This window comes from Dama dama, chromosome X (genome assembly GCF_033118175.1).
Source record: "Dama dama isolate Ldn47 chromosome X, ASM3311817v1, whole genome shotgun sequence".
Lineage (NCBI taxonomy): Eukaryota > Metazoa > Chordata > Mammalia > Artiodactyla > Cervidae > Dama > Dama dama.
In genome coordinates, this window is record NC_083714.1 from 137,483,222 (window position 1) to 138,636,654 (window position 1,153,433).

The 1,153,433-nt window shown below is 40.4% G+C and overlaps 13 protein-coding genes, 3 long non-coding RNA genes, 2 other non-coding genes and 4 pseudogenes across 38 annotated transcripts; 13 read left to right on the top strand and 9 right to left on the bottom strand.

Moving 5' to 3' along the window:
• Positions 1–179,968: 179,968 nt before the first annotated feature.
• LOC133051911 (TAF5-like RNA polymerase II p300/CBP-associated factor-associated factor 65 kDa subunit 5L) lies at positions 179,969–181,762 on the top strand. Its single transcript, XM_061136592.1, has one exon. The coding sequence runs from the start codon at positions 179,969–179,971 to the stop codon at positions 181,760–181,762; it is 1,794 nt and encodes a 597-aa protein (XP_060992575.1).
• A 26,570-nt stretch (positions 181,763–208,332) lies between these two features.
• On the bottom strand, positions 208,333–249,474 carry GRPR (gastrin releasing peptide receptor). Its single transcript, XM_061136449.1, has 3 exons — positions 248,701–249,474; positions 211,049–211,400; positions 208,333–209,481 (listed from the first exon to the last, which is right to left on the bottom strand). The coding sequence occupies exons 1-3, from the start codon at positions 249,102–249,104 to the stop codon at positions 209,092–209,094; spliced, it is 1,146 nt and encodes a 381-aa protein (XP_060992432.1). The 5' UTR covers positions 249,105–249,474; the 3' UTR covers positions 208,333–209,091.
• Positions 239,723–239,826, top strand: LOC133053264 (U6 spliceosomal RNA). Its single transcript, XR_009692195.1, has one exon. It is a non-coding gene; the product is annotated as a U6 spliceosomal RNA (small nuclear RNA).
• Positions 249,475–251,407: 1,933 nt separating the features above from the next.
• LOC133051872 (carbonic anhydrase 5B, mitochondrial) lies at positions 251,408–641,158 on the bottom strand. Of its 5 annotated transcripts, none has more exons than XM_061136544.1 (9): positions 641,092–641,158; positions 632,274–632,468; positions 621,092–621,289; positions 618,301–618,419; positions 617,154–617,249; positions 616,562–616,624; positions 615,343–615,498; positions 612,389–612,583; positions 251,408–251,419 (listed from the first exon to the last, which is right to left on the bottom strand). In XM_061136544.1, exons 2-8 carry the CDS (start codon positions 632,413–632,415, stop codon positions 612,404–612,406), a joined length of 954 nt encoding a protein of 317 aa, XP_060992527.1. In that variant the 5' UTR covers positions 632,416–632,468; positions 641,092–641,158; the 3' UTR covers positions 251,408–251,419; positions 612,389–612,403. The 5 variants fall into 5 exon arrangements, with proteins under 5 accessions (XP_060992527.1, XP_060992526.1, XP_060992525.1 ...); XM_061136543.1 differs by lacking the exon at positions 251,408–251,419 and adding an exon at positions 610,268–610,505; XM_061136542.1 differs by lacking the exon at positions 251,408–251,419 and adding an exon at positions 610,268–610,700.
• Positions 345,250–345,356, top strand: LOC133053189 (U6 spliceosomal RNA). Its single transcript, XR_009692124.1, has one exon. It is a non-coding gene; the product is annotated as a U6 spliceosomal RNA (small nuclear RNA).
• Positions 431,600–553,316, bottom strand: LOC133053001 (uncharacterized). Its single transcript, XR_009692081.1, has 4 exons — positions 552,752–553,316; positions 550,911–551,110; positions 448,888–449,009; positions 431,600–431,623 (listed from the first exon to the last, which is right to left on the bottom strand). It is a non-coding gene; the product is annotated as an uncharacterized LOC133053001 (long non-coding RNA).
• Positions 553,689–580,448, top strand: AP1S2 (adaptor related protein complex 1 subunit sigma 2). 3 transcript variants are annotated; one of them, XM_061137762.1, is made up of 5 exons: positions 553,689–553,785; positions 555,915–556,093; positions 561,961–562,069; positions 562,695–562,832; positions 574,630–576,046. In XM_061137762.1, exons 2-5 carry the CDS (start codon positions 555,915–555,917, stop codon positions 574,663–574,665), a joined length of 462 nt encoding a protein of 153 aa, XP_060993745.1. In that variant the 5' UTR covers positions 553,689–553,785; the 3' UTR covers positions 574,666–576,046. The 3 variants fall into 3 exon arrangements, with proteins under 3 accessions (XP_060993745.1, XP_060993746.1, XP_060993744.1); XM_061137763.1 differs by lacking the exon at positions 574,630–576,046 and adding an exon at positions 568,469–568,621 and having other exon boundaries at positions 553,690–553,785; XM_061137761.1 differs by lacking the exon at positions 574,630–576,046 and adding an exon at positions 578,881–580,448 and having other exon boundaries at positions 553,691–553,785.
• ZRSR2 (zinc finger CCCH-type, RNA binding motif and serine/arginine rich 2) lies at positions 582,409–605,517 on the bottom strand. Of its 2 annotated transcripts, XM_061136537.1 has the most exons (11): positions 605,423–605,517; positions 604,952–605,031; positions 601,304–601,394; positions 596,038–596,146; positions 595,601–595,687; positions 592,481–592,519; positions 591,768–591,886; positions 586,947–587,160; positions 585,958–586,013; positions 584,920–585,029; positions 582,409–582,907 (listed from the first exon to the last, which is right to left on the bottom strand). In XM_061136537.1, exons 1-11 carry the CDS (start codon positions 605,461–605,463, stop codon positions 582,426–582,428), a joined length of 1,428 nt encoding a protein of 475 aa, XP_060992520.1. In that variant the 5' UTR covers positions 605,464–605,517; the 3' UTR covers positions 582,409–582,425. The 2 variants fall into 2 exon arrangements, with proteins under 2 accessions (XP_060992520.1, XP_060992521.1); XM_061136538.1 differs by lacking the exons at positions 601,304–601,394; positions 604,952–605,031; positions 605,423–605,517 and adding an exon at positions 599,810–600,431.
• Positions 605,544–687,904, top strand: LOC133051875 (uncharacterized). Its single transcript, XR_009691935.1, has 4 exons — positions 605,544–605,607; positions 608,946–609,003; positions 683,097–683,210; positions 687,709–687,904. It is a non-coding gene; the product is annotated as an uncharacterized LOC133051875 (long non-coding RNA).
• On the bottom strand, positions 684,196–697,453 carry LOC133051876 (uncharacterized). The gene is made up of 3 exons (XR_009691936.1): positions 695,211–697,453; positions 684,708–684,840; positions 684,196–684,306 (listed from the first exon to the last, which is right to left on the bottom strand). It is a non-coding gene; the product is annotated as an uncharacterized LOC133051876 (long non-coding RNA).
• Positions 697,454–701,250: 3,797 nt separating this feature from the next.
• On the bottom strand, positions 701,251–714,522 carry LOC133051874 (carbonic anhydrase 5B, mitochondrial-like; annotated as a pseudogene).
• Positions 710,036–711,028, top strand: LOC133052319 (translation machinery-associated protein 7-like; annotated as a pseudogene).
• Positions 714,523–725,028: 10,506 nt separating the features above from the next.
• CLTRN (collectrin, amino acid transport regulator) lies at positions 725,029–765,111 on the top strand. The gene is made up of 6 exons (XM_061136545.1): positions 725,029–725,212; positions 725,815–725,873; positions 729,473–729,558; positions 748,114–748,227; positions 752,728–752,922; positions 764,269–765,111. Exons 1-6 carry the CDS (start codon positions 725,155–725,157, stop codon positions 764,423–764,425), a joined length of 669 nt encoding a protein of 222 aa, XP_060992528.1. The 5' UTR covers positions 725,029–725,154; the 3' UTR covers positions 764,426–765,111.
• A 23,259-nt stretch (positions 765,112–788,370) lies between these two features.
• Positions 788,371–833,050, top strand: ACE2 (angiotensin converting enzyme 2). Of its 2 annotated transcripts, XM_061137317.1 has the most exons (18): positions 788,371–788,610; positions 799,828–799,986; positions 801,526–801,616; positions 803,310–803,453; positions 804,804–804,916; positions 805,726–805,831; positions 808,771–808,868; positions 811,084–811,253; positions 812,967–813,193; positions 817,581–817,725; positions 819,548–819,646; positions 820,324–820,446; positions 820,881–821,053; positions 822,280–822,338; positions 826,123–826,223; positions 827,982–828,098; positions 829,930–830,124; positions 832,100–833,050. In XM_061137317.1, the coding sequence occupies exons 1-18, from the start codon at positions 788,425–788,427 to the stop codon at positions 832,206–832,208; spliced, it is 2,415 nt and encodes an 804-aa protein (XP_060993300.1). In that variant the 5' UTR covers positions 788,371–788,424; the 3' UTR covers positions 832,209–833,050. The 2 variants fall into 2 exon arrangements, with proteins under 2 accessions (XP_060993300.1, XP_060993301.1); XM_061137318.1 differs by lacking the exons at positions 826,123–826,223; positions 827,982–828,098; positions 829,930–830,124; positions 832,100–833,050 and adding an exon at positions 825,328–825,399.
• Positions 833,051–835,556: 2,506 nt separating this feature from the next.
• Positions 835,557–880,081, bottom strand: BMX (BMX non-receptor tyrosine kinase). Of its 4 annotated transcripts, none has more exons than XM_061136000.1 (19): positions 879,951–880,081; positions 872,982–873,128; positions 871,928–872,032; positions 869,984–870,065; positions 865,735–865,854; positions 863,486–863,550; positions 859,194–859,369; positions 857,630–857,698; positions 856,889–856,942; positions 854,472–854,526; positions 852,921–853,000; positions 850,023–850,150; positions 847,508–847,582; positions 846,491–846,662; positions 844,908–845,124; positions 843,894–843,958; positions 842,086–842,204; positions 838,280–838,437; positions 835,557–836,753 (listed from the first exon to the last, which is right to left on the bottom strand). In XM_061136000.1, the coding sequence occupies exons 1-19, from the start codon at positions 879,951–879,953 to the stop codon at positions 836,679–836,681; spliced, it is 1,965 nt and encodes a 654-aa protein (XP_060991983.1). In that variant the 5' UTR covers positions 879,954–880,081; the 3' UTR covers positions 835,557–836,678. The 4 variants fall into 4 exon arrangements, with proteins under 4 accessions (XP_060991983.1, XP_060991984.1, XP_060991982.1 ...); XM_061136001.1 differs by lacking the exon at positions 879,951–880,081 and adding an exon at positions 874,198–874,365 and having other exon boundaries at positions 835,567–836,753; positions 857,630–857,701; XM_061135999.1 differs by having other exon boundaries at positions 835,568–836,753; positions 857,630–857,701.
• Positions 880,082–889,918: 9,837 nt separating this feature from the next.
• PIR (pirin) lies at positions 889,919–985,320 on the top strand. Of its 2 annotated transcripts, XM_061137450.1 has the most exons (10): positions 889,920–890,141; positions 891,469–891,599; positions 900,559–900,651; positions 924,633–924,716; positions 927,189–927,395; positions 949,890–949,974; positions 959,522–959,566; positions 969,308–969,390; positions 979,311–979,377; positions 984,983–985,320. In XM_061137450.1, exons 2-10 carry the CDS (start codon positions 891,507–891,509, stop codon positions 985,093–985,095), a joined length of 870 nt encoding a protein of 289 aa, XP_060993433.1. In that variant the 5' UTR covers positions 889,920–890,141; positions 891,469–891,506; the 3' UTR covers positions 985,096–985,320. The 2 variants fall into 2 exon arrangements, with proteins under 2 accessions (XP_060993434.1, XP_060993433.1); XM_061137451.1 differs by lacking the exon at positions 959,522–959,566 and having other exon boundaries at positions 889,919–890,141.
• Positions 902,449–906,012, bottom strand: LOC133052129 (transcription factor E2F6-like; annotated as a pseudogene).
• On the bottom strand, positions 902,449–918,068 carry LOC133052514 (transcription factor E2F6-like; annotated as a pseudogene).
• Positions 985,321–985,981: 661 nt separating the features above from the next.
• VEGFD (vascular endothelial growth factor D) lies at positions 985,982–1,027,901 on the top strand. Its single transcript, XM_061136625.1, has 7 exons — positions 985,982–986,244; positions 1,009,878–1,010,088; positions 1,014,061–1,014,251; positions 1,017,421–1,017,569; positions 1,018,789–1,018,889; positions 1,025,955–1,026,150; positions 1,027,275–1,027,901. The coding sequence occupies exons 1-7, from the start codon at positions 986,155–986,157 to the stop codon at positions 1,027,399–1,027,401; spliced, it is 1,065 nt and encodes a 354-aa protein (XP_060992608.1). The 5' UTR covers positions 985,982–986,154; the 3' UTR covers positions 1,027,402–1,027,901.
• Positions 1,027,902–1,035,479: 7,578 nt separating this feature from the next.
• PIGA (phosphatidylinositol glycan anchor biosynthesis class A) lies at positions 1,035,480–1,049,747 on the top strand. 2 transcript variants are annotated; one of them, XM_061136180.1, is made up of 6 exons: positions 1,035,480–1,035,520; positions 1,037,444–1,038,223; positions 1,042,120–1,042,252; positions 1,042,954–1,043,086; positions 1,043,254–1,043,460; positions 1,046,707–1,049,747. In XM_061136180.1, the coding sequence occupies exons 2-6, from the start codon at positions 1,037,506–1,037,508 to the stop codon at positions 1,046,977–1,046,979; spliced, it is 1,464 nt and encodes a 487-aa protein (XP_060992163.1). In that variant the 5' UTR covers positions 1,035,480–1,035,520; positions 1,037,444–1,037,505; the 3' UTR covers positions 1,046,980–1,049,747. The 2 variants fall into 2 exon arrangements, with proteins under 2 accessions (XP_060992163.1, XP_060992164.1); XM_061136181.1 differs by having other exon boundaries at positions 1,037,444–1,037,524.
• Positions 1,049,748–1,052,116: 2,369 nt separating this feature from the next.
• Positions 1,052,117–1,081,873, top strand: ASB11 (ankyrin repeat and SOCS box containing 11). 2 transcript variants are annotated; one of them, XM_061136804.1, is made up of 7 exons: positions 1,052,117–1,052,297; positions 1,060,804–1,060,883; positions 1,066,123–1,066,230; positions 1,070,423–1,070,573; positions 1,073,713–1,073,847; positions 1,078,267–1,078,458; positions 1,081,345–1,081,873. In XM_061136804.1, the coding sequence occupies exons 1-7, from the start codon at positions 1,052,117–1,052,119 to the stop codon at positions 1,081,467–1,081,469; spliced, it is 972 nt and encodes a 323-aa protein (XP_060992787.1). In that variant the 3' UTR covers positions 1,081,470–1,081,873. The 2 variants fall into 2 exon arrangements, with proteins under 2 accessions (XP_060992787.1, XP_060992788.1); XM_061136805.1 differs by having other exon boundaries at positions 1,066,174–1,066,230.
• Positions 1,081,874–1,091,729: 9,856 nt separating this feature from the next.
• Positions 1,091,730–1,126,910, top strand: ASB9 (ankyrin repeat and SOCS box containing 9). Of its 7 annotated transcripts, XM_061136584.1 has the most exons (9): positions 1,091,730–1,091,810; positions 1,092,134–1,092,329; positions 1,095,566–1,095,758; positions 1,100,244–1,100,323; positions 1,116,095–1,116,202; positions 1,118,883–1,119,033; positions 1,119,749–1,119,883; positions 1,121,325–1,121,513; positions 1,126,265–1,126,910. In XM_061136584.1, the coding sequence occupies exons 3-9, from the start codon at positions 1,095,617–1,095,619 to the stop codon at positions 1,126,387–1,126,389; spliced, it is 930 nt and encodes a 309-aa protein (XP_060992567.1). In that variant the 5' UTR covers positions 1,091,730–1,091,810; positions 1,092,134–1,092,329; positions 1,095,566–1,095,616; the 3' UTR covers positions 1,126,390–1,126,910. The 7 variants fall into 7 exon arrangements, with proteins under 7 accessions (XP_060992567.1, XP_060992569.1, XP_060992570.1 ...); XM_061136586.1 differs by lacking the exons at positions 1,091,730–1,091,810; positions 1,095,566–1,095,758 and adding an exon at positions 1,091,815–1,091,946; XM_061136587.1 differs by lacking the exon at positions 1,091,730–1,091,810 and having other exon boundaries at positions 1,091,953–1,092,329; positions 1,121,325–1,121,581; positions 1,126,265–1,126,394.
• Positions 1,126,911–1,153,433: the final 26,523 nt, after the last annotated feature.

Genomic DNA, 1,153,433 nt, shown 5'->3' on the forward strand with positions numbered 1-1,153,433 from the left:
CCCATCCAATCCTCCTTTTGTTATGTCAATTTGACGCCGAGGGGCATAACTAGGGGAAGACTGGCAGTTTCACCCAAATTCCTCACCATCAGGATAAAAATATCTTCTGAGGTTTGTCGATATTTTCACACAGTGGGCTGAAGCCTTCCCCACCTGATCTGAAAAGATTATCGAAGTCTGTAAGTCCCTTTAAGAGAAATAATTCCTCCTTTTGGACTTCCAAAATCTCTCCAGAGGCTCACAACAGCTGTAGGGATGGACTACAAGCTACACACCTCTTGGCACCCCCAGGGAAGGTAGAGAAAATGAACCATACTTTAAAGAGAACCCTAGCACAGCTCTGCCAAGAAAATCATGAACCGTGAACCAACTTGCTTCCTACTGCACTTCTCAGGGTCTGTGTAGCCCCCAGGATTGGTATGAGGCTTAGCCCATTTGAAACGACCTTTTCTTACTACTGACATTCCACTGGATGAGGAAGTGAACCAGGTCCTGAGACATATTATTGATCTAGGACAAGTTTAGAAGGCAACCGAGGACTATGTCTACAAGGAACTGCCAGCTCCCACCGAAAACACAGAGGAAGGAGCAGTTCATTCACAAATAAATACCAGGTCCCTAGTTCTTAAAACACGGAAAGAGGAGTCCCCCCAAGACCACAACTATTATCAAAATGGAAGGACCCCTATAAAGTAATTTTAACAGCCACTATGGGGAACAGTATGGAGGTTGCTTAAAAAAGTAAAAATAGAACTATCATATGACCCAGCAATCTCACTACTGGGCACATACCCTGAGAAAACCACAATTCAAAAAGATACATGTATCCCAATGTTCACTGCAGCACCATTCACAATAGCCAGGATATAGAAGCAACCTAAATGTCCACTGACAAATGAATGGATAAAGAAGACGTGGTACATATATACAATGGAATATTACTCAGCCACTAAAAGGAATGAAATTGGGTCATTTGTAGTGATGTGGATGAACCTAGAGTCTAGTCAGAAAGAGAAAAACAAATAACGTATATTAATGCATATATACAAAACGTGATCTACTGGAGGACGGAACAGCAAACCATCCCAGTAAACTTGCTGTGAGAATATCATGAACTGTATAAAAAGACATAAAGATATGACACCAAAAGATGAGCCCGCCAGGTCAGAAGTTGTCCAATATGCTACTGGGGAAGAGTGAAGGATAACTACTAATAACCCCAGAGAGAATGAAGCAGCTGGGCCAGAGCGGAAATGTTGCTCAGTTGTGGATGTGTCGGGTGATGAAGGCTTGCCTGGTGGCTCATATGGTAAAGAATCTGACTGCAGTGCAGGAGACTCGGTTTTGATCCCTGGGTTGGGAAGATCCCCCTGGAGAAGGGAATGGCAACCCACTCCAGTATTCTTGCCTGGAAAACCCCATGGACAGAAAAGCCTGGCGGGCTATAGTCCAAGGGGTCACATACACACACGACTGAGCGACTCACACACTTTCTGGTGATGAAAGTAAAATCTGATGCTGCAAAGAATAGTATTGCACAGGAACCTGGAAATTTAGGACCAAACAGGAGATGGCAAGAATAAACATCAACATCTTAGGAATCATTGAACTAAAATGGAAGGGAACGGGCGATTTAGATGACCATTATATCTACTACTGTGGGCAAGAATCCCTTAGAAGAAATGAAGTAGCCCTCATAATCAACAAAACAGTCCAAAATATAGTACTTGGGTGCAACCTCAAAACAACAGAATGATCTCAGTTCATTTCAAAGGCAAGCCATTCAACATCACAGTTAATTCAAGTCTATGCCCCTACCACCAATGCTGAAGAAGCTGAAGTTAATCAGTTCTATGAAGACCTAGAAGACCTCCTAGAACTACCACCAAAAAAAGATGTTCTATTCATCACTGAGGACTGGAATGCAAAAGTAGGAAGTCAAGAGATACCTGGAGTAACAAGCAAGTTTGGCCTTAGAGTACAAAATGAAGCAGGGCAAAGGTTAACTGAATTCTGCCAAGATAATGTACTGGTCATAGCAAACACCCTTTTTCAATAACACAAGAGATGACTTTACACATATACATCACCAAATGGTCAATACCAAAATCAAATTGATTACATTCTTTGCAGCTGAAGATGGAGAAGCCATATACAGTCAGCAAAAATAAGACGGGGAGCTGACTGTGGCTCAGATCATCAGCTTCTCATAGCAAAATTCAGACTTAAACTAGAGAAAGTGGGGAAAACCACTAGGCCAGCCAGATATGACTTAAATCCCCTATCAATAAGCAATGGACGTAATGAATAGATTCAAGGGATTAGATCTAGTAAAGAGTGTACCTGAAGAACTATGGATGGTTCTTTTGTACAAGAGGCAGCAAACAAAACCATCCAAAAGAAAAAGAAAAGCAAGAAGGCAAAGTAGTTATCTGAGGAGGGCTTACAAATAGCTGAAGAAAGAAGAGAAGCAAAAAGCAAGGGAAAAAGGGAAAGGTACATTCAACTAAACACAGAGTTCCAAAGAATAGCAAGGAGAGACAAGAAGGCCTTCTTCAATGAACAGTGGATAAAAATAGATGAAAGCAACAGAGGAGGAAAGACCAGAAATCTCTTCAGGAAAACTGGAAATATCAAGGGGACATTTTGCCCAAAGATGGGCACAATAAAGGACAGAAATGGTAGAGACCTAGTAGACACAGAAAAGATCAAGAAGAGATGGAAAGAAGACATGGAAGAACTGTACAAAAAAGATCTTAGTGAACTGGATTGCTATGGTGGTGTGGTCAGTCACCCAGAGCCAGACATTCTCAAGTGTGAAGTCAAGTGGGCCTTAGGAAGCACTGCTGTTAATAAAGCTAGTGGAGGTGATGGAATTCCAGTAGAGCTATTCAAAACCCTAAAGAATGATGCTGTCAAAGTGTTGCACTCAATATATCTGGAAGACCCAGCAGTGGCCAGAGGACTAGAAAGGGTCAATCCTCATTCCAATTCCCAAGAAGGGTAGTACTAAAGAATGTCCAGCCATCAGACAACTGCACTAATCTCCCATGCTAGTAAGGTTATGCTTAAAATCTTGCATGCTAGGCTTCAGCATTACGCACACCAAGAACTTCCAGATATTCAAGCTGCGTTTAGAAGAGGCAGAGGAACCACAGATCAAACTGCCAAAATTCAGTGGATCATAGAGAAGGCAAGGTAATTCCAGAAAAACACCCACCTCTGTTTCATTGACTATGCTAAAGCCTTTGACTGTGTGGACCATAACAAACTGTGGAAAACTCTTAAAGAGATGGGAGTACCAGACCATCTTACCTGTTTCCTAAGAAGCCTGTGTGAGGGTCAAGAAGCACAGTTAGAACCCTTTATGGAACAACTGGTTGGTTCAGGATTGAGAAAGGAGTATGACTGGGCTGTCTGCTGTCACCCTGTTCATTTAACCTGGATGCTGAGCACATCATGAGAAATGCTGGGCTGGATGAGCTGGAATCAAGATAGGTGGGAGGAACATCAACAACCTCAGATATGCAGATGACGCCATTCTAATGGCAGAAAGCAAAGAGGAACTAAAGAGCCTCTTGATGAGGGTGAAGGAGGAGAGTGAAAGAGCCTGCTTAAAACTACATATTAAAAAAACTAACATCATGGCATGTAGTGCCATTACTTAATGGCAAATAGAAGGGGAAAAGGTGAAAGTAGTGATAGATTTCCTCTTCTTGGGTGCTAAAATCACTGCAGATGGTGACTGCAGCCACAAAATCAGAAGATGATTGCTCCCTGGCAGGAAAGCTATGACAAACCTAGATAGTGTGCTGAAAGGCAGAGACATTAATCTGCTGACAAAGATCCGTATAGTCGGGTTGTGGTCTTCCCCGTGGTCACGTATGGTTGTGAGAGCTGGACCATAAAGAAGGCAGCTGCTGCTGCTGCTAAGTCACTTCAGTCGTGTCCGACTCTGTGCGACCCCAAAGACGGAAGCCCATCAGGCTCCCCCGTCCCTAGGATTCTCCAGGCAAGAGTACTGGAGTGGGGTGTCATTGCCTTCTCCGTAAAGAAGGCAGAGCACCAAAGAACTGAAGCCTTTGAACTGTGGTGCTGGAGAAGACTCCCAAGAGTCCCTTAGACAGCAAGTTGATCAAACCAGTCAATCCTAAAAGAAATCAACCCTGAACATTCATTGAAAGGACTGAAACTGAAGCTCCAGTATTCTGGTCACCTGATGCAAACAGCTGACTCATTGGAAAAGACCCTGATGCTGGGAAAGATTGAGGACAGAAGGAGAAGAGGGCATCAGAGGATCAGAGGGCTGGATGGCATCACCAGTACAATGGACATGAACTTGGGCAAACTTCAGAAGATGGTGAAGGACAGGGAAGCCTGGCATGCTGCCGTCCATGGGGTTGCAAAGAGTCGGACATGACTGGGCAACTGAACAACAACAATGGAATCTAGAAAAATGGCACTGATGAATCTATTCACAGGGCAGAGATAGAGACACAGATGTAGAGAACAGACTTGTGGACAGAAGTGGGGAAAGGCGAGAGTGGAACAAACCGAGAGAGTAGCACTGACTCATCTAGACTACCATGTGTAAACAGCTAGTGAGAGGCTGCTGTAGAGCATGAGGAATTCAGCTCAGCGCTCTGTGAGGACCTAGAGGGGTGGGAGGGAGGCTCCGGAGGGAGACAATATATATACACACATATAGCTGATTCAGTCTGTTGTACAGCAGAAACTAACACTGTAAAGCAATTATACTCCAATTAAAAAAAAAAGAATGGCCATCATCAATATGTGTAATAAATGGCAGAGAGGGTATGGAAAAAAGGAACCCTCCCACACTGTTGGTGGGAATGTTAATTGGTACAACCACTATGAAGAACAGTATGGAGGGTAAAAAACTAAAAACAGAACTACCAAATGATTCAGCAATCACATTCCTGGGCATATGTCTGCAGAAAACTGTAACTTGAAAAGACATGAATCCCAATATTCATAGCAGCACTATTTACAATAGTCAGGACATGGAAGCAACCTAAATATTCATTGACAGATAAAGAAGATGTGGTGTATATATACTTACAGTGGATTATTACTCAGCCACACAAAGAATGAAATGATGCCATTTGCAGCAACACAGATGGATCTAGAATTGTCATACTGAGTAAAGTAAGTCAGACACAGAAAGACAAGTATACCACTTAAATGTGGAATCTAAAATGTGATACAAACGAGCAGATATATAGAACAGAAATAGACCCATAGATTAAGGATTTACTGAGCATGGCCCCACCCATCAGAGCAAGACTCAGTTTGCCCCACAGCCACTACTCCCATCAGGAGGCTTCCACAAGCCTTTTATCCTTATCCATCAGAGGCCAGACAGAATGAAAACCACAATCACAGAAAACTATCCAAACTGATCAAATGGATCACAGCCTGTCTAACTCAATGAAACTGTGAGCCATGCTGTGTAGGGCCACCAAAGATGGATGGGTCATGGTGGAGAGTTCTGACAAAACGTGGTCCGCTGGAGAAGGGAATGGTAAACCACTTCAGCATTCTTACCTTGAAAACCCCATGAACAGTATGACAAGGCAAAAAGATAGGACACTGAAAGATGAACTCCCCAGGTTGGTAGGTGCCTAATATGCTACTGGAGATCAGTGGAGAAATAGCTCCAGAAGGAATGAAGAGGCTGAGCCAAAGTGGAAACAAAGCTCAGTTATGGAGGTGTCTGGTGGTGAAAGTAAACTCCAGTGCTGTAAAGAACAAAATTGCATAGGAACCTGGAATGTTACATCATGAATCAACGTAATTTGGACGTGGTCAAACAGGAGATGGCAAGAGTGAACATTGACATTCTAGGAATCACTGAATGAAAATGGACAGGAATGGGCGAATTTAATTCAGATGACCATTATATCTACTAGTATGGGCAAGAATCCCTTAGAAGAAAGGGAGCAGCCCTCATAGTCAACAAAAGAGTCTGAAATGCAGTACTTGGATGCAGTCTCAAAAATGACAGAATGATCTCTGTTTGTTTCCAAGGCAAACCATTCATTATCACAGTAATCCTAGTCTATGCCCCAACCACTAATGCCGAAGAAGTCAAAGTTGAATGGTTCTATGAAGACCTACAAGATCTTCTACAACTAACACCCAAGGATGTCCTTTTCATCACAGGAGATTGGAATGCAAAAGTAGGAAGTCAAGAGATACCTGGAGTAACAGGCAAGTTTGGCCTTAGAGTACAAAATGAAGCAGGGCAAAGGCTAACTGAGTTTTGCCAAAAGAACGCATGGGTCATAGTAAACACCCTTTTCCAACAACAAAGGAGATGACTCTACACATGGACATCACCACATAGTCAATACCAAAATCACACTGATTATATTCTTTGCAGTCGAATATGGAGAGGCTCTATACAGTCAGCAAAAACAAGACTGGGAGCTGACTGTGGCTCAGATCATGAACTCCTTATTGCCAAATTCAAAATTAAATTGAAGAAAGTAGGGAAAACCTACTGATACAACCATTCTGATATGACCTAAATCAAATCCCTTATGATTATACAGTGGAAGTGACTAATTGATTCAAGGGATTAGATCTGATAGACAGAGTGCCTGAAGAACTATGGTTGGAGGTTCGTGACATTGTACAGAAGGTGGTGATCAAAACCATCCCCAAGAAAAAGAAATGCAAAAAGGCAAAATGGTTGTCTGAGGAGGCCTTATGAATATTGAGAAAAGAAGAAAAGCTATAGGCAAAGGAGAAAAGGAAAGATACATCCATCTGAATGCAGAATTCCAAAGAATAGCAAGGAGAGATAAGAAAGCCTTCCTACATGAATAATGCAAAGATAAAGAGGAAACCAATAGAATAGGAAAGACTAGAGATCTCTTCAAGAAAATGAGAGATACCAAGGGAACATTTCATGAAAAGAAAGGCACCATAAAGGACAGAAATAGTATGAACCTAACAGAAGCAGAAGATATTAAGAAAAGGTGGCAAGAATTGTATAGAAAACTATACGAAAAAGATCTTCATGACCCAGATAACCATGACGGTATGATCACTCACCTAGAGACAGACATCCTGGAATGCAAAGTCAAGTGGGCCTTAGGAAGCATCACTACGAACAAAGCTAGTGGAGGTGATGGAATTCCAGCTGAGCTAGGTAAAATCCTAAAAGATGATGCTGTTAAGGTGCTACACGCAATATGCCAGCAAATTTGGAAAACTCAGCAGTGGCACAAGACTGGAAAAGGTCAATGTTCATTCCAATCCCAAAGAAAGGCAATGCCAAAGAGTGTTCAAACTACCACACAGTTGCACTCATTTAACACCCTAGCAAATTAATGCTCAAAATTCTACAAGCTAGGCTTCAACTGTATGTGAACTGAGAACTTCCAGATGTTCAAGCTAGATTTAGAAAAGGCAGAGGAACCAGAGATCAAATTGCCAACATCCACTGGATCATCGAAAAAGCAAGAGAATTGCAGAAAAACATCTACTTCTGCTTCACTGAATACGCTAAAGCCTTTGACTATGTGGATCACAAAACTGTGGAAAATTCTTAAGGAGATGGGAATACCAGACCATCTTACCTGCTTCCTGAGAAACCTGTATGCAGTTTAAGAAGCAACATTTAGAACTGAACATGGAACAACAGACTGGTTCCAAATCAGGAAAGGAGTACGTCAAGGTTGCATGTTGTCACCCTGCTTGTTTAACTTATATGCAGAGTATATCATGTGACATGCTGGGCTGGATGAAGCACAGACTGGAATTAAGATTGCAGGGGGAAACATCAATAACCTTGAATATGCAGATGACACCACCCTTATGGCAGAAAGCGAAGAGGAACTAAAGAGTCTCTTGATGAAAGCAAAAGAGGTCAGTGAAAAAGCTGGCTTAAAACTTAACATTCAAAAACTGAAGATCATGGCAGCTGGCCCATCACTTCAATGCAAATAGATGGGGAAACAATGGAAACAGTGAGAGACTTTATTTTCTTGGGCTCCCAAATCACTGCAGATTGGTGACTGCAGCCATGAAATTAAAAGATGCTTGCTCCTTGGAAGAAAAGCTATGACAAACCTAGACAGCATATTAAAAAGCAGAGACATTACTTTGCTGACAAAGGTCCATCGAGTCAAAGCTATGGTTTTTCCAGTAGTCATGTATGGATGTGAGAGTTGGACCATAAAGAAAGTTGAGTGGTGAAGAATTGATGCTTTTGAACTGTAGTGTTGGAGAAGACTCTTGAGAGTCCCTTGGACTGCAAGGAGGTCAAACCAGTCAATCCTGAAGGAAATCAATCCTGAATATTCATTGGAAGGACTGATACTGAAGCTGAAGCTCCAATGCCTTGGCCACCTGATGTGAAGAGCTCGCTCATTAGAAAAGACTCTGATACTAGGAAAGATTGAAGGCAGGAGGAGAAGGAGACGACCAAGGGTGAAATGGTTGGATGGCATCACTGAGTCAATGGACATGAGTTTGAGCAAGGTCCAGGAGATGGTGAAGGACAGGGAAGCCTGGCGTGCTGCTGTCCATGAGGTCATAAAGAGTCAGACGCGACTGAGTGACTGAACAACAACAACAGACCCATAGACGTGGAATACAAGCTTATGGTTAGCAAAGAGGATGGGGGTGAGGGATAAATTAGGATTGGAGATTAAGAGATACATATACTATATATAAAGTAGATAATCAACAAGGACCAAGTGTATAGCACAGAGAACTATGCTCAATATTCTGTAATAACTTATAAGGGAAAAATATCTGAATAACAGTAGATATATACTGAATCACTGTGCTGTATACCTGAAACTAATATAACATAAATCAACTATACTTCAAAAGATGAAAATCTTAAATTCATAATGTAACCCTGAATAGTCATTGGAAGGACTGATGCTGAAGCTCCTGTATTTTGGCCAGCTGATGAAAAGAGCTGACTCACTGCAAAAGACTCTGATGCTGGGAAAGATTGTGGGCAGGAGGAGGAAGGGACGACAGATGATGAGATGGTTGGATGGCATCATCAACTCAATGGACGTGAGTTTGAGTTTGGACACTATCTCACAATGGGAGATAGGGAAGGACAGGGCAGCCTGGCATGCTGCAGTCCATGGGGTCACAAAGAGCCAGACACAATTTAGCAATTGAACAACAACTTACTGTTAAAAGAACACTTAGGTAGATGTTTTTTACAGAGGGGATAATTCTTCAATCTAAATGTGCATTGCTTAATTAATTTTTAAAAAATTTCTAGGTATTTATATACCAGGTTTATATGGGATGATTTTTTTTTTTTTTAGTACAGTTTCAATTTCTGGATTTTAAGATCCCATTCAGAATACATCTCAAACCTCTTCTAAAAGTTCCCCCAATATTTGAGGATATCCACTATTTTGTCTCTGTTATGCTTCTCTTCATTATTGTGGACCACTGCCTTCCCACTCAAGTCCAACGAATACTCCTAATAGGACATAATTTAAACTTTGTCCATCATTTTAATTCATCTTCTCTGAATACACTGTGTTGGAAGCATTCAGATTGCCTGATTCAGATAAGTCTACCAGAAAATTAAAGGCAAAAATAGTATTTTTAACCACATTCACTAGCATCCATGGAACACTAAGGTATAATCAAATTTCCATAAGGTACCAGAGGAGCTGTGTCAAAGAAACATGAGTCTGCACTGTGAATTGTGAACTTCCACTGTGAAGGGCAGAAAGACTTCAATCTGACCATTACTGCCTTCATCTTGCATGGCACCCTTGTAGAACTGCATTCATTTCCACATCCTCCCTTCCCCCTCCATACAGTTGTAGCCCACTGAGTTATATTAATCTTCCCATCAACCTAAAACTATCAAGTCTTTTTTCAAACATGGCACTGTTAAGATAGGTTTCCTCTATTCTGTGTTTGTGTGGCCATTAAGTATTTCTTTTAAGAAAAGTTCATTCTGTGACATTTACCCATGCTTCCCTGCTTATATACTAGGCTGTCTCACTCTCACCTTGAACCTTGTGAAGACTAAGAAACTATAACAAGGAGACCCTTCATACAGTGGCTTATATCAATATATCATGTAACAGCTATGAAAAGCAGAGACATTACTTTGCCAACAAAGGTCCTTATAGTCAAAGCTATGGTTTTTCCAGCAGTCGTGTATGGATGTGAGAGTTGGACCATAAAGAAAGCTGAACGCTGAAGAATTGATGCTTTTCAACTGTGGTGTTGGAGAAGACTCTTGAGAGTCCCTTGGACAGCAAGGAGATCAAACCAATCAATCCTAAAGGAAATCAATCCTAAATATTCATTGGAAGGACTGATGCTGAAGCTCCAGTACGTTGGCTACCTGATGTGAAGAGCTGACTCATTATAAAAGACCCTAATGCTGGGAAAGATTGAAGGCAGGAGGAGAAGGATGACAGAGGATGAGATAGTTGGATGGCATCACCAACTAAATGGACATGAGTTTGAGCAAGCTCTGGGAGATGGTGATGGACAGGGAAGCCTGGCATGCTGCAGTCCATGGGGTCATGAAGAGCTGGACATGACTGAGCAACTGAACTGAACTGAACAGCTATGAAGTGAGCAATCCAAGTCATCAGACAACCTTTGCTCAATATGGTCATCCTGGGACTCAGGCACCCTCCACGTTGTAGCTCAGCTGTTGTCTCAGGGCATTGTCTTCAACTGCATTCTTGATGCTGGGCCACTGTCAAGTCTATTCCAGTTTCAGCCAGTGGGTAAAGGTAGGAGAATACATAGGAGATATCTCAACATCTTCAGACAGACCTGGAAGTAGCATTCATCTTGTATGCCAAGATTTAATGAGTGAAAACTCAATTATATGACCAAACCTAACTGCAAGGGAAGCTGGGAAATATAGCCTAGTTGAGTCATCATGTGCCCAGCCACACTACATTTCTGTGTAAGGTAAGAAGGACAAATCTCGGTGGCCAACTAGCAGTTTCCACAACTAACCTCATCTTCTTAGATACTTTCTATTGTTTGTTCATCCATTCATTCATAACACTTTCACTGAGAACTTAGTGGCATGTCAGAGGAATTCAAAAGACAGATACCATATAATGAAACAACTGAAAATCTAGGCTGCTGAAACCTCTTCAGATCTGCATTATGCCACCCAATGTACCAGTTAAAATAGCCAGCTTCTTGTCATTCCCACATATACCAGCAATTTTCTCCTTCAATAAGTGATCAATATGTCAAATGGTCAGAGGTGAGAACAGAGCCTTTTGGTAGTGAAAGAGTCAATTCCTAGGCAGGTTGATAAGAAGTCCGGGGGTCCCGAAGGAGAGAGGGGGTCTGGAATTCTCAAGGAGGAGGAAAGGACAAACATTTTTTTCCCTCTACATTCCTTAGGATTATATAACAATAATGTATCCTGCTTGAGGACAGTTTCTGGAAAAAACCTTCTGGCTAATTCTGTTATTTAAAATGTAAATTATGGGAGAGGGTCTAGTAAGCTCTTTACAACCTCCAGACATTCTTTTGATTCCCTGTAATAACTAATTAAAAGGTATATTTTTAAAGGTATATATTTTAAACTAATTAAAAGGTATATTGCTAACACTAGCGAGGGTCTGCCCCCTTCTGATGTCTATATCAGAAGCCTTCTCTCTTTTATACTTTAATAAAACTTTATTATACAAAAGCTCTGAGCGATCAAGCCTCATCTCTGGCCCCGGATTGAATTCTTCTCCTCCGGAGGCCAAGAATCCCGGTGTCTTTCGTGGTTCAGCAGCAGCCTTTCAGTAGCCATTGAGAACTTTCTCCCTAGGTTGACTTGACCCAGCAATGAGGCACTGGATATCCTTCCCTATGAGCTCAGCTCTCACTCAGTCTGTCCTCAAGGATCTCTTGACAGACTGTCAATGACCTTGCTAGTCTTCACATTCTCTCTGGCTGCCACATTCTCTAGTTTACCATTCAAATGTCCCCATTAAAAGTGAGATTAAAATGACCAGATGTTACTCGTCCTGAGAGACTCTCCCCCCCAACCCATGAGTACCACATCCACCATTCAGTCCTCATAAATAGTCCTTTAAATAAGTTACTCTAAAATTTTGTTCTACCAATTGCTCATTCACCTATAGATAACAGAATTCTTTGTCCTTTAAAAAATTAAGACTACTTGATCTGTTCATACTTTTAATATCTTTCAATACCTTATGATTCTTCAAAGTTATTATATAATAATATTGTAATATATAATATATATTATTTAATAATATAATCTCATATGCAAGTTTTCCCAGAGTTCTGGAATGTAACTGGTTCGAGCCAAAGAACTTAAAACAAAAAGACTTATTACCCTCTTAAAGTCTTCTCATCTTTGTCTCCAATTCACTCTTAATACTGCTTGATTTATACCATCCAGTCCAAAGATCATTCTTCTTAATAGAAATATGGCTTCGGGTTGAGTAGGGTTGCTTTCTCTATCATCTATTACCGTTACATTATCTGTCCCAAGTAACATCTTTTTTCCTTCTTAATTTGTCTTTTTCCTACTAGACATTTAAAAATGGGAGCTCCTGTCATCTCTGTGCTACCTTGGCTAAGCTCACTATATTTGATGCTGCCTCCCTTAGGTTTGGGATCTGCTGGTCCTCCACAGCTTAACTACTCTCCCAAATCAAAGATAACCAACCTCTTACCCTCTCATCTTTATATCTCCACTCAATAATTTATCCTCTTTTTCTCCCATCTTGGAGTGGTCTAATCTCCTGGGTTCAAATTTTTGCCAGTGTCTCCTGGTTTCTTGCCCTCTTCCTTGGCCAGATCTCTGAGAATTAGGGTTAAATCATGTATGGGGTGTGTGTGTAAGAGAGAAAAGTGAGAGAGAGGGTGTGTGTGATGAACTTTTCCCCCTTACTTGCTTAGTTATTTTTCATTTGGCGGCAAAATATCCACGTAGACAAGATGCTACCTTGCTCACCAGTGTAACCCCTGCATCTAGCACAGTGCTTGATATCAACATGCCCATAAAAGGTTACTGAATGAATGACTTCTTCCTCATGCAAAGGCTTTGTAAGCATCATTTCCTTGAATCAACCTCTCACATGCTTTGTGGTCAAACTAAGTAACATATAAGCAACCGAATGACTTGGGCTTCACTGGTGGCTCAGATGGTAAAGAATCTGCCTGCAATGCAGGAGACCTTGGTTCAATACTGGGTTGGGAAGATCCCCTGAAGAAGGGAATGGCAACCCACTCCAGAATTCTTGACTGGAGAATTCCATGGACAGAGGAGTCTTGCGGGCTACAGTCCATGGGGTCGCAGAGAGTCATACATGACTGAGTGACTAGTACTAACTTTACATAACTTACTAAAAAGCTAGTACCCACAGAAGATGGACTCTTTTTCTCCAAGAGAAAGAATAGACAAAACAGTAGACATGAAAGGAAGACAAGGTACATTGGTCCTCAGCAATCCCTGAGCATTTCATTTGTCCTTCAGCCAACAGCATCCCTTCACACCTAGTGACCTTAGGGATTTTTCCTTCTTTTAACTAAAACAGACATGGAGGCAAAAGATTGGTCAAGGGCTTGTATTTGTTAGTCCCTGTGCTAAGACTCACACTTGCATCTCTTCATGTATCCATGACAACATTTTCATGAAATAGGTGGGCTTATTCTCAATTTTCCAGATGAGAAAGTTAGGCATGGAGGTTATTAGTGTCAGTGTCTGGTTCATAGTTAAGTGCTCAATAAGCTGTAGCTATAGTTATTGTTATCATTGTGTGTGTGTGTGTAAGTGTGCTGCAGGAGGTATGGAGAAAGTGCTTTTGTAGAGAATATGGTAATGAACTGCCATGTGCAGTCACTGCCCTAGAGATTACGTGAGACATCTTCATTCTCAGAAGGAAATGAGCAAGGCCTCTTCATTCTCAGAGAATTAATATATCTGTGTGCCTGTTTGAGAAGAAGTAAGACAAAATGTCCTAAAAATTATCATAGAGGCACAAAGAAAGCACAGAGAAGATAACACCAACCCTCTGAAGGAGATAGCATCTGAAATAAATTTGCAAGGAGAGTTAGGATTGCCTATGTGGGCAAAGGCAGAGAGGAAGGAGAGTACAGGGCACAGTCGGGCAATGATGGACTGTCTGGTGGCTATACATTCCTGTTCTTTCCAATCTTTGATCTCCGTTTTAAGCTCTGGTTTCCCCAGCTTTTGGTCTGTTAATATAACACACACCCCAAGTTTCCCAACACATATCATCTAGGGCCCCATCACTTATTTTACAATTGCTCTCTTGGCCCATTTGTCCTAATCCAAACTCTCAGTTCTGTAATCTTGTTTTACAGAACAAATCTTGCCTGTCTCTTTTGGACTTTCTGTTTGTTCTTAGTAATACTGACAACATGGTAGTTGCTGTTTCCCCAGATCTTGGCTCATCCCATTTCTTGGTTCATTATCAACTCCTGCCTTGAATCACCAAGAACCTCTCTCAGATTCCAGTTCTTATTGACTTAACCCCTTCTATCCTCTCTTGGTCCACTTCTTATGCTCTCCACCCCACACATTATTGTTGTTCAGTCGCTCAGTCATGTCCAACTCTTTGTGACCCCAAGGACAGCAGTGTGCCAGGCTTCCCTGTCCTTCACCATCTCCTGGAGTTTGCTCAAACTCATGTCCATTGAGTCGGTGATGCCATCCAACCATCTCATCCTCTGTAGTCTGCTTCTTCTCTTGCCTTCAATCCATCCAACAACATCAAGCCAACTCTTTTCTAATGAGTTGGCTCTTCACATCAGGTGGCCAAGGTATTGGAGCTTCAGCTTCAGCATCAGTCCTTCAAATGTATATTCAGGATTGAGTTCCTTCATGATTGACTGGTTTGATCTCCTTGCAGTCCAAGGGACTCTCAAGAGTCTTCTCCAACACCACAATTCAAAAGCATCAATTCTTCAGTGCTCAGTCTTCTTTATGGTCTAACTCTTACAACCATACATGACTAATGGAAAAACCAGAGCTTTGACTAGATGGACCTTTGTCAGCAAAGTAATGTCTCTGCTTTTTAATATGCTGTCTAGTTTGTCATAGCTTTTCTTCCAAGGAGCAAGCATCTTTTAATTTCATGGCTGCAGTCACCATCTGCAGTGATTTGGGAGCCCAAGAAAATAAAGTCTCTCACTGTTTCCATTGTTTCCCCATCTATTTGCCATGAAGTGATGGACTGGATACCATGATCTTCATTTTTTGAATGTTGAGTTCAACATTCAAAATGTTAAGCCAAATTTTTCACTCTCCTCTTTCACCTTCATTAAGAGGCTCTTTAGTTCCTCTCTGCTTTCTGCCCTAAGAGTGGTGTCATCTGCATCCCTGAGGTTACTGATATTTCTCCCTGCAATCTTGATTCCAGCTTGTGCTTCATCCAGCCCAGCATTTCACATGATGTACTCTGCATATAAGTTAAATAAGCAGGGTGACAATATACAGCCTTGATGTACTCTTTTCCTAAGTTGGATCGAGTCTGTTGTTCCATGTGTGGTTCTAACTGTTGCTTCTTGACCTGCACACAAGTTTCTCAGGAGGCAGGTAAGATGGTCTGGTATTCCCATCGCTTAAAAGAATTTTCCACAGTGTGTTGTGATACACACAGTCAAAGGCTTCAGCATAGTCAATGAAGCAGAAGTAGATGTTTTTCTGGAGCTCTCTTGCTTTTTTGATGATCCAACGGATGTTGGCCTTTTGATCTCTGATTCCTCTGCCTTTTCTAAATCCAGCTTGAACATCTGGAAGTTCTCAGTTCACGCCTAGCTTGGAGAATTTTGAGCATTACTTTGTTGGCATGTGAAATGCGAGCAATTGTGTGGTAGTTTGAACATTCTTTCCACTGCCCTTCTTTGTGATTGGCATGAAAACTGATCTTTTCCAATCTTGTGGCTACTGCTGAGTTTTCCAAATTTGCTGGCATATTGAGTGCAGCACCTTAACAGCATTATCTTTTAGGATTTGAACTAGCTCACCTGGAATTCCATCACCGCTACCTGCTTTGTTCACAGTGATGCTTCTTAAGGCCCACTTGACTTCGCACTCCAAGATGTCTGGCTCTAGGTGAGTCATCACACCATCACAGTTATCTGGGTCATTAAGATCTTTTTGTATAGTTCTTCTGTGTATTCTTGCCACCTCTTCTTACTATCTTCTGCTTCTGTTAGGTCTATACTGTTTCTGTCCTTTAAGGTGCCCATCTTTGCATGATGTGTTCCCTTAGTATCTCTGATTTTCTTGAAGAGCTCTCCAGTCTTTCCCATTCTATTGTTTTCGTCTATTCACTTGCATTGTTCACTTACAAAGGCTTCTTTAAATCTCTCCTTGCTATTCTTTGGAACTCTGAATTCAGATGGGGTATATCTTTCCTTTTCTCTTTTGCCTTTTGCTTCTCTTTTCTCAGCTATTTGAAGGCATCCTCCTCCACCTCACACATATAGTTTATTTTGAAGGACACAAGGGTGTAAAAGTCAATAGACAAACTTGACCTCTATTTTCCTTTTTGAAATAACCTGAAGACAGTTCTCCCACTCCCCCTAATTTCCCAGCCAAAGATCTTCAGTCATCAGTTTCCCCCTTACATGATTTACAGCTACATTATCATCAGCTTTAGTGGCTTCTGGATGACTCTCACTTCTCTTCGCCTTTTACCCTGCCAACCTGATGCTTCCAATTGAGGGGGAGAATTAAAGTCCCCATGTATGAGTTACTAAAATCACTACCAAAAACAAAAACAACCTAAAAATTAATGGAGTTTTGAGAAGGCCAAAATTAGTATTTCAAACAGGGCAGAGATCGTATCCTAACCATCTTTATTTTTGGATGCCTATTTATTAGCATGGTGACTGGAAATTTGTGGGATTGTATTAAAAAAGTTGTATTTCTTAAGTTATGAAATTAATCGATACTTGCTCCTTGGAAGAAAAGCAACGACAAAGCTAGACAGTGTATTAAAAAGCAGACACATTACTTTGCCAACAAAGGTCTGTCTAGTCAGTGCTATGGTTTTTCCAGTAGTCATGTATAGATGTGAGAGTTGGACCATAAAGAAAGCTGAGCACTGAAGAATTGATGCTTTTGAACTGTGGTGTTGGAGAAGACTCTTGAGAGTCCCTTGGACTGCAAGGAGATCCAACCAGTCCATCCTAAAGGAAATCAGTCCTGAATATACATTGGAGGGACTGATGCTGAAGCTCCAATCCTTTCGCCACCTGATGTGAAGAACTGACTCATTGGAAAAGACCCCGATGCTGGGAAACATCGAGGGCAGGAGGAGATGACGACAGAGGATGAGATCATTGGATGGCATCACCAACTCAATGAACATGAATTTGAGCAAGCTCTGGGAGATGGTGAAAGACAGGGAAGCCTGGCATGGTGCAGTCCATGGGGTCACAAAGAGTCGGACAGGACTGAGTGACTGAACAACAACAATTTCTTAGTTAGGAAACCTTTCAGTCATTACCAGGGGATTACGGGATGTATCATGACTATTTAAAGAGTTTAACATACTGCTTTAATGGAAGTCTTTGGTTACTTCATTTGCTTTTCACATTCCGTCTCCTCCGACTTTAGTCACTGAGAATTACTTTCTATAGCAACTAATTTCTAGATCTCAGCACTGCATCAAAAGAGTATGGAGTTTTTTTGTCTTACACTCTCCATCATTTTTCCTTAGAAAGAAACATTTTGCTCCTGCTTTTTCCATATTCTCTTGACATTCACACTCAGGCTCAGTCTTGTTCCAGCAGTGGAGCAGGCAGGAACTACGAGTGAGTTAGTGTGATTAGAATGGCACTCAGGCAGCTACAGACTTCCTCACTTCTTAGTTGGGCAACTCTGAGTCACACTCTGCACTATTTTACAGAATTCAGGGGTTTTGGCCCCAGGTGCCCACAGGAGGTACTTTCTTGATAACATCCTCTGTTTGCTTCCTCCCTTTCTCTCTCTCACTTATCCATTCCACTCCTGTTCTTCTGTGGGCTCATCTCCCAAATGAACTCTTTACACTTGAATCCTTCATTGGGAGTGGGCTCTGGGGGACAACCCAAATTAAGACATTTCATATAGATTTCCTGCATCTCACAAAGGTAGAAAGTTACATGTGGGTTTGTCTCATTTCTTCCTCTGTACTTTACATATATTTAAAATCATAATGGAAATATTATCTATATTAAACTTCTTTTATTAATCTTTAAAAATTAGAAATGAGGAATGTTTACGTGTCCATGAACAAGAACATAGATTCCTATTTCATCTTTTAGGGGGCTCATCTGGGATCCTTCAACACCTACACAAGTGACCTTTAGGTTATTCAGAAGTGTATTGTTAAAAGGAACAAGAGGGCGGAGGAGTAGGTGGACGTGGAGTACATCTTTCTCTATGGATATATCAGGAATACACCTTCAGACACAGAAGTGCTTGCAGAACACCAGCCAAGAGTGGGCAGGAGTACCTGACCACTAGAAAAGAATATATATAACCATGCAGAACTCACCAGAGATCACACTCTGAGCTTTTGGAGTGGGAGCACTGACTCCAAGACCCTAGAATACCAAATAACTCCTAACCCTAAGGAGCATCAAATAGTGAGAACTCCCACGAAGGCAACCACTTGTATACAAGACCCGGCATCACCCAACTGCCAGTAGCACCCTATGCAGGACGCCTCATCCAAACAACAAACAAGACAAAAATACAAACCCAATCATCAGCAGACAGGATTACCACATCACTCAGCTCTGCCCATCAGAGGGAGAAAAATAAAACTTACCTCCTCCCGCAGAAAAGCAGCAGCAGTGACACCTTACATGAAGCTTACACAAACCACTGGACCAACCTTAAGAGGGCAGAAACCAAAAGGAAGAAAGAACTAAACCTTGACGCCTGGGAAAATGAGACCTCAAACATGATAAGTTAAAAAAAAAATAATGAAAAGGCAGAGAAATACTGCACAAATGAAGGAACAAACTAGAAACACAGAAGTCCAAATAAATGAAGAAGAAATAGGCAAACTACCTGAAAAAGAATTCAGAATAATGATAGTAAAGATGATCCAAAACCTTGAAAACAGAATGGAGAAAATGCAAGAATCAGTTAACAAAGACCTATAATAATTGAAGAATAAACATATAGAGACAAACACCACAATTACTGAACTTAAAAATACTCTAGAAGGGATCGATAGCAGAATATGTGAAGCAGAAGAATGGAAGAGACATTTCTCCAAAGAAGACATACAGATGGCTAACAAACACATGAAAAGATGCTCAACATCACTCATTATTAGGAAAATGCAAATCAAAACCATAATGAGATATCACCTCACACCAGTCACAATGGCCATCATCAAAAAGTCTACAAACAGTAAATGCTGAAGAGGGTGTGGAGAAAAGGGCCCTCTTGCACTGTTGATGGGAATGCAAATTTATACAGCCACTATGGAAGATGGTATGCAGATTCCTTTAAAAGTAGGAATAAAACCATCATATGACCCAGCAATCCCACCCCAAGGAAACCAAACTTGAAAAAGACACATGTACCCCAATGTTCATTGCAGCACTATTTACAATAGCTAGAACATGGAAGCAACTCAGATGTCCATTGACAGATGAATGGATAAAGAAGCTGTTGTACATAAACAGAATGGAATATTACTCAGCCATAAAAATGAATGCATTTGAGTCAGTTCTACTGAGGAGGATGAACCTAGAGCCTATCGTACAGAGTGAAGTAAGTCAGAAAGAGAAAGATAAATATCGTATACTCATGACTATATATGGCATCTAGAAAAATGGTACCGATGAATTTATCTGCAGGGCAGCAATGGAGAAACAGACATAGAGAACAGACTTATGGACCTGGTGGTGGGGAGGGGAGGAGAGGGTGAGATGTATGGAGACAGTAATGTGGAAACTTACATTACCATATGTAAAATAGAGAGCCAACGGGAATTTGCTGTCTGGCTCAGGGAACTCAAACAGGGGCTCTGTGACAACCTAGAGGGGTGGGATGGGGAGGGAGATGGGAGGGAGGGTCAAGAGGGAGGGGATATATGTACACCTATGGCTGATTCATGTTGAGGTTTGACAGAAAACAACCAAATTCTGTAAAGCAATTATCCTTCAATGAAAAAATAAAAAATTAGAAATGAATAATGTTATCACCAAATTTCAATTATCAAATATTCAGTTGATGTAACAATAAATTCCCTGAAACTATGGCTTTATGGCATACTCTAAATATGGTGCTTGTCCCTCAAGGTACTTTCAGGCCAACAATATTGGGACATTTGCTGGCAATAAAAGCATTGCTCACAGCACAGTAACTTTACAATCAAGTAAAATATTGGGGAAATGCTTTCCCACTCGACTTTCTGCACCTTTTGAGAGCTTCCACTCTGGCAACTCAATACAGATGTCCCATGTCCCCTCATTATGATCTCAATTTTAAAAACGAATGCATTTTTGACTGAAATAAAGATCAACTGGATTGGAAATAAACTGAAATAAAGATCAGTGTAAAGGAAAAGCTAGTTCATTTTTTGATGAGTTCCCATATTTGATAGAGAAGATCTGGTTAAGCCATCAGAATAGTCAAGATTCTAGAAGATGGTAAAGGAAAGCTTTAGACAATTTAAACTGAACACATGCGGCATTTTGCTTTGAGCAGAAAGTACTCAAACAAGGCTTAGGACTTATAAATGGATAAACAACTTTCATTGTAGGCATGGATCAGCAAGTAACAGTTTGGCAGTAAATTTTTGAGAAACAACTTGGGGATTGACAGCTGCATTATTCAGTATGAAAATAATTTTCACAGAGAGCAAATACTCATCCATTTTCTCACACCTGAAAACTTTCTTCCTTAGTGAAACAGCTCATTTACATTTCCCTAGAGAAAAGCCTCCCATGCAAACTTCAAGTCAGCAGTGAATTGGAAAATTCTTAAAAACATGCCCAAATGATGAAGATTAATTACTGTCATTTAATGAACACTAAGACAATGGCGAGGCCAAGAAGAAAGCTGGAGGGGAACCACAGGAAAATCAAAGGTAGTCAGTACTCATATCACATGCCTTTCTCCAGCTCATTTCATAGTGTTGCCTTTCCCTACTACCTCCTGCTCCCCTAGACATCCCACAATCTTTCCAGCCCAAATACAGATTCATAAGCAGTGGGAATAATACCAAAAACCCAAACCTCACCTTTGGAAATGCAAGATTTTCACTGCCCTGTGCATGTCATGAAAAAAGTAGTTATCAAGAATCCTATACAAATGGTTGAGTCTGGGAGAACTGAGTTCCCTGGGATATCTGGAGGAAAGGATGAAGCTAACCTGTATAGCAAACAAGTATTTGGTATGGATTTCTTTTCTTTCTGGCTATGCTAAGAGGCTTGTGGGATCTTTGTTTTCTGACCAGGGATTGAACCCTGGTCCTCGGCAGTAGAAGCATGGAGTCCTAACAACTGGAAGGGAATTCCCTGGATGGGTTGATGGTCAAAGCTAACAGCAGATAACTAATCGAAGTGCAAAGATGCTCAGGATTGCCAAGCCCAACCCTTATAACAGAAAACCCAAGCAAAGTGGAGGCAGCCATGATCAAAATCTTCAAGACTAATGCCAATGCCACATACCAAAAAAGTTCCTTTAAATTGATCAACCATCTAAATTTAAAAAAAAAAAAAACAGCAGGGACCTGCTCAGTTTCAGGACCACTATACTGTTTCACAGAGAATAAAATCAAGCCCTGAGCCTTTGGAGTGGGAACTCTGACTTCAAGACCCTAGACTAGTAGAGAACTAACTCTAGGGAATATCAAATAGTGAGAACTCACACAAAGGAAACCTCTTGAATACAAGGCCCGGCATCACCCAACCACCAGTAGCACTCTGTGGAGGATGCCTCAATCTAAACGACAAACAAAATAAAAATACAAACCCAATCATCAGCAGACATGATTACCACCTCACTCAGCCTTGACCATCGGAGGAAAAACAAAAACTCAGCACAAATCTCACCCTATACGAAGCTTACACAAACCACTGGACCAACCTTAGGAGGGCAGAAACCAAAAGGAAGAAAGAATTCAACCCTGAAGCCTGGGAAAAAGAGACCTCAAACACAATAAGCTAAAAAAAAAAAATAATAAAAAGGCAGAGAAATACTATACAAATGAAGGAACAAACTAGAAACACAGAAGTCCAAATAAATGAAGAGAAAAGCAAACTACCTGAAAAAGAATTCAGAATAATGATAGTAAAGGTGATAAAAAAATCTTGAAAACAAAATGTAGAAAATGCAAGAATCAATTAACAAAGACCTAGAAGAATTAAAGAATAAACATACAGAGACAAACAATGCAAGTACTGAAATTAAAAATACTCTAGAAGGAATAGATAGCAGAATATTTAAAGCAAGAGAATGAATCAGTGAGCTGGAAGATAAAATGGTGGAAATAACTGCTGAAGAGCAGAATAAGGTAAAAAGAATGAAAAGAACTGAGGATAGTCTCAGAGACCTCTGGGACAATATCAGATGCACCAACATTTGAATTATAGGGGGTCCCAGAAGAAGAGAAAAATAAAGGTATGAGAAAATTTTTGAAGAGATTATAGTTGAAAATTTCCCCAACATGGAAATGGAAATAGTTGATCAAATCCAAGAGGCACAAAGAGTCCCACACAGGATAAACCCAAGGAGAAACATGCTAAGACACATACTAATCAAACTAACAAAGACTAAACACAAAGAAAGAATATTAAAAGCATCAAGGGAGAAGCAACAAGTAACAAACAAACTTTATATGCTTAACAGCTGATGTTTCATCAGAAACTCTGCAGGCCAGAAGGGAATGGCAGGATATATTTAAAGTACTGAAAGGGAAAAATCTACATCCAAGATTACAGTACCTGGCAAGGATCTCATTCAAAATTGATGGAGAAATCAAAAGCTTTTCAGACAAGCAAAAGTTAAGAGAATTCAGTACCACCAAACCAGCTTTACAACAAATGTTAAATGGACTTAAATAGTCAAGAAATACAAGAGAAGAAAAAAGATCTACAAAATCAACCCCAAACAATTAAGAAAATGGCAATAGGAACATATATATCAATAATTTCTTTAAATGTAAGTGGATTAAATGCTCCAACCCAAACACACAGACTGGCTGAATCAATACAAAAACAAGACCCATATATATGTTGTCTACAAGAAACACACTTCAGACCTAAAGACACATATAGACTGAAAGTGAGAGGACAGAAAAATATATTCTATGCAAATGGGAAAGAAAGCTGGAGTAGCAATCCTCATATCAGACAAACTAGACCTTAAAATAAAGATTACAAGAGCTAAGGAAGGACACTACATAATGATCAAGGGATCAATCCAAGAGGAAGACATAACAATTTTAAGTATCTATGCACCCAACATAGGAGCACCTCAATACATAAGACAGACAATAACAGACATAAAAGGAGAAATTGACAGTAACACAATCATAGTAGGAGACTTTAACACCCCACTCACACCAATGGACAGATCATCAAAACAGAAAATTAATAAGGAAACACAAGTCTTAAATGATACATTAGGTGAGATGGATCTCATTGATATCTTCAGGACATTCTATCCAAATGCAGAAAAATACACCTTCTTCTTAAGTCCACATGGAACCTTCTTCAGGATAGACCACATCTTGGGTCACAAATCAAACCTCAGTAAATTTAAGAAAACTGAAATCGTATCAAGCGTCTTCTCTGACCACAATGCTGAGACTAGATATCAATTACCAAAAAAAAAACCCTGTAAGAAACACAAACACATGGAGATTAAACAACACCCTTTTAAATAATCAACAGGTTACTAAAGAAATCAAAAGGGAAATAAAAAAATTTCTGGAAACAAATGACAATGAAAACACAACTCAAAACCTATGGGATGCAGCAAAAGCAGTTCTAAGAGGGAAGTTTATAGCAATACAATCCTACCTCAAGAAACAAGAAAAACATCGAACAGACAGCCTAACTTTACACCTAAAACAAGTGGAAAAACAAGAACCAAAAAAAACCCCAAAATTAGTAGAAGGAAAGAAATCATAAAGATATGACCAGAAATAAATGAAAAATAAATGAAAGAAACAATAGTAAAGATTAATAAAACCAAAAGCTGGTTCTTTGAGAAGATAAACAAAATTGACAAGCCTTTAGCCAGACTCATCAAGAAAAAAGGAAGAATCAAATCAACAAAACTAGAAATGAAAAAGGAGAGGTTACAACAAAGAATGCAGAAATACAAAAGATTATGAGACTATTATGAACAACTGTATGGCAATAAAATGGGTAACCTGGAAGAAATGGATAGATTCTTAGAAAAATTCAATCTTCCAAGACTGAACCAGGAAGAAATAGAAATTATGAATAACCCAATTACAAGCACTGAAATTGAAGCTGTGACCAAAAATCTCCCAAAAAACAAAAGGCCAGGACCAGATGGCTTCACAGGAGAATTCTATCAAATGTTTAGAGAAAAGCTAATGCCTATCCTTCTAAAACTCTTTCAAAAAATTGCAGAGGAAGGAATACTTCCAAACTCATTCTACGAGGCCACTGTCACCCTGATACCAAAACCAGACAAAAACAACACAAAAAAAGGTAACTACAGGCCAATATCACTGATGAACATAGATGCAAAAATCCTCAACAAAATTTTAGCAAACAGAATTCAGCAACACATCAAAAAGCTCATACACCATGATCAAGTTGGGTTTATTACAGGGATGCAAGGATTCTTCAATATACACAAATCAATCAATGTGATATACCATATTAACAAATTGAAAAAAAAAAACCATATGATAATCTCAATAGATGCAGAAAAGGCCTTTGACAAAATTCAGCACCCATTTATGACTAAAACTCTTCAAAAAATGGGCATAGAAGGAATCTACCTCAACATAGTAAAGGCCATATATGATAAGCCTACAGCAAACACTATTCTCAATGGTGAAAAACTGAAAGCATTCCCCCTAAGATCAGGAACAAGACAAGGTGTCCACTTTCACCACTATTATTCAACATAGTTCTGGAAGTCCTAGCTACAGCAGTCAGAGAAGAAAAAGAAATAAAAGGAATCCAGATTGGAAAAGAAGAAGTAAAGCTCTCACTGTCTGCAGATGACATGATATTGTACAGAGAAAACCCTAAAGAGAGTATCTGAAAATTACTAGAGCTAATCAGTGAATTTAGCAAAGTTGCAGGATACAAAATTAATACATAGAAATCACTTGCATTTCTATATACTAACAATGAAAAATCAGAAAGAGAAATTAAGGAATCAATCCATTCACCATCGCAACAACAAGAATTAAATATCTAGGGATAAACTTATGTAAGGAGACAAACACTACACAGAAAATTAGACCCTAAGGAAAAAAATCAAAGACGACATAAACAATTGCAGAGACATTCCATGTTCCTGGGTAGGAACAATCAATACTGTGAAAATGACTATACTACCAAATGCAATCTACAGATTCAATGCGATCCCTATCAAATTACCAATGGCAGTTTTCACAGAACTAGAACAAAAAATTTCACAATTCATATGGAAACACAAAAGACCCCGAATAGCCAAAGCAGTCTTGAGAAAGAAGAATGCAGCTCGAAGAATCAAACTTCCTGACTTCAGATTATACTACAAAGCTACAGGCATCAAGACAGTATGGTACTGACACAAAAACAGAAATATAGACCAATGCAACAAGATAAACAGCCCAGAAATAAACCCATGCACCTATGGGTACCTTATTTTTGACAAAGGAGGCAAGAATATACAATGGGGCAAAGACAGCCTCTTCAATAAATAGTGCTGGGAAAACTGGACAGCTATATGTAAAAGAATGAAATTAGAACACTTCCTAACACCATAAACAAAGATCAATTCAAAATGAATTAAAGACCTAAATGTAAGACCAGAAACTATACAACTCTTAGAGGAAAACATAAGCAGAACACTTGATGACATAAGTCAAAGCAAGATTCTCTATGACCCACCTCCTAGAGAAATGGAAATAAAAACAAAAGCAAACAAGTGGGACCTGATTAAACTTAAAACTTTTTGCACAGCAAAGGAAACTATAACCATGGTGAAAAGACAACCCTCAGAATGGGAGAAAATAATAGCAAATGAACCAACTGACAAAGGATTAATCTCCAAAATATACAAGAAGCTCATACAACTCAATACCAGAAAAACAAACAACCCAATCAATAAGTGGGGAAAAGACCTAAACAGATATTTCTCCAAAGAAGACATACAGATGGCTAACAAACACATGCTCAACATCACTCATTATTACAGATGCTCAATATCACTCATTATTACAGAAATGCAAGTCAAAAGTACAATGAGATATCACCTCACACTGGACAGAATGTCCATCATCAAAAAGTCTACAAAGAATAAATGCTGGAGAGGGCATGGAGAAAAGGAAATGCTCTTGCACTGTTGGTGGGAATTTAAATCGACATAGCCACTATGGAAGACCTTATGGAGATTCCTTAAAAAACTAGGAATAAAATCACCATATGACCCAGCAATCCCATTCCTAGGCATATATCCTGAGGGAACCAGGGTTGAAAAGGACACATGTATCCCATTCTTCACTGCAGCACTATTTACAATAGCTAGAACATGGAAACAACCTAGATGTTCATTGACAGATGAATGGGTAAAGAAGTTGTGGTACATATACACAATGGAATATTACTCAGCCATAAAAAGGAATGCATTTGAGTCAGTTCTGATGAGGTGGATGAACCTAGAACATATTATACAAAGTGAAGTGAGTCAGAAAGAGAAAGATAAATATCATATTCTAATGCATATATACAGAATCTAGAAAACCGGTACTGAAGAATTTATTTATAGGGCAGCAGTGGAGAAACAGACATAGAGAATAGACTTATGGACATGGGGAGAGGGGAGGAGAGAGTGAGATGTATGGAGAGAGTAACGTGGAAACTTACATTACCATATGTGAAATAGATACCCAACAGGAATTTGCTGTATGGCTCAGGAAACTCAAACAGGGCCTCTGTATCAATCTTGAGGGGTGGGATGGGGCAGGAGGTGGGAGGGAGGGAGGTTCAAAAGGGAGGGGATATATGTACGTATACCTATGGCTGATTCATGTTGAGGTTTGACAGAAAATAACAATATTCTGTAAAGCAATTATCCTTCAATTAAAAAAAAAAAAAAAAACAAAGAAAACAAAGGTGAATTCCTTTATAACCTGGGAGTGATGAAAGCCTTTCTAATTATGACAAACCCCAGGAGCCAAAAAAGAATAGATTAGTCATATTAGACTATATTTAAAAAGAAAAAAATTGCCTGGCTAAAAGTACAATAAAAAAAAGCATAAGACAAATGACAATCTGGGAAAAGCTTTTGTAATTTATATCACAAAATTAAGGTTAATATCTTTTCTAAAATCTGTGTGTGTGCTCAGTTGTGTCCAACTCTTTTGTTACCTCATGGACTGTAGCCTGATGCTCCAGTATTCCAGGCAGGAATACTGGAGTGGGTTGCTATTCCCTCCTCCAGGGGATCTTCCTGAGTCAGGGATCAAACCCAAGTCTCCTGTGTCCCCTGCACTGGCAGGTGGATTCTTTACCACTGAACCACCCTGGGAAGCCCAAAATTTATATGAAAATGACCAAAAGCAAAATAGAAAAATAGACAGTATAACAAAAGAGATGTAAATAGGGCTTTACACACCTAAAAAGATGACCAAGCTCACCAATAATAGCAGAAATACAGGTTAAAATACAGAGAGATTATTTCTATTCCAAAGTTTGACAGCACACTCTATAGGCAAGGCTATGGAAAAGAGCACTAAAAATCACTACTGGGGGGAAAGCAAACTATAACTTCTATGAAAGGGAGTTTCACAATGTCTAATGAAATTAAAGATGTATTTATTCTTTGACCCAAGAATCCCTCTTCTAGGCATCTATCTTAAGGATATTCTTGCACATTTACGACATGACAGATGACAAGGTTACTGACTGCAGTATTATCTGAATAGCAAAATATTGTAAATAGCCCAAACATGCATGATATAGGACTAGTGAAAATAAACTATGTCATGTTCATACTGTGGAGTTCCATGTGGCCATAAAAACGGACTGAGAAAGCTACTGGTACAGTGTGGTCTCCAGGCTATCTTGTTCAACGACAAAGCACAAGATGCAGAACTATGTATGCAGTACTCTGTATTTTGTGCAACAAAGGGGTGGGAGATGAGAATACATCTACATATTTGCTTCTATCTGCAGGGAGAAATGCTGGGAAGAATAAATAAACAACTTATTAAAATGGTTGCCTCTAGCATGTGGGAGGTGGGAGGGATGAGAATGGAGGAAGAAAGCAAGACTTAATTAACATTTTTACATAACATGTCAATATTTTACCTATTCAAAAAGTAAAATTATTTCAGAATGTCAACAAATGCCTAACTTGAAAATAAAAGGAAATACACACTCTAAGTCAATATCAAATTGATAATATGGCCATATGGACAGGAAACATGTTTCAAGCAACTTTCAATCAGTTCAGTTGCTCAGTCGTGTCTGATTCTTTGCGATGCCATGGACTGCAGCACGCCAGGCTTCCCTATCCATCACCACCTCCAACAGTTTACTCAAACTCATGTCCATTGAGTCGGTGATGCCATCCAACCAGCTCATCCTGTCCTCCCCTTCTCCTCCCGCCTTCAATCTTTCCCAGCATTGGGGTCGTTTCCAATGAGTCAGTTCTTCGCACCAGGTGGCCAAAGTATTGGAGTTTCACCTTTAGCATCAGTCCTTCCAATGAAAATTCAGGACTGATTTCCTTTAGGATGAACTGGTTGGATCGCCTTGCTGTTCAAGGGACTCTCAAGAGTCTTCTCCAACACCACAGTTCAAAAGTATCAATTCTTCAGCACTCAACTTTCTTTATAGGCCAACTCTCACATCCATATATAACTACTGTGAAAACCATAGCTTTGACTAGATGGACCTTTGTTGGCAAAGAAATGTCTCTGCTTTTAAATAAGCTGTCTAGGTTGGTCACAGCTTTTCTTCCAAGGAGCAAGCGTCTTTTAATTTCATGGCTGCAGTCACCATCTGCAGTGATTTTGGAGCCCCCCCCCCCCACCAAATAGTCTCTCACTGTTTCCTGATCTATTTGCCATGAAGTGATGGGACCAGATGCCATGATCTTAATTTTCTGGATGTTGAGTTTCAAGTCAACTTTTTCACTCTTCTCTTTCACTTTCATCAACAGGCTCTTTAGTTCTTCACTTTCTGCCATAGGGTAGTGTCATCTGCATATCTGTGGTTATCGATATGATATTTCTCCTGGCAATCTTGATTCCAGCTTGTGCTTCCTCCAGTCCAGCATTTCTCATAATGTACTCTGAATACAAGTTAAATAAGCAGGGTGACAATATACAGCCTTGATGTATTCCTTTCCCGATTTGGAACCAGTCTCTTGTTCCATGTCCAGTTCTGTAGCTTCTTGACCTGCACAGAAATTTCTCAGGAGGCAGGTCAGGTGGTCTGGTATTCCCATCTCTTTCAGAATTTTCCACAGTTTGTTGTGATCCACACAGTCAAAAGCTTTGGCATACTCAGTAAAACAGAAATAGTTGTTTTTCCGGAACTTTCTTGCTTTTTCAATGATCCAACGGATGTTGGCAATTTGATCAACTTTAGAGCACAGAATTTGGACTCTGCCTCCTGGTTGTACAGTCCCTGTAATGTCGAAAGGCAAGGAGAGCTGCAAGAAAGTGAACTGTCACTAGCAGAATGAGAATATTTTAAGAGAGACAGGGTCCTAATAATATTTTTGGTGCCTGAGGCAAGAAAACAAAGAATGTCCACACATCTTCATGTCTAAATGGTTAAAAGGTGACAGTCAAGTTAACAAATGTAAGTAAGAAATGTCCTCTGCCTTGACAGATACGCCCTGTTGTGGCTGGCAGGCCAGATTGGAATATAGGCTTCTTGGATTCCAGGCTAAACACATGGTGGCAACATAGAGGATACCCCCTTTCCCCTCCTTCTTTAGGGTCTAGCCCTTACCAGGAGAGGACCCCACGCACGCATGTGGATACCCCAGGCCACACATTAAAGTTCCACCCATCTCTTGCCAACAAGGAAAATCTAGCACAGTACACACTAGCTGGGGGTCTTAGGGAACATGTTTGCTCAGGTCCTAGAAATAGGCTTGAGGCCTTTTGGATGGGGAAATTCCAGGATCTGGGTCTAGAAAGGAGAAGAACAGTGAGCACATCTGCTTGACCCCTCTGAGTCAGCTCACCCAGATTTAAGTTGACATTGAGGAAGAATATGACAAGTTGATTTATTATAGCATGAATTTTTACTTACTCTCTCCTTAGTATCCATTTCTTTTATTTCCAACAAGCCCTAATATTTCCTTGCTTCACAGAATTTTTACAGGCCACAAAATTTCAATTTGGTCACATAAGGGAAGGTGACGGGGCTAGGGAGAAGCAAGTGGTTTTGGGAACAGCAAGAGAGAGGGGGAGAGATTTGTTTCGAACTGGAAAATGGTTGGAAATTATACATACTGGAGGAGTGAGGGTCTTTTAGGAGGAAGAGGAGATAGACATGTGCTCACATCACCATCTTGAATCCTCTGGTGATAATTTCTCAAGACTCTTAGAATGCTAATAGAATATGGTTTTGGATTTAGACCATTTGATAACAGAACACATACTAATAAGCAGCAGCTTGGAGGCTTGGTTCTAAAGAGGAAAACTATACAACTGCCTGTGATAAGGCTTATGCTTTCAATGTGCCAAAATTTTGCTTAATTTAATGTTACCCATCGAATCTGATCATCAACTCACCATACTGGCAGTGCTAATACAACATACCTATGATTTGGTAAATACAAGAGAAGATTCTCTGTTTTTCACTGAACGTTATGCCGGATGACGATAATCTTACCTACTAAACAAATGGCTCTTGTTTTCCCTGACATTATCCAAACCTTCCCAGGTTTTACTTGAGGGATAATGTCTAGTAAAGTAGGCATATAAGTGTACATCTGGTTACTTAATAGCTTAGAGCAGTACTATTCAGAGTGTGGTCTGAAAGCAAGCTGTGGGCTGACGCTGGCCCACAGACAATAAGCTAACACTCCCAGCAAGTAAGTAGAGAAACTGGGAACAAGAGCCTGATGGAGCATTCGAAAAGCTACAACATGAGTGAACTTTGAAAATATGCTAAATGAGATAAGACAGACACAAAAGGACAAATATTGTATCATTTCACTCATGTGAGGTACTTGGAACAGGCAAATTCATACAGACAGAAAGTTAGAAAGGTGCTTACCAGGGACTGACTGAGGGCAGAATGGAGAATTAGTATTATGGGTACAAAGTTTCTACTTGGGAAGATGAAAAAATTCCAGAAATGGATAGTGATGATGGCTGTACAACACTGTGAATGTACTTAATGCCAGGGAAGTGTACACTTAAAAATGGTTAAATGATAAATTTTATGCTATATATTTTTTGTTATATATATTTTACCACAATAAAAAGTATTTTTAGAAACTATTTACAGAGTAATTTTATATTTATTGGGTCTAATAATAGAAAAATCAGGTTTTATATCTTGCATGTCTAGGTTTGCTTCCTATTTCCCTTTATTCTAGGGATTCATTTCTATTGGATTTGTATAAAAAGAATGGTCTAGAAGAGATTAAACTTAAAACCAAAGCAAACAAACAAAACCAACTTGGTGCTTTGGCACATATACTTTTGAGATGCACTGTGCTATGGAATGAATTGTCTTCACCCCAAATTCATATGCTGAAGCCCAAACCCCCAGTGTGGCTATATTTGGGTAAGAATGTCACTAAGGTTAAATCAGGCCATAAGGGTGGAGCCCTGATCCAAAAAGATTAGTGTCCAGAGAGCTGGCTCGCTCTCTCTGTGCCATGTGAGGACAGTGAGACGGTAGCTATCTACAAACCAGAAAGAGGGCTCTCACCAGGAACTGAATTGATTGCCACCTTGATCTTGGACTTTCCAGCCTCTAGAAATGAACTCTCAACAAACAAAAGTCCATGACCAGATGGCTTCACAGGCAAATTCCCTGAAGCATAGAGAGTTAACACCTATCCTTCTGAAACAGAGGGGGAAGGGTAGCATGGCAGCATGGGCAGCACTGGCATCAGCTCCAGGGGCATCAGCTCCAGAAGAACCCAGACCCAATTCAGCTCCTGAATGAGGATGGTGTTGCAGGGTCCACCCCAGTTGCTGACCACAGGGTGGGCCGGGAGCAGAGGGGGCGCATCTCTGAACCTCAGTGCTCTCTGATATTTCCTTCACTTGGCCCACCTATGCTTAGACCACACCTCCAATCAGACAGAAAAGGAGGCTGGGTTAGTACATGGAGCGGTTAATGTCAGACAGGAGAAAATGGAGCAGGGAACTCTTGGTGACTTGAAGATGGGAAACTGCACCAGGAGAAGAAGCTATTTCCTTCTGGTAAAAAATTTTTAGGACATTTGCTTAAACGGCCTCCCATCAGCCCCCACCCCTCCACGCCAAGCAAGTGAGCACTGCCCAGGAAGTCCCAGGATCTGGACTGGCTTATGGCCTCATCTGTCCTCCCACCTATTACTATTCCTGCCACTAACCCCGCTCACTGGGGAGGAGCACCTTCGTGATGGGGGAAGTTGAGCACAGGATAAAGTGGGTGCCTTTTAAAATCATACTGAGGGGAACGGGACCCATTTTGAACGACCCATCTTCAGTGCACAGTAAATAATCAATAGGAGAGGGCTTGATTTGTAAATAAAAGCTGTCCTCGGAGACCGTTGGGATGGTTATAGAGACAGAGCTGGTGTTGCCAGGGAGGTTTAGTCATGGGGGCCCAGGACTCTGTGGCTCATCTGCTGACACCATTGGAGCTGAAGCCCTGGCCACTGCCTTAGACTGCAGATCAGACAGGTTTAGACTGCTGCTGCTCAGTGGCTTCAGAGAGTATTATGCTTAGTGAAATAAATGAAGTAAGTAGGACAGAGAAAGAAAAGTAGTGTATGATATCACTTATATGTGGAATCTAAAAATGAAAACAAGCTACTGAATATACTATAATTTGCATATACATTAAATAAGCAGGGTGACAATATACAGCCTTGACATATTCCTTCCCAATTTAGAACCAGTCTGTTGTTCCATGTCCAGTTCTGTTGCCTCTTGATCTGCATACAGATTTCTCAAAATGGTCTGGTATTCCCATCTCTTGAAGAATTTTTCAGTTTGTTGTGACCCACACAGTCAAAGGCTTTAGTGTAATCAATAAAGCAGAAATAGATGTTTTTCTGGAATTCTCTTGCTTTTTTGATGATCCAAAGGATGCTGGCAATTTGATCTCTGGTTCCTCTGCCTTTTCTAAAACCAGCTTGAACATCTGGAAGTTCATGGTTCACGTACTGCTGAAGCCTGGCTTGGAGAATTTTGAGCATTACTTTGCTAGCATGTGAGATGAGTGCAATTGTGTGGTACTTTGAACTTTCTTTGGCTTTGCTTTTCTTTGGGATTGGAATGAAAACTGACCTTTTCTAGTTCTGTGGCCACTGCTGAGTTTTCCAAATTTGCTGGTATATTGAGTATAGCACTTTCACAGCATCATCTTTTAGGATTTGAAATAGCTCAACAGGAATTCCATCACCTCCACTAGCTGTTCGTAGTGAGGCTTCATAAGGCCCACCTGACTTTGCATTCCAGGATGTCTGGCTCTAGGTGGGTAATCACACCATCATGGTTATCCGGGTCATGAAGATCTCTTTTGTATGGTTCTTCTGTGTATTCTTGCCACCTCTTCTTAATATCTTCTGCTTCTGTTAGGTCCATACCATTAGTGTCCTTGATTGTGCCCATCTTGCATGAAATGTTCCCTTGGCATCTCTAATTTTCTTGAAGAGAGCTCTAGTCTTTCCCATTCTATTGTTTTCCTTGATTTCTTTGCATTGATCACTGAGGAAGGCTTTCTTATTTCTCCTTGCTATTCTTTGGAACTCTGCATTCAAATGGGTATATGTTTCATTTTCTCCTTTGCCTTTCACTTCTCTTCTTTTCTCAGCTATTTGTAAGGCCTCCTCAGACAACCATTTTGCCTTTCTGCATTTCTTTTTCTTGGGGATGGTCTTGATCCCTGTCTCCTGTACAGTGACACAAACCTCCATCCATAGTTCTTCAGGCACTCTGTCTACCAGATCTAATCCCTTCAATCTATTTGTCACTTCCACTGTATAAGTGAAAGGAATTTGATTAAGCTCCTACCTGAAAGGTCTAGTGGTTTTCCCCACTTTCTTCAATTTAAGTTTGAGTTTGGCAACCAGGAGTTCATGATCTGAGCCACAGTCAGCTCCCGGTCTTGTTTTTGCTGACTGTATAGAGCTTCTCCATCTTTGGCTGCAAAAAATATAATCAATCTGATTCCGGTATTGACCACCTGGTGATGTCCATGTGTAGAGTCTTCTCTTGTGTTGTTGGAAGAGAGTGTTTCCTATGACCAATGCATTCTCTTGGCAAAACTGGGTTAGTCTTTGCCCTGCTTCATTTTGTATTCCAAGGCCAAATTTGCTTGGTACTCCAGGTATTTCTTGACTTCCTACTATAACATTCCAGTACCCTATAATGAAAATGATATCTTTTTGGGGTGTTAGTTCTAGAAGGTCCTGTAGGTCTTCATAGAACTGTTCAACTTCAGCTTCTTCAGCATTACTGGTCAGGACATAGACTTGGATTGCTGTAATATATGAATGGCTTGCCTTGGAAACAGAGATCATTCTGTCGTTTTTGAGACTGCATCCACGTACTACGTTTTGGACTCTTTTGTTGACTATGATGGCTACTCCATTTCTCCTAAGGGATTCTTGCCCACAGTAGTAGATATAATGGTCATCTGAGGTAAATTCACCCATTCCAGTCCATTTTAGTTCGCTGATTCCTAAAATGTAGAAGTTCACTCTTGCCATCTCCTGTTTGACCACTTCGATTTGCCTTGATTCATGGACCTAACATTCCAGGTTCCTATGCAATATTGCTCTTTACAGCATCGGACCTTGCTTCTATCACCAGTCACATCCACAACTGGGTGTTGTTTTTGCTTTGGCTCCATCTCTTCATTCTTTCTGGAGTTATTTCTCCACTGATCTCCAGTAGCATATTGGGCACCTACCGACCTGGGGAGTTCATCTTTCAGTGTCCTATCTTTTTGCTTTTTCCTGCTGTTCATGGGGTTCTCAAGGCAAGAATGTTGAAGTTGTTTGCCATTCCCTTCTCCAGTGGACCACATTTTGTCAGAACTCTCCACCACGATCCATCCATCTGGGTGGCCCTACACGGCATGGCTCATAGTTTCATTGAGTCAGACAAGGCTGTGGTCCATGTAATCAGATTGGTTAGTTTCCTGTGATTGTGGTTTTCACTCTTTCTGCCCTCTGATGGAGAAGAGTAAGAGGCTTATGGAAGCTTCCTGATGGGAGAGATTGACTGAGGGGGATATTGGGTCTTGTTCTGATGGGCAGGGCCGTGTTCAGTAAATCTTTAATCCAATCTTCTGTTCATGGGTTGGGCTGTGTTCCCTCCCTGTTATTTACCTGGGGCCAAACTATGGTGATCAAAAAAGTTTAGAAAAATTTCCCATGTATGTCAGTCGGTAAAGCATCTGCCTGCAATGAGGGGGACCTGGGTTTAATTCCAGGGTAGGGAAGTTTCCCTGGAGAAGGAAATGGCGATCCACTCCAGTATTCTTGCCTGGAGAATTCTATGGACATAGGAAACTGGCAGCCTACAGTTCATGGGATCACAATAGTTGGATATGACTTAGCACTATCTTTCTTTCTTTCTAAACTCTGGTGGAGGTCATGAAGATAATGGCGACCTCCTTCAAAAGGTCCCAAGTATGCACTGCTACACTCAGTGCCCCCAGCCCTGCAGCAGGCCACTGCTGACCCACGCCTCCACCAGAGACTCCTGGACACTTACGGGCAAGTCTGGGTCAGTCTCTTGTGGGGTCACTGCTCCTTTCTCCTGGGTCCTGGTGCACACCAGGTTCTGTTTGTGCCCTCCTAGAGTCTGTTTCCCCAGTCGTGTAAGTTCTGGCGGCTCTATGGTGGGTTAATGGCGACCTCCTCCAAGAGAGCTTATGCCACACCCAGTCTGCTACACCCAGAGCCTGTGCCCCTGCAGCAGTCCACGGCTGACCCAAACCTCCTCAGGAGACACTCAAACACAATTCTGTTCAGTCTCTGTGGGGTCTCTGGGTCCTGGTGTGCACAAGGTATGTTTGAGCCCTCTGAGCATCTCTGGCGGGTATGGGGTTTGATTCCAAACCTGATTTCGCCCTTCCTACTGTCTTGCTGGGGCTTCTCCTTCACCCTTGGACGTGGGGGTATCTCCTCAAAGTCGTTCCAGCACCACCCAAGCCGCCTGCTGCTCCAGTGCAGCTAGCCCTAGGTGTTTTACGTGCTCTGCTTCCTTAAATTAAGAAAAATCTACTTGAAGGCATTATCAACATTCTGATTTAATTAAACACCTATCATCAAGGAAGGTACTGTCAACATTCCCATTTTATAGATGAGGAGACTGAGCCACTGAGGCATTAATGAATTTACTAGTAAGTGACAGACATGCTTCTTGGTAAATGTATTTATCTGTACTTAGTAAACTATGGAGGAAACTGCATAGTTCATCTAGATTGTTGGGGAAAACACTCGATTTCAATTCTATCTAATAAAAAAATTGAAAAGTAAGCAATTCATTTACATCTAGTAAGCAATGTCCTGGGTGTTTTACATGCTCTGCTACATTCAATTTTAAAAAAATCTATGAAGAATGTGTTATCAACATTCCCACTTTATAGATCAGGAAACTGAGGCATAGAGGCATTAATTAATTTACTAACAAGTGACAGAGAGGCTTCTTGGTGAGCGTATTTATCTATAATTAATAAACATAGTAGGAAAGAGCATTGTCTATCTAAAATCTAGGGTAAATATACTTGATTTCAAGTCTATATTTAAAAAAATATCAAAATTCAATCTGTTACTTAGATCTATGAAGCAATTTCCTGTGTGGTCTGCACTCTCTGGTTCATTTAATCAAATAAATATCGACAAGGTAGAAGCTATCAACATACCCATTTCATAGATGAGGAAACTGAGGTACAGAGGCATTAATGAAGTTACCAGTAAGTGAAAGAGATGCTTTTTGGTGAGTGCTTTTATCTAAACTTAGTAAAGTTTGTGGGAAAGGGCATTGTGTATCTAGATTTATAGGGGAAAGTTACTCAATTTCAATTCCATATTTAAAAAAAATCAATATTAAGTGCGCTATTTAGATCTACTAAGCAATGTCCTGTGTGTTGTACATGCTCTGGTGCAGGCAATTAAATAAAAATAGACGAGGAAAGTGTTATCAACATTCCCATTTCCTGGATGAGGAAACTGAAGTACAGAGGCATTAATGAAGTTACCAAAGTGAATGAGATGCTTTTTGGTGAGCATACTTATCAAAACTTTGTAAACTTTGTGGGAAAGGGCATTAACTACCTAGACTGTGGGCAATACAAAACGCAGAATTCAATTCTCTCTATGAAAAAAAAAACCCTAAATTAAATATATTACTTAGGTCTACTAAGCAATGTCCTGGGTGTTCTACATACTCTGCTTCCTTTAACTGAAAAATAAAAATAAAAAAACTCTACGATTAAGGTGTTTTCAACATTCCCATTTTAAAGATGAGGAAACTGAGGCACAGAGGCATTAATGAAGTTAACAGTAGATAAAAGACATGGTTTTTGGTGACTGTATTTATCTATAGTTAGAAAACTTCATGGGAAAGGGCATTTTCTATCTAGATTGTTGGGGGGAAAAAAGCCCACTTTCAATTCTTTTTATTTCAGGCCCTAGCTAGCCCTCTGATTTTACCTACTATTTCTTCATTCTTTCAACATGTGCTGGCTTCTTTACTATTCTTCAGACATACCAAGCCACCTTGCTATCTTAAGCTTTGCTGTGCACACAGCCTGTAATTCTTTTTTAAAAAAAAATTTTTAATTGAACAATAATTGCTTTACAGAATTTTGTGTTTTTCTGTTCCAATTTGATAAAAAAAAAAATTAAATATGTTACTTAGATCTACTAAGCAATGCCCTGGGCGTTTTACATGATCTGCTTCATTTAATTAAAAAAATCAACCGGGAAGGTGTTATCAACATTCCCATTTTATAGATGAGGAAACTGAGGCAAAGGGGCATTAATGTCTTTACTAGTAAGTGAAAAAAATGCTATTTGGGAATGCATTTATGGACATTTAGTATAATTTTGACAAAAGGTCATTAACTATCCAGATGTTGGTGAATAAATTAATTGAAATTCTATCTAAAAAAAAAAACAAGCATAAGTATGTTACTTAGATCTACTATGCAATGTTCTTGGTGTTTTACATGACTGGATGCATTTAATTAAGAACAAAATATACGAGGAAGGTGTTATCAACATTCCCATTTTATAGATGATGAAACTGAGGCACAGGGGGTTAAAAAGATAATAATAAATGAAAGAGATTCTTTTTGGTCAGTGAATTTGTGTATACTTAGTAAACTTTGTGGAAAGGGCATTGTCTATCTAGATTGTAGGGGGGAAAAAACTCTATTTCCAATCAATTGATTTGAAAAAACTGGAATTAATGTTACTTAGATCTACGAAGCAATGTCCTGGGTGTTTTCCATGATTTGCTTAATTTAGTTTTAAAGAAACTATGAGGATGGTGTTATCAACATTCCCATTTTATAGATAAGGAAACTGAGGCTCAGATGCATGAATGAAGTTATTAGTAAGTGAAAGAGATATGTTTTGATGAGCATATTCATATATACAAATAAACGTTTTGGGAAGAATTATCTATCTTGATTGTTGGGGGGGGAAATTTACTTCTCTACTCTCTATTAAACAAAACAAATTCAGTATGTTACTTAGTTCTACTAATCAATGTCCTGGGTGTTTTTCCTGCACTGCTTCAGTTAATTAAAAAGAAAATCTAGGAGGAAGGTGTTATCAACATTCCCATTTTCCAGATGAGGAAACTAAGGCACAGAGGCATTAATGAATTTACTAGTAAGTGACAGAGATACTTCTTGGTGAGTGTATTTATCTATACTTTGTAAACTTTGTAGGAGAGGTCATTGTCTATCTAGATTCTTGCATAAATATACATGATTTCAACTCTATATTTAAAAAAAATCAAAATTCAGTATGTCACATAGGTCCATGAAACAATGTCCTGTGTGTTTTACATTCTCTGGTTCTTTGAATTAAATAAATATCGATGAGGGAAGTGCTATCAAACTTCCCATTTCATAGATGAGGAAATTGAGGAACAGAGGCATTAATGAAGTTACCAAACTGAATGAGAAGCTTTAAGGTGAGCATATTTATAGAAACTTTGCAAACTCTGTGGTAAAGGGCTGTAACTATCTAGATTGAGGGTGATATAAAACTCGATTTCAATTCTATTAAAAAAAACAAAATCAAATATGTTACTGAGATCTACTATGCAATGGCCTGGGTGTTTTACGTGCTCTGCTTCATTTCATTAAAAAGGAAGTCTATGAGGAATGTGTTATCAACATTTCATTTTATAGACAGGGAAACTGAGTCTAGAGGCCATAAGGAAATTACTAATAAGTGAAAGAAATGCTTTTTGGTGAGCATATTTATCAATACCTAGTAAAATTCGTGGGAAAGGGCTTTGACTATCTAGACTGTGAGCAAAATAGATCTCAATTTCAAGTCTGTCTTAAAGCAAATTAAGTATGTTAGATCAGCTAAGCAATGTCCTGGGTGTTTTACATGTTCTGCTTCATATAATTGAAAGAAAAATGTACAAATAAGGTGTTATCAACTTTTCCATTTTATAGATGAGGAAACTCAGGCTAGAGGCATTAATGAAGTTACTAGTAAGTGAAGGAGATGCTTTTTGGTGAGTGTATTCATCAACACTTGTTAAAATTCATGAAAAGGGGCATTGACAATCTAGACAGTGAGCAAAATAAGTCTCGATTTGAATTTTCTTTATTAAAAAAAGATTAAGTATGTTAGTCAGATCCACTAAGCAATGCCCTTGGTGTTTTACATGATTTGCTTCATTTAATCGAACAGAAAATAAATGAGGAAGGTGTTATCAACATTCCCATTTTAAAGATGAAGAAACTGAGGCAGAGAGGCATTAATGAAGTTACTAATAATTGAAAGAGATGTGTTTTGGTGAGCGTATTTATCTACAAAAGTAAACGCTGTCAGAAGGGGACTATCTACCTAGATTGTTGGGGGAGAAAATCGACTCCTATTCTATGGGAAAAAAAACAAATCAAAATTAGGTATCTTACTTAGTTATAATAAGGAATGTACTGGGTGATTTACATGCTCTGCTTCATTTAACTGAAAAAAAAAAAACCTCTATGTAAGGTGTTTTCAACATTCCCATTTTAAAGATGAGGAAACTGAGGCACAGAGGCATTAATGAAGTTGATAGTACATGAAAGAGATGCTTTTTTGTGAGTGTATTTATCTATACTTAGAAAACTTTGTAGGAAAGGGCATTTTATCTAGTCTGTTGGGAAAAAAATTCCACTTTCCTTTTTTATATTTTTCTTTTTCTAGGCTCTCACTAACCCTCTGATTTTGCCTACTATTTCTTCATTCCTTCAACATATGCTTGCTTCTTTACTCTTCTTCAGACACACCAAGCCACCTTGACATCTTAGGCCTTGCTCTGCACACTGCCTCTTTTTTTTTTTAGTTTTTTAATTGAAAGATAATTGCTTTACAGAATTTTGTGGTTTTCTGTTTCAATTCTATTAACAAAAATTAAATATGTTACTTAGATCTACTAAGCAATGTTCTGGGTGTTCTACATGCTCTGCCTCATTTAATAATAAAAATATATCAACTAGGAAGGTGTTGTCAACATTCCCATTTCATAGATGAGAAATGAGGCAAAGGGGCATTAATGAATTTACTAGTAAATGAAATAGATGCTATTTGGTGAGCTGATTTATGGCCATATAGTACAATTTTCACAAAACGTCATTGACTGTCTAGATTGTTGGTGAGAAAAACACAATTTCAATTGTATCTAAAAAGAAAAATACATAAGTATGTCACTTAGATCTACTATGCAATGTCGTTGGTGTTTTACATGATTGGGTTCATTTACAAAGAATATCTACGAGGGAGGTGTTGTCAACATCCCATTTCAAAGATGAGGAAACTGAAGCACAGAGGCATTAATGAAATTACTAGTAATTGAAAGAAATTTGTTTTGGTGATAGTATTTTTCTATAAAAGTAAGCTTGTTGGACGGGGATTGTCTACCTAAATTGTTGGGGGAAAAAATTTCTATTCTATTTTTAAAAATTAAGCATGTTGCTTGTTCTAGTAAGCAATGTCCTGGGTGTTTTACATGCTCTGTTTCAATAAATTAAATAGAAAATCTACAAGAAGGTGTTACACACATTCCCAATTTATAGATGAGGCAACTGAAGCACTGAAGCATTAATGTGGGCTTGCTTGACTCATAAAGCAGAAAAAGTGGCTTAGCATCAAAGCCACACCAACTTGCTTAACAATAAAATCAAGCTCATTCACTTAGCAACAAAACCATACAACAGAAGCAAGAGACATGCCCCAAAGCAATAAAGCAATGGTGGCATGAGAACTACATCCTGCTCAGTGAGTTCACGACCATCAAAACATGTTCTCTGGCCCCTAAGACATGTTTTTTGCACAATGCCCCCCAAACAATAAAACAATAGTAGAGAATATGGCCTACAACCTGCCCAATGGTGTCATCAAGTTAATGACCCCTAGGACATGCTTTGTGCACATTAAAAAAGCAATCACTTATGGAAAGGTGACTTTTCAAAATGAAAGACCCACATTGTCCTGAGACCTGAAATAATTTTTCCAAAGTGCTACGACAGTCCTGGCCTGACCATATAGGGACAAGAAAACTCCTCTGCCCAAACTAGGGGAGAAACTGATGATGGAAGTGTGACATCTACTCAAAATAGACAAAGAAGGCCTTCTCCATCGTTCCCCTCTCTTCCTTTGATCATAAAAAATGTAACTCTCTGAGTACTCGAGGCGACTCAACGCTAGTCTACCCATTTGTAACCTTACAAGTGTCTTAGTCTAATGAATCACTTCTTATCTATCACTATACCTCTCGCTGAATTCTTTTCTGTGCTAGACATAGGGGACCAGGAGCTCTTTGAAGTCCCCCTAAACAACACCAAAACGATTTCAAAACTGACACTGTTTGCAGATAACATGATACTGTACATAGAAAATCCTAAAGATGCTACCAGAGCTCCATGAATTCAGTAACGCTGCAGGATGTCAGAATCAATATACCGAAATCTGTTGCACTTCTATACACTAACAACAAAAGATCAGAAAGAGAATTTAAGAAATAATCCCATTTTCAATTGCATCAAAAAGACTAAAATATCTAGGAATAAGCCTTACCTAGGGAAACAAAAGACCTGTACTCTGATAACTATAAAATGCTGATGAAGGAAACTGAATATGACACAAACACTTAGAAAGATATACCATGTTCTTAGATTGGAAAAATCAATATTGTCAAAATGACTAAACTTTGTATGAAGACACATAAGACCCTGACTAACCAAAGCAATTATAAGAAAGAAAAACAGAGCTGGAGGAATCAGGTTCCCTGACCTCAGACTACACTACAAAGCTATAGTAATCAAGACACTATGAATTTGGCACAAAAATAGAAATATAGATCAATAGAACAGGATAGCCCAGAAATAAACCCACGTAGGTATGGTCAATTAATCTTTGACAAAGGAGACAAAACTATACAATTGAGGAAAGGTAGACTCTTCAGTAAATGGTCCTGGGAAAAATGGACAGCTACATGTTAAAAAATGAAATTAGAATATTCTCTAACACCGTACACAAAAAGAAACTCAAAATGTATTACAAACACAAATGTAAAATCAGATACTATACAACTCTTAGAGGAAAACATAGGAAAACAACACAGTCCTACATAAATTGCAGTAGTATCTTCTTTGAGCTGTCTCTTAGAGTAAGGGAAATAAAAACAAAAAGACCCACTGAAATGTTGTGAAGTAATTAGCTTCCAACTAATAAAAAGTTAAAAAAAAAAAAAAGAAATGAGACCTAATTAAACTCAAAAGCTTTTTGCACAGCAAAGGAAACCATAGACAAAATGAAAACACAACCCACAGAATAAGAGAAAATATTTGCAAACAATGCAACTGACAAGGGATTAGTCTCCAAAATTTACAAAGAGCTCATCAGGCTCAATATCAAAAAACAAACCACCCAATCAAAAAATGTGCAGAAGACCTAAATAGACATCTACCCAAAGAAGACATACTGATGGCCAACAGGCACATGAAAAGATGCTCAATATCACTAATTATTAGAGAAATGCAAAACTACAATGAGATATCACCTCATACCAGTTAGAATGACCATCATAAAAAATCTACAAAAAATAAATGCTAGAAAGGGTGTGGAGAAAACAGGAAACATCCTACACTGTTGGTGGGAATGTAAACTGGTACCGCCACAATGGAGAAAAGTATGGAGGTTCCTTTCTAAAAGACTAAAAATAGAGCTATCATATGACTAAGCAATCCTATTCCTGGGCATATACTCGGAGAAAAATTTAGTTTGAGAGGACAGATGCACCCCATTGTTCATTGCAGCATTATTTATAATAGTTAGGACATGGAAGCACCCTAAATGTCCATCAACAGAAAACAGATAAAGAAGTGGCACATAGAGACAATGGGATATAACGCAGCCATTTAAAAGAATGAAACATGTCATCTGCAAATAGTTAAGAGTTTTACTTCTTCCTTTCCAATGTGGATTCCTTTTCATTCTCTTTTCTGATTGCTGTAGCTAGGACTTCCAGAACTGTGTTGAATAATAATAGTGAGAGTGGGCACCCTTGTCTTCTTCCTGATCTTAGAGGGAATGCTTTCAATTTCTCACCATTGAGAATAATGTTTGCTGTGGGTTTGTTGTATATGTCCTTTAATTATGTTACAGTTTATTATGTTAAGTATGTCCTTTTTTATGAAGAGTTTCTATCATAAATGGGTACTGAATTCTGTCAAAAGTTTTTTCTGCATCTATTGATATTATCATACAATTTTTATCTTTCAATCTGTTAATATGGTGTATCACATTGATTGATTTGCATATATTGAAGAATCCTTGCATCCCTGGGATAAACCCGACTTGATCATGGTGTATGATCTTTTTAATGTGTTGTTGAATTCTGTTTCCTGGAATTTTGTTGAGGATTTTTGCATCTATGCTCATCAGTGACACTAGACTGTAATTTTCTTTTTTCGTGGTATCTTTGTCTAGTTTTGGTATTAGGGTGATGGTGGCCTCATAGAATGAGTTTGGAAGTCTTCCTTCCTCCACAATTTTTTGGAAAAGTTTCAGAAGGATAGGCATTAGCTCTTCTCTAAATGTTTGACAGAATTCCCCTGTGAAGCCATCTGGCCCTGGGCTTTGTTTTAGGGGAGATTTTTGATCACAGTTTCAATTTTAGTGTCTGTAACTGGGTTGTTCATAATTTCTATCTCTTCCTGGTTCAGTCTTGGGAGGTTGAACTTTTCTAAGAATCTGTCCATTTCCTCTTATGATAATGATACTGTATGTAGAAAACCCTAAAGATACTATCAGAAAATTGCTGGAACTAATCAGTGAATTTAGTAAAGTCTCAAGATACAAAATCAATACATGGAAATCACTTGCATTCCTATACACTAACAATGAAAAATCAGAAAGAGAAATTAAGGAATCAACCCCATTTACCATTGCAACTAAAAGAATAAAATATCTAGGAATAAACCTACCTAGGGAGACAAAAGAGCTGTATACAAAAAACTATAAGACACTGATGAAAAAATCAAAGATGACATAAACGGATGGAGGGATATCCCATGCTCCTGGGTTGGAAGAATCAATATTGTGAAAATGACTATACTGCTGCTGCTGCTTAGTTGCTTCAGTTGTGTCCAACTCTGTGCGACCCTATGGACTACAGCCTACCAGGCTCTTCTGTCCATGGGATCTTCCAAACCCAGAGATCAAACCCAGGTCTCCTGCTCTTGTATGCAGATTCTTTACCACTGAGCCACCAGGGAAGCCCCTATGACTATACTAGCAAAAGCAATCTACAGATTAAATGCAACTCCTATCAAATTACCAATGGCATTTTTCACAGAACTAGAACAAAAAATTTCGCAATTTGTATGGGAACACAAAAGGCCCCAAATAGCCAAAGCAATCTTGAGAAAAGAAGAATGGAGCTGGAGGAATCAACTTACCTGACTTCAGACTATATTACAAAGGTACAGTCATCAAGACAGTATGGAACTGGCACAAAAACAGAAGCATAAGTATAGATCAGTGAACAGGATATAAAGTCCAGAGATAAACCCACACACATATGGGCACCTTATCTTTGACAAAGGAGGCAAGAATATACAATGGGATAAAGACAGTCTCTTCAATAAGTGGTGCTGGAAGAACTGGACAACTATGTGTGAAAGAATGAAATTAGAACACTTCATAACACCATACACAAAGATAAATTCAAAATGGATTAAAGACCTAAACTTAAGACCAGAAACTATAAAACACTTAGAAGAAAACATAGGCAGAACACTGTATGACATAAATCATAGCAAGATCCTTCATGACCCACCTTTTAGAATAATGGAAATTAAAAACAAAAATAAATAAATGGGATCTAATTAAACTTAAAAGCTTTTGCACAGCAAAGGAAACTATAACCAAAGTGAAAAGACAACCCTCAGAATGGGAGAAAATAATAGCAAATAAAACAACTGACAATTAATTTCCAAAATGTACAAGCAGCTCATACAACTCAAAACCAGAAAAACCAATCCAATCAAAAGGTGGGGAAAAGACCTAAACAGACATTTCTCTAAAGAAGACATACAGGTGGCTAATAAACATGAAAATATGCTTGACATCACTCATTATTAGAGAAATGCAAATCAAAACTACAATGAGTTATCACTTCACCCCAGACAGAACGGTCATAATAAAAAAAATCCACAAACAACAAGTGTTGGAGAGGGTGTGAAGAAACGGGAACCTTCCTACACTGCTGGTGGGAATGTAAATTGATACAGCCACTATGGAAGACAGTATGGAGATTCCTTAAAAAACTAGGAATAAAGCCACCATATGACCCAGCAATACCACTTCTACGCATTTACCCTGAAGAAACCAAAACTGAAAAAGACACATGTACCCCAATGTTCATTGCAGCACTATTTACAATAGCTAGAACACAGAAGCAACCTAGATGCCCATTGACAGATGAATGGATAAAGAAGCTGTGGTGCATACATACAATGGAATAATACTCAGCCATAAAAAGGAATACATTTGAGTCAGTCCTAATGAGGTGGCTGAACTTATTATACAGAGTGAAGTTAAGTCAGAAAGAGAAAAACAAATATTGTATATTAACACATATATGGAATCTAGAAGGATGATAGTGACGAATCTGTTCACAGAGCAGCAATGGAGACGTAGATACAAAGAACAGACTTATGGACAAGGCTGGGAAAGAAGAGGGAGAGGGTGAAATAAATGAAGAGAATAGCATGGATGCATATACACTAACACATGTACATAGATAGCCAATGGGAACTTGCTATATGACTCAGGGAACTCAAACAGGGGCTCTGTAACAACCTAGAGGGTTGGGAATGGGCAGATTAGAGGGAGATTCAAGAGGGAAGGGACATATGTATACCTATGGTTAATATGTATAACAGAAATCAAACCAATATTGCAAACCAATCATCAATCAATTACAAACAAATAAATATTTTTTAAAAAGAACAAAACAGACAACTAGGGCAACTACCAGGCACTGGTGAGGGGCCTTGGACACCTAAAGTGACAGTAGGAATCCCCATGAGATCAGGTAGGATGTGAGGGTGGAAAGTTGCGGAGGGCAAGAGGGACAGGACTGGTGCCCCTGAGGCGCAGTGGGAGAAGAGAAGTTCCCACGCTCAGAGGTGTCCACCCACGAAGCAGAGATTAAAGGGGACAGGGAGAGATCTTTGGGGAACTGGAGGGGAACTCAGCTAGAGTCTCTTCTGCCTGCTTGGGCCCCAGTGAGCCTGCTGGGGTCTCTGGCTTGAATCCCTACCTCTGGGGACCCCTCTGGGCATGAGGGCCCTGAGCATAAGCCCCATCCCCTTCAAGGGCCTTTTATGGTCATTTTTTTTTCCTGTCATTGTTGTTGTTTCACTTTCATTTTTTCTTATTTATTTTTCTAATTTTATTTTTATTTTATTCTTTGTTATTGTTCCTTTCCTTTTTGCTTATTGCCTTTCTTTCTTTATTTCTTTTTTTTTTTTTTTTTTTGCTGAACAGCTTGTGGGATCTTGGTTCCCAGGACAGGGGTCAAACCTGAGCACCTGTGCTGGGAGGGCCAAGTCAAAACCACTGGACTAATAGAGGACCTCAGACCCTAAGGAATATAAATCAGTGTGAGCTCTCCTGGTAGTCCTCATCCTAGCACCAAGACCTGGCTCCACCCAACTGCCTGCGAACTCCAATGCTGGATGCCTCAGACCAAACAACTAGCAAGGCAGGAACACAGTCTCACCTATCAAAAAAAAAAAAAAAAGAGAAAGACGACAAAAAATATGGTACAGATGACGGTGTGTGTGTTAGTTGCTCAGTCGTGTCCAATTCTTTGCAACCCCATAGACTGTAGCCCACCAGGTTCCTCTGTCTATGGGATTCTCCAGGCAAGAATACTGGAGTGGATTGCCATTTCCTTCTCCAGGGGATCACCCCGACCCATGAGTCATCCTGACCCAGGGATCGAATCTGGGTCTCCTGCATTGCAGGCAGATTCTTTACTATCTGAGCCAACAGTGAAGCCCACAAGATAAAAAACTACAAGACTATGAAAAGGAAATAGGCAACCTAAATCACAGAAATAGAATGGAGGCAGGGATCAAGAAAATATAAGACATGTTTAACAAGGACCTAGAAGAACTAAAGAACAAACAGTGAGGAATAGCATCATAACTGAAATGAAAAATACACTAGAAAGAATCAATAGCAGAATAACTGAGGCAGAAGAACAAATAAATGAGCTGGAAAATAGAAAGGTGGGAATAACTGCCAAAAAGAATAAAGAAAAAGGAATGAAAAGAAATAAAAACAGTCTCAGAGACCTCTGCAACAACATTAAATGCACATTTAATCTGGAGACGTCCCAGAAGAATAGAAAGAGAAAGGGTTGGAGAAAATATTTGAAGAGATAGTCAAAAACTTCTCTAGTGTGGGAAAGGAAATAGTCAACCAAGTCCAGGAAGTGCAGAGAGTTTCATACAGGATAAACCCAATGATAAACACACCGGGACATATATTAATCAAACTAACAAAAATTAAATTCAAAGAAAAAATATAAAAAGCAGTGAGGGAAAAGCAACAAATAACATACAAAGGAATCCCCATAATGTGATTAGCTGATTTTTCAGCAGAGACTCTGCAAGCCAGAAAGGAGTGGCAGGATATACGTGAAGGGAAGAACCTACAACCAAGGTTACTCTACCCAACAAGGATCTCACTCATATTCGACAGAGAAATCAAAAGCTTTACTGACAAGCTAAAGCTAAGAGAACTCAGCACTACTAAACCAACTTTACAGCAAACGCTAAATGAACGTCTCTAGTCAGAAAACACTAAAGAAAAAGGCTCACAAAAACAAATCCCAATACAATTAAGAAAATCATAATAGAAACAATCATATCTATAATTACCTAGAATGTAAAGAGATTAAATGCTCCAAACAAAAGACACAGACTGGCTGAATGGATACAAAAACAAGACCCATATATATGCTGCCTACAAGAGACTCACTTCAGATCTAGGGACACACACAGACTGAAAGTGAGGGGATGGAGAAAGATATTCCATGCAAATGGAAATCAAAAGAAAGCTGGAGTAGCAATACTTAGGTAAAATAGACTTTAAAAATAAAGACTGTTACAAGGGATGTCACTACATAATGATCAAGCATTACTGGGTCACAAATCAAACTTGTTAAGTTTAAGAAAACTGAAATCATATCAAGCATCTTTTCCAATCACAATGATATGAGAATAGAAGTCAATTACAGGACAAAAACTATTAAAAATGCAAACACATGGAGGCTAAACAATATGCTACTAAATCACCAAGAGATCAGTGAAGAAATCAAAGAGGAAATTTAAAAATACATAGGAAAAAATGACAATGAAAACATGAGGACCCAAAACCTATGGGACACAACAAAAGCAATTTTAAGAGGGGACTTTATAGCAATTCAATCTCACCTCAAGAAACAAGAAAAATCTCAAATAAAGAATAAACTTACACCTAAAGCAACTAGAGAAAAAACTAAAATCCCAAAGTTAGTAAAAGATATAATAAATATTAGAGCAGAAATAAACTAAATAGAAATGAAGAAAACAGCAAAAAAATCAATAAAACTAAAAGCTAGATCTTTGAGAAGATAAACAGAATTGATAAATCTTTAGCCAGACTCATCAAGAAAAAAAGGAAGAAGATTCAAATCAATAAGAAAAATTACAAATGACACCACAGAAATACTAAGGATCATAAGAGATTACCACAAGCAGCTATATGCCAATAAAAGGAACAACCTGGAAGAAATGGACAAATTCATAGAAAGGTACAACTTCTAAGGCTGAACTGGGAAGAAGTAGAAAATATAAACAGAGCAATCACAAGTAATGAAATTGAATCTGTAATTTAAAATCTTCCAACAAACAAAAGTGCAGGGCCAGATGACTTCACACATGAATTACACCAAACATTCAGAGAAGAGCTAAAATCCCTCTCAAATTCTTCCAAAAAACAGCAGAGGAAGGAAAACTCCCAAAGTCTTTCTGAGGCCACCATCACTCTGATACCAAAACCAGACAAAGCCATCACAAAAAAAGCAAAGTACAGACCAATATCACAGATAAACACAGACACAAGAATCCTCAACAAAGTACTAGCAAACAGAATCCAACAACACATTAAAAGAATCATACAACATGACTAAGTGGGACTTATCCCAGGGATGCAAGGATTCTTCAATACATGCAAATAAATCAATGTGATACACCACTTTAACGAAGAATAAAAAACACTGTTGTTGTTTAGTTGCTAAGTCATGTCCAACACTTTTGCGACCCCATGGATTGTAGCCCACCAGGCTCCTCTGTCCATGGGATTTCCCAGGAAGAATACTGGAGTGGATTGCCATTTCTTCTTCCAGAGTATTTTCCCAACCCAGGGATCAAATTCTTGCCTCCTGCATTGCAGGCTGATTCTTTACCACTGAGCCACCAGGGAAGCACTGAAAACCAGATGATCATCTCAATAAATGCAGAAAAAGCTTTGACAAAATTCAACACCCATTTATAATCAAACTCTCCAGAAAGTGGACACAGAGGTAACCTACTTGAACATAATAAAGGTTACATACAACAAACCCACAGCAAACATCATTCTCAATGGTGAGAAACTGAAAGCATTTCCTCTAAGATCAGAAACCAGGATATGCATTCTCAACACTATTATTCAAAACAGATTTGGAAGTCCTTGACAGGGAAATCATGGCATCTGGTCCCATCACTTCATGGCAAATAGATGGGAAACAGTGGAAACAGTGGCAGACTTTACTTTACTGGGCTCCAAAATCACTGCAGATGGTGGCTGCAGCCATGAAATTAAAACACACTTGCTTCTTGGAAGAAAAGCTATGACCAGCCTAGATAGCATATTAAAAAGCAGAGACACCACTTTGCCAACAAAGGTTCATCTAGTCAAGGCTTTGGTTTTCTCCAGTAGTCATGTATGGATGTGAGAGTTTTCTATAAAGAAAGCTGAGCACCGAACAATTGATGCTTTTGAACTGTGGTGTTGGAGAAGACTCTTGAGAGTCCCTTGGACTGCAAGGAGATCCAACCAGTCCATCCTAAAGGAGATCAGTTCTGAGTGTTCATTGGAAGGACTGATGTTGAAGCGGAAACTCCAATACTTTGGCCACCTGATGCGAAGAACAGACTCATTTGAAAAGACCCTGATGATGGGAAAGATTGAAGGTGGGAAGAGAAGGGAACGACAGAGGATGAGATGGTTGGATGGCATCACTGACTCAATGGACATGAGTTTGAGTAAACGCCAGGGGTTGGTGATGGACAGGGAAGCCTGGTGTGCTGCAGTCCATGGGTCACAAAGAGTCGGACATGACTGAGCAACTGAACTGAACTGACAAGGAAATCAAAAAAGAAAAAGAAGTATAAATTGGAAAAGAAGAAGTAAAACTGTCATTGTGCAGATGACATGATACCATATACATAGAAAATCCTACAGCTGCCACCAGAAAAATACTAGAGCTTAACAGTTCTATGAAGACCTATAAGACCTTCTAGAACTAACACCCAAAAAAGATGTCCTTTTCATTATAGAGGACTGGAATGCAAAACTAGGAAGTTAAACACCTAGAGTAACAGGCAAATTTGGCCTTGGAGTACAGAATGAAGCAGGGCAAAGGCTAATAGAGTTTTGCCAAGAGAACGCACTGGTCATAGCAAACACCCTCTTCTGACAACACAAGAGAAGACTCTACACATGGAAATCACCAGATAGTTGACACCGAAATCAGGTTGATTATATTCTTTGCAGCCAAAGATGGAGAAGCTCTACACAATCAGCAAAAACAGGACCGGGAGCTGACTGTGGCTCAGATCATGAATTCCTTATTGCCAAATTCAGACTGAAACTGAAGAAAGTGGAGAAAACCACTAGACCATTCAGGTATGACCTAAATCAAACCCTTTATGACTATACAGTAGAAGTGAGAAATAGATTTAAGGGACTAGATCTGATAGATAGATTGCCTGATGAACTATGAACAGAGGTTCATGACATTGTACAGGAGACAGGAATCAAGACCATCCCCAAGAAAAAGAAATGCAGAAAGGCAAAATGGCTGTCTGAGGAGGCCTTACAAATAGCTGTGAAAAGAAGGGAAGCAAAAAGCAAAGGAGAAAAGGAAAGATATACCCATTTGAATGCAGAGTTCCAAAGAATAGCAAGGAGAGGTAAGAAAGCTTTCCTCAGCGATCAATGCAAAGAAATAGAGGAAAACAATAGAATGGGAAAGACTAGAGATCTCTTCAAGAAAATTAGAGATACCAAGGAAACATTTCATGCAAAGATGGGCTCAATAAAGGGCAGAAATGGTAGGGACCTAACAGAAACAGAAGATATTAAGAAGAGCTGGCAAGAATACACAGAAGAACTGTACAAAAAAGATCTTCACGACCCAGATAATCACGATGGTGTGATCACTCACCTAGAGCCAGACATCCTGGAATGTGAAGTCAAGCGGGCCTCAGGAAGCATCACTACGAACAAAGCTAGAGGAGGTGATAGAATTCCAGTTGAGCTATTTCAAATCCTAAAAGATGATGCTGTGAAAGTGCTGCACTCAATATGCCAGCAAATTTGGAAAGCTCAGCAGTGGCCACAAGACTGGAAAAGGTCAGTTTTCATTCCAATCCCAAAGAAAGGCAATCACAAAGAATGCTCAAACTACTGCACAATTGCACTCATCTCACATGCTAGTAAAGTAATGCTCAAAATTCTCCAAGCCAGGCTTCAACAGTACGTGAACCATGAACTTCCAGATGTTCAAGCTGGTTTTAGAAAAGGCAGAGGAACCAGAGATCAAATTGCCAACATCCACTGGATCATCGAAAAAGCAAGAGAGTTCCAGAAAAGCATCTATTTCAGCTTTATTGATTACACTAAACCCTTTGACTGTGTGGATCACAATAAACTGTGGAAAATTTTGAAAGAGATGGGAATACCAGACCACCTGACCTGCCTCTTGAGAAACCTGTATGCAGGTCAGGAAGCGACAGTTAAAACTGGATGTGGAACAACAGACTAGTTCCAAATAGGAAAAGGAGTACATCAATGCTGTATATTGTCACCCTGCTTATTTAACTTATATGCAGAGTACATCATGAAAAATGCTGGGCTGGAAGAAGTACAAGCTGGATCAAGATTTCTGGGAGAAATATCAATAACCTCAGATATGCAGATGACACCACCCTTATGGCAGAATGTGAAGAGGAACTAAAGAGCCTCTTGATGAAAGTGAAAGAGGAGAGTGAAACAGTTGGCTTAAACCTTAACATTCAGAAAACTAAGATCATGGCATCCGGTCCCATCACTTCATGGCAAATAGATGGGGAAACAGTGGAAACAGTGGCTCACTTTATTTTTCTGGGCTCCAAAATCACTGCAGATGGTGACTGCAGCCATGAAATTAAAAGACGCTTACTCCTTGGAAGGAAAGTTATGACCAACCTAGACAGCATATTAAAAAGCAGAGACATTACTTTGCCAACAAAGGTCCGTCTAGTCAAAGCTATGGTTTTTCCAGTGGTCATGTATGGATGTGAGAGTTGGACTATAAAGAAAGTTGAGTGCAGAAGAATTGATGCTTTTGAACTGTGGTGTTGGAGAAGACTCTTGAGAGTCCCTTGGACTGCAAGGAGATCCAACCAGTCAATCCTAAAAGAAATCAGTCCTGGGTGTTCTTTGGAAGGACTGATGTTGAAGCTGAAACTCCAATACTTTGGCCACCTGATGCGAAGAGCTGACTCATTTGAAAAGACCCTGATGCTGGGAAAGATTGAGGGCAGGAGGAGAAGGGGACGACAGAGGATGAGATGGTTAGATGGCATCTCCAACTCAATGGACATGGGTTTGGGTGGACTCTGGGAGTTGGTGATGGACAGGGAGGCCTGGTGTGCTGCAGTTCATGGGGTCACAAAGAGTCAGACACGACTGTGCAACTGAACTGAACTGATCAAAGAATTTGGCAAAGCATACAAAATTAATGCACATAAATCTCTTGCATTCCTATACACTAATAATGAAAGATCAGAAAAAGAAATTAAGGAAACAATTTCATATACCACTGTAATAATAAAATACCTCATCCTACCTACCTAAGGAGGCAAAAGACCTATTATCAGGAAAGGATAAAACAATGATGAAAGAAATCAAAGATGACACAACCAGATGGAGAGATATACCATGTTCTTCGTTTGGAAGAATCAACGTTGTGAAAATGACTATATTACTGGAAACAATCTACAGATTCAATGAAATCCCTATCAAGCTACCAATGGCACTTTTCACAGAATTAGAACAAAAAATTTTATAATTTGTATGGAACACAAAAGACCCCAAATAGACAAAGCAATCATTTTTCACAAAGCAAAGTGTTATTTTTTACTCATCTGTGTTGGATTCTCCTTAATGTTTTAAACAGATTAAAGACATTTACTATAATTCATATAATGTAATTCTAACAAACATCTTCTAACAGAATATTTTTGATAAAAGTTATATTTAATTAAACCCAACATTAGAAACTGTCTTCCCAGGTCGCTCAGTGGTAAAGAATCTACCTGCCAATATAGGAAACATGAGCTTGATCCTTGTGTTGGGAAGATCCCCTGGAGGAGGAAAATTGCACTCCACTCCAGTATTCTTGCTGGGAACATGCCATGGACAGATAAGCCTGGCAGACTGAAGTCCAGGAGGTTGCAAAGAGTCAGACATGACTGACTAACTAAGCATGCACACACATCTTACAAACATTAGAAAATAATTTTCCAGTTTATAGATCTTCAACTATAAACATTCTTAGTTAAGATTCACAGTAAAATTTTTTTTCAGCCAAAGCCATCTTGAGAGAGAGAAAAGAAAAACAGAGCTGGAATAATCAGGTGCCCCAACTTCAGACTATACTACAAAGCTACAGTCATCAAGACAGTATGGTACTGGTGGCACAAAGACAGAAATATAGATCAATGGAACAGAATAGAAAGCCCAGAGGTAAACCCATGCACCTATAGTCACCTAATCTATAACAAAGGTGGCAAGAATATATGATGGAGAAAAGACAGTCTCTTCAATAAGTGGTGCTGGGAAAACTGGACAGCAGCATGCAAAAGAATGAACTTAAGAATACTACCTAACACCATGCTGCTGTTGTTTAGTCACTAAGTTGTATCTGACTCTTTTGTGACCCCATGGACTATAGCCTGCCAGGCTTCTCTCTCCATGGGATTTCCCAGGCAGGAAACTGGAATGGGTTGCCATTTCTTCCTCCAGGGGAATCTACCTGACCCAGGGATCAAACCTGTGTCTCCTGCATTGTAGGTGGATTCTTTACTGCTGAGCCACCAGGGAAGCCCACCTTCACAAAAACACTATACACAAAAATAACAAGATGGATTAAAGATCTAAATGTAAGACTGGATACTATCAAACTCTTAGAGGAAAACATGCTTTGACATATATCACAGCAAGATCTTTTTTGATCCACTTCCTAGAGTAATTAAAATAAAAATAAACAAATGAGACCTAATTAAACTCAAAAGCTTTTGCACAGCAAAAGAAACCATAAACAAGATGAAAAGACAACCCTCAGAATAGGAGAAAGTATTTGCAAACAAAGCCTGAGGGATTATTTTTCAAAATATACAAACAGCTCATGCAACTCAGTATCAAAACAACAAGCAACCAAATAAAAAAATGGACAGGGGACTTCCCTGGTGGTCCAGTGGTTAAGAATCTGCCTTGCATTGCAGGGTACATAGGTTTGATCCCTGGTCAGGGAACTAAGATCCCACATGTCATGGAGCAACTAAGTCTGCAAGCCACAACTACTGAACCCCACACTCTGGAGCCCCACATGCTGCAACTACTGAGCCCACGTGCCACAACTAGAGAGTCTGTGAATTTTAACAGAAGATCCCACATGACACAGCAAAGACCCCATGTGCTGCAACTAAGACACAGCACAGCCAAATAAATATATATTTTTTAATGGGTGAAAGGGGACTTCCCTGGTGGTTCAGTGGTTAAGAATCCACCTGTCAATGCAGGGGACGCAGGTTTGATCCCTGGTCAGGGAACAAAGATCCCACATGTTGTGGGAGCAACTAACCCTATGTGATGCATCTACAGAGCCCATGTGCTCCAGAGTCCACATTCTCTGGAGTCCACGCACTGCAACTAGAGTCTGTACCCTCTGGAGCTTGTGTGTCACACTACAGAAACCTGTGCTGCAACGAAGATCCCGTGTGCTTCAACTAAGACTCAACACAGCCAAATAAATAAATACAAAAATAATTTTTTAAAAAATAGGCAGAAGACTTAGACATTCCTCCAAAGAAGATATACAGAAAGGCAACAAACACATGAATGGATGCTCAACATCACTAATTATTAGAGAAACACAAATCAAAACTACAACGAGGTATCATCTCACACTGGTCAGAACTGCCATCATCAAAAAAAATCCACAAACCATACATGCTGGAGAAGGTGTGGAGAAAAGGAAACCTTCTTGCACTGTTGGTGAGAATGTAAATTGATATACCCACTATGGAGAACAGTACGGAGGTTCCTTAAAAACACTAAAAATAGCACTACCATATGACTCAGCAAACTTACTCCTAGGCTTGTACCCTGAGAAAACCCTGATGCAAAAGATACATGTATACCCCAATGTTCATTGCAGCACTATTTACAATAGCCAGGACATGGAAGCAAACTAAATGTCCATCAACAAATGAATGGATAAAGAATATGTGGTACAAATATACAATGGAGTATTACTCAGCCATAAAAAGGAACAAATTTGAGCCAGTTGTAGTGAGGCAGATGAACCTTGAGCCGTTATACAGAATGAAGTAAGTCAGAAAGAGAAAAACAAATATCATATATTAATGCATATATATGGAATCTAGAAAAATAGTACTGATGAAGCTATTTGCAGGAAGGAACAGAGACAGAGATGTAGAGAAAAGACTTGTGGACACAGTGGAGGAAGGAGAGAGTAGGATGAATTGAGAAAGTAGCATGATATATATACATTCGTGCTCATGCTTAGTTGTATCCAATGCATAGTTGTAGCCAACTCTTTGTGACCTCATGGACTGTAGCCCAGCAGGCTCCTCTGTCCATGGGATTCTCCAGGCAAGAATACTGGAGTGGGTTGCCATTTCCTCCTCTGGGGATCTTCCCAACCCAGAGATTGAACTTGTGTCTCCTGTGTCTCCTGCATTGCAGGCAGATTCTTTACCACTGAGCCACCAGGGAAGCCCCATATATACATCATGTGTAAAATAGATAGCTAGTGGGAAGCTTCTGTATAACACAGGGAGCCCAGCCTGGCACTCTCTGACAACCTAGAGAGGTGGGATGGAAGCAGATTCAAGAGGGAGGGGATACATATAAAATTATGACTGATTGACATTGTTGTACAGGAGAAACCAATACAATATTGTAAAGCAATTGTCCTCCAATTAAAAAATAAAATAAAACTGGAAGAAAAAAAAAAGGAACTACCATATGACCTAGCAATCTCACTGCTGGGCATATACCCTGAGAAAACCATAATGCAAAAAGACACATGTACCCCAGTGTTCACTGCAACACTATTTACAATAGCCCGGACATGGAAGCAACCTAAATGTCCATTGAGAGATAAAGAAGATGTGGTTAATATATACAGTGGAATATTACTTAGCCATAAAATGAACAAAATTGGGTCATTTGTAGTGATGTGGATGAACCTAGAATCTGTCATACAGAGTAAAAAAGAAAAAAAAAATCACACATTAATGCATATATGTGGAATCTAGAAAAATGGTACAGATGAACCTATTTGAAAGGCAGGAACAGAGACACAGACATAGAGGATGGACATGTGGACACAGGGTGGGGAGGGGAGGACAGGATGAATTAGGAGATTAGAATTGACATATATAAACTGCCATGTGTAAAACAGACAGCTAGTGAGAACCTGTTGGATAGCATAGGGAGCTCAGTTTGAGGCTCTGTGGTGACTTAGATGGGTGGGATGGGGGATAAGGGAGGTTCAAAAGGGAGGGGATATATGTATACATATAGTTGATTTACTTTGGTGTACAGCAGAAACTAATGCAACATTGTAAAGCAATTATACTCCAATTTAAAAAAAAGAATGAAATAATGCCAGTTGTAGCAACAACATGGATAGACCTGGAGAATATCATACTAAGTGAAGTAAGACAGAGAAGGACAAATATCATATGGCATCACTTATATGTAGAATCTAAAAAAAAAAATTATACAAGCAAACTTTATCTACAAAACATAAATAGAGTCAGAGACTTAGAGAACAAATCTATGGTTTCCAGGGGTAAGGGTATAGGTGAGGATTGGGAGTTTGGGATTGACATGTACACACTGCTATATTTAAAACAGATAACCAACAAGGACCTACTGTATAGTACAGGGAACTCTATTGAATATTCTGTAATAACGGAAGTGGGAAAAGAATAGATACATTTTATATAAAAATAAAAAATTTTAAATTTAAAACAAATAAAATTAAAAATAGAAAATGAAAAAAGTATACATATACAAAGTCTTAAAACTTAATATTAAGAAAACAAACAACCCAAGTAGAAAATGGGCCAAAGACCTGAACAGACACTCATCAAAAATTAGATATACAGATGGCAAATAAGTATATGAAAAGATGTTCAACGTCATGTCATTAGGGGAATCACACATCAAAACAATGTGATATGACAACACATCTGTTGGAATGACTAAAATCCAAAACATTAACACCACCAAATGCTGACATGGATGTGGAGCAACTAGAACTCTCATTCATTGTTGATGGGAATGCACAATGGAACACGCACTTTGGAAATAGTTTGGCACTTTCTTAAAAAATTCAACATACCTCTACCATACAACCCAGCAATTGCACTTCTTTGTATTTACCCAAAGGAGTTGAAACTTATGTCCACACAAAAATATGCATATGGATATTTACAGCAGCTTTATTCATAACTGCCAAAACCTGGATATAACCAAGATGTTTTTCAGTAAATGAATGATAAATAAACTGTGGTACATCCATACAATAGAATACTATTCAGCAGTAAAAAGAAATAAGCTTTCAAGCTATGAAAATACATGGAGAAAAAAAGAAAAGAAAAGAAAATACATGGAGGAACCTTAAACACATATTACTAAATGAAAGAAGCTAGTCTGAAGATATCACAATTGTGTGATTTCAACTTATGACATTCTGGAAAGGGAAAACTAAGGAAACAGTAGTACAAAGATCAGCCAGAGGTTAGGGAGAAAAGGAATAGGTAGAGCACAGAGGATTTTTAGGGCGGTGAAACTACTTTGAGTGCTACTATAACGGTTGATATATATAATTTTACATTTTCCCAAATCCACAGAATGTATATCAAGAGTGAAATCTCAATAAACAATAGATTTTAGGTGGGAAAAAATAGAAATTTCTTTTGGTTAAGCTGCCCAGTTTGTGGTACTGTGTTATGACACCCCAAGCACACTAACACACTGGCATAGAGGATCAGGGTGAGGTCCTTGCTGGCAGCCTGTGCTCTACTTTCAATTCAAGGAGGCCGTGTCGGAGGCTGAGCGTGGGACAATAAAACAGCAGCTCAGTTTTGTGTGACTGAAAAAAAGAAGCATCTCTGAAGTGTTTTAATAACGTTCTGGGTCTTAACTTTAGCTTTCAAGGGGAGAAACATACTAGGATAAATTAAGAACATTTACAATGTTTTAAATAGAGAGAAGGGTGCTGTTAAATAATAATGTCAATGCTAACTAGATGTTAACAAATCCTAGTCTTTTAGAAGGCTTGTGACCCTTATTTGAACCAGTGTTCACAAAGGTTGAAACAGTGAGCTTTTATTTAGGCTGAAAGGAAAGCAAAATTATTATTGAAAAATTGGCTGCAATTCTAGGATAAGATGCAACTATTATCTGTCACAAAGAAAGAAGAACCACTTCTATTTTGATCAAAAGACTGAGGGCACTAAGAAACAATTTAACTCCATACTTTATGCATTTGATATAAAATTGAATGGTAAAGTTTCTTCTTTTGGAGTCATTATGTAGTGACACATTCAAACTCTAGAGAAGAGACCCAGAGAAATAAAAATATGTGCAGTCCTTTTTCCCATCACCTCATGGGAAACAAATGGGGAGACAGTGGAAACAGGGTCAGACTTTATTTTTTGGGGCTCCAAAATCACTGCAGATGGTGACTGCAGCCATGAAATCAAAAGACGCTTACTCCTTGGAAGGAAAGTTATAACCAACCTAGATACCATATTAAAAAGCAGAGACATTACTTTGCCAACAAAGGTCTGTCTAGTCAAGGTTATGGTTTTTCCAGTGGTCATGTATGGATGTGAGAGTTGGACTATAAAGAAAGCTGAACACCGAAAAATTGATGCTTTTGAACTGTGGTGTTGGAGAAGACTCTTGAGAGTCCCTTAGACTGCAAGGAGATCCAACCAGTCCATCCTAAAGGAAATCAGTTCTGAATATTCATTGGAAGGACTGATACTGAAGCTGAAACCCCAATACTTTGGCCACATACGAAGAGTTGACTCATTGGGAAAGACCCTGATGCTGGGAGGGATTGGGGGCAGAAGGAGAAGAGGACGACAGGATGAGATGGCTGGATAGCATCGCTGACTTGATGGACATGGGCTTGAGTAAACTCCGGGAGTTTGTGATGGACAGGGAGACCTGGCGTGCTGTGATTCATAGGGTCGCAAAGAGTCGGACACGACTGAGTGACTGAACTGAACTGAACTTGTCTGTGAGGGTGCCATCACAGTATGCTTCCTGAATTCATCCAAGGTTTGGAGTTCTGTGGGTCAGTTTCTTCTTCCAGTCTGACCCTCCTTGTGGCCTGTCACAGGCATTCGTAAGACACTCTCTAGGATCAGGGTAGAGTCTGCAGACAGGAGATAGAGCATGTGTTGCACTGCTGAATAGCATTCCATTGTATGTGTGTATATATTAAGATTCATGTATCCAATCTACCAATGACTGATATCTAGATTGATTCTTTTATTTACTGTTAATGCAAACATGATTCTATTTAAATGATCATACATGTTTCCTGGGGGCTTCCTTGGTGGCTCAGTGGTAAAGAATCCACCTGTCTGTGCAGGAGACATAGGCTCAATCCCTGGGTCAGGAAGAGCTCCTGGAGAAGGAAATAGCAACCCACTCCAGTATTCTTGCCTGAAGAATTCCATTGACAGAGGAGACTGGCTGGCTACCATGCAGGGGGTCACAAAAAAGTCAGACATGATTTGCAACTAAACAACAACTGAACAACATGTCTCCTAGTATACAGGTACAAGAGTTTTCCATGATATATTTCCAGAAGTAGAATAAACTGGTAATTGTACATTACGTCCATATTTATTTTTGGTAGCATTATCTTCTGAAGTTCCCCTGGAGAAGGGAATGGCAACCCACCCAACAGTCTTGCCTGGAGAATTCCATGGACAGAGGAGCCTGCAGGGCTGTACTCCATGAGGTCGCAAAGAGTCAGAAACAACTAAGTGACTAACATACTATCTTCTAAACTAGATGGTCAAGTGACCACTTTTGAGCTTTGGATTAGTGTTATATGAAGTTTATAGATTAATTTGGTATAAAATTGAGATCTAAACAATACTGAAATTTTCACATGCCATATATCATATATGTTCTACTTGTACTATGATTAAGCTTATGATAAAACAAACTAATCCAGTCCATTTTCCTTCAACTTGTGGCAAAGATGTGCATAATTATGAGTCTATCTGTTTCTGAAAATTCTGTGATATTTCTCCTTGAGGGCCAACAAAGCACCAAGGCTGGACTTTCTCTTCTACTCTCTACCATAAATCATTGTTTTGGAAATTTAAAATTAAGAAAAGATAAGAGTTAAGGATTCATACCTATACTGCATGGTGGATTAGATTTCCTTCCAACAGACTTTGGAGATTCAATTAAAATAACTCTTATAGGAAGCCAGAATAGAAAGAGACACATGTACCCCAATGTTCATTACAGCACTATTTACGATAGCTAGGACATGGAAGCAACCTAGATGTCTATCAGCAGATGAATGGATAAGGAAGTTGTGGTACATATACACAATGGAATATTACTTAGCTATAAAAAGGAATGCATTTGAGTCAGTTCTAATGAGGTGGATGAAAACTGGAGCCTATTATACAGTGTGAAGTAAGTCAGAAAGAGAAATACAAATACAGTATATTAATGCATATATATGGAATGTAGAAAGACAGTTAATGACGATCCTACATGCAGGGCAACAAAAGAGGCTCAGATGAAAACAACAGGCTTTTGGACTCTGTGGAAGAAGGTGAGGGTGGGATGATTTGAGAGAATAGCACTAAAACATGTATATTACCATATGTAAAATAGATGACCAGTACAAGTCCTATGCATAAAGCAGCGCATTCAAAGCTGGGGCTCTGGGACAACCACACCGATGGAGTGGGGAGGAAGGTGGGAGGGGGGTTCAGAATGAGGGGGCACATGTGTACCTGTGGCTGATTCATGTCGATGTATAGCAACAATCATCAAAATATTGTAAAGTAATTATCCTCCAATTAAAATCAACTTTAAAAAACTCTCATAAAGAAGTTCCTTAGCACTAACCTTACCCAGAACTATTTATTATGCCCCCTGATGTAAAATAATGCTATAAAATACCACTGTCAGTGAAGCAGGTGGTAAGAGATGTGCAGTGTCTGTTTGCATATGTTTATTGTATTTTAAGATGCAGAGCACAGGAACTTGGACACAAGACTTGTTTAGATGTTTGATCAATTTCTAAGTCATCTGCCACTCGGAACATACTGACTTATACAGGTTATCTTCAAGCTTTAAGACACCAATTAATTTTTTTTCTTTCCTATGACAAGTGCCTGACTGAAAAATGTTGAAATGTCAATATAAGCACAGCAGAGCAATCATTCACTGATGTAACTGTCTTTATCTCCTCCTCCTGACACTGGCACAACAGCTGCTGATTTACTTTCTGCCCTTGTTCTTTACCTAAATCCAACAAGCCTAACATAAGTCTCTAACTTTGATCCAAGTAGAAATTGTTCAAGGACAGTGACATCAGCAAGATGTCAGAATAGAAGATTTCAGCCACCATCCCTCCACAGAACATCAATTTTGATAACCTCCCATGGAGAAGAGTGGAGAAATAACTCCAGAAAGAATGAAGAGACAGAGCCAAAGCGAAAACACCACCCAGTTGTGGATGTGACTGGTGATGGAAGTGAAGTCCAATGCTGTAAAGAGCAATACTGCATAGGAACCTGGAATGTTAGGTCCATGAATTAAGCTAAATTAGAAGTGGTCAAACAGGAGATGGCAAGAGTGAACATCGACATTTTAGGAATCAGTGAACTAAAATGGACTGCAATGAGCGAATTTAATTCAGAGGACCATTATATCTACTACTGTGGGCAAGAATCCCTTAGAAGAAACGGAGTAGCCCTCATAGTCAACAAGAGTCCAAAATGCAGTACTTGGGTGCAATCTTAAAAACGACAGAATGATCTCGATTCATTTCCAAGGCAAACCATTCAATATCACAGTAATCCAAGTCTATGTCCCAGTCAGTAAAGCTGAAGAAGGTGAAATTGAACGGTTTCATGATAACCTGCAAGACCTTCTAGAACTAACACCCAAAAAAGATGTCCTTTTCATTATAGGGGACTGGAATTCAAAAGTAGGAAGTCAAGAGATACTTAGAGTAACAGGCAAGTTCAGCCTTGGAGTACAAAATGAAGCAGGGCAAAGACTAATAGAGTTTTGCCAAGAGAACACATTGGTCATAGCAAACACCCTCTTCCAACAGCACAAGAGAAGACTCTACACATGGAAATCACCAGATGGTCAATACCGAGATCAGACTGATTATACTCTTTGCAGCCAAAGATGGAGAAGCTCTACAGAGTCAGCAAAAACAGGACCGGGAGCTGACTGTGGCTCAGATCATGAGCTGCTTAATGCCAAATTCAGACTTAAATTGAAGAAAGGAGGGAAAGCCACTAGACCATTCAGGTATGACCTAAATCAAATCCCTTATGATTATACAGTGGAAGTGACAAATAGATTCAAGGGATTAGATCTGATAGACAGAGTGCCTGAAGAACTATGGATGGAGGTTCATGACATGTACAAGAGGCAGGAATCAAGACCATCCCCCCAAAAAATGAAATGCAGAAAGGCAAAATGATTGTCTGAGGAGGCCTTACAAATAGCTGTGAAAAGAAGGGAAGCTAAAGGCAAAGGACAAAAGGAAAGATATACCCATTTGAATGCAGAGTTCCAAAGAATAGCCAGGAGAGATAAGAAAGCCTTCCTCAGCAATCAATGCAAAGAAATAGAGGAAAACATCAGAATGGGAAAGACTAGAGATCTGTTCAAGAAAATTAGAGATACCAAGGGAATACTTCATGAAAAGACGGGCACAATAAATGACAGAAATGGTATGGACCTAACAGAAGCAGAAGATATTAAGAAGAGGTGGCAAGAACACACAGAAGAACTGTACAAAAAAGATCTTCATGACCCAGATAACCACGAAGGTGTGATCACTCACCTAGAGCCAGATATCCTGGAATGTGAAGTCAAGTGGGCCTCAGGAAGCATCGCTATGAAAAAGCTAGTAGAGATGATGGAATTACAGCTGAGCTATTTCAAATTCTAAAAGATGATGCTGTGAAAGTGCTGCACTCAATATACCAGCAAATTTGGAAAACTCAGCAGTGGCCACAGGACTGGAAAAGGTCAGTTTTCATTCCAATCCCAAAGAAAGGCAATCCCAAAGAATGCTCAAACTACCACACGATTGCACTCATCTCACGCACTAGCAAAGTAATGCTAAAAATTATCCAAACCAGGCTTCAACAGTATGTGAACCGTGAACTTCCAGATGTTCAAGCTGGATTTAGAAAAGGCAGAAGAACCAAAGATCAAATTGCCAACACCTGTTGGATCACAGAAAAAGCAAGAGAGTTCCAGAAAAACATCTACTTCCGCTTTATTGACTATGCCAAAGCCTTTGACTGTGTGGATCGCAACAAACTGTGGAAAATTCTTCAAGAGGTGGGAATACCAGACCATCTTGAGAAATCTGTATGCAGGTCAGGAGGCAACAGTTAGAACGGGACATGGAACAACAGACTGGTTCCACATTGGGAAAGGTGTATGTCAAGGCTGCATACTGCCACCCTGCTTATTTAACTTACATGCAGAGTACACCATGCAAAATGCCAGGCTGGATGATGCACAAGCTGCAATCAAGATTGCTGGGAGAAATATCAATAACCTCAGATATGCAGATGACACCACCCTTATGGCAGAAAGTGAAGAGGAACTAAAGAGCCTCTTGATGAAAGTTGAAAGAGGAGAGTGAAAAAGTTGGCTTAAAGCTCAACATTGAGAAAACTAAGATCATGGCGTCCGGTCCAATCTCTTCATGGCAAATAGATGTGGAAACAGCAGAAACAGTGACAGACTTTATTTCTGGGGGCTCCAAAATCACTGCAGATGGTGACTGCAGCCATGAAATTAAAAGACGCTTGCTCCTTGGAAGTAAAGCTATGACCAACCTAGACAGCATATTAAAAAGCAGAGACATTACTTTGCCAACAAAGGTCCGTCTAGTCAAAGCTAAGGTTTTTCCACTAGTTATGTATGGATGTGAGAGTTGGACTATAAAGAAAGCTGAGCACAGAAGAATTGATGCTTTTGAACTGTGGTGTTGGAGAAGACTCTGGAGAGTCCCTTGGACTGCAAGGAGATCCAACCAGTCCATCCTAAAGGAAATCAGTCCTGAATATTCATTGGAAGGACTAATATTGAAGCTGAAACTCCAATACTTTGGCCACCTCATGTGAAGGACTGACTCACTAGAAAAGACCCTGATTCTGGGAAAGACTGAAGGCAGGAGGAGAAGGGGACGACAGAGGATGAGATGGTTGGATGACATCACTGACTGGATGGACATGAATTTGAGTAAACTCTGGGAGTTGGTGATGGACAGGGAAGCCTGGCATGTTGCAGTCCATGGGGTTGCAAAGAGTTAGACCCGACTGAACAACTGAACTGAATGAAAAGACAGAGTGGCTGAATGGATTAAAAAACAAGCCCCAACCATAACTGCCTACAAGACATTCCTTTCAGCTTTAAGGACATACATAGGCTGAAAATAAAGGGATAGATAAAGATATTTGCTACAAATGATATCCAAAAGATGTCAAAGTTAACTACACTTATATAAGACAAAATAGGCTTTAAGTCAATAACTGTAACAAGGGACAAATAAGGGAATTTCCTGGTGGTCAAGTGGTTAAGACTCCATACTTCCACTGCAGGGTCCCGGGTTCAATCCCTGGTTGGGGAACTAAGATCCAGCAAGCTATGAGGTGTGGCCAAAAAGGAAACAAGGAACAAATAAGGAACAAATAAGGTCATTATGTAATGATGAAGGGGTCAATTTATCAGCTATATATAGCAACTCTACATATATATGAATCCAACATTGAAGCACCTAAATACATTAAGCAAATACCAACATAACCGAAGGAACAGAGAGCAATGCAATAATATTAGAGGACTTTACTACTTCATTTTCACAACAGTTAGATCAACCAGACAGAAAACAAGGAAACACTGGACTTGAATTATGCTTTGGAACTACATGAGGTAGTAATCATTTCATAATATACATGGATATTCAATTTTTACTTGTCAATATTCCCTCAATAAAACTAGGGGGTAAAAAAAGAAATTGTTGGACTTTCCTGGTGGTCCAATGGTTAAGAATCCACCTGCCAATGCAGGGGACAGAGGTTCAGTCCTGGTTTGGGAAGATCCGATACGCCGTGGAGCAACCAAGCCCGTGTGCCACAACTCCTGAGCCCACGTACTACAACCACTGAAGCCGTACACTCGGAGTCCGCGCCCTGCAACAGGAGAACTCACCACAGTGAGAAGCCTGTGCGCCCAAATGAAGAGTGGTAGTAGTAGTCCCCTCTCGCTGGTGTGTGGCAACAAAGACCCAGTGCAGCCAAATAAAAAAAATTGTTCAAGTAGCAAAGTTCAAACTATCTTTTATAGTGTGGTGGAGTTTTCTGAAGCTATTTTCTCATAAATAAGAACAAGGCTTCTGTTTAACAGAGAGGAAAGGTGTTATTTGATCGACTGCACTAAAAGTAAAATTACAGGGAAAGCATGAAATGAGTATGCATGAGTGTGCACGCTCAGTCGTGTCCAGTTCTTTGAGACCCCATGAACTGTAGCTCACCAGGCTCCTCTGTCCATTGAATTTTCTAGGCAAGGATACTGGAACAGGTTGTCACTTCCTACTCCAGGGGATCTTTCCAACCCAGGGATCAAGTGGGCATCTCTTGTGCCTCCTGCATTGACAGGTGGATTTTTTACCACTGCACCACCTGGAAAGCCCCTGAAATGAGTAAATGACCAAATATATTTGAGACTCTCTGTGTGTCTGCAATTGTGCTAGGGATCCACTATGAATGAGACAGACATGAACTCATCGTCACAAAGCTTACAGCTCCCAGGAAGATAGACAATGAACAAGTGTGAGGAAGGCTGAAAGGAAATGTGAGGCACTCTACTGCAGACCTCATAGGAAGTCATAGTTTCTTCTAGCTCTGGGAAGCCCAACTGGCACCTAAAGCTCTCCCATTAGTAAACGTTTAACTTTGAGTCCACAGTAATGAACTCATTGGGCTTATCAGAGGCAAGTCACTTAAGTTCTCCCAGTCTCACCCTCTCCTCTCTAAAATAAGGGAAAATGTTTTCTGATCTATGAAACATCTATGCTAATGTTAGATGATCTTACTTCTTCTGTCAGAGGTATACCATTGAGTAAGTTATGGACAATGAAAATGAAAGGATGTATATTTCTCTCAGTCTGAAGTTTTGAAAAGAGAGCTATCGGTTTTGGTGTAGGAAGAAATTCTGAGCCTTTGGATGTATGAATGTAGCTTCAAGTATTTCAGCTCTGGTTTTACTATAAGATCATCAGTGGAGCCTTTAAGAAAAGAAAAAAAGTTCTGATATCCAGGTACAGAACCTATAGAGCTGGGTCCCAGGCAATCATATTTTTCAAAATGTGTCTAAATAATTCCAGCCAGAGTTGAAAAATCCGTGCCATTTGTTAATAGAAGCCTTCATCTGTGATCCAGGGGTTTCATGTTTTCTACCAGCATCCAGGAAACTGTGGCTGGCTAACTTGTCAGTTTGCAGTCATGGTGAAATGTCAGACCCTGGCAGTTCTTGACAAGATGCTAAAGGGAAGACTTTTATTTCTGATGTTTCCTTTCAGTGGCTAGAGCCCTGCCTTTACTGGATACACCTAAATAGGAGGACGGGGCCTGCCCATGGTCCATCTTCATCTGTTTCTCTTTCCTGCCATGTCTTATTTCCCCCATCGTGCCCACAATAGGTGGAGAAATATATCTACTACTTGAGTTCACTTAGCAGGCTCATTTAGCCCCAGCAACAAACCACCTGTTTCACACTGGCTTCTGTCTATAACAAAGGTGAGATTTGGGCTTCTAACTATCCTTTCTATATTACTCACAGCACAGCAAGCAGATTGGCCTCCCAGTCCCACGGGGGCAACACAGAACAACCTAAGTGGATATTGTGTATGCGGTGGATTTGTGTCACAGCTGAAAACCCCCAAGTTTCGAAACCTCCATTTTTAGAATAATGGGCTACAAGCAAACTTGCGTGTCCTTTGCCCCAGAGATATTATCTTCATTATATTAGTTAAGAAACAAATTCACTATCTCCTCCAGAGGTAATACTAATTCTATTTTCCAAGGCTATTGAGTATACAACTGTCCTTGAAAAGAACAGTCTGGCATAAAGGCTGACAGAGTCTCTGCCCACAAGACATGTGGAAATGTGAGAGCACCTTGGAGAATTCTCTCTCAAAACATCCGTGGATGGTTATATTCATTCTGATTTAAACCTAACCCTGCAAGGTAAAGCTTGAGGTAAGTCCATGACCATTATGGTAGCTTTAAAAATTTTACAGTTTGGATCAACTTGATGTTTGGCAGCCTCTAGCCTAAGATACATCTCTTATAACTGTCAAAGGTCGACTTGCCTTGGAAGCAGACTCTAACATGGAGCTTGGGATGCAGGATGCTTTTTAAGGGGTGCCCTTGGGACCTACCACCTATGCAAGGGAAGGGAAGAAACGGGAAGGAAGCAGAAATGCAAAAGCAATCAGAGCCTTGGCTGACCCAACCAGGAGCTCTAGGGCCAAAATGGCCCTTCAGAGCTGTCCCCAGTTGTGTTAAAGTGGCCAGACCTTTCTATTCATCAAGGTTGCATCTTATTTTAGTCTGGGGAAGGGGACTACATGGTGGTCAAGATGCTGGGGGGGAAAGGGAATGTGATCACCCATGTTACCATCTATCCCACTGGCATCTGCTGAGATATGCTTGTGTCCCCTTGGTCTTCAGGGCTTCCCAGGTGGCACAGCGGTAAAGATTCCGCCTGCCAATGCAGAAGACATGGGTTTGATCCCTGGGTTGGGAAGATCTCCCAGAGGAGGAAATGGATACCTACTCCAGTATTCTTGCCTGGGAAATCCCATGGATAGAGTAGTCTGGCAGGCTACAATCCATAGGGTCACACCCACCTTGGTCTTCAGTCATTTGTCCATATAGGCTGCTGCATGCAGGGTGCCTCATCTCCTTCAAATGTCTTTCCAGGGGCCCTAGCTCTCAACACATGTTTCAACTGCTCTTGATTGCAAACAGAACATTCTATTATTCTTGCAGCATCTGCCCGGACATTCCATGTAGCCTTTGAAAAAAAAAAACAAACCCTGGGGTTTTGCCACTTTACATGGTTCTACCTGGGAGAGTAGAGCAAAGACATCTCTGCTCTCAGATGCCTCAAGTCTATCTTGTGGTTTCCATCCTTCCCTTTTGTCAAACTGTCCCTCAGGAAGGTGCAGGCATAGGACTTAGACATCGATGCTTCCTGTTCCAGGGAACACATCCATCATCAGTACTCAAGCTGTATTTTCAGTCACGTCCCGAGGATTCTTTCATTACAAATTTTTTTGTTCAGATACAATTTACATATATTAAAGTGCACAAATCATAAGTATACAGTTTAATAAGATTTGATGAATGTTTATAATTGCGTAACTCACACCTGGGGCTTCCCTGGTGGCTCAGATGGTAAAGAATCTGCCTGCAATGCAGGAGACCCAGTTTCTTTCTTTCTTTTTTTTTTAAAGGCTTGATTGTGAGGATTTTATTGTTATTATAAAGATGCACTTTCTTTTAAAAGTTTAGAGCTTTTTTCCCTCTTTAGTCACAGAGGGTCATGTGATTTTTTTTATTATTAGGATGCATTTTAGTTTTAAGCCTGAAACTTAACCACATGTGCAATGAAGACTCTGGGAAAGTGAGCAGGTCTTCGGGGGAAAGCTCCCGCTCTATTCATCCAGGGGCCATTGAGTTCTATGTCTCCTGGTAATATGTGCAGGTCACAACCCTTCCACTGCAGGTCAATCCCACTGCAGGGGTCCAGGAATACTTTCTCCAAAAGGCAAGGCAATGAGAAAATAACCCTTTGATATCATTTATCTTTCATCATTCCTTTGACTTTTTTTTTATTATGCAGCTAACAATTATGATCAAGTAGATAATATGTATTAAATGTGCTCTAAAAATATAATCTCATTATTTTTATGGGTTTAAAATTTTCCTAACAGACCTTCTGCTTGTGACATTCAAAAGCACCATTATCATCATCCCTATTGTCCCTTAGGGCTTCCCAGGAGGAGACCCAGTTTCAATCCCTGAGTGGGAAAGATCCTCTGGAGGAGGGCATGGCAACCCAGCACAGTATTCTTGCCTGGGAAATCCCATGGACAGAGGAGCCTGGAGGGCTACAGTCCATGGGGTCACAAAGAGTTGCACGACTGAGTACCTAACACTTTCACTTTCAACTCACATCTGTATTGAGATATAGAACATTTCAATCGCCCCCAGAAAATTCCCTCATGCCCCTTCACAATCAATCCCCTAGGGACTTCCCTGATGGCCCAGTGGCTAAGACTCTGTGCTCCCAATGCAGGGGACCCAGGTTCAATCACTGGTTGGAAAACTAGATCCCACATGGCACAACTAAAGATCCCACATGCTGCAACAAAGATCAAAGATCCCGCGTGACACAACGGAGAACTACCACAGCCAAATAAGTAAATAAAAATAAAAATAAAAAATCCATACCCTAATCACTTTTCTGATTTTTAACAGATGAATTAGTCTTAGCCTGATTTGGAATGTCACATCAATGGAATCATATAGCATACACTGTTGTGTCTGGCCTTTTTTTCCCCACTCAACAGCAGGTCTTTAAGATCCCAGGAATATTTTTCATTTCACCCTTAAATCATTATGGTCTACCTACTCCTTGAGGTCCTTGAAAGCTTAGGGCTCTGTAGCCAAAAGCCTGAATTTTTGAAATTCAAAAGCTTTTTCTATGCTCTTTTGCTATATCATATCTTTCCTTTGACAAACATTTATCTATTTAAGCAGGAAAAGGTCAACAAGTACCAGAAAATGTAGAGGGAATCTGCCAATAGCTCCAAGTACTACCCCATCACAGAGTCAAGAGCAGATTAAGGATTTCAATCCAGGGCTCTCTGACCCTGGAACATCCACTCTTAACAAAGGTTAAGGTTTTCATGTAAGATTTAAAGAACTGGTTGCTGAGAAGAAAGAAAATGGAGGGTTATTTTGAAATATGAATTACTATTAATATTTACTAGAGACAAGTGGCAAAAAAAAAAGCATTCCAGACTAAAGCCTTAGGAATATAAACTAGCACTAGTACAATTCAATGAGCACTAAATAAAGAAATTAAGAATCCGCAGTGGACTTCCCTGGTGGTTAAGAATCTGCCTGCCAATGCAGGCAACACATGTATAGACCTCATGCCCCACAAGAGAAGCCACCACAATCAGAAGCCCACAAACCAACTAGAGGAAGTCTGCATGCAGCAAAGAAGACCCAGCACAACCAAAATATAAAATAAAATAAAAAAGAATCAGGATCACCAGCCCAGGTTGGATGCATGAGACAAGTGCTCAGGGCTGGTGCACTGGAAGACCCAGAGGGATGAGATGGAGAGGGAGGCAGGAGGGGGGACTGGGATGGGGAACACATGTAAATCCATGGCTGATTCATGTCAATGTATGGCAAAAACCACTACAATACTGTAAAGTAATGAGCCTCCAACGAATAAAAATAAATGGAAAAAAAAAAAAAAAAGAATCAGTAGTGAAGATTCTCATAGGTGAGATCAAACCTTCTGAAAAGTATCCTTGATTAAAAAGAAACAGCTGAACTGAGAAGAAGCATGGCAGAATAAAATAAGCTCCTTTCCCTCATGGTTTGTAGGATTAGTTGAGTTGGACTCTGCCACTAACTAGTTGTGCAGCTTTGGACAATTCTTATTTTTCTGAGGCTCAGTCACCGCAATGGTAAAATGAGAGGATTACAGTAAATAGTCACTAAGCTTCCTTCTAACTCAAAATCACAATAAATCAAGCATTTGTAGTACTCAGTAAGTGAGCAAAACAGTATTTGTATAATCCAAACTTCCTTGTCAAAGAGGCAGGATGTGCTGCTGAGTCAACCACACAGAGGCTTATAGCTGTGTTTTCTGTTTCCATGAGAAATGACATATTCACTTTGGGTCCACCGCATAAGCATGATACAAAAAGAGACGAAAATGACTTCTACGTGTTTTTATGTGTTTATTAGGTAGCACTAGCGATGAAGTCAAAGAAATAAGAGCTATGACTATCTTGTCTGGAAGTATAAAAATGTGACTTTTAAAATAAATTCAAATTTAGTGACAGGAAAAGAAAACAGTGGTTTGCAGTGTCAGGGAATGGTCCAATTCTTCCAAAGCACATGGATGCAGCCTAGGCTGACTTCTAGGGTATAACCTAGAGGTTATATAAATGAGAATATAATGGCTTTCAGACTGTAATACTAACAAGTCAATTTGTACCCAGAACTTCTCTACTGTATTTTAGAACATTTCACATATACCATATTACAATAAATCTTAAATGGTAAAGCTGGGGGTCTTATTGTCCCCAGTGAAGATAAGTAACTCATCCAAGGTCAGCAAACTAATTAGTTGAAAGTTTCAGCTATTATACATGGGCATTTACCTGGATATCATTTCAGGATTCATTTTTATGTGCCTTACTGCTTCTGAATTTAGTTTACAATTTTTGTCTGTTTTGTTTGTTCAATCATAAGAGTGTTTAACAGAAGTGTTTTTAGTTTTTTAAACTGTCAAAGTTTAAAGATCTTCCATAAGAAGAATTATGGTGAAGGTACAGAAATACTTCTGCTTTAAGGAGTCTCAGGGCAAAAATGACTGGAGGGCTGGGTACAGTGCTTCTGCACACTGGCCTGGTGAGCTGAGGTACTCTGGTTTGAAGTGCTAGAGACAAGGCCCCTGTACCCTACAAGCAAGTACAACTAGACTAAGCACAAAGGAAAAGAAAAAAAAGGAGGGGAACACTTCCCAAGAGTGACTGCAATGGCACAGTAGAGAGACCCTGGGCTCACCTCCTCTCATAAGCACACCAGAACTGCTGTCCCTGAGCTGCTCCAGGTCTTCCCTCGAAAATCAACTCCCACCTTTAGCCAAAGTCCTCGCTCAAAACCTGCCACGCCCCTGCCACCTCCTTTAGCAGAGGACAGGGAGGCCTGGCGTGCTGTGATTCATGGGGCTGCAAAGAGTCGGACACCACTGAGAGACTGAACTGAACTGAACATAAGTCTTCAAGTTAAACAGTCTAGAGATAAGAAAGGAAGCTGCAAGCAAAAAAAGCCAAAAACCAGATGAAACCAGGTGGACCAAGATGGCAAGGAATGTGACCTCCAACAGACCCTGAGTCTCATTATACACTAATTTGATTACACTGGGCTTCCCTGGTGGCTCAGAGGGTAAAGAGTTTGCCCGCAGTGCAGGAGACCTGGGTTCGATCCCTGGGTTGGGAAGATTCCCCAGAGAAGGAAATGGCAACCCACTCCAGTGTTCTTGCCTGGAGAATCCCACGGATGGAGGAGCCTGGCAAACTACAGTCCATGGGGTCGCAAAGAGTCGGACACGACTGAGCAACTTCACTTTGATTACATTAGCACTTTAAATGACATACCCACCAGCAGCCATGACCAGACATTAAGGATCAAAAAAGGATAAAGAGGTGACACCCCACTCCCTTGAAAAAGCCCTGCCCCTCGCCCAGTAAAATAATGCACATGCCTCCCCATTATTAATCTCACACCTCCTCCCTTTGTCTTTACTCTTTAAAATCAAGTCCCTCTCACCAGGTGGGTAAGAAGTTGATCTGTGAACTTAGTTCCCCTCCTCCATTCTCTGGCCACTGAAAAAACTTCTGTGCCGACCTCAGCATTGTGGTTTTTCACCTACTTGAACCCAAACAGAAAAAAGACCCGTCCCCCGCTGAGGCAGAGAGCCTTGGCTGTGCTAGGGCTCAAGCAGGGTCCAGATGACTCAATTTGATAACAAAATCACAACTCTCTGGAGAACAACCATTGATGAAAAAGACTGGAAACTACCAGAAAAGATCTTCTACAACTAAAGATATGAAGAAGGAAGGGCAGACTTGAGATACAATCAAATCCCATTACCACCAGCCCCCCCGAGTGACCCACAAACTGGAGAATAACTGTCCTGCAGAGGTTGTCGCACAGGAGAGATCTGAGCCCCACATCAGGTTCCCCAGCCTGGAAGATGAGCCCTGAAAGAAGCTGGCTTTGAAGGTCAGCGGTGCCTAACAGCAGGAGTCCCACAGGACCAGGGGAAACAGAGACTCCACTTTTAAAGGGTCACACACAATCTCCCATGCTCTGGGACCCAGGGCAAAAGCAGTAATTTGATAGGAGCCTAGGCCACACCTACTTGCCTTCTTCTTCCAGATCTTAAAGAGTCTATCAAAGAGAGGTCTCCAAAACCCAGTGAGGTATGGAGTGGCAGGAACCTTCATCAGAAAGAACTTTACCAGTGCTCTTTGCTGTGACACACCGGCAGCTAGTAGCAGACAAACCTTCACTCCAGGCAGTCTCTTCCCAGCAAATGTCATCTCCAGCTTTCAAAATAAAGGTCAAATTTGGGGCTCCTGACACAATTCCCTCCTCCCTTGACTGTGAGCCCACAGGTGAGACTTCCCTGGATAACATCCAAACCTGAACAGAGCAACTCATCTAAAATGGTTTGCGGTAATAAAACAGCACCCAAAGGAGAGAGAGAAAGAGAAAGAGACAGAGAGTATATGTGTGTGTCTGTGTGCTCAATTGTGTCTGACTCTTTGTGACCTCATGGACTGTAGCCCTCTAGGCTTCTCTGTCCATGGGATTTTCCAGACAAGAACACTGGAGTGGGTTGCCATTTCCTTCTCCAGGGGATCTTCCCAACCCAGGGATCGCACTGAATTCAGAAATTAGTGGGTTGCCATTTCCTACTCCTAAAGAACCATATGGAAACATCTAAAGTTCCAAAACAGACATTATTCTAGGTCTGCAAGGCAAACTTCAGGGAAGACTTCACTAGTTACTGGAATAAGGCAGACCAGCTGGTTCACCTTTGGGAGCACAGGCTTCCTCAAGAGACAGATCAGCAATTCTCATCCAGAAACTTTAAGGCGTTCCAACTTCAGGATTGTTCTCATGATAATTCTCCAACGTGGGGACCAAAGTGTAACTACTTTTCAGGGTCAAACAGAGTTATTGACAAGTCAGTCAATCCAGAAGAGAGAAAAAAATCAGGGATTGACATGGTCAGGGGAGAACGCCTTCCAGTCTACTTCAAAACCAGTATCTAAAGGATTTTATGAGACAGAAAGTTTTCCATAAAATATTATTGAGGGGGCTGTTACATTCTTTGTATAATAGAAAATAAATGCTTTCCCAGCTATGATCTGCCTGGGGAAATAGTGAATGGAGAATGAGAGGGAATTTTCTTTTTCTTCTTTTTTTGCACTGAGTCTTCGTTGCTATGCGAGGGCTTTCTCTAGCTGCAGCGAGCAGGGCCTACTGTGTAGTTGCAGTGTGGGCTGCTCATCGCAGTGGCTCCTCTTGTTGCAGAGCTCAGGCTCTAGGCTCATGGGCTTCAGTAGTTGTGGCGCATGGGCTTAGCAGCTCTGTGGCATGTGGGATCTTCCTAGACCAGGGATCAAACCCGTGTCCCCTGCAGATTCCTATCCACTGTACCACCAGGGAAGTCCAAGAGGGAATGTTGATATTTATTAGCCATTTGGTATCATGGGAAAAGCACTGAATTCAGAAATTAGAAGAGCTGCATTATCACAATAATGAGATAATTCACTTAGCCCAGTGGAGCTCCAACTTTAGTGGGCCCTGGGGGTTCTGATTCACTAGGTCTGGGGTGTGAGTCTGCATCTCTAACAAGTTCCCAGGTGATACTGGTGCTGCTGGTTTGGGGCCACACTTTGAGGAGAAAGGAAGTCTCTGACAAGACTCTCCTTATTTTCGAAAGGAGTCTACTGTGTTGGAGGATTACTCACATCTCTTCTAGCGCCATAAAATTTCTCTGAGATTTGATTTTGTTCGACTTGCCCCGCTCAAAGTGTTGGCAATTTTTCTTTCTAATGGCGATGGCTAATGGTAGGGCATAAATTAAATCACCAAGGGAGCAGCTGTCTTAGGGAAAATTTGTTGCTATAGAGGTATTAGCTATTAGCAACAGGTGCCTACTTAAATATTTTACATTCAATTTTATGTTTCAGTCTCCTAAGTGAAATGAAAAAATTCCTCTGGAAGGCTTGAGTTTGAGTTTTAACTCTGCCACTTGGCAACCCCGTGACTTTAACCTTTCTTAGTTTCCTCATGTGTAAAATGGGGAAACCAACTGCAAGTCCTTCATATATTCACTGATTTATGAGAATAAACCCACTGATATCAGTTGGGGAACTCTGACACTGGACATGTTTCTTGTCCCTGCTTTAAGAAACACCTTGGTAAAGCGACAGGCACCCTTTGTTTTCGGCATTCTCTCACTTCCCTTCTGCGTCCAGTCCTCATGTTCTGCCACTTCTTTTCTTATCCTTCTAATGTCCAGTGTCCTTTGTGCTCTTTTGGTCACTTAAAAAACCCCTTTATTGTGTATGAATAACATACCAAAAATTGTAGATATTTAATATGTACAACTTAATGAGTTTGGAGATATGTATACACCCATGAAACCATCATCATAATCTATGCCATAAACATATCCATAACCTCAAGAAGTTTTCTCCTGCCTTCATTATTATTATTTTTTTGTGATAAGAACATGTAACATGAGATGCACCCTCTTAGTATAGTTTTAAGTATACAATATAGTATTTTTAGCTATGGGCACAGTGCTGTACAGTAGATTTCTAGGATTTATTCACCTTGTGTAAACAAAACTTTGTGCTCTTTCATTAATATCTCCCCTTACCCCCTTCCCCTCAGCCCCTGGCAATCACCATTCTGCTTTCTGCTTCTATGAGTGTGACTAGATTCCTCATAGGAGTGGTATCATGTAGCATTTTTCCTTCTATGTCTAGCTAATTTCACTTAGCATGATGTCCTCCAAGTTGATTCATGTTGCAACATTTCCTTCTCTTTTAAAACTGAATAATATTCCATTGTAGGTATATAGCGTATTTTTTAACTCCTTCATCTATCAATGGACATTTATTACCACATCTTGGCAACTGTGAAAAATTCTACAATGAACATGGGAGTGCAGATATCTCTTTGGGATAGTGACTTTACTTCCTTTAGATATTATACCAGAAGTGGGACTGCTGGATCATATCATAGCTCTATTTTAAATTTTTACAGGAAACTCCATGGTGTTTTTCATAATGACTGTACTAATTTACATTTCCAACAACAGTATACAAGGGTTCCCTTTTCCCCACATCCACACCAAACTTGTTATATGTAATAATATAACATATTTTGATAACAGCCATTCTAAATCTGTGGGAGGTGATATCTCATTGTGGTTTTGATTTACATTTCCCTGATGATTAGTGATACTGAGCACTTTTTCATATCTATGTCTTCTTTAGAGAAATGTATATTCAGTTTTCTTGCTCATTTTAAAATGAATTTTTTATTTAACTTTTTTTGCCATTGTGTTGTAGGCATTCTTAATATATTTTGAAAACTAACCATTCATCAGATATATGGTTTGCAAAAGTTTTCCTCATTCTGTAGGTTGCCTTTTCATTTTGGTGTTGGTTCCCTTGCTGTACAGAAGTTTTTAATTTGATGTGATCTTATTTGTTTTTGTTGCCTGTATTAGTAGGTATTTGTGACATTGTGATGTGGGGCTTCCCAGGTGGCGCAGTGGTAAAGAATCCACCTGCCAATGCAGGAGATGCCAGAGACATGGGTTTGATCCCTGGGTCGGGAAGATCCCCTGGAGGAGGAAATGGCAACCCACTCCAGTATTCTTGCCTGGAAAATCCCATGGACAGAGGAGCTTGGTGGGCTACAATCTATTGGGTAGCAAAGAGTCAGACACAACTGAGCAACTGAGTGATTTAGAAGAAATATAGATTCATTCAGATGGCCAAAATATATCTCCCATATATTTTTGGTCTTCATCCACAGCTCAAAGTTTCCAAAACCCTTGGAATTTCCTAAGTGATGAGAGCAACAAAGGTCTTTTGTTATGTTAGTGAGGTGGGGACTAGTTGCCAGTGGAGCCAACCCGTAACTCTAGGATTCCCAGGTGGTTCAGGTAAAGAATCTGTCCACAACGCTGGAGATCCAGGTTTGATCCCTGGGTCAGGAAGATCCCCTGGAGAAGGTAACAGCAACCGACTGCAATATTCTTGCCTCTCAAATGCCATGGACAGAGGAGCCTGGTGGACTACAGTCCATGGGGTCGCAGAGTCAGACACGACTGAGAAACTAACACTTTCACTTCCCTTGACCCTGGGGGAGGGGAGAAGGATTGGAGGTTGAATCAATCCACAGTGGTTAATGATTTAGTCAATTGTGACAATGTAATGAACCCTTCATTAAAACCCAATAAAGGATGGGGCTCTGAGAGGGTCTATTTTGGTGAACACGTGGAACTGTTGGAAGAGTAGCACCTGGAGAGGAAATTCCACTCATTCCTACATATTTTGTGTGTCCTATGTCAAGGTCACAGGTGTGGAGCCCTGTACGAGGGTCACAGAGCAAAAATCTCTGAAACTGACCAAGCCCCATGGCAACTGTTACCATGAGCCTCCGGATCTAAACTGGCCAGTTTTCTGACCCCACATTAGGTAAAATTCTGACAAAATGTGGTCCACTGGAGAAGGGAATGGCAAATCACTTCAGCATTCTTGCCTTGAGAACTCCATGAACAGTATGAAAAGGCAAAAAGATAAGACACTGAAGGATGAACCCCCAGGTCAGTAGCTGCCAAATATGATACTGGAGAAAAGTGGAGAAATGGCTCCAGAAAGAATGAAGAGGCTGAGCCAAAGCAAAAACAATGCCCAGTTGTGGATATGACTAGTGATGGATGTAAAGTCTGATGCTGTAAACAATATCACATAGGAGCCTGGAATGTTAGGCCCATGAATCAAGGTAAATTGGAAGTGGTGAAACAGGAGATGGCAAGGGTGAACATTGATATCTTAGGAATCAGTCAACTAACATGGACTGGAGTGGGCGAATTTAATTCAGATGACCATTATATCTACTACTGTGGGCAACAATCCCTTAGAAGAAATGGAGTAGCCCTCGTAGTCAACAAGAGAGTCTGAAATACAGTACTTGGGTGCAATCTCAAAATTGACAGAATGATCTCAGTTCAATTCCAAGGTAAACCATTCCACATCACAGTTATCCAAGTCTATGTTCCAACTACTAATGCCCAAGAAGATGAAGTTGTATGGCTCTATGAAGACCTACAAGACCTTCTAAAACTAATACCAAAAAAAGATGTCCTTTTCATCAGAGGGGACTGGAATGCAAAAGTAGGAAGTCAAGAGATACCTGGAGTAACAGGCAAGTCTGGCCTTGGAGTACAAAATGAAGCAGGGCAAAGGCTAATCAAGTTTTGCCAAGAGAATACACTGGTCATAGCAAACACCCTCTTCCAAAAACAAAGGAGATGACTCTACACATGGATGGTCAATACAGAAATCAGAGCATATTCTTTGCAGCCAAAGATGGAGATGCTCTATACAGTCAACAAAAACAAGACTGGGAGCTAACTGTGGCTCAGATCATGAACTCCTTATTGCAAAATTCAGACTTATATTGAAGAAAGTAGGAAAAATCCTAGGCCATTCAGATATGACATAAATCAAAGCCCTTATGATTATACAGAAGTGACAATACATTCAAGGAATTAGATATGATAGAGTGCCTGAAGAACTATGGACAGAGGTTTGTAACACTGTATAAGAGGCGGTAACCAAAACTATGCTAAGGAAAAGAAATGCAACAAGGCAAAATGATTGCCAGAGGAGGCCTTACAAATAGTTGAGAAAAGAAGAGATGTGAAAGGCAAAGGAGAAAAGGAAAGATATATCCATCTGAATGCACAGTTCCAAAGAATAGCAAGGAGAGATAAGAAAGCCTTCTTAAGTGAACAATGCAGAAGAATAGAGGAAAAAAATTGAATGGGAAAGACTAGAGATCTCTTCAAGAAAATTAGAGATACCAAGGGAACATTTCACGCAAAGATAGGCTCAATAAAGGACAGAAATGGCATGGACCTAACAGAAGCACAAGATACTAAGCAGAGATGGCAAGAATACACAGAACTGTACAAAAATATCTTAATGACCCAGATAACCATGATGGTGTGATCACCTAGAGCCAGATATCCTGGAGTGTGAATTCAAGTGGGCCTTAGGAAACATCACTACAAAGCTGGTGGAGGTGATGGAATTCTAGCTGAGTTATTTCAAATCCTAAAAGATGATGCTGTTAAAGTGCTGCACTCAATATGTCAGCAAATCTGGAAAACAGCAGTGGCCACAGGACTAGAAAAAGTCAGTGTTTATTCCAATCCCAAAGAAAGGCAATGCCAACGAATGTTCAAACTACCACACAATTGCACTTATTTCAAAATCTAGCAAGGTAATGCTCCAAATCCTGCAAACTAAGCTTCAATACTACATGAATAGAGAACTTCCAGATGTATAAACTGGATTTAGAAAAAGCAGAGGAACTAGAGATCAAATTGCCAACACCCATTGGATCATAGAAAAAGCAAGGAAATTCCAGAAGAAAACATCTACTTCTGCTTTATTGACTATGCTAAAGCCTTTGTGGATCACAACAAGCTGTGGAAAATGCTTAAAGAGATAGGAATACCAAACCACCTTACCTGTCTCCTGAGAAACCTATATGAAGGTCAAGCAGCAACAGTTAGAACCATAAATGGAACAATGGACTGGCTCAAAATTGGGAAAGGAGTGCATCAAGGCTGTATATTGTCACCATACTTAGTTAACTTACATGCAGAGTACATCATTCAAAGTGCCAGGCTGGATGAAGCTCAAGCTGAAATCAAGATTGCTGGGAGAAATATCAACAACCTCAGATATGCAGATGACACCACCCTTATGGCAGAAAGCAAAGAGGAACTAAAAAGCCTCTTCATGAAAGTGAAAGAGGAAAGTGAAAAAGCTGACTTAAAACTCAACATTCAAAACATAAAGATCATGGCATCCGGTCCCATCACTTCATGGCAAACAGATTGTGGAAAAAATGGAAACAGTGACAGACTATTTTCTTGGGCTCCAAAATCACTGCAGACGGTGAGTGCAGCCATGAAATTAAAAGACGCTTAAAAAAATAAAAACAAAAACACTTGCTCCTTGGACGAGAAGCTATGACAAACCTAGACAGTGTATTAAAAAGCAGAGACATCACTTTCCTGACAATGGTCCATATAGCTGCTGCTGCTAAGTCGCTTCAGTCATGTCTGACTCTGTGTGACCCCAGAGACAGCAGCCCATCAGGCTCCCCCGTCCCTGGGATTCTCCAGGCAAGAACACTGGAGTGGGTTGCCATTTCCTTCCCCAGTCCATATAGTTAAAGGTATCGTTTTTCTAGTAGTCATGTACGGATGTGAGAGTTGGACCTTCAAGAAGGCTGAGCACCAAACAATTGATGCTTTTGAACTGTGGTGCTGGAGAAGACTCTTGAGAGTCCCTTGGACAGCAAGATCAAAGAAGTAAATTCTAAAGAAAATCAGTGCTAAAGCTCCAATACTTTGGCCACCTGATTTGAAGAGCCAACTCACTGGAAAAGACCCTGATGCTGGGAAAGATTGAGGGCAGGAGGAGAAGGGGGTGACAGAGGATGAGATGGTTGGGTGGCATCATTGACTCAAGAGACAGGAGCTTGTGCAAACTCTGGGAGATGGTGATGGACAGAGAAGCCTGGCATGCTGCAGTCCATTGGGTTGCAAAGAGTCAGACACAACTGAGCAAATGAACAACGCCACCACCCACCTACAGCATCCTAACCAATGCCACCATTCCAGTAGGAATTTTCTCTGTCATGAGGCTGTAAAAATTATCTACTAGCCTGAGAAAGGGTTCAGCTCTCTCTTGAGCCAGCCCGCTGTTCTAACAGCTTCTCCCACTCCAATAAACTTTATTCTCCTCTCATTCGGTCTCATTTCTGGAAATTCTTTCCAACCTGTGCAGAGACCGTGACAGCTTGCCACCTCACTGTTCTTGAGTTATATCGTTTTGTAATGAAATGTTGATCTATTAGGTAAAATGTTCCTCTGAGTGCTATGAGTCACTTTAGCAAATCAGTTGAATCAGAGGAGGGGTCATGGGAACCTGTGATTTATGGCCAGTTGGTCAGAAGTGCAACCTGGACTTGCCATTGGCATCCTGAGATGGAGGGGTTCATTGAAACATCCAATCTACAGCCAGTTCATGAGAAGCACAGAAGTCAGTGAATGCAGAAACAAAAAGCAGTCAAGAAAGGAAAGTAATGATACTGTTAGGGGAACCACTGACTGAAACCACACACCCTGGCCAGGCACGACAGCAACCACTGCAGGAGGTCCTGTTGTAAGAACTAATTAGAACTAATTAGCTACCACCAACCAGAAGACTTCGGAAAAGGTCAAATGGAGTGAGGAGACGCCAGTGCATGTGTCCTGCCAACCTCATAGAATCCTTCTTACTGGAATCCATCTTGGCTGAACGATGTGTGTGCCACCAAGAAGGACCCCGAGTCAGAGTGATTGACCGGAAACAACCTGAAAACTCACTCCATCACCATAAAAGCCAAGTGAGCCACGTGGCAGAGCCGTTCCCATGGGTTCCCGTACCCTGTTGCTCTCTGCCCGGGGGCCCCTTCCCAGCAAAGTCTCTTGCTTTGTCAGCACGTGTCTCCTCAGACAATTCATTTCTGAGTGTTAGAAAAGAGCCCTCTCTTGGGCTCTGGAAGGGTCCCCCTTTCCTGCAACCATAGTGTAAACAAATGTTCAGCAGTAAAACAGGGTCCTAGTTCTGCCTCAAAGAATGTACATATACCATTGAGTTGTGCTGCAGAAATGAAGACCTGCCTCCCCAGGTGGCAGATTGTGACCACATGCTAACCACAAGCGTGCAGATCACAAACTAGTTAGAACCAGAAGGTTGTTAACTTCACCACCAACCAATAAGAACAAAGTGTATGAGCTGCAACCTGAACCTCAAATATGTTGCCTTAAAAAACCCTTTCCTAGAGGGGCAAGGTAGGAGTAGGGGATTGAGGGGTATAAACTACTCTATAAAATATATAAGCTACTAGGATATACTGTGCAACACAGGGAATACAGCCAGTATTTTATAACTATAAATGGAGTCAAATTCTTAAAAATTACGAACCATTATGTTGTACACCTGAAACTTATATAATATTGCAAATCAACCATATCAAATAAATAAATAAATACAAACCTTTCCCTGGAAGCCATTGGAGTGTCTGGGTGTTTTGAGCACAGGCTGCCTGTTCTTCACCACAATCTGGTGTCATTAGATTGGCTTTGCTGTGTGATGGACGAGTGGAATCCATCTTGGCTGAATCAGGTCAGTAATACCACCTAGGTGAAGATGGATAAAATTGAAACATTTAGCAGGTTCCTTTTAGTTGCTGAGGAATCAAAGAAATGCTTTTCTTAGAATCAGCCATAATTCAAAATGGAACAATTACATACAGTGTTTTCAAGAAAATGGTGCTATATAGGTGATCTTGTCATTACCAGACTTTATCACTCATATAAACATGGAAAATAAGCAGTGAGCAAAGGGGCAAATGTGACTTTACAGAAAAGTGTTTTTTGCTTTCATACTAGGCCCTCTCCTCCTGAGGGAATTTAATGCAAGTAGATCAGATTGGAAAAAATGCAGACCCACTACTCCTGTCATTCAATCAGTGATGATTCAAAGTAATCCTCGACAACCTGAGTTTTCAAAATAAGTGGTGACCAAAAAACTACTATCCGCAGGCTTTTTCGTGTATTAATATTTCATTTTCTAAGTTTCAAATCAAAGAAGAATCCAGAGACAGTGATTTTTAAGGTTTCAGGAACAACCACGGTTTTTTTTTTTTAAGCCACTCAGTTTTTGAGATTTTATTACATTAGTTCTAGAGAACAAATACACCCTCTGTCTCAGGACTCGGTAAATATGCTGAATTGCTTTGTAAAAACACAAGTCATACATTTTCAGCAAGCAGATTATAATTATAAAGCAATACAAAGAAAAGGCTATGGCATACTTTATTCAAGCAAGGATTTAAAGTAGATGCTAAATGGGCACCAGGAAATGGAATGGGCCAGTTAGGGACTGTTGCAGTTTTTGGTTGCGATTTAAGGGTAAGAACAGATTTGCTAAGAGGGGAAAGCAATACAGCCTGTGAGGGTCAATTAAGTTGAAGTTGGAGAGTAAGCACTTCAAGGTCACGAATATCTTAAACTGAAGAATAGACTCCTCTAACTGGGAATGATGACCCTTTTCACTAAAATTCCTGAAGTCAAGGTGTCCTAAACATAACTATGAGGAGGAAGGAATCTATATAACCTGGCACAGTAACGCAGTGAACCCTGCATTTGGTAACATTACATCTATCACAAGTAGATTATACTAACACATGGGCAAGGAAATGACCTCTAGTAAAAGAGTGGAAGCTCTGCAATTAACAAACAGACTTGAAGGAAAATATAGTCAGGAACAACATCATTAGCTATGTGCTTCATAATCTTGTAAATATTTTTTTTCAATGATATGACTTTATTATTTTAGTATTTACTTGCAATAATTATAAAACTTATAGAAACTTTTTACTTCCTTCCATAGAAAAGGAAGTAAAAGACTAGGGAGTCAGACATTTTTTATTTCTCTTTTTTCCTTTGGAATTGTATCATCTGAAGGTGGTCGACTATACTGAACTCAAATAAAAAAATTAAATATAATCTCTGCCAATTGTGTACAGGATAGAGATGTGGAATTTGGATAAGTTTCACAGATATATAGACAATCTGTCCTCTGGTCTAAGCAGTTTACAATGACTGTTAGATCAGAAATTCATAAAATAGCATACTAAAACAACAATTTTTTCCTTTTGAAAAAAATATGCCTTACTCATTTAATTTTAAAATAGCTTTGTGAAGTAGGGTTATTATTTTTATTTTACAGATGAGAAGCTGAGGCCAAGAGAGGTTAAGGTAGGTAATGGCAGAGGGGGGCTTCATACGAAGGCTATGTCTAAGCCTCTATTGTCTAACCCTCTAACCACTCTGCAGCACCGCCTGTCCAAAAGAGGCAAAATCTAAAACAATGACAATGATGAAAACAACAGACAAAGAAGATAATAACTGAGAAGTAATCAATGTCTTTCCAGGTGGCGCAGTGATAAAGAACCTGCCTGCCAATGCAGGAGATGCAGGAGACATGGGTTTGATCCCTGGGTTGGGAAGATGCCCTGGAGGAAATGGCAACCCACTTCATTATTCTTCCCTGGAGAATCCCATGGACAGAGGAGCCTGGCGGGCTGCAGCACCTGGAGTTGCTAAGCGCACGATGTGTGCGAGCGGGCGCGCGCGCGCGCGCACACACACACACACACACACACACACACACACACTGTCCTGAGATGGGCTGGGAGTCAAAACAAAGACACGCGCACACACACACACACACACACACACACTGTCCTGAGATGGGCTGGGAGTCAAAACAAAGACACACACACACACACACACACACACACACACACACAGTCCTGAGATGGGCTGGGAGTCAAAACAAAGACACACACACACACACACACACACTGGGAATCAAAACAAAGACACACACACACACACACACACACACTGTCCTGAGATGGGCTGGGAGTCAAAACAAAGACACACACACACACACACACACACACACAGTCCTGAGATGGGCTGGGAGTCAAAACAAAGACACACACACACACACACACACACTGGGAATCAAAACAAAGACACACACACACACACACACACACTGTCCTGAGATGGGCTGGGAGTCAAAACAAAGACACACACACTGGGAGTCAAAACAAAGACACACACACACACACACACACACACTGTCAAAACAAAGACACACACACTGGGAGTCAAAACAAAGACACACACACACACACACACACTGTCAAAACAAAGACACACACACTGGGAGTCAAAACAAAGACACACACACACACACACACACACACACACACACTGTCCTGAGATGGGCTGGGAGTCAAAACAAAGACATCTAGTACAGTTCTCTGACTACTGGGTGAGAAGCTTAACTTGAAAGCAAATTTGGAGTATTAACTTCTGCAAGTAAATGGACATGTACAGTGTTAGACTGAGACTGCTTGTATTTCCCGAGAGCAACCTGAAAATTCATGGAGTTCTTTTCACACAGGGGCATATTTAAGGGGTGAAAAACTTCATTCTGCTGAGACCCACTAGGCTAATGGGAGACAAAAATACAATTGCCTCAGGATTATATGCTTTTGTTACACTTGTGAAAATGGCTTATAAAAGTCCTCTCTTCTCTGCCTCCTCGGCTTCTGCTAAGATGCTCGGCTCCTCTAAGACTTTTTATATCTGTTTTTCCCACTCCCAGGCTTCCTGCCAGAGGAGTGCACAGGAACTCAGATTCTCTCCTACCTTAACATGCAGAACAATTCAGCTCTCTCTGCCTCTCAGGAGTACAGAAAGTGAGGGCTGGGTGGGTGTGAAGTGAAAGAGAGAGAGAGATGTGGGGATATGGAATGTGAGGGTTACCTTTAACTCACAGTAACTTATCAAAGTTATCTTCTCCAAACAAAAAGCAGTATCTATCAGAAAGCAATCTTGCCAATTCTCAAGTAGACACCACTGCAAATGTTAGAACTTTTAACTATGAAATTCTCTGTGAAAGGGAGCTAAATTTGTTGTCCCAAAATATGCCACTTTGGCATGAGGATTACTTTGAACTAAAGGCAATAAAAACCCAGCAGATTCAGGAACAGTTCTTTACCTCCCCCCGACCCCCCAGTCCTCGCCACCAAATTACCTGTTAGCTCAGTCGGAAAAAATCTGCCTGCAGTGCACGAGACCTAGGTTCAATCCCTGGGTCAGGAAGATCCTCTGGAGAAGGAAATGACAACCCACTCCAGTATTCGTGCCTGGAAAATCCCACGGACAGAGGAACCTGGTGGGCTACAGTCCATGGGGTCACAAGAGTCAGACACAACTTAGCAACTAAACCACCACAACTGCCCACATTTACAATGGAAAGGGGACCTGGGTCTGAGGATACAAAGGGAAGCAAAGCCATTCACATGCAGGCAGAGAAGTTTGAAAAACAAATGTTGCTCTGTTAAGCAGGCAAATTTCTTCATAAAAAGGTTACTTTAGGGCTTATACCTCCCAAAAGCTCAGGATATTACAGAAGTGTCTACTACCTGACTGCTCTTTGGGTTTCCTAGTTTTATGGAGCTTGCACAGGTACAAAATTTATCTTATTTTTCCTCCCTCCTGTTTATCTGATATCAATTTAATGGTTACATCAACCAAAGAGCCCAGAAGGAAAGAAGGCCACATCCCCCAGCACTCTTTACCCTCCCACTACACAAGGGGATTGTGGACAATGGGAGGGTAAATTTCAAAGCTGAGATCCAATGCTCTGTTTTTAAAGGAGTCGTCTATAAACACTGCATATAATCAATTTAAACATTCACCTCTTATTGATAATGTGTACATCAATCAGACATGAAGGGATGAAAACTTTCCAAAGTACAAATAAATGGATTAAAAGTAGTCAAATAAAATACTAAATATACTATTTTATGCAGATGTACAATGTACAGTTTATGATCCTATCTTGTTTTCTGTCAATAAGAATTTCTTAAGATTTTACAAGTATGTGGCATTAAAAATGACAAAGCATTTTTGAAAAAGGCTTTTTTTAAAAACCATTGTATAGAATTATTGAGAGATGTTGATTATAGCTGCTCTTTTTGTTCAGTTAGAAATTTCTCTGTCGGTAGCATTAAGCATTGTAGGAAAAATATCCTGGGTCATACAGTGGTCTAAAAACCAGGAAAACATCCTATTTCTTAAGCTTCCAATTAAATAATACTAGTCATTTCATCTTACATTTTGATGAGTCACACTTGCTCCTTTAAAATATACTATCCTCTGTATTTTTCACTCTTTAATTCTTTTCATCCTCTAATGTAGAACAAGCTAAAAGAAACTGCTTTCTAATTCCAGGTTGGTATACTATGCTGAACTTTACTTTGACTATCTTTAATAAAAAGACTTTCCATTCTAATCACACAATCTGTCCCTTTTCTTTTAACAGTGGATTTCAACCATTGTAAGAATGCTGTTTCTTTCTTTTTTTTAACCGCCTACCCATTTTAAGGAACTTTTTGGTAGCTGAACTGAATGGTTAGCCATCAGGCAAAAACTTTTTGCTGTGTGCCTATGTAAATATCTATGTGCATGTGTGCCGTTATTTTGAAACTAGTCAACTTCCGTTTTACTTTGCTAGTTTGAAGTGCAAACAGTAGCAGTATAATAATTGGGCTTATACATTCAAAGAAGTCTATTCTGTTCCTTAATCCCCACTCCCAAATTTATCAGATAAAATTAAAAATTTCTACCCATCAAAAAACATCTTAAAGTGTAAAAGATAAAATTGAAATTGGTTAGATAACTGTCACACATATAATGCATAAAGAATTAGTATCTCATATATATGAGGCACTTTTACAGATCAATTTAAAAGACAAATCACCCAGTGGAAAAATTGGTAAATAATGCAAATAGTATTTTGCAGGAAAAGAAACACATATGGTCAACAAACATATAAAGAAATGTTCAACCTCCTTAATAATCAGACACATGAAAATCCAGGCTAGTTTTATTTTAAACTGTATATATCACAAATATACGCAATAAAATGACATAACTACACACACTGATGAAAGAAGAAAAAGATAAACATATTTCAAATTCTATTTGGAGAGGAGGCTGAATTATGGAATTGGGAAAGGATGCACAGTTTGATATAAATTATTTGTAATGTTTCAGGTTTTTTTACTTGTTGTTGGGTTCGTTGTATTCATTATGTTATGTTTTCAAAAAATAGATGACAGCCAGCTAGAGAAGTAGACAGAAAGCTACATTTGGACTGAAAATGTTGACGAATTATAAGCCAAGAATGATTCCAATTCTGTGCAACTGAGGTCCTTAAAATAAGTGACTTAGGGTGGCCAGTAAAATGTTTATTAAAGAAATTTCAAAAGCATGAAGTGGTAGAAGGGTTTCACCTACAGAAATCTGTATTAGTCAGGATGGGGGGCTATGCTACAATAATAAACAAACCCCAGGGACTTCCCTGGTGGTCTGGTGGTTAAGAAACAGCCTGCCAATGAAGGAGACACAGGTTCGATCCCTGGTCAGCAAGATTTCACAGACCACGGGACAATAAGCCCATGCGCCACATCTACTGAGCCTGTGATCTGGAGTCTGAGAGCTGCAACTACCAAGCCCACATGCAGCAATTACTGAAGCCTGTGTGCCCAGAGCCCACAACAAGAGAAGCCACTGCAAGAAGCCCAAACTGCAAAGAGAAAGCCCAAGGAAAGCAACAGAGACACAGCACAGGCATTAATTAATTAATTAATTAAATCTAAAAAGTGTGAGCTTCATTTTGAAGTGTGGAACTCTGTGGAAGGTGAATGAAAAATGTTGCCTGCCGTATCAGTAAACAAAGGATGTTGCGGCCATCAAGCTATCACATTACAGCAGCTCTAACAGTGAGCCCTTAGGGAGCTCAGGACAGAAACAGAATGCCTACCATCAAATCACAGACTCTGCAGCCACCCCCTGACAGTGACCCTAAGGAGACTCAGGATGAGAAAAAAAACAAGATACTGGCCCCAGATGGCTGACGTACATATCAAAGGAATGATTTCAGTGAGCTCAGACTCTTGCATCTTTTCATACATAGAAGTGTGCTAAGTTCCTTAACTTGAGATCCCTGGTTTTCTTTACTTAACAGTAATTTTTTGATGTTCTGAGTACCTGGTCTTTGTTGCAAAAATTCTTATATATCCTGACTCCCCCCCACCTTGCCTCTTCAGAGCAGGGTTTCAGAGTTATCGGAGAAGCTGTGTTCTGGGCTTAAGTCATCAGCTTTGTCCACCAAATAAAACTTAACTCTCAACTTTTAGGTTGTGCATTTTTCTCAGTCAACAGGAGACACTAAAGGGTTCAGTCACTCAGTCGTGTCCAACTCTTTGCAACCCCATGGACTGCAGCACGCCAGGCTTCCCTGTCCATCACCAACTTCCACAGCTTACTCAAACTCATGTCCATCGAGTTAGTGATGCCATCCAACCATCTCATCCTCTGTCATCCCCTTCTCCTCCTGCCTTCAATCTTTCCCAGCATCAGGGTCTTTTCAAATGAGTCAGTTCTTCGCATCAGGTGACCAAAGTAGTGGAGCTTCAGCTTCAGCCCTTCCAATGAATATTCAGGATGGATTTTCTTTAGGATTGACTGGTTGGATCTCCTTGCAGTCCAAGGGACTCTCAAGAGTCTTCTCCAACACCACAGTTCAAAAGCATCAATTGTTCAGTGCTCAGGTTTCTTTATGGTCCATGTCTCACATCCATACATGACTACTGGAAAAACCATAGCTTTGACTAGACAGATCTTTGTCGGCAATGTTTCTGCTTTTTAATATGCTATCTAGGTTAGTCATAGCTTTTCTTCCAAGAAGCAAGTGTCTTTAAATGGGTTATACCCATTATCACTACGCCAAAGCCTTCGACTGTGTGGATCACAATAAACTGTGGAAAATTCTGAAAGAGATGGGAATACCAGACCACCTGACCTGCCTCTTAAGAAACCTGTATGCAGGTCAGGAAGCAACAGTTAGAACTGGACATGGAAAAACAGACTGGTTCCAAATAGGAAAAGGAGTACGTCAAGGCTGTATATTGTCACCCTGCTTATTTAACTTATATGCAGAGTACATCATGAGAAATGCTGGGCTGGAGGAAGCACAAGCTGGAGTCAAGATTTCCGGGAGAAATATCAATAACCTCAGATATGCAGATGACACCATCCTTATGGCAGAAAGTGAAGAGGAACTAAAGAGCCTCTTGATGAAAGTGAAAGAGAAGAGTGAAAAAGTTGGCTTAAAGCTCAACATGCAGAAAAATAAGATCATGGCATCTGGTCCCATCACCTCATGGGAAATAGATGGAAGTGGAAACAGTGTGGAAGTGGAAACAGTGTCAGACTTTATTTTTTGGGGCTCCAAAATCACTGCAGATGGTGACTGCAGCCATGAAATTAAAAGATGCTTACTCCTTGGAAGGAAAGTTATGACCAACCTAGACAGCATATTAAAAAGCAAAGACATTACTTTGCTAACAAAGGTCTGTCTGGTCAAGGCTATGGTTTTTCCAGTGGTCATGTATGGATGTGAGAGTTGGACTGTGAAGAAAGCTGAGCGCCGAAAAATTGATGCTTTTGAACTGTGGTGTTGGAGAAGACTCTTGAGAGTCCCTTGGACTGCAAGGAGATCCAACCAGTCCATCCTGAAGGAGCTAAGTCCTGGGTGTTCATTGGAAGGACTGATGCTAAACCTGAAACTCCAATACTCTGGCCACCTCATGCGAAGATTTGACTCATTGGAAAAGACCCTGCTGCTTGGAGGGATTGGGGGCAGGAGGAGAAGGGGACGACAGAGGATGAGATGGCTGGATGGCATCACCAACTCGATGGGCATGGGTTTGAGTAAACTCCGGGAGTTTGTGATGGACAGGGAGGCCTGGCGTGCTGCGATTCATGGGGTCACAAAGAGTCGGACACGACTGAGCGACTGAAATGAACCTATTATCAATTAGTGATAATATTCAACAGAAAATTCTACTATAATACCTTAAGCAGAAAACAAGTTTATTGGTTTTCTGTAACAAAAAGGCTGGAGGTAGGAAACTTTCCTTTGATATGGCAACAACCATGTTTCCATGATTTGGCCTCTTTCTACTCCCCTGCTCTGAAACCCAGAGTGTCATTTTCAGTGTCTGACGATGACTGTGGTTATACCTCCAGGGTTCGCATCCACATTCATGTTCTTATCTCCACGGCTTCTGGCTGTACCACATTGGCCATGGGATATCTCCGGACCCCCAAGGCTTACCTGCACGCTCTTTCTCTTGTTGCACCATAGCTTTCACCTTGAAGTATAGGCCTTCTGTGGCTGCTCTGTGGAGTCTGGTGAGTCCTTTCAAACATCTGAAGTTGGGGAGTATTTGCACAATCGGAAGTCCTTCTCATTGCTCAGAAAGCCTTCATAATCTGGCCACCTGCAACCTCTCTAACCCCATCTCTTTTTCTACTTCAACTCCCTTTCTCATTCTGCTCTGGTCACCTTAGCACCCTTACTATACTGAAACATACCCAGCATGTCCCACTCATGTCATGGAATTGTCTGTTTCCTCTGTCCCGAACTCTCTGCTTAGGTATTTATGGAGCTTCATTCTATCCTTCTGGAAAATAAAAAGACCTTTCCAGACTGCACCTTCTAAAATGTAACCACATCCTTTTGTTTTTGATTCCTTTGCTTCTGCCCCCCTTCCCCCCCTGAATCTCCCCAGACTAGACTATAAGCAGCACAAGACATTTTGTTTATACAAAGAGCAATGCCTGGCACATAATAGATGCTCAGTAAATGATTGTGAAAGGCTAACCAAATACATCAAGAGGGAGGAGCAGGTTCAGCTGGGGAAGGAAGGGCAAATAGTCCTATTGTTACCTGGGAAAGATTTCAAGAAAAAAGCAGGATGTCAGGAGCTACCAGAGATGGGTGAAAAGGAAATGTGGCAAGAGCCAGGAAGGGGAGGAGATGGTTCAGAACTGTGAGGTACTGAACTCCCTCCACCGCCCAGTAGAAAGCTCAGAGTTAAAAAAAAAATTATGTTGCATTATGTAAACTGAGAAGTTGAATCAACTCATAATTGGGGCTTTCCTGGATTTATTCAAACACCTCAGTGTATTTTTAATTAGTCTGAAAAGTTGTTAATGATGTATATATGTATATGTTCCATTGGTTTTACTTAGATTTAATTATGGACTTGGTCTTTCCTCTAAAATCACCCCTTTTCATGTACCCTGAAAACTGATTTTATAATGGAAGTCTCTGCTGAAAATGTGAATGGAAACTTAAATGAACACAGATTACTGTATCTCCTGTAATTCACAAAGGGGCTCTTTCTCATGTTATGCTAGTAGTGAAGTGTGTGTGCGTACTTAAGTTCATGGTGACAAAAAGCAGAGAGGAGAAATATATTGAGAATGAGGATAATAAAATATATAAAAGCAGATAAAATTTACAACTTTATAAAAAGGAGGTTTTTTTTCTCCACTATAAAAAAACCAGATACATTTCAACAGGACACAATTCATGCAAGATTGTAAGTTTACTTCCACATTCCCAAAGCTCTTAAGGTGACCTGATAAAGTCAGACAGAGAATCAAAGAAGTTTTAATATTTTTTCACCAACCTAATAAGAATTTCCACCAGATGTTAGGCACCTCTTGGGATGTTATGTTCTGTTGATGTTTTGTTCTATTTTGCTTGAGAAGAAATATTTTTGTTCATTTACACCTATTTGTCTTTAAGTTAATAATATATGCACATGACAGAAAATTCAAAATGTACAACAAAACAAACCAGTGCGATGAAATAGCAGACTTCTTATCACAATTCCCCGCCCCCCCCCCACCACACATATAGTTTTCTTTCCTGGAGAAAATGCACTGCTGAACCTTGCTTTTCCACTTAATTTATTTGGAGATAATGCTACATCAGAAAATATAATAGAACTGTCTTTTTTTTTTTTAAGGATTGCATAGTGTGATTCCCTGGGTCTACTGGTTAGGATTCTGCACTCTCACCCCACACCCCGGGTCTGATTACGGGTCAGGGAAGCCTTTTTTGGGCTTCCCTGGTGGCTCAGATGGTAAAGAACCTGCCTGCAATGGGGGAGACACAGGTTCAACCCCTGGGTCAGGAAGATCCCTTGAGGAGGAAATGGCAACCCACTCCAGTATTCTTGCCTGGGAAATCCCATGGACAGAGGAGCCTGGCGGGCTATACAGTCCATGGGGTCACAAAGCCTCATGGGCTATAGTCCACAGGGTCACAGAGTAGGACACAACTGAGCGACTAACACTTTTACTTTCTAGGGTGATTATGAATTTTAATAGGAAAAATTTTTCTTTCCTCACCTCAGAAGAGAGATCAACACTTAGGTTAATGAAGATGGAACCACCAATAGGAGGAATTAAGGTCTCACAGGGAAAGATTTTTATGTCAATCTCTTGGGAGCCTTCCAAACTCCTTCTAGAAATAAGGTTGCCAGATAAAATACAGGACACCCAGTAAAATCTGAATTTCAGATAAACAATGAGTATTTTTTAATACAAGTATTTGCATGCAGTATTTGAGAAATACATAAAAATTTATCTGAAACTCAGTGGGTTATACTTATACTAAGCAATGTTCCATTGTTCATCTGAAATGCAAATTTCACTGGGCATCATATATTTTAATTTGCTAAATCTAGCAACCCTGTCTAGAAAGCACTCATCTATGCATTTGTGAATAGAGCTGATCTTAACTTGAAACTCTACAATGTTGACTTGGTGTCTGTTTAAGCAGAAAAATACTGCTTATTAAATATCAAGTCTATAAAAACAACTTCAAACTTCAGGTTTCAATATTTCTTTTAACTGTATCTTATAACCCACAAACACAATGCCTTCGAGTGTTTGAGATAATGCTTTGAACTAAGACAGTTTAGCCTATTGTTTTCAATATTAAAAAAACTATAATATAGTTAAGGTGTATCCCAAATATTATAAAAATACACTTGAACATTGACATAAATTAAATTTCAGGGGAATTTTACCTATAGTGCTTACATGACATTTTTTTTCCAAATGAAACACTGCTGTCGAAAAAATTAAACCAGAGTGTAATTAAGTCAAGTTAAATATTCTATTGAAAATTAAACATAGACCTTATAAAATTCACATTTTGCTTTCTTATGAAGCCTTTTGGGGAACTAAGAATCAGTGTATTGTGATTCGGAATGGACCATACTTAACTGATTTTCCTTGGACACAAACAGATGCAGAATCTTCCCTAGTGTCACCTGTCCTGGCTTCTTACTTTATTGATGCTGACTAGTTTTCTCTGAAGGTATCATCTATACTAGTCTGTTATCCCTTTTCATCAAAAACCAAAAACACCCCAGTTATTTCTATACAACTTGGAAGCAGTGACTGTTCTGCAGCCTGGAAATGCCTTCTAGAATGAATCTGGAGGTTACAGGTGTAAGCTTGCCCTTGGATTGTGTGCTATGGGGATTTATTTCTCTTCATCTTAATAGATACAAGTTTCCAAGGATCTTGGCAGCTATTCCCTAACCTTGGAAATCACCATATTTGAAAGAAAAGCAGCCTTTAAAATGTATCTACTGTTTTAAACGAAAATGGTGTGCACCACTCAGGCAGTCCTAGTTCACAAAGAAAGGAGCACACTTGTTCTCTCCATGTCAATCTTCCTCTTAACATTAAAACCTGAGGACTGAGTTAATGATGTGTATGCTTAGAAGTATTCAAAATGTAGCGATACCTGTAATTTCCTCTGAAATGAAAGTGAAAGTCGCTCAGTCGTGTCCGACTCTTTGCGACCCCATGGACTACACAGTCCATGGAATTCTCCAGGCCAGAATACTGGAGTGGGTAGCCTATCCCTTCTCCAGTGGATCTTTCCTACCCAGGAATCGAACCAGGGTCTCCTGCATTGCAGGGGGATTCTTAACCAACTGAGCTATTGGAGAAGCCCACTCTGAAATGAAATGAACAAGAAAACAGGATAGATCGATGGATGGATATGTATGTACTAAGGCAAACAGTGTTTAGTCATTCAGTCATGTCCGACTCTTTGTGACCCCGTGGACTGTAGCCTGCCAGACTCCTCTGTCCATAGGGATTCTCCAGGCCAGAATACTGGAGTGGGTAGCTCTTCCCTTCACTAGGGGATCTTTCCAACCCAGGGATCGAACCCAGGTCTCCTGCATTGTAGGTGGATTATTTACCATTTGAGCCACCAGGGAAGCCCAAATAGAGCATAATATTAATTGTAGAATCTAGGTGGTGGGTATACAGTTCTTCACTGTATTACTCTTTGAACTTTTTTGTGTTTCAAATTTTTCATAATAAAATGTTAAGGAAAAAAGGTGAGGAGACAAGTACCCTTAGATGTGTATTTGTTCTGTGTGTCCTTAGTCGCTCAGTCATGTCTGACTCTCTGCAAGCCTGTGGACCACATCCCCCAGGCACCTCTGTCCATGGGATTCTCCAGGCCAGAATCCTGGAGTGGGTTGCCATTTCCTTCTCCAGGGGATCTTCCCAACCCAGGATCGAACGTATGTCTCTTACATCTCCTGCACTGCAGGCAGATTCTTTACCAACTGTAGGGGAGGAAAATCATTTCCCTCTACTCTTCTAGGTTCTTGGCTGAGATCCCTCCCAAATAAAAGATAGATGAATAGGAGAGACAAAAAGAAGTTTAATAACATGGATACCTTCTGTATGCATGAAAAGAGACAGGAAAACTGAGTGACTCCCTGAAATGGCTGAAGCCACCACGTTCCATCCTCTCTCCAGCTAAAGACAAAAGATTAAGGGGATGTGTGTGTTATGAGAGGTGACCAGGAAAAGCACAGTAAACAGGGAACGTTATGCAGATTTAAGCATGCTTTCTCTAGAAGCAAAGTTTCTAGAGTCATCCTCTTCCTGGTACAGAGACGCCCTTAGAAACAGAGATTTCCCTTATAAATGTCAACATATCTTACAAAAAGGGTAACTTCTACTGGGTTTTTAGCACTTATCCTATGACTGTTATTTCTTTTTTAAAAAATTAGCCTAAAATAATCATTATGCCAAAGAGGCATATTTTGGCGTGACAAATTCTGCTCCCCTTTGACACAGAGCCATCTTGGACCAGCTACTCAAACCTCTCTGTATCTTGGTTACTTCATCTGTAAAAGCCTACTGTGTAGGGTCACAGAGTCTATGAGATAATCTGCACAAAATACTTACCAGTTCACAATGTTCAGTAAGTATTAGCTGCGATGATGATGGGAAGGCTGATCTATGAGATGCACTCAGGTGCAAAAGGAAGGTGAAAATGCATCAGAGCAGGCTTTATAAACAAGGTGACGTGACCTTGCTCTCAAAGGACGTGCTAGAAATACATTAATGGAGAGAGGTTCACCATAAGCAGTAAATGGGGAAAAAAGGCAATGAAAATAAAAGAATGAAGGACAGAACACAGAAGCAAGATGTACACAGACTAATGGAGGAGACTGGCCTGGACGGTGTCTTGGAAAGTAGGACTAGACTCTTATTAACTCATTTGAAACCAAAATAGGAAAGTTCCAAAGAATAACAAGGAGAGATAAGAAAGCCTTCCTCAGTGATCAATGTAGAGAAATAGAGGAAAACAATAGAATGGGAAAGACTAGAGATCTCTTCAAGAAAATTAGAGATACTAAGGGAACATTTCACACAAAGATGGGCTCAATAAAGGACAGAAATGGTATGGACCTAATAGAAGCAGAAGATATTGAGAAGAGGTGGCAAGAATACACAGAAGAACTGTATGAAAAAGATCTTCACGACCCAGATAACCACAATGGTGTGATCACTCACCTAGAGCCAGATATCCTGGAATGCGAAGTCAAGTGGGCCTTAGGAAGCATCACTATGAACAAAGCTAGTGGAGGTGATGGAATTCCAGCTGAGCTATTTCAAATCCTGAAAGATGATGCTGTGAAAGTGCTATACTCAATATGCCAGCAAATTTGGAAAACTCAGCAGTGGCCACAGGACCAGAAAAGGTCAGTTTTCATTCCAATCCCAAAGAAAGGCAATCCCAAAGAATGCTCAAACTACCGCACAATTGCACTCATCTCACAGGCTAGTAAAGTAATGCTCAAAATTCTCCAAGCCAGGCTTCAACAGTATGTGAACCATGAACTTCCAGATGTTCAAGCTGGATTTAGAAAAGGCAGAGGAACCAGAGATCAAATTGCCAACATCTGTTGCATCATCGAAAAAGCAAGAGAGTTCCAGAAAACATCTACTTCTGCTTTATTGACTATGCCAAAGCCTTTGACTGTGTGGATCACAACAAACTGTGGAAAATTCTGAAAGAGATGGGAATACCAGACCATCTTGAGAAATCTGTATGCAGGTCAAGAAGCAACAGTTAGAACTGGACATGGAACAACAGACTGGTTCCAAATCAGGAAAGGAGTACGTCAAGGCTGTATATTGTTACCCTGCTTATTTAACTTATATGCAGAGTATATCATGAGAAATGCTGAGCTGGATGAAGCACAAGCTGGAATCAAGATTGCTGGGAGAAATATCAATAACCCCAGATATGCAGATGACACCACCATTATGGCAGAAAGAGAAGAAGAACTGAAGAGTCACTTGATGAAAGTAAAAGAGAAGAGTAAAAAAGTTGGCTTAAAACTCAACACTCAGAAAACTAAGATCATGGCATCTGGTCCCATCACTTCACGGCAAATAGATGGGGAAACAGTGGAAACAGTGAGAGACTTTATTTTGGGGGGCTCCAAAATCACTGCAGATGGTGACTGCAGTCATGAAATTAAAAGACGCTTGCTCTTTGGAAGAAAAGCTATGACCAACATAGACAGCATATTAAAAAACAGAGTCATTACTTTGCCAACAAAGGTCCGTCTAGTCAAAGCTATGGTTTTTCCATTAGTCATGTATGGATGTGAGAGTTGGACTATAAAGAAAGCTGAAAAAAAAAAAAAAAGAAAGAAAGCTGAGCACTGAAGAATTGATGCTTTTGAACTGTGGTGTTGGAGAAGACTCTTGAGAGTCCCTTGGACTGCAAGGAGATCCAACCAGTCCATCCTAAAGGAAATCAGTCCTGAATGTTCATTGGAAAGACTGATGTTGAAGTTGAAACTCCAATACTTTGGCCACCTGATGCGAAGAACTGACTCATTTCAAAAGACTCTGATTCTGGGAAAGATTGAAGGTGGGAGGAGAAGGGGATGACAGAGGATGAGCTGGTTGGATGGCATCACCGACTCAATGGACATGAGTTGGAGTAAACTCCGGGAGTTGGTGATGGACAGGGAAGCCTGGTGTGATGCAGTCCATGGGGTCACAAAGAGTCGGACACGACTGAGCTGAACTGATTCCTTATAATATTAGAGTCAAAGGCTCAAACCAGCTTTAAAAAAAAGTCCCAAATGTAACTGGGAAACTACCTTGTTTTTTAAAAAAATTTATTTTTAATTGAAGGATAACTGCTTTATAATATTGTGTTGGTTTCTGCCAAACATCACCATGAATCAGCCATAGGTATACATACATATGTCCCCTCCCTCTTGAACCTCCCTCCCACCTCCCCCGATCCCACCCCTCATACCTTGGTTTTTGAAGCCAAGATATCGGATTTGAATGAGTTCTTCTTTTGTCACTAGTCCTGATAAGAAGAAAGAGAATAAAAATTAAGATAACATAAGAAGAGACATATATGCTGGGTGGAAATCAGTTTCATGATATACAACCAGTCTGAGTACCCAGACTGCCCCACGTTTTTATAACTTCCCCTTAAAAATTGTTACTTCATTTCTCTGTACCCTGCTCACCAGGATTGCTCTCTTTCCCAACCACTTCCCTGATGGCTCAGATGGTAAGGAATCTGCCTGCAATGCACCCAGGTTCCATCCCTGGGTTGGAAGATACCTTGGAGAAGGTGTCTTATACCCACTGCAGTACTCTTGCCTGAAGAATCCCATGGACAGAGGAGCCTGGTGGGCTACAGTCCATGGGGTCACAAAGAGTGGGACATGACTGAGTGACTAACACTTCTTTTAGCTACTAGGTTCTAAAACAAAGCTCCCCTTCTTGTCTAGGGCAGGAGGCTCTTTCCCTCTGCAGAGAGGAGGGGGTTTTTTTGTTTTCCAAATCTGTGTGCTGTCTTGAAATCATTGGAAGTGGGAAGGGCTGATGAAGATACCCTTGAGTGCATGACTAATTGGTAGAGAAGCCAAGTAATGCCTTGAAGCTCCATCCTCACTTTTCCCCGGAATAGCTGCCAGCTGGGAAAGGCAGGGAATGGCATTGCTGGTAATGCTACATCAACTCCCCCTGTGCTGCCCAATTAACCATTTAAATCACAATAAACAATTTGGAAATTTGATTTCCATTTGAGGCTGAACCTCTAGAATCCAAATGTTGTACAAGATTCTAAGAACAAGATGCCTTTGCTATTAAAAAATATACAAGTTGACTTTCTTAGCTCAGCATACCTGACTGGATTTCTGTATTTGCTGACCTGTTATTACAGTGGGAGATTCATCAGTGTTTCTTCTGTGGCCTCTGTAGCAAGGCGTTTATTTACCTTGTGAATATGGACAGCATAACTCTCCTAGGTCTTTGAATAGTCAGTTTTTCTTTGAAGGTTGGTAAACATAACCTTGGGCTTCTTTCTTACACAATAGGCCTAAGCAAAAAGGGAAGTACAAATAAACTATAAATAAAAAGATGCTTTCTTCCAGTATATTGAAAGGGCCATTCTCTATATATGTACATTTTTTTTTTTTTTTTTTTGGCCTGGATTAACAGTAAGATCTAGGTAGGTCCAGAGAGGGAACAAAGGCTCTTATTGTTCCTGACAATTGAAAAAGAGCTTGGTGCTGTAATCAAAATCCTTTCCAACATTGTACTACTAAACAGAGGATAAATGGTGGGAATTTACTACATTTTTCATGATCATACTGGGACTGAACAGCCTCTAGGGATTCAACTTACTAAGTGGCAGTCTTAGGTTCTAAAATGTAGCAAAATATGCCACCACAAAATATCCCTCTTTGACATAAGGACCAACTCGATCTGGTTATTTTTAAGAAACAGCAGACACAGGAAAAGCTCTGAAACAATTTAAGCTACATTAAGCTATGCTAAGTAGTTCAAAATGGAGTCATAGTGGTCAGTGTAAACTTCCACATTAGTTGTTTTAAAACGTCTGCTGTAGGACGTGAGTGTCTGATAAACTAAGAGTGGCAATTTTAGATGAGAAATTTGTTTGGCAATGTACATCACTGGAACACAGGGAGCAACTGATACAGCCAAGACTCCCTCCCTTGGGGTAAGTGTTATTCTTTAAAAAGAGACATTGAGCCCAGTAACTTGAAGGCTCTTGGCCGGAGGACCTGACCCCACACCCGTGAGAGCTGTTTCAGACGGACACCACCAGAGGCGCAGTCAGAGCAGAGGGTGACTCCCCGCTTTGTTGCCAGACCAGACACCTCCTTCCCAGACTTCTTGGAGAGGTTCGTTACTTTTCTACTTTCCCTACTTTGACTAACCTATGTTGTTTGCAATAAACCGAGCAATTTGTGAATTCAGTACTGGCCATATTTCGTTTATCTTCAATGCTGTGATTCTTCTCTGGTCTTACTGCTGGGCCCTGCAACAAAAAGCTGAGTAGAAATTACCCTGTTGTTATAGATATTTACATTTAGGAGGGAAACCTCCATTTTAACAGTCTCAGCCTCTCTGTACCTGTTGGGCTACACCCCTCAGGCCTATAAGCTCTGCACTTGCTCTGCTTCAAGACTAAAGAAAGAGCCCAGAGTTAGTGACAGAGACATCGTGGTTTAATGGATGGGGGAGCCCTACCTGTCTTCTGAAGCAAGGTCCCGGAGCAACACCCCATCGTGTGCAGTGGACGGCGGGCAGGACATGGCGGCTGGTTTTGCTTCGGGGGAAGGGGAGATTAGCAGTTATGGCGGAATTGATGTCAGGTGGGCTCCTCAGTTACCAGGGAAACCAGCCGAGAGACACACCCCTCATCGCTCCTTCCAAAAGCTGTCAAGTCGAGATGTTTGATCTAAAGGTTAGAACAATCACCAGCTGCAGCTGGGGCAAGTATGTAGGAAGGTTGTCAGTCCTGTGAGTGAGGTGCAGATGAAGCAGGGACTGGCCCAGCAGGGGATGGACAGACAGTGAAACAACAATGCCATCTTGGGGGGCCTGACCATACAGTGTGGGGAACTGAAAGTGAAAGTCGCTCAGTTGTGTCTGACTCTTTGCGACCCCATGGACTGTAGCCTGCCAGGCTCCTCTGTCCATGGGAATTCTCTAGGCAAGAATACTAGAGTGGGTAGCTGTTCCCTTCCCCACAGGATCTTCCCAGCCCAGGGATCGAACCCAGGTCTCCTGTATTGCAGGCAGATTCTTTACCACTGTGCCACCAGGGAAGCCCAAGAATACTGGAGTGGGTAGCCTGTCCCTTCTCCAGGGGATCTTCCTGACCCAGGAATTGAACTGGGGTCTCCAGCACTGCAGGTGGATTCTTTACCAGCTGAGCTACCAGTATGGGGAAAAGGATGACTAAATCTCTAGAAATTCTTATCAATGGAGAAGGTTCTGCTTTATGTGCAACCCAGTTAAGTCACTTGGCAGGGACCTCTGGTGACCTAAACTTTGGGAGCGCTATTTGGGCATTTCTTTCCAAAACATTACATGTCCTTACTAGCTTGTCTTGCTTTGTCCATTTTGGAGTTAACTGGGGTTATGTAATTCGATATATTTTTCTATATTAAAAATAAGGAGAGCTAGTTCAAGCGTAAGATAATCACCAAAAGACAAACTTGAACATATTTTCAGTAAACTCTATAGCTGAGCTGGAAGAAATGAATTAATTCTGGTTTGTACACAGGCATAAAGCCCCTAATTTGCATATACACATGAATACATAATGGCGCACATACTTCATGGCTATGAATTCAAAGGAGAATATGTATCAAAATGCTAGAATACAGTCACTGCAAGCAGGAAATGGATAATAAAGCAGTGTGAAGAACCAGGAACCAGAGAGATAGGTAAATAACAAATGCATTCATATTCATTTTAAAGAGGCTACTCGTGTGAAAGGGGATAATATTTTGAGAGAAGTTTAATTAACTAAGGCTTTGAAGTAGCAGAGATATTTAATGAATGTTTTGGCATACCCAGAATTGATTGAGGAAGTCTTCGCTCATGAAAATTTCTTGGGAAATCACAGTGTATCCTTAACAAATAAATGAAATACTTATGAAAAGAATCCGGCTTTCCAAGTGTCGCTAGTGGTAAAGAACCTGGCTGCCAATGCAGGAGACTTAAGAGATGTGGGTTTGATACCTGGGTGGGGAAGATCCGCTGGAGGCAGGCATGGCAACCCACTCCAGTATTCTTGCCTGGTGAATTCCATGGACAGAGAAGTCTGGCGGGCTGCAGTCCATGGGGTGGCAAAGAGTTGGACATGACTGAAGCAACTTAGCACACACACACCAATGAAAAGAATCATGTAATGATTGAGATTCTCAGAGCAATTTACTAAGGAACACCTACATGGGGGTTCTGCAAGAATATTATCTCTTTCTGACAAAACATATATTTTGTCATTTCCAAAAAACTGAAAATGGGTATTCTTGCCCTCTATCTACTTCAACATTAATGGAAGAAATGAGTAAATAGTCAACCAAAATAATGCAGCAATGGTTATATTTAATTTGAAATTACTTACATAAATTACAAAAGTGTGTTAAAGACAGTAAGTAAGAAAAAAATGGTTAGATGATAGTAAGTTTGAGTAAAATTAGTGGAAAGGTTCCTGGAAAACAAAGCAGATATGACCTATTTTGAATTTCTGTGTGTGTGTGTGTCACTGCAGATGGTGACTGCAACCATGAAATTAAAAGACGCTTGCTCCTTGGAAGAAAAGTTATGTCCAACCTAGACAGCATATTAAAAAGCAGAGACATTACTTTGTCAACAAAGGTCCGTCTAGTCAAAGCTATGGTTTTTCCATTAGTCATGTATGAGAGTTGGACTATAAAGAAAGCTGAGCACCGAAGAATTGATGCTTTTGAACTGTGGTGTTGGAGAAGACTCTTGAGTCTCTTGGACTGCAAGGAGCTCAAACCAGTCCATCCTAAAGGAAATCAGTCCTGAATATTCATTGGAAGGACTGAAGCTGAAGCTGAAACTCAAATACACTGGCCACCTGATGCGAAGAACTGACTCATTTGAAAATTCTCTGAGGCTGGGAAAGATTGAAGGCAGGAGGACAGAGGATGAGATGGTTGGATGGCTCAATGGACATGAGTTTGAGTAAACTCTGGGAGCTGGTGATGGACAGGGAGGCCTGGCGTGCTGTAGTCCATGGGGTCGCAAAGAGTGAGACACGTCTGAGTGACTGAACTGAACTGTGTGTTTGCTTATTTTTTTTTAACTTATTTACTTTTAACTGAAGGATAATTGCTTTACAGTATTGCATTGGTTTCTACAACATCAACATGAAATATTTGAATATTTCTCCCAGTTTGAAATGCGATAGTGGTTCTGTATTACTGTATTCAGGATGCAGTGTGGATATGTGGCAAAGCATATAGTGTCATTGGTGATGGGAGCCTGCCTATCCTTCACCATTTTGTCCTTTAACCCAGCCCACATTAAACATTTAGCGTTCCCTAAGGGCACAATGTCCTCTCACTAGTCTTGGTTTGACATGGGTGGCCCGGCCTGGAATCTTTGTGCCCCTTCTTCTCTTTATGCATTCTTTAACTAATCTTTCCAGAGTCATCTCACCCTTTTGATTTTGATGATTTTGGTTTTGAATTTTCTACTGAACTGTTTCTTTTAATCCATTTTTAAAGATGAATTATTTTTCATTTCCAAGGGGTTCGATGCTTTTGATTCTCTGAACTTACACTTTTGATTTCTGGTTGTCAAACTTACATTCAAATAAAGATGACATTCTTGTGATTATTCTCATTATTTTTTAAAAATATTTGTCTAGTTATTTTATTTATTTGGCTGCTCTGGGTCTTAGTTGTAGCACGCAGGATCTTTGATTTTAGTTGCAGCATGTGGGATCTAGTTCCCTGACCAGGGTTAGAACCAGGCCTGCTGCATTGGGAACGTGGAGTCTTAACCACTGGACTACCAGGGAAGTCCCCCTCATTATTTCTTTTTTAATTTTGAAACTGCTTACATAATAAGAATACTTTAAAAAGAATTGTTATAACTTATGCACTTACTAAAGTTATAATTTGGAGCAATATTCTCAAGCCACAATCCCTTTGGGTCATTCTTGACTCTTTTTTCTTGTACTCTGCATATCTGATGCCTCTGGAATCCTGTTGTTTTAACTTTCAAGATAAATCCAAAATCCACCTCTGCCTATGCCTAAGCCTACATCAGGCCTTACCGAGCTTTGTGGTAGCATCCCAACCAGGCTTTCTGTTCTTGGTTTTGCCCCTACACAGAGTGAGTCTCTTCCGCAAGCAGTATCTGAATTGGATGGTCAGTCATTCCTGGACTGCAGATCTCCCATCTCATTCACCTTCAAAGCCCAAGCCCTTCAAACTCCTCTCAGGCCTTGAGCAGTCTTCCCCCTGTCCAGCCCCCACCTCCCTTCAGTGGCACTCTTTCCCATTCTGTCAGCTCTTGTGGTCTCTGGAAGAGCTGGACTGCTGTCCTATTCTCTTGGCCTGGAATGAGTTCCCCAATATCCTTAAGAATAACTTGTTCACCTCCTTCAGGCCTTTGCTCAAATGCTACCTTCTCACTGAAGACTTTTCTGACTTCTTTTTAGTACAAATGCAGCCCCCCAAACACACATCTAACTGTTGTTTCAGCCGTTTTCTGTCTTATTTTTCTCCAGTTTCCTTATCACTATCTTACATGCAAAATATAGTGCTTATCCATTTGCTTATGTCGCACTTTGGAACATATGTCCCGTCAGGTCACTGCTCTATCTCCTGCCATGAGAACAGTGCCTGGTATGTCACAGGTACTCAAAAATACTTATTGAATAGTGAACTGAAAAACAAACTCCACTATTCAATAGTAAAAGAATAAATATCAATGAATAAATAAATTCAGTGACTTGAAGACACTTTCATAATACAAAGTCAAGTCAAAAACTGGGCTTCAAAATTTTATTTTAAAAAAAAATATTATTTCTAAATTTCCAGTATAAACTCCATTTGTTTACTTCATATGCATTGAAAAAGGCTAGCAGGAAAAAAGTTAATAGTCATTATCTCAAAATGGGACATTCTTTTGTATATTTTCAGAATTTTCTATAATAAGCTTTGTAACTTTACAGTCAAGAAAAAAAGTCAAATCTTATTTTTAAAAATTTGATGACAGTAAAAAGTAGCTCCCAAACAATTTCTTCTTACCTCATGATACTGAATGATGAACTGGGCTGCCTTAACAGCTCTGTCTCATCTCCATTCCTTCTTCCTTCCCTCTATCCAGTAGGTTGGCCAAAAACCTCCAATCATTGGTCATTTTGATACTACAGAGTCCATGCACTAAGGGAGTTATTTCTTAGATTTTGAGAGAATTGGAAATCCTGTTGAAAAACAAGTTTAAATGAATTTTTTTGAAGATCAATTTTATTCTCACTGTATATTATCAATTTATATTAGTTTTTGGGGCTCTGAAACAGTATTAGATGCCTTCTTGGCTCATTCTTAAGAAATCCAGTACAAATTTGGAGGTTGATTCTTAGAATTACAAGATTTTGTAGGAGAGAAAAAATAATTTTCCCTCTACTCTTCTAGGTTCTTGGTTGAGACTCCCTGTAATAAAAGACAGATTAATAGGAGGAAAAACAAAAAGAAGTTTAATAACATATATACCTCTTTTACACGAGGGAGAGACCCAGGAAGACTGACTCCTCGAAACGGTCGAAGTCATCACCTTAAATACCATTTCCAGTTAAAGACAAAAGATGCTTTGGGGGTGGGGACAGTTATGGCAGTTTTCTCAGCTCAGTAAACAAGGATAAAGTTGCATACAAATCTAAGTCCATGCCTTCTCCATTAGTAAGAGTTTCTAGAGATTTAGAATCATTCTTCTCTTCCTGGTACAAAGAGGGAGACACTCTTATAAATGGAAATGTCTCTTATACCTATCAATGTAAATGTCTCTAACAAAAGAGTAACTTCTACTACTTATTTTCCAGAGCTTTTCCTATGTCTGCTGCTTCTTAGAAGAAAAAAAAAAAAAATCGGCTCAAAATAATCTTTATGCCAAAGGGGCATATCTTAGAATGGCAAATTCTTCTCCACTTCAATTACTTTCTTCTGCGTTTATATGCTCCCAATGTGGACTAAATGTACACATGTAAGATATGTGGATATGTTAGGTGCTCAACACAGGATATAACTCTTTTCTCTTTCTACCTGATTCTTTTCCTTTTCCTAAAATAACAGGAAGGAAAACACACACACACACACACACATACACATACACACACACATACCCCCAAACAAAATCAGTAGGCTGGCATTTGGCCTTTTATTAAAAAAAAAAAAATTCCCATAAATTATTTTGATTGGCAGGTTTTTTGTTTTCGTGTGTGCTGTTGATATAGCATACGCTGCCAGTTAGGAAGACCTTTAATTTTAGATCACTGATTCTCAACTATGGATTATTTGGCCCCTAAGGACATTAGGCAATATCTGGAGATACCTTTGATAAGTATGAAGCAGGATTGCTATTGGAATCCAGTGGGTAGAGACATCTAGACATCCTTCAGAGCTCAGGATAGCATCTACAACAAAGAATTATCTGACCCCAAATATCTGTAGTGCCAAGGCTGAAAAACTTTCCAAGGTACAGAATGGAAAAAAGCAAACATCGAAAGGATCGGTCACTCCAAGAACACTGACAAGAGACCTATTCTTAAGTGACTGTCTGAGCCAGCCATCTCATCCTTGCTTTAGCTTGTTTACTTTCTTGCTTAGTGGTTGAAAGTTTTTAATCACCTCCTAGCCAGGTGTTTTAACTTTGGTACAAAGAGGAAATTCTTGGCTCTAACCCCCAGGCTCAGCTCTATCCAGCAAGAGAAGCTAAATAAACACTTTGCTATCCGAGGGGTTCAGTTTGGCTGGTGGAATTACACTGCAATATCATCTCATGCATGGATAACTTGTGAGCGCCTGAACTGTACTGGAGGCTGAGAAAAGTTGCTGATGATCTGAGCAAATATCTACAGAACTCAAGGTCAATCATTACAGATATTTAAACCAGCGCTGCACAGCTTGTCTCTGAGACAAATGGAGATAGGTGTCAAAGGCATTTTAGGAGGTGGCACCTGGGGAGGGGTAACCTAGGTATGTAGGACAGCCCCAGGAGGCAGAGACTGGACCTATCTCGGCCTCACTTTTTTTTTTCCCATTTATTTTTATTAGTTGGAGGCTAATTACTTTTCAATATTGTAGTGGTTTTTGTCATACATTGACAGGAATCAGCCATGGATTTACATGTGTTCCCCATCCCGATCCCCCCTCCCACCTCCCTCTCTACCCGATCCTTCTGGGTCTTCCCAGTGCACCGGGCCCGAGCACTTGTCTCATGCATCCAACCTGGGCTGGTGATCTGTTTCACCATAGATAATATACACGCCAGTCAGGATGGCTGCTATCCAAAAGTCTACATGCCTCACTTTTTTCAATCCATCCAGGGTCTCTCCATTTCTTTTTCTATCTCCATTCCCCCTGTCCCCACCAGCCCCATCCTAGTGTTTTTCAATTTGTGACAATAATGCTATGAGTTTTAAAGAGCTGTTGTGATAGGTGACACTGAAGATTGTTTTTGCCTTTTCCATTCATTTTTTTCAATCACTATGTTTATTTTCATGGCATGTTAGTGGCTTCCCTGCTGGCTCAGCAGTAAAGAATCCACCTGCCAATGCAGGAGACATGGCAGGGACTGTGGGTTTGACCCCAGTATCAGGAAGATCCCCTGGAGAAGGAAATGGCAACCCACTCCAGTATTCTTGCCTGGGAAATCCCATGGACAGAGGAGCCTGGTGGGCTACAGTCCATGGGGTCGCAAAGAGTCAGACACAACTGAGCAACTAAACAACTGCAATAGGGAATAACAGCATTCTAGGTTTATATGCTTACCTTTCAAATAGAAGTTACATTTTTAAAACCTAAATATCCCAGGTCACTCCAGACTCTGCAGTCTGTGGTCGCATTAACTGTAAAACCCCCATTTTTTTTGCTTCTCATAGCCCTTTGTCTTTTTCAAAGGCTCTCCACATGATGTGGGATGAGTTTTGAGGACAGTATTTTACAAAGCTGACCATGATTAGCTCTGGCCGCACCATGGCTATGTGTCCCTTGCAGCCACTCTGGTCCTTATATGCTTTTGTGGCTTCTCAGCTGGGCCTAACCACCACCGCATGATCTCCGTCACCTGCTGCTGAGGGTTCCCAGCGCTGAAGTGAGGTGAATGTCTTCTCCATCTCTCTCCATTGAACTTGGATCAGGAACCGCCTGGTCTTATAAACTCATCACCACAACTCTTTTGGCTTATGTGCCCAATTTCCCTCTCCACTGAGGTTCAAAAGTAGCCTCTCTGGCCAGTGTGTGTTTGGGTAGGAGGGCATGGGAAGAAAGGGATAGGGAAACTTATCTCTATCTCTCCACTGACTCTTCCCCTACTCTTCTAGAGGTTAATGTATCATAAATACCACCTTAAAAAAAAGGAAAAATAAGTACTACCCTCAAAGCTAAAAAGCGATGCTTTGCAGTCCAGCATCAATCGTCTAAATATTCTTGGTAATAGGACAAGCACAGTACAAAACTTCTAGGGTGCAGTTTACACTGCAGTTTATGCAAATGACATCCTAATATTGAATTCTAGGAATATATATCCTAATTGGACTTAGTGACCCCTTAGTTATAATATAACTATAATCCTAACTGACATGTCAAATAGCTCTAGCATATCGTTAATTTTTAATGCTTTATATGTTGACTTATTCTTCCAAGTGTTAAAACTTTGAAGTACAGAATATGTGGTTTTGATATGATCATCTTTATGGACAACTATTAATACATGATCTGCTGACAACCCATAGCCTGATCTCGTCTTCTGAAGCCCCTACCACCAGACTAAATCTGGGGCTTGGCAGTGTAATGTTTGTTCTGCCTACATTTGAGTTAGAATTGACAAATAGAAACTGAAATAATGTGCCAGAAGACTGTTGAAAGGTGTCATATTTCTGGCTGGGTTTTTAATTTAAAGCCTATATAATGACAGAAGTGGGGACTCAGAGGTGGGAAAAGAAGAAATTTGAAATCTCCACACAAATGTCAATCAACTAGATATCTTGACAGGTTGACATGTTATCCTGAATGAAAGCATCACTGATGGATGTGCTAACATTAGATTGAGTTCCCTGACCACAGTCTAATCTCATTTTAGGCCCTAAATGACTTACTGAAATTTGTTGTGTCAAAAAACATTTGTAGTCTGGATCACATTTTATTACTGACTTAAGCATATATACACAAATGTATTTCAGAAAATGTAAGAAGAAAAATCCATAGAGGCATCTTAGCATCTCAACAAAAAATATTTTCCTTTAGCTGGTAGAGGGCCATGTCAATCACTCGAACTTGCAATCCAACACAGTATATGTGTAGTTCTTTAAAAAGTATTCATGTATTCAAAGTTTGCCACACTCTTCACTCCTGTGTTACTTCAAGTTATCCCTCACTTTGAAGTCTCTGCAGTATGTAAAATATCACACTGACCATGTCACTTTTTTCAGGTGTATCAGTTCAGTTTAGTTCAGTTGCTCAGTCATGTCCAACTCTTTTTGATCCCATGGACTGCAGCACACCAGGCTTCCCTGTCCATCACCAACTCCCAGAGCTTACTCAAACTCATATCCATCGAGTCGGTGATGCTGTCCAACCATCTCATCCTCTGTCGTCCCCTTCTTCTCCTGCCTTCCATCTTTCCCAGCATCAGGGTCTTTTCTAATGAGTCAGTTCTTTGCATCAGGTGGCCAAAGTATTGGAGTTTCAGCTTCAACATCAGTCTTTCAAATGAATATTCAGGACTGGTTTCCTTTAGCATTGACTGGTTTGATCTCCTTGCTGTCCAAGGGACTCTCAAGAGTCTTCTCCAACAGCAATAGGCTGAGTCTTTACTTTCAGTTCCCCAATCCTACCCACGCTGTGTCTCATGCTTTTCCCTCCACTTGTAACACTGCTCTACCCCATCCTCACCCATCACCCCACCAGCAAGTGGGTTAATTTTCCCTGAGAAGTCTTCCTTGATTTGTTATCTTCGGGTTGGGAGCCTCTCCTATGGTTCCAAAGTATCCTTGATGAACCCTTTTGGTAGTGCCATTGACACTAATTTGTAATTATTAGGTTAGTACAAAAGTAATTGTGGTTTTAGACTGGGAATTTAAAATCATTATAACTAGGCTCAAACGCATCTTTATTAATCAACATAGGAACTATTACAATCAACACATTTTTGCTTTGGGATTCAACAAATTCTTGGAAAGCAGTTTCTGCCTGATAGCTGTGGAAGTGTTTTCCTTGCAAAAAGTTGTCAAGATGCTTGAAGAAGCAGTTGTCAGTTGGTAAGAAGTCAGGTGAATATAGCAGATGAGGCAAAACTTCGTAGCCCAATTCATTCAACTTCTGAAGCATTGGCTGTGCAACGTACGAACCGGGCATTGTCATCGAGAAAAATTGGGCCCTTTCTATTGGCCAGTGCTGGTTGCAAGCGTTGCAGTTTTTGGTGTATCTCATCAATTTACTGACCATACTTCTCAGGTGTAATGGTTTCGCCAGGATTCAGAAAGCTAAAATGGATCAGACTGCAGCAGACCACCAAGCAGTGACCCTGAGACCTTTTTCTGGAGCAAGTTTGGCTTTGGAAAGTGCTTTGGAGCATCTTCTTGGTCCAACCACTGAGTTGGTTATCACCAGTTGTCGTATAAAAACCACTTTTTGTCTCACGTCACAATCTGATCGAGAACTGGTTTGTTGTTGTTGTGTAGAATAAGAAAAGACGACACTTCAAAAGGAAGATTTTTTTTTTTCTGGTTAGCTCACGAGGCACCACTTATCAAGCTTTTTCATCTTTCCAGTTTGCTTGAAATGCCGAATGGTCTACTTTGAGTTCTTCGGCAACTTCTCATGTAGTTGTAAGAGGATCAGCTTTGATGATGGCTCTTAACTGGTCGTTGTCAACTTCCAATCACTGGCCACTGTGCGCATTGTCGCGGCTCTTGTCTCCTTTGCAAAACTTCTTGAACCACCACTGTACGTTTGTTACCAGTTCTGGGCCAAATGCATTGTTGATGTTGAAAGCTGCCTCTGCTGCTTTAGGACCCATTTTGTACTCGAATAATAAAATTGCTCGAGGGTCTTCCCTGGTGGCTCAGTGGTAAAGAATCCGCCTGCCCATGCAGGAGACATGGGTTCATTCCCTGGTCCAGGAGGGTCCTACATGCCTCGGGGCAACTAAGCCTACAGGCCATAACTATTGAGCCTGTGCTCTGGAGCCCAGGAGCCACAACTACTGAAGTTTGCATGCCCTAGAGCCTGTTTTCCACACAAAAGAAGCCACTGCAACCAGAAGTCTGAGCACTGCAACTAGAGAGTAGCCCTCACTCTCCAAAACTAGAGAAAAGCCTGAGAAGCATTGAAGACCCAGCACAGCTAAAAATAAATAAATAAAATGTAAAAATAAAAAGTGAAAGTTGCTTAGTCGTGTCCGACTCTTTGCAACCCCATGGACTATACAGTCCATGGAATTCTCCAGGCCAGAATACTGGAATGGGTAGCTTTTTCCTTCTCTGGGAGATCTTCCCAACCCAGGGATTGAACTCAGATCTCTCACACTGCAGGCGGATTTTTTACCAGCTAAGCCACAGGGAAGCCCCTTGAGCGATTTTTTTAAAGCATAAAGCAGCAGAGACAGCTTGCAACATCAGAAATTCATTTGGCCCAGAACTGGTAACAAAGGAGATGAGAGTCAATCCTAAAGGAGATCAGTCCTGAATATTCATTGGAAGGACTGATGCTGAAGCTGAAACTCCAATACTTTGGCCACCTGATGCGAAGAACTGACTCATTAGAAAAGACCCTGATGCTGGGAAAGATTGAGGGCAGGAGGAGAAGGGGATGACAGAGGATGAGATGGTTGGATGGCATCACGGACTCAATGGACATGGGTTTGAGCAAGCTCCGGGAGTTGGTGGTGGTCAGGGAAGCCTGGCGTGCTGCAGTCCATGGGGTCTCAAAGAGTTGGACACGACTGAGTGACTGAATTGAACTGAAAAATTAAAAAAATCACTCTAATTTGCTTTTTGTCTAACATCATTTCCCTAGTCTAAATATAACATAAACAGCAAGTATTAAGTCATTAGCAAAAACACATAAAGTGAGAAATGCTCATTAAAATGATGCATAACATAACCACATTTTAAAAGAATGTATTTCAATATCAAATGGCAAAGTTCAACAATGTGAAACCACAATTACTTTTGCACTAACCTAATAGTTTATTTCATTGTGAATCCCCAATAGATTCCAAGCTTCTTGAGAGCAGGGGCATCAGGTGTCATTCATTGCTATCTGCCCAGCCCTACCCTAGTTTTGGAAGCATACAAGTCACTCAATAAATATTTGTTGTTTGATAACTTCTATCATGGATTGGCCAGCTATCTGGACCTACTTTTTTTGCCTAACTTTTTATACCTGAATAGCCAATTGAAAATAGAGCTCCTTACTTCTGTTTTCCTTATCAAGTGGATATTTGAGAAAAGTATCAGATGAACAGGGTGGAGGAAGATGTCTTTTAGTTTGTCTTTTATCAGTAGGACATGGTCTTCAAGCCTGCTTTATTCAAAACAACACATGCTTAAATTGAATCACTCTCTTGATCTTGAACCTACAAATAAATGGCAACTGTGCCCAAGCTATGTGTAGAACAATATGAGCATGTATTTAAATTTTTTGTTAACCCTAGATTTCATATCAAGAGACACTTGAAGTCTCTTGTGAATAGAAAACATGTTAATAAGAGTATACCTATTAAAATTTTCTCTTTTTTTCAAGTATATACCTGAATTATGACAAATTGAATCTCTAGTGGTAAACAAATGAATCATTTTGTCTGTGACAGAGCATTAACAGTTTTACTGTCCTGGCTAATTTTTGGTATTCTGGCTTCTTAACTGTATAATACAATCATTATTGCACTGTGCCTCAACCATTTAAATTGAAAAAAACTAAACCAACATTCTTAGGGTAATGCTATTTAAAAATGAAAGATGGCTTCACATTAATTAAAAGAAAAAAATCTGACTTTAAGGGACTAAGACAAAAAAGGAAATTCTTTTAAAATTCAATTCACTATTCTCAGAAACAAAATAGATTTCAATATGTTGGAATAAAAATGGAGTTCTTTATAAAATTGTGACAAGTTTTATCTATGAGTATAAAATTTTAAATAGAAAGGGTGATAGCAAGAGAGAGGTCTTTATCCAGTAATGTGGAAATAAATGATTTCCTAAGGGTATGGGGACACAGAAAATGAATCATTTTTGAACATGCTTAGGTTTGCAACTCAGGAAGCCTGAGGACAGTGGCTCCCAGAATTTTTGTCATAGAAGCTTATATTTTCATAGTAAAAATTTCATGGATTCTTTTCCATCCTGGATAATAGTTATCTTTCTAATGCTTGTTGCTTAAATAAGCCAAAATAAAAAAAGTTAGGATGATGTCAAAAATTACTTGAAAATTACATGTATTTAATTAAAAATAAAACAGCTTTAATACATTTGGAAAATAGTGGTTTTAAAAATGTTTGAGATATTATTGTATAGGCCCTGTACAATAATTCCTAACTCTTGGGGTCTGTGAATGTAGGCTGGGAACCACAGCTGGGACTTACAAAAAGTTATCTCACTTTGATGAAAATTATTCAATACTTCTACTGTGCTTGACAGGATACACTTATCCTTTAAGTCTTCCTTTCCATTGCACAATATATGAGTTTGTTTAAATCATTTTTTCGCCCCACCCCCTGTTTAAATCATCTTTAACAATTTTCCCCTAGTGTTTTTCAGAAGTTTTAGTTGTTCACTTTTATTGAACTTTAAATGAAGTACATAAATGTCCAGATGAGTGATCCACTGAAGACATATCTTGGCTAGACTGCAGACTCCCTGGCATGAGAGAATCCATAGGCAGGGAAAACTTACCTCAGGTTTTTTTAACTCATCATGGTATACTGTAATTGTTTCTTGACTCATTGAATTTAAGATGCCTTTAATTGTAGGAAATTATTTCATATAACACTATAAAGAAAAAAATGTTGCCAGTTAAACTCTGATGTGATGCTTTCAATGTTATTTAGATTTTAATTTTAAGCTTATTGAAAGAGTTGTTTTATACTTACTTAGGCACGGGGTTTAATCATATATTACTATTGTGTGTTCATAAAATGAAAAATATACATGAAATAAATTGGTTGACATATTCCCCAAACCTTTTCCCAATCAAGGTCTAGATTTTCTAAGTCATTTGCTGTTCAGAAATATTCATGTTCACCTCCCCACATAGTATTGTCCCATCAACAGCACCGTTGCTACACTATCCAAATCAATCTACAGATTTAATTCGATCCCTATCAATTACTCAGGACATTTTTACAGAACTAGAACAGATAATCCTAAAATTTATACGGAACCATAAAAGACCTAAAATTGCCAAAGCAATCCTGAGGAAAAAGAACAAAGCTGGAGGTATAACCCTCCCAGGCTTCAGACAATACTGCAAGGCTACAGTAATCAAAACAGCATACTATTGGCATAAAAATAGAGCTACAGATCAATGGAACAGAATAGAGGGCCCAGAAATAAACCCACACACCTACAGTCAATCTTCAACAAAGGAGGAAAGAATATACAATGGAGAAAAGACAGTCACTTCAGCAAGTGGTGTTGGGAAAGCTGGACAGCTCCATGTAAATAAATGAAGTTAGAACACACCCTCATGTCATACACAAAAATAAACTCAAAATGGCTTAAAGATTTAAATATAAGACATGACACCTAAAACTCCCAGAAGAGAACATAGGCAAAACAGCATTGTTGCTAAAGCATTTCTTTTAAGTGTGTTCTACTAGTATCTCTGAATTTTCTCCCAAGCCCATAATACCAGAGGTGTGGACAAAATATTTTCAGAAAATTAGGATCATCTTCCTTTCTTATATTGCCCTTAAAAATGGTTTGTTGACTGAAATGTCAAGGTATTGCTGAGGCTAGTCATAGCCCTAGGAATAAACTAAGTTCCATAGTTATAGGCAATGAGGCAGACAGCTTCTAAAATGGCTCCCAATGATCGTCACCTTCTGGTATTCATACCCTTGTATAGTCCCCTCCTCTTGAATATGGCCTGGACCTAGTGACTTGCTTCTAATGAACTGAATTCAGCTAAGTGATGGGATAACACTTCGAGATTAGGTTACAAAAGACCAACTTCTTTCTGGTTATCTGACTCTGTCTCTCACTCTTGCTTTCTCACTCTAGTAAAGCCATCTGTCGTATCATGGGCTGCCCTATCCGGAGACAACTAGGCAAGGAACCAAGGGAAATCTCTGGCTAATGGCTCATGAAGAACACCAAGACCTCAGGTGAATAGCCCATGGGAAACTGAATCCAGTCAATATCACCTGAATGAGCTTGAAAGCAGACCTACCCCTACTGAGCCTTAAAACAGTCACAGCCCCAGAAGATACCTCAATTGCAGCTTCTGAGAGCTCTGGAAGAAAAGGACTCAGCTGAGCCATAACTGATCTCCTGATTTACAAAATGTTTCATGTAATAAACACTGTTGTAATCAGTCACTAAGTTTTGGGGTAATTTGTTATGCAGATAACTAAGATGCATATATAGGCTACACATCATGAGTACACAATGGCAACCACATCTTGAATGTTACCTGGCTGATAGACAAAGTGGTTCTTGAGTATTTGCAGATTTGGGGGGTCATGAAGATAATGATAACTGGAATTCCAGATGGGCTGCATGAGGATTACTGACTGCAGACTAAGGTATTTCTTTATTGGTTAATTCGATACAGCATTTAATGGTCACATTTTTAGTGACAGGACAATTACTTCCTTTCAGGAAAAGTTACTTTCTCTTTACATGTCTCATTCAGAAAGCTCTGATTTTTAAAAAAATAGTCATAATGCTTTTGTCAGTTTTGGAAGCTGCCTCAGCATTTTTAGGATATAATTATTAAAACACTTGTCAAAACCAACAGCCTGATTATCTTGAGACAGTAGATATGGCACAAAGCTAGGAAGCTATATTTCTGAGCTTTATCTTGCTCCAATAAAATGCATGGCATATTTCAAATTTTATGAAAACAGACTGGTATATAAAATATTCAGTTATACACACTTAAAACCTTGTTGTTGATTATTTGCCATGTGCAGGAAAAACTGTGTTAGGTACCATGGCGGGGGGGCGGGGGGGGCGTGGGGGCGTGGCAGCAGGGAAGCACAAAGGTAAATGACAAAGAACTCTTTCTTCCCTTTACAAAGAATTCAACATAATCAGTGGAATTGAGACTCCAGTCTAGTTCTGCAAAATGTCATCCAGAGAACCCACACCTTGGACTTGGTTTTTAAGCTTATTGCCCTTCTTGAAATGGTCAGAGAAAGATGTCTCTCAGCTGTCCTATCTTAAAGGGAAAGGTGAGCACGTCTTTAGGTCATCAGGAACATACTGAGTTGTGTAGTGCCTGGCATATAGCCTGCATAGAACACATTTTTGGATGAATGAATGTTGCAAAAACTAAGTGACTTAAAGTGGCTTCTAACTAATTCTGGTTGGAGCAAAAAAGCCAAACATCTGCAAATGTCTTCCTAGTTTTTACATATACTTTGAAGACACAGGAATCAAAGTGTCTGCAGCCCTGCTGGCAAGTTTGCCCCTGGTGTGGACAGGAAATAGTACTACAGTGAGTCCAGGCAGGTGATGCCCCAGCAGCCTCATAGGGAGGTGCCATCTTTGTACCCCAGTGGAGTGATGACGGAGCAAAATAATCCCCATGTCCTCAACAATGAGCCACAAGTAGCAGATCTGCTAACCAGAAAAATCAGTACAAAAGAACTTCAGGATCAGATTTTTCCTATTTTCATTTCCTTGGTGATATTTAAGAATCTTCAGTCTCAGAAAAAGTGTGCTTTGGAGGAAACCCTTGAATTGACTGAGATTAGATTTCTGTCACTCCCACACAATGGGAAGTGGAAAAGAAACCAAATTCCTAGCGACAACGAACAGCTATTCTAGGTAAAATTAAGATAATAGCTTTAATGAGGATATTCTTGAATGGGGACTAGAAATAATATGCATGCCTCTGAATATACCCTCTTAATATCAGCTCTCTTTACTAGAGAGATCAATGCAGACAAAATGAGATATTAACATATTATTGCATACTGCCTGAGGTTGATTAAATCTGGGCTTGAAATCTGCAGAAAATGCAGTTGAAAACAGAAGTGGGTGATGTTGAAGGATCTCTGGAGAGGGATGGTGTTCTTTTCTACTGCTTAGAGTGGGGTGGTGTTTCCTGCTGCTTACATTCAGGGAGTTTTTATGCATTTTACCTTGGCAATCATCAGCAGTGAGTCATTTACATCAAATAAGCATTCTTTTCAAGCAGAGAGAGTGCAGATACTTAATGAGTTAAAGGAAATGGTTTACATTTACCAAAGGAAACCCCAGATGTCCCTATTGGAGTTCAAAATGTTTTCTCTCACAGCTTTAAAACATGCAGTAGAGCCCACTAGCTGTGAGCATCCTCTGTGCCGTGGGCCAGCTAGTCTGACCTGGAGGATCAAGTGAACACACATGCTGGAGAGAAGTCGGGGAAAAAGCATCGCTAACATGCCCATCACTTCTGCTCACACCATTCAGATCGTCTACCTCCAAAGAATCAGTTGTGTTGGTTCCCAAGTTTGTTTATGCCATTTTACTTGTTTTCCTAATTCTTTGATTCAACTAAAATATTACATGAACCAAAGAAGTTAGTGTACAAAGAACACTGTTGTTATGAAAACTTGAATCCCTTTGGAAAAAACTCAATAAATGCAAATTGTTTCAAAAATTGCTGCCAAATTAGACATGGGTGGAAAAAAAGTAAAAGATGGAGTGGGTGGAGCAAAGCAGTTTCACAGGGTGCCTTACTGAGATTGCATCCCTGGAGTCTAAGTTCTCACTGAAGGGAAAAAAAAAAAAAAAAAAAACGCCACTGGAAATAAAAGGCTATGCATTATGGGAGTAGATTATTCAAGTATGGTTTTTTAAGTGAAACTTTCAATTCGTTGGATACAAATGCAAAATAGTTTTCATTTTGGAATAACTGCCACCAACTGCGCTATGGCCAGCCCTTTGGGAGTTTCATTTTTATGGTTAAGCTTCTTAATCACTTTTGGTCCTTAAAACTATCTCACTCCAGTTTTTAAAGCAGTCTTGTTATAACTTCAATCTTTGGAAGCTTTCTTCTTTATTCTCTGTGGTTCTCCAATTTCCCTGTCTTTCTCCCCATTTATCCCTCTGGTGAGAGAGAGGATGGGAAAAAGAGAGAGGAGAAATAGACACAGTCTCTTTCCCCAGCAAGATGTGCTTCTCAGCCCAGTTGGTCATCATTACTGGTGTAACTAAGCCTTTAAAGGCTGAACATGGACAGATGGATGAGGATCTCAACAGATCTTGTCTGAGTACAGTCTCAAACCAAAATACCTCCTTTGGGAACAACCAAAATCCATCTTCCACATTCGCGAGGAGTTCCAAGAGGATAGCCCTTTTTATCAGTCCTTAATGTGCCCCCCCCCGCCCCGCCCCGCCACCTGGGTCTCAGCAGGGCAGGTCAGTAAGCTGAGCAGATGTCCAACCCAGGAATGTCAGGTCAGCCTTCTTTCCAGCAAATGTTCCCCAATTATTCAGGGTATTGCCTCCCCTCACAGGTAGAAAAGGGGATCACCTCTCTTCCTGAGTACTACTCTTCTCCCCAAGTTCACCTCTTTCCTCTTCCCAGTCTTCCATTTGAATGCAGCGAGGCCAAGGCCGAGGGAGAAGTGGATAAAAGCTAGGGAGGAGAGGATAAAAGAGCCAGTATGCTCTTATCCACAGTCTTGGAGGCAAATGGCCAGCTAGAGTCATGGCCACTTCTGTAAATTTAAGATGTGGCCCACTTCATGCCTTTTGCTTTCAGCTAGGGTGCTTAATTTGAAGATTTAGGGAAAAAAAGCTGGAGAAAATCCCACTCAACACCTAACACTGGGAATTCTCTGGGAGTCCAGTGGTTAGGGCTCCACACTTCCAGTATAGGGGACACAGATTCGAATCCTGGATGGGGAACTAAGATCCCTCATGCTGTGTGGCACAGCCAACATATACACCATCTCATCACATAAGCAGGACAACTTCGAATTCCAATCAGACCTGCACTAGAAGGAGAAGGCATGACCCCTACAGCAAAGGACTGGCAAGTGAATGTCAAGCTTATGACATGTACATTTTATGATTCCTAAGATAGAGTTGTTCAGCTTACAGATCTGTTCTGACCACTTTAAATAAGAGGACTTCGACTAAAGCAGCATTCAAATGTGGGGTATCTTCAAAGCTACCTAGTTTCTCCTCAAATATCCTCTCCTCTGTTTCATTATAAACAGTTAATCATCCGCAGTGTCCTGTATGTAAAACAAATAAAAGGCACTCCCCTTTTGTTTCTTGAGGTTCTGAGGTTGCCATTCAGATTGCTACTATCTTTTTAAAAACAACTATTCCTGGGGACTTCCCTGGTGGTCTGGCGGTTGAGACTGCGCTCCCAGTGCAGGGGGCATGGGTTCAAGTCCTGGTCAGGGAACTAGATCCCACATGCCACAACCAAGACCCAGCTCAGCCAAATAAATAAATATTAAAAAAACAAACAACTATTTCTGAACAACCTTCTTAGAGTCTGACTTTATGTAATTTGCCTCAACATAGTGATTTCATTTCTCACTGCTTATCCTCTATACCAATCAATACAAAAACTTTTTCAAACTGTAGAAGATTCCGGAACAGAGATGATAAATGTTTCTCATGCCAATCTTGTCCATTCTTTCAAAATGTTCTAACCTATTGCCTTCACTGTCTTTCTTGTGTCAAATAAATCAGATCCCTTTCAGTGCAAAAGATCTTTTTCAATACAAATCACTGGTCAAGTGGTTTCCAGATTTTTTACCAAGTGCTAACCCTACTCAAAAAATGCACTTACAAGTGCAGGTATGTGATATATTAAGTGAGAAGCTTCAAGTTTGCTTTTGCTTTCAAGACAACTTGTATCACAATGATGCAACAAAATCGATCTGAGAAAAAACAGTCCTTGGATAAATCTTCTACTGTATTTACTCTTTAGCTGGTCCTATGTTTTACCCTCTTTTCACATACACATTTGCCTAAACATTTAAGGACTGTCTTCTTCCTTATTGATCGAGTAACAGTAAATCATATGCTAACTCAGTAATTATGGCAAGAATAGCTATTATAACTGACCTATTGATTCTAGCCTCTCCTAAACGTTATTAATCACTGTTCACCTTGTGTTATCTCACATATTGCAGTAGTTGTGCCTATCACAGCTTCTGATAACTGCAAAGCCATGCTGCATAATTCTGACCTATGCTTTTGAAATCTTAATTTCTATTTTCAAAATTATTCCTAAGCCAAGACATATATTTTTTAAATTAGAAAGTTTTGTTTCCAAAGATTTTGGTGAAAGTCTAAAGGTCAATCTGCCCATCAGCACTCAATAATAAGTGTCTCGTAAATGTGTTCTACAGGCACCTGCAACAGAATCATCTGGAAGGCTTCCTTATAGTCTAGGCTTTTGAACAAAAATCTTGGAGGATGAGGATGTGCATAAATGTTCTTTTAAGCCACCAAGTCGGTGGTAAGTTCTTATAGCAGCTATAGGAAACTAATACAATCTCCATCATGGGATCCAGACTTGGTCTTAAAAATCCTTGAAAGTGAGAATCTGGATCCTGCCAGGGCTCTACCCCCAAAATTTTTTTTTCCAGGCACCTCCCTCCGTCCTCTTATGTGATGTGTCCTCAGTCGCACTCTATAGCTGATGGGATACCTACTACTTTTGTTGCCCTCGTGCCAGTTTTCTCCTAGAAATTTCTAGAAGCTATAGACACCTGATCCTAAAACTGGATCCTCTCAACAACAATTCTGAGCTGTGGCATGGTCTGTTTGTCATCTTGGCATCTAACATGTCTGGTCTGTTTCCATTTGGCACTGTAGATTGGCTATGTGGTATCAGTCAATGCAGCTCAGTCTTGGCTATCCTTTTAGAATATGATTCCCTAGCACCTCTGTCTCCCTTAACCTCATGAGCTGCTAATACCTTGTTTTCATCTGTGTCCCTAAGATTCTTCATTGGGTATCATGATAAGGAAGCACATGGAAATCAAACAGTTCCCTTCCTCTAGACATCTAAACTGCTCATCTAAGAATGACACTTTTATTTTTCACTTTCCTTAAACAATCTTTTCTTTTATTACAATCTCCCTTAATTGCATTTCTGTTATTAATTTTGCCCCTAAAGTGCATCTAACTATTGACTTTCATTTTTTATACATCTTGGACAGATCCTGGGGTGTACTGCTAATTTCCACTTCCACATAGTTCTGGAGATTGTCATTTCCAATTTCATGTGATTTTTCTTATAGCTACAGAACTTTATGTTCCAGGTCTGTAAGATATTTAGGAAATCCGTAAATTTGGCAGCAGAGAAAAGGCAGTCTGTGCTTCTTTGTCAATTAACACTTTAATGTTCTAGTCTTCTGAAAAAGGCTTCAATTATTTAAATAAAAAATTTGAAGAGATTTTTGTGGCTTCAATGATATTGAAAACACAAGGACTTTTTTTTTTTTTTTTTTTTTTTTAGTTGGAGGCCAATCACTTCACAACATTTCAGTGGATTTTGTCATACATTGATAAGAATCAGCCATGGATTTACACGTATTCCCCATCCCGATCCCCGCTCCCACCTCCCTCTCCACCCGATTCCCCCGGGTCCTCCCAGTGCACCAGGCTGGAGCACTTGTCTCATGCATCCCACCTGGGCTGGTGATCTGTTTCACCATAGATAGTATACATGCTGTTCTTTTGAAATATCCCACCCTCACATTCTCCCACAGAGTTCAAAAGTCTGTTCTGTATTGAAAACACAAGGACTTTTAAGTAGCACTGTTTTCATCATTTAATTCTTATTCATTGTCACAGATAAGTAAATAATCAATAGTTTTGATACTTAAATCACGCAAAGAATCCATCATTAAATTGATGGCACTGTTTTAGTTGATTTAACACATGCTGCATGGTTTCTATTGCTATTCGAATTTCTAACTTAGTGGAAAGACTATTTGGCTAGATACACTCTTGAAAAATGGACTCAGAAGCCTGTTTTTTGAGAAGCCACTACTATCTTTTTTCTCACTCTTAGCTAGTTTGCCTTCTAATTCATGGGCAAAATAGAAGGAGCTTAAAGTTCTAGTAAAATAAAGGAGGGAACATGTCCAGTGGATTTGGTAATGAGGAGGTCCCTGGTACTTTATATATTGCAGTTTGGTAGAGACAGAAGCCAGGTTGAGTTGAGACATGAATGGAAAGTGAGGAAGTGGGAAAGATGAGAAGCAGAGGTGAGAGACTGGATGGTAAGTATAAGGGACAAATGTTCAAATAGGGATTTCAGGAAGACAGAGCCTCTAGGATGTCAACTGGCTGGGGAGAAAGAACCAGCAGCAAGATAAAGTCTTTCAAGAGAGGGTATGACTGAGGGAGCAGGACCCTGGGGTAAAGAAGGAGATGGAGGGCATGTGGACGATGGCTAAAGTGGAAGGGCTGGTTGGTTGGTAACATGAGGAGGGGAGCAGCATTTTCTGAGCCTGGAGGACAGAAGCTAAGGAGCATGTCTGAAGATATGCTCATGAGGGAGGCTAAAAGTTGAAGGAAGTCATGCCTGAGGGCCTCAACCACCCTCTACAAAGAAAGAGGCTTTGTCACATGCTGAAAGTGTGGGACTTATGGACTGAACAATGGCTTAAGGAGCGTGATGGTGATTTTTGATGTGAGAGGACTCCGAGAAAGAACAAGAGAAGTGATTGAGGGCTGGTACCGTGGCCCTAAGACTGAATCTGTGAATAGGCAGTAGTGTCTAGCTATGTGGTTGTGTGATTTCTACCAGCAGTGTTCAGCCTCTGGGTGTATAAGCAGAAGACACAAATTGTGGCCTTAACCCAGAGGCTTAAACAAAATCTGTATGCAAGTAATCATAGGATTGGGACATGAGGGAATGTGGAGTATGGTCCAGATTGGATACAGAAGTTAGGCAGGCCTGGAGTGGAATACAGATTGGGAGCTAATGGAAGGACAAAGAACATTCTCATTTGATGCTCACGACAATCCTTCAGATAAGTAATCAGCCTAACTTTGAAGATGAAGAACCCGAGGCTCTGAGATGTGAGGGAACGTGTTTAGTGAGGTACTTAGATAAGTAACCAAGATGAGCCACATCTTTCCTGATCCACAGTCTCTAACCTTTCCAGACTCCAGAGTCCCAGGTCTATTCCTCCTTCTGAACCCCACTGTGAGTAAGGGAATATCTTTGCATATATATATATTTATATTTAACTCAAATAAACCTTGGTCTCATCAATTTCTACCTACACAAATGAAATGACAGCAACCCAAATTGTATTTGCTCATTGCTTCCACCTTTGTAATACAGCACTTCCCTTTCAGGCAAAGCCTCCCTGTCCCAGGTATATTTTAGAATTCCCGGGGGTGTGACCCAAGTCCTTTCTCACTGTGTCCTCTGCTGCACTGCTAGGTGACAACCAAGGTCGGTGCCTGTAAGAGCCCTCATGGGACCAAACAGTGGTCTGTGACTTAGAAGTTTCCTTATAGATAAGAAAAACTGAGACACAAAGACATTAATCACTTATCCATGATAACAGATCTAGACAGTAGCAAACCTGAAATTCAAATTCAGGAACCTAATCATATTACATTCTTAACTTTTTGGTGCTGATGTTACAATTTCTTCATAAAAAACATCTGGAAAATGTTGTGTTTCTAAGCTTTGGATTAGTACAAACATTACTAGAATAGTCTGTTTTTCCAAGGTTTTGTAGAAGGAGATCAAACCAGTCAATCCTAAAAGAAGTCAGTCCTGAATATTCATTGGAAGGACTGATGCTGAAGCTGAAGCTCCAATACTTTGGCCACCTGATGTGAAGAACTGACTCACTGGAAAAGACCCTGATGCCGGGAAAGACTGAAGGCAGGAGGAGAAGGGGACAACAGAGGATGAGACAGTTGGATGGCATCACTGACTCGATGGGCATGAGTTTGAGTAAGCTCCAGGAGTTGGTGATGGACAGGGAAGCCTGGCGTGCTGCAGTCCATGGGGTCGAAGAGTTGGATATGACTGAGCAACTGAACTGAACCTGTGAAGCTAGCTGGACTTTAGAACAAACTGACACTTTTTGCTGGTCTACAAAAATCAATCTATCTAAGTTTCCCCTCTCTTCTGAAGCTGGTGTTTGGAAAATTAAATTTTTGTATATTAGTCCTCTTTTTCCTTTTTGGTTTTCAATTTTATTTGCAAGGTGTTTGGCAAGCCATCTCTTAACCTCTTTCTTTTTCTATAATCCTTTGTCTCTGTGGTTATTTCTAATTTGTCATTTATTATTTTGTGGATTTGTGATTTCGTCTCAACTTTTCTTAATCAGGTTAGTTTGTTATTTATACATTTAATTATATATTTTAACACAAAGATTTTTGGGTGATTCATTTATTAATAATACGGGTTTTATTTTGGTCTGACTGTATTTTCTAATTTTTTCTTTATTAATTCTGTCATTTCTTTAGTTGGATGCTTAAATTTTATTATTTTTAATAAAATTTATGAATTTTTCTCTGCACAGTGATTTAGCTCTAGCCTACAATTTCTGATATGTAGTGTTTTCCTTATTACTTTTTTGTGTAATTCTTTAAAATTTATTTTTAAGAGTGAGTTTTAAAAAAAAATTTCTAAGTGAAAGGCCTTAACTTTTTAAATTAATTTCATTTTATTGCATTATGTCCACAAAATAGTTACTTAAATGCCTGATATAAGGAACTCTATTAGGACATTTTTGTAAGAGAGCACTATTACAATAGTCAGTGAACTGCTGTTGAAATTTATCTGAGACAAAAGCATATTAATTCTTATTTTTCTCTGGCCCAATCCATTTTGGATTGTATTGGGCCAACTAACTAGAAAAGAAAGCTGATATTCAAATACTTCTATAAGGCAATAGGTTATTTTTTTTTAATGGGAAAGACAGTTTGTTTTAGATCCTTCTGCTGTATTTTATAACACATTTAATGGCTATTTATTTTAGGGAAAGTCATTTTAGTGAATGTTATACAGATATGAAATTCACAGTAGTGATGACCTTGACAGATGGGTTTGGAATGATAATCTTTGCATTGGTAGCTTATAGTAGAACTAAACAGCCCTGGGCTATTTAGCCCAAGATCTTCCGAGTCCTCAATCTAGAATTTACTAACTGTAATCTTGGGTGACCACTCCTCTGCATCTATAAAACAGGGACAATATTCCAAGGACCACTGTGAAGACTGATATCAGAATGTGGAAGTCTTTGTAACCTGAAAAACCTAGATGGGATGAGGGCCATATTAGTTACTGATTGCTGTATAACAAGCTATCCTCTCCCTCCTCAAAACAGAGCAGCTTTAAACAACAAATACTTACCTCTGGTTTCTGAGGGTCAGGAATCTGAGAGCAGCTTAGCTGGATGGTGCTGGCTCAGGCTGCAGACAAGACAACAGGGAAGGACTCAGACAGCTCAAGGCTCAGCTGGGGAAATCTGCTTTCAAGCTCACTCACATGACTATCGGCAGGACTCAGACCACTGCTGCCTCTTTTTTTTTTTTTTTTTTTAATTTTTTTTTTTTATTATTATTATTTTTTTTTTCCAGTGGGTTTTGTCATACATTGATATGAATCAGCCATAGATTTACATGTATTCCCAATCCCGATCCCCCCTCCCACCTCCCTCTCCACCCGATTCCTCTGGGTCTTCCCAGTGCACCAGGCCGGAGCACTTGTCTCGTGCATCCCACCTGGGCTGGTGATCTGTTTCACCATAGATAGTATACATGCTGTTCTTTTGAAATATCCCACCCTCACATTCTCCCACAAAGTTCAAAAGTCTGTTCTGTATTTCTGTGTCTCTTTTTCTGTTCTGCATATAGGGTTATCGTTATCACCTTTCTAAATTCCATATACATGTGTCAGTATGCTGTAATGTTCTTTATCTTTCTGGCTTACTTCACTCTGTATAAGGGGCTCCAGCTTCATCCATCTCATTAGGACTGATTCAAATGAATTCTTTTTAATGGCTGAGTAATATTCCATGGTGTATATGTACCACAGCTTCCTTATCCATGCATCTGCTGATGGGCATCTAGGTTGCTTCCATGTCCTGGCTATTATAAACAGTGCTGCGATGAACATTGGGGTGCACGTGTCTCTTTCAGATCTGGTTTCCTCAGTGTGTATGCCCAGAAGTGGGATTGCTGGGTCATATGGCAGTTCTATGTCCAGTTTTTTAAGAAATCTCCACACTGTTTTCCATAGCGGCTGTACTAGTTTGCATTCCCACCAACAGTGTAAGAGGGTTCCCTTTTCTCCACACCCTCTCCAGCATTTATTGCTTGTAGACTTTTGGATAGCAGCCATCCTGACTGGCGTGTAATGGTACCTCATTGTGGTTTTGATTTGCATTTCTCTAATAATGAGTGATGTTGAGCATCTTTTCATGTGTTTGTTAGCCATCTGTATGTCTTCTTTGGAGAAATGTCTGTTTAGTTCTTTGGCCCATTTTTTGATTGGGTCATTTATTTTTCTGGAATTGAGCTTCAGGAGTTGCTTGTATATTTTTGAGATTAATCCTTTGTCTGTTTCTTCATTTGCTATTATTTTCTCCCAATCTGAGGGCTGTCTTTTCACCTTACTTATAGTTTCCTTTGTAGTGCAAAAGCTTTTAAGTTTCATTAGGTCCCATTTGTTTAGTTTTGCTTTTATTTCCAATATTCTGGGAGGTGGGTCATAGAGGATCTTGCTTTGATTTATGTCAGAGAGTGTTTTGCCTATGTTCTCCTCTAGGAGTTTTATAGTTTCTGGTCTTACATTTAGATCTTTAATCCATTTTGAGTTTATTTTTGTGTATGGTGTTAGAAAGTGTTCTATTCTACCCAAAGCAGTCTATAGATTCAATGCAATCCCTATCAAGCTACCAACGGTATTTTTCACAGAACTAGACCAAAGAATTTCACAATTTGTATGGAAATACAAAAAACCTCGAATAGCCAAAGTAATCTTGAGAAAGAAGAATGGAACTGGAGGAATCAACCTGCCTGACTTCAGACTCTACTACAAAGCCACAGTCATCAAGACAGTATGGTACTGGCACAAAGACAGAAATATAGATCAATGGAACAGAATAGAAAGCCCAGAGATAAATCCACGAACCTATGGACACCTTATCTTTGACAAAGGAGGCAAGGATATACAATGGAAAAAAGACAACCTCTTTAACAAGTGGTGCTGGGAAAACTGGTCAACCACTTGTAAAAGAATGAAACTAGAACACTTTCTAACACCATCCACTGCTGCCTCTTAAGACAGAGGCATCTCTTCCTTGCCGTGGAGGCCCCTCCAGAGGGCCGATCAAAACATAGCAACTGCCCTCAGAGCGAGTAAGTGAAAGAGCAAGAGAAGGTACCTAAGATGAGAGTCCAGGCTCCTTGTAAGCTAACCTAATGACATCTTAAAATTATAATAAAATCATTGTTAACCTTGCAGAGCCCCTAAAATCTGTCTTAAAGTATCAGTTTTTTCTAGACTATGAAGGAGCTAATGGAGAACAAAACTTAGAAAGTAAATTTTATTTGCCTGGTTTATAATATCCAAGTCTGAAAAAAAAGTTATAAAATCTTGACAAAATGTACTCAATTTTGATGGTGTTATTTCCTTGGCTTATTGCTTACTGCCTTTACCTACAACGTGAAGGTTTGTTTTTGTTTGGTTTCTTGGGTTGTTTTTTACTTTCTAGGTAGCAGAGATTCTGTGTGTAACCAGAATAATTTCCCACACTCAATGCTGACTTTACTGTATGCTTGACTATTTAAGGAAAAAAGAGAACAAAGGTTTTTTGCTCCTTACTTATGAAAGAACTAAGATTCTTTACAATCATGTTACCTTATTTTTTTATTTTAAAATGTTTACTGCCACTTTTATTAAATACAGAACCAGATGTTGTTTCCCAGGCACCCATAATCCTACCTTGATCAAGTGTCCCAGTCTCCTGTGGCAACTTCTTTGGTTTTTGCCTTCTCGAAATCAGATCCTTAAATATAAAAAAAGATAAATAAACCTTTCACAATATATTTTACACCTAAAACTGTCTTTGTGATTTCTTCGAGGGCTTCTGGAAAATCACAAAGGTTTGTTCTTTTACCTTGCAAAAAGAGAGATGCTGGAAATATTAGGTCTCTTTATTAGTTACCATTGGTGAGTTACATGGGAAGAGCAGTCAAATAAGAAATACTCAGCCTTCCCGAGGTTAAATGTGCTTAAGTAAATGTCATGAATGTAAGTATTTTAGAAACTGTATGCTTTGGGGGATTGCCCTGGCAGTCTAGTGGTTAAGACTCCGCTTCCATTGCAGGGGCCCAGGCCTGATTCTTGGTGGGGAAACTGAGATCCTGCATGCTGTGCAGCACAGCCAAAGATAATAAATAAATAAAATTGCATGCTTTATGGGAAGTTTTTGGAGATTCATGAATGCCATCACTGTCCATTCCTATTTCTCAGAGTCCTGATGGTGCTTTCTTTGATATTAGGCAACAACAGTAGAGTGTTATTGGTCATCATTTCAGCTATTAGTAGAGTGTTCAGGTCAGCTCAGTTCAGTAGCTCAGTCGTGTTTGACTCTTTGCAACCCCATGAACTGCAGCACGCCAGGCCTCCCTGTCCATTACCAGCTCCCGTAATCCACCCAAACCCATGTCCACTGAGTTGGTGATGTCATCCAACCAACTCATCCTCTGTTGTCCCCTTCTCCTCCTGCCCTCAATCTTTCCCAGCATCAGGGTCTTTTCAAATGAGTCAGTTCATTGCATCAGGTGGCCAAAGTATTAGAGTTTCAGCTTCAACATCAGTCCTTCCAATGAACACTCAGGACCCTTCTCACCCTTCTCTCCCACAATTCCATTCTTTCCCACAATCCTCCATTCTCTCTCCCAACTCCCAAAAGAATGGAGTCCATCTTCATTAGGATGGACTGGTTGGATCACCTTGCAGTCCAAGGGACTCTCAAGAGTCTTCTCCATCACACAGTTCAAAAGCATCAATTCTTCAGTGCTCAGCTTTCTTTATAGTCCAACTCTCACATCCATACATGACCACTGGAAAAACCATAGCCTTGACCAGACAGACCTTTGTTGACAATGTAATGTCTCTGCTCTTCAATATGCTGTCTAGGTTGGTCATAACTTTCCTTCCAAGGAGTAAGCGTCTTTTAATTTCATGGCTGCAGTCACCATCCGCAGTGATTTTGGAGCCCAAAAAAATAAAGTCTGACACTGTTTCCACTGTTTCCCCATCTATTTCCCATGAAGTGATGGGACTGGATGCCATGATCTTACTTTTCTGAATGTTGGTTTTTCACTCTCCTCTTTCACTTTCATCAAGAGGCTCTTTAGTTCTTCTTCACTTTCTGCCATAAGGGTGGTGTCATCTGCATATCTGAGGTTATTGATATTTCTCCCGGAAATCTTGATTCCAGCTTGTGCTTCTTCCAGCCCAGCATTTCTCATGATGTACTCTGCATATAAGTTAAATAAGCAGGGTGACAATATACAGCCTTGACGTACTCCTTTTCCTATTTGGAACCAGTCTGTTGTTCCATGTCCAGTTCCAACTGTTGCTTCCTGATCTGCATACAGGTTTCTCAAGAGGCAGGTCAGGTGGTCTGGTATTCCCATCTCTTTCAGAATTTTCCACAGTTTATTGTGATCCACACAGTCGAAGGCTTTGGCGTAGTCAATAAAGCAGAAATAGATGCTTTTCTGGAACTCTCTTGCTTTTTTGATGATCCAGCGGATGTTGGCAATTTGATCTCTGGTTCCTCTGTCTTTTCTATAACCGGCTTGAAGATCTGGAAGTTCATGGTTCACGTATTGCTGAAGCCTGGCTTGGAGAATTTTGAGCATTACTTTACTAGTGTGTGAGATGAGTGCAATTGTGCGGTAGTTTGAGCATTCTTTGGGATTGCCTTTCTTAGGGATTGGAATGAAAACTGACCTTTTCCAGTCTTGTGGCCACTGCTGAGTTTTCCAAATTTGCTGACATATTGAGTGTAGCACTTTCACAGTATCATCTTTCAGGATTTGAAATAGCTCAACTAGAATTCCATCACCTCCACTAACTTTGTTCGTAGTGATGCTTCCTAAGGCCCACTTGACTTCGCATTCCAGGATGTCTGGCTCTACGTGAGTGATCACACCATTGTGGTTATCTGGGTCATGAAGATCTTTTTTGTACAGTTCTTCTGTGTATTCTTGCCACCTCTTCTTAGTATCTTCTGCTTCTGTTAGGTCCATACCATTTCTGTCCTTTTTGAGCCCATCTCCAGTCATCATTTCAGCTATTAAAAATGTTAACTAGTACTTCCCTGGCAGTTTAGTGGTTAAGACTCTGTACTTCCATTGCAGGGAGCAGGAGTTCGATCGGTGGTTGGGGAACTAAGACCCTGCATTCCTCGCAGCCCAGCCAAACCAAAAAAATGTAGGCCACAGCCTTACTTCTTTAGTTTGAATCTAGCATCTTCTAGGCCAGTGGATTTTAACTGGGGATACACATCAGATTTATCCATTGGGTTCTATAAAAACACCGGTGTCAAAAAACTGCTCTGACTCACTGAATCTCTTTAACTTGATATTCTCAGTATATCCTTAGAATGCTGCTGCTGCTGCTGCTAAGTCACTTCAGTCATGTCCGACTCTGTGCGACCTCATAGATGGCAGCCCACCAGGCTCCCCTGTCCCTGGGATTCTCCAGGCAAAAATACTGGAGTGGGTTGCCATTTCCTTCTCCAATGCATGAAAGTGAAAAGTGAAAGTGAAGTTGCTCAGTCATATCTGACACTTAGCGACCCGATGGACTGCAGCCCATCAGGCTCCTCTGTCCATGGGATTTTCCAGGCAAGAGTACTGGAGTGGGGTGCCACTGCCTTCTCCAATACTTAGAATAATCTTGGTATATTATATATATTGTGTCTCAGGATTATTATATCTCAAGATTTTTTCCCTTTGAATAATTACTTTCATCCATTTTTTGGTGTTGATCCATTTGTATACATTAAATGTAACATTCATTACCTATGTTGAAAAAAGGCATAGTCATTATGCCTAAAGACATCTGTATACATTTTTAGAGTGACATTATTATCTTTGCTTTTCATGACCCAGAAATAATCTGTTTGTCAGTTGCATGATGCTTATTATGAATTCTCATCAGACCTTTCACATACAAGAATTTTCAGTAAACATTGGTCTTCAATGAAAATCTCTTTGCTCTGCAGATAGTTTTATTTTACTCTAATTTCTTGCTTGAAAACTCTGCTGTAAGCTAGCTACAGGTCATGTTTGAGTCTATAACCAAAAAAGGACCATCTCAGAGACTTGTGAAAAAGGACTATGACGGGTAATTCAAGTTACTGACATTTTGAAAAGAAATATTCTGGGGTACAGACTTCTGATGGCATCACTTAGACACTTTATGATCATACCAGTGCACTAGGTCGAGAACTAGTATCAGAACTCTTTTTAGTCAAGAAGCAGATGGTTTCATGGCACTATTGACCCAAGAGCCATCAGAACAAGAACTAATTACATAGAACTGAATGAACTGATGAGAAAATTTTTATTGTGGTGACTTGTTTGAAATAAAGTTGATATTTGTAAATATTTTCCCTTTAGATTATGTAAGAAAGACTTTTATATTTCCACTTAAGCTGTCTATAACTTATAACATTCCTGACAGCTTTATTGGGATGTAATTCGCATACCATACAATTCATTCATTTAAAGTGCACAATTCAGTGGTTTTTAGTATATTCACACAGTCAACACTGCTATCACCACAGTCAATTTTAGAATATGTATCATCCTAAAATTAAATACTGCACCCATTAACAGTCACTCACTGCCCATTCTCCCCATCACTCCAGTCTCTGGAAATCACTCATCTGCTTTCTGTCCCTATCAGTTCAGTTCAGTAGCTCAGTTGTGTCCAACTCTTTGCGACCCCATGGACTGCAGCACACCAGGACTCCCTGTCCGTCACCAACTCCCGCAGCTTGCTCAAACTCATGTCCATCGAGTCGGTGATGCCTGTCCCTGTGGATCAGCCTATTCTACATATTTCATACAAATGGAATCATGCATGTGACCTGTCATGTCTGGCTCCTTTCACTTAGCACAGTGCTTTCAAGGTTCATGCATGTGGTAGCATATATCAGCACTTCATTCTTTGGATTGCTAAAAAACATTTCATTGTATAGGCTTACCACATTTTATTCTTTCACCAGTTGATGGACATTTTTGTAACCCATAACATTTAAAATGATATTTTTATTTTACCTTTCCTTTCTCTACTGCCACCACAAATCCCCAAATCGACAACTTTGTTTCCTTATTTCTTATGGCATAGTCATACAATTAGATGACCAATATGTTGTCTGGATTATCATACTTGAGAATTATGCTCACCAAGTCAGGTATGCGTGTGTGTGTGCTCAGTTGCTTCAGTCATGTCCGACTTCGTGCCCCATGGATTGTAGCCCACCAGGCCCCTCTGTGCATGGGATTTCCCAGACAAGAATGCTGGAGTGGATTGCCATGTCCTCCTCCAGGGGATCTTCCCAACCCAGGGATTGAACCCACATCTCTTGCGGCTCCTGCACTGCAGGCAGATTCTTTACCCCTGAGCCACCAGAAAGAAAGAAATTGAAAGTGAAGTTGCTTAGTCGTGTTTGACTCTTTGCAACCTCATGGACGGTAGCCTACCAGGCTTCACTGTCCATGGGATTTTCCAGGCAAGAACACTGGAGTGGGCTGCCACTTCCTTCTCCAGGGGATCTTCCCAACCCAGGGATCGAACCTGGGTCTCCTGCATTGCAGGCAGACGCTTTACTGTCTGAACCACCAGGGAAGCCCCAAATCAGGTATGGCCAGACCCTTTTATGGAACTCACACTGATTTTATTTCTGGAACTAATACCTACAAAACCCTCCCAGGAAAATGCACGTGGTACTTAGAGGGTCCAGCCTTATATGAGATCAAGAATATTACTTCCTGGCAGGCCAGGAACCTTGTTACATTTGGGGGAGCTTGAAAAGAACTGATAGATGGTGCAAGTGAAATCTGACATACAGTGCTTCTTTGGCTTGTTTCCTAACTTCAAGGTAGCAAATAATAGTGGCTTTTAAAAGTCAAATCTGAGTTTCCTTATAAAACTTCCAGCAAAGTTAACTTAGGAAGGGATTCTCTGGTGGCTCAGATGGTAAAGAATCCACCTGCAGTGGGCGAAACCTGGGTTTGATCCCTGGGTTGGGAAGATCCCCTGGAGGAGAGCATGGCAACCCACTCCAGTATTCTTGCCTGGAGAATCCCCATGGACAGAGGAGCCTGGCAGGCTACAATCCATGGGGTCACAAGGAGTCAGACATGACTGAGCAACTAAACACAGACAGTAAATTAACATTTGTGATATCTGCATAAATAGTCAGGCCAAACCTTGTGAAACTGGCCTTATTTTGCGACATGGACAACCATTCTTAGAGATTACTTTGTTCTCTAGGAGACAGGAAGAAAGAAATTATAAGGACAAGTGTAAAGACTTGGGAATGGACAAAAGAAACTGAATATGCTTTCAATGGAATGCTGGACAAGAGGGATGCTCTCATCATGGCAGCGTGTAAACCTTTGCCTTTGCCAAGGCTGCAACTCTGAAGAGACAGAAGTTAACTAGTAGAAAACTGATGACAGTGTAAACAATTCTTGTCCATACAAATACAAATGAGCTGTGTCCAGTGGAATACAGTTCCTTATTGTCCGATGAGTAGATCAGTTTTGCAAATTCATTTCAACGTTCCTTTACTGTGTAGAAATTTGTGGTTGTTTGCCTTCTTTGTAACATCTTTCCAAGTTCTCTGTTAATTAATGAGTTTAATAAAAAAAAATATGTGCCACTTGTTCATTTTACATTTGTATGAGAGTCATGATTTTGCTATTTTTGAACATTATCCTTTAACATCCTCCATAAATCAAAATGATCCCTGTCCTAGCTCTGTAGGTGAGCAGCCTGAACTACAAGGTGGGGCTGGCTGTGCTAAAGGGTGAAGAATGGCTAGGAAACAAGGGATGAGCTGGAGAGGCCCTCAATGCTGGGGGCTTTTGGTTCTCTTTTGATTATTTCTAAGAATGAGACAGAGGGAGGGAGTACATGAAAGGGGTGAAAAAACTCTTTAGTGAAATAGTTTATGGTAGGAGAAGGGAACTAGAAAGTAAATTATAAAAAAAGAAAAGAAAAAAAGAAAGTAAATACAACAGAAAGAATGCCAGAAGACCTGGGTTCAAGACTCAACTCTGCCACCCATTAGCTGTGTGACCTAGGATAATTTTCTTAACCTCTCTAGTTCCCTCAAATTATAATACTATCTCTTACAGTTGTCATGAGGATTAAAATTAAATGAAACTGTCATACAAGGTGATTAGCACAGTGGCCTATATGGAGTACGTACTAAACATGTACTGATTTTCATTATTATTATATCATTATTATTCTCTAGACTTCAGTTTTCTCAACTGTCAGAAGAAGCCTGGCTTAGATCAGGGTTAATCAAACTTCAATGTGCTTGCACTTGGGAAGCTTGCTTAAAAGGCATTCCTAGACCCCTCCTCCAAGTACTCTCCTTTAAGAGTAGTATAGAAAGTGGCCTTTGTAACAGGTACCCAGGTTGAGTCTGATGCAAATGAAATTGAAGATTATGCATTGAGGAGAACTCCACTAGAGGATTTGAAATGTGTCCTCAAGTATGAGCGTCTCTGTTTTCTTTCCAGTTTAAATTCTCTTATAAGGAATATCAGATAAAATACTTCTCCAAGTGGTAATAGAATTTTCATTATTGAGATCCTGAGAGGAAGGGTAGAAAATCTTAGGAAAAGAAAATGGGTGGATCACTTTCTAAAGCCGTATTGAGGGGAATAATTGTACATGGCATTGGATAAAATGCATGTAATTTTAAACAAAGGCCCTGAATCAACGATTTATTGATAGTATCATTTGAAATAGGAAAAAAATATCTGGAAGCAGAGACCCTGATCCCAAAGTATTCAACACCTACAAGCTGACTATATAAAGTGTGGTCCCTGAACCTATAGCAGCAGCACACCTAGGACTCAGACTCTGAGGCCACCCAGACCTGTGAGTCAGAATTGGCATTTTAACATGATAGGTGATGCACGTACACTTAATTTTTTTAAATATACATTTACTTTGCTGTGCTGGCTCTTAGTTACAGCATGCAAACTCTTAGTTGCAGCATGTGGGATCTAGTTCCTGGACCAGGGATCGAACCCAGGCTCCCCTGCATGGGAAGCGTGGAGGCTTAGCCACTGGATGACCAGGAAAGTCCTGCACATACAACTTAAAGGTTTAGAATTCCTGATATAGAACACAGTCCAACATAAATCAGCTGAGCAATCATTATAATTCACATGATGCTTATTAATTAATGGTTCCCAGTTGATGGGTGCTGGGACACATTAAAATTACCTGGAGAACTTCAAAATGCAGACCAACTTCAGAGACTCTGAATTTCATGTGGAGCTCAGAAAAAAATTTTATTTCAGAGACCCTTCCCCAGTAATTATGCTTCACAGCCAGGTTGGGGAGCTACTACAGAGTATAAGAAATGCTGCTGCTGCTAAGTCGCTTTAGTTGTGTCCAACTCTGTGCAACCCCATAGACGGCAGCCCACCAGGCTCCCACATCCCTGGGATTCTCTAGGCAAGAACACTGGAGTGGGTTGCCATTTCCTTCTCCAATGCATGAAAGTGAAAAGTGAAAGTGAAGTTGCTCAGTCGTGCCCTACTCTTAGCGACCCCATGGACTGCAGCCCACCAGGCTCCTCCGTCCATGGGATTTTCCAGGCAAGAGTACTGGAGTGGGGTGCCATTGCCTCCTCCGGTATAAGAAATGGGAGTTCAAGAAAAGGATGGAAAGGAGCAGAGGAGCAGGTCTTGAACTGACCCTTAAAATATGCATTCAATTTTTGCAGAATGGGGAGCAGAAGCATGTGTGCATGCTTTTCTATGTGTGTGTGTGTGTGTGTGTGTGTATGGAAAAAAGACTGTAAGACAGTGTTACAGTAACTTTTTTCTAGAGAGAAAATGGAAAACACAAAGTGAAGGAAATATTGTTCTCTTAGGAATTTTAGCAGGACTTTAAAACAATAACATTTCTCTGTTAGAAACAAGGGTGACATGATGCTGCACATAATACCGTGGGAGCCACTGTCACATTTGATTAACATTTAGAAGCAATTTGAATGGAGAGAATATTATTCTTCTCAGTTCCCACTTGGGGCTAACACGTATATTCTTTTTCTTACATAAAAGACAGTTTTAAAGTCTTGTTCTACATTAAGGAGAAATAGTCTAAGCTTAGATTCATTTCACGAAAATGGAAACTATTTCTACTGGCACAACAGTATGACTTCACTGAGTTCATTAAAAATCAAATGAGTTAGTGGATATGATTATAATTTGATATGTGAGACATGCTATATAAATGTCAGGTCATGGTTTAGATCCCTTCTGCCTCTCCCAGCTCTTCCTCCTATACTCGAACCCGGCACAACCTTGTTATTACTCTGGCTCTTCTTGACCCCCAACCAGATCAGATATCCACCTTCCAAAAGCTTTCTTGATTTCTTTTTTTTTTTTTTTGGTCAACCTTATACCTTGGCTATATGTCCAATGTCGCACTTCATAATGTTAGGTAGTTAAAATAGGGAAAAGGAGTCCAAAATGGTGGTGGCTAAAAGACAAGGAAGGGAAAAGCCTGCGAAAATAGAACAGAGGAAGGTCAAAGGAAGGTCCGAGGACCGGAGTGAGGATTTCAGGTAGAACAGCGCTCCTGCCTAAGCCCAATTTGCATAGGACAGACCCAGGAGGAAGGAAAAAATATATAAAAAGAGGAGCCAAAGGGCTCTCGCTCTCTCTCTTCCATGCGATGGGGTGCTCTTCTCTTTGTGTCTTTGGATCGACTGCCCTCACGCCTCGAAGATGGATTTTCCTGCTATCTTCTAAATAAAATAGAGCTGTAACACTGAGCTGTAACACTGATTTGTCTAAGAGCTACAACACGGTCTGTTGGAGACCTGAGAGCTAAAACACGGTCTGTCCAAGACCCGAGAGCTGTGACCTGCCGAGGGGGCTTTAATGTCCGTCACTCCAAATCTTTGTTGTCACGAGACAAAGAACCAAGGAGCATACACTCACCTGACAATAATCTTGTGTTACAAGTCATTTGTTTATCTGTAGGCTAACTCTATTAGACCTAAGCTCTTTGAGACAAGTGATTTTTAAAAATTCATATTTGAATATCTAGTATTGAAGTCTCATTTCTCATATGTTGGCATAAACTTCTAACAGACCTCATCTCCCATGGATAGCAACCATAAATTCTGGACAAATTACAGAAAACAACTACATGAAAGCTTTGCAAAATAAATCAAAACAGGCAGATTTTGCAAGGACATTCAAATTTGGAAGAAGCGACACATTACAAGTTCCCAGTTTTTGCAGCTGACACAAAGGCAGGCTGTGATCATAGCAAGATGCTGTCTTTACTTGCTTTCTTTCTGACATGGGCAACCAAAGGACAAAATTCAAGGAGGCCCTGGCGCTGGAAAGTCTAGGGAGGTCCAGAAAAAAGAGATCCAGAGCAGGTAAACTTCAAATTCTACATTTGAACCCTACTCACAATCTGACTCTGCATCACATGAATGGTGAAGACCCAAGCTTGCAGCTAAGGCTAAAGAAACTGAACTGAGATTTGAGCTGCTATGATGCTACAGGTTACATTATCCCGCAATGTTCTGTATTCTCCTTTCATAGCTCTCATTTTCCCAGGAATTTCTTAATATCTTTCTTCTGCAATATGCTTCATGAAGCAGGTTCCAAATGGCAGGTTGGATTATTGTTTCCAATCCCTTGGTAACTCCCTGTAATAGAATTACACACCATGCCTGTGGCCACGCAACCTTGCAGTAGCTCCCACTGGACTAAGTGGAGACCATATCCCTGGCTCATTGACTTGTGTTTCGCCATAAGATTTGATTTGACCAGTGAAATATGGACAAAGATGACAAATGTACCAGTTCAGGCTTCCTTCGTGCCTCAGACAGTAAAGAATCTGCCTGCTAATGCAGGAGACCCAGGTTTAATCCCTGGGTTGGGAAGATCCCATGGAGAAGGAAATGACAACCCACTCCAGTATTCTGGCCTGGGGAATCCCATGGACAGAGGAGCCAGGCCTGCTACAGTCCATGGGATCACATGACTGAGCGACTATCACACACAGACACACCAGTTCTGAACTAAAGCATTAAAAAGCACAGCATGTCAATCTGGATCCAATCAGGAAACATAATGATTTGAATAGGGAAAGTTTGTGCTGTTCTTAGTCACTCAGTCATGTCAGACTCTTTGTGACCCAATGGATTGTAGCTAGGCTCCTCTGTCCATGGGATTCTCCAGGCAAGAATACGGGAGTGGGTTGCCATGCCCTCCTTCAGGGGATCTTCCCAACCCCGGGATCGAACCCAGGTCTCCCACATTGCAGGCGGATTCTTTACCGTCTGAGCCACCAGGGAAGCCCATCAGTATTGTAGTGGGGAGCCTATCCCATCTCCAGGGGAACTTCCTGACCCAACAATTGAACCAGGGTCTCCTGCATTGCAGGTGGATTCCTTACCATCTGAGCTACCAGGGAAAGTTTAGTAGAATGAATTATTAAAACACGATAAACACAAATATAAAGGGAACTCTAAATGATGCCCCAGGTATGAGAGAGAGTACTCCAGGAAGGACAAACTTGGAAGAAGGCTGCTTCCCCAGGATAGGCTTCGATCGCATTGGAGAGGGGAATGGCCGCAGCCCTTTGGATAGTGAAGATGAGTGCTGGGTTGCCCTGGTCAGAGATGGTCCACAATCACAGGTATGAGGAAACAACTCTTTGGGGTACAGGTGACCTGAGGCTGACAGACAGGAGCACAGAGTGAATCAGGGTATCTGAAGCCCACTCACTGGCAAGGTGTGATATGTGGTGTCCGTGCTGAGAGGCTGTAGGAAACACCCTCAGGGGTTCAGGTGAGCCAAGGCTCGCAGGTGGCTACGTGGAGAGAGCTGGGGAACCACTGCAGCCTGAGGCCGAGAGTATACCAGTGTCCACATCAGGGGAGTCATGCCTTGGATGTCACTGTGCCAGGCTGTGCACTCAGTGGTGATGGCGCACTCTGAGCACACAACTGGGACAGAGCCTGACTAGATGTTTCTATACACATGCAGTCTGCAAGAAAAAGTAACAGCACACTGGATCCAGGAAAAGAAGCCCTTTCCTCCTGAAAATTTCCCTCCACTGACAAAGCTTACTGTAAAGGACAAACGATAAAAGAGTCTGGCCTACTATTGTAAAGGAAGTCCTGAAGGGCGAAGTTAAAGAGTTGAGAGCAATAAATTGGTAACTGGCTCTTTTGAGCTGCTACCCTCCATGAGAAGAGCGTGGCCCAGAGAGTCACTGTTTCCTCAGACTGAGTCTATAATGTGGAGTTCGGCTTACCTGAGCTGTGATCGTTGAAATGACAGCCAACTTCGAAACCCACGAGAATAAAATAAATGTTCATCATGGTAAACTGTTGAGTCTTTTGAAGTTATTTGTTATATTAAAAAAGTTAACACATCCTGTTTTCCTCATGTCCCTTGTGTCTGTGCCTAAAGTATAAGAGGAACTCAATATGTATTTTTAAATGGACTGTTATTCAAACTTTGGAGCCATTTTCTGATTGCTCTGAAGGTTTAGCCCAGGTGCTATCTAATGTGCTACAGACTTGAGTCATCATTTTAGGTACACAGCAGAATAGGAACCACACCATGAAGAATTTTACTGGATTTTGAATCTAATCTTTATTAAGAAAAAAACCCCTAAACCCAGGACTGCTTTTCTTAGCTTCTGGAATCCATGAAGTTCCTTCAGTGGCCTAGCTTCATCATCTAAATTGGTACCTTTTTGATGTGGCTTTGGGGGAACAAGGTAAAAACTAATCAGAAAAAGACTACCTTGTATGTGAACTGGCTATAGCTCAAAGAGTGAATTTATGAGTGAAAAGAGAAAATAGATAATAAAAACATAGCCTCTATTTGTAGGGCTGTAACTGTCATAAGTTAATTTTACATTCCAAACTTTTTCTCCTATTTGGGGTCAGAGCACACATTACACCCTCATATGTAACTGACTAACAGTGAAGGATTCTGTCCTTTATTGCATTATTATGTTGATATCACTTTCATTACACCACAAAGAACCATTGGCATTAAGACATTCTTTGGTCAACTGAAATTATTATATAGATATCTTTACTATAGAGATATGAATCCTTTTCAAGGATACCTGGTAGAAATGTGGACATGGTATTTTAAACATGATGGTTGGTTTCACCACAGTTGCTGGCCATCACTATCAGAAGACTGAAGAGTTTGGCTGGGCTTCTCATGATGCCCTTAGTAGTAGAGTTGCCCCCTAACTTGTGACTGGCGCTGTGTTAGAAGAGTTTATCATCATTTCTCTGTCTGTCTTGAAATCTCAGCCTCAAAGTTCTGTACCTGGTCTCACTGTAGACTTTGTGCTGCTGCTACTATTTCTTCTTCCAAGTCATCACTACTCTGGGTTTTGAGTTGGTCTTTCATAGTGGGTTTCACCCATTTTTTAAACACAATGTTAACCCTTCATTCGACTAATGGTAATATATAGTCATCTATTTTCCTTCCAAAGATGTTCACTAAAATGCTTTCACAATAAAGTTATACATTCTGTTTGTATTATTTTAGGTCCATAACCACTCTATCTTGTAGACTTTTAGCCTCCCCTTTCTCTACTCTTTAACACTCATCTAAAGAATTTAAAATTGGTTTCCATTTATATTTGTTTACTCTTTTCCCAGCCTCTTTTTTCTGAGCTGGAATAACTTTTGAGATGTAGCTCTGAACAAAGTTTTTCAAAGAATAGGAATGATATGATCACTTATAAATGAAGCCTACAAACAAAATGTACATCTAGAGAGAATTTTGGACAAATTCTCTCCGGCTTTCTCCTTTTGCAGCTGAGGTTTAGAGAAAGTGAAGTGACCTACACTAGGTGACTAAGTGATGGCCAATTTGGGACCAAGACTCAAAAACCTTTCTTCTCTCCAAGTTCACTTTCCACAGAACCAGAAAATGGGAGAGCAGGAAGGCATGTGGGGGATCACTCTATCCAACCATACTATTTTAAAGACAAGAAACCAGTGCCAGGGAAATGTGGACATCTGATCTGACAGTGATATTCTTGGCTTCTGAGAGACATCCCAGAAGGGCCTACTTGCTCCTTGCAATCTCAAAGTAAGAAGTACTTCAGTAAATCTCTAGACCAAGGACTGACCCTGGTGAGACTACTCATTGAGGGCATCTGTAGCTCATACCCTCATGCTTGTTAGGCAGCTGGGCCATCATCATGAGCAGGCAGAAGGACGAATGTGCTAGAAAATCTTTCCCAACAAGAACATCATCCCATAATATCCTTTCTGAGAAATTAATTCTTCTGGGTACTGAAGGCTTCATTCTCACTTTTGGAATTCCCTATTAAAATGAACATAATCCTAAAGAATCATTTTGAGCCATTTCAGATGTTATTAAGTAATATTTCAAGAGTTTTCTCTGCAAGAAAGGCTCCCTTGATGTGCTTTTGAATTAAAGGAAGGAAACCAGGAGAAAAGATTTCTGAAATAAGATGTTTCTCCTCAAATCAAGTTCCCTAAACCACACTTAGGCCTGAGTTGGATTTAAATTCTTGCTGCCTTACAGAGGCAGCAATTCTTAGCAAACACAACCACACTGAACAGTTTCATCAAAATTATCTAGAATGTAGGCAGAATCCCTAGATTTCTCTCTTCAATCTCATTTTGCAATCATTAAAGATCCCACATAGAAGGAAGTGGACACATTGGAGCTGAGGCTTATGTGAAATAATTTAAACACATTCTTGATTTTATTTAAAATCTACATATTTTATCATCAATTCTGATGCACTCCCCCACCACCCTATTTTTTCCAAAGTTGAGGTGTTTCTAGTGGTTGGTTGTATCTTAACAAGTATTGGCAGCCAGATAGGTGGTCATTATCATGTAGTTATTTATGGCACCCCAGCTCCATCATTGTGTTTACACTGTTGTCATTTCAACTGATTTATACACTGTTATTACCACACATGCTGCACTCAATATGCCAGCAAATTTGGAAAACTCAGCAGTGGCCACAGGACTGGAAAAGGTCAGTTTTCATTCCAATCCCTAAGAAAGGCAATCCAAACGTGCTCAAACTACCGCACGATTGCACTCATCTCACACACTAGTAAAGTAATGCTCAAAATTCTCCAAGTCAGGCTTCAGTAATATGTGAACCGAGAACTTCCAGATGTTCAAGCTGGTTTTAGAAAAGCTAGAGGAACCAGAGATCAAATCGCCAATATCCGCTGGATCATCGAAAAAGCAAGAGAGTTCCAGGAAAACATATATTTCTGCTTTATTGACTACGCCAAAGCCTTCGACTGTGTGGATCACAATAAACTGTGGAAAATTCTGAAAGAGATGGGAATACCAGACCACCTGACCTGCCTCTTGAGAAACCTGTATGCAGGTCAGGAAGTAAAGTTAGAACTGGATATGGAACAACAGACTGGTTCCAAATAGGAAAAGGAGTACATCAAGGCTATATATTGTCACCCTGCTTATTTAACTTATATGCAGAGTACATCATGAGAAATGCTGGGCTGGATGAAGCACAAGCTGGAGTCAAGATTTCCGGGAGAAATATCAATAACCTCAGATTTTCAGATGACACCACCCTTATGGCAGAAAGTGAAGAAGAACTAAAGAGCCTCTTGATGAAAGTGAAAGAGGAGAGTGAAAAAGTTTGCTTAAAGCTTAACATTCAGAAAACTAAGATCATGGCATCTGGTCCCATCACTTCATGGGAAATAGATGGGGAGACAGTGGAAACAGTGACAGACTTCATTTTTTTGGCCCCAAAATCACTGCAGATGGTGACTGCAGCCATGAAATTAAAAGACGCTTACTCCTTAGAAGGAAAATTATGACCAACCTAGATAGCATATTAAAAAACAGAGACATTACTTTGCCAACAAAGGTTCATCTGGTCAAGGCTGTGGTTTTTCCAGTGGTCATGTATGGATGTGAAAGTTGGACTGTGAAGAAAGCTGAGCACCGAAAAATTGATGCTTTTGAACTATGGTGTTGGAGAAGACTCTTGAGAGTCCCTTGGACTGCAAGGAGATCCAACCAGTCCATCCTAAAGATCAGTCCTGTGTGTTCATTGGAAGGACTGATCCTGAAGCTGAAACTCCAATACTTTGGCCACCTCATAAGAAGAGTTGACTCGTTGGAAAAGACCCTGATGCTGGGAGGGATTGGGGGCAGGAGGCGAAGGAGACGACAGAGGATGAGATGGTTGGATGGCATCACCGACTCAATGGGCATGAGTTTGAGTAAACTCTGGGAGTTTGTGATCGACAGGGAGGCCTGGCGTGCTGTGATTCATGGGGTCGCAAAGAGTTGGATACGACTGAACAACTGAACTGAACTGAACTGATTACCACACATGTTAAACTTAACTGGCATTTGAAATATCTTCCACAGATTATTCTATGATTTGGTACTCAGACATTAAGATATTGCAAATACAGTTTGGCAGAAAAACAGCATTAGGGTGTAAGTCTGATATTGGAAAAAAAATAGCTGTCATCGAAAGAGTAATGACAATTCCTCTTTTTTTTTCAATGTGATGACCAAGTGCTTTACGGGATCCAGGAAAGAAAGATAATCATAGGTAGATGAAACACTGTTACATTTTATTATTCACATATTTGCAGAAAACTTTACCTACATCTCCCAAGAAAGACTATACCAACATCAGCATTTGGAGAATTTTTTTCCAAACTGGCAGCTTGAAAGAAAATCTTGAGAATAATAGTGAAGTGTCATTTTAAGAAATGCTGTATTACTAAAGCTCTCAATGGAACTAAGACAAGATCATATATATTCTATGGTATAATATAGATACAAAAACAAAATATGGACATAGAAATTCTGTGCTGAAAACTCACTTAAGAGTTCAACAAAAGATACATGCACCCTAATGTTCACAGCAGCACTATTTACAACAGCCAAGACATGGAAGCAACCTAAATGTCCATTGACAGATAGATGGATAAAGAAGATGTGGTACATATATCCTATAGAATACTGCTGCTGCTGCTAAGTCACTTCAGTCGTGTCCGACTCTGTGCGACCCGATAGATGGCAGCCCGCCAGGCTCCCCTGTCCCTGGGATTCTCCAGGCAAGAACACTGGAGTTGGTTGCCATTGCCTTCTCCATATAGAATATTACTCAGCCATAAAAAGGAATGAAATAATGCCACTTGTGGCAAAATGGATGGATCTAGAGATTACCATATTAAGGGAAGTGAGTCAGACAGAAAAAGAAAAATATATGATATTACTTATATGTATGTGGAGTCTAAAAAAAATGATACAAATGAATTTATTTACAAAATAGAAATAGACTCAAAGACACTAAAAACAAACTTATGGTTACCAAAAGGGAAGATGGGGAAAGGAAGAATAAATTAGGAGGCTGGGATTAACGGATATACACTACTACATATAAAACAGATAGACAACAAGGACCTACTGTATAGCACAGGGAACTATATTCAATATCTTACAAAATAAATAATAGAAAAACTACGAAAAAGTATATATATATATGTTGATACATTTACACACACACACACATATATATATAACTGAATCACTTTGTTGTACACCTGAAACTAATACATTATAAATCTATACATCAATAAAAAAAAGTTTGACAATTTGAAAAATCTCTATGAATTAAAAGTTTATTTTGTTCATATGTCCCTTTTGATGTATGCATAAGAACAAAGCATTCTTAAATCTATGTTTAAAATCTAAGTCTAAAAGTTTCTTTTAAAGTTTCAAAGTAATTAGGAAGCACTATGACATAATTTAATTTGAGCCATTTTTTCTTTCTTAGTGTTAAATAAATAACTTATAACTGATGACATCTTGGATTCAGTGGCAAAGCCTGGAAAACTCCAGGTCCCCCAACTGTCAAATACTTTGCATTTTGTCCATTTATAGAATGCACCCAGTGAATAGAAGAGAGTTGATGAACAAAGAAGAGGAGGAACAATAACTGTTACAAAATGTGTCTGGCATAATTTTTAGGTAATAGCAGTATCTATCAGGGAAGGAAGCTGTCCCTTGACTCTATTTTCAAGTTACTTTGACATTTGCAACTCAAAACTGATCACTTTTTACCCAGTGTCTGAACTTCTGCTAAAAAATTATCAGAGGCATGAACTTGAATTATCTTGATTTGCTGGATGGGATAATTATCTATGATGATTTTTTAATCATACCTGTGAAGACTCTACAGGAGGCCAAATACAGTTATGGAGTTAACCTTTTAATAACTTTGGTTGTTGTTAAGCAGCAGGTAATCAGGTAAAGTGTGGAGGGCAAAGTCAAATTCACCTTCTCAGGCACTGCGATCCACATGTGGCCCCCTCCCCCACAGATGGCTGCCAAGTGCTAAAGATTTGGGTCCTCTTATACTACATCCTACAGGTACTGATTGTAGCACTTACGTGATCATAAATGAGGAAGATAATGTGCAGGCTTCTGGCATATAAATGACTGATCAGTTAAGACTTTTCACCATAATGGCCTTTCTTCAGTTACACCACCATTAAGACAATTTCTTTCTTTTCTTTTTCAGAATTATGACTTTTAAAAAAGCAAAACAATAATAAATGCAAGTCCAGTGCTGCTGCTGCTGTTTAGTCATTCAGTCGTGTCCAACTCTTTTTGACCCCATGGATTGTAGCCTCCAGGCTCCACTGTTCATGGGAATTCTCCAAGCCAGAATACTGGAATGGGTTGTCATGCCCTCCTCCAGGGGATCTTCCCAACCCAGGGATCGAACCCAGGTCTCCCGCATTGCGGGCTGATTCTTTACCAACTGAGCCACAAGGGAAGCCCAAGAATACTCGAGTGGATAGCCTATCCCTTCTCCAGGGGATCTTCCTGACTCAGGAATTGAACTGGGGTCTCCTGCATCACAGGTGGATTCTTTACCAACCGAGATATCAGGGAGGCCCCAAAACGTCCATTAGGAGTAAATTTTCAGCATTACAATTTCAGACAAAAATGTGCCCACTAATTTTATTTGGCATTATAGTGCTTATAGTAAGAAAATGTCATTGAGAACAGGTATGAATAAACCTTCATTTTATAACATACAAATTGCATAATTTAAGTTTCAAGTTGTTTTTGTTACCTTTATAAAGTTGTTTCTGTTATGGAATTGATATATATTTCCACCTGTGAAATTGTGTTTGAGTATCTCGATTGGGATGAAAGGCATTATAATTCTCATTAAAAGAATTAAAGATTTTAAATTTTAATAGCTTTTCATTTGGCAGCAGATCTTTTCAGGGAATTAATGAAGGAAGAGACATATTGATACTTAAGAGTCCTGGATTTAAAGAAGAAATAACTGGGCTTCCCTGGTGGCACGGTGGTAAAGAATTTGCCTGCCGATGCAGAAGACAAGGGTTTGTTCCCTGATCCGGGAAGATCCCATATGCTACAGAGAAACTGCGCCCTTATGCCACAACTACTGAGTCCATGTACCACAATTACTGAAATCTGTGCACCCTAGAGCCCATGCAATGAGAAGCCCATAGTGAGAAGTCATGCAATGAGAAGCCTGCAAGAGAAGCCAGGGCAATGAGAAGTCTGTGCACCGCAACTAGAAAGTAGGTCCTGCTCACTACAACTAGAGAAAAGCCTGTGCAGTAATGAAGACCCAGCACAAACCAAAAATAAATTTAAAAAATTATTTTTTAAAAAAGAGCTCAAAAAAAGAAAGAAAGAAAGAAAGAACTTTGCTAATGAGTATATGATACAAAGATATTTCCAGCTTTGAAGTTTCTGGAGATTCCTCAAGACAACCATGAAAGACTAGCCCCAGGCTTGGTCTTGTCTTGAAGCCCACAGACTTAATACCAAAAGGCTCAAGTGGGGAAGGAAGGGTGTGCCAGGTTCACTGGGATGCTCTTCTAGACCATTTTTCTCTTTGGCCATGATTTACACCTAATTCAGTGGTTTGTCTTCTCATCTTTGTATCCCCACTACCTATTTTAGGGTCTTCCACGGAGTCCACACTAAATAAGTGTTCACAGATTTTTTTTAAGGTCAAATTTTCCTTAAGTTTTTAAATTATACTTTTTATGTGTAATTAGTAACTCCCAATTTTTCTGCAGAAGGAAACACTGCCAGCATTTGACATGAGAATTTTAAATCTTCAGCTTTAAACAAATTATGTTCATACTGAAGGGGAGCAGGATAACAATGCTAAATATGCCACTTTTGTTTAAGGATTATCTTGAGCCGGTTGTTTTTAAGAAACTGTGGACACAGGAGAGGCTCTGAAAACCCAGCAAAAGTTATTCTTTTGTAAGAGACATTTACATTCCCCCAGGAAGAGGAAGATGACTAAATCTCTAGAAACTCTTACCAATAGATAAGCCACTGACTTAAATCTGCATAACAACCATAACCTTGTTTACTATGCTTTTCCTGGTAATCTCCCATAAGCATGCTGCACCTCCCCACTCCACACCCCCACTCCCCACCCCCACACCCGCCATCTTTCTTCTGTCTTTAGCTAACAAAAGAAAGGTTTTGAAGGTGGTGGTGGTTTGGGCCATTTCAGGAGTTACTCAGTTTTCCTGGGTCTCTCCCATGTATACAGGAGGTCTACATGTTATAAAACTTCAGTTTGTTTTTGTCCTGTTAATATGTCTTTTATTAAAGGAGGTCTCAGCCAAGAAGCTAGAAGGGGAGAGGTAAAATTATGTTTCCTCCTTGTAATATAAACAAAGGGGAATTTAATTACCTTTATTTGGTAATTTTTGCCTTCCTCCAGTCCCATGCACCCTTCTACCTTGATGTAACTGAGCTTGTACAAAGTCAAGATTGAGAACCTCCAGAATAGAAGTATTCAAAGAAAAGAAAAGTTATCAATGACACAGGCTAAATCAAAACAGAAAGAAAATTAGTATAAAGACTCATGAGCACAAATCTCCATATTTGATCAGTGAATAGTGCATTAACTCATCAGAATATTTCAAAGTTTGCTACCAAAAAATAATTTTTCATAAAGCAAAAGGAGACAGGTAACACATAAGCATTTACAAAGCACATGCATTTACTGTTATTAAGAGTTTCTAGGGCAGTAAACTGAGCAAGCTGAGGTTGACATGAGATATTTTGAGTAGACAGAGGCGTTCAGGTTTGGGATAACATTTTAGAATTTTTACATACCTAAGGTCACAGTCAACTTTAAAACTGTTTAAAGATGTATTTATTCTATAAAATCTGGACCTTCCTATATTAACAATACCACAAAAGAGTAATATTGATATATTTGAAACAAGTGATCTCAAGAGCTGAGTCACTGTTTTTCATTTTTTTTTTTTTTAAATCTATTTTATCAAAGCATAGGTGATTTACAATGTTGTGTACAAAAGTGTGTGTTTTTCTGGTGTATAAAAGAGCTATTTTTTTCTTGGTAAGTTTTATTATGTGAAATGTTCAAATACTTTGGATGTAAGTTGCTTTTTTGTTGGCCCCCAGATTTCTAGTTCAGTGATTCTTAACTTGGGGGGGGGGGTGGTGGTTTTGACCTTCAGGGGACACTTGGCAAGGTGTGAAAAATGTGTGAAGACATTTTGGTTACCTCAACTGTGAGCATGAGGAGAGGGTTGCTACTGGCATCCACTGAAAAGAGATCAGGGGATTTATTTTATTCATTGTTTGATCTCTTGGACCTTTGAACATTGCCTGATAAATTGTTGTTGTTTAGCTGGCTAAGTCTTGATGGACTCTTTTGTGACCCCATGGACTGTAGCCTGCTAGGCTCCTCTGCCCATGGGATTCTCCAAGCAAGGATACTGGAGTGGGTTGTCATTTCCTTCTCCAGGGGATCTTCCTGACCCAGAGACCAAATTTGCATATCCTGCATCCTTTACCACCAGGGAAGCCTTGCTTGATACATAGTAGATGCATAATAAGCTCTTGTTGAAAAAGCAAGGAAGTAACTGAATGAATAAATGGATGAATAAAGAATGATACAGTTATTCTCCCCGAGCAATTTTCATTCACTTAGTTTATACTGTGGTGTTGTCAGCCATCAAAGTCTCTGCAAATGGAATTCGAATCTTAGTTTTGCATAATCCTCTCTACTGCACAAGAAAGATGTGAATATTCCCCATGCACACACACACACACACGCGCACGCGCACGTGTGCCCACAATGACAAACAACATGGATAATTCATTCTATTGGAGGGAAAAATCAGTCAAGAGTGTGTGTTTTCGCTGTGAATATCACCAGGAACAAGATTGTTGCTGTGCATTTACCGATGAAATGTTTGAGGAGCAGCTATAGGTAATCTTGAGTCTGTGCCTTCGGATCACAGAAATCAGCAGTCACTTCAGAAACAGCAACTCGATTTTGTTTCTGTTTGCTTTAATCTCACACCTGAGCTTTACCTGCTGCACTGTCATTTTAAAATTGTTTCCTTGCCAAGGTCAGCAGTGAAATCACTTGGTGCTGGGACCAAAGCTTAATCACAGGCACAGCTCTCATTGGGGTAGAAGCAAGTATGGCTACTGTTGACTCTGCAGGCATCAGCAAAAAGCACTGATCTGGGCATTGGGAGTATATTAACTATCTAGTGCTGCCTAACAAATTACCCCGAAACCAAGCAGCTTCATAAAACAAATATTTGCTACCCATAATCTCTGTGAGTCATGGCTTATGGGCATGGCTTAGCTGGGTCTTCTGGCTCAGAGGGTCTCACAGGGTCAAAAACAAAGTCTGGCTGAGACTGAAGTCCTCTCAAGCCTTGATGGCTTCTATTTTTTCTATTTTTTAAATTTATTTATTTTACTTGGAGGCTAATTACTTTACAGTATTGTAGTGGTTTTTGCCATACACTGACATGAATCAGCCATGGGTGTACATGTGTTCCCCGTCCTGAACCCCCCACCCACCTCCCTCCCCATCCCATCGCTCAGGGTCGTCCCAGTGCACCAGCCCCGAGCACTTGTCTCATGCACCCAACCTGGACTGGCGATCTGTTTCACATATGATAATATACATGTTTCAATGCTATTGATGGCTTCTAAATTCACTCACAGTTGTGGGTAGGACTCAGTTCTCGGTGGACTGTTGGACTAAGGGCCTCAGTTCCTGCGTGGCTGTTGATCAGAGGCAGCCCTCATTTCCTTGTCATGGGGGCCTCTCCACGACAGGGCAGTTTACAACATGGCCACTGGCTTCATCAAAGTCAGGGAGCAAGAAGAGCCAGGGAGAGAGTAAAAACAAGATGGAAGCCATAGTCCCTTACAATCTAATCACTGAGGGTGGCAGTGCATCACTTTGACCATATTCTGCTCATTAGGAGCAAGTCACTAAATCTAGCTGACACTAAAGAAGTCAATCACACAAGGGCATGAATACCAGGAGGTGAGGATCTGAACTATGGCATTCTGACCTGCCCTCTCTCTCCCGACAGGTATACTGAGCAGCGGATTATCTAAATTCCACTCCATGAGAAGGTTTTAATTTATTTCAGTAATGAAAATTTACGTTTGACTTCAAACTTTCCAATTGAGTTTAGCGGAAATGAAACTTTTGCTAAGTCCCTGTTGACTTCCTAGTTTGGAGTGGAAGTCACAGCAGACAATTCAGCTCAATGATAATATGTTTACTCTGGAACGAGAATGGAGAGTGCCTCACACACATACAAGTCTCCTCTCCAATTAGGAAGCAATGCTTCTACATTTCCCTACTTTTTCTAAAAATGTAAGTTCTGGCTTATGATGTAATTTCAATATATTACCCTTATAATTAAATGAAGATTCATTGATCTTTTTTTCATCTTTGCTCATTGATATTTTTCTTTTTAAAACCCTTTCAGGGTTCATTTCATCCAGAAAATCTTTTGCAACTTGATTCCTTAGTTTGAGTGATAATTATATGTTTTTTGGAACCCGGAGAGAATTGAGGAAGATGCTTGCCAATGCAGGAGACACACAACAGATGCGGGTCGGGAAGATCCCCTTGAGGAGAAAATGGTTACCCACTCCAGTATTTTTGCCTGGAGAGTCCCACGGACAGAGGAGACTGGCGGGCTACAGTCCAGGGGGTCACAAAGAATTGGACATGACTTAGAGACAGCACATGCACACAAAATGTATATGTGTAAAGAAGTGATAGTTCATGTACCTTTGAGACTATGGACCGAAGTATATGTCTGCTTCAAACTTAGTGTCACATTCCCATTTGATGAAATATTCCCCTTTAGGCAGCCAGATGGTAAATATGAATTCCCCCACTTGTAAGTTTAACACTGTATTTTTTTTTTTTTGGCTTGTGGGATCTTAGTTCCCTGACCAGGGACTGAACACCTGGGACCATAGCAGTGAGACCACTGAGTGTCCACCACAGGACCACCAGGGAACTCCCAGTCATTCACCATTTGACCTTGTATAACAGGTTTTACGTTACCCCAGTATCCCACAAGGTCTTCAAATGAAACTTTCTTCAAACACCTCTTGAAAATCTATCATCAAAACAGAAAGGCTATGAATTAAAATAACTTTAAAATCTACTAAAAGTAAGCACATTATAAAATCATACTTACTCATTTCATAGTGAGTGGTAATGACCAATCCAGGGAGGAGCCCTCAATTACTTGACAAGTTCCTTTTGTGACGATGAGGGATGTTCTGGGGGTTACTGTGATACAGTGGTTTTTCCTACAAAATTTTCAGCCTTTGGACATTTTTGCAAAAAAATGTTTAGCCCAGTCCTTTAAAGTCAACAGCTGACAAAGTTCATTTTTCTCTCTTGCTGAGCAGTGGCCTTGCTTCTGTGCATTAGATCAGCTATAAGAGGGCTCACTCATTGTGTCCACGGGAGACTGGGGAGAATTGAGACCTCCTGTGTATGACTGGCTATTCCATTTGGAAAGCCTAGGACGTAGATGTGATTCCCATAGAAGACAACTCACTCTTGAATTTATGCCCTCCAGCCAATCATGTGTTCTCCAGTCAGACATCTTAAGGAAAAAAGTGCCACAAGTCAGCTGTCAGAAGTCAAAGCAGAATGCATTTCTCAAATTTGTCCCTAGCTAATGAATATTTCATCATTAGACCTTATATTATTTACACAAATACCTGAGCTTATTGATTATGTATAGAAAATACTTTGCTTAGTATCACATTTACTCCAAAAGAAGGATTTACATGGTAAACTTGAGCAAACACTCTAAGAGCAGAATTAGCTGCCTTAGTGACAAGAAAATTTACATTTAAAAAAACCTATTTTGAAATTTCATTATGCATGAAGAATTTATCTTGCCTTTAGCCTTTCCTCTATGGAAAACTGAAACTTATTCACAGGCTCATGTTGATACTACAGTTGAGTGTCTAAATATGAGTATTATTGCAATTTATAAGTCTTAATCCCTTGTTGGCAGTTTAGTCCCTCTAAAGGGCTTCTTGCTACTCCAATAAGATTTTGTTCCAGACTACTCCTCTGACTGCCCCACCCCCCTACGCAATATGTTTCTTTTGCATTAGTATTAATGTAATGTAAGGGAAAGTGTAGCCAATGACATTGAAGAAACAAGTAAAATATACTTTAAAAAATTTTTGGCTGCATGTTGTGGTATGTGAGACCTTAGTTCCCCAAACAGGGATTGAACCCACACCCACTGCAGTGGAAGGCAGAGTCTTAACCACTGGACCACCAGATAAGTCCCAAGTAAAATTTTAAAGACTCTTTTTGCTCCTATTTGGACTTAAGACAGCAGAAACTATTTTTTGACTTGTGGAACATTGATGATAAAAGGAAAACACACTGCCCTGGGCCAGACTAAGGAAATACACGTACATGTAAATGTGGATGATCATCAAATCATGCTGCTGCAAACCATACTTTCTGGCCAGGATGCCCTGGGTAGGTCACCATTTTCTTGCAGGTCTGCCATCTCAATATTGTGGTTACAATTCATAAGAGTGGTTTATAATGTAATTTTTGCCCATTTATATCAGTGAAACCAAGTGACCAGAAAAACCTGAGTTAATTTGAAGGGCTATAATCCAATATTGGAATACTAATGGCATGTAAGAGCTTCTTATCCTTCCAAATGAGGTCATGATATAACAGAACCAACAGACCATCTTGAAAAGATCCTAAGAACCGGATCTCTAGGCAATGGTTTACAAACTAGACAGCATTCACTCAGGATATTTCCCCCCTCAATTTAGGGAACAAATAAATAATTGTTATTTTGAGGGGCAATGATAACACAAGCATTCTGAGGATTTTTTTTTAAAAGGGACTAATTACTCACTACTTGTTTTTTAGTTTTCAAATATGTCTACTGTAATCTTGGCTGTTTTTTTAAAGATATTGAAGTATAATATACATTCAATAAAGTGCATTAATCATAAGTGTATGGCTGAATGAATTTTTATGATACCAGTCAAGATATAGAACATTTCCAGAAACCCTGGAAGGCTGTCTTATACATGTTCTCAGTCAACACCTCTCCCCAGAGATAACCAGTATTCTGACAGCTATCAGCAGTAATCTTTGCCTATGCATGAAATTCATATGAAAGAATATTAAACAGTATGTACAGTTTTGGGTCTGGCTTCCTTTCACTCATCAGGTCTGTGAGAGCCATCCATATCATTGTGTGCCCTTGTAGTTCATTCTCTTTTTACAGTTGTGTAGTATTCTACCATATGAATATAACACAATTTTTATATCTTTCTCCCACTGATAAGTCATTCGAGTTGTTTGGACTTCTATGAATAAGGATATTATGAATGAAAGTGCACATGTCTTTGGAAGACACATGCATTTATTTCTCTTGGTTCTATATCTAGGAGTTGAATTGCTGGCTAATACAATATAGGCATGTTTAGCTTAAGTAAATACTGCAAGTGTTTCAAAATGACTTTGCCAATTTACACTCCCATTGATAATGTATATGAAAGTTCAGTTGCCCCACATTCTTGCCACCACTTGGTATTATCAATCTTACTAATTTGGGGCATTCTACTTTGTGTTTAGCAATATCTCATTGTGGCTTAAATTTGCCTGAAAAAAAACTGCATGTTTCCATGTACTAATGGACCATTTGAATATTCTCTTTGTAAAATGCCTCTGTAAATCTTTTGCCCAGTTATAAATTTAGTCACATATCTTTTTTGTATTGATCTGCAGGAGTTCTTTATATATTTTGGCTATGAGTCATCTTTTGTATACATAAACTTTCTTCCTAACTTGCCTTTTTATTATTTTAAAGGTGTCTTTTGATAAATAGAAGTTCTTAATTTTACTGAAGTTCAGTTTATCAATCTTTTCTTTTATGGTTGGTATTTTCTGTACTATTTTAAAGCAAAAAGTTGTACCTTCTCTAGTTTCACTCATAAAACATAAAGATTGAAAAATATAAAAATAGAAGCAAAAACAGATAAGAATTGAATCCAACATTCTTATTGATGTGGACAATCAGAAAACTTTAAAGTGTTATAAAACCTACTAGAACAGCTAAAAGTTCAACGACTAACAACATACAATATTGGTGGATGTGAAGCAATCAGAAGTCTCACTGTTGGTTGGAGTATAAAGTAGTAGTCATTCTGGAAATCTTATTTGTCAATTTCTTATAAAGTTAAATAAACATTCACCCAACCTATGACTCAAAATTTCTGCTTCCAGGCAGAAAGAAATGAAATACTTAAGAGAAATGAAAACATGTCCATAAAAAAGTGTTATACAAAAATGTTTATAATAACTTTATCTGTAATAGACTTCAATTAGAAATAACTCAAATACCCATCAACAAACAAGATAAGCAAATTGTGGCATATTCATATAAGAGAATACTACTGAGAAAAAAATTACTACAAGCAATAACCTGGAAGAGTCTTGTAAACATTATAAGTGAAAGAAGACACAAAGAATGCATATTGTATTGCATCATTTTACTTATATAAAGTTGCAGAACTTGCAAATTAATGTGGGGTAACAAATCAGAACAAGCTGACAAGTTTAAGTTCTAGCAAATATTTTTCCTGTAGGGAAAACTCTACAGAGGATATGCACAGTGCCAGGAGAAAAACTGTATTGTCGGAAATACAAACCCAAATTCTACCAGCAAACAGCTTCAGTGTCTGTTTCAGGGTATCAATATGGCAACTATTATTATTAGCAGCCCAGGGAACATAAATCAAGTGTCCAGCACAGAGGGCATCTGGAAGCTTATGGCTCAAAGGGGCTACAGGGGGGATAAAGCTGTGGGCAAGAGGTGACAGTCAAGAGGATAAAAAGACTGAAGAGGAGACAAAGCTCAAGTTAAGAGAAGGAAGAGGGTCCCCTCTACTAGTCAAAGGACAGGCAAGTTATAAAGGGCTTCCAAAGCCAGAATGCAAACTCTGAGAACTGTCCTAAGCAGTCTTCTGCATTTTCCCTGACCACTTAGCTACAATCAGTGCTATGACACTTACTGATTACTCTAAGTGTGTGCCATCGTGTGACCTTTAAACTGTTGCATTTCAGTTTTCATCTTACATTAATCCTTACTTCTAATTCCTTAATCTCTCTTACTTAGACCACAGGCCTTGGTGCATCATCACCTGGTCTGTTCAAGGTATGGCTCCAGATGGAATTATCTCCATGTTATGAGGAAATGAAAAACTAAGGAAAGGAAAACATGGTACCAGTGTTTTCTGTTGCAATGTGGAAAGATCTCTTTTGGAAGACCTAAGGCCCATTGTTAGCATCTTTGAAATACTTTGTCTTTCCCCGAGAGGTCTATGTGCAGGAGAGGTATGCATGGAGATGCATCCAGAACATGAGACTCAGAAATACCAGCTTAAGGATAAGAAAATGGAGAAAGAATAAAGCGCCCCTAATGGCAGAAGTTGACCTAGAACTGTCAGCTAAGCCTGAGTGTTGCTCGGAGCTGGGCCACGGTGCTCTCCTGGTGACCATGAGCCATCTCACAAACACCAACATCACATAAGCCCATTCTGAAACTACAACAGATCAAGATAAAAATGGGACCACCCTGTGATCACATCTGAACAGAGACAAAAGCACAAACAGTGTTCAAATGACAAAAATGATCTCACCCTAGTCTCTCCTCCTTTGTTGTTCAGTCACTAAGATGTATCCCAACTCTTTGCAATCCCATGGACTGCAGCACGCCAGCCTTCCCTGTTCTTCACCATCACCCAGAGTTTGTTCAAATTCATGTCCATTGAGTTGATGATGTCATCCCACCATTTCATCCTCTGTCACCCTCTTCTCCTCCTGCCCTCAACCTTTCCCAGCATCAGGGTCTTTTCCAATGACTCAGTTCTTCACATCAGGTGGCCAAAGTATTGGAGCTTCAGCATCAGTCCTTCCAATGAATATTCAGGGTTGATTTCCTTCAGGATTGACTGGTTTGATCTCCTTGCAGTCCAAGGGACCCTCAAGAGTCTTCTCCAGCACCACAATTTGAGAGCATCAATTCCTTGGCACTCAGCCTTCTTCATGGTCCAACTCTTATATTGATGCATGATTACTGGAAAAACTATAGCTTTGACTACACAGACCTTTGTTGGCAAAGACCCAGGGATCAAACCTGTGTCTCCTGCATCTCTTGCACTGGCAGACAGACTCTTTACTATTGTGCCACCTGGGAAGCCCCTTCCCCTCTTTTAGATAAGATTTATTAAAGTACCCCAGGGGTTCCCTGGTGGCTCAGTAGTAAAGGACCCGTATGCTATTGCAGGAGACAGGGGTTTGATCCTCGGGTCGGGAAGATCCCCTGGAGGAGGAAATGGCTACCCATTCCAGTATTCTTGCCTGGAAAACCCCATGGACAGAGGAACCTGGAGGGCTACAGTCGATGGGGTCGCAAAGAGTGAGGCACAACTTAGTGACTAAACAATAACAAAATTAAAGTACCCAATCATAGAATTACTCCCATTTCCTGACAGCACCTAAACTAGAATAAAGCCCTATTTCCTGAAGTTTGTCCCAAGTCACTACTACAAGGCCAAATACTATAATAAATCCTTTTGAACCCCCTCACTGAGATGCTCTATGATTCCCCAACAGGTACCTTCATTCTCGTTATAATAAATCAATAAAAGCAACTTTGACTCTAGGTGTGTTTCTCATGGTCTTTCGCTGGAGGACATTAAGAGAACTACAAAGAAATCGAGTGGAATTGCTAAGACAACATGACCAAGAAAAGCTGAACCTTGTGTAAAACCTGCATATAGGTCAGTACCAACAGTCAATTATGTACCCCTTAATGAGACGTCTTGCATCTCAATCACTTTTAACCTGAGCTCTTTGCTACTAGAAGCAGAATAAAACCTGTTTACCTCATATATGGCTTCCCAGGTGGCGCTAGAGGTAAAGAACCTGCTTGCAGTGCAGGAGATATAATGAGATGTGAGTTCGATCTGTGGATCAGGAAGATCCCCTGGAGGAGGGCCTGGCAACCCACTCCAGTATTCTTGTTTGAAGAATCCCCATGGACAGAGGAGCCTGGCGGGCTACAGCCCATAGTGTTGCAAAGAGTCAGACAGGACTGAAGCGACTTAGCATGCAGCACGCACTTCATACAGAAACCTTGTACAGACTTGTCTCTGTTCTTGATAAAGATGTCCAGGGGAGAAGTATGAGTTACCTACCAGTCTTTAGTGGGTCTGAGTGCACAGAAATTCTTGCCAGAAGCTGAGGCTCACAGACGCTGGAAAAGTACAGGAAGCCCAAGCCTGGGGTGATCACCTTAACAGAGGAAGTGTAGGAGAAAGGCAGAGTGACACTGAGTCCTGGAATGCCCCCTGGCATTTACACCAAAAGAACTGTTATCTGTGACAGAACATTTGCCCCAGTCCAGACATACAACTGTCAATTTCCTGCAGACTCTTGGTGAACAGCTACATGCCCAAGGCAGTTTTACTAAGACCTTGTCCTTTTGACAGGATATTTATACTTAAAGCTACTATGTGGTAGTTAAAAAATCAGGTTCTGGAGTCAGAAATGCTCGATTTTAAATCACTTACACACCAGCCCAGGTTGGATGCATGAGACAAGTGCTCGGGGCTGGTGCACTGGGAAGACCCAGAGGGATGGGGTGGGGAGGGAGGTGGGAGGGGGATCAGGATGTAAATCCATGGCTGATTCATGTCAATGTATGGCAAAAACCACTACAATATTGTAAAGTAATTAGCCTCCAACTAATAAAAATAAATGGGAAAAAAATTTTTTTAAAAAGGAAAAAAAAAATCACTTACAAATTGATCCTGGGAAAGTTCCTTAACATTTTGTGCTTTAGTTTCTTCATCTGAATAACAGACACAATAGTAAGTGAAGCTAGTTTGTGGGGTTTTGTGGATTTAAGGGGCTTGCATAGTGCTTGCCACATGGTAAGCTTCCGATGAATGGTAGTCATTGTTTATGCTACTAGTCCGTATTCGGGAACACAATGATGTTGACTATTCCTAATACTTGAATTTTTATTTTTGGAGAGTTTTACAGAGATGTCACGTATACTCACATAGTTACATGTGTACGTGTACACTCAAATACATATGTATCTGTACCATTCATGGGCTTTTTTGTGGATATTTGTACTTGAATGGGCAAATACTATCAAATTACAGGGATGTTAGCTCAGGGATGAATATAAACCAGTCAAATGCTAAAAGTGGCTTCGTAAATTTCCAAATCTTAGTGATGATAAATTGTAATTCAATTTTCCCAAATTGTTTCCCTAAGCTTAGGTAGTTTTCTCCCTTAAAGAATTTGACACCCCCTCTTGTCATTTTATACTTTTCACTAGTTTCTGAACCAGAGTTATCATGACCATCAATACCAGCTCTCCCCAAAAGTACTCTGGTTCACAGGGACACCAAAGAGCCGCAGTGAAAAATTATTTAACTATTGCTAATGATCACCTCTCCAACAAGGACCTGTTTTAAAGCAGTCCCAATAAACCATAACTCCAAAGTCCAAATGGTGATAATGTTTTTCATTAAAAACAGTTAAGAATGACTATTCATTAGTTTACTGTGCCTTCTCAAAGGGGAGGATCAGAGAAATCACTTAATGCAAGGGAAGTGTGAGGGAAGATTCCAGAGTGGAAAAAGATAGTGACTTTGACCAACTGTGGTTGAAATAGCTTGCATGTGTGAATTTGACAAAAACATATGATCACAGGAATCATATTACTACTTGTAAATTTATACTACTTGTAAATGAGCTCATGTTATGAAACTTTAGACAGGGGCAGTTTTCTCCCAGGAGCTGAGGAAACCTCTAAGTCTCTGCTAAGGCTCCGGGCAAGTGCTGAAGGAACGTCTCGCATCCCTCGGGCCTTACCACCTAGTCCACTCCAGCTAACTTCCACCTGCCAGTATCAACACTGCCTTAGGTGGAAGGCCACTCGGCTCATACACAGGATAGGCTCATACACAGAATTCTCATACACAGAATTTCCAGGAAAGAATGCCATCCAGGAACAGCCAACCACTGACAACTGTTAGTGTATAAATACCCCAGCTCCCAGGGCCCTTCGGTTAAATAACCCGGGGAATGGGTTTTACACCATTTCTCCAAGTTTTCCTGTAGGATTAAGCTCTCATTGTTCACAGTGGAAGCTAGCTTGATAATGGCTTTATGCTTTGTCAGCTGCCTTCTCTCTCTTTTCACATTTCCCCACTCTCCTCCCAGTGCTATCTGCGCCTCCCATGCTTTGCTCGGATTCTGCTTTTTGGGAAGCCCAAGCAAAGACAGATTTGGATAAATGGAAGCACTCTTGGAGAAAAGCAAATATTTGACTTCACGCTGATAGCTGACCGTGTGGTTTCAAGGGAGGAGGATCAGTCATTGGGATGGGGTTAAACTCTTGTGGTTCATTCTATTAACCCAACTACTAGTTTGCTGATGAGGGCTCACTTTCCCTGCAGTCACTGGTCCTGGAATCAGCCCACCTGCTATGTGGGGAGGAAGGGTGTGTGCGTCAGTCAAGACCTATGCGGCTGCTGCTAAAGCAGAAAATAGTGCAATGTCATCAATCAATGCCTCACACATGCTCTCAGCCGAAGGGCAATTAGTGTTACTGAGGACAAAAACTAATAAAAGGCTGTGGATGAACGTGTTATTGAGAGACTATCAGATCTGCCTGGCTGTAAGAAGTGATCAGAGGCGGTGGGAGTGCTCCTTGCGTGTGCCAGGCAACAGCTAGTGGAGAGCAGCCTTCTGTCTCCAGCTTGGACGGGGTCATACCACTCACTGATGTGAAGATTAGTCATTTTCACTACTTCCACTCTTCTGGATTATCCCCTTAACAGGCTCAGTAAATAGGGCACATCTGCTTCTATGGTTGTGGCCATGTTTTCTTTCCAAAAAGGAAGAAAATGGAATTCCTTCAACGTACTCAGGATATTTTTTGCAAGCTTTTTCCTTTTCTGTCTGGCTTCGGCTCTCTCACATTCTCTGTATTCCTCTCATCCTCTTCCCTCTGGCTCTTTCTCCCTGCAACCCGACCTCATCTCTCTCTCTGTCTCCTTCCTTCCTCTCCTCCTGCCCCTGTCTGTCTACCCTGCTTTTCTTTCTGCTTCCTTCTTTCCATCTTCTGTATTCTTTCTCTCTCTATGCCCCCTTCCTCTGCTCTGGTCCTTCATTTGGTTCTTGGAATATATTTTCATGTTCTGACATTCTTTAAAGTCAATTAATTTACTGAGTCCTTGATATAGCCGTCAAGGAAAAGCAGTTATGCTTAAAATCTTTCTATGTCATGTGTAGTCAAATAACCCAACATAAAACCAGTTAGATTCATTTTTATCCCCTCTTGGGCTTTAAAAATATGACTCCTATAGTTCCCCATCTGGATAAACTGGCTGTCTGCTTCTCTGCCTTTATTGAAGCCCTGCTGTACATGCTAAACATTACTCAGGCAGTGGGGCAGAACAAAGTTCAGCCACCTTTTCAAAACAGGTGCCAAGTGTCTTCTCCTCCTGTTTGCCTAGAGGCAGAGGGGAAAGGTAGTAAAAGGGCGAAGGCAGTCATAAAGACCTGCTGTTCACCGCCACCTAGGGCTATGGTTTACTGCCTGCAGTTCATAGGTGGGCCTGTGAGGGGAGCGAGGGTGCAGGCGGTCTTCACACCAGAATGGAGCCAAGATGTCCACAGGCTAATTCTGGCTGGATTTTGAGATGGACCTGTTATCGCCTGTCACAAGACTGAGACCCCCCCGGAACCTCCAAATAACTCCTGGTTTGGTATCATCCATCAACCCAAAGGCAGAAGTACTAAAAACTTGCTGGAAAGCAGCATGAGGAGAGAATTTCCTCTCCAAGTCTCAAAACGATCTTGGAAACTAAAATTCCAAAGAAAGTGAATAAACCGTATGCTAAGACAGACAGCTGAAAAAACCATTGATCAAAACACAAATGCACTCAGAACAAAAAGCTGAAATAAGAAAGTAGCTTAAAAAGATTTGCACATAAGTATGCCTAAGATGGGGCTTCCAGGGTAGCTCAGCTGGTAAAGAATTAGCCTGCAATGCAGGAGACCCCAGTTCGATTCCTGGGTTGGGAAGTTCCCCTGGAGAACGGAGAGGCTCCCCACGCCAGTATTCATGGGCTTCCCTGGTGGCTCAGACAGTAAAGAATCCGCCTGCAATGGAGGAGACCTGGGTTCTATCCCTGGGTTGGGAAGATCCCCTGGAGGAGGGCATGGCAACCCACTCCAGTATTCTTGCCCAGAGAATCCCCGTGGACAGAGGAGCCTGGCGGACTATGGTCCATGGGGTCTCAAAGATTCGGACACGACTGGGCGACTGAGCATAGCACAGCAAAGCACAGCACATGCCTGAGACAGGATAAAAAATAAATTTTCATAAATTAAATAGGAAACCATAAAACAAAACAGACTTAAAAGAGTAAGAGTCAGGACATACAAAAGAAACCAAAGGAAAACCTTAGAATGAAAAATGTAATTACTGGGATTAAAAATAGGATAGGATAGTTCCTCAAAAGATAAGATAAACTGAAAGCTAGACATATTTGAATAAAGAATTTATTAACTAGAAAATAGTCAGTCTTAAATAATTCATCCAGAATCTAGCACATAGATTTTGATACCAAATATAAAAGATCAATTATAATGTAGAAAGATTGAGGGAAAAAAAGAAGAGGAAATTGAAGAATATTTAAGGAAATACTGATAAAAACTTCCCATAACTGAAGAAAGACTTGAACCTTTAGAACAAAGTTCACATTGAAACTGAGCAGGACAAATAAAATTATAGCTATCTTTAGGCACATTGTAGTGGAAATGAACATCAAGGATAAAGAGAAAATATCATAAAAGCTACCAAATAGAAATGACAGGTATAATAGAACAATTAGAGAGTAGGCTCCTCATTAACAACAATACTTGCAAGGATACAATGGAGCAATATATTCCAGCTAGAAATTTATGTGCATGTAAGTTCATATTCAAGAGTGAGGGAAAAATAAAAGTATTTTCAGATTTACAAAGGCTGAATTTATGAGTCACAGACCCTTCCTGAAAGAAATATTAAAGTATATACTTTGAAAGATGAAAAGTGATCACAGAGGGAATGCTTAAGATGTGTGAAATGACAGTGAACAAGTAAGTTGATAAAACATGTCAGTAATTTAATTAAATGACTTAAAAAATAATCATTTTTTATTAACATGAGTGAAATTAAATCTCAAAACAACAATAAAATGGTGGTGGGTGTTCAAAGCATAGTTAGAGAATGTTATCTTCATCTTAGGAAGGAGAATAACCAAAATTGAGGATTTTTGCTTAGAAAAATTTATACTTAAATATGTTTTTAAAAGTTGATGGGTGACCTCCAAAAAATAAAAAAAAAAGATATGTCCAAATATAAAATAAAAAAAATAAATTTCAATGAGTTAAACCCACCCAATAAAAGATATAGACTATCACACTGGATTAAAATAAAAAACCAACTCTGCTATCCTTAATTTATAAAAGAAACTCTTAAAATCAAACTACACAAAAAGATTTAAAATATATAAGAGAAATTCATCAGATTAATAGTAATCAAATTAAAATTTGGAAAGTGGTAGCAATTTGTGAAGCAGAATTTAATTAAGAGTATTGTTAGAAAGAAAGAGAAATATGTTGTTGTTCAGCTGCTAAGTCCGACTCTGCGACCCCATGGACTGCAGAATGCTAAGCCTCTCTGTCCCTCAATATCTCCTGGAGTTTGCCCAAGTTTGCGTCCACTGAATCAGTGATGCCACCCAATATCTCATCCTCTGATACCCTCTTGTCCTCCTGTGCTCAATCTTTCCCAGGATCAGGGTCTTCTCCAATGAGTCAGTTGTTCGCATCAAGTGGCCAAAGTATTGAGGCTTCAGCTTCAGCCTCAGTCTTTCCAATGAGTATTCAGGGTTGATTTCCTTTAGGATGGACTGGTTAGGTCGTCTTGATGTCCAAGGGACTCTCAAGAGTCTTCTCCAATACCACAGTTCAAAAGCATCAATTCTTTGGCGCTCTGCTTTCTTCATAGTCGAACTCTCACACCTGTACATGACCACTGGAAATATCATACCTTAGACTATATGGACCTTTGTCAGCAAAATGATGTCTTTGCTTTTCAGTACGCTGTCTAGGCTTGTCATAGCTTTTCTTCCAAGAAGCAAGCATCTTCTAATTTCATGGCTGCAGTCACTGGGGTTCTTTTTTCTTCCCCTTTTATTTTTTGTGTTGGATTTCTACTATTATTATAATAAAGGAGTACAATAAGGCTGTATATTGTCACCCTGCTTATTTAACTTCTATGCAGAGTACATCATGCGAAATACCAGGCTGGATGAGTTACAAGCTGGAATCAAGATTGCTGGGAGAAATATTAATAACCTCAGATACAGATGATACCACTCTAATGGCAGAAACCTAAGAGGAACTAAAGAGCCTCTTGATGAAGGTGAAAGAGGAGCATGAAAAAGCTGGCTTAAAACTCAGTATTAAAAAAACTAAGATCATGGCATCTGGTCCCATCACTTCATGGCAAATAGAGGGGGAAGATGTGGAAGCAGTGACAGATTTCCTCTTCTTGTGCTCTAAAATGACTGCAGATGGTGAATGCCACCATGAAATTAGAAGACACCTGCTCCTTGGAAGGAAAGCTATGACAAACCTGGACAGTGTGTTGAAAAGCAAAGATATCACTTTGCCAACAGAGGTCCACATAGTCAAAGTTGTGATCTTTCCAGCAGTCCTGTACAGATGTGAGAGTTTGACCATAAAGAAGGCAGAGCACCAAAGAATTGATGCTTTTGAATTGTGTTGGAGAAGACTCTCGAGAGATCAAACCAGTCAATCCTAGAGGAGATCAACCCTGAATATTCGTTGGAAGGACTGTTGCTGAAGCTCACACCCCAATACTTTGGCCACCTGATGCGAACAGTCGACTTACTGGAGAAGACCCTGATGCTGGGAAAGACTGAGGGCAGAAGAGGGTGACAGAGGATGAGACAGTGGGATGGCATCATCGATTCAATGGACATGAACTTGGGCAAACTCTGGGAGATATTGAAGGACAGAGAGACTTGACGTGCTGCAGTCCATGGGGTCACAAAGAGTTGGATACGACTTAGCAACTGAACAACAACAACAAATCTGATAAATATCTATTAAAAACCTACCAAAATCACATCTACTAATTTTTATTATTGCATAATACAACTCATAAACATTGTACATAAAATTTATATACAAAATATATGTACAAATCAAGTAATAAATTCTTAGAGCTTAACATGATTGTTAAATAGACTTCTGCTCTTTGTCAAAGTCAATATGACCTGGAAATATGGGTATTTTATTCAAAGAACTTTAGAATAGTGTTTGCATCCAGACAAGGTGTTTGATTTTCACAAAAACCAGGTAGTTCAAAACTAGTTTAAGGAAACATTTTTCACTTTGCAATCTCAACATCATACACTTTCCATATGGTTTTCTCCTGGCAAATGGATTTTTCCAATTATTTAAAAAACTAATTATTACCTAGTTGAAAGACGTTATTTGTTTACATCAACACTAAAGATGTTTTTGGAATGAAAGACATCACATGTAAAATTAATACAAGTGGCTTAGTTGGAGATTTTTGCAACATCAAAAACTAGAGTCAAAAGATTAGTATCTATAACATACAGGGAAATAATGTAAATTAACAAAAAAAAAAAGGCAGAAATAAGATAAGAAAATGGATGAATTACAAGAAAAGACAAGTCACAGAAACAGAATTGTTACTGAGTAAACAAGAACAAGAGGAGATGCACAACCTCTCTGGTAATCGAAAAATGCAAAGTAAACCATTTTATTATCATAAAATATGAAGTGTTTGTGAAGAGGTGAGGAAACAGAAAAACTCACGGACTTCCAGCAAGAGTTAAGACTGGTGTAGCTATTGTGGACAAAAATAGTGGTGTTTTAAGTTTTAAGTTTAAGGGAAATTACAGTTATTCCCAAAGAAATGGAATTCCCACTCCCTTGTATAGAATGTAGATATAACTCTCGCATGAATCCATGATGGTAACTGAACAGGCTTGCTCACTGGAGCTTTGTTTGGGAAAACAAGGAGTTGGAGGCAACCTAGCTGTTCATCAATGGTGAAATGGATAAATAAGATACATGCTATTCTGGAATTAAAAGCAATTGCACTGTGGAAAGATTTTAAAAACACATTCTCAAGTGAGAAAAAGAAATAGATGAGATCTGTAAGTCAGTGCTGTGCTGTGCTTAGTCACTGAGTTGTGTCTGACTCTTGCGACCCCAAGGACTGTAGCCCGCCAGGCTCCTCTGTCCATGGGGATTCTCCAGGCAAGAATACTGGTGTGGGTAGCCATGCCCGCCTCCAGGGTATCTTCCCAACCCAGGGATCAAACCCAGGTCTCCCACATTGCAGGCGTATTCTTTACCGTCTGAGCCACCAGGGAAGCCCTTATAAGACAATACCATTGTATAAATTTAAAGATACATGGTTTTTAGCTTGCAAAGATGCACATACATCACAAGAGAGATAACAAATATATTCAAGTGGGCCTGTGAGGGGTGAGAGGGTGCAGCCAGGCTTCACACCAGAATGGAACCAAGAAGTCCACAGGCTAACTCTGACTGGATTTGGGATGTCCCTGGTATCATCCGTCACAAGACTGAGTGGAGATGGAGCCATGGGACTAGTGACTGGTAATGAAGAAAATAAAAATAAAATAAAATAAAACAAGAAAGTGACCACGTACCATCCCAAGGTGATAGCATTCTCTGGTTTGGAGAACGAAAGAACTTAGATTTCTGTGTCTGGAATTAAAAGAAAAGGGATAGTGTTTTGTCTGGTTTAGTTATCACCCTTCGTTATCATTGGATTCTTTTATTAGTACTTTTAATTATACATTGTTTTGTCTTGACTTTTTAAGCAAACATTCATGTTAATTGAGGTTAACTTTAATTTTGTCCACTCTTTTTATGTATAACTTACTTTTCCTGTCTTACTAAAGTGTCTTGCTCTTTCATAATGTTGTATTTTAAAATATTTACATCCTGAGAGAATAAAAATTCTGTGCCAAAGAACTTTCATGCTCAATGTAGTCTATGATCACAGGCTACATAGGGGATGACAGAGTTTTAACTTATAACCTATTATAAGCACATTATAATGACAACAAACAGTTCATATTGCTTGTCTATTAAATGAGTCTCTGGATCCTCACAAACAGAATTGCAGGATATTTGAGTCTGAAGATATTGTTTGATCTAGTTTATTCATTCATTTCACAGAGAAGGAAGCTGAGGTCCAGAGAGGGTAAGTAACCTGCCTGACAACACACAGCTGGAGTTGTAGAGCTAAGACTAGACCTATGCAATGCTCTTTATATTTATCCTCCTTGATCGGGCAGAAGTGCATATACCATGAAGCCAGTGAAGCTTAAGCTTCAGGGTCCCTAACTTGCAGAACCTTTTTCCACATGACTAGCAGTGCTGGGGAAATGTGTTAACAGGGTCACAGGTAAACTTTGCAAAAGCAAGAAGTCTGAAATGTAGTTATCTAAGACCACTGTCTCTTTCCATTCTGACTTCTCCATCACACCTCCCCCTCACGTGAGGGAACACTAGAGTGGCCAAGAACATTGTATATTTGTAAGTTCATATTATTTTTCTTAAAGAGTGCCCCCACAATACCTGGATCCACCCAACTTTCATTTGTTTTTTTTTTTTTTTTCCATTTATTTTTATTAGTTGGAGGCTAATTACTTTACAATACTGTAGTGGATTTTGCCATACATTGACATGAATCAGCCATGGATTTACATGTATTCCCCATCCCGATCCCCCCTCCCACCTCCCTCCCCACCTGATCCCTCTGGGTCTTCCCAGTGCACCAGCCCTGAGCACTTGTCTCATGCATCCAGCCTGGGCTGGTGATCTGTTTCACCCTTGATAATATACATGCTTCGATGCTGTTCTCTCGAAACATCCCACCCTTGCCTTCTCCCACAGGGTCCAAAAGTCTGTTCTGTACATCTGTGTCTCTTTTTCTGTTTTGCATATAGGGTTATCGTTACCATCTTTCTAAATTCCATATATATGCGTTAGTATACTGTATTGGTCTTTATCTTTCTGGCTTACTTCACTCTGTATAATGGGCTCCAGTTTCATCCATCTCATTAGAACTGATTCAAATGAATCCTTTTTAATGGCTGAGTAATATTCCATGGTGTATATGTACCACAGCTTCCTTATCCATGCATCTGCTGATGGGCATCTAGGTTGCTTCCATGTCCTGGCTATTATAAACAGTGCTGTGATGAACATTGGGGTACACATTTCTCTTTCAGTTCTGGTTTCCTTGGTGTGTATGCCCAGAAGTGGGATTGCTGGGTCATATGGAAGTTCTATTTCCAGTTTTTTAAGGAATCTCCACACTGTTCTCCATAGCGGCTGTACTAGTTTGCATTCCCACCAACAGTGTAAGAGGGTTCCCTTTTCTCCACACCCTCTCCAGCATTTATTGCTTGTAGACTTTTGGATAGCAGCCATCCTGACTGGCGTGTAATGGTACCTCGTTGTGGTTTTGATTTGCATTTCTCTGATGATGAGTGATGTTGAGCATCTTTTCATGTGTTTGTTCGCCATCTGTATGTCTTCTTTGGAGAAATGTCTGTTTAGTTCTTTGGCCCATGTTTTTTGATTGGGTCATTTATTTTTCTGGAATTGAGCTGCAGGAGTTGCTTGTATATTTTTGAGATTAAACCTTTGTCTGTTGCTTCGTTTGCTATTATTTTCTCCCAATCTGAGGGCTGTCTTTTCACCTTGCTTATCGTTTCCTTTGTTGTGCAAAAGCTTTTAAGTTTCATTAGGTCCCATTTGTTTAGTTTTGCTTTTATTTCCAATATTCTGGGAGGTGGGTCATAGAGGATCCTGCTGTGATTTATGTCAGAGAGTGTTTTGCCTATGTTCTCCTCTAAGAGTTTTATAGTTTCTGGTCTTACATTTAGATCTTTAATCCATTTTGAGTTTATTTTTGTGTATGGTGTTAGAAAGTGTTCTAGTTTCATTCTTTTACAAGTGGTTGACCAGTTTTCCCAGCACCACTTGTTAAAGAGGTTGTTTTTTTTCCCATTGTATATCCTTGCCTCCTTTGTCGAAGATAAGGTGTCCATAGGTTCATGGATTTATCTCTGGGCTTTCTATTCTGTTCCATCGATCTATATTTCTGTCTTTGTGCCAGTACCATACTGTCTTGATGACTGTGGCTTTGTAGTACAGTCTGAAGTCAGGCAGGTTGATTCCTCCAGTTCCATTCTTCTTTCTCAAGATTACTTTGGCTATTCGAGGTTTTTTGTATTTCCACCAACTTTCATTTCTAATACCATTAATACCTGTTATTGAGTGTTTGTGACCATCCATGAACATCCTACCCAATCCAGGAATTTGGACATCACCAACAACTTAATTCTACCCTGTGTTCTGCTCCTCTCCCATCCTGCCTCTCTCTGATGGAGTCACTGTATTAATTTTGTGTTTATTGTTCCCTTGTCTTTTTCTTTTGTTTCATTTACTTTATTTGCAATGAACTTTGTGACAGGATCTTGTACTTTAGTCTTCATCCAGCATATTGTTGCAAGCAGCTGTGGTTCAATTATTTTCACTTCTGTTTAATGCTCTGTTGTACGAATGTATAAAAATTAGTTTACTCATTCTTTTGTCAATGGCATGTGGGTTGTTTCACATTTTTTGCTGTTTTGAACAGTGCTGCTATAAACATTTTTGTACATATTTGTGGAAAACCACATGCAAGAGATTCCCTGGGGTATACATGTAGGAATAGAAACTCTAGTTCATAGAATTTAAGAATGTTTAAGTTTATGATATAATGTTTTACCATTTTCCAAAGTATTTGGCCAAGATATAATGTATGAGAGATATGTTATACAAGAGATTCATTGTTTTACCTTCTTCTCAACACTTGGTATTGTCAGGCTTCCTACTTTTCACAATCTTATGTGTATAAAATGGAATCTCCTTGCCGTCTTCCCATTTCTTCAGTTCAGTTTAGTTGCTCAGCTGTGTCCGACTCTTTGTGATCCCATGGACTGCAGCACGCCATTCCTTGTCCATCACCAACTCCTGGAGCTTGCTCAAATTCATGTCCATCGAGTTGGTGATGCCATCCAACCATCTCATCCTCTGTCCTCCCCTTCTCCTCCTGCCTTCAATCTTTCCCAGCATCAGGGTCTTTTCTAATGAGTTAGTTCTTCACATCAGGCGGCCAAAGTATTGGAGCTTCAGCTTCTGCATCAGTCCTTCCAATGAATATCCAGGACTGATTTCCTTAAGGATTGACAGGTTTGATCTCCTTGCAGTCCAAGGGACTCTCAAGAGTTCTCCAACATCAAAGTTCAAAAGCATCAATTCTTCGGTGCTCAGCTTTCTTTATAGGCCAACTCTCACATCCATATATGACTACTGGAAAAACTGTAGCTTTGACTAGATGGACCTTTGCTGGCAAAGTAACATCTCTACTTTTTAATATGCTGTCTAGGTTGGCCATAGCTTTTTTTCCAAGGAGCAAGGGTCTTTTAATTTCATGGCTGTAGCCACCATCTGCAGTGATTTTGGAGCCCAAGAAAATAAAGTCTGTCCCATTTCTTGATTACTAGTGAAGCTGTGCATCTCTTCATGTCATTTTCAAATCTTACAACAACCTTGTAAGTTAGGGATTATCATCATGACATCATAGAGAAAACCTGACACGGAGAGGTTATACTTAACCTCTCTTAACCTTATACCCATCCAAGGTCACCCAGCTACTAAGTGGTGGTTCAAGGATTCAAACCCAGGTCTGCCTAATCAAAACCCTCATGCTTATCAATCCTATTGTATTAACCACCCCATTTCTTTTCTACAGATTGTGAGGAGTAAGAATCTTGGAGAAGTTGCTGTTCTAGGTCTCATAAGATTGAGTACCCAACCACTGAAAAGGCTTTCTTTCTCAAAGTCTGAATTAGTAGCCATTGACCCACCAAAGCTAATGTCTGTGCCCTTTCGGTATTAGCATTTATCAGAACAAGTCTTTGTAGGCATGGAATGACCTATTCTATCTAGCCCTTTGGGTTTCTGAGGCAGATACATTATTCTGTTTGCTTGGTGATGAACTTTTAGAATAATACTTAAATCATTCTATAAATACAGAATGAGGGTTAGGAACCAGGAAACCTAGCTGAGAAAAAGTTGGCTTTTAATTTTTGCCATGTAAACTATTACTCTGGCAGGAAAGAGGGGACATTGTATTTTATAGAGTTTCCAGTTACAAAGATGTCCGGAATAAGCAATTAACCTACTACAGTTTTTTTGTTTGTTTGTTTGTTTGTTTTTTTAACCAGGACCTCTTCTGCCCTGAGATCCAGTTACCTCACATAGGCCAAGGAGTGATCTGACCGAGGAGGACGGTGTTGGCTCCAAGTGTTTAATTCCTGGGCTGCTGCCAATGAGCCCAGCTCCTGGCCCTCTATGACATGCCCTGAAAGCGAGCTGTCATGGGACAGCCAATCCTTATCTATGTCCTTGCCTCAGGGACATAGGAGTAGAACAAACACATACTTACAAATGCCTAACCTGGGCACTGATTTTTTTTTTTTTTTTTTTGATGTGGACCATTTAAAAAGTCTTTATTGAATTTGTTACAATATTCTATCTGTTTTATGTTTTGGTTTTTTGGCTGTGAGGCATGTAGGATCTTAGCTCCCAGACCAGGGATCGAACCCATACCCCCTGCATTGGAGGCGAAATCTTAACCACTAGACTGCCAGGAAAGTCCCCAGGCACTGATTTTTGGAGAAGAAAAAACAACCATAGCAACTTTGAAATTTTAGATGCCAAAAAATCATAGCTTTAAGATGTCTAGCATCTCTTTGGTCCACCTAGCTGATTTCACCGGCAAAACAAGGGATAAAGAATGGGTCCCTTTGCAGGAATTTTGAAAATAATGCTATCTATATCTTCACCTTGGAATCTCTAGGTAGAGGTGATCACAGGGTTCTTGTGATCTGGGTCCCTTCTACTTCCATATGAATTTTAGAATCACCCGATCACTTTCTTCAAAAGAGGCAGCTGGAATTTTGATAGGGAATGTGTTGAATCTGTAGATCAATTTAGGGAGTGTTGTCATCTTAACAATATTAAATCTTCTAATTCATGAACATGATTATTTCCTTTCATTTAAGTCTTCTTTAAATTATTCAATGATGTTTTTAGTGTGCAGCAGGTCTTGTATTTCTTTTGTTAAATTTATTCATATTTTTTTGACAGTATTATAAATGAAATTGCTTTCTTAATTTCATTTTTGGATTGTTCATTGCTAGTTATATAAAAATACAACTGATTTTTGTATATTTATCTTCTATTCAGCAACCATGTTAAACTTATTTTTTAGTTCTAATAGTTTTTTGTAGATTCCTTAGGATTTTCAATATACAAAATCATGTCATCTACTAATAGAGATAGTTTTACTTCTTTCGTTCTAATCTTTATGCCTTTTATTTATTTTCCTTGCCTAACTGCCCTGGCTGAGACCTCCAGCACAAGGCAGACTAGAAGTGGGAACAGCAAACCCTAGGATTGTTCCTGATCTTAAGAAGAAATTGTTCAATCTTTCACTATTAAGTATGATATAACTTTCATGTTTTTGTAAATGCCCTTCAATAGCTTGAGGAAACTATCTTCTGCTAGGTTTCTGAGCATTTTTATTATGAGAGTGTTGGATTTTGTCAAATGCTTTATCAGCATCTATTGAGATGATCATGTGGTTACTGTCCTTCATTCTATTGATGTAATCTCTTAAATTGATTTTCACATCTTAAACCAAGCTTTTATCCCTGCAACAGATTACACTTGGTCATGGTATATATAATAATCCTTTTAATATGTTGCTGGAGTTAGTTTGCTAGTATTTTGTGGATATTTTTACATCTACTACATTTGGGCTATTGGCCTGAAGTTTTCTTTTATTCTGATACTATTTGTCCAATACTGGTATCAAAGCTTCATAGAATGAGTTGTGTTAAAACTTCAATTTTGTTAAAAAGTTGGTGAAGGATTGGCTTGAATTTTTCCTAAATGTTTGGCAGTATTCATCAGTGAAAACTGAGCTTGAGATTTTCTTTCTAAAAAGTTTATGACTACTATTTCAATCTCTTGTTAGAAGTCTACTAAAATTTTCCATTGCTTCTGGAGTCAGTTTTGGTCATTTGTATCTTTCTAGAATTTGTCTGTTTTATCTAGACCATCTAATATGTTGGCATATAATATCTCATGTGAAAGTGTTAGTCACTTAGTTGTGTCTAACTCTTTGCGACCCCATGGACTATAGCCCTCCAGGTACCCCCGTCCATGTAATTCTCCAGGCAAGAATACTGAAGTGGGTTGCCAGTTCCTTCTCCAGGGGACCAAAGCTGGGTCTCCTGCATTGCAGGCAGATTCTTTACCATCTGAGCCACCAGGAAAGCCTCAAGAATACTGGCGTGAGTAGCCATTCCCTTCTCCAAGGTATCTTCCCCACCCAGGGATTGAATCTGGGTCTCCCACATTGCAGGCAGATTCTTTACTATCTGAGTCACCAGGAAGCCCTATAATATCTCATAGAATTCCCTTATAACCCTTTTCACTCCTGCAAAGTTGGTAATAAAGTCTCCTCTTTGATTCCTGATTTTAGTTGAGTGTTCTTTTCTAGGTCAGTATAGCCAAAAGTTTGTCAATTTTTGTTGATCTTTGCAAATGATCTACATTTGGTTTCATCAATTTTCTTTACTATTTTTCTATTTTGTTTCATTTATTCCTGCTCTAATTTTCATTATTTCCTTCCTTCTGCTTGCTTTGGATTTAGTTTGCTATTCTTTCGCTAATTTCCTAAGATTGAATATTAGGTCATTGAGATCTTCTTTCCTTTCCTCTTGAGTACGACTTTAGCTACATCTCATACGTTTTGATATGTTGTATTTTCCTTTATTTTCTAATTTCCATTATGATTTTTTTCTTTGACTACTGGTTATTTAGGAGTACACTGTTTAATTTCCACATATTTGTGAGTCTCCTAAATTTTCTTCTGCTATTGATTTCTAATTTTTTTTCCATTGTGGTTGATTAATACACTTGGTATGACTTCCAATTCTTTCACATGCATGGAAATGTGTTTTTGCAGTCCAGTGTATGGCCTATCTTAAAGGCCTATCTTAAACTTTCCATGTGCACTTGACATGAATGTGTATTTTGCTCTCGTTGGGTAGAGTGTTCTATAGATGTATGATAGATCTATTTGGTTTACAGTGTTGTTCAAGAGTGATTTTTCAGAGGTCCTTACGCCACCAACTCTGGAAATAATTTTCCACTATAGTTACTTTAACAGAAAATAGCTTTAGGATGATGCTCTCAAACAAAGAATTTTCTTTAGGTTGACAACATCAGTATTAATAAAACAACTTACTTAGCTTGCATTTGTCAGTCAGAGCTATAATCTTGTCTTTGGTTACTTCGACAAAATGATGTGGTTTGAAAATACTAGTGAAAAAGTTTTTTCTGGGCAAGCTTTCAAACTATACTTAAGTATATATATATATGACTTAAGAAGTCAAATTATTTTCCTGGTAGTACTTACCACCAAAGGCTATGATCGAGTCTTTGAAAAAACCATGAAGATAACAAAGTAATAAGAAAACATGAGAGGCTGAATTTAATTGGGATTTTGTTGTCCAGAGAATATCTGGCAATTTCTGCAGAGATTTTTGTATGTCTTCACTGGATGGCACTACCAGTATCTAGTAGGTCAAGGCTAGGGATGCTGCTAAATATCCTATAATGCACAGGACAGGCCCCACAAGAGAAAAAGATTTGGTCTGGCATGTCAACAGTACTAAGACTGAGAAACCTTGCTCACAGATTAAATCCAATTTGCTGAGATCAAAATGCAAGAATTATTTAAATTATGTTACTATAAACATCATATATTTTTTTCATCATGCATATTTTAAGTGCCTTTTTTGTTTCATGGAGGAAAGGACACCAGAGACATAAGCTAGAATTACAGTTTTTAAAGTTAATAGGTGACAAACTTGAAATTCAGGAGGTATTACTGAAATCAACATAAGAGATTAGCAGATAAATAGCATTAATGGAAATCACCATTTGATAGGAAGTAATTTAGTTATTTCACACAGAGATTAATCATGGAGAGGTAGCATTTCCTTAAGGACTGAAAGGAACTAGAAAGCTACTCTTTCTTTGCAAAGTGGTAAGTACTTAGATTACCTTTAATAAAGTAATTTTGTTTTAGGTTTCATAGACTTGGTAAAGGTATTTAGGATTTTAGATTTTTAAAATATATACATATTATATATATATATATATATATATATTTTCCTGGTAGCTATGTACAGCACGTGGGATCTTAGTTCCCCCACCAAGGATTGAACCCACACTTCTTGCAATGAAAGCCTGGAATCTTAACCACTGGACCACCAGGGAAGTCCCCTAGGATTTTAGATTTTTTTTGTCTAATAGGTAGCTCTCATTTTCTAGAATCCACTGGTATATATGCTCCATGAGGGCAAAGATTGTTTAGTATTGTATCAGGTATTCTGCTTTCTAGTTCTTTCTTGTGATCCAGAATAGGAGTCAGCAAACCTTTTCTATAAATGGTAAGACACAAGATATCTTCACCTTTGCAGAATATATAATTCATATTACAATTGCCCAGGTAGAGTCTTCAGTTGGTCTTGTAATTGGCTATTGTTTTATTTATATGAAAACTACTGCTGTCTATATTTGATTTTACCACCAGAAATGTACTAAAATTCCAGATCATTTGTAACAGTTTTTTAGTTTATGCTGTTGGGTTTTCTAGCAATAATATATATTATTATATATACAATAAATATATAAAATTATACATATAATTTTATCCATAAGAAATAATGTTACCTCATTCTTCCCAATTTTTATGCCTTTTATTTCTCTAGTCTAATTGTTTTGGCTAAAAATTTTAAAATAATAATAACAATGGTAATAAAAACTATCCTTTGTCCTGATTTTAATGAGAAAAGCTTTTACCATTTCCCCATAAATTGTAATAGTGACTTTTTTGTTAAATTCCATCATGGTAAGAAAGTAAATTAATCAATTCCTATTTTATTAATAGTTCATTTAAAATCATGAATATATGTTTCATTTATCAACTGCCTTCTCTGATTCTATTAAAAAAGTATTATGTCATTTTCTTTTGATTTGTTAACCTGCCAATCTCCAGGTTACTTAGTCTTTCAAACATATTTTTACACTTTCACAATTATAAAGTAGTCAAATATCATAATGTCTAAGGACCTAGCTTCCAGCCCTCACTGTTGTCTAGTTCCAATCACAGGTCTAGCTGCCAGCTTAAACAAGATGCCCATGGCCTCTTCCACAAGTTAGAGCCTCGGACAGAGAGTTCCCTGAGAGAGACTCCTAGTGTCCTTTTGTCTTTATTTATCATCCTCTGGAATTACATTCTCTAACATCCACAATCCCAAGGCTATTGCCAGCCTCCCATACTATCATCCACTCATTTCATGGTGGGAAATGCTTATCCAAGAGTATTTACTCCTACTTTGGCAAGCAGGATATTTGTGGTGTGTTTATACTGTTTCCATTATTTCTTTCCCCAGCACTTCCAGGCTGGGGTTGGCCACCAGAGAAAGCCCCATGAGATTTAGAAGTTAGGAAGTTAAGCAGCACAGGGCAGCAAAGGAGACACAGACATAAACAACAGACTTTTGCAATGAAAATTTACAATAGCTAGGACATGGAAGCACCCTAGATGTCCTTCAGCAGAGAAATGGATCAGGAAGTTGTGGTACACGTACACAATGGAACATTACTCAGCTATAAAAACGAACACACTAAAAAAAAATGAACACATTTGAATCAGTTCTAATGAGGTGGATCAAACAGGAGCCTATTGTACAGAGTGAAGTAAGTCAGAAGGAGAAACACAAATATTGTATATTAACACATATATATGGAATTTAGAAAGATGGTAATGACGATCCTATATGCAGGGCAGCAAAAGAGACAGACGGAAAGAACAGACTTTTGGACTCTGTGGGAAAAGGCGAGGGTGGGATGATTTGAGAGAATAGCACTGAAACCTGTATATTACCACATGTAAAAGAGATGATCAGTCCAAGTTCGGTGCATGGAGCAGGGCACTCAGAACTGATGCTCTGGGACAATCCGGAGGAATAGGGTGGGAAGGGAGGAGCGGGGTGGGGTGGCGGTTCAGGATGGCGGGACACATGTGTACCTGTCGCTGATTCATGTCGATGTATGGCACAAACTATCACAATATTGTAAAGCAATTATCCTCCAATTGAAATAAATACATAAATTATATATAAAAACAACAACAGACTTTTGGGCATCAGCGGCCCGGCCCGGCCCGCGACGACTCTGCGCATTAGTCAGTCAGGGGGCGGCTGCCCAGAGCCACCACGTGGGGATGGGGGTGTGGGGGAGGAGAGGGATGGGTAGGGCGTGGCTGCGTGGGGTGGGGGCGGGGCTGCATGGGGTGGGGGCGGGGCAGGGCGGCGTCGGTTGGTTGAGGGGTGGCTGCCTGCCGGGAGAGAGCCAGTGGCAAGCGAGCCTTTCTCAGCGGAGACGGAAGCGGTTGCGGGGAGACCCTGGCGGCACTGGCCGGCACAGGAAGCGGAAGCTGCCTGGGATCTTCAGTCATGGAACCGTTCCGCACCGACCAGATGCAGATGTCCGTGTCCGGCTACCTCAAACGCCGGCAGTACTGGGGCAGCGATGGCCCACCGAAGAAAATCCGGCGACTGTCACAGAACATCCAGGATATGGCTACCAGCCTCGCAGTCCAGTCAGAATCTGGTTGTGCCAACACAGTGTCTGCAGCCCCTGGCCAGGCAGACCCCCAGCAATATGAAGTACAGTTCAGACGGCTGCGGGATTTTCTCATGGACTCTGACTCCCAGCATAGCCACGAAGTGACGCCTCTCCTCTACCCTCTCTTTGTCTACCTCCATCTTGACCTGGTCCAGAACGGTCCAAAGACCACAGCGGAAAGCTTTTACAGCCGCTTCCATGAAATATTTCTCCAGAACGCCAGCCAGAAGGACGTCATCGAGCAGCTCCAGACCACCCAGACCAGCCAAGACATCATGTCTAACTTCCAGCTGCGGGCCTTCCTGGACAGTAAGTACGTGGTTCGTCTGTCAGAAGACAGCTACAACTACCTTCTCCACTACCTCCAGAGTGACAACAACACCGCGCTTTGCAGAGTCCTCACCTGGCACATCCACCTGGACGTGCAGCCTGCCGAGAGGATGGACTCCCAGCTCTACGCCAGCGGCGACCCCTCCAGCGGCGACCCCTCCAGCGCCGGCTCCTCCAGCGGCCAGGGTGGCGGCCTGGAGTCCACCGACCTGCCCAAGTACATCCTGCAGAAGGAGGAGGAGCTGGACATCCTTCAGGAGACCATCAAGTGCGTCCAGGATGGCCCCCCCTCCCTCATCACCATCTACTCCTACGCCTTCTACAACACTGCGCAGCTGCTGAATACGGCAGAGGCCTCCCCGGACAGCAAGCTGCTCGCCGCAGGCTTTGACAACTCCTGTATAAAACTGTGGAGTCTGACTTCCAAGAAGTTTAAACCCAACCCCCATCAAGTAGACGCGTCCCGCATCGACTTGGCTTATGATATCCCCGAGGACGACGATGAGGACAAGGCAGCCAAGGAGCTGAAGGTCCTGCAGGGACACCGCGGCCCGGTGTACGGCACCAGGTTCCTCCCGGACAGCTCCGCTCTGCTCTCCTGCTCTGAAGACACGTCCATCAGGTACTGGGACCTGGAGAGCTTCACGAACACTGTGCTGTACCAGGGCCACACCTACCCCGTGTGGGACCTGGACATCAGCCCGCACAACCTGTTCTTTGCCAGTGCATCCCGTGACCGCACCGCGAAGCTGTGGTCATTTGATCGGACGTACCCACTGCGAATCTACGCCGGGCACCTGGCGGATGTGGACTGTGTTAAGTTCCACCCCAATTCAAACTATTTAGCCACGGGCTCGACAGACAAGACGGTGCGGCTGTGGAGTGCCCAGCAGGGGAACTCGCTGAGACTCTTCACGGGCCACCACGGCCCCGTGCGCTGCTTGGCCTTTTCCCCCAACGGTAAGTACCTGGTGTCGGCGGGCGAGGACCAGCTGCTGAAGCTGTGGGACCTGGCATCTGGGACCCTTTACAAAGAGCTACAGGGCCACACGGATGACATCACCAGCGTCACCTTCAACCCGGACAGCAGCCTGATCGCCTCAGCATCCATGGATAACTCAGTGCGGATCTGGGACATCAACAGCAAGCACAGCAGCACACCCGCCGATGGCTCGTCCAGTGAGCTCCTGGGCGTCTACACCAGCCAGATGAGCACTGTGCTGAATGTGCAGTTCATGACCTGCAACCTCCTGCTGGTGACCGGAATCACAGAAGAAAAGCAGGAACACTGATTTGTACCTTTGAGGTAACGGCCTTGGCAGTGCAAACGCTTCCAGACAGCAAGTCTTAGGACAGACCAATGGGGTCACTGACTGTAAGACTCCCCGTGTTCCCCCTTGCCCCGCAGATGGCCCGAGGCCACCACCCTCCATTCAGCCCCCAGGTGTGGAAGGTCAGGGGGAGGCAGGGTGGTAACGGGGAACAAACGGGGGATCAGAAATCCTGGAGATGCCGCTGTGTCCTCCAGCGGCCCCTTCCTGTCTTTGGTGCCAAGGTGTCCTCGCCTTGCCAGGGCTGCACTTGGCTGGAGGATGTTTGCCAGATGCCCTCGCCAGGAGCAGTGCTGCAGGGGTACTGGGTGGAAGGGACTCCATCCCGGTAGGAATGCAGGGGTGGGATGTAGGAAGCGGGCAGGGTCATCCTGGGAAATGCCTTTCTTTTTCCCTGATTACAGAGAACCAGGGTGGTGTTTTTTTTTTTTTTTTTTATGATTACTGTTATAATTATTCTTGAGAAGAAACCTAGCACTGGCAGAGGGGGCCTTTGCTGCTCTCATCTTTCAGGTTTTACTTCTGGCACTGGCTGTGATACTTGGAATTTAGAGGTGCAGGGAAGTCACAGAACTTGGTCACATAGTGTATTGGGAGAAAGGGAAAATTTCTGGGTGACAGATGGATCACTCTGGATGACATGTTTCAGGAAGGGGGTGGGTGGGTTTGTTTTAGAAAGTCTTGGGCTTTTGCAGCAGGGGTGGGAAAGAAAGATTCTTTTCGTGTCTGCACTTCTATTAACAATTCTGTCTCCTGAAAGGACAGATTGTGGTAAAGAAATGAAAATACTTAGCAGTGGGAAGTCAAAAGATAAAATTAGAAAATGTTGAATTTCCAAATGATTCCGAGGTGTGGCTTTTCCTACATCTTTTCCTCCTGAGATGGTCCCGCCCACTTCTGCTTTGCAATAGCAGTTTAATGAACAGTCTGTGAAACAAATCTTAGGTACAAACTAAGGCAAAAACCATCACAAACATGTATTGAAAACTATGTTCTGGGGATGAAGCGACTTCTAATTTGTGGGAAAAGGATTAAATATTTCTGTTTTCTGAAAATAGTTATTTTGTATTTTGGTTTTTATTAAAATATATTTAGTTTCCAAAAAAGAACAGATTTTTGGACTCTGGGAGAAGGCAAGGGTGGGATGATTTGAGAGAATAGCATTGAAACATGTATATTACCATATGTAAAAGAGATGACCAGTGCAAGTTCGATGCATGAAGCAGGGCACTCAAAGCCAGTGCTCTGGGACAACCCAGAGGGATGGGGTGGGGAGGGAAGTGGGAGGGGGGTTCAGGATGGGGGACACGTGTACCTGTGGCCCATTCATGTCGATGTATGGCAAAAACCATCACAATATTATAAAGCAATTATCCTCCAGTTTAAATAAGTTAATCTTTTTAAAAAAGAAGTTAAGCAGCAGCTATTTTAGCTGCTATATTTACAGCCCTGCTGTAGAGTACCAGGAGAGCTGCCACTGATCTGCTGGCTCACCCTGTCGGCCAGGGGCAGTAGTCAGTGCTCTGGGTAGCCTTCAGAAGCTGGTTTTGCCATGGCACTGCATCTCCTGACAGCTTCCCTCCTTAGCTTCTCTGGGACAAGCACACATGCAGTGCCATGGCAAAACCAGCTTCTCCTGAAGGCTACCCACAGTACTGAGGCTGGAGGTTGAAAGAGACAGATCCAGCTTCTCATTTGTCTTTGGTCTCATCTATGCCCAGCTCACCTCCAATTGCTGGTCTGGCTAAACTGCCAGCTCAACACTAGATGCAGAGAAAACAGCCTTACGTGATCTGCTCCACCATCCCCACAATAAGCCCCATAATAAACCCTTTACATTATGCATGGTGTTTTTACTTCTCTGTTGAACTCCGATTATTCTCCTAGAAGTTATTTCACCCCTTCTCATTAGTGACTTCAGCAAGTCTGCTGGTACAATCTTATTTGGTACAGAATCATTGAAACTTTATATATTTTATGTCCTAAGTTACACATAAATTTTAAAATGTGACTGAATCAACTTGAAGAATATCTCTTTCTCAAGTGCTAGTGAATTACATTTTTCTGAGGGAAAATGGTCTCCTGAATGGAAGCCACTGAAATTGTTCGTGATGTATACTGACTCAGCAATTCTAATAATCAGATTTCAGTCAAATTACTACATGGGTGTCCTGGGAGACCTTTGGTCAATGTGGAAGTTTTAATTTTTCTGGATTGGACAGAGGAGCCGGGCAGGCTGTGGTCCATAGGGTCACAAAGAATCAAGACACTACTGAAGTGACTTAGCACACATGCCCTGACTTAACCATTTAATACACAATTAGTGATTTTTCCACTCTCAGGGGAAACAGATAGGACTGGAAACTGGGACTTTTTTCTTTTCTACTTAAGTAAGTCACACTGTGTCCATGTTCCTAAAGACAGTTTTATGCACTGCAGTGACTAAAACATGTACTGCTTAAATATTTCTGTGAACAATTTCTCTCAGCCCAGAGGTGATGCCAACTTGCTATAATGTAATATTTTTGCATTTGGCTGACAATGTATTTTCTGTCATTGACAATTTGAGGAATTCATCCTCTTATGTGAAAAACCTGGGTTCATCAATTCCCAGCATGTCTCAAGCTCAGCACTATACACATTTGGAGCCAGATAATTCTTTGTTGGGTGGACTGTTTAGTAACATCCCAGACATCTGCCCAGTAGATCCCAGTAGCAGCCCCACCTTGAGTCACCCTAAGTTCTGACAACCAAAACTATCTTCAGACTGTGTTCCATATGCCCTGGCAGGGAGGGGGGAGAAGGAGAATCACCCTGTCTGATTACCACGAGCATTTTGATTCAGACACACCTGGACATGGGTTAGGGAGAGAAGAAATCTCACAAGTGGAAGCTGTAAGTCATGGCAACTACCATATGAATACATTTATCCCTCTGTATTCAAGGGGGATGGGTTCTAGGACCCTTGAAGATACCAAAATCCATGGATGCTCAATCCCTTACATGAATAGTGTAGTATTTGTAGAATTTGGGCTTCTCTGGTGGCTCAGATGGTAAAGCGCCTGTCTGCAATGCGGGAGACCTGGGTTTGATCCCTGGGTTGGGAAGATCCCCTGGAGAAGGAAATGGCAGCCCACTCCAGTACTCTTGCTTGGAAAATCGCATGGACGGAGGAGCCTGATAGGCTACAGTCCATGGGGTCGCAAAGAGTCAGACACAACTGAGAGACTTCATTTCACTTACATCCTCTCATATACTTTTTTTAATTTTAATATTTAATTAGAGGATAATTACTTCACAATACTGTGATGCTTTCTGCCATACATCAACATGAATTGGCCAGCTATATACTTTAAATCATGTCTAGATTACTCATAATATCTAATACTATGTAAATACCATGTAAATAGTTGCTGGTGTGTGGCAAATTCCAGTTTTACTTTTCTGGAATTGGTTCTACTTTTTTTTTTTCCTGAGTATTTTTGATCTGCAGTTAGTTGATTCTGCAAATGCAGGACCCAGGGATCCAGAGGGCTGAGTGTAATGCTTAACACTGTTTGGGGAAGAGAATAAGAGATTCTCTAGGGACCCCTCTGCAAAGTCAAGGGTATGATCTTCATCACTGCCAAATGATGGGCCAGAATGGAGTAGGATACCATCTTGCTTAAGTAGCAGAATATATTAATATATGATTCTCTCTGTGCCTCTGTCTCAGCTTCCCTGGGGAAATAAGTAAATTTGAGCCTGTGCTGTGTTGTGCTTAGTTGTTCAGTTGTATCTGACTCTGCGACCCCATAGACTGTAGCCTGCCAGGCTCCTCTGTCCATGAGATTCTCCAGGCAAGAATACTGGAGTGGGTTGCCATGCCCTCCTCCAACCCATGGATGGAACCCAGGTCTACCTGCATTGCAGGAGGATTCTTTGCCATCTGAGTCACCAGGGAAACCCCAAGTTTGAGTCTGCAGGTTGCTAATTATATTCACTGACTTCATGATCGGTATCACAATAGAAAAGTAGTCAGTTGGTCAATTATGTATAAAAAATGAAACTAGGACACTTTCTAACACCATACACAAAAATAAACTCGAAATGGATTAAAGACCTAAATGTAAGACCAGAAACTATAAAACTCTTAGAGGAAAACATAGGCAGAACACTCTCTGACATAAATCACAGCAAGATCCTCTATGACTCACCTCCCAGAATAAGGGAAATAAAAACAAAAATAAACAAATCAGACCTAATTAAAGTTAAAAGCTTTTGCACAATGAAGGAAACTATAAGCAAGGTGAAAAGACAGCCCTCAGAATGGGAGAAAATAATAGCAAATGAAACAACTGACAAAGAATTAATCTCCAAAATATACAAGCAGCTCATTCAGCTATCAATACCAGAAAAATGAACAATCCAATCAAAAAGTGGGCAAAAGACCTAAACAGACATTTCTCCAAAGAAGACATAATAAACACATTGAAAGATGCTCAACATCACTCATTATTAGAGACATGCAAATCAAAACGACAATGAGGTATCATCTCATACCAGTCAGAATGGCCATCATCAAAAAGTCTATAAACAATAAGTGCTGGAGAGGGTGTAGAGAAAGGGGAACCCTCTCTTACGTTGTTGGTGGGAATGCAAACTGGTACAGCCACTATGGAGAACAGTGTGGAGATTCCTTAAAAAACTGGGAATAGAATTGCCATAAAACCCAGCAATCCAACTGCTGGGCATATACCCTGAGGAAAACAGAATTGAAAGAGACACATGTACCCCAATTCGGCTATAAAAAGGAACACATTTGAGTCAGTTCTAATGAGGTATATGAACAGAGTGAAGTAAATCAGAAAGAGAAAGACAAATACTGTATATTAACAATGATGGCACTGACGATTCAACATGCAGGGCAGCAAAGGAGACACAGAGGTAAAGAACAGACTTTTGGACTCAGTGGAAAAGGAGAGGGTGGGATGATTTGAGAGAACAGCATTGAAACATATACACCACCATATGTAAAATAGATGACCAGTGCGAGATGGATGCATGAAGAACACCCGAAGCTTGTGCTCTGGGACAACTTAGAGGGATGGGGTGAGGAGGGAGGTGGGAAGGGGGTTCAGGATGGGGGGGACACATGTATACCTATGGCCCATTCATGTTGATGTATGGCAGAAACCATCACAATATTGTAATTATCCTCCAATTAAAATAAATTAATTAAAAAAATAACCAGTTATGCAGTAAATAAGCAAAAAATATTACCTCTGGACTTCAGTTTCCAGTAATACAGTAGGCAAAATATTTCAGATTGACCCTCCTACTGAGAAAAATTTAAAATACTGGATTAAAAAAGTTATTAAAAGAGCTGATAGCAGGCAAGAAAGACAGGAAAACATAGGTAATAAGATGGAAACCCAGATACGTAAGTAGTGCACCAAAGCAGTCTTTGACATTGAGAGTAGTGGCCAAACTGCTGTGAACTTGAACTTCAGTGTGACACTTCTCTGGGGCATGAATACAGGAGAAGAAACCAAGGGCCTGCCTAAAATCAGAGTCTACACAAAAGTCTTCATCATAACACTGGGAACCCAAAGGGTTATAGTCTCAAGGAACTGCAATGAAAATTGCTCTCTAAATCTTTCTACTGAGAAGAGAGAGAGGAGATTCCCTCAGGAAGATGTAATAATAAGCTGCCCCTTTGGAGCCTAGACAGCCCAAATTCACATATCTTCTAACACATATGGGTGTTCAACAAAACCTGAAACCAGTAATTTAGTTGTTTTAGACAGGCTTGATAAGTACCCATAGCTGACAGATGAGAGCAAAAGGCAATTCTCTTTACATTAGGAACTCTACCCCAAATCTCCAAGAATTCCAGCAAATAAATTTTTTTTAAGGAATACAAGCAAAAGGTAAAAGAAATCATGAAAAAGAAGGCAGGAAAGTACAGTACCATGAGTGAGAATTTGTAGAAAAAAATAAGAGCAAGGAGAAACAGACCTATAAAGATTTCACATATTAGTCATAGACTATAAAACAGCTTATGATTAATAAAATAAATAATGAATAACTTTAAACATACATGCAGGGAACAAGAAATTGTGAAAAATAGCCATACAGATTTGAAATGGAACTTTTAGGAGTTAAAAATAACTCAAAAGGGGACTTTGGAATATTTATCAGAAGAAATTAATCAGAACGCATGAGAGAGACAAAAAGTAAGGAAAATGTGGATCGAAAGAACATTTGAACGCTGAGCAAACTCCACAAAACAACTTCTGATCGCTAGCAGAGGACATCAGGCACCCAGAAAAGCAGCCCCATTCTCTTCAATAGGAGCTAAGACAAAAGATAAAAGATAAAAAGACAAAAGAGTTAGGGATGGAGACCCGTCCAGGGAAGGGAGTCTTAATAGAGGAAGTTTCCAAACATCAGGAAACCCTCTCACTGGTGGGTCTGGGGGAAGTTTTCGAATCTCAGAAGGCAACCTAACCGGGAGGAAGAATAAATAAAGCCCACAGATTACATGCCTAAAAGCAACTCCCAGCAGAGAAGTACCCCAGACGCTCACATCCGCCACCAGCAAGTGGGGGCGGAACGGAGAGGAGCGGGCGGCATTGCTGAGGGTAAGGACCGGGCCTGAGTGCCCTGAGGGCAATCTGAGGGAGCTAACGAGAGATAGCAACTTTAACTGTGGGATAGCAAGAGAGAGAGAGAAAATTAACCTGCGAAAAGCCCTAACCGAAGACACTGCCGCCCGTTTGCAGAACAAAGGAAGGACTGAGCGATCCCAGAGAAGAGCTAGCCGGCTGTGGACCGGCCCAGCCCTGCCGGAAGCAAGAGGCAGGAGGCAGGGGGGAGGGGAAAGGGGCAAACGCGGCCCCAGAGAGGGCACCCCTACCTAACTGCAAACAGGCTCCCAGTTTCTAACCAAAGACTTCCTGAGATTCTGGGTGGTTGACATCCGCCGGGAGGGTTGTGGCTAGAGAGCAGCTCCCTAGAACAGTCACGAGGCGCACCGGACCGGCGCGCGGAAACTGAGGCTGGGACCTCGGAGGGGAGAAGGCGCACCGCACCTGGGGAGAGTGCGCCCGTCAAACTCCTGGCTGTCTGAGCTGCTCGGGCGGGGAAGTCACAAAACGCAGGCCCAACCGAGTCTGCACTTCTGTGGAGGACCCGAAAACTGGAACCGCACGCAACGCAGGGCCTGCTCCCTATAAAGCAGCCTGGAGCCTGAGCAGTGTAGACGGGAAAGGCACACACCGGTGAGCGGGGGCAAACCCAGTGTGGCCGGAACACTGTGAGTGCTCCCCACACAGGCCAGCGATATCTGTCTGCAGCGCCCCTCCCTCCCCGCAGCAGGACTGAACAAGTGAACCTAAACAAGAGACCACCTCCGCCCGCCTGTATCAGGGCAGAAATTAGACACTGAAGAGACCGGCAAACAGAAGCCAAATAAACAAAGGGAACCGCTTCAGAAGTGACCAGTGCAACAGATTAAAATCCCTGTAGGTAACACCGACTACACCGGAAGGGGCCTGTAGATATCGAGAAGTGTAAGCTGGAAGAAGGAGCTATCTGAAACTGAACCGAACACAAACTGCCTGCAACAGCTCCAGAGAAATTCCTAGATATACTTTTACTATTATTATTTTTTTTAATTAAAAAAATTTTTTAAAATTTTTTTTTATTTTTTTTAAAGTCCTCTATTACTCCTCTGTTACTCCTTAACTTTCATTTTCATAACCCACTATAACCTTGCAAAAAAAAAAACACCCTATTTTTAAAGCAAACTTCATATATTTTTCTTAAATTTTTTGTTTTTGTTTTTAATATTGTATTTTTAAGAGTCTAACCTGTACTCTAGATTTTTAATCTTTGTTTTTCAGTATTTGATATCAACTTTGGACATTTAAGAATCTAATATTCAGTACCCATTTTTACTCAGGAGTGTGATGATTACTCTCTCCCCCTTTTGACTCTTTTTCTCCCCCAGATCACCTCTATTCCTCCCTCCCCCTTCTATTCTCATTCCAATTCTGTGAATCTCTGTGGGTTTTCTGGGCTACAGAGAACACTAGGGAACAGAGTACTGCATAGATCTGTCTCTCTCCTCTTGAGTCCCCCTTTTTCTCCTCCTGCTCATCTCTATCTCCTCCTCCCTCTCCTCTTCTTCATGTAACTCTGTGAACCTCTCTGGGTGTCCCTCACCGTAGAGAATCTTTTCACCATTAACCTAGAAGTTTTATTATCAGTGCTGTATAGCTGGAGAAGTCTTGAGGCTACTGGAAGAATAAGACTGAAATCCAGAGGCAGGAGACTTAAGCCCAAAACCTGAGAACACCAGAGAACTCCTGGCTACAGGGAACAATAATTAATAAGAGATCATCCAAAAGCCTCCATACCTACACTGAAACCAACCACCACCCAAGAGCCAGTAAGTTCCAGAGCAAGACATACCAAACAAATTCTCCAGCAACACAGGAACATAGCCCTGAGCATCAACATATGTGACTTTGGTTGCCCAAAGTCACACCAAACACATAGACCTATCTCAAAACTCACTACTGGACACTACATTGCACTCCAGGGAGAAGAAATTCAGCTCCATGCACCAGAACACCGACGCAAGCTTCCCTAACCAGGAAACCTTGACAAGCCAATTGTCCAACCCCACCCACTGGGAGAAACCTCCACAATAAAAAGGAACCACAGACCACCAGAATACAGAAAGGCCACCCCAAACAAAAGTAAGGAAAATGTGAAAGAGAGGTTAAAAGATACACAGAATAGCATGAGAAAACTAATCAGAATTATAGATAGCAAAGAGAAAGCAAACAGGCACAGGTAATATCTGAACACACAGTATAATAAAATAAAGTCACAGGACATAATTCAGTCAACATGAATTCATAATTCATGTTCACAGGGCATGTTCATTCCAGAATATAAATACAAAATGTCAAATAAGAAACATTGAGTTTAATCCAGAAACATAAGACTGCTCTAGTATTTAGAAATCAAACAATAACAAGAAACATGGAAATATGTCAACTCAGTAAATGCAGAAAAAGCATTTGAAAAAACCCCACACCATTCATAATATATATATAAAAAAAAACTATTCCAAATCTTTAAGAAACATCAGAATAGGAGGGAACTACCTTAACCTGATAAGAGCAACTATTATGTTAAAATATACAAAACTGCTGTTTTTGTAAGTCAGAAATGGTCAAATGCCACCAATTTTTATATTGTTCAATCTAATATGAAAGGTTATAACAAACATCATAGTTAATGAGGACATCCTGAAAGCCCTCTCTCTGATGTTCAGATACAAGGTGAGGGGCTCACTCATCACTTTAATACGCGCTGATGTCTTGGTCAAGGCATTAGGGCATGAAAGAGAAACATAAGGCAAATTGGAATGAAAGAGATCAAGTATCATTATTTACAGGGGATGTGATTTATGTTTCTAAAAAAAAGCCTAAACTATGCACGTATAAACCAAAACCAATAAGAGAGTTTAATAACACTGCATGCTAAGTTACTTCAGTTGTGTCCGACTCTCTGTGATCCTGCCCGGTTCCTTTGTCCATGGGATTCTCCAGGCAAGAATACTGGAGTGGGCTGCCATGCCCTCCTCCAGGGAATCTTCCAACCCAGGGATCAAACCCACGTCTCTTATATCTCCTGCATTGGCATGCAGGTTCTTTACCACTAGTGGCACCTGGGAAGTCCATTAATAAGATTACTAGACTATATCTATATACACATATATCTCACATATTTTTTTATCAATTAAAAAATAGATTGGGATGGGGAACTTCCCTGGTGGTCCAGTGGTTAAGACTTCCCCTTCCAAAGCAGAGGGTGCAGGTTCAATCCCTGGTCAGGAAGCTATGATCCCTCATGCCTCATGGCCAAAAAAACAAAAAAACATAAAACAGAAGCAATACTGTAACAAATTCAATAAAGACTTTAAAAATGATTCACTTCAAAAAATCTTTTAAAAAAAAATTTGGAGGGCATGAGATTCCCATGTATGTGCTTAATCGTTCAGTCATGTTTGACTCTTTGTGACCCCATGGACTGTAGCCCACCAGGCTCCTCTGTCCATGGGGATTCTCTGGGCAAGAATACCAGAGTGGATTGCCATGCCCTTTTGTTCCCATGTATAATACCATCGAAAATATATGTGCCTCTAAATCTAACAACGTGGAATAAATTACAAAGAGTTGCAAAGAGTCAGACACGACTGACTGACTGAACTGAACTGAATGGATTAGAAGCCTCAGTATTGTTGGGGTACAAAGTCTCAAACTGATCTATAGTTAAATTCATAGGAATCAAAACTCTTAATAATTTTGGATATTGACAAGCTGATTCTAAAATTTATGGGGATGGTCCTGCTTAAAGTGACTCAAAACATCACCAGGATGGCATGCTGGCTTGGGATGCCAGTATCTTTTGATACCAATGCCCCCGTGTTGTACTGCAATCTTTTGGTCTGTTTTCTGTTAAAGAAGCAATAGCAGTGGAACATAGAACCTTCAGGAAAATCTTATTAAAGAGATTCCAGACCAAGACTGTGACATATTCAACCAATCTACACCTACATATAGACCAACTTCCTCTTGAAAAAAAAATCTGAAAACTGGCTGAGCAGCTTGGTGGAGGAGAGGAGGAGAGAGTAGGATACACATTGCCATTAACGCCACCTCAGAGAGGCAACTCTCAGAGAGAACTCAAATCCAGAGCTTCTCCCTGAGGAGTGAAGGCTTAGTGCTCCACATGGGGCACCCTCAGCTTTTAAGACCTACACCTGAGACATGAGCCCCCACCCCCCTGCAAAAAAATATCTATGTTTAAAACCAGTGGGGCTCACTTCAGGAGACCCAGAGCCATTCAAGGAACAGTTTTTGAAGGTCTGCACTCAGACTCACCGGCCCAAGGTCCATAGCAGAAGCCACCTCCAGGGACGCCGAGACAGTGTGGTAGAGGCTGTATTTTCCGGGAAGGCCTCTGATTCGACACATTCGGGAGCCTACTGGAGTTCTCTTTGAAGGAGACTGATGGGCACCATAGTACTGTGCCCTCCTTCCAGGGCCAGGATCTCCCAGGAGGGAGTTTGTACCTGTCAAGTACCTGGTTTTACCTTAGGTGCTGGGTTTTCTGTCAGGTGCCCCTGTTCTGACGTCAGGTGCCAGTCTGAGGTAAGTCGCCCGGCTTGACGTCAGGCGCCAGGTTTATCTCACTTGCAGGATTTACTTAAGTCACCCAATTCGAAGTCAGTCGCCTAATTTACATCAGGCACACGGTTTTGAAGTCAGACAATGGGTTTAAGTCAGGCACCTGACTTTGACGTCAGATGCCCAGTTTATGTTAGGTGCTAGGTTTTGATGTCAGGTGCAGCATTTACAGAAGTTGCTCGACTTGACATCAGATGCCCAATTTATTTTTGGTGCCAAGTTTTGATGTCAGATGCCCGCTTTACGTTATGTGCCCAATTTTGATGTCAAACGCCCGGTTTACATTAAGCACCCGATTTTGACGTCAACACTGGATTTACACTAGGCACCTGACTTTGATGTCAGATACCTTGTTTACGTTTCACGCCCGGTTTTGAGGTCAGACGCCTGTCTTATGTTAGACGCCCGGCTTTGATGACGGAGGCCGGGTTTACGTCAGGCGCCAGACTTTGACGTCAGATACCAGGCTTATGTTCCATGCCCAATTTTGACGTCAGACGCCAGATTTACGCTAGGCACCTGACTTTGACATCATACCTTGTTTAAGTTTCGCACCCAGCTTTGACGTCAGATGCCAAGTTTACGTCAGGCGCCTGGCTTTGACATCAGACGCCAGGTTTACGTAAGGCGCCTGACAGTGACGTCAGACGCCGGCTTGACGTCAGGCGCCCGACTGTGACGTTGACACCAGCTTGCCATCAGGCGCCCACCTCTGACGTCAGACGCCTGGTTTTCGTCAGACGCCTGCTTTGATGACAGACGTCGGGTTTACATCAGGCGCCGGGCTTTGACGTCAGACGCTGGATTTACATTAGACACCTGACTTTGTTGTCAGATAAGTGGTTTATGTTCCGCGTGTGATTTAGATGTCAGGCGCCCAGCTCTCACGTAAACCCAGCATGTGAGATCAAAGCCGGGTGCCAGGCTTTGACGTCATGAACTCCTTTTACGTTCCGCACCCGATGTTGACTTCAGACGCCAGGTTTCGTCAGGCGCCCAGCTATGATGTCAGACGTGGGGTTTACAGCAGGCGCCTGTCTTTGACGTCAGACTCCCAGTTTACGTTACGTACCCGGTTTTGATGTTAGACGCCGGGTTTACTGCAGGCTTCTGGCTGTGACGTCATGTGCTGCGTTTGCGTAAGTCCTAGTTCTCTGACTTCCGGTTCTTGGCTTTGATGTCAGGTGCTTGGTTTACATGCCCAGCTTGAGGTCAGATGCCTAGTTTCCATCAGGCTCCCGGCTTTGATGTCAGATGTCAGATTTACTGGAGAAGGCAATGGCAACCCACTTCAGTACTCTTGCCTGGAAAATCCCATGGATGCAGGAGCCTGGTAGGCTGCAGTCCATGGGGTCACTAAGAGTAGGGCACGACTGAGTGACTTCACTTTCACTTTTCACTTTCATGCATTGGAGAAGGAAATGGCAACCCACTCCAGTATTCTTGCCTGGAGAATCCCAGGGACAGGGGAGCCTGGTGGGCTGCCATCTATGGGGCCACACAGAGTCGGACACGACTGAAGCGACTTAGCAGCAGCAGCAGCCGGATTTACATCAGGCACCTAACTTTAATATCAGACGCCCAGTTTACGTTCGGAGCCTGATTTTGACGTCAGATGGTGGCTTTACCTCAGCCTCCCAGTTTTGACTCAGACACTAGGTTTATGTCAGTTGCCTGGCAGCTTGACAGCAGGCGCGTCGTTTATGTCAGGTGACCAGTTTGACAGCAGGTTTCTCAGCTTAGGTCAGGTACCTGGTTTTACGTTAGGCACCAGGTTTACATCAGGTACCTGGTAATAAGTCAGGTGTCAGGGACTTCTCTCCTGTTCAAGTGGTTAAGACACTGGGCTTCCACTGCAGGGAGCACGGATTAAATCCTTGGTCAGGGAACTAAGATTCTGCACACTGCACACCCTGTACCTCCCCCCCCCCCGAAAAAAAAAGTGTCATGGTTTTACATCTGGAACCTGGTTTTAGGTCAGTTGCCCCACTTTTACGTCTGGTGTCCAGAGGGTTTTTGTTTTTGTTTTTTAAGTAAACTTTTATTATTTGCAGTTAATGAGAATATTTAGGTTAAAAAAATAATTAATATTACATACATACATACCTATGGTAAAGTTGAACTTATTAGTCACAGCAAGAGATTAACAGCAATAATAGTAAAAAGAGAACACATAACAATATACTATAATAAAAGCTATGTAAATGTGGTCTCCCTCTATTTTATTATACAAACTTAATACCTTTCCCACCTTTTAACTAGGCACTTATCACAGACCATGGCCATATCTTTTGCAGTTTGAGGTGTAACAGCAAAACTAGCACAAATTTCTTTTTCTTTACTCACAGTTTCATAGACAGAACATTTGTTCTTAACTAGATCTTAGCAACTTCAGCATATGATTTTTTATTTGTTTATTAAGTCAAGAACTTTCACTTTTTCACTTAAAGGAAGAGCTTAATTTTCTCTTTGGCATATCATGATTGCTAGCATCACCACTCTTGCGCTTTGGGGCCATTATTAAGCAAAATAAGGGTTCCTTGAACACAAGCACTGTGATGATGTGTAGGACTTATGGGGCTTTCCTGGGACAGACCCCACCCCCCAGGTCCTCTTCTTTGGTTCCTCTGAAGTACCTACATAACAGTATATGATGCATGTTTCCTGAGTTGTTTTACAGGTGCTGAAACCACCATCAAGTAGAAGTTAACTACTGTATCATGAGCATGTAGCTGGGAGACCTACTGGAGCCTGGGGACTGATAATATTAACCCCTGTGACATGGCCTTCTTACCTCACCATCAACCTCTCAGAGAATTATGCATGAGCTGATCACAAACCCTGGAACCCCCTCCCTCACCTTGCCTTTAAAAATGCCCCCTGAAACCCCTCAGGGAGTTCAGGTGTTTTTGAACCTCAGCAGTCCTGGACTGTCTGGTGCCTTATAATAAACGCTGAGCTTTCCTTCACCAAAATAATTAATTAATTAAAAACAAAATGTATGTAGGACAGTATAAAGGGTCAAGAGGAAAAAGGAAACTTTTGAAGAAGATTGAGTTGGAGGGATTTACCCTCCCAGATAGCAAGGCTATAAAGCTATAATGACTAGAACAATGTAGTGTTGGCTGAAGGATAAAGAAACAAACCAATAGAGCAGCACAGAGATCTCAAATACATGAACGTGTGGACTCTTAGTTCATGACAAGAGGCACAGATCATTGGGGAGAGGATGAATTTTTCAGTATTTGATATTGAATATGGATAAAATTAAAATGTAATACACTTCTCGCAACTTTCCCAAAGATTCATGCCCATTGAATTAAAGAATATGAAAGACAAAAAACAAGGCTTCAGAAGAATAAATGAGAGAATATTTTATCATCTTAAAGTAGGGCAGGATTTCTTAAACATAAAATAAAAACCACAAAATTTTAAGGAAGGCACTGTCAAATTTGAAAGAAATCCTTAAAGACTTCTTTCAAAATCACCATAAAATTGTGAAAAAACAAGTCATTTAGTGTAAGATGATATTTACAAAACATATTAATTGTGTGAGGATTATATCCAGAATATATAAAGAACTCATACAAAAATCAATAAGGAAATAACCTACCTGAAACATAAGTACAGAATTTAAACAGACCTTTCATGAGAGAGAATGTCCAAAAGGGCTATGAACATTGGGAAAGGCCACCAACCTCATTAGTAAACAGAGAAAAGCAAACTAAAACCCCAATGAGACATCACTACACATCAAACGAACAAAAAATAAAAACTGGGAAAATATCAAACACTGGTGAGAAATACATATTCTCTCCTACTGTGGTAAAAATGAATACCACTACTTTGGAAATTAGGGCTAACTAGTAAAGTTAAACTCAAGCATGCCCTATGACCCAGTAATTCCACTACTAGATATGAAACTTAGGAAAACTTGTACAGGTGAACTGGAGGATGTCTACAAAAATATTCACAGCACCACTAAAAAACTCAAATATTAACCAAAACAAAGTGGATAAATACATTGTGGTATATCTAGAGGTGATGACTTTCCAGCTGGATCATAGAGAAAGCAACAGAATTTCAGAAAAACATCTGCTTCGTTGACTACACTACAGCCTATGATTGTGTGGATCACAACAAACTGTGAAAATTCTTAAAAAGATGGAGATACTGGACCACCTTACTTGCCTCCTGAGAAACCTGTATGCAGGAAAAGATGCAACATTGAGAACCGGACATGGAACAAGGACTTGTTCAAAATTGGGAAAGGAGTGTGTCAAGACTGTATACGGTCACCCTGCTTATTTAACTTATATGCAGAGTACATTATGCGAAATGCTGGGCTGGATGAAGCACAAGCTGGAAACAAGATTGCTGGGAGAAATATCAATAACCTCAGATACCCAGATGACACCACCCTTATGGCAGAAAGCAAAGAACGAAAGAGCCTCTTGATGAGGGTGAAAGAGGAGAGTGGAAAAGCTGGCTTAAAACTCAACACTCAAAAAACAAAGATCGTGGGGTTTCCCTGGTGGTCCAGTGGTTGAGACTTAGAGCTCCCAATGCGGGGGGCCTGGGTTCGATCCCTGGTCAGGGAACTAGATCCCACATGCAGCTACTAAAAATCCCATGTGCTGCAACTAAGACGGGGGGCAGCCAAATAAATAAATGAAAATAAGTTTAAAACAAACAAACAAAGATCATGGTATCCAGCCCCATCACTGCATGGCAAATAGATGGGGAAAAAATGGAAACAATACAGACTTTATTTTCTTGGGCTCCAAAAATCACTGAGGACAGTGACTGCAGCCATGAAATTCAAAGATGCTTGCTCCTTGGAAGGAAAGCTATGAGAAACCTAGACAGCATATTAAAAAGCAGAGACATCACTTTGCTGACAAAGGTCTGTGTAGTCAAAGCTATGGTTTTTCCAGCAGTCACGTACGGATGTGAGAGTTGGACCATAAAGAAGGCTGAGCACCGAAGAATTGATGCTTTCAAACTGTGGTGCTGGAGAAGACTCTTGACAGTCCCTTGGACGGCAAGGAGATCAAATCAGTTAATCCTAAAGGAAATCAACCCTGGATATTCATTAGAAGGACTGATGTGAAGAGCACAAGCTAGAATCAAGATTGCCAAGAGAAATAGCAATAACCTCAGATACACATATGACACCACCCTTATGGCAGAAAGAGAAGAAGAACTAAAAAGCCTCTTGATGAAAGTGAAAGAGGAGAGTGAAAAGGTTTGTTTAAAACTCAACATTCAGAAAAGTAAGATCATGGCATCTGGTCCTATCACTGCATGGCAAATAGATGGGGGAACAATGGAAACAGTGACAGACTTTATTTTTCTGGGCTCCAAAATCACTGCAGATGGTGACTGCAGCCATGAAATTAAAAGATGCTTGCTACTTGGAAGAAAAGTTATGACCAACCTAGACAGCATATTAAAAAGCAGAGACATTACTTTGCCAACAAAGGTCCGTCTAGTCAAGGCTATGGTTTTTCCAGTAGTCATGTATGGATGTGAGAGTTGGACTATAAAGAAAGCTGAGTGCCGAAGAATTGATGCTTTTGAACTGTGGTGTTGGAGAAGACTCTTGAGAGTCCCTTGGACTGCAAGGAGATCCAACCAGTCCATCCTAAAGGAAATAAGTCTTGAATATTCATTGGAAGGACTGATGTTGAAGCTGAAGTTCCAATACTTTGGCTACCTGATGGGAAGAACTGACTCACTGGAAAAGACCCTGATTCTGGGTAAGATTGAGGGCAGGAGGAGAAGGGGATGACAGAGGATGAGATGGTTGGATGGCATCACCGAGTTGATGGACATGAGTTTGAGCAAGCTCCAGGAGTTGGTAATGGACAGGGAAACCTGGTGTGCTGCAGTCCATGGGGTTGCAAAGAGTCGGACACGACTGAGCGACTGAACTGAAGAGCCGACTCATTGGAAAAGACCCTGATGCTGGGAAAGATTGAGGGCAGGAGAAGAGGGTGACAGAGGATGAGATGGTTGGATGGCATCACCAATTCAATGGACATGAACTTGAGCAAACTCCAGGAGACAGTGGAGGGCAGAGGAGCCTGGCAAGCCTGGCATGCTACAGTCCACTGGGTGGCAAAGAATCGGACAGGGGTTAGCAAGTTAACAATAACAACAAATATTTAGACACTGCACTGGAAAGTGTAGTGTAAGCCCTGACAGTTGGCTTTTGTTTTTGTAATGCAAGGATCTGTCTAAAGCTTCAACAGCCCACTTAAAAGAGGACCATCATTTTATATTTTTTTAATTGGAGTATAATTGCTTTACAATGTTCTGTTAGTTTCTGCCATACAACAATGTCAAGCAGCTATATGTATTCATATGTCTCCTCCCTCATGAGCCTCCCTCGCACCCACTCTATCCCACCGCTCTAGATCATCACAGAGCACCGGGCTGAGCTTCCAGTGTTACACAGCAGCTTCCCACTAGCTGTCTGTTTTACACATGGTGGTGCATATATGTCAGAGCTACTCTACTCATCCCACCTTCTCCTTCCCTCCATGTGCACTAGCCTGTTCTCTACATCTGTGTCTCTATTTCTGTCCTACAAATAGGTTCATCAGTACCATTTTTAGAGATTCCATATATATATGTGTTATTATGTGGTATTTATTTTTCTCTTTCTGACTTACTTCACTCTGTAATGACAGACCCTAAGTTCATCCACATCACTACAAATGACCCAATTTCATTCCTTTTTATGTTCGAGTAATACTCCATTGTATATATGTACCACAGCTTCTTTATGCATTCATCTGTCGATGGATATCTAGGTTGCTTCCATGTCCTGGATATTGTAAATAGTGCCGCAGTGAACACTGGGGCACACGTAAATTGATACATTCACTATGGAGAACAGTATGGAGGTTCCTTAAAATACTAGGAGTAAAACTACCATATGACCCAGCAATCCCACTACTGGGCATATACCCTGAGAAAACCACAGTTCTAAAATACATGTATGTGTTGTACCCCAAAGAGGTGGCCAAAGTATTGGAGTTTCAGCTTCAGCATCAGTCTTTTTAATAAATATTCAGGACTGATTTCCTTTAGGACAGACTCGTTGGATCTCCTTGCGCCAGTCTGTACGAACAGAGTTTAGGTCCAAATGACTAAGGTGGTGAACACAGGCCACAGAAGGAAAAGGATTCCAAGGCTCTCAACCCAAATGCTTTGGAGAAATGTGTAAACATCATCAGACGGCACAGAAAAAATATAAAGCCCAATATGGGTTTCTTCACAGTAAACAATATCCTCTGCCAGTCACCATGGGCTTCCCAGGTGGCATTAGTGGTAAAGAACCTGCCTGCCAATGTAGGGGACATAAAAGATGCAGGTTCGATCCCTGGGTGGGGAAGATCCCCTGGAGGAGGGCATGGCAACCCAATCCAGTATTCGTGCCTGGAGAATCCCATTGACAGAGGATGGGTGGGCTACAGTCCATTGGGGCACAAAGAGATATGACTGGAGTAACTTAGCCACGAGCGCACACCAATGACCACAAGTTGAATATGCATAGGATTCACCAGGGGTATCCAGTAAAATTCTTGCACAGTAGATGTGAGGCCCAGCATAAGAGTCTGCACTTTCAACTAGCTACCAGTTGAGGGCGCCAGGGCTGGCCCACTGAGCATACTTTAAGTAGCAATATCCTGGACACCACCCCCCAAGAGTGGACACAGCAACAGACTGTTCTAGCAAACAGCACACGGGTGAGTCAGAGCTAGTCTAATCCCTCTGACAGGCTCTGAGGTGGGAGGGACACCCTGAGACACAGTGGGTAGGTGTCAGGGTTGACAAGTGACTTCAGCTCTGGGAAGGGGGCTGCGCTTTTATAAATTCATCTCTATAATACTGAACAGAGTTCAGTCCATATTCAAGAGACATGACTCCTGCTTTTGTGTGTCTTCTTGACAACACATAATCCCATTTCTCTTGTATTGGAACACATTGTTTCTCAATATTGAACCCAGTGAACAGGAAGCTTCTCTGCATCTTGTGTTACAGGATATGCCTGTGAGTCACCTGTCCTCCAGCAGAAGGGCATGATGAACCTCTCCTCATTCACGTCATCTCTGAGATAATTAGTTTTCATTTTCCCAAAGCCTGATGACTGTGTAGGAACACAAGTCATTACACTTTGCTTTAGCTTCCTCATTCATGGGATGTGGGGTTGTGTCTGGGCATTCTCTGGGGTATCTTCCAACTCCAATAATCCATGACTCTAAGAAAATATTAAATTCTCCATACTACAATCTGTGCATGCAATAGAGCTTTCTTTTCTAACATGGTAGGCAGCATGCTTACAAAGACACATTTCAGAGTTTCTAATAGGAAGAAACACCTGGGCTTTGGGTGGAGCTCTGAGCAGTTAACATGGACAGATCTGAAATGTCCCATGTAATCCAGGGAAACTAGAGGCACAGAGTCTACTTCAGGCACAAAAGTGAATCATGACTTTCAGCGATTTAAAGCACTGACACTTTCAGAGAGCACTTACAATTTAACAGGGAGTTGTAAGTGCTATACTTCATGGTGGTTGGGTGCATGGCAAGGGAAATGGTGAGCCTTCCTCCAAGATGCTCCCATGGTTACACATCCCCTGCAGTCTGCAGCCCCCTGGACCTGGGGGTCAATGCGCCTCTCCAGGAACTGGCTGACTATGGTGGGCATGCCTGGTTACCCCTTCTCACCTAGGCTGCAGGGAGCATGGACGGCCCCCACTCACTGCCAGCTGTTTTGTCGTTTCTTTGCTGCTTTCCTGGTCTCTGATGGTTAGGATTATCCCAGAAAACAGAGGCTCTCAAACTTTGGTATTCAAGCCCTAAAGAAAAAAATTTGGAATAACTGTCAAAATTACTAAGGTACATGGTCTCTGGTTCCACGATTCTACATTTAGGATTTTTTTTTCCCCCTGAAGTAACACTTGTCCATACATGAAATTATATATGTTATTCACTGTAACAATATTCATACAGCAAAATAATGGAAACAACTTCAGTGTTCATCAATGGTAGAAGATGATACTCTATAGGTGTAAGGAGGAGGAAGAAGTTTATATAATGATATGGAAAGATTGCCAAGATATGGTGTGAGGTGAAGTAAGCAAGGGACCAAACAATGCCTATAATATGAAAGTGAAGTGAAAGTGAAAGTTGCTCAGTCCTGTCCAACTCTTTGTGATCCCATGGACTATACAGTTCATGGAATTCTCCAGGCCAGAACACTGCAGTGGGTAGCCTTTCCCTTCTCCAGGGGATCTTCCCAACCCAGGGATCAAACCCAGGTCTCCCACACTGCAGGTGATTCTTTACCAGCTGAGCCACGAGGGAAGCCCAAATATAATATGCTATGGTTTCTCTAAAATGTAAAATAGTGGTGGGATGCTGGAAAACACATATTTGTATTTATTATCATATGCATACATAATGTCCTGGAGTATACACATGTAAGAAACTAATAACAATGGCCACCCTTTGGAGGAAGGTGATGATGGATGCTGACCGTGAGGGTAGCGGACTGTGGTAGCCTAGTGTCTTCTCACTGAATACCTTTCTGTGCTTTCAATTTTGAATCATGAGACTAGCTTACTTCTTCAAAAGTTAAACATATATATTTTAGACATTTAATGAAACAAAACTCTCATGTTCTAAGGAATCCCCTAGGGTGTTTTAAAATGCTGATTTTTTTAGGCCACATCCTCAGATGTTCCAGAGTCAATGGAGTTGATTTGGGTGCTTCTGATTTAGATAGTTCTGGAACCAAGGAACTCTGGGGCGTATACCCACAGACTACACTCATGCAACATCTATGTTTTTATTGAACACTGCATACATGCATCTGTCCATTTCATAAATTATGCTTTATTATATTAAGAAATAAAACACATTTCTTATCTTCTGTGACTTGAGTATTCAGCTTACTACATTGGATTTGACTTAATGTTATACAGGCCAGGTACAACGTAATAGAAGCACTGGGAACATTTCTTGAAAAATAAGAGTACAATCAATGAGCACACTTCATAGATAGAATTTTACAAGGTCACACAGTTAAGTTTGCACATTTAAAAGGATCTGAATCATTTATATTATTATTGTGAATTTCTTATAAATAATTCATTACTCTTAGGAGTCTAGGCAAAGCCAAGCCATGACATTATTTATACTTGTTCCAAGTTATTTAATACAGTGCACATTTTTAATGCAATAAATATTTACAGTTAAAAGTAACAAGTACAATTATAATTTACAAAATATGAATCTAATATTTAAAACAAAACAGAAAACGACATTAAATAAGTTTGTGCCAGATATTTTTACAGCTCACTGAACTGACCATTTAAACAAATTTTATTACCAAAACCCTGTTGACTCAGATGCAAAAAAGTCATGTTTGAACTAGTTAAGCCCAAATTACAGGAAAAAAAATTTTCTTTAAGAAAATCAGTTTAACTTTCTTAATGTTGACAATATCAATAGCTAAAATTGAAGTAAAGTGATGAAAAATTTGGATTCATTACAGGCCCAAATTATATAATGCAGTCTGAACTCTGAAATCCTGGATTATACCAAAATTTTCAAGCTTGTCTGAGAATTAATGAAGTGTTGAATGTGTGAGGTTTTACTGTCCATTAAAATGATCCTTTTAAAAGACCATAAAATTATGTGAGTCCTTCCATGGCACTATATGGCTCTGGGAATGAAATTTAAATTTGAGGGGAAAAGGAAAATAATCTTATCTTCTAGAACATGAGCTGAGAGAGAGCAGAGAGGCAGAGGCATCTGGGATTATAACAGGGCCCTTAAGGCCAGGCACCCAGACACCCAGGTCCACACCTGAGCCCATGACGTGGTCCCTTAGTCCAGGAGATAGTTTTCTATTCAAGGCTATTCATGTGGCCAGTGTCTCCAGACTTCAGGAAACCATCCACTGTCATGCTTACTCTTTCTTGGGGGAAGTAAGTGGTTCTACCTCTTCCTGACACCTTTTCCTCAACTAACCCTGATTTGAAGAAGGATGACTGGACTGACTACTCTCACTGGGGTCATCTCTGTGAACATGGCCCTTCGCCAAGGTTTTCTCCTCCTCAGTAAGTCACAGAACCAGGGCCACCAACAGCAACTGAATTGTGTCTCTGGGGGCAACTGAGCTAAAGGACTTCCTTGCCCACTTACTTTGTGCTGCGCTTCAGCCTCTGTCCTTTACTTACATGCTTACAAACATCTCTGATGCCCTTATTGAATATTACTTGACATTGTCACTAGTTCAGGCCTTTAGACAAAATGCAGAGTAGGTCTATGAGGGTCCATGAATGAACTTCTTGTGTGGGCTGGATTTAGGGAGCAACACTGAGCAGTTGAACGGATGAGGACATAAGAGAGAGGCAGGCTCAGGTTAATGCTCTGTCCTTCAGTTGTGCCATGTGGCCTTGGAACCGTGAATCAATCTCCCTGCACCTCGGCTTCATCTTCTGAATGTTCTTCAAGGTGCTGGTGAGGATGAACAGCAATGTGCTCAGCCCTGCATGTGACACATCCTTGGGGCCAGGGGAACTTGGGCCCCTTCCTTCCAGCACTTCTAGAATGGCAGAACTCCATTCAGATGGAGAATGCTGTTCCAAGTAGTATGCCTCTCTTGAGGCAACCAATGATGAAACTACTCACTCCCTTGTGCCAAGTTAAAGAGACTCACTTGGGCAAGAGACTGTCCTGTAAACTGGGTGGCAATGATCAACTCTGTTCTTCAATAGCACAGAATGGGCCGTGAGAATGAATGAGATCACATTACATCGAATCACATGAAATCACCTTTTTGAACATCAGTGTGGTCCAATAGCCAGTTTCATGCTTCAGCCTCATAGTTCCCTAGGCCTTTTAATCGAATAGTGGACGGTCACTAGTCAGTGTCCTTTACAAACTTCCACAGGAAAGGATGTACAGCAGCTCTCTGGCCAGCAGCAAAGGCTGGGATAAGATGAGGCAATGAGTATAAAAGTGCTTTACAGACCATGAACACTAGGTCACTGCAAAGCCTTTTTTGAATTAATTGTGAATATGTAATACTTCAACTGAGGAGTTCTGAAACTTTTTAGAAATTTAGATAAATTCCACCGAATTTATGTCAACTTTCACATGAGAAAAGCTTGTTCTCAGTGTGTGATCTGTTGACTGCTGGAGTTAATGCTTAGCCCTCACCTAAAAATGGGTGTCTTTGAAGGCCAAAATCATGGTAAGAGATTGCTTGATATGACGACTGTGTTTGTGTTGGGCCTGTGGGGCGGGGGGTGGTTGTTGAGGTGGGGGCTGAGAGAAATGACCATCTAGATTCAGAATGAAGTAGAGTTTGTTAGAGCTTGGTTTCATTGACTAGCTCACACAAAGTTTGGTCCCAGGGGAGTGACTAATTCCTTTGTTTTCATCTGTTAATCCATTTTATGAAAATTCAGTCAAATATTAGACAAATGTGCCAAATGTGCTTCATTCTGCCCAATAACTCGGTTAATTCTAAACTACTCTGTGATGACATCTTCTTCCTGGTGTGGGTATGAAGGTCACAAATGGCAAGAAAGTTTGTACCACCCCATCTAATCACAACACAGTTTGTACAATTATACCACTCTAATACAGTCAGGTCACCAGGATCGTTGTTTCTATCTGGCTCCTGGGAAAAATGATTTAGCTACCTTGATTTAGCAGTCCATAGACTGAGAATGTCATTCTTGTAGTCCCCAAACAAAGCTAATCACTATTATCAAAAGCTACCTGGCACTTGAATAGACTCCAAAAGCAATACTGGCTGCCACTTTGGGCACAAATGAAGACTTTTAACTTAAGTGGGCCCTGTGAATAAGTTCATTTATTTCTATTCAACGAATATTTTCATAACAAGGTGAACTTGGTTTGTGTGAAGGAGTCTCTAAACTGTTTATTTATCCAAGGTTTCTCCATCCTTCTAGAGGAAGCCAAACTGTGAGGTAAAGCAGGGAAATCCAGGGCTTGTTAATGAGGCAGAAGATCAGGTTCAGTGCAGGAGTGTGAGGGCAGCTAGAAGAAGAGGATTTGGCCATCCACATTTATGGCGAATCATCATGTCAATGACAAGGCGGGGCCTTGTCTGCACAGGGCAGGGAGGACCATCTCGCTCTGGAAAATCCCTGCCTGCAGCAGCCGTTGGTGGGAAGATTGCCTTGTTTATTGCTTAATCTATCACTGTTGAGCTGCCTGCCTCGGGGAGGCTCAATTTAAGATAGATTGAAAGGTAGTGTCTGTCAATTGAATAAACACAGATGGTTTTCCACAGCCAAAATTGATTTTTTTTTCCCTCCTTACCAAAGACATAGTGCTAAACGTGATTATCTTTGGAAGCCAGGCGTGAAATGTCTTAGCTCCAACCCCTGCCACCATGCTTAACCCTGACACAGACGTGATATCACATGGGGGCTTGGGTGTCTCACACTGTGATTTTAGGTTCTGGAGGTAAAATAAAAATTTGACTTCTCTAGAGAAGGGCCTGGCTAAGTTCATTCCACTGAGAAGGTTGGGGTCAATCAGTTGATTCACAAAATAATGTGACCAGTCCTAAAAGTCACTGGCTGGCAAAGACCTCCTCCAACCTTTTCATTCAAGAGTCTCAAAGAGGTGATAAGATTTGCCTAAGGACACATAGCTAGAGCTAGATATCAATCTTCTGTTTATTCAGAAGCTAGAAAGGAGGCCAAAGTCTATGCCTATGATATTAACTGCAGGCATTAAGATAAGTCCTACTCCCAAAACATCTTTGGATGCAGGTAGATCAGAGATGCTTGAACAAGTCATGCTAGGAAGTCAGACACTTTAGCAACTAACTAGGTATGGAGTCACTTACCCTCAAGAGTTTTGAAGAAAGCTAAGGGTAAAACTGTGAGCGGCAGTTCAAGATAACAGGTGCGTGGAGGGTGAAGAACTGTGAACAGGAAGAGTACTCTTTGCACAATGAGGAGATCGAGTAATGTGTTTTCTACTGTCTCTTTCAGCTCTAATTACAAAATACAACAAGCTAATGGGACATCATTCATACAAATTATTCCAAGCGATGGAATTGTCTATCTCCCTCCACTCCACTAATGTGAACATGAGTGTAGAATGGCAGTTGAAGGATTTCTCAAGAGGAGTTGTTGCAAAGGTGGCAGAGGTGGGACAAATGCGGGGAGGTGGTTATATAAATGCTTTAGAAACAGACCTAGAGATGATGGGACTCAGAGAATCTTAGCAATAGGTGGAACTGTCTTCTCATTCTAGAGATTTTAAAAAATGATACTCATGTCTATATATATACACATACATATATATGACTAGAGACAGAGCTGGGACATCAAGCTAAAAATCTTGGTTCTTTCAGCTACACTACCTGTCTTCTTTTCAAACGGCCCCATGTAATATGGAGTGCCAGGAAAGCAGGTGTGTACACTATATAAGTGCATGTGGCAAACAGAAGTGCAGAGGTTCATTCCAGCTAACACAATTATAAGTACAGATCTTGACAACAGTCTTGGTCCCAACTCCTAAAGCTGAAACAAAAATCTTATGAAATATGCCATGTTGAAAAGAGAGCTGGCTCTTCTATCTTACCTGGATAGAGAAAAACGGAACTAAAACTGCCTTAGTGTGTGAGGGCTACACATGAAGTCACATTTGCAGATTTTGGATTTATCTGAAAGTGGGTTAACACATTTGCAACCTAGCAGAATTGGCCTATCCTTGAGTAAAGAAAAACTTGATTCAGGGTTTCTAAAGTAAGAGAGTCAAATCCTTTTACTCAGTTGGAAAACAAAAGAGATTTAAATCCAGTATTTTCCTGTACATGGGCTGTTTTATAAATACTCTTCATAAGTAGAAACTTAATGTATATATATATCTGTCTTTCAGTCAGTTCTTAAACCTGAGACCCCTACAACTTTCTCACACATACTGAGACTGAAACATATATTACTGACATTGAATTCATTTCCTGCCACAGACTTTACCTAAAGCAGACATTAAATGTAAACATGTTTCTATTTCCACTTCAATATAATCCCTTTCTTCTCACATTCTTCAGCGTAGCAGACAAGAACAGCCAAATAGACGTCAATACAGTTGGCTGAAAACCTATATGCCTAAAATAAATACTTAACTTAATGCATCTTTATAAATTTTTGATGAATAAATAACATAATCAATCCCACCCACCCCCCAGCCAAAGGATTTCTCCAATATGGTAGAATGGCACCATGGATGATTATAACTGGGTAATAGCAAAAAGGACCTGCGCTGAGTTACAACTGTCACTCCACAGGCACATATGCATCTTGATATATGTGTCGGCATGTTTGGTTGTGTTTTTGCCTTAAAATGATGCAGTGCATGTTTTTCCTATGTCCTCAGCTATGTCTTTTAAAAACAATCGAAACTCAGGGATTTGTTTGAAATTGGCTTCCAGTGTTATCAATTTGGGGACTGTCCTTTATATATGGGACTCTCCGAGGGTTGGCTTTTCACATTACAAGTGTAAAAATAAGTTCCTTGGTTTGTGATTATAAATATTCCTGAAAAATGACTCAAATCACATTCATAAAGCACTAGCTTCTGCTTAAAGAAATGACAAGGGGAAGTTTTTCAGAAAGCAGTCAATGTACAATTTCTCTGCTATATAAATCTGGCTGTTCATGTAGTTTCTATGACTTAGTTGAGCACATCTGTATCTCAGGGTTTAATGCTTAAAATAAAGATTTATTTGTTCCCTTTTCTTAAAAAGGGAAAGTTCTACCTCCGAAGCAGTGCCCACAAGTTGAAATAGAAAAATGCAAGCCGTGATAGGCCTTCCAAGTGACCCATTTGGGCCTCTCCCCTACCCACCCAGATCACTCACAAGCCTGCCAAAGGGTCTTCGGAGGGTATAGAAACAACCAGTGATGCGAGGGTTCCTCACCAGCCATAAAGCAAAACCAGGGGGGCAGGGTCAAGGGCGAGTCTAGACGTACCCCTCGTGACAGATGTTTCCATTGATGAGGCTGAAGGTGGCGGCGGAGGGGTTGGTGCTCTTGAAGGAGGTCATGCAGCTGGTACTTCTGCCGGCACTGTGAGACCGGCTCATCAGGCCAGACCGGCAACAGAGGAGCTGGGTGTTGAACTGCTTCCTAAAGCTCTTGCTCAGCAGGTAGAGGGCAAAAGGGTTCACGCAGGAGTTGGTGAAGGCCAGAAGGCGGGCGCAGATGCTGGTGACGAAGTGGAGCATGGAGGTGTCCACCTCGGAGTAGTGGTAGGAGCGGTACAGGTAGATGATATGGTTGGGGAGCCAGCAGAAGGCGAAGAGACCCACGAACACCAGCACTGTCTTGGCCAGGCGCTTCCTGGATTCGATCTGAGGACAGAGTCACACAGAGAGACAGAGGGACCGAGGGACAGGGCGGGGGATGCAGAGACAAAGACGTGGGCAGAGAAAAAGAAGGGGAAAATGAATTAGGGAAATGGATGAGCTCACAAGGCCCAGAAAATGAGTTCCATAGGAGAGAAGATGAGAGAAACAGAGGAGAGAAAACCAATAGAAACAGACAGAAAAAGAAAACAGTCAGACACAGAAAGGAAAATGCCAGGAAGCAGAAATGGATGAGCAGAGAACAGTGAGAGCAACTCTTTAAACAAAGTTGATTACACGCTTGAGTGGACTGCACAATGAAATTCTAGTAAGTGCCCTCTTTTTCCTCGGAAGGGCATTGGTGCAGTTACCAGCCATATGACTTCATGTCTTCCTTGGCTCCACAGTTAATAATTTCTTCTTCCCTCTGATGCTTAAAAAAGGACCCAACTTTGTTCTTCCCCATTGGCCAAACTAAGATAACTGCCTGTTACCATTTTTTTTTTTAATCTCAAGTTATTTCTAGCCTATATAATATAGGAAGAGTCTCAAACAAAAGTGGGCTGAGCATCTCCTTTTGTTCCCAACTCACTTTGCTACGGCAAGAGGAAACATCATTCTCCTTCAAGAATTGGGGATACAATGGATGTTCTCCACTGAGAACTCCTTCAAGCAGGGGGGAGCGTTTCACTGAGGACTGCTGCTTTCCCCCCATAATTGAGTAGGAAAAAGAGAATTTTAGAGGTGAAGCCTCCAACTAAGTCGGCTACACATTTTAAATGAGGGGAGAGTCTTTCTGTCTTTCCATCATAAATACCACTTGATCTACATTTGGACTAGAAGGCAAAAATTGCCACAGAGGAGAAAGCCAGAGTCCCTGGTTTCTACCATTTATACCTCAGGATGAGATTACGGGGGTGATGGGGGGACTGGGGAAGGCAGGCTAACACAGACGGAGGGCATCCTGCATTCTGGACCACCTGGGGGTAGATATGCTCCTCTTGTCATCCTCCAACAGCCTTCTAATATAAGGGTTATTACCCTCCTCATGGGTAAGAAACTCAGAGAGGGTAAATGAGTAGGTCAGGAAGCCTGGATTTGAACTCAAATCAATGTGAACCCATCTTAATCAAACTACTTCTTTTTCTTCAACCAGCCTCATTTTCCAGCCCTTTCTGCCTTATCACATATGGTGACCCTCTTCCTACCCAAAGAATGCGACTGGAGTTTAAAGCAGTTGCATCCCTCTGAGACACCACATTTTATCTTTTAAAAAACACTAACATGTTTTTCAGATTTTTCCCAGAAACAACCCATACTCCAAAGCTTTCAGGTTCTCAGCACCTCACTAAACCTAGCCTTAAATAAAAGAACAAGATCCTAAGGGACATCTGAATGCTGAGTCTTCTGCAGCTAGGAATCTCTGTTTACCATCTGGCCACAGATCACTCACCTCTTCTACTGCAGAATCAGACAGCGGGACTACCTAAATACGGAACTTGTCAGTGGAGTCCTACATATATGCAAGGGATCGAATCCCCAAGGAGGAAATGAATTACTCCTAAGCACCCACCTGCTTCTTGACATGTATATTCCCTTCCACGGGGAGATTGTAGGCACTCTGGATCAGATTTCTGGCGATGAAATAGTAGTACACAGAGATGATCGACAGCGGGATGATGTAGAAGACCAGGAAGGAAGCCATGGAGTGGATTTTGGGGTGCAGCTCATTAGAGTGTGGGTACGGGGCACAGCTAATGAAGGTCTGGTTGGTGCTTTCCTCATGGAAGGGATGTAGGTCAGAAAACACGGCCTCTGGGATGGCCAGCAGCATGGAGACGATCCAGATCAGTGCGGCTTTGAGGCAGATTTTCAGCAGGGCATGGGAGGCCTGGATATCCATCGGCCGCACGATGGCTTTGTACCTGGGGCAGGAAAGAGGGAAGTTGCTTAATATTAAGTTGCCAGGGTCTGGACTAGGGCAAGGCCAGGGGGGCCCCTGAGGTGCAATACTTTAAGAAAGGTCATCCAAGGGCCGACTCTGAACTCATAGTGAGCGCCTCCTTAAATGCTGCCCCAAGCTTGTTGCTCACCTCATCCTAGCCCGGCTCTGAAGGATGTCCCCCTTTCCCCATTCTCTCTTGATTTTAAGAATACTTGTCAGAAAAGCTGAAGCTTCTTTTATTTTCTTAAATCACAGAAATGAATAACAAAGCATGTTTAACAAAGGATACTGGAACAAGAAGGTTGGCTTTTTTTTTGTTGTTGTTGTTTTTTTGGCAAAGCCTTCATTTTGAGTATTCAAATGCAGTTTAGGAAACTTTAGTCACTGAGTATTTACAGATACCTCTTTTCTTTCTCAAAGGCTGAAGAACAAATAGTTCGCTGAAAAAGTTATACACAGACGCATCGCTGTAATTATCAAACTAATCTTTCCCCTGCCCTCCTACTCTCTTTCGGCCTCATCTTCTCTTGCAGTATTCAGGTTGAGCTCTGGGAAGCAGACACTGAGATGAAGTCAGGAGGACAAAGAGTTTATTGTTGATGAACATGTGTGGGGAAAGGGGAGGAGGCAGGACAGGGAAGAGGGAGCTGTCAGACCCTGAGGCAGACCTGACAAGGTGTACACCAGCCAAGGTGACCAACCATCCAAGTTTCCCTGGACATTTCCCAGTTTTAGCACCGGAAGTCCTACATCCTGGGAAATTTCTCAGTCCCAGTAACTGACAGCTGGTCACCCGGCACCAGCCCAATGGGAAGCTCAGGAGCAAAGACTGCCCAGTGGGGGAGTCCTATCTCAGTGGAAATGGCCAAGCCCTTGTAGCACCACCTAGCTTGGTGACTGGCTGGGACCACCCAAAAAGAGGGTGATCTCAATTGCTAGCCAGTCCTGTCACTGGGCAGGAACTGCCCAAGAAGAGCATGACCATAGCTTGAAAGTTGAAGTGGACCTGGAAGGAGCTGACATCTGGAGGTTGCCAGCTACCCATACAACACCTACCACAGTGAGCCACACATCTATTTTGGGCCCACTTGTCTGAGAACCCACTAAAAGATGAGCCTCTGGTGGGCAAAGACTGGGTCTTTATCTATCTTGGTATCCGTCAAGATCTGTACACACTGTACAAACATTTGTTCTACTGCACATGAGCTGCTATAGTGTAGAAGTTGACATGAGTTGGAACCATCTAAATGTGTGTCCAATGCTAAAAAGGCTGTGTTGACACCAGGTTCTGCCTCTGATATTCTTTTGTATCATGGCCTTCAGTGAAGAGGTATAGTTATTTCCACTTGTTTCCAAGTTGACTAAACCTCCACTGAGTTACCATTCTTGGCTGCATCCTGACCCCTCACTCACTTTCTGCCTGTCTCCAGGGAAGTGGGTGTGAGTTTTGAGTGGTGAGTTTGAGAAAAAGAACCTGGCATGTGCACTGGACTCAGAGAGGCCTGTGCTTATCTAGGTGTCCCTGACTAGGTGAATGGCACCTCTAATATAGGCAATCAGAGTGTCTGCAAGTCCATTATTGCTGTGGACCTAGGTCATAGTCTCCAAACAGCTTTATCAGATGTAGAAGCAATTAGTTTTTAATCATCATCTGTCTCATTTTATATCTAGTTCTCTGTTCCCACTTCAGGTAGGGAAGAAAAGGAGACTATTTATCAGATATCCCCAACACTCCAGAACAACACTATTGTCCCGCTTCAGTATACCTGCGTGTGATTTTCCATCCATAATTTGCATTAGCGCACTTAAAACAATTTTAAAAAATTAAACATTTCAAAAGGAGGTTCTATTGTCCTGTGGTGCTTTCTCTAGTCATTAATAATTTCAAACATTTTAATTTCTAGTTTAGAATGAAGGAAAGGAATAGATATTTTTGATGAAAGATATGTGAACATCCTCAGCCAAAGATATATATAATTAAAGATATCTTAGATAAATCAATCAGAGATAAATGGGCAGTCACAAGTAACATTAACTCTCCAAGGGAAGGTGATCTCCTCATGTATGAAGCAGAAGCCAGAGGGAATGGCTTCCCTCCTTCGCTCTTGGGAATCTTGCATTCCTAAGTGCAAAATGCCATGAGATATTGAGCCACGATTTCAAATTCACAACTTTTAAAACATGGAAGATAGTATAAAACATTTCTCTGATTGCTTTGTCAGAAAAATAATTTGAGTATAAATCTAAATTAGCCTCTGGATCTATGTACCAGTTTTCAAGAAATGTGGGGATAGAAGAACCAGCTAGATAATGCAGCCAGTCAAATCCTGAAACAAAAATTTCTCCAGGAATAATGACCCCATTTTTTACAACAAATATATGGTATAAAAAAGCAGAGAGAATGGTTACAGACTGACTGATATCAGTAGCGCAATGTGTAGACCCATTTTGCATTATTTTTCATTTTGATTATTTTTCCGCCACGCTGTGCAGCATTCAGGATCTTAGTTCCCTGACCAGGGATCGAACCCAGGCCCCTGGCAATGAGAATGAGAAGTCCTAACTACTGGACAACCAGGGAAATCCCTTCTTTTGGATTCTGATCCAAAGCAAACAACCATAAAAAGACTTTTTTGAGACTACTGAAGAAAATCAAATACAGATTTAGTACTGGTGATATCAAGGAATTATTTTTAATGTAATGGGTTTAATAGTGGTATTGTGATTCTGTGTTTTAAAAAATACTTTATTAAAAACACATCCTAAAATATTTACCAGTGAAATAATATCTATCTAGGGTTTGCTTTAAAATATTCAGATATATTCATGTATCATTTGTATAATTTAAAAATAAGTAAAAATGCATTGCAAACAATTTTGTTATGGAATATTAATAAGATTTCAAAGAAATTAAGGAAATTCCATCCACTAAGCTCTTGCCTTCTGCCAGGCAGAGACTAGCATCTACGTGATCTCACTTACGTTTTAACAGGTAGGTGCTATTAGCCCCACTCTACAGTGACAAGCTGACTGAAATGCAGGTGGTTTCAGAAGTGGTGAGGTCAGTATTCAGTGTAAACCAAGTCTGTTCAGGATACTACAGCTTTTTCAGAAGAATGCTCTGGGTAAATTCTTTCTAGAGATAAACAGATCAGCCATTTCACAAATGTGTATGGAGCATACCAAATGTTCCCTGGAAGTCTAATGGTTCTGTAGAGCATGGAACATATCAGTCTATATCTTCTGGTTTAGACTGCTCTGCCTGGAGCTCGCAGTGAAGGGAGATCCCCAAGGGGTGGTTCTCCTTTAGGAGTGATGGCCGGTTGGACTAGGGTGGATACTCAATATTGTAAACCAGCCAATAAACTGCCTGGCCAGCTACCAGAGACTCTCTCTTTGTCTTAAGCGTTTAAACTGAAAAATTGAGAGGATGTAATCAGTCAATCATAGATGCTACAAAGAAAAGGTTATGATGTCAAGGAAGCAATCAGGGCAAGATGAATAACCAAAGTAGGTAGAATGAAAGAAAGAGAATGAAGCAGACATAAAAGAAGAAGTTGAGATGATGTGGCCCTAAGTCCTACAGAGGGTCCTTGGTTCCTGGCCCATGAACTACTTTTGAATGTACGAGAGGTGTCCTGTTATAATCTTACAATTCTCCTGTTCCCTTTTCATTTGAGTTGGTTTAAGTGGCCACCATTCACTATCAACAAAAGAGCCTTATCTAGAACAATTAGACATGCTGGTCATTTAAAGCTATCATCAGATTTTATTTCCAGGATCATTTTGCATAAGTTATCCCCTGCTTGCTGTCCTCTGAAAGAATGAGCTGTCAACTTTCGATTGTTCTCAAGACACAGACCAGTTCCTAAATCCACCATTACTTTCTTGCCTCCTCCTTTCTTCATGCTCCATCCCGGAGGCTCCATTCATCTTAAGGTGATCTTTTCAAATTCCAGCTTATAAGTACCATCTTACAGCTTTGCTGACCAATCAAGACATCAATAATTCCCTTTCCTTCTCCCAACCTGTCTGACTTTACTCTTCTCACTTTATGCTTCCTCTGCATTACTTTCAATTGCTTCTAGCTTTCCATGGGCATGTCTTTTCTACATGATTTTCTCATAAGTTCCTGAGGTCAAAAGCTCATATCTTCTCCTCTTCTTGTCTTCTGTATCATTGAAATTGCCCCAGGTCCCCTCTTCTGCATACCACTTATTTCAAAGTAGAGGCTCAGCAAAGACTTGCTAATCAATTAAGATTAATGATAGGTGACTCGCAGATGTGTCTTTTATATTCAACTTCACATAAATAAGTGACAACAGATTCACTTTCACATACCTAGTAAGAATCATTTTTCCACAGACTGACCGATTCACTCCTCTGATAAGAGGGGGCTGAAAACAACTGCTTCCCACTTCTGAAAACATCTGTGCTTCATTTTTCTTATGCAAACACTGGAAAGGTAAAAAATGTCCTCTGTGCCAGATTATTGTGTCAAAGGGGTTCTTGGCAAGTAGAAGTAGCGGGCTCCCACACCCACGGTTGGAAACTTTTGCCCACAGAAAGGTATGTCTTTTATTCAAACACGGGCAGTTTATTTATGTTTAAGGATCCAGCAGTTCAGCCCTTATGTATTCATAATTACCTACCGAGGTCTGTAGGAATTGTTGAACAACAATATTTTAAAACCTCCATTACAATCCTAATGCATGCTACCTGGAGAGGGCTGAGGTGAAGAGAAAACGAAATGAACTAAAAGGTCTCTAGGGTAACTGACACATTGTTGGCATTTAAATTAGAATCCTAATACCTAATAAGATTTGACAAGACTATTAAACTTTGGCTTTATTTTCTCCTGAGAATAACACCAAGAACTTTTCTGAAGAAATGTGAGGCAATTATTAGCTGGTTTGTAAAATGACTATAATCCAGAGCAACGGAGTCTTACCTCCGTTGAACTATTACTCTGCAAATGCAGAGCTTGCTGCTCCTTGGTGCCCATCCACCCGTTATCTTAAGTATGTAACAGATTACAGTCATCCTTTTCTCTTCTCTCTGGACCAAAAAACTCCAGTGCTTCTTTTCACTCGTTTTTAATATACTTCAGTTTCCTCAGGGCTCTACTGTGAATTGGGGAGCAGAGACCTAGTTCCTAATGGTGATTGTAGCCACTAGTTTTATGATCTCAGACAAATCACAGACTCTTGGAACCTCAGTATTCTCATCCCTGGGTTGGGAAGATCCCTTGGAGAAGGAAATGGCAATCCATTCCAGTATTCTTGCCTAGCCAATTCCATGGACAGAGGAGCCTGGTGGTCTATGGTCCATGGGGTCGCAAACAGGCAGACATGACTGAGCGACTATACTTTCACTTTCACTATTCTCATCCCTGAATAGGATATAACTCCTACAACCTTCAACGTAATAACTGATTCAGGCAAAAATGATAAAACCACTGAGGGAGAGGTTTTACAGGGACAAGATACTCACATAGTCTCAAAGAGCTCCCCACATATTACTACTTAATTACAAAGGGAAAATGTACCTTTATGTAGGGGAGGTCTGGGGGTTACTCATCTAATCAAATGGTCAAACCCAGGGTGAACTTCTCCATTAGGTGGAACAGGCATAGGTCTGGGGCCCATGATATTTCTAGAGGCTCAAGAGAATATCTTTATTTCTTTTAAAATCAGAAGAAAAAATTTAATATAATCTATCTTGAATTATGGTTATCTTTGTGACAATACAACTATAAAATAAAATTTTTTATACTTTTTACAGAGAAAGGATCCCATGAAGGTAAGTAAATGTGCAAAGGGCCCAGGAAATTCATAATGTGGCCCTGATCAAACTTATCATCACCAACAGTGGGACAATTTGCTATCCTGTGCCTCCTGACACAATGCAATGGGAAGGACATGGCATTGCTTACAACTGTTCTTGCTTCCAATTTTTAACCTGAATCTACCATGAAGAAACAATCAGACAAATCCAATTCTGGCATATTCTACTAGATAACTAGCTTGGATTCACCAAAACAGTCAACGTTATTGTTTTAGAAGACTGTAGGGGAGCTACTATTCTACCTTAAAGGAGATGAAAGAGCTATAACAAGTAATGTTTTTCCACAATATATAGAATACATATATATAAACTTATACAATTCAATGTATATAATACATATGTGTGTGTGCATGTGCACTCAGTTGCGTTCAACTCTTTCAGACCCCAAGGACTATATCCCTCCAGGCTCCTGTGTCCATGGGATTTCCCAGGCAAGAATACTGGAACAGGTTGCCATTTCCTTCTTCAGGGGATCTTCCCAACTCAATTTTATGTGTCAATTATATCACAGTAAAATAACCTGGAAAAAGGAGATATAATAACCAAATGCAATAAATACACATTGATTTGATCCTGGGTTTAGGGGTTGTTGTTCAGTCGCTAAGTCATGTCTGACTCTTTGCAACCCCATGAACTGCAGCACACCAGGCTTCCTAGTCCTTCGCTGTCTCCCTGAGTTTGCTCAAACTCATGCCCATTGAGTCAGTGATGCCATCCAATCATCTCATCCTCTGTTGCCCCCTTCTCCTCTTGTCCTCAATCTTTCCCAGCATCAGGGTCTTTTCCAATGAGTCAGCTCTTAAGCTATAAAAGACATTTTGGGGACAATGGAGGAAATTTGATTAGGGATTACATATTAGTCAGTATTAAGGAATTATTCTTTGGGATATTACAGTTAAGAAATTATTATATATTATATGCTTATTATAATTAAGGAATTATTCTTCAGGAGTTGGTGATGGACAGGGAAGCCTAGTGTGCTGCCATCCATGGGGTTGCAAAGAGTCGGACACGACTGAGCGACTGAACTGAACTGAAGGAATTATTGTTAATTTCACTGGGTATGATAATAGCACTGAGGTTATGTAGAAGAGTGTCCTTGTTCTTAGGAAATATACAAACAAACTTAGGAGTGAAAGGTCAGAATGTTTGTACCTTACTTTCTAGAGTTCAGCAAAGTAAAACAAAACAAACAAATATATATATATACTAAATATATATATTATTATTATATACTTTACATATATATATGCTGCAAAGAGAACAAGAATGAAATTTAAGAAATGTTCATTGTGGAATGTGGGTGGGTATTATACAGGAGTTCATAAACAGATTGGGGAGAAAACTTACACTAAAATATAGTTTTTAAAAGATGAGCTAAGAGTAAAGTAGCAATCTTAAAATAATGTGTTATATACTTTATTAATAGTCCCTTTGTCATCGGAAAGACTTTATTATAATATTAATGGAATTGAATGTGGCATATCTAATTAGAGTCTCCACCAGGAATGAAGGAAGCGTCTTCTCTGTTATGTTCATATTGTTCTCTTGGACTTGCGGTTTTAGTATCATCTACAATCTATTGGATTTTGTTTTGCTCCGCTTTGTTTTGGCAGTCTTATTTTTAAGCTACATGCTCATTTAGGGAGGTTAATTAAAACTAGGTCATGCACAAGCAGATGTCAGTCTGCAGTTCCTCACCATTATCTGCAAAGTGCCGGGAAGAGTCAAGTTGCTATAGAGACTTGTACACAGTGGGCACCCACTCCTGCTGCCTCAGCTGCACGTGACAAGGGATCCTCTGATGTGAATTCAGTGACAGGGTGAGCTATTAACTTTTAATTCATCCTTATTTTTAAATACAAATAAGAGTAGAAGTGAGCTCCACTGTGGGGTCCAATGTCCCCAAACACACTTTCCAGAAGCTTTAGCTAAGGTTTCAGGAGATTTTCTAAGGTCTTAATAAGCTAAGATTTTCTAAGTCTGCAGTGAAGATTATCTTGTCCCTGGAGGAAGCGAGCTTTAAACTCAGACCAAGACAGAGGATCAAGATCCATGCGACAAAGTGTAATCACAATTTTTCTTTTTCTCATTTTCTTCCAAGAGATCAAGACACAGATCGTGGATCCACGCAGGACCACCTCTGAGTAAAATCCTGAAGTTACTCCTCTGTGAATCAAAATTTCCCCTCCACTGTGTTCACCCACTGTAGAAGGCCACTGTCTGCCTGACATCAAGCCCTGCTTTGAGGAAGGGAGTGTACATCAGTCATTCGCTCTTTAGTATGGGCTGAAGTCTGTGAGATAACCTCCCTGTATGTAGAGTTCTACCTCTGATTATGGAAGGAAAGCTCTGTTTCCCAAAAAAGGTATTTTTGTTCATTCCTCCAGCAGATGGAAGAGATATCTGGGGTGCAAGGGCTGCAGGTAGTTAGACTTCTACATATTCACTTCCTTCAAAGGCTTACTCGGGGCAACTACCACGTGGGGCAACTACCACGTGGGGATTTCTTTTTAGTAACAGACTGCAGAGGAACAAGACCATTTTGTACCTGGTTTTCAGTTAGATCAATTTTGTTAAAAACGATAATAATAGCTAAAATTTATTAGAGATTTCCTATGGATCAGGTAACTATGCTATGAGCTTTGTTTAAAATGTTGCTTTTTATCTTCACAGCAGTTCTATGTGGCAGGTACTAACATTATTGCTCTTTTACAGATGAGAGAACTGACATGAAGTAAGTTTTCCAAGGCTATCAGTGCTAAGCATTGGATACAAGATTGGAGCCCATGCAGCCTGTCCCCTAAGCCTCTACCACCAGGCCCTACTGCTTCCTATAATGATGGTCCTGTGATTAACCACACAACGTGGGTTTTCAAGTGTGGGGAAGGAAAAATCATTTTCCCTCTACCCTTCTAGGTTCTTGACTAAGACCCCCAGTAATAAAAGACAGCTTAACAAGACAAAAACAAAGAAGTTTAACAACATGTATACCTCTTTGGGGGCTTCCCAGGTACTGCAATGGTAAAGAATCTGCCTGCCAATGCAGCAGATGCAAGAGACGTGGGTTCGATCCCTGGGTTGGGAAAATCCCCGGAGGAGGAAATTGCAACCCACTGCAGTATTCTTGCCTGGGAAATCCCATGGACAAAGGAGCCTGGTAGGCTACTGTTCATGAGGTCGTAAAGAGTTGGACATGACTGAGCAACTGAGCATGCGTATCTCTTTGACAACATGGGAGAGACCCAAGAAAACTGAGTAACTCCCTGAAAAGGCCCAAGCAATCACCTTAAATACCATCTCCACCTAAAGACAAAAAGATGTGGATGGGGAGCCAGTTATAGGAGGTTATCAGGCAGAGCACAGTAAATAAGAATAAGCTCATTATACAGATTTAAATCCATACCTTCTACATTGATAAGTTTCTAGAGATTCAGAGTCATCCTTTTCCTGGTACCAAGAGAAAGATCCCTTTAGAATGGAGATTTCCCTCATAAATGTAAATATCTCCTATAACAGGGTAACTTCTACTCAGTTTTTTAGAGCTTCTCCTATATGTGCTATTTCTTTAAAAAAAAAAAAGTCTAAAATTATTTTTATGCCAATGAGGCACATTTTGGGGCAAATTTTGCTCCCCTTCACTGGTACTGGAACTAAGGAAGAAACCCAAAGAAAGGATCAGAGTCTCTGTTCCCTCCCTGCCTGCTGCAGCCATGGGGAAAATAGTGTCTTTCTAGACAGACACAAATTTCTTATTCTTATTCTTCCTCTTCAAATCTGCTATACCTAACTGCCTGCATTTTCACCCTTATATGTGCACCCTGAAGTTCTCCATGGCCTGAGGCCAGAGTGAGGCCTGGACTCTTCATGTATTGAGAGTCCTCATGGCCTAAAGAGGCCATCCTTGTGAGATACTGGCGCAGAGGTGAAAAGGCATCTGGGAAGGACTAAGAACCAAAGGCTGGAAGGAGGCAACAGAAAGAGCCACGGACATGGGGACGGTTTCAGAAGTGCAGGGTTCTGAGGAATGTAGAAGCTGAGGTATAAAACTGGAAGAGAGACACAAGTGACTATTGGACATCTGATGGTGTTTTGGCAGAAAGAGTTGAGCAACTATAGACCTCTGGGCCCCAAAACGAGTTTCAGCGGGATGATCTAATTCCAAAGCTAGGTGCTAATTCTGTAAGGGAGCCCACTGGAAGGGGTATAAACAGGATGAAACATTACAGTTGCCAGTGGGTATGTTTAAAATGACAAAGGAAAGCAGTAACCCAGTTAAGTTTCAGTAGGTTTGCAAACATCCTGGCACAAGTTGTTCGAAGGCCATTCCTCAAAAATGTTATGGAGAGAGGAACATATATTTATAACTTGTAAGACTTTCTTCAGCAATTTATGAGCCAAAAAGTTTGAAGAACGTTTATAAGTCCCATCTGTAAATTATTCTTAGACATGGCCTGCATTTACTCTACTGTGTGGCATAGAAGATACACAGAGAATTCAGAAAAAAATCACAAAGACAGAAAAAAAATCACCCATGCTCTATGGTGGAGGGTATAATAGGCTCTGGGTCATAAATTGTCTGTATAAATTGTCATTGATCCCCAAACAGACCCTGAGACAAGGATTTGGTTCATGTAGTTTACTTGGGAGGGGCTCCCTGGTAGCATGGGGATGGGGTGGGGAAGTGGCACAAGGAGGGGATGAAAGGCAATGAAGGGTACCGCTCAAGTCAACTGAAGCACAGGCCGGCTGGGGACCCCTGAGAGACTATGGTGAGCACATTCCAGAGCTTGCCACCAAGGTGTGAGGAGGTTGGGGTGTTCACCCCTCGACTCCTGTCCATCTTTGGTAGAGAACTGTCCTGCAGTATTAATTTGGGGACACTCTGGCCTGCCCCAAATTTTACCTTGGACAGGATCACCCTCCGTCAGAGAAACACAGGAAGCCCAGATCTGTAAGTGACCTCTAGGGACCACTAACAGCATTCACTATGTTAATTTTTTCCCTGATCCAGTCAAATCAAATATATATACAAAAAATGAAGCAATTTCAGTTTTTAAGTATATTTCAAATTATTGAGAATAAAAATAGAATTTCTAAGTTTCTAAATTATCTCAATAAAATACATTATCATTTTATTTCTTCTTCAAATAAGAAACATTAAAGCTCAAAAATACCATCATGGCATATGAGTCATTGTGTATAATTATAAAAATATGAGTACTATATTTAAATAACCTTTTGTGAGAGGTTTTATACAGGGGGAAATGGTGGCCAACTTTGTAGATTAATCTTTTAATTTTTATTCAACCCAAACTTATTAGCCCTGTGTGCATGGTACACTCCCAACACTTTTCAAGTGACTATCCACTAGAACATCAATCAGTTGCAATTTCAACCACATCCTCTCAGCTCCCTTATGAACATGAACAACAATCATGCTAATGGTACACTCACTTTTTTGACTGGGAATTCTAACATTTCATAAAGAAGTCAACACGTTATTTCATTTCACTCTTATAAAAATTACAAGCCTTATGAAATATGAAAAGTAAATACCCTATCCCCTTTTAACAGATCAGAAAACTGAGGCCTGTAATTTGTCCAAAGTCACACAGTTGACCATTAGGAAAATCAGGGCTCAAATTCAGACATCTCTTCAACCAAATTCAGTGCTTTTGAATTTATCCTTACTATACATTGGGCTTCCCTGATATCTCAGTTGGTAAAGAATCCGCCTGCAATGCAGGAGACCCTGGTTCGATTCCTGGGTTGGGAAAATCTACTGGAGAAGGGATAGGTTACCCATTCCAGTATTCTTGGGCTTCCCTTGTGGCTCAGCTGGTAAAGAATCTGCCTGCAATGTGAAAGACCTGGGTTCGATCCCTGGGTTGGGATGATCCCCTGGAGAAGGGAAAGGCTACCCACTCCAGTATTCTGGCCTAGAGAATTCCATGGACTATACAGTCATGGGGTCACAAAGAATTGGACACGACTGAATGACTTTCACTTTACTATAAATAGTGCTCTATTAAATGTGAACCTCCAAAACATAATAAATGAAAGGAAGGAAGGAAGAGGGAGGGAGGGCAAAAGAGTTTGCAAGTTTGTCACCGTGAAATTTGGGGGGTATCATAAAAATTAATTGGAAATTTGCTTTGACTCGATAAAGATAATGTCAAGGAAGGTGGTCTAGAGGCAGTTAGCTCATTTGAACAACATTTTTCATTTAAAAATTTAATATAAAAGCATTAACATTTCATTGTAGACATTTAGTCAGAGAATTCTTTAAAAAGGGGAAGAAAATCATCCATAAGTCTTACACGTGATGTTTTGATACATTTCTTTCCAATTTTCCTTTGTCTTTTGTACAGAGCATACAATTTTGCATCTTTCATTAGGGTCTAATAGCCTTGAGATGCCCAGGATCCCTCTAGCCAGCAAGTGGCACTTTGCAGATGCCAGCTGGCCTCTTTGGGCACCATGTCTGTTTAGCTTTGAGGAGCCCTGGGCGTCACTAGAGGACAGTGCTCCAGCTTTCACAGATCCCTCCTAGGGCTAGCTCCAGTGGAACACATCCTATCTAAATGAAGCAAAGCATCCTGACTCCTCAAGCACTAGCACTTTTAAGTCAAAAGCGTATCTTAAGCATCTACTTTTGCACAGTCCTGTACTAGGTACAGATGAGGTGAAGAGAAGCACAAGCCCTGGACACTCAGTGACATTTTCTCTCACTCCTGGAAATTAAAAAGGCTCATACATCCTGGATCACAGGACTATGAGCTTTCTAAGGGTTGGGTTTATGTCTTGTTCATTTTATGCCTATTTTATTTATTGAACAAATATATAATTAAAACTTAAAATCTTGAACTGTGCACCCAATTTGTCTGGCCTGTACTGTCTCACTTTCAGATAAGGAAATGGGTTCACGATGCTCAAAATAACCCACTCCTCCACTGCCATGCTCCCAGCCAAATCCTCCTCTAAAGCTCACTTATCCCCAAACCACTCTGGAAACCATCTTATTAGGCTTTTGCCAAGATATCCATTATGACCCAAACACTTCCTATTTTTCTAACCATTTCAAGCCCCCAGAAGAATCCCTGGGGGTACTGAACACAATTTCCCTTTGTAACAATTTTAAGGTGACGTTCTTACATGAGGCAATCATGAGAAGACCTTAGAAGAAGCAGTGCCGAGCATGATGGTGGAGTATTAGGAGGAAGTGGTGAGAAGCACAGTGTATGTTTCTATCTTTACTTTCCCCAAAGGAAGGCTCTGCCCCCATGCCCACCTCCCATGGGAGCTGGAACTGGCTAAGCCTGGATTTAAAACTCTCATTTTCTTCCTTTAAATAACTTTTAGCATCACAGAGGACTCAGGACTTGCTGGAAAAGACACATGGCTTAAAGATGTTGGCTTGATGCTCAATTTTTTGATGATCCAAAAGCTACTGTGTCTGACATGACAGTGCCTCATAAAGTAAAACATCACACAGCTGTATGATCTGTCTGTATGCTATCCCCTAGGAAATCTATCCTGGCTAACCAGACAAGGGTCATGGATTCCCCAAGGTCCTACTCCATTTAAATTGAAAACTCTCTGCTAAATGACTGCTTCAGCAAGCATGTATATGTCTCTGTATCAGGAACAGAAAACTAAGGTCGGCTGGCCAAACCTGGCTTTCTGCCTATTTCATATGGCCAACAAGCTAAGAATGATTTTGACATTTTAAATGGTTAGAGAAAAAAAATCTAAAGAAAAAGAGTACTTCATGACATGTGAAAAATACATGAAATTCCCATTTCAGTGTCCATAAATAAGGTTGTACTGAAATTCAACCATGACCATTTGCTGACATCATGTCTACGGCTGCTTTTGCATCATAAAAGCAGAGGTGAGTGGTTGCAACAGGGCCCTCATGGTCCACAAAGCCGAAAATATCCACTACACAGCCCTTTACAGAAAGCTTCCTGGCCCCTGGCCTGTGTGCATTGCACGTGAGACCAGGGCTCACGTTTCTGTTGCTCTCTGCCTGTCCACATCAGAGCTGTAGGTTCCTTCTTTAGACGGAGGAAAGCCTGTCTTCCATTACACGCAGCACTGCATGTTAAGCTTTATTAATTTGTGATAATGAAGATGACAGGCCACTAACCTCTGCCACTGGTCTTCCAGTGTTAAACACTCACGGCTCAAGATGCTTAGTCAATTTATCAGCACATTTAAATACTAATTTAGTATCTCAGGCTCTCCTTGGCACTATGGATATAAACGTCCCTGGCCACTAATGATTTAAAATTTGCTTGAGGGAGTGAGATATATCCAGGGGAGGCCCTTGTAGAACAAGAGAACGGTACTCACATGTATACTCCCCTTCATGGAACACTCAGAACAGATGATGCTAGGTCAGTATACAAAGTGTTGTCACCATGGTACAGACATAAGAGAACATGTTTGATTATAGTGAAAGTTGCTCAGTCATGTCCGACTCTTTGCGACCCCATGGACTATATCCTGCAGGCTCTTCTGTCCATGGATTTCTCCAGGCAAGAATACTGGAGTGGGTAGCCATTCCCTTCTCCAGGGGATCTTCCCAACACAGGGATCAAACCCAGGTCTTCCGCATTGCAGGTGGATTCTTTACCATCTGAGTCACCAAACCTGCTTTAAATATAACTATGGAATAGAAAGAGTCTGCCTGCAATGCAGGAGACCTGGGTTCGATTCCTGGGTCGGGAAGATCCCCTGGAGAAGGAAATGGCAACCCACTCCAGTATTCTTGCCTGGAGAATCTCATGGACAGAGGAGCCTAGCAGGCTATAGTCTATGGGGTCGCAAGAGTCGGACACGACTGAGTGGCTAAGCACACACACGCACATGGAATGTCAAACTTAGGTGTCCTAAAGTTGCATTTCCTGAACTTAAAGAAGAGGAAACTGGTGCCCACTAGTTTCCACAGCTGGTTAGCTGAGAACCAAGACTAGAACATCCGTCTCTGGATCCCCAAGTCACTTGTATTTGTCTACAGCACTTTGGATTTACAGACTTTTTAAAGCATAAGTGAAGAATGCTTAAAACTAAATATCGACTACATTTATCTTCATCCTGTAGTATATGTATGTATTCCTGAAGCCATCATTTTAACCTTCAATTTCACCTCTGTTGACAATCTAGGAAAGAAAAGATGCCAAATTCTGATTTTTCTGCTCTTCTATGATGTTTCCCAGAGAACGCAATGGCACCCCACTCCAGTACTCTTGCCTGGAAAATCCCATGGACGGCGGAGCCTGGTAGGCGGCAGTCCATGGGGTCGCTAAGAGTCAGATAGGACTGAGTGACTTCACTTTCACTTCTCACTTTCATGCATTGGAGAAGGAAATGGCAACCTACTCCAGTGTTCCTGCCTGGGGAATCCCAGGGATGGGGGAGCCTGGTGGGCTGCCATCCATGGGGTTGCACAGAGTCAGACACGACTGAAGCGACTTAGCAGCAGCAGCATGATGTTTCCAATCATTTAAAGTGAAAATGGAAAAGATAAAAATGAAATCCTTACAAATCTGTTTTGATCACCATTTATTTTAAGATAAATAAGCATTTCCCATATATTCTCACAGAGAAACTACTGTAATTTTGTTTTTCAGTTCAGTTCAGTTCAGTCGCTCAGTCATGTCCGACTCTGTGACCCCATGAATCTCAGCACGCCAGGCCTCCCTGTCCATCACAAACTCCCGGAGTTTACTCAAACTCATTCCCAGCAAGTCGGTGATGCCACCCAGCCATCTCATCCTCTGTCGTCCCCTTCTCCTCCTGCCCCCAATCCCTCCCAGCATCACAGTCTTTTCCAACGAGTCAACTCCGCATGAGGTGGCCAAAGTATTGGAGTTTCAGCTTCAGCATCAGTCCTTCCAATGAACACCCAGGACTTATCTCCTTTAGGATGGACTGGTTGGATCTCCTTGCAGTCCAAGGGACTGTCAAGAGTCTTCTCCAACACCATAGTTCAAAAGCATCAATTTTTTGGCGCTCAGCTTTCTTCACAGTCCAACTCTCACAATTTTGTTTTTAAATAATGTCATATTCTTCTAAAATTATGTTTATAAAGTATTTCTCATAACAGAGGCCTGACCCTGGTATGAAACAGCCTGACAATAAAAACAAACACCACTAAAGAGAAAAAAAAACTTCAAAAAACTTAAAGTTGACCTGTAGTTATTCTATTTAGATGTAGACAGTATAGAAATAAGTGAGTCACATGAATGTATTATCTATTGCCACAGTAAATTCTTCTCACAGTGGAAATAAATTTCTTTATGTGCTGCATTTCACATTTCGCCCCTATTTCTTTACTATGTAACCTTTAGATTTCACCACTGGCCAATCGGTCTGAGTACAATACAAAAAAAAGTAATAAACTTTAAAGAAGTGTATCTTAGCAACACTTTGGTGCTGTCCTTCCCATGAAATTTCAGCTGTTATTAATCACTGCATATATACACGTCGGCTCTAGCTTCTGCTATTGGCGCTAAGAGAACTGGCCTAGTTGAAAGATCCCAGAGGCTTTGATGTTCCTATAATACTTGGCAGTGTCCCCTGCTGAGGGCCTCAGTTGAGATTCCCGACTTATTCACTTTGAGGTTAGCCAGAACTCATTTCTCTGAATCTAAGTTGCTGATATAATATGAGGCTCTGAATGCTGATCCCATAGGTCTGACTTGGTAATTCTGGACTCCTCTTTAGAGGAGCTGGAATGTGGACAGCTTGGTGGGGAGCACATCAGGTCTTTAAGAGAGAGAGTATAGGATTTTCCATTTCTGATAATGGCAACCTAGCTTGTTGCTGATCAACTCTCCAGAAATGAAAAACTAGAAAATCCCTTTGAAAACACCTGAGAAATACCAAGACAGTAAGGATTTGAGGGACCAGAGTCCTGGAGAGAAGGGAAGTACAAAGAGATGAAGTTGTTATTCAGCATCATTTTTCAATTGACCAAATTTCAAACAGCAGCAGAGAAACTGAAAGCTAAGAAGAGCTTGTAGCTGTTTCAGGATGAAGGGGAATAATAAATGGAGTTCAGGGCCCACCAAGGAAGAGAAGTTGAGGTAAATACCCCAGGTTTATAGTTGAGATGTTCAAAGAGGTACATCCTAGTAGTAGGGGTGAATCAGAAATGGACCAGTTCTCACAAAGATCAAAACCCAGCCTCCAATCTGTTCAATCCCTGATTAGGTCAGACACACTGCCACCTTCTACCTGCTCACAAGAAGCAAAAGCTCATCCTTTCTGGAAGATAATACCATCCAGAGTCCCAAATTATCTACACTTCTTCATATACAAAATCAGGTAGTGAAACAAAAATTGCCTCGTATACCAGAAGAGAAAACAAAATGGTCAAAAAACAAGAGGATATATAATAGAGACAGACTTATAGAGGTTCCACAAGTTAGAGTTACCAAAGAGGCATCTTACAATATATTGGGATGAATTCAAGAAATTATGTGATGAGATGGAATAAAATGGAAATTCTACAACTGCAAAATACAGTAACTGAAATTAAGAATTAAATGAAAGCTTCAGAAGCAGACTAGACATAGTTGAAGAGAGAATTTGTGAGCTGAAAATGGCCAGACTGAAGTACAGTGAGAAAAAAGGATGGAAAATACAGAAAGGTAATAGAAATATATAGGTGAAATGGTGAAATGAAATTGTGTTTAAAATAGTTCCCAATAACAGAGGCCTGAGCCAAGTATGAAACTGTTTGCCTCAGTAAAACCAAAAACAACCAAAAGGAGAAAAAAATCATGAAGAAGCTTTAAGTAAACCTGCAGTTATTCTATTTATATGTAGATAGCACACAGAAGGAGAGAAAAGAGAGAACGTGGCAGAAACAATCTTTGAAGTTGTCATAGCTGAGGACTTTTCAAATGTGACTGAAATCATTAAGTCACAGATTAAAGAAAAAAAGCTATGAATCTCAAGAAGGAAGAATACAAAGAAAACCATACCTAAGTGCACCATAGTAATGCTGTTGAAAACCAGAGATAAAGAGAAACATCTTAAAATGAGTCAGAGAGAAAAAAATCAATAATTTTAAGTTATTTTTAAAATGAATGAAACTGACATCTGAATTCACAGTGGAAGTCAGGACAATGAATGGCAATTTCTAAGTGAGAAAGATAAGAATGGCCAGCCTAGAATTTTATGCCCAGTGACAACATCCTCTTCCAATTACATTAAATAAAGACATTTTTGGACAAATGAAACCATAAAATGTATCCCCATTAGACTTACACTAAGTGAAATACTGAAGGATATTCTTTGGGCAGAAGTGAAATAATCTAAGATGATGTCACAGAGATGCAGTGAGGAATGGTGAACCCAGGAATAAGTTTAAAGGTAAACATGTGAGCAAATATAAAAACAATTAACACAATGTCTGTGTGTTTTAAAATATGGAGAGAATCTAAATATAGAATAACAATACTGCCCTCCCCCCACAAAAGCAAAGACAGGAGGGAATTAGAATGAAGTTAAAGTGAAGCAGGAAAGTTCTAACTTATAGTAAATTTAAATAATTCAAGGATACATGTTGTAAACACAAGGGTAACCGCTAAAAGAACACCGAGTTTGTATAATTTACAAATTCATGGCAGGGGTGGGGGAAAGGATAGAATAATTTATATGTTTAATTAATTTAAAAGAAGGAAAGAAGGTAGAGAAAAAGGATTATGAAACAGGTGAAACCAACAAAAACCAAATAATAAAATGGTAGATCTAAACCCAAACATATCAGCAGATCGATGTTATCAGAGTGTCTGACTTTATAGGGCAGAAATCTATAGCCAAGTTACAAATAGCAAAGACATTTCTGTTTAGTCACTCATGTTATGCATACCCACAAAAATCAACATTGATGAAAGTAACTTAACATCCATAATGCAAAGACATCCATGGCAAATAGGTTAATGGCACCATCAAATAAATGAGTATTTAAGATTATGCAAGGCACAAAAAAACTTGAAAAGTTGTGAAATTTTACAGCCCTTATAGGAAAGAAACTTGACAGTGGCTTTCTCTGATAGTCTTAAACATTTGATAATGATCCTGAACACTTATATGACATTACCAGTAAAGAATTATGGAGCTGAAACTTTTCTCAGTTCAATTCAGTCGCTCAGTCATGTCCAACTCTTTGTGACCCCATGAACGCAGCACGCCAGGCCTTCCTGTCTATCACCAGCTCCCAGAGTTTACCCAAACTCATGTCCATCGAGTCGGTAATGCCATCCAGCTATCTCAACCTCTGTCGTCCCCTTCTCCTCCTGCCCCCAAGCCCTCCCAGAATCAGGGGCTTTTCCAATGAGTCAACTCTTTGCATGAGGTGGCCAAAGTATTGGAGTTTCAGCTTCAGCATCAGTCCTTCCAATGAACACCCAGGACTGATATCCTTTAGGATGGACTGGATGGATCTCCTTGCAGTCCAAGGGACTCTCAAGAGTCTTCTCCAACACCACAGTTCAAAAGCATCAATTCTTTGGCACTCAGCTTTCTTCACAGTCCAACTCTCACATCCATACATGACCACTGAAAAAACCATAGCCTTGAATAGACAGACCTTTGTTGGCAAAGTAATGTCTCTGTTTTTTGATATGCTGTCTAGGTTGGTCATAACTTTCCTTCCAAGGAGTAAGCGTCTTTTAATTTCATGGCTGCAGTCACCATCTGCAGTGATTTTGGAGCCCAAAAAATAAAGTCTGTCACTGTTTCCACTGTTTCCCCATCTATTTGCCGTGAAGTGATGGGACCAGATGCCATGATCTTACTTTTCTGAATGTTGAGCTTTAAGCCAACTTTTTCACTCTTCTCTTTCACTTTCATCAAGAGGCTTTTTAGTTCTTCTTCTGCCATAAGTGGAAAGTGAAGGGTGGTATCATCAGCATATCTGAGGTTATTGATATTTCTCCCGGCAATCTTGATTCCAGCTTGTGCTTCATCCAGCCCAGCGTTTCTCATGATGTACTCTGCATATAAGTTAAATGAGCAGGGTGACAATATAGAGCCTTGACATACTCCTTTTCCTATTTGGTACCAGTCTGTTGTTCCATGTCCAGTTCTAACTGTTGCTTCCTGACCTGCATACAGGTTTCTCAAGAGGCAGGTCAGGGGTTCTGGTATTCCCATCACTTTCAGAATTTTCCACAGTTTATTCTGATCCACACAGTCAAAGGCGTTGGCATAGTCAATAAAGCAGAAATAGACGTTTTTCTGGAACTCTCTTGTTTTTTCGATGATCCAGCGGATGTTGGCAATTTGATCTCGGGTTCCTCTGCCTTTTCTCAATCCAGCTTGAACATCTGGAAGTTCACGGTTCATGTATTGCTGAAGCCTGGCTTGGAGAATTTTGAGCATTACTTTACTAGCATGTGAGATGAGTGCAATTGTGCAGTAGTTTGAGCATTCTTTGGCATTGGAATGAAAACTGACCTTTTCCAGTCCTGTGGCCACTGCTGAGTTTTCCAAATTTGCTGGCATATTGACAGCAGCACTTTCACAGCATCATCTTTCAGGATTTGAAATAGCTCAACTGGAATTCCATCACCTCCACTGGCTTTGTTTGTAGAGATGCTTTCTAAGGCCCACTTGACTTCACATTCCAGGATGTCTTGCTCTAGGTGAGTGATCACACCATCGTGATTATCTGGGTTGTGAAGATCTTTGTCGTACAGTTCTTCTGTGTATTCTTGCCATCTCTTCTTAATATCTTCTGCTTCTGTTAGGTCCATACCATTTCTGTCCTTTATCAAACCCATCTTTGTGTGAAATGTTCCCTTGGTATCTCTAATTATTATCTTGAAGAGATCTCTAGTCTTTCCCATTCTGTTGTTTTCCTCTATTTCTTTGCACTGATCACTGAGGAAGGCTTTCTTATCTCTCCTTGCTATTCTTTGGAACTCTGCATTCAAATGGGTATATCTTTCCTTTTCTCCTTTGCATTTCGCTTCTCTTCTTTTCACAGCTATTTGTAAGGCCTCCTCAGACAGGCATTTTGCCTTTTTGCATTTCTTTTCCATGGGGATGGTCTTGATCCCTGTCTCCTGTACAATGTCACAAACCTCCGTCCATAGTTCATCAGGCACTCTATCAGATCTAGTCCCTTCAATCTATTTCTTACTTCCGCTGTATAGCCATAAGGGATTTTATTTAGGTCATATGTGAATGGTCTACTATTGAAGAAGCCTTTCTAGCCTCTCATTAATAAGTCAATTTGAATCAACCATGCTAGAAGACTGAAGTATCTTTCTAATATCTCTATAGAAAAACATATCATCCAACAGGCACATGAAAAGATGTTCAACATTACTAAGCATCAGGTAAATGCAAATCAAAACCACAATGAGATATCACCTCATGCCTGTCAGAGTGACTATCATCAAAAAGAACACAAATAACAAATCTTGGTGAGGATATAGAGGAAAAGGAACCCTCCTACATTGTTGGTGGGAATGTAAATTGATGCAGCCACTGTGAGAACAGTATGAAGGTTTCTCGAAAAGCTAAAAACAGAACTATCATAGGAACCAGCAATTCCATTCCTGGGTATATATCCAAACAAACAAAAAAACAAAAAAACTAATTTTAAAGGACACACGCATCCCAATGTTCATAGCAGTTTTATTTATAATTGCCAAGATATGGCAGTATCCCAAGTGTCCATCAACAGATGGATGAATAAAGAAGATATGTTTTTTCTGAATATATGCCGAGAAGTGGGATTGCAGGGTCATATGGTGGCTCTATTTTCAGTTTTTTAAAGAATCTTCAAACTGTTCTCCACAGTGGCTAAATCAATTTACATTCCCACCAACAGTGTAGGAGAGTTCCCTTCTCTCCACAACCTCTCCAGAAATTGTTGTTTGTGGATTTTTTGATGACAGCCATTCTGACTGGTGTGAGGTGATATTGCACTGTAGTTTTGACTTGCATTTCTCTAATAACTAGCAATGTTGAACAACTTTTCATGTGCCTATTGGGCATCTGCAGTCTTCTTTGAAGAAGAGGTCTTCTGCCCATTTTTTGAGTGAGTTGTTTTTTCTGATTTTGTCAAGTGTAATAAGCTGTTTGTTTCCAAGGCAAACCATTCAACATCACAGTAATCCAAGTTTATGCTCCAACCAGTAATGCTGAAGAAGCTGAAGTTGAACACTTCTATGAAGACCTATAAGACCTTTTAGAACTAACACCCAAAAGAGATGTCCTTTTCATTATAGGGGACTGGAATGCAAAAGTAGGAAGTCAAGAAACACCTGGAGTAACAGGCAAATTTGGCCATGGGACACGGAATGAAGCAGGGCAAAGACTAATAGAGTTTTGCCAAGAGAACGCACTGGTCATAGCAAACACCCTCTTCCAACAACACAAGAGAAGACTCTACACATGGACATCACCAGATGGCCAACACCGAAATCAGATTGATTATATTCTTTGCAGTCAAAGATGGAGAAGCTCTACACAGTCAGCAAAAACAAGACCGGGAACTGACTGTGGCATAGATCATGAACTCCTGATTGCCAAATTCAGACTTAAATTGAAGAAAATAGGGAAAACCGCTAGACCACTCAGGTATGACCTAAATCAAATCCCTTACGATTATACAGTAGAAGTGAGAAATAGATTCAAGGGACTAGATCTGATAGACAGAGTGCCTGATGAACTATGGACACAGGTTCGCGACATTGTACAGGAGGCAGGGATCTAGACTATCCCCAAGGAAAAGAAATGCAAAAAGGCAAAATGGTTGTCTGAGGAGGCCTTACAAATAGCTGTGAATAGAAGAGGAGCGAAAGGCAAAGGAGAAAAGCAAAGATATATACATTTGAATGCAGAGTTCCAAAGGATAGCAAGGAGAGATAATTTTATTTTTATTTTTACTTATTTTTTGGCTGCGCCACAAGCCATGTGGGATCTTAGTTCCCTGACCAGGGATTGAACCTGTGCTCCCAGCAATGGAAGTGAGGATTCCTAACCACTGGACCGCCAGGGAAGTCCCTCAAGGAGAGATAAGAAAGACTTCCTCAGCGATCAATGCAAAGAAATCGAGGAAAACAATAGAATGGGAAAGCCTAGAGATCTCTTCAAGAAAGTTAGAGCTACCAAGGGAACATTTCATGCAAAGATGGGCACAATAAAGGACAGAAATGGTATGGACCTAACAGAAGCAGAAGATATTAAGAAGAGGTAGCAAGAATACACAAAAGAACTGTACAAAAAAGATCTTCACGACCCAGATAATCACAATGCTGTGATCACTCACCTAGAGCAAGACATCCTGGAATGTGAAGTCAAGTGGGCCTTAGAAAGCATCACTACGAACAAAGCCAGTGGAAGTGATGCAATTCCAGCTGAGCTATTTCAAATCCTGAAAGATGATACTGTGAAATGCTGCACTCAATATGCCAGCAAATCTGGAAAACTCAGCAGTGGCCACAGGACTGGAAAAGGTCAGTTTTCATTCCAATCCCAAAGAAAGGCAATCACAACGAATGCTCAAACTACTGCACAATTGCACTCATCTCACACGCTAGTAAAGTAATGCTCAAAATTCTCCAAGCGAGGCTTCAGCAATACGTGAACCGTGAACTTCCAGATGTTCAAGCTGGATTGAGAAAAGGCAGAAGAACCAGAGATCAAAATTGCCAACATCCGTTGGATCACTGAAAAAGCAAGAGAGTTCCAGAAAAACATATGCTTTATTGACTATGCCAAAGCCTTTGACTGTGTGGATCAGAATAAACTGTGGAAAATTCTGAAAGAGATGGGAATATCAGACCACCTGACCTGCCTCTTGAGAAATCTGTATACAGGTCAGGAAGCAAAAGTTAGAACTGGACATGGAACAACAGACTGGTACCAAATTGGGAAAGGAGTACGTCAAGGCTCTATATTGTCACCCTGCTTATTTAACTTACATGCAGAGTACATCATGAGAAACGCTGGGCTGGATGAAGCACAAGCTGGAATCAAGATTGCCAGGAGAAATATCAATAACCTCAGATATGCAGATGACACCACCCTTATGGCAGAAAGTGAAGAAGAACTAAAGAGCCTCTTGATGAAAGTGAAAGAGGAGAGTGAAAAAGTTGGCTTAAAGCTCAACATTCAGAAAAGTAAGATCATGGCATCTGGTCCCATCACTTCATGGAAAATAGATGGGGAAACAGTGGAAACAGTGACAGACTTTATTTTTTCGGGCTCCAAAATCATTTCAGATGGTGACTGCAGCCATAAAATTAAAAGATACTTGCTCTTTGTAAGAAAAGTTATGACCAACCTAGACAGCATATTAAAAAGTAGAGACATTACTTTGACAACAAAGGTCCATCTAGTCAAAGCTATGGTTTTTCCAGTAGTCGTGTATGGATGTGAGAGTTGGACTATAAAGAAAGCTGAGTGCCAAAGAATTGATGCTTTTGAACTGTGGTGTTGGAGAAGACTCTTGAGAGTCCCTTGGACTGCAAGGAGATCCATCCAGTCCATCCTAAAGGAGATTAGTCCTGGATGTTCATTGGAAGGACTGATGTTGAAGCTGAAACTCCAATACTTGGCCACCTAATGGGAAGGACTGATTCATTGGAAAAGACCCTGATCCTGGGAAAGATTGAAGGCGGGAGGAGAAGGGGATGACAGAGGATGAGATGGCTGGATGGCATCACTGACTCAATGAACATGAGTTTGAGTAAACTCCGGGAGTTGGTGATGGACAAGGAGGCCTGGTGTGCTGCAGTGCATGGGGATGCAAGGAGTCAGACAGGACTGATTGACTGAACTGAACTGAAATTTTGGAGAATAATCCCTTATCTGTCACATCATTTGCAAATATTTTCTCCCAATCTGTGTGTTTTTTCATTTTGTTTATTATTTCCTTTGCTTTGCAAAAGCTTTTGAGATTAAGTAGGTCTTATTTATTTTTGTTTTTATTTCCATTATTCTGGGAGATGGATCAAAAAATATGTCGCTGTGATTTATGTCATAGAGTGTTCTGCCTATGTTTTCCTCTAGCAATTTTATAGTGTCTCATCTCACATTTAGGTCTTTAATCCACTTAGAGCTTATTTTTGTGTATGTAGTTAAGGGATGATGTAAACATGATTCAGAGAAAAATATGATCTGAAAGGATACATGCACCCCAATGTTCACTGCAGCACTGGTTACAATAGCCAAGACACAGAAGCAACCTAAATGTCCATCAATAGAGGAATGGATAAAGATGTACATATATACAAGGGAATACTACTCAGCCATTAAAAGGAATGAAATAACGCCATCTGCAGCAACATGGATGGACCTAGAGAGCATAACACTGAATGAAGTAAGTCAGACAGAGAAGGAGAAATATCGTATGACATCCTTTATATGTGGAGTCTAAAAAGAAATGATAAAAATGAAGTTACTTACAAAACAGAAAGACACACAGACTTAGAAAATGAACTTACAGTTGCCAGGAGGAAGGGACAGTTAGGGACTTTGGGAAGGTGACATACACACTGCTATATTTAAACTGGAGAACCAACAAAGACCTACTGTACAGCACAGGGAACTCTGCTCAATATTATGTGGCAGCCTGGTTGGGAGAGTGTTTGAGGGAGAGTAGATACATGTAGACATATGGCAGAGTCCCTTCGCTCTTCACCTGAACCTACCACAGCACTGTTAATCAGTTATACTCCAAAACAAAATAAAAAGCTTAAGTTTTTTTTAAAAAATAAGATATGGTATATGTATATATAATAAAATACTACTTAGACATAAAAATGTGAAAATTTGCCATTTGCAGGAACATGGATAGTAGAACCTACCAGAATTCATTCATTCCTTTGTCCCTTCCTTCATGCATCCATTTATTCAAGTAGTCAGCAAACACTTATCGAGCATCTACTACAGGCTAGAGACTGTCCTAGTGTCAGATAGTATACTAATGAATGCCATAGCCTCCCCGACCCTCTTTTCTTTTGAGCTTATATTCTAGTGATAGGAGACAGAGAGTAAGCAAGTAAACCAATAAATGAACAAAATAATTCTCAAAAAAAAAAAAAATAGTGGATGATATTTACCCAAGAAAAATGAAGATATACATCCATACAAAAACTGTATGTGAATGTTTGTGACGGCTTGATTTATAATCACCTCAAACTGAAAACAAATCTAATACCCATTAACTGAAGAATGAATAAACAAACTGCACTCTAGTCACACGATGGACTACTACTCAGCAACAGAAAGGAAGAGATTACTGATACATGCAACAACATGAATTGAAAGAAGCCAGACTCAAACAGCTTACACACTGTATGATGTCATTCATATGATATTTTGGAAAAGATCAGTGGCTGCCAGGAGCTTTGTTTTCTTTCTTTCCTTTTTCTAGGAGCTTTATTTTCTATAAGAACAACTTAGTGTGTAAGGGAGGTTATAAACTAAACAAAGTTTGGATCTGGGGAAAAAATCCCCTCCTGGGTGGAGGAAGAGTATAGACTACAAAGGGACATAAAAGAATTGGGGGCTGATGGAAATGTTCTATATCTTGATTGTGCTGTGCATGCGTGCAAAGTCACTTCAGTCATGTTCGACTCTGCGACCCTATGGACTGTAGCCCGCCAGGCTCCTCTGTCCATGGGATTCTCCAGGCAAGAATACTGGAGTGGGTTGCCATGCCCTCCTCCAGGTGATCTTCCTGATCCAGGGATTGAACTTGCATTTCTTATATCTTCTGCATTGGCAGGCAGGTTCTTTACCACTAGCACCACCTGGGAAGCAGGTGATTGTGCTGGTGGTGGTTATATGACTGTGTAAGTTTGTCAAAATTCATAGAATGCACACTTAAAATTTTACTGTATATAAGCTACACCTCAATCAACCTGAAAGAAGAAACTGGACGATGGAATAAAGTGTTAGTCATTCCTTTAGACTGAGTGATCGATGAAGACCTCCTACAGAAGGTGACATTTAATATGTAAAATGAATCTGCAATCTCTTACTGGTTCCTAGGCAAATCACTTCATGTCGCAGCAAATACCAGATATTAATATAATACTTAATAATCAGAATTTCAAAGATGATTGTAATAAATAAGATCCCTTGATCTACTACAGGGAAGTAGAAAAAGGAATGGAGAAAAAATTTTTCTTTTATTCTGCAAACCATGTGTTTAATTAAGAGAGAATTTATGCAAACCCCACACACCAGGAGGATTTACAAGTGCAAAAATGCAAATTTAGTCTATTTTCAAAGGGCGTTATTGACAAGCACAGTTCAAAAAACCTCACCAGGGAGCCCTTTCAGTCTATACTCTATGTTTCATGATTAAGTATGCGCCTTTTTTTTTTTTGCCTCCATGCATTTTAAGTTGCCAGAAATGATAATTAATCATATAAAGGTCTACGACTTTAAAAGATAATGTGTGAGAGACAAGGTCAGAGTTCTTTGCTGCCCTTATCTCCACAGCACTCCAACTCAACGAGTCTTGCTGGGAACCACCCCCCTCAACACACACACACTCTTCCCTTGCAGCTGCCCTCTGAGCACTCCCACAGCCAGCAGCTGTGACAGATCCCTCACTGTGCGGAGACACGAACCGAGTTTCCTTCAGGAGAGGCAGCATATGCTTCAGAAAAATCATACTCTATAGAAGTTTTGGACTGGTGACTCATGTAAACTCCTCCAACAGAGACTTTCTAGGAAAGATGCTTACAAGAGATTAAATTGTCCTCCCTTTTGAGAAACGGCCAATCCCCTGGGAACCAGTGACGCTGGGCCTCTAGAACAGTAGAGGAGCTCTGTAATCACTGGGGTGATCCCCTCAGAAGGGGACCAACCTGGAATCACTCAGGACATCTTCCCTCAGAATAGCAGGGTTTGAGATCAGTAACTCCCACTGTCCAGAGAAGGGAAATGGAGTCAGACTTTGTCTTGATAGTTTTTTCAGTTTCCCTGAAGGCACTGGGACCTGGAATGTGGAAAGCAGGGTTCTAGTGTGCTTCTACTTTGAATTTGTTGTGACAAGGCCAAATTCCAGCACCTCTTTCGGTCTCTGTGTCAAACAAGGTAAGATATTGTGATTTATAAGAAATACATATTTGGTCATTCAGACAACCAAAATATATTTCTCATATGCATTTGGTTTTCCTCTAGTCCCTGGCTAACACTCCTAAAACCCTTGGAATTTCCTAAGTGTGTTGAGAGTGATAAAGGCGTCTTTTGTTATGTTAATAAGATGACTTTTGGAAAGCAGCTAAGGATGCGGGCTGGTTTCCAAGTGATTCTAGGCTTGATTAGAAGGCTGGAACTTTCAGTCCCAGCTCTACACCTCTGGAGAGAAGCCGTATGTTGAATCAGCTGTCAATGGTCAATGGTTTAATCAATCATGCCTGTGTAATGAAGCCTGCATAAAAATCCAAAAGGACAGTGCTCACTTAAGCAGCATATATACTAAAATTAGAACAATACAGAGATTAGCATGGCTCCTGCCCAAGGATGATATGTGAATTCATGAAGTGTTCCATATTTTTTGATGAAACCACTATGGAGAACAGTATGGAGATTCCTTAAAAAACTAGAAATAAAAATACCATATGACCTAACAATCCCTCTACTGGGCATATAGCCTAAGAAAACCAGAATTCAAAATGATACATGTATCCCCATGTTCATTGCAGCACTATCTACAATAGCTAGGACATGGAAGCAACCTAGATGTCTGTCGACAGATGAATGGATAAATAAATTTGGTACAAATTTACATACATAAATTTGGTACAATAGAATATTACTCAGTCATAAAAAGGAACGAATTTGAGCCAGTTATAGTGAGGTGGATGAACCTAAAAAGCCTGATATATAGAGTGAAGTAAGTCAGAAAGAGAAAAACAAATATTGTATATTAACACATATATATGAAACCTAGAAAGATGGTAATGATGAACCTATTTGCAGGGCAGGAACAGAGATGCAGACATAGAGAACACACTTGTGGACACAACGAGAGAAGGAGAGAGTGGGACAAATTGAGAGGGTAGCCCTGAAACATGTACATTACCATATGTAAAATAGATAGCTAATGGGAATTTGCTGTGTGATGCAGGGAGCTCAATCTGATATTCTGACAACCTGGAGGTATGGGATGGGGTGGGGGGTGGGGGGGTTCAAGATGGTGAGGACATATGTATACTCACGGCTGATTCACCGTGTTGTATGGCAGAAACCAACACAGTGTTGTAAAGCAATTATCCTCCAATTAAAAATAAATACCTTTTAAAAAAAGGACAGGAACTCTCTGAGTCAGAGAGTTCTTGGGTTAGAGAACACGCGGAGATGCAGGGTTTGTGGTGCCTGGAGAGGGCATGGAAGATCCCTTTCTTCATACCTTGCTCTCTGTATCTCTTCCACCTGGCTGTTCCTGAGGATAAAAGTATGATATCCTTTTACAATAAACTGGTGATTTAGTAAATAACATGTCTTTCCAAGTTCTGTGAGTCATTCTAGCCAATTAATGGAACCTGAGGACAGGGTGTCATGGGGACCTCTGATTTTTAGAAAGTTGGTCAGAAGTACAGGTTTGTGACTGGCATCCAAAATGGGAGTGGCGGGTGGTACAGTCTTATAGGACTGAACCGTCAATGTGTGGAATCCAACGTTGTCTCTGGTTTGATCGTGTCAGAATTGAGTTGAATTCTGGTGGTGTTCTGAGAATTGCTTGTTGGATGTGTGGAAATTCCCCCAGTGTTGGAAACTGAGCCTCAGAACACCATTTATAAGGGTATGAACTTGTAGCTGCTGCACTTTATTGTCGTGTCGCTGCTCAAACATCAACCAAGCTGTAGGTACTGTCCTCTTATTAGATGGAAGGTGGGCCTTGGTGTTGTAGCAGGTATAGCCCCCATGGAACTTCCCATAGGACGAAGGAAGTAAAAAACATATCAAGAGTAACATGGAAACTTACATTACCATATGTAAAACAGATGGACCACAGGAATTTGCCGTATGGCTCAAGAAACTCAAACAGGGGCTCTGTATCCACCTAGAGGGGTGGGATGGGGAGGGAAATGGGAGGGAGGTTCAAAAGGGAGGGGATATATGTATACCTATGGCTGGTTCATGTTGAGGTTTGGCAGAAAACAGCAAATTTCTGTAAAGCAATTATCCTTCAATAAAAAAATAAATTAATAATAATTTAAAAAAGGACCCAGTAATACAAGGTAGGATAAATTCGATATTTAATGAGCAGTACAGGCGAAAGCCTCTTAGGAAGGGGGAAAAACAAAATCAATGAAAGCAAAAGGGGAATGCTTCATAAAAGAGAAGGGCTTGAATTGTGCCTTGAAAGACTGGTAGCATTTGGCTAGATGGAGGGAAGAGCCATTAGAGCCATCAGGGAGGGGGAAGTGAAGTTAAAGAGCAGAGAAGTCAGGTGGCAGGTGTAGGAGGTGATAAGAGTGTAGCTAGAGCAGTGTTTGCTTTGGTGAGTTTTGAGATAAGGTAAAAAGATAGGCTGGTAGATGGAAGAGGACCTGGCAAAAGAGAATGGAAGGATCAGACAGAAGTTCACAGCACATACCAGGGAAGTGAATCCCATAGGTATTCTTCAGAAAGTCTCAAAACCTTATCAGTGGGATGCCTGAATTCCCCAAGCCTGTGACTGGTGATTGTATTGGGTTGCCTGTATTCTTTCCTCTTCATCTTTAAGTATCTTCCAATAGAAGATATTTTATAGACAGGAAGAGCCCATGCAGCTTGGAGGCATTTGATATATGCCTGAGGAATTCCTGATACCCTCAATGAACGAGAGCAGCTAACATGAATCCTGGGAAAGAGATCTGGACCCCAAGGCACACAGCGAATGCTCCTCTGTGTTTTTGTCCAACAGAACTTTCTCCAATGATCAAAATGTTTTGTGTCTGTGCTGTCCAGTAGAATCACATATGGCACTGAGCACTTGACATGTGGCTGGTTTGACTAGGGACTGAATTTTTAGTTTTATTTAAATCAAATCTTGAGAGTTCCCTGATGGCCTAGTGGTTAGGATTCCAGGCTTTCACTGCTGTGGCCCAGGTTCAATCCCTGGTTGGGGAACTGAGATCCCACAAGCCATGTGGCACAGCTAAAAAAACAATAATAAAAAATTAAATCTAAATAACCACATGTGGTTAGTGGCTCCCATGTTGGCTTTGCAGCTCTAGATGGCAAGAAAGGCTGAAAACTACATTATCTACATTAGCTCATAAATTCCTTGCAAAGATTTAAAAGAATCTGCACTTCAAAAAGCTTGCACTTACACATTCCAAATCACAAGGGTGGGAAAAACTTAGAAAAGGTCTTTTGCATGGAATCAAAGAAGGATCACATTACGGTGGAGCACATCAGTCCTTGGGATTTATTCTGTCAGCCCCATTCTAGTGGAAATAAAACTGAGTAACAATACTGAAGCAGAAACAATATAACTTGGGCATATAATATAAATGCTATTAACCTTAAATTCAGCTTTATTCTTTGCACTTATGCTAGAAAAGAAAACACAAACTCTCCTTACCCTTTTCCTGTTAGGTTTAAAAATTCTTTTATATAATACTGAGGCACCTAGTACAGAGATGGACATCTTGTAGGAAAGATCAGTATGTAAAAAATATATCCATCCATCCCAACCATTCACCTATCTCTCCAATCATCTGTCTATCCATCTGCCTATCCACTCATCTGTCCATCCATCTGTCTTTCCATTCATCCATCCATCTACCCATCTACCCACTGTATCCCTTTGTGATTTCCTGATTCACAAAGAATAGATTTTCTCTCATTTGCCCAAATAACGAGAGCTTAATAGAGAGGAATAGAGAAGAAATAGGTGATGGAGTGACATGTTTTTAAGAGTATGCTTTCAGATGATTAATCATACTTAACACTCTTAATAGTATGTTGTTTACAAAGTCAAAGTAATGAATAGATGAGAGACTAAAAAATGACAAATGACTAATGCTTCAAAACAGTAAGATGAAAGGCATCAAGAGATAATTCATGTCTCAGATAATAAGCCTCATGTTTAGAAGAGGGTCAAAAATCTGGGCTAGAACAGTCCAACTTAGGGCTTTAAGATGCAGGCTTGACACAGTCATCAAGACAGTATGGTACTGGCACAAAGACAGAAATATAGATCAATGGAACAGAATAGAAAGCCCAGAGATAAATCCATGAACCTATGGACACCTTATCTTTGACAAAGGAGGCAAGGATATACAATGGAAAAAAGACAACCTCTTTAACAAGTGGTGCTGGGAAAACTGGTCAACCACTTGTAAAAGAATGAAACTAGAACACTTTCTAACACCATACACAAAAATAAACTCAAAATGGATTAAAGATCTAAATGTAAGACCAGAAACTATAAAACTCCTAGAGGAGAACATAGGCAAAACACTCTCCGACATAAATCACAGCAAGATCCTCTATGACCCACCTCCCAGAATATTGGAAATAAAAGCAAAACTAAACAAATGGGACCTAATGAAACTTAAAAGCTTTTGCACTACAAAGGAAACTATAAGTAAGGTGAAAAGACAGCCCTCAGATTGGGAGAAAATAATAGCAAATGAAGAAACAGACAAAGGATTAATCTCAAAAATATACAACCAACTCCTGCAGCTCAATTCCAGAAAAATAAATGACCCAATCAAAAAATGGGCCAAAGAACTAAACAGACATTTCTCCAAAGAAGACTTACAGATGGCTAACAAACACATGAAAAGATGCTCAACATCACTCATTATTAGAGAAATGCAAATCAAAACCACAATGAGGTACCATTACACGCCAGTCAGGATGGCTGCTATCCAAAAGTCTACAAGCAATAAATGCTGGAGAGGGTGTGGAGAAAAGGGAACCCTCTTACACTGTTGGTGGGAATGCAAACTAGTACAGCCGCTATGGAGAACAGTGTGGAGATTCCTTAAAAAACTGGAAATAGAACTTCCATATGACCCAGCAATCCCACTTCTGGGCATACACACTGAGGAAACCAGATCTGAAAGAGACACGTGCACCCCAATGTTCATCGCAGCACTGTTTATAATAGCCAGGACATGGAAGCAACCTAGATGCCCATCAGCAGATGAATGGATAAGGAAGCTGTGGTACATATACACCATGGAATATTACTCAGCCATTAAAAAGAATTCATTTGAATCAGTCCTAATGAGATGGATGAAACTGGAGCCCATTATACAGAGTGAAGTAAGCCAGAAAGATAAAGAACATTACAGCATACTAACACATATATATGGAATTTAGAAAGATGGTAACGATAACCCTATATGCAAAACAGAAAAAGAGACACAGATGTACAGAACAGACTTTTGGACTCTGTGGGAGAAGGCGAGGGTGGGATGTTTCAAAAGAACAGCATGTATACTATCTATGGTGAAACAGATCACCAGCCCAGGTGGGATGCATGAGACAAGTGCTCGGGCCTGGTGCACTGGGAGGACCCAAAGGAATCGGGTGGAGAGGGAGGTGGGAGGCGGGGATCGGGATGGGGAATACGTGTAAATCTATGGCTGATTCATGTCAATGTATGACAAAACCCACTGAAATGTTGTGAAGTAATTAGCCTCCAAGTAATAAAAAATAAATAAATAAATAAATAATTAAAAAAAAAAAAAAACAGATGCAGGCTTGAACCAGAATCCAAGTGATGGGCAAGATGACAGATAAAAATCATGATTAAAATTTGGAAGGACCTTAGAAATAATCTAGCTCAAGCCTATTATACTAGAGATGATCCAACTAAGGTCAGAGAGTTAAGGGACTTGGTCCAATTCCTTTATATGTGTAGTAATGGTAGGAAACGAAAATGTAGGGCTCTTGATGTCTATTCCACTTTCATGCATCACATGAGATGGGGAGAAGGGTCTTCTAATTAGGAAAGGAGAAAGCATTCTGGAGAATGGGAGTGATACAGCATGAGTAAGGAAGCAGAGCCAGGAACCTATCGGTGTAACGACCATGTAAGAGCATGTCAATGTATGTGAGGAGGGGAAGACAGCATGGTGGGGGAGCAGGACCAATAGGGAAGGGGCTTGAATGTAAATCTGCAGTTGGTCAGTGGTGTGAAACACAGAATCCTGGGACTGCCTTAAAGTCTCCCTTTCATGCCCCACTATAAACGTTTCCAGAAAAAATGCTTTGCTTTTCATATAAACAAAGACAAATTCACCTGGGGAGGGAAAGCTGAAGAAGGGAGGCTGGGATGAGTACTTGCATATCTGGTCAACCCAAAGTGGGCTGATAAGCATCCATGCTGAGTCAGGAGATTTATGATGGGAACTAAGAATCTGCATATTTTTAAGCTCCCAGTGACTGCAGTGATTACCCAGTTTGGAGGGTCTTCTGGTTCACCCTTTAACCAACCCATCAGATACAGACTACCACTTTGGAAAACTCTTTGACAATATTTACGAAATATCTGCCCCCTATGATCCAGCAATTCCTCTCTCAGGCATATACTCACTTATATTGCCCAACAGGCATGAATAAGAATACTCAGAGCAGGTTATTATCAACCCCGAACTGAAAACAATCCAATATCCATCAGTATTAAAGTGAATAAATTAATTGAGGTATATTCATACAATGGAACACTACACAACAACTGAAAAGAATAAACCATTGCTATCTGCACCAATGTGGATGACTATTCCTGACATAATGATAAGCATTAAGAAGTATGATTCTATTTACATAAGATTAAAGAACTGGCAAAAATAAAACATGGTAATTGAACTCAGAATAATGATTGCCTGTCTTCGAGGGTGAGGATTAACTGTAAAGGGACATAAGAGAAACTCCTAGGGTGCTGGAATTGTTCTATATCTCTATATGGGTGGTGGTTATATTGTTATATAGAATATATGAAAAATATTGAGCTCCATACTTGTTCAGTTTACTGTATAGATTAACTTTGTTGACAAGAAAAAATATAGATATTGTGTGTGTATGTATATTTCCTTGCCAACCTTAAGAGGTTGTTATAAAACTCAAATAGCTTTTCTTTTTTATTTTTTTATTGGAGTATAATTGCTTTACAATGCTATATTAGTTTCTGCTGTACAATGAAGTGAATCAGCTATATGTATACATATATTCCCTCTTTGTTGGACCTCCCTCCTTCCCCACCCTTCCAGGTTATCACAGAGTACTGAGCTGAGCTTCGTCTGCTTTATAGCAGGTTCCCACTACCTATCTGTTATACACATGGTAGTGCATATATGTCACTCCTATTTTCCCAATTCATCCCACGGTCCCCTTTCCCACCCTGTGTCCACATGTCCGTTCTATGTCTCTGTCTCTATTCCTGCCCTGGAGATAGGTTCATGTGTACCATTTTTCTAGATTCCATATATATATGTTAAAGATGAGATACATAGATAAGTACAGTCATACATTTTAAGTAGCTCAATACTGATTCTTGTTGAAGTTGGTCACAAGCACTACTTGTGATGTAGGTAATCTGTCAGTTTTTGTAAGCCTTAGCAAAACACAAAAAGTTAGTTATATGTAAGCTTACAAGTAATTTCTGAATTTGGAAAAGACATACAGTAACTGTAAACTTAATGGTGCAGCCCAGCTTTTGAGAGAGCCTTTCTGTTGATGGTGAATTTGGTCTGCTTTGAAACTCTGGAGAAGAGTTCCCTGCAGCTGTTATCTTTTGTTGCACGCCCTCACTTTCCTCTCCCCCCATTCCCGATTCCACCCTAGGAAGACAGGAAACACTATCTGTAGCACTGCATTCACCAACCCAGAAACCAAAATCTCATCTCACTTCCCATCATGAAAATGATCGTCATCCTGAGGTACCCTTGGCCACTGGTAACAAGCCACTGACCTGATGCCACTCCACAGTTTGCCTTCCCTGGCCCAACAGTGAGACTGCCTGTGGTCATGAGGCCCTGGTGGGCACATGTTCAGGGTTACAGCAAGCTGAGGATGAGTGGTGGGAAGTGAAAAACCCTGTCCAGTGGGTGCCATGTGTAAACCTCATTCTTGGGCTATTGTTTTTCAGTCTGTGAAAAAGTTGTGTGTACTGAGCAGTGTACTTCAGGCAGCTAAGTATAAACACATGTCTACAAATACTGATAGCACTATCTTTATTTGTCCATTGCTTCACAAAGCCAGATCACCTGGGGACTGTTTGTTCCTCTACAAAGTGAGAATCCAGCAGCATATGTATTAAAATGTGGGACATTTTCTTCAGGGTCTACATTTTCAAGAGCTGCTTCTATGCCTTTCTCGGTACACTCTTACATCGCTATGTATCTTTAACACCACAACATACAGTAGACTTTAAAATAAAAATTGATTATTTCTGGTTCCTTGCACCAGTTTTTCTTAATTTGACCATTTGGTCAACTATGTGTCTGGAGCCTACCCATTACTGTGTCCAAGTTCTAGAGCCCAGAAGTATATAAGATGTGCTCAGCAATTTATGTGAACCTGCAGATATTTCCTGACTGGTTATTTCAAGCAAGGGTTTTTTATGTGACAGACATCTGATAAATGCTTAAAGAATGAATATGAATGTTTAAGAATGGATAAATGTAAATTTTTAAGCACTATGTTCACACAAGAAATGCAGTTCACAAGTATGTATATTTCCCAGAATAAAACATTGTACTGGATTCCCTACCCACTCCCCCGCCAAAAAAAAAGCCCTAAAGGTATTACATATGGAAGTATGTCAATAAATATACTAAAATCTGAAATCAACTTTGAATGGAGCTTTCTCATGAAAAAAAAAAATCCTAATAATGCTTGATTTCACTTAAGAGATATTTAGAAAAACCAGCACACAAACTGTTCAGTTTCAGAGAACCAAATACAACATCAGCTGTGAGAAACATTAAACTGTCTGAAGAGGATGGATTTCAAGGAAATGCTGCTTATTTTCTCCTCTTGGTTATTTCTGAAAGAACATTTAATGAGGAAATGCAGTGGGACTTTTCTGTTCTTTGAAGACTTTGCTTCCAAGAAACATTTGCCTGGGGTTTAAACTCTATTAGGTGTGATTTTTTTTTTTCCTCACCAGTCAATTAATTTTGCAGGGAACAAGAAGTTAGGAAGAGGCAAGGCTAAATCAATTGTCTCCAGAAAATGCACCTCAATCTTATTCACAGAGACTTTTTTCCCCGTTTTCCCCCACCATGCACTGACTTTTCTTTCTTAAACCAATATATCAAACTCAAGAAGTAATCCCTAGCATAGGAACATGCCCGGAAGGGAACTGGAGTTTGAGAAGAACTTCCCTGTGCACAAACAGCCCCATCTCTTCCAATGTGGTAGCTCATCTACTGAGGCATCTACCACCCTCGGAGAGAATGTCACTGTCCTCCAGGACTTACCTGTCTGCCGAGAGAGCCGTGAGTGTGAAGACAGACACCCCTACCGAGGTAAGCTGGATAAAGGGGATCAGTTTGCAGCCAATCCTGCCAAACAGCCATTTGTCAGCCAGGTACCTGCTGGCATCCACGGGCGCACAGGTTACCAGGAGGAGCAGGTCTCCCAAAGCCAGGCTGGAGATGAACAGGTTTGGCACGTTTCGCATGGACTTCACAGTACAGAAGATCTTGATCAGGGTGATGTTGCCAACGAGGCCTATCAGAATGATGACTCCATAAACTGCAGGGATGACATAGAGGACCCCTGGGTGGAACCAGTCGTCATTCACGGGGAGCTCCACACTATTGTTGCAGTGCACGGAACGGTCCACTTCCAAGTTCAGAAGCAAACAGTCACTCAGAGCCATCCTCTGGATTCCTTCCCACCTAAAAAAGTGCCGTGAGATGCTGTTTCTTGACTTTTGACTTTGCAGTTGGGTAAAGATGAGGACAGAATCTATGCTGGGCTCTTTATCTTCTTGAATAAAAATATAGATACTGTGGCATTCAAAACTGTCTGGCACTATTTTGATGCTGGTGCTGCTCTGCTCTTTACATGACCAGTATACTACATCTCTAAATTGAGTAAGTTAACAAAACAAATACAAAAACTCAGCCCTCAAAAGGCTTAGAATCAGACCCACTCTGTACCAACACCTTTTACCTCCAGTCTAGTCCGAGTCTCCCTGGCTGCAGTTTACTAAGAACTTTGGGCCTGCTATTTTCACACGGCATTTGCTGTCTTTCCTGATATTTAGAACCTGAAGGTTTAAAGTGGGTAGAAAAAAACTGCACTGAAAAAGCCTCAAATGCTATAGGCGGGAATGCTTTATACGTCACCAACTTCACCAGCAAACGGCAGCTCTGCTGAGCAGAGGCTCTGAAGAGGAACCAGGGCTACTTACAGACAGACAATGCCAGCCCCCTGCTGGACACTTCAATCACTGCCCAGCTGCCTGCTCTGCCCAGATGAGACTTGCACAGCAGTCTGCGGATCCTAGTCGACAACTTTAGCAGGTAAATTTGGGCTTCTCTTTTCAGACACAGCACCTCTGGTAGGTATTTCCTAAGTGTTGCCGGCACTCTGCAAAATCCTTCTGATACTAGAAAGATTTTCCATATCCAGATTCACAGCCCATTCTCTCATCTTTTCCAATACATTAGAATCTAACATGTTAAGCTTGCTATAAAATAAGGTCTGTCCCTGAATCAAACGGCACACAGATGCGCAGGGCGTCCACATGTGAGTGGTCCTATGCAGTCTTCCTGCTGCCTATTTGAACGGGGATCGTTTCTGAGGGCAAACGCACAGGACTCCTGCCTTAAACCTTCAGCACCTGACATCTGGGAAAAGTAGAAAGCAGGACACACACAGGCTCTGTCCTGTAGATCGGCCAGGACATTCCTGTTCCCTTTACCAGAGAGAAAAAAAATCAAAAGCCAGCTGTTTTTTTAACTCTCACAGATAAGCAGTCTTTTCCAGAAGAATGGGTATTTTCTCATTGGATCTAAAAAATACATGAATTGGCATTCTGATGCAGCTATTTGCAATTTTTAATTAATGTTTGCTACATTTTATAGCAAATTTCCTCATAAGCTCTGAGTGGGAAATGAACTGTGAAGGAGTTACAGATAACATACTCAGGATTGGGGGAGTGGAAAGAGTAACTTAGAGTTAACATGTGCCAGGAAAGGCTTTATTGAGGAGGTACTATTAGATGTCAACTTTGATCTTTAGCAACAATGTATAAATATATTACAAGGGTGAATCTTTAAGACTTATGTGCAGCCAGCTCTTCCAGATACATCACAGGAAGCCAGTTACTAGCAGGCACTGTCACCAAAAGTTTGGTTTTTTAGGATTCATAAGGAATAAAGAAGCTTGCACTCATCACCATGCCAGGGCCCACTAAGAAAGCCTCCAAGTGTGTTGTCATGGAAATTTCCAAAGACAGGTTACAAAACCAAGGTGGCTGCCATGTTTCTTCTATAAACCCAAGGGCTTTTGCTCCTCTCAGCCAGTAGTAGAATCTGATGCTACATGCCCAGAGTGTGGAGAGCTTCTCAGTGGAGATCAATAGCACCAGTAATCAGTCAACAACTATGAGCCTAATGGTATTGATGAGCTTTTGGCAACAGAGGTTAATAATGCTATACATGGACTCTGTGCTTAAGTCCTGGCTCCTTCACTCATTACCTTGGCAAGTTAGACTAGTCACTTGGTGTCTTAAGCGTCTCTTAAGTTTCTCATCTGTAAAGTGGGGATAATTTGTGAAGTTAAATGAAATTATCCTTGTTAAGACTTCATAGAATTTGGCACTTAGTAAGTGCTCAAGTAATATCAGCTGCTATTATTATAACTATTATTATCACTGTGATTGAAAGAGACTGTTTTTGTGATTTTACTTTGGAAAAGCCCAATAAAGTCAGAATAGCAACTGACCTCAAGATCAATAGGCAAAAGGTCCTATCATACATATGAATCAGCTAGTCCTCCATCTACTTGAAAGACATCAAACATTTGTCATTTTCCAGGCATTGTGTAAGAGCTAAGGGATTGAGAAAAATAAGATGAAGATACATGTTATTATAGGTTTCCCAGATGGCTCAGTGGTAAAGAATCCACCTGTAATGCAGGAGACATGGGTAGACTTGGGTTCGATCCCTAGGTCGGGAAGATCCCCTAGAGAAGGGAATGGCTACTCACTCCAGTATTCTTGCCTGGGGAATCCCATGGATGGAGGAGCCTGGCGGGCTGCAGTCCATGGGGTCGCACAGTCAGACATGACTAAGCGACTGAGCACATATGCACATGTTATTGTAAGATCCATCATGATCCCAATTACTCAAGCTTAGACTTAGAGGACCTGGTTTCAAAGAATAACTCAAGAAGGGTTTTCAGTAGATACTGCAAATGCTTCTGTTCATCCTATACCATATTAACAATTCTGCTTCTTGAAATTCCTGTGGTGGTTTTCTTCTCTGATCTTTACCTTTCTTCCTCTCAATGACAATGATTGCTTCTGGCGTTGTTTTTGTTCATTACTAGAAGGACAACCTTGTAGGAACAGCCTTGTAGGAACTATGGCAAAACTCAGAGAAATTCACCACTCTTGGACTAGAAGAATTGGTGAGGCATTGAACTGCCTGGCTCATCCTGAGGATTTCGAAACAAAGGTACCAATAGCCAGACCCTGGCTATATTTTTATATTAAACTTGGGCATCTTTGGGCCTTTTAACTTTCTGAAAGCTGAGTATTGTTTAAATAGAAATAAACTCCGGCTTCTTAAAAAAAAAAATCGCAACATTTAGACCCCATCCCCTCCCTAGAATAAAGCAACTACCTTTTCTCCAGAGAAAGTGACATTTGATCTTAAAGGTTAAGTGTCTGGCAGAATCCTTTGAACAGAGAAAACAGTATGCACCTAGGATGGAGGCTTAAAGGAAAGAACATGGCACTGAGCAGGGGACAACTCCAAGTCCAAAAAGGCCATCCAGATTGGAAGAGGGGGTGGGGAAAGAACAGTGTGAAAAGCACCCTGAGGCAGGTTTGAGTGACATTGTGATGCATCTTGGATTCTTTTTAAGAAGCTTGGTCTGAGAAATCTCCACACTGTTTTCCATAGCGGCTGTACTAGTTTGCATTCCCACCAACAGTGTAAGAGGGTTCCCTTTTCTCCACACCCTCTCCAGCATTTATTGCTTGTAGACTTTTGGATAGCAGCCATCCTGACTGGCGTGTAATGGTACCTCATTGTGGTTTTGATTTGCATTTCTAACTGCCATATGACCCAGCAATCCCACTTCTGGGCATACACACTGAGGAAACCAGATCTGAAAGAGACACGTGCACCCCAATGTTCATCGCAGCACTGTTTATAATAGCCAGGACATGGAAGCAACCTAGATGCCCATCAGCAGATGAATGGATAAGGAAGCTGTGGTACATATACACCATGGAATATTACTCAGCCATTAAAAAGAATTCATTTGAACCAGTTCTAATGAGATGGATGAAACTGGAGCCCATTATACAGAGCGAAGTAAGCCAGAAAGATAAAGAACATTACAGCATACTAACACATATATATGGAATTTAGAAAGATGGTAACGATAACCCTATATGCAAAACAGAAAAAGAGACACAGAAATACAGAACAGAATTTTGAACTTTGTGGGAGAAGGTGAGGGTGGGATGTTTCGAAAGAACAGCATGTATATTATCTATGGTGAAACAGACCACCAGCCCAGGTGGGATGCATGAGACAAGTGCTCGGGCCTGGTGCACTGGGAAGACCCAGAGGAATCGGGTGGAAAGGGAGGTGGGAGGGGGGATTGGGATGGGGAATACGCGTAAATCTATGGCTGATTCATATCAATGTATGACAAAACCCAGTGAAAAAATAAAGAAAGAAAGAAAAAAAAAAAAAAGAAGCTTGGTCTGAAAGGCACATTTTGGTTCACAAAGAAGACTCCTGGATGTTGTTGTCTCCTTTGATTTCTTTAGACATCCCATGTGCTGGGCCAACCTCACCTCTTAAATCCACCTGGGCCCTTAGTGTTTCTTCCCATATAAGCTTATAGTTAGCAGTGACTTCTCAAGGCTGCTGTTGGTGTTGAGTGTTCCACAACACGATAGACTGTTCCGGTAGTATTTCAGAAGTAAAGACATATTAAAGTCCAACACCTAATATTTTCTGGGAGCAAGGTTGTTTTAAAAAGCTCATTAGAAAATTTTGATATCATTTCAACTAATTAGCTATAATGACTCTCCATCCCGACCATTATGTGTCACCTTCTGGCAGATCACCAAACATACTTAAAAATTTGCTTAGTTTTTTATTTAATGGTGAGCATGAGATGCCTATGGCTTATGAAAATGAGACAGAACAAACATAATACAAAGTCCCCATCTTCAGGGACTCCACTTTCTGAATAGGAGTGTGACTCAGCGTCCTTTCTTATGTGTTGGAGCAGGAGTGTCACTTCTATTTCAGGCTAAAGAGTCACATTTTCCATTCTTCCAGAAAACTGTTTTTGTTTTTTTTTTTTTTAAATATGAGGGAGAGGCACAGTTCCTTGGTAGAATTTGGTAGGATGGGTGGATTCAATGGGACCAAAGAGAGTAGAGACAAAGTCTCTTTCCACCAGCTATGTGCACACCACTGCATCTTCCAATAGCTGGTATTCTTGGTAGACTGACAATGAATGTACACAGAAAAGGTAAATTAATTATAGAGTGGGTAGAACTTGTAGGTGGAACCCAAGTAAAGAGAAAGGGATGCTTTGGGTTTGAGAGAGAGTCTGTCTGGAACAAAGCTATGCAGGGGAGTAATAAATGAGAAAAAGGAGATTGGATCTGCTGGGGAAGACTTGACATTTTAGGTTTCTGGTTGGACTTTAGGCTATAAAACACTGGCTCTTTTATTAAAAAAAATTTCATCAAGGTTACCTGGAGTGATTCTTAAAAATGCAGATTCTGAGGCCATACCTCAGACCTATTGAATCAGAGATCCAGGGATGGAACCCAAGAATCACTATTTTTCTTGAGGTCCCAAAGGGACTGCAACTCTCTGCTATCCCAGAGATCATGGCAACATGACAGTCCTTGTGCCTTCCCTCTGTGGAGGGAGAGGCTGAGCAAGGAAGCAGATTTAGGAGATTGTTATTACAGGCCCTTGATACCCAAAGTATGGGCCTTGAGTCAGCAGCCTGGTTATCACCATAGAGCTTATGAGAAATGCAGAAATTCAGGTACTACCCCAGATTTCCTTAATCATAATCTGCATTTAAAACATGTATTTATATATTTGGCTGCACTGGTCTTAGTTTGCACATGGTATCTTTAGTTGCAGCATGCAAACTTCTTAGTTATAGCATGTGGGATCTAGTTCTCTGAGCAGGGATTAAATCCAGGCCTCCTGCGTTGGGAGCTCAGAGTCTTAGCCACTGGACCACCAGGGAAGTCCCCATATTTTGCATTTTAAGAAGTTCCTCAAGGACTCATATGCACGCTAAAGTCTGAAAAGTGTTGATGTAGTGGTTAGGGAGATCTGGCAGAAAAGGTTAAGAAACCAGGGCAGGAAGGGGGAACAGATAGGAAGCTGGAATTTCAAGTTCAGAATGAAACCAGCCAGTGGACCAACTGGAAGCTGGATGAAGAATCCCTGATTTGGGGTTGTTGATATCTCTGATAAGGCTGGGAACTGTCCCAGACTGCAGGACAGGCAAGTTGTTTTTGTCACAAGACAGGGGGCCAGAATCCCATTACAAATATAGGGAATACAGGCAATGGAGAAGCCCAAGATGATGAGTTTTTCAGGCTTGTGACTCAGTTCAGCAAGAACAAGGGGGAAGCCATTGTGGAGGGAAATGCTGAATCCGGTTTCAGGGATACTGAGTTCACTATATGAATAAGGGGAAGGAAGAAAGCCAACGGAAACAACTGCTGAAGTCTGGAAGCAAAGAGGTAAATAATTAAGAGGGCTGTCTGAGAACCAGGATGTCGAATGACAACAGTTTAAATGCATAGAGAAATCGCCAAGAATCAAGTGAAGTTACGCTTTGAGGAAAAAGTCATGTGCTGAAAGTTAGTGGGTACCAAACATGACTGCAATATATATTTGCAGCAGCACCATGGAGAAGCTGCTGAAAAGATTGTAGCAACCCTTGCTTGAGAAGAATCAGAGATGTCAAATTTTAGTGCTGCAGCAGGAACAAAAGAGACAGATGACTATATCCAGATCCTGTAATGCTGGGATCACTTCAAGTTCCCTTCTCTTTTCTTAACAGTCTGTGACTTTTCATGGCGCTTGGCAACTTAGGAGAGATGGGGGCTCTTTTGAAAGAAAGAGTCAAGTTTCATTTTGAGCCACATGAAGCTGCAGGTTGATGCCCAGAGAAGGCCTGGAAGTGGAAGACCAGACTCTCAGTCAGACCCAAGGCTGAGAGAACACCTCACACGGTGTTTTTAACATATTCCACCAGTTCCTGGTACTGTTTGCTTCAAAAGGTGGAGATAAGTTTCCCTCCCCTTGAATGTGAGCTGAACTCAGTGACTGGCTTCTAACAAACAGAGTGAGGCAGCAGTGATAGTGTGTAACTTCCAAGATTAGATGACAAAGGACACTGCAGCTCCCCCTGTGCGCTGTCTCTGAAGGAAGTCAGACACCATGTTGTGAGGAGACTCAGTGGACCACAGGCTGAAAAATGGAGGACTCCCACCCACAGCTCTCTGAGTCTTTTTGGAAATGGTTCCTCCAGCCCCAGTCCAGCCTTCAGATGACTGCAGGCTCAGCCAACTTCTTGACTATGATCTCAAGAGATACTCTAAGCCAGAACCATCCAGTCTCAACACTCTTGAATTCTTGATCCACAGAGACTGTATGTTTTTGGTTTTAATCCACTGCTTTATGGTAGCTTATTACACAGTAGTACATAACACCTGGTAAGTAGAATGGATGAAGGGGCCAGGGCGGCGGTGGGGACCACCAAAATGACAAAAGAAAACAGAACAAGAACATCAGAAAAGGCAAGTACTATAAACTGGTTGAATCTTGAATAGTCAGAGTGTGAAGCAAAGTATGGTCAAATCTAGAAAAGTTAAGGAGACAAATCCACATGTTATTCAGTGCCACCAAATTTTCTTACCTGGATAAAACAGATGTATTTTTTAAAAATTATAAATAAGCTGAACTTTCTTGACTAGCCACCATGTAACTGGAAATTAGATTACTTATATCCCATTTTCCCATCTGCTAAGTGAGCTCGGGTAAGTCAAATCAATTCAGTGAACATTATTTGCCACTGAACTGTTCTGTGCCATAGATTCCTCCTCCATAAAATACAGGGCATTTTCCCCTGGCCTATGCTTCAGAACAACTTGAGGCATCGGTATCACCCAGTGGCACCTAAGGCAATGTAAAGTGGCACCTTCCCCTCTGCCCTCAGCCATTTCTCTTTCTAACTCTTTCTCTCTTGTGGGAGAACCCAATCAGTGAGACTGCAGGCCCTCTGAAACACATCACTAAGTTATGCCTATATCCACGAATAGATGTCTCACAAACCAACATGTTGCTGGGATGAATTCTTTTTTAAACATTTTATTTTGAAGTAACTTTAGGTTTATAGAAAAATTGCCACCATAGTACAGAGTTCCCATAAACCCTTCCCCAAGCTTCCTCTATTGTTAACATCTATAAAACTAAGAAATTGGCATGGGCACAAGACTATTATCTAAACTACAGACTTTATTCAGATTTCACCAGTTTTCCTGCCAGTCATTTTCTGTTCCATGACCCAATCCAAGATACCACACTGCATTTATACACCACGATTCCTTAATTTCCTCTCTTCTGTGACAGTTTCTCAGACAGTACTGTTTTTCCTAACCTTGACACTTCTGAAGAGTACTGATCAGGAATTTTGTAGAATATTCCTCCATTTGGGTTTAAGTTTGAGACTAAGGATATGAATTTGGGGGAGAAAAAGCATAGAAGTGAGGTGCTCTTCTCATCACATCATACCAGGGAGTATGTATTAGTTGCTCCTATAACAAATTACTATGAATTTATTTGCTTAAAACAACAGAAATGTATTCTTTCATAATTCCGAAGGATGAAAGTCTGAAATAAGTTTTACAGGTTTGATTCCTTCTGCAGCCTCTAAAGGCTCCCACCATTCCTTGGCTGGTGGCCATATCACTCCAATCTATGCTTACATCATCACAGTACCTTCCCTTCTTCCATAGGCAAATCTTTTTTGCCTCACTCTTATAGACTCTCGTGATTTCACTGAGCCCACCTAGATAATCCAGAATAATCTCCCCATCTCAACTGAATCTGCAAAGTCCTTTTTGTCAAATAACATAGTCACAGGTTCCAGGGATCAGGACCTGGATATCACTGAGGGCCATGACTCAGCCAATGCTGATATTCCTGTGATATCAGTGGCCCTGTTAATCTTGATCCCTTGGTTAAGGCTGTGTTGGCCAAGATTCTCCACTGTAAAGTGATTCTTTAGGTGGGATAGATTCCTTTCAATTACCAGAAATATGATTGTATTCACACCCAAAGTAAAGATGTTGACATTATGTAACCATGCAAAACTACTTACATTAAGTGCCATTCACTACCAGACCCAGTTCTAGACCTTGGAAATACAAAAATTAACAATGGTCCCTACTCTCAAGGAGACAATTGCCTAACTAGGACAACATTTGCAACTTCTTTAAAGAAAGCAAGTCTATAAACATAAACAAGCTTTCCATTTAAACAATCTGGACACCGTTTTGGTGATGACCTTTAACTGTATAGAGAATTTTGGGTGATGTGAAATGGAAACTAATTTTCTTATAGTTTCTGAAGTTCGCTTGGACTTTCTGTGACCATTTTCCACTTTGATATTCTCCCTTGAATTTTCTCAAAGATGAAGTATAATCTCATGGGCAAAACCAGTAAGAATGCCATCAGACTTCTCATCAGAAAGTCTGGCTTTTATTTTGTATCCAGACAGTTTTATGGGACAAACAAAGCTGAAATGCACCCCTAGACTCTAAGCACTCATGTAACTAAAGTGAATCTCTACACCTCACATTTCACCCTTTTTCTTTGGGCTGTGAAATAATACAGCATGTTCTTTTCTAAGGAAGATGCTAAGAAATAGGATTACCCATAGATTTCTCTCTAGATGCCACTATAGCACTTCAAACTGAGACTGGTTCCATGGGAACTTTCACTCAACATAAAAACTGTTATTTTTACTGTTTGAAACGGACTCACCTCAAATTAACTCCAAGTCATGTCTGAAATATATATCCCATACTAGGTTCTTCAAGTCAAATACTCTCAAAATGGAACAACTGAGAAATACACAGGGCATTTATCATTCACATACCACAGAATTCAAGTTTCCCCTGGCCTTACCGCAATATATCAGAGGCGATATCTCACTCAAATTGTTTATTAGCTGCCTACCTTACATAAAGGCACTTTTAAATTCTCTGCGCTTACAATTTTCTTCATGTATAAAAAGGATTTACATGGCATTAAGGCTTTCCATCTTTATCTCAGAGAGCTATTGTGAGATTCAAATGAGATAACAAATATGAAGACATTTAAAAGGTATAGATTCCTAAACAATTTTAAGTTACTGTGTATATTGTTCATTTCTGAGGAGTGATAATGGTATTATAGATACATTTTTAAAGTCTTTATCTTTTAGAGCAGGGGCAGCCAGCTTTCTCTAAAAAGGCCAAACAGTAAATATTTTAGGCTTTGTGGACCATCAGGTCTCTGGGAAAGCAGTCAATAAAAAACAGGTAAAGGAATGGGGGAGGCTGTGTCACAACAAAATGTATTTGTGAAACAGGAAGTTGATCCATGGGCCAGAGTATGCCAATCTTTGTTTCTGAGAAATTTTTGAAATTGTTATGGGTGAAATGATATGACAGCTAGGACTTCCAAATCATATGGAAAGTGGAGAAGTGAGTAGGGGCAAAAATGAAACAGGATTGGCCAAGTAGATGATTGTTGAAGAAAGGTGAGGGCAGGTGGGGATTCATGTTGTGAGTCTATTTTGTATATGTTTTAAATTCTCCACTACTTTAAATAGTATAAAAAATGTAATTTATTACTGACATGATAAATAATGCCAAACAATTAACTACACATGTATCTCTGAGACCTTGGCTGGATGGCATAGAGGGGAGCTTCCCAGAGGCTGGCAGCATCATTCTGGCCATTCATGCATTTCGTCTCTTTCCACCTAATCTGGAGACCCAAAATTGAAGCAGCATGGAGTACACATGATTTGGGATGGGAATTATTTCAGAGTGGCTATTGGACTGTCAGTCTAGGAAAATGGCTCTTAGATACAGTGGGGAAATGGACCGATTTCCTTTTTTTTTAAACTACCCTCTCCCTCTCTCTCTCACACACACACATTCTTTCTTATTCCTTTCCATGGCCACATTAGTATATTTTAAATTCTGCTTGTGTCCTACAGAAGTAAAAAATGCGAGATCAATTTTTAGTCCAAATTTCTTTTTAAGACAAGGTGTCCTAACCTAGGTTTTTTTAAATCAAGACTATCTCCCTATCTTCCTGTATGAGTTATATCAGCTCAAATGATTGTTTTAGACCCTTATGCTACAATTCTCGAAAGGACCTTCCTATACTTTAATGACAACTAAACACTCTTTCCCCCTGCTTGAAAGCTACTATCAGCATTCACCTTTCTACTTCTCTTAGCAAGTTTTCTCATCCTTTTCTTCTAAATTGCCAGATAGTGAATAGTGCAGGATCTATAGGAAGGGGCAAGGATAGAGGATACAATAATAGAAAGAACCAACACTGACTCCAGATGTTTTATACGTGTTCCCTCATGGAGTCCTTACACCCACCCTATGATATAGCACTATTAATATCCCTTTTACAGATGAGGAAATGAGGTGTAGGGAGGGGGAGCAACTGGCCTAAATTTACACAGTTAATAAGTGTGTTCTGGTAACTGGGTGCTTAACCACTACACCACATGCCTCTTGGGGGACAAAGGGTAGCAGCAGAGAGACAGTCACACCTCGGAGCTCTCATGGGAGGTAAAAGAGACAAATAGGAAAGAGGGAAAACGTGTGCTGAAACACAAGGAAGTAAAAACTAGGGATAATTAGGGAGCTGAACAACTAGTGGAAAAAAACCACGGAGAGGGCAGCAGCTGTACTTTCTATTTCTTCCTCGGCAATGGTGTCCTGTGTTTTTGTTTCTCTGTTTTTTGGGTTTTTGCCTCAGGGAAACAAACAGGATGCTCAGTTCCTGTCTCATGTCTACAGTCACATTTCTTTAATATCAAAGTAATTTAAGATGCAGAATACAGAAAAGAAACTCACTGATTCCCAACGGTGACAGGACCTCAACTGTGCTTCCTCTTTTAGTAAACAAGATGAAACATCCTCACGGAAACATGAAGCAAATTATGCACCATTTTGCTGAAAACAATGATAGGCTTTGGGGTGACTCTTAACAGTGAACATGCCCCCATTTCTGATCTCCTGGCAAAGAGGCTACTTGTGGGCTCAGAGCAAGGCTTGATACATTGTTTTGCACTCCCCTCTCACATACCCAACTCTCCTAATAGTACCAATTCCACTTCCGCATTTCTTTGCCAACAGTGAGGACACCAACTTTGAAAATGAAGTTTCAATTGTACTGCTGGGATGAGAAAGACCTCACTTGAGTCATTAAAAAACATCCACTTCTCTTCCTTCTGCAAATTCTTTTTTTGATGATTATGACTAACAACAGTCTTGTTCTTCGGGTTTGCTACTATTGGAATCAACTCTCCAAGCACATTCTCTTCCTTCAATCAAAGGTCTGAAAGTATGGGAGACCGCCTTTGAGAAGAGATTGAGCAGACCTCCCCCACCACTACCAATCCCCTAGTTGTGAGGCTGACTTAAGGGGGACATCTCATTATGCCTACAGTAAAGACAGCCTGGTTGCCAAGCATCTAAAAAAAAATAAAAGAATAGACAGTTAATAACTGAGCAGTTTAGAACAAACAATGGTGTTTATGGGCTTCTGAAGCATTTTGTTTGAGATGCAGTGACTTTAAATGGTCAGGAGAGCAGAACTCAACAATTTTTTAAAACCCTCCATTTAAAAAATTGTTGAGTTGTAAACAATCATCAGAAAAAGAGTGAGGAGAAGCTTTTGTTACTACACAATCCAGAAGCATCACAAACTGCGCTCTGGAAGAAAACCACTTTCTACACTTTCTCAGAAAGAAGGAGATTAAAAAAAAAAAAAAAAGCAGAGCTAAAGTTTCCCTTAGACTCAGCTGCTGCTGGGCCTAATCTGGACCCATTCACTCCTTAAATTTTCACTCTAGGGTCTGGGTCCTTTCAAGAGTATCTGTATGTGGGAACAAGTATAAACAGGGAGTTCCAACTAGCATTTGCTGAGCATTCATTCACCATGTGCCAGGCACTATTCTAAATGCTCTCTTCTTTTTGGATTTTCAACCCTATTAGGTAGTTACTACTAGGCAGTGGAAACCCACTCCAGTACTCTTGCCTGGAAAATCCCACGGACGGAGGAGCCTGGTGGGCTGCAGTCCATGGGGTCACACAGAGTCAGACATGACTCCAAGGTGACTTAGCAACCGCAGCAGCAGTATTATTCCCATTCTAAAGATGAGGAAAGCAAGGTTCAGAGAGATTTTATAATTCACCCAAGATTACACAACTAAAAGAGGAGAGTGAAAAAAGTTGGCTTAAAACTCAACATTCAAGAATCTAAGATAGTTGCATCTGCTTCTATCACTGTATGGCAAATAGAAGGGGAAAAAGTGAAAACAGTGACAGATTTTATTTTCTTGGGCTCCAAAATCACTGCAGATAGTGACTGCAGCATTGAAATTAAAAGACGCTTGCTCCTTGGAGGGAAAGCTATGACAAAGCTAGACAGCGTGTTAAAAAGCAGAGACATTACTTTGCCGACAAAGGTGCGTAGAGTCAAAGCCATGGTTTTTCCAGTAGTCATGTATGGATGTGAGAGTGGAACCATAAAGAAGGCTGAGTGCCAAAGAATTGATGCTTTTGAATTATGATGTTGGAGAAGACTCTTGAGAGTCCCTTGGACTGCAAGGAGATCACACCAGTCAATCCTAAAGGAAATCAGTCCTGAATATTCATTGGAAGGACTGATGCTGAAGCTGAAGCTCTAATACTTTGGCCATCTGATGCAAAGAGCTGACTCATTGGAAAAGACCCTGGTGCAGGGAGATTGACGGCAAAAGGAGAATGGGGAGGCAGAGGATGAGCTAGTTAGAGAGCATCACTGACTCAATGGACATGAATTTAAGCAAACTCTGGGAGACAGTGGAGGACAGAGAAGCTGGGTATCGTGCTACAGTCCATGGGGTTGCAAAGAGTTGGACACAACTTAGCAACTGAACAACAACAATAACACAACTAAAGCCAGATTTCAAATTCAGGCAATTCATGTTCTTAATACCATGGGATTTCTCCTTCCATGGGATTTCTGTTTAAGAATTCTTGCTATCTAGAATCAAATACATTCTAGATTTCAACCAGAATCTCCTCACCTTCCTAGCTGAGAACTTTAAAACCAGCAATAGTTAAGAGGCTGTGACAGTAAACTAATGTTGAATGGGGGTCAGAAACTAGGTCTTCTGGGAGCTTACTAACTTCTCTTCTTCCACCTTCCATTCACGGTGCTCTGTTAGGAGATACTTCATCAAAGGAACCATGGCATCCATCCACAGAGATGCATTTCTCTGATCTTCCCTGTTCAGCTACCAGAAATAGAGTTAGCGAGAAACTCCAGTTGATAAGTATCTTCAATATCCAACTTAACTTTTGAGCTGAAGCTATGCTCTTCTCAGCAGCCCTCAGCCAAAGACCCAGCACAGTGGGAACACTAAAACCTGTCATTTCTGCCCAATGAAGGACTCTTCTAATGGGCAATCTTTGCCCCAGAACTCCCCACTGGGTTGGTGGAGACTTTGTGGGAGCTTCATCGTGGTCTGGGGCTCTCATAAGTCATTCCCTCTTCCTTCCACTTGTATCTGCACATCTCTTCCTCACCTAATGCTGTTTCATTGTCACCTTCTGGGGAGGACCCACAAGGAACAGGAACCAAGTCAACCTCTTTGATACTTCCAACATTGTAAGTGGAAGAAAACAATCCCATTTAGGAGTCAATGTTCTGAATACTGCCTTTGCTCCTCTCTCTCGTCTTTCTTACATGTATGATCTCCCAATGCTAAGATACAACACTACTTTCAACAGTCTCTTCCATGGTGATTCTTAATGTAACATTCTCCTCTTAAGAAATTCTTAAAACAATTAAGAATGTAATGAATTTAACCATAGAGAAGTGCTTGTTCTTCTCTAGGTAGGCTCTTTTGTTGCCCTATAATTTTTCAAACATGCTACTTGAAATGCCCTGAATCCCCTTCATTCTCTCCTCCAGAATTTCACTCCTATAAAACCTTCCTGGAGTCCCCCAGGCAGAACTGTCCCAGAGCATCATCACCACTACCATGCATCATCACTATTGACACCTATTGAATATTACTCATTGCCAGAACTACATCTGAATATTCTATTTGATCCTTATAACCACACAATGAGGTAGGTAATAATTTTGTACCCATTTTACAGATGAGGAGACAGAGGCACAGAGAGGTTAAAGTCACATATCTGGAAAGGAATGGGGCTAGGATTCAAGCTCCAGATTTTAGAGGACTATTCCATGAAATAGCAGGTCCTATTCTTGTCTTTTGCTAGACATCTCCTCTTAAGAAGTAAATTACTTGAAATTAAGTCTGAGCAATACTTTAGAGGCCTGGCAGGAGAAAGAGTGAGAGGGAAAGACTCTCTGCTTCTGCCGCTGATAATTAATTCTGCAAATTTCTCAGGGCCCTCTTAACTTTTACTCCCTTTATTTTTCTCTCTCCTCAGTCTTCTCCTTTCTACTCCTTGATTCTTTGAATTGTAAAGTGGAAAACAGAAATTACTGTTATAAGGGTCTGCAGATTGGAGAGTGGAGGACAAACCTATGCCACTTTTTCTCTGTTTAAAGCTTTGGTATAGGAACAATGTGATTTCTTCTTAGTTCTTATTGCTGGGTGCCCATGTTTGCATACCACTGTGATGAGGGGGAAAGAGCATGGGTCTGAGCTACAATGAATTACTGCTATGTAGGAGATATGTGAACTTGGGCAAGGTTGAAAACCTCCACATAGTTCTATTTTATCATTTATAGAACAGGAGTAATAATTTCTAGCCAACAAGGTAGTTGTGAGAATTAAATGACACAGCAATGCTCAATAAACACTAGTTCCCTTTCTCAACATTACTGACAAATTTTGTGCTTGAAATTCACAGTCAGCTCCACTATAGTCTCTTGAATCATATTGTATACAATTAACTAATTCCTATATTTTATGGGAAGACTTGATTTTTTATCTATAAACACACTGCCTTTATGTGATTATATAATATAAAGTATGTGTTGTGTGTTAATCGCTTACTCATGTCTGACTCTTTGAGACTCCATGGACTGTAGCCTGCTAGGGTCATCTGTCCATGGAATTCTCCAGGCAAGAATACTGGAGTGGGTTGCCATTTCCTTCTCCAGGAAACATAAAGTATATATATGATAAAATATATCATAATCACTATCATTATTTTTGAACACACAAATCAAATGATTTGATAAGGAAGCTTATGTGTTGACTGTGAAAAGTAAATCTTATTGGTGAGTATGAGAATTTTTTTTCAAATTTTTGATATGATGAGAATGGGTGTTAGAGTACTAATAAGGCATGGAATGGCAAAAGAATTATTAATTGAATGTAACTCCTGGGTAATCTATGACTATGAGGGACTAAAATATTAGGAAAAAATGGGTTTTTTAACTGCTGTAACATTTATTCACGGACTTCGCTGGTGGCTCAGATGGTAAAGTGTCTGTCTACAATGTGGGAGATCCGGGTTCGATCCCTGGGTCGGGAAGATCCCCTGGAGAAGGAAATGGCAGCCCACTCCAGTACTCCTGCCTGGAAAATCCCATGGACAGAGGAGCCTGGTGGGCTATAGTCCATGGGGTCACAAAGAGTCGGACACAACTGAGCGACTTCAACACCACCAACATTTATTCACACATCTACTCACTCATCCATGTACTAATTCATCTACTCATCCATTAATTTATTATTCATCTATCCTCCATCCATGCATCCATCTTTCTATCTATCCATTAATTTATTATCCAGCCACTCATTCACCCATGCATCCATCCTTCTATTCACCCATCCATTCCACTAATCCTTGAACTCAAGGGAGTAACACTGCAGTACATATAAACACATATAAGGAATGGTCCTTGCCATATAAGAAATTTCCATTTAATAGGGGAGAAAAGAAAACAAGAGAAAATATGAGAGAAAGGCTCCTGAGAGTTGTATGTCTACAGATTTGCAAAGCATGAGAACTCATATCTGACAGAAGAGAAAGACAAACCTCTTCAATGAAAGAGACAGAATTTATTAATAGTTTGGATTTTATAGATTCTTAAAGAATTGGCAGGATACCATAAATAGAAGAGAGTGCATTTTCGGGAAAGAGGTTGGTAGAGAGGGCAAATCGAAACTCTGGGAATGGTGAATATTCTGTTTTAGACAGATGATAGTGATAGAAGTATACTAAACATATTATGTGCTAGTGGCTCAGTCGTGTCTGACTCTTTGCAACCCCATGGACTGCAGCCCACCAGGCTCCTCTGTCCATGAGATTTTCCAGGCAAGGATACTGGAGTGGGTTGCCATTAAATACTAAAAAGTATGTTGGTGGTGGAGGGGGAAAGAATCATGAAAGAACACATGAAAGGTCTGCAATAATGGTCTGGGAAATTTGATGTTTTCTTGGTAGGCATGAGAAGACACTGAGATTTTTAAGTAGTAGGCTGATACAAAGTTGTGTGTGCCAAATATTTTCAATCAAGTTCAACTTTCAATTAGGAGAAGGCAATGGCAACCCACTCCAGTACTCTTGCCTGGAAAATCCCATGGTTGGAGGAGCCTGTAGGCTGCAGTCCATGGGGTTGCTAAGAGTTGGACACGACTGAGCGACTTCAATCTCACTTTTCCTTTCATGCATTGGAGAAGGAAATGGCAACCCACTCCAGTGTTGTTGCCTGGAGAATCCCAGGGACAGGGGAGCTCTGGTGGGCTGCTGTCTATGGGGTCGCACAGAGTCGGACACGGCTGAAGTGACTTAGCAGCAGCAGCAGCAGCAACTTTCAATTAGCTATCTAAAAGACAAAATATCTAAACCCAAGGTTTCAAAACTTTCTTAGTTTACAACACTCTGTGTCTATATAATTTTTTCATGGGCTCCCTGGGCAATAAGAAACACCTAACAACTCAGTTCATTAAGTAGTTAGGTTCAAATGACTTCCTGAATATTGGTATCTTAACAACTTAGTAGTCATCTGAAAAAAAACAATGCATGGAAATATATATATATAATATATATATATATATATATATTATATATATATATAATAGAATTTCATTCTTAAATAATCACAATTACTTCCCAGTGGGATGGATGTATCTGCTGGGCACTGTATAGTTTCTCAAACCTTGGAGTCAGATTGGCCACCACCACGCTCATGCTCTGTTCTACACTGATTTTCCCTTAGTATTTGTTTTCTACCACAGCAGCTGCTGAACAGCCAGTTTCACAAAGACATCATGCCATCAAAAGAACTGTCACTAGATCTAATGTTGAAACTGTGCACTACATCAAGAAATTAGTTTGCGTAGTGTCCAAAAGACATTGCATAGCCCTATGTTTCTCTAAAAAATTTAAAATATCCTGCAGATTCCACTCCTGGGTATATCCAAAGGAAAGGAAACCAGTATCTTGAAGAGACAGATGTGCCCCCGTGTTCTGCTGCTGCTGCTGCTGCTAAGTCGCTTTAGTCGTGTCTGACTCTGTGTGACCCCATAGACGGCAGCCTACCAGGCTCCTCTGTCCACAGGATTCTCCAGGCAGGAATACTGGAGTGGGTTGCCATTTCCTTCTCCTGCCCCCATGTTCACTGCAGCATTATTCACGATGGTCAAGCCATGGAAACAATCTTCATGTCCTCTGGTGGATGAATAGATAAAGAAAATGTTGTACATATACACAACACAAACATGTATAATGAAATATTATTTAGCCATAAAACATGGTAATCCTACTATTTGTGACAACATGAATGAGCCTGGGTGGTTTTATGGTAAGTGAAATAAGCCAGACAGAGAAAGATAAATACTGTATAGTATCACTTACATGTGGAATCTGGGGGAAAGAAAACCCAAAAAGCTGATTTCATAGAAACAGAGAGTAACAGAGAATAGAATGGTGGCTATGAGGGGCTGAGTAGAGGGGGAAATGGAGAGATACAGATCAAATAGTACAAACTTTCATTTATGAGATGAATCCATTCTAAGGATCTAATGTACACCATGGTGACTAGAGTTAATAAGATGGTACTGTATATTTAAAAGCTGTGGAGAGTAGATATTAAACATTCTCACCACACACACACATACACAAACACACATTAAAAAGTTAATTATGGGAGATGATAGATGTGTCAGTTATCATGATCTTGGCAATCGTTACACAATGAACATGTATATCAAATCATCACATTGTATACTTTAATCATATACAATTTTATTTGTCAGTTATCCCTCATTAAAATATTCTGCCTCACCCTTGTGAATTTACTGGAGTGCCCAAGGGGTACGTCAGTGTACGACTTGAGAATTTAGTGTTCAACCATTACCATTCGCCAGGTGGTACTGCCCTAGGCACCTTATACATATTGTTTCACTTAATACTCACAATGGGGTAATTACTATTATTATCTCCATTTTTCAGATGGTGAAACTGAGGTCACAGGTCTGGGAAGTGATGAAATTGACCTTAAATTCTATGCAGCACCTCTGTTAATACATATCAAAAGACTGTACTTACATGCTTTGGCCCATGTTTCCCTACTTGACTAAACAACATAAGAGTAGGGACCATATCCTACATATCTGTATATTCCTAGTGGCCAGAGTATCCTACTCAATGCTATTCTCAGGATGTAATGCCTTTGTTGATCTTATGTGACCTGTTTAATTTCCCAGAAGCAGACCCCAAGACATGAATTTTAGTGCAAATAATTCATTTGTGAAATAATTCAGAAAATTCTTGCATGTGAGTAGGGAAATGTGTCAGGGAAGGGAAGGAATGAATAAAAAGTATGTTATCAGCCAGCTTTCCACAGTGGGCAACTGGAACTCAATCACACTTAAGGAATCCAGGAACCGCGTGGAACACACGGCTCAGAACCATCCTACTAGAGGGGCGAGGGAGCTGGGGCATTCACACACCTATTCCCATCTGACACTGGTTAAGGATAGCTCTTGGGAGAGGGGGTATTGATTTCCTGGCATTTTTGGCCTGCAATGTACATATACAGAGAGGGCTTCAGAGGCCAGAGAGAATCCTCAGAAAAAGAGACAAGATTTTTGCAGCTAGAAATCAGATCTGCCCACTAAAATGGTAAGGCCCAACTAGATATGGGTGAGGCATATCTGCTTCACCAGTAGAATCTTCTAGGAAGCATTTATAAAATGATTTGTGGGAGGGCCATGCTTTTTTATGAGGGTGAATCAGAATATCTGGTAGACATGTATAATCTGTAAAACCATACTTAATATAATTTAACATTTAGAAAATAAAAATATTTTTTGTTTTTATCTCTTTGGTGAATATATTAGAGAAGACAGTATTTTTCAAGACAGTCCAGCATAAAAGTACAGCACTGGGACAGATGAGCCTCAGAAGCATCTTAGGCAAAGTAGTACCTAAGGAGGAAAGCATTTGCTACCATAGGCTTTCCGTTTTGTTTTTCTAAACAAAGGAAGTAATGTGCAGATTTCTCAACTGAAAAGGAAAGCTGAAGTTTAAATTCCCATTTCATCTACATCTTTTGGGCCAAGTTGAGAGTTTATCTTAGCAGGAAAAAAGTGATCTTTGGGAATATATACAAGCATTAGCACAAAGACTCAGTTTCTAAATGCATTCTCAGTAAAATTAAATGGGTTTGCCATGTTCCAATTCAATTTAGCTATGCCCCACGAAACTGAGAAGTTTCTTACATGCTACATTTTAGAAACCATTTAAAAAATGTCAAATAGTAATTTCCAAGGGGGAAAAATAAGATAGCTACAAAGCAAGTCACTAAAATCAGCTATTCATCATTCATTTCCCTTTTCTAATGGAAATGACTGACTTTCACCTGTGCTGAATTCCAGTTTGGGCTACAGTATTTTTAATGTTAATCTGAGAGTTCATCTTTTAGTTTAGGCTTTAACTGTGGTTCAGATATGTCTGGTGAATTTATATTTATAAACGGATTACATCCTTAGTTGAAGGAAAAGGAAGTTAGAGTCAGAAATGATCTTTTGAATATAGGTCCCGAGGCTGGCCCTTTGTACTCATGTCTGAACTCTCTGAGGAGATGGGATAATAAGGAAACTTAGGAACTCATTTTTATGAGAAATTCTGAATGTGCAGATCCAAGCCACATTGTACTACAGCCCTACTGAGGACTGTGAATGAAGGCTACAGGGAACACAGTGTCACTTGGGTGACTTGAGGGTTCTTAGTTCTGGGGCACCTGGGATATCAGCACTCTCCTAGAGGGGCTGGTGTAGTGGTGAGCAGTACCAAAAACAGATATTCTTGAGGTGTCAGGGGGAAGAAGACGAGAAGGCCTCTCATGAGCCATCAGAAAGAGATTTTGGAAAACCAGTGACATTTGGACTTTTCTTTTTAATGTGACCAGTTTAACATTCACAGGCTGGGGAAACTTGGGTTGACATTGAATGAAGACAGGGCCATGTTTAACATGCATCAATGTGTCATATGCCTTTGCAGATAATAAGTATAGAAATCTATGAATGGCTTTTAATTATGTGGCTGGAAAAGAGAAAAATCCAGATTAAATAAATAAATAGTTGTGCAGTGTAGTAGAATTATAGTCTCCTAACTGAGACATTACGTAGTTTTTTGACTTTGGGCAAATTTTGCATGGATTATTAAATGATTGGCCCTAATTCTTCATCCCACACTAAATCCATACCCTTGGCAGGGTCTCTTTGTGGACAGAGAGTATTTCCCTGCTCTTTGAGTTTGAGCTTGGCCATGTAACTTACTTTAGGCAAGGGCATTTGGGTAGAAACAAGTGTTTCAGTTCCAAATCCAGACCTTCAAATGCCTTGTGCACATCCACTTGCTCTCTTGTGCTTTCACCAGTCAGTTCAGTTCAGTCACTCAGTCATGTCTGACTCTTTGCAGCCCCTTGGACTGCAGCAGGCCAGGCTTCCCTGTCCATCACCAACTCCTGGAGCTTGCTCAAACTCATGTCCATTATGTCAGTGATGCCATCCAACCATCTCATCCTCTGTCGTCCCCTTCTCCTCCTGCCTTCAATCTTTCCCAGCATCAGGATCTTTTCCAATGAGTCCATTCTTCGCATCAGGTGGCCAAAGTATTGGAGTTTCAGCTTCAATATCAGTCCTTCCAATGAATATTCAGGACTGATTTCCTTTAGGATTGAATGGTTGGATCTCCTTGCAGTCCAAGGGACTCTCCAGAGTCTTCTCCAACACCACAGTTCAAAAGCATCAATTCTTTGGAGCTCAGCTTTCTTTATGGTCCAACTCTCACATCCATACATGACTACTGGAAAAATCATAGCTTTGACTAGATGGACCTTTGTTGTCAAAGTAATGTCTCTGCATTTTAATATGCTGTCTAGGCTGGTCATAGCTTTTCTTCCAAAGGAGCAAGCGTCTTTTAATTTCATGGCTGCAGTCACCATCTGCAGTGATTTTGGAGTCCCCTAAAATAAAGTCTGTCACTGTTTCCACTGTTTCCCCATCTATTTGCCATGAAGTGATAGGACCAGATGTCATGATCTTGGTTTTCTGAATGTTGAGTTCACCATTACCATGAGAAAAACCTACTCCAGTTGGCCCACTGGGACAGTCATTTGGAGCAAACCCAAGGACCTAAATGTGAAAGAGAACTACCCTAAGCACAAAAATCTAGATCAGGGAAACCCCAAATCAGCAAATGCCCAAGGGGGCATTACTTAAATATATGCTTGTTCTAACCTGCTAAGAGTCTGCAGTTGTTTGTTATGCAGCAGTGGCTGACTGATACATCTTGTTACCTTTCTGGGCCTCAGTTCAGTTTCCTTGTCATTAAATGGAATATGTTTACTAAACAACCTCAGATCTGTTCTGGCTTTAACCTTTTTTTCCCCCTAAAATAAACTCCTCCTTCATTTCTATGTAGCTGAATATTGTTCTTTATCTTTTTTATACTTCTAAAGCACACAGATTTCAGAAGTGCTGCTCCTATGGCTGGATATATCAGTTCTACATTTAATAACACTCACTGAGCAATAGAAAGTCTTTCAACTGTAGCTAAAGAGCCACATGAAAAGTGCAGAATTGAGCCTCAGATAAATAGTATACATTTAATTTCTAACTTTCAAAGTTTCAGAATGATCTCCTTGTTTCCTTATTGACTGAAAATAAGTGTGTCTCCTGGACAGACAGGTGTGAGGATAAGAAGGGACAGCATCTTCTAGACTCCTGGGAAGCACTTATATTTTGGCTTACGGAATTCCACCCAAAAGGGATGAATCAAGGCTTACCTTTGGAGACAAGTGATTATTATTAGCTTCTTCCCTGGTAAGATGTCTCTGTACTAATTTTTTTTATAACAACTCCTCAACTATACCATGCAATTTCTTCACATAGCAAAACAACACTATTTAACTTCTTTCAATACAGGACGTTAACTTTATCCTTTGTTTTCTTTCTTTTCTTTGCTGCATTAGAAGTATATACAAAAACCTACTGCACCACCAGCACTGCCGCTACAGGTAGAATGCATACACAGATCTGAGCTTGCCAGGCTAATGAATGCTAAAGATTTGGGTCATCAGCTCTATCAAGAAAGAAAAGGGGAAGAGATAGAGAAAGAGGGTGTGTATGTGTAGATAAATAGGTGGAGGGCTGAACCCTGGAAGGAACAGGAGTGGGAAAAGATATTGGGTGTGGTAGGCTGAAAAATACCACCATCCCAAAATATGTCAGGTCCTAATCTCTGGATCCTTGTAAATATTACCTTATAGGGCAGTAAGATCTTTGCAGATGTGATTAAATTAAGAATCTTGAGCTGAATAGAATATTCAGGATTATCAGGGTGGGCACTAAATGCAATCATATGTAGAGGGAGGTAGAGGGAGATTTGACAGATGAAAGAAGAGGAAGCAATGTGATCACAAAAGTGGTGACAGGAATGATACAGCCACAAACCAAGGAAGCCAGCAGTCTCCAGAAGCTCTAAGAGGTGAGGAATGGACCATCCCTAGAGTCCTGGTCTGCTGACACCTTGATTTCAGCCCAGTGATATTGTCAAGATCCTTAGATCAATCACATCTGCAATCTGTCTCCATACAAGTTAACACTTCTCTCTTCTCCATCCTCACCCCTGCTGCTGAAGCAAATGCCAAACTGGGGAATGAAATAATGGCTTCCCCTCATTGTAGGTTCCCCAATCTCTAAGAATTATTTTATTCTTCCCAATTCTTCACATGGCTTCTAATGTGGAAAAGAAAAAAATCATTACATATGTATATAATCATTATATATATATATAAGAGAGAGTATATGTATTATATATATTATACTTATTTATGAAGTCATATTTTTTAAAACAAGTATAAGAATATAGGCATATTCATCAAGCAGTGGAACTTTCAATGCAAAGATACACGAATATTCTTCCTTTCCTGAAGAACCATTACGCATGTCCTAGTCTAGGGACACTCAGGGGATCTGGTGTAATCTGACACTTTTTTCCATTGTCCCAGTGGCTCTGAACATTGCCCAGAACCTAGTTCAGTTCTTCATGGTTTGTTCAAGGAAGATTATAGAGTTCAGGCTGATCTTCTTATCTCCCTAATTGTTGGTAAGCACAAAGTCCTCAGGCTGTCTCCAGATCTAGCAGTTTGCTTAATAATCACTCTTCCCTGGCTTCTAAGAAAGGAGGAGATCAGTCTCAGACATTACCAGTTACTGTGTTGTGAATTTATTATCCCAGCCCCTTTTAAGCACTCAGTCAAACCTTGGATACAAAGAAGACTTGTCAAGAGTCATAGAAAAAGCTCTATAAGGTATAAGTTGTCAATAAAACTCTATTAAATTCATTTTCTTATTCTTCTTCTGCTTGTCTTTAAAAATCCTCTACTGACTCTCAGAATTCACAGTGTCACTCAGCTAGGGCTGTTTCTAGTTGTTATCAGGGAGTTCTCAATGAAATAGCAATTGTTTGGTGGTGTGTGTGTGTGTGTGTGTGGCAAATTAGCAAGTATATCACACAAAAGGGAAAGCCCTTCCTCGACCCCAGCTTTTCTGGGGAGGTGTGTGTGTGTGCGTGCGTTTTGGCCAAATTCATTTCTCCTGTTCACTCCCTTCTGGTTGTACACCTGCAATTTGATCACACACTACAATAACTTAATTTTGCCTAATCTGATTATACTTGACTGAAATGAAAAGCAGTGTTTATATGATATATTGGAGGATTTGTAAGGGAAAAGTGTTTAATATTTTAACAGACTGTAATAGCTTAAATGCAGGGTTTCTTTGCCTTACCTCCATTGATATTTTGTGTTGAATAATTCTTTGTTATGGGGCAAAGTCCTTTGCATTCATAGGATGTTTAGCTGCACCCCTGGCTTCTACTCACTAGATGCCAGGAGACAAAAAAATGTGCCCAGACATTGCCAAATGTCTCCAAGAAGGGGGACTGATAACCTCTACTTTAAACTGTAAATCTATTTTGAGGAGATGATTGGAGCAGTCTGAGAGAGACTGTGTTAAAAAACATGTATTAGAAACTGTGGTAGCCAGCCTCTAACATGGCTCCCCATGATCCTGCTTTCTGGTATTCCCACCCTTACAGAGTCCTCTCCCATACTTAACAGGTCTGACTGGATAACCAATAGGATACTGTGGAACTGAGACAAAGTGATTTTTAAAATTAGGTCTTAAGAGACATTGCTCTCTGAGATTTCTTGTTTTGGGGAAACTAGTTGCCATGTCATGAGGACACTCAGTAGCCCTACGGTGAGGTCCACATGGCAAGAGCATTATGAGTAAACTATAAGTGGAAATGGATCCTCCTGTGAAGTCATTCCTGGAAGTTCATTCCTGGATGACATCTTGACTGCAACCTCATGAGAGACCCTGAGCCAGAATCACCCAGCAAACCACTCCTGAATCCCTAATGTGCTGAAACAGCTTATTGTTTATTGTTATTTTAATCCTCTAAGTTTTAGGATAATTTGTTACACAGACTCGATGGACATGGGTTTGGGTGGACTCCGGGAGTTGGTGATGGACAGGGAGGCCTGGCGTGCTGCGGTTCATGGGGTCGCAAAGAGTCGGACACGACTGAGCGACTGAACTGAACTGAACTGAATAACAATTAATAGAATTTAAAACAAATATTACTTTCAAGCAAAGAAAACATTTCTCTGTCCAATAGTTTGCTTTTGTTTGCTTTATAAGAGAGGCTTTCTTTCATCTAGTTAAACAAAGATTTAAAGAATAGGTACTATCAATCACAGCAAAGCTAACAGAATAAGGACAAAAGCAGATCAAAAGAATAAAGCTAAAGTTTTGGTGAGGAAGAAACAGAACATACACTCTACCTGACTAAATTCAGGGAGATACCTAGTTCCTGAAGTAATGGGACTAAGCAAATGAATACTTTAATGAATAAAAATATGTCTTTGTAAACACTGGCTTTTAATTTATTAATAAATATGCTTCCACTTACAATGCTGTTGGGCTCAGTGGTAAAGAATCCTCCTGCAAAGCAGGAGCTGCAGAAGACGTGAGTTTGATCCCTGGGTGGGGAAGATCCCCTGGAGGAGGGCATGGCAACCCACTCCAGTATTCTTGCCTGGGAAATCCCATGGACAGAGGAGGCTGTTGGGCCACAGTCCATAGGCTTGCATAGAGTTGGACATGAGTGAGGCAACTTAGCATGCACATAGAATGTTGTTATAGGTCATTATAATACTAATATTTGTTTAAAAAATTAAAATAACTATAGTTTATTTTGTGAGAGTATGCTCTCAGGGTTGTGTATCAGTTAGCTATTACAATACTAATGCTGCATAGCAACCTCCTTCAAAAAGCCAGTGATGTATAGTAACAAACACTTACTTCTTACTCATGCGTCCTGAAGTCAGTAAGAGTTTGGCTGGGCTTGACTCTAGCTCTCTGTTCAGTTCATCTCAGCTCCACATCTCTCTCATCCTCATTAGATCAGCAGCTTACTCCACGTGTGTTCTTCTCATGGTGAAGACAGAGTGCAGGAGTGCAGAGAGAAACACCGGATAGCTTGTAAGGCCTAGACTACAGCTGTCACCTCTGCCCACAACCCGCTGACTGAAGCCAGTCACATGGCCAAGTTTAACATCAATGTGGAAGGGAAATACACTTTTTCCACGGAGTTTTGGGGACACGGAGTGGGAAAGAATGAATATGTGGTGAATAACAGTCTAATCTACAGGCTGTTTTCTTCTTTTTGTCTGTTTCTATGCATTTATCAGTCTTATACTGTTGTGGATACATAGAAATTTGTTTCACAATTTGCAAGCATGACTTGTGCTTCACAATTTACAAAGCTGATTATACATTACAAAGCTTCACTCTCTATTGTTTTTCTGACAGGTACAATATTTTTTTCCTTTGGTTCATCAGGCTATTATATTAAAACATCATGGGGGAAGGTGAGGCTTATCCCCTGGATGGGATGTCGACTTGGAATGCATTCAATAGTAAATAACATGAAACTGAACTTAACGGTTGCTGAAACAAATAGGAGTTCATCTTTCTCATGTGACAAGCATTCAAAGGCAGGCAATGTGAGGCAGACGGTATCATCAAAGTCCCAGCTCTTATCCTTCTCCACTCCATGATTGTTAGTCTCTTCATGGTTGTAAGATGGCTGGCGCAGCTTCATATGTCAAGTCTACATTCTTGGCAGGAAGAAAGGATAGAGGACCATGGCAACTGATGGTCTCCTCTTATGTTCAGAAAGCAAAACTTTCCCAGAACCACCCTAAGTAGATGTCCACTTATATCTCATTAGAAAAGATGGTTTCAAGCTCTATAGCCTCTATAACAAAAGAAGGGAAGGGTGAAAGCTACTGGAAAGGGGTGTTGACACAATCTATATTATCTACCACAGAGTGACACAGGTGATCCCTATGCCCAACCCTCCCTATCTCTAAGTAATCCTTACCTTCAGGAATCTATCTGTAATAAGTACAAAATACTCATCCCCTAGGTACTCCTAACTAAACAATAACCTTGTCCCTGGGCCTCTATTCCACTTGGGAACTTGCCTGTCTGAGCTTTTCTTTAGGCCACATAGAAATTAGTCCTGAATTTTCTATATTGATTTAGAAGTTTCGTATTCTTAAGCAATGTTATAACTTTTGATGATTTGAAAAGTACCAGGCAAAGTTATTATTTTAAGGCAGTGTCCTGGGGCAACTTAGTTAACTACTCTGTGCTTATTGGGGGGAAGAAAACTATCTTGCAGGGTTGCTGTATAGATAATAAAGAATATTTGAAAAGGATTTCACACTTTACCTGGTATTTAGAAGTTGAGTTTTGTTAAGTGCAGTCAATGTATTCTTAAATGGTATACTCATTATGCTTTCAGCCTTGCCATGTATTACAATGTTTCAGTGTAACACTCTGAAGAACCAAAGGGGTAAAAGGTACTTATAAAAAAAGGAATACACAGTGAAGTCTTATACCCTGCAGCTGATATTATTACCATTATTGTTCTAGGATACTTCAACTCATTCTGATTGGACAGTTCATCCTCCTTTAAATATCTGGTAACTTTGCAAACAGTTTCAGAGCATGATAATGCTACCAATAATATGTTTAGAACCTGTACCCAGGATTGCTTTCATCAGGATGCTAAGTCTGCACCATCATTGTGTATCAGGCTTCTAGAATGGTCAAATACTAAGAGGATGAGTAGGTAGGATTTTTTTAAATATGAAGGGGAAATGCAGAGTAATAGACAACTATCTTTCCTGAAACATAATATCTATGCCAGGCAGAAATTGTCTTCCTCCTTTCCTTTCTATCCCCTCGTCACCAAAGCTCCTCTCTGCTTCTCCTTAGAGTGGAGTCGGACACGACTGAGCAACTGAACTGAACTGAACTGAACTGAACTGAACTGAACTGAAAGCAATGGGAGAGAGTAAGACAGTTTCTGCCACTCTTTTCTAGAGAGAAATGCATTTGCTTTTTTCCCTTCCTTCTTATTCCTCAAATTCACTGGTCACAAAACTTCTACATATGTTATTTTCTACTCACTGTTCTAATTGGGATTCAGATCCAACTATTCAGCTTAAAGTTAACTCGATCAAGAACCAATTAGACTATTCAGTCATTAACTGCACATGACATTAACCCAGATGAATAGACACAATACCTACTACAAACTCATTGGTAGGCTAAATGTTCATGTTGAATTTCCCTCAACTCCACACACTAGAAGGAATCATAGGTTCTCTCCCTTTATTATCAAAGATTAACCCCAGTAATTTGGGGGTGAAGAGAAAGCAACCATCAAAATTTTTTAAAGAAAGTATTTCTTCCTATCGTTAATACCTAGTAATCACTCTGAATGTGAGAGGACTTAACTTTATAATAGTCCTCAAGTCAAGATGTCATTTAAAGTTTTTCATTCTGTACATACTTCCATGTTTAGATTAATTTTCATAATCCCAGTAAGTAGAAGGGTGGATACATGTTTGACCCTCTTGCCAACTGATAGGTATGAAGAAAATGGTGATGATGCTGGTGGTGGGGTCTTCTAAGTATCATTAGCATTTAAACAAGAGAGAGGACAATCCTGATACTTCAGCAAGATTTACCCAGAACCTGGATTTGCTTAAATCACCATAAAAGATCAGAATTTGAAGGTGCCTTTACAATCACACCCTCATTTTACAGCTGGCTGTTTGGTGCTTGTGTGTATGTCTGAGAACCACCATGTGCTAAATGTTATCAATGATGTCCACCTAGCCATGAATGAGCTCCCATTAGACACTGGGCATCTCAAGGATAGTGACTAGGGATCACCAATGCATCTCCAGCACTGGAGCAGCCTGTCATGCAACTACTTAGTATATATTGCTTGACTCAATAAACTATTCTTGTTTGAGAAGAGCTAAGTCTTTTTCATTACAGCAAAATTGAATATAGTAATGCCAAGTTGGAAAGAATATAGGAGAAGGAAGTGTTGAAAGCGGGGTGTGTGAAAAGAGTATCAATTTCACAGTTTGGGGCAGCACAGTCTCTTCCAATTTATTTTAAAAAATACTCAGAAATATCACTTTAAAAGTAGGTTCAAAGTATTATAGAATTAATTTTACTATCCTCTCTCTTTTTTGTTTTTCACTTGGGCAACAGGTTAAAATAGCAATTCATATGATGTTTAACCTGCTGTGCAGTTGTTCACCAACACTTCTGATTTAGTACCCTTTGTGTTTCTGTTCACAGAAAATATTAATTTACATGGGAAACAATAATTCCATTTGAGGGCTTTTTGGAAATATATTCCGATTAAAGTATTTGCTTTGAATAGTTTTCTTGAGGCTGTCATATTAAGAGTTCAAAAAAGAGAGAAGCAAATAAATGTATTCTTGATAAATTATATTTTAGCATTTTGTGGCAGCCTGGTAAAGTCTGGCTGACTATTGTCAAGGTCATTGTCTAGGGAAGATGTTCTCAACGAGGGTGATTATGCCTCCCAGGGGACATCTGGCAATGTCTCGAGGTAATTTTAATGTCACAGCTGGGAGAGAAGCTGCTACTGGCCTCAAGTGGGATTCTGCTTACTATGCTTCAACGCACAGAACACAGCCCCTGAAAATGAAGAGCTATCTAGCGCCAAATGTCAATAGTGCCATAGTGGAGAAAAACTGTTCAGAGTCAAGAGACCCCACTCCCTACAGTAGAGGAACCATATCATTTATCATCTAAATCAGGACATTGTTGAATTGAAGGGGGGTACTATTAGTAGGAACTTCCCTGGTGGCTCAGACGGTAAAGCATTTGCCTGCAATGTGGGAGAGCCAGGTTTGATCCCTGGGTTCGGAAGATACCCTAGAGAAGGAAATGGCAACCTACTCTAGTACTCTTGCCTGGAAAATCCCATGAACAAAGGAGCCTGGTAGGCCACAGTCCATGGGGTCCCACAGAGTCAGACATGACTGAGCGACTACATAAGTAAGTACTATTAGTAGGTATGCCAGGATAATAGTCATAAACAGGGACAGTCCCCCACAAAGACCCTGTTTCTACACCTAAAGGTTATGTGAACCTGGGCAAACAGCATCCTCAATTGTAAAGTGAGGATGTAAGATTAGCCTCAGGTCCCTTCTTGCTCCAGCATTTTAGTTCCAAGGAGGTAAGCCTTTAGTGTCTCAAGCACACATTATTCTTTATATGTCACCTCTGTCAGTCCATATTCTCTTCTGGAGCAGGCCTCTATCCAACTCATTTTTCTGTCTCCTTTGCTTCTTCACACAAGCCCCATAGAAACAATGTTTGTTCCAGCAGATTTACAACTTCCCACAGAAGCAAAATGTTAACATGAAAAATTTTAATAACAAACATATTTTGGTCATACTTCTCCATGGGGAATGGATATGGGGCTTGACTTTCCCTTCTTGAGTTACTACCATGGAAGTATAATTTGACTGCTAACTTAGGGCACTTTTGAGAGCAAAAGGGCATGCTGTTAAAATCCACAGCAGGATAATAGGCATGAACTGGGAGGCAGGGTTGCCTGAATCAGGTTAAATGCCATTAGGATTCAAATTGCCACTCAACAGAAGTGTGAGCCTAGCAGACATATTATGCCCGCCCCTTATAACCCCTGACCCCAATTATATGGCCTTTTGAAGACAAAACATAGCTAGTTCCTTTCATCCACCTTGGGTAGTATTTGAATTTTTCGTTCATTCTTGTCCAAAGCTCATTTTTCCCCACATGTATTCCACGTTAAACTTGCTGACCTTTGAAAGCAAAAGGAAAAAGTCCAGGAGCCCGGCTCACATTAATTCCACTGAGTTTTACCCCATACCTTGGCTTACATGTTTGAATAACACATCCTTTAGAGAATGCTGGGACCCTTCTTGATTCACTTGAGCAGTTGAGGAAAGAGAAGGGTCTGAGCCTGTGTTCTCCCACCTTCTGATGAAAACGGTAAAAGCATTTAATCTCTAGGCTGGGAGGTTGTAGAGTGAAAACAGGCTCTACTCCCTTATATGCGTTTACTTACTGATCTGTTTCCCTCTTCTGAAATGTTCTTATGGGTATTATTTATCACTTCATCCGAAGATCTTGCACAAAGCGAGCATTTAATATATGTTTATTAAATGAATGGATGGATGGGTGAATCACAAGGAAATTCCACTTGTCACTGGTATGGATCAAAATCAATGACTCCCTGCTGCACTCACAACAGTCTTGAGTAAAGAATACTTGAGCTGGAAAGTCCTTTTCTCTCCTTCTTGCCCCAGTCCTTACCTCCTTCACCAAGTTATTAACCCTTGCACAAGTCATGTAGCATTGTTCGAGGTGGAGAAATCAGCCTGATGAAAGCCCATAGCCAAGGAGAACCAAAATAAAGGAAATGTAAAAAGAAGTATCAAATGTAAATGGAACTAACCAGTTCCACTTCTGGGTATCTATCTGAAGAAAACCAAAGCACTAACTTGAAAAGATATCTGCACCTCTATGTTCACTGCAACATTATCTAGAATAAACAAGATATAGAAGCAATCTAATTGTTCATTGATAAATGAATGGATAAAGATATGGTCTATAAAGACAATGGAAAACTATTAAGCCATAAAAAAGGGAATCTTGCCATTTGTCACCACAAATGGACCTTGAGGGCATTATGTTAAGAGAAATAGGTCAGACAGGGAATAACAAATACCGTATGATCTCACTTATTCATGGAATCTAAAAAACCAAACCCACAGAGAACAGACTCGTGGTTGCCAAAAGTGGGGGTGGGCAAAATGGATGAAGAGAGTCAATATGTATAAACTTTCAGTTATGATATAAATAAGCCCTGGGGATGTATATTATACAGCATAGTGACCACAGTTAATAATACTCTAGAATATATTTGAAAGTTGTTAGCAGAATAGTTTTTTTTTTTTTTTTATTAGTTGGAGGCTAATTACTTCACAATATTTCAGTGGGTTTTGTCATACATTGATATGAATCAGCCATGGATTTACACGTCTTCCCCATCCCAATCCCCGCTCCCACCTCCCTCTCCACCCGATCCGCTGGGTCTTCCCAGTGCACCAGGCCGGAGCACTTGTCTCATGCATCCCACCTGGGCTGGTGATCTGTTTCACCATAGATAGTATACATGCTGTTATTTTGAAATATCCCACCCTCACCTTCTCCCACAGAGTTCAAAAGTCTGTTCTGTATTTCTGTGTCTCTTTTTCTGTTTTGCATATAGGGTTATCGTTACCATCTTTCTAAATTCCATATATATGTGTTAGTATGCTGTAATGTTCTTTATCTTTCTGGCTTACTTCACTCTGTATAAGGGGCTCCAGCTTCATCCATCTCATTAGGACTGGTTCAAATGAATTCTTTTTAATGGCTGAGTAATATTCCATGGTGTATATGTACCACAGCTTCCTTATCCATTCATCTGCTGATGGGCATCTAGGTTGCTTCCAGAATAGATCTTAAAAATTCTCAGTAGAAGAAAAAAATTCTGTAACTATGAATGGTGATGGATGGTAACTAGACATTGTGGTGACCATTTCACAATATATAAAAGTATCAAATCATTGTATTATACACCTGAAACTAATATAATGTTCTATGTCAAGAAAATAGAAAGGAAAGGCCACACTCCCCATCCGGGATTATAATGAACTGATGTCTATAGAGGGTTTCTCTGCTGTAAGATACCATGATTACAACAACTATCATCGTTAAAATTATTTTAGTCTATTGGCAGAATCAGGTAACCCTTCTAGAATGTTATTTTCTGAACAGAAGAAATGAAGCTGGAAGGATGGAAAGTTCAGTGCACTGGTCCCGATGAAGTCTTCTCTGTGGCCCTGGGCCTTTAGTGCACAGCCTCTCACAGTGCATCACTGGCCTTGCATCTACATTCCCCAGATGGAGATTGAGAACTTTGTATATTCTGGGCACTGCAGTAAGTGCAAGGATTAAAAAGTGACTAAGTAGTCAGGATCCCTCCCGTTCACAAGTCCTAATATTCAAAATTCAACTGCCATGTCACTTAAAAGAGTTTGAAAACCCATGTACATTCCTGACCCATTTTTAAGTTGACATCTCAAGTTTTTCATCACAAATTTAAATATTTACAAAGGTTAGTTACCAAAGCATTATAAATATGGACATTTTCAATTAAAGCAGAGACATCATTTATTTAAATATATCCAACTGAGTCCAAATACCATTTGATACCTAGCACCATTTGCTTTTTTTTAAGGATATAAAAAATGTTTACAGTATTTCCTTTTCTCCTTCATCTCATATTTCCATTCTATTTCTCCCACAGAATTTTATCCTGTTGAAATTTATTTTTATGTTTGAAAGACTCCAGTCATCTTATAACACAGAAACACACACATTTATCCACGTGACCATACAGTTCAACTTTCTCACCAAAGCATAGGTCAACCACAGCACTGCTTGTTAAAAATTGGAGAGCAATTACATAGCTCTACTATGTAAGCTCTACTATGTACAAAAAATGTCTTAATGACCCAAATAACCACGATGGTGTGGTCACTCATCTAAAGTCAGACATTCTGGAGTGTGAACTCAAGTGGGCCTTAAGAAGCACCACTACAAACAAAGCTAGTGGAGGTGATGGAATTCCAGCTGCTGCTGTTGCTAAGTCGCTTCAGTCGTGTCCGACTCTGTGTGACCCCACAGACGGCAGCCCACTAGGCTCCTCTGTCCCTGGGATTCTCCAGGCAAGGATACTGGAGTGGGTCGCTATTTCCTTATCCAATGTATGAAAGTGAAAAGTGAAAGTGAAGTCGCTCGGTCGCGTCTGACTCTTAGCGACCCCATGGACTGCAGCCTACCAGGCTCCGCCGTCCATGGGATTTTCCAGGCAAGAGTACTGGAGTGGGTTGCCATTGAGTTCCAGCTAAGCTATTTCAAATCCTAAAAGATGATGCTATTAAAGTGCTGCACTCAATAGGCCAACAAATTTGGAAAACTCAGCAGTGGCCACAGGATTGGAAAAGGTCAGTTTTCATTCTAACATCAAAGAAAGGCAATACCAAAGAGTGTTCAAACTACCCCACAATTGCACTCACTTCACATGCTAGCAAGTTGATGGTCAAAATCCTCCAAGCTAGGCTTCGACAGTATGTGAATCAAGAATTTCCAGATGTTCAAGCTGGATTTAGAAAAGGCAGAGGAACCAGAGAGCAAACTGCCAACATCCGTTGGATCATAGGGAAAAAAAAAAAGCAAGAAAATTCCAGAAAAACATCTACTTCTCCTTCAATGACTATGCTAGAGCCTTTGACTGTGCAGATCACAGGAAAGTGTGGAAAATTCTTAAAGAGATGGGAATACCAGACCACCTTACCTGCCTCCTGAGAAATCTGAATGCAGGTCAACAAGCAACAGTTAGAACCAAGACATGGAACAACGGATTGGTTCCAAATTGAGAAAGGAGTGTGTCAACGCTATATGTTGTCACCCTGTTTATTTAACTTATATGCGGAGTACATCATGTGAAATGCTGGGCTGGATGAAGCTCAAGCTGGAATCAAGACTGTTGGGATAAATATTAATAACCTCAGATATGCAGATGACACCACCTTACTAGCAGAAAGCAAAGAAGAACTAAAGAGCCTCTTGATGAAGGTGTAAGAGGAGAGTGAAAAAGCTGGCTTAAGACTCGGCATTCAAAAAACTAAGATCATGGCATCTGGTCCCATCACTTCATGACAAATAGATGGGGAAAAAAGGGAAACAGTGAAAGACTTTATTTTCTTGGGCTCCAAAATCACTGTGGACTGTAGCCGTGAAATTAAAAGACACTTGCTCCTTGGAAGAAAAGCTATGACAAAGCTAGACAGTGTATTAAAAAGCAGAAACATCACTTTGCAGACAAAGACGAGTAGAGTCAAAGCTATGGTTTTTCCAGTAGTCATGTACAGATGTGAGAGTTGAGTCATAAAGAAGGCTGAGCACTGAAGAATTGATGTTTTTGAACTGTGGTGTTGGAGAAGACTCTTGAGAGTCCCTTGAACTGCAAAGGAGATCAAACCAGTCAATCCTAAAGGAAATCAGTCCTGAATATTCATTGGAAGGGCTGATGCTGAGCTGAAACTCCAATACTTTGCCGCCTGATGTAAAGAGTTGACTCATTGGAAAAGGCCCTGGTGCTGGGAAAGATTGAAGGAGGGAGGATGGACTGGTTTGATCTCCTTGCAATCCAAGGGACTCTCAAGAGTCTTCTCCAACACCACAGTTCAAAGGCATCAACCCTTTGGTGCTCAGCTTTCTTTATGGTCCAACTTGCACATCCACACATGACTACTGGAAAAATCATAGCTTTGACTAGATGGACCTTTGTCGGCAAAGTAACGTCTCTGTGTTTTAATATGCTGTCTAGGCTGGTCATAGCTTTTCTTCCAAGGAGCAAGCGTCTTTTAATTTCATGGCTGCATTCACCATCTGCACTGATTTTGGAGCCCCCCAAAATAAAGTCTGTCACTATTTCCATTGTTTCCCCATCTATTGGCCATGAAGTAATGGGACCGAATGCCACGGTCTCAGTTTTTTGAATGTTGAGTTTTAAGCCAGCTTTTTCACTCTCCTCTTTCACCTGCATCAAGAGGCTCTTTAGTTCTTCTTCACTTTCTGCCATAAGGGTGGTGTCATCTGCTATCTGAGGTTATTGATATTTCTCCCGGAAATCTTGATTCCAGCTTGTGCTTCATCCAGCCTGGCATTTCTCATGATGTACTCTGCATATAAGTTAAATAAGCAGGGTGACAATATACAGCCTTGACGTACTCCTTTTCCTATTTGGAACCAGTCCGTTGTTCTATGTCTGGTTCTAATTGTTGCTTCCTGACCTGCATACAGATTTCTCAGGAGGCAGATAAGGTGGTCTGGTATTCCCATCTCTTTCAGAATTTTCCAGTGTTTGTTGTGATCCACACAGTCAAAGGCTTTGGCATAGTCAATAAAGCAGAAGTAGGTGTTTTTCTGGAACTCTCTTGCTTTTTGATGAGCCAACAGATGTTGGCAATTTGTTCTCTGGTTCCTCTGCCTTTTCTAAATCCAGCTTGAACATCTGGAAGTTCTAAGTTCATATGTGGTTGAAGCCTCGCTTGGACAATTTTGAGCATTACTAGCAAAGTAATGTGAGTACTCGTGTGAGACGAGTGCAATTGTGCGGTAGTTTGAATATTCTTTGGCATTGCCTTTCTTTGGGGTTAGAATGAACACTGACCTTTTCCAATCCTGTGGCCACTGCTGAGTTTTCCAAATTTGCTGGCATATTGAGAGCAGCACTTCAATAGCATCATCTTTTAGGATTTGAAATAGCTCAACTGGAATTGCATCACCTCCACTAGCTTTGTTCGTAGTGATGCTTCCTAAGGCCCACCTGACTTCGGACTCCAGGATGTCTGGTTCTAGGTGAGTGATCACACCATCGTGGTTATCTGGGTCATTAAGATCTTTTCTGTATAGTTTTTCTGTGTATTCTTGCCACCTCTTCTTAATATCTTAGTAGAAGGAGCATTGTTGTCTACAAGGGGGAAAAATATAAATACATTCCTGGGAAATAATGAAATGTAATCAATCCTCTCCTTAAGAAATATGAAATGTTTAGCCTTTCTGATTTTTGTTTGTTTTCCAATAAAATAGGGCAAAAAATTTTATTGGATACACACTACTGAGTATTAAAATTCTCTTAATTTCTCGCTATGGTGCCACTGGGTAAGAAGGAGAAAGAAGAAATAATTAACAAGAAACCCAAAAGGTGAACCACATACAAATTGGAAAGATTTGCACATTTACATGTTTCTCATCTTCAAAATACTAATAGCTCCCATTATCTGAATGCTTACTATTTGCCAGTCACTATGCCGAGCACCTCAGAAGGATTCTGTTGAGTCCTCTATTATTGTTCCCACTTCACACATGAGGAAACTGAAGCTCAGCAAGGTTAAATAACTGGAGTATATCTAGCGAATAGTAGGGTTGGGATTTGAACCCAGACAGTATACACAGTGAACCTGCACTTTCCACCACCACATTCTACTTGTTCTAGGCCCCAAACTCCAACATATCTCAGTTATGGGGAACACTAATGTTTCTTCCAAACATTTGCAAGGAAAGATATGATCAGAAACTGTCAAATCTCTCAAAGCAAAAGAAAGTCGTATCTCAAAGTAAGTTTTCAACCTTTATGTATGCCCACGGATACATGGCAAACAATGAAAGGAATCCAGGAGTGTTAAAATTACCAGTTATACTAAAAGCAAAATAAAAGAGCTAGAGTATTTTCATCTTAATCTATTTTCCTTAGTTTCTGTTAGGTTAAAATAACTGTCAAGTAATAGTCTATTTTAAATTAAAAACTGACACAGACTTTAAAGTTAAAAGAACCTAAACTAAAGGTTGTGGAGGTGGGGGAGGAAGCATCTGGCTGGCGAATTGCTCAGTTCAGCTCTTTGTCACGTAACATCTCAGTCCTAGTACATCTTTCTGATGTTCACATTTACATCATTCAGAACAGCACTGTTTGGACCTACTGTCTATCATCAGTGACTAGGTGCTCTGGCTATTTACCTCTAATTCTTCCAAATTTGCTAAAGAAGAAAAAGACTCTCATGTTGAGTTTTATTTTAAAAATTATTTCTCAAATGCCTCGGTACTCCTGCATAATATATACTTTAAGCGTTAAAAACGTGACTCTTATATAAAGTGAGCACATATCACAGATTATTTCTCTCAATCAGAAAATAAAGCATGTTCAAAGAATATTGTGTGAGACTGAATATATATATAAGAACAGAAAGAAAGAATGTAGGAATGAGATTATAAAATTTGATACAAAAGTACATCCTCCTACAGAGCAACAAAAATGTAACCATCTATTTTACTGGACAGAATTATTTACTTACATCTCAGTTCAGTTCAGTCACTCAGTCATGTCCGACTCTTTTCGACCCTATGGACTGCAGCATGTCAGGCTTCCCTGTCCATCACCAATTCCTGGAGTTTGATCAAACTCATGTCCATTGAGTTGGTGATGCCATCCAATCATCTCATCCTCTGTCGTCCCCTTCTCCTCTTGCCTTCAGTCTTTCCCAGCATCAGTCTTTTCCAATGAGTCAGTTCTTCGCATTAGGCAAAGTATTGGAGCTTCAGCTTCAGCATCAGTCCTTCCAATGAATATTCAGGACTGATTTCCTTTAGGATTGACTGGTTTGATTTCCTTGCTATCCAAGGAACTCTCAACAGTCTTCTTCAACACCACAGTTTAAAAGCATCAGTTCTTCAGCACTCAGCTTTCTTTATGGTCCAACTCTCACATCCATACATGACTACTGGAGAAACCAGAGATTTGACTAGACGGACCTTTGTCAGTAAGTAATGTCTCTGCTTTTTAATATGCTGTCCAGCTTTGTCATAGCTTTTCTACTAAGAAGCAGGTGTCTTTTAATTTCATGGCTGCAGTCACCACCTGCGGTGATTTTGGAGCCCAAGAAAATAAAGTTTGTCACTATTTCCATTGTTTCCCCATCTATTTGCCATGAAATGATGGGACCAAGAACTTCCAGATGTTCAAGATGGATTTAGAAAAGGCAGAGGAACCAGAGATCAAATTGCCGCTGGATCATAGAAAAAACAAGAGAATTCCAAAAAACATCTACTTTTGTTTCATTGACTATGCCAAAGCTTTTGACTGTGTGGATCGCAACAAACTGTGAAAAGTTCTTCAAGAGATGGGAATACCAGACCACCTTACCCACCTCCTGATAAATCTGTATGCAGGTCAAAAAGCAACAGTTAGAACTGGACATGGAACAACAGACTGTTTTCCAGATTGGGAAAGAGTACATCAAGGCTGTATATTGTCACCATGCTTATTTAACTTATATGCAGAGTACATCATGCAAAATGCTAGACTGGACTGAATGAAGCACAAGCTGGAATCAAGATTGCTGGGAGAAATATCAATAACCTCAGATATGCAGATGACACCACTATTATGGCACAAAGTGAAGAGGAACTAAAAAGCCTCTTGATGAAAGTTAAAGAGGAGAGTGAAAAAGCTGGCTTAAAACTCAACATTCAAAAAACGAAGATCATGGCATTCGGTTCCATCACTTCATTTACATCTGAATCAGACCAAAAAAAATGTGAAGTTATCATATAATCTCTCAGAGGCTAGGCCTCATTCAAGAGCAAATAGTAAATCAAACAAAGGTATATTTCCTTCTAGAATTAAATGATTCTTGGGTGGGCCTGTAGAAAAAGCTCCTGTATGTCACTGAAAGGATACATATTCATCCTTTTGTCTTATTTCCAAGTTTTAGATAATTTTTCTGAACAAATGGGCGGCTGCGACTGTGCACAAGCGTGGCCGAGAGGAGCTACCCCATGTCCAAGGTCAGGGGTGGCGGCCGGGAGGAGCTACCCCACGTCAAAGGTAAGAAGCAGCAGCTGCGCTTTCCTGGAGCAGCTGTGAAGGATACCCCACATCCAAGATAAGAGAAAACCAAGTAAGACGGTAGGCACTGAGAGAGGGCATCAGAGGGCAGACAGACTGAAACCACAATCACAGACAACTAGCCAATCTGATCACACGGACCACAGCCTTGTCTAACTCAATAAAACTAAGCCATGCCGTGTGGGGCCACCCAAGACGGACGGGTCATGGTGGAGAGGTCTGACAGAATGTGGTCCACTGGAGAAGGGAGTGGGAATCACTTCAGTATTCTTGCCTTGAGAACCCCATGAACAGTATGAAAATGTAAAAAGATAGGACAATGAAAGATGAACTCCCCAGGTCGGTAGGTGCCCAATACACTGCTGGAGATCAGTGGAGAAATAACTCCAGAAAGAAGGAAGGGAGGGAGCCAAAACAAAAACAACACCCAGTTGTGGATGGGACTGGTGATATAAGCAAGGTTTGATGCTAGAAAGAGCAATATTGCATAGGAACCTGGAATGTTAGGTCCATGAATCAAGGCAAATTCGAAGTGGTCAAACAGGAGATGACAAGAGTGAACATCGACATTCTAGGAATCAGAGAACTAAGACAGGCTGGAATGGGTGAATTTAACTCAGATGACCATTATATCTACTACTGTGGGCAGGAATCCCTTAGAAGAAATGGAGTAGCCATCATAGTCAATAAAAGAGTCCAAAATGCGGTACTTGGATGCAATCTCAAAAACAACAGATCTCTGTTCGTTCCAAGGCAAACCATCCAAAATCACGGTAATCCAAGTCTATGCCCTGACCAGTAATGCTGAAGAAGCTGAAGTGGAATGGTTCTATGAAGACCTACAAGACCTTCTAGAACTAACACCCCCCAAAAATGTCCTTTTCATTATAGGGGACTGGAATTCAAAAGTAGGAAGTCAAGAAACACCTGGAGTAACAGGCAAATTTGGCCTTGGAGTACAGAATGAAGCAGGGCAAAGGCTAATAGAGTTTTGCCAGGAGAATGCACTGGTCATAGCAAACACCCTCTTCCAACAGCACAAGAGAAGACTCTACACATGGACATCACCAGATGGTCAACACCGAAATCAGACTGATTATATTCTTTACAGCCAAAGATGGAGAAGCTCTATACAGTCAGGAAAAATAAGACCTGGAGCTGACCGTGGCTCAGATCATGAACTCCTTATTGCCAAATTCAGACTGAAATTGAAGAAAGTGGAAAAGACCACTAGACCATTAATGTATGACCTAAATCAAATCCCTTATGACTATACAGTGGAAGTGAGAAATAGATTTAAGGGATTAGATCTGATAGACAGAGTGCCTGATGAACTATGGACGGAGGTTCGTGACATTGTATAGGAGACAGGAATCAAGACGACCTCTAAGAAAAAGAAATGCAAAAAAGCAAAATGGCTGTCTGAGGAGGCTTTACAAATAGCTATGTAAAAAAGGGAAGCGAAAAGCAAAGGAGAAAAGGAAAGATATACCTATTTGAATGCAGAGTTCCAAAGAATAGCAAGGAGAGATAAGAAAGCTTTCCTCAGCAATCAATGCAAAGAAATAGAGGAAAACAATAGAATGGGGAAGACTAGAGATCTCTTCAATAAAATTAGAGATACCAAGGGAACATTTCATGCAAAGATGGGCTCAATAAAGGACAGAAATGGTAGGGACCTAATGGAAGCAGAAGATATTAAGAAGAGGTGGCAAGAATACACAGAAGAACTATACAAAAAAGATCTTCATGACCCAGATAATCATGATGGTGTGATCACTCACCTAGAGCAAGACATCCTGGAGTCCGAAGTCAGGTGGGCCTTAGGAAGCATCACTATGAACAAAGCTAGAGGAGGTGATGCAATTCCAGTTGAGCTATTTCAAATCCTGAAAGATGATGCTGTGAAAGTGCTGCTCTCAATATGCCAGCAAATTTGGAAAACTCAGCAGTGGCCACAGGAATGGAAAAGGTCAGTTTTCATCCCAATCCCAAAGAAAGGCAATGCCAAAGAATGCTAAAACTACCGCACAATTGCACTCATCTCACATGCTAGTAAAGTGATACTTAAAATTCTCCAAGCCAGGCTTCAGCAATACATGAACGGTGAACTTCCAGATGTTCAAGCTGGTTTTAGAAAAGGCAAAGTAACCAGAGATCAAATTGCCAAAATCCACTGGATCATCAAAAAAGCAAGAGGGTTTCAGAAAAACATCTATTTCTGCTTTATTGACTACGCCAAAGCCTTTGACTGTGTGGATCACAATATACTGTGGAAAATTCTGAAAGAGATGGGAATACCAGAACCCCTGACCTGCCTCTTGAGAAACCTGTATGCAGGTCAGGAAGCAACAGTTAGAATTGGACATGGGAAAACAGACTGGTACCAAATAGGAAAAGGAGTACGTCAAGGCTGTATATTGTCACCCTGCTTATTTAACTTATATGCAGAGTACATCATGAGAAACTCTGGGCTGGATGAAGCACAAGCTGGAATCAAGATTGCCGGGAGAAATATCAATAACCTCAGATATGCAGATGACACCACCCTTATGGCAGAAAGTGAAGAAGAACTAAAGAGCTTCTTGATGAAAGTGAACGAGGAGAGTGATAAAGTTGGTTTAAAGCTCAACATTCAGAAAACAAAGATCATGGCGTCTGGTCTGATCACTTCATGGCAAATAGATGGGGAAACAGTGTCAGACTTTATTTTTTTGGGCTCCAAAATCACTGCAGATGGTGATTGCAGCCATGAAATTAAAAGATGCTTATTCCTTGGAAGGAAAGTTATGACCAACCTAAATAGCATATTAAAAAGCAGAGACATTACTTTGCCAACAAAGGGCCGTCTAGTCAAGGCTATGGTTTTTCCAGTAGTCATGTATGGACGTGAGAGTTGGACTATAAAGAAAGCTGAGTGCCAAAGTATTGATTCTTTTGGACTGTGGTGTTGGAGAAGACTCTTGAGAGTCCCTTGGACTGCAAGGAGATCCAACCAGTCCATCTAAAGAAGATCAGTCCTGGGTGTTCATTGTAAGGACTGATGTTGAAGTTGAAACCCCAATACTTTGCCCACCTGATGAGAAGAGCTGACTCATTGGAAAAGACCCTGATGCTGGGAAAGATTGACGGCTTGAGGAGAAGGGGACAACACAGGATGAGATGGTTGGATGGCATCACCAACTCAATGGATTTGGGTGGACTCTGGGAGTTGGTGATGGACAGGGAGGTGTGGCATGCTGTGGTTCATGGGGTTGCAAAGAGTCGGACACGACTGAGCAGCTGAATTGATGGTGACTGATGATGGAATTTCAGTTTCACAGTCTTCAAAATTCCCATGAGCAAGAGTATCCTTTGTAGAGTTTATCATGATTTATGATTCTCATGAAGGTATTAGTCATTTAGTCGTGTTTGACTCTTTGTGACTCCGTGGACTGTAGCCTGCCAGGCTCCTCTGTCTATGGAATTCTCCAGGCAAGAATATTGGGCTGGGTTGCCATTCCCTTCTCCAGGGGATCTTCCTGACCCAGGGATTGAACTTGGGTCTCCTGCATTGCAGGCAGCTTCTTTACCATCTGAGCCACCAGATTCTGCCTGGTGATTCCAGACTTCCAGCTTAATCTCTGGCAATCAATTTATTCCAGGCGGTTTCAGGTAAATGTACTCTCATCCTGGGACTTCATCATCAAATTTGGTAATAGAACCAAATCCCATTCTACTTCTAAGCTCCCTCCCTTCTCTTCCCCAGCACTGATTCTAAAGCCTGAAGGACACTGAGAGACTACTGTCAAGAGGCCTCAGGGGGAGGACACAATCTATTTTTGAGTCACTCTGCCTTAAGTTCCACTGGGTTCACTGTTGAAGTATTTTCATCTGTCTTCTTCAGGAAAGACAACTGAAACTGGGGGCTCTGGAAGGCAGTAAATTGGTTCCTGCTTACACAGTGCCTTCTCTCAATTCACCTTCACCCTTACACAGGCTTGTGTGGCTCAGAAATGCTTCAGAGAGGACCTCATATTTGACCAGGCCCTTGGAGTATGTGTAGGACTTAGAAGCATGGAAAGAAGAGTTGAGGGCATTCTACACAGGAATACTAAGGTGAGCAAAGACATAGAGTGAGAACAAGAATGCAGTCATTGTGGCTTCATTAGAGTCAAGGTTTGGAGATGTGAGAAATAAAGAGTGACAAGTAAGGGTTGTGGGGTATAGGATATAAGTAGAAGGTAACATTTGTTGAGTACCTACTATGTGTCAGGCATTTTTGAGACTCATTTTGCAATGTAAATTTCAAATATTATTCCTTATTCCCCAAGTCAATATGTTAGAGAGAGACCTTTCACAATTAAAATATAGAAGCAGAGTAGTCCTTCTCCTAAGATTACATATATATCTTCCATTTCCCTTATAAGTAAACCACCATCAGATGCCAACTTTTTCTAGAAAAATTTGTCCTGCGTGTGGCCTCAGCTGAAAGCTAAACACAACTTATTCTCTGATGCTTGTGTCTTACATGACAAATCATGCCTGAAATTGACATACCCATCACAATAATCACTATTCTGGCTAATGTTTACCGAGCAATTATTATGTGTCAAGACTGTTCCATGCAATCCCCACAACAAGCCTTCAGGGTAAGCACTACAATCAATTTCCAATTTGTAGAAAAGGAGTCTGTGAAATGAAGACAGAAGCAATAAAGGCAAGGCCCCAGAGTTGATAAGTGATGGTACTAGGATTTGAATCCAGGCCTCTGACTCCACACTGAAGAGAAATCTACAAAAGAAAAGCTGCTGCAATGGCTACATGGTGACTGTGGCTCTTCCCAGCCTTCCAGTTTCAAGTGCACCTGTCTCCCGGCAGTCTCACATCTCACCTCCACCCTTCCAGTCTGCCCAAAAGTCAAGAGCAAACACGCTGACAAAATTGCTCCACCTATAATAATAAAGGCAGAACATCTCAATCAAGCATGGTAGTGAAAGAGAGGAAGTAAAGGAATGAAGAGACAGGTGCAAGGCAGTGGACACAGTGATTACGCTGGTAATCTGGAACTAGACTTTCTGAGTTCAAATCCTGGCTTCATGACTTATTAGTTAGGTGACCTTGAGGAAGTTACTTACCACCTCTGTGCTTTACTTTCCCCATCTGCAAAATTAGGATAATGATACACCCTACCTGTAGGTTCTCATAAGAATTAAACGAGTGAGTATGTGCAAAGCATATAGAACAGTGCCTGAGATGTTTAAAAACAGGATATAAAATAGAGAAACAAAATGCAAGACTAGATTATCAGCTCCTCTTCAGGCAAGGAAATAGGGTTTCAAAAGGCCATCTGTCAAAAACTTTGCTCACAGATCTAAAGCTAAACTACACCAAGGGTAGCAACTGGCATGCAGTGGAGGCAGGCATGATTAATTTGCTTTGGTTCCAACACAGCAGCACTGCTATGTATGATAGCATGTGTCTTTCAAGTTCAAGAACAGAAAAGTTTCTGAGTACAAGTGTTCAGTAAAGAGGGCTGACTATCTCCCTTCAGTAATTCAGTTTTCCTAGTGGGTGATTCATTCATTGTGCTGACTGAAAATGGCCAGTCAGCCACTGTGTGTTGAGTCGCTCAGTTGTGTCCGATTCTTTGTGACCCTATGGACTGTAGCCCAACAGGCTCCTTTGTCCATGGGGATTCTCCAGGCAAGAATACTGGCGTGGGTTGCCATGTCCTCCTCCAGGCGATCTTCTCAACCCAGGGATTGAACCCAGGTCTCCGGCATTGCAGGCGGATTCTTTACCACTGAGCCACCAGGGAAGCCAAAGAATACTGGAGTGGGTAGCCTATTCCTTCTGCAGGGGATCTTCCCAACCCAGGAATCAAACTGGAGTCTCCTCCATTGCAGGGGGATTCTTTACCAGCTGAGTTACCAGGGAAGCCACATGAGATACTATTTGCCAACAATGGGAATTATCTCTATTTGGATAACATCCCATCAAAACCATGTAGTGGAAGTCATAAAATTGCCAAATGGTACATAGCTCATTAAGTAACTGAAGAGGGGCAAGACTGGTGGGCTGAGTCTTGCCACATTAGCCAGATCCTCCTATTTTTACCTCCTGAAGATTTTTGCCTTCCATACCAGCTAGATTTTGTCCTTTCCCTTTTAGGGCCCTTTTTTCTATAAACCTCACCTCATTATGGCATCATTTTATCAAGCAACGGACTTAATGACACATAATGACTTGCAGAGCTGATGCTCCTGTGAGTCCCTTAACTGTGGATCATAAAAGCACAAGTCCTCTGACACCCTGCATAGTGGTTCTGTTGCTCTGCCATTATCTTTTTTTTTTTTTTTCCCCTCAGCAATAATGTTGTCATTTCTTTTATTTATTTTTTTAATTGGATGATAATTGCTTTACAATGTTGTTAGTTTCTGTTGTACAACAATGTGAATCAGTCACATAGTGTACATATATCCCCACTCTTGAGCCTCCCTCCTACCCTCCCATCCCACCCCTCTCAGTCATCACAGAGCACCCTGGGCTACACAGCAGCTTCCCACTAGCTATCTACTTTACCCACGGCAGTGCATACATGGCAATGCTACTCTCTCAGTTAGTCTCAGTCTCCCCTGCTCCCCACTCCCATGTCCACATGTCCATTCTCTATTCCTGCATCTCTATTCCTGCCTGCAATTAGGTTCAACTGAACCATTTTTCTAGATCTCCATATATAGGCCTTAATATAAGATACTTGTTTTTCTTTCTTACTTCACATGGATACTGTTTATCTTTTCTGTTCAGTGGTTGCTTACACTGCTTTTCTTCATCGATTCCTTTCTTCCCAGATCACTGCTAAAAGTCAATGCTTCCACCTCATGTAGTAGAATAGGTTCTAACATGTATAGCTGTTACAAAATATTGAGGAAAGTAGATCGATAGAAAGCAAAATAATTTTTAGTTCCACAGAGTTTGTCTTGATAAAATTTAACATTTTTGTGTCAGACAAGCAAAATATTCTAGCAAAATATGAAGTTTATAGAAATAGTTGCTATATTTTATCATTATCTTTTTTCCTAAAACATAGATTTTGCTGTTAAAACTGTTTTCTACACCTTTCAGTGTGATAATCTTTGTTCCTTGAAAAACTTTTTATTTTGTATTGGGGTATAGCTGACTAACAAACAATGCTGTGATAGCTTCGGGTGAGCAGCAAAGGGACTCAGCCATACACACACACATATCCATTCTCGCCCAAACGCCCCTCCCATGCAGACTGCCACAAAACACTGAGCAGAGTTCCACGTGCTGTACAGCAGGTCCTTGTTGGTTATCCATTCTAAATATAGCAGTGTGGACATGTCCATATCAAACTCCCTAACTATCCCTTCCCCCCATCCTTCCTCCCCACCACCCCACTCCCCCAGCAGCCATAAGTTTGCTCTCTAAGGCTGAGTCTCTAAATGTGATAGTCTTATCTTAGGGGCAAAATCTTCTTCAGATACCTTAATTTTAAAATGTAGCAAACAGCAAATTAAGGCAGATTTATTTTTCAGACTGGTAACCTATTAGAAATGCATTTACTTCTTCCCTGGGTTCTGTTTTTCCCTAGCTTTCTTTCCCCTTTCCCTTTAGAGGTGGGCTACTTGCATAGGAGACCCTCCTTCTTTCCAAGGACCCTCACTTCCCCTCAACACACATAAAACACAAAGGTTCTAAACAGAACATTTAATTTGGTTATAACCAAAGAATCCCAACAGGTAATTATGTATAATTTCATGTTCTACTCATAAACACCAGGTGTTGTTGCTTGTCTTTTGTTAAGGGATTATTTGTACCTCATGTTTTACCAAAATTACCGTTATGTGATGCTGTTTGGTTGCTAAGTCCCTTCTTAATATTATGCCACAAATATCCAAAACAACTAACTATAGCCCTACAGAAGATACAGTTCTTTGTTTTTGACTATCACGCTGCTGATTCATCATCAACGCACTTATTTGTATTGTCCTGTTACTTGGTCCCATTTGTGATAAAGATATACAGATGTTCCTATTAGCTGGCTGACATCAGAGGAACAGGCTGTGTCAATTTGCTGTTTTCCAGGAAAGCCAAATGATCTATAAAACTTCCTAGTAGAACCTTTGCCTTATCTAATAAGCAGACTTAATGATGATTAGTCTCCAGTTTTCGAATCACTGTTTTTCTCCAGCTGACTCAAGATGTGTCATGAAAATGTTCAAGAAATTAGCAAATAAACCGTCAGAATGGGAGAAAATAAAAGCAAATGAAACAATTGACAAAGATTTAATTTCCAAAATATACAAGCAGCTCATTCAGCTCAATACCAGAAAAACAAACAGCCCAATCAAAAAGTGGGAAAAAGACCTAAAAAGACATTTCTTCAAAGAAGACATCCAGATGGCTAACAAAGATGGCTTTTCATCTTTATATGAAAAGATGCTCAACATCACTCATTATTAGAGAAATGCAAATCAAAACTACAATGAGCTAGCACCTCAGACCAGTCAGAATGGTTATCATCAGAAAGTCCACAAACAATAAGTGCTGGAGAGGATGTGGAGAAAAGGGAACCCTCTTGCATTGCTGGTGGGAATGTAAACTGATATAGCCACTATGGAAGACAGTATGGAGATTCCTTAAAAAGCTAGGAATAAAGCGACCATATGACCCAGCAATCCCACTCCTAGGCATATACCCTGAGGAAACCAAAACTGAAAACAACACATGTACCCCAATGTTCACTGCAGCACTATTTACAATAGCAAGAACATGGAAGCAAGCTAGATGTCCATTGTCAGATGAATGAATAAAGAAGCTGTGGTACATATATACAATGAAATACTACTCAGCCATAAAAAGGAACAGATTTGAGTCAGTTCTAATGAGGTGGATGAACCTAGAGCCTATTATACAGAGTGAAGCAAATCAGAAAGATAAATATAAATATGGTAGCTTTTGAGTGTTTGAGTGTCTCCTGCAGAGGCACGAGTCAGCAGTGACCTACTGCAGGGACAGGGGCTCTGGCTGCAGCAGGCCTGGGTCACATAGCATAAGCCTTCTTGGAGGAGGTCGCCATTAGCCCCACCACAGAGTCACCAAGCAGACGATCCACAAACTGCAGAAAAATTATAGCAAAGAAATTCTCACACTGTTAAGAAAGTTCTAGGACCCACAACAGAATTCCCAACCTGGGGATCCTGCAAAGGGGCTGAGAACCCCCAGGGAATTTTACTTTCGAGGCCAGTGGGAGACTGAGCCAGACTTACTGTGAGTGTCCAGGAGTCTCCAGTGGAGGCATGGATCAACAGTTTGGCTTCAGGCAAAACAACAGGGAGGGAACACAGCCCTGCTCATCAACAGAAAACTGGATTAAAGGTCTACTGAGCATGGCATCTACTGACTCAATGGACAAGAGTTTGAGTAAACTCTGGGACTTGGTGATGGACAGGGGGGCATGGCATGCTGCAGTCCATGGGGTAGCAAAGAGTCGGACACGACTGAGCAACTGAACTGAACTGAACAGAGCATGGCAAAATGGCTGTCTGAGGAGGCCTCACAAATAGCTGTGAAAAGAAGAGAAGGGAAACGCAAAAGAGAAAAGGAAAGATATACCCATTTAAATGCAGAGTTCCAAAGAATAGCAAGGAGAAATAAGAAAGCCTTCCTCAGTGATCAATGCAAAGAAATAGAGGAAAACAATAGAATGGGAAACACTAGAGATCTCTTCAAAACAATTAGAGATACCAAGGGAACATTTCACGCAAAGATGGGCACAATAAAGGACAGAAATGGTATGGACCTAACAGAAGCAGAAGATATTAAGAAGAGGTGGCAAGAATATACAGAAGTATGCAAAAAAGATCTTCATGACCCAGGTAACCATAATGATGTGACCACTCACCTAGAACCAGACATCCTGGAATGAGAAGTCAAGTGGGCCTTAGGAAGCATCACTATGAATAAAGATAGTGGAGGTGATGGAATTTCAGTTCAGCTAATTCAAATCCTAAAAGATGATGCTGTAAAAGTGCTGCACTCAATATGCCAACAAATTTGGAGAACTCAGCAGTGGCCACAGGACTGGAAAAGGTCAGTGAAATCCCAGAGAAAGGCAATGCCAAAGAATGTTCAAACTACCACACTATTGCACTCATCTCACATGTTAACAAAGTATTGCTCAAAATTATCCAATAGAGGTTTCAACAGTACACAAACCAAGAACTTCCAGATGTTCAAGCTGGATTTAGAAAAGGCAGAGGAACCAGAGAACAAATTGCCAACATCCATTAGATCACTGAAAAAGCAAAAGAGTTCCAGAAAAACATCTACTTCTGCTTTATTGACTATGCTAAAGCCTTTGTGTGGACCACAACAAACTGAAAAATTCTTAGAGATAAAACCACCTGACTTGCCTCCTGAGAAATCTGCATGCAGGTCAAGAAGCAACAGTTAGAACCGGACATGGAACAACAGACTGGTTCCAAATTGGGAGAGGGGTACATCAAGGCTGTATATTGTCACCCTGTTTATTTAACTTATATGCAGAGTATATCATGTGAAATGTCGGGCTGGATGAAGCACAAGCTGGAATCAAGATCACTGGGAGAAATATCAAACCTCAGATAGCAGATGACACCACCCTTATGGCAGAAAGTGAAGAAGAACTGAAGAGCCTCTTGATGCAAGTGAAAGAGGAGAGTGAAAAAGCTGGCTTAAAACTCAGCATTCAAAAAACTAAGATCATGGCATCTGGTCCCATCACTTCACAGCAAATAGATGGGGAAACAGTGGAGACAGTGACAGACTTTATTCTTTGTGGCTCCAAAATCAGTGCACATGGTGACTGCAGCCTTGAAATTAAAAGACACTTGCTCCTTGGAAGAAAAGTTATGACCAACAGAGACAGCATTTTAAAAAGCAGAGACATTACTTTGCCAACAAAGGTCCGTCTAGTCAAAGCTATGGTTTTTCCAGTAGTCATGTATGGATGTGCGAGTTGGACCATAAAGAAAGCTGAGCACTGAAGAGTTGATGCTTTTGAACTGTGGTGTTGGAGAAGACTCTGGAGAGTCCCTTGGACTTCAAGGAGATCCAACCAGTCCATCCTAAAGGAAATCAGTCCTGAATATTCATTGGAAGGACTGATGCTGAAGCTGAAGCTCCAATACTTTGGCCTCCTGATGTGAAGAACTGACTTATTGGAAAAGACCCTGATGCTGGGAAAGATTGAAGGCAGGAGGAGAAGGGGAGGATGACAGGATGAGATGGTTGGATGGCATCGCCGACTTGATGGACATGAGTTTGAGGAAGATCTAGGAGTTGGTGATGGATAGGGAGGCCTGGAGTGCTGCAGTCCATGGGGTTGCAAAGATTCAAACACCACTGAGTGGCCGAACTGAACTGATACATACATATGGAATCTAAAAAGGTGGTACTGATGAATTTATTTTCAGGGCAACAATGGAGAAACAGACATAGGGAACAGACCCATGGACATAGAGGGAGGGGAGGAGGGAGAGGGAGAGATGTATGGAGAGAGTAACATGGAGGTTTATAACACCGTGTGTAAAATAGATACCCAGTAGGCATTTGCTGTGTGACTCAGGGGACCCAAACAGGGGCTCTGTGACCATCTAGAGGGAGGGATGGGGAGGAGATGGGAGGGAGGTGTGGGAGGGAGGGGACATGGCTGTACCTATGGCTGGTTCTTGTTGATGTATGACAGAAAACCGCAGAAATCTGTAAAGGAATTCTCCTTCAATTAAAAAAATAAATAAATAAAAGAAATTAGCAAATGAAATCAACTTTAGTTCAACCTAAACTTGGTTGGATGTCTTCATTTTGAAGGTAGTACATTTATCAAATTAAATACAAACATGATGAAAAAATTAAAAGGAAAAAATCCTACTTTTCCTCTGCAGTAGATATAGACACTGTTTTACAAAACTTAGTGGATTCTAAAATAAACAAAACAAAAGCAAAAATAATTTAAAAAATTGATATATCTAAAATTAGGTGTTGAAAGTTCTAACTCTATTCTATCCTCTGTGGACTATAATCCCTAAAACTGAGCCATGCTGCTGTAATCACTTTGACTAACTGGAGGAAATGAGCCTATGATGAGACTACAGTTGTCAAAAAATAACTAGGAATAGAAAAATGTTTTTGTAATATTAAATAATATTCCAAATGTTGAATATCAGAACAATAGGCAGGCATCATCTCCCGGTCTCCCAGGTTCTTATGTAACCAGGCTCTTGCCTTAGTTTCAAGTGATCTCTGCTTCACCCAGAGATGTAAAAACACCAAAATTAAACAGTCTCTTTTGTTTTGATTGCATATAATATAAAATACTCCTAAAGCTTACCAACAAACCTAAGGCATATATTGAGATAACTCATAGACGAAGCAGACTTATAGCATCCCATGGTACCCCTGGTTTGCGCTGAATTTTACCTTTTACAGGATTTTATCACACTAATTCTTCAATCAACACTTTTATTTAAACAGTTATTTTCTAGCCTTCTTCCAGTGAATATTTTGGTGTCTGGAAGAGGAAAAAACAATTTTTGCAAGATAAAAACATCGGCATTTTCAACCAAATAAAAGATATTGCCTGTGGGGATTCTGTTGGATTTTATAAGCATAACACCATAGCTGCTGTTACAGGCAGTAAGTTAATGATTGAGGTTAAGTTCAGGAAGCAGCAGGAGGCCAAAGGGGATCCTAGAGCCAGCTGGAGGAAGAGGTTGGTTCGGGAAGGTTTCTAAGAGATCATCAAGCATTGATAGGCAAAAGAGAGAGAGGAGGCTTCACTTCAGAGAACAGATGAAATAAAGACATAAAAGTAAAATTTAGTGCTATGGCGTGTGGAGAAAAATATAAACAATTTGGTGGTGTTGGGGTACAAAATATAAGGCACAGATGACCAATAACGTCCTATGGCATAGCACAGGGAACTATATTCAATATTCTACAATAAACCATAATGGAAAAGGATATGAAAGAGAATATATAGGTATATGTATGGCTGAATCATTTTGCTACACAGTAGAAATTAACATAACATTGTAATTTCTACTTGGCTTCAGTGCTTCTACTGTGTCTGCTGTTAATTGAAGATAACCAGCTGAATATAATCCTTATGCCAAAGAAGCATATTTTGGGGTGGCAAGTTCTGTTTCTCCATCACTGGTTTAATGTTCTGTTGTTGCTGTCTTGAAATTCTTAATAATTTTTGAACAAAGGGCCCTGTAATTTCACAAATTATGTTTAATTTGTGTATAAGAGTATGTATAAGAGTCATGCTCTTATACACCAGGAAGAAAAATAAACTTTCCATTTAACATTTATAATACCTCCAAGCCACCCAAAATGTTTGACAGTAAGAAAACTTAGATGACCTTTATTCCTATGTGTGACCTCATAGAAATGTTTTTATATTTTTTAATCTCTTGAGTCTGGTTTGCCTGAAGAAAATTAAAAGGAGGAAAGCTCTTTAATTTATGTTAGGCTTATGTACCCCTGTGCCCCAAATTGGCAGAAATAAAATAGGAAAGTTACAGATGCTCAACTATAAATATTAAAGGATATTTTTATCTTCTTACTGGTAATATAAAAAGACTTGATCCACAAAGGTAATCGTAATATTTTTTAGTGTTATGATAGTATTGAGAATATAAAATCAAATCATAATTATGTACTATATGCATACCTATAAATAGCTTAGTCATTTTGTGGTCAAAATGCAAATACACACTGTCAAAGGGATAAACTAAACACTTCCTGGTAATTTACCCTGCTCTTCACATAGAAGGCAAAAAAATGTGCTGGTTGAAATGCTTCAGTACTCTCCTGATACTCACTGGCACACAGAGGAGAATCAGTTGATTTTTGTTTGCCCGGAAACCAAGTGTGAACAATGATTGATTCTGTGTTAGAAGAAGAGAGGAAGCTGCTGGTAGGACACAGGCATTGCTCAAGAGCAGCGGCAAGGTCTCAGTGGTCAACCTTTGATTTCCAAACCATGCTGACCAGTTTTCAGCACTCTGCAATTAGGTACTCAGAAGTAAACAGACAGCTGCATTTTTGTTAAGGGACGGGTGCTAATCTTATTCTTTTGCATTTAAAGTAATTTAATGATGGTAGAACCAATCACAGAGGAAAAGAATGCTGAGACTACACTTCTACAGCATCTCTATGTACCTAATCCTCTTAGAATCTATCCTCAAATAAACTTATTATTATCCATGATGAAACATATTTGGGGTGGGGAGGGGAGGTGGGAGAAGGAGCTACTCTTTTTCTATACCATGTGGATAAAATACTTCTCTTTGAAGAAAACATATTTAGATACAATGACCCAACCTACTTTTTGAAAGTAAGCAGCTTACAAGTCAAGGGAAGATAAAACAATGACTTCAACACTGTTTTACTGGCCTGGTGCACTGGGAAGACCCAGAGGAATTGGGTGGAGAGGGAGGTGGGAATACATGTAACTCCATGGCTGATTCATGTCAATGTATGACAAAACCCACTGAAATGTTGTGAAGTAATTAGCCTCCAACTAATAAAAAAAAAAAAAAAAAAGGAAGAAAAAAAGAAAAAGAAAAAAAAAAAACCAGTGTTTTATTCACTATAGAAGTTGTTTAAAGTTACGTTTCTACAGTCAGGTAGGCCAATATTTACTAGTGATGTAGCCCCAGAAATGTTACTCTAAGAGTCATCTCTGGCTATTTATGTCCCAAAGAAAAGTATGCTTTAACTTAATTATAGATATTGTATATATGCATATACATAGGTATAAATGTACATATATATGCATATATATATGCATATATATATACACATAAACATAGTAGCTGTGAATATTTCAATTTCTCCTGACTATGTTACATCAAAAGCATTGCTCAGTCATAGCTATTTCTTTACAATTTTATTCCCACTGATTTCCATATACATATCCAAGTAGCATTTCTAAAGTTTATGTGGGGATTCTTCTTCTTTCTGTTCCAGAACTTTCACCATTTACCTTAAAAATGCTACTCATTTAAAAGATTAAAAGCCTTAAGCTGAAACACAACTAGAGTAGAAATTCCTTTTGTACAACTTGGGATGTGAAAGAAGGACTCCTTGCAAATTGATTCAAATCAGTCAGTTCTAAATATTTAAAGCTATAGAATATATTGGAGCATTTAGGTCTTGAGATGAATTCATCCCATCATTTATTTTAGAAATTCAAGTTTCTCTGTAATCTCATGGCTGGCAAGTTCTAGTCTAGGACTTTTATCTTTCACTAAAGCTAGTAAAACTGAGCAACTTTCATCCTGAGTCTTTGTGGGGAGTCCCTGCTTTCTGAAAAGTCATTTTCATCTGACATTTTCTCATTTAAACTTTCCATTAATAACTATAGTTCATCATACCATTATAGTGTTATGTAGCTTCCGAGTCTTTGAAAAAAATTTGTTTTGTTTTATTGGTTTAACATTTAGTATTTTATTATATTTTGAAAATTACTACTCTGTATATGATATACTGAAATTCTAATAAAGTAGCACACATTTGCTAATTAGGCCAGATAATAAAGAAGTATTCTATTCTAAGAAATTATACAAGTCAAACACTCATTTCCTTCATTTATGCTCAAGGCTAAGGTACATAGGCTATTTTCTTTTAGCCTCTGGCTCAAAGTTAATTTTAGTTAAATGTTGAGATGATCCAGTTCTTTAAAAATCATTTTTTTAAAATTTAAGTAGAGTTGATTAACAATGTTATACTAGTTTCAGGTGCATAACATAGTCATTCAATATTTAAAATCTTTTTTTAACCTATTTGTAGTAGAAAATCTCTATTGAACAAATTTTAAAACTCCACTGCAGAGTACAAAGAATTGGAATCAACCTAAAGATATATCTGTTCAATACAAAGAGTCAATATCTTAAAATACATCAAGTCTCTCTACTTCTATCAGAAAATAAAGCATGATAAATGATTATAACAAAAACAGTTTGATTCAGGCACTTAGCAGAAAGACAGATTAATGTAAAAAAATAGAATATAGAAATAGAGCAAAATAATTCAAGGATTTAGTAAACAACAAGAGTAACATTTTATATCAGTAGTAAGGATATGGATTATTTAATAAATTATATTAGAACAACAAAGTACTTATCTGGGGAAAAAATAAAATGAATTTCTTTTTTACTATCTACAACAAAAATAAATTTAAGATGTATTAAAGATTTTACTTTAACAAAAAATTAAAGGAAACACACAGGGCAGTTCAAGTTGCCTTTTTAGAAACTATCATCTTGATTAGGAATAGTTTTTCTAATTAAGATGCAAAATCCAAAGTCATAAAACATGGATTCTCAATCTTGGCTGCACATTCAGTCAGTTCAGTCTTCAGTCACTCAGCTGTGTCCGACTCTGCGACCCCATGGACTGCAGCACACCAGGCCTACCTGTCTATCACCAACTGCCAGAGTTGACTCAAACTCATGTCCATTGAGTCGGTGATGCCATCCAACCATCTCATCCTCTGTTGTCCCCTTCTCCTCCCGCCTTCCATCTTTCCCAGTACCAGGGTCTTTTCCAATGAGTCAGTTCTTTGCATCAGGTGGCTAAAGTATTGGAGTTGCAGCTGCAGAATCACTCCTTCCAATGAATATTCAGGACTGATTTCCTTTAGGATGGACTGGTTGGATCTCCTTGCAGTCCAAGGGACTCTCAAGAGTCTTCTCCAACACCACAGTTCAAAAGCATCAATTTTTTGGCACTCAGCTTTCTTTATAGTCCAACTCTCACATCCATACATGACCACTGGAAAAACCATAGGCTTGACTAGATGGACCTTTGTTGGAAAAGTAATGTCTCTGCTGTTTAACAAGCTGTTTAGGTGGGTCATAACTTTTCTTCCAAGAAGTAAGCATCTTTTAATTTCATGGCTGCAGTCACCATCTGCACTGATTTTGGAGCCCCCGAAAATAAAGTCTGTCACTGTTTCCACTGTTTCCCCATTTATTTGCCATGAAGTGATGGGACCAGATGCCACGATCAAGTTTTATGAATGCTGAGCTTTAAGCCAACTTTATCACACTCCTCTTTCACTTTCATCAAGAGGCTCTTTAGTTCCTCTTTACTTTCTGCCATAATGGTGGTGTCATCTGCATATCTGAGGTTATGGATATTTCTCCCAGCAATCTTGATTCCAGCTTGTGCTTCATCCAGCCCAGAGTTTCTCATGATGTACTCTGCATATAAGTTAAATAAGCAGGGTGACAATATACAGCCTTGACGTACTCCTTTCCCTATTTGGAACCAGGCTGTTGTTCCATGTCCAGTTCTAACTGTTGCTTCCTGACCTGCATATAGGTTTCTCAAGAGGCAGGTCAGGTGGTCTGGTATTCCCATCTCCTTCAGAATTTTCCACAGTTTATTGTGATCCACACAGTCTAAGGCGTTGGCATAGTCAATAAAGCAGAAATAGATGTTTTTTCTGGAACTCTCTTGCTTTTTCGATGATCCAGCGGATGTTGGCAATTTGATTTCTGGTTCCTCTGCCTTTTCTAAAACCAGCTTGAACATCTGGAAGTTCACGGTTCACGTATTGCTGAAGCCTGGCTTGGAGAATTTTGAGCATTAGTTTACTAGCATGTGAGATGAGTGTAATTGTGCGGTAGCTTGAGCATTCTTTGGGACTGCCTTTCTTAGGGATTGGAATGAAAACTGACCTTTTCCAGTCCTGTGGCCACTGCTGAGTTTTCCAAATTTGCTGACATATTGAGTGCAGCATTTCACAGCATCATCTTTCAGGATTTGAAATAGCTCAACTGGAATTCCATCACCTCCACTAGCTTTGTTCATAGTGATGCTTTCTAAGGCCTACTTGACTTCACATTATAGGATGTCTGGCTCTAGGTGAGTGATCACACCATCATGATTATCTGGGTCATGAAGATCTTTTTTGCATAGTCCTTCTGTGTATTCTTGCCACCTTTTCTTAATATTTTCTGCTTCTGTTAGGCCCATACCATTTCTGTCCTTTATTGAGCCCATCTTTGCATGAAATATTCCCTTGGTATCTCTAATTTCTTGAAGAAATCTCTAGTCTTTCCTATTCTGTTGTTTTACTCTATTTCGTTGCAGTGATCACTGAGGAAGGCTTTCTTATCTCTCCTTGCTATTCTTTGGAACTCTGCATTCAAATGGGTATATCTTTCCTTTTCTCCTTTGCTTTTCACTTCTCTTCTTTTCACAACTATTTGTAAGGACTCCTCAGACAGCCATTTTGCTTTTTTGCATTTCTTTTTCTTGGGGATGGTCTTGATCTCTATCTCCTGTACAATGTCATGAACCTCTGTCCATAGTTCTTCAGGCATTCTGTCTGTCAGATCTAATCCCTTGAATCTATTTGTCACTTCCACTGTATAATCATAAGCGATTTGATTTAGGTCATACCTGAATGGTCTAGTGGTTTTCCCTACTTTCTTCAACTTAAGTTTGAATTTGACAATAAGGATTTCATGATCTGAGCCACAGTCAGCTCCCAGTCTTGCTTTTGCTGACTGTATAGAGCTTCTCCATCTTTGGCTGTAAAGAATATAATCAATCTGTTTTTGGTATTGACCATCCGGTGATGTCCATGTGTAGAGTCTTCTCTTGTGTTGTTGAAAGAGGGTGTTTGCTATGATGAGTGTGTTCTCTTGGCAAAACTATTAGCCTTTGCCCTGCTTCATTCTGTACTCCAAGGCCAAATTTGCCTGTTACCCCAGATGTTTCTTGACTTCCTACTTTTGAATTCCAGTCCCCTATAATGTAAAGGACTTCTTTTTTGGGTGTTAGTTCTAGAAGGTCTTGTAGGTCTTCATAGAACCATTCAACTTCAGCTTCTTCAGCATTACTGGTCGGGGCATAGACTTGGATTACTGTGATATTGGATGGTTTGCCTTGAAAATGAACAGAGATCATTCTGTTGTTTTTGAGATTGCATCCAAGTACTGCATTTTGGACACTTTTGTTGACTATGAGGGCTACTCCATTTCTTCTAAGGGATTCTTGCCCACAGTAGTAGATATAATGGTCATCTGAGTTAAATTCACCCATTCTAGTTCATTTTAGTTTGCTGATTCCTAAAATGTTGATGTTTACTCTTGCCATCTTCTTTTTGACCACTTCCAGTTTGCCTTGATTCATGGAGGTAACATTCCAGGTTCCTATGCAATACTGCTCTTTACAGCATGGGACTTTGCTTCTATACAAGTCATATCCACAAGTGGGTGTTGTTTTTGGTTTGGCTCCGTCTCTTCATTCTTTGTGGAGGTATTTCTCCACTGATCTCCAGTAGCATATTGGGCACCTACTGACCTGGGGAGTTCATCTTTCAGTATCCTATCATTTTGCCTTTTCATACTGTCCATGGGGTTCTCAAGGCAAGAATACTGAAGTGGTTTGCCATTCTCTTCTCCAGTGGACCACAGGCTGCACATTCAAATCACCTAAAGAACTTGTAAAAAGTTTCAGTCCTTAGACTCCACCTTTAGATAAAATGAATCAGAATTTCTGGGGATGGAGTCTAAGTTTCTGTTTTTGCTTTTTTGGGGTTTTTTTTGGATGTTCTCTGGCTGATTTTAATACACAGTTAGGCTTGAGAACAATTGCCATAAAATAAAACTCTCAGATTATCTTGCATATCACTCTAGAAACTATCTCAGATATTCTTTGCCAAGAGAGGCGCAACTGCCATTTTTACTTTGCAGCTGCCACACTGCACCCTTCTCTCTAAGGGGCTTGCTGCTTTCTTGGCCCTCACCCAGAAGCAATAGGACAGATCCTTTCCACTGTCAGAATGCTGAAAATGTTTAAAGGTTCCATCAGTAGGGATGGTGGCAGGAAAGAGGAAGGCATGCTTAAATTGGATAATCTGAGAAGAATTTAATAAACAGATTCTATACAGATGGATTCATTCATATCTTGATTGTGGTGGTGATTACACATAATAAAATTTTATTAGACTACACACAAACAAATGAGTGAATGTGAAAACTGACGAAATCTGAATAAGGTCTACAGTCTAGTCAATAGCATTATCCCAATGTAAATTTCCTTATTTTGATACCCTTATATATGTAAGGTATTATCATCAGGGGAAACTGGATGAAGGTACACAGAACCTCTATGTACTATTTTTGACAAGTTCTTGTAGGTAATGATTTCAAAATAAAAAGTTAAAAAAAGAGACTATATACGAAGATGTCAATAAGGAGCAGGAAAATCACACAAGGGATGCTGTAGCAATCCAGAACTCAACAGCTGGTCCCAATTTCCCCTTCCTAGGCCTGAAGTATTAATAACTAGAGGAGTTATGAGAAGAGAGGAGGGAGCACAAGCACAAACTGAATGGAAAGGGCTCTCTTACAAGTACTATGACCTTGAGACAAGGGATGCCAGGTGGGCCACGACATGGAGTTCACTGAAACTGGGACCTGGCTCATTGTCTGAGATGGAGTAAAATTAGTTTGGAGACCTGAGTGGAACTGTTTGGAGCAGTCACTGGAATGGAATTGAGGAGGTATGAGAAGAGTTTATATGGAGTCAACCAGGGAGAAGAAAATAATTACAAAATACGTTCATTATAACATTTTAAGCTGTAATTAATCCTATAACTATTATATGACATCAAGGATCTCAGAGAAACAGAACCAATAGGAGTTACATATATATATGTATATATATATCTATGTGATTATATGATTTATGGAGGTTGAGAAATCTCAAGATCTACAGTCAGAGAACTGGACACCAGGAGAGCCAAAGTGTAGCTTCAGTATGAGTCCAAAGGCCTGAGGATCAGGAAAGTTGATGATGTAAGTTCCAGTTGGAAAGCTTAGAGGCTCAAGACTCCAAAAGAGCCGATGTTTCAATGCAAGTCTGGAGTCTGGAAAGACCACTCAGTTAAAAATACTCAGGCAGGAAGAATTCCCCCTTGCTTATGGGAAAGTCAGCCTCTTTGTTCTCTCTAGACTTTCAACTGATTGGATGAGGCCCACCCATATTAGGGAATACAATCTGCTTTAGTCAGCCTACCAATTTAAATGTTAATCTCATCCAGAAATACCATCACAAACACATCCAGAATAATGTTTACTCAAATATCTCGGAACCCTGCAGCCCAGTCCAATTGACACATACAGTTAACCATCATAATTATGGACATAGAACTTTTTCTTACTAAGGAGTAACTCATCAGAATAGATAGCTGAATGCTCCATTACTTTGTTTCAGTCATAGTGAGATCCTATGAATAATAAAACCCTTGGCTATTGTCACTGGAAGAGTCAGATGATACTGCAAGATAAAATATTTTTTTTCTTTCACTTATGCTGGCTATCTTTTCCCTAAGAGCTGGGAATTAATTGATTTCAAATATGTTTTGACTTGAGTAATAACTTGGAAATGTACTCACTGGTCTCAGAAGCTCTCTGCTTTGGGTTGGCCTCAGCAGGATTGAACTCATATGTGCACATAAGGTTTCATCACTGATCAACCTGATATGAACCACACAGGGCTTTTAATCTAGGAAATGGTGACTCAGAGAGGTAACATTCTGGGTACTTATACTGTCTATGGTTTTGCAAACCCAATATTACTTATTCTTTTTAGAAGAATGGGTAGCTGACCTTGTGCATGCTACAATCTATAGCCAAGATATAACTTTTAATATTAATGTCATTTTCACACTCAAGAGGCTATTGGTTCCCTCCTGGGTTGTTCATAAGCAGAGAAGCTGGGTTGAAAATATACACTTAGGATATTGCTCTTTGGTATTAAAAAAAAGCTGGGTGTATGCTGTATGCCAGGAAAATACTTCTTTTCATGTATTTGTTCATTGTCAATTCATATTTATTGAGTACCTAATATGTGCCTGGAACCATGGCATTTTAGAGGAGCAAAATTTACCACCCCTAAAAGTTTTTTGGCATGCATATTATTTTGAGCTGAAAACAATCAAGGCCCAAATACTCAGGAAGAACCTTGACTTTCCCCCTAGCTGCTTGAAGAATGTAGATGATGGACCTGTTCCAGGAAGGGACCTGTCACCATATATAACAAAGGTATGAACTAGGCCTGTAGACAGGGAGGAACCTAGCAAAGTCTGCTTGTTAAAATTCCTCTTTGGGTCCCGCTCTCTCTGGCCCAGCAAACATTAGTCTACCGAACATCTGCTATTGCATCTCCATGTCATTTACCTTCCTCCCCTACAATGTCCTCAACCGCTAACACCAACATCCTTTTGTGTCTTCAGTTGAAGATGGTATTTAAAGTGAAGGTTTCAGTCTTTTTGGTGAGTGACTCAGTTTTCCTGGGTCTCTCCCATATATACGTGTTATTACACTTTTGTGTGATTTTCTCCTGTTATCTGTCTCATGTCAAGTTAATTCTTAGACCAGTCAGAAGAACCTGGAAGGGTGGAGAAAACGTCTTCCTCCCTGACAGCATGCTGTTATCTGATGATCAGGAGGCTAGACCGTGTAGGACCTCCCTGTTCCCATGGGTATTCAGAGTGAGATAAGAATTCATATTTGATCATTTAAAAAACAACAACAACAAGCTTTTATTTTAAAAGCAAAATGCAGTGATTAAACTATTTTCAAGATAGATACTTAGAGCAAGTTTTAAATCACCTGAAGAAACTTAACAGTTGTTTATATCGTGTCCGTCTAGTCAAAGCTATGGTTTTTCCAGTAGTCATGTATGGATGTGATGAGAGTTGGACTATAAAGAAAGTTTAGTACCAAAGAATGGATGTTTTTTAACTGTGGTGTTGGAGAAGACTCTTGAGAGTCACTTGGACTACAAGGAGATCCAACCAGTCTATTCTAAAGGAAATCAGTCCTGAATATTCATTGGAAGGACTGATGCTGAAGCTGAAGCTCCAATACTTTGGCCACCTGATGTGAAGAACTGACTCATTGGAAAAGACCCTGATGCTGGGAAAGATTGAAGGCAGGAGGAGAAGGGGACGACCGAGGATGAGCTGGTTGGATGGCATCACCGACTCGATGGACATGAGTTTTAGGAAGCTCTGGCAGTTGGTGATGGACAGGGAAGCCTGGTGTGCTGCAGTCCATGGGATCACAAAGAGTCGGACATGGCTGAGTGATGGAACTGACTGATATCTGTGTCCAATACATCCCAAGGTGACTCCCAATGAATCACACCCTTGTAATAACTGACCACCCACTCCACCCCCGCCACTGAGTGTGAGTGAGAACTGTCACTTGCTTCTAACCAACTGAATATGACAACTGTGCTGGGCTATCACTCTCATGACGACTTCATGTTACATAAGATTCTATCTCAGAGGACTGGAGACAGAGACTCTCCTGCTGGCCCTGAAGAAGCAGTTGTAAACTGCCTATGGAGAGAACCACGGGGCAGGGAACTGTGGTTAGCGTCTAGGAGATGAAGAGCCTCCAGCCAACAGCCAAAAGGAAGCTGAAGGCTTCAGCCCTACAACCACAAAACCCGAATTCTGCCAACAACATGTGAGCTTGGAAGAGGACTCCAAACTCCAGATGAGACTGCAGTGCCAGCTGATGCTTTGATTACAGTCTTGTGAGACTCTTAGCAAAGGACCCAGCTAAGTAAGACCTGGACTACTGACCCAAAGAAATTGTGAGTTAATAAATGTGGGTTACTGTTTATGATAGCCAGGACATGGAAGCAACCTAGATGCCCATCAGCAGATGAATGGATAAGGAAGCTGTGGTACATATACACCATGGAATATTACTCAGCCATTAAAAAGAATTCATTTGAACCAGTCCTAATGAGATGGATGAAACTGGAGCCCATTATACAGAGTGAAGTAAGCCAGAAAGATAAAGAACATTACAGCATACTAACACATATATATGGAATTTAGAAAGATGGTAACGATAACCCTATATGCAAAACAGAAAAAGAGACACAGAAGTACAGAACAGACTTTTGAACTCTGTGGGAGAAGGTGAGGGTGGGATGTTTCGAAAGAAACATGTATATTATCTATGGTGAAACAGATCACCAGCCCAGGTGGGATGCATAAGACAAGTGCTCAGGCCTGGTGCACTGGGAAGACCCAGAGGAATCAGGTGGAGAGGGAGGTGGGAGGGGGCATCGGGATGGGGAATACATGTAACTCTATGGCTGATTCATATCAATATATGACAAAACCCAAAAAAAAAATAAAAAAATAAAAATAAATAAATAAATAAATGTGGGTTAAGTCACTATGTCCGTGGTACTTTGTGATGCAGCAGTATAAAAATCATACAGAACTAACTTTGGGTTTTTTCTTTAGCTTAAGTTAAACCTTTATTTTTCTTTTTTAACTTTCCTAGAGCCAATTCTCTCTTGGGGCTTGTTAATGAACTCATGGACATTGGCCAGTTCAGCATCAAAAACCCTCTTGGCTTCTCATAGGCCCATGTTTCCTGGTGAATATTCCTACTGCCACAGAAATATTGTCGTCAGGGACATTGATGAGGGAAGTGGGAGGCATGATGTCAGTATTATTCTATGAGAAAGTTCTTTTTTTCTTTCCTACCTTCATGGTCTCTGTTTTTATGGCTCTCTTGGTTTTTTTGGAGGAAATAATGTCTGAAATCATCTTTGTTGATGCTAAGTAAATAGGCCTGTGCTATTTATTTTCATAGAAGACTGGAGTTTATCTAACACATTGTTTGACATAGAACAGACACATAATAGCCCTAGTGTGAAGCACAGAGTTTTCTAAGAGGTAAAACCCTGAGATAAATCAGATTGCTCATAAATTGTGTGCTGAAATGACAATCCAGCTGAAGGGAAAAATTGCAGAGTATCAAAATTATAGTAACAGGAGGGAGCATGAGGGGATGTAGTGGTCACTGCTGCTGCCCTGCTCAGATCCTCAGCACTGGCTGGGACATCATCCTCCAGCAGTTGTGATTACCAGCTGCTAAGAGATCACAGCTGCCCCCCTTCTAGACTGGTTTTGGTCAAAAGAATGCTGACTTTTGCAGGAAATCACACACACACACACACACACACACACACACACACAGAGCTGATAGCCAAGGACTGTCTGTTGACTGACAAGGATATTTGAAAAAGCCAACTCCCTTGTTTCCATATAGGACCACACTATGGTACTATTCCTGATGCAGAGCTTGTCACTGGGTCTGGCTGAGGCTGGTCCTCAGCTCAGACCACACTTAGCTTTTTCCTGCTTTCCATAGTCACTTTCTCCTAAGAGCACTCCCTCAGGAAATCACTTGCAGAAGAATCACTATCTCAGGTTCTGTTTCCAGGGAACTTAATGTAAGACAGAGGAGTTTCTTGGATGCCGATAATGTTCTATTTCTTTTTTTCCTCATTTAACGGCTTTATTGAGATGTATTTACTTACACACCATACAATTCACACATAAGTGTATAATTAAGTGTTGTCTGTTTTTTTTTTAAGCATACTCATGGGTTGTGCAACCATCACCACAATTTCACTTAAAGTATTTTTTTCCCCACTAAAAGAGATCTGGTGCCTATTAACTGTCTTTCTTTCTCACAGCACTATGCAAGGCAAAAGATAATTGGTGATAAACTAAACAGACACAGCTTCTGGTGTAGTGATATTAAATGACAAACTGCACATTGAGAGCATTATTTGTAACTATGGTGAAGATTGGGAGGAAAATGTATAGGACAATCTAAGAAAGTGGAACAAACAGTCTGAATTTAGAGTTGGGAGTCAGGGACAGCCTCTGTAAGACTAACATTTAACCTATGTCAAGGAAGAGAGAGTTAGGCCAGCAGAAAGTTGGGGATTTTTCAGAAGGAAGAAAGAGTATGTAAGAAGTCCTTGAGGTAAGAAAAGTCTAGAGTCACCAACCTTTTTGGCCAGAGACAGGTTTTGTGGAAGATAATTTTTCCACGGGCCAGGGGTGGGGAGGGGGAATGGTTTCAGGATGATTCAAGCATATTTACATTTATTATGTACTTTATTTCATTATTATTACCTCAGCTCTATCTCAGATCATCAGGCATTAGATCCTAGAGGTTGAGGACCCCCTGGTCTAGAGCATCAGATGATCCAAAAGATTAATATGTCTAGAACTGCATTGTTCAGTATGATAGCCACTAGTCACATGTGGCTACTAGACACTCAAAATGTGGATACAAGAAAAAAAATTGAAAGAATGCTCTATTGATATTGATAAATTTGAGTTACTTTTTAATTTACACCATACTCCTTTAAATGAAATGCTAATATACTGACTTGATACTAGAGTTAGTGAATTTGCTTGACTAGAACAGATGTAGTTTTGAGACTGATACACTTTTTCTCTGAAGTCAAATTAATTCTCCTAAAACAGATAAACCAGTTTTGTCAATGTGATTGTTGATATTAAAGGGAAATTAATTTTTGTTACTTCATTCAGTTACCAGGAACTTTCAAGTATTCCTAGAACAACACAGATATGTGAAACTTCTTTTTCAACAGTAACTTTTATGAATTATAAATACTGAAGGGATGAATAGCCCAACAAAGTGGTGTGACAATTACTTTAAACTCAAAACCTCTGGGCAATAAGAAGTCACAAAAAATGTTACTTAAACTTAAGCAGAGCCTCCCAAAATATAGCTGACACTAATCGCCCCCACCTCCAAGAGAATTTCCTGATTGGGAAAAGACTGACCCTTAGTACCAGGAAGTGTGAATTCAGCTGTCAGTTAGCATCAAAAAGCCCAACAGCCCATTCCATACTTTCCCACTGAAGCCCGAAACAACCACCCCCTTTAGGTAAATTGATTTACAAATCTTTATCTCTGGCTCTTCACCTTGAATTACTAATTACTGAGCAACCCCCACTCCCAACTAAGCACATGCAACTAAAATTTCTCTCTTCTCCTGTTAATCTGTTTATTTGTGGATCCCCAATCAATGGACCCAAATTAGAAGAGGAAAAACTATTTCTTCCCAACCGTTTTGCCAACTGAAGATGGGCTGGTTGCGAGACTGCAGCTGAGATTCCATGACCGCTGACCAAGCTGGTTAAGGAAAACTTTTTTTTAAAAAAACAAATCAAACTCCCTTGCTGAGGTCTGGTCAAGTGGGTGCAGCAAGGGCCTCTCCTTGTCTTTTCTAGAAGAGATTTTTTTTTCCCCCAAAGTTTACAAAAGAAAATTTGGGTTTTGAACTAATTCTCTGGATATTGTGACTTTTTATGGAGAGCTGCTGTGTCCTATCTTTGGTAAAATCTGTCTGACTTTGGAATTGGAGAAAAGGAAAAATGGGGTAGCAGTGGGCATGCTCTCTTTATGACTCAGGGCATGTGTGGACATAAGTTTGCCTCTGTGAAAAGCACTGTAACTTACCACCGAGGCCTTTGAATCCTCAAACACTTGTTACCACAGTGCACCTCATGGATCTAGTCCAGTTGTATTAAAACTTTTGTTTAATACTAAGCCCCAGTAGAACCGCACTGCTCTGGTTGGGGCTGCAGTAGGAATGCAGAGCACCAACCACTTACCCTACCCCTTCCAGCAGAAGCCTTTGGGAAGGTCTTCAGAGTCCAATTTGGAAACCACTACAGTATACTGAATATTTTACACTTACAATGACCACGATCTATAGCAGTGACCTGTACAAAATTACTGTAGATGACCACAGGTAGGTAAAAGATAAGCTCTAAAATATTTAGAGGGAAAACGCAGGTGAAGAATAGGGATAGTTAAGTAGTAATATCAAGGATGCTAGATCCCAGCTAACCTCCATCCGAGCTGACTCTGCATCTTTAACAGCTTCCACTGAACATATCTAGTACAGCAAAATTTACAAACATCTAAACTGTCTAACAACAGGGATTTTAAAATATCCCTTCTAAATCTGCATATTAACTGTATATTATTTCTAAAATTTACAATAGAAGGTTAAGTGAAAGGTCAGATGTGCAAATTTTATGTGCATTCTGAAGGACTGTGTAAAATATGTCTGTGTAAATAGGAACACAGACAAAAAGAAAATTCACAAAGTGAACTAGATTGTTCTGCTATTACGGTGATTTGTGATCAGTTATTTTTTACTTTTAATAACATTCCCCTTAGTATCAGTTTTTAATTTTAAAAAAGATTCAAAAATTCTTTCCTGAAAGATAAGCTGTAAAAATAAGAAAATAAAAATTTTAAAAAATATGCCAGAAGAGCAAAACTGTTTTCTGAAGTGTCAAGGAGAGGAAAAGGTCCTTTCTCTCAGCATACCATCAGCATCATTAAGATGGAAAATCAAAAATTGTTTCCAGGAACAACTGCTAGAGCAATGGGGATCCCAGTTGGAAATTTCATAACTGCTTTCTCGAGCCATTATACAGAGGAATTATGAGCATAAAAGATGACTTTGGAAGTGATGTGTTCTGCATGTTTCAGAATACCCATAAAGTTAGTTCCTTAATTTACTACGGTTTGTATGAGAATTCTCCATACTCAAATATTCGTGTTATTTTCTAACAGATTTTTTTTTTAAACTTCATGTTGAAATATTCTTAATTGGCTTGCTGATTCTCCATCTCCTTTTAGGATTCTATATATTACTGGGAATCTAGCCAATGTTTAAGAAATTTTAATCTTTTTTTTGGCTAATGTGATAGAGGAAAAATAATTTTCCCTCCACTCCTCAAGGTTCTTGGCTGAGACCTCCCTATGATAAAAAGACAGAATAACAGGAGAAAAACAAACAAGTTTAATAACACGTATACCTACTATAGTGAAGGACAGGGAAGCCTGGCATGCTGCAGTCCATGGGGGTCGCAAAGAGTCAGACACCACAGAGTGACTGAACCACAACAAAATTTCTATTATATATAGGGGAAAGACCCAGGGAAACTAATTCCCAGAAATGTCCCAAGCTGCTACCTTAGGTAACATCTTCAATTAAAGACGAAAGAAGATGTGGGGGGTGGGGAGGCCAGATGTGAGAGAGACCAGGAAAAGCACAGTAAACAGTGGTAAGGTTGTTATGCAGATTTAAGTCCTTGCCTTCTCCATTGTTAAGAGTTTCTAGAGATTTAGAATCGTCTTTCTCTTCCTGGTACTGAGAGGGAGACATCCTTACAAATGGAGATTTCCCTTGTAAATGGCCTTGTCTCTTACAAAAGGATCACTTCTACTCAGTTTTCACAGCTTCTTGACTACTGCTGTTTCCCAAAAATGACCAGCTTAAAATTATCATATGTCAAAGGGGCATTTTGGGGGTGGTACATTTTGCTCCCCTTCACTAATAAGCAATATACTGGAACTTGAGAGGAAGCTTTAGGAAACTAGGTGACTCAGTAGGTTTCCAAAGACTTAATACTCACAATCCCCAGATGGGCATTGTTCTGCTTAACTTAGGAAGAGGTAGTAGGGACACTTGGGGGAGATTTGAAAGATCAAAAGAACTGATGTCAGTTCAGTTCAGTCACTCAGTCATGTCTGACTCTTTGCGACCCCATGGACTGCAGCACACCAGGCCTCCCTGACCATCACCAACTCCAGGAGTTTACTCAAACTCATGTCCATCGAAGTCGGTGATGCCATCCAGCCATCTCATCCTCTGTTGTCCCCTTCTCCTCCTGTCTTCAATCTTTACCAGCATCAGCGTCTTTTCAAATGAGTCAGCTCCTCGCATCAGGTGGCCAAAGTATTGGAGTTTCAGCTTCAGCATCAGTCCTTCCAATGAATATTCAGGACTGCTTTCCTTTAGGATGGACTGGTTGGATCTCCTTGCAGTCCAAGGGACTCTCAAGAGTCTTCTCCAACATCAGAGTTCAAAAGCATCAATTCTTCAGCGCTCAGCTTTCTTTATAGTCCAACTCTCACGTCCATACATGACCACTGGAAAAACCATAGCCTTGACTAGACAGACCTTTGTTGGCAAAGTAATGTCTCTGCTTTTTAATATGCTGTCCAGGTTGGTCATAACATTCCTTCCAAGGAGCAAGCGTCTTTTAATTTTATGGCTGCAGTCACCATCTGCAATGATTTTGGAGCCCGAAAAAATAAAGTCTGTCACTGTTTCCACTGTTTCCCCATCTATTTGCCATGAAGAGATGGGACCAGATGCCATGATCTTAATTTTCTGAATGTTGAGCTTTAAGCCAGCCTTTTCACTCTCTTCTTTCACTTTCATCAAGAGTGACATCAAGAACTAATGTGACAATCTCAAATTACTAACACCCTCTGTTTGAAAATGAAAAGCTATTTTTTTTCTAATCAGTGGATCAATGGATTAACACCTGAACTAATTTGTTGAAGAAAGGAACATTTGCAATCCATCCTGTTCCCACATAGCTCTCTCTGTAGCTAAGTTTTTCTGGTTTTCTTTTTTGTTTTTTACCTCAGAGAAAACTAAAAGACCAGTCTTTCAATCCTGCTGAATGTGTTCGAGATCTTTATTCCATTTTTACAACTCCCCTGAAGAAGCTTCTGAATTGGAAAAAACTTTCACGGTTAATAATCTCTTACTCAAAAGGCTTGATTACTCCATCCCCAAGCAAAAGACACCATGTTTTACACGAAAGCATTTTACAGACAAGCTCACTTTCTATTTTCTTCCTCATTTTTTATCTCTCCATCTATCTGTCCATTTATATTCCCTGAGTCTAGAAATAAGGTCACCATTAGCATGGGTAGAGAGAAGTAGAGGGAGGAAGAGGAACAGAAGCTAGGCTGGGTTCTTGGGCAAAGAGACAAAGGAAGAGAGCAGGTAAGTGAAATGGTCTCATGATATAATTTTAAGGATTACTTAATATTTTCCAGAAAACTGGAGAAAATTCCTGGGTCCTAATAAGAAGTTTTGGATTAGGCTAGTAAAGTCCTGCCTGATAAGATACAATGCCTTCCACTGTCAGATGTCTTCCTCCAGTGTGATGGCTAATGGAAAGGAAGATGTTCCTTAGCTATTATTATGAGGCTAGTAGGTGAGGTAAGTGTCAGTGTCAGGCTAGAGAAACATGTCCACCAAAAGCAAGAGCTCAGGAACCAGGAATGATGAAATTATGAGGAACAGCTCCCATCAGGCAAATGAGAAGAGTCTGGAAGTTCAGAAAGAGAAGTAGAATGCCAGAATGGGTCCCCTTGTTTGGGTAGACTAGCTCCACTTGATGGATATATAGAAAAGCCAGAGAGGAACCTTGAAAGTCTACATAGATAACTGCACATTCTATTTGGGTTCACAAGGTGACATAAAAAAAGCATGGAATTTAAGGTATTAAGGGTATCAACAATATCAACAGACTCATATTCATGAATCATTCTAGGAAAACCCCCTTTCTTGCCCCCAGCCCCCGCAATACCTTTTATTTCCTAGACACAGTGATGAGGTAATTTCATGAACATATGAGTAGCTATGTAACAGTGGCTGAACAAGCTAGGTTCCTGTTTGTGGCTCATAAAAATGTACTTGCTTCAGTTTCAGTTGTCTGAAGACAATATATGCATTCACACTGGGTATCAGACAAGACTCTTTTTGTTACAAAAAACTAAAATCCAACTAAACTATCATAAAGAATGGGATTTCTTAACTCACCTAGCTAAGAAGGTTCTTAGGACAGTTCACAGAACTGAATGAGGAGATACAGAGGGCAGCACCAAAGTGGGTTGTCAAGAGTCAGGGAATGTAAAGTAAGGATTGGGAGTTACAAAGTCAAAGAACCAGGGATGATGAAATGAGAAGGAACGTGTCCCAATAGGCAAATGAGAAGAGTCTGGAGGAAGTCCAGAGTAAGGGACTAGAATAAGGAACTCAATGCCCTTTGGTTTTTCATCCATCTCTCATCTCTGCTGACCTCTGCTTCTACTTGTGTACTGGCCTCATTCTCTCCTACTAGAAGCAATCTTGCTATATATGGTTAATATATATACCTTTCAATAGTTCCTGGCATACATCCCAATACAAAATCCAAGAGAAAGAGTCATCCCCCATGCACATATTTGAATCTAGAAAATTCTAAAGAAAACTCTTAATTGGCCTAGTTTGGGTCACATATCTATCCCATGGACCAATTATTGCGGCTACTGTGTCAAATGCCCATTGCTGTGGCAAGGGGACAAGAACCTGTGATTAAAAAATTATCCCAGTAGAATACATGGACATGGAGTGGGGTGGGGTGGGGGATTCCTCAAAGGGAAAAGAATACTGATCCAGAGGGGAATGTGAAAAGATCATGGGCAGATGAGAACAATAGCCACCTGAATCCTTACACATCTTCCATCTTCCTTATTATCAAAGAATGATTGTTCATGAGGGCAAGCCACATTCAACTATTGTCAACAATGGTTTGAAACCATTTATCTAGTGATGTCATTTATTTACAAACACAACCAAACTTCAATTTTTCAAAAAGGAAAGCTGAGGGTATTAGTAAAAATGTAATAAAACTTAGTATTTTCACATAGTTGTCAGAGCTGCAGTGATGGTGCAGAAGTATAGAACTGCAAATTTTCAACAATGATTGAGACCTCTCTTTCAATCTGTCATATTGTAGGAGAGAAAGCTTGGGCTCTGGGGAGTTCTGTGTCCAGATACTTTCTAAGGCTTATAAGGAAAAAGGCCAGGATCAGAACACAGATCTTCTGTCATCCAGCCTGGCTTTCTTTCCAATGGAGAGAACAGTATCTAAATACAAGTAGTAGTCCATTTTCCACTTTTAAAATGGAAGAATGTAGAATGTTATCTTTTTCCATAAAGAATGTCTGCTTATCCATGAAGGATTTTATTCTCTACCCAACATAACTCCTTCAGCTTGACACTGATTTCACATTCCTTCAAAATTAAGTACACTACTGGAGTTCCTTTCAATCAACAAAATGTGCCTCATTAAAAATAAGAGAACTGAACTAAAAAAAAAATTACTGTCAGAAGACCAAAAAAAAAAAAGTTTTGAAAGAAGGAAGATGGCATGGTAGATAGAACTTTAGGTGATTTTAAATTAGCTTGAATTATAAAATTTTCCCAAAAGCCCAATGCTTTATTTATATTTAAAGTTTCTCATGATTTCTTTCATAAGGCAAATACAATACAAATTTAAATTACACAACCAAGTCTCTACATTGAAAAAGGAAAGTCTAATAAAACGCTGCTTTTCTGTGACAAGGAAGAACAGAATATGGAAAGCAAAATATTTGTTTCACTGAAAACTTGACTGAGTCATCTTAGGTCTATTCATTTTATGTAATTTTTCAGATAGGACAAATTTTAAAAGGGATTTAAATATATTTCAGACATTATTTCTGATATAGTGGAAATAGTTTGAAGCTAATAATGGTCCAATTTATACTCACATCAATCACAAGGCCTTTTTAATAAAACTCAATGCATATTCTTTTGAGTTTCCTCTGTGTGAGTTCTTTTAAAGGATAAAAAGACAAGGGAACCACTCAAGCACCCAGTCAACATATACTGTCCATCTCTGTGCCAGCCAGGGATATAAGAAAAGAGGATGAAAATGTGTATATGTAATCTACACCTGTAGAGGAGGAAAAATTATTTTTCCTACTATCGTCCCAATTTCTCTGGCTGGGTTCTGTAAATCAGACTGAAAAAAGGCAGGTTAACAAAAGAAAAGTGCACAGATTTATTCAATGGAAGTTTTATATGACGTGAGAGCCTTCATAAGGAAATGAAGACCAGAAGGAATCTTTAAACTTAGCTTTAAACTTCATCATACTAGGTTTGATGAAAAGTGGAAAGTTGTGGGAAAATGTGATAGGACAAAAGTATATGAGCTGAAGGTAGTCAAGTGTGGGAAAGTTAGCAAGGCTTCTTCATTCAGATTCCTTTTGGTGTCCTTCCATCTTCACAGATAAGGTTGCCCCTTTCTTTCAGGTAATGGGAAGGCACCTCTCACTTGAGGGTCTTATGACCTGCCTCAGAGTAGAAGGGGAAGGGGAAAGAGGCCTTCTTGCACCTGCCATTTCTCAAATTCCTTTGGCTTATTCAGTATGCCAAGGTGCCATAGGTTGTGGTAGCATGTTCTGAATCCAATTTCTACTTTTGAGGGACTGATAAGTCCAAGAGAACAGGAACTTAACAAAACGCATTTATGAGAACAAGTAGCAGAGATGAGAGACCCTAACTCTGCCTCAGTATGTCAAGGGAAGCTTCCAAAGGTTCGAGACCAGCTGAGTCCCAAACAGGGATTCCTTGAGAAGATATTGTGATAGCCCACCCACACCCATTGGTCATCATCCTATGCAGTTGGTTTCTTTGTGCAAGTACCTGGACTTTCTGCATCAGGGCCTTATCTATCCACAAAAGAAAGCCTGGCTCTCACACCAGATGGGTAGGGGAACTCAAGGGAGTTAGAGCTGTAAGAGGGCTTCCCTGGAGGCTCATAGAGTAAAGAATCCGCCTGCAATGCGGGACACTTGGGTTCGATCCCTGGATTGGGAAGATCCCCTGGAGGAAAGCACGGAAATCTACTCCAGTATTCTTGCCTGGAGAATCCCATGGGCAGAGGAGCCTGGCGGGCTACAGTCCATGGGGTTGCAAAGAGTCAGACACGACTGAGCGACTAAGCACAGCACACACTGTGCCCCCCAACCAGTGGGGAACAGGAGTTGGTGGATTAATACTGCAACTTCTTCACCCTTGGATGGGGTGATGCCTTAGAAGCCCAAGTGATAGAGTCCAGTTGTACACAGAATTAACCTGCTCACTAACACCTCTCATACTAGGTTCCCTCCATTCCTATCTCATTTCCCTATGCCCCTATGGGTGCTTCTTGGGATTCTCCCAAATAAAACACTTATACTCAAGTTCTTGCCTCACAGCCTGCTCCCAGGGAGTCCAAACTCAGAAAATAAACAAAGCAACTAGAAGTCTATTTACAAGCTAAATGGTGGTGGTTTTAAGTAGCTAAGTTTTGGCGGTTTACTGCTTGTGCAGCAAAAGCTAACAGAAGTCAAAAACTGAGAAGAAACTATAACTGAGGTAGGAATAAAATCAAGGAAGCAGTGTTTCTCAAACATTATCTTGGATGAGAATCACCTAGAGAGGTGACTAAAACACAGATTGCTGGGCCCCATCCCCAGAGTTTCTGATCCAGTTGATCTGGATTAAGGTTCAAGAATTTTCATTTCTAACAAGTTCCCAAATGCTGCAGGTCCAGGGACTACATTTTGGGAATCACTGTAGTCAGTTCATAGTAGTCAAAAGAGAAAATACTTCTAGAATAAAGTTTTTGAATATTTTGAAATAAAATATTCAACTCTAAAATGCTACTGAGCAAATGACATGACCGACGAGGGATTAGTCTCCAAAATTTACAAACAGCACATGAGGCTGAATATCATCAAAACAAACAACCCAATCAAAAAATGGTAAGAAGACTTGAATAGACATCTCTCTAAAGAGGACATACAGATGGCCAAGAGGCACGTGAAAAGATTGTTCAACATCACTAATTATTAGAGAAATGCAAATCCAAACTACAATGAGATGTCACCTCACACCAGTCAAAATGGCCTTCATCAAAAAACCTACAAACTTGCTTGAGAGGGTGTTGAGAGAAGGGAACCCTTCTACACTGTTGGTGGGAATGTAAATTGGTACAGCCACTATGGAAAACAGTATGGACCTTCCTTAAAACACCAAAAACGGAGCTACTGTATGATCCTGCAATCCCACTCCTGGACATATAACTGGAGAAAAACATGGTCAAAAAGGATACATGCACCTCAGTGTTAATTGCAGCACTGTTTACAATAGCCAAGACATGAAAGCAACCTAAATATCCATCGACAGAGGAATGGATAAAGAAGATGTGGTACATATACACAATGGAATATTACTCAGCCATAAAAAAATAATGAAATAATGCCATTTCCAGCAACATGGATGGATCCAGAGACTGTCATACTGAGTGAAGTAAGTCAGACAGAAAAGGAGAAATATCTTATGACATCCCTTATATGCAGAATCTAAAAAGAAATTATACAAATAAATTTATGTACAAAACAGAAACAGACTTAGAGAACAAACTAAGGGGGGACCAGGGGGAAGTATGACGGGGAGGGATAGTTAAGGAGTTTGGGATTGACATGCACACACTACTATATTTAAAATGGATAACTAACAAAGGCCTACTGTATATCACCAGGGATCTCTGCTCAGTGTCATATGGCATCCTGGACTGGAGGGGAGTTGGCAGAGAATGGATCCATGGCTGAGTTACTCTACTGTCCACCTGAAACAATCACAACGTTGCTAATAGGCCATACTCCAATATAAAGTTAAAAATGAAAAGAATGCCATTGAGTGATCTAGTCAAATGAAGACCAATGATAAGCAGATTTCACAAACTGCAACCAATGTCGACATTGACAATAGTGTTTCCAGTGAGGTGGTGGTTTTGGAAACCAGTTTGAGAGGTGAGGAGATGAAGAAGCACACAGAGACAACTCTTAACAACAAAAATGCCAAGAGTGAGGAATAAATGGAGATATAATATTGAGGAGGTTTTAATCTGGGGCAAATAGTGGGTACTGGAGTGAGTATGTATACTTAAAGTAGACTCCCCTGGTGGCTCAGACAGTAAAGCATCTGTCTACAATGCGGGAGACCCGGGTTCGATCCCTGAGTGGGGGAAGATTTCCTGGAGAAGGAAATGGCAACCCACTCCAGTATTCTTGCCTGGAAAATCCCACGGATGGAGGAGCCTGGTGGGCTACAGTCCATGGGGTTGCAAAGAGTTGGACACGACTGAGTGACTTCACTTTCACTTTTCACTGGAGAAGGAAAAAGTGATGTAGGATAATGGCAGGAGCAGAGTCCTTGGAGGCAGAGCCAGAGCATCTTTGATAGAAGACAGCATATAACCTACACTGTAGCAGAATGAAAGATGGGAAATATGGAAAAGATGGTGCTCTGTCTACTAACTTCCATTTTTTCAAGTATGAGATGTCATCAGCTGAGGGTAGGGGTGGGGGGAAAGGGGACAGAGGCATTAGGGGAAAAGATATGGGATTGTAATCTCTTGAATAGGAAACAAACCTACTTTCTCCTTGAGGTGAAAGTATCCATTAATATGAGTGTCACTTAGAGATGAAGATACAGAACACTGACATGGGACATTTATTTCATGGAAATAATTTGTACATCTTGTACCCAGACAAAATGGAACTGAGTACATGTCAGTGGATCACAACTCAATAATTTTCCAGTATTGTTTTGCTTTGAAAAGATTCTAGATGTTTTCTAGGAATGCATGAGAATTATTACAACCAATCAAGGCTGGAAATTATATTTACAATGCTATGGCATCACTTCTTGAATATATGAAGGTAAAATTGTAATCTACTGTGCCTGGTGGACTGCACAAGCACCCCAATCGCAATTGCATTATGAATTCTCATTTTAGAAAGAACAGGTTTTGGTTTGGGCTTTAATAGAACTTTAAGATCTAACTCTTAGTGATCCATGAAATATGACTATTATGAACATGGTCTTATAAAAATTATCCATCCAAAACTGTTTGTCTGAGAGCTGCTTAAATGTAATGTCTAGTATATTTTCACTGGTTGATTTTTATGTTTTGCTTTAGTTTTATTTTATTACTTGGAGAACATTGTGTTTTCTGGCTGTCCCTGACTGAGTTTTTTAGATGACTGAAGATTTTAAGAGTGCTAAGTGAGGTAATATACATACATATATATACATATATACATATATATATATATATATATATATATTTTAAGCTACTGATGAGATTAAAGTCAAGTCAGAAATTAATAAATGTGTACTCAGACTGGTAAAAATTCTTGTCATTAGCCTAATCTAAGTGGGCTGATTATTTCTAAAGATGAATGAGACAAAGGTCTGTCCTTTGCACTGGAGATCCCCTATGAAGCCAACTTTTTAAAAAAATGTTTCATTCTATGGATTAGTGCCTTTTTAAATCTTGCCTTCCAAAAGAAATCCAAAGCTTCTTTGAAGTGAAGTGGTACCTAAATCTTGTATGTCGTGCAAGAACTGGGGTTTGTGGAGAAAGAGAACCCAGATGAGCTGAAAGGTCTTTCATTACAATAACCATAGTTTCCACATAGGTTTTTCTGAAGAGGTATGAGAACAATATAGAGTTTTTCATTTGAGAATGAAAAAGTAAAAATGAAAGTTAGGGAATGCTCTCACAACTTCACCTTTGGAGCACTTATCCCAATTGTAATCAGTTAAGTGATTATACAATTATTTGTTTAATGTTTGTCATGCCCCTCTGACAGAAAGTTCTACAATACCAGAATGACATCTGTTTTCCTCACCACTATATTCCTCAGGACCAAGGACAGTACCCAGTATACAGTAGACTTGCAATTATCTTGACAAAAGAATTAGCAATGAAGCTATTCTGATATAAAGAATAGTCAGTACGAAGTACTAACCAAATGAAAAACAAACACTGTGCTTGGAAGGAGAAGGCTAGCAATGTACACAGGACGGAGTATTTGAGCTATTCAAACTCAAATATATAGAGTGGGACTGTTACAATTCTCAAAATTATTATTTTCCCCACCTATAATAATTGTCATTATTTATTTATGGGCATTTCTTCTGTTGTCCAGGATGATTTGGCCTTTGGGTACCTTAGTACTCTTCTTTGGAGGGAGGTCCATTTTCCCTTTTTTCAGAATTCATGCAGTGGAATAAGAAGTCACAGGTTTTTAATGGGAGAATGGCCTGATCAGATTTGGACTGTTAAGAAATCACCCTGGGGGACTTGCTTGGTGGTCCAGTGGCTAAGACTGCATGCTCCCAGTGCTCCCAGGGGGCCTGGGTTTGATCTCTGCTCAGGGAACTAGAGCACACATGCTGCAACTAAGAGTTCATATACCACAATTAAAGATCCTGCATGCCGCAACAAACAGCAAAGATTCCACGGGCTGCAACTAACACTTGGTGCAGTCAAATAAATAAATAACTCAGAAAAAGAAAGAAAGAAAAGAAAGAAATCATCTTTGATGATGGAGGAGGAACTTGGAACCAGAATTCTCACTCTTTTTACCTGGCCCTAGTTTTCATAGTTCTAAGCTTTTGTGCATATAATATTACCTATTCCTAAAGTGCTGGTATTCATTAGTAGATAGGTTTGGCTGCATGTAGTAGCTTACACAATAGGAGTTTCTTTGTGTCTCATGAAATAGTCCAAAGGTAGGAGGATCAGGGACAGTGTGACAGGTCTACTCCATGAGAGTACCCAACAACCAGGGCACTTTCAGCTAACTGCTCTGACACCTTCTGCTGTCCTTATCCTCAAGGTCTAAGACGGTGTGATGCCATATCATGTTCTAATCAATAAGATGAAGGAAGATGGATAGGAGAGTAGATAAGGGCATACCCCTTTTCTTTTATGGATGGGTTTCCTGTTTCTTTCTGGCCATCTCAGTGGCTGGAACTTAATCACATGGCCACATCTAGCAAGCAGAGAGGCTGGGGGAAGTGTAGCCTTTATTCTGAGAGGCCATGTGATTGGTTAAATAGGAGGGACAGATTCTATTCATTTGAAAGGGGAGAATGAATGTTGAGTGACAGACAAATAGCCATCCCTACTGTTCAATCTTCTTTTCCCTCTAAACCATCAAAATCCTTTCTACCCTCCAGAGTCTGGCCTAGGTCAACTTTCACACCCTCCATGAAGCAACAGGGGTAGGGGGTGCATTATCTGTATGTACATACGTGTACATAACACGTATGCATAGATTGCTCCATTTCCCCTCAGACAAGACTGCCACCTAGATTCTAGAGATAAGACTACAAGCACAGGAATAAAGGGTCAGCATTTGCATCCGTTTTGGGGACTAGGCTCAGAGGAGGCAGTTTATCACAGTCCTATCTTTATGTTGAAATCTTCTATTATAACCTCTGATTGCTCATATACAAACTGGGATATTACACCCAACCTCTTTTTCCCTCTGCCATTTCCCTTCTTGGACTCAACTGGACCACCTGTTTGCACCTTATTATGTGATCTGTCTTCCTTCACTTAAGGCCTTATTCTTTTCTATTGCTCTTCCAAAAAAGTTATTATTTTTAAAAATGATTGCATATATGAAATATGTAAGTTTTCTGAGAATGCTGCATTATCATTTTCTATCCAACTTGCATGAAACATGGGGAACATTTTAATTTTTAAAAAATCCTAATTAGGTCACTATTTCACTAAGTGTTATTTTATTCTAATGACTAATAAAGCTTTTTTATATCATTGATTAGTTTTATAGATATTTAATGATATTTCAAATCAGCCTTAAATAAATATACTTAAAGCAATGGATCTTGAGGGTCGCCATGGGATTTGTGTGTCCATCTGAAATTTACAAATATCCAGGAAGCTGCTTGCGTTCCCTAGGGCACTTCTAGAAGACTAGTAAACGGAACATGGGAGCCAGAGGCTAAGAGGGAAGTAATGGTAGTTTCCAATCTTAGCAACAAAAAGAAAACCAACCACAAGTAGGAGAAAATCAGAAGACTCATTTCTAGCTCCAAGCAAGAAGATGAAACAAGTGACATCTAGGGTTGATGGAATTGGATTCTCTGTAAAACTTCTTTGTCTAAACTGCATTTTGCTTAAAACTTGGGCTCTTTATTTATTTATTTATTGGTCATGACTTTGATCTGTGTTTGATCAGAATTCTTTATGGTTTCTCTATTTCATAAATTAAAGCTCATGGGATTTTAGAGCTGGAGGGAACTTTGAGAGTATGAGTTAGGCAAAGCCATACCTTTGTGCTGTCATTTATCACTAGAAGTGGGGAGAGGCATCTCAAAGAATTTAATACTGCACTCATGTTTAAAGAAGTTAAAAATTTATTTGATTTTTATTTCAGTATCCTCAGAATCTTGAGTTTACATCTTGAGGCAGTCCTCCAATGCCTTAAAGTCAGCTTTAGCAAAAACAGGCCTTTTATTCCCTGGCTCTCTACTCCTTCCCTTCTACATCACCACCACCACCACCCACCCCCTACCCTTGTTGCTTCATGGAGGGTGTGAAAGTTGACCTAGGCCAGACTCTGGAGGGTAGAAAGGATTTTGATGGTTTAGAGGGAAAAGAAGATTGAACAGTAGGGATGGCTATTTGTCTGTCACTCAACATTCATTCTCCCCTTTCAAATGAATAGAATCTGTCCCTCCTATTTAACCAATCACATGGCCTCTCAGAATAAAGGCTACACTTCCCCCAGCCTCTCTGCTTGCTAGATGTGGCCATGTGATTAAGTTCCAGCCACTGAGATGGCCAGAAAGAAACAGGAAACCCATCCATAAAAGAAAAGGGGTATGCCCTTATCTACTCTCCTATCCATCTTCCTTCATCTTATTGATTAGAACGTGATATGGCATCACACCGTCTTAGACCTTGAGGATAAGGACAGCAGAAGGTGTCAGAGCAGTTAGCTGAAAGTGCCCTGGTTGTTGGGTACTCTCATGGAGTAGACCTGTCACACTGTCCCTGATCCTCCTACCTTTGGACTATTTCATGAGACACAAAGAAACTCCTATTGTGTAAGCTACTACATGCAGCCAAACCTTTCTACTACATTATCTATTAGATAAAGATTATATCTATTATATCTACAGATTATATATAGATACATATCTAGAGATATTACATATCCATTAGAGATATATAGATATCTATTATGTATCATGTGCATATCTGAGGTCATTGGTATTTCTCCTGGCAATCTTGATTCTAGCTTGGGCTTTATCCAGCCCAGCATTTTGCATGATGTACTCTGCATATAAGTTAAATAAGCAGGGTGATAATATACAGCCTTGATGTACTCCTTTCCAAATTCTGAACCAGATCTATAAGACCTTCTAGAACCAACACCAAAAAAGATGCCCTTTTCCACTATTTACAATAGCCAGAACATGGAAGCAACCTAGATATCCATCAACAAATGAATGGATAAAGAATCTGTGGTACATATGAACAATGGCATATTACTCAGCCATAAAGAGGAACACATTTGAATCAGTTCTAATGAGTTGGATGACCCTAGAGCCTACTATACAGAGTGAAGTAAATCAGAAAGAGAAAGATAAATATCGTGTACTAACACATATACACAACTCCGGGAATTGGTGATAGACAGGGAGGCCTGGCATGCTGCAGTCCATGGGGTCCCAAAGAGTCAGACACAACTGAGTGACTGAACTAACTAACTAACTAATGCATATATAAGGAATCTAGAAAGAATTTATTTGTAGGACAGTAATGGAGAAACAGACATAGAGAACAGACTTATGGACATGGGAAGAGGGGAAGATGTATGGAGAGAGTAACATGGAAACTTACATTACCATATGTAAAACAGACAGCCAACAGGAATCCACTGTGTGTCTCAGGAAACTCAAACAGGGGCTCTGTATCAACCTAGAGGGGTGGGATGGGGAGGGAGATGGGAGGGAGGTTCAAGAGGGAGGGGACATGTGTATACCTATGGTTGATTCATGTTGAGGTTTGACAGAAAACAACAAAATTCTATAAAGCAATTATCCTTCAATTAAAAAACAAATTAAAAAATTTTTTTCTAAAGATGCCCTTTTCATCATAGGGGATTGGAACACAAAAGTAGGAAGTCAAGAGATACTTAGCAACAGGCAAGTTTGGCCTTGGAGTACAAAATGAAGCAGGGTAAAGGCTAACAAAGTTTTGCTAAGAGAATGCACTGGTCATAGTAAACACCCTCTTCCAACAACACAAGAGATGACTCTATACATGGACATCACCAAATGGTCAATAATGAAATCAGCCTGATTATATTCTTTGCAGCCCAAGATGGAGAAGCTCTATACAGTCAGCAAAAACAAGACAGGAAGCTCTGTGGCTCAGATCATGAGCTCTTTATTGCAAAATCCAGGCTTAAACTGAAGTAGGGAAAGCCATTAAGCCATTCATGTATGACCTAAATCAAATCCCTTATCATTATACAGCATAAGTAATGAATAGATTCAAGGGATTAGATCTGGTAGACAGAGTGCCTAAAGAATTATGGCTGGAGGTTTGTAACACTATTTAGGAGGTGGTAACCAAAACCATTCCCAAGAAAAAGAAATGCAAAAAGGCAAAGTGGTTGTCTGAGGAGGCATTATAAATAGCTGAGAAAAGAAGAGAAGTGAAATGCAAAGGAGAAAGGGAAATATATACCCAACTGAATGCAGAGTTCCAGAGAACAGCAAGGAGAGATTATAAGGCCTTCTTAAGTGAACAATGAAAAGAAATAGAGGAAAACAATAGAATGGGAAACACTAGAGCTCTCTTTAAGAAAACTGGAGATATGAAGGGAACATGTCATACAAATATGAGGACAATAAAGGACAGAAATGGCAAGGACCTAACAGAAGCAGAATAGATTAAGAAGAGGTGGCAAGAATACACAGAAGAATTATATAAAAAAGTCTTAAAGACCTGGATAACCATGATGGTATGATCACTCACCTAGAGCTAGACAGTTTGGAGTGTGAACTCAACTGGACCTTAGGAAGCATGACTACGAACAAAGGTAGTGGAGGTGATGGAATTCCAGCTGAGCTATTTCAAATCCTAAAAGATGATGCTGTGAAAGTGCTACACTCAACATGTCAGCAAATTTGGAAAACTCAACAACAGCTACAGGACTGGGGAAGTTCAGTTTTCATTCCAATCTCAAAGAAAGGCAATGCCAAAGAATGTTCAAACTACCGTACAATTGTGCTCATTTCACATGCTAGCAAGGTCACGTTCAAAATCCTTCAAGTTAGGCTTCAGCAGTATGTGAACCAAGAACTTCCAGATGTAAAAGCTAGGTTTAGAAAAGTCAGAGGAAGCAGAGATCAAATTGCCAACATCTGTTGGATCATAGAAAAAGCAAGGGAATTTAAAAAACAGGTCTACTTTGGCTTCATTGACTAAGGTTTTGTTTACTTTGATTCTAATAATTCAACAGGTTGGCCTTTCTTTTGTTTTCAGTAGATGGTGCTATTACACAAGTTTTTTGGCTTATCTTACCTGAGACTCTGCACTTTGCACCCTCCACCACCTTCATTATTGCTGCTTATTCCTCCAGGGTCACTGGTGCCTTACTGCTGCTGGTGTCACTTCTGTCATTGGCACTGCCGCTGGGCGCACTAGGACGTCAGGCACATTCGCCATTTCTGAGGTTGCCTAGTTCATGGGCCCTACCACTGCTGCTGTCCAGTTTCCTGAGGCTGAAGTCACGTGTGTCTCCCTTGGTGCTACCGGGTTCTCCGGAACTCAGGCCTCAGACACTATGGCTGGGGCGGAGGTGGCGGCAGCAGGCTTACAGGCACTGCCTCCTCTGTTCCTTTATCTTTGTCTTATGCATCCAACCTGGACTGGCGATCTGTTTCACACTTGATAATATACATATTTCAATGCTATTCTCTCAGATCATCCCACTCTCGCCTTCTCCCATAGAGTCCAAAAGTCTGTTCTATACATCTGTGTCTCTTTTTCTGTCTTGCATATAGTGTTATCGTTACCATCTTTCTAAAGATGTCTCCTCTATGTATGCCAATTTATCCACCTTCAAAGGTAAAGATGTGTGGGTCTCTCTAGAGTCCTAGTGTTTTATGCCAAGGAACCCATATTGAGTTATGGATGTTTTAGTAGTTGTAGAATGAAGGGGAGAGACAAAGAGAGCATCTCACACTGACATGATGCTGACATCCAAGGCAGACTTTTCTAAACTTTTACACAATTAATAAGCTTCACATTAAAGAATACAGTAATGCTAGAAATTCATGGGAAGAAAACTACCATAAAAGACTGTTCAATATGACAAGATGTGCTGAGTCACAAGGAAGAGAATTATAAATAAAACTACATTATGCTGAATTTAAAAAAAAATCCTCACAGTTTAAACTTGCTTCTTTCTTTCATTTCTGAGGAAAGAAATCTAATATATCCAGGTACATTTTGTTCTATCAGTGTTCTGAAGATGATAAACTTAAGGCTAAAATTATTTTACAAAAGAAAAATTTATACATGCAATTTTAAAGTAATTCAGTTGATTATTGCCATTATATGATAATGAAAACTAAAAGAAAAAGTAGAATTTTTTCAAAAGTAAAATTGATTCAAAAAAAAATTTTTTTTGAGCGGAAGTAAAATTGAATATGTAACCTCAGCAGGCCTGGAGCTATGGACATCTTTTTTAAGGATTATGTGTATATGTATTGAGAAATTTTTAAACTATTAAGTCATTACTTTAAAACAATCTCCAAGAGTTTATCTCTCATACTGAGTTTCAATTATTATTTTAAATAGGCACAATTGAAAATAGTGCTTTTATAAAAAGCAAGGTGATTTAAGTCCAAATTGGTTAAGGAAATATAAGAAGGGGGTTCTACAGTGTAGAGATTCCTTAAAAAACTGGAAATGGAATTGCCATATGACCCAGCAATCCCACTCCTGGGCATACACACTGAGGAAACCAGATCTGAAAGAGACACGTGTACCCCAGTGTTCATCGCAGCACTGTTTATAATAGCCAGGACATGGAAGCAACCTAGATGCCCATCAGCAGACAAATGGATAAGGAAGCTGTGGTACATATACACCATGGAATATTACTCAGCCATTAAAAAGAATCCATTTGAATCAGTTCTAATGAGGTGGATGAAACTGGAGCCCATTATACAGAGTGAAGTAAGCCAGAAAGAAAAACACCAATACAGTATACTAATGCATATATATGGAATTTAGAAAGATGGTAACGATAACACTATATGCAAGACAGAAAAAGAGACACAGATGTATAGAACAGACTTTTGGACTCTGTGGGAGAAGGCGAGAGTGGGATGATCTGAGAGAATAGCATTGAAACATGTATATTATCAATTGTGAAACAGATCGCCAGTCCAGGTTGGATGCATAAGACAAGTGCTCAGGGCTGGTGCACTGGGATGACCCAGAGGGATGGGATGGGGAGGGAGGTGGGAGTGAGGTTCAGGATGGGGGACACATGTAAAACCATGGCTGATTCATATCAATGTATGGCAAAAACGCCTACAATTTTGTAAAGTAATTAGCCTACAACTAATATAAATAAATGAAAAAAAAAAAAGAAGGTATACCAGCCTGTTCTGGTATACACTGACACTGGGACCTAGAATGAGCCTCTGAACCTCTCTCTGGGTCTCCATTACTGCATTTATGATAGAAAAGGTTAAATTAAATTAAAAATTAAAAGAAAGGTCTAAAGACCAAATTATTTTTTAGACACTTTTATTTCAGAAAATAAAAGCCAAGTGGCTTGAGGAAATTTTTACCTTAACTAAAGAATTATGTATAATAGTATTAATATTTAAATTCTTTAATAAATAGTTTCATTTCATTCAGTTGGCTCTCTGACACACATGGGGTGTGTATGTGTGTCTGGATAAATAACCACTTCTAATATCCAGTTGTTCAAATCAAACCCTTGGAGTCATCCATGATAAGCCCCTCTATTTTCCTCATCCCCACAACCAATTCTTCAAGTTATGGCAGTTCTACCTTCAAAGCAGTGCTCATGGCTGACCACTTCTCACTGTTGCCACTGCCAACATCATTGCCCAAGTCCATCAACTCTCCCCAACTCCAGTGCCTCCTAACTGGAGGTTTTGCCACTTTCTCTTCCTATACCCCCTTCTCTGTTCTCCACAGAGCAACCTTTGAGAACTTTGTAAAACCAAATTTAACCATGTTACTCTCTTACTCATAACCCTCCAATGGTTTTCCCTGTTATACTCAGAATAAAATTCAAACTCCTTCCCAAGGTTGAACAGTTTTCTATAATTTGGCCCATGCCTTTCTCTCATTCTGCTCTGGCCACCCTACACCCACCCTGTCTTCATGCTGGTGAAGTGCCAAGCACCATGCCTTCAAAGATGCTATTTCTGACCATCTTACCAAAAACAGCCACCAACCAGCCATCCACTCAGTTTCCATTTCTTCTTGCCCTTTTTTCTTACCATTTGTCACTACCTCACCTTATTTATTTATGGTTGTTTAACTTCTCGTGAATTTCTAATATAACTATATTTTTCTTATTATTTTAACTTTTAAAAAATAATTTATTTTTAATTGAAGTATAATTGCTTTACAACATTTTGTTGTTTTATGTTAAACCTCAATATGAATCAGCCATAGGCATACATATATCCCCTCCCTCTTGAACCTCCCTCCCATCTCCCTCCCCATCCCATCCCTCTAGGTTGATACAGAGCCCCTGTTTGAGTTCCCTGAGTCATAGAGCAAATTCCCGTTGGCTCTCTATTTTACACATGGTAATGTAAGTTTCCGTATTACTCTCTCCATACATCTCACCCTCTCCTCCCCTCTCCCCATGTCCATAAGTCTGTTCTCTATGTCTGTTTCTCCACTGCTGCCCTGCAAATAAATTCTTTGGTACCATCTTTCTAGATTCCGTATATATGCGTTAGTATACGATATTTATCTTTCTCTTTCTGACTTATTTCACTCTGTATAATAGGCTCTAATTTCATCCACCTCATTAGAACTCAAATCTGTTCCCTTTTATGGCTGAGTAATATTCCATTGTGCATATGTACCACAGCTTCTTTATCCATTCATCTGTTGATGGAGATCTAGGTTGCTTCCATGTTCTAGCTATTGTAAACAGTGCTGCAGTGAACATTGGGGTACCTGTGTCTTTTTCAATTTTGGTTTCCTCAGGGTATATGCCTAGGAGTGGTATTGCTGGGTCATATGATGGCTTTATTCCTAGTTTTTAGACGAATCTCCATACTATCTTCCTTAGTGGCTGTATCAATTTACATTCCCATCAACAGTGCAAGAGCATTCCCTTTCTCCACACCCTCTCCAGCATTTATTCTTTGTAGACTTTTTGATGATGGCCATTCTGACTGGATTGAAGTGATACTGCCATATTCTTGATTGTAAAGTTTATTAATTAATGTGACAACTTAGAAAAGTCTACCTATTTACAATATTTTGTATTATGAATAAAAGTGTAACGGTCCCAGTAAGAGTTTAGAGTAGATAATAGGTCTCAGTTTTCTTTTATCTTTAAAACTGCAGTGGTGGTGATGAGGTTGCTTTAAAACTTTCTTTGTTTGTCCTCACTAGAATGTAACTTCCATGAGGACATGAACTTTTCCTGCCTAGTTCACTGCTGTATCTCTCACTGTTAAATATAAAGTGTTCAGCAGGAAGAGAATGCTTAATAAGTATTAGTAGACTTAATAAATGAATATGTATATACTCACTTATACAATGGAGAAGGCAATGGCAACCCACTCCAGTACTCTTGCTTGGAAAATCCCATGGACGGAGGAGCCTGGTAGGCTGCAGTCCATGGGGTTGCTAAGAGTCAGGCATGACTGAGCGACTTCACTTTCAGTTTTCACTTTCATGCATTGGAGAAGGAAATGGCAACCCACTCCAGTATTCTTGCCTGGAGAATCCCAGGGACAGAGGAGCCTGGTGGGCTGCCGTCTATGGGGTCGCACACGACTGAAGTGACTTAGCAGCAGCAGCAGCAGCACTTACGCAATGACCATGGGACAACTAGAAAAGCTGGGTTCACTATTTCTGATCACATACATCCATTTACCTATGTCCATACATTCCATTTCCCAGTTTTATGTAATGTGAAAATGGCCTCCTTCCAGGTAGAGAAACCACTAAAATACAGTGGCAAGGGCCCTGTCATGAGAAGTATGTACTGGGATATATTGGAACTACATGGCAGATACATAACCCAGACTGGCGCCAGTGTGGAAACAAGAAGAGATGGGGTTAAGGAATCTTCTAAGAGGAGGTGGTACCTCAGTGAGTCAGGTAAAGTAAAGTGGGGAAAAAAATTCTATTATTTCAGAGAGAAAGCAGAAAAGCTGACAATCAGGTTGGTCAGTTGGGTAGTAATATGCTTCCCCAAACTGAGAGTACATGAAGAGAAACAGGTTTGAAGCGAAAGATGAAAGAGTTCAATTTCAGTAATTTTCCCTGACTTTGCACAGTGTACCAGCTTAATGATATAACTGATCAGTGCTCTAGCCAGTAACAGGTCTGGAGAATGAAACTCAATAAAAATAAATATTTCTTAGCTCTTCATGTGGTAGGCTCATGAGTCTTGGTAACTTTTGTGGCTTGGCACAATGTCTGCCACATAATAATTGTTTAATTTGTTTAACTGGATTATATTGATTCCTCTGATAAATGTATCTTCATAGGCATTTTGGTATAGTGTTAACTAATTCCAAGTTGATGACTCAGTATCGTTTCTGTTTCCATCCTCTTTAGAGGCCTCTAATAACATTCTGAGCTTCTTTTCCCAATTCTCTTCACATTGAACACATTTTTACTTCCATGTCAACAAGCATCTTCCTAACATAGCATGTGCTCCATAATAGGTATTTTTATACGACTATTTATTCTCTTCTCTTCTTTTCTCTTCTCTTTATTCAAACATGTGCCAAATACAAAGATATGGCTCTATACCAGGAGTCAGTAAATGGTTTTCTGTAAAGGTCCATACAGTCTCTGTGAAACCTACCCAACTCTCATTATAGCAAAAAGCAGCCACAGATCATAAATAAACATAAAAATATATGGCTGTGTTTCAGTACAACTTTATTTAAAAAAACAAGTTCAGTTCAGTCACTCAGTCATGTCCAACCCTTTGCGACCACATGGACTGCAGCATGCCAGGCCTCCCTGTCCATCACCAACTCCCAGAGTTTACCCAAACTCATCTCTGTTGAGTCGGTGATGCCATCCAACCATCTCATCCTCTGTCATCCCCTTCTCCTCCCACCTTCAATCTTTCCCAGCATCAGCGTCTTTTCAAATGAGTCAGCTCTTCGCATCAGGTGGCCAAAGTATTGGAACTTCAGCTTCAATATCAGTCCTTCCAATGAACACCCAGGACTGATCTCCTTTAGGATGGACTGATTAGATATCCTTGCAGTCCAAGGGACTCTCAAGAGTCTTCTCCAACATCAGAGTTCAAAAGCATCAATTCTTTGGCGCTCAGCTTTCTTCATAGTCCAACTCTCACATCCATACATGACTACTGGAAAAACCATAGCCTTGACTAGACAGACCTTTGTTGGTAAAGTAGTGTCTCTGCTTTTTAATATGCTGTCTAGGTTGGTCATAACTTTCCTTCCAAGGAATAAGCATCTTTTAATTTCATGGCTACAGTCACCATCTGCAGTGATTTTGGAATCCCCAAAGATAAAGTTAACCACTGTTTCCCCATCTATTTGCCATGAAGTGATGGGACCGGATGCCATGATCTTAGTTTTCTGAATGTTGGGCTTTAAGCCAACTTTTTCACTCTCCTCTTTCACTTTCATCAAGAGGCTCTTTAGTTCTTCTTCACTTTCTGCCATACACTCAGGCTATATAGTTTGCCAACCTCTGTTATAGTGTCATAGAAATATAAATTTGTACATACATATAAATATATGCATGTAAATAATACACAGATATGTACAAGTTCTAAAACTAATCTTCAACAATTTTGAGGAAGAAAAAAAAAATCATACTCTTACAAGATTGACTGAGATAAAACTTTTTCCAAATTATACTACATTAATTTCTCTTTTATATTTAACATCATATTCAAAGCACACCCCATGAGAAAAGATTGGGGGATCATTTCTGACCTTCCTCACTGCCAACATTCTCTGATGTTACTGACAAGTGTTTTCCTTTCAAAAGGCTGTAGCCCATATAATTCCTTTCATCTTCATTTTTACAGAGAAAGTTAATACCTAATTAAAATGCCAACACTATTAAAGTTGAAAATCTCAAGTCAATATTAATACCATTGAAAAAATATAGCTAGCCACTCAGACTTGAATGATTTTTATAGTTTTAAAAGAAACCAGAATCTAATATTGTTTGAGATATTGTCCACCAACCAGGGAGACAGAACTGAGTCACTAAGATTTGTCTCTGTGCTATAAAAAGGAGCTTAATGTTCTGGTCAGGAACCACTGAAACATAGTATTGATTTTCCGTGCTCAATTTCTCTCCCAAGTCTTAGTCTTTCACTTGAAGATAATTTCATTACTATCAGGAAGCTTGGGCAACACAGAATGAACAGCAGGAAACTAAGTTCTGTAAATGGATTCGACCTCTTCCTTCCATTTGCTAGCTTAGCCAGACTGTTTTCCTCAGAACATGGTGTTTCATCCTCCTCTGGAGCACTATCCTTTTGAACATGTATAAGAACTTAAAGAATTTAAAATTACCTCTCTCATTAAAAAAAAAAAAAACCTCTCATAGCAAATAATTAACTGAACATCCATGGGCAAACTGATGAAATTTCAGATCTTGCTTTCCAGTTTTTTAACAGCCTTCTTTCCATTAAATATTTTACTTGTTGATAACTGAGGCTGTTACCAATTATTGGCAGAAACCAACTGGTTCAATGACAATTAAGTTCCTTGGTTTTTTTGCATGGTAGCAACTCTTGAGCAACCATGCTCTTGGTCACATTTCTCTTATAAGAAGGTTGAAATTTTACTAAAAACAATATTAAATAATATTCCAAAGTCCCAGTGGGAGAGTGGGTTTTAGGAAAGAGACAGTAAAGAATCAGAACAGGAAGCAAAAGTTGCCCACTTGCTCCTGGATTTTCAATGTGACTTTATTATTACTTTTATTATTATTATTATTTTGGTAGTAGAATATGTGAATTCTCATGTCATTAGACAAATCCATATTCAAATAAGAATGCAAAAAATTGAAAGGACTATGAGTGATCATTTATAAAATATATTCCTGATTTCTTAAAAAATATGCAGAGTCAATAAACGTTCTCTTATTACTCTCACATACTGTTGGGACTGAATACTGACATAGTTTTTTTTTTTTTTTGAGGGGTAGTTGGGCAATATGGAGAAGGCAATGGCATCCCACTCCAGTACTCTTGCCTGGAAAATCCCATGGACGGAGGAGCCTGGTAGGCTGCAGTCCATGGAGTCGCTAGGAGTTGGACACGACTGAGCGACTTCACTTTCGCTTTTCACTTTCATGCATTGGAGAAGGAAATGGCAACCCACTCTAGTAATTCTTGCCTGGAGAATCCCAGGGACAGACGCCTGGTGGGCTGCCGTCTATGGGGTCGCACAGAGTCGGACATGACTGAAGCAACTTAGCAGCAGCAGCAGCAGCAGTTGGGCAACAAGAATCAGGAGGCTTAAAATTATTCAGGTCTTTTGAGGTATTAATTAATTCCACTTCTAGAAATTTCCTAAAGGAAATCAATCCTGAATATTCATTGGAAGAACTGATGCTGAAGCTGAAGCTCCAATACTTTGGCCACCTGATTCAAAGAGCTGACTCATTGGAAAAGACCCTGATGCTGGGAAAGATTAAAGGCAGGAGGAAAAGGGGGCCACAGAGGATGAGATGGTTGGATGGCATCACTGACTCAATAGACATGAGTTTGAGCAAACTCCAGGAGATGGTGAAGGAAAGGGAAGTCTAGCAAGCTGCAGTCCATGGGGTCACAAAGAGTTGGACATGACTTAGTGACTGAACAACAACAACAACAACAAAGTAACCCGAAACAAAAAAGAATTTTGTAAAAATATGGTCTCCAAAGGGAAAAAATGAAAACAATGAAAATGCCCAGCTGATGGAAATTGTTAGATAACTTACATAAATTCATATGGAATATTAATTTCTTATTTTTCAACAAATATTTATTAAGCACCTATTATATGTCAACCATTTCTCGATAGTGGGGAAAATAAGAGTGAAGGAGATAAAAAAGATTCTTGCCTTCATGGAACCTCCATTCCAAAAGGAAAAAATACCAAAAGCCAAGTAAATAGGCAAATGAATAAAAATAATTTCACAAAGTGGTAAGTGCTAAGAAGAAAAAAATGTGATGTGCTACAGGCATTAGAATGCAAAGAAATGTCTTTTGATAATTTGTTTAGTGGTAAAAGTTAAAATATAAAACATTACATGGGAGTGGAGGCTGATTCACATTGTTGTATGGCAGAAACCAACACAACATTGTAAAGCAATTATCTTCTCATTAAAAATAAATTTTAAAAAAGAAAACATTATAATTCCAACTATATAAAATCATATACTTAAATTCTGGCTGAAGAAGAGAAGCTAAAACAGCTCTGGCTTGCAATTAGTCAGCTCTAGACAAGAAAGAAGTCAGGGCAGAACCTCCTCCCAGCATGCAGCATAGTTCTGTGCACTTGTTCATGGCAAGTGCTCAATTCATTTTAGTTAAACAGACTCAAAAAATTAAAGCATCACAAGAAACAGACATCAGGCCAAAAATTAAGTGTATCTTTGCTTATTTTAAAGCGGTGGTTTTCAACTGGAAGTGATAAGTGATTTTGAGGAACATTTGACAAGATATGGAGACATTTTTGGTTTTTCCTTGTGAGAGGTTGGCGGTGGCAGGGAGGGTGCTGCTGGCATCCAGTGTGTAGAGGCCAGAAATGCTACTGAATAGCTTACAATGCGCAAGAGAGTGCCCCTGCCCCCCATCACCACACACAACAAAGAATTTTTCTACCCCAAATGTCAATAGTGTGGATGTTAAGAAAGCCTGCTTCAGGTCAGGTCCAGAGCTGTTGTCTGAGGACATCTCTGAGATCCAAAACCACTCCAGAAACTGAAGTTGTTTGCTCATTTGTCCCTCAACAACACAGAATGCATTCAGCCTCCTGGATTCTCACTATATTCCTACTAACTTTCTGCATGGGGTGGGCTGACTTTGCCTTCCTTTCTTCCCTCAGCATTAGGGAGTCTACACACACTGATGTCATAATGCCCGTCCACATGGAAGCCTGATGCTGACGTACAGCATTAGTCATTGAATCTCACAGAAGCTCATCAGCACCTCCAGTCAAATCTTCCTCTTTTCTCTTGATTTAAATAAAGCCTTTCTTGAAGAGCTCTTCTAAAAGCAATCCAATGAGATGCTACAAAGTATGCCAAATCCAATTACTTTCTGCATTCTTGCCTATTATTTGGAAAAAGCAATCCTCCCCAAACCACTAAGGTCATTCAGAAAACATGCCAAGGTGACCACATTAAAGAAAGTGGAATCTTAATGAAGGTCTCAGCACACACAAAGTACTAATGAGAGGGCAGAGTTGGCCTCTTAGTCAAGAGTCTCAAGCGTGCCCAGAATATTAACAGACATTCTTTATCCTGAGGTAAATGGCTCTCTCACAACAACAGGGATGATCCACTAATGCCTGATTCATATGCTTTGTCACAGAATGAATCAGCAGAGCCGTTACTAAGTATTGCAATAGTATACAACACAAACTGTACTGGTTTTCAATATGTCTTCTCTTTTTGTGGAGGCAATTTTCTTCTGACTCAGAAGCAGATATGTGGCCCACTACAGTGATGTTTTCTACCTCTCACTAAGTAAAGTTCACTAACCTGGGTAGGCAAGGCACATTAGGGATGCTATGGAAGCCACAGGTGAGGAGTAGAGGAAGGGTCTTGATGGATGGTGCTCTTTCACTGTGTAGTCCAACTCTCTTACCCAAGACATGGATGATAATGCTGAAGACAAGTGCATTCATTTTACATGATGCATAATAAATTACCACAAACTTAGTGGCTCAGAACAACATACATTATCCTACAGTTTTCATGGGTCCTTAGCTGGGTCCTTTACAATCAAGGTGTTGGTAGGGAACACAGTTTCTTCTAAGAATCAAGGAACTTCTTCCAAACTCACTCATATTGTTGCCAGAATTCAGGTCCTTGCAGCTGGAGGAGCGAGGCTCTCAACTCCTAGAGGCCAACCCTTTTCATAGGTTGTTCACAATATGGTCATTTGCTTCTTCAAGGCTAGCAGGGGGAGTCTCTCCTGCTTCAATTCTCTCCTTTCAGCAAAGATCTGGACCCTCTTCTAGAGGGCTCCCCTGGTTAAGTCAAGCCCACCCTGGATGTTTTCCCTTTTGACAAATTCAAAGACAATTGCTTAGGGACCTTCATTATATCTGCAAAATTCCTTCACCTTTGCCATATCCTATTGGTTAGAAGCAAGTCACAGGTTCTATCCACACTTAAGACAAGAGGATTATCCCAACGTGTAGACTCTAGGAGGTAGAAATTTTGGGAATAATCTTGGAATTCTGCCTGTCACAACAAGCTTGTAATGTTTCAGCTGACAGCACTGACTAGAAAAGAGAGTAAATACATTGGATGTCAGAGTCCATATTCTATCCAACAGGATGGTAGTTTGGAATAATAAGTCAAAAGAAACACAAAAAGAAAAACACTAGAGACCCATACTTAGCTTTTAACATAGGAGTTTGACTTAATAACAATTCCTAGAAAAAAGATGTGGGGATCTTAATTGTTTATAGGCACAAAAAGTAATATTTGTATAACATAATTTTTAAAAAACTCAAAATGCAATTTATAGAGCAATAATACATAGTGTCTAGATCAAGAAAGAAAACATAAACAGTGGGCCTGGTACTGCATGTACCAAATCACATCTGGAAATTTTTTGGCAGTTCTGGGTTAACTTTTTTATATATATAAATTTATTTATTTATTTTTTGGCTGCTGGTTCTTTGTTGCTGCAAGGGCTTTTCTACATTTGCAGCGAGCAGGGGCTACTCTCTAGTTGCAGTTTGCAGGCTTCCCCACTGCAGTGGCTTCTCTTGTTGTAGAGCACAGGCTCAGTAGTTGTGGCATGTGGGATCTTCCCAGATCAGGGATTGAACCCATGGCTCCTGTATTGGCAGGTGGATTCTTTACCACTGAACTACAAGGGAAGTTGCTGGGTTTAACATTTTAATCTGAACACTGCCCAAATGAAATCTTGAAAGCAAAACATATGACAAATGCTTTAAGGAATTATGGATGTTTATAAAAGAAACTGAAGAGGAAAGAGCATTGCAAACATGTAAGACTTGAGAAAGCAGAAATAAGACTCATAGATAAGAGTTATGAGGAGTGCTTGCTTTGGCAGCACATATACTAAAATTGGAACGATACAGAGAAGATTAGCATGGCCCCTGCGCAAGGATAACACGCAAATTCGTGAAGTGTTCCATATTTTTACAGTCATGGTACTGGCACAAAGACAGAAATATAGATCAATGGAACAGAATAGAAAGCCCAGAGATAAATCCACGAACCTATGGACACCTTATCTTCGACAAAGGAGGCAAGGATATACAATGGAAAAAAGACAACCTCTTTAACAAGTGGTGCTGGGAAAACTGGTCAACCACTTGTAAAAGAATGAAACTAGAACACTTTCTAACACCATACACAAAAATAAACTCAAAATGGATTAAAGATCTAAATGTAAGACCAGAAACTATAAAACTCCTAGAGAAGAACATAGGCAAAACACTCTCTGACATAAATCACAGCAGGATCCTCTATGACCCACCTCCCAGAATATTGGAAATAAAAGCAAAAATAAACAAATGGGACCTAATGAAACTTAAAAGCTTTTGCACAACAAAGGAAACGATAAGCAAGGTGAAAAGACAGCCCTCAGACTGGGAGAAAATAATTGCAAATGAAGCAACAGACAAAGGATTAATCTCAAAAATATACAAGCAACTCCTGCAGCTCAATTCCAGAAAAATAAATGACCCAATCAAAAAATGGGCCAAAGAACTAAACAGACATTTCTCCAAAGAAGACATACAGATGGCTAACAAACACATGAAAAGATGCTCAACATCACTCATCATCAGAGAAATGCAAATCAAAACCACAATGAGGTACCATTACACGCCAGTCAGGATGGCTGCTATCCAAAAGTCTACAAGCAATAAATGCTGTAGAGGGTGTGGAGAAAAGGGAACCCTCTTACACTGTTGGTGGGAATGCAAACTAGTACAGCCGCTATGGAGAACAGTGTGGAGATTTCTTTAAAAACTGGAAATAGAACTGCCATATGACCCAGCAATCCCACTTCTGGGCATACACACTGAGGAAACCAGATCTGAAAGAGACACGTGCACCCCAATGTTCACTGCAGCACTGTTTATAATAGCCAGGACATGGAAGCAACCTAGATGCCCATCAGCAGATGAATGGATAAGGAAGCTGTGGTACATATACACCATGGAATATTACTCAGCCATTAAAAAGAATTCATTTGAATCAGTTCTAATGAGATGGATGAAACTGGAGCCCATTATGCAGAGCGAAGTAAGCTAGAAAGATAAAGAACATTATAGCATACTAACACATATATATGGAATTTAGAAAGATGGTAATGATAACCCTATATGCAAAACAGAAAAAGAGACACATACGTACAGAACAGACTTTTGGACTCTGTGGGAGAAGGTGAGGGTGGGATGTTTCGAGAGAACAGCATGTATATTATCTATAGTGAAACAGATCACCAGCCCTGGTGGGATGCATGAGACAAGTGCTCGGGCCTGGTGCACTGGGAAGACCCAGAGGAATCGGGTGGAGAGGGAGGTGGGAGGGGGGATCGGGATGGGGAATACATGTAAATCCATGGCTGATTCATGTCAATGTATGACAAAACCCACTGCAATGTTGTGAAGTAATTAGCCTCCAACTAATAAAAATAAATGAAAAAAAAAAAGAGTTATGAGGAAACATATTTCCCTTCAGTATAAGAAATACAGTTCTAATATTTAGAACTGTACATAAAGGAAATTTCTTATGGGGAAGGGAATTCATATTCAAGGCTACTCCCACCCATGGATACTCTTGATTCCCTTCCCACCTCCATTAATTATGTACTTTCTCATTTTTATGTTTGCACAACTTCATCTTCTCATTGGTGATCATGCATAGTTCTCTTCCATCACATATATATTCATTCCCTGGCCTCACATTCCACCAAGCTGATGATTCTTCCTCACCTCTCCTTTGAAGCCTGACTTTTTGAGAGAGGGGCATGCACTTGTGATCTGCTGTCCACAGCCCTCACTTCTGTATCAGTCCACCTAGTCTGGCTTCTGCCCTCACCAGGCCACCCAAATGGATCTTTGTAATGTCACTGTGGATTAATGCTTTTTGCAAGTTCTCTTACATGACACTGTTGACCACATCCTGCTTTTTGAAATCGTCTCTTTCCTTGGTTTCTCTGACATTACACTTTCTTACCACCTCTCTGACTCCTTTGGCCACTCTTCTAAGCCTTCTTTGTGGTCTCTCTCACATCTGATGAACACCGATACTCACTGATGCTCCCCAAGGCTCTGTCTTGGGTCTACTCTGTTCTCATTCTACACGGTATCTTTTGTTGTATTAGTGACTACCATTGTTCTAACTGCCTAATACATCCTGAGATAGCTCCATTCCAGGATAGCTCTTTCTCTTCTGAAATCTTCCGAAAAATATATCTCCAAAGACCAACTCAATGGCTTTATTGGAAAACCCTGGAGTAACCTGAATCTCAATATAGCCAAACTTGAACTCACAATCCCTCACCTCAACCTACTCCCCTACCAAAACCCTTTCCTACAAGTTCCTCATTTCACAGAATGGTTGGCAGGATGTCCCCCACCCCCCGCCCCGATTCTTACCAGCTCTCCCTAGTCCATCAGTCTGTAAGTTCTGAAGACATTTGCCAGATCCATCTAATATTTTCCATTCCCATTGATACTACCTTGAATCAAACCATCAACTTCTGCTTCAGTTATATCATCAGCATCATTGTTAACTTCACTAACATTTACTAAATGACTACTATTTACAAGGGGCTGTTCTAGTACTATACACACACACACACACACACACACACACACACACACTCATCTATTCTACAAAAGAAACCTATGAGGATAGGTACTCATTTTCCCCATTTTATAGAGGTAGAAATTGGGAAACTAAGGCCCAGAGAGATTAAGAACCCTTCTCAAGTTCACACACTTAGTAAATGAGAAACCAGGATATTAACCTGCAGGCTTAACCAGTTTACTACATGTAGGGGCTGAATAAATTTTCCTTGAATTAATAAACTAAACTAAGTAAGTTCTAGTTGATTAGCTATAGAAGGGATTTTTGCTGTGGGTGAAAGATTAGATTACAGGAGTATTTCTCAACTGTCTTTGATGAAGGACATTTTAAAATTTTATCAACTGTGGTCTCATATTTTTGTGTAGTACAATATCATGTGCTTGACTTTCATAGCAATACTGAATACAACAAAAGTTTCTGAACACTTTCCATTTCTGTACTCAATTGTTATGGTCCAGTAAGAGACTGTGGTCTGGCATCAGTCTGTGACCTACACTTTGATTTCCACTGGACTAAAGGACCCATGGGATCCCTTCCAACACTAAGATTTTGTATTTGGTAGCACTGTAAATAAGACTCAAAGAGGAAAAGTCTTCCCCTTTGAGAATTTACATTAAGCCAGTGGGAATAATCTACTCTCAACATACCAACTAGCAGAGTGGTATATGCTAAGTGCTGTGGTGAGAAAACCACATGCACATCCAAAAAGATGCAGAATCCATGTTCCTCAATCTTAGCATAAATCTAGCAGGCTGGATTTGACTAATACCCCTAAAATGTGGAAGAGAAAGAAGAGTGTAATTCAGAATATGTCCTTTTAGAATGTACAAACAGAAGAACTCATTCAGGTGGTAAATATTAATGGATATTTCAAATACTAAATGCTATTCAATAGTTTTTCTTAAAACTAAGACTTGCTCATACACACTGAAATTGGAATATATCCAAGATATTTTTAAGTGAAAAAAAGCAGCCAAATGATATTTCCAATTATATATCCAATGAGGAACTTGCATTTGGAATATACAAAGAAGCCTTACAACTCATTTATAAAAAGATAAACAACCCAATTTTAAAACTGGCAAAGGATCCAAACAGACATTTCTCCAAAGAAGATACAAAAATGACTGATAAGCACATGAAAATACATTCAGCATCATTAGTCACTAGGAAAATGCAAATCCAAATTACAATGAGATTCCACTTAACACCCGCTGGGACAGTAATAATCAAAAAGACAGACAATAACAAGTGAAGAAATTAGAACTCTCATATGTTACTGGTAGGAATATAAAATGGTGCAGCCACTTTAGAAAACAATATGGTAGTTCCTTGAAAAATTAAACACAGAGTTTACCACGTGACCCAGCAATTTCACTCCTACATATAAATGCAAGAGAAATTAAAAAATACATCCACACAAATGTTCATAGCAGCAATATTACTAACTGCTAAAAAGTAGAAACAACACTTATGTCCGTGAATAGACAAATGATGCATAGATAAACAGATGATGGAATATTGATGGTGTATACATATTATGGAATATTGTTTGGTAATAAAAAGAAATGAAGTACTGATACATGCTACAGAATGGATAAACCTTCCAAGTGTTATGCTAAGTGAAAGAAGCCAGATACAAAAGACCACATAATGTATGATTCCATTTACATAAAATGTCCAGAATAAGCAAATTCATACACACAGAAAATAGATTAGTGGTTGCCAGGGGCTGAGGAGGGGAGGAGGGAATGGGGAGTGACTGCTAACAGGCACTGAGTTTCTTTTTGGGATAATGAAAACGTTCTGATATTAGATTGTGGTGGTGGTTGCATTCTGTGAACATATTAAAAACCATTAAATTTTATATTTTAAATGGGTAAAATGTATACATGTGAATTATATTTCAATAAAGTTGTTAAAAAAAATTGCCACTGCCAGTTCCTTGGAACAATTCAGAGACAGATAAGCAAGAGGGACTATTGATCTCTTAAAATAATTTCTATGTTTTTGGGCATCTCTAAACTTAAAGTCATGACCCACTGCTCACTAACTGAACCAGTATTACAAAAAGTAAAGGATTAAAACTGAGAGCTAGTTTATCTGCATAGGTACAATCTAGTGAAATGTCCCAGGTGAAGAACTGTCCCAGGTTGATGCAAGACATTGTTTTATTAAAAAAACAGCTTGTACCTCGAATAGCCAAAGCAATCTTGAGAAAGAACCTCAAATAGCCAAAGCAATCTTGAGAAAGAAGGGAACTGGAGGAATAAACCTGCCTGACTTCAGACTATACTACAAAGCCACAGTCATCAAGACAGTATGGTACTGGCACAAAGACAGAAATATAGATCAATGGAACAGAATAGAAAGCCCAGAGATAAATTCACGCACCTATGGACACCTTATCTTTGACAAAGGAGGCAAGGATATACAATGGAAAAAAGACAACCTCTTTAACAAGTGGTGCTGGGAAAACTGGTCAACCACTTGTAAAAGAATGAAACTAGAACACTTTCTAACACCATACACAAAAATAAACTCAAAATGGATTAAAGATCTAAATGTAAGACCAGAAACTATAAAACTCCTAGAGGAGAACATAGGCAAAACACTCTCCGACATGAATCACAGCAGGATCCTCTATGATCCACCTCCCAGAATATTGGAAATAAAAGCAAAACTAAACAAATGGGACCTAATGAAACTTAAAAGCTTTTGCACAACAAAGGAAACGATAAGCAAGGTGAAAAGACAGCCCTCAGACTGGGAGAAAATAATTGCAAATGAAGCAACAGACAAAGGATTAATCTCAAAAATATACAAGCAACTCCTGCAGCTCAATTCCAGAAAAATAAATGACCCAATCAAAAAATGGGGCAAAGAACTAAACAGACATTTCTCCAAAGAAGACATACAGATGGCTAACAAACACATGAAAAGATGCTCAACATCACTCATTATCAGAGAAATGCAAATCAAAACCACGATGAGGTACCATTACACGCCAGTCAGGATGGCTGCTATCCAAAAGTCTATAAGCAATAAATGCTGGAGAGGGTGTGGAGAAAAGGGAACCCTCTTACACTGTTGGTGGGAATGCAAACTAGTACAGTCGCTATGGAGAACAGTGTGGAGATTTCTTTAAAAACTGGAAATAGAACTGCCATATGACCCAGCAATCCCACTTCTGGCATACACACTGAGGAAATCAGATCTGAAAGAGACACGTGCACCCCAATGTTCACTGCAGCACTCTTTATAATAGCCAGGACATGGAAGCAACCTAGATGCCCATCAGCAGATGAATGGATAAGGAAGCTGTGGTACATATACACCATGGAATATTACTCAGCCATTAAAAAGAATTCATTTGAATCAGTTCTAATGAGATGGATGAAACTGGAGCCCATCATACAGAGTGAAGTAAGCCAGAAAGAAAAACACCAATACAGTATACTAACACATATATATGGAATTTAGAAAGATGGTAATGATAACCCTATATGCAAAACAGAAAAAGAGACACAGATGTACAGAACAGACTTTTGGACTCTGTGGGAGAAGGCGAGGGTGGGATGTTTTGAGAGAACAGCATCGAAACATGTATATTATCTATGGTGAAACAGATCACTAGCCCTGGCTGGATGCATGAGACAAGTGCTCAGGGCTGGTGCACTGGGAAGACCCAGAGGAATCGGGTGGAGAGGGACGTGGGAGGGGGCATCAGGATGGGGAATACATGTAAATCCATGGCTGAATCAGGTCAATCTATGGCAAAAACCACTACAATATTGTAAAGTAATTAGCCTCCAACTAATAAAAATAAATGGAAAAAAAAACAAACAAACAACAGCTTGTCCTTTAAAATAGAAGTTCTTAAAAAAAAAAGACTAAACTTTAAAATAAAAGACAAATTCCTCTCCTGCCTCTTAAAATAAACAACTATGCAGCTATTTTTATTTCTGAAACTGAAGTGTTTTGGCAGTTCCTAATTGTGCGATAGATTAAATATCTCTGAAAAACTTATTGAAAAAGAACCATTCCCTAATGTCTTACAACCAGAACTCCCTTTAAGCAGGCAAGAGGTTGAACAAGCAACATGACCATCACCTGAGCACCTGACTTACTCACTCCAGGTTTCTGCACACTCTGGAAACCAAGACATATGTTCCAATTTTAGTTTGAAATAATTGAAAATTTAGAAAAAAGTTGCAAAATTAGTAAAAAGAACTTCTAAGTACACATTACTACTTTTAGTGCTCTGTCACATTTGCTTCTCCTCATATTCTGTCTCTCTACACACACACACACACACACACACACACACACACACACAAAAGCAAAACACATACTGTTTTTTTCTAAACCTTTTGCAGATAGCATGCACATTTACCCCTTAATCCTTCAGTTTGGATTTCCTAAATATTCTAACATGCTCTCAACATATAACCATACATAAACATAACACAGTTGTTGAAATTGGGAAATTTAGCACTGATGCAGTATTTTTATCTAATCTATAGTCTGTGTTCCAATTTTATTGATTCTTCCAACAACATACTTAATATCATTTTTTCCTAGTGCAGTATCCAGTCCAGGATTACATGTTGCATTTAGCTGGCATGTATATTTAGTCTCCTTCAATCTGGGACAGTTCCTAAGCCTTTTTTTATTCTTTCATCAATATTTTTATTTCATTCATTATTTTTAAAGAGTATGAGCTAATTGTTTTATAGAATATCCCTTGATACAGGTTTATCTAATGATTTCTCATGATTTGATTTAAGTGACACATATCTGGCTGGAATACAACATGAGTGATGTGTCTTTCTTAGGTATCATATCTGGAAGCACATCATGCCAGTTAAACCTTTGCTCAGTTGCTTAGTTGTGTCTGACACTGTAACCCTGTGGACTGTAGCCCACCAGGCTCTTCTGTCCACAGGATTTTCCAGGCAAGAATACTGGACTTGTTTGCCATTTCCTTCTCCAGGGGATCTTCCTGACCCAGGGAATGAACCTGTATATCCTGCATTTCTTGCACTGGCAGGCAGATTCTTTGTCATTTGGTTAAAGTTTATTGCTTCACTGTACAGATTTTTCTTTTGTAACTTTATAAGCAATCAGTAAGGAGATACTGTGAGACTATGTAAATATCCTACTCCTCATTAAGCTACCTTCCTTCTCAATTTTAAAGAGAATTTAAAATAAGCCTCACAATTAAAAAAAATAGTCTCAAAACTCTTGAGTTTACAGAGAATGTCTTCTAACTACATGTTTGAGGTGAAGCTGTCTTAGATTTTAAATCCAGGAGGCAGGAACTGGTCCATGGACTTTACTTGGTACGGAAACCAACTGTGATATGCGTTCATGATAACAATGAAAAATTCTTAGCAGCAGTAACAGATCAGCTTAGGTTGGATATTTCAAATATGATACATCCATTCTAAGGAATGCTATGCAATAGTGCTGAATCCAAAAATAGTTTTATATATACTCAAATTGAAATATATCCAAGAAATTTTTAAGCGAGAAAACCAGGGTATATAAAAGTATGCACAGTATAATCTCATTTATGTTTTTTAAAACTATATTTGTACTTTTACATATGAATATATGTAAATTTATAGACACTCTCCTGGAAGAATACACACCAAACTGTTAACAGTAATTACCTCTCTGGAGGCAAATGGAAAATTGCCGAGGGGGTGGTGCTTGGTCTGTGGGGAATAAGACATTCACTTTTTAGTCTAGACATCTCTGTTTTCAGAACAGGAATGCACTTATATTTTATTAAAGTTTATATGTATATTTTAAAACATTTATTTGCTAAAAACACTTCCTTTGGCATTATTTTCAAGATTTGCTTTTTGACAGTCTGATTACTATTCATGTGAATAAGAGGCCTTGCAGATAAATAAAGTCTCCTTTGCCTCCTTCTCACTGATATATATGTGACATGTCCATGTTAAATGTATACTGTGATATGTATACGCATGCATATGTGATATGTATGTTGTGCTCCCAGAAAATTACAAACTGAGACATAATTTTCTACCATTTCCCAATAGTCCTAACTTTCACAGTTGGTGGTTATTTAATCTGTTGAGATTTGAGTTAATCATATTCAACTTGTCATGACTCTAGCAAACCAATAATGTAATTAATGTCCAAGAACATATAATGAACAGACCTCAGATATCGACTGAGGGAAATAGAGCTGTAAAACAGTGAGGAGTTAACAGAGTTTCTCTCGGTCTTTCCAACTGTGATTTATGTAGAAAAGCACTTTACTTATAGTAGCTACTATTTTTTTATCTTGCTGTTTATGACAAATTTTCAAAAATTACAAAAGTAGACTGTACCTCAATATAGCCATCACCCAATTTTAATAATTATCAACTCAGTTAATTTAATCTCCCCACCAGCACTACCCTACCATTACTATTGGAGGACTATTCTCCATGGGTCTCCTGTGTATATCTGTATACCTTGTGAGCAGAGGTGCTGACTGCCTTGTTATAAACTATCCTTTCAAGAATGTTTACATAGTGAACAGTCTTGGCTGATAAAGATAGAGTCTGTCTTCAGGGCAGAGGACCAATCTGTTAATTGACCAATATAACAAAGATAATGTCTAGAATGGGAAAGACTAGAGATCTCTTCAAGAAAATTAGAGATACCAAGGGAATATTTCACTCAAAGATAGGCTCAATAAAGGACAGAAATGGTATGGACCTAACAGAAGCAGAAGATATTAAGAAGAGGTGGCAAGAATACACAGAAGAACTGTACAAACAAAATCTTCATGACCCAGATAACCACAATGGTGTGATCACTCACGTAGAGCCAGACATCCTGGAATGTGAAGTCAAGTGGGCCTTAGGAAGCACCACTAAGAACAAAGCTAGTGGAGGTGATGGAATTCCAGTTGAGCTATTTCAAATCCTGAAAGATGATGCTGGGAAAGTGCTGCACTCAATATGTCAGCAAATTTGGAAAACTCAGCAGTGGCCACAGGACTGGAAATGGTTAGTTTTCATTCCAATCCCAAAGAAAGGCAATGCCAAAGAATGCTCAAAGTATGGCACAATTGCACTCATCTCACACACTAGTAAAGTAATGCTCAAAATTCTCCAAGCCAGGCTTCAGCAATACGTGAACCATGAACTTCCAGATGTTCAAGCTAGTTTTAGAAAAGGCAGAGCAACCAGAGATCAAATTGCCAAAATCCACTGGATCATCAAAAAAGCAAGAGAGTTCCAGGAAAATATCTATTTCTGCTTTACTGACTATGCCAAAGCCTTTGACTGTGTGGATCACGATAAACTGTGGAAAAGTCTGAAAGAGATGGGCATACCAGACCACCTGACCTGCCTCTTGAGAAACCTGTATGCAGGTCAGGAAGCAACAGTTAGAACTGGACATGGAACAACAGCCTGGTTCCAAATAGGGAAAGGAGTACATCAAGGCTGTATATTGTCACTCTGCTTATTTAACTTATATGCAGAGTACATCATGTGAAACGCTGGACTGGATGAAGCACAAGCTGGAATCAAGATTGCTGGGAGAAATATCCATAACTTCAGATATGCAGATGACACCACCATTATGGCAGAAAGTGAAGAAGAACTAAAGAGCCTCTTGATGAAAGTGAAAGAAGAGAGTGAAAAAGTTGGCTTAAAGCTCAACATTCAGAAAACTAAGATCATGGCATCTGCTCCAAACACTTCATGGCAAATAGATGGGGAAACAGTGGCTGACTTTATTTTGGGGGGCTCCAAAATCACTGCAGATGGTGAATGCAGCCATGAAATTAAAAGATGCTTACTCCTTGGAAGGAAAGTTATGACTAACCTAGACAGCATACTGAAAAGCAGAGACATTACTTTGCCAATAAAGGTCTGTCTAGTCAAGGCTATGATTTTTCCAGTAGTCATCTATGGATGTGAGAATTGGACTGTAAAGAAAGCTGAGCACTGAAGAATTGATGCTTTTGAACTGTGGTGTTGGAGAAGACTCTTGAGAGTCCCTTGGACTCCAAGGAGATCCAACCAGTCCATCCTAAAGGAGATCAGTCCTGGGTGTTCATTGGAAGGACTGATGTTGAAGCTGAAACTCCCAATACTTTGCCCACCTGATGAGAAGAGCTGACTCATTTGAAAAGACCCTGATGCTGGGAAAGATTGAAGGTAGGAGAAGGGGATGACAGAGCATAAGATGGTTGGATGGCATCACTGACTCGATGGTCATGAATTTCAGCAAGCTCCTAGAGTTGGTGATGGACAGGGAAGCCTGGCGTGCTGCAGTCCATGGGGTCACGAAGAGTCAGACATGAGTGAGTGACTGGACTGAACAGGCCTTTTTAAAAATTAGGGCCAAAATTAAGTTCTTTAGTGTACTGATAAGATTTCAAATAACATGTACTAAATCGACTATATTAGTGATGTGATATTTTATCATGTTTCCTTTTTGTAGGCATTAAGCATTTCTGAGCTCTCTTGATCAAAGTGGAAAATAAATGATAAAATCATTTGAATAACAGATACACAAAAGGTCACATACAAAAATTAAAAGGCAGGATGTTTAACCAAGGATGAATAAAAGAGGGGCCTGGACCGGAACAAATTGTGTCTGGAAGGTTAGGGGTTATTTATAGCTACGCTCAGGCAGCAAGAGGAACAAGACTAGCAGTCTGTACACAAATCATGTTCATGTCAGACAGAGAAAGCACGGGCCTCGGAAGCCTTTTCCTTCTGTTCTCCTGCCAAGGAGAGGGATGTATAGGCTGGTAAACTTGAAGCTGAGTTTAGAACAGATGAGAATGTGCTCCCAGAATATTTACCTGTTCTAAATAATATCAACCTCTTCAGGTTTGATGCACTGCACCTCTAAGTAAGGGGAAGCAATGTCACATTATTTATTGAGTATCCACTACGTATCTGACAATTTGCCAGGCGCTTTTTGTACTGTTATCGTAATAAAGATAAGGGAGGTAAAGTTTCAGGGAGCTTGAACAATCTGACAAATGAATGATTTCATGTGGACAAGCATTTGTTACAATTTGCTAAGTGCCAAGCACTGTTACATGCATTTCAATACACAGATGAAAGACACAGGACTCTAACCTTCAGGGAGTTCCCAATTTAGTAGGAGAGACAGAGATATAAGCTCATAATTATAGTATAATTTCATATGCAGCTGTTGTGGCTCTGAATGTTAAAACCAAATTATATCACTGAGAAAAACTGCATTGCCAAAAACGAGAAAGAATATTTATTTACCAATCAAAAGCTGGGGATAACCCATTCTAGTTTCTAAAAGCATTGAAATTTGAGGCTTTCTTTAAAAAGAAAGTAAGATGCCTTTGGAAAACTGCCTTGTGGTCAACATGGAAGAGGGTCTTTACGACCCTTGAGCAGGCAACGGGATCGCAAATCTTATGTCATGAAAAGGCAAATCGAAAAAGCTACATTGATAGCCATGGGAATGTATAGGATCCGAAAGTCAATATCACTCTCTTTTATCAGTTTTCCTAACTCACCTTACTCATCCGCTCATTCCAAAGACTGACAGCAAGCTAATCAACCTATAGTTTGAACAATCTTCCTCCTTATTGGAAAAGAGAAAGACTATTTGCCCAGGTCTCACTGCCAAGAAGCTTTCTTGACATTGTAGATTTCTCTAAGATTCCAGACAATAGTTTCATCTACTAGATCTTTTGCTTGGCTTGGTAAAAAGAACATAGGTTTGGCATTTGTATGTCAGCTCTGTCACCCTCTCTGAACTACAGTTTCTCCCTAGCATATAGATTTTTCAAAATACAATATAACATTAAAAAAAAAAAATCTACATAGACAATGACTTGGCAGAGTAGAGAACTCATCGGTCATTAAATAATGGCAACCCATAGTCCTTACTTGAAGAGTGTGAAAATTGAATGATGCACAAAACAATTCAACTCAGAAATAAATACATGCTCCTGTTGTAAGAAAGGAGGTACATTTATGAAAATGTAATCAAAGTGACAGCAAAAGCAAGAAAGAAGACAATTAAAAGCAAAAATATGCAATTATAATCTAGAGTCAAGCACATCTCTCTCTCCCCTTATTATGGATAATTTCTGTTGTTGCTTTATTTATTTATTTAGTTGTCTGCTACTACTTTCGACTGTGGCCTTAAAATTGGGAGGTACAAGCTTAGGTGTTTTCTTCCAGTTTGGATGCTGACCTCAAATCTCTTCCTACATTTCCCTCTGGAGGGGAAACATGTTCAGTAGGCTCTGACGGGTGAGAGGAAGAAAATAACTCCAGGAGAACAGGGTAGGGACACTGCACATCAAGGTTTGCCTGATGGAGCTTGAGGTGGCCAACTCACCACGTTCTTGGGGTTTGAAAAATACCACAAAGGAGAAGAGAAGCTCCAATTATGTTCCTAAGGACAAAACATGCACGTTTCAAAGTTTCATCAAGAACTAGTCATGACTTCAGATAAATCCAGCTCAACTAATATCTAAGGAGACAAGGGCAACTTCTATAGATTATCTTTTCTCAGTCATCTCTACTCACTCTGGGAATTGAACCTCCTCGGCTTCTCTTGGCACTGAGATTGACGGGATAATTAAAATAACTTCTCTTCCAACCACTTAACAATTTTTCAAATTCCTGATTTCAGAAATCCTAAATAAACATTTCTTCCTTTACACAAGCTCTTTTTTCTCTCACCCCTCTCTACTTAGGACACTCTTACTCATCACTCACTTTCCTGAACAACTTTCAGCAACTCTCAATTTCCCTGACACCCACTTTACCTCTATATTCCCAAAACACTATTAAAATTACTTGTATTATGAAATTTTACATTTGTTTTTTTCCTGCATTTCACTAATCTTTAAGCCCCTCAGTCATTAATGCAGTTTTTGCTTTCTGGGGTGCTGTGAGTATACTGTGATGCTTGGCACCAAACAAACAGTCAAATGAATGCTTATGGATTAAAGAATTACACATGAAAGGATTTGGGCTTAAACTTTCTTCTCCTTCCTATATGTCCATTCTGTTCATAGTTCAATCACACTAGTATGTCTTATTTTTTTACCTCCTGATATTGCATTACACATTTAGTAACTTTCTTAATTTTTTATTATTTGTGGTAGGCAGCTTCTGATACAGCTCTCAATGATTCCTGCTTCCGGGCATTCATAGTCTTGTGCAATCCCCTCCTCTTGAGTGTAGGTTGGACCTAGTAACCAATAAAATATAGTAATAATGATGAGATTCATTTCCAAGATTAGGTTCCAAAACACCGTGACTGTGTCTTGCTAGCACGCTCTCTCTTGCTGGCAGCCTCTGCTGCCCTCTGGCTTGCTCCCGCGATGAGGCCAATTGCCACGTGCAAGAGGCTCTGTAGATTGGCCCACGTGGCAAGGATCTGAGAGAGGCCTCCTGCCAACAGCTCATGAGGAACTGAGGCCCCAGTCCAACTCACAAGGAACCGAGTCCTGCCAACAACCACATGAGTGTGAGCTTGGAAGAGGATCCTGCCCAGTCTGTCTTTGAGATGACTGCCACCTGTGAGAAGGCCTGAAGCAGAGGACCCTACTAAACCTTGTCCAGATTCCTGAACTACGGAAACTGTGAGGTCATAAATGTGTGTTGTAAGCTAGTAAGTTTGGGATAATTTGTTACATAGCCACAGTTAACTAACACGTTATCAATCAGTGAGGGTTCACAGATGATAAAACCCAACAACATGAACAGTTTGGTTTATTAATATTATTAAGCATAATTATTGGTTTGCAATATGTATTAGCAATTATTCTTGCAGATTCAAAACTGTGTTTTCTATTTATCAAAATGGCTCATATTCCACTTTATCAAGTCAACTGTGCATTGATTCAGGCTTCTGAAAAGCACCAGTTAAAAATCCAGAATATTTGTACACATTCATTCCACAAGCATTTATTGGGTGTATACTGAGCACGTGCGTGCGCGCGCACATGCGTGCGCGCGCACACACACACACACACACACACACACACACACACACACACACACACACACACACCATGTACCCTGAGTTCAGGGCACAATTTCTCCCTAGCATGTATAATTTTCTTTCAGTGTGGGGGTTATATTGTTAAATAAGAATGTTCCTGTCCTCAGAAAACTAGTATCTACTGGGCAAAAGACATCTAAACAGATAATTACTTGCTTTTATTTCAAGTGATAGAAAACATAAAAGAATGTGTGCATTTCAGGCCTATGCCCACTGAAACAAGGCAACCCAACCAATCTGAGGAGTGGAGATGTCCTTCTGGGCTTAGATAAAGTCTTCAAATATACATGAGCATCATACAGGTAAAGAGAAACATGAAGAAGACACCAGACCAAGAGGATGGAATAAACTAAGGGAATTATCTAAATAAATTTCCCAGAACATTACCCTTGGTCAAATAGTACTAAACATACTCTTAATAAGTCAACTATTCTTTACAAGAAATGTGTGACCCATTATTATTATGGAAAAACAAAACCAAATGGGAAAAATTCACACAACTGGATCAAAGCAATTAGAAACTGGACTTCGGGTAATTTCCTTAAGTGGTTGTAGCCAATACCTTGGTTCATAAAACTGGACTTGTCATCTCTCCTTTATTTATGATTTTGAAGTGTATGTTTAACTCCCTGAGTGAGAGGATAATCAGGAACCTCACAAATTAATGGCCATATAATTACATTTCTTAAACACTTAGGCCCCTACTTCTCTCAATTAATTTAATCATTACCACGAAGAACAGCACTGAAGGTGCTTTTAAAACTGAACAAACACCAGTTAACACTAAAGATGAGTAAATAAAACAAGCTTCTAGAGCTGGATGTATAATTAATTTATAATCAGATATTAAAAGGATTAATCAAGTAAGTATATAATATATTTAAACTCTGGTCCCTCAAGGCTCAACTTTCCTAGCAGAATGTCTGGAAAAAAAGCCTCCCCAGCCTTGAAATGAAATACCTTTAGACCAAGGGGTCTTTGCTTGATTCTCAGCATGGTTTTTTTTGGTTGTGTTTTTTTTTACGTTTACAGTAATCACATTTCATAGCCAATTAGTAACAAGCAAGATATCCTCCTGTGCTTGAGATGAACTAAGTTTATAAGTCTGATGTGGGACCTAGAACCTTTGTAACAGTGTGAGAACTTCTTTGGTGTTATTGTTCTCCAGTTTGTGGGCGGCCCACCTGGTGGGTATGGGATTTAATTTTAACGTGATTGTGCCCCTCCTACTGTCTTTTTTGAGGTTTCTCCTTTGTCCTTGGACATGGGGTATCTTTTTTGGTGGGTTCCAGAGCTTTCTGACAATGGCTATTCAACAGCTAGTTGTGATTTTGTTGTTCTTGCAGGAGATTAGCACATGTCCTCCTAATCCACCATCTTGGTATACATCAGACTTCCCAACCTGAGTCTGGCAAAGGGACTGAGAATCCCTAGGGAATCTGACTTTGAAGGCCAATGGGATTTGATTACAGAACTTCCACAGACCTGGGGAAACAGAGACTCTTGGATGGCACAAACAAAACCTTGTGCTAACCAGGACCTAGCAGAAAGGAGCAGTGACCCCACAGGAGACCTGCCTGTGAATGTTTGAGGGTTTCCTGTGGAGCTGTGGGTCAACAGTGGCCTGCCGTGGGGACAGGGGCACTGGCAGCAACAGTCCTGGGAGGTGACTATTGGCTTAAGATCTCTTGGAGGTCACCAATAGCCCTACCATACAGCCTGTAGACTCCAGGAATGGGTTGCCTCAGGACAAACAACTAACAAAGAGGGAGCACAGCCCCAGCCATGAGCAGACAATTGGATTAAACATTTACCGAGCATGGCTCTGCCCACCAGAGCAAAACTCAGTTTTCCCCACAGCCAGTCCCTCCCATCAGGAAGTTTGCACAAGTCTCTTATTCTCATCCATCAGAGGGCAGACAGAAGAAACAAGAACTACAATTCCACAGCCTCCAGAACAAAAACCACAATCACAGAAAGATAACCGAAATGATCACATGGATCACATGGATCACATGCCCTTGTCCTGGCAAAAGGGCTTGCAAAACTGAGTGAAGCTATAACAAAACTGGTCCACCGGAGAAAGAAATGGCACACCACTCCAGTATTCTTGTGTCAGGAACCCCATGAACAGTATGAAAAGGCAAAAACATATGACACCAGAAGATGAGCCCCCAGGTTGGTAGGTGCCCAATATGCTACTGGAGAAGAGTGGAGAAATAGCTCCAGAAAGAGAGTGGGACCAAAGTGGAAATGATGTTCAGTTGTGGTTGTATCTGCTGGTGAAAGTAAAGTCTGATTCTATAAAGAACAATACTGCATAGGAACCTAAAGTGTTAGGTCCATGAATCAAGGTAAATTGGACATGGTTAAGCAGGAGATGGCAAGAGTAAACATCAACATTTTAGGAATCAGTGAATTAAAATGGATGGGAATGGGCAAATTTAATTCAAATGACCATTATATCTACCTCTGTGGGCAAGAATCCCTTAGAAGAAATGGAGTAGCCCTCATAGTCAATAAGAGTCTGAAATGCAGTACTTGGGTGCAATCTCAAAAATGACAGAATGAGCTCTGTTCATTTCCAAGGCAAACCATTCAATACCACAGTAATCCAAGTCTATGTCCCAACCACTAATGCTGAAGAAGCTGAAGTTGAATGGTTCTATGAAGACCTACAGACCTTCTAGAACTAACACTAAAAAAGATGTCCTTTTCATCATAGGATTGGAATACAAAAGTAGGAAGCTAAGAGATACCTGGAATAACAAGCAAGTTTGGCCTTGGACTACAAAATGAAGCAGGGCAAGGCTAACAGAGTTTTGTTAAGAGAACACACTGGTCATCGAAAACACCTTCCAACAACACAAGAGATAACTCTACACATGGACGTCAACAGATAGTCAATACCGAAATCAGAATGATTATACTCTTTGCTGCCAAAGATGGAGAAGTTCTATACAGTCAGCAAAAACAAGACCAGGAGCTGACTGTGTATCCGATCATGAGCTCCTTATTGCAAAATTCAGGCTTAAACTGAAGAAAGTAGGGAAAACCATTAGGCCTTTCAGGTATGACCTAAATCAAATCCCTTATGATTATACAGTAGAGGTGACAAATAGATTCAAGGGATTAGACCTGGTAGACAGAGTGCCTCAATCACTATGGACAGAGGTTTGTAACATTGTACAGGAGGTGGTAACCAAAACCATCCCAAAGAAAAAGAAATGTAGGAAGGCAAAGTGGTTGTCTGAAGAGGCCATACAAATAGCTGAGAAAAGAAGAGAAGTGAAAAGCAAAGGAGAAAGAGAAATATATACCCAGCCAAATGCAGAGTTCAAGAGAATATCAAGGAAAGATAAGAAAACCTTCTTATGTGACCGATACAAAGAAACAGAGGAAAAAATAAAATGGGAAAGACTGGAGATCTCTTCAAGAAAATTGGAGATACCAAGGGAACATTTCATACAAAGATGGGCACAGTAAAGGACAGAAATGGCAAGGACCTAACAGAAGCAGAAGAGATTCAAAAGAGGTAGCAAGAATACACTGCTGCTGCTGCTGCTAAGTTGCTTCAGTCGTGTCCAACTCTGTGCAACCCCATAGACGGCAGCCCACCAGGCTCCCCCGTCCCTGGGATTCTCCAGGCAAGAATACTGGAGTGGGTTGCCATTTCCTTCTCTAGCAAGAATACACAGAATTATTTTTAAAAATGTTTTAATGACCCAGATAACCATGATGATGTGATCACTCACCTAGAGCCAGACATCCTGGAGTGTGAAGTCAAGTGGGTCTTAGGAGGCACGACAATGAACAAAGCTAGTGGAGGTGATGGAATTCCAGCTGAGCTATTTCAAATCCTAAAAGATGATGCTGTTAAAGTTCTGCACTCAATATGTCAGCAAATTTGGAAAACTCCGCAGTGGCAACAGGACTGGAAAAGGTCAGTTTTTTACCAATCACAAAGGACTATGCTAAAGAATATTCAAACTACTGTACAATTGTGTTCATTTCACATGCTAACAACGTAATGCTCAAAATCCTTCAAGCTAGGCTTCAGTAGTATGCAAACTTAGAACTTCCAGATGTACAAGCTGGGCTTAAAAAAGGCAGGGGAACCAAAGATCAAACTGCCAACATCCACTGGATCATAGAGAAAGCAAGGGAATTCCAGAAAAACATCTACTTCTGCTTCATTGACTACGCTAAAGCCTTTGACTGTGTGGATCACAAGAAACTGTGGAAAATTCTTCAAAAGATGGGAATACCAGATAACCTTACCTGTCTCCTGAGAAATCTGTATGCAGGTCAGGAAGCAATAGTTAGCAGTGGACATGGAAAAACAGACTGATTCAAAATTGAGAAATGAGTTTGTCAAGGCTGTATACTATCACCCTGCTTATTTAACTTATATGCAGAGTATATCATGAGAAATGCCAGGATGGATAAATCACAAGCTGGAATCAAGATTGCCAGAAGAATATCAACAATCTCAGAATGCAGATGATACCACTCTCATGGCAGAAAGTGAAGAGGAATTTAAGAGCTTCTTGACAAAGGTGGAAGAGGAGAGTGAAAAACTGACTTAAAACTCAACATTCAAAAAACTAAGATGGTGGCATCTGGGCCCATCACTTCAAGGCAAATAGATGAGGAAAAAGTGGAAACAGTGACAGATTTTATTTTCTTGGGCTCCAAAATCACTGGGGACGGTGACTGCAACCAGGAAATTAAAAGACAGTTGCTCCCTGGAAGGAAAGCTATGACAAACCTAGACAGTATATTGAAAAGCAGAGAGATCACTTTGCTGACAAAGATCTGTATAGTCAAAGCTATGGTTTTTCTAGTAGTATGTTGGAGAAGACTCTTGAGAGTCCCTTGGACTTCAAGGAGATCCAACCAGTCCATCCTAAAGGAGATCAGTCCTGGGTGTTCATTGGAAGGACTGATGCTGAAGCTGAAACACCAATACTTTGGCCACCTCATGTGAAGAGTTGACTCATTGGAAAAGACCCTGATGCTGGGAGGGAATGGGGGTAGGAGGGGAAGGGGACGACAGAGGATGAGGTGGCTGGATGGCATCACCGACTCGATGGACATGAGTTTGAGTAAACTCTGGGAGTTTGTGATGGACAGGGAGGCCTGGCGTGCTGTGATTCATGGGGTCGCAGAGTCGGACACGACTGAGCGACTGAACTGAACTGAACTGACTGAATGTACAGATATGAATGTACGGACCATAAAGAAGGCTGAGCACCAAAGAATTGATACTTCTGAATTGTAGTGCCAGAGAAGACTCTTGAGAGTCTCTTGGACAGCAAGGAGATCAAACCAGTCAATCCTAAAGGAAATCAGCCCTGAATATTCAGTGGAAGGACTGATATTGAAGTTGAAGCTCCAATACTTTGGCCACCTAATGCAAAGAACTGACTCATTGGAAAAGACCCTGATGCTAGGAAAGATTGAGGGCAGGAGGAGAAGGAGCCAACAGAGGATGAGACTGTTGGATGGCATCATTGACACAACGAACATAAGTTTGAGCAAATTCCAGGAGATAGTGAAGTACAGGGAAGCCTGGTGTGCTGCAGTCCATGGGGTCGCAAAGATCCAGATATGACTTAGCGAGTGAACAACAACAACGTTTATAAGCTTTAAAGGCTGAGTTACTTAAGCTTATTTAGAACAAGGTAAAATGCATAGCCTCATCTAAGATATGCCCAATTAATGCCATGCAACTTGGTAGTCAGACATGTTCCCTGAGGAAGGACTGATGGTGATACAGGGTCACACAAAAACCTGAGATTACAAAGAAGAAGCTAGAGGTGAGAGGGACAGGATCTTGTGAGTTCCTCTCTCTTCTCTCTCTAGCCAAGAAGAGCAAGGGGAACCTCTGGGAGATTCTGGGAATCATAATATTGTTTACATGCCCCAACACACACACACACACACACACACACACACACAAGCATACCTTTACACACACCACAGTCTCCAATGCCACAGGCCAGTTTTATATATACTCTACTATAAAAAGAAAGACGTGTTTTACATGCAATCTGCTTGCTTGGAATTCTAAACTCAAAATCCCTTTGTATGAATGTAATATTTACTATTTAGGTTCTCTACTATGTGTCTGGCAGCTTTTCTACGTTATCTCTTGGGACAGCTTCTTAGAGGACCTTCAACCACCATCTGACAAATATGGCTGCCTGTAGGTGTCATTTTGGAGAGACCATATGGAGAGGCTATACAAAGGTGGAGATGCTGGAGATCCCTACCTGTTCTAGCCCCAAGCTCTTTGGATTTCCCCAGCACAGGCACTAGACCTAAGAGTGAAAGAGCCTCTGAGATGGCCCCAACATCAGCTGCTATGAGCGAAACTACTGGATCCCAAGAGAAGCTGTCTGCCTAATCCCAGTCAACATTGGTAAGCAAATAAGCCCTTTTGTGGGGTGTTTTTATATCCAGATATCCAGAACAGTCTTTGAAAAACAAGAACATCTACTTTGGTCTCCCGCTATCACACCACTCTTGAGGTCATCTCAGATATGACTAGTCAGCAGCCACATTCCATCCTCCACCTCCAGCACTCACTGACTAGTCCTACTTTGGCTGCATGTCGAGCCTACCAAGACAAACTTAACAGGTAAAGAAGGACTGTTCTCATGTTAAAGATGAATGTAGCTGCATTCACCTTCCCAAATACATGGGCACCTGTGTTTATCCAATACAGCATCACATGAGCAGTCTAGTCAGCATTTCACTTTGGATTCCAAGACTTTACACCCAGACATGTAGTTGTTACAAAATATTCCTCAATTATAGCTTTTATAGCCCCGTGCCCTTAATGGGAACACTCACTTCCAAGCCTTTTCAACTGTTCATTACAGCGTCCTGAACTATTGCCAAACTTCAATTGGCAATGCAAATTGGAAACACATTCTAAAACTACTACCTCACCTAAAAATGCAGAATATTTTATCTTTTAAGCAAACATCCTAAATTAAAAATTAATCAGTTAGATCAAGGAGGTGTATTTTTCAACTTTAAGAATGTGTTCATATAGCTATGAGAGTTTAAGGTTACAATGTATTCAAGAAGAATTACTTTTGCTTCAGAAAAGAATTTCTGTTATATGCTAGGATATTAAACACATAAGCACATACACACATACAAGAATATACCTGTGGGCAAAATCTAACAAAAAAGAAAATTTACTTTCCTAAAACGTAAACAGAAGCTGTGCGAAACTTCCCTCTAGTAGACCACATAAACGAATAAGACACACAGTAACCAAATTGATAAATGGTGGGTTATCAGAGGAGAAATCAAACTTGATCAGTAAATTTTCCCAGCAGGACCAATGCAATGTGACACAGTAGGAAATCTGCAAGCTCAAGCGAGCACTGCAAAGGCACAAAGCTCGCTGCCGTGAATGGCAGGCTGTTTCCCTCTGCAGATCTCTGTGAGAAGATGGGGAGAACACCTCAGAAAGAAGTACTATAGTTTAAGAGAAAAACCTCATGTTTGTGCTCGGTTCTTTTATTTTTCAAGGCATTTTTGAAATAAATAAGTGTGTCCCATTGAGGTGCAATCCCAGTCTGCTAACATCATGTTTATAAAATCAAGTGGAGAAGAGTGGGCTTTCAAAACATAACAGTCTTCTGCTTCCCTGTTTCTGCTACCCCCTAGCTGTGTGAACCCACATAAACTATATAATCTCTCTGCTCTTTTATTGTTTTCTGGTAAAATGGGGATTATAATGCACATGATTGTGGTAGGGGTTAAGTGAGATCATACTGTAAGTTGCCAGTTCTGTGCCCAGAACACACTAGATATTAAATTACTGATTCATACATTAAGTATTAATATACTTAATTGGTAACACATTTCTTATTAAATATAATTCCATTTTGTAGCATTACCCTTATATTATTATTGATAATATATACTATTTAAAATCATTTTTTAAAACTCTCTGATCAAAGGGTCAAGAGACCTGGTTCTAATCCAAACCCCACTCTCTATAGGACCTGGGAAAGTTGCTTTCTACTTATTTATGAGACTCAGTTTCCCTTTGGTTAAAAACAAGTAAATAAAGAGTTTGGATTTGCTGATACTGCCTCTCCTGACAGAAAAACAGAAACATTGTAGCAATTTAATGACTCGACATTCATCTGAGTCTAATTTGTTTTCTTTTTCCAAGAAGGTCGCCTTGAGCAACAAAAACAAAAATAAACAAGTGGGACTATATCAAACCGAAAAGCTTCTGCATAATAAAGAAAACCATCAACAAAATGAAAAGGCAGCCTACAAAATGGGAGAAAACATTTGCAAACCATATATATGATAAGGGGTTAATATCTAAAATATATAAAAACTCATACATCTTAAAAGCAATAAAACTAACAATCTGATTTTAAAATGGGCAGGGGATCTAAATAGACATTTTTCCAAAGAAGATATACAGATGGCCAACAGATGCATGAAAAGATAGTCAACACTGCTAATTATCAGGCAAATGCAAATCAAAACCACAATGAGATATCACCTCACACCTATTAAGCCGGCAATTATCAAAAAGACAAGAAATAACAAGTGCTGGTGAGGATAAGGAGAAAAGAGAACCGTTATGCACTGTTGGTGGGAATGTAAATCAGTGCAGCCACTATGGAAAATAGTATGGAAGTTCCTTAAAAAATTAAAAAATTGAACTACCATATGCTCTAGGAATTCCACCTCTGGGTTTTCATCCAAAGCAAACAAAAAAAAAGATATATGCTCCTCCATGTTCATTACAACATTATTTACAATAGCCAAGACATGGAAACAATCTAGAAGTCCACTGATGATGAATAGATAAAGAAAATATGGTGTGTATATAAACACAATGGAATATTATTCAGTCATAAAAAGAAGGATATCTTGCCATTTAGAACAACATGGATGGACCTTAAGGACATTATGCTAAGTGAAATAAGTCAGACAAAGAAAGATAAATATCATATGATCTCACTTAATGAGGAATCAGGAGGGGAAAAAAAAAAACCCTGAGCTCATAGATACAGATAACAGATTGGTGGTTGCCAGAGACTAGTGAATGGGGTGGACAAAATGGATGAAGAGGATCAAAAGGTACAAATTTCCAGTTATAAAATACTGAAATGCAAACTTAATCTTATTTTCTTACAATCTAGTCTAATTCTTCACTACTTTAAAACTTTCCCTAATCTCAGACTGTAGAAAAAACAAAAGACTTCTGAAAGGTTCTAAGTCAGAAAATTGGTAAAAAAAAAAAAAAAAATTCATCTTTTCTTCAACTCCTTGATGCCCATAAGCTGGAAATTTGTCAAATCCTCTTTTTCTCTCATCTGAAAAATCAACCATCAACTTAATAATGATGGACTCTGAATACAGTATTCCCATAGTTGCTGAAGTTTAGAGCATCCCAGGATGCAGAACACAGTTGCAAATGAGAACCAAGCACCGGCATGTTTTAGCACCTGATATATCATCTGTTGATTGCCAAAGCACTAAAACCTTGTAATCCACTCTAGGAGAGGCCCTCAGGACATAACTTGCTGCTTATTTTCTCACAAACCTGATGTCTTTGATCATCGGGCTTCTCATACCTCAGAGATTTGAAGTTGAACAAAATTTCAAGAGCCCAGTGTACTAAGAGTAATGACAGCTGATACATGGCAGCCCAGCATGCTGCCTTATACTGTAGTTCCCAATATTCATCTATAGATTTAGAAAAGAAAATTCCTGCTGATTTTCACTCCAGCAAAGCATTTGAGGTTCCTAAATTACTACCCTGAGTCATCATGGAAAGACCATTCTGATCTCACTGTCTGTGTGATGTAAGGAAAATATATGATGCATTTTAGAAACAGTCTCATCAAAAACTTTTTCAAAGTACAACCTTCAATACTTAAAAAATTACCCATATGAAATAATTTATTCCTTGGAGATGTGATATTGCTGTAGCTCTATACTTTAAAGGCATTAACATATAGAATGCCTGCTGAGTACAAGGCATTTGGGGGATAAAGACTCAAGCAATATAGGGGATATTGTTGTTGTTGTGCCCAGGTCACTTCACTCAGTCCAGACATCCAAACCCATGTTGTTGACTGTTAATGGCTTGCAGCTGCCTCCTTCTCTAGAAAACTGTCATTGTCTGCTTGGAAGCTGTGTCACTGGGCAGGTAAGGGAACTTATTTCCACTGACTTTGAGACAAAGATGCACAAAAGCCCCCCATCCCCACACCTGCCTAAAGGAGGAAACAACTTTGCAGAACAATATGTACTCTAGAGTGCCTCAAATGATCAGGTTGAAATAGTCTTCAGCTAAAATCACATCCTTGCTTGATTCCTTCCTTTGTCTAGTCCCTTCCCTCCCAATCTTCTTTTCCTGAGAACATTTCCTCAATAGGGTATTTGCAAAAGAATTGAAATCTCAGATCTACTTCTTTTAAAAAAAAAAAGGTTTCTTCTTATTATTTTATTTACTTTTAGCTGTGTTGGGTCTTCGTTGCTGTGTGGACTTTTCTCTAGCTGCGGAGAGCAGGGGTTACTCTCTAGTGGCGGTGCACAGGCTTCTCATTGCAGTGGCTTTTCTTGTTGCGAAGCACAGGCTCTAAGGCACATGGGCTTAGTAGTTGTGGCTCCCAGGCTCTAGGGCACAGGCTCAGTAGTTTGGAGCAGGGGCCTAGCTGTTCCGTGGCATATAGGATCTTCCCAGACCAGGGATAGAACTTGTGTGTCCCACACTGGCATGCGGACTCTACCACTGAGCCACCAGGGAAGCCCCTCAGGGTGTACTCCTGAAGAATCCAACCTAAGACAGACCTACATGCTTCTCTCATGTAGCTCAACACTAACTGAACATTGACTGCATGTTGAAAATTAGAGATGAAAGAGGATATAGAGATTATGTTCATTCTCAGATAAGATAGAATAGTAGGCACCAGATTTACTTTCTTGCCAAAAGAAAAAATGGACAAAAGGTATGAAAAATGGTTTTCATGGTGTCATCAGGCAACAAGACAATGATCTTAAATAAATGAGACAAACCCCATGATTTCCCCAGCTTACTGCATAGTGAAAGGAACCCAGGACAGTCCTGGCAGACTCCTGAGTTGAGAACACAGAGCTGGGAGGCCAAGGCAGTAAAAGTGATCAGGGCAGAATACCCAAGATGAGAAGGCTACATAGGAAGAGAATTCGGGAAATCTGCAGAAGGTGCCTCTTGAATATTCAACATATGAGTGAGCACATGCACATAAGGAAAGGGACACCAGAGAAGTTTAAAGGCAGAAATTCCTGGAGATCACACAGGGTCAAAACCAGCATTCATTTCTCAGGCTTGTTGGAAAACATAGTTCATAGGACACTGGGTAGATTACTAAAAAGGGTTTTAACCTAAGCTGTGAAGGAAAAATAGCACCAGACTACAGAGCACTCTGATCTCACCTAATGAAAATTAAAAGCAAGACTCAAAAGCATCAAACTGATTTTAAGTAACTTTACTGCATCCCAGAAGAAAGCTCAATAATATTTATATTAATCCAGAAATATATAGCACCCTACAAGATAAAATTCACAATGTTTGATATCTGGTAAAAAATTACCAGGTGTGCAAAGAAGCATGAAAATGACCCCAAATTAGAAAAAAAAAATCAATTAAAACTGGCTCAGAAATGTCACAAACGCAACAATTAAAAACTTATTTAAGGGAATTCCCAGTGGTCCAGTGGTTAGGACTCTGTGCTCTCACTGCTGAGGGTCCGTGTTCAACCCCTGGTTGAGGAACTAAAGTCCTACAAGCTGCCCCATACAGCCAAAATTTTTTTTTAAAAGTTGTTTATAACTATATTCTGTATGTTCAAAATACAGAAGAAAAATTGAACATGTTAAATTGAGACAAGAAAGATTTGAAAAAGATCCAGTTTAAGCTCCTAAAAATTAAAATTATACTCAATGGAATTTGTGGCAGGTTCGATACTGCAAAGAAAATATTGGTATACTTGAATATTTAGCAATAGGAACAATCCAAAATGAAATACCAAAGAAGAGAAATACCTAAGATCAGTGGTCTGCGAAATAACTTCAGATGGAAAAATATATATGTAATTGTCATCTCCACAGAAAGAGGAATGGAGAGGACAGAAAACATATTGAAGAAATAATGGACAAAATTTTTCAAATTGCTGAAGAGTATAGACCCACAGATTCAAGGAGATGAACAAACCACAAGTACAAGAAACATGAACAAAACCACAGTAAGTTACATCATAATCAATTTTTTAAAATCCAGTAATAACAAGAAAATATTAAAAGCAGCCAGAGGGAAAAATACATATTAACTACAGGGGAACAAAGATAATGATGCGGAGATTTCTTGTCATGAACAATGCAAGCCAGAGGACAGTGGAGTAATATCTCTAAGGTACTGAAATAAAAAACTGTCAACTAGAATTCTAGACCCAGCAAAGATATCTTTTAAAAATGGAGGCAAAATAAGGACTTTTTTCAGGCAAATAAAAGATGAAAGAATTTATTATAAGCAGCTCTGTATATAAGAAATATTAAAGAAGGAAAGTTATAATAGATGAAAATTTTGATTTATGCAAACAAAGAGCACTGGAAATGGTAACTATATGGGTAAATTTAAAGAAATTTTCTCATTATGTACATCTCTGAAAAGATAATCAGTCACTTAAAGCCAAAATAATAAAAATGTATTTGGGGGTTTATAACATAGGTAGAGGGCTTCCCTGGTGGCTCAGACATAGAAATAAAATATGTGAAAACAAAAGCACAAGAGTCATGAGGGGAGAAATGGGATAGGTAGTAAGGTCTTTATACTATATAGAAAGCAATATAGTATCACTTGAAAGCAGACTGTGGTAAGTTAAAGATATATATTATAAATTGTAAAGCTACTATTATAATAACACAGAAAAGTTTTAAAAGTCACAAAGGAGATAAAATAGAATCATAAAAATTAATTAATCCAAAAGATGGGAGAAAAGAGGAAAAAGAAGCAAATAACAGATGGGAGAAATAAAAAATAAATAGAAGGATGGTAGCTAAAAACCCAACCATACCTGTAATCACATATGTGGTGGAAAGACTCTAGGATGGTCCCCAATTATCCCTGTCTCCATGTATTCATGCTTCTGTGTAATCCTTCCCTGTGACTTGATTCTAACCAACAGAATATATTGGACTTCCCTGGTGGCTCAGAAGGTAAAGAATCCACCTGCAATGCAAGAGACCCAGGTATGTTCCCTAGATCAGGAAGATTGCCTGGAGAAGGGAATGGCAACCCACTCCAGTATTCCTGCCTAGAGAATTTCACAGACAGAGGAGCCTGGTGGGCTACAGTTCATGGGGTCGCAAAGAGTCGGACACGAGTGAGCAACTAACACAAAACAAATAGAATATAGGATGTCACCTGCATGACTACTACATTAAACAATAATTTCCATCTTGCAAGCAGACTCTCTCTATTGACTATTTCTCTTGCTAGCTTTGATTAAGTAAGCTGTCATGAAGAAGTCCACATGGCAAGGAATTGAAGGTGGCCTTCATTGTGACAACATGCAAGGAACTGAATCAAGCCAATAATTACACTGAAAGTGAAAGTCGCTCAGTTGTGTCTGACTCTTTGCGACCACATGGACTATACAGTCCATGGAATTCTCCAGGCCAGATACTGGAGTGGGTAGCCTTTCCCTTCTCCGGGGGATCTTCCCAACCCAGGGATTGAACCCAGGTCTCCTGCATTGCAGACAGATTCTTTACCAACTGAGTCACAAGGGAAGCCCCCAATACACATTAGCTTAGAAATAGATTCTTCCTCAGTTGAGCCTCAGATGAGACCCCAGCCCTGCCTGACGCTTTGATTGCAACCTTGTGATACCTTGAGGCAGAGGACTCAGCTAGGCTGCACCTGAATTCCTGACCCACAGAAACAGTCAGATAGTAAATGTGTGCAAAATGTGTGTACCTTTTAGCCCCAAAATATTCACTGCTCAGATATGTTCACAAAATTGACTCCTCACAAAATTGATTAGGTTTTGTTTCAAGCTGCTATGTTTGTGGTATTAATATTTTACAGCAGTAAATCACTACTAAAACGTGAAATCTATATGGTTTAAACACCCAATTAAAATGGAAATTGTCAGATTGGATTAAAAAAAATAAGACCCAACTATATACTACTTTTAAGACATATACTTTAAATATAAGGACACAAGTAGGTTAAAACTAAAAGGATAAGAAAAGATACAATATGCTATTCAAATCTAAAATAAAACAGGAGTTACTATTTTAATATAAGACAAAGTAGATTTCAGAGTAAATAAATAATATTAATAAGAATAAAGAGCGTCATTTCAAGTCAAGAGGACATGACAATTCTAAATTTTTATGTACCTAATAACAGAATTATTACATGAATTAAAAGCTGATAGAAGTATAAGGAAAAATAGACAAATATATAATTATACTTAAGAGATTTCCCCTTTTCTCAATAAATGAAAGAACAAATAGAAAACAAGGAGACAGAAGACTTGAACACCACTATCAACCAAATGCCTAATTAACATTCATGCAACACTTCAAAAACTGAAACATACACATTCTTTTCAAGTTTACAAAGACCATTTATCAAAACAGAGTATCCTGGTCCATAAAACAAATCTTTCGCTTCTTTTTCTCCACAGTATTCTTAAATTAGAAGTGCTAAAACCTTAATCTCTACCCTTAACCTCACTGAAATTGTGAATGGGATTTCATGGGGAAGAGGATGAGCAGGGCAAATCTCCAATACAAAGTATGCCAAATGCTATCTTTGAGAAAGGAATACTTTTTGAAGGGACAGAAAAGATGAGGGAGGGAAGATACTAGTTAACTATTTCCAGAGCTCTGAGGGTCAGCTGAGTTAGACTTTGAACATGGTGTGTTCTAAACGGAATCCCATGAGTCTGGACTAGTGCATGCTCATAACAGATGAAATCTTCTGTTATCAAAAGAGGTTGAGGCCCAGCTACTTTTGGCTCAAAGACATTATGTATTTTATTAAAATTTGTTTATATCAGATTGTATTTAGATAATCAGTAATAGAGTAGTAAACAAAAACCTCCATGAAACCCAGTATCTCACTGGGGAAGATATTTCTATGAATATGCTTCATGATAACATTTCTGTGTCCAAGGTGGAAAATAACTTGGCCTGCAAGAGAATTTAAGATGATGCTATATAAGTTAACTTGCTCACCCCATGTGAAATCAATAGTCCAATTCAACACAGCTACAATGTTGAATCAATGATTAACTGTAAAACCTAAGCTATTAATGGGGAAATAATTCACACAGCGTTGCACTGATAGTAAACAAATGAGAAACTCCATTAAAAGGGAAAACAATGTTTCTCTATTGGGTTGCTATAGAAAATTCTCAGGTACATGCAAAGCATAACTGATCGGATGGCAGTTCCTGGAACAGGTTATGATGATCCTAAAAAGCTTCAGGTTATTCCAATTCACTTCAGTGCTCAGTACCATTGGGCAAATTTGTAAAGAAAAGAGAAAGAGCTGGGTAACTAAAGTAAGGATTATGTTATAAAGAGAGAAATATCTTACAAATTGGTAGCAGCATTCTGGAGGACAATATCTATCCAAATGTAAAGTATGTATACCTTTTAGCCCCCAAATATTATTAGGTTGGTGTAAAAGTAATCATGGTTTTGCACTGTTGAACTTTGCTGTTTGATATTGGAATACATTCTTAAATGTGGTTATATTTTACATCATTTTAATGCACATTTCTTGCTTTATGTTTTTTTTTTGCTAATGACAGACTTGCTGTTTATTTTATATTTATTTTAGACTAGGGAAGTGATGTTAGACAAAAAGCAAATTCTAGTGATTTTCTTATACAAGTTCAAAGTGGGTCAAAAAGCAACAGAGACAACTCACACTATCAACAACACATTTGGCCCAGGAACTGCTAACGAATGTACAGTGCAGTGGTGAATCAAGAAGTTTTGCAAAGGAGATGAGAGCCTTAAAGATGAGGAGCACAGTAGCCAGCCACTGGAAATTGACAATGACCAACTGAGAGGATAATTGAAGTTGATCCTCTTACAACTACCTGTGAAGTTGCTGAAGAAGTCAACATCGACCATTCTACGGTCGTTTGGCATTTGAAGCAAATGGGAAAGGTGAAAAAGCTTGCTAAGTGGGTGCCTCATGAGTTGACAGCAAATCAAATTGCTTTGAAGTACTGTCTTATTCTACACAATAACAATGAACCAATGAAATTGTGATGTGTGACAAAAAGTGGATTCATATGACAACTAGCAATTACCAGCTCAGTGGTTGAACTGAGAAGAAGCTCCAAAGCACTTCCCAAAGCCAAACTTGCACCAAAAAAAAGGTCATGGTCACTGTTTGGTGGTCTGATCCACTTCAGCTTTCCGAATCCTGGTGAAACCATTACATCTGAGAAGTATGCTCAGCAAATGGATGAGATGCACCAAAAACTGCGACGCCTGCAGCCAGCACTGGTCAACAGAATGGGCCCAATTCTTCTCCAAGACAACACCTGACCGCACATTGTACAACCAACACTTCAAAAGTTGAATAAATTGGGCTATGAAATTTGCCTCATCAGCCATATTCACCTGACCTCTCGCCAACCTACCACCACTTCTTCAAGCATATTGACAACTTTTTGTAGACAAAATGTTTCCACAACCAGTAGGAGGCAGAAAATGCTTTCCAAGAATCCACCCTAGTGGGGAGGGGTATTTATACCATCACTGGTTGAGTACCTGAGGGACATTCACTCCATCCTGCTAAACAGACAGCAAAAGGGGCTCCAGCAGTAAGAGAAAGTCCTCAGGCAAATAATTCAGTACTGACAGAAGTCAGGGCAGTGTGCATTACAGTGGTAAAGACAAATGAGTATGGGTAGGGAACCAAGAGCATGCACCTAAGATGGACTTCAAGGTTGGGGGATCCAGCAGCTCAACAGTATCATAAGATGCTCTCCTCTCCACTCAGATTTGCAGGGTTAATTTTATCTAACCAATGTTTTTCATAGTGGTTATTACATGATTATCAGTCACAACTAGTGCTACAGATGTTGTAGGATATAGAAAGCACTTTGGTGTCAATGTTCCAAGCAACAATGCTTACGTTTAGCCTAATTAGACTAAATTAAGGCATAGGCACACCTCTGATTTTGCTATATGGCTTGTATCTATCAGAATCAATCCCTGGACATAAAGGTGGGCTGTCTTCCTCAGATAAAAAAGCTGGGTACTGTTGATAAGGGAGAAGTTGGGAGTAGATGTTCGGTAGTTCAAGCACTGGAGAAGGAAAAGGCAACCCACTCCAGAGTTTTTGCCTAGAGAATCCCAGGGACGGGGGAGCGTGGTACGCTTCTGTCTATGGGGTCGCACAGAGTTGGACACGACTGAAGCGACTTAGCAGCACCAGCCCCAGCAGTTCAACCACAAATGTAGAGTGATAAATGTGTCAAGATGTTAACTGCAAACTTCTTTGCAATAGGAAACTTTAGGAGTATCTGAAGTGTGTGTGTCAATAGGGGATTTATATTTATTTATTTTATTCTTTTTTTTTTTCATTTACTTTTATTAGTTGGAGGCTAATCACTTTACAATACCGCGGTGGCTCTTGTCATACATTGACATGAATCAGCCATGGATTTACATGTATTCCCCATCCCGATCCCTCCTCCCACCTCCCTCTCTACCCAATCCCTCTGGGTCATCCAGTGCACCAGGCTCGAGCACTTGTCTCAAACATCCAACCTGGGCTGGTGATCTGTTTCACCCTAGATAATATATATATGTTTTGATGCTGTTCTCTCCAAACATCCCACCCTCACCTTCTCCCACAGAGTCCAAAAGTCTGTTCTATACATCTGTGTCTCTTTTTCTGTTTTGCATATAGGGTTATCATTACCATCTTTCTAAATTCCATATATATGTGTTAGTATGCTGTAATGTTCTTTATCTTTCTGGCTTACTTCACTCTGTATAATGGGCTCCACTTTCATCCATCTCATTAGAACTGATTCAAATGAATTCTTTTTAATGGCTGAGTAATATTCCATGGTGTATATGTACCACAGCTTCCTTATCCATTCGTTTGCTGATGGGCATCTAGGTTGCTTCCATGTCCTGGCTATTATAAACAGTGATGCGATGAACATTGGGGTGCACGTGTCTCTTTCAGATCTGGTTTCCTTGGTGTGTATGCCCAGAAGTGGGATTGCTCGGTCATATAGCAGTTCTTTTTTTTTTTTTTCCTGTGGGTTTTGAAATACATTGACATGAATCAGCAATAGATTTACACGTATTCCCCATCCCGATCCCCCCTCCCACCTCCCTCTCCACCCGATTCCTCTGGGTCATCCCAGTGCACCAGGCTCGAGCACTTGTCTCATGCATCCCACCTGGGCTGGTGATCTGTTTCACCATAGATAATATACATGCTGTTCTTTCGAAACATCCCACCCTCACCTTCTCCCACAAAGTTCAAAAGTCTGTTCTGTACATCTGTGTCTCTTTTTCTGTTTTGCATATAGGGTTGTCGTTACCATCTTTCTAAATTCCATATATATGTGTTAGTATGCTGTAATGTTCTTTATCTTTCTGGCTTACTTCACTCTGTATAATAGTCTCCAGTTTCATCTATCTCATTAGAACTGGTTCAAATGAATTCTTTTTAACGGCTGAGTAATATTCCATGGTGTATATGTACCACAGCTTCCTTATCCATTCGTCTGCTGATGGGCATCTAGGTTGCTTCCATGTCCTGGCTATTATAAACAGTGCTGTGATGAACATTGGGGTGCATGTGTCTCTCTCACATCTGGTTTCCTCACTGTGTATGCCCAGGAGTGGTATTGCTGGGTCATATGGCAGTTCTATTTCCAGTTTTTAAAGAAATCTCCACACTGTTCTCCATAGCGGCTGTACTAGTTTGCATTCCCACCAACAGTGTAAGAGGGTTCCCTTTTCTCCACACCCTCTACAGCATTTATTGCTTGTAGACTTTTGGATAGCAGCCATCCTGACTGGCGTGTAATGGTACCTCATTGTGGTATTGATTTGCATTTCTCTGATGATGAGTGATGTTGAGCATCTTTTCATGTGTTTGTTAGCCATCTGTATGTCTTCTTTGGAGAAATGTCTGTTTAGTTCTTTGGCCCATTTTTTGATTGGGTCATTTATTTTTCTGGAATTGAGCTGCAGGAGTTGCTTGTATATTTTTGAGATTAATCCTTTATCTGTTGCTTCATTTGCAATTATTTTCTCCCAGTCTGAGGGCTGTCTTTTCACCTTGCTTATCGTTTCCTTTGTTGTGCAAAAGCTTTTAAGTTTCATTAGGTCCCATTTGTTTAGTTTTGCTTTTATTTCCAATATTCTGGGAGGTGGGTCATAGAGGATCTTGCTGTGATTTATGTCAGAGAGTGTTTTGCCTATGTTCTCCTCTAGGAGTTTTATAGTTTCTGGTCTTACATTTAGATCTTTAATCCATTTTGAGTTTATTTTTGTGTATGGTGTTAGAAAGTGTTCTAGTTTCATTCTTTTACAAGTGGTTGACCAGTTTTCCCAGCACCACTTGTTAAAGAGGTTGTCTTTTTTCCATTGTATATCCTTGCCTCCTTTGTCAAAGATAAGGTGTCCATAGGTTTGTGGATTTATCTCTGGGCTTTCTATTCTGTTCCATTGATCTATATTTCTGTCTTTGTGCCAGTACCATACTGTCTTGATAACTGTGGCTTTGTAGTATAGTCTGAAGTCAGGCAGGTTGATTCCTCCAGCTCCATTCTTCTTTCTCAAGATTACTTTGGCTATTCGAGGTTTTTTGTATTTCCATACAAATTGTGAAATTCTTTGGTCTAGTTCTGTGAAAAATACCGTTGGTAGCTTGATAGGGATTGCATTGAATCTATAGACTGCTTTGGGTAGAATAGCCATTTTGACAATATTAATTCTTCCAATCCATGAACACGGTATGTTTCTCCATCTGTTTGTGTCCTCTTTGATTTCTTTCATCAGTGTTTTATAGTTTTCTATGTATAGGTCCTTTGTTTCTTTAGGTAGATATACTCCTAAATATTTTATTCTTTTTGTTGCAATGGTGAATGGTATTGTTTCCTTAATTTCTCTGTCTGTTTTTTCATTGTTAGTATATAGGAATGCAAGGGATTTCTGTGTGTTAATTTTATATCCTGCAACTTTACTATATTCGTTGATTAGCTCTAGTAATTTTCTGGTAGAGTCTTTAGGGTTTTCTATGTAGAGGATCATGTCATCTGCAAACAGTGAGAGTTTTACTTCTTCTTTTCCTATCTGGATTCCTTTTACTTCTTTTTCTGCTCTGATTGCTGTGGCCAGAACTTCCAAAACTATGTGGAATAGTAGTGGTGAGAGTGGGCACCCTTGTCTTGTTCCTGATTTCAGGGGAAATGCCTTCAATTTTTCACCATTGAGGGTAATGCTTGCTGTGGGTTTGTCATATATAGCTTTTATTATGTTGAGGTATGTTCCTTCTATTCCTGCTTTTTGGAGAGTTTTAATCATAAATGAGTGTTGAATTTTGTCAAAGGCTTTCTCTGCATCTATTGAGATAATCATATGGTTTTTATCTTTCAATTTGTTAATGTGGTGTATTACATTGATTTGCGGATATTAAAGAATCCTTGCATTCCTGGGATAAAGCCCACTTGGTCATGGTGTATGATTTTTTTAATATGTTGTTGGATTCTGTTTGCTAGAATTTTGTTAAGGATTTTTGCATCTATGTTCATCAGTGATATTGGCCTGTAGTTTTCTTTTTTTTGTGGCATCTTTGTCTGGTTTTGGAATTAGGGTGATGGTGGCCTCATAGAATGAGTTTGGAAGTTTACCTTCTTCTGCAATTTTCTGGAAGAGTTTGAGTAAGATAGATGTTAGCTCTTCTCTAAATTTTTGGTAGAATTCAGCTGTGAAGCCATCTGGTCCTGGGCTTTTGTTTGCTGGAAGATTTCTGATTACAGTTTCGATTTCCTTGCTTGTGATGGGTCTGTTAAGATCTTCTATTTCTTCCTGGTTCAGTTTTGGAAAGTTATACTTTTCTAAGAATTTGTCCATTTCTTCCAAGTTGTCCATTTTATTGGCATAGAGCTGCTGGTTGTAGTCTCTTATGATCCTTTGTATTTCAGTTTTGTCTGTTGTGATCTCTCCATTTTCATTTCTAATTTTGTTAATTTGGTTCTTCTCCCTTTGTTTCTTAATGAGTCTTGCTAATGGTTTGTCAATTTTGTTTATTTTTTTCAAAAAAACAGCTTTTAGCTTTGTTGATTTTTGCTATGGTCTCTTTAGTTTCTTTTGCATTTATTTCTGCCCTAATTTTTTAAGATTTCCTTCCTTCTACTAACCCTGGGGTTCTTCATTTCTTCCTTCTCTAGTTGCTTTAGGTGTAGAGTTAGGTTATTTATTTGACTTTTTTCTTGTTTCTTGAGGTAAGCCTGTAAGGCTATGAACCTTCCCCTTAGCACTGCTTTTACAGTGTCCCATAGGTTTTGGGTTGTTGTGTTTTCATTTTCATTCATTTCTATGCATATTTTGATTTCTTTTTTGATTTCTTCTATGATTTGTTGGTTATTCAGAAGCGTGTTATTTAGCCTCCATATGTTTGAATTTTTAACAATTTTTTTTTCCTGTAATTGAGATCTAATCTTACTGCACTGTGGTCAGAAAAGATGACTGGAATGATTTCAATTTTTTTGCATTTACCAAGACTAGATTTATGGCCCAGGATGTGATCTATTCTGGAGAAGGTTCCGTGTGCACTTGAGAAAAAGGTGAAGTTGATTGTTATGGGGTGAAACGTCCTATAGATATCAATTAGGTCTAGCTGGTCCATTATGTCATTTAAAGTTTGTGTTTCCTTGTTAATTTTCTGTTTAGTTGATCTATCCATAGTTGTGAGTGGGGTATTAAAGTCTCCCACTATTATTGTGTTACTATTAATTTCCTCTTTCATACTCGTTAGCATTTGCCTTACATATTGTGGTGCTCCTATGTTGGGTGCATATATATTTATAATTGTTATATCTTCTTCTTGGATTGATCCTTTGATCATCATGTAGTGTCCTTCTTTGTCTCTTTTCACAGCCTTTATCTGAAAGTCTATTTTATCTGATATGAGTATTGCGATTCCTGCTTTCTTTTGTTCTCCGTTTGCGTGTAATAATTTTTTCTAGCCCTTCACTGTTAGTCTGTATGTGTCTCTTGTTTTGAGATGGGTCTCTTGTAGACAGCATATATAGGGGTCTTGTTTTTGTATCCATTCAGCCAGTCTTTGTCTTTTGGTTGGGCATTCAACCCATTTACATTTAAGGTAATTATTGATAGGTGTGGTCCCGTTGCCATTTACTTTGTTGTTTTGGGTTCATGTTTATACAACCTTTCTGTGTTTCCTGTCTAGAGAAGATCCTTTAGCATTTGTTGAAGAGCTGGTTTGGTGGTGCTGAATTCTCTCAGCTTTTGCTTGTCTGTAAAGCTTTTGAATTCTCCTTCATATCTGAATGAGAGCCTTGCTGGGTACAGAAATCTAGGTTGTAGGTTATTCTCTTTCATTACTTTAAGTATGTTCTGCCATTCCCTTCTGGCCTGAAGGGTTTCTATTGATAGATCAGCTGTTATCCTTATGGGAATCCCTTTGTGTGTTATTTGTTGTTTCTCCCTTGCTGCTTTTAATATTTGTTCTTTGTGTTTGATCTTTGTTAATTTGATTAATATGTGTCTTGGGGTGTTTCGCCTTGGGTTTATCCTGTTTGGGACTCTCTGGGTTTCTTGGACTTGGGTGGCTATTTCCTTCCCCATTTTAGGGAAGTTTTCAGCTATTATCTCGTCGAGTATTTTCTCATGGCCTTTCCTTTTGTCTTCTTCTGGGACTCCTATGATTCGAATGTTGGGGCGTTTCACATTGTCCCAGAGGTCCCTGAGGTTGTCCTCATTTCTTTTGATTCTTTTTTCTTTTCTCCTCTCTGCTTCATTTATTTCCACCATTTTATCTTCTACCTCACTTATCCTATCTTCTGTCTCCGTTATTCTACTCTTGGTTCCCTCCAGAGTGTTTTTGATCTCATTTATTGCATTATTCATTTTTAATTGACTCTTTTTTATTTCTTCTAGGTCTTTATTAAACATTTCTTGCATCTTCTCAATCTTTGTCTCCAGGCTATTTATCTGTAACTCCATTTTGTTTTCAAGATTTTGGATCATTTTTATTATCGTTATTCTGAATTCTTTTTCAGGTAGATTCCCTATCTCCTCCTCTTTTGTTTGACTTGGTGGGCATTTTTCATGTTCCTTTACCTGTTGGGTATTTCTCTGCCTTTTCATCTTATTTAGATTGCTGTGTCTGGAGTGGGCTTTCTGTATTCTGGAGGTCTGTGGTTCCTTTTTATTGTGGAGGTTTCACCCAGTGCGTGGGGTTGGACGATTGGCTTGTCAAGGTTTCCTGGTCAGGGAAGCTTGCGTCGGTGTTCTGGTGCGTGGAACTGGATTTCTTCTCTCTGGAGTGCAACGGAGTGCCTAGTAATGAGTTTTGAGATGGGTCTATGCGTTAGGTGTGATTTTGGGCAGCCTGTAAGTTGACACTCAGGGCTATGTTCCTGTGTTGCTGGAGAATTTGCGTGGTATGTCTTGCTCTGAAACTTACTGGCTCTTGGGTGGTGGCTGGTTTCAGTGTAGGTATGCAGGCTTTTGGACGGTCTCATTACTTAACGTTTTGTGTAGTCAGGAGTTTTCTGGTCTTCTCAGGTTTTGGGCTTAAGTCTCCTGCCTCTGGATTTCAGTTTTATTCTTCCAGTAGTCTCAAGACTTCTCCACCTATACACCACATATAATAAAACTTCTAGGTTAATGGTGAAAAGATTCTCCCCCGTGAGGGACACCCAGAGAGGTTCACAGAGTTACATGAAAAAGAGGAGAGGGAGGAGGGAGATAGAGATGAGCAGGAGGAGAAAAAGGGGGACTCACGAGGAGAGAGACAGATCTACACAGTTGTCTGTTCCCAAAGTGTTCTCCGTAGCCCAGACACCCACAAAGATTCACAGAATTGGATTGGGAAGAGAAGGGGAAAGGAGGAAATAGAGGTGTTCTGAGGTAGAAAACGGAGAGTCAAAAGTTGGAGAGAGTAATCAACACACTCCTGAGTAAAATTGGGAACTGAATATTGGATTCTTAAATGTCCAAAATTTATATCACATACTGAAAAACAAAGATTAAAAATCTAGAGTAGAGGTTAGACTCTTAAAAATACAATATTAAAAATAAAAACACAAAAACTTTTAGAAATATATATGAAGTTCGGTTTAAAAATAGGGCTTCTCTTTTTTTTTGCAAGGTTATAGTGAAATGAAAATGAAAATTAAGGAGTAGTAGAGGAGTAATAGAGGACTTTAAAAGAAAATAAGAGAAAAATAAAAAAAAACAAAAAAAATTTTTTTTTCCTAATTAAAAACATCGTAAAAATATATGAAAATGAAAGTTAAGGAGTAATGGGGGAGTAATAGGGAATTTTAAAAGAAAATAAAAGAGAAAAAATAAAAAAGAAAAGAAAAAAAAAATTTTGTTAATTAAAAAAATTTGGGTAAAAATATATCTAGGAATTTCTTTGGAGCTGTTGCGGTCAGTGTGGGTTCGGTTCAGTTTCAGATAGCTCCTCGTTCCCGCTTACACTTCTCGATATCTATGGGCCCCTTCCGGTGTAGTCAGTGTTATGTACAGGGATTTTAATCTGTTGCACCTGTCCCTTCTGAAGTGGTTCCCTTTGTTTATTTGGCTTCTGTTTGCCGGTCTCTTTAGTGTCTAATTTCCGCCCTGACACAGGCGGGCGGAGGTGGTCTCTTGTTCTGGTTCGCTAGTTCCGTCGCGCTGCTCGGAGGGGGGGCGGGTGGTGGTGGGGGCGCTGTTTTCCCCGTCTACGCTGCTCAGGCTCCCGGCTGCTCTATATGGAGCGTGCCCTGTGTTGCGTGCGGTTCCAGTTTTCGGGTACTCCACCAAAGCGCGGACTCGGTTGCGCCTGGTTTTGTGCCTACCCTGGTCCGAGCAGCTCAGGCAGCCAGGAGCTTGTTGGGCGCTCTCTCCCCAGGTGTGGCGCGCCTTCTCCCCTCCGCGGTCCCAGCCTCAGTTTCAGCCCGCGCCGGTCGGGTGCGTGCGCCCTGTGTTTAGCCGTGACCCTCCCGGCGGATGTCGACCATCCAGAATCTCAGGAGGTCTTTGGTTAGAAACTGGAGGCCTGTTTGCAGTGTGGTAGGGGATGCCGCCTCTGGGGCCGAGTTTGCCCTTTCCCCTCCCCCCTGCCCCCTGCCTCCGGCGGGGCTGGGCCGGTCCACAGCCGGCTAGCTCCTCTGAACTTGCTCAGACCCTTTGTTCTGCGAACGGCCAGCCGTGTGTTTCTGGCCGGTTAATTTTCTCTCTCTCTTTTGCTGTCCCACAGTTTAAGTTGGTTTCTCACAAAAGCTCCCTCCGATTGCCCTCAGGGCACTCAGGCCCGGTCCTTACCCTCAGCAATGCCGCCCGCTCCTCTCCGTTCCGCCCCCACTTGCTGGTGGCGGATGCGGGCGTCTGGGGTACTTTTCTGCTGGGAGTTGCTTTTAGGCACGTAATCTGTGGGTTTTATTTATTTTTCCCCTCCCAGTTAGGTTGCTCTCCGAGATTCGAAAACTTCCCCCAGACCCGCCAGTGTGAGGGTTTCCTGGTGTTTGTAAACTTCCTCTATTAAGACTCACTTCCCGGGACGGATCTCTGTCCCTAGCTCTTTTGTCTCTCTTATTATCTTTTATATTTTGTCCTATCTCCTTTCGAAGACAGTGGGCTGCTTTTCTGGGCGCCTGATGACCTCAGATAGCGATCAGAAGTTGTTTTGTGACGTTGTTTTGCTCTGCGTTCAATTGTTCTTTCGATGAATTTGTAGGGGAGAAAGTGGTCTCCCCGCCCTGTTCCTCTGCCATCTTGGCTCCTCCCTAGATCTTTAATATACTAAATCTACAGTTCATTTTCTCCTTTTGACATATATTCTTATCTTTATAGGGGTATTTTTCCTGGTTCAGTTCAGTTGCTCAGTCATGTCCGACTCTTTGCGACCCTATGGACTGCAGTATGCCAGACCTCCCTGTCCATCACCAACTCCCAGAGTTTACTCAAACTCATGTCCATTGAGTCGGTGATGCCATCCACCCATCTCATTCTCTGTCATCCCCTTCTCCTCCTGCCCTCAATCTTTCCCAGCATCAGGGTCTTTTCCAATGAGTCAGCTCTTTACATCAGGTGGCCAAAGTATTGGAGTTTCAGCTTCAACACCAGTCCTACCAATGAACACCCAGGACTGATCTCCTTTAGGATGGACTGGTTGGATCTCCTTGCAGTCCAAGGGACTCTCAAGAGTCTTCTCCAACACCTCAGTTCAAAAGCATCAATTCTTCGGCGCTCAGCTTTCTTTATGGTCCAAGTCTCACATCCATATGTGAACACTGGAAAAACCATAGCTTTGACTAGATGGACCTTTGTTAGCAAAGTAATGTCTCTGCTTTTAAATATGCTGTCTAGGTTGGTCATAACTTTCCTTCCAAGGAGCAAGCATCTTTTAATTTCATGGCTGCAATCACCATCTGCAGTGATTTTGGAGCCCAGAAAAATAGTCAGCCTCTGTTTCCACTGTTTCCCCATCTACTTGCCATGAAGTGACAGGAATGGATGTGATTCATGGGGTCAGAAAGAGTCGGATACAACGAGCGACTAAACTGAACTGAACTGATGGGAATGGATGCCATGATCTTAGTTTTCTGAATGTTGAGCTTTAAGCCAACTTTTTCACTCTCCTCTTTCACTTTCATCAAGACGCTCTTTAGTTCTTCTTCACTTTCTGCCATAAGGGTGGTGTCATCTGCATATCTGAGGTTATTGATATTTCTCCCGGCAATCTTGATTCCAGCTTGTGCTTCCTCCAGCCCAGCGTTTCTCATGATGCCCTCTGCATATAAGTTAAATAAGCAGGGTGACAATATACAGCCTTGACATACTCCTTTTCCTATTTGGAACCAGGCTGTTGTTCCATGTCCAGTTCTAACTATTGCTTCCTGACCTGCATACAGGTTTCTCAAAAGGCAGGTCAGGTGGTCTGGTATTCCCATCTCTTTCAGAATTTTCCACAGTTTATTGTGATCCACACAGTCAAAGGCATTGGCATAGTCAATAAAGCATAAATAGATGTTTTTCTGGAACATCTTAACAGCAGTTAAGACAGAGGCTGTAGTAATCTGAAGGCTTGACTGGGGCAAGAAGTTCCACTTCCAAAGTCCTGAAATGACTATAGGAAGGAGGCTTCAGTTCCTTGGTGTTATTGGTGGTTATCCGGTTTCTTGCCATGTGGCCCTCTTGATGCATCTGCTTGAATATCTACACAATGCACCATGTTGTGTGCTCTTTCCCTAAAGTGCATGAACAAAGCAAAAGAGCAAGGAGGAAGTCACAATGCCTTTTATATCCTAATCTCATATGTCATAGACAGTGACTTCTACCATTCAATTCATTAGAAGCAAGTCACTAAATACAGCCCACATTTAAGGGGAGAAGAATTAGGTCCTACTCTTTGAAGGAAGGAGAATCAAATGATTTGTGGACATATTTTAATACCACCACAGCCATGTATCTGGATCAAAAGTAGATTGCTCTTCTGCTTTGACTTAGGTTTTCCATTTTAGGTAAAGCAAGGATAAAAATATATCTCTCTTTTCCAGAGAAGACTCAGACACAGTGAATGACAGGCCCACTTTCACAGTTAGAAAATGGTGCTCTGGGATTAGCTGAGGCCTTCTGACTGCAGTAACTCCTTATACTATTTCATGGTAGTTTTCAACCCAATTATGTCAATTAACATTTGAAAATAAATCTTCCTGTTAATAAATCACCCGTGCATGATTGAAAAATGACTGTGCAACAGTACATTGTGTATTTCTTGTACTTATTTGAGCACCATTAAAATAGTTCATTGAGATAATACCCCCATTAAGGAAAGAAGAAACAGATTCCTGTGTAAGGAACCATTTCTATGGAAATGATTTTCAGTTGTTCAGATTCTTCCAAAATATTTGATGTGTTTGTTGAAAACAGTATGTTTAAAAATAAAAGTTTGTTTCCTTTTAATGACTTGAATGTTTTTAAAATTAATTCTACAAAGATTTTTCAATTAACAAGGTTGTGGCTAAGAGTTGGCAGAATTAACTGAAGTAAGTCTTTTTTTGTTTTTGTTTGTTTTTTGTTTTCTTTTGGGAGACGCTGTGGTGAGTCTTCCATTGCTTTGTGCAGGCTTTTCTCTAGTTGTGGCCAAGAGGGCTACTCTTTGTTGTGGTGGGTGGGTTTCTCATTGCTGTGGCTTCCCTTGTTCCAGAGCAACAAGGTGCTCTAGGTGCTTGGGTGAGCTTCAGTAGTTGCAGCACATGTGCTCAGTAGCTGCAGCTTGCGGGCTATCTAGATCACTGGCTCAGTAGTTGTGGTACACAGGCTTAGTTGCTCCATGGCATGTAGGATCTTCCTGGACCAGGGATTGAACCGGTGTCCCTTGCATTGCAATGCGGATTCTTAACTACTGGAATCCTGTGAAGGAACTACCAGGGAAGCCCTGTGAAGTAAGTATTTTTCAACTATTCACAAAATAGTTAAAATTTTATTTCAGAGACTCAATATTATAGTAGATTTTTCTCTTTTTTTGTAAATAATAGTTATCTTGGTCCTAGAAAAGATCATGTGATTTTTTATAAATAATACTGCTTGTATATCACTAGCAACTTTTCTGAATTAGTCTCTTTAAAAATAATGGCCTGGTAGGAATGTCATTAAGTTACTTAGAGCATGCTGCCATGGGAGGCTCTGAATATTTGTCATTGGTTATAATGGCTCAAAAAGGGAGTTATTCTATTTGGTCATACAGTTCGTTCTTTATTCTAGACGTATGACTACAAGCAGCATACTTCTTCTGTAGCAAGTACTCCATATTATAACATTCTCAGCCAGTCTTCTAAAATAAAATATCCCTTGCTAATGGGAGAAGCACTTGGAGGAGGCACTTTATTAAAGTATAAGTGTCTTTATGACTCTTGGTTTCTCCCCCGAATTATCTATCCTATTAGTCAACTCGCATTGTATTATAAAATAAGCATACCTGCTCCTCGACTACATTTCTTTTGACATATTACAAGATGAGTGTTTGTCTCTGACAAGAAGGGAATGCAGCAATAACACATAATTTATCAGCACTGATAGGTGTGTAGTCTTGGGAGAAGGCTGAGTTAGGAGGAGAAGAGAGGAGGATCTTATTGCTGAGGTTTATATCTAGAACTGTGTTCTCTCCCCCCAGTGCAGTACTTGGGCACCTGTGAGGTGATAAGTACATTGTCTGATTGGTCTCACTCCAAATTTGTTACTCTTTGTTAAGGGCAGAACTGATGATATAAAGATTGGGCATAGAAAGAATGACCCAAGAGAGGCAGGAAGCAGCAGCACATGAGAAGGCAAGGAAGATGGGTTGGCAAAGCTTATTTCTGAGCTCTAGGTTTAGACTGTGTTGATAGTCTGGCTGTTGACTTTTGTGGCAGCAAGAAACGTGTCTATTATTATTTTTAAAATAACATTCTTTCTTGACAAAATGTTGTAGTTTAGTTGCTAAGTCGTGTCTGACTCTTGTGACCCCATGGACTATAGTCTGCTACGCTCCTCTGTCCATGGGATTTCCCAGCAAGAATACTGGAGTGGGTTGCCATTCCCTTCTCCAGGGGATCTTTCCGACCCAGGGATCAAACCTGCGTTTCCTGCATTGGCAGGCGGATTCTTTAACACTGATCCACAACGGAAGCCCTCTTGACAAGATATAGATAAATAAAAAGAAGATAGCAACCAACCAAAAAGGGCCATATTCTCACTGCTCAAATAATCCATGTTAACTTGTAAAATGTAACAAAATTAACATATGATCATGTTTAGAAAGGGCTTCCCTGGTGGCTCAGTGGTAAAGAATCTGCCTGCAATGCAGGAGACTCAGAAGACATGGGTTCGATTCCTGGGTCAGAAAGGAGGGCATGAAACCTACTGCAGTATTACCCCTGGAGGAGGGCATGGGACCCACTCCAGTATTCTTGCCTGGAGAATTCCATGGACAGAGGAGCCTGGTGAGCTACAGTCTATAGGGTCGCAAAGAGTTGGACATGACTGAGGCGACTTCGCACGTTTAGAAAATCTGACTAAAACAGAAAGATGCAAATAAATAGTGCGAGCATCTTTTCCTCCTCACTTTTTCAACCCAATCCACTTTTCTAGTGGCGACTACTGTTAACACTTTCTTAGTATTCCTTAAAAAAGAGTAAAAACCTTTTTGGGACTGAAGGAGTGGGCTAGACACAGATAAAATCAGATGCAAAGTTAACAGAAAACTTTCTTTCTCCAATGCTTGTGCAGCAGCTGTAAAATGCTATGTTCCCCTCTGAGTGGCTCCTGCTTTCTTACTGATGACTGCCCCAAAGCTCTACAAGAGACCTAATCTTGCCAAAGTCCCATCATCTCAAGACAGCACTCAATCTCCTTCCTAATGCCTCAGGAAAGCAACCAACCCACAACTGACTGCCACTCCCTTAAACTGTCTTCAGAATCCTTTAGCAAGAACCCAAACCTTCTAAAAGATGTGTCCACCATTCTCCTGGAGAGCCCTTCCTCACTGCTTCAAGAGTATAAATCTGACCTTGTCATAGTACGAGCTTATCCTTGGTGGTCTTTGACTGTTTAGGCTTTAACATAACCAAATTTCTATTCATATACCTGCTTTTTAATATACAAAGTGATTTGCTTTTCACATTGATTTGCATGTGCCTTTATTGTTTAATGATATATCTTGGAGACCCATCTTTATCAGAGTATAAAGATCTACTACTTACAAAGGCACCAAACTAAGAATGTACCATAATTTATTTAAATATAAATCCCCACACAAACCAACTTCTGATCGCTAGCTGAGGACATCAGGTGCCCAGAAAAGCAGCCCACTGTCTTTGAAAGGAGATGGGACAAAATATAAAAGATAATAAGAGAGACAAAAGAGCTAGGGATGGAGAACCATCCCGGGAAGGGAGTCTTAAGAGAGGAAGTTTACAAACACCAGGAAACCCTCACACTGGCGGGTCTGGGGGAAGTTTTCGAATCTCGGAGAGCAACCTAACTGGGAGGGGAAAAATAAATAAAACCCACAGATTACGTGCCTAAAAGCAACTCCCAGCAGAAAAGTACCCCAGACGCCCGCATCCGCCACCAGCAAGTGGGGGCGGAACGGAGAGAAGCGGGCGGCATTGCTGAGGGTAAGGACCGGGCCTGAGTGCCCTGAGGGCAATCGGAGGGAGCTTTTGTGAGAAACCAACTTAAACTGTGGGACAGCAAAAGAGAGAGAGAAAATTAACCGGCCAGAAACACACGGCTGGCCGTTCGCAGAACAAAGGGTCTGAGCAAGTTCAGAGGAGCTAGCCGGCTGTGGACCGGCCCAGCCCCGCCGGAGGCAGGGGGCAGGGGGGAGGGGAAAGGGCAAACTCGGCCCCAGAGGCGGCATCCCCTACCACACTGCAAACAGGCCTCCAGTTTCTAACCAAAGACCTCCTGAGATTCTGGATGGTCGACATCCGCCGGGAGGGTCACGGCTAAACACAGGGCGCACGCACCCGACCGGCGCGGGCTGAAACTGAGGCTGGGACCGCGGAGGGGAGAAGGCGCGCCACACCTGGGGAGAGAGCGCCCAACAAGCTCCTGGCTGCCTGAGCTGCTCGGACCAGGGTAGGCACAAAACCAGGCGCAACCGAGTCCGCGCTTTGGTGGAGTACCCGAAAACTGGAACCGCACGCAACACAGGGCACGCTCCATATAGAGCAGCCGGGAGCCTGAGCAGCGTAGACGGGGAAAACAGCGCCCCCACCACCACCCGCCCCCCCTCCGAGCAGCACGACGGAACTAGCGAACCAGAACAAGAGACCACCTCCGCCCGCCTGTGTCAGGGCGGAAATTAGACACTAAAGAGACCGGCAAACAGAAGCCAAATAAACAAAGGGAACCACTTCAGAAGGGACAGGTGCAACAGATTAAAATCCCTGTACATAACACTGACTACACCGGAAGGGGCCCATAGATATCGAGAAGTGTAAGCGGGAACGAGGAGCTATCTGAAACTGAACCGAACCCACACTGACCGCAACAGCTCCAAAGAAATTCCTAGATATATTTTTACCCAAATTTTTTTAATTAACAAAATTTTTTTTTTCTTTTCTTTTTTATTTTTTCTCTTTTATTTTCTTTTAAAATTCCCTATTACTCCCCCATTACTCCTTAACTTTCATTTTCATATATTTTTACGATGTTTTTAATTAGGAAAAAAAAATTTTTTTTGTTTTTTTTTATTTTTCTCTTATTTTCTTTTAAAGTCCTCTATTACTCCTCTACTACTCCTTAATTTTCATTTTCATTTCACTATAACCTTGCAAAAAAAAAGAGAAGCCCTATTTTTAAACCGAACTTCATATATATTTCTAAAAGTTTTTGTGTTTTTATTTTTAATATTGTATTTTTAAGAGTCTAACCTCTACTCTAGATTTTTAATCTTTGTTTTTCAGTATGTGATATAAATTTTGGACATTTAAGAATCCAATATTCAGTTCCCAATTTTACTCAGGAGTGTGTTGATTACTCTCTCCAACTTTTGACTCTCCGTTTTCTACCTCAGAACACCTCTATTTCCTCCTTTCCCCTTCTCTTCCCAATCCAATTCTGTGAATCTTTGTGGGTGTCTGGGCTACGGAGAACACTTTGGGAACAGACAACTGTGTAGATCTGTCTCTCTCCTCGTGAGTCCCCCTTTTTCTCCTCCTGCTCATCTCTATCTCCCTCCTCCCTCTCCTCTTTTTCATGTAACTCTGTGAACCTCTCTGGGTGTCCCTCACGGGGGAGAATCTTTTCACCATTAACCTAGAAGTTTTATTATATGTGGTGTATAGGTGGAGAAGTCTTGAGACTACTGGAAGAATAAAACTGAAATCCAGAGGCAGGAGACTTAAGCCCAAAACCTGAGAAGACCAGAAAACTCCTGACTACACAAAACGTTAAGTAATGAGACCGTCCAAAAGCCTGCATACCTACACTGAAACCAGCCACCACCCAAGAGCCAGTAAGTTTCAGAGCAAGACATACCACGCAAATTCTCCAGCAACACAGGAACATAGCCCTGAGTGTCAACTTACAGGCTGCCCAAAATCACACCTAACGCATAGACCCATCTCAAAACTCATTACTAGGCACTCCGTTGCACTCCAGAGAGAAGAAATCCAGTTCCACGCACCAGAACACCGACGCAAGCTTCCCTGACCAGGAAACCTTGACAAGCCAATCGTCCAACCCCACGCACTGGGTGAAACCTCCACAATAAAAAGGAACCACAGACCTCCAGAATACAGAAAGCCCACTCCAGACACAGCAATCTAAATAAGATGAAAAGGCAGAGAAATACCCAACAGGTAAAGGAACATGAAAAATGCCCACCAAGTCAAACAAAAGAGGAGGAGATAGGGAATCTACCTGAAAAAGAATTCAGAATAACGATAATAAAAATGATCCAAAATCTTGAAAACAAAATGGAGTTACAGATAAATAGCCTGGAGACAAAGATTGAGAAGATGCAAGAAATGTTTAATAAAGACCTAGAAGAAATAAAAAAGAGTCAATTAAAAATGAATAATGCAATAAATGAGATCAAAAACACTCTGGAGGGAACCAAGAGTAGAATAACGGAGACAGAAGATAGGATAAGTGAGGTAGAAGATAAAATGGTGGAAATAAATGAAGCAGAGAGGAGAAAAGAAAAAAGAATCAAAAGAAATGAGGACAACCTCAGGGACCTCTGGGACAATGTGAAACGCCCCAACATTCGAATCATAGGAGTCCCAGAAGAAGACAAAAGGAAAGGCCATGAGAAAATACTCGACGAGATAATAGCTGAAAACTTCCCTAAAATGGGGAAGGAAATAGCCACCCAAGTCCAAGAAACCCAGAGAGTCCCAAACAGGATAAACCCAAGGCGAAACACCCCAAGACACATATTAATCAAATTAACAAAGATCAAACACAAAGAACAAATATTAAAAGCAGCAAGGGAGAAACAACAAATAACACACAAAGGGATTCCCATAAGGATAACAGCTGATCTATCAATAGAAACCCTTCAGGCCAGAAGGGAATGGCAGAACATACTTAAAGTAATGAAAGAGAATAACCTACAACCTAGATTTCTGTACCCAGCAAGGCTCTCATTCAGATATGAAGGAGAATTCAAAAGCTTTACAGACAAGCAAAAGCTGAGAGAATTCAGCACCACCAAACCAGCTCTTCAACAAATGCTAAAGGATCTTCTCTAGACAGGAAACACAGAAAGGTTGTATAAACATGAACCCAAAACAACAAAGTAAATGGCAACGGGACCACACCTATCAATAATTACCTTAAATGTAAATGGGTTGAATGCCCAACCAAAAGACAAAGACTGGCTGAATGGATACAAAAACAAGACCCCTATATATGCTGTCTACAAGAGACCCATCTCAAAACAAGAGACACATACAGACTAACAGTGAAGGGCTAGAAAAAATTATTACACGCAAACGGAGAACAAAAGAAAGCAGGAATCGCAATACTCATATCAGATAAAATAGACTTTCAGATAAAGGCTGTGAAAAGAGACAAAGAAGGACACTACATGATGATCAAAGGATCAATCCAAGAAGAAGATATAACAATTATAAATATATATGCACCCAACATAGGAGCACCACAATATGTAAGGCAAATGCTAACGAGTATGAAAGAGGAAATTAATAGTAACACAATAATAGTGGGAGACTTTAATACCCCACTCACAACTATGGATAGATCAACTAAACAGAAAATTAACAAGGAAACACAAACTTTAAATGACATAATGGACCAGCTAGACCTAATTGATATCTATAGGACGTTTCACCCCATAACAATCAACTTCACCTTTTTCTCAAGTGCACACGGAACCTTCTCCAGAATAGATCACATCCTGGGCCATAAATCTAGTCTTGGTAAATGCAAAAAAATTGAAATCATTCCAGTCATCTTTTCTGACCACAGTGCAGTAAGATTAGATCTCAATTACAGGAAAAAAAAATTGTTAAAAATTCAAACATATGGAGGCTAAATAACACGCTTCTGAATAACCAACAAATCATAGAAGAAATCAAAAAAGAAATCAAAATATGCATAGAAATGAATGAAAATGAAAACACAACAACCCAAAACCTATGGGACACTGTAAAAGCAGTGCTAAGGGGAAGGTTCATAGCCTTACAGGCTTACCTCAAGAAACAAGAAAAAAGTCAAATAAATAACCTAACTCTACACCTAAAGCAACTAGAGAAGGAAGAAATGAAGAACCCCAGGGTTAGTAGAAGGAAGGAAATCTTAAAAAATTAGGGCAGAAATAAATGCAAAAGAAACTAAAGAGACCATAGCAAAAATCAACAAAGCTAAAAGCTGTTTTTTTGAAAAAAATAAACAAAATTGACAAACCATTAGCAAGACTCATTAAGAAACAAAGGGAGAAGAACCAAATTAACAAAATTAGAAATGAAAATGGAGAGATCACAACAGACAAAACTGAAATACAAAGGATCATAAGAGACTACAACCAGCAGCTCTATGCCAATAAAATGGACAACTTGGAAGAAATGGACAAATTCTTAGAAAAGTATAACTTTCCAAAACTGAACCAGGAAGAAATAGAAGATCTTAACAGACCCATCACAAGCAAGGAAATCGAAACTGTAATCAGAAATCTTCCAGCAAACAAAAGCCCAGGACCAGATGGCTTCACAGCTGAATTCTACCAAAAATTTAGAGAAGAGCTAACATCTATCTTACTCAAACTCTTCCAGAAAATTGCAGAAGAAGGTAAACTTCCAAACTCATTCTATGAGGCCACCATCACCCTAATTCCAAAACCAGACAAAGATGCCACAAAAAAAAGAAAACTACAGGCCAATATCACTGATGAACATAGATGCAAAAATCCTTAACAAAATTCTAGCAAACAGAATCCAACAACATATTAAAAAAATCATACACCATGACCAAGTGGGCTTTATCCCAGGAATGCAAGGATTCTTTAATATCTGCAAATCAATCAATGTAATACACCACATTAACAAATTGAAAGATAAAAACCATATGATTATCTCAATAGATGCAGAGAAAGCCTTTGACAAAATTCAACACCCATTTATGATTAAAACTCTCCAGAAAGCAGGACTAGAAGGAACATACCTCAACATAATAAAAGCTATATATGACAAACCCACAGCAAGCATTACCCTCAATGGTGAAAAATTGAAGGCATTTCCCCTAAAATCAGGAACAAGACAAGGGTGCCCACTCTCACCACTACTATTCCACATAGTTTTGGAAGTTCTGGCCACAGCAATCAGAGCAGAAAAAGAAGTAAAAGGAATCCAGATAGGAGAAGAAGAAGTGAAACTCTCGCTGTTTGCAGATGACATGATCCTCTACATAGAAAACCCTAAAGACTCTACCAGAAAATTACTAGAGCTAATCAACGAATATAGTAAAGTTGCAGGATATAAAATTAACACACAGAAATCCCTTGCATTCCTATACACTAACAATGAGAAAACAGAAAGAGAAATTAAGGAAACAATACCATTCACCACTGCAACAAAAAGAATAAAATACTTAGGAGTATATCTACCTAAAGAAACAAAAGACCTATACATAGAAAACTATAAAACACTGATGAAAGAAATCAAAGAGGACACAAACAGATGGAGAACCATACCGTGTTCATGGACTGGAAGAATCAATATTGTTGTCAAAATGGCTATTCTACCCAAAGCATTCTATAGATTCAATGCAATCCCTATTAAGCTACCAACGGTATTTTTCACAGAACTAGAACAAATAATTTCACAATTTGTATGGAAATACAAAAAACTTCGAATGGCCAAAGTAATCTTGAGAAAGAAGAATGGAACTGGAGGAATCAACCTGCCTGACTTCAGACTATACTACAAGGCCGCAGTCATCAAGACAGTATGGTACTGGCACAAAGACAGAAATATAGATCAATGGAACAGAATAGAAAGCCCAGAGATAAATCCACGAACCTATGGACACCTTATCTTCGACAAAGGAGGCAAGGATATACAATGGAAAAAAGACAACCTCTTTAACAAGTGGTGCTGGGAAAACTGGTCAACCACTTGTAAAAGAATGAAACTAGAACACTTTCTAACACCATACACAAAAATAAACTCAAAATGGATTAAAGATCTAAATGTAAGACCAGAAACTATAAAACTCCTAGAGAAGAACATAGCAAAACACTCTCTGACATAAATCACAGCAAGATCCTCTATGACCCACCTCCCAGAATATTGGAAATAAAAGCAAAACTAAACAAATGGGACCTAATGAAACTTAAAAGCTTTTGCACAACAAAGGAAACGATAAGCAAGGTGAAAAGACAGCCCTCAGACTGGGAGAAAATAATTGCAAATGAAGCAACAGATAAAGGATTAATCTCAAAAATATACAAGCAACTCCTGCAGCTCAATTCCAGAAAAATAAATGACCCAATCAAAAAATGGGCCAAAGAACTAAACAGACATTTCTCCAAAGAAGACATACAGATGGCGAACAAACACATGAAAAGATGCTCAACATCACTCATCATCAGAGAAATGCAAATCAAAACCACAATGAGGTACCATTACACGCCAGTCAGGATGGCTGCTATCCAAAAGTCTACAAGCAATAAATGCTGGAGAGGGTGTGGAGAAAAGGGAACCCTCTTACACTGTTGGTGGGAATGCAAACTAGTACAGCCGCTATGGAGAACAGTGTGGAGATTTCTTTAAAAACTGGAAATAGAACTGCCATATGACCCAGCAATACCACTTCTGGGCATACACACCGAGGAAACCAGATCTGAAAGAGACACGTGCACCCTAATGTTCATCGCAGCACTCTTTATAATAGCCAGGACATGGAAGCAACCTAGATGTCCACCATCAGATGAATGGATAAGGAAGCTGTCGTACATATACACAATGGAATATTACTCAGCCATCAAAAAGAATTCATTTGAATCAGTTCTGATGAGATAGATGAAACTGGAGCCCATCATACAGAGTGAAGTAAGCCAGAAAGATAAAGAACATTACAGCATACTAACACATATATATGGAATTTGGAAAGATGGTAATGATAACCCTATATGCAAAATAGAAAAAGAGACACAGATGTACAGAACAGACTTTTGGACTCTGTGGGAGAAGGCGAGGGTGCGAGGTTTTGATAGAACAGCTTGAATATTATCTATAGTGAAACAGATCACCAGCCCAGGTGGGATGCATGAGACAAGTGCTCGGGCCTGTGCACTGGGAAGACCCAGAGGAATCGGGTGGAGAGGGAGGTAGGAGGGGGGATCGGGATGGGGAATATATGTAACTCCATGGCTGATTCATGTCAATGTATGACAAAACCCTTTGCAATGTTGTGAAGTAATTAGCCTCCAACTAATAAAATTAAATGAAAAAAAAAAAGAACACTGATTAAAACAAATTAAAAAAAAAAAAAGAAAGAACAGCATTGAAACATGTGTATTATCTATAGTGAAACAGATCACCAGCCCAGGTTGGATGCATGAGACAAGTGCTCAAGCCTGGTGCACTGGGAAGACCCAGAGGAATCGGGTGGAGAGGGAGGTGGGAGGGGGATCGGGATGGGGAATACATGTAACTCCATGGCTGATTCATGTCAATGTATGACAAAACCCACTTCAATATTGTAAAGTAATTAGCCTCCAACTAATAAAAATAAATGAAAAAAAATAAAGATTTAAGTATTTCAGAAAAGAAAAAAGAAAAGACAAGAACAATATAATTCTCTTTTGACATGGAAAGTTTCCAAATAAATTTTAAAAGAAATGAGAGCTTTGATTTAGAAGTCTTATAGTCAAATTGTTAAAGCTTCCACGTATTCTGGCTTATAATGCAGTTAGAAGAAACTGCAATGTTCCATTAGTCACAGTGAAAGTTCTGTAGCCCACAGAAGACATTGTGAGGGATGATAAAACATCTCTCCAGGTGGAGACTGGTCACACACATGGGAACACTTCATAAGCACCCTTAAAGCGCAGGTTCTATATTCATCATTTCAGATTTAAAGAAAATCTTAAGCAAGTTTACAGTTACTAAAAATCTCTATTATAGATATCATGTCTCCTTCACTAAATGTATGTTTGCCAAAATGATTTAAGAGAACCAAAGCAGCAAAGAATGGAATTCAAACTACAGCACGAGTCTTCAAACTGGGGTTATACAAAGACTTTGCAAAGGGTACATGGACATAAATAGTCTTGAGGAAAACAATTTCAATTCAACTTCCATATATAACCAATATCTCCCATAAGTGATCTGCCTGCGAGATGCATTATATCTGGTCTTCTTTCCTACCTCTCTTTTCACAAACATCTTTTTCCATGTTTCAAAGGAAGGCATATTTCTTTGAATTCCCAAACTGGATTATTATGCATTATCCCAGAGTGTGAAAACTTCAGGGGCACCAAACAAAGGAACAGTTTAAAATATTGATGTTTGCAAACTCCATCTATTCAAATCACCATAAACTCACAGGAGTACATCTCTCTATCTTGTATATATTCTTATTAAATGAGAAGGATTGTAAGACCCATGTTGAAATGTTCTATATTAAAAAATATTGTAGTATGAGGGAGGGGTTGTGGGACTGATAATAAAAAATTTTCATTTAGGAAGCATACCTCTCAATTCTGTCAACTATTGTAAAATAACACATTGCTCCTGAGGGTAATTCCTGTGAGACTGCTGCCAACAAAGATATGAAACCAGCATCTTATGATATCATTTATTTACAAAAGAACCAGGCTCAGAAAAATATCTGATTTGTTAAATGAGGAAAGCTAAGGGTATTACGGAAAAGGTGGAAAAGGTACTATCATTAAAGCTTGTTTGGGAAACCTTTTACATATTAGTTTTCCTCTCTTGAAAATACTGTGATTTGAACAAAGTTATGAATCTGATAGCACAGTTCATTCTTTACAAAAATATTTATTGAGTAATTTCTATTTACCAGATGTTTTAAATTCTCAGATGCAACACTACATAAAATGAACAAAAATCAAGGCTCACGGGAAAGACAAACAATAAACAAAATATGTAAATGGTATAGTACATTAGAAAGTCATGAGTGTATAGAGAACAAGAAAAGGGGGATGAAGGACAGGGAGAGCCAGGAGGCACTGGGGATTTTAAGTTAGGTGGGCAGAGATAGCTCCCTTTAAAAGGTGACATTTTAAGGGTACATTTTAAGGCACAAACGTCAAATGTTTGAAGCAGATGAGGGAGCAAGACTTTTAGATATTTGAGTGGGGGTGGCTGCTGAGCAGAGCGAGGAAAGCATGTGGAAAGAACTTGGGGCAAAGTATGCTTGACTTGCTCAAGAACAGCAAGAAGGTCAGTGAGGAGAGGAGTAAGTGAAAGGGAGAGTAGAAGAATAAGAAATGATAAGGGTAATGTAGTGCTAGACCATGTAGAAACTTACAGGCTACTGCAAGGATTTGACTTTTACTCGGGATGAGGATTTTGTGGAGTATCATGGTCTGACTTACGTTAAGTGGCACACTAACTGCTATATTGAGAAGAGACTATAGGGAGCAAGGACAGAAGCAAAAGACCCAGCAAGGCCTTTACTGCAGTAATCCAGAAAGAGACCAAGATGGTAGCCAAGGAGGTGATAAAAAGAAGTGAGACTCTGCATATATTCTGAAGGTAAAGTCAACAGAATTTTCTGATAGATTGGCTGTAGGGTGTGAAATAGAATAGCCCTATATCTATTGGAAAAAATAAATTCATAGTTTAAAATTTTCTAGAAAGAAAATTGCAGACACAGATGGTTTCACTTTAAATTCTATTACATGTTTATGGAAGAAATCATACCAATCTTATTAAAACTCTTTCAGAAAATAAAAGATGAGAGATCACTGCTCAACTCTTTTTGTGTGGTCAGCATCATCCTAATTCTAAAACCCGATAAAGGCAGTCCAAAAAAGAAATTTATAGACTAGTACCATGCATGAACACAGATGCAAAAAAGTCCTTAACAAAACATTAGGAAATGGACTCCAACAATATAACAAAAGGATAATACATGATGACCAAGTAGGGTTTATCTCAGGAATGCAAAGTTGTTTAACATTTGGGACTTCCCTGGTGGTCCACTGGCTAGGATTCCACACTTTCAATGCAGGGGGCTGCAGGTTTGATCTTTAAGAACTAAGATCTCACATGCTGTGCGGCACAACAAAAAAAATTGAAAAAAAAATTTAAAGTTGTTTAACATTTAAAGATCAATCAAGGTAATTCACCATATTAATAAAGGAGGAAAACTATATGACAATTTGAATAGATGCAGAAAAAAATTCAGCACCCACTCATCATGTAAACTCAGCAAACTAGAAATAAAAGGGAACTTAAACTGATAAAGGACATCTTCTAAAAACCTGAAGCTAACTTTGTATTTAATAGTGAAAGTCTGAATATTTTTGCTCAGACTGAAAAGGCAAGGTTGCTCACTGTCATCACTTCTATTCAATATTGTAGAGGAGGTCTTAGCCAATTAAATAAAGCAAAATTGTAAAGTTAAAAGAAATAAAAGGCAGAAAGATTGGAAAAAAGTAAAACTGTCTGTATTTGCTGATGACATGACTATACGAAAGCCTTAATGTGAAAGTGTTAGTTGCTCAGTTGTGTCTGACTGTAGCCTACCAGGCTCCACTGTCCATGGAATTTTCCTGGTAAGAATACTAAAGTGGGTTGCCATGCCATTCTCTAGGGGATCTTCCCAACCCAGGAACTGAACCCAGGTCCCCAGTATTGCAGGCAGATGCTTTACTGTATGAGCCACCAGGGAAGCCCATATAAAAGCCTACAGAATCACAAAATAAATACTAGAAGTAATAAGTAAATTTAGCAAGGTCACAGAATACAACGTTAATTTAAAAAATCAAGCAATGTCACAAATAACTGGAGAATTAAATTTTAAAAATGATTCTATCTATAGTATCAAACATTATGGAATAATTCTAACATATACCATGTTACATTATATATAACAATAAATCTAACAAGACTTTTAATATCTCTACATTAAACATACAAAACATTGTTGAGAGTAGTTAAAGAAGATCTAAATAAATGTTAAGATAAATCATTTCATAGATTAGAACATTCAGTTTTATCAAGATGTCAGTTCTCCCAAAATTAATTTATAGATACAATGCAATTCTAATCAAACCCTCAGAAGAATTTTTTTTGCATAAATATCAAAAAGCTAAGTCTGGAATTACATGAAAATCAAGGGGCACAAAGCAGCTAAAACAACTTTGAAAAAAAGAACAAATTCAAGAACTTAAACTACCTAACTTCATGAAATTATCATGACAGTGATAATTATGCTAAAATTATCAAGACTGGCATAATGATTGACAAAAAGATCAACTGAACTGAATATAGCCCAGAAATTGACCTCCAATTATATGGTCCTCTGATTTTTTTATAATGGCACCAAAGGAATCTGAAAAGAATAGTCTTTTCAACAAATGCTGCTGCAATAATTAGATATCTATATTAAAGGGAAAAAAATAATATCAGCCTCCACCTCACACCATATACAAAAAATTAAATGTAAAGCTAACTTAGTCCTAAAGCTTTGAAAACCATGTATCTGACAAAGGACTTATACCCAGAATATATGATGAATCCCTAAAAATTAATAATAAAAAGCTAAAATATTCAATTAAAAAACAAAATATTTTTAAATGGGCAAAATATTTAAATAGGCACTTCATAAAAGAACATGTACTAATGACTAAAACATACATGAAAAAGTACTTGACATCATTAGTCACTAGGGAAATACAAATTAAAAACACAATGAAATATTACATGTCCACCAGTATGGCTAAAATTAAAAAGACTGACAACACCAAATGTTGACAAGGATTTGGGACAAACAGAGCTCTCAATACACTGTTTCTATGACTGTAAAAGTATTCAAGCTATTTGGCAAAAGGTCTGGTAGTTTCGTATAAAACTAAACATAACACTGACTCTACAATCTAGCAATTCCTCACAGGTATTACCTAAGAGAAATGAAAATATATGTCCACAAAAAGACTTGTACACAAATGCTCATGACAATTTTCTTTTAAATAGTCAAAACTAGAAACAGCCCAGGTGTCTATAAATAAGAGAATGGATAAGCAAACTATGACATAGTCAGATAATGGAATACAACTCAGCAACAGAAAGACTGAGCTACCAATACACAGGAAAACATGCATGAATCTCAAAAACATTATGCTGAGTGAAAGAAGCCATCCCCCAAAGGATACATATTGTATGCTTCCATTCATATAAAGTTCTCAGTTCAGTTCAGTCACTCAGTCCTGTCCAACTCTTTGCGACCCCATAAACCGCAGCATGCCAGGCCTCCCTGTCCATCACCAACTCCTGGAGTCCACCCAAACCCATGTCCATTGAGTTGGTGATGCCATCCAACCATCTCATCCTGTGTCGTCCCCTTCTGCTCAAGCCCTCATCTTTCCCAATGTCAGGGTCTTTTCCAATGAGTCAGCTCTTTACATCAGGTGGCCAAAGTATTGGAGTTTCAGCTTCAACACCAGTCCTACCAATGAACACCCAGGACTGATCTCCTTTAGGATGGACTGGTTGGGTCTCCTTGTAGTCAAGGGACTCTCAAGAGTCTTCTCCAACACCTCAGTTCAAAAGCATCAATTCTTCGGCACTCAGCTTTCTTTATGGTCCAAATCTCACATGCATACGTGACCACTGGAAAAACCATAGCCTTGACTAGATGGACCTTTGTTAGCAAAGTAATGTCTCTGCTTTTAAATATGCTGTCTAGGTTGGTCATAACTTTTCTTCCAAGGAGCAAGCGTCTTTTAATTTCATGGCTGCAATCACCATCTGCAGTGATTTTGGAGCCCAGAAAAATAGTCAGCCTCTGTTTCCACTGTTTCCCCATCTACTTGCCATGAAGTGATGGGAACGGATGTGATTCATGGGGTCGCAAAGAGTCGGACACAACTGAGCGACTGAGCTGAACTGAACTGATGGGAACGGATGCCATGATCTTAGTTTTCTGAATGTTGAGCTTTAAGCCAACTTTTTCACTCTCCTCTTTCACTTTCATCAAGAGGCTCTTTAGTTCTTCTTCACTTTCTGCCATAAGGGTGGTGTCATCTGCATATCTGAGGTTATTGATATTTCTCCCGGCAATCTTGATTCCAGCTTGTGCTTCCTCCAGCCCAGCGTTTCTCATGATGCCCTCTGCATATAAGTTAAATAAGCAGGGTGACAATATACAGCCTTGACATACTCCTTTTCCTATTTGGAACCAGGCTGTTGTTCCATGTCCAGTTCTAACTGTTGCCTCCTGATCTGCATACAGGTTTCTCAAGAGGCAGGTCAGGTGGTCTGGTATTCCCATCTCTTTCAGAATTTTCCACAGTTTATTGTGATCCACACAGTCAAAGGTGTTGGCATAGTCAATAAAGCAGAAGTAGATGTTTTTCTGGAACTCTCTTGCTTTTTCAATGATCTAGCGGATGTTGGTAATTTGATCTCTGGTTCCTCTGCCTTTTCTAAAACCAGCTTAAAGTTCTAGAACAGGCAAATCTCATCTATAATGGAAAATAATTAGGATAGTGGTTTCCTGGTAGGGAAGAGGGTGTGAAGGGGCAATCAGTGTATGTGTGGGAAAGAGCAACATTCTATGTCTTGATGGGGGTTTGTATTCATCAAAATTCAGTGGATATATGCTTAAGGTTTGTCTATTTCATTATATGTAAATTTTATACCAAGAGACAAACTTTAGACAAACACTGAACTCTAACTGGCAATATGAATGCTGAAGTATACATAGGGAGTGTACAGATATCTTTAGTTTACTCTGAAATGCATCAAAAATTAAAACGTGTTGATATAGGTGATAAAACAAGTATAGGAAAATATAAATGGTAGGATCTAGATATATAAATATTCATCATAAAATTCTTTCAATTTTGTGGTATATTTGAAATTTTCCACAATAAAACAATTTTTAAAATTAAAACTATATAGCAATGTTGATATCCTTTCAAGATAATTAAAAGGTTTTTTTCCCAAAAGTACAATACATGTACATTGATCTGGAGCTCAGTGTAAAATAATTAGTAGTGGGGTGATTTATCAGGCAGTCATTAATTCATTCAAACATTTAATAGTTATTCATTGAGCATCTATTACATGACAAGCCCTTGAAAGAAAGCAAAAATGCATAACAGTCCACTCAATAAGTAATTATCTATTTTCACCCAAGTAACCCACTTGGAAAGCAATGCTTTGGGGAAATGAGGCATGACAAGCAAGCCTGTCATTCACAGCTATTTTTTTAATGTAACAGTTTGCCCATTAAAGAAGTCATTTTCGATATGAAAAAGCAATGTTAGATAGGAAATAATTGCACAAATACTAGTGTCAATTTTAAATTGTTTCTTAAACATACTTTCAACCTTGGAAGCAGAAAAATTGAGACTTAAGTAAAGAGAAGGCCTCACTAACATAACACGTGCTTTTTAAAATGTTGGTATTAAGCTAACAGATCGAGAGAGCTCTAAATGTCATTTCCTCACAAGAAGCTATTATGCACAGTGCTTGAACAGGGCTGGAGGACCTAGCAACAGAAGCAGGGGAAAGGTTTCCAAGGCGAGAGGTTTAGCTCTGAAAAAAGCTTAAATTGGCATGCCTAGAGGTCTTGACCAGGAAAATGAATGGCCAGCCAGTGTATCAGCCTAATAACAGGTCTTATTTCCCTAGATGACACTGGATTTATTAGATATATACTCTTAAATACATGATTTTCCAGTGTAATTCAAGTTACATCTTGAGGCGGAGCACAAACACTGATGAATGCTTTTGTATGCAAATATAATTTGGTCTATGAATCCATTGCTTCTCTCAGACGACAAAGCACAAGTTTTAGGTTGGGAATTGGAAATAATCTCAGTTATATACCACTCTAATTCACATTCCAGCACTAAATGTAGACTCAGTAATTTAGATGTTAGAAAGCATGGTTGAAGGGTGAGACAGAGGCTGAGAATTTGCAAACCAGATAATTTAAAAGCCTTGCTTGACACTCTCAAGCAGCACTGGGTGCTTTGAAATGTACTTAGGCTACAGGACTCAGTTTTCCCTTCTTTCTTCTAGGGATTATCCTACTCCCTATTTTGTCCAAATTAGCCATCAGAGTTTCTATTATTTGAAAGCCTGCCTAAACCATATCCTCTTCCTTCAAGGGCCTGGGGAAGGAGTGTCTTGAATTTTATCTTCTTTGTCTTTCCTTTAATCTTCTTTCTTTTCACTAAGTATCAGGGTAGCATTCAAAGAAAAAAAAAAGCCACAAAAAGGGCTATTTTATAGCTAGAAATGGAACTGGAGAGAGATGCATGTGGGCATCATTGGCTTTAGAGGTAAAGCAGGGGTGGGGCGAGCAACATTTATGGACTCTCTAAATTCAAATTTAGAGTACTTTCATCACATAGATAGTAAAGCCCTCTTCCTCCTGTCTCTGCTGCTTCTGCGAAACACTGACCAGTATGTACAGTATGAGACCAGAAATCAGCTTCTCTTTCTCTCAATTTACCAAAAGGCCCTCCATAGGACAAAGAGAATGATAATTAAAGTACACTATAGACAGCTCTTGTGCTCTGATGAAACACAACCCACACACAAATACAGATATTTTTCCTATGTTTGTCCCAAGGGCTTCATCACATCACTGACTCTAGCATGTGAGCAGAGACCATAAATAAGGAGATGTTGTTCCATGACACAAAAGCAAAAATCAGGCATAGAACTTAAAACTTCCATCTACTTTAATCTGGTTCTTAAATCTCTATCTGGCCTGGTAGCTCACAAAGTCTTGAGACTTGGTGTCAATAGGATGGAGAACAAAGTTAGAGGACAAATGCCTTCATCCCTACCCTACAAGTCACATCCTAACACTGACCCAGGCAATAGGCCCTGATTCTATCCACTGCTCTTATTTGTCCAGATGGCTGTCTTGAAATTCCTTTAACCGAAAGGTCTCTCCTATTCAGTCTTGCCTCAGAGCATTTGTGGACTAAATTCACTAGCCTTCCCCTTGATCTTAATTCAGCTATTGAGAAAATCCAAACCTATTTATATTTCTATTAGTTTTTGCTTACTCCATTGTCTGTTTTCCCAATTTTTATTTATAATCTCATTTCTATTCTTTTCGTAGCACCTCAAAAAGCCACACCAAAAATTTGCTTTAGAAATCTGTTTTTCTCAGCCATTGCTCAGGAAAAAACACAATCCCTCACTACTGGTTGAAAAGTCAAAAGATAACATCTATTTTTACAAACAATACTTTCACCTCATAATTCAGTCAGTTCAGTTCAGTTCAGTCACTCAGTCATGTCCAACTCTTTGCGACCCCATGGACTGCAGCACGCCAGGCTTCCCTATCCATCACCAACTCCTGGAGCTTGCTCAAATTCATGTCCATCAAGTCAGTGATGCCATCCAACCATCTCATCCTCTGTCATCCCCTTCTCCTCCTGCCTCCAGTCTTTCCCAGCATCAGGGTCTTTTCAAATGAGTCAGTTCTTCACAACAGGTGGCCAAAGTATAGGAGTTTCAGCTTCAGCATCAGTCCTTCCAATGAATACTCAGGATTGATTTCCTTTAGGATGGACTGGTTGGATCTCCTTGTAGTCCAAGGGACTCTCAAGAGTCTTCTCCAACATCACAGTTCAAAAGCATCAATTCTTCAGCTCTCAGCTTTCTTTATAGTCCAACTCTCACATCCATAAATGACTACTGGGGAAAAACCATAGCTTTGACTAGACAGACCTTTGTCGGCAAAGTAATGCTGTAATAAAGATTTGGGGGATTTTAAGTGACCAACTGCTAAGTCACTTCAGTCATGTCTGACTCTGTGCGACCCCATCCCTAGGATTCTCCAGGCAAGAACACTGGAGTGGGTTGCCATTTCCTTTTCCAATGCATAAAAGTGAAAAGTGAAAGTGAAGTCGCTCAGTCATGTCCGACTCTTCGCAACCCCATGGACTGCAGCCTACCAGGCTCCTCTGTGCATGGGATTTTCCAGGCAAGAGTACTGGAGTGGGGTGCCATTGCCTTCTCTGTTAAGTGACAAAACCCAGTTCAAATTTACTTAAGCACAAGAAGGGGGAACTCAGGGGCTTATTTTATTGACAAATCTGAGTCATCTGGCAGGAGTCCAGAAAAAGAGCCTCATTCCATTTTCTGAGATCAAATCCTATATCCTTAGTCTTACTTTTAGGAAGAGATACATATTTTCAACAGCCAGCCAAAGTCCCAAGGAAGGTAATGGCAATAGGCAGGCACAGACTGCCCATGATTGCTATACGCTGGACAATAGCCCATCCCTCTGGATTTCCTCACTGGGTCCCAGCAAAGCAGTTGAGTTTGGGGTCAGAAGAACACTGCTGCCAAAAGGACAGCAAATCCAAAGACATCAGTTCTTATTTCCTGTGGAACATGTTTTACCCCCACCAGCTTGCTTTTAGGAGGTACAAGAAGATCCTGCCACTTTGGCAACTGGAGTCCAGGAATGAACTCATTTTGCACTGGTGAGACCTGGGGGACACTTGAAACACAAAATGTACAAAGACCATAACCTTTTGGAAACAATGCCTTCTCCTTTGTTCTCTAACCTGGAGGAGAGGGTAGCCACGAAGATTTCAGACAAAATAAAAATGGTCATGTGCAAGCCTCCAGGAACTGCAGTTCTTCCAGGTTAAGAGAAAGGAACTCACACAAGATTATTTGGAGTGAGGTTTGATGATTGTGGCAGCTATTAATTTAAATCAAATGCTTTAAAGATTATATCAAATAGACTCCAGCAACTTTCATGTTTTCAGTTCTGAAATTCTAATTCTAGATTTTGTGATTTTCATTTAAACATAGAGCAACAGTGATTTTAAAATAATTATCCCTGAAAGTGATGTCACTCAGTCGAGTCCGACTCTTTGTGACCCTATGGACTACAGCCTACAAGGCTCCTCTGTCCATGGGATTTTCCAGGCAAGACTACTGGAGTGGGTTGCCATTTCCTTCTCCAGGAGATCTTCCCGACCCAGGGATTGAACCCGGGTCTCCCACATTGTAAGCAGATGCTTTACCGTCTGAGCCTCCAGGGAAGTCCATTATCCCTGAAGTTTTATTAAAAATAATGCAGCTATAAGTAAAGAGCATTACTTTCAAGACCTCAATTTGAAATGAAATGCAGAATTTCTAGATTTTAATGCATCATAAGCCACCAATTTCATAAAATTGCATCCACTTATCAAAGCTTATATCACCCCATGGAAGCAGCCCTTTGAAAAGGGATGAAGTATTTGATTCTCTAATGTCTCCATTTAGCCAATTATAGGCAGGTTTTCATATATCGTTCCCTTAAAAATATTATAAAAGCACTTTCTACCATGGTTCTAGCATGGTTGGAAAATGTTAAAGGCATTAATTTCATTGAACTACAGGAAAATTTTAGATCAGAAAATGACAAGATGATGTTTTTAAAATGAAACATTTTCCTTGTGCATAATGTGGCCTCAATTGCATTGAAACAGCTAAAATTTTGACAAAAGAGATAATCTCTGTCTTTAGGAAAAGTTTCACATAAAATGAAGATAATTATTGTAGGGATGGAAGATAGTTTTCACTCCAAATGAGATGTACATATTATTTATTAAGCTATATACAGAAATATGCTTGCCAGGCAATAACCATTAAATCCTTGATATTTTTATACAGTAAGAGTGGGCAAACCTCTAAATTTCACCAGTTTTCTTAACTTTCAGGAGTTTCAGGCCTAACAAATTTAGAAAAGGTAGGAATTAAGGAAAAGTAAAAATGCTGATTTAAATAAGAAATGTCATTATGGAAGATAAGGAAAATGAAATAGTAATAAAATTCTTTTATTTCCTAAAAATATTGCTTCTATCCTTTCTAAACACTAGATTTATATCTGTATCTGAGAATGTGGTCACCAGTCTCCAATACAACCCCCTAGTAATCCCTATTCCCTGGTTTATGCCCATGTACATAGTCCCCTACCACAATGAATAAGGCAGACTGTATAATTAACAAGATATTACAGAAGGGATGGTGTATAACCTTGAAAGTCTGGGTCGTAAAGACATTGAAGATTTTGTCCTACTTTCTCTTGGATCACTCACTTTGGGGTAAGCCAGTTTCCATGCCATCAGGACACTCAAGCAGCAACTGGAGAGGCCCATATGACAAGGAACTGAGGACTCCTGCCAATATAGCCAGATGAGTGGGTCATCTTGGAAGTGAATCTTCCAGCCACTGTGAAACTCTCAGATGACTCTCAGAGACTCTCAGCAGTCCTAGCTGACATCTTTTTTTTTTTTTTAATTCATTTATTTTTGTCTGTGCTGGGTCTTCATTGCTGCATGTGGGCTTCGTCTACTTGTGGAGAGGAGGGGCTACTCTCTAGTTGCAGTGCACGGGCTTCTCACTGTAGCGGTTTCCCTTGCTGCAGAGCATGCGCTCTAGGCACACGGCTTCAGTAGTTGCGGCACAGGGGCTCATTAGTTGTGGCTCATGGGCTCTAGAGCGCAGGCTCAGTAGCTGTGGCACGAGAGCTTGCTCTGCGGCATGTAGAATCTCCCCAGACAAGGGACTGAACCTGTGTCCCCTGTATTGGCAGGCGGATTCTTATCCACTGCGCCACCAGGGAAGTCTCCTACCTGACATCTTGACTGAAACCTTATGAGAGGTCCTGAGCCAAACTACACAGTTAAGATGCTCTCAAATTTTCAACCCATAGTAACCATGAGATAATAAATATTTGCTGTTTTAAGCCACTAGGTTTTAGAGTAATTTATTATGCATAATAGAAAACTAATACAGAGAATTTCAATATAATTTAGGTCTATAAATATTATAGAAATCTTTTGCTAAAATCAATTGATAAATTGTTAACTTGATGGATGATGCTCTTTCTGTCCAAGGATCTCTGATGGTTGTTTCATAGGGCTGTGACTTGTGATAGTTCATCTAATAATAATCACAAACTCAAAAAACAGTAAGACAATTTGATAATCCTTTACAGAACATTCAAACTATTTATTACTACAAATAACGTTAAAGGGACATTTCCAGACAGGCTAAGAATTCCTGATTCTATAAGATAATATTGAAAATATTTATTTTCTGTTTGTGCAAGAAATATCATTTTCTGAGAATTGTCTGGAAAAGACTTCATTACTTGGGGGTGGTGGCAGTAGCATTGTCACTAAAGATTTAATATTTGGAAATGCCAAATTTTTTTTCATTTTCTCTGATTATCAAGAATTCAATCAGAAGAGACTAAGAAAAACAGTTAAATCCAAGCATAGACTTCAAAGCCCTAAGATAATCATGGCACTCTAGCAAGTAAGAAAGATAGATATAAAATATACTCTCAATGAATAGGTGAAGCAGAGGGGATTTTTTTTAAGGAAGTGAAATTATTCTATGTGATACTGTAATGGCGGATACTTGTCACTATACATTCGTTAAAATGCATAGAATGTACAACATCAAGAGTGACACCTAATGCAAACTATGGACTTTGGGTGATAATGATGTGTTAATGTTGGTTCACTGATTTTAAAAAATGTACCACTCTGGAGGCAGATGCTGATGGTAGGAGAGGCTGTGGGAATGGAGGGAGGGGATAAATGGGAACTTCTCTGTACTTGATGTTCAATTTCACTGTGAACCTACAACTGAACCTACAAGTGCTCTAAAAATGAAGTCTATTAATAAGAGGAGAAAAACAGTTTCTGCCATCTAGGAGCTTTTATCATTTGTTTAACAAATAGTCACTTGGGTTTCCTTTTTCTATTCTTTTACATTCCATCTTTCCATGTCTTTATGCTTTATATGTCTTATAAATGGCACATAGTTTGGATTTGGGGTTTTATTTAATCTAGGAAGCTCTACACTTGAGGAATGTTGAACCATTTATACTTATGATTACTACAGATATATGTGGATTTCTTTTCATTATTTTGAGTGTTCTAGCTACTTCGATTTTTCTTTGCTTCTTTTTTTTCCTTTTGCTTCTTTTTTCCCTCTTTTTCTATTTTCCATTTATTTGGAAAATATACATCTTATTTCAATTATTTTAGTAGAAAGATTTAATATGCCTACTTGACTTTAATATTTTGAGTGTATTCACACGTTTCGACTCCTCCTGACAATGAAAAGTACTCAGAATTCTGTAACTCAAGATATATATCCCCAGTGCTCCATGATAGGTCATATAATATTTAATTCTATTTTATTTATACTTTATACCACTTTATGCCCCCCTCCACTGTCATAATTGCTCTTATAATTATGGGGTTATTTTTAGACAGTCATTGGATCTTTAAAATGACCAACCTGTTTGCCAATTTCTTTGCTCAACATGACTTCTTAGATACTGATTCTTCTTTCTAGGTTTGATTTCCTTCTTACAGAAGTGCATCTTTTAATTTTTTTAATTTTAAATTTATTTATATTTTAGTGGAAGGATAATCACTTTATAATATTGTGTTGGCTTCTGCCAAACATCAACATAAATCACACATAGCATTTTAAATTTTAAGGGTTTGTGGATGGTCAAGTCTTTCAGATTTTGTTGGGAAAAAATCTTTATTTCACCTTTAGTCTCAATAGATAGTAGTATGATTTTTTAAATTTTCCTGCTAGTCATTTGATTGTTCTTCCTTTGTCTACATTATCTGACTCTTAATTCCCCCTCATCCTTTAAATTTTCTCCTTACAAATTTCACAATAGCATATGTTGAGCATTCTCACTCTCCTTCACTTTTCTTTAACCTGTATTTCACAATTTCTCTTCTTTTTATGTATATAAGCTAAATTCTGTTGAAATATTTAAATCTATGTTCTAATTCTCTTTTTCTTTAATTATGTCTTATCATAATGACTCATCTTGACTCAGCTATGACTAGCATTTATATAGTGAAATTATTGAGCTAACTAGAAATATAATGAATTTATAGAGGGAAAATGAGTGTTTATGAAACATTCATGTGTGTGGTGGGGGTGAAGAGATCTGAAAGAGCTAAGTCTTGACTTAGGATAGTGAAAAAATAATTAGATATTTCCTACAAGTTAAAAAAGAATAGCCATCAAAAAAATTAAGAAGTTGAAAAGTTACCTCTAAAGAAGGAAAAGGAGTGAAATAGAGGCTGGGGACTGATATTTAGTCATAATAAGTTTTGGGACTAGCAAGGAGAGATAAGAAAGATAAGAGAGATAAGAAAGGCTTCCTCAGTGATCAATGCAAAGAAACAGAGAAAAACAGTAGAATGGGAAAGACTAGAGATCTCTTCAAGAAAATTAGAGATACCAAGGGAACATTTCACACAAAGATGGGTTCGATAAAGGACAAAAATGGTATGGACCTAACAGAAGCAGAAAATATTAAGAAGAGATGGCAACAACATACAGAAGAGCTATACAAAAAAGATCTTCATGACCCAGATAACCATGATGGTGTGATCACTCACCTAGAGCCAGACATCCTGGAATGCGAAGTCAAGTGGGCCTTAGGAAGCATCATTACGAACAAAGCTAGTGGATGTGATGGAATTCCAGTTGAGCTATTTCAAATCCTGAAAGATGATGCTGTGAAAGTGCTGCTGCACTCAATATGACAGCAAATTTGGAAAACTCAGCAGTGACCACAGGACTGGAAATGGTCAGTTTTCATTCCAATCCCAAAGAAAGGCAGTGCCAAAGAACACTCAAACTACCTCACAATTGCACTCATCTCACGTGCTAGCAAAGTAACGCTCAAAATTCTCCAAGCCAGGCTTCAACAGTACATGAACCATGAACTTCCACATGTTCAAGCTGGATTTAGAAAAGGCAGAGGAACCAGAGATCAAATGGCCAACATCTGCTGGATCATCGAAAAAGCAAGAGAGTTCCAGAAAAACATCTACTTCTGCTTTATTGACTATGCCAAAACCTTTGACTGTGTGGATCACAACAAACTGTGGAAAATTCTTAAAGAGATGGGAATACCAGACCACCTGACCTGTCTCCTTTGTATGTAGGTCAAGAAGCAACAGTTAGAACTGAACATGGAACAACAGACTGGTTCCAAATTGGGAAAGGAGTACATCAAGGCTGTATATTGTCACCCTGCTTGTTTAACTTATATGCAGAGTACATCATGAGAAATGCTGGGCTTTATGAAGCACAAGCTGGAATCAAGATTGCCAGAAGAAATATCAATAACCTCGGATATGCAGATAACACCACCCTTATGGCAGAAAGTGAAGAACTGAAGAGCCTCTTGATGAAAGTGAAAGAGGAGAGTGAAAAAGTTGGCTTAAAACTCAACATTCAGAAAACAAAGATCATGGCATCTGGTCCCATCACTTCATGGCAAATAGATGGGGAAACAATGGAAACAGTAACAGACTTTATTTTCTTGGGCTCCAAAATCAGTGCAGATGGTGATTGTGGCCATGAAATTAAAAGACGCTTGCTGCTGGAAGAAAAGGTATGACCAAATTAGACAGCATATTAAAAAGCAGAGACATTACTTTGCCAACAAAGGTCTGTCTAGTCTAGGCTATGGTTTTTCCAGTAGTCATTTATGGATGTGAGAGTTGGACTGTAAAGAAAGCTGAGTGCCGAAGAATTGATGCTTTTGAACTATGGTGTTGGAGAAGACTCTTGAGAGTCCCTTGGACTGCAAGGAGATCCAACCAGTCCATCCTAAAGGAAATCAGTCTTGAATATTCATTGGAAGGACTGATGTTGAAGCTGAAACTCCAATGCTTTGGCCAACTGATGGAAAGAGCTTATTCATTGGAAAAGACCCTGATGCTGAGAAAGATTGAAGGCAGGAGGAGAAGGGGATGACAGAGGATGAGGTGGTTGGGTGGCATCACCAACTCAATGGACATGACCTTGAGTAAACTCTGGGAGTTGGTGATGGACGGGGCGGGTCTGGTGTGCTGCAGTCCATGGGGTCGCATAGAGTCAGACTCGACTGAGCAACTGAACTGAACTGAAGTCTTGGGAAGTATTCAATGTTTTAAATTATACACAAGAATAACAGACAAAAATTTTTTTTCTCAAAAGTGGATGAATGGAAATGAAACTGTTGAGAAGAGTTGTGCATATTTAAATATCAAGTAAGAAGAATGAATAGGTGGAGTACAGAGTATTTTCAGAAAATGAAACTATTCTTTATGATACTATAATGGAAGATACATACATTTGTCCAAATCTATAGACTGTACTACACCAAGAGTGAACCCTAATGTAAACTATGGACTTTGGGTGATTGTAACGTGTCAATGTGGGTTCATCAATTGTAACAAACGTACCACTCTGGTAGAGGTGTTGATAATGGGGGAGGACATGCATGTTGGGGGAGAGGAGCAGGAGCTATATGGGAAATCTCTCCATCTTCCTCTCAATTTTGCTGTGAACCAAACACTGCTATAAAAAATAAAGTCTATCTTTTAAAAAATCAAATAAGAATTAGCATGTTACCCCAATTGCAATTTGAAAGTATAATAGCAAGGTAAAACGACCAATTCTGGGGTGGAGAGGGAGGTGGGAGCGGGGATCGGGATGGGGAATACATGTAAATCCATGGCTGATTCATATCAATGTATGACAAAACCCACTGAAATGTTGTGAAGTAATTAGCCTCCAACTAATAAAAAAAAAAAAAAATGACCAATTCTGAATTTTTGCTAACTATGACTCTTTTACCATTTATTTGCCATGTTGAAATTTGTAAAAAAGAAACCCCTAACCTACCTTTGTTTCTATATCCCATGCTGTAATTTATAAAGTTTGCAAAATATAGAAGTACCAGTGGGGAAACCTGTGTTAATAAAACGTTTTAATGTTTTTAACTGCTGTAAAATATTAAGACATTGGAAAAATAAAATTTTTCAATACCTGGTACAGTAGTAGACCATTTGGTGACCTAACAAATTTGGAGAAACTTGTCCACCACTAAATTTTTCTGTTTACCTGACTGAGCACACACACACACTTGCCTGGTTAAGAAGACAACTTTCTGTCCAAAGTGGCTCACAGAGAAAGAGCAAGGTGGTGAACTCTGATAAAGTACATGTTACGGTGTTTCTATTTACTCAGTAGAGATTTGCTGATAGAAAATTGGCTTGGTTATAAGATAAATAAGTTTTGAAGATCTAATATACACCTTGCTGGTTATAGTTAACAATAATTTATGATATACTTGAAATTTACTAAGAGAGTAGATCTTAAATATTCTCACACATACACGTGAAGTGGTAACTATGCAAGATAATGAATGTGTTAACTAACCTCATTTCATAGCATATACATATATCAAATCATCATATTGTACACTTTAAACTTAGTGTTATTTGTCACTTATACCCCAATAAAGCTGGAAAAGAAATAAAACACAAATTGGACTCCCTCTCCCAAAATAAAGGAAAAATTCTATTTCTTTGGAAAAAGAGAAGTGAAAGAATTCAAACCAGCACTGTCCAAAGGAATGTAACACAAGCCATACATGTAATTTTAATGTTTTCAGCAGCCATGTTAAAAAGTAACAAGGAACACGTGAATACTTTATTTAATCCAATACATCCTAAAAATTATCATATAAAAATATTAATGACAGATTTTACATTCTTTTTTGTACTAATTCTTCAAAATCTGGTGCATACTTTACATTTATAGCACATTTCAGTTTTCACTAGTCACATTTCAAGTGTTCAAAAGCCACACATGCTAGCATCTACTATCTTCAATTGCATAGGTATAAACTCCCACCTTTACATGTTCAAACAAGACTCAAAAATGCAGAAAGAGAATTTACTACGAAAAATGGCAGAAAAGCAGGAAAGACTGATCAGAGGTGCCTATGTTAGCATTTCAGACAACAGGGCTTTCCTTTCTATTTCCAAAAGTCCCCTTGATCAGGACTGGTCTAGAGCAGGGTCAGCAAATTTCTTCTGTAAAGGGCCAGATAGTAAATATTTTAGACTTTGCAGGCCACATGATCTCTGTTGCAACTACTCTACTCTGCTGTTGCAACAAGAAAGCAGCCATAGACAACATATTAAACAAATGGGCATGGTTGTATTCCAACAAAGCTTCAATTATGGGCACTGAAAGTTGAATTTCAAATAATTTTCATGTCGTGAAATTTTTGTTTCAAACATTTAAAAATATAAAAAACATTCTTACCTCATGAGCCCTAACAAGATAGGTGATGGGCCAGACTTGGTTCACTGGCTATAGTTTACCAACCCCTGACCTGGAGGACAGGGATTAAGAAAAGGGAGTGCTAATAAATTGTTTTAATTGCAGACATTTGTCGAAGAATGAAAACCAGTGCTTTGGAAGCTAGAATACAGAGAATGTGAAAAGAATACAGAACTTAGTGTCCAACCATCTCTGTTTTGACATGTCTACATGCTTGTACCCTAGTCACATTGATTCTCCTCTGGTCCTCAGCGTCTTCTTGTCAGCTAGATGATTAATTACCATGGCAACCCCAATGAGTCCAACAATAGCTCATATACTCGTACTGCATTAAATCAAAATTGGTAATATTTTAAACAGAGTCTGGGAAAAGTTACCATTTAAAATAGGAGTGGAATGGCTTTCTTGAGAAATAAACAGGATTGCAGAGATCTATAAATAGCTTTAACACTGCTATACTAATTTGGAAACAACTCTTACTATAAATAAGTCAATTATCATGCATTACAATAAAGAGAGATTATATGTGACAGCCCTGGAGCCTAATTCTAATTATTGTTTACGTTTTAAAGAAATAATAGATGCATATCTTGTAATACTCAAATTTTCAGATTCTCTACTGTAATTAGCAAAAATATGTGTAGCTGTCCAGTATTTCACATTATTTCTTATTTTCTCTTATTTTACAAATCTTCCACTAAGTAAATCTCAAGAAGGCAAACTCAGCCAAACTTTTAACCTAATGTAAAATAATTGCTTGGATATAAAACTTTACTTGTCCTTCATAATGAATTAGAATTCACAATTACAGTGTAAATGGAAAGACAATTTGTTGATCTGATTTTTCTATTAACTTTAAGATGACTTTTCCCATCATGACCTACCCCAAGAATTTCAGCCAAAAAAAAAGAAAGAAAGAAAGCAGCAACAGAATTAGCTGTAAGTTGCAACTTGAAAGAGATGGTATGGATTGGTTTCTTCCAAACTATTCTTACCTCTATCTCTTTCCCCTTGACTTTCTTTATCATAAAGACTAAAAGGCTAACAATTTAACTTCCAGTGTTAGAGTTCACCATATCACCAGGTTCTAGCCACAAGATAAAGGCTAAAGGAATCCCTGAGCAGAGTTACTTTACCTGAATAAACATAGTAGAAGCCCTTTGTTCCTCTCTCTTCTCCCTGTCTGGAACAGACAAGTAATGCTTGGAGGCACGGCAGCCATCTTACAACTCTGGTGACAAAGCCACTTGTTAAGAGTGGGAAAATAGGAAGCTAGAATGAGTCTGGATCCCTTGATATCATCTTTGAGCCCTGGATAATAATCTGGGAAGTCTTCCTTGGCACTTCTTATTTTGTGAGAATAATAACATTCTTTCTTACTTACACAGTCATTATTTGTGAGGTTTTCTGGGGTTTGGGGGGTTTGATTTTTGCAGCTAATTTTATTTGTAACTGGTAAACAACTAAAACCAAGGCAGGATTACTTGCCATCTACTATATATCAGTGGTTCTCACAGTAGAACACAGATCAAAATCACCTGGAAGACTTACTAAAATTCAGATTGCTAGGGTCTAGCCCCAGAGTTTCTGATTCAGTAGGTCTTGGATGGCTCACAGGAAACTGCATTTCTAACAAGTACCCAGGTAAAGCAGCTCTGGCTGCATCAGGGGCCACACTTTAAGGACCACTGGATTACACAATAGCATTTCATAACACAACATAACATAACACACGAGACTGTACAGCATAGCATACCACAGAACACCACAGCACAGGACTGCATAATATAACATAACATACATAACACAACATAACACCCAACTCTCCAGGTTTCTATTTCTCTGTTGCTTTGCTTTTTAAAAAATAAATGTCTGCCTGATCTCTAGACCAAATATACTCTTTAGTAATCTTAACACCAAGTGTAAAATGAGTCACAAAAAGATCAGCAGATGTTATAGTTCTGCTCCTGCCTGAAGCTAGAAGATAGGGAAAGAGTCGTCTAGCACTTGCCAGGCTAGACTATTTGCCGTGTCATTTCCTGGCACATAATTATGCTGCTTGCTGACGACTATTCTACCTTCTGTCCTTCCGTAAATTGTAAATGACAGCTTGGAAGCTGTTGGCTGAAAATTCTGAAAAAAGAAACATTTACAAGGAGAGGCAAGGATAAAATCATGGTCAGTTTAGACCAGAGAAACATTGTCAAGTTAGCACGCTGTGAAAGAGATGACATTTCCTGTACCTTCCTCTTCCCCATCTCCACTCCTATGACCTAGAGTCTCAAAGCATGTGATTTACTCAATAATTCAAATGAGTCAGAAAGCCCAGTGCTTGGAAGACTTTTGCTACCTGCTAGAATAACACACAGTTGAATTTTATACTTAGGGTGAAGAGAAAAAGTTTCTATCATGTCCATATGTTGCCCTACACCCACAGTCTGCCCCCCTCCCCATAATGACAGGCTTCAAAAGCCCTCAAAAAGAGTCATGCTTTGAGAAAAGTGATTCAGCCATTTTCCAGGTCAAATATGTGGTGTACTTTAGCTCTCACCCTCCCTCCCACTGCCCTCCCACCCTGCCGCCCAGGAACTGGCCAAAGTAATCCTTCTGCCCTAGTAGCTACAGGTTTTAAGCCATGCTTTGTTAAACAACTAGGAGAGAAGGATGAGTCTAATTCACCGATCACTCATCCACCCCCCATTGCGTCCAGGATCTCAGTGAGTGGAACAAAATAATTAGTGTGAGTTAAATAATCACACCTGGTTAGGCTTCATGGAAATTCAGAATTTGGGGATCAGAGTAAAGCTCATTAGTCCTACTAGAAATAACATCTAATACCCTGACCTTCTTTTACCTCTGCCCCACCCACTGAGCTAAGAACTCATAGGTTCCCAGAATATACTCCTATGATCACCTACACTCCTTCAAACACTTACAGACTTCAGCACCAGGGATTTCTGGTTTTAAACCTTCTCCAGTACTCATTTTAGCATTCCAACAAGTTTTGATTCTTTGCATTTTCCATGAGAAGCCTGAGAATAAGAAACAGAGTACAGAGCCATCTCTCACTGTTCCTTCTTGATCTAACTTAGCTTTTCAAGTGCAGTCAAAGCTCCTAAGTTTCTCTTTTAAACAACTCCAGTTGCAGCTGTTTTCAGGTATACTTTATAGAAGGTATTGTACTGAAAGCACAAATGATAAGAAGCCAAGCACTAAAGGGAGGCACACAGCATCCAAGTAGAGTGACTGGAGAGGAAAAGTCATCCTCAAATGCTGCAAGGGAGAGAGGGCCTCAGAGTGGACTTGAACTTGCAGGAAGGATAGAACATACCTCCGAAGAGAAACTTCTGAGAGATGTGATTCCAAGGAAGGAAGGAAGCATGGGGTAAAGTGGAAAGAACATGGGTTTGGGGGCCACACAGATCTGGGTTTGAAGCCACTGCCTAGATGTGTGACTTGAGTGAGTTACTTCAATACTCTGATGCCTCAATTTCCTTATGTGTGAAATAAGAATAATAATACTTCTCTTGAAGGACTGTCCTAAAACTACTAAAAAATTTCAAAAGGATGTAAAATATCAACATATAGCTCAATCAATGAAGCTATAATGGTAAAATCTCAAGTGTGGGCTTAAACATGAGATATACCTGGTAGGACCAGTTTGGCTGGGGTGAATGCTTTCCAGAAAGGACTCAGGGGGACATTAAGAGAAAAAAAAAACTGAATCAGTAAATAAATGCAGATTTCAGCTGTCCTTCAATTGTCCGAGGCTACAGAGTTCAGGGAAATCCACCAGGATTTCCTTGGTGGCTCAGATGGTAAAGCGTCTGCCTATAGTGCGGCAGTCCTGGGTTCGATCCCTGGGTTGGGAAGATCTCCTGGAGAAGAAAATGGCAACCCACTCCAGTACCATTGCCTGGAGAATCCCACGGATGGAGGAGCCTGGTGGGCTACAGTCCACGGAGTTGCACAGAGTCGGACATGACTAAGCGACTTCACACAGTTCAAACTTGACTCTGGAGACAATATAAATATGAAATCTATCAAGGATATTTTAGGAAGGAAAGTGACATGTTCATACCAGTAATTAAGACTTTTCTTGTACTGACTGGAACTGAGGAGATTAGATGTTATTCTCAAGTGGGTTGATTTCCCCTTCATGCCAAAGTTGTGTTCTACTCCAGCAAAGTATCTGGGTCACTGTGGCTCTAGTAGTCAGGCTAAGCTAAGTAACAAATTAACTCCCAATCTCAGTGGCCTGGCCCAAAAAAGATATATTTTTTCTCAGACTTCATACCCAGCACCAGTTCATGGGACTCTGCTCCATATAGCAACTCAAGAATCAAAGCTGATGGAGGTGCCACCATCTTGTCACACCATGATCTCAACACAAGATTTCTAGGGCTACTGCAAGAAGGGAAGAAACAGTTGAGAGGCGACACAGAGACCTTACGGCCAGGTGTGAAAGTGGCACATTTCACTGCTGCCCACATTCTATTGGTCATAACGCAATCTCAACCTACCTGCCCAGGTGGCTGGGAAACACAGAGGAACACATGCAATGTTAGGCAAGCAGCTCTCTGCCACCGGGGAGCCACAGGGAGCCACCCCTTCCTTTTACACTCTTCCCTTATGCAATTGCAGACCCACCACCCTAAAGGCTCCTTAGAGGCTGCAGCATATGAGGCCTTCCTCAAAGTTCTCTTTAAGTCACTAAGTTGAGCTCCGTTCCACAGTGCAGTTCAATGAACTGAGCTACTGAGGGTACAAAACAGACAGATCCAGAAAACTGAAGGATAGATGAATGTATTTCAGATGTGTCTGCTCTTCAGAGCTGGCAAAGTATGCATAAGAGCTGAGCAAACTGGAAGGCCAATGTTGTAGTTCTAAAACAAATTTACTGTAAAGATTCCAATGCCTTTAATGCAGTGATAAAGGACAGATGTTCAGCATGTCGAGAACATAAAGAAATTGTATATGCACAGTGGAACAACATGCCAAAAGTGAGTGACTACACATTAATTATTCCAACTAATCCATAAATAAAAACATATGCCAATACAGTAGTTCCTGAAGAACAACGAGATACATGTCATGTGTTTAAAAAAATTCTAGGTGAAAGTTTGAGAACTGACAAAAGTGGGATCTTTACTACTACTAAGAACGACTCTCTTGATAAGAATGTTTACTAAGTGCTAAAAATCTTACAGCTGCTTTGCATGGATTAGTTCATTTCATCTTCACAACAACCTATGTGTTGATGTTACCATCATTTTACAGATGAAGGGAGTAATTCATTCAAAGCTTCCTAACTAGTAAGATCTAAGATCTAAGATCTAACTAGAAAGATCTAAGATTCAAACCTAAGCAGTCTTTCTAGAGAAACTGAACTTCATTATTGTGTCTGACCTCTGATACAAATGAACCATATCCGGAATTCCGCAGGCCCACTGAAACCTTCTGAGGTAACCTTCAAAACCCCATTATGCTGTCCAGCATCTGGCCCCAAAACAGTCTTTAAATAGCATCTTTCACAAAGCTCCTCATATTGCTGTTTTGCCTCTAACTGATTCAACTTGGGAGAGACTGAAAGAGGTCTAAGAGGAATCAGATTATCCTGCTAAACTTGGGCAACTAGCAACAGAAATTAAAATATCATAGACACCATGAATCAAGAGACTTGAGTTCTAGTCCTGATTCTACACTTTCCTAGCTGTGTAAACAAAGTCACAAATATTTATTGAGCATTGTTCTGGCTATCTGGGGTTTCCCTGATGGTTCAGTGGGTAAAGAATCCGCCTGCAATGCAGGAGACGCAGGTTTGATCCCTGGGTCACGAAGACCCCTGGAGGAGGAAATGGCAACCCACTCGAGTATTCTTGCCTGGAAATTCCATGGACAGAAGAGCCTGGCAGGCTACCGTCCATGATGTCAGAGTCAGGTATGACTGAGCACATGGCACTGGTGATTGACTTTTTAGCAACAAAACACCCCAAAATTTAGTCACTTCAAAGAACAACAATCACTTTGTTGTATCTCATGATGTTATGAGTCAGGAATTTGGGCAGTGCTCAGCTGATTCCTCTGCTCCTCATGTTATCAACTGAGATTACTCAGTGGTACTTGGCTAGTGAATGGGCCAGTCTGGAGGGCTTCAGATGGCTTTTTGCACATGTCTGGCAGTGATAACTATAAGGCTAGACTCCACTGAGACTGTTGACTAGAGTTCCTGTACACGGCCCATCCAACATGGTAACCTCATGATAGTCAAAATTCTTATAAGTTGACTGGTTTCCCTCAAGGCAAGCATTCCAAGAGGCTTAGAAAGTTACAAGGTGTATTATATCCTAGCCTCAGAGTTTCAGAACATCACTTCTACCACAATTTATTGATTAAGAAAGTCATTAAGTCCAGTTCTAAATGAAGGGAAGAAGAAATGGATTCCACCTCTCAATGGGAGGAGTCACAAAAAAGAAGCCATTTTTTAAAAAACTGAAGTACAACTGTTTTACAATATTATGCCAATCTCTGCTATATAACAAAGTGACTCAGTTATATACATATGTACATTCTTTTTTATATTCTTTTCCATTATGGTTTATCATAGGATATTAAATATAGTTCCCTGTGGTATACATTAGGACCTTGTTGATTATCCACTGTAAATGTAATAGTTTGCATCTACCAACCCCTGACTCCCAGCCCACTGCTCTCCCTTCCCGTCCCCCACACCTTGACAAGCACAAGTCTGTTCTCTATGTCTATGAGTCTGTTTCTGCTTTGTCAATAGGTTCATCCGTGCCATATTTCAGATCCCACATGTAAGTGATATCCTTGATGTGTCTTTCTGACTTACTTCACTTAGTATGATAATCTCCCATTGCATCCATGTTGCTGCAAATGGCATTATGTCATTCTTTTTCATGGCCAAGTAGTATTTCATTGTATATATGTACCACATCTTCTTTATCTCTTCCTCTGTTGAGGGACATTTAGGTTGTTTCCATATTTTGGCTACTATGAACAGTGCTGCTATGAACATTGGGGTGCACTTATCTTTTTGAATTATACTTTTGTCCAGGTATATTCCCAGGAGTGCAATTGCTAGATCATATGGTAATTCAATTTTTAGTTTTCTGAGGATCCTCCATGCTGTTTTCCATAGTGGCTGTACCAATTTACATTCCCACTAACAGTGTAGGAGGAGGGTTCCCTATTCTCCACATCCTCTCCAGCATTTGTTCTTTGCAGATTTTTTACTGATGGCCAATATGACTAGTGTGAGGTGGTACCTCGTTGTAGTTTTGATTTGCATTTCTCTAATAATCAGTGATGCTGAGCATCCTTTCATGTGCCTACTGCTCATCTATATGTTGAAAGATGCCATCTTGAATCTATTGCAAGCAACCACTCTATGCCAAGCACCATACTAGTCATCAGTTCAGTTCAGTCACTCAGTCATGTCCAACTCTTTGTGACCCCATGGACTGCAGCACGCCAGGCTTTCCTGTCCATCACCAACTCCTGGAGCTTGCTCAAACTCATGTCATACATATATTCATAGATATACAAGGCCCGTGTTTTCCTGGGTTATATGTATGCTTTTCAATATAAAATGAAAAAATTTTTATGAGATTGTATATTTTCTTTGATTGTTCATTTAAGATAGGGCTTCCTCTTGATTCCCCAAGAGGATAAACTAGTCCAATAAAGAACCAGATAGTAAATATTTTGGTTTTGCAAGTCATACAATCTCTGTTGGAGCTACTCAACTCTACTGTTCATAGCCCCAAGCAGCTATACACCACATGTAAATATGTGACCACGCGTGCATACTCAGTCACTCAGTCACGTCCAACTCTTTGCTATCTCATGATCTGTAGCCTGCCAGGCTCCTCTGTCCATGGTATTCTCCAGGCAAGAATACCGGAGTGGGTTGCCATTTCCATCTCCATGGGAGCTTCCCAACGCAGTGATCGAACCTGCGTCTCCAGCATCTCCTGCATTGGCAGGCAGATTCTTTACCACTGAGCCACCTAGGAAGCAAGTGAGAATGACTGAGTTCCAATAAAAGTTTATTTACAAAACCAGGCATTGGTCTTGATTTGGCTTGCAGAACATAGATTACCAACCCCTGGTCTAGCAGATAATAGGTGCTCAAATAACATTGGTTGGATGGACAAATTTTAAAGCTTGGAAAATACTTGTACGAGCTTTCATTACTTCAAACGCCCATCTGTTCCTTTTCATACAGGATTCAAGAAGCCCACTGTCATTCAGGTCAGCCCCACAGGACCTCATGGATATCAAGGGTCTAGGCAAAAAGTGATCAGGCCATGTGACCCATAATCTAAGTCTGGAGTTGGAAAATCAGATTAAAAAAAAAAAAGTTCCAAGTGGACAGATCAGATGTGGGAGATAGGCAATTCAGCTTAATAACTCAGGAACAATGGGACAAAGTGTCAGTTTTATCAACTGATTTTACATACCATCCTTCATCAATTCTAAGATACCATTTATGGGAGGAAATGTTGCCAATTAAATAATGAAACACCCTAGCCTATAAGGTGCATCCCAATTTCAGAGGGGTTAACAAGTGGGAAAAAGTGAATGTCAAAGAACCAATGAAATATAAATTTTTTCATTCATTTGTCCACAAAACAAACAAAAGCAAAGTATTATTTATAGCACCTATAAGTCCCAAGCACTTTCCATAAATATTTCTGTGCAATCCTTACATCCATTTAGAGTGGTTCATTATTCTCTGCTTTTTACACTCCTGCCTCCCTAAACCACATGTGGTTTCTTGGATAAACCACTCTCTTCCCACTCCAGGTATTTTGCAAATGCTATTGCTTCTCCCTGGGCCCTCATCCCATTCCTATAGTTCATCCTTAAACACTTTCAGGTATCAACCCTTTTGTTTCTGACTCAAGAAAACATTTTCTAAGCACAGTGCTCATGTGGCTATAGTTCAGCAAATCTAAGATGTCCTTAACTCTAAAACACACAACTATTAATATTTTCTATACCACTAAGAAAGAAAAACACAACAACTAAATCATGACCTACCATCAGGCATAATACACATCTCAGTTTCACAGATGTTAAATTGGGTGTGTGAGGGGGGATGTACGCTTTGGAAATGATGAAATCTGTTAGTTCAGTACAAGTCAGTGATCTTCAAAGACTTAACACCTGAGCTAAAAGGTGATGTCGCATTCCATACTGTTTGTCTTTCAGCACAAGGGATGAGATGAAGGAAATTTTACTCATAAGAATTTCTAGGGAAGCTGCAAATGGTGGCAAGAAAGCCCCAGCTGAGAACCACTGCTTTAAATGATGGGTCCGAAGGACACCAATGGTTGTGGGAAGACCAGTCAGGAAATAGTTAAGAAATCGGGAAGAGAGTCATGACATGGAGTAGTGTGTGGTTTAGAGAGAAAAAAAGAAGGTCATAGTTGTTAACTTTCCTTATACCAACCTATCTGATAGGTACTACTAGCACCATTTAACAGATGAGGAAACTAAGGAATAGAGAGTTTGAGAAACTTTTCCCCAGTGGGAGAACCAAGACTCAAGCACAGGCAGCTGGAATATATTCTTTTAGAGCCAGAAATCAACAAGACTTAGTGATGACATTAAGTGAGAGAAGGAAAAGTGGAATAAAAAGGTTATTCCAGTTTGGGGCATAAGTAATGGCGGACGGAGGTGACATTTACTGAATGAAGAACACTGTAAAAGGAACAAATTGTGAGAGAAGAGAGGGAGTCAAAAATTCCACTTTGGACAATGTTACATTTGAGGTGCCTATGAGATATTCAAGCTGCTAAGTTGCGTCAGTCGTGTCCGACCCTGTGCGACCCCACAGACGCCAGCCCACCAGGCTCCTGTCCCTGGGATTCTCCAGGCAAGAATACTGGAGTGGGTTGCCATTTCCTTCTCCAGATGAGATATTCAAGCAGAGGGATCAAATAAGCAGTTGGTGTGGCTCAGAACTATTCTGGATAAAAATTCTAGAGTTGTCCCCATTTAAAGTTTTAGTTCTAGTTGTGGATAAAATCATTTACACAGAATGGAGAATGAGAAAGGAAGTTATGCAACTTTCCAACTGCTTTATCTGCTTCCTTTGGCTTTTTTGTCCTCTCCTGAAAAACTATCTGGCTGACTAGCAACTCTTTTAAGGAGATGTACAGAGGATGAGATGTTTGGATGGCATCACAGACTCAATGGACATGAGTTTGAACAAACTCTGGGAGAGAGTGGAGGACAGGGAAGTCTGGCATCCTGCAGTCCATGGTGTTGCAAAGAGTTGGACATGACTCAATGACTGAACAACAAACAACAACAAAGGCCAAGTTTGGCTTTTCATCCATTCCATGCTGTTCCATTATTCAACACATCACCATTATTTGGCATCTTCTTTCCAGGAGATGGGCAACTCAAAGAGGTCTATAGTGTGGACCATAAACAGCTCTCAAAATCTCAGACTGGTTAAGAAGAGGTGGCATAATTAGTGAATAAGAGTTCCATCTCTGGTGTAACAATGCAAGGGTTTGAATCCCAGCTCTATAATGTATCAGCACATGAACTTGGGGAAGTTACTTAAGCTCTCAAAACCCTACTTTCCTCATCCGTAAAATGGGCTTGATAATAGCTCCTGAGCTCGCTGGCTTATTTTGAGAGAAAATTTATTTGAGAGAAAATTCACATAGCAGGGTGCCTTGCTCATAGTAACTGCTAAATAAATATTAGCTGTCCTTATTAATTCAGATCAACCATAAGTAAATGGGCCATGTTGCTTGTAAAATTTCTTTTAAGCAAAGTCAGTTCTAAACACTGACAGATTAAAAAAGAGAATGACAGTTCTTTAGCATAATTAGGCAGAAAAACACTAAAAGGAGGTGAATTTCTGCAGCATTCTCATGCTCATGTGATAAGATACTGTCAGGAAGCCTGAAAGAGCTCTCTGGCCCATCCTCACACTTCATATTTCCTGATGCATAAAATCCCATTTGCACAGGACAATGCCCTCTGCTCCTGTGTTCAGGGATTTGGGGAGAAGTAAGGCAGTTAATGTAATCCCCCTGATGGGTACAACAAAAGAAAAGAACTAGGAGGCAACCTCAGAGAACAAATCTCCACTCCTTCTCAGATCTATGGACAAGGATTTCCCTATTTTGGACAGAAAATGGATTGTTTTTGGGGGGTTGAGATGATCACAAAGACACATGCCTGGGCATTAAGGCTGGGCTACGGAAGTCCTCATTCTCACTGGACATCAGAATCACCAAGCAAGATTCTAAATGATACCTGTCATTCAGAGAGGGTTCCGCTCTCAGAGATCCTGAGGTAATTAATTGGGGAACACCCACTTTGAAGTACTGCTTAGCAGTTTCTAACACAGTAAACATATATCTGCCTTAACAGCCAAAAAATCCACTCCTGGGTATGCACTCAACTGAAGTGAGTGCTCATTGTCCACCAGAAGGTACACACAAGAATGTTCACAGCAGTTTCAAAGTAAAAATTGGAAACAACTTAAATGCTCCTCAGTATTGCAGAAGATTGTTTCTATGACCCCCTGTGGATATTAAATTCTGCAGATGCTCAAGTCCATCATATAAAATGGGGTGCTTACAACAAAGGAAACTATAAGCAGGTGAAAAGACAGCCTTCAGACTGGGAGAAAATAATAGCAAACGAAGCAACAGACAAAGGATTAATCTCAAAAATATACAAGCAACTCCTGAAGCTCAATTCCAGGAAATAAATGACCCAATCAAAAAATGGGCCAAAGAACTAAACAGACATTTCTCCAAAGAAGACATACAGATGGTGAACAAACACATGAAAAGATGCTCAACGTCACTCATCATCAGAGAAATGCAAATCAAAACCACAATGAGGTACCATTACACGCCAGTCAGGATGGCTGCTATCCAAAAGTCTACAAGCAATAAATGCTGGAGAGGGTGTGGAGAAAAGGGAACCCTCTTACACTGTTGGTGGGAATGCAAACTAGTACAGCCGCTATGGAGAACAGTGTGGAGATTCCTTAAAAAACTGGAAATAGAACTGCCATATGACCCAGCAATCCCGCTTCTGGCATATACACCGAGGAAACCAGATCTGAAAGAGACACGTGCACCCCAATGTTCATCGCAGCACTGTTTATAATAGCCAGGATATGGAAGCAACCTAGATGCCCATCAGCAGATGAATGGATAAGGAAGCTGTGGTACATATACACCATGGAATATTACTCAGCCATTAAAAAGAATTCATTTGAATCAGTTCTAATGAGATGGATGAAACTAGAGCCCATTATACAGAGTGAAGTAAGCCAGAAAGATAAACACCAATACAGTATACTAATGCATATATATGGAATTTAGAAAGATGGTAACGATAACCCTATATGCAAAACAGAAAAAGAGACACAGATATATAGAACAGACTTTTGGATTCTGTGGGAGAAGGCGAGGGTGTGATGTTTCGAGAGAACAGCATCGAAACATGTATATTATCAAGGGTGAAACAGATCACCAGCCCAGGCTGGATGCATGAGACAAGTAAGTGCTCGAGCCTGGTGCACTGGGAAGACCCAGAGGGATGGGATGGGGAGGGAGGTGGGAGGGGGGATAGGGATGGGGAACACATGTAAATCCATGGCTGATTCATGTCAATCTATGGCAAAAACCACTACAATATTGTAAAGTAATTAGCCTCCAACTAATAAAAATAAATGGAAAAAAAAAGTGGGGTGCTTAGTCACTCAGTCATGTCCGACTCTTTGTGACCCCATGGACTGTGGCCTGCAAGGCTCCTCTGTCCATGGGAATTCTCCAGGCAAGAATATTAGAGTGGGTTGCCATTCCCTTCTCCAGAGGATCTTCCCAACCCAGGGATCGAACCCAGGTCTCCCACATTGCAGGTGGATTCTTTACCATCTGAGCCACCAGGGAAGTCCATAGAATGGGGTAGCATGTGCATATAGCCTATGCACATCCTCCCACACACTTCAGATCAGCGCTAGATTTCATATAATGCCTAATACAATGTCAATGGTATGTTAATAGTTGATTGTTGCTGTTCAGTCTCTCAGTCGCATCTGACTGTTAGCAACCCCATGAACTGCAGCATGCCAGGCTTCCCTGTCCTTCACCACCTCCTAGAACTTGCTCAAACTCACCTCCATTGAGTCGGTGATGCCATCCAACCATCTCATCCTCTGTCATCCCCTTTTCCTCCTGCCCTCAATCTTTCCCAGCATCTGGGGCTTTTCTAATGAGTCAGCTTTTCACATCAGGTGGCCAAAGTATTGGAGCTTCAACTTTAGCATCAGTCCTTCCAATGAATATTCAGGATTGATTTCCTTTAGGATTGACTGATTTGATCTCCTTGCAGTCCAAGGGACTCTCAAGAGTCTTCTCCAACTCCACAGTTCAAAAACATCAATTCTTTGATGCTCAGCCTTCTTCAAATAGTTGACGGCACACAGCAAAGTCAAGTTTTGCTTTTTGGAACTTTCTGGAATATTTTTAAATACTTTTGATCTGTGGTCAGCTAATTCTGTGGATGTGGAACTTGTGGATATGGAGGGCTAACTTTATAGTAGAATGGACAAATAAAATGTAGTAGATTCTACTTCTACACAGCAATGGAAAAGAGTAAGCATCTGATACGCATAACAGCATGGATGAACCTCACTCATGATGAAATAAGTGAAAGAAGCCAGATAGAAGCATATCTACTATATGATTCTATTTACAGTAAGTTAAAAAACAGGCTGGACTCACCTAAGATGATGCAGAACAGAAGAGTAGTAACCCTCAGCAGTGTTCTTCTGAGGTTCTGGGAATGATCTTAACCTGGGTAATGATAATACAAGTGGATGCATATATAAAAATTCATTATGTTGTACACTTAAAATTTTTGCTCTGTATGTCTATTTACTTGTTTGTTTTAAATATCAATTACAAACATTAAAAAGTCCCCCAAGTGATTCTTAGATGTGGGCAGAATTGAGAACCACTGACATCAGGCTACCAGGTCTGCCAGAGTATTGTTCTACCCACAACCAGCTTTGTCCCTAGGTAACAGATTTTGCCATGTCATTCTTTGCTCTCCTGAAACCACTCAAAACACTCCTGAGAGGCTAACAAAGAAAGCACTAAGTGCATCATTTAAAATTCCTAGTAAGGCTATTATCTTCATTAATTCATCTTTTCTGTACTTTGCAATTTCTAAGAGATGAGAATTCTCTTGTTAGTCCTTAAGTTCTACAGGTCCAAATGTCCAGAAAGAAATCTATGGCATCACTGCTGACCTTTTAACATTCCTCTGGTTTAGAACTTTCTCTTCTATACTGCAAGCCCATGCAAAAAAATTAAAGAATAGTGGAACTATGTAGAAGCCAAGAAATAATCCACTCTGAGGCCCAGACAGGAGAACTGATTTGTCTTATGTCACTCAACAAATCAGTAATCTGACATTCTCATACAGTGACAATCTGACACTTTGCCATTAATATGCATTTTTGAATAAGGAACACTATCCCCAAAGTCACCTGGTGAAACACCAGTAGTAACAGCAGAGGCTTTGGGAGGTTTGGTTGTTGTTCACTTAATGTTTCTTTCATCCAAGCATTAGCTAAAAATGCATCTTTTATTTCTAGCATTATACCTGGCCTAGTGACATGGCACCAATAATCTTGGAGTCCCCACGTGCCGTGGTCACTTATTTGAAGGTGCCAGAGTATTGCAAACTAGCTCAATCTGCAGTGAAGAGGGTAAAAGAATGAGGCAAGTGTTTTGGTGCAAAAAACACTAACCAGATAGAGTTCCAGTCTGAAATCAGCCTCCTACCAGACCTTAAGCAAATCATGAAAACCCCAAGAGCTTCAGCTTGTTTGTCTATAAAATGGGAAAATGAGCTATGGTTCAAGTATTTCACTGACTTATTTTAAGTATCAAATGAGACAAGGTTTATGAAACTACCATAAGCCTCTACCAAAACACACAAGGCTTCCTCCTTTTTTTTCATGATACTAAATATATTTGTGAAGTCAAAGGAGGAGAACAAAGCTGGAAATGTGCTGATGGATGGTTTTTCTGCTAAAATATTTGCCAGCAAAAGACATCTTGTTAACAAGCTACTCTGTATACTGTAACATATATTTCACAATTTATCTACCTCCTGCAGGCTGTCAAAATAATTGGCCTATAATATTTCTAAAATATAGTCAGCCATCTCTGGATTTATTATGTGTATATCCATTTGCATAATGATGACTGAATTTACACATCATGCATCTTTCCAGACTTTAGGTTTCCATTACTCTTTCTCTGAAAATCCCCAAGTTTTGTTACAAAATGCAAGAGTCTCTAAGTATGGTTACCATTTTCTTCAGCATAAAAATAAGTGACGGAAGCAGTGCTCCACTGTTACCCTGGAGATGAGAGACTAGTTATCATTGATAACAAACTTGGAATTTCTCTTCCATTGGCCAGAGAAGAGGTGGTTCCAGATTTGCTGCTCAACTCTGTCAAGGCAGCAACCCCAACACCTCAGTAAGTTGACAGAACACTTCAGGCAGAGGCACTATTGCCCGTCATCATTGTATCTGCTATTAGGAAAAGATTTTAGTACCCCAATCCAAGCTAAGTGAAAACAGAAAGGTGGTGGCCCCAGTAGATAGTGAAGGCTGGTACTGACGACTGGCTATCCCAAAGCAGTCCCCAGCCCATTCTCCCTTGCTGTGTTACACTACAGACAGTAGCAAGTCAAATGCTTTCCCACATTCCCTTGCAGCTTTTTGCTATATGACCCAGCTCTGGCCCGTGAGCTACAACTGAGTTGTTCAGCTTTTTTTTTCCCATGGAGTCTATCTCTTTGCGACCCCATGAATCACAGCACGCCAGGCCTCCCTGTCCATCACCACTTCCCAGAGTTTACTCAAACTCATGTCCATTACATCTTACTTAACCATGGTACATTTGTCAAAACAGAAATTAACATTGGTACAATACTATTAACCAAACCATAGGTTTCTTTAGATATCATTATCCAAATTACTGTGGTTTGAAGTCATTTGAAATATTTCTTCTCCCTGTACTTTATTATTATTATTTTTTTTTAATTTGGTCACGCCACATGGCATGTAGAACCTTAATTCCCTGACCAGGGGTCGAACCTGCAGGCCCTACGTTGGAAGTGCAAATATAAACACAGGACCACCAGGGAAGACCCTTTACTCTGTGCTTTTGCCACTAACTTACTATATATCTTTAGATTTGTTTGTTTCATTTTGTTTTTGATATTTAGGAAATGCTTCTAAATTTAATTTTGTTTAGAGTTATGTAAAAGATTTACCTGATTCCAAAGTTAAATCTGCAAAACATAGTAAATTAGAAAGCCCACTTTCTATCCCTGTCTCTTCTACCTGGATTCTTCCTTACTCCTACACATGGCTATTTTAAAGATTTTGGCTTACTTTTCCAATGTGTGGTTTATTTTTAGTTTTAATTTTTTTTCCATTTATTTTTATTAGTTGGAGGCTAATTACTTTACAATATTGTAGTGGTTTTTGCCATACATTGACACGAATGAGCCATGGGTTTACATGTGTTCCCCATCCTGAACCCCCCTCCCCCCTCCCTCCCCATCCCATCCCTCTGGGTCATCCCAGTGCACCAGCCCTGAGCACTTGTCTCGTGCATCCAACCTGGACTAGCAGGAGGGTTGGATGATCTGAGAGAATAGTTTTAATTTTTAAATAATTCTAGATTTACAGAAAGTTGCAAACATAATAGAAACTCCTTATATACCTTTCATCCAGCTCCCCTAAAGTTATTGTTGTTTAGTCGCTATGTTGGACACTTTTGTGACCCTCTGGACTGAGCCCACCAGGCTTCTCTGTCCAAGGAATTTCCCAGGCAAGAATACTGTAGCTGGTTGCCATTTGCTTCTCCAGAGGATCTTCCAAACTCAGGAATCTAACCCATGTCTCTTGCATTGGCAGGCAGATTCTTTACCACTGAGTCACCAGAGAAGCCCTCCGCTAATATTCAGTTCAGTTCAGTTCAGTTGCTCAGTTGTGTCCAACTCTTTGCGACTCCATGAATTGCAGCACGCCAGGCCTCCCTGTCCGTCACCAATTCCCAGAGTTTACTCAAACTCATGTCCATTACATCTTACTTAACCATGGTACATTTGTCAAAACAGAAATTAACATTGGTACAATACTATTAACCAATCCATAGATTTCTTTAGATATCATTATATTGTTGTTGTCCCACTAACATCCTTTTTCTGGGCCAAGATCCTGCATTACATTTAGATGTCATGACTACTTAGTTTTCTCCAATCTGAGATGGTTTGCCAACCTTTCTTTATCTTTTGTGATTTTGACACCTTTGGAAAGGACTGGTCAGTTATATTATGTAATGTTCCCTAACTTGAGTTTGAATGATGGGTCTTCATGGTTAAGTTCAGATTATGAGTTTTTGACAAGAAAATCATAGACGTGATGCTATACCTTTCTCAGTGGATCGTATCAGGCATATGATGTTAATTAACAACATTACCAATGAGGTTAACTTGGTAAAGGTGGTGTGTCACAGGTCTCTCCACTGTAAAGCTACTATTTTTCCCTTTATAACTACTAAATATTTGGGGGAGATACATTAAAACTATGCAAATATCTACCTTATTTCTACCCAAACTTTCTTTTTTTTTTTTTTAAGCACCATTGAATTTATTTATTTATTTATTTTTTTTATTAGTTGGAGGCTAATTACTTCACAACATTTCAGTGGGTTTTGTCATACATTGACATGAATCAGCCATGGAGTTACACGTATTCCCCATCCCGATCCCCCCTCCCACCTCCCTCTCCACCCGATTCCTCTGGGTCTTCCCAGTGCACCAGGCCCGAGCACTTGTCTCATGCATCCTACCTGGGCTGGTGATCTGTTTCACCATAGATAATAAACATGCTGTTCTTTCGAAACATCCCACCCTCACCTTCTCCCACAGAGTTCAAAAGTCTGTTCTGTACATCTGTGTCTCTTTTTCTGTTTTGCATATAGGGTTATCGTTACCATCTTTCTAAATTCCATATATATATGTGTTAGTATGCTGCAATGTTCTTTATCTTTCTGGCTTACTTCACTCTGTATAATGGGCTCCACTTTCATCCATCTCATTAGAACTGGTTAAAATGCATTCTTTTTAATGGCTGAGTAATATTCCATGGTGTATATGTACCACAGCTTCCTTATCCATTCATCTGCTGATGGGCATCTAGGTTGCTTCCATGTCCTGGCTATTATAAACAGTGCTGCGATGAACATTGGGGTGCACGTGTCTCTTTCAGATCTGGTTTCCTCAGTGTGTATGCCCAGAAGTGGGATTGCTGGGTCATATGGCAGTTCTATTTCCAGTTTTTCAAGAAATCTCCACACTGTTTTCCATAGTGGCTGTACTAGTTTGCATTCCCACCAACAGTGTAAGAGGGTTCCCTTTTCTCCACACCCTCTCCAGCATTTATTGCTTATAGACTTTTGGATAGCAGCCATCCTGACTGGCATGTAATGTCTACCCAAACTTTCATCCACTAATCTTAGCATCCATTAATAATTCTTGCCTAAGACAATTATTAGCATAGCTTTTGACAAATGGTGATTTTTCTATTTACATCATTCTTTCTATATTTTTTATTGAAATTCTATCAAAAACAGAACTTTTCTGCCTCTTTCATCTTTCAGAAAATTTTATTTATTTCTTTGTTTTTGGCTGCACTGGGTCTTCGTTGCTGTGCAGGCTTTTCTCTAGTTGTGGTGATGGTGGGGGGCTACTCTTCATTATGATGCATGAGCTTTTCATTGCAGTGGCTTCTCTTACTGCAGAGCATGGACTCTGGGGCGTGCAGACTTCAGTAGTTGCAGTGTATGGACTCAGGAGTTGCAGTTCACGGGCTCTAGAGCACAGGCTCAGTAGTTGTGGCACATGGGCTTAGTTGCCCTGTGACATGTGGGATCTTTCTGGACCAGGGATCAAACCCATGTCCCTGCACTGGCAGGAAAGGCTTCTTAATGACTGAACTACCAGGGGAATCCAGCTTCCATGCATTACTTTACCCAATTTATTTACATCAGTATGAATTCATGGATATTCATCTCATTCTATAGGTTATAATCCATTACTATCATTTTTTTTATTGCTCATATTTTCCCAGACTTGGTCATGAAGAGTTCCTTCATGTTGACTCTCCTGTTCTTTCAATACATTTCCATGATTTTTCAGCACTTCTATTTTCTGATACCACAAAATGTTTTGGCTCTTCCTGTATCTTCCCTGCCCTAGTTCTGAAGTCAATCAGATCTGTAAGGAATCTTGGTTCCTTTTATTGGAGAATAGATTTGAGCGTTATGTGTGCTTCTGGCTACTGGGGTGTCACTGAACATCATCAAAATTAAATTATTTTGCTTTGCAAAAGATACTGTTAAGAAAATTAAAAGCCACAGATTGGGAGAAAATATTTCTAGAATATATATCTGATAAAAGACTTGTCCCCAGAGTATTAAAGAAAAAAAACTCTCAAAACTCAATAACAAGAAAACAAACAACTCAATTAAAAATGGGCCAAGAATTTGAACAGACACTTCACCAAAGAAGACGCATGGGTGGCAAATAAGCATATGAAAAGTGACATTGTTAGTCACTTGAACATGCAAATTAAACCACAATGAAATACCTATTAGATACTATTTACCTATTAGAATGATCAAAACTGAAAAACAAAAATAACTCAAATATCCTCCATTGGAGAATATAGAAACAAACTGGTATACATATTTAATGAAATCTACTTAGCCATAAAATGGAACAAACTACTGATACATGCAACAACATAGATGAATTTCAAATGCACTGTGCCAGATGAAAGAAGCCAGACCAAAGGCTATATCCTATATGATTCCATTTACATGACATCCTGGGAAAGGCAGAGAGATCAGATCAGTGGTTATCAGAGGATGGAGTTAGGGGAGAGGATAATAACAAAGGCACACTAGGAAATTTTAGGGAAATATTCTATATCTTGCTTGTCATGGTAGTTACAAAACAGATGTAATATGTCACAGTGGGTACATGCATTTGTCAAATTTCATAGACCTGTATACCAAAAAAAATGAATTTTTCTATATATATTTCATTCCTCAATAAAAAGGGGAGAGGGGAAGCAGGGTTAAAGAAATTCAAAAGAATTGCTTTCTTCAAATGCAAAGAAATTCAAATCACATCTCTGAAACTCCAGATTATCTATGTCTAGTCAAACTGCCCACAACATTTAATAGGGTGCCTTAAATTTTCTATAATTTTTTGTGCTTCTGTGATCAGAGACCCGGAAATAACCATGAAACATCATGTGAATAAAGTACCTTGTACATTTGGAACAGGGTTTTACAAGAAAAAAATGAGAAAAGCAGCTATTCTTCTATACTGATAAAAGGTATAAGAAGCTAACCATGTTAAGAGGCTTAAAGACCTAAGCTCTGGAAATCCTAATTTAAGAGACACAGATGGGCCAATTACTGCTTTTGAATAAAGGACAGAAAATCTTCCCCAGCTTTGTTCAGGGCAGTGAGTCATTCTAAATGAATCTGTTCAGAACAACAATTCAGCAAGGCAACAGGCATCACTCATTACGTAGGTGGGGAAGAGGTATAGGCCCACTCTGAAGAAGAGCTGTCCCCTGTGTCTTCTTAAAACCTGAAGTCAGGTATGTTCTTGTCCTAACATCCTCCTCCCGTCTCCCCATCAAGTCCACCTCTTCTACATTGAGTGCAAATCCCTTATAGCCCCTCTGCACCAATGAGGACAGTCTATAAACTGCAGACCATCAGCCAAGCCCAGCCAGCTACAAGGTTTTGTATGACCTGTGAGTGAAGAGTGGGTTTTTACAATTTTTTAATTATTGAAAAAAATTAAAAGAAGAATAATATTTCAAGAAGTGTGAAAATTAAATAGAATTTGAATTTCAGGGCCCATTAATAAAGTTTTAGTGGAGCACAGACATGCCTGTTTCTGCATTGCCTATGAATACTTTAGTTTCACAACAGCTGAGCTAAGAAGCTGCTAAAAAGACCATGTGACTCACAAAGCCTAAAATATTTACTATCTGCCCCTTTACAGAAAGTTTGCTTACCTTTAATTTAGGCATTTTCATTCTGTTGCTTCTAAGTTGATGTCTAGACTATAAATTTATAAAAAGATGAGGTCCAGAAGCATCCTTTACACAGATGTCACAGATGTCTCTATGACATCATAACAAATTGTGCTCAATACCTTTGGCTGCTGCTAAGCAGGATAAAGACATGGAACACTGAGGGAAGAAAAGAATAATTTGAGAAATACATGGATTCTTTGTTTCTAAAACTATCTACTTAAGTACCCCATAGTTGTACACACTTTTAAAGGAGATTTGTAGAGTTCAAAACAATAACTATTCATTATGTACTGCTTCACAAATTCAAGTCACTCAACTGGAACATTTTATCAATTTCTCAACTCTACAAGTTACATTGTCTTTCCAACAGGAGTGTGACAATCCTATCCAGAGCAGTGATGGCAAGTTATACTGATTCTGTGCCTTTCCTTCCTCACCTGTTTATATTTTTAGCACTGCTCATATTTTCTTTTGGGACTTCCCCGGTGGGCCTGTGGCTAAGACTGTGCTCCAAATGCAGAGGGCCTGGGTTCAATCCCTGGTCGGGGAACTAGATCCCACATGCTGAAACTAAAGATTCCACATACTGAAACTAAGACCTAGCGCAGCCAAATAAATTAAATTTAAAGAGAGAGAGAGAGACCTAGGCTGCCCACGGAACAGCCCCATTCAAAGGGTGGCAGCCACAGTGTCCTGAGCAAGCACAGTCAGGGTCTTGACAAGAAAGGGGGAGCCTGACCCTCACAGAGAGAACCTGAGGGTACGATGTTCAGTCTTAACACCAGCTGGAATCCAGCAGGAAGTAAAACCAATGACACACGGTTCTCTGATCACGAAGTAACTACACAGTCGGCTGCTGTTTATATTTGTCTAAAGGCTCCTAAGTAATGTTTCTAACTAGTGACATACTTCAGACCAGGAATTCCTAGATCCATGATGTCTAAACACACCACGCTGGAGAGATTTCTCAGTCCAAACCACTAGCTCTGTACAATCTTGCCCTGGTAACAAGCTTCTGCTCCAGAGCCTTAGGCATTAGATAATCTGAGGAGTTATCTGCCTATAGTGCAGGAGACCCAGGTTCGATTCCCAGGTCGGGAAGATCCCCTGGAGAAGGAAATGGCAACCCACTCCAGTACTGTTGCCTGGAGAATCCCGAGCCTGGTGGGCTGCAGTCCATGGGGTCACAAGAGTCGGACATGACTTGGTGACTAAACCACCACCACCACCATATTTTCTTTTGACATCATCAGATTATGAGGCCAAATGATATAGCAAAAAGAATGCTGGACCCAGAATATGGTTTAGAATCTAAAAGTATGCATTTATAGCTTGGTTATACCATTTACATTAGATGAATTCTGTAACATCTTGCAGCCCTGACATCCTTATCTGTAAAGTATGAATAAAAATTACACTTCACAAGACTTCTAAGCAGTGATAGTTATGTGCAAGCATCATGCTTATGTTATGATGATGATGATGTATTCTATCTATCTTCTGGACCCCTTCCCTTTCTACTCCCTCAACATTATGAAAATTACTTGTCTGATATTGAGAAAGCCAACTGTTAAGTAAGAGAGTTCCTCAACAAGTGTGGCCAGCAAACACTCAAAAAAAAATCAGTTGTTTAAATTTTTTGATTAATTATTCCTATAAACTCACTTAACTAATGTTTGGCCCTCAAGCAGACAAAGACTAAACAGTTTAATATTGCTTTTATTCTGTGCTTAGGAAAATAGTCTCATTTTCAATTAGCAGGATCAAAGATATCTCACTAATAGGAGATGATGATCAATTAATTATGAGCTACACTGCTGTAAAGAGAAAATGCTCACTTCTCTTCCGCAGTCATTATTCTTCAAAAACACTGGGGGTGTATCATCAAATACAGGAATGATTATCAGACCTTATGAGTTCTGAAGTAACTATTTAAAATGTCATTAACCGTTTCCATGGAAAACATACCTATTAAGGGTCATAAAAGGACAAAAACAATTAGCTCCAGATGCCGTTGTGAATAATGCAAACTCCTACGTACATGTGCGAGGCACTGGGAATTTAAAAGCACTGACTTGGGGGTCAGGGGCCTGAGTTCTAGTCCTAAATCTAATACTAACCAGTGAAATGGGCAAGTGTTGCTCTATGAGCCAAGTTTTGAGTTCACAAATGTTAACTTTCCATTCTAAAGCAATTCAGTAATTGTGCCTCGTTAGTGTTCTAGGCGCAAACCAGGAGGATGTTCATTCTAATAAAGCTGTGAGTGAAAGGTTCAAAATTCTGAAAGACAGACGTTATAAGGGTTGTTGGGTTTTTTTTAAATGCAATCTCTTTTATTCTATTGAAGATTACATGCAATAAAAATCTGATACTACTCACTGAGTCTTTTGGCCATCTGCTTGTGAGGTTTCTTTGCTTTAATTATCTCCTATGACCTAGCAGTAACTCTGGAAGATGGTGAAGGACAGGGAAGCCTGGCATGCTGCAGTCCATGGGGTTGCAAAGAGTTGGACACGACTAAGCGACTGAACAACAACAACATGACCTAGCAGGAAAGACCCCATAGCAAACAAGGTCAGGCTCCCTTGAATGAGTCTTAGTCCCAGACAAAGAGATTGGCTTTGCTCTGTAGTACCTAAAACGACTAAGAATATTGATCTGTGAAAAACCAAAAAGCAACTTCTGATATACAAAACTAATCTGATGGTCACAACTAGACCTCAATATTTTTACAAGCTCATTTGACACTCACAGCCAGGCCATTTTGGTTCTCTTGGAGAATATAAACTCACAGTATATCAGCCTCAAACAAGATTACTCTGAGATCATGATAAAATGAAATGAAACAAGACCACTTCATAACTTTAAACACAAACAAAAACAAGGTCACTATGACACTCACAAAATACCCAGCCATGGCATTGTCCTCACTTTCTGATAGCACCCCATCTATACCAAACTCCTGCATCCTTAGACTCTCCTCTAACTCACCCTACTGGAGCCCAAATCCTATAGTATGTTCTAACACTCTCTTAGACAGGGACCCCATGATTCCCTGCAATGAGTAATAAACCCAATTTATTTAATCAAGTGTCCTACAGTGATATTTGGCTAAAAGGCATTGACACATTCTAATTTATCTTTTCTTCTCTCACCTGGGACACCCAGAGCCAGGCTGAAAGAACTACTATAAAGGTACAAGCACACCAAAAAAACTTACAACATATAGCAAGCTAAAAAGACTTGGGCAGAACAACTTCGCACTCTAGATCCTGTCCCTTTTGTATCTTTCCTTTATTATCTCTTGGAAATAAAATCTCCCAAGCTTAACCTATAAAAAGAATAAATTGGATTTGAAGGGAAATATCCCAGGCTATGTCCCTTGGGAAACCAGTGTCCTTCAAATGCTGATAGGTGATTCTAGAAAGGATTCTGTGGAAAAATGTCTTTGAGAAACTCTATAGTCTATAGTAAGTTCCCTTTCATTGTTCTAGTTTCAGTTCTACAAGTTACTTTGAGAGTCATATAAAGCCCTCTTTAGTTAAATCTCAGTTTCATACCTGCAAAGTGGTTGTTATAATATGCCATGCCCATTCCCCAGTGTTTGGAAGCAAATAAAAAATATGACAGAAAAGGGGTTTCCCTGGTGGTCCAGTGGCTGAGAATCTGCCTGCCAGTGCAGGGGACATGGGATCAATCCCTGCTCTGGTAAAATTCCACATGCCATGGAGCAACTAACCCCACAAGCTGCAACTACTGAGCCCACGTGCTGCAACTACTGAAGCCCATGAGCCCTAGAGCCCATGCTCCATAAGAGAAGCCATCAAAATGAGAAGCCCACAAACTACAACTACAGAATAGCTCTGCTCTCTGCAACTAGAGAAAACCTGTGCACAGCAGTGAAAACCCAGCACAGCCAAAAATAAATAAATAAATCTTTTTTTTTAAGTGACAGAAAAGTACTTCAAAAACAGGAGAGTACCATGTTTAGGTGAGACATGGAGGCAGCACTGATTCCCCTAGAGAAATCCTTAAAGATAAAAGCCTAGTCCAAAAATTAGGCCAAAAGGATTTGTGTATAAACTGGAGCAAGCAAAGTGAGGAAGAGGAGACTCGGTATTCCAGGGCTATGGTTGGGAGAAAAATCAACCAAAAACTTGCATAAAACAATCAATTATTATGTTCACAGATTCTGCAGGTCAAGAATTTGAACACTGCATTATAGGCATGACTTCTCTCCACTCTACAATGTTTGGACCTCAGCTGAAGTGTTTTGACAATGGCTGGTGGGTATATCATCTTGAAGGCTTCCTCATTCACCTCTCTGATACTTGAGGCCAGCTACTGACTGAAACACTTATATATGGCTTCTCCACATGGTCTCTCCATGTGGGCTAATTAGAACTTTCTAACAGCATGATGGCTGGGCTCTAAAAGAGCAAGAGGGACATGCATGGCATGTTCATGACCAACCCAGTCCCACTGTGTCACTTTGTCATACTTTAATGGTCAAGGCAGTCACAAAGTTTCACCCAGATCAAGGGGAAGGGACACAGACCCTACTACCCAAGAGCAGGAGTGTCAAGGTCACCCCAAAGAAGAACATGTGAGATGCGAGACACTTCTGTGACCATCTTTGGAAAATACTGCCTCTTACCTGGGGCAGATGCAAAGTCAGTGAAGAAATAGGGATTCTTAAAGCATGGATGGTGGAAGAACAAGAAGAAGAAATCAACAATTCTCCCAGATTTCAAGTCTAGGTGGAAAAAGAATAACCACAAAAGGCTTGAGCCAAAGTCAGTTTGCGGAGAAAGATAGTTCAAAAGATGTTCCTAGTAGTTCTGCCTTTTGAGTTTGGAGAAGATATGAACATATTTATTGGCAGAGATAATAGAGCCAAGAGGAAGACTAAAGATAGAAAATGAGGGAGAGGGGCTTCCCTGGTAGTCTAGCAAATAAGAATCCTCCTGCCAATGCAAGGGACACAGGTTCCACCCCTGGTCAGGGAAGATTTCACATGCCACAGAGTAACTAAGCCCATGTGCTATAACTACTGAGCCCGAGCTCCAGGGCCCACAAACCACAACTACTGAGCCTGTGTGCTGTAATTACCGAAGCCCACGTGCCTAGAGCCTGTGCTCTGCCACAAGAGAAGCCACCACAATGAGAAGCCCGCGTACCACAACAAAGAGTAGCCCCCACTTGCCACAACTAGAGAAAGCCGGCACAGCAACAAAGACCCAGTGCAGCTATAAATTAAAGAACAAATAAAATGGGCAGAAAAATTAATAGGGCAAGATTCTGGAGGAGACTGATGTGACTAAATACTCAGATGGAAGTTTAACTTCACATGGAGAAATACTACTTCTCTGAGGACACAGGAGGAGAGGATGGGAGAAAAAGAACAGAATTCTGAAACATTGTGAAGTGCAGAGAAGGGAAAATGGCAGATCTCAAACTGAATAGCCTATCTTCTCAGGGAAGTATGAGATAAGAAAATCTATTGAAATTAAGATGAGATGTCTTAAAGTCCGTAAGAAATAGAAATGACTAAGCAAGAAACTGAATAGAATATCTGTAAGATATAACTCAACTTTTTCTTATTTTGAAAAAAGTTGAAAGATTGGTAAAATAATAATTATTGACACTGGGTGATGGAATATGGGAATTTACTACACTGGTCTCACTAAGCATGTATGTAATTGAAATTTTCATAATAAAGTGCTTAAAAATTTAAAAAGCTATTGAATAATACATGTATCTCTGTTTTTTAAAAAGAAACTTAAAACACTGCATTTTTATTTATGAGTTGTCAGTAAAAATCTTTCTCTTAAGTCAATGGCTCAAGAGTGAAAGAATTTTCTATTTGTCTCATACCTATTACTGCCCTAGATGAAAGTTCCATCAATTCAAATGTACCTGTAAAATGCTCTGCCTAAGATTTTTTAAATGCCTGCCGTATACTTTAGACAACTTCTGAAATAATTTTGCTTATTTCCCCTAACAGCACATTATTGCTTTTTCTTGAACTAAACAAAAGTCTTTTTTATTTCTTTATTATTGTCATCATCATTATTATTACTTAACACAAACTGGGTTCTATTCTGTCCTCTCTACAGCAATACCCAGGTGAAGAATATCACAGGTTTCCAGTCTCATTAAGATTTCTTCCTGGCATCGGGAAAACATTGACCTGGCAAAATAAATAGCTCAAATCACAGAAATATATTAAAGTGATATGGAATCCTATATGCTTCATAGCCCTAATCATCAACTCATTTATATTCTTGGGGATTGAAGGAAGCATATTAAGAAAGGATATTCTTGCCTTGTACAAAATTGTCACAGTTGGCTAGCAAGAAATATTAAAGACTGAAGAAATATCCATGAAGCAGTCACTTGGTTTTCTGAAGCATCTCAATGATACCCAGAATTCATCAAGTTCATGGTTCCACATCTTGGATTGTGAAAAGTAACTAGGCAGTGTGCATGATTTTGACCTTTAATCAAGATCTCTTTTTCTTCATTATATTAGGAATAATGAATTGTCAGAAATATCATTGGCTCAAAGCAATATTCTGGGAAAATGGCTCGTGGGTTTTAGAAATTAGATGGCAATCAACTCAAAATCTCCAGATGACTTTTTTTAAGACACTGCAAGTATCTTAAAAGGAGAATAGCCTACCTTTCCAGCTTTTGCTCTTACCACACCATCTACATGTTGACCAGACTCCTGTTCAGGTAAGAAGCACTAGAGTGAAGAACATACATAATATGGTGGTGAAAAATCTGAACAGGATAGAGGGACAGGGAGAGAAGACCAGGGAGATTAATGAAATCAGGGAAGACCCAAAAGCATGAACTCAAAGTCTGAGGAGCGGAAGACATCATGCCTCCTTTTCTGAGGGGTCAAATTACTTCTTTCATGTCAGGACAGCAATGTAAAGACAGAAAACAGGAAAATTTTCATTCAAATGCATTTTACTGGGCAAAATAATACCTAGGCAACTTCACTCTCAATGACCTCTCATGGCAATTTGAGGAATACAAAGGAAAAATTACTGATATCCAATGGTTGACACCATTCATCCCTCCCCTGACTGACAGTAATCACAAGTTGCTGTCCATAAAGGAATTTTTATTTGATGGAGAAAGAAGCATATGTCACTTTATCTTAGCATCAAACTAAACAGTAGTTCTGGGATTCATTTGCATGGTCTACAGGCTATGTCTGGAGCTCTGCTCCTGATTTTGATGTTCAAAAAATTACAAAGAAGTCTAACACATGACAAACTAAGGGAGAGACCAAGAGTGAGGCTGGAGTGGGACTTGTGAAGTGTGACTTTACCTAAATCCCCTTGCTTCCTTAGTGGATATAAAATATCAGCCAGATATATACAGACACTCTTAGTGGCCAGAGAAGAATCATCTCATCATTTCCTTTTCTGCTTTATTGATTTCCCAAAAGATATAATCAAAGAGTCAGTGTTGGATGGACCTAGTGGAGATGCCACTCATGGTTCTGCCCTTGTACAATCATCCCAGGAGAAAGCCTTGTCCATGGATAGGCACAGCTGTACCACGCACCCCTGTACTCTCTGAGGCCATGTGACACAGACCCATGACCCTAGAAATAGTGTCCAAGCCCTGACACAGACTAACTCTTATGCTAAAAGAGTAAGGAGTAAGTACATATTTTAACTCTGCAAAATTGATTTCAGGCATTGAACATGAAGCAAATGTTGAAAGGAAAATATAATTTTTGTGCCCAAGTTTCCCTAACTGTCCAATGCCCTTCCGCAAAGATGTCCATGATGTAATACCAAGAACCAGTGAGTGCTGTCACCTTACGTAGCAGAAGAGACTTTCTAGATGCCATTAAGTTAAGAATTTTGAGGTGGGGAGATTATCCTGGATTATCTTGGTGTGCTCAATGTATTCACAAGGGTGCTTATAAAAGGGACATAAGAGGAGTCAGAGAGAAGGAGATGTGATAGCTAAAGCAGAAGAACAGATAGAGATTCAAAGATGCTATCTGGATGGCTTTGAAGACAGAGAAATAAGCCATAAGCCAAGTAATGCACATGGCATCTAGAAGCCACAGAAAAGGTAAGGAAACAAATTCTCTGCTAGAACATTCAGAAGGAATCCAGTCTGAAAACCCATTCAGACTTCTGACTTTCAGAACTATAACAAATCTGTGTTATTTTAAGTCGCTAAGTTTGTGGTCATTTGTTACAGCAGCACTTGGAAACGAATATGACAATAGCCCATACAGACAAGATGAGACCAGTTTACTCCTGGTCCCAAAATAATAACACATGAAGTCTCATCTGACTTGTCAGTATAACTCTAGCCTTTCTTTGACTTCTCTCAACAAATAAAAGGGGAAGTTTACTTCTTCCAGGGCTTTGCCTTGGTTGTTTCTGGATGACTCAGTCTCCTCCTGGGCACTCCTTCCCTCCACCCATGGGGCCACTCTGCTGCTGATCATTGTCCACTCCCAGGTTCACTTCCAAAGCATTCCTGCATTGTTCCTTTGCATTGCTTCACCCAGAGCAGGATCCTAATCAGCTTCCCTAATTTCCAAAGTGAAATGCAAATGCAAGGCTGCAGCTTGTAGTATAAACAAAATAATAAGTAATGATAAAACTACTAGTTGAGGAAGTGACAACACAGAAGTAACTATCTTAGGTTGCATTCCTCAGAACTGAAACCTGAGATGAGAATTCTTAGGCATGTGATTTCTTCTGGGACAGAGAAAAGGAACGAGGAAAGTAGGATGGGGTAGTGGAAGGAGTGAAGTAATCACGAGGTCTTACTGGGATCTAGCTTCAACCTGATCCCACATGGAATTCTGGAGTACAAATTGAACCAGAGGACAGTACCACCTCGAAGGAAAAGGGACCAGTCTTCTGTACCCTATGTCAGTCTGTCATTAGCCATAGCCACTTGGAGAATGGGGTAACAGGACTCCCAGTGACAACACTCCCATTCTGCTGGGAGCAATTCTTCAGAGAAAGAGGCAGGGATGAATAGGCAACATTCATTGCTGCTAGGGGATGGTGTCAGGGGTCCTTAAAAGGGGATGTGCGTAGTCACCAAGATCATCCATGAAAACAATCTATCACAGAGCTCACAACTAGTCCCGGAAGAGCACCTCTGCCAATTGCCCTGACTTCACCACTGTTTGAAAGAGTTAACTTTACTCTTCATTTTTCCACCTCCTTTTCACTCCACCAACAAAAATATCCTTGAGCCATCTCTTCTCTCTGGAGGAGAGGTCCCAGAGACATTTCTTTCTCCCTTAAAGACATCACCCAATTCTGATTCAGCTTCAGAATTTTCCAAAATGATTGACAGGCCTAACTCCCTAATCTTGGTCTTAGGACTCCAAGAAGACATTGGAACTCAAAAGCCCAACCTTAGCACATCTGACTCAATCTAACGTAAAACTGAATAACATGCATATACCATACTAGCAGTTCAATCTACGTTGAGCCAAGGTGATTAGCTCATCATTTCCCTTTCACAGACATTCACTCCTCCTTGGGGAGGAAAAGATTAATCCTCCACTTTTTCCCTGCCATGGACAAACAACTCTATGAGAACAAGCAGGCACTGAAATCTATAAATCCCTTTCTAAGGAAGAACATATCACCAAAAAGTGTTATTCATACTACAGGAGGCAACCTGAAAAAATTCAGAAAAAATTACTGAAAAAAAGGTAGACTAGAAAAGATTTAAATTCATTTCAAATAATAAATGTACTTGTTGTTTAATGGAGCAAGACTGCTTCAGTTCATATATTCATATACATATATTCAAACATTTGTATGTCTGGGTCATGATGTATTTCTTATTATATAGGTAGGGGTAAAAAAAAAAGTTAAAAAAACTCACTGATGTAAATACTTTTCAGCACATAGATGACTTCTCTCATTTTCATCCAGAAGAGCTTGGTTTCTTAATGTCACTGGAGGTTTAGAAACCTTCATTTATCATTGTGGGTCTTTGCTTCCTATCTGCAAAAGAGAAAGATCCATTTGGGTATTTGTTTTTCCCTTAAGCAAGAGAATTATTAACTTTATTCCATATCCCAAAGGTGAATTGATCTCTACTTCTCTACAAAGCCTGCTTTAAGCTTTGAAATGATAACATTATGGATTGAAGTAGGCAGAATCAGGTCCCCTAAAAAGATATGTTCAAGTCCTAACTACCAGTACCTATAAATGTGACCTTATTTGGAAATATCGTCTTGACAGAAGTTATCAAGTTAAAAATGGTATCATGTTATGTTAGAGTTGGCCCTAATCCAGTGACTGGTATCCTGGTAAGGAGGAGGAAATCTGGACACAGAGACACACAAAGAGATGGCTACGTGATGACAGAGGCAGATATTGGAATGATGTACCCTCGAGTCCAAGAATGCCCAGAATTGCCAGAAACCACCAGAAGCTAGGCAATGGCAAAGAAAGACTCTTCCAAGAGCCTTGAGAGAAAGAATGGTCCTGCTGACACCTTGATTTTGGATGTCTTGCCTCCAGAACTATGAGAAAATATGTCTCTTTCGTCTTAAGCCTCTAGTAATTTGTTCCAGCAGTTGTAGGAAACTAATAGGGGTTTTCTTATTTCTACTCTCTCCATTGAATTTTCAAATATATTAGCAGATATTTACATATACCTGCTTGAATATTCATAAAATATCTCTGAAAAAAATTATCTGGTAACACTAGCTGCCTTTGGGAAAGGGAAGTGGCAGGATAAGGGAAGGAGGTTTTTTATTATAATATCTTTTTGAATTTTAAACCATGTGATGTATTATCTATTTTTAAAACAAATAAAAATTTTGAAAATTTATGGCTCACACTCAACCTACCTACCAGTCTTCCCCAACTCCCCAGAGATCACTGCTGACGGATACCTGTTCCGTTTCTTAAAACAAAGATGTAAAGTCCTAAAAGGAAGGATTACCCTCTTTCACAGAAAACCCATGGTTCACAGTCATTTCCTTTTTGTACCAAAAACCCAAGAAGGCTAACTGTCCAGTCTTCTTCAGAGATATTTTTACTCATCTGCCTCTCTCTTTCAAGCTATTGGCTTAAGGATTAAAAAGGTACAACACTGGCAACTAAAATAATGTTTGTATCCCCGCTATCCTTAATTACTGACTTAAATGAAGAGCCATTGTCAGATTTCCTCATTAAAAGATCTATTTTATGAACAGATAACTCACACAAATGATTTAAGAAGGACAGATTCATCAGTTTGAGGTTGAATCCAACAAGGTACACAAGGTTAATTATATAATTTGAAGTGCTGGGCAAAATTGGCCCAAGGGTCTTTCAACATCAAAGCCTCCAGTGGAGAAGGATGTGTAACTGGGGCCTTCAGCTAAACTCTCCTGTAAGACAACTGTATACAATATTGGTGATCAGTGCATATTTCATGAATTGAATAAAATTAAAAACATAAAATTAAGAGCTAGAAGACACTCTGCAATTCTTAAGCATGTTTCCCTAGCAATGCTCTGAAAATAAGCACTAGGCTGGGTTGGAATACTGACTTCCCTTTAGCCAGGCTTTTTTCTATGCCTCAGTTTTCTCATCTGAAAAATACAGTGATTATAATTTCTGCCTCTTAGGGTTGCTGAAGAGGTTAATGGATGTGAAGCATATGCAGTAGATGCAATTGGTACCTTGCCGAGATTCCATTTACAAGGCCAGAGCACCCATCCCCTTGCTGGGGAGAATGTGGACTACCCCAGCTGCCTCCTTCTCTGCAGAACTGCCCAGGAGTGATGGTAGCCATGCCCTCCAGAAGTTACCCCACCCCATGGTCCATAGCCAAAGACTGACTGATATGGGGGTACAAAAGAGACCCCTTCTCTCAAGGCAAGGATAACTCCAAGGTGTGATTTGTATTTCAGAGCCTCTCTTTAAGAAAGTGAGACCATGTCCTCATTCAGCTTCCCACCTCCTTTTAAGTTCTCCCTGAAGAGCACTGCCCACAATGCACCCGACTTCCTTCAGAGCTTCAGGTTCTGCTTCTAAGGAATCTGACCTAAGAGACGAGGTGTGCGCATGCTAAGATTCTTCAGTTGTGTCTGACTCTGTGCAACCCTATGGACTATAGTCCGCCAGGCTCCTCTGTCCATGGGATTCTCCAGGCAAGAATACTGGAGTGGGTAGCCATTCCCTTCTCCAGGGGATCTTTCCAACCCATGGGTCGAATTTGAGTCTCCTGCATTGCAGGCAGATTCTTTACCATATGAGCCAGAAAGTAGCAATACAAAACGTGGAAAGAAAGAAAGTTACTTGGGCGAGTCTATTTCCCAACTAAGAATGAGGAGACAAACCAGGAGCCAGAAAGAGCTAGGCTAGTCCTGCTTAGATTTCTTTTAAAAACCAGAATAAATAAATAAAAACTAGAGACCCTGTAGTAAAGGCCTAAATTTAATATTATGTGCTGTCTTGACGTCTGGTGAAATCAGCAGGGTGTCAAATTGCCTAACTGCAAGTTCCTCTGCCTACTCTGCCACAAAGGTTCTCTAGCCAAACACCTCTCCTTATCACAAGGACCCGCAGCCCTCGAACTATTCAAACAAGCCAGTCATGTCCTCCCGCAGAAGCCAGGGTACACCTCACCCTCTTGAAGCCTGCCTCACCCCACCATGAAGCATGCCTCTCACGGCCCCTGGTTGTTTGCTCTGCCTTTGAGGCTAACCCTCACATAGCCGTACATCACATGTGGGATCCTCCTGCTCAAGACTGTACGTGACTAATAAACCATTGTCCATCTCATCCCTCCAGTAGTGGATGCTGTGTGTTCAGCCATCCCCAAAACTTCAGAGTGGGAATCCACTCACCACGAGTGGGGTAAAGAGAAGGTAGTTGAAACAAACCCCTGTTACCAGGGCTTGTAAGAATTCTTAGTTTTTTTAACTTCTTCATTGTTTTGTTAAACTTGTTGATTTTCATATATGAAATTGAGAAAAGCCAAGTGTGTGTGTATATATGTATGTGTTAAAGAAACAAGATTAGGTTGGAAGAAGCTGGAGCATCATCTTTCTCAGTGACAAACACAGGAAAGAGGCTATGTGTGGATGAGAGGCAGGGGTGGATGAAGTAGGGCTCAGCTTGGGTCAGAGGAAGAGAAGAAGAAATGGACAACTTGCTGAGACAAAATTGTGTTCCAAATAGAAGCCTGGGTGCTCCCCATTAGACCAAGGTGCTTGCCATTAGAACAGAAACCAAAAATCAGTGGGAATGGATCAGAGCTCAATAGTGAAGGAAGTAAAGGTGCTTGGGCAGAAACAAAAAATGAATGACGAGCAGGTGAAATACACATTGTCAAGAACTCCTGATGCTGTGGTTATTCATGCAGAATGTGAGGGATGAGATTTGGTTTCTCTCACTAGTTTTAGCTAAGGTCATCAAAGAATTTAACAGACTTTAAAGCATACAGTACCTCGACCTTGACAGACATCCTAGTTATGAGATCATCAAGGACAAGTTGAAGGAGGGGCCCATTTTTAGAGCCTTACAGTAGAAACCTTTCTGATAATTTTCAAATCACACCCTTCTGGATTTTTCATCAATTCAACTCATGATTTAGGCACTAAGTACCTATACTATATAATATCTAATGTACCATGTTTTTCCACATGTGCATCTATGATATGAGAAAATCTGTCCTTTTAACAAGCCCAAAGGTGAACCTTATGTATCCCAAACTTTGAGAACTTATACCTGAAAAGATGCAAAGGAGAAAAAGACAAGTGAAGCAGGGAGGTTAAAATACATTTGTGCTCTTTTGGAAAAGATGGGTTAGAGGCATTTCTTCAAAGAAGATATGCAGACAGCCAACAGGCACATGAAATGATGCTCAAAATCACCTCACACCAGTGAGCGTGGTCATCATAAAAAAGTCTACAAACAGGGAGTTCCTAGCACTCCAGTGGTTAAGACTTGGCACTTCACTGCCACAGCCTAGGTTCAATGCCTGGTTAGGGAACTAAGATCCCGAAAACTGCAAGGCAAAACAAAAAGAAAAAGTCTACAAAAAATAAATGCTAGAGAACATGTGGAGAAAGGGAACTGTTCTACACTTGGTAGGAATATAAATTGGTGCAGTGACTATAGAGAACAGTATGAAGGTTCCCTGCATGCATACTCAGTCACGTCCAATTCTTTGCAAGCTTATAGCCCACCAGGCTCCTCTGTCCATGGGATTCTCCAGGCAAGAATACTGGAGTGGGTTGCCATTTCCTCCTCCAGGGAATCTTCATGACCCAGAGATCGAACCCACATCTCCTGAGTGAACGCATTGGCAGGCAGATTCTTTACCACTGAGCCACCTGGGAAGCCCTAACAGATACACACTACTATATATAAAATAGATAAACAATAAGAACTTACTATATAGCACAGGGAACTACATTTAATATATTGTAATAACATACAATGGAAAAGTATCTGAAAAAGAATATGTGTGTGTGTGTATGTGTGTATCACACACACATATTATATGTATTAATAACTGAGTCACTTTGCTGTACACCTGAAACTAAACCAACAATGTAAATCAACTATACTTCAATTTTAAAAAATGGGTCAGAGGGAGTTTTTCTTTAAATAAATAACATAAAATAAAATGAAATAAAATAAAATATTAATACAAGATCACATATATTTTCACACTTTTAATGGACCAATAGGAGGGAAAGAAACTGTTGAAAAGAAGATGAAGGTAAGTGTTCAGCCTTCTGAAAGATAGGGAGGCTAACTTGGGCTTTGAAGATGAGTAGGATTTAAATAGACATAGAAAGCATTCCATACATCCACACGATGATGAAAGTGAGCATTCAGTATTCATTAATTACTAAAAAAAATAATAATAACAAATATCTCAACAAGTACACAGTGGCTGCCATTTTAATTTGGCTGACTCCCTATTTGAGGGAAACACTTTGGTTACAAGTCACAAAGAAATCCAATTTAAACACTTAAATCATAAAAACCACAACTAAATAGTACCACACTAATTCTGTTTTTTCTTTTAAAATAACTTTATCGAGGTCAATTGACAATAAACTGTACATGCTTAAAGTGTATAATTTGATAAGTTTTGACTTATGTATATACCCAAGAGGGCTTCCCTGATGGCTCAGCCTGTAATGCAAGAGACTGCCTGCAATGCAGGAGACGCAACTTTGATCCCTGAGTTGGGAAGATCCCCTGGAGAAGGAAATGGCAACCCACTCCATTATTCTTGCCTGGAGAATTCCATGGACGGAGGAGCCTGATGGGCTACAGTGTATGGGGTCACAAGAGTTGGCCATGACTTAGCAACTAAACCACCACCACTATATACCCGTGAAACCATCACCACAGTCAAGATAATGAAAATAAACATCACCCCCAAAAGTTTCTTTGTGCCATTTTGTAAACCCTCCCTCTCAATACTTCCCCCCAAATTCTCCCTCTACACTAACTCTATTCATGAGACTTGACCATGTAGCTCATGCAGTACCACCAAGGACCTGGTTTCTCACTATGTAGTTTCTTCTCAGCCTTCTATGTTGTTGGCACCATCGTCAGGGGTTCACACTGATCTCTTAGCTTGCTCCTCACTCTAGCAAATTGGCAGCTAAAGTCCAAACCTCATCATCCTCACACCAACTCTTTAGAACAAGAGTTGGTTTCTTTCTGTAGCCTCTGCCTACCTTTCTGCCCCACCTTGAACCATGTTCTCACTTGCTCTCTGCACCCCAGCTTCACTGGACTATTTCAAGCTCATCAAATTTGCTATTCTTCTATCAAAGCACATGGGTTTCCACGGTACATTCCTCCTCCTCTTCACCTGGTTAACACACACTCAAATTTCATCTCCCAGTGTAAACTTCATGACAAGGTCAGTCCCTTTTATATGCTCTCAGTACATAGTGTAGTTCTCTTTCATGGCAATATTATTCATATAACCATTTGATTAGTATTTGCCTTTTCTACAAGAAAGAAACCATGTCTGGTTTGGTTCATCACTGTATCCTCAGCATCAAGCCAGTGTCTGGACAGTGGGCACTTAATACGTATTTATTTCTTGATTGGATAGTTGGATGGATGGATAAATGAACTGATAGGTGGATGGATGGGTGGACTTGGCTTCTAAAAATGGCCATGTAGCTAATTAGCTACATAACCTTCAGCTTTTTTGAGCTTCAGTTCTCTCAACTGTGAAATGAAAAGGTTGGACTAGTTGACCTTTAAGATACTTTCTGAATTTAAAGTGCTGAATTCATAAAGTGTTAGTGGCAAGAGAATTTCTTTAACTCCAAGTATGGTGGAAACAAACTAAAAAATGGTGTTTGGAGCTACTCTGCTATCCTTTTACAAATGTCATTTTTAATCTAATCCTGACTTTGTGTGGTCTCATGCAGTAGTTAGCAATCTGGAGAAATTGATATTCTACAACTGTTATCAAGCAGCTGGAATTGCCAAATAGCTAATACAAGTTAGAAAAATATATATTGACAGTCTAGGCAGATGTTAAGTTAAATGTTATTGAGAACATTTTATACACATTCCTTTCCTAACCCTATCCCCCAAGATTGGCAACATCCAAAGCAAAGGGTGGATTAGGTTTGATACAATGCTAAAAATAAAATTTCCACCTTTGAGCAATATTTAGTACAAAGCATTATTATCATATTGACATAGTTCTATCTTGAATTTACAAAATAGCCTTGCTATATCGAAATTCACAGAAATTTGATTAGATCCTAAATATATTTTCATTCAGGGTCCAAATCATATCCATCTATTTCTGCATTTTAAAAGAAAATATAAATCATCTTTTCACTTGACATGCCTATGAAGTGCAAGATAAAATTCTCTACCTGCTCCCCCATTCAACATCTGGATCTGAACTATAATTTGCCTATAAATAAGAAATGAGAATTTTGATCAGGCAGCTTTGCAATCTGTTCAAAATAGTCTGGGAATACCTGATTGCATAACAAATCTCCAAGTAAATTAAGTGGTGTTAGGACAGTTTAACTACCATACAATATTTCATTATATTTCATCCCCCTTAAAAATTTATACTTTCTAATGAAATGATGCAGCCAGAGCATGATAAAGAGAGTGCTATATGGAAATGTGTTTGTGAAAGTAACCTTCCCTTGTTGAGGAAACCAAGGCCCTGTTGTTTCTCTTCTAAGTGGCTGGGGCAGGAACTGGCTAACTGTTCCCCAAATCCATTTTCACATTCTCCTTTGCTCCCAGGTATACTGCATTTCCCAGCCTCCCACATGACAGATTCCTGGCCAACAGAATATAGGCAGGAGGTTATACACCCCACTTATAAGCCGGGCTTATAAAATCCTCCAATCAAACCTCTACCCTCTTATCTCCCACACATTAAAGACAGCAGAGCTAAGAATGTCTTGCTTTGTGAACACCGTGTAGGGCAGAGCCTCTCTCCACTGTCTCATATTCCCAACCACATTACGAACTACCAGAAGAGAGACTACATTATCGTATCTCTCATTCTTCTCAGTATCTTAGGCTTCTGAGCACAGCACACTACCAAAAACCTCCACTAAAAATTTGCTATAGGTGATTATTTCTTTTCCCCATTTTTTTCTTCATTTTAAAGACAGAAGAGTAAAGAAGAGAAGAGAGCTTGACATTCCATTACTTTTCTGCCTAAGAACCACCTATCCTTGCATAAAATGGACCCATAAAATAGAATGGCTGAAAGAATGGAGAAAATTTTTAGCCTCTTCAAATGAGTGTGTTAATCCAATTTCTCACAGAAGCACATGCCAAGATAAGATTAAACATACAGGGATTTTACTAAGAGAAATGCCTATGAAAAAAAATGGAGAGTGAGCCAGGAAAGCTGGACAGTCATGAGACCATGATGTGAGGCTGACCCAGAGTGAAGAAGTGATGGGGAGAAGGTTGGGCAGAAGTGTGCTGCCACGTAGTCTAAGGAAGGTTTGGCAAGGCCATCAGGGAGTCCTCAACCCGAAGTTAGTCATCAGAGGAATCCCATGTCCTTCCAGAAAAAACCTGTCTTCTCCTGCCACACATCATTGGCTGGGAGCAGCCCGTGGAGCTTGAGCCCTTGGCTCAAACTTGGAGGTGGATTTCAGAACCCAGTAGCTGGGGCCATCAATCAGTTATACTCCCTGCAGTTCTTCAAAGCACATTCTCATCGTCTCTACAGAATTCTTTTAAAAGTGACATGAGTTTATCCATCTTATCTATATATCATTTTGTTTTAATAAATTTTAGCCACTATGAAAACAAAAAGGATCAGGACCAGAAAAAACTAGATTCCATGATGGGTCTTGTCATAAATTTTGTTTTTATCAGTCACCATCAGTCAGTCACGTAATGTTCCCCCATTGAATAGAGGCTCATTAACCAAGTCAGGATTTACATTCAGCTTTAAGTTATGGGGGATGGAGATTTTTTAAATGCTTTAATCAAGACAGAGGTTTATTTCCCTCTTATATAATGGAAGTCTGCAGTTAAGTATAATAGCTCCAAAGTATCATCCTGGACCCAGCCATTATATATATAAATATATATTAAAATAAATATATATATATAAATATATACATAAATATATTTCTATTCCTTCATTCTTAGAGTATGATTACCATCCTCAATGTTACCTCAGGTTCCACAATGGATGCTGAGAATCCAATTATTATGTTTGTATTCCAGTTAGGATAAAGGTGAAAAAGTGAAAAGCATAAGGGACATATGCTAGTTATGGGCCCCTTTAAAAAACAAGAAATTATTCCTGGGAAGTAACACTATATGCAGACAGTTAGAGCATACAACTCATGGGCAACACTGTGCAACATGAAAGGCTGAGGAATATTTTCTTTAAGCTGTGCATAAAAAATCCCCAACTCTTTTCACAGAAAAAAGGTTATGAATACTAGACAGGTATTCTTTTTCCCAGCCATTTCTTAGGTTTGGTTCTGAAAAGAAAGTTTTAAATTAAAAACAAACTGGTGAGGTTTTTCCTGTGCTACTAGATGAATTGATTATATTGATAACAGCCACTGATCCACTTTAATTGCCTTCCATAAATTTGCATATATTGTTTATCAGTTGTCTTGTCCATATAATCTGTTCATTTTGTACTTTCTTTCCTCTATGGAGGAAAAGTGTTTTTCCATTGTATTAGAGGCCTTCAAGGCTATCTGCCCACCCCACCAGCTTCCTTCTCTGACAATTGCTCTCCCAGACAAGAGTGGTTCCTGACTCATATTTATAACTACCCAATACATCTCCTGACCCTTAAATATTGAGTCAGGAATATAAACTAACCCAAGCTGAACAAACTCATTTCTCTCTTCTGGAAACTGGAATCTGGAATCAAAATTACATATCTGTATCCACTGGTCATTTGAACAAAGAAGACATAAATTAAGAAATGATAGGGACAGACATATTCTGCCATGTTTATGGGACAGTCAAGAGAGCCAGTTTGTCGACAGAGGAGAGGCAAGCAGAGATGGCACAGCTCTTACTATGCTCTAGTTATCTGGATCAATGCCTTCCCCAGATATTTTTCCAAATATTATATCCACATAGATGAACTGGAAAGGCAAGAAACAGCTGGTAGCTAGTGTCAGGTGCTTTCCAAACTACCTTTATTATTATGATCTAACCAATACAATCCAAACCTTTTCCTCTGTGTTTCCTCCAATGTGGTACACTGGAACCAGAGTGGAATGTGTTGATTTTTCGATGTGTTCCCCAATCCCTATCCCTATCCTTAATGTATATTTCTTTGAGTAGCTACTTGTTACTTCCTATCAGTAGACTTATCCTTCCTGTCATATGTTATCACAGTTATTAAGGATAAAGATAGTGATAAGAGGTCAGGTTACTGGTTTGGCTTGTTGGATTCAATCTGAGAAATGGAGTTCATTTGGGGTTCTACACTATGCTTGGTCTGGAAATTGAACAGATAGATAAGACATGGACCCTGTCCAGCATTTTATAAGTGACTCTCACCAAACTCTAGTACTATGTGTGCACATCAAGTCATATCTAGCAAAAAAAGAGTTAAGATCTCTTAGTTGGAAGATGACTCAATAGCCTAGAGGTAGAAGAAGAAGATGATTCCACTAATTTCCTGGAAAAAGGGAATTCTTTCAAAAGTTTTTTATTTTCCCTCTCTGACCTGATTTTTACCTATACCCTTCTGCTTGTTTGTACTTGGTACATAGATGACTCTACTGAGAAGGGGATCAAAAAGAATGCCAAAGCTCTTTTCTGACCACAGCGCTATGAGACTGAAAATCAATTACAAGAGAAAAACTGCCAAAAACACAAACACATGTCCGCTACTAAACAATCAACAAATCACTAAAGAAATCACAGAGAAAATAAAAAAAAATACTTAGAGACGAATGAAAATGAAAACACAATGATCCAAAACTTAAGGAAAACAGCAGAAGCAGTTCTAAGAGGGAAGTTTATAGTGATACAAGCTTGCCCCAGGATATAAGAAATATCTCAAATAAACAACCCAATCTTACACCTAAAACAAGCAGAGAAAGAAGAACAAACAAAAGCCAAAGTTAGCAAAAGGGAATAAATCATAAAGATCAGAGAAGAAATAAATGAAAGACTAAAAAAAAAAAAAAAAAACCAAAAAACCAATAAAACTAAAAGTTGGTTCTTTGAAAAGATAAACAAAAATTGATAAACCTTTAGCCAGACTCATTAAGAAAAAAAGGGAGAGGGTCCAAGTCAATAAAATAAAAATGAAAAAGAAGTTACAACCAACACTACAGAAATACAAAGGATTATGAGAGACTACTACCAGCAACTATATACCAATAAAATGGACAACCTAGAAGAAATGGACTTCTTAGAAGGGTATACTTTCCCAAGACTGAACCAGGAAGAAATAGAAAATATGAATAGACTAATTACTAGCACTGAAACTGAATTAGTAATTTTAAAACTCCCAAACAAACAAAAGTCCAGGACCAGATGGCTTCACAGATAAATTCTACCAAATATTTAGAGAAAAGTTAACATCTGTCCTTCTGGAACTTAAAATTGCATAGGAAGGAACATTCTGAAACTCATTCTATGAGGCCACCATCACCCTGATACCAAAACCAGACAAAGATACTACACAAAAAAGAAAAATCACAGGCCAATATCACTGATGAACATAGATGCAAAAATCCTCAACAAAATATGAGCAAACCAAATCCAACAATACATTAAAAGGAACATACACCAAGATCAAGTAGGATTTATCCCAGGGATGCAAGAATTTTCAATATCTGCAAATTAAGCAATGTGATATACTGTATTAACATATTGAAAAATAAAAACCATATGATCATCTCAATTGATGCAGAAAAAACTTTTGATAAAATTCAACATCCATTTATGATAAAAAAAAAAAAACTCTCCAGCAAGTGTGCATACAGGAAACATACCTCAACATAATAAACACCATATATGACAAACCCATAGCAAACATCATTCTCAATGGAGAAAAGTTGAAAGCATTCCTTCTAAGATCAGGAACAGGACAAGAGTAACCACTCTTGCCACTTTTACTCAGCATAGTTTTGGAAGTCCTAGCCACAGCAATCTGAGAAGAAAAAGAAAGAAAAGGAATCCAAATTGGAAAGGAAGAAGTAAACTGTCACTGTTTGCAGAAGACATAATACTATATACAGAAAATTCTAAAAACACTACCAGAAAACTAGAGCTCATCAATTAATTTGGTAAAGGTGCAGGATACAAAATCAATATGCAGAAATGTGTCTCATCTCTAAAGACTAACAATGAAATATCAGAAAGAGAAATTAAGAAAACAGTCCCATTTAACATTTCATCAAAAAGAGTAAAATACCAATGAATAAACCTCCCTAAGGAGGCAAAAGACCTGTACTCCAAAAACTGACACTGATGAAAGAAACTGAACATCACACAGATGGATGGATATACCATGTTCTTGGATTGGAAGAATCAATACTGTTAAAATGACCATACTCCCTAAGGTAATCTACAGATTCAATGCAACCCCTCTCAAATTACCAATGGCATTTTTCACAGAATTGGAACCAAAAATTTTACAATTTGTATGACTCAGATGGTAAAGAATCTGCTTCCAATACAGGAGACTTGGGTTTGATCCCTGAGTTGGGAAGATCCCCTGGAGAAGGAAATGGCAACCCACTCCAGTATTCTTGCCTGGAGAATTCCATGGACAGAGGAGCCTGGAGGGCTACAGTCCATGGGATCACAAAGAGTCAGACACAACTGAGCGACTAACACACACACACACACAAAGAAATGCAAAAGACCCTGAACAGCCAAGGCAATCTTGAGAAAGAAAAAACAAACTTATGTTTACCAGGGAATGAGGGCAAGAAGGGATAAATTGGGAGACTGAGATTGACATATACATATTACTATATATAAAATAGGTAACTAATAAGAACCTACTATATAGCACAGAGAACTTTACTCAGTACTCTGTAATGGCCTTCATGGGAAAAGAATCTAAAAACAGAGTGGATATATGTATAACTGATTCACATTGCTGTACACCTGAAAATAACACAGCATTGTAAATCAACTACACTCCAATAAAAAATTTTTTAAATTTTAAAAAAGAAAAGAGCTGGAGGAAATTAGACTCCCTGACATCAGACTATACTACAAAACTGCAGTAATCAAAGGAGTATGGTGCTGGCACAGACAAACAGGCATATAGATCAATGGAACAGGACAGAAAGCCCAGAAATAAACATACAAATTTATGGTCAAGTAGTCTACAACAAAAAAGGCAAGAATATATAATGAAGAAAAGACAATCTCTTCAATAAGTGGTGCTGGGAAAATTGGACAGCTATATGTAAAAGAATAAAATTAGAACATTCTCTAGCACCATGTATGAAAATATACTCAAAATGGATTAAAGATATAAATTTAAGACTGGATACTATAAAACCGCTAGAGGACTATATAGGAGAACACTCTTTGACATAAATTGCAGCAGCATTTTTTTTGGACCCATCTCATAAAGTAATAGAAACAAAATAAAAAATAAACAAATGGGACCTAATTGAACTAAGAAGTTTTTGCACAGCAAAGAAAACAAACAAAAAGGCAACCTACTGAATGGGAGAAAATATTTGCACATGATATGACGGACAAGGGATTAATTTCCAAAATATACAAACAGCTCATGTAGCTCAATATCAAAAAAATTATAATAAACAACCTAATCAAAAAATGGGCAAAAGTTCTAAATAGACATTTCTCCAAAGAAGACATACAGATGGCCAACAGGCACATGAAAAAGATGTCCAACATTGCTAATTGTTGGAGAAATGCAAACTGTAACTACAATACAGTACAACTTCACACCAGTGAGAATGGTTATCATTAAAAAGTCTACAAATAATAAATGTTGGAGAGGGTGTGGAGAAAAGAGAATCCTCCTACAGTGTTGGTAGGAATATAAATTGGTGCAGCCACTATGGAGAACAGTATGGAGGTACCTCAAAAAACTAAAAATAGAGTTAACATAAGATGGGGAAACAGTGGAAACAGTGGCTGACTTTATTTTTCTGGGCTCACTGAAGATGGTAACTGCAGCCATGAAATTAAGATGCTTACTCCTTGGAAGGAAAGTTATGACCAACCTAGACAGCATATTAAAAAGCAGAGACATTACTTTGACAACAAAGGTCCATCTAGTCAAGGCTATGGTTTTTCCAGTGGTCATGTATGGATGTGAGAGTTGGACTATAAAGAAAGCTGAGCGCCAAAGAATTGATGCTTTTGAACTCTGATGTTGGAGAAGACTCTTGAGAGTCCCTTGGACTGCAAAGAGATCCAATCAGTCCATCCTAAAGGAAATCAGTCCTGAATGGATAAAGAAGATGTTGTATATATAGACATTGGAATATTAGTTGGCCATAAAAAAAGAAATAATGCCTTTTGCAGCAACATGGATGGACCTAAAGGTTATCACACTAAGTGATGTCAGACACAGAAAGACAAACATCGTATGATATTACTTTTATGTGGATCTAAAAAGAATGAATCAAATGAACTTATTTACAAAACAGAAAGAAACTCACAGCATAGAAAACAAACTTATGGTTACTAAGATAAATTGGGAATTTGTGATTAACAGACACAGGCTACTATATATAAAGTAGATACACAACAAGGACTTACTGTATAATACAGGGAACTATACTGAATATCTTGTACTAGCCTATAATAGAAACAAATCTGAAAAAGACACACACATATATATACTATTGTTCAGGCGCCCAGTTGTGTCCAACTTTTTGCGACCCCACAGACTGCAGCAGGCCAGGCCTCCCTGTCCTTCACCATCTCCCGAAGTTTGCCCAAGTTCATGTCCACTGCATCAGTGATGCCATCCAGCCATCTCATCCTCTGAGGCCCTCTTCTCCTTCTGCCCTCAATCTTTACCAGCATCAGGGACTTTTCCAATGAGTAAGCTGTTTGAATCAGGTGACCAAAATATTGGAGCTTCAGCTTCAGCATCAGTCCTTCCAACGAGTATTTAGGGTTGATTTCCTTTAAGATTGACTAGTTTGATCTCCTTGCTTTCCAAGGGACTCTCAGGAGTCTTCTCCAGCACCAGAGTTTGAAGGCATCAATTCTCTGGCACTCTGCCTTCTTTACAGTCCAGCTCTCACAACGAGGGTACATGACCACTGGGAAGACCATAGCCTTGACTATAGGGATCTTTGTAGGCAGAGTAATGTCTCTGCTTTTCAACACACTGTCTAGGTTTGTCAAAGCTTTCCTTCCAAAAAGTAATCATCTTCTGATTTCATGGCTGCAGTCAGCCATTTCAGAGCCCAAAAAGAGGAAATCTGTCACCTATTCCACCTTTTCCCCTTCTATTTGCCATGAAGTAATGGGGCCAGATGCCATGATCTTAGTTTTTTTAATATTTAGTTTTAAGCCAGTTTTTTCACTCTCCTCCTTCACCCTCCTCAAGAGGTTCCTTAGTTCCTCTTTGCTTTCTGCCATTAGAGTGGTATCATCCGCGTATCTGAGGTTGTTGATGTTTCTCTCTCCTATCTTGAGTCCAGCTTGTAACCCATCCAGCCTGGCATTTTTCATGATGTACTCAGCATAGAGGTTAAGTAAACAGGGTGACAACAGACAACACTGCCATACTCCTTTCTCAATCCTGAACCAATCAGTTGTGCCATATAGGGTTCTAACTTAACTGTTGCTTCTTGAGCTGCATACAGGTTTCTCAGGAGACAGACAGGTAAGATGGTCTGGTATTCCCATCTCTTTAAGAGTTTGGAAACAGTTTCCCATCTCTTTCCACAGTTTGTTATAATCCATACAAAGGCTTGAGTGTAGTTGATGAAACAGAGGTAGATGTTTTTCTGATTCAGATTTATATATACACACATATATACATCTGCATCACTTTGATATATACCCAAAACACTGTAAATCAACTATACTTCAATTTAAAAAAAAAAAAAAAAACTTTCTCTTACAGAGAAACTTTCAGTGAGAAGAATGCAAAACTTAGTTTTGAGTATTAGGCCTGTGGGATTCATTACTGGAGACCACCCAGTGTTTTTTATTATATGAAACAAATGGGATGTAGCCTAAAAACAAACAAACAAAAAGTGCCAAAGCAAGGTAAACAAAATATAAAAATCTACAGGTAACTATTTTATGTGGTTTCAAATCAAAAAGCTCAAAATTATGCCAGGTTATGAAAGTTTATAAAAATTTTAATGCAGATATAAGGAAACAGCAATACTTTTTCTTAATCCTCCCATTACCTCTGATTTGCCTTGCTATTAAAAAAAAAATTGAGTTCCCTGCCTTCTGGAACTTTTTACCAGCAGGAGGTGAGAAATCATATAAATTGCTAGAAACAAATGGTAACAGTCAGTCATTTCTTTTGTAATGGACCATTAGATTGGTGTATTTGCATGTATCATTAAGATTTATTGCAAATTCTCTAATGGAATGACAATGCTAGAGAGATAGTCTGTTTAATACAATTAGAATGTAGGCTTCTGAGGTAAAATTACTACATATTTTTCTTGGAGGAGAAAAAAAAACGTATATCCTCTACCATGGAAATACCAGTGGGAAAAAAGGAGCTATTCTGAATGCTTTTGTTCAATTTAACATTTTTCTATCATAACAAAATTCTTATGAATTCCACATTAGCCAGTGATTTGTAAGGCAAGCATCTTCCAGAGTAAAAATTTTTTAAAGGTATAACACAGGATAATTAAGAACAGGAACATTATCTTTTATTCTTTGATGGAAAAGGCAGACACTTTCTGGATGCAATTATCAGTGAAGGTCAATGTTATGTCTCTAACAAGGAACTGCAGAACACTCATCTGAGCAATGCTTCTTTGTGGCAGATGAGAGTTGGAACTAGATACAAACTCCCAAGTGGGACAGAACCAGAGGCCTGCCCTTGTTTAGAGACACACAAAGGTCTACCCCAGCCTAGAGGTAGGTTTTCAAGAATTTCTGGTGCAAAATTTAATTTTCACACCTCTTCTTCCCATTAGTATTTGGAAGTATTGGTTAAATATCTCCTATCCCCAATGGAAGGCCTCCCCAGTGAACATTGCTCCCTCTACTCCCTCAAACAACAGAACTATCCCATCACTCCTTGAACTGTTGTCACAGCTTTCATGGCACCCTGACTCACTCCAGAGAAAAACCACTACAGTATTGTAAAGTAATTAGCCTCCAACTAATAAAAATAATTGGAAAAAAAAACCCATATGGAAATTAAACTCAGTACAGTTCTGCACCTGGAAGAGTTTGGGGAATACCTTTCCAAGCTTGCAGTTTTATACTAATTTTTTTAAGTGAACCTAAGCATTTTGGAGACTTTATTTTTTTTAATACAACATTAAATTAACATATTGAATGTTATGCATATATTCTACAGAAAGGTGAGATTAGTAAAAAGAAGACAGCTAGAATTAAAAACCAGTGACTTTAATATGTATTTTAACAACATGAATAAGTTAAATCTTCCTCCTGGCATCAGAAAGACATTTTGGAATATTTTTCAGAGATGAATTTTGGTTATTTGAAATTTAGTGATAGGATGGGTTTAAGTATAGTCAAATGGATCAATACAAAGGGAGTATGACTCTCCTTTTTCTCCCCCAGATCACCTCTATTTCCTCCCTCCCCCTTCTATTCCCAATCCAATTCTGTGAATCTCTGTGGGTGTTCTGGGCTACAGAGAACACTTAGGGAACAGAGTACTGCATAGATCTGTCTCTCTCCTCTTGAGTCCCCCTTTTTCTCCTCCTGCTAATCTCTATCTCCCTCCTCCCTCTCCTCTTCTTCATAAAACTCTGTGAACCTCTCTGGGTGTCCCTCACTGTGGAGAATCTTTTTACCATTAACCTAGAAGTTTTATTATCAGTGCTGTATAGCTGGAGAAGTCTTGAGGCTACTGGAAGAATAAGACTGAAATCCAGAGGCAGGAGACTTAAGCCCAAAACCTGATAAACCAGAAAACTCCTGGCTACAGGGAACATTAAGTAATAAGAGATCGTCCAAAAGCCTCCATACCTACACTGAAACCAACCACCACCCAAGAGCCAGTAAGTTTCAGAGCAAGACATACCACGCAAATTCTCCAGCAACGCAGGAACATAGCCCTGAGCGTCAACATACAGGCTGCCCAAAGTCACACCTAACACATAGACCCATCTCAAAACTCACTACTGGACACTGCATTGCACTCCAGAGAGAAGAAATCCAGTTTCATGCACCAGAACACCGACACAAGCTTCCCTAACCAAGAAACCTTGACAAGCCAATCATCCAACCCCACCACTGGGTGAAACCTCCACAATAAAAAGGAACCACAGACCACCAGAATACAGAAAGCCCACTCCAAACAGAGCAATCTAAACAAGATGAAAAGGCAGAGAAATACCCAGCAGGTAAAGGAACATGAAAAATGCCCACCAAGTCAAACAAAAGAGGAGGAGATAGGGAATCTACCTGAAAGAGAATTTAGAATAATGATAATAAAAATGATCCAAAATCTTGAAAACAAAATGGAGTTACAGATAAATAGCCTGGAGACAAAGATTGAGAAGATGCAAGAAATGTTTAATAAAGACGTAGAAGAAATAAAAAAGAGTCAATTAAAAATGAATAATGCAATAAATGAGATCAAAAACACTCTGGAGGGGACCAACAGTAGAATAACAGAGGCAGAAGATAGCATAAGTGAGGTAGAAGATAAAATGGTGGAAATAAATGAAGCAGAGAAGAAAAAAGAAAAAAGAATCGAAAGAAATGAGGACAACCTCAGGGACCTCTGGGACAATGTGAAATGCCCCAACATTCGAATCATAGGAGTCCCAGAAGAAGAAGACAAAAGGAAAGGCCATGAGAAAATACTCGACGAGATAATAGCTGAAAACTTCCCTAAAATGGGGAAGGAAATAGCCACCCAAGTCCAAGAAACCCAGAGAGTCCCAAACAGGATAAACCCAAGGCGAAACACCCCAAGACACATATTAATCAAATTAACAAAGATCAAACACAAAGAACAAATATTAAAAGCAGCAAGGGAGAAACAACAAATAACACACAAAGGGATTCCCATAAGGATAACAGCTGATCTATCAATAGACACCCTCCAGGCCAGAAGGGAATGGCAGAACATACATAAAGTAATGAAAGAGAATAACCTACAACCTAGATTTCTGTACCCAGCAAGGATCTCATTCAGATATGAAGGAGAATTCAAAAGCTTTACAGACAAGCAAAAGCTGAGAGAATTCAGCACCACCAAACCAGCTCTTCAACAAATGCTAAAGGATCTTCTCTAGACAGGAAATGCAGAAAGGTTGTATAAACGTGAACCCAAAACAACAAAGTAAATGGCAACAGGACCATACCTATCAATAATTATCTTAAATGTAAATGGGTTGAATGCCCCAACCAAAAGACAAAGACTGGCTGAATAGATACAAAAACAAGACCCCTATATATGCTGCCTACAAGAGACCCACCTCAAAACAAGGGACACATACAGCCTGAATGTGAAGGGCTGGAAAAAAATATTTCACGCAAACGGAGACCAAAAGAAAGCAGTAGTTGCAATACTCATATCAGATAAAATAGACTTTAAAATAAGGCTGTGAAAAGAGACGAAGAAGGACACTACATAATGATCAAAGGATCAATCCAAGAAGAAGATATAACAATTATAAATATATATGCACCCAACATAGGAGCACCTCAATATGTAAGGGAAATGCTAACAATTATGAAAGGGGAAATTAACAATAACTCAATAATAGTGGGAGACTTTAATACCCCACTCACACCTATGGATAGATCAACTAAACAGAAAATAAACAAGGAAACACAAACTTTTTTTTTCTTTTAATTTTTTAAATTAGTTGAAGGCTAATTACTTCACAACATTTCAGTGGGTTTTGTCATACATTGACATGAATCAGCCATGGATTTACATGCATTCCCCATCCCGATCCCCCCCCCCCACCTCCCTCTCCACCCGATTCCTCTGGGTCTTCCCAGTGCACCAGGCCCGAGCACTTGTCTCATGCATCCCACCTGGGCTGGTGATCTGTTTCACTATAGTTAATATACATGCTGTTCTTTCGAAACATCCCACCCTCGCCTTCTCCCACAGAGTCCAAAAGTCTGTTCTGTACTTCTGTGTCTCTTTTTCTGTTTTGCATATAGGGTTATCATTACCATCTTTCTAAATTCCATATATATGTGTTAGTATGCTGTAATGTTCTTTATCTTTCTGGCTTACTTCACTCTGTATAATGGGCTCCAGTTTCATCCATCTCATTAGAACTGATTCAAATGAATTCTTTTTAATGGCTGAGTAATATTCCATGGTGTATATGTACCACAGCTTCCTTATCCATTCGTCTGCTGATGGGCATCTAGGTTGCTTCCATGTCCTGGCTATTATAAACAGTGCTGCGATGAACATTGGGGTGCATGTGTCTCTTTCAGATCTGGGGAAACACAAACTTTAAATGACACAATGGACCAGCTAGACCTAACTGATATCTATAGGACATTTCACCCCAAAACAATCAATTTCACCTTTTTCTCAAGTGCACACGGAACCTTCTCCAGAATTGATCACACCCTGGGTCATAAATCTAGTCTTGGTAAATGCAAAAAAATTGAAATCATTCCAGTCATCTTTTCTGACCACAGTGCAGTAAGATTAGATCTCAATTACAGGAAAAAAAACTATTAAAAATTCAAACATATGGAGGCTAAATAACACGCTTCTGAATAACCAACAAATCATAGAAGAAATCAAAAAAGAAATCAAAATATGCATAGAAATGAATGAAAATGAAAACACAACAATCCAAAACCTATGGGACACTGCAAAAGCAGTGCTAAGGGGAAGGTTCATAGCATTACAGGCTTACCTCAAGAAACAAGAAAAAAGTCAAATAAATAACCTAACTCTACACCTAAAGCAACTAGAGAAGGAAGAAATGAAGAACCTCACAGTTAGTAGAAGGAAAGAAATCTTAAAAATCAGGGCAGAAATAAATGCAAAAGAAACAAAAGAGACCATAGCAAAAATCAGCAAAGCTAAAAGCTGGTTTTTTTGAAAAGATAAACAAAATTGACAAACCGTTAGCAAGACTCATTAAGAAACAAAGGGAGAAGAACCAAATCAACAACATTAGAAATTAAAATGGAGAGATCACAACAGACAATACTGAAATACAAAGGATCATGAGAGACTACTACCATCAGTTCTATGCCAATAAAATGGACAACTTGGAAGAAATGGACAAATTCTTATAAAAGTATAACTTTCCAAAACTGAACCAGGAAGAAATAGAAGATCTTAACAGACCCATCACAAGCATGGAGATTCCTTAAAAAACTGGAAATAGAACTGCCATATGACCCAGCAATCCCACTCCTGGGCATACACACCGAGGAAACCAGATCTGAAAGAGACACGTGTACCCCAATATTCAACACAGCACTGTTTATAATACCCAGGACAGGGAAGCAACCAAGATGCCCATCAGCAGAAGAATGGATAAGAAAGCTGTGGTACATATACACGATGGAATATTACTCAGCCATTAAAAGGAATTCATTTGAATAAGTTCTAATGAGATGGATGAAACTGGAGCCCATTATACAGAGTGAAGTAAGCCAGAAAGAAAAGCCTCCCTGTGCATCACCAACTCCCGGAGTCCACCCAAACCCATGTCCGCTGTGTCGGTGATGCCATCCAACCATCTCATCCTCTGTTGTCCCCTTCTCCTCCTGCCCTCAATCTTTCCCAGCATCGGGGTCTTTTCCAATGAGTCACCTCTTCTCATCAGGTGGCCAAAGTATTGGAGTTTCAGCTTCAGCATCAGTCCTTCCAATGAATATTCAGGACTGCTTTCCTTTAGGATGGACTGGTTGGATCTCCTTGCAGTCCAAGGGACTCTCAAGAGTCTTCTTCAACACCACAGTTCAAAAGCATCAATTCTTTGACGCTCAGGTTTCTTTATGATCCAACTCTCATATCCATACATGACTACTGGAAAAACCATAGCCTTGACTAGATGGACCTTTGTTGGCAAAGTAATGTCTCTGTTTTTTAATGTGCTGTCTACGTTTTTCATAACTTTCCTTCCAAGGAGTAAGCGTCTTTTAATTTCATGGCTGCAATCACCATCTGCAGTGATTTTGGAACCCAGAAAAATAAAGTCAGCCACTGTTTCCATTGTTTCCCCATCTATTTGCCATGAAGTGATGGGAACGGATGCCATGATCCTAGTTTTCTGAAAGTTGAGCTTTAAGCCAACTTTTTCACTCTCCTCTTTCACTCTCATCAAGAGGCTCATTTAGTTCTTCTATGCATTCTGCCATAAGGGTGGTGTCATCTGCAAATCTGAGGTTATTGATATTTCTCCTGGCAATCTTGATTCCAGCTTATGCTTCCTCCAGCCCAGCATTTCTCATGATGTACTCTGCATATAAGTTAAATAAACAGGGTGACAATATACAGCCTTGACGTGCTCCTTTTCCTATTTGGAACCAGTTTGTTGTTCCATGTCCAGTTCTGACTGTTGCTTCCTGACCTGCATACAGGTTTCTCAAGAGGCAGGTCAGGTGGTCTGGTATTCCCATGTCTTTCAGATTTTCCACAGTATATTGTGATTCACACAGTCAAAGGCTTTGGCACAGTCAATAAAGCAGAAATAGAAGTTTTTCTGGAACTCTCTTGCTTTTTCGATGATCCAATGGATGTTGGCAATTTGATCTCTGGTTCAGCCCCAGTGCATATTCCCAAGTGCTTGTTTACTTGTTCATTTATGCATTTGTTTAGAATTCTGTGGGCAACCTGAGATCAGCAATTCATCTCAGCATCCTCAATGCCTAAGACATGGTAAACATTCAACAAATGTTTGATGACAGCATAATTATGAACCTTAGTCATTTATTAGTGGTGGGATCTTGCCCAGTAAATGGAAATCTCTGAGGCTCAAGTCTCCTTATCTAAAAAGTGGGTATTCACTCAAGAAGGGAAGTTTGGCTTCACTTTAAGAAGGGAGCAGCATCAAAGTCAGTTGACAAGCCAGGCTTCAACAGTATGTGAACTGTGCACTTCCAGATACGCAAGCTGGATTGAGAAAAGGCAGAGGAAGTAGAGAGCAAATTGCCAACATCTGCTGGATTATCGAAAAAACAAGAGAGTTCCAGAAAAACATCTACTTCTGCTTTATTGACTACACCAAAGCCTTTGACTGTGTAGATCACCACAAACTGTGGAAAATTCTTCAAGAGATGGGAATAACAGACCACCTGACCTGCCTCCTGAGAAATCTGTATGCAGGTCAAGAAGCAACAGTTAGAACCAGACATGGAACAACAGACTGGTTCCAAATCAGGAAAGGAGTGCATCAAGGCTGTATACTGTCACCCTGCTTATTTAACTTATATGCAGAGTACATCATGCAAAAATGCCGGGCTGGATGAAGCACAAGCTGAAATCAAGATTACAGGGCGAAATATTAATAACCTCAGGTACGTAAATGACGCCACCCTTATGGCAGAAAGCGAAGAAGAACTAAAGAGCCTCTCACTGAAAGTAAAAGAGGAGAGTGAAAAAGTTGGCTTAAAACTCAACATTCAGAAAACTAAGATCATGGCATCTGGTCCCATCACTTCATGGAAAATAGATGGGGAAACAATGGAAACAGTGACATACTTTACTTTTTTTGCAGCTTATGACTGTAGCCATGAAATTAAAAGACACTTGCTCCTTGGAAGAAAAGCTATGACCAAGCTAGACACGATATTAAAAAGCAGATACATTACTTTGCCAACAAAGGTCCATCTAGTCAAAGCTATGATTTTTCCAGTAGTATGTATGGATGTGAGAGTTGGACCATAAAGAAAGCTGAGCACCGAAGAATTGATGCTTTTGAACTGTGGTGTTGGAGAAGACTCTTGAGAGTCCCTTGGACTGCAAGGAGATCCAACCAGTCCATCCTAAAGCAAAGCAGACCTGAATATTCATTGAAGGACTGATGCTGAAGCTGTAACCCCAGTACTTTGGCCACCTGATTCGAAGAACTGACTCATTGGAAAAGATCCTGATGCTTGGAAAAATTGAAAGCAGGAGGAAAAGGGGACAACAGAGGATGATATGGTTGGATGGTATCACCGACTCGATGGACATGAGTTTGAGCAGGCTCCAGGAGTTGATGGTGTATAGGGAAGCCTGGCTTGCTGCAGTCCATGGGGTTGCAAAGAGTCAGGCACAACTGAGCGACTAAACTGAACTGAGCATCAGAGTGCTTATAGACATAATCTAAAATCATCAGTGTGATTTCCAGAAGTGGTCACAGCAGCCAAGGTGAAGTATAATTAGTATAGTTGGCTGTCAACCCATCACCTCCCTAGATGCGCACTTTCACCTTCTCAACATAAGTATTACGCAGTGGTTAATACATAGGCCCTGGAAGCAAGGCCCTCCCCTTTCTAGCTGGGGGCCCACAGGCAAGTCACTTAACTTCAGGTTCCATTTTTGTAAAATGAGAACAGTCATTTACATTGTTCTTCTGATGATCTTAGAAATGCTTGACCTAATTCTCAACATGTTCTCAGGAAATGTTAACAAAGCTCAAGATGGTGTACTTTCTTAAGCAGTCATTTCAGTCTGTCAACTCAATTGAGACCTCATGCTCATATTGTTCAGTCACTAAGTCCTGTCTGACTCTTTGCGACCCCATGGACTGCAGCAAGCCAGGAAGAGCACATAGCCAACTCAAAATTGCAGTTTTCTTGTTTTCATCTTATTAAACTATAAATTCTGGCCTCTCATACTGATTTTCTGTAAATACCTTTTTAATCAATTTTTTATGTTAAGATATAGTCCACATGCCATAATATTTACCATTTTCAAATGTAAAATTAGAAAAAAACTTAAAGTGGGGATTAATAATACTTGCTTACATTAGAGTTATTTTAAGAAACAAATATGCTTGTTAGACTATTTGATTTTTATTGAACTGTGATCATCATTATTTTTGCCACTATTATTCTCATGATGAATTTTTAACCATTATCCTACAAGAGAGATTGACTCAGTCCTCTCAAAGTATATGACTAAATTTGAACTTGAAAGATAGAGCCTGACTCATGAGAAAAGGATAATAATGAGACTATGTTTTCACTGGAAAATCTGAGTTAGCAGCAAGAATCCTGTTTGTTAAAATTCAGATACAGATAAATAATGAGTATGGTTCAGGAATAATTGCAGAGTATCCATGGTTACAGAAAATGTTGCAACACCCACCTTGGGAGACATGTCACCACATTTCTATAAATAGAGTAGAAATTGATTCATTTCGACCTTGATCATGTGTAAGATTACAGTCTTCTCAAGAATAAAGGAACTAGACTTGACGTAATGGCGGAATAGGTAATTTAATGGGTATAATGGGCCACATGTCTGAGGAAGGTCAACAAAGCAAAGGAGGAAGAAAGTTTATGAGAGCAAATGGTGCTTCCTTGATCTCCAGTAGGCAAATGCTTGGGGGAAGACTGACCCTGAGAACCTGAACAACCTCAAGCTAATTAGAGTTTCTCCTGACCACTCATTCAGTTTTAGAAACAAAACAAAAAGACAGTTGGAAGATTTCTAATTAAACACGAGAGAAAAAAGGATTTCTAAGAATGGCCATAAGGCCAGAAAGAATGAGAGTAGATGACAGCAAACGAGAGATGACCATAAAATTTTAAAAGCTGGAAAGTGGATGGCTAAGTGGTAAACGACTTAGCATAAACCTAAAATTTGAGTATCTACAAGGATTCAGAGTCAGGTAGCATTGTCAATAAAAAAGCCAATCTGAGCAGCAGAATCCCAGGAATGCTCAGAAGTTGGCAGCACCAAGTACTTTCGAAGCTTTAGTGGCAAAAGGCTAAAAAATAACCATAGCTGAGGGCAGGAGTACAATACTAAAATGGAGGAATTAACTCAGAGTTATGACATCTCAGATAATGATATCTTCCCAATCTGTCTCCTACTAGGCTCTGAGAACACCAGCAGCTGCTCACTTAGTTCCCAGATAAAGAGAATGATGCCTGAGAAATACTGACATATTTAGTATTTGCTTAGTTACAGACGTGAGCATATGGGGGTCTCCAATGAAACACTGAGGCCCCCTCATTGTCAAGCCCAATCAGTGTACAATTACCACTAAACTAAGTTTTTCAGTGTTTCACTCTTAGACAGACTGAGGCAGGAGACAGATGGGCCCCAGGCTGAACAGTTTCTCCCCATGGACAGAAACTCCATAAAAGCAAGATGATGGAGGAGGCTGGGCCCTGCCCAGTTAAGAGATAAAAGACCACATATTTCTCATTCTGTAAGTCAAGGAGAAGAATTATACAAAAAAGATCTTAATGACCCAGATAACCACCATGGTGTGATCACTCACCCACAGTCAGACATCCTGGAGTGCAAAGTCAAGTGGGCCTTAGGAAGCATCATTATGAACAAAGTTAGTGGGGGTGGCTTCCCTCATAGCTCAGTTGGTAAAGAATCTGCCTGCAATGCAGGAGACCTGGATTCGATTCCTGGGTCAGGAAGATCCCCTGGAGAAGAAAATGGCAATCTACTCCAGTATTCTTGCCTGGAAAACCCCATGGACAGAGGAGCCTGGCGGGCTACAGTCCATGGGGTCGCAAGAGTAGGACATGATTTAGCGACTACACCACCAGTAGGAGTGATGGAATTCCAGCTGAGCTATTTCAAATCCTAAAAGACGATGCTGTGAAAGTGCTGCTGCACTCAATATGCCAGCAAATTTGGAAAACAGCAGTGGCCACAAGACTGGAAAAGGTCAGTTTTCATTCCAGTCCCAACAAAGGGCAATGCCAAAGAATTTTCAAACTACCACACAATTGCATTCATCTCACATAGTAGTAAAGTAATGCTCAAAATTCTCCAAGCCAGGCTTCAACAGTATGTGAACCAAGAACTTCCAAATGTACAAGCTGGATTCAGAAAAGGCAGAAGAATCAGAGATCAAATTGCCAACATCCATTGGATCATAGAAAAATCAAGAGAATTCCAGAAAAAACATGTACTTCTGCTTTATTGACTATGCTAGAGCCTTTAACTGTGTGGATCACAATAAACTGTGGAAAATTCTGAAAGAGATGGGAATACCTTACCTGCTTTCTGAGAAACCTGTATGCAGGTCAAGAAGCAAGTTAGAACAGGACGTAGAACAACAGACTGGTTCAAAATTGGTAAAGGAGTATGTCAACGCCGTACATTGTCACCCTGATCATTTAAATTATAAGCAGAGTACATCATGCGAAATGCGGGGCTGGATGAAGCCCAAGCTGGAATCAAGATTGTCGGGAGAAATAACCTCAGATATGCAGATGACACTATCCTTATGGGAGAATGTTAAGAGGAACTAAAGAGACTCTCAATGAAGGTGAAAGAGGAGGGTGAAAAGCTGGCTGAAAATTCAACATTCAGAAAACTAAGATCATGGCATCTGGTCCCATCACTTCATGGCAAACAGATGGGGAAACAATGGAAACAGTGACAGACTTTACTTTCTTGTGCTTCAAAATCACTGCAGATGGTGACTGCAGCCATGAAATTAAAAGACACTTGCTCCTTTGAAGAAAAGCCATGACCAACCTAGACAGCATATTAAAAAGCAGAGACATTATTTTGCCAACAAAGGTCTGTATTAGTCAAAGCTATGGTCTTTCCAGTAGTCATGGATGGTTGTGAGAGTTGGACCAGAAAGAAAGCTGAACTCTGAAGAATTGATGCTTTCAAAGTGTGGTGCTGGAGAAGATTCTTGAGAGTCCCTTGGACTGCAAGGAGATCCAACCAGTCAATCCTAAAGGAAATCAATCCTGAATATTCATTGGAAGGACTGATGCTCAAACTGAAGCTCCAATACTTTGGCCACCTAATGCAGAGAGCCAACTCACTGGAAAAGACCGGGATGCTGGGAAAGATGAAGGCAGGTGGATAAGGGGATGACAAAGGATGAGATGATTGGATGGCATCACTGACACAATGGACATGAGTTTGAGGAAGCTCTGGGACGGTGAAGGATAGGGAAGCCTGGCATGCTGCGGTCTGTTGTGTCGCAAAGAGTCGGACATGACGGAGTGACTGAACAACAAGTTAAGGAGACCTCCCTGACTACACATGTGCAGAAAGGCTCCTTGGAGGTCAAAAAGGGAGGGTGCATCACCTGAAAGTAAGTGATGTCAACTGCCCATAAGCCTCTTCACCAGAATCTATCTTGGCTAAGAGATGAGTATGCACACATGGGAGGATACTGAAATATGCCTAATATGGACTCAGAACCAGACAAATCAAAATGACTGGCCAAAGGAAACCTGGAAGGAATGCCCCATAAAAGTGATTCAAACCACCATGAGGGCGTGACACTCTCTGAGCTCACCCAAGTATCTATCTACATATACTGTACTCTTTTTCCTCCTAATAAATACTTGTTTCACTACTTTCCATCTTTGTGGGAATTCTTTTCTGCAAAGCCAAAGAGCCAGGGCTATGTCACTGACCACTGGTATAGTGGCTAAGTCAGCGCCCTCACCACCTAGACTTGGTCTCAATCTCTAGATAGGAACCGAAGCCCCACTTCAAGTCATTGTAGGTTGAGGTCACCTGAGATCAAGACCACCAAGAATTTCCATTTAAAGAAAATTTCTAACATGAAAGGCAAAGAATATATGGGGTAGGGGGGGGGAGGAAACCAGAGAAAATAGAAACAGTGCAGAGAGCAGAAGAAAACTAAACATCACTATAAGTAGTATCTTCAAATGATAAATGAGACTGCATCATCCAAGAAACAAGAAGGACATGGAATACAGAAAACAAACAACCCAAGAATAATAAAGAGCTTTGAAAATTAAAATATAACAGAAAATAACTCAATAGAGGAGTGGTAAGATAAAGCTGAAGAAATTTTATAGAAAGTTGTGTCAACTACAAAGCGGCACTTGCCATCTACCTCTACAAGGACTAAATCATATGCAGATGGAGCTGCTGGTTTTCAAAATCCCCTGAAAGGAGTTCAGGTTGAAGAGAAAAAATGAGGCACTCTGTGCTGGCTGGGGGGGTGGGGGGCGGGAGGGGATAAGGGAAATGGCAGAATAGGTCTTCAGACAATTAGATATTTTCAGGAGCTGATTTTATGAGCCCAGTTCTTGTATCTCCTCATATCCAGAAAAGCACTAAAATCCTTCACGGTGACCAGTGAAGAAAAGCACTAAAATCTTTCATAACTGGTGAAGGCTTCACAAGACTAGTAGAAACCTTCTGGAAAAATATGTGCTTGATTGCACACATTTCCCTTTCACCAAGATCACATATATACCGACTTCCCCCCACCCCCCACCCCCCGCCCCACGTCTTTGGAGCAATTTTTCAGAGCTATCTGAGGTGTTCTCTCCCAAGCTGCAGTCCTCATTTTGCCTCAAATAAAACTCAACCTGCAACTTTAATGTTATGCATTTTTTTAAGTTGACAGTAGAATAGACAGAAAAAGAAAGAAATGGAAAGTATTATAAGAAAAAAAGAGAAAGAAAATCAGAGAATCGGTTCATGAGGTTCAAGATTGAATTGTAAGGGTTCTAGAAAGAAAGACAAGAAAAGGGACAGGAGAAAACAATTAAAAATTTTTTTTTAATTCCCCAGAACAGAATAAGGGGCCAACCCAGCACCATGCCCTTGCTAAGGTATTATTGTAAAATTTCAGAACACTGGGTATAAAGAGATTCTAAAGTCTTCAAAGAGAAAAAAACAGCTCACAAATAAAAGAAGTAGACTAGCTAGAAGAAAATGGAGCGATGCTATCAAACTTCCTTTAAAAAACAGTTTCAATATAGAACTTTAAATACAACCATATTATATTTTGAGGGTAGTTTAAAAATATTTTCATACCAGTAGCGTCTCAAATGAAACTATGTCTCAATGAAACTATGAGCCATGCCATGTAGGCCACCCAAGACGGATGACTCACGGTCCAGAACATGGAGAGTTCTGACAACACTGGTCCACTAGAGACGGGATGGCAAACCACTTCAGTATTCTTGCATTGGGACATACTCATGAACAGTATGAAAAGGCAAAAAGATATGACACTGAGAGATGAATGTTCCGGTTGGTAACTGCCCGATATGCTACTGGAGATCAATGAAGAAATAACTCCAGAAAAAATGAAGAGACAGAGCCAAAGCGAAAACAACACCCAGTTGTGGATGTGATGGAAATAAATTCCAATGCTGTAAAGAACAATATTGCATAGGAACCTGGAATCTTAGGTCCATGAATCAAGGAAACTCAGAAGTGGTCAAACAGGAGATGGCAAGAGTAAACATCTACATTTCAGGAATCAGTGAACTAAAATGGACAGGAATGGGAGAATTTAATTCAGATGACCATTATATCTACTATTGTGAGCAAGAATCCCTTAGAAGAAATAGAGTAGCCATCATAGTCAACAAGAGTCCAAAATGCAGTACTTGGGTGCAATTTCAAAAACAAGAGAATGACCTCTATTCGTTTCCAAGGCAAACCATTCAATATCAAAGTAATCCAAGTCTATGCCCCAACAAGTAATGCTGAAGAAACTGATGTTGAACGGTTCTATGAAGATCTACAAGACCCTCTAGAACTAACACCAAAAAATGATGTCCTTTTCATCATAGGGGACTGGAATGCAAAAGTAGGAAGTCAAGAGATACCTGGAGTAACAGGCAAATTTGGCCTTGGAGTACAAAATGAAGCAGGGCAAAGGCCCTGCCAAGAGAACGCACTGGTCATAGCAAACACCCTCTTCCAACAGCACAGGAGATGACTCTGAATATGGATATCACCAGATAGTCAACACCGAAATCAGATTGATTATATTCTTTGAAGCTGAAGATGGAGAAGCTCTATACAGTCAACAAAAACAAGACCGGGGCTGACTGTGGCTGAGTTCATGAATTCCTTAATGCACAATTCAGACTTAAATTGAAGAAAGTAGGGAAAACCACTAGACCATTCAGGTATGATCTAAATCAAATCCCTTACGATTATACAGTGTAAGTGACAAAAAGATTCAAGGAATTAGATATGATAGACAGAGTGCCTGAAGATCTATGGACAGAGGTTCGTGACACTGTACAGGAGACAGGGATCAATACCATCCCCAAGAAAAAGAAATGCAAGAAGGCAAAATGACTGTCTGAGGAGGCCTTACAAATACCTGAGAAAAGAAGAGAGGTGAAAGGCAAAAGAGAAAAGGAAAATATAGCCATTTGAATGCAGAGTTCCAAAGAATAGCAAGGAGAGGTAAGAAAGCCTTCCTCAGTGATCAATGCAAAGAAATAGACGAAAACAATAGAATGGGAAAGACTAGAAATCTCTTCAAGAAAATTAGACATACCAAGGGAATATTTCACGCAAAGATGGGCACAATAAAGGACAGAAACGGTATGGACCTAACAGAAGTAGAAGATATTAAGAAGAGGAGGCAACAATACACAGAAAAACTATACAAAAAAGATCTTCATGACCCAGATAACCACAACAGTGTGATCACTCACCTAGAGCTAGACATGCTAGAATCTGAAGTCAAGTGGGCCTTAGAAAGCATAACTACAAACAAAGCTAGTGGAGGTGATGGAATTCCAGCTGAGCTATTTCAAATCCTAAAAGATGATGCTGTGAAAGTGCTGCTGCACTCAATATGACAGCAAATTTGGAAAACTCAGCAGTGACCACAGGACTGGAAAAGGTCAGTTTTCATTCCAATCCCAAAGAAAGGCAATGCCAAAGAATGCTCAAACTACCGCACAATTGCACTCATTTCACACGCTCTCAAAGTAACGCTCAAAATTCTCCAAGCCAGGCTTCAACATTACATGAACCATGAACTTCCAGATGTGCAAGCTGGATTTAGAAAAGGCAGAGGAACCAGAGATCAAATTGCCAACACCCGTTCACTCATCAAAAAAGCAAGAGAATACTAGAAAAACATCTACTTCTGCTTTATTGATTATACTAAAGCCTTTGACTATGTAGATCACAAAAAACTGTGGAAAATACTTAAAGAGACGGGAATACCAGACCATCTGACCTGCCTCTTGAGAAATCTATATGAAGGTGAAGAAGCAACAGTTAGAACTGGACATGGAACAACAGACTGGTTCCAAAGAGGAAAAGGAGTACGTCAAGGCTGTATATTGTCACAATGCTTATTTAACTTATATGCAGAGTACATCACGCAAAACGCCGAGCTGGATGAAGCACAAGCTGGAATCAAGATTGCCGGGACAAATATCAACAACCTCAGATATGCAGATGATACCACCCTTATGACAGAAAGAGAAGAAGAACTAAAGAGCTTCTCGATGAAAGTGAAAGAGGAGAGTGAAAAAGCTGGCTTAAAACTCAACATTCAGAAAACTAGGATCATGGCATCTGGTCCCATCACTTCATGGAAAATAGATGGGGAAACAATGGAAACAGTGACAAACTATTTTCTTGGGCTCCAAAATCACTGCAGACGGTGACTGCAGCCATGAAATTAAAAGACGCTTGCCCCTTGGAAGAAAAGTTATAACCAAGCTAGACAGCATATTAAAAAGCAGAGACATTAGTTTGCTGACAAAGTTCTGTCTAGTCAAAGCTATGGCTTTTCCAGTAGTCATGTATGGATGTGAGATGAGAGTTGGGCCATAAAGACAAAGAATTGATGCTTTTGAACTGTGGTGCTGCAGAAAACTCTTGAGAGTCCCTTGGGCTGCAAGGAGATCCAACCAGTCAATCCTAAAGGAAATCAGTCCTGAATATTCATTGGAAGGACTGATGCTGAAGCTGGAACTCCTATACTTTGGCCCTAATGTGAAGAACCGACTCATTGGAAAAGACCCTGATGCTGGGAAAGATTGAAGGCAGGAGGAGAAGGGGATGACAGAGGATGAGATGGTTGGATGGCATCACCGACTCAATGGACATGAGTTTGAGCAAGCTCCAGGAGGTGGTGATGGACAGGGAAGCCTGGCCTACTGCAGTCCATGGGGCTGCAAAGAGTCAGACATGACTGAGCAACTGAACAATAATAACAACTTGGTGTCATATGTTCTCTGGGTTTGGACAAATGTATAATGACATGTATTCATCATTATAGAATTACACTCTTTTCACTGCCCTAAAAATTATCTGTGCTCTGCTTATTCATCTCTCCTTCACCTCCACCCCCACCAACGAACACCTGGCAACCACTGATCTTTTTACTGTCTCCATAGTTTGCCTTTTTAAGAACGTCACATAGTTGGAATCATATAGTATTGGTATATACTCATAAAAAAATTAGAAAATAAATTAATCATCACAACTCCAGAAGCCTGAGTCAATCGACATTGATATTTTGTTTTGAAAACCTAGAGCAAAGTAATGATTAGACAGTCTTTCAACTGGATATTCTCTAGTGATGTTCAGTGTTTATATAGAGAGGGAGTGTAGGGAAATGGCACAGCATTAGGATGCTTGCTAGTTCTAGCCTCTCTTAATATTCTCAGTAATGCAACTCCACTCCCCAAATTCTACACTTCACTCAGCTCTTGGTTCACCATCTTCACCTCCAACCAACTTTGCAAAGTGTTCCTTCCAACCATGCACAGTGCAGTCTGTAAGAGAATTTCTGTCAGTACAGCTTTCTCCATCATGGCAACATTTCCAATGATGTTTTAGTGCTCTAATGATCTTTTACCTACTCTACTTCTTAGCCATTGATACCCTGGAATAATGCCTTTTTTGCCACTCTGGCACCAAATTAAGCACGGTAACAAGAGATTACGTCAACATTCTCAGCAGCAGTGAAGACAAGTTAAAACAAAATCTTCAATTTTCCAGTCATCATAGAAAATTTTACCTTATCTTGTTTTATAGTCACCTCCACCAAAATCTCTTGTGAAGTGTTCACAGAGATATTAACTTTGATCCATATCTAGTGTAAGGGGAAAAATATCAAACAACTGTTTATACATAAATACTTTAAATTGGGATGGGTGGAATGGACTATAGATTAATGAACTTCATCAATAGAACACACTCACTCATTTCCCTGTGAGAGGGAAAAACAACTTGTGTAATCAGGGAGTCAAACTCATTGCTGTTTAACTTTACACTGTTATCGCTAAAAGCACAGGAGCAATGGTGACATCTTGTGTCAGGTTAAAAAGTAACAGGATCTTAATTCCTTATGGTGTCTACTGGGAGTACTTTGGATGAGTCCTGGCTAACACTCATCTTTATCTGTGCATTTTAGCTGCTGATCAAATAAGAAGAACAGGGCATTGGTTCTTCAGGTGCAAAGATTACATCATCAGGAATGATGGGGAAAACTCCACTTGGCATTTGATTCATCCAACTGCCACCGCAAGAACATGGCAACCAGGAGTCCCAGTCTACTTCTTCAACTCAGCCCTTAAACCTTGCCAGGATATCCTACTAAAACACATGGGCTAGTGGGCCCATCCAACATCATTCTGCAGCAGCCAGAGGAGAGCCGTGGAGCTCTGTAATGACGGCAGTTAGTTACCTGACTGCTTTGAGAATTTTCCCCATCTTTCACAGGTCTTTGAACGTCACATAACATGACTGCAACCTCTGGAGCCCAAAAGATACCATACCAAATACTGCTAGCAACAGATGCCTGCGAAGGCAAATTTCTTTGTTTTGTGTGCTCTTCATGAGAGCACTGGTTCTTAATCATAGCCATACAAAATCAAAAGTCATATAAAAGAGCCTATAAAAGTATCAATAATTGGATCCATTCTCAGTTCGGTTCAGTTGTTTAGCCATGTCCAACTCTTCTGCAGCCCCATGGACGCCAGGCTTCCCTATCCATCACCAACTCCCGGAGCTTGTTCAAACTCATGTACATTGAGTCAGTGATGCCATCCAATCATCTCATCCTCTATCATCCCTTTCTCCTCCCATCCTCTATCTTTCCCAGCATCACGGTCTTTTCCAATGAGTCAGTTCTTCACATCTGGTGACCAAAGTATTGGAGTTTCAGCTTCAGCATCAGTCCTTCCAATGAATATTCAGGACTAATTTTTTTTAGGATGGACTGGTTGGATCTCCTTACAGTCCAAAGGACTCTCAAGAGTCTTCTCCAACACCACAGTTCAAAAGCATCAATTCTTTGGTGCTCAGCTTTCTTTATAATCCAACTCTCACATCCATACATGACTATTGGAGAAACCATAGCTTTGACTAGATGGACCTTTGATGGAAAAGTAATGTCTCTGCTTTTTAATATGCTGTCTAGCTTGGTCATAACTTTTCTTCCAAGGGGCAAGGGTCTTTTAATTTCATGGCTGCAATCACCATCGGCAGTGATTTTGGAGCCCAAAAAAATAAAGTCTGACACTGTTTCCACTGTCTCCCCATCTATTTCCCATGAGGTATGGGACCAGATGCCATGATCTTAGTTTTCTGAGTGTTGAGCTTTAAGCCAACTTTTTCACTCTCCTCTTTCACTTTCATCAAGAGGCTCTTTAGTTCTTCTTCACTTTCTGCCATAAGGGTGGTGTCATCTGCATATCTGAGATTATTGATATTTCTCCCGGCAATCTTGATTCCAGCTTCTGCTTCTTCCAGCCCAGCATTTCTCATGATGTGCGCTGCATATAAGTTAAGTAAGCAGGGTGACAATATACAGCCTTGATGTACTCCTTTTCCGATTTAGAACCAGTCTGCTGTTCCATGTCCAGTTCTAACTGTTGCTTCCTGACCTACATACAGGTTTCTCAAGAGGCAGGTCAGGTGGCCTGGTATTCCCATCTCTTTCAGAATTTTCCACAGTTTATTGTGATCTACACAGTCGAAGGTTTTGGCGTAGTCAATAAAGCAGGAATAGATGTTTTTCTGGAACCCTCTTGCTTTTTTGATGATCCAGCGGATGTTGGCAATTTGATCTCTGATTCCTCTGCCTTTTCTAAAACCAGCTTGAACATCTGGAAGTTCTTGGTTCACGTATTGCTGAAGCCTGGCTTGGAGAATTTTGAGCATTACTTTGCTAGCGTGTGAGATGAGTGCAATTGTGCGGTAGTTTGAGTATTCATTGTCGTTGCCTTTCTTTGAGATTGGAATGAAAACGGACCTTTTCCAGTCCTGTGGCCACTGCTGAGTTTTCCAAACTTGCTGGCATATTGAGTGCAGCACTTTCCCAGCATCATCTTTCAGGATTTGAAATAGCTCAACTGGAATTCCATCACCTCCACTAGCTTTGTTCGTAGTGATGCTTTCTAAGGCCCACTTGACTTCACATTACAGGATGTCTGGCTCTAGGTGAGTGATCACACCATCGTGATTATCTGGGTCATGAAGATCTTGTTTGTACAGTTCTTCTGTGTATTCTTGCCACCTCTTCTTAATATCTTCTGCTTCTGTTAGGTCCATACCATTTCTGTCCTTTATCGAACCCATCTTTGTGTGAAATGTTCCCTTGGTATCTCTAATTTTCTTGAAGAGATCTCTAGTCTTTCCCATTCTGTTGTTTTCCTCTATTTCTTTGCATTGATCGCTGAGGAAGGCTTTCTTATCTCTCCTGGCTATTCTTTGGAACTCTGCATTCAAATGGGAATATCTTTCCCTTTTTCCTTTGCTTCTTGCTTCTCTTCTTTTCACAGCTTTTAGTAAGGCCTCCTCAGACAACCATTTTGCCTTTTTGCATTTCTTTTCCATGGGGATGGTCTTGATCCCTGTCTCCTGTACAGTGTCACGAACCTCCATCTGTAGTTCATCAGGCACTCTGTCTATCAGATCTAGTCCCTTAAATCTATTTCTCACTTCCACTGTATAGTCATAAGGGATTTGATTTAGGTCATGCCTGAGTGGTCTAGTGGTTTTCCCTACTTTCTTCAATTTCAGTCTGAATTTGGCAATAAGGAGTTCATGATCTGAGCCACAGTCAACTCCCGGTCTTGTTTTTGCTGACTGTATAGAGCTTCTCCATCTTTGGCTGCAAGGAATATAAGCAGTTTCATTTCGGTGTTGACCATCTGGTGATGTCCATGTGTAGAGTCTTCTCTTGTGTTGTTGGAAGAGGGTGTTTGCTATGACCAGTGCATTCTCCCGGCAAAGCTCTATTAGCCTTTGCCCTGCTTCATTCTGTACTCCAAGGCCAAATTTGCCTGTTACTCCAGGTGTTTCTTGACTTCCTACTTTTGCATTCCAGTCCCCTAAAATTAAAGACATCTTTTTTGGGTGTTAGTTCTAAAAGGTCTTGTAGTTCTTCATAGAACTGTTCAACTTCGGCTTCTTCTACGTTACTGGTTGGGGCATAGGCTTGGATTACTGTGATATTGAATGGTTTGCCTTGGGAACGAACAGAGATCATTCTGTCGTTCTTGAGATCATCTTACATGCTAGCAAAATATTGCTCAAAATTCTCCAAGTCAGGCTTCAACAGTACATGAGCCATGAACTTCCAGATGTGCAAGCTGGATTTAGAAAAGGCAGAGGAATCAGAAATCAAATTGCCAACAGCCATTGGATCATTGAAAAAGCAAGAGAATACTAGAAAAACATCTACTTCTGCTTTATTGATTACACCAAAGCCTTTGACTGTGTAGATCACAAAAAACTGTGGAAAATTCTCAAAGAGATGGGAATACCGGACCACCTAACCTTCCTCCTGAGAAATCTGTATGCAGATCAAGAAGCAACAGTTAGAACTGGATATGGAGCAACAGATTGGTTCCAAATTGAGAGAAGAATACATCAAGGCTGTATATTGTCACTCTGCTTATTTAACTTATATGCAGAGTACATCACGCAAAATGCCGGGCAGGATGAAGCATAAGCTGGAATCAAGATTGCCAGGATAAATATCGATAACCTCAGATATGCAGATGACACCACCCTTATGGCAGAAAGTGAAGAAGAACTAAAAAGCCTCTCAATGAAAGTTAAAGAGGAGAGAGAAAGTGAAGTCCTTCAGTCATGTCCGACTCTTTTCAACCCCATGAACTGTAGCCTACCACGCTCCTCCTTGTGGCTCAGCTGGTAAGGAATCTGCCTGCAATGGGGGAGACCTGAGTTCAATCCCTGGGTTGAGAAGATCCCCTGGAGAAGGGAAAGGCTACCCATTCCAGTATTCTGGCCATGGAATGGGTAGCAATGAGTTGGAGAGTGAAAAAGCTGGCTTAAAACTCAATATTTAGAAAACTAAGATTATGGCATCTGGCCCCATCACTTCATCACAAATAGATGGGGAAAACAATGGAAAGAGTGACAGACTTTATCTTTTTGCAGCTTGTGACTTCAGCCATGAAATTAAAAGACGCTTGCTCCTTGGAAGAAAAGCTATGACCAACCCAGACAGCATATTAAAAAGCAGAGACATTACTTTGCCAACAAAGGTCCATCTATCAAAGCTATGGCTTTTCCAGTAGTCATGTATGGATGTGAGAGTTGGACTATAAAGAAAGCTGAGTGCCGAGGAACTGATGCTTTTGAACTGTGGTGTTGGAGAAAACTCTTGAGTGTCCCTTGGACTGCAAGGAGATCCAACCAGTCCATCCTAAAGCAAAGCAGACCTGAATGTTCATTGGAAGGACTGATACTGAAGATGAAGCTCCAATACTTTGGCCACCTGATGAGAAGAACTGACTTGCTAGGAAAGATTGAAGGCAGGAAGAGAAGGGGACAACAGAGGATGAGATGATCGGATGGCATTACCGTCTCAATGGACTTGAGTTTGAGCAAGCTTCGGGAGGTGGTGATAGACAGAGAAGCCTGGCGTTCTGCAGTCCATGGGGTTGCACAGAGCTGGACATGACTGAATTGAATGAAAGGACTGTTAAAATAACCCACAAGATAGGTTTGGAAAGAAAAACTTGATAACCTAAGCAAAGCCAAAACATTATATTTCCATCAAGTCAACAAAGGACCTCGCTATTCCTCTGTTCTGAGAAAGAACCATCCACAGAAAGATCAGAAATTGCACAAGCCCACACTGACCTCTATCTATTCCATCCATGTCATTTTTAAGGTGGAGATCATGAGTCCCGCTGGTCAGGCTGTGAGCTTCCTCTGTTCTTTGTTTTATAATGTGGTAATTGGGCCTTTCACACATCTTACCTAACATAATCATTGAGCCATCTTGTGAGGAAAGCATTGCTATCTCCATCTTGCCCAGGAGGAAATAGAGATTGGGAGAATAAAGTAATTTGCACAAGGCTACCCCTGCCACAAGTGCTAATGCCAGGATTTTAAATCCCAAATTTGTCTGCCTCTTGAGTTTATATTATTTTATTTTCACTGTGACACAATGTCTGGGATCATAAGTTTTGTGAAATCAAAATAAATATCTTTCTAGTTCTGGTGTCTGAATGGAAGGGGATCTCTTTGTTCAGACAAGAACCAAGAGAGGATTTAACTGGTTCTTGTAATTAATAGCAGTGGAAAGAAACTTCAGTGACAATAGAGCATGGGCAAATCATGTTTTTTTCCCTGTACCTAAATTTCTTTAGGTGATAACTGGGAATAATAAAACAGAAAACCCCAAGGGGACACTATACAAATCAATCTAGTGTTTATGACAGGTTAGCAAAAGAACATTAAGAATTCTTATTAGTATATTTCTCCTCTATGCTAACAAGACTATCATTTAAAAAAAATCTGGAAATAATAAACAAACAAAATGTTCATAGATAGGACTATGAATATTTTAACTGTGGTATGTTCATGAAATGGAATATAGCAACAGTAGTAAAAATGAATGAACTTCAGCTGCAGACAACAATATGGATGAACTGATGAATGTTAGAAACTTGACAGAAAAAAAATTACATATATTGTGATGCCACTTTTATACAGCTTAAAAACAAACAAAATTAAATAAATTGTTTAGGAATACATCTATATATAGTAAAAGTGTTTTGTTTTTAATGAATGGGAATGCAAATTTAGAAGAGCAGTTATTTTTGTGGAAGAAGTAGAAACAGTGGGGGAGAGTCCAGATATTAATGTTCCAGGCTTTGCGTGTTTATATTTTAATATTTTTACAACTTATATATTAATATATATCATATTTATTATTTTGCATATATATAAAAAACATGTAATAAAAATTTAACATAAAAATATCTTTTCTGTCTATTGTGAAATGAATTCTTAAAAGATATTAAGACCAATCTATTTTCCTTAAAAAGTTAAGAATCTGTAAGAATCGAGAAATAGATCAAGTGAAGTCTGAATTCTGGTGCAAAGGACTCAATGCATTTCTCCAGCTAGCCTTTGGAGGGGCCCGTATCAGCTGATACAGCAGTTTCCTGAAACACAGGATCATCCTTCCAACCCAGCTCCAAACATCTCATTATTACTGAACTGGCTCATATTACCCACTGGCTCCCTTCCACCAGATAAGACCATTTGACATATTATATAATCATTTTGAGAATTTAGCTTCTTACTCACCACAACATATCTTCAGGCTGGAACATTGGATGGGCATTTTTCAAAGACTTGGAAAATAATGACCATTATCAGCAACTTCCCATTATTCTTTGTGTCCTTGATGCCACAAGGGAAGAGTTCATGAGAGAACTCAGAAATGCTGGAAAAGCCTTTTGGGTCCTGGATTTATATTTGGCAGTTTTCCTTCTGAGAAAAGTTCCCTGCACTTTTATAGTTGCTTTCTAAGGCAAAATGAAATGACTTGGTTTTTAACCCCTTTTACCCTCATGTCTGTCTTACAGGACATGGAGAAAAGTGGAGAGGAGTGAGGCAGGGAGTGGGGAGGAGGAGGAGAAGTGGGGGAGGGAGGACAAGGAGAAGGGGTAAGTTGGTAGGGGAATATGAAATGGGGAGAGGAAGGGGGAAGTGAAGAAGGCAAGGAAGAAGAGAGTATGTGGAGGGGGAGGGATGTGGGGAGGAGAGAAGGAGGGTAAGGAGGGAGGACCAAGTGACTTAGTCTGCCTCTAGGAATTGGAATTTCAGAACAAGGTAAAGCACCAGGGGGCAGAGGCCTGGAGCACAGGAACTAGATGGGAATCCCAAACATATGCATATTGAAAAGCTTCATCTCACTAAAAAGAAGAATATTTGATCATTCTTGGCCTAGTCCTGCTAGCAACTTCATTGAACAGAAGGCAGACAAAAGAAATGGGACAGACAATTCTTAATACCTGAAAACAGTGGTTTAAATACAAGTGTGAAGAATCTTTGAAGAAATAGCATTATGTATAAGCTCAAAAAGGTCTTGTAGGTCTTCATAGAACCGTTCAACTTCAGCTTCTTCAGCGTTACTGGTTGGGGCATAGGCTTGGATTACCATGATATTGAATGGTTTGCCTTGGAAACGAACAGAGATCATTCTGTCATTATTGAGATTGCATCCAAGTACTGCATTTCGGACTCTTGTTGACCATGATTGCTACTCCATTTCTTCTAAGGGATTCCTGCCCACAGTAGTAGATATAATGGTCATCTGAGTTAAATACACCCATTCCAGTACATTTTAGTTCGCTGATTCCTAGAATGTCGACAATCATTCTTGCCATCTCCTGTTTGACCACTTCCAATTTGCCTTGATTCATGGGCCTAACATTCCAGGTTCCTATGCAATATTGCTCTTTACAGCATCAGACCTTGCTTCCATCACCAGTCACATCCACAACTGGGTATTGTTTTTGCTTTGGCTCCACCCCTTCATTCTTTCTGGAATTATTTCTCCACTGATCTCCAATAGCATATTGGGCACCTACTGACCTGGGGAGTTCCTCTTTCAGTATCCTATCATTTTGCCTTTTCATACTGTTCATGGGGTTCTCAAGGCAAGAATACTGAAGTGGTTTGCCATTCCCTTCTCCAGTGGACCACAATCTGTCAGACCTCTCCACCATGACCCATCCATCTTGGGTGGCCCCATATGGCATGGCTTAGTTTCATTGAGTCAGACAAGACTGGGGTCCATGTGATTAGATTCGCTAGTTTTCTGTGATTATGGAAAAGATGTCCTTTTCATTATAGGGGACTGGAATGCAAAAGTAGGAAGTCAAGAAACACCTGGAGTAACAGGCAAATTTGGCCTTGGAGTACAGAATGAAGCAGGGCAAAGGCTAATAGAGTTTTGCCGGGAGAATGCACTGGTTATAGCAAACACCCTCTTCCAACAACACAAGAGAAGACTCTACACATGGACATCACCAGATGGTCAACACCGAAATGAAACTGCTTATATTCCTTGCAGCCAAAGATGGAGAAGCTCTATACAGTCAGCAAAAACAAGACCGGGAGTTGACTGTGGCTCAGATCATGAACTCCTTATTGCCAAATTCAGACTGAAATTGAAGAAAGTAGGGAAAACCACTAGACCACTCAGGCATGACCTGAATCAAATCCCTTATGACTATACAGTGGAAGTGAGAAATAGATTTAAGGGACTAGATCTGATAGACAGAGTGCCTGATGAACTACAGATGGAGGTTCGTGACACTGTACAGGAGACAGGGATCAAGACCATCCCCATGGAAAAGAAATGCAAAAAGGCAAAATGGTTGTCTGAGGAGGCCTTACTAAAAGCTGTGAAAAGAAGAGAAGCAAGAAGCAAAGGAAAAAGGGAAAGATATTCCCATTTGAATGCAGAGTTCCAAAGAATAGCCAGGAGAGATAAGAAAGCCTTCCTCAGCGATCAATGCAAAGAAATAGAGGAAAACAACAGAATGGGAAAGACTAGAGATCTCTTCAAGAAAATTAGAGATACCAAGGGAACATTTCACACAAAGATGGGTTCGATAAAGGACAGAAATGGTATGGACCTAACAGAAGCAGAAGATATTAAGAAGAGGTGGCAAGAATACACAGAAGAACTGTACAAACAAGATCTTCATGACCCAGATAATCACGATGGTGTGATCACTCACCTAGAGCCAGACATCCTGTAATGTGAAGTCAAGTGGGCCTTAGAAAGCATCACTACGAACAAAGCTAGTGGAGGTGATGGAATTCCAGTTGAGCTATTTCAAATCCTGAAAGATGATGCTGGGAAAGTGCTGCACTCAATATGCCAGCAAGTTTGGAAAACTCAGCAGTGGCCACAGGACTGGAAAAGGTCCGTTTTCATTCCAATCTCAAAGAAAGGCAACGACAATGAATACTCAAACTACCGCACAATTGCACTCATCTCACACGCTAGCAAAGTAATGCTCAAAATTCTCCAAGCCAGGCTTCAGCAATACGTGAACCAAGAACTTCCAGATGTTCAAGCTGGTTTTAGAAAAGGCAGAGGAATCAGAGATCAAATTGCCAACATCCGCTGGATCATCAAAAAAGCAAGAGGGTTCCAGAAAAACATCTATTTCAGCTTTATTGACTATGCCAAAACCTTTGACTGTGTGGATCAGAATAAACTGTGGAAAATTCTGAAAGAGATGGGAATACCAGACCACCTGACCTGCCTCTTGAGAAATCTGTATGCAGATCAGGAAGCAACAGTTAGAACTGGACATGGAACAACAGACTGGTTCCAAATCGGAAAAGGAGTACGTCAAGGCTGTATATTGTCACAATGCTTATTTAACTTATATGCAGAGTCCATCATGAGAAACACTGGGCTGGAAGATGCACAAGCTGGAATCAAGATTGCCTGGAGAAATATCAATAATCTCAGATATGCAGATGACACCACCCTTATGGCAGAAAGTGAAGAGGAACTAAAGAGCCTCTTGATGAAAGTGAAAGAGGAGAGTGAAAAAGTTGGCTTAAAGCTCAACACTCAGAAAACTAAGATCATGGCATCTGGTCCCATACCTCATGGGAAATAGATGGGGAGACAGTGGAAACAGTGTCAGACTTTATTTTTTTGGGCTCCAAAATCACTGCAGATGGTGATTGCAGCCATGAAATTAAAAGACGCTTGCTCCTTGGAAGGAAAGTTATGACCAATCTAGACAGCACTCTAAAAAGCAGAGACATTACTTTTCCAACAAAGGTCCATCTAGTCAAGGCTATGGTTTTTCCAGTGGTCATGTATGGATGTGAGAGTTGGACTGTGAAGAAAGCTGAGCGCCGAAAAATTGATGTTTTTGAACTGTGGTGTTGGAGAAGACTCTGGAGAGTTCCTTGCACTGCAAGGAAATCCAACCAGTCCATCCTAAAGGAGATCAGTCCTGGGTGATCATCAGAAGGACTGACGTTGAACCTGAAACGCCAATACTTTGGCCACCTTATGTGAAGAGCTGACTCATTGGAGAAGACTGTGATGCTGGGAGGAATGGGGCAGGAAGAGAAGGGGACGACAAAAGATGAGATAGCTGGATGGCATCACCAACTTGATGGACATGAGTTTGAGTAAACTCCGGGAGTTGATGATGGACAGGGAGGCCTGGCGTGCTGTGATTCATGGGGTCGCAAAGAGTAGGACACAACTGAGCGACTGAAATGAACTGAACTGAACTGAACTGAACTGATAAGCCCAAAAGGCAAGGAAGGTAAAGCTGGATGTAGACTTGAAAGTAAACACATTTCTATGATTCATAGAAAAGACAGAATCACAGAAGAGATAGTATCAGGGGACTCAAATTCAAGCTTGAAGCTCTAAAAATAGAGTTCTGGCTATGAAATAAGAATACTGTGATAAATGTGAAGAAAGAATTAAAGAAACAAATTTTGCTATGAGCTCAGGTGTTTAAAAGGTTAAGAAATGGCCACAAAACCTCTCCCAACTCACTGTGACTCCAGCGAGGATTTGGGGAATCAAGAACAAAATAAAGGTAGCACAGATTGCAGTCAAAGTTCCAAATTAGAGGACCAAAAGGCTCTCCTGGTTCTCTCTTGTGCTCCCTACCAGAGTGCCTCAGCCGTAGTCTGAGAGATCCCCCTGGCAATTGTCAACTACAAATTGGCACTTACCAAAGCATTGCCTACAAGGAATTTGTCATCTGCCTCAATGGAGATTGAACTCTATGCTGCTATAGCTATTGACCTTCAACAACCCCTGAGGGAGTTCAGGGTGGAGTGAGGCACTCTGCCCCAGAGAATCTGGTGGGACAGGTCTTTAGAAAGTTGAATGTTTTTAGGAACAAATTTTATGATCTCAATCCTTGTATCTCCTCATATCTAGAGAAGCACTAAATCCCTTCATGGTGACATCAGATACTCATGACTAACAAAAAACCTTTTGTAAAATGGTATTGAACTCCCCTTTCACCAAAACCTTATATATTGACTTTTCCCCCACTGCCGCTTTGGAGCAGTCTCTCAGAGCTATCTGAAATGCTGCCTCCCGGCTGCAGTCCTCATTTTGCCCCAAATAAAACTTAACTTGTGACTCTCAAGTTGTACATCTTTTTTTAATAGACACAATTATGGAGAGAGATCCAGAAAAAAGAAATGCGAGATAGCTGCTCAATGGTCACCAGTATCCAGGTCTTAAATCAAAAGAGAAAAAGGAGTTCTTGATCTTTCTACAAGATCTATCCTGGATTCCCAAAGCAGGTAAGCAGTTAGGGATGCAGACTATGCTAGGAATAGGAGCATGCTTTTACCATCCAGGGTCCTGCTAGGAAACAGATGGCAGGGGAGTAGAGCAGGCTACCCCACAATTGTGCCACTTTGGCGTGTGAACTGTTTTGAGCTGGAGGCAATCAAGACCCAGCAGATTGAAGAAAAACTTTTACTTCCCCCTAACTACCTAAAATAATTTAAATAGGGGACCTGGCCCAGGAAGAGAGCTATTACCAGATACAGCTTTTTTACCTGAATAACCTATTATAGCAGGGCCAACATCTAATTACCAAACATCTGCTCTTCTTATCCTGTGAAATACTCCCCCTCCCCTTTGTTCAACTTTTTTTTTTTTTGGCTGGGTGGCTTCCAGGATCTTAGTTTCCTGACCAGGAATTTAACCCAGGTCCTTGGCAGTGAAAGTGTGGAGTCCTAACCACTGGACAACCAAAGAATTCCTGGTTCCTTCCCCTTTGAAACCGCAAGCTCCTATCCCATTTCTTAGCTTGAAATGGGATATAAACCTCAATTGCCTGCTTTACCCTTGGGTCTCATTCTTTTTATGGTGCTTCCCTAAGTACAAAATTTATTTGCTTTTCTCCTGCTAATCTGTCATATGTTAATTTGATTCTTAGATTAGCCAAAGAACATAGAAGAGAAAAATGGGAAATTTTTCCATCTCTACAACCATGGGGTAAGTGAGAAGGGATTAATGAAGAACTCTTTAGGGCAAGGTTAAGGTAAACCAAAAAGGAATGGTGCAGTGTCATGGGGTGAGCAACTCCCTGAAAACTGAGGTCTGGGAGGGGGAGCCCAGCACAAAAGCCATCATCAATACAAGAAGACATCTAATGACAAGGAGGGAAATGGGAATCAGACTACATCAACCATCTCTCCCTATTGTCCTCCTCCAGTGTCCTACTTGTGCTTCCCACTGCCAGAGGGTAAATGAGCCCAGTGAGGAGGGCCACAGAGAAAGGTAAAGAAAGATGGGGAATAAATAACAGAAGGAAAATGGAACAGCAAATGCAATCGTTCAAAAATTATGAGTATATGCAAAGATTTAGCTACAAGGAGAATCTTCAAAGCATTTGTAAAAGCAAAAATACGGAAATGACCTAAATACTACACAGGGAAAAAAAATTATGTCACTACATGAGGGCAGAGACAATCTTGCCTATTTTTGTATATAAACTACAGCAATTGGAATAATGCCTTGCATAGAAAAATATTCCTTAAACATTAAATATGCTAGTGTAGGGACATATTTATGGACATGGAAAGATGTTCATAATTCAGTTTTAGAAAACAGGTTACAAAATAATGTGGTAATGATCCCATTTTGTTTGATAGCTGGCTACATAGATAGATAGGGGATGTAGGTTTGGAAAAACATACAAGGAGATAGAATAATTAATGACATTCTGAGGGACACTGGGTTTTGTTTTGTTTGATTTGTTTTTATGCTTCCTTTTCTGATATTCCTGTAATGAATGCAAATTCCTTTTATAATAAGAAAATACATCTTTTTTCAGTTTTATTTATAAAACAGTGTTCATTTTCCTTTCTCTTCCCTGTATCATCTCTTGCTCCATAACCTTGAGAGTAGCAGCAGATGGCTGGGCAGGCATGTGGATCGAGGGGAAGGGAGGGAATCCCTCCATATGGGAGTCATGACTCACAGCTTTCACAGCTTGTGGAGCACCAAGGATCAAAATACAGAAGAGTGGTGGGGCCTAGGAAAGCCTCCTGTTTCCAAAGCTTAAATCTTAGGAAGCTGAGAATTATAGTACATGCTGAAAATGACTAAAAAGCATTTTGAAGTTGCATTGGAAGCAAGATAAACCAGCAGAGAAGAACATCACTGCTAAGGAAAGATGTCACATTACCAGATAGCAGGGAGAAGAAGCAATCTATTCCAATTTTACTTTCATGTCAACCATAAATAAGGTTTTCTTCTCCATTTCTCTTTCTTGGCCATCATCATCACCACTGTCACCTTCATCATCATGATCATCACCGCCATTATCCTCCAAATAGGATATCCTCATCTCCATTCTAGATAGTAAACTTTCTCAGTTCAGTTCACCTCAGTTGCTGTCATGTCTGACTCTGCAACCCCATGGACTGCAGCACGCCAGGCCTCCCTACCCATCATCAACTCCCAGAGCCTACTCAAACTCATGTCCATCGAGTCGGTGATGCCATCCAACCATCTCATCCTCTGTTGTCCCCTTCTCCTCCCACCTTCAATCTTTTCCAGCATCAGGGTCTTTTCATATGAGTCAGTTCTTCACATCAGGTGGCCAAAGTTTTAGAGTTTCAGCTTCAACATCAGTCCTTCCAATGAATATTCAGGACTGATTTCCTTTAGGATTGACTGGTTGGGTCTCCTTGAAGTCCAAGGGACTCTCAAGAGTCTTCTTCAACACTACAGTTCAAAAGCATCAATTCTTCAGTGCTCAGATTTATAGTCCAACTCTCACATCCATACATGACTACTGGAAAAACCATAGCTCTAACGAGATGGACCTTTATTGGCCAAGTAATGTCTCTGCTTCTTAATATGCTGTCTAGATTGGTCATAGCTTTTCTTCCAAGGAGTAAGCATCTTTTAATTTCATGCCTGCAGTCACCATCTGTAGTGATTTTGGAGCCCCCCAAAATAAAGTCTGTCACTGTTTTCATTGTTTCCCCATCTATTTGCCATGAAGTGATAGGAACGGATGCCATGATCTTAGTTTTCTGAATGCTGAGCTTTAAGCCAACTTTTTCACTCTCCTCTTTCACTTTCACCAAGAGGCTCTTTAGTTCTTCCCTTTCTGCCATAAGTGTGGTGTCATCTGTGTAACTGAGGTTATTGATATTTCTCCCAGCAATCTTGATTCCAAGTTGTGCTTCATCCAGCCCAGTGTTTCTCATGATGTACTCTGCATATAAGTTAAATAAGTAGGGTGACAATATACAGCCTTGACGTACTCCTTTTCCTATTTGGAACCAGTCTGTTGTTCCATGTCCAGTTCTAACTGTTGCCTTCTGATCTGCATACAGATTTCTCAGGAGGCAGGTCAGGTGGTCTGGTATTCCCATCTCTTTCAGAATTTTCCATAGTTAGTTGTGATCCACACAGTCAAAGGCTTTGGTGTAATCAATAAAGCAGAAGTAGATGGTTTTCTGGAACTCTCTTGCTTTTTTGATGAGTGAACGGATGTTGGCAATTTGATCTCTGGTTCCTCTGCCTTGTCTAAATCCAGATTGAACATCTGGAAGTTCATGGTTCACATACTGTTGAAGTTTTACTTGGAGAATTTTGAGCACCACTTTGGAGAAGGAAATGGCAACCCACTCCAGTATTCTTACATGGAGAATCCCAAGGATGGAAGAGCCTGGTAGGCTACAGTCCATGGGGTCGCAAAGAGTCGGACACGACTAAGCGACTTCAATTTCTTTCTTTCCTAGCATGTGAAATGAGTGCAATTGTGCAGTAGTTTGAACATTTTTTGGCACTGCCTTTCTTTGGGATTGGAATGAAAACTGACCTTTTCCAGTCCTGTGGCCGCTGCTGAGTTTTCCAAATTTGTTGGCATATTGAGTGCAGCAGCACTTCCACAGCATCATCTTTTAGGATTTGAAATAGCTCAACTGGAATTCCATCAACTCCTCTAGCTTTGTTCGTAGTGATGCTTCCTAAGGCCCACTTGACTTAGCATTCCAGGATGTCTGGCTCTAGATGAGTGATCATACCATTATGGTTATCTGGGTCATGAAGATCTTTTTTGTATAGTTCCTCTGCGTATTGTTGCTACCTCTTCTGAATATCTTCTACTTCTGTTAGGTCCACACCATTTCTGTCCTTTATTGTGCACACCTTTGTATGAAATGTTCCCTTGGTATCTCTAATGTTCTTGAAGAGATCTCTAGTCTTTCCCATTCTATTGTTTTCCTCTATTTCTTTGCACTGATCACTGAGGAAGGCATTCTTATCTATCCTTGCTATTCTTTGGAACTCTTCATTCAAATGGGTATATCTTTCCTAAGAGTGGCAAAAAAAAAAACTTCCTAAAAACACTTCCTAAAAAAACGTTCCTAAAAGTGGCAAGAAAACTTCCTAAGAGTGGCAAAAAGGACTTGCATGCTAAGTCGCTTCAGTCATATCTGACTCTGCAATCCTGTGGACTATAGCCTGCCAAGCTTCTCTGTCCACAGGATTCTCTAGCCAATAATACTGGAGTGGGTTGCCATTCCCTTCCCCAGCGGATCTTCCCAGTTCAGGGATCAAAAAATAGGCCCTATCCTTGTATTAACATATATACCGAAACACTTAACAGATGATTCTACATCAGATAAACACAAAATAAATTGGCAAGTATAAAGGTACTCTTATCAAGTAAGCAGAAAACATGATGTTGGTAGGAACAGTTGATATACTGCATGAAAATTTTATATAGTAAGCCAGTATCACAATGGGTCAGAATTTTTTAAATCATGTACTGTCCCCCCTAGTATATTTATTTAATATGTATTTATTTATAAATTTTATATGTTTTATGTTATAAAACACATAGAAAATAAAATTTTTAATGAAACCAGTAATATTTGTTTTCCACATCCCAATGGATCATTTTGGGGTTTACACACCCTGTATGGAAGACCACCATCCTAGACAACAGAATGAGAATTGAAAGTTTCTGAAACAAATCTATGATGGTGGCTGTAACCAATAACAGGAGATTAAATATAGATGAAGGTCAAATGTTGCACTTCAATTCCCAAATTGAGCCCACGTTGAGGAATTTTATATGCAAGTACACTACTGTAATACTAACACATCACCAGCAGATGACTTCTAGCTCTAGTAATTGAAGATGGGTGGACTGAGCAGCAAGCAGCATTTCAAGAAAAGCCAACCTTGACAATTATTCAAACGTGCCAGATGGTGCCCCATTCTTGCTACTATCACTATGTAACATTGCTGTATTAAATTAGTGTTTTCTTTCTAGGGATTTCTTGAAACAAATAAGGTTTCAGAGGGCAGGAGCAATATGTGCCTGCTTCCATCACTTTAGGAAACTGCTTTGATACCAAGGCAACCAGAAATTCTGTTACCCGAGAGAGCCCTGCTTTTCATTCCTTTGGGACCAGCATCCCAGCTCTGGGTTGCTGGTTATTAACTGCAGCAGTAGGGGATAAAGGAGCAGGCATCCTTACTAGTTCATCAGTGAGGGTGGTTTCCTTGAACAACTCCACTCAAACCTGAACATTTATATCACAATTTCAGATCAAAGTATGGAATCTCTGTAGAAACTGCCAAACCCTAAAAGTGGAGTTAGGGCAACCAGAGTGTTTTCTGGGTAGAATATCCTTTGGGCCAGCCACAGTGACTTTGTAGAAAGTTATGGTAGGACAGAGCAGAGAGAACAAAGGCTTTGGGGTCAGACAGATGTGGGATGGACTCCATCCACACTGCCTGTGTGACATCAGGCAAGCTACTGAACTTCTCTATCACAAAAGGCAGTCAATGAAATGCTTTAAGATTTTCTATGCTTATTGTGAGTGCTTGAAAGAATATTCATAGAGCATCAGGCACAAGATCCAAGCTCTCCATTCACTCAGTCATGCCTGAGGATGTGAACATCTGAGGCACTTGTTAATAATACAGATATTTCTCCCCTAGAGATTCAGATGTCACAAGCCCAGAGTGAACAAAGAATAAACCAGGGTGAATATTCCATAATTTCCTGCCTTGGGGAAACCTGTTCATTTTAAGAAGTCTCCCTCATCCCCCAGGTGATTATTATTGTCAAACAAGCTTAGGGATCCCCACATCAACAGTTTTTTTTTTACCATTGCTGTGCCCACTGCTGTGTCACTGCTATTTTGTTCCTTCCTGCCACCCCACAGCTACTCCAGGGTGCCACCATTTAGAGTCTGCCCACTTTCTTCCACCACGGAAAATTCCCCGCATTTTCTACTCCACTTCCTTCCTCCCACCCTCACTCCTCAGTCAACCTGCTCTCCACCATCTGTCGAGTTGGAAAGGCTGGAGTAGATGGATTTGTGTGAAGGCTTTGAACTGAAAGTGACTTACTGAGTTGCGCAGGCCAGGGAGTTTTTCAAAAGAAGTGGCTTAAACTCGAGAGTTTCATCCTAAATAATAGCAGTACTGGCCGAATGGCAAATGTTTTGAGAAGAGGGATCTCTCAATTCCTGCCATGACCTACTTGCTGATTCATCTGCATGTATGTAAGAATCACTGGAGAGCTTGATAAAATACAGATTCTGTTATTAGATACTGGATCTAAGATGGGGCCCCAGATTCTGCATTTCTAACAAGCTCCCGAGTAAGTCGAAGCTGTTAGTCCAAGGACATTCTGATTGTCAAGGAGTGGATAATGGTGAAGAAAAGACCTACATCCCCAAAGGACTGGAAATACACCAACAGCTAGAGACTAATGTGACCATGAACATCTAGAGTCTGTTAAGTTAGGAAAGCTTCAAGAGACAGGCCTGGTAACAGTACACACACAACCCACAAACACATCAGAACTTTTCAACACCTTCAATAACTTAAAAATCATTACTTTCCATGAGGGAACATTTCCGTATAGAAATGACAACTAACAGCTCCAAAGTTTATCGTAAAAGCATCTTATGCAGTTATTTTAAAAATCACATCTCAATAATCATAAAAGGTAAATAGAGGTAAATGTGCTCTTTTTACATATGACAGACAATACAAGAACACCAAGATAATTGTTAACAGAGCCAGTTCTCCTCGAACAAAGAAATTTCCATTTGCCTCTATGGCGCAGTCAACTCTACAAACATAAAAGGTTTTGAACAAGTTCAACTGGCTTCTGTTGTTAACTTCCTGGAGAAAGGTAAAACACAATGTGAAACAAAAAGTGCTGGATGTGAGAAATGGGGACAATGGTGGCGTTCTGGAAGTTGAGCAGTAACCTATTTGTAAATCTGGAAGGTCTCTACAAAGCGGCCACTGGCTGATCAAAAAGGTCATGCAGTGCAAACTCCATAACTGCAATTGTCTATTGGGAAAACAACCTCCACCTTAGGTGTGTGACAGTGATGCTTCTAGGGACACTGATATCCATGGTTACAAACATATCATTTGACTCTAAAGCTCCATACATTATCTAGAAAAGCCACCTTTGGTACTCACACAGATCCAGAGCCTCTTCCTAGGGTACGTGGAACTTTCTGGAACAAAAGGACAAAGTTGGTTTACAATCTGTTTAAAACTGCCACCACTCTCAAAAGGACCCTGGCTATGCCCGATCTGGAGCCCATATTGCTCTTTCCCCAGAAAGCTTTCCTCCTCTCCCTGGAAACCTGGCTTTTCAGCCTCCAGCTGCTGAGCTACCAGGCGGAGAAAAACAACATCAAGCAATGTCAGGCAGAAATTTTCACTATGTCTGCAGTTCTGCTGGTGCTTGTGGGAAGATAATATTATGTCAACCTTACACAGGGACAGTCTTCTACATACACTCCCACTCATCAGATTTTAACCTCTAGTTAATTTTTCAACTAGAAAACAGAGGAATAGCCTCTTTGCTGTTTAGGTTGGGACAAAATGGGATAATTGTGCAGTTTATCTCTGGTATTAAATACATCACTCAGATTTATTTTCGTGTTTTAGTTTTGGGTTGAGCTATAATGCACATACAGGAAAATGCACAAATCATTATGTATGAACAGCTCAGCAAGTATTCACAAACTGATCACACCCTTTGACTCTCCTCCAAACAGGAACTGGAGCACTGGAGCATCCCAGAAGTCCCCTCTGTGCCCTCTGTCAGTCACTATACCCTCCTCTCTCCAGGAATGACTCTCCTGGCTTTTATCACTCTATAGATTAGTTTGGTGTATTTTCAAACTTTAAATACGATTCTAAAAATGGGCTTATTTTTGACACATGAAATTAAAAGGTAATAATATTAATACCAAATTTGTTTAAGTTGCTTGTTTTCATGGTAATTTAAGAGTCCAAAAATTAAAGTTTTAATTAAAAATTAAATTAAATTAAATTAAAACTAAAAGTCTCTTTTAGTTCAGTCCAATTGCTATGGACTGGATTGTACACTCCCAAAATTCAAACGTTGAAGTCCTAACCACCAAAAGTGACTGTATTTATAGAAACGGCGTTTAGAAGATAATTAAGGTAAAATGAGGTCATAAGCACTCTGTATAGGACTGTGGCCTTATAAGAAGGGGAATATCACTTTCTCCCCTGTTAGGACACAGTAAGAAGACTACCGAAGGCTGTCATCAGCAAGCCAGGAAGACAGGGCTCACGAGGATCCAGATCACCTGGCACCTTGAGCTTTCTACCTTCCAGAAGTGTGAGAAATGAATTATTGTTGCTTAAGCCATCCAGTCCGTGGTGTTTCGTTATGGCAATCTGACCTCATACATCAATTTTCCCAAAAATGTATTTCACTTTTTTGAGTAATAAATTTATTGCTGAAGACCAGACTCTTCATTTCAAAATAACATTGGGTTTGGTTTGTTTTGTTTTCAGTTTATAGAGAAGTTGGCATACAAAATTAAATTGCTACTGCCCAATAAGAAAGGTACATTTATTAGATAAACATGCAAAGTCAAGTGGGCCTTAGGAAGCATCACTACAAACAAAGCTAGTGGAGGTGATGGAATTCCAGTTGAGCTATTTCAAATCCTAAAAGACGATGCTGTGAAAGTGCTGCTGCTCTCAATATGCCAGCAAATCTGGAAAACCCAGCAGCGGCCACAGGACTGGAAAAGGTCAGTTTTCATTCCAATCCCAAAGAAAGACAATGCCAAAGAATGCTCAAACTACCGCACAATTGCACTCATCTCACACACTAGTAAAGTAATGCTCAAAATTCTCCAAGCCAGGCTTCAGCAGTACGTGAACTGTGAACTTCCAGGTGTTCAAGCTGGTTTTAGAAAAGGTAAAGGAACCAGAGATCAAATTGCCAACATCCGTTGGCTCATCAAAAAAGCAAGAGAGTTCCAGAAAAACATCTATTTCTGCTTTATTGACTATACCAAAACCTTTGACTGCGTGGATCACCACAAACTATGGAAAATTCTTAAAGAGATGGAAATGTCAGACCACCTGACATGCCTCTTGAGAAATCTGTATGCAGGTCAGGAAGCAACAGTTAGAACTGGACATGGAACAACAGCCTGGTTCCAAATAGGGAAAGGAGTACGTCAAGGCTGTATATTGTCACCCTACTTATTTAACTTATATGCAGAGTACATCATGAGAAACACTGGGCTGGATGAAGCACAAGTTGGAATCAAGATTGCCGGGAGAAATATCAATAACCTCAGATATGCAGGTGACAACACCCTTATGGCAGGTGTCATTGAACTTCCAAGGAAAGTGTAAATTTAATAGACGAAAGAGATCTTGCCTTTTTCTCTTTGCACCCCAGCACTTAGTATATAGATCTCCTTCAGTTCAGTTCAGTCACTTAGTTGTGTCTGACTCTTTGCGACCCCATGGACTGCAGCACACCAGGCCTCCCTTGCCATCACCAACTCCCAGAGTTTACTCAAACTCATGTCCCCTGCAGTCACCACCTGCAATGGTTTTGGAGCCCCCCAAAATAAAGTCTGTCACTGTTTCCACTGTTTCCCCATCTATTTGCCATGAAGTGATGGGACCAGATGCCATGATCTTAGTTTTCTGAATGTTGAGCTTTAAGCCAACTTTTTCATGCTCCTCTTTCATTTTCATCAAGAGGCCTTTTAGTTCTTCTTGCCAACAAAGGTCCGTCTAGTCAAGGCTATGGTTTTTCCAGTAGTCATGTATGGATGTGAGAGTTAGACTATAAAGAAAGCTGAGAGCCAGAGAATTGATGCTTTTGATCTGTGGTGTTGAAGAAGACTCTTGAGAGTCCCTTGGACTGCAAGGAGATCCAACCAATCCATCCTAAAGGAAATCAGTCCTGAATGTTCATTGGAAAGACTGATGCTAAAGCTGAAACTCCAATACTTTGGCCACCTGATTCAAGAAACTGACTCATTGGTAAAGACCTTGATGCTGGGAAAGATTGAAGGCGGGAGGAGAAGGGGATGACAGAGGATGAGATGGTTAGATGGCATCACCGACTCAAGGGACATGAGTTTGAGTAAACTCCGGGAGTTGGTGATGGCAAGGGAGGCCTGGCGTGCTGCAGTCCAGGGGGTCGCAAAGAGTCAGACACAACTGAGCAACTGAACTGAACTGAGGAGATCTTAGATGCTAAGTGCGGGGGTGCAAAGAGAAAAAGGCAAGATCTCTCTTGTCTATTAAATTTACACTTCCCTTGGGAAGTTCAATCATTCCAAGTCAATGGCAGATATTAATGACTTTGCTAACATAGGTTTAGGTGCCCTGACTTTGATGTAATGTAATAAAACCCTGTCCTTGCCACTGCCTTTAAAATGAGGGTGGTAGCTGCAGCGCCTCACATTAAAAGTAGACACCCAACACATGTTGTTGATTAAAGAGGAGGCTAGAGGATTTTGAAGTGTAGTTGGAGCAAGAGAGGTGCCAAGAGGTGGCTCTCTTTAATTAACACTCTGTTGGGAAGAATCAGGCTCCCAGTGGAATCACCCATAGTACCCAAAGGGAATGCAGTGATTCTATTTGCAAGCCAGTGTGACAAGAAGTGTTTCCACTGAGTCATATTTTCAAAAGCCATCATTTTCTTCTTCTGTAAACAAATGCCAATTAATGTGTAGGATTTGACTTTCTTAGAGTTGAATAAAAATAACACAGCAACTGGGTGGTATGCAATTTGCCACTTGTGCTTTTAATTTACAAACCTATTGCATGACACTTGTGCTATCAGAGAAACAAGAAATAATTAGAAAGGTAGACTAATAGGGAAAATAAGATGTTTGTGATATCTGGGTCCTCCTCATAGCTCAAAAGGCACTGTTTGTTATATTGCGTCCAAATATAAAACAAATGATCTGTCTCCAACATAAACTAGCCTGAACACCAGCCAAATGAAAGCAGCTGCCACTAGATTAAAAAGTCATTTTCTCAGCCAACTCAGATTAAAAAAGAAACATTTTATGAACATATTTCTTCAACTCTAGCAGATTTTTATTATTCTATGTTTCAGCTGCACATAAAAATAAAAACAGCATCTCCTGGCATGACCATTTGTCAGAAATTTAATTTCAGATAAACAGATGGTGCTAAACTAAAAATATTAGTAGGGTATCATCTGTAAAATTCAAATAATTTTAGTATGTGTTGTTTTTAGTGTTTTTTTTAAACATATAAATATGTTTTTCTAAATCAATCACACCAAAATATAGCAAATTTTCATTTTTAAGGATGTTGAACAAGGGTCTCTTGTGTTCCCCATCTCTAGGGGCTCTTGACAAGAAATACATTTAGAATATACTGCTCTTTTTTCACTTCAGGGCCCGGAAATAAATCTGGATAAAATGTTAAAGGGTACACACTGAAGTTAGAATTATCTTTACAGGTTGATTTACTTGCTGTTCAAGACTTGGACACATTTTGAGCACCTGGAGGCCCAAGTTCTACATGCCAATGTCCCAGTGAAAAGAAGCAGATAAAGAAGAAAAGGAGTCACACAGCAAATAGCCGAAAGACAACTTCCCAACTTCCATTAGTTATTAAAACAAAAAATAAAGCAGTCCCTCCAATCATTCAGTGAAAGTTCTACCCCAGGACCAACAGCCACAGCAATTCCAACTTTGGGACTAACCAAAGCATCTGCCTAAAATGTGGGAGACCCGGGTTTGATCCCTGGGTCAGGAAGATCCCCTGGAGAAGGAAATGGCAACCCACTCCAGTACTCTTGCCTGGAAAATCCCATGGACGGAGGATCCTGGTAGGCTACAGTGCATGGGGTCGCAAAGAGTCAGACACGACTGAGCGACTTCACTTTCACTTTCAAAGCTCTTACTGACTTGAAGTACAGATTGGATTAGAGTGCATTTTATTATGTACAGCAAAAATCAGGTTGAACTGCATGAAACTGCCAATACCCAACCAGTTTTGACTGTCATCTATTTCAACCAAATACGGAGACTGTTTCTAAGGACCACTTCATCTCTAACTCTGCCCCTAGTACAAATCAAGAATGTTACTCAATATGTACCAGATTGTATAGGAGGTGCTTGACCATTTGGGTCTGCTTCCTTGCCCTTAGAAAACTGTTCTTTTCCTCGTTGGTCTAATCAGATCTAATTCTCTAGCAGAACAGAGCTTTTTCAAAACCAAGGCTTTGGACATCTTTGGAGCATAGGTTTCAGGGGGATCAGTGAAAACTTAGATATTATATACATAATTGTGTGTGTGTGTTTTGGAGTTGGGATTGGGCAAGAGAAGTGAGTTCATGATATTTACCAGCTTTAAGAGAAAAGAATGGGTCAAAATTGTTAGCTGCTCGAAAATCCTGCTTTGTCCCTGAAAACTCTGGCTTACGTTGATCGCACTCTGAAAGCAGTTCTGAAAGACTTAGTGTACTTAAACGTAAATTGACTCACATGCTATTAATACTTGCTGATTTGAGAAATGTCTTCTCTTACAGATGAGATAGAAAGGTCCAAGAGGCATAGCTCTTTTATGCTTCTTGTATCTCCCCTTAGTTTCCAGCACACAGGTTTAATCTTAAAGGTTAATTAAAAATTTTTGTTAACAAATAACATGTGTCATTGTTCCTTAAATTATTAAAAATTTGAGTTTTCTAGTGAAAAGTCATCTACCATCACATACTTCTACATTTCTATAGTTTACAATTGGATTTGCTTATTGTTCACATGAATTTTTCTATTTGTAAAAAGAACAGTAAAAATTATAAAACTCATTATTCAAAAAACATAATTGAGTGTAAATTTGATATCAAAAGTTTATTGTAATGATATGTAAAAAGTTGCGTCTGCCCCTGCTGCCACCAGCATCCATAGTTATGAGTTAAATGGTTCAGATAAATAAACAGCTTTGGCATTACTTTTCTGAGAAATGGAAGAAGGCCAAGCCCTATTTGGAAATATATTCGTAGCCTTAAAGGGATTTAAAATACACATATATAATTTTCTTGAGTTTATACTATCTTAGATGAGTGACTCTATAAGGCAAGGTTTCTCAGCCTTGGTGAAAGTGAGTCGCTCAATCGTGTCGTCTCTTTGCAATCCCATGGACTATACAATCTATGGAATTCTCCAGGCCAGAATACTGCAGTGGGTAGCCTTTCCCTTCTCCAGGGGATCTTCCCAACCCAGGGATCGAACCCAGGTCTCCCACATTGCAGGCGGATTCTTTACCAGCTGAGCCACAAGGAAAGTCCAAGAATACTGGAGTGAGTAGCCTAGTCCTTTGCCAAGGGATCTTCCTGACCCAGGGATCGAACCGGGGTCTCCTGAATTACAGGCGGATTCTTTACCAACTGAGCTATCAGAGAAACCCTCTCAACCTTGGTACTACTGGCATTTTGGACCAGATAATTCTTTGTTGTGGGGCTGTCCTGTGCAGTGTCTGATATTTAACAACATCCCTGGCTTTTACCCACTCAGTGCCAAGGTAAGCCCTCCTTCAGCTAGGACAACTGAATATATCTCCACTCATTGCTAAATGTTGGGAGGGGGCAAAATCACCCCCAGTTAAGACTCAAGAAGACTTACTTAACCTTTTTACTCAGTAGCTAACCTATCCCATGTGTTTCTCCTTACCTCATGAAGAGGCGAACCTCACTAGAAATAATAAAGTATTTCCTCAAAGGTTTTCTGTTAGGGTTGCTGGATTTAGCAATTAAAAATAGAAGATGCAGGCAGGGAGGAGGGTGGGGGTTTAAAGCTGGGGGGACACATGTATACTTGTGGCTGATTCATGTTAATGTATGGCAGGAACCATCACAATACTGTAAAGTAATTATCCTCCAATTAAAATAAATTAATTAATTAAAAAAAGATGCCCAGTTAAATCTGAATTTCAGATAACATAAGCAATAAGCAATTTTTTTGTACAAACATGTCCCAAATGTTGCATAGTATTTAATTTGGCAACTTTATTCCCAGTGAAATACTAAAATCATAAATAAATTGCCAATTCATGACAGAAATTCAAAACAGGATTAAATAGTTACTGTGACTCTTTTCTACTCCAATGCTGTATTGAAGTGATGAGAACTGGGCTGTGTTGCAAATAAGTCACTTTGTTGTTGTTTTTGTTATTGTTGTTAAAAAATAATAAATAATAATAATATACTTCACAGCAGGTCATAGTGAAAATAGCACTTACTTTGGAACCAAGCAGCTCTGAGTTGAAACTTGACAGTCATTTTTGAAGGTGTGAACTTTGACAAGTTAACTTCTGAGTCTCTACTTCCTCTTTTATGGAAAAAAAAACCTCACAGGGGTGGGAGAGGGAATTATAAATACTGTTACTGAGTAGTTGTGTGAGTCTATGATGAAGTGAGGTAGCTTTTTAAAGATGAAGTGAATAATATTAATACATAACACTGCTGGCACTTGGCACTCTCTGGATGTGTGGGGATGATGATCGAGGACTCCAGGAGGCTGTGGACAGGATGTTCTTCTGGTGCTGCTCCTACCCCAGATGTAATCTCATATGCCCCAAGCAAAGGCCCCAGGCAGCACCTGCCAGGGGGCAAAAGAGGAAGTTGAGTTGCTCATTCACTCATAGCCGCACCTGATGAATAATAGTTGAACTACCCACTCAGTAAAGTAAAGTAAAGTATTAGTTGCTCAGTCATGTCTGACTCTGTGTGCAGTGGACTGTAGCCATCAGGCTCCTCTGTCCATTGAATTCTCCAGGTAAGAATACTGGAGTGGGTTGCCATTTCCTTCTCCAGGGGATCTTCCTGACCCAGGGATTGAACTCAGGTCTCCCACATTGCAGGCAGATTTTTACCATCTGAGCCACTAGGGAAGCCCATGGGGCTGGTAGCAATACTGAGCAGAGAAGCATGAAAAACTGAGAAAAAAAAAAAAAGAGAGACCCACAGCCTGACATTTGTAAGGCTATGGTGTTCAACTCCTAAAATGCTCTTCTCAAAATAGCTTTTCACTCAGATTTTTCCACCTTGCAACTGGTCTGACAATGTAGAAGATATATTGAGCTTTTTAAAAGATTCTTCCCTGTATTTCTATTTCTTCATTCCCAAAAGGAACGGGTGGGGCAAGTGAACTCTAATATTCATTCCAAGTTTGAAAAACTATGTGACTCATCCTTTCAAAGGGATTCCCTCATGGCTCAGCTGGTAAAGAATCCACCTGCAATGCAGGAGACCTGGGTTTGATCCCTGGGTTGGGAAGATCCCCTGGAGAAGGGAACAGCTACCCACTCCAGTATTCTGACCTGGAGAATTCCATGGACTGTATAGTTCATGGGGTTGCAAAGAGTCGGACAGGACTCAGTGACTTTCACTTTCACTTCACTTTTCCTTTCAGAGGCCCAACTGAAGCTGGCTCCTCCTGAAGGGTTCTGCTCTGGAAATCCTGCCAGCATTAACCTCTCCCTTAGCTTTTACTGTCTCTACCATCCATTAAAGCAAATAATCTATCACAAGCTACTTCATACTTTAAAAGATTATATTACCTGCATAATGTATACAGAATAATTAAATATCTATGTATCCACTGCTCAATCTAAGAAATAATGTTATGGATGTTTTCAAGGCCCCTATTTGTATCCCTTTCACTCCTAGAAGTGAAAGGGATACAGATTTTTGTTAACTATGTATCCCTTTTTTACTACTTCCTTGCTTTTCTTAATAATTTTATAACATATATCTATCCCTATTCATTTAAAGTTGTTGCTTCTGAATGTTATATCTGTGTTTTCATAGTTTATATATTCTATATTCTGTTTTATATATATTTATATTCTGTTATATTCTTCTTTTACTCATTAGTGTATTTGTGAGACAGCCATGTTGATGGGTGAAATTCTAGTTCAATCATGATCACTGGCTCCATCACATTCTATTATTGAATATACTACCATTTACTTATTCATCATTCTTGTCAGTGGGCTATTAGGCTGTTTTTAGTTTGCTGCTATTTTGAATAATGCTGTGGTGGGCATTTTATTCTTTATGTCTCCTGGTGCAAAGAGACCAGGGTCTCTTAGGGTAGGTACATCTTGTATTCTCTCAGTTCAGTTCAATCACTCAGTCATGTCTGACTCTGCATCCCCATGGACTGCAGCATGCCAGGCTCCCCTGTCGATCATCAACTTCCGGAGTTTACTCAAACTCATGTCCCTTGAGTCGGTGACGCCATCCAACGATCTCATCCTCTGCAGTCCCCTTCTCCTCCCACCTTCATTCTTTCCCAGCATCAAGGTCTTTTCAAATGAGTCAGTTCTTCGTATCAGGTGGCCAAAATATTGGAGTTTCAGCTTCAGTATCAGTCCTTCCAATGAATATTCAGGACTGATTTCCTTTAGGATGGACTGGTTGGATGTCCTTGAAGTCCAAGGGATTCTCAAGAGTCTTCTCCAACACCACAGTTCAAAAGCATCAATTCTTCAGCACTCAGCTTTCTTTATTGTCCAACTCACATCCATACATGACTACTGGAAAAACCATAGCTTTAACTAGATGGACCTTTGTTGGCTAAGTATTGTCTCTGTTTTTTAATAAGCTATCTAGGTTGGCCATAACTCTTCTTCTAAGGAGCAACCGTCTTTTAATTTCATGGCTGCAGTCACCATCTGCAGTGATTTTGGAGCCCCCAAAAATAAAGTCTGTCACTGTTTCCACTGTTTCCCCATCTATTTTCCATGAGGTGATGGGACCAGATGCCACGATCTTAGTTTTCTGAATTTAAGCCAACGTTTTCACTCTTCTCTTTCACTTTCATTGAGAGGCTCTTTAGTTCTTCTTCGCTTTCCACCATCTGCGGAAAGTGTGGTGTTATCTGCATATCTGAGGTTATTGATATTTCTCCCGGCAATCTTGATTCCAACTTGTGCTTCATCCAGCCCAGCGTTTCTCATGATGTACTCTGCATATAAGTTAAATAAGCAGGGTGACAATATACAGCCTTGACATACTCCTTTGCCAATTTGGAACCAGTCTGTTGTTCCATGTCCAGTTCTAACTGTTGCTTCTTGACCTGCATACAGATTGCTCAGGAGGCAGGTCAGGTGGTCTGTTATTTCCATCTCTTTAAGAATTTTCCACAGTTTGTTGTGATTCACACAGTCAAAGACTGTGGCATAGTCAATGTTTTCCAAAGGGGTTTACCAGTTTACATCCTCACCAGCAGCCTATCAGTTCTCCTTGCTGCATGTCTTCCACCCAGGATACTGTGAGAGCAAATAAAATCAATTTCTCTGCTTACAGTGGGCAAAGAGACCATTCTCCTACCCACCCCTTTTCTTAAGAGTTCTTCCTAAAACATAGGGACAGAATGAATCTGAGCCCTCATTCTAAACTTTGGAATAGAGATAAATCTCTCTACGAGTCAAGCCCAGTCTCCAGTCTTTACAACAGAGTTATCTCCAAGGCCAGGAGCAAACAGACTTGTAAATAAACGTGTACCTCTGGAATTAGCTAAGGGGTTGGTAGGAGACTTTCAGAAGGCACAGTCCTTTGTCTCTCCAGGAGATAAGAGAAGTCATTGCTCTTTCTTTTTTTTTTTTTTATTGTCACCCTGCTTATTTTTTTTTTTTTCCCCCAGTGGGTTTTGTCATACATTAATATGAATCAGCCATGGATTTACATGTATTCCCAATCCCGATCCCGCCTCCCACCTCCCTCTCCACCCGATTCCTCTGGGTCTTCCCAGTGCACCAGGCCCGAGCACTTGTCTCATGCATCCACCTGGGCTGGTGATCTGTTTCACCATTGATAGTATACATGCTGTTCTTTTGAAATATCCCACCCTCACCTTCTCCCACAGAGTTCAAAAGTCTGTTCTGTACATCTGTGTCTCTTTTTCTGTTTTTCATATAGGGTTATCGTTACCATCTTTCTAAATTCCATATATATGTGTTAGTATGCTGTAATGTTCTTTATCTTTCTGGCTTACTTCACTCTGTATAAGGGGCTCCAGCTTCATCCATCTCATTAGGACTGGTTCAAATGAATTCTTTTTAATGGCTGAGTAATATTCCATGGTGTATATGTACCACAGCTTCCTTATCCATTTATCTGCTGATGGGCATCTAGGTTGCTTCCATGTCCTGGCTATTATAAACAGTGCTGCGATGAACATTGGGGTGCACGTGTCTCTTTCAGATCTGGTTTCCTCAGTGTGTATGCCCAGAAGAGGGATTGCTGGGTCATATGGCAGTTCTATTTCCAGTTTTTTAAGAAATCTCCACACTGTTTTCCATAGCGGCTGTACTAGTTTGCATTCCCACCAACAGTGTAAGAGGGTTCCCTTTTCTCCACACCCTCTCCAGCATTTATTGCTTGTAGACTTTTGGATAGCAGCCATCCTGACTGGTGTGTAATGGTACCTCATTGTGGTTTTGATTTGCATTTCTCTAATAATGAGTGATGTTGAGCATCTTTTCATGTGTTTGTTAGCCATCTGTATGTCTTCTTTGGAGAAATGTCTGTTTAGTTCTTTGGCCCATTTTTTGATTGGGTCATTTATTTTTCTGGAATTGAGCTGCAGGAGTTGCTTATATATTTTTGAGATTAATCCTTTGTCTGTTGCTTCATTTGCTATTATTTTCTCCCAATCTGAGGGTTGTCTTTTCACCTTACTTATAGTTTCCTTTGTAGTGCAAAAGCTTTTAAGTTTCATTAGGTCCCATTTGTTTAGTTTTGCTTTTATTTCCAATATTCTGGGAGGTGGGTCATAGAGGATCTTGCTTTGATTTATGTCGGAGAGTGTTTTGCCTATGTTCTCCTCTAGGAGTTTTATAGTTTCTGGTCTTACATTTAGATCTTTAATCCATTTTGAGTTTATTTTTGTGTATGGTGTTAGAAAGTGTTCTAGTTTCATTCTTTTACAAGTGGTTGACCAGTTTTCCCAGCACCACTTGTTAAAGAGGTTGTCTTTTTTCCATTGTATATCCTTGCCTCCTTTGTCAAAGATAAGGTGTCCATAGGTGCGTGGATTTATCTCTGGGCTTTCTATTCTGTTCCATTGATCTATATTTCTGTCTTTGTGCCAGTACCATACTGTCTTGATGACTGTGGCTTTGTAGTAGAGTCTGAAGTCAGGCAGGTTGATTCCTCCAGCTCCATTCTTCTTTCTCAAGATTACTTTGGCTATTCGAGGTTTTTTGTATTTCCATACAAATTGTGAAATTCTTTGGTCTAGTTCTGTGAAAAATACCGTTGGTAGCTTGATAGGGATTGCATTGAATCTATAGACTGCTTTGGGTAGAATAGCCATTTTGACAATATTAATTCTTCCAATCCATGAACACGGTATGTTTCTCCATCTGTTTGTGTCCTCTTTGATTTCTTTCATCAGTGTTTTATAGTTTTCTATGTATAGGTCCTTTGTTTCTTTAGGTAGATATACTCCTAAGTATTTTATTCTTTTTGTTGCAATGGTGAATGGTATTGTTTCCTTAATTTCTCTTTCTGTTTTTTCATTGTTAGTATATAGGAATGCAAGGGATTTCTGTGTGTTAATTTTATATCCTGCAACTTTACTATATTCATTGATTAGCTCTAGTAATTTTCTGGTAGAGTCTTTAGGGTTTTCTATATAGAGGATCATGTCATCTGCAAACAGTGAGAGTTTTACTTCTTCTTTTCCTATCTGGATTCCTTTTACTTCTTTTTCTGCTCTGATTGCTGTGGCCAGAACTTCCAACACTATGTTGAATAGTAGTGGTGAGAGTGGGCACCCTTGTCTTGTTCCTGATTTCAGGGGAAATGCCTTCAATTTTTCACCATTGAGGGTGATGCTTGCTGTGGGTTTGTCATATATAGCTTTTATTATGTTGAGGTATGTTCCTTCTATTCCTGCTTTTTGGAGAGTTTTAATCATAAATGAGTGTTGAATTTTGTCAAAGGCTTTCTCTGCATCTATTGAGATAATCATATGGTTTTTATCTTTCAATTTGTTAATGTGGTGTATTACATTGTTTGATTTGCGGATATTAAAGAATCCTTGCATTCCAGGCCAGAAGGGAATGGCAGGACGTACTGAAAGTAATGAAAGAGAATAACCTACAACCTAGATTACTGTATCCAGCAAGGATCTCATTCAGATATGAAGGAGAATTCAAAAGCTTTACAGATAAGCAAAAGCTGAGAGAATTCAGCACCACCAAACCAGCTCTTCAACAAATGCTAAAGGATCTTCTCTAGACAGGAAATGCAGAAAGGTTGTATAAACGTGAACCCAAAACAACAAAGTAAATGGCAACGGGACCACACCTATCAATAATTACCCTAAATGTAAATGGGTTGAATGCCCCAACCAAAAGACAAAGATTGGCTGAATGGATACAAAAACAAGACCCCTATATATGCTGTCTACAAGAGACCCACCTCAAAACAAGAGACACATACAGACTAAAAGTGAAGGGCTGGAAAAAAATATTTCATGCAAACGGAGACCAAAAGAAAGCAGGAGTCGCAATACTCATATCAGATAAAATAGACTTTCAAATAAAGGATGTGAAAAGAGACAAAGAAGGACACTACATAATGATCAAAGGATCAATCAAAGAAGAAGATATAACAATTATAAATATATATGCACCCAACATAGGAGCACCGCAATATGTACGGCAAACGCTAACGATTATGAAAGAGGAAATTAACAGTAACACAATAATAGTGGGAGACTTTAATACCCCACTCACAACTATGGATAGATCAACTAAACAGAAAATTAACAAGGAAACACAAACCTTAAATGACACAATGGACCAGCTAGACCTAATTGATATCTATAGGACATTTCACCCCAAAACAATCAACTTCACCTTTTTCTCAAGTGCACACGGAACATTCTCCAGAATAGATCACATCCTGGGCCACAAATCTGGTCTTGGAAAATTCAAAAAAATTGAAATCATTCCAGTCATCTTTTCTGACCACATTGCAGTAAGATTAGATCTCAATTACAGGAAAAAAATTGTTAAAACTTCAAACATATGGAGGCTAAATAACACGCTTCTGAATAACCAACAAATCATAGAAGAAATCAAAAAAGAAATCAAAATATGCATAGAAATGAATGAAAATGAAAACACAACAACCCAAAACCTATGGGACACTGTAAAAGCAGTGCTAAGGGGAAGGTTCATAGCATTACAGGCTTACATCAAGAAACAAGAAAAAAACCAAATAAGTAACCTAACTCTACACCTAAAGCAATTAGAGAAGGAAGAAATGAAGAACCCCAGAATTAGCAGAAGGAAAGAAATCTTAAAAATCAGGGCAGAAATAAATGCAAAAGAAACAAAAGAGACCATAGCAAAAATCAACAAAGCTAAAAGCTGGTTTTTTGAAAAAATAAACAAAATTGACAAACCATTAGCAAGACTCATTAAGAAACAAAGAGAGAAAAACCAAATTAACAAAATTAGAAATGAAAATGGAGAGATCACAACAGACAACACTGAAATACAAAGGATCATAAGAGACTACTACCAGCAGCTCTATGTCAATAAAATGGACAACTTGGATGAAATGGACAAATTCTTAGAAAAGTATAACTTTCCAAAACTGAACCAGGAAGAAATAGAAGATCTTAACAGACCCATCACAAGCAAGGAAATCGAAACTGTCATCAAAAATCTTCCAGCAAACAAAAGCCCAGGACCAGATGGCTTCACAGCTGAATTCTACCAAAAATTTAGAGAAGAGCTAACACCTATCTTACTCAAACTCTTCCAGAAAATTGCAGAAGAAGGTAAGCTTCCAAACTCATTCTATGAGGCCACCATCACCCTAATTCCAAAACCAGACAAAGATGCCACAAAAAAAGAAAACTACAGGCCAATATCACTGATGAACATAGATGCAAAAATCCTTAACAAAATTCTAGCAAACAGAATCCAACAACATATTAAAAAGTCATTGCTCTTTCTTTTGCTCTGCTCCATGAATTACATGAGACTTTGTCCTAATTTGTAGTCTCTTGCATGGACCACCTGCATCATGTGTTTTCTCTCTTCTAAAATTGATATGGAGGAGGTCTTGCTGGCAGGATTGTTTTGTTTCTCCAACATATTGCTCTTTCACCCATTATTAAAATAATTTTTAAATTTTGGGAATAAATTTAGATTTGCAGAAAAATTGTAACAATAGCATAGAGAGTTCCCATGCACCCCTGATTTCCACTCACTGGAAATTTTTATTTAGTTGAATATTTAGTATCTTGCATTATTTGCTTATCATGTATATTATACATAGTATTTATATATATATTTGCTCATATGCATTTTTGTTTACATAAGGGTCAGGGCAAGGTGCTGCTCTAGGTTTCAGTACTTACTATAAGACCTTAACAATAGGAAAAAAGGCCCTAGCTGAATTTGAAGGCAGAGGTGGGAGAGGGCCAAATTGTTCCCTTAAGAAAATGAAAGGAATTTATATTTGTCTTCTGAGAGGAATGAAGCAGAAAACGGGAGGGAGAAGAAAATTTAACAAGGACACAAGCTGATACGGAGCTGCAGAGGAGGCCAAGCAATTGTTTTAAGAACCAGGATATTGAATGTTAATTTTAAGTTTTGTCCATTCTAAAGCTGGGATGCACAAAAATCAGTTTAGCCACATGCCCAATGGCCCAAGCAAGGCCAGAACCAAATATTCTATCCTAGGATGAAATTCCATACATAAAATTTTATTTTACAATATTAAAATTTTATTATTAAAAGTTATAGCCGTTTTTGTAAGTGCAATGGTTTACTGTACCTATAGAAACATTTGGGCTCAGACAGCTGCTGGCCTGCTCTTTCAACCACTGCACCATTGTTTGTAATTTTGTACCAAAGGGATATTCACTTTCAAGTGAGGTCAGAACAGGTACACCATGTTTTTGGCCAGCATCACCTGCATGGACTTCTGCCCCTAGTGACTCCATCACCGATTTATTAAGTTTCTTTCCTAATAGTAATTGACCAAGGTCAAAATTTACCTCCTGGAGTCCAAAGTTAGGTCAACGGTGACAGTGCAATTTCACTGAAGCAGGCTCAACCAACTGAGCTTTGTGCAGGATTTAAAGAAGGTAATTTCTGAATATTTTCAGGAGCTGCCTTAAGATTGTTTTTCTTGCTTTGGTTTCTTATTTCTAATATGTGTTCAGCACTTACAATGCTTCACATGATCACAGGAGATAAATTTGTCCTCAAACCTTGGATCTGGAAATGTGGCATTGGAGCAAGTAATTGGCTTTCAAGATGACAAAACTATCTCTGAATTTCCACCTGCATCTCAGCTTTCATTGCATTCACACCAATTTCAGCATCTTCACTGGGGAAAAATGATAGAGGTATCTCTCCAGCAAGTCATGGAGAAAACACTTGCAGCTTCAAGGCACATCAGGCTGGTTAACTGCTTCAGTAGCTTTCAGCAAATAACTACCTTCTCTGCAAATAACTGCTGGCTGCTAATAAGCCCAGCTATGTTGGTATCGTTATCTTCAAAACACAGAATTAAGGTTCCATTGCCCAAGTAACATTTTTTTTAAATGCGTTAATGCTGCTTTTATATCTTGTTTGGCCTGCAGTTTGGAAGGCACCTTGCACACTGTTTAGGGAAGGAGTTCTCATTTATTAAAGGCAACAATGAGTTAAGTTAATACTTCCTCAGCTTTAGTGATGCCCAGAGATTCTGATTTGGTATCTTGGGGTAGGACCCACATTTCTTTTAAGATTTATTTATTTTTTGGCTGTGCTGGGTCTCCGTTGCTGCATGTGGGCTTTCTCTAGTTGCAGCGAGCGAGTGGGGGGTGACTTTTGCTTGCAGTGCATGGGTTTCTCATTGCAGTGGCTTCTCGCTGTGGAGCACAGGCTCTAGGGCGCTCAGGCTTCAGTAGTTGTGGCACACAGGCTTAGTTGCTTGGTGACATTTGGAGTCTTCCTGGACCAGGGATCGAACCCATGTCCCCTGCATTGGCAGGCAGATTCTTGACCACTGTACCACCACTGAAGTCCAAAAATTCACATTTCTAATGAGTTCCCAGGAGCTTCAACTGCTGGTAAGGGGCCCGTACTTGGAACAGCTCCAAGTTAAATCATGACCTTGTCCCCACCCACTGTCTTCCGTTGTGGGTCTGGTTTGCTGCAGGGGTGTCCATCTGCTTTTCTTATTTTGCCAGCTTCTAAACTTCTTTCCAAGGAAACCACTTAGTCTTCTGTTTTTTTTAACAACTTCATTGAGATATAATACACATACCATATAACTCATCCATTTGAAGTGTACAATCCAATGGTTTTTACTATATCTACAAAGTTATGCAACCATCATCATAATTTTAGAATATCTGCATCATCTCAAAAAGAAACTCTCTTTAACTCTCACCACCACCTCTCTCCAGGCACTGGCAACCTCTAATCTTCCTAATGTCTTTATGAATGTGCCTATTCTAACCATGTCATAGAAATAGAACAACAGTCACCCTCTGTCCTTAAGTATTTTCATGAAGGGACAGGAACACAGCAATATTTGTCATGACTAAACATGATCAGAAAAACAACCCTGTTGGACACCATTCTTTAAAAGACGAGGCCCTCAAAGATCTAAACAGACATTTCTCCAAAGAAGACATACAGATGGCTAACAAACACATGAAAAGATGCTCAACATCACTCATTATCAGAGAAATGCAAATCGAAACCACAATGAGGTACCATTACATGCCAGTCAGAATGGCTGCTATCCAAAAGTCTACAAGCAATACATGCTGGAGAGGGTGTGGGGAAAAGTGAACCCTCTTACACTGTTGGTGGGAATGCAAACTAGTACAGCCACTATGGAGAACAGTGTGGAGATTTCTTAAAAAACTGGAAATAGAACTGCCATATGACCCAGCAATTCCACTCCTGGGCATACACACCAAGGAAACCAGAACTGAAAGAGACACGTGTACCCCAATGTTCATCGCAGCACTGTTTATAATAGCCAGGACATGGAAGCAACCTACATGTCCATCAGCAGATGCATGGATAAGAAAGCTGTGGTACATATACACAATGGAATATTACTCAGCCATTAAAAAGAATACATTTGAATCAGTTCTAATGAGATGGATGAAACTGGAGCCCCTTATACAGAGTGAAGTAAGCCAGAAAGATAAACACCAATATAGTATACTAATGCATATATATGGAATTTAGAAAGATGGTAACGATAACTCTATATGCAAGACAGAAAAAGACACACAGATGTATAGAACAGACTTTTGGACTCTATGGGAGAAGGCGAGTGTGGGATGATCTGAGAGAATAGCATTGAAACATGTATATTATCAAGTGTGAAACAGATCCCCAGTCCAGGTTGGATGCATAAGACAAGTGCTCAGGGCTGGTGCACTGGGATGACCCAGAGGGATGGGATGGGGAGGGAGGTGGGAGGGGGGATCAGGATGGGGAACACATGTAAATCCATGGCTGATTCATGTCAATGTATGGCAAAAACCACTACAATATTGTAAAGTAATTAGCCTCCAACTAATAAAAATAAAGGAAAAAAATAAAAAAATAAAAGACAAGGCCCTTGAGGATGCTCTCTCTTCCTGAACAGGGTCAGTTAGTGGTGTTAGTGGCGAAGGTTATTTGGATTTTGAAGGTTTACTGCTGTGGTGGCATCTACTTACCTTATGTGGCCATCACTCCACCTTGTGAGAACGATTTATTCTGTCTTCTGGAGGACTCATCTTCACTGGTCCAATGGTGTGATTGTAATGGTGCTACTAGTTATAATACCCACTTCCCAACTCCCATCACTCCACCTCTTTAACCCATGTTATGGACTAAATGTTTGTGTCTGCCCAAAATTCATATGTTGGAACCCTAACCCTGAATGCATGGGCTTTAGGAGGCAGAGCCTTTCTTTCAGAAGTGATTAAGTCATGAGGTGGAGCCCTCATAAATGGGATTAGTGCTCTCATAATAGAGAGAGCTTGCTTCTTCTCTCTGCTCTGTGCTAAGTAAGAAGGTGGCCAACTGTAAAGCAGAAAGAAGGCTCTCATCAGAACCCAACCATGATGGCACCCTAATCAGAACTCCCACCCTTTAGAATTCTGAGAAATAAATGTTGCTTAAGCTACCCAATATATAATATTGTTATAGCTGCTTGAGCTAAGACCACTCAATTCATAGGAGAGGATACACGATCCAAGTTTGCTCTGTCAGAGGCCTTCCCTAGATATTTTCAAATCTGTCCTAAGGGAATGAAACTACTGGGAGAATGTGAGCCCTTGATCTGCCATCAATCAAGAGTTTCAACATCCTGGTTGATATGGGCAGGGAGTCAGAATCTCAAGGAGATGGGGTTCCAATCTTGTCCCTGAGGTTCCCACATTCTTGCTTCCCTAAGAGTTGGGTTTGTTCATTCAGTCTCTATTCTAGAAGTATGGAATAAACCTCAGGCAGATCTGAAGGCTCAGACCTAGAAACTTGTGGTAAATTAACCTTTAATGTTACCAGTCTCATGGCAAATGAGGGGTGTGCCTACTTCTTATACCTTCTATCTGCTTATATCTCTGTGTCTTACTTCTCATATACAGTGAGCAGGCAAGCAGATAGCAGGTTCTCTCCAGTATGACTGAAAGGGGCTAAGAGAGTAAAAAGACCCCAAGGGTAGAGAAGAGCAAAGTTCTCAGTCTGTGCTCAATATCCTTAAAGGGATCCTGGAGGAATAAGGATGCAAGCCACATAGTCTCCTGCTTTGTGAGGTTGCTGGGTGCAGCTGTCTTTGTATCTTTTGATATCAGAGAAAACACATTCCTTTGACTGTGTTATGGGCACCTTTCCACCAATCACAACTCTGCCCCACTGAGACCCAGTGTGCAATGAATTATCCCAAGATCCTGCCAATGAATCCCTTTTAACCTAAAGTCCTTGGTTTGCTCTACCATCTGTTTTGAAAAGTTCCAACTATATACAACTACTGATGCTAAGAAATTTAGTTGTCATCCTGCTAATCTAAAGATAAGGCATTCACTATACTTTGGCATAAATGTGACTGTCAGGCTGAACACCATGTACTGGCTACCAACCCTAGAGGAGGACTCCAAACACTTCTACCTACTGTGTGTTAGGTTGGAGTTGCCAAGGAAAACACAAGACAGTCAAGCACCAGATGGAATGATGCTTTACTTATATAGAGAGGAAACAGAGCAAGATCAGCTTCAATAGTGGGTTTCAGACCCTTGTGGCCAGCAGGCCTCAGGGCAGCCAATACAGAGCAATTGGTCTATGCACACCCCTCTTGTGCTGCAACAGAAGGACCCTGACCTCTTCCTGTGGAATCTGAAATATTGAAAGCTGGGTGCCTGCCTGTGGGCCCTTAACACCCACACTTAGGCACCATCAACACTCTGTGAGCATAAAACAGGGAAAGACACTCCATACAAGACGGAAAGACCCGTACAGACTGTGTAGGCTCTTTACCTCTTGGTAAGGAAGTGTTCCAGACCCAAAGTGAAAGTGTTAGTTGCTCAGCTGCCCAAGGCTCTTTCTTATTTGGCTGAGCAGAGGGTCAAAAGATTGCCTTTCGATCCTGTCTTTATCCAAAACAATCATATTTACTTGGAAACTTTGGCTTTCGAGATACAGAAACCCCAACTCAGAACTGGCTCACACAACTAATAAAGTTCAGTAGTAAGAGTCTCAGCTCCATTTATTTGTGACTCTTTGCTCTGCCTTCTTATGCAATACTGTCACCATTTTAAGACAGGTATTCTTTATGGAAGCAAAACAGGTGCACACTTTGTCTCTCCTTAAACTCTTCTCTATTTAGACAAACTCAGCATTCTTGAAACAAAGGGGAAGGTGTTAAGGCTGCCACTTGTTGCGAGAGACAATCTCAAAGTTTTACATGTTTTTCTGGGCTCTGCTTTCACTTAGTTTTAGTTTGATAATGGTTGGATTCAATTGTTTACTGAGTATTGTCAATGAAAGAACACAGCCCTGCCTCAAAGAAATTGAGCCTTCTAGTCAACACACAAATTGTTACTCTGAATATAATACAGAATGCTAATTTAAAAGTATCCCAAGAAACCCAGAAGAGGGTACTTAGCCTAACCTAGAGTGCTATAACCCTAGATGAGGCCATGGCAATCCACTCTAGTATTTTTGCCTGGAGAATCCCATGGAGAGAGGAGCCTGGTGGGCTACAGTCCATGGGGTCACAAAGAGGCAGACATGACTGAAGTGATAGCACAGCCCAGAGTGCTATAAAGGCTTCCTGGTAAATATTTTACCTGCACTTTGAAGATATTTCCACTTGGGACTTCAACTCCACACAGACACTCTTATGAGGGCAACGCCTGTCACCACAGTATCCACTTATCCCGGCAGGGACTAGCTCTCATGCCAACCTAAATCTGTTCCAGAAGAAGTCATTGCATAGTTGTATTTTAACTGGTTTGTGGTTTTCTTGTTTCCATTTTCAGCCAGTTGTTTGTTCTTTTCATATACTCTCTTTCCTCAACTTCTGACAGTGTAATAATCCAATCCTGCTCTCCTCCATTTGTTCTTACAGCTCTCTACCTTCTACATCTACATGTGAAAACTTAATTTTCATTTTCCAATGTATGGAGACACAGAAGTACTTTTCAAAGCAAGTTTGACAACACGGGGAAGGTTAGAACTGACATTTATTAAGCACCAACTGTGTGCCAGGCACAAGAGTAGGCTTTTTAGCATCCATTTAATTCTCAGAGAAGTCTGTGAGATAGATATAGTATCCCTGTTTTACAAATGAGGAAACTGAGCCCCAGAGAAGATATGCTACTCACAGAATTCTATACAGCTGCTTAGTGGAGTGGCTGCATTCTCTACATAAGGCTACCTGATTTCAAAGTTTTTCCAAAGCTACATTCTTTTCATTACCAAGTGATTTAAATTTTCACGGCAAGAAAAGTCATCTGGAGAGGTTATACACACACACACACACACACACACACACACACACACACACACACCCCCCCAAGACCTTGGCCCCACATCTAGAGATCCTTATTTCAAACGGGGGTGAGGCCAGTATTTTCCTTCAAATCTCCTTGGATGATTCTAATGAGAATCCAGGCTTAAAACAAATTGTATTAGAATGTGTTGCCTCCCAAACCATATCAATAAATTTCATGAAACCTAGCAGAGGCTGGACAGCACTTCAATCTCAACATCTAAAAATAGCTAACAGTGGCACCAATATACAGTATTAAAGGAAACTGAGGGTAATTTCACCTAGAATGCTTTACCCATGCAAAGTGTTTATAATCGGCCTGGGACCAAGACAGACAGCACAAATCAGACTCCGGAAGCCTGCTCTTGACTCTGCTTCTGAGCCTGTGTATGACGGTTGCCTTCTCAGCACACACTGCAAATGCCCTGCCCCATGTCCCCCTGGCAGGGCCTGGGTCACCTGCAGCTGTTGGGAAAGACAGTCTTGCTCCTGCTGACAGCTCTTCACCTCCAGCAACCACCCCTGTCTTTCTCCATCTCTGCCCCAGGGCTTCACTAGTACCTTCAGCACAGGTTCAGTGGTGCTGGGCATCTAGGAAGTGCCAGGGACTTAACTCAGCCTTTTTTACTGTCTAAAAGTCCCCACTCCCTCACTTATGCTCCCTGAGGTCACATCCCCCGTTTACTCCCTGCACCCAAATCCTAGTCTCAGGATCTGCTTTGGAAGAACCAGACAGGAAATAACCTCCAAGAGCTTCATTTTAGCCTCAGATACAAATAAGCATTAGGCCAACAATGATACTAACTTATATATGAATTTTACTTTATAGCTTACAAAGAGCTTTCACATTCTCATTTTGATCATTAAAGGAGAACATTCCCTAACACCATCACAAGGGGAACTGGGAATGGATACAATTCTCTTTCATTTCTTGGGAGTAAAGTACTCCATTATCATAATAAAGACAGGCATAGATTAACCTTTCCCTGTATGCACACACTCTGCCCACTCTTGACTCTGTAGGTTCTTCATAAGAAAAATGGCCAATTCAAGCAAATATTAGAAACAACTCTATTGTTTTATATAGCGGATTCTCAATCAATTAGTGCAACAATGTTAGTGTGGGTTGTTTTTGTTAAACTTTTATCATGAATAGTCATTCATGCTTCATTGTGTAAAATTATATGTCAAAAATGATTGTTGTGGAAACATTTTTCACTGAGATAAATACAATTTAACATGGGTCACAGACTAGGGATAACAGGGAAATTCAACATTTTTATGTGTTCTTGTAAGTTAAATAAAAATGAGATAGAAAGGGGGAGATCATTGGGGTTGCACCATAAAAAGTAATATACCTTTGCCATTTCTAAAGATTCTGCTGGGTATTATAGCTTACAGCAGTCTCAACTATAGAAAACTTTAAATAAAATTGACTGGCTTGAGGAAAGGATATTATTATTTTGAGAACAGAAATGAGCAAAACTGCACAGCTCTCTCTGAGTCTAAATCCCTAATGAAATGGATAATCTTGCAGTAGAAGAATTCAATTTAAGCTATTATTGTCCCATCTGTGCTGAGTCAGGGCTGGCCACCTTGCACAGAAAAGTAGGGCTCCTTTTCAGTAGAATTGCCATCTTTTCTCTACAATTTGGATCTTTTTGCTGCTGGTTGGATTTCTATTATTTGTATTTTAAGGAATTTCAAAGCATTTCCTTAAAAACAAGATTAAAAGTTTTAAGTTTATATGAGAGGTACCACATGAACCACGTAGGTAAGGTTCTTTTAGTTTTATATTTACTTTTCAAGAAAATCTAGAAGATTTCTTAAAATGTCTAAACTCTAACATCCACAACTGAAGCCTTGAACTTCCAGTTTTTTTTCTTAATCCATTTCCCGCCCCCAGAGAGAAGGTGGATTTGCTAGTGACTGCATATTTGACCTTCTTAGTATAGTCATGGTTCCTCAAATACATAAACAATTCCTGTTTTAGCCACCAATCCCTACTGGAACATTCCGTGTCAAACTGGGGAGAGAAACGGGTTGGGCTCTGTCTGTAGTCTAACATTTCTATTCTTGATAATAATAGTAGGGAGATGTTCACATATTAATTAAAACAGCAGTAGTGTTCTTGATCATGATGCTAATTATTACTACAGGCTTAGGATAGACTGCAAAACAGTAAAATGTAGTAACTGAATATATTCACCCATTTTCCTGTGCTAAATCAATATGACATTTATCTTGGGGAAGCAGAAAGGTGTGATGCTCTTTTCAACATTTTTCTTTGGAACTTTTCATCTTTACCATTGGCTTTTGGATTGTAAATGGAAAGCAGTTCTTTGGAAAAACTCAAAATGCATTCACATCTCCTTTGAGGCATATACTTATCTAAAAGAGGTGATTATTTGTTACCAGCATTCCAAAAATGCTGTTTATTGGGATGACTGCCCTTATCTGCACTTATTTTTATAACTTACCAAACACTACCATTCTAGTCTACAAGTAACTTTAAGAGAAAAAAAAAAAAAAGTGTGTGAAATGGATTGTACTGAAATTAATAGAGACTTCAATTTTGGTATTTCCTACCTGAGGACTGTCTGAGATTCAGATGAGTTGTTTTAGAATCTTCCCATGGCCCCAACTGACTTGAATTTTATGAGTGTTGCTCATGAAGATGTCATCTTATCCAGATGAGGCATTTACATTTTACTCTGGGTTTTGGAACAACTCCTGTTTTTCTCTTTGCTAGGGTAGACATATTTTTGATATATGAATTTATGGTTCTAAAAGTTTTAAATAATCAGTTAACTTAAAGTTCAAACACTACCACATAACACAGAATACTTGTTTGTGTTTGCAAACAGAAACATTACTTTAAAATCATTCCTGCTGTAATATTCAGATGAGTTTTTTTTTCAACACTTGGAAATTATAACATTCTTGGATGTTTTATTTACCAGCTCCCTTTCTCCTACTGCTGTTTGCAAGTTGAAAGAATAATGCAAGACAAGAGATTTAAGTTTAAATCAGGTGAAGGTTACAAACGGTGGTGACTGTAACTGGACTGGAACACAGATATTCCTGTGTCACTTCATGCAGATTTTTTTCTGGGTCTGGCTAAGAGTTAAGTCCTTTGATATCAGCTAAGACTGTCAAAATCAAGTCAGTTGTGAAAATTCAAGTCTTATGAGGCATTCTTTATCTGAAAATCTGTAAGTATGCCCAGGCCCTCAGGAGAAAATCTGGTGAAAAAGATTTTGCAAGAGCAGATTTGAATTTTCTAATGCATGTTTCACAGTTAGAAACAAATCATGTTTAATACCTTTTTCTTATTTGTCATCTGTAATTTGTGGATTCATAAATAGTTAAAAATTGAATGGAATTCTATGATTTACTTTTTTGTAATTTTTTAGAACATAATTTTCTTGTTCTTTGGTGTTCTCATGATATTGAAGATGAAAAATATTATATAAGCATTTTGATGGATTTTGAAGTTTTAAAAAAATAATGGTGTGGAAGTTGACTCTGGAATAATATAGTTTCTGATTTGGTGTTTAAATTGAACTTTTTCTACCCCTACTCCCACTCTCATGTACATACTCCATTCATTAACTGCATTAGGTATGGCACCTGGAGGGGAAAGTGCTCCTAAGAAAGAGAGATATCAGTACATCAAGCAAAATATTTGGTAACCAGTGGTTTTTTAGTTTGTTGATACAGAAGATTACTGAAATTTTAATATTAATCTGTTATGAGATGTTGTAAATAAATCCAGGCCCTTTTAGTGCATTCTTCAATAGGCTACCTGGGTAGCCTCTAGCACTAGCAGCTATTGTCATGTTGATTTTTCTTAAACAGGCATTTATTCTTCCTAGCCTTTGTTACTCTTTGAAGGAAAAACTAAATCTTTAAAATTAACCCTGGTTAAAATATATATTCAGTTCAGTTCAGTTCATTCGCTCAGTCATGTCCGACTCTTTGCAACCCCATGAACCACAGCATGCCAGGCCCCCCTGTCCATCACCAGCTCCTGGAGCTTACTCAAACTCATGTCCATTGAGTTGGTGATGTCATCCAACCATCTCATCCTCTATCGTCCCTTTCTCCTGCCTTCAGTCTTTCCCAGCATCAGGGTCTTTTCAAATGAGTCAGTTCTTTGCATCAGGTGGCCAAAGTATTGAAATTTCAGCTTCAGCATCAGTCCTTCCAGTGAATATTCAGGACTGATTTCCTTTAGGTTGGACTGGTTGTGTTAACTGGCCTAGGAAATCTCTGGACTTCGCTGGTGGTCCAGTGGTTGAGAGTCTGCCTGTGAGTGTAGGGGACGGGGGTTTGATCCCTGATCCAGGAAGACCCCATATGTTTCAGGGCAACTAAGCCCACGCACCACAACTCCTGAGCAGGTGCTCTAGGGCAAGTGAGCCGCAACTACTGAGTCTGTGTGCCGCAACTACTGAAGCCCGTGAGCCTAGAGCCCATGCTCCACAAGAGAAGCCAATGCATTGAGAACCCTGCACTCTATAATGAAGAGTAGCTCCCCTTACCACAACTAGACAAAGCCCACATGCAGCAACAAAGACCCAGTGCAGCCATAAATAAACACACACACACACACACACACACATATATAAAGAAAATTTCCGATTTTTTTCTACAGGTGACCCATCTGACCCACTGATGTTATTTGCAAAATTTAAAAAATACACACATACACACACAAATAAATATCATCTGGTTAGGTTTTAACTCATCATTCCTGCTTGCTTCAATCTTTCAAAATCCTGATTCTAAATCCTGATTCAAAATCCTTCCATTTGGATGTCATCTGAAAATTTGATCAGTTTGCCGTTTCAAGAGACGGATAGTCTGCTGTTTGGGCCTGGGCCTTCCCTCAGGGAGCTGAGTAACACGCTGTCTCATAGGAAGGACCTCAAGGTGTTCAGATGAGAAGCATTTGTGGTGTGCAAATTTTAGGTGCTTCACATCCTAGATAAGGATAAGTCTCACTTCAGCAAGGCCATTCTGCTGACCATTAATCCAAGTCTTCCTAATTCCTGATGATGCTCTCCTGATGCGGTACCTCTTGCCTTTCTTAACTTCTCTAGAAGTAAAGAGGAGCAGAGTCCTCCTGGAGCCAACCCTTGGTGCTTCCCACTATACTCTGCCTCCAACACTTCCCATGGAAAGAGCAGCTGCTGTAGAAAACAGTTCAATAGTTCCTCAAAAGATTAAAGACAGAATTTCCATATGGCCCAGCAATTCCACTCCTAGGTATATACCCAAAAGAATTAAGAACAAATGTTCAAACAAAAATTGTTCACAAATGTTCAGAGCAGTATTGTTCACAACAGCCTAAAGGTGGAAACAACTCTAATTTCCATTAACTTATGAATGGGTGAACAAAATCTAATATAACATCACTCAACTATTAAAACGGATGAAGTACTGATACAGGCTACAACATGGATGAACTTTGAAAACGTGATGCTAGGTGAAAGAAGCCAAACAAAAAAGGCCATGTTATGTGACTCCATTTATACGAAACACTCAGAATAAGCACACTCACAGACAGACACAGAAAGCAGATTAGTGACTGCACAGGAATGGGGGTAGGGGAAAATGGAGAATAAGAATGGTGGTTTCCTTCTGGGGTGATGAAAAAGTTCTGGGACTAAAGAGTAGTGACAGTTGTACAACATTGTGAATGTACTTAATACCGTTGAACTGTATATTTCAAAATGGTAAATTTTATATTATGTGTATTTTACTACCACACTTAAAAAGAAAAAGAAACAGTAATAAAAAAGAACAAAGCCATCTAACAGGGTGACCATTCAGAGCATGTCTATCCATCTTGTCTATGAGGATATCAAGACCTTGCCAAATACTTTGCAGAAATCTCTGTACACTATTTGTACTACATTACTTTGATCAACCAGCTTAATATCATTCATGAAGGTGTAAGTGAAAGGAAGTCTGATAACTTATGTGATGTTCTTTGTGACCCCACCATCCTAGCTCCCACAGTTCACTCACTTCCTGTGTGGGTGCTTATAAATCATCCTTTGAATATCGGAGTCAATTACCTGGGAGTAACATCAAGTATACTAGGCTGTTATTTTTGGCACTGCTCCTTTTTCAGAATTAGGACTCCCCCCATACCCCCCCACACCCTTTCATTCCTCTGGCATTTCTCCTCCTTCCCAACCATAGGAATTTAGGGTCTCATTTGTAAGTTTTCTCTGAGGGTTTATCACATTCAACCGGGCCCAAAGTCCAGCACTTACAGCCAATCCATCCTGCATCTTTTGTCTCTGTGGTGGTGGTGATGTTCTTCTTGTTTTTATCTCACCTCTCATCACTGTCCTCTTCATTCACTTTACTCCAACCATACTAGTCTCCTTCCAATTCCTTACATTAGATATGGCTTGTTTCCTTATGCCGAGCTCTAAGATTTGGCAGTCTCTTCTCTCTGCCTGGAAAGCTTACCCCCTGGATTCTACTGGTTCACTGCCTCACTTTCTTCAACTCTGTGCTCAAATATCGCTTTGCCAGAGAGGCATTTCCCAACCAGTGTATTTGAAATAGAGATTCCCGAAACCCCTCTCTGACATTTCTATCTCTCACTATTTATCACCTTCTGACCTATTTATCTGCTTACTGTGTGTCTCCCTCTGTCACTCTCTTCTCTTCACCTCTTGGCACTCCTCACCACTTGACAGATTTGTGTGTTTATATTTGGGTTGTCTGGCTCTGCTGGGATATGACGGGGGCTGTTTTATTTATGTAATAAATCGAGATTGGCCTTCAACTCTCCCCTGACCCGTTCAGTCAATCAACCAGGAGTTACTGAGCAATTTTTATATGCCAGGCACTGTGTTAAGTCTCTGAACTAAGGAAAATGAAAAGACACGGTCCCTGCTTGTAAGTAGCTTCTGGACTAGTCAGAGTAGGTCATAGGAGAGGCTACAATCTAGGGAATGAAGAGGTGATAGGGCTGAGGTTTTCTGAAGGCCAAGGAAGGCTTCCACAGGTGTTCAGAGTCACTGAGGTGGGAGAGAACATAGCTTATTCAAAGAACCTTAACATTCTAAGGCTGGAGCCCCAGATGTGAGGGAGAAAAGGGTAGTACTTATTATCACTTGAGCCCCATTCTCTTCCCTTTAGTTCTTGGGCTTATCACCTTCTGAGCAAGCCCCAAGAGCCTGACCCCGAAGGGCCATCACAGAGAGTTTGACACCTGTAGGTGATGGAGCATGTGGTCAAGAAGACAGCAAGGGGGAAAGGAGGCCTGGAACCCAGCAGTTACACTGTTTGTACAAAGCCCTCATTATTCCTGCTTTCAGATGGCTGCAGTACTTAAGAAAGCTGCCAAGTCAGATTAAAATCAATCAAGAATGTAGAATATGGGTCTTAGGTTCAACAGACAGAACTACTGGCGAGGGAGTTGTTGCTATACAAAAGCCTCCCTGTTTCAGCGTAGGCTGGATCAGGGCAGTGTTCAGGGAAAGGCTGGTTAACCAACCCAGCATGTAATTGAGTCTGTTCTTTTCTCTGTTCTACTAATGATTCATTAAGCAGAGTGTACCACTCACTGTGATCCAGACTCATGACTTCAAATCAAACAGAGGAGGCCAATTTCTGCAAAGTACAGGAAGGAAACAATCAGTGCCCTGGGCTTGGTTAGGGCAGGCTACAGAGGCAGGAACCCTGCAACTGCTTTGCTCTGGGCAAGGCGTTTTGGGAAAACTGTAGCTTCTTTCTGCAGAACCGGTAGTAGAAAAAGTCGAGGCTAATAATAAAGACATGCGTTGGACTTGGTTACCATCACACAAAATTTTTTTTCTCACAAACCTATAAATAATTATGAAGTTAGGACATTTTAGCTGTAAATGATTGTGTTAGGGAAAGAAATGGACAACTGGCACTAAATTTTTTAATATACAAATATTATAGTGTTCAGAAATTAAATTAGACCTGTTACTTTAAGGGAGGCTGAGGATTATTGGAAAGTTACTGTGTGAGAAATTAATAATATTCATATTCCATGGTATATCTATTACCTACTAAGCATTATGATAGGTTATTAGCATACTTTATTTCACCTTCAAAATAACTTCCTGAAATATATATTAATGACCTCATTTAACAGATGAGGAAACTTTGTCTCTGAAAGATTAAGCAAACTGACTAAGGTACCCAGAAAAAGCCAGGATTTAAAGCCTGAGGCTGTTTGAGTTGGTAGGGCAAGTTTTATGTTTTCTATTGTGCCCTGAAAAGCTCTTCTAAGCTCTTGTGTCAAATACCAAGTACTTTTCAAATCAAAGTCCTACTGGAGAGAGACTAGGATGAGAACTAGGAAAATATTTTTATTTAACATAAATTTACAATGATGGAAATCATAGTACGGAGGTGCAGTTTCTTTAGAGTACAAACACACGATTCTTCACTCTTAAATTAGAAGATATCCACAAGCAAAAAGAAAGCACTTGAAGGAGAGAAATCACCTCAATGCAAGGCTAAATCATGAATATAAATAAGATATAAAGTGAGAAAGCATCTTCAGGAGAAATACAGAGAAGCTTCAAAAAAAGAGCCTCTTCACTGAGTACCTATGGGTTGGGCATTATAGGGGAGAGCCAAAGCAAATTCTTGACACTGGCCTTCTACCTGATTTGTGCCTGCATATTCTAGACTTCTGATACATAAATCAGGAACATCTCATTTCTGCTTAGGGTGGAGAGAAACAACACCAAAACACATACCCACAAATCCCCAAACAACTGACTGGAGGTGGGATTTTTTGGATGCCCAAATTGAAAAAAAAAAGCCTTTAAGGTTCTGAGCGTCCAATCCTTCATATAGCAGAGGAGTCCCCTCTGCCAAGTCATTTGTTTGAATATCTCCAACAACTGGGAGCTCACCTGCTTTGATTCCAGACTCTTAATTATTAGTAGTTACTTGCTTATATTTTATCTGAAATCTACTACCCCAGTAACTTTTATCTGTCAATGCTCATTTTCCTCTTGAAACTAAAGAGAATTCTGTCTTATGTCCCAGCTCTTTCAATGTTGTGAGAGAGCCATCCTTTTGCCCCTATTTTATTCCCTGAGCTAACCATCCTCACTCATTTCAGCTGTTGCTCATATACCATGATTTACAGTACTCTATGATAGGACTGCTATGAAGGAGTTGAAGTTGGTCTATGTCCCTCATGAAATATATTTCCCAGAATTGAACATAATAAATCAAAGTTTAGTAAGATTGATTATCAAAAGCCCAGAACAGTCAGAATACTGTATTTCTACTTAAACAGCCCAATATTCCTTTGGTTGTCTTTTCTTTCCCTTCTTCTTTTTCTTCTTTTGTTTTATAGCCTTATCATGCTCTTGGCTCGTATTGGCTTCAGGCCACTAACATCCCCAAGTCTTCTCTTCAACATGCTGCTATTTAGCAAGTTCTCCCTAGATCCTTAACTTTGGTTCCAAGGATAGAACACTAAAACTTGTCCATTAAACTTTTAATAGAGATGACCATTTATTTACATATTTACCCTGACTTTTTGCAAAAGACACTAGCTGATACATCATTCCTGGGCTGACGCCAATTTGGAATCTGCTTTGTCATCTGATTTATTCACACAATTTTTTCACACTCTCTCCCAGATTCTTGTTCTCTATACACTGATAACCAGGTCCATTCAGCCCATATCCAGATACTTAAAAAGGACCATGATAGTACAGCAACCCTGTTCAAAACAGATCTTCAACAAAATTTGCCAGATTTGACAGAGATCCATTAATCAGCATTCTTACAATAGAATGATTATGCTGTTAAATTATCCAATCATCCATCCAGTTTCTCCATCTTTTCAGGAAGGAAGCCACAGAAGTGTTTGAAAACTGCCTTGCAGAAGCACAGAAACTCTATGTCCACAGGATTGCTTTGATCTACTCATCTAATAAACATATAACAAAAGAAAGCAAGGCCTATCACTATCTCTTCTTAGTGAATTCGTGCTGGCTTCTTTGAGGATCACCTCTTCTCTCTTTGGGAGTTCACACATCACCCATTTGATAGTCTTAATAGAGAATAAATACTGAAATCCTGTTAATATTTGCATCATCTACCATCTCCCTGGGTCGGGAAGATCCCCTGGAGAGGGAAATGGCAACCCACTCCAGTATTCTTGCCTGGGGAGTCCCATGGACAGAGGAGCCTGGATGACTATAGTTCACAGGGTCTCGAAGAGTCGGACATGACTGAGCGATTAACACTACACTACTACACCATCTCCCATGTTTGAAAACCAAGACATTTGTCCATCTCCTGTCTTCAGAAAGCACTTCTATTTCTAATCTATAGGAAACATAGATTGCAGATGATATTTTAAGAATCTCTTTTAAAAACTGTCTTCATAGTCTCAGATGTGATGTGTCCCAACCTTAAGATTTGCATTTTAAGTTTGCATCCTTGGAATGGGAGTGATGGTGGTATGGGGAAAGAATAGTTTCCCTAAAGAATAAGGGTACTGTTTTTAGAAGGAGTGAGAGGTGCTGGGCAAATGAGATTCCACTGCAACAGTGAACCTTCAAATTCAAATACCCTTCAGTAAGCTTCAGTTCTCTCTAGCTGGTCTTTCTTGCATTAGTGTTATAGCTCTGTGCTGTTCTTGTGGTTTGAGTCTTTGATTACTACCTACCTCTCTCTTCCCAGGTTTCTATGTGTCTTTTACAATCTGAGCTCCTCAGAGAGCCTTAGCCCCTCTCACCAGCACATTTAGTTTCTTGGATTACTTCCTGTACCATTATTAATAAGGGGCTCTAGTCCCGTCATACAGATAACAGTCCCTTCTGCTTATTTGTAATTGACATTTTCCGGAGGTTGATGCATTCATTTGGCTTTATTGCTTTTAGTAGGCTCTGATCCCATTTTTGCAGTTTCAGTTTCCAACATGGTTGAAAAAAATTATCCAAAGATCAGAGAAGATAAAGCTGTTGAGGGCTTCTAAGGTCAATAGGTTAGAAAATAAATTATTCCATTATCAGGATGAAAACTGAATCCTCGCATTAACCTTCCTAATTGCTTGCTTACCTTGTTTTCATACTTTCTAAGTGAACAAGAACAAAGCTACTTGCTGCTGTTCTCATTAACACTAATGATCAATAAGTAGAAAAAACTTTTTCTGCTGATTCTTATATTTTGTTCAACATTATGTAGGCTTAATTTAGAGCTTATTAAGGCATTGCCAGTTTTGCTCATTATCTCCTCTATAAGATGAATGTTTCTTAGGCAAGTAGTTAACATGAAGCAACAATGACTGACTCAGTTTTTGTCATTAAGCAAGACTTCTGGTTATGTTTACTGCTGGGGGTGGGGAGGGAAAAAGCAAGCATGAGTGTTTAATACTGACTTAGATACTCCCCAGAGAAGGATGAGATGTACTTATAACAATTTCAAAGCTGAATGTCAATGACCAGAGCTGACTTTGCGTACAAGGCAAGTGTTTGCCCTGCATCCTCCCCCAAACTCTTTTGAGGTTCTTTCCAGCCATTAAAATCGTGCTCTGAAACGAAATCCTGCCACAACATGGATGAACCTTGAAAACACTATGCTAAGTGAAGGAAGCCAGACACAAAGAACCACCTATGATATGCTTCCATTTATAGTGAATGGTGAGAATAGGTAAATCTATAGACAGAAAGCAGATGTGGTTGCCAGGGGTTGGGTGGTAGGGAAGGGGGAGTGCTGGGGAGATTGGAGATGATGACTAAGGGGTATGGAGTTTCTTTTTGGAGTGAGGAAAATGTTTTTAAATTGACTGTGGTGATGGTTGCACAACTCTGTGAATATACTAAAAGCCACTAAAAGTACACTATAAATGGATGAACTGTGTGGCATGTGAATTATGTCTCAATAAAAACTTTTTTAAATCGCACCCTACTCCTCCTGCTGCCATTATATACTACTCCTTCTTTGGAGTCTTTAGCAACTGGATCACTGTCACCTTTTCCATCAGGTCTTGCAACCATCCCGAACGACTTTGACATCCATATAGATAACCTGCTGCTGCTGCTGCTAAGTCACTTCAGTCGTGTCTGACTCTGTGCGACCCCACAGACAGCAGCCCACCAAATCCCGAACGACTTTGACATCCATATAGATAACCTGCTGCCGCTGCTGCTAAGTCACTTCAGTCGTGTCTGACTCTGTGCGACCCCACAGACAGCAGCCCACCAGGCTCCGCAGTCCCTGGGATTTTCCAGGCAAGAATATTGGAGTGGGTTGCCATTTCCTTCTCCAATGCATGAAAGTGAAGAGTGAAAGTGAAGTCACTCAGTGAGTACTGGAGTGGGTTACCATTTCCTTCTCCAGGGGATCTTCCCAACCCAGGGATCGAACCCAGGTCTCCCGCATTGTAGGCAGACGCTTTTACCGTCTGAGCCACCAGGGAAGCCCATAGATAACCTACTACTCATCAATCAACCAGAGAAGGCAATGGCAACCCACTCCAGTACTCTTGCCTGGAAAATCCCATGGACAGAGGAGCCTGGTAGGCTGCAGTCCATGGGGTTGAGAAGAGTCGGACACAACTGAACGACTTCACTTTCACTTTTCACTTTCATGCACTGAAGAAGGAAATGGCAACCCACTCCAGTGTTCTTGCCTGGAGAATCCCAGGGATGGGGGAGCCTGGTGGGCTGCTGTCTATGGGGTCACACAGGGTCGGACATGACTGAAGCAACTTAGCAGCAGCAGCAGCAGCAGCAGCATCAATCAACCAAGTGAGTCCCTTCCTGGGTCTTCTCTGCTCCAGTGACCTTTGCCTCCTTTCTACCTGGCTACTACTCCACCCTTATTTGTTACATTTTCCACCCAACCTCCCACCTCCCCCACCTCTAAAACAATGCCCTCACAGGTCCATCTCAGAACAAGACTCCCAACACTTTCAGCTGGCTCACTCAGCTGCTCTCATTCTAAACTGGCCCTTGTGCACACAGTGTCCTCCTCTTCCACTGACCCCATCACTTTGCCTCCTTCTGCTCTATCATATCAGCATCTACCACCTCCCTCCTGCCCCGAAACTCCCTGCTTGGGAATGGCTCTCCTTTTCTAGCTTGAATTCCACCACTTCAGTGTTTCGTCCTCTCTCAGCCATCAGGCAAATCTCAACCCTCCACCAATGCACCTAATTCAAGAATGACCCAGCCACAGATCTTATCTCCACTGCACACTCAGCGCCCTCAGTGATCTATTCACAATGCTCCAGGATCCTCTCTCCAGTTCTCCAAGGTCTCTGGGAGAAACCTGCAGATAATCTGCCCTCCGCCTCTATGTCAGAGAGGAAGAAGTTGCTTCCCTACCACCAAACTATGTGCTTGCTGGCATCCTTTCCTCTTCCACCATTCGTTGATCTGAACAAAATGGAAAAAATACCCCTTCTCTTATTTAGCCTATACCCTGTCTGGCTTGTATCACCTCCCTCACAGCATCCTTGTAGGACTGAGTATTTACTCCTTCCCCCCTTATCTTCAACCTCTTCCTCTCTACTGACTCCTACCCATCAATATGGCTCTCCCTCCTGAAGCAACAAGAGCACCTCAAACTTGATACCATGCCCCCTTCTCCAGTTCTCTTTCTTTCCTCTACTTTAAATACAAACCTCCCAAGAGAGCTGTCTTCACTTCTCCCTTTCCACTTTTTCCTCTATATGTTCAGGGTGTTTCTACACATCACTTCACGCAAATGGCTTTTTTGAATCTGGTGAGCCCTTTCTATTCCTTCTTGAATTCTCAGCAATATTTGACACATTCAGCAACTTTCTCCTTATCAGAATCTCTTCCTTTAGCTTCATTACTCTACATATTTCTCGATCTCCTCCTATGCTTCTGACTACTCCTTCTCAGTCTTCTGAGGCTTTTCATTTGCCTGCCCCCTAAAAGTTAGTGTTCCTGAGATGTGTCCTGGGTATGTGAATAAGTAATTTATAATAAATTTACACAAACTTAGCAGTTTAAAACAACATCCATCTATTATCTCTCACCTTCTGTGGGTCAGGAGTCCAGATTAGCTGGGTCCTCTGCTCAGGTCTCACAAGGCTAACGTTAAGGTGCTGGCTGGCGCTGCATTCTCATCTGGAGCTTGAAGTCCTCTTCCAAGCTCATTCAGGTTGTTGGCAGAATTCAGTTCCTTGTGGCCATAAGGCAGGTGTGCTTTTTGGTTGGCTATCAGCTGGGTTCATTCTCACCTCCTAGAAGCTATCCTCAGGTCCTGCCATGTGGGTTCCCCTATCTCATCAATGAAGAACTCCCTCTCATCAAATCCCTCTTATGCTTCAAATTTCTCTGATTTCTTTTTCTATTAGCTGGAGAAAATTCTCATCTTTTAAAAAGTCCCATACAATTAAGTCAGGCCCAGTTTCATAATCTCTCTACTTTGTCAACTGATTGGTATCCTTAATAATATCTGAGAACTCCCTTTGGCCAGGTAAACTAACATAACAGGTAACATAACATCATGGAAATAGCCTTATAATTCTGTCTTTCATGGTATTTTTTAAGGCGAGGGTGGGATGTTTCGAGAGAACAGCATCGAAACATGTATATTATCTAGGGTGAAACAGATCACTAGCCCAGGTTGGATACAGGAGACAAGTGCTCGGGCCTGGTGCACTGGGAAGACCCAGAGGGATTGGGTGGAAAGGGAGGTGGGAGGGGGGATCGGGATGGGGAATACATGTAAATCCATGGCTGATTCATGTCAATGTATGGCAAAAACCACTACAATATTGTAAAGTAATTAGCCTCCAACTAATAAAAATAAATGGGGGAAAAAAAAGAAATGTATTATTGTTGTACACAATCTTCTGGAGTGACCTCATCCTCCTACTCAGCTTAATTTACCAGTTCTATGCTGATGACTCACAAACCTCTAGTTTCAGCCCTAACCTCACTCCTGAGCCTTCAGATTTAAATCAGTAACTCCCACTGTCCATTTGGAGGACCCACAGATATCTCATTTTGGAGGATGAAAAACGAGTTCATTATTTCACCACCAGTCTGCCTTCCTCCTGGGATCTGTCTCTCAGGGAAACATCCCCCAGTGGCATCCTTGACTTTATACTCACTTCCCCTACACTGGGATCAAAGCAACCTACCTCCTAACTCTCTCTAATCAATTCTTTCTTTTTATTCCTTGTTCAAGCTACCTCCACCTCTCATGTGAATTATTTAATAGCTTCTCAATTGTTCTCTCAGCCACCAGTCTTGACCCCTGCAGTGGACACTGTGGGTCTGCTTGCTCAGTATCCTTCAGTGTTCTGATACTTCAGATAATTCTGATACTTCTGATACTTCAGTGTTCTGATAAGGCGAGGATACCCTCGCCTTAAAAAATACCATGAAAGACAGAATTATAAGGCGATTTCCATGATGTTATGTTAGTTTACCTGGCCAAAGGGAAATCCAACTCCCTTCAGTGTTCCTTCCAGAAAACAAAAAACTACACTCCATAGCAAGGCTTCTGGTTGTGATGTAGATTCCAACAATCAGGTGCACCTAAGCAAGTCCTGGAAGGGGGAAGTTAACAGATCATGTAGAGGCGGGGGCCTCACCGCTGCTATTGCTGCTGACTAGCATGGTTAGGAAAGCATCTGACTTTCAGGGGCAGTTGTAGAGGAAGTCCAGTGTCCAGTCTCTAGCTACAGGAGTGAAAAGAAGGTAGACCCACAGCATCTACTTTGCTAGCAGCAGATTTTTGATTTCTCGATTACAGTACAGGCAGTATAGGCCTGAAGCTAGCAGTGATGAAGACAGCTTCTCAGCATTCCAGCTCACTGATTATTGCAGACATAGTAGCTCCCTGGCAGCCAAGTTCTGCAGTGTTTTTCTGGAAGGTTTTCCCAGAAACTCAGCCTAGATTTGGCTCGTCTAATGATTTTCAGACTGCTTCTGTTTGTTTTAGTTACAATGGTTTATTTTATCTGCAACTAAACTCAGACTAAAGTGCATCCTACAATTAACTGCATTTCACCCTGAGTGATTTTTCTGAAATTCTAAAACTCAAATCCAGTAATGGCACTGCCCTTGCTTAAAATCTTTCAATGTCCCCAATATCTTTATATAAAGCCCAAAGGCTTTAATCCTGTTGAAACTTCCTGTATAATCTGGTCTTCTTATTCTCTGCAGATTCATATTTACCTAGGTACTCCCTGACCACACTGATTTTCTATTTAGGTCAGCGAGACAGTCATACACTCATCTCATCTTTGTACATACCATTCTTGGAACACTCTTGCCTGTCTTCTCTTGACTAACTTTTTTCTTTCCTAATTTTGGCATAACAGCTGTATCCTACAAAAATCCTTCTCTGACCTCCTCAGTTCTGTTGTGGCCCTCTTGGTAGGATGGATGGGAAGGGGATGGGGGGGGTCCTTTTAAAATATACACTCCTTGGAAATTCTTAGAACTCTGTAATACAGACGGGGGCTCCCCACTCTCCATCTGGGAACTGGGGGCCTGAGAGGTCTACCCCCCATACCGGGCACCCTGCCGGCAATGCTATACAGGCCCAGGAGGAGCCCCTGTCCTCCCAGGCTCACATGCTTACCCCACGCCTCCTGTATCACCACGAAGGCTGGCTTCTGAGATGTTGCAGCATGGGTACCCCACCCAGAGGATCCGACCCGTGGCTCAGATGGTGACTGCAGCCATGAAATTAAAAGATGCTTGCTACTTGGAAGAAAAGCTATGACCAACCTAGACAGCACATTAAAAAGCAGAGACGTTACTTTGCCGACAAAGGTCCATAGAGTCAAAGCTATGGTTTTTCCAGTAGTCATGTGTGGATGTGAGAGTTGAACTATAAAGAAAGCTGAGCACCGAAGAGTTGATACTTTTGAACTGTGGTGTTGGAGAAGACTCTTGAGTGTCCCTTGGACTGCAAGGAGATCCAACCAGTCCATCCTAAAGGAAATCAGTCCTGAATATTCATTGGAAGGACTGATGCTGAAGCTGAAGCTCCAATACTTTGGCTACCTGATTCGAAGAACTGACTCACTGGAAAAGACCCTGATGCTGGGAAAGAGTGAAAGAAGGAAGAGAAGGGGATGACAGAGGATGAGATGGCTGGATTGAATCACTGACTGGATGGACATGAGTTTGAGCAAGCTCCAAGAGTTGGTAATGGACAGGGAAGCCTTGAAAGCTGCAGTCCCTGGGGTCACAAAGAGTCAGACATGACTGAGTGACTGAACTGACCCCACCACTTATCACTGTCACTGTCTGGGTTAGGCCCTTTCCTGTATGTTCCCACAGCAGCCTGGCCTTCTCCCTTTTGAAACTTACTTTACTGCATTGGGATTGCCAGTTGTAAACTGTGCCCTCCTGCCCTTATAGCATATGCACCTGGTAGAAGGTTTCATGTCTATGTTGTTCTCTATTTTACCCCTAGTACCCAATGAGTATCTGGCCCAGACTTAGGCATAAATATTAAAGTAATAAACAAATTGAATCATTTTAAGCAGAGGGTCTAATCTTCATTGGATTTAAGTTTCAGGGAAAAAAAATACTCAGATGACCACATGCAGAAGAAATTACAGTAATGGGATTAGATGGAGGAAATGAGCTGAGAGAGAAAATCCAGCCTGTTGATCTAACCTAGAGCAATATTAGTGAGGATGGAAAGGAGATTACTCTGTATGCTATGGTAGGGGGAGAGGAGCATTAAAAACTGGTAACACTCAAGGAGTTTATTTGAGAGATATGGGCTTATTTTTCTTTTAGCATCCAATTCAAAGTAATGTTTTCTGAGCATCTACTCTATGGACTTAACAAGATGGCAGAGTAGAAGGACATGTGCTCATCTTTTCCTGAGAGAATTCCAAAACTGCAACTCGCAGCTGAACAATCATCAACAGGAGAATGTTGGATCCCACCAAAAAAAGATACTCCATGTCCAAGGATAAAGAAGAAGCCCCAACAAGACGGTAGGAAGGGCGAAATCGAGTTTAGAATCAAACCCCAACCCTCCAGAGATGCTCAGAGGGCTCAAGTCAAACCTTGTGCACACCAGGACCCAGAGGCCCCACAGAGACTGAGTCAGACTGGCCTTTCAGTGTTTGAGTGTCTCCTGCAGAGGCACAGGTCTGCAGTGACCTGCTGCAGGGACAGGGACCCTGGCTGCAGAAGACCTGATCACCCTGCGTGTGAGGAGGAGGTCTTGGGGGAGGTCACCATTAGCCCCATCATAGAGCTGCCGAGCAGATGACTCACAAACTGCAGAAAAATTATACCAAAGAAATTCTTGTACTGTTAAGTTCTAGAACCCACAACAGATTTCCGAACCTCGGGATCCAGCAAGGGGACTGAGAACCGCCAGGGAATTTGACTTTGGAGGCCAGTGGGAGACTGAGCCAGACTTGCCTGTGAGTGTCCAGGAGTCTCCAGTGGAGGCATGGATTGACAGTTTGGCCTCAGTCAAAACAACAGGGAGGGAACACAGCCCTGCCCATCAATAGAAAATTGGATTAAAGATTAACTGAGCATGGCCCTGCCCATCAGAACAAGACCCAGTTCTCCCCCTCCCCACCCCCGTCCCCAGTCAGTCTCTTCCATCAGGAAGCTTCCATAAGCTTCTCATCCTTATTCATCAGAGGACAGACAGAATGAAAACCACAATCACAGAAAACTAACCAAACTGATCACATGGACCACAGCCTTGTCTAACTCAATGAAACTATGAGCCATGTCATGTAGGGCCACCCAAGACCGACGGGTCATGGTGGAGAGTTCTGACAAAACGAGGTCCACTGGAGAAGGGAATGGCAAACCACTTCAGTAGTCTTGCCTTAAGAACCCCACGAACAGTATGAAAAGGCAAAAAGATAGGACACTGAAAGATGAACTCCCCAGGCTGGTAGGTGTCCAATATGCTACCAGAGAAGAGTGGAGAAATAATTCCAGAAAGAATGAAGAGACGGAGCCAAAGTGAAAACAACACCCAGTTGTGGATGTGACTGGTGATGGAAATAAAGTTGGAAGCTGTAAAGAACAATATTGCATAGGAACCTGGAATGTTAGGTCCATGAATCAAGGTAAATTGGAAGTGCTCAAACAGGAGATGGCAAGAGTGATCATCAATATTTTAGGAATCTGTGAACTAAAATGGACTAGAATGGGTGAATTTAATTCAGATGACCATTATATCTACTACTGTGGTTAAGAATCCCTTAGAAGAAATGGAGTAGCCCTCATAGTCAACAAAATAATCCGAAACGCAGTACTTGGGTACAATCTCAAAAATGACAGAATGATCTCTGTTTGTTTCCAAGGCAAGCCATTCAATATCACAGTAACCCAAGTCTATGCCCCAACCATTAATGCCAAAGAAACCAAAGTTGAATGGTTCTATGATGACCTGCAAGACCTTCTAGAACTAACAACAAAAAATGATGTCTTATTCATCACAGGGGAATGGAATACAAAAGTAGGAAGTCAAGAGATACCTGGAGCAACAGGCAAATTTAGCCTTGGAGTACAAAATGAAGCAGGACAAAGGCTAACAGAGTTTTTCCAAGAGAACACACTGGTCACAGCAAACACCCTCCTTCAACAACACAAGAGAGACAACTCTATACATGGACATCACCAGATAGTCAACACTGAAATCAGATTGATTAGATTCTTTGCAGCCGAAGATGGAGAAGCTCTACACAGTCAGCAAAAACAAGACCGGGAGCTGAATGTAGCTCAGATCATGAAATCCTTACTGCCAAATTCAGATTTAAATTGAAGTAGGGAAAACCACTAGACCATTCAGGTATGACCTAAATCTAATCCCTTACGATTATACAGTAGAAGTGACAGACAGACTCAAGGGATTAGATCTGATAAGACAGAGTGCCTTAAGAACTATGGACTGAGGTTCATGACATTGTACAGGATGCAGGGATCAAGACCATCCTCAAGAAAAAGAAATGCAAAAAGGCAGAATCATTGTCTGAAGAGGCCTTACAAATAGCTGAGAAAAGAAGAGAAGCAAAACGTGAAGTAGAAAAGGAAAGATATACCCATTTGAATGCAGAGTTCCAAAGAATAGCAAGAAGAGATAAGAAAAACCTTCCTCAGTGATCAATGCAAAGAAATTGAGGAAAACAATACAATGGGAAAGACTAGAGATAGCGTCAAGAAAATTAGAGCTACCAAGGGAACATTTCATGAAAAGATGGGCACAATAAAGGACAGAAGCAGTATGGACCTAAGAGAAGCAGATGATATTAAGAAGAGGTGGCACAAGAATACACAGAAGAACTATACAAAAAAGATCCTAATGATCCAGATAACCATGATGGTGTGATCACTCACCTACAGCTAGACATCCTGGAATGTGAAGTCAAGTGGGCCTTAGGAAGCATCAGTACGAACAATGCTAGTGGAGGTGATGAAATTCCTGCTGAGCTATTCCAAGTCCTAAAAGATGACCCTGTTAAAATGCTGCACTCAATATGCCAGCAAATTTGGAAAACTCAGCAGTGGCCACAGGACTGGAAAAGGTCAGTTTTTACTCCAATCCCAAAGAAAGGCAATGCCATAGAATGTTCAAATTATCGCACACTTGCACTCATCTCACACGCTAGCAAAGTAATACTCAAAATTCTCCAAGCGAGGCTTCAACAGTATGTGAACCATGAACTTCCAGATGTTCAAGCTGGATTTAGAGAAGGCAGAGGAATTAGAGAGCAAATTGCCAACATCCACTGGATCATCAAAAAAGCAAGAGAGTTCCAGAAAAACATCTCCTTCTGCTCTATTAACTACACCAAAGCCTCTGACTGTGTGGATCACAACAAACTATGGAAAATTCTTCAAGAGATGGGAATACCAGACCACCTTACCTGCCTTCTGAGAAATCTGTATGCAGGTTAAGAAGCAACAGTTAGAACCGGACATGGAACAATGGACTGTTTCCAAATCGGGAAAGGAGTTCGTCAAGGCTGTATATTGTCACCCTGCTTATTTAACTTATACGCAGAGTACGTTATGTGAAATGCCATGCTGGATGCAGCACAAGTTGGAATCAAGATTGCCAGGAGTGATATTTCTAACCTCAGATACGCAGATGACACCACCCTTATGGCAGAAAGCAAAGAGGAACTAAAGAGTCTCTTGATGAAAGTGAAAGAGGAGAGTGAAAAAGCTGGCTTAAAACTCAGCATTAAGATCATGGCATCTGGTCCCATCACTTCATGGCAATTAGATGGGGAAACAATGGAAACAGTGACAAACTTTATTTTCTTGGGCTCCAAAATCACTGCAGATGGTGACTACAGCCATGAAATTAAAAGACGCTTGATCCTTGGAAGAAAAGCTATTACCAACCTAGACAGCATATTAAAAAGCAGAGACATTACTTTACCAACAAAGGTCCACAGAGTCAGAGCTATGGTTTTTCCCGTAGTCATGTATGGATGTGAGAATTGGACTATAAAGAAAGCTGAATGCCAAAAAATTGATGCTTTTGAACTGTGGTGTTGGAGAAGACTCTCGAGAGTCCCTTGGACAGCAAGGAGATCCGACTAATCAATCCTAAAGGAAATCAGTCCTGAATATTCATTGGAAGGACTGATGCTGAAGCTGAAACTCTAATACTTTGGCCACCTGATGCGAAAAACTGACTCCTTGGAAAAGACCCTGATGCTGGGAAGGACTGAAGGCAGGAGGAGAAGGGGACAACAGAGGATGAGATGGTTGGATGGCATCACCAACTTGATGGACATGAGTGTGAGTAAGCTCTGGGAGGTGGTGATGGACAGGGAGGCCTGGCATGCTGCAGTCCATGGGGTCGCAAAAAGTCGGATAGAACTGAGCAACTGAACTGAACTGAACTCTATGCAAAGTATTGGGTTAGGTTCTGTGATAGAAAGATTAGTAAAATACTATCCCAGTCCCAGAGATCGCAAAGGTTTCAATTCACTAGTGCAGACAGAAATACTTTAGTATTAGGCAGAACGGCAAGATAAAGAAGAGTTTGTATTTTGAGGGGCTGTGGGTGTGTGGTTTTCCAGTTTATCTGTTTATTTTTGTCTAAAGATAATGGGTCAGTAATTTATGGCAGGAGACAATGGACTATGGTGAGAAACCACTGGCTGGAGACAGAACACAGGGCTCTGAGCTCCTCATGATCTTGAGCAATTTGTTTACTTTTTGGGGGCTAAATTCCTTATTTGTAAAATGAAGTTTTTAAGTGAAGCAACCTTTAAAAATCCATTATTTCACTTATTTGTTACAGATGTATGTATTATTTCTAAAAGGTTTTCAAACCATTCAGTTGAAATGTCCATGTATTCTAAATAGTGTTTCAGGATAATGTTTTGACTTTGTCCTATAGTATTTAGAAGACAAAGATATAATCTGATCATAAATAAACTGTCAGCTTTGGTGCCTTGGTTCTAAGAAACTGACAACATCATCCACTTTTGACAATTAGGGATAGTTCACCAGAATATGCTCCCCCCCTGCCATTTTCTTGGCTCTTTCAGTCGTATGATTTTTTAAATTTCGCATCATCTACTGCCTGGTACAAATGCTATCTTTTGCCAGAGGAATGTAAAGTTAATGAAAAATCTCAAATCAGTCTTTTCTGCCCCTTTGATAGATGAGTAGTTTTAAATTCTGAAGTAAGATTTTATAAGATTTCTCTTTATATTTCAATCGAAGGGAGACACATGTAGGAGCACAAAAAGTAGGTTCAGAATTGAGACAAAAAGTTAGCCACTTGAAAATGCATCACTCTTCCCACTGTTATGGCTCCTTCTCTTTGTAATAAAGTATGTAACAGGTTGCAAGGATGGCTAGTAATACTAATAGTTGTAACAGATGAAACTGGAAAAAAATCACTGGCTTGATATAAAGTTATTTCTCATTCACTTAAAGTACAATTGGTGGAAGGAATGATGATTGTGGTAGTAGTCTGTGTGTCTGCTCCATGCAGTCATTCAACAACCCAGGCTGACAGCAACTCAGCCATCCTCAAAGCCTGATTTCCAAGGTCACCCTGGGTGTCCACTTCCAGGGGGCAAAAGCAGGATTGAGGCAGGAAGGAGGGAAGAGACCTTCTTGTAGGTTTTCTGGGCCCAGCCTGACAGCTCTTCCATCCACATTTCATAGCCTGATCTCAGCCCCATGGGCCTATCTAACTGCAGGGGAGGCAGAGAACAGGGTAGCCAGGTCCCAAGGAAGAGAAAGGGCAGATTTTGATTAAAATACTACTTAGTGGTTTCCGCCTTATCCAGGGATACAGATTCTGTCTAGCTGATCCCTCTCAACTCTCTCCCTTCTACCTCATGTCTGTAATAGCTGACAAAGTATTTAGAGGTAATCCCCACTTGGAGGAAGTAGTTGGAAAAAAATTTATATCAGTAGTGATATTCATCAAGTAAGAATCTGATTTTTATGGTACAACCTTCAAGTTTCTCTAAGTGCCCTAATTTCTAACTTGGACTATTACAGTACATTAGTTTCTACAAGGCACACCATGGTCATAGGCAACTGTGGGTTGTGTATATAGATTGAGTTTCAGTTCATATAACTGGGAATATTACTTTCCCAGTGTTATAAGACTTAATGAGATCAACAATAAAAAACATTCAGATCTCAAGTTTCCTTTAGATCATTTGTCTGGGAAAAGTATATCACAATCACTGGCTTTGAGAACTTTTCTACTAGCTATCATAGCCTTTTTTTTCTATAGGGTAGTGGAAATGGCAAGCCACTCTGGTATTCTTGCCTGGAGAATTCCATGGACAGAGGAACCTGGCAGGCTACAGTCCATGGGGTCGCAAAGAGTCGGACACAACTGAGCAACTAACACACAGTGGTTCTCCAAGTGTGATTCTAAGACCAGGAGCATCAGCACCACCTGGGAATGTTAGAAATGCAACTCTTACCATAAAACTTCTAAAAGAAGAATAAAAGAGAATTCTCTAAAAGAGAATACAGGCAAAAGATTCTCTGACATAAACTATAGCAATGTTTTCTTAGGTCAGTCTCCTGAGGAAAAAGAAATAAAAGCAAAAATAAACAAATGGGACCTAATCAAATTTATAAGCTTTTGCACAGTAAAGAAAACCACCAACAAAATGAAAAGACAATCTATGGAAAGAGAGAAAATATTTGCAAAAGATGTGACCAACAAGAGATAAATTTCCAAAATATACAAGCACCTCATACAGCTCAACATATATATATATTTTAAAAGCCTATTCAAAAAACAGGCACAAGAGTAAATCGACATTTGTCCAAAGAAGACATACAGATGGTCAACAGACACATGAAAAGATGTTCAACATCGTTAATTGTAAGAGAAATACAAATCAAAACTACAGTGAGATAACATCTCACATGGGTCAGAATGGACAGCATCAAAAAATCTACAAACAATAAATGCTGGAAAGGATGTGGAGGAAAGGGAACCCTCCTTCACTGCTAAAAGGAATGTAAATTGATACAGTCACTATGGAGAATAGTATGGAGGTTCCTTAAAAAACTAAAAATAGAGTTACCATATTATCCAGCAATCCTACTCCTGGGCACATATCCAGAAAAGACAAAAACTCTAATTTGAAAAGAATCATGCACCACTATGTTCATAAAAGCATTATTCACAATAACCAAGACATGTGTCCACTGATAGATGATTGGATAAAGATGTGGTGGTGGTTCGTGTCTGACCTTTGTGACCCCATGGACTGCAGCCAGCCAGGCTCCTCTGTCCATAGGATTTCCCAGGCAAGAATACTGAAGTGGGTTGTTATTTTCTTCTCCAGGGGATCTTCCCAACCCAGGGACTGAACCCGGGTATCCTACACTGCACGTGGATTCTTTACCGACTGAGACACCAAGGAAGGCCCAAAGAAGATGTGGCGTGTGTGTGTGTGTGTGTGTGTGTAAATATCACACATACAATATGGAATATTACTCAGCAAAGAATGAAATAATGCCATCTGCAGCAACATGGACGGACCTAGAGATTATCATACTAAGTGAAGTAAGCCAGACACAAAAAGAAAATATCGTATGACATCACATATATGTGGAATCTAAAAAAATGACATAAACTTATTTATAAAATAGAAACAGAGTCACAGATATAGAAAACAAACTTACAGATACCAAAAGGGAAAAGTGGGGGGAGGATGGATTAGGAGCTCGGGATTAACGGATAGGAACTACTACATATAACATAGGTAAACACCTACAATGGAAGAATCTGAAAATGAATATATCCTTATAAATATATATATATACATAAATATATACACATGCTCTCTGAATTGCTTTGCTGTACACCAGAAACTAACACAACCTTATGAAATAACTATACTTCAATTTAAAACAAGAAAAAAAGAAATATAATTCTTAGGTCTCACCTCAGACATGCTGAATCAGAAACTTTGGGGATAAGGCCCAGCCATCTTGTGTTTTCACAAGTCCCCTAAAGAATATCCTAGAACCATGGGTCTAACTGAGTTAGATTACTGCTGAAACCTCTCATTTTAAGGACCAGGTCAAAAGAAAATTATTTCAAAATGCTTTGTTGAAAATATATTGAATCTCTTATACGGCTGTGAATTAAGAGTTTTGTAGCAAGCTCACAGAATGAAAAGATTGTGAAGAGCCCTGGGAGATCATTAAGACAGATTGTTTCCAAAGCTGTCAGTTACAGAAATCTAAAGTTCTATGAAGCATCTCTAGGGGTTTCCTAAAAGGAAATGTATTCACATGTTTGACTGGTGATTGCTCCCCTGACCAGCCAGAGTTTGTTGCCATAAGACCTGGAATTGTGTGTCAGGAGAAATCATTTTGGAGCTTTAGGACAGAGTCAACATCTTACTTGTCCTTTGTATCTACACTACCTACCGTAGTGCCAGGCAGAGAGCAAACATAATAAACATGTATGTTAATGAATGAATGGATGGAAGAGTCACCTCATGGATCTTGGTTGTAAGTAACTTCCACTAATATTCCAGGATCACTTTGAAAAAAAATCCCATTTGGATAGCTTATTCTTAGTTAAAGAATACTAACTGCCTCACATATGTGGCCAGCCTTTTTAGCAGTTATGGATTTTACCTATCAAATATTAAGAATGCCCCCAACTATTCCAAGAGAAAACAAACATATGAAGGTAAGTGTTTATTTCATTTCTTGAAATATCTATATGATATCTCCGTTGCTGCATGTTAACCTCTTCATTGACTAACTCAGGTTTCTCAACCTCAGCACTATTGACATTTTGGGCTAGATAATTCTCTGTCATAGAAGCTGTTCTGTGCATACAGCAGCATCAACAACTGTTCCTGAGCTCCCTTGTCCCGCTGTGACAACCCAAATGTCTCCAGATACTGCCGAGTGTCCGCTGGTGGGGGATAAAATTGCCCAGGTTGACAATCCTTGCTTTAACATAATACTAAAAGGAGAAGAGTCATTTTCCTGCATTTTCTTCAAAGCTATGGAAACAGGCTTCAAGAAAGAACGTATGTTCCACATTTCTCTTTAGTTCATTGTGGAGGACTTTGTGGCAGTGACAGCTCTTTCTACTTGACATGGTTTGGTTCATAAATCCTCATTATTTTAGGCCAGTTTTCTCCTTAGAACAACTTTATCTTAGGAGATGCAAATTCACAAACTCTAAGTATCTTTTTTACACTTGTTGTGATTTTCTATACTGATTCAGCACTGAATTCCATTAGAAGACATTTTTATTTAATAAATAATAAATAATATATAGACTGGCTAAAGGAACACTGCACAAATCCATAATACAGTGTTAGCATTAACAGAAGAGTTTTTATCTACTTCACTACAGTATTTCAAAAAACTAAGTAAAACCTACACTAAAATAAAATGTAATAATAACTTTTATTACATCCTACCTCAAGATTCTATCCCTGGAAAGACATCACTGCTTCTGGAATTTACTTCCTGGTATTGAAATATGCTAATAATGCTAATTCTCTTCTCTCTTTTTTTTAATCTTATGTATTTTTTAATATTCATTTTTATTTTTTTATTTATTTATTTATTTGGCTGCACCAGGTCTTAGCTGGGGCATGTGGGATCTTTTTAGTTGCACCCTCTATTTCTGGATTTATTTTCTGTTACGGCATGAGGGTTTAGCACTGTTTCAACATTCCTTCCCTTCTGTCCTCCATATTCTCAATATAAATACAGTACTATTTTTACTTAAATTGTCAGTGCTTAATGATGTACCTTGTCAGCGCTTAATGACACCCTTGTTGACACCCTGTTAATGTCCCCTTAATGTCCCCTCCCTTACTGTCCATGTGGGTCTATACTTTAAATATTCCTTTTTTTTTTTTTCATTTAACAGCATTTTGAGAGGGAGAGGAGATAAAAACATATGGCCATCACATATTTAACAGGAAATTAAAACTATTTTTGAAAAATTATAAAAATCTCAAAATTTTACTGTTAGAAGGTAGAAATCTCTATTTCACCCTCACCTCGGATTTAGTACAAATAAAAGCTAGGCACTTTTTTATAAAGAAAACAAGTGATGTTAACTAGACTTACTGCAATCATTTTGCAATATATATAACTATTGAATCATTATGTTATACATCTGAAATTAATATAATGTGATATGTCCATTATATCTCAATAAAAACATAAATAAAAGGTAGGTTACCAGAAATACTTCAATTCTTCCCCTTCTGTACACTTGGAATACAGTTATTTCTATTCCATGATAAATCTCTTCTCTCTTCTGACCTTGCTAATTTTCTTTTATCTACCAGGACCATTGAAACCTGGGAAACATCTGGCAGCCGTAGACCATGAAACCACATGCTCTTTTTCCATTAGAAACGGTAGTGTAATAAATGTCTCCTGTATCAGAAAAAAAGTATAAAATCTTATTTTTAGTTTTTCATAAAAAATAATTCTTGTACCATCAATCAATAACAATCAAGAAATCAGGACCACCCAGATAACAATAGCAGAGGACTAAAAACAAGATACCCTGTTAACATGACAAATGAAGAAGATACTAGGTGAGAAGAACCCTCTATATAACAAAGCCCACAATTTCCAAATTGTGGGAATCAAAGTCAAGCAGTTAATTACCAACAAAGACAATAACAGTGCTTCTTTTGTCTTTCACAGTGAATGCACAATTAACACTTAATCTAAGACTGGGGAATAAGCCATCTATAATCTACTGAAAAAGACCATCTGCTTCTATAAATTTTGTTCTTATACACTTGCCAAAAGAAGAGAACATATTAACAAAATAATGGGCCCTGCACTGTTAATTGCTAGGCTGTTTGCAGTTGTGCTGTTGCTATTAGAATTTAATAAGCCATTCCTTCTGCTAAATTAATAAGCAGCCAAGATTATGTAATAGCTGCTTTCAGCTGCTAATTATTTTTCCCATAATTCCTTTCCCTCCCTCCCCTTAACCCCCACCTTTTCTTGGCTAGGAACATCAGAGACTGCCAGTATGTCATCAGCAAGTCTCCCGTCCTTGTTTTCAGAACCAGAGACCAAGATGAAGAACATAGCCAATGACTTTAAACTTGGAGGTAGTTATCTCAGGAAACTTGAGGACATGAGTTTTGTACAGAAAAGCAGATTTTCTGGATTTGGATTCAGAGGACGAATTTTCATTACACAGTATTAGATCTGTCTTTGACTAATGGCATGTTTTGTGTAGTAAGGGAGAAATGGGATATTAACATGTGCCTCTGGGACAGGATTGGTCAGGTTGCTGACAGAAATTTGGGCAGGGGGCCTAAAGACCTACAGAAAGTCAACTCTGTGCTTTATGTTGACCACTTTTTAAATATTACAGTAAATGTTTAGCATACACATTAGTAGGAAAATTTCCAAGGGGCATAGCAGTGTCTGAAAGGGGAGGTAATATACATTTTTATCTTGCCAAAGAAGGGCATTAAAAAATGCCCCTAAATCCCTATTATGCACTTAGTTTTACAGACATTTTAACACACACGAAAAGAACACAATCCCTAATAAAGGATTCCTTTAGATTGATTAAACTTCGCTTCCTGGAAAACTTTTCCTTTGGGCCATTAAAAAATTCTGGCGACTATGTTTGGGTACCTCTGCAAAAAGGCCATAGCTTAAAAAAAGCAATATTCTAAATTTCCTTTGTAAGAACCGAGGTGACTGGGATAACGAATAGCATTCGACATGAGAAACCCGTGGCTGCTCAAGCAAGGTCACTTAATCCCGTGGGGCTCCCCTTTCCTCATCTGTAAAAGATGAGTCGAACTGGATGATTCAACTATTCTCTCATTCGAAAAAAAATGGACATCCATTATGTGCCAGACACAATGCTCAGCACCATGGCTCTTAACTAACAAATCTACCGTTTTAGAGTCCTTATCAGTCAACTCACATTTATTAGTGGTGTTATATACCAGGCAGAGAACTAGGCTGGGATGTAAAATGAAGAAAACTCGAGATGTGCTAATGGGTATATGGGTGAAAGAGGGAATTCATTCTTACAGAATTTGAGTGAGGCTTCATAGGAGCTGTGACATTTGAGAGCAAGGGCATGCCAGGCAGAGAAAGTCGTCGGCAAGACTAAACTGGAACCCAAGTGGCTGTGGGGGAGGAGAGGGGCAACTCCGGATGAAAGAAGCGGAATCTTGAAGAGGTGCCGGTCCGGCTTTTCAGCAGGGAACAGACAGTAACTCCCCAGGTTCGCAGCACTGAGGATGAGCGAGGCAAGCCCCGGCAAGAGACACTTGCACAGTTTGCGGCGAAAAGGTGTCTAGGGCTGTAGCAGTGCGATGGGAAGGGCCGGATTCCGGATGGTTTTGAGGCAAAGTAATTGCAAAAAGCCCTCTAAACGCGTGCACGAGCTCCACGAAAGAGCTTTATTTTCTTCCGAGTTGCAGCACTCCCTCTCTCTCCTCACCAACATCACCGGCCATTACACGGCCCCGTCCCACCCTCTTGGGGCACCGAGAGTTATCGGAGCTCGAATGGGGTTCTTGGGAGTACGGACCTTCCCTGCCCAGCTTAGTACGGTCAATAAACGGCACCATGAAACACTATCTTCTCTGCACAAAATAGACCGGACAGCCGCGCGCGTCACAGAGGCGCACTCAAGAGAGCGCAGGCGCGCCAGGCCTGGCAACAGCCGCTTCCGGGTCACGTGGCCCGGCTTCCGGTCCGGACCACACCCCCCCCCCCCCGGTAGAGACGCAGCCAATCAGATTCCTCGGACTTCGCGGTCACCTGAGCTGCCTCCGGAGCCGTTGGCAACAGCCGAGCTGCATCCAGCGAACCGCCCAGCCCGCCCCTCCGCTCGCCGCAGCCCCGGCTCCTCCCTCGTCCGGCCCCCGGGGCGGGGTCTGTCGGCTCGCCCTCCCCTCTCAGCCTAAGCCTTCCCTCCGCGAACCGGGTCCCCTCCCCACAGCAAAACGGCTTCTCTTCCTCAGCTCAGCGACAGGGGCTTCCCCTCAGTCGCCGCCGCCGACGCTGCCGCCGCCGCCGCCGGCCGAGACCCGCCGCACCCGCGGCCCGCGGCCGCCGTAAGTCCCGGGAGGCGAGCGGGGACACCGGGATCGGGGAGTGGGGAGGGAGGGTCGGGCGAGCCCCCCGCCGCCCCACGAGCGCCCGGACGACCCCACCCCGCGCCCGCCCGCCCGGCCCGCCACTGGGGCACCGCGCCCCGAAACTCACTTCTCTTTGCGTCCGCGCCCCTCTCCACGCGGCGCCGCGTCCCGGGCTGCTGGGGCCAGTTTCGGACGCTGCAGCGGGTCCGCGGCACCTGTGGTTTGGGAATCGCCTCAAGTTTTGCGGGGCATTTGCGGGCGGGGTCGGCGGCCGGGGGCGGCGGAGACGGAGGACTCTTGGCGCCCCCTGCGCGGCGGCGGTTGCCATTGTCTTCCCCGCTCCTTGCCTGTCACCTCACCCGGGCTCGATCGGTCAGTGATGGAGTGCGGCCCCGTGGGGCGGCGGGCAGGCAACGGCCACTGGCCCCGAGCCCGCTCCGCGGCCGAGCCCATTGTTTTTAATTCCAATCTCCGGTAATTGAGGCGCCTTGTGATTTGAAGCAAAATCGGAGCGTTGGTTTTTAACTAGAGGGAAGGAATACTTATGCCTTGCGACCAGGCATCATCCCATGTTAACATATAATTTATTTTAAAGAGCATAAATTATTTATTCGTCATATAAAGTGATGGTGGGGAGAGATGGAGGACCTTGCTATAGACTCCCTTGAGTCCTTGAGTTTCAAAAGCAAATCCCCAGTACTGGTCTCCAAGATCCTGGAATACGGGTCTATTCTTTTCCAAGTTCTGCTAACGGGTTTGCGTGAAACATTGTCCAGTTGATGCGTTACTTGCTATCCCCTTCTAATGCCACTGTCTTAACAGGACTTCTGTGTGAGGCACTTTGACATCACCAGTATTGTTCGTTTATTTCGTGTCAGTGATGCGTTTTAAGTGTGGTGTTAACAGCTAGTTTTAACTTTATTAAAGTTAAATTGTCGCATCGTAAATTTCTAAATACCTTATTGATGCCCGTTTGGATTATTATAAAAGGCTGCAATGATTTCTTGGCGAAATTTAGCGCCCATTTTATTCAGATGGATGGTGTAAATTCCCCCACCCCATGTTCAAATTCAGGATGGTGTGGGTAATACCAAGAGTCAGGCTGAATCCTACTTGCAGAAACTAGTACTGAAACTTGGAATAGTTAAAAGAAAAGAAAAAATCTGAATTCTACCTTTAAATTACCTTTGTAGAAACAATGCTTTCTGTTTGCATTTGGGGAGACCGATTGAATTTCAAGGTTTCCTTAAAAATTAAAACATGTAGACTAATCATCATTTGCAGATTCTAAATAAATGTATACAAAATAGTTTGTGTGAAATTCACTAGAATTCAGCATCCACTCCATCTGTAGATCCTATGTTTTTAAATCGTTTTAAATTAAGTATTTTGTATAATGTCTGAATGTTTGTAGCTCTTAGCTTGGCTTTTTAAAGGTTTATATTCTCTTTGGTAAAGTTATATTAACTCACTTTATTGTGTGTATGTTTATGTTGGAATTTTTTAAATGAGATGTGAATTTTTAAAATCAGGCTTTTATTAAGAAAAATGTGTGTTTATGGGATTTTTTTGGTTTATATTTTAGTTCTTTTGTTTTGCTTAAAATACGTAAACATAAACTGAAGACAGCATTCCAAGTTATAGCAGTCTGTCTACAAGTAATTCAGTTTGGCACTAGAACAGCTTGTTCTGTGTAGGATGAAAAATAGTAGGACTGTTTATTTCAAATGCATCTAAACCAGTTGATGTCAACAGTTCTCTTTTGATCCATATACATTCCTATAGCACAGATACACAATAGTTTCTTAAATTGCAAGAATTATCTTTCTTTTTCATCAGAATTTTTACCTCACCTGTTTTTGTCCTCCCCCTCTCCTGCAAACTTAAATGGAACAGGGTAAGGTGGGAGAATTTGCATCTGGTGGAAAGATCTTTCTACAAGAATTTCCTGCTATTTTAGCTAGCATAGAAATATTGATGCCTACTCATCATTTGTTAGCTAAATGCCCCGTTCCTCAAAGCTTCTCTTTGCCACGTGTCATCTTAATCTTAACTTTATTGAATCAAAGTATTGCCTGTAATCTTGGTTCTGTTTATCTTAACAGATGCAGTTTATGTTGCTTTTTAGTCGTCAGGGAAAGCTTCGACTGCAGAAATGGTATGTCCCATTATCAGACAAAGAGAAGAAAAAGATCACAAGAGAACTTGTTCAAACCGTTTTAGCACGGAAACCTAAAATGTGCAGCTTTCTTGAATGGCGAGATCTGAAGATTGTTTACAAAAGGTATCATTTTTATTTATTAGAAAGGTGAAACAGAATCAGATATTAGATCATTTATAATGTGGAAATTGCAGACTTTCGAGAGATGACATTTATAAATAATGATTACTAAAGATATGAATGAAATAGTCTTAAGGTAAAGCTTTGTACTTTTAAGATAACTACTGTTTCGGTGAAATGATAAAATCATGGGACTCTTTTCTTTTAATTTCATTTAAAATTATGTAACTAAAGGCATAAATGATACTTCATGCTTAATCATCTTTTTAGGAAAACTGAAAGAATTCATTTCTTTGCAGGGGAAAATAAAATCAGTATTTTAAATTGTGTGAGTAATTCTCTGAATTTAGATAAGCATTTACCTCCCCCTCCCTTCTCCCCACAAATCTGTAATGACTGGTATTTGACATGCCTTTTAATCTGACTTTCAGGATCTCTTACTCATGTATAAACTCCTTGGATACGTACACCATTTTAGTCATAGATGTTTAAAAATCGGATATATACAGGATTTGTTCGTTACTGCTTATTAATTTGAAGTACACTTGTTGCTGTGGTGGAGGTGTGATTAGATCTGGTAGATAGATAATTTTGCCCAGAACAGATTTTTAAAATTTTGATGTTGTAAAATGACTCATAGATAGGCTTTGAACACTAAGCTTTTAAATGATGCTATACATCTTTCTTAATATCTGAAACTTTTTGATACCTTAAACTTCTCAAGATTGTTCTAATCGGATTAAAAGAAATATAACTACTTTGTTTCTTCACTATTTCTGTTCCCTTACAAATAACTTACCGAATTTAAGATAAAAATGTTCATGTATATAAAAATTCTCTTCTGTGGGGGATATGAGGGAACTAACTATGGATTGCAAGGAGGGTCAGAGAAGTCTGGGTTTTATCTCAGTTTTCATTTATTCCACTCTACTATGGATGGGGTTGTGGGCAAGATGGCAGAGAAAGACATGAAGATTAGAGAACATCTAGAATTTTTAAAATAACATGGACGACTTTATAGTTTTTAAAATACCATAGACTCCTCTTTACAATAGAATGAATTTAGTCATCTTTGGGTGATTTTGGAACTAGTGTTTGGTGTAGTATTTGTTGAGAAAAATCATAAAAATACCATTTTAGAGGTGGAAGATGTTTTAGAGTAATCTAGTCAAGTGATTTTTTTTTTTTTAAAGAAACTTTTTGCCCCAGGGATAAAACCTTAAATGAAACAAGTGGAAGTGGAGGTGCTTGTGTGACTGTATCTCTACTCACTTGGCTTCCACCCTCTGTGTAGGGCTCCTGAGTTTGAAAACCAATACTGTTGGTCAAAACTGAGTTTTATTTTAAAAAATGAGAATTTGGGAGAAGTGACTGTCCAGGGTCAGTTGCTTATGACTGCCATAGGGGCCAGAACTCAAATCTTAAACCTGGAGGCAAGGGTTTTAAGCTGGGATGAGAAGGAAATTTGCATTTCTTTAGGGATCCTGTAGTTGGAAAACGGGTGAGGGGAGGGCTGAGACTGGAACCTGAGGGATCTATTAGGATATGGAGTCCTGAAGGAAGATTTCTGCTGTGGGCTCAGCAGGTGGAAGAGTTGTTCCTGAGGTAAGTTTGGTAAGACTTGGTCATTGCTAGAAGCAGGGAGGGCAGTGAAAGGGGGGGAGGACTGGGGTGATTCCACATTTCTGGTTCAGCTGATGAGGTAAGTGGCGAGGTAGAAAGTTGACTTTGAGGAGCCTGTGTGACTTCCATTTGGAGATGCCTAGTTTTTTCAGGGTGGGCATAGGCATGGACATCTGGGGGAAAATGAGGCATAAAGGGTTAGTTAGATCACCAGCATTTAAGCGGCAGACAGAGGGTAAGTTTTAGGGTCAGTCACCTTAGGAAAGGGAAGAGAGTTCAAAACTAAGGTCACCAGAGCCAAATGTTGCATGAAGGTCAACTAAAGTGAAGAATCTATTAGATTTTACAGTGAGCATTTCACAAAATGCCCTTTGTTGGAACATTTTGTTGGAATAGTAGAGACAGCTCTTGAAAAAATGGGACAAAGTGTGAAGAGGTGGAGACAATAAAAAAGCAGGTGTAGACTGTTGGGGGGGAAGGGGGGAGGGGGAAGCTTTGCTATGAGGGACAGAAGAGGTGATAACCACCCATAGACAGGAGTGGGGAGACAGGGTTAAAAAATGGCATGAGAGACTTAAGCTTATTTCTAGGTAGGGAAAGGAGTCCCCCGTGTGGAGGAGGAAAATACTAGCAAGGGAATCAGTCCAGGGAATCAAGATTCTTGGAGCTGAAGGAGATGGCCTGTCCATCAAGAGGAAAGAAGCACTAGTTGGTACTCTGCATAGCATTCAACCCATCCATCTTGGGACACTGCTTTTTCTGTTATTAAAACCTGTAAAATGTAGTCTCACCTGACTCTGGTATTTACATCAAACTCCTATAAATAAAGATGCACTTTAAAATACCAGCTTTACTAAGACGAAATTCACATACAAAAGTTAGACCCCATTTCATACTAGAAACTTTTCTAGTGCCTTAAGGACATTTTTTTGGTAGATATGAACACTTGATTATTTTTTCCCTAGTCCAGCTGGAAGAGAAGACCTTTTAAGTAAAAGAATTACCACTTAGCTACTGAGAAATTCTGAACTAGCATTTTTTGCTGTTCATATCACCAAGTGATCTTTCTGTTTGCCTTCCTCAAGTTGTCTCATCCACATTCTTTATCCCTGAGCCTTTCTTACAGTTGCCCATCTTGGGGAGGGAGAGGTGAGAGAGTGGAGTAAGGTTAATATAACTGAAAAAATAGACTGAAAATCTGGGGACTTGAGTTCAATTCCTTTGTGCCATTAGTTTTGTGACTTTGAACAGGTCATTTTGCCTTTGTTTCTTCATCTCTAAAATAAATACTCTTGAAGATCCTGTGAAGACAGAAAACACTATGCTTTTTTGATTCCTATTTTGTGCAGCATGTTACAGGATTAAAGTCTGTAAAAAATATACACCTACCAATTACGAGCTTCAGAATTTGTTTAAGAGTACTGTATTGATTTTCTTCACTAACAAAAGAATTTTTAATGACATACCAGTAGAATATTGAGAACAGTTTGGTTACATTCATCCACAGTCAGCTGATATTTAGCTGACTGGGGAGAAGTCATGTGTTATGAATATAAGAATAGGCACTTTCAGATGTTCCCTGAGTGCCAGTAATTAGAGTAAGCCTTAATCTACTCTGCTAAAAATAACCAAACATACCTTCTTTCTTACTAGTCTATTATTAATTTTACTTCAGATTTAGACTTACAAATATGCACTGAGAGAACAAAATGAATTCATTATTGAATTTTTTTAAAATCACTTGGTTCTAAAAATAAGGACTACTCTTCAGGTTCTCTTGGTGATCTTTTACTAAATCAGTGTAACAATTTTTCTTTCCCTCCTCAAAGCAGGTGAAATATTGCTTTGAATATGTTTTAATTTTTACCAGTTGCAGGATTACTTTATTTAATACAGTTTTGGACTATAGTTTTTAATATAAAACTTGGGCTCTGGAGTCAGGTTACTGTTCCTGAGACGGTTACTCAGTTAAGCCCAAGTCTCCTGTAAATGCGAATAATAATGGTATCTCTCTGAAAGTTTTTTTTGTGAGGATTAAAATGGTAAATTATGCCAAGGCTTTAGGTAACATTTAGTGCCTTAGTCACAGTGAGGACTCAATGAATGTTACCTGTTATTATGCTTCTGTTTCTTCCTTAAACTTTTTGGAAAGAGGTGCCTTCTTATGATCCTAATAACTAGATGTTCACCTACAATGAAGAATTCATTTAATTTGACATTAAAGTAATATTTCTGAATGATTCCTACAATCTAGGACCTTTGACTACTGTTTAAATGTTATTTATTTGTAAGTAAAAGGCAGTTCTGTGGTTAAGGAGCAAGAGTGGTATAAGCATTAGATTGCTTAACAGTAGCATTGGAGAAATCTTGAAATTAAAAAGTAAAAGAAATTTTACCCGACATTGCCTACTAGTGAATTGTTTCTAGTGGAATTTATTTAGCACTGTGTTCATATCAGCCAGTAGTGTCTGTTTTTTATTTACCATTTTTAATGTCTTTCCCTTTAATCTTTAGTTTTATTAATTCAGAGAATCTTATGTGTCATTTGTATCAGTTTTCCAGATTTACAATTCTATTTCAGCAGCATGGGTTGAGGAGGATGGAAGGTTGGGTTGGAATATCTCGTTGCCTTTTAAAGCAATAAACAGAATAGTGCTGGGAAAGAGAGGGAGCACTTTGTTAGTAAAGTTGGAGGTGGTGCATGTTATGCCCTTTATGATAATAAATGAATGTGCTTGAATGCCTTCCTGAAGACTGCAGGAGACTGACCATTTAAAATAACGTCGTGAATGTAGAAATCAGATAGAATGGACATGGCAACTAGTGTACCTGTGTGACAGGGGAGTCACTATGGTAGGTGGGAAAAGGCCTGGAGTTAAGGTCTCAAGATCAGATTTCTGGTCCCAGTACAACCACTTGGCAGGCCTTGTACTTTGGGGCCTCTTTTTTCTTCTGTAACCAAGGATGATGGTGTTTACTGTTGAAAAGCTCAAATAAGATGAAACGTTTTTTGATAATATTGAAATTAATAGTGTTATGAAAATACTAGTTATTCTCAGACTGAAGAGCAGAAATTCATTGGATTTCAAAACTGAGGTTGTGTGTGTGTGTTTGTGCATTATTTTACATTAATGCTATGAGCAGTGATTACCCATTGTGTTTCCTAAAAATTGCTTAAATGCGCCTCAGTGAAAATTATAATGGTACCTGAGACTTATTTGGAATGTCTTAGGTTTTCATTTTGTTCCTTTTCAAAAGCTTCAAACACATTTAAACCATTTGAAAATACTTTTAATCCTCCTTAAAGGACTTGGTTAGGTCATCCTTTGTTATGCCTCAAGGTTTTGTGTTAATAAGTTTTGGCTTCCTTAGGTCAAGTATAACCTAGTCCCATGTACTAGAATTCTTATTTGGAGAATATGAGTTTTCCAACCTTATTCCTTCTTCAAGGGTAAATAGCCTGAACTTCAACAAGGAAAACTTGGAAAATTTGAGGACCTGTCTTAGTTTTCCCTGTTCTCTTTCTCTAATTTCTGTGATTACTTGCAACTTGTTTTTTTTCTGAAGGCTTATTTTCCACAATCCTATATACCTCCTTTAAAAATAATTCTATGCTGTCAGGAGTCAAGATAGTAGTTACCTTTGGGGATGGGAGGCTGTGACTTGGAGAGGATAGAAGAGGGGCTTCAGAGGTTCAGTAATAATTCTGTTTGTGGTCCAAGTGCTGGTACCACAGGTAGGTTCACGTTGAAAACTCATCAAGCTGTACATTTATGACTTGAGATCTTCTCTGTGTGTATATTACGTTTTAGTAAAACATTCCAGAACATTGACTTCATGTTGACAGTATCTTCAATAAATCCTTCAGTTGGAGAGTTTATTTTCTTCCCTGTTTACTCGTGGTTTGAAATAGTCACACAGTGTATTTTGTTTTAAGTAAACTTCAGAACAACGCGTGTCAGCTATGTTTTAGAATATTCCTACAAAAGGAGCCTGAATGAAGGAAGAGCAAAATAAGTAACTATTTCTAGATAGTGTGATTTTTTTTTTTTTTGCTTTCCTGTACTTTTCAGAATTTCTTTTTTGTACATTTATTATTTTATAGTCTAGGAGAAAAACAACTTGCTGTTGTAAAGAGGAAATAAATTGTATAGGCACAAGGTCTTTCACAATAGGATATGAAAGTGTATTTTAGAAAATACATGATTATAGGGTAAATTTTTTTCTGCATCTGTTTTTTGTTGCAGATATGCCAGTCTGTATTTTTGCTGTGCTATTGAGGACCAGGACAATGAACTAATTACCCTGGAAATAATTCATCGTTACGTGGAATTACTTGACAAGTATTTTGGCAGTGTGAGTAGTATTTTGTTTTAGGAAATTGAACTTGATAATATATATTTTTTAACCTTTTCTGTAACAAGTTTATTATTTGTCTTGAGAATTCTATTTGACAGTAACCTCAAGAGAGAGAAGGAATGACTATTTTTTGTCAGTGCAAGTCAGAATTGCCTAGTCAGTTAACTGCCAGAATTGCTTGACCCAACAGACCTACTCATTTAATTATGCTGGTGAGAATGAGGTTTAAAATAGTGAAATAGAAGGGAGTCCAGCTGTAAAGATTAATATACTGGAAGTACTTAGTATAGAATTTAGATTTGGTTAGCAGTTGTAATCATATTACCCAGAAATATGTAAATATTTCAAAAAACCAGTCTTTATGAGTAGAAAATCATTAATAAGTTGCCCATGTTAGGAGCTTGCAGAGTCTGGTCTTTCTTAGCTTGAAGGCATTGTGTGTTATCAAGTACTTGAGACTTGAAAATTAAGCTGACTAAATCAATGATGCTTAGTTAGCAGGATTGCCATTTTTAGATATAATTAAGATTAATTCACTCCTGTCAGATTTTATTGACTACCTGATAGTAGATAAATATCTTCTGCTTTCTTCAGCTTTTATTTATTTATTTTTGCTTTTCAGGTGTGTGAACTTGATATCATTTTTAATTTTGAGAAGGCTTATTTTATTTTGGATGAGTTTCTTTTGGGAGGAGAAGTTCAGGAAACATCCAAGAAGAATGTCCTTAAAGCAATTGAGCAGGCTGATCTACTGCAGGAGGTAAGCTACTCAGAGTTCTCTTAACTAGACACTAGCATGTTGTGCTCTTGCTAGGGAAGTCTCAGTCATCTTCCCTCATTCTTACAGTTTCAGAAATTACTCTGAAGCATGCTTGGCATGTAGTGTCCATGTGCAGTTTATTGATTGGCATATGTGTCAGTCACATCAACTCAGTTATCTGTGGATGTATTGTTTACTTTGGAGATGGTCTGGAGATGGCCCATTTTTGGACCCAAAACACCGAAGTCCAAACATTTAGAGGGACAGACTTCTTTAAGATGGGAAAAGTAGTAGTAATTTGAGAACTCTGTGTCCATTATTCTGAATTACTTAAGATAACCCTTTATCTCCTTAGTGTCTACAATGAGGAGTTGACTGTGAGATTATGGCATTTTCATTCCAAGTTGGTTCATGTTTTCATCTCATGCCCATTAAGTGCAAATATAGCCAAGCAAATGATAGTGTTTTATTACACTTTTTGTAGAATCCTCTAGTTTCTTGTTAGCAAAACTAACTGAACTTTGCTTTTCTTAAATACAAACCATGTTTTGTCAAACAGCTATGTTCTTGTCTTGCCTTGATATCACAAGAACCATTGATAAAACCCCCTTCCTTTCTAATTTCCACAGTTGTCTTGGGTTAAATGTATATTTGATGCTTCTGTACCTTCAATTTCTGAAGCTAAAAATTCATGGATAAGGCTACCTTTTCTGAAAAACTTAATGATACATTAATTCAGGTACCTAGTTGAATTATGCTTTAGTCATAATTGAAGTTTAATCAAATAGAAAATTTATAGCAAGAGGAGGAATTAGTCAATATTAAAAAATGTTACTTGTTTTCATTACAGTAATTATCTTTTATATTATTATTGAAGGAGGTTTTAAATCAGAGTATATCTTTTTTCTTCATTATAATTTATTAACTGTTGGCCTCATTCGGGCTTCTCACTCAGGAGCTGTCAGTAATCCCTCTGCATCAATCACTGACTTAGGTCAGTTGTGGGGATTGTTTGAAGTTGGGATGACAACATCTATAACATACATAAATCAAACATTAGACAGCGATTTTTTACATTTAATGATACTGAGTTACCAAAACAGGGGTTAAGGTGCCTGCAGAAATGAAGTATTTTGTTGACAGCCCTAATACCATCTGCTGCTCACTAGTGAAATGAACACAGCCCCTTTTCTGTGTGTGTGGTTTACTATGGTTTTTTATTAATTGACTGCATACTTGTCTTTGGGAGTTTTTTTTCTTTAAATGTCAGGTGTGCTGACTACACACTCACATTTTACTGTTATAAAATTGGGTTAAAGTTAGCACCTCCTTATTTTGCTGGTTGCTAACCAGACTTTTCTGAAAATTAGGTCAAAACAAGGGTCATAACGGGAATTTTTCATGTTTGTTTCTTCATTTGATCACTTTTATATTTCATTATTATGGAACTATATTCTGTTGTATCAGATCCTGGTATTTTCTCTAGTTTTTTTATAATTTCCTAATTAATTACATTTGCCTTAAAACATTTCTAAAGTTGTTGAAGTTAAGCTTTTATTTTTAATATGTTTTTTCTGGAGAATAATATTTAGGGCATTGATACCTTCTTGTGTTGGGTTTTTTAAACTTTACTGGGAAATCGCTATAGACTTTACAGTATGACAGATATGCTGAATTTACTTTATAGCATGTATTGAATAATGTACTAGAGGATCAGAAAGTTATTACATGTATGTGTTTGTGAATGTGTGTGTGTGTGTCCCCTACAAAAGTATTTTAATAAGAAGTCTCCTTTTTTGAAGTAGTATTTTTATCTCTCTAAGTGGGAAAAGTAGGAATGGAGAGAGAAGCATGGGCTGTCCATAGTTCCATGCAAAATTCTCCTTACCCTATCTTCACCTAGTTTAAAAAAAAAAAGTTGACTACTGTTAATTACAGTTCCTTGTCTTTAGAAGAGACAAGGCCCTGTTTCTCTTCTGTGACTACCTTTACATTGTTTTGTACATAAACCAAATTGATAACTATATTAAGACATTTTCTATTCAATGCACCAAGTGAACCATTTTTCTTAATTTCCCCATGCAAGCAAGTCTTGAGGAGACAGAAAGTGGCTGGTCCATTCTGAATTTACAGTGATGTTAAGGCCTTAATGAAACCAAGCTAAAGTCTCTATAGGGCAGTTAAGCTTTAGGTTATTCTGTTCAATTTAACAGTTTAACTTGTTTATTCATGTTATTCACCAACAACATATTGTCACAGGAAATCCAGGATGATAAGATGTTTGTTTCCTAAAATAGAGTCATTTATATGTTGATACATGATACAAGTTTACATCTCTGGGCGAGTATTTGAATCTTATATTCACCAAATAGATGATAGAATACGATGAGAAAAAACATTCCAAACTGCTAAAATGATTTGTCTGGACACTGTGTTAACAAAAAGGAACTTCAATGATAGCCAATGCTTATTGAGCACCTAGATGTGAGGCATCCTATGCTAATCGTCAGGATTCCCTGAAAAAGGGTCCTGAGAGCCTTTTAACCAATGGAGAAGTAGAGGCTCAGTGAAGTTCCAGTGACTGGTCCTAGGTAGCAGTTGGCAAAACCAGGATTCTAAACCCAGGTCTGCTAGACTTCAGAACTGTATGAAATCTTAACCACTGTGCTCTGTCTGCCCCAACTCCCATTCATGTATTTTCTTGGTATGTATATTTTAAACATTCTGTTTTGGATACCAAGTTTCAAAGTTCCAAGTACCATTACTGTTTGTCTCAGTAATATAGTAAAGAAATTCCTTATTCTCCTGGAGGTTTTTCTATATTGAACAAAGTAGATTTTATAAGACTGATGCCATCCTTTACTTCTTAGACTGGAAATTTTGTCCAGTTTATCAGTAGTTGGAATTCATTAATCGGATGTATAGATATACATTAGTATTTTTCAAGTCATTTCTTGTTGGGTTTATCAGAATGTCTAGATCTATAGTAGCTTTTTTGGTCTTATAATTTAGGGTATAATATTCACTTAGTTTATGTCATGAAATGATTTTGCTTCCAAAATTGTACATATAGCTGTAAAGACAGTTATCTAAATGCAGTCTTAAATTTGTTGAAGTCCAAATTTATTTTAATTTAGTTTACATATATCATGATTTTTTTTTTTTTTCCTCTTTGGTGTCAGGTCTTTTACTTGAATCAATTGTTCTGAACACCAAAGATGACTGAATTATATTGAAAATATCTGCTGGCTTAAAGATATATGCAAACCACAAAATAATTTTGGTTTTAATCCTTTTTTAATTTGTGAAATAATACATTTCTATCTTTATGAATTTTTATTTTCAGAAATATTTCTTTAAAATGTCTCTTTTACTCAGTTTGTGTAAACGTCATGTAGTTTAGGTAGTCCTTCATTTCATAGGTAAATAGGGTAGACATCAGTGGATACAGTAGATTTTCTATTAGCATTTTACAGTAGTAATGAGAACATAAAATTAATGTGTATTTGAATCATAATTACTAAAATATGACATTGCGATTAAAAAATAAAGATATCTTCCTTATTTTACTTAATTACTTAGTAAAGAAGGATTCAGTTTTAATATTTCTAGACTGAACTCTGTGTTTCTTTCTTTTGGTATTCTAGTGTATGACTCCTTAATTAGATTTGGGGGTAAAGCCCAGAAAAATTGGTCCATTATCCAATTTTTAATGTTTGACCATTGGAATTTAAAACATATTTTCTTAACATGCCACTAATACTTAACTTGATTCTTAAATTATTAAAGTGCAACATGCTGAGATTGCTAAATTGACTTTTTATTTTTTTTGCAATACTTGGAACATTTTCCCCAGCACCAAATACCTATTTTAAGCTAGATTAGATTTTTTTTGGAGGTAGGGCATGGGGGAGTGATACAGTTGGGGTTTGTTTTATAAACATTACATATAATGACAAAGGAAATAATAGAGTGCATATTCTTTGTGAAGTCAGGCACTTACCAGTTTTTCTCTGCTCCTTAATTTTATAGAGCCAGAATGAAGAATGGGGAGGTTTGTCTGAGGATATCTTATGATAAAGAGCAGTCTAAGGCTTTAGTCCCTTTGACCCCCAACTTATTTATTGGTAACTACTAAATTTACCATTTTTGTGGCATGGATAAGACGGGGTGTTATGCAAAAACTGTTGCACGTGAAATGATTTCAAGTCCTTGCTTGATCTGTGAAGATCAAATAGTTAAATACTGGGCATTGGGCTTTAACCCTCAGCGGTAGATGCATGATGGTGTTGATCAGCGCTTTGAGATGTGTCAACCTTTTTTTTTTATACTAACAGCATCATTTTCAAATTTGTGGGGGTTTTCCTTTTGAGCTTTGTTTGCTGTTGGTATTATTTCTCACTAAAGTAATCTGACAAATGAAAAAAAGTGAGGTACCAAAAGCAAGCATAACACTCATGAATTTGCTTCTACTTCAAGGTGGTCCACTTTATAAACAGGTTTATTGGATTTACAGTTGTTAATTTGCCTCATCTAGAAAGTGGTGCTCTATGGAGAATTAGTGCTGCTAAAATTGATTTGTTTCAGTGCTGGGGCTGCATGATATATCTTAGTACTATAGAACATCTTTGTGGAAGTAGTAATTAATAAATCTGTTGGACTGCATAAAAATGGAAAGGTAAGAATCTTAGGTGACAAAGGGATTTCTTTAAACATGGATCTTTTGTAAATTAAAAGTATTTTAAATAAGTAAGTACTTATTGAAGTATTTAATAACATGCCTTTTAATAAGTTTTTTAAATTAAAATCTTGCTAATTAAGAATATTAAGGCATTGGGTAGTTAAACTCAAGAATATCTTACATTGTTTTAAAAAACAGATGCTTTCAAATATATACAGTAATATAACAGCAAAAAGCATTTTGATAAAAATCCTCTTAAGATTGGTTTTAATAAGACAAACTCCTATAATTCCTTTGTAATTACCACTGTTTATATTAAAACCTTTAAGCCTAAACCTTCTTCTTTTCAGTTGGGTTAAAAATTAACAAGGCTATATAGTCCTTTATACTGGCATATTTTAATTTTTTATATGTAAACTTGATTGGGTTCTACTAGAACAGATTCTGGATAAGTGAGGTTTAGTTACATTAATGCTTCAAATGGAAAATACAGAAGGGTAGATACAGAGAAAACAGAAGGTGAAACAAATCTTGCCTTTCACTTTGCATTTAATAAGAAACAATTTGGCCAATGCCCTTGGTCACTGGTTTTCAGGTTGTAATCATTCGCTCTATGTCTTTTGAGCTCTTTTTCCTTTGCTTTTCAGAATTTCAAGAATTTCCTCCTTACTCTTTCATTTTAATTCATTTTGAGCCAACTCTTGCTACTCTGGTCTATTTGTAATAGCAAAAGTTGGAATAACTTAAAATATTCAGTAACTGTAAATCTGATTTTCCGAAGTATTTGACAAGAAGCCACAGTAATACCATACTTTTTTATATCATAATAGTTACATATACATAAACCAAAAAATTTTTTGGTTAAATTATATATACTTGCTCATATTTCTTATTTTACAGTCTCATGTTGTCTGTTCTATTCTTTTTTTTCCAATGCTGATCCTGATCTACTAAGTTGATTGCATGAGCCCTAGGATTGAGACCTGCACAGGGACCTGCAAAGAACATATTCCTAGGTGTTGGTGATGGTTTTGTTAATTTATGTATTTATTTTTTAAAATTAAAGTAAGTTGACATGATTTTAAAAAAGAAAGTACTTTCTGAAAAATTTCAGTGTTTGAGTTCTTTTTTTACGCTCCTGAGCCATTGTTTTTTTTTTTTTTTTCTTTTATTGCTTTTTCTGTTGTCTTTTTTAAAATAAAAATTCCCACTATAGGAAGGTTAACAAATACAAGCAAGGACACTAGAACATGATCTTACCCACCAACCAGAGACAATTAGATTAATTCTGGTTCTCAACTGGAGTTGAGAGTAGGGTAATTGTGCCTCCTCAGGGGACACTGGGCAAAGTCTGGACACGTTTTTGATTGTTACTACTAGCCACTACTAGCCATGAGGTACCACTGGCATCTAGTAGGTGAAGATCAAAGATGCTGTTAAATATCTAACAATGCATAGAACAGCCCTCTCAGAGTAAGAAATTATCCAGCCTCAAGTGTCAATGGTGCCGAGGTCCAGAAACCCTGGTTTAGTTTAACACCATGTAATATATAAAGATTTCATTTACAGATTCCGTTTACATTTATGGACGGCTACATATTTTCGATGTAATTTATAGTGCAGATTACAAATGACTAGCCAAAAATGAATCAAAAGTATAAGGGAAAAAAACCCTAAAAATTGTGAAGAGAGGGATACATGTGCTCAAGAACATGTAAATGGCTATAAAAATCACCTCTGTGATTCACCAAAATTACTTTTACTTGATCAAAAACAACTTTTGATAACCAGAGATAACCCACAGCACTACGGGATGTCACTGTATAATTTCCTCAACAACTAAATCTGTTAACATTTATTAAGGTTATTTAATTTTTGTCTGGAAACAAAATTGAGCATACCCGGCAGGCAGTTAGAACACTTGAACTTGCTGCTGATTTCCCTATCCACCTTAGGGATTTGATAATTCCTAATGAGAGGAATAGTTTAAATGACCAGAATTTACATATATAATATAGACTTACATTGTACGTACCTACTTTTTTGTTGTTTTTCTTTTATGCCCTATTAGCCTTATAGAATTTACTTAGTAAAGATATTTAGAGTTTGAATATTTGAAATTCAGTGATTCCAAGAAATCGTTTATATTTTAAAAACCTTGGTTAAATTTAGGGCATTTCAAGTTATGATCCAAATGGAAGACCAAGACAAATACAATTACCCTAAGATGTACTTAAAACTGTTTATTTACAGTCTAAAGTTGTATTTACTAAGTTAATTATTCTGCTTCTTTATTTTTAATTTTTTGGTTTGTTTCTTGGATTGGCAATTGTTTCCTCCTTATGAGCACTTAAATTTGTATTCCATTTTGGAGGATTAGTTTAGTGGTATCTATTAAGTTAAATGTGTACACTTTTTGCCCCATTAGTTATACTTGAAGGAATTTTATCCAATAGAAATATACAAATGCACTAAGACACATGCTGAACCATTGGAACCTAATCAAATGTCCATCAGTGAGAAATAGGTTAAAATTACAGTACACCATATATGAAACCGTTGCTGCTGCTGCTGCTGCTAAGTCACTTCAGTCATGTCCGACTCTGTGCAACCCCATAGACTGCAACCCACCAGGCTCCCCTGTCCCTGGGATTCTCCAGGCAAGAACACTGGAGTGGGTTGCCATTTCCTTCTCCAATGCATGAAAGTAAAAAGTGAAAGTGAAGTTGCTCAGTCGTGTCTGACTCTTAGCAATCCCATCCATGGACTGCAGCCTACCAGGCTCCTCTGTTCATGGGAGTTTCCAGGCAAGAATACTGGAGTGGGTTGCCATTGCCTTCTAGCTATAAAAAAAATGAGATCAATTTCTAGGTAATGATATGGAAAGATACTCAAGGTTTATCAAGTAAGAAAAGATCTAGGAATAGGACATTAAAAGTATTACCTCTGACAACATTTGAGGTCCCCCCTCCTGTTTTAAAACATGTATTTTAAGTATAATTATTTTTAATTTATAATTTTTTCTTAAATGACGTAATGCTGCTGTGTGAATGGAAGACTAATTTGTGTTACTCCTTTAGGTGAAACTAGAGTAGAATTGGCTAAAAAGAAAGTTTCAGCAGGTTAAGTGAAGCACTGATGTTCTCTTGGTCATTTTAACCATCTGGAGCAACCATATTGCTCTTGCCACATTGCTAACTTTAACGTAAAAAAATCACTCAACTTTCCTAGTGCTTCAAAAGTGCTTGTGAAATAAGACACCATGAGCCCTGTCACCTAAAAGATACCTCATAAAGTGCTTTCATTTTTTCTCTTTTTATTCATTGCTAAAAAGAGATCTTCATGAGTTTGGATACTCGGAGGCCCTTTCGTCTTTAGCTCAAGGAATAGGGTTCCAGAGTTAAGAGTAAGGACTTTGCCACAGTATTCAATAAAAAGTACCACTGTATTCTAGAACATGAAGGACTAAGGATACTACTTTATAGTGCATGGAATAAGTGAAGCCCCTTTAGGAAAAACTGGAGTATAGCAGTAACTTCAAATTATACTTGTTTATATATATATTTTTAGGGCTTCCCTGGTGACTCAGTGGTAAAGAATCCACCTGCTAATGCAGGAGACACGGGTTCAATCCCTGGGTTGGAAAAATACCCTGGAGAAGGAAATGGTACCCCACTCCAGTATTGCCTGGAGAAGCCCATGGACAGAGGAGCCCGGCGGGCTACAGTCCATAGGGTCTCAAAGGGTCGACACAAACCTGCGTGCATATATATATATATAATATGCATATATAATTATATATGCATATTATATATATATTATTAAATGTATGTAATTTTCTCTTTGATTACCTTGCATACCAGAAAGAAAAATCAGGATACTAGGTTTTCCGTTTTGGATCCATACCACTAGTTTATTTAAGCACTTCTTGTCCCAACAAGACTTAAGCCTTTAGATCATTTTACTTTTGAGTCAGCCTAGTATAGTGAATATCTGGGAATTTTTAAGGTAATGGGGTTTGTTTTAGGAACATAGGTGGTTTTGAGAACAGGTGTAACTTAATTCCTCTCTGCTGTGTTTGTTGTCCTACACTTCCCGCTACATCTGGTCCTTTTTGAGGGGATTGAGAAAAAGATTATTCTTAGGATGGAGGAGAGTTGAACGAGCATGTATACTAAGGAAAAGAGCAAATGCAGAGAGCGATGAAAAACAGGAGTAGAATAATGGAAAAAGTATATTGGGAGGGTGAATAGGAATGGAATCAGAAGCATTGGTTTGAGTAAGATGAGTCTTCTCCCTCTGTTTTGAGTTTAATGGGTTTAATGAGTTTAATGGGCCATAGATTTCTTTTTTTCCCTCATGAGTTGGATGAGTTGAGAAACTGTCTAGAGGAGAGCTGCTGGGACTGAGGAGAAAGAAGGGGCTTGAAATGTTGAAGGTTTGGCATAGACTTAATGGGGAAGAAGTCAGTGATTTGCCCAGATTAAAGGCCCATATCAGATTGAAAATAGTAAATATCTAATCTTTATTCCAAAAATAGGTCTCCAAGTAATATGTACTAAGGGCAACTTGTGGTTTATATTTATTTGTGTAATTCACTGGATTAAAAATTTTATTTTCCTTTTGGTCTTTATTCCCACACAGTCTATATCACTGACATTTCAGTGTATTAAACTCAGTTTGCTAGGTCATAGAAGACAGTAGGTCTAGTTCTGCAGAGGACTCTCCCCCTCCCTGATTCTTAATTAATATAATTATTCCATGACTCATAAAATGTTCTGGTGGTGTGAAGGCCCAGAATACTGGAGTTATATTTAATCCACTATAATGTTTTCCTTGTATATAAGAGAAAAAATAAATTATGGGCATATCTATCATTTAACTAAAAATCAACCTTAAATGGTCATTAAGGCATTTATTTATAGCATAACCTTTTCTGCTTCTGTCAGTTTAAAAGGGGAAAGTATTTGAAACATGTTATAACAACTCAAAAGTGTTGAAAGAATACATTTGTTTTTGTGGATTTTAGAGTTTTTTGATGTTTTTCAGGTGAGGATTTCTGCCTTTGAAGAGTATTCTTCACAATTAATTGGATGCTAATTTCTTGTTTAAGTACAGTAATATAAAAAAAAAGTACAGTAATATGAATCATTGCTATAAAGAATAATTTGGCTTTATCAACTCTTCTTTCCTGGTAGTGGTTTAGTTTAGTTGTTCAGTTGTGTCCAACTCTTTGTGACCTCATGGACAGCAGTTCTTTCCTAAAGGGTAGTAAAAGGTCTGTTAGAAATGCCCCAGGCAGGCACAGTTGAGAATTGCTCCTATAGAATTGTTCCTTTTCTTTCATGGTTGTCTCCTCTGGTGAGGAACGGCTGTGTACTTGACCCTGTTTGGGAAACTACCTTTTTGTTTTCTTTTTTTTCTCCTTTACTAAATTTTTCTTTTAATTGTTGGTTTTCACATGGTGTGATATAAAATTAAGAGACAAAAAGATGAAAAGCTATAATATAAAGGCTCAAATATTGGTATTATTTAGGTGAAAATTTATTTGATAGACTTAAATTTTTCTTGTTCTCTCACCAGAAAACAGAGAATATGTTTTACAGCAAGAGTTTGGGTGTAAGAAAAAACATACTAGAATATGTGCTGGAGTACTGACATGCATCAAAATGTAATAGGATATATAAATTCAGTTTGTAATGACAATCTTGTCAAGTTTGTTACTTACACTTTAGCATTACGTGAAAAGTTTTACATTAAATCCTAAGAGATAGTCCCACCTATTTAACTGATGATACTTTCATAGGAAATTTTGCTCTGATAATGATTCATCATTGGGGCTTATAATTTATTGTTTTACACAGAGAATATTGAAATAGGTTCAGAGTTCATTGACCAAAAAAGTATTAATACCATTGACACAGAAATAGAATTCCCTCATGAAAATGAAGCACTTGGGGGTTCAATTTATTATTGTTATTATTTTAGCTTTCTGCTTTATTTCACAATGTTCTGAGTGGGAGAAAAAAAGCAATTATATCTTAAAACTGTTTAGGGATTATCTGAAGATTAAAATTTTACTGGCTTTTTTCTTCAAATACTTTTGTATTTAATGGTTATTATATAAGGTATCTGTTACATATTTTATTGGAACAGTTTATATTGACTTTGTAGCGTAACAGTTCAAAGTGCCAAGTTGAATAAATAGTAAATTGAAGATATCTTAAAAGCAGTCAAGCAATTTTAAACTTTTTTGTCACAAGCCTTTTGGCTCAGGGTATAATTGCTTTGAGAGTCTGATGATCCATGGGCCTCCTTTTCAGGAAAAACTGTATCTAATTTTGCCCCTAGTTTGAGGGAGTTTGGAGTCCCTAGATATTCATCTCTTCTGTGCGCTCTAGGGTCAGTTTAAAACCACTTCAGGTTACCTTGTTGATGTGAAAAACATCCTTTTAGATACATTTAGAGGCATAGACATTTAACAAATCTGTTTGGTGAATTCTTTAAAATCTGTATTCAGGATTATTTTAAAAGTAATACCCTTAGTCACAAAGGCATAGTCTTTGGAATTTTCTTTTTTTTCTTGGTAAGCTAAGCGAATGATTAAAAACCTCTATTGCTACTAAATGGGTAACTACTTTTCCACTCTTTTCTTGGGAAAGATTTTCCTTTAGAATCTGTAAAAGTTCATGGTCATTCTAGAATGTAATGATTTTCATTAAGGGATTAAATTCCTTTGCTTCATGTGGTAAAATCCTGATGAACCTGAACACTGGTGGGAGGGAGTATTCTAACTGGATTTTGAGTTAACTCAGTATTGACCAGATGACTTATACTGAAAAATCTTTTCAGTATATTTTTAGTAAATACAGTGCTTTTGGATTTTGTGGGACATAGGTCATCATTTTGGTTATCATTATATACAGTAAAGTTATAAAAGATGAATATGAATTCCTGGGCATTGTTTAGAAGTTAAATATTCATCCATGAACCAAAATTCTAAAAACAAATTCTAAGTTTAAGTTTTCTTTGCTGTGTGCTAAACATTCTAGAAATCTTATTGTGTCTGTGTCAGTTTGTATACTGTGTGTAAGAATATATGCATTTCTTTTGTAGCCACGTCATGAATATTTTAATGTCCCTGTGTACTAAATGACCACTCATCGTGTATGCAGAATTTCACAGAGGAAATAGAGAGCTGATATGCTTATGAAAGAAAATATCCTCAGCTTGGTGACTGATTACCTTGTGTAATAATAGAACATTTTAGAACCGTTACCTTTGTAATAATTTTCCTGTTCTCATCCTTTTTTCTGTTTTATTTTCATTCTGTGTGTGATCTTGATACAGCTTTTCCTGCTTGCAACTGGTTTAATTTCTTCTTGAAAAATATGATCTATGATCATTTTGAGTGATGTTTCATTTCAGACACCTACATGTCATCATTTGTGAACCATCTGTGATTAATCTTGTAAGAGAATACCTAGCAATCATTAAATATTTACCAAAGAAAATAGAGCTGAAATGCTAGGTCACAATTAGCAGTGCCACAATGTAGCATGGTTTGATCTTCAAATGTTGGCGGGATGGGACTATATTTAGGGTAATTATAGTATATATGAGGAAACATTTTTAATGTATCACATAAAAGTGTATTTGGCAATAATACAAGAAAGTAAAATCTGCACTAATATAATATTTAAGGTAAAACATTCACGATTTCTAAAAAATTTGTAATGCCACATTTATTGACTCATATTTGTGCTATACAATATCAAACAATCCTTCTAAGAACTATCAGAAAGCTATGTCAGAAAAGTCTCTTCTGCAATATCTATTGTTTAAAAGTAATCCTTTCAAAGTATTAATATAGGGTTTATTTTATATAGTTAATATTCTAATATTGTTTAAATACTATAATATTTTACTAGTTATATATTCAAGTCTGCATTTAGATACTTAATGATTTGTTAAATATGGTTTTATATTTCTGATATTAAAACCTTTAATATTGATCATTGTGTTTTAATAAAACATGCAGTGTATATTATTATAAAGAGGAAATTACCAAATAATTCATTGTTAATATTTAGAGAGTTTAAAGCGCAAGTTAAGTAAGCTATCATTAAACAAGTTCAAAAGATGCTCAGAGTGGTTTACCACTGAAAGAAGACCTGTGAAAATGTGTATTAGTCAGGGATGCAGATCAGTTGTTTCCATTCTTCCATTCTTGCTATACTACATGACATTTGAAGCACCTGGATGGGCTATCAAATGAGAAATTAGCATTATACATTGATAGCATTGGGAAACATTGGTCTTTCATTTCCATTTTTTTCCTCCCTGCAACATGGTATTCATCTGGTTTTAATGCTGCATAAATATGCATTGTCTCATGCCTGTTTGCTTTGGATGCTGTATGCCCAGCTGTAACAAGATGTTGCTTTTGTTATTTGTATACAGCTGCTTGCTTTAAACTAGTAGATTCTGAAATAGCTTTCCTTGCATGTCTAAAATAAAAATATTGCATGTACTTTGTCTCACGTGAATGACTTTTTTCTTCTCCATCCTTTTGACAAGTAATATATTTCATATTTTAATTTTTCAGGTAATTTTTTAAAATTATGGTTTAAATGTAGCAAAATTTACTAGTTTAACCATTTTTAAGTGTACAGTTTAGTAGGTTCAGTATATTCACATTGTTGCACAACAGATCTCTAGTTTTTCATCTTGCAAAACTGAAACTGTATCCATTAGAAACACCTATTCCCCATTTCCCCTCATCTCAGCTATTGGTAACCACCTTTCTACTTTGTTTCTATGAATTTGACTAATTTACATAATAGTTTTTTCTAGATGGTTTTGAGTACAATTTCGGTGTGAACATGTGGAAATTAATTTTATACTACAATTGATTAAAGAACTAACTTACTATTTGTATAAGTCTCAGTGGAAGAAAATGTATATAAATGATTCTTTGAAATTAGGCCTTTTAGAAAAGACAGATATTTTTAAATAATGCATATTTGAGAAGCAATGTGGTTCTCTTCAAGAAATGCTATCTATATAAGATTGCAGCCAGTGAGCACATAAGGGGAAATCTAACCAGCTTCAACGAGTAGGATGAGGGGGCACATTTACACGGATAAGCTAAGAATCTTAACTCTATAGAATTCAATGTAGGCACCCTGTAATACATTAAAGGTTGTATGACATCTTAAAAAATTACTTAACATTAAGAGAAAATGATTATTTTAAAAGCTCCCCCCTTATTTAATATGTGATTCATGAAAACTCTGAGACCATACAAATAGAACAGTATAAGAAACCCTTATGTACACATCACTCATCTCCAACAACCATCAACAACTCAATGTTGTTTCATAAATCACCACCCTACCATGCCTTTTTTGCCTGAGTATTTTACAGCAAGCCCTAGACAGCCTATCATTTCATCTTATATACTTCAGTATGCATCTCTAAGAGATAAGCACAGCCCCCCAAATTAACAGTAATTCCTAAAATCTTATTCTTGATTGTTTTTTTCCTAATTGTCTGGAAAATGCATTTTTATAATCAGTTTGTTAGAGCCAGATTCCAAACAAGTCTCACATTGTATCTGATCTCTTTAAGCCTCTGTTAATCTTTAATAACTCTGCTTTTACCCTCCCTTGCCTTTTTTTTTTTTTTGGTTAAACTGAGTCTCCTAAGTCTCCTATATGGTGGAATTTCCTCCATTCTGTATTTGGCAGATTATAATGGTGATGTTTAACTTGTTTTCTTATCCTCCATATATATTTAGATCTGTAGCCTGGTTAGGTTGAGGTTCAATTCAGAGGTGGGGAGGGGGGGCAAGAATACTTCATAAAAAATAGCCTTTTTTCACCAAAGCGACTTTTACCCATTTTTCCTTAATGCACAAACATACTAAAAGGTCATTATATGAACTTTGTATATAGAGTTGGTTTATAGTAAGGCTAAATACCTTTATTTAGATTTCAGTTGTGTCATGTATCAGCTAACATATTTTGAGCACTTTCTGTGAATCAGGCACTAAGCCTTCTCTCTCTCAATCTCTACAAATGAAGGTAAGTGCTATGATCGTTGTTTTCCAAATAAGGAAACAGACCAGAGAGTTTAAATAATTAATTTGAGATTATTCCATGTAGTGCTTTACATACAATTAAATCTAATGTATGGATTTATGGTTTAATTAATTTTTCTTCTCCTTGTTTTGTGCTGTACCACAATTAGGATGCAAAAGTAAGTCATTTGGGTACAAAAAATTGTTTTCCTCTGTTAAAATCTAGTATGCTTTTTAATTACAAACTTGTTGCTACTAATATCTGAAATTTGACCTAGTTGGTCCTTTTATTTTGTGCTGTACAAAACTGGACACTTTGGAAAATTTTTAATTGTTTTTATAGTATGCTTGCTTTGGGTAGTCTTCCTTTGGCATTTACAGATGAGTATTGGTTGTTACATAGAACAAAAGGCACTTCTGTCTCAGGTTTCAGAGCGTCCTTTCTGTATGTTGCTTCCATTGAAGCCATTGGTTGCTCTGGGGAGGTCTGGAAGGTAAATTTCTGCAGAAAGGAATAAATACGTGTGACTCAAAAAAACAGCAAGGAAAATAAAAATATGTGAAGAATGGGGAGAACTCAGGGGGTTTCCCTGGTCTTTATTTAGGGGAGGTTTTGAATTTTTACAGTAAGACAATTTACCTTTTCTGTAGAAAGTGCAAGTGGCTCAGTTGTGTCTGACTCTTTGTGACCCCATGGACAGTACATATATAGTCCATGGAATTCTCCAGGCCAGAATACTGGAGTGGATAGCCTTTCCCTTCTCCAGGGGATCTTCCCAACCCAGGGATCGAACCTAGGTCTCCCGCATTACAGGTGGATTCTTTACCAGCTGAGCCACCAGGGAAGCCCAGGAATACTCGAGTGGGTAGCCTATCCCTTTTCCAGCAGATCTTCCTGACCCAGGAATTGAACCAGGGTCTCCTGCATTGCAGGCGGATTCTTACTAACTGAGCTATCAGGGAAGCCTTTCTGTAGAAAGGTCGATATCAATAATTTCCTTAAATGCCAGTGGGTTTGACAGCTTTTTGTATTACAGCAATGGAGCACAGCACAATTGGTAGGTAATCAGTAGGTATTTAATGCATGCTGAAAAAATCTTCCTGTGGTCTCTGGTGTTTGGGACACAAGTTGCTAAATAAGCACTGGCTCTCCATGGAAGTGCCCAGACTGTTGAACTGCTTGTGTTCAGCTTCTCTGAAAGTTGCATGCGCTTCCGTGTCAATTTCACATTCTCAAGCCTCCCCAGATCTGCTTACCAGAGTCTCACATTTTCCCTCCACAGGAAGCTGAAACCCCACGTAGTGTTCTTGAAGAAATTGGACTGACATAACTCTCCTCCCCTGTTGATGACTTCCTGTGGCATTTCACACACTGTAGATGGTCACTGCCTTCATGTCCATGTTAGCTAATGGTGTAAGATGATGTCTTGTCAGTATTACTATTCTGCTAAGCTGCTTCATTCAGGCCTACACAATTTCTTTTTATAAGGGAACTTTGGTTAATCAAGTGATAACAAGGGACTTAAATATGAATTAGAATGAATGCAGAAAAAAAAAGTTACTTTTTCTGGCTATTTTGAAGTTTATAGGTCTGTTTCTCTTGAATAGGTTATTATCATTACTTTTGATTATGTGTATCTATGAGTATGACACAATTAGGCAATATACATTTATTATTCTCTTTGGCAAAAAAATCATGTGAAAGAAACCTGGTTTTATGAAACCAAAGACTACTGCATTTCAGTATATATGCGAATAAAGGGATTGACATGTCACATATCAAATGAATGAAAATTTCACTGTATGTTGAAACTTAAATTATACCAAAGACCCTTATTAGAAAGTAAACACCTTAAAACAAAGGGAATACACAAAAAACTAATGGAATGCTGTTTTACACTAAAAATTATTTCATAAGCATTCCAAACCTGGGACGAGGAACAGAGATCAGCTGTTTCATAATAGTAAACATGCTATTTTTAAGGCCAAGCAACATTTGACTCCTGACATAAATTTTTTTGTGGTCATAATCATTTAGTCACTTAGTTGGATTGTTTTTGATGTCTCCCAAATAAAATGAAAATGTTGACTTACCAGGGATTCTTAATAACAGTATCTTATAGAAAATGTGTTGCTTTTTTCACAAAGTGTTGCAGAAGTCATTGTTTAAAGCACGAATATTCCTTCTGGGGTGCTTGTTACAGCCAAGTTTATTGTACTCCCCTATTGCTTCCCTCCACTTAGAAGTACAGCAAACTTTAGGGCAGCTTCCTTCCCTTCCATGGCACTGCCTAGTTATTGGAAGTCCTAAATATAAAAACAGACACCACCTCTCATGAAAGTGTGAGTTGAATGAAGTAAAATGGCATTAGTGGGCGCTATATTTTTTAAGGATATAGTTGTTTCAATGTCACTTTTATACATACTTCTACATATATAAGCGTCTTCACAGTTTACACTTTTCATTTGTATCTGCTGGGCTGGATTAAGCTTTGTTGTGATTGTGACCAATATTCAGGCCACGTGAGCACTGTCTTACCATATTGCCAATTAGTTGTAATAAATGTTCAACGTACACAACTGTAGTGTGTTTTTATCTTTTTCCAAAAGTCTGTCAAACTATGAAGAGCTGCTAAAGGAAGAATTTTTTCAAAAAATTTTCAAGTAAGTTGTTGAAAATTCACCTCCGTTTGAATGGGGTGGTGGTTAAAAGCACACACAAGATAAATGGTGGAAGATTTAAGGAGTCTTCATGTACTTCAAGTCCATTAAAAAATAATGTGGAGTCCATGCTACTGAGAGCTTATCTACACACTTATTTTCGATCAATAAATGCCGCTTTTAAAACCTTGATGCAGTTGATTTTTCTCTTTCTGAATGAGCAATTCAAATCACCCCAGGTAATCAAAGGTGTCCTAACTCAACTGGAGTCCACCTACAAGCTGGAGGTACTAGCACACTTGCTGAGATGGATGGGTATAAACAAATTACTGCATAGTATAAGTACCAAAGCAAACCTTTGATTATCTTGATAGTTAATGGGCTGCCTATTCACTACAGATAGGAAATGTTACATAAAAATAATGTGGAGTTTTTTTTAAAGTATACTCTAATTTCTGGAATAAAATATCTTTATAGGAAAATAATCAAAAGGATATTTAAGGAGGAGGAAACTACCATATCAAACGAAGTTGCTAGTCTGCTAAAAATAAAAGATGTGTGCAATTAAAAAATATATGTGTAGATTTAAAGAGCCTCTAACAATGCAGGTATCTCTTCACTGAAAACAGGCCAATGGCAATGTAGAGTTGCAATTTTTGAATCATAAATAGTAATCAAATTATAAGTTTAAAAAAATACAAGTTTAAGTTCAAACGAATACACAAAAGACTGATGGATATTTAAGAGTAATGACCCAGTCAGTGGTTTAAAAACTACTTCCTTGCATCCCTTTAACACTTGAGGGGAAAAGTCAGTTACCTTGAGAACAAGTTCATGTTCATCTTGTTTTTTCCTCCTTGATCTATTAAAATGAATGTTCAGCTTTGAATGCCACATTTTATTATCTCATCTGTATTTAGGAAAGGATTGAAAAATTTTGAATTTAGTGAGAACTGTTCAGTATTAGTGAATCCAGTAGATACTTACAGAAATTCTTCAATCATTTATTAGGGTACAGGCATTTATATTCTGGAACAAATCAATTTTTCTTTTTTTCTTGGCTGTGCTGCACAATTTGTGCAATTTTAGTTTCCCAACCAGGGAATCAAACCCTTGGCTGTGAGAGCTAGGGGTCCTAACCACTGGACCACCAGGGAATCCCCTACTGTTTTTTTCAACAAGTTTCTCTGAGCACTTTTTTTTTTTTTTTAAACTAGAATTGCTTTAGCAACTGGCATATTTAGCAATGAACTCTGTAACACAATACAAAAAAGATGAACGGCCAAATGGAAAACCACGGGGGAGAAGGGACAGGAAACAACTGTTTAGTACTTTAAGAAAGTGAATTTTAAAGTAAAAAGCTGTTCAGCTATTAACATGTAAAAAATCCAACAATAGGGCAAACAACCAAACTGAATGCCCATTAAAGACAAAGTGTTTGGCTTAGCTTAGCTTAGCTTATATGTACAGAGATAAGTAAACCAAAAATTTTCCAAACTGGCAAAGATTAAAGTAATCTGGCATAGGAACAGCAAAATTTATTGTTGACAGCGTAAAATTTTTTGTAGTCTTTATGGACGGCAATTTGGAAATGCTTTCTCTTGATATAATTTATACTAAGGCAATGATCAGAAATGGATGAAAGTATTTAAGAAAATCCACCACAGGACTGTTTATAGCATGGGATTCTTTAATAGTGCAAAATTTAAAATAACTTAAAAATCCAACAATAGGGATATAGCTTAATAAACTGATAGAGCCACACTATGCAGTGAGTAAAACTAACAGACTAGGGCTTGATGAAATAGGACAATGTCTGGTGTGAAAAAAACATTTCAATTACAGCCATGATCTTTGTGTAAAAAAAATGTGTACACACTCATATACTCAGAAAAAAAGACTTCTAAAGTAACGCTGCAGTGTTAATTGGTTATCTTTAAGGGTCAGGATTATAAGTAATTTTTGGACTGTATACATTTTATGTTTTCTAGGTTCTCTATACTAAACACACAATGAATTATCAGAGAATAAAAATGTTTTAAAACAGGGTTCCAGTCTACATATGGTTTCGCCAGACTTGCTAAGCCACATGAGCCGAGAGCCCTCCATCCAAGTATGTAGCCGCCATAATAAATAAGGTGTACAATCACTGAAAAACACAGTAAGTTTATTTGGATTTGGGGCTCTGAAGAGTTCGGTCTCTGCTCCCTGACCTTCTCCCGCCACGGCTCCTGGACCTGGAGGAGCTCTGGCTGCGGCTCCTGCGGCTGTGGCTCCGGCTGCCCCGTCCACGGCTGCGGTCCCTTTTTCTTCCTCTGCTTCGGGAATTGTGCCTTCCCCGGCTTCTGGACCTGTGTTTGTGAGATTTCTTGGCCCCATGACTACTCCTCCTCTTCCGGTCGGCCTCCCCGTTCCTCTTGTAGGAGTGGGCCGGCCCAGGGCTCCTCCTCCTCCTCGGCCTGCTGTAGTAGTCATCGTGGGGGCCCGGCCTCGCCCTCCTCTCTGAGCTCTTCCCAAAGGAGGAGCCAGTCCGATCTGGAGATAGGTAGATGTCTCGATTCGCTTCCCAAAACTCATTGTTGGGATTTCTGAACACGTGAAGGAAGTTGCAGTGTTTCCCTCTGGGACACTGCTGTATTTCAAATAAACCTGCAATGGCACAGTGAGGAAACGGTGTTTACTGCTGGCACTACATCCTTTTCACAAGGTACATTTCTGATGTCCGCTTGTGATAGGACTAGTTTCTCCTTACATACTTTGACCTCACAGTTTGGGTTCCCTGAATTTCAAGAATATTCAATGCTCTAACAAAAGGCACTGTGAAAAGTAATAGATCAGAACTTTTAATTAACCAGAATGTCCCATTCCCCTACTGGGTTATGGTGTGGAGTGCAACCCAACCAATGGCAACCATATTATTTATTATTTTTTCTATTGCTTTACCATCCTGCTGACTGACAATGTAGATCCCTAACTAACACTGAAGAACCAGCCCTGGCCAGCAGTCCTGGTGGCAGCATGCTTTGAGGGCACGGTGGTGGGAGGACAGAGCCACTGGCTAAAATAAAGAGCATGTTGTAAGTAGAGGATCCTGTATTTTCTTACATTTCAAGATGATAAACACTGGCCTAATGCTTTAAGTTTATCAGGTGCTTTTAATACAAAAGATTTTTGTCACCGGTGAAATCTACTTGCACAGTTTAGAGATCCCTTGAAGATTTTCAAACTTTTTTGAAAAAACGGTAAATTAAATATGTAAAAGAGTTAAACATGAAATACCTGTATACCACACACTATATACAAAAAGTCAGTCAAAATGGGTCAGGGTCCTAAACGTAAGCTATGGAACTATACATTCTTGGAAGAAAACATACAAGTAAATCTTCATGGCATGGGCTGACATGGATTCTTAGATACGATACCAAAGCACAAGCAAAAAAAAGAAAAAATAGATGAATTGGGCATCATCAAAATTAAAAACTTTTGTGCTTCAAAGGACACCATCAAAGTGAAAAGACAATCTATATAATGGGAGAAAATATTTGCAAATCATATCTCCAATAAGGGACCTGTCTGTAGAATATATCAAAGAACTCTTACAACTCAATAACAAAAAGACAAAAGAAAAATGGGCAAAGTATCTGAAGAGACATCTCTCCAAAGATGATATACAGTGGCCAATAATCCAATAAAAAAGACACAAAAAATGCTCAGTAGTTACTAGTCACACTCACAAGCACCTCACTGAAATCACACTGGATTCCTGGCAACTGACAAAAGTAACTGCCTTCATGGAGAAAACAGAGCCATCTCTTTCAGTCCCAAAGTCTTTAAGGCATAATGGTTCTTCTGGCTTACCAAAGCAAGGAATTCTAAATTCCTTCCCCCCACCGCCCCGCTACTTCAGTGACAGCAACCATTAAGACCAGGTTGCCAAAGATTCAGACTTTATAAATTACAGATTTTGAAATAGGAGGTTTTAAGCAAGCGAGTATAAAGCGAAGTGAAGCAAAGGGTAAGGGAAGTGGCCCCTGAAGGCATTGGCAGCTCTTCTCATAGCTTCCGGGGCACTTCAACAATAAATGGTTTGGCTAAGCCTATTTGATAGAAATCACAACAGAATGACCCCTTCAAAATTGCCAGCTACTCAAAGACTAATTCATTTCCTGATTCGGCAGCCACTATCTGATGAGTCAATCTGACGGAATGTGCCCTGACCAGGTTCCAAAGCTATAATCAATCTCTAAGGCACAAAAGCTTGTATTTCAATAACGCAGGAAGTGTTACAGGTAATGTTTTAGGTGGCAAAGATGACAAGGTTCATTAGGGATAAAGATGGGGAAAAAAAACAGCTCAAGTGAGGAGCCAATAAATAGAAAACAGACACAACTTCTCAGGCTTCCTGGAGAGCCTAGGACTTTGAGCACTGACCTTGTCACCTATACATTGTGCCCCCAGTCACTGCATCCATAAAGTGACCCATAAGGTCGGTTACAGGTCTAAAACGTGATGTACTTTATATAGTGATCTCTGTTCATCTACCAGGTGAGGCAAAAGCTAATCTCCACTCCTTTAAAAGGTTGCTTTCCCCTCTCCCCCCAAGAATATCACTTTATATGACAGTGGAACCGTTGGGGGGAAAAAAATCATGTTGTATTTACCACAAATTGCCATTTTCCATCGGGTCACTGGGCAGAATTCACACTGAAGCTGTCGTCCAGCGTACCACCGTCCATTAAACAGAGAAAGGGCTGCTTGGCATTCTTCTTCCCTTTAAACCACAAATTAAAGGATGTACTTTAGAGTAACTTTCTAAAGTAGAAATGCAGATTAATCCTATTGTTAACTAACTCTTGTACTTGTTTACCAGAGGGCCACCAAGCTCACTGCTTCTGTGTTACCTAGGGAGTCCTCATTACAGCATTCAAGCTCCTGAAGCTCACAATTTATTCAGAAACCTTTTTTTTTTTTTTTAAACTAACCTCTCAGAGATTCTGATGCATGGAAATCAGCTTGAGTCAAAGCTTCTTAAACCAAAAGACTGGACCATTAAAAATGCAGAAGTGTTTTCCACTGTCAGCGCCTGTTCTTTCTCAGTTCAGATCGCTGTCCTTCCTATTACAATGGTTAATTTACCCCATTAGCCATGGCGCCATGCAGGCAAACAGCATGACGAGCAGAAATGACACACTAACTGCTCTCTTAGCAGACAAAATGCACACTGAAATTATCTGGGGCTTTAATTTCTCATACTTTTCTGTTCTCTAGTCTGGTTATCCCTTTCCAGTTTGTGTTTTAATTATTAAAATTACATAAGTAAAAAATTCACTATATTGCAAAAGATTAAAAACTCTAAGTATACAAAGAATGAAATACAAATATATAATTTTCTAATCCTTTCTATATTTCTAGATCAGCTCCTAATATTTACACTTTTAAAAATACCATGCAGGGACTTCCCTGATCCAGTGGTTTAAAGACTGAGCTTCCAATGCATGGGGCACAAGCTCGATCCCTGGTTAGGGAACTAAGATCCTGCATGCCCCCCCCAACCCCCACACTGTGCGGCCAAAAAAAAAAAACAAAACAAAACCATGTATATGAAAGCTATATAGTCAGGGGGGAAAAAAATCCCACATGTCAATGTAAGTCACAACACTGTGACAAAATGTGAAGATGTTTATGTTCAGAATACTTACGACTGATACTGAACATACACATTGCCCCTCAGATGAGGTTCCAAGTTGCAGCTGACCTAAGGAGCAATGAAGAACTGATTTACAAAAAAAAAAAAAAAGTCAAAAACCTAAGGAAAAGAAGCCCTCCAGTCATCATACATACTTCTGTCCAGGCCAACATTACCATAAGGTGTTATCAATCAAAAATTTCAAAATTAAGATACTACCCCATGCTCACATCTATTTAAGGCATACTTCAGCACATGGCAGTGTTGCAGGCATTTTACCTGATCCTTTTTTTGTTCAAAGATATGAAATGTTTCACACACACATAAAAATAGACTATTAAAAAAAAGAAAGAAAAAAAATACAGAGACTAGTAAACAGCCCTTATATACATCACCCAGATTTAACACTAACATTTTCCATTTTTGACTGAGCATGTTTAAATACGTAAAACATAAAAAGACCCAGTTGAAGCCCTTCCATCCTATTCTCCCTCCTCCATCATATAGGTCAGCACTCCCCTGAGGTTGGGCAAATCCTTCCCATTCCAAATATACACAGACACAGGCACCCCTATCTACATAGACCCAATACCCACAGCACACATATACATGTGCATGCATGCTAAGTCGCTTCAGTCTGCCCGACTCTGTGTGACCCTATGGACTGTAGGCCACCAGGCTCCCCTGTCCATGGATTCTCCAGGCAAGAAGAGTGGTGTGGGTTGCCATGCCCTCCTTCAGGGGATCTTCTTGACCCAGGGATTGAATCCACATCTCTTACGTCTCCTGCATTGACAGGCAGGTTCTTTGCCATTAGCACCACCTGGGAAGCCCATACACAGACAGGCATATACACATATATGTGTGCCATAAAATATATATATATGTATTATGCATGGACATAACATACAGGCGGAGCCTGTGCCCTCACTTTCCCATCCCACCTAGTACTTCAGAGGGAGGCAAACCAGTCCCTCCTTCACGTGCACTGCCTATGCCCACCTTAAACTGGATCACTTTCCCCACATTCCTGAACTCAGGGAGCACGTCATCATAAAAGTCCAAGAACTGCTGGTAGGTTTCCTCTTCGCTGTACTCCAGGCTTGCGTCGGGGTCGTAGTCGTCCCTTCTGCACTGCTCCATCCCAAACGTTGTAAACATGCTTTTAATAAGAAGGGTGGGACTCGATGTCGGGAAATTGTGTTTACGTGAACACCTGCATATGAAGGAAAAACTTCAGCAGTCCAATGGTGAGAAATTACATATAAGATACCTGCATTAAACTGTGAGATAAAGACTTGAGCAACTTAGCTGTTTTGACTGAACTGTAAGATGACAAACCTCATTCAGACTTTAAATATCAACACTTAACAAAACTGTTCTACAGCTGACCAATATACTGGATCTCATTAAAATGTACAGTTGGGAATTATTTCCAAGTTCAGGAGTCATTTTAGCTGCCTTTTACTGAAATTCAGAAAGCCTTACACACATGGAAGCACATGGAAAGAGAAGCTGCGTGGGCATGACAGACAGTGATGACAGGCACAGAGACACCGTGCGTGGGACTCAGGACAACGTGAGAACAGTGCAATCCTGACTCCATACAGTCACCAACAAACCCAACACTTAGAGAACAGAGTATTTGGAGAGTTTTAGCTAAATGGAATGCACTTCATAGTTTTCATGGCATTTTTATATTCTTTCCTCTGATCCTTGCAACCTATTGTGACAGCCAGGGCTAGTATTTTCTCCACTTTGAAAGAAAGAAAGTGAAAAGCACACAAGTTACATGACTGGGGAGAGAAGATCCCAGAGATCTGAGCTAATCCACAGTCCACTGCTTATGTGTTATATGATGTGGTAAATGTTAAGGAATTTCTCTTTAATGAAGGAGGTTGACCATTGTGAAGAACAATTTTCTTTTCACAGTCAAAAAAAATCTTTCATATGAGTTTACTTTCTTATTTCTTTCTTTTTCCTCAAATAAAATGAAGAGGGAAAAAATACAGTTTAAGATTCCAAATCATCAAATTTTCCTGATTAAATTTCCAGCTTAAAAATTACAACAAAATTTTTAGAAAAAAAAAATCCCAAGAACTTTTGAAGAAAAAAAAGCTGAAGAACAAAACAAGTGTTAGGAAAAAAAACAATGGCCCTGAAATAAATGTTTAACTCATGTTTACTTTCCACTGTCTGTAACATACATCTGTACACCTAGATGAGATAATGCACACAGAATGCCTTGCACATACCATGCCCAACTCAGAAATGTGCAATCAGTGCTCATTAATGTGAAATTTTCTAGTTTCCAAAGGAATCTCCTAGATTATTCAGCCAAAGACCTAGTAATGAGATCCATCTTCCCAAGGACAACTGCCCACAGAGAAAAGAACAAGGATTCAACCTGGTTGGCAGTGTTAGTAGAACCAGAATTTTACAAGTATGAAGCACATACAGAATTATATGAAAAACCAATTTAACAAGGTTAAAATTCTCATGGGGTTCTTATATCTGAATGAACTGGGCTCTAGTACCCAGGATGTCAAATGAACATTTGTGAGTTTTAGAACAGTGCCAAATTCCCCATCTAGGGAAAAATCCCACTTGGCCTGGAGACAGTCCACATAGTCTGGGTGTATTTAAGGCCAGCCCTACTATACTGAAAATTCAGCTAAGACAAGGGATACCTGGGAAGGCAGTCTAAAGCTGTTGTACCCAAACCCATGTGATTCTTAGAATCACCTGGGAAGAGCTGAGATTTCTTAGGTCCTGCCCTAGATCAATCTGTTCAGACCTCAAAGAGTGAGGAACCCATGTTTTCAAAGTAACTCTACACCTGGTCCCTAAGGTCAGTCATGTCTGGGGACTCCCGGTTTAGCCATGCTATTTACCCATTACTCAGATCCTTGAATCAAGTAAGACTGCCACAAAATCAGGTAGTTGGACATTACCTAAACTGGAAGGTCAGCCAATAAATGGCATGGGTCTCCAAATGCCCCCTCAGGTAGAACTGACTATGCCTCTTTTTCTCTTCTCAGGGGAGAACTCCAGGCACTACCTTTGTTCTTTATAGAATGAAGTTACACGCTAAAGTTAGGCTGTGATTATTTACTGAAGGTCTTTGTGAGAAATATTCTCATGAAAATTACATATGCAACTGTTAATAAAATATCCATGAAAGTTACTGTCCACCTTCCTACTCAGTATCTTTATACAGTATTCTATGGAAAAACATTTGGACTCTGATGCCTAGAAAATTTGTCATTCCAGAGATCCCACTCATTTCCTTTTTGGTAAGAACTACAAAGCTCATTGCTGTGTGGGATGGATACAACTCCAAAGTCAAATGTACTGTATAGTCACAGTAATGCACTTCTCCTCTCCTTGCTTTCTATTTATTTTATTAAACAGTGTAGTAGACTATGAGCCTTCTTTAAATCACTTCTGGAAACAAGTGAGGTATAAATAACTACTCTGGTCAATGAATTTTACTTTTCATCAGTGATTATGTTAAGGACCAAAAAAAAAAAAAAAAAACCTGAGCTCCCCTCCAAGCTGTGACTCTAAGAAAAATCAACTTCAGAAAGGTTCTAGAATTGAATTCTGTACCAAATACAGAAACAAAATGATCAAAGAGATGCTTAGGTTATGCGAGTGTGTGCTGATGTGATAGACCTTAACAGAGAAGGACAGTTGTATGATCTTGAGCAAGTCACTGGGGCTCTCTGTGAAAGGTGAGCAGCAGCTTTGTTTGAAGGGACGGTACTGGATTTTGTAACTGCTAGTTTCACGGAATCTTATTTCACAACTCATCACCTGAGTGATGAAAATATCCAAATCAATCTCAAACTTTTTTTTGATAGTTGTGATGGTGAAATGTCACATGCCTATGAATATATTAAGAAATCTTCACAAACTAATCTGACTACTGTCAATATTTCCTTGAAATGGCTCTCAGGGCTGAGTTTTGAGAGCCTGACAGTCCATTCTCCTTTTCACAAGTAAGTCCTGTCACCCAATTTCCTGAAACCATTTAGGACATCTTCCCTTCTCTCACTTATGCCCAACAGAAGAAGAATCCAGAATCCGATGACTGCAAACCTTCACATTTAAGGAAATGTTAAAGATATATCATAAATGAGGAATTCTGCAGCTTGGAAACTTTACATACAATTTGGTTCAATAACCCGCCCCCCCACTCCCATTGCCAGTGCAAATATGAACTCATATTGAGTCTCAGTTGTCCTTCAAAGGTAATTCACTGTACATTTTTTTCTTTGGTGGGGGATGTTTTACATCAATCATTACTATTTTGATTAAACATATAAGGATACGAAGGGGGATAAAGTCTTTCTTCCTTTTCCTCAAGAGGAGGCTTTCACTATTGACCAGATTCTGTGAATACTTTCACAGATATTCCGGGCATATAGCATCCCAACTATAAAACATAAAAGGAGTCACAAATCCTATATCAGTGACTCTCAATCCTGGGGCACATTACAAATACCTGAGCACATTTCAAAAATTAGGGTGCCCAAGTCTCAAAAACTCTGATTTACTCAATTTGAGATAAGACATAATTTTTTTCAAGCTTTCTAGATGATTCTAGTTGGAATCCAAGGTTGAGAACCACTGTTCTTAAAAAATGTAAAATGATGTGACGGCTTAAATTTAAAAAGAAAGAGAAAGCTAGAGAAGGTTCATATTTTCAAAGAAGGAAATAAAGCTCACAGCATGTATAATTTTATGAATAAAATAAACATGAGAGACAACATACAGTTTCTCATTAAATACATATCCCTTTTTATGATGAATAAGACACTAAGATATAATTAGATCTTTTCTTCTGCAGAATGAAAAGTAATAATTAGATTTTGCCTCAGATGGATTTATTCACCATTATGAATTATTTATCCACTTTAAGTTGTTCATTCATGAACAAGCCAAATTATAAAAATCACCACTGCCTGCCATACAGTTGATATTTAAATATTTGCTAAATGAATCAAAACATCAACACTTAGTTTTCTACGTGAATGTCCTGTTTTAAAATCATTGATCCAAAAGAGGCAGGGAACCAGAGGGTCTCAGAGAATAATGGCAACAGTAACAAAAAGAAATTAACAGCAAACACAGCACTTGCCATGGGCCTGCCATATTCGACCTGCTTTCCCTGAATTCACTGATTTCAGCCTCACAACTGCCTTGGGGTGGGGGGTACTACTTTTAATCTCCATTTTACAGATGAGGAATCTAAGGCATAAAGGGCTTAAGTAACTTTCTCACCATTATAGCCACTAAAGCCAGATGCTGAACCCTGCGTCTGTTCCTCAATCAGAGCAGACTGAGAATGCGCACTACAATTTTTCTCTACTCACTCAGATCCTGTCTTTCACAGACATCCCTTTGGGCATGCCAGTTTTTAAAGCCTTCTTCATGCACAGTGTTTGCCATTCAAAAAATAAAGCCAGGCTGCTCCAGTCTTTTGAAATAGATTTCCTCATCCCAGTTCACCCATGTGGACCAATATAAGCGCAGGAAGAAAACAAAAGTGAAAGGTCCTCAGACAGCTATGGGAGGAATGAAAAGGAAGCCCTGCCAGAGAACTGGACCAACCCACCCAGGGGCGGGCGGGGAGGGGGGTGTTGGGGAGCAGGGGACACTCAGCTTGGGGAACTAGAGCAGCAGCAAGAACACAGCAGAGGCCTGAATGAACGTGAACATTTCAAACTCCAGCCCGTGCCGCTCCCCAAAAGGGAACTTGGAAACCTTGATGTTTTGAGTCACTTAACTCTGACACAATAAAACAAAATTGGTTACCTATCTCCAAATCTGCACGCTCCCGTTTTACTGTAGAATGGACAATTAGCTCGATCTTTCTCCATTACTCTTAATTCCGTGGGTGGTTCTGGGTTTTGCCATGTGGCACCATTTTCCAACTGTTGAAAATAACCGTAACTTTATTTGATGTAAAAATCCACAAAGAATTAAATGTTTAAAAGGTATTCAAATATTTCGGTCAAAAATAAAAACAGATTCCTGTAAAAATATACACATTTAAGTTGTGCCACACAACCGAGACTCTATAAACAACTGTCATGAGATAGGGGCTATGTGTCTCTCCTGGTTCCCGGGCACTGTCCAGCATCAGGCATTGCCACGGCTACCAGGAGCAGCCACCAAGGTTTCCCTTCTGTCCATCAATTCTGAAAAGAGTCAAAGGACTTGTTAGGGAACTATCCCTTGATTTACTCTGAATCAAGTTAAAACATCCATCTGGGTATAAAAATGTGTGAGGTTGATTATACATTCTTTAAGGATTATTAACAGGTCCAGTCCACAGGGGTGATTTTTGCTTTTGTTCATCAATTCACTTTTGTTGTTGCTATTGTAGAAATCACAGAGCCTCAGATGTGAATCCCACATTCAGACAGTATCTAAGTAACTTACCACAAAATTAACATTACTGGAAATAGTGTTTTTAAAGAAATGTTCATTGGCCTTAAATTGTTAATGAAAGGTTTTGAAAATACCTCATTTTCAGCCTGCTCCAGCATCTTCTGCACAGCTTCCTACAAATGGTGCAAACATAGGACTAATGAAAACCTTCGAAGTCAGGTAAGTCATATCTGGTTTATCTGGTTAAGAATCTCATGTATAACAATTTTAAAAAACCCATCACACAAAAGGCTTCATGTTGTAATTTGCTTTCTATAGCACGATCTTCTGAAAAGCTTTCAAAAGACATACAGCTGAGAATCTTCATTCAATTAGGACATTAAACAGCTAACATTTGAAAACATAGTCTTCTAATAGTTTCAGTAAGAGTAATATTTGGCAGATTTGAACATACATTCCACATTCTAGTTTTTAAGTTGAGGTACTAGTGAATATCATAAAAGACAATGGTAGCTGAAACATCACAAACACTTAACAGATGCTACATTATGATATGAACAGTAGGAACTGGGACTGATGAAAAATCTCAAACTTTCTGATAAGGCAGTATCACAGTTCTGCACTATGCCAGTAAAATTTTACCTCCTTGGCATTTAAATAAGCTTTAAATTATATTTGACAGACTTTTCCCTAGTTCCTTAAAGCAATACATAGAAGACTCATATGTCTAGCTGTTTACTTGATTAACTACCTGGCCATGTAAGGGTCCTTAGTAACTTAATGTGCTCAAAATGGAACTCTACTCTTCCCTACCCCTCACCCATCTACATGCCTCACCTCAGAAAACAGAGCTGCATGTGCCCACATGCTCAAATTAAAACCGTATGGCTTGAATTCTCTTCTCCTCCTTTCTCCTTCCTGCCCATTCAGCCTACCAGCTAGAGTTCCGCTAACTGCCACGACTCATTACAAATCTGTGTACTTCTCTGTATTAAGCATCAACTGTCATCCAAACCACCATCATGTCCTGTTTGGAGCAGCAGCCTTCTAACTGGTCACCACAGTTCTACTCTTGCCTCCTTGGTCATCACTCCCAACCACCACCCGCTATTCTTTATACAAAAGTTAGAATGATCTGTTAAAGGTAAAGATATAAATTAAATGAAGTCAGTCCCTGCTTCAAAACTCTTTAATGGCTTCCCATGACACTTCAGGTAAAATCCAAACTCCTTCCCACCCAGGCCTTACATGAATGACCCTGCCTACCCTCCTGAACTTGGGCCCACCCCTGTCGCTCTCCTCTTTTTGGTCTCTAGGATTTAGGCACCCTGACCTCCTTTCAGCTCCAGGCTCAGACCTCCCTGCCTCTGCCTGGAACCCTTCTCCCCAAGATCTCTACACTCAGCCGTCAGTTCACACATCGGCACCTCTTCAGAGCAGTCTTCCTTGACAGGCAATCAATTGAAAGACGTAGTTTCCTACCGCAATCAGTCTGTCATGTGACATTCTTTCTTTCTTTATACCACATGCTGCTGCTATTGCTAAGTCACTTCAGTCGTGTCTGACTCTGTGCGACCCCATAGATGGCAGCCCACCAGGCTCCCCCGTCCCTGGGATTCTCTAGGCAAGAATACTGGAGTGGGTTGCCATTTCCTTCTCCAATGCATGAAAGTGAAGTCGTTCTGTCGTGTCCGACCCTTAGCGACCCCATAGACTGCAGCCCACCAGGCTCCTCCATCCATGGGATTTTCCAGGCAAGAGTACTGGAGTGGGGTGCCATTGCCTTCTCCATTATACCACATACCATTACCTTAAAGCACCTAAAATGATCTTTTTGGTTATTTATCATTCAGTTTCCCCTTCAAGAAACTGAACGCAATGAATACAGATCTTTGTAGCTGCCCTATCTCCAATACCAGAGAAGCATCTATCTAGCTCACAGCAGAAACTCAGAATGCAGATCCCTTTATATATGCTTAGAATTGACTTCATTTTACCCACTTCTCCTTATGTCTCACGAGACTTCCTTTGAAACAAAAACTTTAGCTTTTATCTGGTGCCAGAAAGACCTCAATTGAAAACCATTCCACTGTTAAAATAGAAATTTATTACTCTCGCTCTAAAAAAAAAAATATGACACGCTCCAAACAATTTTCCTGCCCCATAAAAACCTAGCATGATCTTGCCTCATCTGGAAAGCAGTACTCAAATAAGGGTGTTTAAAATTTACACTGGAATTAACCAATGGCCTGAGACACAAGAAACAAAGGTTGCTTCGACCCCATTATGACTAGGATGTAAACAAATGCATTTTTCCCATGAGCAGATGATTACCCAATTTTATGCTATTCAAATATAGCAATATCACAGAAAAGATACATCCTGATGAATCAGTGAAGGAAAGATGAGCTGTGATATCTTTGAAATAAATGCACTGTTAAGGAATAGCAGCAAAATAGACCAAAGCAATCTTTAAAAACAATCCTAGAAGATAGAGATGTATACAAATACCTTAAGATTTTTTTTGTGTGTGAGCAACTATGTTACTTACAACTGCCTTTAGAGCACAAGTTAGAAAAGAAGTCAAAACTTAATAACAAAAAAATATTTCCTAATCTCTCAATACTTGAGCTTCTGATTTCTTTCAATCTATTAGTTCTTGCTGACATGTCCAAAGTAGTGAAGTCTCTTATGAATCAAAGGTGGAAACTATAAAAAATAGTATTCACTAGGTAAGTCAACCCATATACAACAAAACCTCAGAAAAACACTGTCTGCTGTGGAGTGATACAAAGTGTAAAGCAGGGGTCAGCTGCCTGTTTTTATCAATAAAACAATAAGGTTTTATTGGAATTTGGCCACAACCCTTTATTTGTATGTTACCTATGGGTGCTTTTATGGGACACTGGCACTACTGGATGTTTTCAAGAGACCATACAGACCATAAAGCCTGAAATATTTACTCTGGCCCTTTACAGAAAAAGCTGGCCAATCCCTGGTATATAGGTATATAAGATAGGTAGAGTTGGTGGAAAAAACCTTAATTTAAGGCATCTGCCACAGCAAACATCCAGAGAAAAGCATCATTAAGAAAATGTTAGTGTATATCCAAACTAAAAACATGACTCTTTCTAAAGAAAAACACCAAGCTCAAACCCTGATATGCCTATAGCTTATTGTTCCACCCCATCAATCACCCCATCCACCCACTAAGAGGATACGCAGTGCGTTTATCCTCCTGTGACAGGAATCACCTCTCTTTCTTTCTTCTCCTGTAGCTTCTGCTGCTCCTCTTCTCTCTCTTTTCTCTGCTGTTCTTCCCATTCTTCCTTTAACTTTCTCTTTACAGAGGGAAAAAAATAAAAAGAAGAAAGGTAATTTTTTTCAGACTCACGTTTTTACAACATTTGGCATATGGTGCAAATCAATGGAAAATGTTAACATTGCTAATATGAATAACATCCCTCCCCGTTTTTTATTGGTTGCACCAGGTCTCAGTTGCAGTACACAGGATCTAGTTCCCTGACCAAAGACCAAACCCAGGCCCCCTGCATTGGGAGCACAGAGTCTTAGCCACTGGACCACCAGGGAAGCCCTAACATCTGGTTTTTAAAGTTCAAGGTATGTAACTCTTACTGAGAGTCATTTTGGTTAACTAGTTAGTTAACTGGTTATCTGATTAGTACCATACCTCTTGTTCTTCCTGCCGTTTTCTAGCTGCCTCTTCCTTTTCCTTCTTTATTCTGAATTCTTCTTGTGCCTTCTGCTCCCGCAGCAACCATTCCTCATGTAATTTTTGCCTATTGATGTAATGATGTGATCAAATAAAAGGAATGGGCGCTAATCCAAATACATCCAAACATATATGACAGTAAAATGACATTTTGTGAATGATGAAAGTATCATGAAAGATATTTTCTAGAAAGCAGTTAAGTGGAGGTAAGAGGACCAGGATATATGAGTAGTGATCTTGGAAAAGCACTGCATTTTAGCAACTATCCTCCTAGAGGGAAACAGTGTAAAATCACTAATTCTACATTTCCTAACTGTAACATCTTTACACAAAACAATGACACTCTAGCTTTCTCTTTAGGTTGGCCACAGTGATGTTTCAGTTCAGTCACTCAGTCGTGTCCGACTCCTTGCAACCCCATGAACCGCAACATGCCAGGCCTCCCTGTCCATCACCCACTCCCAGAGTTTACCCAAACTCATGTCCATTGAGTCGGTGATGCCATCCAACCATCTCATCCTCTGTCATCCCCTTCTCCTCCTGCCTTCAATCTTTCCCATCATCAGGGTCTTTCAAATGAGAAGCTCTTCAGGTGGTCAAAGTATTGGAGTTTCAGCTTCAACATCAGTCCTTCCAATGAACACCCAGGACTGATCCCCTTTAGGATGGACTGATTGGATCTACTTGCAGTCCAAGGGACTCTCAAGAGTCTTCTCCAACATCAGAGTTCAAAAGGATCAATTCTTCTGCGCTCAGTTTTCTTTATAGTCCAACTCTCACATCCATACGTGACCACTGGAAAAACCATAGCGTTGACTAGACAGACCTTTGTTGGCAAAGTAATGTCTCTGCTTTTTAAAATATGCTGTCTAGGTTGGTCATAACTTTCCTTCCAAGGAATAAGCGTCTTTTAATTTCATGGCTACAATCACCATCTGCAGTGATTTGGGAGCCCAAAAAAATAGTCAGCCACCGTTTCCCCATCTAGTTGCCATGAAGTGATGGGACCGGATGCCATGATCTTAGTTTTCTGAGTGTTGAGCTTTAAGCCAACTTTTTCACTCTCCTCTTTCACTTTCTTAAAGAGGCTCTTTAGTTCCTCTCTACTTTCTGCCATAAGGGTGGTGTCATCTGCATATCTGAGGTTATTGATATTTCTCCCGGCAATCTTGATTCCAGCTTGTGCTTCTTCCAGCCCAGCGTTTCTCATGATGTACTCTGCATATAAGTTAAATAAGCAGGGTGACAATATACAGCCTTGACGTACTCCTTTTCCTATTTGAAACCAGTCTGTTGTTCCATGTCCAATTTGAACTATTGCTTCCTGACCTGCATACAGGTTTCTCAAGAGGCAGGTCAGATGGTCTAGTATTCCCATCTCCTTCAGAACTTCCCACAGTTTATTGTGATCCACAAAGTCAAAGGCTTTGGCATAGTCAATAAAGCAGAAATAGATGTTTTTCTGGAACTCTCTTGCTTTTTCGATGATCCTGCAGATGTTGGCAATTTGATCTCTGGTTCCTCTGCCTTATCTAATGCCAGCTTGAACATCTGGAAGTTCACGGTTCAGGTATTGCTGAAGCCTGGCTTGGAGAATTTTGAGCATTACTTTGCCAGTGTGGGAGATGAGTGCAATTGTGTGGTAATTTGAGCATTCTTTGGCATTGCCTTTCTTTGGGATTGGAATGAAAACTGATCTTTTCCAGTCCCGTGGCCACTGCTGAGTTTTCCAAATTTGCTGACAAATTGAGTGCAGCACTTTCACAGCATTATCTTTCAGGATTTGAAATAGCTCAACTGGAATTCCATCACCTCCACTAGCTTTGTTTGTAGTGATGCTTCCTACGGCCCACTTGACTTCACATTCCAGGATGTCTGGTTCTAGGTGAGTGATTACACCATTATGATTATCTGGGTCGTGAAGATCTTTTTTGTATAGTTCTTCTGTGTATTCTTTCCACCTCTTCTTAATATCTTCTGCTTCTGTTAGGCCCATACCATTTCTGCCCTTTATTGAGCCCATCTTTGTTTGAAATGTTCCCTTGGTATCTCTAATTTTCTTGAAGAGATCTCTAGTCTTTCCTCTTCTATTGTTTTCCTCTATCTCTTTGCATTGATCGCTGAGGAAGGCTTTCTTATCTCTCCTTGCTATTCTTTGGAACTCTGCATTCAAATGGGTATATCTTTCCTTTTCTCCTTTGCTTTTCGCTTCTCTTCTTTTCACAGCTATTTGTAAGGCCTCCTCAGACAGTCATTTTGCTTTTTTGCATTTCTTTTTCTTGGGGATGGTCTTGATCCCTATCTCTTATACAATGTCACAAACCTTTAGGTGCCAATAAGTGAGTAACATCCAGCTTTTCACATTCAGAAAGTATTACCCTTCCTGTTCCATGCATTTTAAAAGTGCCAAATGCAGGATTGTAGCATGACCTGGCGTCTCCTGCTCTAACCCTTGGACTGCTATTCTTTACAGTTCAGAGATTTGGTTTGCCTCAAGCAAAAGAGAACTATATTGTGATCACGTCTTTAAAATAAACCTACAGGTTTTAAGAACAGAGGACAAAGAGTTAAAAAAAATGCGTGGGTGTCTAGTTTATGTTTAGAAATGACCAGTTATAAAGAGTGATCTTGTATTAAAATGGCATCTCAGATATCCAATACCACAAGTTTCCAACTTAAAGGTTATATTTCAAAAGTTTATTAGCCAATTTGGTGCTTATAACCTAGACTGTATATTGTCCCACTGAATTTGTAAAAGGAAAATGAAATATGAGAAACTGTGCTATATTATATTACTTCAGGGACATCAGGACTTAAATAAGGTTTTATGTCTAGTCTGGGGACCCAACCGCAATTTCAAATACACGATGGGAGAAAGTATTCCATTTCCAACTACAGATTCCAGGAACCCATCTTTTAGCCATGGCAGAGACTGGCATGTTGCATATGTCAGCGTTTCTGTGTATGTGATGGGGTATATGTAGATGTTTCAGTGTGCAGAACTCTGATTCATGAAGTGCAGTATTTTCAAATAATTATCCTGCTTTTCAACAGTAAAGTATTATGCAACTCTTAAAGAAATAAACAAATATTAATGGAACACAAAGACACATGTATGTGATTTAAAAGAAGCACCTAAGTACATGGGGAAGCAAAAAAAAAGACTCCCCCCTTTCATGCTATACATATTATCTTCATCGTAACAGAAATCTCTAATAAGAACAACCAGAGTTATTATAGCACCTCCTATCTGTTCACACTATGTTAAGCACTATACCCTTACCACCTTATTAATCTCATGATTATTATTATCATATTTTTTGGCTACGCCATGCAGCATGCAGGATCTTAGTTCCCCAACCAGGGAGTCCTAACTACTGGACCACCAGGGAAGTCCCTGTTTATGTCCCTATTTAGGGTAAGGAAATTAAAGCTTAGAGAGATTAAGCAACTTGAACACAGCTAATAAGTAGCAGGGCCAAGAATGGAATGCAGATCTGGCTGAATCCAACTCCATATTTCCCATCACCACTACCTTTTTTTCCCCCTAGCACTTTGATATTTCCACCTACTTATGTGCTTAGGCAGGTAATAGGAATTAATTACAAGAAAAGAAGCAACATTACCAGTTAACACACTAAATAGCTGGAGAGGGTCTATCGAAGATTTTTTTCCTTTAAAATATTATTTATTTTTTGTTGTGGCAAAGTATATATATCATAAGACTTACCATTTAAGTGTACAGTTGAGTAGCATTAAGCAAATTCCTATTATTGTGTACCACTTTTTAAAAAAGCCCAGTAAACAAAACACTACTCCCTGAAAAATATCAAAAGAAAAAAAGAGCAGAATATTTTTGTCATCTTGTGCTGGGGAAGGCCTTTTGAAGTCAGACACCAAGGCCAGATATCATGATGAAATTGACAACATGGAAATCAAATTAAGTAACTAACACTGGAATCTAAGTTAGGACTGATGACAAATGAAAAAAATATACATCACACACATGACAGATATAGGAATAATATCCTTAATCAAGTAATAACACTGCTTACATAACAAAAAAAAAATGTATCCCCAAAGAGAAAGGTTTAAGCAATCTACAAATAGATAATATATAAAAAGATACTCAACCTATGAATTAAGTAGTATATATCTGAACTCTACTCAATACTCTGTAATGACCTATATGGGAAAAGAATCTAAAAAAGGAGTGGATATAAGTATACATACAACTGATTCACTTTGCTATACAGAAGAAAGTTATGCAGCATTGTTAATCAACTGTACTCTAATGAAAGTTTTTTTTAAATGTACATTTGAAATGATGAGAAATAACTTTTTACTATAGAAGTTTTAAGAATTGATAATGCCTATTGTGAGTGACAGTATGGAGAGACGGGCACCTTGATTCACTCTTGGAAAGGTGGCGAACTGCAAACCGGGATGCTCTTTCTACCTGCAAAAAAGTGCATTTTATGTGCACTTTTCCTCTTGGCATTTTTCTAAGGAAATAGTAGGACAATACCAAGGATATATAATCATGGATACTTGCTGCAACTTTTTTTAATAATAGTAAAAAGCCTGAATGTAAATAAATAACAAATAGTAAATGACAGTAAAAAAAATAATACCATGGTAAATGAATGTGATTTAACAGTAAATAACATTTATTTAGAGAACTAAACATTCATCAGTAGAGACCTATAAATTATGACTAGGGAATAAATTATGCTAGTCATACAATGGATACTGTGTTGCTATTGAAATGGTTCAATTAGATCTCTGTATCAACATTGAAGTAAATGTCCTATACACTTAGTGGAAAAAAACAATCTATAGAAAAATATGTATAAATATCATCCCACAAAAGAAATATATATATATATATTCATCTACAGTTTCTTTCTTATCTTCTTAACAGTGGCTATCTTTAGGTATGTGGAGTTTATTGAAGTCTTTTCACTGTTTACACTTACTAATTATCTGGATTTTTTTTTTCAAAAACCATTTACAAATTAGCAAAAGAGTGAAAAGTGTCTTTTTTTAAAGACAACATCTTGTTTCAGCCCATCAACTAGAGATTTAAACAGCTTATCCAGGGCATTTTACAAGATCTACTTTGTATAAGATTGTGTAAAGAAGACCTGTCCTAGTTAGCAAAGACTTAGGATATTCAAGTAAAAGAACTGGGCTTGCAGAAAGAGCTTCAATCAGTGCTGACCTCTCTCTCTCCAATAGCCTCTCTTCTTCTTCTTGTTCTTCAGTAAAAGCATCTGCCACTGCCTCCTCTTCCTCCTCCTTCTGTGAGAGTCCTGAAGGAATGTAAATGTTTTAGAACACTATCCGTGTATTACAAAGCCTTGGTCAATAATTCAGGAAAAAAATTATATAAATTTTTTATCTTTACAATTATGGTACAAACCTCTTTTTAAAACTTTCTAACAATAAAGGGCCCCAACCACCCAAATTGGAACAATGTGAACATTGAAAAGAACAATAATGGTAGTAGATTAACACATTAAACTGATACCCCCTAAAATGGTGAGATATGGGAGGGAACATCCATCTTTATAGAAAAATGGCAACTGAAAAGTGTAGAAAGACTTAAGCAGAATACTCCTCACTGCTGTACCCCACTGTAGGAACTAACTGTTGGGAAGAGGATATTTATTTACACTATCTCAGAATACCAGCCTACAGATGAATACTAATTACAAAGGGGGAAATATCTATTACAGTGGAGCCATCTGATTGGCAACACTTGACCACACTTCGCATCACTAGGAGTGGAACAACTTGACATGAGAGGCCCCAGATGTATGCAATGAGAGCTATAAAGCATCAACTGTGTAGTATTTTGCCACAGAGTGTACCTGAGGCTACTCAGAAGACGTACTAATCTAGAATGCAGGGCATTCCACAAAACAACTGGCTTGAGCTTTTCAAAATAACCAAACTTGAACTGGGAAAGTTTACATATGGTCTGTGTATATCATATTGCTGAATTACTACTCCTTTATTTGTTTAGTATCATGGCCTTATTCTTAAGAGATGCAGGCTTAAGTATTTAGGGGTGAGGGCTATGTATATGTAACTGACATGCAAAAGGTTCAGAAAAAATTTGTACATGTGTCTATCTATATACAGAGAAAGTAAGGCAAAATGTTAACAACTGACAAACCTAGGCAAAGGGTTCATGGATGTCTACTGTACATTTCGACTTTCTGTACATTGGAACATTTTCAAAATAAAAACATGGGAAAATAAGTCCTAATATAATTAAAATCTATATCCTCTTCTACTCAAAATTTAAATTTGTGGGGAGAAAAAAAAGGAGGAAAACTGCAGTGATCTTAAGGAACTATAACAGAAGATCTCAGGCTAAATGGAAAAATATAATGTCTGTCACATACATTAAGTATTTAAAAACTGAAAAGTGTTAGTCACTCAGTTGTGTCTAACTCTTTTCGATCCCATGGACTGTAGCCCAACAGGCTCCTCTGTCCATGGAATTCTCCAAGCAAGAATACTGAAGTGGGTAGCCATTCTCTTCTCCAAGGGATCTTCCCGACTCAGGGATAGAACCTGGGTCTCCCACACTGCAGGCAGATTCTTTACTGTCTGAGCCACCTGGGAAGCCCATATTAAGTATAGGTCTAACCAAAGGCTCACCTAGTCCTAGATAACTACAGTACTGAACCACTGAACGATGCGGTGGTTACAGGCATTGGCCCTCCATGCAGTTGAAAATCCATGTATAACTTTAAAGTCAGCCCTCCACATTCACAGTTCATCCATATCTGCAGTTCTGCATCCTTGGATTCACCCAACTGCAGACCATGTAGTACAATAGCATTTACTGCTGAAGAAAATCCACATATAAGTGAACGTGCGCAGTTCAAAACCCACGCTGTTTAAGGGGCAAGAGGGTATCTAACTGTATTATACATGTAACTATATATGGAATCATTCTACAGTTTTCCAGCTTCCATTTTTCCTTCATGTTACCTTAATTTCTGGTAATGCCACTTATTTCAGGTTATTTCAAGTTGAATTGGGTGCTAAAGAAGCTACCTGAAATAGAGAGGTTGATAATCCAGAAATTTCTACCAATCACTTGCCAATTCACTCTAGAGCAATTTTAACAGAATATTTCTATATTCTAGTCTTCTGGGTAATGTTTGGACATCCAAGTGTGCTACAACCCACAGCAGTGTTTGGTTGACCACAGGATTCATGAAGCACCACTAAGTAAAAAATTGTGAGTTCGAGTAGGCCAAAGCAGGAGCAGTCATCCAGAGGCAAGTGCTTCATTGTGGCTCTGCCATTAACCATATATAATCATGAGCAGACCAGTGAGCTGCATCCTTCAACTGACTATAAACTGCCAAAGGACACATCCACTTGCCTATTCATAGAGGCTTACTCCAAATGTGCTTTACAGAGTTAAAAGGGGATAAAAAATATCAATGCAATACATTGGAATTGAAGTATGTAAAGAAAAAGAGAAAGACTTTTAAAAAGTTGGGGCATGTTACAAGAAAACAGGTTAGCATAGTAAGGAAACCGAGAACTTTAAGGAGGGTGGGGAATTACTAAGGGCATCAATAATGCCAATCTACCCTGTTTCTCCTTTTATCCCTGATGCTTTATCCTGTCTCAAGTGGACCAGTTTTGAATTAAAAAAGAGATAGTAATACAGGCTGCAGGGCAATGCACTGTTCCTTTCACTCTAAATATCCCAAGTATTGCTACTGAAACAGTTTCTGGGCAACTCTAATGATAAATAAAACCTCTATGGCTATTTTTCTCAAGGCCCAAAAATCCTGGTTCCTTGAGGCCATGGTCTGTGGACTTCAAGAACATTAACCATATTCTGGTTAATGTACATGACAACCATTATAACTCAGTACTCCTGTGTTATTTTAGTGCTTCCATGTGCATTTATTACTACTATATAACTTTACAACTAAGGTCATTAAACAGGTAGGTTTAATAAACAGACATTAGATTCTGCCATGTGAGGGAAACCACCAGTACAGATGAAGGTTCCCACAGTATTTTAATAGGAAGAAAAAGTGATATATAACCACATGGCAATAGTAGTAGTAGCATTCCAAACTCCACTCAGTACCATGTTAATGTCCTGAGCATCTGTTTCTCATCATCCCTGCTGCTGCTGCTGCTAAGTCGCTTCAGTCGTGTCCGACTCTGTCAGACCCCATAGACGGCAGCCCACCAGGCTCCACCGTCCCTGGATTCTCCAGGCAAGAACACTGGAGTGGGGTGCCATTGCCTTCTCCGCCCATCATCCCTAACATTACACAAATGTAGATATAGGGACGTATCTGGCGGTCGAGTGGTTAAGACTCCGCATTTCCACTGCAGGGGACATGGGGTCCATCCCTGGTGCGGAAACTAACACCCCACATGCCACGCAGTGTGGCCAAACCAAAAACCAAGTTTCATAATTTTATCTGTTTGTATATAAATAAGATGAACAAGGGGTCTCCCACGTTAGTGTAGTTTGAGAAAAACTTGCAAAATGTCTAAACCCCTCGAATCCTGCTGGTTTTACAAAGAAAAATATTCGCCGAATACTTACTATGTGCAAGGGCTGTGCTAGCTGCTGTAATTCATGATGCCTGCACCTGTAATATTAGATACTTTATAAATACTTCCACGTAATCAGTGGGTGATGATTCACCATGACTTCTTCCCCCTCTTGAGTACTTTTACCATTGTTTCTGATATGGGTCTAACAACTTTTTGAGGGGTCATGGCCACAAGCAACTGTGTATCTGATAACAGTACTTGGACGAGAGTCGCGGCAGCAATTTCATACACAGAAAACAAGTAAGCCCATTACCAGAGTCTCTCAGTCGAGCGAGTTCCTGTCGCCGTTTCTTTCGTTTCTCCTTCTTCAGGGCGGCCCTGTACTTTTTGTGGCTGGAAAAACAAGACACACACTCCAGCGTTAGCGACCGCAACTGCAGCACTGCCTGAGCTCCCTTCTCCTCCGCGCCCAGTGATAGGAGCTCCAACAGTGAAATCTTGCTTCCCGCGTTTTAATTACAGAGCATGCCTTTACCACCGCCTCGCCATCCCATGCGCACACGGCAGGTCTTCTCCATCCCCCTCTGCTCCCCTTCTCGCCTCCCTGAGCCCACAGATGCCCACTGGTAATTCAGGCGCGCCCAGGGAAAGGATAGAGCTGCCGCGGTGGCTCGTCTGCTTGGCCCAGCTCCCCCTTTACTTCATGCTTGCACATCTTCCATGCCCAGCCTCGGTCTGCTCCGTCCCCTTTTCTCGTCAGCTCATCTCTCCTAACCCAGCTCACCTCAGCTTCTCCGAAAACAGCATATTCTCGGGCGCCGCCATCTTGCCAGCGCCGCCACGCCCACAGGAGCCGGCCGGAAAAGGCGGGCTTGAGGACGAGCGCAGGCGCAGTTGCTGCGCGGCTTCTCGCGAGGGCGTGGAGGGGAGCGTTTCTCTGCTCCGACTGACCAAAGACTAAAGGCCGGGGTAGGTGGCTCGTGTTCCCAAAGTCTGCACAACTAAATGTCTCCTTCCCGAAAAATCCTCTGGGGCACCTACCCCGCCCTGCAAGTAATTCTTCTCTCCTAGCGCTTCCCCAGTGCGTTATCATTACCTCTCCCCAACTCTGTGAGGTGTTTTGTGGCCAAGAAGTTAGTCACACCTCTCCTTTTCTCGTCATCCATTCACGAAGCCTCATCCTAAACAACGCGGCTAGCCTTCCTTTCCAGTCCGAGGCTGTGCCTCCATTCGTGGTTTCACTTATCGTCGCCTCAGACAGCCCTCCAGTCCTCCCCCTTCCACTGACACCTGCCGGCTCTAGAGGCTACAGAGGTGCAACCTCTGCTCCCAAGGAATTTCCAACCTAGAGACAGAGAAGGACCAATTCACAAATAAGATTATATGATATAGGCAACTCAGTTTACATTACATAGGCCACTTGGGAATTCAAGGAGAGCTTTCTAATGCCTGAGTTGTTTTGAAGGCAGTTGGGTAACCCACCTGCCAATGCAGGAAAGAGACGTGGATTCAATACCTGGGTGGGGAAGATCCCCTGACATAGGAAATGGCAAACCGCTCCAGTATCCTGGAGAATCCCATGGACAGAGGACTCTGGTGGGCCACAGACCATAGGGTAACAAAGCGTCTAACACTACTAAAGCTATTTAGCACCCAGGCACGAAGGGCTATTACTCAGGTGGAGAAGGCTGGGAATGGACTTGCAGGTAAATCAGCACAAGCGAAGGCACTGAGCGATGAAACAACGTGGAATCTGCCAGAACCGCGAGAATTTTGGCCATCGAGTATAAAGGGCAATATGAGAGTATCAAGGAATACAGCGATAGAGGTGGCTGGTGCTAGGTTATGGAGAAGGGCCATTCCCAAAAGCTTTAATTATGCTCTTTAGGGAATAGGGAACCGTTGCAAGTTGAGTTGAGGTTTTTGTGATCGTATTTGTCTTTTAGGTAAGTGACTGGTTTGCAGTATAAAGGATACAGCCAGAATAAAGCAATCTAGGTGAGAAATAACAAGGAATTAAACTGGGGCAACAAGAGTAAGAGATTGAGAAAGCAAATCAATCCTGCTAATAATTAGACTGTGGTTTACACACGTAAGACCAAGAAAAAACGTTTCTCCCAAGGACACGTTGCAACTGCAAAAGGATTAACAACCCCCTTCTTTTAATAATTGGATAACTTCCTTCCTGGCTTGTCTTTGTTCCTCTCTCATCCAAATCAAAATTACTGAGATACCCAATTACCAAGCTGCCTGTTTCCCTAGTCCCTCCCTGAAATCATTCAGCAGAAGCCCAAACTCTTCATAAACTCTGCCTTACTCTTTCTTACAAAGACACTTGCAGTAACAAGTCTCCAAGGTGGCCTTGTTCAGCTCAGTGCATCAGTAATTAGGAACATAGACTTTGGAGTTGGATGGACTGGGAAACTCAAGCCTTGACTGTCTGATCTTTTTTTTTTTTTTTGGCTGAGTCCTAACCAGTAGATTCCCAGGGAACTCCCAGTTCCTAATGTTTAGTCCTCAGTTTTCTCATCTGTAAAAATCAGGGAAATGCTATATGTTGGCATAGTGCCTGGCGATAATTAGTGTCCCAAAAACATTAGTGGTTATTAACAGCAGCAGTAGCTTGAAAACTTCCCAACGCCCTCAAGAGTGGATTAAATACTTGTCCTATGGGTGCTCCTTGCACAAATATTTCACCTTTTATAACACCTATCACACTATTTTGTACGTTGTTGCCTCCATAAGACTTCATCTTGCACTGTGTCTTAAACTTCTTGAAGGTGGAGATTTGGCAGTTATAGCCTCTAACTAGAGAATTCCTTGGCTGGCACAAAATATAACTGTGCAGATCTCCAATTTTGCTGGTTTCTGTGACCAGGAATTATGCTGACAATGGCTGCCATTCTGAAAGCATCAGTGTTTGGGTTGCTGTAACATTTCTTACGAATCAGACCAGACTCTCATGTCAGAATAATTAAAGATGTCTTCTAGGAAGATACTCCTAATTTAAAAGGATACAGATTTAGATTTTATTCTATTATGATTTAGAAGTGAATGTAAATCTTCATTTATAGGAGTTAGATATTTATCATCAACAATTAACTGCTGAATTCACTTTCATGAATAAATTTAAATTGCTCAACTTAATTTCATTACAGAAGTTACTCTAAAAGCCAGTTTCATTTCCAAACTATAGTTCCCATCATTTGATAAATCATAATATAAAAATAAGATATGTAAAAATGTAATGCAAAGATATAGTCTACTATGATATTCTGATAATAAAACAGATTTATATTTATTCTGCAATGTAACATGTATTTTCTATTTTTCTTGGTGCCTGAAATACAACTTCTACTTATTCTTAAGTATACCTGTTTTGGTTTATCCCTTCTCTATGGGAAAAAGCCTAAATTTTTGTCTTAAATTGTCAGTAGGAAATAGCTGATTATTCTTAAAAAGTTAAAGAAAATATTTTACTTTATATTTAAAGTATTTCACATTTATAGATACATAAATGATGTAATAGATAATGCTATTACAAAGAATGCTATTATTAAATGAGTCTTAATTATTATAAAATGACAAAAGAATGATCCATAATTATATTTTTTTCATTTATAGCAAGCATAAAGGGAGAGCAAGGAAAAAATGTTTACTCTTTGCCAGGTTGGGAGTCTTTCAATTAATTTGGCTTTTTTATTACTCTCGTAGGACAGTAATACTGGGACTCACTGAATGGTCAATGCAGGAGTTCTCATGAAAGAACATTTCTTGCCTACCATTAATTTCATTATTAAATCACCAGATTTATTCAAAGACATACAGTGGAGTCTCAAGTCCTCTTCAACACTCATTGTTATGCCAAAGGCTTTATATATTTTCCAGATTACAGTTATCACTAAAAATAGCAAGATAAGATATTTATAAATGCATATTAATATGAAAATACTTACAAATCTATATATGTACAGCTGATTAAAAAAGTTTTCTTTGGAGGAAGGAGCTATCTAGTGGTAGTTATTCTTTATTCAGTTCTTTATTCAATCAGTTCTTATTCAGTTATTAGTGAATAAAGTTATTCTTTATTCATTCTTACTGATTCTTTCGTCTAGTGATAAAACTCAGAGCAACACAACTGTTAGAATGGTGGCAGATGGTATCCCCACCTAGAACCCAAACCAAAGCAGGTATCCAAATGTATATAGGGACAAGTGTCTTAGTCTGTTCAGGCTGCCATAATAATGTACCACAGACTGGTACATTATATAACAAGATTTATCAATAACAAGATTTATTTCTTACAGTTCTAGAGGCCAGGAAGTCCAAACTCAAGGTGGTGGCAGATGGCATATTTGGTGTCTGGTGAGTACTTCCTTACTGATTCATAGGCGACCATCTTCTTTCTGTGTCCTCACATGGTGGAAGGGCTGAGAGAGCTCTGTGGGGTCTCTCTTATAAGATCACTAACTCCATCATGAGGGCTCCAACCTCATGACCTAGTTATTTCCCAAAGGCTCCACCTTCTAATGGCATCACATTGGGAGTTAGGTTTCCAACATATGAATTTTGAGGGGACACAAACATTCAGTTCCTAACAACAAAAATGCAGTACTATTTATAGGTGAAGTAGCCAGTATTGTTAATATGTACTAATTAGATGGCAGAATTGAGCTTATTCACTTAATTGAACTGTACCCATTTTGATCAGTAAAATTTGATATGAAAGAACTTAAAGTTGAATTGAAAAGACAGAATAGTTATTCTGTCTTATTCTACTTAAGAATAACTTAATATTCTACTTAAGTTATTATTCTACTTAAGTTACTTATTCTACTTAAGAATAACTTATTCTACTTTAATTTATAGAATTATTAATAGAATTCTAATTGATAGAATAGAATTATTAGAATTCTATTCTAATTATTCTAATAATAGAATTAATAGAATTCTAATTATTCTAATTAATAGAATAAGAATAACTTATTCTACTTAAGTTATTCAACTTAAGTAGAATAGTTATCAAAAGTTGATATTCTAATTAGAATAATTAGAATTAGAATTATTAGAATTCTAATTCTAATTATTCTAATAATAGAATTAATAGAATTCTAATTATTCTAATTAATAGAATACTTAAGTATTCAACTTAAGTAGAATAGTTATCAAAAGTTGAGTCTTCTAGTGAATAGAAAAATACCTAAAGTGATTATAGTACTGTGTTTTTGCTAATATTGTGCCAAAAGAATGTGTTCCCCCCGCCCCATCCCCCTACCCTGCCACCCCCCCACTCCCCTGTGATCAAGAGAAGGGCATCTTCCTAAACTTTTTTGAGGTGGAAGCCTGGTTTTGGAATAACCAACCTTACCATAACCCATGTAGCCCTGGGAAAGGAGAAAGGGGCTGGCAGCTTGCCCTACTGGTGAAGTCAGCAGATTGTGCACTGGTTCCATAGAAGTTGGTAAACTGAGGAGCACTGGATGGATCTTTCCATTCCTGCTTCTCTAGTAAATCCCTCATGAGTTTTCCAGTCATTTTTTGATCTGCATGTTGTCTCACTAATTTTACAAACATCTTACATACTCAAAGAAATTAATAAGAACAAAAAGTCATTTAACAAATATTAACATTGTAAAGAAAGGGTTTTATTATAGTATGTAATCAAAATGAGCAGCAATTTTAATACAAAGCAGGACATGGTTGAGAGTGAAAGAGGGTACTGTTAAAAACTACACCAGAACACTAGATGTAAGTTAATCAAGGGTGGCTAACCTGGACACACCTTATGAATATCTTCTGTATCTCTAAGATGGAAGGGCAGGTCGGGCATTCTGTGCATTGGTTCTCACTCCAATTTAGAAGACTCACTGCAATAGAATTTTACACTAAGAATTTGCTAGAAGGGAAGCCTGTGCCCTGGAAGATGCATATCTCATGTGTATACCTGTTAAAGATAACTATGGTTTGCAATGGCTTCCGAGGTGATTCAGTGGGTAAAGAATCCACTTGCAATGCAGGAGACACAGGAGACGTGGGTTCGATCCCTGGGTCGGGAAGATCCCCTGGAGGAGGGCATGGCAACCCACTTCAGTATTCTTACCTGGAGAATTCCATGAACAGAGGAGCCTGGCGGGCTACAGTCCATAGGGTCGCAAAGAGTTGGACACAACTAAAGTGACTGAGCATGCACACAGGCGTGGTTTAAAACAGATAAGAATAAAGTTAATATAGCTTTTCCCCCATATTAATCTTGTAAAGAATTTTACTCATTTCCTAGAGCATGTATGCTTCCATTTTCCAGAGAAAGCATGCACTGTAGAAGCAATGCCTTCACCCTCTTCCTTTTTTAAGAGCAGAGATATGCCCCTAAACTTAAACATACAACTCCAACCCTATTTTTTTCCCCTACTGAATTTATTAGTTACTTTTACTTATGGTAAAATACACATTAAAATGAAATTTACCATCTTAACCTTTTTCATTGTATAGTTCAGTAGTGTTAAGTATATTCATCCAACCTTATCCTACAGATCAGATGACTAGCATACTAGTGAAACAAATATACTAGTAAATGCAGTATTGAGTTTGAATACAGGCTTATAGGCAGTTAGAAACATTCCACATATTTACAAGCAAGGGCGACTCTGGATTGGATTCCTCACAGTATGTAGAATTATCTAGGTTTTACCTATCTGATGAGTTTCTTTCCTTATTATTATAGCAAAAGTCTTCTAAACCACTGTATAAATTAGGACATTTATGTTATCTCCTACCTTGCACAGAACCTCAACTAATGAAATAAAATACAGTTCAGATAGTTTTAAAGGGAAGTCAAGATAGTTTTTTAATTGTGGGAAATATTGTATTCTATGAATCAGTGTGACATACAATGCAAAATAATACTGTAAACTATAGACTACTGTATTACTAGTCTTTTGAAAAATATTTCTGTAAAATAGATCATGAAGAATTTTAAGTTCTAGGCACTCAAAGCATTTTCTTTAAAATGTTCTGCATATGCTTTCTTTTTTTTTTTTTGAGATAAACATATTTGTGGTTATATTTTCCTCAAAATGCGTATGCTTTCTATATGATCAAGCCTTTAAGTAGAACATCTGGCTTTCAGAAATGCAAAAGAATTCCCAGATATAAGTATACACTTGTGTTTTTAGGATTACAAGATATTTTTTCTATATTATTAATTGATAGTAAGTAATCATATCATGTGTTAGTAATGACAACTAAGAGTTGAGGCATATACCCACTGAGAAGGCCTTATAAAAGAATACACATTCGTGTTTTAAAATCAGATATACCTAAAACATAGCCAATGTTCAACCAAGAAGTGCCAGTCTGGGTCCTGTGGCTGTTTCTGAAAACCCTGCATTCTGGATGGTCAGTGTCTGTGCCTTACCAGTTGTTAAATCTTTTGATTCTCATTCCTACATATAACTCTATAGAATCACCAATTGATAAACATAAAAAAATAGCTAAAAAATGTTGCATGTAAAAAGATATTACAGTTACCAACAGGTTGCTATAAGAGAAACTTGTATCTCTTACTGGTACTTCAGTGATAAACATCAGTAGCAATAAAAGTAAAAATTTGTTTACTAAAGAGCTTCCCTCAAAGACTAAGGAACACTGCCATACAAATAAAGGCTCGTTTATAATTATTAAATGCAGGCATTTAGAAGAGTCTAGTTAACAATATTTAAAGAAGTAGTATATATTTAAGCAAGATAACTACCTAGATAATGGCATCTTAGGGAGTCGCTTGGCTGGTGGAAGGCTTGGGTTTTGCTTGTATGTTCAGCACATAGTCATGACGGAAGGATGAGCGGACAGTGCGGTTCATTAGGGGCTGAAGGGGGCGGAAGTTGTCCACCATTCTTTTCTCTTTCTCCCCTTCAGAAGTGAAGAGCAGGGTTCGAAATTGCTCAAGCTAGAAACGGAAACAGGAAGCATAAATATTTTCCAGTAAAAAGATAGCTTTACTTCATGAATAAATTACTTTCATTTTTACTACTTTCATTTTAAACTTGTATATATTTATATAGCTAAAAGAACAGAAGGATTTATGTGCATCTGTATAAATAAAAGACCAGAAGGATTTATCCAAACAATGATTAACACTTAGTGGTAAGATTATAGGCAACTAGGATTATTGATGACAGCTAATATTTTTTCTTACTGAATTTTCTGTGTTGAAATTTCATTTGAAAAGTTCTCACATGGGCCACTGACCCTCTGATTTATTTTGTTTATTTATTTTTCAGTGTTATATCAATTTTTAAATATGAAGGATAGTAATAGACTAAATGCATAGGTCCCCAAGACCAGTCTTATGAGCAAACTCTATATTGTCATTTATTTATGATGGTTTCCACTACACAACTTTTTTTTTCTTTAAATTATGTTGTCTACTAGTTGCTATCTCTGTGACTTCTGGTTTCGATACATGATTAGAAAAGCTTCCTCGATTTAGATGTATGAAAAGATTTTCCTAGGCTTATCCTAGTACTTTTATGGCAGTATTTTTAACGCTTAATATGTCTGGAATATATTCTTGTCTAAGGTTTGAATGGTTGATTCAACTTTTTGTCCCCAAGTGTCTGCTCAATTGTCCCCATTGATCTTACTGAATAATCTCATCTTTCCCCCCTACTGAGCTTAGATGCAACCTTTATCATAAACTAAATTCTCATATCTACTTGGACATATTTCTGAATCTACATTTTTCACCCTATGATTGATCTCTTTATTTGTGTACCAGCACAACACTATTTGGGCTTCCTCAGTGGTGAAGAATCTGCCTGCTGATGGAGGAGACTCTGATTCAATCCCTGGGTTGGGAAGATCCCCTGGAGGAGGAAATGGCAACCCACTCCAGTATTCTTGCCTGGGAAATTCCATGGACAGGGAGCTTGGTGGGCTATAGTCCATGGAGTCACAAAGAATCAGACAGGACTGAGTGACTGAGCACACAACACTAACTATTGAGGCTTTGTAACTTGGTTGATTTAATCATCTTTCATTTTCTCTTTCACAATTTTCCCTGGCTATTTATTTATACATTTTTTTTCCCCCACATGAGGCCAGAAGTAGCCTATTTTTAAAATCCTATTGGTATATTTATGGGATTATATCAAATTTATTGAGAATAAGCAATTCATGGACAATAACAACTTAAAGAGAATTGACATCACAGGTATCTTTATGATGTCTTCCTATTCAATCACATGGAAGTAATTTTTTATCAGTTCAAGTCTATTGTGTCTTTCAGGAGTATTTTAAGTTTTCTTGTTAAGCTGATTTCAAGATATTTTGTATTTTTTCTTTACATTATAAATAGCATTCTTTCTTCCATTATATCTTTTAACTGACTGTGATTTCTGCATGTCAAAGGTACTGATTTCTAGAAATTAATATTGTACTCCACTAATTACTGAATTATCATATTTTTGTAGTAGTTCCTTTTATTGTTTCTCTAATTTATTTTTTCATGTCTAATTATACTACTTCCAGAATAAAACTTAATTTAAAATTTAACATAGTTATATTCTTTTCCATATTAAGCATCCTACTTACTTTAGAACTGAGATCAATCTATATTATCAAATTAGGGAAGTCTCCATACATTCCTATTTTATTGAAAATTAAAAAGAAAAACATGAATGTTGAATTTTGCTAGTGCATTTTAAGAATCTATGGAAATGATTATAATTTTTATATTTAGGTTCATTGATATGATAAATAATATCATTCCTAGTATTGAACCATCCTTGCATTACTGGAATAAATACTACTTGAACAGAGTATAATATATATTTCTTTTAGCACACTGCTGGATTCTGTTTCTGAAATACTATTTTAGTTTTTTTTTTTTAACCACAACCTCTGTGTGATGTGCAGGATCCTAGTTCCCCGACCAGGGATCAAACCTGAGTCCCTTGCATTGAGGGACTGAACAACCAAGGAAGTCCCTATTTTAGCTTTTTAAAAAATATATTCTTCAGAGGTATCAGTCTGTAAAAAATTTTTTTTTTGGTCCTGTCTTTGGTGGATGTTGATGTCAGTTATCCTGGCTTCGTAAAAAAGGTTTTGGAACTTTTGTTCTTGTGAAAATGCTTTGTGATTAATTAAAATCCCATAAAGCAAGCATAAGCAAATACTACTGCAGTTCACTTATATTATGAATTAAATAGGATTTGTGTGTTAGCATAGTAATTAACACCTATTTAGTTTCTAGGAAAAATAAACTTCAGGGTCAAAACAACTGACTTAAAATTTCTGGACACATGCTGTTGGCTTCTGTTTTTATCCTGAGGTTCCATAGCAAAATTCCCTTAAAGATTTCAAAGAGTTTCGAGCACATCCACTTTCAGCCTTCATTCTTCCCTTTAAAAGGGTCTTGTTTACATAAAGATTCATATTTACATATAAAATATACAATACATAAAGCACATGTAATTGTCAAATATGGAAGTAAAAAGCTTATGTTTCCTAAGTTTTAACTCTTCTCTCTAGTTAATTTGAAGCATTCCCTAATTCATATCAAAAGTAACACAAGATATTAGCACATTTTAATAAAAATATATAAGCATTACAAGATAGTAAAAACTGATGCCAAAGTTTGAGCTCGACCTTGTTTTAAGGGCACAGACTAGAATTTCTTTACATGGAAATGTGGAAAGAACATACCTGATCATGATCAACCTCTACAGGCTGCTTCTTAATGATCCAAGTGACAGACTCAGACAGTGGCGGTGTAGTCAGGGACCCCGAGTAGGTCCAGTAATCTGGGCAAGTAGGCATCAGACAGGAAGGGTCGAATGACCCAAATTCTGCAAGTGTGTCCTAGCCAAGAGAAGGAGTCATTGAGTCATCATTTCATGGTGAAAACCACTCAGGAATCATATGATGTGGTGATGATTCCAGGGGAGTCTGAGGACCTGCAGTGGTCCAGATGAGCTCCAGCTACCTCTGGTCACCTTAGGACAAAATCACACTCTTGCTTTGTTCTTACAATTAACCGTGTATTTCTGATAGTCCTCAGTGGGAACAGAGCAAAAGCCATTTTCTCCCTCAGTTCTAGTGAGGTTAGCACAGGCTGGCTCCCCTGAACTCTTTGAGAGGCATTAGGTAGTAGCTGCTGCATAAACATGGAGGCTTTTCATTTTCAAGAGAGACTAAAAGAATTCACCTTTCTAAAATGCAATGCATTAGGAGGAGACAGGATCCTGGATTGAGAATGGGAGAGGGGAAGGAGGGCAGAAGAGTGGGAGAGAGAGAGAGAGGAAGAGGAAAAAGAGGGAAATGGAGAGGGAAGGAGTGGGAAGGAGGTGGGGGAGAGAGAGAGACAGGGATGGGGAGGGAAGAGAGAGAGAGAATAGACTTTCAGAGAGTAGCCCCATCTGGGATTCTGAATACTGAACAATTAATCTTTGGGGCACACAGAAATATCCACCCCAAAGGATGTGGTAATTGTTCTGTAAGACTGGACAAACTAAATTTCTATCAAACTTTGCTCCCCGCCTGTGGGAGGGTAGCTAGACTCCAGAAGGCTGCCCTGAGTCCTTTGCCCTGAAGGACTGAGAAGGAACAGGGGTTGGGGATGTGAAGGGGATTCGCTATGTTCCTGAGTCTGAGTCCCTGAGTGCTCAGTGGCATGGCAGCCAAAGCAGAGCTGTCCGTGCCCACCGACAGGATCACTTCTGTCCCCTGCAGAGTGTCCCAGGGCCAGGGGCTCTCTCAACAGAAGCATCATAAATGGCAAGTTGTCTTAAGGGGTGACTTTCAAAGAAAACCTCAGTTACACTGAGGCGAGTTACATTTCCCAATTCAAAATGGCCTGTTATTGTCTCCACTCAGAGATTGAAATATAAACTATATCTCAAGTGATTTAGAGGGGAAAAATTACCTTGTGCTTAATTGATGGCAAAATATTCACCAGTTTCTGTAGCTCTTTGTGATGCTTGCCTAGCTAAAGAAACAATGAGAAAATACTAAAAAAAAAAATAGACATCTCACTTTTGAAACTGCAACAGAATATAAATTAAAATTAACCACCTGGTGATTATATAAAAACAAACCAACCATACTACTTAAGCTACATTTAAACTGGTAATTTAGAATGTTTTAAACATCACTGAATTCAATTAGACACAGAACAACTGAGCAGACTGTTTGATGACAGGGTCAGCATGCCTATAGGCGAAGATGCCCTGCTCCATTTAAGCATCATTTCTTTAATTAAAATTAAAAATTGTTCCACAAAGTAGCCACAGTTCTTTTTTTTAAGTGGTCACATTTCCAGTGCTCAGTTGCCACAGGTGGCTTGTAACTACTGTACTGGACTGTGCATTTCTATGCCATTTGAAATATATTCATAACAACCTTGTATTTTAAACATTATTTTTATCTCAATATTTTTAGAACTTAAAATTGCAGTGTTGTATCTTTTCACCCTAGGATACAATATATCATTTAAAGCTAGTAAGATTTTATTTTACCTTTAAAAATACTCCTATCACAGCCAAACCATTTTCTTCTAGTGCTGCATCCTCAAAGTTTTCAAACTTGACCGCATTCCAATGCACCAAGTGCAGCTGAAACACCATTAAAAGACGATTTTACACATGATCATGTAGGATTGCTCAAAAACAGCCTTATTCACATATGATATTTACTGTGCTTCCTCACCCAAAATAAAGCCACTGAGAAAAGCATATGACAATCTGGTGCAAAATAAGACAGAATTAAAGAACAGGAAGAAATATATGCAGGGGCAGTAATTAATACTACTTTGGAATAGGCTTTATTTGGGGTGAAAATTTTGTATACACATATATATGTATATATCTATCTCCAAGTGAATAACATTTCAGTGAGGGAGCAACATTTGTCCATTCCCATCCTTATTTGCATGAAACACTCATATATAAAATCCATTTGCATCTAAAGGAGAGATGTTTATGTTGAGAGAAATAGATTCTCCCTATGTGAACGAGGAGTTTAGGACAAATTTTTTCGAGGCATAACCACTTAAAATGTGTTTCTTTTTAAGGTAACATTTAAAACTAAATTAGGTGGAAAGTTGTTAAGAAGAAATTCTATGTATTTTGGCCCCTTTTATTTCCCTACAAATAATTCCTTGTCCATCATTCATGAATCCTCACCCTGCCTCCCAAGTGACACTCTCAAGGTCATGCTTAACTTTTTCCTCTCCTTTCCTGAAGAGGACCCTGCCTCCAAGTCATTTTGCTTTAATTTCAAAAGTGCTTGTTAAGTCATATTCTTTTTCTTTATTTCTATTGCCACCACTTTCATTTAGGCTCCCACCATCTCTCACTTGGGTTGATTTGACCTGGTGGCCCTGCCCTGTTGCCTGCGTTACTAATTTAGGCTATCGTGTGAGCCTAGCTTAGAATTCTAGAAAAATTCTGTTTCGGGATCTTAAGTTTGATTTCTGACATATTATTTGAAATGAGGGCAGTTATCATTTTTACATGTTTAAACTGGGAATCATCAAATATGCCCCTGAGAGAGTTAGCATTTATAGGAATTACCTGATTCTTCCTGATAATTTCTTAGAACTGGAAATTCAGAACTATTCCTTCTTCTCCACTGTTGTCACTGTTCCCAAACTTCTCAACTTACCTCTGCCGGGTAACATTTGCTGTCCACGGTATGCTCAGAGCCCCAGGCATCAATGGCCCCCCAGTGAAAATGGAACTGCTTTAATCGGTAGTTGTGTTCCAGGGGTCCTCCCTCGATCACTGAAATGGCATATCCAACAATTCAGGGGATTTGATGTTTTTGATGTCGTGGAGAAATGCAGGGGAAAAGTAGACTCTCTGGGTGGACTTTCTCATGAACTGTCTTAAATGGAGCACACTGTATTTATACCAGTGTTTATAAACTTGATTTCCATGCAGTTAATACATGTGTAAGGGCAAGACCTGCATTCGGAATGACACCAGGATTTAACTATACTCCAAGCTGCACACAATTGTTAAAGGCCAATTCTTGCCTTAGTTCTATGGTCTATATTTACTATGCCCAGTGTTTTTTATGCACAATAAAATGCAAACTTCTCTCAGCATATTTATCTAACACAGTCTTATAAAACGGAAATAAGGGTACAAAAGATACTTTCTTTTTTATGTGCCAACACTTTGCTTTTCAATTTTTGAAGATAACAGTGTTTCTTTTCCTTACATTGAAATGGAAAAGGAAATTTGCAAGTCAAAAACTATCACCTATCTCCCTTTGGACAGAGTGAACAATGTGAGTCATCCCCATACTTTACTTTCTGGAACTACTGAAATCAGTACATTATAGGGGAAATGTTCAGATATGAGTTTTAAAAGTCATCCTTCCTCAGGCTTTGGGTTGTGCAATTTTTTTTTTTTTTTGCTTGCATTTGCTGAAGCTGTTAGTTCCTCATTTCTGGCATCTGAGCAGACCCTGGCGATGTCTGTTCATGGTTAAACCATACAACAACAGGAAAACCAAACCTTCCATCTCATCCATATTAATTATTTTAGAGTTTATTGCCTCATTAGTTGAATTTTATGAATGCAAATGATTGAGTACAGTCATTCAGAGGTCCAAATACACTGGCTATGTCATGTAGTGGTCTACTGTTTATCTTACTGGCTTTCATAAATGTTTTACATAATTTCCTTTTTTGAAAAAAGAAAGAGTTAAAAAAAAAAAAAAAAGGAGTTTTGTAAGGGTGAGCAAAGACACCAATGACTACTTTTCTTTGAGGGCTAGGAGAAGTGCAGAGAATAATACCACATGATTCACTGAATTAATAATTAATAATTAATTATTAATTAATAATACTAAAGTGTAGTGAAATAGACATAAAATTGTATTCTAAAAAATTCTTATTTTTCTATATCAGCTCCATATTGTGAGCATGAGTTTGGCAAATGTTCAGTCTAATCTGTTGGGTGAAACTGAAGTTCTGCCCAGTCACATGTGGAATCTTCCCAGACCAGGGATTGAACCCGTGTACCCTGCACTGGCAGGCAGATTCTTAATGACCGGACCACCAGGGAGGTTCTAACATATACTTTTAACTTTATTCATTAACACTGTCACGGATGCATTTCTTCACCTTCATGAGAGAAAATCAAAGTTTGTCAATCTTAGCTCTATTGATTTTTTTTTTTTTGCAGTAAAGAATGATTTAGGCCTAATAAAAATCAAATTTAATTACTGTATCAGTATTGGTAATAGAAAGAAACAAATGCACTCCAGTGAGTGCATCTATTGATATTTGAAGCTGGATAACTCTTCATAAATGCCGGTAATTGTGGCCTCGACCCACAAGATGCCAATAGCACACTCCTCACAATGTGACAACCAAAATGCCTATAGATGTTGCCGTGTCCCTAGTCCCTGGGGAGGGAGGGGTAGCAAAACTGCCAGTGGCTGAGAACCATTCCTTAAGATGGATCATGTGCTTAGTGGCTCAGTCATGTCTGACTCTTTGCGACCCCACAGACCGTAGCCCACCAGGGTCCTCTCTTCATGGGATCCTCCAGCCAGGAAGACTGGAGTGGGTTGCCATTTCCTCCTCCAGGGGATCTTCCTGACCCAGGGATCAAACCTGTGTCTCCTGCATTGCAGGCAGATTCTTTACCTGCTGAGCCATGGATCAATTGTTGCTTAAGATATATTATTTCAAGTAATAATTATTTCAGACAAATTAAGATTATTTGATACTATCAAATTCAGTTTGAACAAAGAATACTGCATAGAATTAATCACATGGTTTTCAATAGACACTAAAAGTTTCAGGTAAACTTTGAAGTCATTAGATTAGTTTATATCTGGGTAGGCTAAAAAAAAGTAGATTTAAAAGCAATATAATATTTGAATTTTAAAATCTCTTTTAAATTGTGCTTCATTTACACTAGGTGATATTGTTTAACAAAATTAACAGAACATGAGTTTCCATTTTTCTCACATATCATTGGTCTCTTAACTAGTTTAGACTGTAACCTCATGCACACATGAATATGCTTTTTGCCCCATTTCAATGGTATTGTAGTCTCATCAGTTAGATCTACTTAAATAACATTACAATCTAAATAAAAGTGTCTTATAAAGTCAGTAAGCGGAGAAAATTTGTTCATATGCAATACACATATGCAAAAGAAATTTCTAGCAAGGGTTTAATTTCAAAGCCTATCTTTTTATCACTTACAAATTCTCTCTATAGAGATATTTGCTCACTAAGGAAAAATACTACCGATACTAGAGGAAAACATTCATAAAAAAGAGAAGGGGCTTCTTCCATACATAATGAAAGTAAGCCCAATGAGTCCCATACCACTGATACCAAACGGGTTCCCGGGGCTGTGCGATGTGGCCTGTGCTGACATGAAGCTGTCCCTTTAACTCCAGATGAGACCACGGGTCTGGCTCTCACCTGATTTATCTGCAGAATCTTCAAATTCCACGAGGAAAGAGTACCCGTTATTCCAGACGTGGAGGCAGGTGGTCGGGTCATAAGAGATGGTGAGCGGCTGTAAGCCAGGATCGTAGACACTGTCCCTCCACCGGATGTTGATGGGCGACTGGCGCTCACCTGCCGGGACCAGGTCCACTTTCTCCCAGAGGGGGTGCACTAGGAGAAAGCACATCGGGGCTGTCATCAAGAGGCCCACTAGCTGGAATCCTCACTGCGGGGATCATATGGGCCCACGTAGGTGTGTCCTCTGAGTTCACCTCCTATGGCAGCCAGCTGTGAGGATTAGGCAGACATCCTGCAAAGCCTGGCCAGACGTTAGCATTGCTAAGGTCCCTGGAGTTCTGTCTGTCACACGTGTAGCTCTGACACTGTAAGCTCAGGTGTACACGCACACTCGGTCTCACACGGCATCACCACTGCTGATTTTTCTACCAGAGTCAAGCGCCAGGTCTTTGTGGCAAGTCCCTGATAAATCTCAGCAAATTTCTTATAACAAAGAGAGCTATGGACACGTGATGGACAGACTCCACGTGTATAATTCGGGTTGTCCAGGTCTCTGCCCTTTAGAAGCAGCATGGATGGGCAGAACCAAGACCAACAGGAAAACCAGACAAAATATGAATCGAGATAAATCATGACCAATGCCCTTCTGAACCTCACCCCACTGCTGAGAATGAGCCTGAGGATTTGAGAAAGCGACAAGGCAGCTGCTGCCCAGTCAAACCCCTCTGTGCATGGCAGGGTCACTGGTACTCAGCTTGTCAGAAAAAAACAAGCTTGCCTCTGGTTTCCTCTTAGACGGGAGAGGGTTCTCTTCCTGAGGTAGTTGCCCCAAGTGGGATCCTACAAGTGGCCCGCAGTATAGACACGGAGCGTGCCAAGGCAGTTTCTAGACCAGTGCTTCTCACAGGAGGGAGCTATGGGGACCCCAGGGGACATTTGGCAATGTCTGGAGACACTTTCAGTTGTCCAACTGGAGGAGGGTGCCACTGACATCTAGTGGGTAGAGGCCAGAGGTGCAGCTAAACATCCTATATAGTAGCAGGATGGGCTTTCACAAAAATTACATGGTCCCAGATATCAGCAATGCCAAAGTTGAGAAATCTTGGTCTAGAGCCAAAAGCAATAGGCAAACTCAGGGTATTCCCTTTTTTCTGCTCAGCTTTTCACATAATACAGATCATCTCTTCTCTAGAGGTCTAAACCCGACGTTTTGGGTTTTCTCCCTCGGTATAAAATAACTTCCGAAGAACAAGAACTTACTTGAGAGAAGGAGAACTTTCTGTTTCAGAAATCTAAAGTGAAAAATGGGGGGAACTGGCACCATATAATCATGCTATTATTGGACTGGAATGCAGATTCCTTGCAGGCAGGAGCCATGTCTCCCTGCCCCTTTATTGTGCCCTGTAGCTCCTAATTTGATAAATGCCCTTTAATCTGAGCATGGATTATCCAAATGCTATTGTTGGGTTAAAAAGCTGTATTTGGTTAGTTTTTAGTTTGGTATTTTAAAGCTTCCAGAAGCCCCCAGAACAGCCCTGATTCAGTCTTAAAGCTGGCGGCCAGCAGAGACCTGACAACATTTCCCCTCTGAGATGCCCAGAGGGAGGCTGGGGCTTTGAGCATTCACACCCTTCAAAACCAGCTGGTGAGGGTCTGTCTCCCATGGAGACTAGGGAAGACAGGAATGATGAGCAGATGCCTAAGACGATGCCCTGTTTCACCTTAAATCGGCCCCCACTTTGTTCAGGAAATGCCTAGAATCTACTCCCTCACCCACACAAACAGCAGCCTGAGGAAACCCGGCCTGTTCTTTCAGTGGCTCTTTTATGGTCATATGGGCTTCCCAGGTGGCACAGTAGTAAAGAATCCGCCTGCCAATGCAGGAGACACGAGAGACTCAGTTTGATCCCTGGGTTGGGAGGATCCCATGGCGTAGGAAATGGCAACCCAGTCCAGTTATCTTGCCTGGAGAATTCCACGGATGGAGGAGCCTGGCAGGCTACAGTCATAGGGTCGCAAAGTGTTGGACACGACTGAGCATGCAGGCATGGTCATAACACGCCTATCAATTCACAAGTTTAGCTTCCAGGCTTTCCCCCACTCACCTCCTCCTTTTGGAACCCAACCCCCACCCCATCAGGGAGCCTTTGGTCACTGTCCCCTTAGAGAAGCCAGCTTTTGCCCAGGGCTTGTTTTGCCAATGATAAAGTCACATTTTTGTTCTCTTCTCTCTTCTTCTTCCTCCATTCTAACAAAGTACAGATTAAAATGATTTCTTGATGGTTGCTCAGACTTTGCCTCAAAGCAGGAAGATGATTATGTGCTCTGACAGTGGAGCCTGTGTTTCCAGTTTCTTCTTGTGTGGGGAAAATGAAATGAACAGCATGAGTGATTCTATCAACCATGGTTTAAGGGGCTACACCACACTATTAGTTGTCATTAATGAAAGCCCTTAGATCCCATGTGCTTGGCTTGGCTTTAGTTCTTGTTTATGTGACTGATCCTGGCTTTGATTTTTCTTTGCGCTTGTATCACCTATGGCTCCAGCCTGGGCTGGGATCAGGGAGGGGCATCATTTTTAGCCCTTGAGAAGCTTATTCTTTCCTTAGCCCCTCAGTTCCTGCTCTTCCTTCTCCTCAGAAGTCAATTTCCCCTCATTGAGTTTATGGGTGGCTCCTATTACATTTAGATATTGGGCTTGTCACTTTCTCAGTAAAATCTGCTCTCACTACCCTCTTATAATAGGATCCCCTCTTTTTCTTATTTTTTAATCACAACACTCTGATCTTTTTCCTTCACATTTATTACATAGGTATAGTCATAATTATATACATATGAAGGGTAGCACAATATGCTACTGTAGGGGAGTAAAAATAATTTTCCCTCAACCTTCTAAGTCCTTAGCTGAGACCCCCACACCCCCACCATAATAAAAAGATTATAGGGAGAAAAAAAATTAATTACCTACTTACTTACTGGAATCCCCACAAGGATATAAAACTGAAAAGGCATCTGGAAAATTGTGGCTTAAATACTATTATGAGCTAAGGGCTGGGACCCGTCTGGGACTTCAAAGGGGAGGAATGAATTTCACAGGAAGGTGAGAAGAGTTAATACATCCTAAACAAAGTTTATAGAAAGGTGAAAAAGTGATCTCCAGTAATAGTTGTCTTCCAGGTACAGGCCCCCTTTCTAATGTAACTGTATCATGCAAAAAATCTGGTAATTTATACTCTGTTTCCAGAGCTTCTTTGTCTGCAATGTCTCAAAATAATCAGCTCAAAATAACCCATATGTCAAAGAGGCATATTTTAGGGGTAGTGAAAGGGAATCAAATATGCAACCCCCAAATATATCTCTTTGGTATAAGGACTATTTTGAGAAACAGCAGACATAGGAGAAGCTCTGGAAACAGAGTGGAAGTTACCGATTTGTAAAGGAAATTTACATTTCCAGCAGAAAGCTCCATTTGAAAGGGTGTCTCCCTCTCAGTATCAGGAAGAGGAGGATGACTAAGTCACCAAAAACTCATCAGTCGAGAATGCAGGACTTAGATCTGTAGAACAGCCTTACCCTTGTTGAATGTGCTTTTCCTGGTCATCTCCAATAACAGCCCTGTCTCAGCAGCTTCTTTTGTCTGTAGCTAGAGCAGGTATTGAAGGTGGTGTCTAGAGCCACCTGGAGGAATTACTGTTTTCCTGGGTCTCTCCCATGTTATCTAGGAGGTATACCTGTTATTAAACCTTTTTTGTTTGTTTTTTTTCCTGTTAATCTGCCATATTACACAGGTCTCAGCCAAGACCCTAGAAGGCTAGAGGGAAAATTAGTTCTCCTCCCTTGCATATATACACTTAACTATCTGCCTCCCTCAGTGTTCTGCAATCCAGAACCAAGCTGCAGATTGAATGTATGAGATAAAGGCCATCATTGGGAAGGGCTCATTCCCCTTTTATCTTTATTTCCTATTACCCTGCTGATCATCACACTATTTTTTCTTTAATCTTCCTTCAGGTTTGTCTGTTCCTTGCCTTGCCGGTGACATGGCCACCAGCCTAGTTTAGGCCTCTCAGCCCCACACGTCACACCACACTTCTTAGTTGTTTCTCCTCCTCTCTCACCCCTCTCTACTCCATCTTCCCAAACTGATCTTGACATCTTCTCCAGTCACTCTAACTCTAATCTTTCCTTCTTTGGAACTCACACCATTTAGCACCAGCCATTTCTCATATAAAGTATATTTGCTTTATCTGCTCAAAGAGCCCGTGTCCTCCACTTTTTATACAGCCCAGGGCCAAAGTTGGTGCCAGGCACAAAGGAGGCACTGAGCACTTATGTTACTGACAGAGAAAACCAAACAAGGTCTCTCTACCCTTACCTCCTTACCTCACAGTCTCTCCAACCAGGCAAGCAGGTTTACCCCAGAACACTTGTGTTCAGATGATCACATCTGCCAGTTTCTCTATCATTTTGTAAAATCCTACGAGGCTCTCAAGGTCAGTCCAAGCCCATTCCCTAACAACCCCACACTATATTAAGCATCCCTTCACCTGCTGTTACTCTCTTAACCTGCACTGTCTAATATGGTAGCCACTCACCCCATATGACTAGTTTAAATTGAGATGTGCTGTAAAGGTAAAACACCTAGGGGCTTTGAAGACTTAGTACAAACAAAGAATGTAAAATAGTTCATTTATAATTCTTATATTCATTTTAAAGAGACAAGATATGTTTTGGATATATTGGGTTAAATAAAATATATTAGTAAAATTAATTTCCCCTCTATACTACATCTCAGCTATGTATTTGATATATTAGAATTAATTTCACAAATGAATAAAATTTATTTTTTCTCCCCTCCCAGTTTTATTGAGATGTAACTGACATACTATTTGTTCTTTTTAAAATGTGGTTACTGGAAAATATAGAACTGTCTATATGGCTCATATTTGTGGCTCATATTCCATTTATTTACTGGACATTACTGCTCTATGCCGTCATTAACCTTTTTTCCTGTGCCTTGCCCTGTACCTTCTCCTGTACCTGTCCTTTTTCTTGAGATGTGCTGTTTACTCATCAAATTGAATACCATCCTAGCAGGTCTACTGCAGTGAGAGGACACACAGGGACCTTTCATGTGACTTTGTTGAGGATGGTCACAGAATCACAAACTGCCTTGTTAGAGCATCAGGGCTGTAAGAGGCACTTTGATGCTGAGCCCAGGTAACCACAGCATCACACGCAGTTACCACCACAGCAGACTAAGGCCCACATGTCCTGGTGGTCAGTTTAGGGCTATTTGTTAGTGCACTGTGGCTGCAGATTAAATTCGCCCATTCCCAAACATTTTAGTTCACTGAATCCTAAGGTGTCGATGTTCACTCTTGCCATCTCCAGCTTAACCACTTCTAATTTACCTTGATTCATGGACCTAACATTCCAGGCTCCTATGCAATATTGTTCTTTACAGCTTTGGACTTTACTTTCACCACAAGACACATTCACAACTGAGCATCATTTACACTTTGGCCCAGCTGCTTCATTCTTTCTGAAGCTATTAGTAATTGCCCTCTGCTCTTCCCCAGTAGCATACTGGATATCTTTTGACCTGGGGGAGCTCATCCTCCAATGTCACATTTTTTGCCTTTTTGTTCTATACATCGGATTTTCCAGGCAAGAGATTGGAGTCGGTTGCCATTTCCTCATCCAGTGGACTACTTTTGTCAGAACTCTTCACTATGACCCATCCATCTTAAGTGGCCCTGCATGGCATGGCTCATAGCTTCATTGAGTTATGCAAGCCCCTTCACCGTGACAAGGCTGTGATCCATGAAGGGGATCCACGAATTTAATTCAGATGACCATTATATCTACTACAGTAGACAAGAATCCCTTAGAAGAAATGGAGTAGCCCTCATAGTAAACAAAAGAAGCTGAAATGCAGTACTTGGGTGCAATCTCAAAAACGGCAGAATGATCTCAGTTTGTGTCCAAGGCAAATCATTCAACATCACAGTAATCCAAGTCTGTGCCCCAACCACTAATGCAAAGAAGCTGAAGTTGGTTGGTTCTATGAAGACCTACAAAACTCCCTAGAACTAACACCAAAAAAGATATCCTTTTTTCATCATAGGGGATTGGAGTACAAAAGGAGGAAGTCAAGAGATACCTGGAATGACAAGCAAGTTTGGCCCTGGAGTACAAAATGAAGCAGGACACAGGCTAACAGAGTTTTGTCAAGAGAACATGCTGGTCATAGCAAGCACCCTTTTCCAACAACACACAAGACGACTCTATACGTGGGCATGACCAAATAGTCAATACCGAAATCAAATTGATTATATTCTTTGCAGCTGAAGATGGAGAAGCTCTATACAGTCAGCAAAGACAAGACCTGAAGCTGACTGTGGCTCAGATCATTAGCTCCTTATTGCAAAATTCAGTCTTAAATTGAAGAAAATAGGGGAAACCACTCGGCCATTCAGGTATGACCTAAATCAAATCCCTCATGATTATGCAGTGGAGGTGACGAACAGATTCAAGGGATTAGATGTGACAGACAGAGTGCCTGAAGAACTATGGACAGAAGTTTGTAACACTGTACAGGAGGCAGTGACCAAAACCACTGCAAAGAAAAAGAAATTAAAAAATTTCTAAGTGGTTGTCTGAGGAGGCTTTACAAATAGCTGAGAAAAGAAGAAAAGCAAAAGGCAAGAAGGGAGAAAGGGAAAGATATATCCAACTGAATGCAGAGTTCCAGAGAACAGCAAGGACAGATAAGAATGCCTTTTTAAATGAACAATGCAAAGACATAGAGGAAAACAATAGAATGGGAAAGACTACAGATCTCTTCAAGAAAATTGGAGATATCAAGGGAACATTTCATACAAGGATGGGCATGATAAAGGACAGAAATGAAACAGACCTAACAGAAGCAGAAGAGATTAAGAAGAGGTGGCAAGAATACACAGAAGAACTATACAAGAAAGGTCTTAATGACCTGGATAAACATGATGGTGTGGTCACTCACCTATAGCCAGATATCCTGGAGGTGAAGTCAAGTGGGCCTTAGGAAGCATTACTACAAACAATGTTAGTGGAGGTGATGGAATTCCAGCTGAGCTATTTAAAATCCTAAAAGATGATACTGTTAAAGTGCTGCACTCAGTATGTTAGCAAATTTGGAAAAATCAGCAGTGGCCACAGGACTGGATGAGGTCAGTTTTTCTCCAATCCCAAAGAAGGGCAATGCCAAAGAATGTTCAAACTACCATACAATTGTGATCATTTCATATGCTAGCAAGGTCATGCTTAAAATCCTTCAAGCTAGGTTTCAGCAGTACGTGAGCCACGAACTACCAGATGTACAAGCTGGGTTTAGAAAAGGCAGAGGAACCAGAGATCAAATTGCCAACATTGGTTGGATCATGGAGAAAGCAAGAGAATTCCAGAAAAACATATAATTCTGCTTTGTTGACTATGCTAAAGCCTTTGACTGTGTGGATCACAACAAACTGTGAAAAATTCTTAAACAGATGGGAGTTCCAGAGTATCTTACCTGTCTCCTGAGAAACTTGTATGTGGATCAAGAAGCAACAGTTAGAACCATACATGGAACAATTGACTGGTTCAAAATTGGGAAAGGGGTACGGCAAGGCTGTATATTGTCACCATGCTTATTTAACTTCTATGCAGAGTACATTATGTGATATGCCAGGCTGGATGAATCACAAGCTGGAATCCAGATTGCCGGGAGAAGCAACAGCAACCTCAGATATGCAGCTAATACCACTCTAATGGCAGAAAGTGCAGAGAAACTAAACAGTCTCTTGATGAGTGTGAAAGAGGAGAATGAAAAAGCTGGCTTAAAACTCAATATTCAAAAAACTAAAATCATGGCATCCGGTCCCACCACTTCATGGCATATAGATGGGGAAACAGTGGAAACAGTGACAGATTTTATTTTCCTGGACTCCATAATCACTGCAGATGGTGACTGTTGCCAAGGAATTAAAAGATGCTTTCTCCTTGGAAGAAAAGCTATGAAAAAACCTAGACAGTATATTCAAAAGCAAAGACATCACTTTGCTGACAAAGGTCCATCTAGTCAAAGCTATGGTTTTTCTAGTAGTCATGTGTGGATGTGAGAATTGGACCATAAAAAAGGCTGAGCACCAAACAATTGTTGCTTTCGAGCTGTGGTGCTGGAGAAGACTCTTGAAAGTCCCTTGGACTGCAAGGAGATCCAACCAGTCCATCCTGAAGGAAATCAACCCTGAATATTCATTGGAAGGACTGATGCTGAAACTGAAGCTCCAATATTTTGGCCACCTGATGTGGAGAGCTGACTCATTGGAAAAGACCCTGATGCTGGGAAAGATTGAAGGTGGGAGGAAAAGGGGATGACAGAGGATGAGATTGTTGGATGGCATCACCAAGTTAATGGACATGAGTTTGAACAAACTCTGGGAGATAGTGGAGGACAGAGGAGTCTGGCGTGCTACAGTCCATGGGGTTGCAAAGAGTGGGACATGACTTAGCGACTGAATATCAATGGCTGCAGAGACCCCTGAGGCTGTTACTGTAATTCCAAAGGGCTCTTAATAGGTTCATTGTTTCTCAAGATTATTTGAAAGTTAATGGAAGACAACATATTCTGGATATCCCAGTCTCTGTTATCTGGGGAATACAGAATTTTTTGTGAAGACATTGCAAAACAAACTTTTGAGTACTGTTGTTCTCCAGGCTTTATTGGTGTTCTTTAAAATTAATTGGAGCACTAATAGAACCATTTTCTAACACTGTTCAGTTAATATAAGTACTGTAAACTAGAACTTTCTCTGATGATGGAAATGGCTGATACGGTAAGTGCTAGGCACTTGTGGATATTGTCAGCTACAGATTGGCATTTGCCATGGGCACTTGCCATCCATCTCTACAAGAATTAAATTATGTATGGCTACAGCTGCTGATTTTCAACAACACCTGAAAGGAGATCAGGATCTAGAGTAGAAGTGTGGGCCTCTGTGCTCAGGGAAAACCTGGCAGTACAAGTCTTCAGGTAGATATTTTCAGGAGCTGATTTTATGAGCCCAGTTCTTGTATCTCCTCATGTAGAAAAGCACTAATATCCTTTATGGTGACGACTGCTCCTCATGACTAGGCATTTAGGCTCAATGTCAGTAGGTGATACATGAAGTGAAATTAATTTTTTTCATTTTGGGTAACTGGTGCAGGCTTTAATCTTTATTTTATCATATTACCAGTCCACAGGGTTAGGACTGTCAACATTTACTGTCTGTAACTTGAGATCACAGCAAATAGCAGCTTGAGTTGACACCAGTGATTGCCTGGTGATGATGGGGAATGAAGGTAGAGCATAGGGCACAGGCCCTAGTGAAATGCTACTTGTCAGTTTGCCATACCCTCCTCCTCCAGTCAGTCCTCGCTGTGCTCCCCAGATCCTAAAAATGGTCAGACATCTGAGGGAGGTGCTGAGCATATGACATGGTGATGATGGTGATGATGATAACAACTGTGGTACTAGAGGTAGCTGCCAACACCGAGTTCTCACTGTGTGGGAGGCGCTAGCTAAGGACTTTGAACATTATCTTTTCTAACCCTCAACAATTTTGGGTCATTCTTGGTCACTGGGCCTTATGCTGAGGTACTGAGTTTCTAGGAACAATGAGTATTGTCCTTACAGCTAAACAGATGAGGGACCAGGACATGCTCAGTGGCTCAGGGCAGCAAAGACCAAATATTATCCTGGGTGAAACAAGGAGGGACAGTATAAACATCTAAAGCAAAAAAAAATCATGACTGTCATCAGTCTGTCTTAGTAAGCTACAAACAAGAACATGTGATGTGGGAAATTAGTCAAGGTAGCCCCTCATCCCTACGTCACTACCACTTTTTGTTTTTGTCGTTATCAAAAGGAGCAAACTGTTTTATGGGGTGTGGTTTTTTTTTTTTTTTTGGCCCTACCACTTGGCTTGTATCTTGCTTCCCCAACCAGGAATCAAACCACGGCCCTTGTCAGTGAAAATGTGGAGTCCTAACTGCTTGGCCACCAGGGAATTCCCTAGGAGCAAAGTATTCTAAAGACATGAGCATAGTGAATATTAGACTCTTAACTTTCAACTTTCTGTTAAAAAAAAACCTTTCTGTTAGTAACTAGATAAATATGACTAATTTTTTTTTCCATTTTTAGCCTTAGACCACAAAGTGCCAGTGTTGAGAAGAAGCCATTCTGGGGAGGATGTGGGCTTGCTGGTAGGAAGCCACACCCAGTGACCAGAAATTTATTATGACTCAGGCCAGTTCAGTTTAATGAGAACACAGTCAATGATGGAAGAAACAAAATGAACTTACAATAAAAATATATTTATGAAGCAGTTTCAAGGCAATGGATTTAGCTAGATTGGCACTGCTCATAAGTTCCTTTTTAATGTGCATATAGGGTCAGAGAGAGTAAACCCAAGGAAGAAAAGTTGAGAAACCTACAATCTGGAAGCAAACCAACACTGGAAAACTGTGTGAATTCACTGTGAATGGTGGAAAATATAGAAAATAACTATTTGGCAGATATGCTTAACCAGTGCATTAAACTCATGTCTCCACCATCACACACATTATCCTCTCCTATCATCCCAGGGGTTCTGTGCCAGCGTCACTTTGCCTCCAGGGGACCTTTTGGGAGGTCTTGAGACAGTTAGGGATGCCATGAAGTCTGTAGTGCACAGTCCAGCCCCAACAGCACGGAATGAGCCACCCCCAATGGCAGCAGTGCCGTGGAGTCAGGGAAGACCATCTGCCACCTCACCTGATCTGCGGGGTCACAGCAAAGCACACATGGGCCAGCTGGTCAGCTACAAGTAACTCTTCTGCAATTTCTAGTGAGGGATGGAACGTTCCAGAGTGCATCATCATGATGTGCACCTCAGACTTAGGTCAGCTGTAGCTCAATAAAGTTAGGGGAAAAGCTTCCCGTATTTTAACAGAGAAATAATGGGGTATTCTCCTCAAGGCATCTAATCCCAGCCTGGAATGCTGCTGACATCAGAGCTGCACACACTGAACACCCGTGACTCTTAGGAAACAACCAGCTTCCACTCCATCCAGGCAGCCGTGTACTCACAGACTCGGTTCCGGGATTTGTAAGTGCAGGTGTAGAGGCTGCAAGGCCTTGCAGGCGTGGATCTCGGAGTCTGGAACCTTCTCCACAGTGTCTTGCATGGAGAGGCTCGAAGAATGGCCCTCAGGTGACTCATCATCGCCATCTTTAGCTTAAAATCTTGATCAACTCCCCAGTAGCTTGCAGGAACCTAATAGCCTAGTGGGAGGACAGAAGAGGCAAAGCCATAAATGATAGAGGTCCCGATCATGTGGAAAACATTCAGATTATTAGTACATAGGAGGGGAGGCCAAAACAGAGTCAGTCGTTTATCCACTATTCCTCAAACACATTGCTCACCTACCTCATTGGCAGGTTCAGATAACTGATTCAGGTGCCTTGCCTTTCCCTTACGGTTACTAAATATTAGCAGTTCAGAGAAAGGACTCTTTTAATCCACAAAATGAAAGACTGTTAACAATACAGTTTCTTAAATTAAAAGCAAAAATTTACCCCTTGAAATCTAGATTAATAGTCCAGCATGGTACTGATATTTAGGAGAAACCAAAGATTAAAGTTTCCTCCAGGCAGCCTGAATTAAAAAAAGAAAGAAATCAATCTGCATCTGGATTGCTTAAAAACAAAAGAAAACCAAGCTATATCCTCCCAAAATACTCATGGGTAGTTTTTGAAACACTTTTAAATGCTAGTGTGTCCTTTAAAGAGGCAGGTCTCATATCCCTACATGTAAGACCCGAAGGACTCCCAAAGTTCTGCCTGATCTGAAAGAGAAACCTTCCTGAATATGTGAACCTAACCTAACCTCACAGCTTGGGAATTCTGCCAGTAAACATTTTTATTTCAACATTTCTTTGCTCTAAACACTCTGTTGGGTGCTGGGAAGTAGTAAAGATGAAGTGGATCATAAAAAAGAATGAGGTTCTTATACATGCTATAATGTGCTGAACCTCGAAAACAGTGTGCTAAGTGAAAGAAACCAGACACAAAAGGTCACATATGGTATGATTTCATTCGTATGAAATACTCAGAATAGGGAAATCTACAGAGACAGAAAATAGGTTGAGCAGAGGGGGAAATGGGGAATAACTGATTAATGGGTGTGGGGTTTTCTTTTGGGTGATATAATTGTTTTGGAACTAGATAGAGGTAGTTGTTATATAACATTGGGACTGTACTAAATGCCTCTGAATTGTACATTTTAAAATGGCTAATTTGGGGAATTCCCTGGTGGTCCAGTGATTAAGACTCCTCACTGCAGGGGACCTGGATTCAATCCCTGGTCAGGAACTGGGATCCCACAGGCCACGCACTGCGGCCAAAATATTAAAGATAAAATAGCTAATGTTGTGTGAATTTTACCTCAATAAAATAACACACATCATATGGGAAGGAAAACACACACCAACCAGTCCTCAGCAGGTACCTCCTGAGTCTGCTTTCTCCTGCCAAAGGAGGCCTCTCAGCAATTTGCCCTTGACTGGGGTGCAGAGGCACCAAAAGGGAAACTGAGGGGACAAGAAGACACGTCACTTACTGACCTGAACTTTATTCATTCATACCATGTTTCCCCAAGAAGAGTGTTAGATACAGAAAAAGCACATTATGACCCCAAGCTATGCTGAGCAAGGAGGCACACATTCTCATTTCATCCTCCCTCTGTTCATATACTTCACTGCAATTAATTAGCCATGAACGAGCCCTTCTGCCTATACTGCTGCCCTTGTCACTGCTAGCTCCAAGCTGGAGGAGACAAGGCTGCACCCAAGAGAAAGGAGAGAAAATCACACCTGAGGTGTGTCCAGTGAACACGGGACACAGAGAACAGAGTTACTTCCTGTCACTACCCTGCAAGGCACAAGTGAGGGCTCCAGACAGATCTCTATAACTGGCTCCCCACAAACCATGTGCCCACACCCGTATTGTAACATGAAGCACAGTATGGTGACAAGTCAGCCTTTCAGCCCAGGGCCATGCCTTCTGTTGTACACATCACTTTGCCAATGAACACACTGAACTAAGGGAGTGGAGGTGCATGGTCACCACATTAAAGGGAGCTCGTGACTCCCAGGGAGGCTCCTCTCCTGCAAGCCTAACTCCCTACCTAGGGTCTTTAGGCCAGTGACATCTAAAGTGTGTCTGCATTGCCAAAGGGTGTTTGATATTCTCTAACCAAGTTAAAATCACTTCTGTTCATAGTTTTATGTGTATGTTTGCATATATACATTTTTAAGGGCGTGGGTATGTAAAAATATACCTTATTTAAGATATGCAAAGTCAGATTTCAAATAGAGACTAACGATTTCAAATAGAGACTAATAATGAAATTTCAAGATATTATCTTGATAGTGCCTTGTGTCAAATGAGTACCTTGTTTTCAAAAATCTTAATATTTGAAATATCATTAACTGAATTAACTGAGCAGAGTTAAAGAGTGTACAATTTGCCACATCAATTCAGAATCTATTTCAGCTTTTTAAAATTTTTTTATTTTGGAAAACTTCAAACTTATAGAAATAGTGAAAATACTGTAATAAAATCACCTATGTACTTGCTACTGCATTTCAACAATTATCTCTTGGTGGCTAAGCAAATTTTATTTATGCCCCACCTACCACTTCCCCTCTCTGAATTATTTGAAACAAATCCAAGAAATCTTAGAAACTTATCCACGATTTTATTTTCCATTGAAAGTGAAAGTGAAAGTCACTCAGTCGTGTCTGACTCTTGGGACCCCATAGACTGTCCATGGAATTCTCCAGGCCAGAATACTGGAGTGGATAGCCTTTCCCTTCTCCAGGGGATCTTCCCAACCCAGGGATCGAACCCAGGTCTCCTGCATTGCAGGCGGATTCTTTACCAACTGAGCTATCAGGGAAGCCAGGGAAAATATCCTCCAAATTCATAGTTTCTTCTCCATGGAAATTATCTGTATGAAATAGCCCTTGACAATAGTTTATTGGCAGAATATGAAAACTATCAATTTTTCAAACTTAAAAACAGCACAAAAGCCCAGTAACCAGATACTTTCTCAGTGCCTACCTATCCCTTAAAGTAAACACTTCATTTCTTTCTTGATATCTCCACTCTAATCTTGGATTAGTGCTCAGGTTCAGAACTTTATGCTTCTAATTTATAAGACTACGTCTAGCATGAAACAGCATAATCTATAGTCACGGGTCAGCAGGGTCAAAGGAGTATATGAACTGAAATGTTTAAGATTAAGACTGAAGGGAGTTCCCTGGCAGTCCAGTGGTTAAGGCTCCCAGTGCAGGGGGCATGAGTTCAATCCCTGATCAGGTAACTAAAATCTTGCATGCACAGCACAGCCAAAAAGAAAACAAAACAAAAAAGATTAAGACTTAATGTACGTCCTTCAATTTATGCAAGAAAGAATCCAGAACCAGAGGAGCAGGAAAAACAGTCATTCAGTAACACTGCACAAGAAGTTGACTTTCTGTGACTTCAAATAGTGTAAGGTCTGAGAAAAGCCCAGATAATCCTGTTAAGTATTACATAAATGAAAATTATTATTACTTAAATTGAATTTGCTAAAATGCTACCCGTGATATCAGTACAAAAATTAAGAAACTAGAAAGCAGCTTCAGATGATTTTTAATGTCATTATTTTCTTTTTAAGACAGTATCATCAAATAATTCCAACTAAATAGGATTATCTCTGATAAAATCAATTTGTAAAATTTCAAAATTACTAAGAGATATGGGGAAACCTTGCCTTAATTCTGTGCTTCTTTCCATTGACTTCCATTCCTGTATTGAAGCAATAATGAGCAATTATCTCATGCAAAGCACTGTGCTGGGTTAAGATAATAAAGTTATGTTTTCTCCTTATTCTCACAAGCTTGCCACCTACAAAGAAAAACTATTTAAACACATAACTTCTCTAAGTTACTTCTTCATTGTAGTAAAATATACATATTTATTGTTTTAAACTTTTTAAAGTATACAGTTCAGTGGCATTAAATACATTCACAATGTTGTGTAACCATCACTACCATCTATACCCACACTTTTTCATCATCCTCAATATAAGCTCTGTACCCATTAAACAATAACTCCCCATTCCTTCCCACCTCATAGCCCCCAGGAACCTCTGTTCTTTCTGTCTCTATGTATTTGCCTACTCCACAGTGGACTCATAGAATATTTTTTCCCTGAGTCTGGCTTATTTCACTTACCATAATTAAATACTTCTTAATCAAAGTCAGATGTGATGACAGCCCTGACTTAATTCAATGAGAACATAGAGGGTAGAGGCTTTAACTTTCAGGAACAGGTATCATCTGGAACCATGAGTCAGAGGGGACAGTTTTAACAGGCGGGGCAGAGGCAGAGAGATGGCCGGGGAGGAATGATAAGGACATTTAGGGGATGGACGGAGTGCTTAAGAGCCAAGGTCAGAGAGGACAACTCTGTTCAGTAATCAATCTCAGTGTCAGAAGAGGTGGGCAAACATGTGAAAAAGGACTCCTTTCTTGCTTACAGTCTGGATGGTAGAAGAGACTTACTAATGCCCAGGAAGACAGTGCCAAGTGTAAGATACTGGTTTGTCCTTCAAAGGGAAGGTCGTGATAAGACAAGGCCACAGACATGCCTGATGACTGAGGGAATTGTACAGAAAAATGGGCACACACTTGGCCCTGCCTACGGAGCTGGGTGGGGAATCTGAGGTCTGTTGGCATGGCACCTGGAGAAGTCTGGGTAACTGATCCTTGGTCTAGCTCCACAGAGAGCAATCAGGAAAGCACTGAGGCCAGGGTGAACCGGCATCATAGGCTGGAGCTGACTGCTGGGGCCATGGCCATTAGGGACTGCCCTGCACGCTATAGTCGTGTTGTCTGTGAACAGCACTGAGGCTAATGACACATGGCCCAGAGGAAGTATCTCCTGTCCACTTCCAGACTGGCTGTCTAGGGCTAGGGGGAAACGAGAGCTCCAGATGATCTAACATCACCCTCACCCTCAGTAGTCTCCCCAGGGCCTACCCAGGGGTGGGGTACATGTAGTAGTCTGGAGAGCTGAGCCTCTGTCTGTCCCCTAAGAATGCTGCTGACCTCACTGAAGGAGAACACTGACTCTGAAGATTACCTTTTGTGTTTTTAGACAAAAACAAAACCCAAATCCTTTTTTTGTAACAAAGCCAAGTGTGTCGGAACTTTCCATCATCCCAAGTCTTCTATGAATATTTTTCAAGGTGTTGGCTAAGCAGATGCTCAGGGAACACAGTGGAAGGTAGAGCTGGCTAGAGATTTGAGATTAATTAAGGGAATATTAATTTCCAAGAGACAAGATGATTTTCAGATGTTATTCCATGTGTACAGGATGAAGCACTGATGGTTTCTGATGACTGTCAGCTTGGCACAGGATGGATGGGAGTGGGCAAAGAGGGGAGCCAGGAAAGCCATTCAATCCATCGCTCTTATTCTGTCATTCATGAGGACATCAATCAAATATTTATTAACTGCTAGGCACTGTTCTAGGCTCATAAGGGGAATAAAACAAAGTCCCTGTCCTTGTAGAGTTTACATTCAAGTAGAGGGAGACAGATGATAAATAGCAACATTGTAGACAATTAAACTAAAATATGTTCAGTGTAAAGTAGAGCAGAGTAAGGTGAATTTGTAGTGCCACAGGGGAGGGGGTGTTGGGTATTAAATAAATTGCTCAGGAGAGACCTTATTGAGAAGGTGAAATTTGAGCAAAGACCTTATTGAGAAGGTGAAATTGCTCAGGAGAGATCTTATTGAGAAGGGGGTGAAAGAATTAGTTATATGGCTTGCAGGATGAGGGTTATTCCAGGCAGAGGGAAATGCCTGTGCAAAAACCCTGAGGTGGGAGCTTGTCTGGCACATTCAAGGGACAGTGAGGAGGCCATTATGGCAGGAGTGCAGCAAAGCAGAAGTAAGGTAGTAGGAAATGAGGTCCAGAGGTAATGGATGCTAAGCAGATTTCTAGGCCGTTATAAAGGTTCCCCACTGTGGGGACACAGTAGAGTTTTTGGAGTAGAGGAGGAATTTAATCTGATAAACATTTAAAAAACATTTAAAAAACATTCAGGGTGCCCTATTGGAAAATGACCAGAATGGAAGAAAGCAGCAGGGACCCCATTCAGGATAATCCAGGGACTGCAACTAAGGATGCTGCAGTGGACGTGGTGGGAAGTGGCTGGGCACTGTCTGTATCTTGGGGATACAGCTTATAAGGTGTGAAAGAAAGCAGTCAAGGAAGACTGGCAGATTCTTGGCTTAAACAACTGCAAGGATGGAGTTGCCATGAACTGAGATGGGAAGGCTGTGTGTGGAAAAGGTTTTGGGTGGGAAATCTGTAGATCAGATTTGGGTATGTGGAGTTTGGAATGAAATTCCAATAATTCAAGTGAGAGAATGTGGTAGAATAGTCTACCTCGTGGTAGAACAAGGATGAATCCCTGAACAGAGAAACAGAACCTGGCACGGGAGCAGGTGAGGAGGGAAAGATGGTGCTCCTATTGCTAATCCTACTGGATTTGAGGTGCTGGGGCGGGGGCAGGTGAGAGGAAAGGTCTAGGGAGAGTTGGCAATGCCACGCTGGTGCTCAGGAGAGATTGTGAGGCTAGAAAGAGAAGGAAAATCCCCTCCCCCAGGGGTAACAGGTGTCTAGAGGGAGACTAACAAAATGGAGTGATTAGGGAGGCCTAGAGAAAGGGAAGTCAAATGCAATCAAGAAAGGAAGGGAGCATGAAAGGTCAGGGTCAAGGAGTGTTCCAGGGAAATCCAGATAGGAAGAAAACTTAGCTAATGCTAAATTACAGTATCTGTAACAGTACATGAGATTATTTATGCTAAAGCCAAAGGCCAATCCCCTCTGTTACATTAAAAGGTAGAATTTATTGAGAAGTGAGGTGGTTATTTAAATTTACCCATGGGTCTTATAGAGCCCAAGCTAGTAAACACAAATGTTTAATTATCAACCATAATATGTAACAGTGAATTACTAGCAGACATTACTGGGTGTCACAGAAAATCTGTCCTTACTTATGTGTGTTCTTAAAGATGGGACCATGGGATGAAAGGGCCCCAGAAGAGCCTTTGTTATTGCTAATTATTTATGTATGTCCCTGGATCTAACTAATACATCCCTTATCTGTTTTGCAGACTTGGAAATGTGTGAGGAGGAAAAAAGATTCTGAAAGCCTTTAAAAAATCATCCATAAATCATGTATTAAATGACAGTAGTTTGAACTCTGCCTGATTAAGCAATTTATAATACATACAAAACAGCAAAAAAAGGTACTCTGACTAAAGGTTACAATTACATTGAAAAAAAATTCCTGATTCTCATCAGATTCACTTTTCCATTTCTCACCTCCTCATTTCCAAAAGGAAGCAAGCCTTTTGCAGTTCCCTGACATGGAAATTAAGGGTTATGTTGCCATGTCTTGACTGAAAAAGCTGAGTTTCTTCTCACCCACTTCTCTGATAGCAGGATCCCAATCTGGGATTGCCAAAGGTTTCAGAATACATTTCTAGTAGCTGTTTTGCGTGCTGCAATTAACTTCCCCAGTGCAGCCAGTGAGATGAAATGCATTTCCCTCCTTCCATCAGATTTCCGAAATACTCATATTTCCTCATAAGTCACTCAGTCTTTATTGAGTTCTGACTGTGAGCAGTCACAGCCTTTTGCCTGGCTCCTAGGGCAAGGCAGGAGTGTACAGAGAGAATGGTGTCCTGCTGCTCTTGACCTTTTGGTGAATTTCAGTCCTGGTACTATGTAAAAATTGTCTGAGTAAAGGAAGAAAGCTCCAGATAGCTGAAAGGTTTTCCATTCCCCCAAGTGTGCAAAAACAGTGATCCCTCCGTAGGATATGCAAGGGAGGAGAGGGGTAGGGTCTGGGACAGCTTCCCTCAGAGAAATCTAGCTACTCTTGCAAATTCCAGCAAGGTTTTGAATAACAGAGTGAAGATGGCCAGATTAGCAGTAAAGGAAGAAGAAGGGGAAGCATAAAGCAATGTGGTTTTCAGTGGCAGGGTGAGAACAAGTTCTGTCCAAATTAAGGTGTACACATTAACTTCTCAAATTTCTGTTTCCCAGTGAAAATACGACTGAGGGGAGGGCACTTATAGTAACAAGTTGGCACCAGCCTCAGGGCAGTAGCATTTAACACTGAATTTTAACACTGAATGCCACAAAGACTCAAAACAGACATCAACAATGTTCCTACTACGGAGGTTCTCCTCCAGTTCTGGGGCGAGGCACAAAACAAAAAGGCAAGAGGGAATTGTGGAATGGAGAACGCTCAGATTCGTCCACGTGACACAGCTGTGCCGCACATCCCCTGCCCTGGGGGTGGTTATGACTCTGTTCTCAGACCCAGACATATTGGGGGGGGAGGGGGGAGGGGAGAAATGCAGGGAAGACCCAAGTCATTCCCAGTTTGCTGCGCCTCGGTTTTTGGAACTGCAATCTCAGATTTGTAGTCCTTATTCCAGTTTCAAGCTATTTCACAGCAGGTTGGACTTTCTGAGTTATTCACATCCAACCACCCTTAGCAAAACTCCCTCCCAAGTAACTACCCTTATGCCCCGACAAGTTCCCTGAGACAGCTGTTTACCCGTCGAGTGCAAATAATCCTGAAGGAGGTGCAGCCATCTGTTTGGTGACTCCCACAGTAGAAGAGGTCTCCGGGGCGAGAACAGGCGGGGGCGATGCCCTACGGGCCTCCGCAGTCCCCCAGCAACTATTCGCAGTACCAATAGCTGTCCGGGCTCCGAGACCCGGCCTGCCTCCGGTATAGCCCCCACTCTACGTGGCTACCCATCCTTACCTGAGCCTTTCCCCAGAGAACGAACCTTGCGGCTCGCTCCAGTCCGGCACTCGCAGCAGGAGCAATTGGCCATCGTAGCCACGCCTCCATGTCGCCCACAGCCCAGACCACGCCTAGACACCCCTCTAGGTCACGCCCCATATGGCATAGCCACGCCCCTCCAGGTCGAGCCTGTCCCTGCCCGTTGGCCTGGCCATGCCCCTCGCTCCAAAGCCACTCCCTTTTCTTTAGGACCCCACCCTGAGTTCCGCCTGGGCCCGCCCCCTTCACCTTGGTAACGCCCCTGCATTCCGCTGCGGTCCCGCCCCTCAAGCCGTGCTTAGCGGCTCCAGCTCCCGCCTTCGAGCAGGGCTTTGTTGCGGGAATTCGAGGTCGTGTGGGCGCCTTGCCCCCCCCCACCTTGAATCTAGAGAAGCTCTCTTGGGTCCTGGGAACTGAGTTCTGGCAAAGTTTTGTCGCGTGAAGTCAGATGGCGGGCTTAAGTGCCTCATCTAAAAAATTGCTTTTCTCAAGTTTCTCCCGTTTCCAAACATCAAGACTAGATATACTGAGAACAGGTGATTCAGGGAAACACAAACACTGGACGGATCTTGCAACCGTGATTCTTTCCTCCAGTTTGCATTTCCACTTTACCCCAGTTTCTTCGACCTAGCTTTCATGTCCTCCAGACTGGAATTAAGGAACCGTGCTATGCCCAGTCAGTTTTCACGTTCTTGAAACCAGAACTGTCACCCGCGTTCTTTATAGTCCCTCATGCGTGCTTGCTAAGTCGCTTCAGTAGTATCTGACTCTTTGTGACCCTATGGACCGTAACCCACTAGGCTCCTCTGTCCATGGGATTCTCCAGGCAAGAATACTGGAGTGGGTTGCCATGGCCTTTCCAGGGGATCTGCCTAACCCAGGGATGGAACCCGCATCTCTTATGTCTCCTGCATTGGCAGGCAGGTTCTTTACCATTAGGGCCACCTGGGAAGCCCCTTCTAGTCCCTCACGGGACCTTAAAGGCTAGGAGATCAATAGAATAAGCAGAACTCATGTATTTCCTGATGTCTCTGGCTCCAGTGAGCTCTTGCTGTCTAGGGCCTGTCGAGACATTATCGCATTTAGACTGAAACTCAGGTTGCCACCCTGAGTGCGTTGAGATTGTTCTGCTAACCTTATTCTCTCCATTTACAACTCTGGGTCCACAAGGAAAGTGTATAGAGGTTATAACAAGTTTTTCCACCCCTGTACAGAAATGTTTGATTCATTCATTCAAATCATGTTTATTGAGTACATACTCCCCTGACAAGCCTCAAGGAGTTACAGAATGAAGTAGTTCCAACTTGGATTGGGACATGACAAGAAATGATGAGAAAAAGATGTGGTAATAAATTGATAGGTAGAAAAGGATTTGGTAATCGCAGGTCTTCCTGATTTGATTTGTAGGAATATTTTTTGGGAGCAAACATAGGAAGCCACTTTTATAGGACTTAGTATATACTTCTTTACACAATAAATTCTCAGTAAATCTTCACTGAAACCCTTTTGTGTAGAAAGATAACATTTCCCCTTCTAAGGAGTAAAATTTGCTACTTGTATATCTTCAAATATATAAGGACTTCCCTTGTGGCTCAACTGGTAAAGAATCCGCCTGCAATGCGGGAGACCTAGATTCAACCCCTAGGCTGGGAAGATCCCCTGGAGAAGGGAAAGGCTACCCACTCCAGTATTCTGGCCTGGAGAATTCCATGGACTGTATAGTCCATGGGGTCACAAAGAGTCAGACACGACTGAGCAACTTTCACTATATCTTCAAATGCCAACAAATAAAGATTTTATGATAGCATATTTGGTTACTTTTTGTTCTCTTCCCACCCTCCACTGCATTTCTGGCTTGAAGATAGTGGGAATATTCACAGTATTGTGCTAGAAGGAACACGGAGAAAAGAACACTTTTCAACTGAACGCTTTCATGAAGCTTACCCTGAGCCTGAAAACTCTGTCTCATTTATAAAATATTTCAACTGTCAGTCATTTTTTGCCTGAAAAATGAACTCACAGAAACCGGTCTAAATACAGGCTGTACTAATTAATGAGTCGATTTTTGTACAGTTAGTCATATTTCACCTCCTTCCACAAATGATTTGAAGTAGTTTACTAAAATATAGGTGTTACTGGATAAATGAAATAGTTGAAGGAGCCAGGGAAAGTGGAACTTAATGGAAGGAGACTAATGCAACTGATGATAAGATTAGCTTTTAAGTGAATAACCCATCAGATCCAAAACAGTTGTTTAAGATCAATCAGAGATTTGTCCCCCAAGCTTATGAATGGCAATAGAAACGAGGAAATAGCTATCATTTAAAGGTCTTCCAGTGTTCATAAGATAAAAATCAACCTTTTGTTCTTTTAGAAATGCAGTGTTTCTTGAATTTTAGTCCTGGAAGAAATCCCATTTCTCTATGTAGATGATGTAGTGACCTAAGTGGGAAATAAGGAATTAAACACAGGTCCCCTCAATGTAAACTGTTGGCACAATCACGAAGCACAGTGCATTAATCAGTCCTATGAACCATCAGAACTTTTCTATTCATCCAAATACACAGGCCCTTAATGGTCTGACTTAATTCAGGGTAGCAATTTGATAATTTCTCCCCAGGATGGCAAATATGTTTCAATTCGTATGTCAACTTGGAGTCATTTGTAGTGGCTGCTTGAATAACTGTGTTGACTTTTGTGGCTTTGTCTAGGCTCAGAAGGAAGAAGTTCTGTGACTGATTAGCAATGTCTATCATGGGTGCAGAATGGGTGAGTGGCTGCATGCAAAACCTTATCTGGTGTCCCTGATTTGTAGAAAAGAGGTCTTGATCCAGGGCTTTTCTATCAGTTCAGTTCAGTCGCTCAGTCGTGTCCGACTCTTTGCGACCCCATGAACCGCAGCACACCAGGCCTCCCTGTCCACCACCAACTCCCGGAGTCTACCCAAACTCATGTCCATTGAGTCAGTGATGCCACCAACCATCTCATCCTCTCTCGTCCCCTTCTCCTCCTGCCCTCAATCTTTCCCAGCATCAGAGTCTTTTCTAATGAGTCAGCTCTTCACATCAGGTGGCCAAAGTATTGGAGTTTCAGCTTCAGCATCAGTCCTTCCAATGAACACCTAGGACTGACCTCCTTTAGGATGGACTGGTTGGATCTCCTTGCAGTCCAAGGGACTCTCAAGAGTCTTCTCCAACAACACAGTTCAAAAGCATCAATTCTTTGGCGCTCAGCTTTCTTTACAGTCCAACTCTCACACCCATACATGACTACTGGAAAAACCATAGCCTTGACTAGATGGACCTTTGTTGGTAAATTAACATCTCTGCTTTTTAATATGCTGTCTAAGTTGGTTATAACTTTCCTTCCAAGGAGTAAGCATCTTTTAATTTCATGACTGCAGTCACCACATACAGTGATTTTGGAGTCCCAAAAAATAAAGTGCTATCACTTCATGGCAAATAGATGGGGAAACAGTGGAAACGGGGCTTCTGTATAGTCACTCCAAATCTACAGTTCTCTAGACGTAGTGTTAGTTGCTCAGTCGTGTCTGACTCTTTGCAACCCCATGGACTGTAGCCCGCCAGGCTCCTCTGTCCATAGGATTCTCCAGGCAAGAATACTAGAGTGGGTAGCCATCCCCTTCTTCAAGAGATCTTCCTGAATGAGGGATTGAACCCAGTCTCCCTCACCACAGGCAGATTCTTTTCCGCCTAAGCCACCAGGGAAACCCACAGTTCTGTAGGACTTTTGATAAATACCTGACAGTAAAAAGTTCAAGGTCCCTCTCTCAAACTCTGTCCCATCCACACTGGTTTTCCCCTGTCCACTCCTATCTCAGAACATTTTCCTTTACCTTTCCCATTGTTTGGACTATTCTTTGCCTAGATTTACATGGCTGGCTTTTTCTCATCTTTCAGGGTTCAGCTCAAATGCCGTCTCTTTAGAGATGTCTCTCTTAACAACCATATCTGATGTTATATCCAGAGCCTCTCAGTCTGTACTGGGTGTATGGATCACCTGGAGATCTTGTTACAGTGGAGACTCTCAGTGGTTCTGGGATGTGCACTGAGGTTCTGCCTTTCAAGCAGTCTCCCAGGAGATATAAACCTGATGTTTACAAAAGACACTTTGAATAGCAGCCTGACTTCTCCCTCTCTGTATATTGGATTGTTTGTTGATTGTTTACTAAATGTAAATTCCATGAGAGCAGGGACTTTGACAAGTTGATTCAACTTTGTATTCCCAGCACTTAACACACAGTACCTGGCACATCTGTGGATGCTCTTTCAGTGTTGCTGGATGAATGATGTTATTCAAGATTCACCGATTTCTTTATCTCTTCAGTGCCCATGTGTCAACTACTTCAGTGACTGCTTATTTACACACCAGGAACTAGATTATAAATGGAAAAAAGGCAGTGCTTCTCAGGTACCAGTAAGTGAACTGCTAGTTACTTGTCCAAACTGAAATAAGAAACTTGAACTAGAATGTAAATCTGATCTGTCACTAAGGACAATGTTTAGTTAGGATAACATTTTCTTTTCTTCATAGCAAGACTTTACTGATGAAGGAAGCAATGAATTGTTTTCCCTTCTGGGACAAGTTCCTCTTCTCATCCTAGTAACTGTCAGAATTGGCACCTGGTGGTGGGACACATTTTGAGTAGTATTGATATAGAGGAGAGAAATATAGAGTATATTATAAAAAACATAATTTTTCCATCTTCAGAGAATTCATAGGCAGGTAGAAATACACATTTAAAGGTAGAATTATAAGAGTTTTAATTACTTGCTATAATAAACTAAATTATAGAAGAGAATGGAGAAGTGTGAGAGACAATGGGGAATTTTGTAAGTAAAGGAAGAATTGTGGGAGAAAAATAATTATTTGATAGAAAAGAATGATGAGAGAAAGAACTCTGGGAGGGAGTGAAAGATTGTGGACAAGAACAGAGAATTGTGGGAGAGACAAGAAATTTTGGGAGACAAGGCGTAATAGTTAAGTTTATGTGTCACTTTGTTGGGCTACAGTGCTCAGTGTCACTCAGACATTATTCTGGACGCTTCTGTGGAGGTGGGTTGTGGAGTGATGATATTAACATTAACATTAGTGGACTCTGAGTAAAGTATCAGTCAGTTCAGTCACCCAGTCATGTCTGACTCTTTGTGACCCCATGGAGCCCACCAGGCTCCTCTATCCATGGGGGTTCTCCAGGCAAGAATATTGGAGTGGGTTGCCATGCCCTCCTCCAGGGGATCTTCCCAACCCAGGTCTCCCACATTACAGGTGGATTCTTTACCATCTGAGCCACCAGGGAAGCCCAAGAACACTGGAGTAGGTAGCCTAACCCTTTTCCAGGGGATCTTCCTGACCCAGGAACTGAACTGGGGTCTCCTGCATTGCAGGCAGATTCTTTAGCTCAGCTGAGCAACCAAAGAAACCCCACATGCCACTAGGCATGGCCAAAAAAAAAAGGATTTTGGCCTGGAAAAACAAGCATTATAGGCCAAGACCATGAAAAACTTTCAATATAACATCCAAGAAGCAGTGTAGGTAATTGAACATCTAAGAGAAAATATCAGAACACTTAGTCCATCCTTGCTTTTACTGCATGGGACTTAATATAATTTATTTGTCTTGATTCACAGACACACAGGTGCGCATGCACCCCTTCAAGAAAATGTTCTTTAGATCCCCACTTTAGGAATACAACTTGGGCAAAATTACAGTTACTCAGTTTGTCTAGTTTTTGTTTCCCAGCAGTAGTGATTAACTGTCACTGAAATAAAATAATGTTAGTCTGTGAAAAATGAGTCTAAGTTCATAATGATTGTGACTGTTAACCTACAAAATTTGATGAGTCTTTTGAATATCCTAGGATTGAATATGGGAGAAGGCAATGGCAGCCCACTCCAGTACTCTTGCCTGGAAAATCCCATGGACGGAGGAGCCTGGTGGGCTGCAGTCCATGGGGTCGCTAGGAGTCGGACACGACTGAGTGACTTCACTTTCACTTTTCCCTTTCATGCATTGGAGAAGGAAATGGCAACCCACTCCAGTATTCTTGCCTGGAGAATCCCAGGGACAGGGGAGCCTGATGGGCTGCCGTCTGTGGGGTCACACAGAGTTGGACATGACTGAAGCGACTTGGCAGCAGCAGCAGCAGGATTGAATATCATGAGATTTTCTCATCTTAAAGTAGAGCATAGAATATAAGGGTAAGGACAAAAATAATTTTAAAGTCTTATTTATGATAAATGCTGTCATAAAGTTGGTTTTCTTTTTACCCATCTAGGAAATTTTTTTCTTCTATCTAGGAATGAGAAAAAAAATTATAATGCACCCAAGACACTTCATTTCCAACAGTTTGGGGCTTAGAAATCCAGTTTATGATAAGAATTAGTCAATCCAGCAGTCAAATATTCATGGGCCATGAGAAATGCAAAAAAAAAAAAAAAAAAAAAAGAACCGAATATAGTTCTTGCCCTCTAGAAAGTTTCAATTTTGTAGGATACAAAAGTAAATCATGTTGGCTATAGCTGCATGTATAAATGTGAAAAAAAAAATACTATGAGAATACAGGAGGAAAGCATAAAAAGTTAGATTGGACTATTATAAAACTTTACCCAAAAAAGTAAAAGAAAGGTTTCTCAGAGGAAGTGATAGTAGAGGTGGACCTGAAATGATGCCTAAGACATTTAAAGGTTAAAAAAAAAAAAAGAAAAATGTCATAGTGTTCAAGTTAAAAATATAGTATAAATATACAAAGAACAAAGGTAGCTGGTACTGGCTGGTAGAATGGCTCAGAGGGGGTAACAGTGTAGGCGCATCTGACTACTGGGTTAAGATCTTTGAGGCCAGAGTTCGGATTCTCTGTCACAGGCCCTCGGGTGCTAATGAAGATTTCAGTGTGGAAATGTTATTGTTTACTCGCTCAGTCGTGTTGGACTCTTTGCAACCCCATGAATTATAGCCCACCACACTCCTCTATTCATGGGATTTCCCAAGCGAGAATACCGGAGAGGGTTGCCATTTCCTTTTCCAGGGGATCTTCCCTACCCAGGGATCAAACCCGTGTCTCCTGCATTAGCAGGCGGATTCTTTACCATTGAGCCACCAGGGAAGCCCAATGACTTCAATATAAACGACAAAAAGGAGAACAAGGAAGGTAGAACAGCACTCATGACTGAGTTTTAAGTGTGCAGTTTTTTTGTGTGTGTGGCAGCTCATAGTGCTTCTAACAACCAGGGGGCGCCAGTGAGGCTCTGTAGGGAGGAAAAAAAGGACAAGAATTAGAACAAATGAATGAAAAGGGGAAGCAGGAGAAGGGGAGTTTGAGCATAATAGGTGACATTGACTTTATGCCACCTTCTCTGGACCTAAGTTATTGTTTCCACTTGTAAAGTGACACCCTGGACTGAAGGATCTATTAGTTTTCATTCAGGTTTACTAATTCTGCAGTGTTCTGTGGTATTTTAAATTATGAGCAGATGTGAGAAAGGAAGCCAGTGGGGTTGAGGTAGGTGCTATGTAATCTGAAAAACCAGTTCCTGAACTAAGTGATGTGACCAGAAAAGCCCAGAAAATGAAAGCTTTCTCAGGATGAGAGTAAGGAGGAGGTGGTTGCCCTGGTGGAGGATCAGATCCACAGGGTCTTAATCCAGGGCACTTTAGGAACAAGTTTTGCCTTGGAACAGATGAGTGGATTCCAAGACCACAAGGAACAGAAGAGCTGAGCACATCTGCTGCCTCCTTGCTCCTCATTGTAGATCTCTCAACCTTAATGTGCCTCCTATTGACCTCACTCTCTCCTTCCTTCCTGCCCCTTCTGAATTCTGTGAGCAGAGTAGCACTGTTTCCTTCTACTCAGTTTTCCCAGGCTAGACATTCCTGTGGTTCTTGACTGCCTTCACATCCACACTCTCCACAGTCAGTCATAATCAGTGACTGTGAGGCCCTGTAGTTTCTGCCTCCTAAAGGTCTCTTGCATCTGTCTTCTCCACAGCAATTGGCACTGTCATCACTGATGCACCACCACTTCCTCCCTGACTTGTTACAGCTGGCTTATGGCTGGCATCTTGGCACTGGTCTCTCCCACACCATGCACCATACTGGTCCTATGGGCAGATCTGAGCATGTCTCTACTAAACTAAGCACATTAACTTGCTTTTCGGTGGCCACCAGATGAAGTCCACACTCCTTGGTAGAGTCTGTAAAAGCACTTATTACCTGGTCCCAACCCTTCCCTCCAGCTTCCCACAACCCATCCATGCCATCCCATGCACATACAGACATTCTGCCCTGTGTCTCCACACAGGACCTTCTCTGTTGGTTCTTTCTCCTCTCTGATGCTGATCTATTGTACAAGGCTGAGCCTGAACATTGCCTCCTCCAGAAACTTTCACCAAAGCTCCAAAAATCATTGTAGCACTGAGTTTTGGTATGTTCCTTTGTCAGTTTATAAATTTTTAAAAAGTAAAAAAATAGTATTGTCCTTCCTTACTAGTCAGTTCCATACTTTATGCTTCTCAAGGACATTTGCCATCTCTGACTGCAGTACTGTTGACTATATAGCTGATGCTCAATGAATATTTGGTTAAGATCAAATCCAGTTCACTTGTGTAAAATTCCTAGCAAGTGCCAGACACCATGTCAGGGTTAATAATGGAAGTTCAGCAAGAGCTCAGTGAATCCTAAAGCACTAAATGCTTAAGGATATGATGAATCAGTCAGGCTTCATCATGACGGTTTACAAAAGGAGAAGCCTAGCTCTGTTTGCTGTACTTAGTTTGTAACTCTGGACATTTTCCCCCACATGTCGAAAAGTAGTTCTTGCATTATGGATATCTCCCTGCCTTTAGTGAAGAGGCCAAAATTGAAGCAACTGGAAAGAAGGGAAAAGACTAACCCATATCTTGGTCCCAAGATTACTATTTCAGAAAAGAGGGCCCCCTGTTTGGGTTCTAGCAGCAGTGTAATATCTGTAGTGGTATAACAGGAGTCTGCTGTTCAGTGGTCATACCCTGGACTAGTTTGCTTATGTGTATTCACATCGTTAGCCCAGATTCCTGTACCTTCATATTTTAGATGCCAACTGGAAATTTTCACTTGCCGAATTTGTCTTTTATATCTACCCGTCACCATTTTTTCCTCAAAATGTGAACATGTAATTTATTATTAATAGTAGTATAGTTAGCATTGATTGAATGACTACTATATGCCAGAAATTGTTTAAGCATAAAGCATATAGATCTTACTTGACACTCACAAAAGCTTATGAGATAAGTACTGTTAAGTAACTAAGTGAAATTTGCAAAGAGGGCTAGTCCTTAGCTTACTTCACTTCAGTTCAGTTCAGTTGGTCAGTCGTGTCTGACTCTTTGTGACCCCATGGACTACAGCATGCCAGGCCTCCCTGTCCATCACCAACTCCCAGAGTTTACTCAAACTCATGCCCATTGAATCGGTGATGCCATCCAACCATCTCATCCTCTGTCGGCCCCTTCTCCTCCTGCCTTCAATCTTTCCCAGCATCAGGGTCTTTTCAAATGAGAAGCTCTTCTCATCAAGAGGCCAAAGTATTGGAGTTTCAGCTTCAACATCAGTCTTTCCAATGAATATTCAGGACTGATCCCCTTTAGGATGGACTGGTTGGCTATCCTTGCAGTCTAAGGGACTCTCAAGAGTCTTCTGCAACACCACAGTTCAAAAGCATCAATTCTTTGGTGCTCAGCTTTCTTCATAGTCCCACTCTCACATCCATACATGACCACTGGAAAAACCATAACCTTGACTAGACAGACCTTTCTCGGCAAAGAAATGTCTCTGCTTTTTAATATGCAGTCTAGGTTGGTCATAACTTTTCTTCCAAGGAGTGTCTTTTAATTGCATGGCTGCAATCACCATCTGCAATGATTTTGGAGCCCCAAAAAATAAAGTCAGCCACCATTTCCACTGTTTCCCCATCTATTTCCCATGAGGTGATGGGACCAGATGCCATGATCTTAGTTTTCTGAATGTTGAGCTTTAAGCCAACTTTTTCACTCTCCTCTTTCACTTTCATCAAGAGGCTCTTTAGTTCTTCTTCACTTTCTGCCATAAGGGTGGTGTCATCTGCATATCTGAGGTTATTGATATTTCTCCTGGCAATCTTGATTCCAGCTTGTGCTTCCTCCAGCCTAGCGTTTCTCATGATGTACTCTGCATATCAACTTACTTGGATGAGGCCAAAACGAGGAGCCCTGTGCCCAGATGCCACTAACTCATGAGGTTATCCTGATGGCTCTTGCATGGCAAGTCCATTCCTTAAATTTAAATTATATGTCACCCAGCCTTTAATACATTTAACAAGTGTTGTCATTGCTTGTATCTTGCTTAAAATAAAAAGTGATTGGGAAGACCTCAACTCTTTTATTACTACTAAGTTTTAAAATTCCATTATTCATTATTCTTATTTCCCAGCTAGATCTTACAGAAGCATCCAATACATCCAAACCTATACACAGACTCCAACTTTCCATCAAAAATCTGTAGTTTAGCATTATTATTAAAGCCAATCTTTGAGTAAGTATTAAATGCATGGGCCAAACATTAGGTATGAGCGCAAGATGGTGCATGAAATGCACAGTGATACTGACAGTGATCATGAGTTTTAGTTAAAGATGTTTTTAACCAAGTTCCAAGGTAATAAGCTGGAGGATGTTGTGGAAAGTGAGGGCCTGCAGGACCCCAATGGGGACACAAGGAGGGGAGAGGTGTCTTCCTCCTCAGACACCATTTGTTGGAATCAACTCATTGGTCTCTAGAGGAAGATGCTGCCAGCATGTGGTCTCTTCTTATAAAGCATTTTCAATCTTGTTACTTAATACTAACAACTAAATGTTTATTCAAGGAGGGGATATTTAAAAGGAACAAAATCTAGCCACAGAATACATACTAAAAATTGAAGCATGATTTTTCCCCATAAGCCTTAAACAGAAAAATGAAATGAAATTTTAATTAGGCAAGTCAGATAAAGTAGGTGAGGTAAGGTAAAATTAATCAGTTATAGTAACAATGATATTAACTGAGGTTTAATTAGAAATAAGGATCATAGGTTTTACTCTTCTACATTCTCATTAGCCATCTTAATAAGATAAATGAGCTTATTGAAATAGCAAATTCAGAATATAGAGCAAGTGATAAATTATAAGCTTATAGTGCATATGGTGAAAAAATTATATAATATCTATTATATATATAATATTATAATATATATTATAATATTATATAAAATGAGAGGTATATAATTATATATTATAATACATATTATATGTTATATAAAATGAGATACCAGTATCCCATAAGTTTATGAAATGATAATCTTTAGAGAAATATTATTTAGGTCTTTAACTGGTTCTTTTTTTCCTACTTATCAGTTATGTTAATGGAACCCCATAAACATTAGTTATGTTTATTTGGAACCCCAAATAAAAAGTATAGGAGTTAGTAAATTTGATAAGTCAGGCTGATGATAATATGAGGTGGAGGGAGGCTCCATTAGAATATACCAAAATGCTACAGTCACCACAGAGGAAAACAGAGTTTTAAAAGAGGAAGATTCAAATCTAAGTAAAAGGTCATCTGCACAAGCAATGTAAAAAGTTAAATGCAAATTCTGCATTCTTTTCCACATAAGACTGACATGTCCAAGTTGAGAGCTCTTTAAAGTAGACTGTGCACTCCTAAGAAGCAGCTGCTACAAAGCAGTCAAGGCTGAACCCGATCATTGAACCCAATCTCATATCTAAGCAGATAATGAGAAAACAGACTACATATACAGCTAGGAGGTTTTCCTCAGAATATGACATATAACTTATTTATTTGTACAGTAAACAATAAAAGTAACGATGCCAGTTACAAAGGTGTCAGTGCCAAATATTGTCTCCAATATACTACAGCCTAAGTTGCTGTTTCCGATATGATAGTAAAGAAGGAATGCATGGTCCATTACCCAAAAGCATCTGCACATGCCAGTTAAAACAGGGTTCCTCAGCCTTGCATTATTGACATTTGGGGCCAGATAACTCTTTGTTATGGAGTAGGGTGGAGGAGGGAGGAGGCTGTCCTGTGCATTGCAGGAAGTTTAGCAGCATCCCTGGTCTCTACCTACCCATTCAATGCCATGGAACTCTTTATCCCTGCCCCCCACATTTGTAACAACTGAAAATGCCTCCAGATATTTCCGAATATTCTCTGGGGGAAAAATCACTCCTGATTGAGAACCACTGGGTTAAAATATAATAGATTTGCACAGAGGGAAAAATCTCTTACCTCCATATGTATCTTAACCCAATGATAGCTTTTTTTGTCACCTCTCTCATTATTCTGAAAATATTTTGTAATTATTAGAAACTTCTTGAAATTGTTTATTATATAGATATATCAATTTCACTCTAATTTAACTATGAAGGATCACATTTGATTAAAAATATACAACTTCTATTCTAGAAAGTGGGTGACTCTAAATGTAATTGAGATGCTAATTTTAAAAGTGTAGAGTTTTTCCTTACAAAAGATTTCCATAATCTGTGATTAAAGGTTTCATTTGGTTTCTTTTAAATGTGGCACAGCCAGATACATTATGCAAAAACCACTAAAAAATGTATAAAGTAATGTATTTTAAATGGTTTTACAGTTTACTGTAGTAGATTTAGGTACTCTAGGTTTAGTAAATTGGTGACAATGAAGCAGAATAATCAGGGTCAAAATTCAAAAGGGACATTGGCCCCCTACTACATCTTGTTTTATCGCAGGTAATGGAGCATACATATCTGCCACATGCATTTACAGCTCTGATGAACTTTAAAAGGCATCTTATGTGAGTCAAAAGACCACATGTTATCTCATATTTAATTCACCCTCCAGAGTAGTACATCAATAGTTATGTGCCGAGAAACTGCTTTCCAGTAGTGTTGTGGAATATGAAAAAGCACAGAAAAATCAGTTTCTCTTTCCTGTCTCAGGAGACTCAGTGCCTTTTGTATTGCTCAGTTTTTTATTTGCATTCTCTAAATTCTAAACACTGGCAGTAATAGGACCATATTCTGAATGTTTCAAAGTGCTTTGTCATCATTACCACTGTTACTATTAAGTTATTAGGCTACTATATGTGGAATTGATGAAATGTGCACTGTATGAAGCAAGTTCCATAAAAATATGAGTCCTCTGGAAGTTCATTACTTAAAATTTACACATCAGAACAAACCCAAACTTTGTGTAAGATTTTGAGAAGTGTAAGAAAATAAAGACAGTATGTTGATGTACACCTGCGGCGGATTCATGTCAATGTATGGCAAAACCACTACAATATTGCAAAGTAATTAGCCTCCAATTAAAATAAATAAATTTATATTTAAAAAATAAATAAAAGACAGTATGTTGAGAGGCAAGAATTCTAGTATTTAATTCTGTTTTCTGTCTATTTCATTGAAATCTTCATCAAACTATTTAATTATTTTTAGTACTTTCTATGTGATGTGTAACTTGTGGTGTCTTTGGATTTGGAGTGGAGTTACTGACAGTGTCTGATAATAGTTACTTGAGCTTTTGTCTTTCTATTCACCTGACAGGATCTATAAAAGTCTATTTATTTTCAATCATGTCATTTGGGGCCACACATCTACCGATTCCTTTTGCTAATATCAAACAAATCCAAACATATGAGCACATCAGCTCATAGTCAGGAATTTGCTTGATCCTGATATAAAAATCTTACTACCTTAAGAAATTTCCCTTTTCATAGCATTTTAATATTTTGATATATTTGCTTTAAAACAATATGAAATAGTTACCTATGACACCTTTATTGTATAAAGGGAAATTTACTCAGCACAGTGTTCTCACAATTCCTTTAAAAAGAATATTGTAACAATACTCTGTTTATAATATTATCCTTGGCCACTAATGGATCAATTTTAAGACTTTCTTTTATACATCCCAAGATTAAAAAAGAGTTAATGTACTTGAGATTAACAAGAATACTATTTAAAATACAGCATATACATAGATACTTACAGTTAAATTTGAGAAAGATGTAGAAATTTAGAAAACACTTTTCAAAATCATTACTGGATTATAGAATAAATGAAACTATGAATATAACTTCCCTGGTAGCTCAGCTGGTAAAGAATCTGCCTGCAATGCAGGAGACCCTGCTTTGATTCCTGGGTCAGGAAGATCCAGTGGAGAAGGGAAAGGCTACCCACTCCAGTATTCTTGGGCTTCCCTGGTGTCACAGTGGTAAAGAATCCGCCTGCAATGCGGGAGACCTGGGTTTGATCCCTGGGTTGGGAAGATCCCCTGGAGAAGGGAAAGGCTACCCTCTTCAGGATTCTGGCCTGGAGAATTCCATGGACTGTATAGTACATGGGGTTGCAAAGAGTTGGACATGACTGAGCAACTTTCACTTTCATCCTTTAATTTTTCATGGTTATAACTATTTTGAGAATTAATCATAATGAGGACACTGTACATCTACACGTCTTATGTCATGTGGCCAGAGAAGTACTCAGAGTAAAATTCATAGCCATAGATGTTTTCATTTTCAACTAAGAATAAAAATAAATGAGCTTATTAGTCAATTCAAGAGTTATAAAAAGAACAGCAAAACAAGTATAACAAATAGAAGAAGGACTTAATAAATGTAAATAAGATGGATCAGTCAGAAAACAGGAAGAAGAGAAACAAAAATTAAGAACCTGATCTTTGAAAAAGATAACAAAACTTCTGGCAAGTCTAATGGAAAAATGAGAAGAAAATTAATGTATTCTGTATTAAATATGTAGGAAACATAGTAACAAATATAGATATTTTATGGGAACTTTTCTATAAAGCTCAAGAGAGTTACTAGAAAATCTGAAAGAATGAAATTCTTTTCTTAGAAATTGTAAGGAACCTAAATTGATTCAGAAAAAAATATGAAATCTTAAGTAACTAACAATGGAAGAAATGGAAAGTTTTCAGAGAACTCCTTTGCCAAATATGTATGTACAGTCCAGATTATTAACCTGTAACATTTTAATTTCTTATGCTTTTAAAGCATTTCTATACATAGAAAATGTTGGAAATAGTTCTGTTTTTCAAGGTGGCAATATAATGACCAAAAAAGACTCTTCGAGAATGAGCACCGGAAAAGGAACTCACATTCTTTTCTTCTTATGAAAGTAAGTCTAAAAATCCAAGGGGAAAAGAAGCAAAGTCAGTTCAGTTCAGGTCAGTCACTCAGTCATGTCTGATTCTTTGTGACCCCATGGCCTGCAGCACACCAGGCTTCCCTATCCAGCACCAACTGCCGGAGCTTGCTCAAACTCATGTCCATCGAGTCAGTGATGGCATCCAACCATCTCATCCTCTGTTGGCCCCTTCTCCTCCTACCTTCAGTCTTTCCCAGAATCAGGGTCTTTTCCAGTAAGTCAGTTCTTCACATCAGGAGGCCAAAGTATTGGAGTTTCAGCTTCAGCATCAGTCCTTCCAATCAATATTCAGGACTGATTTTCTTTAGGATGGACTGGTTGGATCTCCTTGCAGTCCAAGGTACTCTCAAGAGTCTTCTCCAACAACACAGTTCAAAAGCATCAATTCTTTGGCACTCAGCTTTCTTCATAGTCCAAATCTCACATCCATACATGACTACTGGAAAAACCACAGCTCTAACTAGACGGACCTTTGTTGGCAAAGTAATGTCTCTGCTTTTTAATATGCTGTCTAGATTGGTCACAGCTTTTCTTCCAAGTAACAAGTGTCTTTTAATTTCATGGCTGCAGTCACCATCTGCAGTGATTTTGGAGCCAAAGAAAATATAGTTTGTCACTGTTTCCATTATTTTCCCATCTATTTGCCATGAAGTGATGGGACCAGATGCCATGGCCTTGGTTTTCTGAATGTTGAGTTTTAAGCCAGCTTTTTCCCTCTCCTCTTTCACTTTCATGAAGAGGCTCTTTAGTTCTTCTTCACTTTCTGCCATAAGGGTGGTGTTGTCTGTGTATCTGAGGTTATTGATATTTCTGCCAGCAATCTTGATTCCAGCTTGTGCTTCATCCAGCCTGGCATTTCGCATGATGTACTCTGCATATAAGTTAAATAAATGGGGTGACAACATACAGCCTTGACGTACTCCTTTCCGAACCAGTCTGTTGGAACCAGTCTGTTGTTCCATGTCCGGTTCTAACTGTTGCTTCTTGACCTGCATATGGATTTCTCAGGAGGCAGGTCAGGTGGTCTGGTATTCCCATCTCTTGAAGAATTTTCCACAGTTTGTTCTGATCTACACGAAGGCTTTGGCGTAAACAATAAAGCAGAAATAGATGTTTTTCTGGAATTCTCTTGCTTTTTCTGTGATCCAACGGATATTGTCAATTTGATCTCTGGTTCCTCTGCCTTTTCTAAATCCAGCTTCAACATCTGGAAATTCATGGTTCATGTACTGTTGAAGCCTGGCTTGGAGAATTTTGACCATTACTTTGCTAGCGTGTGAGATGAGTGCAACTGGGTGGTAGTTTGAACATTCTTTGGCATTGCCCTTCTTTGGGATTGGAGTGAAAACGGACCTTTTCCAGTCCTGTGGCCACTGCTGAGTTTTCCAAATTTGCTGGCATATTGAGTGCAGCACTTTCACAGCATCATCTTTTAGGATTTGAAATAGCTCAGCTGGAATTCCATCACCTCCACTAGCTTTGTTTGTAGTGATGCTTCCTAAGGCCCTTAGTTACTGATGCTTCCTTACTTACTAAAGTTAAGTTCAGTACCATGTTAAATATAATCAACTGAGTTTATCTAAGGATTGGATTAATGTAAATAAATTTGCTAGTATAATGCACCAAGTGGTAAAACCCCAATAATAGATTCTGAAAAGGTAGTTGATAAAATTCAACAATTATCACTGAAAGGAATTTTCAGTAAACTAGGAATAAAAAGGATACTTTTTATCTCTATGGCAGAACGGGATCAACAGCTAAGTATTACTGTTGAAAAGTAAGAGAAAAATTTTAAATCATGTTTAAGTGACATGAAATATAGGATTGCTTCCTGGGAAATGCAAGAGAATAGGAATAGACTAAGTGAAAGGGGGGAGCTAACAACTGACAGTGTCTGTGCACACATAAATTCATGCCAGAAAAATTTGAACAGTCTTTTGGACTCTGTGGGAGAAGGCAAGGGTGGGATGATATGGGAGAATGGCATTGAAACATGTAAATTATCATATATGAAACAGATCGCCAGTCCAGGTGGGATGCATGAGACAGGGTGCTCAGGGCTGGTGCACTGGGATGACCCTGAGGGATGGGATGGGGAGGGAGGTGGGAGGGGGGTTCAGGATGGGGAACACGTGTACACCCACGGCGGATTCAAGTCAATCTATGGCAAAACCAGTACAATATTGTAAAGTAAAATAAATAAATAAATTAATTTTAAAAAATTTGAGAAAAGTGAACACTTTGGCAGTAAAAGCGACAAAGCATCAAGTAAGCAATTTATAAAAAAGAAATACAAATGGCCATTCAACATATAAAACTTAATCTTTACTATGAAACAAAGAATTGCAAATCAAAACAGTATTTATGTACTGCTGTAGCATTTGTTTTGCCAAGAGTTTTGAGCACTGTAATATTTGGTTCAGGATACTAGAAAATGAACATGTAAATACTGCAAAAAATATGTATACTGACATATACTTTTGAAAGGAAATTAGCATGTATAAAAACCTTACATTTTTGTATTACTTGTTAAAAATTGACATATAGTTGATTTACAATATTTTATTAGTCTAGGTATACAGTATAGTGATTGTATTCAGTATTTCATTATTATACTCCATTGAAAGCTGTTACATAAGATAATGGCTATAATTACCTGTGCTATACAATATATCTTTGTTGCTTATCTATTTTACATATATTAGGTGTAAATTTTTAAATTGAAGTATAGTTGATTTACAGTATTATATTAGTTTATTTTTATATAATGTTTAACTTCAAAATTTAAATTTTAATAATTTATACCAAAGATATTATTACAAATGAGCAAAAATTGCTACCTTACAGAATATTTATTACAATGTTTTATATTATAGTAAAAAAGAAGACATTACATTGAAAAGCATATGACATATTTATAAAATGAATGCAGTATTAAACCATCATTAAAAACTGTTAATAAAGGAGACTTTAATGATGTGGAAGTACATTGAAAATAAACTGTTAAATTCAAGAAACAAGGTGACAAAGCCTAATAATAGTATAATCCCAGGTTTTTTTGAGACATAGCTCAGAAGTGGTTAAATTTAAGGTTGATCTGATACATTTTTATGCTACAATGTGATTACCACTGTAGCATTAGCTAATACCTGTCTCATTATGTGCTGAGAACAATTAAGATCTAATATCTTAGCAGCTTTGAATTTTGTAAGGCAGTATTGTTGACTGTAATCACTATGCTGTGCATTAGATCTCCAGAACTTATTTATCTACTAGTTGCAGCTTTGTACCCTTCAATATTTCCTTAATTGCCCCACCTCCTGGTAACCACCAGTCTACTCCCGGTTTTGTTTCTAGGAAGAAATTAAGCTCTATTTACACACACACACCCATACACAGTAAGACCCAAAACTAAGAAAGACATGTTCCAAATATTTGGCCATTGATGCTGGTGGAATTACAGGTGACTTCTACTTTTCTCTTTTGACTTCTCTATTATTTTCTATAGAGAACTCGTATTGCTCTTTTTTCTATCTTTAACAAAATGATACAACGAAGATTGGGAAATCATACTTCAAAAGAGAAGAGATTTTCTTCTCTTTTCAAATGAGTGACTTAACACTGACAAAACCTTAGCATTTTACTGTCTTTAATTTTCATCACTTAAGTGACTAAGTAAAAGCAAAAGAGAGACATTTGATACTTTTATAAAGTTTTAAGGCTAAAAGAAAGCTGAATCAGATTTTTATCTTTTAACTCAGCTTTGTTCCTTGATGCAAATAATTAACTTTGTTATAATCTCTATTTATTGTCTCCCCCACCCCCACCTGCCATGATGCTTTTATAAGGCATAACTAAGATAAGCTCATCTAGTCTGACTTTGTTTTCAGGGGTTAGTTATGCAGGCTCTTCCTTCTAGGAAATTTCCATTTCCCCTAATAGTGAAATTTCTGGAATGACTGGGTTAATTTTTGGCCACGTCTCTCTCTAGTACAACTTTTCCTGACTCCGTACCCTGGCAACCGAGGTGAAGGAGATGAAGAAAAGCTCCTTAAGTGGAGTTAGCTGATAGCAGTGGGTCATCTACAATAAACTATCACCCTAGCCAGGAAGGGGCAATGAGAAGTGTAGTTGTTGATATTTTCCTTGTTGTTTCTTTAAAAATCCAAATTTTCTATTTGGGGTCATCCAGTCTGATTTTTCTATTCATGGTTTTTAAGCAACAAGGTAGAATTTGGGGACTGAACTCATGCAGAGGTGGCGTGGTAGAGAGGAAAGCCTGCTGGGGGCTTGATTGGCATCTGTAGAATGTCCACGAGGGGACGGTTCTTCTCCACTCATTGCTGTAGTCCTTAGAGAATCTCTGAGGTTTTGTTACAATGTCTGTTTTTTTTATTTTTTTATTTTTTTTATTTTTTTTTATTTTTTTGATCCAAAGGACTAACACAGCCTGGGTATATTTTATAGTAGTAGGACAGGTGGAAAGAAAAAAATTTTTTAAATCATCTGGAACCATAAAGAAACATAAAAAGGTTGAAAACTTATGCCCAGACCACAGGGTGGTGAGTTTCTCCTTCTTTCTTTCATCTCTCTAAGTTTTTTAACGTAAAAATGTACTTGCTTACATAAAAATATTTATCTGAGTCTGGCCTGGCAGTCACTCAGTCGTGTCCGACTCTTTGCGACCCCATGGACTGTAGCCCACCAGGCTCCTCTGTCCATGGGATTCTCCAGGCAAGAATACTGGAGTGGGTTGCCATTTCCTTCTCCTATTTTTTTATTTTTTACAATGTCTGTTTTGACCAGTGATGACTCAAGATACAGTCCAGTTCAGCATGGTGGAGATAGGGTTCAGCTGTAAGTCATCCAGGCTGGTAAAGCAACACCCATTCCACTTCTCCTGTTGCCACCAATGCCTTAAACACTGAATCCTCAGTTTTCTCGTATGTAAGATGATTATAACACAGCGATGTGGGGTGCTGTTTTGAGGATTAGAGGAATAATCCAGCGAAGCTAGTTCATGGTGAAAGTTGCTCAGTCGTGTCCAGCTCTTTGCAACCCCATGGACTATACAGTCCATGGAATTCTCCAGGCCAAAATACTGGAGTAGGTAGCCTATCCCTTCTCCAGGGGATCTTCCCAACCCAGGAATCAAACCAGGGTTTCCTGTATTGCAGGCAGATTCTTTAGCAACTGAGCTATCAGGGAAGCCCCAGTTCATGGTAGGTAGTTCCTAATTACTGTTGTATAACTGCACTGACCATTGTAGTCACTAGCCACATATTTTTACATTAAATTAATAAAAATCAGCAGCAGTAGCCGCATTTCAGGTGCTCAACAGCCACCTATACCTAATGGCTATACTAGCCATTGTATGTGCTCTATACATACTATATATTGCAGATATAGAAAGAACATTTCCATCATCACAGAATGTTCCATTGGGTAGCACTGCTCTATGTCATTAACTTTAATTTTACACAACTACCAGACCTCAGGGCTGACCAAAAGCATTCTCTTTGATTTGGAAGCTCTCCTCAATTTTACCTGTGGAGGTGAGAGTCAGATGAAGCCAGTCTTGGAAGGGTGTCCTTTGTTCACCAGAGATAGAAAGGAGTGATGTTTGTTTCCTAAATTAAGATAGCCTATCTATAAGCCAGATATTTCAGTCCTGAAAAGGCAGAGAGTTCACATTGTAAACCTCCAGAAAGGACTAATTCTTTCCACTGTGCATTTAACCAGACAACAGAAGGAAGGGCCGGGGAGGATTCCAACTTCTGAGTCAGCAGAGAAAACATTCTTTGGAGGTAGAGTTTGGGAAGGACAACTAATCTGTTTTCCAAGCAGATTTTCATAAATAACTGACAGGAGATGGGCTGCTTCTATCAAAGTATTAACCCAAATGATGGGGGTTAATCATTAAACCTTTTAGGTGGTGGCTTGCTTCTTTGTCTCATATTCTAATCTGGGTCACAGAATGGCTAAGGCAGCTTTAAGTGGAAGGCGGAGTTTTTCTTCTTCTTTCCCTCCCCTGCTTTTTCTGTTTGTTTGTAATTTTCCATTCTGAAACTATGTTGTGGCCTCCTTTCCCTGGTGACAACTATTTATGTTGAACTCTGAATCAGGTATGTTACCTTGGAAATTAAACATAGATAAAATTTACTGTTGTCCAATTGACAAGTCTTTGATGTAAAGAACTCAGTATTTTTCTGGTTTTGCAGATGTATCAAGGCTTGAAAGGTGAATCTCTGAATGAGTTTGGGAAAAAACTATTAAGCCATATGATGACTGAGGCTAAACTTTTGGGAATATTTGGGGTCGAATATTTGTATGTCTGTTTTCAGGTCATGCCAGTGGCATTAAGTATTAGAACCTATCAGGCCCCCTTTGGCACTTTTTGTCATCATATGCTGCTCTTTTAAGTGCTCAGCAGCCACTTATGTCTAGTGACTGCTTACAGGACAGCACAGGTACAGAATATTTTCATCACTGCAGAAAGTGAATGGTGCTCAACGCCACTGTTCTACATCATTAACTTTAATGTTACACAACTACCAGACCTCAGGGCTGGCCAAAGCCATTCTCTTTGCAAGAAAATGCTTTTAAAATGAATATATAGTTTTAATATTAGGTCAGCTTGGGAAATATAGCCATCAGTGGAGCATCTGCATGTTCATTCTCAAACTTTATTTTCTACTGACTCTGTGCCTTCTTTAGTAATGGGCCCTTCTGCAGAGTTACCTTAAGCTTGACTAAATTATTCCAAAGACCTCAATCTCTTGTTTTGTTAAAGTAATAATGGATTCAAATGGAAATTGTTAATAAAACCATTTTGCATGTAGTATTTATCATATAGGGTAAAAGTCCAAACTAATGGATAAATATATGAAACAAGTGTGTGTCGCTTGATCTGTTAAGTCACATATGAGAGATGAAGATGGGTTCAATTCACTTTCATCCATTTATTGAACACCTATTATATGTCAGGTACATGGACAGTTCAGTTCAATCGCTCAGTCGTGTCTGACTCTTTGTGACCCCTTGGACTGTAGCACGCCAGGCTTCCCTGTCCATCGCCAACTCCCGGAGCTTGCTCAAACTCCTGTCTATCAAGTCAGTGATGCCATCCAATCATCTCATTCTCTGTTGTCCCCTTCTCCTCTTGCCTTCAATCCCTCCCAGCTTCAGGGTCTTTTCCAATGAGTCAATTCTTCACATCAGGTGGCCAAAGTATTGGAGTTTCAGCTTTAGCATCAGTCCTTCTGATGAATATTCAGGACTGATTTCAGTCCTTCCAATGAATATTCAGGACTGATTCAGGTACATGCACAGCAGGCAGCTAAACTGCCAGGAACATTCTCATTCGTGTGTTTTCCGTGTGTTTTCCATGTGTTTTCTTTTTCCTGAGTATTTACCACAGAGAGAAATTGCAGGTCATAGCATATACCTATGATTAGCTTTAGCAACCTTTTCGTTACCGTCCTCTCTTAAGTTGTACATTTTGATTCCTTTTATGCATGAAGCCTATCTCTTTGAAATGTTTTGAATGCCCTAGTAGAAATGTGTTACATCCAACGCACAAGCTTTCAGTCCTTTAACACTTACCCAAGACAAGTGGTTCAGTTGGTGGAAGTACACTGACTGAAATTGCCCACCCTGGCCAGGCACCATACTAACCATTTGTGTGAATTATTTTGCAATAGGAAGTCCTGGTAAGGAACATGAAACTAATAAGGCACCACCAACTGGAAGAGTTTGGGAAAGGTCAAAAGGATGGACCACGTGTCCTACCGCCTCCCAGAATCCTTTTCGCTGGCATCCATGTTGGATGAGCAATACGTGTCCCACTAGAAAGGACTCTGAATCAGAATGACTGGCCAAAGAAAATCCGAAACTGACTGTATCACCATAAAAGCAGAGACTTCAAGCTATGTGGCAGAGCAGTCCTCCTGGGTTTCCTTAACCTGCTGCTCTCCGCCTGGGCGCCCTTTCCTAGTAAAGTCTGTTGCTTTGTCAGCTCATGTGTTTCCTCGGACAACTCATTTCCAAGTGTTAGACAAGAGCCCTGTTTTGGGACCTGGAAGGGGTCTTGTTTCTTGCAACAGTTCCATTGGCAAGATACTTAATCTAGAACTACATCAATCCTGTTCAGATCTAAATAGTTTGAGGCTTTGTTTTCTGACCAAAACTCAACTCATCAGCAGCCAGCTCATGCTCTTGAGTTAAGAGGAAGCAACAAAAGGACAGGAGATCCAGTCAAATTATACCCAACACCTGAAAAACAACTTGGATTCATGCTCTGAGGAGAGCTGGCTGGCATCTTCAGTTTCATCTGCTACACTGAGCTTACCACCCACATTCGAACTTGGGCAGACTTATCACCATCTCATTCTGTCAATAGGCCTTCCTTGTCTGAACAGTGTTTGTGTTGATCCCTGATCAATAATGGTCTTTCTTGATTTTTAAACTTGTGGGCATGAAATCTTTCTACACTTTACCTCTTTAAGCAGGGAGAATGAAACTCTACCTCATTTTCCCTAATATTTATGAAAGTCATTTTGAGGAAAAATGATCTTAAAATTATTCACTGAAATGAAGATATTGATTTATTTAATTCATTAGGAGGGAATTTTATTTCAAAAGGTTTATCTTAAACTGCAAGGATGTGTATTAAATGTCACAATTAAACATCCCAAAGGTGAAGCTATGTTGTCAAAATGCCCATTTAACAGACATCTCAAAGCCACCCTTTGCTGATCTTCTGTAACCCCATTTTTTTTGTTTTTTTTTTTTTAAACAAGAGAAAGTAGACAGATACATATTGGTAAATGGTAACTGTCCATATTCACATAAAGACACAGTGTAATCTCTGAACCCAGTATACAGAGAAAGGAGGAAAAAAGCTAGGATACTATATACAACTACACTGGGGCCTAGCACCCTCCAGCTTCCATCAGAGCTAAGGGAGCAGAAGGTTTTCTTTTTTCCCAAAGAGAATGGTAGTGTTGATTCCGTAAAGTTTTTGCTGGAACAGGAAGGAATAAAAATGAATTGGAACAGAAAGGAGTAGAGATTCTTTCCCACTGAATTCTGCTCAAAGTCTTTCCCCCAAAATAAGTTATGAACCATGGTATAAAGGAGAAAGTGAAATGAAAGTATTAGTTGCTCAGTCGTGTCCAACTCTTTGTGACCCCCTGGACTGTAGCCCGACAGGCTCTTCTGTCCATGGAATTCTCCAGGCAAGCATACTGGAGTGGGTTGCCATTCCCTTCTCCAGGGGATCTTCCTGACCCAGGGATCGAACCCGGGTCTCCTGCACTGGAGGTGGATTCTTTACTGTCTGAGCCACCAGGGAAGGCCATAAAGACAAAAGAGATCTCTAAAACAGGGAAACTGAGCACAAGGGGAGAGGAAAAAACAGACTGCAACTTGCCCCCAGGGACTGGAGAAAATTTAAAAAGGAAGGTTGGAATTCATCTGTGTTCCATTAGTCATCTTTTCCTTCATCTTCTTCTCCTTCCTCCCCCTCATTATCATCTTTGTCACTTCATCCTCATCCTCTTCTTCATCAATATCTTCCAATCCTCTTCCTCTTGATCATCATCATCTTCTTCTCCTTCTCCTTCCCCATCATCCATGAAAGGAATCAAGTAATGGATTTGGTAAAATATCATCTTTGATGACCTCTCCTAACTCATCTGCATCTGCATCAGAATGATCAATAACCCAGGTGAAGAAGCTCTCTGGTCCCTCATGCTATCTCTTCCTGCTGACTTCATTCTGTGTTTGACTTGAATGTTCTGTCATGAAGATTTAGATTTTATTTTTATTTCAACACCTCATTCTTTTGTTGTGTGAAGTTATCATGGATATACAAGGGAGCCTATCCAAAGCCGGTTCTTCCTTCATCGTGCTCAGAGAGTTGTCTAACTGCAATGTACATTAGTTTAAAAAATCCAGCCTTTGAGCAAAAGAGCCGTTACTGACATCCGAAGTGTTGGAAGTGTTCCCTCTGGTTTTCAGTCAATAAGAATACCTCAGACACAGTGATGACTTAACAGTTTGTCTACTGATGGGTAGGGAGGCTATGAGGGACTTGTGTTGAAATTGCATTTTGACAGTGAGCTCCCCTTTCACTGAGACCTTACATTTATATAGAGTGGCTGTAAGAGAGGTACTGATGGAAATTATCATAGGCTAAAGTCCCCCTAGATTATTCCCTGGGACCACTACTGTTTACATACTTATACCTGTCAGTTCAGTTCAGTTCAGTCACTCAGTCGTGTCCGACTCTTTGTGACCCCATGGACTGCAGCATGCCAGGCTTCCCTGTCCATCGCCAACTCCCGGAGTTTACTCAAACTCATGTCCATCGAGTCGGTGATGCCGTCCAACCATCTCATCCTCTGTAGTCCCCTTCTCCTCCTGACTTCAATCTTTCCCAGCATCAGGCTCTTTTCAAATGAGTCAGTTCTTCACATCAGGAGGCCAAAGTATTGGAGTTTCAGCTTCAGCATCAGCACTTGTGTAAAATTGCATGAAAAAGCAGCAATAAATTGCAGGTCACAAGTGACATATCTGAAAGCTGTTGCTAGGCCTAGGGTATCCCAAATTGCCCAAACCAAATTGGGTAACATGGTTACCTACTGACCACCCTTAGGAAATGCTGTCTGTAGACCAACAGAGAGACTGGTGGTTAAATATGTATTATGAAGTAAAAGAACTGACTACCTTGATAACAATCAGGCCGGGTGGGGACTTCCTTATGTTGAGTGATCAGGGGAAGGACTCCCTGAAGAGATGCCATTTAAGCTAAGACTGGATTAACAAAAAGGAACATGCAAGGGGGAAAATATTCCAGGCAGGAGGAAATAGCCCTTGGCAGGACACCCTGGATGGAGGGATGGGCTGCACTTGCTGCCAGGCAGCTCCAGTCGCAGCAGTACTGCTGTCAGAAGGCTGAGTGATGAGGGCTGCCTAATGAATTGGGTTGTGTTTAAGATGCAGTACAGGTGTTAGCCTAAAAGTGGCTGCATCTTTACATGAGCAGGTGTTCCCTGTGGGAAAGGGGACCGCATGATGTGGTAGGTGAATGGAAGATACCAGTAGTTTGGCAAGTGGTTTAGGTTTTAAGTCTTCTGCCTTTCAGAGGTCCTTTGGTAACAATGTGGGACAGAATAAATTATAGAAGGTAGCTATTATGGGATGAATTGTGTCTCCTCAAAATTCATATGTTGAACTTCCTAATGCCCAGTACCTCAGCATGCAACTGTATTTAGAGACATGGTCTTTATAGAGGTAATCAATGGAAGGTACTATAGGACACCAATATGAATGGTGTCCTTATAAAAAGAGATTAGAACAAAGACTTGCACAGAGGAAAGACCAGGTGAAAACGGAAGGAGAAGATAGCCATCCACAGGTCAGAGAAGGAGGCCTTAAAGAAATCAATCCTGTCCACAGGCTAATCTTGAACTTCTAGCCTTCAGAAGTAAGAGAAAATACAATTCTGTTGAAGCCACCCAGTTTACAATAATTGTTACAGCAACCCTAACAAGAAAAGAGTAGCCAATATCCCTTTCCAGGATGGCTTCGGGGATCCAGATCTTGGACATTTGCTGTTGATTGATGTGGCTTTTTGCCTCATTGCTTATTCTGTGGATACCACAGAAAATTGAGAGATGCTGAGGTGCACTAGATGGAACATGCAATGAGTAACTCACTAAAGATAGTAAAGTAACAAACAGAGTCATGAAGGCTCTCAATTTCTTCCCAGCTTTTACCCAGTCCTAACTACAGTATCTCTTCTATCAAGCATGATCACCTCCATGACACAGGGCTAGTGTCTCCTCTGCATATTTAGGAATCTGTGAGCGTCCTACCCTTGACCCAGTAGAACCAGGATGGACTCTGCAGGACGGTGTTCCTACTAGGGTGAGGTCCTGGCCGCCTCCATGCAGGACTTACGTCCAGGCACCATGACCCCACGCAGGCAGTGGAAGAGAAGGTCAGGGGCCCCAGAAGCAGAGGTGTGGGCCTGCAGAGAGGGAGTGGGGTGTCCCCACCACCCTCCCCGGAGGACGGGTGGGATGGGTGGCAGCGGTCTGCACTCGCAGCCCACAGGGAGCTGACAGCTGGGTCCATGTGAGGAGCTGGTGCCCCGGCCACAGCAGTGCCAACCTTGCCTGCTCGCCTGCCCACCTCAGGTCACGCAGAGCCACCAGTAGAGAGAGGAGTCGTCTGTGAGAGGAGAGATGGGCACGTCGCTCCCCAACCTGCACACGATCCAAGGAGTAGCATGAGAGTGGCAGCACCTGGAGCCCTGGTGACGGTGTACCCAGGCGCCGAGACCGTCCTGTGGGTGGGATGGAGACTGGTGCCTGCCCCTCAGCTGGAGAAGGCTGAAGGTGAAGGCCGGCTCGAGCCTGCATGAGCGAGAGGGGGCGGCTTTGCCAGCAGTCTGCGCCCGGATGGCCGCTGGGGCCAAGTGGAGGCGACTGAAGGGAGCTGGACGGGCCTGTGGGGCCCAAGATCCACGTGCAGGGCCCAGGGAAGGCGGAGAGTGGGCAGGCAGGGCGAGATGGAAGCCATCGTCTGTGCCAGGGAAAGGGCCAGTGCAGAGGTCGCCACACTTTCTCCGAAGGCCCCAAGTGCAGTCTGGATGGACAGGAGGGCGCGCCGTGATGAGGCCACCATCAGGCAGGGGGCGCACGGGGAGCCCACCTGGGGAACCAAAGCTGGCCTTTTCCTCTCCTGCAGATCCCCGCCCCCTCCCCTGTCCCTTTTCCATCCCTCAGTGAGCAGGAGTGGGGGAGGTCAGGGGCTATGGGCAGGAGGAGTGGAGCCTGGAGAGCAGAATGCATCCTGCACAGGCCAGCCCCGTGGGGGAGGGAAGCTGGGTGTTAGTGGTGGGAAGACAGTTGATCTAGGTTTTGATCAGACTGGCCTGAGCTCTTAAACGCCCAGAAATGACACGCCGGCTCCATCAGTCCCCCCAGATGCTGCAGGGAGTGGAGGAGAGAAAGAGCTGACAGCACCCAAGGCAATGGTGTGAGGAGCAGAAGACTCCTCACTGTGCTCTCCTGAGGCTGCGTGTGCTGCACTGCTGGGCGCAAGCCAGAGAAGTTGGTAGCTGCTCTCGGAAGCCCGCTGTGCAGGCTGCGACATAGGCCCTGAGAGTTCAGTGATGGGTAAATCCAGGTCCTGCCAAGGACATTCCCGAGAAGCTGGCCCGGAGGGACGTGGAAGATGAATGAAATGTGACAGAACCAATTCTTTTGAAATCATTACTTACAGATCTTGATATCAGGTGGTTTTTTGCTCTTCCTCGAGTTTTCTTAAAAGTAGAGTGGATGATGCAAGTAAAAAAACTAAGTGGTAGAAAGTTCTGCTTTTATTAGATCAGGTTATGTTAAGTGTTCTTGGGACTTTGAAGATAGTAAACAGGTGTTTTCAAGGTTTTGTTGTAAAGTTCCGTCCAGATTTTTGAAAAGATTTTCACAGGAAGTTTTAAATGTTGCAAGTATTATCTCAGGAAATTACGATGAAATTTTAGTCCATTTTCCAGGTCAACTGAGACGTTTATCTGCCTCCTTGACTCAAATAATGTTTTTATAGGATAATTGATCATTTTTAGCAGAGAAGTAGAAGTGTAACTCAAGCACAGTGTTCTCTTTCTGAGTAAAATGATGTGGGGCACAGAATGAATTTCTTCCTCTAATTATTCAGGGAGAAGCCTTGTGATCTAAGAAGGAACAACATGCTCTTGTATCCATGGTAAGGGGATTAACGGTCTTGTGCTTGTAAAATAGCAGCCCAGCTCCTATGTAGTCCTTTGATTTCAAGAAACAAGAGCCCGATTCTTCTCAGCCCAGTTGGCCCTGTCTGGTGCCATTGATGAGAAGTAGCAGCGGAGCCAGTTCTTAGACAGTTACCTTCAGTCCAGGGCTCCCCACACTTTCGGAAAGGGAGTGGACATTTCTATCTTGTTAGTGGTTTGCTGACAGAAGCAATTGTTTATGCCTAAGTATTACTGTTTCTGACACAGTTTGACAAAATTATTATTCAAGTGAATACAAAGAATTCCATCAGACCCATGTGTATTTACAAATCTTGAAAATGTATGATACTTTTCTATTTAGCTGTGCTAGTGCAATTTCACTCTATTTATTTTTACTGAAGCGTAATAGATCCCATTATGTGAGCTGCAAGTGTAAAACATAATGGCTTGATATTTGTGTGATTGTGAGATGATCACCACAGTGGTTAACATCTGTCACCATACATTGTGATGAGATTTTTTTTCCTCGTGATGAGAACTTTTAAAGATTTAGGCATTTCCGTTTATTTATTACATCCGAACATGCTTTAAAAGACATGTTTAGTTCAGTAAGTGCTGTTGGCTGATTTTTCATTTCATGCAAACCCTAGAGGACAGTCACTGTGGTCACTTTGGGATGAAAAGTCACGGAAGAAGTCATGCTGGTTGGACATGATGTATAAATGGAAGGAATTTGCATCTTTTGGTCGCTAAGTAAATTATCTACTGAAATCTGTAAATCAGTCTTCATGTTACTTACTTTAGCACCAGCTTTCTTTACATGTACACTTCCTCTTGGCTCTTTCTATCTGCACCATATTCAGGAGTCTTCGTATACTAGAGAGTCCTCTGTGTTATGTTGTCTGAATATTTGTGACTGGGGAACAAAGGTTTGGGAAAGAAAGCTCCCTCCTTTCCTTTATTCCTTTTCTATTATAGCTATGCTACCCCCAACTTAGTTTCTCTGTTACTTTCTTTTTGGGATAATGTAGGAACAGTGAATAAAACCAAAGGAGCTCATTTCTCCATTCTGTTAGTTCATCCATCCATCCATTTCGCACTCCCTGAGTGTCCACATGGACGGCTCTTTGGGAATACAGGGCCACACAGTGTAGGGTAGACCTGTGCCTTGGCCTCAGGCCCCAGGCCCGGAGAAGTCTTGTGTTGCTGATGGACAGGGTGTTTGATAGGCTCCCAGGGGATGTCAGCTGATAAAATTGAAAATGGTGTTCAAAGCTTAGTCTATGAAGTTCTCCTGTGGGTAAAATTTAGAACCCCTCCTGACAAAGACTATGGACAAGTCACATGGAATTCAGAAGTCCTTGCTGTCCCCATGATCCTCGGTCAATTCTCAGATGAAGCATGGAGATGGTGGGCAGATTCTGGCATCTTGGGAGGTTTGGCTCCCATGTTGGATTTAATCTTTTGTTAGGCTCACACTGTGAACTTGAACTTCAACAGTCTTTTTTTTTAAAAATTTATTTTTTTTAATTGAAGGATATTTGCTTTACAGAATCTAGTTGTTTTCTGTCAAACCTCAACATGAATCAGGCATAGTGCACGTGCCACGTCCCGCTTGAACCTCCCTACATCTCCCTTCACATCCCAGCCCTCTCGGTTGATACCGAGCTCCTGAGTTCTAAATTCCCATGAGTCATACAACAGATTCCTACTGGCTACATATTTTACTGGCTTAAAGCTGGCTTAAAACTGAACATTCAAAAAACTAAGATCATGGCATCCAGTCCCATCACTTCATGGCAAAGAGATGGAGAAATAATGGAAACAATGACAGACTTTATTTTCTTGGGCTCCAGAATCACTGGAGATGGTAACTGCAGCCGTGAAATTAAAAGATGCTTCCTCCTTGGAAGAAAAGGTATGACCAACATAGACAAAATTTAAAAAGCAGAGAAATTACTTTGCTGACAGTTCAGTTCATCTCACTTCAGTCACTCAGTCGTTTCCGACTCTTTGTGATCCCATGGACTGCAGCATGCCAGGCCTCCCTGTCCATCATCAACTCCCAGAGTCTACCCAAACCTGTGTCCATTGAGTCGGTGATGCCATCCAACCATCTCATGCTCTGTGGTCCCCTTCTCCTCCTGCCCTCAATCTTTCCCAGCATCAGCGTCTTTTCAAATGAGTCAGCTCTTCGCATCAGGTGGCCAAAGTATTGGAGTTTCAGCTTCAACATCAGGCCTTCCAATGAACACCCAGGACTGATCTCCTTTAGGATGGACTGGTTGAATCTCCTTGCAGTCCAAGGGACTCTCAAGAGTCTTCTCCAACATCAGAGTTCAAAACCATCAGTTCTTTGACACTCAGCTTTGTTTATAGTCCAACTCTCACATCCATACATGACCACTGGCCGTGACTAGATGGACCTTCGTTGACAAAGTAATGTCTCTGCTTTTTAATATGGTATCTAGGTTGGTCATAACTTTCCTTCCAAGGAGTAAGCGTCTTTTAATTTCATGGCTGCACTCACCATCCGCAGTGATTTTGGAGCCCCCAAAAATAAAGTCAGCCACTGTTTCCACTGTTTCCCCGTCTATTTGCCATGAAGTGATGGGACCTGATGCCATGATCTTAGTTTTTTGAATGTTGAGCTTTAAGCCAACTTTTTCACTCTCCTCTTTTACTTTCATCAAGAGGCTCTTTAGTTCTTCTTTGCTTTCTGCCATAAGGGTGGTGTCATCTGCATATCTGAGGTTATTGATATTTCTCCCGGCAATTTGATTCCAGCTTGTGCTTCATCCAGCCCAGCGTTTCTTATGATGTACTCTGCATATAAGTTAAATAAGTAGGGTGACAATATACAGCCTTGACATACTCCTTTTCCTATTTGGAACCAGTCTGTTGTTCCATGTCCAGTTGTAACTGTTGCTTCCTGATGTGCATACACGTTTCTCAGGAGACAGGTCAGGTGGTCTAGTATTCCCATCTCCTTCAGAACTTCCCACAGTTTATTGTGATCCACAAAGTCAAAGGCTTTGGCATAGTCAATAAAGCAGAAATAGATGTTTTTCTGGAACTCTCTTGCTTTTTCGATGATCCAGCAAATGTTGGCAATTTGATCTCTGGTTCCTCTGCCTTATCTAATGCCAGCTTGAACATCTGGAAGTTCATGGTTCACATATTGCTGAAGTGTGGCTTGGAGAACTTTGAGCATTACTTTGCTAGTGTGTGAGATGAGTGCAATTGTGCGGTAGTTTGAGCATTCTTTGGCATTGCCTTTCTTTGGGATTGGAATGAAAACTGACCTTTTCCAGTCCTGTGGCCACTGCTGAGTTTTCCAAATTTGCTGACATATTGAGTGCAGCACTTTCACAGCATCATCTTTTAGGATTTGAAATAGCTCTACTGGAATTCCATCACCTCCACTAGCTTTGTTTGTAGTGATGCTTTTTAAGGCCCACTTGACTTCACATTCCAGGAAGTCTGGCTCTAGGTGAGTGTGAGTGATCACACCATCGTGATTATCTGGGTCGTGAAGATCTTTTGTGTGCAGATCTTCTCTGTATTCTTGCCACCTCTTCTTAATATCTTCTGCTTCTGTTAGGTCCCTACCATTTCTGTCCTTTATTGAGCCCATCTTTGCATGAAATGTTCCCTTGGTATCTCTAATTTTCTTGGAGATCTCTAGTCTTTCCCATTCTGTTGTTTTCCTCTATTTCTCTGCATTGATCGCTGCGGAAGGCTTTCTTATCTCTCTTTTCTATTCTTTGGAACTCTGCATTCAAATGGGTATCTCTTTCCTTTCATCTTTTGCTTTTCGCTTCTATTCTTTTCACAGCTATTTGTAAGGCCTCCTCAGACAGCTGTTTTGCCTTTTTGCATTTCTTCTTCTTGGGGATGGTGTTGATTCCTGTCTCCTGTACAACATCACGAACCTCCGTCCATAGTTCATCAGGCATTCTCGTCTGTCAGATCTAGTTGCTTAAATCTGTTTGTCACTTCCACTGTCTACTCATAAGGGATTTGATTTAGGCCATATTGAGTGGTCTAGTGGTTTTCCCCACTTTCTTCAATTTAACTCTGAATTTGGCAATAAGGAGTTCATGATCCGAGCCACAGTCAGCTCCCGGTCTTGTTTTTGCTGACTGTATAGAGCTTCTCCATCTTTGGCTACAAAGAATATAATCATTCTGATTTTGGTGTTGCCTATCTGGTGATGTCCATGTGTGGAGTCGTCTCTTGTGTTGTTGGAAGAGGGTGTTTGCTAGGACCAGTGCGTTCTCTTGGCAAAACTCGTGTGCCGTGACAGCTGCCGCTCCTTCACCTTGCCGACAGAGGTCTGTCTAATCAAAGCTATGGTTTTTCCAGTAGTCATGTATGGATGTGAGAGTTGGACTATAAAGAAAGCTGAGCACTGAAGAACTGATGCTTTTGAACTGTGGTGTTGGAGAAGACTCTTGAGAGTCCCTTGCACTGCAAGGAGATCAAACCAGTCAGTGCTGAATATTCATTGGAAGGACTGATGCTGAAGCTGAAGTTCCAATACTTTGTCCATCTGATGGGAAGAGCTGACTCAGTGGAAAAGACCCTGATGCTGGGAAAGATTGAAGGCAGGAGAAGATGGGGACAACAGAGAATGAGATAGTTGGATGGCATCACCGACTCAATGGACTGACTTTGAGAAAGCTCCGGGAGTTGGTGAAGGACAGCGAAGCCTGACAGGCTGCAGTCCATGGGGTCTCATAGAGTCAGAAGGACTGAGCGACTGAACTGAACTGAAATGACCTATTTTAGAGATGGTAATGTAAGTTTCCATGTTACTCTCTCCATATATCTCACCCTCTCCAAGAGTCTTAATAGCACTAAATGCCCTTGCAGTTGAAGTCTCCTAACCCTCCCTAACCATAATAGCCAATCACTGTTAGCTCTTAGTGAGCATCTGTGAGTGAATGAAGACTGCCTAACATCCTGGCTCTTAACCCAGGGGCCCATCTCCTGGGCTACAGTGGACAGGAGAAGACGGTGTCCCACCCCCCATTTCTCCCTCTTGTTGCACCCGACTGCCCTGGACAGATACTCCCTTGGTGAGCATAGTGGGGATGGTCACAGTAGAAGGATCTCTCTCCACCTGTGGTTTATCTTGTGTTGGACTTCAGTGTCTTACCCCTGTGGCAACCAAGACAGTGGTTAATTTCTCAAAGGATCTTCCAAACCAGGAGGCAGCCCCAGCCCACTGGGGCATGTCCATCTTCACATGAAGCCTCTGCTTTGCAGCTGCCTCCAGAAGCAGGCGTGTGCTTTCCCCTGGCCCTTTCCCCACAGTCTTGCTACTCTAGGAAGTAGGCTTACTCCATCTTAGGTCAGCTGCTTCAATCGGAACAAAATGGAAACACATCTCTGTAATTCTGTTTCTGTAGTTATTTGTAGAGCACAAGCTTGCTGGTGTGTTTGGTTAAAACCTTAGGCTTACTTTTTTTGGCCAAACCATGATGTAGGAGGGATACTTACATGTTCTTCTATTGAGGAAGACCCAAGGAGCTAAAACTAATCACCATTTTGCTCATATCAATTTTGGAGAAATGATGCTTCTTAAGACATAGAATGGGAGATGTCCTAATAAATACTTGGCCCATTTGAGTATGTAAAAGAACTACTGTTAAAAAATTTTGCGTAATTATTAAGGCCACTATTATACAGATGAACTCAATATCTTTCGGTTGAATTCAGCTTATTTTCAAAGTACATTTGTATCTGTTATGTGGTTATCAATGAAGCCAGTAAGAACTGTTACTTTTCCATTGTCTTGTTTTATTCTTAGAGATCAGTTTACGATGCTCAGGTAACTTTAAAAATCACTGCTTTGCTCTTCTGTTTCTATGAATATGTGTACATTTTTCCTCTATTTCTCTGAATATGTGTATATCTTTATATAAATTTGACAAAGATATATCTATTTATCTATATATATACTTCCAAAAGAGTTGCAAAGTAGTACAAAACTCCTGTGTACCAGGGCCCCTCCACCTGGGGGGACGTCAATCCTTTTATTGCTCCCAAGGATATGTGGAAATGTATGGAGCATTTTGGTTTTCACAGTTGGATGTGCTACTGGCAAGAGTTATTTAGGTTAAAATGTTAACAGTACTGATGTTGAGAAACTCTGCTCTAGACCCGTTTCCTAATGGGTTAAATCACCATGACAGATATATCAAAATTAAGAAATTAAGGTGAATTCAGTATTATTAAAGTATGAATTTTTGTCCGTTTTTTCAAACCTGTGTCCGTTTTTTTCCCCAGAGCACCCGTTTTTATTCTAATCCATTCTAGGACACCATCTGCAACTTGCTTTGTTTTTCATGACCTTGTCACTTTTGAAGCGATTTCTCAGTGTCTGTCACCTGCATGTGGTACGTGCTGCATCCAGATAGCACCTCCAGGTGGCATATGGAAATGCGGTGTGTCTTGGGGCATGCCTATCTGTAGATGCCTTGGCATTGAGCCAGTGGAGAGGAGAGATAATCAACGCAGTGCTGAGCTCAGGAGAGCCACACATCAGGAGGAATTTCCCCCTCAAAATGTCAACGGCACCCTCACTGACACACAAAGGTCCCAGTCCCTTTCTAGTAAGCGATGCAGAGTGAAATGCCTTGTCTCAAGTCTAGCAAAGGGCAGGTAGTAAACCTCAAAATAAAAGCTTGATTTATTGAATTTCGGCCCAGGACCTTTGCTATGTAACAGTAACTGTCTCCATAGAAAATGTTGGCTTTAACAAGTATAGGAACAATTTTAATGACTCGGAAATCTTTATTTCTAAGTAGATAACAGCTTTTCCTTTTATTTGCTGAGGTGCTGTGTTTAGCCAGAGTTGCACCTGGTGAAAACTCTGAATGAAGAATTGGAATTCGTGGGAAGGGACAGTGGAGTTTCCTGGTGATGGGGACAGAGGAAGCGTTTGTGGCCCCAGTGTGTGGATGGAGTCGTGTGCATGCCTTCTGCCTTGTTTCTCCTCATAGCACGCCTCCCCACCTGTCAGTGTGCACGTTTATTTACGTGTTTACCTTCTGTCTCTGCCCTCTTAGAAACCGTACTCACTGGGATGGAGAAGGGACTTTGCTCTTTATAGCTTATCTTCCAACTCTCTAAAGGGCAATATTTTGAAATTTCGTGTTTGAACAGTATGAAAATATGCTTCAGATGGAAGGAATAATACAGGCACAGTGTCCAAATGACCCCTTACTTGGTTCTGGCCTCCTCTATTATGCCAGCTTGTTACTTTGTATTTACTTAATTGATAGGAATGACTTGTGCTACCCATAATATGCCACTCCCCATCTTTTTCACTTGACAGTGTATTTTTGAGTTTTTACCTTAAAAAAAAAATGTAGCTCAGTACTTTTCAACTAGCGGTCATTTCTGTCCTTCAGGGAATGTTTGGCAATGTCTGGAGACATGTTTGAGTGTTGTTACTGGAGGATGTCCTGATGATACCTAGGCCATAGAGGCCCGGTTTGCTGCTACACGTCATGCAACCCACAGGGCGTCCACAGCATAGAATTATCGGGCCCAAACCCAGCCATGAAGGAACCCCTAGGCTCTTTCCATCCTTAAATCTGTGGAATAGTTGTTCCTTGGTAGCAATACCATATTGACTTTATCCCTTCCTCTTTTAGTGGACACTTAGGTTCTTCCAATTCTCTGAGCTGACTAAGGGGGCTGGCAAGAACCACCTCACCATCTGTGTATGTGTGTCGCGGGGGATGTGAGTGGGTGGAAGAGTGTTTCTGGTGGCCCCACTGTGTTCAAGGAAACACTTCCAAATGCCGCTTTACAAGGGCTGGACCCATTGATGCCCACAGCACTGCCTGGGATTCCAATTGTCTGCATCCTTCCCAGCATTTGATATTAATCACCTTTTTGAGTTTTGCCAACCGGAAGATGATGAATGAGTCCCTCCTTTTTAACAGTTGCATCGTCTGATTGTTAGGTGCTGTGTGGTCATTTGTGTCCGACTCGTTGCCCCTGCATGGACTGCCACCCACGAGGCTCCTCTGTCCGTGGGGATTCTCCAGGCAAGAAATCTAGAGTGGGTTTCCATGCCTTCTCCTGGGGATCTTCTCGACCCAGGAGTTGAACCGGGGTCTCCTGTTAATAAGGCCCCAAACATGAGTCATTCACACCCCAAGCATTCTACAAGTTGGGGGATATGTTATTGGCCAGCACACACCATTTCATTTTGTTCAGCTCTGTGTCTTTGAAAAAGGCGTGAGTTGGGAGACTAGGCTTGACAGTTCTGCCAGTAGAGGTCACTGTCCCTCAGTGATTCTCCACCAGTGTCATCCTGCACCATGCCCCCATCCCACCCCGCCGGCAATATCTGGCAGTGACTGGAGACAGCTTTGATTTTCACAAAGTAGGTTATGTGCTGTCACCTAGAGGAGAGGTACCAGAGAGTGTGTGAAAGTCGCTCAGTTGTGTCCGACTCTTTGCAACCGCATGGACTGTAGTCTGCCAGGCTCCTCTGTCCATGAAATTCTCCAGGCAAGAAACCTGGAGTGGGTTGCCATGCCTTCCTCCAGGGGATCTTTCCAGTTCAGGGATTGAACCCAGGTCCCCTGCATTGCAGGTGGATTCTTAACCGTCTGAGCAACCAGAGAAGCCAAGGAATTCTGATGTGGGTAGCCCATCCCTTCTGGGGATCTTCCCGACCCAGGAATCGAACCGGGGTCTCCTGTTAATAAGGCCCCAAACATGAGTCATTCAGCCCCCAAGCATTCTACAAGTTGGGGGATATGTTATTGGCCAGCACACACCATTTCATTTTGTTCAGCTCGGTGTCTTTGAAAAAGGCGTGAGTTGGGAGACTAGGCTTGACAGTTCTGCCAGTAGAGGTCACTGTCCCTCAGTGATTCTCCACCAGTGTCATCCTGCACCATCCCCCTCACCCCACCCCGCCGGCAATATCTGGCAGTGACTGGAAACAGCTTTGATTTTCACAAAGTAGGTTATGTGCTGTCACCTAGAGGGGAGGTACCAGAGAGTGAAAGTTGCTCAGTTGTGTCCGACTCTTTGCGACCGCATGGACTGTAGTCTGCCAGGCTCCTCTGTCCATGAAATTCTCCAGGCCAGAATACTGGAGTGGGTAGCCGTTCCTTTCTCCAGCACATCTTTCAAACCCAGGAATCGAACCCAGGTCTCCCGCATTGCAGGCAGATTCTTTACCAACTGAGCCACCAGGAAAACCCAGAGGGGAGATACCAGGGTTTCTGCTAAAACCCTATGATGCCGAGGTCTGCACCCCACAGAGAATTGTCTGGCCCCAACAGAACCAAGGTGGAGAAAACACACTGGATAAAATCCTAATATTTGAAAGGAAGACATGACAATCCTCATAGTAATAATGAAACTTTATTATTATTTAAAAGAAGAACAACCTTTAACCTCTATTAAGGTTATAGAGGGGAAAGCACACCTTCCTGAGAAGGGTCTTCTTGGGGGAAAAGGCAGCAAGGAGTGAAGGCTGGGAATTAGCGGTGCCCCCTCAGTGTGGGCTCTGCAGGGTGGAGGGGTGGCTCGGGGGCTGCGCTGATGTGCTGGCTGGGGTGAGGGAGGTGGCTTGGCGGTATATGTGACTCAGGCAGGGGTGGGGCAGGGCTCAGCTGGGTAAAAAGAACTGTGGGTGGGAGTTTCATCGGGAGGTGGTGGCCGGGCCCTGACTCCCTGGCCGGGAGGGGGACATCAGGCTGCAGGAGGCCCAGGACAGAGTGCCTATCTGCTCCTATCTCTGCAGGGAGGCTCTGTGACTCTGCCCTGGGGGTTGGGGGTGGCGGATGGGGAGAGCTGGGGGTGGGGTGCTGGCCTTGGAGCAGGGTGGGCTGCAGACAGGGAATGCTCAGGCAAGGCGGGAGGTCTGGCCGCTGCTCAATGTCCTCAGATGCTGTTGCACCCATAGTAGAAGCTGCTCCTCAGAGGCCCCGGCTTGGGCACAAAGGCTGGAAGGCGGACAGCCTGGGCTCTGGACTCTGCCTCCTTCTCTTGGTCTCAGGACAGTCAAACAATTGAGGCTCGTCAAAGCTCCTTTTTCCTTTCTGGCATCAATTGAGGGGCGTCAGTCCGGTCTCATTGGCACAGAGATCCGGTTGCTCCGGTCTGGGCAGACACGTGTAGACGCTGCCCGTGCGCTCAGGGAGGGTGATCTGGATGGTCACCTGTCTCCGGCTGCTGCGGTGGTGGCGGCCGCACCGGCGAGTCTTCCTGGAAGTCTTACGATGGCGGGAAAAGCGCAGCCCCATGAAGTGGTGGAGGAGCAGCCAGCTGGGAAAGCTCCTCCAGGCCTGGGACACCAAGGCCCTGCGGGCCAGCCTGCGGTACAAGGCGGGCGAGTCGTCCCGATGCCGGCTGCTGCGGGCCCGGTGAGCGCGGCGGACCGACCGGACGCGGCCTGGGTCCCGGCCCGGCGGGAGGCGGGTGCGCCTGGGCCGTGGGAAGCGGGGCTGCGCGGCCTTGTCTGTGCCCAGCCAGCAGCCCAGGTACCTGCTCAGGAAGCTGCCCATGCTGGCCGGGTGGCGGGTCGGATCTTTGCGCTGCTTTGGCTTCTAGGCGACTGAGGTCAGCTCTAGGCGACTGAGGTCAGCAGATGTGAAGCTCAAGATTCTCAGGCGACTGTTGGCATCCGGCTACAGGCTGGCGCGTGTGGCGTTGGCACCTCAGGGTTGTCTGGGCTCAGGGTCCTACACACACTAGGAATGTGCCCCCAGACGCAGGACCTCAGCGGCTGCCCCTGCCCTCTGAGCAGAGTGGTTCCTCCAAGCTTCCACTGCAGGCTCTGGATCTTGACTCTGGGCAGATCAGCCTAGGAGTGCCTGAAATCCTTGCATTTTATATTTGAAGGGACAAAAATGAAACAGTGTACAGGTTTTTGTGTTCTTGTCTTCTGAAGTAAAAGAGTGACTGAAAAGATAATGATTGGGCAATGTGAAGATACAGAAGCAAAGAATAGCTTTTGGGCTAGGGAACTGTTAACAGTTTAGACTGTAATTTGGCTACATAGCAGAATCACTTGACTCCCAGTTCCCTGAAAGATACAGATAAAGGCCTGAAACACATTACTAAACTGTTTTTACAGGAGGGTGACTCCCCACCCCTCTGAGCTTCCTGGGTGTCTCAGTGGTAAGAAAAAATTTGCCTGCCAATGCAGGAGATGCAGGAAACCCAGGTTCGATCCCTGCATTGGGAAGGCCCCCCGCAGAGGGAATGGTGAACCACTCCAGTAGTCTTGCCTGGGAAATCCCATGGACAGAGGAGCCTGGTGGGCTGCAGTCCATGGGATCCCAGAATCAGACAGGACTAAATGACTGAGCTGGCAAGAGCACAACTCCCTCCATTTGAAGAATACTGCTGACTACAAGGATGTACATCCTAGACTGGTTGAAACTTGAAAACTGATGATGCTTGAAAGTTCACCTTGATGCCACCAATCTAAGAATTGTTCATGAGGTGATCATGCTCGGCTCCTTGAACACTATAAAACTCCTCACTACCCCCTCCAGAGTGGGTCACACAATCTTGAGGGCATTAGCCCACTGTGGCCCCCTCTGCCTGGCAAAGCAGTAAAAGTTGTTCTTTTATACTTCACCCAAAACTCTTTCTGTGTTTCTGTTCAGCACAGTTGAATAGAGACCAAGTTTAGGCAACAAAAACAAAATGTGTACCAGGTCTTGAAAACTACAGAAAATTGACAGAAGTGCATTCTCTTTCATTAAGTAAAAAAGAACACAATGCACTTGAATGTTCCTTTAGGGAAAAGAGTGAATTTCCTTGTATCCCTAGAGGCTGTGTTTCTTCTAGTGAAAGTGGAAGTCACTGAGTCGTGTCTGACTCTTTGCGACCCCATGGACTAAGTCCATGGAATTCTTCAGGCCAGAATACTGGCGTGGGTAGCCTTTCCCTTCTCCAGGGGATCTTCCCAACCCAGGGATCGAACCCAGGTCCTCCACTTTGCAGGTAGATTCTTTACCAGCTGTGCCACAAGAGAAGCCCAAGAATACTGGAGTGGGTAGCCTATCCCTTCTCCAGCGAATCTGCCCAACCCAGCAATCGAACTGGGGACTCCTGCATTGCAGGCAGATTCTTTACCAAGTGAGCTCTGAGGGAATGGTTGCTAATGTCACTTTTGAAAATTTTATTTTTAAGGACTGGAGAAAGTCATTGAGGATTCATTTTTTAACCCTGACAATGTTGGTTTAGTGTGGACTCTCCTGTAATTTTCTATCTTCATACATTTCATGCACTCTCATATAGATTGTCTCTAATCTAAACACCAATGCCATTTCTTTCTTGTGAAAGAAGAAATGATCCAGGAATACAGGGAGGCACATTTCCAGTTTACACTTGGAAGTTGATACCTACAAAAGCAGTGTTCAAAGCCTCTTGCAAACATTAGAGCCCCTCTGTCCAAAAGTCTGTTATTGGGCCAACCCCAATACTGGAGTAAGAGAAGGGCAGAGACAGTGGCCAACAGAGGCAGCAAGTAGCGGATCAGCAGATTTGTCTGGTTCTGAGAGGTGAAAGGCTGAATGAGGGGGACACTAGAAAGATCTTGATGAGGAAACAGAAAAGACTTCAGTATTAGGGAGGCCAGGCCAAGCGTTGAGGAAACGGATGCTGTCAGCTAACAGGTGATGGAGGTTGCAATTCCTGCTGCCTCCCACTGAGTCATTCCTTTTGTTTTTGGGTTTGTTTTACTCTTGGTAAATTTCTTATTTAAGAGTGATCCCCAAGCCTATGATTTGGAAATAAAGGAAATTTCCTATATTATTTTATTGTTAACAAGACATGTCTTCATAATAGTAGAAATGAGTTAATTCATAGCTAAGACACCTCTTAAGATGGTCATAACACCGAAGTGGAATTACAATGCAATTTGGTATTTTTTGCTTATAATGTATTTTTTTTCTTCTCATCATCTGCAGAATTTCCCACGTCCTACTTTGCAATGTAACCCAGCAGGTGTCGTTCTGGTTTGTGGTTACCGATCCTTCAAGAAATCACACCCTTCCCGCCGTTGAGGTACAGTCAGCCATCAGGTAATCACTGCTAAGTATGCCTTCTCCTGGTAAATCAACTTGTTAATTAATTCAGTGGTTTTCATAGACTTTGAAGACTTCTCTCTCTGCTTCACAATGATTTGTTTATTAAGATGTCAGTGATTTTGCTGTGGTGGGCCAGAGGCCACCAGCATGGATTGGGCAGAGGTTCGGGATGCTAGCTAACATTCTCCAGTGTCCAGGACAGCACTTCCCAGCAAAGAACAGTTCAACCCCAAGTGTCATTCGTGCTGTGGTTGAGAAGCTCTGCTTTAAACATTAGCTAAGAATTAGGTTTCATTCTGTCTTGTTCTGACAAGAACACCTTGTAAGGCAATATTGTGTGATGGTTCATCACATGCATTCTTGAGCCTGAATGCTCAGGTTTTGAATAGTCGTTTTGCCTCTTGATAGTTATTAGAATACAGAGAAATTACTTCCCCTCTTTTTGCTTTCTTCTTATCATCTATAAAACAGAAATAATTATGGTACGCTCCTCTTGAAATTGTTGAGTAGATTAAATGCAAAGCATTTCGAGGGGCAAGTAATACCTTTGACTTTTATTTAGAAGTCAAGAAAACTATTCACATTTCTTGGGTTTCTAAGGACTTAGCTTCCTGAGTTGATGTACAGTCCTTACTATTAAAGCATACTTTTTGGGGTAAAAAAAGGTAAAATCTTGACTCTTATATAAATGAAAACTAAATGTTTGCAAAGAATTTTTGACTTTCTTGGTGGCTTAGGTAGTAAAGAATCCACCTGCAATGCGGGAGACCTGGGTTTGATCCCTGGGTTGGGAAGATCCCTTGAAGAAGGCAACGGCTACCCACTCCAGTATTCTGGCCTGGAGAATTCCATGGACTGTATATCCATGGGGTCACAAAGAGTCAGACACCGCTGAGTGACTTTCACTTTCATCAAAGATTTTATTATCTTATGAGTTAATAAGGGAACTAGTAAGATGTTAAACCAGTTTAATGGAGACTTCAAGTCAGCATGTAAATACAGCAATTGAAGATTTGTGGTGTTTATTTACTAAAAGATACGCCAGTCTATCCATTGGCAGTGCTCCACCAGATACAATTCACCTGATTTTCTGTGGACAAGAATCATTTACATTATATTAGTTTTCTCAAACTTACAAATCTGAAAAATAATTCAAAAACAGTAAAAGGTAGAAATTGTTCAGAAGGGTAGACTGGTGAGACACTCAGTCATATTTTTCACCCATATGAAGTTTTACCCATTTTTTTTCTGACAGATCCCCTCCTTCTCTCCTTGGGATTAGAATAAACTTTCAAAAGTGAAATATATTCCTTTCTGCACAGAAGCAGAGTATGCAGTTTTTATTTCAATTAGTGTGCAAGTTATATGTGTCAAAACTTCAGATCCCACACATGACTGGTGTTGGGCAAATTGATTTAGAAATCAAGAAAAATATACACATTTCTTGGGTTTCTAAGGATTTACCTTCTTGAGTTAATGTACAGTCCTTACCTTTAAAACATACTTTTTGGGGAAAAAACGTAAAATCTTGTCTCTCATATAAATGAAAAATAAATATTATCAAAGATTTTGGGCTTCCTTTGTGGCTCAGCTGGAAGAATGAGTTCCCCAAATAATCTTGACCCTGAGAAAGAAAGATTGAAACAAAGTTCACTCTCCTTACAAAGGGATTTACAGGTTATTGAAATGCACATTTTTCTCATTATATCTAGTGAAAGAACTTATTTGCTCTTTGTAAAATGTTAGCATTTAAGGCAATATGTCTATAATCGAATGCCAGTTGTTTTTGTGCGAACAAACATCTGTTTCCCTTGCTGAAGTGAAGGCATTGAGGCTCTGTACCAATGGAAAAATGGTTTAAGAAGAAGGTTTGAATTAAATTGTTTCTGCACTTTTGCCGCTAAGAATACTGCTGAGAGCCACTACTTAGGGAGTAAAAATTAGGAATATTGTATTTTGTGAGAAAAGGGATTTTATTCAAGCCCTGTGATCAGGGAGGACTCCAAGAAAAATGAGGGCACTGTGCTTAAACCAGGCTTCAGTTATTGTGAGGAGGAGGAGTGAGTGCTTAGGTTGAAGGTCGAGGATGGAGATGAATATGTTCACAACAAAATGTCTGTTTCAAAGGCCCCAGTAGGAAGGGCTGTTTAGGAGATGATGGCCAGTAGAATGGGAAATTATATCAGGGTATGGATAGGGCTCATCAGGAGTCTATGAAATTAAAGGAAACAGTACCAGGAGGGCAGGACAGAGTGAAAAGAAAGGAGATGGTACCTAGAAGGCAGTTAATATGTCATTGGGCAAAATAATACTAGTTCCACCTAATGCTTGCTTAATATTTTCTGGTTCATGAGCCGTAATCTGATACATCTTTGGCATTTAGTGTCAACACCAGTCATTTCTGAGTTATTATTATTATCCCTGCCTTATAAATGAGAGAACTGAGGTTCAGGGAGATTAATTGATTTTTCCAGGTCACCATGTGAGAGAAATAAAGAATGACGACTTGAATGCAGGCACACTGCCTTTGCATCCAGTGATTTGTTTTTCCCCTACTCTACTAGAGTATCCACACCTATGGAATTAGGTGAGGGGATGAAAGATCAGTTCTACAATGTCTGTTTTTGATCTGTTTTGAGGACCTGGCCTTCTTCAAGGCCAATTTGACTAGAAAGTATCCATGGTGATTGACGCCTATTGGGGATTTCAGTGGTAGATGGAGATATAGTTGTGTTGAACTAGAACTTCTGATCAGCCTGACTGCTGAGCAACAAAGTAGACAGAATGGGAACGCAGAGCAACTTTTCATTTTACTGTTATCTGTTGGTAGGGGAGCTCATCATTTTGTGGAAAGTTTTGTGTTATCAAAATTAGGTTACAAAAAAAGAAATCATCCCATTGTTTGATAAAAATTGCATTGAAATCATCCTGTGCTGCAGATTAGCTGGCTAGGATTCTCCTTCACACGAGTAACCATGCCTCCTTGTAGATTTTCATTTGCTACGGGTGGTCTTTCCTGACACCCTGGTACTGGTGCTGCAGAGATTCTGAAGCTGTCACCCTCAGGTTCAAGATGTGCACTGTCCAGTACAGAACTCAGCAGCCACACGTGGCTCTCAAGAACTCGACATGTATCTAATCCAAGATGAGATATGCTCTGTCAAGTACACACCGAATTTCAAGGACTCTGCCCAGAATAAGATGTGAACCAACTTACTGTTGATTCCATGTTAAAATTATATTTTCTTGGATATATTGAGCAAATATATATTATATTAAAATCAGTTTTGCCTATTACTATTTTCTAAATGCAGCTGCTAGAAAATTTGACATCACCTAAGTTTCAAATATTCTGGCTTATAGTTCTGCTCTAGAGGTTGTTGAAATCAGCTCGTCTAGTGTAAATTCAGAAAAGGCCATAGAGTATCTCCAAGAAATCACATCTAATTTGCAAATTCCAGCTAGAAATTTAGTTTTGGTCAAATAAGTTTTTGCTACCAACCCCTCCCTGACTGCTACCACCACCCAAAATGCAGATTTTCCCCAGGGAGCGTAATAGATTTACCTTTGTGTTTTTCTAGACTTTTAGACTCCTAAAGCACCGTTTACTTTAGTCATATGGAACTACTTGCAGTTGACGAAACAATTCATACTGTATATATCCTGTCTCCAATTCCTGTGCTCACTACAGGTCTGAAGTGAGTACTTTGGGTCTGAAGGATTCCTACTTGTCCCTGCAAACACAGCTCAAAAACTTGTCTTCCCAGGAAACCAGCTCTGACTTCTTACTATGATGACACCTCTGCTGTGTTCCCACTGTGCCCATTTTTACCTCTTTCATAGAACTTTTTGTGCTGCACTGTGATTGTGGAGGGACTGATGGGCTGTTGTTCTAGACTGTAAGCTACTCGGGTATTTTTTTTTTTTTTTTTTACCGTTTGTATCTCTAGCACCTAGCAGAGGATCTGGTACTTAGTAAGTTTTCAGCAACTGTTTGTTGAATTGAATGGAAAACAAGAAAAAAAGATGAAATTGATGGATTTGCCACTCCTCCTGGCTTCATGCTTTCTGTCTGCTCTTGATTTTCTTTTATTCTTAAGTTTATCACCCACTTTTTACATATTAGTTTGTGTTTTCAGGCTGTAAGCCACTTAAATAGAGTTCCGTCATTTTAATCTAGATGCTGCCTCTCAGGGAATAAAATGTGGTGGGCAGAGCTCAAAAGTCAGGACTTCCTGTGACTTCTAGAACATTCATGACAATGGAGGGCAGTAGTGCATAGACAGGCACCTCTCTGGCAGCCAGGACCACCACTTACGAACAGAAAACCACAGCATGATTGCCCTCATCAGACTGTCGGCTCGACCTGAAGTCTTCTGCTGGGAGATGCTCTGTTTATAGAGAGGGTGGTAATCCCGGGGACACAGGGCTCTACCTTTGGTTTCTAATGTTTCTTCTCTCTTGTTTGTGTTTAATCATCCTTGTATTTTAGAATGAATCGAAACCGGATCAACAATGCCTTCTTTTTGAATGACCAGACTCTGGAATTTTTAAGAATTCCTTCCACTCTTGCACCACCTACTGACCCGTCTGTGCCCATCTGGATTATTATATTTGGTGTGATATTCTGCATCGTCCTTGTGGCGACCATGCTATTGATTTTATCAGGAATCCGGCAACATAGAAGGTAAGATATTTATAAAGGGAGAGATGGAAAGAGCATTTTCCTGTTTCCCACGACTTGGAAAAATAAGGAGAGGATTTTCCCCTACCTGAAGCGAATCCCTTATATTGTAAACTGAAAAAATGGGCAGTTTTCAAAATATCAGTTATGCTTTTGTTTTTGGACACTTTTTGGAGTCCAGAGTCCCTTACTTAACTATGACTACTTCTAGCGCCATCTTTCTTTCTTTTCTACACCATGTGAATGTTTCATATCTAGAGTTGTTTTTAATATCTGGGGTATGATTTTTTACACTGGATATACAGAGCTTCACAGGCTTTTCGGATAGGCAGAGTTAATCTTTGGTTTTCACCCTCCTCCAAATACTTGTTCTGCCACCGTTATTTTCCTGCCCTCCTTGGCCTGCCTCTTCCAGTACCTACAGCCACCATCTTGTACCAGATACTTTTGTGATGTCTTTACATTTTCTCCCTTTGGACGCTCTTCCCTCGAGTCCTGTGATCTTATCTAGACCCATGTTCTTCACAGTGGCCTTTGAATCATCTCCCTGTATCAGAATCACCTGGAACACTTGTTGAACATGTAGGTTCCTTTGCTCTACAACAGAGCCACGAAAGTTCATTCTCTGAAGGAGATGCATTCTTTTAATTGAAACTTAGTTGATGTACAATTGAAAGAGATATGTCTCAATGAATATCCAGCTAATTCACATTTTTGAGGGCTTCCAGTTTAACTACTTACATTTCAGTTACCACTCATGGAGTTCATTTAGCTGAATTCTGGGGCACATGCAAGCTTTGCTATCTAAATTATTGACATTACTTCCAGAGAGAATTTCAGACTGGTGAAAGTGTTCCTAAGGTAGGGAGGAAAGAAAGCTTTCACAATGAAAGGAGAAAATAAGATTTGTTTACAAGCACCTCTGATTCAGAGTGCAGGTGGAGAGAGTCCTGAGCTCTACTTTGATGCTTCTAAACCTTCCCTTCTGACACCAAGGAAGAGGAATTCTGTTAAGTGGGCATCACAGGGACACACATTGGTTTTTCAAAAGCGTTGGTGCCCACGTGGGACATGCAGGTGGTGTTTGGCCAAGTCCGTGTTTGAGTAAATGTTTCTGCTGAGATTTTCCACTTTCCATATGGTTCACGCTGGTTATTAGCAGAAGGTAATCATTTTAAATTTGTGGCTTTGCAATTTTTTATTCACAAATGATCAGTGAAATGCTATGGAGTGAATGTGATCTATGTCTAGTCCCTGAATTAAACTTAAGGATTAAGATCAAGTTGTCATTGCTTGACTTTCTTGCTTTTGGCATGACATGTAATGCTGAGAGACTTGATCCAAATTATTAATTTGTTTTTGTTTGCTTTCTAGAATATTAAGAAATATTCTGTTGCGGTATTTGCATGCCTGTGTTCAATAGCTTTAAGTTTTATATTAATCCTGAAATGCTGGGAGTCCATGCTTTCTAGCAGTTGTAACCTTCATGAATTCACTTCATCCCCTTATTTCCCAATTTCCTCACTAGTATGCTCTGGTGTGGGTGGTGGAAGAATGGGCTTTGGAGTTGGACTACTTGGATTCACAGTATTTATTGGCTAGACTCTGCTCTTGGAAGTAATGCATTAACTGTATGGCTATCAGGAGGCACAGGCAACGAGTCAGGGAAGCCAAGCTGAAGAGAACATGGTTTGTGGTGCTGGAGTCAAGTTGGTTAAATGTTTCTTTACTATCTGTGCATAGATAACTTTGCTGGAGGGACAGTGAGCTGTGTTAGAAAGAATTAATTTGTTGGAATCAAAAGTTAATAGCGTAGCATTCTTGAAGGAGCGCCTGGCACACAGCAAGTGCTCAGTAAGTGTTAGCTCTTAGTGTTATTTTATTATCCTGCTGTTGGTGGTCTTTAAGTTCGTGTGTACTGGGATCAGCTATCTTCCTTCTGAGCAAACTCTCCAGTAATGCAGTAATTGGGCGTGTAGCATCATAATCTGTTGCTTGGGAGAAGTGACCCTGTTGCTCCAACTTTGCCTTCACAAATTTAGTTCATGTTCAAACCAGGAAAACAGATGGACAAATCTCCTGTGTCAACCTGGAGAGCATCAATAATTAGCAAATAGAGACAGGACAGTCATGATAACCTTCTGAAGAGAAATTGATTTGTTAGGTTTTCCACTTGATATGGAAAAATTTTGCTGGGTTTCTCTTGGGAAAAGTATTGCTTCAAAAGGGGGGAGAGGGTGCAGTTTGAAGTGGGAGGAGCTCTGATCTTTGTGATGAAAGTTTTGTCTATTTATCGAAAAGATAGAAGTTGCCCTCAAAAGCCTTAGTGTTGAGGAAGACACAGATTTGTTCAAGAATGCAATCCACAGGTTAGATCGTAATGAACATAGCTTGTGTGATAGAACATCTTAAACCTAGAAGATCGGGGGGGATCCCAGGGTCATCTGAATCACCCTTCTACTTCTACAGAGAAGAGTGCCAGTGTCATCTAAGACATGTGCATTTCTTAAGTTACCTTTGGGAAAATCCTCAAGTGAAGCTTTAACTCTTCTGTTAGCCGTGTCAATAACAGCATTCCATTGATTGTTCAGAAGCTCTGGGTGGAAAGTGTGCAGTCACTGTGGCCCAAACTAGGTGAACTCAAATACTAGCTATACCTGTTAGCTGAGTGAGGTTTGTTGCATCATCAAATTTCTCCATCTGTACGAGGGAGGTAATGTCTCACAGGGCTTCCATGAAGACTGGGTGAGAGAAATGTGTATAAAGTATAATATGTACTAAATAAATAGTAATTATGATCCAAGGTGAGCTTAACCGATTTCTGTGATTCAAGAATGCTGGAGAAGATCACTTTTCCATCCAGATATTGCCACAGTACTGCAGAAGCTTCTCCAATTCATTGGCCTATTGCTTGAGATTTTATTAGTTAACAAACACCTATTTTAGAAAGCAAGAGGTCTTGTTAGGTCAGCTGTTTACTGTGATAGTGGTGAACTGACTAATCAGCCTTCTCTCTTAAAAAAAAACAATACCCTGTTTTGTAGCATTCGCTGATTTCCTATCCACTCTGAAATTTCTGAATATTTAACAGTCTCCTCTTGCAAGCCTGAACCAGCAAGTTTCAGCATGTCATCACAACTGCTGCCTCTTCGGAAAGTAAATTTGAGGAGATTGCTTCCTTTCTCTATTACCATCTAGTTGAGAATAGCAGTTTGTGAGATAAGAGGTTTGTGGAAGGAAAAGAGTTAGAAAAGTGATTTTTTTCTTTTAGAGAACGATTAGGAAGTTGGGTAGGTGGAAAGGCAACTAGGACAAACTGCATGTACTTGACCATGACATCTGTGCTAGATCTGTGTTTAGCCCCAGGCTGGAAGTGGATAGTTTAGCTCTTTGGTCAGCTTTATGATAATGGTGATGGTGATGGTGGTGACAGGGATGGCGGATGATGGTGATGATAGTGATGGCTTTAATGGTGGGAATGAGGTGATAATGGTAATGATGATGAAGTTGATGATGTGATGTGTGTTTTAGTTGAAAGACCACTGGATCGATACTCTTGGATTTGGGTCCCAGTCTTAGGCCCTAGCATTTATTTATTAGCCGAGTGCCTTGATGCAGTCACATACAGAAAATGAGGATAGTATTTTCTTAAATAGTTATGCTGATGGGAAGACAAAATTAGAGAATACACACAAGTGCTTTAGACACTGGGGAATGCTATACCAATGTAAAGAAGCATCACCATCAAAAAGCAGTTACGAAGTGCTAATTCTATGCAACCTGGCATTTTGGGCCATAAAAGGAAGGTCACAGACACAGCACAATTTCAGACTTGTATGTATATAGTATAATTGATCCATGAACCTTTTATATAAATGGACTGTTGTAATGTTGTTATCTTAGGAAGGGACCTTAAACAACGATCTGTATCCATTTCTCCAGATGCCAAGGCCCAGAGAGGTCAAAATATCTTACTCCTTTCCTTTATTTACCATGCGTTGTGTGATAGGATCTCTAGAATGTATTGTGGAAGAGATGTACCAAGATAACATGGGTGGCCCGTGTCTATAAGGAGATGATAATCTTGTAGTTGTAACAAAAGCTAGGTCAAGGACTCAGGACACTGAACCCTAGCTAATGGTTACACTTGACTAGTGAATGAAGTGAGTCAAACTCGCTCAGTCGTTTTCGACTCTTTGCGACCCCATGCACTATACAGTCCATGGAATTCTCCAGGCCAGAATACTGGAGTGGGTAGCATTTGCCTTCTCTAGAACAGTTGACTAGCTGCTGCTGCTGCTAAGTCGCTTCAGTCGTGTCCAACTCTGTGTGACCCCTTAGACTAGAGTCACTAGTAAATTCACTTGATTTCCTTCTGGTTATATTTCTCTTCCTATAAGGTCAATAGTAAAGGAACGTGCATTTGAGTTTCTATGAATTTTTTCACACAAGGGGCTGGGGCTCAGCCAATGTTTTCACATACTGAAACTTCAGGTTCTTATAAAGTCTCAATCAAATGAGTGAACTGTCTTGAAAATGGAAATGTAAATGAACTGAGAAATGTTAGAGCTAATAATTGTTTTACTTTGCTGATCGTAAATGTACATACTCAATAGGAATCAAATATGTGTTTTGAGCAAAGCCTGGGAAGATGAAATAAGTTCCAGGTCCACTCCTTTCAGCAGTCTTGTCCCATTCTGAGAGACAAGTTGCTCTCCATGTTTGAGTCTCAGTTCCTTCATTTGAAAAACAGAGATAATAAAATCTACATAGTATTACAGTAGGAATTAGATAATATGATGTATACAAAGCAGTCTTCTGTGTAATAGACACTAATTCTTATTGTTTCTGCTATCACATGGCAGATAAAAAGAGACCAGCTAGAAAGTAAGGGCACCAATATTCAAACCAGATGTCCTTGATGTCAAAGCCCACCAGTCTCACTATGCTGCAACGCCCACTAAAATTGTTCCAGCAATTCCCAGGGCTAATCACTGATTAGACGACAGTTGCAATTCCCCAATCATCAACTCTGTCCCGTTTTGAAATCATATTTGTGTGTCCTTTGTTGTTTTTCTGGCTGCTCTTGGGCCTTGGCTTTTCAACCTTATCTTGTGTGAAGGGAGACAGAAATACTCTTTCTGGTTTTAGCTGCCACTAGTTTATCTTGCGGAGAAGGCAATGGCACCCCACTCCAACACTCTTGCCTGGAAAATCCTATGGAAGGAAGAGCCTGGTAGGCTGCAGTCCATGGGGTCGCAAAGAGTCGGACATGACTGAGCGACTTCACTTTCACTTTTCACTTTCATGCATTGGAGAAGGAAATGGCAACCCACTCTAGTGTTCTTGCCTGGAGAATCCGAGGGACTGCGGAGCCTGGTGGGCTGCCGTCTATGGGGTCACACAGAGTCAGACATGACTGAATTGACTTAGCAGCAGCAGCAGCAGTTTATCTTGAGCAAACTCTGTTCAACACCCCCTCGCCACGTGGGCCACCCAATACAAGCAGACCTCCTTTTCTTGTGCTTCACTTTATTGCGTGTTTTTTTTTTTTTTACAAATTGAGGTTTTATGGGAGTTTTCTACAGATTGAAGTTTTATGGCAGCCCGCATCAGGCAAGTCTGTCAGCACCATTTTTCCAACAGCATTTGTTCACTCTGTGTCTCTGTGTCACATTTGGTAATTCTTGCAATGTGTCAGTCATTTTCATTATTTTTTTATTTGTTATGGTGATCAGTGATCTTTGATGTTACTGTTGGAATCTGTGGTGTAAGCTCCACAGACCATGCCCATATAAGTTGGCAAACTTAATGGTGAATATTGTGTGTTCTGACTGCTCCACCAACCAGATGTTTCCCATCTCTCTCCCTCTCCTCAGGCCTTTCTATTTCCTGAGACAAGAATATTGAAATCGGGCTAATTAATAACCCTACAGTGACTTCTAAGTGTTCAAGTGAAAGAAGGCGTCATGTATCTCACTTTAGATCAAAAGCTAGAAATGATTGAGCTTAGTGAGGAAAGCACGTAGAAAGCTGAGACAGGCTGAAAGCTAGGCCTCTTACACCAATCAGTTAGCCAAGTTGTGAATGCGAGGGAAAAGTTCTTGAAGGAAATAAAAAGTGCTAAATCAGTGAATATATGAATGATAAGTAATTGAAACAGCTTTATTGCTGATGTGGAGAAAGTTTCAGTGGTCTGGATAGAGTATCAAACCAGCCACAGCCCAATTCAAGCAAGGCCCTAATTCTAATTTGTGGAGGCTGAGAGAGGTGAGGAAGCTGCAGAAGAAAAGTCTGAAATTAGCAGAGGTTGATTCATGAGGTTTGAGGACAGAAGCTGTATGTGTAACATAAAAGTGCAAAGTGAAGGAGCAAATGGTGATGTAGAAGCAAGTTCTCCAGAAGACCTAAGATAATTAATGATGGTGGCTACACTAAACAACAGATTTTCAGTGCAGATGCAACAGCCTTTTATTGGAAGAATATGCCACCCAGGACTTCCATAGCTAGAGAGGAGAAGTCAATCCCTGCCTTCAAACTTTCAGAGCAGACTGACTTTCTTGTTAGTGGCTAATTAACTGGTGACTGAAAGTTGAAGCCAGTGCTCATTTATCATTCTGAAAATTCTAAGGCCCTTAGAACAAAGCCTGGATAATAGCACATCTTTTTACAACATGGTTCACTAGATATTTTTAAAGCCCACTCTTAAGGCCTACTGCTCAGGAAAAGATTCCTTTCAAAGTATTATTGCCCATTGACAAGGCACCTGGTCACCCAAGAGCTCTGAGTGAGATATATAACAAGATTAATGTTGTTCTTATGGCTGTTAACACAGCATCCATTCTGCAGCCCATGGATCAAGGAGTAATTTAGACTTTCAAGTCATATTATTTACGAAATACACTTCATCAGGCTATAGCTGCCATAGTGATTGCTCTGGTGGATCTGGGCATAGTCATTCAAAACCTTCTGGGTTTTGAATGGAGTCACCATTTAGATGCCATTAAGAACATTCATGATTCATAGGAAGAAGTCCAAATATCAACATTCACAGGAGTTTAGAAGTTGATTCCAATCATCAGGGATAACTTTGAGGGGTTCTTGACTTAAGTGGAAGAAGCAGCTGCAGATGTGGTAGAAAAAGCAAGAGAACTAGAATTAAAAGGTGACAAAGGAGGCTTTGAAGAACTGCCTCACCATTTGTGTGTGTTTGTGGTGGGTGGGTGGAAGAGTGTTTCTGGTGGCCCTAGTATGTTCAAGGAAACACTTCCAAATGCTGCTTTAGAAGGGCTGGACCCATTGATACTCACAGCACTGTCTTGGATTCCAATTCTATGCATCCTCCAACAATCCATGGTTTTCTGCTAGTGAGCTAGAGGTACCTATAAGTGAATCACCCACATGCTTTTACTGGTAAATCAACATGTTGATTAATTAAATCCAATTTTATAGACTTTGAATGTTTCTTTCAGGCACCAAAAGGTAAAGGATTTCATTGGTCAGTTAATATTGGAGATTAGTATCTATCAGTGGTGTTCAACCAGGGTTGAGTTTGCAGTGGACATTGGAGAAAGTCTACAGACATTTTTGGTTGTCAGTACTTGGGGCTATTACTGGCATCCAGTGAGTAGAGGCCAGGGATGCTGCTAAACATCCTACAGTGCACAGGACAGCCTCCCATAATGTTACTGTTGGTATATCTATTGGGACCACATAAAATTAATGGAAAACAAACAGTTTATCAAGAATAACCATTTAGGGAGAAGTGACATCAAAGGCGTCTCTATGATGTCTTCCTATTCAATAAAATGATATGGATTGTATTAGTTCAAGTTTTTTTGTGTGCCTTAGGAATGTTTTACAGTTTTTTTGGTTAATGTTTTATGTTCAATTCATTGCAAGGTATTTTAGATTTTTAGTTTGTTTTGTAAGTAGGGTTCTTTCTTCCATTATGTCTTCTGTGATTTTATATGTCAAAGGAATTGACCTCTATAAATTAATATGGCACTCCACTAATTTTTTTTGTAATTTCCTTTATATATATATATTCCTTTATATTTTTTGATCTAACTTTATTGGCTACTACCAGAATTTAATTCAATATTTAGTATGTTAATAATAGTGTTGTTAGTAGATATCCTTTCCACATTAGGCATACTATTTACTTTTGAGCTGATATTAATCTACTTTATTAGGTTAGGGAGTTCTTTCATTTCTGTTTTATTTAAAAAAAAATAGATGGTGATTTTGTCAAATGTGTTTTTGGAATGTCCAAATACATGTCCAAACTGAGACAAGGTGTTAGCATATTTTTTTAAAAATGTAGAAGCATTACAAGATTAAAAACTGATGTCAAAGTTTGAGCCCAGCCTTGTGTTAAAGGGGCAAACCAGAATTTCTTAATATAGAAATGTAAGAACATACCTGTTCATGATCTACCTCTTATGGGTTGCTTCTAGGTGACAGATTCTGAGAGTGGGAGTTTAGTCAGGGACCCTGAATAGGTCCAGTAATCCAGGCAGGTGAGCATCAGGCAGGAAGAATCACGTAATCCACAAGGGCATCTCTTTGTGGTGAAAACCACTCAGGAACTGGATGATGAGGTGATGGTACCAGGGGAATCTGGGGAACCAGCAGTGGTCCAGAGGAGCTCCAGTTACCTCCAGACACCTTAGGACAGCATCATGCCCATGCTTTGCTCCTGTAATTAACTACGTATCTCTCTTTTTAAAGTTTAGATATAATTGACTTTTTTTTTTTAATTGAGACATAACTGATACTTGTATAGTCCTCAGTGGGAGGCGTTAGGTGGTAGCTGGTGCATAAATATGAAGGCCTCTCTTTTTCAAGAGAGACTAATGGAATTCTCATTTCTAAAATACAATGTAAATTAATCTCTGGGGCAATTTGCCAACCCTGAGAGATGTGGGCAATTGTTCTGTAAAGCTGAACAAGCCAAGTTTCTATCAAACTTTTCTCTGCTCCCTGCCTGTGGGAGGGTAGCTAGACTCCAGAAGGCTGCCCTGAGTGTTTGCACAAGGACTGAGGAGGAGCAGGGGTTGGGGACGAGAAGGGGACTCGTTATGTTCCTGAGTGCTCAGTGGCATGGCAGCCAAAGCAGCCGTCCGTACTCACCGACAGGATCATTTCTGCCCCCTAGTGTCCCAGGGCCAGGGGCTTTCTCAACAGAAGCATCATAAATGGCAAGTTGTCTTAAGGGGTGACTTTCAAAGAGAACCTCAGTTACACTGAGGTGAGTTACATTTCCCAATTCAAAATGCCCTGTTATTGTCTCCACTCAGAGATTGAAATATAAACTATATCTCTGGAGAAGGAAACGGCAACCCACTCCAGTACTCTTGCCTGGAGAATCCCGTGGACAGAGAAGCCTGGTGGGCTGCAGTCCATGGGGTCACACACAGTCAGACATGACTGAAGCGACTTAGCATGCTTGCATGCATTGGAGAAGGAAATGGCAACCCACTCCAGTGTTCTTGCGTGGAATATCCAAGGGACAGGGGAAAAAAAAAAAACAAAAAACTATATCTCAAGTGATCTAGAGGGGAAAAAATTACCTTGTGCTTAATTGATGGCAAAATATTCACCAGTTTCTGTACCTCTTGATGATGTTTGCCTAACTAAAGAACAATGAATGAGAAAATATTAAAAACAACTGACATCTCACTCTAGAACTGTAACAGAATGTAAATTAAAATCAGATTGGTGATTACCTAAAAGCGATCCACAGTACTGAAACTGCAATTAAATTGATAATTTTTTTTTTTACATTTTTTATTGTGTTTATTTTTTTACTTTCTATTTTGTATTGGAGTATAGCCAATTCACAATGTTGTGATAGTTTCAGGTGCACATCAAAGGGACTCAGCTGTACAATTTAGCATGTTATAGACAGTGCTGAATCAAAGTAGACAAAACAGATAAGCAGGCTGTTTGCTGATGGGCGGGAACCCATGGTCTGGGCAAAGGAAAAGGTGTCCTTTTACTCCGTCAGCTTCCCTCTCTGGCTCTCACTGGTGCTTGGCACACAGGGGCTCTGGAGGCGGAAGCTCTCAGGGCAAACCAGAGCATAGTAAGGCCCAGCTTTCAGTTCAGGCCCCTGAGTCCTGAGAAGCCTTAGTGCAATAATCATGTTTTCCAGTTTCTATATTTTATGCTTTGATAGCTGAGGCCTTGCTAATGCTAGAGGGATCGCCTCTCCCAGAGGTAGTCAGTTGCTAAAGGGAACAACAGGGAGCACACCTTTCATATGCAAACCAGCCAATCAGAGCCGAACTATTTCCTTTTTGGGGTTCTTACACCGTAAGTCACTATTCCTTTGCCCTAATAACCTCAGGGCCACATACCAGACAACTAGGCAAAGCCTCTATGCCCAGAGCCTGCTGAAATTATCCAAAGTGGCCAATCCTGAGCCTGCTTATGTTGTCTTACCCATTCCTTCCCATGGAAACCACAACAGAGGTTCTATCCATGTATTCCCCTGCTCTCTCAGGAGGCCCCTGGAGATTCCCCATGTGTCCCCACACGGCATGCCATGTCTCTTCTTTTTAGGTATTTGTGAGTATAATAAAATTCTTCCTCCATGATAGCCATTTCCATGTCTGTGTGTTTTACCATACCTGATTAAAATAAAACCTGGGTACCCTTTAAACACTCAGCATCCACAGTGGACTAAGGCAGGGAGCTTGCAGGAGGCCTGCACCTGTGGAACCTGTAGGAGCTCAGAGATCCTGTGTAGAGTATGGTCCATAGAGCTCCAATCCAGTTCTCCAGTTGCTGAGTGACCTGGCAGGAAAGCACTTAACTTCACTGAGCTTTACTTTCTTCATCTAAAACATGGAGATGAGGGTCTGCCAGAGAGCCTTCTATGGGAGATAAACGAAGCACTCAGCAACTTTCATAAATGTTAGTTCCCTTCCTGATCATTTCTCATAGTTGTTTGCCTTTATCTTTTTACTCCATTTAAAATATATTCTTAACAAATTTCACACTTTAACTGGTATTTATTATTATCTGCTTTTATCCTTTTATACCAGTGCCTAAAAATAGAAATATAATGCAAACCACAGAGGTAATTTTAAAGTTTCTAGAAGTCTAAAGTTAAAAAAGAAACAAAACACAGGTGAACCTATCTATGAGCTTAAAAAAAAAAAACCCACAGGTGAACTTAATACATACAGCACATGTGAATTTGTATGCTAAATTTTCATCAGAAATAGTTGATTTGTATATTTTACACTTGAGTTGTATATTTTACACTTGAAAATGTATATAACATACCCAGGCTGTTCCAAACATTTTAAAGTTTTCCAATAACTGAATTGTCAGTTCCTAAATTTAAATGACAATTAATTAAAATAAAATTTAAAATTCATTTCCTCACTTACATTAGCCACATTTTAAGTGCTCAACAGCCATACATGACCTGTGGCTACCATATTGGACAGCCTAGTTTTATACCATTTGAAATATATTCTTAACAATCTTTTAACCATTGTTTATCATACCAATGTATTGATCCCCATATTCTTAAAGTAAATAACAATATTCTAATGTTCTATCGTTTCATTCTAGAGTGCAACACATCGTTTAAACTTGGTAAGATTTTTTTACCTTTAAAAATATTCCTACCATAGCCAAACCATCTTCTTCCAGTTGCTGCACCCTCAAACCTTTTAAATTGGATTGCATTCTGATGTACCAAGTGCAGCTGAAACACCATTAAACGAATTAGTGCTTGATCATATAGGATCACTCCAAAATAAATTGGTAGCCTTATTCAGCCTACACTATTTAAAAATGTTTCCTGACCTAAAATAAAGCCACTAGTAAAAACATGACGATCTGATGCAAAATGAGATAGAAACAAAGAATAGGAAGAAACGTATGCAATTAATTATGCAATTAATGGAGCAGCAATTAATATTACTTTGAATAAAAGATTTATCTGGGGAGAAACATTTTAAAAATTATATAGTAAAATGAATAACATTTCAGTGAGGGATCAATATTTATTCATTCTCATCTTGATCTGCAGGAAATACTAAAATCCAAAATCCATTTGCATCAAAAGGAGAAAAGATGCTTATCTTGAGAGAAAGATTCTTCCTATGGGAATTAGACAGGAGTTGAAGACACATTCCTTTTCTGAGGCATAACCAGTTGAAATGTGTTTCTATTTTTAATGTAACATTTAAAATTAAATTAGCAGAAAAGTTATAAGAAGAAATTATATTTTCTTACATGCTCCCTATTTTTCCCTACAAATTATTTATTGTCCATCATTCATGAACTTTCTGGCATTGCCATTCCAGAGCCTCCCAAGTGAGACACCACAAGATCACGGTTAACTTTGCCTTCTTCTCATTTGAAGATGACTCCAAGTTCTTTTATTTTTATTTTTTGCTTTTATTTTTATTTTTTGCTTTTATTTTTAAAATGCTTGTTAAGACTTGCTTTTCTCTCTCTTCATTGCCACAGGCTCCCATCATCTCCCATGTGGATTAATCTTGTACTGTTGCCTGGGTTAACCTCAAAAAATAAAGCAACTGACCGATTATTTAGATGATATCATGCTATACCATCCTCTTGTTTAAAAGTAACCAGTGTTTCAGAAGACTGCCTTCCATCTACACTCTTAATCTTCAGTGATCACCATTCTTCCTGCTTCTCCCCACAGCATACACTCTCATATTGGCCACATTGGGTTTTGGACACTTTCTTAACATCTGTTTCTGCACATGATTTTCCTTCAGTCTGGAATGCCCTTCTAATCCTCTTGGCAAACACCTATTCATCCTTCAATATCCAACACAAATGTCCCCTCCTTAGTGAAATCACCATACACTCCTTTGAACAGTCTATATCACACCCTCCTCTGTGGTCGCACAGCACTTTTAGAAATTCTTTTTCAAATCACATTTGCTGTATAATTCTAATTTACTGTGTGCTTTTCTCACTAGTCTTTGAATTCTGGGAGGCCAAGAATCGAGTTGTTATTCCTAGCACTTAGTGCCATGTCTGGCACATGACTGGCACTTAGTAAATGTTGAATCAATAAATAAATCAACGAATGACAAAATACATACATGTTGCTGGGTGACCAAAAATATAAAATGTCTTTTTCTTGCCTGACTAGCCTTTTGCTCTGTACAGTTGTCCTTTGAATGATGCAGAGGTTAGGGGTGCCAGCCACCTCACAGTTGAAAATCAGCATATTTAATTTTACAGTTGGTTTTCCTCATCCTTGGTTCCATATCTGTAGATTCAAACAACAACGGATGGTATAGTACTATAGTATGTATTTATTTAAAAAAAAAAACCATGCATAAATCTGACTAAGTAGTATTGCTATTTAATATAAACGTTATTTGTCAAGTCAGTTAGCAGAGGATTACCACATATTCAACACACACAGGAAATAAATTTCTAGCAAAGTTTAAACTTCATGCCCTATCTTCTACATCAGTAATACAATCTATACACAGAGATATATGTATTAACAGAAAATACTACTTATTCTAGTAGATGGAAACATGCATAAAAATGAAGAGAGACCCTTATCGTATGCTCAAAAAAGTCCAAGGAGGATCCAGCAATCCTACTTCTGGGTATATACTCAAAAGAACTGAAAATAGCTTCTTGAAAAAATATTTGAAAACCCATGTTCATAGCAGCATTATTTACAATAGCCAAAAGGCAGCTGCCACGAACAGATGAAGAGATAAACAAAATGTGGTATAGACAGCTGACCCTTAAACATCATGGGTTTGAACTGCACAAGTCCACTTATATGTGGATTTTTTTTTTCCTTAAGGAAATATTCCAGTACTACATAATCTGCAGTTGCGTGACTCCGCTGATACAGAGGAACTGCAGATATGGAGGGCTGGCTTTAAGGTACACTTGGATTCTCAATTTTGTGGAGGGATGGCGCTCCTGATCCCTGTGTAGTCTAAGGATTAACTGTACATACAATGGAACATTATTTCTCTTTAAAAGGAATGAAATTCTGACACATGTTACAATATGAATGAACCTTGAAACATTATGCTCAATGAAATCATCCACTCATAAAAAGACAAATACTGTATGATTCCACTTAAATGAGGCACCCAATAGTCAAAATTCATAGAAACAGAAGTAAAATGTTCATTGCAAGGGGCTGGAGGGAGGGGAAAAATAAACAGTTATTATTTAATAGGTACAGAGTTATAAGGATGGATGGTGGTGGTGATCGTACAACAGTGTGAATGTAGTTAATACTACTGAGCTGTACACTTAAAAAACAGCTAAGATGGTAAATTTCACGTTATACGTATTTCACAATGAAAAAAAGAAGTAAGCCCAATGAGTCCCATACCACTGATACCAAACGGGTTCCCGGGGCTGTGCGATGTGGCCTGTGCTGACATGAAGCTGTCCCTTTAACTCCAGATGAGACCACGGGTCTGGCTCTCACCTGATTTATCTGCAGAATCTTCAAATTCCACGAGGAAAGAGTACCCGTTATTCCAGACGTGGAGGCAGGTGGTCGGGTCCTAAGAGATGGTGAGCGGCTGTAAGCCAGGATCGTAGACACTGTCCCTCCACCGGATGTTGATGGGCGACTGGCGCTCACCTGCCGGGACCAGGTCCACTTTCTCCCAGAGGGGGTGCACTAGGAGAAAGCACATCGGGGCTGTCATCAAGAGGCCCACTAGCTGGAATCCTCACTGCGGGGATCATATGGGCCCACGTAGGTGTGTCCTCTGAGTTCACCTCCTATGGCAGCCAGCTGTGAGGATTAGGCAGACATCCTGCAAAGCCTGGCCAGACGTTAGCATTGCTAAGGTCCCTGGAGTTCTGTCTGTCACACGTGTAGCTCTGACACTGTAAGCTCAGGTGTACACGCACACTCGGTCTCACACGGCATCACCACTGCTGATTTTTCTACCAGAGTCAAGCGCCAGGTCTTTGTGGCAAGTCCCTGATAAATCTCAGCAAATTTCTTATAACAAAGAGAGCTATGGACACGTGATGGACAGACTCCACGTGTATAATTCGGGTTGTCCAGGTCTCTGCCCTTTAGAAGCAGCATGGATGGGCAGAACCAAGACCAACAGGAAAACCAGACAAAATATGAATCGAGATAAATCATGACCAATGCCCTTCTGAACCTCACCCCACTGCTGAGAATGAGCCTGAGGATTTGAGAAAGCGACAAGGCAGCTGCTGCCCAGTCAAACCCCTCTGTGCATGGCAGGGTCACTGGTACTCAGCTTGTCAGAAAAAAACAAGCTTGCCTCTGGTTTCCTCTTAGACGGGAGAGGGTTCTCTTCCTGAGGTAGTTGCCCCAAGTGGGATCCTACAAGTGGCCCGCAGTACAGACACGGAGCGTGCCAAGGCAGTTTCTAGACCAGTGCTTCTCACAGGAGGGAGCTATGGGGACCCCAGGGGACATTTGGCAATGTCTGGAGACACTTTCAGTTGTCCAACTGGAGGAGGGTGCCACTGACATCTAGTGGGTAGAGGCCAGAGGTGCAGCTAAACATCCTATATAGTAGCAGGATGGGCTTTCACAAAAATTACATGGTCCCAGATATCAGCAATGCCAAAGTTGAGAAATCTTGGTCTAGAGCCAAAAGCAATAGGCAAACTCAGGGTATTCCCTTTTTTCTGCTCAGCTTTTCACATAATACAGATCATCTCTTCTCTAGAGGTCTAAACCCGACGTTTTGGGTTTTCTCCCTCGGTATAAAATAACTTCCGAAGAACAAGAACTTACTTGAGAGAAGGAGAACTTTCTGTTTCAGAAATCTAAAGTGAAAAATGGGGGGAACTGGCACCATATAATCATGCTATTATTGGACTGGAATGCAGATTCCTTGCAGGCAGGAGCCATGTCTCCCTGCCCCTTTATTGTGCCCTGTAGCTCCTATTTTGATAAATGCCCTTTAATCTGAGCATGGATTATCCAAATGCTATTGTTGGGTTAAAAAGCTGTATTTGGTTAGTTTTTAGTTTGGTATTTTAAAGCTTCCAGAAGCCCCCAGAACAGCCCTGATTCAGTCTTAAAGCTGGCGGCCAGCAGAGACCTGACAACATTTCCCCTCTGAGATGCCCAGAGGGAGGCTGGGGCTTTGAGCATTCACACCCTTCAAAACCAGCTGGTGAGGGTCTGTCTCCCATGGAGACTAGGGAAGACAGGAATGATGAGCAGATGCCTAAGACGATGCCCTGTTTCACCTTAAATCGGCCCCCACTTTGTTCAGGAAATGCCTAGAATCTACTCCCTCACCCACACAAACAGCAACCTGAGGAAACCCGGCCTGTTCTTTCAGTGGCTCTTTTATGGTCATAACACGCCTATCAATTCACGCCCTTCAGTTCACAAGTTTAGCTTCTAGGCTTTCTCACACTCACTTCCTCCTTTTGGAACCCAGACCATCCCCCCACAACTATCAGGGAGCCCTTGGTCACTGTCCTCTTAGTGAAGCCAGCTTTTGCCCAGGGCTTGTTTTGCTAAAGATAAATGCACATTTTTGTTCTCTTCTTTCTTCCTGCATTCTAACAAAGTACAAGTTAAAATGATTTCTTGGTAGTTGTTCAGACATTTCCTCCAAGTAGGAAGGTGATTATATGCTCTAATGGAGCCTGTGTTTCCAGCTTCTTCTGTGTGGAAAATGAAATAAACGGAGCTAGTGATTCTGTCAACCAAGGTTTAAGGGGTGACACCACACTGTCATTACTAATGTAATGTGCTAAGAGCAACGCAAGCCCTCTAGACTCCATAGTGAAGATGTGCTTGCCTTCAGGCCTCATGTACCTGACTGGTCCTGGCTTTGGTTTACTTTGTGCTTGTATCACCTTCAGCTCCTGCCTCTGAGGTGTCAGTCTTTCAGCATCATGCCTGCCTTAGCCCCTTAATTCCTATTCCTCCTCAGAAATCAATTACCCCTCATTCAGCTCAGGTTTGGCTCCTATTTTTGGCTTCTCACCTCTTCAGCAAGTGTCACTTCTGTACCTCTCTGATTATCCTCTTAAACAATCCCCTTATTAATCATTGCATTCTGATCTTTTCCTTCAAAACGTTTATTACACAGATATAATAATTATATGCGTGTATGCATACTTATCTGCTGCCCCTCTAGTTCCCCCCAGCTGGCTTTCAATCACTGCTTGTGGACTGAATGTACAAAATAAAGATCATTCTGGGAAGGGTTTGAGAGAGTAACAGGCAGAAAGGCTAGGGGCCCCCGAACGGAGGAAATAGGCTGCAAGTGTCAGACATTTTTTCTCTCTCTTAAGCAGCAGGAAGCAAACTACAAGAGTCAGATTTTTTTCCCTTCTCTGTATGAAATTAAAAGGTGGTTTCCTTTAAAAATCTGTGTTGCCATAACAACACCTGGTTCCACCAGAACTTAACTTTTCCTTGAGCTAACCAATGTGTTTTTCTTATGGAAATGTCTTTCTTAAGCTATGTTAATGAACTATGTATTTACCTTAGACTCTGTCTTTCTTTAGGACTATTCTGCTTAAGACTCAGAACCGACTTGACAATCCAGTATGTTTTACTCATGCAAATATTTTCTTATGCTGTGTTAATGAGACTTTGAATTTGCTTGGAAACCTGCCTTTCTTCAAGATTCCTGTCAGTCGTTTTAGGGCCCAGGATGACTCACCTTGTACCAATGTTATCTCAAAATGCATGTTGTGGGTGAGTGGCCTGATGCCACTCTCTGAGTTTTGAGACATTTCCTTTCTCTAATTAGCAGACTGCTAGGAAGTATATAACTTCCTACTAAAGACTAGCAGCGGGGCACTCTTTCTGCCCCCTTCTGATGTCTACGTCAGAAGCTTTCTCTATCTCTTTTATACGTTAAGAAAACTTTGTTACACAAAAGCTCTGAGCAGTCAAGCCTTGTCACTGGCCCCGGATTAAATTCCTCTCCTCTGGAGGCCAAGAGTCCTGGAGTCTTTCAAGGCTCAGCAACAACCTTTCAGGTTCATTCCTGTTTTACCTTTATTTCCTTTTACTCTGCTGAGCACACTGTTTTTTCCTTAAGGATCTTTGAGGCTTATCTCTTCTTTGCCCAGCCCATGACCACCAGCCTAGGTTAGGCCCCTACACCATACACTTTTCCTCGAGGAAAAGTCCTTTTGCTCACTTTTCCTCCTCTCTTACTACTCTCTACTATGTTTTGCCATCCATCAGTTTTCCTAAATTACCACCTTCATCATGTTGTTCCCATGTTAAAGACTATGTGAAGTTCAAACTTCTGTGTCCAGGCACCAAGGTTTTCATATTAGGAACCCACCATGCCCATCTAATTTTACTTCTCCTCATCCTTCCCAAACTCTGATCTTACCACGCTATTCCAGAACCTTGCCAGGTTACTCCCCTTGGTCAGTCAGTGAGATGTGCTGAAAATGTAGGGTATAGGATACCCCACTGTGCTCTGAAGACTTACTTATTCATGTAAACTACCTCACTAATAATTTTTATATTGATTACATGTTACAGTGATAATATTTTGGATATACTGAGTTAAAGAATATTATGCACATGCGTGCATGCTCAGTTGTGTCTCTGCAACACCATGGACTGAAGCCCACCATACTCCTCTGTCCATGGAATTTTCCAGGCAAGAATACTGGAGTGGGTTGCCATTTCCTACCCCAGAGGGTTCTTTCCTGGGAACAAACCTGCATCTCTTGTGGCTCCTACATTGGCAGGCAGATTCTTTACCACTGTGCCACCTCAGATTTTGACCTGTTTCTTTATCCCCCACTCAGAGTGACTATTAAATCAGAAGAGTACATGTGGCTTGGATTATATATCTTTTGGACATTACTGCTCTATACCGTCATTAACCTTTTCTCCTGTACCTTGCCTTGTACTGTCCTTTTTCGTGAGATACGCTGTTTCCTCATCAAATTGAATGCCATTCTAGCGGGCCTAGGGCTACTGCAGTGAGGGTATACACAGGGACCTTTCATGTGACTTGGTTGAGTATGGTCACAGAATCACAAACTGCCTTGTTAGAGCATCAGGGCTGTAAGAGGCACTGACGCTGAGCCCAGATAACCACAGCATCACACGCAGTTACCACCGCAGCAGACTAAGGCCCACGTTTCCTGGTGGTCAGTTTAGGGCTATTTGCTAGTGCATTGTGGCTGCAGATACCCCTGAGGCTGTTAATTAAATCCAAAAGGTTCTTATCGCATCCATTGTTTCTCAAGATGATTTGAAAGTTAATGGAAAACAATATAGTCTGGGTATCCCAGCCCATATTATCAGGGGAATAATGGAATTCTTTGTGAAGACACTGCAAAACAAGCTTTTCAATACTGTTGTTCTCCAGGCTCTATTAGTGTTCTTCAAAATTAATTAGAGAAATAATAGAACAGTTTTCTGACATAGTTCAGCTAAAATATAGACCAGTCCTGTCAAATAGAAGTTTCTCTGCTAATGGAAATTTCCACAGGTAGCCATATAATCTGAATACATTATTTACATGCAAATACATACATGGGGCTAATAGCTACATTTTATACATTGCTATTCTATTCCAACTTGTTTTAAAAATAAATGTTCCTCTTCTGTCTAAAACTAGGGAGATCACAAATGTTAAGAATCAATAGAATAGTAACAAATCTGTACCATTTCTATTCTAGATGATGTTCTTTATATTTCATTAAATTAAAAATTAGTATTATTAAACTTATTCTCCAATAGTCTAAGATCTCACACCTAAATGTTTTTTATCAGACAAAAAATTAAGCTAAATTTCACTCGATGATACATGAAAAGTAATTGATTTTCTTTTCATTTTGGGTAACTGGTGCAGGCTTTAATCTTTATTTTATCATATTACCAGTCCACAGGGTTAGGACTGTCAACATTTACTGTCTGTAACTTGAGATCACAGCAAATAGCAGCTTGAGTTGACACCAGTGATTGCCTGGTGATGATGGGGAATGAAGGTAGAGCATAGGGCACAGGCCCTAGTGAAATGCTACTTGTCAGTTTGCCATACCCTCCTCCTTCAGTCAGTCCTCGCTGTGCTCCCCAGATCCTAAAAATGGTCAGACATCTGAGGGAGGTGCTGAGCATATGACATGGTGATGATGGTGATGATGATAACAACTGTGGTACTAGAGGTAGCTGCCAACACCGAGTTCTCGCTGTGTGGGAGGTGCTGGCTAAGGACTTTGAACATTAACTAACCTCTAGTGGTCTTGGGTCACAAGTGTATTGGGCCTTCCTCTGGGGTACTGAGCTTCCAGAATCAATGAGTATTGTCTTCCTAACCAAATGATGAGGGACCAGGATATCCAAACAGGACATGCTCAGTGGCTCAGGGCAGCAAAGACCAAATATTCTCCTGGGTGAAACAAGGAGGGGCAGTGTAATATGTGAAAACCACAATCAAACAGTGAGTCTCACCTGTTTCTTCCAATAACAAATAAGAACATTTCATCTGATGTGGGAAATTAACCAAAAGAAGTCCCTCTGGGACTTCCCTGGTGGTCTGGTGGCTAAGATCCTGCATTTCCAATTATCAACCAGATCCCACATGCTGCTCAAAAAGGATCCCATGTGTTGCAACCAAAGATTCTGAGTGCTGCAACTAAAACCCAAACAAACAAATAAAAATAAATATTAAAAACGTTTATTAAAAAACAGAGAGCGAATCCCCCACCTACCTAAGCCACTACCTTCTGGGGTTTTGTCAGCACTAAAAGGAGCAAACTATCCTAAAGACATGAGCATACTGGATTTACTTTCATCATTGTGTAAATAAAAAGAAGTAAATACTTTCTGTAAATATAAACAAACAAGAAAATAAGGAAAGCCCTCACACTTAACACAAAATTTAGTAACTAGATAAATATGACTACTTTTTTCCATTTTAGCCTTAGACCGCAAAGTACCAGTGTTGAAAAGAAGCCATTCTGGGGAGAAGGTGGGCTTGCTGGTAGGAAGCCACACCCAGCGACCAGAAATTTATTATGACTCAGGCCAGTTCAGTTTAATGAGAACACAGTCAATGATGGAAGAAACAAAATGAACTTACAATAAAAATATATTTATGAAGCAGTTTCAAGGCAATGGATTTAGCTAGATTGGCACTGCTCATAAGTTCCTTTTTAATGTGCATATAGGGTCAGAGAGAGTAAACCCAAGGAAGAAAAGTTGAGAAACCTACAATCTGGAAGCAAACCAACACTGGAAAACTGTGTGAATTCACTGTGAATGGTGGAAAATATAGAAAATAACTATTTGGCAGATATGCTTAACCAGTGCATTAAACTCATGTCTCCACCATCACACACATTATCCTCTCCTATCATCCCAGGGGTTCTGTGCCAGTGTCACTTTGCCTCCAGGGGACCTTTCGGGAGGTCTTGAGACAGTAAGGGATGCCATGAAGTCTGTAGTGCACAGTCCAGCCCCAACAGCACGGAATGAGCCACCCCCAATGGCAGCAGTGCCGTGGAGTCAGGGAAGACCATCTGCCACCTCACCTGATCTGCGGGGTCACAGCAAAGCACACATGGGCCAGCTGGTCAGCTACAAGTAACTCTTCTGCAATTTCTAGTGAGGGATGGAACGTTCCAGAGTGCATCATCATGATGTGCACCTCAGACTTAGGTCAGCTGTAGCTCAATAAAGTTAGGGGAAAAGCTTCCCGTATTTTAACAGAGAAATAATGGGGTATTCTCCTCAAGGCATCTAATCCCAGCCTGGAATGCTGCTGACATCAGAGCTGCACACACTGAACACCCGTGACTCTTAGGAAACAACCAGCTTCCACTCCATCCAGGCAGCCGTGTACTCACAGACTCGGTTCTGGGATTTGTAAGTGCAGGTGTAGAGGCTGCAAGGCCTTGCAGGCGTGGATCTCGGAGTCTGGAACCTTCTCCACAGTGTCTTGCATGGAGATGCTTGAAGAATGGCCCTCAGGTGACTCATCATCACCATCTTTAGCTTAAAATCTTGATCAACTCCCCAGTAGCTTGCAGGAACCTAATAACCTAGAGGCAGAAGGACAGAGGAGGCAAAGCCTTAAACAATAGAGGTGCCAATCATGTGGAAAACATCATTTAGATTGTTTGTATGGGGAAAGGGGAGGTAAATATGGCAGGAGTGGAGTAAACCGGAGGAGGGTGGTAGGAGATGAGGTCTAGAGGTAGTGGATGCCGTATCAAGGAGACTTCTAGGCCATTGTAAAGGTTCTTTCTCATGGTTTCTCAGCTTAGGAATTGTTGACATATTTGACCAGATAAGTCTGTTGTAAAGAACTGGTCTTTGCACTGTAGCATGTTTAGAAGCATCCTTTGTCTCTACCTACAAGATACCAGTGGTACCCTCCATCCAACTGTGACAACCCAAAATATCCTCAGGCATTGCAGATTCCCCTGGAGAACAGGAGTCACCTCTGATTGGGAACTACTGCTCTATGCAAAATGGGAACACAATGAGGTTTTTGGAATAAAGGAGGAAGTTAATCTGATATACATTTAAAAAAATATCATTCAGGGTGCCCTATTGGAAATTGACCAGAATGGAAGAAAGCAGCAGGGACCCCATTCAGGATAATCCAGGGGCTGCAACTAAGGATGCTGCAGTGGACGTGATGGGAAGTGGCTGGGCACTGGCCTGTATCTTGGGGACACAGCCTGTAAGATGTGAAAGAAAGCAGTCAAGGAAGGCTGGCAGATTCTTGGCCTAAACAACTGCAAGGATGGAGTTTGGTGGCAGGGTCTGGGGAAGAGGTGGCAGGCACCATGTCGGGCTGCGAAGGTGGCAAGAAGCAGCCCCTGAAGCAGCCCAAGAAGCAAGCCAAGGAGACAGACAAGGAAGATAAGGTATTCAAGCAGAAGCAGAAGGAGGAGCAGAAGAAACTCGAGGAGCTAAAAGCAAAGGCCGTGGGAAAGGCCCCCTGGCCACTGGTGAAATTAAGAAATCTAGCAAAAAGTAAGCTGCTCCTTGTGCCTGAGGAATGATGACCCTTAGTTCCATTCCTGTTTAAACACCTGGATTCCCTGCCATGATATCTGTTGCCGCCTATAGCTAGAATGAAGTGTTGTCTTGGAACCTGTTGTACATTTAAGAATAAACTTTTGTAAAAAAACAAAAACAAAAAAAAGGATGGAGTTGCCATGGACTGAGATGGGAAGGCTGTGTGTGGAAAATGTTTTGGGTGGGAAATCCATAGATCAGATTTGGGTATGTGGAGTTTGAAATGAAATTCCAATAATTCAAGTGAGAGAATGTGGTAGAATAGTCTACCTCGTGGTAGAACGAGGATGAATCCCTGAACAGAGAAACAGAACCTGGCACGGGAGCAGGTGAGGAGGGAAAGATGGTGCTCCTATTGCTAATCCTACTGGATTTGAGGTGCTGGGGCGGGGGCAGGCGAGAGGAAAGGTCTAGGGAGAGTTGGCAATGCCACGCTGGTGCTCAGGAGAGATTGTGAGGCTAGAAAGAGAAGGAAAATCCCCTCCCCCAGGGGTAACAGGTGTCATTTTGTTGTCTTTTTGTTTAATCACTAAGTCGTGTCTGACTCTTGTGACCCCATGGACTGTAGCTCGCCAGGCTCCTCTGCCCATGGACTTCTCAGGCAAGAATACTGGAGTGGGTTGCCAGTTCCTTCTCCACGGTATCTTCCTGAGCTAGGGATGGAACCCACGTCTCCTGAATTGCAGGCGGATTTGTTACACCTGAGCCACCATGGTGATTAGGGAGGCAAGAGAGAACAGTCAAAGGTAATCAAGGAAGGAACAGAACACGCAAGGTCAGGGGCCAGGAGGGCTCCAGGGAAATCCTAATAGGAAATTTAGCTAATGTTAAGGTGTGCTTGGTGGCTCAGACAGTAAAGAATCAGCTTGCAATGCGGGAGACCTGGGTTCAATCCCTGGGTTGGGAAGATCCCCTGGAGGAGGGAATAGCAACCCACTCCAGTATTCTTGCCTGGAGAATCCCCAAGGACAGAAGAGCCTGGTGGGCTGCAGTCCATGGGGTTGTAATGAGTCGGATGCAACTGAGTGACTTAGTATAGTACAGGCTACAATACCTGTAACAATACAAGAGATTATTTATGTCAAGATATATGCTTCAGAAAGATCCTTATCAGAAAAATGTTTATGAATTTGCACCTAGAGTATAAACTGCAAAATTTAGCATTAAAAGTAAACTGATACTCATTATTAAATAGGCCATGGGTGAATCCTGGAATGTATAAATGTACAGTATTTTCAAGCTGTATTTTGTTATACAGGGCACAGGAAAGATGTGCCCATGACGTGGATGAACCCCAGGGAAGGTAAGTTTTCTGTGCTACATCCCCTTTGCTATCATTGATTATTTATATATGTTCTTAGATTTTACTTACACCTTATCTGCTGTTTGCAGACAGAAATCCATGAATGAAAATAGCTTCCAAAAGCCTTTTAAAATAATTTGTAGATTATTTATTAAATGCCTTGGCTCTCGATCTCTGCCTGATTAAGCCATTTATATTTTGCAAAACAGAAAAAATTAACCCAACTAAAGGTTATAATTACGTTGAAAACAAATTTCTTTCTTATCAAATGGACTGTTGACTTTTTGCCTTCTGATTTAGAAAGGAAGATAGCCTTTTCCAACTCTCTGAAATTTTAATTGTATGTTTCCTTATCTTGACTGAGAAAGATCTGCTTCCTCCTCTCACTCACTTCTTTCAGAGTATGATCCCAATATGGGGTTATCAAAGGTTAAGTTTATAATTGTTTAGTGCACTGCAACTAATTGCTCCAGTGGAATTTCCCTCCTTCCATCAGATTTCCTCAATATTCATATTTAGTCAAAAGGAATTCAACTCTTATTGTACTCCAAGTATAAGTGGTGGCAGCCTTTGCCTGGCTCCAGGAACATCAGGGCAGATGTGCACAAGCATAGCAATGGTGCTCTTGCTTCTTTCGGCCTTTAGGTGAATTTTAGACCTGGCATTGAGTTTAAATTTCTGAGTAAAGTAAGAAAGCCTTAGAAAGTTGAAAGGTTTTCATTTTCAAAATACTCAGGAACAATGTAGCTCTTCATTAGGGCCCAGAAGGGGAGGAGGGGGAAAGCAGGAGATGAGTGAACTTTGGTAAGCTGTGGACTTCAATGCAGGCTGAGAATAGAGACCGTTCTGAGGGATGTGCAGGGGCAGCTTATGGGTAGGGTGAAAGCTTTCACCAGATTCCCGAGTTCTCTCCATATTCCATCAAGAATTTTAAACAGCACAGTGGAGATGACCAGATTGTCAGCAAAGGAAAAAAGGGAAGCAGAAAGCAATGTGGTTTACAGTGGGTGACAGAGAATGAATCCTACTCAACATAACATGAACGCATCTTTGTTATCTCCCCATGTTTTTCAAGCTTTTCAGCAAAAATAAACAAGAGGAAATTACATTAATAACAAGGACTTTCCAGCATCCTCAGAGAAGTAGCTTTTACTTTATTTATTTTTTGGCCTCCCTGCACGTTAGTTCCCAGACTAGGGATCGAACCCGTGCCCCCTGCAATGGAAGCCCAGAGTTTTAACCACTGGACCATAAGAGAAGTCTAAGAGCAGTAGCTCTTAACTCATGCCACAAAGAATCACAGCCACCAACAACATCTGTATTTGGTAGACTCTTCCCCTCTAGCTCCAGGACTGGACACAAAAGAAAAACAATAGAAGAACTGAGGAGTAGAGAAGGCTTAGACATGGCCACAAGACATAGCTGCTGACCCTCTGCTCTGGGGGTGGCTGTGAATCCGTCCATAGCCCTTGGCATAGTCAGGGAGAAGATCAACAATGCAGACAGGACTGAATCCCAGTTTGCTAGGACTCGATCACTGAAACTGCAACCCCCTCACTTCCCAAACTCTCTGGGACACCTGTTCTACTTTTAAATGCACAAAACTCTAAGAGGGGTGTAGTTTTCTGGCGACTCTCATAGCGGAGGAACAGGATTAGAGAAGAGAAGGAGTGATTTCCTGCTTCTTCCCCCTCCATCCTACAGAGGAGCCCTGCCGGGACTGGCCATCTCTAGAGGGGCCAACAGCTGTCCCGGGTCCGGAGCCCACTGCAGCGCATGGTAGTGTGCAGAAGAGGATCCCTGCTCTCTCTGCTAGGTAACGCTCCCCTGCGCTCACGCTCCACTTAACCGCCCGACCTTATCCGAAGATTTCCCAGAGCGGAAACCCCTCTGTTTGCCACCGGGATGCGAGGGTCATGCGTGCGGCCATCTTGCCTACGCCCCCTTTCGCCTAGGCACGCCCCTCACGCCGCAACACGTCACTTCGCTTATCCTACGTCACGGCCCCGCGCGCCCCGCCCACGTCCCGACGAAGCCTGAAGTTCCCCCGCCCCCGGCCACACTCCCCGGGTCGGAGCCCGAAACTCTTCTCCGCCCAGCCCTCCACCTGCTCTTCGCCCTAACCCTGACTATACCTCTGCTGCCATCGCTCCGGGCTCCCAGCCGCGGCAACGAGCCTGCGCGGTAAGTTGGTCCCGCCTCTGGCCTCCGCCTGGACCCACCCTTCTTTGGCGCTGGACCATCTTTGTCGCACTCCTTAGAGCGTCAAAGCCACGCCCCCACGGACCATCCACGTTCACGGTACGTCCTTACGTTGCGCCTACACCAGGGCCCGCCTTTCTCTTACGTCACTTGCGTCTTATACGCCACTCCTCGCTATCGACACTCATCGGAATCCTTTCACATTCCTTTTATCCCTCGGGTCATGCTTGTTGAGCTGACACCACGCCACTCCCTTTGTGCTTATCTCTCTTATTCCACTCTGATAGTTTATCTGCCCTCTGCCTGAGCTCACACCCCGCAGTCTCGACCAACTCTCTCTTGCGCTTCTGAGCGACTATGCCACGCCTTTAACGTGCAGATTGAGTCCAACATTTTCCGGTCACGCCTCTGTGCTACTCCTAGGCCACTCCCCTCCCGACGTGGCCGTCGCTGACGCTCCTTCCCACGGTGTCCAGGCCCGTCTCAGAGGTCCCTGCCGCACCACATGATCCTGAGGTCTTCGTAGATCACACTCCGCGCACGCGCGTTTCCTTGTATTCCGTCGTGGCCACTCCCTGGATTCCCAGGACATCCACTTCTGGTTACACTCTTGGCAGATCCACGCCCCCTGCTCTCCCCTACTTGGCCGAGCCTGATCTTGAGAAGCCTCAGAGAAGCGGGCGGAGCTTACGAATTTCTGGAGGAAATCGTCCAGGTCTCAGAGCTAGATGTTGGCGGCTTTTATAGGGTGAAACGAACTTGCAGGTTTCTGCTTCTCGCCTAAAAATAAGTTTGCTTCATATTTCTCCGGGTTCCAAACACCACAACCCCAAGAACAGAAACCGGGTAGGAAAGGTAACTGAGGACCAACTGAAATTATGTTCCTACCGGTTCACCAACCGAGTTTAAATAGCGGGCTGCATGGATTAAGCACACTCCTCTACTTCCTAGTGTCTCCTTAGACGACTTTTTGAGGTACCTAGTGCCCTCCTCGGAGAAGGCAATGGCACCCCACTCCAGTACTCTTGCCTGGAAAATCCCATGGACGGAGGAGCCTAGTAGGCTGCGGTCCACGGGGTCGCTAAGAGTCGAACACGACTGAGTGACTTCACTTTCCTTTTTCACTTTCATGCATTGGAGAAGGAAATGGCAACCCACTCCAGTGTTCTTGCCTGGAGAATCCCAGGGACGTGGGAGCCCGATGGGCTGCCGTCTGGGGTCGCACAGAGTCCGACACGACTGAAGTGACTTAGCAGCAGCAGCAGCAGTGCCCTCCTGCTGTGTAGGGCCTGTGAAGATAACACCACACTTAGATTTCTGCTTGTGGACCCCTTCTTCGAGAGGTCTTTACTGTCTCGGTTTACAATTCTGGGTCCACAGAGAAAAGAGTGAAGACGTTATTACCAACTTTTTTTTTCCTTCCTGTCCAGAAATCTTTGAATGGGCACTCCTAGAAGAAGGGCACTTTCCATTAGCCATTCAGTTATTCATGCGCTGAAATCATATTTATGGAGTACTATGTTCCAGTGCCAAGGGAGACTTCAAGGAGCTTATAGTCTGAGGTTTCCCAGCTTGGTTTTGGATGGGATAAGAATTGAAGAGAAAATTAGCTAAGATGTGGTAAGGGGGTTGGTTATGGGTGGAAAAGGACTTGGTAAATGCCTCTCTTTTTAAAATTGAGGTTTAATTGACATATTACAATATATTGGTTTCAGGGGTACACATAATGATTCATTATTGATATAATTGTGAAATGATCACCACAGTAAATCTAATAAACATCCACACATAGTTACAAATTTTTTTCTCGTGATGAGACATTTTAAAACACTCTTTGCAACTTGAAGATATACAACACAAAATTGTTAACTGTAGTCACCTTTCTGTACATTACATCCCTATGACTTATTTATTTTATAAATAAGTGTAGCTTTTCACTCAGTTCAGTTGCTCAATCCTGTCGGACTCTTTGTAACCCCATGGACTGCAACTAGGCTTCCCTGTCCGTCACCAACTCCCGGAGCTTGCTCAAACTCCTGTCCGTTAAGTCGATGATGCCATCTAAACATCTCATCCTCTGTCATCCACTTCTCCTGCCTTCACTCTTTCCCAGCATCAGGGTCTTGTCCAGTGAGTTAATTATTTGCATCAGGTGGCTAAAGTATTAGAGCTTCAGCTTCAGTGCAGTCCTTCCAGTGAATATTCAGGACTGATTTCCTTTAGGATGGACTGGTTGGATCTCCTTGCAGCCCAAGGGACTCTCAAGAGTCTTCTCCAACACCACAGTTCAAAAGCATCAATTCTTTGGCACTCAGCATTTTTTATGGTCTAACTCTCACATCCATACATGACTGCTGGAAAAACCATAGCTTTGACTAGACAGACCTTTGTCGGCAAGGTAATGTTTCTGCTTTTTAATATGCTGTCTAGGTAGGTCATAGCTTTTCTTTCAAGGAGCAAGCATCTTTTGATTTCATGGCTGCAGTCACCATCTTCAGTGATTTTGGAGCCCCCCCAAAATAAAGTCTGTCACTGTTTGCATTGTTTCTCTGTTTGCCATGAAGTGATGGGATCAGATGCCATGATCCAGTTTTTTGAATATTGAGTTTTAAGCCAGCTTTTTCCCTCTCCTCTTTCACTTTCATCAAGAGGCTCTTTAGTTCCTTTTCGCTTTCTGCCATAAGGGTGGTGTCATCTGCATATCTGAGGTTATTGATATTTCTGCCAGCAATCTTGATTCCAGCTTGTGCTTCACCCAGCCCGGCATTTCTCATGATGTACTCTGCATATAAGTTAAGTAAGAAAGGTGACAACATACAGCCTTGACATACTCCTTTCCCAACCAGTCTGTTGGAACCAGTCTGTTGTTCCATGTCAGGTTCTAACTGTTGCTTCTTGACCTGCATACAGATTTCTCAGGAGGCGGGGGATGTGGTCTGGTATTCCTATCTCTTGGAGAATTTTCCACAGTTTGTTGTGATCCGCACAGTCAAAGGCTTTGGTGTAGTCAATAAAGTAGAAGTAGATGTTTTTCTGGAATTCTCTTGCTTTTTCTATGATCCAGAAGATGTTGGCAGTTTGACCTCTGGTTCCTCTGCCTTTTCTAAATCAAACTTGAACATCTGGAAGTCTTCGGTTCATGTACTGTTGAAGTCTAACTTGGAGTACTTTCGCTCATTTTACTCACCACCCCCTGCCTTTGGCAACCCCCAATCTGTTCTCTAAATCTGTGAGTTCAGGTTTGTGTGTGTGTGTGTGTGTGTGTGTGTGTGTATGTGTGTATGTGTGTGTGTGTGTGTGTGTGTGTGTTTAGATTGCATGTATAAGTGAGATAATAAGGTATTTGTTTCCTTTGTCTGGCTTACTTCATTTAGCATAATGCCCTGCAGGGTCATTTGTTTGTTTTTGAGATGCACAGTTTTTCTTGATGTTTAGTCCCAACAGAAATCCTAATTCCTCACCATAATGATGCTATGAACTAAGTAGGAAGCGAGTGTCTTAAAGAATTTCATACAGATCCCCTCAATGTAAACTGTTGCCACAGTAACAAAGCACAGTTCATTAAATCAATTCTGTGAACCACCCACACTTTCCTGTTTATTTGAGATCACAGACCTTTAATGATATGGCTTAGTCAGGGCAGCGTTTAGATCATTATTCCCCATGATGGCAATAAGTTTCAACTCACATGTCGACTGACTGAATAAGTGCATTGGAGTTTTGTGATTGAGTCCAGGCTCAGAAGTAAAACGTTCTGTAATAGATTAACAATGTCTTTTGTGAGTTCAGGAACTGCAAAAACTTATCTGGCATCTCCGATTTGTAGTAATAGAGGTCTTACATGCATGTCTTTTAGGCAGTCTTCAGAAACATTTCTTACTGTAAGTTTTTGATGATTTCATACAGTAGAAAGATCAAGGTCATTGTCACTGGCCACAAGTTAAGGGCAGAAACTTTGATCTTTTGATTACTTCATGTACTTTGTGTATCAACCAGAATGAGGGTAGCTTAAGCTTCTGTTATGAAAATGAGAGCATCTAACCTAAAAGATGCAGGGCCCCTCTACCTCTTTGTACGTGTGTACTCGGTCACTTAGTTGTGTCCAACTCTTTGCAGCCCCATGGACTGTAGCCCACCAGGCTCCTCTGTCCATGGAATTTTTCAGGCAAGAATACTAGAATGGGTTGCCATTTCCTGCTCTAGGGGATCGTCCCAGCTCAGGGGTGGAACCCACGTCTCTTGCGTCTCTTGCATTGGCAAGTGGATGCTGTACCTCTGTGCTGCTTGGGAGGGCCTTTACCTCTTTATGGAGGTTGGCAACAGCGGTACCTAGTGGCAGGGCTAAATGTGATCGGGCAACACTAACTGGCAGTCAGATACAAGATTTAAGGGTGGAAAATAGTACTCCATAGAGCATGGTTACAGTAATTTTAACCCCCCCAAAAATATCATGACTTGTTGAAACCATGAGAAAACTCTTAATACAATACCCAAGCAGCGTTGGAAATGTCAGTAAAATCTTGTTTTTATTGCATAGGACTCATTTTTTAAAAATTCCTATTTTTAAAAATTTTATTTATTTTCATTTCATTTCATTCATTTTATTTTATTTATTTAATTTCGTTTCATTTATTTTCATTTATTTATTTCATTCAATTTATTTTCATTATTAATTTCATTAATTTCATTTATTTATTTTCATTTATTATTTATTTCATTATTTCATTCAATATATACTTCATTGACGTATAATTGGTTTACAAAAATGTGTTAGTTTCAGATGTACAACAAAGTGATTCAGCTATATATATATTTTTTCATATTATTTTCCTTTATAGGTTATTATAAAATATTGAATATAGTTCTCTGTAATAGCAGTAAATCCTTGTTGCTTATCCACCCCCTCTCTTCTTTGGTAGCCATAAGTTTGCTTTCTATGTCTATGAGTATTTTTGTTTTATATAAAGATTCATTTGTAATACTTTTTAGATTCTACATAAAAGTGTTATCATATCATATTTGTCTTTCTCTGTCTCACTTCATTTAGTATGATAGTCTGTAGGTCCATCCATGTTGCTGCAAATGGCAATATTTCATTCTTTTTTATGGTTCATATCCCACATCGTCTTAAGCCAGTCGCCTGTTGATGGGCATTCAGGTTGCTTCCATGTGTTGGCTATTGTAAATAGTGCTGCTGTGAACATTGGGGTTCATGTATCTTTTCAAATTAGAGTTTTCATCTTTTTTCTTTTTTTTTAGTTTTCTTAAGGAATCCGCATCCTACTTTCCATAGTAGCTGCAACAATTTACATTCTACATGGGACTCATTTGAATATATTGATCTATATGGACAAGATGAGATAGTCAGTCACATATGCATTCTGTTTATGAAAGTGTTCTTTAAATTGCTACCTTAGGAATATAAAATTGGCAGAATTATACTCACTTAGTTTGTCTGAATTAATCTTTATTTCTAAAGATTAGTGATTAACTTTCTCTGAAGCTGAAAATTGTTACCCTGTGGGGGTGAAATAAAGGTTACAGTTGTTGATTAACGTACAAAATTTGACTAGCCTTCGAATATTATAGCTTTGGGATTTTTTTCTCATCTAAAAAGGGCATAAGGTATGGGAGTGGAGACAGAAGTTTTCCAAAGCCCAGGGTTCCTGACTTGTCAAAGTACTGGGAGTTGTCTTTCTCTGGTGGAGATGGTCAAAAAAATTGCAGTGTACTTCATGATACTTCATTTCCATGGTCTTAAGCGCCTTAGAATGCCTATTTATGATTGAAGTAAGTCAATTCAGTTTTATTATCAAATATTCATGAGCCATGAGAAATGCAAATGAAATCCCTACCCTTCAGGAACTTAAAATTTGAAGGATCCAGAAGCAAATCATGTTGGCAATAGGTCCATGTGCAAATGTGAACAAAATGCTGTGGAAACACAGGTCAGAGAATGAAAAGTTAGTAGAGTGGACAGGTCCACAACAAACAACAGCTAAGAATCTATAACAAAAAGAAAAGAAAGATTTCTCAAAGGAGGTGATCATTAAGATAGACCTGTAATGGTGGTTAAAATATTTAAAGATTAAAAAATGAAAGCTCACATAATTCAGGTTATTCTAGGTTTGCAAATTACCTGATTGTGACAATGAAGCAGAGCAATCAGAGTTAAAATTTCAAAGCTGCATTTGTCCTCCATACTACATCTTGTTTTATCGCAGGTAAATGGAGCATACATATCCCCCACATGTATTTACAACTCTGATGAACGTTAAAAGGCATCTTATGTGAGTCAAAAGACCAACTCATGTGTTTTCTTTTCGTGTGATCTCATATTTAATTCATTCTCCGGATCAATAGTTACGTGCTGAGAAACTGCTTTCCAGTAGTGTTGTGGAGAATGAAAAAGCAAAGAGAAATCAATTTCTCTTTCCTGTCTCAGGAGACTCAGTGCCTTTTGTATTGCTCATGGCAATAGTAGTCTCAACTTTTTATCTGCATTCTTGAAACTCTAAACATTGCCAGTAATAGGGCCATATTCTGAATGTTTGAAACCACTTTAGTTGTCATCATTACCACTGTTACTGATAAATTATTAAGCTCCTATTTGTGAAATTGCTGAAATGAGCATTGTATGGAACAAGTTTGATATGAATTTTCTGGAGGTTTAATACTTAGAATTGTGCATGAAAATAAAGACTAAGTATGTGCAAGATTTTGGAAAGCGGAAGAAAAAACCCCACTATGTTGAGAGTCAAGAACGATAGCATCTAGTTCTGTGTTCACCTCTTTTACTGAACTCTCAAGCTCTTTAGTTGTTAAAATCTTTTTAAAGTACATTCCAACTGATCGAGACCTTGTAAGAAAGAGTCTTCATGTTTTAAGTCAAGTTATTGACAGTATCTTATTTTATCATTAAACGTTTTCTTTTTCTATTCATCTGACAGGACCTATAAAAGGCAATATTTTTAATCATTTCAGTTTTGGCTGCTGTTTCTTTTGCTAATGACAAATACTTTCTAATTTTCTAATACTTTTCTAAATACTGGGGTATAGAAAAATTAAAACTGCTATTGTAGACTATTTAGAAAATAGAATGAGATCACTGTACATTTGTACTTGTTTTGTCATATGGCCAGAACAGTATTCCAAGGAAAATTCATAGCCACAGGTGTTTTCATATTAACTGAGAAAGATTAAAAATAAATAAGCTTATTAGCCAGTTCAAGAGTTATGAAAAGAACAAAAAAACCAGTGTGATGGCGAGAGTAAAGAATAACTGTAAAACTGGATGAATCAGGAAACAGAGGAATTAAAAATTAAATGTAAGATCTTTGATTAACCAACAAAAAGAGTAGGTAAATCTCTGGAAAGAACAGTGGAAAATGAGAAAAAATTAATATGTAACTGGGAAATATAAAGGACTATAACAATGTATGGAGTATTTTATGAGATATGTATTGTATGCAGTCTATGAGAGGACTGGAAAATCTTAATGAAATGAGTGCTTCTCTTGGATATTGTAAACAGCGAAAAGGGAAAGAAATATGAAACTTGCAATTAATGACATTATAAGAAAGTTTTAAAATTAAGAGCTCTTCCTCCAAAATATATATAGTCTAGATTCTTCAACTCTGAATATTTAATTTCTTTTGCATTTTCAAGTATTTGTAAATGTAGATAATGTTACAAAACGTTCTGTACCATTTTTCAAGGTGGTACAGTAAGGACTGGAAAAAGGAATCAGCACTTGAATAGGAACCTAAATGGTATTCTTCTATGAAAATAGATTTAAAAAGCTAAAGAAAACAAACACAGCAAATAAGTCCAGAAGAAGGTTAGAAGTAATCAAACTAAGCTTATCTAAGGATTGGATCAACCTAAAGAAATTTTTTAATATAACATGCCAAGTGGTAAAAATTCTAGGATCATATTAATAGACATTGAAAAGGCAGGTGATAAAATTTAATGTCAGTTATTGACAAAAGGAAATTTTCAGTAAGTTAGGAGTAAAAGGTGCTTTTATCTTACGATATATCAAATTTAAAGTGACTCACTGGGGGATTCCCTGGCTGTCCAGTGGTTAAGACTCTGTGCTTTCATTGTCGAGGGCATGGGTTCAATCCCTGGTCAGGGAACTAAGATCCCACAAGCCACACTGCACAGCCAAAATAAATAAATAATTATATTAAAAAATGTAAAATGACTCACCAGATCCCATGGGGAGCAGCATTCCCGTTAGGGTGAGGAAGAAGACAAGGGCCCATGGGATTCCCACTGTGATGCTGCCCTGTTCTCACAGGGCCACTACAATGAGAACAAACAACTAATACCATCACAAGAGAACGCACAAGAAGATTCAAGGCTAAGGAACGTGTGTTTCAACTATTAAAATATATTCACACTGGTCTTCCATATGGGTGGTATTATAGGCATTTTGTACTTTTCTCTTCTTGCTTCTCTGTATATACTGTACATAATTTCTGTTGCCCTTTTCTCGGTTGATTTTTAAAATAAGGCAACAAATATTGAGAAATCATAATTCAAAAGAGAAGACAGCTTCTTCTCTTTTCAAATGAATGGCCTAAATACAGTTCACTGTTTTACTGTCTGCAGTCCTCGTAAGTAAAAGAGATACTTGATATTTTTATGAAGTCTTAAGGCTAAAGCAAGACTGAATCAGATTCCTATCTCTCCAGGTCTTTACTATATGCAAATCATCAGTTTTGTTACAATCTCTATCTATTCCCTGCCACCCTCCTCCCCACAGGATGCCGCTATCTGGTCTAACATTTCCTAAGATAAATTCATCTAGTCTGACTTTGTTTTCAGGGGTCAGTTATTCAGGCCCTTCCTTCTAGGAAATTTCCATTTCCCCTAATAGTGAAATTTCTGGAATGACTGGGTTAACTTTTGGCCACGTCTCTCTCTAGTACAACTTTTCCTGACTCTGTACCCTGGCAACCGAGGTGAAGGAGATGAAGAAAAGCTCCTTAAGTGGAGTTAGCTAACAGCAGTGGGTCATCTACAATAAACTGTCACCCTAACCAGGAAGGGGAAATGAGAAATGTAGTTGTTGATATTTTCCTTGTTGTTTCTTTAAAAATCCAAATTTTCTATTTAACAGTGGGGTCATCCAGTCTGATTTTTCTATTCGTGGTTTTGAAGCAACAAGGTAAAATTTGGGGACTGAACTCATGCAGAGGTGGCGTGGTAGAGAGGAAAGCATGCTGGGGGCTTGATTGGCATCTGTAGAATGTCCACAAGGGGACGGTTCTTCTCCACTCCACTCACTTCTCCACTCAGAGCATCTCTTAAGTTTTGTTACAATGTCCGTTTTGACCAGTGATGACCCAAGACATAGTCCGGTTCAGCATAGTGGAGATAGGGTTCAGCTGTAAGTCATCCAGTCTGGTAAAGCAACACCCATTCCACTTCTCCTGTTGCCAATGCCTTAAACACTGGATTCTTGGTTTTCTCATATGTAAGATGATTATAATGCAGCAATGTGGGGTGCTGTTTTGAGGATTAGACAAATAATCCAGCAAAGCTAGTTCATGGTGAAAGTGAAAGTTGCTCAGTTGTGTCCGACTCTTTGCGACCCCATGGACTATACAGTCCATGGAATTCTCCAGGCCAGAATACTGGAGTGGGTAGCCTTTCCCTTCTCCAGGGGATCTTCCAAACCCAGGGATCGAACTCAGGTCTCACGCATTGCAGGTGGATTCTTCATCAGCTGAGCCACCAGGAAAGCCCAAGAATACTGGAGTGGGTAGCCTATCCCTTCTCCAGGGGATCTTCCTGACCCAGGAATCAAACCAGGGTCTCCTGCATTGCAGGTGGATTCTTTAGCAACTGAGCTATCAGGGAAGCCCCAGTTCATGGTAAGTAGTTCCTAATTACTGTTGTATAACCGCACTGACCATTGTAGTCACTAGCCACATATTTTTACATTAAATTAATAAAAATTCAGTTTCTCAGCAGCAGTAGCCACATTTCAGGTCCTCAACAAGCCACCTACACCTAGTGGCTAGCACATTGTATGTGTTGTATACATATTGTATACTGCAGATATAGAACATTTCCATCCTCACAGAATGTTCCATTGGGTAGCACTGCTCTATGTCATTAACTTTAATTTTGCACAACTACCAGACCTTAGGGCTGACCAAAAGCATTCTCTTTGATTTGGAAGCTCTCCTGAATGTTTACCTGTGGAGGTGAGAGTCAGATGAAGCCAGTCTTGGAAGGGTGTCCTTTGTTCACCAGAGATAGAAAGGAGTGATGTTTGTTTCCTAAATTAAGATAGTCTATCTATAAACCAGATATTTCAGCCCTGAAAAGACGGGAGAGTTCACAACGTAAACCTCCAGAAAGGACTAATTCTTTCCACTGTGCATTTAACCAGACAACAGAAGGAAGGGCCGGGGAGGATTCCAACTTCTGAGTCAGCAGAGAAAACATTCTTTGGAGGTAGAGTTTGGAAAGGACAACTAATCTGTTTTCCAAGCAGATTTTCATAAATAACTGACAGGAGATGGGCTGCTTCTATCAAAGTATTAACCCAAATGATGGGGGTTAATCATTAAACCTTTTAGGTGGTGGCTTGCTTCTTTGTTTCATATTCTAATCCGGGTCACAGAATGACTAAGGCAGCTTTAAGTGAAGGGTGAATTTTTTTTCCTTCCGTTTGCCTTGTGTTTCCCACTCTGAAAGAATGTTGTGGCTGCTCTTTTTTCTAGTAACTGCTATTCGTGCCGATCTCTGTCAACCAGGTACGTAAGCCTTGAAACTTTGAAATAGATTAACAGTTTTCTGAACGATTGACAAGTCTCTGACTGAAAGACTTCTTTATTTTTCTAAATCTGCCGCTGTGTTGTGGCTTGAAACTTGAGCCTGTGAATGTTTTATGAGTTTGAAAGAAAAGTTTCAACCATGTAAGATGATTACAGTTAAACTTTCAAAAGTATTGGGGACAGTTTAATTGCAATCTTTGTTCTATTAATTTTTTTTAAAAAAGTGAAAGTGAAAGTCGCTCAGTCGTGTCTGACTCTTTGCGACCCCATGGTCTGTACAGTCGGTGGAATTCTCCAGGCCAGAATACTGGAGTGGGTAGCCTTTCCCTTCTCCAGAGGATCTTCCCAACTCAGGGATCAAACCCAGGTCTCACGCATTGCAGGTGGATTCTTTATCAACTGAGCCACCAGGGAAGCCCAAGAATACTGGAGTGGGTAGCCTATCCCTTCTCCAGGGGATCTTCTTGACCCAGGAATCGGACCAGGGTCTACTGATTTCAGTTTCATTAAATATTAGGATTTATCAGGCTCCATTTTGACAGATTTTATCATCATGTACTGCTCTTTTTTCTCTCTGGCAGATGCAGAAAATGCTTTTAAAGTGAGACTTAGTATCAGAACAGCCCTGGGAGATAAAGCAGTAAGTGCAGATCCTGCATGTTCCCTTAAAATTTTGTTTGCTAATAACACTGCTTTCTCTGATAATGAGCCTCTATGCATAGTTATCTTAAACTTGCACAAACTACTTCTAAAGACATCAAATCTCATATTTTCTTAAAGCAAAAATATTTGTAGTAAAATAGAAATTGTTAATAAAGTGATTTTGCCTTTAGTATTTAATCTGTGGTGTATCCTGGAAAATATGTAAAGTTCTCTACTACCCAAAACAGGCCTGGTTTGGGCTCTGTTCCTCACTGTGGTGGTCATTTGAATTTTGTCAGTCACTTTTCTCATCATTGAAAAGAAGGCATGTTTCACCTATGTAAGATCTTTCATGGCACAAAATGTTCCACTTCTATGGTCACTTGTCTTCAATTCTCAAATATCAAGAAAGCAGCATGAAATGCATGTTCATGAAATTAAAGTTAATAAAACACTCATGGGGCTCCGGTAGCTATAGGAACAGTAAAGACTCAAATTAATGAGATGGAGTTGTGTCATTCTAGTTTCAGTTTGCCAGTGTGGTCTGTGAAAATTTTGCCCAATAGCAGGTGAGAGTAAGATGCCTCAGGCTAGAGATGATAAAAAAAAATGCTGAAGAAACTTGGACATATTTGGTTTGCAAGGCAATCCACCATTTTGTTCACTCAGTGAGTAATAATCATTCTAACACCAGCATTCCTTGAAGAACTTAGCGTTCTTTCTGCCTGGGACCCTTCTAATCACTTTGCCCACCTTAGCTCGTTTAGCTCTCACAACAACCTTTTGAGGAAGATGACATGGGTGTTCCCATTCTCATTAGGTGGATGAGAAAACAGAGGTGCAAAGACATTAAGTGACCTACTCATGATCTCAAGTCAGCAGGGGGCAGTGGTCAGGTTTGAGGGCAGAATCCACCATCTCTGCCAGTGCATAGGGTTGCTTTTCCCAGAATCCTCTGAGTGCAGGCACCATGCTGGATGCTTGGATGTGGTACAGCTAAAACTAGACTTATCCTTGCCCTTGGGGAGCTTATAGTCATGGGATTGGTTGCCTATTCAATGAACCAAATGCAAGTGTGCGATCTCGACAAGCATTTCAGGAAAGAGAAGTCCACAGGGACTTTGGCCTCATTAGAGGCCACAGGACCTGGCATTTGCTGCGATGTCTAAAACACTAGTAGAAGTGAACCTGGGGAATACAAGGAAAGAGGGTGAAGGGACTAGCACATGCAAAGGCTTCTTACAAGGGAGGAGCTTGGGAGGAGTGAAGGGTGGAAGGATGGCCAAGGTGTTTGGAACTGGAGCAGTGCAGAGCAGCATCACATGTAATAAGCTTCAAGAGAAAGGAGGGGTCAAGCCAAAGAATGTATGGATTGTGTTGAGGAGTTTTGGTATTAATTTCTAAAGCAAGTGGGGGTTTCGTGGAAGGGGTGTCATGACAGAATGTGTGTTTGCAAGACACTTTGGCCGCAGAGCAGAGGACAGACTCAAAGAGACTAGAGTGGACAGAAGGAACCAGTTGGTAGGCGGTGGGAGCAGTATGGGTGAGAGAAGATGGCCATTTGGAGTCTGGTGTGTTGATGGAGAGAGGGGCAGTGAAAGGTTTTGAAAGCCATGGAATGGGATGACAATGGAGGGAAGAGGAAAGGTCAAGGATAAGCAAGTAGACAGATGATGGCCCATTTATGACTCAGGGAACTGAGAATAGATAAGAAAACCGTAGCTTTTGGACTTACTGAGTTTGGAGCATTATTGAGCTGGCTTGAGATATCCATTCCCGCGTCACTTGCACTGAAGTGATGATGACAGTGCTGATGAAGGTGGGGGATGGCCAGAGGAGAGGGGCTGGCCTCGAACCTTGTGATTCTTACAGCCCTTGCAGAGGAGGAGGAACTTGAAAAGGAGACGGAGGGACAGCAGGAAAACCAGGAGGATGCTGTGTCAGGAAAGGGAAGAGCGTGCTTTCAGATGAAGGGAGTGTTCAAGAGTGTTGAGTGCTGTTGAGGGGCCAGGCGAGGGGAGACTGAAAACTGCTCGTTGTGTTGAGCAACATGAAGGTCATTGGTAACGTGAGAGAGCTGCTTTTTGGAATGCAGGGACTGGAAGGCAGGTGGAGGAGGTTCAGAATACGCAGTCAGTGACCGGGTGCAGACAGAAGGATGGACAACTCCTTCAAGAATTTTGGTTGTGAAGGGCAGGAAAGAAACGACAATGGGTAGAAGAAGGAGGACTGAATAAAGCGATTTGGTTTTGTTATTTTAATGGGAAAGACTTAAGCATAGTTCAGAGTCAATGAATAGCCTCCAGTCAGCATTGAATGCACAGAGGGAAACTGATATAGTTTAGATCCAGAGAAGGGCCAAATGGAAGCATTCCTAAAGAGGTGGATAGAAGGGCCATTGACCAGAGGAGAAACACCATATGTGGCCCTTGGAGGAGGATGTGGATAAGACATGTGCCTGTGGAAGAAGTTTTGTACTTGGTGTCAGGAGGGCAGGAGGTGGGACATGTGTCAGTGGATGACCTGAGATGTATCTATTACTTAAGAAACAAGAGTGCCTAGTGAAAGTGAGGAATGAGGGAAAGCACAGAGATGTGGGGGTACTGTGGGGGCTGAAGGAGATTTGAAACAGTCATTGTGAACCATGAGGGAAAGAAAACTGATGGAGACCCCTAAGGGGATGCCAGGCAGTTTGGGAGTAGGTCACCATGAATTGAGTTAAGCCACACTGTTTTGTGATTACACACCTAAAATGTGGGGTCAGCCACCTTAGTTTGCTAGGGCTGCTATAATAGTACCACAGACTCGGTGGCTTAAACGATGGAAATTTGTTTCCTCTCATTCTGGAGGCTGGAAGTCCAATATCAAGGTGTCCGAAGGGTTGATTCCTTTTGAGTTCTGTGAGGGAGGGATGTGTTCAAGACCCATCTCCTTGACTTTTAGATGGCTGTGTTCACATGTTTTCCCTCGGGGGCAGTGTCCAGATTTCCTGTTCTTACAATGACACCCATCATATTGGATTAGGACCCACCCAAATGATCTCATTTTAACATAATCACCTGGGTAAAGACACTGTCTTCCATATATGGTTACATTTTGAGGTACTTGGGGTTAGGATTTTAACATACAAATTTCTTTGTGGGAGAATACAATTCAGCCCATCACATGCACATACACTCAAGTTTTCAGCTAAGAAAATGAAAACTTGTATTAATATAGGAAAGGAAGCTGAGGTGGGGAGTCAGTTTATGAGGGAAGAGAGAAAGGATGAAAAGTAATCAAGTGTTTACATACAGGATGAGATGTCCAAATGCCCTGTTTGTTGACTGGGTTACTAATACTGCAGATTTTGAAGAAGAGTATACAGTGGGAAACCCACCACACTTGCAGTAATAGAATAACCAAGAGATTCTATCCTAAACATTATGGTGACATGATTTATCATGGTCCCCAGTCTTTTTTTTGCATAAGATGAAAGAGAGAGAGACAGACGGACACACACACCCCAACACCACTGTGGCCACAGTTAGAACCCAGTGGACCAGTTTTTATTCCATGCCTCTCTACTTTTCATTCTCTGTGTTACTTCTCTTTCAGTATGCCTGGGATACAAATGAAGAGTATCTCTTCAAAGCAATGGTGGCTTTCTCCATGAGAAAAGTTCCCAACAGAGAAACAACTGAGTAAGTAAACAGTGAAAAGTGTTAATTGATTGTTTGCAATATTATTTGAGGTAGAATATTAACTCAAAACTCAATCTTGAAAATAATTTATTTAAATATAATTTTTAAGAGACCCACATTTTAATTTAACATTAAAAAAACCTTTATAATCTAGGTCAGCTTATAGTTTATATCGTGTTCAAATAATGCTCTTCATTCAATAGGCACTATGGAGATAAATATAAAAATTTGTAGTTATATGTCATAAGCTTTCTACATTTCTATTTTATGTATAGTTCTCTTGTTGATACGATAGATAGATGGAAAGAAAAGAGTTCTATTCTCATTGTATTGGTCTGCTCTGGCTGCCATAACAAAATACCGTAGATTGGGTGACGTAAACAACAGGTTTATTTCTCACTGTTCTGGAGGCTGAGAGTTGAAGACTAAGATGCTGACAAGGTAGGTTTCAATCTGAGGCCTCTCCTTTGAGCTTGCAGGTCCACCCAATCTTTGTATGCTCACATGGTCTCGGTTGAAGGAGAACTGGCAGGGGAGAGAAGGAGCATTCTGGAGTCTCTTTGGATGAGGGTGCTAATCCTTTCTATGTTAAATGACATCTCATTTAACTCTAATTATCTCCTTATAGGCCCTGTCACCAAATGCGTTCACATTTAGGGTTAGAGCTTCAACATATGAATTAGGGGAGGAGGATAAATCCATAGCACTCATTTGAAAATAATTTACATATGTATAGGTTCATCGTACTGTTGGTATCTGTCATAGCACCTTGTTTATTTTCTTGAAAGTTTTAGTACAATTTTAATAGTTTTACATTTTCGTCTATTCTTCTGGAGGAATCTTCCCTATTTGTGATGTTTCTTTTCATCTCTATTTGTGATTAGGGTAACACTCCTGGTTTCTCTCTACCCTCTTCCTGCACTATTCCCCTTGAGAAGTGAAATGACTGGACTGATCTGATTGATGGGCTGAAAGGGGAAGCCGGCGTGCTCTCAGCACACATTTTTCTGTGCTGCTCCTCACACTAAATACAGAATGAGGCCCTGCCTGGGCAGGCTCACACACCCTCATGGCTATTTGTGCTGTCTACAGCTATGGACTGTTTAGATTGGTAGGTACCAGATCCTAAGGTGTTAAATATATTGCCTCTTACTCCAGTATGTGGTGATAGCTGCTTTAGTTCAGCTCTCTCTGGGTCATTAGAGATGAATTTATCTCATTTCAGAATTTTTTTACAATTCGAAAGGAAATTTACCTGCTGATGAAAGTCAATGAAGTCTTTTATTTTGGTCTCCTGTTTGCTTCATTCTTTTGTCTTCTGTTAAGAACCTAGCAAAGAGGGTTTCTATTTATTGGTCTTACTCAAAGCCACAATGTATTATGCATGAGCTGTGAATATAAGGAATAAAACAGAAGAATAACATTTGGAGGAACAAAATAAACATACAATATGTGGATTTGTGTGTTCACACTCACACGTATTTTAAGATGTGTAACATATTCACATGATTCAGAAAATTAAAAGAAGGGGATGTAAAGTAAAAAACATTGCCTAAGTGAACTCTACTATTTTATAGATTTTTAGAAAAGATATATTTACTTTTATCTTACGCCTTTAAACTGAAGCATTCTTTCTGAAATGATATTAATATCCTTTTTAAAATAAAAAAAGTAGAAGATTGCCTTCTGAAAAATCAAAAAGGAAAAACACAAGGAGAAAAGGGGACCTTAGTACTCTGTTGGTAGGGATGTAAATTGGTGCAGCTACTATGGAAAACAGTATGGAGTTTCCTCAAAAAACTAAAAATATGTGTAAGGGCGTAAATATATTTATTATGTTTGTAAAAATTCATTCTGTACAATTGCAGACCAAGGTTGCTCTTCTGTAATTTATGGAATATTATGTTTTAAAGACCATCTTGGAATACAGTTAGAGAACTTAGTATTTTGATGTACTAAGACCTATTTTAAGTTTAATATTTTACCTCTGCAAAAACTTTAAAGATGCTATTTTCAAAAAGTTTAAAAAAAAACCCTAAAAATAGAATTACCATATGACCCAGCAGACCATTCCTGGTTATATATCAGAAGAAAGAAACATACTAATTCCAAAAGATATACACACATCCCAATGTTCATAGCAATGTTATTTACATTAGCCAAGCTACAGAAGCAACCTAAGTGCCCATCAGCAAATGAACAGATATAGAAGATGTTGTGTACACACACACACACACACACACACACACACACACACACACACACATGGAATACTACTCTACCAGAAAAAAGAGTGAAATTTTACCATTTGCAACAATGTGGATGTACTTGGGAGGGTATTATGTTTAGTGAAATTAAGTCAGACACATGCTGTGTGTTATCACTTCTATGTGGAATCTAAAAAATAAAGCAGACTTGTGAATATAACAAAAAGAAACAGACTCAGATACAGAGAACAACCTAGTGACTGCCAAAGGGGAGAGGGAAGGGGGAAGGACAAGACAGCGGCATGGGATTAAGAGGTAGAGTTTGTTGTATATAAAATAAATAAGCCACAAGGATATATTGTGTAGCACAGAAAATATAGCCAATATTTTATAACTATAAATGGAGTATAGCCTTTAAAATTGTGAATCAATATGTTGTACCCCTGAAATATATATAATATTGTATATAAACTATACCTCAATTAAAAAAAATGAAAAACATAAGAAAAAAAGCCATTGGTCATCTCACAATGCTAAAACCCCTCAACTAGTTTCTTTTAATCTTACTGTTATTCTTGATTAGGAGAATTTATACATACTGTTTTTTATTATACTCTTACTTTCTCTGAGTGCAAAATTTCATCTTGTGACTATGTTAAATCATGCTTTCATTCTTAGGAAAAGTTAATTTAAATTCATAATATTTTAGATTAATTTTGAGAAATTCACTTTTGAAATTTTTTATATTCTCAAGCCTGCGCCTTGTAGGAGTCTATGAATATATGATCTGGTTTATTTGCTGAGATGTTTTAACTGGGTACATAGGCTATATAGTAGCTTTTGTTGCCGATGTCAGTGGAAAAAATTGAAAAGTGCAAAACTAGATTGGGATTCAACAAATTTTTTCTGGTAAATGCTCAGTTTGAGTCTCTGCAGTACTGCTGTCAGAAGGCTGAGTGATGAGGGCTGCCTAATGAATCAGGATGTGTTTAAGATGCAGTACAGGTGCTGGGCCCAATTCTACATGTGCTGCCCTAAAGGTGGCTGCATCTTTACATGAGCAGGTGGCCCTCTGGGAAAGGGGACCACATGACACAAGATGGATTGAAAACAACTTCCCAGTCAGAATGCCTCTCCCAAGTGTGGCAGGTAACAGAAAAACACCAGCAGCTTGGCAAATGGATCAGATTTTAAATCTGCCTTAAAGAGGTCTTTTTGTGCTAGGGTCAGGCAGATTGAATTCTAGAGAGTGGGACGTATCCCTTTGAGGATGGCTTCAGGATGCAAATTGTGAACATTTGCCAGCTTTTAATTTTTTTTTTTCTGCCACATCATTGCTTATTCTATGGATATTGCAGAAAACTTAGAGATACTGAGGTGCACTGGATGGAAAATGTAAAGAACAACTCACTAATGAGGGCTACCCTGGTGGCTCAGTGATAAAGAACCTGCCTGCCCATGCAGGAGACCCTGGAGACACAGGTTCGATACCTGGGTCAGGAAGATCCGCTGGAGGAGAGCATGGCAACACACTCCAGTATTCTTGCCTATAGAATCCCATGAACAGAGGAGCCTGGAGGGCTATAGTCCATGGGGTCACAAAGAGTCAACATGACTTAGCAACTCAACAACAACTCACTAAAGATAGCAATGAACAGAGTCATGAAGGCTCTCAATTTCTTCCCAGCTTTTACCCAGTCCTAACTACAGTATCTCTTCTATCAAGCATGATCACCTCCATGACACAGGGCTAGTGTCTCCTCTGCATATTTAGGAATCTGTGAGCGTCCTACCCTTGACCCAGTAGAACCAGGATGGACTCTGCAGGACGGTGTTCCTACTAGGGTGAGGTCCTGGCCGCCTCCATGCAGGACTTACGTCCAGGCACCATGACCCCACGCAGGCAGTGGAAGAGAAGGTCAGGGGCCCCAGAAGCAGAGGTGTGGGCCTGCAGAGAGGGAGTGGGGTGTCCCCACCACCCTCCCCGGAGGACGGGTGGGATGGGTGGCAGCGGTCTGCACTCGCAGCCCACAGGGAGCTGACAGCTGGGTCCATGTGAGGAGCTGGTGCCCCGGCCACAGCAGTGCCAACCTTGCCTGCTCGCCTGCCCACCTCAGGTCACGCAGAGCCACCAGTAGAGAGAGGAGTCGTCTGTGAGAGGAGAGATGGGCACGTCGCTCCCCAACCTGCACACGATCCAAGGAGTAGCATGAGAGTGGCAGCACCTGGAGCCCTGGTGACGGTGTACCCAGGCGCCGAGACCGTCCTGTGGGTGGGATGGAGACTGGTGCCTGCCCCTCAGCTGGAGAAGGCTGAAGGTGAAGGCCAGCTCGAGCCTGCATGAGCGAGAGGGGGCGGCTTTGCCAGCAGTCTGCGCCCGGATGGCCGCTGGGGCCAAGTGGAGGCGACTGAAGGGAGCTGGACGGGCCTGTGGGGCCCAAGATCCACGTGCAGGGCCCAGGGAAGGCGGAGAGTGGGCAGGCAGGGCGAGATGGAAGCCATCGTCTGTGCCAGGGAAAGGGCCAGTGCAGAGGTCGCCACACTTTCTCCGAAGGCCCCAAGTGCAGTCTGGATGGACAGGAGGGCGCGCCGTGATGAGGCCACCATCAGGCAGGGGGCGCACGGGGAGCCCACCTGGGGAACCAAAGCTGGCCTTTTCCTCTCCTGCAGATCCCCGCCCCCTCCCCTGTCCCTTTTCCATCCCTCAGTGAGCAGGAGTGGGGGAGGTCAGGGGCTATGGGCAGGAGGAGTGGAGCCTGGAGAGCAGAATGCATCCTGCACAGGCCAGCCCCGTGGGGGAGGGAAGCTGGGTGTTAGTGGTGGGAAGACAGTTGATCTAGGTTTTGATCAGACTGGCCTGAGCTCTTAAACGCCCAGAAATGACACGCCGGCTCCATCAGTCCCCCCAGATGCTGCAGGGAGTGGAGGAGAGAAAGAGCTGACAGCACCCAAGGCAATGGTGTGAGGAGCAGAAGACTCCTCACTGCGCTCTCCTGAGGCTGCGTGTGCTGCACTGCTGGGCGCAAGCCAGAGAAGTTGGTAGCTGCTCTCGGAAGCCCGCTGTGCAGGCTGCGACATAGGCCCTGAGAGTTCAGTGATGGGTAAATCCAGGTCCCGCCAAGGACATTCCCGAGAAGCTGGCCCGGAGGGACGTGGAAGATGAATGAAATGTGACAGAACCAATTCTTTTGAAATCATTACTTACAGATCTTGATATCAGGTGGTTTTTTGCTCTTCCTCGAGTTTTCTTAAAAGTAGAGTGGATGATGCAAGTAAAAAAACTAAGTGGTAGAAAGTTCTGCTTTTATTAGATCAGGTTATGTTAAGTGTTCTTGGGACTTTGAAGATAGTAAACAGGTGTTTTCAAGGTTTTGTTGTAAAGTTCCGTCCAGATTTTTGAAAAGATTTTCACAGGAAGTTTTAAATGTTGCAAGTATTATCTCAGGAAATTACGATGAAATTTTAGTCCATTTTCCAGGTCAACTGAGACGTTTATCTGCCTCCTTGACTCAAATAATGTTTTTATAGGATAATTGATCATTTTTAGCAGAGAAGTAGAAGTGTAACTCAAGCACAGTGTTCTCTTTCTGAGTAAAATGATGTGGGGCACAGAATGAATTTCTTCCTCTAATTATTCAGGGAGAAGCCTTGTGATCTAAGAAGGAACAACATGCTCTTGTATCCATGGTAAGGGGATTAACGGTCTTGTGCTTGTAAAATAGCAGCCCAGCTCCTATGTAGTCCTTTGATTTCAAGAAACAAGAGCCCGATTCTTCTCAGCCCAGTTGGCCCTGTCTGGTGCCATTGATGAGAAGTAGCAGCGGAGCCAGTTCTTAGACAGTTACCTTCAGTCCAGGGCTCCCCACACTTTCGGAAAGGGAGTGGACATTTCTATCTTGTTAGTGGTTTGCTGACAGAAGCAATTGTTTATGCCTAAGTATTACTGTTTCTGACACAGTTTGACAAAATTATTATTCAAGTGAATACAAAGAATTCCATCAGACCCATGTGTATTTACAAATCTTGAAAATGTATGATACTTTTCTATTTAGCTGTGCTAGTGCAATTTCACTCTATTTATTTTTACTGAAGCGTAATAGATCCCATTATGTGAGCTGCAAGTGTAAAACATAATGGCTTGATATTTGTGTGATTGTGAGATGATCACCACAGTGGTTAACATCTGTCACCATACATTGTGATGAGATTTTTTTTCCTCGTGATGAGAACTTTTAAAGATTTAGGCATTTCCGTTTATTTATTACATCCGAACATGCTTTAAAAGACATGTTTAGTTCAGTAAGTGCTGTTGGCTGATTTTTCATTTCATGCAAACCCTAGAGGACAGTCACTGTGGTCACTTTGGGATGAAAAGTCACGGAAGAAGTCATGCTGGTTGGACATGATATATAAATGGAAGGAATTTGCATCTTTTGGTCGCTAAGTAAATTATCTACTGAAATCTGTAAATCAGTCTTCATGTTACTTACTTTAGCACCAGCTTTCTTTACATGTACACTTCCTCTTGGCTCTTTCTATCTGCACCATATTCAGGAGTCTTCGTATACTAGAGAGTCCTCTGTGTTATGTTGTCTGAATATTTGTGACTGGGGAACAAAGGTTTGGGAAAGAAAGCTCCCTCCTTTCCTTTATTCCTTTTCTATTATAGCTATGCTACCCCCAACTTAGTTTCTCTGTTACTTTCTTTTTGGGATAATGTAGGAACAGTGAATAAAACCAAAGGAGCTCATTTCTCCATTCTGTTAGTTCATCCATCCATCCATTTCGCACTCCCTGAGTGTCCACATGGACGGCTCTTTGGGAATACAGGGCCACACAGTGTAGGGTAGACCTGTGCCTTGGCCTCAGGCCCCAGGCCCGGAGAAGTCTTGTGTTGCTGATGGACAGGGTGTTTGATAGGCTCCCAGGGGATGTCAGCTGATAAAATTGAAAATGGTGTTCAAAGCTTAGTCTATGAAGTTCTCCTGTGGGTAAAATTTAGAACCCCTCCTGACAAAGACTATGGACAAGTCACATGGAATTCAGAAGTCCTTGCTGTCCCCATGATCCTCGGTCAATTCTCAGATGAAGCATGGAGATGGTGGGCAGATTCTGGCATCTTGGGAGGTTTGGCTCCCATGTTGGATTTAATCTTTTGTTAGGCTCACACTGTGAACTTGAACTTCAACAGTCTTTTTTTTTAAAAATTTATTTTTTTTAATTGAAGGATATTTGCTTTACAGAATCTAGTTGTTTTCTGTCAAACCTCAACATGAATCAGGCATAGTGCACGTGCCACGTCCCGCTTGAACCTCCCTACATCTCCCTTCACATCCCAGCCCTCTCGGTTGATACCGAGCTCCTGAGTTCTAAATTCCCATGAGTCATACAACAGATTCCTACTGGCTACATATTTTACTGGCTTAAAGCTGGCTTAAAACTGAACATTCAAAAAACTAAGATCATGGCATCCAGTCCCATCACTTCATGGCAAAGAGATGGAGAAATAATGGAAACAATGACAGACTTTATTTTCTTGGGCTCCAGAATCACTGGAGATGGTAACTGCAGCCGTGAAATTAAAAGATGCTTCCTCCTTGGAAGAAAAGGTATGACCAACATAGACAAAATTTAAAAAGCAGAGAAATTACTTTGCTGACAGTTCAGTTCATCTCACTTCAGTCACTCAGTCGTTTCCGACTCTTTGTGATCCCATGGACTGCAGCATGCCAGGCCTCCCTGTCCATCATCAACTCCCAGAGTCTACCCAAACCTGTGTCCATTGAGTCGGTGATGCCATCCAACCATCTCATGCTCTGTGGTCCCCTTCTCCTCCTGCCCTCAATCTTTCCCAGCATCAGCGTCTTTTCAAATGAGTCAGCTCTTCGCATCAGGTGGCCAAAGTATTGGAGTTTCAGCTTCAACATCAGGCCTTCCAATGAACACCCAGGACTGATCTCCTTTAGGATGGACTGGTTGAATCTCCTTGCAGTCCAAGGGACTCTCAAGAGTCTTCTCCAACATCAGAGTTCAAAACCATCAGTTCTTTGACACTCAGCTTTGTTTATAGTCCAACTCTCACATCCATACATGACCACTGGCCGTGACTAGATGGACCTTCGTTGACAAAGTAATGTCTCTGCTTTTTAATATGGTATCTAGGTTGGTCATAACTTTCCTTCCAAGGAGTAAGCGTCTTTTAATTTCATGGCTGCACTCACCATCCGCAGTGATTTTGGAGCCCCCAAAAATAAAGTCAGCCACTGTTTCCACTGTTTCCCCGTCTATTTGCCATGAAGTGATGGGACCTGATGCCATGATCTTAGTTTTTTGAATGTTGAGCTTTAAGCCAACTTTTTCACTCTCCTCTTTTACTTTCATCAAGAGGCTCTTTAGTTCTTCTTTGCTTTCTGCCATAAGGGTGGTGTCATCTGCATATCTGAGGTTATTGATATTTCTCCCGGCAATTTGATTCCAGCTTGTGCTTCATCCAGCCCAGCGTTTCTTATGATGTACTCTGCATATAAGTTAAATAAGTAGGGTGACAATATACAGCCTTGACATACTCCTTTTCCTATTTGGAACCAGTCTGTTGTTCCATGTCCAGTTGTAACTGTTGCTTCCTGATGTGCATACACATTTCTCAGGAGACAGGTCAGGTGGTCTAGTATTCCCATCTCCTTCAGAACTTCCCACAGTTTATTGTGATCCACAAAGTCAAAGGCTTTGGCATAGTCAATAAAGCAGAAATAGATGTTTTTCTGGAACTCTCTTGCTTTTTCGATGATCCAGCAAATGTTGGCAATTTGATCTCTGGTTCCTCTGCCTTATCTAATGCCAGCTTGAACATCTGGAAGTTCATGGTTCACATATTGCTGAAGTGTGGCTTGGAGAACTTTGAGCATTACTTTGCTAGTGTGTGAGATGAGTGCAATTGTGCGGTAGTTTGAGCATTCTTTGGCATTGCCTTTCTTTGGGATTGGAATGAAAACTGACCTTTTCCAGTCCTGTGGCCACTGCTGAGTTTTCCAAATTTGCTGACATATTGAGTGCAGCACTTTCACAGCATCATCTTTTAGGATTTGAAATAGCTCTACTGGAATTCCATCACCTCCACTAGCTTTGTTTGTAGTGATGCTTTTTAAGGCCCACTTGACTTCACATTCCAGGAAGTCTGGCTCTAGGTGAGTGTGAGTGATCACACCATCGTGATTATCTGGGTCGTGAAGATCTTTTGTGTGCAGATCTTCTCTGTATTCTTGCCACCTCTTCTTAATATCTTCTGCTTCTGTTAGGTCCCTACCATTTCTGTCCTTTATTGAGCCCATCTTTGCATGAAATGTTCCCTTGGTATCTCTAATTTTCTTGGAGATCTCTAGTCTTTCCCATTCTGTTGTTTTCCTCTATTTCTCTGCATTGATCGCTGCGGAAGGCTTTCTTATCTCTCTTTTCTATTCTTTGGAACTCTGCATTCAAATGGGTATCTCTTTCCTTTCATCTTTTGCTTTTCGCTTCTATTCTTTTCACAGCTATTTGTAAGGCCTCCTCAGACAGCTGTTTTGCCTTTTTGCATTTCTTCTTCTTGGGGATGGTGTTGATTCCTGTCTCCTGTACAACATCACGAACCTCCGTCCATAGTTCATCAGGCATTCTCGTCTGTCAGATCTAGTTGCTTAAATCTGTTTGTCACTTCCACTGTCTACTCATAAGGGATTTGATTTAGGCCATATTGAGTGGTCTAGTGGTTTTCCCCACTTTCTTCAATTTAACTCTGAATTTGGCAATAAGGAGTTCATGATCCGAGCCACAGTCAGCTCCCGGTCTTGTTTTTGCTGACTGTATAGAGCTTCTCCATCTTTGGCTACAAAGAATATAATCATTCTGATTTTGGTGTTGCCTATCTGGTGATGTCCATGTGTGGAGTCGTCTCTTGTGTTGTTGGAAGAGGGTGTTTGCTAGGACCAGTGCGTTCTCTTGGCAAAACTCGTGTGCCGTGACAGCTGCCGCTCCTTCACCTTGCCGACAGAGGTCTGTCTAATCAAAGCTATGGTTTTTCCAGTAGTCATGTATGGATGTGAGAGTTGGACTATAAAGAAAGCTGAGCACTGAAGAACTGATGCTTTTGAACTGTGGTGTTGGAGAAGACTCTTGAGAGTCCCTTGCACTGCAAGGAGATCAAACCAGTCAGTGCTGAATATTCATTGGAAGGACTGATGCTGAAGCTGAAGTTCCAATACTTTGTCCATCTGATGGGAAGAGCTGACTCAGTGGAAAAGACCCTGATGCTGGGAAAGATTGAAGGCAGGAGAAGATGGGGACAACAGAGAATGAGATAGTTGGATGGCATCACCGACTCAATGGACTGACTTTGAGAAAGCTCCGGGAGTTGGTGAAGGACAGCGAAGCCTGACAGGCTGCAGTCCATGGGGTCTCATAGAGTCAGAAGGACTGAGCGACTGAACTGAACTGAAATGACCTATTTTAGAGATGGTAATGTAAGTTTCCATGTTACTCTCTCCATATATCTCACCCTCTCCAAGAGTCTTAATAGCACTAAATGCCCTTGCAGTTGAAGTCTCCTAACCCTCCCTAACCATAATAGCCAATCACTGTTAGCTCTTAGTGAGCATCTGTGAGTGAATGAAGACTGCCTAACATCCTGGCTCTTAACCCAGGGGCCCATCTCCTGGGCTACAGTGGACAGGAGAAGACGGTGTCCCACCCCCCATTTCTCCCTCTTGTTGCACCCGACTGCCCTGGACAGATACTCCCTTGGTGAGCATAGTGGGGATGGTCACAGTAGAAGGATCTCTCTCCACCTGTGGTTTATCTTGTGTTGGACTTCAGTGTCTTACCCCTGTGGCAACCAAGACAGTGGTTAATTTCTCAAAGGATCTTCCAAACCAGGAGGCAGCCCCAGCCCACTGGGGCATGTCCATCTTCACATGAAGCCTCTGCTTTGCAGCTGCCTCCAGAAGCAGGCGTGTGCTTTCCCCTGGCCCTTTCCCCACAGTCTTGCTACTCTAGGAAGTAGGCTTACTCCATCTTAGGTCAGCTGCTTCAATCGGAACAAAATGGAAACACATCTCTGTAATTCTGTTTCTGTAGTTATTTGTAGAGCACAAGCTTGCTGGTGTGTTTGGTTAAAACCTTAGGCTTACTTTTTTTGGCCAAACCATGATGTAGGAGGGATACTTACATGTTCTTCTATTGAGGAAGACCCAAGGAGCTAAAACTAATCACCATTTTGCTCATATCAATTTTGGAGAAATGATGCTTCTTAAGACATAGAATGGGAGATGTCCTAATAAATACTTGGCCCATTTGAGTATGTAAAAGAACTACTGTTAAAAAATTTTGCGTAATTATTAAGGCCACTATTATACAGATGAACTCAATATCTTTCGGTTGAATTCAGCTTATTTTCAAAGTACATTTGTATCTGTTATGTGGTTATCAATGAAGCCAGTAAGAACTGTTACTTTTCCATTGTCTTGTTTTATTCTTAGAGATCAGTTTACGATGCTCAGGTAACTTTAAAAATCACTGCTTTGCTCTTCTGTTTCTATGAATATGTGTACATTTTTCCTCTATTTCTCTGAATATGTGTATATCTTTATATAAATTTGACAAAGATATCTCTATTTATCTATATATATACTTCCAAAAGAGTTGCAAAGTAGTACAAAACTCCTGTGTACCAGGGCCCCTCCACCTGGGGGGACGTCATCCTTTTATTGCTCCCAAGGATATGTGGAAATGTATGGAGCATTTTGGTTTTCACAGTTGGATGTGCTACTGGCAAGAGTTATTTAGGTTAAAATGTTAACAGTACTGATGTTGAGAAACTCTGCTCTAGACCCGTTTCCTAATGGGTTAAATCACCATGACAGATATATCAAAATTAAGAAATTAAGGTGAATTCAGTATTATTAAAGTATGAATTTTTGTCCGTTTTTTCAAACCTGTGTCCGTTTTTTTCCCCAGAGCACCCGTTTTTATTCTAATCCATTCTAGGACACCATCTGCAACTTGCTTTGTTTTTCATGACCTTGTCACTTTTGAAGCGATTTCTCAGTGTCTGTCACCTGCATGTGGTACGTGCTGCATCCAGATAGCACCTCCAGGTGGCATATGGAAATGCGGTGTGTCTTGGGGCATGCCTATCTGTAGATGCCTTGGCATTGAGCCAGTGGAGAGGAGAGATAATCAACGCAGTGCTGAGCTCAGGAGAGCCACACATCAGGAGGAATTTCCCCCTCAAAATGTCAACGGCACCCTCACTGACACACAAAGGTCCCAGTCCCTTTCTAGTAAGCGATGCAGAGTGAAATGCCTTGTCTCAAGTCTAGCAAAGGGCAGGTAGTAAACCTCAAAATAAAAGCTTGATTTATTGAATTTCGGCCCAGGACCTTTGCTATGTAACAGTAACTGTCTCCATAGAAAATGTTGGCTTTAACAAGTATAGGAACAATTTTAATGACTCGGAAATCTTTATTTCTAAGTAGATAACAGCTTTTCCTTTTATTTGCTGAGGTGCTGTGTTTAGCCAGAGTTGCACCTGGTGAAAACTCTGAATGAAGAATTGGAATTCGTGGGAAGGGACAGTGGAGTTTCCTGGTGATGGGGACAGAGGAAGCGTTTGTGGCCCCAGTGTGTGGATGGAGTCGTGTGCATGCCTTCTGCCTTGTTTCTCCTCATAGCACGCCTCCCCACCTGTCAGTGTGCACGTTTATTTACGTGTTTACCTTCTGTCTCTGCCCTCTTAGAAACCGTACTCACTGGGATGGAGAAGGGACTTTGCTCTTTATAGCTTATCTTCCAACTCTCTAAAGGGCAATATTTTGAAATTTCGTGTTTGAACAGTATGAAAATATGCTTCAGATGGAAGGAATAATACAGGCACAGTGTCCAAATGACCCCTTACTTGGTTCTGGCCTCCTCTATTATGCCAGCTTGTTACTTTGTATTTACTTAATTGATAGGAATGACTTGTGCTACCCATAATATGCCACTCCCCATCTTTTTCACTTGACAGTGTATTTTTGAGTTTTTACCTTAAAAAAAAAAATGTAGCTCAGTACTTTTCAACTAGCGGTCATTTCTGTCCTTCAGGGAATGTTTGGCAATGTCTGGAGACATGTTTGAGTGTTGTTACTGGAGGATGTCCTGATGATACCTAGGCCATAGAGGCCCGGTTTGCTGCTACACGTCATGCAACCCACAGGGCATCCACAGCATAGAATTATCGGGCCCAAACCCAGCCATGAAGGAACCCCTAGGCTCTTTCCATCCTTAAATCTGTGGAATAGTTGTTCCTTGGTAGCAATACCATATTGACTTTATCCCTTCCTCTTTTAGTGGACACTTAGGTTCTTCCAATTCTCTGAGCTGACTAAGGGGGCTGGCAAGAACCACCTCACCATCTGTGTATGTGTGTCGCGGGGGATGTGAGTGGGTGGAAGAGTGTTTCTGGTGGCCCCACTGTGTTCAAGGAAACACTTCCAAATGCCGCTTTACAAGGGCTGGACCCGTTGATGCCCACAGCACTGCCTGGGATTCCGATTGTCTGCATCCTTCCCAGCATTTGATATTAATCACCTTTTTGAGTTTTGCCAACCGGAAGATGATGAATGAGTCCCTCCTTTTTAACAGTTGCATCGTCTGATTGTTAGGTGCTGTGTGGTCATTTGTGTCCGACTCGTTGCCCCTGCATGGACTGCCACCCACGAGGCTCCTCTGTCCGTGGGGATTCTCCAGGCAAGAAATCTAGAGTGGGTTTCCATGCCTTCTCCTGGGGATCTTCTCGACCCAGGAGTTGAACCGGGGTCTCCTGTTAATAAGGCCCCAAACATGAGTCATTCACACCCCAAGCATTCTACAAGTTGGGGGATATGTTATTGGCCAGCACACACCATTTCATTTTGTTCAGCTCTGTGTCTTTGAAAAAGGCATGAGTTGGGAAACCAGGCTTGACAGTTCTGCCAGTAGAGGTCACTGTCCCTCAGTGATTCTCCACCAGTGTCATCCTGCACCATGCCCCCATCCCACCCCGCCGGCAATATCTGGCAGTGACTGGAGACAGCTTTGATTTTCACAAAGTAGGTTATGTGCTGTCACCTAGAGGAGAGGTACCAGAGAGTGTGTGAAAGTCGCTCAGTTGTGTCCGACTCTTTGCAACCGCATGGACTGTAGTCTGCCAGGCTCCTCTGTCCATGAAATTCTCCAGGCAAGAAACCTGGAGTGGGTTGCCATGCCTTCCTCCAGGGGATCTTTCCAGTTCAGGGATTGAACCCAGGTCCCCTGCATTGCAGGTGGATTCTTAACCGTCTGAGCAACCAGAGAAGCCAAGGAATTCTGATGTGGGTAGCCCATCCCTTCTGGGGATCTTCCCGACCCAGGAATCGAACCGGGGTCTCCTGTTAATAAGGCCCCAAACATGAGTCATTCAGCCCCCAAGCATTCTACAAGTTGGGGGATATGTTATTGGCCAGCACACACCATTTCATTTTGTTCAGCTCGGTGTCTTTGAAAAAGGCGTGAGTTGGGAGACTAGGCTTGACAGTTCTGCCAGTAGAGGTCACTGTCCCTCAGTGATTCTCCACCAGTGTCATCCTGCACCATCCCCCTCACCCCACCCCGCCGGCAATATCTGGCAGTGACTGGAAACAGCTTTGATTTTCACAAAGTAGGTTATGTGCTGTCACCTAGAGGGGAGGTACCAGAGAGTGAGTGAAAGTTGCTCAGTTGTGTCCAACTCTTTGCGACCGCATGGACTGTAGTCTGCCAGGCTCCTCTGTCCATGAAATTCTCCAGGCCAGAATACTGGAGTGGGTAGCCGTTCCTTTCTCCAGCACATCTTTCAAACCCAGGAATCGAACCCAGGTCTCCCGCATTGCAGGCAGATTCTTTACCAACTGAGCCACCAGGAAAACCCAGAGGGGAGATACCAGGGTTTCTGCTAAAACCCTATGATGCCGAGGTCTGCACCCCACAGAGAATTGTCTGGCCCCAACAGAACCAAGGTGGAGAAAACACACTGGATAAAATCCTAATATTTGAAAGGAAGACATGACAATCCTCATAGTAATAATGAAACTTTATTATTATTTAAAAGAAGAACAACCTTTAACCTCTATTAAGGTTATAGAGGGGAAAGCACACCTTCCTGAGAAGGGTCTTCTTGGGGGAAAAGGCAGCAAGGAGTGAAGGCTGGGAATTAGCGGTGCCCCCTCAGTGTGGGCTCTGCAGGGTGGAGGGGTGGCTCGGGGGCTGCGCTGATGTGCTGGCTGGGGTGAGGGAGGTGGCTTGGCGGTATATGTGACTCAGGCAGGGGTGGGGCAGGGCTCAGCTGGGTAAAAAGAACTGTGGGTGGGAGTTTCATCGGGAGGTGGTGGCCGGGCCCTGACTCCCTGGCCGGGAGGGGGACATCAGGCTGCAGGAGGCCCAGGACAGAGTGCCTATCTGCTCCTATCTCTGCAGGGAGGCTCTGTGACTCTGCCCTGGGGGTTGGGGGTGGCGGATGGGGAGAGCTGGGGGTGGGGTGCTGGCCTTGGAGCAGGGTGGGCTGCAGACAGGGAATGCTCAGGCAAGGCGGGAGGTCTGGCCGCTGCTCAATGTCCTCAGACGCTGTTGCACCCGTAGTAGAAGCTGCTCCTCAGAGGCCCCGGCTTGGGCACAAAGGCAGGGACCACTCCATTCCTCCACACGGGCTGGAAGGCGGACAGCCTGGGCTCCGGACTCTGCCTCCTTCTCTTGGTCTCAGGACAGTCAAACAATTGAGGCTCGTCAAAGCTCCTTTTTTCTTTCTGGCATCTACTGAGGGGCCTCAGTCCGGTCTCATTGGCACAGAGATCCGGTTGCTCCGGTCTGGGCAGACACGTGTAGACGCTGCCCGTGCGCTCAGGGAGGGTGATCTGGATGGTCACCTGTCTCCATCTGCTGCGGTGGTGGCGGCCGCACCGGCGAGTCTTCCTGGAAGTCTTACGATGGCGGGAAAAGCGCAGCCCCATGAAGTGGTGGAGGAGCAGCCAGCTGGGATAGCGCCTCCAGGCCTGGGACACCAAGGCCCTGCGGGCCAGCCTGCGGTACAAGGCGGGCGAGTCGTCCCGATGCCGGCTGCTGCGCGCCCGGTGAGCGCGGCGGACCGATCGGACGCGGCCTGGGTCCCGGCCCGGCGGGAGGCGGGTGCGCCTGGGCCGTGGGAAGCGGGGCTGCGCGGCCTTGTCTGTGCCCAGCCAGCAGCCCAGGTACCTGCTCAGGAAGCTGCCCATGCTGGCAGGGTGGCGGGTCGGATCTTCACGCTGCTTTGGCTTCTAGGCGACCGAGGTCAGCAGATGTGAAGCTCAAGAGTCTCAGGCGACTGTTGGCATCCGGCTACAGGCTGGCGCGTGTGGCGTTGGCACCTCGGGGTTGTCTGAGCTCAGGGTCCTGAACACACTAGGAATGTGCCCCCAGACGCAGGACCTCAGCGGCTGCCCCTGCCCTCTGAACAGAGTGGTTCCTCCAAGCTTCCACTGCAGGCTCTGGATCTTGGCTCTGGGCAGATCAGCCTAGGAGTGCCTGAAATCCTTGCATTTTATATTTGAAGGGACAAAAAATGAAACAGTGTACAGGTTTTTGTGTTCTTGTCTTCTGAAGTAAAAGAGTGACTGAAAAGATAATGATTGGGCAATGTAAAGATATAGAAACAAAGAATAACTTTTGGGCTAGGGAGCTGGTAAGAGTTTAGACATAGCAGAATCAGTTGACTCCCAGTTCCCTGAAAGATACAGATAAAGGCCTGAAACACATTCCTAAGTTGTTTTTACAGGACGGTGACTCCCCACCCCTCAGGGCTTTCGGGGTGTCTTCGTGGTAAAAAAAAAAAGTCTCCCTCCAATGCAGGAGAGGCAGGAAACCCAGGTTCGATCCCTGCATTGGGAAGGCCCCACGCAGAGGGAATGGCGAACTACTCCAGTAGTCTTGCCTGGGAAATCCAATGAACAGAGCAACCTGGTGCACTACAGTCCATGGGATCCCAGAATCAGACAGGACTGAGTGACTGAGCTGGCAAGAGCACAACTCCCTCCATTTGAAGAATACTGCTGACTACAAGGATGTTCATCCTAGACTGGTTGAAACTTGAAAACTGATGATGCTTGAAAGTTCACCTCGATGCTACCAATCCAAGAATTGTTCGTGAGGTGATCATGCCCTGCTCCTTGAACACTATAAAACTCCTCACTACCCCCTCCAGAGTGGGTCACACAATCTTGAGGGCATTAGCCCACTGTAGCCCCCTCTGCCTGGCAAAGCAGTAAAAGCTGTTCTTTTATACTTCACCCAAATCTCTCTCCTTGTTTCTGTTCAGCACGGTTGAATAGAGACCAAGTTTAGGCAACAAAAACATAATGTGTACCAGGTCTTGAACACTACAGAAAATTGACAGAAGTACATTCTCTTTCATTATGTAAAAAAGAACACAATGCACTTGAATGCTCTTTTAAGGAAAAAGAGTAGATTTCCTTGTATCCATAGAGGCTGTGTGTTCCTTCTAGAATGTCACTTTTGGAAATTTTATTCTTAAGGACTGTAGAAAGTCATTGAGGATTCATTTTTTAACCCTGACAATGTTGGTTTAGTGTGGACTCTCCTGTAATTTTCTATCTTCATACATTTCATGCACTCATATAGACTGTCTCTAAACACTAATGCCATTTCTTTCTTGTGAAAGAAGAAATGATCCAGGAATACAGGGTAGTGTGAGGCACATTTCCAGTTTACACTTGGACGCTGATACCTACAAAAGCAGTGTTCAAAGTCTCTTGCAAACATTAGAGCCTCTCTGTCCAAAAGTCTGTTATTGGGCCGACCCCAATACTGGAGTAAGAGAAGGGCAGAGACAGTGGCCAACAGAGGCAGCAAGTAGCGGATCAGCAGATTTGTCTGGTTCTGAGAGGTGAGAGGCTGAATGAGGGGGACACTAGAAAGATCTTGATGAGGAAGCAGAAAAGACTTCAGTATTAGGGAGGCCAGGCCAAGCGTTGAGGAAACGGATGCTGTCAGCTAACAGGTGATGGAGGTTGCAATTCCTGCTGCCTCCCACTGAGTCATTCCTTTTGTTTTTGGGTTTGTTTTACTCTTGGTAAATTTCTTATTTAAGAGTGATCCCCAAGCCTATGATTTGGAAATAAAGGAAATTTCCTATATTATTTTATTGTTAACAAGACATGTCTTCATAATAGTAGAAATGAGTTAATTCATAGCTAAGACACCTCTTAAGATGGTCATAACACCGAAGTGGAATTACAATGCAATTTGGTATTTTTTGCTTATAATGTATTTTTTTTCTTCTCATCATCTGCAGAATTTCCCACGTCCTACTTTGCAATGTAACCCAGCGGGTGTCGTTCTGGTTTGTGGTTACCGATCCTTCAAGAAATCACACCCTTCCCGCCGTTGAGGTACAGTCAGCCATCAGGTAATCACTGCTAAGTATGCCTTCTCCTGGTAAATCAACTTGTTAATTAATTCAGTGGTTTTCATAGACTTTGAAGACTTCTCTCTCTGCTTCACAATGATTTGTTTATTAAGATGTCAGTGATTTTGCTGTGGTGGGCCAGAGGCCACCAGCATGGATTGGGCAGAGGTTCGGGATGCTAGCTAACATTCTCCAGTGTCCAGGACAGCACTTCCCAGCAAAGAACAGTTCAACCCCAAGTGTCATTCGTGCTGTGGTTGAGAAGCTCTGCTTTAAACATTAGCTAAGAATTAGGTTTCATTCTGTCTTGTTCTGACAAGAACACCTTGTAAGGCAATATTGTGTGATGGTTCATCACATGCATTCTTGAGCCTGAATGCTCAGGTTTTGAATAGTCGTTTTGCCTCTTGATAGCTATTAGAATACAGACAAGTTACTTCCCCTCTTTTTGCTTTCTTCTTATCATCTATAAAACAGAAGTAATTATGGTACGCTCCTCTTGGAATTGTTGAGTAGATTAAATGCAAAGCATTTCGAGGGGCAAGTAATACCTTTGACTTTGATTTAGAAGTCAAGAAAACTATTCATGTTTCTTGGGTTTCTAAGGACTTACCTTCTTGAGTTAATGTAGAGGCCTTACCTTTAAAACATACTTTTTGGCGGAAAAAAGGTAATATCTTGACTCTTACATAAATGGAAAATAAATGCTCTCAAAGAATTTTGGGCTTTCTTGGTGGCTCAGGTGGTAAATAATTCACCTGCAATGTGAGAAACCTGGGTTTGATCCCTGGGTTGGGAAGATCCCTTGAAGAAGGCAACGGCTACCCACTCCAGTATTTCGGCTTGGAGAATTCCATGGACTATATCCATGGTGTTACAAAGAGTCGACATCGCAGAGTGACTTTCACTTTCACTTTCATCAAAGATTTTATTATCTTATGAGTTAATAAGGGAACTAGTAAGATGTTAAACCAGTTTAATGGAGACTTCAAGTCAGCATGTAAATACAGCAATTGAAGATTTGTGGTGTTTATTTACTAAAAGATACGCCAGTCTATCCATTGGCAGTGCTCCACCAGATACAATTCACCTGATTTTCTGTGGACAAGAATCATTTACATTATATTAGTTTTCTCAAACTTACAAATCTGAAAAATAATTCAAAAACAGTAAAAGGTAGAAATTGTTCAGAAGGGTAGACTGGTGAGACACTCAGTCATATTTTTCACCCATATGAAGTTTTACCCATTTTTTTTCTGACAGATCCCCTCCTTCTCTCCTTGGGATTAGAATAAACTTTCAAAAGTGAAATATATTCCTTTCTGCACAGAAGCAGAGTATGCAGTTTTTATTTCAATTAGTGTGCAAGTTATATGTGTCAAAACTTCAGATCCCACACATGACTGGTGTTGGGCAAATTGATTTAGAAATCAAGAAAAATATACACATTTCTTGGGTTTCTAAGGATTTACCTTCTTGAGTTAATGTACAGTCCTTACCTTTAAAACATACTTTTTGGGGAAAAAACGTAAAATCTTGTCTCTCATATAAATGAAAAATAAATATTATCAAAGATTTTGGGCTTCCTTTGTGGCTCAGCTGGAAGAATGAGTTCCCCAAATAATCTTGACCCTGAGAAAGAAAGATTGAAACAAAGTTCACTCTCCTTACAAAGGGATTTACAGGTTATTGAAATGCACATTTTTCTCATTATATCTAGTGAAAGAACTTATTTGCTCTTTGTAAAATGTTAGCATTTAAGGCAATATGTCTATAATCGAATGCCAGTTGTTTTTGTGCGAACAAACATCTGTTTCCCTTGCTGAAGTGAAGGCATTGAGGCTCTGTACCAATGGAAAAATGGTTTAAGAAGAAGGTTTGAATTAAATTGTTTCTGCACTTTTGCCGCTAAGAATACTGCTGAGAGCCACTACTTAGGGAGTAAAAATTAGGAATATTGTATTTTGTGAGAAAAGGGATTTTATTCAAGCCCTGTGATCAGGGAGGACTCCAAGAAAAATGAGGGCACTGTGCTTAAACCAGGCTTCAGTTATTGTGAGGAGGAGGAGTGAGTGCTTAGGTTGAAGGTCGAGGATGGAGATGAATATGTTCACAACAAAATGTCTGTTTCAAAGGCCCCAGTAGGAAGGGCTGTTTAGGAGATGATGGCCAGTAGAATGGGAAATTATATCAGGGTATGGATAGGGCTCATCAGGAGTCTATGAAATTAAAGGAAACAGTACCAGGAGGGCAGGACAGAGTGAAAAGAAAGGAGATGGTACCTAGAAGGCAGTTAATATGTCATTGGGCAAAATAATACTAGTTCCACCTAATGCTTGCTTAATATTTTCTGGTTCATGAGCCGTAATCTGATACATCTTTGGCATTTAGTGTCAACACCAGTCATTTCTGAGTTATTATTATTATCCCTGCCTTATAAATGAGAGAACTGAGGTTCAGGGAGATTAATTGATTTTTCCAGGTCACCATGTGAGAGAAATAAAGAATGACGACTTGAATGCAGGCACACTGCCTTTGCATCCAGTGATTTGTTTTTCCCCTACTCTACTAGAGTATCCACACCTATGGAATTAGGTGAGGGGATGAAAGATCAGTTCTACAATGTCTGTTTTTGATCTGTTTTGAGGACCTGGCCTTCTTCAAGGCCAATTTGACTAGAAAGTATCCATGGTGATTGACGCCTATTGGGGATTTCAGTGGTAGATGGAGATATAGTTGTGTTGAACTAGAACTTCTGATCAGCCTGACTGCTGAGCAACAAAGTAGACAGAATGGGAACGCAGAGCAACTTTTCATTTTACTGTTATCTGTTGGTAGGGGAGCTCATCATTTTGTGGAAAGTTTTGTGTTATCAAAATTAGGTTACAAAAAAAGAAATCATCCCATTGTTTGATAAAAATTGCATTGAAATCATCCTGTGCTGCAGATTAGCTGGCTAGGATTCTCCTTCACACGAGTAACCATGCCTCCTTGTAGATTTTCATTTGCTACGGGTGGTCTTTCCTGACACCCTGGTACTGGTGCTGCAGAGATTCTGAAGCTGTCACCCTCAGGTTCAAGATGTGCACTGTCCAGTACAGAACTCAGCAGCCACACGTGGCTCTCAAGAACTCGACATGTATCTAATCCAAGATGAGATATGCTCTGTCAAGTACACACCGAATTTCAAGGACTCTGCCCAGAATAAGATGTGAACCAACTTACTGTTGATTCCATGTTAAAATTATATTTTCTTGGATATATTGAGCAAATATATATTATATTAAAATCAGTTTTGCCTATTACTATTTTCTAAATGCAGCTGCTAGAAAATTTGACATCACCTAAGTTTCAAATATTCTGGCTTATAGTTCTGCTCTAGAGGTTGTTGAAATCAGCTCGTCTAGTGTAAATTCAGAAAAGGCCATAGAGTATCTCCAAGAAATCACATCTAATTTGCAAATTCCAGCTAGAAATTTAGTTTTGGTCAAATAAGTTTTTGCTACCAACCCCTCCCTGACTGCTACCACCACCCAAAATGCAGATTTTCCCCAGGGAGCGTAATAGATTTACCTTTGTGTTTTTCTAGACTTTTAGACTCCTAAAGCACCGTTTACTTTAGTCATATGGAACTACTTGCAGTTGACGAAACAATTCATACTGTATATATCCTGTCTCCAATTCCTGTGCTCACTACAGGTCTGAAGTGAGTACTTTGGGTCTGAAGGATTCCTACTTGTCCCTGCAAACACAGCTCAAAAACTTGTCTTCCCAGGAAACCAGCTCTGACTTCTTACTATGATGACACCTCTGCTGTGTTCCCACTGTGCCCATTTTTACCTCTTTCATAGAACTTTTTGTGCTGCACTGTGATTGTGGAGGGACTGATGGGCTGTTGTTCTAGACTGTAAGCTACTCGGGTATTTTTTTTTTTTTTTTTTACCGTTTGTATCTCTAGCACCTAGCAGAGGATCTGGTACTTAGTAAGTTTTCAGCAACTGTTTGTTGAATTGAATGGAAAACAAGAAAAAAAGATGAAATTGATGGATTTGCCACTCCTCCTGGCTTCATGCTTTCTGTCTGCTCTTGATTTTCTTTTATTCTTAAGTTTATCACCCACTTTTTACATATTAGTTTGTGTTTTCAGGCTGTAAGCCACTTAAATAGAGTTCCGTCATTTTAATCTAGATGCTGCCTCTCAGGGAATAAAATGTGGTGGGCAGAGCTCAAAAGTCAGGACTTCCTGTGACTTCTAGAACATTCATGACAATGGAGGGCAGTAGTGCATAGACAGGCACCTCTCTGGCAGCCAGGACCACCACTTACGAACAGAAAACCACAGCATGATTGCCCTCATCAGACTGTCGGCTCGACCTGAAGTCTTCTGCTGGGAGATGCTCTGTTTATAGAGAGGGTGGTAATCCCGGGGACACAGGGCTCTACCTTTGGTTTCTAATGTTTCTTCTCTCTTGTTTGTGTTTAATCATCCTTGTATTTTAGAATGAATCGAAACCGGATCAACAATGCCTTCTTTTTGAATGACCAGACTCTGGAATTTTTAAGAATTCCTTCCACTCTTGCACCACCTACTGACCCGTCTGTGCCCATCTGGATTATTATATTTGGTGTGATATTCTGCATCGTCCTTGTGGCGACCATGCTATTGATTTTATCAGGAATCCGGCAACATAGAAGGTAAGATATTTATAAAGGGAGAGATGGAAAGAGCATTTTCCTGTTTCCCACGACTTGGAAAAATAAGGAGAGGATTTTCCCCTACCTGAAGCGAATCCCTTATATTGTAAACTGAAAAAATGGGCAGTTTTCAAAATATCAGTTATGCTTTTGTTTTTGGACACTTTTTGGAGTCCAGAGTCCCTTACTTAACTATGACTACTTCTAGCGCCATCTTTCTTTCTTTTCTACACCATGTGAATGTTTCATATCTAGAGTTGTTTTTAATATCTGGGGTATGATTTTTTACACTGGATATACAGAGCTTCACAGGCTTTTCGGATAGGCAGAGTTAATCTTTGGTTTTCACCCTCCTCCAAATACTTGTTCTGCCACCGTTATTTTCCTGCCCTCCTTGGCCTGCCTCTTCCAGTACCTACAGCCACCATCTTGTACCAGATACTTTTGTGATGTCTTTACATTTTCTCCCTTTGGACGCTCTTCCCTCGAGTCCTGTGATCTTATCTAGACCCATGTTCTTCACAGTGGCCTTTGAATCATCTCCCTGTATCAGAATCACCTGGAACACTTGTTGAACATGTAGGTTCCTTTGCTCTACAACAGAGCCACGAAAGTTCATTCTCTGAAGGAGATGCATTCTTTTAATTGAAACTTAGTTGATGTACAATTGAAAGAGATATGTCTCAATGAATATCCAGCTAATTCACATTTTTGAGGGCTTCCAGTTTAACTACTTACATTTCAGTTACCACTCATGGAGTTCATTTAGCTGAATTCTGGGGCACATGCAAGCTTTGCTATCTAAATTATTGACATTACTTCCAGAGAGAATTTCAGACTGGTGAAAGTGTTCCTAAGGTAGGGAGGAAAGAAAGCTTTCACAATGAAAGGAGAAAATAAGATTTGTTTACAAGCACCTCTGATTCAGAGTGCAGGTGGAGAGAGTCCTGAGCTCTACTTTGATGCTTCTAAACCTTCCCTTCTGACACCAAGGAAGAGGAATTCTGTTAAGTGGGCATCACAGGGACACACATTGGTTTTTCAAAAGCGTTGGTGCCCACGTGGGACATGCAGGTGGTGTTTGGCCAAGTCCGTGTTTGAGTAAATGTTTCTGCTGAGATTTTCCACTTTCCATATGGTTCACGCTGGTTATTAGCAGAAGGTAATCATTTTAAATTTGTGGCTTTGCAATTTTTTATTCACAAATGATCAGTGAAATGCTATGGAGTGAATGTGATCTATGTCTAGTCCCTGAATTAAACTTAAGGATTAAGATCAAGTTGTCATTGCTTGACTTTCTTGCTTTTGGCATGACATGTAATGCTGAGAGACTTGATCCAAATTATTAATTTGTTTTTGTTTGCTTTCTAGAATATTAAGAAATATTCTGTTGCGGTATTTGCATGCCTGTGTTCAATAGCTTTAAGTTTTATATTAATCCTGAAATGCTGGGAGTCCATGCTTTCTAGCAGTTGTAACCTTCATGAATTCACTTCATCCCCTTATTTCCCAATTTCCTCACTAGTATGCTCTGGTGTGGGTGGTGGAAGAATGGGCTTTGGAGTTGGACTACTTGGATTCACAGTATTTATTGGCTAGACTCTGCTCTTGGAAGTAATGCATTAACTGTATGGCTATCAGGAGGCACAGGCAACGAGTCAGGGAAGCCAAGCTGAAGAGAACATGGTTTGTGGTGCTGGAGTCAAGTTGGTTAAATGTTTCTTTACTATCTGTGCATAGATAACTTTGCTGGAGGGACAGTGAGCTGTGTTAGAAAGAATTAATTTGTTGGAATCAAAAGTTAATAGCGTAGCATTCTTGAAGGAGCGCCTGGCACACAGCAAGTGCTCAGTAAGTGTTAGCTCTTAGTGTTATTTTATTATCCTGCTGTTGGTGGTCTTTAAGTTCGTGTGTACTGGGATCAGCTATCTTCCTTCTGAGCAAACTCTCCAGTAATGCAGTAATTGGGCGTGTAGCATCATAATCTGTTGCTTGGGAGAAGTGACCCTGTTGCTCCAACTTTGCCTTCACAAATTTAGTTCATGTTCAAACCAGGAAAACAGATGGACAAATCTCCTGTGTCAACCTGGAGAGCATCAATAATTAGCAAATAGAGACAGGACAGTCATGATAACCTTCTGAAGAGAAATTGATTTGTTAGGTTTTCCACTTGATATGGAAAAATTTTGCTGGGTTTCTCTTGGGAAAAGTATTGCTTCAAAAGGGGGGAGAGGGTGCAGTTTGAAGTGGGAGGAGCTCTGATCTTTGTGATGAAAGTTTTGTCTATTTGTCGAAAAGATAGAAGTTGCCCTCAAAAGCCTTAGTGTTGAGGAAGACACAGATTTGTTCAAGAATGCAATCCACAGGTTAGATCGTAATGAACATAGCTTGTGTGATAGAACATCTTAAACCTAGAAGATCGGGGGGGATCCCAGGGTCATCTGAATCACCCTTCTACTTCTACAGAGAAGAGTGCCAGTGTCATCTAAGACATGTGCATTTCTTAAGTTACCTTTGGGAAAATCCTCAAGTGAAGCTTTAACTCTTCTGTTAGCCGTGTCAATAACAGCATTCCATTGATTGTTCAGAAGCTCTGGGTGGAAAGTGTGCAGTCACTGTGGCCCAAACTAGGTGAACTCAAATACTAGCTATACCTGTTAGCTGAGTGAGGTTTGTTGCATCATCAAATTTCTCCATCTGTACGAGGGAGGTAATGTCTCACAGGGCTTCCATGAAGACTGGGTGAGAGAAATGTGTATAAAGTATAATATGTACTAAATAAATAGTAATTATGATCCAAGGTGAGCTTAACCGATTTCTGTGATTCAAGAATGCTGGAGAAGATCACTTTTCCATCCAGATATTGCCACAGTACTGCAGAAGCTTCTCCAATTCATTGGCCTATTGCTTGAGATTTTATTAGTTAACAAACACCTATTTTAGAAAGCAAGAGGTCTTGTTAGGTCAGCTGTTTACTGTGATAGTGGTGAACTGACTAATCAGCCTTCTCTCTTAAAAAAAAACAATACCCTGTTTTGTAGCATTCGCTGATTTCCTATCCACTCTGAAATTTCTGAATATTTAACAGTCTCCTCTTGCAAGCCTGAACCAGCAAGTTTCAGCATGTCATCACAACTGCTGCCTCTTCGGAAAGTAAATTTGAGGAGATTGCTTCCTTTCTCTATTACCATCTAGTTGAGAATAGCAGTTTGTGAGATAAGAGGTTTGTGGAAGGAAAAGAGTTAGAAAAGTGATTTTTTTCTTTTAGAGAACGATTAGGAAGTTGGGTAGGTGGAAAGGCAACTAGGACAAACTGCATGTACTTGACCATGACATCTGTGCTAGATCTGTGTTTAGCCCCAGGCTGGAAGTGGATAGTTTAGCTCTTTGGTCAGCTTTATGATAATGGTGATGGTGATGGTGGTGACAGGGATGGCGGATGATGGTGATGATAGTGATGGCTTTAATGGTGGGAATGAGGTGATAATGGTAATGATGATGAAGTTGATGATGTGATGTGTGTTTTAGTTGAAAGACCACTGGATCGATACTCTTGGATTTGGGTCCCAGTCTTAGGCCCTAGCATTTATTTATTAGCCGAGTGCCTTGATGCAGTCACATACAGAAAATGAGGATAGTATTTTCTTAAATAGTTATGCTGATGGGAAGACAAAATTAGAGAATACACACAAGTGCTTTAGACACTGGGGAATGCTATACCAATGTAAAGAAGCATCACCATCAAAAAGCAGTTACGAAGTGCTAATTCTATGCAACCTGGCATTTTGGGCCATAAAAGGAAGGTCACAGACACAGCACAATTTCAGACTTGTATGTATATAGTATAATTGATCCATGAACCTTTTATATAAATGGACTGTTGTAATGTTGTTATCTTAGGACGGGACCTTAAACAACGATCTGTATCCATTTCTCCAGATGCCAAGGCCCAGAGAGGTCAAAATATCTTATTCCTTTCCTTTATTTACCATGCGTTGTGTGATAGGACCTCTAGAATGTATTGTGGAAGAGATGTACCAAGATAACATGGGTGGCCCGTGTCTATAAGGAGATGATAATCTTGTAGTTGTAACAAAGCCAGGTCAAGGACTCAGGACATTGTTCCCTAGCTAATGGTCACAGTTGACTAGAGTCACTAGTAAATTCACTTGATTTCCTTCTGGTTTTAGTTCTCTTCCCATGAGGTCAATAGTAAAGAAAAGTGCATTTGGGTTTGTATGCATTTTTTTATACAAGGGACTGGGGCTCAGCCCACGTTTTCACGTATTGAAACTTCACGTTCTTATAAAAAGTCTCAATCAAATGAGTGAACTGTCTTGAAAATGGAAATGTAAATGAACTGAGAAATGTTAGAGCTAATAATTGTTTTACTTTGCTGATATTAAATGTACATACTCATTAGGAATCAAATATATGTTTTGAGCAAAGTCTGGGAAGATGAAATGAGTTCCAGGTCCACTCCTTTCCGCAGTCTTGTCCCATTCTGAAAGACAAGTTGCTCTCCATGTTTGAGTCTCAGTTCTTTCTTTCAAAAACAGATGATAATAAAATCTGCACAGTATTGCAGTATAAATTAGATAAGATGATGTATACAAAGCAGTCTTCTGTGTAATAGACACTAATTCTTATTGTTTCTGCTATCACATGGCAGATTAAAAGAGACCTGGCTACACACATATTGTTAGAATGTAACGGTACTAGTATTTAAACCAGATGTCCTTGGTGCCAAAGCCCACCAGTCTCACTATGCTGCAACGCCCACTAAAATTGTTCTAGCAACGCTGCAGTTTCCCCAGGGCTCTTCTACACTGATTAGATGACAGTTGCATTTCCCCAATCATTAACTCTGGCCCGTTTTGAAATCATATTTGTGTGTCCTTTGTTGCTTTTCTGGCTGTTCTTGGGCCTTGGCTTTTCAACCTTATCTTGTTTGAAGGGAGACAGAAATACTCTTTCTGGTTTTAGCTGCCACTGGTTTATCTTGAGCAAATTCTGTTCCTCAACACCCCCTCGCCACGTGGGCCACCCAATACAAGCAGACCTCCTTTTCTTGTGCTTCACTTTATTGCATGTTTTTTACAAATTGAGGTTTCATGGGAGTTTTCTACAGATTGAAGTTTTATGGCAGCCCGCATCAAGCAAGTCTATCAGCACCATTTTTCCAACAGCATTTGTTCACTCTGTGTCTCTGTGTCACATTTGGTAATTCTTGCAATGTGTCAGTCATTTTCATTATTTTTTTATTTGTTATGGTGATCAGTGGTCTTTGATGTTACTGTTGGAATCTGTGGTGTGAGCTCCATAGACCATGCCCATATAAGTTGGCAAACTTAATGGTGAATATTGTGTGTTCTGACTGCTCCACCAACCAGCTTTTACCCATCTCTCTCCCTCTCCTCAGGCCTTTCTATTTCCTGAGACAAGAATATTGAAATCAGGCTAATTAATAACCCTACAGTGACTTCTAAGTGTTGAAGTGAAAGAAAGAGTCATGTATCTCACTTTAAAACAAAACCTAGAAATGATTAAACTTAGGAAAGCACATAGAAAGCTGAGACAGGCTGAAAGCTAGGCCTCTTACACCAATCAGTTAGCTAAGTTGTGAATGCGAGGGAAAAGTTCTTGAAGGAAATAAAAAGTGCTAACTCAGTGAATACATGAATGATAAGTAATTGAAACAGCTTTATTGCTGATGTGGAGAAAGTTTCAGTGGTCTGGATAAGTGTAACAGAAACAGAAAATCACCCTATAATAATAATAATTGATTCTGAAGAGGCTTCTCAATGGATACTATCACTGAGTAGAAGTTGATTAGAGAACAGGATACTCACAGGGTCTCAGTGTAACACTCCTATGAGCAATGTACTAATTATACAGAGATATTTGTATTTTGTAAAGGGAGAAATTTGGTGAATATCACCAACAATGACACAAAATGACAAGTGCCGCCTGATGTGATGCACTGAGAAGATACATTTTTAAAAAACAAAATTCTGTGTTCTGTGTTCATGCCCAGCTCCATCACCATTTTTTTTCATTTATTTTTATTAGTTGGAGGCTAATTACTTTATTGTAGTGGTTTTTGTCATACATTGACATGAATCAGCCATGGATTTACATGTATTCCCTATCCCGATTCCCCCTTCCACCTCCCTCTCTACCCGATCCCTCTCGGTCTTCCCATTGCACCAGGCCCGAGCACTCATGCATCCAACCTGGGCTGGTGATCTGTTTCACCATTGGTAATATACATGTTTCGATGCTGTTCTCTTGAAACATCCCACCCTTGCCTTCTCCCACAGAGACCAAAAGTCTGTTCTGTACATCTGTGTCTGTTTTTCTGTTTTGCATATAGGGTTATCATTACCATCTTTCTAAATTCCATATATATGCATCACCATTTTTTTTAACTTGAATCTCTCAGGAGGAACTAGTCAGACACAAATTAAAAGACATTTTGTAAAAACAGTTGAACTGAGTTCAGCACAAAATAGGCACTCCAGCAATGTGCTTAGAGCTGGATGGACAGACATGAGTGTCTGGCTAGTGAGAAAGACAGATAAATGGATATATCAATGAATGCAGATCAATGACTGGCTGACTGGATAATAAACTAATAGATGGATGGATGTGTGGGTGGATGGATAGATGATTAGAGTGTAACTGGGTGATGGAACAAACAGTTTGATGGATGGATGGATGGGTCCTCTACACAGAGTTACTCTGACAGTAACCCAAGGCAGATTTTGAATAAGATTTACCAGAAGAAAGAGAAAAAAGAGGGGAAGAAGGATAAGAGGAAGGAAGGAGGGAAATACACACATGTGATATTTCTTGTATTTCTTGAAGAGTTATTTTTTCAAATGGATTGAGGAAAATACTCATTTTCATACCTTAAGAGTTAGAAGTGGTATAGATTTTTGCCAGGCTTCACTGATGGTTTATTAATTTCGAATAGCTGGAGTTCATAAACAACATTCAAGTAGCATTCCAACACCATAGATCTCATTGTAATCACTTGAAACTGTTTTGCCATTGTACATGCTACTGTCAAAGATCAAAATGTGCCATTACAGGCCCAATGCTGGGAATGAAAGTTGGCAGGTTGTATTCCCAGAGACCTAGGTAAGGACAAGCTGCTGTGTGTTTACTTCCTCAGGGTGAAGATACTCCATTGTCCATTCCAAGCATCAGCAATCAACAATCAGTGCCACTTTGGGTGGGCGTATGATTTCCTGTGATGAGAAGGTCCTCCAGCCAGGTGAAATCACCTACCAGAGGACTAGAATTCTTTGGCCCCTCCTCCTGTAGACATGGGTGTCCTATCACTTTCCACATTATCCAAAAAGCAAAAGCAACTGACATTCTATAACCATCGAACACATCATGTCCATTCATAGTACCCAACCTCATTCAATACCTATGTTTTGAGTGCCTATTATACATTGGAAGAGACACAGTTCTTGTCCTAAAGTGAACAGAAAGGGCTCAATAAAAAAGAAAAACTCCCTTCCCTCCCTTTTTATGTATTTTAAAAAACAAAAGTGATGGTTCAGTAGGAATGATACCCTAGTGACAAATTTATGTTTATAAATTATCATCAAAAATGCCTATGCTGTGCTGTGCTTAGTCACTCAGTCATGTCCAATTCTTTGCGACCCCATAGACTATAGACTGCTAGGCTCCACTGTCCATGGGGATTCTCCAGGCAAGAATACTGGAAGGGATTGCCATGCCCTCCTGCAGGAGATCTTCCCAAACCAGGGATTGAACCTGGGTCTCCTGCATTGCAGGTAGATTCTTTACCATCTGAGCCACCAGGAAAGCCCTAGGTCATGCAGTTTCTCCCTAAATCACTCCTCATCAGGCTTGGAGTGAGTAATACTTCTTCACAATAATAAATAGGTTTTTTAACATTCAGTTTTTACCCTCAAATTTGTGTATGTAAGTATGAAACTCATATTACAAAAATCTTAATGGATGGAGCATACTGAAATAGGTGGCAGTGCAATCAATGGTAGTCTTAGAAGTAATGACTGCTAATGTTCATTTGCCAGTTTCTTCAATTAAAAGTTTTTTATGGAATTAGAAGAAAAATTGCAGAGGGCAGGACACTTGTAGATCATGGCAAGAAACTTGCCCTCTCTGAGTCACAAAGAGAAAATGATCCACCAGGCATCAAAAGGAATGGGGAAGAACGAAAAAGGAAGTAGATTCATGAGGACAAGTTTCTCTTCTTTAGAAGAAGGATTTCTTCATCAAAAAGATTCTGAGTGAAATCGCTGTGGAAATGTATCAAAATGAAAGCTGTGTTCATAGCAAATTATGCACATATTATTCTTTTGTGACTTTAGATCCAGTTGTTCAGAGTCTTGACATTGTGGCCTTCACAAACTGCAGAATCAGTAACTTGCTGGCTGATGGACATGATAAGAAGCTCAAAGGTTATCTAACAGTAATACGGCCCTTTGTCACATTTCGCAGTATGTCCTGTAATAAACTGATTCACTGCCTGTGCATTGCTCTAAGTATAATAAAACTTATCTTTCTGGATCATTCCTATTTGATGTTCTGCTAAAAACATGAATTCTTTTTCCTGAAAAATAAAATTGAGTGTTAGTGACTTCCGCTCTTCCTGCATTGTCAGGTGGTTCAGGAAGAGGATTTAAAAATAAAAGAAAGCAACCTGTGACTAAAACACCTGTAAGTAGCTCTTCTGAGCCTCACAGCGGCTATTTGTCATAAATCCAGACAGAAAATGGGCAAAAGACATGACGAAAAAAGTACAGGCTTACCTCAGAGATGCAGCAGGCTTCATTAGACTGCAATAAAGGGAGCCACATGACGGTTTTGGTGTCCCAGGGCATTTAAAAGCTATGTTTACATTATACTGTAGACTATGAACTGTGCAATAGCATTATGTCTTAAAAAATCACTGTACATACCTTAATTTAAAAATATTTTGGAGATAAAAAATGCTAACCATCATCTGACCCTTCAGCGAATAATAACCATTCTATTAGAGAAGGGTCTTGCCTTAATGGCGATGGCTGCTGACTGAACAGGGTGGTAGTTGCTGAAGGCTGGGTGGCTGTGGCAATTTCTGAAAATAAGACAGCAAAGTTTTCCACATTGATTGACTCTTCCTTTCATGAAGCATTTGTCTGTAACATGCAATGCTGTTTGGTACGATTTTACCCACAGTAGAACTACTTTCAATATTGGAGTCAATCCTTTCAAACCCTGTCGCTGCTTTATCAAAGTTTATGCAATATTTTAAATCCCTGGTTGACATTTCATCATCTTCACAGCAATTTCACCAAGAGTAGATTCCATCTCAAGAAACCACTTTTTTTTGGCTCATCCATAAGAAGCAAGTTCTTATTCTGTTAAAGTTTTGTCACATGATTGCAACAATTCAGTCACATTCTCAGGCTCCACTTTTAATTCTAGTTCTCTTGCTTTATCTACCACATCTGCAACTGCTTCCTCCACTTAATTCTCGAACCCCTCCAAGTTATCCCTGATGATTGGAATCCACTTCTTCCAAACCCTTGTGAATGTTGATATTTGGACTTCTTCCCATGAATCATGAATGTTCTAAATGGAATCTAGAATGGTGACTCCTTCACAGAAGGTTTTGACTGACTATGCCCAGATCCACCAGAGCAATCACTATGGCAGCTATAGCCTGATGAAGTGTATTTCTTAAATAATGTGACTTGAAAGTCTAAATTACTCCTTGGTCCATGGGCTGCAGAATGGATGCTGTGTTAACAGCCGTTAAGAACAACATTAATCTTGTTATATGTCTCCATCAGAGCTCTTGGGTGACCAGGTGCATTGTCAATGGGCAGTAATACTTTGAAAGGAATCCTTTCCTGAGCAGTAGGCCTCAAGAGTGGGCTTAAAAATATCCAGTGAACCTTGTTGTAAAAAGATGTGCCATTATCCAGGCTTTGTTCTAAGGGCCTTGGAATTTTCAGAATTTTAAATGAGCATTGGCTTCAACTTCGAGTCACCAGTTAATTAGCCACTAACAAGAAAGTCAGTGTGTGCTCTGAAACTTTGAAGGCAGGAATTGACTTCTCCTCTCTAGCTGTGGAAGTCCTGGGTGGCATGTTCTTCCAATAAAAGGCTGTTGGATCTACAATGAAAATCTGTTGTTTAGCGTAGCCACCATCATTAATTATAGTTGTCATTATTTTGTAAACAAGAGCTGTCTCGTTCTCTTTTCTCTGCCTTCCTCCACCATGTTCTTTAAAGTACTTTGAAAATGAGCCCTCATGTAGGACTGATAGACCTTGGTCATCACTGGGGCATCTTCATCACTTCCTCACCCACTGGAGACTCACTAAGGTTCTAAGGGACTTTCATAGTGGTCACCACAGCAATGTTCACCATCCCAGCCATGTGATCCACTCAGGTCTGCCTCTTTGGAGTTTCCACAGGTTTCTAGGACAAGAGAATCTTTGACAGGTCTGGAAGCCTCATGCCTAACATCATGCCTCCATGATGCCCCAACAACCTATGATAATCCTCAGAGAAACTCTTCTGCCCTCTGGTTTCCTAGAGGTACTCACGTCTCTCTTCTCCACCTTCCTCTGTGATATCAAGCACAATTGGCTCAATGTCTTGGCCTTTCATGAAAGACAGGAAGAATCTTTGAATTCAAGGCTATATTTTTCCACACCCCAGGGGAATATTAAGGGACTGGTTACCACTTGGGTTGAGATATCAGGGTTTTCAAAAGGTCTGAGAATGAGTAACTTAAAAATTTATCCTGTTAAATTGAATTTTTTGCAATAACCTGGGATTATAGCTATGAATTGTAATGTAATTAGTAAAATGTGTTCTGAGTTCCAAAAACCTAACTTACAAATGAATGCAACTATTTTGTAATGAGTAGAGGTAAGGAATGATACTTGCAGTTTAGAAAGATTACATCCTTCTACAAAGCAATGTGACTTTGCTTCTTGATATCTCATTTCAATCTGATTATACATTTCCCTTGCATTCCTTCATGTAATTTGTGTGTGTGAATGTACATATGAATATATGTGTGTATACAAACATATTCATTTATATTAACATATATATTCTTTCATATATACGTAATCCATGCAGACTTCTGATCTTGATACCATCTTTTCACCTCATCAGCTTTTTGTGATCCTTGAAATTTATTTGAAAATATACAATGTTACCCATTTTTCCAATCATTCTAAGGTTCCTCTTCCCTTTCCTGATCTCCATGTTGGAACAGAAGACCATGCTTTCTCTTCCTAGATCTAAATCCCAATCATTCTTTTTATGTGCATTTAGGAAGAACAAAGGACCATCTGAAATGGAAGACACTGAAGATAAGTGTGAAAACGTGATCACAATTGAAAATGGCATCCCCTGTGATCCCCTGGACCTGAAAGGAGGGCACATTAACGATGCTTTTGTGACAGAAGATGAGCGGCTCACCCCTCTCTGAAGGGCTACTGTTTTGCTCCCCACCTGAAACTCAACACTTGTGTCTGTGCAACTGCTGAACATCACAATTTATCGAGGCAAGACTATGTATTTTGTTTTCATCACTCTTCTTTTGTAAGAATTTTTGAATGTGCATGAAATGAAAAGGCAATGACTTATACCCATGAAGACAATTGGAATCATAAGCTGCTGACTATTCAAAATATTCTAAAGTATTTCCCTGACAACACAGTGTATAAGTGTAGTAATCTGGCATTTTCAGTTATTGATTTTAAAAATATATTAGTATTTAAGCATTTCTAGTCATAAGGTCAGGCCAGCATATATATATATATATATATATATATATATATATATATATATATCTCACACTTTTGAAGACCTAAGGAAAAAATAATTTTACAATGGAGAATGCCTATAATATGGTGTCTAAATCATTAAAAGTGGATCCTTTTAAATATCATATCACTCTGTATATGACTAGATAAGGAAGAATAACAATTACTGTAAATTGGATGGATAAAAATGGGAGTGTTGAAATACAAGGTGGAACTTGATCCTGTTATCATACCAACAATTGCTTATATATTTTTTCTATCAGTCTCTAATAGGGCAGCTCTGCAGTTTGTAAAAGTACAGTCTGTGCTAACTTAATAAAGTACTAATCATCTCTTTTTGATTAACTGACTGATTGTGGTCTGCAATTTCTTTTCACACTGTGGAACACAGTAAGCCTAATTTTTATGTTATGTTTAATCTGCTCTCCTGTCCTAGAAATGAATTACCTTTGTTGTGTGTATCCCTGCTTGAAGATTGTAGTCTTTAGACTTGATTTTACCCTTGGAATGAGAGAAAATGATAGCAAATGAAACAACTGACAAAGGATTAATCTCCAAAATATACAAGCAGCTCATACAACTTAATACCCGAAAAACAAACAACCCAATCAAAAAGTGGGCAGAAGACCTAAACAAACATTTCTCCAAAGAAGACATACAGATGGCTAATAAACACATGAAAAGATGCTCAGCATCACTCATTATTAGAGAAATGCAAATCAAAACTACAATGAGGTATCACCTCACACTGGTCAGAATGGCTATCATCAAAAAATCTATAAACAATAAATGCTGGAGAGGGTGTAGAGAAAAGGGAACCCTCTTGCACTGTTGATGGGAATGTAAACTGATAAAGCCACTATGGAGAACACTATGGAGATTCCTTAAAAAACTAGGAATAAAACTACCATGCAACCCAGGAATCCCACTACTGGGCACATACCCTGAGAAAACCAGAATTGAAAAAGACACATGTACCCCAATGTTCACTGCAGCACTGTTTACAATAGCTAGGATATGGAAGCAACCTACATGTCCATGGGCAGAGGAATGGATAAGGAAGCTGTGGTACATCTACACAATGGAATATTACTCCACCATTAAAAGGAGCACATTTGAGTCAGTTCTAATGAGGTAGATGAACCTAGCGCCTATTATACAAAGTGAAGTAACTCAAAGAGAAAAACAAATATCATATATTAATGCATATATATGGAATCTAGAAAGATGGTACTGATGAACCTATTTGCAGGCAGCAATGAAGATGCAGACATAGAAAACAGACTTGTGGACACAGTAGGGGGAAGGAGAGGTTGGGACAAATTGAAAGAGTAACATTGAAACATTTATATTACCATATGTAAAATAGATAGCCAGTGGGAATGTGCTGTATGATGCAGGGAGCTCAAACCTGGTGCTCTGTGACAACCTAGAGGGTGGGATGGGGTGGGAAGTGGGAAGGAGGTTCTACAGGGAGGGGACATATGTATACCTATGGCTGATTTATGTTGATGTGTGGCAGAAACTAACACAGTGTTGTAAAGCAATTATCCTCCAATTAAAAGAATCATGCTAATAGACTTGATTTTACTTCCAGATAGGTATCGTTCTAAATTCTAATAATTATTATACATATATTGATAGAAAATTTGCAGCTCAGTCTCCCACTGCCATCACCAATAGTTGGTGTTATAGCAGTAGTCTCTAACTCGCTTCCCATATCCATTTTTTATTTTGAAGGCATGGGATGGACCAATTTGATCACTAGATCATTTTCTTCACTGTTTGTCATGAAGCTGAGGGGATTTCTTCCACTTGCAAAGGTCTGTTCCACTAAATATCCTTGCTGAGGAAGTTTTCTTTGCTAGCAGAAATGCGCTGTAAAATTGACCGTCAATATAACAGCAAAATAGAGCTTATGTCTCCTGCACTGGCTTTGACAAACATTGCGGGTAATTAGAGAGCAGTCAATCATCAACCATACCTTTCATTTTAAAAATAATGATCCTGTAATGTCCCACAAAGGAACACATTGTGAGGTGATATGTAGTGGAAATAAAATGTTGTAAATTGAGTGGAAATATGGCTGTCACTCTCGTCTCCCAGTCCTTAACAAAAACTATGATGAAACTGGAAAGACAGAAGCATGTGAAAACCAAGTCACTACAGAAAAAATGAACTGAGATGGTGATATTTGGATTAGTTTCACAGAAGAAATGTAAATGCAGGTAGGTTTTGGTTTTTTGGGTGTAGTTTCATCTACCACATTTTCCATAAGGACTAACCAATACAAAACATCGCTATATAAAAGAATGCAGTGAACTCTTGCATCTAGAATGATACATGATCGGATATTAATATCATCAAGTGAAGTATACACATTTTTCGTCCCTGGATAAGGAACAAGGAATAGGAGAGAACACAAGTGAAGAACCAAAAAGAGTGTAAAATCCCTCAAACTCCAGATTCCCTGTCCTTATTGCAAAAGTCATGGGGCCCTTAACTTAGTATTTTATTTCCCATCTTACATCTTGTTTTTTATTTATTTTTAATTTTTTAATTTTGCATCTTGTTTTCTTTCAGTTACATAAGCAGATGCATGGAAGTTTTCTTTCCTTCTTTCCTACTAACCTTCCTTTGACCCTTCCTCCATTTGTTCCTCCATCCCTCTCTCCCTGCCTGAAGAATTTATTGAATGGAGACACTCTGTGTAAGATAAGATGCTAAGTTCAGGAAATATAAACAGAGAGAGAATTTCCTAGAAGGGATTTGTTCATTATTTATGACAAGATTCAGTTTATTGCTGAGAATACCATTCTTTTTTAGGAACTTTTAGTTTGAATGAATGAATAATGTCTAGTTGTTATATAATGAGTTATTTTGCTCCTTATTTTCACAGCATTGTTTGAAAGCAAATTTTATATTAGTTATGGGCAGAGACTATGAACCAATTTATAAAGTGCAGCATTAATCTCATAACACATTAAGGGACAGTAGTAGGAGGCAAATAATTGGTACAAGTCTTTATCATGGTACTGGACAGTAGGGGAGAGTTAGGCTAGTAACGAGATGACAACTGTGTCCCTGGATGTAATTTTTCCATAGTTACTCCTTGATGTTGCTTATACTTGTTTGAAAATTAGTTAACATATGACAGTAATATGGGCATGGGGGTATGGGGTGTAGGATGAGACATTTAATCAGATGCAGAGAAAGAGATCCTAGGGTTTTTTTTTTCCCCAAGTGTCTGATGTCTTTTGGCCCGATCTGAAAGTAGATTCCCAAAACAACATGGCTAGGTCATATCCAAGACCATTGGAAAGGGTGGCACGAGAGCTCCTGGGCATGGTGTAGAACCACAGTGAGCACTAGCCACCAAGGCCAGGCAGGCCTAGAAGGTGCCATGGTCAAGTGTCTTGCTGCACTGAACAAGTGGCCCATTTTGCAAAACTTAGCAAAAGTTCAGTTAAGACTCATGTGTTCATCACTCCTGGATTCCACCTGTCCTCCTCCACTATTAGTTCATAGTCCACCATAATTAGTGAACTAATATGACAACATTATTTATATCAAGGTTGCATTTGTAGACTTAAGAAGTTGAACCAGATCAAATTGCTGCTATGCAGTCATTTTTGACCTACAAAAATGACAGTTAACCTATGTTTCAAGCTAGTCAGTTCTTTGAAATTTAGGAATGATGTTCCCCATGTAAATATGTCATACATAATAAGGCAGCCTTCAGGCCAGTTCACAGGAGCATATTAACCCATGGTATAGCAGAAATATTGTATAGTTATGTTGTAAAATATTAGAAGACAAACTGTTGTAATGCCAGCAGTTTAATGAAAACAAACAAAAAGAAGACAATGTAATAAAAACCAGCTTTGGTTGTGTTTTATTGTCAGTGCTTGAGGAAAAGCAGATTCCAATGGAAGAGTGAGGAAGTGCATGGGACTGGTAAAAGGAACTTAACTCTGAAGACCTTCAAAAGTTGTTAATCCTAGCTCATTGGTCTATATTTATTGTCTTGGCTTCACCAATATCCACCTGCTCTTTAACTCTGTGCCTTCTGGGTTCCATTCCCATGCGTGTATGCTAAGTTGCTTCAGTCATGTCTGACTCTGTGAGACCCCATGAACTGTAGCCCACCAGGCTCCTCTGTCCATGGGATTCTCCAAGCAAGAAGACTGGAGTGGGTTGCCATGCCCTCCTCCAGGGGATCTTCCTGACCCAGGGATCAAACCTGTGTCCCTTACATTACATGTGTCTCCTGCATTGGCAGGCAGGTTCTTTACCACTAGTGCCACTTGGGAAGCCCTCCATTCCCATAACCCTGAAGAAACTGTTCCCTCAAAGGTCACTAGTGAATTGCTGGTTATCAAGGTCACAGTGTCTTGGTCCTCAACTTCCTGAATCTTTTTGACCCTTTTGACAGTGTAGGGCTCTCTGCTCCCCACCTTTTGACACTCTCCCTTCTTGACTTTTCTGTGATATGACCCTATCTTTACTCATCCCCTTTCTCTCTCTCTTTTTTTTTTTTTGGCCACCCTGTGCAGCATATAGGATCTTACTTCCCAGCAACCAGGGGTTGAATTTGTGCCCCCTGCATTGGAAACATGGAGTCTTAACCACTGGACCACCAGGGAAGTCCCTCTGACTGTTCTTAAAGAATCCAGAGAGGAAATTGAAAGGGAGATAAAGATACCAGTGATGAAAAATTAAGAGATGTTGTGCAAAGTATGGTTGAGCTCTCAGTAGTGAAAGAAAAGAGTTGCCTCTTGTGCATAATGAAGGTGATGGAGAAAATGCTTGGGCTTAATGGTTCTCTCTGCTGACAACCAACAGGTTGCTTGCTGTTCAGAGAAGGCTTGGAATAAGAGATAAAATGTGCATTAAGTAGTCATTGTATATTAAATGATGAGTGCTTCATGCAGTGGTGGAGAGAGAGCACCAAGGCTAGGAGAACACACTTTCATAATCTGCAACTCCAAAATCCTCTAAAAGCTGACAGCAACCCCTGACCCAAACAGATACAGTACTCTTTATGATCTATATTTATTGTACTCAATGGTCTTTATTTATTGTACTTAATATTATTGAATGCAGAAATAGTCAAGTGTTTACTGATAGGATGCTGCCCCAGATCTCACAGAGTGTAGATTAATACATGGTATATGCACAGTATTACCTCTATTCCTGAGTCATTTTTAAAATATTTATATATTTGGCTGCATCGTCTTAGTTGCAGCATGTGGGATCTTCCTTGCAGCATACAGGATCTTTTTAGTTGCAGCATGTGAACTCTTAGTTACAGCATGTGGGATCTAGTTCCCTGATCAGGGATTGAACCTGGACTCCCTGCATTGGGAGCACAGAGTCTTAGCCACTGGACCACCAGGGAAGTCCCTATATTGCCTGAGTTCTAATCCTTACACCACCATTTACTAAGTGGGTGGCCGCAGGTAAGTAGGGGTTCATAAAAGTGGAGAGAAAGCAGTCCAGTGAAATAACTTATTTCCATTTAATGTAAATAGACTAACTTTAAAAAGGAACTAATACTTGCCCTATCTGCCCAAAGAGCTATTGTGAGAACAGAATGAAATAAAGAATAAAAACAGCAGGATGAATAAAATGTGCACTGTGAATGCAATTTTTACTTAATAAAATTGATAGTGAAACTTCTCAACCTGAGGCCATAAAAAGTAATAAAGATTTATTTAAGATTTTGCTGTATGAATAATTCATAACTATACTGGCTTAATCTCAGAAGTGGACAGCCTGCCTGCCTAGGAGGACACAACTACACATAGATGAAGTATTTATTTGAATTTTCAGCCCAGAGCTATTAAAACCTACAAAACTCCACTAGTGTAATTGCAAAGAAAAAAAAACTCAAGTCCATACACATTAATTCTAACCACCGTGATCCCTCATTTTCCCCCCATAGGCTATAATCCTATATAACCCCTGAAGAGACAGACAGACAGAGCAGCTTGTGGCAACTCAGCTAACTATCCCAGTAATAACTTTAATTCAATTAGGTAATGATGATTATGTTTTTAAATGATTTTTTTGGATTCTCTGACTTATCATTGAACCAGTTGATATTTGTTGAATCAACTGGCCTACCTATCAATTCAGTTAAAAAAATTTATCTGACTGGATGGACAAGCTGTTTTGTTGGATTGACAGGTTAATTCACAGGTTAATGCACAGGTAGAACTTTGTGCATCCAGTCAAATGCTGATGATACTCAGATTCTCCTATATCGAGGATTGGTACCTGTGACTTGTCTGCCAGGTATGTGGGAATGAGTCACCCATCCCTGTCTCTTCATTACTTGGGGCTGTTACTAGCAAAGACTCAAAGGTCCTGGGAAGACAGGGCCATAAGACAGCAGTAGAACAATTAATTCATGTGATAAGCCTTTTTGGTTTTTATTTAGCAGAAATCCAGGAAATCTAACATGCTTTCTGAAGAACTGAAGAAAATTTAAATCTATAAATGAAAGAACTAAAATCTGCTTGCTTCTAGCAAAAGTGATAGAAGCTTGCCAATGTTAATATCATTGCCATCATTCCAAGGGTGATTGAGGCTCATATTAAATTCTCATCACATATTCTAGTATTACCTGCTAGATTATCATCTGCTTAGCTATAAAGGGGAATACCAAGGTTCATTTTAGTAGTACAATGATTGCTGAAAACCTCGGGTTACAGTTTCAAATACAGTACTTTGACACAGCACATTCCAATAGATCAAGGGGAAAAAAGCCATTTAGAAAACCTCCCAAAGGATTATACAGGAGTCTCTTGAGGAGAATTGAGGGTGTGGAGGGCTAGAAATTGGGGTACCTGGCAATTTTTTGCAGAGTTTTGTATAGTACTTTTTTATTTGTGTTGAGAATCCAAATAGATGCCTTACATATCTCTATATTTCCTTTCATCACCTCCCTCCCAGAGCTAAGTTTCTTTCCAGATAGATGGGTTATCCGGCTTAAGATTTAGTCATTGCAGATTTGCATATCCATATTGTAAAAATTTTTCCCTAAACAAATCCTATTTTCTTTTCTTTGTGAACTCAAGTTGAGTAGTTTTAATACTACTTTTTATAAAGAATATATAGGTTTTATTCACAAGGTTAATCTCATTCATGAATTTTTACTGCTTCACATTATTTTATTCAAAAGCAATTATTACTAATCCTACTTAAGGAAAGTAGAAACAGCTGAGTGAATTTAAATATCTTGCCCAAAATCATGCAGCATTTAAAAATGTTCACATGTTGTTAGAAGGTTTGAGCAACTCATTCTTTTAGTTTTCATATTTTAACTACATTTTTCTACATTTAACTCTATTTCACTTATAAAGGACTTTGTCATCGATTCGTCTTCCTAGAGTAACTTGAACATGTCATCTATGCCATGCTAGATGTGTCCCCAGTGGAGGACAAGAGCTGGGATTGGGGTGCCAGAAACCCCACAACTGGGTAATGTGCAGGCAGGGTGGTTGCCAGGATTATTCTTGGTCCAAACTGAATATATTACCATGAGTAGTGGCATACAGAGAAATCAGAATCTTAAACAGATTGAACATGTTTCACAACTGGAAAATTTTAAAATCGTGGATTATATTTTTACTTCAGCATTTGTAGAGCTCTTTGGATCATTGTTGGCCATTCCTTTGCTATGCTTGATTTAGGTCATTCTCTATACTTGGCTTCAGAGTAATGAAGGGCACATTTTAGAGGCTCTGGTAAAATTACAATCAGAACTGCAACTTTCCTCATCCTATATGGAGTCAGATTTAAATGGAGGAAGGAAGCCTTGACATATCCTGTTAAAATGGAAAGCCAGAAAAAAAAAAAGGAAAGCCAGGGAATTCCCTGGTGGTCCAGTGGTGAGGACTCTGCTGTCACTGCCAAGGGCCTGAGTTCAATCCCTGGTTGTAGAACTAAAATCTCACAAACTGCACAACACAGAAATAACAAACACCCAAATGGAAAGTCAGACGATATCGTTCCTTTGCTTGAACCTCTCCTCTCTACCCATCTCTTTCCAGGTAGAACCCAGCCTCTCACGATCTGCCCTCAGCCCCTCTATAAAGGTAAAATGTAAAGTGAAGTCGCTCAGTTGTGTCCAACTCTTTGCAACCCCATGGACTGTAGCTTACCATGCTCCTCCGTCCATGGGATTTTTCAGGCAGGAGTACTGGAGTGGGTTGCCATTTCCTTCTCCAGAGGATCTTCCCAACCCAGGGATCAAACCCAGGTATTGATACCTCCTGATATTTTTTATTATAAACATTATCATGCATAAAGAAAGGTGGAGGAATAGTATAATGAACACCCACTTATCTACCACCTAGATCTAACCATCCAAAACTGAATTTATAAAGGGCTGGGAGAGATGGGGTCCTGAGAGGGTTGGCAATGAGAGAGAACCCACTGGGTCAGGCTGTTAAAGATGTAATGGAGGATGGTCTAGGCTGCCTATGAAGCCGAGGTCCTCACACAGGGAGTGGGAGGTAGGGATGGGGAGGCAGGTGAGGAGGAAGCCACATCTGGACTGTGGTTGGGCTCATTCCTAGGGCAGCATTTGGTTTCATTTGTTTGTTTGCCAGCTTTATAGAGATATATCAGTAACTGACATATAACATTGTGTAAGTTTAAGATGTACAATGTGTTGATTTGATATAGATTGTAAAATGATGACCACCATAGTGTTAACTAACACCTCCATTACATCACATAATTACAGTCTCCTTTTTTGTGATAAGAACATTTAAGATTTACTCTCAGCAACTTGCAAGTATTTAGTATAGAGTCATTAATTATAATCACCATGTTTTACATTAAATCTCCAGAACTTGTCTTATAACCAGGAGTTTGTACCCTTTGACCAACATCTCCCACTTTTCCCACTCCCAACCCCTAGCAACCACCCTGTACCCTCTGTTTTTCTGAACTCAAACTTTTTTAGTTTCCACATATAAGTGAGATCATACAGTATTCATCTTTCTCTGTTTGACTTATTTTGCTTAGCATAATGCCCTCAAGGTCAATCCACATTGTCATGAATGGCAGAATTTTTTTTCTCATGGCTAATAATAATCTAATATGAATATGATATATATAACACATATATAGCTATTTTATATATGTGTGTGTATATATATATATATCACATCTTTTTTCCAGCTTCATTGAGATATCATTGACATATAACATTGTGTGAGTTTAAGATATGCAACGTAATGATTTTTTATATGTATATACTGCAAAATAATTACCACAATAAAGTTAGTTAGCACACCTATACCTCATATAGTTACAATTTTTCTTTTTGTGATGAGAACTTATAAAATCTACTCTCTTACCAACTTTCAAATATACAATACAGTATTGTTAACTATAGTTACCATACTGTACACTACATTTCCAGACTTCTTTATCCATTCGCACATTGACAGACACTTAAGATGTTTCCATATCCTGCCTATTGTGACTAATGCTGCAATAGACACAAGAGTGCAGATATCTCTGAGAAACTGTTTTCATTTTCTTTGGATATATACCCAGAAGTGTGGTTGCTGGACCATATGGTAATTGTGTTCTTTAATTTTTTGAGGAAGCTCTATATTGATTTCCATAGTGGTTGTACCAATTTACATTCCTAGCAACAGTGAGCAAGGGTTCCCTTTTCTTCATCCTCATCAGTACCACCTTTTGCCTTTTGATGATACCCATTTAAAAAGGTGTGAGGTGATATCTCATAGTGGTTTTGATTTGCATTTTCCTGATGGTTAGTGATGTTGAGAACCTTTTCATGTACCTGTTGACCATTTGTATGGTTTTTTTGGGGGGGGGTGGGGAATGTCTTTTAGAAGAGAATGATGTGTTGTGTTTCCATTGTCGTTTCTTTCAAGATTTTTTTTCTATTTTTATTTATTTCACTTATTGGTTGTTCAGGAGTGTGTTGTTTAGTTCCCACATATTTATGAATTTTCCATAAATTGAATTTATTTATGGAAAGATAAATTCCATAAACTGTTATTGAATTCTAGTTTAATACCACTGTTGTTGGAAAAGATATGCTGGTATGATTTCCATCTTCTAAAGCTTGCCAAGACTTGTTATATGACCTATCTTATGATATATCCTGGAGAGTGATCCATGTGTGCTTGAGAAGAATGTGTGTTTTGCTTCTGTTGGATGGAATGTTTTATATGTCTATTAGGTTCACTTGATCTAAAATATGGTTCAAGTCTAATGTTTCCATATTGATTTTCTGCCTGGATGATCTATCATTGCTGAAAGTGGGGTATTGAAGTCCCTACTATAATTACATTGTTGTTTCTTTATTCAGATCTGTATTTGTTAATATATTTAGATACTCCAGTGTTGAGTGCACATATATTTACAATTGTCACATCTTCTTGATTAATTGACCCTTATTATTATATAATGACCTTCTTTGTCTATTCTTACCATTTTTTACTTAAAGTCAATTTTTTTCTGATATAAGTATAGCCACCCTTACTCTCTTTTGGCTTCCACTTGAGTGAATTATCTCTTTTCATCCCTTTGTTTTGTGTGCCCTTGAAGCTGAAGTGCATCTCTTGTAGGCAGCATATACTTGGGTCTTGTTTTTAGCTGTTCTGTGTCTTTTGATTGGAGCATTCAATTTATTTACATTTAAAGTAATTATTGATAGGTAAAGACTTACTAATGCCATCTTTTTAATGGCATCTTATTCATTGTTTTCTAGCTGTTCTGTAGTTCTCTTGTTCCTTTCTTTCACTCTTGCTGTGTTCATTATGTATTGATGATTTTCCATGTGATATGCTTTGACTCCCTTCACTTTATATTTTGTGAATCTACTGTAGGTTTTGTTTTATGGTTACCACGAGGCTCACATAAAACATCATATGGCTATAACAGAATATTTTACACTGATAGCAATTTAACTTTGATCACATGTAAAAACTTTCCCCTTTTATGGTTTTGATGTCAGAATTAACATCTTTTTATATTGTGTATGCATAACCAAATTATTGTAGTTATAGCTATTTTAACTAATTTTGTCCTTTAAACTTTATGCTTGTGTTAACACACCACCATATTACAGTATTAGAGTATTCTAAATTCTTTACCAGTGTGTTATATATTATGCTACTAATTAGCAGTCATACATTTCAGCTTGAGGAGTTCCTTTCAGCATTTCCTGTAAGGCAGGTCTAGTGGTAATGAACTCCTTCAGCTTTTGTTTGTTAGAGAATCTGTATCTCAACTCCATTGTTTCTTCTACTTTTTTCACCTCCATTGTTGAACGACAGCTTTGCTAGTTATGGTATTCTTGGCTAATAATTTTTTTTTTCTTTTAGCACTTTTTTTTCCTGAATGATATACACATATGCATTTAATTAATTTTGAATATTCTTAATACATGTCTTGTATTTTGCTTTTTTAAAAAAATTTGCCATGAACTTTACTTAATTATAATCAAAATTATTTAAAATATTATTTTATTGGTTTGTAGCCTCTTATTCTTTTTTGTTTGTTTGTTTTTCCACTTGTTTTTATTAGTTGGAGGTTAATTACTTTACAATATTGTAGTGGTTTTTGCCATACATTGACATGAATCAGCCGTGGATTTACATGTATTCCCCATCCCGATCCCCCCTCCCACCTCCCTCCCCACCCCATCCCATTTTCTCTCCAAGCTTACAAGGTTTTTGCTGAAAAATATGGTTATACCCTTATGGGGGGGGTTCCCTTGTGTAAGAGAAAATTTTTTATCCTTGCTGTTTAAAAAATTCTCTCTTTGGCTTTGATTTAGTTTTATTATAATGTGTCATGGAAAAGACTGTTTTGTATTGAAATTTTGGGGGTGACCTATTAGCTTTGAGAACTTGGATGTCCAAATCTTTCCCCAGGTTTGGGGAGTTCTCAGCCATTATTTCTTTAAACAGTCTTTCTAGCATTTTGCCCCTCTCTTCTCCTTCTGGAATTTCAATGATACAGACATTATTTCTCTTAATGGTGTCCCATTAGTCTCATAGGCATTCTTCATTCCCTTTATTTTTTGTTTTTCCCAGAGCAGCATTTGACTGGAGCTCTGACCATCCAACTTTGACCTCTGTCAAGGTCAAATTTAAACCCTCCTAAACCTTCCTCAGCCTATAAAACCTTCCAGAGACAAAGAGTCAACAGTCTATGTCAGTGTTGACAACTGTCAAGCGATTCTCCCTTAGGACTAAACTTGAACTCTTGCCATCATGTCCTCTCAACCCATTTCCTCCTATCCTTTTCTTGGGAGTAACAGAACTGTCTGGATTATATCTCCTACATATTGACGTCAACAAATTTCAAGGCAGAAGTACAGCATCATTTTCATCTATTTTTAAAAATTGTAATTATCTTCTTCTTCAATAATCTTACTGGAACTTTTGAACTGAACATCCCATGGAAAGAGACAGGAATTGAAATGGAAAACACACTGGCAGATTTACCCTGGCCTCTTACTGGGTGGTATAGAGCTAGTTACTGATCATGCTGAGTGTTTAGAAGTAACAGTTTCCACAAATGTAGATTGTGAACACTCTGCAAGGTGATCTATAGTAAATGCTTTAAGTGTTAGTTTCTCCCCTGTCATTTTAAACTCAGGGCTAATTATTTGTACTGATATTTTATTTTATTTTTTCCTGATTTCTCCTATTTGTTATTGAGACTAGTGCAAATGCAGACATATAAGTGTCTAAACAGAGTTAGTTGTTTGTGCTCAAATGTCTTAGCAGCTTTGCTATTGGGATTAGGTAATTTACTCTTCTGCTTGGCCCTGATTGAGATGTAGGGAGGTGGAATCATACACACGTGATTCTTGAGAGTACTGTGTCTATAGCATTATCTATTAATAGGTCAGGGTCCCTTACCCTCAGCACTTGACATTGGGGCCAAATAATTCTTGTTTGTAGGGGAGCTGTCCTAGGTGTTGTACAATGTTTAGCAGCATCCCTGAGCTCTACCCACTAGATGCAGTAGCACCCTCTCCCAAGTGGTGACAACTCCAAATGTCTCTGGGCATTGTCATCTGTCCCCTGGGAGACAAAATCATTCTGGTTGAGAACCACTGTTCTCTATTACTGACATAGATTTGCTTTTAAGAGAACAAAATGACTGCCATGCCATCTGAGGTTGTTCTCTATGTATCTATGATCTCTACTCTCCATTCCTGAACATTCTGACTGTACTGAGAAAAACATAGCTTTTCACCAAAAGAGGTAGAACACCAATGGTCTCCCTTCAGTGAAAATTGTGAAGATGAATGCAGTAAAAGGAGTATAAGGAAGGAACTGTTTTTGTAACTTGTGCAAATTTGCTGTCATCCTGGGACCATTTTTCCAGCTGTCCAGCTATACTTGTTATGCTTCTTTATGCCTTGACTGTCCTTCTCGTCCATGCTTGCAACAGGAGTTCTTTCAAAAAGCCCTTTCTAACCACAGTCTGGGCATGAATTTGAGCTGCTGAGGTTCCAACCCCAGTTTCATTGCTTTCCAGCTTTGTGATCTTGATGGCATGCCTTCGGTTTCCTAATCTAGAAAATATGGATGGTGCTATCACTTAAACCATGGGGCCATTGTGAGGATTAAATGCAGGGGCACATGAAAAGTAGCTACATTCTGCCTGGCACATAATAAGCACTCATGAGAATTTGCATATTATTGTTTTTATTGTTAGCATTATTGTAGTGTTAGTTTCTAAGATTCAGAGTCTCATCTGCTTTGTAAAGCCTTTCTGGCTGACTCCTTGGGTTCATTCTGACCTCATATTTCTCTGACATCATGAGAAGTTTTATATTCTTACAAATCAGAGTTTGTTCCATCATCTTTTATCTGTGTCTTCTGAGTAAAATTTCCCAACAACATAGCATGTAATGAGCCAGAGTTTAGGTGTTCTACATGATTTGCATTCTCTCATCCATCTTATTTATTGGGTAAGTAGTTAACACTGTTGTTAACACTGTTGTGGGGATCTATATCCCTGGAAAAAATTAAGTAGTCATTTGGGAAAATACCTTTTCTTTCCTCTTAGGAATTTCTCCTCCTCTTGCCCACTCTTATCGATTATATCATATATAGTCACTGGGTAGAGACATCAGGATGATATTGATACTAAGATGGAAACTCCCTCCAGACCAAGGCACAATTCAGGAAGATAAGCTCTGTCTTCTGTCCTGATATTCATAAGAACCCACACTCATGGTTGGAATGAAATCTCTACAGAAAATGTCCCAGAAATAGCGTGACCTAGATTAAGTATGTGAAAGGCATTCCCTCCTACTCTCTTAAGACACAGCCATGTTGAGCTGGAGGTCTACCATTTTCCAGCATGAATCAGATGTAAACCTTGATTAGTCTAAGCCAGTAATGCTAGTCCTCTGAGAAAGCTTTCCTTAGTCTTAAAAAAAGTCATTAAAAAAAGAGAGATTCACAAGAAGAAACTGTTCTTCTTTTTACATATTGTCATTTCTAGATGTGACACTTGAAATGAGTGTAACCATCTTGTGACCCCAAGGGGAGCTTTAATCGGAACAGAGGCCAACATGCCGAGGGTACCCAGTGGAAAGATGGAAGAAACCTGGGTCTTTGATGATATCAGTAAGGCACTAAATTAACTCTGGATTTAACACATCATAGTCTTTCATTTGCATGAAAGTTAATATGTTTTCCTTGTTGTTTAAAGCCAGTTGAGTAAGAGTGTTTTCTTACTTGCAATCCAAGAGCATCATAACTGAGTAGATAATTTGGAAAGACCTTGGTGAAGTTATTAAGAGGTTGCATGGGTTAGCTTTTGCTACACAAAAAGCCACCCTAAAACTCCATGGCTTGAAACAGTAGCCGTTTGTTTAGTTCGTGATTCTGTGGGCTGATAGTTTTTTCTGGGCTCACCTGAGAAGTTCTTCTGGTTTTAGTTGCTCTCATTCATGCATCTGCAGTCAGTTGCCAGGGAGGCTGGGGGCCGGCTGGTCTAGGATGGCCTCAGCTTGGCTGTCTTATCTGCTCCATTGGTCCCTCGCTCTGCAGGACTTTAGGTCAGGCTGTTCACTTGATAGCTACTCAGCCTTCAGAAAAAGAGAGAGAGAGGGAGAGAGAAAGAATGGAGTGGCCCATTTTCACTTCTACCACATTCTATTGGCCAAAGCAGGGAAGAAGAAGAAGGGAAGAAGGAAAGTAGACTATATATCTTGTTGGGAGAAACTGCACAGTCACATTATAAAGGGTGTTGAAGAAGTAGTTTTGCAGTCCACTGCAAATATCTTGTAGTGAATATTTACAAAGCCCTATCCCTGATTAGTTGAGTATCATGGTAAATAAGTGGGTTAAAATGTGGGCACCTCTATTTGTTAAACAGACTTGGGCTCTTTAGTTAACCTCTTTAAATCTTCATTCATGATCCTATTAGGTGGAAGTCATCATGATTCCTTACCCATAGGGTAACAGTGAGGATTCAAGAAGATACTTCTTGTTAAGTGCTTAACACAGTCCCTGGCATATAAATATTAATCATGATTTGTAATCTGTAAAGACAGGACTATGTGCTATAGATAGTTAATACCCTAGCATTCTCTCTTCCTCTTTCTCATTTTCCTCATTCTCTTCTCCTCTCTTAGTTAAACAAAACTCTGAGTGATTTCTTATCTGTTCTGCCACTGCCCTTTGCTCTATGACTATTCTAGTCAGCAGCTGGATCACAGCATCTCCATATCTGTCAGAGGCTTGTGCCCCCAGTGAGGCTTTTTAGGATACTGGCTTGTCAATGCCTAATGCTCACTGATGGGTGCTCTGGGGCCTGGCCTAAGGCCTTACCTTGTCTTGGGCCTTGTTACTTCTGGGTTTTGATTACCAGCAGCTTCCTCTTTAAGAGAGTGCCAGGTTGAAATCCCAACTGAGTAATACATGAAGATTTTGGCCCTCCCCTACCACTTCTCCAGTTTTCCAAGGAGTGTGTTACTTGGAGGCGTAGATGCAGACTACGAAAAGTATCTCTCAAGCGCCCCATGCTCCCAGGCATCCTAGATCTTCCAGAAACATCGTATGGAAGAGTTGGAGCTGTCCCTAAATTTCAGGTTCATATTAAATTTGTATGGAACTTGGGCATAAAGACTTCTTGACCAAATAAATTCAGAGAGGATTCTGAATCAGCTTTGAAAGAAGATCAAGCATCCCAGCAAGCTATAACTGACTCCTGCTCCCCAGCTAATTTTAGGGAGATTCCAGTATTACAATAGGAGGGGCAAAAAAGCTTGTGACAATACCAGTCAGAAAATCCAGGGGAAAGACAGCAGAGAAGGACGCTCTATGAGTTCCTCCAAATGTGTTCTCAAATTTCCAATATTCACAATTGCTTAGTGATTTTATCCTTGCAGAGATCACTGAGGCTTTGCCTACCCTTATATAAAACAATGTCAAAATATCAGGAATATCTGAGATCCAAAATTAACATCTTATAACATAATGGCATGATCCAAGTTCCAAGGTCCTAAGGCCTTGATTCTTTTCTGGGTGGAATCCAAATGAATATTATTAATATCTACCACATTCTGACTGTCCTAGAAAAAATGCAAGGCTGTCCTGGGATTTATGTTATATAGTTTCTGGTTTCTAGGCATATTTTATCTGACATATTTCTCAGCCAAAGAAGATTCTTAATGATACTGATGACAGGCTGGCAAACCTTGGGAGGGTCTTTAGTGACAAAGAATGAGATAGTTGTAAAGCTCTTACCCAGCTGAGCGTCTATGTATTTGTGGTGACATTACATCAAAAGCCAAGATATTTTTATTTAAAAAATGGTAGATTCTGAAGTCTCAGAAAAGTTCTTATAATTTCAAGTGCTTGTATACATGTGGGCAAGAGACTGACGCTTTTACCATTCAACTCTTGACTTCCAGATTGATCCTCCTTGAACCTCAGATGTTAGGCCTTTGAGGATTTATAATGTGATTTATCTACTCCACATCTCTCTGATCTGGCCAAGGTAACTAGCCCTGGCCAAGCCACACTGATGACCCAGATGAGATACATCCCTTAGAAGAAGAGGTAGGAGGCTACAATATCTCTAAGATAAATCTACTAGACTTCAAAAAGACAACTACTGTTGGACATTTCTAGCTGGACCAGTAAATATGGCTCTTACACTCAATCTACAGGCTACAGTAGAGGTCAGTGGGGATGAAGGCTTATCCTAAGATGTTTAGTTGGTGATGGACAGGGAAGTCTGGCATGCTGGAGTCCATGGGGTCGCAAAGAGTCGGACACGACTGAGAGACTGAACTGAACTGAGGAAACATTAACCAAAGTGTAAAGGTCTTCAGTCACCCTCAGAGTCCAGCTGACAGGTAGGAGCTAGCTGCAAATGAAGTCTTCCATGCTTTGAATGTCCATCAGTGTTTCAGCGTTGACCTGGACTGAGTCTAAGCTACTTGGCTTCGACTGTATATCACGTTAGCTGCCTTCTATGCACCTGCACCTTGCTTCAACTCAACCATCCTGTGCTCCTGAGATGAATCTACTCTTCTATAAACCAGCTGAGAAATGTGATGCTCTGGTCAAGTTCCTAAAACTCCCTTTTATCACTTCTCTGTACAATCCACAGATGGCTCCCCTAGGGAGAGTTATTTGAAGTAACTTTTTCCCTTCTTATTCCATCCCATTTTCCTCCTGAGGTCTGGACTAAGTCATACTTGCCAGCACACCGGAATCCTGAATAAGTAAGACCCTTTCCTCTTTGTCTTAACTGCAAAGACCTATTTGACTAACCATCTCTAGATAACTCTCAAATTTTATATCTTCATCCCTGACTTCACTGCCAAACTGCAGGTTTGCATATCTAGTTGCCTTTTCAGCACCCTCACTTGGATTTCACATGACCTCGACTAAACTCTTAAGTCTTCCCTCCAAACCATTTTACCTGCAGCCATCCCATTTAAATTGATGTCAGTCTCGTCTTTCTAGTTGTTCAGTCCAAAAACCCTGGGGTAATCCTTGACTCTCTCGACCTTTCACAGCCTACATCTAATTCCCCAGAGAATCCTGATGGTTTTACTTTCAAATTGTATTCAAAATCTAGCCACCTGTTCTCCATACAGCAGCCAGAGTGATTCTTTCAAATATAAATGATATGGTGTCACTCTTCTGTTCAAACTCCACCATAGATTCCCATTTCACTTAGGATAAAGGCTCAAGTTTTGCTTCTAAGGCCCTAGATATAAATTTATACTAGTGGCTCTAGTGTTACCTGCTATTTTGTACAGTTTGGGTGTGGGAATAAATTTGGGTTACATGACAAGCACTGTACTATCATAAATTCAGACCAATAATCAGTATAACCTTCCTGGAATCCACAGTTTTTTACAACTTGAACTCTGTCTGTTGAAAACATTTGTCAATTTGGTTAATGAAGATTATCTTTGCTCTATCGGTAAGAAAAAGGGACAGCTATGCAACTAGAAATGTAAACAGGAAAGAGCTTTAGCTTTTCGTTTGGGTTAAAGAGTCAACTTATTATTTATTTTAAGTAAAGTACTTATAAATTCGCTTTGTGTGATGAATATGTGGTTGAAACCAATTGGACAAAAGGCAAATCATTCTTGATCATGAACAGTTTTAAATTCCCTCTGCTTTGTATTCTTGATATCCTGTCTTATTTCTATTAGAAGCATTACTCTATCAATTTTAAGATAAGAAATTATGCAAAACATCCTTTTTGCTCTAACCAAAGTTATCCTCTCAACTTGGAGAACCAGAGGAAGTTTATGCTATAGCTATTTAGAGACCTCACCGTTTATTACTCAGTTGGAAGTGGATAGAAAGCTGAGCAGTAAGGGAAATACGGATCTCAAAGTCTATGCACTTTGCTCGAGCAAGATGAAGACCCACCCTCAGGTCCAAGCCTATGAAGAGGGAGCATTGTAATTGAACTCAGTGGTTATCTGATTCTTGCTTAGTTCTCAGCATACAGCACATCAAACACAGGGAGGGGATTTGCAATGGGCAGGGCCACTCAAATTGCGTTCTTCAAGAAGTGGCACCAAATTCAGAACCTGCAGAGACAGCAAAGTTAATAGCAATAAAGCTGTTTGGAGCCATTTAATGTGCAGCCCCAAAGATGTTGTCATGTTGTCACCTAGTCAGTGAATGCTGTCCAAGATGATGACACTGAGTCACCTGGAAAGAAAAAAAGGACACATAGAATAATGTTCAAGCAACATTCTGATTAGGATGGAATATATTGTAGGAAAATACCTACCTTAACTGGTTAAAAATGCAAAACCAATAAGACTCAGAGCAGTACCTTTTCATTTTGCCCATGTGTGCATGCTTATACTCAGAATATGACAGTTTTCCTTCAGAGCTCTTATGGCTGGATCTCCCATCTCCCTCACTTCTCAATGTCCCCTAATGATTACACAGATTTGCATACTTTGGGTGACTTTTATTCCTAGGATGCTGGCATTTTTCTCTGTGTTCTCATGTATTCATTCATAGAACACTTACAGTGTCCCTGTGAGATGGGTATAATATTATTATCAGCTTTGAAGTAAATTAAGTATGAAGGAAATATTAAGTATTATCTGCCCGAAGTCATATAGCTAATTAGTGGCAGAGTCAATCCGTTAAGCTACCCAAGTCTTCTAAATGACAGTCCTGTGACAGAGGAGCGCTGTCTTTGCTGGGTCTCCTTTCTCACGTATGCCCTATGCTTCAGATGACGTTATTTTAGTCCTCCTTATTGGAGAATCTCATGGACAGAGGAGCCTGGGGGGTTACCCTTTCCATAGGGTCACAAAAAATCAAACCCAAATGAATGGCCAACAGGTTTCTTGCTTTCACTCTCTTCTTTATTTTCCTCTGGATACTCTCCTCTCTTTCTAAAACTGTGGGCCTCAGAAATTAGCAGAATGCTCTAAATTGTTTTGTATCGAATACTTCTAGTAATAAAGACTAAGTCCAAGATGGGTTTACCTTCTGGTGGCAGCCATGTTGGATTGATAGCTCATATTAAGCTTTTATTCAACCTAGCATGACAAGGTATCTATAGTACCTCCCTGACTGACCTCCTTGCTTCTGCTGTTCTCCCCAGTGTCTGTCCTCTAACCAGCAGTGAGAGTGACCTGTTAAAACATTTGCTGGGTCACTTCTCTGCTGGAGGCCTTCCAATGTCTTCCCACATTTCTCAAGAGTAGAAGCCAAAGTCCTACAATTGTCTTTCAGGCCCTCCTTACAGCTTCCTATCTGTCTTCACCTCCTGCCACATTCCCCATGCACTTTGGGCTCCAGCCACAAAGGCGTCTGATGTTCTTGAGACCTTTGCACTTGCAGCTGCCTCTGCCTACAACAGACTCCCCTCAGATATCCACGTGGCTTTCATCTCTTCCTTCAGATCTTTGCTCAAACGTCATCCTTTCATCCCCGCCCCATCATTTACCACCCTCCTTTCCTGCTTATTATAAAGCCATGGCACTTACCACTTCTATTTGTTTCTTCCTGCTGCCTCACCTCATATAATATATTATCCACAGAACTTTTCTTGTCTTATTCATTAGTGTGTATCCAGTATGTAGAATAGTGCCTTGCATATAGCACGTAGCCAATAAATAATTGTTAAATCAAGTTTCTTTTTTAAAAATTGAAGTGTAGTTGATTTACAATGTTGTGTTAGTTTCTAGTGTACAGCAAAGTGATTCAGTTTTATACACACACACACACACACACATATCTGGGCTTCCCTGGTGGCTCAGATGGTAAAGAATCCACCTGCAATATGGGAGACCTGGGCTCAGTCCCTGAGTCGGGAAGATCCCCTGGAGGAGGGCATGGCTACCCACTCCAGTATTCTTGCCTGGAGAATCCCCATGGACAGACCAGCCTAGTGGGCTGCAGTCCATGGGGCAGAAAAGAGTCAGACACAACTGAGCGACTAAACACAGCACACACCACACACACACACACACACACACACGTATTCTTTTTCAGATTCTTTTTCATTATAGATTATTTTAAGATATTGAATATACTTCCCTACACTATACAGTACATCCTTGTTGCTTATCCATTTTATATATGTGACTCAAGACTTTTGTTGTCTTCAACATGAACTGTTGTTGGTCAGAGGACTGCTTAATTCTGTGCTATGTGGTTCTTTTGGGGACATTTAGATCTAGTCGTAGAACGTCACATTTTGTTAAATCTCTTATTGAAATGGAAGATACAAAGGTAATGAGGCAGGCAGCTTCTGATTTGTTCCTAGTGAATCCCTAGATATATATTTGAGATTAAAGATATATATTTTCCAAGTACAAACCACATTCTAAAAAATGATATTTTATAGTTTTGTCAGGTGTCACAATCAAACTCTCCTTCTATCCTCTTGAAAAGTAGAGCAAGTTTCTCAATCTCCATTCTACTTTTTTTCTAGTTCTTCATTCTTTAACAAAGAATCTGTTCGTCTGGCAAGTTGTTTTTCTGGGTCCCATCCTCTGGGTCTTTAGTGGATTCTTTCCATTCTCAGAATGGGCTGAGAGAACACTTCTGGGGAGCTAGCAAAACATGAGTATCTTCTCAGTAGGGAGTCAACAAAAATTTCAATAATTAGTCACTGCTTACAGTTGGCCATTGCTAGCTAGTTTTCCTACAGAATTATTGTGACAAAATTCTCCCATTTCCCTCACTCCTCAAAATTTCTTGGCTACCAGAATTTTCCTGCCTCAGTGTTATCTTAGGCTCCTTGTTCATCTATTTTTAGCTTTCTGGTTTCATATCCTGCTTTCTCTATTTCAATTCGATTGCATTCACCTGACTTTCTACCTCAATGTGTTGAAGTTGGACTACTCCCTTTTTTTTTCCCTGAATCTAAGAGCTTCATTCAGGAAGCAACCTGAGTAGACTTGTATTTCAGCTTTTATTAAAGTGACATCCTGCCTCTTTGTTCAGAGCCTCACACACTGCCCCCTTTTCTCTTGACTGGTTTTTCTGTTAATGCTGTGAGAAGCGAGTGGATCTCAGCTTCCTTGAATGTGGGAGGAGTTTGACTGAAACTGCGCTGATCCCTGCCAGCTCACTTTGTTTTAACCTCTTGATCATAATTGCCTAAATGTGTCAATTACTTTATGTCTTAGAAAGATGATGTCTTTTGATTCATACCAAGGGCAGTAAGAATCTACCTCTTTTTGATGTGGCCAAACCAGATCCATCATCATCCTCGAAGGCCCACGTCCCTGTGCTGCTCTCAAGCCGTACCTACATCATTGCTATTAGACCATTGACAGCAACTTAAAGGCCTATACTGTACACTCAAATGGCATTCTGTTGTATCCTGGCTCTACCACTTTCTGTGTGAGTGAGGTTTGACCATTTATTTAAGTTCTCTGAGCCTCAGTTTCACAATCTGTAAAATGGCGATAAAAATGTTTGCCTCTAGGTTTGCTTCAATGAGATATTATAATGCAAAGCACTTTAAACAATTACTTATTATTTTTTGCTCTTCAACAATAATATGTACAATGTTAGAATAAGGGGAAGTAGTGGAAAGTTTGTTTTAAAAGCCTAGTTACTGCCATTTCACCTGGACCTGGAAGACTTGTTTTTCTGGGTGAAGAAATGTTTTCCCTGTGTGAAGGTTTCATAATCACAGCCAAGCAGACCCACGAGCCCTGCCATTTAAAGCAGCTCATCTCTTTTTATCTGTAACACTTATATCTATAGCCTGGGAATGAGGATACTGGTCCAACTCCTGATATTCTACAGGGTAACCACTGAAATCTCTCTGAATTCAATGCCATGATCCATGGCTATGGATGACCAGGACTGACATGGACACTCTCTGAATTTCATACCATGTGGTGGCATTCTGATTTCCTTGTGAGCTTGACCGAGTTTTGAACAGGTAAGTGAAAGGGATGGAGGCACACAGTGATCATCTGAGAGAGAAAAAAGGACCCTTTTAAAGTTTTTCCAAGTTAAATCAGGAGAGTTAACTTGTGGAGTGAAGGGTAGTTTTATAATTAAAAAAAAAAATGGCCATGAAAATGAAAATTTACCAGAAAAAAATGAATTCTATAAAGACAAGGGCAAAGTTGTATACTTAGGAAAGGAAACTATTATCCAAGTGGATAGTTTTTGAGAATATGAGCTTAAAATAAAAAGGAAGGAGAGATAAGTGATTATTAATAGACTTGTCTGTAAAACATGTAAGTCCCCAAGATTCCTAATACAGAGTTCTTTGGTCACTGTAAAATCCTAATATCTTCAGTGTATCTTTAACAGATTTTAAGGAACATATTAACCAAATGTACAAGTTTTGATTTGGCCATAAAAATGCAAGAAGAGCTGTGATTCTGTAGGATTAATGAATAACATTTGTTTATTTGATTTGCTCTAAGAAATCATTCTAAAATCTGTTTACATATCTGGCCTCTCCAGGATGAATTTTATGTTGGTTCAGCAGATTGTTTACAGTTTTTTCTTCTCCTTCCTTTTTTTTTTTTCATCTTCCCTGCTCAGTGCCCAACCCAAGGTCAAAGGCTGATAGAGAGAAAATCTCATGAGGAGGTTTTACTCTAGGGAAGTTGTTCAGTGGATGGGATCTTGGCGTACAGAGAAAGATGACAGGCTCTTTCTGGCTCCTTCTCAGCCTTGTTGCTGTAACTGCTGCTCAATCCACCACTGAAGAACAGGCCAAGACATTTTTGGAGAACTTTAACCATGAAGCCGAAGACCTGTCTTATCAAAGTTCACTTGCTTCTTGGAATTATAACACCAATATTACCGATGAGAATGTCCAAAAGATGGTGAGTTCTCATGGCTACAGAGGGGTATTGGTTGCTTCTTAAAAATCAGCTTACTGCCCAGGAAACTGAAAAGGGAAATCAAACAAATGCTCTGAGCTGTGAGATTGGATGTTTGCCTCCGTATTTCTGATTCTGGAGTCCCAGATGACTGAAAAATTGACCTTTGAGTTTATTTGAAAAAAATGTTACAAAATAATTCACTGGTCTCAGTCCAGATTCTTGGAAACCAGTGAACATGCTTTAGAAATTTGCCACCATAATTCTTATCATAGTCAGGCTTTCAAAGCATGTCACAAAAATGCCATAAGTTATTCAGTTAATAATTTCCTCAAGCCTACAATGTCAACAGGAATATCTAAAGACTCTCTACAAATCATCTATTAACTGAAAAAATATGCAGCTGGAGGCTTAGTGAAAGAGCTCGCTAGTAATTAAGATTACCAGGGGTCGGATGAGGCTGGACTTGGGAATTCCTTCCTTAATTGTCTCGGAGTTCTAAGGGACTTCCAGAGCATATGGGATCCACAGAGCCCTCCAAGAAAACCCGTAATCAAACCAGTCCTGACAAATCTCAGAATGCTCTGGGAAAGCAAGATGTATTATTTGACAAGTCCAAGGATTTAGAAAGTTTCTTCCCTCACATATCTCAAAGCAGTGCTGGAAATGGAGTGACATTATTTAAGCAGAGTTTTTGTGACACTTATCCAGCAATGCATTCTTTCAAAAATGTAGTTCAAATCTTATTTTTGCACATAATGAGTTACAGGTTTAAGTTAAATTATTGCCACTCACTGGACAGATTCTATATTCTGGACAGATTCAGTCTGAGATCTGCTGCTTCATGTGAATTCCTCAGGAGATTCCCCCCCCAACCACCCCCAGTTTTTCTGAAGCTTTAAGAAATCTAGGAGATTTTGACAGCCCAGTGTTGTCATAGGAGACCATTTTTTTTCTTGTCTCATATTTTGGTCTTACCTTTCTTCATCTCTTCATGGTTGCTTTTTCTCACGTTTTATTTGATTTTGATGTGCACTGTGCATTTGTTTTCATTCTCAGTCAAATGGTCCATAGGCGGTGTTGAAGGTAGACCAGTGTTGTGCCTAAGAGCTCTGGAGTCAAACTGCCGAGGTCCAAATCCTGGCTCCACCGCTTTCTACCTGGGTAAACTTGAGCTACCTAATGAACCTTTCTGCGCCTTAGTTTTTCTGCCTGTGAAAAGCCACCTAATACTCATATTTGCTTCATAGGGTTGCTGTGACAACAGTTAATACACAAAACCACCAGAATTGTGCTCAATGCTTGTGAGCCTGGGAGAACAATACAGTACCATTGCTGTGAATGTGAGAAGTAATTCTAATTGCTGAAAAAATGTGTAACGGTTCTGTTCAGTGCCCAGATACTGAGAAGGCATTTTACAGAAGGAGATGTAGTGATATTTGTTGAAATCATCTCTGGATCATTAAGTGCTGTCACTTTTGAGTTGTACTGGTTGATTAGAGGAGAGGCAGAAATGAAAGGGCATTAAGTCCGTGAAGGGTAGTCAAAGTGCAGACAGTATGGGCCCTTTAAAGAAAAGTGAAAATATGCAAATACAAGAAGCAAGCAGGGGGCCCAGTGTCTCCTTCCTCCAGCAGTGGTGAAGGGCGAGTTAGCACATTAGTGCCTCTGCATGGATTTACCTGGGGAGGAGGCAATAGACAAGGAGGACAATGGCTCATCTGTTCTCTTATCACCTTTATTGAGATCCCCTAATGAAACGGAACTGCAGCTGGTGCTACAAGAGGTACTTAGATGAATAGGAAGCTGAGATAATGGTCCACTGCTGATGGCCATGCTTATAGAAAGAATTGGAGAAATGGAGAATGTTTTCCAAGGAAAGAGCCACTAGAATGATTTATGGGGATGAGAGAGAGTTAGAAGGGAAAACAGAATTAGCTCTACAAAGCCTAACTCAAAAAGAAAAATAAACATGAGTCTGAGATGGAAGAAGAAAGGATAGAATGTTCCCAGTTGTATTGGCCAACTCTCTTCAGATTAGAAAGATGGTGCCTTTGAAAGCTCAAAAGAGATAAATTTACAATAAATAGGAGGAGGTGCTGTTTCTGTTACAGGTAGTAAAACTGGTAAGACTTGTAAATCTAGACCATTCTTTAATCTGAAAAAGTGAGACATTGAAAACTATAAATAGGTTTTGGGAATATTTAAGCGAATGTAAGGATTGTAGATCCACTGTGGGTGAGGCATGCATTTATGAACCCAGTTCTTTACCTTCCTCAATATCAATGCCCAAGGCTCTGTCGCTTTACAGTGCCAGCTCACTGAAGGTGACGTGACCGTGTGTCCTTTGCCATATGACTTACTTTGACCAATGGGCTGTTAGCAGATGTCTTACAAGTAGAGGCGTGGAAGGACTTGAACAATGGGACTTTTCCTTTGCACCCTTGCCTTTGCCATGAGGACATGCCTGGATTGACCAGGTAAAGCGTGAGAGATGTGTGGAATAGTTGTCCTGGCAGGAACTAATCCCCCAGAGTTTTAAGAAGATCCAGCCAAGATTAGCAGAGTTGCCTGGCAACAACACTCAGTGATTCTAGGCACACAAACAATGAACACTTATGCTGTTGAGATTTGGGGTTGTCTGTTATGTAGTACTACTGTAGCAATAGATAACTAATATAGGAAGACAAATTTGGGCTCTATGACATGTGTATGTTCATATCCTATCATGGTCACATTATTGAGGGCAATCTGTCATTTCATAATTATCCCTTGATATAACATTCAGAGTCAGAATATTGGGCTTATCAGCCAATCGACCTAGTGTGACAATTCTTAGATCAAGTCATGAGAATATAGTTTAAAAGAGGGCACTAGAATTTGATCAGTATAGTGTCCCCAAAGCTCCCTGTTTAGGAGAGGTCCATCAGATAGATATAAGGAAAAATCTTTGTTCAAAACAGATTTCCACATAGTTCAGAAATTCAATGAAAATTAATTACCAGACACTTGCTTTAGAGCAAATACAATTCTCATGTTTGAGATGAAACATTTACCAATTAAACTGTAATTCTCTTCTCAGTAAGATGACATTACTTTTTTGCATTTATTGTTGGTTTGATTTTTGAAAGAGTCCTTTGTAAGTCAAAGGATTTTTGTGTGTGTGTGTGTTTTTTTTTTTTTGGCAAAGTCAGAAGCTCTTTGGCAACATGGGAGGTCCCTGGACAAGTTTTTTCCCTGGAAGAGAGTGAAAGGATCCTGCCACTGGCAGGGGCATCCTGGTTTGTTTGGCAGTAGCTACTACAGCTGCCCCCAACTCCTGTGGACACAACTGTGAAGGGAGCGTTGAAGACTGCCCTGTTGGAGCCCCAGAGGTCTCAGAACACTTCATAAATATTTCTTGTTGAGTTATCAGAAGCTGTGAAGAGACAGCAGAAGGCCCACACTTACCCTTTTACCCAAAGGGTCAGGCCCCTAGAGTCCTTGGGCACACCTGCTTCCTGGACCTTTTCCTCTGTCTTTAGGGCGGGGGCACAGTGAACCCAGAGCAGGGTCATTTTAAACTGCTTTTCTGTCCCCAAGGAGAGAATGTAGACTTCAACCCTGTCTGCAGTGAGTGTCCCACACTCCCCACGATATGTAAGTACCTACACACAGGTACGGGGATGGGGAAAGGTCAGTGTGATGCAGATACGATGGAATTCAGGAAATCTGATGCTATCCTGATTCTGCTAAGCTGGCTGTGATGCCTTGGGCAAGTCACTTACTTTTTATCTCATAAATGTAAGATAGTAGATGGGCCCAGTCAAGATTTTTCAGTGGATGACAGTGGTGAGTGGATAAGTTCCACATGTGGAGGATTAACAGGAGTCAAGTACATTGGAAGTATTGTTCATACTAGTTTTCCTTTGTCATGAAAACTTGATAATGTCCCAGTTGAGTGATGTAATTTGGTATAATTGAACTTGAGCAATTCAAAATGACATGTTTCATGCCATCCAGATTTGACACACACATTGATCTAAGCCCTCTGGCAGGACACCAGGCGGCCACCAGCTACACCCAGGGAGGGCAGCCTAGTGGTCAGGAACCACCGCTGCTTCTCAGCATGTGCCAGGTAACTGGGCAAAAGAGAAAACATTTAATTTTGGCTAAATCCTTTGGTTTGGAGCAGTTCCATGCGGGTTTCAGATCTAGTTATAGGACCTAGGGAATAAGGTGGGTTTTCTTTTTCTTTACTTTTACTATTGAGGGCTTTTAACAACAGCTTTATTGAGATATAATTGCGTGCTAAGTCGCTTCAGTCATGTCCAACTCTTTCTGACCCCATGGACTGTAGCCCACCAGGCTCCTCTGTCCGTGGGATTTCCCAGGCAAGAATACTGGAGTGAGTTGCCATTCCCTTCTCCAGGGGATCTTCCTGACCCAGGGATCGGACCTGTGTCTCTTACATCTCCTGCATTGGCATTGGCAGGCAGGTTCTTTACCACTAGCACCACCTGTGTTGTGTACCATAAAATTCACCAATTTAAAGTATACAATTCAATGTTTTTTAGTATATTTACAGAATTATGCAACTATCATCACTATCTCATCTTAGAACATTTTCATCACTCCAAAAAGAAAGCACATGCATATTAGCAATCACTCTTCCTCCCCTAAACCCCCAGCTCTCAGCAACCACTAATCTACTTTCTGTCTATAGATTTGCCTATTCTGGACATTTCATATAAATGGAATTATACACTAGGTGGTCTTTTGTGGTTGGCTTCTTTCACTTTGCATGCTGTAGCATGTATCATTATTTTGTCCCATTTTACTGCCAAATAGTATTCCATTATATGGATTTTACTTTACTTTTTATTGTAAAAATTGTCAAACACATATACAAGAAGAGAGACTAATATGTTGTATCTCCTTATACCCATCACCCAGCTTCAGCAATTATCAGCACTTCAGCCAATCTTATTTTATTTTTCTACCAACGCCATGTTTATTGGATTATTTTGAAGGAATAACTATATGTTTTATGTAATAAATGTTTCACCTTGTAGCTCTCAATGTAAGAATTTTTAAATAACCTTAATACCAGTTTCATGTCAAAGACTTAACAATAATTCCTCAATATAATTCCTCAACTATCTCGGCAATATACAAATGTACCCTAATATCTCATTTTGAAAATTCAGCTGGTTTGTTTTAATCAGGATCTAGCAAAGTCCTCTCTTGATCATTTTGGCAGATGTACTTTAAGTCTTTCAGTCTATAGAGCCCTTCCTCATTTTTTTTTTTTTGTAATTTATTTGCAGAAAAATTGAATTGTTGTTCCTAGAGAAACTCCCACATTCTGGATTGGCTGATTATGTTCCCATAATGTTGCTTAACATGCTCTTTTGACCCTTGTATTTTCTACAAATGTATAGATCTGGTACAGAGGTCAGCACACTTTTTTTCTGTAAAAAGCCAAGTAGTAAATATTTCAGGCTTTTTGAGCCCTGCAGTCCCTATTCAACCCTGCCATTGTAGACCAGTCAATTCTGCCATTGTAACACAAAAGCAGGCATAGACAATACATAAATAGGTGTGAATATGAAAACTTTATTTATAAAAACAGATGGTAGGCAGAGTCCTGCTCTAGAGACTTGATCAAAATCGGTTTCACCTGTGAGGTTTTTAATAGGTGTGGAAATTGAATTTATACTACTAGCAGGGTGCAGGAATATTGAGCCAAAAAATTAACCAAGAATTAATTCAGGTTCCTAGAGCTCTGGAAAAAAGAAACAAAATAAAAAATCTGTAGGGACCCTTTTTTGATCCAGAGCTCAAGGCATTTCTACTTTATGCAATAGATACAAATAAATTTAAGATAGACCAAAAATTAAACAGAAAAAGCAAGTCAAGCTTTTATAAGAAAATATAGGTGACTTTTGGTTAGGAATGGTTTATTAAATGAGTCTTGGTTGGGAATGGTTTATTAAATGAGTTTTAGTTGAGAATGGTTTATTAAATAAAAGACAAAAAGATCAATCTATAAAGGAAAAGACTGAGCAAATACATTTCATTAGAATTAAAAACAAACTTTTGTGCACCAAAAGACATCATAAATGTGTACACACACAAGACAAGAAGCAGAGCTTGAGAAAACATTTTGATACATATAATTAACAAGAGATTGACAGCCAGGATATATAAAGACATTTTACTAAACGATAAAGACAAAAATTCACTAGAAAAATGGGGGAATGATATGAGCAACAAACGCATAGAAGAAGAAATTCAAATAAATAAATAAATAAATATATATATATATATATATATATATATAAAATCAGGATACCATTGTTTTAATAGTGAAACACCAAATTGACATAAAATCATATTTGCCAAAATATAATATCTGTAGAAGTTGAAACTTGCTTTAACCCATCAGTTCCACTTCCAAGAATTCCACCTGGAGAGCCTCACCTGTGTACTCAAGAAACTTTATATATTTGCAGATTTAAATTAAATATTAGCAATTTTATATGATTTAACCTAAGACAAGGATGTATACGGTAAAAAAAAAAGTATTACTTAAAGACAGGAAACGTTCATAGATGAGAAGTTATTAAATTGAATTTGGTCATATGCTTAAATATTATACAGCAGTTAAGATGAATAAGGAATGTATACTTGAAAAACTGGAAAAAATAAGTAATGCTAAGTGAAAAAAGCAGAGAGGTTTTCTTTTTTTCTCAACTTTATTGAGATATAACTGACATATAACATTGTGTAAGTTTAAGGCGTACAAACTGTTGATTTAATACACTAATATATTGCAAAATGATTACCATGGTAGCAGTAGTCTTAACTAACACCTGCATTACATCACATGATTACCATTTGAGAACATTTAAGATGTATTCTCTTAGCAACTTTTGAGTATATAATATGATATTATTGACTCTAACCACTAAATAAATATGTCTGAAGCAACTATTATAAAGTGTTAACATTTTAAAAACCGAGTAGAGGTTTTTGTGACATTTGCTATGTTATTTATACTGTATTGTATTTTTATTATGAAATATATCAAATATATATCTGGTGGGCCACTTTCTGGCAGGACCCAATTTCAGGAGTGAGTTTTTTTTTCCCTATGAACTAAAATTAAAAAAAAATTAAAATGTTTGAAAGCCACACTGCTTCCTCCCATCTGGAAAAAGAAAAAATAAAAATTTGATTCTCAAGACAAAGCAATAGAATTCATATTCTTATAATTTAGATTCCTTACTTTGTTGAATAGAATAAGTGTTTTTTAAAATATGCACATATCTGGGCCTCTTTGAAAAGTAATCAAGGCAGTTTTCATCTTTAAATCTGATGTGGTTTGAGAGCTATGTCTGGATACTGGGCCAACACGTGGGGCCTGAGGGTGGAGGGTTCCCTGGGAACTTGTTGGGCGCCAAGTCACTGCCTAGATGTTAAGGTTCCTTTCAGTTTTTCATCTTCTGTCTTCAGGAGACTCTCATACCTCCAGAGAAAGAAGTGGTTTAGAGACTGCTGAAAGAATAGCCTAGGAGTTGATAGTGAGGCATAGAAAAAAAGAAGATGAAATTTTAATTTTTTGCATTTCAAATAACTTATCACAAAAGCATTTTAATTGTTTAAATAAAACTATCATAATTTGGGTAGAGACCACAAGACCTATGACTTAAGACAAAGCTCATATGAAAACATCTAAAAGCATAATGAGATCATATTTAACTTGCATATCATTAGGGCCAAAAAGAACAGGATATCTTTTGGAATGGAAGGAAATGACAACCTGCTTCAGTATTCTTGCCTGGAGAATCCCATGGACAGAGAAACCTAGTGGGCTACAGTCCATGTGGTTGCAAAGAGTTGAACACGACTAAGCAACTAACAGACACACAAAGTATAATTTAGGATTTTATATTTTCAGTCCTTGAAATGACAAAGGATCTCTCAATAGGATGAGAATATAGTATCCACTACAGTTATACATAGCGGGTCAGAGAGGGTTTTAACTTCCTGTGACTGTACTGAGTAATGTGTGTCTTGACCCCAAGCCCCCATCAATGGCTGCAGAAATGTTTGCTCTGTTAATTGCAGCTCTTCTGCCTTTGCACAGAGGCAGTATGGGATGCTGTTTATCTGACCTGTGATAGTTCTTTTTGAACTCTGTAGCTATGTGAGTAACTGTATTTGCTTCAATTCATTCATCATTCAAGTCCAAAAATTACATATAGCTGTCAAGCATTATCTAAGGGATTTGGCTGGTATGTATGAACTGACTTTGATTCTCTGTCAGATTTATTTAGCTGTCAGATTTATTTAGGCATAGGAACCTTATAGTATGAATATGGAATAAATTTTAAATAAGATTAAAAAGAACAGCTTGAGATGGAACAGTGTATCCTCAGGGGCCAAAATTCAAGACAACATAATGTTTTTGTGATACAAAGTATAACACTTCTAGTATGATAATGACAAATAAAACAGATATCTTCAAAGTTCCCACATACATTATAATTTTTAAAAATGTTTTAAGACTGAGGCCTTTTGGGGATTCTGGGTTGTCTCCAAGGGAGATTGAAAATAAAAGAATTCTCTTAGTTTGGAATCAAATTTTACCAGAAATTTTGCTGTAAATCATCCTGGATTGGATGAAAAAGGGTAGCGGCTGAGAGGTTGGTGGTAGGTTACGTAAATGAATCTGTGCTGTAAACCGAACTCCTCTTTCCATAGCTCATTCCTTCTCATTCAGACATGGTACAAAGAAGACTAGAATGTGTTGAATCCAATCTACAGCCAGTGGTTAAGAGCATTTAGCTTTAGAGGCAAACATATCTGTGTTGATTCCCTGATTCTTCCAGTTACTAGCTCTGTGACCCAGTCAAAATTGCTTACCTGCTCTGTGCCTCGTATCCCTCACTTGTGAATTGGAGACAATCACAACTACCTCACAAGACTGTGCAGATTCATTGAGAATTAGTTCCTAAGGGGTTGTGTGTGCTCAATAAAGAGAAATCATCTTCCATTTGACTGTGACTATTCTCTTGTATGATCCATTGCTGCACGTTTCATGAAGCACTTTCATCATGTCACACACCTGCTTGAAACCCCTAAGTGACTCCCTAGTATTCACAGGATAAAAGTAAAATTTCTTAATCTAGAAAATGCAGTCATGCCTGGAGTCCTGCTTTGGAATCTCTACTATTTATCTATTGTGTAAAAGATTACCACAAAAGATTATCTATTGAGTAAACGATTACCAGATTAAAACAACACACATTTATTATCTCACCGTTCCTGTGGGCAGGAATCCTGGCATAGTTTAGCTGGATCTGCTTCTGAGTCTTACAAGATTACAATCAAGGTCCTGGCTAGGGCTGTGGTCTCATCTATGACTCGACTGGAGATGAATCACTTCCAAGCTAATGTGGTTAGTGATAGCATTCAGATCCTTGTATGTTCCTTAGGATGTCAGTCAGATGCTATCTTGAATTCCTCACCATGTGGCCCTAGCCATGGGATAGCTCACAACATGGCGTCTTGCTGCATCAGTATTAACAAGGGAGATTCTTCTAGCAAGATAAAAATGATAGCCTTGGAAATTCCCTGGCTGTCCAGTGGTTAGGGCTCTGTGCAGGAGGGAACGAGTTTGATCTCTGGTTAGGGAACTAAGATCCCACAAGCTGTGTGGCTAAAAACAAACAAACAAAGAAAACAATCTTATCTAACATAAACATGTATATCCTTCACTTCTGCTGTATTCTCCTTGTTAGAAGTGAGTCATAGGTCCTGCTCACACTCAAAGGAAGGGAAACACACGAGGGTGTACCACCAGGAAGTAGGGGTCATGGGAGCCGTCTTAGAGTCTGCCCATCTCAGGATCCAGGATTCAGATACTGGCAATTTGTTGCCAGCTCTACTGTTTATCTTTCTTAGCCCCTTTCTTCACATACAAAAAACGGAAATAGAGTAATTTTCTATCTCTTTTCTTAAGAAAATCAAATGAGGTAAATTATTTTGCAAAGTACTCTATAGCGATCTATTTTTTGCCTATTTTAAGATCTGTCTTAAGTTCCGCCTCCTCCAGGAGTCCTTGCCAAATCTGGTCCCTATAACAGGAACTGCTTGGCCCTGCTTATAGTTTATATGGAATCATAGGCTTTTATGTTTTTATGTTTCAGTAATGAAACATTCATGATTCTCTTATCTGTTTGATAAAACAATAAGCAGCTAAGGACAAGGACTTTTTTTTCTATAAGTGATTAAGTAGCTACCTTTTTTTTAGTGCTTAGGATGTATCAGGGACTCTGAGAGGCATTTTATTATTTGTTAAATTTTCTTGTCCTTTCAACAACCCTTTGAAGTAAGTTCTACTATTCCTCCCATTTTATGGATAAGGTAACATGACTCAGGCCAAGTAATTTGCCCAAGGTCACACAGCTAGTTAGAGGTGTCTGACACGAGGAATGGACTTCTTACATGCCTCATATGCTACCTCTTTTATATAGTCTAGAGGAGTACAGTGTAGAAAGTGCTTGCTCATTTTAGCCTTTGGTAAATGGAAGTGAGCTTGTACACTGAGAGAAGACTGCATTGGATACATATGGAGAAGTCAAGATGGGGGGCAAGTGAACCCTGGTATCACTACCTGCTTCTTGGTTTCCCTGGTGGGTGGATAATCACCATGGCTACCAAATGGCCATGTTCAGGGCAGTCTTGAACTGGGGATCAAAATTCAAGATCAGAATCTCTGGTAAATCACAGTACTATGACGTTTCCTGCAAACTGGTTATTTCTCATGGTTCTCATCACCATGAGAAGCTGTATTCTCAGGAAATCCGCTCTGAGCTCTGCTGGGCTCTCCCTTTAGAGTGTTCATCATTGAATACTTGAGTGACTCACCCACATCACAGTGCTAGGGCCGTACATTCCAGGACTCCACAACATAAATCATCTGTGAGAATTCACTTCCAGTTCTGGGGACAGGACCCTTGGGAAAATGAAGCAAAAGGCCAGAAAGAGAGAGTGACCAAGAGTGGCTTGGTCATGCTTAACCTAAACCTTGACCTTCAGCAAAGTAGAGAATTAAATAACTCAGGAAATATTAGATGTTCCACCAGATGTTCTTTGGACTTGTATCTTCTGTCTATTTGAACAGTCCCACTCTAACTTCAACCTCATTCTTTGTTGTTGTCATTTCAGAATGAAGCCAGGGCCAAATGGTCTGCCTTTTATGAAGAACAGTCCAGGATGGCCAAAACTTACTCACTCGAAGAAATTCAGAATCTCACACTCAAGCGTCAGTTGAAGGCCCTTCAGCAGAGTGGGACCTCAGTGCTCTCGGCGGAGAAGAGCAAACGAGTATGTGACATGCTAGCACTGATCCCAAGAACGGAAATACTGGAGAAATCTTAAACATTAGTATCACTCAGGGCTGCTTACTTTATCTGCAAACCTAGCAATGCTCACAATAGAAAGAGCGCTGTGCCTCGGTGGGGTGGTCACGTAATTTATCCTCCAAATTGGGATCCTTTGAGAGTGAAGGGGGACACTGGTATGTTAGGACACGTTGTTAAACTAGGATTGTCAGGGCTCTGCGGTCTATAGATACAGTGACAGAGGTCGCCTTCCTCAGGACCAAGCACTTAGTCCATGTCTGTGCTTCTCAAATGCGAGTGATTTTGCCCACCAGGGCCATCTGACTATGTCTGGAGATATTTTTGGTTGTCACAACTGTTGAAGGGTGTTATCGACCTCTAGTGAGGAGGGATGTTGCTAAACACTGCAAAGCACAAGGAAGCCCCCAGTGACAGTTGTCTGGTCTGAAATATCAGCAAGGCCTAAGCTTGAGAAGCCCGATATGTCATCTCATCCTCCGCCCCTTTCATTCTTGACTGTCTTCTGCAACTTCTTTAACATGTGGCTAAACCACCCCAGCTCAGACCACTTTAGGGATAGTCGAGTCACTTCTTTCTAAAACGTCATTTCCATATGTGGGTCCCTCTAAGTAATGGCAAGATTCTTCCTCCATTGAGCATAGAGCGATTTACCTCCACTTTCTACCTCCTTCTGGAGCCAAATGGCTGTCTCCTATAATAGTCTTCAAATAAAGGAAGGCAGATTTTTTTTTTAACTATTTGAGGCTTTTTCCTCTAGCCGAAAACATCCTTCCATCTGTTGATTTTTCCTTATACGATGGTTTCAAGTTCTCTAACCAGTCCTGGCTGCTGGCTTCATTTTGTCAGTATCCTTGGACTGAATGCAGCCCTCCAAGTGGGTTAATGTCTGCATGAAAGGGAAGAGGGGTATGACATCCTGTTCTTCCAAGACACAGCTCTAATGTGCCCCCTCTTTGAAGCCATTCCTGAATTTCCAAGTTACTAAATTCAACCACTTCCCCCCATACTGCCACATCACTGTTTGGTGACAGTTGTAGCACCTGCCACTCTGTTATGTAATCGCTGATTTCATGACTCACTGTAGCATGTTTGTGGGGTTCTTAAAGACCAGTGACTTGTTCATGTCATAATTATCAGAGTGTGGGACATAGTAGATGTTCAGTAAATGTGCACTCAGTGAAGCCTGAATGGAACAACAAATGCATTACTCTGCATGTGTAGGCAAGAAACATTCTTGGGATTTTGGTAGATGTGGTTTTTTTTCCAGTCACTACACATGTATTTATCATATGCTTATAAGGGCAGTCTGTGCTAGTTGATGATGGGAAAATTTAACTGAGATATTCCAACCCTACATAAAAGAAGATACTTGGCCAAGAAGATGTGACCTTCCATATTTTGAGGCATAAAAAAATTGCATGATTGAAAGGACATCTCTACATTAGCATTCTCTTTTGTATATCTTCCATTTTTAACATTGTTTATTATCTTTAATTTGTAGCTGAACACGATTCTAAATACAATGAGCACCATCTACAGTACTGGAAAAGTTTTGGACCCAAATACACAGGAGTGCTTAGCACTTGAACCAGGTAGGCAATTAATTTTGAGCAGTGATTATAAAATTTACCTTTTTTTATTCCAAGCTTTAAAAATGAGATTAACACCAGATGATGATGTTGTGCCTTTCAGATGGACAATCCAAAGCGGGAAAAATTCCATATGTGTGTGTTTTAGTACATGGATGCTCTTTTAAGTTTTAACAAAACTTCACTATAAATCCTGTCACACTCAAGCAGTTTAATTAAGTTAGTAGTTCAGTGATCTCAGTGGTTTATTTTCTCTGCAGAATTATTTTGAAGCTCTTATAAGGGTGAGGACACAAAATGGATTAAAGATCTAAACGTAAGACCAGAAACTATAAAACTCCTAGAGGAAAACATAGGCAAAACACTCTCCGACATAGATCACAGCAGGATCCTGTATGACCCACCTCCCAGAGTAATGGAAATAAAAGCAAAAATAAATAAATGGGACCTAATTAAACTTAAAAGCTTTTGCACAATGAAGGAAACTATAAGCAAGGTGAAAAGACAGCCTTCAGAATGGGAGAAAATAATAGCAAATGAAGGAACTGACAAAGAATTAATCTCAAAAATATACAAGCAACTTCTTCAGCTCAATCCAGAAAAACAAACGACCCAATCAAAAAATGGGCCAAAGAACTAAAAAGACATTTCTCCAAAGAAGACATACAGATGGCTAACAAACACATGAAAAGATGCTCAACATCACTCATTATCAGAGAAATGCAAATCAAAACCACAATGAGGTACCCTTTCATGCCAGTCAGGATGGCTGCTATCCAAAAGTCTAGAAACAATAAATGCTGGAGAGGGTGTGGAGAAAAGGGAACCCTCTTACACTGTTGGTGGGAATGCAAACTAGTACAGTGGAGAACAGTGTGGCGATTCCTTAAAAAACTGGAAATAGAACTGCCATATGACCCAGCAATCCCACTCCTGGGCATACACACTGAGGAAACCAGAATTGAAAGAGACACGTGCACCCCAATGTTCATCGCAGCACTGTTTATAATAGCCAGGACATGGAAGCAACCTAGATGTCCATCAGCAGACAAATGGATAAGAAAGCTGTGGTACATATACACCATGGAATATTACTCAGCCATTAAAAAGAATTCATTTGAATCAGTTCTAATGAGGTGGATGAAACTGGAGCCTATTATACAGAGTGAAGTAAGCCAGAAAGAAAAACACCAATACAGTATACTAACGCATATATATGGAATTTAGAAAGATGGTAACGATAACCCTATATGCGAGACAGCAAAAGAGACACAGATGTATAGAACAGTCTTTTGGACTCTGTGGGAGAGGGCAAGGGTGGGATGATTTGAGAGAATAGCATTGAAACAAATCATATGGGAAACATATCGCCAGTCCAGGTTGGATGCATGAGACAGGTGCTCGGGGCTGGTGCACTGGGATGACCCAGAGGGATGGGATGGGGAGGGAGGTGGGAGGGGGGTTCAGGATGGGGAACTCATGTACACCCATGGCTGATTCATGTCAATGTATGACAAAAACCACTACAATATTGTAAAGCAAATTTATAAAAAAAAATAAGGGTGAGGACATGAATGAATCATGAGATTTCATTGAACAACTTTATGACCTTGATATTTGCCAGCCTTTCAATTCTTTACAAATGAAAATTTCTAAAATGCATGTTTATTTCCCTTTGGGTGCTTTCTGATAATAGGTTTGGATGACATAATGGAAAACAGCAGAGACTACAATCGGAGGCTCTGGGCTTGGGAAGGCTGGAGGGCTGAGGTCGGCAAGCAACTAAGGCCATTGTATGAAGAGTATGTGGTCCTGGAAAATGAGATGGCAAGAGCCAACAGTAAGTTCGCTGGGCTGTGGCAGTTCTGAACTCCCTACAGGGCTGTGGGGCTATTTCTTATGAATTACCAAGCCTGCCCTTTGATATAAGGGGTATCCCTAAATTAATCACCTGCTGAACAATTCAGGTTACATGTCTCCAAGAGGAGACCACTAGGGAATAAGGAAAGGTGAATTGACATTCTACAGTTTAAAGGGCTTGAGAGCAAGACTAAGTTACCAGGCCTCAAACAAATCAGTAGTCTGGGAAGGGCTCAGGCTCCTGAGGGTTCTAAGGTAGTCTGTGGATGGACAAATTCTATTTACCAGAAAGGATGAGAGACAGAGACACTGTCTCTCCTTTAAACTCCCATCTGGCCACAGTTCATTCTCGACGGTCATTTGTGTGATTACCTCAGAGTGGTGTCCCAAAAAGAAACAAATCAGAATACTTTAGGCTGGAAACTGTGGTCATCAAAATCTTAACATGGGGAGGAATTTCCATATCTCTTAAGTTATCCTCCTGTATGTATAATGAGCTGAAGCCGTGGCATTGTGAATAAATTTATGTTTTGGTCGTTCACTACCTCCTGGGGTTGAAGAAGGGAAAACATTTTTCATCTGTTCTTTCTGTGTTCCACTGCCGCTTAAGCTCATATTCTCAAGTCAGAGGCAAACTGGAGACTGGAACCCATCGTCACATCCTTCCATCCAAATATTTACTTCTCTCCTCATCTTCCTGATCATTCATTGCCAAGGAGCATGTAAAAATTAAAATTACTAAAATACATTTACAGAGTTTATTAGCTGTTATCCTGACCCAAGCTTGTGTTTCTTGATAACGAGACGCTGCATGAAGCACAGAGATGGGCTGTGTATATTAGAATTTGCCAACAAACACAGGCCCACTGTGGCCATGTCCAAGATGGGTTGGGTTACAGTTGAAAATATAAGGCCCTAAACAAAATGAGAATTCAAAGACCCAATCACATGTTTTAAAGCTAAAGATGCCAGCTGACCTATGGAGAAAGTAGAGACCTGGGGTTAGGAGACTAGGAGTCCGCCTCTCACCCTCACCAGTTGTGTGACCTTGGACGAATCCTGTAATCATCCAAGAGCCAGCTGTTACCCAGCACCATGGGGATTGTAATACTGACCATCTTGTAGAGTTTTTGTGCTCATTAGATGAGATAATGAATTAAATTTCAGACACATTAGCTAGTGTTATTCATTTGTATCCCTTTGAGCTGAAGGCCAATAAAAATGTGACAGGTCTTTGGATTTTTTTTAACCTCTCAGGAAGGCTAGTCTATGTATACTGTGCTTTATCTCTTCCTTTCCAGATGTTCTCATTTTCTTCTTTTTAAAACAGATTATGAGGACTACGGGGACTATTGGAGAGGGGATTATGAGGTGACGGAGGCAGGGGACTATGACTACAGCCGTGACCAGTTGATGAAAGATGTGGAACATACCTTTGCAGAGGTAATGAGACACAGAAGTTCACATATTATATGATTTTTCATTTATATGAAATGTGCATAATCGGCCAAACTATAGAGAAAGAAATCAGTTCAATGATCACCTGGGGCTGGAGGTGGGAATGCAGTTGACTGCAGATGGGTACAAGAAAACTTTGGGGAATATTGGAAATGTTCTAAAACTGAGCAGTAGTGATGGTTGTCCAATAGTATACTTTTATTAAAACTCACAAAACTGTATACTTTAAAATGGGTAAATTTTATGATATATAAATGATACTTCAATTTAAAAATGAAGGAAGTAGGTAGCATTTTAAAATGAATATATATATTTTTTTGCATCTGCCTTCCAAGTGGGGCTTCCAAAGTGGTGCTAATGGCAAAGAACCCGCCTGCCAATGCAGGAGACATGAGAGATGCAGGTTTGATCTCTGAGTGGGGAAGATCCCTCAGAGGAGGGCATGGCAACCCACTCCAGTATTCTTGTCTAGAGAATCCCATGGACAGAGGAGCCTGGCAGGCTGCAGTCCATGGGGTCGCAGAGTCAGACGCAACTGAAGCAACTTAGCACGCACACCTTCCGTGTGGTATTTGTAGCCCTCCAGATGTGTTTACTGTTTTATGCAGTGGAACTAGTCATCCTCTACATCTGGTAAGAAGAAATGCTTTCAAACTCTTCAGAATATTTCAGAGGAGAAGAAATTAGAATTTAGGGTAATTCTACTGTCTAAAGAAGCCCCTATTTTTAGTGTTGGGGATTAGAAATTGGAATAGGCTATTCTTGGTCTTAAACTCTCTTCCTGGGCTTTTCAGATTAAACCATTATATGAACAACTTCACGCTTATGTGAGGGCAAAGTTGATGGATACCTACCCTTCCTATATCAGCCCTACTGGATGCCTCCCTGCCCATTTGCTTGGTAAGAAATTTGTCTACTTTGCTCTTTGTTGTTTCCACCAATAAGGTTGTTATTTCGGGGTGAGGCCCAACTTTTGAAAAATTCTGTGAATGAAATTAGTAACATTATAGAAATCATATTTTGAAAGCACTGTCTTCAACAGAAAAGTCATTTTAAATAGTCCTCTATTGCATTACTTTATACACAGAGAGTTGTTTTGTTGGCCTCAACCCATAGATAAAGGGGTTATTTAAGATCCCCAGAGGATGAGAGTGAAAATGGGGGAAATGTTTTTGTTTTGTCTTTTAAGATCCTCAGGTTTATTTTTATTTTTTAATTTTTTTGGCTGTTCTGGGTCTTCCTTGCTGTGTGTGGGCTTTCTCTTAGTTGCTGCATGCAGGCTTTCTTTAGTTGTGCTGCATGGGCTTCTCTTGTTACAGAGCATGGGCTCTAGGCACATGGGCTTCAGTAACTAAAGCTCATGAGCTCTAGAGCATGGGCTCAGTAGTTGGGACACACAGGCTTAGTTGCCCTATGGCGTGTGGAATCTTCCTGGACCAGGCATCAAATCTATGTCCCCTCCATTGGAAGGTGGATTTTTAACCACTGGACCACCAGGGAGGTCTGAAATTAAATTGTATTATTCAACTTGATTGGCTGACCCTTGAGGTGAGATTTTAGCATCATGTCATCAGAGGAAAGAAGCTTAGTTGGTTGGGAGTGGTCAGGGGTGAGAGAAAAGCTATCTAGAATTAAGATATAGCCTGAGTGAAAGCTTTGTAAGTTGATTGTTCAACTGCAACAATGTCTTTTGCTGCAAAGTACTTGGTTTGGAATCATATGGGTAACCAATGAAATCCTCCTCATGAAGAAACCTGCCTAGCTTAAGAGGAGGAACGGTTTTCAGAGAACTTGGGATCCTTCTGTAGAGCTTTAGTAGACCAGGCAAGACCTGGGGCCCTTTCCTGAACTCCCTTATTCCTCACCAGAGAGTGATCACCCACCCTCCCCACTCCCTCACCCTCAAAGCCTAGGCCAAATACAATATTGTAAAGTAATTAGCCTCCAACTAATAAAAATAAATGGAAAAAAAAATAATAAAATAAAATATCTGTGTTTGGAAAGTTTATGTTCTGCGTACACAGCAGGCCTACCACAGGCAAGCTCAGCTGCTAGTAGCTGATAGGCAAGCCTCTTTCTTAGCAGGAGGGAATCTGGACAAAGGAGCACTGGGGACTTTTTTCCTCTAAAGCAATATATAAATACTCTCTACAGTGTCTTTGGCAGGCATTCTTTGGTAATTCATTTTCTGCTTAAACCTGTCTGGCGTGAGGTGGCTCTTGCTTCCTTCCAAAATAGACTCATCTATCACTACATTGTACCAATTATAAGAAAGTCCTACGTTATGTGGAGGTGAACCAACACCCCTCTCATGCCTCCCATTCATTCTGCCTAATTCTGTGCTCTGAGGTTACCCAGAATATGTCCACTCTTCTTGCACAAGATGGCCTTCTAGAGATTTGTAAACAACCATTGTCAAGGTACAGCATAGTTCCTGGCACAAGAGTATGTACTCAGTATATTTTACTATTATTCTTGTCATCATGTATACACTATTTTCTTCTTTTATGTTAGATATCCTACACAGACTTTCAACCATTCTTTAAAAATCTCACTTTTCTACTTGTTCTCATTTGGACAAGCAAATAAATAAAATAAAACTTTATTGATGTCCCTCTTCAAATATCATGCTTAGAACTGAGCAGTTACTCCAGATGAGGTTTGACCAACATAGAATAAAGATGGTGCTGTGACTTTCTTTGTTCTAGACACTGTAATTCTATTCATTTACCTTAAGGTGACATTTGCATTATGGAAGCCACGTCACACTGTTTGTTGGATCTCTTTGGGTCTTTTACATGTGAGCTGTGTTCCAGCCTGATGTCGTATATCACATATTTCTATAATAGCTATTTCTTTACAGTTGAAGCATAGGACTTTGCATTTATCTCTATTTAATTTTATCTTTTAAAACATGAATTTGTTGGCATATTCTTCAGGTAGTTATTTTGCTCCATTCCTTTGGTGCCAGAATTCTGGTCCTGCTGTTACATTGATTTTTTTTTCCAGATCCATTTTCTCTTTTAGGGTTTCTGGCCTTGGAATCCAGTTGAACATTTGTTTGAGATGTTTGAAAAGCCACCCAGTTAAGTAGATTACTATAGTATAGTAATAAAAGTGGAACTTAGTTACTCGTTATTAGCAGAGTTTCCTGAATGATGATCCTATATGCTCTCTTTTCTTTTCCATTATAGTTTATTACAGGATCTTAAATATAATTTCCCGTGCTATACAGCAGGACCTTGTTGTTTATTCATTCTATATATAAAAGCTTACATCTGTTAACCCCAAACTCCTAATCCATCCTTCCCCCATTCCCTCTTCCCCTTAGCAACCGCAAATCTGTCTATATGCTCTCTCTTAAATTCAATATCATAGATTACTAACAGTTTAATTTGTAGTATTTTGTCCCATGGATGAGGAACTATATAAACTTATTTCTAATCTATAGTAGCTATGATGTCCTATATATTTAATACATTGTGCCTTTGAATTGTGCTTTAAAATGAAAGAAACAGGGATGATTCCCTAACAAGCTTTGCCTCATCACATCACGTCTTGCCATTTTAACCTTTTAGATGAGACAGCAAAAGAAGGGAATGTTGAAAATGTAAAATAAGAGAAGAGGAAAAGAGGTAGTGAAAAGGAAGCGCAGGAACTATTGAGTTGGCCAAAAAGTTCATTCATGTTTTTCTGTAACATCACTTTTTGGCCAACCCAATAAATTAAATCTAAAATACTCTATGGCCTGTTTACCAGTCCTACCTCATGTGCTATGTAAAATCATGTCTATACTTCTACTGTCTTTATCACATATTAACAAATCTTTTTTTTAATAGGTGATATGTGGGGGAGATTTTGGACAAATCTGTACTCTTTGACAGTCCCCTTTAAACACAAACCAAGCATAGATGTTACTGAAAAAATGGAGAACCAGGTAGGAAGAAGACACCTTGAAAACCAAATCCTCAACCTCATTCCTTTGTATGCTACCTTTCTCTTCCTATGTTATAAAGTCATGTAAATGAGAAGAATTTCAAACTATTTTAAATTTATTTCTCATGTAGGTGTCTTTTCATAGAAAAGTAGTTTACAATGACAGTGAAATCAAGTACCTAGAATAAGTATGGCATTGATCTTGCTGAGAGGAACTAAAAGTGGAGATGATCTGGTTTTCCATTAAGCAATAAAATGAGGAATTGTGAACTTATGATTCTTTCTAAAATTAGTCATTGCTATGTAGTCAGTAACCTCTATGAATAGGGGGAAAAAAGGATATCTTTAGGAGATTTTTGCATATTAAAAATCATTATTGTTAAAGATACCATAAGAGTCTGCAATTGTTTGCAAAGAAACTTTTTGTTACCATCTTGGAATAATTGTTTTAATTCTCTGTGTTCCCTTCCATTGATGAAAGCATATTATAGTTGTAATTATGTGTTTTTCTTTATTGAGCTAGTAGTCTACAATTCTGGGTAGAATCTATAATCATACATCTATTAGCTGTGTAAAATTTTTCCAGATCGTTGCACTGTGATTTACGTTAGTATTTATGCATTGCTTGTGAACAGTTTTAAATCTGTAAGCAACTACTCAATGAACACCTTTACTTGCATAACATATTCCTAAGATAAGTCCGTAGCAGAATGAAAACGTGAAGCTTCAAGAGCCCCCAAACTCCTGCAGCTGTTCTAGCCCCATTTTACAATTGAGTAGCAGCAAGGGCTCATTTTTATGTACCTCCATAGCCTGTCTATGGTGTTTTCACACCTACCATCTCTCCTAATGTTATGTTTACAACAAAACTATGAGACTCTCAGGGCAGATATTGTGATAGTTCCATGTCGTAGGTGACGAAACTGAGGCTTGGGTAAATGATTCACCCAAAGTCACAAAGACAGTCAGTGGCAATTAAGGTTGGAACCCAAAATTTGCAGTATTTCCAGTCTGGTTTTCTACCCATTCGTTCTTCATTCAACCGATATTAACTGTGCTTGCCAGTCTACACACTTTTAGTATATGTTCATTTTCCTTAAGAATACCATAGTCACCAATAGCAGTATTGTCTGACGTTAAGCCTTTAAAGGCAAAAAAACAATCCATAGTGTCTCTTTACCCAGTTTCATATTTTCATGGCGGACATGGGAGAAGAAATTGACTGGTTTTTAAGATCAGAGGAAGTTTTCTGTGTCACTAAAAAGTGATTCATGAACTATCTGCCAGTTATACAAATTTAGTTTGACTGATGTATGGGCCTTATCTCCAGAGAAGTCTTGGTCAGCTCCAGGGATACTGGTTCCCAGAAAGATTTGCTGAATGGCAGGCACCTTCTGCTGCCCTTCTGCAGTTCCAGCATATTCTGAAAGTTTAGGTTCCTATACAGACTGTGAAGCCAAGGCCTAGCTACCCATTGGCTGCTGGGTCACATGTGGGCCTTTTTTACTTCGAAAGCATGTGACTTCATGTTTGCTTTATTGTTTGTGTCTTCCTCTGACACAAACACTAATAATCCCCAGCCTAATACTGGGGCCTTGTTCACTGAAAGAACTCAATCAAGAGTTGCTGTCTTGAGTTGAACAGTTTTTAGCAAAGAGAAGGTCATTACTACTTGTGTTTATACCTGGAACATAAAGAATAAAGGCAGAAAAATTCATACATAGTCACAGTCTACTCCTGACATTTTAATGCACTTCTTCATTAAAATTATACTATATAAGTGTTTTACATATTTTATCTTCTCACTATTATTTTAAAAATTCAATAAAAATTCTTTATAAATTCAATCTATTTAGGTTTTCCATTCCACAAAGGCATCATTATTTATTTAGCCATTCTGGAGGCTGTTTCTACTTTTCCCTCTATTAAAAATCATTTTATAACACTTATACAATTTGTCAAATACATTTTAATTGAAAAATAGTAATAAAAATCATTTAAAATATAATTCTTTGACCTAATTTCTGAGAATTTCCTAGGTTTATTCCCTAGAGACTGGATTACTGAGACAAGCTGTCTTACTACTGATTACTGTGAAAGCTGTCTGTACATGTTACCAAATTGCCTTTCAGAAAGGCTCTGCCTTTGTACATACCCAACAAAAGAATGCTGTGATTTTAATGCTACAATTAACTGCTGTTCTTTTTTTCCCCCAGTCCTGGGATGCAGAAAGGATATTCAAGGAGGCCGAGAAGTTCTTTGTGTCTATCGGCCTTCCTCACATGACTCAAGGATTCTGGGACAACTCCATGCTGACTGAGCCAGGCGATGGCCGGAAGGTGGTCTGCCACCCCACAGCGTGGGACTTGGGGAAGGGTGACTTCAGGTAGTGAGACTGACGTTCACACTGCCAATACTCGAACGGGAGACAATGGAGGGATGAGGATGAATTTGGATTCCTTGTCTGCTTCTCTGAGCACTGAAGAGAGGAGTGAATTTTCCTTGAATAGAGGCTGGGAGTCCATGAGACCACATCTGGGTTTCCGAGGAAAAGGGGATTGTCATCAGGTCCTCAATTGCACCTTTAGACAGTTTACCTTGTCTGAAATAATATGCACTCATTAGAGTTTCATGGTCACAAGTATGGTGGTGCCCCCATTAGGAAAGGCTTGGTGCGAAGATTTATGGAAGATGGAATATATGAATCAAACATTAATCCCCCCTCCCTGTTTCTTTCTTTTGAGTGAACTAAGACAAGTGGATAGAAAATCTGGTATGTATCACAGGAGAAACACAGAGAGTACTTAAATCGTCTCTTTAGGCTTTGCAGGTCTCTGCTGCAACTACTCGTGTCTGCCCTTGTGGCATGAAAGCAGCCAGAGACGATACAGAAACAAGTGGTTGGGGCTGTGTCACAGTAAAGTCTAATTTATCACAACAAGTGGCCAGCTGCAGGCCAGAGCTTACTGACTCCAGTACTAGGGTAAGGTTGGAAAGTGAGGAAGTGTATATAAGCTTCCTAGCACAGGATCTTACACACAGTAGACATTAAGTAAGTACCTATTCTTATAATTGTGCCAAAGAGAATAGAAAAAAACCAAAGTTAGAAAAAGAGGTCATATTGGGCGTATAAAGGAGATTGAGTTTGTTCCTGAGCAGTGGGAGTCCCTAAAGGGTACTTATCAGGGGGATGGTGTGCTCAGAGTGGTGGGAAAAGGACAACACCTACTGAAATATGACCCCTCCACTCACCTGCCTGAAACTGCTCTTGCCAAGTTGAAAAGGACTGGTATGTAATTGCCAAATGCAGTCTTTGGGCCACAGCAGCATGAGGCAGTGTTGGTTGGTTGTCTTTGACGTGTTGTTTTTCACTAGTGTCTGCATTGTCCTCCCTTCCGGACTTCTTTGACTTCTCTCTCTGTCTCCTTTTCCTCTCTCCACCCAGTACATCCTGGGACCTCCTGGGGTTTTGTCCTTGGCCCTCTTTCCTTGCCATCCTACACTAGCTTCATGGGCCATCACATCCACTCCCCTACTTACATGCTAATGATTCCCAAATGTCAATTTCTAGCCCCCCCTTTTTTTACTGCTTCTCTGTCCTAACTGGCCCCAACTGCTGGCTGTGTCCCCATTCTTTTCTCAAGCCATCCTCATTGAGCGCTTCTAGGAAGGTCAGTTCTTGTCCCTTCCTGCCATCTACCTGGCAAACTGCTGTTTTAATCAAGGTCCAGCTTGCTCACTGCATCTTGAGTCATGCCATTCCCAGTGCTTCCAGAAGACTAGGCCTGCATTTACTCACCGTTATGGCTAAGGCCATGTCTGCTGATCACTTGTAGAGTACTTGCTTCAGAGTTTTTACAGTAGAAGACTCTATCTTCCTTTCTATTAGTCTGTGAGTAGCAGGAAAGGATTCAGCCCTGCCCATCACTTTATATTGAGCACCTAGAACAGTTTCTAGAACATATAAGGTAGGTCCTCAAGATTCATTGGTCAATAAATCTTGGAAATGTGATCCATGCTATAGAAATCCCATATAACTATTATGATGAATAAATGAAATTCAGTGAGGTTCACGTTAATCTTGCCCGTTTTTGTTCAGGATCAAGATGTGCACGAAGGTCACAATGGATGATTTCCTGACAGCCCATCATGAGATGGGACATATCCAGTATGACATGGCATATGCTGCACAACCCTACCTGCTCAGAAATGGAGCTAATGAAGGTTTCCATGAAGCTGTTGGGGAAATCATGTCACTGTCTGCAGCTACACCTCACTATTTGAAAGCGCTTGGTCTTCTGGAACCTGATTTTTATGAAGACAATGGTATGCACATTTTTCTCATGGCTTCTTTTGGGTATTCTTTAGTCTGGCATGGGCAAAGGTATTTATTGCCACGCATAAGATATATTTAATTTTTGCCATATAAAATATAATGTATTTGTGGGTAACTGGGAATTGCTTCTGGTTAAAAAAACAGTATATAACATAACATGCCAACTTTTGTTTTTGTGTCTTTGAGACGAGGTAACTAAGTGAATGATCTTGGGACTCTAAGAATCATTTAGCAGAAAACTTTTATTTTATTTTACTTGTTGTTGTTGTTTTAGTCACTCAGTCATGTCCAACTCCTTGCGACCTCATGGACTGTAGCCCACCAGGCTCCTCTGTCCATGGAAATTTCTAGGCAAGAATACTGGAGTGGGTTGCTGTTTTCTTCTCCAGAGGATCTTCCCCACCCAGGGACTGAAACTGTGTCTTCTGCATTGGCATGTGGATTTTTTATCACTCAGCCACCAGGGAAACCCAGAATATTTTTTAAAAGATGCTAAAACAGACCCACAGAACTGAAATGCCTTATCCAAGGTCATCTAGCTAGTTAGTGTCAGAGTTCAGATTGAATTCCCCCAGTTCTAGGTAAAAACCTCAATGATGGAGCTGGAAAAGATTCTAAAAATCACTTTGTAGAGGAAGCAAGCTGAAGGCATGAGAGGGAAAATAACTAGCCCAAGGTCAAAAAACAACATGGCAGAACCAGAACCAAAGACCTAATCTACAATTTTTCCCATAATATTATGGGAATATTATGGGAGTTCTTAAGGAGCAGGTGGTAGAATACAAAGATTGGAAGAGATGGAAACATTTTTTTTTTCATCTAGCTGAAGCATGAATTTGTCCCATAACATCCCCTCAGATCCAGGCCATCCTTCAGCATCTTTATTCGAGGCAGCCTTTTTCTCTTTGGATGATCTGGACTTGATGGAACCCAACAAAATTCACAAGATCCAGATTTTTTTTTTTCTGTGAGGATTCTTTCTTGTAAAAGAAGAACACTTAGAGCCAAATATGTTCTTCTTTCCCATGTTTTTCTCTCCCCTCATTTTAGCCATTTGGGACATAAACATCAGCTCTGCTGACCGGTACATTTAGTCAATGAGGTCAAGGTCATAAGCTCCATCTTTGTGTGGGCAGTTCACTTTGCCTTGACTTCTGACTCCACACCTTGATGATCTCACAAGTACCTGGGAGTAGGTCACTGTAAAGCCTTCATCATGTCTGAAAAAGTATAAGCACAGACCCAGTGGGTAATAGACAAGTAGCAGCATCCTCCCAGATACTGCAACAGAGGAAAGGGGTTTCACAGTAACCACACCTGTTGCCTAATTTTAAATTATCATTCTCAAGTCAATTCACAGAAAAGTGTTTTATCATTTTTTAATATTCCTTGACAGCAGGCAAGGATGATTGAATCACTGGTTTGAAAAACTCCTGCTTCGTTCCTTGGCTCTGCTCCTGATCTGTGAATTATATTTGACAAAATAAAGTCCTTTATTCCTTCTTTTTCTCTTTCTTTCTCCCTCTCTTCGAAGCTTTCTTCTTCCAAAAGTGTTTACTGAGCACTTACTATGTGTAAATCATTTTTAAAGACACTAGAGATACAGTGATGTGCCAAATAGATAACAGCCCCCTGGTTGCATTCCAGTGAGCTGCATTTATACAGTAGGCATCAGCTCCACTGTCCTTTGACACCACTGCTGCTGCTGCTAAGTCGCTTCAGTCGTTTTCTACTCTGTGCGACCCCATGGACAGCAGCCCACCAGGCTCCTCTGTCCACAGGATCCTCTAGGCAAGAATACCGGAGTGGGCTGCCATTTCCTTTTCCATTTACACCACTAATAAAGGATAAATGAAATAACATAATTTGTTAAAGCATTTTAAACTCTTGTAAGGAAGATATTTCTAAGGCCTGAGGAAGCCTTACAAATAGGTGTGAAAAGAAGAGAAGCGAAAAGCAAAGGAGAAAAGGAAAGATATACCCATTTGCATGCAGAGTTCCAAAGAATAGCAAGGAGAGATAAGCCTTCCTCAGCGATCAATGCAAAGAGATAGAGGAAAACAATAGAATGGGAAAGACTAGAGATCTCGTCAAGAAAATTAGAGCTACCAAGGGAACATTTCATGCAAAGATGGGCTCAATAAAGGACAGAAATGGTATGGACCTAACAGAAGCAGAAGATATTAAGAAGAGGTGGCAAGAATACACAGACGAACTGTACAAAAAAGATTTTCACGATCCAGGTAATAGTGATGGTGTGATCACTCACCTAGAGCCAAACATCCTGGAATGCGAAGTCAAGTGGGCCTTAGGAAGCATCACTACAAACAAAGCTAGTGGAGTTGATGGAATTCCAGTTGAGCTAGTTCAAATCCTAAAAGATGATGCTGTGAAAGTGCTGCACTCAATATGCCAGCAAATTTGGAAAACTCAGCAGTGGCCACAGGACTGGAAAATGTCAGTTTTCATTCCTTTCTTTCCCAAAGAAAGGCAATGCCAAAGAATGCTCAAACTACCGCACAACTGCACTCATCTCACATGCTAGTAAAGTAATGCTCAAAATTCTCCAAGCCAGGCTTCAGCAATACGTGAACCGTGAACTTCCAGATGTTCAAGCTGGTTTTAGAAAAGGCAGAGGAACCAGAGATCAAATTGTCAACATCTGCTGGATCATCGAAAAAGCAAGAGAGTTTCAGAAATCATCTATTTCTGCTTTATTGACTATGCCAAAGCCTTTGACTGTTGGATCACAATAAACTGTGGAAAATTCTGGAGGAGATGGGAATACCAGACCACCTGACCTGCCTCTTGAGAAATCTGTATGAAGGTCAGGAAGCAACAGTTAGAACTGGACATGGAACAACAGACTGGTTCCAAATAGGAAAAGGAGTACGTCAAGGCTGTATAATGTCACCCTACTTATTTAACTTATATGCAGAGTACATCATGAGAAACACTTGGCTGAATGAAGCACAATCTGGAATCAAGATTGCCGGGAGAAATCAATAACCTCAGATATGCAGATGAGATCACCCTAATGGCAGAAAGTGAAGAAGAACTAAAGAGCCTCTTGATGAAAGTGAAAGAGGAGAGTGAAAAAGTTGGCTTAAAGCTCAACATTCAAAAAACTAAATTCATGGCATCTGGTCCCATCACTTCTTGGGAAATAGATGGGGAAACAGTGCAAATAGTGTCAGACTTTATTTTTTGGGGCTCCCAAATCACTGCAGAAGGTGATTGCAGCCATGAAATTAAAAGACACTTACTCCTTGGAAGGAAAGTTATGACCAACCTAGATAGCATGTTAAAAAGCAGAGACATTACTTTGCCAACAAAGGTCCATCTAGTCAAGGCTATGGTTTTTCCAGTAGTCATGTATGGATGTGAGAGTTGGAATATAAAGAAAGCTGAGTGCTGAAGAATTGATGCTTTTGAACTGTGGTGTTGGAGAAGACTCTTATAGTCCCTTGGACTGCAAGGAGATCCAACCAGTCCATCCTAAAGATCAGTCCTGAGTGTTCATTGGAGGGACTGATGTTGAAGCTGAAACTCCAATACTTTGGCCACCTGATGCGAAGAGCTAACTCATTTGAAAAGACCCTGATGCTGGGAAAGATTGAGGGCAGGAGGAGACGGGGACGACAGAGGATGAGATGGTTGGATGGCATCATCAACTCAATGGACATGGGTTTGGGTGAACTCCGGGAGTTGGGGATGATGGACAGAGAGGCCTGGCATGCTGCAGTCCATGGTGTCGCAGAGTTGGACATGACTGAGCGACTGATCTGAACTGAACTGAAGGAAGATATCAGTAAATTTAAAGTTCATGGTACTTCTGATTATCCTGGATAATCAGAGGAGGGAGGCTGTTTTTTCTTTGTTTTTTTTTTTTTTTCCTCCCTGGTTTACTGGCTTTTGGCCACATCTGTTTAATATCCATTTATTTAGCAAAGACTCACACAGGGCATCATGTAGCAGATACCAGTTTAGGTATACAGTCTTGAATGAGACATTGACAGTAACTGCCTTCATGGAGCTTACAAGAATAAACAGTATGACTAGGAAAGCAGATGAAATAGCCCTACTTAGCTCTGACAAGAGGTAGTTAAGGAAGGCAACTGAAACTAATGCAAAAAAGAGGGTTACTCGTGGATTTATTTAACCTATTCTATCCAAGGCTTCGCCCTACCTCAAATCCCTCAGCTGAGAAAATGAATAAATACATATTATTATGTCCACTGTCAATATTTCTCCTGTGATCATGCTTATAGTAAGTATATCTTGAGGAATAATATCTTGAGATTAGGAAATTATTGAACACAAAATGTCTACTGTCATCCTCATCTTAATATTTATCCTTTCTCATTTTCCTTTCAGAAACAGAAATAAATTTCCTGCTCAAACAAGCACTTACAATTGTTGGAACTCTACCATTTACTTACATGTTAGAAAAGTGGAGGTGGATGGTCTTTAAGGGTGAAATTCCCAAAGAGCAGTGGATGCAAAAGTGGTGGGAGATGAAGTAAGTCAGTGAATATGCACGCAATCAGTAAAATGTTTTCTCATGAGTTTGCTGTTTATTTAAAAACATCTAATTGGCCTATATAGACACACACACACTCACATTAACTACTTGCTTTTTATTAAGTATCCATTTGGGTGCCTTCTCAGATAACATTTCCTTGGCCTTGCCTACCCCCTCAAAAGCAGGGTCAAGTGACGAAATTTCTCATGCTCTATCCTTTTACATGTTGAGGCACCCATTAAACTCTGATATTATTTAGGAAGTAATCAATGTGTTCATTTTCATTTTTTATTTTGTCCATTCTTTGAAACAAAAATTAATAACCCCGTATTTTAGGTAGGTAAAGCTCCAGGGATCCAAGGCTGATTGTTTGCACCAGGGATCTGAGGCTGATCATTTCTGATGTTCTCTTTGACTTCCAAGAGCTTTTAGTTTATGGAGGGATGTGGAAAATGAAACCACTGCAGTGTGTTGAATTGTGATGGAGGGTGTGGGGATCCATGAGCATCCAAGGGGAGATCCAAAGCCCTGGCCAGTGAGTCAGATGAGGAGAGGCATTCAAGCTGAGGTTTGAGAACAATGTGGGAGTTAACCAGGTGTACGTAGAAGGGAAAGGAGAGAATTCCAAGCAAGTGGGAGCCTGCCGCATTTGGGCAACGGATGGTGATGCCTTTCAATAGTTTCAGTGCTACGTCATTCATCACTGTATCCCAAGTGCTTTGCACAGGGCCTGGCTCAGACAAGTATGAAATAGTGATGAAAGTACTACTGAAGAAGATGGAAGAAAAGCGATCTCCCCACCATATTAGTCAGACTCCTGTTAATGATTTTTCTTTATTTTTCCTTTTTGGAGAGAAGATCTACAATTATAATATTTAGCCCCACATCCGTAAGTTGAAGTCAATGCCACTATTCTGCTAGGATTCTTTCTGTTGACATAAATCCTCCTTGGAGGAAGGAGACAGCCTTTCTAATAACTGTCTCTAGCATTTAAGTATTACCAAAATTATGTCTTTCATGATCCCACAATCAGAAAGGACAAATGTATTCAAACAATGTCAAATACATGGATTCTGTACCTTTTTATCCTGATTAAATTTTTGACCTCTTTTAGTTTATTTCCAAAGGTACATGGAATCAGGCCCTTAAAATGATTTGTTGTACTCTATTCAGGTAATAAGTCCACATGAAGTCTTTTCTTAGCATTGGGGATTGTGGCTGGCCCAGGAACTATAAAGATGACCAGAACATAGCCCTGCCCGCTAGGTGCTGAAGTTTCCAGGGCAAGAAGGAGCTGTATGTGAATAATTATAAAACAGAGAGAGAAATGACAAAGGAGGCAGAGCTGGAGAAGGCCTAGGGAGCTGGAGGGCTTGCTGTGAGACAGGTGCTTGGGGTCAGGGGCAGGGCTCATAGACGAGGGGGCATTTGAGCTGGCCTTGAAGAATCAGTGAGGTTTAAATTTTAGAAAATTCTGCCTACCAGGAGCCCATAAAATATGGTGCAGGAGAGGAATTTTTAGGACTTTCACTGTATGGTTTTGGTCACATAATACACTTTATGAAATTGGTGTTTTGATGATACAGCTATTTTTCAATGGTATAGACTGGCTAAATTAACAAAAAACAGAGATGATTACATGATGGGCTTTTTTTTTTCATGATGGGCTTTATTCTGTAATTCTTTACACTGTTTCAATTTCACCTGACAAAAAATTCCAATAGAAATGCCATTGGCTGATAGCACTGCACAATGGCACCATCTATACTTTCTCTCCGTGAGCGACCCACAGCTAATATACCTTCCTTTTCCTCCAAAGGCGAGAGATAGTTGGAGTGGTGGAGCCTCTGCCTCATGATGAGACATACTGTGATCCTGCGTGTCTGTTCCATGTGGCTGAAGATTACTCGTTCATCCGGTGACAGTTTTCTTCTGTTTCACTTCTAGAATTTGTAGACAGAGTGACAACTTTATTATCTCTATCTCCATTCACCTCCCCCTTAGAACCTCAAAATAGATGATCAGTTTCAATTCTTTGTAACTGAACATGACGTATGGAGTTCAACAAAAGTTACATGAGATCCTTTTCTCCATGAACAGGGAATTTATAGTCTCCTTGGGAGCAATAGAAATGTTTTTGTTTGTCTCCTTGTTACTGGCAGAGTTCAGGGGGATTATAATAGAGCATTTTTAACTTGAAGTCCCAAAATCTATGTTCTTCACCCATTAGCTCCAGATCTTGAATTTGCTGAGTCTCAGTTTCTTTATTTGTAAAGTAGAAATAATATTGTTGATTTGCCAGAAGGATCAATTTTGGCATAAGTTATGTGAAAAGGCTATAAATCGGTAAAACACAATACAAATGTGAGCTCACATTTAACAAGACAATGCTGCCTTTTTATCAGCTGATACATAAATGCAAGTATGATGAGTCTATAGGGTTTGTGTTTGGGTCTTTCTTGAGTGAAAAGAGGTTTAACTGATACTTCTTTGGTTACTGGGGCCTCAAAATTTAAATATATGTCCCAGTCTATGACTTAACCACAGAAACTACACACGGGACAGCTCTTTTCTTTTCCTTTATCTCTTTTATAGGTATTACACGAGGACCATTTATCAATTCCAGTTTCATGAAGCCCTTTGTAAAACAGCTAACCATGAAGGTGCCCTGTTCAAATGTGACATCTCAAATTCCACTGAAGCTGGGCAGAGGCTGCTGTAAGAGATGCTTCAAAAACATTGAACCTCTCATCCTATTTAATGTTACTCATTTCCATGCCTAGGTTTGAATTTGATTTCTTTGTTCTAAAAAAGAAAATTTGGGGACTCAAAATGTCTTCATCCATGAATTAAATGTTTGTTTTGTGATCACACAGGAACCTGGATCATGTGATGGCTAGACAGGCTACCTCCTCTCCCTGTGTCGTAACTACAGAGCTCTCTTTGTAGTAACCAGGGGGAGGAGAGATTGAAAGATGAATACATCTTTTACCATGCCTTCTTGTCTTATTTGCCAGGAGCAAACTTAGTCAAACCAAAGAGGAGTAACCATAGATTGTACATGTAAACAGATGTACATCTGGAATCCTTCCAAAGGCACTGAACCCACCTCCCTCAGCGGTTTTTTTTTTTTTTTTTTTTTTTTTATGTAGCCAAATGCTGAGCCTTGGAAAATCAGAACCCTGGACCTTAGCATTGGAAAGTATTGTGGGGATAAAGACTATGGATGTAAAACCCCTGCTCAACTATTTTGAGCCCTTGTTTACCTGGCTGAAAGAGCAGAATAAGAATTCATTCGTGGGTTGGAGCACGGAATGGACTCCATGTGAGTAGATGGCGTTGATACATTTCTAATGGCCCTTTTTCTGCTTCCCTAGTCCTCGCTGGCCCTAGTCTCATGGGACTTACACAGTTGAGTGTGTTCTCCCTCTACTTATCCCCTGTACTGTGGTGGCAGATGCCATTTTCTCTGAGAGGAAACACATTTGTTGAGCACCTACTGTATATCTGATACAGTGAAAACTTCCCCCCTCTTGTTTTCAATCTGCTTTACTAGCCCCATATTTAAAATAAAAGAGTCTAACACTGTATGTGGTTAGTGTTCTAACCCACTGTATATGATTCCTGCTCTTCAAAGAAAGGCAAATATGTTTAATGATTTTAATGCAATCCCCTCTTCTTTCTGGCAGTTACATTCATATTTCTATACAGCTTGTTTATATTGTCATTTCCCCATTGCTCAGTTTTAGACATGCACTTCTGCCTACTCTTCTGCCTCCATTTCCTATTCTCCCAATGAAATTTAACATAATTTTTAGTAAAGAAATTATCAATATTTGCGTCATTATATCTGCAGAACCAAGTAATATACTATTTTATATCTTTTTTAATGTAGCTTTTTGTTTGTCCTGAAGTTTCTATTGCTTCATTTTTTTGCATACCTAATTTGCTGTCCATGCTATATTCTTCTTCTCCAACTATTCCAACGTATCTATTCTTTTCAGTTTCATTTTTCCTAAAGAACTCCCTCTTAGAGTCCTCCTGTCTCAATCTGGACCACAGTTTTCATCCTGAGTCATCCCTTTGCTGCTGTCCTGGGTTGAATCCACTCCTTCCTGGATTCCATGTCTTCTTTCATGAACTCCCTCCCGTTTTGCTGCAGCACGGCCTCCAAGTGACTTTCTAAGCAAGAGCTCATGGGGTAGGAGCATCAGCTGTTCCCCTAAGTGGCTATAACCAGACCTAGACTTTCATTTTCCTTGTTTTCAGTCCAGTATCTTCTTCCACTCCCTGCTGTACCCGAATCCCAGGCCTCTCCTGGATTCTCTGGGGGGGTCTCTACTGCCTGTGTGTACACATTACTCCATGACTTCCTGACCCTTGAGAAAGCATTTACCACTCCTCCATAACTTCTCATTTTCCAAAGGAGTGTTTATACCTTTAAAAAATTCCTTTACTATCACTTTACTGGGGTCTTGGGAAAGGAAGGAAATAAACACACATGGTCAATCTGCTGTCTATAACAACAGTCTGTTATTTCTCTTTAATCAGATTCTGACCAAAGCATCAAAGTGAGGATAAGCCTAAAATCAGCTCTTGGAAAAAATGCTGTGAGTATTCTAGATAGCGTATCTATAACTTTCAGTGCATTCCCTTATTTACGGCACAACAAGCCCATTTCAGGGCAGTGAAAAGATGAAAGGGCACATGGGTCTCTTAAAAAGCCCTAGATTCTGGCCTGTGGCATTTGAGTTGGTTTTTTCAGTAATACATTCCTTGTTGAATTGGCTATGCCTCTATTTTCCTTGTGACTCTGAAGGTATTATGAAGATCAGTGAGAAAACATTTAAAGTATCAAATACCTACCCTCCCAATTCACTCTGATCACAGTTACTTATATTTTTAAAATATATATATATATATATATATTTATTTATTTATTTGGCTTTTCTGGGTCTTAGTTGTGATGTGTGGAATCTTTAGCTGCAGCATGCAAACTCTTAGTTGTGGCATGTGGGATCCAGTTCCTTGGCCAGAAATTGAACCCAAGCCCTCTGCTTTGGGAGCCTGGAGTCTTAGCCACTGGATCACTGGGGAAGTCCCCATTACTTGTATTTGAGGAAGAGGACATGTTTATATTTTTAGAGACTGCTTTTAGAAGTATTGTAGGCAGTTTGGCTTTGTTTTGTCTTAGTCAATCATCTAGGTACCAGAAGCTTGTTTTAATCTTAGACCCCAGCCTTGGACCTGCTTAATCAGAATCTGCACTTTAACAACCCCCCAGGTGGTTTGTAGACACAATAAAGGCTGGGAAGCAACAAGTTAGACCACTGTTTCTCAAGCCTGGCTGCACACTGGAGTCATTCAGGATGTTCTTTAAAATATTAATGCTTCAGTCCCATTCCCAGAGATTCTGACTTACTGCTCTGAGGTGTGGCATCAAAACCCACTCCAGTATTCTTCCCTGGAGAATTCCATGGACAGAGGAGCCTGGCGGGCTACAGTCCGTAGGTCACAAAGAGTTGGACATCACGGAAGCGACTTAGCATGCATGCATCTGGCATCAAGTCATCAAAGTTCCCCAGGTGATTTTGATTACAGCACAGTTTGAGAACCACTGAGGCAGAGATGCATTTCTGGACAACAAAAAGTTTTACAGAAAATCAGATTACTTACACCTTCATGTGAATTACTTTAATCAGCTGTTGCTTTCTCCTAAACACCTGTCTCAGGTTATCCAGTTTGAAGCAATTTGTTTTGGGGAAAAAGGAGAGGAGAGGGTTGCCCCAGGCAGATGGAGATCAAAGGCATGGATGGAAGTGTGGCACCCAGGAGGCTTTGCAGGATTAGAGAGCAACCTGGCATTACTGGATAAAACAGTCCAAGGTGCTACAGAAAATTGTTCTTTTCACTGGATAGAGTCAAAGATTGCATTTCTACCCCCGTACTTTTCTTGGGAAGTTAACTATTGTCCAAGGCTCCACAGTAGTTGTAGTGTAATTTTCATATATAAGCAAAACATCTAAATATAAATAACATGTCATCATTGTTGTTTAGTCACTAAGTGATGTTTGACTATTTGTGACCCCATGGACTGTAGCCTCCAGGCTCCTCTGTCCATGGGATTCTCCAGGCAAGAATACTGGAGTGGGTTGCCATTCTGTTCTCCAGGGGATCTTCCCAACCCAGGAATCAAACCTGGTCTCCTGCATTGGCAGGTGGATTTATTACCACTGAGCACCCAAGGAAGCCTATAGTAGGAATAAAAAATGAAGATTTAAGAAACAAGTATAAAATGGAGGTGTATCACTTCTCAAACTCTGAAAGTTCAAGATCCTATTTCTTAGCAATCATTGTCTCTGGGGTTATTTCTCCTTCTGTCCTATTTTTATTAGCTCTTCTTCCTTGGACTGATAAAATTTAATTTTAATTGAAAGTGTCCAGTAGGTCAGGATTCTTTTCAACTATCTTCTTTTTTCTTGACATGTTTTTCCCCATGTTCTCTTTCCATGCAGTGAGGGATTAGTAAACAGTCTTCAGAGGGGTTGGTGGTGTAATATTCTGAGGCCCATTCACAGAGCAACAGGCTGCTTTGATGAGAGCGGAGTTATACTTTTAGCCAGAATAACTGTCCAGTTCAAGCTACTTCATAGCAAAGTCTTCCTGGATCTTTGATACTATTTTGAGAACTTAGCCTTTACTTTTTTAATATAGAAATAATAACCAGAATATTAGTGCCCATGTTCAGTTCAGTTGCTCAGTCGTGTCTGACTCTTTGTGACCCCATGGACTGTAGCACGCCAGGCTTCCCTGTCCGTCACCAACTCCTGGAGCTTGCTCAAACTCATGTCCATTGAGTTGGTGATGCCGTCCAACCATCTCATCCTCTGTCGTCCCCTTCTCCTCCCGCTTTCAATCCTTCCCAGCATCAGGGTCTTTTCCAATGAGTCAGTTCTTTGCATGAGGTGGCCAAAGTATTAGGGTTTCAGCATCAGTCCTTCCAATGAATATTCAGGACTGATTTCCTTTAGGATGGACTGGTTGGATCTCCTTGCAGTCCAAGGGACTCTCAAGACTCTTCTCCAACACCACAGCCATATTAATATTGTTATTACTATTAAAATAACTTTCCCAATACCTGAATGGTATCAATGTAGCAATCCTTTGAAATCTTTTTTTAAACAGCTAAAATTTTCTTTTGAAAATGTAACATTTTCAAATTGAAGTATAGTTGATTTAAATTGTGTTTGTTTCAGAGGCACAGAAAAGTGAATCTGTTATACACATACATATATATTTTGTCAGATTCTTTTCCCTTATAGGTTATTACAAAATATTGAGTATAGTTCTCTGTGATACACAGTATGCCCTTGTTTATTTTATATATGGTAGTGTCTGTCTGTTAATCCTAAATTCCTAATGTTTTCCTCCCCCCTTTCCCCTTTGGTTTTTCTATGTCTGTGGGTCTATTTGTTTTATAAACAAGTTTCTTTGTATCATTTTTTCTTAGATTCCACATATAAGCAATATCTTACGATATTTGTCTTTGTCTGGCTTGCTTCACTTAGTATGATAATCTATAATTGTTTTTCCTAAAAGGGGGAAGAGAGGCAAGCTTTGATGATCTCTACTGCCATCTACTGGAGGAAAGGGTGAATTATTTTTCTCTTTGAACAGGTTTTTCCTGGACTACACAAATTTTACCCAAGCCCTTGGTTTAGCACTGGAAAAGAAGAATTACCTTGTTTACAAAAAACTATTTTTTTCCTTTGAACTTGAAGTTTCTTTTTCTTTTACACTTACACATATCTGAGAACTTACTATAAAAATAGTAAAAGGTCAGCATACTTGTCTACAGTATATGGATGTTTTAACCAAAACCAATGGCACACATAACTCCCATCTATAAACCTGCCCTAGGGTGCTTATTTCAGCTTACTTTAAGTTAAATTCAAAGGACCAGTGAGCCCTGTGGTTCTTAAAGCGTTGGTGCTGGACCAGCAGCGTTAGCACCACGTGGGAGCTTGTTAGAGATGCAGAATTCCAGGCCTTCTCTGAGGCTTGGGCCCAGGATTCAGTGATTTGACAAGCTCTCCGGGTGATGCCGGTGCACACTGAAGTTGGAGATCATTGACCTTATGCAGAGCTAGAATCTTTGGCATATTAGACAATTTAAAATTAACGCACGTCGGGAAGTCCCTGGTGGTCCAGTGGTTAGAACTCTGAGCTCTCCCTGCTGAGGGTTGTATTCAATCCCTGGACTGGGAACTAAGATCTCACAAGATCCCACAGGATGTGTGGCATGGCCAAAAAAAAAAAAAAAAGCTTGTGGAATATCAGGTTTTAATGACCCCATGATCTCTACTGAGCAGTGTTTTTGTTGTGAATTTGCAGTATGAATGGAATGACAACGAATTGTACTTGTTCCGGTCCTCTGTGGCATATGCCATGAGAAAATATTTTTTAAAGAAGAGAAATGAGACCATTCCTTTTGGGTGAGTTGATGTGCTGTGCTCTCAATGAGTATTTCCCTTACTCTTGGATCAGAAAGTTTTATGCTTCAACTTTTATTCACGTGAAATTGAGAAAAACCTCCTAACAACTATTAAACCTCATTGCTGTTCTGGAATTAGGGCCACCGTTTTTTAGGGATGCTTGTGACTTATTTGACTTGTAGATGGAAGAGCTTTGTTATTATTAAATGGCCCTCTCCTCACCTCTTCCCCCCTACCTTCTCTCCTCTCCCTTTCTTTTCCCCAAATGCTCTCATTCACCCTCAGCACTGAAAACAAAAGGCAGAAATCTCTGCTTTCATTGAGCTTGTATTCTAATGTATCTGCTTAGTGTGTGTATGTGTTATAGACAGTCAACAAAATATATAAGTGAAACATAGTATAATTTGATGGTGATAAGTGCTAGGGAGAACAGTTCAACAGGAAATGGGCAAGGGAGTGCTTGCTGATTGTTTGTCTCTGTGTGTGTGTGTGTATGTGTGTGTGTGTGTGTGTGTGTGTGTGTGTGTGTGTGTGTATGGTTCCATTTTAACTAAAATGGTCAAGAAAGACCTTGTTAGTATTTGAACAAACAGCTGAAACAGGAGAGAGAGTCAGAGGTGCAGACTCTGGGGGAAAATGTTGCAGCTTGAAAAATAGTAAGTAGAAAGATCCCGAGGAACAAGCATCCTTCACTTATTGAGGAACAGCAAAGAGGCCAGGGTGGCTGGAGCAGAGTGAGCTAATAGAAGACAAATAGGAGATGCGGTCAGGGCCAGATTGGGCCGTGGGGGTGGAAAGGCGAGAAGAAAGTTTGTGTGTGCGCCTCCAAAGCCATTCTAAGGCCCTTGGCTTTCCTTCTGCATGAGAAACGCTCTGAACCACGTGATCTGCCTTGGGTTTTTGTTTTGTTTTTTTAGTAAACATTCGTTGTTTTATTTATTTTTGGCTGCACTGGGTCTTCATTGCTGCACGTGGGCTTTCTCTAGTTGTGGCAGGTAAGGGGCTACCCTTCATTGTTGTGCACAGGCTTCTCATTGTGGAGGCTTCTTCTTGCAGAGCATGAGGCATGTGGGCTTGGTAGTTGGGGCTGGCTGGCTCTAGGGCACAGGCTCAATAGTTGTGGGTCACAGGCATAGTTGCTCTGTGGCATATGGAATCTTCCTGGACCAGGGATCGAACCCCTATCCCCTGCATTGGCAGACAGATTCTTATCCACTGTACCACCAGAGAAGTCCCTGCCTTGCATTTTATTAGGATCAGTCTCATCCGCTGTGAGAGCACTGTCTTGTCACATCCTACTATAAACCCCACTCCTCACCCTCACCTGTGGGGGCAACATGACGAGTTTTGCCAGGAGGGGCACGGTTGGAAGATATCGGGGCATCACCTCTGTCCATGGAAGGGAGCCATCGCTGCCCGCCGTGTTGTTTATCACAATCCTGGGTCACCAGTGATTCCTTGCTGATTCTTCTGCTGCTTTGTTTGAAATATTTCTAACACTGAAAAAAACTGTGGTTCTTATATGGAAGCAGAACCAATCATGCCAAGACTTGCTCTCACACCTTAGGGAATTGCGTTCATGTGCTTTGGGCAGTGTTAAGGTTATTGGGACAGTTACATCCTTCCATGACGAGCCCTGCTCCAGGGCTCTCCTCTCTACCCTGTGATTGTCCCCCCATCTCCAGCAGAAGAAGTCTTCATTCTCTTCACAGCGTCCTCTGTGCCACCAGGGAAAATGTTTCTTTTGTTTCTCCACAGGGAAGAGAACGTGTGGGTGAGTGACAAGAAACCAAGAATCTCCTTCAAGTTCTTTGTCACGTCACCTAACAATGTGTCTGACATCATCCCTAGAACTGAAGTTGAAAATGCCATCAGGTGATATTTTACTTTCAAATGTAGGATAGAAGGGTGAGGGGGTCCCAATGCAACAACAACAGTAATGAATGATTTGTGTGTTCCTAAAGGTGCCAGGCACTGTTCTGAGTCATTTGAGTGTTTTCCCTCATCTTAAAAACTTGGGTTTTAATTCCAAAAGGATCTCATAGCAAGGGGATTGCCTTCATTGGGTTTCTCCAGATGCAGGTCCTTAGACAAGGATTTGAAAGTAAGTAGTTTACTTGGGAAGTCACCTCAGAAAGAATGGATTGAGGAGTGTGGACAGGAGACAGAATGGAAGGAAGGTAACATGACACGTTATGAGCAAGTTACCACTGTGGGCAGCTAGAACTCCCTTCTGCTGGGAATTCTGGGAGATGGTGTGGAACAGGCACCTGAATTGTCCCATCAGAGCTGGGGTATTTATTCACCACTTCCCACCGGTCACTGGTTGAGAACTGTGTACAGGGGACAGTAATTCCCCAGCCTGACTGGCCTGCAGATAGGGCCGAATCTTGTAACCTGAGAATGCTCTCAGGCAAAGGCAGCAGATCCTGGCTGAAGGAAGTCTAACCAGCATGCCCAGAAAATGGTAAATGCAGAGGGTACATGAGCAGGTGTCGCCATCATCGCTGTAGAGACTTTGATGCAGAATTCATTTAACCAAAGTCTGAAACAAGGCAGGCAGGGACAAGATTCCTTAGATATTAAATAAGTAAGTGTTAGTCGCTCAGTCATGTCCCGACTCTTTGCGACCCCATGGACTGTAGCCCACCAGGCTGGATAGATGTTGATCTATCCAGAAAAAAAGAGAAGAAAAAAAGGCTTAATATACCGTTGCTATGGGAAATGCTACTAAGTGGCGCTCTTGAGCTGCTCGTCGTCTTTAGAAGAAGACCCAAGGCTTGCTGGGCAGAGTTGGCCTAGAAAATCTGGCTTAGTGGGGTTTACAACCCAAGCACGCCCAGCCTCACTGGCTGTCTCCACAAGACTTGTCTTGGGGGAAAGTGCTAGCTGAGATCATCATGAAGGAGCCCAGCGCTCCTGCAAGCTCTGGGGAGTCCTCAAACTTCTTATTTCCAGAGTGACGAGACTCTTTCAGGTGGAGGTTGTGGGGGGTTATATGGCTAATGCTGCCTGGATCTCTCTCTCTCTCTGGCTGGACTCTGACTTCCTGACCTGCACTCTATTCAATGGCAGGAGAATGGGATACCAGACACTTTGGTTTTCAATCTGGAATACTGAACATTCCACTGTTTTTTGTTTTAAAAATAACCTTCATCCTTTTTTCCTCTATAAAATTCAGCCATATCCCAGCCCAGTGCTGGAGAATTTGGCAAAGGCTCCTTCCCTGTGTTCCTCCCCAGAACTGCCATTTATTAGGATGTCAACACCTTTTATGGAAAATGCAGCTGTTGAGACTTGTGTATAGGGCCTGATTCATTTGTAGAAGAGGTGGATCCAATTGTCCTTTTCCATTATTTGATATAAAGTCATTGTAGACATACCATGGCAGAAGGGAAATTCTTACCAAATGTGCAACTTCGCCTTTACAACACAGTAGTCACAAATGAACAAATGCCAGCCATCTGCACATTTCCACACTTGCAACCTCATTTTCCAGTGAAGCTGTTTCTAAACCTTATCTAGGATCACACAGTATAAAAGAGGTATGATTGTTAAAACTCAAATCTGTCAGTGAACCTGGTTATTGACTTTGATTTCACTGCTTCTTTGGATAAGCCTTATCAAATCCTTTTGGAGACAGTGATATAGGCAGTAAATAACTGCATTGTTTTCTTTTGCCTGAGTGTTTTGCTTTTGGGAATAGGTTGTCCCGGGAACGTATCAATGATGCCTTCAAGCTGGATGACAACAGCCTGGAGTTTCTGGGGATTCAGCCGACGCTGGGACCCCCTTACAAGCCACCTGTCACCATATGGCTGATTATCTTTGGGGTCGTGATGGGAGTGGTAGTGATTGGTATTGTTGTGCTCATCTTCACTGGGATCAGAGATCGAAGGAAGTAAGTGACCTTTCTTGAACTTATCTATCCTAAAACAGAACAGTTTCAGGAAAACTAACTGGAAAATTTGCAGTAAGTGGTAGGTTGTACAAGCCAATTACATATGTGAACAGTTTCACAGCTAAATATTCTTGTGCACCCCCTAGAAGTTTACCAGATTTCATCAGCACTTCGCCATCCTAGCAGGCCCCAACATACAGGAGAGTTCCAGCCTGGGGTTTACTACTGGTATGCCCCAGTAAACTCCATCCTGGCCACAGCATCATTTCCCTACTGCTAAAAGGCACTTTAAGCTCTGCAGTGGTGAGTGAGCTCAGTGGGGATTACCCTTACTGAGGAGTCCTCCTTGGTCTAGAAGTGATCCTAGAGAATGCGTTAGTGATGGATTTGAACTGTGAAATCATTCAAGAATGAGCTCTGAGATTTGCTCCAAACTGCTATGCTTGAATCCTCTGCATCCCTCCTTCCATGGCCCAGATGCCTTATTATACCCTCAGTTCATGAGTCAGGCACCCTCTAAATTGTTCTTGAGTTGAAGATTCAAGTTCACTGTGGATTTAAATCACCAGAGGCCTGATGTATAGTTGTGCCCTGCCACTAGATTTGTTTTCTGATCTTGAGATAGCATTTACTTTTGTTGGGCTTGTGTAATTGAGGTTAATCATATTTTATAACACCTAACAAAACTCTTTGCACACATTAGGTTGTTTAAATGTAAATGTGTCTTTAATTTTTATATGCACTAGTCTGTTTTGCTCAGTTTTCTTCACTATATTATTTGTTTCCACAAATAAGTTCATTTTTAAAATTAGGCATTGACAAAAATATATTCACATAGTAAAAATGTTTTAAATACAAAAGGATACATAGAGTTTCCCTGTCACTCTTTGCTTCCAAGTTCCCTTCCTAAAGCTAACAAAAATTATCAGTTTAAAAACAATTTTTTAAAAATTGTGTAGTTGATTGACAATGTTGTGTTAGTTTCAGGTATACAGCAAAGTGATTCAGTTATACATACACACGTATCTATTCTTTTTCAGACTCTTTTCCTGTAGAGATTATTAGACAGTAGAGTTCCCTGTGCTATATAGTGGGTCCTTGTTGGTTATCTGTTTTATATGTAGTAGTGTGTATCTGTTGATCCCCAAGTCCTTATTTATCCCTCCCCTCCCTTTCCACTTTGGTAACCATAAGTCTGTGACTCTGTTTCTGAAAAATGCATATTCCAAAGTTCATTCATCAAAGAAATTCTTTTTGGGCTCCTCCTTCATGCTATACACTGCATTAATAGAAGCTACACAGAAAAATAAGACTGCTTATGCATTTCTTACATTAATGTACTCAGCAATTGTATAATATATAGCTATGTAATTATGTTCATGTATATAGAAGACAGAGATTCAGAGAGGACAAGAACCCTTCTCAAGTTTGCACAGCTAGTAATGCATGAAGATATATGCTCGGTTTTTAAAGCTGGTTGTTGTAGTACAAAGCGGGCCTATCCTGATCTTCATACTTTGAAAATTGGTAATTTAGTAGGGAAGTTTTTTTATAATGAAGTGATTGGCTAAATGACCACTGAGTTCCTAAAAATAATAATAATGGTTAATATTTATTGGAGATTGTATGCCGGATACTGTGAGTAGTCTGCAAGCATTATTTCACTGAGTTTACATATTTGCCATCATTTTCTGAATAGTTAGACTGAGGCACAGAGGCCCCCGCTCTCAGACTTCAGAGCTTATACCCTAACCAGTCTCCTACTCTGCCAACCATCATGCCAACTGATCATCGGGCTAAAGAAGTGAATTCAATGCACTCTGGGTGCCCATAGTCCATTAAAAGGAGACTGGTATGCAAATGAGTACAGGTGGTAAGATGCTGAGATGGAAAAGATACCTGGGCCATTGGAGTCCAAGGGAGGCCGTGTCACTCTAGGATCATGATATTAAGGTGAGTTCACTTTATTTAACAGGAAAAATCAAGCAAGCAGTGAAGAAAATCCTTATGGCTCTGTGGACTTGAATAAAGGAGAAAATAATTCAGGATTCCAAAATACTGATGATGTTCAGACTTCGCTTTAGAAAAATCTTTTTTATTTCCTCTTGAGATGATTTTATTGTGTGTAAATATTAATTTCACAGTACAGAACATAGGCAATTATAAGAATGTCATTAAATGTCAAAGCTCTGGCTCTGTTCAGGAAAAGCTGTCCAAGAAGGCATGCCTGGGAAGAGGGCATCTTCTTTTAGACTTGTTTCTGCCTCAGGACTTGACTTCTGTTTCCTTAAAGAGATGTTTCTGTTTGAGAATAGAGACAGTATGCCTTTGGCCTCACAGGCTGTTCAGGGGTAATGGAAATGGAAATTTCTGTTGTGTTGCTGGAGATGGCAAAAAAGGATACATGGCAGGAGCAAGTGTGTGGAATCTGGACCGATGGCTCTTAAGGACGCGCCTGTGAATGGATGGAGCTGCGAGGTGGAGTGCGGCATGCACTGTTCACTTGGGTTTAATTCAAGTGTAAAGGAGGACATGCTCTCTTCACGTTAACTTAATCTAAGTACTCTAGTGATTCCCTCCAGTCATGATTGGACCAGAACATGCCTTCTTCAGAGTGACAGGGCTACAGAAGAGAGAAGAATCCAGAGAGCCACTGGAGGATGTTGCCTTTTTACTTTCAAGTTGCTTGGCCACTGTCTTTCTGACAATATCACACTAGCCCCAGGGGCCTCCCTGAACCCCCTTCTGAGCTGCCATGATAGAAACTTGCTTCCGTTGCTTTCTAATTGTAAAGTGCATGGGGACCCCAACTGCATGTCACTTCTGAAGTGCGCTCCCAATCGCTTGAATCTTCTGTATTTGCCCATAATGTTTGAGTAGTGCTGAGCACAAAGCTCGTGAAGACAATAAATACTTGATTTACACACTCCGGTGGTCTCGTGTGGACTTCTGTGCTTGGCCTTCCGTGGATTTTCTCTGCTTTTCACTTCCAGGGACAAAGCTGCCTGGGTCTCCCGACCTCCCACATGTCTTGAAATGCATCCCAATATGTTCAGTTACTTTATTGTATAAAGTGATTATGTTCAATAAAATCAGTTGAAAAGAGTTGTGTTAAGAGCATCTAAACTATTAGGTTAGGAGCCAAACCTGGTAATGCTTTTACAAATCTCAGAGCCCCCAGCCCAGTTCTGAGCACTGAATCCAATACAGACCTGAAAACTGGTATAAAATGGATTATGTAGATTAAAATATCCAAACTCTACCTATCAGTTCACTTTATGTGGTGACCAGCATACTGAAGAGTAACTTAGTCAAGTAAGAAGAACTAGGGGCTTGCGCTCAAAAGACTGGAACTTCCTGCTCGCTTTTAGGGAAGGGCTTTTAAAGGCAGCATTAGGGGTGAGGGTTGTAGGGTGCCTGATCAGCTTGTGGATATTTTTCTGATTGGCTGATGGTGAGGTAGCTTGGGTGGTATTTCAAGAGTCAGCATCATCAACCTTCTGGTTGTAACCGGTCTGGGGTCTATGTGCTGGTCGTCAGGATGCAGTTAAGTTCTTCCACCTGGTAGGGATTTTGCTGCTGCTGCTAAGTCGCATGCGACCCCACAGACGGCAGCCCACCAGGCTCCCCCGTCTCTGGGATTCTCCAAGCAAGAACACTGGAGTGGGTTGCCATTTCCTTCTCCAATGCATGAAAGTGAAAAGTGAAAGTGAAGTCGCTCAGTTGTGTCCGACTCTTCACAACCCCATGGACTGCAGCCTACCAGGCTCCTCCATCCATGGGATTTTCCAGGCAAGAGTACTGGAGTGGGGTGCCATTGCCTTCTCCAGGTAGGGACTTTAGTATCTGCCAAACAGCTCAAGGACATGGCTCAGGATATTACCTGTAACCCTTGAGGAGGAACTAAATTTCCTTTACTTTGCTTTATGGCTAAACTATGATCATTTTGTCTTGATTGACTATTTTTCTTTGTTTCTGCATTTTCTCTCTTGTCTTATGAAATTTGCTCTTTAGAATGCAGTAAAGGTCTAGGAAGCTAAAGATTTTCGACAAACAAGAGGCAGGGTGATGGGAAAAGGGGATCTGTCCCCAGGAAGGTCCCATAGAGTCCTGCTCAGTTTCATCTTTAGAAGATCAAGTATATAAAAATAAGGAGAAGAAAGAAAAACAGCCTTTGGCGTTGGGGGGGGGGTGCGGACCAGGAAGACCTAGTTTGGGTATGAAAAATCTTTCTCAGGGGGGCATTAAGTCTGTGGTGCAAGTCTCTGGTGGATGGAATCAGAGCCGCAAAGACTGGCACCCACTCCTGACAATGGGCCTGTTGAGGGGGAGGGGCCCTGTTATTTGTTCCTTTTCTCTTGGGGAGGAAAGAACCTGGCACACAGTACCTGCTAAATAAATGCTCACTGAACATATAAATGCCCTAGTGGTTATTTCAAAAGTTCCATGAGATTTGTGTGCCTCTGTTAAGGGAAAAAAAAAAAGGAACAAATAACCAAGAACAATCATTCACAATAGCTGAGGGGGAGTGGAATGAGGAAGGGTGTGAATGTCTCTTAAGGGAGATTGTTAACGTCTATCTAGAAAACAGTAGCGTCTTTTCACTGTAATAGAGCCCTTCACATAACCTTTCTCTCCCTTCTTGACATTACAGACATGACAATGACGGACTCCAAAACGATGAAAACCTAAGGGTTCAGCAGCAGGCCGTGAAGGCGGACATTCCCAGAACAGTTTGAAAGCTACAGTAGGTTTTAGTAATAGTCATGAGAAGCTAAAATAGGACTCCTGTACTTCTGTGTCAAGATAGAAGACGGAAAGAGAAAGTTCAGTTATCAAACTAGCCAGAAGTCCGCGGGCTCCAGACTTGAGGATTTTAAATGGTTACAGTAGGCCTCTCTTATCCCCAGTTTCACTTTTGGTGGTTTCAGTTACCTGCGGTCAACCACTATCTGAAAATATTTAGTAGAAAATTTCAGAAATAAACAATTCATAAGTTTTAAAGTGATGAAATCTCGTGACGTCAACTCTGCTCCCCCAGGATGCGAACTGTCCCTTTGTCTGGTGTGTCCCGCCCGTTAGTCACTTAGTGGCCGTAGTTATCAGATCTGCTGTCACAATTTCACTGTGCTGTGTTCAAGTGACACTTGTTTTACTTCATCCTGGCCCCAAAGTGCCAGAGGAGTGATGCTGGTGATTCGGAAATGCCAGAGAGAAGCCCTAAAGTTTTAGTTTCCTTTAAGCAAAAGGGTGAAAGTTCTCAAAAATGAATGCTGAGGTGGCTGAGATCTACGATAACAACAAATCTTTTATCGGTGAAATTGTGAAGAAAGAAGAAATTCATACTAGTTTTGCTGTCTCACATCAAACTGCAAAAGTTACAGCCGCAGTGCATTAAGTGCTTAGTTAAGATGGAAAAGGTATTAAATTTGTAGTTAGATATTTTGACAGAAAGAGAGACCACATTCGCATAACTTTTGTTACAGTATAATTTTTCAATTTTATTATTAGTTATTGCTGTTAACCTCTTACTATGCCTAACTTATAAATTAAACTTGATCATAGGTATGTATGTATAGGAAAAACATATTATATATGGGGTTAGGTATTATCCTTGGTTTCAGGTATCCATTGGGGGTCTTGGAATGTATCCGCTGCAAATAAGGGCAGAGTACTATAGAAAGCAACAATCTGATACAAGACCATGGTTATAGTTGAGTTGAAATTGATAATAGTTTGAGCATAAGGAAAAAGGCATCAAGTTTTACCTTAGCATCTTTAAAAGTTGTCTCTGTGACACATAGTTAACATATTATTGAATAATGCTGTTTAACTTCAGTTGTATATTTGTGTACATGATGACATAAATCCATTGTTCTTATTTGGATATCAGATGAGAACTGTATCATTTGATTTGAATATGGAACATCTAATGGTGCCCACCACATAATGAGGTCCCCTAGGGCAGTTTGGACTGACTGCACAGAAATATCTAGGAGGTTATTAAAAATACAAATTTTCAGGTTGCATTCAGACCTGCTGTACCAGAATCGCTGGGGTAGTTCCTAACGAACCTGTGTTTTCATAAACTCTCCATTTGATTCTCATACATGCTAAAGACTGAAACCATTGAGACATGAAGGCAGGTGTCATCATTTCTATACTTGTTAATAGCATATTTAATTATCATGATAGTGGTGATGTTAAGAAAACAACAAATATCCAAAAAGTAATTTTTCATTTCTGCTCAATCTTTACACATAATATACATCCTCTCTATTTTGCAATCAGAAAATGTGCTTCTGCTATAGGCTGGGAGGTGTAATATTAAGAGAAGTATAAACAAAATTACTAACTTGACCTAAATATCAAGGAAATCTTTTGTTTCCTACCTTGTTGTTTTCTAGATAATAGAACAGACAAAACAGCACACAGAATACCATTAAGAAAAACTAGCTAAATTACAACATCTGTGCTATGCTACTTTCCTTAAAAAGAATGAAAATGTTGGCCAACATTTATACTCATTCTCATCAGATCTTCTCATTTCTTCTTCAAGGCTTGTCTTTTTCCCGAAGTGGTTCAATGGACGATAGGAGCTGCTGAAATGTGGGACGCTTTTCTGGAAGCTAGATAAAAGAAAAACCCAATGGTTTAGCTTATGAGGGTTCCGATTTAAAATAAACTATGTAAAATATTTGTACCTCAGTCCTAAAACTAGCAATTTTTAAAATGTGGAAATGCCATAAACATTTCTTCTAAAGAGAAAACAAATAGAGCCCTAAGAATTGGGAAAGAAAAATAAGAGTATCTTTATTTGCATAAGATACGACTGCATACCTTGAAAAACCAAGAGAATTAAAGATAGAACAAACCCAAATAACAAAGGAATTCATCAGGAGAGCAGTATATAAAATTAACTGACAAAATCAGTAGTCTTCCTATATATATACAATAACCAATTAGATATACTGGAAGAGAAAACTCCATTTATAATAGCAACAAACCCCAATAAAATACTAAAAAAAAAGTACCCCCCAAATGAGGAAAACTTTAAAATCCTGCTGAAAAACACAAATGTAGAATTGAGCACATAGAAAATAACACTGGTTGTCTTTGAATAGGACACATCAATAACATAGAGATGATGAACCTCCCAAGTTAGAATACAAACTCTTCCAAATATGAACAAACTTGTTTTAAGCTCAACAAATTGATTATCTAGTTTGTGGATTTTTAAATATGCAAAATAGCTAAGAAAACTATTCCGAAAGAGACACAACTTAGCAACTAAACCGCCACCAGGAGAAAAGGAAGTAGGTCTGTTTCTGAGTGGGAAAATAAAATTATGACAACAAAAAGTGATAAAGAGTTTTGTGGAAAGTGGACACTGGGAAAAGAGTTTTGTGCATGGCCAAGATTGACTGAGTTTCAAATAAAATTTAACTGTAAATGAATTTAAAAGTAAGAGTAAGCTGGGCTTCTCAGGTGGTGCAGTGGTAAAGAATCCTCCTGCCAATACAGGAGACGCAGAAGACACGGTTCGATCCCTGGGTGGGGAGGATTCCCTGGAGAAGGAAATGGTCACCCACTCCAGTATTTTTGCCTGGAAAATTCCATGGACAGAAAGGAGCCTGGCGGGCTAGAGTCCATGGGTTCACAAAGAGTCGGCCATGACGGAGCAATTCAGCAGAGCATAGCCACAACTAAGACTCGACACAGCCACAAAGAAATATGAACAAAATGGTTGGCACCTACAGTGCTGGTTTCAGATCACAAACACCTGCGAGCAGGGGCCCGGGGCCATCGCCACCTGCTCTGTAGCACGTGTGCGCATGCTCAGTCGCTTCAGTCCTGTCCAACTCTTTTGTGACCCCACGGACTGTAGCCCTCAGGCTCCTCCGTCCATGGGATTCTCCAGGCAAGAATACTGGAGTGGGTTGCCATTTCCTTCTCCAGGGGATCTTCCAGATTCAAGGACTGAACCACATCTCCTGTGTCTCCTCTCTTGCAGGCCAACTCTTCACCACTGAGCCACCTGCAAAGCCCCTGGAGCAAGCGCCTCCCCTCAGAAGCGCTCCTTCCGGTGGTGACACAACAAGCCCCCGACGCGCCTGCGCCCCTGCCCACTCCCCTGGCCCCGGGGGGCACTCGCCTCGTGCCAGCAGCTGTACATGATGTGGTAGACGGTGTCCGACGCCAGCTGGGGCCGGTAGAGCCGGTGGCCCTGGGAGACCTTCACGACCACCTGCGAGTTGTCGTACAAGTCGTAGGGCTGCTTCCCCAGGCTGAACACTTCCCACATCAGGATCCCTGCCCCGCGGCGAGGGCGGCCAGCCGGCGGAGGAAAGAGAGCCAGGTCAGAAGGTACAGCTTGTCACGTGAGCTTCACGCCCGCGTCACGAAGGCTCTGGGGCAGAGCCTGGGTCCCTGGGGGAGGAGTCCCAGCAAGAAGGGCAGGGTAGGGAGGATAGACCGGGCTAGCCCTTCTGGAGCCCCAGCTCTCTTATTCCTGCGCCCTGAGGCCCGGACGCCCTTTCTTGCTGGGAAACAGGGAGGCGGCCTGGGTCGCTGCAGGGGGAGGGAGGTCCCTGGGGTCAGGGCCCCTGGGCTGCTTCAGAGAGGTGGCGGCCTGGTGGAAGCCACAGTGACAGCCCCAGCTTCAACCCTTAGAGCGAGGCGTGCAAGTCCCCACCCTTTCTCTCTGCCTTGGCAATAATTTCCTGGCACACACACATTACCTTTGGGTGGAAATTTAAGATAAAGTCGTGGACAGCTTTCCTGCTTTTCTATTGCCTCAGTCCTCTGGAACAGTGGTTCTCCCCCTTCTTGGCACCAGGGACCCATTTTGTGGAAGACAATTTTTCCTCGGGACCGGAGAGGGGGCGGGATGGTTTTGAGACGTTTGAAACGCATTATATTTATCATGCACTTTATTTCTAAGCTAATGCTGCCACTGATCTGACAGGAGGCACCGGGTCTCTGCCCTGGAGGTTGGGGACCTTTGTTCTAGAATACTTTGTGGATCAGGTGTCCTTTTGAGAATCTGCTTAAAACCATTGGCTTCCCCTCAAGACAGTGAATGCACAGAATTTTCTGACTCATTTTCTGGAAGTTCACAGAGTGTTTTCTGGAAGTATCCAGAGTATGGCGGACTCCAGATTAAGGAACCGAGCTCTGGTCATGGTGGGCAAGAGGGTGGCATCTGGGGCCAGTCAGACATGGCTTTTGAGGCACAGGTTTGCCACTTACAGGGTGGGAAAGCTTCTTAGCCCTTCCTCAGTTCTGTTTGCCCGTCTGTAATATGTGGATATTTGCGTGTCACAAAGTTGTCATGAGGATTGAATAGGATAAAACACTCGGAGCACTTAAAGGACACTGGGGACATTTTAAGCTCTCTAAATGGTGGCCATTGTGCTGTCATACTAGCCATGCCAGGGAATTCCAGCAGTCAACCAACTTCAAAACCTTGGAAAACCAGAAATATGTAAGAAGGGAGAAAATTGTTCTAGAACTATAACTGAAGTACTAACTTCAAAACTTCTTTGACTTTTAGGGCTACAGACTTTATGTAAAATATTTATAGTCAGGCAGTATTACAATTTGTGGGGACTGTGTGTGTGTGTTTTAAACGTTCTAAAAGAACCATCCAAAAATTTGTTGACTCCTTCACAACTCTCCAGAGAAGGCAATGGCACCCCACTCCAGTACTCTTGCCTGGAAAATCCCATGGACGGAGAAGCCTGGTAGGCTGCAGTCCATGGGGTCGCAAAGAGTCGGACACGACTGAGCAACTTCACTTTCACTTTTCACTTTCATGCATTGGAGAAGGAAATGGCAACCCACTCCAGTGTTCTTGCCTGGAGAATCCCAGGGACCGGGGAGCCTGGTGGGCTGCCGTCTATGGGGTCACATAGAGTTGGACACAACTGAAGTGACTTAGCAGTCACAACTCTCTCTTGGAAGCAGGTCCACTTATCTCAAGAATAATATCATTGCTTAAAATATTTGTGGGGCTCCTCTTTGAGAATTGCTTTCAGAGGTTCTGGTTTATTTTGAGTATCCTTACTAGGGTCAGATTATTTAAGAATGAATTTAGTTTTTGGAAACAGCCAGAAAATATTTGCAGCCAAATTCTGACACATAAAAGGTAAGCAATTGACCTGGGTAATACAATTTTTGGTCAAAAAGCAGTTGTGACTATTACGGATTCTGATTTTTTTTTTTCTGAATAAGAAATTTTTATTAACTTGAAAACAAACTATTTGCAGAGTGTTATGGGTATGCAGATTAACCTGATTAATTGCCCTTCACACTCCGGAAATATCTTTGTACGGTATTCAGTCAGGGCTCTGGGGCCACCTTTAAGGGGCAAAGTAGTGGCTTGGCTGCCTGGGGTCTAAGCTCCTTCCTGGTCTACTGGAGACATTCTGATTTCATCTATTTGTACACTGGGACTTTGACTAAGATAAATTTTAAATAAAATAATTTTCTGACAGTTGGAGTGGGGCGGGCCTGGATTCTTATTTTTTTTAAATATCTTTTATAAGGCATATGAATTGATACAAAGAGATTAAAACTAAATTTGACAAGTTCATCAGCACAAAATGACATCAAGTTTTCACTAAAATGCTCTTTGTGGTTTTTCCTTTTTCTGTATATTTGTTGGAATTTTTTTTACAATGAATAATACCACTTTTATAAAAGGAAGAATTATTTTAAAAGATTATCACATAGAAAAATAAATGGATAACTAAATTTTCCTTTCTTCAGACAGTCTCAGTTGTCATGTAGAAAGTCAAATTGTACTTATGGACTAAGACAGGCATGAAATAGTTCTCAGTTGTATTTAATATATTCCATAACCTTATGATAATTTGGAATACTTATCCTGGGCCCATCTGACAGTGATTTTAAACAAGCCTGATATTCCTACTGATGTGGAAAAATACCAGAATATCTACAGAATCACAATTTAAAAAGAACTATCTCTGTTTTCTAATTGCTGCTGCTGTTTATTTGCCAAGTCGTGTCCAACTCTTTGTGACCCCATGGACCGTAGCCCACTAGGCTCCTCTGTCCAAGGGATTTCCCAGGAAAAATATTGGATTGAGCTGCCATTTCCTCCTGCAGGGGATGTTCCTGACCCAGGGATCAAACCTGTGTCTCCTATTTGGCAGGCAGATTCTTTACCACTGAACCACCAGGGAAGCAATTTTGTAATTATGTTTACTTAATTTCAATGCAGATCTTTAATAAAATAGGGAGGGCCACACAGTAAGTTCACTAGGTATGAAGGTCATGCAGCCTCTGTGGCAGTTACTGCTGCAAGCGCAAAATCAACCACAGACAATACATAAACCATATGTACAGAGGACATGGCAGCACTCCATAAATAAAACTTCCCTTATAGAAACAGGCCACTGGAAATGGTCCTGAGTCATGGTTTACTGACCCCTCATCTAAATAATGAATTTTAACAAAGACACTAGCTGAAATTGGGATGGGCCAAAGAAAGTGCTAACTCATGCCGCCCCCCCCCCCCCCCCACCGCCGCCCAAATTGGTCAACTCAGAATAATGGTTATCATGCTACTTTCATGCAGAAAGCTGATGACTTCGTTTTAAGCCCTTCAATATTTTATACTTCATGAAAACTGGGTTTTAGTTTTCCGTGACTCCTTTTTGAAAACTGAAAATCTTCAGTGCAAAAAGCTTTTAGTCCTTTTGATTCTTATGAGGAGGTGTTAGCAACACGCCAATTATACAATAAGTGGCAGATATCCTAACACCGACCCAAGAAAGGGTCACCATCATCGTCTTCAATCCCTTGCTTATCTCTGGGTATACAGGTAATTTTGTAAGTGCTCAGAGGGTTTGCTGAAAATGGATGTTGCTGCTATGTGGTTTCCTATTGTGGAAGCCAGCTTGTGAAATGGGTCTCATGTGGCCACATTCTTACCGAATGCCCATACGTCTGACTTGCTGCTGTATTTGAAGTAGTGAAACACCTCTGGGGCTGACCACTTGACTGGAAACTTTGTTCCCACGGAACTGACATACTGGTCATCAAGAACATACCTGTAGGGGAAAACATCAACACAGCCCTTACGCCACTTGGCTGTACCGAGTGGGAAGCCCTCTGCTGGCCGATGCAGGACTTGCAGCCATCCAGTCTCAGCCGAGGGCCTCGATTTTCTGGATCTTTCAGTTTGTGAGCTTGGCTAGAGGCTGCTTATGACTTGTAAGCATTTTAAAAATATGATATCTAGTTTTGAAAATACCAAAATCTGAATGCAAAGTATTTGGTAAATATCAAATATTTTTAAAAAAACGTAAAAGTGAAATCACTCTGAATCCCACCCCAAGGATAGTCATGCTACCACTTAAGACACATTTTTGCTTGTACTTTCCAATCTTTTTTTCTATATATAATTTGAACAAAATTGGGTTTCTGTTGTACTGAGGTTTGCTTTCATTTTTCCTTTAACGGCATATCGAGAACATTTCCCTCATGGTTACGTTTTCTTCTGCAGCATCATGTTTAATGGCTGAATAGTCTTCCCTCTTACGGATTAATGTAATTTGTTTAACTGTGTAAGTTGCTTCTAATCTTCTGCTGTTGTAAGCAATGATGGACAACGACATCTTATGACGATATCAAGATGATAAAAGTATATGCTCAAGGATATGCAGTATACTTTTGTTTACAATATTTAGGGGTTCCAGAAGAGGAGCAGCTTTTCATAACGAATTTTGAAGAAAACTTAAAAAAAAACACAGGTCTTCCTATGGTGTTTTTAGGGACATGTTTGCTAAATATAGGGCTGGCTTTGGTCAACTCTTCAGATCTCTTTGAAACTATATTATCTGTCCTCAGAATTACATGTGTTTATGTTGAATTGGCACAACTTTATAGCTGTATTTTGTCTCAATGGCAGGGACATCTGCTTGCCCTCTAGACTCAACTGTGGGCATTTTGAGGGCAGGGATTAACCCATTTATATTAGTATCTCCCACAGGGCCTAGGCATTAGGCACTCAATAAGTGTTTGTTGAATGGAAAGGCTACCAGATGTGTCTTCATTTCCTGTATAAAACCATGAAAATTGGCTCTGAGGCTTAAATAGTAAGAAGATTCAGAATTCAGGAAATGGAAGATTCTTCTTAAACTGCTGTCACAATCAAACTAATTTTTCAAATCCTAAAGTGTTGCTAGAATGCCAAGAGAATCTGAGTCTACTGCCTTACCTGATGCTACAGAAAATTTAATAAAAGACAAGAGAAATTTTCCTAGTGTTAATGCTGTGCCTATTTGAGCATATAGTATTAAGAAAAAACCAGAATGGGCTAAAGGAGCCATCATACACACACACACACACACACACACACACACACACACACTCTCTCTCTCTCTCTCTCTCTCTCTCTCTCTCTCTCTCTCCCCTCTGCCCCCCCCAAATCAAGGCTTTTTAAACTTTTCTTGTTTTTTTTCCTGACTGTAACAGTTATATTTGAATATTTAGGATCTTTTGTGGATTTATTTACGTTTAGAAAATATTTATCAAGGTTTTGAAAGAATTAAGAGAGCCTAGGGATAATTTCTGAAGAACAATTCTATTTTTATCAGTGAAGAAATGAGTGTTCAGAGGTAGTGTGAGTGAGGAGATCCAGGTTTCTGAGCCCCCAATTCAGAGCAGGTTTTGTATTCCCCATTTAGATGTGAATGGAAATCCCTCTTTCACTGATTGCCCTTTTGGAACTGGCTTACCTCGTCATCCCAAAGTCAGAAACCTTCACAGAGAGATCACTGTCTACCAAGCAGTTCCGAGCAGCCTTTAGAGGGAAAACAAAATTACCAATAGTGAAAATGACCAAAGATCCCCTGACATCAAAATCACACATTCTCCTTCTCTTTGGGACAGTTGTCAGCAAAATCTAAGATATCACAATCCCAAATGCTGTATTTAAAAGGAAATATTTAGAGTATAGATGTTGTCTTTTTTCCTTTGCAATTTTCAATCTTTCAAAATGAAAATGTGCTCATAGAAGTATTTTCCCTCAAGCATTCATCCTTGTCAAACAGTATGAGAGGTATTAGACATAAAACACAGAACCTGAACTCATCAACAAGAAGGGAAAAATCACGTCTAGGGGTTCTCTCTCCATTGCTAGGACCCTGTGTGTTAACAGGTGCTTCGAAGGTGTAAATGCAGCACTGAGAATCCAGAATGCACCAGCCTAGCGTGCGTGGCACGTTTGGTGTTTAGCACCAAAAAATCTCTAAAGATCAATCAATATCAGTGCAAATCAAACAGAATACTCTCCATACCCACCCTGACTCAAAGATGCATGCATTTCATTTCTTATATTTTCAGTTATCGTATTAAATTATTGCTTTAGCACTAAATCCTTCCTGGAGTAAAGGTTAGCTTGGGTTAAGTGGTTCTGGGAAACACTAAATTGACCAGTCTTTCCTTTGCATCTGTTTTCCAATATACTACAACCTAACTACATAGACTTTGATGGCTTCTTTAGAAATACTTTCTATACTTGAAGTATTATTTTGAATTGTGATTTTGATCACAAAAGTGTCATGTGCTTAAGCAAATGAGCAAAATATTGGTTGGTCAGAAAGTTCATTTGGGGTTTTTTGTAACATCTTATGGAAAAACTCAAATGAATTTTTTGGCCAATGCAATGTAAGTGAAGATGCTCTCTTTGCTGTCCCTCCCAATGGCCCCATTGCTGGAGACGGGAGCTGGAGATGGCTTTCTTTCCTTACCAAGTCCCGATGTATGAATTGGTGGCTCTCCAAGAAGGCCATGCCTTCACAAACATCATAGCACATTTCTAAGAGCTGGGAGGGTTCAAGTCTTTTTCCATGACTCTTCAGGTAACTCAGTAAGCAGCCATTGGTTATATATTCAGTCACTATGTATATAGGGTATCTCTTTGAACACACTCCGTAGAATTTCACCAGCTTGGGGTGGTTGAGTTTCCTGGAAACAACAGATATTCAAAGTTCAATACTGAATTTCCATACACCATTTTCCAGATGTCCTGAAAAAGAATCACTGTCAGATTTTTGTTTAATTTCTGCCCTTACACTGGAACAGAAGAAAGGGGTAAGTTTAGGATCTGATTCTGGGAGCATTAGCCTTTGGAGGCAGAAAAATTCTGGCTGCTATTGGACACTGACAACCTCAGCATCCATTAAGCTGCTCTGGGTGCTTGTTCAACTTTCCTGCAGAGAATCAGGGAAGCAGTGGTCTGTCTATTACCTCAGAAATCCTGCTTAGTCTTGTAGCATCTCGAGAACTTCTATGACTGATTTGGAGGAAGCTATATCCTAAGGGCAGTCACTTCCATTTTAAAGCATCTAACTTTGATGTCTAAACATTTCATTAAAGAAAAAAAGAATATGAAGGTAAAATGAAAGCAGTTGTCATATTAGAGATGTGAGATTAATTGTGATTTTCCATTCTTTTAAAAAAGCTTCATTTTGTGTTATTATGGTGTCATTTTTTGTTAATAGATTTAGAAAATGGTAACTACATGACAAGGGCTTCCCAGGTGACTCAGTGGTAAAGAGATCCGCCTCCAAGCAGGAAACATGGGTTCCATCGCTGGGTCAGGAGGATCCCCTGGAGAAGGGCATGGCAACCCACTCCAGTTTTCTTGCCTGGAGAATTCCATGGACAGAGCAGTCTGCTGAGCTCCAGTCCATGGGGTCACAAAAGAGTCGGACATGACTTAGCAACTAAACAACAACAACAGCCGCATGACATAGTACTTCTAGTAGGTCCTCACAGCTATTATGATGTTCATCAATTACTCCTTATGTAGTTGACCTGCTTTTATCAATTAACAGGATGATTCTTTTTTTCTTTTCCATTATGGTTTATTACAGGATGTAGAATATAGTTCCCTGTGCTATACAGTAGGACCTTGTTGTTTATCCATTCTATATGTAATAATTTGCATCTGCATTTGCATTTTGCATCCCAAATTCCCACTCCATCCCTCCCATTTCCCCTCCCCGCTGGCAACCACATATCTGTTCTCTATGTCTGTAAGTCTGTTTCTTTTTCACAGGTAAGGTCATTTGAGTCACATTTTAGATTCCACATATAAGTGATATCATATGATATTTGCCTTTTTGTGTCTTCACTTAATATGCTAATATCTAGGTCTATCCATATTGCTGCAAATGACATTTTTCATTTTTTATGGCTAATATTCCATTATATATTCTATGATATGTGGACTCTTGATTCAGACCTTAGAGATGTTAGGGACAGTCCTGTTAGCATGAATGTCCTCTCAAGATGAGGGCTAAACAACAATTCCTTAGAAGAAACTTACATCATGGTCTGGGCCTCCTGGAAGAATTCATCTTCTGACATGGAGCCCTCCTTGATCATCTTAACAGCAACATCATACTGCCCCTTCCACTTGCCCAGATGGACCACTCCAAATTGGCCACTTCCCAGCTCCTTCAACAGGGTAATCTCTTCACGTTTCAGTTCCCAGACTCCTAATAAAGCAAGGCAGGCAACTCTTTAGGATAAGAATAGAAGGGTTTGAGGCTAACAGCTTCTCAAGTGACTTCCTCTGCAGTGAGAATTTAATATTGACAACATGAAGAACAGCAAGACTTTTTTAAAAAGTTGCTCACTTAAAAAAGAAAACTGTTAGTTATGTGATCTTATGACCTGTTAAACCACATGACAATGCCACCAGAACAGTATTGTTCCTGAAGTAGCTACAATTAGTGACAAGAAAGATTAGAGTTAAAAAACCTTTACCAACCAGAGGTATGTTGGAAAGACTTGATGTGTCTAGTGCCCTTAGCTTGGTGAAATAACATAACATTTTCTTGTAAAACAAATTAAACTCTGATCCAGGAGGGTGTCATTATTGAAAGTAAATTTACTGGGGGGAAAAAAGGAAGACAGGAAGCAGATCCCTGTTCAGATAGTGCCAGGGAGGGCCTCAGCTCTAATATATTCATTCATTTTCTTGAACAAACTAAAATCTTTTGTGTCCTCCCAACCTAATTTTGTAATCTCCCTAGCATACCAAAAAGATGGATCCACTGCCTGTCCTTTCTTATTCTGGGATTCTGTGCCTGATCATGGGGCTAGTTTGCAACCTTGTGTACTTAGGATAATGACAGTCTCCCGGATCAGAGTTTAATTTGTTTTATAAGAAAATGTAATGTTATTTTACCAGGCTAAGGGTACTAAGCATAGTAAGGATTCTTTACCGCTGATCCACCAGATATATAATATATAGACATGTATGTATATATACATATAAATATATATATTTTTAAACCAAAAAAGATAGGAGTTTAAGAGCACAAGGGCATGTCCATACCACTTCCCAAGGACGCAGAGATGGGAACCTTATTGGCCTTGGTCGACACAGGGTGGCGGAGTCGTGTGATCATGCCTGCAATGAAATTGGCAACATTATCATCACATGATCACATTGTATCACATCACATTACATTACATTGGTTCACATATCTGCTTCTGCTCTGTCTAGAGGAGCTGGGAAAAAAGCACAGAGTTCAGGATGTTCTCATGCAGAAAGAGAATCTATTCTAACCATATTTGTCCTGTAAAATTAATTTGCTGGACTTGACTAATTAGTTCTATATAAAGCAAAAATTAAAAGTGTGAAACTACTTTATGTGATTTTAAAAAATCTCATCAAAATTAGTTTCTTGATGGAATCTATTTTAAAATTTTTACCATTTTTATTTTGCTAACTTTTTTCCTTTTTGATTATTGTGTTATTAGCTAGCCATCAACTATCTTTTAAATTGAATTACAGTGGATTTACAGTACTATATTAGTTTTTGGTGTACAGCCTAGTGATTCAATATTTTTATAGATTATACTCCATTTAAGGGTATTAGAAAATAATGGCTATATTTCCCTGTGCTGTATAATATATCCTTATAACTTGTTTATTTTATACATAGTAGTTTGTATCGCTTAATCCCCTACTTGTCTTGCCCCTTCCCCCTCTCTCCCCCAGTAACCACTAGTTTGTTCTCTATATCTGTGAGTATTCATACATTTGTTTTATTTTTTAGATTCCACATATGTGATAACAAAGTATTTGTCATTCTTTGTATGACATTTCACTGAACATAAACTTTCTGGTCTACTGACTTGTTGCAAATGATAGAATTTGATTCTTTTTTATGACTGAGTAATGTTCCATTGTATATATGTACCACATCTTCTCTATCTGTTCATCTGTTGGTGGAACTGAGGTTGCTTCCATATCTCGGCTATTGTAAATAATATGTCTATGAACATGGGGTTCATATATCTTTTCAAGTGAATGTTTTTATTTTCTTTGGATATATACCCAGGAATGGAATTCCTGAATCATGTGGCAATTTCTATATATATATTTCAGCAGTCAATCAGGCAAAATTAAAAAAAGTGATAGTACCCAGGGTCAGTGAGAATGAAGTGTTGCTCTTGGTGGGAGTGTACATTTCTGAAAAGCATTTGACAGTGCCCCAATTTTAAATGTTCTTAACCATTATCAAATTCTTTTAGGGATTTTGGCTACGGAAACACCCATACAGGTGCACAAAGCAATATTTACTGAAACAGCCAGTATTATGGGAAAATATTGTATATACTCCAACTGCTTATCAGTGTAGGATTAGGTGAAAAATTATGGAGTAATTCTACATTAGAATTCTCTTTTAACAGAACAGACTCAACTATATGCATGTGCATGGAAAGACCTCAAAGATGCTGAGTAAAGAAAGTAAGCTGAAAAGTAGTATGTGTAGAATGATCTCATCTCTGTAAACATATAATGTGTTTACATACACACATATATAATATATATACATATATAATGAATGTGTTAGTATCAACGTAGAAAAAAAATTCTTTCAGAATAGACACTGACTTGTTCATGCAGGTTATGTCTCCAGTGATGCACATTTCTATATTATTTGAATTTTGCAATCATTTTCTATAGGGAGAAAAAAACCCTGCAAATATTTTAAAAGGGAATCTCTACTTCTAAGTCACCGAACTCACTCAGCTTTGTTTTTTTCTGGCATTGTAGAGTGTATAATGTTATATTCCAGGAAATGTAGGTTAAACACCACACAGCAGGGCTTCCCTGGTGGCTCAGTGGCAAAGAATCCATGCCTGTCAGTGCTGGAGACACGAGTTTGATCCCTGATCCAGGAGGATCCCACATGTCGCAGAGCAACTAAGCCTGTGCCCCACAATTACTAAGCCTGTGCTCTAGAGCCCAGGGGCCACAACTGCTGAGCCCAAGTGCCACAACTACTGAAGCCCGTACACCCTAGAGCCCATGCTCCACAACAGGGGAAGTCGCTGCAGTGAGAAGCCCACGCACTGCAACTAGAGAGCAGCCGCTGCTGACTGCAGCTAGAGAAAGCCAGTGCAGCAACAAAGACCCAGCACACCCAAAATCAGTGAATACACACAGACACACACAACCCCACACAGCAGGCATAGGGCTTGGGAGCGTTTTTTCCCTGCTTTCAGTTCCTTATATAGTTGAGAGTATTGGGGGAGGGGGAGGGGTAAATTAGGAGTCTGAGTTTAGCAGATACACACTACTACATGTAAAACAAACAAGGTCCTACCGTATAGCACAGAGAACTATATTCAGTATCTTATAATAACCTAAAATGGGAAGAATCTGAAAAAGAATATACATATATATTTATATATATATATAACTGAATCACTTTGCTGTACGCCTGAAACACTGTAAATCAACTATTCTTCAATGTTAAAAAAGAGAATTTGGAGGGTCAGTAATGTCCAAGAAAACTTATATTTATCAACATAAAGGAAAAACTGAACCAAGTTACCTGCTGAATTGTGTTGATGATAGTGAATAAGCTTTGGAATGGAATCAAAACAGTAGTTTTCTGCCAGGTACAATTTGTTTTCAGCATTTGTATGCACATGGTAATGTTTGACAGTTCCTTTTTTATCACTAGTAAGGAAGAAAGAATGTTAGAATGTTTTGAATCAACAACTGAAGCTTGATTAAATAATGATTAAATCATTATCTTAGGTACATTAGCAAATTTTGAAGAGGGAAGTCAGAGACAATTTCTCAGTCTCGACATCCGGTGTTTTTTCTGGAGGTTACATGACAGTCCATAATTATGTAAGAGAGCTCCTCTCTGAACTCAGCGGATCCTTTGTGCTCATACAGAATTCACCTGTCATAAAATTCCCCCTTTCTGTACTGTTCTTCCCTTAGTAAGTATAAAGCAGCCATATTCCTTTGATGATTGAGAGCCCTGCAGTTTTTAGGATCATTATTCTGAAATATCAGTTCTCTTTTAGGATAATAATGGAGATTAAAATGTAGGAAGAAATGGTCATTAGGCTGTGGGTGGAGGCTCTTTTGGAAGTGGAATGTACAGGATGGAGTGGGTGGGAACAGTCTATAATTCCTCTTGTGAACTTGTACCTTTTCCACATAAAACATTCTTTTTCTTTTGCTCTACTTGTAGAAAATAGTGGTGAATTGATGCATGTTGATTTAGGATAACCAGCAATGATGCGCCTGTCTTAGAATTTAGAGTACGGCATGGCGTTCCAGGCTTCCCTGGTGGCTCAGACAGTGAAGAATCCGCCTGCAATGCAGGAGATGCAGGAGACAAGGGTTCAATCCCTGGGTTGGGAACATCCCCTGGAGAAAGGAATAGCTACCACTCCAGTATTCTGAAGAATCCCATGAACAAAGGAGTCTGGCAGGCTACAGTCCATGGAGTTGCAAACAGTTGGACATGACTGAGTGACTAAGCACGTGCGTGCACACACACACACACATGCACACACACACACACACACACACACACACACACACACACACACACTCACAGAGCAGTCCAGAACTGGGTTTTGAGTAGAGTTCTGTTGCTGGCTAGCTACCTCATCCAGTTGTTACAAAGTTCAGACGAGATTATGTACATATCAGTTTGCACTATACTTGGCACATTAGAAATTATTAATATACTCTTGTTGCTATAATGCCACCCTTACTAGAATTGTAATTACAGAAAGAGAAAGGATGCTTTTTTGTTGCAAATGGCTCATCGGCTCTTGGTCTTAGAATCAAATTCAGCCCACTGATGATGTTTCATAAAAAAAGCCTTCTGTAGTCATTCACTGGGATTCTTTTCATTTGATTCCTCATCTGTTTGCTGACTTTTTTCTCCCTGGCCACCTTCAAAAGTGAATCTGGTGTCAAGAAGCTTAACTAAAAGGACTTTTGACATCAGATTTGGCTGAAACTAGAGGGCCTGAGGGCCACAGAGATTTTGATAGTCAGTGATCCAAGCCTTCTCCGCCTTCTTACTGGGTTGGCTTTAGTCACCACCCACATTTGCAACCTTGTACATGAGGTGCACCAGGAATGTGGCTTCTAGCATTGAAAGATGCCATGCGGATGCTTATGGTACATGCTGTTATCTCAAACTGGAGGTAGGCACTCTGTGAAAACATTCCTAAATAAAATAACTTTTACATTAATTATTTTAAAAATACATATATGCAACACGAGACAGAGCATATTGAGAAACCACCAAGGCCCTTCAGTCATTCAAGGTCATTCAATCCAACCGTTAAGAAAGGGTCACATACGTAGAGATTTCTTTTTTCAAATGATCCTAATCAAGATCTGACCAGATTTCAGCAAAGACACAGGGATATGGTTGAGAGAACATGAACATGAACTCAGCTGTTGAAGGTCTGGCTTTAAGTCGGTCATTTATTAGTTTTGAGGGTGGGTCTTTGTAAGCTCTGTTTGAACCACAATCCTCTCATGTAAAATGGTGCAAGAAAAACAGCTTTCCTGTTTGCTTCACAGGATGTTTAGAAGGAACAGAAAGGCTAACAACCAATGGGAAAGTGGCTTATAAAACTCTGGAGGGGGATCCTGGTATTGTTGATGACAACTTGCTTGAGATGACTGTGGGGGCCTTTTATACACCTAAGTGTTGGGATGGAAGTAGTGGGGCAGCTCATATTACTTTTTCCAAACAACAATAATAGTAAACACTTATTACTATGTGCCAGGCACTGTTCTGATCCAACATGTGAATTAACCCATTTCATCCATAGAACATAGTAATTGTTATTATGTCCACTTTTCAAATGAGGAAGTTGAGGCACAGAAATTAAGTAACTTGCTTAATGTCATAATGTTTTGGAATGGCAGAGTCAGGATTTGGACTCAGAGGTGCAGTTTCACACCAGAACTCTTAACCCCACCAATAGGACAGTATCCTAGAAAGAAGCCATTGGTGAAAACACTGCTACACTCAGTCAACCTCCTGCTCCCACTGGAAAGACACTAAAAACCAGACGTTGGGGTAGGTTTCTCAGTTCAGCTGGTGGCTAGAACCAAGAGTGTAGAGGTGCCATTGCTGTTTTTTCTCTCTTTCTAGGCTCAGGATGAATCAAGGGGGAATAATGCAGTATTCCTTTAACAAGCATTTCCTGAGGCAGTCTGTATACTGGGCAATACTCTGCTGCCTGCAATGAGTAGGAGCGAATCACCCAGAAAATAGCCTCTTGAAAGTAGTGGGGGTGGGGGAAAGCAACTACAAATGGTCACATTCAACGGAAATACTTTGATTCCAAATTCCAGAGTTGAAAGATGGGGTCTTATCGCAAAATGTGACCGAATGACCAGGACATTCAAAGAACATACACAAGAAGATAAAAAAAGAAATTCACATCGTACTTACTTCATAGCCTTACTAAACAAGGACACTGTGTACATTCCCGCCTGGCTGGAGTTTCTAACCATAAATGCTCCTTCTTTCCCCTAAATAGAAAGGCGAATGTGGAAGGGACAGAAAACATTTTCATTATTCTTGAAAATGACTTGTGCTGGTAGGTGGTAGGAAAATAGATCTTTTAGATCCATTTTAAATGTCATTGACAGCACAGATTGCCCATCAGTTGGCACAGAAAGAACTCCCACTTTAGCTTCCCTCTTTCTCTCATTCATTGTCTTTATAGATTTACCCTATGTGTCTCAACTCTTCCTCTCCAGTTAATTTTTAACCTGTGATACTTTTCCCTGTTTGGTGTTTGTGCAAGCCTAACATTTTAATCTTTCAGAAGTAAACTTTAAAGCCAGCTATCCAGATGGTAAAGAATCTGCTTGCAATGCAGGAGACCTGAGTTTGATCCCTGGGTTGGGAAGATCCCCTGGAGAAGGAAGTGGCAACCCACTCCAGTATTCTTGTCTGGAGAATTCCATGGATAGACCATGGGGTCACAAAGAGTAAGACATGACTGAGCGGCTAACACTTTTATCACCATATCATGCCCCTGGAACGTTTTAGAAAATCAAAGATGCAGAACAAATCATTTGTTAAATTTATGCTCAACTTGCCTTGCTTAATGTGCTGATTCTAAGCAAGTTTAGATTGGGACAAAGTGGATTTTAAAACTGTGAATGTGAAAAAATACTGAGTTAGATAGTGGTCACCACCTTCTCGCTATTACCCCTCAAAGAAATAGTTGGTGTGCTGTATTAGGTTGAACTATAGCAAAGTGTCATTTTTGTAGGTCAAAAGAGTTTGCCATTGGTAAGTCCATTACCAGCTAGTAACAAAATCTGATAGATTTACTCCCCATTACAGCTGCTGTACTCTGGTTTAGGTGCTAATGGTTTTTGTGACAGAATTGAAGTATGAGGTACAGATGGCCTCCAGTAAGTCTTCTCTTTGTATATTCCTGCTCCGGGCAGTCCCCTCCCACACTGACTCTGGGCTGGGCCATGTGATTTGCTTTGGCCAGTGGGACAAAAGCTGAGACTCCATAATTACTTGCCCCGAACTGTGAGGCTTGGCCTCTTCAACCACTGCCTTGAGATCACCATGCTCTGAGGAAGCCCACATTAGCCACATGGAGATGGAACATGGCACCACCCTGGTTGACTACCCCTGCTAACCCCACTCTTAGTCAATCCACAAACTAAAGGCAGCTACATGAGTGAACCTAAGCAAAACCTGCAGAAAAACTGCTGGCCCAGCTGCCTCACAGAATGGTGAGGAATCATACATCTTGTTTCCAGCCACTAAATTTTTGAATGGTTTATTATAGAGCAAAGGGAATAGAGGAAGGCTAGATGTGAAGGGCCTGGTAACCCATAAGCTGAACAATTAACACTATGATGTCTGGACTGTATAATTAACAATAGGGTTTCTGTGAGCAGTGCGTTACCCTCTGAGCCCAACAACAGAAAGACATTCTTTAGAGGCTATTTTAAAGATGAAACTACTTACCTTTTGTCTCAGTAACTGCTCTGATTGAGACCTGGAGATGTTACCTGCAAACCAGCTGCAATAGAAAAGAATTCCATTTTGAGAATGAATAGTTTTTAACTGCATAACTTGTCACTTAACTTTCTCATCTATAAAATGAGGCATTGGCTTAGATCAGGGGTTTCCAAACTTGGCTGCTGAAGAGAATCACTTGAAGAGCTATTTAAAAAACTCAGATTCCTGAGTCTCCACCACCCAGTTGTGATTCTGGGGGTGGGGCCTACATATCTTTCCTGAGTGTTTCCCCAAGGCACACCTCTCACCCCGCTTTGGGATCTAGAAATGATGGAGACAGAGACTGTCTGTATGGTCACAGCTGGGTTTTCTGAATCAAAGGAAGCCTTCCAATTCATCTAAATACTAAAGACTAAAACCCATGATGAGAGGTTCACTCCCATTGGTTTAAATCTTTGTCAATTGTTAAAGTACAATTATCTTTGGATAATTTTTGTGCTAGTCTTTCTCAGTCATTTTTATCTTAGTTTGAATGATTCCAGCAGGTGCCTTCTGGAGGGTAAATGTAGGGGAAGTAGAGGTGGTGACATGTACTTTGAAAAAGCTCTCACTACACTTGTAGCCAATGAATCAATAACAGAACTCATACAAAAACAAAGCTAGTAATATGTTTTCTCCTAGTGTCCAACTGACTTAGCCACTGTCAGGCAGCAGGTGTCTGAGAGATGCAGTGTGCCTTATTATTCCCACCTCTCCTTAATGCCAACCTCTAAGTCCCTGGTGGCTCAGATGCTAAAGAATCTGCCTGATGTGTGGGAAACCTGGGTTCAGTCCCCAGGTCGAGAGGATCCCCTGGAGAAAGGAATGGCAACCCACTCCAGTATTCTTCCCTGGGAAATCCCATGGACAGAGGAGCTTGGCAGGCTAAGTCCATGGGCTCACAAAGAGTTGGACAGGATTGAGTGAGTACACTACAGCTAAGTCCAGGAGATGATTATTTGTGCCTAATTGTTGTCCAATGATAGAATCTTAAATTTTGGAAAGGACCTTAACAGCCACTTAAGACCACTCTGGCTCTGTGTAATTGAAAGGATCACACATTCTTACTTGCCCAGAGGGGTCCACTTTATGTCTCTATGGTCCTATGTCTTTGTCTTATGTCCAGGTGTAACACTGAACAGTACATTCTTCCTCTTCCTAAAGTATCCTAGTTTGGATGTTCAATGATAAGGTCACGCTCGAAATAGGAATCTCCCAACATAAAAATGCTTTGATATTCAAGGCTCAGTTGTGCTACCATGTAAAATTACTGCATCATAACTAACTTCAAAATTGGACTCAAAGCTAATAAGAGCCTTCAAAAATCATCCTGATGAGGGCCTCCAGGAAAGAAATGATCAGCAGAAATGTCATAGGCTGTACCTATGAAGACAAAGCAAAATGAAGGGACGGGGGTCAGCTATGCAATAAATCCCAAGAATTTGTGCAGCCAATTTAGATCATCTAGATTGGGGGGGAAGTATATTGATGAGGATGAAAGAGGGGAGTGAAAAAGCTGGCTTAAAAGTCAACATTCAAAATACTAAGATCATGGCATCTGGTTCCATCACTTCATGACAAGTAGAAGGGGAAAAAGTGGAAACAGTGACCGATTTTATTTTCTTGGGCTCCAAAATCACTGCTGACAGTAACTGCAGCCATTAAATTAAAAGATGCTTGCTCCTTGGAAGAAAAGCTATGACAAACCTAGACAGTGTATTAAAAAGCAAAGGTATCACTTTGCCTACAAAGGTCTGTCTAGTCAAAGCTGTGGTTTTTCCAGTAGTTTGTACACGACTACTGTCGTGTGATGTAATGTGAGAGTCGGACCCTAAAGAAGGCTGAATGCTAAAGAATTGATGCTTTTGAATTGGGATGCTGGAGAAGACTCTTGAGAGTCCCTTGGACGGCAAGGAGATCAAAACCAGTCAATCCTAAAGGAAATTAACCCTGAATATTCACTGGAAGGACTGATGCTGAAGTTGAAACTCCAATACTTTGGCCACCTGATGTGAAGAGCCAACTCACTGGAAAAGACCCTGATGCTGGGGAAAATTTGAAGGCAAAAGCAAAAGGGGATGGCAGAGGATAACGTGGTTGGAAGGCATTACTGACTCAATGGAGATGAGTTTGAGCATGGAGATAGTGAAGGAGATAATGAAGGACAGGGGATCCTGGCATGCTGCAGTCCGTGGGGTCGCAAAGAGTAGGACACGACTTAGCAACTGAACAACATTTTCATTAGTTTATTGTCACCCATCCTCCAGTTTCATGGCCCAGAACGTCACAGGAGTTTCTCCATGTAAATACAGTCTTTGCAGAAGAATAGAATAGAAACATCTATGTCTAGTTTTAGAGGAACGCAGAGGACTTTCAAAACTTACTCATAATCATCAAGATTTTCCTCTTCTTCAGATGAACTTGACTCAGGGGAGCCCCTTAAGAAGAGAGGAAACATGATTAATACACACACACACACACACACACACACACACACACACACACACAACACCAAGAAATAATCCAAGTGCCTCACAGTGCCATGTCAAATCCCACCCTGCTTTTATCCACATAAATAAAATCTGCACTGTTAGATTTCCCTTACTGCACTTGGGAAGGGGTCAGCAAAGTGAAGAGAAGGTTGCTCACAAGTTGAGCTCATGCCTGGTCTCATGAGAAATTGACTCCTTGATACGGGAGGATCCCAGGAATGTATATTTCTTTGACTCTGTCAGAAGAGCAGACTCATGAAATAGATGAAATGCTTCAGGGACAGCTGTGATATGAAGTTAGAGAAAATCTTGGGTAGTGTATAGAGGTATTCTCAAAGAAGAGTTACTCAACACTACATTGTTTTCCCTCCAGCTCACATGCCTGAGCCAGGTAGCTTCATGTTCATCCTGACACCTGTGTATATCATGTATGATGGGTAGGAAATATCAGTGTGATCTCAGAAGTTATCCATTCAGACCACTTTCAGGGTTCAGAGAAGCAAACTCCATGTATTTGTTTGTTTTATAGTCACCTTAAAATTAAAGGCTAGTTGCAAAATTTTTACACCTGTGGTTAAGTTTTCCTGCAGATGAAAGAAATCCTGGCTGTAACAATATCTGAAGTTGATTTACCATGACATCTTTGAGGTGTTGTGATTTACAACATTTCTTTCCCTTTGATTACTGCATGCCAAATCTTCACTGCTACAAAAAAGAGAGATACAGTTCATAAATTTATATTTATGTATAAATGTTAAATGACAGAAGTAATTGTTTGGATATGTTTTAGCTTTATTTAATATTGTGACCCATATATGTCACTTGGTTTGGAAATTGAAGCTAATGAGTCATTTTCACATTTTCATCCTTGGAGTGACCCCACTAAAAAGCAGTCATTTGATAGGATGCCTAAAAGAAGTGAGTTTTTAATAATGGCTCATAATAACCCCAAACAATAGAAAACTTGGATTAATAAATCATCCTGACTGGGTTTGCTCTGATTTTCTTGTATGTGTGCAAGCATTCTGTCATTAATATATTTTAATATAAGTTATTTTCCTCTTTGCTGTTATGCTTGCAAAGGAAAGTCCTGAAAATACTGAACCTTTTAACTCCATGTGAACACACACAGATCTGCAGGGTTCTCTTCATCCTCTCCACCCATCATTTTATCTCTTTTACTTGGTTTATGAAGCAGCCCATGAGGAAGTGCCAACTTCTCCAAGTCCAAAGGCTGTTTTAGTTGGAAAGTAGGACCTATTTCCTGTTTGCCTTCACAACCCAGGCTCTTTTTCAAAACCACACTTCAGAGTGACAAGCTTCCTTAACAAGGAAGTGCTCCTCTGGCTGCAGTTCAAGGAAAGCCTGGAAAGCCCCAGCTTCCCAGAGAGCCTTGCTCACTAGTAAAGCTTTTTCCCTTCAGCTCTTCATAAGAAAGCTCTTATTTAAAAATACCAAGCAGTTTATTTAGCCTTTTTGTAGTTTTTAAGAACATGTGGAGAGTGTCCATCAGTTGTGCATCACTTAGGTTTATCCACACGATGGAATACAATATAGACATTCACAATAATCAGGTAGCTTACACAACAATGGGAATATAATGAACACTACTGAACTCTACACTGCAAAATGACGAAGGTGATAAATTTTGTGCTGTTTTACCACAGCCAAAGCATTAAAAAATTAAAAATGTAATATATCCTCATGTCTTCAAATAGGAAAAATGTCCCAGATGTGAAGTGAAAAGTGCAAGTGGCAAAGAAGACTGTAGGTGAAGGTGTACATCCTGAGAAGGCAGCCACAGCCTCGTTTGAACACTGTCATTAGCCAGTGATGCCAAAGCACGTTGCAAAAACCTGCCCACGCTAAGCTCTCTCAGATAAAGGATATATTTTAAAGATTCGGTGTTCGGGAATGTGGGGTTATTTGGAGGAAGAAGGAAAGAAAGGAAAGGGAATAAAGTGCTCAAATATTGTGCACATCGTTAGATTCAGCCATCTAAGTGGCAAGTCTGTGGTGCTGAGTCCCAGTGGGGCCACCACCACCCTGGGCTTCTGGCTCAGGCACTGAGTATTTTCTGAGAGGGCAGCCCTGTCTCAGCTATGGCCTGTGCAGACCGTGCTGGGGCTCAGCTCCGAGGCAGTGGGGTAATGTCTACTAGACACGCTGTGCCACTGGACTGAAAGCTGGGACTTACCTTTTCAGTTTTCTTACTTGCCACCAGTCAGGGAAGTCGTCTTTCGAAATATACTTCATGTTGATGTTTGACTGGGAGCCATAGTTTTTCTTGGAATCACTGTCATACTGGGCTAGAGTGGTACTTGAAGATGGTTCATCTACTTTGAGAATAGGAACTGCTCTAGGAATCTTCAGCTTTGGAGGACAAGAGATTCAAGTACATCACAGTGAGGCACAGATTCATGAGCTGGGAACTGACAATCAAAGTATATCAGCTCTTAAATTAAAAAAATAGGAAGGAAAGAAAGGGGCAGTAACTAGTTTTAGTCACAAGACATGGAGCATTTGGAACCCTCATACTTTCTTGGTTGGAGTATGAAGTGCATGACCACACTGGAAAGTTGTTTGCACATATCCTAGGACCCAGAAAGTCAATATATACGCCCAATAGTGAAACCAAAAAACATATAAAAGAATGTTCCATAGCAGAATTATTTCAGTTAGGTAAAAACTGGAAATGACCTAAATGCCCAATAATAATAACCTTATTGTGGCTATAGTCGGCTAAATCATGCCCTTTCCCCAAAGATGTTTATGTCCCAGTCCCTGCAACCTGTGCATATGTCACCTTACATAGTAAAACATACTTTGCAGATATGACTAAGTTAAGGATCTTGAAATGGGGTGATTATCCTGTATTACTGGGATGAGCCAGATATAATCACAAGGGCACAAGGGCACAAGTGAGATGCAAGAAAGTCAGAGATTAGGGAGCAGGTATAAAGATGGAAACAAAGATCAGAGAGGAAAACAGATGCTACCAATCTGGCCCTAAAGATGGAAAAAGGGGCCAGGAGCCAGGGAATGTAGGCAGCCCCCAGAAACTAAAAAAAGTAAGTAAATAGATTTTCCGTAAAGCCTCCTAAAGGAATACAACTGTATAGACCCGATTCTAGACCTCTGACTTTAGAACTATGAGAGAAGAGCTTTGTGTTGCTTTAAGCCACTAAATTTGTGGTAATTTGTTACAGAAGCAATAATAAACTTATACAGCATTATATTCACACAATGGAATTCTATATAGCAATCGAGGATAAACTGCAACCACATACTAAACTATGAGTGAATCTCATGAGAAAATAGGCAATAAACAACTATATACTTTATAATTCCATCTATGTAAAGATCAAAGCTAGGCAAATAATCTATGATATGTCAGCCTAGTGATTACTTTTGGTGGGATGTAGTGACCCAAAGGGAAGATGAGGGTGGTCCTGGGGTTCTGAGATGTACTGTTTCTTAATCTGAGTGTGGGTTATACAGATATGTTTAGTTTGTGAAAATTCATGAAGTTGTCCACTTAGGACTTGTATACTTGTCTAAGTGCATGTTATATATAGTTCATTAAAAATTCATATAAATATATAATCTGAATTTAATTTTTTCACATATTTTACTTTTTTCCAGGGATTGACATCCTAGACATTTTAGCTATTCTGTTTATGAGCTGTGAGGTGCTTCTTTCCAAAGATGAATGCAGTAGAAATTTCCCTAAACAGAAATCTAAACAGAATGACTAGAGAGCAGATTTTAATTTTCCTCAGCTCAGTAAAACAAGTCCTCTACTGAATGATCTGGTGAAAACAAGCAGAGGAAAACATGCTTTTCACAGTATCCTCTATGATCCCTGATCACTTAGGGCAGCTTATAATCAAAACAGACTTGGGAAGCCTTGGCCACTGATTTGCCCAACTGATCATTTTCAACACATTTCACAAAGAATTCCTCACAAGAGACTAGATGCCTCGTTTGGGCTCCTAAATTTTCCTCTGCTCTTGTGAAAGTGAAGTCGCTCAGTCATGTCTGACTCTTTGCAACCCCATGGGCTGTAGCCTAACAGGCTCCTCCATCCATGGGATTTTTCCAGGCAAAGAATACTGGAGTGGGTTGCCATTTCCTTCTCCAGGAGATCTTCCCAACCCAGGGATTGAACCCAGGTCTCCCATGTTGTAGGCAGACACTTTACCATCTGAGCCACCAGGGAAGTCCTGCTCTTAGATTTGTTTAAAATAAACTTTACTGGAGCACAATTTATATACCACATACTACCCTTTGTGGTATTCACTCTTTGTAAGTATAGGATTCAGCGACTTTTAGTAAATTTATCAAGTTGAGCAATCATCACCACCATCCAGTTTTACCATTTTCCATTACTCCTATAAGATCTCTTGGGCCAATTTCTAGTCAATCCCCATCCTGATCCTAGGTAACCACCAGTTGATCTTTGCTTATTTTGGACTTTGCTTTTAGGTGTTTTACAGAGCCATAATTTTCAAGCTTCAGAGCTGAAGCATGTATCCAAACCAAAAAAAATGTCGCTGATAACAACATAAAATCCCCAAACCTTAATAATTCTATCAGTTTCCTAGGACTGCCATAACAAATTTCTATACATTCAGTGGTTTAAAACAACAGAAATTTATCCTCTTACAGTTCTGGAGACCAAAAGTCCAAAAACAAGTTTTCATCGAAAGGCTGTGGGGGAGGATCTTTGCTTGCCTCTTCCAGCTTTTGTTGGGTCTAAGCATTCTTGGCTTGTGGCATCAAAAGTCCAATATCTGCTTAGGTCTTTAAGTGGCTACCTTCTCTGTATATCTCTCTGTGTTCCCTCCTATTCTTATAAGGACATCAATAATTGAATTTATGATCTATCCTAATCCAGGATCTCATCTTGGTCCTTAACTAATTATATCTCAAAGACCCTCTTTCCAAATAAGGTCACATTCTGAGGTTTTGGGTGGACGTGAATTTGGGGAGACAAAATTCAACCTGTGACAATAATGGATTTAGTTTTGTCTTTCCTGTTGGTTTACAAAAGTTATATGTTGTTTTGTTTTGGCTGTGCTCCACAGTATGTAGTTCCCTGACCAGGGATGTAACCCATGCCCCCTGGAATAGAAATGTAGAGTTTTAACCACTGGACCACTAGGGATGTCTGTAAAAATTATATGGTTTTTACTTTAGATAGAAAGAGAGAAGTAAGTATGCATGAATGTGTGTAGGTGAAAATAAGTACCCAAGCCACCACAGAGCTGATGGGTGGATGGAGGTGTTCCCTTCATTTCAGGTGAGCTTCCAGAAAACTACTGGGAGCCCATGTTATATGTCTCGTGGCATTTGAGGAGGCTGACACCTACCTGGGAAGCCTAAAAGCAGGAAGTTATGGCTTTGAACCCAAGAAAGCAGAGCAGAAGGATAGCCTGTACTGTGAACTTGAGCCACATACAATTTTACTAAGCAGAGAGATCAAAGCTCTGTTTGTTTTCCTTTAGGCCAACTCCACCCTTGAGAGCGGGTTCGCTGGAAGCCATCTTGAAAGGAACTCTGCTCAAAATGAGTGAATGGACTCAGTAAAAAGTGGGAGGGGTAGAAACTGAAGAGCTAAGGTCAAGATATTTGCTCTGTCATAAAACTACACCCCAAGGAGAGACCCATGAAAGTCTCCCATATGATAAAGAGTCAGTGTTAGAAAACTGTCTCACCCAGAAGCCACCACTACGAAATCATGATGGGGCCAGCCACATATGACCCTCTTTTTCATTAGACCTTCTCTTCCTGATCCTCGATCCTGAAAGGGTCAGAAATCTTAGCCTCTCCATGACCTCTTTCCCAAAGCAGGCTGCCCTCTGATGCAGACTTGAGCTAAGGGAAGGGGCTAAGTTTTAACTTGAAATGGTGTTTGGAGTCATATGATTATAATATTGGCTGGATCACTTTAGAGGCTGTTCTCATGACTACTAGTAATTGGGAAAATTTATTTCATCTGAGGTGACTGGAAGACTATGGAATCTCCAGATTCCATCCAGGAACAGAGAAGAAAGCACACTGCGTGGCTTTGAAAAGATAATGGGGGGAAAGAATTTTACTCTGCTTGAGTCCTGTGGTGTCCCATTCCTCCCCCGGGCACTTAATGAGGCGGGCTTAGCCATGCTGGTGGCAGAAGAGGAATGCCAGCCAATAGTAGCTGCTGTTCTATGCTATACCATCTTAAGGGCTTCTCTGTCTACACCATTTTTTTTTGCGTTTACAGGTTAGAAAAAGGCTTGGTTATCAAATGAAAAATAGAACATGATAAAATGGTTCTGTGTTTGAATTTATTATTTGCTACTGCCATGGCTATTGGCAATAGCTCACATCTCTCTCTTGCTGGGCATTCTGAATGAAGCCCATGTATTCTAGCCTTGAATTTGGCAGCTCTCGGTTTATTTACTATATCCTGACTGTGAAAAAAAAATTGAAATGTTGACTTACCACTCTGTCTGGGAAGATGGGAACCATGTGTTTTTCTTCTTTGGGTGCAGTGTGCAGATCAGCATCTGAAGAGTAAAACCAAGTAATATCAGAAGAAAATTTAAATAAAACAAAATAAAACACCCAATGTTATGAATAAAAAAAGTGAACTAGTTAGTGTGAGCAATATTCCAGATTACATGGACTTAGATACATCTGGAGTGATTATGTTGCTCTCCTGTATGATATCCAACTCAAATACCACTTCACCATTGATTATCAGTATCTTCCCAAGCAGATAAGAAGTTCAAGTTGCTCTAACTTCTATAAGCTGCTAATTTATACCACATTGCCACCTGGTATTTGAATAATAGATGTCTAATCTCATTGGGTAGTGTCAGTGACCCTTGGATTCAGAATCCGTGTCTGATTCTTCGATTGGCTCATACACAGTGCATATAAATAGCTGGTTTACAAGTGAACAAATCTATCCTAAACTTTTTCCTCTCCCTGTTCTTAGTATAATTGTTGGTTTTTCTTTCTACTCACACATGTAGATAGATATCCAGGCTGTGAGTGTGAAACCAGTATATGCCTTTTAAGTAGGGTTGCCGTATGGTTTATTGATCCATCTGGGACATTTCTGACAGTGATAGGTAGGCTTTTAATAATTATGCCAGGTCCCCAGCTGAAGAATGAGACTGTCTCAAACAAACTGGAGTGTATGTTCAATTCAGTTTAGGCCATGTACTTTGGAAAGATGCCCAACTTTCCTTCCTCGTAGATGTGCCTGTGGGCTGCCCTGTAGCTCACAGAGGAGGAGGTTGAGGGAGTAAATTACACTTAGGCAGATAGACAATATCACAACTGCCTGTGAGCCTAACACCTCTACTAAATTCTGTAGTTTTCTTCAGAAGCTGGCAGAGAGCCTGTGGCACCCAGGACACATGGCAGGTGCCATGCAGACAGAGGCCAGGAAGATGATCCCAGGGCAGTGCTCTCTCTAGCCTGTTTTCTTGCTGTTTCTCAGGGAGTTAGGGTGAGGTCAAACCTGGAATCTGGCCTGCTGAGTGATAATGCCAACCACAGACAGAAACACTGGGGTTAATGATTAATGTTACAAGGAAATGTTACTCTCTGACCTTCACACTGGAGGGAAGATCCATGCACAGTACATTCTGTAAAGTTCATTGAGTCATTATCATTCATGAGTATAAAGGGCAATATGATCTAATTAAGATCAGTGAATATTCATTGTGTAGTTTCATTGAGATGGGAAACGCAATGAATATTTAATCATTGATTTTGCTGTAAAATTACAAGGATTCTCAGGGAATTTGAATAATATTTCATGTCCCTGTTTGTTCTATAGTTCTTAAAGTTGTTATCATGCAGCTGATCTCATGTAATTCTTTAAAGGAGTTATAATCCAAGCATATTTTGTCCAGGTTAGTAAAACTGTTACCAAAACAAGTTCTCCTTTTTATTTATCAACAACTTAATGTTGTTAAACGATGATAAACTTCTAAAATATATGATTGTTTCATGTAAGTATCCTGGTGATAGAATGGGACACCACAGGGCATGAGCAGAAAACAGCATAATTCTTTCCCTCCATTAGGCCTTCAAAGTCACTCAGTGGGCTTCCTGTCCCTGGATAAAGTCTCAGACAGACAGATTTCCCTAGAAATATAACTCTGGATAGAATCTGCACATAAAGCAAACCCTACACTACCTTCTCTGTTGTTATGAGGAAATCAACAAACATATACAGAATGGCAAATCATTTTAAATTTATCTTTGAAAACTTGGCCATCCATCATTTTGGTATTTATGGCAATACTTATATTTTATCCTTTGACATATTTTTTAAAAGAATGTTTGTGTTTTAGTTTATGATGTTAGTTTATGAACCATGGTGATGTATGTTCACTACATTCTCCTCTTTTGGAGTTTATCTTAAACCAGGAAGAATTTTGGAAGGAAATAAACAGCTCCTTTCTTGATTTATGATTTCCCTTTAAAAACATTTCTCATGACATGAATGAATGGCAGATGTTTGTGTTGTTATTATTTTATGGAACATGACTCAGTTGACTCTGGAATTATGTTTCATTTGTCAGATAGCATGTTCAAGGCTGGGTATACAAGATGCCAACCAATCTGGCACATTTCGTTTTTCCAAACTGGCAAGCTGTTCTGGCATTTGCCAGTTTTGCCCAAAGGGCATTGTCCACCCAGGGTCCAGCCCAACAGAGGAGTCACATTACATGCTTCCCAGAGAGTACATCCTGGGGCCGCTTTGCAACTCTGCTGGCAGCACAGGAACTTCCCGTCCACGAAGAACCCACTGTGGTACTTGATCAGCAGGTGGGGGTTGCCCCTTATCTCTGGGGAGCAGGCAGGAAGAAAATACAGCATGAGCAAATGTTGACCCAAGAGAAGAAGCACATTCAGGAAGTGCTGTCATCATAAAACAATGAAAACCTCATTTTGCCAGCAACCAGCCTAAGAGCAAATGGTTCCTACAGGATCTAAGTCTTTCACTCAGAAGTTGAAAAGCTGAAGAGAAAAGTCTAACCATGTTTATAGTGAGAACACACAATAACTTACCTCAGTCTTAAAAAAAAATACCTACTAGAAAATACATATACACATCAGCTTTGTGTTAGGATTTTAGAGTAGGACTAGATCTTAACAAGAAGAAAAGAAATTTGCAATAAACATATACTTCTCCTTCCACTTTTTATTTTGAAACATTTCAAGTGTACAGAAAAGTTGCTAGAATAGTGAAGGAAATGTCCATATATGCTTCACACAGGTTCACCTATTTTTAACTGTTTGTCGCATTTGTTTCTTCTTATTCTCTCTTTTTACATACATATTATTATTATTAAAATCTTAACATTATTTTGCTTGACCATTTGAGAGTAAGTTTCAGATAATAACTGCAATAATAAATAATGTCACCCATTAATACTTTAGCATGTAACTTCTGTTAACAAGGACATTTCCTTATATAACCATAATACAATGATCAATTCAAGAAATTTAACATTGATACCATACTATTCATATACATTTTGTATTTAAAATTTTTCCAGTTATAATACCCTTGGTAATCATTCACTTTTTTTTTCTGATCAAGGATCCAATCTAGAATCATACATGGCATTTAGTTATCTCATTTTTCTTGATCTAGAACAGTTCCTTGTCCCTTCTTTGTCTTTTGTGACTTTTGACCTGTTTCCACAAAGGATTAGATGGGAATATAATACTAAGGAATATGGTACTACTTTTCTAGGAGTATGTGTGTATTTTTAAAAAATGTGGGAATAGGGCAATGTTGAATGCAAAGAAATGAAGTTCCAATATTGGAGTATAACTGCAACAAATTCACCTCTCTCAAAATGCAGCAGAGAAACCTACAAGGTCTTAGTAGAGAACAGTTCAAGAAGAGTCTCCAGGTAGGGAGGGCTGGTCAAGGTGCGACTTAAACTCCTTCCTTCTTGATTTTATATTCATCTTGAGGATTCCTTATTTTGATACCAGGAGAACAATGCTCCTTCTTTACAACCCTGACTGCAGGAAGTGTCTGGGAATAATAATATCTTCTTTGCTGGGTCATTGGGAGGAGACGAGCCAATGTATGTAAAGCATCCAGCATAATGTGTGACTCAGAGAAGGTGCTCAGTGAACAGTGGGCTTTAATGATATCATTTCCTTAGTTTAACTCAATTCAACTTAGCTAAAAAATTTGGCATTAAAAAGCTTAACCAAATATTAATGGGAGTTAAAGGGAAATTATTACAGAAGTCACAAGAAGCAAAAGAAGTTCGGATTACAAGACACTAGTTCTTGACCTTAGTCCCAAGTGGTCTTTGCAATCCCTTGGGTGCATTACATGCCTTTCTGCTGTGTAAGCGCCTAGTCTCTATGTACCAGAGTTGCTGTTACTTCCTGTTACATGAATTTAGCTTCCTGGGTAACTAATTGTTTTACAGTCAAGTCCAGAAGCCCACATTGCAATACTCCTACCATCTAATAATGACAGTAAGAGAAACTCATATGTTAATATGTGTATAGGACTTCACATTTACATATTTTCCCTCACTTGCACCATTTCATTTAATCTACTCAACAGACTTGAGGGGAGCTATTATTGCCACCATGGCTCTTACAGAGTCAGGTAAGCTGAGGTATACAGAGGTGGTGTCGCCTGATCAAGTTCACTGTCTAGCACATTTGAGACTCAGACCCAAGCTCTTTCTACTATATTCCAATGCTCACATGCCCACTTCCCTGCCAAACTCCCTTCAGTTTTAATTTTTGGAAAGAAAGGAACACTTTATTCACATCCGGTCAGCTGAAGTCAGAGCCATGGTAGCTGACGCTCCTGAATCAGCCCAAACTCAATGTAGGTTCCCATCCGGGAAATTCCATGTCTCCGATGTCCACCTCAGTTTATAATGCCTGAGCCAAATAATAGACACAAAAACGTTGGGAAATGGGTGAGGGTGATGTCATTCTAGATCAGGGAAACTTCATAGGAGAGATGATTTGAGTGAGGGAACTGTTTTGTTTTCCTGTGGCAGATTGGTTGGCCACCCTGACAGCTGATCTCACCCACCTTCTCTCTTGCTGTCATTCAGCACGGAGGCTGGAAAAGCCAGATGCTGTCTTCCAGCCTCCTTCTCACACAGAGATGGCCGTGAGGCACAGTTTTGGCCAATGAGACACAAGCAAGAGTTTGCAGAGAAAGGCTTCTGGGAAAGCTCAGAGACTTTCTGGGAGCCCCTAAGTGTAGCAAAGCAGAAATCTAGAAGGAGCCAGTGTTCCTGCTGACTTCATTGAGCTGCTGCACCAGCCCTGGGCTTGTTTACTTCTGGATTTGGAAGAGGAACAAACATGTATTTGTTTGAGCAGCTGTGTGTGTCTTTTTAGCTGCATCCCAAAGCATCACTAACATGCAAAGGGCTTTCTGTGCCCAGGGCAGCCCTGGTGAGAGGGGCTGTCTCTCAGTTTAGAGAAGCTACGAGAGTCACTTCTGCTTCTCTCTCTGCTCTCCTTTTATGTTCCATTTGCCTTCACGTGAGCTGCCTAGGGCCCACCCAAATCTGCCTAGCATAGATAGTTCCAGAAAGACCCACACAGGACTCTAGTGCATGACAGATAGCTCCACAGTGAGTGTCTACATAGCAACTGCCCCTGGCAAATCCCCGCAAAGGAGACTGGATAGGAAGCAGCATCTCAGAGTTCCTCCTGAAGGCCCGCAATAACACAGTAGCTTGTATTTGAGTGTCAGACACTTTACTGTATCTATGAGTCATATGTTTGTAGCTTGTGACTGCTCCAGGGGAAAAAAAAAGAAATCTGATCTCCCATTTTACAGGTCAGGAAACTGAGACCCAGAGGTGTTAGATGGTTTTGTAGATGACACAGCAAAGCAGGCCTGTTTGACTCTAAGAAGGATGCCCTTCTCACTTCAGTGAGCTGGTGGCAGGTGGAAGGTGGCTTTTCTCCTCCCTGGACGTCCTCTCCTACATAATAGGATGCTAAACCCTTTCACATGAAGGGAAAGGTAAGCCCTAGGAGTGAAAAAAGATGCATTTGCATCAAAATAGAGTAGGTGGATGTCTAACTGTTGTACTTTGAGGTGTAGTGAAAAAGAACCTGGATCTAAAACTTAAATGAAATAAAATCATCCCCCTCTGGGAGCTTAATATCTGAAATTCTACCAATAGAGCCACTTGTTTGAGTAAAATATTGTCCTTACACCTTTACCCCCCTTTAAAATAAAAATATCATAGGGAGAAACATCATAGTGCCAAGTTACTATTAGTTTTCTCTCTTCTGCCAAAGGATGTTACCAGGGCAGCCTAAGAAGCACTAAATAAATGTTTCATCAAATTCCCAGTTTTGCCTGGCATTTATACTGTACTCTTAAAAAGTTGGATTTGGGTAATTGAGTTATATGTTCTTTGTAATTAGGTATTTGACGTTGGCCATGTCTGTTTAACTTCACTTATCCGAAAAACAGAGAATAATATTACTCCTTGCCACAGAGTTGTCAAGAGGATTACCTAAGAGAGTGTTTTACAGCTATTCGACACATTAGCTGGCAAACGATAAATACTTTGTAAGTGTTAGACATAAATTTCTATAAACATCCAAAGTACAGTAGCTATAGGAGCTGCCATAGCCCCACGAGGACCTAGACTTTGCTCTGATAAAGGCAAGCACAGTGGGTGGAGAGCAGGTGGCCTGACTTCCTCCCAGCTGCTGGATGGCACAACGCACAACGGCCAGCTCTGTGCTAAAGGGAATCAGATCCCCAGGCTTCCTCTAGGTAACAAAGAGAATGCAAAACGAGGATGAGTGCAGCACATCCTCTGAGGCTGGTAGGAAAATCAACAGATTCTCTCTTGGCAGTAGGCCCTTTTATTGCCACATCTCTTCTCCACCAGGTCTCAAAGAACTCAAGTCAGCAACTCCCTTTTATGACTTTTAAAAAAGTACCTTTTTGTAGTGCTTTCAACCACTGACTTCGGCTCTCTTCATTTGATGCATACACATAGAGAAGCCCATCTTTATAGACAATCTGGAAAGGAAAATATTTGGTGTGTTTTGATGTAACTGTGTTATAGTTCACTCTGGTGCAACTACAAAATTTTTGGCATTCAAAAGAAACATTGAGTTTTATTACATGATCTACTTTAGCTCTGAATTGGATTTTAAAATTTTTAGTTATTTTTATCCTCTACCCCTCAATATATTTTATCCCAGATATGTTTACACTTCAGAAAACCACAGCAATGAGGCATCTAGCAGCAAATATGGAGGTCTCAGCAGGAATGCCCTGAGCCATGGAGAATTATAAAAGTATAAGACCTTAGACATTACAGATGTCTTAGGAGTGTTCTGGTCCATCCACCAACCCAGTGCATGACTCTCTTTGTAGCCTACTGCAAAGTGTTTATCTGCTCTATTCTGGAAAATATCTTCAGGGAGGGGATGTCCTTTACTTTTGTTATGCCATCCTGGCATAAATTTCCTTTCATTCTGATCATTATATAGCTCATGCTTATGTTGAGTTAACATGTGACTCCCTTCGGTCATGTCCCACCTTGGGAGTCCCCAATATAAACAGTTTTCTATTTTTTAAGACACTTGGTGAGATGTGTGAACATTCTAATGTCTTGCCCAGATCCTTCTCTAGTTTATCCAGCTTTTGTGGGTAAACAATACATTTCATTTATGCTCTTTTCTAGATAGTTTAACATTTTTATTCCCTTTCAACTCTACAAAAATATATGATTATGCCCACTGCAAATGAGGAAACAAACTCAGAGGTTGAGAATATTTGTGGGGCATCACAGCCAGTGTACTTCTGAATATTCCATGCCATGGTGATGTTCATTTTGAAGCTTCTGCCATGAGCACATACTCCCCTGGTTTCTCCCAACTGAGTAATGTTCTTTGTTTTTTTTAAGTTGGAAGTATGTGTTGTTCACTGACTGGACTATTTTATTTTATTTCATTTTTGGCCACTGTTCCCTCATATTAGCACAGGGTAATCTGACCATTGGAAGGACAGTCCGTCTGCTTTTAGAGCAGATAGATAAATATTCCTAATATAATAAAAGTAGGGGAGCTGTTAGATCAAGCCATTTCCACCTGTACTATAGGCACAGTCTTCACAGCAGGGCAGTGTTTTAAATACTTGAGGGTAAAATTCTAACTCCTTAGCATGCCGTGCAATGCCATTCATGATATGGCCTGGCCTACCTTTCCAGACTCATCTGTCACTCTTTCACTGGGCTGCTTAATTCTAAGCACCATCTGGATCTCTCTAAACATGCCATACTGTTCCACCTACCAGTGCCTTGACATCTGCTATTTCTTTGGCTTTGCTGCCCTCCTGTTTTTGCTGGGCTAAACCCCATTTTTTTTTCCAACCCAAGTGTCACCTCCAACAGGAAGTCTCCTTGACCTCTTGGAGTGAGGAGTGCAGCTTCTGCTTTCTGAGACACCATGGGTACGCTGCCGTTTTCATCTTAACGCTCTGTAAATGCCTTGGGGACAGGGATGGCATTTTATTCCTGACAGTGTGCCTAGTACCTTGCAGTGTGATGGAAATGCTCTGCAATTTTGGATAAAAAAGATCATCAGACCCCAAGGCAAGTCAGACCACTAAGGCTTACACTCATCTATCTTTCTCTCCCTCTAGGGAAGGGAGCTTGGTGGATCGAATTTTAGTAAACTGCCCAACTCCCATCTGGGGATGTTACAAATTCAGAGAGAGAGGTTGAGAATGTCTATGGTTACATAAATACAAGCACATGCCATCATCTTAATGAACCATTTTGCAATGTCTTTATTTATCCCCCCAATACTGAGTTCGTAGTAGAAAATACTAAAAGAACAGCCATCCATCCAATGGAATGTTAACTTTCCCCTTACCTGAAATGGGTACTGTCTCTCCACAGGGGTCTGCTCCTCAAGATTAACTTTCTCCACACATCTGATTTTCTTAATCTCAATCGATCCTTTTCTGCTGCCTCTTTTCTGAATTAAAAGGAAAATATAAGATGCCTTATGTGATATACAGTGGTGCACAAAGAAATGCATAAAATTAAGGTTACGCTTAGGAGGGAGATTGTGAGATGACATGAGCATGTGAAAATTATTCCAGTTATTCCATAATAGTAAAAATTCAATGACAACATAATATATTTTTCTATTGTGGACATGAACTTAATTAAATTCCCCAAAAGCAAGTCTTCAAGCAGCACTTAATTATTTGATAATCTTGAAACACATTTCAAATCACCTACCATATCTACTCAGTAACATCAAGGTTTAACTCCACAAAGCGTTTTCATTTTTCAATTTTATGACAGTATTTCAGTATTTCTACCATGGTAGATTTCTCAGCTGCATATAAATACTCTTATTTCCACCCAGGAGACACCAGTAGCAAACTGTCTCCCACCTTCAGTGATGACAACCAACCAAAAATGGTCCCAGCCATTGCCGAGTGTCCTTTAGGGGGCAAAGTCACCCTCAGTTGAGAATCACTCTTCTAAAGTTACACTTTCCCTTAGTAAAGTTAACCAATGTTTGAAAAATCCTTTATCTTGAATTATGGGCTTCACTGGTGGCTCAGATGGTAAAGAATCTGCCTGCAATGCAGGAGACCTGGGTTCGATCCCTGGGTGGGAAAGATCCCCTGGAGGACAAATTGCTACACACTCCAATATTTTTGCCTGGGAAATTCCATGGACAGAGGAGCCTGGCAGGTTACAGTCCATGGGGTCGCCAAGAGTCAGACACGACTGAGTGACTAACACTGATATCTTGAATTAATTATAATGTGGTTAAGAAAAGATAACGCAATAAGAGCACAAGTTGGTTTTTACTGTACAAGCTGAGAAATCTGTTTCCTTATATTAAGCACTTTGTGGAGACTTAAAAATAAGTAGTATAAAAACAATGGACTAAATAAGAGTCTTACCATTTTGTCATATTCATAGTAGGAGAGGTGTGTTTTGGTTAAAACAAAAAGCCGCTCTTTGTAATTATTGGGTGACATTTTCTTCTTTTGCTGTGACCTTTTGAGGAGAAGTTCTTCTAGAATGGATTTTGTGTCCATATTGTCGTCCTAAATAAAAGAAAATGATTAAAATGAATGTTAGCAGCATCTGGCTAGGTTCTCTTTTAGCTTTCATAATTTTTATTCAACTATTTCTTGTTAAGGGGTAGTATAGTTGTTCAGTCACTAAGTCATATCCGACTCTTTGCGACCCCATGGACTCTAGCACACCAGGCTTCCCTGTCCTTTCATTATCTTTCAGAGTTTGCTCAGAGTCATGTCCATCTCAACCTCTGCTGCCCTCTTAATTTTAAAAAATTAGATTTAGAACTACAGAGGAAAATGCAATGAAGCATGTTCTTAAATGCACACATACCTGCACTTTTTTCCTACTGCCTTGGCTGTGACTTGTATAAATATGTTGATTTTTAATATCATTTTTATGTGTGCTCATCCCCCACTTTGGATCATACATTCACTGCCTTTACACTACCCTCCAGGCCACCACATCAAAATTCTCCTTTTTCCTTAAGTATTCTACGGACATTTGTTGAATTAAATTGAATATCATCCAACTTTTAAAAATTTCAACTCCTGACAGTTCACCGTGTTTGAAGTAACTGATCAACTGAAATTTCCCTCCACTAATGGAGTCAATTGTTGGACCAAACTATCCAAACCACTGTGAGACTCTGGTATTATTGGTAAATGACACCACAACCCCTGAACATGATCAATCTTTAGCATAAAGGACATGGGTATAATTTTCACTATTTCTGAGCATTACACTTTTTCAAAAGTTATCAAAACAGATGTAAAAGAACTGAAAGAATCGGTGCTTCATAAACTAAAAATACTCTTGCTTTTTCTTCTGGAACTGCATAAAACATTAAAAGTTAAGCTATTTCTGGAAAATGAATGCATTCATTTTCTGATTCTACTAAGATTTTTGCTTCAACCCTCTGTCTGATACCAGGTCTGGTAATGAAAAGGAATGCTAAGTAGTCAGTCACAAGAGAACAACTTCCTTATGTTCTTCTCTGCTTTGTGAAATCACATGTTTCTTAGCAGTAAGATGCCCAATCATTACTATCTTTCTTTGTTTACTGATAATCTGAAGGTAATTAACTTTACTCACCTTAATTTCGATAGAGCCGAAGAAGTGTGCTTCTACGTCTTTAACTCTCAAGCTCTAGGCTTGAAAAGTCACTGCTCTGAGGCACCCCACTCATATTCCTTCTGGCTATGCCAGGGTCATGCATTAAAAAGAAGGTATTTGCATCCAATTCATCACTTGATCAGGAAGCAGCCACACAGACATTGCTCTGTCTGGATGGAGGCAGATGCCAAGTGAACCCATCCAATCACTAACAGGCACGGCCCTGGAGTATGATGGGCCCGCTGTGGTAGGGGAGTGGAAGAAAGGGAGACTGAGAAACTCAACTTAACATTGAATAAACTATCTCAGGCCCTCCTGACATAGGCCACGTGACTCTAAAAGTGGGAATCAAGCAACTCAGCTTTTATCATTTATCATACATTGATCAGACGACTATTTATGAATCACTCTAACGTTCTCCAAGGGTACTGCTTTTCTCTTAGGCAGAAGTAGTAATCTTACCATTTAATATAGTAAAATCTTTGTCACTTTTTACTTTGAATATTGTTTTATCTGGAAGAAAAGTATAATTCCTTTGAGTGCTATTCTCCATGGTCACTGGTTTGTTTGCCTTGGACTCAAAAATGAGGCAGAGACTGGGGTGCAGTAAACCCAGCCGGACCTGGGAAGGCAGGGATCACATCTTCCTTTCACCTTTGCCACCGTGATAAACTCTACACACACACACACCTGTTCAGATAAGATTATTTTCTACACCTATAGCCTATGGCTGGAAGAGAATTCACTTGAAGACTTATTGAAACTATGAAGGGTCTACTTTTTGTTAATTATAGTCCACTTTGGAGGAGCCATATCACACTGGACAGAGGTGTAGGGAAATTTTGCCTTTTAAATTTCTCCATGAAAAAAATTAACAAAGCAGAAAGAGAACACTGTGAAAGCTCCTGTCAAAGATCTTTTATATCCACACCTGAAACATTCTTCTTCAAAGCAGAGTGGTTGTTAAATAGATCTGGTAGTTAGTTGAGTACAAAGTTAATGTTGCAACATTTATTTCAGATGCTGAATCAATGTGTAAAATTAAGAGCACTGTTTTACAGAATTCCCTGGTGGTCTAGTGGTTAAGATTCCATGTTCTCACTGCTAGAGACCAGAGTTCAATTCCTGATCAGGGAAATAACATCCTACAAACTCAAAAAAAAAAAAAAAAGGCACTGTTTTAAAAATGCAAATTCCAATGTCCAAGGTAGTGCACAGCCCTTCCTGGAACTACATGTGATACACATGCTTTTCTGTTTATAGAATTTGCACATTCATCACATGAAAGATGGTTTCTTGGGGAATTTTATCTAAAAAATTAGTATGATAAACCACAGAAACCATTGACAAATGAAATTCACAAAGTCTCTTCTGTATATTGAAGGGAAGAAGGACATTGACTAGAAAGGAAGGTACCAAGTCCTTCAGAACATTTTCTAATACAACTCCAAGAGTTTATACACATTGTTGCATCTGATGGAATATAATTTGTCAAATTTTAACAAAAATGTTTATTCCAAATCCTAACCTTTGTGAATTTTTTGGCTTTCATTTTAAAAATCATATGGATATGTGTTTATTCAGCAAAACCAAGAAGTACAGACAAGCAAAAGGAAACTGTTAACATTTTGGTGAATATACCTCTAGATTTTTTTTCAAATTACATAGGCAGTTGTTTCTTTTCACAAAAATGAGTTCACATTCTATACATACGTTTCTGTAATCTATGGTTCTCATGTCATAAACACCCGGAGCCACCTGCTTTTGATGTCCTTCAAAGTTCCACTCCCTAAGCTGGACTCTGAGCATCTTAACAAACTTAAAGAACCCTGTTTGGGTGACTCACACTTTTTTCTTCTCCCGATCACTTTCTTCTGAGACAAAACCTGCTTCCTGATCAAGTTTGAACCAGCCTTTCTCCTTTTGTTTTCTTCTGTCCCTTCCTTGTACTTTCCTCTTTTCTGAGATTAGCATAGATTCTAAATTGGAGGCATTTCTATGGTGAGGACTAATTTTTAGAAATAGAACGTCTCCCATCTTGTATTAGCACAATAAGTCAACAGGGCTCTGGGACTACTGTTGACTCAGCTACCTCTCCAGTGACTAGCAAACTCAGGTCTGCCTACCCACATTTAAGGAAAATTCATCTGGGAAGGTTTAAAAAGAAACTAAACAGAATAAAATTTGATCCTAAAACTAGAAATCAGAAATCTATTTCCATAGAGAAGCTGGTGGGATTTGGCCGGATACTCATATATCAGTACCTACATAGAATAGATGCATCAATTTGCTTACCAAATAGTTCAGGCTGCCTATTTCCATAAACACATGAAACTAGGAAGATTAAAGTGCAGGGGAGGCAGAAAAGAAAAGCTGGAAGAAATCAGTATTTTCTGTAAGGAAGTCAGCAACCATGTGTAACCTTTAATGCATAAAAGGTGCATGCTGAATTAACCAGATATATATATATATATAATATATATAACCAGATATATATATATATATATATAAAAAATATATATAACCAGATATATATGTATAATATAATACACACATGCATATTGTTTTCAGATTCTTTTCCCTTAGAGGTTATTACACAATATTGAGTAGAGTTCCCTGTGCTATGCAGTAAGTCCTTATTGGTTATCTAGTTCATATGTATTAGTGTAAACTGTTAATCCCAAACCCCTAATGTATTCCTCCCCTCCCCTTCTCCCTTTGGTAGCCATAGTTTGTTTTCTGGGTATGTGCACAGCCCATGTTCTTGCCCATAACACCGAGGGTAGAGAAGAACGTTCCAGCTGCATAATCCTCCTAACCAGAGAACACTCTAACCCAAACGTAGGGAGGTAGCTACAGGGTATCAAAGGTGCTAGAAACCCTAGAAGTCATTTTTCAGAAGCAACACTGAGCCCCAACAGCTTAGGTGACTTAGCCAGAATTGCAGCAGTGTGACCTGAGAAACACAGCCCAGGGAGCCAGGTCACTGGTGTCATGCCTGGGACACTGCCCACCCCTTCGTGGCAATAAATATACTAAAATATCTATGTGTTCAGCTAAACATGTGATAACCTTGCTTAAGCATTCAGTATGGTAGAACTCGGCATCAACTTCAGTCTTGCCAGACCCACACAAGGGACCTTTTATTGGAAATATCAGAAAGATGTGACCCATTAAGTAATCTTTCAGCAGGAACCTCCAAAGCACTGTTAAACAACAAAACTCTAGCCCACATTTTGAAAGTAGATAAGAACATACAACCACAGAAGTTGGAATAAATTCTAAGTGGTGCAGAAGCGGAGCAGGAAGCAGGAAAGCAAAGGAGAAAGGTATGTACAGTTAAATGGGGCCTTCGGATAGTTCCTGAAACCAAAGTGTATGTTTCCTGACTGGCTCAGGATGGTGCCTTTAAAGCTTTAGTTTTTAGAATTGAGTGGTGAGGGTGGCAGTTCCTTACCCTTTTATTTGATTTAGTTATCCTCTTTTACTTTGCATGTCATTTACCTAAAGATTTTGATAGGTGTCAGGATATTAAAATAACACCTGGCGTGGGAAAGCAGTGGAGGAGGGAGGGCAAGAAGGAAAGGGAAGACGCTCCAAGTGCAGACTGGGACCCAAAATGGCTAAACCTGTGACAAACTTGATCTTCCACTCTTTGCCCAAGGCCAGGCCTGCTTATCTTCCTGCTAAATAACTGAAAAAAAAAAATATGGTGCTAGGTTAAATGGGAACAGAAAGCTTAACTCAGAATCAGGTAAAGTAATTGAAAAATATAACTCTTATGACACTGGCCTGAGACGAATACTGGCTCCACAGAAACTACGCATCTTACCACTCTGCTACCTGGGAAGCACCCCGCAGAACCTGCCAGGTCCCCATTTCATGTGACATTTTGCAGGCAAGAGAAAGTTACAACTGATCTTGGCATGATATGGACAGAAATCCTTGAATAGTGACACTTGAATCCAGCATTTTGAAACACCATACTCTGGTTGCTCCAAAACAAATTTTTGAAAACTGTACACTTTGTGAAGCCATTTTTAGACGAAGATGAGAATGCCAGTGTCTTTCCTGTTGGAGCTAATATTTGCTTTAGGTATGAAATTCGTCTTCAGTGCCTCATAGAGCTTTGCTAAACCCTTCCTTCTTTTCAGCAACCTCTTTCCTTCTGCTCCCTTCCCTCTGCCCAGGACACCCTTCTGGGCACCTTCCTTAGGAGAAAAGCAAAAAGTGCTAAATCCACCTCCTAATACCTCATTCTGAATTTGTTTAACATGTTACACTGCTAAGGATACAGGTTGATATGGACAAAAGCACCAGGCTTCACTGGGTTCAAATCCCAGCCCTCTCTCTGTGCAATGTGGTATATTACTTAACCCTGCTAAACCTCAGCTTCCCCATCTGTAAAGGGGGTAAAACAATAACCACCGCAAAGGGTGATGAGGAGTCGAGAGAAAATGGCAGTATGATGCCTAGCACCCTAGTAGGTGTTCCAGAAACCTGTACCCCTTCTTCTCATCACTCCGTAGGTGAAATTTTTCAAAAGATCATAGTGAAGTTTAGAAATTGGAGACAGTGAGATGACCTTCAACATAAATTTCAAGCCTCGCCCCTCTTCCGCCAGCGCCTCCCCCCCGCCCCCCAGGGATAAGAGGTATTGGGAAGAAGAAGATTCCTGTGCCTTCTTTAGTCAACAAGCACCTGCTCTGTGGGTCTGTTACAAGCTTTCAGTCCTGGGACTGGTTAGCTTAAAATCAGATTGACTGTGTATTTGTGCCACCAGGTTTCTAACAAATCAAAACTTGGATGTTATTCGAAGTGTGGTCCATGGACAGGTAGCATCAACATACCCTGGGAGCTTGTTTTAAATTCACACTCTTAGATCTCACCCCAGCCCCAGTACATCAGAATCTGCATTTTAGCAAGATCCCCAGATGACTTATGTGCACAAGAGAGTTTGAAAAACACTGATCTAGACTACATTATAGTTGTACAACTTCTTAAATCCAATGAAACCATCATGGTCCATGAGAATTTTCAAAATTCTATGAATTTGGCTGCAACTGTGTGGTTCACCTCCCTCCCATCGTCTACCTCCATCTAAGATACCCCAGACCCCTGACTTAGGGAGACTTCAGGAAGCTAAGAACAAATATTCATAGCTAAAATAACATAAAAAAGACAGATAAATAAAAGAAGGCTTGACTAACATTTCTTTATCTTTTCAGGAGTAGTTATGAAGCCAGTATGAAAAGTCATGGAAGGACCTATAAAGGAAAAGAATCTGAAAAACTATATATATACATATATGTATATATCTGAGTCATTTTACTGTACACCTGAAGCTAATACAACATTGTAAATTAACTATAGTTCAATTAAAAAGATAAATAACTAAAGGAAGGAAAAAAAGTCCTGGAAAGGCAATGGCTAAAGAATAGTATGGGGAAAATCAGCAGAGGAAACGACACAAAGCCAGATCAAGCCAATGGTGATGTACACAAACCTGACAGTTTCCATGAAGGAGATGTTGAGCTAGGAGGGAATTTCCAGTGGATCTCCTATAGCAGGCCCCTGAATGACATGGTCCCGCCAAAGAGCCCCATCAATGTCACATTCATAATTTTGCAGTGTTTTTCTTAAAGCGCTCCCCCCCTCCCCATCTGTGAACTTCAGGGTCTACAACACCCAGATCCAAACCTATTTTGTAGGCACTTGCCGCGTACACGCACCATTTTGGCTGGTCCTGCTGCCCAGGGCCACGGCTGTGAGGTTGCGCTGCTCTTGTGGGAACACAGCCCCAGCTGTCCTCCTTCCAGCAGCAGCAAGCTGTCTCACATTTTCCCGGCTGCCAAGTCAGAAATGGCCACATCACTCAGTGCCCCCCAAACGTTTATTGTCCTGCAAGGCCTTACACAATCCCACAGGAAACCGCGCTCAACGCTTAGCCAACACTTGTTGACCTGATTGAGCGCAACAAAAACGGAGACAAAAGCATATTTCATACAGGTTCCAACTTTGATAACTACAGCTCCTGCTTTTCCCAGGCAGCTCTCGGGTACATGTGATAACCTGTCTTTGTTTGGAGAGCTCTGTGCTGGAAAGGACAAGAAAATATCTTGGCCAAAGCCTGCTTGTGACGCTGACTCCTCTCACACGAGTCAGGAAACCATGAGGTAACGCCAAAGTGTGCAGAGAATAAACAATGGAAACTAAGCTCAAGAATGGACCCAGGGAGGTTAGAGAGGGTATGAGAGAGCCGGATGGTCAAATGATCAAAAAGGAGCCCATTTCCACAGCTTAAGAAATCCAGAAATGGAACAGAGATGGGTTTGGCGAATGTATCATGCACCAAGAGTGCAATGAAAGAATGTGATTATCACTTGACTGATTTATGATTATCACTCTAATGATTTATGACATCACAACATTTAAATTTTATTTTTTATTACAAATTTTTATTGCAGTATTATTGATTTACAATGCTGTGTTAGTTTCAGGTGTAGAGGAGAGAGGAAAGAGGAGACAGGAGACAGAGAGGACAGACAGAAGACAGGAGTCAGGAGACAGGAAAATATTGCCTGAATGTGGCAATAAAGAGAATTTAAAAGGAAAATGGTTTATAATAGTAATATTTGCAGTGTGCAAATGCCTAGGCATGGCAGCACTAGAAGACATAATGAAGTCAGATGTTTTCACCTATCGAAAGTAGGTTGTCTCCTCTCCTCAGTTATACATACATATATATACTCTTTTTCCAATTCTTTTCCATTGTGGTTTATTACAGGATATTGAGTAGAGTTCTCTGTGCTATACAGTGGGTCCTTGTTGTTTATCTATTTTATATATGGTAGTGTGTATCTGTTAATCCCAAACTCCTAATTTCTCCCTCCCTGCCTCCCTTTTGGGAACCATAAGATTGTTTTCTATGTCTGTGAGTCACAACATCATGGCTTTACTCATCTTACTATCTTCTCCTGTGCACACTGACTGTATGTAATCAGTAATAAATCTAATGATTTATTTTAGGCTCAGCTATGGACAGCTGGTTCCAAATTGGGAAAGGAGTATGTCAAGGCTGTATATTGTCACCATGCTTGTTTAACTTATATGCAGAGTACATCATGCGAAATGCTGGGCTGGATGGAGCACAAGCTGGAATCAGGATTGCTGGGAGAAATAGCAGTAACCTCAGATATGCAAATGACACCACTCTTATGGCAGAAAGCAAAAAGGAACTAAAGAGCCTCCTGATAAAAGTGAAAGAGGAGCCCAGGTGGGATGCACGAGACAAGTGCTCCGGCCTGGTGCACTGGGAAGACCCAGAGGAATCGGGTGGAGAGGGAGGTGGGAGGGGGGATCGGGATTGGGAATACATGTAAATCCATGGCTGATTCATATCAATGTATGACAAAACCCACTGGAAAAAAAAAATAATAATAATAAAAAAAAAAAAAAAAGAAAGACAAAAAAAAAATAAATAAATGTTTGACTTAGAATACAGCAAAAAAAAAAAAAAAAAGTGAAAGAGGACAGTAAAAAAGCTGGCTTAAAACTCAACATTCAGAAAACTAAGATCATGGCATCTGATCCCATCACTTCATGGCAAATAGATGGGGAAACAATGGAAACAGTGACAGATTTTATTTTCTTGGGCTCCAAATCACTGCAGATGGTGACTGCAGCCATGAAATTGAAAGACACTTGCTCCTTGGAAGAAAAGCTATGACTAACCTAGACAGCATATTAAAAAGCAGGGACATTACTTTGCCAACAAAGGTCCTTCTAGTCAAATCTATGGTTTTTCCAGTAGTCATGTATGGATGTGAGAGTTGGATTATAAAGAAAGCTGAGTGCTGAAGAATTGATGCTTTTGAACTGTGGTGCTGGAGAAGACTCTTGAAAGTCCCTTGGACTGCAACGAGATCCAACCAGTCCATCCTAAAGGAAATCAGTCCTGAATATTCACTAGAAAGACTGATGCTGAAGCTGAAGTTCTAATACTTTGGCCACCTGATGCGAAGAACTGACTCATTGGAAAAGACCCTGATGCTGGGAAAGATTGAAGGCGGGAGAAGAAGGGGACGACAGAGGATAAGATGGTTGGATGGCATCACCAACTGGATGGACATGAGTTTGAGCAAGCTCTGGGAGTTGGTGATGGATGGGGAAGCCTGGCGTGCTGCAGTCTTTTGGGAACCTGTCTACTAAGCATTCTGTTAGGAGCTAGAGATGCAGCAGTAAATAGAACAGAGGCAGGCCAAACCTTCAGGGGACTTATGTCTAGTGGAGGAAGGACCACAGTAAAGTTTTAATTACAGTAGAATGTCTGAAAAATATTTCTGTTTGAAACTGGAATTTAGGGAATGACAAAGAGTCCTTTAGAACAATTTAAAACAGGAGAACTTAATTCCCTAACATTAGCAAAGAAGTCACTGATGGACTCCACGCAGCTCTCCATCCTCTAGCAATCAAGTAGGCAGTCATTTGAGAACCGAGGGTGAAGCAGGGTGACCGCAAAGCAACTTAGCCAAATAAATGAATTCTACCCTCTGCTAATTCATTCCCATTCCCGCATGGCAATTTGTATTTACTCTGCTGTTTAAACATAGTAGTATGGCTGAAGATCAATTCTAAAATAAAAAGTCAATTTAGGGGAGAGAAGGAGGAAGTGGCAGAACTCTGGAAACACCTAGGCACAATCTCTTAGGATTCTCATCCCTTTTGGAGGGCTTGGAACACTCGAGGGCAGCTGGGAGGAGTGCTTTCCTCTGAGTCAAAATGTCCCAGATTTATTTCTTTATTCTATTCATTCACTTCCTCTGCCACTTTTCCTGAACCTTTCTTGGGCTCTGTATTTTCCATGTCTTTAGTCCAATTTTAACTTGTTGTGGCAACCTGCTATTTCCATTATGTGATTTGATTTGCTTAAATTATGGTCTGTGTTGTCACCTCTACCCAGGAAGACCCATAGAATTTCCTCTTAGCTTCTCTTCGTGAGCTTTTAGCAGGCAACAAGCTTGTGGGGTGATTTGACTTCATGATGTAAACAAGCTTGTTCAGTTGGGAACAGTAGTGCTCACATTTTTACAAGAAAGAACATGATAGGATCCACTATGTGTGTTTGTGTGTGTGTATGTGTGTGTGAGAGAGAGAGACAGAGAGGGAGGGAGGGAGGAAGGGGAGAGAGGGAGACAGTCTGTCTTTCTTCTGGCTTCTGACTGACCTCTAGTTTTCTCTTTAAAAAATTCCTTTGACTCGTGGCTTTAAACACCATCTATATGCTTATGGTTCCAAATTTCAGCCAGGTCCTCTCCCCTGAATTCCAGATTTGTATTCAACTGTTAGCTTGTCCATCTATACTTGGAATATCTAATAACTATTTCAAACTTAACATGTCCAAAGCTGACCTCCCGACTAACCCCTCAAACCAGCTCCTCCTACAGGCTTGCCTTCTCAGCTAATAGCAACTTTAACCTTCCAGTTGCTCAAGCCAAAGAATGTGGAATCACCCTTGACTTTTATCCTTCCTTCACAGCTGGCATCTGATCCATCATGAAATATGGTTAGCCATATTTTCAAAATATATCCCAAATTTGGCCACTTTTCACCAGCTCTACTGCTACCTACTGGTCTAAGTTGCCACATATCTATCACCTGGAGTATTGCACTTGCCTCCTGCCTGCTCTCCCTGCTTCTGCACTTGTTGCCTGCTGTCCTCCACTGACTAGCCAAAATGATGCTTTCACATGTACGTCAAAGCCCACCCCTCCTCCTGTCTGAACTTTTCAATGGTCCCCCATCTTCTGGTCCCCTAATGCCATCTCTAACATCATTTTATGACTTTTCTACCTTACATTGCCACTCCTACAATATTCTGAGCACCACCCACCCCAGGGTCTTTGCACAGGCTGTTTCTTTTGCTTGCCAAACCATCACAGACATCTGCGTGGTTCATTTCCTCATCTCCAGGTTCTGTGTCAAAAGGCATCTTGCTAATGAGCCCTACTTAGTCCATCTTGTTAATACTACATCTCGATCCATCCAGCACTCCCAGCCTCCCTTACTCTGTTCACTTTATCTTTTTTTCATAGCACCTAACATGTTAAAGGCTTCCCTGGTGGCTCAGATGGTAAAGTGTCTGCCTACAATGTGGGAGACCCGGGTTCGATCCCTGGGTTGGGAAGATCCCCTGGAGAAGGAAATGGCAACCCACTCCAGTACCCTTGCCTGGAAAATCCCACGGACAGAGAAGCCTGGTAGTCTACAGTCCGTGGGGTCGCAAAGAGTCGGACACGACTGAGCAACTTCATTTTCACTAACATGTTAAAACCAACTATACAATTTACTTATCTGTCTCTCTTCCCTGAAGAGTAAGCCCACAAGAGCTCTGATAGCTTCTCTCTGAAGCCTGAGCTTTTACCACAAGAATCTCTTCACGGGGGCCATCACTCCGTCACCTCTGGCTCTTATGCCTCCTGGTGTTAAGATAATCTACTTGGAGGTTGGGTTCTGATGTGAATAGGTTACACTTACTGGAATCAAAGATGAATGTGTTGTCTCTTCTAAGAATGCTTGCATATTAAACCTCAGGTTCAGTGGTGGAACAAATAACCTTTTTTTCCTTATGAAAGGAGATGGTGAGTAGAGTGGGAGGGTTAGGGTGGACATAGAAAAGTTTGTTCTGTGGGGATTTTTTTTTTTTTGCAGGATCTTAGTTCTCCAACCAGGGATTGAACCTGAGTCCTCGGCAGTGATAGCACCGAGTCCAAACCACTGGACCACCAGGGAATTCCTTGTTGTGTGGTTTTGTTGTGCCATTTCCTGCTATCTGTGAAATATTTACATAGTCTGTTGGCATTTTTTCAGTTTCACTCCTTATTTTTTAGTGGAAGGTAAGGACTTGGGGTCTAAATAGAGTTGGCAAGCTGTGACTGTCACCTGTTTTTGGAAGCAAGATTTATTGGAGCACAGGCACAGTCATTTGTTCACGTATTGGGTGAGGCTGCTCTCCTCCAACGGCAGAGTTGAGTTGTGACAGAGGCCATGTGCCCGCAGAGTCTCTAATATTTATTATCTTGCCTACATAGAAAAAATTTGCCAACTCATGCTCTAGAAAAATCCTGCAAGCTGTGGAAGTGACCTAGAAGCTTGGAATTTAGCTCAACAGCTCAATTCAATACATCTTCACTAAATTGTATAGTGTACGAGGTGCCGGAGTTGGAAGCAAAAGAAGTAGGCAAAGGAGAGATCTTTATGGAACTTCCAGCTACGATTCCCACTTTGATTCAAATTATTTTTTTCCCAAAATTTTATCATGAATAATTTCAAAATACAGAGGAGTTTTTAAAAAATCAATACACTGCTAGATTCTATATTTACATTTTACTGTATTTGTTTTGACATCTATTTATCAACCCTCTATCTATCTGTCAATCCACCTTATTGGTGTTACTACTACTACTATTATTTGGGTTCAATCCCTGGGTTGGGAAGATTCCCCTAGAGAAGGGAACAGCTACCCATTCCAGTATTCTGGCCTGGAGAATTCCATGGACTGTATAGCCCATGGGGTCGCAAAGAGTAGGACACGACTGAGCAACATTCATTTTCACTTTTTCCCCACTACTACTGTTACTGTTATTTTTTGCTGCATTTAAAGTAAGTTGCAAACATTAGCAAACTTTATGTGTAAACACTTCAGAGTATCTAACTGAAGATTAATTCAAATTAGCCTTTTATTTTAACTCCAACACTGTAATCTTGAAAGCAGCCTTCATTTGGCCAGAAGACACGGCATTATACGAGCTGAAAACTGAGAAAGGTTTTCAGGATAACTGAGTTAAGTATCAGGGGAATCATTCACCTAAATTTCTCCATTTCCTTGGTTCAGAGATGAATCAGCCTTTCAGGACTGAGAATGTTTTGCCTGTGGTGAATTCTAGGAAAGCTCTGTGGCTGAAAAGAGAGGGTCATAAGCTGTTCCTTTCTGGTACACTGCCAGAAACCCATGGGAAAGGCAGTTATGAGTTTCAGTGGTTGATCACATGTAGCGTCTAGGTCAGAACCCTGGCTAATGGACCAGACTGTGTCCATGCAGATTGCTCTCACGAGGGTGGAGATGGGAATCAAGTATACACATCTTTCCTGGATATTTTTTAATGTCCTCTACCACGAGTATATCTATGTCCTTCATAAACAAATGCTTACAAAATAATCAGTCCCTGACTTGGAGCCGTTTCCTGGAGTCAGAAAGTCTGAATCCCTAATATGGAATATTCTAGAGATATTTGTCATTTAATGAACAGCAGCAACTGTGCTTTAAAAAGGCAAATTACTGAAACCTGACCAATCTTGAAAAAAAGTTTTTTTAAGAAAGATTTTTTGAGTTGACTGCTTGAAGGAGAAAAAAATGGCAAATGATAAAATGTCTAAGATGTCCATGTATTTCTATAAGGTATATTTTTGAGAAGAGTTTTGAGTGAAAAAGGAAAAATGATCACATAAAATATGTTGATAATGTGGGTGTCCTCAAAGATAGATAATGGTGCTATCTGGAATCATTTAGCAACTGATGGCATATCTACACACTCATATATCCAGCTGCCTGCTCAGCATCGCTGACTGGATGGCAAATGACAGTGTGAAAAGTGCTCACAGCTCCATGTACAAAGTCACATTTCTCATTTCAAAAGCCGGCCCTGTTACCGTGAAATGTTACATGCTGCATGTTCCATCTGTAAAAATTTGTGCCCCCACCACCACCGCCATGCTTGTTTTTCCTGATTTTAAGTCTTCTAGCTTTCAGGTCTACTTTTTTTTTTTCTGTGTAACAGCCTACAAGTAGACTTCTCTGCCTTGCCCTGACAATGCACACCTTTGAATTAGCTTCTCCCTCGACTGCCTTCTCAAAGTTAAGAAAGAAAGGAAGCTCTTCTGCCTGTTTCAGAGGTGGAGGGGACTCTGAGTCCCAGGGGAAGCTTGGAAAATGTGGTAAACTGAGAGCATCGTCAGGAGTATGGCAAGTCCAATATGGAAGTGTGTAAAAATGTAGAGCGCATCCATCTTCTCTTGTTTTCTTGTATCAGGAAACCATCCTTCTCAATGTCACGTGTAACCGAGGAAACTTTAAGGACCGACCCCTGCGCTTCAGAGGTTACTGCTCTGCCCAGTGAGACACAACATTTCATCTCTCAAGTCTAGTTTAATACATTTTTATCTTACTGGATGGCTGCTTGCCTTGGTAGTAACAGTTAGATGAACAGATTTGCTTTCTGAAAGGGTAAATATTTGTAGAAGTCTTTCTTTACTCCAGAGAGCTTTGGAAATCCGCCACATTTCTTTTCTTGCATCAAAGCATATTTTTCAGTTATCTGTCATCATGAAACAAATAATCTGGAAACTGAGTGGCTTGAAACAACCATGTTTATCTGCTCACAAGTTTGTTGGTCTGAAAGTTGGGAAGAACGCAGTTAAGTGTTCGTGTCTTAGACATATGGAGTCAGCGATGGCAGCTGGGCCTGGAAGAGCCACTTCCTAGATGGCTTGTCTATATATCTGGCGCCACAGTGTCCTTGGCCTCTGTCTCCTTCCTCACATGGCGTTTCTTCTTCCAAGACCACTCCTCCATGTGGCGTGGGCTTCTTCCAGAATGCTGGTCTCAGAGTCATCACTCCTTTTACAAGGCAACTGACTTCCAGAAGGCAGGAAGCAGAAGCTGCCAGGCTACTTCAGAGCCACACCTAGAACTGGCACTGTCCCTTCCAGTGTATTCCATCCATCAAAGCAGCCACAGGCCCTGCCTAGACTTAGGAGGAAGAAAAGTAAACGCCGCTCGTGATGGTGGGGTGAGTGTCAAGGTCACACTGAAGAAGAAGATGTGTATGTGGGAGATACTGTTGGAACCATCTTAGGAAAATAGACTCTTCCAAAGGAGGAGAACCAATGATTGATCAACAATGTGTAATCGTGATAACAATGTGTAGTCGTCATGCTTACCAGGTCAAACATCTCACCTGGATTTGAGAGAACAGACAGGCAAGGTTTCCTAGAGGGAGTGATGTGGAAACTGAGAGCTAAAAGATGAATGGCGATGAGCCAGATCAAGGAGAAAGAAGGTTCCAGGCAGAGGCACAGCAAGTCGACAAGAGACTGAACGCACATTCGAGAACCTTAAAAAGTTCAGCATAAGGGAAAGAGGGGCCACCTCTGTGTGTGTATGTTTATCCTTGAGCAAGTATCAACATGCTGAAGGTGAGGCTGGTTAAAGACATCACAGGATTTTCTTTTGAGGGCAAGGAAGGTTTTAGGTGGTTAGTTCATTTCCCTGCGACTTAGAGAATGGTTTGACTACCAAAGAAGATTGATGGTGGGAAGCACTGGACATATTTAAGAGATAATAGGAGCAGAATCCACAGGATTTCAAGGTGGACAAATGATGGCTTGGGTTTCAGGCTCAGGCAATTGGCTACACGTTGAACTATTTGGTAGGGAATGCAGAAGTATTTACCAAAGACTGCCAAGTGCCAGATAGAGAGTCCCTGCTTCTGTTTTCTTTGGAGACGGTTGCAAAGGTTAAATATAATGAAGATGAGCAGCAAGATTATTTCATGGCACTTTTAATGTTCTTGTATATTATCTCATTTAGCTTTGACTCATCGGAGTAAGGTGGTGATTTGAGCCCCGGTAATGTTGACATAGTGATGTTGACATGTAAGTAATCTGGGGAAAAGCCCTTCCTCTATATGACTGTTAAAGCAGTCCCTAAACTAGACCTGCAGCCAAGTGTAGGCCACTACCTTGTTTTTTAGAGCCTGTGAGCTTAACAATGGTTTTTACACTTTTAAGTGCTTGAAATAAAAAATCAAGAGAGGAGTAACACTTCATGATAAGTGAAAATTCCATGAAATTAAAATGTCAGCAGCCATAATTAATGTTTTATTGAAACGAAGCCACACACACTTATTCTACATGCTGTCTCTGGATGGCTTGTTGCTACAAAGGCCAACTGCCTCAGCCGCCTCAGAGAACACGTGCAAAGTCGAAAATATTTACTATCCGGCGCCTTCCTTCTTCAAAAGCAGGCAATGAGCTTTCTGCTGTTTACAGAATAGAAATCCGTAGAAGCTTCTGCAACTCTGCATCGCCCTGTAAAGGGCGAACAGCCGTCAACTTATTGATGTAAGCAATAACTAAGCAGTGCTTAGGGCCTGCCCAGCTTTAATTCTCATCACAACCCATCAGCTTGTATTGTATTATCGTCACCATGTCCGTTTTACAGTGGAGGCACTCGAGGCACAGAGAGGCTGAGCTACCTGCCCAAGGTCACACAAGGCCCAAGAAACGATGGAGGTAGCCGACTCCAGGCAAAGACAAGTTTTCCGAGGAGGTCCAGTTGGGACCTTTGGCCTGAACACAGCACCTACTAGGCCTATCCACCCCTCCTAGGGCCCAGAGCTCCTCTCTCCTAGTGATGTTTCCCCTCCCGCCCATCACAAGGGCTGCCGAGCAGGCTGGGGCGGAGCTGTGGCGGGGGGCGGGGTGAAGGGATCCGCGCGGCGGCGGACTGTCAATCAAGGAGTATCGCCCTTGCCCAGGGCCTCCGAGACCCGTGGACTCCCGCCTCCAGCCTCCCTGCGGCCACTGGCAGCGAAGCGCTGAGTCACGGTGAGGCAGCCGCGGGGCGCCCTCCAGCCCGGCCTCTCCACGCCCCCCGCCGCCGCCGCCGCCGCCGCACGGGCTGCTGTAGCCGTCCTTCACCCGGCTGGAGTACCTGGCGCCCGCGGCGCGGACCCCGCCCTCTCTGGCCCGCTTTAGACCCCCAGGGGAGTCTCCTAGGGAGATGGCCAGAGGTGCTTAAGTAGTCCTCTGCAGTTTGGTGCAAGTCGCAGACGACTTTTCTTTCTGCAGAGCACTAAGATCTGGTAAGTACCTCGTCAGTGGTGCACGTGCATAGAACTTAATTGGAGGAGTCTGGGAAGATCCAGACATAGTCCAAATTGGGGGCGGGGGGTGGACGTAAAATACTTTCTAGATGCTCATAGGTGGAGGATTGAGTTCACTAGAGGTGGCAGCCCAGGGGAGGGCACATTTAAAGTGAGCCTTGACTGGCTGGAGGGTTTTGCTGCGCTGAGTGCTCTGAGTAGCAGCAGCTCACATTCTTAGGACACTGACTACACTCTTTTGCAGAATCTACGCTGTCTTATTACTCCTATTCACAGGTGGAAAAACTGAGGAACAGGGAGGCTTAGCAGTTGGCCTCAGATCACACAGTTGATACGTGGTGAACGTGGGATGCAGACCCAGACTGTGTGGCTCCAGAGTCTGTGCTTCTTGCTAAAATATCTATCTTGGTTTGAGTGGGAAACTTTGAAGGAATGGATTATGTGTTATTTGCAGAAGAGCTTTAGGGATCGCGTGTATTGTCTGCAAGCATTTGAAGTGGAAAATGGATTAATTATACTTGTTTTGTGATATGCCCTCGAGTAGACTTTAGACTCAGAAAGAGGAAGCGCTTTTGAATTGGGGGTCCTGAGTAGAATACAGATTGCATGGTCAAGGGCACCTCCTCCGTGAGTTTCCTGTGCTCTGGAAGACTTCAGAGAAAGCTTCAAAGATTTCTTGCCACTTAAGTTGACCCTGAACTTCAGGGATAGATGAGTCTTTGAATTTGATGACCCTCAAAGATCCCTTTCAGTGCCAGATCCTTGCACATTCAGATAAGAGATACCCAGATCTCTCTTAGCTCATGGTAGCAGCTTCCTTCTGGGGCAACACGGGGTAGAGGTAGGGGCAGAGATTTCAACAGGTGAAGCAGGTAAAGTGCTCATTACAGGTTCTAAGTAAATGCCCAGCAGCTGTTATTACTAGCTGTGGTCAAAGGTGGTCCTAGGACTACACCAGATAACCACTGTAAATCATTAGTAGGGTGCTGGGAACCTCCTTAGCACTCACAGGTGTCCACCATCATTAGTGTTGTTTGAAAGCATCTAACCCAGGTCTTGTGCAGAGTAAGCAATTGAAAAATTATAGTTATTAATATTGGGCTGGCCAAAAAGTCCAAAAAGTTCATTTGGGTTTTTCTGTAACGTCTTGCGGAAAACCCCAAATGAACTTTTTGGCCAATGCAATATTTGGGGCAAGGTGTGGGGTGAATTTCGCATCCTGTATTTTATAGTCTGTGGGTGGTCGGTCCCTCCTTGATGACTTCTCTGTTTTGTTGTCCCTTCTCTTACCCTGCATCCTCTACAGCTCAGTCTCGGAACGCTTGCTTTTTAACCTTGGACACGATGTCCTCCAAGAAGGTTACCCTCTCAGTGCTCAGCCGGGAGCAGTCGGAAGGAGTTGGAGCGCGAGTCCGCAGAAGCATCGGGAGACCTGAGGTATGCTGGTTGGGTGGCTGTTTCATGCTTTTTTTTTAATTTTTGCAGAAGGGACTGGTGGGACCCTGAGGGTAAGCTTGGGAGGAAAGGGCATGAGGCAATCATGAGCTGCCCCGTGGGGCGCCTTAGGAACCAACTCTAAACTTAGCAATTGGGGTCTCTTTGGGACCAGCCCCACCCCAAGGGGATTTCTGTACTGTGGATCCAGTCATCCTGACTGAAACGTCTGTGCCCCTCTCCGAACACCCACATCCTATCCAGAGTTGATCTGTCAGCCTCCACGTGCACATGCCCAGACATACCTGCTAGATCCCCTAGGTTTACATGCCTACCAGGCAAAGCACCAGGGACAGATCCTGGGGCCCAACCCCAAATTCCTAGGAGAGAGAATCCCATTGCCTCCTCTTGGGTCAGGTCTCTACCCTGGGGCAGTCAGCCATTTGCCAGGCATTTTGAGTTCTTAGAGAGAAGGCTGAGACCCGACTCTTTGGACCTGTTGGTGGGGGCTAAGTGAGGGCTTCCCTCAGAGGAGGTGATTGTAGGTCAGGCAGACATCTTTCAACATTAGAGAGCAGTTTTATTTGAAAATTTTGGGGGACATGGGACTTGGAGAAAAGAAAATCTTATGTGCAAAAGGAGATGGTGATTCTAATCCATAGAATACAGTGCCCAGCTCCAGATTCCAAAAGCAGAATTCTTTTTATTGAGGTATAATTGACATATAATATTAGTTTCAGGTGATATTAATTTCAGGTAATATTAGCTTCAGTATTTGTATATATTGCAAAATGACCACAAGTCTAGTTAACATCTGTCACCATAATATTATTCTTGTGATGAGAACTTTTAAGATCTACTCTCTTAGCAACTTTCAAATATGTAATACAGTATTAACTACAGTCACTGTGCTGTACATTACCTCCCCATGACTCATTTATTTTATAACTGAAAGTTTGTACGTTTTGGCCCCCTTTATCCATTTCTGTCACATCTACCCCCTACATCTGGCAACCTCCAATCTGTTCTCTGCATCCATGAGCTTATTTTTTTTTGTTTGATTTTGAATTCCACATATAAATGAGATCATACAGTATTTGTCTTTGTCTAACTTATTTCACTCAGCATAATGACCTCAAGGTCCACCCATGTTGTTGCACACAGCAAGATTTCATTCTTTTTTTATAGTAGAATAATATCCCATTGTATCCCATATACACCACATTTTCTTTATCCATTTATCTGTCATTGAACACTTAGGTTCTTTCCATGATTATTGTAAATGATGCAGCAATGAACATGGGGATGCATACAGCTTTTCAAGTTAGCATTTTCGTGTTCTTCGGATAAATACCCAGAAGTAGAATTGCTGGATGACATGGTAGTTATACTCCCATGTTTTTGTGGAACTGGCATACTGTTCTCCATAGTGGATGTACCAATTTACATTCTAACCAGTAGTGTAGCAGGTTTCCCCTTTCTCCACATCCTCACCAACACTTGTCATTTCTTGTTTTTTTTTTTTTTTATAATAGCCATCCTGACAGGTGTGAGGTGATATCTCCGTGTGGTTTTGATTTGCATTTTACTACTTAGTGATGTTGAGCATCTCCCAAAAATATTTTTTGAATAAAGGAGAAGTATATTAGGGAAATGGATTAATTTTGAAAAGTGAGGCTGGTTTGTTCCTCTTCTTAAATTCTGCTCTAATATTCTCATACTCTTCCCACCATTAGCTTCCTGTTCTCTGAGAATGTCTTTTGAGGTCCGTCAAATATTGTTTTTCAAAGGGATACAGGCAAACAAGATTATTCTAAGGGCTAAATGCACAGTGGATGTTGGGAAGATGCAGATGGATGTGGTATCATATTCTTCTAGGCCACATTGCCAGCAGAAGAATTCAAACACCTGTCAGTAACCCATTACTGTATGTTGAGGGTAGCTAATACTTTAATTACTCCATCTGTCAGAAACACATATGCTCAGGGGTTCTTAATTTTTCTGGTCTTAGGAACCCCTTTGGTAGTCTGCTGAAATCCATCAGTTCACTCTCAGAATGTTGTTTTATAAATTCCTTCTCAGAATAATGTTTTTAAAATGTATAAAATACATGGGATTACACACAAAGGAAAATCTTTGTATTGAAATACAATTAGCAAAATATTGCAAAAACAAATTTGTAGTTAGTAACTTAAATAACTCTAGTAATATTCAGTAAGAAGATGTAGTTGCAGTTCTCATAACTACTTAATTTCAAAGCTTTGAGGAGCAGGAACATAGTTCAATACCTGTAGCAACTGTGATGTGATATGAAAAGAGCTTTGATTTCTATTGGTGACAAAGTCACAGGTCCTGGTAACTTACTGTGAATCTTTGACCGCATTCATAATTCAAGGAAATGTTACATTTCAGCCTGGAGATGGATGGTGGTGACTTGTTGCACAGCAGTATGAGTGCATTTAATGCCACTGAACTCTATGCTTTAAAATGGTTAAAATGGTAAATTTCATGTTATGTTTGTTTTACTACAAGAAAAATTCAGAAGAAAAAAAAAATTCAGTTGGAAGTTAGTAAAAATAATGATGATGGGTTTTTTGTTCCCAGCCAAGTTTACAGTCACCCTGAATTCTATCTATGGATAGATATATGTAAAATATAAAATTTGCCCAGTTAAAAGTCCCTGGCTGAAAAACCTGTGCTTTAGAGACCCCCACATTCTACTAATTCAAAGGGTTTACCATGCTCCAGGTGTGTCTCTACTCTAAGGAAAAACAAGTGAATAGGAATCATTCCTAATGCCATCACCCTGGTTTAATCACTATTAAGACAGAGTGTTTTCTTTTACCTCTGTTTAGTTATATATTTTAGTTGTACAGTGTAAACAATTTTGTGTCCTTAGTTTTTCATTTAACAGGGTAGCCAAGCACCTCCCACATTCTTATAAATTCTTCGTAAATACCATTTAAGTAGTTATGACATAGTCCAGTGTATGAGCATACCATTATTCCCATTATTCTCTTATTCCTAGCCCAACTTTTTTATTTTTTGTTTAAATATTTGAAAAATTTTTATTGACATATAGTTGACTTACAATTTTGTGTTAATTACTCTTCTATGGCAAAGTGATTCAGTTATAATATATACACATACATATATATACATTCTTTTTTTAATATTCTTTTCCATTATGGTTTATCATAGGATATTGAATATAGTTCCCTGTGCTCTACAGGAGGACCTTGTTGTTTATCCGTCCTATATATAAAGGTTTCTATCTGCTAACCCCAACCTCCTCCTCCATTTCTCCCCCAACCCATTCTCTGTCAACAGCCACCACTCTGTTTCAATGTACATGATTCTGTTTTTGTTTTGTAGATAAGTTCATTTGTGTCATATTTTAGATTCCACATTTAAGTGATATCATACAGTGTTTGTCTTTCTTTCTGACTTATTTCACTTAGTATGATTATTTCTAGGTCCATCCACGTTGTTGCAAATGGCATTATTTCGTTCTTTTTTATAGCTGAGTAATACTCCATTGTATGTATATGTGTGTGTGTGTGTGTGTGTCTATACCACATCTTCTTTATCCATTTCTCTGTTGATGGACATTTAGGTTGTTTCCATGTCTTGGCTGTTGTGAATAGCGCTACAATGAACATAGGGATGCATATATCTTTTTGGACAGTAGTTTTGACCGGATATATTCCTAGGAGATTGCTGGATCATATGTTAGCTCTATCTTTAGTTTTCTAAGGAACCTCCACACTGTTCTCCATAGTGACTGTATCAATTTACATTCCCTCCAACTGTGTAGGAGGGTTCCCTTTTCTCTACGCCCTCTCCAGTATTTATTATTTTGTAGACATTTTGCTGATGCTGGCCCTACTTCTAAACATTTAGATTGTTACCATATTGTTAGCACTCCACACACTGCCAGCTTGCCAAAAGATGGACCCCAGCCCTCCCATCAGCAGAGAAGGAAAACATCACTTATTTCAAGGTGGTTACTCTTCAAACTTTTTGCACCAAGACTGTATCAGTGGAAAATAAAATCTCATTAAAAAAACCAGAGCACAGAGCTATTGTAGGGTAGAATTTACAACAGTGTTTAATATTAGTGGCTCTAGGTGACACGTTCCTTGTTGCTATAAATATGGAGGTAGAGGAGTTTATAATATTGTTTTGGTGATGAATGGTGAACAAGAGATGGAACTGGGCTGACTGGTACCGTCCATTATACTGTATATGGACAGGGTAGCCAGGCTATAATTGGAATGATTGTATATCATGTTGGTGGGTGTGCTTCCAACAGGAAGGAAACCCATCACTCATCTGCATTTGTTTCTATGCCCCACTCCTCTTTCTGCCAGGCAGTCCTTTCTGATGTGATTTTCCTTGGGCCACTCTCAAGCAGGCATACCTCAGGGATGTTGGGGATTCAGTTCCACATCATTTCAATAAAGCAAATATTGCAATAAAGTAGGTCACACAATTATCTTGGTTTCTCAGTGCCTATAGAAATTACTTATGTTTATACATACTTAGTCTACTAAGTGTGCAGTAGTAAATGTACATACTTCTTTGGACTGCAAGGAGATCAAACCAGTCAATCCTAAAGGAAGTCAGTCCTGAATATTCATTGGAGGGACTAATGCTGAAGCTGAAGCTACAGTATTTTGGCCACCTGATGCGAAGAACTGACTCACTGGAAAAGACCCTGGTGCTGGGAACGATTGAAGGCAGAAGGAGAAGGGGACAACAGAGGATGAGATGGTTGGATGGCATCACCAACTCAATAGACATGAGTCTGAGCAAGTTCTGGGAGTTGATGATGGGTAGGGAAGCCTGGTGTGCTGCAGTCCATGGAGTCACAAAGAGTTGGACACGACTGAGCAACTGAACTGAAAAAATGCTAATGGTCACCTGAGCCTTCAGTGAGTTGTAGTGGTAAGATCTTCTGAGAACTTCCAGATGTTCAAGCTGGATTTAGAAAAGGCAGAGGAACCAGAGATCAAATTGCCAACATCCACTGGATCATCGAAAAAGCAAGAGAGTTCCAGAAAAATATCTACTTCTGCTTTATTGACTATGTCCAAGCCTTTGACTGTGTGAATCACCACAAATTCTGGAAAATTCTTAGATGGGAATACCAGACCACCTTACCTGCCTCTTGAGAAATCTGTATGCAGGTCAAGAAGCAATGGTTAGAACCAGACATTGAACAACAGACTTGTTTCAGATTGGGAAGGGAGTACGTCAAGGCTTTATATTGTCACCTTGCTTATTTAACTTATATGCAGAGTATGTCATGCAAAATGCCTGGATGAAGCACAAGCTGTAATCAAGATTGCCGGGAGAAATATCAACAACCTCATGTATGCAGGTGACACCACCCTTATGGCAGAAAGAGAAGAAGAACTAAAGAGCCTTTTGATGAAAGTGAAAGCAGAGAGTGAAAAATTTGGCTTAAAACTCAACATTCAAAAAACTAAGATCATGACATCTGGTCCCATAACTTCATGGCAAATAGATGGGGAAACAATGGAAACAGTGACAGACTTTTATTTTCTTGGGCTCCAAAATCACTGCAGATGGTGACTGTAGCCGTGAAATTAAGATGCTTGGTCCCTGGAAGAAAAGCTATAACCAACCTAGACAGCATTATTAAAAAGCAGAGACATTACTTTGCCAACAAAGGTCTGTCTAGTCAAAGGTATGGTTTTTCCCATGAGAGTTGGACCATAAAGAAAGCTGAGTGCCGAAGAATCGATGCTTTTGAACTGCAGTGTTGAAGAATCTTGAGAGTCCTTTGGACTGCAGAGAGATCAAACCAGTCAATCCTAAAGGAAATCAGTACTGAATACTCATTGGAAGGACTGATGCTGAAGCTGCAATATTTTGGCCACCTGATGCGAAGAACTGACTCATTGGAAAAGACCCTGATGATGGGAAAGATTGAAGTCAGGAGGAGAAGGGGACAACAGAGGATGAGATGGTTGGATGACATCACTGACTCAATAGACATGAGTCTGAGCAAGTTCTGGGAGTTGATGATGGGCAGGGAAGCCTGGTATGCTGCAGTTCATGGAGTTGCAAAGAGTTGGACACGACTGAGTGACTGAACTGAACTGAGTGGCAAGATGGTGTGGAAAACACCAAAAGAACTTTTTTGCCAACCCAGTACTTTGTAAACTGTTGGCCAAAAGCTTATTGATAAAACATACTGATGAAATGTTCATTGCAGCAGTGTTTACAATAGCCAGGACATGGAAGCAACCTAGATGTCCATCGGCAGATGAATGGATAAGGAAGCTGTGGTACATATACACAGTGGAATATTACTCAGCTATTAAAAAGAATGCATTTGAATCAGTTTTAATGAGGTGGATGAAACTGGAGCCTATTATACTGAGCGAAGTAAGTCTGAAAGAAAAACACCAATACAGTATATTAACGCATATATATGGAATTTAGAAAGACCGTAACGATGACCCTATATGCAAGACAGCAAAAAAAAAGACAGATGTAAAGAACAGACTTTTGGACTCTGTGGGAGAAGGCGAGGGTGGGATGATTTGAGAGAATAGCATTGAAACATGTATATTATCATATGTGAAACAGATGGCCAGTCCAGGTTCAATGCATGAGACAGGGTGCTCAGGGCTGGTGCACTGGGATGAGACCCTCAGGGATGGGATGGGGAGGGAGGTGGGAGGAGGGAGGGTCAGGATGGGGAACACATGTACATCCATGGCTGATTCATGTGAATGTATGGCAAATACCATCACAATATTGTAAAGTAATTAGCCTCCCATTAAAATAAATAAAAATAAATAAATAAAACAAAAAATATACTGGTGATATGAATGTCTGCAAAGAAAATCCAACAGAAGGTACAGATGAATTATTAAAATCAATAAGAGCAGTGTTCAAAATAACTTCTAGTCACACTTCTGTTTAAAGTTTTTTTATTTTATTTTTTGCCATGCCATATGGCATGTAGGATCTTAGTTTATGACAAGGAATTGAACCTGTGTCTCCTGTGGTAGAAGTGTGAAGTCTTAAACGCTAGACCACCAGGGAAGTCCTTCTATTTGCATTTTTGATCCCTAGCAGCAGACTGTTTAAAAATATTCATTTTTTCGTACTTGTTTATAGGGACAGATGGTAGTGTGTGATCATTTCACAGTATTTACAAATATCAAATCATTACCTTGTACATCTGAAACTAATATGTGTCAATTATATCTCAAATATATTATTTATAATACCATAAAATGTATGTTAGTCAGAATTTGATATATGCAAAATCTGTATGGAGAAAATTATAAATCTTATTGAAAGACATTTCAAAGACCTAAATAAATGGAAGTAACCATGTTTATGAATAGGAAAACTCAATACTATATAAATATCATTTTTCCCCAAATTGATCCATACATTCAAAGTAGTTCCAACCAAAAGTCCAACATTTTTGTTTGTAGATATTTTCTAAAATTTGTGTAGAATAGCAAATGGCCAAGGATAACCAAGGTGACCATAAAGATACGCTGATGACAGCGAGCTCTGCTTTTGCCTCTCAATTGGGCTCAAGATTTATCTTCCTTTGCTGTCTAGTTTTTGCACAATATACTAGACACTGAATATTCATAGTACTGTTTATATCATTTATATACATATCTCAAACTCAACGTAACCTAGAATGAAGTCACCATGCCTACTTCAAGGGTCCCTCTTCTGTTACATTTCTTGTATTTCTGGATGGCCTTACCACCCTCCCAGGCCCCATAGCTAGAAATTTGGAAGTGATCTAATGGTCTTCCTTTTTCCCATCATCCATCACTACTGCCATTGCCTTAGACCTGGCCTTTGTTGTTGCCCAGACTGTTGAAAAGTGAAAGTGAATGTCGCTCAGTCATGTCTGACTCTTTTGCGACCCCATGGATTATACAGTCCATGGAATTCTCCAGGCCAGAATACTGGAGTGGGTAGCCTTTCCCTTCTCCAGGGGATCTTCCCAACCCAGGGATTGAACCCAGGTCTCCCGCATTGCAGGTGGATTTTTTACCAGCTGAGCCACCAGGGAAGCCCAAGAATACTGGAGTGGGTAGCCTATCCCTTCTCCAGTGGATCTTCCTGACCCAGGAATTGAACTGGGGGTCTTCTGCATTGCAGGCGAATTATTTACCAACTGAGCTAGACTGTTGAAAGCACCTTCTAAATACTCTTTGCCTCCCATCTCTTCCTTTTCCAGACCATCTTCCACATATATGCTAGAATGGTCTTTCTAGATCTTATCATCTCAACCTGATTAAATCCATCACCTTCAGGATAAAACACAAACTCCTTTATGATTTGACCTCTGTCCTCAGCCCATCTCTTATCATAGTTCCATGTGCATTTTTTGCTTGACAAGAGTAGTTTCCTCACAGGTTTTCAATCTTACCAAGCTGCTTCTCTGCTCTTTTATTTAGAATATTCTTCCTTCTCCTGCTTCTTGATTAACTTCTACATATATGTACTTCAAGACTCAGCTCAAGTGACACCTCCCTGGTTGAACCTGCTCTAATGTCTCCCCACTCTCCTATATGTCAACTTCCTCCAGAGCATTTATCATCATAGCACAGTAATTGATGTTCTAGTGTGTTCCCCCATGAGATTATGAATCTTTTTGGACTGTATCTTGTTTGTGCTTGACTACTTAGATCTTATATGATCATGAATCATTTGTCCACTTCTCATAAAATGTCAACTGTTTAACTTAGTGAATCTGTGTGTGTGTGTGTGTGTGTGTGTGTGTGTGTAAGGAGTTCTTTCCTGAAAGCATTTTGTATTGCAAAAAGTTGCTTATTAGCCAAGTCATTTTTAATGAGATTCATTAGATCTGTTTATGAATGTAGCCCCAAGTAGTGTGACTTAAAAGGCACATCTAATCTGCTGGGTTTTATTTTTATTTCAGTTAAAAAATCTGGATCCATTTTTACTATTTGATGAATTTAAAGGCGGTAGACCAGGTGGATTTCCTGATCACCCACACCGAGGTTTTGAAACAGTAAGTAAAACAGTTTGACTGCAAAAGTGAGTATTTTAAAATTTACCTCTGTTCTTAAAATTAATACTCTGTTCTAATAGAAAATTCAAATTTAGAAGCAATAAATAATAGGCCAAAGTTAATCAATAAGTTCCTGGCTATAGACTGGCTGTTAATAGAATTGTATTAATAATATCTGTTTTATATTGTCCATGCAATTCTTCAGGCGAGAATACTGGAGTGAGTTGCCATTCCCTTCTCCAGGGAATCTTTCCGACACATGTATTGCAGGGAAAATGTAGGGACAGTTCCTAACAAAGTTTAGTCATCTCCTCCCTGAGGAAAACAGACCAGGGCTTAGTGTGTTTGTCAAGCCCATTACTGAATGAATAAATATTTATTGATGTGTGGTGACATGAAGCCACGGTTCAGGTCATCTTTTGTATGTTAGGGGGTGTGTGTGTGTGTGTGTGTTTGTGTGTGTATGTATTAGGGAGAGAGGACAGAGGCAGAGGGAGGAAAGCTAAGGAAGAATGAGGCATGACCGCTGCTTGAAAGTGAGAGTCACTCAGTTATGTCTGACTCTTTGCAACCCCACGGACTATACAGTCCATGGACTTCTTCAGGCCAGAATACTGGAGTGGGTAGCCATTCCCTTCTTCAAGGGATCTTCCCAACCCAGGGATTGAACCCAGGTCTCCTGCATTGCAGGCAGAATCTTTACCAGCTGAGCCACCAGGGAAGCTTACATCTAGGATATTGTCTAGTTAAGGAGGTGAAAGATGAACGGGTAAAGAGTTAAACACTGCAGTGTGAAAATAGAATAAACCTAGAAGCTTCTGAAAACAGTATGAAGGATTAAGATCATTGGATGGATTTCCCTTCCTCACTTAGCCATTTGCCTTCCACTTCTCTTCTCTGTGATCACTTCAGGGCCACTGTGCCTTGCTTTACAGCAATAATGGAAACCATGCCTTCCTCCTCCCCTACATGTGTGCTGAGTTCTGACCCAGATCTCAGAGGTCTCCCTACTGTGCTCTTCTGCTTCTGGTATCAAGACATTCTCAACACCCCATCCCACAGCTCCAGCTGCCATTTTACTAATCCTTCAAGATCTTTTCATTTCTTAACCATCTCCTTCATACCTTCCAGACAGTCCCAAGAGGATACCCTTTCTCTTTCATGTGGCCTCCATAGCATTAGATTTTTTCTAGTCTCATACATGTTAGATCTTTATGGTGGCCTTGATCATATTCCACTTGTATTAAGATGAATTTTCTGAACCTCCCCTCCCACACCCAAGAGGATTGTAAGTTTCTTTACCTCATATCATCCCACCCATCTCCATGTTCTCCTGGTGGAGATTGTGTCTTGCTTGGCTGAATTTAATTGAATAATAAAAAGAGAAGGATTTTGCTGAAAATGATAAATACATTAAATAAAATGATGAAACCCATCACTTTCTTATCCATTATGGAAACGAGATTTAATTTCCTTTCTAAATGACAGTTTATAAGTTGTAAGGTGCTCCATGTTAAACTACTCTGGGAAAGGGTTCAGTGGTAGAATGTTGGTGTTTGACTCTTCTGAGTAAGAATTTTCCATAAAAGTGTATTTGTTATTACAGGCAATCCTCATCATCTGTGGATTCTGGATCAGCGAATTCACCTACTCACTAAATTTATTTATAACTGTGGTGCTCGCACCATCATTTGTGGGCATGCACGTGCTCCCGGCTGAGGGTGAACAAGACAACGCTCTGCTTTCTTGCTTCAACTCTCCTACTGCAAACAAATGTCCTTCCTGAGGCCAATTTAGTGCCACATTTTGTGCTTTTTGTTGGTGACCTTGCTGTTTTAAATGCCCCCAGGCATAGTGAAGTGCTGTTCAGTGTTCCTAAGTGCAAGACGGCTGTAAGGTGCCTTTTGGAGAAAGTATGTGTTGGAGAAACTTCCTCAGGCCTGAGATGTAGTGCTGTTGGCTCTGAGTTCAGTGTTAATCAGTCAACAATATATAGTCAATAAGGTGTCTTTAAACAGAAGCACACATAACAGAAGGTTACGTATTGATTCTTGGTTGTGAATGGAGGCTTGCGGGAACCTAACCTTGTATTTCCCCCGGAGCAATAGTTCAGTATTGGCTCACTCTGTGATCGTGGCAACTTATTAATAGAACATCAGTTCAGTTCAGTTCAGTTGCTCAGTCATGTCTGACTCTGCGACCCCATGGACTGCAGCATGCCAGGCCTCCCTGTCCTTCACCAACTCCCAGAATTTACTCAAACTCATGTCCATTGAGTCAGTGATGCCATCCAACCATCTCATCCTCTGTCATCCCCTTCTCCTGCCTTCAATCTTTCCCAGCATCAGGGTCTTTTCCAATGAGTCAGTTCTTTGCATCAGGTAGCCAAAGTATTGGAGCTTCAGCTTCAGCATCAGTCCTTCCAATGAATATTCAGGACTGATTTCCTTTAGGATTGACTAGTTGGATCTCCTTGCAGTTCAAGGGACTCTCAAGAGTCTTCTCCAACACCACAGTTCAAAAGCATCAATTCTTTGGTGCTCAGCTTTCTTTATAGTCCAACTCTCACATCCACACATGACTGCTGGAAAAACCATAGCTTTGACTAGACGGACCTTTGTTGGCAAAGTAATATCTCTGCTTTTTAATATGCTGTCTCGGTTGAAGCAAGCATCTTTTAATTTCATGACTGCAGTCACCATCTGCAGTGATTTTGGAGCCCAAGAAAGCAAAGTCTCTCACTGGTTCCCACTGTTTCCCATCTGTTTGCCATGAAGTGATGGGACCAGATGCCATGATCTTAGTTTTCTGAATGTTGAGTTTTAAGCCAACTTTTTCACTCTCTTCTTTCACTTTCATAAAGAGGCTCTTTAGTTCTTCTTCTCTTTCTGCCATAAGGGTGGTGTCATCTGCATACATGAGGTTGTTGATATTTCTCCTGGCAATCTTGATTCCAGCTTGTGCTTCATCCAGCCCAGCGTTTCTCATGATGTACTCTGCATGTATTTTTTTTTTTTATGAAAAAGATTCATTTATGTAACACGTCTACAGTTTACAGAGGACTTTCGTTTATACGATCTCCTTTTACTCTCAGAACGATTTGCAAAGTAGAACACTTGTCACATTTCACAAGTAAGGAACTGCTGCTTAGAAACAATGCTATCACCTGTGGCCATACTTCCTTTGTGGGATTTGGGGACACCACCTTCTTCAGACGTTTTTTCCCTCCTCCTCTCTTTTTTCTCTCTTGGAAGGCTTTTTCTTTGGTGAAAGTGAAAGTGTTAAGTCGATCAGTCACGTCCAACTCAGTGACCCCATGGAAATCTCCAGGCAAGAAACTGGAGTGGGTACCTCCCTTTAAAATAAATGCCAACGACCCTTTCCTCTTCTCCTGCTGGTACCCTCTTATTAGGTGGCCTCATCCACTCCCATGTTTAGCCATCACACGTAACTGACAGCTGCCAAATCTACAATGCAGAGCCTGGAATCCTCCGCGGAGCACTTGACCTATACACACAACTTCTGCCTCGTGGCTAAGGCCTGCAGAGGCAGCCGGTAGGGACTGTGAGGAGGGAGGAGGTTGGTGTTAAGCTGAAGGACAAAAGCCACTGGAGCTTGGAGGTGTGCGAATCCTAAATACTTGGCATGATTTTCCAGCATGTTGATTTTTGATTCCTATGCTAACTCTTTTCTACATGGTCCTAATCTCACGTTGCTTCAATTCTTTCTTTGAAAATGAGAGAAGTTTACAATATGAATCTGAACGATATAAGAATCTTGTATGAGCCAAGTATTATCAGTCTAATTCTACCATTCACTCACTCACTCACCTGATTTGTTCAAACATTTATCAAGTGCTTTTCAATTGCCAGAAGTGGCACAAGGTGCTGGGCTTAACAATGATTAAGACAAAGTCCCTCAAGGAGCTCACAGTCTAATGGTAAACTACTGAGTAAACTGAGGCACAGAGTGGTAATGACTTACCTGATGAGGTAGAAAGAGCGAGGTGCTCGGGAATGTGGGAGAGAGGGCAGGAGACCACTGACTCATCGTAAATAAACCCCTCTGGTTGAAGAGCAAGGCTGTGTACAGAAACATATTACAAAATCTTGCAAAAACGGTTAAAATAGTTTCCAGCTGTCACCATGACTGAATTAATGTCTTGCAAGGAATTCAGTCATGAGCTGATGGCATTTCTATACTTGTCCCCAAAGCTTGGGGCACATCACCAGTCTGCTTGGACACAATGACTCTGTAGGGAGCCTGAAGTCCAATTTTAGCACTGGGAAATCATATTGAAATACTTGCATTAAATCCACAAACTTTAAATACACACACATTTTATGGTACTTCTACATGTAGAAGTTAGGGAAAAAACTCTCCTCTAACCCTCATTCAGAGGATTCTAATAAGTTATAGATACCATGGAGATTAGAGAATATGTCACTTTCCATATTTACATTATTTTGGCTGTACAAGGGTCAATAGTCTCACTCAGACATATTTCACAAGTGATCTAGACATTATACAAATATGCACAAAGATGTCACGTCAGGTTTGTGCGCACACCCATCCATGCAGACATGAACCCGTGTAAGGCAACTTCTTTTGTAACGACATGTGTTCCATGCAGCAAAGGGCAAAGTCCACGAGGAGCTGTCCACCCAGCCTGCCCATCTGTTTCAGTGATATTCGTGTGACTCAGTAATTTCTCTAGGCAAGATGACTGCTTCACTGGCAAAAAAGCAGTGAATAATTATAAAAAGAGCTCTTTTCAAATGCAGAAACCATCATTATCCAGGAATCTAAGGAGCAAAGTGCTTGGAGGTGCTCCTGGCCTTCTTGCAGCTATCAAGCATGAGAAAATAGCAGGGACGATTTATTGCTCTGAGGATCTTCGTCCACACAGGAGTCCAAGAGACTCAGTGCATGGTACCTCAAACACCATCAGTTGGTCACTTCAAGCACTTCTTCACTTTGCTGTGGAGAATTTTCTTCTTTATCAGGTTGAGGGTGCTCCGGAGGCTTGCTTTTGGATGAAGAGGTCCCTACGCTGTCTGACGTTTTATTAATTGAGTGGGAACCCTGCTCCACTTCACATAAATAAATGTCAGTGGGTCCTTTGGAGCTCTTGATATGTACTATGATCAAATCCTTTCTGGGAGCTGGAACATCCAGTCTGGTTTCTGCCGGCGCTTTAACTGCAGTTACAATCTGTTCATGGAAAGCTTGGATCCTGTGAATGTCTTGATATGTCACATATGCTAGTCTTTCATTTTCTTTGTCATCTGTTAACTCAAACAACTGCTGAGCACAATCCTTAATTAACTAATCTAGGGCATCTTCCGGAGAAGGCAGTGGCACCCCACTCTGGTACTCTTGCCTGGAAAATCCCATGGACGGAGGAGCCTGGTAGGCTGCAGTCCATGGGGTCGCTGCGAGTCGGACATGACTGAGCGACTTCACTTTCACTTTTCACTTTCATGCATTGGAGAAGGAAATGGCAACCCACTCCAGCTTTCTTGCCTGGAGAATCCCAGGGATGGGGAAGCCTGGTGGGCTGCCGTCTATGGGGTCGCAGAGTTGGACACGACTGAAGTGACTTAGCAGCGGCAGCAGGGCATCTTCCATCACTGATAAGTCAGACAGCTCCTCCTGCAGCTTATTCTGTTGGGGCACTGCTCCAAAATTGCTAAAATCAGATCCTATCCATCGAATATTGTTCTTAGACTTCTTTTCAACCAGGTCAATTCCATCTAAGACGTTGGTGATGTCATACACTCTTTGTTTTCCTACTCCCAGTTTTGCTGCAAACTTATTTAAGTCAAGAATGCCCCCAGGAGCAGATCTGACAAGATCCATAAATTTTCGAGTTAAATAAACCAGTGATACATCAAAACGAGGTCTCTTCACTTTTAGTGCTTTTCTCATGGACACATATTGTACATTATCTTCTAAATTAATCCTTATTTTTGATGGCAGCAGGCGCTCCACGTTGATGGGGTCATGGTGGCGGCACACACCGTCTCCTCCGCCGGGTCCACAAGCAGGCTGGGCAGCTTCCATGCCAGCTGCTGCTGACTCATGCTTCCCAGCCAGTCACTCCTCGCCTCCCACCCGCAAGAGCTCTCCTGCCTTCTCCTGCTCCGCTTGGGCGCTGGCCCCCGCATCACAACATGCGGGGCCCTGGGGAGTAAGGGAGTGGTCGGGGGGTGGACTGGGCGCAACCCCGGGAGGTGGGACGCGGGTGGGCTAAAGACTGCCATGACCCCTGCACCTCAGGACGCCAGGCCCACCATCTTCCCACATCTGTACTCTGCATATAAGTTAAATAAGCAGAAACAGAATATCACTACTGTGAATAACTAGAATCAACTGTTTCCCTCAAGAGTTTCCCGCCAAAGTGTAGGTAACCCAAGTTTCAGCTGTCTTTTAATATAAACTTCAGAAATCTACAGGGAATTCATGGCCTTCTGGTGGTTAGGACTCCATGCTTCCACTGCAGGAGTAGATAAGTTCATTTGTGTCATATTTTAGATTCCACATAAAAGTGATATCATGTGGTATTTGTCTTTCTCTTCCTGACTGACTCAGTATGATAATCTCTAGTTGCATCTGTGTTGCTGCAAAAATGGCATTATTTCATTCCTTTTTTATGGCTGGGTAGTATTCCATTGTGTATTTATATGTGTGTGTGTGTGTGTATACTACATCTTCTTTATTCAAGAAATATAACTGTGAGCCAAGAGCAAGAACCTGATTTTATTGAGTTAATGCCTAATTATTTTCTAAAATTTAACTCTTCACTTTGGATAGTGAGGTATTTTCTGTTAAAAACTTGCAGAAAACTTTAGGAAGAAGGAAGACCCTGGAGGAGAAGGCACAACTGGTGGTCCCAAGACAAAGGGGAAAATGTATGCAGTATTTCCTGCCTGGAGTTTGTACTCCAGGAAGCATTGTTTTGAAAAGGCTTGTGGTAAAGGGTGAAATGATTTTTCACTTACCTATTTCTGGTCTGGCCTGATATCTTGATTTGTTTAGGGCAACTCTAAATGGTCAGAAACAAAGAACCATCTGAAAAAATGCACAGCACTCTTCCTTTTTAATCCACACCCTGCCCAGGTTTAGTTTTGCCTGAAAGAGAAGTACTTCAAGTTCACACACCGTTAATGAACCCTTCACCTGCCCTGAGAAGAAACACATTTTGTGCCTTTAAATTATAGCCTTGGGACTTTTCCAGTTTTTAAGCACTGAAAGAACTGTGTTCCCGGGAACCCCTTGGTCCTGGAGAAACCAATGCTGTTGGTCACGCCTGCTTCAATTGAAGGATGGTTAGGAGTAACTGTCCTGCCTGCTTCGCAGGGCTGTTTTAGGATGGTCTGGTCCATTGTTTCCTTAGCTGGGCTTAGAAATGTTTTATCACGTGTTTTACTACAAGCCTTAGCAGGTTCTTTGATCTTGTTCAGGAGAACAGACCTGCTCTATTTCCAAGGGTGTGCCCATGAGAAAAGCCACACTTACGTTTACTGGTTGGCAGCCAGTGGCGTTTGCATGCAACCCCTGAACAATATCCCGAGAGGAAGGGTAGGGTTCTGGTGATTCATACCTAAGACTTACAGCTGGATCCAAACCTCCCGTCTCCCACACAGTCTGTTTTTACTAACTCATTGTACTTTTAAACCCAAAGCATACCATTGTTGAATCAAAGCTGGAAAAAAAAAAAGAGTTGAATTCAAAATCTATTCTGGAAAGAAAAAAATAGGAAAACTAGGAAAGAAGGATATTTTCTGAACATCAGAAAGACTCTATTGTTCAAGGAACATCCTCTGTCATCTCTTAATATGGCAGTGTTGACAAGTTCCTGACACTGTGAGAAAAAAGATGAGAATGTCTACCAGAACTATCATGATTGAATATGGTTCTGGAAGCTTTGAGGTCATTAATAAGAGTTATACCTATTGGAAAGGAGGAGGAAACAAATTCTTGTGGGTAATATGCTACTAAAGGAAACCCCATGGTGGCTGCATCCAGCTTTGGGTGGTGATGTGCTTGGAGGAGGAAATTATGGTCACAGCTCAGCACATGGGTGGATGTTAGTGCATATGTTTACTTGGCATGAATTGAGGGTGACGCTAATAGATTATAGAAAGGATACTAAAATCTTCCCTCATTCCACGGATACCCCTTGGCACTGCCATGCTAAGAACATCAACCAAAAGTGTCTTACTTAAATGGCCAGATATGGACTTCCCTGGTGGTCCAGTGCTTAAGACTCTGCCTTCCAATGCAGGGTGCACTGGTTCAAACCCTGTTTAGGGAACTTAGGTCCCACATGCCACATGGTACAGACAAAGAGAAAAAGAAAGTAAATGGCTGGATAGAAAATAACTGTGAAAGCCACCCACTTTCCTGCACAAAGGTAATTACTAGATATAATGTGGGGGAATCCCATTCATAATAACAATAAGAGCCCCATATAATTCCAGGGCAAAAACATATTCTCCTTTAACCCAGTTACCTTACTTATAGGAATCTAATAATTTCCTGAAAAAAAAAAAAAAAGCCCAATGTGAGAACAGAGGCTTGTTATACAAGTGTTTCTTCCAGTGCAATATTAAAAAGTTTTAAAAAAGAAACAAAGTATCTAAAATAAAGGGGAGTGATTATATATGTGGAGATTATATATCAGGAAATTATTATATATCTGGAAGTTGGAATATTATGCAACATTGTAAAAGCAGATATTATAAATAATTTTCATGAATCATGGTCTGTTTAAATGGAGGTTCATCACCCTTGGTACTACTGATATTTTGGATGGATCATTCTTTGTTGTGGGAGGGAGGGGGAGCTGTGCATTTTTGGATGTTTAGCAGCATCCCATCCTCTTCTCACTGGATACTAATAGTACCTGTTTACCTCCAGTGGTGACAACAAAACATGTCTCTAGATACTGCCGACTGTGTGCTTTGGGCAGGGGGGCCGCCACATTGTCCCCATTGAGAATTAGTGGTTTACTTGGAAGTGTCCATACAGTAACATACAACCCAGCTGTTAGAAGAATGACATAGCTTGATAGGTTCTGATAAGGAATAATCTCTGTGATAGTTGGAAAGTGGCAGAGGCAAGGTACAAAATTGTTACGGCATAATGTAGGATTTGTATAAAGAGCAAAGACTATACCTTTATTCTTTTTTAAAAAAATGGTTTATTATTTATTGTGTGGAAGATGGATTATTTGAGTGGATGGTGACTTCCACAGACTACACTGATGCGAAGAAAACAAAATCACAAAATTCACATAGCAATAATAGAAGAAGATGGTTGTTAGAAAATGAACATATAATGACAGATACTAATTTAGTGACTTATATGTTCCTAAGCTTCCCAGGTGGCTCAGAAGTAAAGAATTCTGCCAATGCAGGAGACCCAGGTTCAATCCTTGGGTCGGGAAGATCTCCTGGAGAAGGAAATGGCAAGCCACTCCAGTATTCTTGCCTGGGAAATTGCGTGGACAGAGGAGCCTGGTGGGCTACAGTCCATGGGGTTGCAAAGAATCTGACATGACTTAGTGACTAAGCAGCAGCAGCAGTATATTCATAAGATCGTACATGTATCACCACTGACTCCAGCTGTTTTCATCACCCCCCCAGAAGACAGCCCTTACCCATTTGTAGTCACTCCGTATTACCACTTCCCCAGACCTCTGGCAACCACACTGTGTTTCTATGAATTTGCCTATTCTAGACACTTCATATAAAAGGAATCATACAATAGGTGGTCTTTTGTGACTGGCTTCTTTCACTCAGCATGTTTTCAAAGTTCATCTATTGTAGTCCATATCAGAACCTTATTCTTTTTAATGGCTAATAGTCCATTATATGGCTATGTCACGTTTTGTTTATCCACTCATGTCTTGATGGACAACATGTAAGTGGTTTTCACTTATACTTTGATTCTTGGGTATGCCTAGATTATCTCTGAAAGAATAACCAAGAAGCTGGTAATGTACCTTCCGGAGAAGGTTACTGGTAGTGAGGGAGAGTGGGAAAGAATTAATTTTCATTCTAACCCTCTTTTTCTCTTTGTGTCATTAGAATTTTGAACCATATGTATTGGTTATTTCAAATGTTGATATTTTTGAAGTTCCCTCTTCACTTGCTGTATTTGAAGATTAAACAGTGCTCTTGTGGTTAGTGAAGGACCTGATGCTCACTTGCTCTCCAGGAACTCTTGTGGGTCTGCCCCTGCCACATAAAATCAACCTGGTTTGTGTTCTATTCTGGTCAATCAGATAAGCTAATAATGTATGTCAGAGTGGAAGGGAGGGTGTGATCTTAGGGCAGCTTTTTCTAGGAAATATTTGTGTACCTTTAGAGGTATCCATGAAATTTAAAATAGGGGTTCAAATTAAAAAACATAACTTTCTCCTCTACAGTATGTTCCCTGTCCAAAAGGAAATTAAAATTGTGTGTGTATGTGCACATGGAAGCACACAAATGAGTTTAGAAGTCGGGACAGAGGACTTCCAGTTTGCAAGAAAGTGAGAAAATAATTAAGGAGGAACACGAGTGGTCCAGTGCCTGAAGTTTCATGTTCAGAGGGAGAAGCTAGCATTTCTAACAGGTCTGGGAGGGCTTCAGGAAAAGTTTGGCCGTTTAGTAAAACTGTATGATAAGTTAGATGACTGTCTGGACAGCAGAGGAAAAAGTACAGGGCGTAGTATGGGGATAAACTAAAATCAGGGATTAATTTAGGTAGAATTAAAAATTGGATGTGTAGGGCAGGGCACCATCTAAAGCTGTAGGTTGGGCCATCATTGGAGAAGGTCTTCAAAGCCAAACTGGATCTCTAGTTATGAATGAAAGGCCAATATTGATATCCTGAAGCTCCCAGGTTAATGCAGTCATTTTGAAATTAGAACCATCTTTAGTCTAAACGTCTGGTTTTTAGACTGTGCCAGTGCTTCTCACACTAGGGGTGATTTTGCTCGCCCAGAGTCTTGCGGCAGTTTCTGGAGGCCGTGCTGGTCATGCAACAGGGGGTGCTACTGCCATCTACTGGGTGGAAGCTGGGAATGCCGCTGATATCCCGCGGCGCCCACGACAGTTTCCCAGCATAGGTCACATGAGGGAAAGTGGCAGTTTAATGGAAATGTTCTTCGAAAGTAGTCCAAATAAATTCCCAACAAATTTCCCCATCTGCCCCACTCCTACCCGATTACAGTTATAGACAGAAACCATTCATGTCTGAAAGACTACATTCCTAGAGTTCTTAAGTAGACAAATTCAAGGGGATATAATAAAGACTATAAACTAGTCATTAAACATTCTTTTATGTTACCAAATATAAAATAATGCTTCTTCATGGAGACTAAAAATAAGTCTAGAATAAATTAGCATAGACCATTATAGGACAAAAAGCTTTTTCCAAATGTTCAACACTAGAGCAAAGAAAGAGTCATCAACGTTATCCATCAGTAGACTCCAAATGAAATGCCTGACCACACAAGATTAAACACATAGGAAATTCACCATGCAATAATATTAGCTACCTGTTTTATGAGAAGCTTCACATGCTTTCTCTACATTACCTCCCAGCAACCCTGAAAGCAGGAATTGTTAGCTCCCCGTTTTACAGGTGAGGAGACAGAGGCCAAAGAAATGGTGACTTGTCAAGCTCACACACAGTCCGTACAAGGCAGATGGGCTCATCTAATCCAGGCCCACACCTGTCCCCTCTTCCATGCTGCTACTTCTGGAACAAAGTTTCCATTCTGTACCTCTGATAGTATTTCTGTACAGTGACACATTAATACCATTAGAAGTAAGATTGCACGGTGACACAGACCCTCACACTGTGACTACCTCATACTCCTCTGTTACTTAGTGTGGGACCCAATGCTTTCACGGTTCAGGGACCTGATTTTCCTGCTTGTAAGTGCAAAGTAATACTCTCACTTCTCTGAACTTCGGGTATAATGAGGAAGTAGATTGGGTTGGTTGACTGCATACTTGGCCAGTCATTTAACTTCTTATAGCAACAAGGAAATGTTCATGATCTAGGAGCAACGTGATAGTTAACAAAATGGTGCTTTAGTTGTTTATGACCTTTTACTACAATCTAAAGATTCTTTTCCTCATCCTGTATGCTGTTTTGTCCCAGCCACACCAGCTTTTTACCAATATTTCAGACTTTTAAAAAATTTTATTTATTTTTAATTGAAGGATAATTGCTTTGCAGTATTGTGTTGGTTTCTACCAAACATCAACATGACCGATATTTCAGTCTTTTTTAAGGACTAGCTGGGGGCGGGGGGCTGCCTCCTCCATGAATTACTCCCCTGTTCCTCTAGATTCTTCATCATCAAAATTGATCTTTATTCTCTCTTTCCAGTGGGGCTAATCGTACTTCTGTTTAGCATTTGTTTCTCTAAGCTGCCTGTTTTGGTAGTGTTTCCCCTGCTGGAATTACCAGTTGTTCCCTGAAAGTAGGGAAGGGATAATCATTGTGTTCCTTCTGGGTGCTTCCTAACTTCTCATTAATGAGTTTGTGATGACATTTTCTCTTCTGCAGGCTGCAATGAATTTAAAAGATTTAAAAATATTTCAAAATTAAAAGTTTATTTAAAAAGACAAAAGAAAGACAAAATCCCTCTATCAGACCCCCTTATTATAAAATGTTTTATTGCTTCTTGAAGGCCAAAATCATGAGAACTGTGTCCCAGTACCATCAAGTGCAATGAACACATTCACAGGGAGTTTCAGAAATTAAATCCTTACAATGAATTGAATCCGGAATAATAAGAAATCACCCATCAAAAAGTGTCAGCTGCTTAATTAAATATTATAATGAAATTTTAACAAAATATTGAAACAAGGGGGAAATTGACAGGATTCCCTTAAATCTGTCTCTCTAAGAGCCTTGTGCACTCAGGCCTGCCTAGGACCATGTATGTGGAGGAATGTTTTCAGGCCCTTCTTTCTTCGGTGTCAGCCTTAACAACTTTTAACTAGAGGCTGCTGGGCAGAAAAACTCCCTTCTGTCCCACAACACAGCCCCTCCCTTAATGACTAGAGGGCAGCCTGCTATGTGGACATGTGATTTTTGAGCAGAGACAATGTGCTCAGGCTAGAAGACAGTCTTAGTTACCAGTGGATCTTTTCACAACACATCTCTGGTTTGGTGAGAACTGATTTTAGAAAAACAGCACACATCACAAGGATCAGCAGAGGGCACTGTTAAGCAACAGTGCTTTGAACTACCCACTTTACCGGCTGGGTGCAGACACTATGCTTTTATATGCGAGAAACTGGGGTCATCCTAGAAGCTGGCACACCATTCCCATGAGCCCCTTTCAGTATAACATGGGAGATGAAACAGTGGATGTGAATGCCTTGACTATAGTTTTACAGAATGGAGGTGACATCAATTAAGAGGTTGGCAAGACGATGGCATGGGGAGCCTAGGGTACTTTGTCTGAAGACATTCCCCCAGAGGGTTGAGTAGGGTTTGAAGAGGAAAGGTGTTTCTGAATCTGGGCTCCTCGAAGCAGCTGGAAGATTCTCAGAGAGTTTGCAATTCAACCTGAGTAGATTTGGGAATGTGATCATCATAGAACCTCGACATGCATGTCTGAAATTTTATTCAGAGTGAAAGGAAAATTAGTGGATTTGGGAGACTTACAAATGGGAGCAACAGAAAAATAGAAAAGGAAAATTGCTCTCAAGTCAGTTGTGGAAGTACTGGCTACTCTGGCAGCTCCCGTCAGCTCTCCTCCAAGGCAGGCACAATGCTTTCAACACCTCCGTTAGTGCCGAGATGACGCCAGCATTTGTGGGACACCGTGGGAGAGTGAAATGGTTTTATTCTCAGAGACAGAAAATGTTAAATCGTTGCTCTGCTACTATTAATCGTGTAACCTTAATCACACTAAGCCACAGTGTTTTCATCAATAACATGTAGGTAATATATTCGCAGGATCATATGCTTTGTGAATGCCAAAATACAAATACAAGATGCTGCCCCTCCTTCCTTCCACAAATCTTCAGTGTCAGCTATATGTTCTAACCTTCAGGAGGTGGTATTTTCTTAGGGCAGACAGGCAATGAATGAATAACCAAATGATTATATAATATATAATTATGTTAATTATATAGTGCCCTTCATGGAAAAGCTAGGAAGAAGAAATGATCCGAATAGAAGGATTGAGACTGGATTGACCAGTTAGATTGGCTGGTTGGGGGGGTGGCCTCTCTTAGGGAGTGACATTTAAATGGAGGCCTGAACAAAGTGAGGACGCAAACCATAAGAATATTGAGTGGAAAAAAAAGAATATTGAGGGAAATACATTCCTGGAAGGTTGAGAGAGGACTCAATGAACAGGATCTTGGCTTGAGGAAATGTGGCAAATGTGTTGATTCTAGAACTTACTGAACACTTGTTGTGTGCTCCGCACACATCACCTGGTTAGCCCCCACCACACTTGCTGAGCTCACGGCCTAGGTCTCTGTTGTGAATGAACAAACCGAGCCTTGGAGAAGTTTAGGATTTCGCCCCACATCTCACACCTAGTGAATAACTAACAAAGCCCACATTCCACCCAGGGTCTCAGTACCTGCGCGGTTCTTGAGGCAGGGCTGTACCAGCAGGGGACAGTGTTGGCAGGATCTCAGAAGCACTGGCGCCTCCGGGGTTGTAGCAGGAAATTTCAAGGCAGGACCCAGCAGAGCTTTTAAAGGTTTGGGTTTGCCCCTTGGCTGAATACCTAAACAAAGTCACTCATCTTTTCCTCTTTTGTGCAATGACCTTTTGGCACTTGTGAAGGCGTTTTTGTGAGGTTGGGACTGGAGGAGCCAACTAGGGGGTGGCGTGTGATTTCCAGGTTTCTCAGTGATTGCTCAAGAAATTAAAACATTTTTGTAAAATAACTCAGGTCCTGAATTGTATGGATTCAAACATTCTGTTTCTGTCCTTGAAAATCAGTTAGCCGCCTCAGTTACGCAAGATGTTCCTTGCTGGCCTCTCTCATCAGCCATGACCTTAACCCATGTTTTTGTTTTGTTTTTCTCTTTTTCCTACTCAGCTACCAGTAGGGAATATAAAAGCACCATTTTAGGGCAAATGGAAATTAAAACAGAGTTTAATCTAGAATATAAACTTTTTCTTTTAAAGAATACATTTTGCATCTGTAGCAGTGAATGAAGTCATGATACTCTCCTTCCTAAATACCAGCCAGAAAGAAACAGCAAACGTTTGGTGCTGTAATTCTTCAGAATTAATTTATAACTCCTTGAGGTACACCTTCTCTAAGCTTCATATTGCAGGTGACACTTTTCTTTCATTACTGTTGTGGGTTTTTTGTCTTTCCCTTTGCAAATACAAACACACAAACAAACAAGAACTGACAAGGAAGCATAAATATTTAGTAAAGACCCATAGAAAGTTTAGGATCAGAAGGAGGAAAGGACGCAGCAGGACCAGGATGCACCGCAAGTCCTTTAAGAAAACACCTGTTTCAAATTACGGATTTCTTTCTTAATTAGACATACACAATTCTTGAGTTTAAACATAACACTCCCAATTCCGTCAACCACCCACGGCAATTCTCCAGGTGTTCACGATTATGTAATATCCTAAAAAATCGTCTGGATTGTGTCAATTCTCAAAGTACTGCCTGAGCTTTTTTTTAAGATTCTCCACAGGCATTACTTTATCATCTAGTGTAGCAATTACACCACTTAGCAAAAGTAAATAAATAAGAGATAGTAAATAAAGTTTCCTCAGTTTCTGATTTTTGTTTCCCCAAAGGCTAAAAGTGTGTTTTTTGCTTTAAGTAGTAAAAGGTAGGCATTATGGACTCAGTAAAGTGTCATTGCCTAGACTTCTCTGATTTTACAGTATTTAGAATAGGCGAAATGCTGTTTACTTTGGTATTACCAGAGAAAAGAGGACACACTTCCCTAGTGGCTCAGCTGGTAAAGAATCTGCCTGCAATGCGGGAGACCTTGGTTTGATCCCTGGGTTGGAAAGATCCCCTGGAGAAGGGAAAGGCTACCCACTCCAGTATTTTGACATGGAGAACTCCATGGACTATAGCTCATGGGGTCACAAAGAGTCAGACATGACTGAGCGACTTTCACACTCACACCACAAAAGTAAAGAAAATGGGGAGATAACGGTCTTTTCATTCTTTTAGCAACAGTGTTGGATTGCTCTCTAAAATAAAATTTGGAAAACAAAGAAAAAAACTCTTTAGATATCCATGTAAATTTTCATCTTTAAATGAGTCATGCTTCCCACAATTTACTTTTGAAAGTTGCCTGACATATTTTTAGATGCTTAACAACTTCAAAGCCCCTAGATTTGGATAATTAAAAAATCTTGCAGGACGGAAAGAACATGATTTGAAAGAGACTCCTTTGAGAACCCAAAGGGGAGCTTCAGTGCAAGCAGAATGAAAATTGCCTTTATTATGCAGTTATTTTAATTAAAAATGCATGCATAACAGGAAAAGGAAAGCAATTCTAGACACCACACCATGTAGTTGGGCTGGTTATTTGAAATTTGGAAGCTTTTTATTTGTCCTCTGAAATTTTTAAGCTTGTATGGAGTCCTAAGTGTCTAATTCTTACTTTGATATGAGTACCCTCTATAATAATTCCAGATCTTTTCCACCTAGTAGCATATTAAAGTCAGAGCTACCTGTGTTGTCCTCACAGCTGGTAGGGAGTTATTCTTCTGATTCTTAGTGTCTTGCTTTGTGTCTCACTGCCTTCCTGTCCAGCCCCAGGTTGCCTACACAGGGAACCAGTGTTCAACAGCAGCTATGTAGAATAAAGCATATCATTACTTTCACTGATTAGTGGCAGCACCTTTTTATTTCCTCCAAATGAAAATAGTTTCCATTGTATAAAAGTACTCATTGCAGAAAACTCAGACTGTCAGAAAAGAAAGCAGATAATAAAATATACCCGCAATTCCACCCTTTGGAGATGACCTTTAATCGCATTTTGGTGCATGTACATCTGGGCACTTACAGGCATACACTGCATGACTGGGTATGAGTGAAGTCGCTCAGTCGTGTCCAACTCTTTGTGACCCCATGGACTGTAGCCTACCAGGCTCCTCCGTCCATGGGATTCTCCAGGCAAGAATACTGGAGTGGGTTGCCATTTCCTTCTCCAGGAGATCTTCCCAACCCAGGGATTGAACCCGGGTCTCCTGCATTGCAGGCAGATGCTTTAACCTCTGAGCCACAGGGAAGCCCATGACTGGGTATAGTTTTACTTAAATAAACCCATTTCAGTGCATCTTTTCATTTGATTTGTTTAACTATAATTGCTGTTCTATACCCTGATTTTCTGATTAAATAATATTTCATTTGTCTGTAATGGTGAATAAAGATCTGTATTACTTTTTAACAGTTGCATAATAATATTCTCTTGTATGGCTGTACCATCATTTATCCGAGAGGAATATCAACCACTTCAGATATGCTGATGATACCACTCTAATGACAGAAAGTGAAGAGGAACTAAAGAGCCTCTTGATGAAGAGGAGAGTGAAAAGGCTGGCTTAAAACTCAACATTCATTAAAAACTAAGATCATGGCATCCAGTTCTATCACTTCATGGCAAATAGATGGGGAAACAATGGAAACAGTGACAGATTTTCTTTTCTTGGGCTCCAAAATCACTGCTGACAGTGACTGCTGCCATGAAATTAAAAGACGCTTGCTTCTTGGAAGAAAAACTGACAAACCTAGACAGCATATTAAAAAGCAGAGACATTACTTTGCTGACAAAGGTTCATATAGTCAAAGCTGTGGTTTTTCCAGTAGTCATGTATGTATGTGAGAGTTGCCCATAAAGAAGGCTGAGCACCAAAGAATTGATGCTTTCAAGTTGTGGTGCTGGAGAAGACTCTTGAGAGTCCCTTGGACAACAGAGAGATCAAACCAATCAATCCTAAAGGAAACCAACCCTGAATATTCATTGGAAGGACTGATGCTGAAGCTGAAGTTTCAGTGCTTTGGCCTCCTGAGAGCCAACTCATTGGGAAACACCCTGATGCTGGGAAAGATTGAAGGCAGGAGGAGAAGGGGGTGACACAAGGTGAGACGATAGTATGGCATCATCTACTCAATTGGACATGAGTTTGAGCAAACTCTGGGAGATGGTGAAAGACAGGGAAGTCTGGCATGCTGCAGTCTATGGGGTGGCGAAGAGTCAGACGTGACTTAGCGACAAGAACCCTGTTAACCTATCATCCAGATTGTTGCTGTTTTTTTGCTACCATAATAAACATTGCAAGGTAGATGTGTGCAGGCATTTTGTATTCTTGTTGTCTCCTTTAATCCAAAGATTAAAATCTTTGAAGTATAGTTTTTAAATTCTTAATCCATTTGGAACACATTTCTGTACTGGAGTGGGTAGCCATCCCCTTCTCCAAGGGATCTTCCCAACCCAGGAATCAAATCCAGGTCTCCCGCATTGCAGGTGGATTCTTTACCAGCTGAGCCACAAGGGAAGCCCAAGAATACTGGAGTGGGTAGCCTATCCCTTCTCCAGCAGGTCTTCCCAACCCAGGAATTGAACCAGGGTCTCCTGCATTGCAGATGGATTCTTTACCAATTGAGCTATCAGGGAATCCCTTTCTGTATATAGTGGGGGCTTACTCTCTTTTTGCTGAGAAATAAAATACTGCCTGCCATATCTGTAAACAGAGGATGTCACAGTCATCAGAATTGTGGCTATCTCTGCTGGTGAGCTGGTGAACCCTGAGGAAACTCAAGAAATAAAGAATATATGCCATCTAGCAGCCATCAGGGGGCTTCCCAGGTGGTTCAGTGGTAAAGAACCCACCTGCCAATGCAGGAGATGCATGTTGGATACCTGGATTGGGAAGATCACCTGGAGAAGGAAATGACAACCCACTCCAGTATTATTGCTTGGGAAATCCCATGGACAGAGGAGTCTGATGGGCTACAGTCCATGCAATCACAAGAGTACACGATTTAATGACTAAACCACTACCACCACCAGCAGTTATCAGACTGCAGCCCCTCCCTATGGTGAACCCTGAGGAAACTCAGGATATGAAAACATAGGACACTGGCCCCAAATAGCTGAGGTGCATATCGAAGGAATGATTTCAGTGAACTTAGACTCTTGCATCTTCCCATACACAGAAAAGCACTAAATTCCTTAACTTGAGATATCTATTTTTCTTTGATTAACGGTTATCTTTTGTTCCTCCTATCTGCCCTTTGTTGCATAGCTCCTATAACTAGCTCCCCCTTTGCTGCCTCAGAGCAGTTCTCTTAGGGTTCCTTGAGATGCTGCTTCCCAGGCTGGAAGTCCTAAAAATGTCTGCCAAATAAAACATAACTTTCAACTTTTAGCTTGTGAATATTTTTTTAGTTGATATTTCATATAGTCAGTCTCTTGTTCCAACAATACGATTTATTGGAAAATGCATCCCTTGGGCCCCTGATTTGAAATTGCTGTGATTATATGCTAATTTCTCCTACAGATGAGTCTCCTTTATTCCTGGGTCAGTGTTGCCTTGTTGCCATTATGATCACAAGTTCCCAAGCAGGGGTTTTAGACTTAAAATCTAATCAGAGTTCTCCAGAGAAATAGAACGGATTGGATACACAAAGATCATGTAAGAGGAGATTTATTATAGGAATTGGCTTACATGATTAAGAAAGGTGGGCAAATCTCACAGTCTGCCATCTACAAGCTTGCCCTGGTCCAAGGGACTGACTGCTGATGTAAGTCCCAGAATTCAAAGACTGAGAACCTGGAGTTTTGATGTCTGAGGGCCGGAGAAGATAGGCGTCTCAGCTGAATAAGAGAGAGCATGAATTCACCCTCCCTCCACCTTTTTGTTCTGTTTGAGCCCTCAAAGCATTGGATGTACTCACCCACACTGGTGATGGTGGATCATGTATCATCAGTCTGCCGAGTCAAAGGCTAATCTCATCCAGAAGCACGTTCACAGACACTCCCGGACATAATGTTTTACCTACTATCTGAGCATCCCTTAGCCCAGTCAAGTTGACAACATAAAATTCACCACCACAGTCTAGATCCTCTAGTTTCTGTAGCCATCTGCCTGTCACCTGCTGAGATAAAGGTCAGTGCCAAGGCAGTCCTGTACACAGTATATACCCCAATGACATTGTTCTGCAGGATGACACATGAAGAGTCCTCATGTCACCCAGCTTAATTTCCACTGTAGTAAGTGCTCTACAAATACTTGTTTTCAAGATCCAGCACTCAATAAAATTTACTCCAGAAGAGCTGGGGTATTATAAGGCTCTGCAGTGTAAGATTTCAACAGCATGACAGTAGCAGGTCTTAAATTGCCCTTAATTGGTGGTGTGAAGAGATAAATAATGGCCTGTTTTCCCAGCCTGGATTCTGAACCATTTCAGATGAAAGAGTAAGAAAGCAGACAAAAACAGACCTTTATTTCCAATAAAGATGATCCTGTCAAGTGAGGCTTATGCCTGCAGGCAGCTGGGCTTCCGAATACCACACCTGAAACTGAGGCAAACTCTGTTCCCTTCTCACTGGATGTGCTGGAGCTGGCCCTTCTCATAGAGGCAAAGAGCGAAAGAGGACCCTGGCCTTCTGTGGGCAGGCTGATTCCCAAAGAGGAAGGGGAGAGGCAGGGTTCAGTATCAGAGAACAGTTTAAGTTGACCAATCAGATCAAGTTGTTCCCTTCCAACCATGGAGGGGTGGGCGAGCTGCAGCAAGAATTGAGGAGTGTTAAGTCCATGGGGTCGCAAAGAGTCGGACACCGCTGAGCGACTGAGTGACTGAACTGAATTGAATATTAATGGCGTACCCTCCGTGGGGAGGGAGATACATCACAAAGGGCAGTGGAGGTTTTCCCTAACACTTTGTGGAAGGTCCTGCCCTGCTGATGGAGCAGGGATTGCGTGATAAAGGAGGCCAAGATCATGGCTGAACTAAACATGCATTAAGTACTGTACTTGGTTTTATTCTGTGGCCCCTTCTTGTCTCTCTAGGCTTATCTCTTGCCATTCCTGTTCCTTGAACGAGAGATGATCTCCCTTACTTCTTGATCTTCACGTATGCCTGGAACACACTCCTGGCCCGCCTTCACTGTCATCTTTTTTTTCTGGCTTACTCCCATCCCTCCTTAGGCTTCACTTCCTCTGAGAAGCTTTATCTGGCACCCAAGTGTGAACTAAATCCTTCCTGTGCTCCTCACAGTAAATCCTTCTAATGAATATTCAGGACTGATTTCCTTTAGGATTGACTGGTTTGATCTCCTTGCAGTCCAAGGGACTGTCAAGAGTCTTCAACACCACAGTTCAAAAGCATAAATTCTTCGGCACTCAGCCTTCTTTATGGCCCAGCTCTCACATCCATACATGACTACTGGAAAAACCATAGCTTTGACTCTACAGATCGTTGTTGGTAAAGTGATATCTCTGCTTTTTAATACGCCATCTAAGTTTGTCATAGCTTTTCTTCCAAGGAGCAAGTGTCTTTTAATTTCATGGCTGCAGTGACCATCTACAGTAATTTTAGAGCCCAAGAAAATAGTCTGTCACTGTTTCCATTGTTTCCCCGTCTGTTTGCCATGAAGTGATGGGACCAGATGCCATGATCTTCGTTTTTTGAATGTTGAGTTATAAGCCAACTTTTCCACTCCTCTTTCACTGTCATCATGAGGCTCTTTAGTTCCTCTTTGCTTTCTTCCACAAGGGTGGTGTCATCTGCATATCTGAGGTTATTGATATTTCTCCCGGCAACCTTGGTTCCAGCTTGTGCTTCATCTAGCCCGACATTTCACATGATGTACTCTGTGTATAAGTTAAATAAGCAAGGTGACAATATACAGCCTTGACGTACTCCTTTCCCAATTTGAAACCAGTCCATTGTTCCATGTCTGGTTCTGACTGTTGCTTCTTGATGTGCAAACAGATTTCTCAGGAGGCAGGTCAGGTGGTCTGGTATTCCTATCTCTTGAAGAACTTTCCACAGTTTGTTGTGATCCACACAGTCAAAGGTTTTAGCATAATCAATGAAGCAGAAGCAAAAAGAATTCTCTTGCTTTTTTATTTATCCAACAGATGTTGGCAATTTGATCTCTTGCTTCCTCTGCCTTTTCTAAATCCAGCTTGAACATCTGGAAGTTCTTGGTTTATGTACTGTTGAAGATTAGGTCAACTTTTTATGCCTTAGGATAAAGCAAAAACATACACTACAAAAAAAACCTGGCCTAGATATGTATAATGGGTTCTTTTATGGAGGAGGAAATAATTTTTGTGTAAAATAGTGGTGTCTGATGTATATGCTGAGACCTTTATAAATATTTTTCTTCTCTTACCTCTTGGGTGTATTTTTTGTTTTTCTTCTTAAAATGTAGTATTTCTACTCTGTTTCTTCTTGTAGTTTTAGAGAGTTGTGATTTGTTGGTAAAAAAATATTATCTGTTTTTAAGTACTGGTTCGAATTGCTTTATTTTGTGGACTGGGTCTTTGAGCAAAAATTAGATCTGGCTTACATAATTACAAGAGATGTTGGGATTTTAATTGCAGACTACATTTTCGGTTTTGTTTGTTTAAATAATGGTTAAAGAGAATTTTGAAATAAAATTTCCAAGATTAAAAGGATAAACACATTAAACTTTAAAAGAAGCATTGGCATAGCTATAATATGAAAACTTTGTCCAGTAATGCAAATGATCAGCATTGTCATCATAAGCCAGAAGCAGGGAGCCACATGTGGTTTGCAGATAAACATGGTTTGGTGGATACTTTTCAGAACTGTTGAGGCTCACTGGTATTTCTTGTTGGCATTACAGGTGAATTTCATAAGTGTGTACAAAATAAGCAAAATGTAAAGTTGAATGTAAATAGAGTTGTACAGAGAGGGCCCCCACCTCAACATACACATGATGTTTTAAGCTTTTAATAGTAAATTGTATATTTCAAATGTTACCATGTCCTTGGGGTAGTTTAAAATTCTTTCTAAGTAGCTGGTGTCTTTTTCATCTTTGTTAGTTAGGATAATCACAGTAGTTTTTTAAATAAGAATTTTAGAGATGCTTGATTTTTTCCTTTGAGTGAAATCATGAACTAAGAAGGGCTTGATTTTCTTGTGCAGTTTAAAATTGGTGCCATCTCATTTTGCCCAGAGATACCATGATTGCAGAGGCTCCCAGAAAGGTTTTGCTCTCCACACAAAATGCCTACCATAGATGGCTGCCAATGTCCAGATTTATTTATCAAGATCAGTGTTATCAAGTGAAACTTTCTATAAAGATGGAAATGCCATATCATCTGCACTGTCCTACTGTGGTGGCCACTAGTAGGGCTGTTGTGAGGACCTGAATCTTACATTTTGCTTAATTTTAATTACTTTAAACTTAGCCACTTGTGGCTAGTGGCTCCCTTGATGGACAATTCAGAATTTCAGCATGGACAGCGCTTCTAGATTTAATACGGACATGCCTCTGGAAAAGCCGATTTGAATTTCTGTGAAATCACTTGACATATCTTGCCAGCATTTATTGAACAATTTTGTGGGCGTGCACGTCTGGTTCTCTGGATTTCTCCAGTGAGCTTGTAGAGGAAGGTATGGAGGTCTGATGTCTGTCCTCCCACACACCTCTGTCAGCGTGGTCTCGGTAACAGGGTTCCTGCTGTCTCAATAGGAGCTTCTTCTCTTCACCCTGAGCTCTGGAGCCCCTCTCCCCCAGCCAGGGGCTCTGCTTGCTCAGGGCTGCTTCTGCCTGGAGGAAGGGGCTCCCAAATGAAATTCTCTCAAAGGTTTTGCCTGACCTAGCAGGGCCCTGTCAACTGAGGTTCATCCCCTCAGCTCATCTGGCAAGTTTTCCTTAACACATTTTTAATGGAAAAAGTGAACAACTCTTCACAGCTCTCCAACACCTATTTTTTTCTTCTGTCCCCCCCGCCCCCGCCTAAAGGTATCTTACCTCCTGGAAGGGGGCAGCATGGCCCACGAAGACTTCTGCGGACACGCTGGTCAGTTGAACCCAGGAGACCTGCAGGTATGACCAACATGAGGAATGGCCAATGGTTCCAGTCTTTGGCTGTTGCTGATGACCCCACCCACGTCTGGTACCTTCTTGTGTCCCTGCTCTGTCTGTTACGTACTGGACTTCTCCCTTCCTGTGGCTTCTTGCACTCCACCTGGAAACTTGTGCAAGGCTCTTGTGTTCTTTTATTCTTCCCTAAACCCCCCCACAGTCATTTTTTAGCTCTCACCTAAGTCTTTTTATTATGTTTCTCAAAAGAGTAATCACGAGTCACTGTCTCAGCTTCCTTCTCTTCCACCCTATCCTCCATTCATTGAAGTCAGGGTTGGCCTCTCAGCACTGCCCCCAAACCTTTCCTGAAGCTGTTCAGGTCCCGGTCACTCACAGAGTCCCAGTTGCCACATTCACTGCTCTAGTTTCTGTCCTCATCATTCTAGATCTTTCTGCTGTGTTTGAGACAGTTTCCTATCATCCAGTTCATTTGCAGGGTAGGTATTGTCACTTAAGAATATGACCCAAACCCTGCCACCGTCCTAGTCCTGTTGGACACATGTTACAGTTAAAATTCCCAGGGAGTGCTTGGGCCAGTTTTGCCAGTTTTTATAAGCCTGGACTCTATATCAGGTACTTCTGGGATTATTTACATATTTTGTGGGATGACAGCTGCAAATATTTGAATTGTGGCGTTTCAGTGAACATGAGATTGAAAGTGAAAGTCATTCAGTCCTGTCCGACTCTTTGTGACCCCATTGACTATACAATCCATGGACTTCTCTGGGCCAGAATACTGGAGTGGACAGCTTTTTCTCTTTTCCAGCAGATCTTCCCTACCCAGGAATCGAACCGGGGTCTCCTGCATTGCAGGAGGATTCTTTACCAACTGAGCTATCAGGGAATTAGATGTGAGAGTTGGACTATAAAGAAAGCTGAGCACCAAAGAATTGAGGCTTTTGAACTGTGGTGTTGGAGAAGACTCTTGACAGTCCCTTGGACTCCAAGGAGATCAAACCAGTCCATCCTAAAGGAGATCAGTCCTGAATATTCATTGGAAGGACTGATGCTAAAGCTGAAACTCCAATACTTTGGCCACCTGATGGGAAGAACTGGCTCATTTGAAAAGACCCTGATGCTGGGAAAGATTGGAGGCAGGAGGAGAAGGGGATGACAGAGGATGAGGTGGTTGGATGGCATCACTGATGCAATGGACAAGTTTGAGTAGGCTCCGGGAGTTGGTGATGGACAGGGAAGCCTGGCGTGCTGCAGTCCATGTGGTCACAAAGAGTCGGACACGACTGAGCGACTGTATTGAACTGAACTGAGATTGAAAGGCAGAAAAGCAAAAGGGCAAAGAGTCATGGCCCAAAGTCAACAGTAACGTCTCACCAGAGCAGAAAGTAAAGTGTGGCTCTGACTGGTTGTGACCCCAAGTGGGTTCTTCCACCCTCCATGCATGAGTTCTAATGTGCCTTGGCATGGCTCCTAGCAGGATTGAGCCGCAGGTGCCCACAGCTGCAACCTGCTTATTAACTCCCTTTTTGGCTTTCTCCCTTGTCTGGCTTGCTCTTCCTTTCTTTCTGCAACACTTTCCAGATGAACTCCCTGCACTGGAGACCTGTCTCAGGATCGTCTGTGGGAGAAGCCAAGCTGAGACAGACAGGAGACCTACCTGTTGTTTTCTAGCTCTTCATCCCCAGATCCTAAGCTTGGCATCTGGGGCTGACCCCTCACATGCTCCTACTAAGAAGGAAATGAATGCATGCAAAATCTGCACAGCAGTGGAGGCAGTAACTTTCTCCAGGTAGTGAGGACTCTGTTAACAGGGTTGAGCCAACTGACTCAAGTCAGCTGTCTGGGGTGTGGTGGAGTCTGTGGGCCTCCACATGTACCACGCGCCTGTCCTCCATCCTGCCCTGGGCACGGCCCTCTGCCCAGGGAAGGGCCCCTGCCAAGGTGGTGCTCTGTCCTGCAGCGTGGCCCACACTTGAGGGTTTGTTGATGTGAAGATAGAAGAGCCTCCATCTGGGACAATTCTAAAGTTTCATCCAATTCCAGAGCTCCCTGCTAGATCAGCTGAAGCCTCCACTGTAGCTGCATTGGTGATTGGCTTCTGTTCATGCCCCTTCCTGCTTTTCTCACTGATTAAGATGCATCTCCTGAGAGCCCTCCCCAGTTTACCCTCTGCATGCAACTTCCCATCTCAGAGGGCAACCTGAGACTCAGAGATGCTAAAGAGGGGGTTCTTCAACTTCTATGAATGCCGGAGCTGATGCTTTGATTTCACACTCAGAGGCATGGGACGTGTTTGCAAAACCAGAAAGGGCCCCAGCAGTTGTCACTGGCATTTTGTTATTCCTCATGGTGCCTGGGGACTTGGAAAGCAGCACTTGTAAGGTGCCTGGCTTAGTTACTGCGGTGTAATCGTCCCAACTGCCAGCTCATTACAGGCCAGGTCACACTTCCTTCTTGTTGCTCTGGTATTTGCAGTGGATGACCGCGGGCCAGGGCATCGTGCACGCTGAGATGCCTTGCTCAGAGGAGCCAGTCCACGGCCTACAACTGTGGGTCAATTTGAGGAGCTCACAGAAGATGGTGAAGCCTCGGTACCAGGAACTGAAAAGTGACGAAATCCCTAAACCCAGTCAAGATGGCGTGACCGTTGCTGTTATTTCTGGAGAAGCCCTGGGAATCAAGGTAAGCCATGCCATGGTGTGTTTGTGAAAGCTGAGGTGCGCGGTGACACGAGACTGGACACTCTGTGTCTGCAACTCTCACAGAGTTTTTCACAGTTCCCGTCTCATGAGATGGACTTGCTTCAGAGGTGTCAGAATAAGTGCATTCTAAGGGAACCTGGAAGTTTTTCACCATGTGCTAACCCTTAGAGTTAGGAAAATTATAGGAAAGCAAGCTCATGTAAAAAATTCAGTAAAAAGGCAGTTTTCAAGATTCATCTTAATATGTGTGCAGATTGGGTCTGTTTCCTTTCATTTATAGTATAGTCTTAGATTAGAACAGTGCGTTTCAGAAACAAAATCCAAAACTTACTCTGCTCCCTGAAGATATATTTAAATTATTTGTGCTCAGCTTAGTAAGGACCATATATTGCTACATCATAGAAAGGATATTTTTAAATTGACTTGAACATTTATTTAATCCATTTGTGTCTTATTGTCGTTGTTCAGTCCCTCAGTTGTGTCCGGCTCTTTGTGACCCCACGGACTGCAGCACGCCAGGCTTCCCTGTCCTTCAGCATCTCCCAGAGTTTGCTCAAACTCATGTCCATTGAGTTGGTGATGCCATCCAATTCATCTCATCCTCTGTCATCCCCTTCTCCTCCTGTGAAGCCTTTTATGTCTTATACATTCTTCTTAACTGAGACTTTATCTTTTGCTTCTGGGTCCCACCTTTTAATCGATTAAGATCAATTTCAGCTAAATTTCATGGACAGATGTCCGTACGGAAGGGGTATGGTCAGGACTGTGTAAGTCGCATACCTGCTTCCCGGGAGCCTGGGTTCCTAGATACTGAGCTGGGTCATGTGGTCTCTTAGGTGAGGTTCCACAGAGGCAGACCCAGAGGTGAGCACTCCTCTGGCAGTGGCTTTAAAGGGAGTGTCCCTTGGGGAACAGAAACAGGAACCCGGACAGGAAAGGGAAGGTAGCCAAGCAACAGTGTCATCTCAGGCAGAGTCCCAAAGAGGACTCGGACTCAGGCGGATCAGTCTGCCCCACCCCGGGCAAGGGAGCCGGGCTTTCGTGCTCCCTTCCCCAAGTTATTACTTACGGCCATTGGTTTGGGGTGGGTGGCACAGAAATGGTTAAAAAGGATGGAAAGGGGGATCTGGGAGGGGCTGAGACCTCCAGTTCCCCGCTTGCTACCTGTTGTCTATTTTTGGTTGTCTGTTAACCTGTTCAGTGGCATCAACATATGGGGACCCACTTTGCAATTCTTTGTGCAACCAGCCCTTAAAGCTATTTTAAATGCTAATTTAAATAAATTTAAATTTTGTTTATATGCACCCACAGGGATGGTGGCTGGGCAGTGGGATGTATCTCGTGGTTAGCAAGTTGGTCATGATTATTGGTGAGGACTTACTGGTTTTTATATTTCCTGCACTGCTACTGCAGTTCTTTCCTGTCCTGTGTCCTTGCCTTCTTTCCAGTGCAAATAGAAGTGATTGAGGAAAAGCATATCAAACTTCACTCCCTATTAAGCGTTGATAACTGATTGTTGTCTGTGCCCTGGCAGGCCTCTGGCTTCACTTTGCAGTTGAAAAAGTTGCCCTTCATTGTGTTTCTGTGACCCATTCATACGTTGCCAAGCATTGGGCAGCACCCTTCTCAACTGTGCATCCAGGGTTTCCTTCTCTTCAGCTCTACAGAGAGATCTTTACAGGTACAAGGCAGAGGGCATGGAGGGTCTAAGAGAGCTGAATTGGTGCAGAGGCGAGGCCCTTCACTCCATTTCCCATGGCAGTTTTCATTCTGTGTTTTCAGGACTCCAGGGATGGGCCTTCTGGGGATCCTGAGGCCGATGGTAAAGGTCAAAGGATTTCCCTCTCTGTTTCAACCAAAGCACAAGGCTTTGCCCAGTCCCGTGTATTGGAATTGTCTTTAAGATTTCTCTTACCCAAAAAGTGGAGCTATCTGCAGCTGAAAAGAGAAGTTAGACAACTGATCTAATGGATAATCAAAGCTAGCAACATCATGAATCCTTAGTGTTTACAACTGCTTCTCATTTACAGAAAATATAATGCAGTTTTAATGTCAGAGCTGGTTCCAGTTACAGGCAGAAGGACATTTTAACACTCTTCCAAGCAGCAGACCACCTGGTCTTGCAATCCCAACCAAGAATTAGAGACCAGAAGTAATGTTTTAACTTAGTGAAATAATGTCTTGGTGGCTGCTGGCCTCTCTTTTTCCCTTTGTCAAGTAAAATCTCTGAAGTGAATTACATTCTCCTAAATAAGTGATCAGTCTTTATTATGAGAACATTTGAATAAAGGAGTCTTGAAAGCCTGGGCAGCATTCATTTGGACTCTGAGAGGCAGTGTGGTGCTATGGTTAGTGGCGTGGACTCTGGATTCGTAGACAACCTGGATTAGAATCCCCACCATGAACCAGCTGTGTGGCTTGTGGCAAACCACTGAACTTCTCTGTGCTCCATTGTTCTCGACTGTAACACATGGTTGCTGTGAGGGTTAAGTGATTTTTTAATACTCAAAAATATAATACTGAAAAGTTTAAAAGTGAGTTTTTATACTCAAAGTTGTCAAAAGGGCATCAGACGTGTTGTAAGTGCCACATAAATGGTAGCTGTTTTATTATTTTGATACTTCGTGTTAACTTGGGCAGAAGCTTGGCTGAGATTTCTGTGTGTGGTCTATGCTAAAAGGACTTGCTGGGATTTGGGAAAAGTCTTTAACTTGCTCTGAGGAAAAGACACTAGCATGAATCCTTGTACACATGGAAGGCTCATAAGAAATGTAGTTTTGCACACCTGAAGCCTTAGTATCTGCTTACAAAGGGATGATTGGATCTTTAAAAGCCTAGGTCTACCATAAAAACAAACTGAAGGTTGTTTTGCATCAGGAAGATAATTTTAAGTTAAATCATGAGATGAGGCTGAGAACATACCTTTCAAGAGACTGATATGCTTATAACCAACTAAGAGTCACCAACAGTTCCCTTCCCAAAAACTTGAATATCTAGAAAATGGAATTAGTGACCATTCCAGTGCTTCTCCAGTTTTAATATTCACCTGGGTTTCTCAGGGCTCTTGTTAAAATGCAGATTCTGATTCATCAGAGCTGGGTGATGCCTGAGAATCTCCATTTCTAACTGGCTCCCAGGTGATGCTGATGCTGTGGTCTGGGGACCATGGTTTGTAACATGTGTGACACCCCCTGAGATCCAAGACACGGGAGTTTACTTATCACAAGGGACAACTTGGTTAGGTGCCTATAGAGGATGTTATGGTCCAGCTCTGTGGCTTTTGGCAAATCTTTTAACCTTTCTGGACTTCATTTCCCACAGCCACAGAAGCCGTGAGGGAGCCTGTTGCAGAATCCTGGAAGCTTTTGCAAGCAGTATGACTGACCTTGTCATAATCCCAAAAGTAGATGTGTCCCTGATTTCCCAGTTATATGTGTCTGAGCATTTCTTCAGCTCTTGAGAAGCCATGGCCAGTTTTGAGGAAGATTCTGCCAGGAGAGCATCATCTAAAGTGAAGGCTGAAAGGGGAAAAAGATAAAAATGGGATACTTTGAATAGTTTCTGTCACTTCTGGAAGGTCAAAAATCACATGATTATTTCAAGAGAATATGAAATTCTCCAAACTCCATTCCATCTGTATCAGGCAGCCAATCAGGAATATTTATCGCCAGTTCTCTCTGGAACGTGATTCTTTCCCCCAACAAATGCCTCTTCTTGCCTCCTGCTGTTTAAAATTCCGTTGTGTCAGAAGCAAACGTTAAGGAGGCCTTAGCCCCACCAGGGTCAGAAAAAGGTGATCTGGAGCCAGGCTACTGAGTTCAAGGCCAGTTCCACCACTGACTGCCTTTAGTGAAGTCATGTAAGCTTGCTGGGCCTCAGTTTTCTCATCTGTAAAATGGAGATCATTATAATGACCCAGAGGGTCCTTGGAAGGATTAACTTGGTTAATACAGGCAAAAAACTTAAACCAATCCCTGGTATAGAGTAAGGCCTCTAGAAGTGGTTGCTGTTTTTACTTCTTTGCAGAAGCTTTGTGCAGCATTCACATGACCTACAGACATAACAAGAAGCAGCTTCCTTCTGATGAGCAGACTGTATATTCATGTATTGCATAACCAAACCTTTTAAAAATTCACTTTCCAAAAGAATTTGCCAAACATCTCATGTAAGTTGCTCAAATCTTGTTTACCACTGTGCCCCCAGCACCTGAAACAGTGCCTGATATGTACAAGGCAATCAGTAAATATTTGCCGGGTGCAGAAGTGAAATTAAAATGTAAATGAATGCTGGATTGCGAGAAACAAGGGTAAAGTAGTAAGATCGACAGTGTAGGGATTAAGAATGATTGCAGTAAGCTTAATTCAAGCTAACTAAAAAGTTGAGAGAACAATAAAATTAGCTAAATTCTAGTTTCCAATGAAATAAACTATTTAAGGAGTTCAGAAGCAGGGAAGTAAAAACCAGATTGATTTTTTTCCCTTTAAATATGAATTTGGGGCTGTTCTGCAAGACAAAGATTGTTTCCTGCAGGTTTCTTAAATTCAAGGAGTGACAACGATCAATGAGCAGAGGTTTTGAGGTTCATGGTTCCCTTTGGGGGTCCACAGACAGGTGTCTCACTGTCTGCAGTAACACCTCCCCTGTGTGTTTCAGGGCATGGCTTGACATGGAGTTGTGATGTACTTACTGGCTTTCAGTGCGTCCCTGTGGGCCCCAGTTTTGCCCTGGCCAGCACTGGGAGACCTCATGTCCCTTGGGCCAAAAAACAGCATGCTCACTAATTAGCCCATGTTATGGTTTGGCACATGATCTGTAACCAAGCCTGTGATTGTCACCTCTGATTTGAAGAGCTGAGGGTGTCCCCAGGCTGTGACAGTTCGCTGGTGACCACACATGCCTTTTCCTAGACCAGAACTAGAGAGAAACCGCTGCCCACCATACTACTTGCCAGCTTTTGTTTTCATCTGGGAAGCTTCAAGGGCACAATGTCATTTGCAACACTTTATCATCAATCTAGAATTTCATCAGTCTCCCCTCTACCTTAATTTGATTAAAAAATATGTAGTTTATGTAGCTTTCAAGGAAATAATTTTATAGCTTGTCCAAATGTCAGTGGGTTTTGGGCGATAACACTGGGCAGTAGACTAAGAACATTTTTACATTGTTTCCATTTTCCATTTAGCTCTTTCAGGGGAAATGTGAATTTTTAAAAATCGGATTGGCAGTGTGAAATAGATCTTGTCGACTTCAGAGTTGGCACCAGATTCTCGGTTCGCCTCCCCCCTAGCCTTTCTGAGCTACCTTCTGTTACCTTGGTGATGGGGGGAAAGCTGACCCCCCTCCCACGGGAGGCCTCTGTTTCTTTCCCAAGCCCAGAACAACAACTTCTCAAGGCAGCATTTAAAAATCAGTATTGTAAGCAGGTAAGCACAGGAACTCTTCTTTTTTTCTTTGAAGTATTCCAGCAAGTTCATGAATCTAGTTCAAGAAAGAAGACTGGTTAGTCTCCCAGTAGGGGAGGTTGGAGGTGGGGCGGTGGGTTTCTGACAAAGGGATCTGGGTAACAGGGTCCAGCTGGCCCGAGAGCAAACAGGGAAAACAGCACTTGCTCAGAAAGGACTCCTCTCTTCCAAAGGCCTCTCTGTTAATTGATTTTATTTCTAAACCAGCAGAGCACTCTGTGATAGACTTAAAAACTGGACATTTAAAAAAAAATTCCCTTTGTGTTGGAGGGAGATTAAGGATGAACCTGAGACTTTTCTCAGTATGTCTTTTTATTTTTAATTTTGAAAGATGTAAATATTTACATATTTAAAACAAGTTAAACCAGAAGGAAAAAAAACCCAAACCTTAAAACCAAGCAGAAACAAATGAAGAACCTAAAAATTTGTGTAAAGATCTCAGACCACACAGAGAAAATACTTATTTTAAGGGCTTTTAAACACAGTTTTCTGGGTGTCCAGTTTGAGTGGGGTATATTCTAAAGGCAAAAACATAAAGTTTTAAGCTTCATTTTGTATTTGTATTGTTAATGTTGTCATTACAATTTTAAAATGGTTTTGTACATTTTAAGAAATAAAACAAATGAGTAAGTTTGTTAACATTTTTAGGAATTAGGATTTTTCAGTATAAGAAAAATAGGTACAAATATAGAAGAGCTTATAAAAATACTGTGATATTCAATGTTATATTAAATACTAAATATTTTTTAATGGATGGCCATTATCTCTAAGAGGCAATTTATGGAAACCTAATGTAATTTGATCATTGTAGGCATTTAAGATTTTTAATGATGCGGTGTCATCTTACTTTCTGACAACAGTTTCCTTTTCCTCTGGGTTTTATTTACATCGCTTTTTCTTTTATGGTCCATGTTTAATTAGATGCTATGAGGAATGCTTTCTTAAAGAGTTCTTCCTAACAAATTCACAAGCACCTAAATAAATTCAGGCTGAATTTTCATTTTCAGATTTTAAATAAATATTTTAATGAGTGAGTGTGGGGAGAAAGGAAAGGAAATATCACACCAGGCAGAGAGCCTACTGGTCTCCCCTTGACACAGGACAAGGGGGAAACAGAGCAGTTCAAGGGAAAGTTACTGTCAAGTGTGAAGTCCTATAGAAATGTGGAGAGAATTTTACCATCTCCATCTGATCACTAGTCATCACCGAGGGCCAACCCAGGTCCCCTCTACTTTAGTGAAGCCTTCTTAGCTGCCATAGGTCTATGCAGCCATCGTGTCTTTATCATTCAGGGGATTTTTGGACTGACCGTTATCATTTAATTCACAGGTCCCATTTCTTTATGAATTCTGTTCATTCAGTCATCAGGCACCTGCTGTTTGTACAGTACACAGTGCCCTGGAGCTACAATGTGAATAAGATACAGCGGGTCCTCAAATAAGGTCACAGTCTAGCTGGGGGGAGAAACGGGCCAACATCAGAAGCAGCATGTGATACAAGAAATGCTAAAACAGCAATGTGTAAAACTTCCATGGTAGTCGGGGGGACAGAGAAGTAATTTTGTTTGTGTGGATGGAGAGAGAAAAGGAAAGAAAGAAAAGCGAGAGGGCAGGGGTCTTGTCTTGTAATGGCTTATAGAAAAGACTCGGATGCTAGGGGTGCACTGGTTTTGGGGGGGATCTTGATGGGAGGCTGCATAGGCAACCAGAAGCAGCCAGATCCTGGTGGAGTTGCAACAGGGCAAGAGGAGACAATGTGAAATATTGGAAGAAAGGAAACACAAACCCAAGACCTGGATTATACCTGAGGTTGACCTTGGTTGTATATATATTCCTGCATCCCTCTCTCTCAGGGTTTTTCAGTAGCATAGTTTGAGGGTAAGGTTGGGTGGGGTGCTGTGTGCAGCCCTGTCTTATCTCATATTTCACAAAGCCGTTCATTCTGTAGGACCCGCCCCATCACAGGCCCAGTAGCCCAGTTGCACAGACAAGTGCAAGTCTTGATTCTGATTGAGTGTTGAGACCAGGCGCAGTTAGGTCTGTTAGTCTTGTTCAGTAAATAGGAAGACACCAGAGAACTTGTCCTGAGTTGGCAGCCGTAGTTGGCATTTCACTTGCAGTTAGGAATGTTGAAATAAACAGTGGTCAGGATCTGCTCACATCAGCTCTACAGAAGGCTGCTCTTGCCCAGGGCAGCCCATTCACCCCAGAAATACCATTCTTGGTGTGCACGAAGGGTGCCAGATGTTCTTATTCCTTTAAGATGTCCCTGCCAACCTAGTCATTTAGCAAGAACATTCCAGTGGTGTCAACAAGCTCCCTTCTGCCAATAAATGAATTATGAATAAGTGTACTTTTAAACCAAAGTTATTTCCTGAACCATCCATACATTGTTGGGCATTACTAATGAGGGTTACAAAATAGTAAGGGATTTAGACTAAGAGCAGAGATCTAAATGTAAGACCAGAAACTATAAAACTCCTAGAGGAGAACATAGGCAAAACACTCTCTGACATAAATCACAGCAAGATCCTCTATGACCCACTTTCCAGAATATTGGAAATAAAAGCAAAAATAAACAAACAGGACCTAATTAAACTTAAAAGCTTTTGCACAACAAAGGAAACTATAAGCAAGGGGAAAAGACAGCCTTCAGAATGGGAGACAATAATAGCAAATGAAGCAACAGACAAAGGATTAATCTCAAAAATATACAAGCAACTCCTGAAGCTCAATTCCAGAAAAACAAACGACCCAATCAAAAAATGGGCCAAAGAACTAAACAGACATTTCTCCAAAGAAGACATACAGATGGCTAACAAACACATGAAAAGATGCTCAACATCACTCATTATTAGAGAAATGCAAATCAAAACCACAATGAGGTACCATCTCACGCCAGTCAGAATGGCTGCTATCCAAAAGTCTACAAGCAATAAATGCTGGAGAGGGTGTGGAGAAAAGGGAACCCTCTTACACTGTTGGTGGGAATGCAAACTAGTACAGCCACTATGGAGAACAGTGTGGAGATTCCTTAAAAAACTGGAAATAGAACTGCCATATGACCCAGCAATCCCACTCCTGGGCATACACACTCAGGAAACCAGATCTGAAAGAGACACGTGCACCCCAATGTTCATCGCAGCACTGTTTATAATAGCCAGGACATGGAAGCAACCTAGATGCCCATCAGCAGATGAATGAATAAGAAAGCTATGGTACAAATACACAATGGAATATTACTCAGGCATTAAAAATAATACATTTGAATCAGTTCTAATGAGGTGGATGAAACTGGAGCCCATTATACAGAGTGAAGTAAGCCAGAAAGATAAAGACCAATACAGTATACTAACGCATATATATGGAATTTAGGAAGATGGTAACGATAACCTTATATGCAAGACGAAAAAAGACACACAGATGTATAGAACAGACTTTTGGACTCTGTGGGAGAAGGCAAGGGTGGGATGATCTGAGAGAATAGCATTGAAACATGTATATTATCAAGTGTGAAACAGATCACCAGCCCAGGTTGGATGCATGAGACAGGGTGCTCAGGGCTGGTGCACTGGGAAGACCCAGAGGGATGGGATGGGGAGGGAGGTGGGAGGGGGGTTCAGAATGGGGAACACATGTAAAACCATGGCTGATTCATATCAATGTATGGCAAAAACCACTACAATATTGTAAAGTAATTAGCCTCCAACTAATAAAAATAAATGAAAAAAAAATTAGCCACAAAAATCCTCCAAAAAAAAAGCAAGGTATCACCTTCAGTAAAGGTGAGCAGACACTTTCCCTGTCATTAGAATCATTTCTCAGGCTGTCAAGGCTTGTCCTTTTGGGATATAAGAAGTCTTTTCCCTGAACACATTACAGAGTTTTTCTAACCACAGTGAAGGAAAACAGGACAGCTTCAGAGGTTCTTGCCTATTGCATTAAAAACTGAGTTCTTATAGGTTTAAATGAAGCAGATACTGGTATTTTAAAAACTGGTACTGGCATATATAAAGCTATACCACTGAGAGCTACAAACACCATACTTTATTTTGACCAAAACACAAATCCTTGGGATCAGGTGGCTTTTGAACAGTTTGAACAAAGTCACACTAAAATGTGATGAGTAAATTCAGTGTCAGGTAGAATTCTGATTACTTGAAGCTTCATTAAGAATTCTCCTGTGGTCAGGTATAGGTACTCCAAGAGAAATAAGAATTAAAAGTGTTCAGCTTTTAATTCAGCCCATTAATGGGCTCTAAATCATGGATGGGGATGACTGTAAAAGAGGAACAGGTGTGATCTTCAAGCCAGTGGAATAATCATGCTTTGAAGAGGCCTTCAAAACTTATGCCCATTGCTTTAAGCATGAAAATGGTTAATCATTTTTATCACGTGAAGCTTTTCTTGTAATGTGATAATTTCTCTCTGTCTTTTTAACTTGTCAATGTCATTTCTAATATCTTTAATTATGAATGTATCAAAGATGTTTCACCTGGCGTAATTGCTCTTCTGCCCCCTCTGCCTTTTCTCTCCCTCTCTGCATGATCAAAACCAAAACAATGCAAAATTTCAAAGATACAGTACTTTCACATCACTGTCTGTAGGAACCATCCACATGGAGACTGGAGGGGCTCCATTTGAAACACAGCATGGATTGAGTAAGCTCCAGGTTCAATAAAGAATAAAATAATGTTAATTTCCTTCTTTTTCATGAAACCTTAAGCCCCTCATGAAGCCCCCTTGCTCTCTTTGCTTACATGTAGATGATTATTATTTAACATTATGGAAGGAAACCATGATGGCCCCAAATTTTCTTTCCTGGTCCAATTATGAATAGCAATTGGAAAAATTTAAATGCTTCATTTGGAAGGAAACCATTTTGAAGCCCAGAACAAGGCCCTTCTTTCCCACCACCTTCAGACCCCTGCCTCTGGCCAGTTTTCTTCACATGCCTGCCTGTGGCTGCTCAGCTTGCCAGGAGTCAGTACCCATCTACATCTTTGTCTGCCTTGGAGACTTTGAGTGTCTCTGAGTAACTGGGGGCACTTGGCTGGTGGATTTTCCCAGCATCAGGAACTGATTTAAGGCCATCTGTTACTGATTAGTCCAAAAGAAGTTTTGAGTGAGAGTTCCTGGTGACTGTGATTAAATGTTTTCATAGGTTTTAAGTGACAAGAGTCTGTCAACTAGACAAAAGCAGCAGAGAGGACTTAGAATTGGGCAGAAGTCAGATGTAGGGAGTTGAGGTACAGGAAAAGACCAGAAGATCATCCTCCTTTCCATCCCAACCTCGGAATGAACTGCAAGGTAGACTCGGAGAAGTTGGCTGGGTGGAGGTCCAAATAACATCTTTGTGCATGTGTGCATGCTCAGTCTCTTCAGTTGGGTCCAACTTTTTGCGACCCCATGGACTATAGCCTGCCAGGCTCCACTGTCCATGGGATTCTCCAGGCAAGAATACTAAAGTGGGTTGCCATGCCCTCCTCCAGGGAATCTTTCTGACCCAGGGATTGAACCTGGATCTCCTGCATTGCAGGCGGATTCTTTACCACTGAGCCACCAGGGAAACCCAATACCATCTTTATTACTAGTCAGATCTGGAGAAGAGCGAGTGACTTGTGTCTGAGACCTTGGGGGCTTCCTACTACTTCCCCACTTTGTTACACGTGTCTAGGCAGAGCTGGACAGTCATAGACATCCTTTTTAGAGGCAGACTTATTACCTCATGGCAGAAGGAGACAGAGAGGAAAAAAGAAAAGCCCAGAAAAAAGAAAAGCTCAGCTCACACTTCTTTGAGTTACCCTCATCAAGAGGGTACCATCCTTCCCCCTCCCCTCCACCCCCAGGGATGAGTAAGGACGGCAAAGAGCAGCTGGCAGTTGCCTCCTGGGGACATCAGGGAAGGGTCTGGAGGCTCCCACCATATTCCCCAGTGTTTTGTTCTGTTAGCCTATTGGATTTGACACTTAGCAATGAGTGCCTCCCTCATGGAAGGAGAGGAGATATTTATCAGCCTGGACCTCCTCCCACCAAAAAGAACTTCTTCTGTCTGGGATAAGCTGGGCTAACCAGGAAGTTTTGAAATGGGCACAGAGGGTCTTTTCTTAACATCAAGGCACATCACATAGTCTAGGCTGCACATTGACTCCCTATCTTATTTCCCTGTCGAAAATATATGCAGCCAGGTTGAGTGGTGTGTGAGAAGCCCGAGTGATAGCATAAGAAATATCTAGATGTTAAAATACCCCAAATTTGAACAGACCGCATCATCAAATCTCTAAGAAAAAAGTCAGATTCTGATCTAAAACTCCTTGCCTTTATAAACCAAATCAAAAGAAATTATAATTAAAAATGCCATTCTAAATAAAATCCCAGAGGATTTTCACCCAATTTAAATTCTGCTCTTCTTGGGTAGAATATGGATTTTCTTTTTCTTTATAAGCACAGTAGCCTGGGTTGCCCTCCTGGACTTGTGGCTCCATCAAGACTGCTAAACTTAAATTCATTCTATCCAGTTCTCATTTGTCTTAAAAAAATATCCATAAAACAATAGGACATACATTTACTGTAATACCAGTCCTGGTTCCATGAGACCTTGTTGCACAAGCAAATCTCCAAGCTCTAGAGCAGTTATATCTGCAGAAAATTGATGTATGTGATCAGGCCAGAGCATCAACATAGTTGGGAGAATGAAGCCATGTATGTATAGTCTTCCATTCTTTGAGGTGAGACATTTGTGCCTTCTTGAGAACTCAGATGCTTGTGTTGGTGGCAACTCTGGACAGCAGCTCTTAAGAACATCCTCCAGTCAACTGTTGAAGTCAGAGAAGAATATGAAAAGGTAATCCTCTAACCAATACATAAGAAAATGTCTTTTCTAATAATCTACCACTTTATACTCTGTAAGATGACAAAAATCAGGAAGTTGGGTATTATCAAGTGCTGGCAAGGATAGGAGGAAACAGAAACTCATGCATGGTAGGCGAGTGTAACTATTCCTTGTGGAAGAATGTTAATTATTTGACTGAGAGCCACTGGGGGGATGGGGTTGGACCAGGGAATGATGGAGCAAAAATACAAAATAAGAGGGGTTTTCATGGGTTTCTCTGATCATGTGCCATGACCACTTGCGTTACATGTGCCCACAGTATGGGTGTGGGAGGTGGTGTGTGATGGGGAGAGAGAAGGAGAGATGGATTGATTTGTGTCCAGCAGCAGCTTTAAACCTGTTTAGTGTAGGTAATCTCCTGTGTGGGTGATGTAGGGACTCTAGGATGTCCTCACTCATGCCAAAACACCTCAGCTACATTATCTAAACTGTACCATTAGAGAATCAATCCTTTGACAGTATGATAGATTGAAAAGAGCATGGACTGTGGGGTCAAGCAGACCTGGGTCTGCCTTTCAGCTCCATTGATCACCCCTGTGATCTTAGGAAAATTTGCTTTTGCACTTCATTTCCTCATCTGCCGAATAGGGACATTAAGATGTAGTCGTTGAATTATTTGCATGGTATATAATGTGCCTAACCACAAAAAGAGTAGTTCATAAATATTTGTTCCCTTTTCCCTTATCTGTCTCACTTTCTGTTCTCACATTCCCTTTTTATCATTAGGCTTTACGGACAGCAAATCTCTATACCTTCTTGGGATGAGAAATGAAAATTGCCGACATCTTTTTCAGGCTTAAAAGGCACTATATTCAAAGTCAGAGCTGTCAATGAAAATATAGTGGAAGCCACAGGTCATTTAAGATTTTCAGTAGACTCAAAAAGGAAAAATAAGCAGCTGAAGTTAATTTTGGTAATATACTTTAGTCAATTATCTAAAATATTGTCATTTCAATAGATAACCAATATAAAATTATGAGATTTTTGTTGTGCTAAGTCTTTGAAATCCCAGTTGTTGTTGTTGTTGTTTTTTAAACACAGCTCATCTTGATTCCTACTCACCACATCTCCTGTGCTCGGTAGCCACATGTGGGTGGTGGCAACAGTATTGCGCAGTGAGGCTCTGAGTGCTTTACCTATCTTAGTTATCTTTCCTCCTGATTTTACCTGGGTTCTCTGGAAAACAGAGCCTAAGGCAGGTCTCATGTGCAGACCCAGGACAGTGGGAGTGAGGGAGACCGGAAGCAAAACAGATGTTTGGTGACACAGGAGGCCTGTTCAGAAAACTATAGCTCAGAACTTTCTATTGAAGGAAGAAAGAGGAAGAATTTTTCCATCATCTTACATCTTTCATCCCTCTTAGACCTCTTTGGTCTACCCCAGGGATGCTAATTCCCTGCCCTTCCAGACTGTCCCTACGCCCTTCTGGTAGCCTCTGAGGAGGCCATGCACCCCATCCAGCAGCTTGGATCTTCATTCCAGTCTAGGTGTGGAGGTCTGTCAGGCCAGACTCTGTAGCTACTGTAGTTCCCACCCCTGTGGGGGCGATGGAAGCCATTCAGAACTTGACACTCAACCAGGAGGGGCTGAGGTAGCTAGAGGTGTCAACACTGGCAGCAGCCATGGCACCCAGGGGCGTCTCCATAAGTGGCCAAGGCCTCAGAAGCCAGTGAAGCTGAGGGACTCTGAGGAGACACATAAAATGTGTCCAGTCAAATTCTCATAACAGCCTGATGAGGGAAGGACCCAGGGCATCATGGGATGGTCAACTCGCCCAGGGTTATGCATCTGGGGAGTGACAGAACTGGCCTTCTAACTGGATGTCTGGCTCCCAACCTTGTGCTCTTAACCACAGACTTACACAGATCCTTAGCAATTCAGCACAACCCAACAGAAATCAGATTTTCTGCTGAGAGTGGGTTTCTTTTCCATGGGAATTTTAAAGACAGAGAGTGCGTAAGAGGAGAGATGGATGTTAAAGAGGGAACTCTTGACCCATCTCTCATCTTGCTAAGGAGCTAACCACTTCCTCCTCATCCAGGAATTATGAACAATCCCCTGCCCTAGACGGAGGATAAGTACCGACCGTTTCCCTGTGTCTCTGGCCCTTCAGCAGCCTTGTCAACTCTTCAGGTTCTCAGAACTATTGCTGAATAGTATGGAACTTCCTCTCTTCTTGTTTCTGGGTAGACAGGAGGCCCTATTTGATACTTTGGAGACTTTCTTTATTCAGATGGGTTGGTGTAGTAAGTTTGGGGGTTGATCAAGGAAGAGACAGGTTCCTGAGAGGTTATCATGCGGTATTAAGATGTAAATGAAATTCTTAGGGCAGAATGAGTCTAGAATTCCTGACAATATGAGATGCTTTTCAGAACCAGGCAAGACCTACTCTTCCTGTGGTTTCTGGCACTTGGGTTTGAGTCATAATGTCTGGCAGCAGTAGATATGATAGAGCGGCTGTCCACCTCCATCACGTTGTAGATGAGGATGCGTTAACTCAACTGGGCAAAAGTCATACAGCTCCATGTGGAAGGAACCTAGACCCAAACTCAGGTCTGCCCCATTTTATCTGCACAGTAGGTCTGCCTTTATCACACCCTTCAGCCCTTGTACATAAACTTGCTGAGTGTGTCTCTATCCAGTTTGGGAATGCCTTAGCTCATTTTCATGGAAGAGAGCTTCAGAATGAGCCTCCATCTTCTATCTCCACCAGAAGCGTATCTTCAGGCACTTGTCTTCAGACACTGGGATTATGTCAGAACATCTTGCAAGCGATTATGTGGGAGAAGCCCTGTGCCATAATTAATTCCCCCTTAGACCGAAAATCAAAGCTTCATGTCCACACTGTGGTCTGTCTCCAGATTTCTATGAAATTATATGTTTGCCAGATAGTTTCCCATGTCAATGCACTTTCTTATAAGAACTCTTAAAGCCTCTTAGTAAATACCAAGTGTAACTAATAGAGATTAAAAGCATTATAAAGCTCTGTCAGGGATATTCTAGCATCGATTAATAGATTTGCTGACTTAGCCTTGAAAAACATTACCCATGGATGGGAGATAAGCAATAGGAAGTTTCCCTGTTGGAATATTTAGGGGCCATTTGTGATTTTCTTGTACTGTAGCCTTTGTAGGATTACGGATGGATTATTCATCTAAGAGCTGGGCATTTGTTCTTTCTCGGTTTTTTATTTTCCAAAAAATTTTAGAATGTCTGTAACCCAATTTTGTGCAAAGATGCTGACTCAAAGAGTGAAGAAATCAAAGTCTGCTTTCACAATGAACATGTCTCTGATTAAATTTTGGGACCATGAGTCCTATCAGCATCTTTATTCCCTTCCTCTTTAGCTCTTCTCTCCTCATGATCCCCTCCCCCAAACACAAGGTAAGAAGGGGAGGGACTCAACTGTTCCTACTGATGAAAATGCTTCTTGAAAAAGGATGCTCTTGAGACTAGACTGTAGAATAACTTGGCTATATCCACAAAGGCTGCTCAGCTGGACAGCTTGATGGTTGAGATTTTCTGTAATCCTGTATTATTGATAAAATTTTAAAATGTGGTCTAACCCTCTCTAACTATCACCCTATACAGTGTCATTGGCATTTTGCCCATGAGTTCCTTGTCTTCTCTTTGGGTAACACTTCATCTATGTGTCAAAATGTAAGTAAGGGTTTTAATCCTCCCCACAATACCTTTGGCACTAAGGATGGGAACCAATCTCTCCCACTCCTTATCAGAATTCTTTAAAATAATAAAGAATTCTGAAATCAGAGTGCTTTGGATTGGAGAAAGAAGACTTACCCTTTGGTTGAAGAGCATCAGCTGGTTCTCAACAACAAGAATTGGAATTTGGCTTTAAAGAATGGATAAATCTACTTTTTATTTCCTCAAAGCATGCTATCTCCTGACGAAAGAGGAAGGCATGGTTCTCCCACAGGGGCCGTGGATCTGGTAGTGAGTTTCTTGAGTTGTATGGAGGTGTAAGTGGTGGAGAGAACAGATCTGTGCTGGTGGGTTTTCTCTCTAGCAAAGCCCTGTGAGAGCAGGAGTGTCGTGGCAGGAAGATGAGAGGGGGAAGCCCCATGGGTGGTGGGCTGGATGATGCTCAGAACTCCGGTGGAGTAGATCGTCCTCTCTTAGTTGAAGCCTCTGAGCTAGTCCACCAGTAAAGTTTTTTTCCACTGAGGTTCTTTTTTTTGTGACTGGCAGGAAGAGAACCTGCCTGAAATATAGACCAAGTGTATGTGCGACTTCGTGATAAAGAAGATGGTCATCTGTTGGGGAAAAGAGAAGAATAAGACAATGGGGACAACTGATTAAGCATTCATAGAAAGAAACCAGTTTGGCTTCTGATCTCACACCTCATAGGAAAATAAATGTGACATAGATCAAAGAATTAAATATTAAAAAATTTTGAACTGGAAAGATACAGGCAAACATTTCATGTGACCTTTGCATGGGGAAAGACTTTTTAAGTTTGAAAGCATTGCAAGGAAAAGATTGGTAGATCTGACCCATGTCAGAATTGCCATAAAAAAGCCAAAAACAAACTGGGTGACTTTTACAACTAACAGTATTAAGGGTGAATAGCCTTCATTTATTTTTTAAAACACTGTCTCAGATAAATTGATAAGAGAAGCACCAAACTCCCTTGACCCCACACCCTGCAACTCTAGTTTTTCAGAGATTTCCAGGTTTTTTTCCCCCCTTTTCTTTTTGTTTTCCAGCAATTAATTCTTCCCTTCTATTTTTGAAGAAGGATGTATTGGGGAGAAAATTTAAATGTGTAACAATAGGGAATTTGTTGGAATGAGTTAACTTTGTAACAATAGGAGATTAGATGAATGGGGGAAAAAAGCCAATATTTAGAGCACATAATGAGTTAGAAAATTGCCCTGTGGTATAGTGTAATTACAGAGACCAGAAAAGCCAACAACTAGCAGTAGACAAGAGTGAAGTCGCTCAGTTGTGTCCAACTCTGTGACCCCATGGACTGTAGACTACCAGGCTCCTCCATCCATGGAATTTTCCAGACAAGAGTACTGGAATGGGTTGCCATTTCCTTCTCCAGAGGATCTTCCTGACCTAGGGATCGAACCCAGTTCTCCCACATTGCAGGCAGACGCTTTATCATCTGAGCCACCAGGGAAGCAGTAGACAAGTTTGGGGAAATTGTGTTGACCAGCTCACTTTTGGCCACATTGCATTTGGCCATATTGCGTTTGGCCATACACTTGTAGATATATCAAGAGCTATATTAAAATGTCTAGACCTTTAGACCCACAATTTCACTGAGAATGAAAAAAAAATGTGGTCAAAAATTTACTTGCAAAGGTATCCATCATAAGTTAGCAGTGATGCCAAAAAAACAAATACTGATCATTAGGGTGATGATCCAACATGAGAGTGAGGGTCCAGGAATAGGTTTATATACACTGCTTCTTTCTTTTATAAAATACTGAAAATTTGCACTTGTTACTCTAGAGTAATTTGCATAAGCAGCATCTAGTAAGATTGAGAATTCAAGTGCTTTTCCTAAAAAAAAAAATCACTCCATCATCAAAGGTTTCAAAATAGTTCTCAAAAAGATGTGAAAACACTTATTACAGCTCTGACATGTGACAAATTGCTGCCCCTTGGTTCTAGGGAAGGCCAGCATGGCAGTAGAATGAGTAGCATTCAGGGGTAGATGGGTGGTAGTTATTTGTGAAAGGAGCAGTGGCAACATGAGTGATACTTCATCTTCTTTACCTCACTTATATAGAGCAAGCAACATAGCAGGGAAGACATACTAAGCCACGTGGCTTCCATGTGGAAGTAATTTCATCTCCTAATTAAGATCACATTTACGAATAAAAGCAGAGGAAGGAAACCAGCTTAACACGGGTCTCATACCGAAAGCCAGGGGAAGTGGGAGGTCTTTGAAGGCTGGAAAATGAAGGTAGTTGAGGTTCCGAAGGAAATGGTTTTGTAGACCATGCTTTGTCTTGGTTGTTTTGTGGTCGTTATCGGAGTGGTGTCTTAGGCTCATTTAGGGTTTAATTCCAACATATTTATAGAGAAAGAGAGACGAGGCTTGTCTGGATTTGGTAGCACCCCTGTTGTTAGTGGTTAGCCAGAATTTACCCTTAACATCTCATAAAGAGTTCTGTTACTTCACTTCTAGAAGCTTTGCCTTCATGATATTTGAACTGTAAGATTTTAAGCTATTGGGCTTTTAAAATACAGATGGAAACCTTTAAAGATAAGTTTCCCAAATGCTTTAAACAGACAATTAAGTAATGAAAAGAAAGGCGAAAGAGGAACCATGTGGGATTTTAGTACCTGTGCAGGCAGTGTTAATCAGGACCAAAAGAGAGCAAAAGGACGATGACAATAATTTCTCTGATGGAATTGAGGTGCGTTACTTTGGTTCATGCTGAGACAGATTTATGGAGAAATGTTTTATTTTAGGTTGCCTTGAACCAGTTTATTTTAATCCTATGGAAATAGATTGAGAGCAAAAAAGAAGAATAATTTGTGTAAATAAATTTTCATTCTATTTTGAGGGTCTATTAATAGTTTAATACTGCATATGAAAATAAAATAGAACACAAGAGTATGCTGAATGGCAAAATTTCTTTATGGCTGCAAATCAGCAGTGTGTGTGATGGAAAAATTAAGTCCAGATTTGCTCAAAGTGTATTGGAGACTGGTGTTACCATCCTTGAGTTAAATGAAGAGAAATTACATTTGGTATTTCAACAGAGCTACCATAGAAGATCAAAATTTTAAAAAGCAAAACCTACCTGTGTGTGCATGTGTGTATATATTTATCCGTATATATATATACACGCACAGATTCATAGGAACAGCTTTCAAATTGAATTTTGTCTCAGTATAGATTAATTTAAATAGAATAAGGTACATACAGGTTTTGGGTAGTTGATTATTCAAGATGTGTTATGTTGAAACTGTCAGTGATCTGATTTTCAGTACAAAGAGACTAGAATCAAAATCCTGTTTTAAGCTGTAGATGTTGTAAAAAAAAAAAAAAAAAAAAAAAAAAACCTTCAAAATGAATTTAAAACTTCCCTGTAGCCCTTTTCATACTGTGAGGTTGTAGGATATATTTGTGGCTTTTCTCATGGCTCTCATTGGTTGTTTTTTGTAAGTTTGTAAATTAATACATAAGTACAGAATTCTGTGTCTATGTGTGCATATGCGTATCTGGGGCTAGCCCCTCTGTCTCTTTTGGAGAGGCAGTATGGATTAGGTTGAAAAGCTAGAGGCAGGAAGAAGAGAAGAGCTAACCAGGAGGGCAGAGTTGATGGCTGAGGTTCGGGGCCAGAATAGCACGAGTTAAGCAGTGGCGCCCCACACAGTCCCCACAGCCCTAGTGGCTCTCCCTTGCCCCAGCCACCTTCTCACTTCTCTACAGCTCTAGTCTGAGAAATCAGAACAGAATTAAAAAAAAATAAAAAGTGGGGGAAAAAACATTAACTTTCTGATTCAGAATTTCAGAACCAGAAATACATTTCAACATCAGTGAAGTCTCAACATCAGATTTTCGGATGGAGTGAACTAAGCCCAGAAGAAGATAAAGGCGTCGCTAATCACCAGGAAAAGCAATACCAGCATCAAAGCCTCCTGGATGACTTCTATGCATACATTTTGGGAGACTTCTAGTAAAAGTTAAACCAAGAGCCTCTTTGTGATTCGTGTCTTTGCTGTTGGCAGGGATACTGCCTTGGCCAGGAGGCAGAGATCAGAAAAAATGCTTGAACCAAACAGAGATTCTTTTTTTCTGAAAGAGAGTAAAATATTGCCTCGGAAGAGGAGTCATCTGATACTAAGTGAAGTTTTCCCTTGATCTTTTTAGGAGTAATTTTAGAAGTCTTCATTAGGCAAAACCAGATCCTTTCCAGATGGTGCCTTATACACCTCATGATGCTAGAGGATCAGATCTGTGTCCCGCGGGTGCTGCCCTTGTTTCATGTGTGTTCCAAGCTCCTCAGATTGATTGGGAATCTTTGGCCTCAGGTCACCCTTGATGTCACAGGTCTTTCTTCTTTCATTTATGTTCCCACAGGGGAATTCGCCTTTCCAGTCTTTGAAGCTGTATGGATACAGCTTGACCTCCTAAGCCACGTAAAAGCAGCTACCAGACCACTTGAAGCCTAAAACTTCAATTCATGGGACTTTTTCAGGGAATAATCTTCTGATAGCATTATTTACAATTCTCTATTCCAAAACTTAATGACCAGACATATACTTGGGCCATACCTAATCACCTGTCTTGAAGAAAGGCATTTTACTACATGTTGGTAAAGATATTGATAAATATACTATTGTACTGTAAATAAATTTATTATTATACATGAGATTTTTCATAAGGAAACATCATTTGGTAAATTTTATTGAACACCTACTATGTGACAGGCCCTGTGCATTGGCTCTGGGTGAAAAGGGCAGATATATGGCCATGTCCTCATGGAGTTGACATAGTGCAAAATGATGCCCTTATTAAGGATGGTAAAGGGCTCTGCATTCTGTCTTGTGGTCTATTTACACATCTGTGTTTCTATTGAGTGTAAGTTTTTGTTAAAAAATACTACACATACACAGAAAAGTACACAAGTCATGTGTACAACTCAGACAATTTTCACTGAGTGAACTCATCCATGAAACCAAGAGACCAAATACTGCCAGGCTCCAGAAGCCCCCTTTTAAACCTCATTCAGTTACTAACCATCCCAGGGTAACTACTTTTCTGATTTCTGATACCATAGACTCATTTTCCCTTGTTTTGAACTTTATAGAAATGGAAGCATATGTTTTATGTATTTATTTATTTGGCTGTGCCAAGTCTTAGTTGCTACATGTGGGATCTTTAGTTGCAGGATGTGGGCTCTTGTTCCCTGACCTGGGACCGAACCCGGGCTCCCTGCATGGGGAGCTGGGGTCTTAGCCACTGGACTGCAAGGGAAGTCCCCAGGAGCATATGTTATATGATCTGTGTCTGGTTTTGTTTGTTCAGTACTATGTTTGCGAGATTCATCGGAGTTGTTGCCTATAATTGGGTTCATTCATTCTGCTTGCTGTGTCACAGTCCCTTGTATATTGCAATCTATCTATCTTTTCTATCATTAAAGACTTTGGGAATATTTCCAGCTTGGGGCTATCACTGACATTGTCACTGTCAAGATTTGAGTACATGTCTTTCGGCAAACATTTCTGTTGGGGATACACCTGTTGAGTTGGAATGCTCAGATTATTTATATATCCATCTGTAGTACATACTGCCAAGCAGTTTTCTCAAGTGTTTATATCAAGTGATAGTTCTACCAGCAACATATAAAAGTTCCAATTACTCCACATCCTTGCCAAATTTGGCATTATGTACTTTTTCATCTTTGTGTGTGTTTTAACCTAAAAAAATAAGAACAGAACCACTGGGACTTGGTGACAAACAATGAAACATCATGAAGTTTATGGCAACAGTGATAATCCCTTGGATTTGGGGCTGTGTCAGTGATTCAGAATGGCTGTATATTGAATTACAAACTGCTGAACTGTTGATGGAATCAAAGCCACTGTTTATAATGAGAAATCCTGCAAAGGTTGGCCTTTCTTACATTTTGAGTTGTGGCGTTTTTAGACCAGCAGCGTTGGACCACCTTTTAATGCAAGAGAGCCAAATTAGAACAAATATTTACAGGCTGTGCTCTTTGAATTTCAGAATGGACAAAACTTTACTGAGACCTGGAAAAGAAACATACTTTTGACATGTGTTAACCTACCATATTCAGGAGAAGACAAGAAGGGAGAAGGTTGTAGAAGCTGTCGGCCGTTGAACTATTGACATCAGATCATATTTGAGAAATGGCTGTAGGGAGACAGCTGTAATGCTAAAATAGCTTGTCAACAATATTGTCAAGCTAGGAGGGTGAACTTTTAGACTGAGACCCTCAGGAGGTGGGTATATTGGTAGCCCATCATATCCACTTTAATAGTATCTCCCAAGAAGGAGTTGTAAATATAATGGATCCAGGCCCTAGGCCCATGACAGTAGGGACCAGCTCAAGTAAAGATGAACCTTATTCCTGGAAAGATGCTGATGATTTCCTCTTTCTTTTCAGTCCAAGATTTACACTTACACACCAACCTTATATTTGGACTTTAAATTGGACCAAGGAGCGAAGCATGTGCAATCTATTCCTAAAGGTATGATGGATTCTGGGATTTAGTAATCCTTTCAGGGTGAAAAAACCATAAGGGCCACTTTCCCTGGAATGAGTTTATTTCTGAACCTCAACACAAAGTTCTATGAACCTGTGTATGTTTAATTATGTTTAAATGAGCAAATAGTGCTTGAGCTTTTCAAGTTAAGAAAATCAGGAGGAATTAATAGAATGTTAGGGCCAATCCATTGGGGCCACCCCTCATTTCATTGGTGTGAACACTGAGGCCCAACAGATTCATTACTTGCTCAAGGCCTTGTAAGGACTTGCTGGACACGGCAGGACATTTATCCAGGTCTTGACTTCCCAGCCACTTTTGACTCACAATTCCTGGAGGCAATCCAACCTGTGTTACTTATGAACAAGTGCATTCTTGATTGAGATACAGCTTTTGTTATGGAGGATTTACTTATAAGTCACCATTTAAATCCAAAGAACAATTAGAAAACTCCCCAAGTATTTAAAGCCAATTTTAGTTTTTAAAAGGGCCACCCCTGAAGTCATTAGGTACAGTATTAACCTTGGACCCATTCTTTTCTTTTTTGTTTTTTTCCACTCTGGCTATTTTTAAGTTCAGAAAGGATTTTTACATGAATGCAATTAAACATGTGCCTACCTTCATACATACTTTTTATAACAGTAAGTGTGACAGCACATATGCTTTAAGTTTTAATGCCGTGGGTTTTTTCTTTTATTTTTTGAGTTTGCTTCCCTCACAACTCTCTCCCCCACCTCTCATCTACCCATAGCAGTATCCTCTCTGTATCCTAGATCAGGAGTAGTTCAGAGATAATCCTTGAATAAGATCTTGCAGTATTTTTCTCAACCCTTACTTCTGTACACATATATGTACATGTAAATGTACACAAATATAGGGTTTTGTCCTTGTTTTACTAAAATGAAATCATAAATAAATTTTTGCATCTTGCTTTTATGACTGAACCTCATGGAAATTCCTCAGGATCTGCTCCTTTGCCTTTGAACCCATTCTATGCCCTAGGTTGACTACAATGCATTTAGTTCTTCCCTCTCAGCAGGTGCTCCCCTTGTTTCTAGTGCTTGGCTACTGCACGCTGGTCTGCAATGAACATCCTTGTACCCATGTACTTCCTTAGGGGGGTTGTTTTGTTATGACAGGTTTCTAGGGATGATCACGAGCCCTATGCATGTTTAATTTTACAAGTCTGCCAGATTGCAACTCAGAAAGGCAGTCCTGCATTCCAACAGCAGTATATGAGACAGCAGTTTCTCCATGACCCTACCAATACTTAATGTGTGTGAAAGTGAAAGTGTTAGTCGCTCAGTCATGTCTGACTCTTTGCAACCCCATGGACTGTAGCCCACCAGGCTCCTCTGTGCAGGATTGTCCAGGTAAGAATACTGGAGTGGGTTGTCATTTTCTCCTCCAGGGGATCTTCCCGACCCAGAAATTGAACCTGGGTCTTCTGCATTGCAAGTGTATTGTTTACCATCTGAGCCACCAAGGAAGCCTGCGTGATTCATGTTAATTTTGACTCTGTACTTCACCACTACCCTATATATTGCCTCATAAGAGGATATGTATCTGTCAGTTTACAAAGCCATACTTCTGGATTATTTTGTCATTATGGGTTTTAAACAGAGTTGTTTCAAAGACGTCTTGGGACACATACAAGAACAAGTAGCTTAGAAATGCATGTTTATCATTGGGTCACTGTAAACTCACTTTAAACAAGTCTGTTACAAACCTGTGTTAAGTTAGGATGCAGAAAAACGTGTCTTTTGCAGTATGTCACTTTCAGTTATAGTGTGTTCTCCACTTGCCCCCCATATACACTCATCCGTGTTTTCATTGTGTTAGCTGACAAATCTAAAGTTTGAGGCTTCCCTATCCAATTCCAGGCAAACAATTTAGGTATTATAAAGCAGCACTTCTTATTTATAGTTCTGGCTGCCTGTAATCCAGCATAAAAGTGAAAGTGAAAGTCACTCAGTTGTGTCTGACTCTTTGCAACCCTATGGACTGTCCATGGAATTCTCCAGGCCAGAATACTGGAGTGGGTAGCCTTTCCCTTCTCTTGGGGATCTTCCCAACCCAGGGATCAAACCCAGATCTCCTGCATTGCAGTCAGACTCTTTAATCCAAGATATTGGTTAGTAAAGTTATACTGTATAAATTTTAATATCAAATCATTCAAGTCAGGGTCACCTTTTGTCTTTTTAAACCACCTTCCTAGATCAAATTCCGTTATAAAATCCAAGGACTGCCTAAATTTATTTTATTTGAGAGCTGTGTTTTATCAAATATTCCTTGAAATTGTAGCCCATTGGCTGGGTCCTCGTGTTTTGTTTATAATATTTTGATTGTTTTGTTACTCATGGTAAAGGGATTTGACATGGATGTCTGTGTTATGTTTGGCTTTTGTCATAAGCTTTACAATCTCACTAATTTAATGTTGACTTTGTTGTAACATTACCAAACTAAAGGATAGAAATATAGGCATGCACTGCTGCCATCCCATTTCTGACACCAGGAAAATGCTTAAGTCCTGAGGGACATCCAGTTAAGGGAGACTGGTAACATTTCTCATGAGTCAGATGAGGTTTTATCTGAATTCCATCCCATGAATAGTATTGGAATCAATTTTTACCATCTCTTTACTTCCTTTGGGCAAGGCACGTTTCTGTAGAGTTGTGCTAATCTTGCAGAAAACAGATGTTTCATGCAGTGATGATTTGGAAGGCAGTTGATATCAGGAATTGAGCTAGATGGTGCATCTCTTACAAAGAATCCAATTTGTTGAGTCTCTGACAGTACCAGATTCTTCTCACATTAGCCACACATTTTTCATGTTAGTTCTTGGCTAAAACTAATAATAAGTAGTTATGTTTTTTGTTTTGGGTTTTTTTTTTTTTTTGCAGTGACTTTTACCATCTCTTGCAAAGCAGTGTGATTTCCCTTGCTGTAAACTGATGTCCAGATAACACTGTTTGTTATCATTCATTGAGAAGGTCATAAATCTATATTTCTAGGAAAATATCAATCTTTTCCAAGAATCTTGTGCCTTCTGGTCCTCCTGTCCCCCTTTGTCTTCTAACTGACTGCATCACAGTTGGGCCCTCAGTACCCACTCTGTTTATTTTTTCCATCTTCCTTCACAGTATCCCTGCTACTTGATGTTTAAAAGCATGATCTGCAATGTTAAAACTGGAGGATTGTTATGGTATAGATAAACTTCATTTCGTAAGCCCTCTTTGCTTCCCTCAACTTTTCGCTTTTCTTTAGGTATATGTATTTCTTCAGATTGGAAATGCAATGGGCTTCTTCCTTTGGTAGTGCTAGCTCTTCATGGACCAGAGGGGGCTCTCTGATGGCTTTTGTCTCAACTCCTTAGATATTCTTTTGTGGAATCTGTGGAAATGAACTGGTCTTAATAGCTTGAGGACAAAAATCACTTTTTCCTCGCTGGCCAACCCTCCACCACCTCTTTTGCTATACTGGTGTGGTGACACTCAGAAAGGACATCTCAGTTGTTGTTCGTCTCTTTATGACTCACCATTTCTACTGCGGTCAGGACTGCACTCAGGAATGTCCACAAGCACACGTATGATGGATGCTTCCCCTAGTAGTCCTAGCCTGGGAAACATCTTGGGAAACTACTCTGGCAAATCAAACAAAGGTCTTGGTGGTAAGGAACTAGAAATCAATCTGGGATGCCATCAGGTCTACCCCTGGTGCATCTCCACCCCGCCTCAGTGGTAGATCCGGGAGGGCAAGAAAGACACCTGTGTCAGTAAGGGACAGACTAAGTCTGACCAGGGAAGGAAAGCTTCGATGGAGAGTCTGTCTACACCCCCATCTAGAGCAGAGAAGGACGCTTCTGGTGGAAAAAAGCCACAGCTGTGGATGCTGCTTTTTTCTCTTTTATAGATGGGAGCTAGCAGTTCCAGAACCACTTCTTTAAAATGTATTTAAAAAACTGGAACAAGTTCGATCCCCAGAATTTTAAAAGACAAGCCTGATCTTCTTCTGTGATACTGAATGGCCACAATATCCTTTGGAAGATGGAGAATGCTGACCTATTGAAGGATCTCAATTATTACTGTTTTACAACTGGACTTGGCTTCCCTCGTAGCTCAGTCGGTAAAGAGTCTGCCTGCAATGCAGGAGACCCAGGTTCAATTCCTGGGTTGGGAAGATCCCCTGGAGAAGGAAATGGCAACCCACTCCAGTATTCTGGCCTGGAGAATCCCATGGACAGAGGAACCTGGCAGGCTACAGTCTATGGGGTCACAAGAGTTGGACACGACTGAGCGACTAAACACATATATATATCAGTCAACAAAATTTCTTAAGAGAACATACAGTTTATCCTATTATTCTATAATAACAGAATAATGGCTGCACAAAGATGTCCACATCCTAGTCCTGGAACCTTTGAATGTGTTACCTTATGTGGTACAGGGGATGTTACAGCTTGATTAAATTAAGGATCTTGAGATGGGGAGATTAGCCTAGGTAATCCAGGTGGGCTGATGTAATCATAAGGATCTGTATAAATAAAAGAGGAAGATGGGAGTCAGAGTGAGAGAAAGATGTGACTATCAAAGCAGAAACAACAAAAACTGGTTAGAACCTACTAGGCCTAAGATGGTGGAAGATTTGACTTCCACTAGACCTTGAGCTTCATTACACGCTCATTATAATATATCAGCATATGCTAACTGACACACCCACAGATGCTGTGACAGTTCAGAGGCTAACCATAAAAGGCCAAAAAGTGGGTGGTGGCCCAATCCCTACCCCTTCCCCAAAATAGCTTGAATAATCCTCCCAATCATTAGTGTATGAAGTTACCCAGCCCATAAAAACTAGCCATGCCTTACCCTAGGGCCTCTCTCACCTTCTGGAAGGGCCCACAGTCTGTCAAGGAGTGTGCATCTCCCTGAATAAATCTGCTTTCACTCTGCTTCAGCTCCCTCTTGAATTCCTTCCTGCTGGAAGCCAAGGGCCCATCCCAAGGACTCACCAGAGAGCTAGGATGTGACCATTCTCTCATACCCTCTTCTCCTGCAAGAAAATCATATTCTCTGGGTATAGAAAATTGACTGGAAGCAACCAATTAGAGGCTGTTTCTCTCACCTATATGATTTTATCTGCAAAAGAGAAGAAAGAAACAAAATAAATACGTTCCTTGTTTCATCCTTTGTGCTCTTCTGAACAAAAAACATTAAAGTGTTGAAAATAAAAACACATCTCTAAAGTTGAGAGGGAAAGGGATTAACAAACTGTGCCGTCATGACAAGGACACATCAAACAAATCCAAACTGAGCGGCATTCTACAGAATAACAAGTCTGAGAGTAACATGGAAACATATACATTACCATATGTAAAACAGATAGCCAGTGGGAATTTGCTCTGTGACACAAAGAGCTCAAATCCAGGGTTTTGTGACAACCTAGAGGGGTGGGGTGGGGTGGGATGGGGTGGGAGGGAGGTTCAAGAGGGAGGGGGCGTATGTATACCTATGGCTGGTTCATGGTGATGTTTGGCAGAAACCATCACAATATTGTAAAGCAATTATCCTCCAATTAAAAATAAATAAATTTAAAAACAAAATAATAAGTCTGTACTTTTAATGAAGAAAAAGACTGAAGAACCATTTCAGATGAAAGGAGATTAGAAGTGACAATTAAATGCCATACGTGAACCTGAATTCCATCCTGGTCTAGACATGTATTTTTCGTTTTGCCCTAAAAAGCATTACTGACACAATTGGCTCAATTTAAATGTCTGCACAAAGCTTATAGTATTACATTAATGGTCATATTTTTTTCACTGATATTGTATCAATGTCATCATTTTTATAAGTGCACTCGGGTTATATTGGAAAATACTCTTGGTTTTAGGAAATACTTGCTGAAAATTACTTCAAAGTTAAGGGGTATCATGTCTCCAAGTTTACTCTCAAGTATTTCAGAAAAAAAAACAATGATGTGTATTTCTAGAGAGATTGATAAAGCATATGTGATTTCAGGTTAGCTTTTGGAGAATCTGGGTGAGTGGCATATGGTAAATCTCTATTTTGGTAGCTTTTCTGTGTCTGAAATTATTTCAAAGTAATAAGTGAAGTGAAAGTCACTTAGTCGTGTCCAACTCTTTGCGATCCCATGGACTGTACAGTCTATGGAATTCTGCAGGCCAGAATACTGGAGTGGGTAGCCGTTCCCTTCTCCAGGGGACCTCCCCAACCCAGGGATCGAACCCCGGTCTCCCACACTGCAGGTGGATTCTTTACCAACTGAGCCACCAGGGAAGTCCTCAAAGTAATAATTAGCAAATACTGTGGTGGAATAAGGAGGAAGAGGGAAATATCCAGTGGATCTGCCTGCTCTCCAGGAGGCCAGGCATGGGGTCCATGGTGAATGAGCTGCCTGCCCAAATTGGGTGTCGCAGTATCTAGGGGGAAGCTCTTAGGAACCAACACTTCTTTGGGGTGTGGCATCCAGTGTGACCCACAGTTTGGGGAGAGGTTCCTGCTCTCCTTAGCCCTGTTGCCTTCTCCCTTTCCCAACCCAGAGCTAACCTTTGTCATGGATTTGGCGTGTCACCAGGCCATATTTTTCTACTTTCTCTACATGTACATGTATAAGCAGTTGTTGGAAAGCTCATTGAAATGAACTTAAGACTGAGGGAGGAGGAAAATGAGTTGGGTTAAGGCAAGGAACATAGGCCAAGAAAAGTTCTCACTAGGGATGTTTGCAGGAATTGGGAACCTCCCTGGAAATGAGAGCAAATGCCACAGAGAATGATTTACGTGTTTAAAAGAAAAGTTTTACACGTCATCTGTTGGACTGTATGTAGGAGGTCTGTCTTAAATGTGTTTCCAATTAAACCAAGCAACGGGTCCAGGGATAAAATGTGACCTTCCTCCCAACTCCTGTTCTGTGTCATAGCCTCAGGGTGGGAGGGAGAGCCCTTCCCAGCTGTGAAGAGCCAGTGGCTTGGAGACAATCTTTTCAAGGCCTGTGACCTGAGACAGCAAAATGTCAGGATGTATCCATTTCTGGTGCAGTACAGAAAAGTGAGAGGAAAGATAGAGGAAGAAAGAGTGATGGGAAGGACCTGGAAATCTCACAAGAGAACTCTTTGTTGATATAATCCTGCTCTTAGCAGAGAAGGAATTCCAAGAAAATGTGGTAGTTTGTAAACATATATAAGCATTCACTCAGTTTGACTGTTGTTTTGCTATAGCTTTAAGAAACAAATGCTTAGTGGATATTAAACAAGGTTTAATAGAAGTGCAGGTAGACAACATGTTAAAAACAAGGAAAAAAGGAAATTACCCTCTGTTTCTATTTTATTCCCTCTGTACCTTCTAACCAGTAACATGAGTTGTGTTAGTAGTGGTGAAGGTGAACTCTCTATCATAATAAAGACTTGTGCAAGGAACAAAAATAGGTGAATGCACATAGTACATTGACCTGGCCATTTGGTCCTTCTGGATAAAAGATTTAAAAAGATAAAAAGGGAAAGAAAACAGACCAAGGCAATTAAGTGTGGACTAATTTTCTGCTTGGAGGATGAGGAGGAATGAAGCAAAGGAGGTGGAGGAGAAATGATATTGGAACAATCACAATGATTCCAAATAAAAACCCACTTGAGCAATTGAGAACTTTGAGGTTCTGTCAAACTCAGAAACATTAATTTTTTTATATCTTTCAACCATGAGCAGAGGATCTATTATGTCAGTCACAGCATGTTCTTGCAATGGAATGCTTTGCAGGCTTTCCCAAGGATGGGTTATTTCTCTATGTTTTGACATGGAAAGGTATCCAAAATAGAATACTGAGTTCTAGTTTTTAAGCAAATAATATATAGTGCATAAAAGAAAAAAAGGAACTTCCCTGGTGGTCCAGTGGTCAAGACTCCTGGCTTCCAGTGCGGGGGGCATAGGTTCAATCCCTGGTCAGAGAAGACCCCACATGCTGCATGGTTCATCCCTGCCCCCCCAAAAAAAGAAACTGAAAGCATAAATATGAAATTGTTAATGATATTTATGGGCTGGGAACGACTAGCATGTGTTTTCAGCATCTAGCATGAACCTCCCTCTTCCATACTGCACACAACATGAAGATCCATGACCTTGTCTTTCTCTTCTGTCTCCATCACAACCAGTTCACGTGAGTGGTAGCTGGGCTCTAGATGATGGGAGGTCAAGTTCAGAAGACTGAGCCAGTGATGCAGTAAGGAAGCAAAAGTGTGAGTGTGCTCTGAGCAGATAGATTTACTTCCAGAGCGCTTAAACACATTCTAGTCAAATCTTGGGGAGAAAAAACTGTGAAAGAGGAGGATGAAAAAATATCATCCAGCATCCACTTGACTGTCTGTCTTTGTTTTGCCATCCTTTAGGTTTTCTGAACCAGACTCAGTTTATGTTGAGTTTGATCAGTCATGCCTTATCATGTGGGCCCCTCTTGCACATTTTAACCCACCTGGCAGCACAGCCACATCCCCAGTGTCTACTTTGTCCTCTATAATTCTTCACCACGTTGACTCTCCCACAGACCTCAGTCTGGATCCTGCCCTTGTACCTTGGACACAACCCTGCATTCCCTGCGCGAATCTTCTTTTTCACCAAAGACACACGGAGTGATGTCCTGATTCTGTTTTGAGCTGGCCCCTCCTACATTCATGTCCCTCAGTGGCACTGAAGGATCTCCTCTGGGCCACAGGGACAGGACATAAATATCTGTGGAAATCAATGCCGGTGCCAAGAGGGCAGATAGTGGGTTGTCTGTGTTTCTGAGTTCTTGGCCCACGGGTCACAGTGGGAATCTGGCAAACGCTATGTATCCTCTTTGCAGAAAAGCTTATCCACTTGAAAAATTCTGTGGACAATTCCAAGGAGGGCACAAGCCATCTGAAGCCCATTCGTACCCCAAAGATTATGCCTCTCCACATCCCTGGAACTGATGCTCTGTTTTAGGACAGAAAAGAGAGTGTTCACTGGAAACTAAAATGCAACTAAGTAAGGAGAAGCACATTTCTAGCATTCTTTTTACACTTAAAACTGCTTGGAGGTCCAAGGAACTGAAGATAAGCCAGACTAGTGAATTGTAGTTATTAGCATGATGTTCTACCTGGAAGGAACAGCTTGTTCATTAGCACAGCTGTTGGCATATAGGTATACAGTCAGTAAGTAGCATACTGTCTGCTTGGGCGGTTTTTAAACATTTGGTAACAAGTCATTTAGGTTTAGTTCTGTGTGGTATGTGCATGTGCACGTGTGTACACATGTGCATGAATTTGTGTGTGCAAGCATGCATGTGGGAGTGTGTGTGTTCTTAGCAGTTTATAGAACTTAAATGTAAAAAAAATATATGTATCTAAAAGATTTGATCTCCAAACTTATCATTTATATCTGTTATATAAGCTTGTATGTTTATATTTCAAATAGAGATATTGTTAAATATTTGATACTGTTGTCCCTTTGTTCCTTTTGGCATTATGGACACTAACCTTTTAATGTCGCTGGTCCCTTTTCAGGGTGGACAAGCTTCATTTATACCATATCTGGAAATGTGTATATTGGTAAGTGATGAGTCTGTTGCTTTGGGTTCAATTGCAATATAAACTACTGCCAGGAAGAAAGGATAAGATGAAACCTTTCGTGTAATTGAATACTTTGCCTCCTCCTGTCCGGCACTAGCCCTCTCTACACTGTAGTACATACTGGTATCCCCAGGGCAGGGCACCTCTCAGCTTCCAGCATGTTCAGTGAGGGGGAAGAATAACAGAACCAGTCATGACAGGAGCCATTTTACTGTAGCCTGTGTGCAATTGTCAGGTCCAGCCATGATTATGTGGGCTGACACCTTGCTAAGTTGTTGGCAACACGCATACTGATAAAGGGGCTTCCCAGGTGGCACTAGTGGTAAAGAACCCACCTGCCAGTGCAGGAGACTTAAGAGATGTGGGTTCAATCCCTGGGTCGGGAAGATCCTGGGAGGTGGAAGAAGGTGAATTTGCTGTCCCAGGTGCTTCTGAGAAGTCTCAAAGTGAGGCCTTTTCTTTGAGTTTCCTGGAGGGATTCTATTCAAGCTATCCACGTGAATGTGCCCCTGGTAACACATCCTTCCTTGTCTGCCTTCCCTTTCTTGTCTAACTTTCCCACTGCCTAGACGTGTTTCCTGGGACTGCCTCCCAGATAAGCTCCTTAGACTCAAATATGCACCTCAGGCTGTGATTCTGGGAAAAGCTACAGTAAGAGAACCAGCCTCCTTTCTCCCACTCTGGGCTCTTCATGGACAGGATAGGTGGTGTGGGTGGGGGTGGTGGGAATAGAGCAGACCATCTGACCACTCCAAGATGCAAGCCAGGAATCCCATTTCTGAGACCCTCTTTGGTTGGGGGCTCTCCACCCCAACCTGCAGCACAGCCTCCTCAACAATGAACTTGCTGTCCTGACATGACTACCTCCTTGGACAACATACTCCCAGCCCCAGACAGCTGACTTCCTGGTACACTCTGCTCAGGGCTGGAAGGCCACACCCAGAGCCAGTTAAACTATTCTTTATATTCTCCAAAATGGGAGTTATCATTGCCTGAATTTAATCTTCTGAAAAATAATGGTAACCCAGAGCTTGTGTGTTTTGATTTTATATCATAGAAATGGGCTTAGTTCCTCTATTACCAATTAGCATTTCAATTATGGTTCAGAAGCAAAATTCATTTCTTTTGGCATTTGAGAAAGTGTAAAAACGATTTAGTAGTAGTATCACGAGTCCATTGGCATACACATTAAACTGTATTAACCATCTGGAAGGGATGAAGCATCATTTGTTTTTTATGATCTTTCGAAAATCTTGGTTTTCACATAGTATATACTTTCTACAAATGGAGAGTAATAGCCATTTTTTTTAAATGGAGGTAGCACCCCTGACTTAGCATTTCAAGAGAAATAAAATAATACACAGATCTGGTTTCCTCGGTGTGTATGCCCAGAAGTGGGATTGCTGGGTCATATGGCATTTCTTCCCCAGTTTTTAAAGAAATCTCCACACTGTTCTCCATAGCGGCTGTATAATGTATATTATCTAGGGTGAAACAGATCACCAGCCCAGGTTGGGTGCATGAGACAAGTGCTCGAACCTGGTGCACTGGGAAGACCCAGAGGGATCAGGTAGAGAGGGAGGTGGGAGGGGGGATCAGGATGGGGAATACATGTAAATCCATGGCTGATTCATGTCAATGTATGACAAAAACCACTACAATATTGTAAAGAAATTAGCTTCCAACTAATAAAAATAAATGAAAAAAAAATTAAAAAAAATAAAAAAATAATGCACAAATGGAAAGTAATAAAGAAAACACATGGATTCAGAGCTGGTTCGGATACCAGAAATGTATAGAATGTGAAAGGACGGGGGCAGCAGATTTTCTCCAAAGGACCAGGTAGCAAGTATTTTCGTCATTGCAGGCCGTACAGTTTCTGTTGCAGTGACTCATTCCTGCCTTTGTAGCACAATAGTAGTCACAGGTGATACATAAACGATTGGGGTGGTTGTTCCAATGAAACTTGATCCATGGCCAGTGAAATCAGAATTTTATACATTTTTCATGAGTCATGAACTACTCCTCTTAGGATTTTTCCTGATCATTTAAAAATATAAAAACCCTTCTTAGCTTGTGTGCTCTACAAAAGCTCACATTTGGTTCTGGTTTTACAGGCAAGGAAAAATTTTTCCTCCACCGTTCTAGGTTCTCTTTTTGGCTGGGCTATGAGTTAAATCAACATAAGACAGATTAACAGTAGAAAAACAAGCTTAATTACATACGAATAGGAGTCCCGTAAGATATGAGACCCAAAGGCAAGTTGGGCAGACGCCGTCCTGAGCTAAAGAATGAAACAGGGACTTGGGGCTTCAAAGGGGAAGAGGGTGATTCACAGGATGATAAGAAGAGCAGATGTGGGGTCATGAGATGTTTGCCATGCCATGCACATGGGTCATTCAGATAAGTTATCTCTGGGGATAGTTCTTTGTACCAGGCTCCTTGTGTGAATTCCTTTAGGTAGGAATCTTTTGGGCCTTGATTGTCTTCAGCTGAAAACAATCCATATACCAAAGTGGCATATCTTGGAGAGGCTCTGAACCTGTTCAGTTTAAATGGCACTGTAGAGGTTGAAGGGGAGAAAGATGAACAGATAATCTTCAAAAGCCGTTTCAGCCAGTAGGTACAACCTTGTTTCCTGACCGACCTTTAGTCCAAGAATTTAACAAGTGAAAAGAGTTCAGTGGTTTGAGGGATAGGAAAGGCTTACACACCCACTTGTTTTTCTCAACGTGAGGCAGGATTTTCCTGAGTCATCTCTGCTCGTTGGCCCTGTCACTTCTCATGACCATGAGCCACAAGTGCAAAACATCTGGCAGGAAATGGGGTCACAGTCTGGAGTGCTGGAGCAAACTTGCATCTGTCCAGGGTAATGGGGACCATGGAGAGGATGTAGATCATGAAACTTCTCTCCTGGGAATCTGCTTCAGCCAATGAGGAGCTGGCCAGATGACCTCATTTAAATTTTATCTCCTTCTGTTCACCCTCTCCTCCCCCGAATGGAGATGGTAATGAGAAAAACAAAAGGGCAAAAACAAATAACTAGAGAAGAAACAACAAAACAGAAATAATGTGTGCTGACCTATAAAATCTAGAGAGAATCCCGAAACTGCTCTCTGATTTTATTGCCTCAATTTTATCTTGATTATAAAACCAGGATGGCACCAGCCAACCAGATGGCAGGAAGTGATAAGCAAGTAATTGTCTTTTTCAAGCTGTCAGGTACCTCCATTCTATTGAAATAGATGTTATAAATATGTACTTAACTATGGGGCTGGAATATATAGACTGCAGTTTGACTGGAGAAGGTAGCCTGGGGAATTCCATAGATGGAGATTTAAGAGGACTGTTAAAAATATTAATTGATACAGGAAGTACTTAAAAGATGGACATCAGTAGATTTAGTTTGAGTAAGAACAGATGGAGTTTGAAGGTTAGAAAATGCTGGACATTAACTAGTTGTCTAAGTTAGATTCTTTTTCTTGAGTATTTTGTTTTTAATTGGAGGACAATTGCTTTACATTGTTCTGTTAGTTTCTGCTCTACACAAGATGAATCAGCTGTATGTATACACATATCCCTTCCCACCTCCCAATCCCACCTCTTTAGGTCATCAGGGAGCACCAAGCTGAGGTCCCTTCATTATACAGCAGCTTCCCACTGGCTATCTATTTTATGCATGATAGTCTATATATGTCAGTGCTACTCTTTCAAGTCGTGCCAGCCTCTCCATCCCCCTGTGTCCACGAGTTTGTTCTCTATATCTCTGTCTCTATTCCTGCCCTGCAAATAAGTTTATCAGTACCATTTTTCTAGATTATGTTTATAACTGTTAGTATATGAAATTTCTTTTTCTGGCTTACTTCACTTTGTATGACAGAGTCTAGGTTCATTCACATCACTATAAATGACCCAATTTCATCCATTTTATGGCTAAGTAATATTCCATTATATATATGTACCACGATTTCTTTATCTGTTCTTTTGTCAATGGACATCTAGATATTTTTAAGTTCATAGTGAGTACTTCCCTGGTGGTCCAGTGGTTATGAATCCACCTGCCAATGCAGGGGACATGGGTTCTATCCCTGATCTGGGAAGATTCCACATGCCGTGGGGCAACTAAGCCCACATGCCACAACTACTGAGGTCATACTCTAGAGCCCAAGAGCCACGGCTGCTGAGCCTATGTGCTACAGTTATTGAAGCCCCTGGCCTAGAGCCTGTGTTCTGCAGCAAGACGCCACCACAGTCAGAAGCCCACATACCGCAACTACAGAGTAGCCCCTGCTGGCTGCAACTAAAGAAGGCCCGCGTGCAGCAACGAAGATTCAGAGCAGCCAGAAATAAATCAATACTTTTTCAAAAAAATTTAAAAAGTGAAGTTCATGGTGAGTATGGTGAAGCCATATGCTGCTGCTGCTGCTGCTGCTAAGTCGCTTCAGTCGTGTCCGACTCTGTGCGACCCCATAGATGGCAGCCCACCAGGCTCCCCCGTCCCTGGGATTCTCCAGGCAAGAACACTGGAGTGGGTTGCCATTTCCTTCTCCAATGCATGGATGCATGCTAAGTCACTTCAGTCATGTCTGACTCTGTGCGACCCCATCGATGGCAGCCCACCAGGCTCTTCTGTCCACAGGATTCTCTAGGCAAGAATACTGGAGTGGGTTGCCATTTCCCCTCTGGGTGAAGCCATATAATTGCCCGCTAATAACACCCTGAGGCTTCCCTGATAGCTCAGTTGGTAAAGAATCCACCTGCAATGCAGGAGACCCCGGTTCGATTCCTGGGTCAGGAAGATCCACTGGAGAAGGGATAGGCTACCCACTCCAGCATTCTTGGGCTTCCCTTGTAGCTCAGCTGGTAAAGAATCTGCCTGCAATGCAGGAGACCTGGGTTCGATCCCTGGGTTGGGAAGATCCCCTGGAGAAGGGAAAGGCTACCCACTCCAGTATTCTGGCCTGGAGAATTCCATGGACTGTATAGTCCATGGGGTCACAAAGAGTCAGATATGACTGAGCGACTTTCACACAACACCCTGAAGAAGTGATGGAATTAGCAGAAGTAAAATAAGACAAATAGAATTAGTACTTTCTTATTTAAGAGTATATTTGAAATGTTTTATGATTTTCCAGGATCTTCTTATTTTCTGATACATTGTGTTTTTTTCAAGCCTTCCAGGCTGACTATTGAATAGTAGCTTTAAAAATGGTGCAGGAGAGAGACCTTTGATAGCAGTCTTTTTTTATTGAGGCAACAAGTATCTTGACCAGCCCTCAGCTGAAATCTTCTGTGGTATATGATTTTTTAAAAAATTAAAACAACATGATCAGAAAACCAGCAGATCCCTAGGATATCAGTACTGAACGTCTTCCCTGCAGCTGAAATGAAAATGACATTACACATTAACAGAGAGATCAACACGGTAGAGGAGTTTATACCCTGTATGCCTGAAGCCTGGGACAGTTTGTCACCTTGGATGCCAGTCCTCTAGCAGAAGGAGTATCAGGTATACTGTTGAGGCTTAGAAAATATATTTAGAAATCTAAAAATATTTGTTTGTGGTTATTGAGATGACAACTAACTGGTTTATGTGGGTAGTAAAATGTTTCACAGTTATTTAAATAAGTAGTAATTAATGCTCACTATGTGCTCTGCCCTTTGCTTTTGGTTCTGGGGGTATGAAAAAGTTCGACACAGCCCGTGAATCTCAATAAAGGTGGGAAAACACACAAGAAGGCAGGTGTGATTCTGAGACACCTGAAGGCAGTGTTTTCAAATCGGTTTATGCCAGTGGCACCAGTGATTGCAGTTATGCGATTTAATTGAATAATATTTAAATTTAACAAAATAAGTGTGAAAAGAGTTCGTATTTCTAGAGCAACTAAAGTCAAATGCTTTGTAAAAGTGAATTGTTAAAGAAAACCCCTTGAGTTAGTATGGCAGAGATGACAGTAAAAGATTGGGGGAAGCTGATAATCTAGCAAGATTTCAGTGGTGCATTATGGGTATGCTTCAATCCAATCCAATTTCTAAAAAATGGCAGATGGATTCACATTTACACTTTGAAGTATTGGCATATAAAATTGATGATACCAAAATCTGTGATAGAAGTACCAGAATGTATGGGTCAGAGAGTAAATGGGATAGCAGTTTTTGTAAAGAGAAGAAGAAAAAGGAAATCTGGTGTATGGGGAGAAGTTTCACAGCAGTTAACCACACACTGACTTTAAAGTATGTTTGAAAGTATTTTGGCCTTTCATGACTGTTTAGGCAAACAAAAATATTTGCAATTCAATTGTTTTCTTTTAAATTTTCCTTAACTGCACTATTAGATTTAACATTCTTGGAGAAGCTTTGCAATGGAAACTATTTATTATCTGATTTGGCCTGATTTATAATTGAAAGTAGTCAGAACCAATAGAATGTATTTTCTTTGAGACTTATTTTAGGTTCAGGAGATAACCAGGTGGATGAAACAGCATAGAAATGACATGAAGGTACAATCAGTCTTTGCTTTCTGTGATCCTGTTTTAAACATTTCATTAAATAATACCGAAGCTAAGGTACATTTAGAATGATTAATCTGAAAAACCCAACCGTCTAGTGTCTATAAAAAAGGTCTGCCTTACAGTGGAGCATTTCAAATAACCTCTTCAAAATCAACACTTTGATTCCTCTCGTAGATCATCAAGTAGAATGGCAGAATTGCATTTGGTATAAAATTAGAATGAACGCTCTTAGGGAAATATGAACTCTTTCTAAATTAAGATTTTGTTACAGACCAATGAACTGCAGTCAAGCAAGCTACCCTGATAGGAGGTGCAGAGAAATCCCAGTTCAGCATTTTTTTTGAAAGCTGTCTCTTGCCAGCTCATTCTATCAAAACATAGCAAAAGGGGCTTTATAAACTGTTTTGGTCTCTCTATCATAAAACATCCTACATGGTAAAATTAGGGGCTAGGGGTAGACCATATGGGTAATGGGTGTTATATACAAATTTGTTGAAGATAGCAACATGGTTCATTGCTCACAGAAAATCTCAGTGTAGCACACTTAATAAAAGGCTGCTCCATTATCACAGTGAAAAATATTACCCCACTCTAAATGAGATTATTCTTAGACTCCGAGACGTCTCTTTTATTGCCACATCCTTGCATGAGTGGAAAATCAATGGAGTTTATCATTCACTGCTATGACAACTGTTAACCTAAATCTTTGGTGGAGAAGAAGCCTTTAGTGATGTGATGGGGCTGGCTCTTGGCAGCTCACAGGATTTGGTTGTGTACATTTTCCCTGACCTCAGATTGGTAGCTTGAAACTGGTCACAGTAGGAGCATTTACACTGTGGAAATTGGCACACACTACACATCAGGTTGGTTCTTCCCCTTGTCCTTGAAAGCAAGTTGGTAAACATTAACCAGCACACTACTGCCTCTGAGACAGAAGTTCTTTTCTTTTCAATTTTTGGCTGTGCTGGGTCTTCATTGATGCGAGTTGGCTTTCTCTAGTTGTGGCAAGCTGGAGCTACTCTTCATTGAGATGCTCAGGCTTCTCATTGCAGTGACTTTGCTTGTTGTGGAGCGTGGGCTCTAGGTGCAGGGGCTTCAGTAGTTGCAGCTCAGGGACTCTAGAGTGTGGGCTTCAGTGGTTTTAGTGTTTGGAGTTAGTTGCCTCACAACATGTGGGATCTTCCTGGACCAGGGATCGAACCTGTGTCCCCTGCATTGGCAGGCAGATTGAGACAGAGTTTCTTAAACTTTTTTGTTCCATGGATCCTTTTGAGATTTGCCAAAGCCCCACCTCTGAACAATGTTTTGTTTTTTTTTTTTAATTCAATGAAGTCACTAAATGGTTCAAAGAACAAGTCTATGATATAGTTCCATGTATGCTTCTCTAATGACATTTGTAATAACATGATCCAGAAGCAGATTTAAATTAGGTTAAGTAGTGATTAACGTAAATTGATTTTGAGATCTCTGCAATGCTAGTGAGGTAAGAAAATATCTACAATTTCTACTGGAGACAAAGTCATTGGTCCAGCTAATACGGCTATGATTTTTTCTGAGGGGGGGCCTACATTCATGACTGAAAGAAAGGCCACATTTCAGGTAGCTGTTTGTGAAAGTAAAGATGTCATTTGTTTTCCTTACAAGCCCGTGACTGATTTGAATTCTATCCAGGGACCCCTTGGGAACACACTGACTCTGGGTTAAGAAGGCCTCTCTCAGAATCCTCTTTCACATTTGCAAGCATCACAATGAACCTTTCTGCTTCATATAGGTTATCTCCAAAGTAGAGGTAAAAGGGAGGACTTCTCTAGAAAATATGGCTATTGTTGAACTCCAGCCAGTATTCGCAAAATTCACAAATAATGTTTCTGTTTATATGGTAATTCCTCAAGCTCTTGTTTTCACTTAAATAAGCACTTCCACCTTGATTATTCAGCTATAGCTCTATCATGTCAGGTGAATGCTTTTATTTATAGCCCAGAATGTCATGTAGCCCAGACATCATGCTTGAAATCTTTGCTCTGTTGTCCATGCACATGTCTTTCTCACCCCTACCTCTCAAACCCACCCATCTTTCTCTGTTCACTCTCCAAGCTCAGACTGGAATTCATTTCCAGTTAGACTGTTAAAATAAACTCCTAACAGCTCATTCTAAGTTCAGTCTTGCCTCCTCCAATTTATTCTGTGCTCTGCTTTCAGTTATTTCTCCAGAACACAGATCTAACCATTTCACACACACATCCTTTCCTCAGAGTGTATTTCCTTGAGCTGAAGCCAGTCTTCATTGCCATCATTCCCCCCAAAAGAATGTTCCAGAAATGATAGAAGGTTCCCCATTCCCCCAGGCATGCCCTGCATATTCCCAGCCCCTCACAGTCTATCCTCTTTTCTAGAAGGCCCTTCATCCTTGTTTCACCTTCTGTTGGTCTATCTGATCCTGCAGAATTCTACAGTCCCTATTCTCTCATTGAACTTTGTTTTTTCCTTTCTTGTTGCCTTTAACACACAATTTCAGTTTGTATTATTTCATCTGTGAGCCTCAATATAGAAGGGATGGAAATATACCCAACCTGAACTTACTGGGCTTCCCAGGTGCCTCAGTGGTAAAGAATCTGCCTGCCAGTGAGGGAGACCCAGAAGGTGCAGGTTCAATCCCTGGGTCGGGAAGATCCCCTGGAGGGGGAAATGGTAACCTACTCCAGCATTCTTGCCTGGAAAATTCCATGGACAGAGAAGCCTGGCAGACTACAGTTTATGGGGTTGCAAAGAGTCAGACATGACTAAGCGACTAACACACACACACACACACGTGTAACTTTGTTCTGTATTTGTAAATGTGATGTTATATTTTCATAATTTAAAAAATAAAAAAGAAAAAATCTTAGGTTTATAATTGACCCAAGGAAACACTCTCATTAGCATATGATGCCAAGGACTTTGCTTATTAATTAATCTATTAGGTGTAACATTATAAGTGTAAGTAGAAACACAATATAGGATTCATCTCCTTTTCTACATTGGCAAACAAGCCAGTTTTGGACTTTAATAATTGCAAATACCATCAACCAAGAGATTTAAGGAGATTCCTAAGTCTGTTATTTCTGAACTTGAAATTAATATTGTGATGCTGTATAGTTAACCAGATTTATAATCATATGAGAAATGTTCCATCATGAGGACTAAATTAAGTGGGTCATCCTTTTTGTAGGACCTGATGATGCACAGCAAAAAATAGAACCTCATCACACAGTCGTGCTGGGAGAAGGTGACAGTGTCCATGTGGAGAACAAGGTAAAATTAAAAATATTTCTTTTTTCAAAAAACTTTTTTGTTTTTAAAAAATGTTAGTATAATTTTAAATGTTACTTTCCATTAACAGTTATTACAAAATTTTGGCTATATTCCCCATGTTTTACAATACATTCTTGAGCCTATCTCAAGAATGCACCCAGTGGTTTATATCTCTTAATCCCTCATCCCTATATTACCCCTCCCCTACCCCTGGTGACCACTAGTTGTTTTCTGTATCTGTGAGTCTGCTTTTTTTGTTATATTCACTAGTTTATTGTATTTTTTAGATTCTACATTAAGTATTATCATATAGTATCTCTCTTTCTCTGTCTGACTTACTTCAATTAACATAATGCTGTCTAAGTCCATCCATGTTGATACAAATAGCAAACTTCCATTTTTTATGGCTGAGTAATATTACATTGTATGTATGTACCACATTGTCTTTATCCATTAATCTGTTGATGGACACTTAAATTGCTTTAATCTTTTTAACTTGTACTTTCTACTAGTTTCCAGTTTCCAAAAAAAATGCCCAAATCTTCTGTGTACCTGGATAATTTTTTCTCTTCCTCAGGGAAAGAAACTGTGCCACAAGTTTATCAACCAGTTTCATTAACTTCAGTTATTTCTAGTGGTTTATTTTAAGGTATTACCTATACTGATTCCTCATCTTTAGGAATCATCGAAAGTCCAAATTGTTTACCCCTAGAAATTTGAATCTGAGGCAACAGCTCTCCTTGTCTCTTATTTTTTCTTTCTTTATACACTTGATTGATTTTATCTTTGGCATAAGTGAAAATGGATCAGCATTCTAGGGGTATAAATGTAGTCTCCATACATAGTCCCATGGAGCCCTTTGAAATTTGGCCCCATGTCGAACTGAGAAGAATATATGCTCTATCTCGTAGTCTTTTTGTGTTGAATCCTTGCTTTGTAAGTAAAGTTTCTGATATTTTCAAGGAGCTTTTTAATCTTTGTTGACAGATTTCTTCCTCGTGTTACTTCTTTTATTCCTTTGGAGAAGTCACTCACCATCTTGTGAGCCTATGAGGCCCATATGGCTGCTTTGTGCCATTCTAATAAGGACAATTGAGGAGACAGTTGTGCCAAAGCTCCTGCAAAGTTGATTTTGAAAAGTAGGGATTAAAACTGTGTCAGCATGCAGGTGACTGGCAGAGAGGCCATCTGACTGACCGCCAGCTCTCTGACCCTGGCATGGTAGAATTCAGTGGGTGTGAGGAAGGTTGCCTTTGCTGACTGTTCCCCTATTGCTCCTTTAATTCTCTGTGGCACCTCCAGGAGCAGTGAAGTCAAGGGAAGCTTTAGAGGAAATGCATATCTTGGGGTCCGTGCTCACTGTTATTAGGTTAAACTGTATGAAACTGCCATGTCTGACCTACAAAAATGATGATTTCATCTGTTTCCACCCAATGCACGAAAGAGGCATGGATAAGCCAGAGAGCCTCCTGACACCAGGTTTAACTTGACAACCTCAGACCTCTCTGTGATGTAGCACAGGGCACATTGCAGGTGATCAGGATTTGGAAGCTGAAGCAGAACACCAGAATGAAGATGTGAGGGGAGCCAGAAATAGGGAGGCAGTGGGATGTAAAAAAAAATTGTCGGCTGAAGTCATCAGTTCTGTGACCCAGGGGCAAGGTTCTGTTACATGCCCCTCTGTAATTTTGACTGTATGCAAGTGTAGCTTGAGCCATCAAGACATTAGGAAGAGCTGTTAGTTCCAAAAATTAGCCTTTACATGAGCGTGTAGCACTTATATCCAGGAAGAGTCGAAAGTCCCCCTTAGACACCACAGGAAGAGGCTGTGATGGTGTGAATCTTGGCCTTGCCACTCATTAGCCACATGACTTTGGACACAGTTCTCAACCCCCCCACCCCCCCCGCCCCGGGCCTTGTTCAGCTTTTTGTCTGCAGATTTGAAATCATGATGCCAGCTGCATGGGGCTCTCAGACTATGTGTGATTATGCAGGTCAAGAGTCTAGGCCACATCTAGCATGGGGCTCAGTAATTTATGCCCAATAGACCAGATGTAAACTTTTCCTAAAGTTTCATTGAATCCCAGTCACACCCATTCATTTCCATTTGTCTGTGGATGCTTTCATACCACAGGTAAGTGGCTGTGACAGAGACTGGGTGGCCCACGAAGCCTAAAATCTTTACTCTCTGGCTCTTTACAAGGACAGCTTTGCTTACCCCTAATCTAGTACACAGTGGGTGTCCAGTGATGATAGCTGGAAAGTTCACTGATCTAAACACTTGATGTGACAGGTGGTCATGCCACATACATGTTACTTAATGAGGATTCATACCTTGGGTCCTCAGGTTTAGGACATGTAATTTTCTGCAGCTGGAAAAAGGCCTTAAAGGACTCTTATTCAATTGGGCTCCAGGCCAGAGGTGTCTTCACTCAGGACTAGGAGTAGCCTGAGGATGAAAGAATGACCTGTGCCTTCATGGTTCTCCCCTGTTCCCCCGTGCACGGAGTTGTGGGCAGGAATGAGGAGCTGATAGGTAGTCCCTGGATTTCCTCTGTTTTGCTCTTCCTCTGCTTCTCATTCTGTGTCTTCACCCTCATGCCTGTCTCCCTGGTGGCCCAGGAGTCTGGGTGGGTTTCTTCAGAATGGCCAGTCCTTGGGCAGATGAGGAGGGCAGCGAAGAGTTGATGTAGACCACATCTTGGACGAGCACATTTTAGGCCACAAGGAGCTCTGTCTTTCTCACTCAGAGTGTGGATTATCTTTTGGTGACTGTACTCTGAAGTCTTCCAGGAGGGGAAGCAACTGCAGGGGGCTTGGTGTATACTGAAGAGTTGTTAAGCCAGACTCTTTGACTTCTGAGAAGAAGCCCAAACCCCAGCATTGACTTCAAAATGGCCCTAACTTTTATGTTGTTCTTAGAGATGGAGCTCAACCCTGGGCTACTCTGGACATTTAAGCCTGGACCGGAATGGCCACCCTGGAACAGCCTGTGTTCTGAGCATTCAGGCTCCCTGTGCTGCTTTGGCAGCAAGGTGCCACAGTTAGTACCCTGGTTGCTAACATGGCTCCCTGATCAGGAGCACATGGATTTGATGTGAAGGCTTGGTCTCACCTTTAAACTTGTGTTTGTACTAGTGTCCTATTGAGAAAGTCTTAAGCCTCATGGTTAACAGACTTACTTGTAGTTTGTCAAGGTAGACAATCAATTCCTCTTTGACTGCCATTGAAACCATACTTGAGAGTAATGGTACTCTTTAACAAATTTGCCTTTCAATTTTTAATTAAATGTTAATCTGTATTAATTTAATGTATTCCCCGTGAATGGTGCCAGTTAAAGAGTACCATTTAAAGTTAGAGACAACTTTTTGCTGATGTATAAAAATTCATAGTAAAATAAACCATTAATCTTCAAAAACTGGCAACAGTTCATTGTTTTCACTTTCACTTGACCTAAGAAATATAAACAATGAAATCGAGTAAGAATAATTGCATGCAATTAAGTCCTGTTAAATCTCACTTTCTGGTAATGTTTTTCAGGTAATATTTCACTATAATAAATGTTCCTGAAGCAAAAGCATGCCTTTAGATTCATTCTCAGAGTCCAAGAGCCATCTCAAGCTTTGTATTGAATATTTCTCATCAATAAAACAAACTCTGAATGCATATTCACAGTGTAGAAGTTATCACCAGCTTAGATGAATCTTAGGGCTTCATCTGGGCTTCAAATCATTCTTGTCGTTATCAGTGGAACTCAAGACATATCTTGGCAATTTTTATGGAATAACAGAGCATTTTGTAAAAGTGAATTGTTACATAAACCCAGAAGGTCCTGACTCAAAACTAAACTCTGAGAAGGTGTGCCAAAGTGAAAGACATGTTCTGGATCCCAAAAAATCATGAGTGTAGGTTGGGGCAGCTATCCATGAAGCAGTAGGTGGACTTCTGTTACCTTTGTATGAGAGTCTTTTTATCAGACCCCAATAGGGCGCTGACTTAGATCCACACAGGGACTCATGACCTTCAATAGGTCTTTCCTTCTGCTTGCTTTGACCAGTCTTCTCATTTTATATTGTACCCAAGGTCACCTTGCCATAGACGAGAACTTTTCAAGATAGCAGCAATTGCACTCTAGTGCACAAGCCACAGGAGAAGGCAAAGGCACCCCACTCCAGTACTCTTGCCTGGAAAATCCCATGGACAGAGGAGCTTGGTAGGCTACAGTCCATGGGGTCGTGAAGAGTCGGACACAACTGAGTGACTTCCCTTTCACTTTTCACTTTCATGCATTGGAGAAGGAAATGGCAACCCACTCCAGTATTCTTGCCTGGAGAATCCCAGGTACAGAGGAGCCTGGTGGGCTGCCGTCTATGGGGTTGCACAGAGTTGGACACGACTGACGCGACTTAGCAGCAGCAGCAGCAGCAGCACAAGCCACAAGAGCACTCTAGTGAAAATTCAGAAAGATCATCAGCTTTCACCAAAGAAGGCTAGGTAAGGGAAGAAAAAGGATGCACTTAAGGAAAAAGAAAAAGACCCAAAATATCTGGCTTAGGTTAGAGGGCAAGGGTCCATGCAGTGGTTAATTTTGTGAAAAAGTCATTCAGAGGAGCCACTTTCTGAAATGGAAAGCCCAATACCCAAACAACTCAACACCCAGCAGTTGGATCATTTTTTATTTCAGACCAAACACTAGTGTCCTTTTATCCTACTGTCTGACTTATAAATGAAAGTCATCATTTGATTTGACAAATGTCAAAAGGGATAAAACTTGAATTTTGAGCACTTTATTATTATTCCAAATTGTGTAAACTGTAGGACACATTTGTCACTCACAAAAGATGTATCTTCTGAATTAAGAAACTTACATTCTGAGGAGTCATAAACCCGTGACACGAGGAGGTTGGCCTTTTCTTTCCTTTTCTCTTATGACTCCTGATCCTTTTTCCCCTGTTTCCTGAACCTAGAAGTCAAGTGCTTAGCTCCTCCAAAAACAAACATCTCAAAACAGTTTGTAGTGACATCTCCCTCAGATTAAAGTATATATGATGTAATACCAGTGATCAGAACTATTTATAAGATACTTTTCTTGAATGTGTCATTTGATTCACACTGAAATTTCGCCCCTTCAAAGCCCTTAGTGAATAAATCTTTTTTGATAACTGCATGCTTTTTTTTTTATTAGTTGGAGGCTAATTACTTTACAATATTGTAGTGGTTTTTGTCATACATTGACATGAATCAGCCATGGATTTACATGTATTCCCCATCCCGATCCCCCCTCCCACCTCCCTTAAGTTGAATTTTTTAGTCACTTAAACATGACATTGTATTCAATGTTTTCTTATTAGAAAACATTTAAGTTGAATAAGAAACCCTCCCCTTTCTTGTGGACTCTTGGGCTACTGCATAATACTCTGCACAGTTTAACTTACTCATAACCTTGGGTCATCAGCATGTAAATATATTGATTACTCTCCTGAGCTATAAAGTATGATGATGTCTTTAGGGCCTGCTGGCCCCTACAGTAAGTGGTCCTAGACTAGTTTTTAAGCTTCTATGTCTGTTTTTCATAGTTTTGTTTGTTTGTTTTTTGTTTTTAATTTCCATAATTGATGTTAAGCTATCCATTTCCTTGTACTGCCGTATAGTGGTGCTTTCCTATCTTCTAGCTTTGAATCTCATGGATCTGATGACCACAAAGCCTAACTATTAACATTGTATACAGTGTCACAATAAGTGGGAATTGAATGAGGGTCTATGCTGAGGTTAAAATACTAATCTAGAAGATGGGGTTTATGACATCTATTTTTAAAATTTGAATTAGCAGAAGCCTTTTTAGTTTACTCTTTTTTTTTTTAACTCCTGACTCAGGACTTCTTTATTGCATGCTTGAAATATGCCCCAGTATGCAGTGGTTTTTTTTTTAACCTCCTAAAATATAACAGTTTCAATTACTTGCCACATATCTGTTTTTAAAAGGAAAAGGACATTTACTGCCCTCCCCAAAATGTCATTTACTTTTTCTGTCAAATGTAATTGAATTTTCAATTTTGTTTGAAGGATATTGCTTTACAATGTTACAGTGGTCTCTGCCTTACACCATCGCAAATCAGTCCTCAGTTGAGTTCAGTTGCGTCTGACTCTTTGCAACCCCATGGACTGCAACATGCCAGGCTTCCCTGTCCATCACCAATTCCTGGAGCTTACTCAAACTCATGTCCATCAAGTTGGTGATGCCATCCGACCATCTCGTCCTCTGTCGTCCTCTTCTCCTGCCTTCAATCTTTCCCAGCATCAGGGTTTTTTCCAGTGAGTCAGTTCTTCGCATCAGGTGGCCAGAGTATTGGAGCTCCAGCTTAAGCATCAATCCTTCCAATGAATACTCAGGTCTGATTTCCTTTAGGATGGACTGGTTGGATCTCCTTGCTGTCCAAGGGACTCTCAAGAGTCTTCTCCAACACCACAGTTCAAAAGCATCAATTCTTTGGCGCTCAGCTTTCTTTATGGTCCAACTCTCACATCCATACATGACTACTAGAAAAAACCATAGTTTTAAGAATACTGCAGTGGGTTGCCATTTCCTTCTCCAGGGGATCTTCCTGACCCAGGGATCAATCCTAGGTCTCCTGTGTTGCAGGCAGATTCTTTACCAACTAAGCCACCAGGGAAGCCCGACTGACACTTGACTAGTCAGACCTTTGTTGGTGAAGTAATGTCTCTGCTTTTTAATATGCTGTCTAGGTTTGTCATAACTTTTCTTCCAGGGAGTAAGCATTTTTTAATTTCATGGCTGCAGTCACCAATCTGCAGTGATTTTGGAGCCCAAGGAAATAAAGTCTGTCACTGTTTCCATTGTTTCCCCATCTATTTGCCATGAAGTGATGGAACCAGATGCCATGATCTTAGTTTTTTGAATGTTGAGTTTTAAGCCAGCTTTTTCACTCTCCTCTTTCACTTTCCTCTAGAGGCTCTTTAGTTCCTTTTCGCTTTCTGCCATAAGGGTATTGTCACCTGCATATCTGAGGTTATTGATATTTCTCCCTGCAATCTTGATTCCAGCTTGTGCTTCATCCAGCCCAGCATTTCTCATGATGTACTCTGCATATAAGTTAAATAAGCAAAAAACAAAATAAAAATAAAAAAGTTAAATAAGCAAGGTGACAATATACAGCCTTGACATACTCCTTTCCCGATTTGGAACCAGTCTGTTGTTCCATGTCCAGTTCTAACTATTTTTTCTTGACCTGCATACAGGTTTCTCATGAGGCAGGTAAGGTGGTCTGGTATTCCCATCTCTTTAAGAATTTTCCAGTTTGTTGTGATCCACACACAGGCTTTAGCATAATCAATAAAGCAGGAGTAGATGCCTTTCTGAAATTCCTTTGCTTTTTCTATGATCCAACGGATGTTGGCAATTTGATCTCTGGTTCCTCTGCCTTTTCTAAATCCAGCTTGAACATCTGGAAATTCTCGGTTCATGTAATGTTGAAGCCTAGCTTGGAGAATTTTCAGCATTACTTTGCTATCATGTGAGATGAGTAATTGTGCGATAGTTTGAGCATTCTTTGGCATTGCCTTTCGCTGGAATTGGAATGAAACGTGACCTTTTCCAGTCCTGCGGCCACTGCTGAGTTTACCAAATTTGTTGGCATATTAAGTGTAGCACTTTAACAGCATCATCTTTTAGGATTTCAAATAACTCAGCTGGAATTCCATCACCTCCACTAGCTTTGTTTGTAGTGATTTTTCCTGAGGCCCATTTGACTTCACGCTCCAGGATGTCTGACTCTAGGTGAGTGATCACAGCATCGTGGTCATCTAGGTCATAAGATCTTTTTTGTATAGTTCCTCTGTGTATTCTTGCCACCTTTTCTTAATATCTTCTGCTTCTGTTAGGTCCATAACATTTCTGTCCTTTATTGAGCCCATCTTTGCATGAAATGTTCCCTTGGTATCTCTAATTTTCTTGAAGAGATCTCTCGTCTTTCCAATTCTGTTGTGTTCCTCTATTTCTTTGCATTGATCACTTAAGAAGGCTTTCTTATTGCTCTTTGCTATTTTTTGGAACTCTGCATTCAGATGGATATATCTTTCCTTTTCTCCTTTGCCTTTCGTTTCTCTTCTTTTCTCAGCTATTTGTAAGGCCTCCTCATACAATCATTGTGCATTTCTTCTTATTGGTCTCTACCTTACATCATTGCAAATCAGTCATAGTTATGTATATATATATTCCCTCCCTCTTGAGCCTCCCCCCTCCCCGCCCCATCCCACTCCTCTAGGTTGTCACAGAGTGCCGGGCTGGGCTCCCTGTGTTATATAGCAACTTCCCACTAGTTATCTGTTATACACATGAGAGTGTATATATGTCAGTGCTATTTTCTAAATTTATCCTAGCCTCGCCTTCCCCTGCTTTGTCCACAAGTCTGTTCTCTACATCTGGGTCTTTATTTCTTCTCTCTAAATAGCTTACTCTGTTGATTTTTAGCTGAGTTCACATTAGTACATTTTGACAGCAAATAGGGAGTAAATTAAGACTTTCACAGAAATCATTTGACCATATTTTATCACAAATGTGGTGGGAGGTTCTTCTGCTGGTTTCTCTGGCATGATTGTGTCAGAAGACATTAGCAATAGGAGGGCTGTCTGGATGTTTACAGCACCCTAATGATTTTTGGGCTCCAAAATCACTGCAGATGGTGATTGCAGCCATGAAATTAAAAGACGCTTACTCCTTGGATGGAAAATTGTGACCAACCTAGATAGCATATGAAAAAGCAGAGACATTATTTTGCCAACAAAGGTCCGTCTAGTCAAGGCTATGGTTTTTCCAGCAGTCATGTATGGATGTGGGAGTTGGACTGTGAAGAAAGCTGAGTGCCGAAGAATTGATGCTTTTCAACTGTGGTGTTGGAGAAGACTCTTGAGAGTCCCTTGGACTGCAAGGAGATCCAACCAGTCCATCCTAGGGGAGATCAGTCCTGGCTGTTCATTGGAAGAACTGATGCTGAAGCTGAAACTCCAGTACTTTGGCCACCTCATGTGAAGAGTTGACTCGTTGGGAAAGAGCCTGATGCTGGGAGGGATTGGGGGCAGGAGAAGAAGGGGACGACAGAGGATGAGATGGCTGGATGGCATCACCGACTCGATGGGCATGAGTCTGAGTAAACTCCAGGAGTTGGTGATGGACAGGGAGCCCTGGCGTGCTGCGATTCACGGGGTCGCAAAGAGTCAGACACGACTGAGCGACTGAACTGAACTGAATGATGTACAGAAAATCTCCCTAGTGATGTATAGAAAAGTATATCTTTCCCTGCATCCACACTAATATTGGATTTAATAATTAATATTTTTTTCAGTTTCAGGAATAAAAGACCTCATCTTAATTGTAAACAAAAACAATAGGATCCTTTTGGAGAGAAATTTACCTGAGCAGATGTCCCTGGGATGTTTTTATAAGGTTCCATTTAGTGCAGCATTTCTGGGGCATATTTTATGCTAATAGTAAAAAATGTTGAAAGTAATAAAATGTTCCTTTTGGATTTGCATAAATAATTTTCCATTCTCAAAATTAAAATTTTAGTAGGAAATTATAAGCTCTATAATAAGCCAAGTTATTTATAGTTTGTCATAAAGGTGTTTCTAATTAAAGAAAAATTTTAATTTAAATTCTCCTTTATTTGAGTAGGTAATTATTTTGGTGGTTGGAACATATTCTTGAGTTTTGATTTCCACCAGGCATCTTAAAGAATGATCATTTCCCTATTGCACATTGCACAGAAAATATTTCTGGAATTTATCTTTAGAATTAAGGACATTATCCATTTGACCAGAAGGTCAGCTTCAAATCATTCCTAATCAGATAAAATCAGTCAAAAATAAATCTATTTATTGTTTGTTGCTTTCTTTCTTGCCTTTAGGATCCTGAGAGAAGCCACTTTGTCCTAATTGCTGGGGAGCCATTAAAAGAACCAGTTGTCCAGCATGGTAAGCCACAAATGATGGCAACTTTCTTGGTTGGTTTTCATTTCTTTGAAAGCAGAGTACATCTATAGTATCACTGGGAAGAACAGCTGGATTTTGGTCCTCTATGTACAAAGTTGAGGATTTTGTTTCATTTCTGTATTGTCAAAGGAAAATATACACATGGTATTTATTTCTATATTCATGCTCTCTTTCTTTTCAAGAAACATTTCTTGAGTATCCATCATGTGTAGGACATGGAGGTTTGAACTTTTAGAGGACCAAAAACAGTATTTTTTATGTTGTGTGAAGAGAATTTCAACTTAAAAGATTTTATGGTCTACTGCGGAGTTGAATATCATTTTTATCTTTACCAAAATAACAATGATTTCTTTGTTTTTCTTTTTGGCTATACCACATGGCTTGTGGGACCTTAGTTCCCAGTGACTGAACCCAGGTCCATGGCAGTGAACGTGCTGAGTCCTAACCACTGGACCACCAGGGAATTCCCATAACAGTGATTTCAATACTGTCCTTATAGTTTACTGTCTTATTAGTGAAAAATAGGAACCTCTTAGGAATATTTCTTTGGAAGTTTCTAAAATATTTGAATCAATTTTGGTTGATTGAAAAAAAAAAAGCAAATATAGGGAATTCCCTGGTGTCAGTGGTTGGGACTCTGCACTTTCACTGCTTAGGACCCACGTTCAACCCCTGGTCGGGGAACTAAAATACCGCAAGCCATGCAGCATGGCCAAAAAAAAAAAAAAAAAAAAAACCAACCAAACCAAATAAATAAATAAAGACATAAGAAGATAAACAACAAGGGATTACTGTATAGCACAGGAAGCTATATTCAATATTCTATAATAGACCATAATGGAAAAGAATGTAAAAAAGAATATATGTGTGTGTGTGTCTATATGTATCACTGAATCACTTTGCTATACAGCAGAAAATAACACAAAATTGTAAATAAACTATACTTTAATACAACAAAACAAATAGAGATAACTGTGGTATAGTAGAAATAGGACTGTACTTGGAGGCAGAAAATCCTGAAATAGGTACTCATAATAGTCACTTCAGTTCTTTGTCTTGACTTCTTCAAAATGTTGTTTGATTAAGTGAGGATCATCTAAAAGCACCTAGAACTCAACCTATTATTTAGGTAAATGCTACAAAGCATAGTGTACCTCCACTTACCTAAATATTAAATTTAACATGCAATAAAATCCCATTACGCTACCTTGCCTTGGCTAATGATATGCACAGTGGTTTTAGAAAAAAAAAACCGAACTGGTCATAAATTTAAAGAAAACTGATTACTTTTAAAATATTCATTTTTGTTCTATTAGTAATTTAAGAGGCAAGCATTTAATTTTACCCCACCTAGCCCATAGCATTTGACCTGGATTTTGCAGGCTTCTGATTTCCACTCCAAAGGTTCATGGTTCTCATTTTCTTTTATCTTAATTGAACAGCCCTGAAATAGTTTGTTTTTCTGGAAGAAGCCTGCAGACAAATTGAGTAGGATCACCAACTTTATTAATAGCAGCTAGCATTTAGGTGGGAAAACAATGCGTGGGATGGAAATCTTCTAAGTTAAGCAGCGTCCCCTGCATCAGTGATGAAAACCAAGAATTCAGCTACAATAGGTGACAGGCCAAAGGAGTGGGACCACCTGTAGCCACCCTCCATTCGCCTCCCATGAATCCTCTCTGAGGCTTGGAACTTGGGGATACTGGGTGTGCTGGCATGCACAAACTTAGATTAACCAAACAACATAGAGATGGCTCCTGAAATCTCAGTTAATGAGAGGCAAAGCATTCTACTTGTTTATTTTCTTTTGTTACCTTTTTCAAACCCAGAAAATTTCCTTTTATCTGGGCCTGTTTGAAGACCACCACAACCATCTCTTGACTATTTGGGAACCAGTACTAGTTGATGAGGAAAACAGAATCCAGATGTTCCACTTCTTTACATAACAAATACTTGGGTAGCACTATCTGCTAAGAGGTTTGTTGGCCACAAAGCTGGCTTCACACTCGAGCTGTGCAATTCCAGCCCCCAGGCTTCTGCCCCTCCCTGTGCCTGGTTGCCCCTTCTCTGTCCTGTGGCTTCTGTGACGGAAAGTAATTGTTAGTGGTGGAGCTGGGATTTGAACCCTAGTCTCCTAAACCCTTGTCTTGTGTGTCTCCACTATAGGAAGTTTCTCCATAATGAGAAATTAAACTCACACCATTTTTATTACGATAGAGGGAGGGAGGTCAAAGACTTAATTAGAGAAGAGATGAAATGTGTAGGTTAAAAGAGGTTTGATAGAATTATACATAACTAGCAAATAATTTTCTTGTTCATAACCCTTACATGTGTTAAAAAACATGCCTTCTGGGGGATATAGTGTACAACATGGTGACTATAGTCAATAACACTGTACTGCATATTTGGAAGCTGCTGAGAGAGTAGATCTTAAAAGTTCTCATCACAAGAAAAAAATTCTGTTATTATGTGTGCTAATAGATGATAACTAGACTTATTGTGGTCATTTCCCAGTGTATGCAAATACCAAATAATTATGTTATACCGGAAACTTATATAATGCTGTATGTGAGTTATACCTGAATTTCAGAAAAATTAATTAATTTAGTTATATACTATTCCCCCCCACCAAAAGGGCTTCCCAATTGGCACTAGTGGTAAAGAACCCGTCCTAATGCAGGAGATGTAAGAGATGTGGATTTGATCCCTGAGTTGGGAAGATCCCCTGGAGGAGGGCATGGAAACCCACTCCAGTATTCTTGCCTGTAGAATTCCATGGACAGGGGAGCCTGGTGGGCTACAGTCCATGGGGCTATAAGGAGTTGGACACGATTGAAATGACTTAGCATGCACACATTCCCTGCCACCACCACCCCAAAAAAGAAAAACAAAAACATGCACTTTCTGGTTTCAGTTTTCTTCTTCAGGATTTGAGATGAGCTTCCTTACCTTGGCTTTGGAAGGCTCACGCTTCCAGTGATTACCTTGTTTCTCAAAGTGTGGTCCTTGAACCAGCAGCATCAGCATCACTGGAGAGATAGAAATGCAGAGTATCAGACCTCACTCCAGACCTTCTGGTTCAGAATCTGCATTTTAATAAGATTCCCAGGTGATTCATGTGCACATTATGATTTGAGAAGCACAGCAGAATACCCCCAGAGAAGTGTCCAAATGGAAGCCCAGAAGTGTACTGTTTGTACAGAAAAGGAATTGGGGGAGGAGAGAGGTGCTTCACAAGTCCCATCTCTAGCAAAATTGTGATGTGCAGAAAGTCACTCCTTGGCCCAGTACCTGCTCTCATTTTCTGAGTTCCATTTCCCTTTCTTTTCTGTATCCTTTAAAAAGTTGACTTTTCCAGGATGCCCTCTAGAATTTATTATTTATTTTGCATATTTCCTACCTGGTATAGTCCACATCTCCAGATGAAATTTCTCTCGTGAGCCCCAGAACCCTGTTTCCAACAATGTACTGAGCACCTCTGCCAGGAAGCTGTCTGATTGTCTCCAGTGCCTTCATGTCAGAATATCCAGAACTGAGCTCCTTGCTCCCACCGCTTCCTGTGTCTCGTGTCTCAGATATCCTTAAACAATTCCACCATCAACTCAGCCTCCCAGGCCAGACATCTCCTCTACCCTGAGGCCAAAGGTGTCTTCTCCAAACTGCACATCAGATCACAGTGCTGTCTACTTAACTCTTCGGTGATTCCCGATCACCTGCGGAAATAGGTCCAAACGTCTTCCGAGAGATCAAGTTCAAAACCCAGAGTGGTCTGACCTCTTCCTCCCTATCAGATCCCGTCCCCCTTTGTTTCCCCCTTCGAGCCTTCCTTCCAGCGCTGTGCCCCATTGTCACTGCCTCCCGCATGCTAGTCCTGAAACCGTCTTTCCTCCATGTCTGCCTGTTTAGACATCACCATGTTTAAGAATTCTGTCCTGGGCTGCTCTTCCTCCCCTTTCTGTGCTAATTCTTTGAATTCTCCATGCTTTTGTCATTCTGTTTGTCACACTGCTTTGTAATAATTTGTTTTCGTATCTGTCTGTGTGATAGATTTGAGATCCTTGAGGGGAGAGCGTCTGTCGTTCAGCTTTGTCTCTAGCTCCCAGTGCCATGTTCATTATTCAATAAGTGCACAATAAATACTGGATAGATGAGTCATTAAATGAATGAATTTAGATGCCTGCTACCTGTTTTCCCTTTCTCTTGCCATCCTGTACCTTGCAGTCTCTCAAAAGGCCTCAATATCATCAAGGCATGTGATATTGAATCTTCCTTCTCAAGTGCTAAACCAAAGTGAATGCCAAATCTGTGCTGATATGCTAACAGTAATTAATAAGTTTGACTGTGTTATTCCAAGTATTAAGTTATATTTTAATTTGGGTCTCTCAGAGAAAAACCTCTTAGACGAAGCACTTTGTAAAAGGCTCCTGATGGAACGTCTGCAGGCTAGGGCAAGAGATATACTGAATGGACAAATCTGTCAACTGCTTTCAAGACACTGCCAATGCCATATAAGAGCTGGCCCTGTTTATCCAACAGACATTGGAGGTGATACAGACTAAGACAATACCCTTTTGCTCCTACAGTATGTGAAGAGAGGGAAAGAGACATTCTGCCTCTTGGTTGATGAGAAGAGGACTTCTACACCTTTAGCAAAAGCCAAGTTCAAACCTAGGAATTAGACAAACTGTGACCCATGGGCCAAATCTGTCTACTACATGTTTTTGTAAATAAATTTTGTTGGAATATTATCTATGACTGCTTTTGTGCTTCAACAGAAGAGTTGAGTGGTTAAGACAGACACAGTTTGACCCACAAAATCTAAAATATATACTATTATCTGGCCTAAGTGTACTGACCCCTGGAGACTCCAAAATGTGATGTCTTCTTGACTTGAAAATTTTGTAATTTAGTGTCTGTCAGGTGCTACTAATTTTAAGAAATGACTTGGACCCCTCACATAAGGACACGGCTTCATATACTGTGCAGATACCAACACTGTGATGAGATTTGCCAATTTTTTAAAATCAGTTCAGTTCTTGATATCTGTCAATTCAATTCTATACAACTGACAACAACAATAAATCTGAAAAGTTCTCTTCACAAGAAAACAAATTCTGTAACTATGGATGGTGACAGATGTTAAGTAACCTAATGTAGCAATCATTTCCCAATATATACAAATATCAAATCATTATACTGCACACCTGAAACTAATGTGTGTCCATCATACTTAGATAAAAAAGATAAAGAGGATAAAGAGAAGTAACAACTACAAAAATAGTTACAATAGAACCAAACCTGAGAATGTTTCAAATAAAAATATTGTCATTGCTGATGACAGCCTGGAGTGGATGAGTGAGATATAATTGCATTTCTTTATCTGAAGTTTGTTCTTTATAATCATAAACAATCCTAGTCAAGAAATTTGTACTACAGTTCTCAGGGATTGGGTGCTGTGAAAATAACCTTGTTCAGATATGCCTGAGTTTGTTTCAAATTAAGAAGTACAGAAATACGTACCATTTTCACAATAGAAAAAAATGTTCTCATCACCTGGGACTTTCTGAACGTCTGTTTTCTGCTCTAGGTCCGTTTGTGATGAACACAGATGAAGAGATTTCTCAGGCCATTCTTGATTTCAGAAATGCTAGAAACGGCTTTGAAAGAGCCAAAACCTGGAAATCAAAGATTGGAAACTAGTGACAAGCATACGGGCAGCTCTGACTGCCTTCTAGAATGTTGCCCTTTGTAACATCCACCCATTCAGTGTGTGCAGTTTCCAAGGCTGACATTGCCAGTGTTTGTAAAGAATTCCACACTCAAGTGATAACATGTTTTTTTTTTGTTTGTTTGTTTAAATATAGCACTGTATGTAAGATATTTCCTGGCCCAAGCAAATAAACCTAATTGTTGCCTCTCTAAAAATCAGTGGTCTTCATTTCAACCTAAATTACTAAGCTTCTGTTAAAAAATTTTTTGTATATGTTTACCTTTCCACAGATGTGTGCCTATTTTGTCATATTTGTGCCTGTATGTTTTTTAAAGCATATTTGATTACTTTCTGTGTGTCTCACTGATATAGGTGTGTGAGCATCTGAGGTCTCTTTCTGAGCAATGCAGTTTCCATGCCTATGTACTAGGGTTGGTTTCATGTTACAGGTTATCTGCATTAAAGTAACAGCAGTTCTGAGCGCTTCAGTCAGTTTTCAAAACTGCCCTGCTATTGGTAGGGACACGACAGGATTACGGCCAAGACTTCCCTGCTTTTTCTGCCAAAATCTGTGTCAGATTTAAGACACATGCTCCTGCAAGCTTCCATGAGGGTTGTGAAAAAAGTTTGAATCCACAATTGGGTCCCAGCCTTCTGTAGCTGCAAACATTGGTGGCCGCACCACCTCCTTATAAAACAACTTGAACCTGGGTATAGGATGGAAAGATTTTTTTAATTTTTTAATTTGCTGGACATGAAATGGATTTAGAGTGCTTTCTCATTTCAAGTAGAAGACATGTCCACTTCCTGATTATTTTTGGAGCATGAGAACATTTACAGTTTTTTTCATCTCTCTCCCCCTTCCATCAGATTGCACAGAAACGCACCTTGACTAATTGATTTTGATCACAACTGATGACTTGTTTTTCCCTGTGAACTCTTGGAGTTTCGAACTTTCCTTCTGGAGAATGCCTTTTGAACCAGTTTGCTCTAGCTGCCTGATGTCAACTGCTTGGTAATCAGTGGATACTGAATACAGAATATCCAGAATGTACAGACAGTGGGCAGTGGTGAATATTTTCATGATGTCTTCTCTGCAGCTGGTGCAGGGCTCCAGTTATGAACGTGGACCAGTGAAGGTAGGTGAGCTCAATTTTTCATGTGATGCAGATGTTTAAGTTGGCTTATACAGAGGATGCTTTCTTTGCCCCCACTATTTTTGAGATAATAGCAAAATGCAGAACACTACTAACAGTGGGTAGGATATGTCCTGTACTTGTTAATGAATATTCTGTTTCTTAAGCTTACTCAGATTCTTGCCATGAGTTTTTTTTAAATGCTTAGGGTAGGAGGCTTTTGGAGATGTAATAGGACATGAATGGGCATTTTGGAATCTTTTCAGATAGGAAAGTTTTCCCTCAACTGTATGTGCAGATGGCACAGTAATTTTTTATTGGAGTATAGTTATTTACAATGTTGCATTAATTTCTACTGTACCACAGTGATTTTTCTAAGGAAGCATTGATTTGTTTTTATGACACAGATAACTTTGTGGGCTGTTTGTTTTCAGGTCATCTGTGAACAGCAAACGTTCCTTTTTTTAGTTAGTTAAGTTAGTTAATTTCTTCTGTAATTCAAAAACTGCCATGGGTTTCTGCAGACATTTTCTCTCTGGTTTTCCAAGTTACCCTTTCTACCATGTAGAAGAATCTTTTTGTGGAAGTCGTTTTGGTCCTTTGCTTTTTGAAATGTGTGTAAAACACAGTCATAATCAAATATTGGATTCTATCAGCAAGCATCAAATAGAACCCAATGAATTGAGAGTAATACAAAAAATTAACTGGGATGTGACTGACTGAGCATGATTTCACCCAGTTTTATGTATTTCACAGTTTATATTGTTGTTCTCAGCTTTTGATTTTGAAAATGGTTACGATATAATTGATTTGACCAAAGTGGTGCTAAATCATTATTGATTTAAGAATCTCTGGCCGTGAACAATCAACATGGACTTGAGCTTTTGTAGCTGTTGTTAGGACGTGCATTTTCAGTAAGGGCAATCCCGCCCCCAACAGGGGAAAATTGTCCTTGGGGGTGAAAACGTCCTACTCCTACGTATAAAGCACAGATGTACATACAGTAGAGAAAGAGATACACTGTATTTCTGGGAAGATTGACCTCTGTGTTAGAGGTAGAGAGCCACCTTGCCCAGCAACAACTTTCCAAATTCCAAACGGACACGAGAGGGATCACAGTCGTTCAGCTCCACTTCAGCGCCACCAGCCTGGAGTTGGGACCTCAGTGGCAGATTGCAGGTAAACTGGAATCCCATTTTGAGCCTCAGAGACAGGAGATAAAATGAGACTTGTTTGAAACAAGTAAGGCTTTTCAGGCTGTTCAGCTGTTTTTAAGTCCACAAAACTCAGGAATCCTTTAGGTGTGTTTGGTTTATGGAGGTTCCTACCCACCTCCCAGCCCTACATGGGGTTTTAAAATATTTTCATTTTACTTTGAAGCTTCAGTTGCCTCAGTATAAGACGAGACAGAATAGCTGGAAAGAAGTCATATTCTTTAGGTTGTTCAGCTCTTTTAAACAGCAAAGACACAAAGAATTCTTCAGTTGTCCTGGGCACAGTGAGGTTTTAAACATTTCAGGGACTTCCCTGGTGGTCCAGTGGTTAGGACTCAGTGCTGTTCCTGCCAAGGGCCCAAGTTCAATCCCTGGTCAGGGAACTAAGATCCCATAAGCCATGTGATGTGGCCAAAAAAAGTTTCAGATTTACTGCCAGCAGTTTTATTAATTGTATTAGTTGATTTATTTATTTATTTATTTTTTTTTTTTCTGTGAAGTAAAAAAGCTTTATTTATTGTACTGTGCTTAATATTCAGCCAGACTTGCATTTTTCTCTCAAACTTATAAAATCACTGAGTATGCAAGAAGCATTAGAAGACAGAGTACGCCTTCTGAGAAGAAAACTGAAAGCTAAGATCATCAATCATATTCTACTTTGAATAATCTCTTTCATAAAGAGGTAAATTCTCCTAATTTCCAGAATGAATGAAATTCAATATAGCAAAGCAAAATGCTTTAAATACATAAAATAATACCCTGATGGACCGTCCACTATCTGTTTTAGTAACTAACATTATAAAAAAAAGAAACTCTAAGAAAAGTTACATCACGAGCTAAAATTAAGACTTTTTCCATCCATCACTTTGACTTTTCCTAACCCATTTTTGAGAATTGTCAGCAGTTCTGGATCAGTAATTCCAAACTATTTCTTGAAGACTTTGAGCCTCCTCCCAAATCATTTAGCATGCTTACTAATCAATAAAGATATGAAAAAACAAAAACACATATTTATAAAGCAAGTAAATTATATTAAAAGGCTGACTTTGCTAAAAGGGTGCTGCTTGCCAAGAGAATTTTATTATAAAACATTTTCTGTCATTTTTATTTCTTCATTTTCCGTTCCAGATTATCTATGTAGCCTTGCAAACACATAATGATCCAAAACAGCTGAGCTTTAGTAGTAAAACACAAACCAACATGAGAGAGCCAACTGCACAGTTAAAACAAAAGGGCGCCAGGACAGCAACCACCATCACCCCTCTCGGAGGCTGTCTTCAGATCAGCAACAGCCTGTGTTCTAGAACTACATTTTCATGCTTGAAATTCAGAACAGTGTTTTATGGAGACTGAGACCAGGGGCCACTTGGAAGACGTGAAAGAACAAAAGCAGGTCATAAACAGTGTCCACAGTGCAGTCCCATTAATAGTATTGCATGTGTGCATGCTAAGTCACTTCAGTTGTGTCCGACTCTATGCAACCCTATGGACCATAGCCCTAGCCCACAAGGCTCCTCCGTCCATGGGATTCTCCAGGCAAGAATACCAGAGTGTAGGTTGCCGTGTCTTCTTCCAGGGGATCTTTCCAACCCAAGGATCGAACCCACATCTCTTAGGTCTCCTGCATTGGCAGGTGGGTTCTTTACCACCAGCGCCACCTTTTTATTTGTATCAAACACTGGTACGCCGTGAATGAGCTGAAGAGTTCTGAAGCAGGGGGGTAAGAGTAAAGGCTTGAAGCCAGATCCGCCAGCATTTGAACCATGGCACTGTGACCTGAGGCTACCTGCCTAAAAATCTGCTTCCATCTCCAAATCAGTTCATCAGAGCACAGGTGATCACCACTCAAGAATGCTGACACGAAATCTGAAGCACCTCTTAAGATCCAATCTCATGCAGATAGGTTGAACTCCTGCAGTTCACTGCACTGGGTATTACCCAAATAGCCCATCAGAGCTCTTTATAATTTCTTACACATCTCACCAGCACTGTAGTTCTTTAGTGATCAATTACTTCATCCAATTCCTGTCATTACTTTCTACGCCATCTTGGATCTGTATTAGTTGATTTAATAGGGCACTGGAGGAAAGCAGTTGAATTTGAATGTGATAGAAAATACGTCTTTACACAGGGAACATGCAGTGTTATATGCTTAGTGATACCATTAGCAATGTTTTTTTTCATATATATCTAGATTGCCTTCAAAAAGGGAAGCTCTGTATAGTGAACTTAGATCCACCTAACACCTAGCTCAATTAAATCTTTCTGATATGAAGAAAAGGCGTGCATACAGTTACACAGAAGTTTGGGCACAGATGTGAGTGGGTGGTGAAGGCTCAGGAGGTACATTGTACTGGTTATTATACTTTTTCTCTTCCCCCATAATTTTCTTTTAAGAGAAAAGTCCAAGAAGAAATATGTTTTTTAATGTTCTTGTTTAAATCAAAATTTACCATGAAAGCATATTCAGGGTGGTTATGGTTTGGACACTGGAATATGAATGTATTTTGTGCTTGTTGAGATAAAACTATTTCATTTATTATAAGATGTGTCCAGGGTCCTCCTTGGTGCCCAGTCCATGAGTGTGATCTCTAACCTTCCTCTCTTCTGACTACCTCTTTTTCTGAAAGGTTGCCCTTCACCCAGTCTTCACTTTCTAGCCTTGAACATTCTGCTGTTTTTTCAGCTTAGACTAGCAGTGCCTGTGGTACAGTTATAGGAGTCTGTGAATATTCTTTATCCTGCAGTAACTGTGCAAACGGCTGCCAGTATCCCCAACAGTTGTGCTCACTGCCATTTGAGTATAAGGCCTCCTGATTTCATTAGTCTTGCCACTTGGACTTAGCTGTTTGGGGTCAACAGTGCCTGGAATTTGTGAACTGAGAAAAATCTGTTGGAAAGTCTCAACTCAAATTACTGTTTAGCTGATAAGTTTTTCAATATGAGCAGAATATGTTTTCTTCTAGAAATAAGATTAACCCAATCCCTCTTTCTGACTCACTAGTATAATCAGAGTAACCATCTAGTTATGGGATTTATTTCTACGTCTGTTTTCTCCGGCTTTTATATATGTTGGGGTAGTCATATACAGTTGCACAGGGTGTGCAGTGCACAACTCTAGGACCCTCTATCCACCTGGTCTCATATCTGTATATGATAACCTTGGGTACAGTAGTGTACACTCTCTGGGCTTTTGATTAATAACTATCTGCAACCTCATTGTCCTGTCATTTGCATCAATCTTCTGGCCAGTACTATTTCTAGTATATTTGATAAGTATTTCTTGTCACCAGGAATCTTGGCACCCCCTTAAGTCACTAAGGGAAGCCATCTGCCATAAATCTTTTCAAAGCCACTGAGGCAGACATACCAATAGAAGTGACAAAGGGTTCATTCCGGGTCCTGGTAGGTTTGGCTAACTCTTTTCTGACAAAATTGGTTTCCTTCTCCCCTATGCTACCTTCCAGCCCCCTCTTTCATAACCTCACTGGCAGGAGAATATTGTTGAGTGGTGGAGTCATTCAGACTCTGCCTAAGACTGGAACAAGTCCAAGATCCACAGGAATGTAGGACACCTCTAACTTCCATGAGCAGCCACATGGCTCGCAAATTAATAACCTTGTGTCACTTGTCTTCCCCTGAAATTATCTCTAGAGGTAACTGAATAACAAAGACTGAGGTGCACCTTCCATATTTAACTCCAGGAAGCAGCCTGGCCCTCACTGCCCCCCATAGGTCATACACAAGGAAGTCCCTTGACTTTGCCGCTAGTCAGATGGCCCGGTGAGCTCATGTCCGGTTTCCTCTCAGGCATAGTCCTTGGCACAAAGGACATTTGAAATGTTTTCCATTAATTTCTTCTTCATTTATGACCATATAGGTAAATGTATTGAATTACATGCTTCTGTACACAGAGGTCTTCTCTCCTCGTCAGTCACTTTTAACTGGTGGTGAAACCTTTATATCACTTGAGCCTGTTATTGCTATTCATGGTACAGTAGAACCCCCTGTATCTTACAGCGTGAATATAGTACTTCCATGTATGACTTATTTTTTATTTTAAAAAATCTGATTTGGACTTGTGGATTAACATTTATTATAGACCCTTAAAAGCTCTAGAAAAAAATCACATGAAAGCTGCATGTTGAGCGAATTTGATTAAGGAACTGCTCTTGGGACAAGCTTATAAAGACAGTTTGTGGAATGAAAATGTAGTATTTGGATACGTGTGTGCTTCCTTGTAGAGTGTAACGTAGGGTGCTCTGGAACTCCCAGGCACATTTATTGTAACCACAGTGGTCTAGAAGTACTTGAGAAAGAGGGACACAAGTGACAGTGACATTGTTTCTGGGTACATTTCTAAGCTCAGCTCTTTCCCACCACTTGAGATTAGCAGAGATGGTGGGAAACTATCCACAGTTGGGAATGTGATTGAGATGAGGTGAGATGAGACATTTGTTCTTTGGTTGCTTTTATGGTGAGAAGTCCTTTTTTCTCTCTCCCTTACCACTAGTTCTAATAGTCTCTACCGAGATACTAAGATGTTATAAAGCAAAGATACTCTGAGGGCCCCCTGCATCATGAACGTCTCGACAGGTGGTGATGTTCTATTCCCAAAGGCTCTCCCTTGCCTCTCCTTAGAACTTTCCAATATTTGACAGTTCATTTGTTTATTTATTGAGCATCTACTGTGTTGAATGCAGCAGGAATTAAGGCAGTGTTTCAGCTCTCATGGAACTCATATTCCAAGTGTGGCAGGTGGAGGCAGGCAATATGCAAACATGGAACGTGTCAGGGGTGGAGTGCCATGAAGAAAATCAAGAAGGGGACAGACACAGAGGGATGGTTCCGGGGAGACTTCTCTGATATCTTTTCATTTGTGTAGACCTCTGGAGGAAGTGAGAGGGCAGTGGTTGTGGTGAGGGCAGGGCGTGGTCTTGCATGTTTAGGTATTAGCCAGGGGCCAGTGTGGCTGGAGTAGGGAGAGTGGAGGCCAGAACTGCAGCTACTGAGGTTGGAGAAATAGCCTGAGCATATCACATAGAAAGGATGAGATGGTTGAATGGCATCACTGACTCAAATGGACATGAGTTTGAACAAGCTCCGGGAGATGGGAAGGGAAGCCTGGCATGCTGCATCCATGGGGTCGCGAAGAGTCAGACATGACTTAGTGACTGGACAACAACAATCACCTAGAGTGTGGCTGTGTTCCAGTTAAACTTCATGGACACTGAAATTTGAATTGTGTATCATTTCCAGGCATCACGAAATAGTCTTCTCATTTGTTGCAATCATTTAAAATTATAGGAAGGAATTCTTAGCTCACAGACCATACAAAAAGAGACTGCAGGCTGGATTTGGCCCACAGGTCATAGTTGGCAAAACCTGATCTGTGTCTATTTTATCTTCTTCATAGACTGTATCAGGACCTGACATTTTTTATTTGCTTGTGTATAGGGTAGGACACATCACTTCTGGTCACAACCTCTTTGACCGCCTGCCCCATCCAACCACCAGGGGCCAGAAAGCGCAAGCCTTCCCTGTGCTCAGAAGGTAGAAAGCTGGAACTCTTTGGTGATTAGTATTAATGACTAACCCACACAACTCTGGTCGGTTCTAAGTGTTTCTGAACATACCACTGAGATGGGAGGTGACTGTGGTTGGATACTGGGGTAGAATCATGGAAGGAAGGAAGATACTTGGGTTTCTTTATGCTGCTCAGGAGGCTCCTTTTTCCTGGAAAAGGAAAGCTGTACATTCAGTTCAGTGAACATTTGTGGAATGTCCACTGTGTGCCAGGCACATGACTGGAAATGACATTTTTATAAAATAAAGATGTCTCAGTTATTTGCATGTCTTACTAGCAGCCAAGGAGCTCAACTTGGCCTGTGAGAAGGATAATTTTAGTGCCTGAAACCTTAGGTAATAATGAAAATTTTAATGAGTCTTTCTGTCATTCATTGTCATCTAAATAATTATACCACTCCTATCTTTGAGGAAAATATTGCTTTCCTAAAATCTAGGTTTGCCTGAAGTTATTTCTGGGGAAAGAAAATGACATATCAAATATTGCAATGGCAGAGATTTTGTTATTTATGGTTCCATTCTGGAGGGAGTTGGCAAGAGTGTGATTTTGATTGAAGGAATTCCCTGAGTTCATCTGTATAAGAGACCCTCTGAAAAGAACTGTTCATAACTTGCTTCATAACTGTCTTGTCACAGCAAGACTGGAGATCACTGGGCATATCAGACAATGCAGAGGCTGTAGGTGAGGAAGAGGAAAGCTGTGGATGCTAACATGGGACCACTGCATCTTTAGGAGAAAGATGAAAATTAAGCATCCTGGGCTGACTGCCAGTGGCATGGCAAAGGGCTGCCTAATAAAAAGGAGGCTGAGGTTTGGCCTAAAGATCTTCTGACCACCCAGCAGATTATGTTTTACTTAGGCTGACATATGGCTGTAGGAATCACAATAATGCAATGTGACAATATAGTCCAAATTTCAATGGTTCAAAACATTGATAACCAGCATTACTGTGGCTGAGCTGGGAGTCAGGATCAAGGCTGAAACCAAAGGTTGAGTATGGGTCTGCCCCACGTAACTCTCATCTGCCTGGATCAGTGGTCCAGAAGGGACACATACTCACAGTGACGGCAGAAATGTAGGAGAGCAGTGTAGTCACAAATACATTTCAACACTCTGCTTGCATCATGTCTTATAACATCCCATTGGTTGAAGCAGGTCACGTGGCCCAACGTCAGTGGGGCTGAGAAAGATACTCTTCTCTTGGGGGAGGCACGTGGAGGCAGTGAAATTGTTTCTAACAATAACCTAATTACCATAAAGACTTTGCCTTATTTCCTTAGATGTTGGGCCCTTCATCTTTGAGGTCAGTGATAAAGATACTGTAACAGATCTTAGGGATATATTCTCCTGGGGTTATTCAGAGCATTCTTTTAGAGTTTTGCCACTCAAGCCCATCCCACACTAATTTCCCCCCACATGTCCTAAGCATAGATGCATCCAGTCGGAGCAGAGATATTAGAATGGAGCATGGATTTAAAACATGTAAAGGGAAGCATACGCCCCTCCTTGCATGCTAGGCAATCTGGCTGGGGAGAAACCATCCTGCAATACTCATCAAATTAGAGGATGTGGAGGTCCCAGACACCTCAGCCATCTAGTATCCCCTTAAAATACCCAGATAGCTATGCAAACACACTTGCACAAATGTATACATACACACATTTACAATTTCTGTGTCTGTAGTTCCTTTCCTTAGTCTAAGTTTAATTAAACACCCTGGTTTCTCACATTTATACATTTAAATGTAGAACTGCATGAGTCAAAGAACCACCAGTAGCGTGAGGCCCCACTAAAGGGCCAGGTTTCTAGATTTCAGAGCAGCAGGACCAGGCCTTCAGCTGGCTCCATCTAAGTCATCATGAGCAAGCGTGCATTCTCCTCCCTGCCCTCAGTTGGCATGGCCCACACTATTAGGTGTCATCTGTAATGGGGAAGGTTGGATTCTAATGACAAAGCACAAAGGTTTAAGAAGTGGGTGGTTTTTCCTTCACTCACCTGTAAAGACCTAGGTAAGCCTGGGTAGATACTTGAAAATTGGCATTTCATCTGAAAATACCTCCAAGAAATATTAAAAAAAGATATTTACCCTGCAAAAGCTTTTCTCTTTTAAATTTTTATTTACTATGGTTGGAGTGGCCCTATCTTGCTCTTTTCAAACTCAACTCAAGTTGCTCAGGGAAATCAAGACCCATGAAACACCTCTGAACCCCAACACAGGACCAGATGCCCCACCCCTGAGAAAGGAAGGAAAGGCAGTGAATGTTACCGAGTGCCTCCTCTGTATCTGACCCTTTCCTACTTATGACCCTTGGTAATCTCCACATCGGCTTTATGAGGAGTTTTGCATTCTGAAATGAGGAAACCATGACTTAAGAAATTAAATAATTCACCCTCAGTAAAATAGCTAAAAAAGAGCAGTGCCTGGATCCAAACCCAGCTTACTTTATATTTTTAAAGTTACTCTATGGCAAAGATTATCATTTTTCCCATTTGATGTGCTGTTCTGTGAATTTTAACACAGATTTCTGTGACCACCACCATAATCAAGATACAGAAAAAATTCCTTTATGCTACTCTTCAGTCTATGCCCCAATCAGCAATGCTGTAGAAGCTGAATTCAAATGGTTTGTGAAGACCTACAAGACCTTCTAACCAACACCAAAAAAGATGTCCTTTTCATCATAGGGGACTGGAATGCAAAAGTAGGGAGTCAAGAGATACCTGGAGTAACAGGCAAGTTTGGCCTTGGAGTACAAAATGAAGGAGGGCAAAGACTAATAGAGTTTTGCCAAGAGAACGCACTGGTCATAGCAAACACCCTCTTCCAACAACACAAGAGATGACTCTACACATGGATATCACCAGATGGTCAATAACGAAATGAGATTGATTATATTCTTTGCAGCCAAAGATGGAGAAGCTCTATACAGTCAGCGAAAACAAGACTGGGAGCTGACTGTGGCTCAGATCATCAGCTCCTTATTGCAAAATTCAGGCTTAAACTGAAGAAAGTATGGAAAACCACTGGCCATTCAGGTATGACCTAAATCAAATCCCTTATGATTATACAGTGGGGGTGATGAATAGATTCAAGGGGTTAGATCTGGTAGACAGAGTGCCTGAAGAACTATGAATGGAAGTTCATAACATTCTACAGGAGGCAAGTGACCACAACCATCCCAAAGAAAAAGAAATGCAAGGCAGCAAAGTGGTTGTCTAAGGAGACTTTACACATAGCTGAGAAAAGAACAGAAGCAAAAGGCAAAGGGGGAAGGGAAATATATACCCAACTGAAAAGAAAGCCTTCTTAAGTGAACAATGCAAAGAAATAGAGGAAGACAATATAATGGGGAAGACTAGAGATCTCTTCAAGAAAATTAGAGATACCAAGGGAACATTTCATCCAAAGATGGGCACAATAAAAGACAGAAATGGCAAGGATCTAACAGAAGCAGAAGAGATTAAGAAGAGGTGGCAAGAATACACAGCAGAACTATACAAAAAAGATCTTATGACCTGGATAACCAAGATGGTGTGGTCACTCACCTAGAGCCAGACATCCTGGAGTGTGAAATCAAGTGGGTCTTAGGAAGCATAACTACAAACAAAGCTAGTGGAGGTGACAGAATTCCAGCTGAGCTATTTGAAATCCTAAAGGATGATGCTGTTAAAGTGCTGCACTCAATATGCCAGCAAATTTGGAAAAGTCAGCAGTGGCCACAGGATTGGAAAAGGTCACATTTCATTCCAATCCCAGAGAAAGACAGTACCAAATAATGTTCAAACTACTGCATAATTGCATTCATCTTACATGCTAGCAAAGTAATATTCACAATTCCCCAAGGTAGGCTTCAACTTTATGTGAACTGAGAACTTCCAGATGTTCAAGCTGGATTTAGAAAAGGCAAAGGAACCAGAGACCAAAGTGCCAACATCCGTTGGATCATAGAAAAAGCAAAGGAATTCCAGAAAAACATCTACTTCTGCTTTATTGACTACATTAAAACCTTTGACTGTGTTTATCACAACAAACTGTGGAAAACTGGTTGAGATGGGAATACCAGACCACCTTACCTGCCTCCTGAGAAACCTGTATGCAGGTCAAGAAGCAACAGTTAGAACTGGACATGGAACAATGGAGTGGTTCGAAATTTGGAAAGGAGTATGTCAAAGCTGTATATTGTCACCCTGCTTATTTAACTTTTATGCAGAGTATATCATGCTAAATGCCAGGCTGGGTGAATCACAAGCTGAATCAAGATTGCTGGGAGAAATATCAACAACTTCAGATATGCAGATGATACCACTCAAACACCAGAAAGAGAAGAGGAACTAAAGAGCCTCTTGATGAAGGTGAAAGAGGAGAGTGAAAAAGCTGGCTTAAAACTCAACATTCAAAAAACTAAGATCATGGCATGCAGTCCCATTGCTTCATGGCAAATAGATGGGGAAAAGTGGAAACAGTGACAGATTTTATTTTCTTGGGCTCCAAAACCACTCCAGATGGTGACTGCAGCCACAAAATTAAAAGATGCTTGCTCCTTGGAAGGAAAGCTATGACGAACCTAGACAGCATATTAAATAGCAGAAACATCACTTTGCCTACAGAGGTCTGTATAGTCAAAGTTATTGATTTTTCCAGTAGTCATGTATGGATGTGAGAGTTGGATCATAAAGAAGGCTGAGCACCAAAGAATTGATGCTCTTGAACTGTGGTGTTGGAGAAGACTCTTGAGAGTCCTTTGGACTACAAGGAGATCAAACCAGTCAATGAATCCTAAAGGAAATCAACCCTGAATATTCATTGGAAGGACTGATGCTAAAGCTGAAGCTCCGGTACTTTGGCCATCTGATGCAAAGAGCCAACTCATGTGAAAAGACCCTGATGCTGAGAAAGATTGAAGGCAGGAGAAGAAGGGGATGACAGAGGATGAGATGGTTGGATGGCATCACTGACTCGATGGACGTGAGTTTGAGCAAATTCTGGGAGATAGACAGGGAATCCTGGCATGCTGCAGTCCACGAGGTTGCAAAGAGTCGGACATAAGTTAGCGACTGAACAACAACCCTTTCATAGTCATACCCTCCTCCCAGCCTCTGGCAACCTCTGCTCTGTCCTCCATCACTATCATCCTGGATTTTTGAGAATGTTATTAATGGAATCCTGCTGTCAGTAACCTTTTGAGACTTGCTTCTTTCACTCCTAGTGCCTTTGAGATCCATCCAAGTTGCTATACATACCAGCCATTCATTCCTTTTTACGGCTAAGTCATATTCCATGGGATGGGTGTAGCACAGTTTGCCTAAGCAACTGTTCACATACTGAATGACATCCTGGTTGTTTCCAAGTTTTTTAGCTCTTTCAAAGAAAGCTAGTATAAACATTCATGTTAAGGTTTTTGAGTGAATCTACGTTCTTGCTTATCACAGGTAAATTCCCAGGAGTGGGACTGCTGGGTCATATGGCGAGTGTCTGTTGAACTTTGTGAGAAAATGCCAGCATGTTTTCCAGACTGCTCTACCACTCAAAGCCAATTTTACGCCATTCTCATCCACTGCCCTCCCCTCTCCAGTCAGCCGTCTGTCCAGACCACAGAGTGGTTTCAAGTATCAGGCAAAGCTTCCTTTTAGGAGATGCAATGTCCTTGAGAGCTACAAGAGGCAAAGGCACACAACTTCAGTTTGGCCTCCTGAGTCTAACATGACCTGGGCAGGTTCCTTGACAGGCTGGGGGAGTGAGAAAAGGGAAGGGGTGTGGGGGAACAGTATCTGTGGACAGCTGGGAACATGATGGTGCAACTTGGACCCCAAACCAGAGAAAAGTTGGTGGTTTGGGCTAAGCCTTAAACATCAAGCTGAAGATGAAATGCTTTTCCAGTCAAACAGAAGTTTGCTGAGAGGTGAAAGGAGCATGGAATTATTTGTCTTGAAACCGGATCCACCTCCCTAAACCCACTGTGAAGGGAAATAAATAGCTGATGGTGGTTCCCTGAACTCCAGAGACTGATAGGCAGAGGACTGGTTCCCCAGGCAACACTTGTAAATCCCAAAGCAAATCCAGGGAAAGTCACATGAAATGTGTTCCCTCCACAGCGCACTCGGAAGCTTGTGGATCTTGTGGATCTTCCAAATATACAAATTCTCTCTACCCCACCCCCGTATCACTAAACTTCCTGAAGACAAACTGCCAATACAGTTTGACAAAATAGCATCATCAGTTTTGAAAAGGCTGAGAAACACAGACCCACAGTTCTGAGAGATCCAGTGGGGAATATTGCAAAGCTGGTCTCCTTTTTCATACCTAGAACAGGAGGATTCTTAAGAGCATGGGACCCAAGAACAACTTTTGGCAACAGTTGGGCTCTGACAGCTCAGAGCCAGGAATGGAACTCAGCCGTGTACTCCCAAGCCATGCCCCTTCCTCTTGGCAAAGTATTTATATTCTAATTTTTATTTTCCTTCAAATAGTTTCTAGACTGCCATGTGGAAGGATTAGAATTTACTATTCCATGGTAAATTCCAGTAAGTTAAAGCAATGCTGTGTTGTGCTAAGTCACTTCAGTCGTGTCTGACTCTATAACCCTATTGACTATAGCCCACCAGGCTCCTCTGTTTGTGGGATTCTTCAGGTAAGAATACTGGAGTGGGTAGCCATTCCATTGTCCAGAGGCTTTTTCTGACCCAGGGATCCAATCTGTGTCTCTTAGGTCTCCTGGATTGGCAGGCGAGTTCTTTACCACTAACGCCACCTGAGAAGCCCTAAAGCAGTACCTGTTACTTTTAATTCTGTTCTGGAGATAGGTTATTTTGGCTCCTTGAGAACTGTAGCAATTTTTTCCCCTGTCATCTAGAATGGTCTCATATAAGACAGCTGATCCCCTTGTTTTATCCTGGAAAACAGTTTTGTTGGCCTTCCATCTTGAAAAAGTCATTCAGATTGGGAAGTGGGCCACAAACAATCCAGTGACTTGAGTTTAAAAAAAAAAGGCTTAGAAAATCCAGTTCAGCAAGATACTCATCCCAATATTTTGAAGCCAAGGTATAAATCAAAGGAGTTTAAAGAATAAGACTATTTCTCAGCATACATCAACCATTTATTCCCCACTCAGTAAACTTGTACAGAGCTCAGGCACTCACGCAGGCCTTTAAACCATCATGCACCATCCCGGAAATGAGTATTTCTCCTACAACTCTCTTGGGAAGATTTCTTAAAGAAACTTCATTTTGAAATAATTATAGAAAAATTGCAAAGGTAACCTGGAGGATAGCCTGTGTGTCTTTCACCCAGCTTCCCATAAGACTAGCAACCAGTAGGGAAGTTTTTAAAAAATCTTCATGGCAAAGAGCTAACACCTATCCTACTCAAACTCTTCCAGAAAATTGCAGAGGAAAGTAAACTTCCAAACTCATTCTATGAGGCCACCATCACCCTAATACCAAAACCAGACAAAGATGCCACAAAAAAGAATACTACAGGCCAATATCATTGATGAACATAGATGCAAAAATCCTTAACAAAATTCTAGCAACAGAATCCAACAATGTATTAAAAAGATCATACATTATGGCTTTATCCCAGGGATGCAAGGATTCTTCAATATTCACAAATCAATGTGATACACCACATTAACAAATTGAAAGATAAAAACCATATGATTATCTCAATAGATGCAGGGAAAGCCTTTGACAAAATTCAACATCCACTTATGATAAAAACCCTCCAGAAAGCAGGAATAAAAGGAACATACCTCAACATAATAAAAGCCATATATGATAAACCCACAGCAAACATTATCCTCAGTGGTGAAAAACTGAAAGCATTTCCCCTAAAGTCAGGAACAAGACAAGGGTGCCCACTCTCACCACTACTATTCAACATAGTTTTGGAAGTTTTAGTCACATCGATAAGAGAAGAAAAAAAAAATAAAAGGAATCCAGATTGGAAAAGAAGGAGTAAAACTCTCACTGTTTGCAGATGACATGATCCTCTACATAGAAAACCCTAAAGACTCCACCAGAAAATTACTAGAGCTGACCAATGAATATAGTAAAGTTGCAGGATATAAAATTAACACAGAGAAATCCCTTGCATTCCTACACACTAACAATGAGAAAACAGAAAGAGAAATCAAGGAAACAATTTCATTCACCATTGCAATGAAAAGAATAAAATACTTAGGAATAAATCTACCTAAAGAAACAAAAGACCTATATATCGAAAACTATAAAACACTGATGAAAGAAATCAAAGATGACACAAATAGATGGAGAAATATACTATGTTCATGGATAAGAAGAATCAATATAGTGAAAATTAATATACTACCCAAAGCAATCTATACATTCAATGCAATCCCTATCAAGCTACCAATGGTATTTTTCAGAGAATTAGAACAAATAATTCCACAATTTGTATGGAAATACAAAAAACCTCAAATAGCCAAAGCAATCTTGAGAAAGAAGAATGGACCTGGAGGAATCAACCTGCCTGACTTCAGACTATACTACAAAGCTACAGATATCAAGACAGTATGGTACTGGCACAAAGACAGAAATATAGATCAATGGAATAGAATAGAAAGCCCAGAGATAAATACACACACCTATGGACACCTTATCTTTGATAAAGGAGGCAAGAATATACAATGGAGAAAAGACAATCTCTTTTAACAAGTGGTGCTGAGAAAACTGGTCGAGAATGAAAGAATGAAAAATGAATGAAACTAGAACACTTTCTAACACCATACACAAAAATAAACTCAAAATGGATTAAAGATCTAAACATAAGACCAGAAACTATAAAACTCCTAGAGGAAAACATAGGCAAAACACTCTCTGACATAAATCACAGCAGGATCCTCTATGACCCACCCCCTGGAGTAATGGAAATAAAAGCAAAAATAAGCAAATGGGGCCTAATTAAACTTAAAAGCTTTTGCACAATGAAGGAAACTATAAGCAAGGTGAAAATACAGCTTTCAGAATGGGAGAAAATAATAGCAAGTGAAGCAAATGACAAAGAGTTAATCTCAAAAATATACAAGCAGCTCCTGCAGCTCAATTCCAGAAAAATAAACGACCCAATCAAAAAATAGGCTAAAGAACTAAACAGACATTTCTCCAAAGAAGACATACAGATGGCTAACAAACACATGAAAAGATGCTCAACATCACTCATTATCAGAGAAATGCAAATCAAAACCACAATGAGGTACTATCTCATGCCAGTCAGAATGGCTGCTATCAAAAAGTCTATAAACAATAAATGCTGAAGAGGGTGTGGAGAAAAGGGAACCCTCTTACACTGTTGGTTGGAATGCAAACTAGTACAGCCACTATGGAGAACAGTGTGGGGATTCTTTAAAAAACTGGAAATGGAACTGCCATACGACCCAGCAATCCCACTGGTGGGCATACACACCGAGGAAACCAGAATTGAAAGAGACGCATGTACCCCAATGTTCATTGCAGCACTGTTTACAATAGCCAGGACATGGAAGCAACCTAGATGTTCATCAGCATAAGATGTCCAGCAGGATAAGAAAGCTGTGGTACATACACACAATGGAATATTAGTCAGCCATTAAAAAGAATGCATTTGAATCAGTTCTAATGAGGTGGATGAAACTGGACCCTATTATACAGAGTGAAGTAAGTCAGAAAGAAAAGCACCAATACAGTATACTAACGCATATATATGGAATTTAGAAAGATGGTAATGATGACCCTATATGCGAGACAGCAAAAGAGATACAGATGTAAAAAACAGTCTTTTGGACTCTGTGGGAGAAGGCAAGGGTGGGATGATTTGAGAGAACAGCAATGAAACATGTATATTATCAAATATGAAACAGATTGCCAGCCCAGGTTTGATACATGAGACAAGGTACTCAGGGCTGGTGTTCTGGGATGACCCTGAGGGATGGGATGGGGAGGGATGTGGGAGGGGGGTTCAGGATGGGGAACACATGTCACCCATGGCTGATTCATGTCAATGTATGGCAAACCCACTATGATATTGTAAAGTAATTAGCCTCCAATTAAAATAAATAAATTAGTTTTTTAAAAAAGTAATCCAAGGAGGGAGGTGAATCCACACTCTACAAATGTAGTGGAATGTATGCTAAGTCAATAAGGCCTAGGCTGGGCCAAAAAAATAAAAATAAAAAATCCTTATGGCAAACCTGTAACCCAGACCCATAAAATAAGAATATCTGAGGCTGGGATCCAAGCACTAGTGTTTTTCTGTGAGGTTTCTTCCCAGACAGGTTCAAGGTGAAGCCAAGATTGGGAACCTGTGCTACAAACACTTCTCAAAGTGTGGCCAACCAATCAACAGTACCACAGGCACCTGGGCACTTGTTAGAAATGCACCACTCTAGGTCTCCCTCCAAACCTACTGCCTCAGAACCTGCATTCTGACAAGATTGCTGGGTGACTGGTATGCACAGGAAGTTTTGAGAAGCATTGCTCTATACAAAAGATGAAACAGACCACACAAACCTGGGCCTGATCACAATATTTGTCTAATATGTGTGTATTTATTACAGTTAAATTCCTTCATCAGCTGTGCATTAAGTACTTACATAAAAAGATGAACCTGACCACATATTCTACCCTCAAGGAGATCATAGTCTAATAAGGGAAATGTAATATCCTCATTAAAAATATAGTCTAAGTTAGGGATATCATAGAAAGCTTGATGGAAAAAGTGGCTGGTGATTTGGACCTGGAAGGAGGATACTCCGGGGAAGAGCCTTGAAAAATAAGTGATGCAGTTTGAATAAGTAAGTAATGTCAGGGTTAAACTTTCTATAGCATTTCTATTTATTCATACATTTAATAAATATTTAGCTCTTACTATTTTTTCTTTGTATAGCTTTTATTTTTATGCTAAGACAAATGTTGATATATCCCGTTAGTTTTTTTCCCCATTTTTTATTTAAATATATTTAAAAATATTTTTACAGTGTTGTATTGGTTTCTGCCATACAGCAACGCAAATCAGCCTTAATTATACATCCCTGCCCTCCCTCCCTCGCCTCCCTCCCCTCTCCCTATCCCATCCCTCCAAGTCATCACGGAGCTCCAGGCTGGGCTCCCTGTGCTACACAGGAACTTCTCATCAGTCATCCATCTTACACCTAATAGTGTGTATATGTTGATACTACTTTCTCTGTTCATCCCACTCTCCCTCCCCCACTGTGTCCACAAGTCTGTTCTCTACATTTGCATCTCCATTCCTTCCCTGCAAGTAGGTTCATCAGTACCATTTTTTCTGGATTCCACATATATGCATGAATATGCTATATTTATTTTTCTCTTTCTGACTTACCTCACTCTGTATAACAGGTCCTATGTTCATGCACCTCACTTAGAACTGACTCAAATTCGTTCTTTTTTATGGCTGAGTAATATTCCACTGTATATATCTACCACATCTTCTTTATCCATTCATCTATTGATGGGTATCTAGGTAGCTTCCATGTCCTGGCTATAGTAAATAGTGCTGCAGTGAACACTGAGGTACATGTGTCTTTTTCAATTATGGTTTTCTTAGAGTGTGTGCCCAGTAGTGGGGTTGCTGGGTCATATGGTAGATTTATTTCTAAAGGAAAAGGAATAAAGGAATCTCCATACTGTTTTTAAAGGAATCTCCAGACTGTTTTCCATAATGGCTGTATCAGTTTACATTTCCACTGGCAGTGTAGAAGAGTTCCTTTTTCTCCACACCCTCTCCAGCATTTATTGTTTGTAGATTTTTTGATGATGGCCATTCTGACTGGTATGAGGAGATACCTCATTGTAGTTTATATTTGCATTTCTCTAATGATTAGTGATGTTGAGCATATTTTCATGTGTTTATTGGTCATTTGTATGTCTTCTTTGGAGAAATGTCTGTTTAGGTCTTCTGCCTATTTTTTGATTGGGCTGTGTATTTTGCTAATATTGAGCTGTATGAGCTGCTTATATATTCTGGAGGTTAATCCTTTGTCAGTTTCATTTGCAATTATTTTCTCCCATTCTGAGGGTTATCTTTTAATCTTGTTTATTGTTTCTTTTGCTTTGCAAAAGCTTTTAAGTTTAATTAGGTCTCATTTGTTTATTTTTGTTTTTATTTCCATTACTCTAGGAGGTGGGTTAAAGAGGATCTTGCTGTGATGTATATCAAAGAGTGTACTGCCTATGTCTTCCTCTTTATTATTTTTAACTGAACTATAGTTGATTTATAATGTTGTGTTAGTTTGAAGTGGACAGAAAAATGATTCAGTTATACATATACATGTCTATTCTTTTTCAGATTCTTTTCCCTAATAGGAAAAGTAAATATTGAGTAAAGTTCCCTGTGCTATACACTAGGTCCTTGTTGGTTATGTATGTTATATATAGTAGTATTTGTATGTTAATCTCAACCTCCTAATTCATAGCTCTACCTATTGCTATGTGAATAAAACATACCATTACTCCTCCAGTGGTTCTTAAGACACAGTAGGGAAGAGAAGCATTAAGTAAGTAATGGCAAATAATTCTTCAGTGTCAGTGGTGGTAAGTGCTGAGGAAAAGGAAGGGGAGCTAGGAATCCATATGATTGAAGGACCAGACCCAGGCAGGGGTGGGAATTGTGGGAGAGGTTTCCATATGGAGGTAACACCTGGTTGAGAAAGGTTTAAGTTAGAGTGGAGGGCATTCCCAGCAGAGGGAACAGTGGGGACTGAGGCCAAAGCAAGAAGAAATAAACAAAAGAGCAAACCAATGAAATGGGTGTCCAGTGATATCTCATTGTTCAAGTCTCCGATATTTTACATTGCCTCCCAAACTGGATACAACTAGCCTGGCCTTTAAACTTCCAATCCTTCCTCTTTTTTATTTTAAACCACTATATTGTTATACAAGTTACATACTATAAAATTTAACCATTCACCTGTTTGAAGTAATTCAATGGTGTTTAGTAAACTTACTGAGTGGTGCAGCTATCTCCATATAGGATCCCTTGTGTGTGTGTGTTCTCAGTTGCTCAATTGTATCTAACTCTTTGCAACCCCAACCTCCTCTGTCCACGGGATTTGCTAGGCAAGAATACTAGTGTGTGTTACCATGCCCTCCTCCAGGGGATCTTCCTGACCCAGGGATCCAACCCGAGATTCTTGCATCTCTGGCATTGGCAGGCAGGTTCTTTACTGCTGCACCACCTGAGGAGCCCAAGATCCCTTGTGCCCCTTTACAATTAACCTGAATTCCCATTCCCAGCCCCAGGCAGCCAATAATCGATTTTCTGTCTCTTGAGTAATCCTTAGGAGTGGAATTAGTTGATCATACCATGAGTTAAACTTTTTAAAGAATTGGCGAACTCTTTTCTAAAGTGACAGCACCATTTTACAATCCTATCAGCAATGGATGAGGGTTCCCATTGCTGGGCATCCCCACCAACCCTTGGTGTTGTCTTCTTGACTGTGACCATCCTCAGTTCAGTTCAATTCAGTCGCTCAGTTCCGTCTGACTCTTTGCAACCCCATGGACTGCAGTACACCAGGCTTCCTTGTCCATCATCAACTCCCGGAGTTTACTCAGACTCATGTCCATTGAGTCAGTGATGCCATCCAACCATCTCATCCTCTGTCATCCCCTTCTCCTCCCACTTCAACCATTCCCAGCATCAGGGTCTTTTCCAATGAGTCAGTTCTTCACATCAGGTGGCTAAAGTATTGGAGTTTCAGCTTCAGCATCAGCCCTTCCAATGAATATTCAGGACTGATTTCCTTTAGGATGGACTGATTGGATCTCCTTGCAGTCCAAGGGACTCTCAAGAGTCTTCTCCAACACCACAGTTCAAAAGCATCAATTCTTCAGCGCTCAGTGGCTGTTAAGTAGTATCTCACCCCACCAACCTCTCTTCCTAATCTTACTTTCCAGCCCTCTCACTCTCAAGCCCACTCTTTACCCAACAAAAATGAACCCCCTGCTGTTTTTTCCCAATGGGGCTCCTTGATATCCCCAAATTATGCCTTTGGTCACTCTTCGATTGTGTTCTTTGACTTGATATTGGAGGGAGAGGCATGGAAATTGAGAGCTCAAATGATTAAGAGTACAGAATGCTTTTGATTTCCCCACAACATGGACACTTGCAAATTCCTCCTCCAAACCTGGCCACCATACCTTTCCAAATATCTTGCCTGTAGTGTTAGTCACACTCGGCCTAGATGACTTCCTGGGCCTGAGCTGTGCAGGTGCTTGTGCTTCCTTGGAGAGAACGCCAGGTGAAGTCAAAAATTAAGGAAAACTGACTATCCTTCCTATTGTCTGCAGGAAGAAGTATGCATTGAAATAACAGTAAATCTTGTTACAAAGATCTTAAGTCTCAACTTAGAAACTGGCTTGTGGTAGCCAAGACATCAGAGAATGATTTGCTATTTAGGAGGGAAATTGCTAACAGTCTTGAATTAATGACCACAGATGTATAAAAAGATGCTGTTGTGACAAAAAGCAGTGATCTGGTAACACTTCCTCAATTCCTCTTGCTGAGTGCTTTCTGATTATTTTAGTTTTCATTAGCACTTCCATTAGAAAATAGGAAGAAATTATAAGCAACTTGGCAAATGTTTGGTAGTGAAAACCAGTGAAATTCATAGTTTTAATATGTACTGGGGGCTATATTTACACTTTTTAATTTTAATGTTTGTCTTGTTCAAGCAGATAAAATGAACTATACAAAAATCCACCAATGCAGAAAACCTCTTGGAATTAGTAGTCATTCTTGACCCTTTGTAAACACATGCCCACCCCCTACCCCCACAAAGAATTAGTTGTCAGCTTTCTGCTTATTCCGAATTTTTAGTACCTCCACTTGTAAGAGCAAAATAACTGTCTGCAATTTCTGAATTATTTCAAACTAGGTTTTAAATTATAAGGCTTAAAGTTTGCTTAAATAACTTATACTTGAGTGAACACTTCATTTTTCATGATGAGGTAAGTTGTATGAGCCCTTCAGTGGCCTTAATTCAATCCAGAGATTTGATTATTTCCTCCTGAGCTCTCATGGTTGGATAGTTTGAAGATATTTCTCAGATTGAATTGAAACTTGTAAGAGCTATGAAGCCTTATCATTTTGAAATTGAAATTTGCCTCAATAAATAAAAATCCTCTCAGAGTACAATTTTTAAAGCATTTAAAAAGCTATTTGATTGTTTTCATTATTTTCATGGGGAAGCAGTCTTGTAACAAAATTTTATTCCACAGAGTGGATTGAATATGAAGTAGTTATAGTGTCCAACTAGAAGAGGGAATGAATAATCATGAAATAAGAAACTATTGAAAAATGAGCCTTAATAGCACATCACTGAATTTCAGAGTTGCTGAAGAGATTGGCAGTTATTCAATTTCATCCCCGGATTTCTTAGATGAAGCAGTTGCAGAATGCTCCTGAAATTCAATGTCTATTCCCCAAACCCTATCTGTGCTCTTCAGGCTTCCTCCACCCCTTGCTCCCAGAAAACTGCCTTGAGACAAATTTCCCAAAGAAGTGAGAAACCATAGGTGTCAATGAGTCCTGTGATCCTCAGGCCTGGATCATCTCTATGAGCCTCCTCTTTCAGACCCTCATTCATTCATCCTCTGTCTGCTTATCTCTGGAACTTACATCACACCAACCCCTCTAGGTCCTTGCTTTCCCTCCTGCATATGTTCTTCCGCTCTGTTGGCTCTTTCCCTCAGTTCATAAACATGTTTGAGATTCTCACACCTGTTAAAAACATGCACACATACATACATTCACATTCATATCTGGACTTCCAAGTAAAATGACCTTCTGCACTCATGTTTTCAGATGGCTTACAGTCCATAGCCATGATTGATAAAATAAAAAGTTGATCACAGGATGGTAAACATCTGCAGATGGCAAACATTTGCAGAAATGGCACCAAAAACATGACGTTGAAGAACTCAATATGTTACATACCTTAAACCTATACTACATTATCTGTAAATTGTATCTCAAGAAAAACAATTAGAAAAAACCCCATGAAACTGAAGCTGCAGAACTGATGGACTCCTCTGGAAGGTGGAGGCCATCAAGAGTTCAGCTCCAGTGGGTAATGGGCTTCTGGTGGCTTTAGGCAACCCTTGGCTTATGAGTGTGCTACTTTAACCTCTCCCTCCGTCTTCACGAATCCTCCTCTTCTGTGTCCATGTCTTCCCTATTCTGACTTTTATAAGGATGTTTATATTTGTATTTAAGTTTATTCAGATAATCCAGGGTGACCTCATCTCAAGATTCTTAACTTTATTACATCTACAAAGATCCTTTTCCCCCACAAAAGTCTTACTTGCAGGTACTGGGGTTTAGGATGTGGACATGTCATTTAAATGTCTGCCATTCAACCCACTACAATGTTGTCTTTAAATTATTATTTATTTCCAGGGGAAATAAGTCATTCCATTGATCATAAATAAACAGAATGTGGATCAAAATTACTACTTGTCATTTGTCCTAGGTACCAGTGTCCCTTTTGATAATCTAATTTTTAGCTCTATTTACATTTGTGAAAGTGAAAGTTGCTCAGTCGTGTCTGACTCTTTGCGACCCCATAGACTATACAGTCCATGGAATTCTCCAGGCCAGAATACTGGAGTGGGTAGCCGTTCCCTTCTCCATGGAATCCTCCCAACCCAGGGATCGAACCCAGGTCTCCAGCATTACAGGCAAATTCTTTACCAGCTGAGCCACCAGGGAAGCCCAATTACATTTGTAAGTGCTAGCAAAAAAATGCTTGTTATTAAGACAAAGTAGAAATTGAGTAACTTGCTTGTAAATCAGATCTTTTGGTTTGTTTCACTTTAAGCGGGCATCTCGGTCAATGTTAGAACGATCTGAGCAGCAGATCAGGGCGGCTTCGGGTTTGGAGGAACTACTGCAGATCACACACTTCGAGGACTGGAAGCTATGGAGATGCCGACTGAAGCTCAAAAGTCTCACCAGCACAGACTCTCGCTCAGCATCCCATCGGTCCACCAGGTTTGCGGCCACTTTCTTTGACATGGAGACACTCAAAGGTAGGTGTGTGCAGGCGGAGGCCAAGTCCTACTCTTTATCTACTAGTAATGAATGCGCCAGCTTCTACCGAAAGTCTGAGCAGGGCAGGCACGTGGCAAGGAGAAGAAAAGGGGGTCTTTGATTTCATAGCTTTGATTTAGTGGAGAATTCTGGTTTCCTGTGTTTACTCAGCAGAGAAATCGACCCAATATGATTTTGAGATCAAAATTCAATACCAAATAACACTTCACAATATAGAAATATAGTAAACTCAGAGTTATGAGGGCAAAACAAACCCAGAAAGACTGTTCTTAATAGAAAAAATCATTGAATTTACTTAAAAAATAAAAAAACTTGGGTATTCATTAAATAAGGAGCATTCAATGGCCAGACATACATGGATGAAAACCAGTAGATTAGCTATAGCTTTTTATGTCTTCAAAACTCTGTGATTTTTTAAAGTAAGAATGAAAAGCAGAATTTAGAAGCTGAGTTGGAATAATGCCTACTGGTATTACTAGGAGAATAATGGAGAGGAAAATTCTCTAGACAAAAGAATCCAGATTCTGGACTAGAAAATAACATGATTTGAAATAAAGGGAATGACTATTCCCTAGTAAGCTTTGCAGGTTCTTTATAAGAAAATCATTGTCTTGATGTACTGTCCTGTAATGAAAGAATCACTTGCCAAATACAGTTGTGTGACCTCCAATTAGACGTTTAGCTTTTTTCTTTCCTTTTTAAAAATTTTTTTGGCCATGACACACACCTTACTTCCTTCCGCAAGCAGGGATGGAACCCATGTCCCCTGCAGTGGAAGTACAGAGTCCTAACCACTGTACCAACAGGAAAGTCTAGCATCTCACTTTTTGATGACATGTCACAAGAACACAAGAAGCCACCGTAGCATTGATAAGCTAACATTTTAGATTTGATTAACATATGATTACCTAGTATTGGATTGTAGCTATTGCATAATAATTCAAATGGATTGCTCAGCCAAAATTATTCTTGTCTTTCTCTATAAAGTTATCTTTATTTTCTTCAATTTGTAAAAGGATAATGTTGAATGGGCTGCTGTTGTTGGCTGTGGGGAAAGCTGTGCATAGGCAGAATAAATCCCTTGGCAGCACTGAGGCCTGGGTGTGAAGAGGATGCTTGATGTGTATGTGTATGACTATGTCTGAAAAAGTTGAGATGGTTGGAACCATGGCCTAGAACCCAATTTAGCCAGAGGTCTGCAACTCTAGTTGTTTCTATGTGGTGAACTAGCATGGACTTCGTGAAAGTAAAGGGATGAAACTTCATCTGAAAATTCAGGGCTTTAACCAGATTACCTGCCTTAAGGCCTTAGGCAAGCCTGAAGCTACTCTGAAGATGGAGATAAAGAAGCAATTACCATAAAACTAAGACAAGGTAATTTTAAAAAGTCGTTGATGTTGAAATGAACATTTTCTAAGGAGGAAACCGTAACATTTAAAAAAATATTTTAAAAATCATAAATTAAATACAGAATTTGCTAACTCTAAAATGTCTCTTATTACATGGCAGGTGGGGGATCATCTAAAGTTAATTACTAAGAAGTAACAGGTGGCGCTAGTGGTAAAGAGCCTGCCTGCCAATGCAGGAGACATAAGAGACGCAGGATCGGTCCCTGGGTCAAGACAATCCCCTGGAGAAGGAAATGGCAACCCACTCCAGTATTCTTGCCTGGAGAATCCCATGGACAGAGGAGCCAGGCAGGCTACAGTCCATAGGGTTGCACAGAGTTGGACATGACTGAAGCGACTTAGCACACACAGAAGTAGCAAATAATGAAACCCATGTGGTATCCCAATGATAATTTCTTATATTTCATGTATTTCAGGGTAATTCCCCGAGGAAGAGCAGCCCTGCTGGGCAGTAGGAAAGGAAGTAGAGATATGAAGCCTTTATTCAGTGACAGCGGTCATAGTTCCACACAGCGTTCTGACTTTCAAAACTTGGTTTTATAAAAAAGCAAATGGAAAGCAACATTTAAGTGGAATTTTAAACAAGAAAGAGTTTTGAAAGTTGATTACTTGTTTTTTCAGTGATTTATGATTAATAATAGTGATTTAAACAGTACCTAATTGGATAATTTATTTCTCATGTTTACAGCCTTCAGGCTCTGTATGTAAATATTCATAATCAAACATTTTAAATGGTTTGTTGGGCGAAAAGATTTTATTATGGAAAAGGAAAGTTTAGGTAAACTGTGTAGTATAGGCAGTGCTTTTCAGCCAGCCAAACATACTTTGTGTTTTCAATGATCTAGGAAGCAACATATGAGGAAATTTGAGATTAAGGGGTCGGGGGGCGGAAAGGAGAAAAGCTGTGGGAAAGATGTCTTAAGGGAATAATTTATAGACTAGCATCAGATCTGCAACAATAATATTTTATCTTTATCCTTCAGGTAGGAGTTTGCTCTATCCCTTCTAGTGGAAACACATTCACATATACAGGAATTCGGAATGTGAGCAGAGACCAATTAGATTTTTGAACATAAGATAAAAACAAAGAAGAGTTTATTGCTGTGTAGCACATTACCCCAAAACTTAGTTGCTTCAGACAGCATGTTTTGATCTCACAGTTTCTGTGGGTCAGCAGTGCAGACATGGGCTCAATTGGTGTCTCTCCTTCAGGGTCACTCCGGAGGCTTCAGTCAAGGTGTCAGCTTGGGCCATAGGCACCATCTCACGGTTCAGTTAGGGCCGGATGTGCTTCCAAGTTTCCTGAGCAGTTGCTGGCAGGATTTAGTTCCAGACAGGCTGTTGGGCCGAGGATCCCACCTCCATTGCCACCTGTTGGATAGAGACCACCCTCACTTGCCCGCCATGTGGGTCTTTCCAACATGGTGACTTGCTTCCTCTAAGGCTGCAGTTGAGAAGGCAAGAGAGGGTGCCAGCAAGAGAGGGTGACTGCTAGCGAGGTGGAGAGCAGTCTTTGTTAACTTCACCATGGATGTGCCATCCCACCGCTCTTGCTGTCTTTTCTTCATAAGAATTGGGGTACTAGGTCCAGCACACATGCAGAGGAGGGGATGACAGAAGGGTATGAAAGCCAGGAGGTGGGCATGATTGCGGCTCAGATTAGAAGCTCCCAGCCACAGAGGGTTTTAGCCACCCCCACCCCCAGCCTATATAATTGACTCGACAATTCCATGACAAACTAAAAGAAAGTCTAAATCTTGCCAGTATCACAAATTTGAATCATTTCCCAGAAACAGCCACAGAAAGGCTATATAACATTATCAAAATCTAATTTTAAAAAATGAACTTTGAGAGAAAGGCAAGTGTATTTTACAGGAATGTATGTAATCTTTTTTTTTTTTTTTTTTTAATTCCCTGAGGCTTGTTTCTTGTTTCCCACAAATTCGTTAGAATGGCCAGAAAATTGCTCCTTTCATCAAAATGAATCAGCTTATTTCATCATTTGATAGAAACGTCAGTATCAGGCATTTGCAAATGAGAACACTCCGACTTGAGGAACACTTAAATTTTCATTCATATGTTTGCCATATATAGTTACTTAAGCAACCAACAGAAATGTATTTCCTAATGGTGCTAAAACCTACTCACCCCTGACTTAAACGAGAAGAAATGCTCTCCAGCTATGTCCTGTAAATTGCTTAATAAATAATGCTTACATGTTATTGCTTTACATGCATTAATTTACTTCCTTATTAGCCAGCCTCTCCAGATGTACCCAATGTAGTTATATCCAGGACATGGTGTTTATACTAGCGGAAAGTAGAATTAGTGGCTATGAAGGGATCATAAACATGGAAAGGAACACAGATTTGGGTTGTAATTTTTCTGCCAACAATTCTTGGTTAAAGCCAACCCAGATACCCATCTTGTTAAATCAACAAGCTTGATATATACAAGAATGATGGTGCTGAGCAAACCCTGGTACATGCAGGCAGGTCAGAGCCATTTGTTCTGCTGACCCAATGGACTGCCTCTCTGCAGTTATAGACGAGGAATGGCAAAGAACACAGTGCAGCCCTCGAGAGACCTGCGTGGAGGTGGCCAGTGAGCTGGGGAGCAGCACGGACACATTCTTCAAGCCTCCCTGTGTGAACGTGTTCCGGTGTGGCGGCTGCTGCAACGAAGAAAGCCTCGTCTGTGTTAATACCAGCACCTCGTACGTTTCCAAACAGGTAGGAGGACACGAGCCCTCTGTGGCCCTGATGCTGGTGGCATTGACAGCTACAGCTCAGCTGGTTGCCAGCGCTGTCTCAGTGCCTTAGCTGCATCATCTTATTTAACCCTGAAACAAGCTCAAAGGGTAGCTTATCATCTTATCGTTGAGGAAACGGAGAGTCAGAGAGGGGCTCCAGATTCACCCGAGGTAGTTATATCTAGGACTGTCTCTCTGATGCTATGATGTCAAGGATCAGAAAATCATATGGAAGCCACTAGGGCAGACATTACAAGGAACAAAGATGGCCACACTGACTTGTGTCATTAATTACGTACCATGTTGTTCAGATGGAGTGATTGAGAAGAGTTTGATGAAGGGAATGGGCAGGGTAGGGGAAGGAAGAAGGGCTGATGAAGTACCCAGAGCTGCTAGAAAGGGGGAGCTGTTCCCACCCTTAGACTGAAGAGGCCAGAGGGTGGAGTGGTTATGGGAACCCAGAGAGGAAGTGGGGAAGAGGGCTGCAGGACTGGCTGGGTGAGGGGCAGCCACTGCCCACCCTTATCCTGGCAGGGAGAGGGGGCAGGGTGGGGGAGGTAAGGAGGCTTATAGATGTAGTCCGTGCAGGTCAGCATCCTTGGACACTGCCCAGTGGGGAAGGAAGAAAAGAGGATGGCATCTCCAAAGGGGCAGATGGAGAATATCTAGCACAGAAGACCTTTGGAAAGAATCCTCCAGTCCCCAAGAAAGAAATAATTCTTCTCTCTTATCTTATAAAACCTCTTTTGCTCAGTAGATAAGTTTTTCTTTGTATTGCTACCATATTGTTGTAAAATGTATATGGCATGCATGTGTGCTTAGTCACTCAGTCATGTCTGACTCTTTGCAACTCCATGGACTACAGCCCACCAGGCTCCTCTGTCCATGGGATTCTCCAGGCAAGAATACTGAAGTGGGTTGCCATCCCCTCCTCCAGGGGATCTTCCCAACCCAGGGATTGAACCCACCTCTCTTACGTCTCCTGCATTGGCTGATGGGTTCTTTACCACCAGTGCCACCTGGGAAACCTATATATGGCATAGTGGAGCAGTAATAACAAACTTAGAAAAGAAAACATACTAAAAAGCTGTAAGTCAAACTATATTCCTTTTGGTTCAATGTTGCAAATCTCTCACACATATTGATATATTTATTTAATTGTCACATTTGCCTCTACAATCTAGTCTCATGATTGGGAAAAGAGGTACTGCAACAAAAATTATTATTATTCTGTAAGATATTATGAAAAAACTTGAACAAACTTTTTGGCCAACCTAATACATAACTTATCTTGTTCGGAAGGAAAGAATGGAATGCTGATTTGTTTTGGTACTAGGTTAACGTACCCTTACTTCCCCCCTACCCTGCATACCTCTTAAAATAGCCCTTAAAGTTTAGAGTTTCTTTTTCTAAATTCTTTTAGAAAATCTTGGAACTTGTAAAAATTCTGACCTCTACTGTTTGACAATCAGAGGGGGAAAAATGACATGACTATGGCTAAGCATCAACTGTCAGTAGAAACAAAGGTTGCGTAATGTAAGAGGCTTTAGTTCGTGACTGTGTTATACCCTAGAGTATATTGAAAAATTTCGCAAGATGAAGTTCATGCAAAATAAACACTCTTAAAAACACTCTTACTTAGACTTATGGAAGTACCATTACATATTGAAAGGTCAGGACAAACACAACTTTAATGGATTGTTTCCACTTAATAGATAGTTGAATATTTTGACTGTTGTCCACAACAAATGAGTTTCCAAGAATATGCTTAAGTGTAAGTGTTCAGCAGTTTTTCTTTCCAAATATGCATATTTGAACATTGTAATAGTGTTTTCCAAAAAACTTCTCATCCCAAAGTTATGGGCTATTCAGTGAAATACCTCTTAGAAGCTAAGTGAATAAATGAAGACTCTATGTAGCAAGGACTATGTGGAATGGTAATTGAATGGACAGAACATTAAAATCAAGTTCAAATTCACCTGTACATCAGAGAACCACTCTAGAATTAAAGTAATTGATACTCTTGGCAAGTAAATTTTACTTGCTGAGATTCCATCTTGCAGCTCCTGGTCATAGCAGTTTTATTCCAAAAAGTAATAAGGCACGTTCTTGAGAGTATGCCCTCTGGCTGTGGAGTAGACTGTCTGGGTTAGGATCCCCATCCTCCCAGTCAATAGTTATGTAGTCTTAGGCCAGTTATTTAACCTTTCTTTCCATCTGTTTCTTCACCTGTAGAGTTGGGGGGTAATAAAACCAACCTATAATGTTGTTATAAGGGGTAAATGAAATTAATATAAAGGTACTTACAATAGGGGCTGGCATATGGAAACATAGAAAAAATGATATTCATGTTACCTATAATTGTTTGGGCATGATGGTCTTATATCAGTCAGTTTTTACTCTGTAATGCTGAATAAACAACACCCTAAAACTTAGTGGCTTCAAACAATAATGACATTCTCATTCATGTATCTGAGATTCAGTTACTTTAGAGTTTAGGCTCAGCGGGGCTTGATGCCAAGCTGCAGGTTGAGTCCAGGTCTGGTCCCCGTGTCTTTCATCCCTTAGATCAGCAAGACTGCCAGATTGTGCTGTTGTCATGGCTAGAGCAAATGCATGAGACAGCGAGCCCCAGAAAGCACACATAGTCCAAGTCTATGCTTGTGCCAAAGCAAGTCACATGGCCAAGTCCAAAGTCAAGGAACAGGAAACTATATTCCTTCGGTGGAGATGGCGTGGGAAGGGACAAGTAAATCGTTTTGAACAGTTATCTCTGCACCATGGTTGCAAAGAAACTTCATAGCTGTAATTTCATTTAATCCTTACAATTTACACTCAGACTTAAAGCAGGAACAGGGAGCATTTTACAAACTAACTATTTTAGAAGGGTACTAGAGACACCAAGAAGTTAAGAGATTTAACCAAACTTAAATACTTGATAAAGTGATGTAAAGGCCCTGGTCTTCTAATTTGCAGCCCAGCATTCTTTCTATCACACCAGCCCTCAACCTTATTAGTTCTATCTTAATGGACAACTTTGCTAAAGTCACAACCATAAGGGACAAAGGCAAAAATGTAGACTGTAGACATGATTATTTTTTTGTAAAACAAACAAATATATGTGTTATAGTTCTCTTTCTCTACTCTAGCTTTTTGAGATATCAGTGCCTTTGACATCAGTACCTGAATTAGTGCCTGTTAAAGTCGCCAACCATACAGGTTGTAAGTGCTTCCCAACAGCTCCCCGCCATCCATTCTCAATTATTAGAAGATCCATCCAGATCCCAGAAGAAGATCGGTAAGCCTTTCTTACACTTGTTACACTTGTTAAGCCTTTCTTACACTATGCTTGTTCTTGCCTTGCTGAAGCTGTGTGTGGCGAATCCGTCATTAATTACAGAATGGTCTCTCTTGCTTCAAGCTCTTTGTCTTTTAGGTTCTAACCCATATCTGTGGGTAATGAGTGTTTGGCAAGTGTATTTTTTACTAGGTGTTACTTGTATATTGCAGGATGTCAAAAAGCTCGGTGGCTGTGAACTCAGCATGTCAACTTGTGGGCACCTTTGTTCTTAATGCACATAGTTTGGTGCAGTTGTAAAACTCAACTCCAGCTTCAAATTTGGCATCTGTCCCCTCATTCCAGAACAAGCATTGGATAAAACTCATTTCAGGCTGTTTATATATTTAAGTCCCAAAGTTAGGAGGGGAAAAAGGCTCCTGGTGTCACTGGAGAGTGGCGAAGCTATCTGCATCTGATTTGGGCATTTTTTTAACCCCTCCTCTTAAGTTTACCAAATGGGAAATTGTATTTTAAATGAAAATGACTTAAACTTAATTTGACTAGACATTTTCTTGTGAGGATTTTGTGATTCTTTCTGAGACAAATTATGACACCCTAAAGTGTTCTGAAATCAAAGGTCAGAATCATTGATTTGGGAAAAAATAATTTAATACAGAGAATCAAAGGGCAAATTACAACCATTGAATAAAAATATAAAGTAATTAAGTTGGAGACTTTGATCTTGAAGAACTAAAGGAGGAAACTGTGTGAGTGGCTAGTGAGGGAGTGAGCCTTAAGCCAAGCAGACCCCTCTGCCTTTCTCAAGTAGAAGAGAAAGCTCATGGAAAAGGAACATTTACAAAATGTTCCTGCTGTCTGGCCAGCGTTCTTATCTCCATTTTACAGACGATAATGTTTAGGAGCTGTGTTAGAACACTATTTACTTTCGGTAAATAAGCTTTGTTGACAGCTAATTTGCATAGTTTTTAACACCAATCCTCTTAAAAAGATTATAACTTTCCAAAATTACAGTTTCATTTCCAAAGGTTTCCACAGAGAATATTTGTAATTACAGAATTACTATCTAATAACATGTTCTTCATAAATATGAATCAAGCTCCTGAAAATCTTCACTGTTCTCTACTCAGAAATGTATTCAACATTTAAAAAAAAATGTTCCAAAGGTATGATTACCTTTGAAAGCTTTAAAATATGATTTATTGTCTTCTTTTCCTAGCTGCTCCCATTCCAAGAAGCTCTGTCCTGTTGACATGCTCTGGGATAGCAACAAATGTAAATGTGTTTTACAGGAGGAGAATCCACTCGCAGGAATGGAAGGTAATGATTGCAGTGGTGAAATAATAACAGTAATAACAATAACAACTAGTATTTATTGACACGATTTAAAGCAATTGTGTAATCTTTTTATATATATCAACTAATTTACTCCTCCCAACAATCCTATAATGTATGATTAATGCCTCTTTTCCTCTTTTCTTTTTACAATTACAAAATGGACACAACCAGGATGTCTAGTAATTTTTCTCAAGGTCACACAGCTAAGAGTGATAGAAGCAGTGAGATTCCAGAGCCTTTTGGTACAATTATATAGTAAGTCCACCAATGCATCATTCTGCTTTTTATCTTAAAGCCCCAAATGATTAGAGTATCTCAAAGCAATGAATTTGAAAGGGGATGATAACCTTTAATGAAAGACACTTCAGAGCTAAACACGAGTCAACCACATTTTACTAACTTGTATAAAAACCTCACAGGAACCTAAGGTAATTTTGAACTTGGTTTCTTTCAACTGTGTCTTGTGAAAATATGCCAGTAATTTGAGAAAATGGTGAATAAGAGATGACTTCTTCTGACACACGGGTAAAGTAAAAGCAAAACATGGCTCTTGGACTCAGGGGAGTTGGGAAGCGGATGAGCTAGGCTCTCATCATTGCACGTAACTCTTAACACTCTGATTTTTGATCACAAACATCTGTCTGAAAACAAATGCACTTTTTATTGATTTCCAAGGTAACTTGACATGATTCCACTGTAAAGATCACAAGGACTCATGTGTTTTGAACCTTGCTTGTTTTTCCAACTGTGATCTACAAGCAAGATTAGTAAGGAGTAAACTGTAAGGAAATCTGTCCCAGAAAGTGTAAATAACAAGCTAACCTTATGCTTCTGTCTCTCAGCTTCCAAATGTTTTCATGAAAGCTCAGCCCAGGGTTTCATGGAACCTTAAAGTTCATGTAGTTTAAATGACCATGCATATCTTTTTGAAAATTGAAGTACAGTTGATTTACAATGCTTCAGGCGTACAGCAAAATGCTTCAGTCATACACACACACACACACACACACACACACACACACACATATATTCTTTTTCAAATTCTTTTCTGTTGTTACAAGATATTGAATATACTTCCCTGTGTTATACAGCAGGCCCTAGTGTTTTATCTGTTTTATGTATAGTAGTGTGTAAATGTTAATCCCAAAGAAGGTGAAAGTGAAAGTGAAGTCGCTCAGTTGTGTCCAACTCTTTGCGACCCCATGGGCTGTAGCCTACCAGGCTCCTCCATCCATGGAATTTTCCAAGCAAGGGTACTGGAGTGGGTTGCCATTTCCTTCCCCAGGGGATCTTCCCAACCCAGCGATCGAACCCGAGTCTCCCACATTGCAGACAGATGTTTTACCGTCTGAGCCACCAGGGAAGCCCTTGTTAATCCCAAACTCCTAATTTATCCTCTCCTCCCTTTCCCTTTGGTAACTGTATTCTGTATCTGTGAGTCTATTTCTGTTTTGTAAATGAGTTCATTTGTATCATTTTTTTAAGATTCCACATATAAGTGATATCATATATTTGTCTTTGTCCAACTTACTTCACTGAGTATGATAATCTCTAGGTCTATCCATGTTGCTGCAAATGGTATTATTTCATTCCTTTTTATGGCTGAGTAGTATTCCATTATGTATATGTACACCATCTTTTATCCATTCACCTATTGGTGGACATTTAGATTGCTTCCATTTCTTAGCTATTGTAAACAGTGCTAATATTGGGGCGCATGTATCTTTTCAAATTATAGCCTTCACCATTTGCAGATAAGTGTCCAGGAGTGGAATTGCTGGGTTATCTGGTAACTCCATAAATGCCCATGTTGATTTTGAATGCCATGTACATCCTTCCCACCAAGTCTTCAGCTGTCCTCTGCTAGAATATGCATCAGTCATGAGGAAACTTGCCAAACCCACTGAGGCAGCCAAGTTACACTGGGCACACTCTTGTTGCTAGTAAACTATATGGAACCTGAATATCTTTCTCTCTTTCTCTCTAGGACAGTGCTATCCAATGGAGTTACAGTGAAAGTTACATATATAACTTATATTTTATAGCACTCTCATTAAAAAGGTCAAAATAAGAAGATAAAATTATTTCTAATGTGTTTTAATCTAACATATTTTTTAAAAAACACTCATTTCAGTGTGTAAACAATATAAAATTCAACAATGATATATATCTTCATTCTTGTGCTAAGTCCTTGAAATCGAGTGTGTATTTTACACTTACAACACATCTCAATTCAAACTTGCCATTTCATGCTCATTCTGGCCTGGAGCTATCATACTGGACATCCCAGCTCTAGAGCAGCAATTCGTTAGTTCAGGTTTACCCTCTAGAACCATGTCATACTGATCTAGTTCTTTCTCCATGTGACCCATTTTTAAACTGTTAGAAAGTTATTGTGTGGAATCTAAAAAGTGGTACAAATGAATTTATTTATAAAACAGAAATAGAGTCACAGGTATAGAAGACAAACTTATGGTCGCCAAGGGGGAAAGGTTCAGTTCAGTTCAGTTGCTCAGTCGTGTCCGACTCTTTGCGACCCCACGGGCTGCAGTACGCCAGGCTTCAGATTGGGAGTAACAGATACACACTGCAAGTGAAAAGTGAGTGTTAGTTGCTCAGTAGAGTCCAACTCTTTGTGACCCCATGGACTGCAGCCCACCAGGCTCCTCTGTCCATGAGATTTTCCAGGCAAGAATACTGAAGTGGGTTGCCATTCCTTTCTCCAGGGGATCTTCCCGACCCAGGGATCGAACCTGGGTCTCCCGCATTGCAGGCAGATTCCTTACTGTCTGAGCCACCAAGGAAGTCCCAGATAAACAGTACTATACATAAAAGAGATACACAACAAGGACCTACTGTTTAGCACAGGGAACTCTATGCAGTACTCTGTAATGACTTATATGGGAAAAGAATTTTAAAAAGAGTGGATATATGTATAACCAATTCACTTTGCTGTACTTCTAAAACTAACACAATATTGTAGATCATCTATATTCCAATAAAAATAGGTTCCACAAAGAAAGTTATTGTGGAAAACTGTATACATAGAACTTAAGATGGTTCTATCCCTCAGGGTCATCCCAGTGCACCAGCCCTGAGCACCCTGCCTCATGCATAGAACCTGGACTGGCGATCTATTCCATATCTGAGGGATGGGATGGGGGGGGGGGGTCAGGATGCGGAACACATGTACACCCATGGCTGATTCATGTGAATGTATGGCAAAAACCACCACAATATTGTAAGGTAACTTGCCTCCAATTAAAACAAAAATAAATAAATAAATAATAAAATAAAAAATCCCAAATTAAAAAAATTTGTTCCTTTAAAAAAAAAAGAACTTAAGGTGGTTCTAGTTACGGTTTCCCTGGTACACAGCTCCTGGGAGAGAGATTGGTATTCAGGAGTTTACTTGCAGGAATGCATTCAAAGGTGAAGGGGCAGGGTCAGGGCTTGGCAGGGGGAAAAGTTGAACTGTCTGGCAGTTGCTGAGAGGTGTGAGCCAAGCCTGTGGGGGGATGTCTCAATTGAGACAGAGGGGCTGGGTCCTATGGATTGGTCACTGGATATGGGCTTCCTCTAGAGGGGATATAACCTTGGGGGAGCCAGCTTCTTTCTGCTGAAGGTAATTCCTGCAGAGGGACTTAGCTGGTATACATGTATTTTGAGAGTAGGGAAAGTAATGGAGAAAGAGAGGCGTGCTCTGAGCAGGGGAAAAATGAGTGCTCAGAGCTGGAAGGGAGAGAACCTAGCACATCAGGGTGCTGGAAGACGTTCAGCGTGGTGAGGACATAGAGGCAGGGGGCAGGGTAGATATGAGAGAGGAAGCCAGGGAGCTTCATGGGAGACCTTGTGAACCGTGTCCCAGAGCTTGGATGTGATGTTAAGCACATAACAAAACCACTCAACGAGTTCAAGTAGACAGAGACAGCACCAATTAGGATTTCAACAAAATCAACCCAGGGACAGTGTACAAGAGAAGAGATTGGCTTGGGGCAGGCAAGGATGAAGGGACCCTTTTGGGAAGTTGTGGCAATGACAGAAGTGAGAGGCATGAGGTAGCCTAGATCACAATCATTTCTAATTTTCATCTCCCACAATGCAGTTGACATGGGCCAAGTTCATGGTCACGTCTCAAGTGGCCTCATCAAACTCATGACATGTATTGAGCTTCAGTTCAGTTCAGTCGCTCAGTCGTGTCCGACTCTTTGCGACCCCATGAATCGCAGCACGCCAGGCTCCCCTGTCCATCACAAACTCCTGGAGTTTATTCAAACACATGTCCGTTGAGTCGGCGATGCCATCCAGCCATCTCATCCTCTGTCATCCCCTTCTCCTCCTGTCCCCAATCCCTCCCAGCATCAGGGTCTTTTCCAATGAGTCAAATCTTCGCATGAGGTGGCCAAAGTATTGGACTTTCGGCTTCAGCATCAGTCCTTCCAATGAACACCCAGGACTGATCTGCCTTAGGATGGACTGGTTGGATCTCCTTGCAGTCCAAGGGACTCTCAAGAGTCTTCTCCAACACCACAATTCAAAAGTTTCAATTCTTCGGCACTCAGTTTTCTTCACAGTCCAACTCTCACATCCATATATGACCATTGGAAAAACCATAGCGTTGACTAGACGGACTCTTGTTGGCAAAGTAATGTCTCTGCTTTTTAATACGCTATCTAGGTTGGTCATAACTTTCCTTCCAAGGAGTAAGCGTCTTTTAATTTCATGGCTGCAATCACCATCTGCAGTGATTTTGGAGCCCCAAAAAATAAAGTCTGACACTGTTTCCTCATCTATTTCCCATGAAGTGATGGGACAAGATGCCATGATCTTAGTTTTCTGAATGTTGAGCTTTAAGCCAACTTTTTCACTACTGTTCACTAAATACTCCCCCCTGCCCATACATGTGGCTATTAAGCCAACTGCCTTTCTACAATGACTTCTCTTCCCTGAAAGAGGACATGTGAATTAGTGAATTGAAGTCCAATTTCATCTTGTTAGATTTAGGCCATTGCATTAAACTGTTTCCAAAAACAAAAACAGAAAACTAACAGTACCCAAAAAAGGAAAAAAAGGGGAGTCCTGACTCTGGATTTTAACTCCTCCAGACACCCACAAATTCAAGAATTTACTTGGGAAAATTCTATCAGTTTATTGATCAAAATGATAAATGGAACAAGGCTGAGGACCTAACACATTGGTATCCCATCACCAACTTCCCTAAGATTGAAATTGAAAGACAGTACTTCTGAGTATCGCCCTTAGCTAGTTACTGCTTCAGTCAGTTCTCCTATATTCTTTCTCTGTTAGTTTTAACTTGTCTGTAAGGATTGAGGTTGGCCATGGCCAACTACATTGCTGAAGTTCAGCAAATACCTGGTAGATTGTTTCCCTAAATCACCTCTCCAAGAATGGAGATGGGCTGGCCTGAAGTGTTCTAAGAGAATCTCTACTGCCACCTAGTGATCCATGCAAATCTTTTAAGAGCTTCTATCTAGTCTTGTTCCAAAGTGACACATACTTCACTCAAATATGCTTTACAAAGCTTACCTTTTTCCTTTTTATACAATCAGAACAGCGTATCCCCAGATCTGGCCTTTCAACACCCATTCCACATGAACCCTCAAAGATCATCAACCACAGAGCAGTTAAGACTATGAGACTGGACGACACAAGATTTTGAAATATCATTAATGGCCAGATGAAAATAAATGACGCTTGCTCCTTGAAAGGAAAGCTATGAAAAACCTAGACAGCATATTAAAAGGCAAAAGTGAAGACATCACTTTGCTGACAAACGTCCATATAGTCAAAGCTATGGTTTTTCCAGGAGTCATGTACACATGTGAGAGTTGGACCATAAAGAAGGCTGAGCACCAAAGAATTAATGCCTTCAAATTGTGGTGCTAGAAGACTCTTGAGAGTCCCTTGGACTGCAAGATCAAACTAGTCAATCCAGAAGGAAATCAACCCTGAATATTCACTGGAAGGACTGATGCTGAAGCTGAAGCTCCAATCCTATGGTCACCTGATGTGAAGAGCCAACTCATTGGAAAAGACCCAGATGCTAGGGAAGACTGAGGGAAGGATGAGAAGGGGGTGACAGAGGATGAGGTGGTTGGATGGCATCACTGACTCAATGGACATGAATATGAACAAACTCCGGGAGATAGTAAAGGACACAACAGCCTGGTGTGCTGCAGTTCATGGAGTTGCAAAGAGTCAGGCGACTTAGCAACTGAACAACAGCAATGACCAGATATTGGCAAAGTGGGAGAGAAGGTTTGGGGAAGAAACTAAACAACTTTCCTCCAAGCCTTTCAAGAATACTAATGTGATTTTCAAATTCTTCTAAAGCTTCTGTCTCTTCCAATGAATTTCACCTTGATCAGAATTGGAGGTGGAATACTAATTATCCAACTATTTTGTACATTTTCTAGAAATATCTGTTAGCTAAGTGTGTCAAAAACTTCTCAGCACCTCCTCTCTGAGCCAACTGTATCTTCCAACAGATGTCTGTGGAATCAAAGTACATTTTCATGCTATACTTTTTATACTAGAGTTATGACCTACAGTGAGGAAATACACCTACCCATAGCCTGTGTATTTCTACAATGTCCTAGTATTTCTGTTCTCTCCTTTTATTCTTCACCTAAAACTGGGAAGGAGTAGACTCATAGTCCTTAGACATCCTGTATTTTATGACTAATGCTTGGTTTTGCAAGGTTGCTTCAACTAGTCAGAACCCAGTTGTGACATCTTAAAAAATCTTTAAAAATCTTAATCTTAAAACATCTTAAAAAATCTTAGCAAAATATTCAGCTTACAACATTTTTATAAAAAACTAAAGAGAAGATGTGGTGTGTTAGTATTGTGAAATCAGAGGTGAATCTCCTTCATTCTGTGAAAATATTAAGGGCAAAAATCTACAAAAAAGGATATTGGGTGAATCCAAGCTACTTTACAATGATGAAATGAATACAACCAACTTTGGTGATCCCATTCTCCATGCTACAGCTATATGACCAACACTTTCCTGTTTTGGCTTAGATCACACTCACCTCCAGGAACTGGCTCTCTGTGGTCAGCACATGAAGTTTGATGAAGATCGTTGTGAGTGTGTCTGTAAAACGCCATGTCCCAGAGATCTCATCCAGCACCCAGAGAACTGCAGCTGCATTGAGTGCAGAGAGAGTCTGGAGAGCTGCTGCCAGAAGCACAAGATATTTCACCCAGACACCTGCAGGTGAGTGCCTTTTCACTCTTGCCTATATTTGACCCATTGACATTTAATGTAAATACTACTTAGATTCGGTGAGATTCCTTATTAAGCCAGTTTTATTCTTCAGTGCCAAGCCCCCTTTTTGATAATAAAACAGAGGTTTGGCAACTAAGTAAGTATATAGAGTGATGATTAATTGTGAAATCAAGAAAATTCTGTCTGCTGTAGCTGGCTTATGGATCTTCAGCAAAAATTAAAGTTGATGACATATACACAAGTATTTCAGATCAGCTGACTCTTTTATTTATTTATTTTTTAATTTATTTTTATTAGTTGGAGGCTAATTACTTCACAACATTGCAGTGGGTTTTGTCATACATTGACATGAATCAGCCATGGAGTTACATGTATTCCCCATCCCGATCCCCCCTCCCACCTCCCTCTCCACCCGATTCCTCTGGGTCTTCCCAGTGCACCAGGCCCGAGCACTTGTCTCATGCATCCAACCTGGGCTGGTGATCTGTTTCACTATAGATAATATACATGCTGTTCTCTCGAAACATCCCACCCTCGCCTTCTCCCACAGAGTCCAAAAGTCTGTTCTGTACATCTGTGTCTCTTTTTCTGTTTTGCATATAGGGTTATCATTACCATCTTTCTAAATTCCATATATATATGTGTTAGTATGCTATAATGTTCTTTATCTTTCTGGCTTACTTCACTCTGTATAATGGGCTCCAGTTTCATCCATCTCATTAGAACTGATTCAAATGAATTCTTTTTAATGGCTGAGTAATATTCCATGGTGTATATGTACCACAGCTTCCTTATCCATTCGTCTGCTTGATCAGCTGACTCTTTAGTTCAGTCCCTCTCTTAATATAGCTCGACATACGTTTATGTTTTCCTTTGAGGAAGGAGATGCCATTGGATTTATATAACAAGAAATGTACTGATGAATAGAATGCTTAGAAGTTAGCAGTTGTGCTTTAATAACCATGTGGGATAACCAGCCAGGATTTTATATTGACATCCTAAACATGAATCTGGAAAATTTACTCTGAAAATGTAATCAAATCAGAACAGAGTTTTTCCTTAGAATTTAGTCCTTGATTCTGAATTCTCATGTTTATCTTCTTTTGTAACAGCTGTGAGGACAGATGCCCCTTTCACCCCAGAACCTGTGCAAATGGAAAACCGGCATGTCCAAAGCATTGCCGCTTTCCAAAGGAGAAAAGGGCCACCCATGGGCTCCACGATCGAGAAAATCCTTGAGTTAGCCCTGATCCCCAGTTCCCCATCCATGTCATTTAAACAGCATGCTGCTTTGCCAAGTTGCTGTCACTATTCCAGGTGTTAGGAAAAAAAAAATCCGTTTTACATAGTACCATGGTGAATCCCGACCGACCTTCCATTAAACAACAGCTGAGGATTCCCTGGCTCCCTGCCAGATGTCTCCTAACAGAAGATGCTCTGCACACCGGGGAATGGAGAGGAAGAAATCTCCCTCACCCTCTCCCCTTTTTTTGGTGAGTGAAAAAGGTTTGATCATCATGGAGTGACAGGTACCATGTGATTAATTACTCAGAGCAGATGAGGCAATTTGCATAGTCTTTGAGTCCTTTGCTAATTGCAACTCTCTTGTGAACTATTTTGATTCTTTCTTATGCAGATCTTGATGTGTATGATCAGCACTGATTATCTGATTACTGTCCAGCTTGTAGTTTTGAGTTTACCAAACTACTGTCTGTTGTTTTATATTTAAGTGTATTTAAAGAAAATAAACACATTTATTCAAGCCAGAGAATTTTGTGTGTTAATTAATATGCTATAAATTTACTGCTGTAAATTTTATGCTAAAGAAAAAATCTTTTAAAGAGAGAAAGGAATTCAGAAGTGGGAGATGTGGGAGAGACATGAACACACTAAAACTAGATTCCAGTTTTCGGAAACCAAAGGAATAGCTCTCAAAAGTTTAAGATTCTAAACGAGGTTGGTTGAATAAATGTGACTCAAAAATCAGCTGAACTTCAGCCTTTCCTTTGAGATTCAGATTACCTTGACTTGACCTCCAGTTGAACTTGACTTGAAGGAGGAGAGCCCACTGATGTCCCTGACATCTTTGGGGGTGTGTGTTTCTTCCAGCCACCTCCAGCTCCACGTTTCCGCATTTACTCAACTCTCAGTCTTATTCATATTTCAATTCTCATAGCCATATGATTCTTCTCTCTGTTCCACAGCTACCCAGGAAGGAAGCGCAAGCCTTTTTCCTATGCTTTTTTTTGCCCAAATATACTCCCACAAATAACTTGTTGATGGCACAGACTTTACTGAAAAATTTGGTATAACAGAGGGAATTTAGCAGCTTTAGCAGAACTAAGCTTTTTAGCCAAATAACTTAAAAACTGAGGTTCTCCCAAGGTTCTTGCATAGGTAGGTAGGTAGATGCATACACACACACACACACACACAATCTGTTACAACATTTATTGCACACTTTCATAAATAGTTGTGTTCACGTTATCTCCCCACTACCCGGTGACCTCCTTACAATTGGAAATTGTGTCCTGATCAAATTGTGTAAGCCAAGTTTCTCAGGGTGGAGCAGTACAATAATAGGGAAATAGAGCACAATAAACAAGTATAGCAAAAAATCCTTTTATTTCTCCTGGAGCCAAATGATAGAATTGTTGGATCCTGGTTCAAATGCCTGCCCTTCCTCTCTCAGGGCTCCTAAGCAGTTCCTGGATTCTCCCATCCACGGCCTCATCATTTACTGGTGTTGGTCCAATCACACCTCTCCTGTCACTGTTCCTCTTGTCCACATTTTATGACCTTTATGTCAATGGGCCTTCTTTCTTCTAGGCATACCATTTGATTCTCAGGCTTCTGACAGGATTCACAGGTAACTTGGTTTCTTAACTATATTAGGATTCAATTTTTTGCTTTGGCCCTTCATCCAGGTTCTACAACGCTCTCCGCAGTAGTATTCCCTTAAATTCCCTTGAGAGCTGGGGCAGCAGATGGCCCAGGGACACTGCGCGATTAAAGGAGTCACTTTGCTCATCTTCACTGGAGAAAAAGAGAGGGAGAAGCTCAGGGAAGAAAAGATCTCAACTGAAGGACAGGCTCTGCCAATTAATTGCATTATGAGGCCAAGCAACCTCATGGCACCTCAGTTTCCTCTTGGGCTAAACAGGCAGATAATCTCATCTACCTGTATCTGAGAGTTGTTAATTCACTCCATAAATGAAAACAATTCGAAAAATACAATGACCTTGACCCATTAAAGGGATTATTTCCCAAAAGAGAAACATGACTGTGAGCAAAATTCTTGGCTTATACTGGATTCCTGGATCTACCCCAAATCAACTCAAACCACATTTTGGTTAGTGGCTCTGGCTTCCTAATTGCCATTTAAATGGAGATATTATAGGGAATTCTGGACCAAACTATGGGAGATCTGGCTTTCTACTTCCCAAACCCATCCCCCCTGCTTTCTCCCAAACTCTCCACAATAACCACCAAGAGACTTTCACTTGGATCTCTGAGACTGGGTCTGGGCTGGGGTGGAGCTGGTCCTTAGGGCGGAGGTGGGGGAACTGGCCTTTTGCCTTATTAGAGTGCACTGGTCATTGTACAAGAATATTTGTCATACTAATAGCTTTGGAATGTGAGCTGCAATTTTTCAACTTGTAAAATTGTGTTGCAAAATAAAAATATGTGAGAAAGCCCAGAGAGCTTAAAGCAAACATAGTAAATGCCAGCGATGCACGATGCCCCTGATCATCTGAGCCACAGGGCCAGAAAATACGTTAATAGGACAGCACAGATCATAAATCTGTGACTACAGCAGTGTGGTGGGAGGCCCTTTGGAGGTGGAAACAGATTAGACAGCATAATGTTCAGAGCTGGATGAGACTAAAATACTGCCTGAGATACTTGATAAAGGAGATGACACAAATAATCCATTTTAAAGGCATTTAAGGAAAGGGTTGGATGAAAATTGTGAGCTTAATGGATTTGGTTATTTGCTCAACAAGAGGTGGACTTTGTTTAATTTACTCCTAATGTTTCATGTTACTTTACATTACTTTACCAACAAAGGTCCATCTAGTCAAGGCTACGGTTTTTCCAGTAGTCATGTATGGACGTGAGAGTTGGACTATAAAGAAAACTGAGCGCCAAAGAATTGATGCTTTTGAACTGTGGTGTTGGAGAAGACTCTTGAGAGTCCCTTGGACTGCAAGGAGATGCAACCAGTCCATCCTAAAGGAAATCAGTCTTGAATATTCATTGGAAGGACTGATGCTGAAGCTGAACTTTGAAGATGAACCAATACTTTGGCCACCTGGTGTGAAGAACTGACTCATTGGAAAAGACCTTGATGCTGGGAAAGATTGAAGGCAGGAGGAAAATGGGATGACAGAGGATGAGATGGTTGGATGGCATCACCAATGCGATGGACAGAAGTTTGAGTAAACTCTGGGAGTTGGTGATGGACAGGGAAGTCTGGCGTGTTGCAGTCCATGGGGTCGCAAAGAGTCAGACACAACTGAGCGACTGAACTGAACTGAATGTTTCATGTGGGAACAATGTCTTGCATATAGTAGGTCCCTAATAATTATTTAGTTACTAGTGAAGTGTATGGATTCTGTGACCAGTGAATGGAAACTCATCTACCACTGGAATGGCCAATATGAATTCTAATTCTCCAGGGCTCTCTCCAGGGGGTTTTCATGATTCAGTATCTTACCTGAGCTTCTTCATAGCATAGCCATCAACTTTCAAGACAGCTTCCAACAGGACATGCCCCAATGTGTACGCACTTATTGAGCTTCTGCTATATCTCATTTACTGATGTCTCATTGGCCAAGCATAGAGTTGATGTGGGAGGAGATTAGACAAGGGTGCAAATATAGGAAAATGGTTCACTGAAGGCTACCATGCAACAGTCTCCCACAGGGTTGGTTCTTGTCTCTAGCCACACAGAGAGACCTGTTAGTCTCCACTGTTCTACAAGAGTTGAACTCTCCTCAGTGTCTTCCGGTTTCCCCATACAGAGTCCAGGACCTGTGTTGTCTCTGTTCTAATCACTGTTCTGCATTTTGATTCTGTTTCTGATACACAGAAATCTTGAGGATCTTCTTTTACCCATAGCTATAATGTGAATTCTCTCATTTATGTCTCTTAGTTTTCTTTCTGAAGCACAGTGAGAAGAGAGGAGTCTCAAAATATTAATTGAAAATGTTATCTTGGCTGTCAATCTGGCTCAGCATCAAGTCCTTTTCCCTTAGTAAGATCCTCTATCAGTCTGTTCCAGCCTTCCCTGGAAATACCTTTCTCCTATATGAACCCTTCTCCTTCTCTTGCCCTGTGGAGTTATACAACAGCATTCACTGGCCAGCCAGTGCCTGTCTCTGTACCTTGGTCACGTTCTACTTGGAATAATCTTGCTCCCAGCAGTTGCATGAGCACTTTTTACTTCCACTGGCAGCCAGAAATACTCTGAACTCCCAGTATTTTTCTTGTATTTCTTTTGTGGTATTTATCACCTCCCACCTTTTATCATAGATATTTACATATTCCTTAACTCTGTTTTGGTTTCTTAGGGATAAAGCGCGTGTCAATTTGTCCTTGCCTTGTGCCTTGTACATAGATAGTGGATTCTCAATACAGATGCGTTGCCTTCCCATTCCAAAATTGTCCAAGAGCTCATTTACATATGAATTTGCAAAGGGTTGAATTTCAAGGGAAGATGATATCTACTTTTATTTTATACCTTCTACATTTATAGGTCATTTTATACTACCACTGGTACTGATTGTTCTCACATTCTATTATGTGCAATCAGAAGCCACTGCATGAAAGTATTTCAGTCTAATTTATTGGTTTATACGAAAATTCTCTAAAGGCATACCCTGATGCCATACGTTTAGGCAGAACACTATAATTAGAATTATTCCCAGATTTACAGCTTCTTCATCCTGCTGCTACTTTTCTTGACTTTTAGAAAATAGCCTTTAAAAAAAAAAGAAAAGGAAATAGCCTTTAATGGTGACCTTTGCTTAAGGTTTAACTGACTAAAAATGGAGTCTCAACCCATGTGAGATGGTGAAGCGTGTACAGAATCATGATTTATTTGCCTTTTAATGTTAAGTGCCTAGATCAGAGATGAACATGATGTTCAATGTTTTCAGACTTTGTTGGAACTGTAAACTTTATTGGCGCAGCCTGCAGGTTTCTCAACCCCCTCCTCCACGGAGACTTGGCAACAGTATGGCCGTATTAATATCTATTTATAAAGGCCAGCCTATTCTACAGTATTTAAAATACAAAGAACCTTTCAAGAAAAGTGGATTGCTTTTTACCATTGATGAAAAGTATATAAAAGCTGAAAAAGATGAAAAGTTTTAAAAACACACTATGTTTAATATTCCTTATATTCCCCACAAAACCTTTGACAGAGTAGGCACTCGGTAAATGTTTGATGATAAAGATAGAAAATATTTATTCTCCTTTGAAAATAACTCAAGTTTTTTGAAGGAGTATTGATTGGCATCAGGATCTTAGAAGATTCACAGTAGAATTGCCATCACTTTGCCGACAAAGGTCCGTCTAGTCAAAGCTATGGTTTTTCCAGCAGTCATGTATGGATGTGAGAGTTGGACCATAAAGAAGGCTGAGTGCTGAAGAATTGATGCTTTTGAATTGTGGTGCTGGAGAAGACTCTTGAGAGTCCCTTGAACTGCAAGGAGATCAAACTAGTCAATCCTAAAGGAAATCAACCCTGAATATTCATTGGAAGGACTGATGCTGAAGCTCCAATCCTTTGACCACCTGATGTGAAGAGCCGACTCATTGGAAAAGATCCTGATGCTGGTAAAGACTGAAGGCAAAAGGAGAAGAGGGAGGCAGAGGATGAGATGGTTATATAGCATTACCGACTCAATGGGCATGAATTTGAGCAAACTCCAGGAGATAGAGGACAGGGAAGCCTAGTGTGCTTCAGTCCATGGGGTCACAAAGAGTCAGACACGACTTAGCAATTGAACAACGACATTGTAATAAGAACTATGGCAGTGGCAAGCCAGGAGATCAACAAATGAGGATTAACCTTCACTTATACGTTCCAGGATTTCTACCCAATAGTTATTGTCTTGATTATTGTTGCTTAGTGGCTAAGTCATGTCCGACTCTTTTGCGACCCCATGGACTGTAGCCCGCCAGGCTCCTGTGTTCATGGGATTTCCCAGGCAAGAACCCTGGAGTGGGTTGCCATTTCCTTCTCCAGGGGATCTCCCCAACCCAGGGATAGAACACATGTCTCCTGCAGTGGCAGACCGATTCTTTACCACTGAGCAACCAGGGAAGCCTATTGTCTCACTACCTATTGCAAACATGAAAAAGAAGACCAAAACAATGCTGTAATCCCCTGGTACTGTTGGTCTTATCTGGGAAACCAACTGCAAATTATTAAGCTTGCAGAAGTATCCTTGAGTCTTCCATAACTTTTATTCTCTGATGCTTCAATATAAACACAGAGCAGAATATCTATTCTCACTTGAGCCTTATTCATTAAAGTTAAATCATTAATACATTTCAAAGTTACACCCAAAGTGCTCTATGAATTATATCAGTTCCCTGTACTTTTTTAAGGTACACCCCTTGGAATTTTTTCAATACATTCATTCAGTCAGTTCAGTTGCTCAGTCGTGTCTGACTCTTTACAACCCCATGGACTGCAGCACACCAGGCCTCCCTGTCCATCATCAACTCCTGGAGTTTACTCACACTCATGTCCATCGAGTCGGTGATGCCATCCAACCATCTCATCCTCTGTCTTCCTCTTCTCCCTCATGCCTTCAGTCTTTCCCAGCATCAGGGTCTTTTCAAATGAGTCAATTCTTTAATAGATTCAATCGCGCATATATATGTGTCAGAAACTGTGCAGGCATTGAATAAATAAATTCATTAATGCAACTAAAACTTACTCGATTTCTAGTACCAGGAGCAGACCTTGCCTCTGCTTACTAACAAACAAATATAAATGCCAATTTTCAGAAAGAAATCCATGCGAGATCCCAAGAAGACACAAGTCTCCAAGAATCAGGCTGAGGAAGAAGGCCAGGTGGAGGGGTGGGGCAGGAGGACAGGCAAACAATTTGAATATCACCTGATAAATGCTATACCAGCATATAGCCAAAGTACTGTCAAAATACAAAAGAGGGAGGATTTAATTCCCTCTAGAGATTTGGGAAAGGAGGTGAAATCTTCAGGGATGAATAGCCTTTCTACAGGCTTAAAATGCGTGCTGGTAACGACGGTGGTGATGGTGCTCAGGAAGGCATTTCCTCGGGTGTGAACACCATGTACCAACGGTGAGGAGTGGATGGATGATCATCAGACTACTCCCACTGATTCATTAGCCTCTTGGCCAAGCACCACCATGGCCTGCTGAACCAGTCTGAGTGGGAGTTGCTATTTCAGGTCTCAGATTTTTTTTTTTCCTTCAGAGTGGAGGGTTGCCAAATAAAATACAAGATGCCCAGTTAACTTTTGAATTTCAGATAAACGATAAATAACTTTTTAGTAAAGTCCCTTATATTTAGGACATACTTACATAAACATTATTTATCTGAAATCCAAATTATTAAAAACTTTGACTTTTTGTGTATTTTACTCACTACATCAGGCAATCCTACCAGAGTGGTAAAAACCTGGCGGAGCTTCTGTAGCAGAGATGATAAACAAAAAACAAAACGCAACCATGACCCCAGTTTTCTGCAGCCTCCCACCCAGCCCAAAGTCTCTCCAACTGGAAGCCAGAGCGAACAGGCGTCCAGAAAAGAGACACCGTATCTAGGCAACCACGGCGCGAACTCAGCTGACCATCCGCTAGATTCGGGTTAGACGTGCGGTGCATCCTGGGAGTGAGTTTTCTAAGTTCGGATTCGCCTCCAAAGGCCACAGGACTACAACTCCCAGGAGCGCCAATGGGTCGCTGCGAGGCACGCTAGGGAGTGCTGGTTTTACCCGGTTGAAGAGTCCTGGTGGGTTGCTTGTGTAGCAAGAGACCAAGGCCGATTTTTAGAGAATCGTAACATTAAGAATTAACATAAAAGGTTAAACCGAGCATTACTGCTTTCAGTACAGAGAAAACAAGTCTTCCGGAACATCGTGGTGACACGTGTAGGCGCGTGCTGACGTTACATCGCACGCTGATGGGAGGGGAGTCGCTCCGGCGCGTGACTCCACTTCCTCTTTTTGATTGGCTGTCCTGTAGGTGCGGCGCTCGCGCGCGGACGCCCTTGATTGGTGCCTCGGAGCTGCTGGGTGGGACTCCGGCTGCAGCCGCGGGAGGTCCGGACACTGGCGGCCATGGGACTTGCCGGTAAGTACGCGTCTGACTTCCCGTCGCTGGTCCTCTCTTCATCTTCCAAATTGGGACTGGGCTGTCCTCAGGGGAGCATAGCCGGTGATGGAGGGGGAGAAGCCGACCCAGCTTGAGCCTCGGAATTCGGGGTCGAGGGGCTCGGGAGTCGAGTGGGGCTGAGGGTGCGCTGAGGCGGCCGCACTGTAGCCGGTTCCTTGTCGGCTGAGGCGGGCGGGACGAACGGCTCCGGGACCCTCGGCCTCGGTTTCCTGCTCACTTTCTGGCCATCTTCCTCCCTTGGGTCCTGGCGAGACCCCGCGCTGGGTCGCTGACTGAGGTGGAGTCATCTCTTCCTTGGCCCTGGCGCTCCCCAGCGACCTCAGAAAGTGAAGCCGGGACGGCGCCCGGGGGTTGGGTTGGAAACACGGTCCTTTTGACCCCAATCCTCCCCGCCCCCAGGGCCCCTCTAAGACTTCTCAGAAGTCTGCTAATAATGACTGTCCAGGGACTCATTGACTGTGGCTGTGGATTTTACGGCCATCTCGCATTTGCCACTTAAGTGACTGAGTGGGGACCTTGGACAGATCGCTCAACTTGTCATTTGGAAAATAAGAGAGTTGTTTCACTAGATCTCCAAGCTTCTCTTCAGCTTTAAAATCTTAAGATTTTGTGCTTGTACCGTTTGTTGTGCTTTTACACCATGAAGGTGTTAGATGTGATACCCTGATAGACAGGTTGCTTACAGAATATTGCAGGTTAATGACAGAACTTTAAATCATTTCATTTGGTTCTTTACTCACTGTTTTCGTTATCATTCATCTTTTAAAATCGAATGGAACTGGAAATTCAGGTTTAAGTGAGAAACCACAGTAAGAAAACGTTACTGAAGCTACTTAACAGTACAAACTTATCTCTTGATTTGGTAATATTGAATCTTAATTAGTAAATTCAGCTCAACAAACACTTATTGAGTATTTCTGAGACTGTTTAAAATAAAGATGACTTTGTTGGAGAGAATAGACTTTGCACAAGCTGTTGCTTTGCATTTTCCGAGTTTGTGGTGAATCAGAAACTCAGACATTTAGAATGGCTTCCCATTGTATAGTTGAGTTTCTGGAGGCATGGAATTCTCATTTGTAAAAGCTGAGGATGAGTTTCACTTGCTTTCTCTTTAGCGTTAAAAGTCTAAGAATCTGTAGTCATATTGAATATTTAGTGGGCATTTTGCACTGATGATCTCGGGACCCCTTAGCTGAACATTTCCTACTTCAGATGTAGAAAATGGCCCCAGATATAGCCCATCTCTAGTTTTTATCTTTAGATTCCAAACTGAAGAAAGGGTCATTCGTGGAGGGAGGATGTACATAACCGAAAGTTTTAAGAAATGAGAGGAATGGTTTGATTATCACTGTTTTTGAATAAGGAAGGGCAAAGTGAGGTCTGGCACGTGCTGCCAATTGATACTTTAAAAAGTTACTATCAAAAGACAGTTCTTACTCTGGATATATTTTAGTGTAAATCACAGAGTTAATACTAGCGAACTTGATGGGATTCATTGAGTCAATGGCTTAAGCTCTGAAGTGAGGTTAGCAAGCCTTTTCTGTAAAGAGTTGCATGTCTAATTGTCAGGATAAACTGCTTGGTTAGTATGGCAAAGTATTATTACTCTTTGGTAACAAAAATTATTTAAAATTATGTGTAGTGGTATTCTTAGCTCAAAATTAAGATATGAGGACCATTGCAGAGTCTAGTTTTGTTGTATGGCCCACAGTAAATGGTAAGCAAGGAAATGCTGTCAAATGCATGAATTCATTGTATGTTTTATTTCTAGGGAAAGAGCTAACAGATTTACATTGACATTAAAACAATATGTATGTCTGGATTTGGAGTGCAGAATGCATTTTGTCTCTGAGCTGAGATCCTGTCTACTCTCTCTTTCAGGTACTGGAGGACACCTGTCTTAACTGGGTTGCTCTGAGGACTAATGCCTAAACCATCTCAGCATGGCCTATAGAGGAAGAGGTGGGCGTGGCCAGCCTTCCTCAGCATCACTCTCCCGTGTCATCCCTGGAAGTCTTCACACATTTAGGACCTGTGCCCATAATATATGCATGGTGTCGGACTTTTTCTACCCAAACATGGGAGGCGTGGAAAGTCACATTTACCAGCTCTCTCAGTGCCTGATTGAACGAGGGCACAAGGTCATAATTGTCACCCACGCTTACGGAAATCGCAAAGGTGTCCGTTACCTCACTAATGGCCTCAAAGTCTATTACTTGCCTCTGAAAGTCATGTACAACCAATCTACAGCCACGACCCTCTTTCACAGTCTGCCATTGCTCAGGTACATATTTGTTCGGGAGAGAGTCACGATAATCCATTCACATAGTTCCTTTTCTGCCATGGCCCATGATGCCCTCTTCCACGCCAAGACAATGGGCCTCCAGACAGTCTTCACGGACCATTCCCTTTTCGGATTTGCTGATGTCAGCTCGGTGCTTACAAACAAGCTTCTAACTGTGTCTCTTTGTGACACAAACCACATAATTTGTGTCTCTTACACTAGTAAGGAAAACACTGTGCTAAGAGCAGCACTGAATCCTGAAATAGTGTCCGTCATTCCTAATGCTGTAGATCCTACTGACTTCACTCCAGACCCATTTAGAAGGCATGATAGTATAATAACTATTGTTGTTGTCAGCAGACTTGTTTACAGAAAAGGTAATGAAATGATAGCTACAATTGTACTGCACAGCCTTTTTTTCCTTGTAGAAAGCTGTTGAATATCTGTGTTAAAATGATTGTTGGGCTTCTTATTTTGTTTTACGGTTTTATAACTACTTCTGTGTTAAATATAGTAAAGAAGGGTCTAATATGTTTTATACATCCTAAAGGAGAAATTTCTAGAACAGTGGTAAATACTATTTCTACCCTCACCCCCCCACCTTTGATGTTTTAATAGTTGCTTAAAGGAAAAACAACCTGATGCTATTTAATATAGTTAAGGTCTGTTGAAAATTTCCCTACATATACAGTGAGAAGTACAGCCCACCACATAACCCTTTTTTTTTCATTGCAGATATTTTGAAAGCTAAGAAAATCACAAGGGTGAAAACTAATATCAGCTGTAACTGTGATTCAGGGGTGACCCTAATGAATGTTTTGATTTATAGCTTTCCTGTCATTTTTAATTCATTCACTCAGAGTCAGTGAGCTTGTTCTGCACATTGCCGTTCTGTAGCTTGCTTATTTCCTTTCAGTGTAGATAAGACAATAATGTATTGGCAGGTAAGTGATGAAGAAAGCGGGGTTAGATGGCCCAAAATCCTATCCTGGTTCTGTCCTGCTGTGTCATTGATGACAAACTACTTAACATCTCTGAGTCTCACTTTTTTCATTCTGTGTGATCTGAGCAACAGTGGTAATCTTTTGAGGTTCAGTGATGGGTCCTGTAAAGTACTCGGGAAGGGTCTGCTGTGCTCAGAGAGGATGGTTTCAATGCCTCTGCAGCATTTCACGGATACCACAGCCTCGCTGACTGAAAGTCTGAAGCAGTCCGGTTATTCAAAACATAAATGGTCTTCTGGATGGTATCGGAAAACCAATTGTCAGCCATCAAAATTGTCACTAAAAGTAGGGAATTGTGAAAAAGATAATATGTAACCACCCTTTTAAATATTTGAATTTACTCAAAATACTGTTACCATGCACTGAATTGCCAATAAGAAGATGTAGGCCTGTAGGCTTAAGAGTATTGGTTCATTGGTTTGAGCGGAATCATCTTTCTTACACAGCCATCTTCAAGAAGCATAATTTACAGTTGCCAGTCTGGGTCTCTTACGTGTGATGAGACCCTAAAGGCATGTGAAGTGATGTACCTCTGGATTTTTCATTTGTTTTTGATCTTACACAGTGGTTCAGGATACCCCCTGATCTGACAAGGACTTTTTCTATGTCTTGACTAAGTGTTTCAGACTGTTCAGCTTAGCTTCACAGAAACTCATTTTGTCCGTTTATGTGCTATTTAATTAGGTAAGCCAAATACAGTAACAAGTGCAGTTGGTATCAGATAGATTTGTGGAGAAATGCAGCTGATTCCTGGTAAGCATTCAGCTCAGCAGTGGGGTCTGAAGTGTCCCAGTGCACTGGGGAGTGCAGATGTGGGCCTTGGTTAGAATGGTTTAGGAATGGAGAGTCTTAGTCTGCGGTGAGCCGATAAACCGAGGCTGGTGAGAAAACCACTGAACTGCGTTTTGAGGGGTGCAGGCAGTGGCATGCTTTCATTCTTTACTTGAAGAAGATGTGAATGGAGCAGCATTCTGTGTTCTGAATCCCTCTTGGGATATTGGTGATGTGTTTATGCCTTTTTTTTTTTTTTAAGCAAATGATATACCATGGTGACATAACCAGCTAAGAAAGCGTATGATGCATACATGGTCAAGGATCAGAGCAGAATTAACTTACCTGTTCAAAGATTGAACCTGGTACCTTTACCTCACTAATCATGGTATTTTAACCAGCTGAGCTAACCAACAGCAGGTATAGCCTTTCCTGTTCTCAGTTCAATAATTTAAAAAAAATGTATCAAACCCTCTCCATTTGCCATTAACACTCTAAGACAGAACAGCCATATCTGTAGCCCCAAAGTGATTAGTTATATTAATGACCTGTTAATTATTAATAGATTAATTTCTTTAGGTGGTGTTCATTTGGACCAGATATCAAAGGCCACTGGAACGTACCTACTTCCCAGGATTCCTGGCCGGCCTCTTTCCTCTTCTTTTGAGCCTGTTTTGCTCTTAAGCAGGGTTTCGCAGTGCTTTCTGTGCGTGTGCAGGCATGCCCTGCTTCTTGCTCTAGTAATGATGACTTCCATTGATACTCTGCAGTTGATAAAGCCTGTGCATGGTACAGTACCTCACTTGACCCTCCCAACTGTAGTGTAAATGTTATCTGCATGTAACAAAGAAACTGAGTCTCAGAGAGGGTAAGTAACTCACCCAGGTTACACAGTAAGTAAGAGAGATAACCAGCCTGAGTTGAGCTCTTCTCAAGTTAAGGTCTCCTGTTCCCTCCATCCTCAGCCCAGCCATTAGCCTAGGTATAGATTCAGAAAGTTCCTTAAAATACTGTTAGACTGTGCTTTAGAAGAACTTTGAATCAGAAATTTTCTTGTCCATTTTGTGTGAATATGGCAATTGAAAGTCTTTTTGTGTGTTTCGTTGCGTTAGGCTCTTGGTAGAGGTACCAGAGCATTTTTTATCTGTGGGGAGCACTCAGTAAATGTTAGCTGTTGTTAGGGACTCCGATTATTACTCTATATGTTGTTCTAACCTTTGTATTAGAAGAAAGAGGGGAAGGAATTATAGGAGGCTGATTGATAGATGTCAGTAAAACATCTGGTTTATCTAGAAATCCAGTTGATGGGCTTGATAATACACTTGAAACAGAGATAGCTAAGATTTTAATGAGAAGGTTTCGTAATTCATAAATGCCACATGTGAGTTTGCTCATGGAGTCATATTTTAAAAATACTAGCAGAGTTTATTTAATCCTACTTTGAATTATTTAATTAAAATGAACCTTTATTATTTCTCCTACCATCTTTTTAATTATTAATCTGCCTATATTTGGGAAGATTGACTGAAGTGCAGTTCTTGTGTATGTGTCTATGTGCATTTTTTAAGCTTTAATTGGCTTATTTTACATTTACTTTTGAATGTGTATGGTTTGTCATTGTTAATGAACTAAATTCTCAAACATCACTACTGTCTCTTTGTATAGCCACTTTTCAGACTAGTAGAGCAAAATTTACTTTGCTGCTTTTTATTACCTGAGGTTGTACATACATATTATGAGAAAGTATTTCATTAAAAGGAAAGAAAGGACCAAGATACACCCTTTTGTTCTATAGACTGTAATGATCTGGCACGTGAGGTCCTGCCACCTTCATCCACTGTCATTTGGGGCAAGTGGACTATCACATGTTTAAATGGACTATTCTTATAAATTTTCCTAATACCATAGCGTTCGCTGCAAAATCCTGTGTACAAACTGCATTCTCAACAAAATGGAGGCAGCAGTTATGTTTTGCTGCTTAGCCCTTTCCTATAGTAGGAGGTAGAATCACAGTTCAGTAGAATTTGTGGTTGAGAGAGACCTTGGACTTTAGGTACAGTGGTCTGTTCATTTTCTATATCAGGAAACTTTCCCATTGTCAAAGACCTTGCTCGTACAAAGGCCAGAATAAGACCCAGATCTCCAATCAGCTCTCCTGTTCTGTAGAAAAATTTAACTGAAATGTTAGCTACCTCTAATGCCTTTTTTAGTCACAGGTGTTGTGTAATCACAGGTGAATAACTTGAATGCTATTGAAACAGAATAGTCCACGAACTGAGTGGGTAAACGGTAACAATGGGTGTCAGTATATACCTTGCAGAATTCTTGGGGGACCCCTGATAGTTTGTGAGCGATTCCACCATTCTAGGAAAGGGTTAAGGGAATTTGTTTCTCTGCTTATGTAAGCTAATACTTTTCAAAGTGAGTGGATTCTCAGTTCTGATAAAAATTTTAAGTTTAATTATTAACATCTCCAACATTCAACTTTATGTTTTCAGGGACTGATTTACTTAGTGGTATAATACCTGAACTCTGTCAGAAATATCCTGATTTAAAATTCATAATTGGAGGAGAGGGACCAAAGAGAATCATTTTGGAAGAAGTACGGGAAAGATACCAGCTCCATGACAGGTATTGATGGATTCCATATTGTCTTGGGTGAGAAAATATCTTACATAAATTTGGTTTTGGTTTCGTGCCTGCATTAAGTGGGCTGCTTCTGCTACGTGTACTTGATAAAACAAAGTAATGCAAAGCCTGTTTTAAAAAATTATATAAATGGAAACCCTAGATAAGGTATTCGTAAATTTTTTGTTAGCCCAGTATTATTTGATTTTAGGGGACGCTGGTTGGGGCACCCAAGAATGCGCAAAAAACAGCTACTTTGATTGGAAATGTTTGCAGATTCTCAAGCCATACTGAGTTGTGATTTAAATAACATGGCCCAAATCATGTAAACTGCTTTGCACATACAGATTCAAACATTTCTCTTCCTTGTTAACTTAGATAACATGTGAGCTATGTGCATGTGGAGCCTCAATTTAAGAGACATTTTCCTATGTAGAAATGATAATTTAACATTTACTCATCAAAGTGTATTAATATTTTCATGGAATGCAAACTAATTTTGGAGAGGATGAAATTTGATCTATGACAGAAGTTAGAAATATGTATAGCTGTATGAGTTTTAACCAAACAGTTTTATATGACTTTTAGGTCAGAGTTGGGTGACACCAGTCTTTTGAGATGGAAAACGTTAGAAGCTTATGAATGGTATTTCTTTTATACCATGATTGTTACTCCCTTCTTTCTTCTCTTGTTTCAAAAATCAGAGTGCGTCTGTTGGGAGCCTTAGAACACAAGGATGTTAGAAATGTCTTAGTTCAAGGACATATTTTTCTTAATACTTCTCTTACGGAAGCATTCTGCATGGCGATTGTGGAAGCAGCCAGTTGTGGTTTACAGGTAAAAAGCTCGGAGGGCTTATTACATTGTTGGGGTTTCTGCATGTGTATTTTGAAAAATAATCAGATGCAGTCTGTTACATTTTTTTTAAGTTGGTTTTGCTTGTTTACCTGAGATGAATTCTGGTGGATCACATTTTTTTGTTTTGTTTTGTTTTTCTTTTTAAGGTTGTAAGTACCAGGGTTGGTGGAATTCCTGAAGTACTTCCAGAAAATCTTATCATTTTATGTGAGCCTTCTGTAAAATCTTTGTGTGAGGGATTGGAAAAAGCTATTTTCCAACTGAAGTCAGGAGCATTGCCACCTCCAGAAAATATCCATAACATTGTAAAGACTTTCTACACCTGGAGGAACGTTGCAGAGAGAACTGAAAAAGTACGTCACGTGCTAGAGAAGGGTATTTGAAGATTGTGTCTGGAATTCTTACCTGATGTTTCACATACACATTTACTCCTTTTATATAGGTTTACCATTTCTGCTCTATTGCTTAAATTTATGAAGTCTCTTTCCAAATGAGACTTCTTTTTGTATATACTAGGCTAAGTTTCTAGTCAGATCATTGCCTTTGACATCTGAAAAATAGTAATGCAGTATCTAGACCTTTCATTAAACTGGCCATATAAGAGTTACAGATTTTTTAGAAGTTACAACAATTAGAGGCAAAACTAATATTAAAATCTACTTTTAGACATTTTCTTGAGGCTGTTTATAATTCTAAAGCATATAGGTCTACTAGAAAATACCTGGTTTTGCTTAGCCCAGTTGTGGCAACTTCGTAACTTACAAATATTTAATTCAGGCTACTTCCTAAAACTTGTGTGGCTCTTGCTAGCTGCTGTGATTTTTTTTTTTTTTTTTTTTTACTGAAAGGAGATTTTTGCATCTTTGGGCTGATGGGGAACATAGTAAGTTAGAATTCCAAATGCACATGACAGATGTAAGTAGGATCACAAATAGAAAGCAGCAGTAGAGAATTTCCAAAAGGACAGGTGCAGGAAGTAGGTTAATGTCCTTAGGTGGGAGAGTACAGTTGTGGGAAATGTGTCTTTATTTTGAGGTCAGTACTTCAGTTATTCTACTCAATTTCATCCTTGTTTAACTGCCTCTCATTACTTCGTCTGCCTCCTGCCTCTTATTACAGTATAACAAGCTGAATGGAAATGCTGTGCTTCTTAGTAGTTGGAAACTTAGTATACAGAAAGACAGTTGGTTGGGAGCCTGGAGAAGATAGTGCTGGGTACTCTTACTGGATTCAATGGAACAACTAGTTTCTAGCCCAAAGTTGAGAGCTAGATAGAGCTGAGTAAGCAGAAAGAAAGGCTTTCTTGTGGGTTTTTATGTATGTGTGTGTGTGTGTGTATATATATATATATATATATATATATATATATATATATATATATAAAATTGCTTTACAATGTTGTGTTAGTTTCTGCTATACAATAAAGTGATTCAGCTATATGCATACATATATCCGCTCCCTCCCACCCAGCCCCTCTAGGTCATTACAGAGTCTTAACTGGCTTAAATTGTAAATTCCCATACATAAGGTGAGCCCGTATTTGAATGGAAGGGCAACAAAACTCTCCAAAAATTGTCATACGAATTTTCCATTGAAACATGAGATAATTTGTATTAACAAACAGTTTTTACTGAAATAACCCTGAGATATTTTCTAGACGTTAACTCCACCAGTGACTCCACCAGTTTGAAATAACTACATTTCCTTGTTTTCCTGTGGAAGTTGGGGCACAGCACTGAGTACTTGCCGGGAGTGCGTGGCAGAATTGTCTCAGGAGTGTTTTCAGGCTCAGTTCATTCTATTTTCCTGTGCCCTTGCCACTGCTGGATTCTCACAAGACCCTTTGCTGGGGGTTAGGGGTGGAATTCGGGAGTGGCGGGCAGGGATATTTGGTTAGGCAGATTTTCTTAGTGAGGCCCATCCTGACTGAGAACCATCTCTAATTGTACCTTACCTTTTTGATCAACTTGTAAACCTCAGAAGTTTGCCCTACTATACATAACAAGTTCAGGGGCAAAGAACTATGGTGACAGTTTTTCAGCCTATGTTAAAGGAGTGAATTAGGGTTTTATTTAAACCACAAATTTTCCTTCAGTTACGCTTAAAGTAATAGTAGAACATCTGTATTGTTTTCAGTTTTACACTTTGACGGTTTATAGTATACATGCAAAGAAGAAAGTGAATCCTTATCGCTAATGGATTGTCAAGCCTGTCATTCTCTCCATAGTAGCAAAGTATTATTTTGTCACTTGAGATCATAAGTTAACTGACCTAGAAATAAAGGTGGACATACGGGTGAGTTTCTAGTTGCTCTTTTAATTCTACCTGTTTCACACAGGATGTTTGATCCCTTTCAACTCCTTAGTTTCACTGCTATTTAGAAAAATTAATCAAGAAATTAAATTGGCATTTGTGCTGGAAACATACTTTTTCAGTTATAATTCACCACTCAATGTAATGCTTGACATTTGTTGTTCAGTCGCTAAGTCGTGTCTGCCACTTTGTGACCCTGTGGATTGCAGCATGCCAGGCTTCCCTGTCCTTCACTGTCTCCTGAGGTTGGCTTAAGTTCCTGTCCATTGAGTCAGTGATGCTATCTAACCATCTCCATTTCCTGGAGGAGGAAATGGCAAACCACTCCAGTGTTCTTACCACGAGAACCCTGTGAACAGTATGAAAATGCTGGACATCATTCTAACTAAAATGTATTCCAAATGTCCTCAGGGTAGAGGAACTAGACAAAAACAGCCCGTACCTTTCAGAGACCATTGATCTTTAGAACTTGCTCTGCACATCAGAACTTTCCTGAGGTCAAAACGAGATAGTTTACAGATCTGATAACACGAGAATGAGCACGAGTAATGCCTCAGTGCAGTTAAAAAACACGAAGGCCGGCTCATTTTATGTGTTTGAAGTAACTTCAGAGAGCTTTTTTTTTTTTTTTTTAAATATTTCAGAGTTTAGTGCTTAGCAGTTCTTTAAGAAAGCAAGCCATCTACTTACCAATTCTCAGCAGTGAACTTTATTTGCCAGTGTTTGGCCTGTCCCCTCTACCCAAATTTCCCCCAGCCCTTTCCCCTCCTTTCATTTGGCACCAATGAAATGTCTCTGTTTCCTCCTTGCCTGTGCACAGCCCCTAAACCTCTCGTGGCTGTGAAGAGAAGAGCCTTTCTGAATCCATAGATTGTAACTCCCTGGTGGTAGTTGAATCAAGGAGTCCTAAAGGGCCAGTCCTGCTTCTGGACGTCACTGCTGAATTAAATACAGTCTCGACAGAGGTGGCCCCAAAAGCCATTCCAGCTTCTCAGGACTTTGGAATTCTCCTAGTTGGTTAAATATTGATAGGGATCCCCTAGGGCACAGGAGCCATGGTAAATTCATATGGGTAAATATACCCCAGTGATTTGTCCAGAGGAGACACTCCATAAGTGAATCAAATGGCAGTACTTAGTGTAAGCAGTTTCATTCATCACATCTTTACTGTAACAACAGTGAAATGTAAGTGCCTCCTGTTTACATCTCTAAAGCACTCCTGACCTGTGCAGGTCGTTGTTTGGTTGCAGCCTGCGATGTGCTCATTTTTGGTTCTCTCCCACCAGGTGTACGACCGAGTGGCAGGAGAAGCTGTGTTACCCATGGACAAACGGCTGGACAGACTCATCTCTCACTGTGGCCCTGTGACAGGCTGCATTTTTGCTCTGTTGGCTGTATTCAACTTTCTCTTCCTCATTTTCCTGAGATGGGTGACTCCAGATTCTTTCATTGATGTTGCAATAGATGCCACAGGGCCAAAGGGTGCCTGGACTCATCGATATCCTTATCGATATAGTAAAAAGGGGGCTGAGAATACTGAACTGTCTAAAACAAGATAGAAGAAAGCCTGAATTGTGAGATTTTCAATACTTGTAATAGTTCTATTGAGACTATTGAAAATAACCTTGCTTTTTTTCTTTTTCATTTTAAACTTAATTTAGTAAGTTATGCTACCTCTATATCATTCAATGTTTTATTTTGAGGAAAGATAAACACTTATGCAATTCCTGAGTGTTGAAACTCCTTGCACTTATTTAAAATTTAGGAGAGAGCATTGAAGCCACTCAGGTATGCAATTTTTCAGACTACTGAAATCCCTCTAGCAGAGATGTTTTAATGTTATATTTTGGGAGCTTTGGGTGCCGAAGGGCCAAACGTTTCCTGGGCATTTTTTGGCCAGTTTTAAATGTTCTACCATTAGACGTTCACCAGATGTTTACAGGTTTTCTTTAGGGAGGTACAACAACTCTATGAACTATTTTTTAAGTCATGTTCATACTACGTTTATTAGACGTCGAAGTCATGTTCGTAACTTATTGGGTACACTCAGTAAGTGTTCCATATAATCAGGTTTCTTGAGTAAAATGGGCTGTCAGCAACCAGCCTGTTTGAAGCACCTGTCACATGTTGAACTAGATGCTTCCTGCGTTAGGAACCAGGGGATGCATTCATTCCTTGTTGATCACTCAAATAAATGGCTCACTTCGTCATAGTCATATTTGACATGAAGTGGTAAGATATCCACCACGCCAAAAATGCTGATGGTTTTTAATGCCAGGAAAAAAATTGCCTGCATACTCCGAGTTCTTCTCTGATCCTGTTGGATGCATTCTCCTAGGTCAAGCCTTCGTCTTCAGTTGTATGTATGAAAATGCTTCTTCCTTTTAAATACTAGGGACCGATCCCACTGTTGATGATAGTGCAGAGAAACCCTCCACATCTCTCAGTGCATAATTTAGTCCTCTGTCAATGCCTTCGTGTTTTCCGAGCAGAATGTACGAGGTGTGCCATCTCAAAATCAGCTGCTACCCTGGATCTTTGATAGAAGTCACCTCCCTTCACTTGTGGCCTAGCTGATGCCTGATAAGTATTGTCAGTGTGCAGAAGTCTTGACCCAGAATATTTTGTTTATAGCCAGTTGAGTCTGAAAATTTTAGGAACAGTCTCTTTGTGGATGGATGTTTTTAACTATAATTGTTGTTGCCCAGAGCCATGGGTTTTTAAACCCCAAATTATCCACATGGTGTGTCTTATTAATTCTTTGAACTCCTTATTAGAATAAATTTTTGTGATAAAGGACTGTAAAATCACAAGAGTGAGGCACTGTGGACGTGCTAGTTAGACGCTGGCAGTATTGTGATTCTTTACAGGATTTTTTTTAATGACAACATTCACAGAACTTTTAAAAAAGTATCTTAACATGTCTGTTAATTGGTTGCCACTGATACACAAGAAATATATTTGTGTTTTAAAACACAAAATGCAAGAGTACAGTTTTTAATATCTAGAAGTTAGGGGTTCTTTTGTTAACGAAAAACAGACTGACCCAAACCATTCGATCTCACTGGGATTTTTAGGCATAGAAACTGAATTATATAAATAGGAAATAAACAGTGCCAGTATTCATGATAAAGCGGGGAACTATATAACATTTGTTTTTATCCGTTCATTAATTTTTAAAGGCATACTCCTGTTTTTTCTTGTGTTTTATTCTTTCCCTAGCTTTTTTTTTCTTCAAAATTATCATTTAACGATTAAACTGCCATTTATTTCACATGGAAATAGGATTTAATGTTATTGCATGAAAAATATGTAAGTTGCATATTTTCCTTATTTTTTTCTTTAATAAGTGGAAGTAAACTTGCTTGTTCTAGTACATCTGAATTTTCAGGCTTCCTGAATACCTTAATTGTAACTGTCAGTGTTGCACTGGTCAATATGTGGGAACATATTGTTCTACCCTGCTACTTACATTTATTTGAAAGTGAACTTGCAGTGATAAGGAATATATGAAAAATATATTGTGTTTCTTTTGATGTTGCAAAAAGTAGCACATGTAAAGCTGATTTATAAAAACACGCTACCTGTCCAAAAATAAAGACCAAAATGACATTTTGACATTTTTCTGAATTTGCCTTGTTTGAGAAAAAGAATACTATTAACTAACTGAGCAATACTCCCCCCACCTACCTACCTCACATGCTTTTTTTTATTTTAGTGCAATCTGATGTTTTGCTTGGTCTGTTAGTGAAACAGGAAATATGGAAATATCTTTTAGTTGATTAATTACTCTGTCATCTTTTCTTTCTAGAATATTCTTTGTTTTAATCATGGAATAGCAAGTTCAATTGTGCCTTTGTTTCCTGATCCAAACAAGCCTGTATTTTTCACTTCACTAGAATTACTATGTAAGACAAATGAATACTCCTGTAAACTATTGTATATGTGAATTACATAATTATACTCTATATCTTGCAAGCTATTTTAAGAAAAATTGGAATTTTGACTTCATTTACCGAAACCCAGTGTACCAACAGTCCCTGCTTCACCTGCAGCCTACTCACAGGTCTGACCTTCCTACGTACTTGACCTGGCCCCAGCTAGTGATTATTTTAATCTTTACATCAAACATCTCTACCTGATAGCTCGTCAAAGGAGCTGTGAGGGGTGTGTCCCTGTGCTATTTCCCTGGTAACTGATGAGCCACCTGACTTCAGTTCCCCTATAGCTGCTAATCTGCCCCTTCCCTCAGTAGCGAAACCTCCTATCTCCATGTCCTGCCATCCTGCTACCTGTTACTTACAGCACGCATTGGGGTGTCACTCCAGAACCTTGCTTCAGATGTGTAAGATCCCCCATCTATTAAACCATTGATGTCTCTATCACTGACTCTGGGCTCTTCGATCTTGAGGTGGGGCAAGTACAGGGCTTGGCAGGCCTATGGGGTACAGCCCAATGCCCAGTTTCTCCCACCTCCTTTGTTGGAAGCAGTGGAAAGCAGTTGCCTACATTGATAAGTTCTCTTTTTGTTTGTTTCTAATATTTATTTACATAGTTATTTGACTGCTCCAGGTCTTAGTTGTGGCATGTGGGATCTATTTTGCTGACCAAGGATCAGACCCGGGCCCCTTGTACTGGGAACTCGGAATCTTAGCCACTGGACCAGCAAGAAAGTCTCCAGTGATATGTTCTGATTGATATTACACCAAAACTTACTTTTAGCTCAGTCACAGAATAATAGGTCTGTGTTTAGTTTCGCAAAGGTTTTTTACAGGCCTTTTTATCCTTCTCTGCATTCCCCAAAGATGCTAAATTGTATTATCCTGTGCTGGATTTTTAAAATATGAAATTCTGAAAATCAAAGCTCTCTACAGTAGATTTTGATTTGTATTCAACAATCCTTTGGGGAGTTGATTTTCTGTTATCCTTTACACTTGGCTATGGCTCAGTTATTCTCAGCAGGATGTGGCGGTGGTGATTTTGCCCCCTAGGGGACATCTGGCAATGCCTGGAGATATTTCTGGTTGTTCCAACTGGATAAGAGTGGGGCATTGGCATCGCACACCAAAGAATTATCTGGTCCAAAATGTCAGTAGTGCCGAGGCTTAGAAACCCTGATGCTCTAGATGGTTTTGCCTTCTTTACAAGATACTGTGAGTTAACTCATCTTTTCAGTAGCCTTCTACGCCCATCTCAAATGTAGTGCTCAAATTTAGTAAAGATAATCTCTTAAATAGTACGAAAGTCAGGCTTCTCATGGCCAGCTTTTCTGGTATGTAAAATGAAAAGTACAGTCATGTTTTAGATGAAATTAAGTTCAAAACAAGATTGAATAATATTAGGTATTACTAGATACATCACTGAGCCAACATGGGTAAATGATCACCTTCTTCCAGAACAGTTGGAGAAAGAAACATGAAAAGAACTAAAATACTTGTGTTTATGTATTTTAATAGCTTGGTTAGGTAATCTGAGCTTGGTAAAGAAAACCTTGTATGCTAGTATCTGTCCTTGCGAATGGAAACCACACAGGTTCACACAAGTTTGTGCTGGCGTGGAGATACTACACTGAAATGGGTATGTTATGTATTATGCCTTGGGGTTGATTCTCATGTTTTACTCTTTCACAGAGTATAGGGAGATAGTTCTTACATAGGGAGTCATTCTAATTTGTTTGAGTGCTAGGAGAAACTCCCATAATTTTGCATCAAGCATTTATTAAATAAGGTTGATTGAGTTGTCTCCTATAAATTATTTGGGTTTGTCTTTTCCAATAGGTTGTAGAAATTTAGAAAATGTAATGTAGCCAAGAATGAAAGAGACTTCGAGTTTCTGCATCTATTTTTCCAACTTGTATTGGCTAGCCGATGCATGTTGAAGAGTTAGGATTACAGGAGAAGATTATCCAGCTAGGGAAGATACTGATTGATAGACTCTTTGGATACCTCACCCGGAGTCTAGGGCATCCTCATCCTTTTCATTATAAGTCCTCCATGATTGACTGTAGCCCACATTTTCGAGAAGGAAGCACCACCTTTCCTGACAATAGGAAGTAAAGATCAGAAATGTTACTAGGGGACTTTGTCATGGATGAACCTATTATAGCAAGTGGTCTAATGCTTCCAGTCTGGAGAGGCATCCAAGCTGGGCCTTTTATTAAATACTGCCTTAGAGTAAATAGCCTTTCATAACTGGTCATATTTTAGATTTGGGCTTTATAGCCTCAGAATGAAGAGAATATTGAAGTGTTCCAGGAGCTGGTACTTCACACCAAAAGCACAGAATGTAATATTAGTACTTCTTTTTTATGAACTTCAAATAACTTGTTTCATCTCCACGGGATCTGAGAAGCTTGTCCTATCTTTCCAATCCTGCCTTTCAATAGAACGTAGTAAAAACTGGAATTGAGGGGTAAAAACATTTTGGACTTGAATCCTGTTTGTTAAACAACACAGGAATGTAGGTCTAGAACTATTGGTGTTTCTGGTTCAAAGGAAATTTCTTTCGTTCATTTAACATTGCCATGAATGTCAGTGTATGCAGTCGCCAAATCACAGTTAGCTCAGAATCTACAAACTCAGTTCTCCGTAACAGGAGCACAGAGAGCTAGAAGGTTTAAAATAGATGTCATATGATACCAATTATAACTCAGTGAAATTTTGCAGTCCCAAGAACCTATACAGAGTGTAAGCCAAAATGGAGGACGGTTCTGTTTCCTATGGCTTTAAAAACATTTTTATTACAATGTTTGCTACTTTTTTTTTCTTCAAGCTTTTAATTAAAGTGTTCTTGGCGCTCCTAACCCATTTCTATATCGTCAAAGGAAATAGAAAAGAAGCAGCTAGGATAGCAGAAGAGATCTTTGGTGAAATTTCAGGTAAAAATACATGAATTTGTTCCCAGTACTTTAAAAGAAACCTCCTAGATAATTCATATGAATAGTATTTCTAGAAGACAAATTTTACTTATACTTTGGCTTTGAGTATTTTATTTATACTTTGGGTTATTTTAAAAAATTATTATTTAAAGTAGCAAAGGGTGTTGACTGCACCCATTTGTGAAAGATTTTCAGCTTTTCTGCAAATTAGTAGTTTCATTAGCAGTTACTATTTAAGAAATAAATAGAATAGTGGCTTTCTAAGAGTATTTTGAGAAACCTCATTTCTACTAACAACAAAATTACTTTATAGGATTATTTTCTTAAATATTTTAATCAAATATTAACAATACATTCTAACAAAACTTTCCCCAGGAAATGGACTGACCAGTAAATTTATTTTTTTATTTTTTTATTTTTTTTTTTCTGACCAGTAAATTTGATTTAAAGTAGCCATAGGTATGCTGTGTGTGTGTGACACATACACATATATATATGTGCTGTCATTTGCGATTTGAATTGCTTAGCCACTTGTCACTGTCAGGGGAAACCCCTTCACTGAATCCATTTATACCCAACATGGTGCAAAGCACAGCAAAGATTATTACAATATGAAATGCCAACCTTTGGGCCAAACAATTTAAAGTCTCATGCTTTGCAGAATTTAGTCTCTACTTCTTTTAAGAAATGATGCACCTTAATTGTAGGGAGATGCTGCAAAAGTAAATGAATCAGATATTGTTACTGCTGGGACTGCCACTTGATAAGAGGAGGATTTATTCATAAACAGAGTTCCTTATTTCCCTATGTATTTTTAGTGTTTGTAGGGGTTCCAGGGTTACCTCATTCTTTATCTAGTATCCATTTCATCTTGCATCCTGGATTCTCTTTTCAAAATAGACTTACGTTGTGTGATTCCAATACAGTAGACAACTTTAAGGACGCTAGGGAAAGCAGCCCTATCCAAAGAGATAAGACCTCCAAAAGCAAAGCCTCAGAATGCTTCAATTAACAGGGGAAAATGAGAAGAATCTCGAAGTTTCGGAAAGTGGCAGAAGCCCTGGAGTGTGGAAAGAGATTTCTTTTGGGGATTATATTTGTCATACATTTCAGGGAGGTATGTTGGTTTGACTTGGTTTAAAAAAAAAAAAAACCTAAAAGTAACTTTAATTTCAAGTTAAGCATAATCTGAAAAGCTATTTTCTAATTTAATTTGTAAATTGAGTCAGGGGCTGTCAAAGTTTTCATCACACAGTTTTGATGTTCTCATAGATACATCCTCACAGTTTAAATTAGGTAAAGTCAGATAGTCAATATCAGCAAGAGCATGTTGAAAACATTTTCTCTTGGTGCTCGTGTGCATTATTTCTGCCTTTGTGGTCCTCAGTGAAGTATTCTCTTAAGAAAGGTTTATAATAATAAAAACCTGGGGCCATAATACAATTTTCATAAATAGAACTCACTTATTCTTTAGCTCAAATATCTTTACTTGTTGAAGCTCCTAGGATAATATTCATTTAATTTGCAAATGGCATGGTGTTACAAAAGTCAGAAACATGCTTTTTGATGATCACTAACAAGAAGAAATGGATTGAATAGTGCCTGTTAATTTTGCAGTTTGATTTTCTTGCTCTCTCTCTCTCTCTCTCTCTATATATATATATATATATTTTCTTGCTATATATATATATATCACACACATATATATGTGTGTGAGGATGGTGCATTTGCTTCTACACATTGCACACATATATAATAGTATATCCAGATTTGGTAAACAAGGCCTTTTATAATGATGTAGGTGGTAATATGCGAGAAACAGTGGTTTTTACATGATTCCAACAGTTTTTTTTTCTTTTGACACTGTTAATAGTCAGATACTATATATATTTAAAACTAGACATTTTAAAAACCAAGAACAAAATTTTGTCTGAGTGGTCAATTCAGACCAGAAATTGACTTTGCTGCTTGTTGGTCAGACAAATGTTTGTTGGGAAAATATGTGACATTTAATCAGTAAGTCAGCTAACTGATTTACTGAAATCTCAGCCCAAGGTTACCTTTCTTGACTCCAATAGCATATTCTGTTTCTGTAAATTATCGTCAGGGTCATCAAAAACAAGGAGAGGCAGTAAAGACGTCAGCCAGGACAGAGTTGAGCCTGCCATAGATCCTAGCACTTTCAGATGCTGTACCTAGCATCACATCCCTCATTTAGTATCATTTTTTTAGCTGTAAAATTTTTTGTAAAGTTTTTTTTAAAATATTCTGGAGTATATCATTTGATACTTTCTTTGTGGTTTAAACTATTCCATTTGTAAATAAGTCATCAGAATTGAGTTCAGCTATGGGGTTGGGTGGGTTTTTAGTTTTTTCAGGCTTCTTTGTGTAATTTGTCAATAATAGATACATATTTTGCAGTTCGAAACATTGTTATTGACCTTTGATATTCTCATCTCCAGCACCGGATTCCTCACCGGCCCTCCCTTCAGCCCACAGATGTTTCTCTAGACACATTCTCTCTCCTGAGGGACGTGTACGATTTTTCAACCTTTGCTAATTTGGCCAGAACTGAAGCTCTATATTTAGTACAGTAACTTGGTCATCAAACTTGATAAAAATAAAGTGTAGATTCAGGTTGATAATTTGTTATTCACAACCCTTGGGCCAGACACGTTTCAGGATTCAATCGTGCAGGGGATACTGAAAGGATTACGCAGTGTTTATGCTGGGTATTACCACAGCATTCCCAGCAGAGTCTGGAGCTGCCTCCTGCAGTCAAAGGTTTCAATATTTCTATAGTGAAAGTATCAATATTCACACTAAGCAAAAATACAAATTAAATAATAGGTTGTTAAACCTGAGTCATGACCATGTTTTGCTGCCAAAGGATCTTGGATACAACTGGGGAAAGACTTGGTTTTCAGAATTTGGGGAATTTTACAATTGCAGATAAGAGATAGTGGAATTACACCCTTGGAAAAAAGAATGAATTCTCTTCTAAGTGTTTTGCCTAAAATCAGTTGTCCTTCTTGTTTTTCTAAATTCAAAGGACTGACTGACCTTGATTTGATGGCCACACCTCTGCCTGACTTATCACCCTGACTCCATTTTCCTGTCCTTCCCACATCACCGTTTTTTTTCCTGCCTCCAGCTCATCTTGTTCAGTGTTGGTGCTTGTCTCTGCAAGCCTCGGCCCACCCATCCTCTGAGTGGTTATGTATCACAGTGCCTGTTGGCTGTCCCACGTTGGGACTAACAGTCCTCGGCAGGGCTCTGCCACCCGACCTGTCATCTGCTCAACTCTCTTGACTCCTAATGGGTTCAAAGGAAGCTTCTTTCTGACTCACTACAGAATGATGTTCATTGACAGTAGTTCACCTCTTGACCAGAGCTGAGTGTTCCAGAGAGAGTGCATTTTAACCCAGTTGTATTATAATATTTTCATTAACTGGGGGCATTTCTTATGTCTTTTCCAGTTACCTTTGTTTTCCTTAAAATATTACTTAAATCTATTAAGTTCTTATCTGTATTTTGATTCACATCCAAAATTCTTTTGAAATTTTCTTTTTTTGATCAATGCTGTTGGAGAAGATATTCCTTCATATGATTTTGGAATTTGAGAGAATAAATGTTGCTCCATGGGCACTAGAGATGATAACCAGTCAGGCAATTTTTTTTAAAATAAATAAACCAGTCATCTCAAATACTTGTTGAAATTAGGAAGGGTAAAATTGCAAAAAATTAATAATTGATTTTTATCTTGAATACCTGCAACTTGGACAACCGTATTCCATCTGAACCCATTTTGTTCTTGAAATCTATGGTTTTGGATGTTGTCATGAAATTGTTATTCCAAGAGCCTGAGAACCAGAGATATAAATCACATTCTGAGAAAAAGTCAAAGGGGGGAATGAAAAAGTGCTTGAACATTTTCCATACACCTCATCAGGAACAAGTAAACATATTGGTAAAGTAAACTTATCTTCAAAATGTGCCCGCGGCCCTGTGACACAGGAAGCCTGCCAAATAACTAAAAATAGACTGCCTCAGAAGCGAAGGGCTGATTCCTACTTCAGCATTCATTTATTTGGAGAGCTTAGATGCATATTTCCTGAAAGGAATGGAAAAACTCTCTAGCTGCCAAATAACTTCTATCCTCAATTTCTCACAATTAGCTCCAATTTGCGAAACAAGAATGATAAGAGCAAGAGACTGTGTGTTGGGAATCAGAATAGAAAAACAAGAGCCCACCATAGCAGAGTTTCTGGAAAAGGGTTTTTTGTGAATACCCTTCAAGGTCCTTTGAAGCAAGTGATGGGAAACAGAATGACTGGGAAGGTGACTTCCCTGTCGTGGCTTTATTTCCAGTTGGGAAACCGAAATGACTTCCCCACTGAAGGCAATCCACTTGATTTATTTCCTGTGGTTTACAGAGAGAAGAGGCATACAGCAAAGCGCTCCCCATGAGTCAGTCTACCAGAAGGATGAGCAGGGTGGAAAAAGCACTAGCTCTTAAAACCAGAAGAGGATGTCTTCTCAATTCTCAAAACCTTTAATTTCAGTCCTGTTTCTGCCACTTAACCAGAAATAAGATCTGAGGTGGGGCAAAGGGTTTGTTGTACATCTGGACTGTCCCCTCCTGTCTTGAGAGCCTGGGGATGGAGTGTCCAGGAGGAAGTCAGTTTAGATCAGTTGGAGCCAGGAAGGAGGGGAGCCTGGCATTTCACCTTAGAGCCGGAAGTCTGTTTAGGCAGGTGACTCACCGAAGTGCCCCTGCGCTCCTCAACTGGGAGTAAGAGAACTGGAGAGTGGTGAGCAGACAAGCCCAGGATCACTGTTCTCTTTTCCTCCAAGGATCGCAAGGAGGCCTGCAGGCTTGCCTCGGCCTCGCCAGCCTGGGTGGGGGAGTTGCCGGCATCAGAGGATGCAGCACGGATAGGGGGGACAGGAGGAGGGAGAGGTGGCCAAGGCCAGTGTGTAGGGCAGGGGCCTAGGAGGGAGCCCTAGTGTGGAGAGCTAGCATGGGAACCAGGAGCAAGACTGCCATTGAGGCCCAATGGGCAAGACTGGCCTCCTTCCAGCCCCCGGGAAGGTGGGTCCCCATCCCCCTCGCCTCTTCCCACCCCTATGGTACCAGAGGAGCTGGCATGTCAAGAAGGAAGTGGGGACCTGTGTGAGAACGTGTTGCCCTTCTTGGGCGGAGAGACGGCCACCTCTTGCCGAGTGTGGGCAGAGGAGTGGAAATGACATTTAAATCGGACTGAGCGGTAGACGGGTGGTTTTGAAATCGCTTTCTTGCAGTAGGATATAAATACAGATAAGTGCACAAACCATGGTGCTTTTGACTCCAAACACCCCAGGTGAGTCTGGCCCCTTTTGTACTTTGTGGAGATGGAATCATGCGGCATATCCTCTTCTGTGTCTGGCTGCTTCATCAGCGTGACATTTGGAGAGATTGGTCCAGGCTGTGTGTATGGTGTGGGTCTTAGGGGCCTGATGAGTAAGAGGAAGTTACTAGAAATAGGATGAAATCATGGTTAAGATGGCCTGCTTCCTAGCAGGAAAGGGGACATCAAAGCCTGCCTGGAGGCAAGTTTTAGATAAGGCCATTTCATGTTGCTATTCTTAAGTTAATATTGCTAGAATTATTCTCATAATAGCAAGTTGCCATTTAAATCTTGGTTTTAAGCAAATACTTAAGAGTGCCTTCAGGTGACTCGGGTTGACTGGTTATTATTAGGACACAAGAATAACAAGCCATGGCTGCGGGTTTGCCTTTTACATTGGCCAGGGCACTGAGTTGCCATCCAAGGGGAAGACCACCCTGCCAAGCCCAGTGCTTGTCCATCTCTGAGTGCGATGAGATAGAGATGGAGATGTAGTCAAAGAAAACCAAGGCTGACTATTGAGGATTCTTTGCATACATTATCTCATTATTCCCAGCTTATGCAAATGATCAGTGTCCAAAGAGATTTAAAAATCCACTCATCAGCTTAACTGACTCAAGAACAAGCGGAGATAAAAACATATTTTCAGGTTAAACTTTCGGTCTGTTTTTCTTATTAGAAAAAGCATTCTACGTGTCAGGAATATGCAATTCACCAGTGATTAGATAGATGAGATAGATATAAATAGATACACTTTTTATTTTGGAACTAAAGTGGTACAAATAATTCCCACTTCTCTTTGCCCAGCCTACATTCACATTTACCCAACTGTCCCGTTAATAATCCTTTAAATAGATATATATCTGTAGAGAAATAGAGAACCAGATGGGTCACCAGATCCCACATTCAGCCCATAGATATTTCTGTAAGCACTATCTTTTCATATATTGAAAATCACATTTTCATACCAGTTGCTCTAATTGTGCCAATTTCAATACAACCCTGTAGAGCCCATTCTAGCAAAAGGATCCAATCCAGGCACCCATATTGTCTTTAGATGTTGTGTCCCATCAGCCTCCTTCAGTCTGGTTACAGGCCAATTATTTTTGAGACTGTCACTCATTTTGAGTTGGTTCTTGGTGTCCTCATAATTAAATACAGGCTATGCATTTTGAGCAGGAATGTTCCAAGCGATGCTGTGTTCTTTCCACTGTGTTCCCTCCTGTAGTACGTGACGTGGCTTGTCGCATTCCCTCAGATGGTACACTGTGCCAATTGGTTCCATCACTTCTCAGGTTAACTTTGATCCCCCCAGGCAAGGTGGTGCCTACAATTTTGTTCAACTGTACACCTACCCTTGTTCCCTTGATAACTGTATAATTATTCTGTGGGGAGAACATTTGAGGTCGATTTTATGATTTCTCCTACGTGTCTTAAGTTGGTGTTCTACTATGAGAAGAGCTTCCTCTTCTCTCTGTTAATATATTTATATCGGTGAGGACTTAGAGATTCCCATTTTTGCTTGGGTATAATCATGATTTATTTTCATGCTCAAATCGTCCTGTATTTGACCAGTGGAATCCCCTTCAAGGCACCTGTACTTTTTGACATTCCCAATCATTCATTGAACACTTTCTGACAAGATATTTGTAGCCCATCTTATATCTTTCCTGGCTTAGCTTTGAAATCAGCCATTTCTCCAAGGAGTCCTGGTTAGGTTTCCTCACAACACAGACAGTGCTAATCTATCTGTCTGTCGAGATATGTCTGTATATCTATCTATAGGTATAGATATATTGATATATCTGTAGAGAAATAGAGAGCCAGATGGGTTACCAGATCCCACATTCAGCCCATAGATATTTCTGTAAGCACTATCTTTTCATATATTGAAAATCACATTTTCACACCAGTTGCTCCAATTGCTCCAATTTCAGTACAACCCTATAGAGCCCATTCTAGCTTTTTCCATTTTCATAACCCAAAGGGTTAGAGAAAATAAAAATCTGGTGGGATTTTTTTTTGTCAAGGTTGCAGATATGGGAAAGGCTGAGTTCTTAGCACCATCAGGATCACCTGGAAAAGGGTGATAAGATAGACCCTCTGTGTTAAATGCAAACTGTATGACACGATTGACAGTATACCAAGAACACAGTTATTATTTGAAGAAAGGCCAAATTTTGCAAACTGGTATGGGTTTTCTTCCAAAACAGATGATTACCTTTGGCATGTTTCATACAAGGTTGCTTCTCAAGTGCACATTTAAACAGGTTAGTCTTGTTTCTTGACAAGCAATTACAAGAAAATATATTTGTAAGGCAGTTCTGAGGTTGTTTCTTAGAGCGCTACCCTACTATGTGTACTTATTAATCATTTTCTTGAGCACCTAACATCATGGATGTACTTTATCAGCCTACTTAGAGACCAAAAAAAAAACTGCTAAATACTAGATTACGGTTCCCCCACTTTACAGATCAGGAAATTGAGGCTCAAATGATTTTTGTAACTTGTGCATTTTGCCAGAGATAGTGGTTGAGGCAGGACTTGAATCTAGGCAGTGGGGCTCCACTGGCCCCGTGCTTATCCATCACATTCAAACTGCCCACCATAAACTTTTGGAGAAATATGTCATCTGAACAACAACATTTTGCATAATGATAACAGATTGGCTTCATTACCAAAAGGAAAGAATTATCTAGGGGATTTCAAACAAAACCATTTTTCCTGATCCCTTAAGAGTCTCCTTTCTGGCATTTAGGATATTGAGTCTTAGGGTTGAGGTGAAGGTGGGGCGGGAGGCAGAGGCAGAAGGAAAGTGGGAAAGTTCACGAACCAGCTTTGCCCTTCACTTTGCCTATTCAGAGTTACTAGATTCAATCACTGGGCAGTATTTATTTGAATGAAATGTATTCCTTATGAAAACTGCCCCCAAAGCCAGAGAGATGGTCTGTGCTCCCTGTCCACACACAGCACCACACCCCTGTGTCACCTGAGAGCGGCTGACCGGAACACCTGATGCAGGTGCCAGCTCCCCACCTCTTCCCTCAGACCTCCTCTCCTCACAGTAGGAGGAAGAGTTCTCCTGATCTTGACTCTGAGCTTGATGTGTATTTCAGATTGCTGGGCCGATCGGTCTCCACTTCATGAAGCGGCAGCTCAGGGGCGCCTACTGGCCCTGAAAACTTTAATTGCACAAGTAAGTAAATGGGAAACTCGATCCTTTGTGCTTGTGCTATAATCAGGCATTATTCTTAATCAGCTTTAAAAGTAGCAGGGGTCTTGCTGGCCCCATCTGGGTCCCAGCATGACCATTCTAGATGGATGTGTCCTCTCCCAACTCACTGTTTGTTCCTCCTGCCTCTCCTTTCTTGGGGAACTGGCTGATTTTCTGCTCATTTCCATCCTTCCCCTTCTGGGTCTTTCTTTGCATCATAGAACGTTTCCCCCTGAGGCTGTTGGAGGATGCACTCAAGCTTTTGTTGCACTGACTCACCTTATTCTCTCCCATTGTGCCTTAATAATAGCAGCCTTGAGGTTACCTTTATCAGCTATTGCTCTGCAACAAAGTATCTTGAAACATAGTGGCAGAAAAGGACAAATGCTTAGACTCTCAGGGTGTCTGTAGACCAAGAAGCAGCTTAGCTGGGTGGGTCTGGCTCCAAGTCTCTTGGCTCCAAGTCTCTCAGAGCCAGAACCATGGCGGTTCAGGCTGCAGAGTGTCAGCCAGGGCTGCAGTCATCTCACAGCTTGACCAGGGGAAGGATCTGCTTCTAACCTCACTTATGAGGTTGTTGGCCATTTTCAATGCCTTGACGCATGGGCCTTACCTTGGGACTGTGTCATGAGATGGTAGCTGGCTTCTTCCATAGACATCATGAGAGAGCCTCAGTACATAGCCTGTAGCCTATCTCCAAAGTGACATCTGATTGCTTCTGCCATATTCTCTTCATTAGCTGGGTGTCAGTAAATCCTGCCCACACCCAAGAGGAGTAGAGTACACAAGTGAGCCAATACCAGGAGGCAGGAGCCATCTTGATCACTGGGAGCCATCTTAGAGGCTCACTACCCCGATGATCCACTATTTCAAGAGCAAACATGAAATAGGTCAACAAGTGGGTAGATCTTACACCTTAGGAAAGATTTATTCAAATCATAGTTACTAAGGCTACTTTATTTATGACTGTATCCCTAGCACTGTGAATAGTAAGTATCTGTGAGATGGATGAAAGCATCCACAGTCCATTACTTTGTTTCAGAGTCTATGTGTGTACAGATGAAGTAAGTCAGTAGAGCTTTTTCCCCACATCTTGCTGCTGCTGCTGCTAAGTCACTTCAGTTGTGTCTGACTCTGTGTGACCCCATAGACGGCAGCCCACCAGGCTCCCCCGTCCCTGGGATTCTCCAGGCAAGAATACTGGAGTGGGTTGCCATTTCCTTCAATGCATGAAAGTGAAAAGTGAAAGTGAAGTCGCTCAGTCGTGTCTGACTCGTAGCGACCCCATGGACTGCAGCCTACCAGGCTCCTCCATCCCTGGGGTTTTCCAGGCAAGAGTACTGGAGTGGGGTGCCATTGCCTTCTCCATCCCCACATCCTAAGTACCACCAAAGCTGGCTTCCTTATTTTGAATTGAAACAGCTGGACACACTGCTCTTTTTCTCTGTGTGTGTGTGCCTTTTTTTTCTTTCTCCTTTGAGCTGTGTTACTTCTTAAGAAAGTAGAGGCAAAAGGAAAACAGTACTGCCAATTGAATGGACTTTGCACTTGATTTTATCACTTGCTCATTTAAATATTTATAATTTATTTGGTTCGATTTTTTTCCTTCCAGTTTTATTGAGATATAATTGGCCAAGAGCACTGTAATAAGTTTAAGGTGTACAGCATAATGATTTGACTTATACACATCATGGAATGATTACCACAGTAAGTTTAGTGAGCATCTGTTGTCTCACATAGATCCCACGCTTAAAAAAATTTTTTCCCTTGTGATGAGAACTTTCAGTATTTACTCTCTTAACGTTCACATATAACACACAGCAGTGTTCATTCTATTCATCATGTTGTACATTATATCCCTAGTACTTATACCTGGAAGTTTGTACCTTTTGACTCCCTCAACCCAAATCTCACCCCCACCCTCTCCTCTGGTAACCACAAATCTGATCTTTTTTTCTGTAAGTTCATTTGCTTTTGAAGTATAATTGACCTACAACACTATATTAGTTCCTATTACACCACATAGTCATTTGCTCTTTCTGTATTTCAAAATATTTCAAATGTATTTTCAAATGTATATTCAAAATATTTGTATTTCAAAATAATTACCATGAGAGGTCTAGTTACCCTCTGTCACTAAAGATATCACAGAATTATTGACTATATTTCCCATACTGTACGTTTGATCCCCATGACTCATTTGTTTTGTAACGGAAGGTTGGTACCTCTTAATCTATGTCATCTATTTCTCTCCTCCTCCTCAGTCATTAAGCACTTAAAATGTTACTTGGTTGGAGTATTTTTAATATGTGACATATTTACATAGCTTAAAAATTAAAATGATAGGAACCTCCCTGGTGGTCCAGTGGTTGAGACTCTGCACTGCCAGTGCATGGGGCATGGGTTCGATCCCTGGTTGGGGGCTGGAGTCATGCATGACTCCACACAGATGAAAAAAGAAAAGGAAAATTAAAATGACAGAAAAACGTACACAGTGAAAAGTCTTGCATTCACTTCCTTCCTCCAATCTCCCCACCTCAATATTTTTATTAGTTTTTTTGTGCATGTGTGCTCAGTCACTCAGACTGATCCGACTCTGTGACCCCATGACCCTATGGACTGTAACCATCCTCTGTCCATGGAATTCTCCAGGCAAGAATACTACTGGAGTGGGTTGCCATTTCCTACTCCAATTAGTCGATATACTTTTTCTTTTAGAACACTTTTAAAGAAGAGTTGCAAAGATAGTACACAGAATTCCAGCATACCCTTCACCCAACTTTCCCTCCTGTTCATATTGTACATAACCCTGGTAACTAGTCAAAAATAAGAAATGAACATTAGTAGAACACCACTAACTAAACTACAGGCTACTGGGATGACACCAGTCTTCCCACTAAGCTCCCTTTTCTTTTCCAGGATCCAGTCCAGGCTATCACATTGCTTTTAGCACTTTATTTTTAACTGTACTTCAAAAGCATTTTGGTTACTATAGTATCCTTCAAAATGTAAAGAGCATTCTTCATGGAGAATTTTTCAGCTTTTTCATAGCACATCCCCACTTATTTACCCTTACACACTGGTAAACATTGGATTATTCTATTTTCTACTCTGTTTTACATACAGATAGTTTGATGTGCTATGAGCAAAACATTAAGGATCGGGAGCTTATGATGATCACACCGGCTGTCACTGACAGCTTGGGAACCTCAAATCTTATCAGTAATTTGAACTCTGCTCCTCTGTTTTCTCATGTGATTCACTGTAGCTCATCTTCCAGGCCTGTCCACTATTTCTTGTTGTTGTTCAATTGCTTAGTCATGTCCGACTCTTTGCAACCCCATGGACTGCAGCACACCTGGCTTCCCTCTCCATTACCAACTCAAGGAGCTTGCTCAAACTCATGTCCATCGAGTCAATGCCATCCAACCATCTCATCCTCTGTCGTCCCCTTCTCCTGCCCTCAACCTTTCGCAGCATCAGGGTCTTTTCTGATGAGTCAGCTCTTCACATCAGGTGGCCAAAGTATTGGAGCTTCAGCATCAGTCCCTCCAATGAATATTCAGGACTGATTTCCTTTAGGATTGACTGGTTTGATCTTGCTGTCCAAGGGACTCTCAAGAGTCTTCTCCAATGTTGTATTTGGACAAGTCCAGGGATTCTGAGAGTTTGCACGGCATCAGTGTTTTTTTCCTAGCACACTGCTGCCACCTTGTGGACTTTTTTTGCCCAAGCTCCAGGGCTTGCGGGATTCTGGTTGCCCGACCAGGGATTGAACTGGGAGCAAGGTTGGAGGGGGCGCTTGGCAGGAAAGCACGGAGCCCTAACCACTGGTCTGCCAGGAAGTTTCTTGTGGACTACTTTTTAACATGCTGTAATTTTTATTTTCTTAAAAATAAAATATATATGGGAAAAGGAAAAGAAACCTCCTTGTATTAGATATCCAATTGTAAATATACAGCACATCTCTACAGTAATGACATCACATTCAGGACATAAACATAGACAGATCAGGGAGTCACAGTGGGCAGTCCCAGCTGCTGGCCGCCGGAGGGATGCAGCCAGCACCATGGAGGTCTGATAAGAGGGGTGGGAACAGATTGGGCTTTGGGGTTCAGGATCATGCACTAGGTTTTGGAGGGTTTCAGTAGGTTGGTCACGAGGCAGGAAATCAAAAGCACAACTTGACTGGGTCCTGGCAGAACCTAAATGCTTTTGCAGACTAACAGTGGTGATCATGGGGAAGAAGTAAGTGCTAAGTTGTTAGAATCAAGACATGGGGATTTCCCTGGCAGTCCAGTGGCTGACTCTGTACTTCCAATACAGGGAGCACAGGGCACAGGTTCAGCCCCTGGTTGGGGAACTAAATTCCCACATGCCACAGTGCAGCCCCCCCCCCAAAAAAAAAATAGAATCAGGGCATGAAGTCAGCACTGGCTGGCAGCTAGGTTGAGCCTAGCATCTCTCACATGGACTCCAAGGGGAGGAAAGTGGAGCACAGCAGGATGGGGAGGGCATATGTGCTAGGACTGGGTGTAGGTGTTGGGATCTAAGGAAGGAGATGAGTGTCAGTGGAGGTGTGACGGTCAGCACTGGGAGCACTGTCTGCTTTACTGACTACTCTTGAGCCTGAGCGGCATCCTTCTGTGCCAAATCCAGTTGTACCCCCCACCCTAGGACTCTGCCACCTGGATCAGAAAGAGTCCACACGTGACAGAGGCAGAGGAAGAAAGGGGAAGTGGGTAGACAAGGAAGACGAAGGAAGAAGTACGAGATGAGGGGAAGAAGAAGGGAGCCAGAAAGTCCTTGATTACCAAACAGGGTGCATGTCTTACTGGGAACAAGGTGCCTGTCAAGTCTGTTTAGCTGTGGAAAGTCTGCAGCCAATATATGAATAGCAGTGTTCTGACTGGGTTTCCCCACCCCACCCCACTCCACCACCATTTCTGTCTCCCCACTAAGCTCTTAGAGGAGAGAGATACATGTTATAAGCTTTGAAGCTCCAAATGCTGGCACATCGCCCGGTCCAGAGTGCTGAATGAACTTTTGCTGAATCAGTGAATCAGAGGCTCCTAGCCATGTTTCAATTTCCCTGGTCATGGCCTTTACTCCTCTCTAGATGGTATCTGCAATCTGTGAACACTTCACCAACAAGACCCACAACCTTGTTTTCATTCTTACTGCTTACACAGCCTTTAACCCACTTCTCTCCAAATTGTAGGGTGTCAATGTGAACCTGGTAACAATTAACCGGGTCTCTTCTCTCCATGAGGCGTGCCTTGGAGGACATGTGGCCTGTGCTAAGGCCTTACTGGAGAACGGTGCCCACGTGAGTAGCATCCCTGCCTGCAGGTTTGGTGCCCTGGGACAGCTCCTAATCCCTAAAGACCCATCACCTTCCAGAATGTGCTTATCTGTGGTGGGGTGTGCAGGCCTGGCCCATCTGGGCACATGTTCTTGGATGGTCAGGAAAATGCTGCTGGTATATTCCTTTCTTCAGCCTCTTTAGTAGTGGTAGTTTAGTTGCTAAGTCGTGTCCAACTCTTGCGACCCCACAGACTGTAACCTGTCAGGCTCCTCTGTCCATGGGATTCTCCAGGCAAGAATACTGGAGTGGGTTGCCATTTCCTTCTCCAGGGGATCTTTCTGACCCAGAAATCGACACTGGGTCTCCTGCATTGCAGGCAGATTCCTTACCGACTGAGCTACAGCCTCTATGTCCCTGTGCAAATGTTCAGATAAGGCAATTCACAGAACTCATTCAAAACTCATATTAACTTGGGCAAAAAAAAAAAAACAGCCTGAGTGAAAGTCATTTGAAAACTGATCTTGGAAAATTTATTTTAAAAATCTTTAAAAGAACACATTTTGAAAGAACAAAAGTCACTTTTAATTCAGCATTGTACACCCACAATGATTTTTATTGAGCAAAATTAGACTAAATGAGCTTGTAATAAACTAGTACCATGGAAAAGCAGTACAAAGTGAACTTTAAAATTCTCTCCTTTTCAAGGAGTGACTGAGGGGCTGTATGTAGTACAGATATCAGAATAGAATTATGAATTTAATACTTGTGAAAATCTCAGTGACCTTTATTTAGTTACCGGATACTGATTTTTTAAAATTTTTATTAGAGAATATGATTTACAGTGTTGCATTCGCACCAGATATTGTTTTGATGTTAATTTCATTTTTAAACTCAGCCCTTGTATTCTTTTCTTTGTGAACTGTAATGTTTTTAGGTGCTTAATGAAGATATGTCTTTGCGTTTTTTATGGAAGTTGGGTTTCTACTTGTAGAACTGAATGTAACAGTAATCCTTAGGCAAAGTGATCTTCCTGATGCCACAGTGGTTGTGCATGTTCATTAGGTTGTGCTTCTTTGAGGGCAGGGTTGGGTGGGGGCCATTTCCTGTCAAGCTAGGTGACTGGAGTCACAGGTGGGAAATTGAGGAGCCTCTTGAAGGTTCTGTGGGGGACAAAGAAAGGAGAACAACACGGTCTCTTGTCTTTGGCAGTCTCATGAGGGAGCAGTCAGTAATTATTATCTTATTTAACATTCAGATCAGAATAAGAGAGGAATAAGAGAAACTTGATTTATCAATAGAAAATTCCTCAAAATTGGCAGTTCCACGGGTACCTCGAACTTGGTGCATCTGATACTGTGCTTATCGTGATCTTCCCTCTAGGACAAGCTCCTCCTCTTGGATTTGCAGCCCCAAACCTGAAGTCATCTTCATTCTTTCATCTCCCCATCTGATTAATCACAACATCCCAGGAATCCCTAGAGTGTTATGAATTTACCTACACTTGTCCCTGTCCTTGTCTGTCTCTGCCATCTTACTATTTTATTTAACTTTCCAATTCAATGGGGGCTATCCTGGCACTGTGGGGAAATATCTTGTTTCTGAAACAAGATAATTTAGGATCCCGTTGATCACAAGCATATATCCTTAGTTGTTGAGGCAAAATGGTTTGACATTCAACCCTCATTGTCCTATATTTCAATCTTATCAGAGTCTCTGCACTGAATGCCTTGATTCCAGAATGTTCTTTCCAGTCTGTTGCTAATGCTCAAAGATGCCTCCCAGCTGTACTTGTTCTCACAGGCCTCTCAGATCCCTGGAAGACACTGAGGTTGGTTAAAGACACCATGTTTTTTTTTTTAAATTAGTTTATTTATTTTAATTGGAGGCTAATTGCTATATAATATTGTAGTGGTTTTTGCCATAATGCTCAAAATTCTCCAAGTCAGGCTTCAGTAGTACATGAACCGTGAACTTTCAGATGTTCAAGCTGGTTTTAGAAAAGGCAGAGGAACTAGAGATCAAATTGCCAATATCCGCTGGATCCTCGAAAAAGCAAGAGAGTTCCAGAAAAACATCTATTTTTGCTTTATTGACTACGCCAAAGCCTTTGACTGTGTGGATCACAATAAACTGTGGAAAATTCTGAAAGAGATGGGAATACCAGACCACCTGACCTGCCTCTTGAGAAACCTGTATGCATGTCAGGAAGCAACAGTTAGAACTGGACATGGAACAACAGACTGGTTCCAAACAGGAAAAGGAGCACGTCAAGGCTGTATATTGTCACCCTGCTTATTTAACTTACATGCAGAGTACATCATGAGAAACTCTGGGCTGGAAGAAGCACAAGCTGGAATCAAGATTGCTGGGAGAAATATCAATAACCTCAGATATGCAGATGATACCACCCTTATGGCAGAGAGTGAAGAGGAACTAAAAAGCCTCTTGATGAAGGTGAAAGAGGAGAGTGAAAAAGTTGGCTTAAAACTTAACATTCAGAAAACTAAGATCATGGCATCTGGTCCCATCACTTCATGGGAAATAGATGGGGAGACAGTGGAAACAGTGTCAGACTTTATTTTTTTGGGCTCCAAAATCACTGCAAATGGTGACTGCAGCCATGAAATTAAAAGACACTCCTTGGAAGGAAAGTTATGACCAACCTAGATAGCATATTAAAAAGCAGAGATATTACTTTGCCAACAAAGGTCCGTCTGGTCAAGGCTATGATTTTTCCAGTGGTCATGTATGGATGTGAGAGTTGGACTGTGAAGAAAGCTGAGCACTGAAAAATTGATGCTTTTGAACTGTGGTGTTGGAGAAGACCCTTGAGAATCCCTTGGACTTCAAGGAGATCCAACCAGTCCATCCTAAAGGAGATCAGTCCTGGGTGTTCATTGGAAGGACTGATGCTGAAGCTGAAATTCCAATACTTTGGCCACCTCATGCAAAGAGTTGACTCATTGGAAAAGACCCTGATGCTGGGAGGGATTGGGGGCAGGAGGAGAAGGGGACAACAGAGGATGAGATGGCTGGATGGCATCACCAACTCGATGGGCATGAGTTTGAGTAAACTCCGGGAGTTGGTGATGGACAGGGAGGCCTGGTGTGCTGCGATTCATGGGGTTGCAGAGTTGGACACGACTGAGCGACTGAACTGAACTGACGTGAATCAGCCATGGGTGTACATGTGTTCCCCATCCTGAACCCCCCTCCCACCTCCCTCCCCATCCCATCCCTCAGGTCATCCCAGTGCACCAGCCTCGAGCACCCTGTCTCATGCATCAAACCTGGACTGGGGATCTGTTTCACATATGATAATATACATGTTTCAATGCTATTCTCTCAAATCATCCCACCCTCGCCTTCTCCCACAGAGTCAAAAGACTGTTCTTTACATCTATGTTAAGACACCCATGTTGGTGGCTGTTTTCTTTGTGTATTTTGCCTGGTCACAGTCTCTTTAGGAGTCATTTTGGCATATGCAATTTGTGTGGATTATAATAGACCAGAAAGGAAATCTGTGGCAAGAAAGAACTATGGGGGAATCACTGAGGAGGTTTTTTTGTAAGCACAGATTCTGGGACCTTACGCTAGATGATTTCTGTTGTATTTTTTGTTCCTGACATGTTTGTTCATGATTTGGAGGGGGAGTCAGCTCCATATGAATGGAAAGTGGAGATAATTGTTGTTGCAAATGTTTATTGAATGCTTACTGGGCACCAGGCAATGTTAATGTTCTTGGGCACCAGGCAATGTTCTAGGTGTTTCCCAATCTCATGAGGTAATTTATTTTATGGTCCTCATTTTACAAGTAAGGAAACCCAGGCACTGGAGGTTACTATCCCAAGCAAGATCTCTGAGCACATAAAGAGAGCTGGGATCTGAATACAAGCCATAGTTGTTCCAGAGACCGTGTTCTACGCCACAATATAGGACCACTCCTCAATAGCCAGGAGGCTCCTAAGAAGCTCTTGAGTACCTCTGAATACATTTAAAAAACTGTCCCTGTTTGCCCCACTTGTGATGCTATTTATAGGGGACAGTTGATAGACCACTGGTACCTCAAAAACGCAATACCGTAAGGACATAGAGTTATCTCGCTCATTGACCAGCATGGCACGTTTCCCCATGCAGATACATGGGAATGCACACTGGGAGATGGTGAGGAAGAAATAGCAAACTGTCTGGTTCTCTCCTTGCCCCTCGTTAGGTCAATGGGGTGACAGTTCATGGAGCCACGCCCCTCTTCAATGCTTGCTGCAGTGGCAGTGCTGCGTGTGTCAACGTGCTGCTGGAGTTTGGCGCCAAGGCCCAGCTCGAGGTGCACCTGGCCTCACCCATCCACGAAGCAGTGAAGAGAGGTAAATGAGGCATCACATCACACATAGAACATTGAGGGGGCTCCCTTCAGTCTGCATGAATCAAGGGTAGAGTGTTCACCTTGCAAGGATCTCTCAGACCTTCTTCACCAGTAGACTAGGTGTGGCTTAGTTAATCCTACAGCAGTAACTTCAATAGGAAATAACACCGGGGAGTGACATAGCTTTTCTTAGAACTGGGAATGGCTGTCTGCCTCAGGCGTCCCGTTTCCTGGGCTCAGTCTCTCAGTCGGCCTTACTTGAGGCTCTTTGCCGGTGTTTGGGTGGGAGCTGGTGGAGTTTAGCATACAGGGGTAACTTCGTGAGTTGTGCTGTGTTTCTGTTTCTGTCCTCACTAGAAAAGAACAGCTCATGCCCCAAAGTCCATAAAACATCAACCATGACCATAAAATTGATTGTGAAAGTGTCTGAAAACCCAGGCTAATCGTTTCTCTAATGGAAGATTAAAGGTGACTGTCCACAACAAGCAATATATTCTAGATGAGCTGATGGCTCTCAAGGTCATTAGTTCTTGAAAAAAAAAGCTCCAGCTTTAAAAAGCATGCCATTGGAAACCTTGAATGGATTCTAGATTTCTATATTTTCATAGAAATGGTGGAAAGAGTAAAATTAAGGAATTAGAAAATGATGTGCAGAGACTTCCCTGGTGGTTTAGTGACTGAGACTCTGAGCTCCCAGTGCCGATAGCCTGAGTTTGATCCCTGGTCAGGGAGCTAGATCCATGTGCTGCAACTAAAGATTCTGCATGCCACAACTAAGACCTGATTCAGCCAAATAGATAACTATGTGCATAGACTAGACGTGAACAAGAAGAGCCATCAAAAGGCCAACACCATTTGTCAGAGGTAACACCCAAAGAAGAACATTTCTGTTAACCAGCAGTGGAGATGTTCTCTTATATTGAGATCAGAAATACAGCAGAGGGAGTTCACTGGTGGCATAGTGCTTAGGTGGCATCAGCTCTTTCACTGCTGGGGCCTGGGTTCAGTCCTTGGTCAGGGAACTGAGATCCTGCAAGCTGTGTAGTACAGCCAAAGTTTTTTTTTTTAAAGTTTTAATTAAAAAAAAAGAAATACAATGGAGAAGTTAGAACGCTGTAGAACGGTGATTTTTGCTGGTATAATGAGGATTAAGGTGTTTCAAAAGGCAATAGTGAAAGATTTTTCCTAGGTTGTTAAACCTGTCACTTGGTAAAATTATTATTATTATTATTATTTTGCAGAGGATTACTATCAATGATAGGGCTTCCCAGGTGGCACAGTGGTAAAGAATCCTCTTGCAATGCTGGAGACTCGGTTTGATCCCTGGGCCAGGAAGAACCCCTGGAGAAGGAAGTGGCAACCCACTCCAGTATTCTTGCCTGGAAAATCCCATGGACAGAGGAGCCTGGTGGGCTACAGTTTATGGGATTGCAGAGTCAGACATGACTGAGCGCATACACACAAACACTATAAATGGTACAAAACCCCCAAATCTCAATGCAAAATCTCTATGGTTTTGATGTCCTGTACATATTTGATAAACATTTCTTAATTAATAATTGATGCTTATTATTTCCCAAACTTAAAGTAAGTCATTTAAGTTGTAGGGAAATAGTCTACTTTGGAAATGAAATAAAAGTGTTTAAAATGTCTTAAATTTTGATTCGAAGTAAAATTTAATCTGTTATTTGCATTTCCATCCAAAAGTTTTAAAATGGATGAATACTGGGAATGGTTTGAATTAAGTAGTTCTGCAGTGTTCAGATGGTTATATATGGAGTGCTTGGTATCTATGTATGTGACATATATATATACACACATATATACGCCTATCATAAACAATGAGTTCATCTGTCTCCTCACAGTTTTTTCTGTGTCATAAAAACATGTTAAGGACCAATGTCCACAGAACAGAAGAGCAAATAGCAAATTTGTTATTCTAGATACTATATTAGTGCCAATCATTTGACTTTTATATAATCATTTTTAAAAATCTTCCTGAAAATACTTAAATTTAACTCAAGCTAGATTCAGTTTCTTCTGTTAAAAAAAAGGAACAGGAATTATTTTAAAATGTTTATTAGATGCACTGTATTTACCAGGCATTTTTAGGTCCTGATTAGATATTATTTCTGAATTCCTACAGCTTTAAACCTCTATGAACAAGTGGAAGGGGGCGGTCAGTTTGAGTCAGTACTTTGACAAATTAATGCTAGAATCCAGGTATAAAATTACTTAGTTGAACAAATAGATTTGAATTTGCAGAATCTTTATTTATAGGTTTCAATGCATAATTATGCTTAATTCAGAATTTGTGATAAATCAAGCAGGCTTGATGAAGCTTACTTTTATGTCATCTATAAAGAAAAGGTTGGTTAAGCTAATCAACAATAAGATTTTTTTTAAGGAAACATTTAAACCTTCAAAAAAGAACAACCTCTTTGTAAAACTCCCATCAATACCTCAGAAGCAATTGCTCCCAAACTGATCATTCATATGCTTCAAATTAATCATGTCTGTCTATTAATGGGGCCAACTCTTGAAGGATATTGCTTGCTTATATAGTTCTTGTTAGCCACTAAACTTAGCCACTAAAGTGCATTTGAATAGATTTTATACTTGAAGCTTTTTATTAATTCTCATAGGAGTCTTCCAGGTTAACCAAAATAAGGAGGTACATGGGATGGCCATCCACCTAATCTTACATGCATGGGCAAAGAAGAGGAGAGATTTGTAATGGAGAGGGATGGGTCAGGGCTGGGCCTTGGATCTGAGCACTGGCTTTTCAGAGTAATAATGGCATGAGTCATTTGTCCCCCTGGGTCTTGTAGCCTCTGCCTGTAAACCAGGGACTTATTATAGAGAGTGATTTCATCTGTATTCCTTGGAACCCTTGGTTTGGTTGGAGGTACCTCAAAGGCTGTGAGGAAGAATTTCAGTGGGGGGTGCATGGGCATGCTCTTTTTTTTAATGGTTTTATTTTGGAAATTTCTAAGATTTCCCCCACTCCCAAATTTTTTTTTGCTATTGAAAAGAAAATCTAGGTTGTTTCTAAAGCCCATTCCAGATAACCAATCTTATAATTCTGTGAATAGTTAATATTTTCCTTACTTGAGTGAGGTTTTCTTGTGTTCTACCAGGTAATAGAGAGTGCATGGAGATTCTACTGGCAAATAACGTTAACATTGACCAAGAAGTGCCTCACCTCGGAACTCCCTTGTATGTAGCTTGCATCTACCAGAGACTTGACTGTGTGAAGAAGCTTCTAGAATTAGGTAACTTCCAGTAGTCTTTTCATGAGAAGAACTAAATAATCTTGCTTTTCCATGGCTTCAGAGACAAAGTTCTTGTCAGGCTGGACAAAATTCTGACAGCATTTGATGTTTCAATGCTTAAAATGGAACTTCAGAAATGAGTATCTGTTGTGCTTCTCAGTTGTGCTTCCTTTGATGTTGGCTCCATTTACCTGGTATGGTTCTCCTTGGTGGCCTCAAGGGAGAGCAAGAGTCTCTTTCCCATAAATCCAAGGGGAAAACAACCAGTTGTATTTAAATGGCTCTTTTTGAGTCACATGCCCATCTCTGAACCAATCATGGTGGCCAAAGGAATACCCTGACCAGATTGGCTTAGGCCTAGATTTCAGTCTGCACTGCAGTGGTTGAGCTTCACTGGAAACAGGAGCTGGGAATCACAGAAGATGGTTACCCAGAGGGAAATCTAGGTGTGGTTACCAAGAGGATCAGTTCAGTTCAGTTCAATTGGTCAGCTATGTCCGACTCTTTGCAACCCCATGGACTGCAGCATGCCAGGCTTCCCTGTCCATCACCAGCTCCCAGAGCTTGCTCAAACTCATGTCCATTGAGTTGCTGATGCCATCCAACCATCGCATCCTCTGTTGTCCCCTTCTCTTCCTGCCTTCCATCTTTCCCAGCATCAGGGTCTTTTCCAGTGAGTCAACTCTTCGCATCAGGTGGCCAAAGTATTGGAGCTTCAGCTTCAGCATCAGTCCTTCCAATGGACCCCCAGGACTGATTTCCTTTAGGACGGACTGGTTGGATCTCCTTGCTGTCCAAGGGGCTCTCAAGAGTCTTCTCCAACACCACAGGTCAGAAACATCAATTCTCCAGCACTCAGCCTTCTTTGTGGTCCAACTCTCACATCTGTACATGACTACTGGAGAAACCATAACTTTGACTAGATGGACCTTTGTTGGCAAAGTAATGTCTCTGCTTTTAAATATGCTGTCTAGTTTTGTCATAGCTTTTCTTCCAAGGAGCAAGCATCTTTTAGCAGACACTTCCCATAGAATACTTTAGATCAACCCTGCTAAATTATTTAGTCATTTTTAAATTCTCAAAGACATATACAGAAACTGAGAGTCCAAGGAAAAGTAAAAGGTCTTGAAACTTATTTGGCTTAGTTCCCTAAACTTAGCCACTGCCATAAAGGTACAGATTATAGTAAGAACCTTTAAATAGGAATTTTTTTCTCCGAGATTTTTGTCTTTTTTTTTAATCCCCTATCATTTGCCAGTCCCTATATTAATTCATAAAATTTTTTTATTCCAATTTCAATACTAAATACCTATTTAGTATTAATCCCAGTATAAGTACTAAGTAAACTTAGCTTTGTTCTTTGCCAAAAAACAAAATAGCTACTAAAAGGAGCTGCAAATATTTTATTTTGAATGTCACACAATTCCTATAGGAAAGCAGGTAAAGCATTTAAAATGACTAAAAATATCTTTTTTTTTAAATTGACATCTTCATCTTTATTAGTTAATGACAAATGGTTTTTCACACAGTTGTGCCAACCTGAACTAGCTAATCTTATGTGAAGTTTTGCCAATAGTTTACTACTAAAAATGCATCTTTTATTTTTCAACTTCTCAAACTATAACACACAGCAAGGCAAGCATATATGAAAATATGTAACTTAAAGTAATAAACAACTGCCATTGCAAGCCAACCCATGAAAACATATAAAACATTGCAAAGACAAGTCCCCCTTGTGACATCTCCCCAAAACTATACCTTCCCCACCTCCTTCAAAAAAGTTATTAACATCTTGTCCTTAATGGTAATGATTTCTTTCCTTTTCCCTTTAATTTTGCCACCTAAGTTCTCATTAATAATCAGAATTTTTAGTTAGATTACGTATTTTAAATTTTGTGTAACAGGTATCATATAATATGTTTAATATTGCACTGGCCATCTCTTGCTCAACTATATTTGTTTATGTTATTACAAGTAGCTGTAGTTGTTCAGTTTCATTGCTGAGTAATACATAATGTGTATCTATATAGTGCAGTGTCTTTATATATTCTACTATTGAGGCTTTCCAGGTGGCGCTAGTGGTAAAGAACCCCCCTGCCAATGCAGGAGACATAAGAGATGCAGGTTCAATCCCTGGGTTGGGAAGGTCCCCTGGAGAAGGACACAACTGAGTGACCAATAAACACACACAATATCTGATATGAAGTGCTGGTCATAGGGTATGCAAATATCTGTTCATTATGAGATATTGTGTGTGTGTGCCAGTCGCTCAGTTGTGTCCAACTCTGCAAAAAGGGAAGATGAATGCAGAGTTCCAAAGAATAGCAAGGAGAGATAAGAAAGCCTTCCTCAGTGATCAATGCAAAGAAATAGAGGAAAACAATAGAATGGGAAAGACTAGAGATCTCTTCAAGAAAATTAGAGATACCAAGGGAACATTTCATGCAAAGATGGGCTCAATAAAGGACAGAAATGGTATGGACTTAACAGAAGCAGAAGATAAGAAGAAGAGGTTGCAAGAATACACAGAAGAACTGTACAAAAAAAGATCTTCACGACCCAGATAATCATGATGGTGTGATCACTCACCTAGAGCCAGACATCCTGGAATGTGAAGTCAAGTGGGCCTCAGGAAACATGACTATGAACAAAGCTAGTGGAGGTGATGGAATTCCAGTTGAGCTATTTCAAATCCTGAAAGATGATGCTGTGAAAGTGCTGTACTCAATATGCCAGCAAATTTGGAAAACTCAGCAGTGGCCACATGACTGGAAAAGGTCAGTTTTCATTCTAATCCCGAAGAAAGGCAATGCCAAAGAATGCTCAAACTACCACACAATTGCACACATCACACGCTAGTAAAGTAATGCTCAAAGTTCTCCAAACCAGGCTTCAGCAACACGTGAACCGTGAACTTCCAGATGTTCAAGCTGGTTTTAGAGAAGGCAGAGGAACCAGAGATCAAATTGCCAACATCCGCTGGATCATCGAAAAAGCAAGAGAGTTGCAGAAAAACATCTATTTCTGCTTTATTGACTATGCCAAAGCCTTTGACTGTGTGGATTGCAATAAACTGGACAATTCTGAAAGAGATGGGAATACCAGACCACCTGACCTGCCTCTTGAGAAACATATGCAGGCCAGGAAGCAACAGTTAGAACTGGACATGGAACAACAGACTGGTTCCAAATAGGAAAAGGAGTACGTCAAGGCTGTATATTGTCACCCTGCTTGTTTTAACTCATATGCAGAGTACATCATGAGAAACTCTGGGCTGGAAGAAGCACAAGCTGGAATCAAGATTGCTGGGAGAAATATCAATAACTTCAGATATGCAGATGATACCACCCTTATGGCAGAGAGTGAAGAGGAACTAAAAAGCCTCTTGATGAAGGTGAAAGAGGAGAGTGAAAAAGTTGGCTTAAAGCTCAACATTCAGAAAACTAAGATCATGGCACCTGGTCCCATCACTTCATGGGAAATAGACGGGAAAACAGTGGAAACAGTGTCAGACTTTATTTTTTTGGACTCCAAAATCACTGCAAATGGTGAATGCAGCCATGAAATTAAAAGACGCTTACTCCTTGAAAGGAAAGTTATGACCAACCTAGATAGCATATTAAAAAGCAGAGACATTACTTTTCCAACAAAGGTCCGTCTAGTCAAAGCTATGGTTTCTCCAGTAGTCATGTACAGATGTGAGAGTTGAACCATAAAGAAGGCTGAGTGCTGGAGAATTGATGCTTCTGAACTGTGGTGTTGGAGAAGACTCTTGAGAGCCCCTTGGACAGCAAGGAGATCCAACCAGTCCATCCTAAAGGAAATCAGTCCTGGGGGTGCATTGGAAGGACTGATGCTGAAGCTGAAACTCCAGTACTTTGGCCACCTCATGTGAAGAGTTGACTCATTGGAAAAAATCCTGATTTTGGGAAAGATTTAGGGCAGGAGGAGAAGGGGACGACAGAGGATGCAATGGTTGGATGGCATCCCCGACTTGATAGACATGAGTTTGGGTAAACTCTGGGAGTTTGTGATGGGCAGGGAGGCCTGGCATGCTGCGATTCATGGAGTCGCAAAGAGTCGGACACGACTGAGAGACTGAACTGAAGTGTGACCCCATGGACTGTAGCCCTCCAGGCTCTTCTGTCCATGGGAGTCTCCAGGCAAGAATACTGGAGTGGGTTGCCATTTCCTTCTCCAGGATAAAAATACCATTTTTCAATACTTTTCTCGTCATAATATTTGGAAACAGTCTTAGTAGGCGTTGCCGAGGGTTTAGGCTTCAGTCACGTATTTTCACAGATTTGTCAAATATGTCATGGCGTTTAAGATGACTTTGTGGACAGCTAGCATACTTGAGGCTCATTGTGTTTCTCCACTAATGTGTAGTGTTAAATTGTGGTCATATGCTTTCTTAAGGAGCCAATGTTAACCATGGTCAATGGCTGGACACCCCTCTTCATGCTGCCGCCAAGCAGAGCAGTGTGGAAATCATCCACCTGCTGATAGACTACGGGGCTAACCTCAAGTGCAAAAATGCCCAGGGCCAAAGCGCACTTGATCTGGCAGCTCCAAAGAGCAGCGTAGAGCAGGCGCTTCTGCTCCGGGAAGGTAAGGAAGGGTGAGCATCCCCTTTTCCACAAGCACATGTACTCTCTCTCCTTCCTGCCTCCCTGTAGACTGTCTTACCTATTTGCTTTTCCTCTTTCTAATTGGGAGTGGCTCGTGGGAGCAGGCAAGTGCTAGCATTGCCAGACGGGATTTTGTCACTTATAACAAAGGGACATTTTCATACACCTGTTATGTGTCTTTGTTTGTGCATTAACAAGAAAAGAGAGAAATTTGTTTTCACCTTAAAAAGGTGGAACTGCCCCATGTATCCTGGCATAAGCACATGATTGAGCAGGCTGCTTTGTAATACTTGAAGGCAATTTAGGGGAAATGAGAAAAATTTGTGTTAGATATGGTCAAGTGGACACAGAGTGTGTCTTTCAGAAACTGGACTAAATGGTGAAGTTGTTTGCCTATTCTCCAGCTCAGGGTGTTGGTGAATCTGTGCTCCCCAATGCCCCATGCCCATATCCACCATGGGCTAATGAATCTCTAGACGCCGGAGGAGGGAAGGCAGGCCCTCTACCAGGCTTGATATCCTAGATTCTACAGAGAACCATGCTGTGTCCCCATAAAAAGAGAACACTATCTGAGGAGACCATTAAAGTAATAGTAATTATTCAGCTTTCCATATGTCAGACATTGAGCTAGGTTTGAAAGAAACATTGATGCATCTCACTGAATTCTCAAAACCTCAAAGCTATGAGAACTTTATGGTAACTTGTGCTTTAACCCAGCTCCAAATAGAAACAAGAGGAGCACAAAGAGATGGGCTTTCAGAAGGTCACACAGCTACTAAAATGTAGGACTAGGATGCTAACTAAGAGCTAAGATTCTAACTTGCACTCTTCTTATTACTATTATTGGAGTACTATGGATTTTTGGCTTCCTTGGTGAGTCAGCTGGTAAAGAACCCACTTGCCAATGCAGGAGATGCAAGAGGCTTGGGTTCGATCCCTGGGTCAGGAAGATTCCCTGGAGAAGGAAATAGCAACCTGTTCCAGTATGCTTGCCTGGAAAATTCCATGGACAGAGGAGCCTGGTGGGCTATAGTCCATGGGGTCGCAGAGAGTCAGACAGGACTGAGTGCATACACATATTATTAATTTACAATGTCATATTTCAGGTGTATAGCAAAATGATTCTATATATATATATATATGATTTATATATGTATAAATATAGATATGTATATATAGATATAGATATATATGGGCTTCCCAGGTGGTACTAATGGTAAAGAACCCACCAGCCAGTGCAGGAGATGTAAGAGATGTGGGTTCGATCCCTGGGTCGGGAAGATCCCCTGGAGGAATGCTCAGGAACCCACTCCAGTATTCTTGCCTGGAGAATCTCATGGACAGAGGAGCCTGGCAGGCTACCATCCAAAGGGTTGCAAAGAGTCAGATGTGACTGAAGTGACATAGCATGCATGTATATGTATATTCTTTTTCAGATTCTTTTCCCTTGGTTATTATAAAATATTGAGTGTAGGTCCCTGTGCTATACAGTATGTCCTTATTGTTTCTCTCGTTTTATATATACTAGTATGTATCTATTAACCCCACAGTCCTAATTTATCCCTCCCTTCCTTCCCTTTTGGTAACCATATTTCAAGTGTGTGCTCTTATTGTTTGGATGCCACAATCCTGAATCTTCTGAAACAATTTCTAATGGGGAAGAGTTTAATTTCACTCACCAGATCCATTTTGTGAAACCACCCCCATGTCTTGTATACATTATACCTTCCAAGTGGGAGGCTTGCATCTGTAGTTTTAGTGCTTCTTAAGCTTCATGGTGCTTACAGATCACCTGGAAATCTCCTTAAAATGCAGATTCTGATTCAGGAACTCTGGGGTGGGGCCCCAAACTCTATATGGCCACCAGCTCCCGGGTGATGCTGATGTTGCCAGTCTGAGGACACACTTTGAGTAAGACTGGTCTACATTATTTCCAGTAGTCCGTGTCATTAATGGTTGTTCTTTGATATGAGTCTCTACTAACAGCTTTGGAAATACCAGGTACTTAACAATTATTAGCTAAGAATATGGTTTATAGCCACTGTCACATTTCCTGTTTCCTTCCATCAAAGATGTCTCCAGGTCCAAGATTTATATTTCTTCTAAACAAGTTCCTCTGCCTTCCATCTTCATCAATACAGCTGCTCACTCTAGAAGACTGGACACCAGCTATGTCAGAGGTCACTCTGAGGAGCTTTAGTTGTGTGACAGGAGAGACACTTTGCATTCTAGCTTCCTAAGGTCTTGACTAAGGGCGATGGTCTGCTCCTCCAGGTATCTTTCAGGCACATGGGTGCTCCTTGGCAATATCAATCCAAGTGTTATCTGGCTTTCGGCCTACGTAGTCACTATTTCTCATGGGGTGCAAGATGCTGTGACAGTGGGCTTTTCTTGAAAAGGAAAGCTTTGTATAGTCCAGTAATTACATAGATCTCCTTGCAGCAGTCTTTGTTGATACAGTAAGGAAAAGAAATAACAGGGCATTACAAATGCCCGTGCGTGCCGAGGATCCCAGCCAAATGCTCATTCAGCCTGTTCCACCATGTTTTTGACCCTGGTTAATTTGCTTTCCTTCAGGACTCAAACTGAAGGACAGGACAAACACAGGCATGACAACTCTTTGAGACCTCACAAGACTGAGGTGCAGGCTCTAACTGGGTCTAAGTGGGTTGTATCCTTTCTCCAGATCCTCTGTTGAGCTGGGATCCTTGTCAGAATGAAGGCCCCCGCTCTGAATGTGAGTGGGGACCCAGCCAGCACCACCTCAGGGGCAGCTCAAGTCAGGAGGTCCCTGAGGCCTGACTGCCAGGCCCTGCACATCTCCTACCACCTCCTCTGTGACCATGTGTTTGAATTCCTCCCGCAGGCCCACCTGCTCTTTCCCAGCTGTGCCGCCTGTGTGTCCGGAAGTGCTTGGGTCGCAACTGTCACAAGATCATCCACAAACTATACCTGCCGGACCCACTGGAAAAATTCCTCCTATACCAGTAGCCCCAGCTGTCTATAGGAAGATGCTTGGGAATAAACAGGTTGTTGCCTGCTGTACCCAGGGTGCCTAGTGTAGATGCGCAATGGCTAGACTCCTGGTGTCTTCACATGAGCTAAGCTAGTTAGAGCGTAACACTGATGAACTGGAGTACGTGGGGAATAGAGACTCCTGATTAATGTAGCATTCTTTTTAACCAAGGCGCAGTCAGAAACCTTTTCATTTTTATTTCTTGTTAAGAAATTTTAAAAAATTGTGAAGTAGAGTGAAACTAGTAGGCAGTTTTTCAAGATTCATGATTCTCTATTATCTATTGTTACCATTCTGAATAGCATGTAGACACGTAAATCTGGGTGGATAAGATTATGATGAATATAAGTCTTGCAAGATAGATTCTTGATTCAGTTATTCCCTCCTTCCCCTTTGTTTCCTTTCATGAATAAATCTGTGCTAAAATTTTATTTCCTTGTGTTTTATTTTATATATAAAAAAGCCAAATACTTTAAAACATCACAGTTAATTGAGGCTTACAGTTATCGAGGTCCTGGTTGATGTTGATTACACATGGGAATGATAATATTTTGAATGTATTGGGCTGGCCAAAAAGTTCATTTGGGTTTTCCCAGACAATGTTATAAAAACTCGAACAAACTTTTTGGCCAATTCACTATTAGGTTAAATACAGTTCATTATTAAAATTAGTTTCACTTCTTTTTAAATGTGACTACAATCCAATTTTAAATTATACATGTGGCTAACATTATATTTCAGTTGATACTGTTCTAGACTTTTTCTGATTTTCATGACTCAGATATCAATAAGTACTCGTAGTTAACTATTTGGGGATAAAGATTAAATTCTTATTTCATACCAATTTAGAAACAAATATTGGTTTGTAGAAAATGTTAAAACATTTCAAATGATGGTATAAAATACTGGAATAAAATGTTCATGAATATAAATGAAAGGGGAGCTCTTTTCTAAGGATACTATCAAAGAAACTTTAAAGGCAAATACTGATAGATTAAAATAGAGATCATAGAATATGCAGGAAATGGAGGCTTTCTGTCTTCTGAGTGTTTGCCAGAGTGCCTTTTTTGGTCTGCTTGCATCATGCTGAATGTCTAAAGTCTGTGTTAAGCCCAGGATGTCCTAGGATGTTCAGAGTGTCTGTGACCACAAGGAACTTGACAATCCTGTTGTTGCATCCACTTTTGGAAATTTTGGACCATGAATTTCATGAATCGCTTGTATGAATCTCCCAAATCTGGTAAGAGTGTGTGTGTGTGTGTGTGTGTGTGTGTGTGTGTTTGTGTGTGTGTAGGGGGCGCTCTGCTCCTAACATGAATCGCTTGTATGAATCTCCCAAATCTGGTAAGAGTGTGTGTGTGTGTGTGTGTGTGTGTGTGTGTGTGTGTGTGTAGGGGGCGCTCTGCTCCTAAACTGAATCCCAAGAGATCACTCCCCCAAACCGATCCTTCTGCATCCAGAATGGGTGTGGAACAAGTCCAGATCCCTGCATCTTGGTGGTATTGTGATGTTTGATGGTTTATGATTGGGCACGAGATAGTCTTTATTCTTCTTCTTTTTTTTTAATGAGATAGTCTTTGCATTCCCTTTGAGCCCTGCATTCCATCAAGCTAGAATTAGACCCTGAGTTGAATCATCTAGTTTATATGAGATTATATGGCTTGCTTTTGGGGGTTCTGACCACTAATATGGATTATTTCATTTTTTTCACAGGATGTGGAATGTTTTATTCCCAAAGTGGTGTGACTTCTTGCCGTTTTAATCATATTTGAAGTACTCTGCAGTAACTTCTCCATTCATTCATGCATTTTTTACTCAGCATCTATTATGTGCCAGACACAGTTTGAGGCTATGAGAAAGAAAGATGAGGTCCTTGCCCTTGAAAAGCTTATGTGTCAGTGGAGGCAACAGGGAATAAGCATACACATGTCATCATGACAGGAAATGATAAAAATAAAGGAAATTGTGGTTAAGAGTGATGATGAGAGCCACTGTTTTAAGTAAGTTGATTAGGCAAGGTCCCTGGCTGGGTGACTGAATTTTGAAAGAAGTATTCATGTGTGTATCTAATATTTATTATTTAATTTTTGCTATTAAGATTTTAGTGACTGTTTTCAGTGTATTTTTAGTACATCTTGACGGGTTTTTTTTGTTTGTGTCTTTGCTTGATTTAATGTAACAATCCTATTATAAAAGTATTCTTTTAATTGAAGTATAGTTGATTTACAGTGTTTGTTTCTGGTGTACAGCAGAGTGATCCAGTTACACACATATATACCCATTGTTTTCCACTTACTTTTCCATTATGGTTTACTGCAGGATGTTGAATATAGTTCCCTGTGCTATACAGTGGGTCCTTGTTTATCTATTTTATATATAGTAGTTTGTATCTGCTAATCCCAAACTCCTACTTTATCTGTGCCCCCTCTTTGGTAAACCATAAGTTTGTTCTGTATGCCCATGAGTCTGTTTCTGTTTTGTAAGTAAGTTCATTGGTCACATTTTAGATTCCACATTTAAGTAATATCATATGGTACTTGTCTTTCTCTGTCTGACTTTGCTTAGTATGATAATCTGTAGGTTCATTGATGTTGCTGCAAATGGCGTTATTTCATTCTTTTTTGTGACTGAGTAACATTCTATTGCGTATGTATACCACATCTTTGTTATACATTTATCTGTTGATGGATATTTGGGTTGCTTCCATGTCTTGGTTATTGTGAATACTGTTGCTGTGAACACTGGGGTGCATGTGTATTTTCAGATTAGAGTTTTCTTCGGATATGTGCCCAGGAGTGGCATTTCTGGATGATATGGCAACTCTATTTGTAGTTTTTAAGGAACCTACATATTGTTCTCCATGGTGGTGACACTAATGTGCATTGCCACCAACGGTGTAGTGGGGGTTCCCTTTTCTCCACACCCTCTCCAGCATTTGTTTTTTGTAGATTTTTTGGTGATGGCCATTCTGACTTGTGTGAGGTGGTACCTTATTGTAGTTGTGATTTGCATTTCTCTTAACAATTAGTGATGTTGAGCATCTTTTCGTGTGCCTGTTGGCCATCTGTGTATGTATTCTTAGAGAAATGTCTATTTAGGATTTAGGTGTTCTGCTCATTTTTTGATTGGGTTGTTTGTATTTTTTGGTATTGAGCTGCATGAGCTGTTTGTATATTTTGGAAATTAAGCCCTTGTCAGTTGCATCATTTGTGATTATTTTTTCCCAGTCCATAGGTTGTTTTTTCATTTTGTTTATGGTTTCCTTTGCTATGCAAAAGCTTATAAGTTTGACTAGGTCTCATTTATTTATTTTTGTTACAAATGTATTTTTTGATTCCTGTTCTCCCCACAAACTATTTTGTAATGATTTTCTAAGTTTCAAACTCTTTGAAACTGTCCTTTAAAATGGTGGTTACATATTTCTTAGCTATTTCCATATTGTTGGATATTTAATTATTTATTTCTAATGTCTTGCTATTATAAATAATATGAGTGTGAACTTCATTTTGATAAATCTTAAAACAGTTGAAGTATTTCTTAGATTTTCAGAAGTGGTATTTCCTAAGAAAACAATTTAAAATAATAGTATAAAATACTTTAAAATATCTACATAATGAATCATTTTAAGGGAAAATTATTTTCATAACCAAACAAATACCACATATTATCTGTTCAAATGCCATCTGTCTCCCTACAGAGATATCCAATATATTCATCTGTATACCATGTGCCTATCATCTGTCTATCCATCCATCATTTATCTGACTGTATCCATCATCTGCCATGACCCATTATTTTAAAAACTAAGCTTGCATGTGTCACTTCAAGACGCAAACCTCAACTCTCTGAAAAGCCCATCAATTATTTAAAAGGTTGGGTACATCATTCAACATCTCTAAGTTTTTGTTCATATTTTATTAAGGAACCATTTCTCCCAAAGTAATTCTCCTCCCTGATATTTCTAATATTGCCATGTCAAACAAACTTGAGGTTTACAGATAATTCTCTTTTCAATAACAGTGCTCATTGCAGAGACGATTTTATGTGCTTCCCACATAGAGAACAGCTGACTCTTCAGAGACAGTGCCTGAAGTTGTCATGGTGAGGGCTGAATCATTGTCAGGGAAGGGCACTCTGTGCACTGGAGGACCTCTTGTTTACGCCCATTCCAAATCCTTGCCAGGGGCTACTCCTGCATGAACATTTGCATGTGAAATATCAGTACATCATCTTTCTTTAGCAGAGTCTGTACCAGGACGAAGGCAGGGGTCAGACAGGGTCACGGTCACAATAGCAGCTTCATCTTTTAACATGAGTGTAACCTGTAGAAAATTATGTACTAAGTTTTAGTTTTCATTAATTAAATTTCCTCTCCTGCCATCGTTATGTCTTGAAAATCTTTCAACTTGCAAAAAACTTGCAAGAATAATACAATGAATATTTGTCCATCTTATCACTTTGCTTTGTCAGTTGATAAGATTTGCCACATTTGCTTATGCCTTTTTGTATATGTATATGAACATATGTATGTATATATACATATTTGTATGAATGTGTGTATACACACTTACATATATAAGTAGGCCCATGAATAATGAATACCTGTACACATATTTTTAAAAATGAACCCTTTGTAAGTAAACTATGAGTGTTATGATTCTTCACCAGGGCTAGGATTAGGAGGAGGTGAGTGAGGCAAAAAATTTAAGGGGGCACCGAAAAATGTCATCAGAAGAAAAATTGTAGTGCAGTATTAAGAAAATTCAAATGTTAAGGGAAAAAGGTCCCCAATGACCAAAATATCAAAAATTTTAATAAAGACAGGCTGTGGTTTGTTTTACAACCTTGCATAACAGTGTAATGAAAACAGTGTTCCCAATCAGCCCAAGGTCCTGGGACATGGGGCCGCTGGGTTTATGAGGAATGACAGTGGCTTGTGAACAGAATGTGCAGTGCTGACTTTACATATAGTCAAGCAGTTTGACCATAGAGCTTACATTAACTTTTTCTTTAAAAAAATTTTTATTAGGCTGCCCCATGTTTTAGTTGTGGCATGTGGGATCTTAGTTCCCTGACCAGAGATCAAACTTGGGCTCACTGCACTGGGAGCACAGAGTCTTAACTACTGGACCACCAAGGAAGTCCCAAGTTTTTCTGTTTGGTGCAAAATATGTACATAGGGACATACGTTTCTCTCACGCTTCCACAAGATGAGTACTTCAAGTAAGCATGTCCTAAGAACACAGCTTCTTTGACAAGCGTGGGCGATGCAGTGATCACACGCAGGAAGTTTGACATTGATGCACTTGGAGTATCCGATATACATCTGTATTTAAATTTCTGTAGTTGTGGCACTGATGTCTTTTATGCCTTATCCTCCCCAGTCAGGATCCAATCAAGGATCATCACATTTACTGATCAAGTCTCTTCATTCTCCTGTCATTTAGAAAGCCTCCCCCCCCCTACTTGTGTGTTTTATGCCACCCCACTGGCATTTTTGAAGAGTTCAGCCTCATTGTTATGAAGACTCTCTCTCAGTTTTGATTTGCCTGATTATTTGCTCAAGAATACTACATTATGCCTGATTTTCAAAAAACACATCCTTGTTTGAATCGTACTGCACTGACCTATGGAGTAAGAATGAGTGACAGCTTTCTGAAGTAACAACAGCAGCCAGCTCAGTGTGCGGAGCCAGTTAGGTGGGGAACACTAAGACAGGACTTTGTTCAGGAAAAGCAGATCATGCCGAATGACCAGAGGAGAGGCGCACCTTTTAGGTTTTAAAGGTTTTGTACTGGAAAACTTGCCGGCTGCAAATGACAAGAGGTTTCAGCTCTGGGGCCGACTTTGACTGATTGAAGGTGACTTCCAAGTCTCTCCAAGGTGCAGGAGAAAAGTCTTGGAATCCCATGAGTGATGTCAGCCACAGATCTACAGGTGAGGGGTGGGGCAGAGTCAGTGGCCAGTGTTAAGTCTGCATTTGATAAAGAATGATTATGGCCTTACTGCTGCTACAGGCCATAATTCTTTTTCCTTACCTAACTTGGGCTGAGTTTCCTAAACATGCAGACAGACACAGAGACCGACTCAAAGCTGGTAGATTGTTTTGCTCTTGCGGCTTCTTGTAAGCCAAGCTGTTTCTCTTTAATGAAAGCTCATATACATGTAGTTCAACTCTATCCACATGTGGATCCTTAAAAATGCATCAACTTCCCTCGTAATATTTTTCTAATTCCTGACTAGAACTGTTGTTAAACAGTTTAAAAAAAACAACAAGCAGTTCCCATCTTCCAGCATCCACAGGTGTTGATCAGCATTATGAGAAGATAAAATGGTGATTAATTCCTTCCCAGATGCTAAGGCAACAAGCTTCAAATCTTCTTTATTGTTGTTTTGGACAATCAAGTTAACTTTGAACATAGAGAAACATTATCTTCTTGGAATTTAATGAAAAGTAAATAAAGCTTTACAATGAAGATTTTGCTCAGAGAATGGGATGCTTTCCAGCTCTCCTGCTGCACTGTCTGTTTAACTCCTTGACAGCCAGTCTACACTGGGAGTAAATTTCTCCCTCTGCCAAATACAAGGTTCATTTTTCTTCAGATCTTTCCTGATACAGAAATGAACAATATATATATGCTTATGGCATTCTCAGTTAATTCTACAAATACAGCTGGAGGGCAATTTCAGTTCAGTTCAGTCGGTCAGTTGTGTCCAACTCTTTGCAACCCCATGAACCACAGCACGCCAGGCCTCCCTATCCATTACCAGCTTACGGAGTTTACCCAAACTTGTGTCCATTGAGTTGGTAATGCCATCCAACCGTCTCATCCTCTGTCCCCTTCTCCTCCTGCTCTCAATCTTTCCCAGAATCATGGTCTTTTCAAATGAGTCAGCTCTTCGCATCAGGTGGCCAAAGTATTGGAGTTTCAGCTTCAGCATCAGTCCTTCCAATGAACACCCAGAACTGATCTCCTTTAGGATGGACTGGTGGAATCTCCTTGCAGTCCAAGGGACTCTCAAGAGTCCTCTCCAACACCACAGTTCAAAAGCATCAATTCTTTGGCACTTAGCTTTCTTTAGTCCAACTCTCACATCCATACATGACTACTGGAAAAACCATAGCCTTGACTAGACTTACCTTTGTTGACAAAGTAATGTCTCTGCTTTTTAATATGCTGTATAGGTTGGTCATAACTGCCCTTCTAAGGAATAAGTGTCTTAATTTCATGGCTGCAATCACCATCTGCAGTGATTTTGGAACCCCCAAAAATAAAGTCAGCCACTGTTTCCCCATCTATCTGCCATGAAGTGATGGGACCAGATGCCATGATCTTAGTTTTCTGAATGTTGAGCTTTAAGCCAACTTTTTCACTCTCTTTCACTTTCATCAAGAGGCTCTTTAGTTCTTCTTCACTTTCTTCCATAAGGGTGGTGTCATCCTCATATCTGAGGTTATTGATATTTCTCCTGGCAATCTTGATTCCAGCTTGTGCTTCATCCAGCCCAGCATTTTGCATGATGTACTCTGCATATAAGTTAAATAAGCAGGGTGACAATATACCCCCTGACGTACTCCTTTTCCTATTTGGAACCAGTCTGTTTTTCCATGTCCAGTTCTAACTGTTGCTTCCTGACATGCATACGGGTTTCTCAAGAGGCAGGTCAGATGGTCTGGTATTCCCATCTCTTTCCGAATTTTCCACAGTTTATTGTGACCCACACAGTCAAAGGCTTTGACATAGTCAATAAGGCAAAAATGGATGTTTTTCTGGGACTCTCTTGCTTTTTCGATGATCCAGCAGATGTTGGCAATTTTCTCTGCCTTTTCTAAAACCAGCTTGAATATCTGGAAGTTCACGGTTCACGTATTGCTGAAGCCTGGCTTGGAGAATATTGAGCATTACTTTACTAGCATGTGAGATGAGTGCAATTGTGCAGTAGTTTGAACATTCTTTGGCATTTTCTTTCTTTGGGATTGGAATGAAAACTGACCTTTTTCAGTCGTGTGGCCACTGCTGAGTTTTCCGAATTTGCTGACATATTAAGTGCAGCACTTTAACAGCATCATCTTTTAGGATTTTAAATAGGTCAGCTGGAATTCCATCACCACTAGCTTTGTTCGTAGTGATGCTTCCTAAGGCCCACTTGACTTCACATTCCAAGATGTCTGGCTCTAGGTGAGTGGCAATTTGGCAGTATTTAAATTTTAAGTGAACTGATTAATAATTGTAGATTCATATGCAGTTACAAGAAATAATACAGAAAGGGCTCCTATAGGTTGGCCCAGTTTCCCCCAATGATAACTTTGTGCAAAACTGTAGTACAATATCACAATCAGGAAATCAACGTTGAGACCATCCATTGATCTCATTCAGGATTCTCGTTTGACTTGTACCCACTCCTGTGTGTCTTTAGTTCTGTAGAAAAGATCACATGTGTATGAGCACAACTTGGACCCAGTGTGTCCACTCTTAGTAATCTCACCTCTGGCAATAATTGCATATTGTCACTGAGCCAAATCTGGGTCCACTCAATGTGGTAAAGTCTATTGACACTGCATTGTGATAAAGGAATGTATAGCGTTTATTACAGAATACCAACCAAGGAGAATGGGCAGCTCATGCTCAAATGACCCAGACTCTCCAATGGCCTTTAGGGGAGGGGTTTTAAAGGCATTATGAGTGAGGGAACTTCAGGTTGTGTGGTGAGCTTGTACACGGTTCTTGGATTGGTTAGCATCATGATGATGTTTCAAGCATCATCAACCTTTGCGTTTTGACCAGTCTGAGGTCTACATGCTTGTGGTCAGTTTTCATCTGGTGGGGGCCTGCTTCCTGTAAAAACAACTTAGGCATGTGTGTCAGACCTTTGTATCTTTTAGGGAACTGAGAATTCAGTTAGTCTGCTATGTGGCAGATTTATAGTCTAAATTGTTACCATTTCCCCAGCCTAACAGCTATTCTTTGTTTCTAGTCTTCACATTTCCTACTTACTAATTCAGATTGGGGAGGCCTGGGAGAGTAAAGCAAAAAAGCCTTTTACTGAAAAGAACAGGGACACAGGGGCATGTGTTGGGCTCCAGTTACCCCTTTTCTTTGATAGTCCTCTGTCTTGAGGGGCACAGGTTCAGGACAAGAACGGGAATACACTTTCAAATAGGTTAATCATATACTTGGGGAACAGAGTTTAAGGGGGACTCAGTTTCAATATGTGCATGAAGCCATATGTAGAAATCTATGAAGTGCAGTATTTTTGCAGTAGTAAAAGAAAATGGTAACACTCTGCCTCCATCATTAGGGGGATAATGAAATACTTTTGGTGTGAAATACTTACGAAATGCTCTGCTGTAATGAGTAAAGAAAAGGACAGAGCTATTGAGTTACCCTGCTGAAATGAAAAGATCCCCAAGACAAAATAAGTATAAAAAGTGTTTGTGTTAATATAATTACAATCATGTGGAAAAGGCACAGCAATAAATGTGTATCCCCATGTATGCAGGAAAATGCACTTTAAAATATGCAGGACATTCCTCAGAGCAGTGGCTCCCACATGGGTCAACTGAGGCTCGGTGACTCTGAAACAGTAAGGTTGTATCTTTGACATTAAAAATAATCGGTGATCACTGCACAAGCAGACTATGCTTGAGACTAACTCAGAGCCTTCCCAAATGGGGAAGGAAAGTCCCTTTCTACTTGGAGAGGGAGTGGAAATCCAGGGGTGGCCATCAGCCTGAGCCAGCACCCGAGGGTCTGGGGAAGCTGGGTGTATTTGAAAAAGACACGGATAAAACCCCAAATGTTTTATAAAGGCAAATGAGGAAAACTCCACACAGTAAAACTTTTTATAACTAAATCATTGAAAGATAGCAGCTCACCTCCAGGCCCCCCTGCTGCCCAGCAATCCATTTTTTTTTCCAATAGCAACCCTGAATTATTTATTTAGAAGTTAAACTATAATGTGTGGAGGAGGGTGAGCCGGGCATTTAGTGCAACCCCTGCAGTCAGAAAGTAGAAACTAGAAGTTCTTTCCAAATGTGCATTTTTGTAACATATAGACACATTTTCCCATAAGAAACTCCCAGAAAAATTGAAACCACATGTGCAGATGGTCAGGGCGTGCTGTGTTAAGTTGCTGTGCAAGCATTTCAGCAGGGCTGCAGCAAAACCAGCGTTCTCAGCTCCTGGGTTCTGGGGCTTGTCTCAACAACAAGAAACCCCCAAACAACAAGTGGATCCAGTAGGCGAACAGTGTTGCAGCAGGCTAGCGTCTCCTCCCCCAACCCTGTTCCCTGGGCTCTCCCAAAGTTACAGACTGTGAGTTTCCTTCCTGATAAACCTCAAGGCTTCCTCACTGATTGGTCTCAGTTTTGGAAAGGACGTGACATCAGCAACTTTGCAGACTTTAGGCTGGGGGGCTGCTGTGGGCTTTGGGCAGCCTCCAGCCTGTTAGGTAGAGCGTGCGTCTGTGTGTGTGTGTGTGTGTGTGTGTGTGTGTGTGTGTGTGTGTGTGTGTGTGTGTGTGTGTGTGTGTGTGTGTGTGTGTGTGTGTGTGTGTGTGCCCCCGTGTGCGCGTGTCTGTTTGACCACAGGTAGTACTCAGATTACCCTGCCTGTCCTGTTCTCTGCCATCTGACCAGGAGGGTGCCGCTCAGCCACTCACAGCCCTGGAATTTCCCAGGAGCCGGGGGAGCATGGAATTTGGACTTTCCTGAACAGCTGAAGTGGAGTGTGGAGCTTGCCCAGCCCAGGAGAGCACCATGGATGGTGAACCACCGGGCAGAAACGGCAGCAAGCCCCCGGACATGAGGCTCCTTTCCAACCCATTGATGGGGGGTGAGTTTAGGGGCTGTGTTGTCAGCCTGCTGGGGAGGTCGGTTACAGTGCTTAGGAGAGAAGAGAGACGAGGGTGGGGCGATTTCAGTGGCTTCATCTGAAACGTGGCCACGGGGTAGTTACTGGACAGATGTCCATGACTTGCTGGTATCTGTTCTTCACATGGTTGTTCCAAAATGTGTACACCTCTCTCTGCAGGGTCCTGTGGACCATGTCAAGTCACTGATCACAGTTTATTCCCCAGGAGAAACGTCAGCTGCAAAGAATTATTTTTTGTGGGTCAAATATATCACTGATATTCCATTGGAGGTTTGAAAGTCATTTCTAAATAGGAACATCTTCACTGCTAAAACATTTATTAAAAGGTCTTAGGTATGTGTCATTTGGGTGGGGCTGGGTTTATAAATGATGTTCAAAAATTGAGCCCTGATTGATTCACTTTAGAAGGAGCCTTTTTTTTTTTTAACCTTTGGAGCAGTGTCTTAGAGGTATGATTCTCCCGTCTTGTGGTGTCTTTGTTAATGCATAGAGTCCTATACCTCTGGGAAACTGTCATTTCCTGTGAGCACTCAGCAGGTACCTGCTGACTGAAAGGATTCTGAAAAATGGGTCTAGACGTTAGAGGAGGCTGATTATATGATTATATTCAGCACCCTGGGAGGCTGCCCACAACACTTGCTGGTCAAAGGGACAAAAAGCAGGGACCCTAAAGTCAGCTAGGACTTACTACTCTCCTGCTGTTTAGGTGCTAAAGGGGGAAAACACACACAAAAAGAAATACAAAATGTCTTCCCTCTGGCTCATGGAGCAGACAGGACTGCTCAGGTTAGTCGTTTGTTGATCCACTTTGGCTCATAAAAGGAGCAGAGTCCTCAACAGCAAGTAGGATTTGGATCTGCCAAGGCAGACCTGGATTAATCAGAGATACTGAGTGTGAACTTGGAGCAGTAGAAAGCAGAGTAGCACCATAAATAACTTAAAAAAATGGATTTGATAAATATATTTTTAAAGCAGCAAACCAATCAGTATGGGGAAGAATCAGTAATGTGGTTGACTTCTGCATGATGATTTTATTTTCATTTCTACCTAAGAGAGGGGCACCAGCCACTTCTCACTGTTCAGGGTTTCTAAAGGTCCTAATCCAGGAATTTCCTGGCAGCTCAGTGGTTAGGACTCCACGCTTCCCCTGCAGGGGGCATAGGTTCAATCCCTGGTTGGGGAACTAAGATCCTGCATGCTGTGCTGCTGTGGCCAAAAATATAAATAAATAAAGGTCCTAATCCAACCCTGGTTGGAGCTGGCTGGGTGGGTGTGGGTGGGCAGGCACTATATATTTAGAGCACTGTCACAGCTGGACTGCAGTGTCTTAAGGAGTCTAATGAGAACAAGTGTGGAGAGATGAAATCTGAAAATGAAGCTTCAGAAGCTAGGTGGAAGAGTTCAGCCTTCATGAGGCAGGGAGCTGGGAGCCATCAACGGTTCTGGAGTGGAAGCTTGGCCATAATAAAGACTGTAAGTAAATTAATGTGGTAGCCATAGTCAGGATAGACTGTGGAGAATTTATGAGAAATTACTGTACTAATCCACTGCTTCTCAAACTCGTATACATCAGTATCACCTGGATGGATTGTTAAAACGCTGATGGCTGGGCTCCACCACCTCAGATACTAAGTCTGGGGTGGGGCCTGGAAATCTGTATTTATAACAAGCTCCCAGGTAATGCTGATGGTGCTGTTTGGGGACAATACCTTGAGAACCACTGCGTGAAGCTGATATCTGGATCAAGCTTCAGAAATGACAGAGAAAGGGAAAATATGGCTTGTATTTTCAGAGGAAAGAGAAATCAAGCTCTGTTGCTTGATTAACTCAGCTGGTAAAGAATCCACCTGCCATGCAGGAGACTCCAGTTCGATTCCTGGGCTGGGAAGATCTCCTGGAGAAGGGATAGGCTGCCCACTGTAATATTCTTGGGCTTCCCTAGTGGCTCAGATGGTAAAGAATCCGCCTGCAATGCGGGACACCTGGGTTCGATTCCCAAATTGGGAAGATCCCCTGAAGGAGGGCATGGCAACCCATTCCAGTATTCTGGCCTGGAGAATCCCATGGACAGAGGAGCCTGGAGGGCTACAGTTCATGAGCTTGCAAAGAGTAGGACACAACGGAGCGACTAAGCACAGCACGAAGGAGAGAAGGCGGCCAGAACTGCAATGTTTTCAAAGCCTAGGGTAATGTCAGCTCAGAGGGCTAGATGAGAGAGAAGTCGGGAAGGGGAGCCGGCTTGGGGATCAGAGTGAGATAGGGAGGAGAAGGACTTGTGTTTGAACGGGAATGTGCCAATGGCCATGCCCAGGGCTCAGCATGAAGGTGCGGGACAGAGCCTGGGCAATGAATTCAGGTTGGGAATCAGGCCTCAGGCTGTTCTGCAGAGGGGCTGGGCTGAAATCCTGGAGAAGGAGACATTGTCTGATAGCTGATGGCTGAGAGCCAAGGATGGAGCCCTGGGACAGACCTCCATTTGAGGACGGAGAACCAGTAAATTGGACAGAGAAGCAGGAAGAGACTCAGATGCTGTCATTTCACAGGGACTGAAGGGAGAGTTTTCCAAGAAGCGGAAGTCACAAGGGTGGGCGCCAGGACCCCTCTGCTTACCCAACTCCTCTACATCTGACCCACAGACTACTGCACTTTTGAAGCCACTGCCCTCATGAAGCCCTCCCAGACTTTCTCCCAGCCCTTACCCAAGTGTAGGCTCGCTCTCCCTACTGTGCATCAGCCCTGCCCCTTGGGCAGAATTTCACTGATAGCCGGATTGCATTTATTTATGCTTCAGAAGCCTTGACCTTGGTGAAGTGTGGAATGTGAAACACTCAGAATGTTGTTTCCAGGCCTTGATGAGAAACTCAACTCAGGTGAAGCGAATCCCCTGGCACTGGACCAGGGCAGAGGTCAGTGGGGTGTGATTGGCCTTGGGGAGCTCTGCTGCTCCCACCTGCACTGGCAGGCTTTTCTTGGCTGCACCTCTGGAAGAAGGGAGGAAAGGATATGCAGATGGCAACAAAGTATTTATAGAGATAGAATTCTTGACTCTTCTGTCCCAGGAGTGGGAATAGAATGTCTTTCTTTTCCCCCTGAAAATACCTTGTTATTGATCACGTTGTGTCCCCCCAAAAAGCATAAGCTAAAGTCCTAAGCCCCCAGACCTCAGGATGTGACCTGATTAGAAACAGTCATTGCAGGTGTAATCCGTTAAGGCCCGGTCACAGTGGAGCAGGAGGGCGCCGCATCCAATGACTGGTCCATGGAAGAAGAGCAGAGGAGGCAGAGAGGGAGGGATGAAGCCTTGTGACGACAGAGGTGGAGATTGCAAAGATGCATCTGAAGAGCCAAGAAACAGCAAAGACGGACACCCAACACCAGAGGCTAGAAGAGGTGAGGAAGGACTCGTTTTCTTAGGGTGGATTTTTAGCTGTTGGGCCACCTCAACAGGGGCAGTTTTTCTGGGGGAAACCTGCCTGATCAGACAGGATGGGTTGTGGGGGTGAGGTCTCTATGGAGGAGGCAACCGGAGATAGAGACCCAGACAGGAGAGGCAGGGTGATGGAACGGGGAGAAAGAATTGCAGTAGACAGGACTGATGTGCCCAAGAGTTGCCTTGTTGGGCCTTTGTATTTGTCTCTTTGCAACCGTGAGCCTCTGTTTCTTTCTCCTCTTTTGATTTGTCCTGCCATCTAACCAAGGTCCACAGTCACTGTAAACACAACACCCAGATCCTCTCCAGCGTTGGTACTCATCACTGAACCTACCCCATCACCACCAGAAGACTGAAGGCTTGTGCTCCCACTGTCTCTGAGCAACGCAGCCTCTTTTCCCTGCCTTGCCCTTGCAAAATGTTTCCCAGGAGGAACAGTGGATACTACTCCCAGCATTCATTGTGGACTTTCAGAGCTTCATGAATAATAGCTCTTTTCAGAATGTACTAATTAGTACATTTTCAATCTCTTCTGAATAATGGAAATTTAAAAAATCATTCCAGAAATGGCAATAAAGATGAAATGGCAGCTTTCCTAATGTGCTGCAGGGTTTGATGGAGACTCAATTTAAAAGAAAGGTGAGTTGAATAGCACTAATTGGAGGACTTGTGGCATTGTTTCATGAGGAGAGCTCTTGCCTCATGTCAACCACGAGCTACACTAGTGAATCTGTGGCATCGCCAGTGACCCCATTTGGCTTCTATTTCTTGACAGTAAAACCAACAGTTCTTAGCTGATAAAGTACTGGGGAAAAATTCTTAATATGTACCGAGCACTTGGATGGTGTGTTGTATAGATATAATAGCCCTTGAGTTTCCAGGGGTCAGTGGAAAAGGGAATGTGACTTTGAGCTTTCCCTCCATCCATAGCCACCTCCTGTGAGCAGCATCCATGTTCTGGCAGGAATAGTCCCCTTTCCTGCTTATTCTACTCTTTTCCATTTGTCAGCAGGAAGGCGGGCAAAGCTGCTTTGGGCTTTAATTGCTCATGTGTTGAGCTTGTAGCTCATTGCCTGCTTGTGATGTGGGCTCCGGAAACATCTCCTGGATATCTCATCAGTGTTTTCAAGAGCTAAAGAGAGTGTTAGACCAGTCCATGTTTCAAATTATAGCATTTGCTAAATGAACTATACATAAAGTCCATGCTCTCAATGCTAGAAAAATGTCAACCTTTCACAGTTTTAACTCTGTAGATAATCAAGTGTTGAGAGACCAGCTGAGGCTCAAGTCTTTGTATATGTTTGAGGTGACCTTTGGCTATATAAGAACCTAAGGTTTTCTTCCTGCCTGGAGTACTGGCATGCTCTGGTAGATTCACCAAATCCTAGTCTGAAAGGACTTTAACTTAGGAAGGGAAGTCTCATGTACTGCTGCTGGTAATATAGTGTGGTGCAGCTGCTTTGGAAAGTAGTCTGGCAGTTTCTCAAAAGGCTAAACACTGGATTACCATATTATTTAGCAATTCCATTCCTGGGTGTCTACCCAAGAGAATTGAAAAGATATATCCAAAAAAAAAAAAAAGAAAACATATATCCACTCAAAAATTGGTACATGAATGTTTAGAGCAGAATTATTAATAACAGCCAAGAAGTGGAAACAAGACAAATGTCTATGAACTTTTTGATCTATCTATACAAATATTATTTGGCCATAAAAAGGATGAAGTGCTATACATACTCCAATGTGGATGGACCTTGAAGCATTATACTTGGTGAAATAAACCAGTCACAAAGGACCACAGATTGTATGATTCCATTTGTGTGGAAAGTCTCCCCCCCAAAAAAAAACAAGTCCACAGAGACAGAAAGTAGATCAGTGGTTGCGAGGGGTTGGGGTAGGTGGAGATGAGGGAAGTGATTGCTGATGGGCAAGGGGTTTCTTTTTGGGATACTGAAAATGTTATAAAATTGATTGTGATGATAGATGTACAACTCTGAAATCTACTGAAAACCACTGAATTGTATATTTGAAAGGGGTATATGTGAGTGATAAATCATTAAAGCTGGACAATACCCTGTGCTTCTTGAAGACACAGATAATCTCCACTTTGTAAATATTGGGTTGGCCAAAAAGTTCATTGTGTTTTTTTGTGACGTATGGAAAAACCAGAACAAAGTTTATGGCCAACCCAATAATACTATGTCCTAATGCATGGGTGAAAAACCTCAGGTAGTCTTTTTTTTTTTAATGTACTTTTTAATTTTTCTTTTTTTATGTACTTCTTCAAGTACATAATTCTTTATTTACCCTAAGTAAAAGAAGTCTGCTTCCATGATGAATGCAAACAAAGTAAAGCCCATTTTGGTCTACACTTGATAAGATAATTGCTTCACTTTTATGAAATCTAAACAGAGTTACAGTTTGGGACCCAAATTACCTGTCTGGCTGTCAACTCTGATTATCTGAGGTAGTTTTAAGAAAGGTTGAGGAGTGTGGCAGTGATATTTCTTAGCAGCTGAGAACTTGGAAGGAAAAAAAATGGCTTAATCCTCACAAACATGGTGATCCATCTGGTTTTTGAAATCTTTCTCAACTTGTGGCTCTTCTCACTCAACAGTTTGTATGGGTGGTATTTTGCCTTTGAATGAAGGTAGAATGAGTTGTCCTTTTAATTCTAACTTGGGGATCCGTCTTTCCCTATCTGCTGTCTGCACTGCAGTCGCCAAGCCCTGGAAGCAATGGTATTTCTCCTGAGAGCATTAGGACCCTCAGAGAATGGTGCAAGGACTCTAATTTTTTATTGAGCATAAGTTTTCAGAAGTTAGGAAAAGTCATTTCCCTGAAGGTACCTCGGGCACGGTGATGAGCCCAGAAGGGAAGCCTTGGATGGACGGTGTGGAGGCAGGCTCATTCAGCACACTCTTCTCTATTAAGAGCCTCGTCAATCCATCCGGAAGAATGGTAATGCGCTCACTGGGACAGATTTTCCAGGACACTGATAGCTCCAGGTGGCAGACCCACGTCAGCCAACACATGTTAAGTCCAAAGTATTCCAGCCGCCTCCTTGATGTGCTGGTGTTGGCCAGGCTTTAGTAACTGCCTTGCTTCTCCAGGTCTTTGGACTTTGAGGAGATACCAGTTCAGTCACGAAGCATGACTGATATCAGACCATCCTGCCTCGTTGGTGTGTTGTAGTGTGTTTACTCAATCAGGCAGAGCCTGAGCTGCGGCAAGCGCAGACTAGCCGCCTCATGTTCTGACTTCCTGCCTTTGTTCTGAAAACCAGATGCAGCTGGAGATGAGAAAAATTCAGGTCTATGCCAAATTCAGGGCACATCCAGTCGATGAGAAAGAGGGGGAAACATTTAATGTGTTGAGGTGCATTTTACAGACTTCTTTCCTAAGAAAGTATATTCTTTGTATATGGTTAGAGAATACATTTGCTATTTTTTTTAAAGATTTTTTTTTCTGATGTGGACCATTTTTAAAGTCTTTATTGAATTTGTTTACAATATTGCTTCTGTTTTTCATGTTTTGGTTTTTTGACCACGAGGCATGTGGGATGTTAGCTCCTCGACCAGGGACTGAACCTGTACCCCGTGCATGGGAAAGTGAAGTCATAACCACTGGACCAGCAGGGAGGTCCCTGCTATTTTAAATAGCAGTGACTGTGGGGTATAATCAATACCCTCTAATTAGTGTTAGGGTGGGATAATAATAGTAGCTAATAGAAGTTGATCCATAGGTAAGTATATTGCTGTCCTGACTTTACAGAGAAGAGAACTGAAGCTAGGTTCTGCTCCAGAGAAGTCAAGTGGGTCTAAATTCACAGATTTCTCTTAATCACATTGGCACACTGCTTTTGTGGGTAAATCACATCCCTCTTGCAAGGTCAGAGTGAAGTCTGATTTGTGCTTGATATTGGGACAGGAAGTAATCTCCAAATAGATAGGGTTTTGTTTAGATTTGATTCCAAGCCTAATGGCGTATGTAATGACATGATTACTACTATTAGTATATGGCACTGTTTGCTGAGGCGCCAGAGTTTGTATTTCATGCAGGAAACTAGGCTGGCAAACACAGTTTAATGCACTAATGCTGCTAATTAGTGAAGCTCTCATTTAACTAAATGGATCATTTGCCTTTGAAACCAGTGTGTAAATCGAAGTACAGTAATCTGTCATTCCAGTCCACCTCTTTGTCTTCAGTTTGAAAGCAGATTGTAGTTATTGCTTTAGCTAGCTAGACATTTCAAATAAGCTGTATTCAAGAAACATGCATAAAGGGGAGAAATGCTAAAGTCCTGATGAAGGGGGTTGGTTGCTTGACTCCAATGTTTCCCTCCAGTAAGACCAGTTAGGCTCTTATTGATGGGCAAGGATGAGCCTCTGGGTCTAAAGCACAATAGCAGGGTGTAACTAACCTCTTCCTCCCTTTCCATACAGATATTGTATCTGATTGGTCTCCTGTGCATGAAGCAGCCATTCATGGACGTCTGCTTTCTTTGAGGAGCCTCATCAACCAGGTAGGTAACTTTTGGGGGAAAAAAATGATGAATATTAGGCAAGTTCTTCTGCTCACCACACTGAGGAAAAGAAGTCATAGTCTGATCTTAGGATGTAAATTTCCTGTTTGGCGGATTGAGATGAATCCCGTCCTCCTTTATTTGGAGGCTGGCATAATACTAGAGTTTAGTACAATTTTATGCACAAAGTAGATTCTGTAGTATCTATTGAATGAATAGTGGGCAAATTAGTGCATTCAAGTTGCTGTCACTTTATTCCATAGACTGTATCCTGGAAAATTATCATGTAAAGCAGTGGTTTTCAATTGGGGCAGTTTTGCTCCAAATGGGGACATTTGACATTGGCTGAAGACATTTTTGGTTGTCATAACTGGGAGCAGGAGTGGGAATGGGGTTGGGGTGATGTTGGCATCTAGTAGCTGGAGACCAAGAAAGTTATTAAACATCTGACAGTGCACAGGATGACTCTCCCCATTAAACAGTTATCCAGCCCCCAGTATCAGTAGTGCTGAGGTTGAGGATCCTTCACATAAAATAAATGCTTGAAAATGTCTTTTAAAATATGTCATCTTAAAATATCAAAGAAAATTTCAGTTCTATTGAATCTCCAGTGAAAATGGCTCTGCCAGTTTGATATTAGTTTCTCTGCTCCTTCGATGTGATACTTTCAAGTACACATTAATTGGAATTTTGGTGGTTTGAAATTATTTGAAACTTAAGCAAAGGTGCTTTTAAGAAAGTAGTTTCAATCACCATTCAAAATTCCAATAAAATTTTTGTTCATAGTGTTTGTCCTCTGAAGAGACAATATAGACCTTTTAAGTTAGGAGCTCTTGGCCCTTTCATGGACCCCTTTGATAGTCTGGCAAAATCTAAGGACCCCTTCTCAGACTAATGTCTTAAATGCATAAAACACAGTATAGAGGAACCCTACTAAACAAATGTGTAACATAGTACTATATGAACTTCTTTATTGACACATTCAGTAAGAAGATTTAGTGGCAATTCTAATTATTATCATACTTTCTAAGTAGGATGAATGTATATTATGAGCTGCTATATTGATTATCTGCAGTAATCAATGCAATTAAAAATATCTGTGATTCCTCTCAGTGATGTCCTATTACTACTGTGGTTTGTGGTCTAGATTCACAATTGAAGGACATGATAAATTTCAGGTGTTAATTCTGGAAATATTAATAAATGTGCTTTTAAAAATTCCAATTTCACAGACCTATCTAGACTAAGAAATCCTCCTATAAGAAGACAATTTTTGAAGCTAAATTTCAGACTACTCTAAGTCACTATGTTAAGCTGTTTATGGTAGCAGCAGCCTCTTATAAATAGAAATATAGATAGTAGCACATAACTCTAGCTAAATGAAGTTAAGCTGCTTCTCAGATAAACTAAAACATTTGCCTTAATTTGATAGGGTAAAAAATGATCATTGCAGCTTTTATATATAACTTACTAAATTGGACTGATATTCATTTATATTCAATATGTTTATTGAATATCTGCTGGAATCTAAGCTCTTTTGCATTATTTAAGCAAGTTATTTTCTTGGAACCTCAGTTTCTACCTTCAAAAAAATAAGTGTTCTAGTGTGTGTGTGTGTGTGTGTGTGTGTGTGTGTGCACGCATGCATGCTGAGTCTCTCAGTTGTGTCCAACTCTTTATGACCCCATGGACTGTAGCCTACCAGGCTCCTCTGTCTATGGAAGTTTCCAGACAAGAATACTGGAGTGCATTGCCATTTCCTTCTCCAGGGGATCTTCCTGACCCAGAGATCAAAGCAATGTCTCTTGCATCTCCTGCATTGGCAGGTGGATTCTTTACTACTATACCACCTGAGAAGCTCCTGAGCATTCCAATACCTACCTCCAGACTAATACCTCTAGTATTAGCCAGGTCTTGCTGTGTAAGAAAAAAGCCCAAACGCAGTAGCAAAATACAATAAACATTTATTTCTTGCCAATAAGACTTTGGATCAGCTGATCTGTACTGATCTTGGCTTCAAGCTGTGGGTTGGGTACAGCTCTCCTGCACTCATTTCCCATCCTTGTTTAACCAGTGGCTACCTGAGGAATTTTCTCCCTGTGGCAGAAGGCTGTAGTATAGCAGGGCAAGCCCAACCACGAGAGAAAACTTCTAATCTGCTTATGTTACATCTGCTAACATCCCATTAGTCAGAGCAAGTCAGATGGCCAAGTCCAAAGTCAAGGATCAAGGAAGTACATTTTGTCAACTATGAGGTCATGACAAGGGTGTGACTATATTACACTGTTAGAGGAGGGTGAAGAATTAAGACCCAAAATTCAGTCTTTTACGTTACCTTATATATGAGTTTGAGAGAATTAACTGAGGTGACATTATGTACCTGCTCTCGTTACTCTTCACAAATGAAGAGTACCCATTTTGTTATTACAATCTACATAGCACTTCAGATAATCAAAAACTACTGGAAAAAACTGCTGCTAAACTAAACAAACAAACTTTAGTAAGGGATATAAGGCCAAATATTCAAATGTGTATAACAAAGAGAAAAGAAAATTATAAAAAATAATTCTCACTTGGTCCAAGAAGGGAGAAACTGAATCTGTAACTAATTATTCTTTACCATGACTTCACATTAAAATAATGTGAGATTTAAAAAAGAACATGACAACTGGCTTTCACTCTAGATATTCTGATTTAGCCTAGGCCAGGCTTCATGCATTGGTAATTTTTCTTTCTTTCTTTTTTTTTTTTTTTTATTAGTTGGAGGCTAATTACTTCACAACATTTCAGTGGGTTTTGTCATACATTGATATGAATCAGCCATGGATTTACACGTATTCCCCATCCTGATCCCCGCTCCCACCTCCCTCTCCACCCAATTCCTCTGGGTCTTCCCAGTGCACCAGGCCGGAGCACTTGTCTCATGCATCCCACCTGGGCTGGTGATCTGTTTCACCATAGATAGTATACATGCTGTTCTTTTGAAATATCCCACCCTCACATTCTCCCACAGAGTTCAAAAGTCTGTTCTGTATTTCTGTGTCTCTTTTTCTGTTTTGCATATAGGGTTATCGTTACCATCTTTCTAAATTCCATATATATGTGTTAGTATGCTGTAATGTTCTTTATCTTTCTGGCTTACTTCACTCTGTATAAGGGGCTCCAGCTTCATCCATCTCATTAGGACTGGTTCAAATGAATTCTTTTTAATGGCTGAGTAATATTCCATGGTGTATATGTACCACAGCTTCCTTATCCATTCATCTGCTGATGGGCATCTAGGTTGCTTCCATGTCCTGGCTATTATAAACAGTGCTGCGATGAACATTGGGGTGCACGTGTCTCTTTCAGATCTGGTTTCCTGGGTGTGTATGCCCAGAAGTGGGATTGCTGGGTCATATGGCAGTTCTATTTCCAGTTTTTTAAGAAATCTCCACACTGTTTTCCATAGCGGCTGTACTAGTTTGCATTCCCACCAACAGTGTAAGAGGGTTCCCTTTTCTCCACACCCTCTTCAGCATTTATTGCTTGTAGTCTTTTGGATAGCAGCCATCCTGATTGGCATGTAATGGTACCTCATTGTGGTTTTGATTTGCATTTCTCTAATAATGAGTGATGTTGAGCATCTTTTCATGTGTTTGTTAGCCATCTGTATGTCTTCTTTGGAGAAATGTCTGTTTAGTTCTTTGGCCCATTTTTTGATTGGGTCATTTATTTTTCTGGAATTGAGCTTCAGGAGTTGCTTGTATATTTTTGAGATTAATCCTTTGTCTGTTTCTTCATTTGCTATTATTTTCTCCCAACCTGAGGGCTGTCTTTTCACCTTGCTTATAGTTTCCTTTGTTGTGCAAAAGCTTTTAAGTTTCATTAGGTCCCATTTGTTTAGTTTTGCTTTTATTTCCAATATTCTGGGAGGTGGGTCATAGAGGATCTTGCTGTGATTTATGTCGGAGAGTGTTTTGCCTATGTTCTCCTCTAGGAGTTTTATAGTTTCTGGTCTTACATTTAGATCTTTAATCCATTTTGAGTTTATTTTTGTGTATGGTGTTAGAAAGTGTTCTAGTTTCATTCTTTTACAAGTGGTTGACCAGTTTTCCCAGCACCACTTGTTAAAGAGGTTGTCTTTTTTCCATGGTATATCCTTGCCTCCTTTGTCAAAGATAAGGTGTCCATAGGTTCGTGGATTTATCTCTGGGCTTTCTATTCTGTTCCATTGATCTATATTTCTGTCTTTGTGCCAGTACCATACTGTCTTGATGACTGTGGCTTTGTAGTAGAGACTGAAGTCAGGCAGGTGGATTCCTCCAGTTCCATTCTTCTTTCTCAAGATTACTTTGGCTATTCGAGGTTTTTTGTATTTCCATACAAATTGTGAAATTATTTGGTCTAGTTCTGTGAAAAATACCGTTGGTAGCTTGATAGGGATTGCATTGAATCTATAGATTGCTTTGGGTAGAATAGCCATTTTGACAATATTGATTCTTCCAATCCATGAACACGGTATGTTTCTCCATCTGTTTGTGTCCTCTTTGATTTCTTTCATCAGTGTTTTATAGTTTTCTATGTATAGGTCTTTTGTTTCTTTAGGTAGATATACTCCTAAGTATTTTATTCTTTTTGTTGCAATGGTGAATGGTATTGTTTCCTTAATTTCTCTTTCTGTTTTTTCATTGTTAGTATATAGGAATGCAAGGGATTTCTGTGTGTTAATTTTATATCCTGCAACTTTACTATATTCATTGATTAGCTCTAGTAATTTTCTGGTAGAGTCTTTAGGGTTTTCTATGTAGAGGATCATGTCATCTGCAAACAGTGAGAGTTTCACTTCTTCTTTTCCTATCTGGATTCCTTTTACTTCTTTTTCTGCTCTGATTGCTGTGGCCAAAACTTCCAACACTATGTTGAATAGTAGTGGTGAGAGTGGGCACCCTTGTCTTGTTCCTGATTTCAGGGGAAATGCCTTCAATTTTTCACCATTGAGGGTGATGCTTGCTGTGGGTTTGTCATATATAGCTTTTATTATGTTGAGGTATGTTCTTTCTATTCCTGCTTTCTGGAGAGTTTTAATCATAATTGAGTGTTAAATTTTGTCAAAGGCTTTCTCTGCATCTATTGAGATAATCATATGGTTTTTATCTTTCAATTTGTTAATGTGGTGTATTACATTGATTGATTTGCGGATATTAAAGAATCCTTGCATTCCTCGGATAAAGCCCACTTGGTCATGGTGTATGATTTTTTTAATATGTTGTTGGATTCTGTTTGCTAGAATTTTGTTAAGGATTTTTGCATCTATGTTCATCAGTGATATTGGCCTGTAGTTTTCTTTTTTTGTGGCATCTTTGTCTGGTTTTGGAATTAGGGTGATGGTGGCCTCATAGAATGAGTTTGGAAGCTTACCTTCATCTGCAATTTTCTGGAAGAGTTTGAGTAAGATAGGTGTTAGCTCTTCTCTAAATTTTTGGTAGAATTCAGCTGTGAAGCCATCTGGTCCTGGGCTTTTGTTTGCTGAAAGATTTCTGATTACAGTTTCGATTTCCTTGCTTGTGATGGGTCTGTTAAGATCTTCTATTTCTTCCTGGTTCAGTTTTGGAAAGTTATACTTTTCTAAGAATTTGTCCATTTCATCCAAGTTGTCCATTTTATTGGCATAGAGCTGCTGGTTGTAGTCTCTTATGATCCTTTGTATTTCAGTGTTGTCTGTTGTGATCTCTCCATTTTCATTTCTAATTTTGTTAATTTGGTTCTTCTCTCTTTGTTTCTTAATGAGTCTTGCTAATGGTTTGTCAATTTTGTTTATTTTTTCAAAAAACCAGCTTTTAGCTTTGTTGATTTTTGCTATGGTCTCTTTAGTTTCTTTTGCGTTTATTTCTGCCCTGATTTTTAAGCTTTCTTTCCTTCTGCTAACCCTGGGGTTCTTCATTTCTTCCTTCTCTAATTGCTTTAGGTGTAGAGTTAGGTTATTTATTTGAATTTTTTCTTGTTTCTTGATGTAAGCCTGTAATGCTATGAACCTTCCCCTTAGCACTGCTTTTACAGTGTCCCATAGGTTTTGGGTTGTTGTGTTTTCATTTTCATTCATTTCTATACATATTTTGATTTCTTTTTTGATTTCTTCTATGATTTGTTGGTTATTCAGAAGGGTGTTATTTAGCCTCCATATGTTTGAAGTTTTAACAATTTTTTCCCTGTAATTGAGATCTAATCTTACTGCACTGTGGTCAGAAAAGATGACTGGAATGATTTCAATTTTTTTGAATTTTCCAAGACCAGATTTATGGCCCAGGATGTGATCTATTCTGGAGAAGGTTCCGTGTGCACTTGAGAAAAAGGTGAAGTTGATTGTTTTGGGGTGAAATGTCCTATAGATATCAATTAGGTCTAGCTGGTCCATTGTGTCATTTAAGGTTTGTGTTTCCTTCTTAATTTTCTGTTTAGTTGATCTATCCATAGTTGTGAGTGGGGTATTAAAGTCTCCCACTATTATTGTGTTACTATTAATTTCCTCTTTCATACTCGTTAGTGTTTGCCGTACATATTGCGGTGCTCCTATTTTGGGTGCATATATATTTATAATTGTTATATCTTCTTCTTCAATTGATCCTTTGATCATTATGTAGTGTCCTTCTTTGTCTCTTTTCACATCCTTTATTTGAAAGTCTATTTTATCTGATATGAGTATTGCGACTCCTGCTTTCTTTTGGTCTCCATTTGCGTGAAATATTTTTTTCCAGCCCTTCACTTTTAGTCTGTATGTGTCTCTTGCTTTGAGGTGGGTCTCTTGTAGACAGCATATATAGGGGTCTTGTTTTTGTATCCATTCAGCCAATCTTTGTCTTTTGGTTGGGGCATTCAACCCATTTACATTTAGGGTAATTATTGATAGGTGTGGTCCCGTTGCCATTTACTTTGTTGTTTTGGGTTCACGTTTATACAACCTTTCTGCATTTCCTGTCTAGAGAAGATCCTTTAGCATTTGTTGAAGAGCTGGTTTGGTGGTGCTGAATTCTCTCAGCTTTTGCTTATCTGTAAAGCTTTTGAATTCTCCTTCATATCTGAATGAGATCCTTGCTGGATACAGTAATCTAGGTTGTAGGTTATTCTCTTTCATTACTTTCAGTACGTCCTGCCATTCCCTTCTGGCCTGGAGGGTTTCTATTGATAGATCAGCTGTTATCCTTATGGGAATCCCTTTGTGTGTTATTTGTTGTTTTTCCCTTGCTGCTTTTAATATTTGTTCTTTGTGTTTGATCTTTGTTAATTTGATTAATATGTGTCTTGGGGTGTTTCGCCTTGGGTTTATCCTGTTTGGGACTCTCTGGGTTTCTTGGACTTGGGTGGCTATTTCCTTCCCCATTTTAGGGAAGTTTTCAGCTATTATCTCCTCGAGTATTTTCTCATGGCCTTTCTTTTTGTCTTCTTTTTCTGGAACTCCTATGATTCGAATGTTGGGGCGTTTCACAGTGTCCCAGAGGTCCCTGAGGTTGTCCTCATTTCTTTTGATCCTTTTTTCTTTTTTCCTCTCTGCTTCATTTATTTCCACCATTTTATCTTCTACCTCACTTATCCTATCTTCTGCCTCCATTATTCTACTCTTGGTTCCCTCCAAAGTGTTTTTGATCTCATTCATTGCATTATTCATTTTTAATTGACTCTTTTTTATTTCTTCTAGGTCTTTATTAAACATTTCTTGTATCTTTTCAATCTTTGTTTCCAGGCTATTTATCTGTAACTCCATTTTGTTTTCAAGATTTTGGATCATTTTTATTATCATTATTCTAAATTCTTTTTCAGGTAGATTCCCTATCTCCTCCTCTTTTGTTTGACTTGGTGGGCATTTTTCATGTTCCTTTACCTGTTGGGTATTTCTTTGCCTTTTCATCTTGTTTAGATTGCTGTGTCTGGAGTGGGCTTTCTGTGTTCTGGAGGTCTGTGGTTCTTTTTTATTGTGGAGGATTAACCCAGTGGGTGGGGTTAGACGATTGGCTTGTCAAGGTTTCCTGGTTAGGGAAGCTTGCATCAGTGTTCTGGTGCATGGAACTTGATTTCTTCTCTTTGGAGAGCAATGGAGTGCCCAGTAATGAGTTTTGAGATGGGTCTATGTGTTAGGTGTGACCTTGGGCAGCCTGTATGTTGATGTTCAGGGCTATGTTCCTGCGTTGCTGGAGAATTTGCGTGGTATGTCTTGCCCTAAAACTTATTGGCTCTTGGGTGGTGGTTGGTTTCAGTGTAGGTATGAAGGCTTTTGGACAGTCACTTATTACTTAAAGTTCCATGTAGTCAGGAGTTTTCTGGTGTTCTCAGGTTTTGGGCTTAAGTCTCCTGTCTCTGGATTTCAGTTTTATTCCTCCTGTAGTCTCAGGACTTCTCCAACTATACAGCCCTGATAAGAAAACTTCTAGGTTAATGGCTAAAAGATTCTCCCCCGTTAGGGACACCCAGAGAGGTTCACAGAGTTACATGAAGAAGAGGAGGGGGAGGAGGGAGATAGAGATGAGCAGGAGGAGAAAAAGGGGGACTCAAGAGGAGAGAGACAGATCTACGCAGCTGTCTGTTCCGAGTGTTCTCCGTAGCCCAGTCACCTACAAAGATTCACAGAATTGGATTGGGAAGAGAAGGGGAAAGGAGGAAATAGAGGTGTTCTGAGGTAGAAAACAGAGAGTCAAGATTGGGAGAGAATAATGTTCTGTTTAAAAATAGGGCTTCTCTTCTTTTTTTTTTTTTTGTAATGTTATAGTGTATTGAACATGAAAATTAAGGAGTAGTAGAGGAGTACTAGAGGACTTTAAAAGAAATAAGAGAAAAAGAAAAATAGAAAATAGAAGAGAAAAAAAAGAAGAAAAAAGAAAAAAAAAAAGAAAAAAAAAATTTTTTCCCCCCTAATTAAAAAAATCGTAAAAATCTATGGAAATGAAAGTTAAGGAGTAATGGGGGAGTAATAGGGGATTTTAAAGGAAAATAAAAGAGAAAAAAGAAAAAAAGAGAAAAAAGTAAAATTATATGTAGGAGTTTCTCTGGAGCTGTTGCGGTCAGTGTGGGTTCGGCTCAGTTTCAGATAGCTCCTCATTCCAGCTTACGCTTCTCGATATCTACAGGCCCCTTCGGGTGTAGTCGGTGTTTTCTACAGGGATTATAATCTGTTGCACCAGTCCCTTCTGAGGCGGTTCCCTTTGTTTATTTGGCTTCTGTTTGCCGGTCTCTTCAGAGCCTCATTTCCGCCCTGACACCGGCGGGCGGAGGTGGACTCTTATTCAGGTAGCTAGTTCCGTCGCTCCGCGGGGAGGGGCTTGCGCCGCGGGGATGGGCTGGGGCTGCCAGGAGGGGCTGACGCTGCTCTCTCCGTCTGCGCTACTCAGGCTCCTGGCTGTTCCATATGGAGCGCGCCCCGCGCTGCGCGAGGTTCCAGCCCTCAGGTGTTCCACAAAAGCGCGGAAGGAAAAGCTGCGCCTGCTCTCTGTGCCTTCCCCGTCAGAGCGGTCCAGGCAGCCAGGGGCTTGGTGGGCGCACTCTCCCCAGTTGTGGCGCGCCCCCTCCCTTCCGCGGACCCAGTCTCAGTTTCCGCTGGCGCCAGTCGGGTGCCTGCGCCTTCTGCCCTCCACGTCCCCAGCCCCAGTCCCGCCCGCGCTGGTCGGGTGCCTGCGCCCTGTGTCTCGCCGCGACCTTCCCCTCCCCCCTGCCTCCTGCCTCCGGCGGCGCTGGGCCGGTCCGTAGCCTGCGAGCTCTTCCCTGGATTTTCTCGGTCTCTTTGTTCTGCGAATGGCCGGCAGTGTGTTCGGGCCGGTTAATTTACTCTCTCTCTTTTGGTCTCCCACAGTTCAAGTTGGCAACTCACAGAAGCTCCCTCCGATTGTCCTCAGGGCACTCAGGCCCGGACCCTACCCCAAGCAATGCCGCCTAAGACTTCCCGGGACGGATCTCCGTCCTTAGCTCTTTTGTCTCACTTTTTATCTTTTATATTTTGTCCTACCTCCTTTCGAAGACAATGGGCTGCTTTTCTGGGCGCCTGATGACCTCAGCTAGCGATCAGAAGTTGTTTTGCGAAGTTTGCTCTGCGTTCAGTTATTCTTTTGATGAATTTGTAGGAGAGAAAGTGGTCTCCCCGTCCTACTCCTCCGCCATCTTGGCTCCTCCCTCGCATTGGTATTTTTTAAGCTCCTGTAGAATCACTATGTTGAGGAATTTTTTTAAAAGGCCATTTTGCCAGTAGAGAAAGAGAGAAGAAGGCATTTGACATGAAAGAGAAATAGTATGTGGAAAGGAACAAAAACATTGATAGGTTGGATTTCATTAAAGTTAAGGACTTGTTCATCAAAGGCAGCATTGTAAAAGCAATAAAGCAAGCCATACATGAGAAAATATTTGAGATATCTATCTATCTATCTATGACTAAGAACTCTTATTCCTAGCCTAAAATAAATACATAAAAGACTGACAACAGAAAAAATGAGCAAGAAACTTGGACTGGCAATTTATAGAAAGATATCCAAGTGTTCAATAAATATATCAAATTGTGCTTATTAGTAAAATTAGTAAATGTGTAATTCAAATTACAAATAAATTATGTTACTCACTCCTCCCACTAGAAGGGTTAAATTTGGAAAGACAGATAATACCAAGTGTCAGCAAGAATGTGGAGCAACTGAAACTCTCATACATTGCTGGTGGGAGTGTAAATTTGTGCAAACCAATTTCGGAACTATTAAGGAATATCTACTAAAGCTACAAATATCTATACCCTACAACCAAACACTTTCATTGCTAGGTTTATATGCAACAGATATGTATACACGAATTCATCAAAAAACATGTATAGGTATATTCATAGAAGCCTTATTCCTAACAGCAAAAAAACAAACAAACAAACAAACAAAAAAAACCATTGAAAACAACCTAAGTGAAAATGGAAGTGTTAGTTGCTCAGTTGTGTCTGACTCTTTGCGATGCCATGGTGTGTAGCCTGCCAGGCTCCTCTGTCCATGGAATTTTCCTGGCAAGAATGCTGGAGTGGGTTGCCATTCCCTTCTCCAAGGGATCTTCCTGACCCAGGAATTGAATTTAGGTCTCCTGCACTGCAGGCAAATTCTTTACTGTCTGAGCCACTAAAGAAACAGCCTTATTCATAACAGAAAAAAAAAAAACCCCTTGAAAACAACCTAAGTGTCCATCAAAAGTAAGTGGAAAATATATTTTGTTATATTACTCTAATATACAACCCTATGCACCAATGAAAATACATGAATGAATGAGTTTGAAAAACAGATGTTAAAGTAGCTGAGCACACATACAAAAATACTATACTTCATGCTTCAATTAATAAAGCATTCAAAACCAAGGAAAACTATGATGCTAGAAGCCACTATTCTGAATGCCTTTGTGGATGTAATTTGGGTAGGATGTATGTGGGTTTCTGGTAATTTTTTTTCCTTTACCTGTATAGTGGTTATATAGTTAGATTGTCTTTGTGATAATTCACTGAGGTTTACACTAAGGATTTATGAACCTTTCTTTGTATCTGTTACACTTCAATAGTAATTTATTTTTTAAAAAGCAATTTGTTAGGCCAGCATAAAGCAATTAAGGCAACCTTGGACACTCTGTGACCTTAATTTAATGGTTCATATTAGCATCCCTTTGGGCTGGGGTTGCATGGGAAATCTTAAAAATACAAGTGCCTGGATTCAGCTACCTTTGGTTGTATTGCACTTGCTGTGGGATGCAGCTTGGGTATCAGGACTTTTTTTTTAAAGCTCCCCTGAAGATTGAATGCACAGCCCTATAAACCTTCCCAATAAAGTTCCACTGCATGCACTGGATGAGGACTGACTTTTTTGTTTCTTGAGTGAAAACTCTTTATGCTGCTCCATGCAGTCTTTAAAGGATTAAGTCACTATCAGGGTGGATACTAGGAAAGATCCTGGGCATTCTGAAATATCAGACCTAAGGATGTAGCCGACTTCCCTGATAGCTCATTTGGTAAAGAATCTGCCTGCAATGCAGGAGACCCCGATTCAATTCCTGGGTCAGGAAGATCTGCTGGAGAAGGGATAAACTACCCACTCCAGTATTCTTGGGGCTTCTCCTGTAGCTCAGCTGGTAAAGGTGTAGCAGCTGATTCAAGGCTCAAAGATAAAGAATTAAAAGAAATCTCATCTATTAACTGCCTGGAAATTACTGAGTGCTAAACACTTTGCATACATCATTTTTTAAGTCTTCATAACCAACCTGGTAGGGTAGGTGAAATTGTCCCCATTTTACAGATGGAAATTGAGGCTTTGAGAGAAAAGTAGCTGGCCCAAGGTCACACTGCTAATTAGGTGATGGTGCCAGCATTTGAACTTGGGAATCATTCTGCTATCCTCTCTCTGAGATTTCAGTCCTAGGTTTGAAATGAAGATAGTGGTACCATTCAGAGAATCAGGTCTGGCAGAAAAGGAGCTCTTTTCAGGAGAGTTTGGTTGGCAAAGGCTAAATTTATGTCATGAGCTGGGTCTCTGGATGATTATGTCTTAGCAGGGAATTAGGAACATGTACTGGGGCTGGAGATTTAGATTTGAAAGCAATATGTAGTATATAGAGGGTATTGAGAGAAAAGAAAAGGATTTGGGGGCAAATCCTTGAGGAAATGCCTACATTAGAAGATGTAAGAAGGAGAAGAACAGAGTTAGTGAAAGAGACAGAAAAAAAAGGCAATCAGAGACTGGAGATAATTTCAGGTAGAAGTCTGTTTTAGAAGCCAGGGCACAGGTTCCATGAGGTCAGGATGAATATGTTGCAGATTCAGAGGTGGAAGGAGGTGGGGAACAGAGCAAGGCATACTGGATTCTGAAAGTCACTGGTGGTCTTTAAAAGCCATATCAGCAGGATTCTCTTGGTAGAAAATGAGAGAAGGTATAAAAGTAGAGATAATGGGGGTAGACTATTTTTGGGAAAAAAGGGGGGGCCAGTGAAGGGATGAAGAGCATTGAATGGATGATTCTCAGAGGGTCAGGACTGAGGGCTGGGAGCTTTGAAAGCAAAAAGAAAGTGTACCTAAAGAGGAGAGAGCAGGGGAACGCATGTGAGAAGGTAGATGAAAGAAAGTCATGGGGGTGGTGGGAGGACCAGGTGAGGTCATGGGCTATTGGACTGAGCTCATATATTTCTCCCACAGAGAAAGGAGCAATGGGAGAAAAGAAGACTGGAGAAATATTAAGAGATGTTAGGGGTGGAGAGGAGGGTAATGTAGGAAGCTCTCACATCAAATGGTTTTGACCTCCTTGGTAAAGTAGGGAGGAAGTGATGTGTTTGGATGAACGTGAGATGGAGGTCTGTGATCTTCCTTTCTGCTGAGTGTAGAGAAGGAAGTGATAACTGTGGACAGGATAAACGATAAAGTCTAACCTTCTTGTGGTCGGTTGGTTCAGTCTGGGTAGGCATATGATTTGGAGCTGGGACAGAAAGTTGCCAGGTACTAAGCACTATGTCACCCGTAGCTTCCCTGATATTGCACAGCCCCATGGAATCATCAGAGCTTCTGACTATACGCTGAGATTAGGGGACAGACAGTTGATGATAGAAAAATTAAAGGTCAGCTCTTCAATCCATTTTTTTTCTAACTAAGAACCCTCTGTAGACTGGATCCTCTCTGAAGTAATGGGTTAAAAATTACCTTAAATAGTATATGATTCAGACTTGACAGTATTTCAGACAAACTGCCACAGTTCATTTAAAGTCAAAATTGCATATCTGTGATGAACTGTAAATACAGACCTCAGTTTGCATAGGGAAGCTTAATTTAAAGGAACTTCTTTGTAATGTGAATATGTAATGAGTGGTGAACATTTTTGGAGTGTAAATAATTGCTTTTTTGTTTTTTCATTTACCTGGATTTATGTATAAGCACCTAAATGATTTTGAAATGGCAGTAGTGGCTATAGGAGTACATTTGTAATAGAAGAACTCTTCATAAAGAATTCCTTTAAAGAATAGTCTTCTTTCATCTCATGATCTGTAGCACAGGGAAAAATGCAGTTAACATTTTGCTGTGAATTTCCTGTGTATTCTACCAGTGTGGAGGAAGAGCCTGGACAAACATAGAACATTGAGAGTGGGGAAAAACGGATTTGAGAACAGATCTTTGAGAGGAATGCCTGTAATAAAATAATAATGGCAGTAATAAGATAAAAGATGCTACACCATGAAGTCCATGGGCAGTGCTTGTGAAGGGAATAAATGCTACAATTCAAATTTTTCTCAAGTCAGGGCGTCAGTGAGCATTTGTTGAATACAGATGGGATTTTAGGTTGTGAAGGAAGGGAAGAAACAGCCCTGTCCCTCCCTGCAAACAGCAGAGCTGGTATGACAAAGTGCTGAAATGGATTTTCAAATTTCTCATTTACAAGCAGATTATTTTGAGTCTCCCAGAACCCCTTCCTAGACCCACCTTAAAAAAAATCTCTGGGTTTGAGATCCTGTGAACTCAAGCATATATCCAGAATGATGGGATATATCAAAATGTGTGAGCTTGCCAGTCAGAGGGTAACAGCCCAAAGGACAGCATGACTAGGGGCTGACAAAAATGCCCACAAAAGTAGAAGAATATGTGTTAGGGATGATGGTGAGTGAGATAATTTAATGGAATGATTTTAGGCAAATTTATCCCAGAAAAATTTATTTATTCTGAGCTTCCCTAGTGGCTCAGACGGTAAAGAATCTGCCTGCAATGCAGGGGACCTGGCTTCGATCCCTGGGTTGGGAAGATTCCCTTGAAGAAGAGCATGGCAATCTACTCCAGTATTCTTGCCTGGAGAATCCCATGGACAGAGGAGCCTGTTGGATTACAGTCCATAGGGTCACACAGAGTCGGACTTGACTGCAGCGACTTAGCCTGCATGCATTCTGGGAAGAAAAGGTATAATATATTGAGTTGACCAAAAAGTTCGTTTGGGTTTTTCTGTGACATCTTACAGAAAAACCCAAATGAACTTTTATCTAACCCAGTATTACCAAGATGTTGATTAAACTATCCATGCTGTTAATTGACATATGCTAAGGAAAAGAACTTTTATTGTACCTGGTTTCTTCCTGTTAGGAATAGATTATATATTCCAAGATCAGGGGGTCTGTGGAGGCTCTCCTTGAGTTCTTTTGATGTTCTGCTTGGATTAGGTTCAGGATCCATCTCCTGGAGAGCACACTTTGCAAGAGGTTGAAGAACCCCATAACCTTTCTAGACACTTTCTCACTTCTTTAGCTCTAGGCTACTAGAGTGAGAATGTAATTGTCCCTTTGCCTCTCTGTCGATAGAGGTTCACTTAATGCTTTGGACTGTCTTAGTCATGTTTTGCTGTGTAACATATTATCCTCCAAATTAGCGGCTTAATGTAACAGACATGTATTCATAGTGTCTATGGGGCAGGAATCTAGACACAATTTACCTGGGTCAAGGACTCTTTTATGAATCTGCAGTCATGAGAATATATATCGGCTTCCCTGGTGGCTCAGTGTAAAGAACCCTCCTGTCAATGCAGGAGATGCAGGTTTGATCCCTGGGTCAGGAAGATCCTCTGGAGAAGGAAATGGCAACCCACTCCAGTATTCTTGCCTGGAGAATTCTGTGGACAGAGAAGCCTGTTGGGCCACAGTCCACGGGGTCACAAAGAGTTAGACACAACTGAGTGGCTGAACACATAGGTGAGCCAGGTTAACTTTTAAAAGAATTGTGGATTCATGGCTGAGCCCTGCAGAACTGTTACATTGCACTCCTTACTCTGCCCATTTCCCCTCCTCCAGGGGTGGCCGGTGAACCTCATCACGGCAGATCGTGTGTCTCCGCTCCATGAAGCCTGCCTTGGAGGTCATCCTTCCTGTGCAAACATGTTATTGAGGCATGGAGCTCAGGTGAGTACAGCTCAAACCACATCTTAGACACCACTACTGAAAAATGACTATTTCTATCCCTTCTAAATACTTTCCAGCATTTTTGATTAGCCTGATTTGAAATATGAAGAGGGTTTTTTCCCCAAAAAGTATTATGTCCATCAAGCTTATTTACTTTAGCGGTAGATGAAATACTGCATTTTTAGCTAGAAAGTCATGGTCTGAGCCTATGTCATTTTCTTTAGCTGTCACTACTAATAAATAGCTGTTACATTTCTGCCTTCATTCCTATGGCTGGAAGGTAGTGACATATTCTAAAAAATATACAACATTTGGCTCCGTAAGACCTGAATAATGGTCCCAGACCATCTCTACCATTTACTAACATTGGAAATTTGGACAAGCTACTTAGCCTGTGAGCTTTAGAGTATATATATGAAAAATAATGGGGAAAATATAGCAAAAAAGTTATATTTTGTGGAGTTGGGAGGATTGAGAGGGGTAAGGCATGTGGTTATTTGGAGAATGGGAATCAGGGTGACATAATGAGATTACAGAGAAGGAAGTTAGAAAATCATTGAATTTGAAAGTAGGGACCAGTATTTCTTCCATTAACTAAGTCCCCTCTTGCTCAAAAGTGATGGGAAAATCTGATCAGAAGATTCTATATAGATTGCTCATCTTTTCTCAACCAGTCTGTACTGAACATTTATTATGTGCCTAACTCTAAATAAAGATTTTCAGGAACTTCTAAACTAAATGAGGAGATAACCAGATAAACAGGTAAATGGCTGAATGTAACACTAAATGCTTCAGTAGATAAACCCTGAAATCTCAGTAGCCTCATAGAATAAAAGTTTATTTCTTGTTCAACTTAGACTCCTATGTGGGCATTGCCAGTTGGGTGGCTGTTCTCCAAGGGTGATTCAAGGACACAGGCTCCTTTCATCCTGTTGCTCCTCTGCCTTCAACAAGTGGCTCCCATGTGTGCTCTGTTCCAGATGGCTGGAAGAGGAAAAGACATGGAGGATTGTGAATGGAGACTTTTCAAAGGCCAGTCTTGGCAGTGACATATGTCACTTTTGCTCACATCCCATTGGCCAGAGTTCAGGCCATGTCTAACTGCCAGGAAGGTGGGAAAGTGTATGGCTGTGTGCCCAGGAGAGAGGGAATGAGTTTGGTGAATGCATAATATCTCAGCCACAGCAGGCAATTACAATACACTGTTTTTATCCATCCGTTTCTGCTGTGTAACAAACCACCTGACTTAATGACTTCAGACAGTAGCCATTTCATTATCTCACAGTTCCTTGTGTTGTCTGGACAGCTCTTCTGTCCTGGCCTGCTTTGGCTAGCCTCAGCTGGGCTCACGGAGGCATTTGGGGTTAGCCGAGAGGTGGGCTGTAGCAGACTGCTTCATGGTGACTGTGGCTGGGGCTGCTGGGAGGTCTGGGGAGAAGGAAAATCTCCCTGTGGTCTCTCATCCTTTAGCAGGCAGTCCAGGCCTGTTCACATTGTAGCAGGGATTCCGAGAGCAGCAAAAAGGGTGAGCTCTTTGCTTGCATCACGCTTGTTAACTGTCCCATTGACCAAAAAGTGATTCATGTGGGCAAGCCCAGATTCCAGGATTGAAAAAATAGTCTCTGTCTTGTGATGGGAGGAGTCGCAGAGCCACATTACAAAGGAATGTGCATCCTGGGCCCAGAGTCTGTGGCCATTTTTTGCTACCACATGCTACCAAAATATAATAAGTATTAATAGTAAGAGGATTGTTGGCAACATGTAAAAATGTTCCTAACCTGTTTATTTCTGATGGAGAGAGGGAGTGAAAAGATGCTTCCTGCAGGAAGTGACATCACAGTTGAAATCTATAGGACCTGTTGGAGTCACTCAGCTCATTGGTGGGTTGGGGAAAATGATGAGCTTCCTACCCACTGGGAACAAGAAACGCAAAAGCCTTGAAGTGAAAGTGGGGGCATTTTGTGTGATTTCAAATCATTCCTTATAGCAGCAGGGTAGAGCAGGGGACAGGGGTCAGAACAAAACAAGCTTGCTGTCCATGCCAAGAAAATGGACTTTGTCCTGAGGGCAGCCGAGAGCCATGATAAGTATATCCACAGGTTTATAAGTATATCCTCAGGCTAAGAAAACTTACCCCGAACTTGGAAACAGGGCCAGGACTAAGCAGAGGCAAAAGAGGAGCCTGAGGGTGCAAACGTGAGGGAGCTGCCCCCTCTCAGGTTGTGCTGCACTTTTGTGATCCTGGGAGTGAGTGTCTCCTTCAGGTTTGCACCTGGGGCATCTTAAAGTTAAAAATATATATATATTCACAATTTTAAGAGGTTGCTCTAACTGCTGTGCGGAAATTGGATTGGTGTGGGATGGGTCTAGGATAGAGTGTTTAAAATAAGGTGAGTAGTTTGTGACCTGTTCAATTTATCCTAACTAGTGTCCAAGTTCATGTTCCTGGAGGAGGGCATGGAGGAGACAAAATATTCAGAAACATTCTTGGGGCCCTACAGCCCATACTTCATTCAGTTTTTCACAACAGCTTTGTGGCATTTGTTCTTTTCTGTCTCCATCTTATAGCTGTGGAATTTAAGGCTCTGATTAGCGAAAAAACAGCTTGAAAATGGTGGCGCTTATGATAGAATCCAGGGTACTTCACTGCCTGCCTTCATCTTGGAGTTTTTCCTTGCAGGTGAATGGTGTCACTGTAGACTGGCACACTCCCTTGTTTAATGCTTGTGTCAGCGGCAGCCATGAGTGTGTGAATTTGCTTCTGCAATATGGAGCCAGTCCCTACCCTGCTAGTGACCTGGCATCCCCCATCCACGAAGCTGCTAAGAGAGGTAAGAGAATTGAGAACTGTTGAGAATTGAAGTTTTCCACCCACTCCTTCAAGGGACATCTTACAATTGAAGAGGGAAAAGGAGGTATACAAAGCACTCGTTCTCCATGTGGGATCCTGGGGTCCGCACAGAACTAAAATGGTGTAACAAGATAAATGCAAAGGAGCAGTGTTTCAGTATGACATTCTAGACCAAGGAAGAATGATTCTGCTTTCACCCAACCTAGTTGGCCACACAGGGCCCCACTCATGTTGGATTTGGCACCGTCTCCTAAGCCTCTCCAGTGCCCACCGTGGGCTGTTTCTCCCAGGGCCTGCTTTTGGTGAGGTTGTAAGTTTCCTTCCCTGCTCCATGGCCCACTGTCTGTGCTGTCTTCTTCAGACCCTCTTCCACACCTCTTCCAAACTCTCACTTTGATTTCTGAACTCAGATTACAAAGCCACAAACAACTAAAAAAGGTGGATGGTTGCTGGTTGCCTACCGTGGCTAATAAACTCAAGTGGAGTTCCACCCAGAGCTCCAGATGGTGTCTTATGGAACACCCCGTTAACTAGTGATGGTGTTGAAGATCATTTGCTATTCTAAGTAAAGAACATAGCTTTTGGTCCCTAGTTAAGTCATTGGAAATTTTCAACACACAGAGTATGGGCAAGGTGGTGTTTCCCTAGCTGTGAGAATTAGTGCTGTAACTGTCTTCTTCCACTTTGGACTGCAGGCCACGTGGAGTGCATTGAGTCTCTTGTGGCTCATGGGGCCGACATTGACCAAAACATCTGCCACCTGGGCACACCATTATATTTGGCTTGTGAAAACCTGCAGGTGGCCTGCGCCAGGAAACTTCTGGAGTCAGGTAAAACTAAAAGCACAACAGAACAAGGAGAGTAAATGAAAAGTACATTCAAGGTATTTGAAAGCTCTTGCTGTTGTAGCAGAGGAAAAAGTGTGGGCAGTGGGTTGGACAAGATCAGAGTTCATGTTGACTGTGTTCCCCTGGGGAATTATTTGATACTGTTTCAATTTGAGTTCTCTTACTTGTAATAAGAATCATGATGACGATGATGTCCCTGCTCCCAGGATGGTCCTCAGTGATTATTAGTTTCTCCTCCCTTTCCTCTGCCTCCCTCCCTCTGGCCATTGATATCACTAGTTCCTGCATAACTCCCACAGCTGCTGGGTTAGGACTGGGCCTTTGAATTTTAGGCCACCTTCAGCAGTTCTCTTTTGATTTGGAAATAAACTGGCCTCAGTTTTAGTCCATTGTAGATGTTGTATTTTTGAAAAGGCCCATGTCCCACCATTCTTTTTCACCTTCCTGCTATTGTCCAACCCCTTCAACACTTGGAATACCCCCTTTTCACGTTTTAAGTTATTGGAGTCTTGGTTATCTTTAAAAATCAGGTAATCTTTCCCTCTGCTGAAGGTTTATTGTTCTCATTGCCTTCTACTCAATTGGCAGCCATTACCACGAACCAGGAGAAGGTTGGTTTTCTTTCGCCTTCTCTCTCTTTCTTCTCTTGTTTTAGATGGCTTTTAAGCTTCTAGTCAGGAAAGGGTCAGGTTTGGCATCCCTCAAAAAGCTAAGAACAATACAAGAACAATTCAGTTAACATTTGTTGACTGGACATAGATTCCCATTTTTCTAGAGAGACAGCAGCTCAGGCAAAGCTGTATGTCCCCACAGATCCCAGTGGGAGCCAGTGTCTAGGCTGGGCTAAGGCTCTGTTGAGAGTGTAGGGATAGAATTGGGTGGGGATGGTCCTAGGAATCCACCTGACCCCCAAAGAGGATGACTTTGCCACCTGCCCTGTGATCTTAGGATTGGCCACCCCAGTCTAGGCAATGTCGTCATAATGGGTAGCTCTTCACAGACCAGTTCACATGGTCTCAAGTCTCCAGTTTAAACTTCATCACAGTTTCTGGGCGTGTGAGTGTGGCAAATTGCCATAGATGAGATTTTGCCATCTAGCCTCACTTCCGGTCTGTGCCGGCTAATATTTGGGCTCTAGTAATAATGAATGTGCAGCTTTCACACTGCCAGTGTTTTTCCTTAATCCATCACAGCTATGTATGATGCTCAAAGGTGAGGTTTTTCAACCTCATCTGCCATATGGCTCATGTCATACCTTTAGTCATATTGTCAAGTGGCCTTTTCCCCATATTGTTAAATGGAATCAAGTCATCTCCTGATGACTTGGAGAACTGCCATGCCCACTGTGGAGGCACAGCACTTTTAGAAGGGGGTGCTTGCACTCTGCTGCTTGACTGACTCTGTTGTTCTCCTGACTGTTTAGGAGTGAATGTGAACCAGGGCCGGGGGCTGGACTCCCCTCTTCATGCAGTGGCCAGGGCATCCAGTGGGGAGCTGGTCAGCCTGCTCCTGGACTTTGGAGCAGACACCCAGGCCAGGAATGCTGAAGGCAAACGACCCTTGGAACTGGTGCCTCCAGAGAGCCCCCTGAGGCAGCTCTTGCAGAGAGAAGGTGCTTCTCCTTTGCCTGAATCTAAGCCCTAATCTGTATAGACTCTCATGGGCTCTAGCAGGAGGCAGGTACTTAACCAAGTTCTGACTTTGCATTCTATTAAACAGATCATACTCTCCCTTCCCCAAATGTGGGGAGCTGAGATAATTTAGTATTAAAGGTACAGTATTGGCTGCATAATAAACAACCATCCTGCTGTTTGGCATGTTGGAGAGAGGCTGGTTTGGATGACCTAATATTCAGGGGTATGCCAGCTCTCAAAGAATTAAGATATTGTTTTAAATTGTTAAAAATTAAGACATGCTTAATTTTTTAAAATTTATTTTATTGAAATATATTTGGTTTACAGTGTTGTTTATTTCTGCTGTATAGCAAAGTGACTCAGTTATACATATATATTTGTTCCTTTTCATATGCTTTTCCATTGTGATTTATCACAGGACACTGAATGTAGTTCCCTGTGCTCTACAGTAGGACCTTGTTGTTTGTCCATCCTATGTATAATAGTTAGCGTCTGCTAACCCTAAACTCCCAGTCTAGCCCTCTCCCAAGCTCCTTCCCCTTGAAAACACAAGTCTGTTCTCTATGTCTGTGAGTCTGTTTCTGTTTTGTAGTTAAGCTCATTGTGTCTTATTTTAGATTCCATGTATAAGTGATGTCATATGATATTTGTAAGCCATGCTTTCGAGTGATGTGGCAGAAGCCTCTTTGAGGTTATACAAGCCCCAGTATGTCCTAATGCGAACTACTGGGCACTAGGCTTCTGGGATAGGGGGTAAGAATGCAACTCATTGAGCATTACACAGTACTGCTTTCATGATCCATGGCAATCTGAAGACATTTACTATTATAACTTAATCAACACTGAGCCCACATACCTTCATAAATAAAAACTGACACTTCTGACCCAAACAACTAAACACTGGGGTTGAGCAGTGTGCAAGGAGGTGGAGGCACTTCCCTGGGTTGGGGGTGGGCTGGGAGTAAGGAGCAGAGACCCTTCAGATTGCATTCTTTTTTTGTGTGTGGATACAAATTCTATTTTTTAGCTTTTACTTTATTTTTAAAATTAATTTTTACTGGGGTATAGCTGCTAAAAATGTTGTGTTAGAGTCTTAATTGTCCTGGGAGGTGGAGAGCAGCCAGCTGAGGACCTGTTTATCTGACCAGAGTATGGACTTCATTGAGTCTTAGAGGTTGTGGAAGTTTGAAGCAGGCTTCCCAACCAGGAGGATTCTGATATCATGTCATGTGGTTATTTTCTCCCCATATGCTGAGAATTAGGGTTCTGGGCAGAATTGTAAAGTGGTCCCTGAATCCTTCTTCCTCCTACACCCATGACCCCAGGGTACTTGGGGGTCATAGCCTGCCTTGGGCCCCCCGCAAACAAGGAACAAAACAATAGAAAACCCTTTATGTGAAGCAGTGGGGTAACCCCCGGGCAGTTGTGCCCATGTTTTGAACATTTCTTGGTTTTAAAAAATTACATCTAGACAGGGCAGATTTCTCCAGCAGGCACAGATGGCACAATACATGGGGCCCACTGTCTTTTTAGTGGTCCACAGAAATGTTTTAATTTCTTTTAAAATCAGAAGGAAAAAAATGAATATAACTCAACCTGGATTATTTTCATCCTTATACGGACACAGTTGTAAAATTACCAGCTGTAAAATATCTTTTTTTTCAATTGAGAAAGAGATCCACAAAGGCATAAGTGCCTCAGGCCCCCCTAAAGTCATTAAATCATATATGTAGACACACACACATTTGAAAGAAGTTCAAGAATATGACTACCCCCTCCCTCGCCAAAGCATCTAAAGCAGTGTTTATTCCTGACACACAACGACAACTAATAGGGACTCTCTCACCCCAGCACCACAGGAGCCACCTTGAATGCATTTTGGTCTTAAAGCATCATGAGTATTGGTGCAGGAAAAAAAAGAACTGGAACCCCAAAGTAATATGCCCATCAGTAAATATAGAATTAGTCGATTCCATTATGGAGTAAAGCAATGCCCCCTGAATATTTGCAGGTGCCAAGAAGTGGCTACAAAGCACTAGTGAGTTTTCAGCTCTATTTATATGGAATGAAGGCTCTAGTTATACAGCATCCCACTTGTGAATAGCAGATATTCCGTTTCCATTGGTAGTTATGCTGAGTTTCCTCCAATGGCCTGCTTTGCCTAAGTCTCTACCAGGCTTACTCTGATGTCTTGTTCTCTGTACTCATTCATCAGTACCTCCTGCACTGTCCCTGACATTGTATCTAGCACATGTGATTAGTCATGTCCTTCAACACGCTTTAGTGAGATGAGGTTAAGTTCAGTTTCCCCACACTATGCTTTTTGCAGTTTGTTAATAAGTGCTTTAAGTACACTGGGAAATCCTTCATTAATATATGCCTCGAGTACACTGAACATAATCTGGAAGGTGCCCTAAATTCCAACAGTGACCTTATGAATGTGTGGTGAGGGCCTCATTGAAAATATTTCCTTTCTTTCTTTCCTTGTATATGTGTCTAGTTCCACCTCTCCCTGTTTTCCATCACCTGAGAAGTATGCAACCCAGTTTATCCTGTAGCTTGCAGTGATGCTCTAGGAAATTGAAGTCTAATACAGCTTTTGTACCCTGCCCAACACACTGAATTGAATCTTGGAGACAGAGTTTTGGCTCAATCAGAAAAGAATAGTTCTATTGCTTTGCCAGGCAAAGGGGGTCACAGTGGGCTACTACCCTCAAAACTGTTCTCACCTAGAGGGAGTAGTGAGGAGTTTTACAGGAATGGTTCAAAGAGGGCGTGGTCAGCTTGTGGACATTCTTCTGATTGGTTGGTGGTGAGGTAAGTGGAAGTCGGCATCATCAGCCTTCTGGTTCCATCAGGTCTGGGGTCTAGTGCTTGTGGGCAGCACGCAGTTAATTTCTCCCACCTGGTGGGGGTTTCAGTCTCTGTAAAACAGCTCAAACATATTGTTCTGTGTATCCCTGGCAGTGGGGCGGGGGGGACCAGGACCCTGCCCTAGGCTGCACTATTGTTCCTCCCTTGTCTCAGGATCCCCTCCTTCCCTAACTAGCATCTGTTTGAACCTGCTCCTTGGAACTCAGGGAAGGTCTTAGAAGCTTAATGAAGCCTATTTCCTGTAATCAAGAAATGGGGACACAGATAGGCTTTTGTAAAAGCCCAGGAGCCCCACAGGGTCCTGCTTGGTATCACAATCACAGGCCACTGTACCCTTTGAATTACATTCTCAATCCTGGCCACACAATACAATGACCTGGGGTGCATGCCTGTACAAAACCCAGATGCTTAGCCCACCTGATGATGGCCGTTGAAGCAACATCTCAGGGGTGGGCCCAACATCCCCCCAGCTCCGCAGAGTCTGGCGTGAGGGCTACTGCTTTATGGAACTCCTGAGGGTGTGCATACATGCTCAGTTGCTCACTCGTGTCCGACTCTTTGCAACCCCGTGGACTGTAGCCCACCAGGCTCCTCTGTCCATGGGATTCTCCAGGCAAGAATACTGGAGTGGGTTGCCATGCCCTCCTCCAGGGGATCTTCCCAACCCAGGGATCAAACCCAGGTCTCCTGCATTGCAGGTGGATTCTTTACCATGTGAGCTACCAGGAAAGCCCTGAAAGTGAAAGTGTTAGTCGCTTAGTCATGTACAACTCTTTGCGACCCCATAGACTGTAGCCTGCTAGGCTCTTCTGTCCATGGAATTCTCCAGGCAAGAATACTGGAGTGGGTTGCCATCCCCTTCTCCAGGGGATCTTCCCTACCCAGGGATCGAACCCAGGTCTCCTGCATTGCAGACAGATTCTTTACCACCGTGCCACCAGGGAAGCCCCTCTTTAGGGTATACAGCTTTGCTTTTTAAAATGTTTTTAATAATCAAAAGAGAACTCCTGTTACAATTTAGTGCAGGAGTTGGGGCTGGGAAACAATTTCCCACCCTTTTACCCTATGATAGGGTTTCTCAAGCTCAGCACTATTTACATTTTGGGCCAGTTGGGGGCAGTCCTGTTCTGCACACTGGACATGTTTAGCAGCATCCCTGTTGTCCACCCTCTAGATGCTAATAGCCCACCCCCCAAGTTGTGACAAACAAAAGTGTCTCCAGACATTACCAAAGGTCCCTAGGGAGCAAAATACACCCCTCCCACCCCCTGCCCCATCGAGAACTGCTATCTTAGGATGTAAACTCTTGGCTGGATCTGTGCAAGGTTTGTGCTAGTTCATTTTCCACTATGAGCTGAAGCACTGGGGTGGTTCTAAATGCAGAATATAAAAACAAACATGACTTCAGATCACACTTAGGTTTCACAGATAGCTCCTTATATTTGAATGTCTTAAAATTGCTAAATTATAAAATTAGAGTATTTGCATCCAGAAATACGGACTTATTTTTTTAACTGTGAAGACAAGAAAACCATTAAACATGGATTTTCTTGTCATTGCCGGGGATTTCATAGCTTTGTAATTTCAAAATTAGCTTCCATAAGCCTCCGTTGGTGAGATCGAGCTTTACATTTCTTTGTTTTAAATCAAAACCTAACAGCCTGATTTCAGTTAGATACCAGAAAAGAGAGACCATGGCCTTAAAATATCTCTTATTAAACCCAGAACATGGTCTTAAGCAGTACCATATTATTTCTTGATAATAGTGTTAAATCTTTTATGCTTTCAACGAAGGAAAGGAAAAGTCTTGGATCAATGAAACCCATGTGTGACTTGTCTTATCATCTTTCTCCAGGGCCCTCTTCTTTGATGCAGTTATGCCGCCTTAGAATTCGGAAGTGCTTTGGGATCCAGCAGCATCATAAGATCACTGGACTCAGCCTCCCTGAGGAGCTGAAACGGTTTCTCCTCCACATGTAAATGTGTCAAGGGAATGGCGCCACAGACAACAGACAAACGTTATCGAGCGTTGAGACCACTGGGATTTTCAAGTAAAGTCAGGTTTATAGAGTTCAGCTAAGTTTTTTTTTTCAGTGAGATTTTTATTTGTAACTCTTTGTACTAGGTTCTTTTGTGCTGTTGGTTGGAGGGTATGAAAAATCTTCTCCCCTGCCTGGAAGGGGGTGGCTAAGATATCCATGGTGTTGCATACCTTACCTTGCCAGGCACTGAGCTGAGAACACTTTATGCTTCGTCTAATTTAGTCCCCAGAGCAACCCCACCAGGTAGGCACTGTTCCTCCCCTCTTCCCTAGGTGATACCCTAAGACTTGGGGAGGTCAATTTGTTTAGTTACCCACAGTGAGGCTAGGCAGCCAGATTCAAGCGTAGGTTTTCTGATGCTAACCTGGGGATTTGTGAGGGAGGCAGAATTTTCCAGTATCGCTATCCTGGCTCTGTCTCCACTTTGTGGGGAAAAAAGATTAAAGAAGTGTGACATTTCTGTGACTACGTCTGACTTTATTTACTTTAAAAAAAAAAAAAAAAAAAAACCTTCCTTGTTCTTATTATAAGACCACTACTGCCTTAGTGGGCAGTTCTTTTTCTCAACCAAAATGTTCTGTATATATCAGGTATATTCTAGAACTGTGCTGTTCATTGCAGTGACTACTAGCCCACTGGTTCTCAACCAGGGGTGATTTTGCCCCTTAGAGAGGGTATTTGGCAAAATTCAGGGGGTGGTTACTCCTAGCCAGTGACTAGAGGCTAGGACTGTTGCTAAACATCGTACAGTGTACCACACAGTCACCACAGCAAAGAATGATCAAGCCCCAAATGTCAGTAGTCCCAAGGTTGAGAAACCCTACACTCGCCATATGTGACTTTTGAAAAATGTAAATTAGTTAAAATTAGATACAGTTAAAAATCCAGTTCTTCAGCATCATTAGCCTCATTTTAGATGTTTAATAACCTCAAGTGGCTAGTGACTACCGTATTGGACAGCACAGACATGTATAGATCATCATAGAAAGTTCTATTGCTCCATTGTTGCAGAAATTCCTATTGGACAGCACTCTTTAGATGCTCGACAAATGGATTTTAACTGCTTCTCAGTTTCTGATTTATATGAGACCTGTGATATAATTTAGCAATGATGGCTGTAGTTTGTCTTCTCTCTGAGACATGAATTTGGGGCTCCATTGGATCAAGAGAAAATAAGAAAATATTGTACCCACTTAAGGCAAATCCTTACCTGTAAGATGACATATGGCCTAGATGATCTCTAAAGATATTTCCTATGTAATCTTCTGTGATTCTAAACTCAATTTGGTATATGAAAAAAACAAAACAACTCTAGACTATTATTCTAAAATGCTCAACTAGTTACCCAGAAGATGGCGCTGCTGCCACATGATGATTTAAGCAAAAAGGTTACTGGTCATAAACTACCCATTGTAAGATGGTTTACAACATAGGCTCTGGAAATTTCCATGCAGGAGTGAAAACTTTGTAGTGATAAATTCCATTGACACTGCGTTTTCTTCTTCTCTTCCAATATGCTCAAAAATTCAAATATGACTTTACATTCCCTCCCTGCTCCCTTTCCTTTTCTTTCCCTTTTTGGTCTGATCATGTTCACATTTTTAATTGCTCAGAATTTAGACAGAAAATGAGCACCAATACCGTATCACTTTCTAATTCATGTAACTTCATTAATTTATTCAGGACATACTTAGTCAGTGCCAGGTGCCATTCTTGGCACCAGGGTAGCAACAGTGGAGGAAACGGGCAAAGATACAGACTTTCCAGATCTTGCACTCTAGTCAGGGGAATCATTTGCTAAGAAGTAAAGAGCCATAGGCATTGGTCGATAGTTTTCTTTTTGAAAACACTAGTTTTTAAAAATATAGCCTGATTTCTCATATAAACTGTATTGGACAGACTCTCGCTTATGTTAATCTTCCCTCAGTCAAATCTTCTGAGCTTAACCCAGTACTGTACAAAATTACTAGAACAGCATTTTTCTTCTCAGATCTTCCAGCCAGTTAACCAATCTGCAAATCCATATAGTAGATGGTCATCTCCAGAAAGGGGGAAAATACCACTGCCACCTCCCTCATTGCGATTTGGGAAAATTACAAATTACTTCACTTAGCAGTGTTCAGAAAGAAGCTTCTATTTAAACAGGCAGTCTATTTTTATGAGCCTAGATGTGGTTATATTTGTAAGTGACATATACCTTTGAAAGCTGTATCATCACGATCTGGCTGGCACAGCCTCATAAATTCCATCATCAAAGCTGGTTCAGTGACATTTACTAGAACCCCACCTTCCTGAATGAGGGATATAAATTTTTAGCATCCTGATACCATCTTTTAAAAATGTTAATTACTTTGTTTTAAGAGTGAGGACTTCCCATTATTTCATGTAGCCCACTCTCATATTGTTGCTTTACTACATTCCCAGTAGTAACGCTAACCAGTTGGTACAGCACAGGTTATGATGAAAGAAGTAAAGCAAGAAGAGGCCAGTGAAGGACGATTGCTTTCTTTCTGTGTATATGTTGCGCTGACTGACAGAGTTTGATACTCCTTGTCCCATTCTGGAGTGGTTAGTCATTCAGCAGTCACTTCGGCTCCAAAACAAGGGACCAAGATGTGGTCTGCTGCCTGACCTGGGGCATAGGGATGGGCACTTACAATCTGATGAGAGCCCAGCTTTAGGGCTTGTGTAGATCAGCATCAAAATCGGCCAAACACCAGCTTGCGTTTTGACGGCTTGCTAGGGCTAGGCCCCACTCACCAGTGTTCTGTCTTACCTCCAACCTTCACAACTCTGTTATCCCCATTTTACAGATCAGGGTGCTGAGGGCGTAAGGAATTTGCAGAACATCACAGTTAGCAGGCAAAACCAGAGCTTTATACAGAAGCCAGAGCTCCTTTTTCTTTAATTTTGACCACAAGGTATATGGGATCTTAATTCCCTGATCAGGGATCGAACCCATGACCCCTGCATTGTCAGCATGAAGTCTTAACTGCTGGACTGCCAGAGAAGTCCAGTCAGAGCGCTTAATCATTATACTCTCTGCCTTCTGGGAAAGATTGAAGGCAGGAGGAGACGGGGGCGACAGAGGAAGAGATGGTTGGATGGCATCACTGCCTCAGTGGACATGAGTTTGAGCAAACTCCGGGAGATGGTGAAGGACAGAAAAACCCGGCGTGCTGCAGTCCACGGGGTTGCAAACAGCCAGATACAACTGAGCAACAGCTGCCTCATGGGTCCTAAAACCCCCATCTTAGTTTCCCAGCATGCCTTGCAAGTGGAGGTGGAGCCAAGTATGTAGGTACGTAGGTCAAAGGTCTTGGCGTAAGGTCGGGCGGCTGTTCGAGGTTTAGATGGAGCCTGAGAGAGATGTCTCCAGGCCAGGGGAGCCAGCTTGGGAGGCCCGAAGCCTGCTGCCTCTTAAAGCAGGTGGGTCAGCCTCTCTCTGTCAGTGAAACTGGTGAGTACAGAACCACGCTTTCCTGTGGACCCAAGCCCAGCGTGGCAAATGAAGGGTTTTTTTTGAACTGGAAGTATTTTGTACTGACTCTGTCAGTGATAGAGTCTTTATCTGTGCTGGGCAGGGTGGAGGGGAAGCTGTCTGGACTTTGAACAAAAATTCTCCGGCCGCTCATTTGCAAGTTCTGTATGTTTGCTTCTTTCTGGCTGTATTAGTGCTCTACTGCTGCAAGACAAATGATCACAAACAACTTAGTGTTAACCCAAGTTGGTGTGCCCAATACAGAGTGAGGCCAAAGAAACTGAAACGTCGGAGTTTGGAGCAGACGTTTATCACGAGGTCTTGCAAGAAGGTCTCAGGCCCTAAAAAGCCGAAGGGTTTCGGCAAAGCCCTTTGAAAAGGGAGTGGGGTCACAGGGTGTATGATCAGCTTGTGCAGAGTTCTCTGGCTGGTGGTGAGGTATCAGGGTGGTGTCATGGGGGTGAACTGTATCAATCCTTAGGCTCCAGGGGGCCTGGGACTGTGTGCTCATGGTCAACAAGTAGTGGACATCTTCCATTTGGTAGACGGTGGGGGGAAGGTTTTTTATATCTGCAATGCAGCTCAGGAAATGAGCATCAAATACTATTATCTAGGTGCTTCAGAAAGGAGCTAAAGCAGAGGATATGGGGGAAGGCCTGTCCCAGGAAGGCCCCGTAGGGTCCTGCTCCATTGCATTAGCGGCTTAAAGCAACATGAATTTGTTATTTCATAGTTTCTGTAGGTCAGAGGTCCAGGCATGGCATGACTGCATTCTCTGCTCAGGGGCTCACAGGGCTGAACTCAAGGCATTGACTGAGGCTCCAGTTCTCACCCAGGGCTCAGGGGGTCTCCCTTTGTGGGCAGAAGTCAATCCTTTGCACCGTGGGACTTGGGTCCCTGTTTTCATGTGTGCTAGCTGTCAGCTCAGGACTGCTCTCAGGACCTAGAGACCACCCACGCTTCCCTGCCCAGTCATCCCCTCCATAGGAAGTTCATGACATGGATGCTGGTTCTCCTCCAGGAAGGATGGAGTGCATCTCCCCGTGCTCCTAATTGTGACCAGCTGGAGCAAACTCTGCTTCTGAAGGGCCCACATGATTGGGGCAGGCCTACCCGAACAATCTCCTCATTTAGTACCTTCTTTACACCTGCAGAGCCCCTTCAAATGTGCACCTAGATTAGCATTTCATTGAATAACTAGCAGAAGGCATGTGTAATGCCAGGGGCCCAGAATCTTGGGGGCCATTTTAGAGTTCTGCCTACCATACCTACTAATGGCTAATCACCATCAATGTTGTATCAAGTTTACCTTAAGTCTGATGTATAATAATGGTGATTTTTGTTATGTTATCAAATTCATATATAGTGCTTACACTCTGTTGGGCATGGCTCTAAGAATTTCACAAACATCAACCCATATAATACTTATAATAGTCCTATGATATAAATGTGTTCTACATTTTCCAGTAAGGAGACAACCACAGAGAAGTCATGTAACTTCTCCCAGTTCATACAGGGCTGTCAGGAACCACATAATTTCTTTAATCACATCAAGTCTAGATTGGCAAGTTTGGCAATGAGGAAGGAATGGCCGGGTGGGGCCAAGAAGTGGGACTACTCAGCCTTGCCTTCATTCCCTTTGGAGTCTGCTCGGTAAGTGCCAGCTCATGCCCACCTGGGGATGAGGTGACAGAGGACTGCTCTCTCTTGAACTGGCCTTTGTGAAGCTTCTGTAAATCTAGGTATGTTGTGGACTAAAATCACATGTTGAAATCTTAATCCCCGATGGAATAGTATTAGGAGGTGGTGGCTTTGGGAGGTGATTAGGTCATAAATGTGGGGGCCTCGTGATGGGATCACCACCCTTATAAAGGGGACCCCAGAGTGCTCTTCATTTCCTCTACCATGGGAGGACACAGCGAGACGATGACCATCTGTGAGTCAGAAAGCTAGTCCCCACCTGACACCTCATCCAATGATGCCTTGATCTGAGACTCCCAGCCTTCAAAAGTGTGAGCAATCAATCCTTACTGTTTAAGTCACCTAGCCTTTGGTGTTTTTGTTATGGCAGCTTGAACAGGACCAAGACAAGGAAGGGCAGTTTCAACTAGGCAGATGTTTTACAGGAGACTTCACTGAAGTTTATGGAAACCCAAAGGGAAACCAAGTAATATGCTTATACAATGCAACTACGTTTGCTACTGGTCCCCCTTCTGGCCAGCTGCCTTCAGGCAGAGGACACTGGTCCTTTCCTCCCCTGACTTGCCTTCAGTACTTACCTGTGAGGTCTCCTCCACGTCCAGGAGTGGAAAGCCCAGAGAGGGCAAGGAGCCTCCAGGTCTGCCCCCTGCTCAAGTCCTGCCTTCCATAATCCAGTTTCCAGTCTAATTCCTTGGGGATGTTACTGGGAGTGACCAGCCCCTGCTCCCCAAAGCGTGCATTTACTCTGCAGTCACAGGAGGGCTCTTGTATCAGACAGCCCGGCAGCCCCCAAAAGTCAGAGGCAGTCACCATCAGAGGCAGGATAAGGGGTCTTCGGTTGGATGTAACCTGGAGGCTTGTATTCGTGAGTCAGGAACAGGTTTCCAGGCCTTCCTGTGTCTCTCCAGCACCACCCTTTAGAGTGTGGGGACAGGGGCCGGGTAAATGGACTTCAGGTTTGGCTTCCGCCATGGACTCATCTTTTTTTTCCATTTAAAAAATTTTTTTTTCATTTATTTTTATTAGTTGGAGGCTAATTACTTTACAATATTGTAGTGGTTTTTGCCATACATTGACATGAATCAGCCATGGATTTACATGTGTTCCCCATCCTGATCCCCCCTCCCACCTCCCTCCCCATCCCATCCCTCTGGGTCATCCCAGTGCACCAGCCCTGAGCACTTGTCTCATGCATCCAACCTGGGCTGGTGATCTGTTTCACCCTTGATAGTATACATGTTTCAATGCTATTCTCTCAGAATATCCCACCCTCGCCTTCTCCCACAGAGCATGGACTCATCTTGATGAGGAATATGGCAGGCATTCTTGGCACAGTCTCCTTGGCACAGAAAACGACCCTGCCCTCACACTGTACCTTCCAGGATGTGCTGGACGAGCACGTCCTCCTGTCTGATACACCCTCCAGGACCTTTCGACTCCTTCAAGTGTATAAATTCTCACCGATTTGCCAAGATTGATTTTCTACCCTTTACTTTGCAAAATCCATTGTGAGGCTGAAGCAAGTGAAATTGATTTCCACTCACTTTCCTCCCCACCCAAGGCCTCTTCGCTCACTCCAGGCGATAGGAGATTTTTTCAACTTTCGATGCCCTTTTGAAAAGCTTTTTCTTTTTTAAAGTACAGTGAAATCAGGTGGTTCTACAGGCCTCTGTGGGCATTTTAATGTGATGTTTTAAGTGTTTAAACTTCATTGGCTTAGAAGACACCTCTTTTGGAACAGACTTCTGTTAGAAGATGCCTCTGCTGGATACTTGAGTATTTACATTGTAAACATTGATGTTGGTTGTCCTGACTCACATGCTCAGGTAGTTTCTATTTTTCCAGTGAAACAGGAAGAGTGAGTATGGGGAGGTGACTCTGGAGGTCAGAGAGTAGAAAAGATGTGAAATGATTGTCTCTATGAGTGGAACAGTTAACTGTACCGGACGACTGTGCTAGCAGACAGAGTGGAGAGCCGGGTACACAAAGTACCCACCTGAGATCTGCCGCTAGGACTGTTTCTCCTCCAGCTACACTCAGCGCTCAGGTGCAGCTGTGGTGTGAGGGCAGAGCTGGGAAAGAAGAACAAGGGGGTTAAGGGGAGCCCACGGGTATGTGCTGCTGCCGCTAAGTCACTTCAGTCGTGTCCGACTCTGTGCGACCCCATGGACGTCAGCCCATCAGGCTCCCCCGCCCCTGGGATTCTCTAGGCAAGAACACTGGAGTGAGTTGCCATTGCCTTCTCTGACACAGGGGTATGGTTGCTGTCTAAACTGGGCAAGGAGAGAGAGGACAGGCTGGTGGGCAGTAAAGATGTAGTCGAACCAGTGGGTCAGAAGTCCTAGTGACCTCAGTGAGCCCAAGCGCTATTGGCGCCCAGAGCATGTGGGTTAGAGCAAGAAGGGTTGACAGTGAGAGGCTCAAAATCCAGATTTTGGAGATAGTTTGGTTATTGGAGATGACAGACTCTAAGAAAAAGTGAGTGCATTAAGTGGGTGGGTTAAGGAAAAGATGATTGGAAGTGAAGGCAGCAAGGGACAGAGAAGTAAAGATGCAAAGTGATTTACCTTCTCCATGAGCAGAAAAATTGCCAAGAACAATGACAACCATAAAAGATTAAGAGGAAGACAGCTAGGTCTAAAAACCAGACATTTGTTGAGGACTATAACAGAGCAGTGGTGAGTTGTATCCTCTGATGATATTCATTTAAAAGGAGAGGTTTGAGGGAGGAGGAAGAGCAGTGATCTAGAACAGAGATTGGCAAAGAATGATTAGCAGACCCCAACCCATCTTGCTTCCTGTTTTCGTAAGTTAAAGTTTTACTGGAACACAGGGACACCCATTCATTTACATATTCTCTAGGTTTGCTTTGGCATTATGTTAAAATTGGTAGCTGTGATGAAGACCGTGTGGCCTACGAAGCTTAAATTATTCACTATCTGGTCCTTTACAGAAAACAGTTTGCTGACCCCTGAACCAGAATTACCAGTAAAGAATATTAACCTCACACTGAAAAGTAAGCACAATTAATATCACAATAACTTATTTTGCCATATACATGTCAAATTTTTCTGTTCCTTTCAGACTGGATCAGATCTTGGTCACCAGATCAAACATTTTGACTCAATAGGTTTTTTTTTTTTCCCCCACAGTGAATCATCCCATCGAATGGTTGAAATGGTAGAATGACCACTTTAACTTGTACATGGATATATTTTTCCATGTAAGCCAAAGCCAGTGTACATGACTGTAATGTATGAAATGTATGAGGTAAATTTCAGCAGGTGCCATTTATTCAAACGTAAACTGCATGCTATATAGCAGTACCTTATGGCTTATTAGGGAACTGAGTAGAGATGATGTGGATCTGTCTTCCCACAACCAATATCCTGTTCTAAGAACAATTTCCTTGTTCCTTGCTGCTAGTTTTATGAATGGGAAACCATTCTAAATGGTTTTGCCCAGTGTAATAAGACAGGAATGCATAGCATTCTTAAAGTAGTCAATTTGAATTTTGTTAGTGGTCACTCATTCCTTCTCTGGAAAATTTGAATCAACAAACACAAAGACTCTGAGAAGGATCAACTGACTCAAGTATTGATGATTGATGGGGCACCAGAGTAAGTATTCATGTGTGCCTATTATTGTTGTTCAGTCACTAAGTCGTTCGTGTCTGACTCTTTGCATCCCCATGGACTGCAGCAAGCCAGGCTTCCTTTCCCTTCACTATCTCCCAGAGTTTGCTCAAACTCATGTCTGTTGAGTCAGTGATGCCATCCAACCATCTCATCCTCTGTCTCCCCCGGCCCTCAATCTTTCCCAGCATCAGGGTCTTTTCCAGTGAGTCGTCTTTTCGCATCAGGTGGCCAAAGGATTGGAGCTTCAGTATCAGTCCTTCCAATGAATATTCAGGGTTGATCTCCTTTAGGATTGACTGGTTTGATCTCCTTGCAGTCCAAGGGACTCTCAAGAGTCTTCTCCAGGACCACAGTTCAAAAGCATCAATTCTTTGGCACTCAGCCTTCTTTATGGTCCAACTCTCACATCCATACATGACTAGTGGAAAAGCCATAGCTTTGACTATACAATATGTCACTGCTTCCATATTTCCCCCTCTGTTTGCCATGAAGTGATGGGACTGGATGCCATGATCTTCATTTTTTGAATGTTGAGTTTTAAGCCAGCTTTTTCACTCTTCTCTTTCACCCTCATCAGAAGCCTCTTTAGTTCCTTGTGCTTCATTCAGCCCGGCATTTTGTGTGATGTACTCTGCATATAAGTTAAATAAGCAGGGTGACAATATGCAGCCTTGACGTACTCCTTTCCCAATTTGGAAACAGTCTATTGTTCCATGTCTGGTTCTAATTGTTGTTTCTTGACCAGCATACAGGTTTCTCAGGAGGCAGGTAAGGTGGGCTGGTATTCCCATTTCTTGAAGAATTTTGCACAGTTTATTGTGATCCACACAGTCAGAGGCTTTAGCATAGCCAATGAAGCAGAAATAGATGTTTTTCTGGAATTCTCTTGCTTTTTCTATGATCTCATGGATATTGGCAATTTGATCTCTGGTTCCTCGGCCTTTTCTAAATCCAGCTTGTATATCTGGAAGGTTTTGATTCACGAACTGTTGAAGCCTAGCTTGAACGATTTTGAGCATTACCTTGCTAGCATGTGAGATGAGTGCAACTGCATGGTAGTTTGAACATTTCTTGGCATTGCCCTTCTTTGGGACTGGAATGAAAACTGACCTTTTCCAGTCCTGTGGCCACTGCTGAGTTCTCCAGATTTGCTGACATATTTAGTGCAGTACTTTCACAGCATCATCTTTTAGGATTTTAAATAGCTCAGTTGGAATTCCATCACCTAGCTTTGTTCATAGTAATGCTTCCTAAGACCCCCTTGACTTCACATTCCAGAATGTCTGGCTCTAGGTGAGTGACCACACTATTATGGTTATCTGGGTCATTAAGATCTTTCTTGTATAGTTCAGTTCTTCTGTGTATCCTTACCACCTCTTCTTAGTCTCTTCTGCTTCTGTTAGGTCCTTGCCATTTCTGTCCTTTATTGTGCCCATCCTTGAATGAAGTGTTTCCTTGGTATCTCCAATTTTCTTGAAGAGATCTCTAGTCTTTCCCGTTCTGTTGTTTTCCTCTATTTCTTTGTATTGTTCACTTAAGAAGGCCTTCTTGTCTCTCCTTGCTATTCTTTGGAATTCTGCATTCAGTTGGGTATATCTTTCCCTTTCTCCTTTGCCTTTCACTTCTCTTCTTTTCTCAGCTATTTGTAAGGCTTTGCCTTCTTGCATGTCTCTTTCTTGGGGGTGGTTTTGGTCATCACTTCCTGCACATCGTTCCAATCCCCTGTGGTGAAAAGGACATCTTTTTTGATGTTGTTTCTAGAAGGTGGTGTAGGTCATCATAGAACTGTTCAACTTTGGCTTCTTTGGCATCAGTGGTTGGGGCATAGACTTGGATTACTGTGATATTGAATAGTTTGTCTTGGAAATGAACCGAGATCATTCTGTTGTTTTTGAGATTGCACCCAAGCACTGCATGTTGGACTGTTTTGTTGACTATCAGGGCTACTCCATTTCTTCTAAGGGATTCTTGCCCATAATAGTAGATGTAATGGTCATCTGAATTAAATCTGTCCATTCACGTCCATTTTAGTTCACTGATTCCTAAGGTGTCGATGTTCACCCTTGCTATCTCCTGCTTGATATTGGATATTTGGCTGCTCTCAATGTAGAGCAGCCTTGGAGGAAACACTCTACCTGACTAGTGGAGGCAACATAATGACATTTTTGTTTTGTCTACCTGAACATGGCCAGTAGCTGTTTTCTAAAAAAAAAGTTACTGAAGTATAGTTGATTTGCAATGTTGTCTTAAATTTCTGCTGTACAGCAAAGTAATTCAGTTATACAGATTTTCTTTTTCATTATGGTTTATTACAGGGTGTTTAATACAGTGCTAAAGAGTAGGACGTCATTGTTTATCCAGTCCATGTGTAGTAATTTGGTCAGCTAGTCCTAGGCTCTCTGTCCTTCTCTCTCCCACCTCTTTCCCCTTTGGTAACTATTAGTTTGTTTTCTATGTCTGTGAGTCTCTTTTGTAAATAAGTTGATTTGTATCAATACTGTTTTAGGTCCCCTGTATAAGTGATATCACTTGATATTTGTCTTTTTCTGTCTGGTTTACTTCACTTAGTATGATAATATCAGATCCATGGTGTTATTTTATTATTTTATGGCTGAGTAATATTCCATTGTATATTTGTGCCACATCTCCTTTATCCATTCCTGTGTTGATGGACATTTAGGTTGCTTCCATGTCTTGGCTATTGTGAAGAGTGCTGCTGTGAACATTGGGGTGCATGTGTCTTTTTGAGTTACAGTTTTGGACAGTAGCTTTTGATAGTGCTATGTTGGTAAACATTTACCATCCAGAAAAAAAAAAAAAACATCTGGTTTGTAGTGTGTATCAGTTTCTGTGGTGTAAAGATGCCTATAGTGGCCAATTTCAGGCCTCCAACTGAATGTCACTGAGTGCAGAGTGGGAAACAAAATGAGTTCAGTCAGTTCTTAGGAGACACCACTGTCTTCTAGGAATGGTTAGACCACACACAGCAAGACTGGCTCCTGTCAACCGCTTCAGAAGAATATCTGATGGGAAGGAGAGTTAAGGGAAATGTTTTGATGATGTCACTTTTAACTGTGGCTCATCTTAATGGCTTAAACATGAGCTGTCTCACTTGATGTAGATTCCTTTGATCACTCTAGGTAAATTGTATGTGACCTCCGATGACTTACATTTTTCACTGTGGTAGTACAGAATTTGAGAAAGAGCTTTGTACTGGGGTGTGGTTGGGGCACATTGCAGGAAAAGATCTTGCTCCCATCTACAGTTCTTTCAAGTACTATTTCACTCATGAACGAAGCGTATGTCACCCAGCCCCTTCATGGCCTCCCCGGCAACTTATGAATAACATCCAGGGACCAGCCAATTCAAAGGCAAACGTAGATGGCTATGCATTTCACCTTTTGTCCACTCTCTTCTCCCTCTGGAAGTTCAAATACTAGGGCAAGGAATGGAAAACAGAAACATGGTGTCAGCCAACTCACGGAGCCCAGAGCAACTGCAGAGTCTCCTCTGAAAGGACTTCACCACTTTGGCACTTAAAAATGTAATGTGCAGAATGTGACTATAGTCAACAACCAGTGTTGTCTATTTGAAAGTTGCTAAGAGAGCAGAGCTTAAAAGTTCTCATCACAAGAAAAACAATTATGACTAAGTGAGGTGATGTATGTTAACTAGATTTAAAGTGTACATTTCACTACATATATGTATATCAAATTTTGTTGTGCACTTTAATACAATGTTATATGTCAGTTTATATCAACAGAACTTGGAAAAATTAAAAATCAAGAAACCAGATTCCTTGAAAGAAAAGAAAGGAGTTTTCCCCTATAATTCAAAAAGAGTACATATACTTTGCATAGTGAAATCACCAAACACTTTTCACTTCATTAATTCTTTATAATACAGTTTGGAGAAGGTATTCCCCAACTGTAAAATCATATACAGAAGTTTGGAAAACAATGATTTTCCAGATCCCACCTCATACCTGATGATTTAGAATCCCAATCAGGGTGGGGAGTAGAGAGGAAGGGCAGAGCATGCATTTAAAAACATTCCTCCAAGATTCTGATGCAGTTGAAGATTTGGAAGTCACTGCTCTAGACCCATGGAGGGACTTGGTTCTTGCTCAGCTAAGCAGCATTCAGTGTTAAGCTGTGTTTTCTAGATCAGCTGTCCACATGGGAACCTAGAAAGACTGAGGCCTTTATAGATGAATGTTGCCAGTGATAAGAAGCCAAAATATTAGGGAAACTGCTGATTGCCTTCAGACGCTGGAATAGCTGTCAGAAAGAGAAGCTCTTAGCTACTTGCAACCCTTCATGGACATCAGGTTTTGGTCTTCTAGTCAACATAGATTAGGTGCATTGATTCCTATTGTAGGCAACTGTCAGTCAACATCTCTGTCCCTTATGATAACTGACTTGAGTATAATCAGCAGGTGAACACACACTCTATCATTGTCCATCTTTCTTAGCCTCTCTGTATTGATTTTCAGCCTCAGAGCTGGGCCAAAACAGCCTTGAACTCTAAGTGATTTTTCTTCTCTGCCTCTTTCTTCAATTCATTCATTCATCAGATAATGTAGAAAGCCTGTTATGATCAAGAAATACTTCTATTAAAAAAATTGGACCAGAAACCCTGACCTCATGGAGTCTCTGAGCAAGAGAATGATAAAAAATAATAAAAGACAATCAATAAATATGTTAATATGATGAGCACAATAAGTAAAATACATATTATGTCAGATGGTGCTAAGTACCACAGAGAGAAGGAAAGCAGACAATGAGGAGGGAGAGTTGTGGTCAGAATTATTCACTGATGATGACTGTTCAACAGGGTTTGATTGCTAAAGAAGACCCAGAGGAACTTCAGTGACAGTGCTTCAAAATCTGGAGTGTGTTGCAGGAAGAGAATATCCACTAGAGAAAGAGTATTAGCATGAGAATACGCATCACAACCAGAGACTGTCCCCTGGCAAGGGGTCTGGAGGAGCCAGGGGTGGGGATCTGTTGTCCTCTGTCTGTAAGGGTTACGGCATGACACACTCTTGCTTTCTGATCAGGAGTCATAGGTGTGTGCGTAGTACCTCTGGGAATCGGGAACCCCAAATGGAATCTTGGCTGGAGTTACTCATATTTTGCTGGTTCACTGTGCATAGCTCTGCTGTGTAACCATCCTTAACAGTGGAGACTTCTGAGGGTCTCACCCTGACCAGGCGCAGATTGTTAATCTCCCTGTTGTCAATTAACAGTGCTGACAAGCTGGTACAAACCTCCTCAAAGTCCTCGAACCCACGGTCACACAGCACCATGATTAATTAATAGGCTTTGTGCCTTGACCAGGGGTCAGTGCCATATGCATGCATTTCTTTTTTTTTTTTTTTTCCATTTTTTTTTTTATTAGTTGGAGGCCAATCACTTCACAACATTTCAGTGGGTTTTGTCATACATTGATATGAATGCATTTCTTATTTCAGCAGAACAGCTGAGGCCAATTCTAGGCATGCTGCAAATAACTCATAGTGCAGATTTCAACTCTTATTTTGAAATGAACTCTAGTTGCTTTTACATTTTGTGTTAATTTCAGGTGTACATCAAAGTGATTCACCTCTGTGTGTGTGTGTGTGTGTGTATGTATATTCTTTTTCCATATTCTTCTCCATTACAAAATGGATAAATTAGTTTGGGATTGACATATACACACTACTGTGTATATGGTACATAAACAACAAACACTGTATAGCACAGGGAACTACATTCAATATATTGTAATAACCTATAACAGATTGTAATTCTAAATATTAACATTAAGTCAGGGAGAGCTTAACTGAGAGGGTGACATTTAGGCCAAAATCTCAAGGTGGTGACAGAACTAACTATGTAGAAATCTGAAGGCAGCTCCCCACACTGCTCCAGGCAGGAAAATCGGCAAGTGCAGAGGACCCTGAGGCAGGATCATATTCAGGGGAGAGCACAGGGGCCTATGAGGTCAAGGCTGAATGAATGTTGGGGAAAAGCTTAGTAGATGATCTTAAAGAGGTCAGAGAGGTAAGGAGCAGGTACTGGGTGGAAATCTGAATCATGTGTCCTTTGAAATGTTTCTCGACTCTGCCTTGCTTTTCCCTTCATGTGGCAATGGATGATATCAGTCCACGAGAACAGGAAGTCTTAATCTAGTAGGAGTCAAAAGATAGAATTCAAGAAGCCTATAAACAGACATTTAAAAATATCTGTATTTTCATTAACTTCTAACTGATGTCAGGTATTTCTTTCAATTAAGGATTCAGGCATAGATATATGCATGTGTATGTGTCTGACTGAATCAATTTGCTGTATACCTTAAACTAGCATAACACTGTAAATCAACTACACTCAACTACACTCCAATATAAAATAAAAAATACAAAATCATATAAAAGATCAGCTTTGAAAGAAAAATAAATTCAGGCAGAGTAGTATTCGCAGTACTTGCTATTTCTGCATCCATAGACCTCATAGACTTTTTTGTATCACACTGTAGTTGTTGCAGATATCCTGAACTATCTTTTATGTTCCTCACTTCTTGGAAATTACTGTAGTTAGTAACCTGCTGCTAGATTATACACAACCACGATCTTCCTGTCTCTTGAATATTTTCATAACTGGAGTCAAACTCAGAAAGTTTTAAGGGAGTAGATTTGAAAGTTGCTAAGAGCAAATCTTAAAAGTTCTGATCACAAGCAAAGAAATTCTGCAACTATGTGTGATATGTTAACTAGATTTATTGTGGTGATCATTTTGCAGTATATACAAATATTGAATCATTATGTTGTATACCTAAAACTAATATAGTGTTCTATGTTAAGTGCGCCTCAATTAAAAATACAAGCCCAACAGCACCACTACCAAAGCAAAGCCAAACACACAGCTCTGGAGACTTCTGGTGTCTTTAAGTGAAGATTAGCTTTGCCTTGTAAGATGGCCAGTGGAAGTTTAATTCCATTTGCAACAATGTACCTCAGTGTATTGACTTTTCAGCACTGGAAACTGTAACAACAAACAAAAGGATGTAGGTCATGTTGATTAGATAGCCAACAAGATGTGCTTCCAACCTTTATCAAAGACCAGTCCACAGTTCAATGTTTTGTTTTTGAAACTAAGCAACAACAGCTTTCACACAAAACTGTCATTTACAAAATCTTTTAACTTGTATGTGTGTGTTGTATTGTTATTGTTTTTGCTATTTAGGGCGATGACAGATGCACATAGATTTCATGTCATAAATGGATTAATTTTCTTTATTTTTTAAGATTCATTGAAGTATACTTTACATATATTTCATAGAACTTTACTAGCTGCAAAAAAAAAAAAAAAAATGAGCTCAGCAAGAACATTTCCTATTAGCTGTTCCAAGCAGATATGCAAGGTCTCCGGGATAACAGCTGGTATCTTGAGAAATTGAATTTTCCAGTGCCAGGTAAGGTTGATGAGGTATTAGCTCCTGAATGGAATATATCATATAAGATTTGACAAGCTTGAATTAATACCTAATGTTCTCGAAAGGGGTGGGAAATGATTGGAGAGCAATCAGGGAGCGTTCCCGAAGAGGCCACGGACAACGTGAAAGCAGATAAATAACAAAAATGCACCCCATTAGCAGGTCAGGAATGGACTGGCATCAGGTGTGTTATTGCCCAGGGTAAAATGAAAGCTGAAGGAGATGTGTGAACACAGCAAGGAACCAACACCTCTGCTGATTTTCGCTGCTCAGGTAACCAGAGATTTGTTTATAGGGCTGTGCAGAAATGCTTTTGGCTGAAGGCCCCACTTAAAGGAAAAAGGCCTGCTCAGCCATACCCCCTGAGCTGAGAAATATGCACCCCTTGGGGTCTGTTTCAGTTATTGATCTGGGTTCTAACCACATCTGACAGTCATCTAAATTCAGTGCTGACATCCAGCACCTAATCCAGCAGCCCTTTCTCCACTCTGTTCAATGTGGGAGAATCTTCTGGGGTCTTCTTTGGTTCATTGACTTCTTGGGCCTGTGGGTGTCCTCTACTGCTGGGTATTTAGGCCCTTCCCAGGGGACATTTGACAATGTCTAGAGATATTTACTGGCATCTAGTGGGTAGAAGCTAAAGTGAAAAGTGAAAGTTGCTCAGTCATGCCCAACTCTTTGTGACCCCATGGACTGTAGCTCGCCAGGCTCCTCTGTCCGTGGGATTTTCCAGGCAAGAATACTAGAATGGGTTGCCATTTCCTTCTCTAGGGGGATCTTCCCGGCCCACGGATCGAACCTGCATCTCCTGTGTCTCCTGCATTGCAGGCGGATTCTTTCCTGTCTGAGCCACCAGGGAAGCTGAGGACACTGCTAAACATCCTACGATGTCCAGGACAGCCCCCAGGACAAAGAAGCCTGGTCTAGAATGGGAACAGTGCCAGGTTTGGGAAACCCTGGTGTAGAGGGGATGCACAGAGTTGCCTGGTAGTGTCAGCCCTGCATTAGAGGACGGTCTTGATGGAGGAGCAAAGTGGCCCAGGTAAAGAAGGGAAGAAAAGGTACACCGTTTTGTCTGTTCTGACACATGTTCCAAACATGCCTCTGCTTTGGACTTAAAATTGTTTCATGCAGACTCCTCACTTCTGTCCTGCTTTCATCTTTTCTGTGCATTAAAAAGGGGCAGCTACAATCAGGAAATGCTATAACAGGGCTCTGGCACCACCCAGAAAAGCATGCACACTTGGAACTCCTTTGTTCAATTATTTTTTCCTTAAATTTCGATCTATTGGATTGGCCAAAAACTTCGTTTGGGTTTTCCATTACATCTTATGGGAAAAACCTGAATAAACTTTTTGGCCAACCCAATATTATCACTGAATATTGGCCTGTCATACATCAGTCATAATATACTGTGTATACTGATGTCATCTGCCCAATTAATATTATTTTTAGCTCTTATCCAAATAGGTTGAATGTAGTCATAACTCACATGGTGGAGTGATTGGGTAATAAATGGGTTTTCAAGTAATATTCCACCTCTTACCTAACGTTGGAGTTCTAGGTACTCTGATTTGTCCCATGGAAAGGAAAGGCCATGTTGGGACAATGAAAATGATGGGAGAGAAGTAAGGAAGCACATTTTCAGAGGGTTATGGGAGATGTATTGGGATTCAGACCAGACCTACAGCAGATTGCAAAGTAGGGCAAACTTGTAATAAGTAGCTGTCTTTAATCATCTCTTGTGGTCCCTTTTCCCACCGCAGAATCCATGATCCATTTATGCAACCATCTTGGGGTCTACTGATTGCTAATTATTCCTGCTGTGATGTTTGTTAATGAAAGCCCCCGGTACTCTCTAGCAATGTATTTGGAGATTCTGGTAAACAGAAAAGTCCTCAAAACACAAAAGAATAGCTTCTAATGTTGTGTTTCAGTAGTCTGGAAGAACAGATATTGGAGCTCAGAGAGACACTGAGAGAATTCCTTAGTCACCACTACCAGCTAGGGTGTCCGTTGTCTCTGTCCTCCTAAGCAACTGAGCTTACTCTTGGCACCACACTCCTAAAGATCCATAAAGCTCCAGATGGCCTTACCCATTCCCATGGCTGTGAATGCCATCTTTTTACCAACAACTCCCAAACATAAGAACTCAGAAGTGACCATCTGATGTGGCAATTATCAATATGTCCCTCAAACAGCCACTTGGCTTCTTTGAGTTTGAAATTTGATCATGGTGGATTGGAAACAAATGAAAGGTGAGAAAGTGGAGATGGCTACTCTTTCAAGAAGAAACCAGTGATGAAATTCTGGAGAAGGGAAGATTTTGGCTAATCTTTTGAGGAAAACGCCTCTGGTATCTGGGTCATATTCACTTGGTTTACTTCTGATTTCACTTGCAGCCAAGCTGGACAGTTCCTTGAAAATCTAGACTCAGCTTGCCCTTACAAGGCCCTGTCCCAAGCACACACCATTCTGCCTTCTGCTTCAAGATCTCTTCTGACACCCTGGAGATTCAGTAGGCTTTTGTATGAGCACAGCCCAGAAATAAGGGAATTAACCCCAGGATCTACCCTCACGATGAGGGATGGAAGCTAATGTATAAATGCTCCAACCTCCCATTTTGAGGGTGGTCACTTTTTTCTGCTTTTGTGGTGGAATGGTGTCCCCATTTCTCACAGCAGTGCCTTTGAAAAGGTACCCTGATACTGGCTTTGCCTCCTTTCCTGTCCACTCTTCCTACTGACTTATTCATTCCTGATTATTATTGCCAAATGCTTTTGCTTAGATCTTGTCATTACCAGCACTGAGTGAATGCCAGACTCTGTAGTCTTGGCACTTCATTGTTTTACTGTGTATGTTCACAATTGTATTGAATATCTCCTGTGGATACCGAGTCAGATATCTGTGCTTCTGAGCTCTCCCTTGTACTGCAGGGGCTTAAAGACTAGAAACTATATTGCCCTTGGCACGTGGGTTCCAGTTTCATTCTGTTACTGAGACCATGGTTTCGAAAGCCATTATCTTTCCATGGAAGCTGGAGGTAGTGACTGGGACTGTAGATGAATACTTGAAAATTGCTCACTTTAATAGCACAGGTCATTGGTGCCTGTGACTTGGTCAGTTGCACACTTGGTCAGTTCCTGTGACTTCCTTATGTTCTGATCAGTTTTCCTGACTTTCATTCTTAGAACCCTTTTAGGAGTTGTGTAATACTCTAATTCCCTATGGCAAATCCCTTCATGTTCAAAATACCTAGAGTGGTTTCTGTTTTTGTGGCCAAACCCTGACACACATATAATCTAATTTTGTTGTGAGAAAAGGTCTAAGAGTTAGATTTGCCAATGATGGTTAATAGGTGAAGGAAAGATAATATGAACCAGCTCAGACCACAAAGCACAGGTATTTTTGGAGATGTTAGAACAATGAAGCAAACACATTACATTAGAAGTCAAGGTGAAAATCATTTCAAGGGAAAGGGAATCCTTGATGATGAATGTTCTCTTGTCTCTCAAGAGATGTCAGCCTGTATCAAGCTGATGGATGTAAAACTGCAGTTTTTAAAGGTACGGAATTGAAGCCTTCTATAAGTCACTGCAAGTGAATGTAGAAGGAAGGATGAGCTGACCATAAATACCTCATTAACATGCATGCAGTGGCTGTGTTATCTGAATTCTCACAGGCACTGATGCAGTGATGTTGGGAATTGTGTACTATGTGGTGCTGTGAAGTGGAAAGTACAATTTACTGCAAAAATTAAGAATTATAGGTGACACTGCAGCTCATAAATCTATCATATAATGCTTCCTTAATGGATGAGGAAGGTGGTATTTTTAAAGATTTTTTGGGGTTTTGAGGGGTTTTTGATTTTGGTTTTTAGCTCTTTGGCATACTGGAGATTAGGATGAAATTTGGGGGGATAAAATAATTCTCTACTCATCTGAGTCCAGACGAGATTACACATGTTCAGGGTGGTATGACTGTAGACCACATGAGTACAAAATGCCTGAATCATGTAATAAATGAATGCTTAAGTGAATGTGTTCCCAGGGTTAACATTCTCTGTCTATAGCTTTTTTGCACTATTTGCCCAGAAATTTTGCACAAAATGTTTTAGCCAATGATCTTAATTTGTAGCCTATGATTTTGGTAAAATATTGATGGTAGTCTTAAATTTAAAAAAGACTCCAATAAAAAGCCATGTGGATTAGTCAGGGTTCTCCAGAGAAACAGAACGAATAGGATATGTGTATGCATACATATTTAAATAAATTGGCTCACTTGATAGTGTTGGCGAGCCAGACACCCAGGAGAGGTGATGATGTTGTTCCAGTTGGAGTCTGATGATTTGAGAACCAAGGGAGGTGATGGTATAGTTCAGTCCAAAGGCCTGCAGACTTGAGGCCAAGGAAGAGCTGATGTTTTAATTCAAGTCCAGAGACAGGAGAAAGAAACCAGTCTCCCAGCTTGAAGGCAGTCATATAGGAGAAGTTTTGTCTGGCTTGCAAGAGAGTCTTTGTTGTGTTAGGTCTTGAACTGATTGAATGAGGCCCACTCATGTTAGGCAGGGCAATCTGCTTAATTCACTTTACCCATTTAAATGTTAATCTCTTCCAGAAACACCCTCACAGACATACCCAGAATAATTATTTTTAATATTTATTTATTTGGCTGTGTGGCGTCTTAGTTGTAGCATGCGGGCTCTTTGTTGCCATGAAGGCTCTGTAGTTGTGGCCCATGGGCTTGGTTGCCCCACAACATGTGGGATTTTAGTTCCCTGACTGAAGATTGATCCCTGCATTGGGTGTCCCCTGCATTGGAAGGCGGATTCTTAACCACTGGACCACCAGGAAAGTCCCCAGAATAATGTTTAATCAAATGCCTGGGCATCCTACCTGTGGCCCAGTCAAGTCAACAAGTAAAATTATCTGTCACATCAATGTGAAAGGGAATGCATGATTTCCGGCTAAGAACACCCAGAGTAGACCCATCTATGTATCTAAAACACATTTCCAAGCTCAAGCTCAGGAAGAGCTCCTGTTTTAGTTGCTAGGCCTACAGAGACAATGATCCTATTTTTAACGATCCCCTAGTCCACTAAGAGGAACAGACAGGTTTTGGAAAACTGCATTGCAATGTGATAGAGACACGTATGTGCCAGATGTTGAGGGAGCTCCAACGAGGTGCCACAAGGGAGCTGGAGATGGGTTCTTGGAAGAGCTCATACCCGATCTGTGTCTCAAAGGACAAGCAACATTTAGCTAGACAGAGGAGAGGTTGAAAAGGAAATGTTAGATGACAGAGACAAGAAGGAGAACAGCACCATTAGGAAATTACAGATAGTTACCATGAGGATGCACTGAAAGAATGTATTTAAGCACCAATGAAATAACAGCTCTGAGCGCCAATATCTGACACTCAAGTAAATGTTAACCCATCTCTACTTTCCCTCTTTTCCTTATTGTTGCTGTATATTCTTTGGGGGGACAATACGATTTTCAAATGTCGGACAGTACTTGGATAAGCACTTGCATGTAATTCACTACACTTAAATCATTGCCTCCTTGTCAAAGCTGCACCTTAACAGATGTTTCTGGGTGAATTTATTCATCATATCGAGCATAGCCTTGCAACGTGGGATGCTTTTCAAAAGCCCCTTTTAGGTGAACAGATTGTGTTGCTGCTGAGGGAATTCACAGGAATGAGGCAGTCACTATAATTCAAACAATTTCTCCTCATTTAAGAGCACCACTGTTTGTATTAGCACTGACATGATCCATTTATGAAGCATCTTAGCACAGTTGTCTGAAATTTTTGGCTGTCAAATGGTCATCAGAACTGAATTGGCTCTAATTGCAAGCAAGATCCTTCTGATCTCTTTATCCAAAACCTTTACTGAACTGCCTCCGTATTTGGGAGTTATGTGTGATACTACACCATAAGAAAAGTGGCCAACTTATTTATTTACTAAGCAGCATTACTCACATGCCTGCCACACTATGCTGGCTCTAAGAATACAGGGATAAATAAGATATCCTCTCAAAGAGTTCTCAGTCTAGTAATAGAGAAAGATACAGAAACAAATGATTGCAGCAGAATGTTATTTAAATGATAAATACTGGAACAATGACATATGGAGAAGGGCATCCTTGAACTGGATTTTTAATGTAGAAAAGGTAGAAGGAGGAAAGAAATATAAATACTGGGGACAGCATTATGCAAGAGAAGGGGTGTATAAAACAGTCTAGTCCAGTGAGAAAAGAGAAATGGACTTGGCATGATTCTAACATGTTGGGAAAGGGCAGGGGATGATTCAGAAAGTCAGGCAAAGACCCAGTTAGATCTAGATGGTGTGTGTGTGTGCACACGTGTGTGTACCTGAGACTCCTCTTAAAGTGTGAGCTAGATTAACACCTTCTCTTTGACCTTCATATGACACATCAACACAGTCGATGTGATATCTGCTTCATAAACATTGCATTTTCTCAAATGCATCGTTATAAGAAAGTAATGAATTCATTGCAGTTCAGTAAGGTGGCAAAGCTGTTCCGAACAACTTCTTGATAATCTGTCCAATTCCCAACTTCAGTTTCACTATGCCTTCTCATTTCCTCTACTCAGAAACCAGCTACATGTTGAATGAAGCCCATCTCAGCCTGTTTTCCCTGATGTCATTGAGAAGGCATCGTAGTGATCACTTGAATGGCTGTGGCATGCTTCGGAATTTCGGCCTTACTTTCTAGGGAATAGTGTGCAGAAGCATACCACGATCTGATTTAGGCTACAGAAAGATGATTGCAGCAGTGGGATGGATGGTAGATGAGAGGGCAGGGATGAAACTGGAGGTAGAGAGACTCCTGAGAAATGCTGAGGTCCTGAATCAAGCCTGTAACATTGAGTTAGAGAGGAGGAGATGGAGGTAAAAGAGGAAATTTTTTTTTAGCTTTATTGAGATATAATTGACATGTAACATTGTATGAGTTTAAGATGTAGAATGTGATGATTTGGTACACATATATATTGCAAAATGATGATCACATCAGGCTAACACCTCCCTCACCTCACCTGTGTATGTGTGTGTGTATGGTGAGAACATTTAAGATCCATGCTCTTTTTTCAAGTATACACTACAGTATCAACTGTAGTCACCATGCTCTACATTACATCTCAGAACTTCTTTATCTTAAAAGTGAAGGTCTTTACCCTTTGACCAATATCTCCTCATTTCCCCTTCCATTCAGCCCCCAGCAACCACCATTCTCCTCTCTGTTAGTATGAGTTCAGCTTTTTAAGATTCCACATACAAGTGATATCATCTGATATTTGTCTTTCTCTGCCTGATTGATGTCACTTAGAATAATATGCTCCAGGTTTATCCATGGGTTGGCAAGTGGCAGGATTTTCTTCTTTCTCATGGCTGAGTAATATTCCTGTCTACCTCACCATCTTTACCCATTTATCTGTTGAGAAACAGCTGGATTGTTTCCATACCCTGGCTACCATGGGAATACAGATATCTCTTTGAGATTCTGATTTCATTTCCTTTGGAAGTATGCCCACAGATAGATTTTCTGGGACATATAGTAATTCTATTTTTAATTTTTTGAGATACCTCCATACTGTTTTCCAAGGTGGCTGCATGAGTTTACATTCCCATCAACAGTTCACAAGGGTTCCCTTTTCTTCACATCCTTCTCAACCCTTGTCTTTGATCTTTTTCATGATGGTCATTCTAACAGGTGTGAAATGATGTCATTGTGGTTTTCATTTCCCTGATGCCATCTTGCTGACATCACTTGGTCTGAAAGAGAAAATGTCACAGCAGTAAACGAGGCATGCCAGTGGAGGCCGGGTGTGGGGTGACAAGGAGATGGAGAAGGCTAGGACAATATCCACTTTTCTGACTTGAGATCCTGTCCGGATGATGGTTCTATAGATCAGAACAGGCTGATGGGAGAAGGAATTTTCTTTTACAGTAGTGGAATGGGGAGAAAGTAGAACAGAAGGCTTCTGAAACACTAGCAGTCGGATGGAGATTTGGCACCAAATGTCAGGAAGGTCTGAAGTAGGTCATGAGTTAGATCGAGACTCCTTAGGGAGGGAGTGTGCAGGTGAGATGAGAACAGGAAACAGAGGATCCTTTGCTGATTTTGACTCATGTCCCTGATTTGGGAGGGTTCATTTCTCAATGAACTGGCTGCCTGTCTCTTTCTCCCTGCTTCATCTTTCTCCTCCTCCAGATGGTCTTTTGTAACCCCAAGGCTATAAATGCCACTGTTATATCAACAACTCTCAAACATAAGGAATGAGAGGTGACCATCTGATTTGGCAATTACCACGACAGTAACCTAACAGTCACTGAGCTTCAGTGAGTTTGAAATTTCATCATGATGAGTTGAAAACAAGTGAGGGTGGGTTGAAATCAAATAGTAGATGAGGAAGTGGAGATGCCCAGTCTTTGAGGAAGAAACAAATAATGAAGGGGAAAGGAAGCTTTGGGCTGATGTCATAAGGAAGACACCTCCGGTACCTGTGTACTATTCCTTGGCCTGTCACTGATTTCAGCTGTAGCTGAGCTGGACAGTTCCTTGCAAATCTAGACTCAGTTTGCACTTACAAGGCTCCACCTCAAGCCCACACCTCTCTGCATTCTGCTTCTAGATCTCTTTTGATACCTTGGCAGCTGACTAAACCCTTGTACAAGCCTAGCCCAGAAATATGAAGGAAGCCCCACCAGGGACTACCATTCCTATGAGGGAAGGAAGCTAACGTATAAACCCTCCAACCTCCTCCTCTTCCTCTTTAGGATGGTCATTTTTTCTGATTTGTGGTAGAATGGAGCCTCCATTTCTCACAGCTTTGACTTTGATAAGGTGCCCCTGTATTGGCTTTTCCTCCTTCCATGTCTCATTTTTCCCATTCCCTTATTCATCTTTTCTTGCCAAACGGCCCACCAGGACATACCAGGTGCTGTGCTGTGCTTAGTCGCTCAGTCATATCCAACTCTGTGACCCCATGGACTGTAGCCTGCCAGGCTCCTCTGTCCATGGGAATTCTCCAGGCAAGAATACTGGAGTGGTTAGCCTTTCCCTTCTCCAAGGGATCTTCCCAATCCAGGGGTCAAATCCAGTTCTCCCACATTGCAGGCAGATTCTTTACCATCTGAGCCACCAGGGAAGCTGACCCTTATTCACCTCTCAAATAAGCTGTCTTGATCTCTGATTTTGTGTGGTCCAACTTAGACATCCCCTCCCTCCTCAGTCCTGAACTTCATCCCATCCAAGCCAGACATCTGAGTTTCATCTCTTAACCACCTGGTTCATTGGTCCAGATGGAAGGGGATGATGAGTAATTTCAGAAGACATCTGAGCATCTGCCCATTGGCCAGTAAAGGAGTTCATTCTTTTTCAGAAGAGAAGAGTTAGGTCTAGTCAGTACTAGATCCTGACTGGAGGGCCTTTCCTCCCAAAAGCCCTGACCCTATGATGGCCCCGTGAGAAGTAGAACCAGTCCCAAGAGCTCCTATTCCTAGACAGTCCCATCAGGGAGCTTCAGGTGCTATTTTAGGAAATCTACTTGAGGATTTGAAATATTGTTAATTCCTGGTTAATCTTAACCAGTTTTAGTAGTTTTGGCAGTAAAAGGCATTAATTTCCACAAATACCATATATTCCCTTGATTGCTTTTTTAAGTTCTATTTTTAAGAAAGGAAGATGAAGAGAGTTGACAATTTAAGTTTACTTTTGGTACTGTTTAGGTCAGCTAGAACTTAAATCTAATAAGTAGTCACTCGTTCTGTCCTGTTTTTGAGAAACATCTATTGTTTATTTTCTGTGTAAGATACTGTGCTGGCTGTAAAAAAAGATGAACAGAACATAGTCCCCACTTCAAGGAGCTCATAGCCTCATGGGTGTGTTTGAAATTTTACACAAGGCATGGGTGAGTCTTCATAATGCTTGTTTGTGTGCTAAGTCGCTTCAGTTGTGTCTTCTCTGTGTGACCCTGTGGACTGCATACAGACAGGTAAATGGGAAAAACAAAGTATGTAGGTTTTGTTTTAAACTCACTATTTATGTATCAGAATAAAAACAGCTCATGTTTATTGTGTGCTTACTATACCAAATGCTAGTCTAAGCATTTTACATGAATAATTTCATTTAACCCAAATCATACCAGTAGCAGGGTATTCCGTTTAGTTCAGTCGCTCAGTCATGTCTGACTCTTTGCAACCCCATGGACTGCAGCACGCCAGGCTTCCCTGTGCATCACCAACTCCGAGTCTATGCAAACTCATGTCCATCACATCGGTGATGCCATCCAACCATCTCATCCTCTGTCATCCCCTTCTCCTCCTGCCTTCACTCTTTCCCAGCATCAGGGTCTTTTCCAATGAGTCAGTTCTTCACATCAGGTGGCCAAAGTATTGTAGCTTCAGCTTCAGCATCAGTCCTTCCAGTGAATTTCCTAAAGGACTTATTTCCTTTAGGATTGACTGGTTGGATGTATTACTAGTTCCATTATGTAAATGAGGAAACTGAGGACTGAGTGGTTGAGTATTTTGACAAAGTCACATACCAAGTAAATAAAAGAACTGAAATTGGAAGTCAGGGTGACTCTAGAGTCCAAATATTTCACTGTAATATTACACTACCTGTCTTTCTACCTTTCTATAGCTCTTTCTCTTCT

What these genes read in the sequence shown, in the direction of transcription:
- LOC133051911 (XM_061136592.1), top strand. Translation starts at nt 179,969, where the DNA reads ATGGAACCGTTCCGCACCGACCAGATGCAGATGTCCGTGTCCGGCTAC.
- GRPR (XM_061136449.1), bottom strand. Translation starts at nt 249,104, where the DNA reads ATGGCTCTGAGTGACTGTTTGCTTCTGAACTTGGAAGTGGACCGTTCC. An exon ending in ACGGCTCTCTCGGCAGACAG is followed by an intron (nt 211,401 to 248,700) that starts GTAAGTCCTGGA and finishes TTCCTGCCCCAG; the next exon opens with GTACAAAGCCATCGTGCGGC. An exon ending in ATATACATGTCAAGAAGCAG is followed by an intron (nt 209,482 to 211,048) that starts GTGGGTGCTTAG and finishes CTCTGTCCTCAG; the next exon opens with ATCGAATCCAGGAAGCGCCT.
- AP1S2 (XM_061137761.1), top strand. Translation starts at nt 555,915, where the DNA reads ATGCAGTTTATGTTGCTTTTTAGTCGTCAGGGAAAGCTTCGACTGCAG. An exon ending in TTGACAAGTATTTTGGCAGT is followed by an intron (nt 562,070 to 562,694) that starts GTGAGTAGTATT and finishes TTTGCTTTTCAG; the next exon opens with GTGTGTGAACTTGATATCAT. An exon ending in AGGCTGATCTACTGCAGGAG is followed by an intron (nt 562,833 to 578,880) that starts GTAAGCTACTCA and finishes TTCCCTCCACAG; the next exon opens with GAAGCTGAAACCCCACGTAG.
- ZRSR2 (XM_061136537.1), bottom strand. Translation starts at nt 605,463, where the DNA reads ATGGCGGCGCCCGAGAATATGCTGTTTTCGGAGAAGCTGAG. An exon ending in CTGTTTTCGGAGAAGCTGAG is followed by an intron (nt 605,032 to 605,422) that starts GTGAGCTGGGTT and finishes TTGTTTTTCCAG; the next exon opens with CCACAAAAAGTACAGGGCCG. An exon ending in GGAAAGTGATCCAGTTTAAG is followed by an intron (nt 586,014 to 586,946) that starts GTGGGCATAGGC and finishes ATTGCTCCTTAG; the next exon opens with GTCAGCTGCAACTTGGAACC.
- LOC133051872 (XM_061136544.1), bottom strand. Translation starts at nt 632,415, where the DNA reads ATGGCGATGATGAGTCACCTGAGGGCCATTCTTCGAGCCTCTCCATGC. An exon ending in AGATTCTGCAGATAAATCAG is followed by an intron (nt 618,420 to 621,091) that starts GTGAGAGCCAGA and finishes ATGCCATTTCAG; the next exon opens with TGATCGAGGGAGGACCCCTG. An exon ending in TGATAGGAGTATTTTTAAAG is followed by an intron (nt 616,625 to 617,153) that starts GTAAAATAAAAT and finishes TTGTTTCTTTAG; the next exon opens with CTAGGCAAGCATCACAAAGA.
- CLTRN (XM_061136545.1), top strand. Translation starts at nt 725,155, where the DNA reads ATGTTGTGGCTGCTCTTTTTTCTAGTAACTGCTATTCGTGCCGATCTC. An exon ending in TGCCGATCTCTGTCAACCAG is followed by an intron (nt 725,213 to 725,814) that starts GTACGTAAGCCT and finishes TCTCTCTGGCAG; the next exon opens with ATGCAGAAAATGCTTTTAAA. An exon ending in GGAATCCGGCAACATAGAAG is followed by an intron (nt 752,923 to 764,268) that starts GTAAGATATTTA and finishes ATGTGCATTTAG; the next exon opens with GAAGAACAAAGGACCATCTG.
- ACE2 (XM_061137317.1), top strand. Translation starts at nt 788,425, where the DNA reads ATGACAGGCTCTTTCTGGCTCCTTCTCAGCCTTGTTGCTGTAACTGCT. An exon ending in CCTCCCTGCCCATTTGCTTG is followed by an intron (nt 805,832 to 808,770) that starts GTAAGAAATTTG and finishes TTTTTTTAATAG; the next exon opens with GTGATATGTGGGGGAGATTT. An exon ending in GAAGCTGGGCAGAGGCTGCT is followed by an intron (nt 820,447 to 820,880) that starts GTAAGAGATGCT and finishes TTTTTTATGTAG; the next exon opens with CCAAATGCTGAGCCTTGGAA.
- BMX (XM_061135999.1), bottom strand. An exon ending in AACACCTCAAAGATGTCATG is followed by an intron (nt 856,943 to 857,629) that starts GTAAATCAACTT and finishes TCTCTTCTTAAG; the next exon opens with GGGCTCCCCTGAGTCAAGTT. An exon ending in TGTACAGCTGCTGGCACGAG is followed by an intron (nt 836,754 to 838,279) that starts GCGAGTGCCCCC and finishes TCTTTTATCTAG; the next exon opens with CTTCCAGAAAAGCGTCCCAC.
- PIR (XM_061137450.1), top strand. Translation starts at nt 891,507, where the DNA reads ATGTCCTCCAAGAAGGTTACCCTCTCAGTGCTCAGCCGGGAGCAGTCG. An exon ending in TGAACCCAGGAGACCTGCAG is followed by an intron (nt 924,717 to 927,188) that starts GTATGACCAACA and finishes TGGTATTTGCAG; the next exon opens with TGGATGACCGCGGGCCAGGG. An exon ending in ATCTGGAAATGTGTATATTG is followed by an intron (nt 959,567 to 969,307) that starts GTAAGTGATGAG and finishes TCCTTTTTGTAG; the next exon opens with GACCTGATGATGCACAGCAA.
- VEGFD (XM_061136625.1), top strand. Translation starts at nt 986,155, where the DNA reads ATGTACAGACAGTGGGCAGTGGTGAATATTTTCATGATGTCTTCTCTG. An exon ending in TGACATGGAGACACTCAAAG is followed by an intron (nt 1,010,089 to 1,014,060) that starts GTAGGTGTGTGC and finishes GCCTCTCTGCAG; the next exon opens with TTATAGACGAGGAATGGCAA. An exon ending in TTTCACCCAGACACCTGCAG is followed by an intron (nt 1,026,151 to 1,027,274) that starts GTGAGTGCCTTT and finishes CTTTTGTAACAG; the next exon opens with CTGTGAGGACAGATGCCCCT.
- PIGA (XM_061136180.1), top strand. Translation starts at nt 1,037,506, where the DNA reads ATGGCCTATAGAGGAAGAGGTGGGCGTGGCCAGCCTTCCTCAGCATCA. An exon ending in CAGCCAGTTGTGGTTTACAG is followed by an intron (nt 1,043,087 to 1,043,253) that starts GTAAAAAGCTCG and finishes TTTCTTTTTAAG; the next exon opens with GTTGTAAGTACCAGGGTTGG. An exon ending in TTGCAGAGAGAACTGAAAAA is followed by an intron (nt 1,043,461 to 1,046,706) that starts GTACGTCACGTG and finishes CTCTCCCACCAG; the next exon opens with GTGTACGACCGAGTGGCAGG.
- ASB11 (XM_061136804.1), top strand. Translation starts at nt 1,052,117, where the DNA reads ATGGAGGACGGTTCTGTTTCCTATGGCTTTAAAAACATTTTTATTACA. An exon ending in CCACGAAGCAGTGAAGAGAG is followed by an intron (nt 1,070,574 to 1,073,712) that starts GTAAATGAGGCA and finishes GTGTTCTACCAG; the next exon opens with GTAATAGAGAGTGCATGGAG. An exon ending in GGCGCTTCTGCTCCGGGAAG is followed by an intron (nt 1,078,459 to 1,081,344) that starts GTAAGGAAGGGT and finishes TTCCTCCCGCAG; the next exon opens with GCCCACCTGCTCTTTCCCAG.
- ASB9 (XM_061136584.1), top strand. Translation starts at nt 1,095,617, where the DNA reads ATGACTGGTCCATGGAAGAAGAGCAGAGGAGGCAGAGAGGGAGGGATG. An exon ending in TATTGAGGCATGGAGCTCAG is followed by an intron (nt 1,116,203 to 1,118,882) that starts GTGAGTACAGCT and finishes TTTTCCTTGCAG; the next exon opens with GTGAATGGTGTCACTGTAGA. An exon ending in CCACGAAGCTGCTAAGAGAG is followed by an intron (nt 1,119,034 to 1,119,748) that starts GTAAGAGAATTG and finishes TTTGGACTGCAG; the next exon opens with GCCACGTGGAGTGCATTGAG.